This window comes from Trachinotus anak, unplaced genomic scaffold, assembly GCF_046630095.1.
Source record: "Trachinotus anak isolate AG129_WGS33_773 ecotype Australia unplaced genomic scaffold, CSIRO_AGI_Tana_v1 ptg000019l, whole genome shotgun sequence".
Lineage (NCBI taxonomy): Eukaryota > Metazoa > Chordata > Actinopteri > Carangiformes > Carangidae > Trachinotus > Trachinotus anak.
In genome coordinates, this window is record NW_027273870.1 from 19,992,984 (window position 1) to 21,012,901 (window position 1,019,918).

General features: G+C 40.0%; 35 protein-coding genes and 2 long non-coding RNA genes across 105 annotated transcripts; 14 read left to right on the plus strand and 23 right to left on the minus strand.

The window, feature by feature from the left end:
• Positions 1–4,289: 4,289 nt before the first annotated feature.
• On the plus strand, positions 4,290–39,721 carry sh3gl2a (SH3 domain containing GRB2 like 2a, endophilin A1). Of its 3 annotated transcripts, XM_071505033.1 has the most exons (10): positions 4,291–4,552; positions 30,267–30,335; positions 31,300–31,372; positions 32,613–32,756; positions 33,097–33,230; positions 33,317–33,475; positions 33,770–33,873; positions 34,075–34,190; positions 35,240–35,251; positions 37,016–39,721. In XM_071505033.1, the coding sequence occupies exons 1-10, from the start codon at positions 4,508–4,510 to the stop codon at positions 37,210–37,212; spliced, it is 1,053 nt and encodes a 350-aa protein (XP_071361134.1). In that variant the 5' UTR covers positions 4,291–4,507; the 3' UTR covers positions 37,213–39,721. The 3 variants fall into 3 exon arrangements, with proteins under 3 accessions (XP_071361136.1, XP_071361134.1, XP_071361135.1); XM_071505035.1 differs by lacking the exons at positions 35,240–35,251; positions 37,016–39,721 and adding an exon at positions 35,055–35,230 and having other exon boundaries at positions 4,290–4,552; XM_071505034.1 differs by lacking the exon at positions 35,240–35,251 and having other exon boundaries at positions 4,292–4,552.
• Positions 39,722–60,191: 20,470 nt separating this feature from the next.
• Positions 60,192–62,338, plus strand: foxe1 (forkhead box E1). The gene has a single exon (XM_071504535.1). It carries the CDS (start codon positions 60,717–60,719, stop codon positions 61,812–61,814), a length of 1,098 nt encoding a protein of 365 aa, XP_071360636.1. The 5' UTR covers positions 60,192–60,716; the 3' UTR covers positions 61,815–62,338.
• Positions 62,339–64,452: 2,114 nt separating this feature from the next.
• spag5 (sperm associated antigen 5) lies at positions 64,453–77,673 on the minus strand. Of its 2 annotated transcripts, XM_071504533.1 has the most exons (26): positions 77,500–77,657; positions 76,991–77,039; positions 76,780–76,896; positions 76,539–76,692; positions 74,381–74,657; positions 74,051–74,243; positions 73,746–73,862; positions 73,472–73,564; positions 73,180–73,314; positions 72,703–72,822; positions 72,519–72,611; positions 71,358–71,492; positions 71,134–71,227; positions 70,842–70,989; positions 70,623–70,673; positions 70,086–70,260; positions 69,490–69,623; positions 68,783–68,951; positions 67,599–67,746; positions 66,525–66,774; positions 65,715–65,847; positions 65,488–65,568; positions 65,223–65,372; positions 65,007–65,081; positions 64,762–64,842; positions 64,453–64,641 (listed from the first exon to the last, which is right to left on the minus strand). In XM_071504533.1, exons 2-26 carry the CDS (start codon positions 77,027–77,029, stop codon positions 64,570–64,572), a joined length of 3,234 nt encoding a protein of 1,077 aa, XP_071360634.1. In that variant the 5' UTR covers positions 77,030–77,039; positions 77,500–77,657; the 3' UTR covers positions 64,453–64,569. The 2 variants fall into 2 exon arrangements, with proteins under 2 accessions (XP_071360634.1, XP_071360633.1); XM_071504532.1 differs by having other exon boundaries at positions 74,381–76,692; positions 77,500–77,673.
• Positions 77,674–78,142: 469 nt separating this feature from the next.
• On the minus strand, positions 78,143–82,527 carry trmo (tRNA methyltransferase O). The gene is made up of 6 exons (XM_071504534.1): positions 82,143–82,527; positions 81,811–81,977; positions 80,404–80,578; positions 79,583–79,740; positions 78,883–79,455; positions 78,143–78,741 (listed from the first exon to the last, which is right to left on the minus strand). The coding sequence occupies exons 1-6, from the start codon at positions 82,229–82,231 to the stop codon at positions 78,506–78,508; spliced, it is 1,398 nt and encodes a 465-aa protein (XP_071360635.1). The 5' UTR covers positions 82,232–82,527; the 3' UTR covers positions 78,143–78,505.
• A 1,311-nt stretch (positions 82,528–83,838) lies between these two features.
• On the minus strand, positions 83,839–86,169 carry hemgn (hemogen). 4 transcript variants are annotated; one of them, XM_071505287.1, is made up of 5 exons: positions 85,980–86,167; positions 85,503–85,593; positions 84,902–85,077; positions 84,467–84,700; positions 83,839–84,320 (listed from the first exon to the last, which is right to left on the minus strand). In XM_071505287.1, the coding sequence occupies exons 1-5, from the start codon at positions 86,041–86,043 to the stop codon at positions 84,214–84,216; spliced, it is 672 nt and encodes a 223-aa protein (XP_071361388.1). In that variant the 5' UTR covers positions 86,044–86,167; the 3' UTR covers positions 83,839–84,213. The 4 variants fall into 4 exon arrangements, with proteins under 4 accessions (XP_071361388.1, XP_071361389.1, XP_071361386.1 ...); XM_071505288.1 differs by having other exon boundaries at positions 85,515–85,593; positions 85,980–86,166; XM_071505285.1 differs by having other exon boundaries at positions 84,467–85,077; positions 85,980–86,169.
• Positions 86,170–88,355: 2,186 nt separating this feature from the next.
• anp32b (acidic (leucine-rich) nuclear phosphoprotein 32 family, member B) lies at positions 88,356–95,512 on the plus strand. 2 transcript variants are annotated; one of them, XM_071505290.1, is made up of 7 exons: positions 88,356–88,566; positions 90,987–91,136; positions 91,245–91,367; positions 92,172–92,364; positions 92,667–92,791; positions 92,896–92,962; positions 94,806–95,512. In XM_071505290.1, the coding sequence occupies exons 1-7, from the start codon at positions 88,513–88,515 to the stop codon at positions 94,883–94,885; spliced, it is 792 nt and encodes a 263-aa protein (XP_071361391.1). In that variant the 5' UTR covers positions 88,356–88,512; the 3' UTR covers positions 94,886–95,512. The 2 variants fall into 2 exon arrangements, with proteins under 2 accessions (XP_071361391.1, XP_071361390.1); XM_071505289.1 differs by having other exon boundaries at positions 88,377–88,566; positions 94,803–95,512.
• A 4,284-nt stretch (positions 95,513–99,796) lies between these two features.
• coro2aa (coronin 2Aa) lies at positions 99,797–137,540 on the minus strand. 3 transcript variants are annotated; one of them, XM_071505281.1, is made up of 12 exons: positions 121,317–121,741; positions 113,045–113,245; positions 109,177–109,293; positions 108,527–108,676; positions 107,763–107,942; positions 106,854–106,970; positions 105,124–105,228; positions 104,932–105,028; positions 104,074–104,186; positions 103,859–103,949; positions 103,462–103,721; positions 99,797–103,025 (listed from the first exon to the last, which is right to left on the minus strand). In XM_071505281.1, the coding sequence occupies exons 2-12, from the start codon at positions 113,243–113,245 to the stop codon at positions 102,888–102,890; spliced, it is 1,569 nt and encodes a 522-aa protein (XP_071361382.1). In that variant the 5' UTR covers positions 121,317–121,741; the 3' UTR covers positions 99,797–102,887. The 3 variants fall into 3 exon arrangements, with proteins under 3 accessions (XP_071361382.1, XP_071361381.1, XP_071361385.1); XM_071505280.1 differs by lacking the exon at positions 121,317–121,741 and adding an exon at positions 137,332–137,540 and having other exon boundaries at positions 101,994–103,025; XM_071505284.1 differs by lacking the exon at positions 121,317–121,741 and adding an exon at positions 125,794–125,929 and having other exon boundaries at positions 102,744–103,025.
• Positions 137,541–140,395: 2,855 nt separating this feature from the next.
• uso1 (USO1 vesicle transport factor) lies at positions 140,396–161,727 on the minus strand. Of its 4 annotated transcripts, XM_071504338.1 has the most exons (26): positions 161,471–161,727; positions 159,950–160,036; positions 159,124–159,188; positions 158,873–158,949; positions 158,313–158,366; positions 156,602–156,702; positions 156,408–156,510; positions 156,255–156,310; positions 155,969–156,089; positions 155,694–155,872; positions 155,465–155,605; positions 155,284–155,372; positions 155,018–155,172; positions 153,896–154,101; positions 153,733–153,753; positions 148,977–149,087; positions 148,710–148,828; positions 147,313–147,494; positions 147,078–147,199; positions 146,775–146,913; positions 145,308–145,474; positions 144,234–144,299; positions 143,267–143,365; positions 143,066–143,170; positions 142,581–142,796; positions 141,146–141,374 (listed from the first exon to the last, which is right to left on the minus strand). In XM_071504338.1, the coding sequence occupies exons 1-26, from the start codon at positions 161,534–161,536 to the stop codon at positions 141,294–141,296; spliced, it is 2,928 nt and encodes a 975-aa protein (XP_071360439.1). In that variant the 5' UTR covers positions 161,537–161,727; the 3' UTR covers positions 141,146–141,293. The 4 variants fall into 4 exon arrangements, with proteins under 4 accessions (XP_071360436.1, XP_071360438.1, XP_071360439.1 ...); XM_071504335.1 differs by lacking the exon at positions 153,733–153,753 and having other exon boundaries at positions 140,396–141,374; positions 161,471–161,683; XM_071504336.1 differs by lacking the exon at positions 158,313–158,366 and having other exon boundaries at positions 161,471–161,683.
• A 3,874-nt stretch (positions 161,728–165,601) lies between these two features.
• Positions 165,602–175,987, minus strand: g3bp2a (G3BP stress granule assembly factor 2a). 4 transcript variants are annotated; one of them, XM_071503201.1, is made up of 13 exons: positions 175,805–175,985; positions 173,846–173,964; positions 173,678–173,759; positions 172,829–173,002; positions 172,561–172,651; positions 172,321–172,426; positions 172,018–172,198; positions 171,709–171,810; positions 170,703–170,805; positions 170,536–170,595; positions 170,170–170,301; positions 169,921–170,048; positions 165,602–168,872 (listed from the first exon to the last, which is right to left on the minus strand). In XM_071503201.1, the coding sequence occupies exons 2-13, from the start codon at positions 173,938–173,940 to the stop codon at positions 168,591–168,593; spliced, it is 1,536 nt and encodes a 511-aa protein (XP_071359302.1). In that variant the 5' UTR covers positions 173,941–173,964; positions 175,805–175,985; the 3' UTR covers positions 165,602–168,590. The 4 variants fall into 4 exon arrangements, with proteins under 4 accessions (XP_071359302.1, XP_071359303.1, XP_071359304.1 ...); XM_071503202.1 differs by having other exon boundaries at positions 169,930–170,048; positions 175,805–175,983; XM_071503203.1 differs by lacking the exon at positions 170,536–170,595 and having other exon boundaries at positions 175,805–175,987.
• Positions 175,988–179,464: 3,477 nt separating this feature from the next.
• Positions 179,465–189,433, plus strand: pkd2 (polycystic kidney disease 2). 7 transcript variants are annotated; one of them, XM_071503194.1, is made up of 17 exons: positions 179,467–179,854; positions 179,949–180,077; positions 180,198–180,761; positions 181,638–181,751; positions 182,943–183,076; positions 183,510–183,760; positions 183,926–184,150; positions 184,730–184,958; positions 185,059–185,229; positions 185,341–185,522; positions 185,620–185,740; positions 185,847–185,945; positions 186,808–186,929; positions 187,052–187,169; positions 187,317–187,480; positions 188,138–188,282; positions 188,454–189,433. In XM_071503194.1, exons 3-17 carry the CDS (start codon positions 180,338–180,340, stop codon positions 188,628–188,630), a joined length of 2,676 nt encoding a protein of 891 aa, XP_071359295.1. In that variant the 5' UTR covers positions 179,467–179,854; positions 179,949–180,077; positions 180,198–180,337; the 3' UTR covers positions 188,631–189,433. The 7 variants fall into 7 exon arrangements, with proteins under 7 accessions (XP_071359298.1, XP_071359295.1, XP_071359297.1 ...); XM_071503196.1 differs by having other exon boundaries at positions 179,949–180,034; XM_071503197.1 differs by having other exon boundaries at positions 179,465–180,077; positions 187,320–187,480.
• Positions 189,434–190,155: 722 nt separating this feature from the next.
• abcg2d (ATP binding cassette subfamily G member 2 (JR blood group)) lies at positions 190,156–205,418 on the minus strand. Of its 2 annotated transcripts, none has more exons than XM_071503198.1 (16): positions 205,040–205,418; positions 203,009–203,240; positions 201,843–201,902; positions 201,633–201,747; positions 201,254–201,406; positions 200,977–201,134; positions 200,149–200,300; positions 199,797–199,898; positions 198,693–198,943; positions 197,052–197,134; positions 194,988–195,077; positions 194,003–194,124; positions 193,714–193,868; positions 192,155–192,244; positions 191,497–191,609; positions 190,156–191,256 (listed from the first exon to the last, which is right to left on the minus strand). In XM_071503198.1, exons 2-16 carry the CDS (start codon positions 203,218–203,220, stop codon positions 191,109–191,111), a joined length of 2,004 nt encoding a protein of 667 aa, XP_071359299.1. In that variant the 5' UTR covers positions 203,221–203,240; positions 205,040–205,418; the 3' UTR covers positions 190,156–191,108. The 2 variants fall into 2 exon arrangements, with proteins under 2 accessions (XP_071359299.1, XP_071359300.1); XM_071503199.1 differs by having other exon boundaries at positions 203,009–203,258.
• Positions 205,419–208,016: 2,598 nt separating this feature from the next.
• ppm1kb (protein phosphatase, Mg2+/Mn2+ dependent 1Kb) lies at positions 208,017–216,732 on the minus strand. The gene is made up of 7 exons (XM_071504356.1): positions 216,595–216,732; positions 215,084–215,609; positions 214,818–214,918; positions 212,060–212,225; positions 211,746–211,890; positions 210,969–211,103; positions 208,017–210,187 (listed from the first exon to the last, which is right to left on the minus strand). The coding sequence occupies exons 2-7, from the start codon at positions 215,551–215,553 to the stop codon at positions 210,056–210,058; spliced, it is 1,149 nt and encodes a 382-aa protein (XP_071360457.1). The 5' UTR covers positions 215,554–215,609; positions 216,595–216,732; the 3' UTR covers positions 208,017–210,055.
• A 1,346-nt stretch (positions 216,733–218,078) lies between these two features.
• On the plus strand, positions 218,079–244,067 carry herc3 (HECT and RLD domain containing E3 ubiquitin protein ligase 3). 2 transcript variants are annotated; one of them, XM_071504334.1, is made up of 25 exons: positions 218,079–218,153; positions 219,751–220,101; positions 221,837–221,996; positions 222,775–222,851; positions 223,493–223,714; positions 224,143–224,234; positions 224,709–224,839; positions 225,149–225,300; positions 225,975–226,048; positions 227,043–227,167; positions 227,345–227,404; positions 230,078–230,189; positions 231,483–231,672; positions 232,455–232,618; positions 232,811–232,924; positions 233,273–233,296; positions 233,413–233,511; positions 234,137–234,307; positions 234,408–234,551; positions 236,272–236,438; positions 237,503–237,569; positions 238,537–238,619; positions 241,325–241,508; positions 242,790–242,892; positions 243,586–244,067. In XM_071504334.1, the coding sequence occupies exons 2-25, from the start codon at positions 219,879–219,881 to the stop codon at positions 243,792–243,794; spliced, it is 3,147 nt and encodes a 1,048-aa protein (XP_071360435.1). In that variant the 5' UTR covers positions 218,079–218,153; positions 219,751–219,878; the 3' UTR covers positions 243,795–244,067. The 2 variants fall into 2 exon arrangements, 1 of the variants encoding a protein (XP_071360435.1); XR_011694383.1 differs by lacking the exons at positions 242,790–242,892; positions 243,586–244,067 and having other exon boundaries at positions 237,503–237,607; positions 241,325–241,461.
• Positions 244,068–247,256: 3,189 nt separating this feature from the next.
• On the minus strand, positions 247,257–299,927 carry fam13a (family with sequence similarity 13 member A). 6 transcript variants are annotated; one of them, XM_071503753.1, is made up of 26 exons: positions 299,310–299,923; positions 294,821–295,016; positions 292,158–292,367; positions 289,729–289,906; positions 287,283–287,430; positions 285,029–285,112; positions 284,142–284,228; positions 279,766–280,013; positions 274,034–274,075; positions 267,714–267,755; positions 267,347–267,547; positions 265,519–265,771; positions 262,788–262,846; positions 262,345–262,387; positions 257,853–258,012; positions 255,381–255,443; positions 253,271–253,487; positions 253,047–253,188; positions 252,732–252,813; positions 252,433–252,638; positions 252,150–252,233; positions 251,604–251,699; positions 250,365–250,448; positions 249,063–249,259; positions 248,712–248,813; positions 247,257–248,583 (listed from the first exon to the last, which is right to left on the minus strand). In XM_071503753.1, the coding sequence occupies exons 1-26, from the start codon at positions 299,334–299,336 to the stop codon at positions 248,460–248,462; spliced, it is 3,375 nt and encodes a 1,124-aa protein (XP_071359854.1). In that variant the 5' UTR covers positions 299,337–299,923; the 3' UTR covers positions 247,257–248,459. The 6 variants fall into 6 exon arrangements, with proteins under 6 accessions (XP_071359854.1, XP_071359857.1, XP_071359855.1 ...); XM_071503756.1 differs by lacking the exon at positions 252,150–252,233 and having other exon boundaries at positions 299,310–299,927; XM_071503754.1 differs by lacking the exon at positions 255,381–255,443 and having other exon boundaries at positions 299,310–299,919.
• Positions 299,928–300,416: 489 nt separating this feature from the next.
• On the minus strand, positions 300,417–320,645 carry LOC139636072 (ovochymase-2). The gene is made up of 25 exons (XM_071503752.1): positions 320,432–320,645; positions 317,873–318,003; positions 316,927–317,020; positions 316,012–316,152; positions 315,662–315,759; positions 314,068–314,194; positions 312,938–313,162; positions 312,033–312,248; positions 309,979–310,119; positions 308,720–308,965; positions 308,316–308,501; positions 306,543–306,652; positions 306,206–306,306; positions 305,487–305,764; positions 305,004–305,167; positions 304,710–304,893; positions 304,386–304,604; positions 303,593–303,727; positions 303,235–303,456; positions 302,876–303,058; positions 302,518–302,630; positions 302,337–302,431; positions 301,484–301,773; positions 301,084–301,244; positions 300,417–300,648 (listed from the first exon to the last, which is right to left on the minus strand). Exons 1-25 carry the CDS (start codon positions 320,580–320,582, stop codon positions 300,451–300,453), a joined length of 4,209 nt encoding a protein of 1,402 aa, XP_071359853.1. The 5' UTR covers positions 320,583–320,645; the 3' UTR covers positions 300,417–300,450.
• An 8,475-nt stretch (positions 320,646–329,120) lies between these two features.
• gprin3b (GPRIN family member 3b) lies at positions 329,121–334,413 on the minus strand. The gene is made up of 2 exons (XM_071505368.1): positions 334,266–334,413; positions 329,121–331,996 (listed from the first exon to the last, which is right to left on the minus strand). Exon 2 carries the CDS (start codon positions 331,905–331,907, stop codon positions 329,694–329,696), a length of 2,214 nt encoding a protein of 737 aa, XP_071361469.1. The 5' UTR covers positions 331,908–331,996; positions 334,266–334,413; the 3' UTR covers positions 329,121–329,693.
• Positions 334,414–337,605: 3,192 nt separating this feature from the next.
• Positions 337,606–344,351, plus strand: elmod2 (ELMO/CED-12 domain containing 2). Its single transcript, XM_071504331.1, has 9 exons — positions 337,606–337,910; positions 339,361–339,508; positions 339,601–339,629; positions 341,006–341,103; positions 341,208–341,337; positions 341,909–342,042; positions 342,894–342,962; positions 343,144–343,277; positions 343,408–344,351. The coding sequence occupies exons 2-9, from the start codon at positions 339,364–339,366 to the stop codon at positions 343,563–343,565; spliced, it is 897 nt and encodes a 298-aa protein (XP_071360432.1). The 5' UTR covers positions 337,606–337,910; positions 339,361–339,363; the 3' UTR covers positions 343,566–344,351.
• Positions 344,352–344,403: 52 nt separating this feature from the next.
• On the minus strand, positions 344,404–347,430 carry ucp1 (uncoupling protein 1). 2 transcript variants are annotated; one of them, XM_071504329.1, is made up of 7 exons: positions 347,298–347,430; positions 346,965–347,101; positions 346,443–346,641; positions 345,860–346,057; positions 345,629–345,730; positions 345,118–345,298; positions 344,404–344,963 (listed from the first exon to the last, which is right to left on the minus strand). In XM_071504329.1, the coding sequence occupies exons 2-7, from the start codon at positions 347,088–347,090 to the stop codon at positions 344,849–344,851; spliced, it is 921 nt and encodes a 306-aa protein (XP_071360430.1). In that variant the 5' UTR covers positions 347,091–347,101; positions 347,298–347,430; the 3' UTR covers positions 344,404–344,848. The 2 variants fall into 2 exon arrangements, with proteins under 2 accessions (XP_071360430.1, XP_071360431.1); XM_071504330.1 differs by having other exon boundaries at positions 346,965–347,098; positions 347,298–347,426.
• Positions 347,431–350,171: 2,741 nt separating this feature from the next.
• tbc1d9 (TBC1 domain family, member 9 (with GRAM domain)) lies at positions 350,172–374,984 on the minus strand. The gene is made up of 21 exons (XM_071504405.1): positions 374,320–374,984; positions 367,120–367,230; positions 364,805–364,923; positions 363,973–364,201; positions 362,954–363,215; positions 362,177–362,384; positions 360,479–360,685; positions 360,206–360,370; positions 359,557–359,707; positions 357,437–357,651; positions 357,223–357,340; positions 356,677–356,962; positions 356,355–356,484; positions 355,841–355,939; positions 355,469–355,537; positions 354,702–354,942; positions 354,442–354,507; positions 354,084–354,170; positions 352,844–352,912; positions 352,247–352,350; positions 350,172–352,145 (listed from the first exon to the last, which is right to left on the minus strand). Exons 1-21 carry the CDS (start codon positions 374,438–374,440, stop codon positions 351,333–351,335), a joined length of 3,870 nt encoding a protein of 1,289 aa, XP_071360506.1. The 5' UTR covers positions 374,441–374,984; the 3' UTR covers positions 350,172–351,332.
• Positions 374,985–377,703: 2,719 nt separating this feature from the next.
• On the minus strand, positions 377,704–384,907 carry LOC139636839 (aminoacyl tRNA synthase complex-interacting multifunctional protein 1-like). Its single transcript, XM_071505207.1, has 4 exons — positions 384,424–384,907; positions 382,195–382,394; positions 379,875–380,043; positions 377,704–378,927 (listed from the first exon to the last, which is right to left on the minus strand). The coding sequence occupies exons 1-4, from the start codon at positions 384,821–384,823 to the stop codon at positions 378,761–378,763; spliced, it is 936 nt and encodes a 311-aa protein (XP_071361308.1). The 5' UTR covers positions 384,824–384,907; the 3' UTR covers positions 377,704–378,760.
• Positions 384,908–386,148: 1,241 nt separating this feature from the next.
• Positions 386,149–404,856, minus strand: rnf150a (ring finger protein 150a). Its single transcript, XM_071504932.1, has 7 exons — positions 403,982–404,856; positions 396,260–396,510; positions 395,010–395,081; positions 394,705–394,787; positions 394,392–394,488; positions 394,032–394,242; positions 386,149–390,975 (listed from the first exon to the last, which is right to left on the minus strand). The coding sequence occupies exons 1-7, from the start codon at positions 404,433–404,435 to the stop codon at positions 390,857–390,859; spliced, it is 1,287 nt and encodes a 428-aa protein (XP_071361033.1). The 5' UTR covers positions 404,436–404,856; the 3' UTR covers positions 386,149–390,856.
• A 1,604-nt stretch (positions 404,857–406,460) lies between these two features.
• On the plus strand, positions 406,461–413,746 carry znf330 (zinc finger protein 330). The gene is made up of 10 exons (XM_071504392.1): positions 406,461–406,588; positions 406,946–407,145; positions 407,247–407,266; positions 407,375–407,445; positions 408,350–408,426; positions 409,258–409,384; positions 409,472–409,576; positions 409,752–409,798; positions 411,416–411,533; positions 412,233–413,746. The coding sequence occupies exons 2-10, from the start codon at positions 407,026–407,028 to the stop codon at positions 412,502–412,504; spliced, it is 957 nt and encodes a 318-aa protein (XP_071360493.1). The 5' UTR covers positions 406,461–406,588; positions 406,946–407,025; the 3' UTR covers positions 412,505–413,746.
• Positions 410,408–414,579, minus strand: LOC139636360 (uncharacterized). Its single transcript, XR_011694387.1, has 3 exons — positions 414,230–414,579; positions 411,402–411,644; positions 410,408–410,695 (listed from the first exon to the last, which is right to left on the minus strand). It is a non-coding gene; the product is annotated as an uncharacterized lncRNA (long non-coding RNA).
• il15 (interleukin 15) lies at positions 413,837–419,883 on the plus strand. The gene is made up of 6 exons (XM_071504394.1): positions 413,837–414,134; positions 417,243–417,325; positions 417,900–417,987; positions 418,221–418,265; positions 418,864–418,992; positions 419,300–419,883. The coding sequence occupies exons 1-6, from the start codon at positions 414,066–414,068 to the stop codon at positions 419,402–419,404; spliced, it is 519 nt and encodes a 172-aa protein (XP_071360495.1). The 5' UTR covers positions 413,837–414,065; the 3' UTR covers positions 419,405–419,883.
• Positions 419,884–420,895: 1,012 nt separating this feature from the next.
• inpp4b (inositol polyphosphate-4-phosphatase type II B) lies at positions 420,896–645,651 on the minus strand. Of its 18 annotated transcripts, none has more exons than XM_071504363.1 (26): positions 645,415–645,651; positions 631,480–631,552; positions 630,967–631,017; positions 586,881–586,950; positions 555,440–555,628; positions 549,170–549,214; positions 536,696–536,814; positions 531,413–531,529; positions 506,155–506,234; positions 482,818–482,929; positions 478,559–478,628; positions 474,937–475,084; positions 468,640–468,770; positions 460,961–461,065; positions 456,668–456,776; positions 448,579–448,762; positions 442,767–443,090; positions 441,724–441,862; positions 437,687–437,859; positions 436,983–437,106; positions 436,522–436,648; positions 431,101–431,241; positions 430,747–430,844; positions 430,445–430,557; positions 429,744–429,898; positions 426,293–426,483 (listed from the first exon to the last, which is right to left on the minus strand). In XM_071504363.1, the coding sequence occupies exons 5-26, from the start codon at positions 555,522–555,524 to the stop codon at positions 426,309–426,311; spliced, it is 2,874 nt and encodes a 957-aa protein (XP_071360464.1). In that variant the 5' UTR covers positions 555,525–555,628; positions 586,881–586,950; positions 630,967–631,017; positions 631,480–631,552; positions 645,415–645,651; the 3' UTR covers positions 426,293–426,308. The 18 variants fall into 18 exon arrangements, with proteins under 18 accessions (XP_071360473.1, XP_071360480.1, XP_071360479.1 ...); XM_071504370.1 differs by lacking the exon at positions 586,881–586,950 and adding an exon at positions 631,654–631,763 and having other exon boundaries at positions 630,967–631,014; XM_071504367.1 differs by lacking the exon at positions 586,881–586,950 and adding an exon at positions 631,654–631,763.
• Positions 645,652–646,910: 1,259 nt separating this feature from the next.
• gab1 (GRB2-associated binding protein 1) lies at positions 646,911–698,686 on the minus strand. 11 transcript variants are annotated; one of them, XM_071504385.1, is made up of 13 exons: positions 698,229–698,686; positions 697,945–698,099; positions 664,424–664,552; positions 663,773–663,938; positions 660,546–660,774; positions 659,108–659,793; positions 657,154–657,248; positions 656,121–656,418; positions 653,522–653,614; positions 651,980–652,073; positions 651,149–651,272; positions 648,870–648,998; positions 646,911–648,758 (listed from the first exon to the last, which is right to left on the minus strand). In XM_071504385.1, exons 2-13 carry the CDS (start codon positions 698,014–698,016, stop codon positions 648,600–648,602), a joined length of 2,274 nt encoding a protein of 757 aa, XP_071360486.1. In that variant the 5' UTR covers positions 698,017–698,099; positions 698,229–698,686; the 3' UTR covers positions 646,911–648,599. The 11 variants fall into 11 exon arrangements, with proteins under 11 accessions (XP_071360486.1, XP_071360483.1, XP_071360485.1 ...); XM_071504382.1 differs by having other exon boundaries at positions 697,945–698,103; XM_071504384.1 differs by having other exon boundaries at positions 698,203–698,686.
• Positions 698,687–700,870: 2,184 nt separating this feature from the next.
• On the minus strand, positions 700,871–710,517 carry usp38 (ubiquitin specific peptidase 38). Of its 2 annotated transcripts, XM_071504614.1 has the most exons (12): positions 710,366–710,510; positions 708,645–708,807; positions 708,117–708,538; positions 706,901–707,036; positions 706,502–706,631; positions 706,156–706,257; positions 705,605–705,763; positions 705,188–705,381; positions 704,997–705,090; positions 704,782–704,888; positions 703,212–704,556; positions 700,871–702,552 (listed from the first exon to the last, which is right to left on the minus strand). In XM_071504614.1, exons 1-12 carry the CDS (start codon positions 710,376–710,378, stop codon positions 702,388–702,390), a joined length of 3,030 nt encoding a protein of 1,009 aa, XP_071360715.1. In that variant the 5' UTR covers positions 710,379–710,510; the 3' UTR covers positions 700,871–702,387. The 2 variants fall into 2 exon arrangements, with proteins under 2 accessions (XP_071360715.1, XP_071360714.1); XM_071504613.1 differs by having other exon boundaries at positions 708,117–708,807; positions 710,366–710,517.
• A 1,419-nt stretch (positions 710,518–711,936) lies between these two features.
• On the plus strand, positions 711,937–720,628 carry smarca5 (SNF2 related chromatin remodeling ATPase 5). Its single transcript, XM_071504511.1, has 24 exons — positions 711,937–712,217; positions 713,451–713,576; positions 713,661–713,827; positions 713,923–714,023; positions 714,142–714,242; positions 714,333–714,512; positions 715,046–715,201; positions 715,312–715,443; positions 715,608–715,676; positions 715,795–715,904; positions 716,036–716,262; positions 716,490–716,611; positions 716,719–716,871; positions 716,983–717,115; positions 717,405–717,553; positions 717,683–717,805; positions 717,908–718,015; positions 718,139–718,252; positions 718,341–718,463; positions 718,578–718,710; positions 718,813–718,931; positions 719,107–719,319; positions 719,419–719,529; positions 719,805–720,628. The coding sequence occupies exons 1-24, from the start codon at positions 712,146–712,148 to the stop codon at positions 719,868–719,870; spliced, it is 3,108 nt and encodes a 1,035-aa protein (XP_071360612.1). The 5' UTR covers positions 711,937–712,145; the 3' UTR covers positions 719,871–720,628.
• Positions 720,302–750,188, minus strand: frem3 (Fras1 related extracellular matrix 3). Its single transcript, XM_071504510.1, has 24 exons — positions 745,043–750,188; positions 743,896–743,985; positions 734,148–734,294; positions 732,928–733,158; positions 732,664–732,789; positions 732,029–732,280; positions 728,808–728,957; positions 728,510–728,719; positions 727,741–727,938; positions 727,494–727,658; positions 726,905–727,087; positions 726,655–726,785; positions 725,455–725,613; positions 724,985–725,288; positions 724,762–724,893; positions 724,322–724,653; positions 723,943–724,135; positions 723,740–723,844; positions 723,276–723,403; positions 723,041–723,175; positions 722,614–722,740; positions 722,308–722,495; positions 722,075–722,221; positions 720,302–721,989 (listed from the first exon to the last, which is right to left on the minus strand). The coding sequence occupies exons 1-24, from the start codon at positions 750,069–750,071 to the stop codon at positions 721,423–721,425; spliced, it is 9,429 nt and encodes a 3,142-aa protein (XP_071360611.1). The 5' UTR covers positions 750,072–750,188; the 3' UTR covers positions 720,302–721,422.
• A 5,758-nt stretch (positions 750,189–755,946) lies between these two features.
• On the minus strand, positions 755,947–813,213 carry LOC139635965 (uncharacterized). Of its 2 annotated transcripts, XM_071503578.1 has the most exons (12): positions 813,075–813,213; positions 807,794–807,849; positions 773,951–774,117; positions 772,663–772,899; positions 772,339–772,437; positions 771,561–771,605; positions 771,304–771,383; positions 770,708–770,804; positions 770,505–770,591; positions 766,025–766,279; positions 765,081–765,175; positions 756,460–756,598 (listed from the first exon to the last, which is right to left on the minus strand). In XM_071503578.1, exons 3-11 carry the CDS (start codon positions 774,009–774,011, stop codon positions 765,123–765,125), a joined length of 1,014 nt encoding a protein of 337 aa, XP_071359679.1. In that variant the 5' UTR covers positions 774,012–774,117; positions 807,794–807,849; positions 813,075–813,213; the 3' UTR covers positions 756,460–756,598; positions 765,081–765,122. The 2 variants fall into 2 exon arrangements, with proteins under 2 accessions (XP_071359680.1, XP_071359679.1); XM_071503579.1 differs by lacking the exons at positions 807,794–807,849; positions 813,075–813,213 and having other exon boundaries at positions 755,947–756,598; positions 773,951–774,106.
• Positions 813,214–813,727: 514 nt separating this feature from the next.
• hhip (hedgehog interacting protein) lies at positions 813,728–846,864 on the plus strand. 2 transcript variants are annotated; one of them, XM_071503576.1, is made up of 13 exons: positions 813,728–814,137; positions 818,178–818,370; positions 823,148–823,289; positions 825,218–825,419; positions 831,399–831,550; positions 833,019–833,192; positions 833,311–833,454; positions 833,706–833,824; positions 835,153–835,276; positions 835,875–836,017; positions 837,274–837,355; positions 843,850–843,998; positions 844,287–846,864. In XM_071503576.1, the coding sequence occupies exons 1-13, from the start codon at positions 813,868–813,870 to the stop codon at positions 844,481–844,483; spliced, it is 2,091 nt and encodes a 696-aa protein (XP_071359677.1). In that variant the 5' UTR covers positions 813,728–813,867; the 3' UTR covers positions 844,484–846,864. The 2 variants fall into 2 exon arrangements, with proteins under 2 accessions (XP_071359677.1, XP_071359678.1); XM_071503577.1 differs by lacking the exon at positions 813,728–814,137 and adding an exon at positions 814,696–814,795.
• A 16,673-nt stretch (positions 846,865–863,537) lies between these two features.
• Positions 863,538–867,501, plus strand: LOC139637148 (nephronectin). The gene is made up of 3 exons (XM_071505713.1): positions 863,538–863,653; positions 865,825–865,959; positions 866,601–867,501. Exons 1-3 carry the CDS (start codon positions 863,578–863,580, stop codon positions 866,807–866,809), a joined length of 420 nt encoding a protein of 139 aa, XP_071361814.1. The 5' UTR covers positions 863,538–863,577; the 3' UTR covers positions 866,810–867,501.
• Positions 867,502–873,355: 5,854 nt separating this feature from the next.
• Positions 873,356–903,389, plus strand: smad1 (SMAD family member 1). Of its 6 annotated transcripts, none has more exons than XM_071504449.1 (9): positions 873,356–873,491; positions 873,952–874,060; positions 878,524–878,624; positions 894,698–895,274; positions 897,726–897,989; positions 898,101–898,217; positions 900,233–900,454; positions 900,727–900,983; positions 901,754–903,389. In XM_071504449.1, the coding sequence occupies exons 4-9, from the start codon at positions 894,875–894,877 to the stop codon at positions 901,895–901,897; spliced, it is 1,404 nt and encodes a 467-aa protein (XP_071360550.1). In that variant the 5' UTR covers positions 873,356–873,491; positions 873,952–874,060; positions 878,524–878,624; positions 894,698–894,874; the 3' UTR covers positions 901,898–903,389. The 6 variants fall into 6 exon arrangements, with proteins under 6 accessions (XP_071360550.1, XP_071360549.1, XP_071360547.1 ...); XM_071504446.1 differs by having other exon boundaries at positions 873,404–873,629; XM_071504450.1 differs by having other exon boundaries at positions 873,475–873,491; positions 873,961–874,060.
• Positions 903,390–905,510: 2,121 nt separating this feature from the next.
• Positions 905,511–914,159, plus strand: mmaa (metabolism of cobalamin associated A). 4 transcript variants are annotated; one of them, XM_071503093.1, is made up of 7 exons: positions 905,511–905,588; positions 905,955–906,357; positions 907,239–907,361; positions 907,612–907,782; positions 908,246–908,331; positions 909,253–909,402; positions 912,984–914,159. In XM_071503093.1, exons 2-7 carry the CDS (start codon positions 905,955–905,957, stop codon positions 913,272–913,274), a joined length of 1,224 nt encoding a protein of 407 aa, XP_071359194.1. In that variant the 5' UTR covers positions 905,511–905,588; the 3' UTR covers positions 913,275–914,159. The 4 variants fall into 4 exon arrangements, with proteins under 4 accessions (XP_071359194.1, XP_071359195.1, XP_071359196.1 ...); XM_071503094.1 differs by lacking the exon at positions 912,984–914,159 and adding an exon at positions 911,904–912,927; XM_071503095.1 differs by lacking the exon at positions 912,984–914,159 and adding an exon at positions 911,981–912,925.
• Positions 914,160–927,768: 13,609 nt separating this feature from the next.
• On the minus strand, positions 927,769–993,579 carry znf827 (zinc finger protein 827). The gene is made up of 14 exons (XM_071503098.1): positions 992,982–993,579; positions 971,766–973,040; positions 969,389–969,561; positions 968,610–969,105; positions 960,184–960,462; positions 950,420–950,662; positions 947,371–947,425; positions 947,139–947,239; positions 941,808–941,945; positions 940,397–940,568; positions 939,250–939,416; positions 935,937–936,146; positions 934,841–935,018; positions 927,769–932,026 (listed from the first exon to the last, which is right to left on the minus strand). The coding sequence occupies exons 1-14, from the start codon at positions 993,022–993,024 to the stop codon at positions 931,000–931,002; spliced, it is 4,557 nt and encodes a 1,518-aa protein (XP_071359199.1). The 5' UTR covers positions 993,025–993,579; the 3' UTR covers positions 927,769–930,999.
• Positions 993,580–993,868: 289 nt separating this feature from the next.
• On the minus strand, positions 993,869–1,001,205 carry LOC139635713 (uncharacterized). 2 transcript variants are annotated; one of them, XR_011694271.1, is made up of 3 exons: positions 996,379–1,001,205; positions 994,958–995,013; positions 993,869–994,708 (listed from the first exon to the last, which is right to left on the minus strand). It is a non-coding gene; the product is annotated as an uncharacterized lncRNA (long non-coding RNA). The 2 variants fall into 2 exon arrangements; XR_011694270.1 differs by having other exon boundaries at positions 993,869–994,705; positions 996,379–998,148.
• A 6,844-nt stretch (positions 1,001,206–1,008,049) lies between these two features.
• Positions 1,008,050–1,011,224, plus strand: lsm6 (LSM6 homolog, U6 small nuclear RNA and mRNA degradation associated). Its single transcript, XM_071505064.1, has 4 exons — positions 1,008,050–1,008,161; positions 1,008,599–1,008,704; positions 1,008,826–1,008,939; positions 1,011,028–1,011,224. The coding sequence occupies exons 2-4, from the start codon at positions 1,008,611–1,008,613 to the stop codon at positions 1,011,060–1,011,062; spliced, it is 243 nt and encodes an 80-aa protein (XP_071361165.1). The 5' UTR covers positions 1,008,050–1,008,161; positions 1,008,599–1,008,610; the 3' UTR covers positions 1,011,063–1,011,224.
• The last annotated feature ends 8,694 nt before the right edge of the window (positions 1,011,225–1,019,918 follow it).

Below are 1,019,918 nucleotides of genomic sequence, written 5' to 3' on the forward strand. Positions count from 1 at the left end.
ACACTGTTCTCAGAAAGATTAAACCACAGTACTGGAGGGGATGATCCAGCCAATTACAATGCAAATGCAGTCCTAGTCATGGAAAACATCTTCACAAGAGAGCTGGTCCACTAGATACAAGATGGGTCATGGAGGTTAAACCATTCAGCCTATATACTGTATGTTTTGTGAAGTCGGACAAATCTCATGATCAAGTCCTTGGGGTCACTTACAGGTTTTACCATAAGTGACTGGGGTGACTATTGGCATGCAGTTAATGGATGAGGAGCTGCGTCCATCTCTGCAAGAAGCACGTTCTTGGCTTTCACAAATGTTGTTCTAGTTACAAATTGGTCATGTTTTAAATCAACACAATCTTTACACTCAGCTTAGAAGTGAGGAGCGTCCAGTTTGGTAACCTCGGGATTGCATCTCTCCTTTTGGCAAATGATGCAGTTCTGTAGACCTCATTACACTGTGACCTCTGGGTCTAATTGAGATTCAACACTTCCAGGTCTGAGGCCGCGGTGCTCTGCCGGAAAATGGTGGGTTGCCCCCTCAGGTTGGGCATCAGTTGCTGTCCCAAGTGACAGACTTCAAGTATCTCTTCCATATGAGGAAAAGATGGAAAATCAGCTTAACAGATTTTTTTTTTTTTTTTTTTTTTGTGATATTGATTGAGAATTTGCAGGTAAGCCATATCTGTCTGTCTATGTCAATCGCACAGAAAACAGATTTTTGTCCTAGACAAAGCTTATCTGGTGTCAACACTAAACATATCCCCAAAAACCTAATGATTATTTGCATAAATTGGTTTCCATTACTAAGGAAGGAAATGCCACAGAAATAAGACTTAAGTATACAGTATAACAAATATTATATGTGAAAACATCCCTACACTCTGTACACGAACATGCGAGTGATATGTGAAACAGAAACTGCTACTATTCCAACTTTCAGTCAATGCCGATGACAAAAATGAGACCAGTGCTCAGTGTAATAAAGTTAATGGCAACAATCTCATATTTCACTTGAGCTCAGCCTCCATCTGTCTGAACACTACGGGTGAGATTTATTGTCTCCAGAGTTAAGACAAATGGACACTCACCTCAGGCCGCACACGCACGTACAGCTCACTGAGCCGTGGGACCTAGTACTTTATCAGAGCTGCCCACTGAGGCCAGTGAGCAGGAAAACTGAGCAAAGACCTGCACGCAGGTCAGTGTCAGCCAGTTTGATATATCACTCATACTTTCTCTGTTCACCAGTAAGAGCCCCCCCAGACAAAATAAATGTTTGACATGCAAGGTGTTGCTACATTGTGTCTGATATAGCCTTGTATGTTTGCAGTTTTCACTGTGGAGCCTGTGTAATACAGCTCACGATGTGTTGCATGGCAGAACAGTGTTTGTCAGCATTGCTGCATCATGTATTACCACTAGGTGGTAGCAAAACATCATAGTTTGTGATTACACATGTACAGGGCTGTGGACAGATACATAGGCCTGCATAACATAACACACAAAAATGAAACTTTATAGCTGCTGGCAAAAATTATTCTATAGACTTATCATTTGAAATTTAGTTTTGACAATTTGACTCTTAAAAAGTTGTATTCTTGTCATACATTTATATCAATGGTGACATCAACTGTATGTGGGCTGCTGTGCATCTGTGACAAAAAAAAAACTTCATTGCGACTGCAATTTGATAGCTGCTGTCAACGGTACATTTTCAGGATTACCTTCTGACATGTCACTGAAAGCATCATGCTTTGTTTGTTGTCTTGGTGTAGGTGGATCCGTGACAGATGAATGTATGTTCAGAAGTTCGCCAGAAGATGGAGCCACTCACATAACAAATGCTTCTCTTAACTTTTAAGCGGCCGCGTCCATAATTATCTACCGTGCCATGGCAGAACAAATAGAACAAAAGCAATTTAACACATTGCATTAATTAAGCCACAGTGATGATAGTAATTGAGTTGGCATTTGAGGAACTAAGAAATTAATTGTTAAATGGATGCATATAATTTCAAAGGAAATGTGCACATGTATTTAACTGTTAACATTAAATACACCTGCACGTCCTGGTCTGTGTGGGTTGGTTCCACACAGAACAGTCTGACAGTCAAATATACAGCTGCAGGAACATCCGTGGTTATATACATTATGAAAGTTAACAAACACTAACATGTCCATTTCCTGCACCTGGTCTGTGTTCACATTATTGCACACGTCAGTGACAGTAGCTTATAATTATGGGCACGTTTTGTGTTCGCATTTCATCACCTAGAAGTTATTTTTCTGAATCAACAGAAATGAGTTGTATTTAAAGGCTTTTAGAATATTTAAAGAAGATAAATGAAATAAAATAAATATAACAGTTCACAACTGTGTTGCATCCTAAAGGTTGCTTGCGCAGTTGGCTGTTTAGAGTTTATTTCCTACATGAAAACCTCGATTTGCTGTTTTCTGTCACTTCACAGAAACAGATACGGCCATATTCAGGATTTGATAGCCAATTCGGGGAGATCGTCACTCCGAGTCTTATTCCAGGGATGTAATAGTGGCCATATGGGATGCGTCTCTGACTGTCTGCCCAAGTTGTCCTATCAAAATCTACCGGCCATCTGGCGTCGAGGGGCTGTCGCTGAGCTGACGAGCGTGTGCAGGTGATTTCTCAGCTCTAGTTCAGAACCACAGGTCGCATTAGTGCTGCAGTTTCGTGTAGGCTTTTTAATGGTGCAGAATATCGTGGTGACCAGATTCTCCAGAATGTGTGGGTATAACAGCAGAAACAGACTGCTGAACGGGAAATATGAATTCCCTTGTATGCATTGATATGTGTTCCAGTGTGTGTGTGTGTGTGTGTGTGTGTGTGTGTGTGTGTGTGTGTGTGTGTGTGTGTGTGTGTGTGTGTGTGTGTGTGTGTGTGTGTGTGTGTGTGCGCAAAGCCAGTGCCAACATTAAAGCCCACAATCCCACTGTCGTTCATAAACGAATGTTACAAAATCTAATTGAATGTGCTTGGACATAAACCAGGTCCCCAGTGTCCCATATTTCATCAAAACAGTTATAGTGCCAAATCTTTTTGTGCCATTATGCACAACAATTACGAGCTGGTAGGTTGTATAAATGTACGACTTTCTTTCTCTAACTGATGACACCAGTAGGTCGAGTTTATAATTTGGTGTGTGGGTGTTTTAACCGATTCTAATTCCCTCGTTTGATTTGGATACTTGGGAATCTTATTGTCCAGAATGTGGGAAGTTATCTAAAGCTTCAGGAAGGAGCATGAAAAACCAACAGAGTGAGACCTAAACAGCATCAACAAGCAACATGATTTTAAGTTGACAAAACAATGTCTCCACGTCCTTTAGTGAAATGGAAACATGAGAGTCGATAACTGGGTAAACCTCTGCTGAGCTCCAGGACAGATACTAATGCATCGTGTCGGGAGATTGTCTTGTCAGCTGCTGTTTCCAGGGTCAAGAATCAGCTTGCAGTCTCGCCCTAAATACAGTTGTTGAAAAATATGTATGTCAGGAAATGTTCTCCCGTTACAGTAAAATAATGCTCCTCCTCTAGATGCTGATGTTGTTGTTGTTGTTCAGATACGAGTTGCTCAAAAAGCCGCTTTTTGTTGCTGGGTGTCTTTGTATGTGTGCGTAAATCAGCATTTCTGCATGTGCGATTTTCCTACTATATTATTAGTTTGTTTCACTGATAGAATAGGAGGGAGGTTAGTTAGTTAGTTAGTTAGTTAGTTAGTTAGTTAGTTAGTTAGTTAGTTAGTTAGTTAGTTAGTTAGTTAGTTAGTTAGGTCAATTGTAGTGGGACTTGTTTCTCCTCGTTGATGGGCGCTGTCCATGGTGCTGGAGATGTTGGCGCACTACTGAAGTCTTTACAGAGTCTCATTTTGAGGTCAAGTAACAAAACTAATTTGGCACTCTAGGTTCACTTATTTATTTATTTATTTATTTGTCTTTTATCCAAAAAAATATATATTGCCACTGGATCTCATTCGGGGATGGCGCGCAGCCACCACTCCAAAGGACCACTCACATTTGAGCCTGAAACCCGCACAACTGATCCGCTGGATTTTCTCGGTATCACCTCATCTTGATGTCAGATTAAAGCTCGATGTATTCTTTGCCGCCGTACCCCGCCTCGTACTTTCTGGCAGCCTGTCGTCCTCGCCTTTCTGCTAAACGAGCTTAGGTTAGAAATACCCTCAGCCTCCTTCTTAGAGCGTCCAGTCCAGCCGTGGCGAGGAGGCGGCCGCTTTAAAATCAGCTGGCTCCGACGTCAGCGCCGCTTTAGACGCGTGTGGGTTTGACGTCCAATAGCCTGGTCGGGGCTTTAGTCAGCCCCCTTTCTCACAGGAGATCCCTCTGGTGAAGACGAGCGTAGACAGGGGTTATAGCCACGGCTGCAAACAGCATCACCAGATACAGATAGGACCGAGATTTCCTCCTCACACACCCGCAGTTAATCATCCCAGCTAGAACCGCCGTGTAGCCACCATGTCTGTAGCGGGACTGAAGAAGCAATTCCACAAAGCCACTCAGGTAAGAGGAGGCGACGTCCTGGTCTCACCGGGTCTCACTATATCTTCATGCTAAGATATCACGTTGTTTGAGGGGAGTAGAGTGGTTTTTGGTGGAGATCCACCTTGATTCTTATTGCTTTTAAATGAACTCCTCCTGCTGCGCTCATACGCACCCTGGTAGTGTGACCACTAAGTCAGATGCACATTGCTGTCCTGGTGCTGAAATGCACTGCATCGTAAAGACTGGCGTGATGCAGCATTGCACCAATAGAATAATTTATTACTCCTGTGTCACTCTGCAGCCTCCGTTTCACTGTTCCACGGTTATTTGGTGCATGACGGCAAAGTGCGAGATAACTGGCCTTACTCAATGTCACGATTTAGTTTGGCCGTCTGGGAAGCAGATGGCACAACATTATGACAGCGATGTCGGGGACGTCGGTTCCTCCCAGTACCCTTCAGATGACATTCCGCGCAGAGCAGCAGCTCATGGCAGCCGCTCTCATTTGCAAAGCGCAAGTCCTAAATGAAGCACGGTTTAAAGTCGGTGTTTCTGTCAAGCAGCCACAGTGGGAACTCCAACGTGCACCGTGTTATGCAATCATTAAGTGCGCCTTGGCGGAAATCCGCTCCTACCAGCAGCGGCACGCCATGACCCCGGCGCCCTCTAAACGCGCTCATCGCCCATTGCAGGATACAAGTGATGAATTCATGCTGAATCATCTGTTATTGTCAGATGTGAGCACAGTGCATATGAAAATATTCAATTGAAGGCTACTCTAGGCTCTGGCTGCATCCCACCCATTTTAGTGTCTTAGATAGGCCTGTTTTTTTCCCCCCAGAGCTCAGACTGGAAGTTTAACCATCATTAACTGTGGAGCCAACCAGGGGGGTGACCATAGATGACTAGTGCTCTTAAATGAGATCTTGATGGTCAAGGGCATGGACAGATCAGTCCCTGCAGCTCACCACTTATTCCAAGGCTTTGACTGACTTTTATTTCCGTTGTTAGCTGAGAGCTCTCTGGATTTGTTGGCTTGTCTTAGGGAGGTTGTTTGTTTCTAGGGGTGAGTCACAGGGACACTGACAATCAGCCTCAGGCCTCACACAGCAGGACACCCCGAGCCTGGTCGACTCACACACACACATGATCTTGTGTCCCTGCTTGTTCTCCAGTTCGCCCAGTCTCTAGTTAGCCTTTACACCATTCCTCATCTTTATGGGCAATTTTCACTGAGATAGGAGGGAGTGATGACTTTATTGTGACAGTAATAATGGCATGTCTGTTGAAGGTCACCGTCTGTAGATATTGAACTCTCTTAATTTCATGTTAGACCTGCGAGGTCACAATAACCAACTGGGATCCAACATGGTGATACAATAGAGATTACTATTGCATTTTAGTTGTTGTATTATTAGTTGTATTATGCTGCTATTTATCATTTACATTTACTCATTTGGCCGATCCATTTATCCAAATCATTTACACTGCATGTTCTTGAATGGCAGATTGAAAAGAAAATATAAAATATATAGAGTTGTTCTGCTGTTAGGCACTTCTCGCTTTGAATCAGGAGCTTGTTTGATCAGACTGGAAGTAGACAGCAGTCCACACAGGGCATTAGATGGCTGCACAGATTGTGTTAATTCTGTGTGATGAGTCTGTTGCCAATCATTAGCAGGGCTCTGTCTCTCCCTGTCGATGTTCCTCTACTGCCTCAAATGTGTCTGTGTGTGTGAGGTGGGGGTACATATCAGCATTTATATCTGTAAATATGCATACAGTTATGTGGCTCTCAGTGTGTGAGCGCAAAGGGGTGCAGTTAAGTGTGAAAAAATGCAGTGAATGCATCACAATCTTTACACAGCACAGTCTTCATTACTCAGTTTAATTCCCAATGTGATTCAGTCAGCTCTACAGCTCTAGGCTCAGAGCTAGCTGTCTCTGTGGTCTCCTGCTGTCTGTTCCTCAACACCCCCCTGCCCCCCCCATCCTCTAAACACACACACCACATTTTCTTCCCCAGACTTCCCCAGACTCCCAGTGGCAGAAGGCTCCTCTCAAGCCCTCTGTTCCTGTGCCACAGCCCTGTAATCCAGGTCCAGACTCACATAGGCAGTGACCCAGCAATCTGGCTACTTGCACGCACACACACACACACACACAAACACACACACACACAGACACATTGCCAAACTATACTTTGGCAAGACCCCCCTACCCAACACACGAGGAGGAGGTCAGGAGATTAAGGGTTGAGACTAGGGATTTAAAAGAATCGGATAGTGATTTAACAGAATGGATATCTGCATTCACAGCACTTATTTGTGGCATTTCTCATTGCCATGACTTCGTGCAGTTAGGAAGAGCTAACATGCATAAAATTACAACTGCAATAATAAATCAACCAATCAATTAGCAGATTGACAGAAAATTAATCTGCAATTATTTTGAGAATTGATTTAAGACAAAAATAAAAAGCCAAGAACGTTCTGGTTGCAGCTTCTGCAGTGTGAGAATTGTATCTGTTTCTGTCTTAAACTGAATATCTTTCAGCTTTGGACTGTAGCTTGGACAAAACAAGATATGATGATGATGATGATGATGTTAGCAAGGACTCTGAGAAAAAGTGATGAGCATTTCTCACTATTTCCTGACATTTTACAGATAAGTTGATTAAGCAACAAAATGGTCTGCAGATTCATCAGTAATGAAAATAATGGTTAGTTGCAGCCAGATAAAACCCTCTCTATCAAAGTAGACGTAATTTTATATAGCAAGTCAGTATACAGTATATATATGTAGTATAATTATTACAATTATCACAAACATTTGAAGAGCAATTAATGCTCTTTGATTTGTAACATTACCCAGATATTAAAGAAACAGCTATCTTAGTATAGTCATTCTGGCAAAGTCTCTGATGGTTGATAAATTTATATTGTTTCATGAGATATGTTATCCACCCCTAAGGACAGCAGAGGACAAGGCTTCTTAGTCTTAATGTCTATAATGATGGAAAAAAATAAATAAATAAATGGAGCCACAATAGCATCAAACTGGTTTATATGCAGATTGGAACAGATTGCAAATCCTAAAACACTGCATTGACCTTATAGCCCATTGCGTTACTAATTGCTAATTAGCAGTGCGGCTTTGTCTGAAGTTAAGTGTTCATCAGCTGCTTTGTGAGAGACAGAAAATCTTCATTCTTGTGCATTGAGGCTTGCAGCATTTCTTCATTTTAGACTTTATGGACTCTGCTGAGAGAAACAGCTCATAAAAGACAGAATGCCATGGAGTGACAGGGATTCTCACACACACACACATGCACACAACCTCAGTTTCACCTTCTTACATACATCACTGAGTAATTCATTTCACACAATCACACTTTTCTCTGACAGAAGACATCTCTCTCTCTCTCTCTCTCTCTCTCTCTCTCTCTCTCTCTCTCTCTCTCTCTCTCTCTCTCTCTCTCTCTCTCTCTCTCTCTCTCTCTCTCTCTCTCTTTCGCTCTCTCGCTCTCTCACACACTCAAGGACACTGGGGCTCAGAGTGGTGCATTAATAACGGGGGCCATTTTAAAAAGAATGGATGCACAGGGCATGAAGGGTAAAACCCAGTAGGTCCACCAGAAATTGCTTTTTTATTAAATTTCATTCGCTTATTAACCAAGAAACCCGTTACTCACTCACTGTGGAAATTAGAAATGGTCTGTATTTTATCCAAGAAATATAACATCATCCTGCTGTAAAAACCACACCTTGTATTTCTCCTCTTGTTTTGTTTTAAGCTAAGAATCTTTCCTCTGTATTTTTAAAGGGGATGATTGCTTACTTATTACCTCACAAGTCAGCTTCACCTCAGAGTCAAATGAGTCATGCTTTGAGCGGATGCTTCTCTCATGACGCCTCTGCTCCCATAGAGAGAGTCGTGTGTGACGTGGTCCGCAGCTGATCGTGCATGTGTGTGTGTGCATGCATCTGAACATGCTAATGTGATGAGGTTTTTTTTTTATTTGGGGCTGTAAGGTCCGCTCAACTAATGGCTCAGAAAAAGTGCAGTAGCACTCACTTCTCATGATATTTCTATCAAACCCAAGTTTAAATACTAGTTTTTATATTTATCTTAAGGCTGCAGAGAGCATGTTTTATCTCAATGGAGTGAGCGCGCGCTGCCAGCAGGAAGACAAAAATGTGTTCATTAAATAGAAGCTGCAGTAAGTGTGAGAACGTTTGCCAGAATGAGGGAGAGAGGCAACAAAAGAGAGAGTCTTTGGGGCTTTTAGTCTTGTAGCTTTTCCAGATAAAATGGTTGTTTCGCTCTTGTCAAAGTCAGAAAGAGGCTGACAAGTTCCCTCACAAATTTGGCTGGTACTGCAGTCGTGCTATGTGCAACTGTGCTGGTTTTAAAGACACTTCAGTTTGTTTTTTAATGACAGGTTTGAGACTTTATGAGCTAACTGCATCTTTAAACACTGGTAAAATTATAACTGTGGAAGATCTTTTTGTCCATGTGATTTGTATGAATTGAACTTTTATCTAAAGTCCTATTTTACATCACAACTGTACTTTGAATACTGCATACAGCCCATTGCTCTTAAGCAGATACAAATTAGTCCTATTTCCATAAGACTTCACAAGAGTTTCATAAGTTATGGTGTTATTTTGAGACATACCGCACAGTGAACAGGTAGCAATGTCACCCATTATTTTTTGGAAATTAGCTGTTGAGCTGTTTTAACATGTTACTGAGAAAAGCCAGAAAACACAGCCAAGACACCTTTGAGGAACAGCTGTACAAGCAGCATGAAGTGTCATGTCTGTTGTGGCCTGCACAGAGACAAAACTATCTGTCAAGATATTGCAGCTACCGTATGTATGCGTGATCGCTGGAATCCACATCTGTCTGGGCAGTACTGTGCGTTGTAGAATCAAGAAGCAGTGATAAAATTTGGGCAGGGTATAATTCTTACAGTGGATAATAGAATAGTAATCCTTTATTTTGCAGTCAGCCTTGGATCAGTGAACAGGTAGCAATGTCACCCATTATTTTTTGGAAATTAGCTGTTGAGCTGTTTTAACATGTTACTGAGAAAAGCCAGAAAACACAGCCAAGACACCTTTGAGGAACAGCTGTACAAGCAGCATGAAGTGTCATGTCTGTTGTGGCCTGCACAGAGACAAAACTATCTGTCAAGATATTGCAGCTACCGTATGTATGCGTGATCGCTGGAATCCACATCTGTCTGGGCAGTACTGTGCGTTGTAGAATCAAGAAGCAGTGATAAAATTTGGGCAGGGTATAATTCTTACAGTGGATAATAGAATAGTAATCCTTTATTTTGCAGTCAGCCTTGGATCAGCAAGAGGTTTCCCAGTGTGTGTGCTGAATACTAATGTCAGTACTAGACAGCTTACCCTTCTTGTATTGTGTGTAGCATTTCAATTTGTCAACTGGAAACAATCTCATTTCATTTTGTGGCTTAAAGGCAAGTAATTGAGTATTGGGGATTTTTTTTTCTTGGACCATTTAAATGTAATTCTTTATGTATGCATGTGCACATACAGCCATGTCCAGCAATTCTTTCCCTGGAAAAGGGAATGAAGTGTGCGAGCGTGCATGTGAGCATGCATCGATGTAGATCCGTGCGTGCCCATGGACAGCAGTGGGGTCTCTGGATGTGGCTGACGCCTGCAGGGCTTTAGGGCAGCAGATTGTGAGAGGGTGACTCATCCAGCCTGGATCCTCACTAGGCCTACTGCAGTGCTGCGTAAAAACAGATCCAGCTGGGAGATAACAGATGGGGCAGGAGGGAGAAAAAGAGTGGAGCAAGGAAAGAGAGATAAGAGCAGACAAGAAAGGGGAAAGAGAGGGAGATGGAAAGCACCCTTGAGCAGGTAGGGAGTGGCAGAGAGATAGAGGGAGAATTCAGCCAAGAGATACTGAAGACGTGAGCAGGAGAAGGGACTAAGCCGGGTCAAACAGTTGATCTGCAAGGATTTAATTTCATCACAAGCTTTAAGAGAAATTTCTACCAAGAAACTGAACCTTAAATTTGTCAGTTGATATATGTACAATTCCAGTCTGTCTTTATTTTACTTAATAATTCTGGGTATGGCTACTACTTTTCTTTATCAATTAATCTGCCCATTATTTTTCAATTAATCATCTATAAAATGTTATCAGAAAAACATGAAAATGCACATCAAAAATTTGCTCAAGGGGAATCTACAGATTTCTTGTTTTGTCTAGCGAACAGTGCAAAACCCGAAAATGTGTACAATAAAGTGTTTGGGATTTTGCTTGGAAAATGACTGATATTAAATTGTATAATTTTTTACAGATGTATTTTTTATTTTATTTTATTATTGCTCCTCTAATTCAAGAGCACCACCTTTTGCAATAGAGTATTACTGGGTGATGTCTGTGTGCCTCAGTTATCTTGGTCAAGTAGTTGTGCTTGTAGTAGACAGTAACTACCCTACTACCAGACAAAATACAACATTAAATATTAAAAATATTAAACATACATAAATATTGGACGATTCATTAGACTCGAGTTATGTTCAATGATAACATTTTAAAATTTCTTCTTTTCTCCAATATCCATGCATGACAATCATGATGTAGTATTGATAAGGAAAAGGGTATGCGTATGGGTACTCTTGGTTAATGTGGGGGAACTAAAACAAGATCAGGGTTATGGAAAGATCCTGGTTACCGTTAACAAAAAGGCAAACATGAATTGTAGATCTGTGACAGGACACAGACTCCACCCTCCTGCGTGAGAGTCAATTGTGCTACATACCCAATCACAACTCTGACCTCTACATCCTTATTATCCCCCCTCACTACATATGTGGCACACTTCTTCCTGTATTGGCACTGAAACGTGGCATTAGATGAAATCGTGACATGTAGAATCATCCAATATAGTTCCTAGGGATAGCGGGCTGAGTATCAGCTGCAGACCTCATGCTGCATCTCTGCCATGTGCCCATGAGTCAGAGGACAAAGACACAGTGTTGAAGTAGCCTCATAAGAATTGAATGTTCTTGTCCCAGGCAACCCAGTGCATCCAGCTTTTGCCAAGTTTTGATCAGCAATGCAGCAAAAGGCGATGCTGCACTGGATTAAGTCCAGAGGAACAGAACCTGCAGCAATGTACCTCGCATTTTAACTGGATTTATTTCCTTCCCCCACAGTGCCTCTATTATTCTTCTTTTTTGCTTTTCAACTGCCTTTCAGCTTAAAAAAGAGTTTTTACTTTTCACAGAAGAGCCCTTTATCAGAAATGTCTCCATCAGGAGACCTTTTCCCTGGCTGCTCTGCTGTCCTTTGTTTGGTCTTGCTGAACAGACATAAATTTCCCTCAGACCTTTGACAAGTGCAAACAGCAAAACTTTCTCAGATATTTGTTTCTGGCTGCTGAAGGCTGATCACTTCCTGAAGTTTTCAAAAAGGGAAATCTTTCACTGGTTCACTTGTTTTTGTATTTATTAAGCCAGCAGTGACAGTTTTTTGACTAGTGTGAGTGTAAAATGTCACCTCCATCACATTTCCCATTCATTACCCTGACAGTGCATTAATCCTCATGTAATACTACAATGAGTTTTTGTCTGTAGACTCTTGAGCATGTGAAAAACACGACTCGGCATTTTCAGAGGTGCTGCCACACATTGCAATGGAAATGTGCAGCCAGAAACAAGACAGTGACAAGCATGACGTGCTGTATCTTGCAATAAATCCCATAGATTTAGTGAAATTATTGAATAGGAGGGAAGGACTTTGAATAAACAGTCAGTGCTATCACTTTTGACAGGAGTGCACATGCAGTTGCCAGAGGGTTGAAAACTGGACTGTGGAGTTCTCAGTGTTGTGACGTCAGCTTTGTTCTGGAGGTTAATGACGGACGGACACTGCCTGTACCAGTCCTATTCTTAGCTTGTCCTGTGGTTAGATGCTGTCGGCACATTTTGAATAAGAGCTCTGGAGAGGTAAACTCATTAAATGTCCTCATCCAGAAAAAATTCTGAATGAATTATTTTTAGCTAGTTTCATATCTGTCATAGAAGAAGGATGTGCTGAGGGATGAAAACGTTGGTGCGTGGTGTTCTGCAGATTTATTCAATCTTGTTTTGACAGTGACGGTCACTTGAGGTTTTTGGTTTGTCTTCAGAAAGTGAGCTGTTGTTCTTTGCGGTCCCTGGTTTCTCTCTCCTCTTTTCCCCTCCCTTCTTTCTCATCCTTCCTCTCTCAGCATCAGTATTCAGGCCATGGTTGATGTTTTATTCAGGACTGGTATATTATATATTCTGAGCATCAACCACTGCAGGAGAGATGGGCGATGGCTTGGGGCTTGAAAAGGGAAATTCTCTGAACCTGTTATTAAGCTTTAGGAAAAGGTTTTCCTTCTCAAACGTAATTAATGGAGAAAAACAAGGGTTGGTCCATTTGTTTTCATTTTCCCTTTAAAATATGCCCTTAAAGATATTGACCATTAGTATGACTGGCATGAAGTTCAGCAATATTGCACATAATATATTAGGTTTTTCTTTTGTATTATGATTCCACAGTTTATGTGTTGCCATTCTGGCAGAGAGGAAATCAATTTACTTTTATACATGGAAGTAACTGGAAACATTGATAAGACTAAATTAACCCCCCCCCCCCCCCCCCCCCCCCACACACACACACACACACACACACACACACACACACACACACACACACACACACACACACACAGAGAGAGAGAAAGAGAGAGAGACCTCTACTTCAGGGACATTCAGGTCACTTCATTATTACCCAAATCTATAACACAGAAGCCTGCAGTACAACGTCCTCAAAACCCATTCACCATGTTGGTTATTGGCTTTTGTTATAGCTGCCGACGTTGTGTGAATATAATGAAGGGTAATGCAACATCATTTGCAGATAGGGATGTGTTTACTGCCCCAGAGACCTTGTACAAGGTATTGTTTATCATGTGTGGTGCATTAACACAGGATTAAAGGTCAATGATCAAACTGAGGTCATGAACCAAGTCACACAAGACAATCATGTTTCCCGTCAAGATTTGAGACCGAGAAATATTTTTGCATTAATGTAGTTTTATAGCTGTAAGACATCATACTAAACAAGACAAGAAGAAAAGAGCTGAGCTGTACTGCTCATTGTGAAAACAATCAAAGCGTTGGCTGACAAAAGTTGAAGCCCAGTATTTATTTTTGGTAGCAATAATGATGTGATATCTGGCCAGAGGGTGGTGTCATAATAAAGGCAGTATTGTGTAGTTTATTTGTGTGGTGGTGGTGGTGTAAACAGAAAGGTTATCATCATTAGTTATGGCTCAATGGACGTCAGTCAGTTCTTCCACCACTTTGGTCCACACTGAAATATTATTAGATGGATTTCAATGAAATTTCGGCAGATACTCAAAGCCCCCAGAGGATAAATACTACTGACTTTTGTGATCCCCTGACTTTTACTCTTGTGCCAGTTTTGAGTGAAATGTCTCAACAACTATATGATGAATTGGCCTTAAATTTAGTACATGTATAATTTCCCTCTCAGGATCAATTGTAATCACTTTGGTGATCAATAGACCTCTCATCGAGCACCATCATCAGATCGAAATTCTAATTTATATCTGCAAAAATGTGACTTTCCCAAATTCCCAAACATACCACACTAAGATGTAGAGCAAAACCTAAACCTGCATAACTTAAGCTTGTTAGCATCTTCCTTGTCAGCATGTTTGTACGCCAACGTTAGCCTTTAGCTCAAAGCAGTGTTGTGTCTAAGTACAGCCTCGCAGAGCCACCAGCATGATTTCACACTGTTAAGTCTGAACATTTAGGCATGAACTATTATTATATGGGACTCATCATCAGTGTTTCAATCACAGGCTGATGGGAATGTAACGGTGAAGTTGTCTGGCCACAAATCAGTCTGGTAGACCAACAATGACATCCTTAATCAGTCACCACAAGTGTGGTTTAAGAAATAGTTGAGCAAAGTAGAATGACAGCATATCGTGTATATTGTAGTAAATTAATAATGTATATGCTGGAAATTAAAGGGAGAGGCCCTTTGGACCAGGAAAGTGAGGAACAGAAAGGAAGGAAGCAGGAGAAAAGATGATGGAGAGAGGGAATAAAGTATAGCAGAGAGCAGGAAGAGACGAGAGGAGGAAGTAATGGAGTAAAGGGGAGAGAAGAGGAGGATGTTGGAAAGAAAAGACGAGGGGAGGCTGAGCTTTCACGCAGCTGTAGCATCAGGCCCTCAGTCTAATACCTAATTTTGCTCATGAAGGGACAGTAATGAGGGATAGGAGGGAACAGGACGTTCTTTATTGTATTTACATGTCTGCTAAAGAGGGTGTCCAACAGTCTTGTGGGCGGACAGCATACATGTTCCCCCAGTAAGAAAAAAAAAAGCAAAAACATGTGATTTGATCTCAGTCATGAACACACAGTAAACTCGTTCAGCGTCCTCCCACCAACTGCAGAGCTGAGACTGAATGGCTTGTCAGGGATTATATTCCGATTAATCAGAGCACAGTGACTTTGCATTATATCGGAGCTGTGTGTGACTCAGAATCCATCACTGCAGCGGTAATCTGTGAAACGTGCTGCATGTGCTGGACCAGACCGCCAAATGTACCATGTGATGGGGTCAGAGATTTTATGACTCCTCCTCGCTGTTTTTATCAGAGGAGTATTTTTATTTGATTTAATCTGGGGATGTTAGTCCTGACATGCAGTTTTCACATTCCCACAACCTTTAATTCATTTAGACTGAAAAATACTCAAAAACGTGTGATGATGATCATTTGAGGGGACAGGCACTGTATATAAGCTCTGTTTGGTATAATTCACTAAATATACTTAACTTTTATTATGTATATTAATCAATTATTGCAAAACTCGTACTATTATGTGTTATTATTGCTCTGTTATTTTTTATTATGCAGCTGACTAACGAGTAATTTAATCACACTGGTGCTTTGTGTAAACAAGCCACTTCATCATCTTCTTGACTTGTGCTACAGGCTTAATGGTAAACAAAGTGATTTTTCTGCTGTTCAGACTTAATATGACAGACATCACCCACAGACTGAGCTGTGGATTAGACACCTTGAATTAAATGTGAATGGAAGATATCTCTTTAATTAGGAGAAGATGGTAGGCATTCGTGTAGGTGTGCCTTTTTTGCAGACAGTAGAAAAGTAGATAAATGTGTACATTTCTCAGAGACTCAAATAAAGAAGTGAGTTAAAGGAGCTCTTTGTAAGTTTTGCTGTTGCTTCACAGCCAACGTTAGGATTACCAGCAGTATTTTACCAGTCTTGCGAGCTTCAGCCGTCTTTCCATTTACAATACAAGGGGTTATAATACACCCTCTGAGCAATGCTACTTCTTCAGGGCAGACAGTGACTCGCTATCGGTGTGACATGATGGTCTGGTCTGACTGGGGCTAACTGGCTAGCATGCTAACTTCAGTAGAATAAAAGAGGAATGAAAGTTTGATGCTGAACTCGCAATGTTTCTTCTAGACTGATGTAGCAATAGCAACACAATATTAGTATATGAACATTTAATAAGTGGTCTGTAAAACACTATATGCAAATATATGTTTATTCATGTGTTTTGGGCTGCAACCACCAATTATTTTTTACAGATTATTGAATAATATGCCAGATATTTTCTTGATAAATCAATTAATTATTTAGTCTGTAAAATTTCTAATAAAATCCCAAAAATATTTCATTCACTTCACAAAAGACAAAGAAATGCTGTAAATCCTCCCAATTGTAAAACTGAATCCAGGAAAAGTTTTGTACATTTGCTTGAGAAATGAATGAATGATTATATAGTAAAACATAGTTGTAATTATATTGAATATGTATTGTTCACCAGTGAAGTCAGAGCAAATCGTTGTTACTTGAGTTTGGATATCTTGAATCATTTACATGTTTCAGTGTAAATTATATATCTTTTTATTGTCAAGTTTTTGAACTATATGTAAAATATAAAAGATATAAGAGAGGCTTTCATTACCAACCTTTAAGCCCACATGGACAAGAACACACTAAAATGCTTAGGAAAAAAAGGAAAATCTAACATCTGCAGCCCCATGACAGCAGGGTAAACAACATCAGCTGAGGAAGCAGCTGTGGTAGAACTGAAAGCTCCAAAAAACTACTAATAGAGCTTATGTGATTGTTTTGTCGGATGCTGTCTCCAGATTTTCAATCTAAACAAGGTTTTTAAACAGACACAAGCAAACGTACTGTTATATGTTGACTTCTTGCCTTTCATTTTGCAGTCTTTTGTCTTGTTAGAAATAGACTGAAATAAATGTGCAATTTAATACATTGATTTACAGGCATTAGTAACAGGCAAGGTCAGAAGCAGGTCATTTATTGATTTTCCTATGTTACTATACTGGAACATAATCTGGATGTTTTCACTCCAGATTGTAACTAATGAGCTAAGAGCAAGTTTAAATATTTCATTATTTTTATTATTATTATAATTTTTTTAAGTTAAAATATATATTCCTCCACCCACACCTCTCCAGGTATGAATATAAAGGTGCAGAAATAGTCATCAGTATTCTGGGTATCATTACATTTCTGGTTTGCCTGTCCCCTCCTGTTTTGACCTTCTTTATGGACAGAAAATCTAATCAAACCCGACCAATATCAAATATACAGAGTGTTGGTCTGCTGAGGCTTTTCAATTTTCTCCTCCTTTAATGGGTCATACATGCCACTGGATGAATTGTTATTATTATTATTGTTTATTTTGGGAGGGATTGGTGCAATGTGATTGAAAGTCTGTGGTCGAGTTTGGAGGGCGAGAAATACGTTTTTTTGCAGCTTTATTGATTTCGGTGTAAATGCATGGCTGCTTGTTTCTTCTAGGATCTATTACTCTGCTGTCGCTGCTGGATGGTTTAGCTTGAAGTTAGAAGTAAAAGACATTTATCTTCATCATCGATGATAATGAATCTTGTTTCATGCTAGGCAGCGTTTGTTTGGCTTCAGTCTGGTGTTTGCTTGCGTTGGGTTCAGGCACCTTATTCGAGTGTGTTTGGTGTCTCCTGCGCTCTCACTGACAGCAGGCGCTTTCTGTACACCTCTGGTAAATTACAACAAGATCTTGTTTTCCCTACTGATGCAAACAGTCCCTGTGCTGTCACAGCAGATACCCTCTGACATACTGTCCTCTCTTTTTATCTTTCTTGTTCCCCTGCTGTTGCTGCAGATCCTTTGTCAATCACATCTTTTCTAACCGTCATCTAGAGCTGCGCAATATATTGTGTCAGCATCGTCATCACAATGTGAGCATCTGCAATAGTCACATCGCAGTACATGTGATGTCAAGCAGGGGAAATTAAATCTAACATGTCAACTGTTTTGTTTCTTGATACAAAAGGAAAACTCGCACAGTTCTCATTTTCCATGACTAATGCACAAGAGAAGTCTGTCTGATAACACACAATGTAAACAGAGTTAAGGCTTGTTGGACGCAAAGAGTTTGCTGCTAGTGAGTGACATGCAGGGCCTGCATGCACAGCGAACCACCAATCATAATCACTCTTGATCAGTTTATTGCTAACCCCAACAACCAAAGCAGGCCCCGCCCACGCTAGTTGTCAACCTGAAAATGTGTGAGGAACAGGAGAAATACACAGGAAAGGAAGATTTGGTTGCAACAAGAAAAGCAACACCAGTTGTAAGGAATTACTTTGGCTAAGGAAAAGATGATGTTGACCAAAAAACAGGTATTCAAGGCATCTGGTGAAAATTCTTGTATTTATTCATAATACGATATATATGTTGTAGAAAAAAGTCAGCTTTTTTCAGTATCGAGCATCCCTACTGTCATCTCTGTTTTCTTATGTGTTTAGTTTATTATTTATGTATAAATATGTATTTCATTTATACATTATACATTGTGCACAACTTCATTGTACCCACAAGCGGCCCACTATACAAAAGAACAAACCACATTTTTTTTTCCACTGTGATTATAAACAACAATGTATTTTTGTTAGTGAATTTTGAATCATGTGACATTATGGCATTATTATGTACTGTATACTGAGCTGCTAATATGTTATATACTATATGGAAAACTGTGTGTCATTAATCTGAGAAAAGTACATAAAAAAGATGTTTCCTAAAGCTCAAGTGGCGATGTTTTCGAAGTGACTTGTTTTGTCAGATCAACAGTCTAAACATCAAGATATACAGTTTTTAAACACAGGCTAAGACAAGCGGAAAATTTGACCACAACAGAAGAAGTGGCTCTGAGCATGAAAGTTCATTATTGAACCTTGGGAACAGACGTTTGTCAAAATGATCCCAGATCAGGGGCCACTCACCAGCTTTTCCAGCGCTTTCAACTGCACCTCACAGCCTCTGACAGCACAGATGGCCGCACATCGATGAATGCCATCTTGGGTTAAGATTATTTTGTCAAATTACTGTTTTTCTCTGCTCCTTTGATAAAAAAGTTTGACATGTTTTGATTGTGCTTTGTTATTGATTAATTGTCATCTGTTCTTTGGGAGGATTGATTTTGACATCAACTGATGGTCTGCAGCCACATTGTTGTGTTAAGTGCAGACTTACTTTAGTTTTTTAAATCATAGCCTATGTGACACAACAAGGTTGGCCATTACTCTCTCTCCTCTGTGTGTGTGTGTGTGTGTGTGTATTTATGATTGTGAACAATTTGTGTAAAAGGTGAAATACCTGCTCAGAAGGACAAACAAGTGAGGGTTTTTCCTGCTAGGAAGCACATGCCAGTGTCTATCCAGAATCTACCTCTCTATATCCCCTGAGACTGAAATTATTAAAAAAAACAACCAAAAAAAAAACCCAACTCCATGTTCTTCCCACAACAAGTCAAGAAAGCATCAGATTTATAACATGGCTGCTATGTCACTTCCCCCAGAGTTACCTAATCTGATCATGATTTTAAAGTCAATATTATAATCTCGTCTTTCTGGATTTACCTTGTATAAAAGCCTGAGTGCTGAGCTAACTGGCTGGTGATGCACTGCAATCCTCCTGGGTCTCTTATAATGCATGACTATGTGCTGAGCTTGTGTGTGTGTGGATTTTGAAGATCATTATATTTTATGTATAGGTTGTTTGCCTGCTTTCTAATAGCAATAACCCATCTCCAGAAATATTGATCAGACTTTATGTTATTCAAACTTTGCAACTGACAATACAACAATCACCTTAACATGAAATCAGTAAAAAAAAAACTGCGCTAATTAAAGCTGAAGCTGGTTTAGGTTAGTTATTTATGGCTAATAAACTGGCAGTGAGATCTACAGTACAGAACTTTATTCTGACTGGTGGCTGGATGATAATGATGTGGTTGTGAATGTGTGGATTACAGATACATCCACACTCACAGTGGAGGCAGCAGTCTGAACTGAGCTTTAACAACTGTCATCAATACTGATTTTCCGTGTTTCTTATCCTAGACAACACCATCATTACACCCACACAGATTTAACTTTAACAACGCTGCTGGCTAAACATTAAAATGAGACTGTATTACTGTGAACCTACTGGATATATAAACACGTTTCCTTTTTCAGTTATGTGCTGGAAGAAGTCAAGGCCTCTACAGTCCTCAAAGCTCTGTCATTATCTCTTCTGAGAGACGCACTCTCGTTTGAAATGGTAATTTCAGAGCGACAATCGAGTACAGAGAAAGAGAAAGCTAGTGTGTTGTTTATGGAGCTGGTTGTGCTTCGTGTGTGTGTGTGTGTGTGTGTGTGTGAGAGAGAGAGTGATTTCTTGAGTGTGTTTGGGTGAATGATGAGTTACTCCGGCGGGATGAAGTATCATTTATAAAAATCTTTGTTTCTTATCTGTTAGTGATGAATAAAATGAGACTTTATCTCTAACCAATAACTGATTGTTAGTCTCCGTGGTGGAGGTTAGAAAGATGTTGAGATGGAAAGAGGCACGATGTCACGAAAGAGGACGAAGTATGAAAAGAGAGAGAAAAATACAATTCAGTAAACGGTCAGGGAATGGCTGTGAGTGTTTCGCAAAGGACTGTGAGAATTTAAAGAGAAAATGGAACACATTGAGTCTTTCACACCTTCTTGTGGTTCCTGGGCAGAACTGTAGGTGGCCTGGCAGGAAAATACTGAGTGCGATTGTCCAGAAGATACTTAGCATTAGCAATGTATCTTTATAATGAAGCAGTTTTAGCACAATAGAAGAGATACTTCCAATGGGTGAAGGATTCATTTCTTTCCATAAAGCAGTGTACTCTGGAGTTTACTGTTACTCACACTAATTTACATGAATTACACAGATGAGTATAACTATATTGCAATAAACAATAATCCAACTGTTCTTTGTGCAAAAAATACCTCAGTTTTGCTGTGGATTTACAGTAAACAGATTCATTGATATTAGTCATGACCAATGCACACACAATACCATCGTGCAGCAGAAAAAGTTCGCCATTATTCATGTCGTGTGTGCCGTTGCGCCCCCTCCATCTTTGTCTCATCATCATCATCACCACATGTCCCAATGCTCACAAACTCTGGCACGCTTTCCTCACACACACAGTGCCAGCTGGTTCTCCCCCTCCTCTCCCATTTACCAAAGCGGTACATGGATGGATTGGAGTGTGTGCACACAACTCCCCAGCTACAGACTCATCCCTGCTGTTACATAAGAGCCACGCAAAGGCTTACAAATCAGATTATAATAGCCACAGGCCGCTCACTCAGAGTGGATAGAGGTCAGTGAAGCAACATGGCCAACCAGTGGACTGATGCTGGCATGAGTCTGGACAGAGGAAACTGCTGGCACCCTGTCCTGTCTGGGTGCCCTTCCAGTTAGTCTGTGCTTGACACCTACCTGTCCGTACAGGTACAGAACTCTCTGAGCTGAGTATCTACTTTAGGGTCCTACTTCTTTTTCCTGGTAGGCTGAGCAAGACTGTCTTCATTGCTTGTTTCTCTATAGTTTTGTAAAACAACCAAACAGGCGGCACTGTTGATTTTTCTCCCCACTAATGTTGCCTCAGGCCTTCATGTTCGATGGGATTACTATCATCCTGAAACAGCTGTAGTTGGAGCAGGAGCCAGCCACCCCCACATTGGCTCTGAACACCAGGATTTAAGAATCACAAATGGATTTTCCCTGATTCCACAAGAACACAGGTCTATTCTCAGGACAGCCAGTACAAGTATAGGTTTACTCTTAAATCAGTTATTCAGATCCATTCACCGTTTGGTCCTTCTGGTGTTGATGTCCTTAAAAATCCTAGCAGGCTGAAGGTTTAACCGTGGCAGCATAGATTCCAGTCCAGGTGAATGCAGGCAGACACATTGTTGAGTCACAGTCCAGCAGTGAGAATACTCGGTGCAGCGTTGCATGAGAAATGTGACAATGAGAACGGCTAGGCTTTGAGGGTATTTAGAGTTTAGAGGAGGGAGAAGGGAGAGATGAAGACAGAAGTAGAAAGGAAGGAAGAAAACAAGAGAGATTATCTGAAAAAGAGGAAAAACAAGGAAGACAAAGATCTTCTGGGCATTGTTATGCAACTGTTTTTGACTTTTCAAGTTTTGGCATTTCACTCATATTCCCATCTGACCCAAGCCTGCCTGCATTTTCCGAGGTGAAACTGAAGGAGAAAAAAGGTTAACATACACACACACACACACACACAGACTAAATGAGCGGGAAAAATGTGATCAGAGTCCCACTCAGATTCTTCCCCACAGAGAGAAAAAGGGGCAGGTAGGGAGCAGGTAGGTGGAGAAGGAGGCGGGATGTTTTAATGCTGTCAGGAAGATTCAGATCCTCTCCTGTTATTGTCCAGCAGCAGGGGCTGTCCTCCTAATAGCCTCACTAATCACTCCTGTCATTTTTAATCTCCCTCTTCCACCCTGGGCGTATTTAAAGCAGGGGCCTCCATGTGCCCAGCCAGGATTAGACTAGTGAGCAGCAGAGGAGGGAGGAGGTGTGGGAGACAGGGGGGAGGAGAGCAGCGGTAGCAGCAGCAGCAGCAGCAGCAGCAGCAGCAGCACACTCCTTGTGCGCCTCACATTGGGCGCCATGTGACCGATGCTAATGCTAACAGTACAGTTGTGAATGCTAAAAGTATAAGCGGACGGGTGTAAAGCAGTAACAGGGTTGTTGAAAATGCACTTAATTACATTATGACAGTATGATAGGTGCAGTATGTGTCAGAAGGTGACGTACTGCACAGATGGACCTCTGCATTCATGCATACACCATAAGGATGCACAAACTTATTAAATTTGCAATATAAATCAGGTGTTGTGATTTTTTTTCTCTCCTGTTTTGACATAAAAGCAAAATAATAATAGGAGAGAAGAATCATATCACTAGTTATATAAATAAGTAGTGATATGACTCTACAGATGATGCAGTCAGACTGAAGTAACTATTGGATTGATTGTCATGAAATTTGGTGCAGTTATTTATGTCTCACTCAGGATGAATTCTAATCACTTTGGAGATCCTTTGACTCTTTCTCTAGTGCCATCATCAAAACCAGTGCTCGGTTTTTGGAGAAATACCTGCTTTCTCCATCATTTAGCTCAAAGCAACACGGTGCCAAAGTGTAGCCTCAAGACAAAGCTTTGTACTTTAAAACAAATGGTTATTGTGTTGGGGGAATCCACCATGGGATTATTTTTCAGGAAGTCCATGAATGAACTCCACATCTTTTCAAAGTCTTTGGGTTTTTCCCCATTACCAAATATTTTTCAGCCAGCCTGACAGTTAGTCTAACCACTGGCTGAGACTTGGTTTTTCTGGGGGTTTCCATAACACAGCAGTTGTCGTCTTGGCACACATTTAACACAAATATTTTTTTTTTTTTCTCCTCACTCTTTATGTGGCGTATAGTAGGAAGTATACCAGATAAAGTGTTCTTTTTAGGATAGGCTGAACTAATCCAACAAAAAAACAAATGTAGGAACATGTGAACAAGTGAGACAGCATCCTAACCTCAGGCTTGTGTATGTATGTATAGATATAATGTAGTATCGATCACACTGTGTTCTGCTGTGAGTAACGTAATCTAATCCTGGATTTCCGTTTAAAAGCAACAACAGACGCTTTGTGTGTCAGGGTATGTCTGAGGTCAGTTTCTTCTTCAGCTGTTTAATAGTATTAGCTCAGGGTGTCTTAAACAGGTGTAAAACCCTGCTGTTTAAACTCTCCAGAAGTGTTTTCATTAATCTGTGTGGGCAGTTCTTTTTATAGAAAAGAGTCCCTCCAGCCTGCAGGTGAATCGTCTCTCCTGATTAAATAGCAGAGTAAGATCCAATACCTGGAAATAGCTTTTTTTGGGTTGATTGTATGCGAAACAACCCAAAAGGTAAACCTTACCTAACCTTAACATAACCTTAAAAATAACCTCATTGCACATATCCATTTAGTGCTGTTATTATCTGTCTTTTATTATATATTAATGCTCCCTCAACTCAGAAATGTGTTTTGCTTATTGTGCAGAGTGATGTATGTGCATGATGTATGAGCTGATCGGAGTAAGTCATTCTTGAAATTTGTACCAAATTGCTTATTTGAAATACTTCATTTTTTTAAATTAACCTGAAAATGTTTTTGTGTTTCCTGTGGTCTTTTAAAATCCATATTTTAAATTTTAACATCAGTTTTACTCAGAAGGCTAAAAATGAATAAATATGTTGTCACACATCTATGATTCATGGTATTTAGTTTGAGAAATTCTTGCGGTGTTGTTTAAATTAGTACAGATTATGTATTTTGGCCTCTGGCCTAATTTATTTAATCTGGTTTCGGACATGAGTGATATTGGTGATTAAGAAATTTCTTTTGGGCTTATGAAATGATCCGTTTGGACTTGCATTAATGCTGCTTCAGTTAATTTTGACTTGACTTGAGAGGTTTTGGGGTTGTGAGTGCATACACCCTCTCTGCTGTGAGTACAGTACATGGCAAGTCAAGCTGTTACATCATGCTAGTTTTCAGAATTCTGCACCTTGTTTTTGTCAACGGAGGCATTACGTGCTCTTAAAACGATCCACTGTGAGAGCAAGTCAGGACATTCTGCTGTCTGACCCTTGTGATGATGCAAGAGATTTCGGCACTGGGAGGGAGGACGCCCTGCAGCCCTTGGCAAGATCTCTGGGCTATTTTCCTCTCCCGGTTTTAGCATATTTAATCTGGTCTGAATTGGTGTACATGACCGCCAGCTGGAGTAAAACAGAAAGTGAAGAGAGATCTAAAGCCTTATGTGAACTAGACCTGAAGGTTTTCATTAGCAGTTGTGTGTTTGTTTTTAGCCACATCAGCAGGATGGCTCAAGGGAAGGCTAGGTGAGTTGGTCCACCACCATGGTCCAGACTATTGGATGGATTGTTTTTGTACAGACGTTTATCGTAAATAGAGGATGAACCTACTGATTTTGGTGATCTCCTGATGTTTTTTTCTAGCACCATAAAGAAGTTGACATTTGTGGTTTTGAGTGACTTATCGTGGCAACAGTCGGATGGATTGTTATGAAATTTGGTTCAGATATTCCTAAGTTTCTCACATCACCAGGTCACAATTTCAGTTTGTCCAATACTTTACTTTACCATTAACCTGCAAAACCAATGACATTCCTATCCGCCTCAGCTGTACTTTATTTTTAAAGTTAGCAACTATTAGCAGTAGCATTCAGCTCAAAGCAACACTGTGTCTTAGTACAGCCTTAAAGAGATGCGAGCATGGCTGTAGACTTCTAGATTTCTTTGCTAGTACCAGGGAGGACTTCATTTCAGCCCCTTTGGTTTCCTTCGTCATTGCTCATATTCATTTAGTGTTAGTATTATGTGTCTTTTATTATATATTAATGCCCCCTCCACTCAGAAATGTGTTTTGCTTATTGTTACTTCGCATGGATGTTTGGCCTTCACTGTGCAGAATGATGTATTGACAGTAGAAAGCCGTCACATTCATCTGGTTGAGGGGAGGAAGTTTATCTGTGCTCTCCTTAAAGCTCAGTTTAACACATGTACAATGAGGTGATTTTGTGACATCAGCACTAGTCTGGAGTCCTGGTCCAATATGAAACCACGACTGAAATTTTGTGTCCAGCAGTTCAAGTTTCAATCTGCATATTTATTCTGGATTGTTCAGTGAGCAAGAAGGAGTAGATGTAAGATGAATTTGTTATGTAATTGTATGTTTTTGTGGAGAAACCATAGTTGGCACAAATTATTTGTGGTATTTTTTAATACATCTTTAAATATGTCTTTAAATGAACTGACATAAAAGTAGACAAGAATACAGAGGCAGCAGTGCCCCAAGCTCTGCAGTGAAACCTTATCCCTTCATTGCGTCTCTGTCTGGAGGCATCACGAAGCAGCTGCAAGTTCATCCACTCGCATGTATCAGCGCCGTGCACGACAGTCTTTTTAATGTAGCAAGCTGTGACGTCACAGGTTACATATCATCTACGCCACCGCTGTTCCCAGCAGCCAGCTGCGCATCCTACTCATCCGGGTAAAGTTCACTTCACACTGCCGTCACTGCTGCTCGGTTCACCTTGTCATGTCCTTCCCCTGCAGGGAGGATGAGGAGGAGGAGTGGGAGGGCTAAGAGAGAGTGATGGGTGGAGAATGAAAAGTGAGATGGGTCGTTGAGTGAGGGACAGATTAGGGGGACAAAGAGATCAGTTATGTGTGAGGGTGCAGTGACATAGCTGGTTCCCCGGGAGGTTTCACATCTATAGTTTCCTGGCTATAGGTGAGATTAGTGGCTTGGTTACGTTTAGTAAGTCACTGGGAGTAAAGGATGAACTGTCAGGGCTGTGATTATTGTCTGTGACATGCTGTATTGTCCTTCAGTGTCTAAGTGTGTATGTGTGCCTGTGTTTATTTATCTTAGTGTACCCTGGCACACATCTCCCTTCCATCATTGTAATAAATAGCTGTCTCTTCAGCGTGCAGCCTTCAAAGCACAACACTAGTTCTGTCTTTGCTCTCCACTTGCAAGTGTCCGGGGGTTGAACATGCGCTGACAGCAGCCATGGGCAGCAGAGTGCACAGCAGCACTGGCGCACTTACTGTAAACAGCCGCCAACAGCTCATTTTTATTCATCCCGTTTCTCTGCTTCTCCCAAGCCACACGTAGGTCCCCCACTGGCACTGCTAGACTGATTGTTTCTTATCTATTTAGCTGGAGAAATGACTGACTTGTCCTGTCACTGACTCCCTAGCCCCTCACTATCTGTAAAGCCAAAGAAATTAAGGATAAGCGATACACACAGACTCACACACACATAAATAAGATATGGCTGAATTTAGAGCTCTGAATGCTGATTGAGGAGAGGTGAGGCTGTCTGCATCGACCACCTCCAGAGCTCTTACTACAGTTGTCTTCAGTCTTGATCATCAGAGCTCAAAGCACTGTTGGTTTTCTCTTCAATCAGGGATCAGATTTGTGAGTCAAATTTGACCAGTTCTCACCTGAATACCAGCACGTGAGACTGTCTGTCTAATTGTGCAGCAATCACGATTACTTAGTTCCTCCATTTTCTAATGATTGTAAGTACACATGAGGTTGTTAAGAGGAAAATATGGGGAAAATAGGCATGCTCCTGCTCAGTGCAAGCCGTGAGAGGAGGCAGAAATGTACAACTGCGTGAAGTGCGGTTTGTGGTGGTCGACTTCAGTTGAAAAATTGGCCGATAAGAGCTTATATTTCTGCTGGAGCATTGAAAATCCTCTGTCCGCAAATGGCCTGTGCAGAAACTACATTTTTCAATCATTTATTCTAGGACTGAAATTATTTGTCAGCAAACCAATTAGTCAATCAAGAAAAAAATTGTTGACAACTAACAACTACTAACAACTAGTTGACAAGTAATTTTTCTTGCAAAATTGCCAAACATTCCCTTGTCAGCCTGTCAGTTATGAGGATTTTTTGCTCTTCTTTGTCGTGCCTGATCATAAACTGAATATCTTTGGGTTTGGACTGCTGGTCGGTTAAAACAAGCAATTTAGAAAATTGTGAGGAACATTTTTCACAGTTGTACCATTTCACAGACCAAATATTTAATCAATTGATTTAGAAGATAATTGCAGATAATGGAAAATAGTCTTTTCAAAACTGATCATTTCTACCCTCATATTCATCGTTCTTGTGCACATTTGTTTGCTCCAAATCCTGCATGTGCATGCTAATACAAACCTGCATGAGAGGGAATTGTTCTGATTTATAAATCTCAGAAGAAGAAGAATTGGCAATATACTCCAATAGCACCAAAACAGTGACTGTGTCATTATGTGCAGCCGTTATGCACCGTGAAATATTACTGCAAGATTTTAAGAAATGTGCTACGTCTGGTGTGAATCACAAATGGAAGCAGTCTTGTTTTCTCCAGTTTCGGTCAAAAAGAGGCATGTGCCATCTGTTGTTGGCATTTACATCATGTGTACATCTGAAACCAGGCATTAGTTACATGTAACTGCAATTATAATAGTACAGTATGTGATTAGATGGCTTGGCTGAGCACCAGAAGTGTCACTGTTGGCACAGCGGTGGATCCAGTGTAACACACACGTGAGAGCCATCCACACCTCCATTATCACTGTCTACCCAGCAGTGATGATGCTGTTGTTGTGAGGCAGGTATCCCCATTAGTGTTTGATCATCAGGTCTGACAGGAGGGAAGAAAAAAGGATGCAACACATGAGAAAAGTAGTGAGAGAAATAACAGGAAGTTACCTGAGAAACCAGGCACAGGCAGATACCTGTCTCCATGGCGACCAGCTCACGGAAGATTTGAAGATATTGTAGGGATGTGTAGGTGAAACTAATGACAGGAAATGTGGCTCACTGCTAAACCGGCACTCTGTGTGTGTGTGTGTGTGTGTGTGTGTGCGTGCGTGCATGCATGCGTGCGTGCGCGTGCGTGTGTGTGTTTTTTTTTTTTTGCTTTGAGAATGTTGAGCTGTTTCACAAGTAGGATCAGTCTTTGCTAAGATGACTCATAGAGCACCAATCCTCAGGAAGTCTTACACTGCATAACTTCTGTCACAGGCGTAGTCTTATAAACCCCCCTGCTCTGTCTGTCACAGATCACCCCTCTGTGTTTAACCCCCGGAAAAAAAAAAGACATCTCATTTTTATTGGCTTAATACCAAGTGCTTTGCTCTTTTAGAATCTTTTCTCTAAACTGAAAAGATCGTTCATCCTCTTTCCTACGTCGGTGCCAGTGTGAAGACTGGCATGAACATTTAATAGCCAAAAATATTAGATTTACTCATCCCATCCAAGAAGTACATGTACAGTGCGATTTTTCTGTCTCACTCGAGGAAAGACTTCTCCCACTGACCTTAGCTTTCACGATATCTTTAGTCACGCACAGTAACGCTCCCTGAAAGCTGTTTTCCCCCGCTCAGTCCTTCCTCTGAAGGCCGTGTCTGGCCTCGTTGTGTCACATTGCTGCCCCCTCAAGGCGTCTGGTTACATCACAGACCGAAGCTGGGTGGTGGCAGATCTGGGTATGTTATCAGCAGACAGAGAGTGAGGGGACGGCAGCCCAGAGGAATTATTTCTGAGTGTGTCTGTGCACATGGATGTGTGCCATGTCTGAAGCTATAAAGGCCTACATTAACAGCTTGTTGCTGCCCATACTTCATCTCTTCCTTCATTTCTGATATTTTATCACCCTCCCTCCTACTACATTTGTCTCCAGCAGTAATAGAGAATCTGACTGTTATTTTAAAGCCAGGGGCTCACACACTGTCTTTCATCTAGACCGCATATACGGGGTGTGTGTGCTTTTGTTAACTGTAAACTATATGTTGGTGTGTGCACCTTCGTTGTTTGTGTCTGTATATATTTCCACATAAGGGCTCAGAGGAGTTCCAAGAATAGTCTAAGGGGTAAGATGGCAAGATGACTAACAGGATGCTGTAGGACGTTTTCAGCTGTTCACCCATTTATAACACAAAAAACACCAGGATTATTCTATTAAAGGTGATTATCAGAGATGTAAAGATCACAAACACACCCCCGACATTTTTAACTGTGAGCGCTGGTGAGATGTGAGGCTCACACTGCAGTGTGATCTGTTTTGTGCAGCACAAGGTCAAACTGATTGTTGTTTTGGGCATTTGTTGTGTCACTTTTTCGTAATTGGAATGGAGAGGTTGTGACCGGGAGATGTTGCAGATACAGTCTGGTTCACACTTCAAACCCTGACAAAGCAAACCACTTCTGTTATTGCAACATAGATGTCATTTAATATATAAGAACAGTACCTTTTTCATCTTATTAATTCATCATCAAGGCTAAAGTTTCAAAGAAATGCATAAAATAATAAGATTAACATCTTCATTTTGCCCTTAACAAAAACAGTCTATGACAAGAATCTTACAAATCCTGTGAGCTTTTTTTTTAATTTATTGAATCTGTGCAGAATCCAGCTGCGAGTTTTTCCCCTTATTCTTGCTCCCTTCACCAATGGCTGAGGTCACTTTTGTGTCATTTCAATTATGATCTTCATTTCAGTACTGAGAACTGTTGAATTGGCGTTGACCTCTCTGGAATTTGCAACCTTCAATATTTACACCCACTGCAATACAGTTTTGTCAAGCTGAAAAAAGTTAAACCTTAACATTTTTTTTTTTCATTTTGCTTGTTTTGCAGAAAGTGAGTGAGAAAGTTGGAGGAGCAGAAGGAACGAAGCTCGATGAGGACTTCACTGAAATGGAAAAGGCAAGAGTAAACTCTACTGAATCTCCAGTCATCTTTTTGAGAATGACAACCACCCCTTGAGATTATTACCAGTGTTGACATCGACGCTGAATGTAAACCGGTTGCAAAAGAAATTGGTAGAAAATGACGACCTGCTTACTTTGAAATCTTTGGTGGTCCTCCAGCCGTCACTTTACAAAGCAAAAGCTAGAGGGCACAGCTGAAACGAAGATTTAAAACATGTTGATACCTGCTGGCTTTGTAGCTCTATTTGTTGTTTGTTTTTGCTTGATCTTTTAAAAATCATTTCATTTATTCCTTCTTCAGACATCCCTACTCAGGAACAATCAACATTCAAACCTAGAAATGTTCACTGCAGTATGTTTGCCTGTAGAGGCATCATGCTGCTGCACTGCCACTAGTTTCTATAAACTCTATTTAAACCATGACTCTCATATCTTAGTGTGTTTGTGTGGGCTCCCATGAACATGTACATTCAAGCCCTGAATAACATATTGCAGCATTTTTTATGTGAGCAATAATAAATACATGTATGTACATGTGAGTGCTTATGTATTTTTAAACATCACCACATTAGTGCATGTATATCTTTCCGTGTGATGCCTTGTTTTTAAATATTAGAGGTTCTAATGTGATGTGGAAAGAAGGACTGTTGGGTGCTGGCAAGTCTCATCACACTGAGACAAGAACACAGAAGTGATGCTGGCTCTCAGCTCTGCATGTCTTTCTCTCACCATCAAGCTGCAGAACAAAGCAAAACTTTTCTTATCCTTTTTCTTCATCTTGTAGGTGGCTGGTTTAAAATCCATTAACTGTTTTATTGCTGTTATATCCCTCTCATTCTTTCCGGCAGTCTTTCAGCCAGTACATGTTTTCGTTTCGACCCACATCTTTTCTTAAATGTTATTTCTTTACGTTCTGTTTCTGTCTCCTTCCACATGTCGTTTTACATTGTGGTTTACAGAAGATGGACACCACCGCTCGGGCAGTGCTGGACATCATGACCAAGACCACTGAGTATTTACAGCCAAACCCAGGTGACATAAACCAGCTGTGCAGGATGCTAGCATGAACTTACTTTTAAACCTGTTGACAATCTGGTAAAAAAAAAAAAAAAAAAAAGCTGCAGACAAAACCTGGCCTCTTATATAGAAATAGAACCTGCTTCCCCATGTATAATAGAAAAGGAATTGTTGAAGCTATATTTCTTTCTCTCCTGGGTCATGGTGATATTATATAGTAATAAATTATTTGGTAATAAATACCAAAATACCAAATAACTATAATTACCAATTATTTATTGTTATAAAACTATAATTACCAAAGTTATTGGGTAATAACTTACGAAATAACATAACTTCCCTAATACACCTCAGTGCAGGTGCCTATCAGGACTGGATTACACTGCATGTTCCTTGGGAAAACCAAGAACATGAAAAGACTGCTTTCAGGTTTTGTGCTCCAGACTTATGGAATAATCAACAATGCATTTTAAATATCAATTCCCCAATTGCATTGGGACAATTTAGAAATATGTTTTTAAGTCTCAGTATATTTGAATGTAATTGATTTTTGTATTTCTCCTGTTCGGTTAGATTTTTTTCTGCTTATGTAATCTTGGCGTCATTGAAAGTGAGGGTCACCCCTAAATGTATCCCTGAGAAAATAAATAAAGGTTGTTGATGATGATAATTCCAAAAGATTAGAGTATATTTTATTAATTTGAATATCAGTATAATTATTCATGTGATTCGGCGAATACAGAATTCACCATATCTATTATATTTTTTGATATCAGAAAATATCTCTTTACATTAAAATTTATTTTAAAGAGTACAACTGCTATATTAGTAATTCTTCAAGTCAATTATTGTTATAAATTCCAGAATTTAAAATAAAGGTCTGTTTGCCATTTTTTTTTTTCTTTTTAATTTGGTAATGTATGCTGATTTTTATCTATATCCCTCTACATGATGTTTTTGATCTATTTGAGATCTATTGGTCTTTTATACATTTGAATTTCCCATAATAGTAAATAACTGAATATTCCTTCCCACGTTCTGCTACTAATGGCAGTGTAATCACTGTGGGAACTGGTTAGAAAGAATGAAACTCACAGCTCACCTAATGAACTCCAAACAACAAATTACAGTCAAGCATTTTAATATGATTCACTTTGGTGCCTCAGGTATTGTGTTATCTGACTGCAAATTTAAGACATTGACAAAACACTTGGCCCTGGAGGTGTTTAGTTTCATTAGTGCCTTGTCTTTATAGCCACCAGAGCCAAGATGAGCATGATGAACTCCATGTCACGTATCCGGGGCCAGGAGAAGGGACCGGGCTACACACAGACCGAGACCATCCTCGGAGAGTCCATGCAGAGGTTTGGCAGGGAGCTCGGAGAGGAGTCTAACTTCGGTGAGCTGAAGCATATTCAGGCTTCTTGCAGAAAGAGGAGAAACACTTTTATAGGCTTCACAAGAACAAAGTGGCATAATTTTATTCCCTCAAGGACGCAGCAACAATGTTATGAAAAATGCATGAGCCTATTTTCCAGACAAGATGCATGAAGTTTCCTTTGTTATTCACAAGTGAAGGTATTAAAATGTTGTTTCAAGAGAAAAAGCTGTCTTCAAAATCTGCTGTAGATTCTAATGACATAGTGTTACTGGAGATAAACCTTTCTGTAAACCACACGCTGACATTGAAATGTGCGTTGCACTTGTGTTTTTATCGTCTAAATGTGTTTCTTTTTCAGGCCTTGCTCTGATTGATGCTGGGGAAGCCATGCGTGAGCTGGGAGAGGTTAAGGATGCTCTGGACATGGAGGTCAAGCAGAACTTCATTGATCCACTGCAGAACCTCCATGAAAAAGATCTGAAGGAGATTCAGGTACAAGTGCAAAAAAAAAAAAACCTAATAATCTAAGTCATCCGTAGGTCAAGCATTCAGATTTACTGTCTGATCTTGTTTTGCAGCATCACCTGAAGAAAATGGAGGGTCGCCGTCTGGACTTTGACTACAAGAAGAAACGTCAGGGCAAAGTGACAGAAGACGAGATCAAACAAGCACTTGAGAAGTTCGATGACTCCAAGGAGATTGCTGAGCAGAGCATGTTCAATCTGTTGGAGAGTGATGTAAGTGTTAATGGTCTCCCTGCTTGGTCAGATATGAGGATATGCTGCTTTGTTCTGGTTTATGTAAATGTAAATTGGCTTGTGGACTGTTGGTCAGACAAACAAACAAGCAAACTCAAAATGTGACTTGGGGCCAGGCATTTTCACAGTTAACAGTTATTTTCACAAAAAATAATTAATTACTAATAACAATAATGCACCCCAAGCTTAAATGGTCAGAGTTGTAAGTAACAATCATCAGCCAGTGGTGTCAGTGTGTAGTATATCTCATGCTTCCTCTGTGTGCATCAACAGATTGAACAGGTGAGCCAGCTTGCCGCGTTGGTCCACGCACAGGTGGAGTACCACAGCCGGGCTGCTGAGATCCTCACACAGCTCTCCAGTAAGATCGATGAACGGTCAGTGCTGACATTTTTCTGTTCCACTGGGTCGTGGTTTTTTTTTCAGTTTTTTTAGCATGTGTCATTGTAGGATGCTTGAGTTAGTGCGTAGTTATGTTTGAACTATTATTTACCAACTACTGTCAGAGGAACTGAATGTGGTTCATGTTAATCTCTGTTATTTGTGCACTGATTCATTCCGTGTTTTCCACTTTTCAGGATAAGGGACACTTCTAACAAACCAAGGAAAGAGTTCCTTCCTAAACCACGTACATCTCTGGACTTCTCCATCAGTGAGAATCACAATGGAGGCATCCACAGCGCTCGTTCTCCAGGTGAGACCCAGACTGTAAACCTCAGTGTTCAGAAACATGTCCAGAAACTAGTCCTGGTTCTGTAAGAACACTGCACTCTCTCACTGGTGAATCTCACAAGTTTCTGTTTCATATGACGTGAGGACAAAACTGTAAAATTTTTAGTAATATTTCCCTTTGAAAGGATAGTTTCTGGACTAGTTTCTATTAATTCATGTTTTTCTTTCCCTTAACAACCCTCTCTATGTTTTTAATTTTCACTATAAATTCTCAAATAAAAGCCAATCCTGATGCTGGTCAAAAAGGCCAAAGAAAGAAACAAAGAAAAAAAATACTGTACATGTATTATAATGCAATGCATTGTAAAGTTAAGAGCATACTATTCAGCATTTTATCAGTAGAAACTATTATTATGTGCAATAGCAAAACTCCAACTGATTAATTTGTCAATTTCACTTTAATTTCTTAATATCAAGCTACAGAAACGCAACACTTGCTGCAGATGTTTCACAATAAAAGTCCTCCAGAGAAGAGAACAGATTAAATCCATACTGTAGTGGTCTTTTTTTAAAGAAACACTTAAAAACAGAAATACACATACACTTCAAACATTAGTTCCACATTAAAGAAAAAAATCAAACTGGTCTTTCTTACAGCAGAAACAAAACACTTTAGAATAACCTGGTTCAAATAAAAGTCTGGGAAAACATGTTTGAGAATTTATGGTACCTTTTTTGTTTGCTAAATTTATCTTTCTTTTTCCCAGCTCTTTTCCCAACATTTCAGTTATTACCTGTAATGAACAGAATATTCATCAATCTACAACCAATAAATACAATTTTGCACTTTTCTCTTTCCCATTATGATTTTTGTTCATTCTTCTAGGGGCGAGGTCTCCAGGTGAGCCAGGTCAAACTTGTGTTTTTTTTTTGTTTTTTTTCTGCCAATATGTTCCTGTCTGTATGGTCATCGATTAATTTTTTCAGCAACATCCCACCATTTTAAACTCAAAATCACTTCTACTGTTTCCTTTCCCCTCCCTGGTGTTGTTTCCTCTTTCGTCTTTGCAGCAAGGTCTCCAGGTGAGACAAAAGTGAATCCCAGAGAGATATAACCATATCTCTTCCATCACCTCATCGTTCTTGTTTATTTGGGGCTTTTTTTTAACACAATGATACAAACAGCAGAAAAACAAGTGCCGTCCGCTTACTGTACAAAGAATGCCAGATCGACAATGACAATGAAAAGCGTACCAGCAGATGAGCATTTGCTATTTCTGTTTTATTCTCATGTCAATCTTCCGATCTGTCTTATCCTCCTGTTTCTTTGTCAGTCTTCCTCTCCGCCTCTCTTTCAATTTATTGTCCAGCTTGTGTTTCTTCTTGCTTTGTTGTTCAATGACTTCCTTATCACTGCGCCTACTCTACTAATGCATCAATTCATCATTTATCCATCTAAAAATGTTATTGCTAAAATGGTGTTATTCACCTTTGTTTTCTCCTTTCCCCTTTGCAGCAAGATCTCCAGGTGAGCAAGAGTGACTTTGGAAGAGATGCAAAATCACTCTATCACTCTTATTTTTATCATTCTTTAAATGGATTTTGTGGAAGTGGGGGTTTTTTTTGTTGTTTTTTTTTTTTGTTGTCTGCCTTTTTTGTTTGCAGTGCAGGTCATCTGCAGTGCTGTTTCTATCTAACCCCTGAATACTCTTTTGTTTAAAATCAAATGTCTCATCTTTCTTTTAATGTTAAAGGAAGAGTCTGACATTTTGGGAAATGTGCTCATTCATTTGGACTTAGATAAGACCGATACCACCCTCATGTCTGGATGCTAAATATGAGGCAACAGCCAGCAGCCGGTTAGCCCAGCTGGTTATGGGGTTATGCTGGACTATTTCTTGTCCAACTTACTTTTCCTGTGCGGCGTCTTCTTAGCTTCACTGCAGTGCGCTAAGACGAAATGGACTGATTATTGCCCCCTCAGGCCGAAGGGTACAAACCACCAACCGATACTTTGTGATGAGACACTGATGAGACAGACCCTTGGGAAAACATGCATACTTCCCACAATACTGAACTTTTCCTTTAAACACTGTCCGCCTTGTTATAATTTTGCAGTCACTGATGTTCATGTTTTGTGTCTCTCTTTTCTCTGCTTCTTTCTCTTCTTTCCCCCTTTCAGCCAGGTCTCCAGGTGAGCCTTTCACAAGTTTTCTTGTGATCACTTTTCTTGTGATCATTGTGCCTCTAATTTATGTGTAGCATCTTATCTCCACTTGTAGCCTCTCTTCTTAAGGTCACTATTTCTGTGTTGAATCGATGCCATAGGTATGGTGTAGGCACAGCGTAGCCATGCACCCTAGGGTGTAGCCTGACATGCATCTCCCTAGAAATGTAATTACACATCACGGCGACACCGACTGCCACAACTGTGATTGGTCCGCCTGGTAGCATGTCTCGTCCATGTCCCTCAGTGGTTGGACAAGCACTGAAAACTCACCCTCCTTCAGCTTCAATCAGTCCAATGGTTGTAAACACCGTCCCCTCCAACATCTTCTCTCCTTTCTGTGTTGCAGTGCTTTCAGTAAAAGTAACTGTGGTTTAACATTTATTAGCTCAAACTCCAACATGATCCATTGACAAGTACACACACACTGGCATGGAAACCCCAACACCAATTGGGCTTTTGGCAGTGTAATTGCAGACCAATGCTGACACACCAGTACACATGCTCACAAAGGTGTAAGCTACAGCGTAGACTCTGCATCAATCCTACACAGAAGTATAAACCAGGCTTTAACTCTCCTTTACTTCTCTTAACTCTCCAACTGTCTTCCTTTTCTCCAGCCCCTATGGACCAGCCCTGCTGTCGTGCACTGTACGACTTTGACCCTGAGAACGAAGGGGAGCTAGGCTTCAAGGAAGGCGATATCATCACCCTGACCAATAAGATTGATGAAAACTGGTACGAGGGTATGCTGCACGGCAACTCTGGCTTCTTCCCGATCAACTACGTGGATATCCTGGTGCCGCTGCCTCACTAGGACATCACGACTACCAGCTGTGTCTGCGACAGTGGCAAAACAAATCCTGGCCTCCAGTCCCTCCCCCCGGTATTCCCAATAACCTTTTCCTAAACATTCCTACTAACCACCTGCGCTCCACTTTAAAGGAGTCAAAACAGCAACAACACAATAACGAATGAAGATATGAACAAGATTGACGACGAATTAAAGCAAGTATGCATCAATTGATCGTAAAAACTTTAAATGAGGAAAAATCTGCATTGATGTCGTTGCTTCCCCTTATCCTAGGAGGTACCTTCAGGCTTCCATAGTCATTTTATCCATTTCTGTCCCAGCTTTTGTCTTGGTTTAAGTTGGCTGTCAGTCCGTCAAGATTTTATTAGACCAGCTTTGCAAATTCACATTTCTCTCTCATTCACTGTATTATGTGGAAAACTCTACAGTAGATAGAAACCTTTTTCTCACATACTAGGAAAAAAAAAAGGTCCACGTGCTTCATGTTTGTTAGAGACTCTAGGTCAAGCATGGTTTCAAGTGTTAAACATTTTATCTTATATAAAAAAAAAGATATGTTGAGCTGATTTTGTTTCGTTTTAAATATTCCTTATTTTTAACTGTAGTCGTCTCTTGGCATGCATGGGCTGTTTCTGGAGAAACCACGTCCTTGTCATGCTCTAAAGCTTCTGTCCAAAGGACGTCCTCACATTTTAACAATTTCTAGACAGATTCATGTAGTTGTAATAATGCAACGAACATTACTCATTGTACCTTTATTTCTTTGTATATCAACATGTGCGTGTGATTGGTCATATGTGATTTAGATACCAAAGTTACCTACAGAAACCCGAATAAACTCCAACAGCAAGGTGTCAGTAAAACTGTTCAGTGCAACAGGGTGAAGCTTGCAATCTCTAGTTCTTTGGTATTTTTATCAAGGGGGGTGGGGTGGGGTGGGTGGGGGGGATGAAACTGTATTCTTAAGTATGTGACATTACTTATCTGAGCCAGTGATTAGTGAAGTGATGACATGATTTGCAAAAACACAAGTTGTGAAGTTTAAATTGTCTAAAGTGACGTAAGAAAACTATGGTGCATAAATTGCAATCCTCCGATGTGTATTTTATCAGCAACTTGTGTGAAAAATGGTCGATGTATTGTGATATAATAACTTATAGGATTTAACTGCTCACTGGGGCAACTGTTTTCTCTGGAGCTGAAGGTGTAGCTCTTTTTGCTGCATCCCTACTAGTCCGATTAGCATTCTGTAGTCGTAGCTGTCTATAAGCCATTGATGAAGAAAAAACTAGACATAGCCAACAACAATACTCTTTCAAATACTTTCTAATGAGGACAAAGGAGTGCGCAAATGGCAAAGTGGAGTAAGAAATCATTTCTTTTTGTCTCAGTGGAGATGTTTTATTCATTGAAATGATGCAACTTACACTAAAAACCCCTTTCTTCATGATAATACGGACAAAAAGCCACTGGTTTTCCCTTTCCATGTCATGTCAGACCTCAGAAAAATTGTTAGATATTCTACATGATGTTTAATTTTCCCTAACCAGCTATTTGCTTGTATGCAGTATTGTGTGGGATTTGTTTCCCTTCTCTAACTGTTGTACTGATAATCTAGAAATCAAACCAGCCTTGGTTTTTACATGTTTTAGTCAGCTGAGCAGTGAGGTGCCACAGTGCACCCATTATAGAATTTTATTCTCTGCGATGTCGACAATGTATCAACCCTCCTGCAAAATGATCTGTGCAGCAGTAACACTATTTTTTCACCCATCTTGTCGTAATGTTGTGCGTGTACTTGGGGGGGGGGATGTGTGTTTGGGTTTGCATACTGTACATGTAATGCACAGGGACGGGGTTGCAGAGGACCTCTGATGCTGAGGTATTGAAGATATACTGTCTCTGACAGTGTTCAACATTAAAACAAACATGGATGTCTCTTTAATCAAAGGACCAATTCATTATATTCAGTAGAATTACAATAATGATGCAAAATCAACTGATAACCCACATTAAAGTGTTGTTTTATTTATTTTTTTAAGGGAAGCACAACTTTAACACAGTATACTTTGTTGGCTGGGGAAGAATAACGGTACAGTTTGAAGAGGTCATGTATTTATTTATTTTTTTTAAAGGTGATCTAATTCCTTCCTTCTTTTTCTCTTTCACTGTTTTTTAACAATCGTGTGTATCTTTGCCCTCAATGAGGACTGTACAGCTTTTCTGTGTTTTGTTTTCACCTTGTGTGTATAGTCGCGCATCTACAGTAACGTATCTTATTTTTGTAACTGTGACAAAAGTATACACATACAGTATAGATGTATATATACAGTATATTATCCAGAAGCAATGTGAAAGGAGGGATTCTCTGTGCTGCACATGATTGTCTTTGGATTGTATTGGTTTTGTTTTCTTTTATTCTTGCACTGGATTCTAAGACTGTATGCTTGATGTAAAGGAAAAAAAATGTGATAAGTCAATGTAATTTATTCAAATAAAAACCAAAAAATGGTTTTGCTGTGACAACTTTTCATTCATATGCACGTCCTCAAGATTTTAACTGAAGCTAAAAGTAAAAAAAAAAAAAAACAAGCAAATTTTAATTAGAATTAATTTTGACCTAAGCCCTAAACTGAAGATAAAATTGTTTGATATCTTGCAAAGCAGCTATTTCGCTTCACTACACCTCTCTAGTTGTTGTTTTTCATTACATGGAGAAGGCAAAGCAGGGACCTGGCTCAGCAAATAGATGCATTATTTATTTTCCTGGTGGATTCTTTCATGTCCTCTTGCAAGAATCCAAACAAGAAAAAGTAGGCCAGGTAGGAAAATCTCTTTTGTACCTTCAAGACAACTGAAATGTCATAATGATCCTGTTAGGGCAACATTATCAGAGTCACAACTACAGCTTAAAGCATCTTAAAGGCTCCAGAAGATATGAAACGTATGCACATGTAAGCTGTGAAACACAATGCAAAGTTTATACAACCTGTACAAATAAAGAATTATAGTAGAGCTGTAATAAAACAGAATAAACCAGCTACTATCAGCAGTGATTGGAAGTAAAAAAGTAGATTTGCTCAAGCTCTATTCTTAAGAACAAGTACAGTCAAATTGCACTCAGGTACTTGTCTCCACTATAGAGGGACATATTGTGCTTCATAATCCACTACATTAATCTGACGGATACAGCTACTTTGGAGTGTGTGTAAATTTTTGGAAAGTACTGAAACTGCTATTATTCTGAAAGTTAAGTCTCTTTTTATGGTTGATTTACAATAATTTCAATATCCACAACTCGTAATGCAAAGAACCAAAATGACTCACTAAATTCTTACCTTCAAGATACATTAAATCACATGCTCGTTCCTCAGAATGTAGCTGGCTCACCTTAACACAAAGTTCATGCTGTTACTAAATCAATGCCACACGTGGACAAACATTTTTGTGCCTTTATTTTATAGGACAGTAGAGAATGACAGGAAAGGGGCAGAGAGAGAGGGAATGACATGCAGGAAAGAGTCGAACCAGCAACCCGCCTCATGTGGTACACGCCCTAACCACTCAGCTACCAGCTCGCCCCACTTCTATCTTTTTTAACAACATTACTCAGTTGAGTCGAACTTCAGCATGATTGCAAAAAAAAATTTTTTAATGTGCAAACAGCCAAACTAAAAGTGCAAAACACTAAATTTGCATGTTTAGTCTTCGGAAAAATGCCAAAAATTTCAATGCTTATTCATAAGCATAGAGATCATGTGTTTGCAAACATTCCTCCTTATTTTCACAGCATTACCTTAATAATCATAGCATGCTTGCAAAAATGTTTCCACTGTACCATTACCCCTCCATGTGAGCGACACTGACACATAACTGCTAATCACTTAAAAAAAGAAATGCAACTCCTTTAGACAGAACATAAAATGAAATTGATGCAATCATCGGATTCCTGGCTACTTCACCTACAGCTATAGTATTACAATGTGCCTAATAAATGACATTAAAATTTCAAAAGGACTACACTATAGCATTTCAAATACATACTTCTGTATAGGTTGCACATTTTTTTTTGTTACTGTTTGTATAACCTATGGACAATGACCGTTGCATTTCTGAAGAGATTTATTTGACAGTATCATTTGATGAAGATAACCATGTGATAACGCACTAATGATTAATTGTGGGAGTTTTGCACACTGAAGCTGCAGTATGTTAAGTGAGTAATATAGTAAGATATCGAGGATCTTCCCATTCGTGACAATCTGATAAGCCAGCTGAGGTTATAACCGTGTAACAGTTAACATCAGACGTGTGATGACACCTTTTGGTCCCCACCCATTCTCTCTCACCACCAGTCAATCTGGCTACACCCTTTCTTCTCGCACAGTTTAACCCCCACTCTCCCTCTGCGCTGCAGCACACACACTCATTATACACACACTGCATCGAGATTGATCCAGTAGGGGTGGGGGTGAGGGTGGGGGTGGGGAGTTATAACATCCTACAGCAGAATAAGTCATCTTTATCGTTTGAATAGCATCAGAGCATGTAAACCTCACAGTCACACACCCAGTGGTCCGTCACCCTTTTGATCACAGCAAATATAGGCACAGCCTGAACTTTGTTTGACCGGTTACAGTTTGCTAATAATTCCACATACACTTCTGTTTACCAGCAGCTACAGTAACTGGCATTGTCATATGTGTACAGGTGGATATTGTGGATACAGGGCGTCTCCTATTAAATGCTGTTTATGAAACCATGCCAGCTATCGTCCTGAGTTTCACTCACTCTGCTGCTCTGTGAAACTGATGCTAGAAATAATGCATCCTCTAGTGGTGGGACACTTGTAATGCTCAGCATGTGGCTTACTTGTTTTTATCTCTTCTGGTGATTCTGTCTTTTTTTATATTTGGTGTTTTTTAGTTTGAAGGTAGGAAAAAAAAACCCTCAAAAAAACATCATCCTTAACCAGAGACTGAAGAAATGGTTAAAAGTAATTTACTTTTTTATATGACTTTTTACTTACACTTCACTACGATTCAGAGACAAATAATTAACTTTTACATTTATTTGACATCTACAATTACCAGTTACGTTTTTGCATAAAAACCTATATCATTATTTCATACATTTTCGTACATTATAATGCATTACTGTACTGTACTGTAACAACCCAAAAGTATAAAAATAATCAAAATGAGCTCCACCTCGACTAGCTGCAACTCCAAAACACTTCTTACATTCATCCAACTGTAAAAATAATAATAGTCAGCACAGTATTATATAACACTGAGAAAGGCTAATCTCCCTGCATAATTTTTTATTTTTGATAATTTAAGTGTATTTTGCTATTAATACTTTCATACTTCTACTTACATAATATTTTGAACACAGGACTTTTAGAAGTTATACATAGTGAATTGCTACTTTTACTTTTTTAAGTAAATCATATGAATACTTCTTCCACCACTCATAAAAAAGGTACCTCCTGTCAAGTGCAGCAAATAAAAAAAAGCCTTTGCATGCTAACTTCTTTAATAATGCTCTTTCAAGTCCATTTTGTTAGCGTGTATATATTCAGCACCAGAGTAAAGAGGGAAAAAAAAGCCAAATATTCTCTGGTTCCAGTTACTCCAGTTTTTCTCTCTTCAATATCGTTAAAACTGAGTCAACTTCATATTTTTAGGTTTGGGGCTGTTAGTCAGACAAAACAAAACATGTCACTTTGGGTTCTGGGAACGTGTGATAGACATTATGAATCAGTTATTGGCAAAATCCTCAATGATTAATAATGAAGAACAAAAAAACAAAACAAAAAAAAAATGTAATTGTTTCCGCAAATTTTGGCTTCGGCTGCCTCTTGACGCTAAAAAGTGTTTTTATGTGTGATTTTTATTATCTTTAAACTGACGTGGCATCTTACTCACACTGTAATTAATTTGACAGAGACAATGACAACAAACCTCTCTGGATTCTTGAGTCAGTACTTTCTCTGAAAGGATCTCTGGTATTTATAGTCTCAGAAAACTGTGAGTCGGGCTGCAACTAACAATTGAGCTATTATTTTCTTGATTAATCTATCAATTGTTTGGTTTATAAAATGAATAAAAAAATTAATGAAAAATGCTCATCACATTTTACAAAAAGCTCAAGTTTACATATGCAAACGTCTGAACACAGTCCATAGCCCAGAGGTATTAAATTCTCCATCAAAGACGACCAGGAAAACCAGCAAATATTCACATGTGAGAAGCTGAGTGCCCCATGTATTCAACATTGTCTCCTATAACACTGTTGGACTCATGATAGGCAAAGTGGCAAACCCTCTTCGTTCTTGTCAAAACCTGATGCCTGCTCGCAAAAAATGTCACTTGATAATTTTCAATTTTAATTTTGTCTATCAAATAATCAACTTATCAAAAGAGAAAAAACACAAAACACACTCTTTGCTTCAAAAGCCTGTCAGCAAGCTGCAAGAAAACTACCACTGACTCAAAACCACAACACTGGTGGTCACAGTGCACGTGGAAAATCCACGTCCAGGCAAACAAGCACTCAGTGGTCCTCACATGCACACACACACACACACACAGACACACACACACACACACACACACACACTCCTCTCTCCCAGCTAATATATGTAATGGCATCTATGACACATGCCCACACACACACAAACACTGTAGGTCTGAAGAGGAGGAAGAGGAGGAGGGGGGGGGGGACACAAGACAAGCAATCCAGTAAAAAGCATTCCTCAGACCCTCTCTCCTGGTGGGTGGCCTGCTTGGACGCAGCGCCACAGAGACAGCAGCTACTTTTTCTAAAAGTCCTTCACAGCCGTTGTGCCTGCCCACGACGGCCTGTGTTACAGACACTGACACGCTTACATGCCCGCTGAACATTTCTAACAACTGACCATGTTGTGTTTAAGTGCCAGATGATCCATGACCAAGATAAAAGGTCATTTCTATGAGCCTCTGATTTGTGTTTTCAATCAGAGCAGCTATTTTTGATCCTCGCTGAGGAAGTTTTCCTCGTGAAATCCAGCTAAACTGGCCTGTCTGCAGGAGCTTATTTAGTTTGCGTGTAAAGAGAAGCAATGCTGCACACTCAGTCAGCTGCTCAAGTAGCCAGCCACGGCAAGCTTAAACCGGCATGGTAGTGAACCACTCCATCATATCTGACACTTGAATCAACCACAGCTATTATTAATGCATGACTGGTGTTCTGCATCTGGGTTCTGGCCAACCCCCAACCGCAGCACACACACAAGTTACAGACCTGTTCCACATATTCAATGAGTCAATGAGGCCAAGGGAACAATAAGTATCAAACTCTGATACAGTCATGACATATAGTTCATTAAAACTGGTTCTACCTCTTACTCTGATATGAAAGAAGATACTGATATTGGCACATCTACTCTCTCAAAGTTTCCAAATACACCCAGGTGGCAGTTTATGACATAAACTTAGCTAAAACTAATGCAGTCTGACACAGTAGTCTTGTAATAAAGTCTATCTGAAGGTTATAATATCATTTTTTTGTTTGTTTTAAAGAGGCGCTGCTGCATCGATTATTCTGAAGGATGTTGTTTGTCCTGATGCTATTGCATTAGGTGCTTATCTACCCTCATTAATATAAATTGGGTAGCCAAAATATTAAATAATAACCTCCATGAAGTTGGATCTATTGCATGTTCATTGTTTTTGTTGTATTAGACCAAAAGGCACCAAAACTTTTCTTTAAACCACAGCACCTCATCATTCGATCCATTGTCCACAGTCTTAGCTGTGGCATGAGATTTTTAATACAGTGATTCTGAGGTTTAATGTTTACTCTTGTCAATTTGGGTTTTATTTATGTCGTGAAACATTATTTAAAATACATAGTAAATGTACAGTAAAAAATGCAAGTGGAAGGGAAGTCAGAGAGTGCAGACCTACACCAAGGCCAGTGTCAAACAACACACACCAGACCTCAGAGAAAAAAATTAAAATTTATAGTAAATGATCTGGAGCTGCCCCAAAATTTAATGGGTTCTTCCCTGACCCATGCCCCATTCCTCCACCAAGTTCAGTGCAAATCCGTTCAGTACTTGCATAATCCTGCTGACAAACAGACACGTGTGAAGAATCAAATACACTTAAGCTGGTGATATCCACCATTATCCACAATGTTTTTTTGACCTAGGTGGAAATTTTCCAAAACCATCTTTGACTGAAAGTAATTGATAAGTCATACACAGAGATTGAAAAAAAAAAATATGAAAACATAACCTCTTGGTGGAGTTGATAAATCTTTGGCCCATCCTTGAGGCCACTGAAATGAATGCAGTGGGAAACACAGGTGCTTTCATTTGTTTCAAATCTCTGTTATTATAGAGAGGTTTATTTACTGAAGTAAATATCACTTTGTGGAAAAAAAACAAACAAACCTTGATTGTGAAGTGTACTTTAGCAAAAGTATTTGCAACAAATTATATAGGCCTACAGGATTCAGTTATTATACTGAGGCATAAAGGATCATGTTAAGGGTTAAGGTAGGAGAATAGATGGAGTTGTTCATCTAGAGCTAATTTAACTACTTAGTATACTGTTGGATGGTTTAATCTAGAAAAAAACATCTGTATGTTCTGACTTTTTGTTGTTTTGTGAGGATTTCTCAGTGTTTTTCTGTGGCAAAGTACGAAGTGTAACTTTTTCCACTATAATGTAGTCGACTGGAAGTGAAACAAACCTCACACTTCACATCAGCAGCAGCACACACTAACTCATTCTCTCTCGTTGTCTTGAGTTTCTACCAGTGGTAGAAAGTAACAAAGCACATTTACTCAAGTAACTGTACTTTAGAGAAAATATTGAGAGTCTTGTGCAGTACTTTACGTCAAACTTTATACTTCTACTTCGTTGCTTTACATACAGACATATGAGGATCTTATAAATATAATGCGCTGTAAAAGTATATAAAATATCAAACATTAGCTCCGGCTCAACCAACTACAACTGTAAAATGCTGCACACATGTTAATGCATCAGTATTCATAATCCAATAATATAATATGTAACAGTGTAACAATTAACAGAGACCATTTTTCTACATTGAGTTTATTTTGGACACTTCATGCACATTTAAATAATAGTAATTGAATAATTTATTTGAGTGATATTCCAACAATGAGTTGTAATGGAATATTTTAGTTTGGCATTGCTCTTTTTAATCAAAGAAACGATCTGATTACCTCTTCCGCCACCGGTTTCTACACTTTCTACACACTTACAAACACACACAAGAGAAGAATTAAAAAAAAAAAAAAAAAGAAGACATAAAGACAAAAAAAAAAGAAAAGAAGAGAAATCCACACACACACACACACACACACACATTCACACTCGTCCACTCTGAGGAGCAGCTGTTGGTGGGAGTGCAGCAGTGTGTGTCATTACATGTTTTCCTGTGGCGTTCATACATAGTTTCTCTATTCAGCAGGAAAGCCCAGCTCTCAACACCAGACAGAGGCAGCTAATACCCCTGTCTGTCAGAGCCGCTCAAAGAGCGAGTGATTGGAGATGACAAATGAGGCAGTAAGACAGGTCAGGCAGCTATATGGCGGCAGCAGCAGAGAGAGGGAGAGAAAAGACAGGAGGTGGAGACCGAAAGAAACATGTGAGTGCCAGCAGGTATTTTATGTGTGTGTGTGTGTGTGTGTGTGTTCTTGCATATTTGTTAATCATACCGTGAGGGTCTCTGAGGGTCTGACGCCACGCTTGTCTGTCAGGTCTGAGTTTGTTTCCAGCTCTGGATTCACTCACGACACCAGCTCTGTCCCCCGTGAAGGTCTCTGTCACTTAGGCTTACAAACTGAAACCTAAATGAGAGAGGAAACATTTGTGTTTGTGTGTGTGTGTGTGTGTGTGTGTGTGTGAAAATATAGCCAAAAATCTTCCCCGATGATGATCAATAATTGATTCAACTTCACCAAACTTTTGGGCAGAGTGTGTCAGACCTCACCTTTCTTCATCTGGCTTCATCTTGGTACGGACCAGTCCTTAAAGGGTGGACGTTGAATTAAAAAGGTGTAAAAGGGAAGATAAGGCTTCATAATGACAGAGACAGAGCTTAAAACAACATTAACTTCATGCTGTCAGTCTCATTTCAGGTCAGTTTAATTAAGCTTAATTAGCACCAGTGTAAAACAAAAATTATTGCCAAAGCATTTTGAGAACAAAAACAATCCTGCTTTCATCAGGTGCATCACACAAGAAAAGTGTACAACAGTTATAATACATACTTTTTTCTTCCATAGCTGTCTACACTAATCCACCTAATATTGTTTGATAATGAAAAAAATCATTTTTCCATCCTTCTTTCCCTTTTTCTGGAGACTTTTATCTCTCTCACTCATGCATAATGATTTACATGCTGTGTGTCCTTTGTCTGTCACTCTGTCTGTTAGGAGCATCACACATGTACATGCAGGACAGAGGAAACAAATTAACATTTTTAAAACATGTAAAAATCATGACCTGTATGTTTCATAATGAAAAAGAAACTTTGCAAAATAGTAGTTTAAACGTGACCAAAATTAAAACTGTTAATGAAGAAGGGATGAAACTTAATTATTGTCATTATCATTTAATTTCATTGATCATTTCAATTCGTCGATTGAAACTGATTTTGTCAGGTTCGAGACCGAAAAGCATTAAATCCTCTCATTTAAGAAGCTGGAACCAGCAGGTGTTTTTCATTTCTGCTTAAAAACATTCAAAAACATTATTCAGTTATCAACATAGTTGGACTGATTATTTGACTGATTATCTTTCTGTCGATCAACTGATTGATGACTAAACAAATTGTTTTGGCTCTATGATCAAGACTTCTTGAAAATATGCAAAAAAGGGTGCAAAAATATCAAAGCAGCTGATTTGTAATAATGTATATAGTGTATTTATATATTTTGCATGATAATACAAAAACAGAGGAAATACAGAAATAGGGTTAACGAAGGCAGTACCTTATCAAAATATTGTTAGAACACAGGCAGAATGAAACTGTTGTTCAGAGAAGAAAATCAATGATGGAGAGTTTATTAGGCACTTCATATAAAACAATAAGCTTACCCTCCACTACACCAGGCTAAATTTGAAAAACTGGGTTTTGAGCCAGGGTTATTTGGCAGCACTGAGCACATAAACTTCAGTGTAACTTATTCCTGGTCATAAATTGTCCACAGTGGTTTAGCTTGTAAAAGGCTCTTTAAGTGTGAGCCAACAGTGAAGCAGAGAGAAAGGCTTCCATGACAAATGGTGCCAGCCGCTCAGCATGCAAAACAGTAAAATGGGACAACATTTGGTGTGCAAATCCATCAGTCCATTCAAATGCTGTCCCAAACAAAAAGTTGATACACAAACAAATCAATTAACCTGAGGGCAGAAAGGAATCAGAATAAATTTATAAATAAAAAAAAAAAAAATTAAAAAAGGAGTTTCATCAGCTCACATTTACAGGAGGGAACAGGCTCAAACCTGGCACCTTTAGAAGTGTAATTTACGTTTATTATCAACTCAGACTTAAGAAAAGCTAAATGTAACTCCCACTGATACAGATCTTGTCACATTAAAGAGTGTCAGGATTTCCCCGCTCGGTGTTAAGGAGGAGTCTCAGCGGGCCGGGCAGTGGAACCTGTCTCTTTCTGGATCTATTCTCCTACTTTAATCCCAAAGACAGTCACACCCATCTCTCTGCCATTGTGTAGCTGAAACCTCTCTATGCATGACAGAGTGTAGGTGCTTCAGGTTATAAAGCTGCTAGCACAGCACATATCATACACACATTCATGCATATAAGCATACAAGCGTGCAAACTCAATGACATGCACACACGCAATCCAAAGTCTTGGTTTTTGTTATAATATGTGCATCTATAACCTTATTACTGAATACCTGCAGCTTTCAGGCCTCAACCTGCATCCAGGTGTTGGACTGATAGGACTGTCTCTTTCTGTCTGACTCTGGATGACTTGGGTTTACCTCTTCATCTCTTCACTTGAGACACCCAGACATAAAAATAAAGTCTGTTTTCTGAAAGAATCCAGAATAACTTGTCAGGCAGCAAAGCTTCATCCAACTGAACAAAACTGTTTTAGAACAGCCTGACATGGTCAGATTATGGACTCGCACAGCATGTGTGTTTACGTTAATCTAGACTCAATCCTTATCTTTTCATCTATGCTAATGCAATATGTGAACCCCCTTTGTGCCATCTTCCTTGCACGTGGTCTTTCTCTGTTGCCTCCTTTATACCTCCTTCAGCTCTAGATTTACTACTGATCCAGCTCTTTGTCTCCAATTCTTGCCTTCAACGGATTCCAGTTAGTCACGTTTTATTTTTATACTTCCAGCAATCATTTCACGTCTCACGTATTATATTATATTATATTATATTATATTATATTATATTATATTATATTATATTATATTATATTATATTATATTATATTATATTATATTATATTATATTATATTATATTATATTATATTATATTATATTATATTATATTCAAAAACCAAATTTGCCACAACATAGTGCAATGAGGCAAAAAGTGCTAGCACTCTGATGATCAGAAAATCAGTAATTTAGCCAAATTACAGTTTATAAAACACATTATATGAGGGGGTTCAACCAAAAGGCTGCACAAAAATCTACAGTTCTCTTCCAAATAAGTTTGGCTAGACTGGGGTTTGGTTTAAAAACTGTATGCCTCATGTTTCATGCTATGTCTTACTCTCAGAGATTAACTTCCTATAACGGCAAAGGTTCCAAAATCTACAAAAACAAGTTCCAATAAACCAGAACTGTCCTTTAAATATGAAGCAGCATATGCAATCTGTTCATGACTGTATCATGAGCTTTAAATGTACAACCTATTTGATTTGTTGATATTTGGATTTCTGATGAGAATTGTAATCTCTTTGAACACAAGGTAAGACTATTTGTATTACCCTTTTCAACCACATCCCCCCACCCTAGTTATTCCATATACAGTATAAAAAATAATAAACACACAGTAAGTTATGCAAGTTAATTGATGATGAATCAACAATAACAACAGAAGCAAAAGCTTAACAAAGAAAAGGAAAGTATCTGCTTTGGGGCAGACCTCTACCTGCACCTGCACAGAGAGAAATCCAGGAGACTGAGGTTTCTGATGAGGGAGATTATCAGTATTGTTCAACAGTGTTTCCTATTCTCTCTCTCTCTGTGTCTCTCTGACTCAGTCACTCATAATGCTTCCTCGACAGCTGACCCACCTTTAACCTGTCTTTACATCTGAGCTCCGCTATCTTTGCCAAGCACAAGCCCAGGGCACCTCAGACCCAAACCACAAAGACCACTTATCATCCAACCCACCGAGTGCCAGCAGAAAAAATCTACAATTATTCCACAAACGGCATCAAACTAAAACAGTTTTGAGGACAATACTGCTTCAGGGTGTCTGCGTGTGTTTAAAAAAATATGTATTAAATTTACAATACACAGAGATAATATTGTTTTTTTCTGGTCTAATTACAGCAATTATACTAGTAGCAGATCTTTAGATGATTCTGTCCACATTGGCAAAGATATGTTGTGTTTGAGAGCCAGATTGCTTGCACACAAGATGTGGCTTGTATTGGCTTTTTGCCTTAAGTACAGATAATCCACATGTGTCAGTGATTGAGGAGGTACAAATCCCACAGTAACAGACACACAGGTGGCACTGGAAAGAAACAGCATACCAGTCAAGATTTCTGTGTGTGTGTGTGTCTCACTTGGCTTATTACCATGCAAGGCTGAGTCAGAAGGGCAGTCTCCCTCCGCACAACCCAGATACAGGTGTGCGTGAGACCTACAACACACAACACACTCGCAGACCTACAAGTGGACTGCTCTGCACCACATCCTGTTTGAGTGGTCACGCTCAAGTCTCTCAGCCAAGTCATGCATGGAGATGGTGCTACCATTCCCGTTGCCGGTGTCCTCTCTCTCTTAAGTGTAAAGAGCATTAACTATCCTGGCAGAAATCATGAACAGTCAATGTATCTCGAAACTAAAAATAACTAATTACCTATAATGACCAATAACAACAATGTGTTGTAGATGTATTTGTTTTAACACTCAAAGAACAGAGGAAAACACTCAGATCTACCAACTTAGAAATGCTTTTGCATGGCGGACAAAGTTTTACTTCAACTCAAAATGAAATCTTAGGTATACTTTAAAACATGGATGAATGCACTACGCTTTTGGTCCCCAACCCTGTTTCTAGTTATTGAAAAGACATGAGAGTGGTATTGATCTTCTCTCTGCAAGAAAGTGAATACATTTCCTCAAATGTCAAACTATTCCTTGAAGAAGATAGAAAAGAAGAAGAAGAAGAAAAACATTGATGCCACACAAGACTATGAGTGATTATTAGGCTTTTATAAAATCTTTGCTTTTTTTTTACGTGAAATACTAATGATTTATGTCCTCAGACCTCTACAAACTATTCTAATCAAACCATTTGGCCAGTGAATTTCACTCTTTGGTTGAACTGTTAATAGCCGTGATAGGGACAGTCACGAATAAGCATCGCTTGGCTACAAAGGATGTATTTTGAATTTTCTGGTAATTACAAAAGATCCTAATGACTTTCATATAAAAGTGGTGGGGATGGTGACTATGTTTGAATCATTGTTATGTGTATACTGTATATGCTATGCTTACGTCTTTCTTTGTTGTATGGTTAACCTTGCTACAAGACAAATGTCCCCCACTGGGACAAAGAAGTTTAGCTGAAGGGTCACAAGATTAGAATCTAGCGCGCTGTGCTGTTTGATCATTTTAGGAGGTATTAGCTATCCTTTTACAAAATCTACTTACTGTTTATGATTCATTTATATAAAAATCAATCATCTCCTCATATTAAAACAAAATCGACAGGTTCGACATCATAAAGTGACAAACATGCATTTTAGAGCCAAGGCCCTTTCCACAAGTGCTTCATTTGCCAAGCTTAAAAAGACATGTCAGGGGTTTGACAGCTGAGAAAACACAACACTGTGCTCAAGGATATCGGTGGAAGCTGGATGAATACCTGTATCTTCCTGCTTAGGAATCAGAGGATTTAGGTGGCGGTGAAAGCTTGTCAGTAATGACACACAAAAGCCTTTTTGTGCACCGCTGAACAATACCTGCGACCGAAGCAGTGATTATAATCAAGTTAAAAAATAGAAGATTTAAAAAATGAATTGGCCATTATTGCTGCAATTACAGGGCAGGGTGCCTAGCTCACAAGACAAAAAAGACACCAGGGACCATGTAATGAATCAAGTTGAACCCTGTATGCACTGGTAAAATTGTCTTATTAAGGTGGAGCTTCCAAACGGCTGTATCTTTTACTCTATCTTTTAGTTCTATGTAACACGTCCAGTTTTTGGAATTGTTCACGTGTTCATGTTTTGTTTTGTTTTTTGTTATTGTTTGCATTGAAGCAATAGTTTGGCATTTTGGGAAATACTCATTCGCTTTTCTTGCCAAGAGTTAGATGACAAGATTGTTATCACCCTCGTGTCTGTGCAGTAAAGTATAAAGCTGCAACCGGCAGCTGGTTAATGAAACCAGGCACAAAGACGGGAAACATGGGGAAACAGCTGGTGTGGCTCTCTCCAAAACTAACAAAATCCACCTACCAGCACCTTTAAAGCTCACTAACGTGTTTTATCTCATTTGTATCTCAGTGTGGTTTTACCAGGGGTAATGTGTTGGATTATTTCTTACTGTTCCTCTCAATTAAACAAACAAGACATAACATGTTGATAGGCGAGCTTTAGAAGTGCTAGGAGGCAGACTGTGTCACCTTTGAACATAGCCTGGCTAGCTGTTTCCTGTTACCTTTGTTCCAAGTCTGTCTGGTAAGCTAAACTAACCAGCTGCTGGCAGTGGCTTCATGTTTACCAAAAAGACTTATCAATATACTCATCTATCTCTCAGCAAGAAAGCGGATTAGCGTATTTCTTAAGAAAGGCTGGAAAATTGTCTTTTTTCAAATGACATCACTTCGTAGACTGAATTGCCTGCCATTACACGCCCACACACAGATTGACACGTACTGCACAACTGAAGGAAAAAGACAGCAAAAGCTTCACTTCATGGGAAATACTTTGCCAAAGCCACAAGAGCTCTGCTTGGTAACAACACATCTCGTCTGACTCCACCCTCCTCTCTGCCTCTCTGTCAGACAGCAGACACACACACACACACAGAAATGAATCCGTGTTAATGAAGTAGAACAAAATAAGGAGGATGGTGCTCGACTGCCACTGTATAACAATCCTAACATGCGATCCTGTTGTGCAACTGAAGTTCTTTTCAGGTGCAGGCACGGGTAAAAATGCTCATGTGTGGCTGCCTGGGCTCTGTGCAGGCTGAGACATCTGTGAGGTGTTGAAATATAGATCCTAACAGAGCCCAACTGACATAGAGGCACTGACATTTGCAACCAGCCATGACTATAATTGTGAGCTCTGATACAGATGCAGTCTCCATCAGGGAAGGGGTGAGTCAGACTCTGTGTGAGTCACACGAAGAAAACCTGATCCACAACTGCCTATGAGTAGTGACAGAAACATGGACCTTTTGATTAACTGCTGATAAAAAAAAAAAAAAAACAATACACCAAATTGTAGCTATATGAATAAAATGGTTGTTTACGCTCCTTACCTTGGTCAAGATATTGAATTTTGCAAGGTGTTGAATTTTAAGTGTTAATTAGTTTGAGTTGATAAGTGCTGATTGGAGTGTCGTCGGCCGGCTCATGGAGCTGGTTTGGCTTTGATGCGACCGCTCAAAATGATCTAAGCAAGTTTAATTGATTCCGATAGGTGTGGACTGTTTGCTGCATTTTGTTTGTTGTAGCTTCGCAGGTTACTCAAAAAGCTTTTCAGTTTTACAGACTTGTGTGGTAGTCCCATCCTCTGTTGGTTCTTCACACCCTGAGGTCGAATGAGAGTCTCAAAAATTACATGGTAATTACATGATTGCTTCATATAAATTAAGGTGTGATTTAATGAGGTGACTGCTTGGGAAAAGAGACAAGGGAGACATTAACTTTTAGCCTACAGGCTGGTTTATACTGAAAAAGTAGTAGTACATATATATAACATGTTGTCTTACAACACCAGAAGGCACAAGAGTTTATGACTGCTCTAAATGACCACATTTTAAGGCGGGGTAAAAAGCCGGCTGTCATTGAGAGTGGGGAGGTAATAAATTAGTTCAAATGGGGATTATGGCGCACACTCTCAGTGTCTTTCCTGAGAGGCGTTCATAGTGATGCACTCGGTTAAAATATTCTTTCTAAATGACATGTCCCCTTTTTGCGGGGCTGAGTGAGTGGATTTGCCAGAAAAATATGTTGTAAACTGTTAATTGTAATAACTGTAAATATATTGTAAGCACAGGAATTCTTCAAAACTGCTCCTTTACGTTATGCAGGAAAAGCATTACTAACTCATTTATCCTGTGCCAATTATCATCCCAGGATTGTTTTACTTCAACAGTGTATACACTTGTACTCATCATTCCACTTCACTGCATAAATCTTTACGCTATCAGTTACTCAAAGTGCCACCCCAACACACCTTAACGGGCAGTTTTACACATGAATTAACTAACAACTCTCAGATGATGGACATATAACACCAGGGAGTGAACAAACCACAGAAGTTTAAACATCAGGGACTTGCCAGCTCTGAAAAACTGATGAGCCTCATGGGTGTGCAATAAAACATCCTCAACTCCGCAACAGTTGATTGGTTTATTTCAACTTGACATAATACTAATAATTCTACCCGGATAAGGGAAAGAAACTCTTATATTACACAAATCCAAATGTTTATTTTTTATAAAAGTCAATGTGCACATGGAAGACATACGATAACGCCCTCACACGCATTGTGATTTAACGGCAGGTTTCCTGGGAAGTGCAGTGCTTCAGTTATGTAAACTGCCCCGGGTTTGGAGCAAGTCAACCGTCAGGAGTTTGCATCCTCACCAGGCCCCTGCAGCTGCTAATGCAAACAAGAAGCCTTTACTTCTCCACAGTGGCCTGACTGGGTCAGGGTGAGTGCACACACACACACACACACACATTCACACTCAGACAGGCTGTGGCATTCCAATAATTATTGATTGGCATTAAAGGCCACAAAGTGTGCCAGGAAAACACTCCCTACACCATTACACCACCAGCAGCAGCCTGGACAGGTGAAACAAGGCAGGTTTGGCCCATGGATTCATGTTGTCTGTGTATCTGTGTCCACTGCAGCCTCAGATTTCTGTTCTTGGCTGATAGGAGTGGAGCCTGACATAGTGTTCTGCTGTTGTAGCCAATCCACCTCAAGGTTTGACATGTGCATACTGAGATGTTTTTCTGCTCACAGATGTAAAAAGTTTACGCAGTTTATCTGCGTTACCATAGCCTTTCTGTCAGCTCCAACTAGTCTGACCATTCTCCTCCTACTTCTCTCATCAATAAGACATTTGCATCTTCAGAACTGCTGCCCAATGGATGTTTTTTTATTTTTCACACCATTCTGAGTAAAAACTCAAGAGACTGTTCTGTGTGAAAATCCCAGGAAATCAGAAGCTTTACTCACACCATCCCATCTGGCATGATCACACCACAATCAAAGTCACTGAAATCATACTTTCCCTGTTCTGATGTTTGGTATGAACAATAGCTGAAGTTCCTGACCTGTACGTGCAAGTTTTTATGACTGATTGGACAACAGCATGAGTATGCAGGTCTAAAGGTGTTCCTAATAAAATGCTCGGTGAGTATATGTGTTAATAGCTAATATCAAGGATGTTTTGGTTTTTGTATCTTTTATATGTCATTCAAATAAAAGGGTTGGAAATTACCTTCAGTTATTTCCCTTAATACACAAATTACACGAACAATAATCTTTGCTTCTCTGTCTACCTCAGCTGCTGTTGAAGAGCTTCTTATCTTCTATCAGAACTAAAAGACATCTGCCACCTGTATAAGCCCAGCCACCAAATGGTTAAAGTCGAGTGTTCAAATTCAAATGTCTAATTTGTTTGTCTTTGTTTGGAAAGAGCCGTTTCTCTCTGGCACAGCCAGAAGTATACGTGAGACACAAAGTGAAGGGCCCTTCATTTGCCTTGGCTGCAGCCCTGCTCTCCTGTGCAGCTGTCTCGGCCGTCATTTGCGTCTCCACACTGTGCTGTGATGGACAGGTGGAGGCCTCTCACAGCAGCATCAATGCATAGCTCCAGGGCTCTTAGCTGTGGAGCCCCAAACGTATACTCGGTGATGCTAAACCCAAGTACACTTCAACAGGAGGATGTGGTGCTGTGTTTGCAGCTAAAGTCACACTAGTTTCAAAAATCCCACCTATAAGAATTCAGGACTTGAAAGCAAATGCTTAAGTGGCATGAGAGCATAAAGGGAGGACGAAAAGAACATGAAATTCATGAAAAACTGTATTTTCACTTCAGTGTAACTAAATTACCCTTTTAAACTCTACAACAAAGCTGGGTTTTATTAATGCACCTATGCAGATTGCTTCTTAACTTTTCTACTGAGGTACATATGCATATATATATATATAATAATAATGCAATGTATGTATGATTTGGCATCTTTTGTTCCCTTTGTTGACTGTCATATACGAAGGAGCATCTTTTTTCCAGAGCACTTTCATACTACAACAATAGAAAAAGTTTGGAGTTATGTTTGTGTCCACCTGATGAAAATACTTTACATCCAATATTCATTCTACCTTTAGCTCTGCTTTGGTCTCCACTAATCCCTGCAGGAAATATCTGGCTCTTTAGCTGCTAAATGCTGCACCATGTTGACCAGCTATTGATTAACTTTGTCTGTCTGCTGTTTGGTGCAGGTGGTGTACAGTGAAGAGTCAGGTGATTATTCTGCTTGGGGTTGTCATGCATTATCAATATAAAAACAATGATTAGAGCAGGTTTAGAGTGAACCCCAAAAAAAACCATCAAAGAATATTTGTATGCATTGTCACTCAGTCAAAGTATCACTTTTGAAAAGAGTGAAAGTTAGTTTTCTTGCTAAATTTGAACTTTTGAAGTTGCACAACATGATCTGTTTTGGCATTGGCTGAGAATCATTTAAGTCTCTGAAGCACATCAACACATTATAGAACTGTTGACAGTAGAGTCGCCTTTCAGCAGCATAAGCCATATTTTTAATCCACCAGCACACACACTGAGGTAAAAGGCTCATGAACAAATATTAGACAGTAAATTCTGCAGTGCCAAATCATGATGCATGAGCAAACTATGGCAACTATGTGCCTGAGCTCCAGTAACAACAGGTACCTGAGAAATAACTCACCACTAATTGTTCATAACCATAAAGCATACGAGGCTGACTTAGGCAAAGGGTGAGGTCCACTGCAAACTACGTTTCATGTCTATCATATCTGTCAGAAATTAAAATGACAATCAAACACATTATTAAAGTCATGTTAGAGCAGTAACTTAATGCAATATTCCCTGTGCTAACATTGTGTCTTAAGAACACAACTCGAATTTACCATTTAAAACTGACAGGTTCAAATATAAGTTGTGCATACCTGTGCAATAAATGCAATTAATGAATAATAGACAATTAAATAAACCATAAACTGCTTCTTGGTTTGCTGAACAACAACACTTTACCCTCATTGCTATTTATTGCAGTTTTTTATCACATTGGTCATTTAATCATATTTTGTATTGTGTGTATAGTATAATTGCACTTTCTTCTTTAATTTATTGTTTTATTGTATTTTATCGTTGTACTTCTCCCTTGCTGCAGAATATCCTTTGTAGGACAATAAAGCTCTGAACTGAACTAAGTTCAGGACTAAGAAAGAACATAGATTGTGATTTTAGAAAATCATCACCTATTTTCATTTTTGTATCAACTGAAGATGTGGATATTATTTTTCATTCACCCAAATAAACATCTTCAAACTTTTCTATGTGTTTTAGGTATATTACTGTCTAAATTGGATATCGAGCAACATTCAAGTGACAGAACTAAAAAGACACAGGAAACACATTTTCAAATGCCAGCCTATAATAATATTTACATTATGGATTTCAATAACAATATAAATACTAAAAAATAATTAATGACGCCACAAACAATCATCAAAACAGTTCGTGGCTTACTTTCTGCCTGTATACAAATCAATTAATCTGCTGATTGTATTAGCCTTAGTTTACATGTATTTACATTTACGCTGTAAATGCTCACCAAGACTATCCACTGTGATCTAGTGGCTTATTTATTTGCCTTTCCTAGTCTCCTTTCACTTTCCTTTGCCAGGGGTTTCAGGTAGCTTTGCATGCCCTCCACACACTGATCTAACTGCTGCATAGTTTGTCACTGTGCACCAGTGAAATGACCATCATACAAAAGAAAATCTTAAAAAGCATGAAAATAATCTGTCATAAACATGATATATACTAAACTCAATTAACTTTACCTCTTCATCTGAGGTCTTGGCATCATAACAAACATTACATCAGTCTTTCCACAATACTGCACCCACAACTTTCCAATGAATTTCTCCCTCCCAAGTAATTAACTGTGAGGCTTTGAGAGATTACACCTAGATTATACCTGGATAATTTTAAAGTAAAAACATAGACTGAGTCAAATTTTAATCCACCTTCTTCTTAAAACAGTTTTCACCTGTCTTATCTTGAAATGCATGCATAATGACAGTAAAGTTAAATTGAATTGAATTAACAGCTAACAGGTATGTGGACTTTCATGTCAGCCGAAAGAAAAACTCCTCATCCCATCACATAACCCATCCCCATCATATAACAGGGCAACTCCAGGTCCAGCCCAGGAGTGCCACATCCCCAGCCCTCCCCACAGGACTAAACCTTTCATCGGGCTGTTTGTCTGTGCAAACCCACGCTCTCTCACCACACTCCTGCTCTGACACATGCCCGCAGTGTTAACCTAGCCTGGTGTTGAGCGGAGGGAGTGTGCTGTTTTCCTCTCTGTTTGTTTAAGAGATTAAGGTGGTGAACCCCAGCCCTGTGGAGTCCCCAGACTTCATACCACCAGACCTGCACAGAGCGTCAGCATAGTCTCCGTCACTAGGAGGAATTTCATCGCTTTAAAGTCCCCTTAAAAGCAAAGTTTTCATAGATGAAAAGAATGAACCTAGTGATTTAAAAATCAAAACTGTGTGCAGAAGTTAAACTGGAATACGGAAAGAAAAACTTTAAATGAGGCTGTTTTTAACATTCAGCAAGTATTACCACCCCTTCCTTCCTAAGACATTCATAATCAAAACCAATTTCAATGACCAACTTTTGATTCAAGTGTTGGTTATTCCTGTCTCTCGAGTTACGTCCAGGGATTATGATGATGACCTATATTTTGCATGCTGAAATCACAGGAGGGCCTTTGTCTGGAAAATATTTACATCTCTTAACACAGCTGGCTTGTCCAACCACTGGCACAAAACAAACAAGGAAGCAAGGTAGAAAAACAACTCGTAGGTTAAGTTACCACTAAAGAGGTCTTTTAGTGTTGAACGTCAAAACAACATGGACCATTTTGGACTTTTTAAAATAAACTGAGGTCGGCTTTAAAAGGGAATTTGAATACGAAGAGGAAACAATGTTTGTTTTGACAGTTCTGGTCGATGAAACTAAAAGCGGCCCTACATAGGATAAATCTGAGAGTTGCAAGTACATACATGCACCTAAAAAGTAACTAAACGTAAAAACATATAAATTATGTATGTTTTCTTTGATTATCTATAGTTAACAGAAATCTAGATAGTAGATAGAAAAGTAGAAAAGTAGATAGTGCTTTGGACCTCAGATGTTTTTGAATTTCAGGTTATCAGACATTTATTACAGCTATATTAAAAATATGTCAAAACACTTGAAATAGAAATTTCCACCACAAAGTATGCAGACTTTGTCAAACATGAACAATAGGCCCTTATAAAGCTGAGGTATGTTGAAAGCATGTGATGCTTGGGGGGGTGTGGCCCTTCAGGTGCTCTGTGAAGGTAATACACTCTACAGGTAATGCTGAGTGACTCATTCTCACACACACACCTTAAACACCACACATGGCACTCGTACACCTCTTGTACCTCTTCAACTTCACCTGACAACAAACTGTGGGAATAAGCTGAATGAGCACTGCATTTAACAAAACTGGATTTCTTGGAGAAGCTTTTTTACTGCCACTGATTTTGAAGAACTGTTGGATTTGGACTCAAAGACAGTGAGTTGTGAAAAACAGATGTGATTTTTCTGGGAGGATTTTCTGTTTTTACCGTCAAGGATCAAATTTGTTTCCTCAGGCAGACTGGGGAAGTACCAGTACTGCACAGCATTTGCAGTAAACTCAATTTATAATCTGTTTTCTGGGACATTTTTTTGACCTGTTCATGACAATGCCAGTGGTCAAAGTGGAGAAAGACACTGCAGCAGACACTTTGTCTGACTCCAACCCTCCACCACAAACAGAGGAGCAGCCCAGAGGTCGAAGGAGGAAGAGACCTTTGCAGCGGGGGAAACCCCCTTACAGCTACATTGCACTCATTTCTATGGCCATAGCAAACTCCCCTGACCGCAAGCTGACATTGGGAGGCATCTACAAATTCATCACAGAGCGTTTTCCCTTCTACAGAGACAATTCAAAGAAATGGCAGAACTCCATCCGCCATAACCTGACTCTGAATGATTGTTTTATCAAGATCCCTCGAGAACCGGGGCGGCCAGGAAAGGGCAACTACTGGGCTTTAGACCCAAATGCAGAGGACATGTTTGAGAGTGGCAGCTTCCTGAGGCGGAGGAAGAGGTTTAAGCGCTGTGATTTCAGCACGTATGCCTCATTTGTGCATGAGACGCCAGTTTTCTCTCCTGTCCAGATTGCCAGATCAGCTGCATATCCCAACTCAGCCTACCCCAACATGACAGTCAGTCCAACCTACGGGCAGCAGCTGCCATCCGCCTACTACCCCACCTCATCGCCTCCTGGGTTCGGACCAGGTCAGACCCGCATGTTTAGCATCAATAACCTCATGGGACACCCAACTCCAGCCAGCATGATGGGAGGCCAAGGGCCAGAGGTGATGCAGCAGCCCAGCCGGAGCTTCAGTCCTGAAGGGCTGCCAAACGGATCCAGTCCTTGCAGAATGGGAGTCCCAGCCTTCCCGAACCAACCATGTGGAGGAGCTGTGCAATCTCGCTCCTCTACGCATCCCGGGTTCACCTACTCCGGGCCAAATGGCCACCCACACCACCATGCACACCAGGGCTCATATGCACAGGGCCACACCCAGGGGTATGCAGCAACAGGACGCATCCATGCCTCAGCCCACGGACCTGCAGAGCCTGTGGACCATTATGGCAGGATCTCCCCAGTGCAGCTGGGTTCTTTCTCCCAGTATAACAGTGCTGCAGGTCCTATTGCCAACACTGGGGGTTATCTGAGACACCCCACATACCCAGGGAATATGGACAGGTTTGTCTCTGCTATCTGAGCTACTGAGAATGTAGATCCCAGCATCTCACTAACTGACTTGAGGCAGCACCAAGTGAGCCAGACATATCTGCACACAAACATGAATTGTTTTTCTTTGTTTGTGACATTAAGGACAAAACTAAACAGAATGATTAATAACACCTCTCAATACAACTGTGATTTATACAATGAACCCCATAACCCATTTTCAGTACGGTAATTTACTTTTAGATCTCACTTTACATGTGGGTTTAAATGTCAAGGCCTCTTCACAGAATGTGATAATGTAAAATTCATCTAATTTCATGTGTGGTTGCGAGCTTTCTGTCATGACTTGAATGTGGAAGTTAAATATTTACATTACTGGTAAGTTTAAAAGACAGTCTTTGAAATGTTTCTATAAATTATTGTGTTTCATGGTCATAGGCTTTGCATTAAGTGGCTTGTATGAAGAACATCAACTTTATTACATTTGCATGTATTTTGTTGCCAAATGAAAATGCATATTAGGTCGTCTTTTTGGAAATAAACAATTATATATAACTTTTGTTCTTCAAGAATAATTATTTAAATTATTGATGTATTATTGCTATTACAACTCAAGCAATTGTGGCACAATATTAGACCATATTTTTTATTTTTATCATCCCCAGAGAAAATCGTGATTTGTAGCCAGGTGACATGAGTTAGTCACATATCAGAATTACTTCAGATGTATTTGTAAATGTTATATCTATAATTATATCACAATATAAGACGGTCCAGATATAATTCCACCAGGGACGAAAAATGTCCTCCAACATCTGTTTCTTTTGTGTTTACGTTTCAGCTCAGCTGATTTGAAGTGTTGTCTGGAGCCACAGTGTTAGCAGTCGCCGTGACCAGCCTCAGTTATCATGTCCAGACATCTAAACAGCACTTAGACACACACACACACACAGTTAATCTATAACATGGATCCACTAATCAAGAAAATGAATTGACTTGTAACTCAATATTGCGCTAGAATTTCCTCCACAAAAAGGCTTCAAATCAGACAAGATGAGACTCGTATGGAAATACTTCACTATGGTGAAGACACTTGATTCAGAAAAGCTTTAGAAAAGAAGTTGTTTTTTTTTTGCTTTGTTTTTTGGACACAGTATCCTCGTTGGGTCCTAGTTCTTATTGACTGCCGCAGAATCTTAATATCTGTGTGGATTAAATGAGGATAACCGTAATCAACATGTGTCAAATTATAAAAGATTTCAAAGGGATGATTTAATTTTTATAAGAGCTGCACTCAAAGTAACGGTGACATGGGTGATTTGCTACAAAGATACACCAGTTTCATTTATAGTTCTATGGCAGCTCTAATAGAAAGAATTAGGTTGAAGATAATGGATGATCTTTTTGCAGTTAATATTATAAGATTAGATGAGTCATATCTAAAGAAAACAGCACAGATTTAAATAAACTCAGGTGTGCCCTACAGGCGTACACCCTTTGTGTTAAGATTATCGTGCTAAAGCTTGGAAAAAGTAAAAAAAAACAACTCCGCTTTTTTGCACATCCTACCCAAAACACATTCAACTGGTATCTTCATTACTTTACACCGTTTCTCCAACTTTTACTGACAGTTTAAGTGTGCCGTAACAAAACATCCATGACGGAGGATATTTTTTTCATTTTAGCAGTAACATTTTTTCCCCTCATTTTCCAGGTAGGAGAATACCTAGTAATAGAAAATGAAGTCTTTAATGACATTAACACAATTACTGAGAGTTACTGCTACAAATGTAAAACGTTTATGTCATATTAAGGTCTGTTTTAACATAACAATGCAGTATTAGGCTTAAAGGGATGTTAACAAAGATGCTGTCAAAGTAAAAAGTGCCGTCGGCAAGTATTTAGACAGCGTTTGACAAACATAAAGTTGGGCGCCCAATTATATATATTTTTTTAATTATTATCCAACTCTCAGCAATGTCCAACACACATTTGAAACCTTTGAAACCAGAGATGAATCAGAAACCTTAAACCTTTAGCTACAGGCAAAATAAGCTGGCAAGCACGTCAGCTAAACAAATCATACTTACTCATTATTCAACAGTTTAAAACAAGTTGGGAAGAATATGTTAATCTATAAACCTACTAAAAACTACCAGTTAACAGCCAACAGTGACTAATATACATTTAAAGGATAATGTAACTTATATTTTTCAGAGTTTAGGCCACTTAAGTTGTAAATCTAGTTTGCATGTACGTGACATAACTTCACATAAATTAAAAAAAAAAAAAAAAAAATTAAAAAAATAACAGGTCAATTTTTTTTTTTTTTCTCTTTTCACAAACCATCAATTGATAACTATAACCAGGCACTAGACCAAGAAGTAAAATTCTTCAAACCCTTAAAAATATATCCACTTTATAACGATTGCCTGGTGGACAGAACCTCCTTGGAGAGTATGACTAATACTTTGCAAAGATGTTTTATTTTCCATGTAATGTGGTGCAACGCACACGTAGGTAACAGTGGCCATGTGTGCTGATGATGCATGAATTTAACACAGGAATGTTTGTTGACACAAAAGTAGCCACTGACATTTTTCAGTGTGTCACCTTCTTTGGTCTTCAAATGCAAAAAAAGGACAAGTGAAAGGAACAAAGACAATTCATAAGATTTCAAAGAAATATTTTAATCATACTAAAAACATCAACACTTAGAGCCAAGACAAGCTAAAAAAAACATAACACATACATAAATATAATGAACAAGGGTGATAATAAACACATCAGCCAATGTATTCAACAAGTTGTTGGAGTTGTTCACAGTTCTTCACAACTTCTGGCAAAGACAGCAGGGTCTGTGTGGAGACAATAAAAGCATTCCTTACCTCAAATACCCATACTATACGCTTTACACTATTGACAGGATGCCAGAAGTGAAAGAACACAGAAAAACAATATGAAATGGTCTCTCTCACCTCTCTGACTTTATTGATCATGTTGTTTAACATCTGAAGTTCATTCTCACTTTTCTGCTGGTTGCTCTGATGGATTATTTGCTGTGAGAGACGTTACAACATCATGAACACACTGGACCACATCCACACAAGACAGTTCTGAGCTACTGGCATGAAAACAATCAAATGTGTCCCCAAGACATTAAAGAAAGACGGTTGTGTTTTTGTCAAGAATACAAATGACACTGTATATAGTCAGCACTTACATGTCTCTTTGCTCTTTCAAGGAGTTTCACTCTGGCCTGCTCCACCTCCTGAAGACTCAGCTTCAATCTCTCCACCTAAGGATCAGATCAAAGAATGCATGTTAGAGAAAAAGTGCATAAAGCCTGTAGTGTTTGCTCAGGAATAGGCTGAGAAGCTAGATGCAGAAAAACGACAAAGCACAAATGCTGTATTTGGCTGGACAGGATCATATGTACCTCTCTCAACAACTTTATCTTCTCTTCCATGAAATGTGCTGGGTTAGCTGACGGGCCACCAGCTTTTTTCAACTCCTCGCGTAGGAACTGAGACTCCACCTTTGACTGCTGGAGAGAGCGACGGAGCTCAACCACCTCCTTCCGCAATTCCTGTGAAAAATTGACAAAAAAACCCCTGTTACATTCAGTCAACTGTCTCTGCCATTTTCACACATGATGTATTCCTAAATGGCTTTGAAACGTATACATGGAATCTGTGCCTTACATTACTGTCAGCCTTGTGTTTATTTAGAATGTCCTGGGTGTCTTGTATTTCTGCCGACAACTTTGCCACAGTTTTCTCATCCTGTGTAAAGAGAAAGATTTTTTAAAGAATATTTTCAGTGCTTTTCTCAGCTCAACAGGATCAGGAGCACCCTTCTTTACCCATCTTAAACTTTGTTGGGCATCATAGATAAAGTTAACACCGTAAAAATGTACTGCCTTTCTTACCTGAGCTTTCTGCTGCAACGCCTGATTGCCCCTCTCAACCAGGCTGTTCAGGCGGCTAAATTGATGCTTCAGCTGAAACACTTCAGCCTCATGTTTGCTGTTTGCAGCCTGCTGCTCCTCCTGCAGGCTATAGCTGGAACAAAGCAGAAAATAACGCTGGATTTTACAATATGTTTGTGTGAACAATGCTCTTTTCCAAACATGAAACTAATTTGTCAAAAATGAAAGAAAACCTGGCAACTCCAATCAGTCATTCCTCTGAGGTGAGCTTAAGAGGAAATTTATTCAGAAATCTTCTATATATCCACTAAGTTCTCTTTCACATTTGGTTTTCTTGAACACTGCTGAAGTGGCAGAAACATCAAATGTTCATAAGTTCCAGAGTGTCAATTGTGAGGACTTGTTGTTTATATTGTCTCATGACAATACAAAACCAAATAATTAATGCAGAAAAATAACAAATCAACAGAATAATTGTTGATAAAAATAATTGTTAGTTGCAGCTTTTCATTAACTGATCTAGTGTTAAAGAGATTAGTTGAATCAATAAATCAATTGACTATCAAATTGGGTGGTGCTTAGAGGTTAATATCTGTTAATTGACATTTTTTTGCCCAACATTTTGGCATTTTTTTCACTATTTTCTAAGATTTAATAGATTGCAGACTGTACTGCACATCCATTTATCTAAATTATTATTATCTACTACGGAAAAGTACTTAAAAATAATTAGTTGAATAAAAAGTTTATCAAACATAATTACGTAATTAAATTTTTATTGTATCACCACACATATTTTACAGCACTTACATAGTGTTGTGCAGCTCCTCCAGCTGAGCGTCTTTGCGCTGCTGCACCAGCTTCAGGGTGCAGGCGAGCTCTGTGACAGTGCTGCCCATGTCGACCAGCAGCTCTGCCACACTGCTCTGATCCTCGTCCTCTTCTGGTTCAAACTCTACTGCATTTAAATTCTTTTTAGGGGTGATGGCGGCAATGCGGGTGAAGGCGCTTGTCTCACTGAACAAAGTTTCACACTCTGGCTCGGGCATGTCTGAAGGGACTGAAAAGACAGTGAACTACAACTTAGATTTTCAATTGTCTCACTTTCATTGGATTAAAATCTAATGCCCTCTCTGAACTGCGTTTGAAGTACGTAATTAGATTTTTCCCATGTAGGTGTGCAATTTTCTATTTCACTCAGTTATAGCCCCTTTAACCCAGATGCTAGCTGTGCAAAATTACTCTGACACACATGTTAATTCAGTACAATTTACCAGAATAGAAGAAAATGACAGCTGGGTTTATTATCCTTGGGAGTATTGATAAAAACACAACCACCTGCTACTTCTTAAAAGAAGAACATTTTGAGTTATTCTAGGGAAATGGACTTTTAACCTTCCTTCAGAGGATATCTATACCTCCCTTTCATAAAGGGGACACATTATATGAAATGGGTCTGTAGAACATCACAGCACTCAACTCATGTTTGAGCTTTTCAAATGAAAGAGCTGCTGTCACTGCTCAGAGACACCTCTTTGAACTTTCTTGCACCATATTAAATAATTTTTTTTATAACAGCTTTCATTCTCAATAGAACCAGATGTTCACCAAAGCAGTGCAAAATGTCTGGCCCAAGTCTGACCCAGGTTAGAGGAAGATCATGAAGCAGGGTTGGATGATGCACACTGACCGATTTAGACTGACCACCAGCATGGGTCTAAGCAGCATCAATGTGTCAGTCTCAAAGCTGCTGTTTTATTCAAGGTACAAAAAAAAAAATTCAAATAAAATCTGTTAAAATTTTCATTCTTGTTTCTCAAATCAGCTTTGATTTGCCTCGGAGCGAAATGTATCACAAAACATATGCGGGTTGAGCTACAGTACCTGGTCCAGGAGGTGTCTCTGCTTTGACATCTTCCTCCTTCTCAGTAGTTAATGCAACCATGATACTGTCCACAAACGAGCTGGAGGGGTGACGACGCTCCAAGCTGTGGACTGGTTGAGACTCTTTATCCTTCCGTGGATCTGCTTTCTAAAAAGTAAGACATATAAGCTTGTGTAAAAATATGTTTCTGCTGTCCTCTTACTTACAATTCATGGAAGCATTCATGTATTTACTGGCTACTACATGGTTTTTAAAGTTTTGTAAACCAAGAGGTCTGACACCACACAGAGTTGAAGAATCTTTCTCATAACAAAACTTGCTTGAAAGACAACTGCATCTTCGGTGTAAACATAATCTAGGGCTCTTAAACAGTGGTGAATCATCCAGTCTACTGGAAACAGTAATAAGCTTGTATGTATTCATTTATAGGATAAATATACAGATGTGGCCAAAAGTGTTGGCACCCTTACAGCTCACTTAAACTGCTGAAAGTGTTGAAATTAAAAAAGTTTCTCTGTCATGGACAGCTACGTGCCTGTGGTTTGCCATAGTATAAAACGATAACACTGTGAAAAATGACTTCGACAAAATAATTGGTACCCCTTAGAAGTGGTGACAAGTGAGTTACAGTGATATTTCAAACAGACTATTGTCTTCAATTAGTATCACAGATGTCTGCGATCTTATACCCACAGGGCCAAATCTCCCTGGAGGTGGCCACAAGGAAGAAAATTAACCCCATATTGAACAGAGTAGTTTGAAAAAGGAAAAAGGAACCAAGGAAAACCTAAAAAACAGACAGAAGCTGATGTCCAAGAAACAACAATGTCCAGCCTCACCATACATCACTCTCTGAAGGAAAGTGAGCTCCATGGAAGAAGACACAAGAAGACCCAAATTTTGAAAGAACACCATAAAAAAGCCAGACTGGAGTTTGGTAAAATTCATGTTCACAAGTCACAATGTTTCTGGAAGAATCAAAAGCAACGTGTCTGTTTCATCAAATATGGAATAAAGAATACTGGACAGCAATTAACTGTCTCAGTGTTCAGTTTATTTCAGAGAAAATTGTGGTTTTTCTTTTGAAAGTGGTGGGATACCAATAATTTTGGCCACGTCCGTACATGAACACATATGAAAGTGAGACAAAGGTGGTGACATCTGACTGCTCTGTAATTGTTACCTGGTCACTGAGAGCTGCATGTAGCTCGTTGGTCAGCCCTCGCAGTGTGTGATGCAGCAAAGTGATCTCAGTGACTGCCTGAGCCAGCTTCTCTCCAACCTCCAGCTGGGTTGCACTGGCTCTGGACCTTGTGGTTTCCAGCTGCTCCTGCAAACTTCTGTTCTCAAGCCTACATCACACAAATACAGATAAGTTATCACTGAGTATATAGACAAAATGTTAAATATTGTCAGACAAAGCTTAGAACAATTTGTAGTAAGATTAACACCAGCTTTGCTTAAGTTCAAACAGAGCTGCATGCACACAGAGAGACTGAGGACTTGTTTACCTACAGAGAAATTTTACTCTTGATCAAATATACAGATAGAGAGAAATATGACTAATTTCCTCCTCACTTCCAATTTGCTGCTATCTTGCTTCAGACAAGATGCAAAGAAGTATGTTAAGTATATTTTATACTGTTGATGATCAGAGCAAAAAAATATTTTTTTAGCAAACCAAAAACATTGGATGACAGCAAAATGCTGGAGTATTTAAGTAAGGCAGAAGTGGTGTCAACCTGACAGAAGCAACCCACCAAATCTAATCAACATTTCTCACTAATATATGGCTACAGTAACAGCGCATGAATTAATGCCAGGCTTTGCCTCTTTATTAAAATGCAAAAAAAGAAGCTCATTAAATGGAAGTTGCCAACTTATACTTACCGAAGCTGACTAAGTTCTTCTTTTAGGTCCTCACACTCAATGTTCCTCTCCCGGAGCCCCTGCAGGTTGGCCCTCAGCATACGCTCACTTTCAGCCACCTGCTCCCTCGCCAACTCATTCTCCATCTGTAAGAACTGACACATACAGACAAGAAGATATTAAACAGGAAACCCACCATGAAACAGGAGTTGCGAACTGTTCCTATGATGACCACAACTGTAAAATAAAATAATTGCCAGTCAAAACAGAAAATTGCTCACAACAAAGGTACTATTCTACTGTGTTGGAACATATGCCCAGATCATGGATTTATGATTGCTTATATAGTTAGCGTATTATTAGCGTGATAATCAAGCATGTATGTTATGTGAAATGTGTGTGTTCTCCTAACTAAGACTGGATCAAAGGATTGTATTTGTCATCCATTCCAAACATCTCGATTTGCTCACAACCCTATTGATTCCAGCAATCCTCTCAGGCAACATGAAAAACAATAGACAGTAAAGTAAGAGGCGCTATATCCAGTCTATATCCAAGCCAAGAATCCAAAAAGCACCACAGGTGTAACGCATACTGTATTCACTCTACAAGCAAACCTCGTTCATCTCCCGCACGCCACCGAGTTGTGTGCAAACGTCCTGGAGCTGCTGGAGCTGCATTTTCTGAGACTGTGAGAGGGTCTGAAGCTGACCGAGCTGTTCCTCACTCTCAGCCAGAGCCCGACTCAACTCGCACACCCGCTGCTCCGACTGGCCCAGTGACGTCTCCAACCTGGACACAGGCACCGACAAAACACAGACAGAGGCATTGGCTGCAGTGTTTTCTATAACATTTGTTGATGTGTAGCGTGGAGCTGGCCTGTTGGTCCCAATCCTCTGCAATAATTCAAGAAACTCCCATTCTTCATTACTTGTCAGCAGAAGAAAGAGGGCCAACTTTCCTTCCAAACCAAATGATACCTGAATGCCTATCAAAGCATTTAGAAATAAATGTAAAGTAACAATGGACATAAAGAAGTATGTACTTTCATCAACCAGTGTTGTCCTGTGGTTTCGTTTAAAATTTCATATCAAACCATTAACCCATTTTAAGTTATTGTTTCATTCATACTGAAAATCATTGTTGCCACTTACTCATTTGCTCTGTCCTTGGCTTGTTGGATGTCCTTCCATGACTGCTGCAATCTGAAAAAAAACAACTTGTTTTAGCACCGACATGCTGTATATCAGTGAGGGTTTTTTTTTTTCTCCCTTTTGCTTCTTCAGTTTTCTAAATGACAAACAAGTTGCACAAGCACTTGCAGAATTTGCCTCCATTTTTCAATAAAGTTAGTGTTGTTGCCGGGATCGTACTTTGTAGTCTCAGAAGCAAGGGCCTGCTCCAAGAAGGTGTAGGAGGCCAACGTGGAGGAAACTGTAGCAGACAACTCCGTCACCTTCCTCTCTAGCTGATCCCTCTCTTCCTCTTGTTCTGTTAGCTTCTGACGTAGCACACCCATCTCTGACATTTCATGAGAAGAAAGAACTGTTATCAACTTAATAGGCTAATAAAGAAGAAAACTACTTCGACTCTTTATACAACAGTTTGAAAAGACAAGGAATTGAACAATCAAAGCAAGCTTAACATATTTATTTCAGTTTTTACCTGAGGTCAGAATTGTCACCTGCAGATTTAAATCACCAATCTGTTCTCTGGCAGTTTGGAGATTCAAATTAGCTTCATTCAATTCTTCTTCAATCTGTTGAGTACAGGTTAATTAAATTTTTTTTTTTATATTTTCATGATTTGCAGCCATCATCATTCTTATAAAACAATTAGTCAAGCAGTGCAGAGCAATAAACATCCCAATTAAATTATTCAAGTCTGACCTGCTCTCTCTCTTCAACAGCTTGGTCTCTTGAAGAAACATGCTCGTCTCTCTCTCTCAAAGCGGCCGCTGCTTTCTCATTTAGCTTCAGAAGCATGGGAGCAGTTTTCTGCAGAAGGCCTCTGACTGTGCAGAGCTGTGGAAAGATGACCCCAGAAAACCATCGGCACCATGAGCATTATATTTCAAATAAAGTTGTGACTGCCATCACCATACAAACACCATACAGGGGGACAAAATAACATGGAGCTACTGTTCTGTTGTTATTAAGTTGTGAGAAAATGGCACAGAAATCAAACTACAATTTAAATAAAACAGTTTCAAACAAAACACAGTTATTCATAATGTTTTTGCACCCTAACATATGAGATGCCAGTCCTTTCTGCACAGCTTTGCGATTTCTGGGTAGAACTGGACTAAACCAAACCAAACCAAACCAAACCAAACCAAACCAAACCAAACCAAAACAAAACAAAACAAAACAAAACAAAACAAAACAAAACAAAACAAAAAGGGGTGGGGTGGGGGCTAGGCTTTAAAAAAAGAAAAACAGACTCTGGAGCTTGATCAGGGCTCTGGCTATGAGATGTGAGGCCATGGAAGTCAACTAAACAGGTTGTGTCTGTTCCTCTGTTGAGCTAATGCTAACTAGCAGCTGTCTACAGACATCAGGCTGAGGTCTTGTCAACATTAACGGTGCAGATTAATTTGTGAGCAGACTTTCCGTTTCTGCCCTGTCTGCATTCAAAGTGATAATTAAGGTTGATATCTGTACTTAACTGAAGCATCTGTCACTGACAGTCTATGCCTAACTGCATGGGATTCCATTTATTTTAAAATAAATACTTTGTCCAGTTTTATAACCAGAAAATATGTTTACAATTTAACTGATTATGTGCAATTGAAACATTTTATACAGTGATGCTCGCTTGTCAAAGCAGAGGAAATTTAAGCTCCCAAGATAAATTCTGAGAGGCGCTTTACACAGCATTAGTATTTAACTGATGTCACTGAATTATCAAGAATCAAAATCGAATGATTGGGAGATCAGAACCGATATCGAGCCCTATTTTAGAGACTCACAACATACTGTACAAAGGTGTTGTTATATGCCTATAGTGTATTTCTGAGTCTTTTAAAAAAAAGAGTATATTGCACATACTTCTCTCATCAAACTGGACTGCTCCTCCATGGTTTGGGACAAAAGGTCAGAAGCAGAGCTCAGCGTTTCAGTGTAGGCCTGGTTTAATGCAACCTGCATTAGCAGAGAAAAAAATAAACTGAAATCAGACACACTCTGAAGGATGTTATACTGAATAAATTGCAATGTTGCTTTTTGTTCTTGCCTGTTCTGGGTAGGCCTGGTTTAGGGCAGCCAGGAGTTCTTGTTGAGACCCCACACTCTTCTCTAGCTCTGACATTTCTCTGGCACAGTGTGTCCTCAACTGTTCCATCGCATTGAAGGCCTGAAACAGACAATCAGACACACACTTTATGGAATGAAGAATGCCGCAAAAATTACCTATAGAGGGCTGTTTGCATATTCTCTATAATGTTTGTCAACCAGGGCAGGAAAACTACCATTCCTGCTACATAAAACCTGAAGTACTAAGAGGACTTTAATACTTATTTCATCTCATCTTTCCACACAACAAAAGCATGAAAAAGTGCAGCCCTGTTGTTTAGAAGTACTGGCTTCATCTGTACCAAAATGACCACAAAATCGTGTTGTTGCAACCTGAAACTGAGACAACAAACAAATAAACAGAGCAGAAAAAAAAGAACTACTAAGGCCACATAACAATTAAGAAGTCACTGTTTACCGCCTCCTTGGCTGTGAAGGCCTCCTCCATCTGTGTCCTCATGTCATCTCTTTGGTGAAGAGCATCTTTGACCTTCTGCATCATTCGTGTTTGTGTCTCTGTTGTTTTCTCAAATAGAGACTTCATCTGACCATACTAAACAGCACAGGGAATAAATACCAGCTTCATTCAAGCACATGAACATGCATCATTACTGGAGTTCACACAGTTAACACAGACCATAACGTAAATGCTGGAAATACTTATACAGTTGATGTCATGTGAGAATGACATCCACGACATGTTTACATACATGTGAAACGAGACTTTGATGGTCCTCTCTAACAACGTCCTCTATTTCTTTCATGTTGGAGAGAGCAGCATCTGTGTCACTACTCAAACAAGTCTGTTGGGACAAATACACACACTTCACTGTTATAATAGAACAAAATCAGGTGAGCCAACACATATCCACATACGAATAAAGTAAGTCATAAAAACACAGTGACATCAAAGAACATTGTACTTGTGAGGTCTATACAACTTTGCAACATAGGGTAGGTTTTCTGTCATTGCTTGTGTCTCACCATGGTGATCCTCATGTCCTGCATACACTGAATGAGGTTCTGTAGAGAACTTCCGCCCAGCTCCAACTCATTAATTCTGCTCAGAGCCTCCATGTAGAGGTCTCGGTACATTGTTGTCTATATAAAATACAAATAAAATGTTCATTAAAACTAATAATTGAAAATTATATCTTCTGTAAAAGTTCAACAGAATGCTGAACTGCAAGAAACCAAAGGTATCATAGTAAAATAATTCAATGTACAAAAATACCAATTCTAAACTCTTCACCTCCTTATGTCAGCCTCTTTTCTGAATGTGTCCTTACCTGAGTGAGTTCAGTGTGGTCCGTCTGCACTAATTTCTCCCTGAGCTCTGAAGGTGCAGGGCCTGCAGAAGGACATCCATGTACTCTGGCTGCAGACAGCTGCTGCACCAGGGCTTCCACCATGATCATGCTAGACCTTAACCTCTGCTCCAGCTCTTGTCTGGGGAGGCACTCTAGGCTGCCTGGAGGTACACTGAGATCACATGAATAGAAAGAAATAGTGAAGAAACAAACAGAGATACACACAAAAAAGTAGAAATGGCCATGTCATAATTACAAATCATTAGCTACCAAAGTTTATTAAACAATAAATCCATGGCTAACACTTACTTCCACAGGAGGGGGTCAGTAAGAGTGCAGGAGTCAACCACAGAGATATCCCTCTTTCTCTCAAACTGGCCAGATGTATTGAGGCTTTGATCCACCAGTTCTACAGCAGTGGTGCCCACACACACACTGTGAGTTTCTGCAGGAGTTGCTCCAACTGATGGGACTGTGACAACAGCGGGAGGTGGAGCAGAAGCAGAGACAGGAGAAGGACCCATCTTTCCAGATGCCAAGATGAGGAACTCTGCCATCTGCCGGAGCTGCTGCTGAAGGGGACCATCTGGAATCAAGGGGAAATCCAGAACTGGCTTTTCTACCTCAGACTGAGGCACAGTACAGGGCTTCACACCCAGACCCTCATCCGGCTCAGAGACTGGGCCTGACTGGGGTTTATAACCCAGTGCTGTAGAGTTTAACAGAGGACGTGGCATGGGGCTCTCCAAGTGCTCTGCCCATAACCCAGCGGGGTCAGTGTTAGCAGGAGCCACCAAACTCTTTTCACCCTCAAGTGCAGAGTCGTCAGCTAAAAAATGGTCCAAAGCAGGATCATTAAGAGCCTTGAATACAGATAGAGAAGCTCTCCTAACAACAGGACTGAGGATTCCAAACTGCAAGGCAGATGCTAGTGAAGGACACTGTGACAGCGCTTTCAAAACATCAGGGAGGTTCTCTGCATGAGGGTTTTCTGCAGAGTTAAGAAGAACAGGACCATCTCCTGATGAGCCGAGGGCACTGTCTCTGGCCTCACTGGATTCGGGCAGTCCACTGTTTGAACGCATTTGAGAGACATGTTCCAGATGCTGCTGCACTTCCACAGGTGTGGGACTCTCTGCTGAAGCCACAGGTTTACTGCAGTCAGAAGACTCTGGTTTGTGAAGCACTGAAGGCATTGTAGTGTCCTCAGGATGCATTGAGCACTTTGAGGTTTCTTGTACTTGGCACTTAATAATGGATTCATTATCCAAAGCTCTTAATGGCCTGTTGGTCTGCAAAGATGTGGTGAAAGCTGGCGGGTGAGTATCTACAACAACGTCATCATTTTCCAAGTGGCAGTTAGGTTGTTCATAGTCATCTCTGATATGATCCTGTGTAACAGAAGTCGGTACAGTGTTGTCATCCTGGGGCTGGCAGATGACTGCCTGGTCATTAGGCAGTGGGAAAGTCTTCTCAGACAATTGGCTGCCATTTGATTCTTCAACTCCACCTCCAGCTCTGATTAAAGAGCTAAATGCACCAGCCTGCTGTCTGGCAGTCTGGCCATCAGGTGCCACCAAGCTAATTTGTTGAACCTCGTCCATGGCATCAGTGTTGTATGACGATGGTTTCTTGGCAGTGGAAAGGTTACCACTTGTAGTTGATGAGTAATTTTCACTATTACAGTATGGGTGATCTAAATGATCATTACCGTTTTGCCTATCATGGTCTCCAGCTAAAACACTCTGGTTTATGCTATAATTGTGTGACACACTGCTGGTCACAGTGTAGTCAGCTGACAGAGGAACAGTCTCATTTACAATTTTGGTGCCATCTGAAATTTCTATCTCACCCCCAGTGCAGTTAAATGATTTAAAGGTTACATCACTCACTCCACTGGGAGGTTTTTCAAAACCACCTGGGCTCTCAGAGAAGGTGGTGTTGACAGAGACATCATTGTCACTGCTACAGTAGGGATGATCAGCATGTTCTGCATGACACATTTGACCATAGACAGAGAGATCAGTTGAATTTAAACTGTTGTCTTGTAAAGATTCACGAAGCTGTGTCTGGGGCAGAGGGATGGTCTCATCATGTTGTCTGGTGACATCTGCAACTTCCACCTCACATCCATCATAGTGTAAAGATTTCCAGGTAACATCTCTCTCTCCACAGCAATCATTCTGAAAAACTCCTGAATCTTCTGTGGCAGGTTTATCATCCAGGCTCCCAGAGGCCAGCGTAGTATTGGGAATTTCACAGAGGCATGCTGCATCAGTGTCAACTGAGGAAGCATCCATCATCTCTGGACTGTAATACGGATGTTCTCTGTGGTCACCGCATGACTGCACTATCATACTGTCAGATATCACTGTATCTTCAGTTTCAGTGCTATATGTAGCCTGATCATTTGGCAAAATAATGCTCTCTTCTGCACACACTGAAGAGCCTGAAATCTCAACCTCACCTCCAGGACAGATGAAGGATTTAAATGTTACATCTCCAAGTCCACAAGTGGTCTCAGCAGTTGTCATATCATTTGTGGGAGCACTGGTTTGTATCATTTTGGTGGTTGGAGGACAGTATAAGTGGGGGTCCGGGTCACAGAGAGGAGCATCACCCTGTTCATCAGAATGGATAGAGGGTAAGAAAAGTCACAACATCATAAAAAATAATATCAGCAATTCTATGTATAAGTATAAACCCACCTTTGTTATTTTCAAGGCACCAGCACTTGATTTCAGCCTAGATGAAGGAGTTGACAGGTGCAGCATTTCATTCTCCAGACTTCGCAGAGGAGTGCGCTCTCCATAGTTGCTGGTAGGCTAACATCAACAAAAGTTGAAATAATTTATTATTAGCTTGCTCATTCATAGATTACAACTGTATACTGTGCATGACAGAGTGCAAATGTCTCACCAAGCCTTCCCCAGTGGAATTTGATTTCCTGGAGGACATTACTCTGTAACTGCAAAAAAAATTATATTTCCTTTTAAAGATGTTTTAAAGTAGTTGATTAAAGTGATTGGTGTCAAACTATTGTGACCCCAACGTTAAACCAGTTTCTAGACAGAAATGATGTCAACATTAACCAGCTAGCTAAGATGCTACTGACATCAAGTTACGTATCAAGTGCAGGCAACTGTCTACAAGCAGGATTTTTAGCGCATTCATACGTGCTAATAAGTAACCAGATATAACATGGATTTACAGATTAATACTAGATCATCGCACAATCCGCTGCTAATCATAATGTCAGCAAGGGCGTAAGTTTGGACATCAAACTTGTCTGACAGACAGCGTTACCGAAGTCGTTAGTAAACGTTAACTCTAGATAAGTTTGCACACAGCTAATTAACGAGCATTTTAAACTAACTAAACTATCATTTGCTTGAGTCAGACCATTAAATTGTGTAAAAGCACATTACCTTCCAAACGTTAACAGCCAACTTTAACCAACGTTACAAAAGTGAACGAGAAAAACAAATCTAGGCTGAACAGCCATCAACCGCGTTTCATTCAAAACACAAATGTCAGCTCTGCTATTGGTTCGTTTCTCTTCTTCGGTTGTTTTGTGACGCACCGGGTGGACGTAGTGCGTACAGCGACGTACTGCCGCCCCCTACAGGACGTTAACGTCACAACTCAAAATAAAATCTAAAATGCTTAATTCTTTCTTCATAATGTTGTGCCTGCATATAAAAAATAAGACCTCTCACTTGTTCCTGCTGCCTTGTATACTTCATGTGTCTCATTTTACTCACTGTGCCCCCTATGGTAGCGTGCAAAAGTTAAAAAAAAAAAAAAAAGTTTTTCATTTATCAAATAACTTCATACAAAGTGGAGTAAACAGAAATAAAACTGAATCAGATATTTGTGTGGCCAACCTTTGCCTTTGAAATGGCACCAGTTCTCCTCCACCTGTACACACTTTCTCAAGGTACTTGGCAGGTAGAATTTGCAACAGTTCTTCTGTGGATTTAGGCTATAGCTGGAGAGTGATTTACTGTCAGCCTTGGTATGGGTAGTCATACCAGTAATAAATTACAAGAAGAAACAAAAAAAACCCACTCATTGATTTATGATCAGTTTATTTCCACTATGGACAGGGCCAGTTGTTTTCTCCAAATAAAGAAAAAGACGTGACAAAGGAAAATATACATAAAAGAAACATTTAAACACAGATGCTGAATGTGGTTTAAACAATACTGTGACATTGTTACCTGTACAAAGTTTGATATACCTCATCTTTCATCTATCTAATTTTAATAAAGTCTAAATCGTCTGTCTTACAACTGAAATAAACATTTGTCAGAACAGAAATTATCTGGAAAAGTTGAGGGGAGGAACATTTTACAAGCTCTGTTTTTGTTTTTGTTGTTGCACATGAAAAGTGACACTATCCAGCTCTAGCGGTTTCACTGAAAGGGTCTCTTACATGGCGGCAGCCTGGCACTCGATAGGTCGGACCTGCAGTACCTCAGCAAAGCCCTGTCCAAACCAGCAGGTGATGTCAGCCGTGTCCAGGGTGAAGAAGAAGAGCTTGTCCCTGCAGCGTGTCCTCCGGTAGACTGACCGTGGGTCTGCTGACAGCACCCCTCTGATGGCGGCAGCAGCCTCCTCTGGACTGCGAAGAAACTTGAATCTGGGTGTGACACTTTCAGGGGCTCCTGTGTGGCGTACAAGTTTGTTTTTCCAGTGATGAATGCCGGCTTTCATAGTTATCACTGTCACAATAGCACCCTCTTGTGGAGAAAAGGACGCAAACATCACCCTTAAGCATCATTACAAACACTGTAAGACTGTCTTACCTGACAGGTGTGTGGGGAGGAATTCTGCTAGCTCCCTCTCAGCATGAGGAGTGAAGCGTACCTCCAGACTGGCAACAGGAGGCTCTCTGATCCAGCCAGCTATGGTACTGTAGGCCTCCTCTCCATAGCAGGGGCGGTCCACTGTTGACTCTGGAGGCTTGCTTATTGGGGAATCTGAAACTTGGTGCTCACTTTGACAAAAGTCACTTTGGGTCAAATAGGCCTTGACCTCCTCCAGCACGTCATGCAGGTCTTTGGGAACGGAAAACTGAGCACTGACTCCAGATGAATCTATTGAAGGAACATCAGCTTCACATTTGTCTTTTGAGACATGACTCACCAAGTCATCATCATCAGGTCCTCCAACTTTTTTGTCTGACTGAGCATCTGTTCCCGAGTCTTTACAGAGGTCCTCCACTGTAGTTGCATTTGGCTGGACTGTGTTTAGTTCATAGGGCTGTAAGTCCATGTGAATCCTGGTCTGGGGAGAGTCGTACTCTGGGATGTACGGTTTGATGTCCAGGACTGGGGTGCCTGCAATCATGTCAATGTCTGACAGATGTATTGTGTTGCCTAGATAATAAAAATAGGAATGCATTTGTTACTATCAAGCAGAGCCAGTTTCTGTACACAGGTCCTCACAAAGATACAAACTCAATTAGCCACCGTATATAAGACACATTTTGTTGATGTTACTCACCTACAATTTTATCAAGTTTAGCCAGAGTTAGACCCAAAGCGTTTGGTCGATGCGGACTGCGAGTGGAGTACACACCTACTCTCTGACCATTCAGTCGAGGAGGCTTCACTTTGGCTTTGTAACTCAGGTGTCCATTTTTGTGGAAGAGAAATATGATCCTGTAAGACACAGAAAGGGGAAAAACACAGAGATGTCATGAAATAAACAGTGGATACAAAAGTCTATATGTTTACAGTAGTGGTTCTGTTGAAATGGGATTAAAAAAAGAAAAATCTTCAGTCCACAAGTGATTGATAATGCAAATCTTATCCAGTCGCTCTCATTGCTGCTCTCAGCAAGTAAACACTGCTTTTAAAAAGTGTCACTTCAAGTTGAATTATAATGGCTTTAACATAATATTGGGTTCAGAAGGCTTTATACGCCCACATTGGACAGGAAAACAGAACACCCTATTCAAACCAGAAATACATTTTAATGGCTTTTAATTCACACCACAGTGCAAGTACATTACTAATTTATAAATGGTTTTTTATATACTTATGTCAACCACTTTATATGTAACTCTTGAAGTTTGAAATAAAATGAAGCTTGTGGGCAAATCTCTAAAACTCACATTCACCCTATTGAACCCACAGCACCTTAATATGGAGTTCATCCCAATATTGTTCCTTTTGAGTCATTACTGACACAAAGACAGCGGACTGGAAAATATTGCTTCACAATGTTTCATTAATACAGCTAACAACAATAATTTTGGCCAACAATGGACCAGACAGTGAAAGGTATACAGAGATAAACTATACCAACTGTATGCGACATACCAGACGTGGGAGTATTGCTCCAGGCCCACCAGAGCGTGCTCCGGGTTATTGAAGACGCTCTGCTGGATGCGCAGTTCGGCTCTCGAGGGGCCACAAATGGTGGGCTGTCTAGGTGTCCCATTCTTCACCGAGAAACAGGAACTGATGTAACCGATCGGGACTGTGAGGATGGTTCCTGTAACGTAACAGAGTTAACAATGCGTCGATTTTGAACATTTCTGACATAGTAATAACACAGAGCCACTCGTGTGTGATTTTTTTTTCCACCACTTGTAATTTGTAGCACAGTAATGGCACCCAGCGCTTTTACTCTTGTGTTGTACCATTATTTGTACTTTGTTGGAAAAAAATCTGCCTTTTTTTACATTTCAGTGACAAAGTAACTAATAAACAAATCAAATACGTAATCAAATAATAAACTCATAACGAAAATGATCGTTAGTTGCAGCTCTAACTTATTTTACAATGTATACTGAGCTTCTTTAGCACAAACTTTACATTGGGGTGAGTAGAGTTTTATCTTACAGTAGGCGATGCATTTGTATGAACAACAACATCATGCTAAAATACAGCAGATGGATATAGAGAGTTTGTTCTTTCAAGTTCTCACAAAAACAAAAATCCTTCATCCATCTTTGTTTCTATTACAATTGTGGGTGTCTTCACAATTGTACTAATAAATACAGTGAAAGGGCATCCCTGGGCAAATTAGTTGAAGTTTAAAAAAAAAAAAAAAAATGCAAATACCCCTGCAGCAAAGAGACATTAAAACAGAGCCTTTCTTCAAATTGACTTTTTGTTTTTATTTTCTGAAGTTCAAAAATAGAAACACATGAAACAATCATTGTGCCATATGGCCTCCCTCTTGCTGAGATTAAAGCTTGTAAACACTTTTCGTAGCCAGTTAACAGTCTTCCTGTTCTTGATTTAGGAATTTTCACCCACTCCTCCTGCAGATCACTTGAAGCTCTGAGATACTACACAGATTTTCAGTGATGTTCAAGTCAGGTGACTGCGAGGGCCGATTATGGATTTTGAGGTCTGCCGTGGGTCATGGTCCTGTTGCAGAAGCCAGCCTCTTCTCATGTTCACTTCCCTGACCGACCGCAGGACATTTGCAATCCAGAATTTTCGAATATTTAATAGAATTAATTCTTCTATCTTTCTGTGCAATGTTTTCTCTGCCACACAACCCCAAAGAATAATATTTCCTGACCAGAAGTTGGCAATGGAGTTACAAAGTAACTGCCACCACCCCCGTTTCCTAGGTACATGAACTAAAAAAAACAACAAGTACATTAACATTTGAAGAAGGCCTGGTTTTGTTTGCTGTAGGGGGTTGTGTTTACTTCAAAACGGCAGGAAAACATGTAATTTGACCAAACATTTGCATACAGCTGTGGTTACCTTGCTCTAATGCAGCCTGTGGTGATGTTAGTAGTGAAGGTGGGGGTGGTTGTGGTGGTGGTGGTGTTTGGTCCTTGTCAGCTTCACACACTTCAGTCTTTGACACAGCAGACTGAATGGATATCATGTGTTTACGGTGAGCTCTAACTGAGCTGTCCAACATCTGCCTGTAGAAAATGATATGTTAGAAGATGGACAAATCCAAACGCTGTGACAGGTTGACTGCAATAAGATTTAATGATGAAAAATATAAAGAAGATGAGAGCAAAGTATGACACAGTGAACTGCACGGTAGATTGTTTTGGAGGTTATCTGTAGATGTGGGACGTTACCTCAGGTTCTTGATTTCTCTTCTCATCACAGAAACCTGCTGCTTCAGTTTTTCGATGTTCTCGCCGCAGCAGTCACACAGAGGAGCCATGCCGCCGACAGAAAAGCAGACACAAGAGCAGAAGTTTCTGAGGAAGACGACTTGAACCTAAATGACCGCTGAACAGACACATACACACTACACGCGAACGACGCATGTGAGAGTTTCTCAATGCGGAAGTAGACGTTTGTTTTTTTTTTTTTGTTTGGTTTTTTTTATAGTTGGCCAACCAGGAGTGTTTCACGTGACGGACTAATGTCCGACAACACATCTGGAGAAGAAATGTTTTTGAGTCAGTTAGTCACATCCTGTGCATTTAGGAGGTTATCGCAACATACATGTGCCATTACGCAAAAACCACCTATCCATGTTGCAAAAAGTCATTGATACATATGCACCGGTTACAGAGCATTGCGTGTTTGATATCAGCAGGGGGCGGCAGAGAGTCATTTCAACTACTATTTTTTTTAAATCAAGCTTTATTAATGAATACAGAACCAGTGGCCAACACTATACAGCAACACAACAACAATAAATAGTCACTGGTGGAATGTAGCTTAAGAACATTTACTCAAGTACCTCTGAAGTATTTGCATTTGATTTTTCTCATATATATATATATATATATATATATATATATATATATATATATATATAGAGAGAGAGAGAGAGAGAGACTAATAACAAACAATAAAACATATAGGCTAATAATTCATGACATGATACCAACAGGGATCACTGCTGCATAATGAATACATTATATATATAATATATATGATATATATATATATATGAGAGAGAGAGAGAGAGAGAGAGAGAGAGAGAGAGAGAGAGAGAGAGACTAATAACAAACAATAAAACATATAGGCTAATAATTCATAACATGATACCAACAGGGATCACTGCTGCATAATGAATACATTTTTCTGATAACACTGGTTGTAGCCTACTTCTACTGAAGTAAAGACACGTTGCTTTTATTTGTTGCTTTTTCTGAAGTGAAGGATCTGAATATTTCTTCCACTTCTGTATATAGTTTAAACTGAAATACTGCCAGTGAAATAATAGTTTTCCAAACAGGCAGTTGCAATAGAACCAGATGTTTGATGCCACATGCCTTAACAAACATGGCACAAATTACATAAAAGCAACCAGCAACCAGCACACAGCATAAAAGCACCCGGTGACACACAGGTGAAAAACTGTATTTTGCAGATATTCTGTTCACACTAGAAGCAATAATAGAAATATACTTTAATTTATTTATTTTATTTCACCAAACAGAGCAGATAAAGGTTTAACTGAGTAAAATTTGATTGTGGTTCTGCTTAAATCAATGAGGGAGTATTCATCCTTATCATTGCTGCTAATTTCCCCATGTGAGTGAAAAAAAAAAAAAAAACATGATAAATTCTGGATGTTACGACAGGAGGTCCTCAAAATAAAGAGCAAAAAATCAGTGACAATTCCAAAATCAAAATGAATTAATGACAGTCTCATGACAGCCTGTACCAAAAAACACACACACACACACACAAGTAGAATATGTGGTTTCAACACAAGGATAACATCAAATAATCACTGATAATACACATTTACCATTAACACACTGAAATGCATGGCTGTGGATGACGCGGATAATAATGACCACAGTGAGATGATGTAAGCAGTGTATTTTATTAGGTGAAAAACAACTTTTACAAAATTGGATCAAATAAATCCACAATTACAATTAGATCATTACTAGTGATTCATACTATTTACTTTTAAATAAAAACAGGCTAAATTTGCTGTTGACTAAATGCAAAGTACAAAATGGAATTCATGAACTTTGCATTGAAGCGCAAACCAAGAATAAATAAGCATACAAGTTTGTTTTTAATTCATACATTTCTCAAATAAGCAATGCATACACTCAACGCTCAACAGGCTGCACACTAACCAAAATAACACTCAGATACAAACTATGACAGAACAGGAAGTAGTCTGGCCTTGCATGTTCTGAACTGAGGCAGTATCTGAAAAAATTACAATCAATTTCCTGGGAGATATTCTTGTGGCAGAGGCGGAGAGGACAAAGTTGGAATTGAGAACATTTTATTTTGTTCAGGTACGTTGACCAACGGTGTCTCACTCAAATCTAAAAAAAGACAGACAGACAGTCAGCATGTGGTTAATGTAAAGAGAAAAAGTTAATTTGAACAAAGTATAAAGTGTCAGAAACTCTAAAACCAGGTAATGTTTCAAAGGATTGCCTCTGGTGTTGTACTTCCAAACCATTTATACCTTCATCAGCTCCTTTGTCTTGCAATGGATTGATGTCTTCCTCCTCATCTGGGCCCAAGTCCTCAATAAGGACCTGGTCCAGGGCCTCCCTGCCTTGTGACTCTGTGTAGAGGGTCTCCACCTGGGGAGGAGCAGGAGCCGCAGCTGGAACAGGGGCTCGGGACAGAGCCGGGGCTGGGACTGGAACAGCATCTGGAGCTGGAGCTGAATCTTGGACAGGGATTGGAGCCGTATCTACAACACCAGTGGGAGATGGAGAAGCAACTGAGGGTGAAACAAGAGCTAGAGTCTGGTTAACTGGATCTGGAGAGGTCAGGACAGGAGCAAGGATAGACATGGGCACAGAAGCAGAGGCAGCGAGGACAGATGATGGTTGTGACTCCAGTGTGTCACCACCGACGGCAAGTAAGGGGGTCAGAGAGCCTGATGTTTGACCTGAAATGATCCCCACAGGTTCAGGCACCACCACCACTGCAGGAGCTTCCTGAGCAACTGCCGCCTCTTCCTGAATGACAGTTATCTCCGGCGTGGGATCAGTCTTCCTGGGCCTCCCTCTCTTCTTTGTGCCACTCTTCTCATCGGTCCTTGATCTTTTCCTCTGGCTCTCCGCCCTGAAAGAGCACAACCATTGTAATCAAACTCAACAACAGTGGACACTGATACAGCTCTTTGTGATACTTTTGCAAAGCTAATAGTACAAAGTCCTTGACCTGACTCTGAGGCGTCAACAGAAATACCAGAGCAACCTTTGGTTTCCTCTTGCTCCATATTCAATATAAACCAGAGGAGTGATAAGCAGCTGGGGTGCTGATAATTCACGGTGCTCTGTAACATACAGTGCAATACTGCAAGTTGTGCTAATAAGCCTTTACTAAAACTTCTGTTTCTGTTCTCCCCCGCACAAGAACATTCATTGAGAACATCATCACACTGGTGTAAGTTCTTGAATTTAAACCAAACACAGTTACTCCAAATGACCATAGCTGTAAATGTGGGTCACTTCACTAACATTGACTGTGCTTTTCTATAAATTTACCCAAAAACCCACTGGTTAGTTTCCTTCTCCTCTGCTTCAGCCTTTCTTTTCCTGAGAAGATCCCTGTCCCGCAGTCGCCGGCGGATCCCACCTTTAAAACACAAACCCGCGCAAAGAAACCATGAAAACAAGTCCAGTAAGAAATCAAAGATACACAGCGCAGTATTTGTAACACATGACTGACTAATAAAAGAGACATATAAAGACATAGATTATAGACATTTTTTCCTTCTAGCTATACACTGGCAAGTCTTTGATGGAAAAATGTTTCTCCCCGTTTTAAAATACGATAACACATGTAGACTAAACTTTTCTCGTTTGTAGTAATGCAGCTTAGATGTTGACTAAAATATTTCTGTGTCTGAGTTGACCAAAAGACAGACAGTATGTAAATGAATAACTGTGTCACTCAACTTTCCACTGTTGAAATAATGAAGGACTTCATTTCAAAAGAAGAGGAGACATTTTAAATGTTACCTTGGTCTTCACTGGGATTTTTATATTCCGACTCTTGTTTCTCTTGTTGCAAAGTCTCCTCCATTGTGAGTCCTACTATGAATGAATTCAACTCATTGAAGGCGGGCAAGCACAGAAAAGAAGACAGAATAACTTCTGACTGTTTTCTATTCCCACCCCTAAATGAATTATCTGGTTAACCATTACCATAGTGCTGGGAGAGTTCTTGCTGCTTTGGTCTTATCATATTTGTAAAGCTGGAGGAGTTGGCACAGCACTGACAGAAAAAAAAAAAAAAAAAAAGAGACTGGAGCAAGTTGTGTGTGGGCAGTGTGTGATAGGGATAAAATGCAGTATGTATGTAGTAACGGAGGAAATATATACAGGCTTTCTTGACTGCTGCTCAAAATGATGTAAAATGCTGTCTTAATTAAACTAGTAGAATTCTGGATAATAAAAGGTACTTTTCTATTTTTGCAGGCATGCTAGTGTCCAAGCTAGAAGTCATTAGTCAAATGTTGCTGTTGCTCACAAATGGGAAGTTATACATTGGCTGAATTTTGTCAACACTGTCTAAATTGCCTAATATTGCTGGAGGGTACAAAACAGGTAGAGTGAGGTAAAGTGAGGTAATATTTCAAGGCCCTACACGCTGCTTTCTGCATCAATAATATGCTGAAATAACAATCAGTAAACATGCCAAGTGTGTGTTTTTGTTTTTGTTTTGTTTTTTTCTAGTAAAGTGATACATTTTGCTGTACTGGGAGTAGACTACTGTGTTGAAAAGCCATTATATGGCCAGAGACCAAGCAAGAAATCCTGTCTTTGACTACAGTAGGGGCATACCCATGTTATCTCACAGATGGAGAGCTGCTCAGTTGGGGTGTGTTCTCAATCTTCTCACAGCACATTGAGCTCTGATGTGTGTGTTTGAGCCACACAGTGAAAGAAGCTGTCCAGCAGAGTAAATAACACCCAACCACCAATTGCCTCCAGCATTGTAGGGGAAACGTGGAGGGTCCCTTGTTAAATTCACTTGGTGGTTTGTTGAAGGAGCTTCTAGCAATCCACACACACTTTCTATAAAATTATAGCAAGAGAGAGGTTAGTATATCTAAGTGATTGTCTGATTCATGTAGTATATATTTCATGGTTGAACTCTTGCATGGAAACAAGTTGCAGTGGAAATTGTCCAACTCTTCAGCTAGTAAGTCCAACTAACGCAATAATGGGCTCATGCATCTTTGCAAACGGCTGATTATTAGTAAAAGTGTTGGTAAAAGTGCTGTCACTCACACACACACCCCTGCTGATGCACAAGATGAGGAATGTTAAAGTAGATATTACAGTGCCATCTTCTGGTGTGCACTCTCAACTACCAAACACTGATTTTAAAAATAGTTTACATACAGTATACAGTAAGTGTAACTTGCAAAGGACAAAAGATGGGGTATTTGGATAATGGGCCCCAGACAGCAGATATAGTGGGTGTACGGTATTATAGCTATATGTCCATTTGTGTGACATCTTTACTATACCACTAACCAAACCAAACCCAAATTTGACAAACATCCAGAATATAAATGCTGATTCATAGTTTACTTAGAAAAATCAACAATTCATACTCAGTACACTTTCACTTGAGGGCTCTAAAGTCTCAGGAAGTCAAGGGGGCTGGGGTTGGAGAGGTATCCAACCCTTCCATATGGATACACAATGCTCTCTTTACTGCAAACCAAACATACCCCCCTCCTTTCTAGCAATGTGTCCAAACAGTCTTAAGAATCTGGCGTTTTTATGAATCAACAGAGCACAACACAGTTTATGCATTATGCAGTTTATTGAACACCACAATTCTCACAAGGATTACAGTGTCTTCATTCCCTGGACGATAATAAATCAATAATAATAAATGTTTTGTTTTGGAAGGCAACAGGTTTGAGAAATGTTCAAAACAGGAATTCTTTATTATCATAGGTGTTTGCATTACTTAAAACACCGAATACACAGCAATAACACGACGTTAAATGCAGCCTATATCAAACGAGGGCAGGTTTTCGAGTTATTAAACTGGGAAAGTCAGGAAGATAAACAAAAGTTCACCGCACCGACTTTTACCATTGACTTTTCTTTCTGACGTCTGATGGGTTGTATGCTATTTTGCGTGAACTGAACCGTACACGTGTTCTGCACTCCTTTATTTAATATAACCGAGCTGACAGACAAAAGGCTCTTGTCTTCACTAAACACAGTACAGTACTTTCCTCGCAGAAATAAATTGCACCAAAGCACTGTTTCGGGGCAGCGTCATGTTTTGTGACTGCAATGGCTTTATCGAGGCGATGGGCGTTTCTGGACGCAGATGGCGCTGTTGAGCGTATATTTTGTTTCAGTCCCGTTTCCCTCCATGGTTGTCTCCTCTCTCCGACTAACTTAGCGTTTGGCTCAGTTCATTATACAGTCCTATATTCTCCCTCCATTAGGGCATCTCTGCCTTTGGACTGAAGATCCCACCAAAACCCAAGAGAGAAAAGTTTAACTTTCACAGAGCAAGATGGACATGAAAAAGAGGATCCACTTGGAGCTAAGAAACAGGACACCGTCTGATGTGAGTCGTGCTTTTAAAAACCAACCCTTAGTTTTCTGGCTAGCCTCTTGCTAGCTAGCTTGCTACTTTTTTTGCTTTGCGAGTGACCTGTGTGGCTAACGTAATGGTGACCACATGGGCTTTAGATTATCTTTCTGGTTTATAATAGGGCGGAAAACACTCGCATAACAAGCTTAATCCTCTCCCCTGTTCTGTATTGGGCGTATAGGGGCAAGGAGACGAGAAAAGCTATATTCAATCGTTACTTTGAAACGGCGATTCCTCAGCTTGCTGGCATTATTGCAGTGCTTTAACCGTTTCGCAGCCTCCTTGGTCAGTGGTACACACGGTTCAGCTCGACTCCACCGTTGTAGCACATTTAGTAAACTTCTTTTTACGCTGATATATTGGGAAATTTGCTTCCTGCGCCGCGTTTGGCATTCACAGAGCGGTATATTTTATACAGACCTTGGAAGCCATGTTTGCTGCTAGCATAACTGCTAAATGGGGCTCTTTTTTATTATTATTATTATTACTGTTATTACAAATGCACTTTATAACTTCAAGGCGTTTGTGCTGAAATTCAGTTTTTCCTAACATGTAAACGGGCCGTCGCCGATCAAGAGTAATGTCGTGAAATTTCTGTACAGCACGTTTACGTTCATATCCAATGGCCAGATTCAGCAGCGACAACAAAAAAAAAAAAAAACAGTCACTTGGTTCACTAGTCATCCATACCATGACCACCTAAGCCACTGTTACTCTAACCAAAACCAAATGATATTTCTACACAAACTAATGCAAGCGGCCAACTATTCCTGTAATCGTGATTTGTTTAAAGCCACGTTTAAGCTGTTGCGATCCGTAAGTTTTAAAGGGGGTGTGCAGCAGTTAATTCCCTAAAATAGATCATACACTTGTGCAATAGCCAAGTTACCATTTCATATCCGTGCGTTTACACCGATGTAAATATCGCATACTTTTTTCTTTTTTTTTTAACCAAGTCTGTTGAGTCAGAATCATTAAGACAGCAGCCCCCTAACTTAGTATTTTTGTTCCCGCCATATTACCCCCGTCGCTACACTGGTCAAAGACAACAAAATATATCCAGCCGTTCACTTAAAACATCAAACACAACTATTCTGTCCCCCAGTAGCTGCCATCAAAGCTAAACTTGACGCTATTCGCAAATAAGCGGGTCGATTTGTCGGCCAGCGGCGTCGTTAACCGGGCCAGCCTGCCTGAATGACACGGGGATCCGGTGCACCGCGCTTGTTGCGTGGGCAGCGAAAAACTCGACGGTCGGCGTTTCCTCCCGACCCATGCACAGGATAAAACAAAATTTAACATCGAAAATAATTTATGTACTGTGCAAGTAGCGACAATTACTCTTCCTAATCAGCACTTTTCGCCATTGAAGCGTTCAGAGAACTGCATACTGTATCTCGGGGATCGCCATGTTGTCATTCTGTCGTCTTTGAAGCTCTGGGAGAAAGGAACTGTCTCCATCTTTGTTTTTACTAAATTTCCGTTCTCAATATATTTCCTTCGCCACTTCGACCTGAAAACGATGCAGTACCCTGTAACAAACTGGCAATATCGGTCGTTCGCTCGACGACAAGGAATATTCCACTTCCCCCAGTGAAAGCTGGTTTAACAAAAAACAAAAAAAAAAGGAAAAAGAAAATCTGTACTAAGGGTGTATTCGCAATCCTTTCCGTTGCTGTTGGGTTGGCTAATGGCGGGCAGACAGAGCTCTGTAGCTGCTCCTCTACCGCACGGCAGCGTTTAAAAGGGGCAATGGCTAGCCTGTAGCGAGCTAGCTCACAAAAATCATTGCATTTGTCATTAGTGACTGCATCAGCAGGCCATGGGAAGCGACTGCTTCGCTCTTCCCCGTTTCAAAGAAGGCGATGCAATAACCGCCGCGCCTGGATAAATCAAGCACACAGCGATACGGAGTGTTTTTAGACGGAGACGCAGTGTCCATTCCGGTGTTTTACTGGAGAAATCGTGATCTTTGACGTTTGACAACAACTTTTTTTGCAACGTTTTTTGTCCATCGCCGACTTGCGCAACCAGTGTTAGCTTTAACTGTCTCAAACTAACTCCGCCTTCAGACTTGTTTTTCTAATATTTTACAGTAACTACAAAATGCCTTTAATCACTTTATACACGAAGTCATTGTGCTAAAAAAAAAACAAAAAAAAAAACAACCCCTATTAAAAACGTTGTCTGCCAGCTTGTTTTCTCAGTTATTGTGTTTACAAAAAATACATTGTTTTATTCAAAGTGAGAGATTATTCGTATTATTATTAATTTTCCATGTTTTAGAATAAAGTTTAATTATGAATGAGTAGTAGTGGTAGTCTCACAAAATGCATATATCACCAGAGATTGGATCATATTTTTATGCGATATTATACTTTTCTGTATTTCAGGTACGAGAACTTGTCCTTGACAATTGTCGATCAGTTGAAGGAAAAATCGAAGGCCTCACAGCTGAGTTTGTCAACCTGGAGTTCCTCAGTTTGATAAATGTCGGCTTAATCTCAGTGTCCAACCTGCCTAAACTAGGAAAACTCAAAAAGGTAAAAAAAAAAAAAAAAAAATGATGCTTCACCTGCATACCTCCATGAAAATCAATTGCGGGGAAAAGAGTGTCAGCTGGAATAATATTTCCCTCTGCTGTGTTTCAGCTGGAGTTGAGCGACAACAGAATCAGTGGCGGCCTTGATGTTTTAGCAGAGAAACTACCCAACCTCACACATCTAAACCTGAGTGGCAACAAATTGAAAGACATCAGCACATTGGAACCATTGGTATGTGTTTCCAGTCCCATCAGAAGCCCATTAGAAGTAACACTCATCACACTGAATGCCTACAAAATGTGTATCCATACATTGTGTTTTTTTGTTTTTTTTTTAATCTCATCTTAATTCAAATCAGTTAGAATTAGTTAGAACATTTAAAAAAAAAATCATGTGGTGTACTCACCTGTATTATTATAATTGTGAATGCAGTTCATCATCTGTCTTACTCAATACACAGCATACAAATAACAACTACATTTCTAATTTCAGGGCTGCTCTCTATAAATCTTGATATAAATATTCAAACTAGCTGTTCAGGAGAGACCCTCCTTATCAGTTGTCTCTGTATTTAACAAAGAGTGATTATTATTATTGGAAAATCCCACAGACAAAAGATACAGGAGACACATCTCATCTTCTGAGATTGTGATATAGATTTTTCTGGAAAGTAAATTGAGAAACATGGGCTTTATAGACATAGTAACCAGATGCTAAAGTCTGTTTTTGCCTAATCCAGACAATTAAGTACTTGACAAATCAAGGTAGTTCATCTCATTGATGCAAAAATCATGCAAATCCAACATTGCCACAGAGTCTTTATTGTTACTGATAGGCAGCGTTACCCGCAGTGTCTTACTACAGCCAGACATATTGAAAGGGATAACAAGCTCAGTGTAGATGGTCTACTGGTTGACAAATCATACAGCACATATCACACAACTTTATTCACAGAACGCGCACATAAGCATCTAAGCACCATTAACTCACAAGACTTGTCATCACTTTACTTCACTGTAATCTGCTAATCAACAGAAAAAGCTGGATAACCTGAAGAGTTTGGACCTGTTCAACTGTGAAGTGACAAACCTGAATGACTACAGAGAGAGTGTATTCAAGTTGCTGCCCCAGCTCACCTACCTGGATGGTTATGACATGGAGGACAGGGAAGCCTCTGACTCCGACGGAGAGGTGGACGGAGACGGCGTAGATGACGATGAAGACGAAGGTAAGAAGTCGCTTTCATGATCTCAAACAGCTCAGGTTTTACCGGTGTAAGGATCAGTTTTAGCCTTTAAGTAGCTGATATGGTTTTCCTATGGCAGTTCTGCTGCCAAAAAGAAAATGAGAATGGCAGGCTACGTGATTATAAGATATTATATTTTAACCATAGCAAGGCCGCTTGTCTTAAACTTGCTTCAGCAGAGTTATTTAATATCTCTCACCTTAAGCGTGTAATGTATATTTGTATACATCAGCAGTCTTGCACTGTCTGTGGTTGACTGATTGTTTTTGCTTTTCATATTGCAGAGGGAGAGGAGGAGGAAGATGAGGATGGAGAGGAGGAGGACTTTGATGAGGAGGAGGAGGATGAAGATGATGAAGAGGAGGTAGAAGGAGAAGAGGACGATGAGGAGGTCAGCGGAGAAGATGAGGTAAAAAAAAAAAAGAAAAGAAAAGAAGAAGAAGCTCAGTTGGATTATTTGGCCCTTTGGATGCATTGTTTCTGTTTTTAACTTGTTAAATTTTGTTTACCAAGGAGGAAGATTTTGGTCAGGATGGAGAAGTAGATGAAGAGGATGAGGATGAGGATGAAGATGAAGACGGTATGTACCATCTCCTTAGAGCAAACTTACAACCAGTTTTAGCTTGAACACGCCACATTTTTAAAAATGTATTCAAAGCCAGAGAACCTCAAAATATTTATTTTTACACAGTAAAATACTTCTACTACACACTACATTCAAATTACGTCAGGGGCATGAAGTTTTAGAAGGAATTAACTAGATATTCCACTGGGAAAATGAACACCACAAAGAAGCAGACTCAGTTAATAGTAGAATGAATTGAGTGCATGCAATTCATTAACTAAAAAGTGTGTTTAGTGTGAAAATGCTCCTTAAAATTTAAGTCTAAAGTCTTTTGTATGAATCAAACATCACGCCATGTTCTGCCAATAAAGTGCTAAAGACAGTAAAGAGAAACATAATTGTTTTTGCTTACTGTTAATGAAGTGTGGTGTGTACAGGCAAAGGTCAGTAGTTTGATTTATTTAAGTTGCAGTTGTCCAGTTTTGGAAACAAAGTGGTTTTGGTATTAATGGGGAGATAAAGGCTGAATTCTCAATTTCTGAATTTTATTTGTACACAAGTTTCAGATTTAAACAAAGGAAATGTGTGCAGAATGCTGAGATGCTTGGTTGACTTAATAATGAACAATAAATAATATGATATAGGAATAATAGGATATCTGCTGGTGGTTCTGATTACTAAGGGAGATCTATATATGCCAAAAACTTTATTGTTCCTGCTGTAGTCATTACCCCTTACTTACTTAAAAAAAGACATTATAGAAGGTTAGTTACAACTATGTACTGAAGATACATACAGCCATCGGCCACAACATTTGAACAACAGACAGGTGAAGTTAATCGTTACAATGGCGCCTGTCAAGTGGTGGGATATGGTGAGCAGGCAGTCCACGAAGTTGATGTGTTGGAAGCAGGAAAAATGCAAGCGTAAGGATCTGAGCATCTTTGACAAGATGACTGGGTCGGAGGATCTCCAAGAACTGGATGATGGAGAAGGGGCCTGGGCTGATGAATCATGTTATCTTTTACATCTTCTGGACGACCGGGTGGGTGTGTAACGTTCACCCGGGGAAGAGATGGCACCACAATGCACTATGGGTTAAGGGCAAGCTGGTGGAGACGGTCTGATGCTCTGGGCAGTGTCTTGCTGAGACACCTTGGGTCCTGCCATTCGTGTGGATGTTACTTTGACACGTACCACCTACTTAAACATCGTTGGTGACTAAGTACCTCTTCATGGCAATGGTATTCCAGCTGTGCTGGAAAAACGAGTCCGATCCCCACCAGTCAATTTACAGGATTTAGGATTGACTGCTAACTGCTTGGTTCCTGACACCACAATCACATTCAGAGGTCTTGTGGAGTCCACGTCTCGATGGTTCAGAACTGTTTAAGCTTCACGAGGGGGACGTACACAATATTAGGCAGGTGGTGATAATGTTGTGGCTGGTCGTGTATCCGACACTTTATTTTAAGCTCCTAATCATGTAACATTATAACATGTAGGGACAGCAAAATATGATAGTGACCATTCTTTAGCACTGCCCACTCTCCCTAGTGAACCCACCAGAGGATCTCATGAATGATTAAGGCCAAATTTCAAAATTTATCAGAATGTTTAAGAAGTCACCGTATTTCTAAAATATGTAGCACATAAAGTGCAGACCTTAGTTGTATGAATGAGATCTTTTTTTGTTTTGTTTTGTTTTGTTTTGTTTTTTTATGGACCAAACTGATTAATCAAAGAGAAAAGAATTGGCAGATTAATAGATAATCAAAATAACAATCAATTGCAGTGCCAGTTGAAGTGTTGTGGTCTTGACACTGCTTAACACCCTTCTCCTTTTTGTCCCAAGAAGCAGAAACTGGCAAAGGCGAGAAGAGAAAGCGAGACCCAGAGGATGAAGACGACGACGACGACGATGAAGACGACGATTAAGAGCAAAACTGAAAACAAGAGCCTACCGAGTTACCCTTCCTCCCCCACAAACCCGAACGTCCGCCCTCTTACAACTCGCACCGCCTTTGTAATCCACGTCTACTCCCCCCAGCTCTGAGCTCTTTTAACGGGGCAAGACTGTACCGGATGGGTGGGCCGAGTGGAGCTGCCCCAAACCTTTTCCTTTTCTTTTTTTTCTTTTTTTTTTTTTTTTTCTTTTCCTCCCCCAATGGAACTGAGAGCCACCCAACACCCTCCACCTCACCCACCCCACGGCCCCCCGAGGTTCTCAGGCAGCCCACCACTCAGCATTCCACAATTTCACTGTCGATCCCTCTTTATGTATTCCCGTGTGAGAACTTTGGGACTGGTATCTAGTTTTGGGTCTGTGCTTTTAATATTTTGTTGGATGAATTATTTTTTGTTGTTGGGTTTATTATTTCTCATTTTTTGTCTTTTTTTTTCTGTTCCTTATTTTTTTCCCAATAAAATTATTGCTATAGCAGCTGTGCAACCAGCGAGCCATGATTTTTAGTGTGGCCGCCTGTTGCACAAATCAAGGTTGTAGCTACATTTTTACTTTCTGTATGACAAAAAAACAACTTTGTAAATAAAATGTTAACATTTTGTGCTTTTCTCTCTTCCTGCCTTGCTTTTCTCATGTTCCAAAATTAACGTAAAGGGATGAAATGATGGCCATGTAGCCATGTTTTTTTCATCCGCCCCCACTGTTAAGTTCTCACCATGTTCTCTACAGTGATGGTGACTGTATATGACAGCCCACAGGAAAGGCTTTGTGTCCAGTCTTAAATACAAGTACGGATGTTTTACAAGTTTGTCTTGAAACAACAGTTCCATGCCAGTATGTACATGGAATTGGTCACTGTTCATTTCTCCTCTCCTTACTTGCCATGAGGAGATCCTTTTGTAATGAGACCAATGTGTAATGGGGGCCAAAATCCAGTCTTTATTCTATGTACAATGCTTTCTGATAGTTAATACTGCACTGTATGAGTGTATGAGGTGCTGTATGAGGCCTCAGCAGCCTGAATTAGTTAAATAAAGTGTGTATGTTCCAAAGTTGGTCTTTTTAGAATGAGATTCCCTCCTTTAGTGACACAGTGAGAATTCTTTTAAAAAGACTAACTTGGAAAGATTGTCACATGATTTGAACTCAAAGACTCATTAGCTTTGGTTAAATACAACGAGGACTGTAGATTTTGTCTCCCATTCCTGACATTGTGTAGAAATAGGAATGGATCACTTCATGGCTATAATGGGGGGTGGGAAATCAGTGATTCGCAGCCACATTTTTTGCTTCATGATGCAATGTCTGCTCAGCATATGTCTTTGAGTTTTCACCATTCAAATCTTTGCAGGCTGTTGCATTTGAATATTTTTTTAGGGCTGAAGAGGGAAAACTATCCAGGATTACAGCAAAGATAACAAAAAATGAACACATTTTGTGTATAGCATGACCCAATGCTGTATCTTGTCGCCAGGTGTGGAACCAGCGATTTACAGAAACCAATTAATGAATGCACAGCAAGCATCTGAGTATTGTTTTAAGACAGACTTGAAAGAATAGAAAAAGAGTTTTTGTAAGGTGAAAGCTGTAGTAGCTTGTAGCCTGCAGTGTATAATGCATTCTGTAAAAAAATGTAGTTTTTCACTTTACAGAAACAGTAATGTAATTCCGAGATACAAAGCACTGGTCTGTAATGCCTTTATGTTTAACATTTAGCCCAGAAATGGCAACTAAACTATTAATCTGTTTTTGAAGAACAATAATTTGTTTTTAAAACTTTATGGTTGCTGATCTCAAGGCTCCTGGTTCGAATAGAGCTCACTTTTATATTCTAAACACAAAGCCGGACAATCATGTACAGATGAAAATGTTTGTTTCCACTCCAAACAGTCAACAGTTCACTGAGGAAGCTGTTTTTGTAACAAAAATAGTGAACTCTGCTCTAATATTAATGTGTTTGTGCAATTGAGTGAAATGTTTTTTATTTTAGTTTATTTGTTTAGTTGGTCTACGGTCGGATTTATCAGCAAAGGTCTACAAACAGACAAATGGATTTCCCAGAAAAATTTAATTATACTTTATGTGGTTAATATATTTTTTACATGTTTTAGAAACAATATTAAAAGAAATGGGATAAAATCTTTTTCAGTTTTTACTAAATACATTTAACAGACAATTTAAAGACATCACAATAATTGCATTTATAAAGCATTTAAGTCAGGCACGGTGAGGCTCATATGAACCCAGCAACAATCCTCAAATGAAATGGTTTATTAACTCAGACATGTTCAGACAGTGAATGCTGCAGTTGACTCTGCAGCTACATTATTGCTCCATTATAACGCAAGAGACTGTTAGTGTGCATGCTTTAAAACTGAGAAGTGTCTGGAATATATTGATGTTGTTGTTCTTATTTGGTTTGTTGAGAAGTTTTTTTCTGAGGACTTGGTATTGGCCACATTTATAACAGAGGATCAGAATAATGATTATTGGCTGCACCGAACTATTACACTTGGTGCCTTTGAAAAACAAAAAAATACACTGCCTGTTTTCAATAATGTGCACTAATGTATGACATCTGTATTATTATGCTCTATTTGCACTAGTGCAAATAATAATAATACACTCAAAGAATTAAAGGATGTGAATGGGTATAGGCAGTGTAGTTGGCAGTGAGGTTATTATTTTGTTGTCCCAGTAGCTTGCAATTAGTGCCATTTCTCCCAAAACTGCAAATGTGGAATCAAATTGAATCATTCATCAGTGTAAAGGGACGACTCAAGTATAGTATATATCCTTTTTTATGAGTATGGACAAAATTAATGCAGCAAAGACCAAGATATCCTGACTTTTGGTACCAAATGTAAGTCAGGCCTACATTTCCCTTGAGGCAACAATTATCATCTTTTGATTAGACCGCCTGTTTGGTAAACATCCATTACAAGTAAATCAATCTTAAAGCAACACCACATAACTTTTGGAAAAGGTTTTTCTTCTACAGCCTTTCCTGGTCTTTTATGACCAGGGGCCAGTTTCACAAAGATAGACTTTGACTGCGGCTTAAATGTAACTAACATCAGACTTCAGATTCAGTCTCTGCACAAAGCTGATCAGTTTATAAATATTTGAGTAAATTGAGACTTTTTTTTCGAAGTAAAAAACATGACAGAACGGCTGCGTCAAACCACTCAGCTTTAGCAAAGATATGGTACAAACGTGGTGCCAGATTCAAAGAAAAATATTCAAAAGGAAAACTTAAAACTGGTGGGCCACAGGAAAAGCTTAGACACAACATAAATTGTGGTCAGGATAGTGTTAGCATTACATGTAGCACTGGTCCCTCTCGCAGAAAACATGGATCTTAGTCCAGAGTTGGCCTCGGGGTCAGGCGGCGAACTTCTTAGGTTTAAGATAAGCCAGTCTAAGTTTTTGTGAAACTGTCTAACTTGTATTAGACTAACCTAAGACCAACATTAAGACTGCAGACCAGTCTAATATCTCTTTGTGATATTAATATTAGCTAACAACCAATGGACACCACTGTCTAAGAGACGTCACTGAGTCAGTTCACAGACCTCATGACTCCACTTCTCACTTTTGGCCACAACGGCTGTTCTCAACTTAACAAAACTGAACAGCCCCGTATGTGTTATTCAACAACATGGATAAACAATATATACTAGTTGTACCAAAGTGCTTTACAGGTTGAGCCCATACATGGTCTGCCCACACAGGTGATTTCACCAGTTTAGTGTGTAGAGACTGTGTTTGACTGACATCTCGCTGAATGTCCCACTGTATTAATATTGTATTGTAGTTTGGGCGGGAGAAATTACACCTTTATCGTTCTTATTGTTTGGTTAATTTCATGCAATTCCAGAAGAGCTCCACCGAACTTAAACCTGGGCAGACGTCTAATCAGTCACAGTCAGTGGGAACACCTGCGTGGGCGCACAGAGTCTTAAACAGGAATATACCAGAAGTATGTTATTCTCAGAAGGAAAAAAAAAAACTTTGACAAACAGGATTTTTACTTTAAATACTTTAAAAATTGCGCAAGCTCTACACACCGAGAGCTGTCAGGGAATAAGCCTGTAATGTCAGCGAATGGTTAGCCAAATTCTGCATGTCAGCTCAAAAGTGGAAATAAAATGGGGCAGCAGTGAAAAGACACACATTTGCTTTTGACGATTCAGCCACTATAACACGGTGCTAAAGACTGCTCAAAAATAGCAGCTGCTATTGTTATTTAGCTAGTGATATGCTTCTCACAGGCTGAGAATTTATTTGTGGTATAAACTGCGTCAAGCACTGAATTCCCCAGCTCACCAATGATTATTCTTTTAATGCACAATTTTGGCCGACATTTTAAACAATCCTTTTTTCATTTGCATTTCCAAGCAAACCTTTGAGAGGCAGATATTCTATAAAAAATACAATCATTTTATTTGGATGGGGAAAAGCCATTTGAATAAATTCTATGGGAAACATGGATATGATTTAACAGTTTGAAATTGTTTTGTGGCAGAAAATAAGATATATGTAAGTAAAACCAGCTAAAACTGTTTAATGTGAACAAACACCACAATCAGCCCTTTAACAAGTCCACTGTCCAACTGTAAAAACAGCAGTTCATGGTGGGAATGTGTTGAAACTTGTCCACTAACAGCAGTGGTGGTTACAGTTTACCCTGGCTGACCATTGCAACTCCTGGACAAAAGTCAGCCTGGGATGAAGCTGTGCTAGAACTGTCCTGACAGAGGTCAAAGGGTTCACAGATCACAATTGTATTGAAACCAGTGTGTCTCTATGTGTGTGGGTTGGTGTGGCAGTTTCCACGTGTTACCTTTCTTTCTTTCTTTCTTTCTTTCTTTCTTTCTTTCTTTCTTTTTTTTTTTTTTTTTACAAGTGGCCATGAAACGTAAGCCAAATCTAGAATATCATTATGGTGCTTGTGCCTCTGACTACATAAATACAGGCATGCATGGTAATTCATACTGTATCTGACTGGTTATCTTAGGATCAACTAACAGCTACAATGTTTGTGTTACCTAATATCTGCAAGCGTCTCAGTGACATCAATGCATATTTACACGTCTATCAGCGTATTGTTTCTCTCAACAAGTTGGTGAGAGATAAGGGAATGTTTTGTTGCTCTTATTCTGTTGAAAAAATTCAGGTCAATATCAACTGCCCCAATTCTGAAAGCAACAAATATGAGAAACTGGTCCAACTGCACCATGCCAGAAACTATGAACACCATTCAGAAGTTCCCTGAGGGAAAACACATCTCTACAAGCCATTAGGTTGGACTTCGCCAACTGCTCAGTGTAAATTTATGTACATTTTACAGCTATTTAAGCCTGCTTTGGTTGCTTTAACGGTTTATCACTTAGCTAAGCACTTAGCTAAAACATTTCTCTATCATATCTAAAGAGACAAAAAGCTGTCCCCTTTCACTTCTGTACCAATCTCCTCAAACAAAGTATTTTCTCATAGAGGGTTGCTTTCCAAGCTGGAATGTCATACTGGGAATCTCTGCATCTTCCAAAAAACGACTTAACCTCTTATCTGTAGTAGAAAGTAAAATTTAAGCAGTAGTTATTTAAAGAAAATCTCATTTTTGCATGACAATTTCCACTCAAGGATGCTTTATGTTTTCGAGCATATTACAAGGTTTACACAAGCAGATGACATTTGCTTAGTGGTCACTGAACTGTCGTCGTTCAAACTTTCTGTTACTCTGAGAACCTCTCACATAGACCTCCCTCCAACAATCTTCACACACGGTCCACATTCTTACAAACTTCATCTGCTGATGATGACCACTGAAAGCTCTGGAAAAAGTGGATGAGTGGATCTTGAGTGGAGATTGTTTCATCAACAGGTGTTTCCAATTCATATTTTTGTGATATTATATATCTTAATATAGTACTTTTACAGAAAAGGGTAAAACAACCAGGTAGAAATGTCTGATTTTGGGTTTTTTTTTGTTTGTTTTGATCCACAGAGTTAAATACCACATAAATAAGGAAACTCCATCACACTGATTAAAAAAAAAAAAGAAACTGGCTTTGTGAGGCTGTTCGTAGGCACAGTGGTTCTTTGAGCTAAATGTTAATATGCTAATGTCTACAATGTTAGATTAGCATGCTAACAAAATTACTACCAAACACAGTACACCTGAGGCTGATGGGAATGTCACTGGTTTGGTCATAAACCATAGTCAGTCAAGATTTTGACCTAGATAAAGTTTAAGGATTGCCAAAGCTTTACAATTTATCCAGAGGTGGACTCGAATGTCCAACATTATATCAAATGTTTCAAATCTGATGACAATTCATCAGACAATTCACTCAAATCCATGTGTGTCGACCTCATGCTAATGCTACAGAAAAAGTCACGTGATAACCCAGAGACATTAGGGTAGATCACTGAGGGAAATGAATGTGTGCACCACGTTTTATGTAGATCTATGAAGAATATGTTGAGACATTTCACTGGATAAGTGAAACGTAGCTGCTCCCATGGATAAAATATTAAAGGGAGAGCTTCCACAGTATAAACAGTATGAACATATTTACACTTGCTGGTCACTTTATTAGGTTCACTATATTTTGCCTCCCTCATGTATGTAAATGGGGTGGAGAAAAGTATTAGAAGCACCTCTCAATATAAAGCACTCCAGAACAAAACCACCACTTGCTATAACCTTGATGATAAACATAGCAGTATTATGTCAACAAAAACTGAACATTTATAAGCTTTGTAAAAGTACAATTCATGGCAGAACTGTTGTATTGGATTGATTTAGTTTGTACAGATGTACCTAATAAAGTGGTGGGAGTGTATATCGTCTCATGGTTATATCATCTCTGCTGCTCCTGATATCAAAACCTCATCAGAGCCCTGTGTTATTCAAACTCTTCTGTCCAGTACTGGGATATACTGTATATTCTTTAAGCTGAGGACAGAAAACCCCAGTATCACATACAATCTTTTTACAAAGAGCAATAAAAAGCCACTCTATGAGAAAATGCCTTGAAAACCGAAAGCTACAGAAGTCAAACACAATGTAACTCGAATGTGGTGCAGTTCTCAGACTCCACGATGGCTTTAAACTGTTTCCTCACAGTGACTTCACATCAGCAAAAAGCAAGCAGTTTGAACAGTTTGTGTGCTGTATTTTCCAAAATTACAAACGTGAATTCAAATATTTCCGCTGACTATTTTAAAATAAATATAAAAATTAAGATCAACACTGCTACATGGCATCAGTTACAGAATTGGCTTACACAATAGCTGCTGTGAAAAAAGATTGATTTTTCACCAATTTTCCAGTCATTCAAAAAAAAAAAAAAAAAAAAAAAAAGTAAAACAAATGCAGCTCAATGGAATGACAGCCGGGATCATGATATTGTCATTCAAGCACACATACTAAATGTTAAACACCACAACCATCTCCACTTACAGTAGTTTACATAATAATAATAAAAAAAAAACAATCACCGAGCATAGAAAATAAATTCAGCATTATCATTACAATCATACAGGATGTCTGCTCTTGCCCTGCAAAACAACAACTCGCAAAGAGCCACATCTTTCAGACAACACAGGCACAAACATCCTTTTATTGCATAGCTGTGAAGCGTACAAAAGAAACGAGGGAAAGGTCAAAAGGTGCAAAGAGTTTTAAAACATGTTGCAGCTGGGTAAGACTCAGTGTTAAGTGTATATACATGAACAAAGAATATGTGCACCCTGTGTAGAACTGACAAAATGACAGATCGCAAACACAAAGTCGAGGTTTAGGTCACCCCTGTGCGGTGAGTATGGGGGGCTCATCAGAAGAAAAGAGGTGAGTCAAAAGAGTGCAAAAGAGTGTGGTGGTGTCAAAATAGGGTTAGTTAGTTTGTATAGTAATGCATGTGTCCCGGGAGGAGGTGAAGGTGACTCTGCAGACTCGGGCGAATCTTAAAGTGAACTCTGAGACTGGGAGTTTTTCATGTTCTTAATCTCCAGCTCCAGCTGTTTGACGCGCACGTCTCTCTGGTTGAGGAGCTCTCTCAGCCGTCGGATCTCCTCCTGCTGCTTGTGGAACTTGAGACGCAACTGCGGACAAAAAGCATACACGATATATTGGAATATATTAAGGGTGTTATTTCCGCTGGAGATGGGGCAGACAGCCCCCTCAATCTGATTTTACTCACTTAAGTCTCACTGCCTAATGTTCTCTTACAGTCCAGCTACCATGATACCAAATTTCTTTGTAATCCATCCTCTAGTTGTTGAGGCAGTTGTCAAGGCATCATCAAGGGATCACCAAAGTAATAAGGATATGAATAGTGAAGTGAATAGTGAATGAATAGTTGAAATATTCTAGTCTAAAACCAAAGGGGTGTACCAGAGAACCATTAAAAAAATTGCACTGACCTTCACATTTGGAATAAAAGTGTAAAAAACTGTCAAAAATAAATCGTTGTAAAAACAGTGTGATATAAAACCAGAGGATGACCGTACAAGTAGCGACACTGAAATCTTTCAGTACCTCATTCTCTGTCCTCGGTGGAGAGCAAAGTGCGAGGTCTTCTCCGTTGCTAACGGGCGTCCGACTCTTGTCGTCGTCTGCATGGCCGCTGTCCTCTTTGCTGTCTTTGGTTCCCAGTTGGTCCTGAATGTACGCCAGCTGCAGCATGCCTGGTCTGCTCTGAGACCTGCGACTATCCAGAGAATTTCCCTGCCCTTTGCTCGTCTCTGAATACGATTCTGCTACTTGACTTCCAGGCTTCAGAGACATCAACACTGGGCCTGGAAGACAAACAGTGTGACCAGGAGGAAGATGGGTTGCATAAAGTCTGGCAACAGGAGAAGACCTGCACAGGCCCCACCACATTGCTAACATATACAAATGCACATTGCACACACAAGCATGAATCTTTCCGGACCTTTGTCGATGCCACTGAGCCACTGCTCTGAAGTTAAAGCAGGCTTGTTACCAGCTGTCATTGGATAGATGTCTTCTTGGTACGACTCCGACTGGAAACACATACACAGGACGTTCACGAACAGATACCAAAGTATGACTCTGAGACGTATTACACTACAAAGTGACACACTGGTGTCACGTGTTTGTGGTTTATGTGAATCGATGTGCTCTTACCCTGCGGGGTACGATCATAGATAGAGGTTCAATGAGACTTTTGATTGTCACCAGTTTGTAGAACCTGAACACCTCACAGGAGCTCACATCCAGGCCTCTCTTTGGCATCACACCTAGAGAAGAACACACATGCTGAGTGACTAACTTCTCCTTATCTACTGTGCTTTATTTGACCTGCGCTGTCATAGTAAAATACACCCAATGAGCAGTTTATTAGGAACACTTTATTAGGACTTAAATTAAAACAATCGTTAGACCATTGCAATTACTATTTTTAAGTTTAAAAAAAAAAAATGACCACAGTAACCGAAAAGGATAAGAGTCCAATTTATAAATACATATACAACATGCTCATATTCACGCAACCCTTTAATAGAACTACCAGTCCTTATAAGTTCTACATAGTGATAAAATAAAACAGAACTGCTGCTGTCTGGTTTCATATACATTTAACTGGCATTTATCTATCCCATAATATCCTTGTCTCTATTCTACTTCCAGTTTCACCACACCCAGCGAGCAAAATGTGAGTTTAAGACTGAAAACATCCGTGCTGATCTACAATCTGGCTATGATCAGCTGGTTTGGCTATTCAAATATGGTTAGCTTATTTGCACAGCAGTTTTGCTTACAGGTGCGAGAGAGTCGGACAGCCAGCAGGCAGACGGAGTTTCCAAACAGATCATCAACGAGCTTCAACATTTCGCACATATTCAGCTCAGAAATTATTCAATGCAACATCCAACAAAGTGGAGTTTGATTACAGATGCAGATAGTAATTGTAAGTGATAAGGTGAGTGTGTGTGTGTGTGTGTGTGTGTGTGTGTGTGTGTGTGTGTGTGTGTGTGTGTTCCTTACCCATTCCTTTCTGAGGTAAGTGCGAGCGGTACTCTGTTAGGTACTGGATGTATGGTTTCTCTGAGCTGATCTCATAGTACCTGATATTCCCATCTCCCTGAGAAGAGGCAAGAGAAGTCTTTGTAACAATAATGTTCAAAGTATTTTGTGTGAAAATGTCTAGACAGTGTCTGGTTGCCTTGAGAGACCCACCTTCCCAGCAAGGTAGAGCATGTGTGTGTCAGGGTCGTAGAAAGGAAAGAGGACTCCTGAGGAACCATCCAGGTTCTCTTCTAACAAAGGCACAGACAGATCGTCCTGCAAACACACACAAAGACCAACAACTTCACCAAAAACAACACTTAAGCACCAGCGGCAGGCACAACGATCCCTCATATCAAAACACTCAATCATTTAAATCCACTTCTGCATAAGAGGCACTCTCCAGCGCTGAATTAAAAATACTCAGCGCTCAATCCCTAATCCGTGCTTCAGCCATAATCCTCCACCCACGATACACTCACGCACATCAAAACACACCAGCTTGCTACATGCGCACAATTATAAACTAACATGTGTGGTCAGGTTACCTGACATACTGACATAATCAGGAAGAAAATCACTTTGGCTCCACTTAAACACAGGCGGAGTGAGTTCTGAAGTTATACCAATGAGTGGTTTAGTTTGTCCACTAATTTGTCCACTAGGTGGCAGAGTTGTGCATCAGACTTTTTATTGTGTGGGGCTGTTTTTTTGCAGCATCTTTAGAGCCATTAAATCATCAGTTGTGAGGGAATGTTCAGATTCTTTACTCAAGTAAAAATAATAATACAACAATGTCAAGCACTCCATTTCAAGTAAATGCCCTGCATTCAAAATGCAACTGAATCAAAGTACACAAGTATTATTAATGTACCTGAAACAAGTACTACGACACAAATAATAGCTCCTGTACTGACACATGGATGCACAAGCAGCATTTAAATGTTGCAGCTGGACAAGACTTTTTTTTTGGATATATTGAATAATTTCATGTCTTTAGGGTGTCTCTCAGACATCTCAAACTCAGACATTCATTAAAGGTCACAGACATTAAAAATTCAATAAGCTTATCCAATACTAGTAACTACAGTGACAAATAAATGCAGAGGAGTAAAAAGTACAATATTTCCCACTGAGGTGTATTGGAGTAGAAGCATAAAGCTGCAACGAATGCATCCACCACTGATGATCATACATCAGGATGGGAAGAGCTTGTGTACTACATGTTTTCATTTTGTTTTTGTACAGTCCCACTATTTGAATAATATGAGGCCATTTGGAGCACAACAGATGAACTGATGATCTGCTGTGCACCACTTCCCATAGCTTCTATGTCCAAACTATTCAACTTTCCTGCCCTTCTCTCAATTTTTGTCTTAATATTTACTTTCTATATTTATCTCATAATTCACCCATTTGTTTACTTTATACACTCAGTTGCCAGTTTATTAGGTACACCCACGTAGTATTTAACCTACTGTCATTAACATAAATGAGATGGACAAAACCTTAGCTTAGCTTAGTCTACCTGCTAAACTAGCAGTGCTTATGTCTTTTTTTCTGTCTCATCCTGACTCTCTATTGTGGAGGTGAGGAAACAGAGCTGCCTAGAGTCGTGGCCTCTCTGATGTAATAAGGTGACCATTACTTCATTCATATAACTACTAATTCTTTGTTGTTGTGGGACTGTGCCTATTCTTTTGTTGTTGGTTTATTTTGCTTCTCGTGTGGATTGTGTACATGGGGCCCTGCAGTATACGCATAACGTACTATATATATGATGAAGACCATAGAATGCGGTTTAAAGCCCTGAAAAAGCTAGTAAGTGGACTTGAGAGATGAGTTATTTTGTCAGAAAAAACTTCCTGTATTGCTGTCAGGTGCTCTGTAGTTGCTCTTACCTGATCCCACAGTGCTATCTGTCGATCGTTCCAGCGTGAAGTGCCTGATGTGAGAAGCATCTTCATGTTACCCAGGACCAACACCTTACTGGCTTTGTGTGTCTTGCAGTTGGCTTCCTGCAATCACACAACCCAACATACATCAAAGAGCGCATCAAGCATACTAAACATTTGGCACGCACAGTATGAGACTTTTTTAAGTAATATATAAGGTTTAAACTAATCTGCTGACAGTTTTAGCCTCCAAAGCATCAATATTACAGCACAATGATGAAATGTCTCCTATATGTCCCTCCACGTGAGCTGGTTCGGCAGGCAAAGTGAAGTGTGTGAGTCACTGGCTGGTGACCCAGAGGTCTGTGGAGTTATGCTGTGGGCCAGTCCAGGCCAGAGGTGTCAGTTTTGGCTGTGTGGTGTTGGATGAGTGCCTGAGTGCCCTGGCTGGAGAGAGGAAATGGAGCCGGGAACTCCCACTTATGCAATACTCACTGTCATACTATTGTTCACCACAACTGAGGCTCAGGGTTTTCAGATTTTATTGATTTCACTGAAAAATATCTGGAGCAGATCGGTTTAAATTGATTCCAGCAAATAAACAAGACTCTTTTGCTGCAAGTGGATCTAAGAAAATTCTTTGAGTGACATAAGATGAGGAGAAAAATTGAGAGAAACTGCAAATGAGCTGCTGATCATGCAACAGTGTCCCAATTAAGTGTCCCATTAACAAAAAAATGGTTCACCTACAGAGTGTTTAAGTACCAACTAAACTCATGACATATGCATACTGAAATAACAACATCAAAACAAGAGCACCGCATTTCCTTAAATGCTTTTGCAGAATTGTTACTCCAGATAAAGATACAAACAACACACACACACACACACACACACACACACACTGAGCATTACCCGCAGCAGGTTTCCTGAGCGTGGCTCCATCAGCCGGACCTTCCTGTCCTTGCAGGTGGTGGCGAGGACGCTGCAGTCTGTGTTGAAAGACATGGAGAGGACCACGTCTGTGTGGTGGCTGATGGTCCGCACGGGGTTTTTTATCACCTGCTCTGAACAGTCCAGGTTCCAGATCATTATCTGGAGGTGTGGAGGGGCAGACAGTGCAGAGACACACACACACACACACACACACACACACACATACACATACACAGGTTTAATTTGGACTTTAAAGAATAGAGTTGCTGAGAGTTAGATGAGAAGATCGATACTCTCATTTTCACGTCTGTTCAGTAAATAAAAATGTAAACACACAAAGTAAAGGTACAGCAAGCTGCTGGTCAGCAGTCTTTTGCTTTGAGGTTGCTAGGCAACTAGCAGAGACTCCTGTTTCCTGTCTGGTATACTCGAAGGCTGGGTGAAAAGCTGGCCATCATGGAGAGGAGATGCAATAATTATACAAATGAAGGTAAATGAGAAAACTTTCAGACAGTCTTTCCCTGAAGGAACTCAGGGTGCTCTACTCTACTCTGGTGTGCGCTGCTGTAATAATCAGCCGTATTGTAGCTACAGGCGATCTCTACAGCTGTGACCTGTTTGGCTGCATTGTAATATAGAATTGCTTACGGTATGTGTCACAACACCTCCTGAGTTCATTTCTTCTCATACAGCCATTGAGCCAGAAAAGTTAGTGACAGGGTTAGTGTGTAAGTGTGTGTTACCTGGTAGTCATAGGCTGTACTGAAGAGGATGTTATTAGCAGTCGGGTGCCACTCGATGAGGCTCACTCTGCGGCTGTGACCCTGAAGCTCCTTCCACGGTACTGTAAGGTTCTTCAGCACACCATGAGGAGGGATTTCCCATACTTTCACCTGCAGACACACACACACACGCACAACACCGAGTTAACAAACACACCAAAAAAACTGAAATCAACCTCTGCACATGACACCTCGAAAGTTATATAAAATAACCAGCGTGGAAACAATCGCGGGATGTACGGTCGACTGAATATGGAAAATACATGATACAACCCCAAGACACACTTTGTAAAAATAGATAGATTAAGATAATACAAAACCTGTTGACTCTTCTTTTCTCTTTCTGTCTACAGGGGTTTGTCCTGAGCCCCTCTGCCAGGTCAGAGCTGAGGAATGTGAGGAATGACTTCTAGTTCTTCTTAAGACTAAACTGAAAGGCAGCAGAATCATCCCCCTGCTGCTACATGCTCGTATTCCAGGGCAAATGATAACATGTCAGTGAACCTTTTTGAAAATGTGCTGACTCTGTGTATTTGTGTGTGTGTGTGTGTGTGTGTGTGTGTGTGTGTGTGTGTGTGTGTGTGTGTGTGTGGGTGTGGGCGTGTACAAACCGTTGTGTCCTCAGAGCCGGAGGCGATGCAGTAGTCATTGAAGGGATTCCACTTGATGTCTAACACGTTGCCTCTGTGGCCCGATACTCTGGGCTGGTGAGGGTCCACTTTACCTGTCTGATGGAGGAATACACAAAGATAAATAAAAAGAATTGGTAACACTTCACTTTAAATCCCCCTATTTGCAATTTTAAACCATATATAAACATGGTTTGTGTGAATGCTGTAACACCGGCATTTACTGTTGGGATTAATTGATTACTCTGTGTATCTAACTGGGTGTTTAATACAAGCACAATGCCGCTCTGTGATGAAAAACCTTTATTTACAAACTACAAACACTCCATGAATTAAGACAAACAACCTGGTCTTTAGCTACTATTTTTATCCACACGGTTTTATTTCCTATAAATAAGGCTGGCAAACCAGCCATTCATTCATATAGTACAAGGCCCCCATTTCATATCAGCAGATTCAAACAGGTTCTGACCTTTATTTAACTGGGGTGTCTCTTGAAACAAAAATCTTTTTTTTCCCAGAGATCCTGGCTAAAATAGCAGCATAATTATGGTACGCAAAGCTGAATTGAACCAACATACATAGAAGGGAAGAGAGTAAGGAAAGGAAAAAAAGGTCAGAAAACAGTAAAGAATTAAAACTATACATTGGACGAACTGCGCTTGTACATTGGATTTCTTTGAATGTCCTCTAAGTTCATGTTGTTAAAATCGTTTAAGCCGACTAGTGTCTGTAATTTCAGAGTTTTTTTGTAGTTCTTGTAATGGACCCATCCGCCCACATGAAAGCTCTGTTACTGAGCTCTGTACGAAGCCGTGGTAGAGAAAAGAGCAGAGTCCTGAGAGCGAAGGCCACAGTCTGACATCGTACAAAACTTAATGCAGCATTCACTGATGCTTTGGTCACTTAGGAGCGGCAAAACAAGTTGTAAACACACCATTGGCATATTGTCACCTCATAAGGTTGTTGTGACAAACATGTCAGCAAACAGCCACCTAATGAAAGTAAGTCAAATATTCACTGTAGCCTACATTACACGTTTTTCTGTCTGCTGTTTGGTAGCAGGCAAGTGGTGCACAGTGAGTTTACCTCATAGCATTTTCATAGAAAGTGGCTGCTGAGGCTGGAAACTGCACTGATGAGAGCAGAACAGTGAAAAAACACGAAACAGTGAAGTTGTAAAACTCAGCTGTAAGACACAAAAACAGGCTGAAAAATTACCTTCAGATGACCCCCTTCACATTGCATGTACTAATTAATCCACAGTTAAAAGAGTGCTACAATTATTCAGCATTGCACTCCTATAACACTGTCAGACAACAAAAGAAATAAAGATCAAAATCAACGCAGCAGAACCAGAGATATTTTCTATTTCCATGCAGTCCTTTTACTTGTCAAAACCTGCTGCCTAAATTACCCACAATGCAACTCAAACGCTAGCACTTCAGTCTGAGATTCTGATGTGTTATGCCAGCAGTGGTTTACATAGCCTCGAGCCGCTATGCTGAAGCAGAGATGACCCGTCTTTCTAACTCCACACCAACAGATTTTTTTCATTTTCAGACATTTCATCTTCAGACCAAACCAAAAGTTGCCTCAAATAACAATCAGTTTATCAGCTTTTGCACCGCTCTTTCTGGAGCCTCCAAAGGCTTTATACAGCTTTTTTTCCCGCACATGTCCCCAAGACCTGCAAATAGACCCGTAAAATATGTGAAATTCCCCTTCAATATTAATTTTTATTGATCACTGCAGCTTTAAAGACTGCCAGTGGCACAGAGTATCCGAACAGGACAGGTTGATCTGTGCAGGTTAGGACAGGTATTGCCTCTTGCAACCACTCAAATCATCTGCTGTGACACACAGGCTGCATTCAGTGCTCCAGTTTTAAGGGAAGAGTCAGTGTCATTGAGTCTTGCTGAAGATTTTCTACCTCGACAAGGCTGCTTATTACGCTGTTTGTATGAACAGACCCTTCTATCAACTGACACACACACACACCTGCAGGCTAGATAATTGTGCAGGTAAAGTGTGTTTAGAACAAGGGAACGATGTAACCACTATGTGTGCTTCCAGCTAACCCCACAACGGTACAGGTAAGTAGAACATAGCACTTCTGTTCTTATATTTATGTGAGTTTACTATGTTCTCCGCAGAACAATAGCTTATCTGTAAGTGCACACACGCATAGGTGGGATGTGAAGGCAGTGGAAGGGTAGGGGAGGGTGGGGTGGGGGGGGGGTTGCTGAAGTTTCACTTCCTCGAGACAGGAGAGGAAGAGGTCAAAAGATGACTTATGTCATTCCAAAGCTTATATGCAATTCTTGCCCATGGCAGGAGGATGATGATAATTCACCAAGACGATTTAAAAGACGGAGACAGACGGAGAGAGGGAGAAAGGAGGGAGAGGTGTTCTGCTTGATGAATCACTCTGCGCTGAAGATATACAGCAGGACTGTAAATCTAACCAGCACACGGGTGAAGCTGTCCGGCTGAGTTTAGCTGAGGGATCAGCATTGTTACTGATAACACCAGTAGATGTGATAATATCCATAAATAATGTCTGGACGAGTGTTGGATGAAACACATTTAAGCTGAGGTAGGTGAAGGAGATGAGCTAGAATAATGGGTGGGGGGGTGGACCACATGCAAGTGGTGCATGTAGTGAATGAGCTGCCAGGGGTTTCCTGGTATTTAGAGATTGTTTTGGCTTCACTGCTGCTGTGCTATTTATATTCTGAGAGCAGAGCTGTCTTTTGCAGGTGTGCTGTGTGTGCAGGAGCATAAAGAGGCCATGGAAGACTTTTTCAAGTCACTTCTGACTTTCACTGAAAAGCAGAAACAGTTCGGTTTTAAAATTTCCTGGAGTCAGTTGAGTTTGCAGAGTGGTTACAGGATAGTTTTATTCTAGTCATCTAATAAATACAAAATATGCAACACAGGATTTAAAATTGCTCAGGGGAAAAGCTCTGATCTCCATCAAATTACCCAATAAAAACAGACAAACATGGCACAATAAATGTTTCAGTACAGCTGTATAAAACCCCATCATTTGAACATTTTTCTACTCTAATGACTGAACTGCCATTTTGTTTCACTTTAATATTCAGTCTGACATTGGGTTATGTTAGTAATTTTGTTTTGTTTTGTACTAAGTAGCAAGTGAAATAGTACATCTGGCTTATTCACATTATTGTTAGCAAACACAGAGGCTGCAACTGCGATTGCTCTGATGTTTTTCAAAATGATTGAAGAAATATACCAATTTATTTCTGTAGCACAACTTTCAACAGCCTGCATAGCTACATCCATCTCATCTATTCTTGTCGTCATGTTTGTAGCTATTGTTCTTTGATGTCATTTTAGTAAAATGTCACGAATTTCCAATGAGTTCCTCTAGATGGATGTTTATTTAAAAAAAGTTGTGTTTTAGGAAGGCAACCTTTTTGTGGTACCAACAATTATCAGGGACCCCAACCTTTTGCACACAGCTGTATATATCATAACTAACTAACTTACTTTTTGGCACTAACCTATTCATAATCTTGCCTAAAAAACTCAGTTTTGTAGTCTTCCAGTGAGAGAAACACACTGGCAGTTAGGACTACACTAGACTTAATTGAATCGCTTCAAACAAATGGAGATTGAGAGGTCTGGAGACAGACTACTTTTCTCTCCTTGGAGCAAGAGAAATTGTTACCAATCAGAGTACAAATCTGTGAGACCGTGGCACCGTATCACTGGATCTCCTATCTGCATTTTGAGTGCAATAGCGCATGTACTACTGTAGATGACATCAGGACAAAGTGACATCAGTCTGTGAATTCAGACATGAGGCGCAGATACTCACATGATGGAGAGACAGGACAAGGAAGGCCCCTCCCCCGGCACACTCAGTGATGACTGCCAGGAAACGTGGGTTGACAGCACAGAAGTTGTTGTCCTGGACGCTGCGTGTGATTGGCACGCCATCATAGCAGCTCTCCTTGGTGGCGGCCTTACCAAACACGTGGCGGAACTTGGAGCTGCGGTACTGAGGACGCCATGTCATCTGAGAAAGCAGATAGGGAGGGAGGGGAGGAGAGGTCAGTCAAGGAGAATCATCCATCTCGCGCAGTTACAGTGACGGGTCTTTTTATAGGTGTTAATATTCCTGCTCTTCTGCAAAACATTCACTCTGCAGGAGCATCACACTGAAACCTTACTTATGAGAAAGGGAATGGATCCCGTCCCACAAAAATCAAGACACACCACCTTATTAAAGCACAAAAGTTAAATTAATTGATTAAAAACAAGTAAATAATAGCTAGTAATGATAATAAAGGAACGGCATAGTGTGGCTTTTTTGAGGGAGCTCCATTTCTTGTGAACAGCATTTTAAACTGGTGCATCAGGAAAACCTGCTTTGTGTTACATCCCTCTCATAAAGTACCTTTTCCTTTTTCCTTCCATTTTTATGGTACTTACTGAAATGTACATTTAGTTTGACACTAATAAAGTTACCATGAATATAAGATTTAAATAAAAAAAATTGTCAAAACATAGAACAATGTACAGTTTATGTGGGTTCAACATTACAAACCACAAACTAATTTTTCATCTTATTTAAAGGGGTTTCAAACATGTTAATTTGTTTTCTTTTATGTTTTCTGTTGTATTCCTTTTTCAGTGTTTTGAACTGCCTTTGGGTATGAAATGTGCTCAACGGATTAACCAAGGTATTTTGAGTTAACGCAGTTAATTTCAGTTTGTTGTGAACAGTTAAGTTCAGGACTGACATTGTTGAACTCTGTCTTACACCAAAATTACTCTTCATCTTGTGGTGTTCCACAGGGCAGTATTTTAGTTCCACTTTTATTCCCATTGCTTGTTAATGATGTGAGTTTTGCTGTCTTTATTTTTATATCCTGATTATTCTGCTTTTCTTGTGTCCCAGATTTATAAGAATATGGTAAAACAATCACTGAGCAAAAAGCTTTTGAAAGTCTGAGAGTTGCTGGTAGATAGCTTATCACTTCATTTGGAAAAAAAGTGTATGATTTGAATCCAGAGCAAAAATACTTGTTCAGTCAAAAGATTTAAATGCACAATATGATGGAAAAATCATTGAATGAGCAACATTTGTGATTTATGTAGGTGGTGTAATATGTCAACATGTGCCTGGTGAACATCTGAGGCACAACATCAGTCTCAAGATCTAGTGTCAATATTACAGTGACTATATCTTTATTTTGCTACTTCCAGGAGATAAGATTTACATATCTAAAAATTAATTAATTAGACACCAGCTACACTCAATGAAGTCATTCTGAATGTATGACATTTTTCACAGTAGTGAAAATAGCTTCTCGTGAGCCAGAATAAAAGTCAAAGGCTTTGATTTCACCTATTTATGTTTTTTGGTCCATACGTCCCATTCTCATGAACGCGACATCTCAGGAACACATCGAGGGAATTTCTTCAAATTTGGCACAAACATTCACTTAACCTAAAGGGTAAACTAATTCGATTTTTGTGGTTAACACAAATGTCTAATAGTATAAAGCGATGAAGTGATGAAACTTTATATCCGAATGTTCATAGGTCAACTTCACTGCGACATCATAATTATTTTATTTACAGATCTAGAATACTTGTCATTTGTGAATAATTGAATAAATTGGTTTGGCTGAGAAAACATTTTCCAAAATATTGTTGCTGTGAAGGGGAGTATACTTAGAACCGGTACTTAGTTAGAGAGTCACTGTTTATTCTTTTTTCACATTAGATCGTTTGTTTATGTATTATACACTGCAATATTTATAGTCACGACTGTAATTATGTTTTGTGTTTCAACTAGGTGCCTTATTTAACAATGCCAGTATAAATACACGTTTTTTCTTAATTAATATTCTTAATTTAATCTTTTTGTACGAAATAGGTTGTTTTTAGAACACTCTCCAAATGAAATCAGTCCCTCCATCAAATGTGTTACACTTAATAAATAAAGGAGAGGCACAACAGTGAGACTTCCCAGATCTTGAGTCTCTTTTTAGCCACTGTCCTTAAGCCTGTCAGTGCATATGTCATTATTGTGAGCAATACAGTAAGTGGCTCTGGTCCACAGGGACAAGGCCCGGCCAGCCAGCATGTCTGCTCTGCTATTCTGCCTGGCTCCGTGCCTGCTTGCTGCATGGTCATTACTTATGAATTAGGGGTGGAGGAGGTTGATGGACAAGATGTTAATGCAAAAAAAAAAAAGAGAGATGGTGCAGGACAACAAAACAAAAGCAGGTACAAACCCAGCACAAGTATCTGTTGTTCAGAAATCACATGCCACCTAAATACAATCATTAAAAACAATGACATCATTCTGCTGATTTCTGTGGACTGCCCACTGGTGATTCAGATGATGGCTAAATAAATACAAGCAAGTGTGACATCACAGTGAGTGAAGTAAAAATAGCAGTATTTGGTTAGCATGACGCAGGTGTGGCTGCAGCAGTGCTGGCTGGAAAGAAGCTGAGCAGGGAAACTGTGGGGAAAAAGTCTGGTTCAGAAAAAAGGAAGAAAAAAGGAGAATCCCAGAGTAGCAGAAATGGGAGGGTGGAGATTATGACTCTCCATGTCTAAGTTCTCTCTTCTACCTCTCACCTTCTACCCCCAGGCTATCATAGAGAGCCTCACACTGCCACACAGGAATGTTTCCCCACCGGACAAAGAGCTTTGCTAAACTTCTCAGGTGTTTAAGAGTCCGAGTGCCTCTAAAACACAATCTGTCACATCCATATGATCATCCATGAAGCTGAATTTGCAGTGTTCACACCTGTTAAACTGTCAGCATTTGTTTCTGGGGTAAAAAACACACTTTGCCCTGCCTCAAAAAAAAAAAACTAAACACTAACAAAAGCATTGCATAAAATTTGGATAAAAGGACCTTGCTACCTTTGCAGCTCTGTGAGACTGGTAACACGTTCACACTGACAAACACTAACATGGTGAGGTATAGCAAGTCTAATGTTTATACTAGCATGTTAGCATGCTAACAGTTGCATTGATAAAGCACAGCGGGTCATAAACCAAAGTCTTTATCAAATTCAAATATTGATGAAGGCGCTGGATGGAAGTTTTGGGATTCGGGAAGGGTAACATCAATGTGTGAACAAAATGACATCATGGCAATCCATCCAATAGTTGTTGAGAAATTTCACTCAATGCCACAAATATTAATGTCATGGTGTTGCTAGAGAAAAGGGATCACAACAGTAACTAGGATTCATCCTCTGGGGACCATGAATGTCTGAATGTTTTGACCTACAGATAGGCAATTTTAGCTCCACGCTGCTAGCATGGCTAAAAACGATTAAAATAATTAATTTATTATCAAAAACTTGTTTCATTTTGTGTTAATCAAATTATCAATGAATCAACTAATTGTTTGAAGTCTACTCCGCCTTTTAATGTATATTTCTTCCTTAAATACATTCATGTTTAGTGGTTCGTGTGGTTCTTAAGTTATTCCAATTATGTACACTCAAATTTCTCTGGTAACATATGTGTTGTAATGCAAAGTCTCCAACATACATCACCGATCATTATCACCCTTTGTCCCTGTAAAAGAAATGCCACCTGCTCTGCTCTACCATCACAAAACAAATATTTCAGGGCAACTTCCTTATTGAATATGGCCGTCACCCATGGAGGCATGGGAGGAATCATCTAACTGACAGACATGAACGGTCATACTTTTTTTTCACATTGTCAATCGACAATTTGAGTGTGTCAGCAAGCGGATGTACATTTTTTGATAAAGGACTGAATGCAGCGCTCAGTGAGCACCATGCACTTGCAAACTGGAGCACATCTGGGTTAATATAAATCAGCATTCATGTTTTTCTGAGGCTTACAAGGCCTGAGAGAGAAGCTTCCAGGGCATAAAGCTAAGACATCTTGTCACATCTAAATCAGGTTGTAATCAGGCCAGTGGCAGCTTCCTTTCAGCAGGTACACAGCAGGCTGCACGGTGGGCGGAGACTCTCTCTGCACCTCGCAGAACTGATGACGAAAACACTATTCTGGCTATTTTTACAACGGCTTCTTGCTGATCAAAACACAGTCAGGCACGTTTACTGACAGCAGAAAAAAAAACTGTTTTATTCACAAGAACCTCTTTGACAGGCTTTATGTCTTGCAAAATTAAAAAAAAAATGGATATGCAGTTCTTTTTGTCAGAGGGAAATTTATTTAAGTCCATAACCAGTGAGTCACAGAGGCAACTGCAATAAGGGGGCTGTAAAAACAGTCATAAAACTAAACTGAAAACACAGATATGATTAAAAAAAAAAAGAGATATATTGTACATCTGGTCTGCTCAGAGTTCTTGTGTGGGTCTGTATGTGTGCATAGCATTCACCTATCCCTCACCTACACGCTGTCTTTTAAGCACCTCATAACTCATAAACATGCACACAAGCAGCCACTCCTCTCTTTGGCTCGCTGCTGTAAGAGGGGGAGTTCAAAGTTTACTTACTGGTGTCAAGATATCGGTTACTCAAGCAGCGTAGGGCCTAAAGCTATGAAAGAAAGAAGCAGGAAGAAATCTGCAAATCCAAACACTCCCATCAATATACAATCAATACCTGCAACCACTTGTCTGCAAGGACCTCTGGCCCTTTCTTATCCTTAAAAACACAGACCTTGTGACACTGGCCCTAATCCGAGAATCCACTATCTAAGGCACGCACCGGCCCTGCTCTCTCAATCTGTACATGTAATATTTTGTAAACGCTCACGGTGAAATTCAAGACAAGGAATGTACAGGTGTGAAGATACGCCGAGGTAGTACGTGTGTTTGAGTGAGTGAGACACACTTCCTTTGGTTTAGACTGTCTGATATCATACACAGATGAGTTTACAACCTCTGTCTTGTAATAGGATAACAGCCACACTGGTAATCCAATAGCAGCTACATTGCTATAGAGTGCACATGTGAATAAGTGTGAAAGGATAAAGACAGGATATGGCTGTGTGTGTCATTCTGTATGTATGTGTGTGCGTGTGTGTGTGTTTCAGTCGCTCTGTTTACCTGGAGAATCTTTCAGCTTTGTGCATGCGTGCAGCATATACATAAGCCGTAAACAACCACACTATGGATTCACATTTTCTATGGTACTGCAAAGAAAGCTGAACTTAGTTACAACATCTACAAGAAGGTGTGTTTGTGCAGATATCCATGCTGTCGCAAACACAAAAACAAATCTTAGTTCCTCTTTTGTCAAAACTACGCCAGTGCATCAGTGGCAAAGTCCAAACATGTTCACATTCTCTGCCTCACTTTAGTATTTTCATCCACATTCGTTCAGAAAGCTCACAGTTGTCCATTATTCTTAGTGGGTTTTTTTTACATGTATGAATTCATGAAAAGTACATTAATGATTAACATACACAGGAGTGAATAATTTGAATGGAAGCAATCGACTCATGGATGAAAAAAAGAAAATCCATGTCAACTTCACCATGAGATTTACATTATGTATTATCAGAATGTACCCCATTAGGTTTTTTTAGTGCATATTTTGCATTGGGTGGCAACATCTGTTCATCTATATACATTTTAGTAGCAAAGAAATATAAATATTTTATTTCTTTCAACCTATTTCAAGCACCAAAAAGCCTAGAAAACAAGAGCAAGAATAATTTGAAGATAGAGTGAGAGGATGTAGGTGAAATTTAAATGAGTGATTTCCATTTCTTTGGCCATTGTTTTTATTTGTTATGACAAATGTTGTTCTGAGATCTGCAGACACACTGATTTCACTACAAACAAGCCCAAAGTTTAGTCAGATTCTCTACACCACTTTATCTGGTACAACTTGGGCACACTGGAAATGTAATAATCCCTGGTTGCAGAGGAAAACTGTGAGTGCAAGTACAATAACTCAAAGTTGAACCAGGAAGTTGGTTTGTTAACTGTGGTGGACGTTTATAACAAACGGTTTGCTTTTGTTTTGTCTTTCTACTAAGTTTAATTAACCAGTGGGTTTATTTACAACCTGTCTCAATGTTGCATTCTTTCGCTGTTTGACTTGTTTGTAGTACACTGGTGTTATCAGTAATGGTAATGAGAGCAAAAACTACCACAATGATACCAATGTTGTAATAAACTGGAATTATCTGTTGATGGGAATTGTCCTATAGGTGCAAAGATGACCAAGAAATCAAAACAAAACTCATCTCAGCCATGTATAGAAGTGGCAATCTCGAGGATTTCCATTTAAATCTGTTAAAGCATCTATCACCGAGTGAGCTAACACGATGGTGACTGTGCCTATGGCCCATTGATTATTATATTATTTGCAGAATTACAAACTGGGAGTCTGTGGCAACATTTCAGGAAAAATGCTGTATTAAGTTTCTGCAAATACAAAGCGAGCATTTCCCACTGCTGCAGCTTCACATTAAAAACTTGTAATGGAAGCAACACAAGTTGACTTAGGAAGTACTCCCAGGAAATGCAATGCGTTAAGCAGTGAACGAAGCACTTTCCGCTATCGTACATCAAAAATGCATTCAGAAAACAAAACAACGTTAGTTTTCAGCGTTTTCCGACAGCGGACCTGTTTGAAAGAAATGGAACAAGGAGGAGCAGCCACAGTGAGCTGAAGAGCTGCAGGCGACAGGCTGCACACCTCCAACGTCTCAGCCAGGTACTGTGACTCAGTACCTGGCAGCATAAAATCAGATCACAGTTGCTCACAGATTAAAGGGAAAAGTCCAATTACCGCCTGACCTCTTTATTAAAATGTCCGTCTTTTTGCTGCTGCCAGAACTCTGTGACCTGTAGTACTGAACCACATTTGCTGTTACCACCAGCAACTACAGCTGTCGACAAATCAATCGCAAAACCTGAAATCTTCGACACTGCCACTTTAAGGCGACATAAGTGTGCAGGTATCCCATTAACTCATTGGTTTCCTGAGGGAGTTTCCCATTATTTCGCCACTGAGGAGAGTGCACAGTTCCCGGGCTGTGAGTCCATTAGCCACTGAAGAACATGCAAAGATAAACTGGAAGACAATACGATACAAATCATGGATGCACTTATACACAGAGATTCTTACTGTAAATGGACAACAATATATAAGCCAAGCCTATGGCTGCTTACTGTTTGAAAGATTTTGATATTGGTACAAATATGAGACCCAGATTTGATACCAAACAACAAAAAATCAAATCTTTCAATATTGTCTTTTGGGTGATATAAACATGTGTTATCCCCTTTATTATTTAGGAAAATATGCTCAACTGCTGAATGCAAAAGCTCTGAGCTTCGATACCCAGCCCTGACTATACCTCCACAGTTTGGACCAAAACTCACTGCTCATAGATTCATAATCCTTGATGTGAGAAACAGGATACCAAGCTTAATGAAAAGACCTCAAACAGACTGCGATTCAAACCACAGGGCACATATTTCAGCGAATGCTGGTGTTTTGAAGGGTGGACGCCACCATAAATAACCATCTGTGGGTAGAGATGACTTGACTGGGACGGTGGATGATGATGTCATTTTCACTGTTGCGGAACAACTTCAGTTTCATATAGACATTATTTTTGTCGTCAGCAAGAAATAGAAAATACTTCCGCGCTTATGCCGGCGAATGTGTGGCTACGTGTCCAAGTTTGGGGTAATTAACTAAAAGAGTTCAAGTCTGCTGTCAGAATCAGTCTGAGCTGTTCAAGGAAAGTTTTTTTTTTAAATAGTTTTTCCAAATATGCATGGACTCAGGCGAAGGGCTGGTTTGAGGAAAGATTTCTGTTTCATCTTGTTCAAGCCTGTCTCCTACACATGCACACACACTCCTGAGTTTGAATCCCCAGGGTAAAAAGTGAGCTCTCTCTCTCTCTCTCTCTCTCTCTCTCTCTCTCTCTCTCACACACACACACACACACACACACATTCACGAAAGAGTAATAGATCGATAACAGAATTTGAAATTGCAGAGACAGAGCAGAGAGGGCAGGACATGAAAGAAATCAACAGAGACATGTCTCGGAAAGAAAAAAGAAAGAGTGTGTGGAATTGAGCAAGAGGGAGTGTGAGGAGGGTGAGAGAGGCAAACTGGGAGTTCAGCAGCACTCACCCTGTCGAGTGAGTCGTCACTGGCACAAGGAGGAGCAGCAGGTCCTTGAGAAAAAGTTAGGTTTCTGTGTCTGAATGACAACCACAAGAATGAAAAATCCCTTTAAAAAAAAAAAAAAAGACTCTTCTTCTCTTCCTGCTTTATCTCAAGCACATGGAGCTTCCGTTCTTCTTCTACGCACAAACACATGCACACTAACACATTCACACACACAGACAGTCAGACAGACGGACATACACACACACACACACTCACACAAGCAACCTGTCCAAAATCTTAACGTCCTGTCCAAGCAGAGTCCTGACTGAGCTTCTTCTTCTCTGATGTGCACACAGACAGACAGACAGACAGAGGAGACAGTGGGTGTGTGTGCAGCATGAACGCCAGAGCGTGTGTGAACAAGCAGGGGGAGAACGCAGGAGTGTGTACACTCCCAGAGAGGGGAGGTGACTACAAGGGGAGAGAGAGAGAGAGAGAGAGCGAGAGAGAGAGAGAGAGAGAGAGAGAGAGAGAGAGAGAGAGAGAGGGAGAGAGCAGGTAATCACACTCCCTCCCTTTCCTTGAGTGCCGCTCCCTCTCGTCACTCCTCCACAGTGTTTGCTCAATCAGGATGTCTTACTCCATCTTTGAGGAGAGGGAGAGGACGGGTAAAGGGGAAAAAAAATGGCAGGCGCTCAAAAAATGTTTTATCAGATGTGTATTTTCATTAAATTCGCAGCTAATAAGCACACAGGGCATTCATCTCCTCCGAATCTCTCTCCTTAGCTATAAATGCCTTTTCCTAGAAAGACTGATGGAAGAATGATGGCAGACTCGTTTCTTAGTAGCAACTGAAACAGCTAGTCAATTCAAGCAATCAGCAACTTTAAGCACAAATGACTCAAGACTTGTGAGAATGTGCTGCTTTTCTGTCATACATCATACATATGAATGTCTTCGAGGTGATGGACTCATTGACAGACAAATCAAGCTGTTATCAGCTGTTTTTGTCTCCTTCAGTTTCTCTCCGAACCTGTTTCTCTCCAGTCCATGTATGAAGCTCTAAGTTTCACCGTCAAAGTTATTAAGATGTTACTTTGAGCTGTGGGAAGTTTGAATAGGTGTTTTTCACCAATTGTTGACATTAGATTGACTAAACAAATAATTACTTGATTGAGGAAATAATTAGCAGATTAAACCAGGAAAGGAAAATAATAGTTAGTTGCAGCCCTGTTTCCATTACAAGGCAAGTTTATTTGTATGTTACCTGTCAAATTCAAAGTTTTTTCAATAAGGCAAAGAAATCTTTTTGAACAGCTTATAAATACAAAAAGAATTAACAAAACAGTATAGGTATGGGTAAGCTAGAAAATGAAATATCATTAATATTAATATAACCCCAATTCAAAGCCTAAAGATATTTCATTTACTACCATATATGACAAAGATGAGCTGCAATCAGATTTGAGAAGACAGAACCAGCAAATGTTTCGCGATTTTCAAACGATCAAGTAATCATTTCATCATCATTTTAGCTCTATACCTGCAAGAGACACATTCAAGAAAGACTGATCACAATCGAAGCAGCAGAGGCTTAGACATTTTTACTTATAGTCCAGAAACGCTGGATCCCATATTTCCCACAATGCAACTCACGAGTATCTTTAGTTTACTGTTAGACCCTCCCCGGCTGATAAATTGCGTTATTATCCAAACTGTTTCCACTGGCTGAGTAGGAGGCTACTCCTCTGGAAGAGTAGGCTGAACTTAATGGGCAAAACTGGTGAAATGATCCTTTAAAAGACAACGACAACATCCCCGCTCAGGGACTTTTGCTACATCTGATCTACATGTCTCTCCTCCGTCAAAATTAGATTGGCTTGATTGTTTGGCAGAAAGTCCAGCTGCTAACTCAAACATTACATAATGGCACATCAGCACCAGGGGCTAGGCTATCAGGTCGATATGAGGACGGGGTGAAAAAAGCTGGTCACTGACAGCTGGCCTTCACATGGTCAAACAGGGGTGTAGCCTAGGGGCTGATCAATTGTTGTTATTGCAGAAACATGCATGCCTGCACGCCAGTTGTAAGCACTATTCCTGTAATTCAATGATTAGATCTTAGTGAGGTGTGGATCTTTAAGATTAACTTGGCCTCCGGTTGCTCCGGTTTAAATCTAATCTGAGAAAAAAGGTTTTCAGGACCTTGAAGTACCAAAAAATGATTAGTTTGGTAAATGGCCTCTTTATAATGGTGTATAGATTATTGATCTATTACTACTGATGAACTAATGTGTGAGCAGCAGTTTAACATTGAAGCAGGTTGAGGCAAAGCAAACGTTCCCAACTGCATGAGTACTTTAATTGCATTAAATAGCTACATTACATTCTATGAGATGATCAAATGTTTTGTATGTGAACCTGTAATATACAAAGCGTCTGGTGACAGCGGATAAATAAATAAATATATTTGAGTAAAAAGTATATCTTCTTTTATAAAGTAGTGGAGAAAAAGCATAATGTAGCATGAAAAATGGAAAATGGAAAAGGAAAACACTCTTACAGGAGATACACACACCCTCTCACACAAGTATACACTAGTGACAACGCTGGCCACAAACACATCTCCCCGAAATACACAACAAAGTCCAATGGTCACACACTGTCTCTGAGATAAGAGACGGGACACACAACCTGGTAAAGACATGGCTCATCAAGTTTAACGCAACAATCTGTTGGGATCATTTTTAATCAGCGAGAACACACCTACCTAAACCTTATCATCAATAGACAACGACCATTCACACTCAGCTCTTGAAAACTGAAACCAGCTGCTCTGCAGAATAGAACAGACTGATTATACAGAGGCGTAACGAAACCCGAGAATGGCATAATCTGACCAAACATGGCACAGTCATGAGCAGATTTTCAAGCCAGTATCAATCTACCAACCCGGACAGACGGCGGAGTGATTGAACAACGTCAGTGACTGAACAATGTCGCCATGTATCTTCTCCTCTTATCAAAGCAGACGGTGCTGATTTATGACACCTGTAGGCTCCACTTGTTGTTACGCTCTGTATTTTCTTTCACTTAGCTCTAGGCTCTGGATTAAACCTCGGTGTTTCAAGCGAGTATGTGTGTGTCTGACTCGTGGCAATTATCAATAAGGACAGGGCATGAGTCCTGTGGTTCTTTCCAAAGAGCTCAAACCAGAGGCTTGCTCTCTAATCACAGATCGCACAGCCACAGACTAATAGTTAGCTGCTGTGAGAAAATAGGCCAAAGCCTTTGACACTACTGAGCTACTGTGACCTTCCCTTCCTCACTTTGTCATTGCTGATTAGCCGTCTGACTGTGTTTTGACGGTAAAACACCTGGTTTCAGTGCCAAGTCCTAATCCTCTGTTTCAGTTTGGTGTTGTAGTGAGGTTTGGACTTTTTGTACTTTAAATGGTCAAGTGTTCACCAACTGAGCAAACAGTGTAGTCCCATTCAAGTAGACACTTAACCGAACAGGTGCAGTCAGTTTTTGAATAAGTCATCTGGGGCTATTGAAGGCCTGTGTACACAGAAACCTCCATTAAAGACAGATTCATTTACACGAGTCCTTCTGGAAGCAAACAAATGTCTTAATATCTGAATGCTTAGGGCAACACCTTCGTTGAAATAAAAAAACTTCTGCATCACTTGCTCTTATTTGCGAGTCCCGAGCAGCACAGTGCACGAGAAAAGCTGAAAAAGCTTGAGCTTCCTTATCATAAATTTGCATGTTGCTTTATGCTTTGGTTTTGTTGCTTTACTGTGCAAATGAGGAGGCACATGTCTGAACTCACGGGAGAGAAACTGATTCTACAAGTCACCTCAGTGGCCAATCAGAGAAAACATTTACACCTTCTCCAATTCATACTGTATGTCCAGTTTATGTTAAGGATGCACGAAAAAGGGGAGGGAAGAATTTATAGATCGTCCAATAGGGAAGCATGAAATAAAGTTAGTTAATATTTATGGAACAATTATTGTAAATGGAATAAAATTACTCTTATGACAGTGATGAAACATAGATGCAATTCCTTTCCATGGACAAGGAAAAAAAAAACACACTGATTTTGGATTTGGTTTCGTTAAACTCAGTCTTCACACAAACTCTGACATGTGCTATACTGTTTACATCTGTGTTAAGCTATTGGTTCCCGCGTGACTGCGAATAAAGTTGAAGAAATCTTATTCTTCTGGGAGCAGAAAAGAATCGAGCACTAAGGTGCAGGCAAGACGGGAAGGATTCACGTTGACAAGATTTATTCTGACACGATAATTACATGTTAAGAATGTAACAAGGACACTGTCTTGTCAAGGAAGAAAAGAAAAGCAGGTGATGCTCATCACGCAAATATGCCAGCAAGTCAAATCCTAATATATACTGCGATATGAAAGCTACACATATTGTGACAGAGGAACTACGAACTGTGAGAACAAGCACGGTAACAAAACACACTCACCAAATGAAGATTCAGTATGAACAATCGAGATTCAGATCAGATCATAATCTGCTTATGTGTCTCAACAGGCTGAGGTGTGACTAAATACACTGATATCACCGGGTTATAATTCTTTGCCTGCACTCGCCTACATCTCAGAAGCAGTTTTCAAAGTTTGTTTCCAGGCAGCGCATCAAACATAAAGTCAAAAACACTCAAGTCACAGTGTAGGAGTGCTTTTTGCCAACAAGATTGTTTCACTTTGAAAATGCAGACAGTCGGGTCAGAGGTGAAGACTGAGTTGTGATCCATTCAAGCAGATCAAAGACAAAAAGGTGATGGCAATCAGCAGACAGGAAGTGACGAGGGGAACAAAGCATTTGATAAGGTGTTTGAAAGTCATTCTAAAACTCGGTTGCTGTCAAATAAGGAGCCATATGGTCGACTAAAGTACATTGTGTGATGGTGAGCTCACCTCCACTCAGCTGAAATGTTAAATGAGTCACACGTTAGCATGCCCGTGCAGCGCACCTTGTTCTTTCATGTCCGATTCACGCCAATATCTGCATCAACACAGCTGTTTAAAATAATTCCTACTCAGTGACATCACATCCTTACCTACCTGCTTACATCGACTTTGGCAGCGAATCATGGTTTGTACAGCCAATAATGCCTGGATTCACATCAGAGAAACACTGAAGAAAAATACATTTCACTTGCTCTAAAGATCGAGGCTCACATGTAATTTAAAATCTGTTTTACAGAGAATCCTTCCTGTGCACATCACTCAGTTTTCACACTTACATAACTATGCTGAGTTTAGACACAAAGAATGTAATCTTTCAGACAATCACACATACAAACAAACGTCTGGCATCCAGGGGCACCAACACTGACTGGGTTTGAAGAGCTGGAAACCTAATCAATTCCTTTATTGACGTACAGTAAAATGGTCCAGACTCAAGACATGCTCACATACATACAACGTGATCACATCACGGAAAGAGAGAGACAGACCTCCCCCCCCAACATATCATGTAACCTCTGGCTCTTATTGAGTATTTCAAGTGTTTTCATTTTGTTGATTTGTTTGGTAAAAGCAGAGCTAAAATAATTTTGCAGATTTTTTTGCTAAGACGACACTAAACAAGTCGCGTAGTGTCCTGAAGAGTAATTGGTATGCATTTGTAGTTTCCAGAATTCTGGAAAGGACTTTATCATTGGATACCATTGAATGTTCTCTAAGCCCCGCCCATCCCTAGTTACTGTTACTATGCTAGTAAAGATTTCCATTCATTTCATTCATGAGGTAGTTGGCAGTTCACAGTGTTAGCAGCATCAGTTTGTGTCAGTGAATTTTCTTGTACATATATTTATTTTTATTGAAACGTGGTTATACAGTATATCTGTGCATGTAAGAACTCCAAAGTCCACCAGCAGCACTGTTGTTAAATTGTTTAATAAAGCATGTATTTATTACGCTCCCCACGTCATTCATTACAACCACTGGAACGTAGTCGGGTGTTGTCGCTAACTTGTTGGTCTTTTGAACAGTATGTTTTTGCTTTAGAATCGAGATTAATCCACAGGTTTGACAAATATAACACACAAACATGTGTGGTTGGGGTAAACTGCCCCAAATCAAGTAAAGAGCAGGACAGAAGCGCTAACGTTAGCATAACCACTTCATATATTAAAATCTAGGATCAGCTCCCAAACAATGGACTTTTCTAACAGTCTGTAACCCCACAAAATCGTAGCTAGCCTTAGCTTTGTTAGCAATACTATACTATGTGGTTACTCCACTACAAATCAACAAGGAAATCGACAAAGAGAAATACTTGAATATAATTTTAGTTGTCACTTGCAAATGTGCACATAAAGTGTATCTGCATATATGCCTGCAACAAGATGTAATGTGGTTTTGGTCGGAAAACAAACAACTAAAGCACATAAATGAAAAACTTATTGAAAAACGAAATAAATTTCTCCCTCACGCTCAGTGTGGTAATTATAATTATGGATCATGTCACATCGCAGCGAGAGAGCAGAGTGTGTCTCAGGTCGTTGCCTCAAGAGGGTGTCTGTGATCTTGTATTAATTACAACTAATCGAAGCTGCTCTGCCGACAGCCAATGGCCTTTGCAGAAAAAGCTCCTGACACAGTTAAAAATATTCAGCATCAAAGAGGAGAGGGAAGAGGGGAAAAACATGCAAGAGCAGAAAATGAGGCTTGATGTTCTAAAATTAGCTCACGTGGCACTGCCTGAGGAATTAATATGCAAAAGAGATGTTTTTTAGAGCAGAATTTACTATTTGTTACATGTCTACATAATAAATGACAAAATGGCTGAAGGATGATCAATTATTCAGCAAAGGCAATGAGCTTGTCCCTGAGAGCAGACCAAAGAAGTCACAGGGATCCTTATCACTTAAATTAATACAGTGCACATGGTGTGGCCTCACCAGCTAAAGGCCAACCATCCATCCATCCTAACCATAGTAACTGTAGTCAAGGTGAGTTTCACTTTCTGTGACTCATGGGGATTAGCCTGCCTGTATATATAGGCTCAGCGTCTCTCTCTGAACAATACACGGACTGCTGCAGTGCACACCCTGTTATCAGGCTGAGGGAGGCCGCTGCTAATCAGATCACACCCATAAGCTAACTGCATTAACGTGTTGTGATAGTCGCCACACAGAACGAGCAGCTCACTGATGTGTTTAAGTGTTTGTCTAGGACGTGTGAATGTTCGTTTGAACCAAAAACGTCAACCACATGGTGGCACTACACTAAATGCCAGGTTATCATCAAGGATTTATCCTCTGTGGACCACAAATATCTGTACAAAACTGCATGGTAATCTATCCAGTAGTTGCTGAGATATTTCAGTCTGGACTAAAGTGGTGGACCAACTGAACCCCCATCACTGCCATCTCTAAAGCCATGCCACTAGTGTGGCTGAAATGATACAAATAAACATATAAGTAGAATATAAATGTGTGTAGCATGTGCTGTTTTGAAACTCTGCAGAGTATTAAGGATCTTGCAGGTAGTGCAGGTTAAAGTGCTCAGTTCAACAGATCTGTAAATCCATCCAGCAGCATTTGAAAGGAAAATACGTGTTGAGTCTAATAAACAAATGTACAGATCTGCCACTCGCCTTGTCAGAGACTGAGTGTACATTTGTTCTGACAGCATCTTTCTGGCCATTAGGGCTACTTTAGGCCTCTGGGATCAATACGGTGAACAAACACACATCAGTGGAGAAGGCCATCTACTTCTTCTCTTCATTAATAATGAATCAGACTCTGCTGACCCATCTGCCTCTTGATTAAGACCCCCTGACTCCCGAAACAACAGGAGCACACACTGACTGAAACACTGCTACATAAACAAATGCATCTTACAGCCACTCATGTAGCTTCTGTACTTCACCCAAAGAGAGAAAATTAGATTTAGAAATTAGTTAGTTAGTTGGAAATGAAGAAAAGGGAAGAAAAGCCAGTAAATCACAGTTAATAAAGTACGCCAAAGGAAAAAAAAGAATAAGGAAAAAAAAAACGCAAGTTAGGGAAGACAAAGAAACATACCTCATACAATTTTTAAACAGACATTTCTCTCATCTTTGCTTTTTTTCTTGTGAAATCGTACTAGATACTTTTGACTATTTAGGCCTCTGAGATTGTGAAAAATCATTCCTTGTTTCAAGTGTTCATAGCTCACAAAAATATATAACCTTTGACAAGGGGTCGCAAATTAACATTGGCTATTTATCATATATGTTTTCATTGTAAATATACTAATGTTCCATGCATGTGAGAATGTGACAGGGGGAATTAGGTCAGGGATCAACAGAGGACATTGACTTTTGTGGACAGAGAACTGGATGGCGAAAGACCATATATTTCCTCTAGCCCTCACGCATTACCATGAAATTGGCGACACATTTATCTTAAAAATAAACACCTGGCGATGCTTGAAAAACCCAGAAGGTCACGGAACAAAACTTAGTATTTAGACTCTTCTAATCATGTGGATTAAAAACACACACACATATATATATGTATTTAAACACAGTAGCTGGAAATTACATATGATGTCTTGATTTGTACAATGTGAACCAAAATTATCTATCTATATCTAGTTACCAGGACAAGAACAGCATCACAACAAATATGATGCAGATTGACATAAGTGTCTGAGTATTCTGAAAATATCTTCATAACAGTGGTACGTTTTTAAAAATGCTATTCTAGATATTTTTTTTTTTAGAAAACCGACCCTTGGGTGTGTGACTGTAATGTAGATACATGAGAGGCAGAAACTGAGGCTATAGAGCTAATCAGCGCTGTCAGATGTTTAGACACTTTGGTTCTCTCAGTGCCCTAATGGAGCAATGAGCTTTCCTCTTTCCTGTAGCCTTCGTGGTATCAGCTCCCTAAAGCCTGAAAAACTCGCACGAGAGCACTGGGAGCTCGACATTGCACAGATCCACACACTCTGTCTCTGTGTGTGTTTTTTTTTTTTTTTTTTAAGTAATCCTCTCCCTGTGTGCCCCACGTGGGAGCAGCACCAGATAATCCTCAAACAGTCGGACAGCTGTCATGTCAGAATCGTGCAGGACAACCTGCCACGACCGATCTGAGCGACAGTGATGTAACAGTGAAGAGAGGAAGCGCGGACTGGGAACACAAACAGCTCTTTTTAAGCTATTGTTAAAAAAGTCATTATGCGTCGCTGTGTAAATGACCCTGCCCTGCAGTGACAAGAAACAGCAGAAGCCGGTTTGTTAGGGGAAGCTGGTGGTCTTTAGGCGCTCTGTGTGTGACAATAACAGTGAGAGGTTCTGCGGTCACGTGCAGGCTCTCCAGTTACATAAGAGCATTTTAGGATTTCCAAACCATTGTCAGGACGAGTATAGTAATCATCCTTAACATCCACCAGCAGATTGTTTCCTAAAGCCTGTGCACTTAAATATGACAGATCTGAATCAGTGCATCAAGCATCAAATGACAAATACTGTTAAAAAAAAAAAAAAAAAAAATCATTCATAACACAAGTTGCTGTAATTAGGCCTGACTGCAACACAAAGCCACAAATGACAAATCCACTTATAAGTAAGTTGTAACGATTATTATAACATCAATCACTCCTCACATGTCCACAGTGTGCAAACTTAAGAGAAGGGCCGAAAAGTATCTTGTTGCAAAAAAAGAGACGAGGAATAGAATAAAAGAATCAACTGAAAATTAATTAGCAACTGTTTTTCTCAGTTTTATACCTTTGTAAACAAAATATTCTGCTGCTTTAAACTGTCTGTGGGACAAAACAAGCAGCTTAAAGATTAGAGTTTGGGCTTTGGGAAATTGTGGTGAGTGTTTTTACTACTTTCTGATGTTTTATGAACTAAACAATTTATATATTATTTCAAAAAATTATGGTTACGTGACATTAATCAATAATGAAAATAGATATATTAGTTGCAGCCCTGAAGCAGAAACTGTTTGGCTTTAAGATTCATAAGCAATAAACAACATCAAAGACTTTCTGGATAAGTTACATTAATAAATGTATCCATATTAAATGTTATTATTTAAAACATTGTAAATTGAATATTTTTTGGTTTTGAATTGTTGGTTGGACAGAACAATTTTGCTGACATTATCAAAGCCGATTTAGTCAAAAGTTATTGTTCTCCTACAAAACAAAATCCAGGGCATACTTTACAGGCCATTTAAGACTAGATCAACACATCTGGTCTTGATTGGTGCCAGAAAATAGTTGAAATCTGTCCAATACAAGTCTTTAGTACACCCTTTAGTGGTTTCACTTCATTTGCATGAGAGGAACTGCTGGTGTTGCCCTGTAAGGCTTCAGTACTGTCACAGTTTTCCCCTCAAATCCATTCACCAAATGCTATTTTAACACAATAGTAAATTAAAAAAACGTAATAAAAACACCACATTTTACTTATCGTATGATGTGGGATATTTGAAGATAAATATATCATAAAAGGAGGAATATTCCCAAGGTTTGTCGATAAAATTGTGTCTCAGATGTCTTAGATTTCTGAAAGAGACAGCATAAGTCAGCATCAGTAGTTCCATTGACAGTGTGAGAACAGTGGGATTAAATGTGACAGGACACAAACACCATGAAGTCACCTTGGCCCTGCTGGGCGGGGAGGCAGGACTTCATTAGGTTTAGTGAAGAGTGAACCACAGGGGGTGTGGTGGCGGAGTCAGAGACTTAAGGCCCCCGTGGGGCTTTGTTCTGGAGATATAGTCATGTATGAGGCATCATTTAGTGGCAACATCAGGTTCTCCACCACCACCTCAAGCCACATTGTCTGGTTTAAAGAGCTACAGAGGACATGCGAGATGATCTCATTCACCTTCGGGCTGTTTCGAACCTGTTACCAAATCAGTGATATAATCCAGCGAAAGGCCAAACAGGAATACATGATACACACAGAGTTTCAGTTGCTGCTAGAGGACACGAGTGCACACATTTATTTTGCTGCAACACTTAGTCAGTTAATCAATTTGTTTCTTCCAGCTTCTCAAATGTGAGGATTTTGTTTTTCTTTGTTTTGCATTGTTGTGGATTTCAGATCTGCAGGGTTTGGGCTGTTAGTTGGACAAAACAAGCAATGTGAAGATGGTATCTTGGACTGTGAGGGACAATATCGTGACCTTGTTCAGCCACGCTAGCAGCTCTGAGAAGCTGTACTTAGGCACAGTAGTACTTTGAGCCATTGTCATGGTGACAATGCTGACATACAGATGTTCAGCAAGAATAATGTTTATCATGTTAACTGGTTTAGTTTGGCAATGTTAGCACACGAACATTTGCTAATTAGCACTGAGAAGAAAGCACAGCTGTGGCTTATGGGAATGTCTTTAGTTTTGCAAGTATTTGGTCATGAACTAAAGTACCGGACAAATTACTTGACTTTTTTTTTGAGAGTAAAAAGTCAGCAATCACCAAAGTCATTAGTATTCATCATCTGGAGACCATGAACAATGTGTACAAAATTTTATGGCAATCCATCCAATAGTTGTTGAGAGTATTTCAGTCTGGATCAAAGTGTTTGGCCAACCAGCATTGCCATCCATTGAGCCACACCACTAGTATGGCTAAAAATTATTTATAGATTAATCATAAGGCAACAGGATATTACCATCTGGTTGTGTATCTACAATTCTGTAAGAACAGGCAGAGATCACCATCCTACACAGACAGGCCTCAACGTTCTGACCTGGACACATAATGACTTGTCACCCTTTAATTGGTTTCTTCACCTCTGTGTGGATTGACACCTACTGAGCCACAAAAACACCTTAGTTAGTAACTGTTCTGGAGCTTTCTATTATTATTTCAAATGATCTTCATCAGCAAGTGGGGTAGATCCAGTTATCAAGGAAATGTAAATGATTGAATTTCCATTTTTACTAAAGCACTTCAAGAACATCTCGTCGATGTTCACTTAACAGTTTCAAAACCTCAAACCCAATCTTTCCGTGACGATCATGTGATATGATTGAAAGCTAAATGGACCCAAAGATATTTAGTGTACTAAAAAAAGACAGGTGATTTTTCCATTTTAAGAACTTAGAATCAATATATTTAGGGTTTCTTTGCTCAGAAAATGAAAACAGTTAACGATCAACTAATCAGTTAACTGACCATGTGTTTCAGCAAATTAAATTATGTTCACTATCATACAAGACTGTGAAAACCAGAAACTATTAGAGAAGCTGGAAACATTGCAGTTTGGAATTTTTGCTTTTTGATTAATCAGTTGTCAAAAATGTTGCAGATGAATTTTCTGTCATTCAATTTATCAATGAATCGACTATTTCTTTCAGCTTTAGTACCATACTTGTATCATTTTGCTCATTTTGTGATTCCATGGGATTAAAAACACTTGCACACTTGCAGTTCAAGTACTACATTAGACTAAATAGCAGCAGGCTTCTGAGGTTATCAAGTCATAATGTTTGTCTAGAATACAGACTATACCGCCTGTTAGTTGATGATCACTTTATTGCACAACAGCAGCAGGAACATATTGCCTGGAGGGGATTTCTACCAGTCAGGTCTTCAGGTTCAAGGACGTATTTGCTCAAAAGTACACGTGCAATTCACAGCAGGTATTACAGCAGGAAGGACTTTGATACCTGTAACCAGCAGCGAGTTTGTGTGTCATGTTAGAAAGCTCACCTGGGCTCCAGTTACTGTTTTGACTTGGGTGACAGAGCAATACAGTACAAGATAAATAGACAATAACTGATCTGTCTTTTCCACAGGAAAGAGCTAAGGAGAAAAAAAAAACAATTGGGTCTCTGCTTCTGAGAATCTGAAGATCTGAGCGTCCACATAGCAAACTGCACAGGTCACAGTTTGGACAAAGTGGGAGAATCTCAGGTATGTGTTAACGGTCTGTGTGATAACATGCCAGAGATACAGGTTAGCGCTTTATGGCCCAACATGAAAGTGCACAACAGATTTCCAGAGAGGCACAGTAGAATTAAACAGAAGAGAGTTTAGTGTCTTCAAAAGCTACAAATTCCTCATTAAAAACCTTCTGATACCATCAAGATGTGTTGTTTCTCCCTTGTTAAAAGCCAACTACAGTTTATTTTAGGCTGGGAGTTCTCTCTGTCCCACAAGTGAAGACGTGTTGTTAACTTATTAGGTTAATGCTGATTTTGGCAGGAGCTTGCCTATTAAGTAGATGACAGGCTGACCTAGACTGATCTAAAGCTGGCATGACACCTCTACACACCAACAACACCACCAACACCAGCATGACTTAAAACTGCCACACTCGCTCTTCAACTCAGCGCACTACTGCCTCGTACAGTCTGAGAAAGTGCTCAAGTTTATGAATGAGAAGCTGGCGATTCAGGAGTACATCAAAGCCTGCAGATCATTAGCAACAGCCTTGATCCTCCTAAGGGCCTGAATGGAAATTAGCATTAAAGCTGAGAAGGAAAGCTAAAGCGCAACTGTCCTGCGCACTGATGAAAGTCGAGGTGAAGAAGTGGTCACAAGTCACGTCTTGTGGGAGTGAAGGTAAAGGCAGTGAACACTGTGTAGAAGTGGAAAACGGATAATAACAATAACACTGACACAGCGTCAACATGGCATAGGCCTGGAGCTAGAGCCAGAAGGCGATTAGCATAGGCTAGCATAAAGACTGGAAGCAGGAGGAAACAGCTAGCCTGGCTCTCACCAAAGTTAAAACACCATTAATGTTCATAATAAATATGTCGTCACACATTTGTTTAACATGTACACAGACAAATGCAAAAATGAGAACTTGTGGTTTTAGGTGAAGGTACATGCCGGAAGACTAAAGTCAAGCTAGCCCTTTCTAAAACCAGCTTCCAAGGCTAGATAATTCACACACTGTACAGCTAGTTTGTAATAAATACACAAACAAAAATGTACAAAACCACTTGCACAAATTCTTGTTTTTACAGAGAGAGAACCAGGCTAGCTGTTTGTTTCCAGGCTTTATGCTAAGCTAAACTAAATGTTTCCTGCCTCCAGCTCCACAATTAAAACACAGATATGAGAAGTAGTAAAATATTAAATCTATAGCTACATGACCTTCAGCACTTATGAAGAACATGAATGGAAAAACAACAGATATCTCTGAAACAAAGACATTTTTACACATGCTCTCATTTTGCTAATACCTAATAAATTTAACAAAATAAACCTTAAACAAAGGGCATGCCCTGGACCCGCCCCTGTGGAAATGATGTGCCATGCCACACTAGAAGAGCCAACTGGCACAAAGTCCTAAATTTCTCCCACTGTTCCACATGTGGTGAGCATTAGACTTGGGTCATTAAACATGGAGCTCTTAAACTGCTTTTTCTTTTGTCTTAAGTTTGTTTATGTCCATCCAGACAAACGTGAGTAAAAACAATAGATCCAAACCATCTGGTGAACTAGTGGCCGGACAGAGCAAAATTAATAGATTTCACTTAGAACTAATCATGTGTTTTGCAGACAGGAAGATAACATTATCTGCATGGGTGCAATAGAGTGTATTCTGGATATAAATTGAGGAAACTGTTGCTTACAGGACATATGAATTTGAAATCACTGTTTAGTGTGTAAGGATGCATAAAAGCAGCAAAAAAGAAAATGCCCATTACAGGTTCCCAGAGTGCAATGCGATCTTATTTTGTCCATCAAGTGATCCAAAACCGAACAATATTCAATTAACAACGATTTAAAGAAGTGAAAATCTCACCTTTGAAAAGCTTGGACCAGCTAATTGTTGGAATTTTTGCTCGATCGATGACCTAAACGATTAAGCTGTTATCAGTATTAGTGGGGATTCATTTCCTCTTGCTCAACAAATCAACTCATCATTTTAGCGCAACATATTAAGATTGTGTAATTAGTTCTCTTTCCATGTTCCCCCAGCACTAGTTAACATATTCAAACTACCTGTTTTCGTCTGACCAACGGTCCACCCCCAAAACATCCAGTTTACAAACATGTATAGCAAATAAAAAGGAGGAAATCATCACATGTGAGACAGACTAATCAATTATACTTGTTTTCTCTGCAATGCATATAAATATTGCGTAGTTCCAGCAGTAATTCGCATCAATCTTCCATAGATTTCCCTCTAAAAATAATCTGATTTAATGTTTTCTCGAGTGAGATGTGAGGATCTTCATCAGTCCTCCAAGCAAAATAAAGAATAGGTATGTTTTATTCGTACCTGAAACAATTAGTTGTTGACAGTTGACAGACAAATAATCTATTTTGATGATTATTTAATTGTTTTAGTCGTTTTTCCTAGCAAAAAATACAATATATCTGCTGGATTCAGCCTCTAAAATGTGAGGATTTGCTGCTTTCCTCTGTCATTTATGATGGTTTTTGGATTGTTTTTCATTTCATAATAGAAACCCCTCTCTGCATAAGGCAATAAAGTTCAACAGTACCACAAACTACATCCCCCACAATGATCATGAAGTTGAACCAACACTCCTCTAAAACAGTCCCAGCAACAATTGAACATTATGGTAGGATTTATTGCTGGACTGTTGTATAATTTGTACAAGTGAGCTGCCTAATAAACTGGCATCTGAGTGTATAACAGACATTTTTCACCAATTTGATGACATTTCATAGCCACGACAATTCATCGAATTATTATTATTAGCTGCAACCCTCGTTTTATTTTACATTGGTGGATTTCATTTGAAGTTATGTAGCTAAATGGGTCCTGGAAAGTAAAAAACAAACAAACAAACAAACAAAAAACATCGTGAAAGAAGCATCGTGGTCTCTGTGGCATGAAGTCAAAAACATGCACCTCCACACACGCTGGAAACCCGGACCCGAGGTGTGTGTTGGTGCCCGGCCAGAGGAGGCTGTGGAGCCGCATGGCAGAGCTGCACCGCCCGAAATAAAACTCTCACCGGGACGGTCCGTTTGTCGGTGCAGCGCTGGGAAAAAACGCGTCTGCAAACATGACAGGGGACATGCAGGACTTCACAATGAGGTGAACCCACCTTTGAGACGGTCATATGGTGCGAGACGCGTCGGCAGGTGGTGGTGGTTTTCCCCTGGAGAGGAGTCAGCGGAGCGGGGCGGCTGCGGTGGAGGAGCCGGTGGAGGACTTTCCAGAGCGGGGACGAGTCGTGTTATAACACCGGGGATTGTTGTTGCATGGTGGTCATTTACAAGTCATGATGCCCGGCCTGACCTTGAGAGTCCCCCCAACAAAAAAAATAAAAGCTTACAGACAGAGCATCTTCCTGGACACACCACAGCTACTATGGGGGGGGAAAAAAGAAAAACAAGAGCAGGAGGAGGAGGAGGAGGAGGAGGAAGAGGAGGATGAGGAGAGATGAGAGCACAGGATGCGACGAGAGGGGAGGAGGAGGAGGAGCAGGGAGGGGCGAGGCTATCCAGGTTGATTTAAAACATAGTGTGTCATTAAAGAGAGATAAAAATAACACAGAGTGCAAGTGGAGTCTCCAAAAACACACCACAATGTCAAACTAGGACCAACAAAAAACTAGGTTGAATTCTTTTCAGATATGTTTACATCAGATGTGTGTGTGTGTAGATGTAGATATTTAGCATGTAGGGCAGGATAAAACCAGACAAAAACAATCCATGTGATTCATTTGTTAATTTGTCTTTTCTGAAATACAGTATTATCAGAAGAATATGAAGAGCCTTATAAAAATTGGTCCAGTATTATAATCCTGAGCCCCGGTGTGGTAGAAGGGCCATGTGTCAAAATCTAGTTTAAAGGATATTGAATATTCTTGAAAAAGGTTGTGTTTAATCTAACTGACACACAGGGGAACCCGGGGCAGAGGTCACAGGTTGGTCTCTGTGTCTCTGCGGACGGTCGATAATGAAGCTGTCATGTGTGGCCTCCTGTGTGAAGGCAACAGGTTGAACATACACAGTGTAGCACGGGATAAAGGGAGGAAGAGGCGTCAGCAGAGGCAGTTTGCCCTCAGGGCCCTGAAGTGAATGGTGCTGCTGAAATGTGGTCAGTAGTGTTGTTGTACACTCACTGTACAATACATATCATAGTATTTGCATAGGTTCCATATAGTTCAAGGTGTGTGTGTGTGTGTGGATAAACTGTTCGTGTGCTTTCTGATATCTGTGTGAGGCTGTGCCGGCTGAATGCTGCCTTCACTGACAATTGGAACTTCATAGCAGAAATGCACAATACTCTATCATAATATAGTGGAAAACTATTTAGAAAATGTTGTGATTCTCAGCTCTCAGGTGACAAAAAGTAGATGCTAAACAGAGAAGAGTAAATACTTACCAACGGAACCAAAAACAGCAGCAGAAATGGCCAAATTAGCTTTTAGTCACCTTTTCAACATTGATAAACCAAGTCTCCTTCTTAAGAACATGCAATATGTTATTTCATGTGATGTTATTTCCGTGCTCATTTTTATTTGATAGTTTGTTGCCCCCCAGTGTTTAAACTCAGCCATTACAAGGTTCATGAAAGCCACACGGCCTTGGACAAGTGTCACACTCACTACCACTTACAGTCATTTTACTTATTATGAAAGAAAGATGACAATAATCTGTCAACATGATTGTGTTCATGCTTTTGCGGTGTGCCAAATGACCTTGTTTCACTCTTTGATAACTGAGGTCTACAGCTTGGACACAGCAGCAGTCTTTGTGGACAGAGCCGTGGATCGCTTCTCATTGCTTTGACACTAAATGCATACAGCCTCTAGATTTTTCAAATTTTTCAAAAAGACAAAAATGCATGAATTGGGACATGCAACAAAAGGGGCCTGTTTTCACATCTTGACAACCTCTATGAAAGACTTGTGCCAGGTGAGGAGACGGGGCAGATGAGGCTAAATCCACAAGGTTTTTTTGTTTTGTTTTTTAAATGTCTGGGACGATGTGGTGTTTTTCAGCATTCTCTTCCAGTCACACAGGGCAGGACAGTGTCTCTACATTACTCTCCATTTTTCAGCTCCACAGAGGAATTATTTTCCTCTTAGAGATAGACGATGACGGTGAGACATCTTCAGACATCCACCATGAAATGCTGGATGTCTGGACATGTCTGCAGAAGATGGCCAGGGATGGACCAGGCTACAAAACGATGCTTCACAGGTGTGCTGAAGAGACGATGTAAGGATGAGAGCTTGTGGCTAAATGCAGAGGACAGGGTTGACCAGCACTGTTTAATTTCTGTATCTGCAGCCACCCTACACTTGTGTGTATAGTGAATTTACTGTATATGATTTTGTGTTGCTTTACTAGAACTACTGAAGCATTTTGCAGCGTTTGCGAAGAATTTCAGCGACATTTTCTATAATTTAGCACAATTTATGCAGTAAAGAAATGTTCTGATCTGATGATCTCAAGTCCTCCACTTTCAGAGTCCTTTCTGGATTTGGTTCATATATTAACCCTTTGAATAATAAATGTACTATGAATTGAAATATTCAAGTAGGGTCATGTTTTTTGTACAGCGTGTACAGCCTTGTGGTAACATGGCACGCAGGATGTTTCTCCACAGGAGAAATCTTTTAGGTGTGGTTTACCAAAACCAAGAGTGAACTGTGTTATCAGTGTCCTCGTCACCCGGAGGCTCAGCGGTCGAATACTTGAGCTGCTTGGACAAGTTGTCTGGCTTCAAAATTCTCCCTGGAGTGTAGCTGGTTTGTTCATGTAGCCTCCACATGTGCACAAACAAAACAAGTTTTCTCAGAGGAGCTTTTACTGAAGAATGGAGCCAGGAGATTTGTGCCCTTCAGAATTTGTTTAGTTAGAAACACAGATTATACAAATGAAACCCAAAAATATTCCAACGCTTTCAAAAGCTGATCCTAGATCTGTGACACCACCGTTTCTTGGAAAACCTCTTGCTTTACCTTGAAAGTTATCAATTTTTTGTAAATCAAAACCAAATCTTGGTAAAGTAATGATTCTAAAATAGACAGGACACGACAATGATACTGAAACACAGGTGTCATATTTATGTTGATATGATACTGTACTTTAAAAAGTGATCCAGCCAAATATTAAGACATAAATAATCCTGAAAAGACAAATACAAAAGTCTCATTGAGGATTTAGTAAAATTTAATTTATCTACAATTATGTCTCCATACAGGCATACAGACCGATAGATTCTTTATTCATTTCAATGAGGCTCATAAATTGATAAGTTACACAATATCATACAGAAGCTGGATGCCAGTACTGGACAAAAGGTTGCAAAAATATCTTTTTTGTCTTTACATCTTTTCTCTCAGTGTTTTGCAGCATATTGCAGAGCAGTTAGGGTTTTTTCGTCAAAATGGAACAACTCTGAGTGTTGAAATACTGTAACACTGAACTTGAACTTATTGGGGTGTGAAGGCAGATAAATTCAGGATGCAGCACAGTGACATGTTGCGGGTGATTCTAATGCATTGTACGTCTGGCGAGAGCAGGAGTGCAGGATGGGAAAAAGCCGCCCTGAAGAGCTCACCAGCATGTTTATGATAAAATGAGAACATTAAATCTCTCCACAGTTGCATTTTTGCTACATTTTAAATCCTCCTCCTTAAATGTTCCAGGTAACTCTTGCTCTTGTGCGTTAAAATTAATCTAGCGTGATTACAAACTATATGACAACACGTTACAATAACCACAAGACTGGTAAAATCCATCACAAAGTGACGGTAAAAGTAGCAGAGATGAATGCACTGACATGTTCAAAAATTTTAGCTGTCACTGAAAACTGAAATCTTGGACAGAGGAACCTTATCCCGAACAAAAAATGTCCAGATAACTAACAAATGCATGTGATGTGAGGGGGGGTAAAGAAAATTGAAGATAGCATGGCAGCTGGATGAAGAAACTCCTTCAGTATATTAGTCCTATTCTTGAGTTTCTCACGTGTGTTTCTGTCAAGTCTTTTCTCGCCTGCTGGCAGACAAATACCCATGTCGCCCTTTTCTTCTTTCAGTGTTAATCTTTAGTCCTCATCTTCATCCTCCTCTTCCTCGTCATCATCGTCCGTTTGGTCCCTGGCGTCGAGGTCGTCTTCATCTTCCACCTGTAAGGAAAGGGTCACAGTCTAACTAAAGCAAACAGACAAAACACGGCCGAGTAGTTATTCCTCCATCACACGGCTTCCTGGTCATGATATCTCTACCACCAATAACTACCACCACAGTTCACCGGTTGAGGTGAGACATTAGGATTATTGTAATCTACAAAGACAGTCAACACTGAACTATTTCCACCAATATATGTTTTTATCTTGAGAGTCAGAATGAAATGACTGCAAAGGTTTAATTTCCACTTGTCTTTTCGAAATCTCCTCTTGTCCCCATAATCAGTTTGATTTTCTCAATGAAATCTTTCCGAACAGTGACCTATTTTTTGCAAATTATTCCCAATCCTTCTTTTCCCTCATTTCCTGTCATCTCTAATGATTCTAAAAACAAAAAAACAAAAAGAATTATTCGGGTTGCCCTGTCTTATTTGTGTAGGTTGTAGGGGCTGTGAGTCCGTTTTGGATCCGGTTCCATGTTGGTAAAACACCCAGATTCCTTGAATAAAAACCTTTTTAAGATTACATGTTTCAAAATCCATGAAAAAAAAAACTGCAAAATCAATGATATGTGAGAGGAATGACAAGTTATTGGATTGATTATTTATCTGCCATCCAACATGTTAAAGTAAGAACTTTCAACACTACTCAAACACTCTTAATTTGGCATCTAAGTTTGATTTACTTTGAGTCATTTTAGTGATTCAATTATTGTTAGTTCTGGTCAACACAAACATTACAATCCAATAAAGTCTCCCGCGTTTGATTTGTTAAAAAAATAGTAATGCATTTTATCATGTGGTTACTTTATATTACATTTCTTGTAATTTCATTGTGGAAAAAGTCTGTCAACATTTTTTTTGCACATTTTATACAAATTTATCATTGTGTTGACAAGCACACGCCATCTCCTGACCATTAAATCATAAAGTTATCAGCACAGCTGCTGTGTCCCTGCCTGTAAGAAAAAAGACCTAAATGTAACAAAAATATCCCTAGCTGTTGTAGCGATACTGAAGTTTCAGATTGTTTAAAGTGAAACTTTATTTCATAGTTTCTACTCCTGCAGTTTAAGAGTTAATCAGGCAACCTATCTTTCCCTATCTCGTATCACCACACTGAGCGATGATAACATGGCAGTCGAAGTTCAAACTCCTCTATGTCCTGATGAGTTTAGAAAAAATATAATGCTGATTGTTTGTCTACCGTCTCTCCCAGGTCTTTGAGTTTCTGTTTGAGGCTGTGGATTTTCTGATCCTGGTCTGCCAGCAGCATCAGCAGGTCGTCCTGCTCCTTCTTGGACTCTTGAACTTCCGTCTGCAGCTTTGCTTTCTCTGTCTGCAGGATGGCCACTGTGCTGGTGGCTGAAGCCAGCTGCTGCTCCAGGTCTGCCCGGCTGTCCGACAAGCTCTTTGTCTCATCCTGAACCAACGAACAAGAGAGAGAGGACAGGTGAGGAAGACACAAGAGTGAATGAGGGGATAAAGAAGATAATGAAAGAATGAAAGACTAAAAACTCTCTGAAATAACATTTAATATACACACTCTTTCCTCAGTTTCCTCATCTCAGTCTTCCCTAAATACATATGGTGAAATCCAGGAAAAAGGCTCCGAAAAAAAGTTGCTGCTGTATTAAAAAAATTAGGTAGAGTGTAATGTTTGACATATTGTTGCACAGATATTCTACACACCTTGAGTCTCTCTGTTTCAGCTGTCTGTGCTGCAAGTCTGCTCTCAAGTTCTGCCATCTTGGCGGTGTCTAATGAGCCGTCACTGCTGGGGACCACGTCTGAGGACTGAGAGAAACCAGACAAAAGGTTCATCAATTCAGCATCTGATGAGAATAATGTGACATTTTTTAGCACAAACTATAACATTTGCAGGATATTTACCCCAGCCTCAGCTCGTCTGAGCAGTTCTTGCCTCTCTGTCTTAAGCTGGTTGATTTCCGTTGACTGGGACTGAACCTGACTCCTCAAAGCCTCCAGCTCCTGCAACAAATTCAACACAAAAAACAATATATAAATTCACAATCTGAAAATAAGAGACATGCTTTAGATTTAAGTTTTATGAATAAGGCTGGACAATATTCAGTTTTTGTGGTATTGTCAAGGACCAAAACCCACAGTGATTTGATCTTACTAACAAGTATAGTCTGTGTATCCAAAGCCTGATGTATCTGATTCATCTGTGCCATACAGCTCCACTGTTGTCCAAAAATTATACACTGCATAAAATGTTCCTTCATTACCATGAACATGGGCACTGCAGTTTATTTTGAGTCAGTCCTGTAAACAAGATGCAATTTAATGTCTATTTCTCAACTGGCCAAAGTGCTGGCCAAGTGGGAAGTCCTTTCAGTACTTCCAAGCAGTATATAACAATACTGCTGATGATATAAAAAATTTTAATCAATCTAAGACCATTTAAATTTTTGCTGAAGTTGACAGTGATATTCTCTGTGACCATAGCAGCAGTAGAGACAGTGTTTGCTACAGGTCTGATGGTGCTGACTGAAACTATTGAACATCCTCCTGCAGCACAACCCACCGTCAACACAACCAACTTTTAGATTATATCGGTATAAAGTCTCATGAAATCCTGCAATCAGAATCACAAAAACACTACAACTGATGAACCTTCAGAAAATATTCAGACAGCACTGAGACACACTAACACAGGCTGGCTTTGGTATTTTCATGAGTTTTGTTGGTAAGGTGACTATAGAACAATGCCAGCTTTATCCTTTGACACAGAAAACATGGGTTAATTTCACGCTCTTTAGCTCTTCAAGTGTTGTTATGTCAGAAACAGAACATGTTTCAGTCAAACTGCGGGAAAAGTGGTGATGAATCCTACCTTGAGTAGTTCTGTGTTTTCTGATCCTCCTGCTGAACCCTCTGCTGTCTGTGCCGCCTCTGACCTCTGCAGACACACACAGTGAAAACATAATACACCGCTCATTTTCACTGTGACTGGGTAAAACTCCACATACAGTTCTAATTGTAAGATAACATTCAAAATAGGGCTGCAACTAACAACTGTTTTCATTAACGATTAATCTGCTGATTATTTTGTTGTTTTATCGATTTATTGTTTACATTTATGCCAGGAAAATGTGAAAAATGTCCATCAGTTTCCCAGTTTCTTAAAATGACTTATCTTGTCTGACCAACAGTCCAAACACAAGGATTTTTAATTTCAAAGAATAAAAAAAACTGAGAAAGGCTGCAAATCTTCACATAAAAATAGCTGACACCAGGAAATGTTTGGAATTTTTGCTTAAGAGCTAACTCAAACAATTAATTAAACAACTAGTGCTGATTTATTTTCTGTCTTATCAAATAACAAATTAATTTCAGCTGAAATTCAGAACCAACAACATGTGACAAACACAAACTTGTGCTCCCCAGAGAAGCATTTAAAAAAAAAAAAAAAAGCTCTAGTGAGGTAGGAAGTTCTGTTGTGAGAATTTGTTTGTCTGAAAACCATAATTGGCAGCTACAGCTGTAATGTAATGTCTGGCTGTTTGAAGTTCAGTGTCATTTATTATTCACAGTCTTTCTGCTGTTTATGTTCTGTATATGGCTCTGATTAGGTCAGACAAAACATAACATAAATTGTGTCATAATGTCAACAGCTTTTCCGGGAACAGGGGTGACATGGAGGGCAGTTTATCTACCAATCAAACAATGACCACTGCTGCTGTTTGGGAAACACTCCAGGGTGTCGCCGAGCTGTTAAAGGAGTGTTTTTTGCCTTACACAAACAGACACACACACAGACTGATTGCTGGTCTTATTTCATTGTGCCCCTGAAATCAGCCCCTAGAATGAAACACACAAACACAAACACACACACAAACACACACACACACAAACACACACACACACACACACACACACTGTATACAGAATGTAGACAGTTACTAACCAGGGTGTTGATAAGTGCGTCTTTGTCACCGAGTTGTGTCTGAAGGAGTGTGTGTTGTTTGCGCAGCTCCTCCACCTCCTCTTTGAGCTGAGTCAGCTCTTCTGTCTGCAGCCCGTTCACCTGAGAGACGTCTCCCTGGCTGTTAGACTGACTCTGGTTATCCTTACCTGAAGGTGGAACCACATACACACACAGATCCAATTCCAATGTGAATGAATGTTGATATTAGGTCTCAACTGATCGTCATAAAGTATGTACACATGTGCACAGTGCAAGAGCAGTTACAGGCCATGTAAATCTGAATCTGTGTAGTGTAAATAACCACATATAAGACAAGAGTTTAGACAGATTGTTGTACAGCCCGTTTTTTGCTTCCATAATTTTGGCCATTATTCCATGTGGTTATGATAACATTTTACTCATTTCCTAAATTTCTCTCTGTCCTGGGTGGACTCTGCTACACTCAGCATGGCTGCAGAGAAATGAGGAAACCATATGAGCTATCAGACAGGTTTTAAACAAGTTCAGTTCAACATTATCTTCAATTTCTATTCAAAAGGAAAAACGGTCCATGGTCAACATCAATCGATTTTGTTTCGCCTGAGCTCTTCTATTTATTCTCGTGAATGCACATAGCTGAACCAGTATGAAGGACAATTCTGGTGCTTTCACTTTTATTTTCATTTTCCAATAGGTGGTTTAGATAATATTGTTCAAGTGTTGGCTTGTCTAAAAGGAAATTTTAAGACATGCACTTGCATGCAGTTTTCTCCACAGCTTAAAAAGAACCCAGTACCTCTGAACGTCACATTGACATGTTGTATCCTGTGTGTTTAATCTGTAAACAATGAGCAATCTAAAACATGACAATTTGAGGTTTTAGAGGGCAACTTGCTGTTACTGTTTGCCAAGAAATAGCTGGAACATGAAACTTCTCTAAAACCACAAACTGTCTCTGATGTAAAAGAAAGTGAATGAGCCTATTTTCCAAAATACTGAGCTATTCCTTTAAAAGCTTGTATGGTTGCCTCATGTGCTCTGTTGTAAAATGGTATCTAGGGATGTCACTGCATATCACTGTCGCCCCATATCTCAGTGATGAAGCAGTAAAATGTTATCATAACCAGCTCAAATACTGACTAAGTAATAAAAACAAGGGCCAGGCTTTTTAAAAATATATATTCATGTCCTTGGGGCGCCTCAGTGGCTCACCTGGTAGTGCATGTACCATTAAGGCTTAGTCCTAACTGCAGCGGCCCGGGGTTCAAATCCGACCCGCGGCCCTTTGCTGCACGTCAGCCCCTCTTTCCTGCCATTCTCTCCCCGGGCATTAAAAAGCCCCCAAATAATAAATGAATAAATAAATACATTCACGTCCTTTAGGGTTTTTTGCACAAATGTATTTTCCAATTCACAATCCCTATTCTTTCTAAAAGGACACAACAAGCAGCTGTTAGGAGAACCCACCTAATTTTAGCTTGAGGATGTTGTACTGGTCTTTGTGCTGCTGGATCTGGGACAGCTGCTGGGTGACTGTAGCCTGCATCTGTTCATTCTGAGATGTCATGGATGCTACTTGCTCTTTGAGCTCCTGGATCTGAGTATCCTGGAGAAGCAATGGTGAAAGTAAAACAGTCAACAGAACAGTACACCAAGTACAAATAACATCAAATGCAACCACATTAAAAACAAATCGTAAGTAGAACTGAAAATGCCACCTCTACCCAGCTCTTTGCCTGTGTATGAGTGTGGCTGTATGAGTCTGTTTACCTGTTCTCTGATCAGCTCTTTGTACTGAGTCACAATGTTGTCATGTTGCTCTAATGTCTTCTTCACCTCCTCCTCCTTTTTCTCCTCCTCACTGGATTTATGAACTGCTTTCGTGATTACACCTGGTTAGATGAGAGGGTAAATATCGTTCTTAAAACCTCATGAAAATTTGCAACTGTCATAAAAAAAAAAAAAAGAATCATCACTGGAAGCCAAGATAAACTCTCTGACTGACCTTCAAGTTCTTTGACCAGCTTGGTGAACTCGTGGTCAAACAGCATCTGTTCCTGAGAAGGGAAAACAGGCTGCGGCTTCTGGGCCGCCCGTGAGTACAGCTCATGTTTGGTGATGAAGCCGAGTTTCTCTACAAAGTTTTCCTTTCCAATGCGCTTCTCAATCAGCTGCTTTAGCTTCTCTCTGAGGGGGACAGAGGGGACAGGGACAGTCTTAAACAGGAGAAATGTTAGATAAAAACAGAAGCTCAGTTTGCTTCATCGGGTTAGTGCATGAAGAAGCACCTGGTTAACATCTCTGCAGGACAAACCTGATTACCTCTCCACATATACACATTTATAACTGTAAATATACCGTAGGTGCACGTTAATTGCACAACAAAGGGCTCAGAGCAGGGAAAATATTCCTGTAGTAACAAAGTAGAGACTGAAGTGGGATGAAAGATCACTACTTATAACTGTCTGTCGTCATCATAGAATTAAATTAAAATTGACTGAAAAAAAAAACAAAAAACAAAAAACTGTATTCCTCTTGTAATAACATGAATAGTCACACACTGAATGAGTCAGTTTCCTCAGCAGAACAGCAGGCGGTTTGTTTGACTCAAACCCACATCACAAGGTGAAACTGTGCTTCTCCACTGTCTCAGTCAGTTCAAATTCAGTGATCAAAACAAACAAGAAAACAACACAGGTAGCAGTGTCATCTTACTGCACAACAACACAACTTTGTTTGGATATGTAGTTCTGTGCAGAAGTTCTAGTGAGAATGATTTTATTAATCAATTAACTTTAAACAAAGTGCAGTAACCAGAGAAAACATCTAAATCAAATCGATTTTGCTGTGACCAGCCTTTGCCTTTACAAGAGCACCAGTGAAAAGGGCAGAGGATGTGTGCCTGTATCAGCAAAATAAGGAAGCAAAGGAAAATTGTATTGATCCTCCTGTTACAAACTGTGAAGCAGAAGAACAGAAGGATATTTGTGTGACTGAAACAAAAAGAGGTGCTCAAGAAGTACTTTCCCACTGAAACTAACTCCACCATCCAAAAACAAACCAAAGTTCAAAGCAGCACTGTCACCTCACTAAATACATTATATGTTAAATGGAAACATTATTTACAATGTGCCTCTCTTCCATGATTTATGGACAACTCAGCTTTACCACCTGAGCCACAGCTGCACATATTAACTGAAATACACTTAAAATATAAAATATACTTAAAATATACAGATTAGTTAACAGCATGAACACTGGGTTTTTAAACTTATCAGACTACAAGAAATGACTTGATTTATCATAATAATCTGTTTTCCTGTGTTCATATATCAAGAAGTGTAAACAAGTTACCCTGTGTGTAGCAAAACAAAGTGTGTGAACTTAGTCAAAGACGCTTACTTGGTGTAATTCTCCAGTGAGTTGTCGTTGTAATAGATGCAGATGCCGAGAAGCAGCGCACACAGGCCCTGAACCAGCCTTTCATCCTCTCCCAGGTTCTCTGAGATCTGAGCTGTCAGCTACAGGAGGCACCAAGTCAAGGATTCATTCAACACTTGAATATACTGTGTGTTCCTAATGGAGCCGGTTCTGAGGGAGCAAAATACCTGAATTTGTTAAGATTATAAAAACATATGACAGATGGCTTGTGAGGTGCCTCAAGGATACAAAGGGAACATTTTCCTGATTGTGTAGAAAGTGTGTGACAGCGATGGGACAGTTGCTGATCCACGTGCACAGCAGCATGAGTAGGCCCACCCTCGTCTGTACTTTACTGCCCTGTGGAGAACAACATAAATAACAAAAATGTCAACATATGCATCTGAAATAACATTAAAACCTGCTGATGAGAATTCCATGAAGGCCAAATATATAATATTATAGAGATATTAAAACATTTTGAGATTAGACAATGAAGAACCAGATGTTACATATGGGAGTTTATGTACATCACAACCGGTGTCAGCATGGCAACCAATATTATAATGCATTAAAAAATTGAAATTCTTGTAATAGACTTTATGATTAAGTCCAGATTGGGACGTAAATTGAGCAACAGTTTTTGTTATTTGTTTAAAGGTCAAGTTTTAATTTGGTGAGTGTGTAACAAGACAATAAAGAAATCCAACAAAATTACTGCCAATTTTTTTTTAATTCAAAAAGCAAAAAGAAAGGAGCTGATAAAATGGCGAGTTTATTTTGTTGGGACAAAATTAAGCGACACTTCTGATAAACCCAATTTCTTCCCATCCAGACAGGTTGCAGGTAAAAAAAAGTGCAACTCCACAAAAATAATAAACCGACAAAGTAAATCACTCCATGTTAATCTGAAGCACCTCAATCACATCAACCATTAGTAATTAATAAGACAAAACAAAAGACTAGGACACATTTAAAATTAACACATCCAGTAAATTTAAACAAGGTTTCGTTCCTCAGAGCATGCAGTTCTGTAAGAGGAAATTAACATCTATAAAGCCTAAAAAACATTATCTTTACATTCAGTCATTGCGTATACCTCAAGTTCACAATTTTCTTTTATTTGTGGTTTGCAATTTTCATTCTGCAAATAATTGATGGGCAAAATATTGAGAAACTGCAACAGATTCTTTTTGGTTTCCAGCTATCAGCACATGCAAAGCAAAAATCATTAAATGTGCTTTTTGATAATGAAAAAGTAACTGTAATAATTCAAAATAGATTTTTAAAAAAAAGTGATGTAAAAGTGATCATGCATTTCCATGAAAACAGCTTTGAGAAACATGTAGGAGGTTTAAGATCCACAACAGACCTCAACCTGGATGTTGTTCCCCTTTACAAAAGTCGACCTCTAATGGACATTTATAGAAAACTTGTTCTGAATAATTCATCTCAATCAACCGTAGAAAAAGAAAGGATGATTTTCATGGAGTTGGAATGTAAATTGAAAAATCAGTACGGATTAAAACACAGTGCAGAGATGAGTAGAAATCTGTACACTCTACACTGTAGCTGCTAATAAGCTGGTGCATTAACACATAATGCACAACATGCTTTGATAAGCGCAGACCTCTTCTTTGGAGTGAAATAAAAGATGCCAAAACGGATTAAGTATGGAGCTCTGAGCAATGAAAGTGTGGGTAAAAAACTTATCAGCATTCCATACAGCAAAAACTTACGAAATCACCTTTTCAGATTTTGTCTCCAAATTTGACGTAATGCAAAAATGAAGAGGAAAACAAAAAGAAGGGAAAAGGACCACAAGTATTAATTGAACAAACATAGGTCCCTTCTCTGTGTTTGTGTGGGTGACTGTGGTTAAACCTATGGAAGCAATCTCCCTCCCTTTAAACTGAAAACCACCATTCCAGTGGGTTTTTAAGAGAAAGCCGTTTAGATGCACTATTAACACATTGCTTTAAGCTTGCAACGCTAACTGACCATATTCTTATCAACCTGTCAACAGGCAGGAGGATGCAACATCTGAACTAATGTCCAAAACCAATTTCTGCTGTTTGTATCTACTAGTCTCTTTGTTTCAAATCTTTAACCCCGAGTCAGTGACCACAGGTGAGGACTGGAATTAAGATTTACTGGAAAAGGCTCAGCTCCTTCCACGCTACAACACTGCACCTCTCCTGAAGCCACACCAGTTCACTGGTCATCCTCTCAATCAGTCTTATCCTCACTAATAAATGAGAACCTGATGTGCTTGTAGGTACCAACTCTCATCTTGATACCCAATAATTGGAGCTTAATTTTTTAACAAGAGGCACTTGGATTGCCTTGTGTCCCGCCATGATCTCCATGACAAGAGAATAACAGCAGTTTGTCATCAAGAACACAAGAAAGAACAAAAAAAAAAAAACCTCATTAATGTACAAAGTTTTACAGCAAGGCAAGTCTAAATTTAATCGTATCATCGACTCCATATGAGGTACCTGTGGTGTATGAAGTTTCTATTGTTATAGAGTTTTTATCAGTTTACTCGATTTCAATCAGTGTTTTCCCAGTGAGATCAATATTAGAAAAGATTTTTCAAACCAGCACGTTTGTCTTTTATGCTCCATATCTGGGATCAATTTGAACTTGTCGAATAAAAATGTTTAAGAGTTCAAGCAATTTCTGGGAAATCAGAGTTCGCTCATTCATATTAGGGCTGAACCAATAATAAAATATTTTCAAATCACAGGAGCAGCAATTTTGTGATAAAGGTCAAATTTGACACAACATACCATTATAAATTTTAAAAACCCTTATTCATATGCAAATATATACAAAGCAATGTGCTACAAAATCAGATCATCTCTTCATATGGAGTACGTAACTTTTTACAGTGTATCATTCTTGAGTTATCGTGTTCACAAGAATTTGTCGATATAATGAGAGAGTCACAGACACCAGCATAACGACGTAATGCCCCATGGTGGTGACACAAAGATGGTAGGCAGAGGCTCTTTCAGGGCAACCAAAAGTTATTCTCTGCTGCCTCTCCAAACTCCTCTGACACAGATGTTTATTTGCCCAACCGCACAAACTGCAGTCCCTCTGCTTTTCCAGTACCGATCTGCTGATTCAGGTGTCTCTCGCATTGATCAAAGAAAAGACACCCATCTTCAACATGACGTCTTCTTTCTTCCCTTCTTTGCTGCCATGTCAGATATTCAGAGTTTAACCACACTGGGTTTACTGGGTCTGTCCAACAGTTTCACCCACCACTTAATCCAGTTTATCATGAAGTTGACAGCTCTGATCTTTTCTGTTTATCTGATCACTCAACTATGAAATCACTGATCTTTGACCTTAGGGTGTTGAAGTACCATGTAAACTTATCCACTGCCTCATTCACTAATTTCAGTCCATGTCTGTGGCTGTGTCACTGTAGAACCTAAGATCAGACCCAGAGGGCCTGATACCCCAAACTGCTCTTCACTGCCAAGGCACAGACAACACTCAGAGCTTTCCTCCCCCACAACAGGGAGTCACACAGAGTTGACCCTCTTATTCACCTCCAACTCATCTTAAGTATTCTCCTTACTCACTTAGCGCCTCTCATCCTTGGGCAACTCCTGAAAAGGAGAGTCTAGTCCCTATTCTGAATCACAGTGCCTTATGAAGACCTGAGCTTGACTCTCTCTAGTCAAGAGACCTCCAGTCCAGCTTATGGTCTTGCAGAACTAGCTCATGCTGTCCAACCATGTCAGGAATTCAGTGTTTATAGTTGATCCGAATTGCCATATTCTAATGTGGAGTGAAACCCTAGCTGTGATAGAGTGGGAGGAGTGTCACGGAGTGAAGAAGGTGTCAATGCTGGATTGTCAGTTTGAAAAAGTTACAGAAATGGCCAGACATTGACCGCCCTAATCTGATGTTGGAGGTTCCAAAGTTACCTGGCTTATCTGACAAGCAGTTCAGAAGAAGCATAAAACCCACTACGCTATCTCACTTTTGCCTGCTTCACCGGTAGGCATCGAACCAGACCCCTACACCTAATCCTGGTGCTGGCCCCCTCGTTACTTCTTCTGGCGTTACTTAACAAAGTTTACCACTTTACCAGTGAGCTTGGCTCAGGTTTCACCTGAGACCAATTAGTCATGTCATAGATAGCAAAGGGTTTGTCAACCAATACCCAGGAGTTTCACCAGGAAGGTGTAGGTACTGTAAATTCATGCATTGTAGCAGACTGCCATACACTCACATTGCAGAATCTACAATGGAGGAAAAACAGAAGAATTGGCAACTCCAGTGGATGCATGAAGAGAGCAATCTAAACTGAGAAACTCAGGAGAACCAGGTCATCAGTTAATTATGGCTGAATAATGTCAACCTCCATCTCAACACTAAAAACTCTAAAACCTATTTTACAACCATACAGTATGAAGCCACAGGAAAAACTGATTCAGGTAAAGTTTAACCACATTTGTAAGCCGGAACATGTAAATAAGAGAACTTGGACAGAAACAGGCCCGAAATCCACTGCAGCACAAACTTCCTGAACAGACAGATAACGGCTTGCAACACAACAAAAGGTCCAAGATCACAGCTCAAAGCAGGTGTTAGGATGATATCAACAGAGATAAAGAACACAAAAAACAGCTGCTGTGTCCCTTTTCTCTGAACCTCTCTTGGGTGTCCACTTGTGTACTTCCCCACACTCCACCAGTGAACGCAGTGAGAGCAACTAGAGCTTCCAACTCTGTGGGGAGGAGTGCACCTGTGTGCCACCCTTATGAGGAAGAACTGGGTCATAGCCATATGTTAGGGATGAAGAAGGGGTAGTAAAGAGTTAAAGGGAAGCAAGATGCCCCAAAATGTGGGCCATCAAGACCCGTACTACAGATGCCAAGCCAAAATAATCAGGACAGGTGCCGCCCAAACACTTAAAACACACACACACACACACACACACAGACACACAGACACAATGCACACACACTTTACTCACCCGCCGGATGATCTTATCTCCCTGCAAAACCACAATAATGTGACACTGTTCTGTTTACTGTTGTTGACACTTGTGTATGTTTTTACACAAACCTATGTTACCTAGGCACACATAACCTATCAGCATCCCCTTCATTCGAGCAGCATCATTGTTATTGTCCTACCTGGGAGAGGATGTTGGTGCACTGCTGCAGCAGAGAGACGGGGGGTTTGCCCAGGCTGGTGGCCAGTTGAACCCTCAGCAGCTGCTCCTTCTGGGTGAGGTTGTCCTGCAGGGCGTGAGCCAAGGCCACAGCAGCACACCAGTTGGACAGAGAGTCTGCTGAGAACAGACCTCCGCACAGCAGCTGGCCCGCTGAGATGGAGTTTGCTGTGAAAAAAGTGAGTGAGTCGGTAAATAAATAACTGTACTTACATAAAGCCAGGTATCAGGCAAAACTAACAACACTCCATTCATCACATGCAAAACCCTGGTACAAAGTAAGACTGTTTAGAAACGCCGACTCCCATGCAGCTCCAGACCTAACTCTGAAGTCCAACACTTATTCAAATATTTAGAGAAAGGAAAAACTGCACCAATTTGGCAGAACTTTTTTTTTTTCTTTTTCATTTAGGTTTCACTGACAAGTAAATGGAGCTAAACTGTGATAATCTGGGTCCTTCAACTTGCACTTGCAAAAAAAAATGTTCAAATACCATATACATTTACATACACATTATATTCACCAATAAACAAGTCACATAAATATCTTTCATAATATAATTGCTCTAAACATAGATGAGGATGCTGTCTGGGTAATCAATACATAAAAAAATGATTAGGAAATCCTTTTCACATTTAGTCTATATGGTCACATTAATTAAAAAGATAAATCTAAAAATAAATAAATAAATAAAATGCTCATCATACATACACAAGAGATGCTATTTTCTATCCTTTTTTCCTGCATCACATTATGTAGATTAGTCTGTGAGTGTTTTGCTGAATCCATAACACAGCTATTTACACATCTACTACCGAGATTAATTTCATACAGTTAGGAACAGTGGTGCCATTAACTCTTCAGTGCGAACTTCTAATTGTTCAAACTGGGAGTAGGAGGCTTCAAAATGACTCAGAGGAAGGAATATTTTCATTGCAAGTAAAACTTTCATTGCAATTGCTACAATTGATTCTGAGATGCTACATATGAGGTCTCTTATGTGCTAATTGTCTACAAACCAAAGAAAATTACAGCCAATCAACTGAAGACCACTTGTGAAGTTATAAACTTGGTGTAACTGACCATCGATGGTGGAGGGCAGCAGTGTCGCCACTATCTCCCCCTGGCCTTTCTGGTTTTTGTAGAGGAAGCACTGGAAACAGTAGAGGACTGCACAGCGGAGCACAAATGGTTGTCTCTCATTCACCATGGACATGAGCAGGACCACGATGGCTGGTCTGTGAGAGAGATGAAGAAGAGAGATCAGAGAGGAAGTCGGGTCATTAGCTGGATTTACTCTCAGATGCATACGGGAGATTTAATATCTTGACTTTTTAGCTGTGTCTTACCTTGGTGGGTTTGAAGGAGCATTGACAGAGGCAAAGTAGTCCTGGTTGACCTGTGAGCCCCTGATAACCTCTGATACAGTGTTGATGGTCTGAAAGACAGCAGCCAGATCACAGTTTGTTTTAAGGCAGCTGGACCTGAGTGAGCAACTGTTCTCTGTATTGGGTTTATCATTATGATCACCTCGGTGAGGATGTCAGCCGGCACACCAGTGGCCATGAGGATGGTGCACAACTGCTGCAGCAGTCCACACTGGTACATGGACTTCTGACAGCTGGCTGTAGCTCCAGGGGAGTTTACTGGAGACACCATGACTCGCACCAGCTGGGATTAGAAACAGAAAACTGATCAGCATGATGAACTGATAATCCGGTGATTGGAACAACGGTTCGACGTGACTGTTCTGGCTTACCTGCAGCATGAGGTGGAGGTTGGTGACCTTTTGTGCAGACCAGCCGGAGTTATCGTCGCCGACCTCGAACCAGGGCTTCATTCTCTGGATGTAGGAACCCTCCTTAAAGAAATTCTGGTTGGAGCTGTTGTTCTTTAGCAGGTTGAGCAGCAGCAGCAAACAGTCCTCCACCACAATACCTGCACGCAAGGAGGACTACTGTTAAAGTCAAAATAAAACAGAGAAACAATAATCTTACCATCGAAGATCATAGGTTTATCTCAAACAATTTTTACCTCCATCGCTGCTGCCCTCTTCTGTGATGATATCTAGGAGACGCTCAAATGCGTTTTCAAATGCCACAATTTTCTGAATGGCAGCATTTCCTTTGGTCAACTGCTGAAGCAACAGTAAGCCCTGATGGAAGGTGGAAAACAGGTTGTCATGCATGTCCTGGAAGTTTGGTTGTTGTGGTATTACATTTATATTGAAGTGTCATGAGGTAAAGACCTCAACACTTCATTTCAGAGGCTTTCATATGTGGTTTACTACAAAATGGAAGCAGAAAAGAAAAGTACTCACATCATTGCGAATTACTTCTCTTGAGTCTGCCAATAGGTCCATCAATCTGGAAACACCTATGAAAGGAAAAAACATGTTTCTCATGAAAATAAGAAGCTCAAGAAAAGATATGCAGAAATGTGAGTATAAAAATTGAAGAGAGGATAAACTCACCCATGGGGCTGACCAGAATGACGCCCTGGAGCTGGGCACCCTGGTTCTTGAGGAGAGCAGTCAACAGCTTCACCCCAGGCCAACGCACATGGAAGTCAAACTCCTAAAATAACAACAACACATTCATTGGGCGGCTGTTTAGACAAATGGAATAACACAGACGTCATGCCGCAAGAGCAGAAACAGTTCAGTACCTCCAACAGAGTGAGTAGAAGGGTCACATGCTCAGGGTCCTGGATGAACTTGTCTGTAAACTGGGCGCCCAGGTCATCTGCCTGCTTCTGGGCGTTCTCATCTGCAAAAGGAGATCGCAAGCTGAAATCAGAGAGAAGAAACACTACAGCAGGAGATATCTCTCTAGTGAGGGGACCAGCTGGTTTGTTCATAGCAATCAGCCTGAGTTAGACAGCAGTCATTATTGGATCTGCAGCTTCTCACAACCTTGCAAGATGGTGTGAAGTGAGTAGTGATTTTCTCGCTGTTAAATAATGAGGGCACAACAAATGTGTGAGTCTGTCCAATAAGTGTGCTCGTGCTCAGGGTGATACTTGCGAACACGCCTACTGGGGGAAAAGAAAAGGGGTTGACACACAGATGAGGGAACAACTGGATGGGGGGGTGAACAGAGTACAGTTGGGGATTCTATTGTGTCCACAGAGGAATAAACATTTAATGTGGGATGAACTGAGAGTTTTAGTATGACACATTTCCTCCCTAAAGGGATGTTACAACAAACTACAAAACAACATATTTTCTCATTGACCTCTGGTGTTTTCAAGCCATGCAGATAGTTTCAGATTCATTAACCACGTTTTGACATATCAATCTCTAAAGCCCCATTCGGACAGGATTTATTCTCCTCAGGAGGGTGAGGTGATTTTAACATTACATGAACTGGTCAGTGATTTTATGTATGTGGTTCATTTTTCACCCCCTGTCCCAAATAATAAATACAGCTGAAATGACCTACTGTTTTTCAGTGAACTCACTGGTCTTCCTCTAATTTACATCTCTACCATGTATTGTAAAGATTTTCACTCCTTTGACCAGCTCAACATGAAATTCAACTTTTGCATTAAAATGGTAATGTTAATCCCATCCACAAAGATTCCTGCTTGCACCTCAAAACAATGACGATGAGCAGAATTTTGGTTGAGGGAGTTTTCCTCAGCTCTACACAACTCTTTAGAGCCTTTTATCTCACTGCTTTGGTTTGACGGTTTTGATTCAAACACCAGACAGACAAAGCTAGCAGCTATCTGATCTACATAGTGGAGCATTTAGCTAAAGAGGCAGATATTTCCCTCAGGATTTGATTCAGAACAGAGTAAAAGGAGAGTGAATATTGGACTTTTGTTCAGGTGGACAAATCCTGTGGCACACAACTTAAAATAAATTATATTGTTGCTCCGTGTGTTTTGGACTTACAGTACAACACTGTTTGCTGACATGTTCACCATAAAAAATGTCATAATTGAGCCAAAAATATAAGTTCATGTAGATTTTTTTTAATTCACCAACATCTCTTCCAAGACACCTTGTGCAAATGAAACAAACTATCTGCATTGTTGGATACATTCAGAGGAAGACCAGGAAATATGTTTTGTTTGTTTTTTTTCATTTGGCTTAACTGCCGCACACTGGAAACACAAAAAAAGCAAGACTGAATAATTGAAATGTATAATTTCACCATAGCAGTGCAAATCGGGTGTTAAAATGTGAGAAAACTAAGGAACAAAAAGAAATGACTTATTGAGAGACAGAAGCTGGAGCATGTGATGGTATTAGTGAAGCATCCTTGTTACCACCCAAACACCTTCCAGTCACTTTACCGCTTATTTTAGTTAAGTTAGTTTTCTAGTAGTACTCTAACTACTGCACTTGTGGCTTAGTTCCAGTACTGACCAGGCACGGACACATTCTTATGCTTCCCTGAGACAGGGAGAGGGGTTACTGCGTCTGTGAGGGCAGGGGGGAGAGGAAGTTTAAAGCTTCACCCAAAAGCTAGCATTCATTCAACCACTCTGAAGAGGTGTACAACAATCAGAACACTCAATTTTTTTTCAATCTGGGCACTGCAGGAAGTATATATAAAAAAAAGACTATTAATCAGCTCCTTTTCCACATCCCAACCAAGAATAACCTATGATTTGTGAGTGCTGCTTGCTTGTGGTTAGGGGGCGGGGGGGGTGGCATCATGCACAGACAAAGAGTTTTACCTTCTGATTCATCTGTAGGGTTAAAACATGGAAGAGAAAAGAGAGACGAGAACCTTTACATGAAGCACTCATTATCAGTGTATAGAAGAGGGGAATGCAAATTGACTGATGTCCAGTCGACATCAATTGAACTTATTTTACACATGCAAACAGAACAATGGCTCAGTCAGTCAAGACCCTGTACAGACACATATTTCATTCATCAGTGAAACTGATCACTTATTACAATTCTGAGAGGGTTAATACCTTGCTCTTCCTCCTCATCATTGCAGATGATGTTATACAGTGTGTCCAAAGCATAGCCGAGGATTTCAGAGTCAGACCTGTTCAATTTGCAGGGAGAATCAGAATATTAACAAAACACAGCTTTCATTGTCAACAGATCTTCACTCGAACAAAACACACCTACCACACATTACTTTATAATAATAGGTAGAAAGCTCTCAGCAACACAGATACCAGACTGGGCAAAAAGAGAAAATATCACATGAACATACCTGTCAGTTTGCAGTATGTTAATCAAGTGATCCATCGCCTGTGTGCCGACTTCCATACGATATTTCTACAACAGATAAAAGGCAAGACAAGTTCATTTGTAGAGCACCTTTCAACAACAATGCAATTAAGAGCAAAAAAAAAAGCAATATCAAAAGACATACATATAATCCAATAGTTTTAATAGTACTCAGAAAATAAATGGACAAAAACCTTTCAAAAATTAAGAATTTCAGTCAGTGTGGACAAAAAAAAATACCAATAGCGAACTTTGTAGTGTCTTTCTTTTATCATACAGGAAGTCTGCACATCTATCTCTGTGTTCCTGACCACTGCTGACACCCTTGCTTGTTAATGTGCAATCCTGTGGCTCCTAAACCCTTTACTCATGCCTGATAAACTTATTACTTATGGTTGATGGGGCAGCCAGCGACAAAACTGAAAGAAAACAGAACTGAGAGGTGACTTGGTCGAGGCCTATGCCAATGATTAGTTAATTTTAATCAGCAGAGTTTAACAACATGTCAACAACCAAACATAGTTACCCAGCAACATATCTGACCTTTAAGAAGGTTATAATGTTGCTTTTGATAAAGGCAGGTGTTATTAATAAAAACCCAACACTAGTCTGCAACACCACAAACTCCAAAATGACCATGAAGTTGAAACTGCACCTTTCTACAACAGTTTCAGCAAGAACTGAACAATATGACTTTGACGAAGGTAGGAATCGGATTTATTGCAGAACTGTTCCATAGAGACTGTATTAGTTTTCATTTGGTGTGCCTAATGAAACCTGTTTCCACTAATTTTCTTCTGATACTTTACCTTAGAGAGGGACTTCAGTGCCCGGACTGCATCTCTGCGATCTTCTAAGAGCGTTGAGGAGGCAACCCTGTCACACAACTTCTGGATCTGTCAATAAAAGAATCATGATTACTTTTTTGCATGTCTTGATAGAGGGGGAGATTTTGTAGATCAGAGTGTATGTGACATTGTCTTTTACTTCTCAGACTACATCACTATTTTTTTTTTTTTGTCGAGAGCTGTGGTTCCCAACCTCAGTGTAGTGATCACAAGAGGTGACAAAATATATCTGAGGGGTCATGACGTGATAAACCAGAGAGGAAGCAGGAAAAATATACTGTATTATATAAGACATCTCATACACAAAGGTATGCCTGTATTTGTATACCACTGGTGGGAGAGAGAACAGCAGAAGCAGAGTGGGGATTTCTGGCAAAATTTCACCTCCGTCCAAGGCGCATGGACAAGAGAAAAAGTCGGAAGTGGTAAAAACCTAGCACCACTTGGAGAATAAACTTCATTGTCAGACGAACATGTTTCAGCTCCCCGGCCTTCTTCAGGGTCATAGTGGATTCATCAGAGGATGACACTGATGAAGGCCATAAGCTGAAACGTGTTGGTCTGTCAGTAAAGTTGTTCTTTATACTACAAGTGTTGCTGGAATGCCATGAAAATTAAACACACAGTTACGGTGATGAAGAACGTATTGCACATTCTGCTGGAAGGACAAGCTCTAGCTCTAAACAGCCAAAACAGGAATGTCTACAGACAAGGATCTGATCATGTGTTTCTGAGCCTCATGTAATGCCAGCAAAGTCCTGCATACAATACTTTGCATGAACAAGTGGTGATTGTCATAGTATTTCCCTTACATGGGATTATACCCTGTGAGAAATTGCACCTTGTGTTTATTTTATAACACTGTAAACTGAATATCTTTGGGTGATGGACATAGTGATGAAAATTTTTCACAATTTTCCAGCATTGTTTTACTAAAACTAAATATTAATCGTTATTGAAAATAATCGTTAGGTGCAACCACACATGTCAGTGCATAGTATAACAAAATGAATACGTATTTTTATCTTTTCTTTCCTTTCCTATTATTATACACCTGGAGGTTGTGAACGTTTTCGGTTTCTTTGTCGATGAAAGCATTGTAGAGAAATGTTGAGTGGGCGACCGCCAACTGATCCACATAACAGTCCTTACTGTCTGTTTTCTTTCATCGATTTCTCCATTGATCGCAGGCACTCGCAGAAACACAGGAGATAAGGCATGGACAGACCCGCTACTGCGGACTGACAGATCTGCTTCGTTAGCTAATTAGCCTTCGACTAGCTCGCTGTTGTCACTCATTAAGGGACGCCCCGGTATCTTAATCAACCCAGGTGTTTTTCGTTTTTTGGATTAAAAAACACTAATTAACCTCCAGTTCAAAACACCATTTTTTTCTCTTGGTGAGCCTGAGTGTGTCACATACACAGGGGTGAAATCGAAGCTAGCCGCAGCTAGCCGCAGCTAGCCGGGCTGGTTTCCTACCGTCTCCGCTCCGGACGGCTGCGGCCCGGCTGCCTGCCCGCCCATCACTCCTCTGAAGAAGTTCATCTTTACAGACGTCCTCTTGGTGCCGTATTCAAAGCGTCTCTCCTTCCAAAGAAACCCCCAGACTTCCCTCCCTGTGGTCCGAGTAATAAATATGTGAAAAGAGAGGAAAAATGTACACAATGATTTTTTTTTTTGACACTGTGTACACTGACTGGCCGACCCCGGAACAGAACTGTGGCTGCACTGCGCCTGCGCGCAAACGTGGCGATACGTGGCTGATCAGTAGTCAGTGAAGGAAGCATTTAAAGGGCAAGAAGAAAACTCATTCAGCACACTGTGCAGGGGACAAACACAGAAAATAATACAGAAAAAATAATTCATTTCATCACCTTGTAAACAATAAATACACGACCAGTAGTGGAGGAAGTATTCAGACCATTTACTTTCGTAAAAGTAATAATATAACCATGCAAAAACAAGGTCTGCATCTTTATATACAGTCTATGGTCTGTATCAGAGATATTGTTGTAACAGTACAGAAGTTATTTTCAGCAAAATACACACAGACACAGACACACACTCACACACACACACAAACACACACACAAACACACAAACACACGTTCAGGTTAAAAAATTCTTCGTTATTCCAATGTTTTTGGATTCATATCTCCTTCTAGATGCTTCAGCATTGAAACTCAATTCAGCTCAATTAGGACATTATTGTTATTATATATATTATTAGGATATATTTCATACTTTCCAAAATATTCATCATTTTTCTGACATTTTTTCCCATTAAGGTGAACGGACAGAATGGTCAAAATCTGCAGTTTTCCACAACTTTTCGTGTATTTTTCAATCAAAATGCTCAGAAACTTTCCCTTATTATTAGTTGTGTTCAACTTTGAAATACCAGTCATAGTTTTTTTATAAAGTGACAATTCAAGTTTCCTGAGCATTTCTGGACCTTTCCAGACTTTTACATTAGTGTGTATGTGGTGAAATGTTCGCATCAAGAAGCCAGTGACGTCTCACACTGAGTGGGGAGAAGCTGTTCAACTGGTCCGAAAAGTTCCTGTTGAACTCGTCCTCATGGCCACAAATTTCACTGTACACACATCATTTTTCCCAGATCATAGGCAAATCTGTCTTCTTTCGTATTATGACTACTTACAGAGTTTGAACCATGAGCAACAGGACCACCATCCAACTTCCCCATTGGCTCCAATGTTATCTGAAGCCAGCACATACAAAGGAAAAGAGGGACATTTTTAAAATCGCTGTACCTCCCATATTTTTCACACCACAATCAAATACTTCATCACTGTGTTAAGCAGGGTCTCCTCTCTCCTTCCTCCTTTAACCAGGTGTAACCAAGCAGTTACCATCACTATGGCAACCATTAACTACAGCTGTGCAGCAGCCTCATTCTACACAGTCTTACCTTCCCTTAAAACTTTATTCAAACTTTAAACATATCACCAACGTGAAAATTTCAACACATTAATCCAGCCTTTTCACGATCCTTATTTTCGTTCATCTCAGCTCAAGTTGCACATTTCATGTCATTCATAAAGCAGTGCAGTCTGCATTGCACTGTTAACGCCAATTCATTTTGGTACAGTCCACTAAAATGTTCAAGACCACTGAAATGACATAAAAACTTTGTGTTCACTTGACCAAGCTCACCTCGGCTGAGGAGCAGATCAGGGGCCACAGTCGCCGGCTACAATCCCCGGCCGGCAGCGAGCTTGCAGCTTGCAGTTTGGTGTTTTATAGGTGAGATCCTGTGTTGCACATGGCTGTCTGTGTTTTTAAACTCACTTAAACAATGTGACTCACGTCTAAACTTTCCTCACTGCTTCCAATACAGTTTGCAGTCTTCCTCCCTTTTCCCTTTTTTTTCCATCTCTCTACTGCTTCAACTGCTCCTTCATACAAATTCAAGGCAGCAAAACAGTTTAGCTCCATCTTATGCAGAAGGCAGCAATCCACCATGATTTCTTCAGAAATTACTAGTGTTACTTGATTCTTACTGATGCATAAACATATAAGAAGTATTTCATTGTCTGGGTGGTAGAGGTTGGGGTAATTTTTACTGCTATATCTTGTTCTTGCCAAGGCTGGATTACCAACTAGACAAAAAGTGGATGGCAGCCCTGGGGCCCCAGATCCCCACGGCCCCAAAAGTCCCTGATTCACTATGCAACCATTGGCTTGCAATAATTGAACTAAGTGCAAACTGGTTTGGGAATGTACAGCATTTATAATATCAATATTGCAACACTAATATTGAGGTCCTATGTAGTAATAGTGTTAAGACCCACTTTAAAAAGCTTCAGGAAACATCTTATTTTGGTAATGGAAAGGATAATGACAGGGGTCCGATTTTTCTCCTGTGCCTGCAGATTTATAACACAGGGGACCCTCCATTTAGTAATCCTATGAAATAAACTGCTTGTTTGCTTAAACATAATAATAGCAGTTGTTCTTTTCTTCCTGTCAGGGATAAACTCACCAGCCATACACAAGCAGCTGAGAATGGCAAAGATGGTTTGACATGAATTCATTTTTGTCTGTTGTAAATTTTACTATTCATGATCCTGAACTTTTAAGGCCAGTGACTGATGAAAAAAAACGTATTGCTTATTTCCACGGAGCCTTTTGCAGGAGGAACTAAGACAATAAATGAGAACCCTCCATATCAGATTAGTCCTGTCATTGATGATCCTTTGACAGGAGCTGATACCACTCTGCCTCCAATCTGTCAATAAACCAGGACAGGACACACATCAGAAACCCCCTCCTCCTCCTCTTTGTGTGCTACCTACCTTTCCTATGTTCTCCCACTTAATCCAGTCAGTAGAAGGTTTTACATGTATGGACAATGTGCTGACGATGCCAGGTTCACACTAATAGGGTGTCAGGATCCTCCACGCTCACCTTTTGCAGCATCTGACTTTCTCTCAGTTCCTCAATGGTTCTTGGATCTTCAAAGAGAAAACCAGCAGGCCAGTTTCATCCAAGCAGCGTCAATCTGACGGGAAATCATAGACATCCCCTCCCGGCTCAAAGTTCTGATGTTACAATAAGAGAAACAGCATCTGAAGAGACGCTGGGGAGGTGCTGTCGAACAGGAGCGATTCACTCCTTTAAACATCCATCGGTGCAGATTGTAAACGTGTAACTGTATTTAACATTCATACTAATGCTTCAGGGTTCTGTAGTGTTCACCAAATTACACTGAACACCTTTTCAGTGTTTTCAGTGCCACAACAAATGCAATTCCTTTTTCAGTCATCAGTCAAAGAATGATGGACAACAGGTAGGATCATTCAACAAGGACATGAATTCTACTTTTATGTCACATTTTGTCAGTACTTCCCAGCTGTATACAACAATTTTGCATCTATTAATGTGACCTGGACATGGACACATTAATTGAAGTGTCAGAAACTAATGGATGGATTAACTAATTAAAAATATTTACTTGAAGTTTAAGAATGAACAAATATTGGAACTCACTACTGCAGCTAGCAGCAGAAAAAGTGTTTGCAAGTCACAATGTGGAAGCTTTTTTGAGGAGTTCAGTCAGCAGTTTAAGGATGTGTAACATCCTTAAACAGCCCGCACCCACACATAAAAAAAAATCTGTAAACATAGCTCATGTCTACAAGACAGAAAAAAAAAAAAATCAAGTTCTTTGTAAATGAAGTTCAAGACTTTTTAATACCTTCTATAAGCTTTTTTTTTTTTTTTTTGAGGGAACTGAATTAAATACTTTGTAAGACTTAAGGCTTCTCAAGACACGCGGATACACTAATTTTCAGCTTAGGGGTGTTCTTAACACATCTTTGTTATGCAAACAGTAAGTATTAACGCTTTCAAAATAAAAATCAAGATATAACCAAAAGTGCAAAATATTTGGGATAAGTTTTCTCTGCTTGTCGCTCAACCTGCACCAACAGCTTTGGCGGTCAAGTCTTCAGTCTTCTGCAGTGAGACAGACACCACAGTCGGGAGTATCTCCTTTACTCCACAAGTGTTGTCTGTTTTGGAAAGTTTGTCAACATGCAACAAGATCTCTTATGGAGTAACCTGTAAACAGGACAAGCATATTAGTGGTGCTGATATCAGTAGTTTATTGTATGTTAAGTCCAACACATTCAAAATGGAAAGGAAAAGAAGGAAAGAAATTAAAAAAAAAAAAAACAGAACAAAAAAAAGATTCTCCACCTGCAACAGTTTTGTGCTAGCAACAAGTAAAGGGTAAACACAGTAAAATTAAGATGGCAGCCAACTGTTTACCACACCTGCTAAAGCCAAGAAAGTACTTCTATTTCCATTCAAAAAAAGGACTGGAATGATTCACAATGAGGATCCACTCTACTGCATTTTCAACCACAGGAAAATAAATTTACAGCTTTTTTTCCTCCTCTTGCTTCCGCTTCTGAGGATCCTTTTAAGTTTGGAAAAAGGGTGGGTTTCAGTGAAAAAGAACTATTCAACTGTAAATTTAATATGCTCGAACATTTTTACCACCACTACAATGTAAAAGCACAAGATTGGCCTGAAAGCATGATGGCTCTTCTTCACCACTTTCTTCATTGACCATTGCTGCACAACGTATGCCGCACAGCCAAGTGCCCGTGTTAAGTAATTATCTGGCAAATAAACATTTGGGGTAGATGCACCCATGAGAACTATCTGTTTAAAAACACTCAAAGAGCTGAAGGTTTTCTATAATATTGTGTGAAAGGCTGATGATAACAAATAAAGAGTCTTACTATTGAAAACTACTCTCACATATGAAAATATTCAATCCCAACTACAAGGGAGGGCAGCCAAAAAACAACATTAAATATGTCGGGTCTGTACATCAAATCTGTTTTAACTGCGAGAGACAGCCAACATTTCATGTTGGTTTTTTCTTGTTGCCAGATGAGAAATTTAGAGAGAGGCCATGTTCAGATTGTCCCAGAAATGTTGGAAATAGTGCAATACCACCAGACAAGGAAGACCTCATTAGTATATTTGTCCAGAAAATGCTACATCAAATTTTACTTCCCATTTCAGTGCAAGATAATAACAAAAATAAAACATAACATCTCACGTATCATGTTTTCCTTTCCAGCTGAAACCAAAGGTCTTCCCTCCCTACCGAGTGGTAAAAACAAAATATGCCAGTGGACAAGAAGAAGCCGACTAGTAAGGCATTCAGATTAGACTTGCCTTGAATGGAAAAATAAATGAATAAAAATAAGCACAATGAATAATCAGCATATGAAAATACAAATGCATAAATGGCTAGAAAAGTGAGCATAATTATTTGCTTGTGTGTAGGTTGGAGCTGCAGTCAGCCCACCTACGCAGATCATTACAAAATTGTTGCTGAGAAAAGAACAGTCTGACAACTTGGTGAGTCCAGGAATTAACCCAAGTGCTGCCATGAGTTGCAAAAACTATGGTCAGACTGAAAGTAAGGATCAGCATTGTCTGAATTACATTGAGAGACATTTACTCTTTCCAAAATGCAAAGGTCAGTTCACAAATCATGGTTGTGTAGAGCTATGACTCGTTAAACCAAGGACCAAGCATTTCACTGTCACCATCTTTTTAATGTACCTTTTTGGGGAGTAGTTCTTCAGATGCACCTCTTTCTTTAACCATTTAACATCAAACAGAACTCGAGGCACCTATTGTCTCTACAAAACCCAGAACAGACACAATACAAAACAAATGTACAAAACTCACAGCAGATCATCTTAGGTAGTAAAACAGTATGGAAAAATGAAATATGCACCTGAAAAAAAACTTAAATCTTGTGAATACTGCAAGTTTTTTTTAAATCTGCTCCCAGTAGACAATAGTTCAAAATGAGCAGCTCCATATATATTAGGAGGCAGCAAGCCCCGAACCGCTTTACGCTTTAGTAAGACTGGAAAAGGTGAAATAGAAGGCACCATCATGCTTTTATCAAGTTGAGAGAGAAATGAAAAAAAAAAATTATACACAAAACAAAAACATACAGTAAACTATGATCTTTGCTGTACATTTATTCTGTTACTCCGTACTTAAGACAGGAAGGGAGGGAAGAGGGAGGGAGGTGTTGTCCATCCCAGTTTCACGGTCTAGCTGGCAGGGGAAAAACATGAAGAAAAACAAACTTTGAATCCAAAGAAAAACAGAGCGAGCCGCCATCATTACCACCACTCTTCTATTGTTCAACTTTGTTTCTTGTTTATCCTTTGTCCCCCCACTCATTTGGTGAAAGTCCAGGATTTGAGCTTTTTTTTTTTTTTGATTTATAAATGAGGAAAAATATAATGCAGATTTGCTTGTTATCTTGTCCATCCAGCAGTAATTGAAGCGTAGTTTTGGGTCAAAAGTGTGAAAAGTTCATTGGTCACAGCAGACAAGCTGTGAGCGAGGCCTGCCCCGGTAAGTCGTATCGCTTTGAGACAAAAGAGGTCTCTCCAGCTGCGTTCCGAGCATGGATGTCAATGTAACACGACAAAAGTACCCATTAGTGCATATTGATGAGTGCATTATGCAATTTTGAAGCAGTGGTCTCTCAAAAGGAAAAAAGTAAAAGGCAAGCTTTTCCCCTGGAACTGCATAAATTTTGCAACTCACTCTTTTCCAACAGTAACGGGCAGAAAACTACCATATAAAATGTGCAATAGAGGGATTTCGTGAAGCAGCGCCCCAGTTAAGTCAAGGCATATAATCTCTTTTCCAAATGATGGGCTGTATTATCGTAGTTAAAAGTCTCATCAGTCCCTCCTAATGTGGCAGATTACTCCTGGTTGGTTTGCCTTTTTTCACAAATTTACAAATTAAAGTTTGTGAATTCTTGAGATACCCGAAAAGGATGCTCAGCTCACAACTAATAAGCAAAATATTTTGTTTGCGCGTTTTGTTTTGTCTATTTCACAAACAAATGGTTGACAGGCTGTGTCACATTCCAAAGCAAAGAGGGAACAAAAATAAAAAAAATAACAAAAAAAACCAAATATATACGTTTATACATGAAGATTTCTTTTCGTTAACGAGAACGGTTGAAGATGAAGAACACGGTACTACTTCCACACTGCAGGTGGTGCTCTCCTCAGCGGCGCTGGGTTGTGAAGCGACCCTCTCCCTGCCCGCCAGAGCCTCTTCCAGAGCCCATGCCAGGTTTGGGGGCCATGCCGCCACGGGGTGGGGGTCCCCTCCCGTCACGCTCTCGCATCATTCCACTTCCCACGATGCCTCGTGAACCTCCAGGGCCCCGGTCGTTGCGCCTCATGTCCCGGCGTTCGTCTCCTCCACCACGGGTCTCCCGTTCACGCACCGCCCTCGTCTTCTTTTCCTCCACATTCAGACGCACTTCGCCTCGAAACATGATGGGCTGCAAGGAGAAAAGCAAGGTCACTACAGGAGAAACGAGGTCTGAATATTTCCCTGCCACTTTCACAACCCATATCATTCACTGGTTTGCAGACACAGGTTTGTTCATCTGTCCTGGACCCTTCATAAGTTCTGCTCTGTGTCCCACTGGTCTGACCTGACCATTCCGTCTCCCTGCCAGTGAAACAATTTAATCTCTGAGGCTGCGGTCAGACCGACAGTAGCCCTATGTGAAAAACGCAGCCTCTCTTATTTTAATGAAGCCAGTCTGGTATTGTAGCACGAACCCATACTCTAGCAGCTCTGCCAAAAAAGATTCAACTTTTGCTGCAAGATCGTACGGTGAAGCGCTGCATTTTCCAGTCAAACACATGCAAGTGCACGTTCCTGAGGGATTACTTTGTCAAGTCAACAGAGTTATCTTTGCTATTCATCTTGCAATCATCACATTGAAATGTGAAGTAGTAGACAGACAGCAGACTGTGTGAACAAACACAGTCACCACATTAATTTAAATGGCACCCCCACTGAGTCAACAGCCTACTCATGGTTGTTGAGATGAAAAGATAAAATTGCCATTGTGACAATTTTTCAAAGTTGTAAAGTCTGAGAATTATACACTACACACTTAACACAGCACAGTTCCCACCACAGATGATTTACGATTAAAAAAAAAAAAAATCTGGGTTTTTCCATTACAGTCAATCCAAGTGTGAAGTGAAGTGACTATGATGGGCAACCAAATAAGTACCAGGCTAAATATATATTATTGTAGGACGTAATGAGAAGTATTGCCATTGTTGGTCTTTACACAGCCTACAGTACCCTGTTTACATATTATTAACATGACAACAGAAGAAAAACATTTTATATCAAAAAGAAAACATCTTTAGGCATTTCATGTCCAGTCGGGGCTAATTCAAACTGAGCAGGGGAGTGTAACCAAATCAAATTGTCAAATCAATCAATTGTCAAATTTACTGTAGAAATGTGTGTCACCAAACCACCACCAAATGAATGAAAGTGGGTAATGAAATGTCAATACATGCCCCTTCTACCTTGGCCCCCAAGATTCTTTGCACAGGATCAGAGTCGTCAAAGACCACAAAACCAAAGTTGGGCAGCTTCCCACCAACGCCCTTGGTGTTAATCCGCAGCTCCACCACATTTCCATATGCTGCAACAAGACAGGAAGATATCACGTAATTAAACTTTCATTCAAAATCTACACACAGCTGATTGATGATCTTTTACACAAAATGGCAAAAGTATTAAGTGTTGCTTTTTGGGAAACATACTCATGAAGAACTCTTTGAGCTCGCTCTCATCAATGTCATGTGGGAGGTTGCCAACAAAAAGCTGATGACTGTCTGGGTACCGGACAATCCGCCTGCTGTCCATGTCACCAGATTCGCCATCTCCCCTGCCACCTGCAGATCCAAGAAACAGACAGGAAAACACATCAGATCAGCTGATATTCATCATCTGCGTCAACACCTAAGTAAATTTTCATAATATTTAATACATTTTGCAAAGTAGGTAAAATTCTTAGCATAAATTAAGTGAAACTCATGCCACGTATAACAAGCTAATGACTGAATATTATGCAATAACCGATTGAAGTATAGATTATAGTGTGATTCAGACTCAACAGTTCTAATTACCTTTGTTAACAAAACTCAAGTGAGGTTTCCCCGTTTGTGACTCTGAAGATGCAACACCATCTAATTGTGAGAGAGACATGCAGACAGTAAGAATGAACCAAATCAATAGCTCCCGAAAAAACCCTAACTGATAAATCCTAAATTGGTGGAAGCAGTGTTGGCATTACCAGGTCTGGGACCCCGCGGAGTGAAAGCCGGTCTGTCACGTGTGCGCTGGTCTCTGGGACGAAGAGGTGGTGTCTGTGTCTCCGGCTTGGCTTCAACTCTGGGCTGTGTGAGGGAGGGGTGTCACAAAAAATAAATACATAAATAAAATACGAAATAAACAACACATCCCTTTCATTATCATAGCTCACAGTACTCCAGAGGATTGGATAAAGGCAGCCCATCTGAGTCAAGTCTCTGTACTAGGTGCATGGCTAATTTCTTTGGGCAGTTAAAACAATTTCCCCTCTGATTTGCTTTGGTCTTTTCAGGAGCAATTTTATTTTACTAGTCTTTAACTTCAGATCAAATTTGTTGTTTCAAAAAGTGAGCATCATTACATGTAAAAAGGGAACTCCTAAACATTAGGGTATTTTCCCCTCGATATAGTCCAATGTACCACAGCTGTAGAACGGGACTTGCTCATGCCCTTCCTCACCATTCTTGGGCTTCAGCAGCCATCAATCTGAGGTATTTTTTGCTTGAGTCTCCATTTCTTTTTTTTTTTTTTTAATAAAAATGAGGCCCTCTGAATGTTTTGCAATAGTGCAGCATGCTTATATAGTCACAGTCAGCCTTAATCTGTTCATGTGATACACAACATACAATGAAAGGAAACTTGAAGATATATGGGCTTTTTGAACACCACACCACCTTCAGAAAAGCCACCTCTGTCTGTTACATGTGAAGAATGCATTTCCCCTATTAAAAGATTGTTGGGTAGTCAGAAAAGAGCAAATCATAATGCCCAAAAAACTGCACATTCCATGCAGGTGCGGAGGTCACCCACTTTACATAATTTACTGCTGCTGTTAACCACCATCTAACCTTAAATGCAATGCATGTTTGAGAGAAACAGTTGAAAACATTGTGCTAGACTCTGGCATAGTGACCCATTTGCAATGGCAATACTGACTGTGTTTTTTTTCAACCTTTTCACAAATTTCACATGCAGTGGTAGGTGGTTACCTGTGAGCTTGGCGCTTTTACAACATGGGGGGAGATTCCAGAGGAGGTGACTGTGCCGGTAGGAGGCAGGTTTTTACTGGTCACCAAGGCCCAGGAGAAAGTCTGTGGGATGCAGTAATGCATCGTTAGGACTGCAACAGTATCCAGTTGACCACTTTTCTATATTATCAGTGGGTGTATCATTGGGCAGAGCCATTAGCTTTGTGCATCACAAAATGATGATAATCTAAAAAACTAGGACTAAAATCACCTCTGGTAATCTTACTAAGATAAAAAGAAGTAAACCATATAGAAACACATCCATCTTACCTTGGGAGGCTCCTGGGTGTTTGGTGGGGACTCCACGGGAACCGGTGAAGGTGCTTTCTCCTCCATCTCTTCCAGAACCTTCTCATCTACTTCAGGCTTGATCTCTTCTACTTTGGGGTCAGGTTCAGGCTCCGGCTCTGGTTCTGGAGCTGGCTCCTCCATGGGCTCCTCTACTCCATTACTGCAGAGCACAAATAAGCATATTGTCATTTCCAGAGATAAACTGAATAAAACAAAACATTTAAAACAAAAAGAAAAACACTTTTTAATACATCATCAAGGTTATTTCAAGCTTTGACATACGTGACAGGGTGAGGCTCATAATAGGTGGTGCTGTTGGGGCTTTCCTGAAGGGGCTCAGGGGAGGGCTGCCTCTCCTCTGGCTCCTCTTCAACTTCCTCCTCTGATTCTAAGTGAGAGAAAACAAATAAACAGATTGAGAAGTTACTTGCATGAAAACTCTCACTTTAAACCATGAACATATGAACTAAAAACCCACAAGTAAAAACCAAGGTATCTATCTGGTATTTGTCAACATCGTACCCTCATCGAGCTCAGCTTCAGAGTCTCCAAAAACCTCATCCTCGTAACGGAAGATGTCATTGTGGACATAGAACTTGTTTGCCACCGAACCCTAGGGGAAAACAAATGTGTCAGAGTGGAACAAATACAAATGGTCCTCTTTTAATTAACAACTCCCATTGTCTGTTCTAAATAAAATGTCCAAATATCTTACCAACAATTATTAGTTTAGCCCTCATTCTCAGGTAATTATTTATACTGTTATTACTCCAGTTCTTAAAGTACTCACCTCTGGAGCAAGCACAAAGGTTTGCATGAACTTCCTCATGGGCTGGCCATTGTTGGACAGTTCTCCGAGGACTTGCACCACCACCCCATCGCTCAGTGTGGCATGGGCATCCACATGCCTGATCTTTGTGTGGCATTCACTAAACTGCAGGGACATGACCTTCTTGTGGATTTCCTGAGAGAGCAGAGACAAGTGGATAGCAGCCAAATGAATAAATATATATATATTTTTTTAAATGGGTACAGTAGAAGGGATTAATTGCAATTTGCAATTAATCAATTATGACAACTACAGTTCAGATCTCTGTTGACTGGATTGTATGATTCCCAAACAAAAACAAGTTGGACCTTTGTCCTGGAAAGCTCACTTGCATTTTTGTTGACATGTTACAATGACATGTTTTGTCTTAGCATAAACCTGATTCCCCATTTTCTTCAAGATGTATTCAGAAGGTTGAATCATAGCTGGCAGTTTGCAAACATCTGAGGTCAGCCAGTGTGTTCAGTTTCACATTCATGACCACACTCATCTTTGAAAGCAAAGTGATGATAAATCATATTCTTATAATTCACTCTATTTTGGGCATAATCAATCAACAGAAATAATATGGTCTCAACATAAGTAATATGGAAAATATAAAAAATGGTAGAAAGTTTTATATGATGCAACTATAGTTTCCTCAAAATTTAAGTCCTTCCTAAAACGCTGCCAATGATTTATCTTATGCTATGATGTATTCAGTTATGTTACTGTAATATTGATATGGATGATCTAGTACCAGAAATCTATTATCTATTATTATAATGTGTTTTTAAAAAAAAAAGTTCATTATTGGCCCATAGCACATACCGCTTGCCCGTACACAGCTTCTGCCAGCTTCCCGCTTGGGTCAAGTCCTCCATGAACATAAGAAGAGTTCCTCCCATAAAACCTAAAGGTACAACAATATGACAGTTATAAATTATTACCAACTCTTTTGTAGATTTAGTGTCTATAACATCACATATAAGAAATTACCTGTGCAGGAAATCTGGTGCTTTGTTTAAGAGTGTGTAATACTGCCTCACAAACTCCCGCCCTACAAGCAGGGGACTTGGCTTCTCCATCACCATTTCTTTGGTAAACAATATTAAGTGCTGAAACAGAAGACAAACCACGATTTAGCTGTAATGATATAACACATATGTATACCCACACGCAATCAATTGGCAGTTAATTCAGTACACTTGAATAATATGAAACATTAAATCCTGCCTTCAAGGATTTGTGTTTCTGTTAAAAATGTTTTAGAAGAGATGTTGATTAAACTGTACATGCATTAGTTTGTGATGATGGTGAATTGTACTGCATCGTCATGAACAGCATTTCTAATATTTGAATCTGACATTTTATTTGTCTGTAGTAATTCAATGCAGTTAAACAGCACCACAAACTACCTCCAGTTTCAAAAATTGTAATACTGCTTAAGCAACATCTGGCTAAAGCAGTCATTTGAACTTTTTGACTTTCATAAGGCTTAGGTTTGTTGAAAGGCTGTTATATTCAATTGCATTTGTCTTAACTTGAGGTAACAGAATGAATGAGACAATGACTTAGAAAATTAAGCTTAGAGTCAATTAGACCACTACATGAATTGATTTAAATTGATTGAAGAGCAGTCCATATTGGTACTCCTTAATTGTGCCAGATATAAATAAAATAGATGTGTCACCACGTATAAAAAAATGAAACGAGGAATTTCCTTTTAACAGACCAACGTTTCACTTTCTTTGTCTCATTACGCCCATGGTTCATCTGACCCACATCAGTCCTATGGCAGAGGCAAGACAGCTGACTGTATAGCTCGCTGGCTAACACACTAGCTCACATCCAACTGCGCCATCACGTCCATCCAATGAGACAAAGAGGGAACCCGGTTGTAGATAAAAAGGGAAGCGTCTGGTGCAGGGGTTCAAGCTTTGCATCGTGGAAAACGAACTTTACTACATTTAAAACCCTACTTGTAGAACTTATACATCACACTGATCTGAGACACACATCTGTGCATGGCTTTGAAGATAAGTGGCCTACTTTATGAGGCCTTTCATGTCAATGCTAACAACAATTTGCCACTTCTCACATTTGTCGCATGTTCCTTAGCGAAATGAGATGACAGATTCATAATTTGCATTTTATCAACCCGGTACACAGACTTCAGGAGCACTGTGTGCCTACACTGTCAGCCAGGCCAACGTTATCCAGACTGCAAAAACAACTGAGGGGATACTAATGGCAATCTGCCGGCCTCTTCGCACATTGCTACTTAGCTCGCTAACATTAGCTGTAGCTAACTTGTGGCGTCGTCGTTTTTCCTTCAGCCGGCGGTCAGTTCTACACTGAGCGGGAGCTATATAATTCAAAGAAACAAATCAGCGTTGTCGATTAACGCAGAAAAATGGACAGCAGATAAAATGTGAGATTTCTCTCAGACAAACAACCCGCAAGCGGGGAAAACCATCATGCTGACCTGACCATAAGGTATTTGATAGCCATTGTAGTGCACCAATTAAGTTGTGTCCATGTTATGCTAGAGAGACTCCACATTTGACTACATCATCTCCCTATTTGTAATGAAATGTATCATTATTGTTAAAAATCTTAAGCAATATTTAGCACACTTACACTTTAAAATAAAAATCACCCACAACTTACACTGCCTGTCGACCCATTATCAATGAAACAAGTTCAATGCTATGCTAGCTCAAAGAAAACAAAAGATTTGACACATTTGATTGATTCTCAAACATTTTAACTACATATCTAATGTGTACTATTTGTACAGTAGCGACACACCTAGCGGGCAATTTTGACAGGTCACTGGCTGTCTACCGAGCAGTCGTGGTTTTGAATAGACAATGCAGCTAACATTAGCTGGAACGGTTAGCTTAGTTGTCAGCCGTCTCATAGCTGACTTAGCTTGGAGGATGGCTAACTTACCTTATGAAAGACCTATCTATGTAGACAGAATTATTTGTAATAAATAACTACGAGTAACCGGCTGTAAACTGCTCTGAAACGCAGAGTATCCCAGGTGAAATGTTGTAATATTTCCCCCGTTCCACTCCCTGACAGTTAATGATCTCTGCTGTACCAGAGATTGAAGATTTAAAGTGATAGGGTAGATTTATTGTTTTACCCCTGCAATCTGGGGCAGGGAACCCCCATCACAACCACTCAGCCAATGGACTGTTTACACTGGGTAACATAAATTATGACGTCAGTCACCAACCCCGCCCCCAAGACTTTCTACTACACTGTAAAGGGGAACAGCTTCAAAATAACAGCAAGAGCTACCTTAAAATTTTAGATTACATTAAAAAAAAATAAAAATAAAAAAATTGTCTTACTTTGGTTGAATTGGATTTGTTTAACTGTTGGGGTGGTTGTTTGAACTCACTAGTTCACTTTAATTAAAAGGGTATGTTGTGGAAACGTTTGTCTTGTTTATTAGATTTAAATCCAACAGGTTATATAACTCATTTGGTAGTTCTTTGAGATTAAAACATTAACTATCTAATGTAGCTTGTTGTGTAACATTCTCTATTTAACCTGAACCTAAAGAACTTGCAGCTGCAAATGGTGGACTGCTGCCTTTGGGTCGGGAGGGAGTTTGCACCTCAAGTGAAGGAGATTAAGTATCTTGGGGTCTTGATTGAGAGTGAGGGTAAAACAGAGTGGGCATTGTGCCAGAGCATTGTGGTGAAGAGGGTGCCGAGCCTTAAGGCAAAGCTGTCGATGCACCACTCAAGCGTTCCAGCTCTCACCTATGGTCATGAGTAGGAATTGAAAGAGCTCAGACACCTGGAGAGAGCTGCTGCTCCTTCGTGATGAATTAGACAGTTGAGGTGGTTCCGTCATCTGATCAGGATGCCTCCTCCTGGGTGCTTTCCAATGGAGGCTCTCTGGGCGCACCAAGCTGGTAGGGGACCCAGGTTTGACCCAGAACTCCCAGGAGAGATTAAATATCACTGTTTTCATTACTATGAAAAGAAACAACCATGACTTATCTTTATATGTATGAAAGACACAACACGTTTCCATCAAAACAAACAAAAAAGAAGAACATTTGCATGTTGACTGAGATATTCATGGAAAAAAGGCATTTTCATACATATATGGCATATGGCGCTGCTCTAGTGGCAGCCTGTAGCAGCTGCAGCTGTTCCCTGGACAGTCCTGCACCTTATTATACAGCATTTTAGGATACCCACCTGACTTGCACTAATGCACAGTGTATTATAACATATTACTATCATTGTACATTGTATATTCAGCACATAGTATAGTCCAGCTTTAGTCTCTATTCTATTTTAACTTAATTCTGTTTTTGTGTATTGTATCTAGTCTCTTTAGTTATTGTATATAATTCAGCCTTTAATTATATTTATATCTATCTACATATCTACAGGTTTAAGGGTGCACTGATTTCACACAAGAAGAAAAGTTTACTTGTTAGGAGGAGTACCACTCAGCTTGTGAAAACAGTAACATCATGTTGTCTTTGGTTGTGGAGGAGCTGTCTCATGTGTACAAAAACACTTTTTTTAGAGGAGAGATTCACAATTTTTCAAGTTTGTCTTAAAACAATAGTCAGATGCCTGCATGACCATTGACATTTTGCCTGCTGTAATCATTCCTGCTGTTTATAGTGGCCATTAAGAGGTCCCTTCCTAATGTGCTTTCAATGTAAGTGATGGGGAACAAAATCCCTAACCCTTGCTCTGAGCAAAATATATTCAGATGTTCTCTCTGTTACCACTAACATGACTTTTCCAATTTTACACCATCTATGCCATCATCTAAAGATGAGAGCCATACTGTAATTCATGTTTTAATTAGCTATAAAGTGTTAGTGTTGCATGTTCAGTTAGTTGGGGTTTTTTTTCAGAATAAAATATTAAATAAGTTCCCAAAGAAAATAAATTGAAGTAAAATGCAAATAATTTTGTGATGCCAATAAAAGTTTCCTATGTTGTGAATCAGTAATACAGGATATGGGGTATGGATATCAAAATAAATGACTAATAAAACCCTCAGGACAGATGTTTTCTATGTATATGGTTTAGTCTCATGTAATGTCAAACAGCAGTATTAGGCTATCTTGGCTCAACTATGGGATCAAATAACATAATTATGATTCCCATCCAGGAAGGTGGGGCAAGGAGCTGCCTCTTTCCAAGGTTTGTCTGACAGGAAGTCCACAGTCTCAGATTTAAAAAAAAAAACCCTGATTTAGAGAATTCACCCAGTTCTTATCATGGCTGCCACTTATATACTTAAAGGTCATTTCACTTAGTTAGGAACCTTCTTAAGCGAAAAGGACTTTTTGACTGCAGCCCAGGTTTGAGTAAAAGTCTGAGTGTTTTGACAACCACAGCTGCTGTTTTCAGAGCTTTTCCTCATATCCAAAGCAGATGAGTGTTGTTTTTACCTGGTGGAGTTTTACATTTGCTGCAGAGACTTTATTTTGAAGGAGTGTCAGTTAGTTTGGACTGAGTTTGTGGGTCACCTGGATAAAAAAAGTCACGCACTTCTTAAAACTTTGAAAAATTTTATGAAAATCAACAGTAGTTACCAGGTTTTGGGGGCAAATTTATTCAGCTTTAGCAGCAAAAATCCCCAAACACACACCAGAAAAACCTATTCAAACTATATGGTCGCCATCTTTGAGTATTTGAGTACAAGATCTCCAAGGAAATGCATGTTTAAATGGTAGGAACCTGTGTCTTAGCATTTTATCACTTATTGTGATACATTTAGAAATTCTTTAAATCTTATGTCTGGTCATTTCCTTCAAGTTGTAAAAATATTTTTAATAATTACTTTGGACTGCTAAAAACAGTTTTGTAAACTTAAACATTCTTATCACTTCTTCTATGGGCCTCTCTCTATCACAGGGTGAGTAAAACTGATGTCTCCTCAAAAGTGTGTGGTCACATGATCAATTTTGTGTATGATTATCTGGAAACAAGGGGTGGCCCAACTTCCATACAGGCTCAAATTACCCGGCTCTTCCCTGTTGGCTTTAATAAACCTGGATGCTGAGCACCACCAAGTGGTCAAACAAGGGTTTGTGTCTTTTACTTTGAGTGCAGCAAACAAAACAGAAAAAGCATTATAATATCTAATTAAATGAAAACTCTTGAATTTGAAAACCATAACAGAAAAACAATAAAATCACATTCATAGAGCTAGTTTGAAAGACACAAAGTGACCTTTATGAAGGACAAAATGACCAGAGAGAGATGCAAAGAGACTAAAAGTGAACATCAAAATGCAAAACAAATTCATAGTTGCAAAACGACTACAGAAATGACCATAAAGAGACATAAAAACAACCACACAGACCTCAAATGACCACAAAGACATCAAAATTAACCACAAGGGGACACAAAATGACAACAGAGACATTTAAAAAAGGTCTACAAAGAGATGCAAAAAGTGACGTTAAACAAAATCACAGAGACACAGAACAAATCTAAACATCTTCTTTCAGTTTTGGAGTCCTGTCAAAGAGGTGGGTGGCCGTTTACCTGTCCGTGTGCAAAACACTTTGTCGTTGCTAAGTGGCCTGTTGTCATAGCAACCGCTGAACTAAACATACAGAGATTATGTAACTCCCTTATGTATTTATTTAAATACGAGTTTCAATATTTTTGAGTGAATGCAAACCCTTTTTACGTTACGTTACGAGGGGTTAAAAAGCCTAACTTTAAAGAAAACTCATACCTTGGCGAATTGAGTTGTGATTTTTACCAATCAACAAAAACAACCCCAAACCAATTTACAAGATGTAAATTCAATGAAACGTTACATAACGAAACGATATAAATGATATTTCACTGAGGAAAACAGTTTTTCTCTGAGGTTTTTACTTTTTTGACTGCGACGCCATGACTTCGGTGTAATCTGAGTCCCGGACGAATGAGAGGGAGAGTTTTCGGGGGAACAGTTGAGGAACAAGATGGCTGTCTTGGGATGAGAAAAGTATCTTTCTTCTTCCACTCAACACTTAACTTTTTGACGCGCTCGTTATTTCCATGTAAATAGTCTAATATCTAACATCTTTAAATGTTTTAAGGCATCGTTTAACAGCAACGGGAATCGTTTTCTCAGACGCAGTTGAAGCTCGGTGTTTTTCTTTAGGAATGTGTTTTTAACGGCTTGGTGAGGGTGAAACTAACTACTAACGTTGGCTGTACAGAGCAGGGTAGCGTTCATTAAACATCTCTATTGTGACTTTTACATATAATGTAACGTTTTATGGCTCCAGATCGGTAAATTTGTTATTTGATTAACTTTTTCCAATCTGTATGTTTTTGGTTTACAGGCGTTTAACAGCTGAATATCTCCACGGCGAAAATGCCTGAAATGCTTCAGTCGATATAAACGTTTACCACAGATTTTTGGAAAACATTGGACTTTTCCAGATGCCCTACATCAGATAAAAAAAAAACAGATAACTGGACCATGAGTTCATCCCGAGTCAGACCTCAGCAGCTACCGCAGAGCCAGACTGGCAGGTTGCCTCACAGGCTCGACTCCGGCGAGGGGATAGAGATGGAGAACATCCAGCATCAAGACCTGGGTCTCGGAGGAGTCATAGGTACCCCGTCCCCTCCATCGAGACAAGCATGGAGCCGAGATAACCCGGGTTTTGAGCCTGAGGATGAGATTATGGAAGCCGACTGGCCTCCAGCAAGTCCAGGGAGGAGGTCGGTGTCCACGGCCTCCAGCAGCAGCTGCAGCAGCGGCCTGGGCAGCTACAACGGCGGGGGCAGCGGCACCCACATCCCCCGAGGAGGACTCTTCCCGACCCCGACTGTGGATGCTCAGCAGCAGGAAAGGCATGAGCACCCCAACTGTATGAAGCAGATACTCCACAAAATCAGAGGTGAGTCACTCTCTTTATGTTTTGTAAATGTAATTTTATTGTCACGTTGAAGTCTTCCATAAAATTAGTTCTGTAGAGATCAGTAACAATAATGATCATAAATTCAAATTTAGGGTTGTCAGGCTGTAAAGTTGATCAACAAAGTATTTCACTGCACAATGAGCCACCGTGTTTGAATTTAGTCATGTGACTAATTAAAAGTAATATATATATATATATATATATATATATATATATATATTTTAAATATACTTTTAAATAATCAAATAGAAAGATGTCCTTTGTAATTTAAAAAGTGTTACTCTTTCAACTGCTGTTATCAGGGCACCTACAGAAGACAGAGCTGAAGTTAAGTACTAAATACTATTACTACTATACCCAATACTAGTAATAATAATAGTAGTACTAATAACAATAATGTACTTTATTTTTAGAGCACCTCTCAAAATCCAGGTTACAAAGTGCAGTAAATTAAAATCAACAATTACATAATCAAATATAACATCAAACCAGATGGAGAGCTTATAGACCTTAACTAAACTTGAATAAAATAGGTAAAACAAATTCCAGAAATGTGAGATAAAAGAAATAAAGAGACAATTTAAGGTAAATCAAATGACATTTCAGTTTTAAAATAAGCTGAAGTAAGATCAGAATAAACCTCGGTCTCTAATAAAAATGCTGTCTGTGGTCTAATATTCACATATTTGGGAATCTTCAGTGTTGCCAGTGCACTCCTGCTCTTTCTAGCTCCATGATCCATAGTCTAAAGCAGAACATATTTTACTTTTTTATTTGTGTTTTATTTGTGTAATTATGTTTCCCTATACACTGTACATATGCTGATGTCCTGTTGAATTGTTGTTTCTTTTGCAGTTCTGTGGGGCACAGAGTTGATGGAGGACAGTGACAGCAGTCGAGAAAGATATCTCAGGAACATACTGAGGGAGATGCTCACATATATCGCATTCCTCATCACTATTTGTATCTGTAAGTAAACACTCAAAAATCCAGCAAGATGACATAAGATTTGTGCACAAAGTTTGGAACTGATTCATCTATATTAAAGCAGTGCCGGTGCATTTTTTTTTTCATCTAAACTGAAATGAATGTTGAGGCCATTTGCAACAGTAATTCATTTAGAAGAAAAGTGTGTGCACTGCCCGACCATGTGCTACAAGACCCTCTAATCTGTATCTTTGTTGAACTATTAATGAAACTGTCAACTGTCCCCTACATCAACATTTTATCTCCACTGCACCAAGCACCAATCTTATGTATATATAAACATATGGGTTATTCTGAAGACATGACTGAGATGCCCCCTACTCACACTTGTTCATCAAAACATGTGGCCAAACCAAATCATTCTGAACTAGGATCTGTGGTAATAACAAGCTTTAAACAGAGAACGCTTAGACTGCCATAGAAAGATGCCCACAATATGTACATCGTGTCAGGTGATGTAGCCATAAAGAAATTGCTTGTGCCCAGGAAGTCAGTCCTGGACTGAGCTGAACTGACAAGTGATCCAAGTGACTCACAGAAAGCTCTTTAATATGTGGCACCAAATACGCCTGGGCACCTTTCCTGTTGCTGAAAAGTTATTTTCCAAACTCAGTGCATGCGTAATGGTTTTGGCAGCTGAACATCTCATCTCTTATACTTGTGCAGGGGCTTAAATTCAAACAAGCACACAAATTTTGGGACCGCATTTTGGATTGGCAAAAAGAATTAAAACATGTATGAAGAGAAAAGTAATGGTAAAGTTTCACTACTCTCATTTCTCTTCTGCAATGAAAACTGTGGTTAAGGGTGGATCAGGGAATGATTTCTTGGCAGACTGGATTAAGGCATATTCTGCCAGGCAGAGCTTGACTATTAAAAGCAGTTTCCAGAGCTACTCCCTGATGACTACTGTACACCACAGGGAGTACTAATGTATAGGTGAGACTAAATTCAATTTAATCTCATTTTGAGGTTATTTTTTGTGTTTGTCGTAGTAGTCCCTGCAGGCTCATGCTGGATGTAAATAGCATGTTAATGTACATACAAATCATTCACACAGTGTTAATTCTCCTGTTGTAATTGGCATGTGGCTGTTGTTACTGTAGATGGTGTTAATAGGAATATTACAGTCTACATGCTAATGGTCATGTTATACTGTGATTTGCTTCGCAGTGACCTATGGGATGGTGAGTGCTAATATGTACTACTATACCAAAGTCATGTCTCAGCTTTTCCTGGACACACCACTGTCTGCTGGAGACCCTTCCACTTTTAGGCACCTCGCAACAATGGAGGATTTCTGGAAGGTAAAATAAAACACTCATCTGCGTTTTGAACTTTGTTGTCAGGATAACTAAAATTATTTTAGCTGTAACTTTTAATTATTGTGGACTTGTATGTGGCTCTGAAGGTAATGTATGGCATGTATTTGAAGGAATAGTTTGCTGTTTTGGGAAATATGGTTATTTGCTCTCTTTCTTAACTTAGCATTAAGCATTAACCCAAATCCTATCCTATAGTTTAGGAGGTGCTAGTAGGTGGATTTTTCTTACCTTCAGACAGAACCAGACTGCTTCAGCTGTGTCCTCCTGGTTTTGGTTTATGCCACACTAAGTGTTTCAGGAAATGCAGTGCACAATTGCAGTTTTTGTTGTCCGAATACATGGGACATTTTGGAGAAATCCCTTTTTGGGTGGCAAACAAAGAGACAGAAAAACCCTGACTGTCCTAAACTTGTAGTTCACAGAGGGACCTTTCCTTAATGGTATGTATTGGGAAGTGTGGTACAACAACAAGAGCCTGCCAGAGAATCAGAGTCTCATTTACTATGAGAACCTCCTCCTCGGGGTGCCACGCCTTCGACAGCTTAAAGTCCACAATGAGTCCTGCTCCATCCACGAAGATCTGAGAGATGAGGTTCAGGACTGCTACAACATGTACACCCCAACCAACGAGGACACTACCTCCTTTGGCCCCAAAAATGGAACTGCGTAAGCCCATGCATTTAATTTAACAGAGTTAGATTTAGAAATCTGTGCAAACTGATACATGACAAGTGTAAACAAGAAGCGTTTCTCAGTTGAGTTATGGCAATTATAGTATCAGTTTTAAACAAATGTCTACATCCTAATTTCGTTCTACTTACTGTCTGTTAGGTGGGTCTATACAACAGAGAGTGACATGAATGGCAGCAGTTATTGGGGTCTGGTGTCTAAATATGGAGGTGGAGGATACTACCAAGATCTGTCACGTACGAAAGAGGAGTCAGCAATCCAACTACAGTTTCTCAAAGACCACCTGTGGCTGGACAGGGGCACCAGAGCGGTCTTTCTGGACTTCTCTGTCTACAATGGAAACATCAACCTCTTCTGCATCGCTAGGTGAGAATCGCCAGTCATGACACGTCAATTGAAGTTGAGGCAAGTCAGGTCGATTTACAGTGTTATTTATATAACCAAGTATCACAGCTCATAAATTTGCCTTCAGGGGCTTTACAGTCTTCACAACATATGACATCCTCTTTCCATAGACTTTTTATTTGGATTAGGAAAAAGGAAAGAATAATTACAACACAATCTATGCTTATTTTTAGATGTCAGATTTATTGACTTCAGACAATGATTACAGGGTATGAAATAGAAAAATGGCACCAGGTAGAAACAATTATTGCAATTATTAAATAAATTATAACATCGGAGGCAAAACAGAGACTTCAAGAAGGCACCAAATTTACATCTAACTTTTGATTTATATGTAAATATATATTTCTTTCCATTGCAAAAAATGCTATTATTGAGCATTGTACATGCCAAAGGTAGAAAATGAATACTTCTTCCTTGCTTATTGTTACCAGATTCTTGATTTACACACAGTACTTTCTCTCCACAGTATGACAGTGCCAGCTTGTACCTACTGTTGTATGAATGCAGATACTTAACATATTGTGATGCATCTGTCAGGTTGTTGGCAGAGTTCCCTGCTACTGGTGGCGTGGTGACCTCCTGGCAGTTCCAAACAGTGCGTCTGATGCGATATGTGTCCAGCTGGGACTATTTTGTGGGTGTGTGTGAGGTGGCATTCTGCCTATTCATCCTGTACTACGTGGTGGAGGAGGTGCTAGAGATCCGCATCCACCGGCTGCATTACTTCAGGAGCCTGTGGAACTGTCTGGATGTTCTCATTTTGGTGGTGTGTATTAAAGTCATATGTAATATTATTAAAGTAATGTAATAGTCATTTTAATAGTCATTCACTGATTTTGTTGGTCGCTCTTTCTGCTTTTTTTCAGTTGAGTGTTGTTGCTATCATCATGAACATAACCAGAACAGCCATGGTTAGCAATCTTCTCAAAGGCCTGTTGGAGAACCACACTGCTCACCCCAGCTTTGAGCCATTGGCCAACCTGCAGATCCAGTTCAACAACGTGGCTGCAATCATCGTCTTTTTCTCCTGGGTCAAGGTATAAATCTTTTCCCTTCAGTATATAATCAGTCCAATACTACCATTGTGGAAACATGAGAACCCGGTGACTGTAGACTGAGACTAACAGTAATTTGTCACATCCTCTCAGCTTTTTAAGTTTATCAACTTCAATAAGACCATGAGTCAGCTCTCCAGCACCATGTCGCGCTGTGCCAAGGACCTTGTGGGTTTTGCCATCATGTTCTTCATCATCTTCCTGGCGTATGCTCAGCTGGCCTACTTGGTGTTTGGAACCCAAGTCAATGATTTCAGCACTTTCCAAGCCAGCATGTAAGAATATTAGTATAGCCTACAAAAGTACAAATACGTCTGACAGTTGATGTTTTCTAATGTTTAAAAATCTAAAAATTTTTTGCTGTTTGTGTAGTTTTACCCAGTTCCGCATCATTTTGGGAGACTTTGAGTTCTCCCAGATTGAGGAGACGAACCCAGTGCTTGGACCTATCTACTTCACCACCTTTGTCTTCTTTATTTTCTTCATTCTCATGGTGAGCAGGGGGGTCATGTTGTGTTGTGTTGAGGTATTAAGTTTATTTGTGTTAAATTATGCCCCTGACTAACATGAGGATACATTTTCTCTTTCTTACCATATAGAACATGTTCCTGGCCATCATCAATGACACATACTCTGAGGTGAAGGCTGACATGTCCCAGCAGAGGTCTGAGATGGAGATGACTGATCTCATTAAGAAGGTACTGAACTACAGTACATGTATCTTTTATTTTGGCTAGGCAGACAATAATACTAGAAAAGCGCTGTACAAGTGTTGTCCATTTACACCAAATAATCAGAATACCACATGAAATGATGCAGAATACACTGGCTGGTGCAAGCTTTGATCACACACAAACGAAAAAGATGGAGGTTAAAGGGAAAAAAAATTCTGACATCCCTCAAATTGATATCATGCAGTCTGACATAGGTTGAGACCAAGAATTTACTTGATTGGACCTATTTCACACAGTGTGTCATGAAATAAACTTACATAATCATTTAAGTGATGCAGTTCACTGTAAATGTTACAGGTGGTATTTGGAAGTTTGTCTGCTCCAAAAAGTGATACAGAGTGACTCAAATTTCAGTTTCAAAGTCTTGAAACTGGGGGTGAGGGTGACTTCGAGACTTAAAGAGTAATTCAACTGTAAAACTGACATGTAAGACCTCGCTGCAGAGCAGCCCAGCCTCTAAATGGGATTGGGACCGTCACACTGGCTTGTATTTTCTTAAAAATTAGATGAAATTTTTGTCTTGCTTCCTAAACCACTGCTGGAACACAGGGTCTAGGCAAGAAGGTAGAAATTGGGTATTGGCTGTAGTAGGCAGTCCCAGTGGAGATTCTCAGGCCTTTTTCTGCTGAGAGATATTGGCTAAGATCACATGCATTACAAAAGTTTGGGGAATCTGGGGAGTTTATAAACATTTGAAGCATCAAAGTACAGATAATCCTTGTTTGTGATACCTGACACAGGAAGTGCCAAGATTATGCCAGCTAACTTGTTTAGGTAAATACAAGTTGGATTCCAATGTTCCTCTGACCTCCCCCCTCTCACTTAGGGTTGTAACAAAGCTTTGATGAAGTTGAGACTAAAGAAGACGATGGTAGACGACATCTCTGACAGTTTGCGTCAGGCTGGGGGCAAACTGAATTTTGATGAACTCCGTCAGGATCTTAAAGGGTGACCAAAACTTCAAAACATTTTAAAAGCAGTTAAATATTATGTGCAATGCTTGGGTTTACTTTGCTGTTGTTGTTTGATGCTACCTGTCCTGAGTGTATTTGGATTCTTTCTTTGCTCAGAAAGGGCCACACAGATGCAGAGATTCAGGCCATCTTTGCCAAGTATGATCACGATGGTGATCAAGAGCTGACAGAGCATGAACACCAGCAAATGAGAGACGACCTGGAGAAAGAGAGAGTGAGTGATGATGTCAGCCATTTGTCCCTTTGGTTTTAGTGACTGAATAATGCTCAGAAACACATGGAGAAACACAGCACACGCTGTGGTAGATTACACAGCCAACAGCACCTGCAGATGCTCAGTGTGTTTCTGCTCATATGCTAGGAGGACTTGGATCTGGAACGCAATTCGCTGACTAGACCCAGCAGTGGGCGGAGCTTCCCTCGTACCCAGGACGATTCAGAGGAGGATGATGATGAGGATAGTGGTCACAGCTCTCGTCGCCGTGGCAGCAGCTCGGGTGGTGTCTCCTATGAGGAGTTTCAAGTGTAGGGAGCTTAAGTTTTTATTGTGCTTTAAATAACACGAAAGTTGAATGACTAACTAATACCTTCCTTTTGACCAAAATTAAGTTGATGTCAACTCTTGGAGGTTGTGGAAAAAAATCCCATCACATTTTTGCATAGCTCAAGGTGGCATCCTCAAATTGTTTGTTTGTCTGACAAACTTTCCAAAACCCAAAGATATTCAAATTTATTACCATTAAAAAAAAAAAAAAAAAAAAATCAAAAATAGCAAATATTCAAATTTGAATAGGTGGGACCAACGATTAATCACAAAATTGTTGCAGTTTTACTTTCAGTCAACTAATTGAATGTGTTAGTCACATCAAATACTGTAGTTTTTATTAAACTACAGCATTTGTCAACAATTATAACTTCTCCTGCAAAGACATATTTTATATTCATACAATTATTATATTATGTTTTCTAAAATCTTCATGTAATATTTGCAGGCCCATTAATCTGTTGGTCTCTACTTTGAGGTTCCCTCTTATTCAAAAACATCACTGGTCCTTTTTTGTTTTTTTAAATAGTAATAAAAATGTTTTGAATAGTAATGTGAATGATTATGACTGTGGAGGTTTGATATAATGTAATAATAATATACAATAACAGGAGGTCTGATCGCTGTCTGTCTCTCAGGCTGGTGAGACGTGTGGACCGGATGGAGCACTCTATCGGCAGCATAGTGTCCAAGATAGATGCTGTGATTGTGAAGCTGGAAACCATGGAGAAAGTTAAGCTTAAAAGAAGAGATGTGGTGGGCAGGCTGCTGGACGCCATGGAGGTGAGATGCAGTGCATACATAATCAGTGCGTTGACATGATCCTTTTTATGTTATCAACCTGACTGAAAGGGTCGCTTCTGTCGTTTCAATTCACCTACGTTAACCTGGTGCACATGGTCAATTGTGTGCATGTTAACATTGTGTATAACTTCACTTGTTTCTGTCTGTCAGGATGAGCAGATGGAGAGGTTGGTGAGAGAGGAACTGGAGCTCTGTGAGTCTGATGATGTGGTCTCACAGGTCAGCCACCCACAACCGGCCACTCCTGTGGGCCCCCGCCCTCGTCCGTCCTCTTCTCTGTCCACTGACGGCCTCGACACAAGCACAAATGGGAGCAGCCACGTGTGAAGTCTTGGCTCGCTGATAAATATTCCACTTTGGCAAGAAACTATTGAAAATTTCTCTTCAGTGGTACAAATAACTTGATTGTGGGACAATTTTTGCAGAACAAAATAATTATTGAAGCTGTTTAAATTCCTTTACACATTACAAAGCAGGTGACAAAGTCAAACTTACCTCACCTCAGATATTTTAATGCACTGAAAGTGAGTGAGGTTCTCCAGAGAGATATCTAAAAGTATTATTTTCTCTGTCTCAAGCTATTATCAAGTATTACTTTAACAGGATGATGAAAGGAAATATACATATGTGTGAAAGAGACTGAAGAATAATGAAGGATTTACAGTACGTATTAAATCACAGTATTATACACAGTATCGGATGTAATACACCAGCTGCAAACATTCTCAGCTGCACAATACACAGGGAATGATTTAAGTATTACATGACAAATATGCTCACCTGCTTCTAATCTCTGTATCCACACATTTTAGCATTTCAACAAATACCAAAAAGGCATTTCTTTGAATGTTAATTTTGCTGATTATTTCTTCAACATTTTAACATACAGTAGGTACAGGTGTGGCACATTCTGCCACATTTACTCATCTTCTGTGCATCACTTAAGCTTCTAATTAAATAGCTTATTATTATGTTATGATACATATTGTAACTTGAAACAAACTTCGATTTGGAGTGCATCTAGTGTTCATGGGAAACCCATGCATTTATACATTTTTTTCCCTGTGCCTTACTTTTTTACTGTCAATTTTTTTTATTTGTTACGCCAAATAAAGTGTTATATAAAAACATATTTGGTTGGATTTGTTTTGCTTTACCTGGTTTGGAGTTTGATTCATTCTGTGAGTGACAAGCGGCAAGTAAACAACCATGAATGTGAAGCAAACCATAACAAAATCTGATCTATAAACTGAGCTCATTTTAGGCCCTAAGCTACCAAACTCAGTTATGCAACATTTTTTTTCTGTTTTCAATTCAAGTATTCAAACCACTTTATTTTATAGGTTCATCATTTCCTAATAATTTTCTTGAAAGTTTCCTGGAAAAATCTTATACTAAGTTGTGGGCGAGTTTCCATTACTGCATTTAGCTGCCTTGAGTTTGAAATTAGCTGTTGAGTTCCTCGAGAGAAAAGCTTCCTTTAAATCCAAGAAAATATTTATTCATTATTTATGTATTGTTGTCAACATTATTCTTCATCTCCTGTATGCTGAACTGTAGGCTGGTCTGTAGACAAATATCACATTTGTGCATGGTCACTGACTAAATTACCTCAGGTCACACTTGAAATTAATTATAATCATCTTATCTTAAGTCCAATTAATATTGTGATTCTACCAAATGTAACGGGTGTTGGAAATGATGTGGGAATTTAAGACCTGTAAAATAAAGTGTTAGCAAGCATTCCTATAAATATTATATGTTCATTACCCAACACTAAGAAATCTCTACATAATCACACAAAAACACTGAATTTAGTTACTGAATTGAAAAAAATACAGGAAGACCAAAGTTACATGGAATGTTTATAGTTGTATCAGAATACAGAAATATATGTATAGAAGTTTGCTTTGGAACAATAGAAAAAGGTTACACAGTTAATATCAACATGATATAATTCTACAATATCTACATTTACAAATAATCAGTTTTAAGGTACAATCAAGGAGGATTAAATTCACTGTCATTTGAAAATTGTGCTAAAGCAGAATAAATCAACACTACTTAGTAACAAAAATATTGAAAAAAGCATAGTCTGATTTTAAAATAATACAAAAAATGTAAATATTCATAAATAATGACAGAAACCTTTGAAATACTATAAACCTATACCCTGTTTTAGAGCTTTTTATGCCTTCACTTAAGAAAACTGTCTATACTCCAACTAGGTGAAAAATACTGTCCAATTAGTTGCTGAAAAGTTAACAAAATTATGTTTACATTCAGGTGTGTATTTTAACTATAATGAATATAAGTATGAAAGTGCAAACCATAGGCACACTTAAAGAAACAGTTTGACGTTTTCAGAAATACGATAACTCACTTTCTTGTCAAGAGTTAGATGAAAAGATCAGTTTTCCCATATCTGTACATTAAAACTAGTCTAATATTTTTTTTTAATTAACAAAGGATCAAATTATATTTCTGAAAAACTGCATTGCCAAAAAATGCAGAGACTACTGAGAACTACCAAACTCTCTGATCACAATTTTCATAATAAGGGATCAAAATCAATTACAATTCAGGTTACTTGTTCCTCCCTGTTTTCAGTCTTTGTGTTAAAATAAGCTAATCCTCGCTTCACGTGTGGGCTAAACACAGACATGAGAGTGATATATCATCTAACTCTGAGCAAAAAGCACGCGTTTCCAAAATGTCGTACTTAACCGTCAATCATATTTTTTGTGAACATCTACTGACTTTTCTAAAGACCAAAAAAAAAAAAAAAAAAAAGAATCCAGACATTTAAGTGAACTTCTTGATGTTGTGGAGTTTCAGGTAGGCGATGATGAGGAATATTACCGACATAACAATCAAGGCCACATGGTTCTCCCACAGTCCCCAGGTGGTGTACTCTATTCCCAGGTAGTCCAGATACTGCTCGCCTGTACATCTGAGACAAGGCATATCCCACTTACACATTACATATCATTATCTAAAATTATTATTTTTAGTTCATTCATAAATGTTTGTAAAGTCTACTGGAATTATGCTGGTGATTGTAAAAAGATCAACCTTTAACATGAGGCAGCTAGACTGGAAATGTCTTAATTTGTTTTAGGGACGCAGGTCACAAAGGTGGTAGAAGGCAGTAACACACAACCAGAGAATATACAGTATAAAGTCTACTCACGTCAGGCCAGCTGCGTTCACACTGCCGTTGGTCATTAATGCCGACATGTTGGCGTGTCGGATCACAGCCTCCTCACAGAACTTCAAACCCACAAACTCATTGATCTGCAAGGCCTGGACACAGACAGCACAGTTAATGTCAGTTAATGTTGAGCAGAACAGAGCAAATATGTGCTGTGGGTTTAGGCTGCGTCATTTAGGCATGGACGAAGTCAAACTACTATTCTATCCTCTGATAAAGAATAAACTTCCATGCTTAAAAAGAGAGGTTTCCTATCAAAAAAGTGTTCTCTTGATATCGATATTGGTGTCGGCCACAACAATCCAATATTGGCTGGGCTCTAATATTAATAAATATGTTGACTGGTGTGTGAGTTTAAACTTTGTGTGTTTTAAATAGTGTAAACATTTTGGACAAATTATGCCTATATGCTGACATAATTTCTGGCAGACCTGTACATATGGACCTTCTTGGTTACACACTGAGTATAACTGATGACAATATAATGTAGAAACATCAAAGCTGCATTAAATGAATCCTTTTGGTGGCATCAATTCAGTGTGCAAGTACCTTTCTCTTGACCTATAAATTTATGTTTTACTGTAGTTCTCACTATTACTTTTACTGAAAGTCCTTCCTTCCTTAAATTGTGACTTACTGCGAGGCCGTAGCGAGGAATACTGAGGTACTTCAGCCATGCCAGCCAGTTCGTGATGCTGGGCAGGTTCACTAGGAGTCCTGAAAAAATCTAAAAACATAACACAAACACAAGCCATGGGCCTTTTTCCACAGCAGACATCTTGATATGTCACTGCAGAACAAGCACGGCTTGGCTCAATGGTACAGCTCATGAACATTATTAGTCACACCTGTCCTTTGCCTGCTATGAAACATTATTTTGTCACTGAAAATCTATCCTTGTTAAATACTCTGATTCACTGGATGAATCTGTCAGTTTTAAGTTAACGCTCCACCCCTGATTCTTCACTCAAAAGAGCATTTAGAAACATCAAAGGTGGTGTATGTTCGGAAAAAAACAAGTTTTACGCTTTCAACAGGCAAATTATTTTAGATTAGCCCCTTTCATGAGTCAAATGCACCTGCTTAATATTGCTGCTAAAACTTTCCAACATATTTTTATGTTTTCTTTTTTTTTTTGTTGATGGCTTGAAGAGGTATTAGGTTAGTTTAGGTTAGGTTAGGTTGGGTTAGGTTATTTGCACCCATAGGTAAATGTAGGTAAAGAGTCATCAATCTTACATATACACATTTTACACAAAGCAGAGACAACACCATGTGCACAAGGTAAATAAGAATAAATAAATACATTTTGCATTGCTTCTATGGAGTGTTACTATAGCTTTTTATGTGAGTAATGGCTGTTTGAACAAAGCTCTGTTTATACAGTTCGTTCTGGACTTTTGGGACTATGAACCTCCGTCCGGATGGAAGAAGCTGAAATTCACTGTTCAAAGGGTGTGAGTCGTGATTTGAAATCGAGCTAGCTAACCTCTGTAACTGTGTAGTGTACAGGGATGCTAGGTTAAGCTACGGCTCACCAATGAGCTTACTGGACCATTTAAAATTTGATTAAAAGGATTCCTGCTTTTTAAGAGATGGATGAATAGATTTCCAAACCATGAGAGAAAAAGATCAAAATGATTCAATAAAAGCACAATAGAATAAGATCATCATGGCCTCACTATTTGCCTCAAAGTTTAAGTCAAAATTGTCCAGAGGTATTTGCAAGATTGTACATACAGTAGCGTCCAAAGGTCTGAGTGTTTTAGACTTTATATGTGCCGTCCATTATAGTGCATGGAAAATTTTAACTGTTGGGTTACTCATTACAAAAACTGTTCAAATCTACATAATTTTATTTTTAATTCTAGTGGAGATCCAAATAAAAAAAAAATCCAAATATGCCAAGCTTGAATTTTTGGAGATTAGTGTTTAAAATGATTCACAAATCATCTAGAATATTTCCATTAGATGAAAAACACTGTTGAAATATTTTACTATATGATGTAAACATTATATAGCCTCAATGAAGAGTTGGAACAGGCTGTTAAAAAAGATATATGACACAGTCATAAGATTATTTTAACAACATTAAAAATACAGAAGGGAAAACTGGATATTAAAAAGTTTCATTGTACTTGAAACCTATTTGTATGCATCTCTTTGTTTGTGTCTTTGTGTCGCTGCGTCTCTCACCATCATGAAGACAAAGGTGATGGTCATGTAGATGTTGGCGAGAGCCACAACGCTCTGGTCGGCTGAGATGGCCATAGTCATGGCCGTGGCTGTGTAAGCCACCAGAGTCACTGTCAGTGTGAAGATGAAGAAAACTGCTCCCGTGGATTTGAGCCCTGAAACACACACACGTGGTTATTAGACACTAAATACTGAGATGACATCTGAGTTTAAAATTAGTGTTTAATCTAGTACTCAAGATTTAAAACTGACGTATTCTACAATTAATTTATAGATCTATTAGTCATACCAATCATAAAATAGACGATACAGCTGAAGATAACAGAGGTGATGGTGCGGAGAGTGATGTCAGACAGGATCTTTGAGAGGAAGTAGACAGACACTCTGTAGTAGCCACTGATGTACTCATGCCTGTCAAGACAGAATATGAAAAGGAGAAATCAAATACTGACAATGAAACATAACTCTGCAGAACTGTGCACGTGGATGTCGTAGATAGCTTGATGAGTCCTGTCTCCTGTCTTTGTCTGTTTATATTGTTTGTATTTATGGTTGTAACAAGGCTTTTATGCTGCACTCATAGCCAAGATCTATATATTTCAAACTTTTAAGAATAACACTACAGAAATTTCTGAGGTACAAACTTAAGAATACTAGGCTGATTTGCTGAGTGTGAGCAGTGAGACACGTTTATCAAGTGACTCACTCAAACTAGCAGTGAAGTATAAAGGAGCATTTTTAGAGATCACATGATTGAGCACATTTATGCTCAGAGAAGGACTAGGCAATCACAGTTATAGACTGACCCTATATCTACCATATTGTACATTATGTTAAAAAATTCTAACAGTTTATTCACTGGTAAGTTTTGCCAGATTTATTCTTGTTTGTTGTTTGTTGCACCCCTGATAAATACCAAAGAAAAAAAATAACGAGTGGTGTAACATCCTGTCAAATGTTCAAATGCAGGTTACTCTATTTTTTCTATTTTTCTATTATACTGCTTCAGCTAAGGTATTGTCATTATTATTGTTGTTATTATGTACTGCAGTCTGATCTGCTCTTAACCAACTTAAGACCTGTGCATTTTTTCTTTACTATTTATACTTTACAGTACTTCAGTTTGTGAGTATTTGTAAAAGTGAGGGATTTTTACTTTGATCTTTCATTTAAGTCAAAATTTTACTTTTAGCAGTTTCATAAATATGAGGCCAGGTCTCTCTTTATCTCTGTGAGGTTTAACCTCAAAATGACATGAATGACAGATTACGTACACAAACAGTTTCCTCTCAATGATGAAGAGCTCAGCTGCAGACACAGTGCTGAAACACTGGTTGGTGGTGATGAAGAAGAGGGCACCCATTCTGTAAGAAACAACAAATCAAGTAAATCTCTCGAGGGCAACACAATTTTGTGTTTTATTGCAAAGTCTCTGTCTCATGCAAGTACAAATACAATAGTTACGAAAAGAGAGGACACACATCTCAAAAGTTAAAACAAGGCCAGTCCTCTGCAGGAATACAGAGCAAACAGAAGTAAATGGGAACAAAAAATTTCCTTTACATATGCACCAGTATCAGGTTTTTAGATTATTCCAGTTCTGTGTTGTGCATGTAAGCATCATATCCTGGTTCAGAAACCTAGATAAATTCCAGTTTTGAAAAAGTTGGATATGCTACCTGGAGTGGTATGTGGCATGCAAACATGCAACTTTTTGGGGAGTTCTTCCTGGTTTTATTTTAGGGTCCAAGAACAGAGGGTGTGCCAATTGTAAAGCCCCCTAAGGTGAATCTGTGATTTGTGATGTTATGCTAAATAAATAAAACTGCCTTGTACCCCATAGGTGGCCTGTATTTACAAACATAGTGAGAGTGTCCTTTTGTTTGGTTTGTTTGTTGGTACCTGATTCATACCACTATTGTATTATTGTACTCAAATAACCTGCACGTCTTTGGACTATAGACAGAAATTGACAAGCTGGTGGATTTAAACCCAGGACCCAGACTTCTTCAAGTCAGTGTTAGTGACAGTAGGAGCTGGGGATCAAACTGGCAACACTACAATCAATGGCCATCCCACTCTAACACGTGAGCTAGAGCAAATGTGGTAAATGTGTTTTTTCTTTTTTTCTTTTGGGTTATTTCTTGTATTTTTTTCTTTCTTTTCTCTCTTACTGCTGTTTGCACTTTCTCATAAACAAATAAATGCATTCTTCTATGCAAGTTACTTCTTTTTGTTCTTGTTGCATTTTAACATACAGAGCAGTAAATCACATTGACCTTAATTGTAATTAAACATGCTATATCAATAAAACCAACAACAAACGTGTCTTTGCTTTAAATCCTGAGGCAGCGTCAAATACAAGGAGGTGATCATGAAGGGTGATGTAGCAGCCATAAACTCAGTGACTGTGCAGATTATGGTACTAAATGTATTGTGGTCCATGTATAACCACATAGACTTCAAAGTTAACTCACTCCACTGTGGCCCTAAAGCTGACCCTATAGCCAATGAAAAGGAGGGAGGGGTGAATAACATGAGACATTTAAGCCGCATACACTGGTCTCTGCCATACTGCCTATGCATCGACCATGAATTTAATGACATTAGGTCCTTATATTCCGCTGAACCATGCACTGAAAGAAAAGAGAGGTTTCTTTTGTGCTTCATTGGACTTGCGAGTACCAGGTTGTGCCCAATAAAATATGGTAAGAGGATTAGCTATGCAGCAATTGCTCTACTTTTCACACTTCTCTATCAAAAGCAGTCACTGACTTGAAAACCTGCGCATTTATTGGGAAACGTGCGTTGCATTAATCAATGTGCCCATCCGATATCACCACATAATGTTCTATGACAGATCAACAGTGAACAATGAAAGTATCCTAAAAACTATTTCTGTATGTGCACATTAAAATAAAGTACAGACATTAATATCTAGAAATGGCTTTTAGGCTTTCTAAAAGTTAGGACTTTCTAGATGCTGTAAAGGGGTGAAGTCCTTTTTAAAATATTGCCCCAAAAAGAATAGACATTTTGAGCACTTACAATGTGTAATTTGTATTTACAATACAAATAAAACGCACATTATTCTGGTATTATAACAGGCATATATGTGTACGTATCGCACACAGCTACTCTACACCAACCTATACAGGGGCAAACAGTAAAATACAAAAAAAACTTCCTATTGTAATGTGCAACTGACACAGTAACAACAAAAACTAATTATGTTATGTATGATATATAAAATACTATGATGGGTCCCCAGCTAGCAGCTGACAAAAACTCAGAGCCTTTTAGGACATTTGCAGCGTGTTTTTCAGCAGTTCTCTCACCTGTTTTGAATCCCACTCTGATCGTCTTTGACTGCAAAGAAAATGGCTCCTACGATGAGGGCGAGGAAAATGTTGACTCCCAGCTGCAAAGACAAAAACATGAGACATTGGGACAAACTGACCTGTGACGAAAATCTACAACGGTCTTGTTTGTAAAATATATATTGCCCTGCAAAACTTTGACAATGCTTGTAAGAATAAATGTGTTGTCCCAACAATTGCTTTCAGCCACAAGCTGATGTTTTTGGGGATCAGGGGTCAAGTGGACACCCTGCTCCTCCTCCAGACGGACCTATCCCAGACAACAACCAGACCTGCTGGTGGGGGAAGACGACAGAAAAAGTGAGAGAAGTGAAAGCGACACAAGTTTTAATCCCAACAATTTACAGATTATGACAGGACTAAGCGGTTCCCAGGGTGAGGGGATAAGCTAATAAGGTTGAGCCTTTTTCACCTCATTCCCCTCAGCTCCTCATGTGAAAGCGGGGCCGTGAATGGATAGGTCATGACGCTATCATGTGATGAGTACCAGAGCAGGGCCAAGGGGCTTTGGCCAGATATGATATCAGTTAAGATCCTGGCCCAAAGAGGCAAGAGTGGGGTCACAACAGTCACCAAAGCCGATTATGGCGCCCACGCCACCTAGAGCCCCTCTTGCAGGATTATTTTGACTTATTTAGGGCCAATTATCTGTTAATAATTCTTAAAGTGAGGAGACTGCTGATGGCATTTTGCCGCCATGGGGTGACTAATGAGAGCATTAAGTGGTGACCCCTCCAAAGTGCCGTCTATGCATCCTGTTGATGATGATAGCAGCGCTGACGCTGGTTATTTTCGCCTCTTTTCACTCTTTAGAGTAAAAGTAAAGGTGATAGTGGTACAACATCACGTTTAAATATTTGACTTAAAAGACAGAAAACCGAGAAGTTAATTAAGGATTCATCCATCAGAGCTGTAGACTTGAAATATGGACTTCAGTTGCACTATAGTCACAAAGTAGAGGGCTTGGGACACAACTTGTATGAGTCTGCGTTGAGACTTGACTTTCCTGACACTTGAAGACAAAAAGCTGACTCATTTAATATTGAACAATACTGTGCTGTGTGTAGTTTTTGTCAAACTATGGATAATGAATAAAATTGCAACAGGGACCCTGAACGGAAAAGACGTTAAAGAGTTAACAGCGTAGCTTAGCTGGTGGATTTCTTTTTGAACTTTAGCACAGCCAGACAACCTGTCTCCCCCCCCGTTTCAGTTGAAACCCCTGTTTGATTTTCTCATCTAATTTGTCTGAAAATGAATGAACATATTTCTCAAAATGTCAAACTACTCCTTTAAGCTACTCGTTTATGTATTAGCTAATTAATTAATAGTGAAAATCTAATTTCTCTTTTCTTAATTTGGAGTTTAAAAAAAAAAAAAAATCTATTTTATTATGGTGCTATATGCTTACTATTTCTTTAATGCTTTACTGCTAATACAACCATATGAACCTTATCAATAAGCTAGTTTCTGCTTTAGTTTCGAAACTCAACCAGGAGACTTCAAAGGGCTCTGTCCTCTGTAGTGACAGAAGCTGGACTCTGTGGTTTGAAGTTTACGATGAGTTCTGTATTTTAAGTGAGCAATGGTGATGTTTACCTGGGCAACCGATGTTTGTGGGTTCAACATGAGGTTCTGAAAGGTTCTCTGTAGCACCCAACGTAGCTGGTGGAAAAAGGAGGTGTTGTAGGTGATGGTGCGGGATTTAAGACGCGAGACACACTCCTTATCCTGGACAATGCGGTCCAGCTCGGCTCGCGTGTCACTGGAGTAGCTGCAGTTCCTGTACTCCTCTATCAGGCGTTCCTCGATGCTCTGCCTGGAGTTGCTCATCTCCTCAAACTCCAAATCTGACCAAACACAGAGGGAAAATGACTTTAATAAGAGAGACACTCAGTACTACAACAGACATCAATAATCACATAAAGCACTGGACTGAAGAATTTAAGTTCTAAAGGAAAATGGTTTTCTGAAAAGAGGGCCTGATGGAGCACATGTGAAATGAGTTACTTGCTCTTTCACTTGCAGAAAATGTTAAAATGTATACCAATAAATTTTACTTTGGTCGAAAGTGTTTTGTGGCGCAGTTAGCTCTCTCTTCATTTTTGATTCTTCTGTGTTACCTGGTTTGACCAGCACGTGAGTAAATTATATTGTTATGCAGATGATGCTGACTGTCATTTTTTGTTTTCTGTTTAATCATTTTTGGTTTTGTTCATTGTTATGTTTTTACTCTTTTAAATTAAAATCGAATTCATGCATCTTTTTATGTTGCCTAGTGTTACATATTTTTCATTTCACAGCTTTTTGATGTCTTATATATAACATTTTAAATGACCTTGTTGCTGAAAGGTGCTATACAAATAGCAACAATGATCAGATATCACAAAGTGGCATAAACATGCTTAGTGAATTGGTAAATAGAGACTGTTGTAAGTGTATCAACAAAAAAATAAAAATTAGGAATAGTAGTAGTAGTCTGATAAAATTGTCTTGACTCAAGGTTCTCTTACTATCCCCAGAGCTTTCAACCAGATCACAGACCCAGCATCATGATGAAGCTGATTAAAGTTTAAATGAGTCCTTTTCAGAAGTTTCATGTTTAGGATGAAACAAGTTTACAAATTCATTCTATTTTTAAGGCAGAAGACATAATTAAATCTTGATCATAGAAATCATGGCTTGGTTTATAGATGGCGTTACCTTCAGAGCTGTGTACTTTGGTCATGGTTGTACCAGTGAAGTCTCCATTAATAACATCCAGGAAGAAGTCAGCTGGGTTGTTGTGAGGCTCACAGGGATAGCCTGAAACACACATCATAAAGATCCATGTTTAAATTCAACAAATGCCCAGTGTTACATGGATATTGGCCATAGACTGTATGTCAGATAGTGGCATAGCTTTTTTTGTCTGCTATTTACCCATATAGAAATATAGTAGTTGCACAATCATCTCCATACATTTCCTAATTAAACTAGACATTAAAAACATAAGGAAAAGTACAAAGATGTGCGATTATCTTGTGATAATAATCAGTTTCAACAGAGTAGTCACCGATGTTGGCAAAGTAGTCCAAAGCATTTGGCGCTGGTCCATGGTACACCATTTTTCCACTAACCAGCAAAGTCAGAGTGTCAAACAGTCTGTAGATAGAGTAGCGAGGTTGGTGGATGGACATAATTATGGTTCTTCCATGACTGGCCATTCTGCAAAAAGATATAGTGAAAAAAGAGGTTAATATAAAGTTGTCTTCCAATTCCACAGGAATTTTCTGAAATAAATTGAATCAACTGGAGCTGAAAAAAGATATTCTAAGAGATATTCTTTGTGTTGTACAGACACACCTGCAACCTTCTGTCACTATAAAAAGTACAGTTTTATGTGCAGGGATGCAGAGCTGTGACTTGGTGTGGTACAGAGGAGGACGTGATCTCCCTCTCACACATGCCTACCCAATAGAAGGCTTTGCACAGTGGAGCAATCTGCTGTGGAGGCTGGAGCCCATCACTAGATAATCAAAGCATTTCATATGATATGACATGGATATAATATTCTGCATTTCCATCTGTATTTTAAAATCTAATATTTTCTGAGGGATTCCACAAGGCTCAATCCTTGAACCTCTACTTTTTTGCTAGAAAATTAAATGATAGACCAGCAGTTACAGGTTGGGAGGAGTGACATATGGAGTCGGGCCAATCAGAGGGCTGCTGTCCTGTGGGTTAGACTTTTATTTAATTTTTAGTTAGCATCCTGTGTGCTCAGTGTGGTTTGGTTTCTATGTTGTGGCATGGATGTAGCTGCAAAATATCTGAATACAATCCGTGTTGAAATCAGAGAAACAACAAAGAATTGACAGACTTCTCCTCAGTTCGTGGTCACCTTTTCAGCAACAGCAAGACAGAGTTGGCAGTGCTAGCATCCAGCCCTGTGGTTGGTTCATCCAGGAAGAGAACTGAGGGATCGATAATCAACTCCATACCAATGTTTGTCCTCTTCCTCTCTCCTCCTGAGATTCCCCGTGTCATCTGTGTGCCCACCTAGGGAAAGCACCCATACAAGAACAACACAACAGGGATCAGATCAGTCTGTCCTGACCCTCACCTGATGTCTTTACCACTAAGTGAGAAGTTAGATGAATAATTGAGGCATGTTGGACCTTGGAGTCAGCCACTTTTGTGAGACCCAGTTCTTTGATGAGGTGATTGACTCGAGCCTCCTTCTCACTCTGTGGCACAGAGCTGGGCAGCCGCAGAGCCGCAGAGAAACGCAGATTCTCCCTCACAGTCAGGGTGCCCATGACCACGTCTTCCTAGGAGGGAGACAAGAGCTCAAGGTCAAACGTCAAAGATCATCTCTTGGGCAGATTTCTATTACACTAGATATAATCTACATTCTACAATAAAATCTACATGCAAGACTGAAAACGAAAGCCAATGATGCTCCATGTCCGCTGGACATGTAAATATGCTACTTCTTGCTCACAGGTTCAGTTGATAAAACGCAAGTTTAAGTAACTGAAAATAATTCAAATGCACCTGAACCACATAGCCAGAGAGGCATTTGAAGTTTGGAGGCTGTGGCGCTCCATCAATGAGAACTTCTCCTGAGACACCTGAGGGGTCCTTCCTCGCAGCCAGAATATCCAAGAATCTTTGAAAAACAAAACATGACAATATCTAATATATCTACAATAAATAAAGGCAATTTGGAATATTTTTTTTCTTGGAGATCAGAGCAATACTCACGAAGATTTTCCACTTCCAGTAGGTCCAAGAATAGCGTTCAGGCCAGGTCTCATAATCCCACTGCAAGACAATAACACACAAATGTATGTAACCAGTTTAACATGGATAAATGAATTTACATGCAAATATTGGGGCATATTCAAATGGCCTGCATTCATTTCTAATGTGTACTGTGTACTGTTTTCACTTTATTGTATCAGTTTTATGATACAGAAATGAAGAAAGTGAAACAAAGTGGATTAATGTGGTTATGCGATGATAATTTTCCTCGTAGCCCTTTTCTAAATGAATTTTCCTCCCCCCTCCCAAATAGAGTGATGTTTGTGAAAGGATTTTTGCAGTTGTTACCGATATAATGAACATTTCTTCAGAGCGGCAGACAAAGAAAAATCTGTAAAACCACTGAAAAGAATTCAAGAACAAATCCTATGACTTCAGAACAGTTACACAAAAGCACCAGAAAGAGTCAACGATATAAAATGGAATTAAAAGACTGAATAAAAGCCTGGCAGCGGATCACGTGATGGTGTTTAATTCGTTTCCCTGGCAGACCGCTCTTTAGTGCATCAGAGAGATTATATGCAAGAAACCATGCTTAATATCATATAATTAACACTGAGGTGGGAAAAGGCCCAAAAACTTGTGTGAAATTATTCATTCTTCCATGGGAAATGTCAGCTGTATTTAATACCATCAGAAAGAAACAAATCTAAGAGTCTGTTCACTATTGTCTTACTTTGGATAAAGATACAGTGAGCCATATCAAATTGACATGAAGAACCACTGCTTTTTTTTTTTTACTGCAACATGGTCACCTCAAATTAAGGGACTCAAAAAATGATGGCAATAAAATGCATGAATATTGAGCCAGAAATGGTGAATTTTGCCATTTGTTTCTGGGAGTAAACAAAATCAAAAATCATCAGACTGATAAAATATTTTGCGATGTTGTCTGACAAAAGTTCAAATAAATTTGCAAAATTATGAAATATCATTATCTTTACCGATTCAATAAATTTTGTACTTAACTTTTCAAGTAAAGGAATAGAGAAAACAACAAATGACCAATGCATCACAGTTCAAATAACTAATGATCTTTTTTGCTTTGAAAAACAAAATGAAAACAAACAAAGAGATGCAGAGAGTGTACAAGTTTTACAACTGACTTGAGGTCCACCAGTATCTCCCTGGGACTGGTTTTCCTTTTGCAGAAGAGGCCACTCTTCAGCTGCACTTTGTACTGGATGTTGTGGAAGCTCACAGTGGATCCACACGGCTGCTTGTTCTGGTCCGTGGCTGTGACGACCTTTGACCTGGCCATCCCATTGGTGCCGATATCTTCTGTCATTGCAATGTTGATGTGATTGGCTCTCTCCATTATCCTCTGCAAGAATCACCCTGTCAAAAGACAGCGATCTGATAGAAATCAGTCTCCTGAAGTCTTTCAGAGCTTAAAACACAGAATACATCCCTCAAATTCACAGAATATTAAAAGACTCTTATGAAATTAGACATCAAACTTACAGGAAAAAGAGGAGAGGTGCTATTTCTATGTGTAGTAATGAAGTAATAAATAAATAAAAAAATACTATGTTACAAGTCCAGAAGTACAAAACTATTGTCAAATAAATACACGTGTGTCAAAAAATAAATTAAAGTACTTGTTCTGCAGAAAAAATTGCCTCACCAAGTGATATATTACTATTATTATACAGGTATATGACATTATTAGATGATGATTATTAGAATGTTAATACTGATGCATTAATATGTAAGTAGCATTTTACTGTTGTAGCTGGTGAAGTAGTTTTAACACAGTTTTAACACATTAGTTCAGTGGTTTCCAACCTGAGACTTGGGCCCCTCCAAACGATCTGAACATAAATGGAATTAATAAATTAGTTTTTCTTTTGTGACATATTGTATAAAGTGACTTTTGTTGGACACAAGCAGTTATTTAAACATTATAATATACAATATCATTTTTTTTCATGTAAAATCTTTATCTGAAAAGTAACTACTAAATACAAATGTACAAATTGTGTTTGGGTTTCAGTCTCTTACATGTTATATTAAACAACATAAGTCAACCCAGGTGTATAAGCCTGCAATTTACCTTATATTAAATATTCGTCAACCAAATACAAAAGTCATATTTTTGTGCCAGCAATTCAACAGCTTCAAATTTGTTAATGTACTAAAAACTCTTTGGGGACGGACAAACCAGTAAAGAAAAAGGTGCCAGTCATTTCCTTATGTTATAAACACATTTATACTGGTGTTTAACAAGAGCAACGTGACTAGAAGACAGGACAAAGTGGGCAACCTGGGCTATCATAAAAAGAAACAGACAGAACAGAACAGGGTTTATATGTCTGTCAGGAGCTCTGTGGTTTGAGGTTGTAAGTTCAGATAAACTTCCAAGTAGACTTTTTAGATCACTTATGGCTTCATGAATGAAAACATACATCCAAAAATAACTGCAATGAATAAAAAAAAAACAAAACTCTGATCACGCAGCTCCAATACCAACAGAAGATGCTGTAGTTTTGTGTTTTTCTTTTTCTCCTTGTTGAGTAACGACTTTCATGCCACTCACATGATTCTCATCAGGGTCCTATATAGCTACAACCCGAGGACACCGAGCCTTGTCTTCGTACTTCAGAGGATTTGGGGTTTTCAGCAACTTGTTACCATAATGTAATTATACATTTTGGAGTACGGAGTACATTTCAATTTCTAGGGCCTCAGTTCTAATATGTTATATCCTGCGACATAAAGCATACAGTGTAACCATCACAGAGAGAACACGCCCAGATGTTCACTCACATTCAGTAAAGTATGTAACTGTTTCAAAGTGGCTCCTTTCTTTGCTTCAAGAATGCATTTTAAAAAAACCTAATAGCCGTCTAATTAAATAGACTAAGATCTTATCCATAATAATAATAATAATAATAATAATAATAAAGCACTATTCTCATAGCACTCCATTTTAATTCAGGTCGTGGTGGATTAAATGTGATAAGAAACGGGGCCACAAGCTTCGGTGAACCAGACGCACCGCGCAGCGCCTCATCCACGCAGGGAGCTCGCCTGCTGCATGCACAAGCTCGGGATCTTCTTGCAAACTAAAACGCAAAATGATCACCACCAACAAATCGTTGCAAAGTCGACGCAAGGCTTTGCCGCAGACTTACCGAGTCGCGAGAGTGCGAGAAGGCTGCTGGTCCAGAGTCCTGCTGCAGCCTCAGGAGCTGCCGCTGCCGCTGCTGCCGCTGCCGCTGCAGAGTGACGGGGCTCAAGGACTGGGCGGGCGGGCCGACATCAGCTGCTGGCAGCCGGGACCGGTGCCACCAAACTCCCCATGGTTTTAATCCTTTATTTACCGCTCATGTGGGCAGGAACGATTTTAATGGAGGCCGTCCATATCTGTGTTCTTCACACCAACACCATCGTTTCTATGCATTTCGGTGCAGGATGAAGATCTATCAGCAGACTCATGCAACTTGCTGCAGTTGTGTAGTGCATCGCAGTGGGCATTAATTTTGCGTGATTTTTATTTTATTTTATTTTATTTTATTTTTTTCTGGGGGGGATACATTGCTCACAAACAGAAGCATGGTTTGAAAAAAAAAAAAAAAAAGTGACATAAAGGTTTAATTTGTAGTAAAGTGACCAAAACATCCATAACCACCAGTGTTGTCCTTTAAGTTGAATTTGAGTGGACAATAAAGTTGACAGGAAAAGTAGCCTTACCCTTTCCTTAGCTAGCAACTGAAAATATACTGATATATGCTCACTGGCCACTTTATTAGGTACACCTTGCTAGTACAGAGTTGGGTCCCCTTTTGGCTTCAGAACTGCCTTAATTTTTCGTGGCATAGATTCGACAAGGTGCTGGAAACACTCCTAGGAGATTTTGGTCCATATTGACATGATAGCATCACACTGTTGCTGCACATCCAGGATGTGAATCTCCTGTTCCACCACATCCCAAAGGTGCTCTATGGGATTGAGATTGGGTGGCTGCCGAGGCCATTGGAGTACAGTGAGCTCATGTTAATGTTCAAGAAACCGGTTTGAGATGATCTGCGCTTTGTGACATGGCGCTTTATCAGAAGATGGCTACGCTGTGGTCATAAAGGGATGGACATGGTCAGCAACAATACTCAGGTGGGCTGTGGTCTTTAAACGATGCTCAGTTGGTACTCAGGGGCCCAGAGTGTGCCAAGAAACCATCCCCCACGCCTTAACACCTCCACCACCAGCCTGAACCGTTGATACAAGACAGGATGGATCCATGCTTTCATGTTGTTGACGCCAAATTCTGACCCCACCATCTGAATGTCGCAGCAGAAATCGAGACTCATCAGACCAGGCAACGTTTTTCCAGTCTTCTATCGTCCAATATTGGTGGCTGTGTGAATTGTAGCCTCAGTTTCCTGTTCTTACCTGACAGGAGTGGCCCCCGGTTTGGTCTTTTGCTGCTGTAGCCCATATCTGCTTCAGGGTTTGACGTGTTGTGCATTCAGAGATGCTTCTCTGCATACCTTGGATGTAACAAGTGGTTATTTGAGTTACTGTTGCTTGAAATCCCAGTAGATCAGCGGTTTCTGAAATAATTAGACCAGCCCGTCTGGCACCAACAACCACACCACGGTCAAAGTCACTTCATTGACTAGACTTATAAGTACCTGGGTGATCACCTGAACAACAAACTGGACTGGACTAACAACAGTCTCTACAAAAAAGGACAGAGCAGGCTGTACCTGCTACGGAGACTCAGGTCTTTTGTAGTGCAGGAGGCCCTCCTGAAGACCGTTTATGACTCTGTGGTGGCATCAGCCATCTTCTATGAGCATCTCTGCTGCTGACAGGAGGAGACTGCACAAGCTGATCAGGAAGGCCAGCTCTGTCCTGGGATGCCCCTTGGACTCAGTGGAGGTAGTGGGCGACAGGAGAATGGTGGCGAAGCTGTCATCCCTGATGGAGAACACCTCCCACCCCATGCGGGACACTGACAGCACCGAGCAGCTCCTTCAGTGACAGGCTGCTGCACCCACGGTGTGTGAAGGAGAGATACCGCGGGTCTTTCCTTCCAGCTGCTGTCTGACTTTACAACACTGTGAATTTCTCCATTGTGGGACCGATAAAGGTTCTCTTATCTTACTTAAATCACCTTTCTGATGCTGACCCATTCTGATGCTCGGTTTAAAACTTCAGCAGGTCGTCTTGACCATGTCTACACGCCTAAATGCATTGAGTTGCTGCCATGTGATTGGCTGATTAGATATTCGCGATAAGGAGCAGTTGAACAGGTGTACCTAATAAAGTGGCCAGTGAGTGTATATGTCTATGGATGAGATATGGAGCAAGACGCTACAAAGAAAACATGATTAGTTTTTTGTGGTTGTTTTGCAACTTTTTGCTATCTGTTTGTGTTGCTTCATTGCCATACATGTCTTTGTGGTTGTTTTGTGTCTTTTTATCGTAGTTGGCATCTTGTCTCATTGCACTGGTTTATCTCTGATTGTTTTGCGTGTCTTTGTAGTCGTCTTGTGTCTGCTTATTGTTCTGCATCTCTTTGAGGTAGTTTTGGCATTTCTTGTTGCCCCTCTTTATTGTCCAACAGGAATTGTTAACTATTACTTCACGCACAGGATCAGGTCCAGAGGCCCACTGGGTCGGCTCAGTAACCAACACAGAGTTTTGTTTTTACCACTACATTTCTTGTTTGTTGGGGCATACACTTAACTTGTCTTACTTTTTTTTCAAAGTTAAGATGTGAAGAGAAGCAAAGATGGCTGCCACAGTAATATTATTTTGTTAGCTTACCTCTTTGATAACTTACAGTAACTAAACATTTTCAGGAAAGGCTTTGTAAAATGATCCTGTTTTAAGCAAAACAATAAGTTTATAGTGACATATCGTATGCACCACTATTAGTGTATACACAGATTTACAGCAGTGATGTTTTTGCTGTTAGCTGAAAAATGCCCCATACTTAGTACACATCTTGGTCAAAATTCTTAAAAAAACAAAACAATATAAAAATATCTGAGGGATCATTCTAGCATTTATATGAAATAGAAAAATTTAATTAATGCCAAATTGTGTAACTTTCAAATACCGAAATCAGTGTCTACCTAAAAATAACACACAGAGTACAAAAAACACAGTCACAGTTACGTGTAGTTTTAATTGAAGTGTCACAAGCCGTTAAGATCAAAAATACAGTACTAACTCTTGTTGAATCTGTCACATTTTAGGTCCCAGATACAGGTCCACGACTACAATGATTATTATTTGAAAGCCAGTGAAACAAAATACAGTGATGACATATTGAACACACTATGAAAGATAACTTCAACTGACAAGGAGGCTTGTAAGGAGGACGTGTTAAACATAAAGACAAAGTCCTTATGATAAACCAAGGTTTCATTCAATATATGAATGAGAGGGGAAAAAAAGTATTTACAAAACATTTATAAACGGTGTTTGAGGAAAAAACTGATAGCTACACAACATTTGTGAGTTTCATAGTTACAACAGGTATGCTGATAAATATGAATGGTTGCATTTGTCTAGCTTTAACAACCACAAAACAAAACAGTGAACAAAAACTGTACAGTCGATCTAATGGTTTAAGTCTGCCTTGCATTGGAAATGCACACACCTAACATTGGATCAACCGAGACAACTTATACAGCTTAATTACTCCTAAACCCTACAGGGTTTGATTGTATTTTTTAGGCATGGAGGGCATTTAAGCAAACATTCACATTGTCATTACATGGCTCTTAGCTGAACAGTTCTTTAGTGTTGCATTAAGTGTGCTTCGCTCTTCAAGAGGGACATTTTTAAGTGGTAAAAATGTTGAATCACAGATTGTAACTGAGGTACAATTAAAAGTAGTGAAGCCTTACATAACACAAGCACCATAGCAAAAGTCCTGTGCATGTCAGGTATTCTGATATGAGGGATCTGGCCAAGATATTAAGTAAATGTAACAGAGAACTATCAGTTTTCCAGATATACATAAATAGAATTATTTACAAAACATACACTGTACATCTCTGTACCCTGAACACCTCAAAGTGCCCTAACATGACCTTCTGCAAATCAGTACAGATAATATAACTTATACAAGCCTGAGCAATGTTTAAATTGCAAGAAACATGGATATCTTATTTTCATAAATGTCAGCTTCAACCACTGAAATGCTATTCATACAAAATAGCAACAACAACTCCATTCACACAGCCCGCTTGTGCACCATATTAATGAACATTCAGGGTTTTGTTCATTTCTCACATACCATCACAATTGTGCAAATGGGCAACTATGTTTTTGAGTGATGCTTTCATAAGTGTCATAAGAAAACAATGAGTGCTGTTTGTGGGGAAATCCTTAGAAATGGAGAAGTTTAAAGGAAGCTCCAAAACTGACAGTCATTAAGACCAACTAACACTGACTTTGCTCATGACATTTATATTCCAGATGCTTCAGAAGTTGTGAGGTTTTATATGTATGTACATTTAAAATACGTGTTTTAATCTCATACAAGGGTTCAATGAATTCCAATGAACTCAAACTCAAAAACCCAAAAGAAAGAATGCAGTTCAATTAATGTATTTCCCCACCTTCTTCTGAGCATGTAGTCCTACTGTTAACACTGAGAAATGGTCCAGAAGTAAAGACTGAAGACTTAAAACAAAAGGTAAAATCCAAATGCACCATTGTCTTCACAATGCAACTTATCCAAGTTAACATCTAAAATAAAAAGTGCAAAATTGGGCATTATGAACAGCTGAATAGATAAAAGTGTATCTGAATGGCAGACAGTCAGGAATATTATATATCTTAAAATCTTAGCTAATGTAGAGCAGGCTACATACTTGCTAAGCGACGACTTGTCATCATGAGTTCCTGTTTGCCATTCAAACGCTTCTCAACTTTTAGCACCTATAAGGTCATTGGCTTGCTAGTAGATAAAACCTTGTATAAAGAGGATGTTTTCAATTTAGTGCACATCATGAATTCCCCACCTCTCATAGCATAACAAGTATCATGCTACTCAAAGAATATGTTCTAACCCTTAGTTATTATTGTTTGGGCAAACCACACTCTTTTTAATGTTTCCTCAGGGACACAGATTGTATTGCACACATTAATTAGGTCCACAGACCACACAGTTTCCTCCGACATCCTGACTATGCCCAGCGACCACTGGACACAAAACTTCTGCTGAACGAGAAACTTGTGTCCGAACTCTTGTGCTTTCCCCACGCACCAAAGGGCACCACGACAATTGTGCTGTTGTCTTCAGAGCCATACTGAAGAGCCTAAGAGAAAAGAAAACCATAACGACATAACCATTACTGTCTTAGACTTATGACCTAATGCTTTAGGGCCATAACACATAGACGTCCACTTAGAAGTTTTCCTACATTTATGATGGCTTATATCCAAGTGATGCTACACTGGACCCATCCAGGCTTTAGCAGGCGTAGTGAATACAGACAATATTCACACATTCACAACATCCAATTGACAGCAAAAAAGTTAAAGAATTTTAAAAAAAATCTTTGTTAACAAATCCCCATAAATGGACAAACATCAAAATGCTTTGGTCCATCTGTCAACAGTTTGTCTTCCCTACCGAGTCTGGACACAGGTCCACTGAATCCTACCGAAGATGTGCATTTTTAAAAACAGGTCACAAATATATAGTCTCATTATTAAAAATATATATATATCTTCCTAATCCTGGCCATGTAGTTTTTAGTAAACACCGCTCAAACATGAGTAAATGGTACATTTGAAATTCACATCAAGGTAACAAAAACAAACATGGAGGAGAGAGAACATGTCATAGAACAGGGTAATTCTGAACAGGAAGAAGATGCTGACCAGCCAAGACAGAACAAGGAGCTTGTATCAAAAAGAGAGGCTACATCTGTTGCATGAACATGGTTTGGGTATGAAAAGTCCAACATGGACCAAAAGCCTGTCAATAAACAACCTTCCAATGGCTTATTTCAATCATAAACCCACGGCCATTTAAATCACAAACCTCTCCTACTTCATATATAGTGCACTATAGACAAATCAAAAGCCAATTACCTGGTCAGATATCCTCTGAGCTGCCTCTTTGGGGTCGTGGCACTGGTTGATAACATTGCAGATTTCCTGGCTATTCATAATGAAGTTAATGCCGTCTGTGGTCAGTGCCAGGAACGCATCGTGGACGTGGTGCAACTGACGGAAGAAAGTAAATAAAGCAATATTTAACAGAGTAATATTTAGCAACGTTTCAGGAGTACTAATACAGTAGTTTATAAGAGGAGGACATTATAAGAAAGTAGACAAAAGCTTAAAGGAGAAATTGGGCCAATACAAAGGGAAAAAAAACCTTAATATATAATGATACAATGTCTTTGTGGACATATCTACGGATTGAGGAAGGTGTGAAAATGGCCATTTTGAGAATATCATTAATACAAAAAAAGTGTCCAGATGTGTGTAAACTATTCACTTGATAACATTAAAAAGGAGGAAAAGCAAGCACAGAAATGTCAAGAGATACAGGTGAGCATTGTAAGCATTACAGTTAAGGGTAAAATATGCACTGGCTCATGTAGGAAAACTAGAGATGAATGCCAGAGAGTAAGCTAAACATGTTACAAGCCTGCACTGTCATTAAGCTTTTGTGCATCCATTATTAACATTAAAACATTCTGTCCACTTCCTGTTTAGCAGAGATAAATTTGTCATTGTACCACCTTTTACATGCTGGCACAAATGATTTAGGTTATAATTTGCGCATAGATCAGCCTGAAACACTCAGTGGACAAGTGTGAAAAGCTGTGATAAACACCACATTTCTTTTTGTAAACCTACCGATATTCTCTTGGTCTCAGGCTCAGCGATGACCCCCATGTTCTTCAGGTCAAAGTCTCCAATGCTGCGTGTCATCGCCAACCTGCCGTTGACGTTTGGCTGTCCCAAACTGTTCCAGGTAATAAAACCCCCACTCTTCTTAATCCTTGACGTGAGAGCAAAGGGAGAGTGGAATACAAGGAATGACTACAATACAAACAATATAGTTAACAATAGTAGCAATATCTTCTCAGGACAAAAAGCTTCTAATAAAGCAACATCAGCACTTGTAACTCTTGCATTTTGAAGCTGCATTACTGACAACATCTATGTACCTCTCTTTCTCGTCCTTCCTCTCAGGAGTGTGGTCGACAGTGAGTTTCAGGGCCTTGCCCTTGCGGCACAGCATGGCGCGGCTGTCACCCACACTGCCCACCACCAACTCAATGGCGTCCCTCAGCAGGGCCACAGTGGCGGTGGTTCCTGCATTCATCCCAGGTACTACAGAGACATGAGAGGAAACATCAGAGGTGGAACGAGCCATAAAGGTCCACACAGAACGTCACTGTTCACATTGTTCACAGCAACCACACAGTGTGTCTCACATTCTCACATCCACACGCTAATACATGAAGACATGGGTGGGAAGTCACACAGTGGACTTAGAGCGGACTAGAAATTACACAGTAAACGGTAGAGGAGGCAGTCACACATGCAGGTCGAACTGTTTCAGCACAGAGTTGAGGTCCAGAGCAAATGTTACAGCAGAGTTAGTTTAAAACTAAAGGCTGAAACTAAAAATAATACGCTATAATAAAATGTTAACAGCTGACAAAACAGTGTACAGTATTCGGATTGATTTTCAAAAAGCCACACAACAACTAATCTAAAAAAGTACACTACTTTCCTAATATCCATTGAAAAGCTTCTTGTTTTTCTGCTATTTTTTGCATGAATTTATCTAGAGTTACATATTGTGAAAACTCATCGTAATCTACCAATAAAGGAAAGCGATATCAAATTTGAATATTTGGTGTTTAGTAATGGTAATCTGTAACAATTAATGCAGGCCAAACATTAAGAAGTTATTATGACACTGAACTGCAATATGTTTCCAGCTAGTTTTATGACTGGCAAAGACTGTTGTGTGTCAGTGGATATACACTCAGTGGCCACTTTATTAAGTACACTTGAACGGTCTATTATAATTCAACCTAACAGCTCTGCCACAAAGTCTGCCTTTACAAAGTTTATCATTTTCAGTTTTCACTGACATTGTTGGAAATGTATAAATTCAATTATATGTTTATTACTGAGGTCTTAGTCAAAGGTGGTGTTGTACTGCATGACATTATACTGAGAGGTGTTTTAATTTTCTGTCCTCCTTGTTTACATACACTATAAGGCCATCCAGTATAACACATCACTAACTGTGACGGTAATGGAAAAACCACATACAGCTATTGAATCAACACCTCTCTGACAGTGTCAACAAGAACTCAACATTATAGGCATCATAGATGTAGACTTTATAACAGAATGATTGTAGCGGATTGCATTAGAATAGACAGGTGTAACTTAAGTGGCCACTGAGTGCACAACTATACACTAAACACTAGACTTTAGTTACTAGGGAAGTGATAAATGCTTGATAATGGTGATCTGTAACAATTCTCTTGTTTCAAACGTCACTTAATGACATTTGACACAGCATCAAATGTCATTAAGTGGATTTATCTGCTGACATCTGAATCGCACCTCTCTCCCTCTCTCCAAAGAAATAAATGTGATGACTTACTGGAGACTTTAAGATACATGTTTTTAAACCTGTTTTGCATATTAAACATGCTGCATCTCATGGACTATATCTGTCACTGACAAAATACATCTCATACAACTTGTCAAACGGAAGCACTGTCTCACACGAAGCTTTGCATACATTTGGTAAGAGAAGAAAAGGATGAGAGGAAGAGAGAGAGAGGGAGAGAGAGAGAGGGAGAGAGAGAGAGAGAGAGAGGGAGAGAGAGAGAAGTGAGAGAAAGATAGGGAACCTTCCAGTAGTCCAGGATTTAGGACCCGCTGGACTCTCCTTCAATATCTAGCCTCTCGTCATCCACATTGGTGCCAAGGGCCTCCAGCTCTTAGCTGGGTCAGCAGCTGCCGTAGATAACATGCACACACACACACAGGCATATTGGGACATTTCACACAGTGTGGCCGATGTATGGCCACATTACACATATACTAGCTTTTATATCAAAAGATTCCCTTAATCAGACATATCTCTGTTAGAGAAAAGTCAATATAACTAACTAGTTTTTATATGACTAGGGAAAAATGTAGACCACATGATTTACTAAGACACATGTTCTGCATTATTTTGTTGAGTGATACTAAAATGACCCCTAATATCAGATTCAATGCCCATGCTAAACAATATACTTTGCATATTGCTATAAAATCAACAGATGGGTGACAATTAAAGGAAAAAAACATTAAGTGTCCTTGTATGGTGATTGGTCAACACTAGCCTTGTTGGTATAGACTCTACAAGTCTCTGGAGCTCAACTTAAAGATGTAGACATTCTGATGGTGGTGAAGATGATTGTTCACACCAAAATCTCCCACAGGTATTTAACTGGGTTGAGCTCTGATGACTTTAAAGACCATAGAATGTGATTCAGATCATTTTCATACTCATTAAAAACCCATCAGTGACCCCCTCCTGGCCTGCATGTTAAGATCCACATTCGTTGTTTATTCACACACGTATTCAGGTTTTTCCTTTAATTTGTCGCCTTTCTGTTTGTAAAAATGCAGTACTGGAAGCAGTCAAGCAGTAGTATTTGCTCTACTTGTAGCTGGTTTATTGTTCATCAGTTACTAAGTAACTTTGGGTTAAATGACAGACCTCTAACCAAAAGTGCTCAGGTCATGTAAGTTGGGAAATCCAAGGCTTCAAAGCCTAAGTAGGATAAGTAAGTTAGGTTTTGAAGAGAGAAGAAAAAAGTGTCATTACATATGTATACAAGTGTGTATATACAGTTTATATACACAGTATGTCTATGTATATGTCACATGAAAAAAACCTACCATTTGGAGAAAAGTGTAAGTGCCTTGCAAGAGCTTTGTCTACTTCAAGGAAGGCCTTCCTTAAAACCAATTCCAGATTAGACTCCTCTGCCACAAGGTCCCTGAAACAACAACCAAATGACTATAATGATCAGTGTATCATCTACAAGGTATGACTTTTTTGTTCTAACAACAGAACAGATTCAAACTGTTAATCAGTCAACTGATTTCCTGTGACAATGACGGGTATAGTTATGCGATAATAGCATCTTTAATGACTTCCTTACTTGATGAATTTCTCCATATTCTTTTCACAAAAGTCAGCTGCTTCTAGTCCGCCATGCCCATCAAAAACAGCAAAATAGAGGATGTTGTCTGTCATTTGGGAGACCTGGTAGCGGTCTTCATTCTCCTTGCGTTGACCAATGAGTGAGGCACAGCCCACGTGTGATAAGCTGACTTTGGGAATGGGCTTGCCATAGCGAATGCTGGGGGGCAGCAGGATGGGCTCATCAATACGATTGTCCCAGATGCCAAATGAATCCCAAGTGGTGGGCTGGCCACTGCTGTCTGGGTCGAAGCGCGTGTTGCTGTGTCGCTGTTCTGATGGGCTGTAAAGTTGTCTCCGAAAGACTGTGAACTGAAGGTGGGTGTCTTGTTGCAATGGACATGGGGCTAGAGCCATCTGAAAAAGACAGCTGCGACCCACATAAGGACCACTGCACCTTGCCAGGCGCATGAGACAGGCTGCTGACATCACCTTGACAGCACAAACACTAGAGAAGCCCTGGATGCAGACGAAGAGTGATGTCCCTACACAGAAGAAAAACATTTTTTATATTCAGGAGGGACCAACAGAAGAAGAATATCTAAAATGTTGCAGCTGCTGCCACCAACCCTGTGTTATTTGGAGAAAGGTCTCTTCTAACTAATCATTACACAAATACTTTGGATTCTTTTCATCTCCAAGCAGAATGAAACAAGTTGATAAGATTCAATCATTCTACGTTATCAGTGATTAAGTCATGAAGGGATTGGAGAGGTCAAGAAATTAATACACAGTACTTTATGATAAGTCTAGAGTAAGGCAAAAACTGTTCACTGACTGACCTAAAATTAGTCAGTAAATGTTTTGATCATCAATTCAATGTTCCAGTCATATATCAAGCAAAAAAAAAAAAAAAACGTCACATATTTACTGGGTCCAGCCACTCTAATATTAGGATGACGTTTATCTTTATCATTTATGATAACAAACTGATTACCTTTGTGTTTTAGACTATTGGTCTGATAAAATAAGCTTTTCTTTTGGCCCTGGGAAATTGGGATGAACATTTTCACTAACTTCCAACCCTTTCTCTGAATTTTGAACTCCCCTGCAACTACATACAATCAATAAACGATACTTTCTATCCAACAAGATTCACAACACGCAGCTTTACATCGAAATGCACTCAAAGTTAAGGTTTCCACGAATGATGCAACTCTCGACAGTCATTGAGATAGCTGCTTGAGCTAACAAGAAAACACTTACTCGGTAATATACATACGGTTCACAGCCGTGTTACAACTAAAGCATTTCAGATGTCCAACATAACATATATTTGTTGCAGTTTTGAAAAAGCAACTGGACAAACGTTAATCTCTTTTCGTTCCGTCTGCGTTAGCATCAACTAGCTAGCTAGGTAACGATAACCGTCTTTAGATGATAAGCGAGCTAGGATAGCATTAGCTAGAAATTCGCAGTTTGTTACCTAGATCGGTCCCTTTACCTTGTGTGTTACTAAAAAAAGCATACCTTAGATCTTTTAGGTGTATAGTATGCTTTAATCCTGTGCCGGTCTCTTGAAAATTACTCGCTAATAACTGAATGAAAACCGCCACTTTAGTAGCAGCGTCTCAGTGTGTTGATTTCTCAGTGTTATCAAACAAGGCCTGTGATGTGACCGCACCAATCAGCGTACTAGAAAGTGTACGCCTCCTTTGACGCCCCACGTACCGTGCAGATGATTGGTCGACGAAACGATTAATGACAGCCATTTGCACTAATCATTAATCGGCTATTTTGGCATCAGGCAGCCAATCAGAGAAGCAGTTGTTTTTGACGTGACCTGTTGCCAGCGGTGATGGAAATACTGAAGCCCAGAGCCAGGGCTGCGCTCAAACCTTTTACTTAGCGTTCCCACAGTGTTTAAACACTCTGTTACAAGCTCCTAGGGGCCCCTGGACAAAAAAATGTTATTGGGCCCCCGATGTACTCCACTGTACACGATAGTTTCATATAGTTTCATTGTTTCTAGATTCAAAATAGTTGATTATTCAATTGACATAAAATTAATTAGCAACAATTCCAGAAATTGATTGATTGCTTAAATCTATTTTAGGCAAAAAAGACAAAAACAAAAAAAAACAAAAAACTGGCAACAGCTTCTTAAATATGATAAATTATTTTAGCAGCTTCTTAAATATAATTCACAGCTTCTTAAATATAATTTAATTTTCTACGACAATAAAGTCAACATGTTTGTGTTTTTACCTACTGGTCAGATAACACAAGCAATTTGAATATTTAAACTTTGGGCCTTAGAGAATATTGATGAGACAACTTCAGTGTTTTAAGTAATATTGACCTCATTTCTTGTAACGTGTTTCTTGTAACATTTTATCCCATAGCTGTTGCTTTCCATGCCCTCCAAAGTGCCTAGTCTAACCCACAAAAACAATATGAAAACAATCCTGGGAGAGTATTCCTGGTGGCAGAGCATACCCCCTGCTAGTCCAGGAGTTTTCACTAAAATAAAATCTAAAATAATTTTTCTTGGGGCTTGTACGAAACAAGCAGGTTCCCTAACGTCTGGATAATATGATGTAGGCCGGGGCATCTCTGTAGCACCCCAACACTTAAGGTGCTAACAATGCACAACAATATTGTGACACATTTTGCCTTCATGAAATTGCTGCTGCTGTGATTTTGCACATCCTTTGATTTGGATATTGCAAATCACTGGCCATATTCCAGTTTAGATTATATTGAAATAAATTATGCAGCCATAGTCAGCATTTTGTGCTGCACCAGCATATTTGGATGATCATGAGGCCCAGAGGCTAAACTGTACTTCTAGTGAAAACAATCTTTTCATATATCATTATGTTGTTCCAGGTGTTATGGAGTAAACATGGGGCTTTTGGGGCCCCAAGGGTGAGACCTTCACATGGACCTGTCAACAGGACGAAAACCGACCAATCACATCCCTTCTGCCTGCAACGTTCAGTGACGTAACAGCGGTGGCACTTCCGCGTTTGTTTTCTGAGCTGAACCGAAACCAGACGCCCAATTATCAGGATGCATCTGTCAAGGTAAACATTCCTCCTTTTTTTTTTTTTTTTTTTTTTTAATTAAATTGTTAACAAACCAGACATATTACAACACCGTTTTACTTACAATCTAGACATCGATTAAAGAGCGGATTTCTGTTTTTTTAGTCTTAAGAGTGACTGTCAGCGTTGCTAAAGCTTGCTAAGCTTAGTTAGCTAAATATTAATAGTTATGGCTTGTGAGGGTCGTCCAGCCGTATGCTGTTGTTCCCTTACTAAACCGTTTAACCAGGTAATATCAGTAGAAATGTTTAGGTTTGGCTGTGTTTATCATGCATAACCACATAACGCAGACCCAGGCCACTCCCCTTCACTTTGTCCCGAACAGCAGGCTAAGGTAATGTTAAATACAGGTCGCTACAGATGATGAATCTGGACCATTTACACTTAACACACAAGTTCATCTACTGTAATTCTGATTGCAGTGTTTCTGCCACATAATAATAAACTGCTCGCTGTAATAAATCATTTTCTAATGCTCTATATATCAGATATAAGCCATTAATGATAACTTTTGGGTTGCCAGGTTGTGGAAAATCCTCCTCCAGCGTGACACTTCGACTGTTTTTCAAAGCAGCTCTTTAATCCATTTGGGAGACCCTCCCAAAACTGGACCAACCAAAGTGGGCAACCGCCTAGAGGCCCCATTAATGACAAATTTGTTAGACATTTGCATCACTTGAAATACAATATCAACAATGACAGGTCCTCTATCCTCCTTCTTGTGTTCCTGGTCTTCTAGAGGGACTCTGTATAAAAATGTAGCAAAATAAAATAACTTCCATATTTTCTGTGTGCCAAGTAATTGAAACATTTTATTGTTTAATTGTTGGTCTATAAAATGTTAGAAATTAGTAAAAATGGCCATCACGATATTACATATGACAAAGATAAACTTCCAGTGAATATCTGGCATTTTTTGCTTGATAAATGTCAGTTGACTAATGGATTAATTGGCTCCATATTTGATCTTATCATCACCTTCATGAAGGTAGGACTTATTGCAGGGCTGTTGTATCTGCATTAGTTTTAGTTTAGTGTAACCATTAATTAGGCTGTTGAGTGCAGGTAATCCACAATGGAGGCAGACAGCAAACAACTTTTCAAATGGGGGTCAGATGTCTTAAGTGTGGACGTGGTGGTCCATGGTATGAATGTATTTGGTAGTCCTTGTCCCTTGCAGCTAGTTCCATGCTGCTTTTACCTCTTCTTGTTCTTTTGTCTCCTGATTTACATCATGTTTTTTTGTCTCATTCTGTAAATTCTCTCTCTGTTTATTACCCTTGGCTAACTCTGTCAGTAACATGCATGTATTGCAAGTGGATTGACATTAAGGCGGGACTGCTTGAAGCTGCTTAAGCCGGGATTACACTGACAGGGTTTATTTAAACACACTGTCTGTTCTTCTGTCATAGCACTTACATCATTCTCACACACAGCCACACTTACCTCTAAATCCATCCTTACTTCATTCTAAAAAACATCATCAGGGTTCATACATGGATCACAGTGATTAGTATGTGTTCCCAAGGAAGAAGAATGACATGATCACTCTGTTTTTTTTAACTTTTATTTCCAGGGTTGGAATTTACATGAAGAGGAGAAAGCGGGGCTGCTCTCAAGCCTGAACATTATTGTCTTCATCCATCTGGCCATCACTGTCTCTGCCTCTCCAGATTGGTGCTCGTCCCCTCTCCCCTCGGCAAAATGCTATGTTGGGGGAATGCAAAGGATGGACAGCTGGGTGTTGGTGTGGAGAGGAACCCTGTGTTTGAGCCAAGGAACTGTCTTGTGTTCAGTGGCAGGGGACTGAAAGAACTCACCTGTGGAGGGCAACACTCTATGTTCCTGCTGCAGGATGGTAGTGTGTACACATGTGGCTCTAACAGCTGTGGACAGCTGGGCCACGACAAACCAGGGACTTCCCCAGGTAAACTTTCATTGTGAAAACCAGATTAACTGACTCTTAGTTGATCATTACAGATTAAGTTGCACCAACCTTGGGCATTGCTTTCAGTAGGTGTGGGTGGAAAGTTACCAAAGATGTGTGAGAATGTGGGTGAACATGACATGATTTGTCTTTAAAGGCTGTTTGTATTGGTAGTGATTGAATGGGGATTATGGCTTCATTTCTAAACCTTTTTTTAATTCAAATCTCAATCACTGTAAGTGAATGAAAAACTATGATAAACCAGCCTTGCTTTGTTGTAGTTACATCCTCATGTTGAAGTGGCTCTCACATACTGACAGAAATGTCTGTTTAAAGCTGGAGATTCTTTTCGAATCTGCAGTGAACTGGCTTTTGCAGGTCTTAGCAAGTCCAGTTGCTGTTGTGTTTTACAGCTGCCGGATATCATACAACCTGGATGACTGAACACCTACAGCATGTAGGCAAAGATACAAAGCGAATATGTGGCATTATCAAGCTTATCTTTACAACCTATTGCTAGTAAAGTGTTTGCAGACAGTGGTAGGTCTGTGTTGGTATCATGTGGGTGGAAGTTTGTGTTGTGTGTTACTTTGTATAGGCATGTGGGTGAAGCTGTAACAACAATGAACAAATGCAAGAATCGCTAGATCATGAACAAATAAATACAGAAAAAACCTTGGTTATAAGTGTGTAGGAGAGAAACTACCTTGATGATATCCCACACATTGATTTAGAACTTGGATTCACTTTACATAAAACTGTTTTGGCCAGTAGGCCTCCATCAGATCTTCACTTGATTGAAATCATGGAATAAGTTTTCTTTATTATGATCTGTTTCCTATATCTTATTTTTGTAAACACTGTAACTGTGGCATGTTCAACCCAGTTACTTGGCTTTGTTAAACCTGCTTCATGGCAGGAAACCACATAGAAAACTAGTACACCAAGTTTCTTCTTATTGCCTCACATGCCCTCTTCACATGTGCTTCCCACTGCATTTCTCTTTTTTCTAATATGTGATATCAAGTGTTTTTGGGAGAGAATCCCACCTTTACAATGAAGTGGAAAACATAGATCACTGACAGTTTTATTGATATATATATATATATATATATATATATATATATATATATATATATATATATATATATATATATATATATATATATATATATATATAGGATAGATAATAGAAAATGACCTGGAAAGAAAACAGGCATGTGCTGTATATATACATACATATATATGTATATGTATATGTATATGTGTGTGTGTGTGTGTGTGTGCGTGCCTGTGTGTGTATTTATATATAAGTCTGGTTCTGTCAAAAAGATTGTTGGTGAGATAAAATACCAGTGTGAAATGCCTTGTATGGGTTGGGTCCATGAGGGCATTATTAATGCAGAAAGCAGGGGCTAAAACATAATGAAATACCATTTAGAGGAGAGGTTGCTAACTGAAACACCACAGTGATAATCAAAATCAAATGGTTGTTGAATATGGTTTGGATAAACCAAGATTGCTTAAGGTTAGAATGAGAATCATGGGTCAGGGTAGTGTTTGCTAATTTAGAATGTAGCCTGAAAATGAAATATCTGTCAAGTAAATTGGCTAAATTTCCTCTCGTGAAAGAAGACTATCCGCCCTCCCTAATCAAAGCTGTACATACTTAGATCTATTTTTTTCCTTGAATTACTTCTGCTGAAGTCTGATGACATCTTCCTCCTCTCTACAGAGCTAGTAGGATCTCTGGACACTCAGAAGATAACGATGGTGTCGAGTGGTCGGACCCATTCTATGGCGGTGAATGAGCAGGGTCAGGTTTTTGCCTGGGGAGCTGGTGAAGGGGGTCAGCTCGGCCTGGGGACTGCAGAGGTGGCTGTTCGAATCCCAAGGTGACTGTGAACTGCACCATAGGAGAAATGAAGCTTTTATCTTTAGACAGGAGAAAAACATTGCAACAAAAGGACTTTTGAAAAGGTGGGGATAGGAGCATTGTTCATAAGTAGCAACCAAAACAGAAAAAAGTTAAATTTGTAAGGGTTCATGCTTCCAAATCAACAATGAATGCATATTCATCCGTGAATTTACAACTGAAATTATAAGGAAAATATGAATGACTTTTCAGATGTAAGACATTTTGACAATTGACAGTAAAGCTCAGGTGTAAATAATAAAATTAAGATGACTGAATTCCATTTAGCTGCTTCAGTCTCAGGATGCTGGTCACACTGTCAAGGCTTACAGGGATATTTAAATAGAACAAAGGCATCATTAATGTTATCGTTAACACCTGTGCTCTTCCTCTGTGCGAAGTCAGAGTCTTTAGATTTTGGCCAGTTTTAGGTTTTCTCTGACACTAGCCTATTATAAGTTAGATAGTTACACAAAAAAACAATGAATGGCCAATTTTAAGTCAAGAAATTAAAACACAACCAACAGTTTCTGGAATTTGAGTTTTACTTCCATGGTAGCATTTAATGATACTTTCTGACAACTGAAAAAAGGGAAAATATGGGTTGTATTCATGTGTACTAACAATTCTGTGGAATGAGCAATGAGTAGCCAGTCTTTTTTTTACTTAGAAAAAAAGCCTTAAGTGCAATTTCAGTCATGTTGTTTATAATGTGAATGTTTGACTTCATAAACAATTGTTTTTCCTCTTTTGCCCAGGTTGGTCAAAAGACTGTGTGACCATCACATCTCCCAAGTAATGTGTGGAAATCAGCACTGCATTGCACTTTCTAGAGGTGTGAAAGAAACAATCTCTTCATAACGTGCTAACACTGTTCAGATATACAATCTTGTATCTAGACACCTGGTGTTAGTTTTCTCAGATATTTTGTAGATATTTTAGTTGTACTCTTAGTCCTAAGTCAAATGTCTGTGTTAGTGTTTATCATATATTTAGTCAAGTTTTAGTTGACTAAGTTTGAGCTCCTTAGACTTATTTTAGTCAAAGACTATTTTAGTCTAGTTTTATCTTTGAAAACTTTTTAGGTTTGTTAGCTGTCAGATTATATTGAACATTTCAGTCAATTCTAGACTAATCAATGTCAATGTGTTTTAGTCAAACTTATGTCATGTAAGATTGTATCTCATCATTATCTGATGAAAAACACAGGTTGAAGGAGTAAAATGGTTATGTTTAGGGATGATGTTGGTAATGTTTATACTTAGGTTAGATATAGTCTGGTTTTAAGTAAATGTCTAGTTCTACTATGGTTAGAAATCTGGGCTACATGTCTGTTTCTGCCCATAACTGAGGTGAGAGTGGAGATTCACAAATCCAGGCAGCACCACATTACCAAACAAATGTATATTAGCTTGTACTTTGTGGCAGTTATTGGTGTTATGTATAGTTAACAATTCTATGTCCTTTCCCTTTCAGATGGCCAGTTGTTCACATGGGGCCAGAACACCAGCGGTCAGCTCGGCCTGGGAAAAGGAGAGCCCAGCAAGCTGTTCCCTCATCCCCTGAAGTCTCTGGCAGGAATTCCTCTGGCACAGATAACGGCTGGGGGAGACCACAGCTTTGCTCTCTCCCTGTCCGGAGCAGTATTTGGCTGGGGCAAAAACAGAGCGGGACAACTGGGTCTCAATGATAAACAAGGTAAGAATGAGCTGGATAGAAAGAAGCTTCACAAGTCTAAATTACGTGACTCACAATATTGTTTTGGCACTGGGAAAAAAAGTGTGTATATTTACATACTCAAAGGTTTAACCTGCTTTAACATGTAACATGAAGTAAGTTTATTGTTTTGAAAGTGGTTAAAAATAGTTTTAAGTTGCCATTTTTGAGGAGAAAATAGTGGAGAAACAATTCATTCAAACGTTCTTTGGTTTTCTTTTTTATCTTCTTACTTAGCATGATTTAAAATGTACCTATTAGAGATTAATAATACTGTTTGATTGCCACTATAGTGTTAGATTCAGATGTAGAATTTCCTATGACTTACTGCTCATTTGAGTAAATATGTCAAACTAGTGGAAATGTAGAACAGTGTGACCTTGCTCGGTGTTTTGTGGTGTCGTCCTCAGATCGGGCTGTCCCTTGCCACATTAAATTTTTGAGATCTCAGAAAGTTGTTTACATCAGCTGTGGAGATGAACATACAGCAGCACTCACAAAGGTATGATTATTGATAAACCTTTACCAGTGCATTTCAGTTAAGAGCTCCACGTATTCTGAACATATTTTAAAACATTTATTAAATAATCTTGTTTGGTTAGTTGCTGTTTGGTCAGCAACCACTTATTGGAGGGTTTTTGCTGTGTAATGCCTCAGTATAATGCCTCAGTATAATGCATGCTGTATAATGCCTCAGCACTTGAGGCATTAAAAATGTCGTATTGCATCAAGCAATATGACATTTATTACACAGATAAAATCTAAATCTTATTGCAGCCATATTACCTAACCCTAATTTATCTTAATCCACCACCCGGCACAGTGGCTTTAAGTGTGGTCTTTAAGAAAAAAAACAATATTTATATCTAGTTAAGTTGGTGTAGTATTGTAGTTTTACTAACTGCAACACTGATGTAAGAATTTCTATCTCAATCAGCAACTAAAAGAAATGAATACTGTATTGTCTGTCTGGCAGGATGGTGGTTTGTTTACTTTTGGAGATGGCTCGTGGGGTCAGCTGGGTCACGGCTCCACCAATAACGAACTTTTACCCAGACGAGTGCTGGAGCTCATGGGCACTGAGGTGTCCCAGATCACCTGTGGCAGGTACTGTCTGTTCTAAACCAACACTGAGTTTTTTTTGCCATTTTATTTGGTATTCCTCTACAATCTGATGCAACCTGTTACAGTAACCCAGCAGCAAATTCTCTCTCTGAATCTGCAACTTTATTGACTGTTTCATTCAACTTTTGAAGCTGTAGTAAGTGATGATGTTGTATTGGACTGGTGTTGTATTGAACTGCATTGACACAAACCCATTTCACTACCTTAGGGGAAAGAAATATTAGGTATACCAACTAAACCATCAGCTCCTGTCCATCTTTAATCTTGATTCTAATATTTTCCTTTTGTCAGGCACCACACATTGGCGTTTGTGCCTTCCTCTGGTATGGTGTATGCGTTTGGTTGTAACAGCCATGGCCAGCTCGGCACAGGAATACTCGGGGATGCTAGAAGCCCATTTCCTGTGAAGACCAGTTTGCTAACTGGACATTTCCATAGAACCGGTAAGGAGAAGAGCTGTTGCTGAGTCTATAGACAATGGTCACTGGTCTTTCCATGTGGTTAGACATGCTCCCTGTTTTCTAAGAAAAGCAGTCGGCTTTTGACACTAAAATACAAGGACGTTATATATGTGCTTATTGTTGATTATTATTTATTAGATGGATATTTCGGAAGATTAACTTACAAGGTGAAAATTTCATAGTGACTTTATATGTTGACCATTCTTTAAAATTCACATTCAAGAGAGCTCATTAACTAAGAGCCACCATTCAGAAATCTGTAAATCTGTAAACAACAACACAGTGAGATGGTTTCTCTAAGATTCACTCAGACAATAGTGAGCTGTCATGTGTGGCTGCTGCTGTAGCAGTTCTCATGTGGGTGGTTTATAAAGAAGGTTGTGCAGACTGTTGACAAAATAACCTGTGATAAAAGCCAGGAGGATAGCTACTGTACAAATGAACAGTCCTCACATTGTGATGTGAACGTGTTTGCCGACACTATAATCTTGTGGGTATGAGTCAGAGAAAAATCTTTTTCAGCTTGGAAGAAAAATACTTTTATAATGTTTATTAAAATAAAATTTTCTAAAGATATGATATAATTTTTTTTGGTTGGATTTATTGTGATCAAATACTGGCCAGCTAACATGTCCCATCTTTCCTTTCTTTATTAGAATCAAAACAGTATACTGTGACCAAAATCATCTGTGGAGGAGACCATAGTTTCTTATTATACTCTAATGAACAGGTATGTGATTTCATAATTCCCATTCTTCACCTTCTGTTTTAGCTTTTAATATGTTATATTGTTTGTATTGTGGAGTTGATCTCCACTTACCTTTTATCATCTACTTTATGACAGTTATCCTTGCCTGCTGATTTCTATCACTCCCTTAAGTTATCATGATTCTTCAGTCACAGAACTGAAAGTATGGTTGGGAAAATGCCACATTTTTTTGCATCATAAGTTACTTTTTTTTTTTTTTTTTTTTACAATGTTTTTTTTTAGTTCATACACACTGATGTCACCATCTAAACCTAAAAACACAAAGATAAGTGTCATGCAGAGGTAAAAATCAAGTGTGATATATATATATATATATATATATATATATATATATATATATATGTATATATATGTATGATATATAAAATTATACACTTAAGCAGAATAAGGAATTAGTTTTGAAGTTGGGATACACATGTATACACACACAAATAACCTTGTATTTCTATAATCAAATTTTAAGATCCTCCATTGAATGTATTTGTTCCCTGTCCCTTTCCTTTCCTTCACTTAACCTTCAACACTTTGCTGAACCAAATCCAAATTTGAACCCAAAAAAAGGTGATTAAAACAACTTCAAAACATACTAATATTTCTAAAAGGTCACGCCGAGAAATCTGTCAATTTAAACTTCAGCAAATAGTGAAAACAATTTCCATGTTTCACCACAGGGCGGCATTGATGTCAAAGCTTTTGTTGGTTCCTGTATGGGAGTTGTGCTGTATATGGTGCAACAATTATTGAGCAAATTGCCAGGAATCTGCACAGATAAAGACATAACACACACTCTCAAATATTTAGGCCTCAGGCATGGCCTATTTATTTTATCTTCATGGAGGAAAGAGACACAACCCAGACTGTCTCTGTGCTGAACTGTGCCACACACAGGGGAAGTGCCACTGCAAACGGTCCTCCAGTGCTATTATGTTGTCTCTGTTTATCTTCTTCTCTGCAGAGCTCAGTCTCCCCAGAAGACTTCAGAGTGATTAACATCAGTAAAACCCTCTCCCTAATCAATTGTGAAAGGTTAAATTCATGGAGGTTAAAACTGATGTACAGCACAGATTCAAGTGTCACAAAGTAAGTCATAAATAAGAAATCATTATTTAAAATGTAATATAATGTTCTGTATTTTATTTTATTTTTTCATTTTTTTGAAAAACCTTTTCACATGTAAGATTTAAATTTGTTAAAATAGATAACTTTCTCTGTAGTTATCGATCAGTTACCACTCCTCAGCTCTGTTTTTTCTCTCAGTGACATTATAGTTCAGCTCTCCTCTACGGCTTGTTGGAATGCCAGCTTCTTGGACCAAAGGTAAGGTCATTTACACAGGAAGTGTTCCCAGGCTTTGTCTCACATCACAGCATGTTTACATGTATTAATGCAAAGGTTTAAAATGAGATGAAGAAGACAATATACTGACTTTACAGCATCAAATGGTCAAAGGATAAGGAACAAAAAAATATACTGGAAGTAAGAACTGAGCAAATGAAGAGGCAATATCAGGCCTAACAGCCCCATGGTGATAATGCAAGATTTAATCAAGGTAATTACAATGAATCATAGGTACATAACTGAGCTGTGACAACAAATGGCACTGAAGTTTCGGACTGAAAGTGAAAGTGGGTGGAAATACTGGCTAATGTGGATGAAAAATGTTGATCAGAATTACTATTGCTATTTTCAGAATAAAACAGTTCTTCTGTGTGTACTGGTTGCAGAATGTATTATCAAACTCAAATAGAAACTTTCAACACATACATAAAAAGTTTGCTTAGTTTTGGAGATGTCTACATGCACCCGGTCTGTGCCTCCACCGTGTGTTCTGCCAAAAATAGCACAGCACATACAGGATCTTTGGACTTGGTCCAGGCAGGAGACAGACAGTTGGCCTGCAAATTGCAGTCATGCTTGACATCAAAATTTCTGTGTGCTGCTGGATTGCCAAACCAAACTTGTTGTGGCACTTTGGCACACACAAAGTCACGACAATATCACACTGGTGCAAGGGAGGAAACACCTCATTGTACTAAAGAATCAAAAGATGTGCTCTAAATTGATCCAGAGGCTTTTTATTAGTATCATTCACATTGCAGTTTTAATCATACAGAGACTGGCTCGCAGACATTTACACCCAAATGAAATAGAAAATACAGTAAATACATATTATGTAAATAAGAAAAACCACATGGATGAATGAACAGGCTCATATGTGAGCAAGACTCCTGGGAACTGTTTCACCAGGGAACTCACAGGGTCCACTTACTTTGCTTGTCACATACTCTCACTTATGGGATGTCATCTTATCCAACAAAACATGCTGATCCTCTGGGCTGGGAACGCTGCTGTCTGTTCGGTCACTCCAGATCGCTCTGACCATCAGTCTGTGTGTCGGTGTGATGGCTTTGTAGTGCAAACTCATCAGCAGATACTTATCGTGTTCTGAGAATGAGCTGTGGAGGACATCAGGGTACTGCACTTAAGTACAAATTTAAGGTACTTATCTTTACCTGAGTAATTTTATTTTTTAAACCTTTAGATACTAGTTACTGCAGATTCAGACTATTAATACAAAGTATAAACAAAAAATCAATTCTGATAAATTACAATAGATTAAACTAGCAGTATATGAAGTAGTTACAATTAGCACCACCTTCACCAGCTGATCCATTAAAGTGATGCACACATTAATGTATTAAAATTATATTATGATCTTGCAATTTTTCCATAAGTAAAAGATCTGAGTACATCTGAGAGAGGGAGGACAGGGTGCAGTGGGGGGGTTGATATGACATAATTTAATTTGAAATTATTTCAGTGACTCTTTAAGAAGGTACACACCTACACACCTGAAAACAAAATGTAAAAGTAAATGGGCAGAGATACTTGCGTAAAAGATAGACAAAAGTCATCGATTTGAATCTTAGGAAGAGTAGTTGAATATTTGATATTTTTAGTAATTATCAGTTTTTTTTATTTGACAAGGCCCGGTCTGATTTCATGATATCCTTTAGTAAAACTGTTTCTGTCTTCATCACATATAGGACAAACCAGTGTGTAATGATAATCATCTGCTTATATTACTGTTGTCCAGTGAAATCCATTTATCTCCAAATTTTTGTGATTTTTAATTCCAGTTTCAAATAAACTGGAGGATTACATGTTCCTTTTATGAACTGAAATCTGTTCATGGGTCTAATAAAGTAACAGAATCAGTATCAAAATCACTCAACAGACCAATCCTTCAGTGTGGATCCGTAAACATGAGTCTAAGATTAACTTGAAATTCACTGTGCCCTGGATTTGTACGTCCCTGTGAGGATAAAAGTTTTGGGATGTGATGCAGTTTTTTTATAGCACAAACATGCACAGTAAGTGCAGTCATTTTCATTCTATTAGTATTACTTTTGGGACCCAGAGTTTCTCATATGGCCCTGAAGCTCACAGACTTCTCAAAATGAAGTGGGTCATTGCTCAAACTCACAGTTCAGAGGGATGTATCACACAGACTGTACTATCTGCATCAGTGTTTTTTGTTTGGCAAACAGTCTCCACAAGATCAGATCTCATGTATTTGTGTTATCACTAAATATAACCTGTGCTGGAAGAAAGTAAAGGCTTACACTGTAAATAGATGCTGTCCTTCACGCTCAGGGTTTTGTTGGCTTTGTGGAGCTGATGCTGTGTGTGTGTGTGTGTGTGTTACTGCTCACTGGGCTGAGGTGGAGATCTGCTTAGGGATTGACTTAAATACCTTCAGGCTGTGTGCACATCTAACTATTGCTCATGATGTGTTGAGAATATGCACATCTACTATTGTGACCTGCCACATGACATGGTTGCAATAGACTGGCATTTAAACCAAAGCAACATCAAGGCTTTACCACAAAGTCCCTGAATCTGAGCTCTGACCTATTTTTATCCTGTTACTGATCACTGAGATATCATAGATGGTCCAGATAATCGTATGTTTTTTTGCTTTCTCAGTGATGATACCCACTTCAAAACCAACCCAAAGATCCCAGGCATCGATCTCAACTCTGTCAGACTGCTATTTGAGACACTCAGCAAACCAGCCTTCTCTGGACTTCTGGAGCAGGTACTGGCTAATAGTGTGTTTATAACTTCATGTGTGCAAGGTAATAACAGTTTTATTTTCTCTTTTACCTTGCAAACCCAGTTTCCTGTATTCCAAGGTCATCAACACACCGGACTACTTGAAGCCAAAATACAGAAGAATAAAAGTTTTGAAGCTTCATGTTCACTACTCTTACCGTAATATCATTTAAATTTTGAAAGATGGAATAATAATCTTCCTCTTACAAATGAAAAGTTAAATTTATAAGCAACAAAACACACTCTTGCTCATCAGTCCACTTGTTTTCCTTCTCAGAGGATCCCACTCTACTCGGTATCAGTCAGCCCACCTAATGATGATGTCTTTAAATTTGCACTATTCAGTGTTTTTATATTATCATGAGTATGTGGAAGTCGTTGTGCACAGTCACAACACCAAGAGATCACCATTCGACTCTAGAGAGGATTTTAGCATCTTTCAGCTCATTGTTTTGGTTTTACAGCCCACAACTTTGCTGTTGTGGTTCATTCTCACAGATCTCTTAAGCCTTGTTTCTAGCTGCAGCAGGCACCTATTTTTTTTTTATTGAAAAAGCTCTGATTAATCTACTGAATGCTACCTGCTCAGCACCAAACAGCAGACACACAAAAGTTAGCAACTAGTTGGTGCAGCTAAGGAGTCTGATATTTCACTTAGGAGCAAAAAAACTCAAATTTGACCTGTCCAGGGTGAACCCTGCCCTCGCCCATTGTCATCTGGGATTGGCTCCAGCCCCCCTGTGACCATGTACGGATAAGTGGTGTAGAAAATGGATGGATGGATGACTCAGATTTTTGTTGCCTTAATGAAGTATTTAAATGTGGAACATTGGGATGTTACGCAGCATTGGCTGTCCAGCTTATGGTTTTAAAAGAATTATGCGTTTCATATGTGAATTTTGTGCTTTCTCTGAAAGAACATCAAGTTCTGCCACAGACCAATGGCACAAAATGCAAGACTGAGTCATAACCTCTAACATTAGTACAGTAATGTTAGGTTTGGATTTGTGTATCTCAGCCCAACATGAATTATAATCTGTTTGTAGACCGAGGCCACTTTCCAAACCACTAAAAGCCTCTCCCAAAATTTAGTGACTGATATTTTACTCCTGCTGCCTAGTGAATCTAAGTTGTTTTGGAATTGAAAAATATCCAATAAATTTCTCTCGTTTACTTGTAACTTTCAAACATATCATAGTTGTATAACACCAAATATTGTTTCTTAATATAGATAGTACAATTAAAAGAAGAAATATGTGTCCAACCCTCTCTTTAGGCCACCAAGAGTTTTGAGAGTCTGTTGATCCCTCAGCTGCCGCACTCTCCTCCTGACGTTGAGGCCATGAGGATCTACCTCATCTTGTCCGAGTACCCGGCCCTGCAGGACTCCAGGAACTACATCCGCCTCACTATCCCCTTGGCAATGGCCATCCTCCGGCTAGACGCCAACCCCAGCAAAGTATTGGGTATCATATGTGCATGCACACATCGCCTCTGGCAGCTCTGGTAACACAGAACATCATATCATGTGACACCATGCTGCCCTGTGTGATGTCACAACACGTCACTCTGAAGTTATACAGCGCGTCAGCATCCTCATCCATATCCATGTTACCTGTGCTTAGCTTCAAACAAGACAATACATGAAATGCATGTAACATCACCAAACAGTAGAGCCTGGCTGACAGTGGAGTTCAGAGGAAAATCAGATGTCATCTTCACAGAAGTAAAGTTCAGCCACGGCCAGGGCTGTGAGTGTGAGAAGAATCCAAAACAAAGAAACACCAAGACCACCTTGAAACTTCCCTGTATTTATTTAAACACCGCTGTTTACTCAAATGTTCAAATAAATATTTTTCAAGTTCAGTTTCTTCTGGTTTCTAGCAAACACCTTCTCAATTCTTGAAATATTTGGAAGTTCAAAAAAATCTGATTTGATATATAGGGCGGCACAATGCATCGTAGAAATTTGGATAACATTTTTTGACAGTCACTCCTAAAATAAGGAACACTATTAGGGAGCTTTACTTAGCAGGAACTGGCCCTGTGCCCATGTTCACGCTTGAATATGTGAGAACACAAATATATCTACACCCAGAAAGAGATTCTGTTACTGCTTCAAAATACTGACAGATAAGTGAAGAAATGTATCCAACTACAATATAACTTGTGATTAAAGTAAGATACTATCGGGTTTTTCCTTTATTTGCTCAATAATTCAATGAAACCTTCTTCTCTAACCCTGCAGACAACTGGTGGTGTTTTGTGGACGGCAGTGTGTTCACCAGAATGGTTGACATGTACAAGAGTATTGTCGTGTTTATGCTGACGGGAGGAAAGACGCTGCTTGTACCGGTGTTCTACGAGAACTATTTTCTTGCCACGCTAAGGCTGCTGGAAAAACTCCACAAGGTATCCCCACAGGTCACCTTCTGCTCCTGTAAACAAGCCATCACCTCTGCATTGTTCCTCTGTACAGTCTCTGAAGGGGAAATGTGTCTGTCCTGGTCAAACAGTTCTTGGTAGCTGCTGAAGTAATCTGCAGGCTACTGCGTAGTGTTACATTTGCTGGAGTTGAGGCAGGCATTTGTTTCATGTTCCCAGGTAAACTTAAAGGCCCACCATGTGGAGTACAACCGCTTTTATATCCCTGACATCACCAGCCTGGTGGACATCCAGGAAGACTACCTCAAATGGTTTCTGAATAAAGCTGAAATTGTGAGTACAGAAATTCTCTGACAATGTCACACTTCCCTGTTACTTGACATCTGCTGATTCTGCACACACGCTCGCAGCACTTCATGTGGGATACAGCTGCACTGCTCTTAACTCATGTCATTCACACTGTCTGCAGAGACAGTGAGGTATTCTTTTCATAACTGCTTGTGGGTGTGTCTCTGCTAGTCAGTTCCTGCGAGCCAATGAGTGTCTAAGTTCACAGACAGGCCCCTATAACTCATTTGACATTCAAGTAAATGTCTATCTTATTACAGTGCTGCTCTCGACCTTTTTTTTTGGTTAAGTCGGATCAAATGACATCACTTTCTCTATCATTTTGTTTTTTAGAAAATGGGATCATCTCCTTCACAGGTACTGAAATAATTTTGAGCGTAAACACCCAAAGTTGCATATTAGATTTATTTGTTCCTTTTTAATATAATTGTTGTACTAAGAACATTCTCAGCCACATCTTATTTTCCCTGCAGAGTGACTTTCCCTCAGTGAACCTATGTGCCTACCCGTTCATACTGAACGCCCAAGCCAAGACAACCATGCTGCAAACAGATGCTGAACTGCAAATGCAGGTACCTGCTGCTAATATCAAAGTAGTTTTGTTTGTGCTTTGACACAGTAATGATTTGGGTTTCATGAAATAGGCCTGAATTCATCTGTATATAACAGAGAGTTTAGTTTTATTGATTTGTTCGCAGTTGATGTGTTTTTATGCATCTGCCTCAGCAACAGCTAGAGCTGCAGGCAGAATGTTTTCAGGTTGTCTGTTTGTCTGTCTGTCCAAGTGTGATATCTCAATAACGTCCTAAGGGAATTCACTTAGCCTTAAAGATGAACTGATAAGATTTTGGTGGTCAAAGCTCAAAGGTCACAGTGACCTTACAAAACACAGCTTTGGCCTTGTGAATGTGATATTGCAGGAACTCCTCAAGAGAATTCTTTCTAATTTGGCACAAATGTCAATTTGGACTCAAGGGTGAATGAATTAGATTTTGGTTGTCAAAGGTCAAAAGATCAAGGTCACTGTGACCTGTGCATAGACACTTCTGGCTATTATTCCATGCTGTAACTTAGGAAGGGGAGATTGTGACTATATTTCCTGCAACTTGGCTGGTGGTGGAAGCAAACAACCGCAAGGCAGCCATTCTGGTTTATTATGTATTTGTTGCTTCTTTCCCACCTGTGACTGTTACCAAGATGGCAGTAAGCGGTGCAAACCTGCACAATGTCTTCATGCTGCTCACACTGGAACCCCACCTCGCCAGGAATCCTTACCTGGTGCTACATGTGCGCAGGAACCATTTAGTAAGTGACACTCTGCGTGAGCTCACCATGTACTCTGATGTGGACCTCAAGAAACCACTCAAGGTAAGCTGTTGAAGATCGCTGCAGTTTGTAATTTTGGTAAAAGAAAAATCTGTCTTCTCCCCATAAATCTCTGCACCTTCTGTGATTTTCCTCCCTCCAGGTGATCTTTGATGGAGAGGAGGCCGTAGATGCAGGTGGAGTAACTAAAGAGTTCTTCCTGCTGCTGTTAAAGGAGCTGATGGATCCTGTTTATGGGATGTTTACTCATTACGAAGAGTCCAACCTGCTGTGGTTCTCAGACAAAGTGAGTTACTGTTAATGAAGTAAAAAGAACATACAAAATACTTTTACTTCCTTCCTGATCCTGAACATATTTATTACCAGTACTGGAATGCAGTAAACAATAACAGTTGTACTTAAATACAGTTTTGAAGTATTTGTACTTTACTTGTTTCTAGTATATTCTGCTTCTACTCTGCCATAATGCAGAAGAAAATTTACTCCACTATATTTCTCTGACACCTGTAGTTACCATTACTTGCAGATAGCATTGTTATAGATTACACTATAAACAACCGCATATAAATTAGTTAAAATTATGTTGACAATCTACAACATTAAAATTTTGTTTACATGTGACTACATTACTAATAATTCATACAATAATACAATATTAATACATATTTATATAACCCTATAACAGAGCCATTGTTTATAATGGCTACTTTTATTGTGAAATTTTGCTTATAACATGTCTGTATGTTTACTTAAGTAATATTTTACTTTTGCTTGACTTTCTACTTTTACTTTAGTAAATGATTTGGGTACCACCATTGTTTATATATAATAAGAAAAGTTATAAAGTTTATAGAGCATGAATATTACAGTTTTTAACATCTATAAAGAAAATGCAGGATTTTGAAAGAACGTAGAGCCAAACAGACATGAGAGAACCTGAAATATCTCTTCAAGAATCAGCAGAGACTTGCTGTGGATGTGAGGCAGCAGCAGTTCATTGGAGTTCGTCAGTAATGTGAAATTCAGAATTAGAGATAAGGCACCTGGAAGTTTTTTCATGTGACGGCTTTATCATCTGTTACATAAAAGGCACATCTTGAATTACAGACAGTATATCAGTAATTCAGATGACCTTTTGTTTGAGTGTTGGGTTGGAAGCTTTTTTAACATGCTCCTGTTTTCTTTTTTTAAATACTTGATAGCAGTAAGCTTATAATGGATTTCCAGACTGTGTGCTTTGGCTTTTTTTCAACCTACAGCTATATTTTCCAGGAAGAGCCGCTGTGTCTGGTCTCACACATACTCACACTGTATGCCAGTGGGGACATTGTGGTTTACAAAACACTTACCACTATGAGGAAATGTGTCTTTGAATTTTAAGTCACATTTGAGCTGCTTGAGTGAAATCACAGTCAGCAGCCTTTTCAGTGACCTGCTAGTCTGTCTATGCAAGGTCAAATAGCTTTTTTTCCCCCTTAGTTATTTAAGGTTAGTTAACTTCATTTCATTTACTCAGACCCCTTGGAACAAAGTTTTCCTAGAACAAAGAAATATCTTGGACATTCAAATTTAAAATGTACAAGCATACATGTAAATGTACTTATAATGAAATCATAACAGCTCTTACCTGGGCATGTTGAATGCCATTCTTCACCACACAGTTTTTACTTTGGATTAAATGTTTCATTAAAACCCATTACCCATCTCCAGTCTTTTGTTGAAGAAAAGGCTCAGTTAAAAATAGTGTCATAATTATCATGAGGCTCTAATAGGTTAGAAATCGAAAAGCATGAAAAATAAAATATTTTCTCATTTTTGAATAATAAATGATGAATGGTGAATTCATCCTGCTGGTATATCATGTTCTCTAATATTTTAAGCTTGAGATTTCGTCAGCTATGTTCATCTGCACCACTTGTTTCATTAGATGTTAGCTGGGTACTTCTGCAACTGTACAAGAAAGGCAGTAGTAGTATTGATAATGGTTTTCCTTTCTTTGTCTCCAGTGCTTTGTAGAGCAGAACTGGTTTCACCTGATCGGGATCATCTGCGGTCTGGCCATCTACAACTCCACAGTGGTGGACCTCCACTTCCCCCTGGCTCTCTATAAGAAGCTGCTTGATGTTTCACCAAACCTGGAGGACTTCAAGGAGCTCTCCCCCACCGAGGCCAGGTCAGACGCTGCACCTGCAGTGAACATTTTATTTTGCTCATGTCCACCTCATGTAGTGGCCCTAGCAGTCCAAAAGTGGAAACTTGTAATGAAATTAGTTGTGTTCTTTTTTAAAGACAAAGCAACAAGTGTAACTAAGTAGTGTAAAATGGTAAAGCAACAGTCTTAAGATCATGTTGAAACTCAAACACATAAAAAATGTCTCTTCATGTTTGTCACCATTGTGCAACAGCGTGTCACTCATGTACATAACCAGTGTTTTTCTTTAAGTAGCAGTGGATTTGCCTGTCCCTGGGAAATGTCTCTTTATTGAATTTGCAGGAGAAAGGGTCAGCGCTTCCTCAGTTCCTAATTGTCTCCAGTTGTCTATTGATTTTTACATTAGTCCTCTGAAAGCTACAAGTATGGTGTTGCTATTAGAGACAACACAACCTCAAAGGACATCTCGAAAAACATTATATATGGTATTCTCTTATTTTGACTGTCTCAAAGGTTTGAGCAGTTCTAGTGCGACAGACTAAAGTCAACACACCGGCGACCCCGCACTGACAAGAACGAGATAAGACATTGTTTAAATAATTGTGTAAAATGCACAAGCTTGTCTGAGGTTTACTTCCTTTGTGTTGTCTCCTCAGTATTTTTAAATATTGCAAAATGACCTCAGCCCAGACCTGGCTCCAGTTGTAAGACAATAATACTTCATCCTCTTTGACTAATTAGCATTTCCTTTGCCAGCCTGTTTGTCCTCTTTCCATGTTTCCTGTGTTTTGGTGGTAAATATCCAACAACATGTTCTGTACAGGAAAAGTAACTCAACACTCCCTCTGAGTCATTTCCTATTATTAGCAAATCTGTTAACACTAAACTTCAAATCTGATTTGGTGTTTTCATTTTTCAAAGTCAAACAGGACAGATTTAAACCTGGGATGGCAGGGGAATACAGTAAAAAGTAGCAGATGTTACTGAAATGAGGGCGGTATAATGAGACTTTCACTGTCATGTGTTATTTATCAGTGTTGGGTTGGTCTTTCTCAACATTAATTCATTTCATTTATTCTTTGCAGGAGTTTACAACAACTTCTAGATTATGAGGGAGGGGATGTGGAGGAGACGTTTCTTCTCAACTTTGCTGTGAGCATTACTTCTCATCTGACTTCTGCCACCTTAAAGTATGCGGCTGGTGTTGGTCTTTATTTTTCATATTGTCAACAAATCCCATGAAAAGAGCAAAGCCAACAACATAGTAGATAGTCTCTTAATACTTTCTGATTTCCCTTCTCTGAAGATGTAGATATTTAAAAACAGGTCACAAATGTATGATTTCCTTTTTGAAAAAGGTGAAATAATTTCCCAAGACAGCTCAGCTCTGTAGTTTTTAGCAAATATTGCTCAAACAGGAGTAAAAAGTCATATTTGTTGAGGACTGTTTTCAGCTGTGGATTAATGTAGTTGACTTGTGAGCATTTACAGCAGCAAGGATGAGTTGTGTGGCAGGGGTGGGCATCACCATGACATTTGGTGCTGATCTGGTGGAAATACAGAAGGCTAGAATCAACAAAATTGATAATAATACCAACCTGCTATTTTAAAAAAAAGCAGCTACAGTAATTAGTTAAATGCATCACTAATAGGCTTCTGAATGCATTTCTATTGGTTTGGTACAGAGTTGTTTGCCAAACATTAATATTCTGTTAATTAATTTATCCTGTGTATGTTGAAAAACAAGATGTTTCTAATGATGAAATAAGAAAAATGTTTATGGTATGAATTCTTGAAAGGAACAAGGCAATCGCTGAGTGTGTGCAGCAGCAGGGTGTTGTAGTAAGAGGAGCGTTCATGTGCCCAGAATGTGATCTAACGTTAGACAGCTTCTTAGGTAACGGTTCTATTAAAGCTGGTTACTCTACAAACTGCAATGTCCATGTTTATTGTACTGAAGAAGGATGTCAGCCAGTGCAACAGTGAGGCTCATTGATGTGTTGTTATTAGTTTGGACCACAGCAGAGGTCTATGGCACAGAGAACAGAAAATACATAATGTCACCAAAATCAAAGCCAAGAAAACTTTGGGCTAAGACTCTGTACTGTTTAAATCTCAGATCACCAGGGAAAACTACGGGATGACAGAAGTCAAGGAGCTGATCCCTGGAGGAGAGAGCATCAGTGTGGACAAAAACAACAGGTGAGGCAGCTCCAAAGATTAAACACACACAGCTCATGATTTAAGCCAACATTTAAACAGATTGGATTTTTGTAGGCTAAATTAATCAACTCTCCCTTCAGAGATCAGAGACATCACTTGATGTCCCGTTTGAAATGATCTCACCTTAGGAATATTTTTAATGCTTTACACGCTGTTCTCTCTGAAAGATAAACAGATGACTGTGAGGTTTCTCTTATTTTATTTAATTTTTTTCCCCCAACACTGAGATTACCATGTGGTCTTGCAGCTTGCAGCTTGTGTCCCATTGTTCCAGCTGAAGGTCATGTTTGGTGTTAAAAAGATTTTGGTATTTGAAACGTCACTCTGTGTTTCTCCACCTTCGCCCACCCTGTTTTTTAAGCTGGTCCTTGTCCCAGTGGCATTGATTACAGTGTTATGTGGAGGAGTTGTGGGGTGGGCGGTGTCAACATGTCTGGCTGCTGGTGCTGAACAGATGGTGAGAGCGGCAGTGACCCATGTTGTTCCTGCAAAATCCCCTCAGCACTCAGATATAAAACTGTAATAACAGAAATAATAGAGAAATCTCATCATATCACATCATAACATGGAAAGATGTTAATTTAGATTGAAGGTTCCTGCCTCCTTGGTTTTCTGTGTCAGACTGAGTGTTTGTGTTTGCAGGGCTTTGTGAACTCTTTGGGTGTGATCTATACTGTACTGTGTACTGTGCACTATGTACTGTGTGCTACATTTGTGAGCTTAATGGGGTGGTTAAGGCCAGCTCTTATATTTATGTTGGTCTGGCATCAAAGGCTGAAGAGCGAGTATTCTGTTTTCTGTTCCCTGCAGCTCAGTTTACATCTTTAAACTCTGTGAAACTATATTTTTAGAGTCTCATGCTTCCTTATTTTGATGCTTTTTCTGTTGAAACAGGATGTTGTGGTGGGAACTAAAAAACAGTCATAAAATGTCATAAGTTATATGTTCACAAAAGACAGTTTTATTTTGCAGGAGTTTGTGGAATTTGCAGGGTTTGTTGTAATTTTCTTTTTTTTTTATGTATTTGTTTGCACATTATAAAATACAGTAATTATAAAAATAAGTGAGTTCACAAAGACACTCACATATCCATACACACGTTTCCCAACGTCCATGAATCCAAAGTAAACAAGAACTTGTGTAGGAGACGTAGAGAGTTAAACGCTAAACGCTTATAAAACATCTCTCCTAAAAACTCAGTTACACCAAATGAAAACAACAAGGGGCAGAGAAATGAATAAAAAAAAGAAAGAAAAAAAAAGAAAAAACCATTATATATATATATATATATATATATATATATATATATATATATGTATATATTATATATATATATATAATAACAATTATTTATTTAAAATAATGTCCAACATTATACTTATGAGGTCAAATAATATCTGTTTAATATGTTTCTTAAAAGTAAACACAGATGATGAATCAACAACATGTATATCTGAATTCTGCAAGAGAGCACGTCTTCAACTGAAAGGATTTGGATTGGATGAACTGAAACTTTTATCAGTGTCTAGTTTTATATGATGTACGTGTGTGTACATGTACATGTGTGTCTCTATTGGCTGTGTCTTTTCCCTGCACTTATTTCTTCTGCTCCTCTCAGATCTCCTGAAAAACTGACCCTGATCTGAGACAGTTTACCTGATGTCATAATGGTCATAATAATAAGAGGAAATATTTAGATAAAATACAGGATTTTTTTTACCCTACTTTTCCAGTAAATTTGTCAAATACAGCTCTGTGAGAAGGTGAACACTCCATGAGTTTTTGCACAACCTTCACGCTTGAAATCTTTTACACTAAAGTTATAGGGAAATTCACTTTATTTTATGCAAAGAAATTAAAATGAATGAAAAATTAGGAAAAAATAAGTTGCACTGATACATATTAGGTCAGAGATTCATATCTTTCACTGCTCCAAATTCATAATGGCATTACACTGCACATTTATTCCACACAACACAATCATTTTACATAACTTTTGTTTATCTACTTATTCCAACACCTGAACAGAGATATTGTATGTCATGCTTATACCAAGTGAAATATTCAAACTGAAACGCCTTTTTCAATGACAGCACCTCAATGCCAAATGTAAATATAATGGATGTTATTATTTTATGTATATTTCTCTGTAGTTCAGCTTGGTATTAAAGTTATCTTTCAAAACTTTGTGATCTTTATTGGAATTTTAAATAAGCCTCTGTAGGTTTAAACAATGTTTACTTGCACTGCACGTGTCTGTAATAAGGGGCCCACAGGTGGATCTAGCAGGGCTGTAGAGATTATCGATCTAATTTAATCCACCTCGCAACCTCTGCAGTGAGGCCTCACTGAGAGCTAAACAAAGCCAGATCAGGCTGAATGAACAGGTTGTTAATTAAAAAAAAAACATTTGATAGCTCTAAACCACAGCTGAAATCAAGTTAGTCAGGACACATATACACACACACACACACACACACACACACACACACACACAGACACAATGAGGGAGGAAGGGAGTGTTTACAATCACACCTTTAAGTCTGAGTAAATTCTTTCCTTATAAGCTGATTTGCAAGGATGCAGCTGGTGCGCAGAACAAATTAATGATCTGAATGTTTACTTAACTTGTCTTTTCTATGTGTGTGTGTGTGTGTGTGTGTGTGTGTGTGTGTGTGTTTCAGGAAGGAGTTTGTGGAGGCCTACCTGCGCTACGTGTTCTCAGACTCGGTGAGCGAGCAGTACTCGGCCTTCTCCTCTGGTTTCCTGAAGGTGTGTGGAGGGGAGATCCTGTCGCTGTTCCAGCCGTCTGAGCTGATGGCCATGGTCGTCGGCAACAACAACTACAACTGGGAGGAGATGGAGAAGGTCAGGATGAGGTTTAAAAATCTGTGCATGTTGTGTCTCTGATTTTCTGGACACACTCAACAGACTAATCATTTCCATTTCAGTTTTTTTTTCAAATTTTGTGAACACATGTGAATCCCATAATTGGCCCGAAACGACTGTGAGTATAAATCCTCATTTCCCAGTGACGCAAGCGTCTGCAAAGTGATAGTTGTGGAGGTGATGATGATCACGTTTCATTGGACACAGCTGGAAATTTGACTTTTACCTCACCACCATCTGGAAAGTTAGTCACAGTACAACGGACAAAAAAGGGAATACATAACATTACAACACAGTGACGAACATGACTTAACACACGACTCACACAGTGGTGCTTTGAGCTAAATGCTGATGTTAGCGGTCAGAATGTTTGTGAGGCTGATGGGAATGTCATTATCTTCGCATGTATTTGGGGAGAAACCAAAGCACTGGACAAACTAAAATTCATTTGTGATGGTGACACCAGATGAAAAGTGAACGCGTGAACCAAACATCACAGCAAACCAAATCCAGAAATCCATAAGTTGTCAAGATATCTTTTAAAAAACTGAAACTGTTGATCTCATTTTGGTGACAGAGGAAGAGTCAGATGAAGAAAACACACTCTGGGGGTGGCTCACCTGGTAGAGTGCGTACCATTAGGGCTTAGTCCTAACCCAACCTAACCTAGTTCGAATCTGACCTGCGGTTCTTTGCTGCATGTCATCCCCTCTCTCTCTCCCCAACTTTCCTGTCTCTCTCTCACTGTACCTATAAATAAAGGCATAAAAAGCCAGAAAATATAATGAAAAAAGATAACAGACTCTGACCATAACAACAAAAAAGCATCTCCTAATTTATACCTGTTGATGTTGAAGAGGCAGCTTAAAATGATACATCCAGCATAATGAATAGTTCAGAACCACAGTTAATGTGGATCATACTGACAGTTTGCTTATTTTGTAGCTTAGGATCTGAACAGAGTTGTTGGCGCCTGTTCTCACATATTTCACTGGTGATATTAGCTCTTGTGTCCAGAGTTCTCTGTTGTGCAGATTGCGACATCAGTGGAAAAAGCGAAGATGAATTGTTGTGTAAGATGTCACAGAAAGGCAAACATGACAAATATGTCCGAATTCTTTATGCAGTGGGTGGAGAAAACGCACTGCAAAAAGTGATTAATGTGTGAATTGAAATGGTTTACTGGTCATAAAACAGGGAAAATCTTTTAACCACCACATCTCTGTGTTTTTTTTTTTTTGTTTGTTTTTTTGTTTGCAGAATGCTGTTTACAAAGGAGAATATACTGCCACGCATCCAACAGTCAGATTGTTCTGGGAGGTTTTCCACGAGTTCCCTCTGGAAAAGAAGAAGCAGTTCTTATGTAAGCATTTAACTGCCTTGCTGCTCGATCTGCACGACAGTTTAATTTTCATGCTCTCTGCCCCAGACCTCTTATAAATACTGTAATAATGTGCAGGTTTTTCTTGCACGAGACTTTTCTTTAAAGGCAGCATTAAATGTGCACACGTCCTGCCTTGACTAAAACCGGAACGTGTTGACAATAATAAAACATGTTTCAGGAGCTTTGTTCAATTCATCGCTGCAACTGTGGAGTTAGTCAGGGTGAAAATTGTTAAAAAGCATAATTCATGTGACAACATGCAGTAAATGTGTCAGATCTGAGTGAAGAAGACAGGACAGCTGCTGCAGGAGGAAAGGAAGGGTGATCCAGGAAAGATTTACTAAACCAGTCCCTCTGAACCAGCAGCATTCCTACATTTTCACTTCATAGTTTCCATGAAGGAAGGGAGGAACCAGATCGTTTAAATGAGATCTGCTGTTATTAGGACAAACTCCACAGAGTTGTTTAAACGTTTGTGCACGCCTTAAGTTTTGCAATAAACATTGTGATCAGAATTTATAAATGTTGATCAGGTCTCATGTTCAGGTTGTATCTAGTCATTTTGTGCAGAAATGAGTGTTTTGGCTACAAGAGCTCAGTGGAGTGTAGAAACATTTTCACTGTGCTTCAGGAGTTGACCTTAACTCCATCCTCTGTGTTTGCGGTCTGCAGTGTTCCTGACCGGCAGCGACCGCATCCCCATCCACGGCATGGAGAGCCTGCGCATCATCATCCAGTCCACCACAGCCGAGGAGCACTACCTGCCGGTGGCCCACACCTGCTACAACCTGCTGGACATGCCCCGCTACCAGACCAAAGAGATCCTGCGCCGCCGCCTCACTCAGGCCGTGGAGCAGTACGAGGGCTTCAGCCTGGTCTGAGGAGGGGAGGAGATCTGCAGCAGTTTTAACGCACTTTAACAGCAATACACGTCACACATGTCGCTGTCAAAGCAGTGTAAGGGGGGACTCTGGGACACAGAAGAGTCGCTTACACTTACATGTGCTTACAAGATTGTTAAGCATCTCAAATCTGAAAGGTCTATCTACTGTATGTAAATGCAAATAATTGTTTTTTTTTTGTTTGTTTTTTTTTTTTTTTTTGCTCAACCTTTCAGGACTGTTTGGAGGACACTTATGTATGCCATATTGAAACTCATACAACAGCCGTGGACCATAAAAATGTGACGACCTAAAGGCCAGAGAAGGTTGAGAAGCTCTGACTGTTTGCAAAGTTTAATTTGTATTATTATTATTTTTTTTCAAAGCTGTGTATTTTATATTCTTCGCATTAAATTCTATTTTTCAGCTTTAAAGAATTATGTTATTACCTTGCGACGATAAGTATATCTGCTTTTTGTTTCTTTAATTTATTGAATAGAGTGGTTATTTTTGGACACAAATAAATATCTGTATATATGTGTGTAAATAGCACTTTCAGTATAATATTTAGTCCGGACTTTGGGAGGAGTGTTCAATAAGCTGATCCTTTTAAATCTGGACACCAGCATGTCCTCTCTGCCTGATTTAAAAAAAAAAAAAAAAAAAGGGACAAATGAAGAGAGCCTGGCAGGCAGGGGGGGTGCAGGATGAAACATGGTGAATATTATTTGCAATCCCTTCTTACTTTTTAGCTGCGATCACAGAGCAGCTGACTTTGTCTTGAACCTGCATTCAACAGTGTTGCCTTCTACAACAAAACCTACTATATGGACATGAGAAACGCTGACTTTTTAAAGTTTATTTTCAGTGGATGTTGTCTGTGTGCATGTTGTTGAGTGAAAGCAATAATCTGATTGTCATTGAAAAGCTTGACATTTTGGGAAATATGCTTATTAGCCTTGTGGTGGAGAGTTAGATGATGTGAAGGTTGATGCCAGTCTTACAGCTCTCCTGATGCTGCAGTCAGGCACTGTCTGATTTATGGTGCCAAGCCGCAGCGCTAATCTTACAGTCACACCAGAAAGCCCAAAATCGATTATATTAGCGGCAATGTTGGATTTTAGGCTGATGGGAACGGGTTTTCTCACTTAGCTGCAGTTTATACAAGAAAACCTGAACGCAGCATGAGGGTACAGCTAGCAGTCGGTTAGCTTAGCTTAGCACAAAGACTCATTAGTTACAACCTTATGTGAAATAGGTTAAAAAAAAATAAATAAAAAGCTCCACTTAACACATAAAAAAGATGTGCATCAATGATAATGACCTAATGATATGATATCTAATAGTGTTCAGGTCACAGAAAGTGACAGATGACACAAAACTGTGTAACACCAAGTTTTTGATGTGGCTGTTGGTTGCCTGGCAACTGCTTATTACAGTTACAAATCCTTCCTGTAAAATGACAAAGTTAGGCAAAGCTATCACAGTGGTGATATCTAATTCTCCACCAGTCAGCAAATAAGTGCATTTCCCCAAACGTCGTTGAAAACTAAATATATGAACATTAACATTAATAATTGTAATTAGCTGTATCAAAGTTGCAGGTAATTAAATTGTGACATTTGTGGCAGGACGACACAATAAGTGCATAGTTAACAGTGTGGGCAGATAAGCTATTAAATATATTAGATATATAGTGAGCAGAGAAACTGTATCTGTCATCTCAGTTGTTCTAAAACTCGCCCTGATGCTGTATTTAAACTTCCTAATACAAAATGATGTTTAATTAGGTCGTGCAAGTGTGTGAAATGGTCTTGCATATATATATATATATATATATATATTTTTTTTTATATATTTCATACATGACAGCAATGTAAAGTGACTTTAGACAGTAAGATGACTTGATGTGTCCTGACTAACGGGTCACACTGACACATCCATTTAGCAATAACAACCTGAAACAGCCCAGTAATGTAGTGATGATTCTGGGTTTTTCCTCTAAAGGTCTTAAACTCTGGACTCTTCTGAGAAGTTTCTTAGAACAGTTCATCGTATTGCTTCGCTCTGTACTGCATGTACACACATGTTCTACATGTTCAGTCAGTATTTGTCTAATTAAAGCTGATTTCTCCTGCAGAGTTTAATCCTATGCAACTGTTTGTGCAGCCCTTGACTTTTTTGCACCTTTTAATGTGCTACAAAAAAAAATGTCACTTTTGCATATTTGTCTGAAATCTACAAAAAGCTCTCTGTTCCAGCCAACTTTTTAAATAAAACAATACAGTGTAAAAACATTTCCTGCATGTTTAATGATTGAGTTATTGGGCAAAATAGGTTGAAAAGTGCTTTATATATTGTTCCTTCTTGCCCATTAAGTCAGCAGTTGAGGAAAACAAAGTTCACTCAAAGTCCAGTTTTTTATGGTGTCACATGAAATTCTTTAGTAGATGTTGCGGTGGAGTTGTTAATAATTGAGACTGAGAATTTGTATTTTTTAAGCCAACATGTGTCTGGCGATGATACTGGAGTCTGTTTTAAATCATATTCTTTCTTTGGAGCTGATTTCTAGAATGCAAACCAGTGCCAAGGATGCAGCATGTGCATATGCACATACCACTGCCCAACCTGGAATTATTTGTAGTTCAACAAAACCTGCTGAAGCTGCAGGGTGCAAACACTTTTTGGCAAAACCACACTTTTGGACGTTGGTCAGACTGCAGACGCATTGCATAACATCATCATTGCTTCATCTTTTTTCTGCACGAACATTTTGCTGATTTGTTAACTCTTGGTGCAATATGATGACAAACAAGTCTGATGCTCCTCGGGGCTCAGAAATGCTTTTAATAGCAAGACCTCCTCCAGAACCTGTATGCAAATTTGGACTCTGCTGTCACCATTGGGTTTTCAGCTCATTATTTTAATGACTTCTGTTTTCTCTTTTTATGAATGACTTTTCATAATTATTTTTAGGAACTTGAATTTCCCTGAACAAATGCAACACTAATTTCCCCTCATGGTTTTGCCCTTTTTACTGATTCTCAGTCTCTAAAACTGAAACGATTTTTTGCACAATGTTCATAATTGATTAATCATTTGAATTATTTTTCAAGCAACTATGAACCCCCCCCCCCCCAAAAAAAAAATCCCAAAACTTTAGTTCCCAAATCTCCAATATGAGGATTTCTTCTTTTCTGTCTTTGCAAACTGAATATTTTTAGTTGTTTTTTTTGGACAAAAAAAGATGCTAAGATGTCACCTTGGACTCCAGGACACTGTGAAGGCCATTTCTCACTGTTTTCTTTTTTTTTCCTTTTTCTTTTTTTTTTTATAGACTAAACTATAAAACAATTAATCAAGAAAATGATTGACAGATTAATCAATGATGAACATGATCTGCAGTTGTAAAGCAGTATTCAAACACTCAGCCACGCAAAGGAACCACGCACAGCCCACAAATTCAGTAAAAATATGATTTCATTCATAATATATACAAAATACAAATACAATTTATGTACTAAAATGTACACACTCAAAATTCATTAAGCCTCGCCAGTGTTTACATTCAGTAAAAACGAAATTCACACTGATAATCATCCATTTTGGAGAAAGAAAGGAAAAAAGTACTCGCTCACAGAAATGTAAACATACACAGTGATCCATATTTACAAAAGAACAAAACAAGCTCTGGAGAGGACGAGAAGGAAACACAGACCGCTGGGAAAACTGGGGCGTTCAGCGACCATTTCTGTCCTCCATTCCTCTAACACATGGCCTTGTCAATTCTGATCAGTGTGAGCACAAACATACCAGTGATTTCAAGACGAGAAATAGCTTATTTGACATGAAGTTAATGGGGAAAAAAAGCATGTAAAATGCATAAAATATACAGTTAAATGCTTAGGTAAGTACCAGTGATCACAAAAAAAGCTGTTGTGTTGAATATAATGAACATTTGAGCCATTTTGGTTCATAGTTTGTACTCTGAGTCTCTGTCTTTGGGTTTTGTTAAAATTCGAAACCACTTCTTTTAGTGAGCAAATACTCGATTGAACTTCTAGAGAAGCAACATAAGATTATTTCAGACATTATTTGATGGTCAGAACTGAAACAGAGAAAGCTATTGGTTTAGTAAATACTGTTCAGCTGATTGAAGTTATACAAATAGTAACATCTCCCTTACAAAAATACACAGAAATCTTGATTGCAAAATCCTTCTTTAAAAATAGCTGTAATTTCATATCTATTATTTTACTTACAAGGTTTTTTTTTAAGACTTCTACAATAATGCGTGAGAAAAATAACTTTTCTGTATTGATAAAAAGGTTCAAAAGAATAGAAATAAATTATTAGCAATACAAGTGTGATTCAGGTTATTTGTGTGTCCTGCTTACTACTGGAGAACCGTCCTGTTGTGAAGTTGTGAGGTTTTGTAGATGAACTTCTCAGGTGAAGCAGGTGACTTTGTGCGGCTTTGAATCAGTCATGGGTCGGCAGCTCTCTGCGGACGTCAGAGCTCGACAGAATGGACTAACAGGCTGTTCCCCGAGTCAGAAACATGAGCAGCACAGATAGCAACAAGAAGGAAAATCAGTTTGAGGTGTGTTTGACTGTATCTCCAGAAACTAAGCAACGGTCCTTTTAGAGTCTTTTAGTTTTTCCTCAGATGAACTTAGTTGAGTCTCTTTTGCTGATGAGAACTTCCAGCAGCCGCAGTTTGGCTTTAATGTGCTTGTATTCGTTGTACTCCACTGCCAACGGGGAGCGGTCCTCCTTCTGCACATTTCTATGGGAACAAGACGTGAGTGGAAGACAACAAACATTAAGAAACGGAGAAGGTTCAGCTGTGGAAAACCCATTATGCATGATGCTGCCTCTGTTATATAATCTGAACAAACTTTTATTTTCTTTTACCTTCCATTTTGTCTAAAGAACTGGTCCTCAAACTCTTTCAGGTTTTTGCGGATTCTCTTCTTCTCCTCTCTGGTCTCTTGAAGCTGCTCCACAAGTTCCTGTCTGTGAGAGAAAGAGTAGAAATATTGAAATATCTTGCATTTAAATATTTAAATGTGTTGAAACTATGGTGGAAGAACTGCTCAAATCAGTCGCTTGAGTAAAAGTGGAAATACAGAAAAGTCAAAATACTCCATGACAAGTCATAATCCTACTTAGTGTAAGGATTTTCAGCAAAATATATTATATAAGTATTTGCTGCTACTACATAAAGGCAGTCTTGGATAGTTTTCTCCCTTTTCAGCAACTTACATGGTGGCAGAGTGAAGGTTGGACAGCCTCATATCTGTCGTGTTTTTTGACGGTGAGAGTTCATCCACTGGTGAAATGAAACCGTCCACTTCCTCGTCCATGTGATCCAGGAAGCTGAGCACGCTGAGGTCGGGCCGGACGGTCACGGTGAACTGAGTCTTTGAGTCTCCGTCGTCCTCAGAGCCGTCCTCCTCCTCCTGCAGGAGCACAAAGAGGTCAAACAGCGGCCGAGGCGGAAAGCACCACATCGTGCAGTGAGTGGTGTTACTGCGATAGACCCGAGGCTGTCGGCCGGGCCTCCAGGCTCAAACACTGCAGTGCATGAGGGTCATGCAGTGTTAGTCATCAGTGTTATAAATCATCACGGTACAGCAGCAAAATGCACTTCAATGCTCCTTGTTTGTGATTCACATCTGTACTCATTAGTGTGAAAACGTGGATTTAAAGAGCGCAGTCGACTAGAACACACACTGGGAACCAGCTTTATGCTTGAGACAGTCCAGAACCAGCTGCAAACAACCTTCAACACACTGAGAGCAGTGATTTAGTTCTACTGTGATTTGATTACTGCTGGTATTGAACCACACATAAAGGATCATTCTGCTTCACTGCAACTTGGGTCTTATCTTTGTAGCCTTGACCATCAAGTAGTTACTGATATCAGGATTACTAACTAAATTCTAGACTGGTTAAATAAACTGGGTTATTTAACCATGTAAGTAATATAAAAGTGGATATGATTTCAGTATTTTTTATATGTTTAGGTTGTCAGTGTGGCAAAAGCTGTTAATTTCATTTTAATGCACAGTCAATACACCTGGTGTTCAGGTTGGTAGAGGGTGTATGTGGAGGGAGCCTATGAGCTAAATTAAATAATAATTTTAATGTTTTCAAAGTAGTTAACCCCAAAATATTTCCACATATCATCCTACAGCTGTAGAAGTACTCACTGCAATATAAACTGAAGGCTCTTTATTATTAGTAATAATAATAATAGGAATGGTAAAATAAGACCCAAGTTCATTATCCTTTATAACAGAGCATTAACTGTTTCTATTTTTGCATCCAAATCCCATGATTCAAACATCACATCCGGGCAGCTACTGATTCAACATTTCTCTAGATGCTTGTCTACAGATACTGGTGGCAGGAAACAGGCAACTGCCCAATCAACAGGCAGCAATCAGGCTCATTAGAGGGGTGAATGGTAGTATATAACGGGGAGGTGGGGTTGGAGGGTAGTAGGGCGGGGCGAGGAAGGGGAGCTGATGACTGATTACTGAAGCAGCAGCAGCTCTTCACCTTGATATCATCGAAGAAGAGCGCGGTTTCGCCCTCGATAATGGGCTGAAGGAGGGGACCTCGGCGCTTGCTGGAGGGAGAGCCCTGTGGTGACGGTTAAGAAGGAGGAGTTAACCACGCTGAGACGCTCACTCTGGTGTTGACAACTAGAAAATGCCAAACTTCCTCCCAGTTTTTACTGAGTTCTAAACTTTTATCAGAGTTTTACTCCTTTACTTTCTATTCTCCTTTTTGTCGAGGGGAACACAAGCTTTTTTTTTTTTTTTTCCACCGGAGATTTGAATGACAATAATGCCGAAAAGTTTCCTAGTCAGCAGCTTGAAAACGGACTGAAATTAAGATGGCAACCACTTGAAGCCTCACATGTTTTGGTTATTTTGTAGAGAGAGTGTTCAAAACAGAACTGGAACAAACCTTAAAAAATATAGGAAAAAAAATGTATGTGAGAGATAAAGAGTAACCTTTTAAAGATTATGACTGTAATCAGAAGGGCTTAGGAACATTTTATTTTTGGTATGAATAAGAATAAGCCTGGAAAACACTGGACTCCAACATTATTTGACTTTACCTGTCATGGATAATAAAACTGCTGTGTCATAACATCTATTGTACAGAATAATCTATGGCAGTGGTCCCAGTTTGCATGATGGGGATTAGAGGTAGTGTATTATATAACTGTTGGTGCATTGTGCAGATCATATCTTACATAATAAAATGGTTATTAAATAGTTAAGTACATGAATAATAGGGGAACGAAAGGGTATACACCACTCTCACAGAAATAAATATTTCAGAGAACTTACATATATTCAATGAAAAGAATATATGTAGTAGCATTAATGATGCTGATTGTGATTTTCTGTTTCTTATCTTCAATTCAGACTAGGAAAATCCTCATAGGCTAAAAAAATAGTTTCTGACCCTCCGCTGCACTCATCTATTCATGCTGTCACTTGCTGTGAACTCTCCTGTCTGCCACCTATGAGCCACTTTACGACCAGAGGATCCACTGAGCAGCTAAAGCTGAGCTTAAAGCCTGGAGAGAAGGATAACACGTCTGTGGCTCGGCTGCCACCAGTCCCCAGCGCGTGTTGGCACTAAAAGCCAACATGAGCTGGGATTAAGTGTCTGCGGATTTATGGACACTGCGGTGATGATTTGCCGCTCGCTCGTCAAACAGTGGCCGGACAAACAGGCAGCTGTGGAGGAAAAGAAGATGTGTTGAGATTTGATACTTACAATGACAGGGATGGTGGAGGCTCTGCACAGAATCTGCTTGACCAGGCGATATCTGTCGTACAGGGGTTTCATGATTTGCCTCTCACTTTTGGTGACCTGAAGCAGCAAAAAAGAGAAACAGACACATCCTTAGCTCAGTATTAGTTTCTTTCTGTTGTCCTCTGTGTCCCTGCAGGTCAACACGCTGCTGCTGCACTAACATAAAACACAATGACAGCTAACCCAGATCAGCCAACAGCAACTCTGCAGCCGTTCTTCAGAGCGTGAAGGTCATTAAACACAAACCACTGGGGCACACAGTGTGAGGAGGGAGGGAGGTGACACAAAGGTCAACTGCATTTCCTGATATACAACAACGCTAGCTGGGATTAGACGACACAATTATCGCAATTGCATTCAAACAGTGTGTCGGTTTGGTTCTGTTCTTAGTCATATTTAAGCGGTAAACAAGATTTTCTCTGTTTGGGGAGACGCTGCTGGCAGAAGATCAGACATATGGGGAGTGCTGTGTGTATCTGAGTGAGGTGGAGGTGGAGGATGACTTACTGGTCGGCCGTGTATGCTCTCGTAGTAGAGGAGAGCTTTCTGCAGGGCGACTTTCTCTGCCCCGATCTGCTCCCGTGTCATATCCTGCCAGCAGGGGACAGGAAGTGAGTCCACACATTGTGCAAAATGACCTGAGTTCATTCTCTGTTGCAACACGGGTCATTCCTCGTGTTTGGTTTTACACACACACACACACCAGCACCATAATAAATTCAAACCCGTTTATCTTACATGTAAAATCCATTAGCTACAGATGTTTTATTTATTCATCACATGGTTGTACCTTGATGTCCTCGGGGCGGTTCACCTCCTCCCTCTTCTCCTGCAGCTTCTTTAAAATGCTCTCCAGGGTGCTCTCCACCGGCGGCTTCGGCACTTTCTCCTGCTGAGGTTTCTTCTCCAGCTGAGAGCCGAAGCTTTTGGGCAGTGTGTTGCTGCGCTGACGGGTCAGAGGAGGCAGGTCCTCTTCAGACTTCAGCAGCTTGTGTTCTGGTAAGGAAGAAAACAATATCTGAGCTTTATTGTTTTTTTTAATTTGAATCATCTCATTAGAGATGAGTGATTTCCATTTGTATGCCTTACCTTTAAGATCTTTACGAAGCTTGCCCAGTTCATTTACCCATCTCAGCACTTCTGGGTTTGCAGCTTTATCACTGTGGGAAGGCTGGATGGAAAAAAGCAATGAAACAGATGAACACAGGCTCTCCTTAAAATAAGACAGCAGCTTTTATCATTCCTGCTCACATGGACATAACCATAAATTCATTGTGATGAGTCATCAGGGTCTCCACAGGCAGTGGATAACCTTGTTTATAGTTTGGAAAAATATTTTTTGCGTCAGATTTCATGTGGCAGGACATTATTCTGATGATAAATGGACAGGTTGTCACTACTTACCCTGTATTTCCGCTCCTCTTCAAACTTCTCCTCAAACCTGTGGATCTTTTTCTTCAGGACATGAATCCTCTTTGTGAGCTGAGCCGATGTCAACTCCTCTTTCTCATTGTCACAGGAGCCGAGAGACGAACTCCGCCTGCGACTGGAGAGATAAATGACGCTGTTAACATCACTGACAGCTCCTTCCAGCTGCCTCTACGTACAAAACCATGCCAAGTGTCTACCTGACAAACGAGTGTGCGTTTGGCGGTGAGGGAGGCACTTCAGTGTCGTCCAGGTACTGCTGGGACTGTCCGTAGGCGTAGAAGCGAGGGGACAGCATTGGGTCGCTGTCTTCCTCCAGCAGCTGGCGGATCAGTCGACCCCCGGTGTGAGGGGACAGTCGAGCTTCCTCGCGGTCCATGCTCTCCCTCTGCAGAGATGAGTACGCTGGGACTGGCTCTGAGTAACACACAAACACACACGCTTTGTGACACTTACTCTGCTGTCAAGCACAAAATGCACACACCAGTGCAAACAGAGAACAGGTTAGTCAGGGAATCTTGTTAGCTCTCCTTAGCCATGTGACAGCAGATTCACTACTTTCCCCAAGAGCTCTGTAGCTACAGAGGAAAAGGAGACAACACAATCTACTGCAGAGCTGAATAAACTTTAAATCCAGCATCAAATCCACATTTGAATCAGAACGCTTTGAAATCTTTTATCAAATCTATCCGGGATTAAAAAGTTTCAAATAACTTAACATTTAAGAACTGTTAAATTACTGGTCAAATAAATGGACAAAAGGGGAATAGAGCTGCAACTGTCCATTCTTTCTAATATGTATTAATCTGCAGATTATTTTCTCAAATAATCTTTTGTGTCTAATCTTGTGTTAATTTCCTGCCAATCATCAAATTGATTAATTAGATTTAGATTGCTCTATGCTAATATAAAAAGACAAATCTGTTAATTAACAAATGGGGGGTATTTTACTAACTTGGAACCAATTCCAAAACTGACCGAATACTTTCCTGTTTTACTCTATTTTGGGGGGGGTTTGTAAAGTCTAAGAGCGAGCAACATAAAAGATGGGTCGAACAGTATGCTTGCTCTCAGCATCAGTTCTCATCATATGGACATCTTGCTTTCTCTCTGGTGTTGTAAAAATCGCTGGACATGATGAGGCGGCTCTCTCTAAAACCACTGTGTTGGAAAAAAAACAACAAAAAAAACCTTCCTCTGGGGCTCGACAGTCACAGATGTTGTCCTGAAAATGTGGGTAAGGCACACCCACCCTTCCTCTCTCTGTTCATCCCCTGGTTACAGTCTCTACTCTGGCAGTAATTATGTCTGATGAAAATAGTCATGCAGATACCCCTGACAATCCCTGGGCTATTAATAAAGCTTGTCTCTCTGTGGGATAATGTCAGAGCGCGACCCCTGTTGAGAGGTACAGTGATGAGTTTGTGTTTTAGTTTCCACTCTGCATGGGGAGGGATAAACCATGCTGATGTGTCTGTTCCAGCACGTGTGCATGAGAGAAAGAATAGCCAGAGAAATATCACGAGTTCACTGTTTTAACAGAGAGGGAAAACTATAGAATCTGCGAGTACGTGAAACTCAGCAGGAGAAATAATGTACATTTCATGGAAAGGGAGAGACCTGTAACATCAGGAGTCAGTGGACTCTAGAAATATACAGAGGAGTAGCTATACAGGGAGAAGAGATGGAGGGAGTGAAAACAAGCTCTGAAGGAAACCAACTGTCAGTGTAAACATTCATGGTGTCAGAAAGCACCCGTGAAAATATGCACACCCACTCTAAAACTGCACATGCATATTTTTCTTAGCTGGGGTGACTTGGGGCGTACGAGAAGCGGCTTAGCTCAAATTCCAGCTTCAGAGTCCCGGGGGTCCTCTTGTGCTTCTAGGTACGTGCAGTTTATCAAGTAGTAACTCCCTGGCATGTTACAGCTCGCTCACAACGGCAGGTGAAACTCTCAATCACACCAAATGTCTTCCTTTGAGGTCTATTATCTAGCTCAGAGTGCAGCGCAGTGTAGCCGGCCAGTAAGGCTCCATGGCATTTGAAATTAATCCTTTAAATCAACTGCTCGCTGATGGTTCAGGATTAAGTAGACTAATGAAACAAAAAACATGCCAGTTTGCCTTTTCACTAAAGGTTGTTGTGTGTGCGAGACGCTCAGCCACAATGTTCCAGATCGTTCAAGCATGTTGCCATGCAGAGGAAAAGGTCATTCAGACAGCCTTTTCTTTCTCTCTCTCTTTCCCTCTGACATGTTATTTGCAGCGTAGCAAGTCAGCACCGACAGTGATAGAACATAACACTTACCATCACAACTTGAATGGAAAATGCTTTTGAAATCAAGGAAAGGGGTGCTAAAGAACGGAGAATCTGGAGGAACAGAAGAAGAGAAAGGGGAGAAGAGAAGGAGAAGAACAAGATGAAATGATGAAAAAGAAGAAGTAAAACAAGGGACAAGGATGCATCCCTCTTAGAGCAATAAATATAGTTTGTCATCTCCCTAATTAACTCCTCAGAGGTATGAGCATCAGATCTGTGTCTCTTCCTGCTCTTAATGTCTTTCCAACATCGCTGGCAGGCAGGCAAGGACAGCAGCAGTAGCAACAAATATCAGGTCACCATGACAGGCGTTGGCACAAATTGTACTGGGACAAAGGTCTCACGCTGCTGCCTAATGCCCTCATACACCCGCATACCCATTTGTAGAGTCTAACACGTTCTGTACAGTATGCACACATCCCCTAACCGTACTCACAACCACTGTACTGCTTTATTAACTGCTGATTGAGCTTGGCTCATTTTGCCAGAACATAAATCCGTCTTTGGCTCTCCTCACTGAAGAATAAACGTGCCAACTTCACAGAAAAAGGAAACCTCAAAAGTTCAACTTTGCACGACACATTTCCACAAATGCAGTTCGTGCGATGGCAAGCCCTGCTCTTCCTCATGCTTGAAAGGCACCCAGAGGAGATAGTGTGTGTCTGAATGGCCTGTCACAGCCAATGATGCAGGCTCCCTGTGGTGCCCTCTCTGCCATGAACTCAGTTATGTATTCAGGACAGAATGTACAGAGAGGAGGTTGAAGAACAGCCGAAAAGTCAAGAAAAAAAATTAACAAGAAGCAAGTGATCTCATATAAAAGGTCTTGATATCAGTGTGAAACCTGGCACCTGGATTATAGATTCCCTGAACAAACATCTTATCTCCTCCATGTACTCCCTCACTGCAAATTACATTTGAATTACAAGCAAACACAATGAGAGACACCACGTACTGACGGAGATAAAACACACCACACCACACCTTTCTGCAGACTAAAGGAACAGTTTGTTAGTTGAGAGGCAAGACCTCTTGTATAAAGCAAATGTTGCACAGCAACAACAACCTCTCACTGACTGTTTTTCATGTGTCATATTTGGCCACTAGAGAGCTCCACAAAACATGTAATTGCCTGTGAATGCTCTAAATATGAGGCTGGTTGAAGTTGCGAGATTTATTGCGTGGAACAGTTTTACCCTGACTGCCAGATCAAACAGGAAACAGTAATGGTGGTGGGAGTGAAGACAAATGTTTGTAGGCCAAAGATGTCAACACGTGCTGCAACATGCCCCAAAACTCTCCTTTACTGTAACAATGAACCTGTTGGTTATCATTCCAGTACAGTTCAGCAAAATGCATCTCACTGCTCAGTACAAAATTCTCCACCCAACTCCACTGTGTCGCAACATCCTAACAAAACAATCACAGTCTCGGTGCACGGCGATTGTGCATGGTTTCCTTTCTGCACAGATGCCAGCACTGCATAAACAAACACATCGATAGCAAACTATGACAGAGACAGAGTTGGAACAGATGTATGAATAATGCATTGCTCGTGGCTATTTCTGCAAACTCTGCATTAGTAATGACACTTGATAAGCCAGCATCAATAAATTAAATGGACATACTTCATTAGTTGCATTTAAATTTGATCTTGTGCAAAGCCGCTATTGAATGCACATGCACAGATATCACCATCACTATTCCTGGAGTGACAGAGCAAACGCGAGCTGCTCTGAATATCTCACCCCACTTTTTAGATGGAGCACAAGGCTGAAATTTTCAACCAGGCCCAGTGACCTCTCCAAATGCAAGCCAAGTTTCTACAGCTGGTTGACTGGTACACTGTTATCACCACTCGACCTCCGCTTTAATGATTGATTTTGACTGGGAATTTCTGCAGCAGCTCAGTCTGGAAACAATTCAATCACATAAATCGTTAAGTAAGCGATACATGCTGGTTAAAAAAAAAAAAAAACACTGGTTACCGCAGGAGGAGTTCTAAACGTAGCTGCACCTTCATATTTTCTCTTGTGAGATGAATAAAAGACTCAAGGTTCCCATGTGGTCTGCAACAAAACAAACCGTCTGCAGTGCTGCCTTATCTTGCCAACCGAGCAAACAAGCATGTCTCCATTGAGTGTTTCTCCACCAGATATAGGTGGCTAGAGAACTTAAGAGGATCTTTTACTATTAAATCCTGCAGGAGACAGAAGGAGCTACATCAGGAGGAGGAGGAGGAGGAGGAGGAAGAGAGACAGCAGAAGGTGTGCAGCTGCTACCCAAACACCCATGTGCAAAGCTGGGTGGAGGACAGTGAGTGGGTTGTCTGAGCATGTGTGCCTTTGTATAAAAAGGTGTGTGTTCTAGATAGGTATAAGACCTATTTAGAAATGAAGTACTGCGTGTAAGAGACAACTCTAAGCAGTAAAACAACATTAAGATGGCCTCCAGCCTCACCTCCCCAGTTGTTGTCCTCAGTCAGTGCTGTCAGGTCCAGCCGGGGAACATCCTCGCAGCTGGTCTTCTCACAGTCCGGGTCTGAGCCCCGCACCTCTCCGCCGCTGACCCTCCCCATGTCACAAGTGATGGGCGACTCCTGGATCTTCATCCTCAACGTCTGCACAACCATGAGAGAAAAGAAGAGAGCCCTCAACAACGATGACCAGCCTGTGAACACACTCTTTAAGTTGAGCCACACACTCCCTCAGACTGGCCCTGCCCTAACAGAGGGGGCTGGTCCCTGCTCGCGATTGGTTGCCCCAGCTGGCAAAAACATCCGCCCATCTGTCTTTAGCTGTGTATGAGAGCGCAGGAGTGGATTGGCTCCACCTTTTCTTTCACCCACTGGAATCCCTCACCCCTCCTTCTCTCCCTCCCTCTCTTATTTTCTTTCTCTTCTCCCGACAGTAGCCCTTGTTGCTTTCTCTCCTGCCTGACATGCATATATTCCCCACCCGAGCGCCGCTCTGGACTTGTTTGTTCCACAGCAGAAAGAGCAGAAGGGAGGGGTGGTGGGCTGTTAGAGAGAGAGGGAGGGAGGTGAGGACAAAAAAAAAAAAGCTGCCAGATTGTGAGCCAGCACACGTAGGCTGACAGGGTGATTTTTTTCCTCTCCCTATCTGTCTCTCTCTGCAGACACTCAGCTCAGGCAGAAATACTACAAGCAAACCTCCTCCAGCACCTCATTACTTCTTCCATTTTTACCCATCATTCACCAGCTTCTCCTCTCTCTCTCCTTATATCTCAAACTTTTTTTTATCACCCCACTTTTCTTATCCACAATCAAAGCTGTGTAATCAACTTCTACTATAATGTAAATAATTTGGAGAACCAACATACTCCTCTGATCATGTATTTAGAACGTGTCCATGGATCACTTAGCACTAAGCCCATGGGGTCCCATTTCCTCTGTCTGGGCGTGGGACCAGGCTATTTTTAGGAAAAAAGAGATCAAGACACACTGCTACTAGACCTCATAAATGCCACAGATGGCTAACAGGAAGGCGTGCAGTTGAATCTGGTTACAGCAGCCCTTGATTTGTGTTTTTATTAATGATACTTAGCTGTTGTTGTTGGCAGGTTTATGTGAATTAGTCTAAGGTGTTTGTGTTCTGGATGAATGAATGAATCGGAGGCCAAAAAACAGGGAGTTATCAAGCCTCCTCAGCTGTTACATGGGAAATAACTCTGATGTGATCTCAATCACGGAGGCTACAAAGTGGCATTAGTGCCCAGTGAGAACATGCGGACTGTGAGCTACTAATAGCAGAAATTTCCCCTAAGTAGCATTTACCGTCACTGTTTTCGAATCAAGAAACCCCCCTCGCCCCTCTGTGAACAAGTACATAATGCTCCAGCTCACTCAATCAAATATCGAATGCCCCTTCACACAGATCCACACACACACAATCCATGAACAATATTTATGGGAATGACATGTTAATTTGTATCAGCCTCTAGATCCAGTGTGTAAATAAGTAAATAATAAATAATTACCAAAGGAAACAGTAATAATGTCATTAGTTTTGTGCCAATTAGGAACTTAGGCAGAGTGAATCAAAAATAATTCATTCTGAAAGCGTTAAGTTTGTAGATTCACCGATATCAAAATCATTAACATAAAAATAGTCTCTTCTCAATTAAATTATTTTGACCATAAAGATTTTGATTCAAGAAAAACTTGGTCGTTGTTTGTTCATTAGGGGCTTCTTCTTGACTTGTTTTATACTCGCTCTCTGTTTTTTTTTGAGTGATGGTAATCATGCAATTAAAGTACGGGCTCATTAGGCTTTGAAACACAAGACTCTACTGGGTAAATGTTATGTAAGTTTATGAGTCTCAGAGGTAAGAGATGCTGAAGGAAGATCAACTGAACAACATCAAGTCCAGGTAATAGACCCTTAAGGGACAAAAAAGTTTCCTCATCAAGCTGCTCTTTTGTTGTCAAATTCTTTTGTATGCAAATGAATCATTAGAGGCGATTTGATAAAAGACCTCTCAGCTACATCCTGACTTTTACTTCACAGGCACAAACGTAATGAAAGGCTGCTGTCAGGCGTCAGTGTAGAGAGGACAATGTGACACCGGTTCAAGATGCTCTGAATAGAATCACAGCGGATTAACAGCAGCACAGATGTTACAGCTCACCGTGGTCCTGCTGTGTTCAAATGTAGGTCCACACACTTGAGCCACGATTACATCATCGTGAGAGGTCCAGCTGGTGCAAAGGACGGGTGAGATAGAGCTACTGTGTGTGTGTGTGTGTGTGTGTGTGTGTGTGTGTGTGTGTGTGTGTTTGTGTGTGTGCGTGCGATGTGGGAATGCTTTAGACAATAATTAAGCTGTGTTTGAGGGGCTTACATTAACAGTGTACAAACAAACACATGGCGGAATTTAAGGGGCATTTTGCTGAGAAGGCACACAGACAAGCACAAAACCTTGGAGACACACACACAATGTGGAGGATTTGTCCTGACATAAGCTTCCTGTCTGATAGCTTTGTTTTCCTTTTGCTCTCTCACACCATTAATGTGTGGTAGAGCTCTCCACACATTAATGACACACACACACACATAAAGCACATGTGCATGCACACAACCCAGAGAAGCCGTGTCAATGCACTGCTGGTTTCGGCAGAAGATGGAGACAAATGCAGTACAACACAAACACAGACTTTTTCCTGGTGCTCAGTCTGGGTCCAAGCGACATGAAGAGCCGCTTATCGTCTAAAGACTCGATGTGCTGCAAACAATTCCACTGCAAGTGACATGTCAGTGATGCAGTCAACTTAACCTGCACAGCTGGTTTAAAACACTGCAGCTCACTATCAGTTTTCTTGTGTTGTAGGAACAACACGCTCTGAGGGAGCAGCTGTGTATGTTATCAGTTTACAGGCTCTCAAGCTACAACAACACACAAACTGACATTAAAGATCCACACTCCACCAACACATCAACACACTAACATTAAAGGTTTGAAGAAAAATCATTATCTCTGCTGATGAATTTTTTTTGCAAATAACTGATTAATTGTTTAGTTCACCAAACGCGAGAAACTATAAAAGAGAGAAAAGCAGCAAAAAATGGAGACAATAAATACAATTGATAGATGATTCATCAGTTATAGTTTCCTGTTGTTCTGCTGATTGGTTAAGCAGTAAATACAGGCCTTACAATTTCTGCCAGACCACCAAAATACTGTGCCACACTCACTGTTTGTGTCAATATTTGAAACATCAGCTGCAGGGGATGAGGTCACCATACAGACAGATCAGTTTATTAATTCATCTAACTAACTGCTGCTCAGAGGAAGACAAAGAAGGCCTGATGGTAACAATCATGTCTGTGTGATGCTCATGTTGTACCCCGGGCATTAATGACCAGCTGAGAGCCTGCTGCACCAGCCTCCACTCAGAGCGGCGCCACGCTGGCTCCAGATGGCTGCTCAGTGGCACAGTGTGCTGGTGGCAGAGCTGCAGCCTGAGCTGCTACTAAAATCCATCTGGACCATATTGGTTCAGTGCTGCATGATTCTGTTCAGTGGAGCTGGTCCAGATTAAAAGTGGAGACCAGCAGGTGGAGAAGGTGACTTCTGCTCACACCCACATCAACACTTCCTCCAAATCAAAAGTGCAGGGTTTTGCTGACTGATGGACAACTGTTTGTTTGTGTCGGAAAAGGAGGGGAAGATCCCTTTTCTCAAGAATGCTAAAATCTCCCTTTGTCAAAGTGAAATGTTATGTTTCTGTGGAACTGCAAATGAGTTTCTGTTCAGCAAAAGCAGTAATGTGGTGGTGTCACAAAACCCTGACAAGCAAACACACTGGTCAAAACAATCCACTGGTTAGAGCTCTTCCAAGTGCCTGCCCTCTCTTTCTGCTACTGTCTTTTATTAAGTTAAATTTGTTTTTTATTCATATCTCTCTTCTGTATATTCTGGTTCATTCCAATTTTATTTTTCATTTTTTTCAATATTTTTGAATTTGTCTTTTTATGCTGCCTTGTGTTTTTGTGTCTACACAAATACACTTGGCTTGCTTGCCTACTTCTCTTACTGGGACTCACTATACTTTATTTGAAGGAACATAAACTACAGAGGTCAAATTTCTCGCATATTAAATGTGGACTGTCTGACAGGAGCTGTCTGATTAAAGAATAAGTAAAGAAAAGCTAAAAATCTGAGCAAGCATTCAATGAATTGTGTACTTGGCAGTTTTTGACACATTTCAGTCAAAAGAGGTTCAATACTTAGCCCTTCCTTTTCTTTCACATCCATCCTCCTACACTCTGAGATTGTGTTTCTCTCTGGTGACACATTCATTACAGATTAGTAATGAATGATCAATTTTATAAGAACAGGGAAGAGGGGAATTATAACAAGAAATGAAGCCTAACAGACACAGAGAGACTGATGGGAAAGGAACTATTAACTTGTGATTCTTTTAACATACCTGTGGAGGAGAAGGAAGGCCATCTTTTCTTGAAATGTCATTCCTGAAAAATCAGACAGTTGTACCACTTCAATAAATAAGCTTTAACTGATTTACACCAGCTTCTGTCAAACAAAACACAAGTCACAGGGTTATCTTAAAGAAACCTCAGGAAACCCTGCACAGCTTATACGCATTCATATACTATATAACTCTGCTGCCTTTCTTTATCATCTTTAGTGTATGTTATAAACATCTCAGTATGCCATACAGATCTCTTCAGATAACAACGTAGAGAAAGCAACCAGCAGCTTATCACTGCAAAACAAACAGTTGCCAACAAGTGCCACAACTTGTGTGTTTATAGGAAATGGTCAAAGTGGTGAGAAAAAGTGATTCGCCATGTGTAATCACATTTTTGAAAGTTCTTCTAAGGGATCAAGTTAAGATTTTGAAGAGCTTACCCTTTCTGAAATGTATCCATGTGGTTTTCTCCGGATCTCTCAGCAACACATTCCTTCACCTGGAAAAAAGGGTACATTCTGTCACATGTTCCAAACCAAAATGGGACAAGCTATGCTGTATTAGCATACTAAAGGGGAACACTGTGAATGCTCTTGAATCTTTTTGGACCTGAATATATATATATATATATATATATATATATATATATATAAAACACAAGATATGCTGCTAAATACCTAAATAAATGAAATAAGAAAGAAAACAGGAGTCAGTGTCACCAAGAGCATACAGCTTAGTTAGTCTTTGTTTAGTGTGTTACCATGCTAACACTTCCTAATTTGTACTAAACACAAAGACAAGCTGAGGCTCGAAGATGCTGCTTGATGAAAAGTCAGGACATCATCAAAGTTATCATAGTTCATTTTCTGTGAACGTGAATTTCTGTACCAGATTTTATGGCTCTCCATCCAACAGTATTTTTCAGACAGGACTTAAGTGGTGGGTTGACTGAACGATCGCTGCAAGCATGGCTAAAAACATCAAGCCAAAGACATCCAGAGGCTGCAGATGAGTGTGCAATGGTGCAATTTAACCATTAACTGTGTTAACTATATTAGCTTCGCAAATAGCATCTTTGACATAGATTATTAACTATTTCACATAATTTTCACACTGGTTTACAATGAACAGCACCAAGAACAACTCTCCAGAGGCTTTCAGAGCTCCTTTCATCCTCAGTGGCCCTCAGCATAACAAGCTCACATTCACAGAGACGGCTCTTCACACCAGCACAGACACAGACCTTTGCTAAAATCAAACCTCTGCTATCAGCCACTCAGCACAACAGTGGCCTAGCCAATCAGCAACACTGAGCCAGCTATCACAGACAGTATGCTGTATGTATGTCAAGGCGTCATGTGTCATCTGTACAGTTACATAAGGGGTTGGCATGGGGACAAAAGAAGAAAAACAGCGTGGCAGACTAAGATTGAGTTCCCTGAGTGTCAGAGTGTAAACTGAACAAATCTATTTCCATCAGTTGGTCGGTTGGACAGCACACAATGCGGCACTACGTTATCACACATCATTTAAGAACCAAGTGTGAATAATAATATATCTTGCTTACATGCAGCTATAGTGGAAGAGAGTCTGCAGAGACTGGATCATGTTACTACAACTACATGCTTCACACCATGTCCTCGTTGTGACTTTGACGCCTTTCACACACTCCTCATATACAGCTGTCACTGTACCACAGCACTTTTGGGCATGACTCAATGCAATGTGCTTCGCAGATTGAAGATGGCAAACCAAATATTTTATTATTTGGCTGAACTTGTAGACTGGGAAATGCAATATGGACACAATCTTGAAAAATGTTTAGGGTTGATCAGTTTGAAGGAGCCCAAAGGGACATCTTCAGACTGCTTGATTTGTCTGAACAACAGTCCCAAACCTAAAGATATTATCTATGTATGTAAACATATAATTAAGTACCAGTACAGAATTTCAGTTCCAGTACCAAAACAATTCCTTAAATCAAAACCTTACCTTTAGGAAAAAAAATGTCTTCCTATAAAACACTTTTTATTAATTTAACAAAAGATGCTAAACTTCTAAATGTTCAATGTTTTCTAAAGAGCCATACGAGAACTTTGCTTATATGAAATATGGAATACAAATCCAAGCAGCTGATGCCATCTTTCATTGCTTTTCAATGAGACCATTTTGGTCTATCCAGTGAACACAATACCTTCAAAATAAAAGCACCTCATCACACTGATCTACAAATCTGGTAAATCCAATATTGCCATGAAGCAGACCTGCTCATTGATTTGTAAGATTGTGTAAAATCCCTACTGGAGACAGCATCGCAAAATCTCTACAACCTCTAAGGATTCAGGTAACAAATAAAATAAACCTTTAAAGTAACATTCTACAGTAAAGAAGTAGCCTACTTTACTGTATCTGATTCATCTTCCCCTGAAAGGGTACAAATGCTCATCATTCAATAAAATCAGTGCTTGGAACATTGTGCTCTCCCACAGCTGAAATGACTGGTTGCTCTCTGATGGATGATCTTCTGGATAACAGCTACAGCTTCTTGCGCACTCACATCTGCACTGCTTCTGGAAAAAGTGGTTAACAATTAGTGTGGCATGCTGCATATTACAACCCACTGTACAATGAGAGAAGCAGGGAGCCATTAGGCAGCTGCACAGCTTCCTGTCATCTTCCAACTTGCTTCCATTTAGTGATTCTTGTTAACTGCAACAGACTATTATTTGCAGTGAGCCAGAAACGAGGACGACGGGGGGTTGAGCGGAGAGCGTTACCAATCTATCTGCATCACAGGTGCATTAGAGGAGAAGCTCTGTGAATGTGGTGATGCTGTTTCCAATGACAGCCCTGGAAATTGTTATTTTCCAGTATGTAAAATTGGCAGCAGTTTTACTATTGACTTCAATCTAAAATATTCAACATTTTGCAACAAATAACTGAAAGAGAAGGTTTCTGAAAGTTATCTGTTGACCTGTACCTAAGATGGACCTGTGACAGTCGGCGAAAAGACAAATGAAAAAAAAAACAAACAAACAAAAAAAAAATAAACAGGAGGAGAGCAGAATAACAGAGACACACAATGACAGAGAACAGCAGGAGTGAAACTGTCAAGATGGTGACAAAGCACAAAAATATAAGGAGATGAAGAGAAAAGGTGCGATGACTCACTGCATGCGCGTCCTGGTTGTCGGCGAGCTGCACCAGCATAGGGCTGTTTTTGGACTTCCTGGGTTTGAAGGTTTGCTCAGTGTGACCACTCTGGCCTCCCTGTGAGTCCACACTGCTGCTGCCCGTGTCCTCCCCCACGCTGCCTGAGCTGCTTCCACTGCTTCCACTGCTTCCACTGCTTCCACTGCTTCCACTGCTTCCACCTCTCAACGGGATGTTCTCCTTGTTGGTGTCTGCCCTGACGGACGCAGCTCTGTTGTCAGTCGGAAAAGAAAAGGGTGAGGAAATGAGACATTCTGCCTTCCACCTCTCCCTCTGCTGAATACTTTGGTCTGCCTTTATCAGCTTGACATTGGGTGAAATGCTTCCCGGAACTAAATGCCAAGGTCATCCTGATACCTGATTTACTTATACCTTCTCCAGCAACTAATGTGCTGTTTAGTTTTTGTGCTAATTCTATTTACTGTCTATTTACTGTCCACGCTCTTATTGAGATTTTTTTCTGCTGCCTTTGGACAAATGAACTCCTCTAATCCATGTGTCACTGATCTCTCAGATTCAACCAGGTCTCCATCAACAAGGATTAGCTTCTTACTGTGGTGACTCCAGTTGTTATGACTGTACTATGTCTCGGTGGACGAGCTTACCATGCAGAATGAAACCTTACGAATTTTTACTGTTACCAAAACACCAAATGGAAGTGGGAGCATTGAACTGAGGTACGTCTTTATTAATAAATGGAGACCAGAGTGCAAAAAAAAAAAAAAAAAATTATTTGAATTGCTACTTAAATCCTTGAAACTTTATTTTCATACAATATGCGAGAAAAAAAATCTGCAGAAACAATAAGAATATTTCAATTTATTTCAAGAATTACCCATCCTAAAGTGCCTCTTTTAGGATTTGTTCTCCCTACTTTAAAAAAAAACTAAATACACATGGTTCCCCTGATCATTTCTGTAAGACATGGTATCCTGTAATTGTTGAGTCACTTACCTCCCTGAACTAATCTAGTGCCTGGTAAATGAGCAAGCCTTTTTTATTTGTCAACAACTCTACTGGGTGGATTACTTGTTACATCATTATTATTTAACGTCCTTATTCTGTATTTTTCTAGTTTATGTTGTTTTTATTATTTTGCTGTCTTATACTGCACCAATTTAGCACTGCACTGCTCTAACACACAGACTCATGATGGGGAGGTAAAAGAAGATATTGTCTTTTTTATTCCACACATTATTCTTACGTCATAACCTGGTGCCTACATTACCCACAATGCAATTGTGCTGCTGACCATTCAGCCAGAGACTCAGGTATGTTTTGCTAGTTGTAGCTTGCATAACACACTAGCCTCAAGCAGAGCTGAGGAGCAAGCAACAGAAGTCTTGTCAAGCCCCAAGACCTGTAAACAGATTTGGATGTGTCTATTTATTTGTCATATGAGGGGGTCACCCACCATGTGAATGTGGGTGAAAAAAACGGTTCTGTATTTTTGAGTGGGTGGTGGAAAAAGGAAAAAATGAAGAGAACGTGTGTTTCTACTGCAGCCTATAGTATATTGTTACTTTAACACTGACTATGACGATGACAATGAAGGCAAATTAAACTTGACCTTGACTTAAAAGTAAAATGATTACTCTTATATTAGCTAATTTCTTCACTTTAATTGTAAGAAAATAAGACTCAAAATCATCATGGACAAAAATAAAATGATGAGAGCAAGATTTTTTTTAGTGCACTTCAGTGTTGCTACTAAAGACAAACCACCACTGATTTTACGGTGGTACCATCAACTCCCAACTTCATGATGACGCCAGACCCATCGTACCTGTTTCTTTCTCGGTGCCTTAGGCCCTCCTCCTCCTGCTCTCTGTGGTGTCGTCGTCTCTGTCGTGCAGTTGGTGTCACCGTCACCTTTGGAGACGGCGGACGTGGGGTCAGCTCACAGTCCTCTGAACTTTGATCCCCTAAAGGGTTTATATCAAAGAGGTGCTGCTCCACGGCTGAACGTATCGTCCTGTCCAGAATACTGCAGCGAAATAAAATGAGAGGCAGACAAGGTTAAGACATTTACCACTTTAAGCTCCTATAGCAGTTTCACATGATGCAGAATTTAAATTTAAATAAAAAGCGTAAATTGATTAATTTCAAGAGCAATACAATAGGATTATATGACAACAGGAAATTCCACTTACTTCACCACATCGGGTCTGCAGTGGACAGGGGAGAGGTGGTTACTGAAAGAAAAACAAGAGGGGAAGGTGAGTTAATGCTACAGAAACAGGTGGTCACAACAGGTCACTGAGCAACGCTGAAAATCCCTCGGGCTCTGGTTCTGGCCCCAGGTGATCAAGGCATCTAGCGTGCATGAGTGAGTGTTAACTTCAGCTAGGTCCTGAGAGACGCCAGTAAACCCTACTGGACAGTATGGGCAATACGTTCTACATTCACCATTCCTCTTTGTTAAAATACAAACATGCCTGTAATCTTGAGAAAACAGTGATGAGCTTTAGGTTGGTGATTATTGTTGTGTTTGGTTTATTATTGGCAGATGCAACAGTGCTTGGATTTTAACTGAAGGCTTTCCTCCAGATGTCACTTACAGTACACTTCTTTAATTAATACAAATTCAGGTTCCAGATTAGCTTGTATTCCCCAAGCTCTATTTTCTTCATTATGGTGTTTTAGAGAGTTTTATTTATCACTCTTGAACTCTTGGAAATTGTGACAGGCATTTCTTCCCTTTTTTTGACATTTTACAGACAACACAATAAATTGATTTAGTGCTTCAACGATATTTCAAATATTTGATTAGCCAACTGACAGAGAACTACCAATTTTGTTAATTGATTGATAATAAGTAATAATAGTAAGTAATCTCTTGAGCAAAAGAACTGTCATGTTAGTTCAAAATGTGAGGATTCACCGCATCATTTTGATTTATATAATTGTAAATCAAACATCTTTAAGCTGTGGCACTGTAACACTGACACAACAAGGGTCTGGTCATTTTGCACTATTTTCTAATCTATTATTATTGCTATTATTGAACATTAAACATGATTATTATTATTATTTTATATGATTATTAAACAAGTTAGTTGCACGAAAAGACATCACAATATTTTGACAAACCCCTGTAGTTTTCATCACCTGCTGCACGTCATGTCTGCTTTTCCTGGAGTACAGCTACATCAACATGTATAGGGGTGACCTGACAGAATCTTCCTAAACAGTGGTGTTGACAGTAATAGCAGAGCCTGGCAGAGGCCCCATACAGAGCACTGATACAGGGAGAGATAATAATGGAGTGATGGTACACTGTGAAGGTGACTGTGGTGAACCTGTGCAAAATGGCACGGACATGTATTGACATTATCAAAGCTGTAAACAAAGATAGTTGACCAGATGAAAAGGGAGCGAGCGCGCCCTGTTGTGTGATAACCAGATGATAATTTTGATGAGTGTAAACAACTCAAATCATAAATGTTGAGCTGTGAATATCCAGTACTTTGGTTTTTTTTTCCTGTGCTCATGAGAGTTGAGAAGTAAAGTGGAGTGAAAGTTATGTCAGCTGGGGCTCACAGGTGCTCTAAAGGCAGCAAACTAAACTGATTGATTATCCCTGGGCACAGCAGGAAAAATATTAGCCAGCTGCCTTAAAAAAGACCCGACACTGAATGCAGGAGGTTAAAGCAACAGCAAATGGTTTAATGGATTACCAATGTTGACTTAACCTCAGACCTTAATACCTGTAAATGTCACAGGCAGTCGTTCATCAAGTGCAGTGGACACATTAAAGCTGGAAATATGACAGAAGTTTCCAGATCTGTCCATGACTTTTGTGCTGGGACTTTCCCCCCAGGCTGTGGGCTGCTCCTGATATAAAGGTGATGAAAGGGTCTTATATAGGTTATACAGTTATACAGTATAACTGCTGTAGGTGCCAGATGAAGACGGTTATCATACATTTGAGAAATGTTTGCAACACCCTGCTGAACAAATGAAGGTTACTGTGCTCTATGTTGCAGTTTCAGCACTGATACTATGACAGTTTAAAACAGTGGTTCTCAACCTTCTCGGCTGGTAACCCTTTAAAGCGAAATACTGTCAACTGTACCTGCGATTCCTCGTCCCAAACTATGGCCTTAGTGTGGGCTGTTTGAGCACCCGAAGAGTGAATTTTAGCACTGTCTTCCCCAACAATGGTAAAAGAGTTTTAGATATTTTAGTTTGAAGTTGTTAGTGTATCATATTTCATCAGAATGGGACAGAAACTAAAGAAAATTCTTAAACATGAACAGAATTTTATGTCAAAGAAACATGTTTCTTTCTGTTTCAACTCTGATAACTTTGATTATCTTGTAACCTCTCCAATTTATCTTGGTATCCTATAAGAGAATTGGACTTCTTGTTGGTAACAACTGTTGTAAGAAACTGTTATTTTTCCAATTATATTGATAACTTCTTAAAACATAAGATGCATTTGATAATCATAAAAAAAGGTCAAAATCAAATGTAGCCGTTGGATCATCTTGTAGATTTAAAAGTAAAAGTCCTTTTACAAAAATTGTGTATATGGACTGTACTGAAGTTCATTTTTATGACGTCCTGAAATACAGTGACAATCTTTATTGGTGTGTACTGTTAAATTAGCTTCCTTACATGTCTGCTTTTACCACATTTAGGCTGTTGATGAAATGAGCAGCTGAGTATTGCTGCCTGTAAGTGTCAAGTGTGAAATATTTGGTAATGATATATCTTCTGGCAGCTATCATCATCCCAAATAGTGTTCAGTTTGGCACAGTGTAGAAGAAGTGTGGGAGTTTGGTAAACCACCAAAGGATGTGACATTACTGCTCAGAAAGAACTTTGGTCCACTGACTTAGTTGTAACTAAAGACGTAACAGTGTGGAACCACTCTGGTATGAGACAGGATTATTGCCTGGTCTGTAGTGGTGTCTGAGTCAGAGACTGACAAAAGAGGCCAAGGGGCAAGAGGGATGAGTCACTGCATCAGAAACATAACCACCATAATATGAATGAGCCAAACCTACAGTCCTTTCCCAAACACACACATTCTAAAAATACAAAATTATACCACCAACCCCAGTCCAGTGTCTGATCAGGAACGGATCAGCTGTTGAATTTGCAACATGATGATTCTGCAATTTCACTCCTCAGTTGTAAAAACTTTACGTGAGCTATAAAGTCTTAGAAATTTAAAGCCACCAGAGTCACCTCTCGCCTTTCTATTGTCATTGTTCAAATATAACAGGATTTATTTGATCTTAGAGAGGAGTACTGGTCTTTGACATTTTGGGAAATACACTTATTCACTTTCTCGCCAAGAGTGAGAGGAGAACACTGATACCACTCTAATATCTGTCCATTAATTATGAAGCCACAGCCAGCAGTAGGTTAGCTTAGCTTAGCACAAAGACCGGGAAATTGTGGAAACAACTAGACCAGTTGCTGTGTTCAAAGGTAACGAAATGCAAATTTTAAACTAACTTTACCAGACAACCATCGGAAACTCCAGGAAGTCACAGCACCTGTTCAAGAAAAAGCCCAGCACACAATTCCCCACTCCAGCCCCTTATGCTGTAGCTGTAGCTTCATGTTGAACAGACATATATGTAAGTGGTGAATTTTTCTCTTGGCAACAACACAATGTCCTATAACGCTGAACAATTCCTTTAAGAAATATAATGAATCTGTCTGATTGGTTTGACATACAATTTTTGAATTTACCTGAATGACCACTGACAAGTCAGGTGTGCCTGCTGTTCTTTTGTTTCCATTTTGATGGTGCCTGTAAGATCTGCTGATCTGTAAAGTCAGATCTATAATGACGTGACAGGTCGAACAATTTAATTGTGTTATTGTGCTATTTTTGTCCTGCTGAGTGTGATTTTAAAAAGCCAGCCATGCAAGTCTTTGTTTTTCCAGAGCTTTAAGTTTGCTTAGTATAATTGCTTTATTCAGGACCTTCTAACTAAGACAACTGCTTTGGAAATTAAAGTAAGAACAAAATAATATGTTTCTGTAGTTGGTGTCTGTGTATTTTAAGTCAAGTGGTCTTTAAGGTATAAAAAGTGCAGAGGAAACAACTGCAAAGCTTACACAGCAGATGCTTATACCAGTTAAATCCCCTGCACTGTGTACCCAGTGGCGTCCATTCAGGTAATCCAGTATTACAACACAGTCAGATATTAGCCAGGACGTTTAGAGTCTTTGGTCAACACACACCCAAGAAAATTATGTTGATCTACAATCCATTTTGACTGGACTGAGGTTAAGCTCCCATGTGGCAGCCTGAGATTCTCTGTATGCGAAGGAATGCAAGTACACTTCAGCAGAGAGAGAGAAAGTCTGTATGTGTGTGTGTGTGTGTGTGTGTGTGTGTGTGTGTGTGTGTGTGTGTGTGTGTGTATGTGTGTGTGTGTGTGTGTGTGAGACAAAGTGCAAGTAGGCCATGGAGTTAGTAAATGGTGAACGTGAGCAAGAGAAGTGAATGAGAGAGAGATATATAGGGAGAGAGGAAGTGTTGATGGGTTTTGGTTTTAGTCATTCAGTGATGTCAGAGAAAGAAACGGACTAGGGCTGCAACTAAAGAGTGTTTTCATTATCAGTTATTTTTTAATACATTATTTTAAAATTGTTAAAATAATTGTTGTTTGTATAAAATGTCAGAAACTGGCAGACAATTTTAATTAGCCTATATTAAATGAGCAATTATTCAAAACCCACTGATATTACCTTTACAATGATAAGGAAAAACATTTGAAAAGAATGAACAATGATTGTCTGTCGACTGACAAAATGATTAATTGACTTGTTTCAGCACTGAAACAGATTTAGGAAGAAAGTGGATTTGTTGTGCTTTACTCATTGTATTCATGATCATTAAAAGCTTCATAAAGGTAGAATATGTGCTGTATTTTGTTGTACTGGATTGCATTAGGTTGTATAGATGTACCTAATAAAGTGGCCAGGGAGTGTAGATCATATAGATATAAATACATAACTGTGTGTAAAAGAGGTTATAGATATGTACATAGCTGACTCTATGACTGACCAAATGTCTCGGCCTTAGATTAGCACATGATTTGTGACCTTTGACCTTCCAACATGGATGAAAAGGATTTGTGTTTTATTACAGTACAATCAAGTTTTTGGGTTCTATTCAGATTTACTGAGCCAGGTGCTACAAAACAAATTCTTATCAGTATTTAAGTATTTTGGTTGTCTACTGATGTATGTCCATGGTGATGTTGCTACATGCGACAGTAAGACTTAATCTGGCAATGAAATCTGAAGAAAGTTTTACAGTTCAAGCTTGGATGTCCAATTTTTGTATGACGAATGAAGTCAGAAAGCATATTCAAAGTTGTACTGTATTCTTTTTTTGTCAGCTCTGAGCACCTGTAACCTTGTTACTTTGACAACCACTGTGTCCCGTGTCTATTCAGTTCCTTACAGGAAAAACAATAAAAACCTGATCACACTGACAGTTCCCCTTGAATCATATCAGCTTTAAGGTCACATCAGCAAACAAAACCAAAAACAAAAATGTGCCAACTCTAAATGACTAACTGATGAACCAGTCACGAACAATGACTGGACAAGTTGCTATTAGTCAACATAAATGGGAAGCGTCATTGATGATTTACAGTTGATTATCAAGCAGGTGTGATCAGATAGTGCTGAAATGTTATCACTTGCATGTGCAAAAATATGAGGTTTATTGTATGTTGTATACACGTACAGTGATTCGCTTCGTTAGTATTGGTTTCATTTTTCTCACAAGACTTTATGTTCCACTTTAGCACCAATAAATTCAGTAGTATTGATTTGACATCAGATATTATGTTCATAATAAATTAATCTACCAGTTGTTGTTTTTTTTTTGATTTGTAGTCCATGAAATGTCAAAAAAGTCTGATGAAATGCAAATCCCAATTTCCATGAGTCCAGAGTGATGTCTTAAATTGCCTTTTGTTCAGCCAATGGTGCAAAACCAAATATTAGTTTACAATAATACAAATAAAAATAGAAATTCCTTTCAATTGAAATTTTTTAACAATTTTTGCTTGAAAAACTATTTCATTGCTTAATATATTAATGTAATAGTTGCAGATAAAGTAGAACAGTAGAGTTCTGTTGATCAACTAATTCATTAATCAATTGATTTCCAGATATCATTGCTCCCACTATGTTCAGTAATCTTCACCATCATTTTGAAAACAGTGTCTTCACCCAGACGTTGCCTTTTTGCTTGAGTGGTGCATATGAAACATGCCCTGTGGCTGCCTCCGCCACAATAAGCAAACAGCGGTGAACAAACTGTTGCATGTGCACGCTGCCCTGCTTTCCCTCTAACTGGTGGCTCCATTGTTTCCGATGATAATGAAGTGAGGCAGCGCACAGCCACTTCCCCCCACACCTCCAGTCCAAAACAACATACTCTCACCCAGTTGTGCCAGTGTTGTAACAGAGACAGGAAGCCTACCTCATGTAGAAAGGAGATATTGGCCGCTCTTCTTCTTGGGAACTGAAATATGAAAACAAACAGATATAATTAATTAGCTTGCACGATGTGGCTATTATATAAGTATGGCATAAAAACATTAACAACCCTCCGCCCCCACCAACCCCAACCACCCATCACTACATGTTACTGGGGCTGAAAATAGGAGCATAAGGCTGGCTTTTGTCTGCAGAATAATAGCCGTGCAGTGCTACAGATCAGTGCCTTTGTGCAACTTGTCTCGGGTAATTATTATGAACCAGCAGAGAAATGGCTGCTGCTCTAGAATATAGGCTGGTTACTGCCACTGGATGTGTGCCAGCGACACATGATAAAATTATGCAACGATAAGAGGAACTCAATGTTTGGCCCTGAATGTTGAGGTTGCTTAACATTTTCATATCCTGGCGCTAGCAGGCTGAAAATTTCATAATCACCTGGTCTTGTTTGCCTGAGCAAAGCTGAATACTGTATTATCTCCTCTAAAATCAAAGCAGGAAGAAAAGCACTGCAACCAAAACCTGCTGAACCTAAATAAGCCTGACTTTACATATGTTTATTTCATTTTACATGAGATGTTCTTACAGAATAAAATTCAATGCAAGAATGAATGACTGTAATAACTAAGCTTTATCAGCTAATAGATTCTATTATTTTACATTAATATGAAAGGAAGAATATTTTTACTATAAAAATCACTTTTTACCCCCGCTGGGATTTTATATGGATGTTCACCTGTGATAACAGTACGTGTCAGGACAATGTGAACTCTACCAGTACAGCAGATGCACACATGGTCCATTCCAGACATTTTTTTTTACATTTCAACTGCTCAACTGAGTATTTTTCATTCAGTGAATGACAAGAAGCTTAAATGCAACTATTCTGATACTTAATGGATCATTAAATTAATTTTCTTACCCAAAAATTACAAAGTTCCTAGTTCCACCCTCTTAATTGTGAGCATCTTTGTCTATTGTGAACTGCAAATTTTATTTTTTGGTTTTAGACATTTGGTTGATTTGAAGACATCACCATGAGATTTAAGAAACAGAATCATGTATATCTTCAGCAATAGGTGGTTTTGTTGTAGTCCCTTTTTCATTTTCATTTCATATCCTTTGTACTATTTACAGCTCCACAGATGCAACGAGGAGAACATTTCTGACATTCAGTGAATCATCTAAATATACTGGCATACTGGTTCTGTTTGATATGAGAAAGAGGAACAGAAAATCGATGACATCAAATTGAAATAAAGAGTTGTTATTGAGTGATTGTTTGGTACTCTGGTGTGTTTTGGTACGTGACATGCCTTCCCGTGGCTTACTGTAAGGGGCAGGCGTACCGAGAGGAGGGGAAACAACTTTCACCATTCAGGCAGCACCTCAACAAATTCAAAACAAAGGATCTAGGTTTCACGTCAGGCAGGAATCAAAACGGGTCAAAGTTCATTGGGCTTCAAAAGTCTTCTCTAATGACACAATGTACAGGAACCGTATATGTGCTCCTCCAGCCTTTGAGGTGCAGGTGTAGTTCATCACACAACACTTCCAAATTCTTGTAAGTCTCAGTGGTGAATGCCCCCCCCCAACACCCATGTTCTTAACTGGTGTTACACAGTCTGGCAGGCGTATTAAAATAATGTGTGCCTTCACAGCCGCCGTGAATTGCAAAAGCGGAAATCCTGCTTACCCACTACCTTACTGAGGGGATAACAAAAAGCTTTGTAGGGATACTCAGAAAGGGCCTGATCCCTCTGGGGCAAACGGAAAACTACCAATGACAAGTTGGTCAATCTGGACACGCTCCACGTTTTCAACATTTATAAAAATGAGTAGACAAAGGTAGTCTGGCTTAGCGGATGCTGGTCATTTGATTTTTGGCAGGGTCTTTTTCCTTCCGCCCTGCCCTGCTGTACCTTTTCCAAAATCCCTTCACAACACGTAACAAAAACACTTTCTGTTTAGATAGTTGCAGTTAGGGATTGATGTGGAGCACAGTCTGGCTGAGTACAACAATGGCACATCCCAAATGCCTCCACCCTATGGTTACATTTTTTTTGCATTTTGTTTATTAACAAAGAGGCAAAGAGTCCCATGTGTGAGTCTCTTCAGTCTTCATCCTGTTCAGGACCCCCAGACCGTCAGCTTTTAGACCGGTGCTGGACATTCTTAGAATACCTTTGAGCACAAACTGTGTGGTGGTCAAGATCCAAAGTATTTGTTGGATAAGCCTAGCTAAGCTATGCTTGGTATATGCTCATTCCATTAGGAAAAGGTGTTAAAGCAAAACAGAGGCCTCCACGCTTTGGGTTTTAAACAGAGGCATGGAAAACCTGCACATGAATGCAACAATTTACAGATCAAAAAATGTTTGTCTTCAGTTCTTACATGCATCTTATTCTGTGTCAAGTCTCTTTATGATGACCATTACCTTGGCTGCACATGGCACATTGACAGTAAAATCAAGATGACACAGCACAACACCACATTTGTATTTGATTAGCAGGAATACCAGAGCTTAAAGGCCTAATTTGGATCTGTAAATATGACAAAGCAGTGTACTGCATGACAAACAGTAGCATCTTTCAAAGGGTAGTGTCTAATGATTATATCAATTGATCTATTTCACATCCACATGTGCTCAGAGAAAAGCAGCTAATCCAAACATTCGGGATGCTGACAGATATGAATGTTTGGCATTTATGCTTGTGAATGTTAGTCAATTATAAATATCATTGATGACATTTCTGATGATCAATCAATTAATCAACGGTCTTTTCGGTACTGGCTGGACTACATAATTGATTTTTATCATTTTTATTATTGAATATTGACTCGGGAGCATGCTAGCAGTCCTGTTTTTCCTCTCAGTATCAAGCCATGCATCTAACTTTCAGCCTCTGAATCGTCACTGAAAATGTCCTTACTGGTGCGGAGTCTCAGGCATGAAAAACTGGGCCTCTTTAATGAATTGCTATTTGCTAACAAATATGGTTGGTTTTGACTTTGTACTTATACATATCTTCAGACTTTAATGACTGAGAATCTTTATTGACATTAAAGCTTAGTACATTTAAGGGCCTCTGCCCTGCATGTGATCAGGAAAGAAAGGCCCTTCAGCAACATGAAAGGTGCAGCAAAACCAGTCTGTTCCAGCCTGTAGGTTCCTGCTGTAAATATGTGCTGTCAGGCTTTCAGGCTGATGGATGAGACTTCCTGACAGCCAGCCAACAATACTGTTAAACCCACAGGGAACCTGCACTCACACCACACTGTAATGTTCCTCACTCCCACCTATTTCCAATACTCTTCTAAGAAAACCAATAGTTACATCACAGGATTCAGTGAACCATGGCAACTCCACACAAAAGCCAGCATGCATCCCCTACGTGTAACTACGCCATGCTACGAACAAAATATGTTCACATGATGCTGCTATGTTGGCTCATTTGGCGTATGTGGTGACTGAGGCTGGTGCCATATTTCAGAGCACTGTGGCATACAAAATTACTGCATTAAATTATTTGATAAAGAGAAGCCTAAGTGTGATAAAACTCATAGGAAACCTATAATGTGATGATTTTCTTTGAAGGAACTGGGTGACTCAGGATAGTGGGTAGTCGAAGGGTTAAGGTGTCAAATCTAACACATATGTCAACATACAGATAAAAATAGATTCTTAACCACCAACAAGGTGTAAACATACTTCATAAATTCCTGACTTCATATTTCACACCTTATAAAAATAAAGGTTATGAATAAAATAGAAAAAAAAGCACAACAAATACTACACAAAAGCAGTTTTTGATTTTGTCACTCCCAATATGTTTAATTCATTTGTGGCCCATTGTGCTGTGCTGCTGGGTGACTGACACATACCTATGGAAAGCGACAGCAAGCTGACAAGTAGACATGAGAGCAGCTACAGATATGAAAACAGAGATTTCCACTGACAGAAAATTATCATGTATTTGCTATTGGTTTATGTGCCAAAATCACAACTACTTAAAACTGAAATCATGTTTCATAGAAACTTTTGAAACGTTTGTTCAAAGATTTGTTGGACACGAGTGAGCATCAAAAGCTTTCTTACATTAAAGAGGGTGAACTCATTTTACTCTTTTGCCTGCTGCAGGTGTCTATTAGTAAATACCAGTGAGTTCATATCGGTGACGCACATTACTGGGGTCTCCCGTCACGCTGTCTGTAAATCAGTCACCCAATACCACCTGGCAAGGAGAATTTCAGTGTGTGGGGAGAGAATCCAACAGAAGATTTACTGGTACCATGACATAGTGAGGACAGCTCTTACCACTTTAAAAGTATTATATTTGTCACCTCATGTGCGCCATTCAGCTGTAATGGTGGGCCTTGTTGATTTAACAAATTTTAGGCTACACAAGGAAAACTGTTCATTATCTCGGGGATAAAGAGCAAAGAAAAACTTAATGAGGTTGACTTTCTTAAAAACAGAACTTTAAAAGTATTTGATATTTGATTTGTATTACATACTCTGTGATTAAAAAATACATTATATTTATATGATTAAAAAAATATATAAACTGGTGCAGTGAGATTTGTAATACAGTACAGACGTATGTCTGACAGCAAGCTGTGTGTGTGTCATATTAAACTTTTATGTAATGTGTTAATGGATCTGGTGCTGACACGGTTTTAAGCCCCGATTAATGTCATACTAAAGGTCATAGGTGTGGTCTGCAAGCTGTAGTAGAAGCCAAAACAGCGTCATCATTTCTCATCTTGGTGTGTTAACATCACACACAACATTTATTGCTTTACTCCAGATTATATTTTGCAGTTTTTTCACCGAGAAAAATTCTACATACAGTCTATCATCAGGAAGAGATTTGACCTAAATATTAACAATATAATTTCTGGTTTCAGATAAACTGGATTTGGTGATCACCGTTAAAGATAAAACAGCAAATTTAAGACAGCCCCAACAACGGGCACAGCTGTAGCCTGGCTATTCCAGAACCGAGGAAACTCGACACCCAGTGGTTCCAGTTTCAGCTTCTTATAATAGGCTTGTTTGCATGCCAAAGGCACTTTGCCACAGGGCTTGACTGTCAGACACTCAAGATTCTTCACCCTTACCCTCGACTGCTAGCACATCATCTATGCAAACAGTGGTCATAACCTATTTACCACCGCTAGAATCCCCCTTTGTACTCCAAATTGGAACTGGAAACACTGAAAGCAAGACGGCGTCACAAAACGAAAGCAGAAATTGTATAACATTTAATGTTAGGAATGTGGCAATTAAGCTTTATTTTGTATTATATGACCCTAGTTTTTCTTTTATAGCAGCTATAAAGGATCATACTTACAGATAAAACAGTGGTCTAATCAAATCAAAAAACTGCAGGAGCAGCTGACTACATTTCACAGTGTACCTGCATTCAGTTTTTGACTACGTACTTTGTTTTTTCGCTCAGGGTGTCAAGTTGGTGGTTGATGAATAATAATCTAAAACATACTTTGCACCTAGGGCTGCACCAGTTGCATTCCTGGTTTCCAGGAATGCAACTTACAGCATGCTGTCACTGTTTCATCTGCTCTTAAAAACAAGATGGGTCAAAAAATAATTTCTGCAAAAATAATAATTGATATCCAAATGCTTAAACTTGCAAAAGCTTAAGTTAGTATTTCAAATTTCCTCTGTGCATGCGCTTTCATCACACTGACCTGCTGAGGGCCTCCATGCTGCCAGAGGGGCTGACATCGATATGGCCGTAGTGCAAGGCGGTGTCTGGGCTGTCTTGGCGAGCCATAGGTATGGGACTCGTCTCCATCGCCTCAGGACTGGGGCTCCTCAGCTCAGAGGTCAGGGGCAAAACTATCGGTATGGAGAGGGGTCTTGCATGGGGTAACCGAGAAGAGTGGCTGGGCTGAGGGACAACTTCTGGCCCGCTGTCACGCTTCCCTTTCCTCACCTGTTTTAGAGCGAGAGAGGGAGAGAGAGAGAGAGAGAGAGAGAGAGAGAGAGAGAGAGAGAGAGAGAGAGAGGAGAGATGCCAACAACAGGTGAGTCTCGTGAGAGGAAATATAAGATACCACAGGAGGGAAATAATACATGGCTAATATATCTGCTGAATCAAGCTCATACAACCACAAACAGCTTTCAGCCTTTGCTCGGGTTACAATAAAACATGCACTCGAGGATCTTCTGAGGTGAGGCAGAGAGCAATAAAACAACCACAAAAGAGGTTAGATAAAACTGTAAGGTTAGAGTGATGTTTGCCTTACCGTGCTGACCCTGAGTGGGTATAAACAGCGTGAACCGCCAATCGTAGTGTAGGAGAAGAACCTTAACCTAATTACAGCCACATTGTGAGAAGTACCCTTCTGCATTTTTACTGTTTCAACCGAGGAAACCTGAGAGAAGTGTTAAAGAATGTGCCAAGAAGCTTTCTTTTAGTATATATGGAAAGAACTCGTACAGTTGCCCATGTACACTGAGGCCAAACAGGAGACTGGCTGTGGTAAACAGAGTATAAAATGGGTCTGACGCCAGTAGCTGAAGTATTGATAATTGTCAAAAACACCCAATGCTAAAAGAGGCCTCTGGATAAATGTCTGTTGGTTGAGTTAAAAGGCTTACTTTTTTTCTTTACACCAATTATCAGTGGAACATCTCCATTTGGGGTTAAACTTAATGGGTTGCTCTAAAATCTATGGATGCTGCCTCCATTTAGACATTTAGTCTCTAGTGCACTTAATGGGTGAAACTCTGGGAACATAATTAGCTCAACAAGCTTCTTTAGCTAGACCTGGTATGGATTTTGCCCCTCGGGGCTTTCTAATTGATTTAGCTAAATTTGTCATTCACAGAAAACACAGAGGGGAAAAAAGAGATGAAAAAGAATGTGGACATTAGGTTGTTTTCAGGGGTTCAGAGTCTGTTTTGTCATACAGTTATCATGGCGACACCATGGACCAAGTCCCCATTCTCAAATCTGTGGAAATGGGTGTTTTGATAATAGATTTGTGTTGGTGTGATTGTGCTGTTGTCTTGACGGGTCTGTGGTGTTAGGTTTGTTTATGTCTTATTTTGCTTTATGAGAACAATCAACAGAAAAGTTAATATTTAAAAAATGTTGTGGAGTGTACATGTAGATGTAGAGTGTATGAAATGGCAAATAAAAAAAGAAAAGGATGCTCCTTGTTTCACTTCTTTCATGTGGCACTATAAATTTACATATTTTTCTTTGTAATGTATAATGGTAGTAATGGGAAGTTAGTCAGTAGACTCCAGATGACTTTCAACACTGCTATGCAGCCTGCAATCCTGGTTCTCGGTTTCTGCCTAGGCATAAAAACGAGCACAAACAGAGCAACAACAAGTAGGAGCTAAATAGGCCAGATGGCAAAGAAGCCTGACAAACCAAAATAAGGATATGACCTGGTTTCTAAATCATGGATTAACTAATAATTTGAGGTTTGTGACAAGAATCTCAGAAGACTAAATTAAACCAAATAAGATATTCAGAACTAAAATGTTTTACTTTGCTGAGCTTTCTCCCCTGTTATCTGCTATAATGGAAAAGCAGTTGTAGCTGGCCTGAGAGCAACCTATACCTCTGTTAACTGATCTCTATTCACTGACTGGTGACAGTTCATTTCACAGATGTCTAGTTTTTCAGAAGTGAACATGCAATCTGATCTACACCTGTTCTTCTTTGCACAACCACCACAACCACCACAAAAACTAGACTTTTTCATATAGTGGCTGTTGGTATAAAAAGCTGACACTTTCCATTTTGAAAAAGTACAAGATTTTCGTGTGGTCTGACCATAGCAAGAGAATTGTTCCATTAATCATATTAATTCAACCGCAAGCATTTAGTAAAACTCTGCCAATAATAACAAAGTCAAAGCTCATGTATTGAAACGTACTCATCAACTTCCCCTTTGATTACACATTCATCCTCCTTAATGACAGGTGCATCATAAATCAAACACAACACCTTTAGGGCACCTTAACTGAAGGGTGTGTGTGGGTGTGGGTTTGTTTTGTTTGAGTGTTTTTTCTCTCACTACTAGGCCTGACCTGAGGCACATAAGTTCTGTGTAAGACTTGCAACACACCCCACAGTGCCACAGCACCAACCATGTGGTGTAGCTTTAATGATGTGTGAGTGGTGACCAATCCAAAAATTACACTTTTAACTGTATCTGTGTGTAGCAGTGGCGAGCATTGAGGCCAAATTTGTGTTGGGTTTGGCCTTGAGAGTTATTATCGAAGAAGTCCTACAGGAATGTTGATGTAGCTGTAAAAGTTAATATTTATGGTGATGAATCAGTTTGATTAATCATTAAGAAGGTCAAGCTATTTACAGTAAACACTATTTTCATTTACATAGGAAATGAGGGGTTTCTGTGGAATCAGCAGCTGGATCATTCGTTGGCTGTTTCAGAGGGTCCTAAACATCAGACTCTTGTCATTGTCATATTAGTTTACTGCTGATGGCCATTGGTCTGCCACCAGCCGTTTCACTTGAACACTGTGTTGCTATAGCGACCCCCACTGGCACAGCCTATGGCAGTTGTTGCTTAACTGACATTGCTACATCAGCAATTTGCAAATGCCCTTGTTGGAGCATTAAGTCTAGGTGCTCCTTTTGTCACAGCTGTTTTGTGATTTCTGACTTGTAATTTAGACGATTTAAGGCTCAAACTACATTTACTGCCATTTCATCTGCAAATTTATCCACTATAAGATGCCCTCGAAAAATTCAAGTATCCATGGCGATGATAATTGGGTAAGTGTCTGAAATCTCCATTTATTGCTCACCATTTTGTGTCGATAATACAGGGAGTGGTGAAAAGGGGGTTGATTTTTGACACAGCCAGTATTTCTATGATTTTTTTTTTTTTACTGCTAACCAAGCCAGCCCATACAATAGCTATCTGGAGCTGCTAATGTTCTGCTAATGCAACACACTCACTCACTAACGCTAACTGTTGAATTGCGTGCACATTTACTAGATTCAGCTAGCCTATACTTTTGTGAATCCAGTTTTCTTATCACTGAGCTACTTCATTTTTTACCATATCTTTGTTCTAACTCTGGTTGATCTAATCATTTTCTGATTTGTAATCACTTACATTAACTATGTTGTTTTGGCTGCACAGTTTCACAATTACTTTCAATAAAACCTCGTGCGTTTGCCTTGTTGCATAGCTGTGCACCTACATGCATAGTGAGGTAGGGGCCTCTCAGCTAAACATTTTGTGTAATTACATACATTTAAAAACCAAAAGATTTTTCACTGACCACTGAGGGAAGGAAACAGTCTTCATGAGCAGATATTTTTACTCCCTTGAGATTATCTTGCTGTCAGTCAGCATTTCCTTTATCTCTACAGTGACACTGGTCTTGATATATACACCACATTTATGGCGTCAGATCTTTGTCCAAAACTGCCTTCGAAACAACCACAGAAAGATTATTTCAGTCCATCTTTGTTGTCAGAGATGAAGCCAACCTCAGAGGAATCACTCATCATTTTAATCGAATATATAAATAAATGTATGCTAATTTTGAATTTATCTGAGACCACAGGAGCAGAGGATAAAACTTGCTAAAACTAAATTAAATGTATAAAGTGTAGCTCTCTTATTCATTCAAAATAAATGAATATTGAGCATGATTTCTAAAACTTGCACACAAACAGGAAATTTCCAAGCTTTAATTCCACTCAAATCTATGGCCAAATGCTGTTTTTGTGGCAGGGCTCATCTGTAATAATACCACAACAGAGCTGGAGGAGCATAACATAGCCCATCTTTGTCTCTTACTGCAAATAAGTGTGTTGTTGTTTCCTGCAGCAGATTGCCTTTATCAAATCACATCATGTGACTGGGCAGCGAGGCCACAGGCATCAGAGGCTGTCTGAAAGATGACCTCAGGCTAATCAGCACCAAGGCAATACTGCAGATAAGAAAGCAGGAAGTATTTATTGGAAAGGGTGAGAAAAGACTGTAGTAAACCATGAGGCCAATCCCTGAAACAAGAACAATTAATCACACTGACAGTAACAAACAGTTATTTTTTGTACCTTCTTCTTCCTTGGTCTTGCCTTTGGAGTGTTAGTGGAGGATTTGCTCAGATGATCTGCATTTTCTGGCAGGTTGTTTTGTCCGACCTTGGAAAATGCATAGAAAGAAAATGATAGTATGAAAAAAACAGAAAGAGAATAAACACATTTAAATGTTTATTGTAGCATGAAACATGCATTCATTGAGACAGCCACGAGCATTTTACACAACCAGGAAAATGTATATTATTATTGAGGAAAATAAAGTCGGGCTGCAAGATAATACTGATCATTTTACTGCATGTTGTCATAAAAGTTGACAAAATTTGACTTGCTACAGTAGCTGCTCTTAGGAAAATAAAATTAGACGTTTAATAATTTCTAAGGGAAAAAAACAAAAACAAAAAAAATAAATACAAAACTGTGTAAGAAGTGCAAGAAAATGCTAATTTCAACAGTGCTATTTTAAACATCTCTATCATGAGAACAAGTGATAAGTTATCAGTAATGTCTGTTATATACCAGGTCATCACCTATTCACACTGAGTGACCTCAAATACCATTCCAGGCAGTGTAGACAAGTCAGCTGACACTCATAACATCTTTAAAACTCACAGAAAACCCACACAGAAATGTCTTTGGTGTTGGAAAACAGCTTTTCCAAAACATGCCCACGTTATGTTAATCACGTCACACAGATCACATGGTTGGTGTTAAAAAGGACTATATAAGGGAATTTGAAGGGTTCACGCAAGTTTGACCTGGGAATGTCAGGCATAAACAACAACACAGCATTTCCCAGCAGACAGACTCAGACAAAAGCTTCCATAACACGTAAACTCCAGAGCGTTAATGCATAAACAAAGACGCACACATGCAGGCGTGCTACTGAAAAGCCGAGCACGCACTTTCGTCCTGGGAACTGGTGTCGGTATCTCTGCATTGAGGTGGCTGGGTGACGTCTTTGTGTCTGTGTCTGTCACATGCGCTTCCTGGGATCAGAGAGAGGACAAAGAAGACGGTCATTCTTTGTATTTGTAATCCATGTCTTACATACAGTAAAGTAATAGGAGCAACAAATCACTCTTAACAGAGGCTAGGAGGCTTTGCTCTCCAGTTATTATTCTTGTAACTGTAGCCGCATATATACAGTAGCTATAAAATATCTTTTTACAATCAAGCCGTCCTGGGTATTTGTGTCCTACTTTTGCTTTTCTTCTGAGAGCCCCAACAACAGGGATCAGAATAGATTTAGACAGGTTGACAATTGGCATCCTCAAACACATACAGTCACATAAACACTTTCATGTACACCTTCTGCTCGTCATGATTTTATGGCTGAAGGTAAAGGCAACACCAGTGATCATATGTGCTGCCTTCAAAGGCACTAAGAGGAAGGTCAGGAGGCGAATGTGTGTGTGTGTGTGTGTGTGTGTGTGTGTGTGTGTGTGTGCGCGTGCACATATGTGTTAGTGTTTTTGTGTATGTATGCATGTTTGTGTGTAAGACAATCTTGTCTGACCGAGGGGTTTCCCATGGGTCAGCGGGATCTCATGTGGCAGTGCCCTTACAGGCGTTCACAACATGGCATGAAATTTGTGACTGTAAATGTTATTACAAAAAAAATGCTCTTATCCTCAAAGAGTTACCAGATTTAATTTTACTGTTACAAGAAATCTGGACCTTTGGATTTCAGGTTGCCTGTAATCACTTGATTTCTAAAATGATTAACATGTTCAGCAGTGTTTTTCGCGTTTTAACTATGGTGTCACATGGGAGCTATGTTTGGCAGGAGAGGTTCCCTGTTAGACACGAGAGATCAAACCCAGGGGGAGCTAAATACCTTGATCATTGCCTGGTCACCCCACTGTGACATCAGACGGTCCATGTCACGTTTCACACCAATAACACAGTCATCAATCAACAATAAAGGTGTTGTCTCTAGACTGTGGTGAGGGATGCCTTTCCAAAAGCAGAAATGCAGACAAGGCTTTGCCATTCTGCTTGTGATGCAAAAGTTCATGTTGTTCATTGCAGCTGTAAATTGCAGCAGTAAGCATTCTTCTCATTTAACCTTCTTTATGGGTCAGAAACAAACTTCAGTTTATTGTAACTTTATGCTACACTTAATTACATCTTGATCAAAAACAAGTCCAAATTCTTTAAAAATATTAAACATGTCATGCTAACTGAGATGGTTAGCATGTCTTTGTTTGCACTGTCACAGCATAAAGTACAAAGCTTTGATTCTTTGAAAGGAATTTTTGAGGAGAGTTTATAGGTTATTACCAGTTATGGAGTCAATTTATTCAATTTTGAGTTTTATAACAAATAAAGTTTTATAGGTTGAGAAAATTCTGCAAGTTCTTATACTAAATTAACTAATTCAAAACCTATTTGACTGTCTTAGAAATGCAATGTCACAAAGCTGAAAATAGGGGTATTTTTGATAGCTCATAAAAAGTTTTGTTGTGGAAATGGCCATTATTTTTACAGAATAGAGAATAAAATTACAATTTTAAAGATTCTAAAAACAATTTAGTTTTTACTGTGTGGTCAAACATTTTTTGAGGAAGGATGACTTTGGAGTCATTACTTATAGATTTCTGAAACCATGGCTACCTTCCTGAATTTTTATATATTACATGTACATGAAACAAGTGAAATTATATCACAAATTAATAATAATCTAAATCAATTAACCAAAATATTCATGTATGATTTAGTGTGTTGCGTTTGGTTTGTTCTTTCTTCATGTAACAAGACACAACAACAAGCAAAACCAGCAGACCAGACAAACCAGCTGATCAATAAAGACTTCAGCTATCGAAGCAGCAAATATAAATCAACAACCGGAGACTCAAAACAGCCACCTGTGGAGGAGTTCTTCCTGTGAGGCTGTGATATAAGATCAATACTTGAATCAAATTTAGCTTGACATCATTTTGTCCTGTATTTATTTATAAACCACCGGTCTCCAAGCGGATGGGCAGAGGGTGAGGTCACAGGGCAGAGGAGGAATTCACACTTTCTCAAGTGCATGGACACAACATGTGACTCACAGTTAGTAGTCTTACCAGCTGCACTACATTGTACTGACCATCAGCAGCAATCTATTCCATATAAACATCAGCACCTGCTGTTCCAATGAGTATACAACACCTTGACAATGATAAGGGTTGAGAGTTCTTCTGTGCAGCCTTCTTTTTCTTTGTCTGTCTCAAATATATTGCTGTAGTTCTGGATGAGCTTGACCATGATCTTGTTGCAGATATTTTGGTCTCTCATCGCTTCGAAACCAGGAGCCACGCTGGAAAATAGAGAGAAGAGACAAAACACATAAATAAAAGCAGAGTAGAAATTATGTTGAGAATGTGTTAATGAATGACTTTCTGGTTTTGATTTTACTTTAAAAGAACATATTTTTAATCTGCTGCGTTGAATGAAAATATGGCTCAACAATGATTCTGGTTCAAGTGTAAGATGGAAATTGAAACTTAGTCATCAGTTAGCTGACCTGATTAACATAGCAGAATTCAGCTGCCCCTGTAAGTACAGCGTCTGATGCTACTGGGTTGTTACTAAACAGCTGTGTGAGGTATACACTTGGCTAAAGGCCTAACTTTAGGCCTAATTATATAACATTAACACACACAAGTACAGGCTGTGATGAAGAGAACAGTTTGTACATATGAAACAGTATCCAGTACAGTTTCTTCTTCTCGGTTTTCTCCAGTGAGACTTGATCTATTTTCTATGCAGGGTTCCCGAGGTGGAACACCCCACTTTAGTACTGGAGATGCCCGGCAGTCACCAGTCTGGAGAACAGTGCAGCTGTATATCAGGAACTGTAGGAGTATGAGTTGTAACACACTGCCCAGTAAGCCCATCATAAAAAGACTAGTGAGAACAGAGGTACTTAGCTGAGCAGCTGCAGGGAGTCATATGAAGCCAATGACTGCATCATTTATTTATGAACAACAGAGTAATATTTGAAAACACATTAAGGTTGGACTGGTTTCTATATGTCATATGACATTTATTTCAAATTTGTTCACTAGACTGAATTAGTGTTCTCAGAGTGTGACCATTGATTAATATAATGTCAGAATAAAACATCTGATTTCAGAGCTTTTTGTAAATCAAAAGGTGCATCAACATTTTTTTTCCATTCATGCTTGACCCACATAGGAAACCAGTATTCAGACAGTTCTTTCTTAAACAATGGCAGAGCAGTTTAAACACAGGTAAATATAAAGTAATATAAAGAAGTTCTGTCGTGGACTATTTATGATCAAACTCTGGATTTCAGGAATATCATGTGCAGACACAGTGCACTGAAAAACATTATGATTTTAGCTTCTTTAAATAAGCTACAGCACCATCTGCTGGCAAACATTTTGACAGAAACAAAGAACAGCAGCCATGTGTTCAATATGTTCTCTAGCTGTTATGTTAGTACTTTTGGATTCATTTGTATTTTTAAATATATATTTACCAGTTTTTTTTCTTGTATTGGCTGCACTTTAGTATTAAAAATCAGTTTCCATTTTGAAACACAGGACAAAACCTCTATTCTTTTTTTTAAGTAAACACTTAAAAACTTATTTTCCTGTTTTTAGTTATGGATCAAAGTTGCCAAGCCAAGTAAAATGTCTGTGGAGGCAACTTGATTTGAGGTTTATTATCTAACTCATCATGTTATAAGTTCATGTTATAAGAGTAGAATCATTCTACCCATGCTTCTGCTCTGGCATATGAAACCAATGTTTAATATCTGACTCACCAAACAGAAATAGTGGGAGGATGATTGAATCCCTCAGCATCTGTTGTTATGACTGTCTGCCTCACTATTTTTCTTTCTGACTTACTCTGTTACTGTTATTTAAAGACTGCAACAAGCAGAGGTTAAGACACCAAACAAAAACCTTCAGGAATGTCAGTTATGTTCTTCAAGGATATGAAATAGGCCTAAAGGAAAAGAAATATTATGAATAAGTAAAGTTTAGTCTAGTCAGCCTATGCTCTTCAGTGTGGCATTTATTAAATGTTAACCCAGTATATGGAATTTGGATTGTGTGATAATGATGTGACTGTTGGGCTTGAGTTCATCAGGTCACTTTAAAAGGTGGCAGCATTGTGTTTGCAGCTTGTTGCAATGGACTCAGGAAGCCGAAAAAGTAGATGAATGCGGGATGAAGGCATTAAAGCTTTAACATATGTAATTACTTAAAGTTTCACTGAACATTGTTTGGTTATGCAGTACTGTGTAAAGGCTTTAACACTAAAAGTAAAGTGAGAATGCATTCAAAAATCAATATTTGTGTGAGCACCCTTTGCCTTTAATACTGCACCATGCATGTACACAGTTTTTCAAGGTATTTGGTAGGTAGGTTGTTCTAAGCATCTTGGAGAACTTGCCACAGTTCTTCTGTGGATTCAGGCTGTCTAAGTGTCTTCTGTCTCTTCATGTAATCCCAGACTGACACTGTTATATTGAGATCAAGACTCTGTGGGGTCAGACACATTCCTGATGGTTTTGGTCCACTGGTATTTATTTTGAATGCTTGACCACATGCACCCTCAAAAAAGAAAAGCTTAAACTCACTGGAAGACACTGGGTCCAAACACGGTGGCGAGGTTGAGGGCAGTCATGCGGTTATCCTTGTGGTTGCACTCTACAAGGGTGAGGAAGTGGCAGAGGTAGCGGAGGAGGCTGTGGTGGACATCTGGAAGTTGCTGGAGCAGGTCTCTCATATCTGACCAAGAGCTATCATCACCACACTCTGCAGACACACAAGATGTCAAGACAGGTCAAAGGTTGGGATGGTAGTCGTTCACAAAACCTGTAACATCTGGCAATAAAACCTTTGCACAAAAGTTAATACATGCTATCTTGCTTGAAGCAGCCCTTTCTCAACACTGGCATTCTGCTCAAATCTATTCACACTCAAACAAATAGCCAGTGATTACTGACAAGACCAACTGGATTTCCTTTGGAGCAATTCACAATATGCAAAACATAAATAGACTTTTTGTGAATAATTTTATAAGTTTAGTGAACAGTTTTACAGCCAGTCTCCAGCAGGCAGAGATCACTCCATCCGCCTGCTCTATGTGATATCTAATCTTGAGTTGTGGTGGCTAGTAATACGTGAGCATTAGAGCAAAGAGCCTAAAATATGTTGATGCTATTACTCGGGATACATAATTGGGTCAGAGTTGGATAAACGGATATGGCTACTGATCCTGAATGACTGAGTGACGCAAACGTTGTGAGTGTGTGCACGTACGCAAGTATGTGTGTACGTCTGTATATGTAGAGGTGGAGATGAGGAATAAAGGTTTATAATAATGGCAATAGCACTCACAGCTGCTACTGTTTCAAACACACTTTGAGGGATGAAAAAACTTCATTCACATGCACATACACAGCATATGTGTGTAAACAAAGAGGATGCACATCGAAAGACAAGCCAACACGGAGCCAGACAATCAGAGGACCACATCACTGCAGAGAATGGTTTATGCTTTCTGTGAATATAGATAGAGATCAGCAGAATTTATTGACTTAACTGATCACTGAACACTTTAAATTTGAGTATTTTTGCTTTGTTTTCTTCATCTGACAGATCCAGAGATTGTGTGGAGCACCTCTTACTAACTGAATTAAAGACTATGTTGTTGTGCAGTTCTCATCACTACTGTTTACTTTTTGTCAGTTCAGTCGTGTAATCCACTGTAATCTGTCATAACTAGACCAGACAGACAGAAAAAACACTCATGTGATATCGTTATGTGATGCTCCTGAGTTTCTGGACTTTGGAAAGTCTGAACTGCCCATGTGAGAATATTATTTTGATGTGACAGCAAAATTTCATCCACTGTGGGGCAGTATGCCAAAAGTAACTGTTTAGGGTTGCAAGTAATGATTATTTTCATTGTCAGTTAATCTGTCCATTATTTTTTCATATACTTAAAAAACTTAAAATAGATTAATAAATTAAATAAATAAAGACATAAATAAATATTAAGCTCCTTCACAAAAATGTGTCGTATTCACAAAGACATAAACAACAAATGTTGGGATTTTTACTTGATAAATTCTTAAAAATGAATAATCATCACTGAATAATATCTGTCCACCAAAAATAAATGAATCACTACACAATAATATGTTAATCAAAATCATCCCAAATGTTTCAATCCTCATGATATGAGGCTGGTCAACAGACTTTTTTGCTTATTTGATTCACAATGAAGGCAAGTTGACCTTGACAAGTACAAATACTTGATCTATGAGTATTGTCATAATCTGAACTATCTGTCAATGACTATACTGCTAACCAGTTTGCACATTAGGCTACCAACCCATGCATCCATCATAAACCTAAACTGTTTTTAATTTTTCCGAATATTGTCAAGGAGGGCAAAGCAAATTACAGAGATTACAAATATCATTTCATTCAGTAGCTACGGCCAAGTCCTGCATGAAGGAGTCATTTACTAACGCAGCCTTTGGCAATAGGCCCTGAAAAATGGGCTGATATTGAAGTACTCTATGGGGGGGGGGTACTGTTGCCAAAAAGTACATTCCTCTCCCATTAAACAGATTAAACCCTATGATGGAGGAGTGCAGAGGGAGCACAGACACTTCACCTGCCAAATGACTCACTTTACCTTTTATGACCTCCAAGATTATTGACAGAAATATGAGGTCCATCACTCCTCTAATCACATAGACTCTCTCCCTCCCACTCACACACACTCAACTCAGCAGTGCACTGCCTGGTCCAGATGACTGCAGTGCTAATAGCAAAGACAGCTTTGCTTATCGTCTGATCAGAGTCATGACCCAGATATTCACTATGCTTGTGAGGGTATAAATATTACATCGTGGATTTGGGAAATTGTTCAGGATAGATATCACATGATGGTTATAATAATCTAAAACTGGTTTACTTTAGCTGGTAAAAAAATTCTAGACACCAAACAAGCACATCAGGTGGATGCTAGCAAACAGAAATTTCCACCTACCTTGGTGGTGCTGTATCAGTGCTTGTTGGACTGTTGACTCTACCAGACCCTCTGGTAGGTCCCTGAGATACTGTTTAAGCAAACTGGCCACGGTACATGTATCAGACTCAGAGAGAAGGTCAACTTCCTCGCCACCCTCCAGTCGCTGTTTCAGGGTCTCCACAGCCCGGACATTCCCATTGACTCGGAACAGACCCTCCTGTTGCAGGGCTGGAGGAAAGTCGGAAAACCTTTTTTCAGCCACAGTTAACTCATGTGAGATTAAGAGCCAGACTATCTATCAATTATTCAATAATATAGCTTATTTGGGATGCAAGTAACGTCTACCCTTGAAAGTGGCTCTACTATTATGTTTTTGATGGAGGCTGCAAAATCATTTTATAATAAACCTCATGTTTGGTTGGTTCTTTTTTGCCTACAGATAGACATTACAGACGGGCAGACAGTTATGATGTCAACCTGTCATTAGAGCAACATACAGTATCTCATCAAACATCAAACATCAAACTAGCTGGGAAGAGCTCCATTTAAAATGATGAGGATATCTATTGTATACAGATGATGAGATTTTTATGACTCCTTGAAGATTCACATAGAACCAATGACAAGTCTGGATTTTCCTTTTGGTCCATGAAAAGCTATACAGTTTTTTTTTTTGTTTTTTTTTACTTAGAAATTTAAATTAATTGTTTAGTCTATAAAATGTTCTATTGTCCCAAAAATACTGTCACATATGACAAAGAGAAGTAGCAAATCCTCACATTTGAAAACCTGAAACAATATCATATTATTTGCCTTTTGCCTTAACAGAAGGATTGGTCATTACCAAAGTAGTTAAGACTAAACCACTTTGATGTTGCAAGGCCCAACCATTTTATGCTCAGTGATATGAGCAGGGCGTTTTTATATATATACGATGTAGCTAATGTTAGGCACAGATGTTTATTTTTACATTTAGCGATATCTCGTTGTGCCTTTCTTCACATTAAACAGCGCGGAATAACGAAATGTTACACTAATGACAATATGAACAGAGCCATGCTAACAGTAAAAAACCTTTCATACCACTATGTAAGCTTCCTGAAGCTAGTGCAGGTCAGTCAAAATAGTGGCTAGTTTCCCTTCCAGGTTTATTGTTGTAGGTTTCCACTGCAGCCTTTAGGTGCTGCTACAGAAACTATTTTACTGACAGTGCTGTTCAATGATGAGCCACCCCAAATACACCCAAATTACAACAACAGGAAGTCATTTCTCACTTCACTATCGTGGTATCAACACATTTAGATTTCTTTTTATTTTTTTTTTATTTTCAAATATTGTTTATATCCGTTTTAAGATGTCAGTTACGGTATTTTAAAAACTAACTAAGTCTCTCTGAGTACATTTGGAAATAGCAACCTTGGAAATGGAGAAACCAACCGGTATGATAAGACCCATAAATCTTGTGTTGTTTACGTTACACACTGAAAAAATAAAGCTGTCTGATGAAAACACAACCTTACAACAAATGAGTTCAATATAATTTAAAACAACTTAGGTCTTAAAGCTATATTCTGAGGCAGTCCCTGTTTAAGACCAGGGCCACCAAATGCAGGACGGAGTACCTGTCATAACTGATATTCTGCTTCAGTGATGCAAATTTCTAATTTCTCTGCAATTCATTTAATTATTTAGACAGAAATAAAGGAGACTGAACCTGGGCCTTTTGGGGTCACTTGGCAGTTGCCCACTCGGCCTCGTTGTTAACCCAGCCCTATGTGACATTCACCTTTGTGGTATTATGATGAAGGCAGAAACCTCAAAGATGGAATGAAAATCAAAATAAAACCCAAACTGTGCATGGAGCAGAATGCTTCTTTCTGGAAGGTAATGTGTTATTCCAGCCAATGTTCACCTAAAAATTCTGTAGTTGTGTAAAGTAATAGCAGTGTCAGCTCTGACATAAATATGGATCTGCACACTGAAACACCAAAATAGAGGTAGTCATCTTTCATCAGTCGGCCCTATCATAGTCTTTGTGCACTTCTTGGGACTGGTCGAGGAAGTCAAAAATAATACCACTGACTGTGCCATACTGAGAAGGGCCTGCAGGCGAGGAACAGGAACAAGTTCTACTCTCTTGTATTGACATCTAGTGATCAAACAGAAGAACTACAGAAAATAATAAAGTAGGTTGTACCAATGTGTTTCCTTGCTTTGGCACTTTAACTAAAAGTATTTCTTACATTTGTGTTAGTCATGCTGAAATACACATTCTGCTCTTTTAGATTAGAGTAGAGTATATTTTGTTTCTGGTCCAGTCACCAATTGACTTCCATTAATTTCTGTAGAGAATGAAAATCAATGAATAGAATCTTGAAAATTGCTGGAGTTGTGTAATCCATCACAGTACACAACAAGTCTACTTTTTTAAAATAAAAACAACATTATTGTTGGGTGGTAATGCAGTTGAAGTGCAGAGTGAGTGTTTGCAAAACAAAACTACTTGTATGGTCTTTTGTATTTATTGTACCTTTACAAGGGAATTTCTTCTTATTTCACAAAGTACAACAGATGCTGAATGTTTGTAATGATGGTGATGTCTTTATGTGATGTGATGTCTATATCTTGAACTGAAAAAAGAGAGAAGTTCAGTATGGGAGACTAAGCTTGTTTTTCCTCACCATGCTTGCGGAGATGCTCCACCATCCTCTGCACCACCAGAGGCACACCATCCTCCACCAGGCCCTTCTCTCGCAACTCCAGCAGGGACACTCCAAACAGCTTGGTGTGATTTGCTGCCACTGTCCTGGGCCTCAGTATGGGTATCTGGACCATCTTCTTCATGTCTTCTTTAACCTGCACTGCTGCCTTGTTGTGCTGCAGGAAGAAGGGCAGAGAGCAGCAGTCAGCCACTGACACTATGGACACAGAGGGCAGTGCTGGAGCCGGCATCAGGTTAGACACCACTCAGACACCTGTCCTATAGGAGGGAGGCTCACTCCGCTCCATAGGCTGAAAGGTGTGTGTGGAGGTGATGCGGGTTGGGGTGTCTCTATGCAGTCCATGCATACACAACTCCAGTTGCACTGCCATGCACCTAGAGGACAATGTGTGAGGAGAGATGAGAGTGAAAGAGAGGGGAGGGCTGGCCGTGCATGTGTTGCTACAACAAATATCAGGTTACCATGCAACACCTTTGGTTAAAGGCATTGCCAGAGTGACACGCACACCTGCACAAATAGACATACATACGCACAGGAAGGCAAACACATATACATGTTCAGGGGAGGTGATGGCTAGCTGTTACTAACAACTTTAAATGTCAATTTGAATGCATAGTAAGGAAAACATATCAGAGAGGAGTGTGTGCTGAGAGCTGGAAGGATAATCTGTCCAAATGCCTAAATTTGGACATGAAAAATTGGAAGATAAAAAGTTCTTACTGGAGAGCCCTCTGAGTAAACACTGTGCCTTTCAGCAAGCTTATGTATGAGCTGAGAGTAAAGCACGCAAGAGCAGGCTCCTTAAACAGAAACATCTTTTAATGTAGTGAAATGTGTCTGTGTGTGTGTGTGTGTGTGTGTGTGTGTGTGTCTGTGTGCGCTCTCCAGTGTTAGAAAAAAGTACTCAGATCCTTAGATTCTTCACTCAAGAAAAGTAGAAACACTATAATTTAAAAATATTCTATTACAGGTAAAGGTCTTGCATTCTAAATAGAGAGTAAGGAAGATTTAACAGCATATTGTACTGACAATAAAAGTACATATCTGTGAATGTTATATTTCTAATTTTATATTTCCATTCTATTTGATTATCATAATTATTGTTGCATAATTGTATTGCTTTTATTGATGAAGTGTTGTGTAAATAGTAATTTAATGTAGCAGCTGGTTAAGGTGGAATGGGCATTTTTAACAGTCTTCTGATATTATATAGACCCAATAAAATTCAGTTGATCAAAATAATCAGCAGATTAATAAGCCCTACTGCAAAGTGATTAAACTATGGCTTTCACATTACATGTACTGGAGTGACAAGTACAGTATTTCCCTCTTAAATCTGGTGGAGTTCAACTTTAAAGCAGAAGAAAATAGGAATAGTGAAGTAAAGCACATATATTTCAAAATTGTATTTACAAACAGTAGATGAGTAAATGTGCCTCCATTAGTGATGTGCTTTATTTCATTTTGCTCTCAGCAGACACCACCAGTCGAAGCACAAATTGAATGTGTTAATTCACCAGCTGTTAGGTATATTTTATCTGATAACTACTGTTAAGGCAAACAGTGCCACATGTTTTCCGTACCTCTTCATGTGAATACACAGACTATACAACATACTCTGTCTTTGTCTTTCTCTGTAAACACACTCTTCCTACAAAAACAGGCAACATTAGACAGAACGTGGTAAATGACTCTTTCGTGCGGCACATTTACCTACAGCATGACGCATTTCTGTCTTTGTTTAGTTAGTGCCAGGAGCAAGAGAGAAGACACACAAGCCGGGAGCAGCATTCGAGCATTGGGTGCAGGAAGAAAAGGCTTCCTGTACTTTAGTGTGGCACAGACTCAGAGCAAGTTTTACTGTTGTAGCCATAGCTACAACTGGACCATGTGACATCTTGTTGTTCCAGAGTCCACCACTTCAAATGAGTGAACTGACCCTCACAGTGAAATGAGAGGCCCCGTCTATGATCTGGTCACAATGAATCTACACAGTTGGTTTACTGTGTTAGGAAGGTAGAAGAGGGTGGCGAAGGAGAAGAAGTATCACTCAGGTTTATTCCCTATGTGGCCAATTGTTTAGACAGAATGGGTACAAGCATTTGCCACACTCAGATCAGCTAATTAAAAACCCACTTCACAGATGGCGCTAAGATGGCTAAGGAGACAAAATCTTTACCATGGCAGATGCTCTATTACAGCACACTCCAATGAGCATCTGAGAAGCTTTTACAAGCAAGGAGTTATTGCTGCTCAGTCATCTTCTCTCTGACAGGTGCATAAAAATATGCCACTGACACCTTCCTGCTGAGGGTGAAATGTAATTATGTACACTTGAATTTTGATTCTTATTGCTTCATGGCTTGATGGCTGCCTGAGGAGCTGCAATATTTAATGGGGCTAGACAGCACTGATGTATTTCAATATAACAAACTGGCAGGGTCCTCAGGTGTGAGGAGATGTTAGCAGTCAGTATTAATAAAAGGCTTGCATAGGTCTAAAAAAAAAAACAAACAAACAAAAAAAACAAAAAGAAGAAAACTATGATTATAGTTACACAAAGGTAATGGAAACACTTGCAGCTGAGAAATTATCCTAAAATTTGTGTGTCTTTTGTATTTTTTAAGTCTTATGAAGTAGACAGTCGATAACACAGGTTTGGTTTTTTTTTCAGTTAACTGCATTTGTATTTTCCTGTAGATTACCCAATCATACACTTGTTGGTAATAATCTTAATAGGTCACAGCACAGTTTAAGTAGCGATGGGTGAACTCTTCTTGCCTGCAAACTGGCTCTAATAGCGCGACTACTACTGCAGGTGTTAAGGAGTTAAGCCAGTCTGAGCGAGGGCTGACTTTGATAGTCCTTACTGAACAGATGTCTCCCAGATCGTGCGTGTGTGCGTGCACACATTTGGCCTTGGTATTGAGCTCTACACAGAACAGACAGCTGACATTGATGTACGTTACTGTGAACACATGCAGACCTACAGTATCTTCACTATTCAAAGAAAAAAATAAGTCTAAGTATTGTGACCATGATTGAAAAGTGGGACCTGAGGGGAATAATGAAAATTTCCTGTTAACAGACAAACAAAAAATGTGTTTGATATTGGATATTAAAAATGGTTTCTGGCTAGATTTGACCTCTTTGTGTGAGTCTGTCTATCTCAAGTAAATACTTGGTAAACTAATTAAAACCTGGGAAAACAATTTAAAGACGATTTACTATGGATGTTGTCAATGAACATTGTTGAACATGTGTACTGAACCTCAAGGTTTGCATGAAGTTGGTCTTTTCATATTCAAACAACTGCCAAACACAGAATAGAGCCTGTGTGAACCAAAGCAGCCAAGAATAAAGGGGAACACATACTGGCAGTATCCATTTGCCTCTATTGTTTACCAGGACAGTCTGCTGTGATTAGCCTAATAATCCTCATCCCCTCTCCCCTCCCCCATTCTCAAAATGCTTTCACACTACAACTTCTGACAGTGAGAAAGAAACCTATTGTCAAGGGACTGTGGAGAGACTCTGCGTACTGCTGAAAGTCTCCTCTCTCTCCTTGAGAAAGTGTCTCATAGAAAGGGTGTTTACAAGTGTTAGGGTGAGATGCTTTTCTTGAAAATTTTGGATAGTTTAAATTGGCAAACAAGTGCGTTTCGTGTCTGTAACCTGTGTCTTTAACTTGATCATTGAGGAGATGGCAAGCCCAAGCATGTGCCTTTTTTCCCAACCCTCCCAAACCCCCCACCCCCCATCTCTCTCTCTCTCTCTCTCTCTCTCTCTCTCTTTCTCTCTGTGGGTGGCCAGGAAAGCAACTGGTAGCAAAAGCACCACAGGCACCAGAAGCAACAGCTGTTCAGCTCACAGAAACTATCCTCTCAGAGCCATGCAGTTTTAAAATGTACACAAAAACGTGTCTGTTAGTGTGTGGTTCAATGCTCAAAACAGCACTGTTTCCATTTTTGTGGAAAGTGACCTCATTGAGGCGCTGGATCATTGCTTGGAAAAAATGACAGGTACAGACTGGAGACATGAAGCTCACAGAGTGTTTTTGTCCTTGCTTTTTCTCTGGTACTGTTGTGCAAGGATGTGGGAGTAAAAAGCAGCAAGATACTTGCTGACAAGAAAGAAAGCTGCTTTCTGTTAACACTGCAAGGAAAAGTATTCATCTTGATGCCAGAAGTCAAGTATTTGTCAAGAAAAGTTACTTTAATGTAGTGAGGGGAAGTTAGTTACACTGCAGAGAGAAGAGATTTTTGTCCCTCCTTGACATTTTAAAAAGCCATCCAGTATCTACCACAACATCCAACACCCACACCTTCACAAAAGAGTGTGTAGACTGGCACTGAACAGCACAGTCCCGTTATGCATTCTTTAGCCCTTAATCACAGGTTGAATGGGAAGTCTTTGAGCCAACTCAAGCTTTGTAGCTTCTACTCACACAGATGGTCAGAGCTCCTGCCCCCATTCTCCCACAGAAGAAACGCCTGCGGAGGCAAAGATGAGGGGAAAATTTACTGCTGTCCTCCCTCCTCCTCTTCCTCCTCCTCTCCTCACTATGTGCCAGGACACACTTTTGGATTTTTCCCAGTGGTGGGAATCCCTTTCACCTGAAAATATTCCATCCAAATAATCCAAAAACACAACACAGATAATCCACGCTGAGAGAGAATGTAAAGAAGTGCTGTCACTACCGGCAGAGTATATGCTGTCCAGCCCATGAGCACAGATTAGTGCTTGTCTCTTTCTCTTCCTCCCTTTTTATTACCCTCTCTCCTCCTAGGCTGAAATCTGAGCCGAGCTCTCTCATTGGCCGAGTTGCCTGGTCATGTGATTAAGGGGTTAAAACCCAAAACTTTAAATCTGTGCCTGCAGGATTCATCTGCCTGCAAATGAGGGAAGAAAGGAGGAGGGAGCTTTTATACTGAGAACCAGACGGTTGGCTTGAAGGGAAACAAACTCATGTTTTGTTAAAACTGTTACTACACTATAATAACACACAGGAAAGGAAAATATAACTATTTCAAAGAGTGAAACATGGCTGCATTGCTTACAATAGATTTAATACTGGCCCCATTTCCCTTGGGCCATTTTCACATTGTAATTAATAGGATTTGAACAACTTCAAAACTTATTATTTGTTATTTATGATCATTTATAATAATTTAATGACACTGTAATTATACACACACATAAACTCATATACATTGATAATAAAAGACATTTAGAATCATAGGAAAGGATGATCAGGTCAATCATTTATACTCAAAACTTATTTGTCAATTGCATCTCTCTAACAAAAAAAAAAAAGAAAGAAAAACAGAAGAATTGCAAATGTCTGTACTATACAATGTTAAATAAAAGTTGTTCTGATATTACTTCCTCACTGGGAAGCCAGAGAAAGATGACTTATAGCTTATAACAGTATCACTCAGCATAATACTTCAAAGAGTTCACCAGACAGCAACACTTAAAGGTGAACCCTAAATAAAAAGTTACAACGACTTGGGCTGTAGAAGCATGACAAATAACAGAAATCAGCAATAAACACTGTCAAAATCTTTATTTTTATGATATCAGCTTTAGTTAGTTTTGTGATTTTCATAAATAAACTTCTTGATGTTGTCACTGATCCAGTCGCTGAAGGCAGAGACACGGGTGAACACAGATGGTTTCTTATCTTTGATGCAGCCCTGAGGTCCGAAGCTAACAATACCATGAACCTCCCAGGTTGTGTTGGGTCCAGCAGCTGTGCAGGCGAAAGGACCCCCAGAGTCACCCTGCAGGAGAACCGGAGGAAGAAATCAGCAACGATTTACTGTACGGGTGAGAAGATGCACTGGCGAGTATTTGATGTTTTTTAGAGGCAAATGTCAGTGTTGTGTTTTATAAAGATCTACTGGAATTCCAAAGCCTTCAGTGCTTTTCTAAATTTCTAATCTTCCCATGTCCTTGCTTTCATGGTTGCTCATTAAGGCAAACAAATAATGTTCCTATGCTCTCTTGTCCAATTATGTGTGAAAACAGGGCAGCCATTTGCAATCAAGGCTGACTGATCACAAACAAAACAGGATGTTACATAACGGACAGCCTAATCATTAGAGGCCAGCACATTTATATAATGAAAAACATGGAGGGAATTTGAACAAACAAGAACCATCCTCTCCTAATAAAAACATCCAGTGCATCATTTTGAACACTTTTATTTTTTTCACCTGGCAGGCTGATTTAAGCTCATCTGGGGACTCATATCCAGCACAGATCATTGAGGGCCTGAGGGTGTCCCACCAGTAAGCAGGTTTACTGCAGGTCTGAAAGTCAATAACTGGTAGGGCTGCCTGATTGAGCTTCTCAGCCACTTTGGGGAACAGATTACCTAAGACAGAAGTAATAAGGAAAATACATATATTGTTGCAGAGGGAACAGAGAGACTTGACAAAGATTGACAGATTCACACCAATATAACAGCTACATATGTTCATACTCATCATGGAATGTGAAAAGCAGAGAACTAGACTCATATTTACATAATAGCACTACACTGGCACCATAGCTTTAGGAGCACAGACTACATCTAAAACTACAGTTAACTCTATTTCCTGTGATCACTTCTACCTTTCTCATCTCCCCATCCGGTGACAAAGCAGGGTGTCCCAGCAGGCATCACAGCTCCAGGTTTGGGCAGACAGATGGGGCTGATCTCCCTCGTCATATTGACGGGCTCAGCCAAATGCACCAGTGCTATGTCGTTGGTGATGTCAGTACGATCCTGCTCGTAGACGAACCCCTCGTGGCGGATGATGCCATCCACCTTGTAGCACTTCTCTGCTGAGGGAACATCCATGGAGGAGTTCATGTGGTGCTTCCCCAGACACATGCGCCAGTAGGAGGGTTTGTTCAGTGGGCTGGAAAGCAGGCGAAGGTGAAAATCAGAACTTGTTTTACTTTTCCCTGTGGCCATTGTACAAGCTGCAAGCCAAGACAAAATGAAGGAAAAATAAACCTTCATCTTCTTCTAAACCTTCAGTAAAAATAAGCAAACAGTTGCTTATTTAAACATCCATTTAGTTACAGGGCAACATTAAAATTCATTTGGAGTCATGTCTCTACCGGGCCATTGTAAGTCCAATATTCACTATCTTTTCGCTCTGATTTTGGTCTCTACCAACTCCTGAGGGAAATATCTGAAGAAAAGTCTAGAGTTTATTTATTTACTTTTTGCTGAAAAAAGTGTCTGCTGGTGTAGTTGGAAATAATGACACCATGACAGCTGTGAGAGTGAACTCTGTAAAGCTTAGGTTAGCTGCAGATTCAGGTGATGCTTCTCTCTCCTTTTTACATTGTGACATTGATTTCACGTCCTGATACATTGTTACTGTAAAAATATCAATTATAGCCATTTTAAAGAACAATGGGATTTTATAATAGCTTATACTGTAGATCTTTCTGTAGGTTGAGTATTTCTTACACCATGAAACAGTGAGCAGCCGTCAGGATCCATTCTTTGTGAATCAAAGAGCCTCCACAGCCGTGCATGTAAGGTATGGGAAACATTGGTGAAGCCTGGGAAAGAGAAATACTTCTTTATAAACTAAAAGCTCTTCACTATCACTTTTTCCCAGTCATGCACACACAGGAGTAGATGGTACCTGCATGGAGACTTGCCAGGGCCAGGAGTAGGGGGTCGCCTCTACTCCATTAACCACCCTGGTAGTTGCTGTGTTGGGTTTCACTGCTGGGTTTCCACAGTTTTCTGGCCAACCTAGGAGGAGAAAATGTACGATTCAGTTGTCTATAAATAAGCCATCATCTGTTATCATTCATTCATTCATTTAAACAAATACAGGGTGGTCTAATGAGAAGATGCTACTTTATTTTGCATGGGTGCCTTGGATCTGACGTCTAGTTTCAGATCCTGCTGCAGCTTTTTTTTTTATAAAACAAACAAAAAAAAAACCCACATCAGAGGTACAAGGCCGCTATAAATTGAGCTCAGCATACACTTACTGATAGTAATATTGTCCCATGGTTTAGGTGGTGGAGGAGGTAAAGTTGGGATAACACTGGCATCAGTGGTCCAGTAACCACGAAAACCCTGCTGCTGATTGGCTCCGTTACTAAGGAAACGAATGACGACGGTGTTGTAAGGAATAGTGATGGTGGGTGGAGGGGCAAAGCCACAGAATCGACCTGCATATCAGATGAGAAATTAAGAGTTTATTGTTGTTGTTGTTGTTTATTATTGTGCAGCAAAGTGACAACAGCATCTAAGACAATGATACTGATAACACTGACCTGTAAAGGAAATACTTTCAAAAAACAAAACACAAAGTAGACACAGTGGAATTTTTAGCACAGTAACCAACCTAGTGATGCCATGCTGTGTCCATTGAAGATCTCCACATAGTCTACACAGTTTCCTAACATGTTGCCAGCTTGCAGCTCAAAATGAGTAAATGCTACATGGACACTTTTTGCTGAGGGGATGGAGATACGCCACGTGCACACAGACTGGGCTGGATAGTCACCGGGCCAGTTAGGAGAGGTGATTTCACCCTGATTACTGCTGAAGCTTCCTCCACAAGGAGCTGTTTGTGTGTTTGTGTGTGTGTGTGTGTGTGTGTGGACAACAGGGAGGAGAAAAAGAAAAGAGGAAACGACATTAGTTTTGTCAAGAGACTATTCCCTCATTGTCTTGTCAGGAATACCTTTCGCCTGTCTTACCCTCTGTAGGGTCCACTGCCCTCCAGGTGGCGGAGAAGCCAGTGTCCACCACCTTGTCATTGGAGGAGAACGTGATGCGAAGTGTGTTTCCATCACTCACCAGGTCTTTAGGAGGTACATGGCTGCAGTAGGTGCCTGAGGAGAGGTGAACATGAAGAAGTGTAAGCCAGAATTTTCTGAGAACCTTAGTCCTTAGCTTGTGTATTGATGTTCTTAATACATCTTTATTACTTGTTTATTACTTCTCTCTGTAATACTTTAATATTATACATGTAGGGCTGCATAGTTATGCACAATATTGCAAAGTGCAATTTCCAAATCGCAGGAACTGCAATTTTTTTGGTAAAGGTAAAATGTGTCACAACATTTTTCTGCATTGTTTACAACATAAGAAATGCCCTGGGCTATAAGTAATATTCTCTCCATATGTAAGGAGGCATGCTTGTTTGCCCCAACAAAAATCACATCATCATCACATCATTATTTATTTGTCATTATTTGTCATTCCACTTGAGGCCCATACTGCAATCACAATATCTGCCAAAATAATCGCAATGTGGTTTTTCTTTCTATCATTCAGCCCTATACACATGCATGACGTTTGCATGGCATTTAGGACCGAGACAAACGAAATCATCTGTCAGTGTGTTTTATGTGCCACTTTATTGCACAGTAAAAAACTGTCACACACACAAAACAACAGACTGCAGTAACTGTGCTCAAGTGTAAGAAATCATAAAAAAAAAAAAACATTATCAGCAAGAGAGATGAAAGAAAGCAGATATACACATACCCAGACTTCCTGTTCTGTCTGTGAGGCTCACTTTGTCATTCATGCACAACTCACTCTCCTCCAGGGAGAAATTGTGGAAATGGAGGTGAACCACTTTGCCAACAGGCGCCCGGATGTTCCACTGGCAGCGGGCATTGTTGCTGTAGCTGCCAGGGTATCCCATAGAGGACACGGTGCCACTTGTGCCCGTCAAGTCCTTTGCTCCTCCACAGCCAGATGCTACACAGGGAGGACAGAGGGTGAAAACCAGCAAAAAAAAATCTGACTTGTAACATATTTAGTTTTTGAGCAAAGTGGGTCAGTTCAAACCAGCTGGATTCATACTGTGCTCATTGTAGATGTCTCTGCGGATGACATTTCTGATCCAGGGAAGGTAGGCAGAGGAGCGAGTGAACACAGAGGGCTTCTTATTCATTATGCATCCAATGGGGCCAAAACTTGTTATACCATGAACTTCCCAAGGGCCACCTGAGATATCCTGGCACACCAGAGGTCCACCTGAATCTCCCTGTAAATCAAAGTCATGAAATAACCATCACCATTTTTAACCATCCGTGTAAAGTTAGATTTGTGAAACTGTAGTCTACTTGTCCTGTTCTCCTGTCGGCCATCTTTTACCTGACAGACAGACTTGAGCTCATCAGGCAGGGTATAACCACAGCAGATCATGGAGGTCTTGACCTGGAACCACCAGTAATCCATCCTCTTGCAGGTGTCATATGGCACAACAGGCAGGGCGACCTGGTTAAGGGCCTCTGCAACCTTAGCATTAAGTGAATCCCCTGATAAACACACAGACAGATTGTTATAAAAACTTAAATTTGATACCCTGAGAAGCATAAACACAGGAGGTAATTTTCACATTGAGTCCAGTAGAGGGCATGAAAACTATGCAACAATGAATATGTAACAGCATAAAAACATAATGAGATATGAGTGTTGCCTGAGGTGGTGCATTATTTTATTATTTCATGAATAAAACATAAATTTAATCTCTGTTCTCATCTTAAAAGATGTGACCAGAGTTTTATATATGAGGATAAACATAGAAATGTGAACTTAATGTCCAGGCTGCTAATAAAGATGAAACTCAAACCTCACCGGTCTCATCTCCCCAGCCGGTGGCGTAGCACATCTTGCCCTTAGGTAGGACTTCTTCCTCGGAGGGAAGGCAGGCATAAGCGATCTCATTACTGGGTATCACCTCCCCGTCCAGCCTCACAAGGGCAATGTCAAACTCCACCGTGGGCACAGTGGGATACTTGAAGCCCTCATGGCGATAGATACCAGACACATTAAAGCAGCGTTGGCTTGGCTCTGTGTAGGTCAGGTTGTGTTTGCCAAGGCACATCCGCCAACGCTGCAGCTCATCAGCATAGCTGGATAGGGAATCAGCAGATGAATCAATGGCAATTATACCTCACAGTTTACATTAAGTACACAATATATAGGCCCTCTCTAGGTACATGCCAGGGTCACTGTATAAGCTGACATTTTTATATAAGTAAACACATCCACTGCACACAAAATATTCTGACTTGAACTGCTCCACATCTCTGTGATGCAGGACCATTAGTCGAGGCATAGAGGCGTCTCTAACCAACCGTTGCACTTGCACTGTAATAAGCCTGAGGTGAAATCACAGACACCAATAACTGCCTCCTGAGAGATCACGCAAATGGGCTTCCAGGAAGTGGGAAAAAAAGTGGCATTTAAAACCTAAACTACTGTACATAGCTCTGTTTTTCTTCTGCCATTTGAACATTTCTTTACTTAATTTTACATGCACTTATGTGAAAATGGTAAAACCGGACATTTACTTTATGAAGCAGTGGGCTGCTGTAAGTACCCAATTCTTATGGATAAGAGTACCACCACAGGTGTGGAAAAATGTGGGTTCTGGACGACTGGCAGGCCAGACCTGAAAACACACACCAACAGGCAGAGAAGAAGAAGAAGTCAGTAATGGTCATCATGTCAGTTTCTGAAGGTTGGATGTAGTCAGTTGATGAATTATGGTTTATTGAAAAGATAATAACTGTAGGTTCAACTGTAACTAAATTTACCCTTTTGAAACCACTGATATTCCTATTATATCTGATGTAATCACTTCTATCTTTGTGTGAATTGTCAGTGCTCATTAGTGGAGATCCTCACCTGCATGGACACTTGCCAGGGCCAGGAGTGTGGCTTGGCTGGCTCACCGTTCACAATACGTGACACAACAGCAGGAGGAATGGCTGGTTTACCACATGTGCTGGGCCAGTCTAGGAAATGGGAGGACACCTCTGTAAAATATCCTGGGTCTGGTTGTCTGATCATGTATGAATTTGTTTGTGGTTTGTGTGTGTAAACGTGGCCTGATTATACAGTATATATCTGCGGCTGACAGATAAGCTCCCGTATTGAAAAAAAGTGGCTTTTAATCATTGGCTCTGGCGCTTTATTTATATTTTTAAAATCATTTTCCAATCACACCAGGTTGACACTGTTGGCTGCCGTGAACTGTGTCCACTGTTTTTGGCTAATGTGTAATGTGTCAGTGTATCCTCATGCAAACATATTAGCATGCTCCTGTGATACACAAACAGTGCATCCCGAATTGCACTCAGACTCCTTAACATCATAGTACAGATATAAATTTCTGGTGGTCATCAAAGGAGTTGACATCACATTGCCCGATGTCATTTTTACATCCCACATTTTCTTCCATCATCTCTATTTTTTCCTTCCTTCAACTGACACATGGGCTGACTTTGGTCAGAGCCTGGGTGGAAAAAAACCCCCAGAGGCAGCAGAGTCCATCTATAAAACTCTATTTCAGCAATTGGCTTGGCAGGAGCCAGGGCCACCTGGGGCTCATCGCAGGGTGAAGAATGGGAATCGGGTGACAGCCGCCAAGGAAAGAAAGTCAAGCACTAGGCCACTTCACATTGTGTTCTCATCACACCAAATCACCTTGTTTTACTGCACATCTGGGCGCAGCAAGGAGGACATGGGGGAAGTGAGTGTGAAGAAGGAGTGAGGATGGGAGGAAGCATGAATCACGTAAATAGAGGGCAGGCCTCTGTGCAGCTTCTAAGGAGCCGTTTGAAACTTAATGTTGGTCACTGTGATTGGTGACAGGACAAAACTGCTCTGCTAAACTGATGACAGGGTGTTATGATGTAGCTGGAGCAATGTGTAAATCACAGAACCCAAAATATCAAATGTAAAGCTACATCATACATGTAATAAAAATATATTTTATGTTTCACATGCATTTACATTTTTCCTCCACTGTTTTAACAGTTTTTATTAGCTGATAACCGATTAATTAAAATAACTGTTGATTAACTTTCTCTCAATCAGCTAATTGATTTATTCACTAACCATCTTAGTGCTTAATCTTAAAGCTGCCTTAACTGTTTTTTCTTTTGGTCACCTGGGGACAACAAACCAAGCTGAAAACAATAACTGATATATTATTTACATTTACATTACATTTACTAATTTGTAAGACTCTTTTATTCCGAAGCGCTTATAAGTGAGGAACATCACTATTACTGCCTTATAAAATTGCTTATTTACACATGCAGCCAACACATAGCATATTAGCATTCATTCAGAGGCGTGTCTCTGTCCCCTCGAGTCATGTAACTTCAATATTCCCAGCAGCTTGCTGTGTTTGGAAACAAAGTCGACTTATGGTCCAGAAAACCAAAACAATGCTCTAACAGAGGCTAAAAGATTGTGTGGGGCTGAAGTGTAGGGCAGAACTGTGTGATAATTCTCTCTGGGTTCATTACTATGAGCGACCCCTTTCACAATACACATTATTAATCGATCCATTGTTAACATGAAAAATGAATATTGGTGCAGTTTTAAATTTATCATTTTAGTGTAATGAAGATGTTTGCTAACTGTATCAGGCTGGCACAGATACTTTACCTATAGTGATGTTGTCCCAAGGGTTGGGCTGAGCAGGTGGCTCAGTGGGAGCAGGCAGACTGATGTTCGTGGCCCAGTAGGCCCTGAAGCCTTTGGCCTCGGTAAACAAGTCCGTATGGAAACGAATAACCAGCCTGTTGCCCTTTGACTGAATGGTTTGAGGAAGCTTAGTCCCACAAAAAGGACCTGCAATGGATTGAAAGAATAATTTTTCCATTATAACTATAATTCTCTATTATGGTGATCAGTGCTTTAATAATCTGTCGATACACTGTTCATTAAAACTATCCATTAAAACTTAGTATGGGTTCATTTAATTAATTTTGATAATTTGATTTCAATGTGATTGACTGTCATGAAAAATCCAAATGATTCTGAGTTTATAACTCCACCATCCAACTTACCATGTTTTTGTATCAGTGCATTTGTCACACTATTGATGTCATAAACCATTACGTTGTCATAGCATTTGGATGTTAGGATATCTTTGGCTTCTAGGTCAAAATGGGTGAATGTCAGTGTGATTTTTTTCCCCAAAGGCAAAGCGATGTTCCACATGCACTCAGTGTTAGCCTTGTAGTTCATAGGCCAGTTCTGGGATTTGATGACCCCGGTTTCCTCTTTGGAAGAAATGCCACAGCCTTGGATTTCTGAAACAGGAAGAGAGAGTGACCGAGAAACTGCATGAGATGCGTGACTGTAATTAAGTGCATAAAGTTTACAGTATCTGCCTGTGATAAGAGAGAGTCTTGGGTAGTCGGTGTACAATCTTATCATGATGAAACATGACCATGGGTTTATGCTAAAGTAGAAACTTGATTTGTTAGCGTAACTTTTAACTCCATTTACTTGTTTACATGGAAGTGGTATAAGAAAATTAATAAAACATGGAAGTGTGGCCAGGTGCTATTTTTAACATGAGCAAAGGTGGATTTTCTTAGATGAGTTAGTTTTCAGGTATTTGCTTCTTAATTGAATAATGTTTTATTTTATCTATCAAATGTATTATTTTTCTTCATTAGAGTACAATGATGATTATAATTATGATAATAATATATTATAACTTTGTACTCTACTGTATTTATTTGATAGTTATAATTTCTTTTGCAGGCTATCCAACAGTTTATAATATCTGAAACATAGCTGCACCTTGACCAGCTGCAAAGTGTTGCTGACATGATAATGCATATAACATGCATCAAAGGCCTCTGTATAACTCGTAGTTTTAATTTTGATGCACATATAGATTTCGCTGATAATCGTCATGTATTCTATTTAAAGGCGAAAAGCAGGGCTTTTGCCTTTAATAGAATACTTCTACATTGTTGTATTTTATTTGAGTAAAGTGCAACTTCCACCACCACTTGTAGGTTCTCAAGTCTTTTTTCTGGCCTGATAGTCATGATAAAGAAAAAGATAAAGACATTTTATCTTGCTTTTTATACGTCTCACTGTACTCTGACCTGTGTTTTGACAGTTCACACTGCTTATGTAACAACTGTGCTGCTTTTATAAATATGTGACAGAGGAGTGAGATGTTTTATAGTTTTAACGAGGTGCTGAGCTGCTTCAGTAACGTGTGCTCAGGTGTGAGTGTGTTCCTGTGTGTGTGTGCCATGTGGTCATATGAGTGAGTGTGGCTGTACTTGCTAGACATCAGTACCTGTGATATCCTCGGGATACACAGCCTCCCACTTAACGGAGAATCCTCGGTCTGTGAGGCGACTGTCGGACTGGAAGGTGACAGACACTGTGTCGCTGGCACTGACCACCACTGGGGGAAGGATGTAGCCACAGTGTGTGCCTGAAAATGAGATGGAGGGAGATGAAGAGAGTTGAGTGAGGGGTGAAGGGATGGTTCAAAGGATGCAGCTAAATAGTAAATAAACATTATTGGGTTTTGTGTGTGTATTGCTTCAATGGATGAGGATGCTGAAACACCAGCAAATGAGCGTGACTATGTTAACTCTAACTGTGCCTTCAGCGGCTCCTGAACATCATCTACTCATAATCTAACCACAAATCATGAACACTGCTTTTACAAAGTGCCTTTAAACACAAACGATTAACTGGTGGTGTTAGCTGACATTCACTGAAATGCTGCTCATTAGTACAGCTTGTCAAGTAGCTAAATCAGTTCCTGAGATACAGTATTTTTGTGCACCAGAGAAGCAGTAACATTTAGCATGTGACTGCAAATGCATGCAGATCATTGAATAAGGCTGTTTCAGTTAGTGTCAAAGAAAGCAGCACAATGCTGTGTCATTTAGTCCATATTTCTATTAACATTAATATTACTTGCTTTGCATGTCTTGTATTATGTGCCTCTTAAATAGTTCCTGACAATGTAATGGTTTTTAATTAACATTGAAATTTTCTTCTCTTTTTATTATTGCTCTGAATGCTCACGATGATCCCAATAACTGTGATTTTAATCTAATATTCTTTCTTCAGGGTGACTTTGTAACATCTCACCAGGGACTTCAGATGCAAAATAACCTTTTGCCTTCCTCTGGTGTATTTAAAGTACTCTGTCGCCGGTTAAAAAAAAAAAAAAAGCATTAAATAAATAAAATAAATGTAAGGCTCCCCCATGGCTTAGGGCCAAAGAAGGTAACCAATAACCACAACTTCCCAAGTCAAAATCTCTCAATCTCTAATAAAGAACTAAATGATACGTACATATGATACATAACAGAGTGATTTATTTTTCAAGTGTTTATCTGTGGCATATCTCCTGCTGTTGCAGGGATGCTAATTGAGGAGACATACCTATAGGCAATATCAAAGCGTAGGGACAAATATCCTATATAGTAATTTGAGGTCTCTGGGAACAGTCACCCAAAATAATGAGCTGGAGCTTTTAAAAGCTTGGAAAAGCTGCTGCCTGATGAGTTCATTCTCAGTGGGATTGGTAGCATTACAGCCCTTCGCCATTGCAGGCAGTCATTTGTTTTAAATTTAAAAAATATACACTATAGCTTAAAGTGAGGTTACATCTCATTTTTCAGTCTTCTGTGGCTTGGGTTTACAAACAGACCTTTAGCTGCATCCTCTCATTTCTGCTTTTCATTTCTCTCTGCATTTTGCACATAAACTCATACCCCACCAACTAATGGGATGCACATACTCATCACCGATCTGTGTATGTTTCTCACACAGCGTGTGCTTCCACCTCAGTGCTTTAGCCCTTGAGAACTCAGCAATAGATAAAGCTGTATCAGCCGCACTGCAGGCACTGAAGTGAATAATAAGGGGAGGTAATTTATAGTTTGCTGGGCTCTTTGCAATGTTGATCCTAATCAACAGTTTTACAGCAGGGGATGGATATTGAGCTATAATGTACTAGAGCTGTTAGCCTAGGACAATCCAACAAACACAAGCCAAAGTCCTCGTAGTTAATGAGTGCTTGTTTCCTTTGTTTGTCTTAGTGGCTAACCACTGCATTTCTAAATGCAAGAGGAAGGGGAGTTGATAACCTGTACTCCATACTGGTTGCTACTATAGCCTTGCAAAGGCAGATATGGCTGAGCACCAATTTTCTAAAATTATCTAAGGGGCATTTAGGGGTCAAACAGCATTAATAAGCAAAAAGCCAGACTTGTGGGACTTTAATGAACAATAGCAGCTTTAATGACTGAAATTGATATAATAACAACCAAAAATGAATCTGCATAATTATTGTACAAGAGTATAAAAGATTAGGTTATGGCTCACCTAGAATGCTGTATTTATCTGAGATGACCAGTTTGTCCTCTTTGCATTGTCCAGTCTGTCCTGTGATGGCCATGTCAGTGATCTGCAGTTTAACCAGGAATCCTTTGGGCACAGATATCTTCCAAGAACTGTTTAGATGAGCAGGATATGGATTTGGATATCCCAAGGATTGGACCACTCCTTTGCGCCCATGGAGAATTACTGGACCACCACTCCCTGCCCCAAAACAAAGAGGAAGTAATGCTGAAAACATTTTCTTTTTTCCATCAGATTCCCACCTCATCAAGCTGAATCAAAAGCTACGTTTTCTGTGTGTGCAGATTCTTTTGGAACCAGCTTGCTTTGATACAAAACTGCCCCGTGTGCAGGTTCATTAAGTAGTACCTTCAACTGCCACAGGAGTGGCCCAGTCTGTCTGCCAATAGCTTTAATACAATGATGAATAGATAAACCTCATGGGGGATCTCCCCACTCCTACACAGAGAGCTACTTACATCCGTCCAGAGCTGTGGCTGTGCACTGAGAACTAAATGGGGAGGCATCACAGCATTATTATTATTATTGTTTATTTTACCTCAGTAACCTATTAACTTTCTAGGGATCACTGATTGCAGTTTGGCACTTCAAAGTCAATTAAAAACACAGAGGATGTAATGGCCAAGTTTCGTGGGAAGCTGGTTCAGCAGCATCAACACTGACGTTGTTATTTGTTAGTGTGGCAGTCAAATAAATCCAATGTTGTATATTTTTTAATGGAAATCAAAATAGAGATATACAGGGGAGGGGAGGTTGGCTCAAAAAGTCAATTGAGCCAAACTGTGTTATGGAATTATGAGTAAATAGTTTATTTTAAGTATACAAGAGTGAAAACTAAAGAGAAAAGTAGGTTTGGAGAGAATACTTACCAGAAGATGTAGGAGGTGGAGAGGTTTGTGTGGTGGGTTTGGGTGTAGTTGTGGCTGTGGGTGTGGGTTTTGTTGTGGTGGGAGTAACAACAGGAGGAAGGCTGGACTTTGTGTAAGTAGCTTTGAATCCTTTTGAAGTCAAACTGTTGTCAGATTTGAAGCGGACCACCATTGTGTTGCCACTGGACTCCACCGGCTTTGGCATCGTCCTCCCACAGAATTTACCTTTCATAGATATAATGTCAGTGTTAAAAGGTGATAAACATTCGCAGAGGCTTGCATGACTGCAACATCCTCAATTTCAGAAGCATGCCCTCTTCACTTCTCAAAATATGCTCTGACTTACTGTTTTACACCCTCTTATCTAAGTTAGTTTTTATTGTCTTATTATTGCACTTTTATCATTTTTATTTCTCACATGCAATGTCTGATTGTCTGCTAGTCAGTCATCTGTAAAATGTTGAATTGCACTAATCTATATAAAGGTGCTATACAAATAAAGTTTGATTGATAAAAGATGCTAGAATTGAATATTATTCAAAGATAAGGCAGTAAAGAAAGTTACTGTTGCATAAAAATTATCGTAAAGTTTGAGATCCTTAAAATAAAAAACAAACAAAAAAAGATATCTGCATATGGATATTTCCCGTTTTTTTGTTTGGCTGTTATGAGTTTCTTGTTTTTTTGACATCCACCCCACTTGTGAAACCAAATCAATGCCCTTGTTTAGAAAAATGACAGTAATAAATTGGTAGATTCTCCAAGCTGCTTTAAGAATTAAGTCTATGCAGGCAGATTTAAATTCATTAAGTTTAAAATAGACTCCAGAAGCAGTGTCCATTGTACAACTTTTCAAACTTTTAATTGAGCTCATCTTTTATTCATGGACGAACAAAGTTGACATTGTTAATGTTGAACAAAGCCCGAAATCTACTCTGAATTCTAACACATCCCTTTGACGTATAGTCACACATCCTGCTTTGAAATAAACTGTGCTGATGACTCAAAACATTGGGCTATGTTTTAGCATCCCTGCTCATCATCATGCTCAGTGGATGCAGTTTCTGTAAAAGTAATTTCTCTTCATCTTCAGCACTGCATACTGGGAACATGTATAATGTCATGCTTACCCACTGAAGAAGAGCCGGCCTTGTGGCCATCATAGACCTGAACAAAGTCTCCACAGACCTCAGGGACCAGGTCAAAGGAGGTGAATGTCAGTCGGACCCTCTCGCCTTCAGGGACTGTGATTCTCCACTGATAAAACAAACAAGCACAGTACAGACACACACATGCCAATTAACTCTACTAGAGACAGATTTACACTAATATATTCCTATTAAATCACACTTCATTTTAAACAACAAAAGGGAGTGCAAACGGCTACATCCACCATAGGTTTATAACAGATGATACTGCCACGGATTATAATCAATCCAGTGAAGTCTCGTTGATGTAGCAAACCGCTATCTGCATCACTCCTCATGTTTTCCTACTTCTATTCTCATGGTTGCAACATGAGCTGCAGTTTGACATACTGTACCTCATAAATAATTTTGTCACTGATTCTGTTTCTGTTCGGACAGACAGTGACCTGTCAAGCTAAAACACAGCAAGGTGAACTCATGATGACAGCCAAATAATACCATCCGACTCCACGTCCAAACCCAGCATGAAAACCTTGACATCAAAACTGACTCTGATTTAATCAGATGCATTAATCACAGATCAAGACCACAGATGCTGTCAACGTGAATGTGTTGAAATCCATAGTTGATGGATTTACTTTGAGATGCTCATCTGAAATCTTTAGGTTTGTTCGGAACCACATGCTAATCAATACAAGCACACTGTGTACAACACTATAGTAACAGTCATAAGGTATGGCATAATGTTCAAGACATCCTCCTGGAACTGAGCTGCAGTTAATTTACACAGTTCACAACACAGCTCACTTAGAATAAAAAAAGAAGAACCCTCTGTAACTCCTCTGCTTCTCTAAGCATATCCTGTTTTGTGATGAGTGGATTAAATTGGCATAGATTTACATAATAAGTGACAGCATCAACAACATCAATGTACTTTGTTAAAAGTCAAGTCCACATACAAACAAAAAGGTAGCTTCAAAACTCCTCTGAAAGCACAACGTTGCACAACGTTAAGTGTAATATAAATATTGACAGCAGGCAACAGCTAAATCTATGTACTGTTTTCACATGTGGTAAACAAATGAATAAAACTGACTTGCTGAAATAAACATAAATAGCTGAAAAGCAAGGTGAAATAATCATATGAATACCATGTTGGAGTTATGCTATTGTTATTTCAAATGAGAGATTTCTATCCAGAAGAGATAGTGAAATAACCAAAACAATGAGCTGAAAGATGCTAAAGCAGACCACAAAGTCGTGGGGAACTGCAGAGTGGGTGATAATTCTCCTTGGCCTTGTCATAAGGATAGACCACTTACACATGGATGGATTCATGTGACCGATTCTAATATGAAAATACCAGCTGTAGTAGCTTTAAGGGGAATATTAGTAACAGAATGGGGCCAGCACTTTAAGAGAGTACATATCCCTCGTAATGTAATTGGTGAGTGTAATATTTATTTCCAGTCATGTGGCAGTATATTGTACTTGCGTCCTCAGATGAAAAAAAAATCATCACTGTAAGTAAATGTTCCCATGAGCTGTTACAGCGTGGCAATGTGTGTTGCAGTACCTGGTATAATGCTCCATTCAGGTAGTTCTGCTCAGGGAAGCCAGGGGTCATCAGATCCCCCTGGTCACCTTGGAGAAAGCCACCGGCTCCAGCTATTTCTGGCAGCAGGGATGGAGGGCACTTCAGCTCCACATACAACTCAAGGATACCCGCAATATATACATATATTCCCTCGCCCTCCACTTCCAGCCATCCCATTTTCATTTCTCTTTTCCTACCCCTCTATTTATTCAGCACCCATCCCTACAACATTCACTTTGTAGGTCAATCATATACAGTAAGACAGACGTCCAATATTATGTCAGAGTTGAGGTAATTCTCTTCAAATGGATTTCCAGTTACCCTCCTACCTGGTGTAAGCCCTGGAGCCACAGCCTTGAAATGAGCTTTGAATCCTTGGTCTGTTTTTCTCTCATTAGTGTCGAAGTGGACGGTCAGTTGGTTTGTCAGTGACACCGCTGGCTTTGGTTTGGTGTAGCCACAGTATTTACCTACAAGTAACACAGAAATTACGCACAAAAGTGACAAAAACAACCACAAAGAGACAAAAACAACCAATATGAGACAAAGAATGATGTGGCCACATCGTTTGTAGTCATTTTGCATCTCTCTCAGTCTGGGTGTCTTGCTCCTATGCAGGAGAACCAGAGCTTTAAATTTGAGTCTGAACACATTTTCACTAATTTTCCCATATGTGTCTCCTTCATTGAATCTGTACCCCAGTCAGGCCCACCACAGGTTAATTTGCATCTAAATAACAAAAACAGAACACAGAATGGGGGATACATGATAAAAATCATTCAAACAAAGTGAAAACCAACATGTTTGTGAACTAAGTATACAGCTTTAAACTCTGCAGGCTGGCTGGAGAACTAGTGCTGAAGTGTGTGTTACTAACTAGAGCAGTGTGCAGTAGACCGGCAGGACTGTGTGGCTCACTAGCTGAGTCTGCCCATGGATGGATGGGCTGATTTGGGCATGACATCAAAGCTCAATCCCTTTAGCCTTGGACAGAGTGCATAGCTCCTCAGGCAGGGGGGAGTTGATGTATTTATGTGCATTTTAAGTCTGTATATGTGCTTATATACAGTATCTATCTATCTATCTATCTATTTATCTATCTATCTATCTATCTATCTATCTATCTATCTATCTATCTATCTATCTATCTATCTATCTATCTATCTATCTATCTATCTATCTATCGTTTTTATACAGTTTCTTTTCCCCCCTTTTGAAGGTTTGAATTAATGTGAGATTTTTACCAATGGTTCCCAGAGAGTCTTGTACTGTGATGAAGTCAGCTGTGCAGAGCTTGGTGTCCTCCAAAGCAAACTCCTCAAACCACAGATGGATCACCTGCAACAGAAACATGCAGAGGTGTTTCATCTCTCTTTTTTAAATCTCGGAAGTTGATATAGCAGATGGGTTGCCGACAGGGAAGGCAAGAGTGCCCAATGTCAAATGTGAGTGAGTGTGTGCGCATGTGTGAGAGTGTGTATGTATGGCTCTGTGTGTATGTTTATGTGTGTTTGAAGATAGCAAAGGGAAGATGGGGGGTAGAGACATAGAGAAAAGCAGCCATTGCATCAGGCAGGCGGGAAGGCAATCATGCTAACAAAGAAAGACGCATCAGAGATTTTTGTTTTCTCCTGTGGGTGTGGGGAGGAGAGCTGAGGAAACTGAAGGAGACAAGGCAGCCATCTGTCCAAGACGCTGCCACTGCATTCATCCCAGCTGTCCTCCACTGCTTGGCCTCACATAAGACAGTTTCCCCAACAGTGACTTAACAAACTCTACTGATTAGACACCAGGCACAAACACTGTGACAGACCCTGTCAGAGACAGAGACTTATTAAATATGAATTATTTTGATCTGCACAGTCCTGCAAAAGAGACATAAGCTGGTGTATTGAGAGTGGTGGTGAAAAAATGACTTCTGACCATTTATAGAATGATAAGATGAAGATGTAAATGGTATGGTATAAATAGGCTACTCCATATTGAATTGGTTGTGTCGGGCTGATCGACATGAGTACATAATTACTTCTCCTTGAGTAATATTTAAAACTAGTCAGTCAGTTCATTAAATATTCTTTTTTGATCTTACATTAAGGACGTAGGGCAGTTTAAAGTGGGAACTATTACTCTACAGACAGTAAGAGCTCAATGTTTGAGGTTTGGAAGAGCAGTGATGATGATCCATGTCACCTTGTCAGGGTCCACAGTGATGTGCCAGGTGCAGCTCTTGCCGTTGTCATAGCTGCTGGGGTAGTTCCAGCTGGTGAAAGTGCCTGACTCTCCTGACAGCTCCCGAGGACCACTACAACCTGAGACCGGCCCTGGAAATGTATGACAAAGGAAGAGATTTGTTATTATTTGACCATTTTAAGAATCATAGCAATATAAAGCCTCATTCAACAACAGCTTGTATCAATCAACTCAACAATCATCAATCCATCAACTGTAATGGTATAAAAAGACAAAAAGTTGGTCAGCTAATATGTAGGTTACAACATCCAATAACATTACAACAGTTTACAACTCCTAAACTGACTGTGTACTCAGTACCACCAGATCCTGGTGATCCATCAAATATTAGTAATAATAGTAGATATTTCTGCCTGGACCAAAATGGTGGACCAACCAGCATTGCCATCCACACAGCCATGTCGCCAGCATAGTAAAAACATTACTGTATTTTAATTGATGCACAAACCATAAAATTCAAGTGATTAAAAAAGACCATATAGTATCTGAAGTGAAAATCAAAAGCAATTGCAATGCCTGGGAAACAGCATTGATTATACACAGTGTCATCATCCACAGCAGCAGCATTTTTTCCCTTGTGGCTGGAGCAGCTTCTGTTTGGGTATCTGGGGAACAAATGTTTAACAAAAAAAAAAACAAAAACAAAAACAAAAAAAGCTGAAACGTATTTTGTCATTTAGGCAGAACAATATCAACATAATCATATTGTTGTTCTGTTATGTAAAATCAAGGCACCTTGTTTTAAGGCCAGCGATCCTTTTGGTGCATCACACAACGACAAACTGCAGTTTCAAGTGATGAAGATCCAACACTGAAATGGTGTCTGGCTAAATCACATGGAACAAGTGGCAACAGTGACTTTTATTCAGGTGTGTAAGAGGCTCTGAGAAGCTGCAATGCTAATTTCTCCACTTCACTCCTCTCAAGCAAAAACAAACAATTTTCCCACTTCAATTTCCAAAGACATAAAAGGACAGCAGAAATTTATCTCTTTTCTCACATAAAGCCTCAGACATTCTACGCTAAAGATTTTTTTTTTCCTGTATAAAGCCAGAATACAATACAATACAAAACAATAGATTCCTAAATGAAAAATTGGAAGGAGATGAAGGAGAAGTGGAGGAGGGAGCACTGCTTGTTGTATGATAATACATTAAACACTGCTGATGTAGTGATGACACATACATTATTACTATGAAATTGCTGGGACAGAGCAGCGGTCATGCAGAAATCATGGTAATAAAACACTGCTTGCTTCTGCTTATCCGCTATTATCTGCTGTGTTTTGATTTCCATGGGATAAGACAGAGAATGGGGTGATAGGAAATAAATCCCTCTGAGGAAATGCAGATGATGTTTTTATTTGTCAAAGATATTTAAATGCAAAGTGCAAAACATTTTGCCGGAATTACATTTTCATAATCATTACTTTATTTGTTGTTGTTGACAAATGGTATATTTCAAATGTTTCAAATTCTTGTCAGTATTTGTAACAATACATGTCGGTTAATTTTTGCTGTACTTACTTGCTTGATTAGGACTTCACACTTGCATACATACATAATGTTTTCACACTCTATACATCTCCAAGAGTTAATAACTGTGTGTTGCGTACTGCCAGGTGGACAAATACCTGTGCTATAGTAGAGTTTATGTGAATTTCACATAAATACAAATAATCAAAAGATAATTATTATGGATCTTGAATAATTCCTGAACAATTTCCTAAAAAGTTCAAAGAAGTTTTCTGGAAAGAGTTACCTGTACTTCTGTAATTATAGGCGCACTGAGAGTCTTTTAGTCAGTGCACAGCAGATATGTGAAATTTGTACAGGCAAGCATGAAATTCATTATAGATGAAGAATAAACTTTCCAACCAGAAGGGCACTCAGAGAGTGCAGACACCTGCCAATGTCAACATACACCAGACTTCAGAGGGGAAAAAAAGAAATACCTTTAAAATATAGAAGAAAAAAAAAGTTTCCAACTGCAAGATCTCCATGCAGATTATCATTTGCCTTGCTGTAAAGTCATAATAAATCACCTTTTGCATTCAGTATAGTTTACAGTGAAAAAACACTGACAGTGACATTACTCACTGATTAAAATAAACTGCAGGTTCAGTTTGACCACATGCTTTTTCAGTGTTGCTCAGTCACTGATGTAATGGTCTCAGATAGATTTTCTGTCGACATTCCTCACTGTCTTGTGTTGTTGCTGTTAAATGTTTACCATTACAATATTCTGTCATAGATAGGCTATAGGTGTGTAAGAATTGTCTTTTGACAATACCATCGTGATGTTAAGAATTATTGCTCAGCTGAGTTTAGCTGATTTTCTGATCTAAGAGAGACTATGCAATTAAAAGCAGGCAAATAAACACAAGGCATATCAATTCAGCATCAGTACGGTATTTAAGTGTGTGTTAAGTGTGTAACTTAACTGTACCAGATACATGTTGGTATTAAAATAGAATACAATGCAACTTCTAAGTATCACCTTCTTCATGAGTGGAAGAGTCAGCTTTGTCTGTGAAGTAGACGACCACAAGACCGATGCAGGCGCCGGTCATAGCCACAAAAAGAAATATCAGACATTTTTCCATTGTGCTCAAACCCCTGGACCGACGACGACCCTTCTCCACATCCATTTTTCTATCACAGTGGAGGAGATGCACCAGACTGTGCCTCGTCCAACAGTTCACCAGTTTATCACTGGACACAAGGAGGGACAGGGTATGTCTGAACTTTGACAGCACTGATGAACCTTGATCTCACTCAGATGTGGTATTGCAGTATGGCAGCCTGGATGAGATGGATGTGACTGAACCATAAATCATACAGTATCATAAAGACAAGTTAATGAGTATTGATAATGCTCATGTCCCAATGAAAGGGTAATTAGGGTATCTTTCAAGGGAACTCATTGATATAGAAAGTAAAAACCCCTGACAAGTCCACAGAACAACTTGTTTTACATGTCCAATGTGGCATTCAATTTCCTGTTGTTTAGTCTTTAAAAGTTGGTACAGGCATCAAGAAAAATAGCATTTCAGGATTACAGTCTCTATTACAATGCATGGCATGGGAAATAAAAAAGAGAGGTTAAATAAATAGAAATAAGCAGTGCACACAAAAGTGAGACACTCCATCCACAATAAAGTAAAAAGAAAACATGTTACAGTTATAAGTATTTTTTTCATGAACACGTGACCTTTGTCATAACATTCACATTGTAAAACACATCTGTGGGTGTAATCAAGTCTCTCAAGGACACTGTGTGATAACAAAGACGGACAATAAATTATGAGACAATACAGCATCTTAATGTCTTTTTAATGAGTTTTTTTTTAACCACACTGTAGGTAGCTTTGCTCTCTGTGGGCAGTATCCTTTACCTTAGTTGCTCACTACAACTGAGCAAAGCCCTGTAAGCAGCAAATTCACAACAGTTTTTTTACGTTTTCCCACTGAAAATTTGCAGATGGTAGGTATTTCATACGCTGTTTACAGTGTTTTTAAACTAAATATTTAGATCTGACTACTGTTGGGCCAACAAAATAATAAAATAAATACAGGTTCATAATTTATTCCCCCAGAACTTTAACCTGGACAATCTGGTAGTGAGGAGAAAGCTTTAAAACACCATTTATGAATCAAAGTTTATTTGTATGGCACCTTAGTGCCATTTAAAGTGCTTTACAGATTGCTGGCAAGTTTATAATAAGAAAAAAGTGCAAATGTAAATAATAATAAGAAAAACAAATGATATAAAAATAAAATAATAAAACCAAATGATATGGATTAAAAATATTTAAAATAGATTCAAGACAATGACAGGAAACAGTGCAGGAAACATCGGAGAGACACAGCCACATGTTTGAGCCTCAGTCAGACTCAGACTCACATGAGGAGTGGGTTGTGCACCAAAATTGGCAACCAGCAGACATATCAAAATTGTTAGCGTAGTTAGGGTCTTTTATTTGTTTATGCTGTCTGTTAGCTCGCAGCTGGCAGTGGCTGACACAGTGTTAGTGGCTGTGCTAATGCAAACTATCGCTCTCCGTGCTGTAAAGAGTTCGGGTTTATTTTGCCTGCCTCAAGTCCCCGCAAGTTGATGGGATTGGTGCTGTAGATCTATAACGCATGAATCCCTGGCTGTCTGAATCTGTTTTTATGAAACTGTCATTGGTTCAATTTCCAGTGTGGAAATGCACAGTCATGGTGTTGACTGCTTATTTAGCTCATGACATGTCTTGTCTTAGATAAAAAAACATCAACAGACATGTTAACAAGGATAAAAACTTGATTTTGAGCAGAGGGTGTCTTTAATATGATTTGTCATTTTGAAATACAGGGGAAAAGTGTAAAAGTTATCAGGAAAAACTTAATTTTTCTCTTAAGGTAATGACTTTCTTTTCATTTTCTCTGTGTGACAAAAGGCAGTTATGTAACAAAGGCTGCTTATCTCCCTACGGGGATGCCAAAGACAGAAAAATATCATTCTTTAAACAGTATCATGGTAGAAACCTATTGTTTAAGACACTATCAATAAATACATTATATTGATATTTGTGTGTGAGTGCTTCTGTGTCTGTCTCTCTCTCTCTCTGTCTTTCTCTGTGTTTCACCTTTATCAGAGCTCAGTTTGTTTTGGATCTTCTTGCTTCACCAGGGGACCTATGATTTATGGGCACATCTGTCAGCCATAATAAAGCAGTCTCTAATGAAGCCAGGGAAGGTGACCTTTGTGTATATATGTGTGTATGTTTGTGTGTCCTTTTTTTCCAGACATGTGTCTTTGCACATGTATGCTGTGTTACACAGGTTATGAGGGCATGTGCTTATGAGCTGAATGGGGAGAAATCAATGATGAGCTCTAAATGCTGGATACATGCACATATGCATGAGAGCCAAACGGAAACAGACAAATAAAAAGATAGTGTGTAGCCACAAAATATTGAATGTTAGAGGAGACAAAAGGGGTATGTTGCGGAAAACTGGAAGTGTTTGATAAAGGAACACACTCGCACAGCCCAACATTGCACCACAAACAAATGTAGGCCACATATTCCACTGGGAATGGAGCGGCCATCAGGAGGACGAGCTTCACTCCCAGCTATCTGGCTTATACAATACAAGGATGAAGAAGCAGTAGTAGACCATTTTATGGGAAATATTCTGAAGAGTGGAGGCCAGCATTAGCTTTAATCACCTCACTGTTACTGGCTTATGTTTCATTATGATATCGCTGAACAGAGAAAGGAGTGTCTGGGGCAGAGAGAAATGGAGGCTTAGAGAGATAATGGGGAGTTGGAGTTGAGGGGGAAGGCACGGTGAGAGAAAGAGGCACAGAGATGGACACAGAAGAAGACAGACGATGGTGAAAAACTGCACAGATACAGGTGAAAATGGAAATACTCCACCAGTGAACAACCAAATCTCCAGAGCACTTTCAGAGCCTGGGTTATGTAGAAATAAATGGCAACATTATGATCACCAGCCGCCTCTAATTACCCACTCCACAATCTCAGAATATGATCTGTAAATAGTGATTAACACTCATCCCCATGATAAACGTGTATCTAATATGCCACAAAGGATCTGTGAGTGGAGAGATTTCATCCTGACGATGATCTGGATAATTGTAATGGCTTCTCTCCAAGTGCTGTAGCATCTGTAGGGTTTTCCATAAAGGTTTCTGTAAGAGCTGAACAAGCTAATGTGTTTATGAAGCTAACTGGGTCACTGCAAGCAGATCTCAAATCCCAATACCAGGACAGAAACTTATCATAGGACTTCAGTTATAGCTCAGAAATGTTGCTGCTGCCCTGGATTCCCCCACAATGTGAGGATGCTGTTTCTGAGTTACACATGATGGTGTTCACATTTGGAAATAAAAACAAACAAACAAACAAACAAAACCCAAAAAGTATTTGCATTGACATTCAAATAGGGCTAAGTTGGGGTAAGAGAGTGTCTGGTCTTTTCCACTCAATAATACATGATTTGTTATTTCAATATCCTCAAACATGAATTTTTTTTAGATTATTATCAATTACCCAACTCTTGATACACATAACCTCTTATAAATTGAATTTGGAAATCAATGGAGATCTACAGGTCAAAACATATAGAAAAACAATATGAATGCATGACTCTCCTTCAGTAAATAAAATCCAGTAACCACACTAAAATACATGCTTTTTAAAGAAACGTCCGTCGCGCCACAGTTTTCCTTACAGTCCATCTGCTCACCCTGAGCACCAGCATCATTAGTTTTAATATCCCAGCATGGGGCTGCAACAGGGGGCTCAAGCTTCCTCTCAAGGACTATCGGTTTTTAAGTTTAGCTCCTGACTTAGCCCGGGAGATTTCTTGTTAAGTGGGAACACTTGAGAGATCATTACTTCGATCATTACTTCGCTCTTAAGCTAGGAGTAAGTGCTGTACTGTCACTGTTGTGTTTCTTAGAAATGCATAAAATCACCAGTGTTTTTAACAGGTCATTGTGACAGGTTATGTTCTTCTCTTTAAAACAAAAAATCTGAGCTGCAAAACAAATACAACTCTACACCTTGATGTTAAGCATGTGACAGATATTATACAGATATTCATTAGAGCCTCACTAATATTTGCATATTATAGAAGCAATATATATAGCATTAATAGTGGGGTGACACAACTGATGAAGACTACATATATCACTTCTTTTAGGATGACTGAGGTTAAACAAATTAGGAAATTTTGTGACTACTAATACATCCATTATATATATATAATATATATATTTTGGTTGTTTTATGGCATTTTGGCCTTAGAGATAAGTTTTATTGTCTGTCGCCAGATCCTGATACACCTTATTCTTCTTTTCCATTGTTGTCCAAAAACTCCAAAAACACACCAGTGAGTCACACTGTTGTAATGGGTGACATGTGTCTTCATAGTGATGAACATGGGCACTGTCGTTTATTTTAAGTCAGTCCCACACCCACCATCCTGCTGCAGTGAATTCTCACTAGTGTACCAAATGTGTATATATTCTGAAAGTACTCCCCGTCAAATGCACCATTCACTCCTTTAGTTTGCTGGAAAAAAAACAAAAAAACACTACAGTGGCCAGTTGTTTTAAGACATTGCTTAAAAAAAAGACCACATATTTGCATCGATTTTTAGACTGATCTTTTAAGATTTATGTCTTCAGTAAGAACAAATGGTCCTCAACCCTATCCTCTAGAACTTACATTTAATGTATACAATTTTTTTTGTCTAATATGCATTGAGGGAAAAATAATTGCCATCTTGACCAAATTCTATGAGTGCCGAAACATAACCATGAAAAGTCTGACTATCGTTTAGTTGATATCGTGGGGAAAACAGACAATGCATCACATTATCCGTGAACATTTAGGGGATACGTTTATTAAAAATGTTTCCTTGTTGTGTCGATAGGAAACATAATCCAGGTGGCAATACATTTTCATTATAACATCTTTTCTGTAGCAAATTAGTTATATACTGTAAATATAATTTTTAGGAGAAAGGGTTGGACAGGGGAGCTGGAAAGATATTGAGAGACAAACTGATGCATTGTTTTTTATTTCCTATAAGAAAAACATAGAATATCATCAATGTTTCACAAGCCACAGAAACAACAGGAGAGAGTGAGAGGGACACGCCTCTGGGTCAGGCGTGGTGGATTTTTCCTATATAAGAATACAGAGCACAGCTATGTGCCCGAGATGGGGTTTCATTGAAATACCCATGGAGGGCATGGAGCCTGCAGTAAGCAAGCTGAATGCTGTCCTCTGGTAACTATGGTAGTGGTTGGTATTTGTCCATGTCCCTTTGAAATCCATCTCCAAGTTTCTTCTCACTGGAATAAATTTCCCTCTGTGCTCGCCACTGCCTGTGGTCCAATCTAATTTGCACTACCAAATTGGAACCACTCATAACGACACAGTGAGTAGGGGGTTATTAAAAATCGAAACACGGCTGATTAAAGCTTGGGTGAAAGAATCAAAGTTAAGACTGGTCACTGTGTCTACAGAAATGGACAGAGCCACTGTGTGAAGGAGAAACTGACCTAGACTGGAAGAGGAAAGAGAGACAGAATATGTATGTAAAGAGGCCACGGGGGCACTGCTGCCTCCAGGAAAGTTCACAGGCTCTTAGGTTCTTACACAAATCTGGGCAGGTAGGATGAGACAGATATAAGTACGACTTAGTGCCTGCGTCCTCTGATCCCAGCAGACCAAAAAAAAAAAAAAAAAAAAAGGATTAGACGTTTCACTCTATGTTGCTCTTTACAGGTTGTGACATTTCACAGCACAGAGACTACGAGTGTACAGGAGTTTTTCCCCCCTGTTATCACTTCCTGATATTAACAGAAAGTGACATGCTTGTTAAGACAATAACAGCAGTCGCCTGGAATCAGTGTTAGACCCGTCAGGACAGTAGATTCACACTGAAAGGACGTGGTCGCCATCGTATAGTGGATGCTGAGAATATTCCCTTAGGTAGTAGTGTTTTAGTCAACGCAAAGCTTGTTGGAAATTAGTTATTATCTTGTTATTACACTGGACAACGACACCTGCAGATCACATGAGAGGAAACTTAAAAGGTAGAACTGATACGAAGAAACAACAGAATGACATCACATAACAGTAAAAAAATACCCATCACGATTTCCTGGAGCCCAAGTTGAAGTCATCAGATGTCTTGTTTTGTCCAAACAATAGTCCAGAAATATCCTATTTGCTACGTCATGTAAAACAAGGAAAGGCAATATATCTGAGAAGCTGGAACCATCAGATGTTTGGCATGTTTGCTTGGATAACTGTGGTAGCTCTAATTATCTAAACCTGGTCAGAAGCATGAAATGATGAAACAGTAAGAGAAAATGTATTTTCAAAATGTATCATTTTCCCAGCCTGTACACCTACGGCCTTCACTCACACTTGACGTTCGTTGCCTGGACCTCTTTTCAGGTTGTGTACAAACTGTGCTCGATATTGACATTTCCCTCACTCTCCTGTTGGCTTTGTTATCATTCTTATTATTAGACTTGCCAGTGTTTACATTATTGACAACTTCTGTTTGTGTAAAGGCTAAATATACTGTCAAATTCTACAATGATAATGTGACAATATAGCCATTAAATTTGGGTTTTATTTAGTTTAACGATGGACTTCCACATTTTGTTTGGTTTTCAGGCACCTCTGTATTATTGAATGCCAAGTTGGACATACAGTATCTGTCTCAATCAGGGATGCTATTGAAGATAATTGATTAATCTGATGATTATTTTCTTGATTAATCATTTAGTCTATTAAAAATCTGAAAGTACGTCCATAACAACTGCCCAAAGTGTGTCCAAAGAGTGTCCTTAAATTACTTGTTTTGCCAGGAAATATTTTTCATTTTTGATTAAAGATTCACTTGAAAAAATTATATGAAAGCTATTTACATGTGGGAATCTCATAATTACAGTAACTGTGATAGTACGCGAAGGGCATAATCAACCACAGTAACTGGAAACACTTGTGTGGGCGTGTAGGGCCTTCAAGTTCGTAAAGAATACAAAATAATGCAAAGGTTGTAGACCAGCATTTTCCTCACTTTCTAGTGTGGCTTTTGAGCTGCTTTTGATCAGGACCAATGGTATCTTCTTTACCATTTAGAAAAATCATGGGCTCCGATATCACTCACTACTCCCGATATACAGTGAGTTCCCCATAAACTGACCGAATGTATAGTGAGAATTATTATACCCTATATAGTGGACTCATAGTATCCCACAGTGCATCATAAAAAGTAAAGTACAACCGTTGGTCCCTAACTGAGCGATATATAACATCACGTGTTCCATTTGTGCTGAGAGAAAAATGGTGCAGAGGAAATTAACAGAGTAGTGTCTTCTTCAGTAATTTTTTTTTTCATTTTGTCGATGAGCTCACTAGATAGTGAGTAAGGAGTAGTAAATGAGCGAGTGATTTCAGACACAACCATGGTGTCCCCAACACTAATCTCACACCCATCAATTTTTTAATATCAGCTGCTATCATGTCTGCACATGACAGGGTCTGTTTAGTGTCCCTCAGGTCTGCCCTGCTTTCTCTCTACCTTCTTCAAAATGATAAAATGAGATGTAGTTCTGGTACTCTCTTATCCTGGTCTCTTATCCACATGGTGCACACCTTTATATAACAATAAATCCTCGCAACGATACCTCGCTGCTGTGTAGCTGAAATCTCACACAGTATAACAAACAATAGACAAGTGTACATTCAAAGCAGATAAAACCAAAACCGGCTGTTTCAGGCCCTGAACTGCAAATAACAAATATCCAGCCTTCTCTCCTATGACTCTGCACTTCAAAATCTTATCTTTAATTCAGACTTACACCACAACAAAGCAACGGCCAAAACTGTACATCTTGTTCTTGGAAATATCCCTAAGACTGGCTCTCTCCTGTCCTTCACTGCTAAAAAACTGTTCCGCAGAAATGTATTGATTTTTTTTTTTTTTCTCTGGCTAACACAACCCTGTAATTGGAGATCTTACATTCACACAAAACTAAGCTGTCTATTGGATTCATGTGAAAGAATGCTTTACTGACAAGGCCCACCAGAAAACTTCAAATGCATGGGGTGTTAATCTCTCTGTCAAACAAAAAGAACTAGTTGGGAGCAAGGTCTTTGCCTCTGAACAAACTTTATAGCCCCGTTAGGGATCAGGAACCGCCTCATTAAGGTTGAGACTAAGTTATCCAGCACAGTCTACAGCCTACTGTACCTTTACTCTCAGCAGCAGTCTGTCACTCCCTTACATCTCCTGTGGACAGCCCTGATGTTGCCTGCTGCTCTCACATCCTCATGCACTCGGCTTACATCCGCATCCACAGACACTACCTCTTCTTGACTTACTGATGTGTTTGATCTGTCTTTCTAACATATGGCTTTTATTTCTTTGCCTGACCTTTAATTTCTGCAAAGCCCCAGTTCCATCAACCTTTTTATCTGGAAATAAAATATTTTTTAAATGACCAAAAAAAAAGTGACAGTTAAGGTCTGTCAGCGCCCCAGAAATGAAGAATGCATAAAGCTCAACTTATTTTTTTTTTTTTGGTTATTTTAATAGAAAACCAAAGAACAGAGATTAAACAGTGCATGTATGCATACGGTCCCTTTTTTTTTTTTTTTTTTTGCACATTGTAATCACTCACTAAAAATAAATGTGCATGAAAAGAAAAATACAGCAATCTTATAAATATAGGGCCCTAAAACATCTCAAATACAGATACCGAATGCACCAAATGTTATTATGTAGTATGTATATTTGCACAAATGTTCTGACAGTAACTAATATGTCTATCCCATGATCAGTGCCATGTACTGTGAAGGTCTGGACTTCATTTTAGGTCATACAACTGCCATTGCAACTAATATACATGCATTTCACTATTATTGCCTTTGTTATTTAAAAACTGTTAGAAGTCTTCTCTCTTTTTTTATAATATCTATTTCTAGAAAATAAATTTTTGAGTTGTTCATTTTATATTTCTATTTCCTACCGTCTTTGATCACAAACATCACAAATAGTTTGACTCTTGATGCTACAACATTCCAGTATACTTACTTACAGGGATCGTCACCCCACTAATGTTTCACTTGGCATTGCAGTCATGACGGGGGGAGGACAAACATTTTGACCTCTAGGAAAAAAGGGAGGAGTCTGACATTGGCTACCTCTGTGCTGTGCTACTCGAGGACGGAGGAGGGAGGGGGACGCACACAGCAGTTGGGCCGTCTGACATTTTGCAGCATTGACCTGAAAATGTTCTGCTGCCTCCTTTTGGTCTTCCTGCCATGTTGTGGCGAGTTGACACCAGAGAGTGACTTTCGGAAGGAGGTCTGGACCATCAGTTTCCTCTCTTGCTCCTTGATTTTGCACTGCAAGTGGCTCTGAATGGCAAAACCGAGGGATTCTGGGTCCACGGAAGCCCCGTAAACCTCCCAAGTCATCCCTTGTTCATCCCAGACGACATCATGGACGCTCTTTCCTTTCTGCTTCCCTGACTGGTCATCCTCTTCTTCTTTTCGCTCCGGTTCTATCTTCTCATTGCCAGAATTTGTCCCCTTTGTCACGGCTTTACCGCAAGCTTCCTTGCTCTTTTGTTTTGAACTCTTAGCTTTGCTTTTAGTTAGATCTGAATTGGATGTGGTGTTCGCTGCTGTTGTTGTTGGCAGGGCCTTTTCGGGCTTGGTTGTAACAGCAGTCTGACACAGTGCAGCATTGTTAGTGTCAGCCGATCCAGACCGGGAAGCAACGGCTGTCTCTGGGGATGTCCCTGATTTGAAAGCGGGAGCTTCAGCAGTGGTTGTTTTTGCTGCAGATGTCTGAGCTGCAGTTTTATGTTGGGAGTTACCTGTCTCTCCTTGCTCCTTGTGGTTGCTGTGTTCAATATTGATTTGATAAACTGGCTGGATGTTGCATAGAGCTGGCCCTGGTTCTTTAGGCTTTGCCCCTAGCCTGGCATCTTGCTGCTGGGACAGGGAGTTAAAAACCACGCCTGCATTTTGTTTGTGGCACATCTCCGCCTCAACTGTGAGTCTCTCCGACCTTGGATCAGTTGAGGCAGATGTCATGATCATCTGATGGAGACCCGCACCCCCATCCATCTGACAGACTACAGCCAGGCTATGCGTCTCCTCCCAGGGGATTGCACCAGCGCTCGGCCTGCGAGTCACAGCAAAGGGCAGCAGGCTCGGACTCGTGGCCACAGCCTTACTGGATGTGTTAGCCACCGCCTGTACTTCCATATCATGACACTGCTTGACTGGGGTGGATGACAGGGATGAGGTCATAGTCGAGGCCTCCTTGTAAAGCTTGCAGTGCTGCTGCTGCTGCTGCCCCTCAGTGACAGCTGTGTCAGTCTGACTGGCTTCCTCAGCCACCTGCCCACATGCCGGCATGATTTGTATGGCCTGGGGCTGAGCGGAGGATTCTTTCTGTGAAGACACTGGCTGATGTTTATCTGAAGAGACATGTGGTTTCTTTGCTGGTTGTAAATCTTTCTCTGGAAAAGTTGAACTCAGATTCTTATTTATGGATGCGGCTTCTGCTTCTTTGCTGTTGGATGGAGGTGTAGCAGAGCTAAGTGGGGTTGTAGTTTCCATGCTTTTCTTAGGCTTAGGAATCTCCTGCAGACTGACAGAGCTTTGTGAGGAGCTTTGTATATGATCAGGCCCTTTAGATTTCTGTGCTATGCCAGTGTCTTTGTTTGTGGGAGATGATATACTCCCTTTATTCTCCTGCTGGGGTGCAGATGTCGTTTGCCTTAATTCACAAGCATTGTTAAGATTTGTATTGTTTGGAGAAACATGCTTATTACTGTCCTCTGGTGCTGTGGCTTTGGCTGAGGATGTTGGCTTTGCACAATCCTTCTCCGCTGCACTTGGCCCTTTTTTTCTGCAGTCATTGGTCTGCGAGTCGACCTTTGACACTGTAGTGGCAGACGACAAACCAGCCTTACGGATATCCTTTTCATCAGCCGGGCTTATCATTTTCATATTAGCGTTAGAATCCCTCTGGTCACTTCCTGCCTCGCCCACACCTTGGCCTGTTAGAGACAGGTCTGGCATCTGCTGGTCTCCACTTGTCACTGGCTCCGATTTTGTCTGGTTTCCAGTGGCTGGAGCTGGTTTGTCTGACACAGTGCTGCTAACTGGTTCATCTCCCTTGGAAGCTGTTTTTTCGGTATGTGGGATGGTGTTTGTGGGAGCAGGAGTGAGAGAAATGTTATCCTGTTTGTGGTCAGGAGATGTGAGGGTGGGTTTTGGACAAACCTGAGAGAGATTGAGGTTGGACTCTTTAGTCCAGTTGGCATTAGACTCCTTATTGCCCAGCGTGTCCATCACAGCCAGCTGAGGCACCATCTGGACTGTCACTGTCCTTTTTGGGTTAGTTCCCATGCCGGATTCACTGTTTCAGTCTTTAAATATCGTTGTAATCCAGATCAGGATGAAAACAGAATATGCCACCAGTCTCTTTGTGCAAGTTCCTAAAAGAGGAAAAGATAAATAAATTTAGTTTGTTTTAAATAATTGCACTTCATTTTTTTTTTTACTACATTTACACCTTAATTTAGACAAAAATAATCAGACCAGACACTTAGTGCTCCAGACCGAGGTGATCATTATGTAAGTTGCATCTAACATTCCACGTAGTTCCCCTGATTAGTTATCAACATGCTTTTAAATAATCATTGTTAGGATAAAGGGCCAAGCAACGGAACAATAAATGACCTGTATTTGCCTAATTTAATCACTGCTTTGAATAAGATTAATGTATGTAACACAAAGCCTAATTTTTAAACTGATCATAACATACAGTCTTTATAACAACACTATGTGTCTAAATCATGCTAATGTGGAGTGTATGGAACTTTTTAACAAGCTGTGTTTCCTTGTAATGTAATTTTTTTTCTGTCTGCCTGCCTCTGTAATGCTCTTTGAAACATGCTTGTGGTAAAAAGCTACAGAAATAAATGAACTGATAGCCGAAGCAGGACTCAAACAATTCTGAACACGTGCCATCTTCTGATTTTCTAAACCTCCATTAGAGAATTTAATCATATTTCATACTGCTTGGAACAATTGTATTAACAACAAAAAATAGATAAATAAATAACTGGGGGTAATCCCTAAAGGGTATACAAAAAATGCTGCATCACACAAAGCAAAGTTTCTGAAGTAAAGTAAGCAAAGTGCAGAAATAAGACTTTGACAGATGTCGACTGAAAGTGCTTACAGATGAAGGATTTTTTTTTTTGATTAAAAACTGCGGATGTTCCCAGTTTAGTGGAGTTTTATCTGACCTCCCAGTCTTTGCCGGCTTCAGAACACCTCATCATCCAAATCTCATCTGAAGTCATCTTAAATAATGAGTGTTACAGTATATAAATAGATACCAAGTACCAAGTTAACAGATGAATCCTTCTCTTATTGCTCATGAAGAGGCTAAACCATGTGATTTTACTGCTCTCTGTTGAACTGCAACTAAACAACCCAAGAGAAAATCTTGTTTAATACAATTATAGAAGAATTTAAATAAGTATAAGTATCTCAGCATGTTTATTTCAGACAAACCAATATGATTGTCATTCCCTTCTTAAAAATACTCCTGCAAAATGCCAGATGAGATGAAAGTGCACTCTGAAAACAACCACAGTTGCTCATTTAAAGTTGAACTATCTTTTCTTTGTCGTAAGCCTTTTTGTGAAAAATAAACAGCCAGCAAGGTGTGTCTGCCATCCTGTGATCAATCTAGTCTAAAATCTAGGCAGTGACCTACAGTTTCACAAATCTCTTTATCCCAGGCCTGATGAATGACTCCATCTCAGTCTGTCTCCTAAATGTGTTAAAGCATCTGGGCCAATTCAGCAAGTAATGTGCCAGCACTCAGCAGACATCTGAAATATCTGATCCTTTGGAATCAGACAAATGAATTGCTCTGTGATGGAGACTTTTCATATAAAGAGGAAGCAGAAACACCATTGTGTACTTTGATGGTCCCCTGAGAGTTGGCCATGTCCTTTTCAGTGGCAGCATTGATGATAATCCATTCTGCATAATGTGCAGTTCATCTCAGTGACGCTAATGTTAAACTCAACCTTGTCTTTTGGGTTAATTCCCTCTCTCACAACAAGTGCTCCTCTTTGGGAGAGAAACAACGAGCATAAAACACTTTATACTAATCAGGTCACATTTGTGGCTGCATTACACAAAAAACAGGAAAAAGAAGTCCTCCCTGCCACCCATTTCAACGACACTAATCAATCTCTTACTGTACTTGGTCACTTAAAAGCATAGTTTTTGAGTGGAATTTAAAGAATAGTAGACTACTGTTCTCAGTCATGGACAGGGGTAGCCCATTTGTGTGTGCTCTCCCACTATGCATCTGCCTGTCTGTTATCAAAGTGCAAATATTTATGGAAAGCATGTCCTGACCATATTTAGATATTATACAATTAAAACGCCCTGGTGCCTGGAGCTTTTACCCCTGCAGCAGTTTTAGAAAATAACAAAAGGAGTGTATGCAGTGTGTGAGTTCATGCAAAAACATAACATGGGCCACATTAAACTGCTGCAGCCGACCTACTCGGGCCAATTAACATCTCTGCCATGTATCATAGCCTACATTTGCAGTCCTGTCCCACCCCAGCACCTCAGAGGCCACTGATGTTTGCCGATTTGATTTGACCTTGCGAACGAATTCAACATCTGCTGCGAAGGGAAGCACGGTCGGGTGAAAACAGGAGGATGGCTTACCTTGAGAGACGCTTTATGTCCCGCACTGTGGAGTTGGCCGTTGGCGCGTCCGTGTCAGTGAGAAGAGGCTAAATCCTGGGAATGAATATGGAAAATCAGCCCTGTGTCGGTGACACCAAGCCACGCCTTCCACCAGAATATGGGTCTTGGAGGTATCGATCCTCCACAGCAAAGCGCAAAATTCAAGCACCCCGAGTGACCGACCGTGCGCAATGAGTCATCGCTGTCCGACCGATGGATGCCGCCTCCCGGGGTTGTTTTTTTTTTTTTTTAATAGTGCTTTAGAGAAAGTGAACCTTTTGCACAAAACGGACCTCTCATGGTTTGTGCCATCCCAGGCTGCACTGGTCCAGGCAGCGCAGGCAGCGTGGTGCGGCAGAGTAAACCAGATGAATGGATGAATGGGGGAGAGGATGAGAACGGAGGAGGTGCTGTATCAGCCGCAGGCAGCTACAGGAGGGTCACTTGCACTTGAAATGGATTACTTTTAAATCCAAGCGCTGGTCTTTGCCTCCTAAAAGAAAAAAAAAACACTAATATTCCAAGATGAAGGATGGTTTGTTTTGCTGTGGCATTTTCCATCTGTCAGAAATGGGTTTATGACTAGACCCGTGTGTGACCTGTGTGTAATGTCTGTTTACAGGACTGCATTAAGGTGCATCATGTTTCCAAGTAGGACTTGAATATGAGGAAATATCCCTCTGTGGTTTGAAGAGGTCTGCTGAATAAATGACCTTTACAATCAGGACATTTACAGCAGGCTATTGGCTCAGTGTCACTTAATGTGTGACTCCCAGAGATGCAGCTGACTCTCATGTGAAATCTCACAGATGCAGAGAAAACCCATGAACGGATTTTGAATTTGCCCTTTAGGATGACAGAAAAGTTGCTATAAAATGTGTTATGTGGGAAAAAAGGCTACAGTGATGTGTTTAATCAATTTGCTATTTTTAAAGCAGTTTTTGTGAACCAGTAATATGCATTTCCTGCTTTACCACTGCAGATGTGCATTTTCTTTGTGTAGGTGTCCTAGGTGGGCAGTGGCATGTGAAGAGATGCCTAAGAGGCCACAAGATAAAACTGGGCAGTCACAGGATGATTAAGGAGATGATATGAAAGAACAATCACTCTCTGCCACAAAGAATTCTGTTTTATATTTGAGACTATTCTCTAATCTTTGTTTTTACTCTTGAAATACTGATAACATGCCCCAAAAATGATTAGAAAAAGCAAGCTGAGGGGAAACAATAACTCACCTTGAAGTGATTGCAGCTCACAGACGTGCACACACGGCGATGACTGGTTTGTTTGCTTTGCCTGAGAACCCAAAAGGTCCTGATTTACTGACACAAACTGTTCTGGAAACAATGGCCAAAGAAGCACAAACTTAAGGTCATGGCATTTTAGCACACACCACAGGAATCTTTGTTTTACCCATGTGTTGAAAACACTGGTTTTTCAAATGACTAAACAACCTGCGTTGTCTGTCACAAGAAAAAGCATTTTGTGAGGTTCCTTTAGCACCACAAAGCCTCTGAGGGAGGAGGTTGTGGTGGATGGTATGGACTTTGACATGCATCTTGTTTCCTATCAACTGTCAACATGGCTTTTCTTAACCTTGACCATATTCACGTTTGTACCTAAACCTAACCTCATGTCATTTTTGCACCACTCACAAGCATTTTGGAAGGAGCAGACATGATGACATGATATCCAGCGGACAAGGGTCCAAGATCAGAAAAAAGCTTGTATGGGTCACTTTAGGCAGTGACAAAAACTATTTTGTGATTAATTTAGATGACTCAAATAAATATTGCAAAGTAGCCTTGCTTCAGTTTTCTCTTCAGAAAACATGGCGTTTTTTTTTTTGTGTCACATCTATTGCTGCTATTATAGCTGACTTACAGTAATATCAGCATTACAGTCTATTTCCTAGCGTATCCTAAAATTATCTCTCAGACTCTTATTATAATCTCAGTGGTTACTTTGGGGATTCACTTTTCAAATATAGCCTGATTCTGAGACAGGAGCTCCTCTTGGAATGTAGTCACTGTATGGGATAAACCTCCTGCCTTAAAAAGCCCAGAGGGACTGATTAGGTGAGAAGGAAGACCGCGACGTAATTACAGGCGAGTGCGCCACTGGTGAGCAGCTTCACACAGCCTTCATGCATTACTGATATGCTGAAACGCCAGACTTCTGCTTCAGGGTGGGGGCTGGTTGCCAGTTTGGAAAGTGACCCAGTGGGAGAAAAAACATATCATTTTACAATGAAGATGAGGGGTCTGTTACCACCACGGCTACACACAATGACACAGAAAGTATAACTTCATTTATGCTATCTATGGAATATTGGAGACCTGATGCCAAGTATAGACTAAATAACATAATATCATTTCTCTGTTTTAAAAATAGACTTTAAAATTCGTTTGATCTAACGGATACACAGTCATATTGTGGATCTGGCATCATCTTGTGGTTAATTTGGGAAAGGCAAAGACTTTGTTGGCCTTGGTTCATTTAGCTGAAACCAGCCTGGTCTGCAGACAATAATCATTTTAAGCAACAGTACTTTCAGTTTCAGTTTGTCTGTAATGAGGACTTTAAGTTAGAATGAGTCAATGGGTTAACAATCTGGATCCATCTAGCTAATGCATAATATAAGCCTTCACAATTTTTGAACAATAGGTTGTTTGTCGTCCTCTGCAGCTGTGAAGCGCTCTATGCCAGGGGTCAGCAATTAGGTTCAACTGTGGGCCAGTTTTTTCAGCATTGTTCAAGGGGGGGGGCGGCACCAACATTGTATAGGGGCTGTGCTCAGATGGAGGGCTGTTAAGGATTTTGGTAACTATAGGTCATGTTTTTATTTCCTCCGGCCTCAGCAATTCTATCTTCAGTCAGACAGACTTATCTTGCCTGCAGCTGATTCAAACTGCAGCAGTGAGACTCCTCCCTGGTGCCAGGAGGAAGAGCTGTATCTGCCCTGTACTAGCTTCTCTTCCTTTAAATTGGCTTTATAAATAAATTGACCATTTGTAAACCATTGGTTTTTGAGATACAAGCAAGGATTATTAAGAGATATTATGATGTCTCTTTATTGGGATTCGCCCATTTACAGTAGATTTATAAAAAAAAAAAAATGGATGCAAACTATAATAGAAAAAACTTCACCTTTTGTAGAGGGTTTCAGTACTTCAGTTGAGGATCCGCTAATTGCCTCCCACTGTGCAGACCTACAGACTGCAGTACTGTGTGCAGACAGTAGATGGCGTTCAAAGCACACTGTCGTTGAAAGTGCTGGCGTGGGCTATGTTCATAGACGTTATGTCATTCAGTCCTCACAATAAATTGACCCAAGTTTCCCGGAGTGTGTCCGCATTTTGGCAGAAATTGCAAACTCTCCGCTATTTAAAAAAAATTAACCAAGAATCCACATGCAATGTTTAAATGTAAGGATGCGTGTCATTCCGCGGTAATAAAGTGCTAGGATCGGAACTGCTATTTGTCCTGTGTGACCCTGAACGCATCAGAGACAGACTGTTGTCAAGAGAAACGTTGCTAATCTACCCACACGGCTGGTAGCTTCAAAGTGAAGCTAAGTTTGGCTTTATTTTTGTCTGACAGTATTGTCTCTGCGACAGTACGGTAAGATTAACTTCATCTTCTCGCTAAATTGCATCAGGTACATGAATGCTTGCGACGTAACCTAATGTAGGTTAACGTAATGCGGCTAGCTAACAGTTAGACCAATACAATGACAACCTGTTGTTTGAATCGGTTAACTGTCACCTCGGAGTTTTGAAGCTAGTTAGCTGAAATAGTTTATTAAAAGCTGGGGTGACCAGCTAGTAGCTTACATTAATATACAATGGTTAGATTGCTTCCTAAAGCGCCACGAAACTGACCAAAGCTTTGTAAACTGAATGGCCACGTTTGTCTGAAGTTAGCATTAGCGTCATTGCTAGCTATAACAATGCTATTGTTTTGGCTGTTTGAATGTTCGCTAGCTTTCCCATTTTTCACATTAACATTATGCCGTCGTAGCGTAGGCTTTGTATGTGTATTTGAATGGCGTCCAACTGCTTTAATAGTCCCAAACCCCCCGAACTGTGGCTGTTGTCATTATAAAATTGACAGGCTAGCATCAGTCCCATTCATAATGGTGACAGTGTTGGAAAGTCACAAAGAGTCGTCACAAAGAACATTTACTCAGTCACTGCACCTAAATACATTTTTACATGTGATTCTGCTCCACTACATTTAAGAGGAATATATATATATATATATATATATATATATATATATATATATATACACACACACACATTTTTTACTCCACTGCATGATTTAGCAGTATAGTTACTATAGCATCCACATCGACAGCCATACATTTGCATTAAATACGTATCTGACCGAGAAATGTAAATTTACAAATGCGAACTTCTTTTACATAAACTTTACCTCTATGCTGCCTACAACGTTCAGGGTTTTTTTAGGCGTCAATGAAATTATAAGTGTTCATGGACTAAAAATAAACACGCTTACTTTTGGTTGTAAGGACATTTGATAATGGTAATAGCAGTAGTGTCTGAATATGGTTGTGCTGATAAAACTTATTAGAATTTTTGAATTTGATTAATTATTCAAAGTTTGACAGCAGGACTTTTATTGTATTGTATTTTTTACAAATTGGTAGTCACACTATTGCTAAGTGCTTATTCCACCCCTGTCAGTAAGTATTTGTAAGAGTCCTGTGCATGCTTGCTCAACCTGTAAGTAAGCAACAGAAATATTCATTGGCTTTGTTCACATATTAATATTAACTTATACTTTATACTGCTGAGTAGTTTTCTGTAGTTATCCATAGCTCACCAGGCCCTTTCTTACAATAAAAATGTAAAGGGTGCCATGTAGCTTTGATGCAGACCCATTTATCAGTGATGCTGTCAAAGTCGCGCACCCTTTTCAGGCATGTTAACAAAGTAACTTATCAGACAAATGTTAAAAATATGTATTAGATCTCGTATTGGACTGTCAGATTTTTTGTCTTGGATTATGTGAGGTGTTTGATGTCTTTTCACTTTTTGTGTTCTAGAAAATGTTGGGGTATATCTGGCAGTATGTATACACGTCCTTCCTGAGATACTGGCTAAAGTGGCTCATCAGACAGGCAACAGGGAAATGCGAGCTACAGAGAATATGCTCTGGATACAAGCAGGGGGCTACAAGGACAACAAAAGCAGGTGAATTAAATTAACCTAAATCTGATCTACCTTTGTTGCTTAGTATACATTTTTTCTCTTTATATTAATCTCCCTCCTATGTCCTATTGTAGAATACTCCCTCAGGTCATCTAAGAACAAGGTAAGAAAATGTTACCATTGGTACCTGTCAGTTTTTTGGTAGATAATGGTTTATAGGTTTAGTTTTGTTTCTCTGGCAAATGCCAGAGTCAACTTCTGTAGTTGTGGTTTAAGAATAGTTTTCAGTATGACAATTATTTTCATTTCAAGTTCAAGTTTCTTTATGCAGCTGTTGAAATACAAAATAATTTTAGCACAAACTTGCTGACCAGCAGCTAATTCTCTATAACAATTATGATCTATTAACAATGTTGGTTAAATCATTTATCAGTCAAGAATGAGAAACACATTCCAGTTTCAGCTCCTAAAAATTGAGGATTTGTTTGTTTCAATCATATAATTACAGATATATACACACTGCACAAACTGCACAGACACACAGTCAGTCATAACCATAAATCCCTTAAAACAGGCAACACAATCATAACTGCAATTTTCTTATTGTACAGCCTGGGCATGAAAACATTTACAAGATACATTTTGAAATGTTGCCTTCATATAAGACACTCAAACATCACATTTAAAAATGTTGCATGAGGAATTTTATCTCTGACAGGTCTCTCAGGTCTTGTTTTGTTGTGTTATATGTGATGGTTGTGAATTAATGATGCGTGTTGTTATGTAATTATGCAAAACTTATTTTTGTTGCCATTTTGGCAGGTATCTCTTGTAAAAGAGATAATGTTTCTCAAGAGAGTTCCTGGTCAAAGGGATTAAAAAAATGTCATATAAATAATGTAGTAAGTGAAAACAAAGGTTACTTAATCAGAATGGGAAACTGTGATGAGCACATTTTTCTACTGTCACAGTCTCCCTATGATGGCTGCGATGGAAAAATATCTATTACCATCTATTACAAGATGGCTAGTAGTCTTGGTTGGGCGGATCTCAGGCCCTTAACAATGTTAAGAGGGTCAGAATTTCGATGTGGAAGCCTGATTATTTGGAGGTAATTTTTAAACTTTGTGGGCCCACAGAGAAGGCTAAAGAAAACACCCTTTACCATACTACTGACCCCTTTTCATTATCTTTTAGGCTGTTGTATGTGTGAAGCCCAGTAAAGACATAAACTGTGATCTTAATCAGTCTTTTATCTTTCACTTAACTTTCCAAGCTTAGATGAATTGACTTTACTTGTAATTTATGGTTGCAGCGAGGTAAGCATTTTCTAATCAACAGTCCAGTACAGTATGGAACTGAAGTGCTTGGTCATCTTTTTCATTGTCTCTGAGGTTGACATTGAGTAACATTTTTTCACTGTGGTTGACAGCATAGATTATATAGCAGTCACTGTGCCAATTTTCTGTCCGGTGGCTTGATGTGTCATTATTCTTCTGTGGCCATCTGCTCACTCTCCTGTGCCTTCCTCCCCTGTAGGTTTTAAGAGGAGCTTTGGAAACCAGCAAGGATAAATTAGAACAATGTGTGGATCAAATTATGAAAGAGAAGAATGTCAAACCCCAGAAAGATCCCCTGTAAGGCTACGTCTTGTCTGCTAGTTTGAATTTGTCACCTGCAGCTCTTTCATTGTCATCATATTCGGTTAAGTGTGTTCAGTTAAGTCTCCCTACGTTTCTAGGTTCAAGGAGAGCCTGCACATCTGTCTGCTACAAATAACAGGATACAGCAGTCTGTATGCATCTGTGGAAGACTTGAGAAAAGAAGTCTTTAGCTCGGAGAATGCAGAACATGAGGCCATGCTTCTGAAGGTATGTGTTGCTGCTTTTGAATCAGTACATTAGAAAAAAGAATAAGCAGTTGCTCCTTAAGTTGCATGGATGCTTTTCCACAGAACAAAAAAGGATGCATATGTCTAAGGTGTACATACGCTCACTCAGCATTTTATTAGGAACACCTGTAAACCTGCTTATTCATGCCAATCTGCCATTCACGTGGCAGCAGTGCCATGCATAAAACCATGCAGATACAGTTCAGGAGCCTCAATTTATGTTCACATCAAACATCAGAATGGGAGAAAAATGTGATCTCAGTGACTTTGATTGTGGTGTGATTGTTGGTGCCAGTTAGGCTGGTTTGTATAGTTCTGAAACTACTGATTTCCTGGGATTTTCATACACAACAGTCTCTAGAGTTTTTACTCAGAGTAGCAGTTCTTTGCAGTTCTGTTGGCACAATGAAATAGCATAGACATCACAGTACTGAAAATATTGATTATGAATCCAAACGGTTCTGCCCAAAAGCACATTCAGAATAATTATACCTGTAACTCAATACAATGGCAATTAATGTGTGTAACACTATGAATATTTGTTCCGTCAGCTTTGGGACCTGTTGATGCCAACAGTGAAACTGGAATCAAGGATAACCAAACAATGGGGAGATATTGGATTCCAAGGAGATGACCCCAAGACTGACTTTAGAGGGATGGGCATGCTGGGACTAATCAACCTTGTGTGAGTGAGACATACAGCAAACTAGAAAAACAAAATACAGTTCATATCAATACTGTCCATTTAAAAAGGCCTTTACTCTGCTTTGCAACAATATTATCAGATGGGAAGCAGCCCAAACACTGTCACCATTAATCTAGGTGTTGGGTGTGGGTGTAGTGTAGTGATTCATCTACGAGTAGGAGCTTTCACACCTGAGCCTACAATTGTATGAATTAGTAGGCTCACGCTTCTGAAGGCCAGTTTTACCCGTGTTGCCTTGCTGCAAAGAAGGATAAATAATGGTTTTAAAAAATCAATAAAATTAATAAAAGCCACAAAACACAAGGGAAGGGTGAGACAGCACACTTAAACAAATCTCACCAAGCAAACCAAACCAAACCTATGCCCCAGCTGTATGTGGTTAGCTTGAAAATGCAATCCTCAATTTGCAAGAAAGTCCATGCATGCAACTAGACCTGTATATGCTTGCACCCTACATATGACCAAGTGAAACAGCAGCAAAGTTGACCACATACAGTACACGTTTTATTGCTATAATGGACTTTTTTCTAAATGCATATTCACATTGGTTTCTGTTTCACAGGGTCATTGATGAGGGAAAAAAAATGAACTTTTCTTTCTCCTATTGGAAAAAGCTGCATGTTCAAACCTTAGGTTCAGTGTCTAAAACAGACAGACATGTGAGACATATTTTCTCTAATTGAACTCTGACAAAGGATTAGTCAACAAAAGATGCACTCAACAATTTGAATGAAATGTTTTCCTAATCACAAGTGAGTGCATGTTTCCTGGTTAATGCAGTCTCATCCACAGACAGCAAGCAAAAATTATATACTGTTTGTTGTCTGCAGTTTTTTCAGTGAAAACTACACAGAAGAGGCTCGTCAGGTGTTGTCTCATGCAAACCATCCTAAACTGGGGTAAGAGACATTCATGTATGAGCATCAGTGTATTTTCTATTGGTGTTTGATCTTTTTAAAATCACTGCCGTACTATCAGACCTAGACAGAAATAAACTTGAATAATGTAATGCCTTCCCTGTTCACCACAATGTACATTTAGCATCTACTTTCTACTAATTTTGAGTACTACATGTTTTAGGTACTCATATGCCATAGTTGGGATCAACTTGACAGAGATGGCCTACAGCCTTCTGAAGAGTGGTGCCTTGAAACCACATTTCTACAATATGGTCCAGGGCACGCCTGAGCTCCGGCACTTTCATCAGCTGTACTGTGAGTAGACCCAACATTATTCTTTATTCTATCCACCTCTGATTCATTATTATTATACAAATGTAAACATTTTTTAAGAGACAGTGAAATTCTTATTTTTGAAAAATCTCTCTTAATGCTTCTCTTCTAGGTTACCTGGCGTATGAATTTGATAAGTTCTGGGTGGCAGAAGAACCTGAGAGCATCATGCAGTTCAATCAGTACAGGGAAAAATTCCATAACATAGTCCAGACACATCTACAGGACCCTGATGTGTCCCTCTCATTGACTGTCCGTTCTAAAAACTAACATGAATATAGGATGACAAAGGATTAACATGTCCCCTTGAATTCTCCACAGCCCCTCACATTGTTTGATTAGGTACAGGAGGACACGATGGTTCAGCAAGAGCAATGCTGAAAATTAAGAAAAGAAAAAAAAGCAGACTGAGGCTCATCCGCCCCTCATATTCCTCAAACATTCAATGAAATGAATTGTCTCATGTTTGGTTTTGTGATTCATTAGTCGTGTTCTGCTCTTGTTTTAGTCATAATTAATTGTTTTCAAGTAGAGCACAAATCTACGACCCTATACCTCAGAAATTACCATTCCAGTGGCTGACTATCCTTCCTAAAGGGAAAATGAGAGCTGCTGCAGAGGACTTCGTCGTCTTTTGCAAGCGTTGAAGCACTTTCAGTAAGCAAGCAGCCAAATTGTTGCGGTTTACAGACAGTTATTGAAAAATGGTGATGAACTACCATATTTTTAGCTGTCTTGTTTGTATTTGTTCTCACAATTGTCCTGCTCAGGAATTTGATATTTATGTCCAGAGATCATGACTAAAAGTCAGTGTATGCATTCAACTCCATTGACTTAAAAGTTGTGCATGGTTCAACATGTCCCCATTGATATTATTAATGCCATCTGTTTTATGTAAAGATAATGACGCAGAACTCAGTTGTTTGCCTCGCTTTTCGTAAATTTTTATGTATTCATTGCCTGCTATTTTTATTCTGTGATTTGCTTTTGAGGAAGTTATGTAAAGATTAACACATCTTGCTCAAAGTTAATAAATAAACATTTTGATGTTTTGAAGTGTGTTTGGTATTCATGTGTCAAAGGGCAAGTTAAAGAAACAACCACAGTGTATGTAAAACACAAATATATTTAGGATTTACATAAATATGTTTTACATTTTATTGTGGCACCAGTATTATTTTTAATGTAAAGGTACACTGGTTTAAGCTGCCTGAATTGTAGAACTGGCAGATTTTGATTGACTTAAAGTGCAAACTCAACCTCCCTAAGGAGGTTATTACCAGCTTGTCTTCGTATGGTTCACTCCCACTATATTTGGAATGGGCTCTTTATGGTAAATTATAAATATAAAAGGAGCACTGTATGTCTTCTTATACACAAGTTCAATATTAAGTCAAATACAAAGTGGATAGTCCAGTACTCCTTTTCTAGCAAAGGATCGTCTTCTTTGACACCACAGGGCAATAAAGTTGTTGAATAAAGTTAGACAACAATCGGTATTCATTAGTTGTCTTCATCCAGTGGTTTTTCAGTGAAACTTCAAAACACTAATCTCAGTTTGGGGCCTCGATCCTCTTCTTGGTGACCATCATGGCCCTCTTGATTTGCTCGAATGAGACAAACATCACGACATTCCATGATCCCAACCTCAGAAATGAGGGTACAAATCTACGAAAAAAGACGAGAGATTAAAGGCTTGTGGGGCAGAAAGAAGACTAAAATTTGGGTTACTTAAATATGTTTATTTGTTACTATGGAGTGACATCGACTACAGATATTCCCTAAACAAACAAGTGTGTGCCGGGTCAGACGGAGAGCTTACCCTTTGTAGAAAGCTGTTGGCCCCTCTTTAGTCAGCATGGTCCAGGCACAGTTCATCGCGCTCTTGTACTGGCCTGGTGGTGAGTTCATGTACCTGGTCTTGACCACATCCACTGGGGAAGCAATCACTGTGGTAACAAAGCCTGCGCCAAACGCAGACACAAAATGGCACGGCAGATTGTCTGTGGAGAGGGTCGGAAAAGATTGTGAACCAAACACCTCAAAATGGCAACAACAAGTAGGCCTTTGTTCGTAGCTGAGCAGTATAGAAATTGGTGTCAGCACATTATATAATGAAGGGGGTAATATAAACTATAGAGATATCTTATTAACAACTGTATTTACAGCACTCTGAAGGGAAAATACACCATGTTCTGTACTACCATGTGTGCTGTTATCAGCTGTAGAGGAGCTGAAGGGATGAGAGGGTGTGTGGATTTCTGCCCAATCAGCTGTCTTGTATGTTTGTGTGTTACTGTAGCTCAGACACATGCATGAGTGCTCTCTCTGACCTGACAAAAGGTTATGTTTAAGGATGGCCTCCTTGATCAAGTCGTATGTCACCAGCTCTGTGCAGTTGACCAGTGCATTTCTTGTGATGTTGGGTAGTGTGCCTAAAGAAGCCAGAAAAGAATAAACATTGATATTTTACCAATCAGTTACAAGGAATTCTGGGTCTTATTTTCATGACAGATGAGACCCGATAGAATAACACATTTTGAAGCATGCTTTCTTAATGACACCTTTCCAGAGTCCACGTAAGCCCTCATTTTGGAAGATTTGTTTGTAGGCCTGCATGGTGCCGCTGTAGCGACGAGCCACACCGTTCAGGTTCATCTGAGCTTGGAATCGAACCTTGACCACATCAGTGGGTTGTGCAAAGGACACTGCCATGGCACCTGTGGTGCAGCCAGCCAGGATTCGTACCAGTACACCTGGGTCTGGAGAAGAACAGACAGGAACAACCATTGGTACACTGTAAGTATATTTACTCAAGTACTGTAATTAAACACAATTTTGATGTATTTTACTTGAGTATTTCCATTTTATGCTATTTTATACTTCTGTTGTACTTTTTACTCCCACATTTATTTCACAGATGTAGCAACCAGTTACTTTTCGTATGAAGATTTTAAATCATGATCAGATTATACAAGGAAGATTTGAAATACATTAAGCTATCCAACCTATATAATGTTGTTAAAATTAACTTTACAACAATAACATGCTGATTACATGATAATGAATCAGTAATAATTTTCCAACAATATATACAGTATCTCATTAAGAAAAACATTGCATGCACTTAGTAATGTAATCACTTACTGTCCTTTCCACCTGTGTAGAAGTTTTTGACATTGTCGTAGAGGCCAATTCTGATGGAGGCAAAGCACAACTGTCTCTGCAGACCAGCTACCAGACCATTGTACAGAGACTTGGGCCCCTCTGTTCGGATCATGGTGCTGATTGTCCCAAACACCCCTCTGTAACGGATGCCTTCCACTGCTTTCTGCTCTCCCTGAATCTGGGGTCACACATTGTACTCAAGGCTAAAACCAGCTTCCCAGAACAAAAGTAGAAAACCTTTGGACTAAAAGGTGCAATGTGTGGCTATGTAAGTGTCAATGAGTAGAATTGATTTAGGGGTACTGAGGTTGACAAAAGCTGAAAGTCATGCTGGTCAGTCAATAGTAGCCAAAATCACATTATGTTCCTAAGTAGTTTATAGCAAAACTGAACTAGCTACATTTATTATTGTCATATAATAACTGATGCATTTCATTAAATGTGAAGAAAACATGTCATGTGATGCTAGAGATGAATGTGACAGTATTAATGAACAGATACCTGTAGCCTGACTTTGGCTGTGTCCAGTGGGAATGTGACAATGTCAGCTATACAGGCTGCTGCTCCAGCACTCGCCATCTTCACCCCCAGTGGAGGGGGAACATCTGAGGGTTTAAGTCCAACCATGGTTCCTGCTGCTGGTTACAGGTAAACACAGAAATACATGCAAAGTCAAATCAGTGTCAGAGTCGCTTGTAGAAAACTACAATATAGACTTTAACCTCGCATACTAATCCGTCATCTTTTAAACTGTAATGTCAGTGAATGAAGATACTGTTTATGAGTCAACAGTGAAAGAGGAGATTAATGATAAAAAATGGAACGTATACTTACATTTTCTAAAATTTAAGGTTCCTTTTGATCCTCGGTTGTTTGTTACCGGGCAGTATTTGATAGACCAGATTATAATCCATAAAGGGCCCCACTCCACAAAAAGGAAAGAAGCATCCTTTGCTCTGTATTTATATATTTTCTGGCTGGCGTTTTTTTTATGACATCCACAGAGAGGCGTTACTGTATACTCCTGTGCACCCGGGTCAAACCAAAGTCCACTGACTGTCAGAAAGTCAATGTTCAATTTACCCCACCGTGCAGGCACTTTGCAGAAAAACAACTGTTTTACTTCCCCTTTCTATGACTGTAACATCAGTATCTTTTCATCCAAATTGTGGTATATTTCCAAAAGTGTCTGTGAACTATTATTAATATTCACATCAACACTTTATCAGTGTTCACATTCGCATTCAGTACAGTGAGTAGAATTTTGAAATATCAGTCATGATAAAACACTCACTCATCAGTCAGGTGCATTGGAGGCTTGCCTTTGCTCTGAGCCAATGACAGGACAGATGTGTGAACGACAGGGAAAGTGTTTGGAGCTGATTGGGTATATGACGGTCTGTTCAGTTGACTTTACAGCCAAAGCTCACGTTGCTCTTTCACTTTTGCAGCAGAGGCGTTGTAACATGCAGTATGTGCTCATGTCTTCGTATAAACCCAGTTATATGCTGTTGCTCATGTATGATTTCTAATGAACAGTCACTTTGCATTGCATTTTTCTCAAAGTGGACACAGATTTTCCGGGGGAATAAAGGTGGGAGAGCTGTGACGCGAGCTGGCGAGCAAAGGTCATTATGGAGCAGATAAGAACTTTGCATCACACTATGTTTGGCCTCTCAGCAGTTTGGCAGTGGTGGTGTCTGTTTCATAATACTTGTCCTAAATCTTACTTTAAACTTTACGGGGATTATGAGAAATTAGATTTCGGGAAGACGAAAAAATATAACATGCAAATTTTACACCATGCAGAAACACTTGCCAGTTTATTAGGTACAGTAGTAGTGTACTACAGTCCTGAAATGTTTTGAAAATGTTTTAGAGACACGTTGATTCAACTATGATAGATTCAACAATTTATTCTTTTAATATTTAGTCAGCTGTCTTTGATATAAACAATGTGCACGAAATATTAGAAACCCCTCTCAGTGTAGCCTTCATGAAGGTAGGATTTATTGCAGGGTTGTTCTTTAGACCAAATTAGTTTATCTGGGTGTATGTTATAATTTTTTTTAAATGACAATAACATTGTATACAATATAAAACAAAAACAGGATTTTCTGGTAGAGAAACTTAAAGCACAACATATGAAGTGGCTCTAGAGCTCCTTTGTGTCCCAACATTTTTTTTCCATTTATATTTGGTTATATACTAATGTTCTCATAACTTTAGTACTGCCTATTCTCTACTTTGTTGGATGATTCTATGGTATTAGAAGGATGTTCCTGCTATTATTATTATTATTATTATTATTATTATTATTATTATTATGTGTCTACATAGAGATGGGCAAAGATAAAGATGTTATGATGTGCCACAGTTTACCATGGTGGCTACATGACTTTACAGTCATCATAGAACCTAATCTGTCAATTTAGTGAAAACTTGATGAATGTTGTCATGTTGTTATGAGACAATGTCATGGTCAAACCTGACAAGAGTTTCATTAAGAAAAAAAAAAAACGGACTCTTTGATTTGAGCTGAAAGACGAGGATTTCTTGAAAGCAGGGTGTGAGACGAGAGATGTCAGTAATATTTCATTAATCCTGCTTTAACACACGTCGTTCCTGACTGATTAATCATTGCTAGTTTTCCATGTGTCTGAGAGGGGATGCCTCTGTTTAATCTGCTGAGAATCCTGTTGTGAATGAGCTCACTGAGCTGTGATTGGTCGACCTGAGCCACAACCCCAGTGTGGTTGGTTCATCGTGGGGGAGAAAGAGATGCCCTGTAACCAACTGAGGTTAAATACAGTTGTCTCCAAGGCGCACATTGCTGCATTCTCTTTCATAATCAGCTCAAACACACTCCAGTCAAAATTTCTTCATAATTATATTAAGAGGTGTAACTGTACTTGAACAAGATAGTTGTGTGTGTTTTCATAGTGAACATGCTGCTGTATTAACAAGTTTTACAAGATCAGTGTCGGAAGAAGTATTTAGATCCTTTACTTAAGTAGTAATAATTCAAAATCTAACCAAAGTAAAAGTACTGAGGTATTATCAACAAAATGTTCTTAAAGTATCAAAAGTTTAAATACTTACGATGCAGCAAAATGGCCAGTTGTCAGTGTAATACTTTGGGATTTTTGCTACCAATATTCTAACATCTAAGCAAGCAGTCTTAATCTGCTATGTAACCACTAATTTCAAATACAGGTAGTGGAGAAAAAAGCACAATATTTCCCTCTGAAATGCAGTGGATTGTAATTATAAAGTAACATAAGATAGAAATAATCAAGTACAAGTATGTCAATACACTTAGTTACATTTCATCACTGTATTAGATTGACACTGGCACTTACAAGTATCAGTGCTAGCAGGATGGAAAGCTAAGTTCTAGCTCCAAAAAAATTCAGGCGTGTTTGATGAATTCTAAATCTAAATCTGAACTAGAGTTACAATAAAGCACTAACTACAAATTGGGATTTAGTTTAAATAAAATAAGGCATTTTAAAACTACATGAAAAAGAACAAATGATAATGTTTGTGTCTGGAAAGGCATTTAATTGTGGCCAAAACTTATGTCCTCAGGAAATAGGGATAGGCAGCTTCTATGATCTTCCACCAGGTGGCAGTAACACTCTGCTCCGCCCTTGTTTATAGTGGCACTGAATCTGATAAGGTCAATAAATAAGGCTTGAGGCAATGGACCGTGCAGCATTGAATCAATCAAACTGTAAATTTAATTAGATGGAGTGATACACAATGCATCAGAATCCAGAGTGAACACCTGGACATTTAAAATAAAACATATTCACATAAATCTGTAAACAGCAAAGTAAAAAAAAAAAAAAAAAAACAGAGCAAAAAGGTAAAAACATGTTAAAAAAGAAGGGGCAACATTTTAGTTTAGAGTGTAGACAACAATAGTTAGGCAAAGGCAAGCAAACACATATTAGTGGATCACATTATTGTAAACATAAAGAAAGTGTACACTCTTCATTCACCAGCATTTTCTTAGTGTAATCATCTTTTCTAAGGACAAATACCTTCTTTATGAGTTTTTTGACAAAGTCGCAGTTGGGTCATTTTTTTGTGCTGTTTGCATCATTGTTGTTATTATTATTATTATTATTATTATTAGAAAATAAACTGGAGCAATTATTGGGACCATTATTTTTGGCAAGTGAAAATGCAGGAAGTTGTTGGTACATGTGTGAAAAAGACAACAGTTTCTACCAAAGTGACGCACTGCATTAAAGTGAAGTGGAGCTGAAGAGAGTTTACACCATAACACATGAAAATTCACTCTACCATTGAATTTTCACAGCTTCGTTTTGTATTTTTCCATATTGTAATTAAAATGAGAAAAAAAAAGTCTTGATTAGCAGCAAATGGAATCATAAAGTAAGGGAGCAATAGTTTGACCAGATATAATGTTAGGTGATCGTACGTACTGTAGACTATCAATAACCCAGTTTGGACCTGGACTGTATCTGTGGACATTTACAGCTACATAGCCTAAGAGTACTAGAGATTACATAGATAACACCTATGCATAATGTCTTATAAAGTACAGCTACTACATGTACACACTGACTTCATCTGAGCAAACCTTAATATTAACGTCCTGTTCCCTCTTAGCTGGACAGAATCTAGTGATTGTTATAATAAAAGTCTTTCACATCTGGTAAAATACATCGCTAAGAGCAGTTTTTGGTCACATTCATTCAGCTATCATACACATACGTTTTACATTTACCTTCCTTCTCCTCTTAAACTCACCGAGACACTTTTACCCCACCAACTGATAATCGTGTTTCCCTTTGATAAAAGCAAAAGTCTTTGTGCGGAGTCTCCTGTGAGACTTCAGCCGGATAACGAGATCTCATAGTCACTTGTTGAAAGCAGGGGGCGTCCAACTTTATGCACGTTCTTGGCATTAGTTATACGAGCTGCCACCTCCACTGGCTTCTCAAAGTATTGCACCAGGGCCTGCTCGGTGAGCACAGAGGCCAGGAACTGCTCAAACGTGATGGCCCAGTCTTTGTCAATGCTAGTGCTGTGAGGCAGTCCTCTGTCAAGGGGTCCACTGCCACGAGGGTGGTTACCTCTTTCACCATTGGCACCGTTCTCGCTGCGCACCAATACCGTGTCATCGGCAATATCCTCACACTGCAGCTTTTCATCCAGCTCATGGGAGCCTGCGCTGAGCACTGAGTAAGATGACATTGACGTGTCATCTTTGGTTTCATCATCCGAGATGAGCATGGCAGAGGATGTGCCAGTGTCTTTGGGAGACGAGTCCTCCAGTTTGATGTCTTGCATAGGTGGCAGCTGCTCGCTCCCTTCATCCGCTTTCCCCTCCTCACAGGGGCTCGGCTTGTTCTCCAGACTTGCATGGACAAAAGCGTCTTCGTGGTCCCTCGGCTGGAACACGTCATCAGGCCCAGCCTCCTGGGTGCTTTTGGGATCAATGGTGTCTCTCATACAAATGCTTGGCTCCGATTTACCCTCCATGTTGTGGTCCTTTCTACTAGAGGAGGACGAGAATAGCTTTCCCACCTCCCCCATTTCCAGCAGCAAACTGGTGACTGTGGCTGTGGCGTGATAGAGCTCCTGTTCTGCAACATCCTCACTGAACATGCTGTAGAGGGTCTTGCAGAGCTCGATGAACTGGCTCTGAGGGAAAGAGCAAAGGGTCAGTTATTCTCTACTCTTGAACACCGAGTTTTTTAGAAACATGCTGTACATACCATTCAGTAGAGAGTTAGAAATCTCACCTGATTCAGCCTGGGGAGGTCTTTTGTGTTTTCTAGTTTAGGTTTGGTCTCCTGGTTCCACAGTTTCAGATAATGGCGGTAATCAGGAGTGTTCAGTTTCTTGACTGTGATATGTAAAACAAATGTGTTATGTGTTTTAGTCACAAGCTTGAATTATTAAAAAACAAACAGCATGACAGTGTCTGCCTGTGTCTGTGCAGCAATTAAAGAAAATACTTCATTATATAAATATCATACAAGTAAATCTAAGATTGGATCATAATTCTTTTTCCTTTTCAATTGTGAATGGAAGAGTATGATGATAGTATAATAATATTATTATTATTTTATTATTAATGAAATGGGCATATACTGTGTTTGAGTTGTTCCGTGCATCCTGAATGAACTAAAGTCCTCTTTCTTTAGATGGATGATAAAAGTATACAGCTACATTTAGTTATGTTCAGTCAGTACTTATCAAGGCAATTTCACATATGAATGGTTTGGCAAATAAATTAACTGTAACATCTAGTTGCTCATCTTAAGCAAACAGGACTATATCGTATATTGTATTAGAGCTATACATTCTTTTTCGATCGATGCAGTTATGTTGCTTACCTTTTTCAGTCTTAAATGTAACTCTAACAAAACCATCATCCTTCTCACTCCTGCACTTAGAGTCATGACCTAAGGGAAGACAGAGTGACTGAGATCAACATATGTTCAATTAATGTGCACATTTTCTGTAAAAAGACTGTACCTTCTCCATACATAAGGTTTTTGATCATACAGTATACACAGGCTCCTGCTCTATTTCTACAGTTTTCCATTTACTGCCTAATGTAATGCAAAACAATATCATCAGTCCTTCCCAATGTTAATGAAATGTATGCGTTGGTAAACTACCCATCGGATGTCTCGATATCACATTTCATCAACTGCACCAAGTGCACAGGTTTAATTATTCAAACAGCTGCTGTCAGATCAACGAGGGCGTTTGAAGCCGTTTCTCTCTCCTCTGCATATTCAACACAGGATCCTCCTGCAGACCCCTACCTCACATACATAATTTTACTTGTTTGTTATTGTGCTTGTGCTTTCATCACTGTCAGTGCGCACAATGCAGGCTGCATGCAGTGTTTCAGGGTTAACACAACCACACTTTTCCCCTGCAAATCACAGCACATGCCCACAACAACAACAACAGATTTCACTCATACAAATCTTATGATAACAATCTCAAGTCCTCTACACTGTAAATGTCAACATTTGTGTTGTGCAGACCATCAGGCAAAAACAGCACGAACAAACGACTGGACATCTGGCAGTGATTAACAAAAACTAGAGAATAAAGAGCTGGAGGCCTAACACTGTGTGATGAGAAAACATTTTTCTCATCAAACAACAAACATTTTGAAATTGTGCAGTGTGAGATCTAATTATGATATTCTACCCCTGAGAATGACTGGAATATACTACTTCTGTAGTTAATAAGGTGAAATCTCTTCTGCAAAATAATGATAATATGTCAACCACCCCTTTTTTAGATTTGTTACTTGCTGTTTAAATTGTCCACATGTATGTATCCATCTATCTGTAAACTAGATTAGATTTTTATTTTGTCCTCAGGTTATAGGATGGGGGTGTTGGTGTGGGTGGGGGGGCAGGGTGGTTATGAAATGTCACCATGGCGAGAAGAGGGGTTGAAGGATTAGGGAACTCTGTACAGTCTGGAGTAAATTAGTACATACATTTGCTTCACCTGCACAGTGTGTATATGGAGAGGATGTCAATTCAAATTTGATCCCCACAAAAAAGAGGGAAAAAAAAAAAAAAGGAGTTTATCTTAGGTCCTTACCGACTGACGTTTCTGAAATAATTTCCTCAAAGAAGTACTGAGTGGCTTCAAAGGCAGAGTCAGGCTCCTCCTGTTCATGAGTGATTTCTGGGAGAAAAGAATATTCATCCAGGATTATAAAAACATAAATGTGCACAATTACCTAAGACCTAAGCTTCAGACCTGCCACAGTGAATAGCGGAAGGTTTTATTTACCCAGTGAAGTGAGACAAAGAGCACAGAGCGTAACATTTCTCTCTTCATTGATTCACCTCTTTTCTGCTCAGCTAATAATCCTGCTCCGCTGAAATGAAACATTTTCTGTGGTTCCCTATAGATGACTTTCCAAGGTCACTGAACTGCATCGATGCACACTCACCGGGTAAAACGTGCATCTTGTAGAGGAGCTTCAGCTTCTCGGTGAGGTCCCCGTGACACAAAACACCTGCAACACAACAACAAACTTTAGAGGTTCAACGTATCTGAACTGTTTCCAAAAGTGATACATCATCTTAAATGAAAGTCACCGCAGCGTAAAACATCCATTTGTCAACTGAACAGTCAGCGTCACTATGTTATGAACCATTACCTCCAAAGAATATTCCCAAGAACACACACACACAAACTTTCTCTAATTACCCAGGCCGCTGATGAACTCCCTGAAGTTGATGAGGGCATCTCCGTTTTGGTCGAGAAGACGGAAGAAGCGCACGGCCAGGGGGTCCGAATGGGCTCCGTTGGCCCAGGGGAACAGCAGGTTGAACAGGCCCTTAAACTGCTCCATGTCAATGCGGTACTGCTCCAGGTAGGGCAGGCTGGGGTCATGACGCTCTGTGGGGTTGCTGCTGCCGCCCCAGTAGCAGCTGGTCAGGTGCTCCGCCTGCAGGGAGGAGGACAGGGTTAAAACTGAATGAGACCATATGAAAAGAGAATGAACTATGCAAGAACAAAAGGACAGAGCTGCTTTTTGCTAAGTTTGAATTAAAAGATCGATGGGGCTTGACTAGTAAACAACAACCATTAGCACAGTCACATTCTGTCCTGTTTGGGAAGCACGACAGAAGCGTTGACAGTGTGTCTGGAAAACAATTTCTCTCTTGAATAATCTGAATCATTATGAACACGGCGCCATAAATAACCTGGCAAATGAATCTTCATTGTGTGTTTATACACAGGCCTGCGGCACAAAAACAGCTTGCACTAGAGCAAAATAGCTACAACGCTAATGCAAGCGCTCCAGGGCTATTATTGATTTTATCTGTAGACACCAAATGACAATTTTGATTCCCTGTCAATGTTTCAGCTTTAGCGTGGTGGCAGGACTGTAAGTGGGAGGGGGGAGGGACACAAAAGAGGTGAGAAGTTTCTATTAGTCCCACAACATAAATGTGTCAACTGTAACTCACCTTGAATAGCACGTAGAGTTCCTCCAGCTCATCAATACTGAAGGCAGTCTCTGTTACAATAGTTCTGACCTGTAACATAATATAATTACATGAAATAAAAATAGAAGGCAGAAAATAATATTGAGCGTAAAGGAAGAGCACAGTATCTAATAATGACCTGAACTGGTTCTTTCTGCTTTAAAGTTCAAACCTGATTTGACCTGCAGAACTAAGAGACTTAAAGAGTTGGTGTGTTGCCTGTTCACTCTTCTGCTATTTACAGGACAGAGTTGAGCAAGAGTATTCCAGTAAATGCAGTTAAAACTGACTGTACTTGTACACTTTCATACACATTTGCCTAATTCCAGTATTTATACATTTATATGTCCTTACCACATTGCGTTTAGTTGTATCTTCAATTGTTTGGATCACCCTCAGTCTCTGTTTGAAACGCATCTGTTCAATCACATCTGCACGGATAGAGCCAAATTTCTGATGTGAAAGGAGAAGCAGAAACAGAGACATAGGTCAGCCTTACTCCGAAAGACTTAACACAGTGGAAATAATGAGGACGGCTGGAGACAAGTGCATGATTGTGAGGCTCTGAGACAGCTGGGCTTCTCAATCAGATACATTCAAAGTTAAATTAAATTCAAGTTCAAATCATATTCTGAAAACATCAGAGCTTCATCCAGAGCTCTAACATTACAGCTTCCTGCTAACTCAACAAATGAACGGATGAATGAGGAGACGAACAAAGGGTCACACACTCATAATCATAAATCTGTCTTTAACAAATCACACTAACACGAGGGAGAAACTTTACAAATATTAGATTTGTATTTTTTTCACCGTGTTTCTCAAACCAAAACAAGACCAACCGAATGGGGAGACCGGTGTTAAATACCTCGTAGGAGCTGCGGACCAGTTTGAAGATGTCGACCTCTGGATGCGGCTCTCCATTGTCTGTTAGTAAGGAGTGCAGGTGGGGGATGGGAGGTAAAGTGCTGTCTTTATTGGTCACACTGTCCAAGTACCTACAATACACAAACAATCAGATAAGATGCAGTATAGTGCCAAAATTATCAAGAAGTTATCTCATAAATGGTGAAACAGTTTCGTGACTGAGACTGATAAAGAAAAAGTAGAAACCAATGAGAACACAGGAAAGACAACACAAATACCCCAGGCACGACATACAAAATAAAGTGCCTTCTGCCTCTCCTTACCTGCCCAGTACGGTCATGGCCTCGCCGTCGTCCTTGCAGCCCAGCAGCTGGTGGATGTTGGCGTGCAGCACAGAGAGCGCCAACTGAAAGATGACCTTGATGCCATCGTAGAAGAAGCAGTCCACCACCACCACTGCGCTCTCGAACGGCATGACAGACAGGAAGAGGGTGAGGAACCAGGAGAGAGAAATTGTGGAGATGACCCCGAGGTCCTGCATGCAGTCATACAGCTGTGGGACGTACTCCCGGGCGAGTTCCTCGAACACGCCCTGGTCGACTAGGGCTCCTGGAGAAGAGGAAGAGCCAGAGGAAGATGTTAAACGGGAAATGTGTTCTTTCTTTTTATTTGCTCAACCAGGTAAATGTCTCAGTGAGATTAAAACCTTTTTTTCAAGATCAACCTGGCAAAGATGGCAGCATGAAGAGGGTGTTATGGGAATAAATAAAAGCAAAAACTGTCACACACTACACAAAAGAGCACATAAAACTAACTGAGTGCGAATCAAATAAACACACATGAATACACAAGAAACTGCACATACTGACCGACAACCCTAGTGTTGTAGTAGTCGGGCAGCATCCTCTCACAGAGCGCCACGAGCAGCCAAAAAGCCTCCTCCTCTTTGGCGTAGAGCAGCAACACAGATGTGACAATGTTCATGGCCTGTGGAGTTTAGGTAGAGAAGAACAAAAACATCAAGTATTGTCAAGCACTGCCAGGTTTCTGCCAGCTCATATGGAAACACAATAGTGCGTGTACCTGACAGTATCCGATGTTGGGATTTCTGAATGCATAGGCGGTAAGGACCCTGCGGAGGGCAGCGATGCCCATCTCATTCTGAAAGGCCGGGTGCTCAGGCAGAGAGCGGTGCAGGTCCCTCTCGATCTCCTCTGTTGCCAGGTTGTACTTGCCCATCGACTTCTCCACCAGGTCTTCGTAGTATCCAGGGTGAGTGGCCATCTCGTTGATCGCCCCTGTGAAAAAAGACATAAGAATTAAAGGTTGAAAGCAACTTCCATGTAGAATCTCCTCCAAAAACCACAAAATCTATGGTAACAGTGTTTGTGAAAGGTTAAATTAAATATTTAAACTATAAAGATAAGATAAACTTTACTGTTCCCAGGCAAAGGAAATTCAAGTGTCACTGCAGCTGAAGTACAAGAACAAAGAAAAAGGCAATAAACATGATGTAGCATATTCCAAAGGGTTACGTAACCATCATGGCATCTGAACTTGGATGTGATAAAGTGGTTTCTCTATCTCACGTAAGATAAGCCGCAGATTTCTTAGTGGTTTGTTTTCTAATTTCGATGCTTGTTTCATGTTATGACTTCAATCAAAAACACTGAACCTTAAACAGATTTTATCTAAATTTCAGTTTTATTATTATTTTACTGTGCATTTTTTTGAAATTTACATGTCAGTGTACACACTTGTCAGCAACCACCTCCCTAAACAGTGGTCTTTACAATCTTTATTGTCACATTAATGTCTTCTAAATTTGGTACCTCTTCATTAATCAAGGCAGCTCTGACTTTGTCTTTGTTTTAAAACTATAAAGTTTGCATCTTCAAATAGTAAAAGTGTTACAAATGTTAAAAAAAGCAAAATGGCTGTAAGGTAAACATACAATAGATAGTGGTAGTAGTAAATGGGCTGTAACTCCAATTACACTGCTATTTGGTTTTCAAATGCCTTGGAGGTCTGAGTGCAGGTTTAGCAGGTTGTCAGAAGCTTTGCACAGTAACAATATTATTACATTAGTCCATGCTCCAGGTTTTACAGAGCACAGTCATCCACACACTTCAGCACATGTGTTTATTGGAACATGCCCCAGTACAAAAGCTCACCAAACTAGTTTTTACACCCTACGTCCTGAGAGGAGACACCAAGTTGGCAACAACTGAATGTTTAAAGTGATAAATTGCTTTGTAAATATTTTTCTTATTAGAGAAGACTCGTTTCAGAAGACGCAGGTGAGCAGGACTAAGGTCAACACAACGCAGCTATGACAACAAGCAGAGTGAGCCAGAAGTGGGTCGCTGGAGAGCTGAGAAGCTGTTTGTAACCTGGCTCTGCTCAGGTGAGGATGAGTAAGAGCTGCTGCTGGTGCACAACACATGACTGTGCGTGGAAACAGGTAAGTCTGGAGCCTGTGCATACCTGAATATGTAGCATGTTGTTATAGAGTGAAAGCCACAGGTGCTTTCAACAGTCAGCACAAATGTTCCATTCATGGTCAAGCACTCATGGAAGATAATAAAAGTATATGTTTGCTTTTTTTGCTTCATTAAAATCTCCAAACCTCATCTTTTCTGAATAAGCAAAATACATTTTGTCATGTCAGCAGGATCATTTGTGACTTCTCTGTTTACGTAATGACCAGATTTTCTCAGAGCATCTACACCAGTGACCAGTGGCAGATGGAAATGTGCCCTCATATAACTGAGTGAACGCAACCTTTTTTAGTTGTTTTCTAAAGTAACTTTGTGCATATACACCTTGTATATTAATGTTTGAAGTTTAGTATAATAACATTACATTGCAAATATACTGCGGCATATAGATCTTTGGGGTATGGCCTTGAACTCTGCTGTTGGCTCCTGACCCAGTGGTTCCTAACCTGGTTGTTGTCAACCCCATAAGAGACTCCCTAAAAAATATGAAGTTTTTTTTCCCTAGTATTTGTCAACAGGACGCCTGTAGATAAATGACACCTGCAGAAAAAAATGTATCATGTGATCAAGTGTATGCATGCAGTATGCAGGGCGTGGTCTCATTCAGTACAGTGTATAACTGGATCACATGCAGTACTGCTTGCTCAGAGTGTGTTGTGCCCGTGTTTATTTCAGGCCTCCCCTCCCTGAACGTTTCCTCACCAGAGAAAAGCAGCCAGAGCTCCCCTCTCATGCTCTCAGGAATCCCCTTGAGGACCAGCTCCTTCGTCTTCTCAGTGCGGTACATACACACTCCCTGCCCATACTCCGTAAAGTGGTTCTTCCACGCCTGCTCCTTCATGAACTCCTTTGCCTGAGCAAAGGGGGGGGGGGACAATTTGAACATGAGAAACTGCAACTCAAGCACAATTACAGGAACCTTTTTTTATGTCCTGATGTTTACCAGCAGTTTGAACTAAAATCATTGATGTGCAGTTTCAATATTTTATTTTTGTACACTCCACAAAGCATGACTACTGTAATATTCTATAATACAGAGCCAAAGTCCCATTGAATTAAGGATTACACCAGGTACAGGTTTAAATATGCAGTCTTAGAGAAAAAAAATCCTGCTGCTTACAGCAATTCACCATGAAGCGAATGTAACATTGTGAAGAGGCCAGTTATAGTAAGCCAAGCAAAAAATGTAGGGCTTAATTGTTTAGAATCCAAGACTACAAATACCCTTTAACAGAAACACCATCTATTATTAGATCAGAGTAGTATTAGAAACGGCATTACTCTGTGCTGCGCCACACTTGACAAGATTAAATGCTTTTCATTGTATTTGACAGAGTTTAATTGAACTCACCAGCTTGGGGTTGAACTCCTCAGGTGAACGGCGGCGGTACATGGTCATGAGGGCTTGTGTAGCTGTGGGCACACTGCTGTCATTGAGGTTAAATGTTCGCTCACCCTCTGAACCCAGACTGTGCTGTGGGCTGCTGGAAAGCAGGGATCCATGCTGGGAGTACACCTGGACAGGACACACGATTATTTCTCCAGACCTTGTATATAGTCAAATAAAAACTATGTATATTAGATATAAAATAATAAACAATAAAATTTTGGCTTCCTTTCCTACCTCGTCGTCTGAGCTGTTAAGGCTGCCAGTAAGTTCCCTCTCCAGGCAGATCTTGGAGGTGGTCTGCTGTAGAAAATCAGAGATCCTCTGCACAAGGAAGTCTCGGTCCTTCAGGTTTGCAAACAGAAAGGTCATGCGATTCTTGGTGCTGATGGAGAGCGGGCTGGGCAGCACGTTGGAGCTGTCTGCTTTCTCCACGATGGTCACCTGGAAGACGTCCGGGAACATTAACAATCTCAGTCAGTGATAATCAGTGACAAGCAGCCATAACCATGGAAACCAAATGTGTCTGTCATAGGAATGTGCATAATAGAAGTTGGTTGTTGTTGTTGTATATGAGTTCTAATATGATAGTACTTTCTCACCAAGTGAAAATTTACAAATCACCAAATTAAAACAGGATGCACCACACCAACTGGTCTCTTACACAGAGGTGAGATGGTGATATACATTTACACCCAGCAACCTCCAGGTGCAGATAACTGTGGTGTGGCTAGTTAAACCAAATGACAAAGCTCACGATAGCTTGCTTAGTCATGACCAGCTTGAAAAGTGAGGCAACTAGTACAGAGTATGAAGTCCTTCACAAAATTAACATAATATGCCAAGTTACAAAATTGTATGACAATAATATTAGACTAAATAACCAAATTGTGTTGGTTAGATAAGCATATTTGGATATAAAGTATGCCAAACTGAATGAATCCTGCTAACTCTGAAACACTTATTTGTCCATGTATCTATGCATGTACATATAAAACAAGTGTGATAAGATGGCACTGCCAATGTTTTACAGCCTTTTATTCTGACCATATAGCTGTAACATTGCAGTAGCATTTTCTGATACTGTAAGGGCCTATTTAATAAGGGTTTATAAGTGGTAATTAATAGCTTTATTACTGGTTAATAATTAATCTACTAATGCTTAATTGATCAGTTACAAGCCATTATCTACAACAACCTTTGGGTTACCAGGTTGTGCTCCTCCAGCATGACACCTTAGCAAGCTATTTAATTCATTAGCGGGACCTCTCCAGTGGACTGTTTGATCACTCACTTTCTGGGAAAGGGCTGCAGGATGGGTGGGTTAAAATCCATGTATAAATGATAAACATTTATAACTGCACACTTCATGGATTACTGAACCCTGATTTATTCACATTAATAACTGACTGTGATTTTCTAAGAATTTGTTGCTATTCATATCTTATAAATTATCTGTAACCAAAGGATTTACTCACCATTAATAAAGTAATTTAAGCCTTTTAATGCAGTTTATGAAGCCGCTATATAAATGGTGCCTTATCAGAAAGTAGGACTGACATTTCAATTTTAATGCCTCAATACAATTTAGTAAATCTCTAATATTAAACAACTTCATTTAACCAAAAGAATATAGGAGGGACTAAAGCTGGCGCAAACCAGTCCAACCTACAGTAAAATGGAAGAAGGTGGTTCAGCATGATGGGCAGCTGTGCATGTTTATGTGTTTGTCTCTCTTTCTCGAGCAGACAGGCACTGACAACCCCCTACTAGACATCACTATCAAACACATTCACATGTCTTAGTGATTTACTTCAGCTACTAGTGACTGACTGCTGTTCTGATAACAGTGCTGCGAGTAACATACTTATTCCAAATGTCTAATTTTGCAAAATGCTATTAAACAAGGAGACCTATTTAAACAGGCTGACTCACCTCACGCAGAGGGATGATGAGGCTACACAGTGTCTCTTCCTTGCTGGTAAAGCAGATGTAGTTGGTGGAAACAAACATCTGTCCCAGGATGTGCATCTTGTTAAAGGGGGTCCACAAGGTGCAATCTGTGTGACCGTCAAGTTTCTCATCTTTGGGCAGGCGGAAGAGTGCCCGGTAACGCTCACTCTTCGCCCTTGCATCTAGATCCCTAAAGGATGCAGAGTCCTCTTAGATGACTTTTGTAAATATATCATGTGACATAGTCGCAGTCAATGATGCATTAACATGATTATAATGGTTAGAAGGCAAAAAGGTGATATCTGAAAAAAGAACGGATAGTACTTTAATGCAACATAAGACCTGACCAGTATACTTGATGAATCTACACAGATACTTCATTGTATGTGCAGATATTGTTGACGTCTTGTGTAAGAGCAACCATCCTACGGCAGCAAATGGACTGATATAATGAAAACACTGTAGCTTACATAAAATGTGTTGACCAACCAAAATTGGGATCTTGAGGCCATTAAGATCTCGCAAACATCTACTAGAGTTCAAAAAACACTACACCCTTTTATTACCTCACACATGGGTGTTATGCAACTTGCAATAGAGTTTTAAACTTTCACCCTCTGTCCTGAAGAATCTGGATAACCAACTACCTTGCCAACCATAACACATTAATGTTCAATCAATGAATGTGGTAAACATGTATAAACAGCATTTATTATTGATGAGCATAAGTGTTCCCGTCGTGCATCAGCTCTTCCTCACCTCTTGAGTGCCGACACCTTCTTGGGTGACTTCTTCTTGAGCTTGGGCAGTGAGCGGTCCTGTTCGAAGCCTTTGTTGTCCAGGAGCTGACGCATGGCGATGTTGGCCAGCTGCTCAGCCAGCTTAAACGTCTCGTTGATGTTGAGGAAGACGGAGAAGACGTGCTCATTGGCGCGGGTGCTCACCTTTATCACATCAGGCAGCAGGAGGGTGGCGCTCTTCTCCAGCTGGGTCATATCTGCCCAGCGCACCACCAGTTTGGCTGATAGAGAGAGAGACATTAAGATTGATATATCAGTGCACATTAACCAGTTAAAACAAATCAATCCACTAAGATAGCCCTCAGGATATGGCTGAAGACTTGCTTCAGAAGAATATGGATGGTGTACAATACAGTTTAGGCCCTATACTTCTGATATATATGTAAAACAGAGATTTCTGTGAGAATCAACCACATGATTTGACAGTCTACATCAAAAAGAAAAGGGAGACAATAAAACCTGTAGATGACAATATTTGGGAAAGACAACCAAACCAAGACCCTGGTGAGAATTCTGTTGGAGGAGCATAATCTGATATTTTGTGGCTCCAAAGCTGAATTTTATAATACATATACAAAAATGGTTCTCAGGTACAAAAGCAGAGGTGGAGGTCTGATAATCTTCATATATATTTTCTCTTTAATCTTAACCTACTGGCAGGATTGCTAAAGAGATCATGAAAATGTTGGCAGCAGGTTTGTCGTCATGGTTATCTGTACATTGTTTTATGTGAGTTTGAGTAATGAGATTTAGGATTTATTTTCCATATTTTTGTTTATATGTCTCATGTATTTTTGCATGTTTGTGCATGTTCCGAGTTCCACATGGCTGCAAGACTACAAGGCTGTTCCTGCACAATTATTGTATCAAACCACCCATTTGCAGTGGAAATATTAATCAAAGCATACATCAGCATAGATAACATACAAAGATAAGGTAACAGACACATAAATGTATACAAAATGGTCTAGATCCAACCTTCTTTCCCCAGTAAGTAGGAGTAGAAGCAGAGGTGGTTGATGCTGAGGTAGAGCCATCCCTGCCGGGGCACCTTGCCCTTCCAGTAGCTGCAGGAATAATAGTTGACCAGCTTCTCCTCCTCGGGCATCCCAAACAGCTTACGAAACTTGGCACTGGCCTCTTTGAACTTGTCTGTGTCGTCATCCTCTTTGACATCGTGGTTCTTGTTGTACTCTGCAATGATGCCCTGCAGCGAGATGCAAAGCAAAAGAATGAGGTAATGAGCGGAGACATGAAAAACAGGGATTGTTGAGATTGAGTTAAGAGCCAGACTGACGCATCAGATCAGTCACATGCTCTAATAAACTAGCAGTAAATTGGCAAAACAGGAGCAGATGTGAGTCGTTTAATATATACATCTCTTCGAAACAAAGAAGACTGCACCGCCATCTCACAAATGGTGGCTGGAGGATGTTATGACACACATTAAACTCACCTAAAAACACAGCTAAAGCAATTACTGAAACCAGTAGACTAGGCAACATTTTCTGTTCTTTGGGGAGTATCAGCACTGAAGTCTGGAAGCTGACTGACTATTAATCAACCGTCTGGGTGATTGATGATGTGTTTATGTGTATTAACTGTACAATATTGTTTTGCTAGGACAATACTGGACACAGATGTCTGTTTGGTTGAAATGTTGCTCTGTTAAATTAAATTTGTAAGAAGCTCTCAGCACAGTGGGGAGATCTTTGGTCTGCCTTCAGCTTGTTTTTTATCCAAAATGAACAATAATGACTTTCACACAGGAAATGTAAGAACGCCAAACATTAAACTAAAGATTAGTTACCTGGACCTTTCCTTTGACGAAGGTGGTAATATCGTTCTCGTTCTCAAAGATGGAGAGCGTCTGCAGCAGGTTATGTTCCAGCCACTCCCAGTGCTCTGTGATCTCCTTACGGGAGGTTCCTGCACAGGAGAGAGGAGGGGAAGTCAGAGCACTCAAGCAGTGAGTTCACAGGAGGGGCACGGAGGTGTAATGTTTCAGAAATGATGACTATTGTGCCACGATACCACAAGTCTTAAAATAAATATTCAAATATTTCATATTAAAACCCCTGAACTGTAGGAAGCAGATTAGACCTGAAACAACTAGTCAACCAATCAACTAGTAGACAGACCAAAAACAGACCAGCAACAATTTTGATGATTGATTTATCATTTAAGTCATTTCTTAAGCATAAAAATGCCCAAAAGGTTATACATTATATTTACTGGTATTCGTCTTGTATGATAATAACTTGTGATAACTATAACTTGTGAATTTAAACTATTGATCAGAGAAAAGAAGTAAGACTGTGTTATGTGAAACTGTGACAGGCAGTTTTTCACTATTCTGACATTTAAAAACAATATAAATGATCAATTAATAGAGAGAATCGACAACACACACTGAGCTGGGAGTTGCTCTTTAGCTGTGCACAAAGGTTCAAACTAACTATGGCAAAAGCATCAGTTCAAGTCACATTTCAAGAACAAGGAGTAAAACGAAATGAATATCTTCCCTTTTATGTTTACACGGCAACACTAGCATGACCACCTTGTTACTATCAGTAATCAACAAGGCTAAAACTGATTTTTTGTGGCTATAGGAGCAGTTCATTGCCATAATGGCTGCCACTGTGGACCATTATCCCTCAACAGTGCTGCAAACAGCCCTTCAGTGAGTGCACATTCACTGCATTAGCCACGTCTGCCAGACTGCTCCACTCTCCTGCTATCTCTGGGTTGCAGAATTAAGAACTGGGAGGGGTGGGGAGTGAGGCAATGCCATTTCAAAGCCAGGCTAGTCTTTAGCAGGCCTCCATTTCAGATAGGGAACACAAATATTACTCTTTTTAATATGTGCATTTAGTAGGGCACTGCTGAATTAAATGCATGGTTACACATATTCCCAAAACAAATTCATATTTTCCTGTGTTTCAATGGTATACCGCCTTCATTCAATTAAATTACAGCCCTTTGAACCTTCCCTTTCTAATACCATAATCTCATCAAGCCTCATCCTGGTTTATTTCTGTGCAAAACAGAAACATACTCTAGTGTACTACTGTACATGTCCATGTGTGAATATGAAAATTGTACCACAAAGGAGATTAATGCACCACAAAGCCAGATAAGAATACGAAACAGGCTTCCAATAATGGCTCTCGGATTTATTTATGTCTTCAAATGTGCCTCAGATTCTTCTCTTTTTAGTCTGCAGTTATTCTATTTTCAGGCTGACCCCATGCAGAACACCTCCTTAGTCATTTTTCACCTGAATGTTTTGTATAGAGCAGAAATGAGTAGATTTACTGATTAGTCAGTCTGAAAGTGAATCAGCAACAATTCTGATAATCAGCTAAAGTGAATTGGGTTTTTTTTTAATAAGCAGAAATGACTCAGATTGAATGGTTCCAGCTTCTCAAATGTAATAATATACTGGATTACGTGATTTTCTATGATAGTAAACTGAATACCTCTGCGGTTTTGAACTGTATATGTGATCAGTCCATAATGAGAATAATGGTTGGGAGTGTCATAGCTTTTCCCAGTAAACAGATGGGATTTTTTTTTTTTGACTGGCAGAGTACAACTGGTGTTGCAAAAAGAGCATGGCTTCTAATGGAGTCTGGAGTGTACCAACTAATTTGCTCGATTCACTGCCACACACACATACAAAACTGGAGATAACATGTGAAGGGAAAACCAGCAGATGACAACAAGTCATAATGAAACTCCATCAAGTGATATGCTGAAAAACATCACATCCACTCATATTTGAGCAGCGCTTTCTGCACCCCTTCCCGTAATCCTGCCCTTTAAAACCACCGGGGCATGATGTAATGCTTGGCATTCGGCAGCTAACATGGGAAAAGGCAGGATGTTAGAACATCATGTGTTGTGTGGAGACCAGGGGAGGGATGTGCAGGGGGTAAAATTACAGAGGGGTTTACAATGGAATAACCCATACCTGTATCACTGAAATGAGCTGATAAGATCAACTGAAGTGGCATAAATCAATCAACTGAATTCAAGTAGACCTGAGTTTTGTGGATGGCTTTCCCCAAAAAAACCTGCATTTCCTCACAGTTAATGAGCCAGGAGTTAAAATGCACATACCATGAGCAATGATCCAATAAACTAAAGAGTCAGGAGTCTGGTAGAGGATCCTATATGGAGCCATTCGAGCACTCGAGTCCAGGACGACATCCAAGGTCCCAACCAGCAAACCTATAAGAACCAAGAAAACTATTATTAAAGAGTGAGAAGCAAACACACAAGTAAACTTCAGACTTCAGATAGATGAAGGCAACAAAGAGATCTCATTGTGTTGGTCCAAAAACAATACATTAACTCATACATTTGTTCAGCTGTGTAACAACAGCATTTACAGACAATAACCATGTGAGATGCATGACAAATGAAGGGCATTAACTTTCATATCATTTTGTTGTGCCTACGCAAAGAGGAAACACATGAGGTCTTGTGGTTTAAGACTGAGTGTAAAAAAAACATCCTGAGGCTTCAATGCCAGTGGTTTACAATAAATGTGTTTGTTTATTGGTTAGTCCTGTAAGGCATGTTAGACTGTGGATCTGCATACAGTATACCTGACTCTGGGTTACATCACTATGGTAGTGTTGTATTTGTGGACTTGATAACAAAAGGTGATTTTGGTATTTGAAGCCAGGTAATAAACGCAGAGAGATAACCACTAGTGTGAAACTAACTGACAGGCTAAAAGATAAACTAGACAGATAAACTAGAGAAAAGGATGAATGGGCTACTGTATAACAGTGTTTCTCAGTACAGAAAATGACAGCTGTATACATCAGCTACAATGAATGAGGCCATATGTAATGCGATAGAAAAACTAGTTTGTCATGCATTGACACCAGATACACTGGAGCTTTATGTTTCAGACCAGTAACACTTTCTGAATAAGTCACCCTTCATAAAGTGTTTGAGTTGTAACTTAAGGACTTATTCATGGTGAGTAAATCACTTAGTAGTTTAAAGATCAGTTGTCACCATTTAGCTTAAACCTATTTAGTTTGCAAAGTTGTACAAAATGTCTTTGTTAAGTATTTACCCTCCTCCAGCTTTGTCTTTTGAACTTCTAATACTCTTTAAAGGGGAACTCCCCTTCAAAGAGAGGGGGGGTGTACCACTCAGCATGAGAAAACAGTTGTATAATGTCTTCTGTGGATCTGAAGGATCTGTGTCTAGTCTAAGAAAATAATCCTGGTGATGCCATTGGAGTTATCTTAGCTTGGGCTCAGAAACCATATATTTATTTATTTTTTTACTGACAGCCTACTTTAAAAACCAGAGGAGTTGAGTTTAAAGAAGTACGTGTTTAACAGGAGAGGATGCTGCTGTCTGCATCATGGGAAATGTAGGATCCAGTGTTTTTGGAGGTTGGCCCATACTACAGACTAAATGTCAGGATATCTTGACCTCTGCTGCTCTGTTTTAGACTATTCTCTTATTAATGTCTCTCTCATGCCCCTGTTATAGAAGTGCAATAGGCTCCTCCAACATCTGATAAAGAGCATGTGCAGCAAAATCCATTTATTAAAGATGATTAAAGAGTTTTCCATCACTAGTAGCACTATGGAGCAATGTTTTTATGAGTATTTTTTTGTTCTTGTGCACATGCATGTTCAAGATCCAGCGGGTGGTACTTCTCAATGATGCACAGTCATGCCAAAGGTCAAATTATTCCACTGATCTACACGTGGCAATAACATGCCAAGAAACACAAATTTGCCAGGCAAGAAATAATAAGACAGGCAGCAAGTAAATATGACTGTAAATGATGCAGGTTTTAGATTTTTAAGAATCCTCAGCTTTGTAAATGTTGTATGAGAAAGGAAAAGCTTTCAACATGTTTGTTAGGCTACACACACTGTGTATTAACCGTTAGACTTGATGGATTATTGTAAGAAGCCTTTATTATGGAATATACTGTTAGCAATATTGCAATTTTGATACCATTTCCCAAGCAACTTTTCCAAGCTGTTGGTAGTTGTGAATATTCTTCCCCTGCTTCAGAGGAGGTATACGTTCAACGGCCATGAGAGACAGGTTATTTTTGTTCAGCAGCTCATCAGGGCAAACAGTATGAGTCACACAGAGAGAGGATGAGGGGGAGGAGGAGAGAGAGAGAGAAGACGAGGGACATTAAACCATTTTCTTATTTCTGAGTGTGAGGAAAGACAGAACTGATATGAGACGTACATCTGTGTTACTTTGACTTGCTGACCTTCCATCATTTGGACTACAGCTGCCTGCCTTCTGCTCTGTTTCCTCATGTCAATTCCTCTCTCATACATCTTCCATTTTCCTTCGTACATTCTTCCTTATCAGTATCTCTCAGTGCTTTAAAGCAGCTTAGGACTCAATAAATAAGACCTCATACTAATATTAACACACAGTTAGATGCTGGTTGCTGTGCCGGATGGTACCGTCTTCCAACTTGTCAGAACAATGTCATGAGGACTACTCTACAAACAATAAATAAACTACTAAAATATTCACTTATACTTGTAACCACTTAAACCTTTTCAACAGAGCTGAAGAAGTCAATAAAAAGGTGATCATCTTTAGGTGACTAGCAGTTTAATCACACTGAAACTAATGAGGTAATGAAGCCTGACAGTTCGCATTAGTCCATTTGTGACAAATATAAACAACTGGTAAGAGCTTGAGGACAACTTCCTCTTTGAAAAAAGAAAATCACAAGGTTAAAACAGTCTTAACCGAAAAGTGCAATCGTTCCTCACACATTGACCTCAGGGTAGGCTTTAATGCGTTACGATGTCAGCATTTCACTCTCAAAGGTAGGTGCAAGGAACACAAGTGACACAGCAAATGCCAGCTTCCACTGCTCTGTCTGGCAGTTTTGTGGTAAAATTTCACGAATATCAGCAGGTTTGTACCTTAGTTGAACTGCTTGAAATGAATGGTTTGGCCTACGACGCGTGAGTTGAGGTTTAACGCAGGAAGCTGAGGGGTTATGCTCGAGGAAAGAAACCAGTGAAGGTGCAAGACCACTTGTCATCCCACCCTTTCCCTCCTCAAAAGAGAAAGAAAGCGAGTTTTTGTTTATGTCTTTGTATATTCTGGTGTTTTAATAGTATTTTGGCAACATTTTGACATTAGCTATTTGCTTGTCTTTTAATATGTGACTCTAATACTGGAGTAAGTTTGTTGTTTACATCACATAACAGGCAAACCCCGAACATCACATGCCTGTGCAGCATCAACTCATCAAACCAAAGTCCATGTGACTGCTTCCTCCGACTCATACCTCTGCTTTTACACTGATCATTTCTTTCCACACACTGAATGTGTGGGTGCACAACCTGCAAAACAAAGACAACACACAGCTTTAATGGTACATGTTCCGTTTATTATTATTATTTCTAGGTGGCTGGAAAACTCCTCTAAGCGAGCAATCCTCCTTCTGAACAGAGTAAGCTATAAAAATCATGTGATGCTTCTCTGCTCAGAAACAAGGACACAAGCAGAGCTCCCCTTTGTTAGAGCAGAACAAATCACCTCCTCTGAAACATTGGTGTTTTTCACTCAGTGGAAGAATAGGAAGCCAAACCAACGGCATGAGAAAAAAGATACTTTTTTTTCTTTTTTTTGGCACAGAATTATAAACAATAAAAAAAACAACAGCTTGGTAGGAGGGTTGCTGGTTTGGGATGTTTGCATTGAGCACACAAAACAAAATCTCCCCCAGACTTAAAATCAATACTGTCTCAGATAACAGAAACTTGAGACAAGCCTGGATCATCATCGTCGTCAACATCATGCGCAAGTTTCACTGCATCCACGTAAGCTACTAGATATATTTCACTGCTTTTCCACCATTTCTCAACATTTCCAGGTGTGCTGACAACAAACACTGGTCATAAAATGCAAGATAACACGGTCAGGGTCTGTCTGACATGACACACTTCCACACAAACGAGCACTAATTACCATATAGATTGTCAAATAGCGTGCTATACTCTGACTCAGATCGTTGCGTAATTTCATGCTGCCTACACCATTGTGTCAAGCTGCGTGAAACAATGGCTTGATGCTGAGTTTATTTATATCATCTTAAGAAAACAGGTTTTGTTGTGCATTTTTCCATTTTGCTTCCTCTCTGACGAGAGACAACATATATCATATGTCTCTCCAGCTGTGCGTCTGCAGTGTACCACACTCGGTTTTAAGGATGCAAGTGACTGTTAGAGGCTGGTGGCCTCTCAGCTTCAATGCTTCATGCAAATGGCATTAAACACACAGCTGAGCAGGCACATCCCATCTTGCAGACCTGTATTTGCAGTGTTGTCAGGTCAAACAGTATTTTTATGCATTGTTTAAATCCGTGGTTCACAATCTTTTTGGCTTCTGACGCAACATCAACTCGTGACCCCTGGTCACAGGATGCATATGTCTGAGTTGCAGGACAGTCCCACCAACGTGATGTTCCCTTCTCCAATTTGTTTCATTTTTACAGCTTATGGAAACCCGCACAGGTAAAATGATCCAAACAAAGATTAAAGAAAACTCTAACATCTGTTTATATTTTCCTACAAGTTTTTTAGTCTTAAAGAAAAACTACAGCAGTAACATAGTAAGATAAAGTATACATGTCTTTATAAGGTTTATAAAGATACAGAATTTGAATTGAAGTTAATAATAAATTCATGTAGAGTTGTATAGAGGATGTCTATCAGGTTCAGAGGTTTTTGGAGGAACTATAGGGATAGATTGCCAACCAGCCGTCCTTTTTGATGTGTTAGGAACCCAAAGGGGCAGAACATCAGATCCCTTTCCTCGCTTGACAGTTTCTCTCTGTATGCATCCCAGAAATTCTGTCTATCTCTGCTCATGCAGCCATTGTACTGATGTTTTCACGCTGGCTGCCACCCGTAGCTCCACCAGACAGCTGCAGCATCTGGTGTACGCATCACCAAAGCAAACGCACACTTGCCATTTTCTCTGAACCACTATAGGCCTCTGCAAGCTCCAACACTGGAGCTCAAGACTTGCGAAGTGGGTATGAATATGCGGCTATGTATGCAGCTCTGTTCTGGTGCTGCTGATGGCTTCCTCTCTCTCTCTGGAAGAACTGCTTGAGGAAAATGCCAGTGTCACTGGGCGCTGAGCGCCAACTGGCACATGGTACAAGTCAGCAAGCTCAGCATTTACATAACAATGACATCATCCCCTAGCACCACTTCGCACACTTTGTGTTGCCATAGCAAGACTAGAGGCTGAGAAAAGGTGTCTGCAGGACTAATTGTTAATTATTAATATGAACGAGGGTCAAATGACTAATATCACATTCAAAATCTGTAACAAATGTATTTTCAGAGAAGTTTGCCATATATTTACTGTCGAGTGTAGCAGACAACCTTTGCTTCATGACATTACTGGATTTAAAGGAGTTTTGTTGTTTGTTTTATCGAACCTTCTTTTGTCAGGCATTTAGTTCAGAAAACATATATTCCCACCTGGTTGTTTTGTCAATAAATGGTTTTTCAATTGTGTTTTGGGAAAAACGGGTTCCTTACCTAGTGGCTAAGATTTCCAGGGGTGAAAAATAAGGTTCTGACAAAAACAACCAAAATGATGGTTGTTTTTGTTTTTACCTCTAATTTTTGCTTTATCTTGTGAAATACTTCATAGTTTTATCTCAATAGTGACTCAAAAAGAATGGAAAGCCACTCTTCAAATGAATGACAGATATGCAGTCTATGATGACGATTTACAAGTACACATTGCTTTGTGTTATGGGGTCACAAGCGCAAAAGGTTGGTAACCGCTGTACTACATCATGATGTTTGTCTACATCGTGGCATCAAGTTGGAAGATGGGTCTGACAGATCAGTCACATCGGACTGGTCTCCAGAGGCAGAGATTTTACTCTTGTTAAAGTTATTGTTGAAGCTCAATGAGCAGTGACAGTCACTGATGCAAAGTGAGAAACGGTCAGCGGGGAACAGAAACCGAGCTGAACAACACTGATAGAGACATCATTTTCACTTCAGAATGAAAAGCAAAAACTGACCTTGGACTAATACTGAAATAAGACTTTTCACTGGTATAATTTGTGATATCTGAACACCCCCCGCCCACGAGCCACAGGGTAACTGTGTTGCACTTGAATTTGTATTAAAATATGAGAACCAGTCTTAACCGACACGATCAGGGCCTTCAAATTGGTCCAGCTTTATTACTTAAGCTTGAGGCTAATTTTAGCATTAAGACCTTTATTATTTAAACTGATACTGAAACTGATACAAAATGAATTTGTGTTTAAACAAATGACCACACAGTGAATTTGGGGCCCATCTAATATTTCACCTTGGGCTTACAAAATGTAGAGATAAAGGAAGGAATGGAGGGTATATAGGGGCCCACTTAATCAGGCCATGGCCGTTCCAGATATAAATATAATAATAAACAATGTCATCAATTTAAGTTTGCATGTACCAAACTATAAATGACACCTTTTTATTTCCTCAAAGACGTTCAGCAGTATCCCATCTATGACAAAGTGCCATACTTTGTGATAAACTGCAAACAGCTGTATTCAGGTCAAGGAAAGAACCAAATTTCACAATTTTAAGAAAAAAAAAAAAACCATAACAGGACAGCATGCTGCTACACTGTGAAACCTGTCCCTTCTCCTCCTCCTCCTCCTCCTCTTCCTCCTCTTCCTGCTGCTGTTTGACCCATTTTGGATGGAATAAGCAAGAGGGAGGAGGAGTGAGAGAAGGAAGAAGGAGAATGATTCAGCATGAACTAGCAAACAGACCATGTCTCTGGTTGGTGGTCAGATAGATCCACTGTTGTTGAGGCTCCATGGCCTCACCAGCAGCTGCACAACTGAAACTACAGTTGCTATTGTTTGTATTGTTGTAAAGGCTTAAATGTAATTTCCCTCGCAGGCAGGAATGGCCTCAGCCAATTTTACTATGATATGACCCAATTTCTTGGGGAATTGTGCTGCACTTTGCCTCTTAAGTGGTTTTGTTTGATGTGGACACACTTGGTCAAAGGTTGAGGCTTTCCTTTTTTTTTTTTTTTTTTTTTTTTCCCAACAGCAGGCTCTAAATTGATTAGCTAAGGGGACACCTCTTTACTAATAAACCCATTCGGATAAAAGACCACCTGTGACAGCTGATTGATCATGTGACCTCCCTCACATTATCAGTGCTCACTTCACCTGACGTCTTGCGCTGTCACTCAATCGTCCATCAACTGTCTATTTTATCTCTATTACAGTTTTAAGACAGGACTCACCGGCCAGTCCTCCACCTCCATCCCCGTGACCCTTCCGTTTCTGGAGGATGAAATATGGATTCGCTCTCTCGGTGATCCATAACGCGCCCGCCAGCAACACATCTTCGGGAATGACCCACATAATTGTTTCTTACGGGGACATTGAACACACAGGACTGCTGACGGCGATCATCAAACTGGTGTGACTGTGTGTGTTCAGAGAGGATAATTCAATAATGAAAAAACACCGATGAGGGCCTGATATTGTCCTGAGCGATTTCTCGACCCTTAAAAAAATACCGTCTGCTACAAGTAAGACTCGTTTGCATGTGTTGCTATAATTAAACCCGCCAGCACGGATCGGTTAGGAAGCCCGGACAGCGAAATCTCCTGCACACAAACCCTCTCTCTCTCTCTTGCAGCAGCAGCCTCCTGCGCGCAGCACAGGCTCTTTTACACAAAATCGATGTCTGTCAGGTTTGGTGGGCAGCCTGTGTCGGGCTTGAGCGCAGCGCAGTGCTGGGATCAGCCTTTGTTGTCCATGCTCCGCTGCAGGTGCGATCCGGCCGCTGCCCACGTCTGCGTCGCTATGTCACGGATCGTCAAAGTGGACAGTAAACGGTCTGTAAGGTCTCCCAGCCGCGGCGTCCGTCCGCGCAAGGCGACACCGCTGATGTTACGCCAACAACAACGCTGCGGTCCTCTTCTCCTCTTCTCCTCCTCCTCCTCTTCCTCCTCTTCCTCCGCCGCCGAGCGTCACTGGCTGGCCATCGCGAGACGTCAGCGAGCAGGTGGCCGGAAACACGCGAGAAAACAATGAATGAATTAGTAACGTTTTCTTTATTCTAACATGAGCCTCGTCTTTAGCGTCGGGTCGGGCTGCGGGTTGTTTACAAACATGGCTGGACTGTAGTTTTCGTGCTGACGGGCAGTGACCTGAGGTCCGCCCCCTCCGCTGATAATAAACACGGCAGACAGAAACGTTCAGGTGCATGCTCAGGTGCATCTGGTCTGCTGAGTCTTTCAAACTACAAATTACACCAGTGCCAGACTGCACTGCTACAGGGGGGAATGGGACAAAAAATGAACAGAGGGCTTCTATTGACCCCCCCACATTCACACATTATCCCTTTTCACCTATAACTACAGTTCCTGTCCTGGACTTCTAGCTCTAAGTCTGGTTTATATGTCTATCTGCTTACAGACCAGTCAATGCCAAGTTTGCTGCGCAGCGTAATACTGCTCAAACCCACATGACATTGTTTGACATCCTAATGGAAATGCTTGAGCTTCCTTTGTAGACATGGGCAATAGTGAGCAATGTTGCCCATCACTGAGCAGGTCCGCTTCATTGCAACATTAGATTTTTATATGATTTTTTTGTAACAATGGGATTAAGTTTCTTGGATTTGTCAGATGTTGACTAAAACAGACACTCCAGCTGGTTATTTTATTCCTAAACAGCTTCTCAATTGTTTTAGGCACTAAAAGTAAAGTGGATGCTTTCAAAAACAATGCCCTGAATAGTTTTTTTCTTCCATCAATAAACATCATATAAAGTGCTTTAAATCAAATCAACCAGTTCTCCACGGTGCACAGTTCTTTCAAGCCACTTGTCAGGAAGGTTGTTCTAATTCATCTTGGAGAACTTGCCACAGTTCTGCTGTGGATTCAGGCTGACCGAAACATCTAATGTGCTTGAAGCTTTTACTTTAAATTGATTTTTAGCAAACTTGTATGGTTGTGATAAAATCCAAAGATATCAAAGATGCCAAATACAGTGCGCCAGGCTGAGATTTGAATGATGCAGCCCTGGAACAATAGAGACTTGGGTTTATTTTACAGGTTACATACACTGTATGATGCTTTCAGATAATGTGTTCAACATAAAAACCTCTCATGGGGAAACTGGATATTGTGGGGTTAAGGACATGCACCATGTAAGCATGAAATCACCTGAAATATGAAAGGACTTAGATCTCTTAGATCCCTCTCACAGAACACGTTCTCACATGTGACAGCAGGAGAGCGCCGGTGTGAATGATGAAATGAATGATGGCTGAATTGCATGTGGCTGCTTTATCCAGGTTCTTGGTATTGTGCATGCTGGCTCACTGGCACACCTGAATAGGCACATGTTCTTCTCCTGCTACATCACAGTGTCTGCTGTGAAAGAGGGGGCACACATGTAGGAGCCGTCCCAGGGCCCGTCACATTTCACTTTTAATTATGATGAAGTGGTGCATGCTATCAAGTAAAGTATGTATGCATATATCATGAATTTATTATACAATATAAATGATAATATAAGTGATCAGTCAGAGATAAATGTATATGACTATTAACTACCGCACAAACAATGACATTATGACACACATCTGTGCATTTTGATGGGTTTCCTGCTCTTTGTGGTGTTTCAAAAACAGGATGCAGAACAAGGGGGAGCAGCGCTTTATTCATAGTTTCACTAAGCTCAGCTGAAACGAAGCTTCAGGTGGTTGTTTACCAACTTTCCCCTCTGGGAAACCGCACCGAGTCGAAAAGGCTGCACACTCTCAGGATTGACTTCTCCACAGCAGTTGTTATTGAAGACGCAGGGACAGAAATGAGTGAAGACCCTTTACAGTATGGTTTCCTCTATGGGTTTGTACATGAGTGGATTGTACTGAGGGTGGATGGGTGGGTATCATGACATTAATATCAACACTTCTTGACTTTTCGATATTAAAGTGGTTTTACTAATGTAAGCCTGTGGTATTAGTTCTCACACTCACTCACTCACTCTCACACATTAGTTCTCTCACTCACACACACACACACACACACACACACACACACACACACACACACACACACACACACACACACACACACACACACACACACACACACACACACACACACACACACACACACACACACCAAGATGAAATACATCTCTATCTGCCTTTCTACTGGTTTCTTACAAAGACTAGAGACAAACAAAAGAAAATGTAGAGGAACACATAGTGATAAAAAGTATTAATGAAGACACATTAAGACAGTGACATACAGTCACTACCCTGTCAAAGTGATATGTTCTCCTTTTATGAGTTCCTTTTCCATGAAGCTAGGCTTCTAGGAAAGAAGATTTATAGATTCCTCAATGGAAATGAATGGTGTTTATTGTACATGAAAAGGCCAACACATTTCCTTACAGCCCTCCAGTCCCGTCAAACAAATATCAGTAACATCATGTCTTGTACAAACTGTTCCACTTCTTAGTTCCTGAATCACATCCCCATTCTTTACGTGCATTTTCTCAGTTCTTCCTTTAAAAATAAGGGAAGAAGAACTTGTGTGTTTTGTTTTTTGGGCATTTTATGGACTGGGTCTCTCTTCTCCCAAGGGGAAAAAGAACAAAGCTTCTTTTAAAGCCAAAATATGTTGGTTTATTTTTTGCTCTTCAAAAGACAACTCCTCCTTTTCTCTTAGGAGATAAGCAGACTTATAAGAAATCAAGTTGGAAGCTGATGAAAAAGAAACATGTTACATGAAGTAGAATATATAAACCTTAAGGTTTAACTAACCTGTTGCAACATCTAAAGAGCAGACAGAGTAACAATGTGACGTAGCAGGATAGATTCAAATGTTACTGGCTGAAGAAACAGTAAATAAATATCCATTTTTACATCCAAATCTCAGATTCAGAAGTTTTAGTTTTCAGTTTCCTGGGATTCCTGGGAAACTAAACATAAGCAGGATCAGTGAAGAGAACATTTTCTGGATCTCAGATATTAAACTGTATTAGGTAGGACACGTGTCAAACAAAACTTTCCACAGACTATGTACTGATACAGAACACGCTGACTCATTTCCAACAGAACTAACAACTGACCTTATACAAGAAGTAAATTAAGACCTTCTGAGCTCACTTCATACAGTCAAAACTGACTCAAATTGTCCCCTTTTCAATGGGATTTTTGCACAGTTCAGTGGAAACAGCGGAAAGTGTCATGGGAAAGCTCTAATATTTATCACACTTCCCAACTAAATGGGATTCTTCTGAAGAATTTCCCTTGTCTTTTCATGTTGCTTGGTATGACTGTGTGCCGCATGTCCTCTTGTCACACTTCAACAAATCCCCACACACTTACTGCACATTATCATGGGTACTGTAGTGCCCCTGTCTGGCAAAATTCAAAACTACAGATTTTCATAATAAACAAAATGTAACAGTAATGCTCATATCTGTCCAACAGAGGGAAACATCCTCTTCACTATCATTTTCCTCGACTTTCACTGCAAACGTATCACAGTGGACACTCAAATATAACACCCATGTGACTGTTGGACATCTCGCTCCACAACCACCGGCATTAATATGTTGCTACGACAGCCTCCACTTCTTCCGGGGTGGCTGGAAAGCCAACATTTTGGCTGCAGGGATTTGCGCTGAGCTATTTCAAACAGCGCTGTTAGTTTATTTGATTTCACTGTCGCTCAGAGTTTGGGATTTGCAAACTCCCTTGCCGACGACTTCAAAGGCAGCTCCCTTGTAAGTTGCGACACACTGGCCATCCGTGCGAAGGTCTGGCTGAATCTGCTCCCAAACCTTCTTTTTGGGGTTGAGCTCTTTTTCTGGGTTGCCTGCAATCAAGAAGTCATTTTGACACATCAGAAGAAATTCCTCTGTTCTATACTAAACCATCACACATGCAGGATTTATGATTTCAGGACTACTATATATACATTTTTAGTCCTACATAATGCCCTTACAGAACATACTGGAAAGCATGGGTTGTAATGTGCTCTTGCAATAGCCTCCACTCTTCTAGAAAGGCCTCCCATAAGATTATGCAAACTGGCTGCAGGGATTTACTCCCATTCAGCCATGAGAAATCAGTGAGGCCAGCAGTGGGGTTTGGTGGTGAGGCCTGCTCACAGTGTGCATTCCAATTCATCCCAAAGGTGTTTGAAGGAGTTGAAGAAAACCATTTCTTTGTGCGTGGGGGGAATGTCATGTTGAAAGAGGAAAGAACTTCCTACCACAAAGTTGGAAGGAGATGGTCTAAACCACTACGATTTCTTCTCATGACGCTCATACAGGTGCACTGCATGGCACACTGTGCGAGATAGGTCTAGCAAAGTCTCTGTGTCAGACTGTATGATATAAACATTGAGGCATGTGTGATAAATGTTTGATGTGGTGCTACAACATAAAAAGACAAAAATAGAACAAGATGTGAGCAGAGGCATTCATACGCACCACTCTCATGTTCTGAAAATGCAGCAAAGACATAAACAAGCTTGCACCTCTATGCATCCAGGGGGGAAAGAGAGCCAAATAAAATATCTGTTTGGCAAATTGAGTTTGAGGTAAGTTGCATTAAGCTAGCACACCAGTGTATCATAATCTCATTTCTAACTGAGGACCATTTCTTTCATGATGTTCAAGTATGTTCTTCATTTCCATAAGACAACATTTTGTGCAAACAGCATTTCCTATCTCTGCTGTTTGTCTGGTTGAGAACGATCGTGACATTTTAGCATATGATTCATGTGTTTTCGAGGGTACAGTAATCAGACGATTGTACCTGGGAAGCCCTGGAAAGTAACTCTGTCCCCTGGTACTGCTCCACTTGGAGGATCAAGGATTTCCACCTTTTCTGGAGAGCCGGCACACATGACCATAGCCTGGGACACCACTCCTCTCACCTTGACTGGCTTCTGGTTGCACAGCAGGACTGCCATGCGGTTCTGCATCTGCATGGGGTTGGGGGGGGGGCAGGACATTTTTACAGCCCATATGACTAACGCAATAAAGAATAAAACCAAATTATGCCCAGTTAAAAAAAGATAATTCTAATTCTAATGTCATGTCGGCCACAGTAATGAGGGTTTGTGTGCCTCTTGAGACTGGAGACCTCTGCAGCTCACCCAAATTTAAAAAGACCTGTGGCAGTTTCTTCAAAGAATGGAGAAGAAGAAATGCAGCATTTCCAGAGATGAAGCATGCTAGATCCAAAAAAATAGTCACACCATCCCTTGAAACTAGGGCTGTCAAAGTTAACACGATAATAACGTGTTAACGCAAATTCCTTGTAACAGCACTTATTTTTTTGACGCGTAATTAACGCACACCCGTTCTGTGAATATGACCTTTGGCCCAACCCCGTAGTTTGGGAAATCGGGAAGTGACACAGCAGTAACGTTGTGGATGGCAAGCAGAAACAAACCTTGAGCAGAAATGATAAAGAAAAGAATCTTTTGAAAGGCAAGCTAAACAAACTTTGTTTTAATTTAGTTTTTGTATCTCCCTGTTTTAATCCCAGCTAGTAGAAGGGCATGCTTTTGTGAGCCTTATTTTCCCCCATGTGAGTTTAGACACAGTTACACTGTGTGAGAGTATTTGCTTTAAGTGTGCAGGATCCAGGGAATGAGCGCGCCATGTTATGCTTACAGCATATTTTTTGAGCATGCAGTACCTTTGAGGTTATTCTGGAGAATATTCTGGACAGTATTTGTCATTGTTTTGGAATGTTGCAATAATAATAAACATACATTTGCATAAAGCGAGCATATTTGTCCACTCCCATGTTGATAAGAGTATTAAAAACAAAAAAAAAACATCCTGATGAGGTAGACTACTTTTAGAACAGATAAAAAAATGTTTGATTAATTTGTGATTAATGGTGAGTTAAATATGGACAATAATTTGATTAATCGCAATTAAATATTTTAATCGATTGACAGCCCTGCTTAAAACACATCCTTATATTGTAATATGTATTTGCTTTATAAAAGTAAGGATACTTACGTTGTTACCTTTGATTGTTTTGACAGCGTTTGGAAAGAGTTTTTAAATCTCAAGGCAACGATATTATATAATATTTAGTAATGTTTATCTATATTATGTAATATTTTTTAATAGTGCCCAATATTCATTCTCATATAATAGACAAATTATATTTCCATCAATCCCATAATACATTTCTTCAAATATTTCACTTCTTTTTGCTTGACAGAAATATAAATATGACAGTCAAAGCAGAAGTTGAATTTAGATGTACTGGCTCTGTTAGTCAGAGCTCTGTACAAGTCATGTTCTTTTTATGGACCTTGCTCTGTGCATGTTGAAACAGGAAAGGACTAACCCAAGACTGTTGCTGAGAAGTTTGAAACACACTACTGTCTAAACTTTAGACAGGAAAATCTTAATGTTACAGTATACAGTATATAAATTCCACTGCATGCTGGAATAACTAAGCAGCCCAAACCATGTAAGACAACCACAGACCAAACGTGCAAAAGTATGTGGACTAATAAACCAGCAAAGAGGTAGCAGTAGCCACAGGAGTGTGCCTTATCTTTCCAGCAGCAGTTAGAAAAAACTTAATAAAGGTTTGGTATAAAAGTAAATCACTGCAACACCAATGTTTTAAAGAAACTAATGTCTATAATTGGTCTTTGTGTGTGGAGATGTTTCCTCTTCCAAATATTTTTCTTAGGTTTTACAGCTTTGTTTTGGCAAAGTCAGACAATGTTTTGCATACATGACTTTGGCAGACACATGTTTCCATTTAAATTATACACTATATGACCAAAAGTATGTGTCCACATTTTGTTCATTATTTGGGCTAGGCCCATAGTAGAAATGAAGGGAAATATTACTGCTACACCATACAATCACATTTTGGACAATAGTGTGCCTCCAGCTTTGAGGCAACAATTTAGGGAAGGCCCTTTCCTGCTTCGACATGACAATTCCCTGTGCACAAGGAGCCTGCCTACACAGTCCTGACACTTGGGGGGGGGGGGGGGGGGGGTCTTTGTTCAGAACTCACATATACAGTGGTCTAATGTTGAAATTCTTTAATCCCAGTACACAAATTATATATTGGTATAAAAATGTACCTGGTCCACTGGTATGTGCTTAGCCAGTTCACTGACCACCGTCCTGGGAGAAGCTTCTCCCACATCCACCTGCTCCACGTACAGAGTATCAGTCTCTGGAAGCTGCAGGGCTGTGATGATACGTCCAACACGCAAGTCCAGATGAGACACGTCCACCTTAGCATCCTCTTGGCTGGAAGGTGGCTGCTTATTTTCCCCCACTGTTATAAAAAAAAAAAAAAAAGACAAGTACTGTCAAATCAGCTGGGTACATAAACGCACCATGGATTGAGCCAAGATCACTTCTTTTGTGATATAGCAAGTACTTTTCACTGTGTAATGTGAGTCTGATGTAAGAATGTGCTGGGTGTGTTTTCTCGGCACAGAAAGTCAGACAGTTTTGCTGATGACATCTGTAGAGTTTCATGTGACTGAAAAAGATGTGCGTGGCACTGTAGGAAATGGTTCTTTTAAAAGCACTGAGAATATTTCAACCAACTCATATCTTCCGGGGGAAATTATAAAAACAAGACAAAGAGTCTAGAGCCACGCTAGCAGCTCTGTGAGGCTGTACTTGCTAACATGCCAACATCAGCATGCAAAAATGCCCTTAATAATAATGAATGAATGATGAATTTGCTTAAAAATAATTATTGACCAAATTAATAATTTGACCCGATGATGGAGATAGACAAGAAATGAAGATATCGCAAGTAAGTTATTTCAACTAATCCTAAGGGAAATATCACTGTGTGTATCAAATTTTATTGTTGAGATATTTCACTTAAAACCTGTTGAAGGGATCACCATCGTCATAGGATTAATCCTCTGGGCACAATGAATGTCTAAATTACAAAATGTACAAAGTTTCACGGCAATCCTTCCACTTGTTTTTGCAATATTTCAGTCAGGACGAAAGAGGCAGAGCGACTCTCAGCTACAACTCTCTGAAAACCTGCTGCATTCAGTACAATGAAATTTCAGACAATAGTGTGCTTTGAACTGTGTGTAAACATTTTGGGGGTGGCCCTTTCCTGATACAATGTGACAGAGCCTGCTGGACAAAGTGAGGTGCATAAACAAACGGTCTTCTTAGTTTCAGAGTTAAAGTCAAGACCCCATGCCACATATTTGCGATAAACTGGAACACGGAATGTGAGCCAGTTATTGCCCAAAAATCAGTGTTGGACCCTGTCAAAGCTTGTGTGGCTGGATGGGAGCAAATCCCTGCAGCCAGCCTCCAGAATCCTGTGGAAAACCTTCCAGGAGAGAGGAGGCAGCATATGAATGTGCATGGTGTTGGAGCGAGGCTGAGTTTTCTGAGGTATTAAAGATGTAATGGAAAGCAGAGATTGAAAGAAAGGTTTGTCTTTCTCCTAGTTAACCTCTTTTCCTCCACTACACACAATCTGCTGCTGCTGTGAGTACATGGCTGTAATTGCTGCTCACATGATGTGGCTGAGTTGAAATTAAGTATGTGCAGAGGTTGCGTCGCACTTCTGATCAAAACCTTTCTTACCAAACATCTTGAGCCAGATGTGTAGAGGAATAAAAGACACACAACAGCCAGATTTCCGAGCTATGAACCAGGCAAAGTGGGCAACTGCCCCAAAAAGCCCCAAGTTCATTGCATGTTAGATTTGTTAAGCAATTAGCACCATTACAGTACAACATTAATGAAGCCAGACTCTGCTTTAGTTGCTAATGTCATGTAGAGGGAGCCATGGGCAATATTTACCTTTTTTAGTTTGTACTGTGTAAGAAGTTCGTGTGATAAAGACAAATCCTCCGTCAAGCTGTAAATTTAAACCATACTGTATTAGTATATGTCACGACATAGTACATTTTCTGGCATTTTCTATTAACCAATAACTAATTAATCAACTGGCCATTTCAACTCTACACTTTGCAATTCAGCTGGGGCCCAACAACACATTTTGACATGCCCACATCAACATTAAAACAAACTGGCCATGAAATGGCAATCTACTTTGAACCTTTCTCTTGTGCAAATTGTGAGTTTTTTTGTTGCAGCTGAAAAGACCTGGCTCAGCTCTAGACCTCTAAGGCTGGATGGGAGTAAATTCTTGCAGCCAGCTCCTAAAATCGGGCAAATGGAGGGAGGAGGTGTGCGTTTCAGTGCCCAGCACTCATATAGGTGTCATGTTGGGACGTGGCCAAAAGTATGCGGACACCCTGACACCCATACGTGACCGTTGAACCCCTCCTTCCCACGCCTCCTGAACGCACCTTTAGGCTTGTTGTACGTGGATACTCGGCCGCGGAAGCCCATCTCATGGAGCTCCCGGCGGACGGTCCTGGAGCTCACACTGGCCCCAGAGGCGGTTTGAAACTCGGTGGTGAGCGCTTCCACCGAGGGCAAACACTTCTCCAGCGCGACCCTCTCCAGCACTTGGCGGTCCTCCTCTTTGAGCTTGTGCGGTCGGCCGCTCCGGGGCAGAGCCGTGGTTATTCCCCCGCGTTTCCACTTCAGGATCACGGAGCTCACGGTGGAGCGAGGCAGGTTGAGCAGCGCGGAAATCTCACGCACCGACTTCTTACACAGGTGGCATCCGACAACAGTGCCCCGCTGAAAGTCACTGAGCTCCTCACTGCGACCCATTCTCTCGGCAGGGTTTGGAGATTGCATACTGCATTGATTTCTGTCCTCCTCCTCCTGCTCTTCTCCTTTTTCTTCTTTGGTTTTTGGCCGTTTAAATACTACGAGGCATATTACTGCCCTCTACAGGAACAAAATATTACAACAATAACAATTCATTGAAAACAATCAGCTGTTATTTCTTACACAGCAACAGCAACAATAATAATATTTATTATTATTATTATTAGTAGTAGTAGTAGTATCTAATTATTATAAACAAAACATATCTTAACTAAAAAAACACTATATACATTTAATTCAAACATTTTGAACAAACATGTGTTCATCATTTCCAACATTAGTAAAATAGTTAAAACTAGCTCTACTCTAAGCAGCTCCAACGCTGTTGACACATTAGTGTGTGGTGGAAACCTGTTTGTGGATTTTATTCCAGATAATAACTTTATGCTTGCTGTTTGATATCTGTTACATAGTATACCATTTCCATGTGTGTCATTGGTTAATTTTAAAGACAATAAGGCCTCATTGTCTTCATGAAATGAATATGCGTCTCCCCAGTGAAGGCACAGGCCCTGAGTGTCCTTGCATCCGGCACCAGGACCGGATGAGAGATCTGTCTACTGATGCAATGCCACTGCATGTTTTCCTCAGTACACCTTTGCTTAACCATTTTCAGTGCAGGTTGTTACTTGTTATTAAGTTTTTTTACTGTGCGGCATTAGTACTTTTGCTTGAGTAAATTATCTGAATACTTCACTGCTACCCTCCAGGTCAGTATAGGGTAAATAGCGCTACCTGGTGGTAAAACATTGACAGTGACATTGTCAAAACTGTCAGATGTTTCTGATCCTACTGTGATTTGAGGAGGTTCTGCTTAATAGAAATGTCAGTTCCTAATTATATAACATTCCTCTAATAGATAGATAGATAGATAATGAATCACCTTAATTTACAGATCTTCTCTTGTAGATTCATGTCATTTTTGTTTATTTTAAAGAAAACTGACTGTGACCTACACTTTCAACATACCGTGGTGATTGTGTTTAATTACTTATCTTATAACTATATACCTCTGTACAGCTGATGGGGGAATTGTTTCCTTTATCTAGACTACACTGGGTGACTTTATTCTGGTATTTTACAGATCAGTAAAATGCATACAGTATATCACAAGATCTGACAATGTTCATTACCAATGTTCTTTATGTAGAAAAGCATATTTTTTTTTTTTTTTTTATTGAAACAAATGGGTTTACCAAAGTTGGAAAAACCTGATTCAAATTTATTCGAAGTCAAAATCACAGACATTCCTACACGTGCATCATGGTACAAGAAAAGGACAGAGACGTCACTGATCATACCTACAAATGTTTTTATATTACAAAATAGCAATGCTGTTATTTCTGCTGGGTACAGTGTACAATATATTGGTTGCCCACCCACCCCCATACTGGGGGCACATACTCCTCCATCCCTCAACACACATACATAATAGTACAGACAAAAGATAACAACATCATACATCATTATACATAAAGCAACAGCTGACTCGTGTTCTTTATTTAATACTGTAGCCTCCTTCTTAAAAGCTCTACATAAAAAGCCGTTCCCCACTCACTGGAGGGATAAAGTGCAATATAGGAAGGTTCATACAATGAGAGGATAACATATGTGACAAAAAAACAAAAAACAAAAACATTCAATTAACTAACATTAGTAAAATAATGCTGGAAAATGCTTAATTTTACAGGTCCATAATGTCTGAATATTTTTCCATGAAAGACATTTCATGGAAGAAACTATGTAATTTAGTCCAAGTTATAAGGAAAATTGAGACAATACAATATGTACATTCAATTAGTTAATGTAAATTAATTGTAAAATTTGTGTACAATTTTTTTTTCTCTTTCTTACTTGTGGGATGGATTGCACTGTAGTGACTACCATGCATTGAACTGTGGGATGATATATATATGTGTGTGTGTGTGTTTGTGTGTGTGTGTGTGTGTATGTGATGTGTTGATGCAACATTAACATCAAGGACAAGTGATGAAAATCAGGCTTTAAGGCTGACTCTATTAATGAATAAGCACCATCTCTGTCAGATAAGATAGTACTTTGAATAAATAATGAAAAAAAAAAATTACAGATAAGGAGACTGAAGTTTACAGTAATATATAAATAATGTATAAATATAAATTGAGTTTTTATTTCATGGACATTTTTTTCCCCCCAAATTTAGTAGAAAATTATAAAGTTCTTCCCAGGAAACTTGGAAATGATTAGGAAATTATGAATAATAAAATAAACTGTTATGCAATGTTGCAGGTACAATTAGGGAAAACAATCTTGTTTTCTTCATAAGTGCATTTAATATCATTACATGGAGTGCACTTAGGTCTTTTGTGTTTTAAAACTCAGTGAATTTTCTTTATTCCTAAGAGAGAGCTGTTATTGAAACACTGTAAACAAGCAAAACTGAGAGAGGACCTTATAGCTCAATCCATCATTTATAGGTTGTTAATCCACCTTCAAACATTAGGCAGAACAGCCAGAATTGAGCGACCTGGCACTTAAAACGAATGTGCTTTGCTTTACCTTGTTGCTTGGGCGACCAAACAAATGGCCAGATGGAATCAGACAGAAGAAAGACCTATGAGTTTGAAGCGTGAGAAGGAGAGAAGAAGCAAGAAAGACGAGGGGGGCAGCAGGCATAGGATGGGTGCTTGGGAGTTATCTTATGTATTGTGCTATCTCATTATCATGTGACCTGATGTGACATGCAGAGGCTTAAAGGTCCAGATTAGGTTGGCTGAGACTTAAGCATCTGCATCTATATTGAGCTGGTAGGAATCGCACTCTTCTCCACCTTCATATGCACAGAACGAGATAAATCAGGCTTTTTTATCAAACTGACGACTACAGTACCACCACATTGTTTAGAAGTATATAAAAATGTACATTCACTAATTCTTCCATAATGCTACCACACATTTTAGGCATGTTGAAATTGTAGGTTTGTGTGTGGAAATGGTCAGTATTTGCTAGTAACTGAATATAAAGTGAGGTAACTTAAAACCTGTCTCGCTTTTTCGCAGACACTGAACTGCTGAGAACAAAAATATTCAAACCTTTTAGCTTAGAGACTACAACAACTACAACATACACTCTTAAAAACTGCTTGCAGAAATAAAAAATTACTATCTGACCCTCTTAATGCCAAAGCTTTCATGAAAAACAGAAACACTTGCCCATAAATCCAATGATCCTTCAATGATTGACCCAAACACTGGGGATGTAGACGTGTGTGTGTTATATAACAGAGTCCCAGGCTCCAAAACATAATGGAAAGAATGACTGGAGGAGAAAACCACCAGTTAAATTCTCCTGGCTCCATCAATCAGTGGGTGTGTGCTTGTTTAGTGTGCAAGCGTATTAGAAAATGAGAAGGAACAGGTCCAATCAAGTATTAGTTCCTGCTGAATGTGTTCAGCACGTCATTACTGGAAAAGTAACGAAAAAGTGAACAACTATAACAGAACAATGACCGGAGAAGAACTATTTCTTCAGCAGACTATGAATGTTAATTAACAGTCAGCCTCACCTTGGGAGTCTGAGGCTGTGTCCCAATTCCATACTACATACTAGCTGTACACAGTATGTACTCAGTCCTTATCTAAATAATGTACAGTTTTTACTAAACAAGAAATAGACATATGATGCAATTTGTATGCTGACAGACATACTGTGACTACAGAATGCCACTGCATTTATGCTCCAGAAAGAAAAAACAAAAATGTTTTTAGTGCTGTCTGAGGTTGCTTCACCACCACTCACTTATTATTTTAATTTTTTTCAGCTGTGGGTAGGCCCTTCACTTCTTTTGTGCAATCAGTCAGGGACAACAGAGTCTATCTACACACTCAAAATCAGGTGTTTTTAGTCTGTCTTTTTGACTTTTAGACTTAACGTTGCTACTTTTCCAGTGTGAACACACTACATACAAACCTAGCATTATAGTATGAAACTGGGACAGAGTTTTAGAGTAGGTCAACACCGAGAGGGCTAAATTTCAAAATGCACCTTGTTCTCTCTGTTTCAGCCCTCCATCCACACTAAGCTGGTATTTTCTCATCCCATAACTGAGTGTTCTAAAACTCAGAAAACAGGAAAAACAGCTTTTTTAAATGACACAGAGGATCTGTGTGGTACTAAAGCTAAGAAACCGACCTTCTGTGACCTCTAACTTTCTCTGTGTTCACATATTTTAAATGTCATGACAGCTGACCAAAAGATGGCGTCTTTGAGCCATGATTTAGTGCCTGGTTAACAGGTAGCATTTATCAAATGACTATTATCTGCTTGTACTGTTGTCTGACACAAAGAACCTAGAAATATAAAATGAAAATTTCAACCTGTGGATTTGGTTATAGTAAAATATCTATCATAGTGGTCACAGAGAGCAGGAGTGAAGAGAACATTGGTTTTACCAACTGAGACCCAACAGAGAAACCGGACCACCTGTCCCACTTCAGTCCAGGTGTTTTAGAGTGGATGAAGATCTTTGTGAAGACCCCAAAAACATGAATGTGTGTTGTTTATCAAAATGTGCCACCTTGTTATAGACGTAACATTTAAACTTTCCATAAGTGTAAACATTTTTCATGCTGTGAGCTTCTCATGCGGTAAAAAAAATCCCATGCTTAGAGAATCAAATCCCTCAAATGAAAACCCTGACCATTTCAAATGTGAAAGTCCCCCCCCCCCTCACCAAGTAGAGTCCTTCTTTCAAATGACGTGAACCATCTAATTCTCTGTCCTCATGTCATGCACAGATTTAGCGCCATCTGAGCTTGACTGATCAGCTTACATGAACAACAGCAATGTTTAAAATACTACTGATAAACTTGGCACGGAGACTTGCTGTCATATTTATACTGGCTGGCTTGACAAGAGGAAGAAGTTTGTCTACATAATGTACACACCGCCAGAATTTGGTAGTGAGAGCAGCTACAGCCGGCTGTACTTAGCAGCAGTGTGAGCACGAACAGTGACAGACAGCGGGGGCCAACATCATGTGTCGTGATGACTTGTAAATCAGCAGCAGTTTCAGTAGGGTAGTGGGTGACATCACTTCAAACTGCTTGTGGCAAGCTATGATTGTCAAATGTGAGGACAGAAATATCTACCTTGTGTTTGGTTATTTCCTCTCAACAACAGGAATATACAGTTGGTAAAATAGCAGTTAAAAATGAAGATCTCCACACAATAGTAACAGTTACATTTAGAAATTACAGCATAATGTGTGCATACATGTTTCAACTCCTTAATGCCACAGGGCTGCATGAACTTTATGACCTATCGTTCAAGTTATCAGGGGATAATAACATGTTATCCAAGTCTGAAGTTGAAAAATTGCTGGTGGAAATTCACACCAACTGTTAGGGACTGACAAAGGCGCCATATGTTAGGTATCCACCACATCAATAAAACGTACTTCTGGAATACGTTGGCAGTGATCTCATACCAAGAAACAGAACAATCTGCACATATTTTTTTATAGTTAAAGCTGCAATCAGGTGTTGAAGGGGCCCTGCTGCTCCCATGCCCATATTGTGTCCAGCGGCAGGTTTAGGTTGCCAGAGTGAGGAGAAATATTATTTAGCCTTCTCAGGACTGTGAAGGCCGCCAATATCTCAGTTACTGTTTGTGTATTTCAGATGCTAAGTTTAAGGATGTGAAAAAAATTATGTAGACAGAAAACAGACCACCACAAGATGAGAGCTGTGTTCACCAACGAAATGGTGAAGTGTGACTGCAAGAAAACGAGCAAGCAACATGTCCACAGGCACAGGGACAAGCCTGTTTTTTCAGGTGGTACATACAGGACAGGGTGTTTTGTGCTGCTGTGGGTTGTATTGCTCATTTGCCCATCTTCTGTGAGGTCACTTCCTCCAGGGGACAAAGACGAGACGACTCTCTGGGAACCCACGATCACTCTGTCCCGCTCTCGTCCTCCTTTTCCTGATGATTCATGCCTTTTCCTCAGCTCTGTCTGGCTCAGGATTTGGCCCCGTCACACTCCTGCTCTGTGGACAGGTCTATTTCAGACATGCCTACCTCCACGCCCATGATGATAGAAGTGTCTGAATCACTGCTGAGCGGAGGCTGGTGCTCACCTGAGGGGGGAGAGAGGGAGGTAATTCATTATTTGATGGGTCATTCTGGGATACAGTCACACCGGTACCTCCAAACAGAGGCGGTGAAGTCCTGTGAGGGAGGTTTAATTCTTTGAGTTAGTGTCATTGTCACTTAAAGGACAGGTTCACATTTATTCCAGTCTGTCTTAATTAAATACTCACATACCAATTTGTACATTAAAAGAGGTGTACATCAAGATACTACACTGTAGGTGGCAACATTCACAGTGTTATTCTGTGTAAAAAATGTATCGTTAAGTTACAGTGCATCCGGAAAGTATTCACGGCGCTTCACTTTTACGACATTTTGTTATGTTACAGCCTTATTCCAAAATGGATTACATTCATTTTTTTACCTCAAAATTCTACACACAATACCCCATAATGACAAAGTGAAAAAAGTTTGCTTGAAATTTTTGCAAATATATTTTAAAAAAAGTATTCACAGCCTTCGCCATGAGACTCAAAACTGAGCTCAGGTGCATCCTGTGTCCACTGATCATCCTTCAGATGTTTCTACAACTTGATTGGAGTCCACCTGTGGCAAATTCAGTTGACTGGACATGATTTGGAAAGGCACACAACTGTCTATATAAGGTCCCATAGTTGACAGTGCATGTCAGAGCACAAACCACACCATGAAGGAATTGTCTTTAGACCTCCGAGACAGGATTGTATGGAGGCACCAATCTGGGGAAGGGTACAGAAAAAATTCTGCAGCATTGAAGGTCCCAATGAGCACAGTGGCCTTGATCATCTGTAAATGGAAGAAGTTTGGAACCACCAGGACTCTTCCCAGAGCTGGCCGCCCGGGCAATCTGAGCGATCGGGGCAGAAGGGCCTGAGTCAGGGAGGTGACCAAGAACCTGATGGTCACTCTGACAGTGCTCCAGCGTTGCTCTGTGGAGAGAGGAGAACCTTCCAGAAGGACAACCATCTCTGCAGCACTCCACCAATCAGGCCTGTATGGTAGAGTGGCCAGACGGAAGCCACTACTCAGTAAAAGGCACATGACAGCCTGCCTGGAGTTTGCCAAAAGGCCAAAGGAGTGGCTTCGGTAAAACTTTGTGAATGTCCTTGAGTGGCCCAGCCAGAGCCCAGACTTGAACCCAGTTGAACACCTCTGGAGAGATCTGAAAATGGCTGCACACTGCTCCCCATCCAACCTGATGGAGCTTGGGAAGTTGCCAAGCTTGTAGCATCATACTCAAAAAGACTTGAGGCTGAAATTGCTGCCAAAGGTTCTTCAACAAAGTATTGAGCAAAGGATGTGAATACTTATGTACATGTTATATTTTAGTTTTTTATTTTTAATGAATTTGCAAAAGTTTCAAGCAAACTTTTTTCACTTTGTCATTATGGGGTATTGTGTGTAGAATTTTGAGGTAAAAAAATGAATTTAATCCATCTTGGAATAAGGCTGTAACATAACAAAATGTGGAAAAAGTGAAGCGCTGTGAATACTTTCCGAATGCACTGTTAGTAGTTCTCCCAGCAGCGCAGCAACTGACTTGCTGAGCTGCAGCTCAACAAGGATAGGGAAAAACACAAGAGCAAACTTTTGAAACGTGGGGTTGTGTGAAGACAGACAGACAGACAGACAGAAGCATGACCCACATTTCAGCAGCGCTCAGGTCTTTTTCTGGGACCCTGACTGCAATACTTACCCAGTACGTGTCTGACTCTGGAAAGAATGATAGCTGCAGATCCATTCATGACAGCGCTCATTATTCAGGGAAAAGACGTAACACAATCTGCTCTCCACCACTGCCTGAGAGATTAGCTCATGCTTCATTTCTGTCAGTGGCATTGTCTCTGTCAGCTCATTAGTGTGCGACAAAACGACAAATCACGTCCAATTTACATTCTAATTAATCTCGAGGAGAATACCAACATGTGGTGAGCTGATCTACTGCTTGTCAAGTGCACAAAAGTAAACACAGCTCTCAGTTCTAGCAGCTTCTTACTGCCTTGGAGGAGAGTCCTTTTAAGAGAAAAGTATGTGATATAAAAACATTTTTTTTTTCATTTTGAGCTTATCTTTTGCCTCTAAGTGGCACCAACATATAAAACAGGAATTCATTCCTGTGTTCTGGAAGCAGTATGGAGCACACACAATGTTCACATGATGTTGTAGCTAAAACTTATTACTCACAGGTATTTCTATTTGTTTTGTCCACCCAATTTTTATAAATGAGCGTAGGCTTAAAAACTCAAGACCTCTCTGATACAGTTCAACAGCACCACAAACTACAACCTCCACAGTGACCATAAAGTTAAGAACTGAACATTAAAGTGAACAGATACAATTTAAACCGTCACATAGAAGAAATCTGAAACATACTACTACAATACTACTACTACTAATAATATTATTCATGATAAATAATTACATGATAGTTTATTATATAATTATATAATAATTTGAAAATTAATAAAAACAGATAAAATGTGAAAACACAAGAATGTTTTTCCTCTATCTAGCAATAACAGCATAGGTGTTAAAACCTACACCTTTTAAATGTACCTTTTATGTGGCAAAAATTAAAATACATGTATGAGCATATGCATACTCACACACATGAAGTGAATGAAGTGTAGCGATATCTAGCAGGTGTTTAACAATCATTAGTTAAAGCAATAGCCGTTACGCATTTGCACAAGGTGCTAGAAGGTATAACTTCAGGGTATTTGGGTGTATGTGGGTTAGGTTATGACTTTCTGGAAAGGGAACACTGTTCTTTTCCTCCTGCATCACCCAAGAGGATCTGAATTAGGGAACACTGACCAGGTGGCAGCTGGCCTAGTTCAGGCCTCAGAATAAAATACTAACAGGAAGCAGAAAATAACAGCACCAGCACACTGTCAGAAAACTGATCCCTAACAACTGATAAATAACTCAAACACCTCATAAATGACAACGGGCTCCAACTATTTTTTGCAAGCAGTCATAATCCACAAGTTAAATTTTGCAGGAACTGGAAATACTCAAGTAATGTACTAGTACCTTTAAATTGCACTTGCATTGTACTTACTGCTTGCTATGATGTGGCTCTCCCCGGCCTGATACACTGTCTCTGCATCAGGATGGAGCTGCTGCAGACCCACCGCTCTCCCTGCTGGATCCAGCACTACGGAGCTCTCGTTAACTGTGATGTCACTCGCCCCACTGATGGGGTTGGTGGGTGGACCTCCGGCAGACATCTCATAGTCTGGAGGAAACTCATCTGAGCAGTCAGCGTTGAGCTGGAACATGCAAGAGATGTCTTTAGAGTTGCTCTCATGCATAATATGGGTCCTCTTCCTTTTCATCTTTTGCTCTTTAAGGTTAGATTAGCCTTAATATGAGAAATGAGAGCAGTGAGAAGTCCCAAAATAAGTTAAAAGGAACTTACTGGGATTCCTAAGGCTTTGAGGATGTTCATTTTACACATGGGACACGTGCGGTGGTCTTGTAGCCATGGGTCTACACAGTGTTTATGGAAGACATGCCTGACAAAATAAAATGGCAGTGCACAAATGATTAACTACAAATGACTGTTAAAATGCAGTGCACAATAAAAGGTGTGTTGTACAGGATATACCATAGAGATGCCAGCAGTTATGGTACATGATCTTTTCTCATCTCCAAAAGTAATAATAATCTAACAGACAAATGGTGATGTCTCATTTTTAACTTATGTACAACACTGATCAAACAAACCTTACCTGCATGGTAATATCCTCACAACATCGTTAGGCTTATAACCTTCAATGCAAACTGCACAATTGTCAAAGTCGGACTCAGTCTCCTAAAACACAGAACAAAGGCACAGAAAGGGAGAGTGGTGTAAAATGACAAACCAACGAATCCTCAAATATATCGACATACCAAATAAAATATTAATAATAATGCAAATAATTCCCTCCCTGTGGATGAACACATTTTTATAAGTCCATGTATACTTTTAAACTCACTGCATGGCTAAAGATGCTTTCAAGTTTCCGTTTGCAGTGTGGGGAATAGCATTTACCTTGTCTCCTTTCTTAATGGTGCGTACTTGAAGCTTGCTGATGGCTTTTTTGGCAGCATCTCCGAGACGTCTCTGTAACACGTAAAAAAAATCTTACTTTTCTTACTGACAAGATGAGTAGGTATTGCTGACTCAGTAATATGAAGGTATGTCATTCGTCATCTAATATATAATAAAGTCTGCTGATTGAGGTCTACGTCAGCTGAGAATGATCAGAAGTTAAAAAATGTTCTACTTTGTTTGATGACATTTCACAAGATCAAGCATCACGAATGTTTTGTTTACGCACTTGTTGTATTAGAAGTTAATTGAACAAAGAGCCGAGAGTTTTTACTGCGTCACGCAAACAGATCAGGGTATAAAACACCACTGTTGAACCACAGTTACAAAAACCAGTGAAGCACAATAATCAGAAATCAACATCTTAAGACAGATTATAGAAACAAACTGTACACTGACCTATTACTTTTTATGATATGTGGCTTTAATAATGATAAGACATCAGAATATTATTAAATAATATATAAGTATCCATCTTCTGATTCTGGAAACACACTGATGCTTTAAAGCCGTACCACATTTTCCAGTTGCTTGGCATAAAACAGAATGAGAGTAATAAAAATACAGTGTGGAAATATTGACAGAACGGATGAACCAGGAAGATGGCGACAAATTCACAGGACCGACAAGCAAGTGGTGTCAGTAACAGAGTCTTAAAATAGTGAGATATCACACACATCATGCCTTAACTGTTCAAAGTCTGTTTTACCTTACTGGGCTGCCTCGGGAATAAATTGAAAGCAGATTTGTTCAGTATGGCTGAATTCTTTGTACAACATAAATCAACATAATTTAAAGTGAAAAAGCAAACAGTGGGTTTCATGGCCCCTGCTCCTATCATTAAAATCATGGTGATGTATCGTCATTACAGACGTCACAAGGAACGTCAGAGGCGGCCATTCATAATAAAGAGATGGCAAAAGTAAGTATTTGCACTGTGAGCTCAAAGGGCCAGAAGGCTGAGCTGGTTGATGGTTCACTGGTTTGTCACGTCTCTGTTCGTCCAGCTGTTGGGCTAATTCTGGCCTCTCCTTAGAGCCTTACATGGCCCACACCAGATGGTAAAATGCGCAGACCAACGTTAAGAGCAAGACCACAGCACCACTGCACTGCGAGTGTCCATTTTAGACAGATGTATGCCATATCATAGAGTTATACTTTAATTTAACAAAGAGAACACAGTCTGGTACCTGGTTGCGGTCTCGTGCATTTGCATAGCGGAACCTCTGGATGTAGTAGAAGACGAGCCAAGCGAGGGAGATGATCATGAGAACGATGAAGGAGATGGAGACAAACACGACCGATGTTCTGCTGACGTATTTCTGCAGGTTGCGGGTTCCTATAGTGATGTGCAGCAAGACCACAATGTGCTGGTCCAGCAAGGCCACAATCTCACGACCTTTAGACTCTGGGATCATGATGACCACGACATCCCCTGTACCTGCGCGCGTGCGCGTGCACACACACACACACACACACACACACACACACACACACACACACACACACACACACACACACACACACACACACAAAGTTTAGATATTTAGGACAGACAGTATTACCACTTGGAGTTCAGCCATTTTTTTATCACCTGTGGACATTTTAAATTCTAACAGTGGTTTTAAAGGCTTATTTCAATATTTTTTAGACTTTAAACATTAAATGAAATTAAAATATAGTAGAGCAATAAAGATTTATTTTTCTTTCCCCGGCTTATATCCACATATGCAGAAGTCTTTGAAACGTTTGATATAATTTACAGAAAAAATAACTGAACAGCTGAGTGAATAAAATGGAAAAACTTTGTACTCTTTACCAAGCATCTGCACCTGAAAGATGTCCACGTTTTATAGTATATGACTGCATGATAGAAAAAACAACCATCAAGGACACCTAGCATTAGCATTAGCATTAGCTGGGACAGTGCTTGTTCTCACCACCTCAGCCACTGCTTCTCCTCAGCTCAGTGTGATAACGTGACTGAAAAGCTTTGCCTCTGGGGCTAACAGACATCCAGCTCTTAATATAAACACTACTACAACGACTATCTATTTAACTTTTCAAGGCGTTTACACAATGCTCAATAAGATAAGATATGTTTACTAGTGAGCTCAAGAAAGTGTTGGTGGTGATGAGACAAACTGAGGTACCGAGGTGCTATCTGCTGATATTGTGGTATCAGAGATATATTTTTTATATTTGTTTATAAAATTTTATTCATGACTTTGTAATGTGTGGTGGGTGTTGGGGTTGTTTGTTTTTTTTTGAGTAAAAATTAAGATTTAAAACCAAAGTTTCAGTGGCTTTAATAATGGCATTGGCATCAGTCTCTAAAATCCAGTATAAGTCAGGCTTTACTTACTATGTTTATTTAAAGTTGCCTGTGATGAGGGAATGACACATGGGACTTGATACCTACACATGTAGATAGTTTCTAGACAGAAAAAGGAAATAACAAAGCTCTACTCTCTAATCTGTATGGGAAATAGTTGACGATTCCCAGAGGTGGATCAAAAGCCTGAGCACTGTTACATCATATTCCCCTCTGCTGCCTGTTTATGGTTGCGGCCGCTTTGAGTCGGGGTGGCTCCCTGCGGTGCTTCGCTCCCTCTATCAGCCACTATACAGAGTGGCTTTATTCAAACTGCCATTACCAGTAGCAGCTCCTGTGCAGCCTGTCAGAAACACAGAGCTGTGACAAATCCTCCTGCACTGCACAGAGCTATTTTAACTCCATAGACTGGGGTGATTCTGTCAGAGGTAGCCCACTAACGCTGATAGAAAAGATGATGTTCCAGAGGAGTTTAAAGCTTTGAATCCAACAGATATCGTACATTTTTAGAGTGCAATTGCAGTGCATTATTGCTGTTAGGCTCATAAATCCCTTTATGTAACAGGTCTGTTGTAAAATCTGCACAACTGCTATGTTTTATACGACCAAAGTCTAGCAGTCAGACCATACTGAGTCTTTTAAACTGTTTCATTTTCATGCATATGCATGTGAATCAGCACAGACAGCATAGTTTCCTGGCTGAAAATGACAGCTTTAAGATTTTAGTTCTTCAAGATGTAATATCCAAGCATAAGATGTTTATATTTGTTTAATAAAACATCAATAAAGCAAATATTTTGAGGCAAGGGCAGCCTTTTAAACAACTGAACACCTCAATTAGAGGTAACAATGTATTGTGGGTTAGTTTAAAAAAAAAAAAAAAAAAAAAGAAGCTCTTTATGTGTACCTTCCTCTGCAAAAACAAACAGACCCCTACCCACACTCACACAAACAGTAATCCAGTTACCGGTATCTCCATTGTTAACACAAAGGTCTATTTGTTACGGCGGCTGCTCCTTCTAAACGAGTGTATGTATGGTGGAGTCTCTAAAACAAACCCTGCGACAAACAATGAGAAAACAGAAGCTTGTGTTTGGACAGCAAACAGATGGTAATACACTCTAGACCCTCAGGCGACCGGCTATCACACATCTTTATTCCAGTTTTGGTCTATGTCCTTCTGACTGTCAAAAAAATGTAAATAAGGAAACCATTTGATTGGAAAACACTTTCTAAAATGTACGAGGATACAGAAATATATTAGCTGTCTTCCCCAGCAAAACAAGTTAATTGCCTGGGGTTCCTGGAAACATAAATACATGGAAACCATGTAAACCTCTTTCTGTTTGTAATCTCAGATACTCACAATCCTGACATGCTGATTTATGGTTTTATTAAGTGAGACCATATGGTGTGGAGGGCAAATCTGTGATGCAACAACTGCCTTTGCAAACACATGACAAAATCAAACAAAAAAGCAAACAGGTTTAAGAATAAGCCTCTGTAGACTTTAAACATCACCCATGTTTGGCCAGGCTTGGCTTCACAGCCAACAGAAATAAGGAAAGGCACAATGAGGTATGTAAGATTTCCCTAAGCCGTGACTCTTATCTCCTTCTGTTCACTGTGACGCAGTCGGAGTGGACAAAAATAGCTGCTTCTAAAACAGGAGGGCAATGTCTGAGACTGAGGCTGATCTTGTGAAGAGAACCATGTCTTCAGACCCACTAGGCCAAAATGTGGAGGCTAGGAGGAATAAATACTGAGCAAGGTAATTAGTAGACAACAGCCCAGTCTCCAGTGTCAGTCAGTTTACTTTGGATAACACCGTGGCAGAGACTTCCACTTTATTAACAACCACACCTGACAGTCAGACAAAGCAGGCTACACTGACATGCAAGTGTTAAGGCTACAGAGTATTTGATTGAAGGAATAGTTTGACATTTTGGGAAACGTGCTTAATTGCTTTTTTGTTGAGCGTTGAGCTAGCCTGGCTCCGTCCAGTGTGAACAAAATTCATCCACCAGTACCTCTAAAGCTCCCTGATTAACATGTTACTTTTCATTTGATTAAACTGCACAAAATGTTAAGTGGGGGTTGTGTGCTGGACTATTTCCAACCAGTGGAGACACTAGAAAGTTACTGCTCTATTGCTATGAAATGATGCAGTAGGTAGCCCCCCTTAAAACAGAAAAATGTCATTTTGGTTTCTGTATGGATTAAACAAATGAGAAGTGCTAATAGACCATTTTTTGGCATTCAAACAAAGCTAACAAAGCTAGCTTTTTCCTGCCGTTTTCAGTCTTTATGCTAAGCTAAGCTAACCAGCTACTGCACTGATGTTATGTAAATATTGGCAAGAAAGCAAATAGCAAATTTCCCAAAACGTTGAACTATTCCTTTAATTCTATACAACTCATCGAGGAGATTAAATGTAATTTAGTATTTAAGTTTGATTAGGTCCACTGGGGTTTTGACTAGAAGAGGGCTTTGCTGTTTAAAGCTTCATTGAGACCAACAGGGTGATTCAGGATAAAACCACACTTTCAGAACTGATTAACCCAACTTACCTGAGTTGGCTTTATAGAGACACGAGTTCTCTGCCTTGGGAAGAAAGGTTTAAATTAAGACAGGCCATGAGAGGTTTCTGCCCCTGGCAACTGTGGATTCTACAGCCCAGCTGTGTTGCTTCTGGACAGGGGATGCTCCGCTCCTTCTTTGGCAGCCTCACATTCAATCTGCACATTAAGACCTGTTTCTTTGTCACTGCTCTCTCTGTTACCTTCCTCCTGTTTACTGGCTTTGTCATCACACCTCTCCTAGCTGCCGTTTCTGTCTCTTTAAGTGTCTCAGTTTATATTTATATCATGGCTTGAAGCTGGGAAAGTCTGGTGTCTTTGATTTTTAGCTGCAGGTAAACCAGGGATCTGCTCTGAGGCCTTTGTTTGCAACTTCAAGAGTAGAGGAATAGAGGAGGGTTACTGGTCAAATACTGTCGATCCCCTCAACAGATACACTGGCAAACCCTTTCCTCAAATAAAAATAGCAACAATTAATGGAAAAATATTCCATTTTATATAACAGACCTACATAAAAATGCTTAAGAAATGCATAGAAGTATTGCCAGCAAACCTTACCTAAACTTGCATGAACTGATGGTGATTTTTGAATACAACAGTGACATACTGTATTACCACTTGAGATAGTTGTTGTGCCAAACAAGTTGCCAAACAGTTGCCTATCTGAACCAGAAGACACAAATGTTTTGGACAAACTGATGAATTCAAGTCAAATATTCACTCTTTTCCTGAGTAAAATGTCTGTTCAGCTGCTAAATCTTCCACTATGCTCACCAGCTAATCTCTGACTTTGTCAGTTCTGCTCTTGGTGCTGGGCAGGTAGCGTACAATGGGTTTTGAAAACTAATTCGCTGTAAACAGCTGCCTATTGTAGCTGGAAACAAGATTGGTGTAAGCAAGAGCAACAACAGAGTCACACAGAGCACACAGTCATTTGATTAATTGCTGATATAAAAATATCAACTAGTGCAATAGGTATAGACTGTATGAAGAGAGTAAGTAGAGCTGTAATGCTGCAGTTTGTCCATGTGATACTACCAGGACACGTGGCCTTCAGCCCATGTAGACCTGTTCTTGACTTCAGTCCCACAGTCCCACAACTTCTCTACCTTACCAGGTATTTATTTCCATTCACCTGTCTACTCACATCACATGAGAGATGTCACAATACTTTTTTTTTTTTAAATTGTAGGTTAATGTTTGATCTGAAGTGTCAAGTCATCAGTGAATTTGAGTGACCTTTTGTCAAAAAGACTTCATCCATTGTGCTGTTGTCCAGCACAGGTGTGTTGGTCAGGTCAGCCACACCTTTATGAAAACTAGCAACAGACTGAGAGCACATTTCCAATGGAAACACAAGTCAAGTGGAAAAGAGGGCACAACTCATAGCTACTGCAGAAGGTTTAAATATCAACATTTACTCTCAAAAAAATAACACACCTAATCAGTTTTTAGAATGTGTGCTTACAATAGAAACTAGGGGTGAAACATCACAGGTTAAACTTTAAACTAAGAAAATATATTTTAACCGCTTAGCAGACGTGAAAGGTTTACTCCAGCTAGGAGAGCTGTAGAGTTATTATTTTAATAGATGGAACGAAGGTTCCATCTATTAGCATATATATATATGCTAACCTGCTCTGTTATGAGAGACAACAATATTAAATAGTAAATGGACTGCGCTTATATAGCACTTTTCTACTTTAATGGAAAAAGCATTTTACAATTTGCCTCTCATTTCACTCATTCACACATACACTGATGGTGGCAGAGCTGCCTTGCAAGATGCTCGCAATATGAAAAGGCAGAACACCTTACACAGCAGAACAGGCATTCAGCCCCTGTGTTGGCGAGTAACTGTGCTGATGAAAAGCACATGAACAAAGAAACAGATTATCTGCGCTCCGGGCTCAAAAAAGACGAAAAGAAAAACTGCCCACACAGATCAATAAGGCATCATATCATCCCATAAAAACACCTTCAACATCTTGCAGCAGACCCATGGATGTGTACACTGTATATCCCTCTAATGAACAGGCATCACAATTCATCTGAAGAGGAGTCCCCACTGTGACTTATGCAGTCTCTGTGAACAGCCTACTTATGAGCCTTCTAGTTAAACTAATGATTTCTAGACATAGCACATCAAAACATGACCATGATTTTACATAGTTGTCACACACAGGTTGCAAGCAAATTACTCTGCCTGATGCTATTTAAACAGTCAAAGAGTTTGTTCAATTATCTATGCAGCAGCCTGCCCTGCCTCCAGCAAACAAGCAAAGTGACTCTCCTTTGAAGAACCTGAAGTTGGATCCGGTGTCTGTGTTTTCAGGGCATTTTGCAAAGGTCTGTTGGATGGGTTGTTTATACAACGATTATTTACTCATTTCAGTTCTGACAAGAAGTTTTCTTTTTGTTGTTCTTCCTCTTCAGTTTTGCCCTAAGGAGTTATTTACCTGTGAGTCTTCAGCCTGTGCTTATCTGCAACCTTTCTTCAAACATATATTCATATAAGTAAAGAATACGTGTGCAGACTTTTGGTTTCATACACGCTACGCTATTTGGGCTTCTTGACACATGACATGCTTTTCATTGTCTGTTATGATTACAGACAACACTGCTATCATTTCACAGAATCATCCACTGAATAGCTGCTACCCTTAAAGTGCATATGCTCTTTAATCATGGAAGTAATTTGTACTTACCTTCTTCAGTGACTGTAAACACTTTGAAATAATTTATTGCTTTGTAATAAATCAGTACTAACATTTCCAGAATAACAGGTACATCTCACCAGTGGCTACTAAACACATGCTAAGACTGCAATTAAATGAAAAGTATTTTCTTACTCATCACTTATTGGGAAGATTGACAGTGTGCATAGCTGTCAGCATTTCTGAGTGCTTAAAGCCTCATTCAGACAAATTCTGTAATACTGTATTCATTATAAATCTTTGTACTTTTTCTTCTTCACAAGAAGTAGATTATTCTTCTCTATGTTTTTTTCTGATAAATAATGTACATTGTGTTAATACCACTGTGTTATTAGAGGTAATACTTTAGGTGGTCAAACTGATGCAGTGTCGGCATAGGAAATAAACTCTGAGAAAGAAGTTTCAATGAAACAGGGAAGTTATGATGTGTAGTATTAAGTAATTATTAGAAAATCCATATACACAGTATATGCACAAGGTAGAGTAAAAGAAGAATATGGAAGGAGGTAGCAGTGCACAGGTACTGTCTTCAAACTTTTGCAGATGATTGTTGGATGTGTATGGATGTGCATGTACCAAAGGCTGGCACTGAATGTGGTGTGGGCAGATTTGTAATCTTGTGGATCAGATAGTTCCTGATTTAAAACAAGAGTTCGCCAAGTCATACTGTCTTTTATGTAGGCAAAATTCTTTCAGGGTCCCTTGTGTTGAGACAACATCACTGAATTTTTAGAGTAAATATCTGTTTACATCTCCCCAAGTAAGGAATAGCCTACACATATTAGACAGTTTTGACATATGTATCTGAACTTAAAAAAAAAAAAAAAAAACTTTATCCAGTGTTAGCTGTAAACTATTACATAGCATATACAGCTTTCATTTACAGTCCCAATCCTACAACCAGTTAGCAAATGTGGCAGATCTTTCCAGTGGATATCAGTAGCCTATTTGGGGAGTCAGTTTGTTTTCTACTTTACCAAGAAACTAACTGGTTGTTCAGCTGATAACACAAATGCAGCAGGGGAAATAAAAATCATTCACCTTGGCGAGAGGTGTCCAACACTCAAGAAGTAACTGATAGATGACATTAATGCTCTTAGGCCTCTATGACACATGACTGGATAGACACCTGTAGTGGGATGGATGTTCAGCTTGCAGAAATAAACACAGCCAGTGAACTATTTTGGGAGACTTGGAGTAAAAATAGACAAGACTGCAATAATAATGGTAAGAACAATAATGATAAATACTTCATTTGGTGGTTGACAGGTTGTCACTTACCTGGATGGGGCATTGTTATGGTGTCGTTGGCATTGCTGGAGCCCACATTGTATATGACAACTGCAGAGGCGTTGAGATTTGCAACGTTACGGATTTTCTCTCTGTAGGTACAGTTCCCCGCGGCCACCAACGCCACCCAGGCGGTGTTGTGAGAGACAGGGGGGAACCTGACGTGCGGGTCGCACGCCTGTCTGTCCTGCAGGAGGGACGGCACCAGGACCAGACCTCTGGCTTCCTTCTTGGGCGAGTGCTCTCCATACCGACCGCACTCGGTTTTCTCTGTCTTGACTTCCGAAGTGACGGGGTCCAGGTAGGTGATGTTGACAAAAGCCGTGTACCACTCCTCCTTCTCTGCAACCGTGAAGTCCAGGCACAGCAAGTGGACGAAGCAAAACGACAGCAGCCACGTCGAGAGAGCCAGACTGCGGCAAGCTCGGATGAGCGACGGTGCCATTGTGCGGCGGGCTGGGGATGGATGACGAGCTCCGGGCGTCCTCCTCACTGGAAAAGCTCGTGGCCCGTGCTTATTTTATAATGAGCCACAAGTTGCAAACGCATTAGCCTTGCGGAAAAGCCAGGTCCATGCACCAGCCCTCGCAGACGAGCAGCACAAAGAGTTCGTGAGCTCTGTGCAGGAGTCCACTACACAGCACCACCTGCACGGAGAGACGACGCCGTGTGTTGTTGTTCATCGTCAGCTGTTTGCAGTCCTCGCTCAGGATTGGCTCCCCGCTCCTCGACATGTGACCTGGGCGTTGGCAAGGTGCCTCTGTGTCTCTGTGGCATGTGGACTAACGAAAGCAGCCATAAATCATGTGAAACACTGGCACAGAAATTGAATCACTGTAATTATAAATTATAGCACATGATAGACGTCAAAAGACTGGCTACTGGATGTTTCTTTGTGTGTCAAAAGCCAAGACGAAATATATTTACGTATTTGTAAGTAGCCTGGAGTTTGATGAATGTTTAAGTTGTTGATACATTAAAAAAAAATATACTGTATTATAAATTATATCATTTTATAAGCATCTAAACACGCGACGGTAAATAGCAACAAAAGTATCACAAAATTTGCCAATCAACCAATGTCTTTATTGTCTTTGCATTAATAATTAAAAATTGAATTGCAAAATTATTTCCATTTATATGTCTGCATTTCCTATATCACAGTTCATTCTTACTGCATGCAGGCTACTGTAGGTGTTTTGCACCAGTTAATGTAAACTGTATACAACATTTCAAACAAACAAACAAAAAACCCTTCATCAGCTCTCTACAGATGGATACATGAAACCAGCAGAACTTGTTATTAAATGAATCCAGTAAAGACCATGCAGGTTCATTAGCTTGAGATGCTTTTAGATGCTTGTATACTTACAGTTGGAAGTTGTTTATGAAAAAACACCGTGCGTGGTCATTTTTGTTTGTAATTTCTTGTTGTTTTGATGTTTGTACAGTGGTGCTATAAGTTGTTTGCCCAGTGTCACTAAGGACACTCACACCTAGGGTAAGACATGTAGTTGTTTAATGGAGACAGTGGATGCACCAACTTACCTACAAACAGCTGCAGAACTCAATCTGCACTTAAATGGTGAAATTTATTACATTTTCAAGTTCAGTAGATACTTATAGAGTAAAATGGAAACGATTCTCAGTAATTCTCAGGCATCTCTTTACAGTGCATAGACTATACTTAGGGTAAATGAATTTCCACAATGACCTATAGTGATAAATACAGTAATGATAATTACTGACTTGTTATTGTAGTATCTGAAGTTCTGTATGTTATGTTGTGTGAATTTATGGATTTGGTATGTTTAGCTAGGAGTCCCCTGGTCAATAAGATTTAATGGCCTTAGTCAGAAGGTACTAGGGTGAAAAGATTTAAGGACCTTAGCTAAAAGGTTTTAGGTCAAAAGGTCTAGGTGCCACTGGGAGATGGGTGACTCCCTCATCTTATGTAAGCAAGCCCTTTTTCTGTATTTACAGAAACCATATGTTTTACCTTAGGTTCACGAAAACAACCAGCCTATATAGATGGGGAGTTAGAGCAGTTGTTCAGAGGAGATTCACATTGGCTTCGACTCCTCTCTCAGGCAACCCAGGGTGCTTGATTTGATGCTGGACTTCTTTGTAATAAACCTCTTTATATACAAGCAAGACGGTGTCAGCGGAGTTTTCTTCATCATCATCACATCATCGCTGTTTAAGAAACAACATTATTCACAGAAAGAAGAAGAACTTTTGATTTGACAGCTTGTGAGTCCACATTAAATGAATATGTCTGACTGTATAACATGTTCTTTCTCTTTATCTGGCTATTCTATTAATGACTTATTAACACGTGTAACTTAACTGCCAAAGTAGCAAGCTTAAAGGTATATTTATGTTTTTGTCATTATAAACAAAGTAAGTAACTTATTCGCCACTAACATTAAAGTCCCTGGTAGTTAAAACTCTGTGGAGATGCTTAAGTGCAAAAAAAACCTGCTTCATTTAGTGACCACGGAACTGAAATATAGGAACGAATCGCTCGGCGGTACGTTTCAGTCCGGTCAGACTTTCAGATCGGATCCACCCGCTGTCGCACCGCTGATCCTTTCGGTAAAATAATTGTTAAAATGAGATTGGTAAATCTGTCATGACATGTCATTGTGTGTAACATTCAGGAGCATTAATGTAACCACCAGACAGCCCGATGACTATATATAAACGGTTCTGGGTGGAGTCATTGTCATTTGCTCACCATGTGACCCTGCGTGTTTAGTAACTAAATAGCTAACCAACATGGCACTGAACGTTACAAACTTTTGTCGTGATAGCCTCATAATGCAGAAGATGTGTCAGCGATCTACTCTGCCGACTGGTCTCAGTGCTAACTTCTTTAATGACAGAAACTTTTAAAAAAAATTGAAGTTAGCTGAGTTGCTCACAGATTAGCTTGTTTCCTTCCACCATCAGGTCGAGTTCTGTGGTCGCAGGTAACCTGAGGTGAAACCTGCAGACAGCTCAGTAAAAACATCTGCCCGCGGAAACCAGAGATGCCTAAAAAGAAAACCGGTGCACGGAAAAAGGCGGAGAGTCGTAAAGAGCGAGAGAAACAGATCCGAGCCAACCGGGACAATGTTGATGTGGCCAAACACCCCTGCAACTCCAACATGGCAAGTAGATAATACATCATGGTAGTTAGTGCTAAAGTATCATATCCTAAGTTCTACTATTTTTCCTAACTAATTGAACTTTATTGTGATCTGTTTTGTAGGAGTGTGACAAATGTCAGAGGTAAGTAACTGCATTACTATGGAACACCTTTTCAGATACAAGAACAAGTAGACATGTCTCTGCTAATCCAGTTAACAAACATTTTTTCTATGTAATGGCGCCTGTTAGAAAACAGAAGAACAGAGCTTTCTGCTACTTCTGTAACTCAGTGCAGAAGCTGCCTGTCTGCGCCCAGTGTGGTGAGTAACTGCTGTGTTCATATGTGTGTTAACAAATGTTTTTTCTTGCCATCATTGTAAATCCTCTGACAAATCAGTCTCAAGTCTTTTTGACATCTGTGACAGTCAGCCACAAGCCCATTCATTCCTCCCGAAGACACAAACCTCTACAGACAGGTTACAGATATAATCATTCATGTTGAAAAAAGACTAGTTTTTTTTTTAGCAAAATCAGCAGCAGATGCTCTGGTAAGTGTTTACAGTGGGATGGTTAGAATGCCAGTGTTCATCACAATGAGTCAACATGTCAGTCAGTGCAACGGTGTGGATTTCCAATGCACTGTTTTTGAACAATAGTGGTAGAGGTTTGTGCTGCGGAGAAATGTCTTTGGTTTTAGCTACACACACAGCTTGTGTAAGAGGGATCAGTTCATTGTTGATTTTGGTCTTTTCCAAGCGGTCTTTTCCAAGCATTGAAAACAATGAAATGAAAAGCCAATGAGATGAAGCCATCACAGAAGTGCCAAAAACAGCAGTTCCTCGAAAGGCTGCTTGAGGCTGGGCCCAAAAGTCAATCCCCATAGACTCTTTTAAAATGTCCAACTTTACAGAAGAAATAAACATGTTTACAGCCTGGTACAAATTAGCTAGCTACAGCTAATTTCTCCCTTCATGGCAACTGTATGGGGGGTGAATTTATATGTAAGTCACCAGTGGGGGTGATGTTATTGAGGCTAATTATATCTTTATATTCAATCTATGGTCTTTTCATGGGATTTCTTGGCAATAAGTCAAATATGGAATATCACCAGGCTTTAAACCTTTAAAAGTATAATGGTCAAATTTTGTGCATCATATTTCACCACATTGGCATTAAAATAGGCCGTGACACCTTTTTATATTATTTCAAATGTTTTTGTTGTAGGCAAAACCAAGTGCATGAAGTCATCAGACTGTGTTGTCAAACATCCTGGGATCCACAGTACCGGGATGGCCATGGTGGTAAGTTTCCTTTCTGAATTGACGCATTCACATGGCAGGAACGCCTCTTTGTGTTGTGACCTGTCCGTTATTGCAGTAATATAAGACCAAGTTTCTTGATAACGATTTTGCAAGTGTGCTTTTATTCCTTAAGTATGTTTTTACAGTGCCATGTCTGTGCCTCATACAGCAATTACTTCAATCCAAAACAAACAAAAAATATTTTCCACAAGACGATAAAAGTGATCTTGAATAGGGGTCGGTCAGTATCATACCAGGTAGATGTGGTGTCCAATAAAAATGCAAATACAATATAACGGGCAAACACCACATGAATGAGATTGTACAAGCAATATGTACAAACTCTAGCAATCTTGAAACTTTAGAACGTGTGCTAATTGTGTTCATAATGTCCATCATAGCGTTGATAAAGTTGTTATCAGTAGAGAGGAATTACCCATGATCACCCTTTGCCACTGTCACATTGTGCACTTTGTATAGTATTGCAGTGTTGCGCAAGTACAATCCGGACCTAATAATTTAGTGTTGACCGTCAGTGATGTGGGAGTAACACACGGACCAAGTAGTATCAGATAGTGCAGCAGAATAATGATATAAAACGAGTTCAGGATGTACATTACGTGAGGAATGACTGGCCAATGCTCTGTGAATATGTCTTGCTGATGCATTTTGCTTTCATAATTCAGCATGAATTAAAAAGCTTTGTGCAAAATTTTAATTTACCTGCAAACCAAGGTCAATTAATTAATGTTTAGACAGAGGCCTTTGGAAAAAAAAAAAGGTGTTTCAAACTGTTATTTTTGTCCTTTTAAATCTCTTATTTATCATAAGGGGGCAGTATGTGACTTTTGTGAAGCTTGGGTGTGCCACGGAAGGAAATGTCTAAGCACTCACGCCTGTGCATGTCCCCTGACTGATGCAGACTGCATCGAGTGCGAGCGCAGCGTCTGGGATCATGGTAAGACCTCACACATTTGATTCAATTCACCGGGTCGCATCAGTGTCGCACAAAAATTCTCACCGCCTCGTTTAACTGTCTGAATAGGAGGGAGAATTTTCCGTTGTTCCTTCTGTCAAAACTTCTTGTGTGAGGATGATCAGTTTGAGCACCAGGCAAGCTGCCAAATCCTCCAGGCAGAAACATTCAAGTGTGAGTCATTGAGTTTCCATTGCACATCTTACAAATTGTCAATCATTACCATTTTGTGGTTAATTGGAAAGTTTAAGTGAATGTATTCCAGAGGATAATATCTTGAGGTTATTTGTGCACCAGAGAAAACGTGATTATTATTTTTTTTTTGCCCTTTTCTCACATTCCACTTTAGGTGTTTCCTGTAATAGACTGGGACAACACTCGTGCCTGCGCTGTAAGGTGAGGGGAGCAGCAGCTTATTAACTACACCTACCTAAAGCTAATGCAGCCTGATACAACAGTGCTGCAATAAGTCCTTCTTCATGAAGGTTATTATGTTCAGGTTTTAGACAGGTGTTGATTCTTTTGTTGCTGTTGTACTGTATTGTGTTATACAGAGAGGCGTTTGTTATTTGGCTTACCCTTATTTATATAAACGGGATGGACAAGATGATAGAAACACCTGTATGTATAATGCAATTTTGATGCAAAGTTCATCAGCTCATCTCCATTCTTTCTAAAGCAAACAATAACAACCGGCATCTCCTAACTGAACAGGAAGAGTCAAATAAAGTTTCAACTGAATTCACATTTGCTTTCAGTTTGCCCCTTAACAGGAATAATTTCTGGAACGTAGGAAACGTGTTTGACATCAGTGATTAATTTAGTAAAGTTCCATCAAGAGATTGCTCCAGTCAGATAAAACTGGACTGCTCAGATGAGGCTGAATTTGCTGCCAGAAGATTGTTTTTCTTTTTTTTCCCCTTCTTTACTGGGTCAAAATGTTGCTGTGTGATCCTTGAACTGAAAAAAAAGCTAGTTATTTCTGGCATTTAAGGATTATGGGTATAAGGGTTAAAGTTGCAAGTGCAAAAGTGGTTGTAAAGACAAGACGGCCTATGATGGCATTAGTAGGAAAAGCAATTTTTCTGAGATAGCACATCTAGTTACAGGTTCATACAATATTATTTACATTAAAATGAATAGTGCAACAAGTAAAGCAAAGAAGAATACAATAAATAAAACAGAAAGTGCAACGTGAAAGTGAAAAAAAACCTGCATGTGATGATCACCAAGTATCCCTCTGCTCCTGCATAGCATGTGTGTGGGGAAATGACTGGGGTCAGGCAAGGAGCTCTGTAAACGACACAAGAGGAAAGGAAGAACTATTAAGTTTGTTTAGATATGGATGAATGACCTGACTTGTCTAAACAGGCCTGAACAGTTATTGGAATTTATTCCCATAGTTCAAACAAAAATAGAAACCATGTTAAGATACTCAGTGGCTTCAAAAAGTGGTCAATTTTTATCCTCTGTAAATGGATAAAACTGCAATTTTTGCAGTCTTCACTTAATAAATCATAATGACAGTGAAAATATGCTTTTACGGTAGAAAGACTCTATAAGTTTTGCCCCTTTCGGATTGGGCAGTTTATCCTATACTTCTGGCCAGATCCTCCCAAGCTCGGTCAGACTGGATGGAAAGAATCTGAGGTTGTCTCCACACATGTTCCATTGGCTGCAGTCTTGAATTTTGACTGTTTGCTTTGTGTCATTGTCGTGCTGAGAGGTGAACTGTCACCCCAGTCTCAGGTCGCATGGAGCAGGACTTCTTCTTCTCTTTGTATTTGGCTGCATTCGTCCTTCCCTCAATTCCCCTCAGTCTCCCTGTCCCTGATACTGAGAAGCCCCCCATAGCATCATGCTGCCACCACCATGCTACACTGTGAGGATGGTGTTAGCCTGGTGATGAGCAGTGCCTGCCAGATAAAGTGTTTGTGAAGTGAAACTTTCTGAAGCCACTGTTCAATATTTCCATGTGATGATTTAAACCTCAGTTCACCTCTGTCCTCTCAGGCCTGTTACTGTGATGATCATGCCAAGAGTAAGGTCTTCAAACAGGAGAAGGGGAAAGCCCCACCATGTCCCAAGTGCGGCCATGAGACGCAGGAGACCAAAGACCTCAGCATGTCCAGTGAGTGTTACACAAACCAGCGGTCAACAGACTGAAAGTTGTTTTTGTTCCAGTAAAGCTGCCATATGGAGGAAGTTGATGTTGCCTCAACTTCCCTGCCGAATCATTATTCTAAAAACGAAACAGAGAGTGTTAAGACAGGGACATTTTTGAGAATTTTTTTTTTTTTCCAGATAAAATGCTCTAAATTTCCTCAAAATTTTTGATCTGGTCTTGAACAATGTCTTACTTACTGGCTTTGGCTCTTGTTTTGTTCTTCATTTTCCTTTTTATTCAGATTTTTATTGTGATATTGACACATTGTTTAATCTTTATCTTGTGTCAACATTGCAGAATTGCAGTGTAATCAAAGTATATCATGATGTAACCGATTGAGCTTGAAAGTTAATTTTTGACCTTGGAAAAAATGATTTGACCGTAAACAATGCACAGTGAAATGTGTCTAATCACAGACCCTGTTAGCCTCATGATAGCACAGATATTCACTGTTATTTGGCTGTTATCTGTATGGAAGGTTGAGACGAGGTTTGAGATAAAAAGTCAGACAATATTTACATTTGTATCATCTAATATCTAATACCAGAATTAAAGTAACTACCAAACAGGAAAAAAAGAAAAATAGTTTGTTTGATTTAGTTTAAATGCTTTCTACAGTGAGCTGTAAACCTCAGCTTTAAGACCTTATTGTGTTTTCTGCAGCTCGCACGCTGAAATTTGGCCGCCAGGCTGGTGCAGATGACGATGACGATTACTATGATGGAGCGTCAGGGTATGACTCGTACTGGAAGAACGTAGCTTCTGGAGGCAGAGACCAACAGGATGACTACGGAGAGGATGATGACTACGAGGAAGATGAGGAGGAGGAGGAGGATGAAGAGGAGGAGGAAGATGAGGAGGAGGAGGAAGAGGGGGAAGAGGAAACAGCTGCTGATTCCCTGGCTGGTCTTAAATTAGACGGGACTGCTGCCTGAACTAAGACAGGCTGAGGGTGAGACTGGAGTGTCTGGCGGTGCAGCGCACAGTCCCATAGATCCAAATGATCCTCAGTGGAGGGACTTTCCACGAAAAATGAAAATTCCTCAAGAATATGTGTATTCAGCTGGTATGTCAAGGGCTTTGTATCAGTATCAGTGATACAATACCTAAACTTCTGTACTTACTTCAATACTTTACTTTAAGGAATTGGGTATACTCACCTGAGCTGTTGTGTTTTCATTAGCTTAGAATGTACCCTTCATGTCTACATAGGGAGTGGGTCGTCTTTCACAGAGCCTAACCACCGTGTTTCTGCTGTAGCCCAGAGTGGACCAACGAAACAATGGCTCTAGAGAGGGCCTTTCACGTTTTCTGTTACCTGAAGGCCTCCGTGGGTATTCCTACAAACTTGATAAGGGAGGAGTGAGGGGTCTTCAGTTGGGTGCAATCTGCAACCTCACCGCTAGATGCCACTAAATCCTGCACACTGGTCCTTTAAGTTTCTGCTCCAAACTTTTCTTTAAATGATCTCTTCATTGTTTTTCAACATAAAACATCAGGGTCAAACACGACTGTCACATGTGGTTAATGTTTTAACCATTAGTTCTAATTATTTCTGGCCAGCGTGTGCTAGCTCAATGCAGAGACAAAACTGATATCAACCCACTGTCTAACACTCGATAAGGTGGCAAAGAAATCCACAAAATGTCAAAGTCAAAGTTACAAAGTGTTACAGTGATAAGTAGCTGTATGTAACTACTGTATTTCAAGCTGTTATCCCTTACACCACTTGTTATTGTAAAACGTGATCACATGATTGTAATGCATTATTAAGGGATGTATTTCTGCCCAACACTGCCAAATTCAGGCCCTTATCAGAGTTTATATCGGGCTTCAGTGGTGTACATTCCCAAACAAATTTACAGTTAGTGAGATCACCACATACCAACTTCCCCATGACGATTAAGGGGACTTCTGGGACTCCAGGGCAATTGGCAGCACCGTATGGTTAGTAATTAAGCCTTGGTAACAGTGTGCAATTAAAAGTTTGATCATGATGTGTAACTGTAGAATGTGTTGGAATAACTCTGCAGCTTACTATAGTTTACTCTGCTTGAGTGCAACACAAAGGCTGCATAAACAACTTCACATAGTTGCCCTGATCCTTGTAATCTGCTGCTTTTGTTGAAACGTGTTTGCGTTAAATATGCCATTAAACAAAAAAACAAAAAAAAAAACCTTTTGAATGAGTATTTTGATGTGAGTGGATGTTACTTAATGTCTGGGCTTAATGTCTTCCCTGACGCATACTGGTGTGTAACAAAGTGACGAATCAGAGGAGGAGTGAACTTCAGCTCAACAAGACGGGAGAAGGGCGTATGTGTGAGTCGATCACTTGGGCGAAATCTGGACCGCACTGACGCTCGACTCATGAGTTAGTAACACTGGACACAAGCCAATGAGGCAGCGCAGCTTTATTAGCATAAGTGAAATGCAAAAATGTGATCTTGGCCTGTTGCTGCGCCGGATAGGAGAGCAATCGCTGCCACTGCGCAGATGACAGACTTCATGACTCCGGTCCCGGTGGTCCTCGTCCAGCTCACATGCCCCCGAGACCAGCGAGCGGTAAGCTGATGCGTGTGTGTGCGTGTGTGTGCGTATGTGTGTGTGTGTGTGTCTAGGGTGGGTGGCAGAGGTGAAACTGACCTGTAGTTACTTACCTCAGGTTTGGACATGTAGGAGTACGGGTGTCGTTTTGATTTAAGGTACAACGGTGTCAAAGTTCACACCCGCAGGAAACAATCGTGCGTAATGATCGGAGGTGTGTCATCCCGGGGATCCACGTGGGCCCAGGGGAAGACATTTGTGCCGCAGATGGTGAAACGTCAACCATCACAGTAATTTGGTTAAAACCAAGCAAAACCTCAGGGCAGTCACCGGTGAAGTTTCACTTTCAGTTGTGCAGAGGAGGTTGATTTGGTTCAACAAGCTCCCCCCCCTGTTTGCAGGCGGTAAATACCAAGATCAGCCAAACTTCAAACTTCAAGTGACAACAGACACAGCTGTTTCAGGTGGGTGAGAATAAAGAGGCGGCATGGCAGGTACTATTTACCAGCCGTGCATATATATACACATATATATATATATATAAGTTCGTCTTGCGTTCGTGATTGTGAATAATGTGTTCGCCTCAGTGGAGTTTCTATTTCGAAACGAAAATCAGAAATTGAAAAACGGGGCTTTTTGAAATGGTTTTGTTACGTTATTTGAAAAATAACCTCGACTGAATGCCACTAAATAGAATGTATTCAAAAGCACAGCAGCTACAGCCACAGTCCAGTTGCAGCTGCTGTGTCCAGACTATAAATAGGCTCAGAATGGCCCGTGCGGAATACATGCAACTGGTCTAATATCCTGACAATTTTATCAAGCTCACGGGCTCATAATTTCTCACCTGATACTAACTGACAAAAAAAGCGAATCTAAACTAATTAGGGTACAAATTATAAAAGTTAAAAGCGGCGTGTTGTTGTGGACTAGGTCTTTAATGGTTAAAGGGATGCCCACTGATAAAAGCTGTAAACATCATTTAAAACTTTTCATAGTGGTGGAGACTGGATTTTTCCGTGTTTGATTTATTAGCTATATTAAAATCCATGCTGGGTGGAGGTTACAAAAATGAAATGATGGAGGTGAAAGGACGGAGCGGAGTGATACATTGTCACGTGATATGATCACTTTAAAACATTTGTAATATGATATGATAACAACCATGATTCATCATTTCCCCTGTCTCACATTCATTATTCATCATTCTCAACGCAAGGTTTACCATTCGTCATTTCAGAAAATTGGCAATTGACAAAAATGGAAGTGATGAAAATGCTTACAAATGAATAAAAGAGGTGATGAAATTTGAAAAATTGAGTGATACATTGTCATTTGATTTGATAAACCTGATTATCATTTTATTCGAAACAGTGTTGCTGTGATAATGAGCTGGGCTGTGCTGCTTTCTGTTTACTAATCATCATTCACAATACGAGTGACATTTATCTTTTACAGCAAGCAGTTTTTGCTGCTTCGGAGCAAAGCAATCAAACCCCACAAAAGCGAATATCTTTGGATAACAAAACATTTGAATCACCATTGGTTCTGGGAATTTGGGAATCACCACAAAGATATGCAAAATTACCATAAACAGACGCAAAATAGTTTTGCCTCCAGAAAGACTTTGTGTCATTCCTTTGCCATGTTGGAATCACATTACAAAGCCAAGCCTTGTTGGGGACCAGACTTGCATTCCGTGAACATAATGAAAACAGAAGTTTCTTGGATGTAACCACAGTGAGGGTGGCCCTCTAACAGGCCGCCAGAGATGTGTACTGCTAAATCATTCCTGGAAGTAAGTGGTGAGCAAGAATTTACTCTCTAGCCTCTTAAATGTGAGGATTGCGTGCTTTCCTTGTCTGACGTTAAACTGAATATATCTGGGAGCTGAACTTTTAAATCTAGAAAAAATAAACTATTTGCCATCTTTGGCTCTTGGAAACTGTAAATTTTTCTGACATTAAGAAGGAGAGGAAAGCCTTAACCACAAAACCCTGGATCTGAAATAAGATGCACTGCTGTGGCCCCATCTGGTCTCCATTTGATGTGAGAGAGCACATAAGATCCATACTGTTATTTGTTAAAAATGTCTGGGTGCACCTTTTGCAGAGGCTCAAAATGTTGTCTTGATAAACAAACTGCTTAACCACAGGGTGGGTCATAGCCATGATGAGGTCATGTTATCCAGCCAGGCTCACCTCCACCAAGAAACTAGATTTAAAAAAGGGGTGTAAGGGTTTTAAAAGAGCTCCAGCCAACAGTCAGCTGCCATGGAGCCCCATATGCCTTTGAGGTTGACAGGGCTCATGCACTCTGACCAGTTGCCCAGGACTAGAGAGGGAAAATTGAGATGTACATCTGCCAGTGGATATTATCTTGTTGCTTGGATCACTGTTAATCTGAGGTGGATGTGTGGTGGAGCAATGAAGGGTTAAGGCGTTTTCAGACAAGGAGCTGCAAACGCTACAATGTTTTGTGTTCTCCACTTAGCCACTTCACCATTGTGGCTACTGACTATATCTTATCTTACCAGAGACTTGTTCCATATGCCACAGGTTGATGTGATCAAACTACTTCAATCGCAACATTTGGTGTAAAAGCACAGATTCTAGTCTATAGTAGAATATACAGTATGAATGTTATTTGGCCCGAACAAGATTATTGATATCTGAAATTGATGTTGCTCCAGAGTTGTTCTTGTAATTGATATGTTTGATCACAGATAGTGAAGAGTTGCACTCAGGGTTCCCACACTGTCTTAAACAACTTCACCCTTCACGGACTTTCCAGGCCAATTTCCCTCACATTTAAGGACCCAACATGGCATGGTTGGAGAGACAGATTGAGGATAATTACTGTTACAACATGAAGAATTGTTATATCGAGAACCAGCAGGCTTTACAGCAGCTCACTGTCAACAGTTAAAAAGAAAGAGAGGATGGTCTCTTGCCTTCTGTAACAGCGCAGCAAAACAGAGACTTATTCATGAGTTGAAGATAATTCATGTAAAATGAACAGTTAACTAGCACTTTTTTGTCTACAGTCACATTCAAGCTTGACAGTATAACCTGAAGGATTACATACTTTTCCTTAACATTTAACATTTCCTTTCATTATTTCTAGAAAGGCATCCAGTTCCAGTCAACCTGTAACCTGTGCCGAGAGAGCCACAAAACTCAGGTGTGGCTTTGTTTCTTAGTTCTGAGGTAGGCATACAGTGTGTGACTCGTTTTTTTTAAATAAAGTTAAATGTTGGTTATCATGACATAGGGACATGTTTCTATTATCCACAACATAGCTCTGAAAAACACACTGTTAAGTCTGATATTCAACTTTTTTCATTAACAGCAAAACATCATTTTGTTTCTGATTATGGGAAATGAAGAATGGAGTGTGTCATGTATACTTCATGGGAGCAGTTAACAGAGACATTAACTTTCATCTAAGAACTCTTATAACCTGATGTTACTCATCCATACCACCATGAATGGCTTCTTAATACTGAACATTTTCCCATAAAATTTCCTTGCAACCACGGATCTGTTGCGCAACAACAGATTCCATGGACTGTGCATATTATACTGCCTCTCTGTGAGTTACAACTCGTAGTGTGAAAACATTTTTAAACGCTGTGATTCACATACAGTACATGTTTCACTGTAACTAGTTAAAGCTGGCTACTGTTACATTCAATGATCAAGAGACCCAAAACATCAAAAATATGTCCACATTCTTATAATTGATATGTATTGTAATCACTGTCTCTTCATTCTCTCAAAGCTTCTTGAGTATTTCGACGTGTGCAGCTTCTAAAGATGATACAGAATTTTTTCAGATTTGCTTGAAGAAGCTTGAACAAAGCATTAAGGTGAGAGAAAGTATCAAATAAAATAAGCCTTTGGTTATGTTTTTTTCAACACTTATGATAAAACCATTTGTTTATACTGCAGGAGGCATCACAATTTTGTATTCACTGATACTTTGTTGTCACTTTCCTGCAGTGTATCCTCATTACATATGTAGTGAAGTATTTTTTTTTTTTTTAATCAAGACCCTTATTTGTCTAATTTATTGTTTTCACTTTTTCTTACCCTTTTTCAGAAATCTGATGCTATGCTGTATGCTCCGTCAATTAATGACATTAAAGTAAGTTGTAAGTTGCTTTAGCTGTTTTTGGTGTTTACTAAACTGCTAAGGCATCTGTGTGCTGTTTGCTGGTTAGGTAGTGAACTGTGGGTTTTAAAGCTTCTTCTCTGGAAGCAGCTGCCTGTTGCACCTGAAAATAAAGGTTGCCAAAATAGGAAAGAGGCAGGCTGGAAAACTAAAACAGTGACCTGAAAGGTACATGTTTGTCACAATGACCAGCCCCTTTCAAATACAAGTAGTAATTTGAGCTGCTGTTGATGCAAAAGTATTAATTATTGCAGCTTTAAGGCCATGTGATCACCATCATTAAACTGGCACACAACATAGACATAAGCCTGCAGATACGTTCGGTTAATCATTACAGAGCAAACTGTCGAGCTGGGAGAGAAGTGGTACTGTTAAAAAAATCTACTACAGACAGAATTCACATTATTTCTTGACTTGCGAGTATGATCAATCTGCTGTCTTGGAGTCGTTATCAGTACCATTGCAATGACATGACACAGCTACAGAGACATGGGAATTCTTATTTATACTCATTAATGAAATTAATCTGTCACTGTATGTGTCCATACTGAGGCATTTCTGTCTCTTCTAGGAGAACTGTGAAAGAGCTTCACTCGAATGTTACGTGAAAGAGTTGATGATGGTACTTGATGAAGAAGAAGTTCCAAACGATAGAGCACAATGCATCTTTAATTTCAGTGATCAACTACATCCCAACTCTGTAAGTCCTGTTTACAAAATCCTCTTTGAAATGTGTTTGAAAAATGCTTTCCTTTAAAAATCACGGATAAAGCTAGTGTAAACAAAATCTCCAGTGTATCTATGCATTTTTTTTTTTGTCAAAAAACCTTGTCATGGATCATCATCCTTTATGGTTTTTAGCATCCTCACACGATACATGAATTTCTTTACCATTAGTACAACATACTAAGTTACACAAAATGTCTAAGCGTCAGTGTCATATTGGCTTTTATTTGTATTTTCACTTTTTAAAACTAATTATGTTCAACTGTGTCTCTTCATTTAAGGTGGGCTGTCAGCCATGTGAAGCATACTCACTTAAAAATATTACAGTATTCCTGGACAGACTAAATACCCTTTTGGAAAAAATGACTTCACAGGGGAAAATGTAGCATGATGTAAATACTGTGAGCTACAAATGTGTATTTGTATATATTTGTAAAGAATTGTGGCTGTTTTTATTTTGTAAATATCACATTGTGACTATGTCAGACGGTATCAAACTATGCCATCCTTGAGTCCACGTGAAATGTTATGTATTATTTTACAATACAGATAGACCAAGATAAATTTGATTTTTAAAAGCTGTTTAATGTATGGGACGACCGTACTACAACAGGCCGTCATTTGTTTTAACTGCACAGATGAAGTCTCTCTGTCACTGTCAAAATTTGACTTTCAGTTGTAGAGTTTTGAGAAATGTATTAGGAAGCAGCATAAAGCAGCAGCATGCACTGTATATAAAGAATGTATAATGTTATTAAGCTCCCTGCTGAACACTACTGAATGAAATACCTAATTTACAGTGTATGTCCAAATGAACTGCCGTATCACAACTATCTCCACTGCCAGTAAAAAATATTTTACCTACTATATAGTCTTTTTATTTCTTCAATCTTTATTATTATCTTACCACAGATCATTGTCCAGTTGTTGCTCTGTAGTGTGGCTGTATTGATGAGGACGTGTTGCTACAGAGACCATTGAGACCTGAAATATGATCCAGGAAGTCCAGTTTGAGTAATTGGTTTGTAACACAATAGAAATAGAAAAACAGCTTTCATGTTACAAAGATATCCCTCAGGACTGTTTGCCTTGAAAGTGGGGCCAAGTTTCACTTTCTTATTAAAAAACGTGGGGGCTGCATTTTGGGCTAAAGTTACTCTGAATGGTGCCACAGCTTGTTTTAGAAAGATGTTTGGAAGATGTAATTTGTGCTGCTGTTGAACTGTATCACATTATGGTTTCTGCTATTTACCATTCCCTCGCTGATATGATGATGATGAAAAGTCAGCTACCTGTACCAGTATCTGGTAGAGGAGGTTGGCAAAGCAGTGATCCTTCCTGAGGTCAAGAGACAAATCCTGATCCTGCAAGTTAGCTGAAAGGTACAAGATGCAGGTAAAACAAGCACCATGTGTTCAATACAGAAAAAATAACTGTACATTCTGCTCATCATGTGGACAGTATACTAATTGTGATCTGTGATATGATCATTTTAACACAAGCATCTAATCCCTGACCTATCACAAACATGCAAAACAATATGTAGCTGAGAAATTCTGTTTAGTTATTTGAATATAACACTGTGCTTCAAAACATCTTGCTCATGCAGAGAACAGCACCTGTAGTCAGCTTGGATTCACAGCAGTCACAATGAATACCAGCATGTCCGTAGAAATGTCAAAATCATTCCTGCAGCATGATCCATCTCTCTGTTGTCAGAGCATATTCAGTATGTACCAAACAATATTAACGTTACACATTATAAGAATAAGGATTAAATAATGGCTCATTTACTGTATAAGTTTACTTACCTGTTCAATTAAATGCACACCTGTGAAACCAGTAGTATACAAACTATCATGATACAATCACAAATATCCACATCAAACCATTCTTTTATTTAATTTTAAATAAGCAACTGTAAATGTAACAAAACAAATACATTTAAAACATGCATTACAGTCCAAGGTATTAACCCTTAGAATATAAAATCACTTTAAAATAAAAAAATAAAGATTTTATAGCATATAGAAATGGTGTAGGTGTGGTGGTCTAGGTGTACTTCATGTGGTTTCACTGGGCAGTACCTTGAGATATTAAAATATTATGGAAAAGGCTCAAGTACAACCAGTAAGAGAATGTGATGAGTTATCAAGAGGCAACAGAATTCAACATCTGCTTTAAAATACTGGTATGTTACTTATGTCCCCAGGGGACAACTAAATCAAAATATGTCTTCAGTGAAACACAATATATGGAAAGTTTGGAGCTGCATATGTGATACCATAAAAATGTACAGATACAGCAGACATGCATAAGCTCCTGTTGACAAGGTCAAGTTTTCATTTTGAATCGTCCACTTTCATCATGTAAAGCTCAGTAGATCCAAAACATGGAATAAGGCCATAACATTTTGTTTCAAAATTCATTGTCTAGAGCAATATTTATACCATTCAAACCATTGGAAATTCATTCTTGACCTGAGGTCAGTAACATACATTAATCATTTACATAGTGTGCAGATGCACACTGTCAAACTTAGACCATGGAACATAAACAAGGCAAAAAAGACAAAGTGCATTAATTCTGCAAGTAACACATGTTTGTCAAACTGAGACGAATGAATATTCATCCTCCTCAAATACAAGAGCAACAAAAAAACAAAACTCAATATAACATCCTGCAAGTTGTTTTGGTTACAAACTATGAACAATTTAACATTTTCACTATCATTTACAATCTTTCATATCTCGTACTTGGACAACACAGAATATCTGGTCCTGCAGCACATGACTTAAGTTCTCAAGCGTCACCTTTGCCGTAAGTCCCCTCTGGTGGTCGGTAGCACTTGGGAAAGGCCATCAGCTGCAACATGTTGAAGGCATATTTCCTGCATCTAATATTCTTTTGAACGTTCTCAATCCGACATCCTTCTCTGATGGCCAAATAAAGAGGGTGAAGAGGAATGAGGGAAGAACAGAAAGGAAAACAAAAAAGTGAACATGAGTGGGTTTTTAAATGATGTTTGTAATGATAGACACAAACCTTAAAACTAGAGTTACTGCCTCGTGGTTGTGTGCCACCGCCAACCACCCATATTAACACAATCTCCCCTTTCTGAGTTACAGCATTGAATAATGGCCAGAAGTGTTTTTGCAGGACATTATGATGTCACAGTGAAGTTGACCTTTGACCATTCAGATAAAAAATGTCATCACTCATTATTATTTTATCCTATTAGACATTTGTATTAAATGATGTCATAATTCGCAAATGAATTTGTGAGTTATGTTTTGTGACCTTTGACCACCAAAATCTAATCAGTTCATCCTTGAGTCCATTATTTTTACCAAATTTGAGGAAATCCCATTAGGGGGTTACTGACATGTCACATCCATGAGAATGGGAAATACAGACAACCAGAAAACGTAATTCGTCTAGCCCTGGCTATTGCCGGTGCGGAGGCATAAAGAGGCTTCTCACCCAAAATACAACAGAATTTTGTCTGTAGACAAGATGACTCCCCAAAATATTAATTTTTGTTCTATGTATTATAAAGTATACATATGATTATCATCATATTTGTATGATAATTAGTCTATTTGGAACATGCCTCATATTTCATCCTATGATAACTATGTCAATAATGTATCGTGTAAAAATAATGTATTGTGTAAAAATGATCCTGCACCAATCATAAATGATAAAATCACATCTTTTCAGCAACTTAGCACAGATCCATATTCATTGCAAACAGTTTTGAGGGTGCTAAATTTTGCCCTGAAATATGAAAGGATACCCAACAATTTGATTATGAAACATCCACTGGGAACGTATCATCTTAGATGGACAAAATACCATATGTAATCATACATCATCAAAATATCACCTGTTAATTTATAACTAATTTTCATCTCGCTTTCCTGTTTCAAACAACATAAAAGAGAAAATTCAGTGATTGCTGTCAATCCCAAGAACAGAGAATAGTGCTGCAAACACCTTTGTCATAGGTGTGTGGTTAAACCGTCTGGTTACAAAGGTAGCTTGTCAATCTACCAAAATGAACTGTTGTATTTTTAACACCTTTCAATGGAACCGTGAAGAACTTTCCTGTTTGTCTTTTTTATGCTTCAGCGGATTGCGTGAGAGCAAGACCATCAGATCATTTTACATTTACAAACGTACTCCTCAAGATTTAAAATTAGAACACTTGGTATTATAATCACATGACCAACAATCAATGTCAATCCTAAAAAGTACATTTCAGTGACAACCTGCCTCATTTATTCAGGTTTTAGTACCCTGACTCTGTATTACTTAATATCTGCTAATGCTTCAGTCATATATCAATGATTGTGTTTCTATTTAAAGGTGCAATGTGGTGTGGGAAAAAATTCAGAGGGTTAGATTTCCAGACACATGACAGGACAAGTGTACAGGAAACAATAACAGATATGCCTCTGAAAAGGAAGTGTACCTCTGCTCCATTGAAACTGACTCTAGGGATAAAGGGCACAGTATAAAGCTAATGACAGCTCAGTTTTGAATTTAGTAATAACTCTCATCTGAAGTAGATGAACAGTGTTGGAAATCCAGTGTGCTGGAGCAGAATCAATAAAAAAAACACGTGAAACGTGTCTGAAAAGGCAATCCAGTATAACACCCCCACCACCACTGTGACCTAAAAATACCTTAGACATGAATCAACTCGTGTGTTTAGACCCTTTCAAGTTTGCTATATTTCAAACTCATCTTCAAATGGATTTAATTCATGTTTCCCTCACCAATCAACACACAATAAAGCACAATGACAAAAACAAAAAAAATTTTTTTTTTTGTAAATTTAATCAATAATGGGAAATTCCCATTGAAGAAAGTATTCAGACCGTTTTGTTATGATGCTCGCAATTTAGCTCTGGTACATCCCCCTTATATCAGTCGTGTTTGAGATGCTTCTGCAACTTGGCTGGAGTCCACTTTAATTCAGTTGCTTTGGTATATTAGGGAAAGACACACCTGTCTATATAAGGTCTCACATCTGATGATGTTAGTAAAAACCAAGGCATGAGGTTAAGAGAATTGTCAATAGACCTGCAACACAGGATTTTGTAAAGGCACAGATCTGGGAAAGGCTCCAAGAAAATTTCAGCAGCATTGAAAGTGTCTAACAGCACATCAGCTGCAATCATTCTGAAATGGAAGAAGTTTGGAACTACCAACACTCTTCCTAAATCTAGCCAACCAGCTAAACCGAGTAATCAGGGAAGCAGAGCCTGGGTCAGGTAGGTAAGAAAGAACCCAAAGGTCACTATAAATGAGATGCACGATCTAGGAGTTTCTTTGTGGAGATGGGAGAACTGTACAAAAGGGCAACCATCAGTGCAGCACTCCATCAATCAGACCTTTATGATAAGAGTAGCCAAACAGAAGCCAATCCTCACTAAGAAGTTCACAACAGCCCTAAAAAGGCAACTGAACAACTCTCCAACCACGAGAAGGAAGATCTATAGCAGTGGTCGGCAACAGGTGGCCCGCAGGCCAAAACTGGCCCGCCAGCAATAATGTCTGGGCCGCCAGATTATTTTGATAATCTGATTTTTTTTACCTTTCAATATTGAACTGAGAGTCTCACATTAAGCTGTGGCATATATCTAAATAGAGAATCTCCTCCCACCTGAGATTCTTATTATACTTTTATCCACGTTGAGAGTGAATGACAGTTACAACAGCGCATGGTTCCACAATACATCTTCATCATAGCAGAAACAGTTCACTTCCTTTGTAGCGATTTTGTCTACAAAATAAAAGCACCAGAGTAAAATTAAGGTTTCTTAATTTGATTGTTATAGTTTTGTATTACACATTAGTAATTTGATTGAAATCTGCCAAGAGTAACACTCACACAGATACACAGAACACACTGTGGAGTTGTGACTGAGCAATTAAGAGACAGAGAGACAGTAAAAAAAAATTACAGAGTTGGGCAGACATTGTCTGCCTATGGAAAGACTGAAAAGCACCAAAGGTGTAAAGGTCTCTATAGCAATTATTGGAGGAAGTAAATGGAATTTGCTCTGCCTTAATAAAGCAAAATACGAAGAGTGGTTTACTCCGCTTCAGCTGATATTACCTCAGCTGTCTTTGGCACACTGAGAAACCTCTGATGTGATATATTTGCATGTCAACTGTGCTGCAGAAATAGATGAACATATTTTAAACTCTTGCAAAGCACATCCATTTGCAAATTTTGGTATTGTACCTACACCTAATCTCAAAGTGAACATGTGTATATCTCTTATGTGCCTCCCTTTTTGAGGAATATAATTCTCTAAAAAAAACTTGACTCATCATTTTCACATATTGCTTCTGTTAGTTAACTCAAATTTTGATGTACCACATCAGCTGTTTTATATAATATTACAAGTTAAAGGATAAGGCTGGCGATATTCTGTACTTTCCTTATCAAGAACTAAAAAGACCAAAAGCAATAATGAATTGATCCTACTAACAACTATTGTTTGTGTATCCAAATTGTGTATTTCTCATTTCTCCTTGACATAAAGCCCCACTGTCCAAAAATATTTAAAACACATCAGTGAGCCAGACTGCTGCCCTGGGTGACATTATGTCTGTCATTATGATGATGAAATTAATGGACACTAAAGTTTGAGTCAATCCTATGTACACTGAAAAAACTCACTGGTATTCCTCAACAAATGCACTGTTTAATCCTGTTTGCCTGTTTGAGTGACATTTGCTTAAGAAAACAAAACCCAGCTATTTGAGGACATTAATAAGGCTTTTTAAAATAAACTGTGTTTATTTGTGACCGGTTTATTTTCATCAAGATTTTTTTAGGCTTATCTTAAAGTGGAGATGTCTGCTAGTCAAAATGAACTTTACGAACAGTGAGGTCGAAAAAGTCAGAAACCACTTTCCCCACTGCATATTGTATTTGCACTTAGTATTCAGTTAGTGTGAACTTGATATTAATGTTAGTCTTGCGAAAGTTTATCCGAATCAGACATTAAGAACTAACAGTTCAGAAAAGACTCCTCGTAGATCAGGAAGGGGTAAACTTTAAATTGCCAGTTATGTTACTTAATATGATCTGATTAAAATCAATTTCCCCGAGTCCTCGGCAGCCTGAACAGGGATTAATGCCCTGTATACAGCAACTGCAGTTACCCTAACATGAGAAAGCCAGTTAAATCAGAGTACCACCACTCAATAAAGAATAACCAGCAAACACAGAAAAGGGAAGTGAGTAAAGATGGCATTGTCAGCAATTTATTGATATTTTGCAAGCAGAAAAACAAGACTTAAAATGAGCCACACAACCAGTAAGTGGGAGCTAACAAGCAGCAGGGCAATGGGGTAAAAGTGTCGAGACGCCGGTTTATTCTCTGTCACGGCGCCGGCCTCAGGGTCCTCCCACTGCCCAATGTCCCCCTGGGTCAGCTGACTGCAGGGGCGCCCATCAGAGTGAAACAGAACGACCAGAGATAGATCAAAACACTGTGGTGTTAGTACAGTTGAGATACTGTCTAAGTGGGTCTTCTATCACAGATTGATCACTTGAGAGCCCAATCAGGCTGGTGCCAGAAGGCCAACTTAGACAGAGCCATTAGTACAGATTTTGCCTCAAAAAGCCACAGACAAGCAGGCAGTGATGGAAGGAGCAGAAATGTGAGAAACAGGCTCATGACAAGTTGCACTTTAAGCCATGTAATGAATGATTTGATTGACTGAAGATGGAGGAAGGAGGCATGCAAACTTGATGAAAATTTAGCAGTGCAGGTTTTATGTAGAATGTGTTTTCATCCCATTTGTTGCAGCTGCTATGCATTCACTTGAGTCCAGAGTACATGACTCATGCTTACGGTTGTGGTTGAACAGGTTTGGTTTGGAATGTGTTTGCTTTCCAGTATTGATTTCCCTTTGGATAGAGTTTCACTTCATTAACACTTTGTTGTAATGACAGACTTGAATCACTGATGGTGGGACTCAAAACATCTTTATCAGACAGTGAAAATGGTTTCCTCGAGATAATCAGCACCATTCGACAAGTGCAGAGTTTCATTCATTTCACTGTTAGAGACAGTAGACCACTTCATATACTCAGTGCAGTCACTGCAGCAGTAACAGTCTGTCTAGGAAAGTGAGTACTGAGTGACTACATATCACGGTAATAAATGGTATTAAAGGGTCAGAGATACATATAAGAAACACATGATAATAAACAGGCTCTAATAAACAGACAAGAAAGACAAGCACATGCCCAGAGGTTTTAGCTGAGTCACAGAAACAACATGCATGAAATACCTGATGGTTGGACTGATGAGAATAATAGAGCTGATTAAAAGACACTATGTAATAACTATGTAACTGTTTTTGCATGTACAGAGCAGAAGATTATGTCAATGAAAACTGCACGCTACGTAAAATACAACACAACGATAAAACGTTCATGTTAAAATGCTGCTGTAGATGTGCACTACCAGTAATTTATGTCACATGCAGCTGTGCAAAACCTCAGAGCCACAGAATAACAATGGAGTAAACTGGTCCAGCCTGTCTAATCACTGACATGAAAGCCTTTCTTATTCTTATTCAGGACAAACAACAAACCTATTCCGGTAAAACAATTAACTTACAAAGATGAGACAAATGTGCTCAGCTTCCTTTGACTGCAAAAAGCTCAGTTTCCTTAAATCACTGCTGAGGCTGCTCTGTATGTTGTAGATGCAACCTGTGACTTTCCACCGCCTTAGTTTTGTGCCTACATATTAAATCCAAACTAATTCCAGTAAAAGACTGTCCTGCATGCGTCAGCAAAAATATTTGGCAGTTTACATCACGATTTTACTTTACCCAATTTGGATAGTCTTATTTACCTGTCTCTAATTTCCAAAGTGAAGTTTTTTTTGGATTGCACCTTTTCACCTAAGTTCAACACTAAATTAATATTAAATCAATCAGATTAAAGTCTAATCAAATATTAAGGTTTAATAGCCACTGTTCTCAACAAAAAAAATCACTGATCGGCCAACATCACGCTTCAATAAGCAGTAAAAACATGAATGTGTGATAAACGTATAGTAAATATACAGTAAACAGTGACCATAAATGGATCAATCTTCATTGTTTTTGATGTATCAAACATTTGGGTGAAGATTTATTTATTAAATGGACTGATTGTCCTTTAGCCCTTTTATAACCACTGCCTTTTCAGTTGTTTACTATGCAGTGCATTGTACCTGAATATTTTTAGAGTCAAGATTCTGATTCAGTGTTTTACCGCTTTTTCAATCGTACTAGTTGATAGGAATTTGGTTTGGTGAACGAAAACCTTGCATCACATAAAGTAACCACACAGAAAATACTCAAAATAAGCAATGCCATGTTGCTGCAGGATGCTGCAATCTTTCTCAGAACCAGTTCTACATTTTTCACAACTTTTTGAAAATGACCACAATGACAAAAAAGAGAGAGAAAAGAATTTTGTTGTCTACAATATGTACATTAAATTAGTTGGAGATGCAGTAAATTAACATAAATATTTTTTAAGATGTTGCAATGGTTAACTAATACTCTGGCTTATTTTGATGATATGAAAATTTTGTTATTGTTTAACTGTAAATTGTGGCAATTGAATAAGCCTATACCAATTTATAATTACACCTGGTTAGTTGTGGAATATATTAAGCAATTGAGTTGTGATCAGTTGTTATGCACTGGGTTGACTGTAATTGTGTCTTTGCTTCATGGATTGTTTTCTCCTCTTACTCCTCTAACACAGCTGCCATCAGCTGGCCTGTACAGGTCATTACCACAGGCATTTCAGATGTGCACTTCACCAGCAGCCTTAAAAAAAGATCTAAAGTTACACCTTATCAGATTTAGACGGATGTAGATGTAGATGTTTTCCCTTCTGGTAAACACAAACATTAAAGGCAGCAGTGTGCCTGCAGCACTGATAGGAACATGCGTGACTGCCCTTGAATGTGAGGGAAGGTGGTGATGGTGGAGGGAAAACATGATGATGTTTTGAGCTGGGAGGAGAAGATGCAGACAAAAATGCCTTTCAAGTGTGCAATGGACGGTGTCAGCGTTTGCTCATAGAAGCAGGTTGTGGGTGCAGGTTATGACTTTAACCAGGTGCCTATAATAACATACGTAATAACTCAGCTACTACTAAATAAAAGAGTCAGTTCATGTAAGTTACAAAAAATATATATATTTCCACATTTTCCCATTTACCCCTAGTGGTGTCTGATCATTCAGATAGTTTCGGTTTTATGTGCTGAGATTTGGAGATATCCATCTCTGAAAATGATGCCGCCAGCTCACTTATGTTTCGCATCCAGAAAATACTTTTGTAAAAGCAATGTCCTAGTTACTCTAGCTACTCGAGAGAATGAACTATTAACAGTTTTCACTGGCTGTTTTTCAGAGTAACTGAGGCACTGAGCATTAAAGTTTACTCTTTACCTTTGATACTGTAATTTGACAAAGTTATCTTTTCTCAAGGTTCACTCATTAGTTTTCTCAGAGTTTTCACTTACAGGTACATAACACCAGGCTGAAGGTTGAAAAATCTGCCTTTTTGTAATTCTATTTGAACTGGCTCATCAAATGACTCAGAACAACAGGGAGTGGCTGGAACAATAACTTGCACCCATAACAGTTTTATACTATCGACTATTTTCATGACTTACTTACCTCCGCATACAGTCCAGAGCGCGGATGAAGAAATCCTTGCTGAGCTGGTGTTCATCACGTAGGAGGGCACACTGCTCTAATGTGACAGACATGGATGTCCGGTCTTTGGCACTTTTACAGCTGGTAAACCTGATGCCATTTAATCTTCGGCATATCTGGAGAGAAGAAAAAGGTGCATGCAATGTTGATGTGGCCCATTAGTGCAAACCAATGCCTCAGCCTCAGCAGGATTTTGTGTTTAGTATTAATTAGCGAATGTTAGCATGCTGACACAGTAAAATAAGATGGTGAACCATCTTAACAATAACATGTTAGCATTGTCATTGTGAGAATGTTAGCATGCTGATTGTATCATTCACAGACAGAGTAACTAGTGTGGCTGTGCACGCTTTGTCTTGTTACAACAGATTATTGCTATGACTTCGACAAATCAGATGCAATGTAGGAACATTTATAATATTTCACTGCCAGTTTCCAAATATCAGGTAAAAGGTCAGCATCTGTACACTATTGCCCTCCAAAGTCACTCCAGCATGCTCAGGCAGTTCCTTTTTGCTCAGTTCCCAGGATATATCAACATGTCAAAATAGCTGATAGATTACAGTTACCTTGGTTATGCAAGAGAGAAAGTTTCCGTATATGGTTCAGAGAAAACTGTCTTCCTGACAAGGACAGAAAGTTACAGTCAAAACACTGCTCACCGTTCCAGCAATCCATAGTATCTCCACATTCTTTCTCTTCTTTGTGACTACATTCTGGCCCAGGGTTTCAAGTAATTCCTTTATGTCAGTCTGTGTTTGAAAACAAGGTAGACCTGTGCACAGAGCAGATGAAAGACATTGTGAGTGAATGGGTCTGTTTCTTGTTTTGGTTTGGTTAAAAATTTGTGAAGACAGGCATCAAAGTGGCTGCAGCTCTAATGTCAAATGCAATGCATATGAAATATTGTTTCTCCCACACATCTTTGTGCAATTACTACATGTAAGAGACTCTTTGCACTCACATTCTAGCGGCACCTTTTCACTTAATGATTTGTAATAGGCTTCTAACATCTCGAAGTTCTTCTGGTTTATTCTTTCTTGTAGGGAGATATCTCCAAACCTTAGAAGATGACAAAGGGAATAAGTGTAGTTATGGTGGAGCACCAATACACTCACTAAAACTATTTAACAGTTTATCATTCAATACAATAATAATACAGAACAGTAAATGCTACATTCAGAGAAAACAACATGATTTATAGGTAAACTTTTTGCGGGGGGTTATATTTGCTAATAAATTGCAGCTCTGGAAATAAATGTATTTTCTTTTTTTGAGATTCAGACCACACTTTAAGACCACGCAGTGTCTGCAGTACCTCTCTGCTATAGTTTGCTGTTCATTGATGCCCACATTAAACAGCACCGGGAAAACTCGTAGAGGCTTGCCCTCCTTGATTTCCTCTGGCAAGGTCTGGAAAACCAGTCTTGGTAATGGCACTTCTACAGTGAAGTGGTCTCTGCATGCAAGGAGAGAGAACAAAATGGAAGGTAAAAGGCCAAGAAGCATAAAACAGAAATTCAGTAAGCACAATTTGATAAGCTTTGGAAGGTGTACAATTTGACACCAAACACAGGCCAGAACAAGCTGTAAAAAGAGAGAGGGGCGGTGTGTTAGAGAAAGACAGCGCAAAAATGTGTGAGACAGACTGGCATGGTGGGTGGGGCAAGACAAGTGCGTCATCTTATTACCCCAGGCATAATGCACGTAGTAACCAGCTCAAATAAAACTTGGCTTGACTTTGTGGCAATTGTCTATCAGGTGAACTATTATGTTACTAAAGGGCATTCATGATCCACGTGACTCAACAGCTACTTCATGACAAGCTGCTGTGGCATGACTGCACGCTTGGAAGACAATCCCTGAACACATTGTTTTATTTACACATGGACTAAAGTTCACCAGAGCTACTTCCTCATAATCGGCTGTACAGTACAGCTGTACTGCTTGGCCTAAGCTTTCTCATTTCTGGTCCTTCTCTTTTATTATGTATAAACCCGTTTCCAAAAAAGTTGGGACACTGTATAAAATGTAAATAAAAACAGAATATGATGATCTGAAAATCATGTAAACTGATATTTAATTGGAAATACAAAAAGACAACATATCAAATGTTGAAATGCTGAAATTTTATCGTTTTATGAAAAAGATTTGCTCAATTTGAATTTGATGACACCTGGTTGAATATCTCACAACTAATTCGGTTAACTCGCAACAGGTCAGTAAGATGATTGGGTATAAAAAGAGGCTCCCAGAGAGGCAGAGTCTCTGTGCAGTGAAGATGGGGAGAGGTTCACCACTCTTTGAAAGGATGCGTTGGCAAATAGTGCAACTGTTTAAGAATAATGTTCTTAAACTTGTGAAGAATTTGGGAATTTCAGCATCTACGGTTCATAATATCATTAAAAGATCCAGAGAGTGGGGGCGACCCAATAGCCAAATGGTCAGGGCACAAATGCTCTTGGCAGGTGAGTCACCGGTTCGACTCCCGACTGGCCTGACTCTTTCCTGCATGTCATTCCCCTTTCCTGTCAATCTCCACTGTCCTATCAAAAAATATCTTTATAAAGATCCAGAGAGTCTGGAGAAAGCTGAAAACCAATATTGGATGGCTGTTATCTTTGGGTTCTCAGGCGGCACTGCATTAAAAACACATACAAAAGACATGATTCTGTGGTGGAAATCATAAGCTTGGGAGCACTTCCAAAAACCATTGTCTGTGAACACAGTTTGTTACTGCATCTGCAAATGTAGGTTAAAAAGAGGAAATCATGCAAAGAGGAAACTATATCCAAACATGATCCAGAAACGTTACCCACTTCTCTGGGCCCGTTCTTCTGGTTTATGCCCAGAGAACCTGGAGTTTGCAAACATCTTTGTATTTGACCACAAAGTTGTTATTTTCAAAGCACCTCTACTGTCCCATCCCATCACATGGTCGCACATTCTTACTGCTGACTCTGCGGCCAAATTCCGCGATGCCTTGACCATATTGCTCCACTGATAATTAGAAAGCAAACACCTTTCCCTGGCTAAATGATCACACTCCATCATTGACACAACAATGCAGAAAATTGGAATGGAAATGGAAGCTAACTACATCTGCTGTTACCCACTTAAGGAATCCATGAAAAACTACCACAATGCAGTAAAAGTCGCAAGATCAGCATATCTCTCTCACATATCAAAAAAAATGTAATCGATTCTGTCCTCATTGGTCCATCCGGTACAGATCTTGCACCTGAAAATGACTGGACAGAGAAATTTGCTGCTTTCCTGATATTCTTCCCACCTCCAACAATAATCTTGCTTCACTATCCTAGTTTCAAGCCATTAACATCTCAGCACCAGATGAAATAATTTGTCAAATGAAATCCTCTACTCATAATTTTGAATTTATCCCAACTAAGGTCTTTAAAGAGATATTCCCCTGTGTTGGTCATTTTATTCTTTAAACTACTGACAGTTCTCTTACCTGTAGTAATTTTGCCTCGTGTTTTAATCAGGCAAAAATTCAACTCTTACTGAAAAAAATCTACTTTGGATCCCCTATTACTCAATAAGAACAGACCAAATTCTTAATTATAATTTTTATCTTAGGCACTCGAAAAAGTTATTTCAACTCCATTAATATCCCTTAAGAATAGTAATGATATTTTTAGTAGTTTTCAGTCAGATTATAACTGAACATGTACTTAAAAAGCCTACTTTTGATCCAGATGTTTTAGCCAATTATAGACCTATATCCAACCTCCCCTTTATTTCCAAAATCCTTGAGAAGGTCATTGCAAACCAGTTATGTGATTATCTGCACAGAAATGGTTTGTTTGAAGATTTCCAGTCAGGTTTTAGAGTCCATCACAGCACAGAAACAGCTCTGGTTACGGTTACCAATGATCTCCTCATAGCCTCAGACAATGGACTTGTCTCTATACTTGTCCTACTAGATCTTAGTGCTGCATTTGACACCATCGATCATAAGATTCTATTACAGAGACTAGAGCATATGGTCGGCATTAAAGGAACCGCACTAAGCTGGTTTAAGTCATATCTGTCAGATAGACTCCAGTTTGTTCATGTTAATAATGACTCTTCTATCATCACAAAAGTCAGCCATGGAGTTCCACAAGGTTCTGTGCTAGGACCAATACTTTTCACTCTATATATGCTTCCTCTAGGAAACATTATTAGGAGGCACCAGATAAATTTCCATTGTTATGCAGATATCACATATAAAGCAAGTCTCTAGGACAGCCTTCTTCCACCTGCGCAATATTGCTAAAATCAGACCCATTCTATGTCTAGAGGATGCTGAAAAGCTAGTTCATGCATTTGTTACCTCAAGACTGGACTACTGTAACTCTTTATTGTCAGGATGTCCCAAAAATGCAGTAAAAAGCATCCAATTGATCCAAAATGCGGCAGCACGAGTACTGACAGGAACTAGGAAACAAGATCACATCTCTCCTGTGTTAGCCTCTCTGCATTGGCTCCCTGTAAAATCCAGGATAGAATTTAAAATCCTCCTCCTCACCTACAAAGCCATAAATGGTCAGGCACCATCATACCTTGGAGAGCTTATATTTCCCTATTTTCCCAATAGGACACTTCGCTCTCTAAATGCAGGTCTACTTGTGGTTCCCAGAGTTTGTAAGAGCAGAATGGGGGGCAGAGCCTTCAGCTATCAGACTCCTCTCCTGTGGAACCAGCTCCCAGTGTGGGTTCGGGAGGCAGACACCCTCTCTACCTTTAAGATCAGGCTTAAAACTGTCCTGTTTAGTAAAGCTTATAGTTAGGGCTGGCTCGGGTATGTCCTGACCCATCCCTTAGTTATGCTGCTATAGAGCTAGACTGCTGGGGGATTCCCATGATTCACTGGGCTCTCTCTCGCTATCTCTCTCTCTCTCTCTCTCTCTCTCTCTCTCTCTCGATTACTTTATGCCATTAACTTTGTATTTTTTTCTCTCCCGTAGTTTGTGCTTCTCCTCTCTCTCCCTCTCTCTGTCCTCATTCTGCAGGTATCTCTGCCCCTGGAGCAGCAGGCTCTACCTAATATTGATTATAGAAACCCTACAATTCCCACCATAAGCAGACTGTACTGTATGCTTTCTGTGGTGGCTGAAACAGTGTGACATGGATGCCTTGCACACTTTTTAACTACACATCAAGATTATCACTGGATAAGCAAGTCTGACCTTAAGGCTGAGGTCATAATAGTTGGTACCAGCCTGTTTCATAGTAAGCTTGTTTCCTCGCCCTAAAACATTACGTGGTACACTACAAGTTATTTTATTTTTGATGCAGATCTTTGTTTTGATGCTTAAATAAAAAAATGTTGTCCAGTCATTTATTCATTTTCCTGTCTCCTACTGATTTACATCAGTTCAAACATGCTTTTCGACATATTGTCTCAACTACTGTGATGCACCTTTTGCTGGCAGCAGTCAGAGCTCCCTTCACTGACTCCAGCTGGTGCAGAACACTGCTGCATGGATGTTAAGCAGCACAAAGGAAGATGAACTCATCACTCCAGTACTTGCAAACTTACACTGGCTGCCTGTTACATGTCTCGTTGATTTTCAAATTCTACTTATCAGTTTTAAAGCATTAAATGGCCTTGCCCTAAATTACATCAAGGGGTTTCTTGAAGGGGTGCCTAGGGGTTCACTTAGATCAGTGGATAGACCTCTGCTGGTCAGTGATCAGGCTTTTGCTGTTAGAGCCCTCAAACTGTGGAACAGTCTACCTATCAAGATCAGACAGGCAGCAGCATTAGTGTCTTTTAAAACTCTTCTGAAAACATTATTTTATAGGAAACCTTTTATGAATGTTTGATATGTTGTTGCATTTAATTTTCCCACTATATGGAGTTACACTGTTCAAGGGATTCATCTCTCAATCGCCTGTTAAATCACATGCAGTATACCTATAAAGAGCAGACAGTGTGGAATACATTCTATTCAGTAACAAGACAACAGGTAAATACTTGTCATGTGCTCTGGCTGCAAAAATAACACAAAAACCATAAAGCCAGAGACTGTGCAGAAAATGTTCTACTGTGAGAGTGTGATGTTATTCAGTTCTACACTTTCCTGAGTGTATCATGAAATTTATGAACCCTCTTCCTGTAAAATCAGTCTTATTATTAGTTAAAAGAAGCAACTATTTCTATTAGATGTAAACTGGTACAATTTATTTTATGGGTCCCATGATTTATGAAGCAAGATTTTGCTTGAGAAGAACTTTTCCAAGTACTTGATAACCAGCAGGTAACAGCTGCTACAAAGGTCTATTAGATAGTGCATTACATAAAAAACTCAAATGGGGAAAAACCAAAGAGCCCTCACATTGTTGAACTCACTTTATCAACTTTGTTTCAGTCCTCAGACCTTTATCAGGTAAAATTTATACATGTTCATATGTTCATATGTGAGAAAGAAATTATACAGAAGTAACATAGCTCAGTAGAGTTCAGTTAAATTAAAGTGTACCATTTGGACACTCACTATAATTAGGACCAAATTACAGTACACAGTAGTTCTCTTGGAAGCTTTCTAAGAAGGACCCCAGAGGACCCTTAAAGTAAGGTGTTTCTCCCAAACCTTAAAATGAAAAGATGTAAATTTTATTGACTGACTGTAATTTTAATGCTCATCAAGGGACTTGTGTTAGCAACTGGATGACAACAGACAGTTATTTGCCACTGTTACTGTTACTGTAGAAGGGGATACTGTCTCACCGTCGGCCACACACTAAAGGCTGGAGGTCACTGAGGTCGTCTGTCTTGGCCTCTGTGATCTTGAAAACAACTCTTTGCAGGTCTGAGATTCCAACCTCCATGTCCTCCAGCATCCCAATCTCTTCACCTTAAAACAGTTTGGAAAAACAAGATCAGCGGTGATTTAATTCTTATTTGTGAAACTGTGTATTTCATTCTCATTTACACTCAAAATGAGGCGAGTTCAGGTTCAGGTTCACTTGGAGCATGATTAATAAAGTTATTAGGCTAATAAAACCCTGCAGTGACTTCTTCCTTTGCTACATGTGGTTGTGCTTTCTTATAGAATGATCTCTTATCATCCTAGCTGGGCTCACCTGAACCAAACTATTACAGTTTTTCTTTTCTAGAAAGCAAAAACAAGTGAAAAGCTATGTTTTTGAGGTTGCCACTTCTGTTTTAACTCTTACAAATGTACTCACTGTAGGTGCTGAGCAGGCTCTCAAACTGGGCTACTAGGCCAACCAGGTGCAGCTGCCTCATGAATCCTTTGTCCTGCATTCCTGCATACAGCCTCATGGTGAAACCACAGGCTAAGGCTGCCAGCTGAAAAATGAACATGCAGACACAGGTTTGAGTCCCATTTCCTGTAAGTTGATCTTATCATAAACAGCTAAGTGGCCAACACAGTCTAAGATCATTTACCAGCAATACAAGGACAAGCAGGCCAATCCGCCTCACAGCTATATTCATACCACATTGTTTGAGTTGTCATATTCTAATCTTGAAGAATGTTGTCACTCCTCTAGTAAGCATGTTTTGATTTCACTGAAGTGAACTTTGTACAAAACCTCCCTATTCTCTGACTTATGTGTGTTAGATTTTGGCGTAAAGATAAACCAAATTTCATATTTAGTATTTATGAACATTTAACAATGTCTGGCGAAAAGTTGGTGCTAGGACAAGCTAGGCACAAGTTTGGACTTGAAAATTGTAGCATTGAATGTATTGCAGTTTGGACCACAAAGGACAATTAGATAATAAACTGCTTTGCAGCTCAACTGGCTAAAAGGGAAAAGAACTTGACCTAGGATAAATTATGAAAAAAAAAAACAAAACTGAAAAGACCTTGACATCCTCTAGAGGACTTCTAAAGAGCGGTTATTGTGTCAGTGTTGCCACCTACTGCCTGACTGAAGACCACATCGCGCCTCTGTTGGAGGAGGAAGCCCTGTGGTATGCTGCAGGCTGCTTCCTGCAAAAGCACAAAAGTCATGGCTTTCTTAGCCTTCTCCACTACTTCCATCACGCACTCCTTTAACCTGGTCACCAGAGGACACAGCTGCTCCCTCCAGTCACCTGCAGAGAAAGATGGGGTGGGGATAGGAGAGGATGTTAATGTACTTCTTGTATTGAAAGTACTGTTGTTAACACCATAGGCAGTAGTACAAAGTGATGGATCTTGAGTGTACAGACTGTTTGGGTGACTCAAAGCACACCTACTATTTTTGTTCATGTAGGCTCAACAGTGCAATGGGTTGGGTTAAGTAGAAAGATGGACTGGATGGTGTTGTTAGAAAAAAATTAAAAGAATACATGCACTCAACCAGTCACATCACTGGTGTTATTTCTGTAAAACAACTGAGCCAATCAGTGCAGTATGAAAACAATAGCTCATAGAATTATTTTTTTTTGTTATAATGAGTCAAGAAATAAATACTTAAAAAATACATTTGTTTCTATGATTGCACCAGTGTGATGCTATTTCAGTTATAATTCTACACAATAGCACTTATATTTCAAGAATAAAACATCAAATGTAATGTTTGTTAAAAAAAGTTGGAAAGGAAATAGTGAAGCACAGAAGTAATGTGCCCTGGTAACCTGAAAATATTGAATTATTACCAACTAGTCTGATGTTTGTAGCAGTCATTTGCAAATTATGTTACTAAGGTAAACACAGTGGATAGCTGTGTGTAATGACACTATGCTCTGGTGTAACACTTCTCAAACCAGAGGCTGCAGATTTATCGACATATCTGTCCTTCGGAGAAGCCTTTCATACAGTATAAAACAGCTGTGGACATCACTTATTAATTTATAATAAATTTATTGACTTTGCTGCTATATCCACATTTAACATTTTACAGAGCGACTTTGAGCCAGAAAAAGACATATTTTTCTGAGACATCTTTTCTCAGCACTACATGCCAACCACTCACTTTGTGCTGCCTAATTTGAATGAACCTCCCACTGGTTTGTGTCTCTCTTCCCACCTGTGTGCCCTGTGCTCTGTTTTGACACAGTCAATTGCACTGTTGATGTGTTACAACTGACTCAGGTTGATGGACCGCTTACTGGTTATTGTAAATTATTAAAGATCAGCATCACACCAATTTCTCGTGTGTGTGTGTTTGTGTGTGTGTGTGTGTGTGTATATATATATATATATATATATATATATATATATATGTACATACCAGGATATATATATCATATAACGGTTATGTATATATATATATAAATCACAAGTGGTTGAGTTAGTTGAGAGTAGTTAAGTTAATTAGATGAGCTAATTAGTTGAGTGTTCCATGCTCCCCCTGGAGCACACGTGCCCCTGGTTGGGAATCACAGGCACTATTTACTTTATACAAATTGTAATAATATACCGATTTAATATTCATCTAATATTTATTAACCGTTGTAGCTGTGATTATTTCCTCTATTTCATTCAGTATTCCACTGAGAGACACAGAGAGCACATGCAAACACCAGACGAGTAAGGATACTCTTTGAGTATGCTTTATTTTGAAATACTCAAAACCAGCTTAAAAGTAATATGAAGGAGCTGGGACATAGCCATACTGTGTTCGTGGTGTCTTACATGCATTTCCTCTAACTTTAACAGGTTTCCTATGGCCATATAATTCCCTCACTAGCCAAGAGGGGGCAGTGTCGGATAAGTAATCTTCTAATTGAGTTTTCCCACCATGCATTCTGTTCAGCTTCAACATATTGAGAAGTTCCTGGGGGAAGCAGGGAACAGTGTGCACGCACACACACACACACACACACACACACACACACACACACACACACACACACACACACACACACTAAGCAGCTGGATACAACCAAGAATGTATAGCACATCAGGCTTGCCCTTGTCTTGTCAGAGAAATCATGTCTTATCTCATTCTGCAAATACCGCCTCTGCACAGAGAGGGAGGAAACAGAACTCCAGCTGTCATCTCTTTGCCAGTCCACCTGTCCAAACATCTAAACCCCCACAACGCCTTGTCATCAAAAGCCTGGGCTTCACTGTTCTCTGCCAGGAGATAAAGCATCTCTCATTATTCTGTCCATGTTTGTATTTAGACAAGCAGATGACCACTTGCTCGGAGCCTGTTCAGCGTCTTAATAAAGGTGCTTGGGGGGTTGAGCTTATCTGTCACACTGAACACAGGCGGATGGCCTGGTTCTTACCGCCAGTTCACTTGGACAGACAGATGCACGCAGACACACATGCACACAGGCACAAAATGATACCATTGCACCAACACACTTTGTGCATTTGCCTGTAACACACACACACGTTTGTACAATCTTTGTGGGGACCCTTCATTGAGTTAACACATTCCCTGGCCCTTTACCCTAAACTTAACCATCACAACTAAATGTCTAACCTCAAACCTTACCCTAACTCTAGCCTTAACCTAATTCTTACCCTCAAACAGCCTTTTTAACCTGCAGGGTCCAGTATTTTGGTCCCCATGAAGCACCATTACACACACACATACACACTCACACACACACACACACACACACACACACACACACACACACACACACACACACACACACACAGCCTCTCCTTGTCGTCTGGTCAGGCTAATGCCGCTGCTGTGTGTGCCAGTTGGCAGCTGTAACAGGCTGGGCACTTGTCTGGACACAAGCTTGAGGCAGGATTTCACTGGACGTGAGGGAAGAGTGGGCAGCTTGTGGTTAACAGTGAATGGCTCTGCATATCAAATATTACTTTCATCCACTTCTCTGGCATCAACTTAAGTTTTTGCTAATGCTTAAACAACAGAGACTCTCGAGTCTTGTGTCACTCTTTTCAACTGAGGCTGCAGATCCACTGAAAAACACTGGCTGTTGAATGTCATTTCTCTTACAGTCAGAATGTGCATTTCATTTTGTTTATGAATGTATTTTTTTGGCCGTAAAGCTCTGTTTTTTGATGAGAACAGGTATGTTATCAATGGATATGCATTAAACTACATACATATATAGTAAGTTAATAACCTTTCATGCATGACAATATCTGTTTAACTGAGGAGAAAAAACAACATCTGAGTGTGGGAAGATACATTTCCAATGAGCAGGACTCAATCATGAACCATATTTGCTTACTAAAGAGCTTCCAGTTTTGCAGACTATAGATAACTGAGATGAAACATTTGATGTATAAAGAGCCACTGAGTCTGAGCCTTCTTACACACAGCAGGTTGTCTGCAGATATTAAAGAGTTCCATCCAGCAGCTTTAATTACCACATATGGAGATATATAATTCCAATTTTTGGACCAAATATATACGAAAAAAACAACTATCACCTTGTTGTTCCACCTGTTTGCGCTGCTGTAGGATATTTTATTCTGCATATGTTAGACTGAGATCCAGGAAGGTGTACTAGGTGGACAACTCTCTGCAGGCATAGATGGAGCAAGGGTTTTCTAAAATAGGTCTTTCCTCAAGCGATAAGTGTAAATTAAGTATATTTGATTCATTGTAACCATTAGGTCGGCTTCAGATTCTAATTCAGTTGCTTAAGTAATTGACCAAAAACAAAAAATTTTATTGAATAATATTGAAATAAGGACCTAATGTATTTAAATTCAAACAATGAAAATTTAAGGAGCTGACTTACCAGTCTAGTTAAAAAGTAAATTATTTCTTAATGAAATACAGGGCATATGGTTTAGAAAGTGGAAGATGGATGGATTTCTATATAATAAAATAAAAGCAACAATCAAGGCACATAATTTTTTTTTTCTAGTGACTGGAGAGGACTGCAAATTTCAGTACTGAGCAGCAAGCATCAGATAAGATGAGTTACCTGCCATTGTGCAAAATCACAACCATAAGATACATAACCGCATTAAATAGATGTTTCTCTCTGAAGCTGATGATTGTGCTTCATGAAAACAGTGTGATTTACCAGGGTTGTGTGAGGTGATGACGTCAGCTAGCTGCTGCTCAGGGGCCGGCTCCTGTTTGCTGTTGTCTTCCTCCTGGAGTTTATCCACCATGGCGATGACACAGTTGAGACATTTGGCCACGTTGGCCCACACCCTGTCCTAAAAGAGCCAAATGCACAATCAGCAGTCAGATCAGCCTCACTGATTAGATCACTCTCTCACACTCACTCTGTTTGAGGTGGTGAGATTGAATGAACATGTGTAACAAGAAATAAAATAGAAAAAACTGTTACATAAGCTAAAACTATAAAGAAAATGATCACCTTATGTTGAAAAACAAAGCAAAAAGGAGTTTCCCTACAGCCAGTAAACTGGCTTTGTGTCGGAAAGGTCAAAAGGAAATTGCTGTCTGGATATTCTGAGATTACTCTCAAAGTGTTTCCATTGTTTGCAGCTTTCGCTCTCTTCCTGTCCTCCTACACTGACGAATAAATGCTTTCACTTTCATGTGTGTGTGTGTATGTACAAAGACGACAATCCAAACCAGTGTATGCATTGTAAAGTGGGGGTGTGTATTTTGGTCTTTGTTGCTACAAAAATATGGTTTGAATGTGTTATAACAGTGAGGAATATTTTGCGAGATGATTAGACATTGGTGTGCAGAAATCATGATGAACTCCTGCTGTCATTGTGGCAGACACTGCCCTCACGCAAACAAACCAACAGCCATATACACTTTAATGAAAAGAATCAGCATGGCTTAGATTCAGTCACAAGGATACCACACATTCATTTTCTGCTGTCGGTTTTTCATAATGAAATGTGTGAACTCCTTTGAGAGAAGCTGTCATTAAAATGAAAAGTCTAATAGACAGGCAAATATTGCAAGTAGTTGAAATGATTTGATACAAAAATTGTTTATCTGTAATCTTGTTTCCCCATGTGCTCTCTACAGTGAAGACCAGCAATAAAAATATCAGTTTTGTCATATTGTACTTAAACTAAAACCACAAGAAGTCACAGCTTTTGAAAGATTTCTTTATGACTTGTAGGTCAGACTCACCCATTCCTCCTCGTCATACTCCTTGTGGTGCGGTATGGAGTCTTGGTGCTTCAGAGGCAAAGGCCCACCCTCTCCTCTAGTTGTGGTTTGTGATCCTTCCACATTATTACACACCACCGTGCTCTCAGTGACTGACATGGCTGGACTGTGACCTGGAAGTCCCTGAACTGGACTCTGATTCTGGTGGATGTGGCCTTGATGTTGGCCTGCCTGCACTGGGGTTTGCTTCTGGTTCTTGGAAACGTACCCGGGCTGCGCTGTATGCAGGGCTAGTAGTGCACTCTTGACCAGTTCATCTTTAAGTGTGTGAACAAATTGTTCTGTCTGTAGCAGAGAAGAGAATGAGAAATTGGAAAAAAGACAGATACTGAAAGTTACTGTGGGATAGAACAAAAAAAAAAAAAAAAAAAAAGAGATGGTAAGAGAGAAGGAGACTATCACAGTGGTGGAGAGAGTGGGTGGCAGGAACACAGGTGGAAGTGAACTAGGAAGCGGGTAACTATTTACAGAGTGAGTGAAAAGAAACAAGGAAAATGAACACTCTCCTTCACCAGAAAGTAGCTACTCTCCATTACCGCAGCACAGCCAGTGAGCAACAGAAACAACAACAAACAACAAACAATTCAATTACTCCTCCTCCAGCCTGCTTCTCCAGGAGCACACCTCCTTTGATCTGAAATTCACCAGCTACTGTAAGTTGATGATGATCCTGGTACCAAGGAGCCTCACGCTTGCTGCCGCCACTGTGTAAAAAAATGATAAGGGCTCTCAAGAGTAATTGAGTTAGCAATGCAATAAGCAATTCTATTACCACAGCAAAATGCAGTCCATGAAAACACATGAGCCAGGCCTCCATGAAAAGAAACCTGCAAGGTCATTATATACAAATATTTGCCACACAAATGCCTACCTCCGTGATGTGGACAGAAAAGAGAATGATTTTGTTGAGACAGCTAGAAGCAAAGAAGTAGATAGGTGTTGAAAAGAACCACACTACAGACACTTTGTATGGATATCATAAAGAAGTGATTCTGAACTTTTTTGGCTTGTGACCCCTAAAAATGAAGCAATGCTGACTTATGATCCCTTGTAACAGGCTAGATGTATAGATGACCTGATTTTCACTTCTGAGCCATCTTCTAATCCATTATTCAGCCAAAAATACCCAGTACACAGTAACAAATGACAAAGGCATAAAATAAAAATAATGTTGGTTTAAGAAACATAATTTTGAGTAGCATGGATTATTCTTTTTCTTCTCTCATATAATCATATCTTAACACCTGTTCTATCTATTATTTTGGCCCATTGGTAAGCTACGACCCCCATGTTGGGAATCACTATAAAAAGGTTTAGGACCACTGAAAGTCTGCAATGCACTCAGTCAGACTGAAGCTTTGGCAGTTCAACAAGGAGCATCTATTCTCTCACATTTAGCATTTATTTGTCAGTGACTGCTGTTTCTTACTGCTCTAAACTTCTCCATCTCTCACATTCACACTTACTGTGAATACTTCACCATATCTGACCATTGATAAAAATGTTTAATTCAGATCAGTTCAGTTCAAAGAATTTAATCAGAGTACATTGTTCACTTTTTTTCTAAGCTATGTGATTGCATCACTGTTCATAAAGCTGTGACATCCAGCGATATGTATGTATATACATACATATACACATACACACACACACACACACACACACACACACATATATATATATATATATATATATATATATATATATATATATACACACACACATATATATGTATGCGACATGTATTCAGTGCAATAGTATGTTCAATCTGTTGCTTGTTCAAACTGTTCCATTCAGTAACACAGCTTGGTGTAAATAAACAATGTTTATAAGGTTACTAGCTTAACAGCAGCCAACAGTATGGTTGTTATCGCATCATGATTGTTTCTGTGGCTTTCACATGCTTTCAGTTAGTGTTTACAAAAACCAGAGGTAATCACACATTTAGTCATCTGAAGAGGGGAGATCCATTTAAAAGCTACTGATGCCGTCAGTAACAATTATGATTCAGTATCACCTGTGAATGTCCTAAAAAACTCAACCACCATCCACCTTTACTCCACTACCACCAGCTACATTACATCTGTACTCCTACCTCCTATAGTGAGGTCTATTGTTATACACTTGAAATGTATTTAACCCCAGTGGTTCCCAGCACTGACCTGTTACTTCTGTTACTTTGATCACTTTTAACAAATCTGACTCACTATAGTTTTTACTGAGAAGAAAATGCTGACTCTTCCAGATCTCTCCTCTTATGATGCAGCTACAGTCTGTTTCAGTCATGAAAAAAGCAACACAATTATTGGTCCATCTGAGCCTGGTTTAACTGTTCTGTTCTTGATTCAAAAGCTATAAAGACTGTTACCCACACTGAATGGGGCCATTTGATGAATGCTTAAGCAGAGAAAGCAAACGATGGCTACACTTAAAACACCATTGTATTTAATTCATATCCATTTTAATTGCCTTGCATGGATCCAAATGAGTTCCATTACTGTAAGTCAATGATGTGAGAACTAAAATCTATGGATAAGAAGAAATGTGTAATCGCCTGAGAACAGGCAGTTCTGTTGGAACACCGTTCTGTGAATCACACATTGGTATACAAAGAGGTAAACATTGTTTCAAAGATAAAAAAACGTTCAAAATGACTAAAAAATTACTTTACAGAAGACTTAACAGGAACTGGGAATTCAAAATGTACATTCATATTCAAATTGAACTCTGCTTATCTGACCTCAATGTTAATTTGCAATCTATGAGACCATGTATTATTCATTATCTTTCCTGAGATGAGTGAACAAAGACACAGAGTGTGTTTAAAACAATCTGGGTCATATTTGCACTTCTTAACCGCAGGGTCACAGAACTCATGTATCTGACTATGCCAGTGCTTATGCAATCATTTTCTATGCCGGTGAACTTATTTTTGGCTAAATGCCATTTATGCATTTTTGTTGTGGATAAAGTTAGTGGATAAATTACATTAGAAGTCTTGTGTATCAAGTCTATGAATCAAGAAACTCTTGCTTCAATTACATTCCTAAATATTCAGTCAGTGCCAGGTTTGTATGCCTTAAGATAAGGATCTACAGGGAAGTGCAAAAAACATTTTAATGATATACTGTACAGCAAGATCCCTATCAATATTTTGTTCAAAGTGAAATAGCAGAGGTGCACTCCTTTGGGCAAAGCAAAAAAATCATTGCATTTTCTTATCAATGCTAAACCAAAGCAACTTTGCTCCTCCACGTGCAGAAACTACTCCTTGGAGTAGCTCTTCAACACCTACCTGTTTTAGATATCTGAAACGCTCTAAAATACCTTGGGAGAAATTCTGTTGCTAGTCTTTCTTCAATATATCTGCTGATGTGATCTTGACTGAGCAGAAGTGCAAGTCAGAAAATGCCTCTGTGGACTGCGAAAAAATAAGTTATGTTTGATCTTAAAAAAAAAAAAAAAAAAAAGAAAACTATAGAAAAATATTCACCCCTAACGGTTTTGAATAGTTTTACCTTGAAGGATGAGCAAATTTTGGGTGAGTTAAAAATAGCGCGTTTTCACTCAGTAGAACATCACAGGAAAGGTGAACGGAGGCTGAATGAATACAGCTGGTCAGATTCCAGCAGCACTTGGCCGCGAGGACACTCACTCACTATTGCATATATGACCTCTATAAACCATATAATTTAACATAATCATACACAGACGATCAAAGCCACAGCTCTTCCCAGGTAACCGTTATGGCGGAGACATATAACTTGTCCTAGGACACAGCTGGAGGGAGGGGAGATGCGTGGCAATTGCCTTTTCACTGTGATTATCATCAGAGTGAAATTATTATTATCATCATCATCAACAGACTCATCATCATATATAGAGGAGCAACAGTACATCTGCTGTGCCCAGCACTACTCAGAATGTGGCCAGGAGAAGTATTCTGCGGTGAAATATTGAATTAGACCTGGAGTCTGGTGGTCTGAACCGAGAAGGAAAAAGTCAAGAGACAGCAAGTGTTTGATGAAAAAAGGTTCTTATGTCCTCCTGATTTTTTCTTGAGGTATCTCATCTCTGAGATTCTCTGAAGGTGTGACTCACTGTCTTTACGTGAAGAAACTTCAAGTACTCCAAGAACCTACTCACAAATATATTCAACTTTATTTATATGTCTCTAAGATGGGTAATAAATTCTGTCTGACCAGAAGTGTGAGTAGGGGGTGTTTTTCCTTTGGTGTGTGTATGTCTTTCCTCCCCCTTTTGTTTGTTGTTTTTGTTAATATAGCACAGCAAACGTTCAGCTAAGCGAAGCATATGATATCTTAGCCTGGCATAAAGACTAGAAACAGGGGGGATTGACCCAGAATTACTTATTAACATTTCAATCCATACAAAAACCAAGGTAAGCTGTGGTAAATTGTACAGAAGTTAAGTTGTAAGTGGATGTTGTTATCTTTGGACAGAGCAGGACTGTTTCCATCATGTCCAGTCTTTGTGCAAAGCAAAGCTAACTGGCTGCTGGCTGTAGCTTAATATTTAATAGAATAAAACAAAAGTTCTATTGATCTTTTAATTTAACTCTTTGGAAGAAAATGAATAGTGCATTTCCCAAATTGTCAAACTGTTCTTTAAGCCTCTTGAATCTTGGGCTTTTGGGCTGTATAAATGCAACTGACTAGACTTGACTTGTGACTCCACAGGTGTGTATGTGAGTGAACAAGTGACCACATGTCTGTGTGTTTATGCAAACACACAGGTGCTTGGGCATGTGTCTGTAAAAAAAACAAACAAAAAAACAAGATTTTTGTGATAGATGACCAGATGTGCAGGAGGAAATATTGATATAAATCCTGTGATGTTGTCTTCATGATTGGAGCCTTTGGGGCTTGAAAGAGTGATCATCCGCTTCTGAACACACACACACACAGACACACAATTTCACACTTCCATTGCCTTCAGCCACACACACCGACACACACTCACACACAAACACAGCTTGAGATTTTAATCAGAGAGCAGCCCTGCTTGTGCTGACCAGGCCAGGGGTTTACTTGGCCAACGTGTGCGTGTCTAATCAAGGATGAGAGGAAGTGGTGACAGAGCGAATGTACCAATTAAGCAGGCTGATTGGGCTCTATTCCACTGTGGCAAAAACAATCTCTCCCACAACAGATTGCAATCTGACAGGACCAGATGTAATTCATTAATTATACTGATAAAAACGCCTCAACTCCATAAACGTCCATGCTGCTATTCACTTTTGTTAGTTTGGCGTTTTTTATGATGAGTTATGGATTTTTCCTGAGGTTGTCTGTTTAGCATGTGCATGTGTGTGTGGTTTAAAGTTTTTAAGTTACTATTAAGTTATTATTAAGTTATTTGTTACATTTGCAGCATAATATATATATATTATTGAATCACTCTTATAGGGGAACTCCTCTGAGAGGGTAAAGATTTAGTGTTGTAGTCAGATTAAGCAAATACATCCACCTGAATAGTCCTTAGATTTCAGCTTCACTAGGAAACTTTTGTTAATAGACTCAGAAGCCGAACCCCTGAGCAAATAATTGAGAAGTTTTTGGATGAATATGGGTTTAAATTAAATTATTGCCACAGTTAAAGATTAAACTAAAAGGCTTTTCAGGTATTACTTGTAAGTGTTTGGTGATGTGTCCAAGAACAAAAGTGGTGCTTGGTGTATTGTAGCAAGGAGGAATAAAAGGATAGTTTAGATGGAAGGGAAGTTGGGGGAGGGATTTGGAGCCTGCCTCACCTTGTCAGAAAGGTTCTTGAGTGCCTCCTTTATCCCAGTTGAAGAGTGCTCCTGGGCAGCCTGGAGGAGCTGGTCCGCCAGGCTTGCAATGAGGGGCTGGAGGAGATTCATGGTGCTGAGTACCTCCTGAGCTTTGGCTGTGTGCTCTGGAGAGTAGTAGATACACTGGTAGGCAGTACTGAAGCTGTGATGGACGAAAAAACACATCAATTCAGATTTGACAGATTCCGCTGCAGTTGCATGAGCATGGGCTGAATACAGCATGGTATATCAATTTTACGAATAGAAATGAAAGTGGCCCAAATGTGATTTGAAAACTGGGCCACACTTGCTTGTAATGAGATTGGCCATACTGGACAGAGCTCAACCCATTTGTTTTGTCTGCATCAGAACTGGTTTTCACAGTGTCCACTTGCCACTGGCATGTGCCAAAACTAGCAGAGTAGGAAGAGACGGTATTTGATATCAAACAAGCCACAAGCTCCACGTGCTGGCTGACCTGCTCCATCTGCAGGCAAGATCAGCCCTGAAACAAAAAAATTTAAGTAAATGTTAATGCTCTCCTACCCTTGTTATAATATGTTCTGTGATAAGACCTTGCATATAATCTCCAATAAAGATGCAACATGTAGAGAAGGTGATGCACGACTCCTTGTTGCTATTTAACTGTAGCAGCTCTAAGCTCCAGGCACAACAACTACTTTAAGCTGGCTGAAAATAAAAAGTGTAACCTTTCCTAACAGATAGAAATGGTGTCTAATGGTATTTACCTTGTATCACATGCATAAATCTGATTCAGACCAGAAAAACATAAACACAATGTAGCTCTGGATCTTTAATAAGGAAACTGAGAAACATGTTATCTAGCAAAAGTAGGAAAGCCTTACATTATTCTTTTCTCGTCTAATTAAAAATTTGATATAAAGGGGTATTGAGAGATATATTCATTGTGTTGAGATGGAATATTGACAAATATGAATAATAGAAATTTACTGACTGTAAACATTACATTATTGTGCACTAATTTTCTGAGCTCATTTCATTCTTCTGCTGCCTTGAAATGTTCAGCAGCAATGCTTTCCAGGTACTCAGTCTGAACTGTTAAATTGGACCTGCAGTCCAATGTCAACCCATTTTCGCTTTATGAATAATTAATCCTTTCTTCATTTCTAGGGAGCTATTTAATCTCAGACAAAAACACCTTTTGTCAGTTTCGAGATTCAGGGCAAATCACTCCAATCAAACATTCTCCTCGGGTAAAGTTCCAGTGACTTTCAATGAGTTTCCGCTGACTTCCTGCCATCAGCTGTAGCGTGGAGAGAGGCAGTCATTTGCAACCCTCCCAGCTAGTTTAGAGTCAGCTCTGCAAGCCTCTATGTAGGCCAGACCCCAGAGCCAGATCCTAAGGCATAATTGACATAAGAGTGAGAGAGACAGAGTGAGAGAGAGGGGCTGGGAGGGGCACACACAAAAGGCTGGTATAATACAGTATTCTCTGCAGCACACCAAAAGAAATTTTGCATTAAGGGAAAGAAAGTGCATCTTTAGAAGTCGCCCTGTGTAGAACAGCACTACCTGGTGTATCAATAAGTGTGACAGTCTCAAGGCTTAAGAAATTAGGCGTAGTAGGTACTAGCCACTAACTATGTCTTTGACTGGCTAACTTTAAAATCTTGGCCTTGTCATTACAGCTAATGAGCCCCCTGGAGGACTACCACCCACAAGCTCAAAGCTAATCAAAGGAATCACTAAGTGAGAGGGAGACACAGGGCAAACAGTGTGGAACACTCAGCTGAACAGAATGCCGTCATTTCTACTCGCAAACTTCTGTTATCCTTACTTCTATAACCATACCTTCAAATACAAAGATTTCAGCCACACAGTTGTCTAAAATTAAATAATCCAATGCAACAAAGTAAAGTCTGTAAAAGGCTTTCATCCCTTGTGAGCTTACATTCATCTAACTACATTATGCAGAACTAAAGAGAAAAATCCTACAGGACTGCAACAATAGAGACACTCCAGAAAAGAGGCAGAGGAGAAAGTTGTTGGAAGAGGACAATAGCTTCAGCAACTGAGATTCAATAACAGCCCTGTTGACTCATAAGTACAAATCCAATCCCATTAGGGAGACTATGCAGGCAATAATGAATGTAGGGACCTGCCACCTGATGCTAGAGGGACAGAATTGATCCCCTCTAAGGCTGGCGAAGGCAAGGAACTTTAATTGCCTCATCAACATTGCTGTCAGTCCAGACAGGGTCAAGCAAGATGGCAAACCATGCAAAGGTAAAACAGCATAAATCTGTGAATACAAACTTGATGAAAAACCAAAGGGGATGTTGCACTCCAGGGTCTGCTTGTTATTTCAAACCTTGGGTATGTTTCCCATCCCTGATGTAATTTGGCAGTGCTCTGTGCCAGGTTTTTAAATTACGATGCCAATAAATCAGTGGGTGGACACAACAATACATCATATAATCCAATACCAACACTTCAGGAATAAATACTACCTTTGAGGCGCTAAGAATATTTATCTTTTGTTGAGGATGTGACAGACAGGAGGTGACTGAAGTCTGCATCTGAATTGCATGATATATTATACTGTAAATAAATACAAGAGTAGAAAAGTCCTCTTATCTGTCTAGGTCTAAGGTTGGTGGGGCTTAGTCTAAAGGTGACTCACAGCACACCTAAACACCTAAAACTTATAAAAGCCTTCCTTCTGCTTCAATCCTTTACTTTTTTGTAAGGGGCTTCCAGAAGGACTTGTTATTTACTGCTTGTAGGTGGAGATCAGACCTATTTTAATGTTGCAATATGGAGAGATTACTTTGTTCTTATGAAGGTGCTATTTGATCTGACCATTTTGAGTGTCTGACCTATTGTTTTTGTTTGCCATGCAGCACTATATTATCTAAAAAAATCACAAAGACAGTGGAACATTTTTTGAAAAGAAAAGAGAAGTGAGTAAGATGACTCTTTGTACTTAGCCGTGATGGGAATTCTATCTTTTTACATGAATTTTTATATTAATATTTACCAATATACATAATATGAATATAAAGCACTTGTCCAGCAACTATGTAAATCTTTAAATCTGCATGTTATTTCTGAATATTTATGTACTGTATAGTCCTAAGAGAGTTATTATTTAACATTTCCATACATGGAGTAAAGCACATTTAAAATGAATTGTTTTTTTCTTTGTTTTCCCTTAAAGGAACAAACCAGACTATAAGGTTTCTTTGGAGTTTTTTGTGATGTTAAAGCTCAATTTCACTGTGCCACGGTCAAATAAAGATCAATGATCCTCTGATTTCTTGCAAGAAAAAACAAAAAACCCTACATGTATGCAGACTTACTGCCTCATGAGCAGAGCTTCCTAATGTGCCCACAAATTGTATTTCAGTTGACTCCCTCAAAATGGAGATACAGTAGATGAAAGGGACTTATTTGTGCAGACTCCATTATACAGCACACATAAATGATATATTAGGACTGATTATCACTGTTAATAGTGACCAGCAGGGGATCCTCACAGACTTCTCTAAACATCACACAAACCCCCTCAAAAAAAAATCTTACCTGAAGACACATCTAATTGCACAGAGTTATGCTCCAATTATAGCACTAACAACAGGATGCAGAGTAAAGTTTAATGTTTGATTTTTATCAGCATCTCTCATTCATAACAGCTTGCATGTTCACAGGCCTCCACTTTTAGTTGATTAACTCTCTATAAAGCCATCTGACGTTGTCAGGTTTGTTTTCCATCTGAACTCATTAATTTGTGTGAAACACTTTGTCAAACTTCAGTTGTATGTGCCAGATCTACACAGCATCCCAGTTTATGCAGTGCAGTGCACAGTGGCGACTGTGCCATCATCAGGACACATACAGTACAGACTGACTTGTGGCTGTGAAGAATAGCATGATACGAAACTGTAGCGCAGAATCATGACTGGTCATGTAACTGTGCTGGTTAAATTTAAGAGGGGTGTGATTGGAAAAACAAGCTTCTAATAAAAACTCCACAGTTACTCTATTTGTGGCTCACATGCAGTTTCATTACTGTAATTTTTAGTTTACACAGACATGTAAAGGCCAACACAGAAAACTGTTTTGTTCCTTGTTTGGCAGCTGTGACATTATTGCTGCATGTAAGCTAATTTGAATGCAGCCAGTGGGATTTCAAATAAAATCCAGTATCACCACAGAAAACAATGGAAACTACTGGGTTTTCCATATGTTCACAAACAATAATTCAATTCACTGGTCTTAGAGGCACATTAGGATGCAACTCTCCACATCCTGTGAGACAGCAAAAGTTTCCTCTTAGGTGAAGCTCCACCAGATTCCATTACCTGACATCAGTACATTGTAGTTGGGAGAGCAGTGCTTTTAGACAGAATTGCTGCCAGACTACAACACACTCACTGATAATGTATGATAATGGATTCTTCTTAATCCCACCTCATTTATGTTCACCCTGAGTGCACCACACGCCTCCAGTCATAAAAACACAGAAGGTGTGCTGCCACTCCCTCTGCACAATATGCACAGTGAACCTGACTGCGCTTTGCACCTGCACTTTGATTCATGAAATAATCGCCCTTCATCTCCTTATAATTCAAATTTCACACTGACAAACGGCACTGGATCTCCAGTCTAGTCTATGATGAGACTCCAGTCTGCTAACACATTACTGAAACTAGCAGTGTGGCCGGGATGAACTTCCTCCTTGGTTTTCCTAAATGATCAATAGAAATTGGTTATAACAGTAATGAGACGGAGAAAACTGTCAGGCCCAGCGGCCTAATTAAGCCAACATCTCCAGTGCATGGCTAATTAATAGTGGAAAGAAAATTAATGAAGAGCTTGTGGCCTGCTGCTGACAGCCAGCAGGAGTAAAATGCAGCTACGTCAGCAGAGTGCCCTGTAGCACTCCAGGTGACTGCCAAAGCCTCCTTCGTCATTTAGACAGCAGACTCTAATCATAGATTTCACACCAGGCCACTGCCACATGGCCACAGTAAAAATATACACTTTGCTATAGACATATTTTGGAAGAACTGATCTCAAACCAGGTTCTTTTAACTGCAAATTCCCATCTGTTGTTGAATCCTCCAAAGGGCACCAATCTCACATCGTTTCTCAGTATAGCAGCCAAAGCTTTCCTCAGTGATTCAGACACGAGCTAGAAACCCTGATCTGAGACCAGATAAGCCTCAAGGCTAGTGCCAGTGTCCCCACAGAACGTGGAGCAGGCTGATTCCAGATCAGGCAAAAAACTAACAAGCTGCTGTCCATCAGCATGGAGTCCCAGCGACTGCCAATGTCCTGTCGCTCAAATGCACACGGAAGGACTGGGAGGAAGTTATTTTGTTGGACAACATGCTGCTAGTCACATTAAATCTGAACATCGGCCCCAAGAGACTCTATTAAATGTGTGCAATGTAGTTTCAACCACTCTCTGTGTCCCAGAAATGTGCCATACGGCAGCTCTGCTTGACCAGGAGGCCTGGCAAAATGACAGTGCTTCCTCCCTCTCCATACAGAATTCAAAGACACACGTAGAGAGGACTCTACTGCACAGCTTCTGCACCAACTAGACACAGCTGACCTTACGAAAAGCCTTCCTTCCAACATTCTGCTTGAAAACTGTACGCAAGTAAAAAAACATGTACTATGTCTTCTACTCCCAGACACGTACACACCATCAGTGCAGTTCGAAAAAAAAAAAAAAGGTTCAAGTTCCATAAAATCTGTCTCCAAAAAAGTGTGTTGCATCGTTATGCAGATTAGCTGAATAATTCAACAGAGGCTGTTAATGAAAGATTAGACCACATCAGCAAATCCACAGCTATGTCTATAGGGTTCAATTAAAAACGGATAAAAATCCAGTGACTTTTAAAACAGCCATTTAAGTGGGACTGTACGCATTAATGAAAGATAAATGCTCTTGCCCTGTGTGTACATGTGCAGGGTATCTGGAGGAATACTAAGTGTAGCTATTGATTAAATTCTTTCCTGGCCCATCCTGAGAGACAAACTACATTGCATACTCTGGTCATTGCCAAGTTTGGCCAATGCAGGTTTTTAATGGATCTGGAAAGAACACCCCTCCTTCTCTTCTAGTGTCCAGGGAACAAAGACGAATAGCTCTTTTATTGCCCTCCTGGTAACACCTCTGTGCTCAGGTTTTCTTTTTTTCCCCCTTCCTCAATCCTTTTCCATCTTCTCTTTGATGAATTAATATCACATTGAATAGCCAAGTCTCACATCTTGCCGATTGTTCCCTTTTTAATCAAATGTGATTACAAAAGGCTGCTTCTGAAAGGCGAGGAGGCATACTGGGAGAAGTATGAGTGAGTGTGTGTGTGTGTGTGTGTGTGTGTGTGTGTGTGTGTGTGTATGCAAATGTGCGTGCACATGAATCTTTGCTCTGCTGAAATAGGCTGACTTGCTGTGCAATTAAGTGACTCAGTCGCGCACATGACTACAATACTTCGCAGTCACACATAACAAAAATACCTCATCAGGTCCTTCGAGGCTCAATATTTGGTCAGACATTTAGTGCATGTATAATAAAAGCAAGTTAAACCACGAAATAGGCAATGTGCATAAATTAAAGTAAACACACACCTTCAATGCAATGGCCAATGTGAATTCACAGAGAAACTGAGTTTATTCCTATTTCTGATGATGACTGACAAACGACTGCATTCCAGGTCAAACATGGATAAGGCTCAGCACAGGCCGTAGTCAGTTAGCCAGGCGGAAAATTGGAAAATTTAAGCTACAGTGAGTCATTAGCAAAGTCAAATATGAAACAAAAAGCTCTGTCTCCCTGGTGAATTATTTCTGAAGTCTAATCTCTCATTCAAAGAAAATGATTTCACTTCAATGGATTCTCAAAAATATGCTAACCTTATCTAGCAGATAAAACTGACCATCTTCAGCAAATTTACTTGCGCACTTTAGCGTAAAGAAGTCCTTTCTTTACTTTTTTTATTATCAGCATAGACCCCCAACTATTTTCCCATCAATTTATCTATTTTATACCCATACCTCACCATTCTCCATCTTGCCTCTCTTCCCCCCTTTCTTGAGCTGCAAACTCTGTAACTAATTGGATCTGGCATGGTCTGTAATGACTTTGCACTCTATGGGGAGCTTTGGGAAAAATCACCCTTCATTTCTTCTGGCATCACTCAAGTGACCACATACTGAAGTCCAGAGACATATACCTCCATCCCAGAACCAAAAGGCAAAGACAGCAAAATTTACAGGATACTGCTGATACCAGGTTTGAAGACGTGACTTTCAGTCACTGCATGTGCGTATACATCTATCTCTCTAGTTTGGTCTGAGCAAAGCTGGCACATACTTCTTGGCACAATACTCAGCTTTTCGTCTGAGAATTAGTTGTTTTTCAGGTTACAGACTCTGTGAAATATTAGTAGTAAATATTAGGAGTAATCATGATTGATTATTGCTGTGTGTATTGTACATTGTATTGTGAAGTCACTTATTATGGATTTTTATCCAGGTGCACTCTCCACATCGCATAATTTTTGTAGAAACAATCTTATCACCACTCATTACGCCAGCTGAGAATTTCTCCCATTCTTAAAACCTTAGCCTGCCCATTTGGTTTTGAATTCAATTACATTTTAAAAGTGAGAACCAGCTGGCATCTGGGAGGTTGAAGAAAAATGTATGGTTCTTCAGTGAGAAGTCAACACTCAACTTCAAGAACAAGAAGAAAAAGCTTGCCAGGGAGAAGAACCAGTGCAGAGGAACTCAACAAACCTTTTCCATCATGCCTGCTGCCTCCAGTCAAATTGAGCTGTCAGAGGCAGTGGAGTACCATTCAAAGTTCAACATGGCTTGGCTGTAAGTAGCTGTATGGGGCTTGAAAACCAAGTTCATAGGCAAGGGACAAATTTGTCTGTCACTATCAATTATGCCCAAGTTAAATTCTTTTGTCAATACAAGTCTGTTTCTGCCTCAGCCTCCTGTATTAAATCCCCCATTCCTTCTAAATGCCATGCCTGTGTGCTGGAAATGTTTTTTTTCCTACCTCTTTTTCTCTGATTCATATCTGCTTAGGAGACGCTGCAGACCACCACACTTGAAGCCCTGGAAGTGGGCTGCAGGGGCACCAACAGTGACAATGTCATAGAATGCATCTGTAAACAGAGAAAAGGGAGTTAATTGGTATCTAAAATACTGAGATATATAATACAGGACCTTGAGAAAACTGGTGGCACTAGAGGATTTTGAAGTGAGAAAAAATACTATTCAAGAAAATACAATATACCTGTCAATGTTAGTTATTCAATTTGAAGAATAAATTTAATTTTGAGTTGTATTTTGCAGATTATCATCTACAGAAATGTCTCTAATAATAATCAACAGCTGATATGTTAAAGTATCTTGCATATGACTCTGAATACATTCTTACATGACAGCCTTGTATATTTTCTTTGTATATTTCTTCTTTACATATGATATATGAACATGGTATGGCAGTATTATGTAAGTGTACATATAGTGTTATGCAATTACAAGTTGTTTTTTTTTAATCCATGCTTGGTATTCATTCTATAGAGTACAGAGACATTTCTTTTCTATCAGAGCTTATAACTTACATATATTTTCATAACATTTTTGCATTGGTTTTAAATTATTAATAGTTATTAAATTGCTATGTTCAAGTGTTTTGTGGTATGTGTTAGTGGTCTCTTTCCAGCATGGGGTATGTGAGGCTCAATGCTATACATGACACAGGGATTACCAAGTTTATATGAATATACCATGCAGTTGTTTCAAGGCTTTGATTCACATTAAAATATGAAAGTTGTGAGGTGGTGGTCCCTGAAAGTGATACCTTCCATAAAATAATAAATTATCTTATGCACCAACAAATATGCCATATGAATGAATGCAAAAAGAGGCATGACATTATTCTCCACTTAACCAGGGTATTTGCTTTTAGGCGAACATATTTGCTGCTTTTTTACTAGTCGTCTCTCTCCAGCCATCTTTTAGTCTTAATGTAGCACTGGTCCCATGCTGAACCAGAAGGACAGCCAATGTCAGAGCGTTTCATTCCAATTTGCACACCACTGTCAGAAGTAAATAAACACTTCACAGACGGCTAGGTGGGCACAGAGGTGCTTACAACAGGCCTTGTTTTGAATGAGTAATGGATGGGGCTGACAATTAAATTAAAAAAAAAAATTGTGAAGGGGAAAGGGGGTGGAATGAACACCCCCGGGAAAGCAACAGTACACAGTTTCGAGCATAGGAAAACTTTGCTTGAAAAATTGTTGAAAATAGAAATTAATGACACAACACAGCTCCAAGTATTGCCACAGAGATGTGAATGATATGACCAACAGCCTCCCATCCCTTAACAACACCACAATAGACCAATAATGGTTTGATGTTAGGGCTTTGCTACTACCCACTGCTTCTTCCATTAATTATCCCTGTGCCTTGCCATGAGGCTCCCCATCCGCCACACGTTTGGCCCCTGGAGTTTTCAGATGTCCAAGTTCCCTTAATTGGTTCTCCCACAGCAGAAGTACACTGGAATACAATGGCGGGTTTCAGAACATCAAGCACAATGACCAATTTGTGCCTGATTTGCCTGCTCTTCCTCTCACACCATCCTTGTCTCAATACATCAGCAACAGAACAAGCTGTTTAAGTGCAGAGAGGACAATCTCTTGCTAAAAGAGGAAATTGATTATGGCAGTCAAGATGAATGGTTATAATTCATACTTAACCCATTCCACAATCCTGTTTAACAATGATAAAACATCCTTTTACTTGACCAAAATGAGTGCAGAACAATGCTTTCACTTCAGCTTTGCTTTTTAGGCTGGAAATATTTTGCAGTTGTCATTTTAGAGACAGAAGACTGCCATTCCCAACAAAACAAATGAACACTGTTTCAAGCTTTCCGATTTCCTTTTCTTGCTGGATGATCAATAGACAAAATGAAAATGAATGGTTCAGTGTTGTTGAGTGGATTGCATTGCCAAACTCAAGGAAATGCATCACTTCAGAAAATCAAATGGAACAATAGAGCAATTGACTACAGCTGGAAACTGAGACTCAGCTCCATTAAGGAGCAGGTTCATGTTTCCTGTGCCTGACTGATTGCAATCATTTTTTCCACATGGTTTTCCTTTTCAAATCGAACAAAATGTGCAATTTAATGGTAATTCACTATCAGACAAGGTTATTAGCGTAAATTAAAACTAGAAGGTTGATATTCAGACTGAATGGCCATTTTGATGCAATCCTCATTTTAGCTGTTTTTTTTTACTGTGTTATTCACAGAGAAGTTTTTGTTAATTTGGTCTACACTCACTGATATAAAGGTGGACAAAATAATAGAAATTCAGTATAATGCAATACAGTACAATAGCACCATAAAGTGCAGCCTCCGGTTGAATCAACATTTCTCTAAACCTAGGTCTATTGCAGCCCTGAATTAGACTGCATAGGTGTACCTAATAAACTGCCAACTGAGTGTTGGATGTTGAATGTTGTTTATGAAAACATAATTTCACCATGAAATAAGCAATAACATTTGTCAGGGACTCCTGAAATCCTCCACCTTTTCCAAAAAAAACACATTTGGCAGTGTATGCAAGTTGGAGGCTGGTGTGGGACTGTATCCTGGTTGGTTATGACATCTGCAAGGAGGAGATGGGATCTGAGGGAATAGTCTGAGCTTCTGTTCATGTTGCATCATTTCATGGAGATGTGACACTGTTTTCCTGGGCAATTTTTTTATAATTATTGCCTACATTTGTTCACTGGGTAAAATCCAGGATGCTTTCAGGACTGCAATGCATTTCATTTATGAATATGATTACTTTTTGTGCATTTTTGTCTTTATTGAATACAGTATACAGCATAAATAAGCAGAAAAAAGGAGGAGGCAAAATGACATCCACGATCACCATTTGACTCTGGTTAAAGTGAGCTTATATGGTATGCATCTCAATTACCAGGCCACCTGGACTCTCCGTGTTTCTTACAATTAATACTGTAATGCATTTTTAGAAAGATCTTTAAAAAATAAAAAAGTGGTACACTGTGGAGAAAGATAATACACTTAATGTAAATTAGATTTAACTTGTAACTGGCAACATATAATACCATTTTCATGGTCATGGATTTTTTTTCCTTTTACTGTTACTATACTGATTAAACATACATGCTGTACAATCATATAAATATGGGTATAGATTACAGACAGTCAATGATTTATGACATGGATATGGAGTTCTCTTGTGTCACTGAATAATGCACAACCCAATATGAAGAATGACAGTTCACAGGGTACAGTTCACACACTTGCTTATGCATAAAAGTGCATTCAATAAAACATTGATATCATTTTTTGAAAATATTCTTGATTTGTCTGATACAGACATCATGTTTCTATGCCCTTTGGTATGACCACTTTTTCATATTACACAGATTTCTTAATTAATATCATGAAGCTGATAGGAGCGGTGTGTATCCTTCAGGTGTCTCACTCCAGGTAAAACTGTACTATAGGGGAGTTTAATCACACAGGCATATCAGTTAAAGCACCACTGCCTGGAACTGAGACAAGATGTGAATTGGGTCAAGAGAGGGTTACCATCAGTGTGTCAATCAATCCATTGACAGTTTTCTAAGGCTTGTTTTATCTTTCCCCCCTTTTCTGCCTTGACAGTGCAAGACAGTGGCAGGATTGTATGATGACTTCATTTTACTTATTTTATCTGTCATTCCTGATGTCTTCACTGAAAGAGCCACAGTTTATGTCATGATTTGTCCATCTATAACTTTCCATCAATCACCAAGTGTATAGTTGAAATGGAGCCCACACACAGATTGTGAGGCAGCAGTTAGTTGCCATAACACACAGTTACTACACTGAGACAGTTCCAGGGCAGTAACAGACTCTGCCAGCCAGAGAGCAGGGCTGGAGAAAAGACAGCCTGGTCTTTCTCTCTGGAAAAACGCAAAGGGCTTAATTAGCGTTTTGCCTATCTTTCCCAGGCCAAGTTAATTTTCACCTTTCGGCCTCGGTGAGGGCCTAGAACCACCCTGTCTTGGCCCACTGAGTAACCCTGACAGATGGAGATGTCAGGCATAGAAAGACAACAGTAGGTGACAATCACAGCAGCTTCAGTTTATAGAAATGTGTGTCATATGTTTCTGGAAGCTGTATTTTGGGTTACAACTGATTCAGCTCTGTTCTTTTGAACCAAGGTGCTTTTGAGTGGGTCTAGAAAAAGCATGAAGTCAGTAAGTGTAACATTAAGTCCAGGACAAGGCTTAGGCGGTCATGTAATACCTGTTTTTCTGGGGCACGTCACCCTCATCCTCTGGGTGTGCAGGTTTATTGGGATGAACTCCAGAGATTTCTGGGCTTTGCAGCAGCTTGGCTTGAATGACCGACCTGAAAAATTCAGAGACACAAGTATGTCACTTTGTCATGAAATATAATTGTGTTGTCAAAGATTTCAAAGGTAAAGACATTCCTAATATAGCCTCCTTTTTTACAGAAAGCCCTTACCATCTGCTATAGTTATACTATGATCTGTCCAACATGACTGCTTTATATGTTTTTTTCTTTGTATTATTTTATTAATGAGCTTATGAAGAGATGAACAAAGACACAAAAAAAGATTAGCAAAGATGACTTGTGTTAAGTTAAAGGTTGTAGGAGTTGCTGTAGTGTAGATTAAATTATATATTGTTTGGGTGTGGAGATTTTCACAACCTAATTGCCATAATATTTTAAAGTAAAATGGTGGTAAAGAATGTATAAAGTCCAATGATAATTTTCATTTGCCTCTAGTGAGTGGTTGCTAATGAGTACATGCTTTCTGAACACAGATGTTTCAAAATAGTAAAACTCAATTTAACCACAAATTCTCTCAAAGAAAGCAGAATTGTAAGATAAAATGTCACAGATCACACAAAAACTATTTAGAACTGCACACTACAAAGTATTCTTTGTTTGGCATTGGGTTATGAGTACAAGTATGTTAAACACCCAAGCCATCACTTTTAATGGCCCAAGATCATTTGATGCACAACTACATACATATATCAGTGAATGTATCAATTAGAGACGAACAAGCATCTCAAAAGTAGCTCATTTTCAATCAGCTGCTTATAACATCCACTAATGTGCAGTGTAATCCTTTAAGCATAGGATTTTATGCCCTTTGCAGCCACTGCTTTGCTCAGAAAGTCCAATTAAAATTTTCTGCCAAATGATACTCTTTGTTTGTGGCTTATAGTTGAGCTCAAAATCACAATCTGACTCTCTATGTTGACTGCTCAAATCTCAAATATGTAAATAGGGTTGATGAGCCTCTTTGAGATGAGGCTTAGCTTCTAAGAACAATCAAGCAGCAGAGGAAATTTTATCAGTGTTCTAGATGTAATTCACTTAAAATGAAAGTCTTCTGAACAGGTACTGAAGACCAAAAACTCATCATATTACAAAGTTTCACCTAATTTTGCATTGAAACTTTTAATTAAATCCCCTTTTAAGACATATGACTTTGAATTTCCTTTCTGAAGAATTCAGCCCAGCAAACAAGTTCCAAAACCAGTAAGAAAAAATCAAACAAACAAAAAAAACAAAATAAAAAAACGCCCTAGTTTCATGTTTTCCAGCTTGTGTGAAGCTGTTATCTGGCCATAGAGGTTATGTGGCTATAAAGGGTCAGTGATGGTATATATGTTTGTGTATATATGTAATTTATGATTCATTAACTCCAACTGTAATATAAAAACTACTGGATTAGGCCTATTTGTCATGTTAACTCTTAAAGCACTGCATAGACTATGTCTATTACTGTTTTCTTCCTTTCTTTCTATCTCTCTTTCAGCAGGGCAGCCATTTAATCTGGAATGTCTCTGACTGACAGACTGACTGACTGATTGACTGACCGAGTGATCGTATTTCCACCATTGCTTACTATAGTATCCACTCAGTATTCTTTGATTTTATTTCACACAAGCTGCTTTTGCTAATGTGAAAAAACATTATCATATTCCTTTGAACCAGAGAAGGTGATTTTTCCCCAGGAAAGACCTACACAATTCCTTGTATTCAGAACAAAAAGATAAATAGCTTTTGTACATAGCTTTGGAAAAAAGCATATGCCAGAAACATAAATGTAAAGACACAAATGTAACAATGATTCCTTTCTAAAGTTCAAAAGTAAGTCTTATGTTTTGTAGACATTCATAGCACCACAATCTGTAGTCTCCTGGGAACAAACAAGTATAGACCAATCAGAGCCCTGGTATTACAGGTGGTCTCTGTTCACCCAGAATGTAGATGAGAAAACCTGTTACCTGCCACAGATTTTTAACACCATTTTGCAGGTTGGCCAAACATGAAAACAAATCCACTGTATGTCTTTTACTGGGTAAAACACTGAAATTGCTGACGTACTCAAACTGAAATGTGTTACTTCAAAAACAGATAACACTTATGACTCAGCTGGAGCTGACAGCGATATGCCTTATTTTCAAACACTGAAAGTTAATCATGTTTTCTTACTATGGTGGTAACAGATTTGCTGCAACTTATCAAAGTGCAAGTGTAAAGAAAAGCACTGCATATATAATCTGTTGAGTAATTATGGCCGAGACCAACATATACTGTGGTGTTAGAGTGTATACAAAAATCCTTGCTTTTAAAGGTCCCATATTGTAGAAAGGGAGATTTACATATATTTTTTTCTTATAAAGCAGCTCTTATAAATTTATACAGAAACTGCACCTTATATCGTGCTATCAAGGCTTCCATAATTTTGTGATGTAACCATCCTCTGCTATGCCCCCACCACAGTACACCCGGATCCACCATCCATAGATTTTTTTTGTTGTTGTTTTGTCTTTATTAACAACACAACACCAAGCAGTCATTCTGTCGCTGAGCTAGTTAGCTACAAGACAGAAAAACGTTGAGGAAATGCTGCACAATCATTGGATGTCAGGGAGCCAATATATCATTGCACAACCTTCCCAAGGATAGTAATATTAAAGTTGGCTAGACCAGTGGCTAAAGTTTAGTTTTACTGAAATATCAGAGCATTTTAAAGTAACCATCACCAGTGGTATTTAAGTTTTACCAAGCCAGACTAGTAGACTACGATCTGTTACCTGTGGTTGCCTGGATGTGCGCCATTCAAAAAACAGCCAATCAGAAGAGTGCCTAAGAGAGTGACACAAAACGCCCTGTTCTTGCTAAAGCTCCAGAGAGAAGGTGTTTATTGGTAAACACAAATATATGTTCTTATGGGCATAACAATGTCAAATAAACATCAGAAAAATGTAAACTGTAGGACCTTTAATTTGTTTGGATGTGATGTTTCACTATGTCTAACTTTGTATTGTGTGTCTTGTCTCATTTGCCTATTTTGTTTAGTGTTGTTCTGTCACTGTGCCTATGTCTAAATTGTGACCTGTCAAGCAGTGGTGCCGGCAGGATTGTATTTCATAGTATGCAGAAGAACCTTCGGGTTTTCCACACACACAGAAATGTCTGCTCATCTAGTGAGTGAGTGAGCAAGAGAGAGAAAGAGAGAGATTGATTCATGTTTTTAGCGCTAAAGTTACAACAACACCACCATAAAACTCTGATTAGCCTACCACAAATATTTCAAAGACCAACCAACAGGCCAGAAAAACAACAGCCAGCTGATTAACAGGTTGCAACTATCATATTATACACTGAATATCCCAGAGATACGTGCAGTAAAAGTTGGCATTAAAAAGGCAATGGATTCCCTGAATTAGCTAAATAAACACATGTAATCATCCAAAAATGTACACATAGTGCGTACAGGATTACAACTGCCGGGGCCACTGGTGTCAAGGCGCTGCAGATGAAAATTAGCTCTAAGCTAAGCTATGGCCCCTCACAAATCAAATAAATAAATAAGGTCCATACGTAGATGTGCAGTCTAGAAAACTAAATGAACCAACTTATAGGCGGAAAAGTATTAGGACATTCAATAATTCACATTCAATAATTCATACAATACCAATACATTTCAGATACTAGCATATCTGATGTCCACTAGATGTTTACTGCCAAGGCCAAGACATGCATGCTGTGAGAGCTTGCAAGGGTCATGGAATGTAATTGGCATGGCTGTAGACAAGGAGTCTACAGCTCTGTGAGGCTATACTTAGGCACAGTGATGCTTTGAGTTAAATGCTAATATTATTATCCTGACATGCAGCTCACAGTGACAATGCCAACATGCTGATGTTTAGCAGGCAAATAAAAACTCTTGACCTATATACTGTTTGTGCAAATTTCTTCACTGAGTTAGAATTAATCTGGTCTCCTCAGTGTACCTCAACACATTTCTGTGCTAGGAGCTGTTTCCAAAGGCTAATATTCCAGTCAGAGGCTAAACTGTCATCCCTGCTCGATGGGTTCCCACTGTCGGCTGTAGAGCTCTGGGGACCAGACTAATCGAGCCAGTGACTGTTGTAGGTTAGATGAATTAGCCATATCAGATCCCCATCTGTCTGCCCAGGTGGGCTGGCTATGTGACAGAAGGGCTTCATGCCAGCAGTTCTGACCAACATCTGGTCAGTATCTCTTCTCTTAATCTTTTCTGTCGTTCTTTGCGCTCAGCCACATTTCTGTACTCCTTTGATTCTTCAGAAGACAAACAACCAATATCATACCAATATCAATTTCCAATACCACCAGTGGAAAAACCAAGGCTTTTAAGTGTCAGGCCTCTCAGATCAATGTAGGTCTATTTAAGCATGTTAAGGATTTCATCTTCATGGTCCTGTGGTGCCAAGAGCACAGCAGGCTTTTTTAATCAATCCACCGATAGATATGTTGTAGACACAGAGGAGGAGTGAACACGTGCTGTGTGAACGGTGGAATCAGTCAGAGAAGTGTGAATAAGAGTCAGTCATGTCTGACAGTACAATTTTTTTGTTCAGTTTCTGTTTTCTTTTTTTTTAACTTCTACCCAGTTCATTTACTTTTAACAATTTGGTGTTTTATTTTAAAGGCCTCCTCCTTATTTTGTATTTTATATTATTACTATTTTTAATGTTAACTGTAGTAACCTGAAAAATAGCAAATGTCTGTGCACTCCACAGCAAAATGTCTTTACCTGGGGGCACACAACTACAGAGACCACTGTTCTAATACAAATATTACAGAGAGAAAGTAAGATATGAGCTATTGTGTCCATCTGTCTTGCTATCTGTACGATAACTAGCTTTACTGTCAGCTACACAGATATATGACACTGGCTTAATCTGCAATACGTTGCTCTGGGCCTTAAACTGTAGCTGTCCCATAAGTGGAGGGTAGGAGTAACTGGTAGATTTGTGCAGAGAAGTGTTTGCAATACTGGAGGTCCAAAAAACACCCTCCTGACGGGATTATGTGTGTGCCTTTAATTTGCCGGCTCGTAAACAATGGATGTAGGGATGACTAATTTATGAATGGAGTACAGTTATTAGAGCATCTGAAGTATTCGCTGAGGTCAGCTCATCATTAAAAATGGATATACTCAACCTGAGCATGGGGACTCTGCCTCAACCTCCCAGAGGAGTGTATCTGCTTCTCCTCTTCTTATTCTATCACTTGCAGTTTCTCACACTTTTTGTTCTTGCTTTCTTTCTTACAAATATAATGAAATGTGCACAGATCACCAATTCTTCTTTGTGCATTAAAATCCTCCTGACTCAGGACTGCCTTTAAATTACATGTACATTAGAGTCAGCCTGTAATTAATATGAATGTATACATAATCCTATTTAAGGGCAGCAATCCTCAGAGCCATGTAAAAACCTGCAAAACCAAACTTTTTTTTAAACTATCATTTAAAATGTAGAAAATACTAACTCTACACTATGGAAGCATTTTATATTTTGCATCTTCCCATTAATTTTGTAGACACTGCCATAAAATGTGATAGAGGTGTCTGTGTATATAAGCTTACAAGCCATCCTGATACTTAGCTTTTTACATACGAATGTTCAAAGTAAGAACATACTGATACATCCCCTCGAACTTCTTAATTTGCATGAACATACAATTACTAGAACAGTGAAACCAATCCTCATATTTGTCACCGTTTATTTAGTTTTGGTAATTATCTCTTCATTCCTTGTTTCCCCATCTCTGCTAATCCACTGGTCTTCACGTCTCAGCCTTCGCCATGCTCTGTCTCTTTTTGTCTCTTCTCGCTAACTTTTTGAATCATATTGGTTATCAATAATTAATCTGCAGCAGTTTGCCCACCCTGCTTGTGTATTAATTTCAGTCATCCTGTTAAGTTAATGTACGACTGGAATAGAGTGGCAAGTTGGGCGAGAGCTCCTCTGTGTATTGCAACATCTGGGCCACACAAGGGACTTGTCAGAAACCATAATGACCAACGCCCCATTATCCATTCCCCTTACCCTCAACCACCTCCCTCAGAGCCCAGGCAGGCAGTGCAGAAGCTTAACCACCATCAACTCTTATCAGCTGGGCAAAGCAAAAAGCAAGAGACAAATATCTCATTATGGTGATGAGAGTAAATCACCAGCCATAATGTTTCTATGTCCACAGCTAGCTAAGCTATGCATAGGAAGAGATTATGAAGAAAATGGAAAGAAATGAAAGAGGACGAATCCAGAGAGATTGATCAGTCTATGAACTTTTTAATGTCTTTCTGCTTTTGCTGTTAGGTTTTTCATTAGAAATAATTTAATGAGTTTGGGTGAGGACAGAGATACATAATGTATGACGCATACCTAACAGCTGTTGTTTTGTACAATGAAACAAGTCTGTGTCAAGGCCTTGTACAGTGTTTGTATGCAGTATTGTATGTAGTTTCTATCCTGCTTTTAAGTATTTTATCTAAACACAACAAATACATCACTTACATATTTCCAAATGCATGTTAAACACCCCATCATCACTGGCTCTCTATTGGCATTATTACATGTTCAGTGTTTCCTTGTTGAATGTCAGGGGCAAATGGATAACAGCCTAATTACTTTCCGTGTTCACATTAAAGCTAACTGCGTGAATTAATTTTATTATGTAAAACATTTGCAAAAAGTGTGCAAAAATATTTGCATACCAAACAGAACACTGAGTATTTGTAAATGAGATGCAAGACTTGTGTTTTGTGTGCACATGGCAGAGATTTGTACCAGTTTTTATGTGCACTGCAAACAGTTACTTTAACAAAACACAGAAGAAAACATAGGCACATACATTTCAATAGCCCCTGATGAAACCTCTGTTGCTATGGAAACTCTTTGACAGCAAGTAGATACATGAAACAACCTCTCACAGCTTTCCATTGACACAAATCACCCAGAATCCATCCCTCAAGTCAAAGTTCTCCTCTCTGTCTGGACCTCACAGGTTTGGATCTGCTGCAGTGTTTTCAGCTATGACCAGTTTATACCAGAATAAATGTGGGCACAGGTCAGGCCAGAATACAGGCACTATATACCTCACTCCTTTAATTATTCCCATAATGTCTCCATATTAAGGGATCACACATTACAATAAGAGGTTTACCTCACCTCCCTCCACACTGATTTCTTTTTAAACAAAATCTTTAATTTACTTTTGAGAAGAAAATAGTTGATCGTTGAATAAGTTATGCAGTGCCATCAGCTCAAAGTACAGCTGTATGCCATGTTGCATTTCAATCTTTTGGGGAAAATTGATAAAAAGACTTTCTGTACATCCAAGGACAAACCAAGATAAGAAGAGAAAAAAAAGATTCATATATATATTGGACCAGAAAACACAGACAATCACATGACTCATGACATGACATGGCATGACATCACTGATCAAAGAATTCAAGAAAGCAACTGAGCCAAGGACACTCCAAAAATCTTGTAACTATTTCAAAACCAAATGTGTTTGTACAACACCTTTGTCTGTGTGTGCATGAATGCATGTATGGACACAGGTATGAATGTAAAATTTATTGAGTGCAGTCTTACCGGTAATCTTGTCCAGTTCAGCCAAAGTCTCCTGGTAGGAACTGATGATTCCTCCATATCGTGTCATCACCTCCTTCCTTAAGTTGTCCCAGTGAGGCGAGAGCTCCCCCAGCTCCCTCAGATCCTGCACCCTACAGATAAACACAGATTTATAAGAACCTTTGTGGTTTTCACAGAAACTAAACAGATAATTAATAATTGTCAACATCTTGGCTTGCTTGGTGTTCCTTTGTAGCTTCTGTGTAAAATACAGTTTATTAAAAATTAGACAGTAGACATAACACAATCTAATTTAAAGGAGAAAAAGCACAGGGTAATATTGTACTGCTCTATCAACATCTCTGCAGTTCCTTTCAAATTATCTCAATTTTTCAGTTAGGGTACAAAAAATGATTAATAATCCTGGCAAAACACAGATACAAGCTTGCACAGAACTGAAACAGAAACGCATGCACACACAGTAACACCCAAAAGCACCCTTTTCTGTGTCAGATAAACAAATTTCTGGTGTCCACTTATCCACTCTGCCCTATCAAATCCCTCACCTTCTCCTACCATTATTCATATAACAAACCCATCTGCTCTTTACCGGTGTCACTGGAGTGATCGGTTGCCTGTCTTTCATCTAGATGTGCCTGCAAACCAAGGCCAAAATATTAATGTGTACATGTGTGTCTGTGTGAACCGGGGGCTGATTTCCGACTAGGAACTATGGCCTCATTCAATGGCTCATCATTTGCATCTGAAAGGCGACATCAGATGGACAGATATCATTCAGAAACCAGCCCTCCAGCAGCCATTGACAAGTAAATTGCAGTGATATTATAGACATTTGAGGTTGAAGGGGGCTCAATATAGTATTCAGGATAACAAATACGCGGCCATATGCATTACTTTCATGATAACAAGACCAATTTTCAGTGATTACACCTCATGCATTTTGTATACTGTATGTCTTTAAATGAAAGGCTGCATGTATAAATGCTCGTTGGTTCAATTTATTGTTAAGACCAGGCATAATTGCTTGAATGCATAATGTAGTAGTTATTTCTTTGTTGTAGTTCAACAACTACAACAATGCATTAGGCGCTGATAGCCTCTCCAGACTATTTCCTGGCTTCCTTCAGGTAAGATAGTTATTTTTAGATTACTTTGAAGTACTTCAATACACAGCAGAGGGCGATGGAAATGATGCCAGAGAGAGAGAGAGAGAGAGAGAGAAAGAGGGAGAAACCCACAATGTTTAGAGCATCAGTTCATTCAAATTACAAAAGACAAAGCAAAAAAACAAAGAAACATGTGTCTCTATTGTTTTCTAGCCACAGCAGTTTTAATGGGAACTATTAACACTGTTAAACAGCTTATTGTAGATACATCTGTAAATCATTGACAAGCTTGTTTACCACATCAAGATTGTCTGGTTATGTTATGTGTTCATGTTAAAAAATACTATTGCATATATTGTTATCTTTACCTCCTAAATATCAAGGGAGGGATATTTCAAAACATTGGCAAATTTAAGCAAAATCAACTGCATGAGTGGATGCCTTTAGAGTTAAGTGTGATATACTGTATATAAATATATTTTTTGCCATTAGCTCAACAGATATAGCAAACATTTGCAAATGACATATGAAGATGCAGTTCTCCAGCCTGGCTAAAACAACTGAGCTGGATGTGGAATACATGGCAGATCACATATGAGAGATTTTATTCCTTTCTTGTCTCTTTCTATTTCTGAACAAACCTGCATCTGGGAACAACCTCTAGGCATAGATGCGCCACATGCTGGGCGACTCTGCCAACACGCCCTGCAGGTGGTTGTAAGTAAGTTATGCTTATGGCATAAGAAGACAGAAAGAAGGCTTGCACACAAAGTATATTCCAGTTTACCATGAGCAAAGGAAGCTGACAGTACAATGGGCAGCACCAAGGGCATGCATGTGAGTTTCAATTGTCATTATTTTTATTTTTGGCATATAATTAGTGCTTGAAACCATTCTTAATTATAAAGGGATTTAAACTGAGACCAGTGATAAATATACATGTTTACTCAAATGTGCTGCATGCAATATTCCTTGGGATGAAATTAGCACATTTGTAAATGACGGGGCCTTTTACAAAGCATTGCTTTTGAAATGAAAACAGAAGGAAAAAAAACTGGTTTTAGTTAGTGAAAGGAAAAAACAAACTAAGAAAAAAAAAACCCACTGCTCTTTCATTGATGCATGCTAATAGAAGCCTGGGGCTGAACAAGATAATGATATTGGGACCCTTGTAGTGTCAAAACGACAGCATTGAGGTAGATTTCCCAGCAAGTGAGGTCTGAGTGGGGCCACTCCACATTTTTCCCTGGTTTCAATCAAATATATTGTTACCAGCATACCCACTTAGGTTGAAGTGGTCCCTAATACCATGAATGGGCCATTTTAACCAATCAGAGGGGCAATGTTCTCTGATTTTCAGGTTTATATAGCAATGTTACATGGTGCTAGATTGGCACAATGCTCTTTAACAGATTGCAGCCATTCACAATAATCTGTATCTCTCAGCCACTGCTATTTGCTCATCCCAGTGTCAAAATGCAATATGTGTCTCTGATCTGTTATTTTGTGCCAGGAAGTCTGGGGTGGAGGTCAGGGTGGATGGTCCTGTTGTAAATAATAGAAAATGGATAAAAGAATAGATAAACATATCTGCTTGCTAAATGAGGGTGAGAAGGCAGTGGGATGGGGGATAGAGAGATATAGTATCACCTCCTTAATCAGAGCGCTATTGTCTGAAAACAGTAAAGGTGTGATTAAGGGAAAAGTGTGATAAGAATAAGGATAGGCTGATAAAGTATATAAAGCATGTAAAAAGGGTCACAATGTCAATCAGGTCTTTTGGTATTTCATCTAAGAGCAGGTATTTTTTAAAAAGTGCTCCAATAAACAGTTTCTGCACAAAAGGTATGTAAGAGGTTTTTAAGGTGTTTGAACTGGGAATGGGATCAAATTATTTGGGATCAAATTATTTTTACTAGACTAAAATGACCTAACTTGTTTTATGCATGTGAGGATGCTGTAATTGTTATAAATCAACAATACACTTACAATTACACAAGTAGGGAATATATTTGGTTTAATTTCATATTCTGAACGATCCCCCTCCAGGCATGTTTTGAGTTAGTTAAAATTCTTAAAATTATATCTTCTTCTTTTCCCTCATGGAAAAATCCCAAACCTATGAATATACAAATATTTCAAAACTTTAACCACTGGACACAGGATGTCTTCTACTTCACTGAAAAGTTCAGTGTCAATGTTTGTTTACTGAAGACATCAAGTGTCAACATCACACTTGTGTAAGTTTTATATTGGACCACAACATTTTTAGTTGTTGTCAGTTATTAAAGGAAATGAACCAAATCATAGTGTCAGCAATGTGGAGGCTGAGTTTTGTTATATATTCTTCAGGTTGAAAAAACAGTTCATCCAAAAGTAATGAAGCATTTGGAATAAAGCAGTAGATTGGGTAGCTGAATACTTTCTAAACAAATGTGAGTTGCTTTTTGCTTGTCACTTACATGGACAAAGAGACAAGAAATAAGTTGCTAAAATTTTAAGCAACAGAAACAGAAAACAAAAGTAAGGATGGACAAAAAACTGTATCCTACAGTACAAGAGAAGAAAGAGAAGGAAGAAGAGGAAAAATCTGCAATACCACACTGATTGGGATTTGCTATAAAGACATACAGAAGCTGATGCAGTCCAGTCATTTATTTGGACTAAAACATGATCCAGATGTTAGAAAATGAAACAAAGGTCAAACATCACGTAAAACAAGTCAAGCTCAAATTTATGTGGACAGGTGACTGGGATAACAAAATATTTTTCCCAAAGAGCAAAGACGTGTCATATGGGCACCTTTATTTCATGGTGCATTACAATGCCTCTTCAGTTTAATCACAGAGGGCTTTGTGTGTGGGGTCAATAAAACCTCCGTGAGAGGACTGAAAAGCAAACCTTTCTTTCACAATACATGCAGCTCCTTCCAGCAAGCACAGTGATTAATATGATCCTGAATGTACACAACAATGTGTGTGAAGCCTGATGTTAATATGTCACCTATATGATCTTGATGCACAATCACAGCACTTGTTTATTACGAGGGGCCATGATTTTTTTTTTTCCATTAATGAGTAACCAGACAGCTGTTAATGAATGGGGTTTAATCGACACCCACACACTGAGACTTTTCCACACATGCATTTATTATCTTTACAGACACACGAGGAGCAAAAGCATCTTGACTGGAGGAATGAAAGAAAAATCAACCACCTTTGTGTCCGACGAGTTAGATTAGGAACGTGTCTGTAGACATCAAAGTGAACAAACAGAAGGAAGAAACATCCAAGATTATCATCGAGTGGTGCAGCAAACTAAGCCACCCACGATCCGCCGCTCTGCTCACAACTTTGCAGCACTAACTGAATCATTAAAAACACTGAGCTAGCACCAGTCTGAATCTGGCTGACAGAATCGGCTAAATGGAGAGGCACCGTGGAGAAAGACAACATTTAAAGAGGATTATAGGAAAGGTGCTTAAGCGACCAAGCTGGAGATACGGTTCACATGCCTGTTAATAAACAAACATTGTATAAGGTAGTCCTGGTTTGGAGCCTGCTGAGTGCTCATGAGCTGCATTATACAGATAAGACATTTAATAAATTTTCTATAATTGTCTTCCAAATTTAGCTGTGATTTAAATTATCAGTTTGCAGAGCTGATCATCTTCTATTTAAACAGAAAGAAGGGTTAGAGATACTGAGAGAGGACATGTGACCGAGCATGCGAACGGATTCCAGTGCATCTGTTTGACTGGCAAACTGATAACACAGCTTGTCTAGTCAATCGGTCAATAAAGGCTCTGTGATTGTTTCTCTGTGTATGTGTGTGGTGGGAAGTGCGAGTACGGCTCTGTGTATGGTTCTGTGTATGTGAATGTGTCCTTGAACTCTGTGTGATCCTTTGGGTGCACACGATGATTACAAATCAAAGTCTCCTCCCCCTAAAGTGCTCATCAAAATCTCTGATTGCACCTTTATTTTTCGTGCCTATTCTTTGTATTAAAGAGAGCATAAAGAAATCATCTGAGCTTGTGTGTGTGTGTGTGTGTGTGTGTGTGTGTATGGATGGGGTTGTGTGTTATGTATGAGAGGGGGTTGCCACGGACAACAGGCCAGTTGAGAAATGATCTGTCTTGACAAACATTAGTCGAGCCTGAGGGAAGGCGCTCTTTGATCTACTTACGGGTGCACACTTGGAGACTGGTGAAACACCACCACCCTCTGTCCTTGTCTTAACCTGTCCTCATTCTCACACTGGACTGGACTTTAATTGCAGTTATATTCTTGATTTCCATAAAGTTCCACATTTATTCAAAACAGATTTTTTTATGAGTTCTAATCCAAAACAGGAAAATGATCACTTTTTGGCATTTACTTGACAGTGGATCAGTTTTAAATACAGGAGAGAGAAATGAAACTAGGAGATGCCACATTGAGCTGTTAAATGAAGAGCTGCAGGCGAAAGGCTGCACACCCCCAACTCCCCGGTAAGGTAACTAGCTTTACTGTGACCTGCCCTCCTGTTAAAAGCTACTCGCAGTATGCACAGCATGAAGTCAGACCATAGTTGCTCATGATATGAAGGAAAAAGGCCAATTACTGACCAACTTCTTTATCAAAACAAAGTGAGTTTGTCTGGATGCACTGGAAGCAGAGAACCCAGCTGATCCTCTGTGGCATTTCTGACAAAATAGCTCCTTCCAGGCTGAAGGGGTATTTGCTACCCCCTGAATTTAGGGACCTGTGGTATTGACCCACTCTTGCTGTTATTACCAGTGACCCCCGCAGCACGATGTTCAGCGATTCATGAGAGGGCTGGGAGATGGTGTGCATGTGTGTTTGAAAGAGACAGTGTTTGTCGTTTTCTGGATGCATGGGCATAGAAGCATCTTTTGAAGTGTTAAGCAGATGTGAATAATTAACTCCTCTCCAAATACAGGCGGAACTATTAAATAATCCTTTACATCAGTGAACTTGGTTGGTAATGGCTGTCTCGAAGTTACATATGCATGCTGTACATATAATGAGGTAAAACCTGTTTGGAGTTTTACTTTGAACTTTTGACTGTTCTCCAGTGGTTAGATGGTTAGTTCATGCCTGCACAAACAGGAAATAAGCTGTCTGATGTAATGAGATATCTGGCAGTGACATCTTAGGTTCAACAGTATGATTTCACAGGGGCTTACCTACTCATGTCCTCCTGAATGTACAGTGAGAGCAGTTGTTTGGGGATGCTGAAGGACAACGTGCACTCCTCCATTTGTTCCCGTACAAGCATCCACTTGCTGTCCACTGTCTGAAATCTGTACACCTTGCATACTGGGTTCTTGAATACTGAGGGACGGAAACAAAGGGAGGGAAGAAAGGTATAGTGAACATCCTGACACAGCAGAAAAAGCATCATGTTCTCTGACTTTTTTAATTTTACAAAGGGAAGACTGAGGATCTAAAGCAGCTTTGACAGTTTGCAACCTCAAGGACGCCACAGACAGAAACTCTTCAAAAAAGTCACGAGGTATGAAGCACAAATTAAATTCTATAATCAATAACTGTGTCTGCCATAGATAAGGTGTTTCTCATCTTCCAAGGCCTTCTCTCTCTCTTTCAACTTCGGTGGCAACACAGCACACAAGAATACAGACTGAAATACAGAAACCTTGTCCTGTTAATCTTTGCCTTATTATTTCCACCATTTGCATTTTAATTGCTTGTTTATTGTGCAACAGTGGGGCACAGACAGTTGAATCATTCCGAAACTTTGCTTGCTAACCCCACCACCCAACTCTTCTATTAGAACCGATTCAAATTCAGCCCCATCTTCTTCATTTTTGCAGAGAGTGGCTAATAGCAGCAATCGAAGGCTGGAAACGAAAAACAGCTCTAATGCTCTTATCTGCATGCTGGCAGCAGAGGGCAAGAAAGCTGTGTGCCTTGAACAGTGTTTATTACTCCTTTCCGTTTCCAGGGCTGTAGTCAGAAAGGAAGTCACTCAATAAGTCGGAGCTGAAGTACCCCAGGTGAAACATTGACAATCTCGCTCTAGGCAGTCAAACATGTATGGCACCAGTTAAATTTTTTTGCTTGAATTCAAGAGTGGGAGCCACACTTGTGCTCCTACTGACAGTACAGTGAAGGCTCCCACTACCAAACACTTCATACTGTACCGTACCCTGGTCTGGCCCCAGATTGTCCTTTTTTCAAAGTCACCTGTCTAAGCATCCAAGTCATTAATCCTGGTGGTGGTATGTCATTTGTCCTTGGGTGTGAAAGTTCAGCGATGCCCTTCAATGCAGATGGGTTCCAGAGGGTGCACTACAGTGGAAGTTCTTATATGGTCAGAGGATATTAATTTTGGATGCCATATCATAAAGTGTGCTGACCGGCTGGTTTTAACAACTGTTTTAACTGTGTTTTAATACAAGTTTGTTTCAAAGTTAAATTTTGGCAAACGCTTGAAATCAAAACAAGAAATTGGTTTATGGAATATCAGAAATATGCAACGACAATGTCAATAACAATATGAAGTGTCATTGCTCTAACATCTGCTAATTAATGCATGTTTTACTGTATGGTATAGTATATTTTTGTTATCAACAAATCTTAGGAAAGGACCAAATCTAACAAAGAACTGATTCTACTAACGTGAGTTGTATGTGTATTCAAAGCCTGATATAGCTTATTCCCCAGTGCCATAGCCCTTCCTTGTTGTCCAAAAACTAATAAAAGACATGGAGCCGAGTGAGAATGATGCAAACATCCTTTATAACCATGAACATTACAGCTGCACAGTTTATTTGAGTCAACTGTTTTGGTACAAGAGGGTATGTATATTGAAAATGGTCCCTAACAAATATACTGTTTACTCCTGTTTGAGTGATGTTTGCTGAAAACCACAGTGCTCAGCTGTTTTTGGAAACTACTTAGCCATTAAAAAAAATTAAACTGTGATCCAACTGAAGGATTTCCATCATCAGTGGGAACAAATGGGCTTATAGCTAAGTGCCAGAGACTGGAAATGGGGAATTATTAAGAAATGGATTCATGGATTCATGGTTTTGGTCATTTTGTGGGATTTTTGTTGCAATGAGAAAAATATAGAACAATGCCACCGTTATCATTTGAAGGTGCACTTGGTAAGATAAAAATGGACAAACTAATAGCCATGTATAATGAGCGCCTTAGAAATGAAGCAAATTGTGCTATGAAGGCTCTATTTTCTTTCACTCGTTATAACAAAATAGCATCAAATCAGCATACTTTTTTGAGGCTAGAGTACCTTAGTATAATTTATTGAAATATTCCCTAATTTAAGATCAATTTGTTTTGCGAAATTGTTACGTCATAATTTCTGTGGATAAAAGCCCCTATTCATACAGACAATAGAGATCTTCTGAAAGACAATAACTGAGCCAAACGACCAACTGAACAATGCTCAAGTTGATGTTGAATTAATGATGATTAAGGTTAAGACTGGCCCTAGAATGACCACAAAAAAAATTGCATCTAAATGAAATGGGATATTCAGACATTGCTGGCATGGGGATTAGAGTGAAGTGGAATGGAAGACAAAAATAAATAGGGAGTAAGTGACACATGGAGAGAAGGGAGCGGAGGCACAACCTTAATCGGAAGAGCGACAGTTGCTGTCTTCCACCTCCGTCAGAGAAGCGGATTAACCCCTGACCTCCCCCTGCCACCACACTAATTTGACCACCAATCAGACACTTCTGTTTCCCTTCCCGACACCTCTTAAGAAAATGACTTCCTGAGACGTGCTGTGCGTGGGCTCCCCCATCTCCCTGCTCTCTGTATGCTCGTTTTGAAAGGTAATAAAAATGGAAGACTAAATTGCATTACTCAATCTGGCAGGGTCTGCAGGGAGGGTATTGTTTTGACGGGCTGCAGATGTGCACCTGCAAATGTGGCTGCAGTTCACTAGCTAATCACAGTAGAAACAGTAAGCGACAATGACACCATGACAACAGGCATGGGGCTGCAGGGGGGGCTTAAAGAGATGGTGGGAACCTGGATAAAAGAGAAAATGGATGTGTGGAAAAAATGAATTCACAGAGTGGAAAAAGGAAACTAGTTTCCCAAGTCTCCTCTGAATGAGGGCTGTGAAGTTTCAACACAGCAGGAGTTGTGACCTTTTCAAGTCTCAAGTCTTTTTTGTCTACATGTCTTTCATTTTCTCCCAACAATTCTATTGTTCTCTAAAAATGAAGGGGCTAGATTTCTGTGCTGCCACTAAATTAGTGACACACAGCTAGTATGGCATCTTTTGCTTGTCTTCGGTTAGTCCAATAAGGACCTAGTAGGTTTACCTCATTGTAAGATAGGCCCCACTATTCTTTCTTGCTCCTTAAAAACCCCCAAGACTTCTTTTTAATCCAATCAGGAAAAACATAAATTCTTTAATCAAATTGGATTCCTCAGAGGTACCTCAAATCTTCTTAATGGAAGGGTTATTCAAGGGTAGTTCAATGTTAATTAAGGGACTTCTGCAGAAGATGTTATATAGATGTTAACTACCACAATGCTGCATTACAATAGAGTCTGGACAAATTATTTCAAGCCTTCCTTTGAAGCCATTACAAGGTGAGCTCTTGCCATTTTCTCCTGCAAAAATAACTTTGTATGTTGTATAGGGACAAAGAACAAAATACAAAGAAGTAGGAAGACAGGTAAATTGGAGAAGATTTTTTTTTTTTTTAATGTGTGTGTGTGTGTGTGTGTTTTCTATGATTGCCAGGTTGTTCAGGAATGAATGGTAGGTAACATTACAGGTGTTCAGAATGTGAATCATACCCGGCCCTGTCAATGGGTTCTTTTCTCTGTCAACACAGCCATGGGACGCAGACTCACACACCAAGGGACACTGGAAAGGAAAAGAACAGAAAGATAGACACAGAGTGTGAATATTATGTGACACCAGAATTTTCTTTTTGAAACAACAGTAGTGATGGTGAAGTATTTTTCTAAGGAGCTGGCAGGCTTTGATGATGACTATTATGTATGAGGTACAATGGAGATGACCGTACCCATCTGTGCAGCCTGAGACTGTATTTCATCTGACAGACACTATAGTTTAGCTGCGTTTGAAAATATCAAGTTAGTTTTGTCAGTCAGAAACAATATAATATCAGTGTCAAAGCTGTCATCAGCAGCTCCCGCAAGTATTGTGTTAAATTCAGCTGGATTGATCTAAGCTGGCTGTACAACAACAGAATTCAGTAGTTCAGATGGTCAGATTTTACTGAAAGGAAACATGAAATATTAAATGTGCTCACATAATTGCAATATAATTGATTTTTGAAAATAACTACTAATGTTATGCGCAAATGGTTCAATGTGTGTCTCTGCATTTTTTGTTTGACTTCCATTTGTTTGATTTTGGTTTGCATTACATTTAATTTAATTCCATTTCAACAACACAACCTGTTACACAGTAGTAGCTACTGTATTTGCTGTATGCACATTATAATTACTACATTTGAAGACTAGTCCCATGAGGAGCCAACACAGAGCAAACATCTGCTGTTGGATGGCTCCTTTTAGTTGAAATGTTCAAGGGTGTTGCACCTCTGCCTTCACTGCAATCAGTGATGTCACAGCAGGAGGAGAACACCTGCTGCGACTTCACTGATTGGCTGGTGGGTTGGTGATTTATTACCTAAACTGCCATTCCAGTCTTCATCAACTTCCCATACTGTAAGTTCCTCCAGATAGTTTCAAATGACTATGCATTGACATCCAGTACATGATGGTATGCTTCTTATACTGAACAACTACAGGTTATCAAAACAAATAAGATAATAAAATAACTTAAACCAATTTTGCATTTTTTTTTATTTTTTTTTTTAATAAATGGTATTAAAAATGTTTACATGGACTAATAAAACACATGTGACTGTTTATTAAGCACATTCCAGCACACGCGATATGCAGCTTAAAATACCAACAGTGGCTGATTTACTGCACTAAATCTTTTGGAATTTTTGAACAATGGATCCTTGATTTCATACAGGAGTCAACAAAAGAAAACTTCTTATTTCCAGCCAGCAACTGTTGAAATGACTTTCAGATTTTATCAGCTGCCGAAGAATCTGTTAAATGGTTTTAATTATGCACTAGATGACTACACACATGATATTATGCAAAAAACAAAAAGTCTGCAAGTCCAAGGCGAAAACAACAGCATCCTAAAAAGCTGATGATCCATGCAGAAGACATGGTAATAAAGAAACTGAATTATTCTTGTATTGCAGTGTACAGCTAGTCTAGTAGGAGAAGGAAAAAATTAAGATGCATGTCTGCTTAGCTTACATACTTGTAAACTTCCAAACTGTATGTTTTCACTTTTAATGTTAAAAGTTTCTGAGATAGGAGAGGTGATGGATTGTTCCTAGCAGTCATTTAAAGTCCTTTCTGGGGACAGGTTTGGCTGTCTAGCTGTGTTAAATGTTTCATCAGACTGGGCAGAGCTGACATACAGTGAGTAAGAAAGATTGTTAGTTCCCAGTATTGCTTTGATGAGGAGAGGCAATGAAGGTTTTCACTATTAAAACAATTTAACATTGACGTATTTGACATATTTTGATCCATGATGTGCAGAGTGTACATTATAGAAGAGTAAGTTTAAGTACTTTCAGGATGAGGACTGACCAACAATTTTAGCCAATGTAATGATATCTCTGGCTGTGTGTAACCTTCCCAAAAATAAAAAAAGAGAGCAGGACAGAGCTGCTAACATTACGCTAAACTGTGACAGCATCCAGAACTGGTTTCCACACTCTGTAGAAATACTGCACAACAGATGTCTCAGTCAGGAACTGGGCTGTGTTTTTCACTTAACTTTGAACCCGTAAAAAACGCATGTAGCTAGTGAATGATGTACTCCTTAGCTGTGGAAATGCCGTCCAGTTACTACTGTAGGCAGAAAGTTTGTAGGCAGGACATGTTAACAATTGCAGTTCAAGGCTGAAGCAGACAAACACACATTTCATGAATTCTTTACACTTTTACGCTTGCATTTTTGATTTTATAAAGGCTAACAAAATTAGCATGAATCCTTGGGATGGTTTGGATTTTGGACGTCATTTTGATCTTGTTGGTTTTCAAGGTATGACATTCTTAGTACTATTAAGGATAAAGACATCAAAGTACTTTAATAAATAGCATAAAACTTTACTCTTCTATAATGTACACTCTGCACGTCATGGATCAAAATATGTCAAATACGTCAATGTTAAATTGTTTTAATAGTGAAAACCTTCATTGCCTCTTAATGCATTAAATTTGGGTCTCCTCATCAAAGCAATACTGGGAACTAACAATCTTTCTTACTCACTGTATGTCAGCTCTGCCGTGTCTGATGAAACATTTAACACAGCTAGACAGCTAAACCTGTCCCCAGAAAGGACTTTAAATGACTGCTAGGAACAATCCATCACCTCTCCTATCTCAGAAACTGATCCTGAATAAAACTGACTCTCAACCAACAGCCATGGTCACACACAACCTCCAAAATAAAATGTGCCCATTCAACAGAATGGACAGAAACAACTAGCATCTGGAAATTTCAGTACGTGTTGTCAGTAAGGTTTCTGATAATGAAAAGTGTTACAAATGAGCCAAGGGCCACAGCTGTGAAAGGAGTCCTATTTTAATTGTAGGCAGCAGACAGCATGTGTTCGCTGGCCCTTTGATGACTAAAATATGTAAAGAGATCAGATCAAAGGTGAATGAAGTCTCTTTCTTGTTTCAGCTGACTGTTTTGGCAGGGTCAGTGAGATATTCATGAGCAACCAACCAAGCAATGAAACAGGTGCCCCCCCACACACACACACACACACACACACACACACACACACACACACACACACGTCACAGTACAGTACATTCAGGCAGCCAGATATGCACATGACAAAGGTAAACTTGTGAGTCTTGTCTTTCAAGCGAGCCCTCCCTAATATTTGTCATATTCCTTTATTATTTATATATATATTTCCTCCCCTCATCTTCTGCAATTGAAACAACACACACAAGGGGAAATATGTTGTGACAACGCACTCACACACAAGCAGATGCACACACACACACACACACACACACAGGGCAACACATTCATCAAGTCGACATGGGCAGATTGTCAGTGACACTCTGGAGCCTAGCAGGGAACCTCCATGCACCAGCAACAGGGGTGGGCAGAACCGAAAGCCAGTCAGCCATGTAGAAATCCTTGGTCAATTATATAAGACAGTGATTCATACAAACACACAAAATATACGCAAACACACACACACACACACACAATAGGAAATCAACAGTAGGTAACTGCTGCAAGTCTGTGCTACCTTGGAGAGCTGTGCTTTGGTGAAAGAAAATCTGAACGTTCCCCCTTTACAGATCAAAAACATCCTTAAAGCTCCTTCTTTACTTTGTAATACTGGACCCCTGGCTCGATAGCACACATTCACTTGACAAATGTTCAAGAAAATCTGTCTCCATTAGGAATATACAGACAATGAAGTGGAATCAGAGTACGTACAACTTCATTTCTGGTGTGGCGGCACCCCATTTGGATGACACAATCTTCGGTTTACTGTCAAACTCTAAAGGAGAACACTTTCCTCGTTTGCGCCCCTGATTGTGTGATTCCCTTCAGAGCGAAGTTAAGCAGTATGTATTGTGTGAGATTAGAGTGGAGATAGGGGCATGACAGCAGCGGCCCCAAGTAAACCGCATGCAGGACCTATCCTGGTGAAATGAATAACGGTTTCAGGAGTGGTGACAAAAATCAAACACAAACAAAGTTAAATGTCTCAGAATGGTAATTCAGTCAGTCATCTCTCTACTAATGTTTCTACACAAGGGAGAGACAACACAAATGTACTCACAGACACAGACATTACATGCACACCCATCCTGTAAATCCCTATTAGGGTTTACTGAAGTTTATTTAATCTCATTGGCGGACTTGAGCAGTGCCAGTCTAATCCTAGCATTAGCACAAGGCATCTGGGGCATGGAGACTCCTGCTTCGTCTGGTTACCCTGCTACTATACCTTCTGTGATGGTATGTCGGTGGTGATGTGGTCTACATCAACCTCCTCCATCTCCCCCATCTTCAGGCGACTCACCACCACTGTTCCTGCTGTGCACACACCATCAGATGACCTACAGGGAGACAGAAAGAGAAGAAAAGAAACATTTAGTATTAGCCACTTAAATGATCTTTTCCTGCAGCTACTACCCCTTTATGGGCCACAGAAATATTCATGCCTGTCGGGCCCCCCCTCCTGACTATCCAAACCTCATGAGCTTGTTTCTAGACTTGAACAGGTTGTGAAATGATAAAGCTATTTGACTGAATAGTGAAATCAGGACATTTTTTTTCCTGACAGGTTTTGCAGAAGAGCTTGCATGCAGATTAAAGCTAAGGCTGCTCCGGTCCGGAGTTGATGAGGGTGAAGGAAGGAACATTTCGTATAACTGTACAAAATGCCGTCTAATAAGCCAGGCTATGTGACCTCACAGACATGAAATTGATACTCGAGTTTTCATATAAGGGAGTCCGACCAATCACTTTCCCAATCATGGAGCCATGATTAAGGAGCTGATAGAAAATCTATAATATTGGCAGCAAGACAGACGCTCTTAAATGAAGAAAAATGGTCCCTGGGCATCGTGCGAGCAAGTCTGATCACCTTAACAGACCCATCCCTAATGTGCTCAGTTCCACTCCAGCTGGAGAAAATATTGGATGTTGTGTGCCAGCCAATGGTCTAGGGAGACGGGGGGGAAGGATGACACACCCCTGCCTGAGGAGGAGAAAATGCAAGCATGGTGATGGAAGCAGAAAAGATGCTTTCAAGGCCAATCCATCTTGGTCGGATATGAGGAAGAAAATCTAATCGCACCCAAGGGAATAGAGGAAAGGGAAGAAAACATGCTAAGCAGAGGTAGAGAGGAATGTGAGGGGATACAGAGGGGGAGGAATGGGAGCATAAGGAGGGAGATGGAGAAGATGGAAAAGTGTCTCTGTTGTGGGACACTGGGATTTTCAGTTAGCGCTTAATGTCTTACAGGAGCCCCCAAGCAGAGAAAATAACATTGGTTGGTTTATAAATCTAATCACCATCCCTTGCCAGACACCTGTCTTCGTGTTTACTCCTCTGCTCATCTTCCTGTTTCCCCCCCATTCCTCATCCTCGTCATCTCTCTCCCCCTCTGTTTCTCTGTGCAACAGAGGACTAAAGCACGCTAAAAGAAAGTCACCCTGACTTTGAAGAAACAGTATGTACTGACAGTGGCCCACAAATAATCGAGGAAATGGAGATTAACATGCATCACATTCAGTGATAGTCCTCTCCAGGCAAAGCTTAGGGGTTACAGTGGCACTCTACTCTTCAGATTGCTCTGCCTCAATCCACTAATGAAATCCTCCATTTAAATAGACAGGAGACTCTTTTTAGAATTGCTTCAAGATAATTGATTTATGCCTTTGAGAGATATACTGTGATTTATTCTTATTTGTGGTGGAAAGTAAACTCAGCACCTCTTCAAATACAATCTTTATATATTGTAATCTGTTAGGAAAAAAACAGTAGAGATGATTTGACTGCGCTCTATCACCACATTGCTGGTTTACTGGACAAATTCTGCTAAAGCCTAGCTAAGAAGGGGGCAGAGACGTCAACGTCCTGACAAAATGCCTGATCTGCAGTGACACACCTTTTTTTATTTGGCAAACTATAGTCTTTTCGCATGCACACAAACTAATCTCGAATAAACTTTGAAGGTTTGGTGAGAGCTGTGGATGAAAAAGAAGCCTGTCTTCCACACCCCTCCCCTCCCAGATCCCATCCTCCTCCATTCCTCTTTCCGTCTGTTAGAGCTGGCACGGAAACAAATCTGCAGCCTGTTCTTTGCCTGGGAGCCCATCTTTTTTTTTTTTTTTTTTTTTTTTTAAATCTAATTGGCCCAGGATCTCTTTTATGACAACACTTAATCAGACAGCTTTGTTAAAGTGACAAAAATAATGTGCTTAAAATGTCTACTGTGAATTTGGCACAATGAAAAAAAAAAATTAAGGAAAGTGACTTAACAATTTTTTTTTTGAAAGCCTCTAGCAATTTACAAACACATTTTCCAGCATAAAAACATACAGTGCAATTTGTTTCAAATAGCTGTTATGTACCCCGCTGGCTTTTGACATATGAGCCATATATGTTTAGTATGTATACATAGTACTATACAGCAACTGCCCAAATGGCAGTCTATAAATTATTTGTATAAAATAAAAATCTCCTCCTGAGCATCAAATCCCACGCACTTCCACCTAGTAGTGACTAGAATAACCAAATTCTCTCTTTGTAGACATATTTAGATGTACAGGTTTTTGTCAATTAATAATCTAAAAAACAAAAGTTTATAGTTGAGTTGTAACTCCTCCTACCAAGGTTCAGTGAATTAGTATAGTGTTCTCTGCAGAAGCTGCTGTATTATGCTAACTTAGAAGCTATGTGTAACCAATTTGATTCTGGGGATAAAAATACACACTCGAGCAAAGTTAATTTGCCCAATAAACATTGACTGCACCAGCTCTTCAACTGACTAAGTGCAGTGAGACTCAGCACCTTATGAGAGTTTGTCTCTACAGCAATGAATTTAACAGTCTGTCACACTGCAGTTTGTGATGCAAAGAAATCTGACAAACAAAACCACAACACATAACAACCAAAGCAAAACATTTGAGCAAACACCACAGGGTTAGTAGTAGTGTAAATGTATCCAGGGATGTATGGGGTCCATATCTGGGAACAATGAGTAGGTTTTGTTCTCTCTTGTTTTTATTTGATTAGTCTACATATTTGGATCTTCTATGAGTTAAATGTGTGTTTGAATACTAAAAAGCAATAAAGAGCTATATATATGTGTGTTGTTATGTGGCATAGACCTCAGCACAATTATGTCTTTGAACTTTTTACCATTGTATTACATTACAATACAATATAATTCACTTTATTAGTTTTTTCTCCTATTATTATAAATACTGTGATTACTACTGCTGACATTTGCTTGTTTGGTGGTTAAATGGCAGATACAGATGGTTGATAAAGTGACTAGCTGATTTTTTTTTTGAGTGAATCAGCAGTTATGCTGTGCAATGTGGTGGTTTGTGCACAATTTGGAGATACAACAAGTAATTTTCAGGAGTTACTTGTACAACCTAAACTTTTTTGCTCATCCTGTTTTTTCTCTGAACAGAGTGGAAGTGATAAAGGTTGTATCGGTGTGTAAATGATAATAATGATATTGTAAAAAAATATTGGAAATTCTCGAATGGACAATGACAGACAACCACAGGACTATCAGTAGCCAAACAAATGCCCTCTTTCTGTTGCATTGTTGCCAGCTAAAAGAAAAAAAGGATTTACAGTGATGCCAAGTGAAGAACAAGTCAGACCTTTTCAAAGGTGTGAATTTAACGGGCCTGTGTGTGGGAAAAGTTCATCAAAAAAAACTTCAAAGCAGCAAAACTCCATAAGGTGCTTCTCTCCACGGGAAGCCTCACAGAGGAAAACACCTGACAGCCACAGAAAAGAAGCAAAACACCATTGGCTTTTCCCCACACCAGGACTTAAGCTTCAACTGTAGGGAAACTAAAAATACACAGCAGGACCTGGAAAAGCTATTTCAGATTGCTCTGGATTTTGCCCACAGAAGGTTTGGTTTAAGAGTCCTTCATGACACCTTAAAGCTCTTCATTACCTGTGGAATGGGAGTGGTCAAAGAAAACTAATTGCCAGGATCCTGCACAGGCAAAGACAATGCTACAGCCTTGAAGTGTTGCAGTGAAAGTGTAGATGGGATTCTTGACCTATATAAAGCTGGACGGGTGGGCTAAATATAGTGCTGGCTAGTTTTCACTGAGGACAGATGTTAGGACATGGGACTGTAATAATGCGGAATGCCAGCTTTGGAATTGATACTGCTGGTCCAACTTTTAATAGCGGATGAATGACATTATCATGTGACTCAGCAGTGATTGTAAATCTGGCAACTGGAGGACTGACTCAATCAATAAAACTACACTGCAGGCATTGTTCACAGAGCTGGCAATCACCAGGGGACCCTTTACTGAGCACACACTTGTCTGGACAACTTGAAGTATATTCCCAAAGAAAAAGCTGCCCTGGTTTTCTCTTGATGAAAGAGACTTCCACAAAAAATACACATTCAGTCTGGATCTAAAATTAATGCAGAACCCTGTGTATCTTGTATTTAAGTTTTGTAATAATCTGGTACTGAAATTATGTGGCAGTGGTATGCTCAGAACTTTTTATGCTTGGAAGGTCAAACAAGGATCAAATTTTCAATCAAAACTATCTGATTTATCTGGAATAAACCAGTGTGATCACTCTCTACAACATGCAAATTTATGCAATGTAAAAAAAAAATCTGTTTGTCTGCTGCAATGCATCTGTAATACACAGAATAAAAGCTATGTCAGGGCATGATGCGTACTTGCACAAGATTTGTGAGTTTGAACACATCCTATTTGTTACAGTTCCATCACACACACTACTGTGGTCTTGCATGACGCGAACTGTAATCACACTACATTTACTTTTATGTCAGTGCTTAACCAGTGCCAGAAACTGTCTAATATAAGCTGTTTTCACAGAGGAAGCAAGGTGGAAAGAAATATCCAGAAGGGATGCTATTTCTTTAACCAGTGACATCAGGACTGGGACTTAAGAGTAGGCAGCTGACTCTTGTGTGCAATGTCAATACATTTCACAGAAATTCAAGAAATTCCAATGGGGGAGATATAATGAGAAAGCTGTTGAAGTAGCAAAGGTACTCAGACAACTCAGTGGGAAAATTCCTTGCAAGCTACCGTGGGGAAGAGAGAACATCTTTGCCAATATAATGTTTCTAAAAAAATAGATGTTTGAATATTGTATCGTATAGAAACATATTGTATGTTTCCACATGATATCGGTTTACAGTGTAAATGATATATTTCCATATATCACAGCTGTGTACAGTAGCTAGTGCATGTCAAGCTGTGAATAACTGCAATGTTGCAATGTACAGTAGGTGCATGTAGACTTACCGAGGTACTTAAAAGATGTCTGTTTTAAATCCTCAAATCTTAATGTTTGTAAAATTAAATATGTTGAGGTGACCCTGTTTAATCTAGCACAATGTCATCTGGCATGGGAAAAAGAACTAACAAGTCAGATGCAACAGAATTCAACACTGCAGAACACGTATGTCTAGCGTCAAGATGTGGTTTAGGTGAGAAAAGGTCAAGAAACTGTTCTAACCTCTACTGCCTGTTGTTTTTACCACAGACATATAAAACACCATGAGAGGATTAGCTTTGTCTCACACTGAGGAGTACAGCCACAAAACACAGGTCATAGTGCTCATGGGGTAGTAGCTAACTGAAAGACTAGCGGCAGTGTGTGTAGTGGTAGTCAGACTAAAAGTGTGAATCAAATTCAAAAATAATGAGCTGCCTTGGTTGCCCTGCTATCAGCATACTTTCAGCTACTGATATCTTGAGAGTGTCAGAGTTTAGCAGAACTTATTCACAAAAATGTTATGTTCACCACTGAGTTCCATTTCCTGTAATATTCAAGGAACTCCAGCCATATCTGATAGCGTTTAGTACTTCACAGTGATACCTAGATGTAATTTCTAATTCAATTATGATATTTAGCATCTGCAGCCTTATAATTGTGATTTTATCCACACTTACCCTAGTTTTAATTAATCATACAGTAACACACATTCTGTTGCAGCTACTCAACACTGACTTTTTTCCGTACATATCTCATTCCTAATACCCAGGTATACCCAGTATAATATGAAAGGGATTGCCTGCCAGTTGTCTGTCACAGGTGCTACTGCACTTGTCAAAATATTAACACACACACACACACACACAGAATAATGCATTCTTCAGTTCATCTATAGCTAATGTGAAGTCTCAGCAGTGTGACTCAGATAAATCAAGTAAAGCAAAGAATATTCTTTTAAATATAAAAATTCCCTCTTTGTGCTTCCATGGACACTGAGCTGCAGTATGCATGCACAAATTTTGTACCAACAAGACTTTGGAAGACATTTGGCTTATTGATCTCAAGCTTATTTAAGCTTTTTTGTGCAAGTTTTCACAGAGCAAGGAATGTGTCTTTTGTCCCACATCACTTAAGTTGCTTTGGGAGCTCTTCATGTAAGAGGAGGAATGATTACAATAGGTTTTTCAATATACACATGGGCATGTCAGTACTGTTTTGAGAAAGACGGGAAAAATGTGAAAATATCTATCAATGAGCATGATAGTTGTTTCATGGCAAATAACAAAGGAACTGATTATATTTAAGGACCGATATGCTGCATGAACTGGGTAAGGGTGAGCACAAGTAGAAACATGCAGACTTCCAGTCCCTTGTTCCTCACCTTATCCAACCAACACACAGACACACACATTCACATCATTCTTTGTCTGCTTCCAACACACTACATCCAACTTTTCTCATGATTATTGCAGCACAATTCAATGTAAAGTTTTTTTTATATATGTGTACAAGAGTGCTCAAAAGATGTATGTATTCTTGTTCTCAACTGTCCTCAATTCAGTTGTGTGTGTACATTTCTGACAATGAAGTTTGTTGGCATACATTCAGTGTGAGGTCCTTGAAAAGCTAAGTGCAGATCAATGACAATTGAATGAGGGTGGGTGGAGGCAATGGTTGAGTGGGAGAGGGCAGGTGGTGCAGCGACACAAAACGTACTCTATGCTGAGATGATGACCTTCGTCACCACTTACTCTATGAATACTACATTATCAACACTTATGTGGTATGGGGTCAAACCATGCTAGCACGCCGCATTGCAAAACATGAAAACCCCTAAAAACTCATTCTCACACATTGGATTCTGAAAAATTGAGGAGAAAATCGCTTAGGCTTTTCAAGTGTAATGACTCAGAAACAGGGAGAGAGTGTAGATGCCCCCACAGAGAGCCACCAAAGCTTCATAATTATTTTCCAACAAACTGTATAAAAGCTGACAAAACAGAGCCTCTTTTCATCTCTGTCAAGCAGATGGTTTTTGTCCTGTAATTGCTCTTGAAAAAGAAGCCAACCAACAGTATCTATACTGCCAATGATTCTGACAAGCATGCACTTACTGGAAGATGGGGCATGTGTTTTCTTTTTCCTTTTCTCACTTAAAGGTAATGAACATTGGCTTGATGAAGAAATGATGAGGAATTGAAATGTTATTGCTTAAAGGAATAATTCTGGAAAGTACTCTTATTTGCCCTCTTTGCTCAGACTTACATACGAATTAAATCTGTGTACCAGCACCTTCAAAGCTCACTAACTAATATTGAACACCTACGGGCAAAAAAGACGTGTTGTGTTTTTTTTTTTTTTTTTTACATAGGGTTACTTGTGGGACAATTTCTTGGCCGGGCAGAGAGAGTCTTCTTGGAGTCGGCGTGTAGGGATTTCAGGTCTTCAAGCTAAGATTACTGGCTGCTGCTTCATATTTAGTGAGCAGATATGACAGTGGTATTTATCTTCTCATCTAATTTTCTGAGGTAAAATAGCATATTTCCCAAAATATCAATCTATTTTTTGAACATTCCAAAGTTTAGTCCGCACAATGGCCTGGTTTATCAAGAATGGTGTCTACACAGCATCCATCATGGAAAGGTTGTGGCGGTCATTTAACTTGGATTGTGTTTATAAAACTTAACATCAGATGGAAGAAGTAACAAATAACATTTTAATGCAGACAAACTGTTAATGCTAAAATTGCATGTATATAGTTAAAGTAAAGCACAAGCAGCACATTATCCCTACATTTAAAAAGACTAGACAGCTTTCCCTTTTTTTTTCTTGTGAAAAGTAATTCCCAGGCTGTTTTTACCAGTAATTCTAGTAGTTTTGAAATGGTAACAGTTAACCGAGTGTACAGAGTGTTTAAATGTGGTATTGTGCTGATACCTACATTACCCACAATGCATTTCTTTTCACATATGCAGTAGTTACTCCCCAGTACCTGTAAACAGACTATGATGTGTGAAATGTATAGCTTTCCACTTTGAAGTTTAAAGTCTAAAACATCCAAGAAACTCGAGCATACTCACTCAATTCATTCATCTGCTTCTCACTCACAGAAGCTAGACTGCCTGTTTTTTCGCTGTTTACCTGCACCTTAATCCTGATGAACGATGTACAGTGCTTCACTGTCTTGTCTTATCTTGTTTAATTAAAATTTAGAATTTTCCTAAGATGGCATTTAGACTATATCCTGACATCATGCATCTCATCTCTTGCCTAAAATCTAATCTTCTTTGTCTTTAGGTTGGTCCTCTCTACCTCTAACTGATTAGGCAACGGTCTGTCAAGACATATGTCCTCAAGGAGCACTTGCAAAACAGCACCTTGTAAGTTGATAAATAGCTTATGTAAGTCATTTGATCAATATGTCTACCACATAACCTTGATGACATTTAAAGGCATTAAAGCCCACAACATCTACATTAGACAGCCCTACAAGTAGGAATATATACATACAAGGGGTGCACACACAAAATGAGATCGAAGAAAAAAGAATGGAAAGAGACAGAGAAAGAGAGAGAGCAGGGGAGCAATTCCTTGCTCTATGTGGCATGTGATTGTTTCGTGCTACATCATTACTAAACTGTTACCTGGAAAGCTGCAACGGGATTGTGTCAGGGTGATCTATGTCAGGGTCCCGGGAGCCCTAATAGGACTAAGCCGTTAGGAATAACAGGTTTCATTAATAACCTCAGGGGAGGAAGCACTAACAAACTGTTATCTGTGTCCCTCTATAGCTTTGATTAGGGGACTGACGGGGATGCTGCATCAAACGATACTATGTGCAAGTATGTGTGTGTTAGAGAGGAAGAAAGAAGAAAGAGTGTGTATGTGTGTGTGATGGCTTCATGAAAGCAGATGGAGTGTGAGAGCCACAGTTGCTAGTGGTGATTGTATTGGCTTGTTGACATAGGTAGGCAGTAAATGATAGGTGTTCTTTGCTCCATTGACTCTTATTGGTGAAGGAATTGAATGGGGATGTGGTAGAAAGGCCATGGATCTGCTCGGAGTTTTAGGTGGCAATACAATACAAATACACCTGTGCACCCACACTTCCTTCACACACACACACACACACACACACACACACACAGTAAGACAGATGGGAATGGGTGAGTGAATGTCTGCAGAGACGCAGTCAGGGATGTAGGTTAACACACTCAGCAGGACCCATAATCCATTGGGACTTTCAAGGGATGAAGGTAAAGAAACAAAGACAGCCTTAGAGACAGGAGAGGAGTTGAGACTGTGTTTCTCAAGAATGTTAATGAGTAGCAAGCAAGTGCAGCCTTGTCTTGGCATTTGCCTCTTCAGTCTTCTGCAATGCTGCATCTTTGCAATTGCCATATGGTATCACTAACATAATGATCAACACCAACATGCTGCAGATTTTATGCTCTCTTCATTGCCTCCCTTTCACCCATAGGATTGATTTAAAAAATTGTATTTCTGACTAACAAGACATTACACAATAAGCCCCACCCCCCTTATAACCATATCACAGGATTTTCATCATCCCATCATCATCTTAATCAATAAAAGTGCAAGAAAAAGGTAGTGAGTGGTCTTGTGGAGTTTGTTTTGTGAAACTGCTATCAAGAGCGAACTTTCATGCTTAACTTGTAAGCTAACCGGGAAAAGTGTTAAAATGCATCAATTTTGCATGTAAATTGATCTATCTCCAAGAAAAATGAGCAAAGTCAAAGCATTATATGTTTTAAAGTATCAAGTATCATTTCCCAAGTGCAGAATGGACTTTTATTCCCAATATTTTTCTCCCTTTCAGACTTCATTTGCAACTATTATTTTTTAAAGTTTTCTTGTGGGGTAGACATACATTGGGCTAATTATAGTTGATTTGCATGTGATGAATGATCAGATGAAGGTGGGCCAACTCCACTGAGCCATTTGGTGTTGACATAATCAACATCATAGGTGTGTATAGGAAAAAAAGGTGTGTGAACAAAAAATGGCAAGCAAACAGACAGATTATATGGTGTGCCATGCGTGAGTATAATTTTATCCAGATTGTAGCACAGAACAAAAGTGCAGCTGGTGCTTTCCCTGTTCTACATCATCTATATCTCTCTCTGCAGAGTTTACAGATCTTGTTTGTGTATGACCATATAATTCAGTCTTGGCTTTTATCAGTTTCTTTGCCTCTCCTGAGCAAATTGCGGAATAAATGAACAACATAACTGTTATCATTTGATGTTTCTTTCTGTTTCTTTCTCATGAGCCGAATGCTAACAATAATATGCTAATGCATAATGTTGGTGCAAAATTTGAATTCAAATGATGAAATTTCAGGTCAATCACACCAATTCAGATGTTGAGATATTTCACTCTGCACCAATACACCAGGGGTGACACTTCTTTTAGCTGTGTTGTTAAAGAGAGAGAGATTTTAGATCGCTAAATAGTCAAGTCATAAATACAGTTTATAGCATTTTGTTTCACTTTATACAATGTTTTTATTAAATCTTGTAGAAGATTTTGCCAGTTCAAAGCTCATGAAAGTTATGTGTAAAAAGACTTTAAACAAAATTTGTGCAGTGAGCAGATTGAGATCATAACAACCAGGTGAGTCTCAGCTTAAGTCTCCCCAAGGGACTCACTTTCAAAAAGCAATAAGGAAGGTCAGCAGTAACTCTGCTATCAAAACTAGCCTTTGAAATCAGGTAATGGCGGGTATCTCAGAGCTCTTCTCTCCTTCCCAATGAATAAGGGGGATTTAAGAGCCGTGTTGAGGCAGGTCATTGGTGTAGACAAGGCAGGTAGTTAGCATTCTGCATAAGCTCCCTCTCAGGGTATTAAAGAGACAAAGGGATCAGGTTCTACAAACTTATGTCTCCCTGAAAAATATAACTTTGGACTAACATGGAGCAGCATAGGACTGTGTCCTTTAAACTAACAGAGGAGTGTATGTACACATTACAATAAGAGAACTTCTGTACTTCTTCCTTTCTGGGGCACAAAAAGACAAGCACAAAGAACCCAAAAAATTTAGACAGGAAAAATGTTTTCATTATTATTGACTAGTTATCTCTCCCTCTCACCCTCTGTCTCAGGGAATGAAAATATAGCCCATGTACTTATGGTGCTGTATACCAATACTGGCCTAAGGCAACAAGATAAATATTTGACCTTGACCTAAAATGAAGGCAGTCTCAGCTTGGACTTTGCACAGATAGAGTCAGCCCTCATTACAAAAACATGAAGACTATTTAATGGAGGATTTGATCACACATCCACAAACCCCTGCGGTGTGTGTTGTGTGTTTCTGTTCGTGTATGTCCACATATACCAGTGTCAACAACAAATTTATGCACACATCCCAACTCCTTTTGCTCGCATAAACAGAATGACCAGACCCAATCGACCATTTATGTAAATGTGGGTGAACAAAATAATGGAAATGTGCTTGTGCAGCATATCCCTGTAATGTAGCCAAACTCACAGTTTACTACAAACAGTGTCAACATGAGCTTCTTGTTATGCTAATGGAAGATACATGTCACAGTGGATATGCCACATGCATGACTGGACAAACACAAGTAGAACAGATGTGAGTTATTCTTGTTTGTTGAGATGCTCTAAACAGCAATGAGCTGGTGACAAAACATATACAGCAAATGAAGCTTTTCTTGGTGGCTACACAAGACTCTCAACCTATTCCAACCTTGATAGAGTGAAGCATTAATGTACTGTAACTGCACTAAATAAAGGCTGTGCTTCTGAATTTGTAAGATCTTGGAGATGTCAGTCAAGCTCTGTTTTGCACGCCCACATAGTAGTGAGAAGAGGTCTAACACTTGTGTGGGTGAAGTATAAGTGTTTAGGGGGTTTCAAAATTCAAGTTCAATAAAAAAAAAAAAAAAAAAGGGCAAAATCTAACATAAAAAAACTACTATTTGTAAGATGATGCAAATAACATTATCCGGAAAGCATAAAATTTTGTGGTCCTTGCAGATTTATGGTACACCCCCACTGGTGATTTTAATTATTTTGGCTAATTAAACCTCCTTTCAGGGCCGCGGCGAGGCTTACAGATTGCACTTATCTGAAATCTCTCTCACTGTCATGTAAACTGTGTTGCACCTGTTGTTCAGGCAGAAAAAAGGATGATTATTATCCTTATGAGTACATGAGTCTGGTGACATCATTAATTACCTGGATATCTCATTCAGCTTGAGCAGAAGTGTAATAAACCTGTGTGAAAACACCTGTGTGCAGAGTCTTTAAAATCTGATACTTAAAGCTAAAATGTCCACAAAGCTGGGTTAAAGGTTACTACTACAGGTATATCAATCAAAGTCCCTCCCAGACTGTACACAGAAGTTCTTTTCTGTACAGGAGAGTAAATATGACCTGAGAGGTATTTGTAAGTTTACTATACAAAAGCTAAAATGAGGTGGGTAGCTTAAATTGATAAGAATGTAGACAGGCATATATAAGCATTTTGCCTCAGCAAAAAAATACACTGCAAATATAGTATATTCTGAAAGTATTCAGACCCCTTCACTTTTTTCACATTTTGTTATGTTGCAGCCTTATGCTTATTGTTTAAATAAAATTTTCCCTCATCAATCTACACTCAATACCCCATAATAACTAAGTGAAAAACAGAGTTTTAGAATTTTTTGCAAATGTATTAAAAAAGAAAAACTGAAATATCATATTGACAAAAGTATTCAGACCCTTTACTCAGAACTTAGTTGAAGCCACTTTGGCAGCTATTACAGCCTCCAGTCGTCTTGGGTATGATAGACAAAACTCTGCACACCTGGATTTGAGGATTTTCTGCCATTCTTCTCTGCAGATTCTCTCAACCTCTGTCAGGTTTGAAGGGGGCTGTCAGTGGACAGCCATTTTTAGTTATCTCCAGAGATGTTTGATTAGGTGGGCCACTCAGGGACATTCACAGAGTTCTTCCAAAGCCACTCCTGCATTGCCTTGACTGTGTGCACAGGTCATTGTCCTATTGGAAGGTGAATGTCCAGTCCAGTCTGAGGTCCTCAGTGCAGTGGACCAGGTTTTGATTAAGGGTATCTCTTGTCCCTGCCCTGTCACCACCTCACCATTGGGTTCTGGGCAGGTGACTAGTGGTGCCTGGTTTCTCCCAGACATGATGCTTAGAAGTGTAGCTTAATGAGGGAAAATTAACAGTTTAATCATTAGGCTGCAACATAACAAAATGTGACAAAAGTGAAGGGGTCTGAATACTACTTTGAATGTACTGTATATGCTTGCCTTTTAGGTAAGAATAGCTTTTATAACTTTCTGTTCATATTTGAAATCCTCGTGCTTTGTTCAACTTTCCATTTCATTGATAGACTTCAAATCATATTCAAACACAGTGAGCAGAGATGCTAGATCACTTGCAAAAAGTGTACAGTTGTATAACTAAGTGTCTGTGTATGTGTGTGTGTACTTGTATATTGGTATTCCTACTTGATTTGATTTTCTGTAACACATTACTAATACAATGCATTCTGCAAGAAATATAAACATCTGAATATTTAAAGTTATCATATGCCTACAAATGGACACTGCATTACATTATTGAGGATGATATTAAACAGCGAGTCAGACAGGATATTATGCATGACCCTCACCCTCTCTGGTGCACATATTGGAGTTGGAGCAAAAGGAAAGATTGCATTGCTCTCTGTTACATAGCCCCAACAGAGTGCTTGAATGATGGAAAACCAGAATTTAATCTCAGGACAAAAATAGAGGATGGCATACAAAAAACAAACACAAACCTGTGAGACATGATTTTATACACCTACTATTGCTCCCCCTCTTCCTCTCTCCATTTTGTCCTCATTATCATCCTCTCATCACTTAGACAAGGACTTGGCATGAGCTGTGCCCCTAGCATGCCTCAGCACCATGTCGGGCCAGATTTATTAAATCTCTCTCCTCCATCTTTGGCTCCTCACACCACATCTCATTTTCTCATCTCTTCGACCTATATGTGTTTTGTTGCAAAGAGATGAGCTATAGGAAGAACCTGATGAATGACTGCACTGGACTAATAAATCTTAACAGAGATCTATTGTTTAATATGGATGTTAACTGCTCTATACTGTGCTTGGGGTTATGCCTGATGTTCCTGCTCAGTGTATTGGAATAGTAATTAGGTGTGGCAGGTAATTAAGGCAGCTTGTCAATGGAATATATTCTTTTATTCTGCATTTTTCTCTCCAAGTTGCATTGTGATGGCGTGGTGCAACATTGGCCGAACTAGTTATTTTCATACTCTGCCCATGAGCCCTAATGCCTGGGGGATCTCACAGATTATGCAGAGGAACTGTGCGGAAAAGAAGCATTTTTAGTATTGAAGGGGGAAAATGAGGAGGCCATATGTGCATTTATTTCAGCCCAACTGGGTGCATTTTCTTCCTGTTTTCCATACATATGTGATGGGTGCGGTTGGGTGTGTTAGGATTACTATATATGTATACGTATATGTGTGCACATACTTATGTAATCTGTATGTCTGTGCGTGGTTAACTTTGTGTGCACGCTTGCATACATGCAAGGTAATGTGAGTTTAAACTCATTCCATCTTCATTACATGCAATTTATTTGATGATTTCTCTCTCTCTCTCACACGCACACACACAAACGTGTTTCCAACACTCCCCTCCATGTGCAAACTGCAGATAAAATGTTTTCCACCAGCCATACACTCAAACGGCATGGCCTTAAGTGTCCTTTAGTCTCCCCTGAGTGCTTCAGTACATATGTTCCTCTATTCACTGCTACACTGATAATACGAAGGCTCCATAAATAAAGACATTTAAATGTTGAATAATTATCCGTCTTATTTAATTTCATTTCAAATATTCCTCTGGTTCAAATTGAGCAGCTAATGACTACATAGTGAAAAATGGCGACATATGTGAGAGCGTGTGTGACTGCCACAAGAGAAGGAAGAAGAATCATTCCTCTGAGTAGTGTAATTAGCGATACAGTTTTACATTTGGTGACATGCAGACATGAACAATCCAGAGTTTATATTTAAATACTGTCTGGCATTTTTGTGACATGTTATTTATGAGGATCATTAATTTGGAATTCCCCTGGGAGACGTAGACCCATCAAATACACGCATGATCCTGTTTTTGTGACCTAGGGGGACACTGCATTGTTGACCACACATGACTAACCCCCACCCTTACCTTATCCTCAGTCTAACTCTAACCTCACCAAACAACCACCTATAATGTGACTGTGTGACAAGAGTAATGTCCCCACAGCATAATGAATACACACACACGGTCACAATGACAAACACACACACCTGTTGTCATAGGTCACTTCTGGGGGGCATTACATTGACTTAAATTCAATTCTTGGAAACTTATCCTGACCACTACTTCCCCGACCCCAGGCCTAACCTTAACCACTGAGCCAAAAATAATAGGGCTTTTTTTCCCCACTTAACTGGTCTGAAGTCTGAAATTTGTCCCCAAAAGTAGCCTATAACTCACACTGACACACACACACACACACATCACACACACACACACACACACACACACACACACACACACACACACACACACACACACTCACTCACACAAACACACACACACACACAGTTTTTTCTTGAGTATAACTGGATCAAAAAGTTGATCTTTAGGCTTTTAGGTCAGACTCAGATAAAATCACTCACAGGGGATAGAGTGTAAGGGAGAGTTGGCCGTCTGTGGACAACTGTGAGAATTGGGACAGGGCGATAGCGCGGGCTCTGGGATGGTAAAATGGTATTATTTTGATAGCGGGCTAAACTTTTACTGGTAGCAAAGTAATGAGATGCTCTATCCAATGGGAATGGATGAATAAGCCATGAAACCAGGCAGCAGAGGCACTGGTCTGTGATAATGTAGCCCTGCCATGGTAAATCTCTGATGCACACACATGTGCACGCAGATGCACACGCGCACCAGCACAAGCATACAAATTTATATCAAAATCAAATCTCAAACTGTGCTGTAGAACTGGGTCATAGACTGCCTCTCCTACTGAGTGTACAAAGTTTTAGAGATAACAAGAGGAGCAAAAGCGAACTACAGTGTGAGAGACAGAGGGCAACAGAGTGAGTGCAGGGGACAGAACAGGGCTGAAATAGCAATATGAAAGAAACTTAAACTGTATACTCTTTACTGGCACCTGTGCATTCTTCTTTATCTGGTGTACGCACATTTTCACATCACCCATTTATGTCCCATTTATACAGCACCATTTGCTGCAGTGGTGGGGTGAGGGAGGCTCACTTCCCTTTTTGGAGATAATAATCTTTCCTCCCATGTGTATACATAACATGCATTATTGAGAGACCTCTGTAGCACTGACATCTTTGCAGCTCCTGTAGCAGACGGGTTATGTTCTCCATTTAAACCATGCTAGATTTAGAATGTGCATGTCTCAAAGCAACCCAAGCCTTATACTGGAGGGAGAAACAGGTACTTGCAAGTTATTCAGTAAAACTTGCAAATGTATGCAAATGGATTTCTTGCATGAGTTTGAAATAAAATGCAACAAAATCCAGAACAAATGATATTTCATGAATAAGCCAAGCTAAACAGTTCACCATTTAAATCATTTGTTACATTGCTATCAGTGGCTACAATACTTAAATACAAACCCTTGGACCATTAGTCAGCATGAAGCTACAGTAAATAATACAGATCATATACTGTATGTTCAGCTGTTTGCAACCAGCAGACAATCAAGAGCCCATGTGTGATGGTGATAAGTTCCTGGACCGTAAACAAACTCTTTGGACCCAGTATGGCTATGTGATGCATTACTCAGCTGAGATAGGGCAGCATTTCTAAGGTACTGTACCTCCTTCATTCTGTGTAACTGATGGTCACAAGGGAATCAGGCAAGGAGTCCAAGTCTATATAACACACAGCCAGGGGTGGCTCTGAGCAGGTACCTGAGCAAAGCAGCTCGGAGGTCACTGCTTCACAGGCCAATATTGTGACAGCATATCTAGTGTGGAGGAGGGTTTACAGTAATGGCACATATTAAGACTATATGTTGCATTATCAGACGGTAATACAGGACTAAGATTAAAACTTTTTTATCAATTATGGATAAAATTGTTATATGTAACGGGAAAATCGACCCGTAGATAATATCAGTTCGTCTCAGCTCCATGGAGCACTTTAGCATCTTTCAGCTCATTGTTTTGTTTTTGCAACTTTGCTGTTCTGGTTCAGTCTCACTGCTCTCAGTAACCTTGTTTCCTGCAACAGCAGGCAGATGTTTTTAGCAAAAAAGGTAATAAACCAGCTGCCCCTATCACCAAGTAGCAGAGAGACTAGCGACTAGTCTCTCATAGCCAGACCTATCTCCACAGTGCTGTATCAGTGCTGGAGAATGGTCTGGCTGCACCCATTATCATTCTGCTATAGGCAAAAAAACACTCTGGCTTGCTTGCATTTCTTTAAACCAATTAATTGTCTTGGGCAGCACTGAGCCCAGGATGCAGTGACAGTGCCCCTGCAAAATAGTGGTGAAGGGGAACTTGTGTTGGTGGAACAGTTGCACACCTGGAAGTGACCACATCTATTAAAATGGTTAATTCCCCGTAAAAGAAACACCTCAAAAAACAGGAATAGGTGCCCAATGCCAGGCTTATACCCACAGCTTATATCTGGTAAGCCAGACTAGTAACTAGATGGTGAAGATGGTCGAACATTCAGCAATTAAAATCAGATATTTTGCTAAGGAGTGGGTAGAGACCAAATCAGAGCTACAAATGTAAATATTGGACTTCCATTAATCAGGTAGACAGAAACAAAACTCTAATTGAATGCTAATGTTGCTCCATATCTTCTGGATGTGTACATGGGAAACTGCATAATTGTATGTGATAATATGTAAAAGCTTGTTCTGCAGCACCTAAATGGCTCTAAAAAAAAAATTTGTATGGTGTGTGTGTGTGTGTGTGTGTGTGTGTGTGTGTGTGTGTACAGAGAGAGAGAGCAAGAGAGAGAATATATAAATATATCATCTTGTGTTAAACACAAGTTACAAGAAGCGTAAAGGCTGTGGTATACATGGAGGTTGTATCTGAGTTCATAGACGTATAACCCCAGGCAAGAGAACATTAAGGAAATGCTGCTCTGACACAACTATATCATCAAAACACAAATGCACACACATGTAGCCATACAGACATGTACACTCACCTGCCTACAGATGTACATATCTTCACTATCATGGCAGCTATCTCAAACCTGCCCTCAGATGACACAGTGACCTTGATTATCTTCTGTTGAAAACACAGATCCTTTCACACAAGTAGTGATAAATTCCTTCTATTCAGCTTCCAATCTTGATAGAATTTAGTCCCATCTTTGCTCTCAATTTCACAGAGACAGCAGCCTTTAAACAAGACATACAACATGCAGTTTTTGTGATTTTCTTGCAGACATATTTTGCAGGTGGATTACCATCAGGCAAACTTAGGCTGAATTTGTGCACTAACCAAACATATCATCAATAATTCCCTTTAAATCAAATGTTTGCTTTTTGATTAAGAAAGGTGCAGACTTCAAAGAAGCAACTCAGTTCTCCCTTCAATCCTTTTTTGCTGTTGTAAGTTTGTGTCTGTGTTTTATAAAGGCTTGTGATTCTGTGCTGTGTCTGTTTGTATGCTGGTGAGCGTCTGGAGCACCTCAGTGTGCTTTTTGGTTGTGTAAGAGCTGCAGGAAGGCAAGATTTTCTCATCATCACTTCAATGGCTTCTGGTGCCCACAAAAGAAACAGATCTTCACAAGGACTGAGTCCATGTATCCACCACTCCTACTCATTCAACACGACACTGTCAGGAACCTTCAAAAAAGTGACCCAAATCAAACCAGTCGTGCCTTACAAGAAACAAAAACAATCCGTGACAAACATCCAAACCAGCCACACATGAAAGTGGGTGTGAGACCTGAGAGAGGAGCTGAAATGCAGAGTGAATTCATACGAATAAGAAATGAGCTTTGAGGTGTTCAGGCCTGTAGCAGAGTGAACTTTACTGAGGGGCCAAAGTGAAAGCAAAAGTCACATACACACACCGGCGCTGGTCAAATACCAATTTCCTCTCTACATATGCTCAGCACCAATGTAAATCTAGAGCTTATGAAGAGAAGTTGGTCACAGTTGTATTGGTTTTGAGATTCACTGAAGGGAATCAATCCTTGCCTCACAGAGATAAAACAGTCCCACTTTCCCTCTGCTGAGCCAAGTCAACTCAAATTAACTGACTGAGTGGGGATTAGAACATTGTATTAAAATGAAGCATCTGTTCCTTAGAGGGCAGAATGAGTTGCACTCCATGTCCATGTCAGTGCTGCTGCATCCGAGCCGCTTGGCCAGCAGAACTAATTTGAACTGTGAATCATAGACTCAGGCACAGGTCAAACAGCCCAGAATGAATCATACATGCTCATGAAAAAGCTGCTCATCTTTGAAATGTTTTCTCACTGGATGAACCAACAAGCAAACAACAAATTGAATCAAGACAGTCTCCTCAGTGTGTCTGTGTGTGTTACACATGCATCACTGACTGCCAGTGTAACACAGTCAAGCTCCAACACCGCACTAGCAACAGCTCCTCAGGCCATAACAACAGAGTGTGAGTTTATATAAAGATTTTAAATATGTTACCAGTCATTGTTGAGCACAGTACAGGTGGCTCCCTGTGATCCTTTAAACTACAAGCTCACATAATCTTTCATTGTACCACCATATCATTATATTACAAAGTAACGTGATGTGCTTCTGCTGGTGTACCCAAAAACCTTCCACAGAGTCAGATTATTTCTTCATTTTTTAAATAAAGATTTTTAATACTCTCTGAAGCAGAGATCTCCAGTTTTTTGACTCCTCAAAACAAAACACTGCTACTGCTAGTCATATGTCGTTTTATATGTTTTATATGAATAGGCTAGATTAACCAGTAAATGTCAAGAAAAACAAAAAAGCAAAGATTAGCATTAAGTTGAAAAAAAAAATCTCTGCTTTCTTATTCTGTAAATCATCTTGTATCTAGCATGAATTGGTGGAAAATAGTATAGTAACAGCAACATCCAGATATTGAGGGGAACTTTTTTTTCTCTTATTAAAAAGCATTGTGGCAGCACTTTAAGTATCATGGGAGGACTTAATGTTATCTTCAAGAATAACAAATGCACTACTAAACAACAAAATAAAACAGAAACACAACAGTGCAGTGTGACTACAGGGGAGTAAAGTGACAATTCTGCGCTGCTCAACAGTCAGAACAACACCTGTACAAAAGTGTGCACACAAGTACACATATGTGCAGCCACACAAGGCAGGGGCTGTAATCTCTATTCTCACTGCAGCTCATATAGTCATTCGTGCAAGATACAATTATACCCAGTGACCTGGGATCACCTGCAGGAAATGAAAAGCATAACAAAGAGAGCAAAAACAAAGAAAAAAAAGAGCGAGGACTGCCAAAGGGGCATATTTTCACACACAACTATGAGTGCGAAGGAAAAAGGAAATTCAGTCTGACATACAAACAGGAGAGACGGAGAAAATTTCATCTTAACATTTTACAGGTGGATGAAGAATATCCTGGTCATTGAATCACACACACCCATAAGGCACTCTGCATATTTAATGTCATTCTGACTGACAAAGGCAAATTCAAAAGCTTTAACCACAGACATGGGGAAGAGGTTTGGAACTACAGACAAAAGCAAGACCAAACACACACTGTTTCTGCACACTGTTTCTGCACACTGTTTCCACACACACACACACACACACACACACACACACACACACACACACACACACACAGATGAAGCAGATGAGAAGAAAGTATTGTGTTTGTGCAAATGCATGCAATACTTACTAGCATGCACATGTACAAGATGGCCCATGGTCCAGCAAATAGAATCTAGTCACTGGTCCCTGTGGTAAACTTTCACCCCTCTCCATGTAGCCTCATCAACACACCTCTTCAGTCAGGACCACTATGTGTGATTACTGTGCCTGTGACAAAATCCCTCTGGGCAACAAGTATAGGAATATTCTGCCCTCTTTCCTGAATAGCTACATGATACTTACTGATTCAGTCAGATACACTGTCATCACTGTAATGACTAATACAATTGACCTGAGTATAATGTCTTTTGTTCAGGGCAGATTCTGGTGTCCAAACAAAAGCCATCTCATACTGGGACCAGCCAAGAAAAATACCCCAGTGGGATGACAGTCAATGGAGCCAAGACAGAAAACCTATTTAGTTGTATCTCTGCATACATGACAACATACAGAGGTGAATAATAGTCATACTTTAAAGTGCTTTGGATAAAAGAGCTATTTAATACAACCATTTAATCTTTCATCATACTAGATGATTAAGATATATATATTCAAATGTGTGATGTTGTTGAGTAACATTTTATTGAGTAATACTTTATGAATCAGCTTAAAATGCTGCAGTTGCAGCTGGCCAGTTACTGTTTATCTTTAGGAGTATCTTCACAACAACACAAAAGCAGTGTCTCTCTGATTGACAGTTTCAAGTCAGTTTCACTTCAGAGCACAACTAACATCAGTGGTGGGTGTAGCTGTAACCACAACCAACAATGATGTCACAGGGTTCTGGAGTACACCTGTACATCACACTGCAGCAAAGTGAGAAGTTAAACAGCTGGAGGTGTTCATTTATTCTTTCAACTCAGTGACATATGGGTTGAGGTGAAATTGGTTAGTGTTGTGTTTCCAGTGGTTAGATGACTAAAGTTGTTTTTAATTGGTTATATATAAAAAAACTAGGTTGCATCCTGATCCAGCACATCAAGTTACAGGAAGTACCACTAGAATTACCGCCTTGCAGTTGTGTGCCACCGCTACCAAGCCAAGTCGCAGGAAATATGGTCACAATATGGTCACCCCCTTCCTGAGTTACAGCATTGAATAATGGCCAGCAGTGTTTTTGCAGAACGTTATGATGTCACAGTAAAGTTGACCTTTGCCCATTAAATTGTGTCATAATCAGTGCATGAATTCACAAGTTACAGCCAAAAACATGTTTTGTGAGGTCACAGTGAAAATGGTGAAACGTTTAAAAATGGATATGGCGTTCACAAGAATGATGCGCACAGAAGGATGGACAAAGTGAAAACATAATGCTTCCAGCCACGGCCATCATTGGTGTGGAGGCATGAAAACAGTTTAAATACACAAGTTTTAAAAAGAACACTACAGTATGCGAATGCACTGTGTATGTGTGCAGTTAATGATCAGTGAGGCAATCACCTGATCTGGATGACGCAAAATCTACACTATTAGCTCAGTTTACAGTGAAATACACAGAGAGAAAAGACAGTCACTTAAAGAAGTGCAACATTTTAAAAAAGACAGATGGACACACTCAAAACATATAAGTCCACTGCTGTTGCTGTGTTTTGAATTACTAACCCTACCAGTAAAATACCATTTCATGCCTGTCAAACCTTGGCAGCCATTTATTTATAGACCTGCATTGTACTTCTTCGTAACCGTGTCAAGCATTTCAGAGTAAGTACACACCATTAATCATGTTCAGGAACACAACTTATCTGTTGTTGTGACATGTCGATCCATCCTTCAAAAGGCAAACCAAGCTCTCTGGTAAAATTGCTGATTATATCCTTATGTCCTGTGTTTGAGCAAGTTTGTGAGACAATTTGCACACCCGCTTTCTGAAAAGAAGAGTCAAACTTTCCCTTTTTTTCTGTTGGGCCAAACCTTTAAAAATGTTATTTTTTTCTCTTTGTTACTCCATCATGGTCCAAAGAATATTAAAATGATCCTTGAAAAATAAAATGTTATTGCACCCCGTCATACAAGACACAGGTGTTCCTTTTCATTCCTTTCATCTAACCACTTCTCAGAAAAGACACTTATTCCCATCTCTGTCTACCATAAGAAAACAAAAAGCAGATCAGAGTACTGTATTCTCACATGCTAACACAACATCCCTGATACAAACAACCCAGGCAGCTACTGCAATAATCCTGAGACTGCTGTTGCAACATCTGTGGATCAGTTTCTTTTCCCAACTCATCTTAATTTGATGTTTAAGTTGGTCTGTCAATGCTTGTGTGAAGAGATGTTATCTTTGGACTCTAAAGCTGGAATTTTATTTAGCCTGGAGGAACATGGAGTGCAATGAATAGAGTATGACAGAAACTGCACACTTACCTGAGACTCAAGGTCAGTCGTTCATCTTTAGCCCTCAGCAGATCACCTACTGAAAATGTGGCACTACCCAGGAAGCTGCTCTGTAGAATCAGAGAGAGAAGACAAAAGCCGGTTAACATGAGGCAAAGTATTTCAGCAGCAAGTAAACAGTTAAAAAACACAACAATATACGTCTGAACAAGTCTTCTCTTCTTTTGATTGCACCACTGAGGCATTAGAAACAGGTAAGTGTGAGACATAATGTGTCAGAAATCACTTTAAGCCCTGCAAACTAAAAAAGCAAATATGTGTGAGTTTGTTGACATGAGGCACGGGGTTGTGCAATCCACTCCCCCTTTCTGTCTCCTTTTCACCTTCTTTCTGCCCCGTCTCACTGCTTTGACAACATGTGTTTGCTGCAGGCATGATGTGAACAGGGGGTGTCAGCACACAGAAGTGGGTCATGGAGAGAGAGGTAGGGGACGAGCCAATCAGTAAAGGAGAGAGATGATCCACGTTCACAGAAAACACACACTCACACAGACACACACACACACACACACACACACTCTTATATGAACAAGTCCTACACCTGCAAGTAACATCATCAACATTCTAGCTTGTGCTGTGGGAGGGGAGGGCTAAGACAGTGCCAAGGACAAAGGCTGCTCCGAACAAAGCTAAAACAAAATGCACGTAATTAAGAACAGGTACAAAGGTGATTCCACATATTTCATCATACTGGGCATGAAAGATCTTAATTAAAGTATCTGCCACCTGTTCACGCAATCTTCTGTGAGATTCTGAGATGCCACAGTATCGTTTCCAGTCCTTTCATCTCCCAAACTTAAGTGGGGTTTTTTGTTGTACTTTTTCTTGTTTACAACAGTTCTATTGATGGTTTTTTTAAATAGTGAAGTGACAAAACAAAATGAGACAATTTGCGAACTTGCCCCAGTCTGTTCCAGCTGTGAAAGGCTTTACCTAGCATGTGAAGATTAAAAGGGACTGCCTGTTTTTTAAGGAATGCAAATGAGTTTCAGGTATTGTAAGCAAACATCAGAAAGCTACCACATATATTTTTACTCTCCACCTTATAGAGAACACAGTGCGAAGAAAGTCAGCCTGTGTAACTGGATGTAACAGTACACCAGATCAGTATTGGCCCAAGTACCTTATCAAGAAGACTGGGAATGGGATCATAAGTAGGGCTGCTTTTCATTACAGGTTAATTAGCTGACTTTTTTTTCATTTCTATGAAAGGGCACAAAATACTTAAATATAATCAGCTTTCCAACATGTATGACAAAGAAATTCAACAATTAAATTTTTGGTTGCCAATTAATATTCTATGGTTGACTAATTTATTAATCACCATTAAACAAAAACTAATTCTTATTGCAGTAGTCATCACAAATCCACATACAGTTTCCTGTCAGTGTCATAGTAAAATTCAACTACATTATACTAATTCAACAGTTACATCAGAGGGCCACCAACTCATTTTTAGTGTCACAGCAGTCGCTGAACTCATGTTATCTTAAATAAAATGATTCCAATGAGTTTCACACAGTGAAGTATTCAAGATTTCTAGATGGAAAAAGTGGGAATAATCAGGATCAATATTGTCTGAGTGGAGATATCAGGGAGGGGTGAAAAAAATCAGTGCATCCCTGCTGTGAGATACTGTAAAGAGCACAAGAAAGGACATGTAACAGTGTGATGGAGGCAGGGTCATATGGCAGCTGTGGTTAAGTAGCCATGACTGATGAGAGCAAGCACCCTGAAACATAGGTCTCATGACTGTTGCATTTCCCATTATAAAGTCATCAGATACATTTAGCTCCATGAGATTTGTTTTTGTCAGAAAATATTTTACATTGCTGTTTTAAGCTAGTTATACTAACCAGCTCTCTTTCTTTATTTTTAATTTTTTGCTATTTGGCTAGACTTTTGCCTCTAATCTTGCTCCCTCCCTCTTCTTACCTCTGCACTGCTTTTTCTCTCCCTTTTTTTGGTCTCTCTGCAGTCTTTTGTAGATAAAAAAGGGCATCCTGTCTACTGACCTTTTCTCTCAATCATTTTCTCCCTGAGCATTTTCCTGCTACCCCATACAAACCCCATATGCTTACGGCAAAATACTGCTCCAAACACATTCCCTTGTTCCAGCCCACTCCCAAGTAAGCAAACACTAAGACACACACGCATGCATGCACACATAGAAGAAGAAAGAGGAAGAGACCAAAACACAAGGTCAGTACAACAATATATAATATTGAAACATAGTCAAAGGTTTAAAAAACTGTTCAAATTTACTGAGAAAGATAAACAACCCCAAGAATCATATTCAGTTCGAGGGTTTATGCACCACAGTACATGTCCTTATGAATTAAACAGTGCCAGGATCCCCAGTAGGCACCACTTAATATGCACAACGTCATATTCTTCGGCACTGACGTATCATGGCCAATCCCTGTTTGCCCTGATAACCCAGAGCACAAGGCACAGAAGGCCATTACACACCGTGGAGGAACATTATATCCCTATGTAGCCATTACTCGCAAGCCGGTACAGAACGTCTAGTAAATGGTCTTAAAAATCCATTCCTTAGCATCTTTTTATGGCCCCTCACGATGAAGGCTTTAAAAGTAATGAAGCTCTGGAGACCATCTTCTTGCACAAGATCAAAGTGGCTATACCACAGAAAATGAGAGAAGGATAGGGGCAAGAGGAGGAGTGGAGTGAGAAAAGAAGATAAATGATGCTCTTCCAGGATCATGGAGGATTGATTATGATGGTCTCGCTCTGTTCCCTTCTCACATGCTCTGGCTCTCGCTTTTTTCTATCTATCTTCCGCCTGCTCTTGCTCATTCCCTTGACTGGTTCTATTGGGCATGCCCGTCGCGAGCTACAAGAGAAACTTTTGATCTATGATCCCCTTCAATAGTTTTCAAAAAAAAAAAAGTGACAGTTTCTTGCTGGCGAGACTGTTTTACATGAGCTCAGAGAAAAATACACATACCTAATCCAAACACACACACACACCAGATCAATCATGGACCAAAAATGAAAGACACTTGTGCAGGAACACGCAGGGTTGACATACTGTACATCTGCAGGCAACTTGTCTGTGGACCTTTGAAGGCCACAGTGTCTGCCCATCACTTGGCAGAGGTAAACGGTCCAACTCCAAGCTGTAGATCTATTGATTTTCTCCATGCCCTGGGTGACAGAGTGACACACACACATGGACACACACTAACTCTCTCTCAATCATTCCCTCTCTGCCTATCTGTCTCTCAACCACACACACACAGACACACAGACACACAGACACACACACACACACACACACACACACACACACACACACACACACACACACACACTCACACACACACACACACACAGACTGCAGAGAATACCTGGAGGAGAGGACATTCATTCAGATGCTACAGCAACAAATGACATTTCATATAAATGGCAGCAATGACACTTTTGGCAGTCGTTGAATAATATGCATCTGGCAAACATTTATGAATATTAACAGATTCATACCAAGGAGGTCAGTAGTGTCGACAGGAATACACTCCTCCTCCACCACAAATAGGGCTTTACAAATTGGCCTAATTAAGTCATTAGAGATGTCATGACATGCCATTTACACTAACATGCAAATGTGTGCACTCGTGCACACAAATTGTGGCCACAGTAAGTTAAAACTGACAAAGAGTGAGATCCCATGCAAAACACACATACAGTTTATAACACACACACACAAGGAAGTCCACTTACAGTTATGTTGCATACAGTCCTAGCAGCTGCAAACGAGTGAGCCAGTAGAGAAAAGCGCTATAGAAACAAGGGGAGGCTGACAGAAAGAGAGACAGACTGAAATAAAGTAGAGTCTTCCTCGTTCCTCTTAATTAGCTCCAGGACGGTCTTCCTACATATCTTCCTCCAGTCCTCAGTTAGGGTAACTCCATGTATATTCGCTCTTTGGAGTGCTGCAGGCAACACTCACTGACATATACACTGTAAACACACAAACACATGAAACACTCATGCACATACACACACAGACACACACACTGCAGCCTACGCCGTGACTGAGAACTGGCTAGAGTGAGCTATTGGAGCTACCGCTGTTGCTGCTGTGGCTGGCTTGACAGTAAGCGCGACCAGTGCAAGAGAGAGAGAGGGAGAGAGAGACAAGAGAGGAGGGATGGTGTCGACAAATACAAGCAGTCGAGCCAGAGAGGGGGAAGAAGGAGGAGGGCAGAACAACACAGAAGAGGAAGAGACAGAAAGGAAGGAAGACAGACAATTAATGGGTAGCGAACCAAGATAGCAACACAGAAAAGGGGAGAGAGCTATTGAAGAACATACAGGAAAAAAGAGAGAGAGAGATGGGGGGGGCGACACAGAGGCAGAGACAGAGTTGTGTGTCACACCTCGGTTGCAGCCTGTGACTCAGATGACCAACAGGAAAAGAAACACTTGTTATGGCTACTTGAATTAACATGAATTTCAACTAAACAGTGTAATGTACTGTATATGCAGAAGTGTGTTTTCATACAACATAGATGAACTTCAAAACACACACTTACATAGTTGACAATCACATAAGTGGCTGAAACACTCTCACTCTTCATATATTATAACTAACTAAGATATTTATCAACACATGCAGCTGACTCAGAGAGAAAAAAACACATCAATCCACTTTGAGTCACCAAGACAATGACGAACAAACCCACACATCAACACCAGTGACACTAAGCTTAGGGTTTAAGTATCTGGGCTCGAACCTTGGATTAAGCAGGGTTTAATTTACCCATGCTGACACAGGGGAATGAGTAATTCTGGCAGAACAAAGGACACGCTCTACACTGGCCCTTATCACCCCGAGCAGGTACACAAACAAGCACAATGAGATGTGCACACACACACTTAAGCACACATGCACGCGCACACCCACCCCATCACCTAACATTTGTAAGCACACACAAACAATTCAGTGCAAATACTCTGAGCACTGGAGGTCATGGTGATGAGGAGTCAACCTTTCTTAATGTGGGAAGTGGGGTGTGGGATTAGGGGGAGTAGGTGGGAACATTGGATTCTAAAGTGCTCTTTCTGCCTTCATTACCATGTGGATTACTGACCTGCTTGCCAAGTGGAAGCCAGAGACTGATACTGCATGAACTCTTACCTGCCAAAAGATTACCCAAGATGCTTCCTAGTTTGCTAACAAACTGGTTCTTCTAACCACATGCAACAGTATTCATGTCCATCTGTGCTGCTGCCAAACCCAAGTACATTTTTAGTTGGTTACTGCCCATTTTTTCTGTCAGTGATTACCGATGCATTTTGTGGCCTTTTTTGTGTGCACTCCCACTCTGCAGGAGCAGAGATGTATGTGGAATAACGACATGCATTGAGAATCCTAGATCAAAGCTCGTTCAAAATATGAATCAAGCACATTGAAAACAGGCATTTTTTAAAGCCCTACTTTGAAGTTGAAAATGTTTGACATATTTTAGAGCATTTACACTGCGAGTTCCCGAGGAACACACTGAGACTGGCAGGGATTGGTCTTACATTCAGCATGGAGAGCACAAGCCACCTACCGCAATGAAAATGTGTGAGGCTCCTGGCTGTAAAAGAAAAAGCCTAACTCCTCCTTAATTCCTACTTTTTAGAATTTTTTAACCAGCACTCACAGCTGCCTGAACACTATCACAGCTGTGCATGCACACACACATTATTCATGGGCCTTACATGAATCTGTAGGCAGCATGTTCATGTAAAGATCACAGAACAAATGCCCCTGGCAGCCAAAGTTTTCCTACAGATGGAAGCAGGGGATCTTAGACAACCAGTCACCCTCAAACCCAGACAAGCACAGACAAAAGCAGGTGGTTGTTTTTTTCCCCCGGGTGAGCTGATGTTCTCATTCTTAGCTGTCTACCGTCGACATTGTCCTCACATTCTCCCTGACTTATTCTTTTCATGGTTCTCTACCTTGACCTCATTCCCCTGCTTTTGATCTGTTAAAAAAGAAAAAAAGAAAAGTCTGCAGACAGACGGAGATGCAGCCAGACCTGAGCTCACCCCCCTTTGCCCTTCCTCATCTATTTCTTCATTGCATCAGCAATGGTGTTACAGTGATATTGTCTCTCACTTTTGCAAAGAAAAAGAATGTTGCCATATTGGCTTAAAAATACCACAATTTTATTTTTCTGGAAATTATGTTAAAAAAAGTGAAGGTGGTATTATATTACGTAAGAGCGTTGCATTATGGGTTGTTTGCAACCTTAATGTTGCTAGGCTAATGAACATTTCGGATGTATCACAGTTAGTAAGCTCTAAAAGGTTGAATGGAGGCATTTGATGTTTCAATTTTAAAAGAAAAAAGGTTTCATGGATGAAAAACTTCATCTCCTTGGACTTGTAGTATCTATCTCCTAGCTGGACCAGTCTGAAAGTGTTTCACATCTTTAAAAAGTCTCTTTCAAAGAGATACTGGAAAAGGGGGTCATCTTAAAATAAGGGTTGTCTTATATTTGGGCCAATACAGCAGGTTCTGCTTTTGAGATTTGATGTAGTGTTCTGCTGGATATAATCGGTTGTTCAGGGATTTTTAATTTTCCCAGTCTAACCTGTAAAGGAAAATCATAGGGAGCTTCAGATGCTGTGTACTTCTTGTTATGTTACGCACGCTGGTCCTGAGGCAGCATGTGCACTTCAAGCAACGCGAGGCAGCGTAATAATACTGATTTGTATTTAGATACAAAATACTTTGATGTGTTCTCCTAGAGTTTTTTGCCATTAGATGCCTTATTAATCGTTGGTACTATTTTTGTCTGCTTTATGAATAACTTTTGAAATGTATCAAAGACATCAAATGCACCTACTGTAAAACTCATTGTGCAAACATGAGACAGAAACAGGAGAGACGAAAGCCTTCTGGGTCTGGTTTTGATAAAAAGAAAGCAAAACTTTAATCTTTTTCAACTCTAGTAAGATTACTGAGTGTAAAATCATGGGAGTGGGCTCGTAATTGGCATAGCTTTCCATGAGTTAACTACTGTGCTCACTTAATTCAGTGATAATTCTTATCTCACAGTGGAGTCAGACAAGTGCAAATTACCATGAGAACACATGGAGGATTTAAGAATAATCCTTATCTAAACTAAATTATGAAGTGGACCATTAGGAACAACAAGAGATACATTTCTGTGTATTATAATTAAGTGCAATGTGTATAATGATCAATTATTATTATAATATTTGAGTAATGTTACAATCAGAGCTACAGCTGTGCAGTTGTGTCAATACTAAATGCATTTGGTAGTTTAATTAGCCATTTCTTTGCTGAAACATGGCCACAATGACAAGCAAACTCAAATTCAAAATTATTGTCTCAGCCCATTATACCAGCTTTGATAGTGTTGCACTGAATATCAAGTCTCCATATTTTTGGTGGCTGGAGATTTTCCATTGAATGAATTTACCAGTTTCTCTACTGTGCTATTTTTACCATTGTATATCTCCAGTATGCCAGAGCAGGATATTTTTTGGCACTGTGAAATTTGCTTTTCAATCAGATAATGCCATAATTCATGTGTTCTTCCACAGACAATTCAACAAAAATCATACATCACCTGAAAATTGTGAACTGAAGGAGGCAGTTGAATATGTTTAGCATACTGAAAATAGTTCACTAGTACTCTGATGCAATATCTTCTGCTTCTCAAAAACATTTAAAGTACTTTTCTGTGCTAAAACCCTAGGATCCAAGAAGATGTTTTTGCATCTGACTCAGAGACTTCATGAGCACTCACAGGAGGCTGGACAGCCTGAGAGGTGAATACTCACTGAAAGTTGACTGCTAAGAGACAGCAGTTTTTTCTCCAGGGGAGACTCCTTTTTTATGATTCCTTCTCCTGCAGTTACTGTAAGTGCAGAGAAATCTATAGAGCCGTGTATGATAAATGCGGCAGAGCGGCAGACAAGTTAATATCCCTCGTTCTTACAGTTTAAGGTTGCAGAGGATCTGTGATTCTCTGTCACAGATGAGGTAAAAAAACAGCGAGGGTTCATACCTGCTTACGCACATTCTTCAGCTTGTCAGTGCTTGCCCCCAAACAAGAAACCCTTCCTACCACTCTATTCATTTTTCACATCTCCCTCTCGATACGTGCTCTTGCTTACTTAAACACGTTTCGGCTACCTGTTTTTGGTGCCTGGCCAACTGTCAGACAACCCTGGTTTTCTGACCAGAAGCCTCCACGGGGCTCCAAGAATGATGAGGATGTACTTGAGTAGCATTAAACAGGAAATCAGATTCCTGTGTTCGTGTCTGTCTATCTCACAGGTAGGATGTCTTAAAGTAGAAGAAAAAGAATATCAAGTTATGACAAATGCAGCTTGCCCTTGGTACACTGGAAGCACACTACCAGCACCTCTCCCCCCACACACTCAGCTTTGGTCCATAAACTTTAATAGCTAACCCCACTGCAGACGAGGTGATAAAAATCAAGGCTCCCTTCACTCACAGTCTGTAAACATGACTTGGTAGCAGGTCCAAAGACCCCATTCAAATCCCCTCTACTGGCTCAAGTACTATATTTAAGTTACAGCACAGAAAACAAAGTTTTGACAGAGTTGCATTTTAATAGACCATTTTGTTGTCTCTGTTAGCAGGTGAGCAATCCAAACACTTACAATATGCAAATGTTTATTATCAGCTACTTACTGAGAGCTGCTATCAGCTAGACCTGACGGAGGTTGTGGTTAACAGTTTCCCCTTCTTAGACTCTGTGGTTGAGGCCCATAAATGCAGCAGTTGAAAGAAATGGCACACAGAGTAGAGAAAGGATGCACTTTTATAATTTTATCACCCACAAAACATGTTGCTAAGCTCTACATCCTGTTTGTCATATCATCTCTTTTATATTGGCTATGGCATTACTATCATGTTTTTGGTGTCTGGCATCAAGAAAACACATTTCTCAGGCAAACAATTACTGAAGGAAGCCTGTAATTTTGAGCAAAGAGTCACATTATAGAGTTTTTTTGTGTAGTAATTTCCTATCATAGCCATGGATAGAAAACAGGCAATGTGCAGGTTACAATTCCTTTCCTTTATGTCACAGCAAGAAGCTGCCAGCTCACCCCCAGGCCTATAAGGCTGAAGGCTATGCTAGGTTGCTCTCTCTACTTCCCTTTCTTTCTCGGGCATGCACACACACACGCGCACAGTAATAGTACTATAATATGCTAGCTCATGCCTGAAGTGGTTGATAGCTCTCTTCTTCAGAGAGCAGGGCTATAGGGGCTGTGAAAGTAAACAGCTCGGATCAAACCAACTCTCAGCTCCCTTTGAAGAGTTGGAGACAATTACAGAGATCAATGGTGCAGCCCAGAGGTGGTTAACAGCCTAGACAGGCAGACAGACAGGGATTGATGCCCCGTAAGATGTAGAGAGGCTGCTTCTCAATGACTTCACTGTACAGTCGAATCTGAGGCATGCTGCATCCTTGCTAAACATACATGTAGGCACACAACGAGCTTTGCCCGGCGGCTATGATACACACATTGTATCTGAGAGCATTTAGCAGTGTGGGATATTCAGAGATTATTGTGTAGATTTCACTGCAATGCAATGACTTGGGCAGATGGGGTCAAAGCTTTGTGTGGGTGAACAGCTCTTCTGGCTACATTTCTCTAATAGACTGGTAGTACTCTCATACTAATTTCCATCTTCACTATACATAAATACTGTCATCTCTTATGTGTGACAGTGCCTGTTTTCCGGTGTGTTATGGTTTAAAATGTGTGAAAGCTGCATGTTACTTTTAGCTATCTTTGACATCATTTAAATAATGACCTGAAAACTGCACTATCAAGTGTCAAATGTGAGTTTGTGTGTGTCTGTGTGTGTGTGTATTTGTGTGTGTGCGTGTGTGTGTGTGTGTCACTCATGGTGCAAGAGGTGAGCTGCGCACTGTAGCTTAAGAGCTTTGGCAGCACACTTGTGCTAAGTGTGTAGGAGTTTCAGAACAAGCTCTCTTGCCCCTTCCTGCTCTCATGAGACAACATAAAGCAAAGTCCATATAGAAACTGCAATTTCAGACAGCTCGCACCCCCTTGACTTATTAAGCAACAATATGCAGGAAAGAGTGGGAGAAGTGCAACAGCCACTAGCTATTTTTGTTCCTTAGCACACCACAGTCATATTAGTTGCCTAAATGACATATTTGCCAGTTGATGTGGAACAACACCAGCAAAAGAGCCTTTTGAACTAAATATACTGCTTATGTGAACATAGAATTTGTTCTTGGTGAGTGCGAGATGGCAGATGAATAGATTTAGAAACTGTGTTTTTTTGTTGTGTACACTCATGAATAGCACATAAGATTCTTTAAAAAAAAGATAAGATCAAAAACAAATAAATTTGTATTTCCTGGGGAGGGAAAAGAAATGCCTCTTTGAGATGGTTAATGGCTTCCCACCCTCTTTGGGTGTGCAGAGGGGAAACAATGTTGGCTGATTTCTGATTATCATATAATTCCATCTGCGCTAACAGAACAGAACAACAAAGCAGCAACAGGAACCCTTCTGCCCCACACTCATTTGCTTTTCAGTCCTCCCAGTTGAGGGGAGGAGGAGAAAAGCAACTAACTTAGAAGACAGACTGCTGTACATGTGGCAGTATCTTTTAATGTGTGCACACAGTAACGCTCTGACAGGAAAGTTATGAATTGCTGTCATAAAATGCTGTATTACATTTATCTCAATTGACCAACTGCAGGGTTTTAATTGCATCCACTCTGCATGACCATACAGTGTGCTGACAACAAAACACACACGATTATGAAACCTTTTTGCCCAGAGGCTGGCACGTGCATGTGCAGACAAACAAAAACTCACACACTGTACAAGACCCTGGTCTGGCTGGCAAGTTCATCAGCCATGGAAAATAGCTGTCTACAGACACACATACACACACACAGCCAACAAGCATCAGCACTTTCCACCAGTGTCTCTCTCAAAGGAAACCATTACACTGCAGAAACCCACGGGAAGCCAGGCAGAAAGGGGATTTTCTCAAGCACTTTTTCTCTCTTCCTCTTTAGCCCTCTCCTCTCGCTCTCAAAAAAAAAAAAAAAAAAAAAACTTACGCTAAGCTACTTTTCCTAGAGAAAAAAAGATTAGAGTCAGCCAAGCGTCTAATTCACCTGTGACCCAGTAATTCATTTGTCTGATAATCTGCTATTGCAGTTGACACTAACAATCACCAATATGATGGGTAGTGAGGCATGGGAGGGTTAGGGGAGGTATGGGTTGGGCTGATTGGTGGAGAAGATATTTGATTAAATTCTCAAATGAATAATGCATTATGAAATTGATCCAGACAAATCCCACCTTGAGGAGATTGGAGTAGGATGATACAGGGAAGGGTTTGGGATAGGTTATGACAAAGAGGTGGAAAGGTGCACATCAGCATCAAGTGGTCACCTGGTGCTTGATCAGACAATATTCCAAACTCCACTTATATGCATGTCAGCTGCATGCCAATAGAAAACACTGCAAGTTGCATGCACAGTAACAGATTATGTGAGATACAGTTGCATATATCCATAACCTTTTGTCTGATGGCCTTGAGAAAGCCAAGTAACAGCAGTTTCATCTCTCATCATTTATTTGATCTATTTATTATATTTTTTAAGTTGTTTATTTGAAACAGATAATGTCAGTTTCATCCTACTGAAATTAAACACCACCTGCTTGTCAAGAGTTACATGGGAAGATAAATACCACTCTAAGGTGTGATGCAGTCCAGGCAACCCCCAAATATTCCATCCAGCTTTATCCCAGTGTATTACAGATGCTCTGCACTGATCACCCATATTATTAGTTTTATTATGCTAGCTGACATTATATCAATGGAATAATTAAAAGGATTCCACCTAATTCTGATCAACGCCATATTTCCCCTAACTGAGCTAAATTTTCCCTGCCTCCATGTCTGCGCAGTATATATGAAGCTAGAGCCAGCACCTTAGCTTAACATAAAGAACCAACGTAAAACTGCAACATGTCATTCTTACACCTTGGTTTTTGTACTGGTTAAACAAACAAAAATATAATGTGTTAATGTACTTCAGAAGTGCTGCTGGTAGACAGATTATTTTAGCCAGGATAGCTGTTTACCCCTGTTTCCAGTCTTGATGCTAAGTAAAGCTAACCAGTGGCTTGTTCCAGCTTTATTGAGAATACTAATGTGGCATCGATCTTATCTCACTCTTGATAAGAAAGCGACCAAGCACAATGTTGAATATTCCTGAAGTATTTTACTTTGTTTTGTTCTGTCTATCTTTTCAGTACACTTTTATATTTACATGTGCAAGTGGATATTGGCAGAGCTTTAATAATAGTTGCTAATAGTTTTAATAGGCATCCATGTGCACACAAATGTACACTAAAATTGGTCACCTCTTTGTTTTCTAAACTCTTATGGATGTTGCTCTTGTATTTCTGTATTCTTGTTTTTAAGCATTTGTGTACATGTGCAAGTCACACGGTACACACAGAAGTTTGCACATGCATGTTTGGAACCTATTATCAATTTTTTTTTTTCTAATCTGTCCATAAATGCATTTTTTTTTTAATCCAGTGTTACAATATGCACCAGTCTAAATACTAATGAGAATACACTTAATTCATTAGCACTGAACTCACTGTCTCCAGTGAGGCTTCCCTGTAATACTTGTATATAAATAGACCATCACTTGTGTTAACTTGTGGCTTTACCCTGGGAAGAAAGGGCGTCTCCTCATGGCAACATTGCCAGACATCTGCTCAGCAGGTTTTATAAGTAATTAGCTTCTCTGCTTAGACTTGGATGGTTGCTCTTAATGAGGATGCACTATTCCAACAACTATTTTCACGACTGAATGCATACACCCTCACAACAAAACCTAGAGTGTACTTAATTTCCAACAATTGTAAATATTCATTGACACTATGATTCACTTTATTGAAGTGCATGTCAACACAGTGGGTTGAACAATGTGGGAAAACAAAGCAATTATCTGGTGCCTTCCTATGTACAGTAAACAGGAGTTTGAAGTATTGTCAGCCAATGAAAATGATATTATTAGAGGGAGAAAGCACTTCAGAAGCTTGGCTTTGGAAAGAGCCTTAAGTGTTTTCTAACACATCACTCTAGTGTGACATGTTGAACGGGTAACAGCCTTCACATGCCATGTGAGACACATGTAGTTTTAACCTGACATGGCAGAGTGAGTGCTCAGTTGTCAATAAAAATGCTTTAAAGTGTTTAAACTTTCTATTCTCTAGGGTCAGGGACATTTATTCCTCCTCAATCGTCATCTGTCTGGCTCCAGCACTTTTACAAGTGTGCTAAAGTTAACAGGATTTTCTTTTTAATAAGAAAAGGCAGACCGAGCAGTGCTTTACAAAGCTTTGAGGACAATCTCACACTATCTGCACAGTACATGGTGAAGAAGCACTTTAATTCATTACTATGTCAAATGTATCTGTCTCATGTAAGGAAAATCCCATTCAGGTTTTGGAGGCTTGCCATAAAGTATATTCTACATCCATAATATTAAAAGCTGCCACAGATTCTTTAATGATGAGCCTGATTTGCAGGCTGTGTCTACAAATAGGACAGACTTTACCCCTATACATTTTCCATGAATGTGGCCTCTACTAATAACCACTTTCCAATTCCTTTAATGTCGCTCAAGAACTAAAAGCAAAATTCTCCTCCAGAGGTGTTTTATTTCTGCCAAAATGAAAGTTTCACCAATACTAATACCAGGCAAAACAGGGTGCTCTCTCTTTTCTTGCCTAATGTTTTATCCTCTCACCTTGCTTGTAATGGGGCATGAAATGCTGAGGCCATTGGTGATAGTAATGGGAGCAGTGTTAAAAACAAAATCTGAGGCTCAGTAATCAAGTGAATAATTAGAATGGCTGCCAGAGCACTGAAATTTGAACTTATAAAAAATAAGTTAAATTTATGGAGAATTCATGAAAGAGGAATTCCATAGACACTCTGCAATGCCTGATGGGTACTGGGTAGATAAAAGAGAGGCACTTCCTGGGTTTGGAGAGGCAAGTGGAAGTTCACAGAAGCGTAATTGTGCAATCCATCAAATGCATTTTTTTTGTTGCCTGCCTGAGTGGAATGTGAAATTAAATTCACATAAATGAGCATAATTTATGGCCAGTTGGAATGGGCAGAATGTGAGAGTGGCGCAAGCAGGAACTTCTGTGTACAGTATATCAAATTATAATTGCTGAAACTACAGCACTTTTCCCTGGCGAAAGTGAGGGCATTAGTACACATCATAGCTGTGTGCTGAAAGCCAAGAATTTCTCATACACACCCATAAGTGATGCCTTTAGCCACCTCTGAAATTCTCAAAGTTGTCTGCATCTCTGTGGCTCACTTGCTATTGCCATGATTGACAAATGTAATCATCTGTCACCAACCACAGATCTCACTCATCTCTGTTGTGACAGGGAGAAGTCACATCCGTGCTAACTTTTCACAGTTGCTTTCACAAGTTTCTGGTTCACTTAAAGATCAGGGCTCGCTACCATCATGCTACAGAAAACCCAGGTAGATTTAACTATTATGTATACTTTGATTAAACTCTTTATACAGAAACCAACCATCAGTGTTTTCCTTATATTATTAGTCTTAAGGATGGTCACTGGTTTGATCCCTGAACCCAACGGGATGAAGCTGGGAAAATTAAAAGAGCAGTGCTTGGCCTTTCATTACCACTGCGGTGCCCTTGGACAAGACACTTGTCCCCAACTACACCAATGAAGCTCAGACTATCGGACTTGTGTGGGCAGCTGTGGCCCAAGAGGTAGAGCAGGTCATCCATTAACTGCAGGGCTGGTGGTTCAAACCCCTTGATCAAGACAGTAAACACAGAGTTGGTCCTGATTGTCATTGTGTTAGATGAATGAGAGGGAAATTGAAAAGTGATTTGTCCATTAAAACCACAATATGTAACATTTTTCAAACAGTTTTTTGCTGAAATATGCTCCAAAACATATCTTAATGTATAAAGGTGCTGTCAAAGACTGATGGTGCTGTCTGTGAACCAGACTCATTGATCAGCCTTGGTGCAGTGCAGACATATTCCCCTCTAAAGTTCCCCTCTGAGAGCCTTGCCCTTCTAACCAGTCAGAGAAGGCCAAAGTCAGGGGTGGGATCTCACGAATGTCAGTCAATATGTGAACGTGCTTCTGGTTCTCTGCTCCTCTTGCATTCAGGCTTCAAGCTGGTATAAGCTGCTGTCAGATGTCACTATGGATGACTCACAGGCTAACAGGCTCCCGATTCCTGCTTTAGCTAAGACAGCGTACTAGCTTGCTGTATAGAAGTTACATATTGTAGCTTTAAGGAAGGAAAGCATTATATAAGTGCAGTCCATTTACCATTTACTATGGTTGTACTGGGCAGCTTCTCTGTGTTTCAGTGTGCGGCTGTTTGACTATAAACAAGACATTACTGAAAACTAGAATTACCAACTGCCAAGACTAGTTTCAGATTACATCCCTGTTTATCCAGTCTTAAAATATTAACCATTTGTGAGAAATTTTGTCATAATTGCTGTGTGAAGTCTTGAATAATGGTGAAAAAGTGTTTTGTCAGGTCACACTGACCTTGACCACCAAAATCTAATCAGTTCGTCCTTGAGTCCAAGTGAATGTTTGTACCAAATTTGAAGAAATTCCCTCAAGGTGTTACAAAGATATTGTGATCACAAGGCCAAAATCGCATTTTGTGAGGTTACTGTGACCTTGACTTTTGGCCTTTGACCACCAAAATCAATTCATCATTGAGTCCAAGTGGACATTTGTGCCAAATTTGAAGAAGTTCTTTCATAGCGTTACTGAGATACCGCGAATGAGACGGGCAGCCTGAAAACAACATGCCTCTGTCTCTGGCTGTCGCCAGCATGGAGGCATAAAAAGAGCTGTTTTTATTGACCAACCTGAATGAAAAAAACTTAAAACAATGCACATTTTCTGATACTTTTTATGAAACAATATTATGATGAACATGCCAAACATTAATGTTATGAGGATTAATAGGAATAATACTGCTTAGATGACTAAAGACAATGAGATAATCCTAGAGGAGGCTCTAGATACAATATATCTGAGAGAGAGGGAAAAAAAGAGCAGATCTAATCTGATAAGGCAGGGCATGCTGTTATCTTTGACATTTTAATGTGTTGTGTTGACACAACACTAATTGGACAAGAAAGTATGCATCCATTGGCATGGCATGCACCCATTAAAGAAGTAGACCTAACACTTAAAAGAGCAAAATGGTTTTATACTGCCCATAGCCAAAGTATCAGTACTATTAAACTATCTTCAATTTTCTGCTTGGCAAGACTGCCAACAAGTGAGTGAGCAAGAAAGAGAGAGGGGTCACTAGTTTGAGTAATTTTAGTATTGCTGACTTGAACAGCAGTACTTTTCAGCACTTGTGACATTGGCTGACATTGCCACAATGATGGTGAAGGAAGCAAAGTGGCCATCAGACAAGAGACAGTCCTTATCTGAGGACTGTTACTCTCATAGGTTATCACTGCTCGGCTGTCCACCCAATCACTACCAAGACCTTTCTTGGATATCTCTGAGATTGGTTCTTGTAAAAGTATGTTTGTGTGTGTGTGTGTGTGTGTGTGTGTGTGTGTGTGTGTGTGTGTGTTCCCTCTAGCTCTCTCTCACCGTCTGCTCTGTCTCCCTGTCTGCTTCCATTTCTCTCCCCCTCTCCATTTCTGTGCACTTACACAAAATTCCCACCACATTGACACTCATCCAGCTAAAAGCAACTGGCTATGCCAAAAATATGTCAAGTCACCTCTTTTTACACATCATGATTATTGACAGGGCAGGATTAACTGAGGCCGGGATTCTCCATACTTCAGCAGTTCATAATTGGAGCGACAATTCACCATGGAACAGTGGCTGCTCAAACAGCCTCCTGAGATGTGGCCAATATCTGCCAGTCAAACAGTCTTCAAATCAGGTAGACAGCAGAATAAGTGAATCTGCAACAATTCAACATTGGGGAGTGACTGAAAGCAGGCACAATTGTGTATCAAGTAATGTCAAATTGCTTGCTTTTGATTCTAGCATGTAAGTTATGCACATTTGGACATTTTTTAAACATCAAATCTAAACTTTGTCTCCACCAAGGCCTTACATTCCTGAAAAATTCCAAACACAAAGTGGAAAATACGTATGATAAATGACTTAAATGGTAATTCATTACAACTCCATGAAAGTCAAACAGACCCTTGCACACAGCGCAAAGGTAATTTTTACAGCCTACATAAAATGACATATTTCTCAAGCAAAGTCATCTATATACATGCCAGACCACATCTGGTGATAAAAAAAAATAGTGGGTTGGCTGTTGCCAGACTTCTTTCTGTCTAACACTGTTTCCCAACTGATAATTCAAGCAAGTTCAATCTAGTTTTTCTATGTGACATTTGAAATTCAAAATAACACACTATTGTGACTCATATTGCACTCACAATATCACACACCGCACACACGACCTGTAGTAAAATATATGTTTTTAATTGCGTTGCTAGTCTCTGAGGGGCAATATATTTACATTGTTGCTAGTTAATATACAGGAGTTCACTCTGCTAGCAAGCAGATGTGGCGTACATATTTGGAACAACAGCGGCTAAAACAGAGCTTTGCTGGATGTGACTGCATAGTTAGTAGATGTATTCTTCCTTACAATACATTAGGTGAAAGTGGTGGTATTTCAGATAAGTAGAGAGCTGTAATGACTTCCCCTTCAGGATCTTGCTGTACACCATATGCATTCTGTGTATTTGCTCACTGATAATGAAATGCTTCCAGGGGACAAACAACTGGAGTGAGGCCATCATTTTCCTGGTTTCTGCCCCCAAGTCACTGCTGTAATTATATAGGTAAACAGAGAATAAACAGATTCAAAGCAACTTAGACTATGCTAATTATTTCTATGACTTTCACATTTACAGTGGCTTCAGAAAGTGTTCAGACCCCTTCACTTTTTGCACAGTTTGCAGTGTTTCAGATTTTATAAAAATTGATAAAAATGACCTCTTTGCCCATTAGTCTACACCGAATAAACATTAAAACATGTCTTTACAATTTTCTGAAAAGGTATTAAAGTATTCAGACCATCCAAAACTGAATAACCAGGCAAAAACGGTCAGGGAGATGATCCAGAACCAAACAATGACTCTAACAGAACTTCAGAAGTCCTCTGCAGAAATGGGAGAACCTGCTGCAAGGACGACCATCTCAGCAGCCCTCCATCAATCAGGTCTTTATGGTAGAGAGGCTAGACAGAAACCACTTTGAGTAAAAGGCATATAACAGCCTGCTTTTGTCTGCCAAACAGCAGTTTAAGGACTTAAAGCATGAGAAAAAAGACTCTCAGGTCTGATAAGGCAAAAATTGAACTCTTTGGGCAGAACATCAAGCACTATACCTGATGTACACCAGCTATAGGGGGACTTCTCAGCAGCATTGGCAAGGAGACTGGTCAGACTTGAGGGAAGGATGAATGCAGCTAAATAGAAAGAGAAGAGGAAATCCTGCTCCATGTGACCTGAGATGGTTCACCTTTCAGCAACAAAACAACAGGGAGCAAACATCCATGACAACGCTGAAGAGGCCCAGTCAAAAGCCCAGACTTAACCCCTATGGAACATCTGTGGAATGACCTCAAGATGGCAGTTCGGACAGAATGGGATTAACTGCCCAAATCCAGGTGTGCAAAACTTGTTGCATCTCACAGCCCTTTTAGCTGTAGTTGTTGCCAAAGGAGCTTCTACAAATTACTGAATTAAGATTCTGAGTACTTTTTGTGAACGAGAGATTTTAGCTTTTGATTTTTAACAAAACTTTCAAAACTTTCTATATACATTTCGCTTTCACTTTGTCACTATGACTTATTGAGTGAGATTTGCAAGGAAATAAATGATAATTTAAAAAATTAAATCTAAAACACAAAAAAATGTGCAAAACATGAAGGGGTGTGAAAACTTCCTGAAGCCACTGTACTGTAGTGTGTAAATGTATGATGTCAGAATAAATTGGAGGATAACATAATAAGAACCAAATTTTATATGAAAGGCTTTAAAACCTAAAGACATCACAATGTAACAGAGCATCTGAAAGAAATAACAGTGTCAGATTCCAATCTAAATTCATCCCTAATTTGATTTCCACAAAACAGCATGTTCTTTCAACATGGTGAACAGTGTTCACCGCCCCTGGGAAATTTTGAAAATTACATTTGAACTAGTATGAAAAGTCAAGACGGGGACCCACAGAAAAAATCCAACAATACTTCATCCTTCCCATGGTTTGGGACTCCTCTCATGCTAGCTCCATCCAATTTTCTCTCTCTCTCTGTGTGTGTGTGTGTGTGTGTGTGTGTGTGTGTGTGTGTGTGTGTGTGTGTGTGTGTGTGTGTGTGTGTGTGTGTGTGTGTGTGTGTGTGTGTGTGTGTGTGTGTGTGTCTGTGTGTGTGTGGCAAACAGGGAAGCACTTTGAGATGGAACTTTGATCAGTTCTTTCTCCATTGCCCTCCAAATCAAAGATATCTTTCTCTATCCATTTCGTGCAGGTGATGTGTGTGTATGTGTTTGTGTGTGTTCATCAGGCTGCTTGTGGCGGTCACACAGTAAAACCCCTTTGCTTGTGTTTTATTTGATTGAATACATTTTATGGCAGCTTTATGGAAATTACCGGACATGCTCCCTTTTCCTGTTTTACTCAAATGGGGTCCTTTGTTTGTCACAGTACAGTGCACATCACAGAAACCAATCAAAATTCCTCACCATGGTCAGTATTAGGAATGCAAACTGAATAGTGCATTACATGTCCATTCCAGTCTGCAGAGAGCAAAAGCAGGATAAATGAGGGTGTGATTAGAGAGAAGAGCTCTTCCAGAGGCAGCTGTGCTATTGCTTTATACCACTCAGTGACAGGTTTGCGCTGACAACAAACCACAGGTCTGTCATTAGCCATGTGTCTTCGAGCCTCTTCACAGAGGTAAGTGAGCACAAATGTGATGTACCCAGCACACACAAACAATCTTATTTGCCTCTTTCATATGCTTTTAACTGAAGGCTCTCTATTTATCTTACCTCTCTCAGATGAGCCTTGCTCTGATTTCTGATCAACTTTGAAGATAATGACTGGCTACTGAGATTTAATCCAAAAGCCTTAAATGGTTTGTCTGACCACTTATTCCAGTCTCCAATGCAGGTAAAAGCTTGCAGAGTCTTCCCCAAAAAGGCTTGAAGCTGTGATTACTGTCAAAGGAGCTTCTACAAAGCACATTCTGAATACTTTTATGAATAAGAGTGTGATTTGTCATGTGATTTTTGCTGGGGTCTGTACCAAACAGGCATGTTCCTTTACATGTGGAGAATATGATTTGTAGACCTCTGTAGCACCACAATGCTTAATTTATAGTATGTTGTGACACATTTGACCTTGATTAGAACTGCTATCCTCTGGATATTGCACATGGCCATATTGTGATTTTGATAATATTTTGATTCATTGTTTGGCCCTACTTGAAACTTACTGAAAGTTTGTCCTCTTCAATTCCAGACGTAAATCTGATTTTGTTTGCTTTGTATTATGACAGCCAGAGATTGTTTCCTCTCATTGCTCATTTAAACAATGTTCAGAGACAAGGTGCAGCAAATGAGTTAAGCTTTGAAGCATCTTTGTTTTGGCTGAGCTTGTGATACATTTGCTTTAAATGAAGTGATCTCTGTAAAGTATAGCTCTTTTCAGCCACAGTGAATATTTCTTGATTCAGTGATCAGAATGTGAGCTGAAAGGGAATTTATTGCACCTGGGAGCCATTCAAATTGCAGTTGAAGGTAAGACATCAGTGACAAAGAAAGGCTAGCCTGTCATCTTTTGACAATTAGAGCTCGGGGGGAGGAGGTGGTCACTTACACCTGAGAGATATCTTGCCCGGTCGTACTCTTCTCACACCTCTACCCCCTCACTTATCGTTCTCTCTGCTCTGTGCATGTTCTCAAATATTCATGACCATGCAGCCAGTGTCATCTTAGAATATCTAAATGGGAAGCCCAAGGCAGAAGGGAAATCATCCTACTATGAAATTCTGCGGTCCTCTACAAATGTTAAAGCAGTCATCTATAAACCGCGCTCCATCAGTTTCCTCCCCCTCAGTGTTTCAGTTTCATCCCCTCTTATTTCCACTCCAAAACTCTTATGGTGAATAGACAGCATGATACATCAGATGAAATAGTTTCATGCAAAGTTTTTAAATATATCTATGTTTAGTGGTTATCATGTGTACTATCTGCTTTCCATTGCAGAGAATCAGCTCCTGGCACAACATCTGCTACCGAAGCTGAAAGGGGTATTTAAAACTTTTGACAGCTGATTTGTAAAAAAACATACAGACACACAAAACACAGCAAACTGCTCATGCTTGCCCTATCTAAAAAAAAAAAAAAAAAAATTAAATGACTGAGCCTTGGCTGAATGATTCCCGATCTGCCACTTAAGTGGCTGGGGGCTGACGCATTGTGCCAGCTCATGTTCAGGGTCATGCCTGTGTCACTTAAAGAGTCTCTAATGAGACCCAGACAAGCACGCTGTGCCCAGCAGAGCGGAGCTGAAAAACCTAAAAGCCAACCACAGCACGAGAGCACTGGTGCCAGAAAAAACAGAGTGGAAACAATCTTCAAATACTGCTGGGCCACTACATGAGGTCTACTAAGAGAAAGGAAGACATGTTTTTGACATGCCTAAAAAAAATCCTGATCCAGCTAATTTTTTTGAAATTGAAATGGTCACAAAGTTGTGATGCAGCTCATCATTCAAAATGTTTTCCTTTGAAGGATGTGGGGTGTGTGAAGTTCAGTGAAGACTTTGAATGGCTCAACAGGACATGTCCTGTAAGTCTGTTGGTTGAGCCTTAAGCTCTAAAATCAGAGTTTGAGAAATATTGTGGTATTGCTGTGATATTCTTGACAGACTGGCAGGAGCTACTGAGAAAGCTCACTCACAGAGAGGGACAGTGTGAGGGGCAGCATGTAAGACATTCAAAACCCCAAATTACAAAGGAGTTGATCAAATAAAATACCTCATTCAGTACATTAAATTACTCTGGACAGCACCTACCTAGGAACATTAACAGTTTTTTTGTTTGTTTGTTTGTTTTTTTCTGAACAAAGCTGTTGTTATACACTTGAATTTATTTATACTTGATTAAGTGGTAAATATTTTACGATATCCAGACAGCTTGCCTGGACATGTGTTCAAACATGTAAAACCTTCGATGAGGGCACATTGCAAAACGCAAGAAATAGTCCCAGGAAGGAGGTGGGGAATAAATAAGGAGGTTTATACAGGATAAGCAGTATTCAGTGCAAACACTGAAATAAACCAATTCCATTCCAAGCTAATTTTACCTGGGCAAGGCTGAATTATAAGAGGCAAATGCATCAGAATTTTTTTTGTAGCCTTCCCCACATCTGTGCTTCGACACAATCCTGTCTCTGAGCTCTGTGGGCAGTTCCTTAGACCTCATGGCTTGGTTTTTGCTCTGGTATGCATCGTCAGCTGTACGTGTCAGACACGTATTTGCCTTTCCAAATCATGTCCAATCATCTGAATCTGCTACAGGTGGACTCCAACCAAAGTATAGATACATCTCATAGATGATCACGAGAAATGGGAGGCACCTGAGCTACATTTCATAGCAGTGGGTTTGAATATTTATGTCAATGTGATACAGTTTTTTCCATTTTGAAGGAATTTGCTAAAATTTCTAAAATCCAGTTTTGACTTTGTCATTATGGGTTAGGAGTTCATTCTTCAGGAAAATGTTTTCTTTATTTTTAGTAAAAGGCTTCAACATAACAATACTTTCTTAATACGTTATGAATGTGTGCAACATGATGAAACTAAAATAAAAGTTAATATAAGCTACTGCTTACTACTGCAGTTTTTAATAATTTAATTTGTTGAAACTGGGCACAGGCACAACAGCAAACCTGAGGAACATACTCAGAACCAATTTTGCAAATTTAGTGAACAAAAGTATCCTGGCACACCATGACACAATCAGGGAAGAAGCTGGAGCAGGATGAACACATTATTAGCTGGACAAATGTATGCAGGTTATTTTAGAGGATAGAACTTGCACAGGTAGGCTTCAGCAATATAACCTATTGGACAATAAAAATGTGTATTATGGTCTGCTGCCCATATGTTTTTCAAATCAAATCATATTGTATTTCCAGTATTGCATATTCTGTATGAAAAGTCATAGTCTGGTTGTTAACATGACAACATGAACTGACAGCTTCCCATAATAATCCCAACGACACAAATGAAAATATTATTTCAGTTATCCAGAGGAACTGGTATTTGAAGCTGCTTCAAGAAAAAATGTCCCGAGATATTGGAAGGAGCTAAGGACACATTCTGAGGATGCCTCCTCTATTCCAAATGATTTCACTCTATAAACAAGGAATATGTGCAGAGTGGCACAGCAGTCTGGTGTTTAGAACAACACAGAGGGCCATCTACATATTTTAGAAAAACTTGGTGTGAGATCTGAAAATCAAAATAATGAATGCAGATACATTTGACCTGCGCATAACATCAACCATCAAGGCGTTCAAATAACAAATTCATAACCACATTAAATTTGCACTTTGATGTACACACATTCAAATATGCCTAATATGAAAACTGGATATAGAAATAGAATGCATAAAACTCAAAATGCATGAAAAGGTTTAAGAGTTTTTGGAGAGCATGGTATGGCTGTATTTGTGAAACTGCAGGTGGAAAAACAGCATACATTTTTAGGCTAAAATTAGTAACAAATTGTACAACCCAGCCACTGCATAAGGAAATCTGAAACAGAGCACTTGATGCACCTGACAAAGAAAAACAATGCATTGTGCATAATGAATGCATCCCTTCATACAGCATTAATTTTACTAACTCATCTAAGGTCTGAGGTTTATTAGCTTTTTATCCAATCAGTATCCAGTATCCGGGTAGTCATGGAATTATTGTTAGTGACACCTGATACACACAACCCCGACACCCGATCTGTGTTTTCATTTTAATCTGTGAAAGTGACGATAAACGCAGGCTAAAAATGAGACGCTGCTATCTGAATATTGTGAATATCTTCCTGCTGCTCTGAAACAAAAAGTGCATGAGACTTTTCTTAGTTTTGAGACCTGTCAAATTATGCTAAGCAGTTTTAGTTTTAGCTTGTTCCTACAAATTTGAAAAATGGGAAATGGGATATATTTTACACACACACACACACACACACACACACACACACACACACACACACTTTGTTATGCTGCAGCCAAAAAAAAAAAAAAAAAAAAAAAATCACATATTCAGAGGGAAAACTGGAATTCTAAGCGTCATGTCTGGTTTCCTCCAGACGTGACAGTTGTACACCAACTCACATATGGGAACAAAATGCTAATACTGTAGAGCGGACTCCTGTAATGTAGTCCATGCTCATCATTAAGCTCATGAATGTTTCATTCATTCATTCAAGTTATGACAAATTAAGATGGGGTGCTTGATTAAGATCATGCATACATCCACGCTAAAGAGTCTTCTCTAAAGTCTGTTTAAAATGTCTGAATTTGAGGGCTTGGCCCATTCAGATTCTATGTCTGGCTCTCTTCCCCATTCCCACTGATGTACCGGCTGGTTTTCCCAGGGGATCAATGCCAAAGGACGGGCTGCCATGCTCAGATGCTCATCGAAGGCTACACACCCTTTTCCTTTAAAACTCAAGGCAAAGGTCTTGGTCTGAGACTGACTCAAATGAATAATTACTACCATAGTGCCATAATTCACTGCCTGCTATAATTCACTCTTTGCACCTCCGAATCTGTAGGATAAATTTAAATATAATGAGATTCGGTAGCAGATTTCTCACAGCTTTTCATGTTCATTCCCTGTATAGTTTAAAGCGCAGTGCTGCACAGCCAACACTTGAAAGATGACTGCTTCACAACTGTCTTTGAACGCATTCTCATCATTATCGCTGTCTCACGCACTGGATTTTCAACATGCAAACATACAACAAATATACACATACACAAGAGTAAAACAACAACTATTTACTCACTGATTCCTGGCTCTTGTCCTTTGCATCATACACAGTGAGCTTGACTAGTGTCTCTGGGCTAGCAGGATGCTCTGAAGGGAAGGTCACCCCCGTCAGAAATAGTGGGTCTTTGTTTGCCTGTCAGAAAAAGGGACAACACAGAAAAAGGTTGAGATACTGTATGTGTGTTTGTGTGCGTGTACATGTATGACAGTGTGTTTCCTCATACACATTGATACTGCAGCACACATGTTCATGAATAAGCAGGAAGCCAAAGGGAGAAAATGAGAGGATGGGGCTTAGGTGGTTAAATGAGCCAACAGCTGGGCTCAGTCTGTCCTCTGTCCTCTGTCCTCACGGCATCTCTTCCCTTTCCCCTTGCCTCTCCTGCAGCGTCTCCTGGGCACAAAAAAGGAGAAGATAGAGCTCTCCCTGGTGGGTCTACCTGGAGCTCTGGCATAACTACAGTCTCCCAGCTGAGCCCGTAGGCCAGGAACAACAAATGTTGACAGGTAAACTGGCACAGCAGCACTGTGGCAATGGGATTAAACCAGGTACAGCAGCAACTGATGGGTTTTCAAACATACCAAAGGGCTGCATAACATTAACTAATATTCACCCTCAAAATCCCTTTAATCACAGTACCCAGTCATCGCCTTTGACTTCCATGCTTTCTGAACTGCAGGGCTAGTTTTGCCACGGAGAGCTGCAGAGACCTGTGTTTCATAACACTGTAAAATGTTCACCTTAACAAGGGTAAATTTACTTTAATTTAAAAACCCTGTCTAAGACCTCTGCAGTGCCGGCACAGTGAGGACAATTAAATCACTTATGCAGCTTCACCTGGTTTGATGAATTTTCTTCAAGAAGGAGATCGTGAAATAAGGCAGGTGTCTCTGCCAGTACCTATTTTATGTCCCTTGTTTCAAAAACATGATGAGAACAATGCTGTTGAAAAACAGGGTACTCTTGTTGTAAGAGACTTGTTTGAAGATTTAAATTTTTCACAAACCAATTTAACTAGAATTGTATGCTCATTTCACTTTGCATCATCACATCACTTGGAGATTGGACAAGATTTGCTACACAGTTAAATTGTAGTTGGACACAGATGTTGCGGCATTGTGGAGATTCTGTTGGTTCAGGTGCATACCTCAGATCATACACTCATCTCTTTCAAAAGCATTATTTCCTTTGAATTTATCTGATATGGGCAATATACCCCCCAAGATGAACTCTTTCAAATGATGGATTTTTACAATCTATAGATTCTGCAATGAATTGTCATGTAAATGAATAAGAAATGTCATTGTACAAGGGGCTGAGGGGTTTTCCTGGGAACACTCAAATAGTTTAGCCATTTGTTGTTGTCTATTTGAATCAATTCAAAGCACTTTGTGTTTACACTGGGGGCTTCCTCTTCCTCTGTGCCACTCTGATGGGCGTCTCTAGAATGCAACCCCTTTGGGACTGTGTGGGGAGTGGTAATGAGAGTGGCACAGACAGATTGGCACATATGGTCACACCCTTGAGTTAAAGAAAAGTATGCTAAGTATGATAATATCATGGTAAATATTTTCCAGCATTGATGTATATGGCAAATAAGTGAAATACCAAGTAAAACATTCAAAGTGCTGTGCAAAGCAACGTGTGTGTTTCAACTCAACTCATAACATGTAAGACTACATTTTCAATCATTAATTTGTCAGCTAAATTCTCTTGTACTTGTATAAACTAATGGGGTTTTTTTAATGATCACAGGAACATCTAATCAAAATATGATGTCTCTGAACTGACTTACTGCACTGACTGTAAACATTAGAAAGAGTGTAGTATATGCACACCATGTGTTGGTGCAAGGCTACATAAAATCTGCACTGATGGACTGAGTATGCTTGCACACCAACTCCAAACAACACACTTATTTAAATAGACATTTTGATCCCAGTTAGAGCTTTGTCAGGTCAAAATGCTTCAAAATGAATATTTCCCTTTTTAGTAGTTTATTACTCAATTTATATAAATGTGTGGTTTAGAGTCAGTGTGCAGGTGTTACTCTATAAGAAGTCTACACAATGGCTGATAATTGCCTCAAAAGCCTGAACAATACATTAGTTTGATATTTTTAGATACAACAAATGCTAAACACATTCCTAATCAGCTTACCTGCAGCTCAGGTAAGATTGACACACCACCTAGCCCTGGCCCTCAGCTACAATAAAGGGTGCTGGAGCATTGAGAGCCAAAGCATGAAGCTCCCCTTAAAACAGCAGTGTTACAGAATTATGTGTTAAACTGCATACACACACACACACAGAGGTAACACACAGACCCACCTCCTCACCGCACCACTAACAGACTGATCCTTCAGAAATCATCCATTTGCTGACAGAAGGGAAATAAAACAAGTCTATCACTTCTTGTTTCAGCCCTTCAAGACGTGGTAAAACCCCTATTTGATGCCTGGTTCCATTTTGCCATGAAGCTTTGTGGTTTGTGTAGACCAATATCCTAAACAGACTTATTCAGCACAGTGGACACATACATGGTGGAACTAATGCACAGGTTTGAGCTCAGTGTAAATCTGGGTATATATCAGTATTTCACACTGACAGAAAGACAGACAGAGCCATTTTACTCAAGAATGTGCAGGTACACACACATAACCCCTTGTGGCTCCCTCACAGGCACACTGAATAGGCCTCATTCAGACTTACCAGCATGCTTGGCAGCCTCAGCTGTGGCTGAATCTTCTTAGTGCTACTGATGGGCTGAGATGAGCTGTAGTGGTAAGCCTGTCTCCATTTACACAGAGAAGTAAGCCCGTCTGTCATACAAGTGGTCAGCGTATGCTGTGGGAGACAGCTGGCCCTCCCCTCTCTTGTCTTTTTGTCTGTTTGGGTTGCAAACCTCCATGGAACGGCCAATTTGGGCCATTAGAGGGTGTGTGCGTGTGTCTGAGTGTGATTCGGTTGTTGGGGTGGGGGCTTGAGTTTCCCTACACTGGAGGTTTTTTTCCCTCCTCTGACCACTCATAATTACACACACACAGACTAGACGTTTTGGACTTGCTCCAGGCAGGGGGTTCTTCGCTTGACTAGCATGACATCAAAGGCCGTTTTATCCCCTGGCTTTGTGTGACGTCAAATCCCCTTGAGTACTGCCACTCCTGGAACCATTGCCCATGTTTTAGGAATGGGATTTTTTCTTACACAGACATATTAGGCCACTCTTTCCATCCCAATTTCTTGTATCTTGTGCCATGCTGAACAACATTCATAGAAAAAACATATAACAAAAAAAAAAATAGAGGTAATCTCTTTTCACCAAGCACTTAATAAGAGGTGCTAACTAGCATTTTTGTTTTTGTCAGCAGCTTAAAATACAATTTGTCATAGGGTTTCCTATTGCACTGTAGTGGGCCTTCACTGGGCCTTAGACTTTCGACTTAAGTTGCCACTGGTTCTTTCTGTTTTACCAACAGTAGATTAAGATACACTACCTACACTGAGAAATACAGTTTCTCTGTGGAGATGAAAAAGGGTCTGCCTATTCTGGAAATATGGCACCGTGTCCTAGTTCCATAGTATGCAGAGTATTAATACACCAAGTATGAACTATGTACTAATGTTAACAATGCTCTATTTGGGAAATATGTATTTTAAAAAAACCTCAAAAAAGTAGTAAAGTAAAGATCAAACATGACTGAATGCCATCCAGTTCTTTTTACCTGACTCATGTCTGGCGATTCATGGGTCAGACTAGGGAGGGCTATGGAGCAGCTGGCATGTTCCATCATTTATCTTCTAAATTAAACCTTTATATCATATAGCGTGAATCCCTGATAATACGCCTATCACATGAGTAGGACTAATACTCAAGCCTTCATGCAGTCAAGACTCCAGTCAGTGTCCAGCAATACTGGCAGCAGCTGTTAAGAGCAGGCATCCCGGGAATGTGACAAACAGGAGAAACACAAGTGCCAGTTGGGCTGTCTTCAAATTCATACTACACACACACTGGGGCTGCCCAGTACACAGAACCACACAAACACACACGCACAGGTCCTCCTTTGGCCACACAGGTTAATGAACATCTGTTGTTCATGTTGGATGACAGTGTATGAGTGGAAAACCCTGCTGGTTACCACTGTCCTGACAAGTAACCTCTGTTACTTTAACAACACACAAAGATTTCATTTAAGGAAGATTTCAAAGTGACATGGGATTTTTACAATGTTGTGCTGCTTCCGAGGCAAAATGAATATTAATGAATATTAGTAACTTATCTAATTCTGAGCTTAATGCTAAATATACAGGGACACACAAGAATAGTGATGTTCAATGTTAAAACACTATGCAGACTAATAAAATGAGTATATGGCACAGACTCCACAGACTATCTTAAGCACCTCTTATAAGGTGCACATCTCTCTTTTAAAACACTTGTAAAATCACACAGAATGTGCACATACCCTGTTTTTGTGAAGTCGAAAGCAGTCCATATCCTCAGATCCTACTCCATATCCTGAACATTACAGGCATGAAATCAAAACTCCAGCAGCACTCAGAGTGTCTACAGAGCTGGCTGAGCCAGCATACAGTATCCTACCACATCCTGTGTTTCCACACACACACACACACACACACACACAGCTTTTCCCTTGACAGGACTGTAGGGAAAAGCAGTTGAAATGCAGTCTTTGAAAAGCACGGTTATGCTAATTCAGCTTTACTGGATTCGCAGGAAAAATAAAAGTGTCTCCTCTTTATGCGTAAGGAAACTTTGCCCTCATACGAGGAAAGAAGAAAAATGTGTGTGTGTGGGAGGGAGGGTATGCACATGTGTGTAAGTGGGTGTTCCATACAGGGACAAGGGGCAGTTGCTGCCGCCCAAAAAACACTTATATGGCTGTTCCCTTAGCAATAGCACTGTCACACTGGAGGTAATAAAAGAAGCATTTAAAAGAACGCTCTTACTGTAAGGAACCCTTAAACGATTAAACCCACAAACACATACTGTACATATTGAGAAATGATACTGATTGAGAGACACACACAATCTCTCATAGATGTTGGGACTCAGCTGTCACAGGGAATAGAAAGTTAACACTCATTGTCTGTTCCAGTTCAGTGAGTCAGATGGGGGAAAAAAGGTTGAGGGAAAAGGAGGGCAGACAGAGATGAGAGAACACCAACCAAGATCCAGTGACCCAGAGACACAGCAAAACAACAAACAGCAAAGGTCGGAGGGAGGCAGTCAGAGCATGGTCCGCGGTGTCCGCATATTTGTGTGTTACCTTACCTCCACTATCTCTGTGCAGGCATAAGTGATGAGGTGCTGCTTGTGGGGATCTATGACAGCCACCTGGACCAGAGCATTGGGCTTCCTGTCTCTTCCTGAGGCCACCAGGTCATTACAAGCTACAGAGAGTAAGAGAGACAGGGAAGTAGGGAAAGAGGGAGAGCCGATGGGAGGAGGAGAGGATGGAGAGAAAACAGGAGATGAGAGGAGATCAGGGAAGAGTAGAAGAAGAGCACGAAAATCAAGATGAGAGGGGGAGCAATTGCTTTACAATACATGTGAGTGACACAAATCACATCACGATGTCACAAATGAAGAAGATGACAACAAATGACCAGAAAAACAGGATAAACAACATCAGAGATGAACAGCTAAGACAGAACACAGAACACAGAACAGCTAAGGTAGAGGATTTATTGAATATCCCCTGTTAGATTAGAAGTCACAAGCCATAACACTAAAGAGCTGCATTACCACAAAGCAAAAGCAAAGTTCAATCTACTGTCCTCACTCTCTAAGGTCTCAACCTCAAAACTCAATAAAAATTTGAAAAAATAAATAAAATGTATATCAATTGAGAAACAAAAATTGTTAACTCAGCAGTTAATTAAAATGGCAGCCAGACAAGTAGAACTCCCTCTGGCAGTGAGATACCAGGTTTATTAGGGCTTTCATTTACGACAACAAAAGCGGCTTGTCACTTAGTCTTGGTGGTTTCCAAGGACAGGAGTATGTATCCCACAATTCCTGTATAGGAAACACAGTGCTTCCTGGTTACAAAGAGAAACTCACCCTAACAAGGTAATACTCACTGATCCCATCACACCTAAGCTGAGGCATCTATCCTTGAAAAACACAACTGTACTAAGACATCCTCATTATCTCTTTGTGTAAGGCACATATACAGTAGAAAAGTTGCACTTCTGACCATAAAGTAAATCAACAGCAACAAAACAGAGGTTTTTTTCCTGAACCTTTCAAAACATGGAATGTACAACCATATTTCTGTGGTTAGAATTTTTCAAAACATTGAATGTGAAACATTAAAGTTGAAGTTCTGTTTGCATCTGCTTCACACACAAGGCCTATAAAAACATCAAGCTTGATAACCTGTAAATTACACCATATGGCTTTGATTTTATGTATTAATGGACATTTGTATACACTTGACAAATTTGTGGTCAGCCTCCTTGGATCCTGACCAAGAACTGTATTTTATCTACCCAGCACAATTCTGGCATGAAAACAGCAATTGATCTGCTTGCAAAGCCTAGTCAGTTTCACACATTACTTCCAAAAAAGTCTGGATAATATCAAACAGTAGGTGAAATTCCATTACCAGCAAGGGCAGATGATTGTTTCATTGTGTGCTGTTCTAACTTCATGGGCTTGATTTTAATGTTTAAGCAACTGAGCAGCAATTGTTCAGTTAGGGCATCAAACACTTTTACATATGTGGACATTTCTTTTCTCAGGTTTATCTAACTCTCTGATGTGATAGGTAAAGGTCTGAGAAAAAATGTTCCACAGTAAAATGTTTTTTTTTTCCCTTTTCCCACTGGCAATGGTAGAAATGATTTGAAATTGTACCTTTATTGCAAGATGGATAGACACATACAGAATATGGTATACAGTTCTACTTATAAACAAATACACACAGCAATTGCCAATATTCACTTAGAAACCAATACCAGCACTGGAATGCTGAGTGTACTGCCAAGGTGACTGTCCTTGGCTTTTTAAAAACAATAACACAAATAAAGCTAGGATTTAATTAATCAAATACAACACAGAAATACAATACAGCAGAGAACTGGTGTAAACTCGGAGTCAACAAAGCAAGTGATCCTGCTGGAAGTTACTGTCCCTTGGAAAGAGCGACTTGGAGAAGCCAGTGAGCGCAAAAGGGCTAAATACGCAGATCTTGAAACAGTCCTAAAGCAATGGCTGGAGAGCCCTCTGAGAGTGCTGATGTGCTGATTAGTATATTACTTGGACACAAGTTGGGGGCTGATCACCCCAGTGAGTCACTTGGGTGAGGGTGGTGCCTGATGATTAATGACCTGAAACACCCTATGACCACAGATTCATCACATGTGCAAGTAGTAAAAGGTGTAATCTAGAACTACAAGTTGTGATCATCTCCTCTATCAGAATCAATAAACCCTTAAAAATCTGGATAAGCAACACTTTTAGATACAAAGATAAGCATAGTAACAACACTTATACCTTACACTACATTAACACTTAATTAACTAAAGCTAAGATAACCATGGATTAAAGTGACTACGTACAAAAGGAAGGATAATATTACCACACTGTTCTTTGATATGTGTAGTTTACTAACATATGTTATTATGTTGTATAAGCACAGTCTGTGACAGCATTTGTCATCACACATGCCTGAGGCTTCACAAAATATCAAGAAATTTCCTTAAACGAATTGCAAAAATTGTAGCAGGTGTGCAACTATTGTTTGTTAGGACTATGGTGCCAATTAGAGTTGAGGTAAGGATGTGTAATAAGGAGATAACTTCAGAAGTATGGACTGGACATCAGTAATTTTATGCCCAGAAGTAAAATAAAAAGCTAGGATCACATCAAGTCTTCAACAAGTCTGTCTTCAGCTAATACTAACATGTCCATATGTACATTAAACAAGATATTGGTAGCTGTACTAGGAATTAGGTACTTAGAAGACTGTGGATTTTGTCCCCTTTGGAATTGCATTAAGAACACATTTCTTTGCAGCCAGTATGGATATGAAGGACATTTCAAAAGAACATATCATGCATATGGGTAGGTTATTAAGATAGACTTGAAAAATGTGAATCATTCCTTTAAGCAATGATGCAGCTCAAAGTGAAAGAGTAACTTCCTCTATGTATCTTTTTATGAACTATAGTGACTGAATTTTGTGACAGCCCTAGGCCATATGATACCATTTGTTTGGTATGTCCCTCCTTTCTTCCTTACAGTGTCTTCCTGATTGCTCGGCCCTCTCCATCTCATTAATGGACTGGCTTCACCTGGTTGGACACTTTTCAAGCTGGGAGGTTTCAAGATGGCCTCTCTCTCAGCCATCCTGGGTTGGAGTTACCTTTTAGACATCCAGCTTGGTCTTGTTTGGATTTGAATTGTGTTTAGTTAAGGGCTCAGTTCTTGCTACAGGTAGATTAAGTTAGCTCTTCAATTTTTCTTGCATCCAACACCTGCACTATACTACTGATTACTGACTTTATATTTTCTAGTTTGCTTAGTGTGAGTTGAGTTATCCTTAATGAATTCATTTTCTTCAGTAGTCACTGTGTGGACCTCCCTTCTTTCTTATGCTCCTGAATGAACCAGACATAATACTTTAGGTTTTTGAATACGCCCCTTTATGTCCCATATTATGATTAGATTTTACACACTTTACTACAAATTTTGCATGCACCAAAATGCAATAACACTGAAAACTCACACATAAAGGTCAGGCCTAGGTAATTTGATCTTTGAAAATTCCTAAATGTACATTAGTCAAGATCTAAACTAGCTATGGAGTCTGAAAGACTGATTGTAGGATACTGATAAAAATTTCAATCTATTATATTCAAACAATGTGACATCAATAAATAATCAATTGCTAATTCCTCCATTTATCCAGAGTATGTCTCGCCATTGTGAGACTCACTTAAGAATATTCAAAGTAAAATATCTCATTTAGTGATATTAAATTAGAAAGTGCTTTATTGAATGCATTAAAAACTTTGTCTCTACATTCTTGAGCTGACACACTAAGTTAGGCCTGATGACTGGTAAAAGAGTCTGGGAGTAGGGCCACTCCCACAGCAGGGGAGCATAAAGTGAATCATTGAGAGAATAACTTGGTCTAAATGGACTTCAGTGTATATGGCTATTACAGAGCAAACATAGAAACATGCATTACAGATGTAGTTTTACTACATGACATAAAAGATCCAAATGATGTTGAAAGAAAGAAAAACCTTTTTGTGACACACATTATAGTTTTGGAAATGTATGCTTACACATTTTATGGATGAATGGATTGTATAAAGTGTTTTAAGAGCACATTTAATTATGAATAGATCTCATAACTACAGTACATCAGAGGTTGAGAAACAAGACTGACAACCCTGCACATGCACTGATATTCATACAAACAGCATCTGTGTGCCTGTTATTTGTGGGCTATACACCAGCCAAATGCACATAACTGTTAAAGGCCACAAAGGTTGCCACAGAGCCTTATCTTTTTTCTTTCAGTCTATTTCATCATATCATCATCAAATTTTGCCAATTTGTTGCTCTCCCTTTCCCTAAACTACACTGGCGTTCTCATCTTCACATGATTCTAACATTTTTCATTTTTTGCTCAGCAGCACACACAAGCGCTAAGATGGGACAGTCCAGATAAGTTGGTGACTGCCACCATCAGTCACATGAGGGGACATATATTTGACTGGCAAGAGGGATCTGGGACCCCACTGCACAGTTAACCACAGTCAGTCTGGTGATTGTAATGGGACTGGGTGCTCAACCATGCATCACCTGACTGGCTCTCTTACAGGGATGACACTTCGACTGGCCCTCTAAGGTCAGAGCTATTATGATGCTGGGAGGGGATGGCAGGAAAGGGAAAGATAGAGGGTCAAAGGGAAAGGACAATGTCCCTTAGAGAGACATTTGGAGTTTGAGGAAGGAAGCCTGAGTGAGAGGGGAGATAATGAGGGAGTAACACGGAAGAAGGAAAAGAAAATCACGACTTATTAAAGAGAAAGTGTGGCAAAATGGATTAAACAAATGATAGATTTAAGAGCAAGAAAAAAACATCTTCAAATTAAGAGTACCTTGAAGAACATTATACATATGTAAAGTTTTTGGTCATTTATTAGTAAATTACATGCATGTATTCATTTGGCAGACACTTTTATTCAAGTGAGGAACAACACTCAAGTTTCACTATAGTAGGAGATCTTGGAGTAATCAAGCTTTGTTCAATAAGAGAGAGAAAGTGCAAAGGGATAAGGTAAAGAAGTGTAAGTGTTATGTTAGTTAGTCATGTTAGGGTTTTAGAGGTATAGGAGTAATTTGTAATTTGGTAGCTCATTCCACCATCTGGAGACCACAAATGAAAACAGTCTAGACCAGCGGTTTTGAAAGTTTGAGGAGTACCTCCCCAGAGGGGTGCCAGAGAACTTTAGGGTAGGCATGGCGAGAGAAAAATAAACTAGAAAAAAATAACTGTAAACATCTGGCTAGCTAAACTCAGCATGTGGCAAAATGGATCAATGTTTAGTACCTACAGTGAGATAGGAGTGAAGTTTGGGGTGAGCAGAAAATGGAGGAAGGACGATCTACGTTTATTCCTTTCCACAGTGCATCCCGGCATCAACCACCTATGCGCATCAAAGATGCATGGCCTTATCATCTGATGCAAAGCGTGTCTACATAGGCGTCCACACAATGTGCATACGCTCTGTCACACACAGTGTGCCAAAAATGCGCTTGTTTGGATGTTTGGATAAGTGAAGTGGAACATTAGAATACAGCCCACAGAAGTGCAGGGCATTCACACCTCTCATCATAAAGGCCTAATATAAAAAATGTCTAATGTTGTGATTTTTGGGCTCAGCTGTTTTTATGTTCTCTGAGGGGAGGCTCACTGTTCCACCACTGGTCTTGACTATGATTGAGTGTAAGCCTGTATGAGTTCATTAGATGGACAAAGACCCAGAAGTCCCTCTGTAGGCAAGCATTAGTGACTTGAATTTGATTTAGGTGGCCATGGGTAGCCATTGGAGGTCAATCAACAGTGCAGTGACATGTTCCTTTTTAAGATGATCAAAAACCAGACACGCCCCTGCATTTGGGACCATCTGGAAGGGTTTTGCTGTGCATGCTGGCAAACCTGCCAGAAAACATGGCCCTTACGAAGAGTTGGATGGCATAATGATTCAGGTAAGACCTGATTTTTCATATGTTTCATAGTGCAAAGCAGTACAATTGGAAGACACACAGAACATGGTCAGAGAAAGACAGCTGGTCATCAAACATGAATCCCAGGTTTCCCGCAACCTTGGTTTGATATTGTGATAGATAGATGTGATAGATGAATGGACTAGACGCGATGATCAGATAATGCAGATAATGACATCCAGGGAGGTAGTAATATTGCAAAAAGAAGGGGCCCCAGCACCAAGCCTTGGGGCATGTCTGTGGAAAGGTGATGGGATGTTGACGTTTGTCCTTGCCATGAAGCACTGAAAGAATGTCCTGTGAGGCAGGATACAAACCAAGAATATACTCTGCCCAAAATGCCCATATCAGAGAATACAAATAGAAGGATGCCAGGGTTACTGTGTCAAAGCTGTTGATAGGTTCAGTAAGATAAGAACCAAGGACTGCGCTACAGCTTTAGCTGCCCTTAGGGCTTCTTTCACAGAAAACAGAGCTATTTCAGTGGAGTGGCCACTCTTAAAGCCAGACTGATTTGGCTCAAAGAGATCATTCCATTAGAGAAATTCTGAGACCTGTTTGAAAACCATCCTTTCGATAGCTTTAGATAAGAATGGAAGTAACAAGACTGGTCGACAGTTCCAAACGTTTTGAGCAGGACTGTTACCCAAGCCTGTTTCAACAGAGTTGGAAACATGACTGAATCCAGTGAGACATTTATCATATGTCTGTATACTAACATAATCATGGGAGATATGGCTTGGATGAGGTTGGCAGTAATACAATGTAGTGGATATAGAGAAGGGTGGCTAGAAGTCAGGTCTTTCGGTACCTCACTCTCAGTTACAGGAGACAATGAAAGAAGTTCTGTGCCATTGACCTGGATAGACAGAGAAGGACATCTAGTGGGACTTCTATATCTAAGGCTTTTTGGTGCCTTGCCCTCAGATAGAGGGCTAAGTGAGGGAGATGGTGCGGCATATACTGCAGGAGGCATAGGAAGGCATTTAGTAAGACTGCTACATGCTTGGCTAGCAGGTGCCCTGCCCTCTGTAAGAGCACTAACCATAAAGAGTGATGCGCCCCTTAACTGCGGCAGACTGATTGTCTGTGAGCAGTTCAGAGAATTGGCTACTGATGGCCGCTACCTTTTCAGTAAAGAAAGAGGCAAATATATCAGGTGAGAGGTTTGTGTCTGGTAGAGGTGATAAAGAATTGAACACTGTTTTGAAGGTGGAAAATTATTTCCAAATATCTGTGGTACTGCTGATCCTATTGTAAAAAGTAGTTTTGGTAGCACTGGTTGCTGGAGCAACTAATAACTCTTAGAAGTTCTGAGATCAGTATGCGTCTTTCAGATGGTAGTGATCAGCCATGGGTGAGGCTGGTTGAGTGAGCGGGTTCGGTGGATAGAGGACACAGTGGATAGAGGACACAGGCTAGTCTCAGTGAGAGACAGTAGCTACTAGTGAGGAAAATGTGCTAAGAGGCGGCAGAGCGGAAGCAGCTACAGTGGAAAAGTGGGTGGAAGACAGGTTGCGGCAGGCAGGAGGGAGGCATATAGTGAAGCGAATGAACTGATGGTCCGAGAGGCACAGAGGCAACTGCAAAAGACAACCACAGAGACTTTAACCAGAGAATGGTACTTGGAAGAGGCATACATATTTGTTTGAAGGCAAAAGAAGTGAATTTCCATTTTTTGTAAATTAAGAAGCCAGTCCCACCTCCTTGCCTGGGCAGACAGGAGGTTATGGGAGAATGTGTAGATAATAGAGAGTGCAGCCACGGTAGCAATGTTTTCTGGTTTGATCCAAGGCTCAGTGAGAGACAGTAGCTCAAGGGATAGCTAGTTAGCATAGACAGGAATAAAATCACAACTCAACAGAAAAGGAGGCACATGCATTTGAAGATTGTTGCGATGATCAGCAGTTGGGCAGATTCCCAGCATAGGTGAAAATTATTTCAACAATGACGTGACTTGCAATTTCATTCAAGCGACTCAACTACCAAAGTACACTAAGGCTAATTCCTAAATTACCATAACAATTGAGCAATTGGAGTAATAATGTCCATCCTTGGAGGCTTCAATTACTGTGCTGTATTTATTTTTGTTTGATTGGAATATGCTGAGCTCTTTCAAGATGAATTTGCCGGAAATGAGTTTTAATGCAGTGGGCCTCTGTGACCCCCACAATGAATCTAAATAACATTTAATCGAGAGGGGAGCCCTGGGAGTTGCCACAGGAGACAAATATATGCTCATCTCCAGAAGACACTTATTCATCATGATAATTATTTCAACGCTTCAATTAATTTGACAACACTATTTGCATGGTGCCACCATTTTGCACACCTGTTTGCCAGTGGATCTGGGGAAAATGGAATGAAAATGACTGTCGTGTTGAGATAAATACGTCCTACCCACTGCACAGTGCCGCTCGTCACTCATGTAAATTAAAAGTTATTGACAAGCATACGATGTAAAATCAGTAAAAGACTTAATGATGATGCCTGTCATTTGTTGTTTCATATGAGAATGGAGCCTCCAGTTTGAAATGAATTGTGTATCATTCAAAGAGCATTTGTCAACCTGCCATTCACAACAAACTTGTACCTGCTACTTATGGATATGTATACAAAAAATGCAATTTAACAGAGGATTTTTTTTGTTGTTTGAATAATCAGAATGTATTTTTTAACCACCTGTCTTGTAACACTCCAGCTCAAACACTGTTGAATAGCATCATAAATTCACTTTGAAAAAACAAAACATTGTTTTAAAGCTCTACAGTCATTACTGTAAAGAACCAAGAACATTACTTGAAAAAAAAAGACATCAAGTAAGCAAGTCTTCATAGAAACAAAAAGTTTTTGCTTTTACTGTGGTTAATCATGATATACAATTGACCTGGGGTACAGTTGTTCGTGGTCACAACAAGATAAATAATATATAATAATAATATAAATAACCAGTCATTATTATCAATATTTCTTCTGGTTGAGATATCCCCCTGCAAGCTGTCTCCACAAAGGCACATTAGTTACAGTTTGGTTGGTATTTTAAGCAACAGAAATGCATATCAAATTTCTCTGGTGAGCTTGATTATTTCTAACATTTTGAGAAGAGAAGATTCCTCATATCAGATTTTATGACAGTGTCAAAACAGAGGCAAACACAAACACAAATACAAATGAATATCCTCATTGTTTTTGGTTTAAAAGATGAGTCCAAAGCTGCAGTAGTCAAATTCACCGAGTGATGAGTCTAATAAACAGTTGAGCATTGTACAAAAGTAAGTAGAAAATGTACTTTCAGTCTGTGTTTATAGTCCATGTTACTTGAGAGGCTTTATATAGTTGGCTATCAAACACTGGCCAAGCTTTAATTGACAACCAAACAAAGTTCTACTGAGAGTCAGAATAAGTGCATGTATTTGTGAATTTGTTATAATAAGTGCTCCAGTGATTTACTATTGCATCTCCATATAGTCACAGAACACTAGAGAGACTTTTCTTCAAAAACAGAGAGGCAGACAAAGAGAAATCCTGACCAGAGACACAGCTAGTGAACTGGGAAGGCAGGCAACTGCTTGGGCCCACCAGGCTGTTAGGGGTGGCCCCAAGGCCTGACAGACTTTACTTCACAACAATGTCTGAAAATATGGCTCCCTCCCCCTTAAACAACCAATGGACGATCTGCAATGACATCTTAGGAGGAAATCCATTCCCTGAACGATTGGCAATGACATCTCAGAAGCACTGTTTCCAACTATTTTTACTAAAGCTGATCTCAGAAGAGTGTTCTGTCCTAGCATCTTAGCATCCTAGCATAGCATCTTTAAGTACCCTCTACACCTCAAGGCTTTTTGTTTCAAATTTTAAGTCTTAAGCCCATGCTGAGATAACCCTTCCGACATGATCCATGTCTTTTTTTTTCTTTTTTTTTTTTTCGAAAACTTTAGAAAGCTGGCTGTATATCCACAGAAAAAATTAAACAATGGTTTCCACAGTTGTTTAATGTTCAGTTTACTCATCACGAGGAGTGGACAGTCCTCGTGATGAGTAAACTTAACATCATGTGTAAAAAAAAAAAAGAGTGTCCCTTTAATCATCACCATCTAAGGACAGCCTTAATCCTCTAAATTACATGTTTGTCTACAGTGATATAATTAAATGCTAATTAGCTGCAACTTTAATTGCAAAGGTTGGGCATCTCCCCTATACACAAACCACACACAGACACGTACACGCACACACACACACACACACACACACACACACACACAGGGACATATGCGCACAATTAAAAATCTACAATTGCTTATTATACTCAGAATACATTTTTCACCTCTGTGGAATGTGGGGCAGCTGCAGATAATTCACCAAACTGCTACTCCAGAGTTGTCAGGGACCAAAAGAGGAACTAAATTGCACCTCTTCACAAATCACTGGACTGCCTTCCAATATACAGTAGAATTTACTTTAAGGTTCCTTTGCTTATTTATAAAGCACTGAATGGCCTGGCTTTAAAGTCTGTGTTATGCTTAAAAGCTACAAACCCTTCAGACCTCCTCAAAGATACAGCATTGAGGGTTAACTGAAAGCCTGGTGAAGATATCTATAATGTTTGTGCTCCTAGTTGCTGGAATAACTTTAAAGATGATATGACATTTTCCTTGTCATTTCTTACAAGAGCAGCATCAAGATATTTTCTTTTTTCTGTTCCCTTTCAATAATTAGTATTGTATCTAGCCACTGAATAGTTTGTGTGGCCTTTCAGACACAGGTTCAGATTCTTTCCTGTCTGAATTGTATGCCAGAACAGCTTATGAACGGTTCTTACTTTTCTCTTTCCTTTTTTTAAAATTCTTTTCCATTGAAACCATCTCCCCTTGTGTATGAAATGTGCTACATGATTTGAGTTTAGCTTGCCTTGCTTTCCTCTAGGTCTACTGTCACACTCAGGAGCTAACAGGCTTGCTAGCAGCTGCTCTGCCCTCTAAGAGGCTAGGAGCATGTAACTGGCTGTAGGATGAGTGCTTAGTTGGTATTCTTACTCTTGTTCTTACTCGAGTTGAATATCATTTCATTCTTCTTTGAAAATAATCCATTATGTATCACGTTTAACCATTTAAAGGTCACCTCCTTCCAGAGCTTAATTCAACTTTTTCTGTATTTATTTTATCAAGACCAAGAAGTGTTATATGCATATATAATAAATAAAATATACACATATCTTGTAAACCATATAACTTAAACATCGTCATTGTGGGATTGACAGATCTGAGAAGAGTTGGACAGATGTATTGTGCATAGAGCACACATTCAACCAGAGCAATTAAAGGGGGACATGATATTTCTCTGTGCTAGCTGTCAGCTTTACTTTCTACCATGGCAGAGAATTTACATTCAGATAGTTTTTCTAGCCAAATGCAAACCCTCGACCTTAAGTATCATTTGAGTATAAATTCAAATAGAATGAACATTTAGAAACCAAAGCAAGCATTATACCAGAATATACTGGTATACCTGTATCTACTATATGCACACAAAGAGTTGCATGCACTTGTTAATGTGTACACAATCTCCATTTAAATGTAATTTTTGACCTTTATTTAATAGCAATGGGATCATCGGGAATGTTAGGAATCATGAGGTATCAACATGCAGTTGTGGTTACAACACACTGAAAATGGTTTTATTGGTCAGATGACTTATATAGGACATTGCCGCGGGAAGGAGGTTATCAAGTGACACTAGGGAGGATATGTTTGTGGATTGATCGCCTTTACTCATAATACTGAGATTTCTGAGGCAAAAATTGTAGCCAAATCTCTGTATTATCTACATGTATATTCAGTCTCCAATTTATTGTGAAGGGAACAGTAGGAAGCCTTTGTTGCAGTCGCCTCAGAAGACAGAAACAAGGGGGCCAAGATGCCAGTTTTTGATGCCATCAGTCTTGGTTGTCAAAGACCACAAGAATAATATTCTAGCTTTGGGAAACTTGACCTGAGCTGCAATGAATTGTCTAGAAACAGAGTTCCAACATCTTAGTTGCATAAAAAATGAATGAAGCCATCTTGACTGAAGTTCAAAAGGACCCTCTCACCATTGTCTAGTGTTTTCTCTGTGCCTTGTTTCTGTTGTCCCTGCTAACCATACTTGGGGTGTGTGTAAGTGTCAGAATTGCAAAAAGATTAAAGATGTCTGCAGATATTTTTCTAATTCTGACAGACTTCTGCATTAGTTTAACTGTCAGCATGTGACTGTTGGTTTCTGTTTGACAACTGTTACATCTGAATTTATGTTAGGCTATAAACCTTTGTTGTGTTTCTGGGCCAAGGGAAGAGGGATTTGACATTACTGAAAGTGTGCAACCATGTAAGCGAGTCCATGTGTCTTCTATCTAAGGTGCCTGCAAAGATATCAACGAAGCGTGGGATAGCTTCGCTTTCAGTACTTCCCTATAAAGGTAAAATTACTCTTGAATCACAGAGTAAACACAGGACTTACCAAGGCTGAACTCCACCTGAGGCAGCTTTGGTGTTAGAATAACACCTGAGAGACAGAGAAAGAAAAATAGAGGGGAGTTGAGATAAAAGCAGACAGGGAGGGAGATAAAGGGAAGGAAGAGGAAAACATTAGAACTATGGAAGAGACAGAGAAAATGACACACATTAACCACTATCCAGAAGCCTGTTGCAACCCACCAAAATTTCCTAGAGCCCAAATTGACATCTACAATTTTTTGATTTTGTAGTGTGACCAGTCCAAAATCCAATGATGTTTTAGATTTAGACAAACATGAAACAAAAAAGTCAATTTTGCAAATTTTGCAAGTACGAAATTGTTCATGTTAAGTGAAATTTCTTATTTACCAAAGTTATCAATTCAATACAATTGACCATTTGATGAATTAGAGGTGTTCTATTTGAAATGGGGCAATCACAGAGCCCATAGACACAGAATGTAAAGCATACATAAAGTAGACTAAGAGGTTGAAATCGGATCCATTTTCACAAAAGTGGCAACACTGTGGAGACATAAACTATTTTTAACAAAAAAACAAAGCCTGTCATGGTCCTAGCATGTTGAAGTACTATGTCTAGAGAATTTTAACAAGCTAGAAGCATGGCAGTCTCCCAAAAATGCCACAGCGATTAGTGTTACTGTTCATTTTACATTATGCAAACACACTGCAATCCTTGTGAGTGCAATCTTTGTGAACAAGAGTTTCTGGGCATCCACTGCCCTTGAGGGCTTACGCCATAATGATGAGTAGAGGACTGACTGCTTGTATCATCTGTCACCAACACTGTCTCTCATTCATCACTTTCCCAGTCCAACACACAACCATTCAAACACCAAACAGATGAAACACCTGCATGATGGTGTACACGTAGGCCCCTAAACCATAAAATGGCGTTTTCCTCTTGCTGGGGTGCTTGAACACAATTGGCCTCTCTAAGGCTCATCAACTTCACTAATGGGCCATGAATACTCGATGTTTACTGATGTATGGGCACCACACAGCTTTAGGTAATAATCATCTTATACAGTATATAGGGGATACTTCAAACAGACTAAAAATAATTTTCTTGTGTTTCATAATTACTTCAGTCTTCACACTTTCTTAGCAGTGTTAATGTCATGTCAGATTAGTTTATTTTTAAGGTCAATTTAGTTTTTCTGTAATTAGTCAGGTTAGTTTACTTAAAGCCTTTCATTACAAAGCATGTCTTCAAAGACTTACATCTGACTGAGGAACAGTCATACAACAAATTCATCCAGTATTGAGGAAAGTGCAAGATAAATCTGCAGGATGGAAACACATTAAAAGCCCACACATCATGCCTATCATCCACTGACCCTTAGTAAACAGAAGAAACACCTGCCAAGAAAACATTATTAAATGAAATACTGAGGAATCCTGTGTGTGTGTGTGTGTGTGTGTGTGTGTGTGTGTGTGTGTGTGTGTGTGTGTGTGTGTGTCTTAATTAAGAGATAACATTTGTTTTCTGCATTGAGACAGAAATCAAGATTTTTGTATTCTAAGGAAAAACGGTTTCATATCCATAGTGGCTTTCTACCATGAGTATGCTAATAGTCAAGATGCAGAAAAGATCCCTTATCCCTGATAAATCCCATGGGTTTTGAGTTTCCTTCAACTGTCTGTGAAAGTTCAAGGGTGTTCCTTTACAATGTCACAGATTTACTTTATCTTTTGGGGCTTTTCTATCTTTTGATTGAAATATGGAATATCACAGACATGTCAAACATTATGTTTAGGGTTTAGCCATTTAAATATGGTATTTTTCTTTCATTCTTCTGAATGTATTCTTTGAAGTGTTCATTTAAATTCATGCAAAAGGAACAATGTTACAGAGCTTGTTAATTAACATTACTCTGTGCCCTCTTGAGAGTCTAAGGCCAAAAAAGCCCAATCCACAGTAACTCAAGCAATTTACAGAGCATTTTGAAATTCAGCAAATATGTTGACAACTTTGTGTATAAAATCTCAATTTGCTAGTGTCTTCCCAAGTTTAAGTGAACTGGGCTCTGTCGGCTGCTGTACTTGTCAGGATGGGCTACATTTGAATAAACAGGCTTATGCAAACTTAGTGCAATATGTGTTTTGCATATGAGTACTGTAAACTCTAATTAATCAGGTGCACAAATAGCTGAAGCATGCGGGCCAGTAAACACACACACACACGGTTGCACAAATAGGCCAATTATGTATGTAAATAAACTTTCTATGTCACTATCTGGTTTTGCCATTATTCTCATCATCATCCAATTCCTCAGGGGTCATGTCTCCTCATGTTGTCACCACTAAGGCTTCCTTGTGAGTGCTGATGAAACTTTAATAAGCCTGGATGACATGTTGTGTGGTGGCAACAGAGAGCCCTTTAGCTAGGTAGGCTGAGACAGTGCCAGCTGTTGGGTCCTGTCTCTGGTGCCACGTTATCATGAGGGACTGTCACTTGAACAGTCCAGTTACTTTGGAGGACTCCATCTGTGCAACACACCAACTTATCTAAAGTGTTAGGAAGTGGTGGAAAATGTCTGTCATTGCAGAAAAAACTGAATAAAGATAAGAGTCAAAGCTAAGTCTAGGTCTAATATGGATTGGGGATACAGATCATGAGACATACACATATGGCAATTGGATATGTTTGATAGTGAAGGAGGATTGAAGTTAAAAGATGTCAGAATTTTAGAGCACAGCTTGTAGGTGGTGTGTCAAGTATTTATAGAAGGATCATACCAGATGCTTTGATTATAAGACAAGCAACACAGGTTCTATTGCGTGAGAACAAATACTGACTACATGACATTTTAACAGTGTTTCAGTACAGGACTAGAAACTGTTGTTCACGTGTTCACAGTGGGTCAGTATCCAGAGTTATTAAAATAATGGACAAATTCTGCATATGCAACCTCAGGACACAACACCTGTCATGTACACCGTGACACCATGCTTGTCTTTGAGAAATGAACACATGCATATCATTAACCCCTTGTTGAGAATCAGGCTGACCAACAAATACAGAAAGTCTAATTACAATAATTATGCATTACATGGGGAGAGGTCAACCACACCACCTGTACTGTCCATCTGAAATCTCATTGCCTTCAGTATGTGAAGCTCACCAGTGATCCAGCATCAGTGTGTGGCTAAGTATGTGGAAAAAGTGGCACAGGTGTGGTATTTATAATCGATATCCGCTGGCATTATGAATATGGTAATAAGCTCAGCAAGGCAGCAGGCAGCAAGCAGGCAGGCGGGCGGCACATGCAGATGCAGCTCCCAGAGGGGCCCAAAGCAAATGAGGTGTGCCCGGCTGCTATACTGCAGTTTCATCTGGCTCTAGAAATAAAGGCACAGCCCCACTGTACCTCCAATCTATCACCCCAGTCTGCGGGTGGTATCAGTGGGGAAAAAGCCACGCTGAAGGGAGAGGAGAGGGTAATTTATTAGGATGTGTGCAGACTGGGTGATTTCTCTGGAATGACAAAGTTAATTAATGTACAGGGACTTAAATTGTCCGTCTCGCAGATGATCATTTAACCCTCTTCCCTTCTCATTGCCCTGCTTCCTCACCCACTGTACAGTGTGATAACCACTCACTAGCTTAAAGCAGATACTGTGAAAGGAGGAATGAAAGTATGAGGGGGAAATGTGGGGGAGTGCACACACATATTTCACATGGGATTGCTGCTTATTCCTGACTCCACAAAAAAAAAAAATTGTGGAAAAGCTCCAAAATACAGCCTGTCGCTGTTCTGGTTCCCATCTTATGCTATGAGCTCAACTAAGAAAATCAAGCAATTTCCAAAAAGAGCACTGATAAACCCTGACACAGTGCATGTAACACACATTCCTAATCACTCCTGCTTATATTCTTCATGAATAGATATTACATGTAAGAGCCCGTGCCTTAAAACAAATCCTGTTTATATTTTGAATATTATTTACTCTGGATTTTGAGGTGATATTAATAATTCACTTATATGTCTGGCTCACCACGGGATTTGGTATTTCGGGGGTATAACTGGCTGTCTCTCAATAAACCATTCCAACGTGAGCACAAATACCACCACCAACTCTACTCATCCTCACTACACATGCACACGGACACATGCATACTAATTGCAGTCTTTCTTCTAACTCCTTTTGTCCAATCTCACTCTCCTCACTTCCTCTCTTTTCTGTGGTTCAAATTGCCTAAACAACACCTGCACATTCTTTCTGAAGATTCAGTCATCAGCCAGCCTAACATGCCTCTAATTCGATTGATGTTTGCAAAAACAGGCATCCCATTAGGACAAGTGGTGCTGAATGGGAGAGTGAGTTATTGTCACATTACTGCTCTGGGAGATTGAGGGGGGACAGATGGTTTTGTTGCAAGCGTTTAATGAAGTGTTGTGAATCAGTTGGGTGTGCTGAAGAGGTCTTGACTGTCGCGTCAATGGAAGATGGAGCGTGGAGGGTTAACAAGGGCACAGTGTGAGACATTTTGCTTCATAATAGTTTTGTGATGTCAAGCAGTGTGCAATGAAAATCTATCGTGTTGCAGCTTTCATTGAAAACTCACTTGCCTGTATGCAAATTATGGTTAGAATAGTTAATAGATAGAATAAGATAATTTTACCCCTTGTGTTTGTAAAATGCCAATTCAGTCCCACCTTAACAAGTACTGAGCAGCACCCAGTTTGGTCCAACTTTTCTCTCCTGTCATGAAGGAGGAGATAAACTATTTCACCTTGCGACTGATAATATAGGGTTGTCAACCTGTCTTTCGTTCCAAACATGGTAATTATGTGCTTTGCTCTTCCGTTTTGTCTCCCAGGATGCTTAGGGAAAACAAAACAGAGATAGAGTGAGGTCTTTGTCATTACTGTTATACTCCCACACCTGTCAGATGTCATCTCTAAACTGTGACTGTGTGATTTTATAGTAGTGCATATCTAGGTTGCGTGATCAGGTCATAACTGTTAGAGTCTGAGCATGTGTGTGGCTGTGTGTGCATGCATGCTTAGATCTGTTCATGTGTGTATGTATGCGTGGATGTACTGGTGTGTACAAGTTTCATTATTTCCTTGTGTGAGTGTGTGTGTGTGTGTGTGTTTGCACGTAATTGTACATGTAAGCTGGTTCAGTGTGTATCTGTGTGGTTTGAAGCAAAGAAGACAAGGCATCATGAATTGCTCTTTCATTCCTCCTTGTACGGCTCCATTTACTTATCCCCATGGGGAAGATGATGGTGTTGAGCTTGCATGCCAATGCAAATGCTTAGTGGTGCTGCATGCAGTGTGTCCTTTTGGTAAGCAAAGGTATTAAACTTGGAGAGCAGGCTTTGTGGCATCACTGATATGGCTAATCTGTTTAGCATTTTCCTGTTGTGATGGGCATTGAGACATCTACTCTGCTAGCGCTCATTAGTGACAATACTTTCAGGCTATATGGAATATGACTGCAGTAAAAAAGCTAAGCACACACACAGGCACAGACAGACATGAGAATCTGTAGACATAACATGTAAACAAACAGTGTTTTTCAAACACTTCTCTGCTGAGCCACTGAATCAAATTCTATGTTAATCCAAACCAGGTAAGGCAGACTTTTCTGACATGATTTACCACATGAGCCATACAATCCGTGATTCAATCACATTACAAGAACCAAATACATAATTGGAAACCTGTAGAAAGGCTGCCAATAAGTTTTAAAATTGTTTCTCTAGCACAATTTGTGGGCTATTAAGGTGTCAACATGATGTTGCTCCAAAATTGTACAAAAAACAACACAGCACTCCAATATCAACTGGCTGGTAAGAAATATGTTCATTTTACTTTTAAAAATATTCCCTGTCTACACTTTATGTTCACAACAAGTATAATTAGTGTTTTTTGTTATAACTACAACAATATGTCATCAAGATAAGACAATAAAACTGTACTGAATTCATTCACTTGATTATTGATCATTGTGCATTTAAAATTGTTTCCCTCTCTCACTCTTGCTGGTACCTCCACCCTTTTCTCTGTCTCTTTCTCTCTCCCCAACACACACATTCTCGCTCTATAGACAGAACCACTGCAAACACAAATTGAGGGAAAATATGCTAAAACAGGACATCGCTGGGACATTTATAGAAACAGTATCAATTGTAATAGCAGCCAAGGTGTTTGAGAGTTAAACTGTGTGAGGAAGGACAGAGGAAAGAGGTAGAGGGGACCGATTGAGAGACAGACAACAGAGTGCAGTCAGCTCACCGGCAGCAGTCAGTCCTTCAGGGTTGGCGCTCAGCTCCTTCATGTCAACCATGCAGTGTCCCAGGTGTTGGGTGCCGTCCTCCATCTGTCCGGCTTGCCCCTCAGTCCTCCCTCCTGCTCTTCCACCTCCTCTCCCACCTCCTCCACGAAACACCACAGTCCAGTCCAGTTCCCCGGCTCACACACAGCCTGCCAAGCAGAAAAGCTGTCACAAAGATAGCAATCCGCTTGCCTCGCTTTCTTGCTGCCTCACAGCGCGCTCTCTGGCAGCATTAAAGATGCCTTTTGGAAACTAATACGGAAGAGAGGGACCACGAGGGACCTGGAGCAGTGGTGGGGAAGGAGTGAGGGAGGGGGAGAGGTAGGGAGGGAGAGGGAGAGCAGTGCAGAGACGGGAAGGGAGGACTGATGAGGGAGTGAGACTCAGAATGAGAGAGAAAGCAGGACAGAATTGATGTTGTGTGCGATACACAGCTCTATCCATCAATCTTTGGCTGTCAGTGGGGCACCTAGACCATACTGCACAGCGCAATACAGCCAGAAAGACAAAACTCTGCCCAGTCTCTACCTCTCCCTCCCTTTTCTCACTGCGCAGCCACTGCTGCATCCAGACATGGCAGCAGGGGTCCCTCTGATTTCTCCAGCCTCCCCTCACCCTTCCCATTTCCTTTTCTAGCAGCTAAACAAAAAGCCAGTATTGTGCAGCATGTGGAAGTTTCATACAGTAGAAAGGGGGGTGGGTTGAAGGAGAAGGCGAGAGACAATTCACAGTACAGTGAGAGTTTTTAGTGCAGTGTAATGTAACTGCTGAGTATAAGCAAGAGTTAAATCAACAGGTTAAACGGGGAAAGTGACAGAGATTGTTTCTTGTGTTATTTAGACAAAATGTGTTTCCATCTGAACTTGGCATCTGAAAATACACAAAAGAAGAGGCAGCAAAAGACTCTGTTATAATCAGCAATTATGTGTAATGAAGAGATACACTGGCAGAATAATGCAGCTCTCTTCCTCTCTCTCTTCCCCTGTGTCTTTATTTGATGCCCTCACCGCCTCTCCACCCACTCATACTGTGAAGGTTATTGTTAGTTATTTGGCCACCAAGGCCACGATGCTACAGTAAGACCATATCTAAAATCAATGTTAATTTATACCCTGCTGAATAGAGAGGGTGTTGTGGTCTGAGCTAACGCTCAATAAAAGACACGGAGAGGGCAGAAGCCTTAAACTCCTAGAGGAGATTGACACCTACAAAATGTATAATGGCGTACAGGATGACAATACAAGAAATATAGCATCACACTGAAGAATAGACACAAAAGTCTGAGATATTAAACATATGAGGTAAAAGTGTATTTAATCTGTTAAAAATAAGGGTAAAAAAACAAATAGTTAATAGTAACTATTTTTCCTGAAACGAGACAGGCAACTGTAAAGCAGAAAAAAGTTAATGAAACGGTCTAAGGTAAACCAAAGCCATTTTCCACTTCGGTCTGGTCTCACAATTTGGCAATGCAAATTCTGTTCTATATATTGTATATTTTATGTATTGTAATTTATTATTACTCCTGGCATTAATAAATCACCCCCCCCCCCCAAAATTTAAACTGTCTATGAAGCTGTTGAATGTGAAATAATAGCCTCATGCAAAACTCTGCCCTCCCCCTAAAAGACCATACCAAACACCATAAGTCATCAGTTTTCTTAACGGGAAACCTCTTGCTGTTGTAGTAATTATGAGTATATGAAGTAGAGGAAACAGTTCTTTGTTTCCTGTTTCAAAGCCATAGCGCTGTTTCTTTTGACAATGACCACACATTTATTGGTGTAAACATGAGAAAGGTACTTAAACCAAACCCATACATTTTTGTGCCTAAACTTAACCAAACCAATTGCTGTAACCATGACAATAAAGGTCCAGTGAGCCTGCTGTTGATATGCACCTATGGGTTGTATTCTCCTTAGCAACAAAGGTCTGCTACGCCTGCCACTGGTAAGCTCCTCTGGGTTGTAGCCAGGAGTCTTTAATTTGGAGGACTAGAATAAATTCAGTATAACCCCATGTATGTCATTTTTTTATAAGTACAATTTGGGTACAACCCTTGGTATTTCTTTCTTTGAGAATTTATTTTCAGAAATTTAAACTCAATCAATACAATCAGTCTTAGAAAAAATAAACCGGTCAAACCCTAGATACAGACCACATGGGCTAAAGAGCCATGTTGAGTTCATGTGCTTTCTAGAGGCAACTGGTCTGGGTTGGGGTTGGTGCCAAAAACCTAAACGAAGATAAATTGGTCCCTGCAGGAGCAATAAGACAAGATGAAGCCACTCTGCACAAGGAGGTTTCTTCTTCACTTTCTACTTCTCGCCCCATCCTTATCCCTTCATCCCCCTATTGCCACGTTCTCCTTGTTTTCCACCCCCTTTACTCCCTACAACCATCAAGATAAATGTTGTCTTCTTCTGTTTTAATGAAATTGTGGTGGGACACACGTACATATAAACACAACTGTGCGGATGCGCGGGCAGAAACACTCAAACAACACTGCAGAGAGGCAAACAGGTCTGTGGTGTGATCCATTAACATTCTAATAAGTTTCTTTTAAAGGCGATGTGTGTTGTCTTATTAAAGCCTGACTGATAGAGGAGGCTGGAGAAAATCAATAGACAATGCACTAGAGATGGAGAATAGTACAAGTACACTGAGGAGAGGAGAAGAAAATAAACATGCCCTTTTTAGCTATTCGGCCCCAAAGCCAGGATAACAGATCCTCGCATTTACCCATTCCAATAGCACTTGAGGCCCATTAGAATTTGTGATACTCTCCCTCACAGTATTAACCCGAGGAAAGCCAATACCTTGATTCAGACTAGCATATTGCCTCTACTAGTGTTACACAGCTGTAGTGCAGTAAAGGTCGCAGCGGGAGACATCCCATTCTAATGGTTTGAATACACACTGGTCAAAATGAGTGAGGCAGAAAATTGTTGAGGGCATAGTAGGGCCTCACCCAAATCAATGTCTTAAATCCTGCATGTGAAATAATACATCTTTTGATTTACATGTGTACTATTGTATAGATTTGCGGCTAGTTTTGTTGTATCTTTTAACATCTTTTGGGCATCAATGTTTTATTTGTGGTTACGGCGAGCTGCATGTGGCAAACTCAAGAACAATAACAACATCAAAGTATTCATGTTCAAGACAGCTGCCCCTGCTGTGTGGCCTTTCTTTGATTTTAGCATGTTTGCACCATAAATTTATAAAACAGCCAAGAAAGAAGCCACTTCACACTTTGGGTGACAGCACAAGCAGAAACACTGAGAATTTGATGAGAAAACAGCATAGACTGAAAGATGAACTATATTACAGTGTTATGTAGATTTTGGTTTTAAATCAGTGGGTAAAACTGGCAGTGTCAAAAAACAGACATGACACAAGACTGTACACAGTGGTTAGAGTTGTTTCTAGTGGTTAAAGTGTGTCTTATTAGAAATACAGTCTGTTTGGTAACCTCTTTACCCACTGAACACAGTTGCTTGAATCAAAATGAACATGAATATTATCACACTGTAACAATTTACGCCATTAAAAAACTAACAACCTGGTACACTTGAAAATGACAAACAAGCAAAACTAGTGTGTGAAGTGTAAAACATATGCCTTATATAGTGCATATTATATATATATATATATATATATATATATATATATTTATATTTATATTATATATTTTTTTTTCAGCTGTCATCTAGTCTAGTAATCAATGTCTGTCAAGGTCCACATGAATCCTCTTCACATTAAAAATGAACAGACACACATCCCCCTACGTTTTCTTATTCACTGCTCCTCCTTTCAGAGAATGTGGAAAGATGAAGCTATTGATTTCTCATCATGTGTTGTCATGTCAGGTTACAACATTCTCTTTTACTGCACCACTACTGACATCCCTGTTGTTGATTCCCAGTGTTATGTGAAAGGGATCCACAGCAGCTTGGGTTAGGGTTAGGGTTATTTTGTTTGTTTGTTTGTTTGTTTTTGTTTTTTTGTTTAGTTTTTTTTTTTTTTTTTGAAGGAAGTGGTAATGATAGGCCTTGCCATTCTCACACTGATTCAATGACCAATCAAACTATTTAAGGTATCTGTTCACATTTTCAAGTGTGTCTTTAAGCAATACTCAAAGGACAATATGCACAGCACATACAATGAGCTACATCTTGCTGTGATCATTTCTCCTGCCCATATCAGCTTTGAAGGGACCCTTTCCTTGTATAACTCCACAGTAATATATGGGGGCAAAATCCATAGTCCTTGTTCTGCAATGCTCACTAAATTTCAGCTGAAACCAACATGATGTTTTGCCAGCCTGAGTTAGCCACATCATGGAGCTATCTTCCACAGATAGTCTTTTGAGTACAAAGTTCCCTCTCTGTGTTTCCTTACAACAAGGACTGTTGCAGTCCATCCCTTATATTGAATTTGCACTATGAAAAGATCAATCCATGGTCAATATTGAGAATTTTGGAAGCAACCAATGACTGAGAACTGTTTGAATACAGACTTGAAAAAAAATGTAGTAGCTTATGTTCTGGCACAATTTAGAGCATTTTATCTTGTACTTCCTGAGCAACAACATAACAAGACTAGGTGAAAACCTAGTAAATGGCTGGACTGCCTTTAGTCAAATCCTGATTCTATGACTGCAACTTCATCTGACAGATCACCAAACACATAAATCAAAGACAAAGACTGTGCTGTGACTTCAGCTGTATTTACTTATAAAATGATCCCTCAGAGCGAAGACAAGAAGCAAGATAATATCTTTTTTCTGTTGTGGTTCAGCCAAAAAAGAAGCATGTTTTAGGTTTAAAAGGCACACTTAACAATAGTTACTTTGCCTCATTACAACATCACTGACGCTGCAAGGTCTCTGGCTCTTAAACCTGTGGTTTACCTTGTTGAGTGAAGCCACATTCTCTCACTTTGCACACAACATTCTACACCATCCTCATTGTTTCCAAAGCAAATAAACTTTTTTTTTAGAACCTACTGGGTCATAAAATACTTATTTAGTTAGTGTTGCATCACTTGTAAAACTTGTCAATGCCCTTTCAGTGAGAGTTGTGCCACTCTTAAGTTTTTTTTTTTCTGTCTCAGAGAAAATAAAGAGGGAAGATGTATTCAACACCCTGACAAGCACGATTTAATGTTTTATTCACTATTGCCCATTAAAGTCTGTGCTGTTTATGCCAAACTCTCACACCTGCTCACATTCTTAGCCTGGGCAGTTTGGCTAATTGCTAATTGGCAGTTGTGGTTTGTTAGCAAATAAACTTCCCTAAATGAGCCTTTGTAGCAAAAGTGCTGCAGGAAAGGCTGTACAGTGATACCCTTTCTTTAGTAACAATAGCCTCTGTGATAAAGCAGTAAGACAAGGACTCCAGCTATGCTAGCAGTGGCTCTGACACAGTGGAAACAAAATAGATTTGGGCACTCAATCTCACCAAGAGGACCAGCAATGTTGAAAGTACAGGATAGATATGGATTTGCTGTTTCTACTGTGTTTCTGAATTACTTGGCTGCCGGAGACACACACCACCACTGTGCCAACATCCATGTATCATTCTTACTGAAGCAGCAGGAGTATTTTCATTACCCAAGGTTGATTCTCTGGATATTTCTTTATCAGGATTGTTCCTCTAAAAGTAACATTATGTTCATCAGGAAAGGTCAATACTGATCTAACCTCCCCAAGTGATACACAACTCTCTATATAGCCAGGCACTCTGTGTGTTTGAATTGACTTTATTCCATCTTATTCTTGACTTTTAAGATGAAAAACATCAATCAATCAACGCCTTGCCTCTCTAATATAACCAGCAAAGTAATGTTAACTTTCTTGGGCTAAGCCATTAATTTTTAGGATATACTGACACACAAGCCAGGCCCAGATTGAACACAAATTGTAATAAGAATTTTGACCAATTAATAATGAGTTAAACACTTAAAATATATAAAGGCTACATATCAATTAACTCATGGAGACGTGTGCAACGAACATTCACAGCCATATTTAGCTGAGTAGTACTCTGTAGGACCATTATGACCAAATGGATTTGCAAAATATGCAATGCAGTGTTGAAATATAGCAGTGGTTCAAGCGTAATGCAATACCACTTACGAAGCAAACATCCATCGGATGATGGAGGACAACAAACATGGCTGCAATGCACAGAGGTCTGAGGAGATAACACAGAGAATCTGTTCAAAGTTGGAGAAAGACACTTCAGCCATTAGTGAATGAGGAGGGACATTAATTGGGCTACATTGTCCATCACAAATTGTCACAGATGGGTTGGTGGCCAAAGCAGCAAAAGCAAAACATGATGGATGATGATGATGATGATGACGACAACCACAACGATGCACCACCAGAGTAATGCAATGATGTTGCTGGTGGGAGAGGACTGGTGGGCACCGATATGAGCAACAACCCCACCTTATTGGATACTAATCCTCTAGTGGAAAGCTAATCAGACGCGCTTCTCAACACTCACCACTCTACCAAGGCACTATTTCCTGGGACATCAGTTAACAGACTGCACTCCAGACTAACTCCACAGCATGTGAACATGTTGCTATTTCTGAATAAAAACCAGAATACAAGCTGTCTGCTATGTTGAGGACTGAGGTAGACCTGACCAGATTATTTTGAGGTCTGACTGCTTCTGTTTCTGTTTTGTTAACCTGTTGTTTTTGATCATTAATCAGAACTCAATGGGTTTTTTTTATCTTGCTAATCTGTTCATACATTATAAAGTCTACTATTTCCTACTATTTGCTATTTATTTTAATAACTTTAATATTTTCCTACAGGGGAGAGACTATTATGCTGGTTATATAGAATGCACTCTGCACCAGAAGGATTCAATATGTGTTTTTGTTTTGTCAATCTGTTTTTGTTCTGGCTACTATTTTTTAATCTACTTTTGAAGTTAAACATTTGTCATGAAGGCCTGTGAATCCTTCTTTTGTTGTTCATATGGCTAATTGCACATGACAAAATAAACCCAATCTAACGAAAAACAAAAACAAAAACATTTGTCGTATTGGTATTTTTTAATGAGTTACAGACTATTTTAATGTATAGTCTATTCTAAATTCTAAAATCTACATTTACAGTACAGTTAATGGTTGGTTAACAACAGTAAAAAAAATTCAAACTGAACATCCCTAAATACAATGTCAGATGCAGAATGATGCATTTGCAATGATGCTACCTAGTGTTTCCCACTTCACAGGTCTGTCAGAGAAGGTAATAATACTAAGGACAGTTGGCTAGCAACATTACCCTTTACTCTGTCAGCTGCAGACACATAAATCCGAAAGAATTTCATAAGTGTTAAGTGTTTTTAATACCTTGCGTATTGACAATGCAAGTTAGCCTATTACTTGCTATGAAAGGATGGATTGAGAAAAACAAGCACTATGCTTATAGTTTTCAAGTTTCAAGTTTTGTAGCTGGACATCTTAAGCATAGGACTTGACACTAAATGTGCTCTGTAGACCTGTGTTCAGATCACAGTTATACAGCCCTAAGAAGAAAATATGCATTCCAGAATATGCAACTCATGACTGACACTCAATCAAAACTACTGACAAACACCAAGCTTACAAACCAGACAGCATAGAGCAGACCGATGATGCTGTAATAGTCTCAGTCAAAGAAAACTGATGAATGGATCAAAAAAAAGGCAAGACACAGCTTTGCCAATCATCATAATCCAAAAGGAATTATCTTGTGCACAGTGGAACATCGTAGCAAGTCAAGATCAGCTCTTATCAGACTTGGCTAAGCTTTCAGCAGTCTAAACTGTACTCTGTGCTGTCAGCTGAACACTGCTAACATGTTACATATAAAAACGTATTATGTAATGTTTATCTGATGCCAGAACATACTGGTATGTTAACATGTAACCTACGTGATGGACATTGACTGATTAGTTTTAGCTGTATTTTATCATGACATTAAGTGTTTGAAAAGTAAAAATTAAACATTCAATCGTTGAGAAATTTGACTTTAGGTATACTAACAAGCTGAAGGATTCACTGACGGACCAACTGACCATGCAAAAAATGTATTCTTACTACGTAAAAGCTGTTAAGTACATTTTAAAAAATCCAAAACAACCAAAATAATAAATGACAATTTAACAACATACCACTTAAATACAACATACTGTACATGCGACTTCATGTAAAACATTTAATGTACAAAATAAAAATCATTTTCTGTTCACACTCAGACTCAAAATCTACATCTTGAGTTCAAGTGGCCAAGGAAAGGATTCAGGATTAAGAAACAAGAGGATTAAATCTGAAGAATAATGCTATTTTCAGATCTCCCTCCAGATGACTGCCAGATAAATCATATGTTATACAACACATATACTGTCAGCGGGTAATGTGCTCAGACAGCCACAAACCATAAATCTCACACCTGCTCCAAGAAATCTTCTGCCTCCTCTCACCCTACACACTGGCTCATGTGTCAACCAGCACAGCAGAGCTACTGCCTGTTCAAATAGACAAACCTCAGTTTTTAGACTTCTTTAAAAACAGCCTCTTAAAGTATTCCTCATTAACCATGTAGGGCTAAAGCAGATTAGCAGATTGTTCTATCAAAACATTTTGAAGCAGACAAATTCCTACAGATGACAAACGATGATCAAAAACCACAGTCTGTTCTCATTGTGTTCCAAAGCAACAAGCAACATTGCTACATCAAAGAGCTTTCTGAGAAGGGATGAAGTTTTATTTGGAAAGGTCAGGCCTCTTGCAGGTCAGGGAGGACGGAGAGGATAAGTAAAGATATCATAAGTAGAAAGAGTAGAAAGATGGATTTATTTCAATTCATAGCTGTCATTAGGTATCTGAGGCACAGTGGTGATGCTGCAGTGTGAGAGCCTCAGAGCAGGCCAGCAGGATGGCTTCCAAACATGCACAAATATAAATACACACAAACTATAAAAAGCATGCAGCAGTGCAGTCTTTTTCGCCACATTCCATTACAATTTCTAAAACAATGATTTTTATTGAAATGCATGGCACTAATTCACGTGGGATCAAACAACTCGTAGCTCATGCCAGGCTGGTGCTGGGGGTAGGGCAGAGAGACAGCTGAGAGGAGTAGCCTCCTGATCCTGCACTCTGTCAGCTGTGTATGCCTGCTGTCGTTCTCTGACAGCAGGCATACACAGCTCCATGTGCTCCTGTTGTTTGTCTGGCCCATTCTTAGAGTAGGGCATGCCTCTCACTGCAGCTAGTTCACAGAAGCATAACACAGATAGGCCACTGATGGGTAATTAAAAGACTGGCAGCAGGTTTGTCCCTGCTAGGCTACGTGAGGCTAAAACTGCAGTCCTTCTTACTGTACAAATAGACTAAATTGTGAACACTGCTAATAGTCGTGGTGGCTGATGGGTTGCTGAAACTGGACATTTTTTCCTCTAGATCACACTGGTTAAAGAGCACAAACGTGCAGACAAACAAACCCAGAAGTATCTCTCTGTGATCAAAATTGAGACAATTTTTCAGTACATAGTGTCCCTATAAAACACAATATATTTACTCACATTGCCCATTTTGCTCAACAAGCTGGCATTAAAAAGCAGAGCACAATATTTTACTTATACACTGTGCGATGCTGGGCCCTTGCTACCACTTGCCAGTGTGTTTGCGTTGCATCTTTCATTGAATTTGCGTTCATAATCTGTGTGTAATTGGCATCCGATTTGCAGTTAATTATTCTTCAAGTGGCTAAGTCAGCCTTGTGGGAATCGTCTGAAATTAACAAGATCAGAAAAAGATTTTTAAACTGAGAATAGTTATGCAGAAAGACATATACTCATTAAATTAAATAAAAAAATTCAAAACATTTGCTAAAGCTGTAATTAAACTGTAATGAAACTAAAAATAATTCTGTATTTAGTTCTGAATTTAGATCAGCTCTCTTGTTTCGTTTTACAATAGTTGTGGCTTGCTCAGCTTTCATCTGCTGTCCACTGTGGAAGAGAATGCAGGAACCTCTTGCTCTAAACCTTCCTTTAATTATATATTATACCTGTGCAAATTTGCACCTGCTGTTTAGAGGAAGAACATTTCCCCTACAAACTGACCCATGCACAATTAACACCATATACTGCATCTTCCATTATTTAGGCAATCATTCCTGAAATGCGTATTAAGGAAACTACAGTCAGACATTTTTGAACAAAGTATTGGCAAGTTGCTAACAGTTTTGGTTGTGTGTTAGATGGTCACACCTGAATAATATGATATAAAGAATAAAATAGGTCAGATCTTGCAGCTTTGTTAGGTTTGAGAGGTGCTGCTCCTGCCATTTGAGAATGTTAGTGAACTTGCCTTGTATCATCATGTCCTCATACAAAGGCCACATGATGTGTCATTTTTGACTTTGTGATTATTTTCTGCTACTTTATGAATTGCTTGATTGCCTGAGGGCTTGCTTTAGCAGTGGGGATAGTTTTTGTCTATATGCATGTGATAGTTGGTCAACTGAGGCTTTGTGAGAGTGCTATCAATCACTGCTTATTAACTGATCATATAAATGTCATACGCTGGTTTCAGAGACATGGATAAGCCAACTGGAGCACTCTGAGAGAAACCAGGATTTTGTGGCATGTAAATGTGTGTCCTCAGGCAGACTGATAAAAATTTAATCAATAAGACCAAAATAATTATGATAATATGTAATGATGACCGACAAACTTAAATTACAATGATAATCTGAAACTGGTCATTGAGAGGACATATTTTATTGTCGCAGTCAAAACTAAACCGAGTTCATCCTGCTCAGGTCCCTTAGTTGGTACAGGAATTTGCTGATTTGCTGGCTAATCAGAATTATGTATAAAGGGAGTTGAATCACCAGGTTTAGATTTACAGTATAGCAATGTAGATATTATATCCTTAATATGATCAAAGCCACAATAAGACTCCAAACCAAATACCAGAGTGCATGTAAATGTACTCATTGTAAATCAAATGCTGCAATCACTGCTAAGACCTTTAACCAATTACCCCGCAATCCAGAAAATGTGGTGGTCCTCTCCTCCTTCCTTTTTAAATGAAATCTGCTCCTCCCAGCATGCAGGGCCATCTCACTTTTATAGCAGAAAGGAGAGATGAAAAAAGATTAGAAGAGGTCTGGGCTGCTGTGTCTCTATTGGAGACCTGTGATATAGCTCATATATTCAAGCTAGCACACAGCCATTACTATTCAGACTTAGGTGTCAAAGTAACTCAAAGCTTTAGAACACAGAGGCTGAATATAAATGCCTTGTAAGCAACAATAAAAAAAAGGTTTACCTTTCTAAATGCAAAGTCTATTTTTAAAAAGCCAATGTAACAACAGTTCCAATACACTTTTTAGATGGTAAAATTTTTTTTCTGTTATACCTAGTTATTCGACATGACATAACAAGCCTCTAGTTTTTCAAATTCTAAAAAGATTTCAAGCTGTAATGAATAAATCTGAGCAAGAGAATAGGAGAATAATAATTTATTATGAACATGTCCTGTGGTGTAACATCCCCTCTGTGAATAAGATTATATTTAATTTACTGTTTCTGTTCTGATGTTGCTGTGTGCAGTGTTGTCTCAGGGTGCAGATGTCTCATTCTTCAAACCGTCTGCTGAGGAGGAAGTGTAGTAATTATGACTAAGCTACTTTACCACTGTCAATTAAGCCAGAACATGAAACTGCTTTCATTATAATGTGTCATATTCAGACATCGTGGCATGCAGTGATTCCTGTGGCCCTGATAGAAGACAAGGAGAGAGTTAGGAAAGAGGTGTCTCTTCTGTGTGTATTCTTCAAAACCTTCACTCCAGCCAAAATCTATATCTTAAATATCATGCACTCATCCCCTCCAGTCTTAGAAGTAAGACAGGTGAAAAGGACTTTTTCCCCCCCAAGTACAATAACAATTCATATTTCATATGTTTTGCAAATAAAAAAATGACATGTCCATGTACAAAATAATTGGATTCTGAAAAAAATTGACTGAAGCAGGAATAAAGAGCTGCTGAAGACTTCATGAGATCTGTATATGATAAAGTTCTTCAGGTTTGGAAAGGACATGATAGGATGTGTGTTCTTAAAAACGTAAATGTTTAAAATCATTTGAGGGTTTGAAATATAGATGCTTGTTGTGTCATGTTGTGCAACTGTTAATTTTACTGTATTCAGATTGTATTGTATTGTTACAGTGGCTTTTTGAAAACAACCTGCATGTAGCTCATTACCAAAGTTCAGCCAAGACCCTACACTTCTGCAGCATAGGTGTACATGGTTTATTAGGTTTCTTTCTCTGTAGAGTTGAATGCCGTCTCCTCTTTGGTGAAAAACAAAATATGCTGCTGGTACCTAGGTTAAACGGAAGGAAAAAGAATGACTGTCCCACCATGGATGTATACCATTAGTGCCCCATTTACTAAGCTCCAGCATCAGAAGCTCTGCATTACCCTAACACTTTATTAAAAGTAATGTGAAGTCACACTTTACAGATATACAGTTTGAAATGCATAAAGATGAATGTTGTGTTGAACATGTTGCCCTACAAAGAATACAGAGCCCAGAACAAGGACGCCCATGAACCCCTTAGTGTAAGAAAGGAATCGCAAAGTTTGTGTAGCACACTTGTCGATGCCTTGTAGTGTTGAGGTTGACATAAAGAGATGGTGATTAACTACTGTGTTTCTGCATTAGCCTGTGGTAAATGGCATGGCAAGCTTAATGGACATTCAGCTATTCATGGTAGTCTGCAATCATAGGGAGGCAACCAAACTAATTTCCTGCTCAGCCTTTTGAATCTTATTTGAAAAAAAATCGTTCGAACATTTCATTCACTACTGATTCACAAAATGCTGACTTTGAAGGAAGGTTTGTTCTTTTTTTTTTCCATTGAGACAGCAAAGCCAGGTGGAAAAGAACTGACTGGGTTTTTGAGTGCCCATGCAAGGCTGTGGGGTACCCTCTTTAAAGCAGTGATCTGTATTAGTTTTCAAAGTTTTCACTTACTTTGACACCTAAGTCTGAATAGTAATGGCTGTGTGCTAGCTTGAATATATGAGCTATATCACACGTCTCCAATAGAGACACAGCAGCCCAAACCTCTTCTAATCTTTTAAGCTCTCCTTCCTGCTGGAAAAGTGAGACAGATCAGATCTCACATAAAAAGGCAGGAGAAAACCACCGAATGTTGTTGGATGGCAGGGTAACTGGTTAAATGAGTTACAATGAGTACATTTACATTAACTGGTTTTGAGTCTTGTTGTGGCTTTGAAAAACAGGATAAAATGTTGACATGGATACACAGATATCTTTGATATCTTTGGTGATTCGATTCCCTTTATACATGATTCTAAAAAAATCCTGTCATTTCTGTGTCAACTGAGACACCTCAGCAGTTGAGGATGAATTTGGTTTAGTTTTTGACTGTGGCCATAAAATGTGTCTTCTGCATTACCAGTATCAGATTATCACTGTCATTTCAGTGTGTCGGTCATCATTACATTATCATAATGGTTTTGGTCTTATTGATTAACCTTTATGTCACTCTGGCTAAGGACACACATTCACATGCCGCAGTATCCTATTTTCTCTCGGGGAGGTCCAGCTGGCTTATCCGGGTCTCTGAAACAAGGATATGATGTTTATATGGTCAAGAAATAAAGAGTGATTAACAAAAAGTCTCACAAAGCCTCAGTTGGCCAACTATCACATGCACATGACAAAATCTCTCCCTGCTGAAGAAGAAAACCCAAAGAACCAGACAAGGTCAAAACCTAATGTCTGACAAACACTTAAATTAAGGACAAAGACTGAGCTGTGATTTCAGCTGTATTTACTTATAAAATGATCAGAAAGTTCAAAGAGACAGACAGTTTCTTTTTTTTTTTTTTTTAAGTTATTTTTTTAGGCTTTTACCTTTATTACAGTCGTAGTGAGAGACTACAGCCTAGATTTGAACCCGAGTTGCCACGTTTGACAAAAGGTGTAGCCGTAAGCCCCCAGTTGGCATCCATACATGGTCCAGACATGTAGCAGGTTTATATTTGAAAAAAAAGTGTCTAAAAAAGCTACAATGTGCTAAATTAACAACACTGCAGACTGTAAACAGCCCTAATAGCACCTGTCTGCACAGAAACTCCAATTCAGTGATGAGGCACTCAGTTGACTAGTGGTGGAAATATCAGTCAGTCGGGGACAATCGAGGTTACAGGGCTGGCCCCGCTGTTGCGGTCTAGCCAAAAATCTGTGCAATACCTGATAGACTTGAAAAACTAAATGGTAGCACAGTAGTTGTATTTTTGTGGTGCCGTCCGTATTTTGATGTTTATATTGTGATGGCCTGTTCTTTTCAGAAGCCTGTTATTTGTTTTACAAACAATTGTATATTTATGTATCTTTCTACAATTGTTAATTTTAGACAATTCCCATAAGGTTGTCATAGTCACTGGTAGCCTAATTAGCTGCAAATCAGATGCCAATTACACACAGAATATTAATGCAAATTGTATGAAAAGCTCAGAGCAAACACATATTTGGACGAAGTTAGCAAGCGGCCCATCATCTCACAGCGTATAAGTAAAATGTTATGTTCTTTTCAACACCAGCTTGTTGAGCAAAATGGGTAATGTGAGTGAATAAATGCAAAAACCAAAAATGAGAGATCAAATGAGGGATCAAATTAATGAGTGACTGTTAAAAAATGTTTGTTTTATAGGCACACTGATTATGTACTGAAAACTGTCTGCATGTTTGTGCTGTAACCAATGTGACTGAGCGAAAAAACGGCCAGCTTCAGCAACCCACCTGCCACCGGTACTACCAGCAGTAGCATTTATAATTCAGTCAATACAGTACCAAGGACTGTACAAATGGACTGAATAAAGTCTAGTCTGGTTTTTATCTATCCAGAGAGAATTGACATCAACAAAGCTGCTCTTCAAGACTTTTGCAGGTCACATGTCGTGTAAGTGAAGGACTAAGAATTGAGAAGTGATGCTGAAAAACTTGATCGTCGATCTACATCTATATTCAAACAACTGACAGGAAAAAGTAAAAATGTGTGAGAGTGACTCAATTCAGTTTTAAATGTTTGCTCATAAATATATTGCCTCTTGAGCTTTTTGCCTGTTTTCACTTTTGCAGCTTGTGTTTGGGATGGCTCAAACAGACAGGCAGGAATATTTTTCATGTTTTAAGACAAATTCTGGGTCATCAAAGGGCCAAGCAAATGTTTTCTGATTTGATCTCCAAGTGATGAATTATAATTTTAAGGTTCAGAAAATTCTGAAAAAAATAGCTTATTAATTTCTTGTTCATCAAATGGTGGCTCAAGCAGTAACATAAAGCCACAGGCAAACAAAGTAGTAGTAGTGAACTTTTGGAAAAGTGTGGCAGTGTACCACATACATAAGCAGAGGATTGTTGCTGGAGGAAAAAAAAAAACAAAACACCTACACAGTATTAGAGGCCGTGTATGCAAAAGATGATACCCTAATCCACCAATAGCAATCTCAAATGCCAATGTAAATTGATGGGTCTATATAATTCTACAATGTTAAATCCCTTCGTTAAAAGTGAGTCCAAATCACCCTCTGTGGGTGAGAAGGTAAGTGAAGGTCTCTTGTAACTGCACCAGTGACCTCACCTGACTGGTAAGGGTGCACACACAGTGGTGTTAGACATTAGGACAATAGGGAAAAAATATATAAAATAAAGAAAAACTAAAAATTTCACTTTGTAAAAGTGTGAGTGTCACTTGAAAATTAAATGTTTCAGGAGTTTTCAGGTGCAATACATGACAAAAATGTAATAAGATGGAAGATAATATGTCACTTTAACAACTACAACACTAAAACATGTTGAATAAAATATGTCGTGAATATTTCAAATCCCATAAAGATACTGCTCTTGGCTTTGACTGCTTTAAGGAGCCTCAGTGAGATGTCTGAAACACTGCACACTTCACTATATGATTAAAATAGCTCTAAAAATGGATGAAACAATACTTACATAAAGCATATAAAATATCACTGTGGCAGTTATTCTCACTTTTCACAGTTTTGGAACTCAGACAATCTTTAGCTTGCATGTTTTAGGTGTGAAATTTCTAAACTTGACACCACCATCAGAGAAGAAGCAAACATTTGGTGCACTGCCATGTCAAAGTAAGAGTTACCAGAAAAGTTGCTGCTTTGACTCCTTCAAAATCTTGAGTTCTTTTTCAGTGTTCTTATTAATCCATCCTAAAATTATCTTATGAGAATTATGAGTATTAAGCCATTATCCTTGTATCCTTCTTACCAAGCAACAAAACTGAAATGCATTATCAGGTTTGTCTACAAATACATGGCACATTATGTCAGCCTCTCCTCGTTACTATTTTGCTGCTTTTATGTGAGCAACATTTGGCCCATAGTTGGACCAGCGTGCCGAGGTGCACAGTGTACCTCTCCCCCTATCCTTCCTTCCTCTACATTGTCAGCTCCAGCTCTGAACCTTTGGCTCTCCATGATAAAATATTTAAGATCTGCCATGATTAAAGTGCATCCTCCTCACCTTGGCAGCAAAATCCATTAACCCCAGGAGAATCAATTCCATTGATTTCAATGATAGAGGCTGGAAATGCGTATGTGGAGGGTTGAGCATAAGGTGAAGGTAGAGGGTGTGAGGAGGTGAAAGATATAGTATGGTGGTGAGGAGGAGGGACATGGTGGGAAAAAAAAAACTTTTTACTCATTGCTCACTCAGTCAAGCTCTGGTATGAAAAATGCATGGGACATCAGTCAGGAACACAATTATTTGCATGGCTCAGAGGAGTGAAGCAATGCATGCAAGCCTCCTTGACACAAGCACTCAGGATGCTCCAACAGTACAATACAGCTTAACACAGCAGAGCTTAGTGCTAAAAGAAGACAGTCAGGCAAGGAGGGGGCTAGGAAAAAAAAGGACACACACGCTTGAACAAACTCAGAGAATGGGTGTGTGTGAGTGTGCACCGAATAATTTATGTCAGCTTCACCGTCATCACAATCATCACATTAATGTAGAACACAGACCGCATCACTTCCACACACACACACAGTGCTGCAGAAGATTGTGACTGTAAGCATTCTCTAGCACTCTGGTTCACCTGCAGGGCTCATAATTTCCATCGCAGCCAATGCATTTTCTATCGATGTACTTAATAGCATGCAGGAATGTACTGTATTTCAGTCTGTGGTGAATGGGGACAATTGCACTGGTAGACAGTGTTTTCAACAATAACAGTCTACTGTGAACATTATTAGAGATAACTAGGGATGGGAACAAGTTCCAGGTGAGGACTGGGTCCAAATTGTCCAAACAATCAGAATTGTATGCCACTGAGCTTATCGATCCCTTATACTGATGACGGTTGCACATTGCATAACAATAACATTAAACTCATGCGTCTACACTGCTGGAAACCTGCAACATGAAGGAGTCATGAGGGGGAGGGAGAGACAGTCCAAAGCGTGGTTTCATTTTGCGAAGAATGTTGACAACAGTGCTAATTGACTTGGTCGACCCAGACAGGTAGATGATATCGCTTACATCAGAACGCCTTATTTCACTCTTTTCAAACTAACTAGCTACTTTTTGGCCACACACCTGTCTGATTTGTGTGCACTGCAGTAACTGCATGGGGACTAGAGGCTTCTCTGTAAGCAGCTACCAAGCTACTGTCTACAGATTCCTGTATGTGAGGCATTTAGGGGATTTTCGTAAATTGCAGCTACAGAAAATAACCTGGGTAACACTCTCCCCCCCTAGACTTCATGAGTCTCTGAATGCACATTGGTCACATACTGCACAACCCACCACCACAAGTAAATTCATAATCACTGGGAAACAATGCAATGTCTGTAAAGGGGTCATTTCAAGTTAGAGTGTAAACATCATCAATATGCTGAAACATTGTTCCATTGTGCCATATTGTTCTACAACATGGACTTAAATTACAGGAGTGTCATGCATTTGGCACTACATAAATATTCAAATATTCCCTCATTTCATCCATTTTGGATAATGACAGACTATTGCTACAGCTAGCTCTAAAGCTATGGCTTGTGTACAGACTCGGAGATAAAACAGTTGCATTGATCCTATTGATTCCTAACCAGAAAACTGATCAGGAATTAAGGGAATTGATAAAGAATCAGACTGATAAGTATAATCAAAAAGGGCATTGGTATCAATAAAATTGTATCAATTCCCCTCTCTAGATAAGTCCAGGTGTGCTGCCAAATTGCCATGCCCCTTCTCAGGGGTAGGGGGCTGACACTATTCAAATATGTTTTAACCCAGAGCTGTCACACCATATAAGAGCCAAGTCCACATGGGCTTTCTCTGCACCTTTGTAATCAGCCCAGTAGAAGGAGGTCATCAAGTTGAATTCAGTTTTACAAACACCTGACTCAGATATAAATTGCAAGACTTAACCATTCCACTGCATGCATGTACATAATCTACTGTTTGAGTCAAGGCAACACTGTGCATCCGTCTCTTGTGCCATGAATAGAAAGTCACAAATATTAGCCTTATTAGGGTCTGTAAATTATGACATAAAATCAGTCAATATAATGTTCATACTTTTTCTTTACAATCTGAAATGTCCAAGTCCCTATGTACCGCAGTCTGAATCACTACTAACTCTACTGTTGGCCTGGGGAGTGAGTAGATATGCTGCTTTCATGGCTCATGGTGTCACCAGGCTTTTCTTTTCACCTACCAGTAATGAGCTTCACCTGGAGAGTAAGTGTGGGAAAGCACCACATCCATCTGGTAGGAGCTGCTAGTGCAGCAATGAATACCCTCACTGGTTTCCCACCACAATTTTATGCTGTAAAACTGGTTTAATGTAAATTTTTTGCAAAGTCAAGTTGTCTGTCTTATGATGGTGAGTGGTAACACCATTACACCACCTCAGTTAGATACATGAATGGGACAGGAAAGCTAGCTAACTTGGCTAATTAAATTAACTAATGTTAACTTGGAATATTAAGCTTATATTCGTATACCACATCATGCACATTTTGATTAAACCGATCACTGGTTGTAACAGCAGAAGAATAAGTCACTTCATTGTAGCTGGCTTTGAAATTCCACATGAATGCCCTGAAAAGCCAGACTTCTAAGTTCTCCACCAGCAGTTCATTGAAGTAAGCATTTGTGGATCTATGAAAACATTCTCAAAACTGTACCCAAAAATGTAACACAATCCATGTGTCAGGCAATCTGTGCACACGCATTTAACAATCTGTAAATACATGCAAAAAAAATTTAAATTTTTAAAAGGAAGCTTTTTAAAAGCAATCATTACGTGATCTATATGCTTGAAGTTGGAAATATATATGTAAAATACTGTTCATCATGCAAGTTGGGATGTATTCATTTTTAATTGTAGTTGTACTCTAAAACAGTCCCTAGTTGTTCAGGGTGTTTTTCAATTTCAATTTTTCCTAGTCTTAAACCAAGAAGAATATATACGTAAATTTAGTTGGAAAGTGTCATAATAGCTCTGTCTTCTCAACAGCTGACAACTGCTGATCAAAGTGTCAGTAAGTAAAGCAGGTATAACAGGGAGAATTACAAATACATATGTAAAAAACATAACTCTCAAACAGCACATGCACCGTTGGTTTTTAGCCAAGACTTTTGGGAAAGATACATTTTCCCTGAGAATCTCAGGCAGCACTATCAGTCATAAGGGGGGAACAATGAGATATAAGAATTTACCAAACCAGACAGAGCCTTAAACGTAATAAAAAATATTTAAAAAATCAATCCTAAAAGGACATTGGCTCCCCTTGGCTCCCTGTAGCTCACACCCTGCACCATGGGTCCCATCTTATACCCAGCGCAAAACAGCTCCACACGTGTGTCTTTGCTAGCTTCAGACTGATTCAGTTGTCATTTGCCTGTCCAGCGTCCATGTTTTTAAATAGCAAATGCACTTGCACCCCATCTGAGTACCCGTGTGTGTTGGTCCTAAATTGGGTGTGATCAGGTGCATTGTTGGCACATTGCTATCTTGAGGAAGCAGAAACCCACTGCGCGATTGACCAACAAAAACCTGGTCTGAAGTCATGACGCAGCATATGCCTACATAGGCATGTGTACGACATGCGTACACACTCAGCAGAGTGTGCTGGAAGTTTGCTCCAGATGTTTGGATAAGTGAGGTCGAACATGACAATACCGCCTCAAAAGGTCAGACCATTCTTTGTGGCATGTTGTGTGTTGCATAACATTGCCATGCATCATGGATAATAAATGAGGTTCAGCAATAGCGCATTCTTTTTTTTTTTTTTTTTTTTTTAAACAACCACAGCCACATTCATTACCGGGATTAAATTTATCCTACTGCAGGTTCATAGTGAACCGCAAATGTATTTACACTTCTCATAATATAACATAAAACATGTCTGCATGTGTGATTAGTGCTATTGCTTTATTGTAGAGCTGAGATTTGCTTAGCCCTTCCTTGCCTCTTGGGGTGCACAGGGTGTGCCGCGTGCATGTGCTGGGACTGGGCTCACTTGCCAGTCACCATATCGCCACTAACAGAATCTAATTCTGAGTGAAACACTGCACCATTATGATATAAATACACCAGGGTTAAAGCTCCCAAAAACACACCCATGATTAATTAAGAGACTGACTACAAATACTTTTGAACCATGTGCCTGGTGCTGCACAAATCTCATCTAAAGATCAGTAGCACAGCAGGCTTAAAACACATGCACACACACACACACACACACACACACACGAGACCACAAAGCATAAAAAACACAGCTGGAGTTTGATGAAGCCCATGAACCATTGAGCAGAATGAGCTTCTTGTTAAATTAAAAAAAAACACAGAGTTTCTTTCCACAGTTCTTAATCATTTTTACTATTTATTTTTAGTGGGGAAAAATTTATATTATTTTAGATACATATAAAAACTGTGCCTCTCGCCTGCTACTGAGACTGAGAGGAATAACCCAGACACACTCACACACATGCACTTTCTCACTTTGTACTGTTTCATGTACCTTTAAATCTGTGTTTTTATTATGCTGCTACTGTGTTTTTTTATGCTTGCCTCTCCTGCACATTGATGTAGAGCTGCTAAAGTGACTTTTGTCAACAATAAAGATCTATTATATTCTACGACCACCTTCTATGCACCGCACTGGCATGTGCATTTCTACACAGAAGTATAGAGGAAGATGGAATCAGCAAGCAATTTATAAAAAAAAAAATTCTATGACTGAGCAACAGTGGGGCAGTTATCCACAGTAGGGGTCTTTTTCCAAACTGCTAACTCTCCTGCCAATGTGTTGACTGGCTGGTGTGATGAGGGACAGCCACGGGGTTTCCTTAGGTAACCACAGAATGAGGTCCTCCTTCCATGAGGAGTTTAGCTGCGGCTTCTCAGACCTCTGTCTTAGGTGAAGACCTCTTGTAAAATGCATTGCAACAAAACACAAAGGTTGATTAATGTCACCTCTCTATTCAACTCATTAAATCTATCATTGATATTTCATTACATTTTTGCTTAACAAATCTTAAATCTGTGTGTGATCACTGTGAAAAATAGGACAAGTAATCCAAAGCCTCAGCAGCAGGAAAACAACTAAATCAAAGTGTACCAAAGATGAAGGCTCATAGTGTCTCAAATGAAAACAGTTGGTACTCACATAAATCTGCTTAGTAAATATTATAAAAGTCTGTTTTTGCCATTCCTTTTTTAGAAGTGAAAATTTTAGCCTGACGGCTGTGCTAGAGTAAAAGTCTGGAGTTTATCCTCCGTGGGTCTCTTACAGACTACATTATTCCCTTTAAACCCCCCCACCCCCACCGCCACCCCCCCAAAACACACACACACACACACACACACACACACACACACACACACAGTCAGAACTGTCTTGCACACACTAGGACTGACTATATACATATATTCAGCCTCAGTGCTGATATTATAATATAATTTTGTACCATTTGCTGCTATTATCTGCTGTTGCACTGTGCAATAAGTCCTATTATTTCAGCTCCTATATACTATAGTCTCATGTCTATTGTCCAAATTTTTTTTAAGACATGGTACATTATCTATTGTTCACCATAATCAGCTCAACCATTTGCACATAGGACTTGGAGCAACAAAATTTTGACAAAGTTCCCTTTGACTTTGACATCCACAGTAAATTTCACTGCAATCAGTCCTGGAAAGAAAAACATTTTGATCTGATGGACTGTGAGTGAGCTTCTTTGTTTTAAATCTTACAGACCTGTCACTAATACTTTATGGTGTGCAACAACTTTTTGATTGAGATCCCTGCCTGGATAAATATGATGTTTGAAGAAACTAACACTAATAGTGTTAATAACAACAATGACAAGTAGCTGCCCATGCTATATCTACAGTTAACAGTCAGTAAAACATTTGATAGAGCTCAAAAACCACTAAAACAGATAATACAAGTTGGACTTGTTAGTCATTCCTGAAAAGATAAGCAATCACCAAAATTACAAGCAATATTCCCAATTATTCATACAAATTTTACAACAGTTGGCAAGTAGACGTCATGTTATCTTGTTATAGGTGTTCAATATCAAGAGGGGACACTGTGCAATGACTCAAATACTCTGAACTGAATTTATTTCCCGTCTCATATTGCACAGAACATCTTAAGTGGCTACAATAGACATATCACTACTGTGGCTTTCATTTGGCCTCCATGAACTCAAGTGTTTCAGAACATGCTGAACTGTGAGCTGAGAAGCTGCACTTTGCTAAATTAAGGTACAGTACTGATGCACATTATATAATCATGGTATCACAGATCAAGGTATCAAAGTGATTTAGCATCTATTATGATATGACAAGCACCAGTCAAGTACACAGAGTGCCAATTAAGCTGCCTACACTTCCTAATTAGATCTGTTAGATTTGTTGTACAAAACGTATTTAAAAAATTCTGGTCCAACACACACACACACACACACACTCAAACACACACACTCTTACCTTTCTTTGACAAACTGCCAGTTTATGAGGGTTGATTGTTAAGTTCGTGCCCTAAGGTAGAAGGAGATGAGTTATACAGCTGTTGCTACATGAACGTGCAGTTCAACTCGTTGTGGGATTATGCAGAAAGTTTGAAGTTAATAACTTTTGTAGTATTTCTGTGTTGGGTAATTGAAAATTGCAAGTAACAAGCCTTTCAGGATGGGGGTCATCCTCCAGGCTCTCTCTGTCTATTCATGTCCTCATGGACCTCATTGGGTGATAAGGCCTTGAGACCAAGGAAGCCGATGTCTGCATGAAGGCCAATGTTGTCTGTTTTCTCAGGCAGTGCTGACTTACCAACAATTACCCAAAACAGAAATACCATCAAAGTTAATGGCAAACTTTTTGCATAACCGCTCAAAGAGTTGAACTGCATGCAAAGTGAGAAAGAGCTGTATAACTCCTTCCTTATATCTCCTCATATACCTTAACTTATCAATCATCCCTCATATTTAATGTAATAGCCAACATGGGGTTTAGTGGTAATTTTACGTAACATAAGAGGTAACGCTCTTCCTTTTGACTGAAAGTAGTGTGGTGGTATTTGCATGCTCATTTGTGTCCATTCAGTGTCTACCAGTAACAGATATGTGGGTGAAACAATACAAACAAAATATGAAAAACAAGTCAGCAGGCAGCACAAAAACAGGTTCCTTCCGTGATACTTTGTACTGCACTCTGTATTTTTAATCAGGGCTACAGCTCAGCAGTTTACTTAAAAAAACACTCACATAAACCCATCACCAATAAGGCCTTTACCCCTTAATTGTCTGCTAAGCAACAACAATGAGGAATCAAAGCCTTTGAAGATAAAGAGAAGCCATTAAGCTTACACTGCTGCACCAATCATTATCAGCCAAATCCCAGCGACAAGGCTCATCACAGGGGTAAAATAAAGAGTAGATAAGGCGGAAGCTAATGATGATTTTTCTCCCAGCATCCAGAATGAAAAGCAACAAATGGGCGATAAAAAGCCCAAAGAGGTGTCACAGAAAGACTTGAGGGAGCTGACAGAGGCTAATCACCAGGGTTAAAAGCTTTCTGAAAAGACAAGGCTGAGACAGGCCAATCACTTTTATGACTTGTTCAGAATGCTGGTACATGGATTATATTTTTCTCATGGTCCAAACTGTGGAGAGAAATATCTGGCGATGTGCTACTGTATGGTAGCAAATCCAATGTGGTCGAAATTATCTTCGTAGAAGAGGTGATGAAAATGAAAGCGCATGCTTCCTGCAATCATTTTTGCTTCCCATAACATCTTAGTAAGTAGACAGCAGACCCCCCCACCCCAACCCCCTTTTCTCAGGCAGTTCAAATAATGGCAGTTTCTCAAAGGATTTGTCTCATTTCAATCTAATGACATACCTCGTATAACCCTGATTTAATTAGCTACATTGATTTATGAAGCTGTCAGACTCCACCACAACAGACGTACTTCTGTGATATACAATGCAGTTCTCATTTATCAGGCCTATTTAGAGCCTTTTTAATGAGTTTTCCCTGCCTATTGTCTTTATTTGTGTTAAATTGAATCTGTTGCCTCAAAGTGAATTCAATATAGAGCTCTGGGACTCCCTAAACAGGGCCAACATGCTCAAGACATAATTAGGCTCTAACAAAAGGATCTATCATCAAAGATTTACAATAGAATCAGGCAAGTCAAAAGACTGAGTTCAATCAACTCAGTAATATTTATCAATATGCTTTTATGCTACCTTTAGAAGCTACTGATGTCCTGTAATGTCATTAAATATTCACACGCTCACAAAAAAGCATACACACAAACACTACACTTCGAGGTTTAACCATGTCCGCTTGAAATTATCAATATTAAGTGCATAGAGCATTATTGACACCACAGATACTGAGCATATGCACATTGCATGTTATTTATGTTTACTTATTGGAGAATACTGCACAGTTATTTCCTCACATTCTCAGTCTTGTTATAGCTGTGGAGAGAGGATCTGGCCCTGCTGTGTTGAGCCTTATCCTGCTGAAGCTTTGATCAGGAGGTTCACACAGGCGACAGACTATACCACCTAACAGGGGAAGTGCTGCAGTGCTTGCACAGAGGGTGGGGGTTGATGCAGGGACTTTCCTAGGCAAGAAATCTCTGCAACTTAAGAACAGCCCTACTGCACGTGTTTTCACTCCATATGAATATTTGTGCAGCCACACTTTAAGATATTTTTCACAAAGGAAGGCTGCCAATTATTACAATAATAATAATAATAATAATTATTATTATTATTATTATTATTATTATTATTATTATTAACAACAGGATCCAATCAAGCCATATAGTTCAATACAAGTTGCTGAAGTAATTATTTTTAAATTAACTCTGAATCATGACTACTTATATGTGAAAGGGGTGATTTCTAGTTAGTGATAAAGCCACGGAGAATAATCACAGAATTCTGCAGTTTCCCTCTGTTGTACAGTTTTATTACCTTCAGCTTTATTATTTCTTTGAATTTTTCTTTTTTTTTTTTTGGCTGCAACATTATTGTTTTGGTTCACTTTCAGTGCCCTCACAGCACTGTTTCCCACCATCAGCAGGGAACTGTTTCCAGCAAAAGAGCTTTAAAGCCAACTATATGCTACCTGCCCAGCACCAAACCTCAGACAGATGAAGTATCAAGCTGATTGAGCATTTAGCAGCTTCCATTAAGAATGAATGATATCAAAAGGAAAGATGACTTCAAATTAGTGCCAATTCTGCCATATATAAACTTAGTGGGTGATACTATGCCAGGTTTTGTTCACCACTTGTTTCCGCTGCCCAACCAATACACAGAACAGATTGCCTTGGGTAACACACCAGAATTTATGTCAAAAATAATTTGAGTACAGTGAGATCAACAGTTAAAACAGAGGCTCAGTAACTTTGACATCGCTGGTTTATGTTCTTGAATGGATAAAAACGTGGTAATCATACTGACTGCTAGACAATGATGCAGGGGTAGAAAATTGAACAGACACCTGCTCTTTCAGTTGCTGTTCTCAACACCAAACCTAATTGATTCTCAGTGATCTCCTTTAACAGCATTAAACAAACACTGCAGCCAACAGTGGTGTCACAGTAGACCACATTTATCGAATAATGATAGCTTGTGCCGTTGTTTTGGTGTTGTTAACCTTCATGGCTTCAGATAATGGGAGCAGTGGGTTGTGGGACAGTGGGAAAGCTGTCTCCTGAAGCTCTTGCTACTTCACTGCATGCTGTGCCCTAAACTGCACCAACTTCCATAATTGATAAAGCACTTGTTGAGGGGTGTGGGGTGCGGGGGGTGGCACTGCTCTCAAAGATATTTCAAAGTTAATTTCAAATTTTATTTTTGCTGTGGACATTTCCTCCTACATCAAAGTCAACATACAGGCAGCTTGTGTGTTTCCTCACCTTAAGCAGAAACAACTGTTTGGATTCTTTCAAGATTAACTTAACTCCATTTTGACAAGAGTAACAATTACGTGAGCTAAGATCCTTCAACGCAAGAACATGAATGTTAACATGGTGTTAACATTTACCAGTGGTATAACATTTACACAAGAGGGCTGTTGACATTTCTCTCTTGTTGCAAAGGTGCAAAGCAGCTTTAATGTGAAATCTCTACAGCCGTGGTTTCCTCCTTGGTGTTCCAACCAACGTATCCTGCTGTAATTGACTATGCTTCTGATCTCATATCTGGAGGCAATGATAGTGTGTGTGTTTGCAAATGCATGTAGATGATATCTGCATGACTACTGAGCCTATACAATACATGCTGTGAGCAGTAGTGGGTTTGGAGCTGTCCTATTATTACTACTTGCCAACCTAGCAGAAGAGAAGAGGAGATGAAAGAGGATGGGGGAGGGAATAGCTGCCTAAAGGCATCAAATCATTTTAAAGAGAACCTCAGGTCCAAGTGGGGAACAAGTTAAAATCATAACTACTGGGACACACGGATGACATGCCTTCGTGCTTCACAGTACTTAAAACACTGAGTTTTAGAGAGCTGTTACTGTTAAGGGTAACTCACAGCAGTGGGATGAATCACAACAACTCAGGTTCCAACAGAGGGTTTTCTAAGAGACTAGTCTATTACCACCATACCAACCACTGACACAACAGTACATGATGTGGGCCTTATAAGTTGCAGCAAGTCTTTTGCTGTTTTACCTCATTTCCCCCAGACTACACCTTTGGAAGCAACATTCACAATTCAATTGGCTATCTAACTGTCTGGGCCAATTCTGATTCACAGGTAATCGAGCACAAGAACTTTTAGCAAAAAATCACAAAGCAGATAATCTGTCAATCCATGTACTTTTCAATCCATCTAATGTAATCACAGTTAATTTCACACTTATAATGTCACAATCTCAGTTTGTTACACTGACATACAGAAATGATAATGCTGGTGATACATTCTTAAACAAACCAACAATAAATGTATTCTACTAACAAGTATTGCCTGTGCAGCCTGATATACTATAGCTTATTCCTCTAAGTCATATTTCTCCATTGTTGTCCAAAAACTACTAAAAGCATGTTAATGAGCCATTTGATTTGATCCATCATTGCGATGAATATGAGCAGTGCAGTTTGGAGTCAATCCTACATGCAATGTATTACATTGCATTTTACAACAAAATCAGAACCTTCCTTTGTAATTTATTGCACCACAAGAATTAATCTGCCTTTAAATTTTGATCAAAGAATTTCTCCTCTTTGCTTTTTACCCTCAAGTGTCCCATCATTAAAAACATCTTGATTAATGATTGATCTGACTGGGAAAACAAGTTAAATGCCCACCCAGGGGCTCCAAAAGCCCTAAGTACTGTATGTCAATAGGTTTTTGGTAACGTAATTAATTTTACTTGTACAAAACAGCCCCAGAATATTTGCCCCAAGGACTTAAGCAAAGGAGAAAAGAATCAACAAAAACATATTGTCAATGATCATTTATATGTTTAAAACAAAATTGTTAAATGTCTTTATGTATTTGGCTAGTATTTGGTCTGAATACAGTCGAAACACTATCTTACCAAACATACAGACATATCCTCCTCCCAATTTTTATTTATCCTTCCTAAATGCCAATTTAAAATTATAAATGATTGTAAGATTTAATGGATCACTTAGAAAGCTGTACAATCTTTTGATCCAAGCCCATAACATACAGTATATATTTATAAAAAAAACAGGTTTTTCACCCAGCTCAACCACATTTTCTTGTACAACCTTTATGTTGCCACCTCTAAAGTTTTATTGTTAAATACAGTTATTTTATTGTCCCCCTTTAACTAACTGTTCATAGATGGCTTTCACAGTTCTCCTTTTCTTTGCAGTTTTACAGTTGCTCTGTTTGGCTGTTAAATGCTTACTGCTTGTAAAACACTTTGTAGATTATTTTTAGAAACTGCAATAAAACCAAAATGCATCTTTATTAGATGCAAGCAGCATGCAATGCATCACTATAGTTGAACATCAACATTTACGTGTATCACCATCGTTGTAACATGAAGACCTGACTGATTACAACTACAGGCTGGCTGCAATATAATGTGTAACATTTATTTTCTCTTTGACATCCCCATTTCATCAGCAAATTATGCAACACTAGTCTTCACATTAGCTTGTTATTTGCTGAAAATCATAAGCCACAATCATTCGTAAAGAGAAAACATCATTTCAACTTTACAACTTCATTTTTTGTTACAACTTTCATTATCAAGGTTCTTCCAAAACCCAAAAATGTATCTGGCACTATAGGCATAACACCGGTTATTTTGGGGAAATTTTATAAAGCACAAAAAAGTTGATTAATTCACCCAGTCATTGGCATTTAATGATAATTTAAGTTCAAATTTACACAGAGAAACCATGAACACTGAATGATAAAAAAATCTGTATGGAGTCTTCTCATGCTAGACCACTACAATAAAGGGTGCATGTCCCAAGCATCCCCCAAATGTGGTGACTGCTAATTTCTGCAGAGGCAGAGCAGACAGTGCTTTATTGAGTTTTCCAAACAGTGATCACATAATATTTTAATAACAGGAAATAAAAATACTCTTCACTTGCTTTAAGTAAATAAGGAGTCGACAGACAAAATGATTGATTTTCATGCAAGCTTTTCTCATTTATCCTCAAAACAGTAATGACTTTCTACCTTGCAGCTGTAAACAAAAAACAGCATTACAACAATGTAGGAAGGAAAACTATTATTTTAAAGAGAGCTTGCCTAGTTTATTTATTATGCTTGTTCTTTTATAAATTACTAGTATGATGAATTTACTGTTGTCAGAATAATCATCAAGATATGTGATTGTGACATTAATCAATATCTTGAGTCCCTGCTTACTATATTGCTGCATGGAAGTAACTCAACAAGTATAAATTTTAAAAATACAAATATCATTATAACATGTTAATAGAAATCAAATAATTCTTATGTATTTTGTATAATTAATACAGTGTTAAATATCAAATATGATTTAATCCAATAGCATCCACTCCTGAGATGACAATAGAGCCTGGCATGCTGTATGTATACTTGTAGGTTGTTCTACATATTGTGGCTACATTTTAAAAATTCAATACACAGTATTGGTGATCTGAATTTAAAGTGAGGAAGCAAATGTTTTAAGTGTGGAGGGATTGAACTCAAATTGAAAGCTTTAAGGCATTGGCTTAGGCTTCATTAAGAATGGCTGGCTCTTCAAAAACAATCGTTAAAATCAGCATGTAATTATCAGGCAACTGAGACGAATTCTTAATCTGGGAAACTGCAGGGCTTCCAGCTGCACAGCAGTCCAGATATACAGCATGACTCACTTAGATATGATCAGAAAGGCATTTCAAGAGGGTACACATACATCTGCAGGTGTTGTGAGTGACAAGTGAAAGTAAACATTGTCCACAACTTTTGTTTTAGTGTTTCATAGTATGAGAATGACAGACTAAAGAAGGTCATCATCAGGTACACAGGTGCTGTATGTAATGTGAACACTATGGTATTAAAACTTAAGCTGAAATAAATGAATCAGTGAATAATGAAAACTATGCACCAAGTAAGCACCTGTATATAAATACACACAATTTCTCAATCCACGCTGGCAAGATGAAATTAAGATGGCTGGCTCCTTGCCAGGCTGACAAGCACAGTCAAGTGAGGGATGTGTTTGTCAAAGCAGAGATCTACAGTCAGTCCATGTTCACTCAGATGTCAAATACTCCATGTTTAAAGCTCAAACTGGCATCCTCTCTCCACCTCCCAATCCTCATGCTTACTGCATTATTCATAAAACTTCCATAGATGACTGCATGGAAAAGAGGTCCTCAGCTTTTCCTGTTTTGCTGTGCAGCCAACAGCAGCAGAGTTTTTCATCCTTGTATTGCAAAAATGCCAGTTGTTTGGATTTATATTCAAATGGAGTAGAGGCACAAGGTCGTAACAAATATCACAAAACAGCCTGACCATAATCTGCATACATTAAACTTATAAATGTGGCAATCATCAGTGCTCATTATGGCATTTGTTTTCACAAAGAAGCTGGTGTTGTCAGCTCAGCGTGCCATAGCCGTGATTCAGTTTGGTACTTTTCACTGATAACAAGTAGCACTGAATCTCTTAACAAGTAGAACTGAATCTGGGCTGAAGGCAAAAGCAAACAAGCCGCCTTCACTGCAGGGGACATCTCACTTTTAAACCCGTGGAATGACACTGCAGTGCATCAAAGTATTTTAAGTTTTAACCACTTTTGTCAAGAAAGAAGTCCGGGGCATCTTCAAGAACCTCTTACATATTGATAAAAGCCATCAACATGCCATTAAAATAATTATGCTCAAAATGTTATTAAATTTGGTTTTCATCTGATTACAGTGCAAAAAATCATGGATTGCCTGCTTGTTGATTTCTAATCATAAAATAGCAGGTGATGCTAGCTGGGTTTCAGTACTATACAGTTTTCCCAAAAATGTTCTAATCAGTTTCTACTCATGATGTGAAACTAAAAAACATCTACATTTACACTGGCTACTTTCATCTGTAGGAGAGGGTAATAACTGGCCCTAATTAACTAATATCTATGTTCACACCATCAGTGAAAATGTTTTTTGTCTGATTCTGCCACTGCGGCCGTAGCAGCGTCACTACAGAGCACCACATACATCAGCTGGCAGATGAGTCTACAGATCGTAGCCAGTAGATAAAAGTAACCAAAAACCACATTATGGAGACAGCAAAGAAAACATTAATCTTACCCCCAGATTCATTCATTATGCTGTATTATGAAGTGCAGCCCAAATTTGGTGTAGAGGGCAAACAAGAGGGCTGCAAATGACAAGAGAGAGGTTGTTATTTGTGTACTCTGCACTTAAATTGCAAATTGAATCAAAAAATAATTATTGAATTGAAATGATTATTATGATGCCGTTCTCTCCTGAGTTGCTACATGGGTCGTCAGTATATCCGTAAGACTTCATGAAAGTCCCACCCCCCACAGGCTCGCCAAACCTCTCCCACAGCCAGTGTTTCACATCTGCTCTGGCGCCTCAGCCACAGCTTTTCTGGGAACCCAGTACCTCTCAGCTGATTCTGAATTCATCCAAACCAACCATGTTTGAGACTATTAATGTAACACAGAAAAATTAATGATAAAATGTGTGTTGGTAAAGATGTGTCAGCATCTACTGTCTCTCTCTCCTCCTCTTACTAAACCCCTCTCTCAGACAAGGTGGTTGTGGATTAAATGGAGATGTTATCAGTGCTCAGGGCAAGTCAATATTGCACTTGCACATGTGTGAGGCTGATAGGGACCATAAATGGATAGCCAGAGGTCCCAGAAGAAACCCAGCTTGAGCAGCACATAGAGAGTATAGCCCACTGGATGAGAGGAACCAGAATATGGCTGGCATTTCTGGTTACTGAAGAGCACAACAAAAATCTGATCATCTCAAAGTGATATGGCCTGTGCTAGAGAAAGAAGAAATTTAATGAGGAAAAAAGCAGCTTTCATCAAATATGCAGAAGGCCACTTTTGGACAATATCAGGGCTGATGTACAAACCTCATTCTCTGAATAAATGTCATGTGTTCGAGATTTCCGTATCTCTCATCATGAATGCAAACAACTATAAAAACAGCAGAATGAATTTTGTCGGGGTTTGATGTCTTGTCATGATGGAATCCAGTAAACTGTAGGTACCATTAGTTTCCCATTCACTGGTTTTAATTATTCAAAAGCCTTGTTAAATATTGCAAATACACACTTGCAGGAGCACAAAAATGCATGGTCACACACACTGTACTATCGTCTGTTTATGGGTTATCACAGACAGCCAGGGGGCTCCTGAAATATCCTTCCTTGCCTTTGAAGAAGATTGATTCCAATGTGGGGCAGACATTTTTATTCCCCTTACACAGATGGCTGTTGCTTATAGTGCAAAGCAATTTAGAATGGAAATGTCTGGTATCTCTGTGCCCCAACTCGGTAGCTTGTCTGTTGCATCAAACAGGAATCAAAGTCATAACTCAAAAAAAGGTGAATGTCATGAAAAGCTGTAAATGATTTAATGAAGACAATGTGTTTGCAGCATTTATCATTTAAATTAAAAAACGGTACCATTAACTCTAGCAGTTCTATTCTCCCCTTAGAGCATTGATTTTATATCACAGTGGACACATTGCTCTGAGTAATTTCACTCAAGGATTTAGTGCACGTTACACTGTAGCTCAAATAAATGTTATTTAATCAATAGGGAAGTATAGTGCCATAATAAAAATCTTGAGGTCCACACATATATAGGGCCTTAAATCATTTTTCTATTTGCTGTGTTCAGTGTTTTCTGCCTATAGAAATACAGAATTTTAAGTGTGTGAAGACTCAAGCTGTTGTTCTAAGAACTTGTTTATCAAAGTTTTATTATTACATGTTCTACCAGTCCAGCCTCAAATGTGCATGTGTATATGATATGTAGTAAACATTTAAGTGATTTAACAGGACAGAGTAAGAGGGAGAAATTATGTGCATGTGAGTTTGAGAGAGTGTGAGAAAGAGATTGTCTTCAGTACAGCCAGTGCCTTCCCTGCAGGACAGACAGTGATTGATGGCTAGCTTTGACTGTTCAAAAAATGTGATTTCAATCTGACAATCAATCACTTAGCTCACAGTCTCAAACTGCAGAATGCCACCATATTTAGGGTTTGTTGCCGAAGGCATGAGAAAGCAGGGTCTTAAGGAAGCGCTATAGGTGCACCACTGCCCAAGCTTGCCCTGTCTGCAACCTTCCCTACAGATTTGGTCAATACAGCCAGTTTGATGTTGCCCCACCGTGCACATCTGTGCTCCACATGAAAACCTATACACACTCTCTGGGTGGGAGAATCCTTAATGACTTGAGTTAGTAGGCTTACTGAAAACACAGCATCGTGCAACAACAGTTGCCAAAAGCATTTGCATTATTTCTCATCACGCCACAACAGGAAGACAACATACACTCTGACTGTGCATCATCACTGCCTCAAAGTGAGCAGATTCCCTGTGAGGAGCTCTGCCTGCTGGCAGCATTCTCAGTTGTTATTATCCCTCTACAACCTGAAGAAAGACAGGACCAGCTGCAACCAAGTCACCTGACCATGCATCATTTCCACTGCCTTTCTTTCTACTCTGACAGGAATTGTGTAGTCAATATTAAGGCAGGCTAAGGATTATCCTTGTATAGTCTGTATACCTCTGCAGTCTGCCACCCTCTCTACTGTTTCTTTTCAAGCCAAGTTTGAGGATGACACATTTTCCTACACGTGTCTCAAAAATCTAAATTTGTATGCTCAAATGACAATAGGCCTCTGAACATTGTAATCAGATTAGAGTAATTTATAGATGAAGACCCACCAACGCACTGAGACATGAAATGATGCATAATTTTTACATGTGTAGCTGATGAAAGTTAGGAGGGAATTAGTGGAAGAGACATTTCATAATTTCACCAAAATTTATCAAGTCAATCAATGAAAAGAGCTAATATTCCTATAGTTTTGACACATAATATCACATACTCATACAGAGAAGGATTTGTATCTTTATGTAAAAATCTCATATGCAGTTCCTATGTTTTATCATATTTCTCTAGCTCATTTAAATTTATCTAATTAACCAAATACATTTGGACAGTCAAACCTTTAGGATGAGTCAATGTTATTCTGATCATGCAAAAATATAATGACTTAATGAAATGCTAAAATGTGACTTGGCTTTGATTTCACATTACATTTAAGCAGCTTTGAGATCAAAGAATATAGAAAAACATTCTAAGTGACAAGGGTTAATATGAGTCACCAACAAAAACCATGGTGGTGATTTAAACCTGTTAAAAGGATAATCTCTTGCACGTTATTTTTATATTGATTTTAACCCATAATGCACATTGATACTTAAGTGACTTAAGTTAAATTATTCAATGCTTCAACATATTCCACAAATTAAAAGGTCCTCCTACATCTGTAATACAACGTAACACAAAGCTCTTCCTTATTGGGAGGCACCACAAGCATGTTGATGTCACACTTTTTCCTGGAAACTCAATTCAAATATTTATGTTCATCCTGTGAGGTATTTCAGAATTGTTACACCTCTTTTTAAATTATTTCTTGGGGGCGTTTAATGCCTTTATTAGATAAGTATAGTGAGAGAGTGACAGGAAAGTTGGAGAGAGAGAGAGAAAGAGGGGATGACATGCAGCAAAGGGCCAAGGGTCGGGTTCGAACCCAGGTGAGCCACCGGGGTGCCCCCTTGTTACACCTCTTTTGAAGTTAACAGTGAAATTGCAATTAAACAAATCCCCAGAGAGTCAAATTAATAGTGCCAGCTTTTTAAATAACATAACTGTAAGTGCTTTTCCCAGATACATTTCTTGTGTAATACTTAACAAAATAAGACAAAGACATTAATTTTTGATGAGGACTTGGAGAGTCACTGTTGGAAAAGATTTTATCACTCTAACAGCCTCTTTACAGTATCTTACAACAATGTTGAGGCAGGGGTGGCCTGATGATTGGAGGGTTGCCAGGATAAATCTGGGTAGAGGAAGTGACAGAGCCACACTTGCCACCCTCTTATTACCACCACTCATGTGCTCTAGATTTGTGACACTGTTGTGAATCTTTGCTTGGTATTAAATGGCCATTTCCATGCCACTCCATTATTCAGTCTGATGCTGCCCTTGATAGCCACGTTCTGTGGGGTAAGTGGTGATTTTACCGTAATCAATTACATGCTAAGGAAAGTGAGTGGCCCGCTGATGTAAAAAGGTGACAAGTGCAACATTAAATTTCATTTTCAAGAACTGAAATTCAACACAATCAATGCTAGAACCATGTGGGGGAAAACTCAAAGGGTTCTATTTCAACAGTCCATAGTGTACAGTGTAAAGTGCATGGCACAAATCCATTTATGGCCCGTCTATATCACTTTTGCTATCTTAAAAAACAGTTGCTGCGCCAGGCATATGGTTCAAAACACCATGTTTTTGTTGGTCTAAAACTAGCAAAGACACTTGTGTTGCGACAGTACCCAGACTTGAGTTACATTTTTGAGGAGATATTATTGTTCCTCCTCAAGAGAAGGGCAGACATAGACCTATATTTCAGAAAGGACTGGACAGAATGGATATACCTAACTTGTATTACATAGCCAAAGGACTGTTGGAGGCCAAAGGAGACAAGAGTTTATCCTGCAATGAGGATTAAAGGGCCCACATATATAAGCAGTCCATTTACCATAGGCCAGAGGAGCTATTTCATCCCGTCTGATAACACTAAAAAGTTGAGGCTCATGAAAAGAGAAACTCCACCAGCAGCTATATGCAGAGCTTACCCCTTGGGTGTGAAGACAGAGGGATTTTGGAGCTGAGAATGGCAGCACAATCAGGCTGAATATGCTGAGAATGACCAGCAGCCTAGCTGTATAAAGACAAGGTTGATATTCATTGCATAGCTCGAGCAGTTGCAGCACCTATTTGAAATAAGTGCCCTGGGTACTGCTGATTGTAAAAATAACATTCAGGAAGAGATTTTATGGGGAATAAAAGAAGAGAACCAGCAATAATGTAACAAACCACAAGCAAAATCTCAGAACTATAGGCCATGAGCTGGGATTATATTCTTGCAAATGCTGCTACCTGGAGCATCTATTTGTCATTAAAAAAAAATGTTCCATAGGTGATAGGATGTCCATTATCCGCTGCTCGTGAAAAACTGAACAAGATTGAAATTAGGAGTAAACTAAGTAGCAAATGATGGCATCAGAATAAATATAAAGATCAGGATAGGAACAACCATAGAATGCAGGAAATGGGCCGACTTGTGAGACATGGTGACATGAATATGAGGAGGGTCAACACTGTGTTAGAGCAGAACTGGCAGAAGCTGAAAAATGTATCAATGAAGATCAGAGCATGTAGAAATTCACCATGAAGGGGAACTACGAAAGAAAAAAAAAAATCTCACTTAACAGGTTCATGTAAGTCAGACTTTAACAGTCAGAAAGGTGTTAATGAAGAGGAACACGGCAGGTGCATGCTTGGGGGTCAAGTTATCCAAGTCCACACTGCTAATGTGTGAACAAGCTGGCAGAGATCATAACATGCGGACACACACACACACACACACACACACACACACACACACACACACACGGTGATTTATGAGGGTCTAAAGAACAATTGAAAATGAGGCACTGAACCATGTACGACAGGTCTATGGGATGCGTCTGTGGCTGGTCCGGAAGGCACAGTGTAGCCACTATAAGTCTGAGTGATGGAAAGTATGGCCAGAGGGACAGTCTGTGCATGTGAGTGTGTGTATGGTTTGTCTATGAAGGCTAGCTGTGAATGGAGAGTATGGTTTTTCACACATCAATGAGCACGTATGTCTCTTGGTTAATACAAAACACTTTAAGGCCAATTTTAAAATATTGGCGACTCGTCCTGTAGTCTCAAAAAAAAAGGTAGACAGGACAACTCAGTGCTGTCATTTGCAAGGTTTTTATTGTGAAGCAATTGATTGCCTCAATGGGAAACTGCGAGTATTGTGTATAAGAAAAAATACAGATATATAAGGATATATAATTTTATTTTTTGTTGTCAGCAGATCAGGTTTGAAGCTTGAGGGAAAAAACTTCCAACTTAACAATACACAAGCTGTTACTAATCATTAGCATTCCTTTAACAGTTGGATAGAGCAAACAAAAGAAATAGAGTTTTCATCTGAAAATGGAACTACTTGGCTAATTTTGGGCTGAGTATTAGACTTGCAGCCCTATTCTTTCAGAGATGGATGTCACCCAGAATCAGCAGAGAAATGTAAGTCTGTTTTGTTATGACTCATGAGCCCAGGTGAATCGGAGACCAATACAGTGTTGCTGCTGTCCTCAAGCTGTGTCTTATCTGTTCTGCTGCTTCGCTCAACAAGCAGTAAGGCTGGTTTAATTAAGCACTATAGTAGAACAGTATGACGCCACAGAAGCAGTAGTGTTTCAGTGACACAGACACTTGAGCATACAGGTGTTCCCTGGCATGTGTGCTCTTCATCCACATGAACTTTCCCTGCGGCAACAGACTGTTAAAATCTTTGTCATATTCACAAACAATGAAAAGATCAGAATTGTTAGAGTTATGCTCGGCCTGTAACAGAACAATACACCCAAAGATACATGCAAAAGACATTCTTTAATTTCCTTTAGTGTCTAAAAGAGCAAATAATTAATTCATTATTAATAATTAATTTCTCCCGTCCAGAGAGTGTGTATAGGTTTTCATGTGGAGCACAGATGGGCACGGTGGGGCAACATCAAACTGGTTGTATTGACCAAATAATAACACCACACAACAGACATATCTTTTGTGAATTAGTGAAGTTACCACTAACAAGTTTGTTGCCAAAGGAACATACTGCAGCTGTATAGCACAAACAAATTGAGATTAAGAACACGATAGTGGCCTTTTTTGTAAAGGCAATCAAATCATCCACTGTCCTTCCCTTTCAAAGCAGGATGTTATAACAAGTCTGTGACATGGGAGCAGGCCAGAGTTGATCCACCACAAAAGCTTCTCCCCAGAGGACACTAACATCCTTTTGCTGGAGGTGCAGAATCACCACAAGTGAATATATGGCACCTTAGATTAAATTAGTTTGGGACAGAACGGTCTAACTACAGTCCTGGGAGATCCATTGTCATGTAAGAAATAGTTCAGTGATATTAGGTGAAGAGCCTAACACAGCCGGGACACTGGACTACTGGGACAATTTGGCAGCCAGTCTCTGACATCTATAAAAGATGTGACTTGCCTCCATAGTTTTTGCTCTGCACATTGCAGCACATACTGATGGCTCTGTGTTGGATGGTAATCACTCATACCACTATCACATGTGTATATAGCTACAATAAAAACTACAGCTAGTTATTTTTCCTGCATTTCTTAAAACTTAAAGATGTAACATGTGAGAAGCAATGCCTGTATTTCTAAATAATTAATTAATTAATTAATTAATTATATTTTAGAAGCCATTAGGAGATTCTTATTATTAAGCTTAGTTATTTAACATTTTATACAACGACAGTTTTTTTCAACTAAAATTGTGTGTTCTCTTGACTGGTGATTAGGTTGGTATTTTGACTGTTAACCTAAATTTTACTGTGAACATGGTTACCTTTCTTTACTCCTATCTAATATCAATTCCGTTTTTACATTCACAAATATTTTAACTGTGAAAATCTCCAAGTCATCTGTCTTGTGCTGTCATTCCTTCTTTCCATCTGAAGAAGAGAAACACCACTTCAGGGATACACAATGCACTTAAAAGGGCATAGCATGGGTTGTATTGTCTGTCTGTTTATTTACCTGTGTCTGTTTTCAGTGTTAGTCACAGGCAATTCCTGTTTCCTCTTTTTTCACAAACAAATGAAAATTTCAAGAGCAAATATCTCTAGGATTTGAATGATCAATAGGTTGTGAATGTAACCCTAGCTTGATGAAGAGGGGTCAGCACACTGTATGCACCTGTGGGACTAGAAGCACTTTGCAGACCCAGTTTTTGCACTCATGCCTGTCGGATCAGTAAGTGCTTTGTATGTTATGCGAGGCCTTGCCTTCCCCTGTGGACATATGTGTCAACTACATAGTATTGCCCTTATTTCTGCTCTGTATTTTACCAAAATCTCTAAGAGCCATGGACTGAGCCAGCTATTGTTGTTCACCTCACCTCCTTTTAGGGAGCTGCAGTGATATTTATAACATTGTTTCCTTTCACTCAGTACAGAATCTATAATGTATCATGCTGTGGAGCATAAAATAATTCTCCTCTGGTTCTCAAAACAGTGACCTCAGGAGGTCTTGAAAATACGCTCTAGCATACATATATTTTGAAACCATTAGTAGGACCCTGCTAGAGGATCTGAAGCAGCAATCAGACTCATAAGCAGGTAGCAGATCTCAGATATAAACATAGACAGGAGCCTGACCATTCAAGGCTTTAAAAAAAAAAAAAAAACAAGGAGTAAAATCTTAAAATCAGTTCTAAAACTCACAGGTAACCAGTTAGGGCAGCAAAGGTTTGGTGCGGTGCAGTCCCTTCTTTTAGAGTGTGTTAAAAGCCTTGCAGCAGCATTATGTATCAGCTGTAGTTTTTGTATTATGGTATTAACATGGCAAAACATCCCAAGACCAGTAATTGTCCAGTATGAAGGAGATAAAAGCATGGATGACGTTTCGAGTACTGCAGATAAAAGGACTGACCTAATCTTGGTGAAATATCTCAGCTGGACAAAGCAGGATTGCACAAAATTAGTCACATGACTTTCAAATGAAAACTCAGAATCAGAAATAACATGTAGGTTGCGGGGCTCTTTTTTAAGCATTATTACATGAGGCATAGACTACACTAGAGTTATTTTATTATTTATATATTCACCTGCAGGAAATTAGACATTCAGTTCTTTATTTCATCAAGCCAGGACATAATTGATGACACATCCTTGGTACCAGACTTTATCTGGACATATAATTGCATGTAGTCTGCGCAGCAATGGAAATCAATATTATATCTACGCATGATTTGCCCTAGGGGTAGCATCTTTATACATATGCTATGTATATGTATATAGTAAATACATATAATAATAATACTAACAAAGAATAACTTGTTCTAGAGCCACATCACTTATGAAGGCTTAGGGAATAAAATGACTTAAAAACAGAAATACCCCAAGAGGCCTTTCTTTAAGGGGGCATAAAGCATAAAGCATGTTTGAAATTGGAGGGAAAAATGCCAAAAGACAGAGAGCAGTTAACAATGGCTAAAATCTCTAGACCAATCATCTGAAATACTGCTTTTAGAAACCAAGTGGGATGCACCATGGAGGGCAGGTGGATGAGTAACAGTGCGTTCCGGGGTTGTCAGAGAAATTTCACAAAGTGAGTTAGTGCTGAAGATGGGTGGGCGTCAACATCAAGCTTTCTGAAGTCTGTGTTAGTGTGCTGCCCAATCTACACTATCTTGTTATAGAAATAATGACAAAATTCCTCACATATCTCTGGGGAGGACTCAGCTGGCTGGCTAAGAGAGTGACCAATCACACAGTTTATGGTTATAAAGAAAATTCTGGTATTATGGCTCCGTTTCACCATCAGCTGCAAGAAATAGGAGTCCCTTGATAAGTGGACATCAGATGTTTAAGAGACGCAAGGGAGTCAGTACATTTCTTGTCTTCATTTAACCATGGTAGGGAAGATGATTTTGACTTTTTGTATGATAGGGAGCTATAGAAACAAAAATATTTGTGCAGGTGCTATGAAAAGCATCGACTCTACAGTGAGGTCCTGGTGTTCATGTGCACTGAAAATGGGTTTGTGGCATTAAAAGCTTGATTAATAACGAGACAGTGAATTTAGGTGGCAGGAAAGAATCATTTTAGGGGGTATTGTGATCAGAAGAGAGGAATGGTACAGAAGAACACTGCTTAGTCAGAAAAAAAAAAAAAAATCAACCAAACTCACATCTTCCACAGAAACAATGGGGAACACAAGGTCGAACATATGCCCTTTGTAATTGGAGTTACATTAAAAGTCTAAAAGATTGATAAAATCAGACCCAAAAGAGGAGCTTTGGAGGCAACAAAGATGGATATTAAAATCATCAATAATAAAAACTGTCATATTATAAAAGGTCTGAAAATTCTTGAAAAAAAACAGAGCTAAATGCAGGGGAGATATTAATCAGGATTAATCCTGACCAAGACCGCATGATGATAAAAAACATCAATATTGTTTGTCATAATAAAATACTTACATTAAGTAAATAAGAGAGCAACAAAAGAGCTGCAGGGGACTTAGCAAATCTAATGATAGTCTCCAACAATTAAAACCTCAGGTTGCTCAGTTTCATGGTTTCCACCGTACATGGAAAGCATCAGCATTAATGAACTGGTTGGATGCAGCTGATCTGAGTGATTGACCACCTGAGCTGATGTTTGCATAGGGGGAGGCACAGGTGGTTGTGGCAAAGAAATCACTGGAGCTGATATCACTGAGTGGCACAGGTTGTCATGTACCAGCTGTGACAAATGGGGACGTGTGGCCCCTGGTTGTCCCACCAAGATGGATCCTGCAACTGTGGCACGGCTAATGGGTGAGGTGCACTTTCTGGTGGCAAATGGCACATGGTTGCTCCGCAAGCAGCAGGTGGTAGGAGGCTCAAGACAGGAAATCTAAGAACAGAGCTCCATCTCCTGCCAGAGAAGAACCTCGATGAGCTGCTCCATTGATTGCCGTTAAAACAGAGTAAACAGGGCTACTAATTTCAAACACAGTGCCAACACAGTGGAAGGTGACAAGGGTTTCTCATTGCCCTCCTCAAACATGAAGATGTCTCGCATTCCCTTGGTGAAGCTGTGAGGATGTAAAAATGTGCAATGGACGTAATACAATGTTTTTACATTGGGTCCAGGGCTTATAAATCATATCAGGATTCCTCAGCTGAGCCCTGGTCTGGCTGATGTGATGGAGCGGTGACTAGATTGTGAGCCAGTGTAATGTCTATTCAATCTGTCCAATATCAGAGCAAAATCTGGTACTAAAACAGTACTAACTGGAAACAATTCAAATTACTAGCAATCTGCAGCATAATATAGTGAGTTCTGAATGTTGCTTTTTAGCTGTTTAACAGATTATGTAAACACAAAATGCTCTTGATTTCACATATAGTGTAGCTGGCTATGCTTAGAGCCACAGGTCCCTCTGTGCAGCAAGATGTGTTGCGGACTTTTGTAAGGGGGTTCTTGTAATCATTACCATACTGTATTGTGTAATGGATTAAAGAAACTGTTACAGCTACTCTTGTCAAGTTCTGTGAAACATATGCTTCTTAGCTTCATCAAGCTTTTTCTAGTGTACATCAACATGCTGCCTAAAAAGGCTCAATGCTGTCAGCAAGACAAGATACATTCAAAGACACTGAATTCCTAATAGCAATGCCTATTTTCTTTTGAGTGCACTCTTGCTTAAAAATGATGGCAATGAAACATATTAGGTGGGAGATTGTACTATCAATAATGAATGTAAAATGATACAACAATGAAAATACGATGTATGGAGAAAATGACTCATTTCAGCGTAGGACATGTGGGATTACAAGCGCAGCAGCCATCAAATTTCACAATCCATTTAGTCATTATTGTTTTTCAAAGGGCAGCTGGGCTATGAATCCAAGACAGTAGTAGAGTACACTCAGGAAAATAAGGCTGGGGCACAAAGGTGCTTGTGTTGCCTGTAGGTCAGGCTTTCCTAATAAAGCATATATCTGCTAAGGCATGAGTGAGTTAGTAGGGGTTGGTGTGATGGCAGCACCATGGAGACCATTCAGTGTTAGTGTGGCCATGGGTATAAGCACCTTTAAGATTTTGCAGTATTTTACATGTCACGGTAGAGATAAAAGGGCCTAATGATTTTTATCCTCCCATCCTTATCTTTAGGGATCTCAAGGAGGACAAACTGTCACCTGGACCAACACCTGGATGTATTAAAAAATGAGGCCAGAACACCCCAGAAATTAAATGAATGAACTGAAATACAAATTGAGGAAAAAGCAGCAATGATTTGTCAGCACCTTGTCCTCTTTCACCCCCTCATCTCCTCAAGCCTCCTCTGTTAAACGTGTTGTGCACCCAAGCAGCAAATGAAGAAGAACTCTGTTCAGCAATGGTCAGCACTGTTTGGTTCACCATTCTTACTGCAGCAGATAATGACAAGCCTATAATTGAGTGCAAGACTTTTCCACTATTGTACCATCCATCTATCCATTAATCTTTTGTCACTTATCCAGTTCAGAATTGGACATGGTCAAGGTAAAGTTTATTGTACCCAACAATAAAAACTCTAGGGCTACAACTAATTATTATTGTCATTATCAATTGATCTTTCAATTATTTTTTTCAATTCATAAATTAATAATTTGTAAATGTAAAAAAAAAAAAATCCATCCATTTACAGATTATTTTCTGTTGATTGACTATTCAATTACTCTTCTGTTTGTTTTAACACTAAAACTGTGTTACACGGTGGTGATCCACTAGAATTAGTGCCCTGCGATTATATGCCTCAGCCAGCCAGTCACGTAGCACTTTTCATTCATGTCTGTCCAGACTCATAATATATGTAGTGAAGACTTTGGAGACACTTGATAAAAAGTGTATTTTTGTCATAATTACTGTGTGAATTATTTAGTTATGGTGTTTTGTGAGGTCACAGTGACCTTAACCTTTGACCAAACATTTTAATCAGATCATCCTCAAGTGCAAGTGGACATTTATGCCAGATGCAATGAAATTCCCCCCTGGCATTCTTGATATATCATGTCCACAAGAATAGAACGGACATGAGTCCACAGTGATCTTGACCTCTGAGCTTTAATCACCAAAATCTAATAACAACCCAGGAACATAATGCCTCCAGCCACGGTTGTTGCTGGTGTAGAGTCATAAAACCACTCAACATAAAGAACACAACACACACTTCCTTCCACTGCAGTAAGGTCAACTAAGGTAAAATGCATGTCAGACTATAACTGGGTATTGTGAATACTGCAGATACAAAAGCATTTTGAATCTTCTGGTTCTAGAGATTTGAATTGAGGGAGGGATGGCAGCCCATGAAATTCAAAGTTCAACGAGTAGGAACAGATTTTGAAAATAGACTGGGCCCTTCATACTACCTGAGACATGTAAGGTATAGAGGCTCCCCTAGAAGCTCTCTGGTAAATCTTACAATCTGATTTTAAGCATTTCTGCTTCTGATGGACAAGTTTCCAATCCATGAAGCAAGAGACATAACATATCTGGTCTGCTCTGCTTTACCTTTTTTCTCCCTACAGCTATAATCCCAGGAAGCTCCCTGCCAGCTAAATAAAGTCCCCTCAACCAGGTCGCACACATATACCCCCCAATACACCTCCCAATGGGTGTCCTCACTTGGCATCTTCCCACCTCAACTGGCTCCTGTCGAAGCAGAGAAGCAGATTGACTGAGTTTTAGATCTAAGTTTAGGATCAATGACTTGCTTCAAAGAGAGTGACTTCCACTACCCTGGGGATGATGTGATCCTTACATGTACCGCTACATTTCACCAGAAGTCAATCACCCCTCTTCAAAGAAACAGTGATACACACGACCAATCCTTGACCCTTTCTGGAGACAATGCTGACCAGTGCTGAGTTCACCAAGTCTTAATTTTCCACAGCATCACCCAGGGATTCCTACAATGTTAAAGCAGATGCACAACACTTGTCTGAGATCATCCCCTTTAACATCAGAGGACATTATTAAACTTTTCTGTAGTATCAAAGAAAAGTGCAGATACTATGACATCAAAAAAGGGCATATATTTAACTCATCAGTCAACAGTTGACACTATTACCTACTAACTGAATTGTTAACTATATTGATTGTGTGACAAGACGCATCAGGATCTGTCTAATTCAGCTCAAAAGGGCAACAATGATTGCAGAGCAGAGGATGTATGGAGAGCCTGCCACATCCACTAAACAATTTCCTGGAGGAACTTTGCTGTCATAGTAATTTTTGTATAATGTAGTTTTAATCAATCATTTAAAATTACTACATACTGTAAATTACAGTCAAGACAATTTTCTGATCAAATTATTTGTGAACTTATTGAAAACATTTTCTTTCCCATTCTCAAATACATGCAAATTGCATATTAATTTTAATAACAATGAAACATAAAATATCCAGTTTCCCACTATAAAAAGACTAAAACTGAACCACAATAGTTCAAATATGGCCTTACTAAACAGAAACTAGCAATGCTGTTTACTCAGTACTGATATGCTGTATGTGACTGTTTATTGCTATATAAGCAAGCCTATCTGTTGTTATCCCCATCCTCTCTAATGTGGTGCGGTTCCTTCTGGAACAAATTTGCAGAAAATTATTCTACATTGCAAATTATACTGCATTGCACAAGGTTTATGCCTATAGGATTCAGGCTTAGTGGCAAACAGTGTCCTTAAAAAAGGTACAATTTCATTCTCAGCATGCAGGTCACATTCACCACTACATCACCCACTGTGATGTCCATACTTGTTTCTATTATATGCCCAACTGATGCCTTCTGGCAGAGCATGCCTTCAAGCTGTAATTTTTCAATAGATGTCAGTCAGGCTAACGTTTATATGTAATATGGTGTTAATAAATTGCTTTTCCCTTAAACATGACTGCAATTTATTTGTGTTTTGCATGCCAAGAGCATATGTGTGTGTAATAAGCCTGTGAATATTCTCATTTGTCCAGGTCATAGTATCTCAAAGGAATTTTAAATCAAAAGCAACTGGACTTGTGAAACATCTTCCTAGACAAATAAGCAAGGCCGTCCCAGCCTTGGTCAGGTGCGAGAAAGAACTGATGAAGCCTCTTGGATGAGGGGTGAAACGTCGTCCTAGACAAATAACCAAGTCCAGTTGCTTTCGATTTAAAATTCCTTTGACGTGTGTGTGTGTGTGTGTGTGTGTGTGTGTGTGTGTGTTCGTTTTATAATAACAACAAGATACCTTACCAATGTTAAGAAGTCCTTCAGTTGTGTGCTGATGCACAAGTGAAACAGATTAGAAAACGACGAGGAAGACTCAGTCACACCACCACCTGTTACGCTCTTGATCTTGCTTTTGTAACCCCTCTTATCAAAAGCCATAAAACATGATTTCTCCACCTGAGGGGAAATAATGAGTTTGTTTTCAATCAGAAGAAAGTCCCCCATTGTCCTGGACTTCCTTTCCTTATGCCTCTCCATTCCTCTTGGTCAAACACACACTGAGGACTAGTGTGTTTCTGCAGGGCAAGAAATCCTATTACTTTTGAAACCACCTCAGTGGCACCAAATGATAGTCCAGCTGGGTACCTGATTGCTCTGACAACTGGCACTGACACAGAGGCAGCTAGTCATTCTACTGTATGTGTCATTGAAAGTTTTCCTTTGGGGCTGGAGACCATGTTTCTGCACTGCCTCATGCAGTTTCTCTCATACATTTATAGCTTCTTCCACAGCAATGATTTTCAAAAAGTTGTTCACAAGGCAGGAACTGGGAAATATGAAATACTAGCATTTGCATTTTATAAACAAAGCAAGCTTGATTTTGATGTTCATAAATAATATGTCACAACTCAGATTAAACATAACATGTGACATTTTGTGACAAAATGTTTCTGTGCTATATTTATCAAATACAAGAGGTCAATTGAAAAAAGTGAGATATATTAATCTTTGAGAATTTAGCAGCAACACAAAGGACATTTGTTTTAATTTAATTTCTCTAAAGGATAACAATATCTAAGATAACAAGAGCAGGATCATTGTTTTTGAATAAAGGCAAAGGTTATCTGTAACTACCTTTTATAAATGCTGCACACATGCTGCTCTCAATTTATAGACAAGGCAAATTACAGACACGCCACACAAGAGTAATAGTTTGGCTGCACACACCTATCCATCTATGTCCTTTTCATTTTTTTCTTATTACCAATGTCTCCTGCCACTAATATCTATTCATCTCCTTCCACTTCTTCATCTGTCCTTGCTTGCTTTTTAGAGCAACACTGTGTAGGTCCAGCTCAGCCAGAAGGGCAGGGAACTGCATGGCCACCTTGACAAAGTACATCTGCCCACTTCCTAATGACTCCTCCTCCACAGGGAGACTCAAGGGGAGAAAAGAAGAGAGGGGAAGAGGAAGTAGAGAGGAAGCACCTGTAAGTCTATGGATTTGGTAAAATATAAACAGTCTTTCTATTGCTGTAAGTGTGAGTGGGCTCACTAAGTTAAAATGGTACAGGCCCTTTAGGAGCATCTATATATTGAGCCCTCTTGTACTTGATGTCCTACCCAGTTTCCCAACTCTCTCATATCTTTGTCTCACATCATGTTCTTGTGTTTCAAAACATGGGCCAGACATGGCCATCAAACAGGCCAGGTTGTCTGGCACCAAGTAGTTCCTAAATAACCTCATCTTTTTGCATTCTTCATATGGGATAGAAATAAAGCAATGTTGGTTCAGCATGTTGATCAAAGGTCCCTAGGAGTAAAGCAGGAAGCCCTCCACAATAAGGATGTGTCTCATCAAGGATAGCAAAGTATGTAACTGCTTAACTCTATTGAATATATACGTTCCTTAGTGCTTTTATCTCCACAGTTTACTACTCAGTGTTGATCTACACATGGAGCAGCTATGTCAAATCTACATCTTCTAATGAGCACAGGCATTTTGGAGGCATGAAGCTGCATCCCATTCATTCCAACCTATACCATAACATTGATTGAGAATCAAGATTGCCCTAAGAAAGCCTTTCCTGCTCAATAGCATGTGTACTTCCATCTGAGTCTTCCCAACATTTTGTCAATACTTCTCCAGTTCCTGCACTTTGCGAGAAGCTCTCTCTGCAGGCAATCTCCGTGAGGATCAATTAGGCATCGGAACACAAAATGGCAACTGTCACATGCAGTGCGTCCTGATAGGTCTGTTTAAGAGGCTGTGTGGTTGGTGGTCTTATCATGATGGAGCCCAGTAACAAGCTAGGTCCATTAATTTCCTCTTGGCTTGTTTTATTTATTTAAGAGCCTGGTACTGATTACTGTAAATGCACACACACACACACACACACACACACACACACACACACACACACACACACACACACACACACTGCCTCAAATCCACAGCAGCTGGAAAATTATTTTCCCAATTAAACTGTTGTTTGCTGAGTAAACACATCCCAGTGCACCAAAGCCAAAGAGTTCCTCCTCAGCATCGTTTGATATGCAAACTGGCCACCAATCTCCAATTTGCTACCACTGTAATTGTAAACATTAGCTAAGCGGAGTTTACATATGGTAACACTCCTGATCCTCCCAGCCGCCATAAGTCTTGTTGGGCTCATATTAAATCCACTTTCTGCTTGGTTGTCTATCATCAAACCTTAAAATACATTTCAATGACTTTACACCATTGTCTCTCACTTGGTCTAACATTTTATTGTTACTGAAGGATTCTCCCTCAGCAATCTTTTGTAACAAGCACACTGTCTCGTATGCAAGTAAGTATTGCTTCCACTTCAACAAATGACATCTAACAAACAGTTCAACACACTACTACAGTAGGTTGGACTCTTGGGTCTGTCTGTCTGTCTCTGTGTCTCTCTCTCTCTGTGTGTGTGTGTCTCTCTCTCTGTGTGTGTGTGTGTGTGTGTGTGTGTGTGTGTGTGTGTGTGTGTGTGTGTGTGTGTGTGTGTGTGTGTGTCTCTCTCTCTCTCTCTCTCTGTGTGTGTGTGTGTCTCTCTCTCTCTGTGTGTGTGTGTGTGTGTGTCTCTCTCTCTCTCTGTGTGTGTGTGTGTCTCTGTGTCTCTCTCTCTCTCTCTCTCTCTCTCTCTCTCACTCTCTCTCTCACTCTCACTCTCTCACTCTCTCTCACTCTCACACAAAGGCTGGCGTCCCTGTGAAGCCTAACGTTTTTGGCCATTGTTGTTCACAGATTTACTATACCTCTGCCGTCCTTCTGACATCGGTAGACATTGGGAGAACTCCAACAGGAGTTTAACTGAAATAAGTTTAATTTCCTTCTCACCACCTAAAGGAAACCAGTGACATCTGTGGCTCTTCAGAACAGCATTTTAATCAACCAAAATGGCTTTCCAGAGTGTCACTGGGGAATTATATTGTCAAGTCAAAGTGTGCTTATGTGAGCCACCACTGAGGAAGAGAAACAAATTGAGGCAGTGGCTGAGCCTGCTACTGCTTTCACTGGACCGCAGCGATTGCCAGCTGAGACAGCAGAGTATTGAGCCACTGAAAGTTAACAGTGGTACACAACAGAAACAAATGTCCAAAAGGGCTCTTTGTTTTTTGTTGGATTCTCAACACTGTACACCTCTCCAGAGGGGCTGCAGCTATAAAATGGTACTGCCCTTCAGATAAACTGTAAACATTCAGCAATCAATCATTAACACAGGCAACTGACTACTGAGTGCTTCTGTAACCAAAACATACTGTGCATATGTACGTATATACTGTATATAGTATAGTATATTGGCTTTGATTGAAAATATGAATTTGTGGCAGATTGTACAGGACTAATTTTCCTCAAGTACTACACTGTCAATGTGCATTTAGAATTTTTTCATTTGAATTGTGCTGCAACCTGAAATCTGCAGACTATGCAGGGCTTTTATTTGCCACACTGAATCCAGAAGAAAATGTATTCTCTCTCCATTCATATTTCTTTATATGGGAGGTGCCTAGTGTGTTTAAAACAAGAGTCAAAACAGATATTGGTAATTGGCATTGGCATAAAAGCAGTACCACTAGTGTTCTGGGTTTTATTTTTATTTAGTTACACCTCATGCTAGCCTGAAACTAACAAATCTGTTCACATGGTTCAAAGAGAAAAAATTGTAAAGACTTTTCTTTAAAACAGACTAAATGAAATAACTGCTCATTTCAATTAAATCAGACTTGTTTGTTCTAGCCATCATTTTCAAAAGTACCTGTCCACTTTGCTCTGTCAACTGTCAACATCGGGTTTTGCTCTTTCAAAGATAATGTATCAGGACTTTTTTCACCAAAAAAAAAACAGTTCATAGTGCCTTAGGGACCCCTTCGAAGCAGAGAGAGGAGGGTCTCAGTCAGCTTAACAGCTAAGGTCTGTGAAAAGCATGAATGATGGGACAAAAGATGAGGAACCATAGTGAGGTCAGGGCAAACCATATATCATGTGTCATCTAATTAACCTTAGCTGTCTGATTGTAGTTGTACTAGCAGGTAGTACAGTACACAGACGCAGGCTATTTCCAGAAAAGAGTCTGATCGGGTATAACAAAATATTTGGAATCCATCAACTCCCATATACTGTTTTATGTGTGGACTTAATGGTGTGCAAACTTTACATTTGTTAAAATGATATATAATACACAAGCTGATCATTGCTCCCTCATACTGCGAGTATTGCACTGCAGTTATAGTAGTACTGAGATAATGCTTTGTTCACACACAGCAGCTGGATCAGGGTCTTCCACCACATACTGTGGGAGTTAGTTATTGTGCTACTGGGAAATAAAGTCTAATTGATAATTACAAAGAGGGCAGACAGGACTAGGAATTGGCCCACTACTTTCTTTCACCACTACATAAAATGTGCACAGCATGTTAAATACTATACCAATATTTATGCATATTGCAAAATATTCTCTATCTGCTCAAATGACACTTCAATCGATAGCAGATGGAAAACAATATTGGCAGCATTTGCAAAACTATTATTGTGAGAGCACTTGAGGAAGATATGAATGTTGCATGGTAATAAAGAATTATTGTGCTGTGTACTAAGAGTAATTGGCTTTTCACACAGTGGATGATAGAGTTTCCAGGTTCACTGATTTTAACTTAATGAAATGGCTAGCTAGTTCCTTGTGGCACTCTGCTGGCCACATCTTTTCATTGATTGTTTGCAAGGCAGCAGCTGCTTCACTTAAATGTGGCTGGCAGACTGCAGTGGTGGCACTTCAAGTGGAAATTCAAGTGACAGAATATTATCAGGATTTATGCCAAACATTTTACTACTGTACATACTGCGGTTCAATGTTGCTAAAACTTCCAAAGGCACCTTTTTCCAGGACTGCCCACTGTTGTACCAGCTGGTTGACAGTTTCTAAGAAATGTCTGTGAATAATGATTAACCGAATATCGCCACATCAGAAGACTGTAATTCAATATCCAACTATGATTTATTCTTTCCAGCACAAGACTTGACACCAATTAAGTCATACTGTAACTAGAATTACCGCCTCGCAGTTGTATGCCTCCACCAACCACTTCCATGTCTGTCCAGACAGAATATATGTTGTGAAGACTTTGAAGGACTGCAGTAACAGTAAAATAAAAGTATTTTTGTCATAATTAGCATATGAATGTTTGAGTTTTGGACAAAAACGTGTTTGTGAGGTCACAGTGACCTCAGTTCATCCCTGAGTCCAAGTGAATTTCTTGGCCAAATTTAAAGAAATTTCCTTGAGATTTTGCTTCAACTAGAATGGGATGGACTGACGAACAGACAACCCAAAAACATAATGCCTGCAGCCATGGCTATTATCAATGCAGAGGCATGAAAATAACCCCCTTTAAAAAAAATGTTCCAATTATAGGATTTTTCCTTATCACACAATGAATTTAAGAATAAAATTTTCTATATGGTCCACAGGGTGTGATAACAGTAGAGAGTACAAGATTATTATTATCAGTTCTGAAGTTTTGAATAGTTATGGTTACATTCTTTTGTGTATGAAACATAAAAAGTTAAAGTAAAGTTAAGGTAAAGTTAAAAAAAGTTACAGAGGAAGACAGAGGGGTAGGGTTGGACAGAGAAAGACATATATACTCACTGAAATCCTAATTTGTGTAAATCAATTTCAGCTCATCTATCATTTCATATACAAACCAAGCGTATTGGTGGGGTACAAAACTTTGTGTACAACAAAGGTTGAAGGGCTGCACAATCCTCTCAGCAAATAGATGTATCAATATCATAATTGTAAAGCACTCCACTGAAGCTGCATTGGCTGCTTTGTAGCCACCAGGGGACAGAAAGACAAATTTACACTCACATAGCCCCTATCGTTTTTTGTTCGTTTGTTTTTTTGTTTGTTTTTTTTAATCAAATGAGTATGGCTAATGTATTGGTAAACAACTTCCCTCTTTAAATCCAGCAGACAAAGCGACATTAGCATCCCACTGGAGACCTCTTCTAAATTCAATGCTCTGTGGCTGAAAAAAAGAAATATATGCATGTGTCTTTAGTTTGTTCCACATTATCCAATATAGCAGTCAACTTCATCGCACTGGCTCTTGTGTTGGGCATGTAAAGTGTAAATCTGGCTTATGTGTATGTTTATGTGAGGTTGGTGGTTAGTGACAGCTCTTCAACCAACCAAAACAATGAGGTTAAACTGGCTAAAACTAGCAAAGAGCTGTCTTGGGTTCAGCAGCATTTGTTTCACACAGCATTTGAGTTCATGTTATTAAAACATAAATTAGTATTGCTTTATAGGGCAAAGTCCTCAGTTTAATTTTAGTTCAATAAAAGTTTTTGTTTTAAGTTATACCCAGTTATACCCAGTAGTAGAAAAGTACATAAAAAGTACTTAATGTCAAGAGTGGTTCCTAATAGTACCCTAGTGGATGAGCAGTCTCTGCTACCAGCAATGCTAACACCCCTCTCTTCATGTGGAGCAGTCCTATTTGATAGCACCCTAACTGGTAATAATTAATAAAGGTCCACATTCTGCTGGGTAATTTGTACTCAAAAAGCTCATTGGGACTGCAGAATGCACAATTCACAGACAGATGGTCAATATGGTTAGAAGCAGTGAAAGACTGGTCCTACCTAGGATTTTGTTAAGAGCCTTTAGTTTTTTTTCTTCTCCCTGAAGTTATAAGGGAGGCTTCAAGGAACTCTGCAGTTATCAGACGAACTGTACTATTTACATTTCTTAGTGTTCTTTTTCATTTAGTATTGTGGCATTATTTTACAGGGTGACTGATTTCATAAGCATACTGCTTTCTGGGTAATAATTCTTTATGGACAGAAGTGAGTGCCACTGTGGGAGGAGTGAAAGAGGTCAGAGACTGGGTTATGACAGGGGTGTGAATGTGAAGAGGGGAGTGATGAGGATCAATTAATGCTCATCAGTGAATGACGTGAGTGAGGAACATTAACTATAGCTCAAGGTTTAAAATAGAAAAGTAATGCCCCCCTGAAATGTCCCAAGAGCTAATTCTCAAAAGTGAAATTACCCAACTGAAGTAGCAGTACTCCAAAGCTGCATTGAAGTACAGTACATCAGTAAAAAATATGTAAGTTTTTTTATAGATCAAGACAGACAGAAAGTGAAAGAGACAAAAAGAGAATAACCAGAAAGCAGAAAGAATTGTACAAAAAGACTGCAGTCTTCCTTTTAACTCAAATATCTAAAAATAGAGCACCTAGAGATTTCTTCATCCTTTTAATTTTCTAACATCTACAAAGATCAAAATTGGCAATGAAAACAAATGTAACAAAACAAATACTGTGATTTTGTACTTGAATAAATTTACATTTTGATGCTAAAACAGGGAAAATAATTTCATCATAGCTCATTTTGGTCCCTCCTGGGTGGTCAATATAGCTTTGGATGAACCCTCTCCAACTTTTACCTTTGAAGGTTGCAGCTCTGTGTGTTTCAGACCTTACCTCCCCTTTGCTCTCTGACTAACTGTGAAACTGACAGGAGGATTTCTCATGAAAGTAAATGGCATCATCTCTAAGGACTTTCTCAGCCCTTGAAGAGTCATTTCCACCGAGTTAGACATGTCAGTGCTGCAGACCACCTAGTGGGTTGAAAAGGAGAGTAAAAGCCCATTGGGTGCCATGCATCGAGGTGAGGACAGGGATAAGGATGCGATGAGGCAACTGCAACAAACTATCTCACATTCCCTTGGAAACAGGTCTGCGACGTATTTGCCTGAGGCTGCTGTGGGAAATAGAAACTCAACACTGGGACTACAAAAGACCCCATGAAGGGTCTGTTGCGACCACAAGTAGAGAGGGGAGGAGGCCTGGAGCGGTATCAGGGGACAAAATTAATTAATCCTTGCTAGGAAAGTCAAACATTGGAGCTGCTATATTAAAGCAACATGTTTGAAATGCCTGCCTATGATGACAGGTGGGCAGGTCTGTGTAGGAGTTATGTGCCCCAGTCATCACAGAGAAAGAAAGAGTGAGCTGTAGAGAGTGACATGAAGAAAAAGAGAGACAGAGAGCTCAGGACACGACACCGGGTGACTCATATTGCTGTCTAACCTGAATATTAGCTCCTGAAAAGAGAGTAAAGGGAAGGGGTAAAGAAATAACTACAAGGACCAATGCAAAAGAAGTGAGAGCCCAGATTGATGCCTCTTTGCTCTGATTTTACATAGGATTTAGATGAGCTTTCTCCCAAAATTTGTCAGGTCATTTACATTTATTGAGAATGTAACAAGTAAAAAGGAAATACTAAAAAGACAGAAAGACAATGCGCATCAGCAACTTTATGGAGCCACAAATTGTTTCCCATCTAAAAAGAACGGCAGAGATTTGGGAAAATATTATTTAGGTAGTCTATCTCATGCATCTGGATATCAGCACTTAACTACCGATTTGATTTTGAAAGTCCACTATATCCAGACTGGATTTATGTCAATGTCACAACATTTAAATACCAATGTTGTGTAAAATGCTTCTCAGTATTTATGCTGACAAGTTAAAGTTATTCTGCATTCAACAATTGTTGTTTCCTTGCATATAAAACTGTGTAAAGTGCACATTATAGTCTAAATTGTAAAAACATTTCCAATTTATAAATCTTTTGATCAGATGGCAGATGCATCAATCATTTTTTAGGCATGTGTGTCCAATAAAAACCTGCACCACTTACAACGGCATCATCATTATCCCTTTGAAAAAATAAATATTATTCCATACAGCCACAAAAGTGCAGAGGTCGACTTTAATGATCACTGAGCACAGACAGGCCAGAAACTGATCTGCTCACTGATTCATCTGCACTGTGCGCTGACAAGACATCAGCCTGATATCTGCAGACAGCTGCTAGCTAGCGTTACCACCACAGCAGGGAGACAATGAATAAAGTAGAATCCACAACCTGTTCAGTCACCTTCCACAGCTTCACATCTCGTAGCCAGAGATAATATATCTCCAACAAACGGAGCTAAGATCAGTCTATTCCTCTTGTAGATGTGATCTCTTGATGTGCTACACAGTAACCACAGTCAGCTAACCATCCTGAGCACCTTTTTGAGTATGGTGTAATAACCCAACTTCCACAAAGTGGACATTTTACACATCACGCAGCCCTAGCTGAACCACTTAAGTGACCCCTGCACACACATTTACTGCAGATGTCTATGTTTACTGAGATTAATATCTATATCAATATTATATAATTGAAATAAAAATTGTGATAAATTGGAAAAACTATATTTTTATCCAGAGCTACTATTTCAACAAAACTAGAACCAGTCGTATTTTACACTCTCTTGCTGTTCTCTTCAAATCCACTACATTGCCACATTTAATTCCTTTTCACAAACCTAGTGCACATGTGATGTAGGGCTACATCTGACATTACGGAGCTTGAGGCACTGATGCTAAAATTCTTTTCTCTTTAGTTTTTTTTCCCACAAAACCTACTGTCAGCCCCAAACTGATGTTGTGTGGGTGGCAACTGCTATGTACTAGCTAATGGCTTGTAGTTCCTTTTCACTTTAAGTGCCCATATCAAGTCAAACATCCTTTGGGAGACTATCATGGATGGAGAGAAATTTAAGTACTGTATATGGCTCTGAGCACAGGCAGCAGCAGCAGTGAAAGCTTGAAATTCTGTTTTCTAAATAAGCAAATATATTTTGAAATTCCATATTTTTTTGGCTGGACTGCAACAGCAGGACTAGCCCTATGAAAGGGCCTGTCGCTGACTGACTAACATAGTTACACCATTGGTCAGCCAAATGCTGCGTGACTGAGTAATAAGGTTACACCATTGGTCAACCAGCTGGACTTGGAGTTAGAGTATCCCCATTAGTCACTGCCCTTTCAAAATGATTTGGTGGAAACAAGTATTGTTGCCAACTTAGTGCCTTTGTCATTTAAAAAAAAAAAGCAATAATCCATCAACATTTTGGACAGACCTTATATACTTTCCATAGAAGACAGTTGCCAGTATTGCCCTGAGAGCACAAGGTCGGGCTTTCTCACAGCAGGTAAACCTCTCTGTGCTGACCACACAGCAGATGTTGTAAATTAGCTTCTAACTTTCTCTCTGAGTGATCATTTTACATTCATATGTAGCCACAATCACAGCACAGCCACTGTCTTCAATTTATGTGTATGGTGATTTTGTCAGACAAGGTCAGGGTTTAAAAAAAAAAAAAAAAAAACGAAAAGAGCAGCAGCTTGGAAATGGTTTGGAAGTGACAGGCGGTTAACATGTAGTCTAAATGGGCTCAGTCCCTATTTCATATTTGTTCCACTGTCTGACAAAAGAAAAGATGTAAATGAGAACAGCTTTATCATTTATTTATTCAGCTGTTATTAGATACTGTATATGTGAGTACAGAGAGTAGGAAAGAAGTAAACAGGCAAAGAGCTGACACTACGCAGAATGAGAACAGCCTAGGACATGGTCCAGCCATATACCAGGTTTTGACCTTGTATCTTGTATTCTATTACAGTACACATTTTTTTTCTTTTCTCTCTATTAAAACCTTGCATAAAACATGAAAAAAACATTGTCATACAATTCTGGTTATAAACTATTGGTTTGTTTGGACTTGCTTTGTAATTTTCAAATCAAAAAAGCAAAGCTTTTTCAACGCTTTAAAAACCCTCAATAAAATCCCCTAATGAAGCTTTCTGATGTGCACTTTCAGTACATGCAACCAAGGCTCCAACTACAAAAACTTCAAAACTTACAAAATTAATTCTTGATGCCAATTAATCAATATCAAATGTGCTGTACAGTGTGACACAATAATGCCCTGTGTGTCTCGTGCTTTTCTGTAAAATAAGTGAAGTGACATGGTAGATACTTGGATGGATGGAATCATGTAGTAGAACAACTTTAGACATGTGGTCCCATCAAAGTATAAAGATGGGATTCATAACTCTTCCATGTAGAGGTAATGAATGAAAAGCCCTTAAAGCTGTAGTCATTCTCTGCAGAGGCTTATAATCAGCTTCAGGGCCCAAGAAAACCAAGAAGCAAAGCTGTGTCATCAATAGAAAATAATGTTTTGTGTTTTAGATGAAAACAATCATGCTTCTCAAATACTCCAAAAGCAATTGACAGGTTGAAAAAAGACAAGACACCCCATTCCACATTGTAGGGGTATTTGGCGATACTGCTGTAAGGTAGGACAGCAAGGACAAAACTCCACAAAGCCAACACTTGTCTGTGCATAACAAGTTCATGGCAAATCACCAGTGCAGAATTGCAAAATGGCAAAGGTTGGCAATGTGGATAAAAACTATTTTGTACATACCGTATGCATTTTAAATTAAAATTTAGACTAAAAACAATTCAAATATAATATTACGTTATTACTAAGTGACTGTATAGCATGGCAAAATACTGAAACATATTCTTATGATCAAGACGTGTACCAACTGATAATATTCAAAGGTCTAGATTTAAGAGATATTATGTAATTGAGCATGTAGAATCACTTACATAGGAAGACAGTACATTACAACAGTAAAAGTTAATACAAAATCTGGCTCCTGTAACAGAAGCTGCTACTAGGTATTTATATAGTATCATTAATATTCTCAAATAAACATCACAGACTTGGTATTGGCATCCCTACAGAAGTTGTGAAAAAGGGTGTTATGTCTCAACACAGTAGCAGGACTAAAGGGTACTGCATTACCCTTTAGTCTTGCTACTGGGTTAAGACATAATGCCTTCATATTTAGATAAGCGCAAAAGGGGTTCTGCACTTTCAGAGAAAAAGAGAGAGAAGTGAATAACAAAATTCACCTGACTAATGAATTAAACCTACTTCCCTGGCTGTATAATATTGCTCGATTTAGAAAGAGAAACATCATTCCATTGCAAGTACTTAAGTGAATCTCAGGTGACTCGGTCTGTGAGCTCACCTATAAATCATTGCAATTAAAGTCAAATCACAAAAGAGTCTTGCAAAAGCCCAGAATATTGTCTGTATTCTACTGACTTGGTTGAAGTTGAAAGAGCAGCCAGTGGCAGACCGCTGCTGCCTGCCTGGGTTTTAAGTCTTGAGAAAAGACGGTAAAATGTCAGCCTTTTTCTATGAGCTGTCTTCCATATCAGACAATATGCACTCATACAGTTCCTTCTCTCTCCTTCCCCCTCTCCCTCTCTATAGCACAAGATTTTTTCATTATCTCAATCTCCTTGTGGTACTGCACCTCATTTCAGGATTTTTTATTTTTTTTATTTTTATTTGCAGTATATACTGTTGATGCACAATTACAGCTGTCCCAATGCTTTATCAATGATCCTTACTCGTAGTGATAACAGTTTACTAACTATTTGGAAATTTAGACAGAAAATGCAAAAGTGCACATTGTCTTCATCCTAAAAACAGTTTGCACTGTGGTTGGTAATGGTGCTTTTAATTTCTAGTTTTGTTACTCATCATTACAAAATTGAATACTGATGCCACCTGCAATGACAAACTCAAACATGCATGTACACAATTGTGAACACACATGGCCTGCAATTAAGAAAGTACAGAGTAATTACTTTGATGATAATGACAACTGAGCTAAATGAGATAAAGCAAACAAATGTGACTGCACAAGCCCAGCTATGTAGTGTGTTATAGTTGTGTGTCATGCACTAGGGATTTTGTTTGACATTTCACATCCAACAAAATGGCAGCATTTTGACAGCAAATTATTTCTAAGCTGAAGCATCAGCTCCCTGGTTAATTTTCTTGAGCAGTATGTTCACACAAGATTACATAAAATAAATAAGTTATTTCCTCTAACTACTAATTATTGGTAAATGCTTTGAATTTTAAAGCAATTTCTAACAGTAAATGTGTCTTTTCGTTCCATTCTTCCACCAGAAATGTTTGACATAGTGTAAGCTGAATAAGATAACAAGTTGACATTTTAATTTCAGCTGCCGTCTTGTTTCTGTGCTATACGTCATCATTATCAATCAAAGAGAAACCACACTGACATTACATTTATAATTCCATTAAAAAGAGCATTATTATAATAATCATTATTCAGTAAAAAAGCCAAGTTGATTAAAAAAAAAGTATACTATAGGTGTGCAGTTATCTGATATTTAGACATTCATCAGAGTTAGACTGTAGAAGATGATTTCAAATATTTTAGAAAATAAAGTTCTCCCTCATATAGTTACCTGGGATTGACATGGAGGAATTAGATTTTCTTGATATTTATGTTTAGTTTTTGGCCAGTGAAGCTTCCATTGTTACAAGCTTTCATGTATTTTGGATTTCTACCAACTGTTAAGACTTTCTGTTCATATCCATGCATGTTTTTTTTCAGATGTTAAGTCAGATTAGTTGGAACCCTTTCATACCAATATGAGTAACTTCTACACTCTTCACTGTCTCTGTACATTTACTGTGACAGGATAATTCCTGGGTGTACTACAAAGGTTTCAAGATGTTCATTTAAAAATGTGGCCAGCAAGTTGGCTGAGTGAAAAATTCAGATCACAAGGACATGTTTATGTCTTCACATAAGCTAGGGACATGTAAACTTACCATCTTATGGTTAGCTCCATTGTTGTTAGGGATTCCCTACTGTGTCTGCTTATTCTCAAGCAGAGGAGACTTTCCATTGTTCTGCAGATTTTTTTCCCACTCCTCACAGACTGTATTTCATGCTTTCTTAATTTATTTGGAAAGCATCCTCAAGAGCAGCTTCTATGCCAAATTCTACAACTGTTTACTACTATAAATGATCCAGTGACCCAACTGTTTTTTTTTTTGTTTTTTTCTTAAGCAAAAGCATGTCTTGTGGCTCTAACAATGGCAATGATGAACATTCAGTCCACCACTTTGGTCCAGACTGAATCAGCAAACACTGGATGGACACTTGATAGAAAAAACAGTGGTCGCCTGACTTTGGTTTTCCCCAGTATAGTTCATTCCTGGAGCACCTGGACAATTATTGATTGATTTACATGACATTTAGTACAGATCTTCATGGTGCTCACAGGATGAATCTTGATTTTCTTGTTTGATGGTGAAAGGGCAATAATCTCTTGTTATGACAACATTTTAGAAAGCATGCAATGTAACACTCTACTTGATGCCTTAATACGAAGGCCTCATCAAAAGTCTAAAGCGTTTCCTTTTTAAGATTTGTGAAATATCATTGTCATTATGACCACAGTTTACTGCTTAAAGATAATGATGAATTATCTCCCAAGAGACTAATTGACTGCAGGCCAAAATGAAAGCAGCCTCCTCTTTAAGCACTATTAAAGAAGATGTGTTAATCACTCCCGTTTAAAGCGAACTGATGAAGAGTATGTTCCCCACAAGGCTAATGCATCTCATTTAGCAGAATGGCATTTTTATGGGATGCCTGACAATATCATGGTGAAAGGACAGACCCTGTAGAAATAGGATCAACAATCGCCGGGGGTGGACCAGTGGATCAGAAGACAGATAAACTTCAGCCCCGGAGTTCACAATGGCTTGGTCCATTTTTACCTCAGTTTCCATTAAAACCCAACCCTAAATTCTCAAACTCACACACAAAAAGATTATTTTAGAGCTTGTCATCATCTCTGCCATGAAAGTGCAACTGCAAATTGCTCTTATTAATTCTTTTTTTCAAACCAGAAAGGTAAAACCTGCATGAATTTCTCAGATGATGACAACAAGTCCAAAGGTTGATGCAGGTGTCAGATAATTGGTTTGCTTATTGCTTATAAGAGGCTTTTAATTTTTCAGGAGATTAGATTTAGGGCACAGTAATGCTGGCTTTTTTTTTTTTTTGTTTTGTTTTGCTTTCACTAGAAGCCAAAAGGGGAGCGAAGCCCTTCACATCACTGTCTATCAAAGGGTTGCCATCCCACACTGATCGAGTTTTATTAATAACAAAATATAAACTTGCTTAATATAAATTTGACATTATTTGGGTATTTTACAGACTAAATGATTAATTATAATTAAAATTAATTGTAATACGCAATTTATGCATTAATGAATAATGTATTGTTTTAAAAAAAACTTAACTTAATCTGTACAGTTTATGGGTACGCTTTATTTACACAGGCAAGTGCTATGTGTAAGATTTATAGTCTGGCAGTTCTTACATTACTTACTGTCTTCATGACATATCTATTTTATATTTGCTACCCTGTGGCTGCATTGTGATTAAGAACAACGTTTAGTGAAAATGTCATGTGATGGTCAAATGATCACATGAAGTGAAAATTAAAATAAGGTTGCAGCTACAGTAATATTTCTTCCATTTGCTGCTCCTGCTAAGTGCAATTATTCAAGAGAAACCTATTTAAAAATCCAGTGCCAGTTAGGAAAACTATCACAGAAAACAAAATAATAGAACCAAAGATATTTAACAGCTCAGAGGAGCTTGGGTATATGCCTCTTTCAAAATAATATGACTAATATGACAAGCACACAGGGGCAACACCAGCTCAGTACTGGATCCCTCTTTACTGTTATTCATGCAGTGTGTGGTTCGTTGTTCATTGGTAGGAGCACATAACTTAAGTATTGACACCTAAAAAATTAAATAGTTTAAATGCATATCTTAATTATTATTTCCAGTGTAAGGTATTAAAACTGTAGACAGTTCTGACAAGTAGGTTTTTGATGAACAGATGTGGCTTGCTGCTTCAAGCTTCAATTTATTTGAAAGCAATAAACTAAGCACTATGTGACACAATACTTCATTAATGAAGACTAGACCTGCAACAATTAGTCGATTTATCCGTTAGTCAAGCATCAGCAAATCCTAATATTTGATTTGTTTTACTCAATGTTTTATTCATGGCAACATTGTCTCTGCTTCTTAAATGTGAAAATTTGAGGCCGATTTTATTCTGTCATAGTCAACAGTAAACTGAATAAATTTGGGTTTTGGACTGCTGGTCATACAAAACAAGTCAAATGAAGACATAATTTCAGACACTTTCTTGGAAACTATATAGACCAAACAATTAATGGAAAACTAGTTGTCAGTTTAATCAATAATGAAAATAATCATAACAGAGGAGAGCGCTGCACTTAAGCACAGCAAGCAAGACTGATATAGTTAAGAATCATTTAGATGTTAGACGTCAAACTGTGGAAAATGCCCCAGAGTCCAAAGTGAATTACTTCTTTTGTCCAAAACCCATGCAGATATATTCAGTTATAATGATGCAAAACAACAACAACAACAACAACAACAAAAAAGCAGCAAATCCTTGCATTTGAGAACTCGCTAATGTTTGTTTGTTTACATTTAGCCAGACTGCAATGCTGTTCTTGTTGTCATCAAATTTCCGTGGTCCACTCCAAAGTGTTGTTACTATACGGTATAATCAAGCACGGTTTTGTCCAAAAGCATAACATAAATTCTTGGATGTATTAAAATTCAAGTAGATTCAGTAATTTTGAATTTGGCAGTGCATTTCTTCTACAGGACATGCAAACAAAGCTTCGAGTGCTGAGATCCTCCGTTCAGATTCAAACTTCATGTGGTATTTAGAAAAGCTGACTGTATGCTAATCAAACCATCTTCATTTAAAGAGCATCCTGACTCTTGCAAAGCTTTAATCCATGATGGCTTGTTCTGAACATTATCTAATAATTGGCACATTTCCCTGGTGAAAATTGGCCTGCAATCTCTTTCCCCACCATGACAGTGTAATGCATTGCTATGCACATTCCACATGGCTTTGAACATATCTTCATTTTTCCTTCCAACTAAATTCTTAGTTGCCTCCTACCTCTCCTGTATGGAAATGTGGTACATCACATTACTTCACCCCCACTGCTTACTGCTTCAGGGTATGTGCAGTAATGTTAGAAGATTAATTTCATGGTCTACTATTTACATGACGTTTACCCTGAAATAACAGGGTAAAAGGAGGATCACTGTAAAAAAAAATTGTAGCATAACTCTTACATTGTATGTGCTCCCTTTTAGTTCATTTCTCTATTGTGTTTCACTCCTTTTGTTGCACATTTACTCAGACGTTTTCACATTAACCTAGCACACACTCAGGATATGCACAGAACTCAAGCTCACAGGCAGGGTGAGGAAAGACATGCGCTCCCTTGATCTCCTAATCTTACATACTGGGCTGTACTACACGCCTGCAGACCAGCAGATGGGTAATTCTGCACACTGGCTTTTACACATCGGTGGGGAAACAGTAGACACAGCAGGTTACACAGAGCAGTGTTTGGGGGCAGCAAGAGGTAAACATCAGCCTTTTTCCCCTGCTTAGTAAACCAATAGCTCCAAGCATCAACACTGCCTCAACAGTCTATGTTTGAGACCTGCTGATTGCAGTCACCACCATAGGCTCTTTTCAATGGATAATATTTCTTATTCTTGATTAGCTTTGCTTTCAGCTCTCTGAAGTTTTTAGCATCACACACTGTAAAATTAAAACCCAGAGTTGAAAATCCACTCTAAAATGTAATTAGGTATATTATTCAGACTAAACAGGAAATCAAGTAACCATTTCTTCTGAGCATTAGGAAACAGCATAGCCATGGTTAAACATTCAAAGAGTCAGTGCTTACCCAAAGCATGTGATGAATGTGAAGTTGGTCCTCCAGTGACAAATCAGGGACTTGGTTCATCCAGTTACAACCTCCACATCATTACTAATCCCTGCATGATATGAATGTCCTGCTACTTCCTGTGTAGGTGGCATATCAAAGTAAATTGATTGTGGCTGTACCAAGAGGACATACTACATGATGATCCAGTCACAATGGACAAAACTCTAAAGCTGATGACATAACTATGTGCACTACTCAAAAGTGGACCTGATTTGAATGTAAAACAATGTGGTCAACCAACTCAGGTTCCCAAACAGACCTTTTTAACAGAGGATATTTTGACATGTCAAAGTAGGAAAGCATAGGTGTACATAAAAATCAATAACAGCTGAATTACAATGAGCTCCTCAGACAGCCAGTATTGTGCATGTTGTCACACCGTCATGACTTCCAGGGGCACTAGAACAAAACATATTATTAAAGCCATGAGTAACACCTGTTCTTTTCCTACTATAACAAGTCAAAATATCTGCTGTGAAAAAGGACTATTTAATCATCCAAACCACCCACCAATTAAAATGCACTTCAAGGACTGTGAGACAATATGACAAGAGCAACCACCACACCTCATCTGGAAACCTGGTTTTACTCTCACAGTAATTTAGTTTGCAGCCAGCCAGATCTGGTACATCTTAATAAGTCATATGAGGATATAATCGATCCAGTTGTCACCAGTATAGCATTGTTTCACTGAACCAGGATTGGGTGGCTAATCCTACTGGTGTGTACCACTCATGATAAAGAGAAGTCCAAACCAACCTGAGGGAGTCAAAAAACCCAAAAGACATCAGTTAACCCGAGATAAGGCCTCCTCTCCCTGTGCCCACTTATAGAATCCACACCTCTCCTGGCACATATCCTCGCCTTGCCTCTAAATCAAACACTGAGGCCTTTTATTAATAGCCTGTCAGCAGAGTTAACATTTATTTCATGTGTATTCATCTGAACAGGTTTTACAAATGGCCTGGTGCTTGTGAACCTGCTTTTGAAAAATTAGCCTTGTTTTTTATCCCTCTCCTCATGAATTTCAATGACTAAGTGTATATACGGCTATGTGTCTACCTAGATGCTGTTTTCTGCCTTAGGGTAAAAGATGAAAAACTGCTTTATTTAGGGCGCTCAAAAATATTACAGCATGTGGTAGTTAAAAACAAGAGGAAGTATCACGGGATGCTGTGGCTGTTGTGATGGTGGTTAACTGGTGAGCAGGAAGTGCTTTCTGAACTCCAGGTAAACGTGCAAAATATCAAAGAACTTCAAACAGTTATGGCGCAATATATACAAAAATGATTTTTAAATAGCCCCATTGTCTTAGAAAGAACTACAATGTACAATGCTGCCAGTTGTTTACTGTTGAAAGACCAGAGAGACAAGGGTGATTAAATTAATTTGAAAACACTGGGTTATTAGTTATTTCTGCTTCAAACTGTATTTATTCCATACTTGTGCAATTATTTTTACATTAAATTGTTGTCATCTGTCAGCCATTTTTTTATTTTGACCAAAAGTCTCAATTTACACAGAATTCATTGTACCACAGTGCAACCTAAGATCGTCAAAAAATAAACTGTTTTGTGCAACAGATACATTTCTGACTATTTGTTATATCTAAGCCATGGTCAAAGTCTCTTTGTGAAACCAGCCCCAGGTTATTTTCTGTATTTGCAATTTACAGATGTCCCCTAAACACCTCACACTATTGGTAGATGCTGGCATCTAGTCCCCACTCAGTTACTACAGCCAACGTTTCAATGAAGTCTCATCATTGTTGTTGTGTTGTCAACCTTTTTTTTAATAATAATAATAATAATAATAATAATAATAATAATAATAATAATATAGAAGCAGCTTGGGCTGAATTCTTTAATAGGGTCCTTTTATTGTGCACACATGGTTCCAAATACATTTTACAGTTCACACACATCTAGTTTTAGTCGCAAATGAGAGTTAAATGCCTGCACTGTCAAGCCCTGCATAGTAGATGCTGTCTAAAGTTATTTAGTGGAGATCCCCCCTAAACATAAGTGAAACAGACAGTGCCTCTCTACAAAATTTATGATGGCCCATTATTTCATTTTGTGAATACCAAGAGCTTCAGCAAGAAACTTGGTGAGGTGACACAAATTGATTGCAGGAGCAAGGAGACAATCTATTTCTCCCTCCAAACTGATAGCAAAGGATGACAGGATGAGAAAGTTGGGATTTACACAGACAGGGAGAGAGAGATTTTATTTTTATTTTTCAATAGCGGTTTTACACCGCATGGTACCGACTCAATTCTACCCGCTTTTGGTACAGGTAACCCCACCTCCTATTATGGCATTGTTACTATAGCAACGATGCATGAAGCTAGTGTGACGTAGTCTTCCACGCAACACACACGAACAATGGAGGATATCGAACATAAGGGATACCAAAGACAGAAACGTCTGCATCTCCTTAACTGACCACAGCGTGTTTTCGTAGGTTGCCATACGAAAAGTATAATACAAAGACTAAGAGAAATGTAACAGACTATAGTCGCTTGGCTGTATAAAAATGGCAGGTTTGTTCAGAACACCCCTTCTCACACAATAATGACAATGAAGTGACGATTCTCCCTGACCAGTCAGTCTGCAGTGTTTCCTTTAGTATTGCCTCAGCGGAGGTGATACCAAAAAAAGTACCAGGTACTATCCACAACTTTTGCCCCATGGAAAACCAAAAAAAGGTTAGTAGAGTCAAGTCACACTGTACTATGCAGTGGAAAACGGATACAAGTAAGAACCACATCAACATGATGTAATTACCAGATTAATTTTGTGTTTCTATTAGATTCTTAAATTAAAGCACAGCTGCCCCCCCACCCCCACCCCGGGGTCTATGTCATGGAGGTGTTGGATATAGTAGTGAGTACCTCTATATAGTACCTGTGCACAGCATTCTAACACATCTGTTCCTCAATATAGTGCAAGAGAAACTGTTTTCCCCGTCTACATGTCAACACTGAAAACACCAAAACACAATTTTGCATATTGTTCAGCCCTACTTTAAGTATACTAAAATTGTGCTAAAAATAAAGCCAATCTAATCTGGTCATGGAAAAGTATTCTCTCTGCTTTGGTCCCTAGTGTAATGTCTTTTTGTCATGCATTTCTCTCCATATGTCAGTTAACCTATGAGCTTCCACCAGCTGCTTCATGGCACATTTTGAAGCAGCATGAGTTTCAATATAATTTCTCTCCAGCTGACTGATCTCCTAAAAATCAAAACTCTTCAGGCCCACACTGACTTAAAACCACACCGAGTTCGTTTAAAAACTGAGCTCTGTCAGGTTCTGCATTGGAAGCGTGTACATTTATAAATAGTAAAAAAGCTCATATTTGGCTCGGGCACCATCAGTCAGCCCTTCATTATTTCCTCCACTACATGAGGCTTAGGCAGAAAGTTTTCAGAAAAGAAGAGCACCACCTCTCCCCTGGTTCTGCTTAAATGGCTCAAAACAACATCCCCACCCCATTCCCACCTCCACTCTCTCTCATTAAGTGTGTCACTGTGTGTTTCTTGAACCAACATCGCATTAATGAATTTAACAAATTCAAACACACTCATTCTCCTTCTCACAACTCTGTCTCCATTTATGTCGAGTGTGGAGAGTCTAAAATCGCTCATGACTTCTGATGTAAGATGTGACACACTTGATAAAACAGGCAGGAGACATTCATCATTAGATACCTGTTTGAGTCTCTTCAGTCTCTAGATTTCCTGGTCAGTATAACTTCATTTTGCTGCTCATCTGTGATCTGACAAAAATTAAAAACATTTCTTTGCCTGTAGGTATGTCTTCATATTTTATGTTGTTTGCAGGATCTTTTTAATCTGTTGTACACCATACATTTTATTCCTGCTGTGATTGAGCAGACGATTGTGAGGCAAGGTCAGTCTTCCTCCTCTCCCATGCTAGATTCATACTCTGGCTGCTTCTCCCACTGCCTCTCTCAACCTGCTTACTGCTCCTTTCTTGGCCTGAGAGCCAGCACTGTCATTAATTTGCTTTCTTTTGAGAGCACGGACTTAAAAAACAGTCTCCTCCACCATCAGGTCATCAGATCACTCTCTCACTGTGTCCACTGCTGCTCTCTCTGCTCTCCTTCTGCTGCCTTTTCACTGTTGCTACTTTTGTTTTCTTTTTGACTGACAGCTGCTTCAACCCTGTCTGTGTTTTTGAGTCTCAGTTTCTTCCTGACTCTGCTGTGTGTCGTCTTTTGTCCCCTCACCATCATGTTTAGTCTGTCTCTGTGGGTCTCTTCTGTCCTCCTCATGTTTTTTGTCAGCAGAGGGGACTCCCTCAGGCCAGGCTCGACAAATGACCCTCCTCCCCATAGTCAAAACACTTAAAAGCACTTCAAAGTTCACGAACACCACATATTTAGATAATCAAACTTCCACATTAAATACTAGATTGAATTCCTCATCATCCTCACAACACTGCTCTCCACCAGTTTATTTTTTCAATATCATCGTCAAAAATCACAAAAACACTATTGATCCTTGCAGCAGATTTAACGCTGCCAACAAATTTCCCTTCTGCCAAACATTCCTCCACTGAGCCAGGGAAAGCAGTGGACATCTAAATGCCATGCTTCCTTGTGAGTCATCACTGACATGGACCCCTCCTTCATGAGTGCATTTACTGTCAGAACACAGATCCCACTCTCAGATCAGTGCCAGATAAATGTATAAATAAAACCAACTGTAGAGCAACATAACCTGAGCCCTGTAAATGACAAATCATCAATATAATTGTACTGATGGTGAGGTTAGATTTAAAAATACAATCACCTCACCTGAAATTACTGATCTAATTAATATTTTCCCTGCTGTACAGTTTCAAACAAACCAATTGCTGTTTGGCTGTTCAGTATATAGTGGCTCTCAGTAGAGCACATACCTCTGCCAAAGCCAAACATGCCTGCACATGTCGGTCAGATCCAGATTATAATGTGGATCCTCATTAAACCATACAAAGTCATAGATCTCAACACCGCTAATATGCCTGATTTGATACATCATTATCCACAAAAAAGTGTCCAAAAATGTCTTCTCTCAATGTTTAGGAAAGTGATTTTTTTTTTTTTTTTTATTCCTGGCTCTACCCCTTTAACTGGACCAGCAGTTTTAATGGGTTCTTCCTTGACCCATTCAGCATCTCTCCACTAAGTTTGGTGCAAATCGGTTCAGTACTTTTTGCATAATCCTCCTGACAAACCAGCAAACAGACACAGTGTAAATAAAACCTCCCTGGCAGAGGTTTGCATTTTAAAGCAGGTCTTACTAAGAACAGCTCTGCACCTAAACAAAGACTGAACAAATATGTCAAAACCTAGTAAATGGCTGTACTGTATGATCAATGTGTGAAATTGTGGACATAGCTGGTTTACTGTTGTGGAACCACAGTGAACAACTGACACAATTGCATCATATTTGCATTCAGCCAAGTGTCAGCCGGTTTCAGCCCTTCACCTGTTTGCTTCTATCCTACTCCCTGTACTCACATATGCAGTAGTTAAATACAGCTGAATTGAAAAGCTGTTCTCATTTACATGTTTTTTTCTGTTTCTGTTTTCAGAAATTGGAACAAGTATGAGGAGAGATGGAACAACTTAAATAAAAACAACCTGGCCCTACAAAATGGTAACACTGAGAAAGATCATTTTGAAAAAACTATGAGCAAATTTCACTTATCAGAGCCACCTTGATTAGCCAATTACAAAGAAAGACTCAGACAACAGGATACAAAAGTGAAAATATGCCAAAGTATGTGGACCTGACAGCATCCAGACAGAGATGCTTAGAAACAGCAGCCCTGAGCTGAGGACAGCCCCTGCTTCAGTTGTTCAATCTCCTTCTTCAGTTAGGTTGATTCCCTGAGACCAGGGGCTTTATTTCCCCAATACATGAGTGGAGATAAATTAGACCAACAATTACCAAGGTATTTGTGTCAGCAGTAATCTGGGGACAGTTTTATCAGCGCCTGGATGTTGGCCTTCCTTATGGAACACAATGCCCTGAGTAAAGGTCAAATAGGCTTTTTACCAAATCACCACACTACTGACCACATTACTCTACACACTGTACACACTTATTTCATTATTAAATTGTAATGTCCTTGACACTTTGGAAATGTTGTTCACCTAACATTCATGCCAGTAAAACATAATGAATTGAGTTGGGAGGGGTGTTTTGCATTGCAGATCCATTCAGTGATAGTGCTGTACCATATTTAACACAAAATGGAGGAATGAATGAAGTTTTCATTCTTGTATCATGCATAGATTTATGTCCATTCTGCACAGGTTTATAATGCCACGCATACATTTTCAAAAAAATGTATCTATATAAATGTATATAATGTATAAATGTATATGTATATATAAATACTACCTGAATAGTCGGTCTCAAAAGCCAGAAAAAGGCAGCAAGACAAAGACAACGACAAACGCATCAAAATATGAAAGAAAAAAAGCACATTTAAAAAAGAAAACAAACTATGAACAAACTTCTAATGAAGAACTTTTCAGTGTTTTGTGATTTCATGAAAAACTGACATTTAAAATTACTCTACACAATACAATGGAACAATGGAAAGGGAAATGGGACTCACTTTCCACTTACTTACTTCCACACCTATTCACACAGCTTGCATGCACAGTCAGCTTTCTTCCTAAATATACAATATTTGATTCTGTCAACCTCAATAAGCACCTGTGCAACTTATGATCTTTGGCCTCCCTTTTTTCAAACTTGAACAAAAACTTACATGTTATTTCTGCCAATATACATCAGTCACTTTCACTGTTGAATAAAACAAGTGTTTATTCTGTCCAATGCTATTTTAGTCAGGTGATTCAAGTCCGATAATTTCACCCTTCTATTGTACTGAACCTGGTACCCAGCCTACGTCTCACTGAACTGTCAGTATAGAGGAAAATTTATGAACCCCTGAAATTATCATAGTTCTATTCCATATTCTGTTGAGTCTGCAATTATAGGTTCTTTAAAGCCCCATATCCCTGTAGCATAATTCAACATAAGGTAGGTGCATCATCAAGTTGGGTATATGTAGAGTAACCAAGGTCATAATATGTGTGTGTGTGTGTGTCTCAAAAAGCTCTAAAAACTGGACATGGACACTGAATGTTTACACAGGAACCACAGCACTGCCAGTTCATAACAGTTTCCAGCGACATACCCTTGATATCACAATCAAATATATTTATTTAATTAATGTCAAAAGATAATTAAAATATCCTCACTGCATCACTTTCCTGGTTTCAGAGCCATCTCTTCTGCAGCTACTCAGACAGCATAATCTCCGCTCTCCATTCTTTATGTATATGACAGCACAGGTAAAGCTGCAGAGCCAATACATTTGTCCTTCAGTACATGACACCTTAGCCTTACTAATGAGCCATTTAACAGCTCTGTGAAGGGAACAGCAGTTAAATGAAAGGCCCCTTGTGGATTTGGTAAGAGCATGTCAAGACTGGAAGAGACAGTAATACTTCACATTGACAGGAGGAGGAATGAATAATAAGAGGTTTTGCATTTTTTTCAGTATAAGGCTAATCTCTCAACATTTTCCAATGCCCCATCTCTCCCTGGAGGTGTAGCGGTACCTGCATGCCATGCCCCAAACTCAAATCACAGCTACATCCATCAGAACTCATGATAACGCTTCACATTTACTTAACTTACTGTTATACAGCAACAATAGTCATGGATTCATTCATTGTCTGACTCGTTGATAAAGCAACAGTTGTCTGACAATGTCATTTCACAGCTGAATACAACCAACACAATATACTGTCTCTAAAGAATATGTTGCAACTATAATACACTATTTGACACTGGGTATTTAAATAGACCCTAAAGCACATTTCATCCTCCTACCTAAGCTATTTTTAATCATTCCTCCAAGACACACCTGGAGGTTTATGAACCAGAGATCCAGTTTTCAAGCTTATGAGTATTCATGAGCAGGAGTAGGCAGTACTCTCCAATGGGACTTAAGTCTGTGATCAACAGAAACTGCCTGTCAGTCATTGTCAGTGTGAGCTGAGAGCTCAGGGGACATTGTTAGGTTTCCATTACAACACAAATCTTGCATTGAGACTCCAACGACTCATCTCATAAGAACCAGAGCATATGGAGAACAAACAGAAAAGGCTACCTTTGGAATGCCACAGATGGCTGCCACAGATGTTGAAAGTCAATTGTCATTTCATCTCTGACAAATTCATGCAGCAACTTCAGTTTTCCAGTTTGAAAAGGGGGGGAAAAAAAGAATCTAATTCCATCATAAATATTTCCCTTAGGCTCCCAAACTCATCTGTGACACAGAGTGCTCCATTTACTGCTGACACTGAATGTATGAAAAGTTGGAGGAAAAAATAAAACATTTTAGAACTGCAGTTACAATTTAAATAGCTTGTATACACTGGCATTTCACCATTTATGGTCAAATTAGATGTAACAATAACTGCCAATAATTATCTTACTCTAAAAGGCCTTGTATTGAGTCATAGATTGATTTTGTTGTACTGTACTTAAACGGCAGAGTACAGTACATATAAAGAGACTTTTGTTCTTTATATTCTATTTTCAGTATACTTGCAAAAGACAGTAATTATAAACAGAATGGCTGAATATTTGTAAGGCAAGATTGAATAAGAGAGGAACTACACATGTTCAGTAGGTCATATTAAGCAGAACACCAAGGAGAAGAATGTGTTTAGTTTCTGAAGAGTCAAAGTAACATAATGTGCCTTGCAGAGGCACAAACAACAACTCACTGTCTGTACTGCTAGAGATTAGTCTAAAAAGTCAAGTTGATATGACAAAAACAGGAAAACTGCAGGAGCAGAGAGGAAAAGCGGCCTGGAACAGCAACTTGTCAACACTGACAGTACATAAGGGAAACTCAAAAACACCACAAAAAGGTCTTAAATATGTTTGAGTTGAGTTGAATCAACACAACTGACAATCTTAAAAATATCATCAGCTTTACTAATCTGTTGATTACTGCAAGAACTTTTGCCCACTGACTGACCAAGTTAGATCAGTTTGATCTGACAGCCCAGTCTAGGAAGAGAGCTGGTGGTTCCAAACTTCTTCAGTTTCACAATTATTGAGTCCACTGTGCTCCTGGGGACATTCAAAGCTTTAGAAATAGTTTTATACCCTTGCTCTGATGTATGCCTTGCCACAGTTTTATTGTGGAGGTCTACAGAGATTTCCTTGGATTTCATAGCTTGGTTTTTGTCCTGATATACAGTGTGAATTGTGGAACCTTATTTATACAAGTGTGTGCCTTTTAAAACTATATCCATTCACTTGAGTTTGACACAGGAGTATACTCGAATGAAGTTCTAGACACATCACAAGTATAATTAAAGCAAACAGGATGGACCTGACCACAATCTGGAGTGCCACAGAAAAGGGTCTGAATACTTGTGTAAATAAGAGATTTCAGTTTTTAATTTTAAATAAATTTACAAACATTTCTGAAGTTTTCACACTTTGTCATTAGGGGTTGTTGTGCAAAATGAAGGGGTGACTGCACATAATGTATATATGTGAAAATCACAATAAACCTGCCTGTGTTTAGGTTGCTATCTAGGATTTTCTTAGGATGACATCAGCCTTTTGTCACTGTTAGCACCATCTTGGTCAGGACACTTGGAAAAAAATATTTTTTCAATGAGGCTTTCCTGGTTTAAATAAAAAGAACTTTGCAATCAGTGATCAGCCTTTTTATCAAATACAAATATTATCAACTATCCTTATCAGTCAAATTCTTATCCATTTCCTTAACCCTGATCAATTTTCTGTGTACAAAGCAAGTAGGCCTACAACAGTTTTCAGTGACAATGCAACTGTTTAATTGTCTCTGAATCTGAACACAGGCTGAAGCATAAGAGCTAGGTGTAGCAACATTAGGGCTGTCATTAGGGTTGTGCGATCTTATCCATCGTAAGACTGTCCTTTTGTTACCCTGTGCAATTGCAAATAGCTAATATGATCGCAGGTGGCGGGTGACATTAACATTCATCTATTACTCTAAATTTATATAGCGCTATGTATGCACTGAATATGCCATTTCTCCACCGTAACTTTCAAATTTTAATGTTATACCATAAATTATATTGTCTCAGTACATTACATTGAGATATTAATACAACTTTTGTTAGCCCACTAATCACAAACCTCATTTCAGTAATTAGGCCTGAACATGATGAAGATGCTAACATTGAAATACAGCATATATAATTTCTGTCAGGATGAACCTCCAGCTTAACTGCCTGGAAAACCTGGTTTATCATGGCCTATTCATTAGCCACAACCCATTTTTTATTTGCATGGGCTACTTTTCCCCTTTACACACTACAGGCACATTTAAAGCGGAAAAATTAAGGACCACCGTCAGTCAACTGTGAATAATACATTAGCCATCATGCCATCCCCTAACTACTAGTAATTTAGAGTAGTACTCCCTTTTGAGAGCCAGACATTGGACAATGCAGAAAAAAAAAAGACAGCCTAAAAAGAAATTAAGGAAGAAGGAGACCTGGCAGTAGTGAAACTGACAGCTCGGCATGCAAATGCGCCCATCTATCTTACTGAGGAACACTGAGTGTGCTTTATCTCATCTAGAAGCAGCAGTTCATCTTAGCTAGACAGCAGCTTGGATGCACTAGACTTAAAAAGCTGGGCCTCTAAACTGGATTGGAATTGTGCAACTGTACAAATGCTTGGGTTTGCTCACCCATGTACACTCAGTCCTGACCTGAACCTGAGCTGCATGATCGCTTCAGTTAAAGTCACATGACCCCATTTACTTCAACAAATTATTTAACTATGTGTTTGTGTGATTGGATGATTAGAACTTGTGTGATTGTGTCTATACAAGCATGTATGTCAACATGTTTTTTGGTGTGTGAAAAAAACAGTGTGAATGAAATAATAGCTACAACTCTTTTCTTCATGAGTGCTTTCGGATGTTCAGTGGAAAGCCGGTTGACTTTTATAACATACTGGCTGAAATGACAAAACAAATTGCACTCATCTGCTCATAGAGGAGAGGCTCTAAAACTACAACATAGTGCATGAAATATGCTGAAATGTGCATTTTTGGCTTGTTTACCAAAGTTTGATTAGTCAAGAAAGTCTTTAAACTTACCTTTTATCTGTTAAATACACACAAGGATTACACATCTAAGAATGCACAGATGGGCACGTGCATTTGTACAAATACCCATGTCACAAATATGCAAACTCAAACAAATTCTACATGAGAGTATCAGTAAATGCACAGATGTACTTACTAAGCTACACGATTTTTCAGCTTCTCAAACTGCAGTTCCCACTGTTTTCTTCTAGCCATAGCACAAATAACCAAGGCGGAGAGATTCAGCATCATCATTTTCTCCAAGCTTCTTACTGATGGTTCCACATATTTACAGCAATGCACACAATTAATTCCCCAAAAATAAGAGCACAGACATTATGTGGCTTTTATGAAACTTTTGACTGCTGGCAGTGTAGCAGTTAATGACATTAATTAGCAAAACAGAAAACATTTTCACAGCTGGATGCACAAGTAATCTGTATATTAACTTGTTAATTGTTAGCATTACATTGCTGACTTATTCATCCATAGCAGTCACCTACTATATAATTAAATATGAAACACTGATCAAAAGTGCCCCCACACTGTACACATTTTTACACACTTGTTTGCATACATTTTTATATGTCTTCACAAATGATGTATAGATAGACTAAAGCTGAAATAGCACTCAACTAATTCACTGATAATTCTCAGTGCTTTGTCTTACCGGTTTAACAGGAAGCCTACAGATGAAGCCTTAATCACTTCTGTCAGCATCTCTGTCCATCCTCCATATTTGTCTGTACACATAAGGAGGAAAAGACAGATGTGAAGAGACAGCAGCAGCACAGCACAGCCAATAACAGCTCTGGAAAAGCTTCAGCCTTTCTGTTTTGTTTACTGGAGCATCATCAAGAGATTCTGAGAACGATTGCAGCAGTCGCAGCACGGCAGCCTGAACCACCTTCCCTGACCGACATCTTGAGGCAAAACCACCTCCAGAAAAAAGGTCTGTGTAGAGAAGAGTGAAAGCAGGGAACAAGAATGGACGGCAAGAAGAAGCAAAGAAGGCAATGTTTAAATGGTGTGAGCTGTATAAAGCATTGGCAAGGGCAGATAAGGCAGGCTGTTAAAATGCCTGGGACGGTCCCAGAAGGCAGTGTAGGGACCAGACGGCCCTGACAAAGTAGCCCTGCAGCATAAACACATGACATACACTCACAGTCAAAATTACCCATCCCTGAATTTCAGATGCATAATTCAAAATCTCTTCAGAAATAAAAGCTAATGAACCAATTTTGTATAATCAAAATGTTTTCACAAAATGTTCAAGGTTATTGAACAAGAGAGGAAAAAAAGAAACTTGCGTAATAGTGAAATAATACAACATAAATATTCCCCAGACACAATTATTGGAACTCATCACTAAAATTTGGCTGCAGTACCTTTGCCATCAATGACAAAACCTGTTTTGTAGCAACAAATATGAGGAGGCATTACATTGTTGCATGTGTTTAGTGATAATTTATTAAATCTTGCCCCTGACAAACATCACTATATTAAAAAAAAAAAAAAAAAAAAAAAAAAAAAAGGCAGATTGTACTTGGTTTCCCACAGTGGCACTCACAGCTCAATGCACTGCAACTTAAGAAAACATGCAAATAGACAAAAAAGCAAATTCAGAAAATACTCAATCTGACAACACGTGTGGCAAATACAACACAGCCAAATGCAAAAACTTGTAGTGTATTTTGTTGTGTTGTATTTGCAGCACAGCATTTGTCAAATTGATCATGTTTTCTGAATTTGTTTGTGTTTTGTCTATTTGCATGTGTTTGTACAATATATGTATTTTAGAAGGACGCTTACTGCAGCAACTTTTCTGTCAGTACTGGATTATGGTGATATTATTTGCATGCCCCAGCTACAACTCAGAAGCCCTTGGATACTGTTTCTCACTCTGCACTAAGATTTATTACTGTTGATAATTATAATACTCATCATTACGAACTGTATGCAATACTGGGTGGCCCTCTCTCATTGTAATGCATGATAGACAATGGGTTTCATTTATTTATAAGGCCCTTACTGGTTTTGTACCCCATTACATTACCCCAGTCATGGAGGGGCTCACTGGAGGCTCACTGCACGCCCTCTTGTCTACAGTCGGACCCTTTTCTAATTTGTGATTTTGCTCTCGCCAAAGGTTTTCAATGGGATTTAGGTCAGGACTCATTGCTGGCCAGTTTAAAACAATCCATCTTTTCCTTTTCAGCCATTCTTTTGTATTGCTGGATGTGTGCTTTGGGCCATTGTCCTGCCTTGGTAATCTTCAGATTTCATCATTCCTTTGATACATGCAGTACCTCCAGTACCAGAGCCAACAAAGCAGCCCCACAGCATAATTGAACCTCCACCATCTTTTACTGAAGGTGGTGTGTTCTTTTCCTTGTGGACTTCATTTCGTCACCTATAAACAAAGTGATGCATAGCAGAGCTTTACTTTGGAACATTAGCCCAGAAAAACTATCTATGAAAGTTTTTGTGAAAATTAGACTTGACTTTTTGTGCCTTTCAATAGTGGTGTCCTCCTTGGCCTTCTCCCATGGAGCCCTATTCGGTTTAGTGTGCGGCATATGGCACGAGCTAGGCTCTACTCCAGATTGATCCACATCAGCCTGAAGCTCTTTAGATGTCTTGCGAGGTGTTTTTTCTACATGCTGGAAGCATTTTAAGAGTTTTACTTTGAAAATGATAGATAATATTGCTAACCGTTGAAACAGGAATTTCAAGGTCATCAGTGATTGCCTTGTACCTATTGGAATTATGTTTTTTATGATACTCTCAGACAGCTCTCTCGTCTTCACCATTGTGAAAAAGAAACTATAAAAAGCATTATGACGACAGCACTTTACTGCTGTAATTTGTGCTTGTTATATTATATATACACTTATCTGCATTTCTGGCATTTCTGCTGGATGCCATGGAACAACTTAGATTAAATGATGGTTTAAAAAAAAAAAAAAAAAAACTTAATTCTTTTACTGGCCTGTTATATTTTTGTTTCTTTTTGTTGATTTTGTTGTTGGGAAATGTAGCTTTTAGCAAGATGTAAATGCTTATACATAGGTAAAAATGTAAATTTAGCATTTGACTACTACGTTATTATTTGTACTACAGAGAGAGACAATTCTGTAATGATTATGCTATATTGGTTCTACCAACCAAATTAGTTGTATTTTGTGTCTTTAGTATTATTTTGTGAAAGCTGTGGATATGGCTTAATGTGGAATCTGAGACTTAAACATTTAAAAAACTGTAGCATTTCAGAAAAGAGGCAATCTTATTAAAATATTAATATAAAAAACACAGGGAATCTCTAGTAACAGTCTACAGTATTTCAAGTAAAGGCCTAATTCTCCCATGACCACCTTTTTTAGAATTTATGGTGTGACTTTTTACTTTACCCTTTACACTATAACCTATGACGAACAATAACTTTAGCAAGATACATGTGCTTATAATAAGCGGTATTTACCATGGATAATGTGCAGACAGAAAAGCAATTAGATTTTTTAATGTTTGCCTTTTGTGGCACTGCAACAGGGTATTAAAATACAACACAGTCTGACTTCTACCTAAATGGAGGACTAAACCAACAAATATAACGGCAAATTAATTCATAAAATACAATCAAGAAGAAAGCACAAGTGCACTTTTACTGCAACATGATTTGAATAAGTAAAGTGCATTTAAATGTTAATTGCAGTCTATTATTCTACTCCTGAAATAATGTAAAAATCCATTTGACCAAAGTGAATACAACAATATGAATATCAAAAGATGGATACTGTATTATATCACTCACGTCTCTCAAATCTGATTCTAACATTCCCATACATATCTTCCCATACTACTAACTGCAAATATCACTGGATCAGGTGTTTGTTAAGAACTGCATGATAATGTACTGTGTTGTTTTATCCACTCTGCATTTGTGCAGACGCAACTGTGCTTCAGGCCCATGTCAACAAAGAAAAGTGACCACCTAAGCATCATTTACCAAATGGAAAGCTTTAGAGGGAAACATAGCCTCTGTCCTGCTTCTCTTTCCTCTGCTCCAATAAATCAGCGTCATTGTCACTGACAACTGGACAGACTCCAATTTTAAAAGGCATTTCACCATGCCAAGCCAGGGACATATAAAATGTATCCCTAAACATATTCCTGTCTTGATGTTTCACTGCTATTCATACTAGCCAAGTGTTAAACTGCTTTTGTTGAGGGAGCCTATAGAATGTACTGTATGATGTGATTTATTTGAATAATATAAACTAATGTATCCCTTTCTTTCTTCCCCCCTCTCTTATTCTGATAACCTTAAAATGGCTGGATACTGGATTGAAGCCTAGATAAAATTCTCATGTAAAAAGGGAGCTGCAAGCGTGCTTGGATATACAGCACTCACAGATCAAGTGCTGTGTAAAATGAGGTATCCCGTGTAATACTATGGGTGCATACACATATTTTGCACATATTTGAAAGAAGAAATACTGACATGGAATTTCAGAGATGATAGCCAATATTTTTCGGTTTGCGGTGGCCAACACCAATACAATAACTATTTTATGATATGCAATTCCAAAAAGGTATGTAGAAACAAATTTTTGTCAATACAATTTTGGTAAACAAATTGCAGTTAAAACTGAAAGGACATTTTTACTTATATCTTCTTCATATTTCTCTTACAATGCCAACAGGCAGCAATGTAATTTGTAGAAATGTATTCATGGACATATTAATTCGAGCCAACCATTTTGATAATGATTAATTGTTTCAGTCAATTTTCAAGCAAAAATGCCAAACATTTGATGGTTCTAACTTCTCAAATGTGAGAATTTGCCATTCTTTACACATAAGACAGTAAATAGGTATAAAGTACATAAAATTAAAAGCAATTCTATAACTTAGTTTAATATTATGCTATGAGTTTTTAGTAATTCAAATTATTTGAACAAATTAGATGTATTTTTTACATTTAATTAATATACTTAGCCTTTGCGAGTGCAGCTATTGTGAAAAAAGGTCCCATTTATCAGATGTAATTAGAGGAAATTCTTTTTATCAGAACAATATCCAAATTATGCTTATTTATTTATTTATTTATTTATTTATTTTTAATTAATTAATACATTTTATGCTTAACTTAGTAAAGTTTCTTCATCAAATGAATGAGTGAAATAAAAATAAAGAATGCCCATAAATAAAAATAAAAGGTGGAATGTGTGCTTCTGTGTTAAATTAATCATTTTTACATACAGTGGTAAACACCATCTCACATTTACCACTAAAGCACTCACAAGAGCCACTAAGTGATTTGACTAAAAAAAACAAACAAAAAAAAATTACCACAGTAAAACAAAATGTTATAACTGTTGTTTACCTTAATACCTTATAAATTTCAGCAATTCATTTAAAGCTTACTACTATCATCCTTGAATCCTAAATCTATGAGAGCATTTCACTGCTGTATAAGTGTTGTCACATTGTATGCAAGTTTTTTAGTTTTGACTGCGTCGCAGGTTCTCAGCATTGTGTACAAAAGCATACTTACTGCGAGAGGCTTATCAATATTGTGATGCTTTCGGCCAGTATTTACAAGCAGATTTCAGGATGTGTGTGTTTCAAGGATGTGACATTATTCACTGTCGACTTGTGTTTGGCTCTTAATATAATATTCAACTATACCCTACATTAGTCAACAGTTCTCCAAGGACAAGAGCAATGTAGCAACAAAAGAGCCATCTCCTCCACATCTCTGGTCCAAATGTATTTAAAGGGTTACAATATTTGTTTTGAATTTTGTACATTCAGCACAAGTCAGTCAGGCTTCTTTGAGCAGATGTTTTTGCAGCTGCATCACAAAGTAGTTGGAGTGCCACTGGCACCGCACAGCACCTGTACAAATCACTTAACTAATCAGCAGTTCAGAGCAAGTATTTGCCCCCCCCCCCCCCCCCCAAAAGCACCTTGGCCACATCACTCTTCAAACAAGACAAAATGGCCTCCGGTTCAGTACCATCCCCATCTGTCTACACAAAATTCCTTTCTGGTGCACAATAATGCCCGGTAACTGACATTAGAGATGCACCAATCCCAATTTCACACTAGATTGTGGTTGAAAATAATGCCCTTGCAAATATTTTCTTTATGGATTAATGTATCAAATATTTTCCTGATAAACTGATAAATCGTCTAGTCAGGTAACATCTTCAAATTGATCGTTTGTCTGACCAACACTTTAAATTGACTGTATCAGCCTATACCAAGTACCATTGGATTTCATAATTGCAGTTGTTACAAATTATATTAACGATGGCTCTTTTCTATTCAAGAAAGCCGCTACAATGGATTAATTTCATTAACACCTGTGTCATATGTCAAAATGCCATCTATGAAAAAGGCCCATCAGATTCTCAGGCTCCTTTCAAGAAAACAACTAACAGACTAACAAGCCACTACCACAATGTACTCTTAATTTCACCCTGTGCTGACCTGCACTCTCCAAGTTTGGACACAAAATTTAACAAAGTGCACAGCAGGAGGTTTAAAGCATTTGTAAACCGAGGCCTGTTTTCCTCTTCAGTGTTCTATAGCAGGGAGTGAAACTTATCAAAGTCAAAATACATGTACACTGCATCAGCTGTATTTTCTTTTCAACTTTCAGCACACATAAGCAAAGTCTAAAAGTGTAAAAAAAAAAATATAAATCTATATAGCTTGAATACAATGTGCAAACAGTTGTTTATTTTAGTTGCCTTTTTCAAAGGCTTGGAAAAATCACTACTGCTATATCATCGTGTCCACTTCCATAGACTGCAGTCATTCTTTCAGGTTTGAACAAGTTGTTTTTTTTCCATTTTAACCTGTGGTTAAAAGGCACACCGATCACACAAAAGACTAGGTTCACCTTCAAAATGAAAGAGGCAAACAGTCATCTTCCTTTTAACAATTTAAGATTAAAAACCAATGTCCATGAAAAACTCTAGTCCTTCTAAAGCATGTTGAAGTGCTTCAAAAAACAAAAACATTTTACATTTAAAACATTAGGATCTATAGGCAAAAACAAAATTAAACATTAACCAGTGATCAACTAAGTTACCAATACAAACTAAAAAAGCTCAAATATACAGTAGTTTGATAGTATCAGTTATGGCCATTATCTGATACAACCGAGGTAAGTTGTTTGAAAGACCAAACTTTTATGACAATAAAAATACATATCTCTACCACCTACCATTTTTTTCAATAGACAGTATGTTCTTTTAGATGTCACTGGTATAGCTGAATGACTATAATCCAGCAGAAAGCTGAAATTCTGTGAGTTCCTGGACTCAAAAAGGCAGATAATGATCTCAAATACCTATGGGAGGAAGAATCATGACTAGAAACTGTTAATACATGAAGCTATTCAATGAGGCAGGACGTTACTTAGATTGGATTCTGAGCAGAAGAAAGATAATTAAATCATTTCTGCGTGTATCTCTTATTTGTAAATATATAACAAGGCATTGAGGAGGAAGAATGTACACAGACACGATACATCACTTCACACTTTAGGGTCTTGACAATAGAAACTGAACGAGAAGGGAACAGCAACTGTCAGGTTATCACTATGCATCAAAGCCTGCTCACTGCCTCAATGGGCTCTTATAGTTTATCAGAGTCACTTTCAGTGGCAAACGGAGCCTAGTCTCAAAGTGAATTGCTGATTCTCAGTAAACTTTTGACAAGGCCTATTACACAGATGGATAGATGTTTTCACTGGGAGAGAACAGCCAAACGGAGCTCAAGTGTCCCTCACCAGCAAGCCCCTGTTAAAAACCACTTCAGGCAACTCATATCTGATGAGGTATCTGCTTTTTCGACAGGAACTGCATGTGGCAAGTGCCGTTACCTAATCACAGCACTAATGATCTGTAATGCCTGTCTATAAGTGGTAAGATGTTGCAATGCAGTGCAGTACAGCTTCCAACTCATTACAGACAGCAAATCCTACAAGAGGGAGTAGAGGAAGAAGCAGGGCTTAACATCCTCACAGCTTAGTCACAGTACTTGATATTCTTGTTAATCTGCATAAATAGCATCTAAATTATCAATACATAATGGATTTTCCTCGATACTGTGCAATGATGATAAATCTTACCAAGGGAGAATTTTTTCTTTCAGAACAACTTTCTTCATAGGTGCTTAAAGTCAACAAGCCTTACATAGCTTTTCAATAACTTGATGTATTCCCTGACTTAGATTTTTCCTGACAATAATGTGACACAAGCGCTGCTGACAGTCTGTCAGACTGGCGAGTGCCAAGACGCTGTGTAAGACAACCAGCTCCACAGATGAACAGCTGACACACCACAAAACAAAAAGTGAAGACAGAGGCAGAAACATATCCAGATATATCCAAGACCAGACTCAAGGAGCCAATCTATATTTGAGTCAAGGGACTCCAACAGTGAGCGCTCTAGAGGCAGAAAATACCACGCCATCTTCAGGCAGCTGTGTGATCAAAGATTCTTATCTTAGTATGCACAACTGAGGTCCCCTTCTCCCCAGCAATTAATACTGCACTAACATTAACTTATTATCTAGAGGGGAGATCTACAAGTCATCTCTAAGAAGGAGATAATCTACAATGCTGTCTATTAGCAAAATCCTATTAATAAATTACTGAACTGTTGGGCAACATTTAGTTCTACTGTGCATGGAGTGACTGACGTTAGCGCGAGGATAATAGTGCTTCAGGAGGGATAAATTTAGTATTATCTTCAGGCAAATTCCTTAAGCTATTAAAAATTAATACTACCTCGTTATGAAGTGTAAAGTTAGTATCTGGAGCAATGGAATTGTGCAGTTATATCCCTGGTAATATAATAATCATCAGTGTAGTTAATGGACCTGTGCCAATGTGCAATAAATGCAGTGAAACTGGAGTGGAAAATGATGCAAATCATAAGCTGAATTATGATCCCCCATTGAATCCTACTTTCTAAATACAATTACCACTCTTCCCAATACAGTAATGGTTTCACTACTCCAAATCTCTCCTCATGACATTGCACTCACACGCAAAAAAAACAATCCTCACGCCTTTGCTAAATCTGATTAGAGCCAGCTTTGGTGAGAGCAAAAGAGCAAGGAGAAGAGAGAGAGAGAGAGAATTTCGAAATCATTCACTTTTTTCTCCTCTGGCCCATTGCCAGGAAGTGGGATCCATGGTATAATGTCAAAGACAGGGCACAGGCAGGAGGGTGAGGCCAGGCTGTTGCTGAGTGATAGGGATTTGACAGAGTAGAGGAGGGTTGCTTTGATCTAAAAATATACAGAAAGCAAACAAAACAAAAATGCTTCTTTCTTGTTGTACAGTACAATCTTTATCCACACTGACAAAAAATTGAATATCTAAGCAGATACACCCCAAATAACCCTCTACTTAACATCTGTTTTACACCGAATCTTGCACACTGATAAACAATCTCCATTTTGCTCTCTATTCAATTTTTGGTGTTTTTTCTCTTTATAGTGCCTATGCACCTCTATCAGTGATGTTTTGGGAAGAGTGTGTAAAGAGGACATTGCTTCATGGCCAACTTAAGAGTTGAACAAGGGGGAGAAATTGATTTTGTCTGGACAGAAAAAAAGCATTTTGTTTTTGGACTCACTGAGCACTGATGCTATGTTTTGAGTTGTTTCAGACTCAGTCTAGCATTGGTTCAGCCGTAATGTGATTAGAGGCTTTGAAATGGAGAGGACCGAGGGAAAGCTGGAGAGAGGCAGTCAGACAAAGAAAAGTGGACAGATAGACGGCATGCTGGTGAGATGAGAGGTTGACTGGGTGGGTTGAGGGTTAAGAGAATGACAGACTGGCTGCCAGGAGTGCGACAGATGCGGTAAACATGAGTCAGTACAGGGCTGCCAGGAAGTACTGTAATGAGATGCAGCTGAGCAGAGGTACATCCAAGATTCAGGATGTTCATTCAGAGAGACAGGTAAGTTGGACTGGGGTTCAACCAACAGTCAGACAGAAATATTATAATATATTAAAAGTGAAGTAAATAATATGGGCATATGAAACACACACACACACACACACACACACACACACACACACACACACACACACACACACACACACACACACACACACACACACACACACACACACACACACACACTAATATCTCCCAAAAGAAATAAGAGCCAGACAACGAAACATACCAACAAAAGTTACAGATCTGTGCCTGGAAAAATTTATTTTATACTACTAGTCACAACAGTTACATTGTCTGTAGTTTTGTGCTGCATGACATGATTTCATTTTATGATGAAAATACATATTTGCATAGCACACCCCGAAACTACACTTTTCATGTCAAGAGCACAAACAATTAAAGCCACACATTGCTTGTATTGGTCCTTCAAAAGCCACCAATTATTTCTGTATTTGATGTGCTGATGCAAATTGAACTCAAAAAATTATTTAGCCAGACTGATATTATTCTCTGATGTTGGGTTATCACAGTCTCTAGCTTATTAGGTACACCCATACAAAACTAATGCAGTGTGATACAAGAGCCCGGCAATAAATCCTACCTTCAAAGGGTGTAATGTTCGGATTTTGTTGAAACGGGTTTAGCTGTGGTGCTGCTGTCCTGTGTTGCATAAACTACAGCCTTCAAACTAACCATGAAGCTGAATCAACATTTCTCTAAAGGTTTCTCTGAAGGTATTATTTAAGGACTATTGGACTTTTTAGTCCGTTATATAGCCATCTAAGTGTATATAATTAACTGGTAACTAAGTGTGCACTGCAACAATTAGTTGATAAATTGATTAATTTTTTGTTGACTAATCAGCAACAATTTCGATAATCAAATAACTGATCGCATAAAACAAAACATTTCAATACGTCACCTCGGGCTCTCTGGAACTGTAATGAAGATTTTCATTCAGAATTTTTCACATTTTACAGACCAAACAACCAATCAAATTAAGTAACTGAAGAAGACACGTTGGTGTCATGTTACAATTTCATAGTCTGTCTATCAGACAGCACTTACAGATTTATTTTTCCTAACTGTGAAATGTCTCATGTCTTAGTCACAAACTAGAATGGCATACCTTCGCCAAGGCCATCAATTCAACATGTCTTTGAGATCCATATTATAGCCTGGATCTGTACTAAATTGTACACACTCAGATCTCAACAGCAGTGATGTCTGATTTTTGATGAAAATGTCAAAAACTGCCCTATCTCCCAATGTTTAGGAAAGTGACAAAGAAAATTCCTCAATCCACCCTTTTCACTGGATCAGTGCCAAATTTTAATGGTTTCTCCTCTGACCCAGTTCAGTAATCCTGCTGACAAACAGTCATACACAGAAGTAAACATAACCTCCTTGGCAAAAGTAGTAACCATTTTATCAAACAATAAGTGAAAAAAAAAAAAATTTTAAACCAAACTTTTTTATACAATATTGGTATCAGTTGCACTCTAGTTGCATGTGTAACTCGCAGAGGACACATGCAGCTGCATCTACCCCATCAGTCAATTGCACTGCCAGCCCAGTAATGCGACTAGGGCAAACATGTCTCTTGAGGAATGTTAATTTTCAACATTTGTAGTGAGTTCCCCATTAATATGACATGCATCTGCATAATTTACTGAAGTCTATAGTGCTGACTTTTCACTCATACTAATGGTATTAATTACCAGCATGTTGTCAGTAGGATTTTGTTGACAAGAGCACCATTGCACTCTCTCACTGAAATCTTCACCGCTACTGTATCAGCTACACAGTCCCTTCAGTTGGTTTGGAAATTCTATGTAGTTCAACCACACTTACAGCAAAACACACCACAGTTGCCCCTAGACATGCATACTTCTGTAACTGGCCCCACCAGACAGCACCCCAGGCCACCTTGCAGACTGCTCCCATCAGTCCAGGCAGAGGTCCAAATAGACAGGCTACGACCAATAAAGCTCACAGGCTCCCTGCTGCCCAGGAACAGCCGCTCAGCTCGCCTCATAATTATTCTGTTGGCCCTGTTAAGAAGCCAGAGACTCTCTCCCTGCCCCATTACTCACACACTGCCAAAGATACTGCATAGAGGCTCCCCAGGTTGCACCATCACACAACTATGCCTGTGTAGGTAGATGCACATGTGTAAACTAACAGAGCAGGCTTGAGCTGTATTGCAGTGTTAAAAAATCCCTCATTATGACACACAGATAGTGATTAAGATCTTTTTTTTTTTTTTTTTTTTTTAATTTTGCAACAAAACAGCTTGTAGCTTTTAACTGAATAAAGAATAAGGAGTACTTGGCTGTAACACATAAGCATTTGCTTAACAAGATTTATACTGTATATAGCATTTTCTTTCCTGGAAATATCGGCATTACCAGGTGAATAAGCTGACTGTGGGTTGGGATGTATGGTTCTTATGATCAATTTTTAATCACTTATAATGCTGTTGAAAGGAAAATGAACTGAGAAAGGGTAAATGATAGCTGAAATAATTTTAAGACACCGCATATATTTACATAAATAGTTATGTTACATGTTTGTACCAGTCTTGAAAACATGCTGACAGATGGGGAGATGTTGTTCATGTCCCCATGATCAAGTATAAAATTAAAATAACCCTGGCATGGGCTAGATGATGACATTATCAGTAATCTAGTTCTCACACATAAAGCATATAAAAACCAGCCAAATATGAACACTGAAAAGGGAGCAATTTAAAACGAAAATGAGTCAAAACCTGTCAACTGCCATATGTTAATCTGCCATCCTATCAGCTAAATCTGAGTGACATGAAAATTTAAAAAATTCCATTTGATGAAAGCATGAAGCTACCCGATGGCAACATTTTACAATCTGCTGCATGTCATAGTAGCAATTATAATCCTATACCAATATGACAATGGCATTTGCTTTAATGAGGTTATTTGTACAGCCATTAAAAGGTTACATACAGCCACTGATATGAAAAACAGGCTTATGTAGTATGAAGTATATCTCATGATGGAGTAATACAGATTTATGGGGATTAGATGTGACTGTGAGGCCAGTCAGCCCACGTTACATTGAGTAAACTGGAAGCACGTATTGAATGCATAAATCTATGGGAAGTAGCTGGTAACAGATGACATTGCAAACTATGCATACCTGAACACTCATGCACACCCTTGCAGAGATGAAAACGGCTTTAGATCTAAAATCAGATTATGTTATTTTTTGTGATCAATAATATAACTGCTGTTGCTAACCCATCATCTCCCAACAAAGAGAATAATATCTGAGATCCACTCAGAGGATCTCTGGATCGCACAGTGAGAAGCTTCACTTTCAGGCATAACCACCCCCAAGACCATCTCAGATTTAATTATTTCTTTAGGAGTGATGAGTGTACATTTCAACAATGTGTTGAAATGTAGTGCTTTACAACATGTATTTACAAAAGCTGAGTCTAGGTTATTACATATAGAAATAACTGTGTGTAAATGAGAAGATAATGCAATTTTTTAACCACAAATCACCCTTGAAAAAAAATCCTGTAAAGCATCCTGCCAGTGGAGAGACCACGCCATTAGATATGGTATGTTAGGCAACCCCAAGTGAATTTGCTCAATGTACATACTGTTTTGAAACCAGCCACATATGGACATCTGGGTTAAAAAAAAAAAAAAAAAGGGCATCCAACATGACAAGGTCATGGATTTCAGGGCCCTTGCTGGGCCCAGCTCCATGATGTTACCCAAAAGAACAGCAGCTTGGCATGTGGAGCTCGTTGTAAAGAAATCATAAATGTACTTCAGGCTGCCACAGCACTGCAGAGCCTCAGACAGGAGGACTTCAAGAGAAGTGACCGCACTGGAGGGTGTGGGCTCAGGCAAAGTACATGGGCTGAGGAGAGCCAGGTAGTTCTTCAAACAACAGCTCCATCTAATGGTCAATAGGGGAATAGTGAAAACTTCAGCTTTGTGTGATGATTCAGCAGTTTATGCTGTTCTGGCCTTTCTGGGATCTTATGGGAGATTTCGGTTTGGGAGTATATTCTCTAAGTGGCCCTGTGGTGAAAAGTGAAACAAAAAGTAGGGATAGTTGGACCAAGGGTGAAAATAAACTCAATTATCCTTTTAAGCATAATTAATTAATAAAACATTGAGGCCGATAGAACCTGTAGCACTCAACAGAATATATTTTGCACTGCAAGATACAAACGTACTAACCCATTTCTACATCTGCATCCGTCTTAACACAAACTTCACCACAAATACTATTTTACATACATTTTTGAGAAAACAAAAATTCTGAACTAAGATGACCTGCAGTTGTTCGCCTAAATTTGGACGCGCTTCGTTATTGTTTGTTATCCAGCTGCGTCACACAAACCTTTAGTCATGAGCTAATTAGGTAGCCATATTTAGATAGAATTAAACACCTTAATTACTGAACCTATGAAAGACGGCCGTAGGAGGTTCATTTTGTCTTTCATGCTTTATATTTGAGATTGTTGTTTTTCCCCAATAATACAATCTTGAAATTAACATAACAACAGGGATAGTGTTAGCACAAAACTCCTCTCCATACCTTACCTCTGTTCCGAAGACATTTCCAGCTTCTTCGACGGTTTTTCTGTGCAGGCGCAAATCAAAACAATATCCTTATTTCTGATTTTGACCCATTAAAAACAAACAAAGATGGCAAAAATATAAAAAACAAAAATATAAAGGTAACACTTGTTTTTTCATGAAGTGAATTAGAAAAAAAAAAAAAAATGATATGCACCAATGACCATCCACCACAGGTGTGGCATATAATGATGCTGATTACACATGATTACTGCGCAGGTGTGTCTTGGGCTGGTCCCGATAAAAAGGTCACTCAGTGTGTGTGTGCATGGCATTGTGTGGCTGAGCGGTTTGTTATTGTCTAATGTCAGTTTGTGAACAGAGTGCCTTATGATGCGTGTTTATGGCAATTTGAACGCACAGGGATACACTGACGATATCCCGAGGGCCAGTGTTGTGCCATTCACCCGCTGCCATTGCCTCGTGTTGCAGCATGATCATGCATGGCCCCATGTTGCAAGGATCCGAGCACAATTCCTGTAAGTTGAGCATCCCAGCTCTGAATCTGTGTGCAACAGTGTGATCCAATATCCAGCAACTTTGCGCAGCCATGGAGGAGCAGTGGCCCAACATTTCACAGGCCACAATCACCAACCTGATCAACCAACCACCCCCCAAAAAAATGCACACCTGTAGCCCAAGCCATACAAAATCTTAAATTCTGTCTTTTTTTTTTTTTTGTATTGTAACCGGCCTGAGGGCACACCAGTGCACTGATCATGTTGTGTAATCAGCTTGTTGATATGCCACGCCTGTCAGATGGATGGATGATTTTGACAGAAGAGACCTAACCAATTTAAACACATTTGTGAACAAAATCTAAGAGAAAGAGGCCAATTGTGTGCTTAGCAAATGTTTTTTTTTTTTTTTTCCTCAAGTAATATGGGAACAAAAACAAAGTGTTGCATTTATATTTTTGGTCTGTGTGTCTACCTGAATTACAACTATTATCAGATTTTGTATTTTTATATTATAATCATAATCACATTTCTCACCAGATAATGGCTCAGTGCAGCTGAGAATACTGAAGTTGTAGCTGTGGAAACTAGAAACTAGAAAATGTTCAGTTTGGTTGTATTAAATTAGGTTATGTAAATGTGGGCACTGTCATTGCTGGAAAGATTGGTATTATTTGGTTGTTTCATCCTCAGGTATTCAGATGATAAGATCATGTTTACAGGCTATAATTGCTCAGGGTGTTTAAAAGTTTATTGGAAACTTAATTGCTCGCTTGTTCATTAAAACTCTGAAATTGACAGAGCTAGGAATTAAAGACATGCAGGTATGCGTGCATGTTGAATGGTATCATTATCTTTTCAAAATTAATGTCTCAGTGCTTTAAAGACATAAATCTAACAGAAAACTCAACATGCACAGGACAGAATATTGTACTTCCTATTCAATTCTTTCGTCTTCCCCAATCATAATGAAAATCATATTGAAAAAAGACAACACAAGCATAAGAGGTTTGATTTTATTTAGTCCACTTTTAAAATTTACATTTTCTGTCGAGATTCATTAAAAAAGATAAAGCGTCATCAGCTTTGCAGTCCATATCACAAAGAGACCGCAATAAGGAAAGAGTGAAGTAGAATGTAGATGACTTAGTAGGCACATTTTTCAGATGATACATGTTAATCTAACTGATGGCAAAATATGTACAGCAATGATTTTATCTTGTGGCAGCACATGCTTGGGACTTCTGACTGAGAGTTCACAGGTTAGTAAAGCACAGATCTATGCAGACAAAGATTTTTCACTGTCTATAAAAGATGTATTTAGTTGACTACATGAGGCAGTCAATTTCCCAAAACTGTATGCCAGTTCAATTTGAAATAAATTAAACCTAAGAGGAGAGAGAAATGAGGAATATCAATGAACCTGTGAAACTAATTGACCAGCGCATGTCAAACTAAGCATTTTAACAGACTTTAGCAAGTGATATCAAGAATACTGAGCTGAAAGTGGACACGACATCCACCTGATGAAATAACTTGAGAAATAAATTAGAAGTGGATAGTTGTATTAGTTTGCATTTAAAGAGTACCTGATTTTCTCTCTGTAGCCTAAGTTTGATACCTTTGCATAACTTATAGAAAACCTGTCACGTTCTAAAAACTCACAGTAATTCATTCTTTGATCACAAGTCCTGATACCACCTAAGACAGGCACAGGATTCTACCCTGCAGAATCCACATACCTTCAAGCCAAACACGCTGGATATTCCATACAAATAAAGGACACTTTTCCTGTTTATATACATAACACTTTTGTACAGTCTTTGCACTTTCATTATAACAGATTGAAGCATCTCCACTTACAAAGTAAATGGAAATCAAATCATGTTCAGTGGATTAAACCTTGAGTGAATCCAAAGCTTAAATTGAGCACTTGGTTACATGTCAAATGAACGAGTTCAACTGCCTTTGCACTGAAAGAAAAGTAATAAAATCTCTATGAAATTCTGTCGTACTGGGTTATCTCAGGGTTCTGGTTTGAAGTTTCCTCAGACACAGACAGTCTCAGTTTCAGCCATCTACCCTGACTGAGTGAAGAAATAGTTAAACTGACCTGTGAGCAGTGCCTAAGGACACTTCACCCTGTTCAAACAGGAGAAATCAACACTGTTACTGTTAGCTATGCTAACTAGTAGAGTGTTGCATTGACAAAGTACTGTGATCATGTTATCAAGTGATTTCACTTACACTCCAAAACAACATCAAACAGCATTATAATTTAAGGAAATGTTAACTCTGGATCAGTCCACCAGCCATTGAAAGGTGAACAACAGAACAAAAAACGAATCCAATATAGGAGGCAGTGAATGTTCAAAGTTCATGAGTCTGCTTAAGTCAAACCCCGAGGACAAGTCCAATCATTCCACCCACTTTCATACTGCATACAGCTTATTCCTGGCCCGCACCTCTTCCTACAACTGTACACACAGTGCTGTTCTCGGCTTGACAGCAGTGTAAACTATAGACAGTTGAGTGGCTATGAAGCTCCACTGGCCCCTACACACTAAGGATCTATTTGAGGTGGAACATGACAGCTTGACCGCCCCAAAGCACAAACCAGAACCATCACTAGTTTAAATGGCCCAACGGTTTGGGGGTTTGGAGGGTGGGTTGGTGGCTGGGACAACAGTGTCACTTGGGTCCTTTGGAAGGGGTTTCCGTTTCTGTGGATTGGCGGCCATCGTTCCAGGCCTCGCGGGTGCTCTTAAGGGCCTGTGTCCTTTGCTGGTCTACAACCACATAGTCAACACGCTCATCTGATGCTGCCATGCCAGTTCCATTGCTTTTCATCTAGAGAAGGAAAACCGTATAGGTCAGTATTGACAATCCTTCAGATGTTTTGATCTTATTGTGAGTGTGCAGCTCAAGCTGTTGGGATAATCAATGGAAATCCCTTCCTACCTTCCTTGGTGGGGTGGACTTGCCAGGGTCAAGATCCAAATCCAGGTACTCCACCTGTTTGTCTCCCTTTGGCTTCACCATGGGGCTGCTACCGCCATCGGCAGTCATGGACGGAGCAAGCTTCACGTTCTACATAAACCAGGAAAGAATGCTTTTATTGAGAGAAGAGAAACACTGAAGCAATATCAGGGTGAAACAGAGCCCATATTCAAATATATTCCTGTGTTGTCACAATAACCAAAATGTTTTTGTGAGATCTGATGTTTAATGTATCAAAAAAGTTGGTACTTTCACAGCATGTTCTGCAAGTCCAAGTCGTATTCAGGACAGTCTATAGAGGGTCATCATACAGGTATGAAAGGTTTGTGGATTGCTCAATTAAAGGCATAGTACTAATCAAAATCACTGTCCAGGTAAACTGGTTGTCAAAACTGGAGCAAGTAGTAAATGATGGAGCTATTAAGATGAATCTGACCATCATTTTATTATAAGAATAAATTTGTTTAATCAGTGAACTTCTTTTCATCTAGCTCATCCCATGTCTGACAGCACCAGACTGTCAAGACTTGTTGAATGATGGATGCACCATTTTCCAAATACATCTAACAAAAGAAATTGGTACCAAACAGTATGCCAAAACTCTTTTTGCTTGATAGCTCTCCAATGAAAAACATAACTTTGCCAAAAAAAAAAAAACCCACCAAAAAACCATATTACATGATTTTCACACATTTTCTTTTGAATTGGCATTTAATCAGATTGCAGAATTAAATATTAAATAAAGCTGTGGTTCTGTGACACATGTTTTGCTGTCTTTTTCTCATTATATAAAAACATCAATTTCAAGATTTAAGATAAGGACAAAGGACTTAAGTATAAGTAGAAAAAAAACAAAATTATGGTATTGTGACAACACTAAAGGCACATGTTGGACCAATAGGCAGTGTTTAATTTCTAACTACAAGTGGGGTGGAGTTATTAGAACTAGGATGGTGACAAAACTAGAACATACTAATTGTAAGGAGAGTGATGGTATATAACGTCTGAAAATCACTGCAAACTGTGGTATTCAAGCCACAGTTTGGAGCTGGTGTTGGGGGCTGATATAAGCACTGCAAAGTCTGCTCTATGTACTGGCTGAATTTCTCATCTGATAACACCTGAAACTGGTGACCTCTGGTGTTCTGACAGGGCAGGCCCTGAATGTCTAACCTGGCAACCCTGCTCACCTCCTCTATGGTGTCAAGTTCCTCCACCTCCCTCTTTACAGGGGTGATGGGGACTGTGCAGTAGAAGGACTCCTCTCTACACACAGTAAGAAGGAAGTAGTCGCAAAGGGGGGAAAAAAAGAGAACAGCAGATGGTCAAGACCAAAATGCAAGAAAAGGAAAATGGATGAAACCAGAGTCTTGTGAAATCAGAGAAATGAGGAACTAGGGAGAAAGAAATTAACATGAGTGAAGAAAGAAGAGGAAGTCAGCAGACAACATTGAAGCAAATGTTGGAAAAAATATAAACAGACTGTTACAGCAAGAAAAATAGAAAAAGGTACATCTAATACCCAAACTGTGAGAGAAAGTATCCTTGTTGACAGAAATGTCATCCCATCAGTGCATAGCTGATGTGCCCAGTATTATTCTTCAGAAATGAAAATGATGTATAAACCAATTGTGCCTGTTGCAGCCGCATTACCAAAAGACTACAGTATACCACAACTTGATTAAATTTTACCCACTGCACAAATAACAAAAATGGATCTTTTGAACTACAGTAAGGGTACTGATTTGACAAAAACAAGCATTCTTTAAAGAACATAGTTCCTGAAAAGCAAAAGAACAAAAACAGAGGATAAAGAGGATAAAGAGGAAGCTGCAAAGAAAAGAGTTTTAAGTGGCGAGGAGTCCGTCTGCAGCAACCATTAATTTGTCCAGACTAATGTATGGATCAGGGAGAGGAGCAAGGACTGGAAATGGGATTTCTAACACTTTCTGAACAACAACTACAGCTTCACATACCAGGCTGTATGGTGTTCAAATCAGAAACTGATTGTCTACCTCATAGAAAATCTTCTACTGTATATCTGTTGTGAAAACTGTCTGTAGATTTCATATGATGTGCAACATAGATTCAAGAACCCACTAAAACAACATATCACAAGAAAAATCTAATTAGACATTTATCACATCTTTCTGTAACTTTGATAATCTGCGATTTGAGAAGCATAGGAAAAAAGTAATCATGCAACTTCTTATATCAGAGGATAGTTATGTGTTACATACTGGATCATCTGCTGACATATTAGAGACCATGGCTACATAATGCTCGTCACACTCCTCGGAGTCAGTGCTGGAGGCCATGCTATGCACTGACGGGGGTCTCGTTGGCATTGGAAACCTAGAGAGACTGAGCAGCATTCACAATGTTTACACACCGACTTCAAGGCAAATACACTCTCTGGTGAGCACAAAATATAATACAGACATAACAGCCGCAGCAATAAACCACTGCAGCCAGAAGAGTCCCTGCGGCACTAAGCACAGAAATAGACCTCATCCCAGATAAGCCAACAAACTGTGTTCAGTATGATGTAGCTCTGAGGCAGATCCCAGACCTGTTTGTATGAGCAGTGCTACTTTGGTCACAAAGTGACTCTAGTAATGCATGAAGTGTTAGTGCCTACTTCTTAAGTTAAGTGTATCTACTACCAAAAAGGCATGTTCACACCAAAGTACATGTTCTTACAAAAGAGACAAAAACCTCAACTGCACATTACGTTGGTAATATAAAGAGCAGGTAGGCCAACACACACAGTTTCCATAACAACATCATTGGTTTTAGTCACTAGGAGATGAGGTGCAGCAATTTATTTTTATTGTCCCATGGCCTGTATTTCTCTGAAAAGTTGCATTTTTCTCAACTTGGAAAAGCACTCCAATCTTCCTAATAATAAGTGAGGCACAGTGCCTCTTCTGTGACAGCATCCCCTCTTGACTTCCAACTAAAAATAAAAACAAGGCTCATGGGAAAGCAGAGTAGTGTGAACATGCCCCTTAGTTGTTAGCAAAATGCAGAATTATGAAAACATAATTCAGAACATTTTAAATACTTACTCCCGAGCAAATGAGCGTGTGACGGGTGAGCGGACAGGCGTACAGGGCTCCTCCCATTCTGGCAGTGGTTTGATCTCCAGTGGAGCAGGTTTTCCTGAAGCAAGGTACACATACCAGTACACATGTCACATCTGTCACTGCTCAAGACACGTTTAAGGTACATGTATGTAAGGGTGGCAAAGCTAAATGCTGTATATGTATCGTGGAGTTTATCAACCTATTTGTGCATAAATTAGTGTTGTATGTCATAAAATAATTTCTGATACAGATTAAAACTGGAACAAAAGACTGCATAACGAATTGACATGTAAACACCACAAGCATGGCTCATTACTTTTGCTTTATCAGTATTTATTTTTCAATAATTACAAATAGCTAAAAAGTGGTAATACAAAAATCTGGGAGAAAATCTAAATTTTTCTGGCTTAATTATTCATTGCTTTACAAATTACAAATAAAGTAATGAATCATATAACTAATATGCAGGAGCTCATTTCCCCCCACTTATTCCTTCACTTTCTGTTACCCAAAGTATTAGTATTATCACATGCAGATCTTGTCTCCAGAAAACAGTGGTGAAACTTCTATAGCAGGAAGACAACTTTTGCATATGTGAAGATATTAAACCTGTGTGAAACACAGTTTGAACCAATCCGCTGAAAACATTGGGCCTTATGTACAATCAATGCAAAATTGTGTTCAATATAACAACAACTTACATGTTTTCAAAGGTGGCTACAGAGCAGCTCACAATAGATGTTCACCATAAATGCTCATTACCCATGGTCTCTGTCACAAGAGTTGGACTAAAACATTGTAAACTACATACTTTATGCACAAGGTAGCCACTGCCAGTACACGCTATATGTACACAAGCAGGAGAGTGGATATGGTAATTTATGTGAGTCTCTCTTTGATTAGATGATATCACTGTTCAATTTCCTCCTGACGAGCTATCTACTACTTTCCAGAGCCCATGTGAGTGTTTTTATGAGAATAATCCTGTTGTGGCTGTTACATCTGAGTGTGTGTTTTTCCACAATATGTTCAACTGCAAACAAAAAACATGAAAAGAAATGTTTTGGAAAAGAAATGTTAGTAACTAATGGCATTAGGTTGACTGCATATAAGAAGTCACATCAGAGTGAGGGGATATTTCCGTAAAATGGCAATAACAGTTAAGTTGTAAAGGTATGTTGTGACTGCTTGTGAGCTCCAAAACTAACAACTGCAGTCTACCATGCGTGAAGTGCACACCCATCCACCCCTGCTAGGATTTAGAACTTTAAGACTCCATTTCATATTTTTTTAAACCTATTTGGGTATCTGGATGGAGATGCTCTTCACAAATAATAAATAATAAGGTACATTTTCTGGTGCACACAGTTAATCTCTTCTACAACCAACAGGCCTGAGAAACAAGAGATATCCCACAGTGGACTATTTACAACATGCAAAGAGTCGAGATGAAGTAGAGTTTGGACAGGTCAAAGAAGGGAAAGTTTTCAGGTACACAAAGGCAGTTCAGTGTGGAGTACCTACCCTTGCGTCGTCCCCTTGGGAATTCACCTACGGTTTGAGAGTCGGTTCGCTCTAAACCGACACCTTTTGCTCTTATTATTTTAGGACTCTGACCTGATTGGTGAAAGAAGACTTAGCTTATTATAAAATTTTTGGTGATCACAACAGTTAAACCCGACTATAAGAACCGCTCTGCCATGCAAAGCAAAAGACGAGACTTTGCTGAACAGCAAAACTACACCCTCATGTACACCCAGTCACCTTTTTGTACAGCATAGTTATCAAGAAGATGATTGTCATGACAACAGCAGACCCATACTGCCCAACATGCACCTCACTCCATGCACCACGGCTTCCCACACAAAGACTGACATCACAGCTGTGCATGCACGATGAGCAGTGTAGAAGAGAGTACACTGAGAAATCATGTCATGTTGAGAAGAGCACAAACAAATCTGAAGAACAGAGTAATTTACTGATGAGGCACAAAGCTCATTTTACACTAACACACTGATTACAACATTTTCTGCAGTGCTGGCAAGAGCTTAAATGTGCCACAATCTCAAACTAAGAAAATTAATTCAAATGGAATCACAAATAGTGTTGATAAAATGAAACCAATCCCAGACCAGAGATATCAAAGCCTTCACAACATACAGTGCACAAAATACGAGTACAGTTGGTAGTGAGTAGAATTAGTCCAGAGTGTAGATACATTTAGCTTGGCTCATGGTGAATAAAGAAATGAACAATATGCAAGGAGAAATCAAACAAGCATGTGATATTCTACTTATACATATTCATCCCTACTCTCTGCTTTAGACAAAATGTATAAAAATAAATACCTTATATCAATACTTCTGAATAGAGATATGACTCATTTATGTTTACTTATCTTCAGTTTCCATCTGCTTACCAAACTTACCAAAAGAATATTCAGGGACATCTGCTAAACATTTCGGTCCATATTTGAAATCACTGTGCTTTATGCTCCTCTATGTTCTACTCTATGCCAGGGGCAGTGGGATTGAGGGCTGAATCTACACTATAATAATATCATATAGCACCTTCCAAATCATCAGGTATAAAGGGTGTTATATAACATAAAAGCAAATTAGTGTGACGCCATCAGAGGAGAAAGCTAAACAGAAGAGTTTGTAAATGTTTCAACACACCATATATACAATACACCACTGTCTCTTAGTTCTAATAAAACCAAAACAAATATCATGAAGACAGTAAAATGAGATACTGTGGTGAACAGTGCTCTATATGACTTTAAAGTGAACAAACAAAAGAGAAAAATCAGGAAAATATACAAACTACAAATGGGCAATATTTTTCTCCTCCCATACTCCCATACCTTTCTGGAAATGATGGATTACAAACTTTTATTTTACATCCACTAAATCTAGAGCTATTGTCCTTAATCTGAAATACATGGGGTATCGCTCCCATACACTGTACCAATGATTATATTGGCTGAGGGCACACACAAAAGTGCTTAACTCCAGTTTATAAATTTTGTAATGACGGTCCAATACACCACATACCATAAACTATTTATCATACAGAATTTAAGTGTTATAACTACTCTACTGTAACGCCCCCTGTGCCAAAATAATCACATATTTAAGTACATCCAAGTCCTTTGAGTACTGAAGATTAAAGTTATGGCTCTTTTTGTGAAACATGAGCAATGCCCTAAAATTGGTTGGCCTGTAAAAGAGCACTCAGATAATTTGGAATAATGAAAGTCATGATAGTCCAGTGATGATGCATGCCAAATTTGGAGATGACTGACTGAAAAGGTCACAGAAAAAAGCCCACATGTCACGCATGGAAGGATTCCCCAGCGGGAAATGTAAAACTTCATAACATGTCCTATTTTCTTTAGTGACAATAACAGCCCTGGCTTTTGATTTGCCTTTGTGATGACTCCCTGTCTCACTGTCATTCTTCAGCTCCCATTCTCTCGTTGCCCATTACTCAGCCTTTCAATCTGCCCAGATTGCAGTTCCCTTTGCTATTAGGTCTTTCATCAAAGAGCTCCATTCAGATGACGGGAACAAAGGGGATGGAGGTGACCACTCCGGGCTTCGGTCACTCCATGGCACAGAGACCAGCCCCCTCCAAAATGAGCTACAGGGCCTCTTGAGCTAGGGACAAAAGTGCTTTTGAAAAGGAGCTAACTGTGCTGGATGTAAGAAGATGTTGCAGACACTAAACTAATTCATCAACAGGTGAAATAATCTAATCGGAGGAAGGTTGTGGTTGGTATTTAATACATCAGACAAACCAATGGAGACAAAATGACAGAGAACCATTTTTATTACACCATTATTGAAACCCTTTTTAATAATGGCAACCTAAGTATGATAAAGAAAGACAGTGCTTTGAAAATGGTTAGAAATGATGGATTTATGACCATGAGCCAGCACTGAGAAGCAGCTGAGTGTTAAGACAGTTGTTGCATTAGTGAATACTGAGCATACTGAAGCAAGTTAAATGCAAGAATAGACTTCAACACACATCAAACCCACAACACCAACATGTCTAATCAGAACATTTACAAACCAAGTCACAGCTACACATGCATGCACACCTATTTTTTACTCACCTTTGCGATCAGGTTTGAGATTTCGGTCCACAGGTGGGGGCTGGCAGTCACTGAGCATTGGCCTACGGGGAGGGGTCTTGGGACTTGAGCGGAATCCCATGTGGGCGGGCGGGGGAACCTGCTTTCCCAGAGAGGAGAACTCCATGGTGCTCGGAGTCATGGGCACATAGTTGGGTTCATGCATTGGCTCTGGCAAACTGCCTGAGTGATGATGTGACGGGGAGTTGGCCATATGTACGTAGTTCTGGTCTACGTCCTCTGTGGACTGGCTACCCACTGGCATCATCCCTTTGTTTTTCTGAGGGTCATATGGAATACACACGTTCACAAACAAAAAGAGACACAGCTGGTGCAAGGCTGCCTGTAAAACGGAAAACTTCAATGATACGGCAACAGTGATTCAATCAAGGACGATTTCAAAGAAACTGCCGATACAAAAGCATACAGATAGGTGGTTTTTGATAGTAGCCAGCATATACTGCACCAACAAAAACCTGACAAATTGCAGGTAGATGCTCGGGAGCAGTAGGTAACACAGACTAGCGGTAAACCAGCTGTGCAGCTAGCCTTAATGTTTAAGCGTGATCTAACTGGAAGCAAAACTTCTAGCAAAATCAAGACTTAGCAGAATTTCACATTCTGCTGATCATACAAGCTAAACAGAACCCAATAAGTAAACTGACACAATCATGAGAGCAGCTGAATGTAAACTCTAAAGTATTCTTTAGTCTTTGTCTATACCAAGCAGTGCAATAAAAAAAATTTAAAAAAAACTGCTGTATCTGGTATGTCCATCATCCTGCACATTTCTACTACCCACAATCAAGTGAATTACTGTCATATTACAAAACATGTTCAAATGCACCCAGTCAATACTGGGTGCATTTGAACATGTTTTGTCTCCAATATAAAATGACTTATATTCAACATTGTCAAAGTATCCACAATCACAACATGAATGTTTTCCCTTAAGGTGTCAGCTGCTTCTTTCATGCACGGCAGGGATCAACAGTATTATGATCTTATCACTTACGAAGTAGCTGTTGAAGCTTTCATTGAAGTCAAACGAGCAGCTTTTGTCCGAGGGGAATGATCTAGGAATGTCATAGCAGTCCTGGGATACAAAATCTGCAAAAAACACATCATATTACCACATATACACATAATTACAATATATACTAGAAGTTAAACAGGATAAATAGCAGTTGTAATGGGTTCTTGGCATTTAATTATTTGATCTGTAGAACAAAACATGGTAATTTCACACTACACTATCTTTACCAGAGTGATATGCCTTCATTTCAAGCCATAATATCATCATACTGACATACGCAATACAGGCCCAATTAAATGTGTGATTGCATGACTCTGCAAAGATTCATTTGCTGAGTGGGATAGAGGTCTGCAACTGTGTGTAAGGGCTCTACTGTGAGGTACATGATTAGTGTGTTTTGCATTCTCATTACGCACTGAAGCAGGCACTAATGCATTTCACTTACGGCCACGAGAACCACAGCAAATGGTAGAAAGAGCTTGTACAGCAAATGGAAGTGTCAACTGAAAACTAAGATGGGTAAGACCATGGTGGTGGGGGTGGGGGGGTTAATTATAATGAGGCATGTCATTTTTGTGAAATACTGTAACTGCATCCAATCAAATCAATAAAAATGTGTTTCAAATGGGTCATATAAAATCCCATGCTTATTACAGTGCAAATAATTCACATATGCTGGGTTATTTTTGTCCAGTGGTTCTTTACAGTGTTTTTTCATTTTGTTCCCTTTACATCATCAGGATGCAGAATAAAGATCAATCATTCAACCCAGTCTCATGGAGGGAGAAATATTCACCACACCCACAATGCCATTCCGTGTAAAATTACACAACATATCATCAGATGAACCTGGGATATTCACTATTTGTGCGGCACAGGTAAGACTGACTGCTGTATTACACCAAAGGCTTCTGAGTTGTGTAAACAATTATCTGGCCTCTAATACCTCTGTAATTACATTTGTCACCACAAGAGGGAAGAGTAAGGGGAAGAATATACTATTTTGACCATCTTTACATCTCATGTTTCTCTTTTCTTGCCAGAAAGTTTTCTATTTATTAAGCCTTTCTGCAAAAGATGATCTAAAATTTGTGCTGTTAGGGTAAACTTATCATAAGAACTACTTTATTTTCTATTTTTGCTTAACTATTACAATAAAAGGCAACTGTATTCAGAAGATCTTCTCAGGCTGTGATTTGTCAGATTTGAGTAGATTCTTGTTCTGATTTGATACACAGTGAATGTGATGATGGTGCACAGAAATGGCTGTTAAGTGATAAAAACTTGTGAACCCCAACTTTAATAGATAATACAATATTTTAAAAGATCACATGAACGTGTCTTGTGTTGTCAGATTTAATAATTAGCCAAAGATATCTGTGGTAAGTGAAGATACATGAAGATGATTTTTAATGTATCTTGCTTGCTTTTTAAATGTTAGAACTGAGTATTGTAACCAATATATATGAGTGGAATTGCTGCACAAACCATCATTAAGTGCCTAAAAGACCTTCAAGGCATTTGCAGAAAAGTCTGCTCTATTCAGGTCTGATAAGCTTTTGACAATTTGAATGAATTTTGAACAAAACAGAAGACTAAAGGCAAAAACAGGGAATGCAGCTGGAAGAAAACATTCTAAGAGATGTCTCTTATCATCCATCAAATTAAAGTGAAAAGGGTACCGAATGTCGACATAAAAACTGTGCAAAATCCTCATAGGGACATTTATAATGTGTCTAGTTGAAGATAAATATCACTGCACATAAAGGTCAAAATCTTATAGAGGAAAGAGGCTTTGTGCGTGTGTGTCCTATGAAACACTATATTTAGATTTTTATATTTCAGGATCATAAAAGATATTTTCTTATTTCATAGTAGTTTTCCAGTACTCTACTCCAACAGCAAAAAAGAGAAAGAAAAAACTCTCCCAAACCTTTACGGAGGCGTGAACAGTCCACAGTGCCAATAGTGTTGCTGCGTAATGCTTTATTCCCAGCACTAGTAGGCACACAGTAGTTCCCATCTGTCTCTGAGGCCGACCGGGGCACACAATAGGTGTCCGTAGGTGAGCGCTCAGTAGGGGGTGGTGGGAGTCCTGAGGAGGAGCTGAGCGAAGGCTTAGGTGGTCTCGGAGGGGGAACTACATCTCCCCCACCCTCTGAGCCTCCTACCCCTGTTGATGATGACAACGTGCGTGGCACCTGGTAGGTACAGTTTGCGCCAGGTGTAGGTGGGATATCATAACTGATGGAGAGGTTGCGCAACTGTGTCTCCATCGAGGGCTTCCGTGATGGTGTGTTAAAGACATAAAGCTCAGAGGCATCCCCAGTGTCTGGATGACCTAGAGGGGAGGAGGCTGACTTGGGGAGCAGCACAGTATCCTGGGAGTAGCTGCGAGGGAGGTGGTAAAGGCCGCCATCAGTTGAGAGCGAGGCACCACGTGATGGAGGCGAGTCGTAGATGGAAGAGGCAGAGGCAGGGGCCGGGTGCTGTGGGAAGAAGCCGTTGTGCGAGGTGTGTTTCGCTGATGAGGTGGAGGATGTAGGCGTGCGGTGAGAGGGGAGGTTGTCATTCAGGTCCGTCTCTGAGGAGGTAGACTTGGAACACTCAGCATGGGCTCTGAGAAGAGAACACATATATACACCAGGGAATTAAATATCCACAAAAACATGCTGATTTTGAAAAGTTAAGAAATCCACACAGTCATAGTGAAAACTTCACAGCACTGGTTGCAAGCCATTGTTAGTAGCCTAAAGTTAAATTCAGATACCTCTTGTCATATAAGCATCTCCTTTTGGGTAAAGGCTGAAGTACTAAATAGCTGTTGGGTAATATCTACACATGCCATGTTTAGATAAAGTGTTAGGTAAAGTGCAACTCAGTCCGTTTTGATCTAGAAAGAGGTAGTTGCTTTAGAGTCAAACACGTCTACTCCAGCACTAATTATGATTTACAAAAGCCATGTAAATCTACAGTTGAGTGTATGTTTGTGTGTCTCTATTGGTCTGTCTTGTTTTCTTTTTTATATACATGTGTAGCACTCCACACAAGCAGGCAGTTCCAGCTGGATGGCTGGCCACTCACAGACTAGCCTGTGGAGGAAGAGTCTTGCTCTCACACTCCTCCAGGAGCAAATACTCCTGGTCTCCCTCCAATGGAGAGTGAAGCTGCACTGAGCTACACACACCACACAGCAGAGACAAGGACAAGAGTGGCAGTACAGATGAAATGTACAAAAAGAATAAATGGGCTGAAAAAATGCACAAAGACAAGCTTACATCACAGTACAGCACAGTATAGCACTCCGACATAGTGAATATGGAGACTCATACAGACAATAGAAGTATATGTATACATACAAACTAACTCACCTGTTGGGTTCAGGCTTTTTACTCTCACAGTTGGCCAGCCACAGGTAATCCTGAGGCTCCTCTGAACTGGACTGAGAGTCCAGGTGTCGCACACTGACTGGCTGGTATGGAGGAGGCACGCTGGACAGCACTCCTGCCGCTGGACCAACAATATTACCCAGTGCTGGATGTGGTGGGGTGTCCACTACCAGGCCTCCGATGACTGACTGGTGAGCAGCTTTTGCTGCCTCTGGAGGAGGGAAACAAGAAGACTGGGATTAACTCCTCTCAAGACTGTTTATATTTATGTGTAATCTTGTTTTGTATATCAAGCCATGTGTGCCTCAAAACACAAAAAGCCAATTACAATACAGGGTTTTCCATAGCTGACTATAGGAGGCGGTGGCAAACCACTGAATTAATGATTACCTCCACAAACAGAAGAAATGAATACACTTTTAGGAAGAAAAAAAAAGTAACCTTAAGGGGAAAGCAGGTGCACTTTTACACAACAAATACCATATAATGAATGAGTGAGGTTATTGTTTAGATTGTAACCTTAAAAATTACATCGCATCATGAGCTGTCAGACTTGGCTTAGCAGATGTCAATGAATGACTGATCAGGCTTACACACTGTGCACTGGCTTTCTAGAAAGTAAGTCAGGGCAGCGCAAAGCAGATTTGATTATCAACATTAACTTTATGTAAAGTAGAAGTTAGATACACCAGCTGGGCTCATATAATCTGTATGGAAAACATCAGTTCCTTTATTCATTTCAGATGGACTCCCACTGAATGTATTGCATTAAATCCAGTAATAAGTAACTAATTTTACTGACCCATTTTGTTTTTATACCTCTTGGATTGGATTTTCTACTTTTGTATTGATCCAATTATAATCCTGCTGTTGGATTATAACCACATAGTTGTATTTTTTTATTTCTGTTCTTCTTGGTAACCTATGGCTCCCACTGAATCCCAAGGACCCAAAGCCCATTGAGACAGTGCAGGTGATATTGGTGACTGATGATATTAGGCAGAAAGTAAACAGTAAGATGTGTTTGCTAATGTCAACTCTATCTGAAAAAACTTGGACCCAAGCTGTTTCCTAGCAACTCAATCCCAATATAACAGTCTATAGTCACCTGCAGCATTTTGACTGACACTACATCAACATTACATCTCTATAATGTATGAACTTGGGAAGCTGTTGTGTGTGGGCTCACTCTGATGAGACAAGGACAGATCTCAGTTTCTTTCATTTCTTTGGAACAGCTCCCCATACTATGTTTATTAAACTCAACCCAAAATCAAAGCTGTTAGCCTGAAACTAAAACACTGGGTATCCCTTCTCAACTGATCCAGGCAGCCACAACAATCAATAAACTCACTTGGGCAGATTTCCTGGGAGAAATAAAATGTTTTCAAATACAGTATACAGTCCAGTTTAAAGTGGGGTGTGGTGTAGTATGTGTGACTAGATTCCCTAAATAACATTTGCACTGGCAGCTGATATCAGGTTTAATCTCACTTGCTGTGAATTTACACAAAAAACACCATAATGAGTGATAATAATAATGAATCACTTTTCACATCCAACACATGCACACATGAAACCCACTTAAAAGCTTCACTTGTTCGTTAACTGTCTGAATACAGAGTTTGCCCTCAGAATCCCACACACTCTTTCTCAGACAGCATTTCCTGAAGGTCTCTGCTTTGTCACACTGAGTTTTCAAATATCAGAGTCCTTTTTAAACCCTTCTGCTCAAGCTGATTGTTGTACTGCACAGAGAGCCAAGAGGTCTGATGCGTATGCTGGGTGAAATATATCAATGCCTTTATTCCACATCTTTCTACTTTATTCTTCTTTTCACAGTCCTCCCACTCTCTTCTATAAGTGCCATGGTTATATCTCATGCAAGGTCCCCTTTTTCTCTTCTTTTAAAAGTCATCTCTCTTTATGTGCATCAGTTGCTTCCCTCTCCTCTGCTATCTTCTTTCCTCTCTCCTATTTGTTGGTTGAAGGTTTAAGTGCTGATTCATACAGGAAAAGGGAAAATCCCCTCTGCTCATACTCATCTATACCTCCTACACTGTCTCTCAGAGCCTTCGTTCCCCAGCCCTCCTAATGTTCTCTCCTCTAATATCTGCCCAGCCGTGAAGCACTCTAGCGTGGCCACACACAACAGAAGAGTAGGAGTTGGGTCTCACATGCAGAGAAGTGTAAGCGGCCACAAAAGAGAGAGAGCCAAGGACATTCTTTTGTAAGAAGAACTGTAAGGAAGGCTATCTGCAAAGATACTTGTCTTTAGACCTAGTTTCTCTTTGAATAGTCTCACTGTTTGATTTCACATGCTATTTTCAATAATTCTATTACAGAAGTGCCATGAATGCTGTGAACAGGGTTGCCCTGCAACACTAGCTATGTACCTGAGGTGGAGGCACAGTCACAATACTGTGGAGAGGATGACCTTGGAGCTGCATAATTAGTGACTTATTTGCCATGTTTAAAAAGTATATTCTTCTCCTCAAAGAATCTTAGTGGTGTGATATGCCAGACAGTGAATTAGTGCAACTTTTATGCCAGTTCTCATCACACTAAAATGCTTACACATTTAGATGAGGAGAGGGAGAAACCATAAAGGACCAAAACTGAGATACAAATAGCACAACTTGCAATTAGGCTCAAAGACAGACAGGGAAACAAGAGTACGTAAACGAGACAGAATGAGAACCAGATAAGAGGAAAAGAGCGAAAGAGAGACAGTGAGACCAGCAGGCACACAATGCTTTGATTATCCAGTACTGGGAACAAGAGTAACGTGAGCCTCAACATAACACATGGATCAACACATGGATCATTAGACCTTGGCTGAGAACTATGCTGAATAGGGCCCTTCTGGCACATTCAGCTCGTTCACCTAACTCCTTCAGCGAGAAAGAGGCAGATATTTGAGAGGCACCACAGTCAAATGAGAGACCAATCAAATGTACTGTAGGTATCCAGCGAGCTAATATTGTATTGTTAAATTCTAGCAATACATTTGCTTACTGCCGTTGATGAAAAACACCCTGATTTAAAGCTGCTACACAGGAATTCATGTATTTATGTATACACATGATAGAAAGTGTTTAATAAAGACTGTTGGTGCACGAGAAGATCACTACACAGTGCCAATATCACAGTGGCTAAGTGTAAAATATTTCAGCACTGATGTGTGGCTAACAAAGGCCTATCCTTACCATCATCAGTAGGGTTGAAACCACAGATGTCGCAGATGCAGCGAACCCACTTATTCATCTCGTCTTCAGTGTCAGCCACCAGGTAGAAGACACGGTCAATGGTCTTGATGTCAAATATGAAGCTGTGCTCTAAGTCCTTCTTATTGAACGTCAGCCCAGCGTCCACCTGAGAGAGTAACCAACGGGGGTTAGTTTAATATGGAATCAGTCAAGACAAAATGGATATCTGAATATTTACAGCCATATAATGAAAGCTTTGTGAATGTAAAAGTTGCACCTCAAAAACCTCCATGTTAAAATGTAATTTCAGTTTGTGCTCCTTTGAACTGATGATTATATTCAAGCCACTTTTTTTCCTGAGAAAAATACATGGAGCATTTTCAAAAGTTCTTAAAAACAATGACACGTATTGCTAAACAACTTGGCAGTTTTTTAAATTATTTTACATGATGTATTTGTGAGGAAAACAGTGACTTAGCTGCGACTTGAGTGTCATAATCAATGCGAACGCATCAAATATAAAATTATGAATATATGTGGGCACAGACTGCTGCTAGCTACAACTGGACTTGCTTAAGAATTAATCATATATGCAGACATATGCAACTGTGGCTCTTCAATTTGCAGCTTGGTAGTAATGAAGAACCATACCTGCTCACACAAGTTGAGATCGATCACGCGAATGGGCTTCTTGGCATGGTCATTCTTGTAGTACTCCAACACGTCTGGGTCGCCTGTCAGACGGCCACTGCGAAGAACAAACCACCGCTTCTTCCATGCCTGCAGGGTGAGCACAGAAATGAGGCCAAAGGTTATTTGTGTGTTCTCACAATGACTGCTCCATTCCCAACTGACCACAGGCTGGCCAAATGCTTTATTTTTCCAGTTTAGCCGATGTGTCCTAGCATAGCTTGTGTCTCTGTGTGCATTCTCCACCAGCTGCACTGCCCTCATTGAAGAATACTGAGAGCCAGAGGGAAGAGGCCTGCAACCAGAAATATGTGTCTGGGATAACCAGAACAAAAGCCACATAGTTTGGTCTAGCACCCTGATTGGAGTGAATAACCAAATCTATAAGGAGAAACAGGCAATTAGTTCTTTCTTTCAAATGTGATTTGTTGTCTGCGAGAATACGGCATCACAAAGCAGACACAAGAGTTTAAATTCAGGCATAGCAGACACAGAAAAATGACACAAGCAGATGAAATTTATGACTTTCACTCAGTGTACATAAGAAAAGGCTGTTTAGTAATAAAGTCATTATCTGACAGTACATTAAGTACATTAAAGAGAAGACAATGAGAGACCACTTGCTTCCTGGGATAATTGAATGAATCAGTAATAGATTAATGAGGCCACACTTTAGCACAGGATTCTAAAAAATCCCCCTGTGCCACTGTAATTCAAATTACAGCTTCAAAACTTGTTAAGGTATCATCCATATCACGGCTTGTTGTTGGAAAGATAAAGCTCAGTAAGGGTAAAAGGCCTCTCCAGGCCTTCAAAATAAATTCAAAGCCAGAAGCTGATTAATTTTGGCACTACACGGACATTGTAACCTTGCTTGTAAATTGTGTGTTTTCTACATCATGATGTCTGTAGTGTTATCTGGAGAACATATCCAACAGTGATTCATCTAAATGCAGACTTGAGGAGGTCACAAACTCTTGACTTTGCTGAGTCATGGCAGGTAGGCTCAACATTTTGTTTAGGGCTCAAAACAAGCTCTCCTTTAAATAGAAGCAAGGCTTGTCTGAGTGTTCACTAGATTCTGTTGTAAGATAAGGGATTTATCCAAAAATATTTCACTTCCTTCTATTGCTTAAGTGAGGGTAACTCACATGGACATTTTGTACAAGTTTCACCAACCAAAGAGTGTAGTACTAAAAAACATGAACTCCAAAGTGAGATGATCAATTTGAGTACCCATACTGTTTGAAATGTGAGTTTAAAATGAGAGGCGAGACCCACACAGAGATCAGACAGATCAGGAAGCATACCAAGAGAGTGTGAGGAATGCAAACTAAAGCTTTGTTGTTGTTGTTTTGGGGTAAGAGTTTGACCATATTAACAATGCTGTGGGCTTGGGTTTTTTCATCCCTTAGCTGTTTTTCCATCCACAGGGTGTCCTTTGTTAGTGGGCCAAGCCCCGGATTGAGACAGCATGAAGAGCATCAGACCTTTCCCTCCAAAAACAGGATGAAGAAACAAGCAGAGCTGCAAAGCCCCTGGATTTTAAACTGCAGGCACAGAGACATACAGAAACCACATGGACAAAACACTTAAACATTTAACAACACACACAGTTTCATACAAAAAGAATCAAAACACCATTCACATCCCACACTGACACATTGCACACACACATGAAGCACATGTTTCACACACTGTAGTTCAAACAGCCTGCATTATATAATCACAAACACACCCACGTGGTCCAAATGAAGCTTAAACCTATTAGACCTACATCCTTTGAGACAGGGCCACTTCAATATCAGATTTAACCATAAAGGCTAAAGTGAATGTGCAAAGACAACACTGATGTTTCTGTGTTGTGTTGGTCGAATAAAGACAGTGGGTGTGGAGAGGGAACCTCTCTCTCTGGCACATAACAAAGCAATCATGGGTCAAGTTACCCTATGGGGAACAGAAGGACCAAGAGCTTAAGTTACAGCAAGGCCAGGCCCGCCCAGGGTGAGAGCGTTGACAACTGGGTGAGTTGTATATGCTCAAGACAGAGGCAAGTGAGACTTGTTAAACAAACTGCTTAATAATCATGGAGAAGAGTTCTTTTGAAAAGTCATGAGAACAGAGTTGAGAGTCTACACACATAAAAAACCTCAATAGCTACTAAATCAAAAACTCAAACTGAAGATGGAAAACCAACAGATGAGCCACACACTAAACTGACAGTGGCCAATAAATTTAATATAAAAATGTTGTGATCTCATTGAGATCTTTGTGAAGCTTAGTCAAGTTAACATGACAGAACAGATCACACAATATATACAGTAATCACACAGGTGGTTGTGTGCAGTTTCTGCACCATTAAAAGTCAAACAGCATTTGACGACACAATCACAAAAGGGGGGCTGCAGAAGAAATATAGTATGAAGAAAATTCACAAACATTTTATCAAGTATATTATCACATAAACTATCCAAAAGGGAAACAATTATTATAGATGGTAGATGGAAAAAATAATATATAAAAGTCATGTAAAAAAAATGTCACAGGCCAAATTATTGTTATGAGGGAATATTTTGAGGAAATATTCTAAAATATAACAGAAACAGGATATTTCAACGGCTGTTCACTCCTGGGAGATACAGTCAAAATTTATTAAGACGTTAAAAAAAGATATATTAAATAATAAAAAAATATCATATTAATCATACTACATATACATAATGTACTCCAACTTTTTAGACTCCAAACTTTTTAGGTTTACAGAACCTCATTGCCCAACTCCTGTCTCCTTATGAACCAGGACGGCCACTCTGATAGGAGTCGTAATTGTTTCAAAGAGCAGAACAAAAACTTTTGCTGAGACAGCCCAGCTCAGTTTTTATGGTCTGAGCAGATTCACAGTCTGCCTGATGATCTGTGAATCTTTAAACTGAGACATTTGATTCGGATGTTTTATTGTCATTTATTTACCATAAAACATTAAAAATCTAAATTTCATTTTTAACCCTGACATAGTGTTAAAGGAGCTGTACCTCTGAAGAGAATCTGCACCCACTGCTAGATTAGCATGGTTACACCACTAGTTCTAGGATGACAAGCTGTGTGGTAGCTGAAGCATCTATCCACCATCTGTGGGCTTTCACACAGCTTTCCTCATGCACAATTATACACAGTTGCTCTGTTTTATAACACTGATTTGTACCATCCATTCAGTATCAGACATGTGCATTAAATAAGCACTTATATTTATAATAGAGTGCTGCAGGAATGAGTCATAAAACCTGGAGACAAGTTAGCATTTTAGCACTTTGGTTCCCTCGACCCAAAGTTGATGGGTTTATTGATTGGGTTTTTGGTTAGATGCCTGGAATAAGGTCTGTAGTAAACACAAGCTAATGACATTTTCACGTTTTATTTTACGACATAAAATACTTGATGTTTTGAAACTTTTAGCATCTTAAAAAAGGTGGTTGCTAATAAGTGGCTAACTGAGACTACAGAGGTTGTCGGGGACACTAAACTTCATCACGCTGAGCATGCAAACCGTTCAACCGTTCACTCACCAGTCTATGCTTACAGCCCCGTTGTGTTCATACTCACATTTTCTAAGAGTGAAGGCTTTTGTAGAAGAAGTAAGCGCACTAAATCAAATTTTAAGTTGGCAGCTTAGTGGTGACATTTAAGTCATGCAATTGGGTTGTAATTCGTTTATAGCCTATCATTAGCTTTTTACTAATGGTATTTGTATTTAGGCTTCAAAAATCATAAAAGCCACGTTCATTTGTGAAGACTATCTTGCTGAACAAAATGTGTCATAAACTTTTGTTTATCACAGAGTTTATTTTCTGCAACAATCCAAAAGCCAATGGAAAAATCCCACTGGCTTTTTGTTGAGGGAACCAGGATGGTGCCAACTTCTGGATTGGCCTTCAAAAATACATCATCCCTGTAGCACTCTATAATAAACAAATGAAAACACTGCCCAAACTGCCCCTCCAATCAGTCAACTAAGTGAGTAAAGGTTACTACTCTTGCTAGTCGCAAGTAAGCAAGCAGGTTGAAAAGTGGGACAGATTACATTTTTGATCTAGAAAATGAAAACAAGGATGTATGTAAGCTGGTGTCATATAACCAGTCAACTGCAGCAATCCATAACAACATTCAGCACAGACGTGTGGATGTGAAGGCAGGAAGGCTGCTGGTGCTAGCACTGCTTACAGTAGCCACATTTGGCAAACCAATATGACATTGTTTACCCACAGACTAGTAGACTAGTCTAAATCTAAGTTGCCATTTAATCGACAGGGAAATAAGCTATAAGGAACACCCCTAATTCATATAAACACAAGACCCAAGGTAAGTGGGAGGAATGAGGTTAAGGCAAGAAATTTACATGCACTGTCTTTACCCTGTCCAGTAGTGGTCAGTAATCCGATTTCTCCACTAACTCCTACCATATTTTAAACAAGCACTGGCATTTTTAAAATGTATTACTGATATGCACTTCAGCTTGAAGTGTTTTTTCTTCTTTTTTTATAACTGGCAGCACAGTGGGAGAACAGGCCCTTGTAGTGAGACAACGCTGTTTTTTCCTAATGTGTGAATATGTGCTTATGTGTCTAAATTTAAAAATACATCTCTTCTGAGAAAATTGCCTTTTATAGACTTTAAATTGACTTTTGTTTTACTTGCAGTCGGGCTTCGGATTTACTTCCACTGGACAGAAGGATGTGCTGCTACAAGTAAATATTTGACCTTGCTTTCCCTTTTACCTTTTCTCTTGATTAGATTAAGGAAACTATGTTATTCCTTATCATGACCTTACAAGACCCACAATCACTGAGAATGAATGGGCTGAAAGAAACACATTGACTGCACCAATGTCCACGAGTACTGTCTTGTTTAACTACAAATTAAAACTTTTCCCAGCAGAATAATTTGACATATGATGTAATCACATGGCAATTCCACACATTGTTGCTTTAAGAGCATGTAAACACACGTAATATCATAATAACAGAACCAAAACAACCCCATCATGCTCTTAACCCAACAAACACACATTGAAATAGTATGACCAAACAATCTTTGCTTAACACTGTGTAGTTGTCCACCATTACATACCTCCTGTCAAGGCTCATGAAGAACACAATGAGGCCTGTAGTCCTGCTTTTACTATGTATATTCCATTGTAGCCAGTGTGTTGAATTAAGGGCTAAATCCCAAATAGTCAAAGCCAGTTTGCAGTACTTAATAACTGCAGAATACATGTACATCCATTCCAGCCTTCCTTAATACACCAACAGTTTCTCAACCACTCAGCTCACTCAACAATCACAGCCCACTTCAGCTTGTAGGAGTCTAGTGTTCGCTGCACCAGGGTTGGGAATGGGACGGCATGGGACGATACTGGACTGAGATGGGGAGGGCTCCCCTGGCATGGCAGCTGTCCCCATGAGCCCTTTTCTATCCCCCTCCCCCTTTTTCTCCAAGTGTCTTAGTGTCTTCTGATAGGGTGAAACACAGGAAGACACCCGCCATTCGCCCACTCAGGTCCTATAGCCGATGGGGGCCAAACAGAGACGGCATTGAGGGTCTGACTAAGATGCTGATAGGGGAAGAAGAGGGTGGGAGGGTCAGGGGGGAGATGCCAACTGAATGGAGTCACTCTGCCGTCAGAGGCCTGCTGACCCAACATTACTTGAGCATGACAAAAGCAAAGGTGGGTAAGAGAAGTAGGTGAAGTGCGTAGTGCGTAAAGAGGGACAAAATACTTTAGAGTAAGAGTTTAATATCTTTGCAGAAAGAGAACGATGGAGGAAGACATGAGAGATTAGCTGTATTCTCAAGCACTAGGTGGACATTCAGTACATTTTGTGTGTGTGTGTGTGTGTGTGTGTGTGTGTGTGTGTGTGTGTGTGTGAGAGAAGAGAGAGAGACAGAGAATGTACCAAGAGAATATACCATTCTCTTGTCTGTACTGCATAGTAGACACAAGCTACAAGAGAGTAAATGTAGTGAATAAGTGAGTAAGAAAAAGTGTCAAACTATTTCTTTTAGACACTGACTGACATGATCTGTATTTATCCCCAAAGTCAAATCTTAACGGTTACAGCTCATTTGCTTTTGCTTGAACAACATTTCAGTGTCTAAATAAGCCATAGCATTCCAATATCAGACTTTGGAAAAGTCTTGCTTGGTACTATGCTATGCCAAATCCATATTAGGGGAAGTAAAGAAATTAATGAGACAATATGGCACCACTGTGTGTTGATTAAAGACATGGCAAGACTCCCAGATACAGCATGAATTGAGCAAACATACAGTGGAAATGAACTCTATGTTTTAGTCTGTACTTGCTAAAAAAAAAAGAGACAGTGTGGTCACATCAGTCTCGTTCTACAGTAATCAATCAAATTCAGAAAATATAGTGTACCATCCTGCCAACACCACTCAAGCTCCACAAAGCCAGTTTACTGTGCTTATAAGGCTAATTGTACTTCATAGTTTAGATAGCTTAATGTAGCCTAAAAAGCCTTTAAGTGCTCTAATTGCTAATGTGAATGTGCTGTCATCACAGGCTGTTAAATTGCATACTTAAACTCATCCTTGATAATGGTAAATGATACTGTGACAGGCCGGGGTTTCTGTAATTCTGCAGCAGCAGCACTTTGGATATTACAAAAGACTGTCTTCATGATAAGGACCAGTGTGCTGTTTCTTTGACACTGGTGTTGGATAATGTGTGAAAAGTGACACCTGAGTTATATGTGTTTCAACTAGTCCATGTGTGCCAGTCTGCGTTAATGCATGCACAACATGCGCTTGCTTTGCACATTAAGTGCAATGAGCCAAAGGCGACTGTAAGGCAGTTAGAAGGACAATAAATAGTAGATTGCCAACACTTTATCTTGAGGGTTGAACTCCCAGACTTACTCTTACTGTGAAACAACAATGGTTTAATATTTCAAATTTACTGCATATGCAAGTTTACACCCACCCCCTCGGAAACCTATAACACAGGTTGTAACCTAAGTCTGCAACAGTTTTAAGAGTCTCATACAATTTTAGTCCTCAAAAACAAACAGACAGACACGTGAAGTGTGCACTGCAAATATACTGCATCATAAACCCAAACACACAGGCATGAAGGGTTCAATGCTTCCTTTAAAAGGCTGATATCTATTGTGTGTGGATGTGTGTGTTAGACCAAAACAGTTTTACATCTGATGCAATACCAACTGTTTACCAAACTTGACACAAACCAATAAAACTGCCAACAGTGGTGTGCATCTATCCCAGATGTCTCAATATGTACTTCGATACACAGTCCATGCACCAATACAAAAATAGCACATGTACATGTGTAACAATACTGTAGTACAGAGCTAATTCTTTGGCTCTTTCAGGGAGGAGAGGCTGTGTGGCTGTCTTATTGTTCTGTCAGAATCACATTATTTATTCTGTAACGTGTCACTGGTCATAGCTAATTAAAGAAAGAAGACAAATAGAACAAAAAAGAATACAAAGAAAAAAAGCAAAAAACATCTTAATACACAATCCATACAACACTCAGTATCCACAATATTCATTGTATCTGCATATTAAACACAATGCAGAATGTACAGCTTATCTGGGTAAAGAATAAGCCTCTCTTGAATCCAAACCTATAACTGAAGTGGTCCATTACAGGAGCACTCTCTGTGAGCCCGTGTTGTGTATCAGTGCTAGAACATGTATTTTTGACATTAGACCTGGATATGTGTATTAAAAGTCACTACATGTTCTGAGTACTTGACTTGTCTTCAGTCAAGAAAAATGACAACAGATTAGCAAGTAGAAAGTATAATTTGTGTATTTCAAAGTGAAATAAGCAGCACAAGGCACTGAAAATCAGTATACAATGGACACAGCTGTGATCTGTTGGGTGTGAGAAGAAGAGATCATTTTCTGTGCTAGCTCTGATTTAGAAGTGATTTATTTAAATCAGCACAGTGGCAATGCTTTAAAAACACTGTTTCAAAATTCCAAAAAAAAAGAAGCCGCACATTCCAAAACCTTGGAGAATGTAAATCTAACTGATTTGAGTTATGATATTTGATGATGAAAGGTTTTAGCATTAGCTTAGCTCACAGACTCTGGGTGCATAGTTAGCACTTAGCAGCATGCGAGTGGCCGGGCCATCTGTCCTGTCTGAGTGGGCTGTGGGTAAATGACCTGCACCCCAGCTGCACTGACTCATCCTGACTAGGACAGCTTCTCTGTTTGTTCCTCAGAAAAACACAAGGGATAGAGTGAGGGAGAGATGGGGTGCACACAGGGTGAAAGAGAGAAGGTCAAGATTTTTGGTGATAACAGAACAAATTAGTATGTGCTATCGTTTAATCTGCCAGAAATCACAACCAGATAACATTTTATGGACACACATAAAACAGACCTCCTTTTATGGTCAGTGGATATGACATTAAAAAAAATGTTTTTAAACTGACCTGTATTAGCTTTACACTCACACAGTGAATCTCTCCAAAGCAGGAAATTAAACACACAATAGATTCCAGATTGTCAGCATTGGTCTGTGTACTATTCAGGGCAGTCTCATCCAAAGGAATAAGGAGTCCTAGAATAATGTGTAATCTCACTCAGGGCTGTGGTGGAAAAGCATACAAGAAATTCATTACGTTAGAAAACATTTCCATTATTTGATTGGCTGTAATAGCTTCAGTCAACATTATTAAGTTGACGTCCTACGTTAACATTTAAGAATGTCATGTACCTGAACAAATACTAAAGGTTACACGAAAGCAACACCAAATCAGTGATAGTCATTTTAGTTTGAAATTAGTTTCCACAGCAATCAAGGCCTAGTAACACATCTTTCCTTTTATGCTGTCAAATGCTGGCAGCCATGTGTTCTGTATGGACATAAAGAGGTTTTAGGTTAACAAAAAAAAAAAAAAATCAAGGAATGAATTTCAGAGTACATGACATTTTCAGTTATTTGCGCAAATACTTGAATATCAAATAACTGCAACTGCTGACGCAGAGATGCAACAAAACTACCAAATATTTCCATGACACTGCAATTTGACACAAGTGCAGTAAACAAATATGCAATCTTGTAGACCACAGTGCTTCCCTAAGCCTCACTATCTGGACCTTAAGACAGTACTGAACAAAAGGCTTTTCTAAGAAAGGGGTGTCAAGAGCGTCAGAGGTTTTGGCGCACTTTGCCTTGCTGACGAGGTCTGCAGAAGGAGAAGGAGAGGAGGGACAAAAGCTCTTCTATGCTGAGTGCCGCAACTTGTATAAATCAGTCTTTGTTAGCAAGACATGACTGGGATTCTTGCTAAACAGCTATTTTTACATCCTTGAGCACCAGAGAGGGCAGTTAACGTACAAGTAAGAGTGCATGGCCTTTGGCTAAGTGAGGCGGTTCAGCGGACGTCATCAGCCCCTCCGCCTGCTGGAAGGACAGGGGACTTCCGTGAAAGATGTGCATTCCTGAGGTCCAGCATCCTGGACAGTGGTTAATAGTCAGTCTCTGAGCGCAAGGTAAACACTCAATTTGTTCTGTTGAGATCACAGTCATGCATGATGGAGTCTTGTTAGATAATCCAATTCATGCTCAACCTGTTGTGAACTACAGCTGACACAGTTGGTGGGAAGCCCTATATTCTATTCACAATGGACAGAGTAAAGAACTGAGAATTTCAACATCTGTATGTATATATATATATATATATATATATATATATATATATATATATATATATATATATATATATATATTTTAAGACAGAATGCACAGTGTACTGCATTGGGGTTGATACATTACAATAATCCTGTTAGTTCCCATTTACAGTTAAAGTAAACAAATCCCCGCCAGTATAACTCCAAACCTTCAGTTTCACATCCTTTTAACAGGTACAATGTTCTGCTTTCTCTAAGGTAAAGAAATTGAGCAACAGGACTCATTATGGAATGGGAATTGATGTTACATGCTCCTAACAAGCTACAAGCTCTTGCTGTGATCCCACTGCATTAGTGCTGTAAAATAACTCCTACACGTATGAAATAAGGGTGGGCCGATGGACAATGCCATCGCCTATTGCCAACGGCTGACACTCATTATGATGCTGAACTATAAGGAGCTATAATCACACTATTTACCACCCAGTGAAAGCAGTGGGCGCAAACATAAAAAATGATTTTGTACCTAACTCTCCTGTTCTCTGCTATGCCTGTTATAAACAAATAATTCCTAATTACAACATTCTTATTACTGAGGTTCAGTGGAAAAAAAAAGTGAGCCTACCTTACAAGCTGTATATCCAGAGGTGTTTTTAATTCTGTTTTGTAGAGTTTCTGTTATTGATAGTGAATGAGCAAGTGTGTTGTTGTTGTTTTTACACTTATTTGCGCCTTCTGACGTTATCATGTGCAGCAGTGTGTGTGAGGGTCTGCAGTTTGTAACCTCTCCCTTCTCTGACTTCCTGTTCTATGTAATCAGGTTGCCCCAGACCCTCTCAACTGCCACTGCTAAATCAGAGGGGGTGGGACAAGGAGAGACTAGAGGGTGTGCGCCCCAACATATTCAACTGACAAAAGTGGAATTATTTCATTACCAACAGTTATTCCCTTTTTGTTACAATCTGGATCTTTGTTATAATTTTGTCCATCATTGCTAGCAGTTGTTATTCAACTAACATTTTATTTTCCAGTTATACTGCAAATACACACACACACACACACACACACACACACACACACACACACACACACACACACACACACACACACACACACACACACACACACAGTGACCCTACCTCACACAGCTTTCAGATTAAAGTACAGAGAGCAACATGAGAGAGCACACGTTTCTAAGAATTCCAGTTTAACCAAATTACACAATATGAAACGCTTACTTAGAATTAAAAATGGAGGTAAGCATCATGTGATTACCTGGACTGTAAAACTGCCTTACTCTTTATTTCCACTGATTTAGAATGACTGTGTTATGTCCTCACCAACATCCTGTTTCAACAACAAAGACGTTACATTAAGCAGGTAAATATGGCATTTCATGGAGACTTTACAGCCTGTGTCATCTCACTCTCATGACGCTTTTCCTAATGGACTCTGCCCTAGCTATGCAGTCCTGTCCCCAGATTACAGCAATACTTCATTTAAATTCCTAATCAAAATGTCTGTGTGAAGCTCATAATTATAGACAAATCACTTTCCTTGCATTTCTCTTTCTGGTGTTGCAACTGAAGGCTCCATCCTCTTCCCTGGATGTGAGCCTTCCTCTGCTTCCTGTGGAGACTTTATGATTCTGGTTCCCATCTGCACTCTCCATAAAAAGAGGTCAGAGATGCCACAGCACGGACAGCTTCCTCTACATGCCTGCTTCACAAAACCACTCCTTTGGCAGAGCCCTGACCCCACAATTTCTCCAAATGCTGCTAATGTGCTTCATCAGTGACTGGGCAAAAGATAAGAAGAACATAAAAATGTGACAAATTCTCTAATAATTCTTTACCATACCTAGAACAACAGCAAAGTGTAATAATGAAAAACCCATTGTGAATAACTGTCAAGGCCATTGTCAAAGTATATCATACTGTATCCAGGAGAACAACTGACAAAGAGTGATTGTCCGAATAAACCATTTAGCAATATTCCCTCTTCCTAGCACCCATAACAGGACTGTGGCCAAAGACAGCAGGGGAAATTAACAAAGAGAAATAGTGTGAGAACAGGGCTAAAGATAGGACCACCCAGGCAAACAGATTGAAGTAAGAGCAACATTAGCTTATGTGTGCCTGTGTGTGTCCTATTGAACCCTTACACGTCCATCTTAGAAACACCCACAACAAAAATTTTAACTCCCAGCTCTCTGAACCTATCAATTATCATTCAAGTCCACAGCATAGTGCTGCTCCCATGTGAGAGTCAACCTCTTCATTTCTCTCCTCTCCAAGAGAAAACAAGAGCAAATCTTTGTTAAACTGAAACATCACATCCTTGCTTTGTGTGCATGCGCCCCATCTTCCCACACAGGTCAGAGACATAACAGTGAGAATCTCAAGTCTCAATTCTTCCAGAAGAACTAAAGCTCAAACCCAGAATTCCTCAGAAACTACATCCATTTTTATTAGACTGTATACTAACCTGGCATTAACACACCAAGGCCTTACATACTGTATATGCTCCATATTCTAGTTTATGTTTATCATAAATTATCACAGGCTATCACATGAAGACTAAATAATGAGTAGTTAGTCTACATTGTACAGTTGAGAAATTTCAATTCTTAAAAAAATGCAAACTAAAATGTTTTTGTGTCTAATACATGTATTTGGATCTTGGGTAGAATATATACAAAATTAATGTAGTGATGACTATCAGCATTATCTATATAAATATATGTTAAAATATTTGAAATCACAAGTCAACAGTGAAACACCATTTACCCATGGAGTCAAATGGCTTTAGATTCAATTTACAAGTCACAAATTATGGACACATTCAACCTATTATCATTCATTTAGACACAACAGTTATGAACCACAATATCTCATTCTGAGAATTTCCTCAAGATACAACTGTATGAAATGAAAGATATAATATTGAATTATTACACAACCAGATAGCAAGTTAATGAGGCTCTGTAAAGAAATTGGCACAGCAATGTGAGCCAGTACCAGCCTCTGCACAGGCTACAAGGCCGAAGAAGAAGTTGGCTCCATACCAAAATATGGAGCAGTTGTTTCATGCAGCTGGGCATATGCTATATAGGTAACATTTGTGAATTCCTTCTTTGCCAGAAATAAACTAGTGGACTGACATCTGCTGCGTAATGTATAGACAGGATGTGTGTGTGTGTGTGTGTGTGTGTGTGTGTGTGTATACATACGTGCATGTGTGCTTGCGCGCTTGTGTGTGATAAAAATAGCTGTTTATGCTCTTGGAGCATAAACTCTGTGGAGACCATCTGATATTAATAAATGCTTTAAAGGTAGAAGGAGAAAGAAACTCACTGAAACACCAAGTTCCCGCAGCTGTGGCTGCATAAAGAACTCCTCCTGAGAGTGCACGATACATCAGTTAGAGAGCCTTCCTATATGTATGCTCATCAACAGTGTATTGATCCATAAGGAGCACCTACTGTATGATCAAAACAAGCAAGTTCCCTCCATTCATCATCTGCACAATCCCTCACTCCCTCCCTCAATTTACCATCCCACAGTCGCTCTGCTTTCATGTGCAGCTGTGAAATTCTCACCCAGCCAGGCGCCATCTGACCCAAGCCCTAACAATCTACGGTAACTGTCCAAAGAACACAGACCCTGGTAGTCATACTGCTATCTTTGCAAACAGTGCGCACAAAGACCAACATTCTCATGAAAGACCATCTGAAGGGCAAACAGGTGTTCTAAATTTATGGGCTTTCACAGGTGACCTAATAACAAGACAATGTCACAATTCTTCAGACTATTTTACATCAAAAACCAGATATTCTGGCTGGAAACAGAACCCACCACCACCCTATCATTAGGTCATATACACAGAAGCAGGTTCTGGAATTATTGAATAATTGAATAATAAACTTAAAACTATTATCAAACTTCAGCTTTGTCCATAAAACTTTGACAAAAAAAATATCTGCAGCAGAAATCATGGTGCTTACCAAAGTTTTCAACAGCAGGTATTACATTCTCTCAGCCTTTGTTGGAGAGGTATTCTCAACCAATTGTGTGGTTCCTGGTACTTATTCCATACAGCCCAGGACTATGGTCCTGCTGGTACTCCATTGGCTTGGACACCAGCAACTGTGCAATTGCTGCCGTTGCTGCACTGACTCTTTGTCATAGGGCGGGGACAGGAACTCTCCGTCAAGTAATCATTCCATATCATTCATTAGAGTATCCACAGACAGAGGGAGGGAAAGACCATGAGAGAGAGAGAGTGAGAGGGAGAAGGTGGGGAAGATGTTACACAAGAGAGCATGAGGAAGTGAAGAGCTGATCAGTAGTTCTGTACTGTGCCTGAATGCAGCTGTCTTGTTTATTGTCGTAAAAAACAATGATGGTGCAGTCAATTTTCAAAAAATCACATTTAACTTAAGCCACCTCCAAAAACATTGGAAGTAAATAAATAAAAACAGCTACCCCCTGGCCTCCTTTCACAGCTTTCTGATAGGTAAGCTTCAGACTTAAACCGTGCTCACAGGGTAAGGCATTAACTCAGAGGGAGCAGGCTTAAACATTAACACAGCTTCACATCATGTATGACTGAGGGAGCACAGAAGTGTCAGTAGTTACATATAATACAGAAAACTGTTGAGAACTCACAGTATTAGCATTTTCATCAAAACTAAACTAACTACCTCTGACTGTGTTTTCCAGGAAACATGGGGCTTTGTGAAACAGAGAAAAGGAGAGAAAAAACACACACAAGGCAAAATAACATCCCTTAGTGGAAGTTTCCACTTTGTTAGCGCTTTTTATCTTCCTGGTCATCTGTTCCCAACACACACTCCGGGCAAAAAGATTTCCTGTTTTGCCTCCTTTTGTCACTGTGGTTGTGTTTGGGGGTCTGCGGGTGCTAACTTTAGAACATCTTCTACAGCTAATGTCTCATAACTTGTCCAGAAAACTGAGGACTTGATTAAGTCAAATAACACAAACAGGACAGTCTGTCTTTCCTTTCAAAGTTTAGGACTCACTAAAGAGTCGCATACATATGCTGGGGTAAAGTACTGTTACCATCTGAATGGCGAAAGTAGACAAGGAATCACATCTGCACAATGAAAACTCAATAACCAAAGTTGATGATTTGCTGACACGTATGCAGCACATTTTTGCAAAATGTTTCACCTGATTAGCAGGAAGTAGTTCAAAATCCCTATTTGATGAGTTCATTTCTTATTCTCTTTTCTCTGAAATAATACTAAGCAACTTACTGCATATATACAGTATACATACACTACAGCAGCATGAATCAAAGGTCACTAAAGCAATTATCAAACACGTCCTTGTTTGCAGCTATTAACCTATATACTCTGCATGTACAGTTATTTGGCAGAATGTATTGTTCAGGATACATTTTTATTGTTGAACAAACACAATTTAATACAATGTATTGTCTTTCCTCACTGTAAATCTCACATTTGAGATAGGCTCACAAGTTCTCAGTACAACTTAAGTCAGGTGAGGAAAGGGGCTAAGTTATTATTCCACCATCTCTGAGACCTTTGCTGGCTAAGCAAGCGGTGGAGTAATTGGGTGCATGTGATGGAGTGTTGTCCGGCTTTAAGATCACTGCCTTTTTGAACGTTGCAGACTGACTATTTGCAACAAAATATGTGATTGTGGTGGTCAGGCCACAATAGTTAAGCAGTTTCAAGAGTGTTGCATCTGTCTCAAAGGTACTTCACAATTTTTGACTTTTCAGTGTCAATTAAATCTTTTTTTGGCCCACTGTACCTGGGGCAATGAATGTGCCTAATAATTATGCACACCTTCATATAAGGTGTTAATCACTCCCATACGGTCAAGATGCTCATTAGTCTAATAATTGTGCACACGGTGTAAAAGTAAGGGTCTACAGTGATGACTGTTCTGCCTGGACCTTATCTGTGAGACATCATATTTGTTTACCAGTTCACTGTGGCCTCAAGATTTCTTGTTGAAATACAGTATTGCTCATAAAGAGAGCGTTTCTCCCCCACACAAAAGCTGTCACTGCTCTGGCTGGAAGTAGCTGCACTCACGCTGGCCATTTCCTGGCATGGGCAATGCTCTCTTATTTTTATAGGATTTAATACAGTTAAACTATCGTATCTTACAATATTGGTTGTTTCCTATATGCACACTGCCTGACTTTCATTTAGTGCACACGTTGTTTTGATGGACAGTCTCCACATATATCTTTATAAGCATATACTCCTTTATAAGCATGCAGTAAAGGTTATTATTTTATGTCCTCTGTTGTTTCTATATGATTCACTAACCGATTAATCACACTTTAACAATTAATCATGATGCAACTATTGATGCTCTTGACAATCCGATTACCCAAACAACACCATCATTAAGTCGTTCAAGTTATGTAAGAGTCATGCAACTTCCATCCACTTTGTGTCTCATATTTTTCGTGCCAAACATCTCCACATTGATGCTCGAAGAATAATCTTTTGATACTGACCTTCTGCTAAGAGTTACATAGCTAACCATATTTGTCAAATACTGATTACAACAGTATTCAAAATCATCACAAGAAAAACAAAATGCTGAAAATAACAAGGTCATTGGCTATTAAAACACTGTTCGTGTCTCTTTACCTGGTTCTGAAGAGTCCAAGCTTTGCACAGATAAGAATGTTAAGAGAAAAGCGAGGTAAGCAAGCTGCTGACCAGCCACTGTTGTTGAGTGAGTATGGCTACTTTCCGGCCTACCCTGCTGACTTCCCTCCCCTCCTCTTACTCCGTAAAGTCTGCAACACCCTGCTCCAATAACCCCTGACCCACGGGAAGTAGACACAATGGACTGAAAATAACATACCACCTCCCCTGGCAACAACTGCCCACCCCAACCCCCATTGCACACTGCTTCTACACTACAATACACCTACAATACGCCGGCTTAAGATAGGTGGGTAGAACCAAAAATATCGGCCACTGCTCAACACGCTGTGCCCACATGCCAAAAAGTGCACTATCCCACTTTGAATTCCCAGCGTGGCTTTTGATTCACTCCTGCACATATACAAGTCAGTACAAAGAGGTCAGTCTACAATAATGCAGACTTGACATTGAGATATTTTTGCATTTAATGTTCTGATAAGAGCCTGCAGTGGCTCAGCCTTGTAGCTTTCAGTGAAGCAGACGGTTCACACTACAGCAGGTTGTGGGTTGAGCAGCAGACTCATAATGGTCGACTGCTTCCTGCAGGGGGACCACCGCATGGTGAGACCTGGTGGTGACTTCTCCATGGTCAGGCCCCAAAAATCATCTGTGTGTTTGTGTGTATGGCTCATTTGTTCAATGAGGCCATGTTCATATTAAATTTTCTATATTCACCAATGAAGCTTCTAGTTACTATATTCAAGGCTTTTTGATGGATTACAATTCAATAAGATTTACAAAAAAAAAAAAGCTGGATAATAGGTACCATGTTAATACTTTCAGTCCACTCTGTGTGTGTGCATCTAACCTAATCCCATGTAGTGAGGAGCAGCAGTCTAATCCAATCAGTCCAATGAAAATTATTCCAAATCACATTTAGTGGCCAGTGAGAGGTTGCCTTAGACATGATCTAATTAGCCCCTCTTTTGCTAGAGTCTGTCCGCGAGGAAATGGCTTGAGATGCCGCATACACAGATAAGGAAATGGACTCTGATATGCACTTCTGTGTCGCCAGTGGTGTTGCTTTCAAAAAAACAAACAAAAAAAAGAAGAGGTGCCTGGTTACTCAGCAGAACAGAACATGAAAAAAAATTCAACTATCAGTTAGGTTTCCAGATACTCCGCTCAATGAAAATTTGAAATTATTTAATAGTAAACTCAGTGGAAATGGTATTAGTACATGCTATCCTGTATTCAAATACTACTACTCTGAAATGCTGCCTTTCACATAAGAAACACAACATTCTGATTCTTAGTACTTGCATTAACCATGTTTGGTGTCCTGTTTTACTAGCTGAGCTGTTCTGCATGCCTAGGCTTGTTACCCAGCCAACTTAAAGACACACCTCCTTTTTCAGCCAGTCCCCTGAAACTGGTACACACCTCCATTCTCTATTGTCACATTCAGATGATACTGCTTCACTTTCAGTTGAAAAGGAATGTGCGTGGTGCAAACACATACCTCAGAGGTTGTGTGCTGCATGTGTGTTCATGTGATTCCCATACAGTGATTCACATTTAGTGTAGAATGTGTGGAATCCAAGCCACCAATACAGGCAGGAAAGATAACAATGCAATATATTTTTTCAACTCAACTATTATGCTAATGACAAAACAATGTCAGCATTTTAAAAAACTTTCCTCTCTCTCTCTTTACATGTGGGTTGGCTTCTGTGGGTGTGTGCTTGCATGCCTGCAGATTTGTTCTAATAGCTTGCCCTCATTTGTACTCATATCACCTGCACTGACCATCTCTCGCATAAAGAGCTTCTCTCAAAATTTTATGGCCATCTAATGCATGCACTGCTGCCTGCAGAGAGAGGCCAAATGGCAGATTATGACCCCCTGTTAACACCATATTTATCCATTAACTGCTTTTTCAGATATGTCTACATTAAAATAAACTGTCCTGCTCCCATCCCTCTGATTTTACATCAGAAAACTCAAAGCCAAACAAAAGGTGGAGTTCCATTAAATATTTTGTGGTGATGATGATGATGATGCCAGTTTGTGTGTGTGTGTGTGTGTGTGTGAGTGTGAGAGAGAAGTATATATATATATATATATATATATATGCTAATATTAAGACAAATTAGTGTTATGGAACATTTCCCATATATTTACTTAGTAAATAGCAACACAAAGTAATGCACTACAGTGTCACAGAAGTAGTTTCCTTTAGTTCATGAATGACAGTCCATCCAATACTTGGTTCTATTGCTGTGTCTTCTGCTGAACTGACAGTGTTATCAAAATATGCTACTCAGAGTAAAACATTAGCAACTCACTATCATTAATGGAATTGAAAAACCAACAAATACATGACATAAGTGGTTCCTGTGGGAGAAACACTTAGGCTACGTCCACACTACTACTTTTTCATTTTAAAATGAAAATGGAGAGTTTTGGAAATGCTGCTGGCCCCGTTTAAGTTTCAAAGCTCCGAGGTTGCGTTGTCTCTGCACAGGCAAAAACAATGACGTAGACATCAGTGATCACTCCCTGATTGGGTCTTATCGGCCTCGACAACCAGTGGTAAAAGCAACATGAATAATGAATCCATTGTTACTGACCTTGTTGTCTCAGCTGTTGTGCAATTAATTCTGTATTTTAACACAACTGCTTTTGCTGTTCCTCGTTTGTAGTTTTGCGACGAAATCAACTTTAGATTAGAAAATTTGCTTCCTGTTTACACCAGCATGCACACGCTCAGTGTATATGAACGGTCATGTATCTATGCATTTTCAGGAGTGTTAGTATGGACGGAAATTGTTTCTTATACAGAGTTTGAACGGTTGTCTGGATGGAGATCGTAGTGGCGGTGTAGCCTTAAAAAAGACCATTAGTGGTGCAAAGCACATGTCACTGACCAACTACAGAAGACAGAAAGGGCTTTATGTATCTACCACTATAGTGTTCAACTTAATTCAATTCAATGATGCAAAGAAGGACTATACCATCTTAAAAAAAAAAAAAAAAAAGGGGGTAAAAATCTGAGTGAGCAGTTACACCACATGATAAACTTCCATCAGCTGAACAAAGTATTAAGGGTTTATTTCACCCCCTTCACACAAACTGGTATTTGTTTCCAAATGGTCCAGTTTATTATTTGACTAGGTCTCTCAATGACTGAGCCTCTGACTGGGCTTTTAATCTGATTATTAGGGCAATAACTATCCTGCTAATGATTAGGTTTGCAAACGTATAGCAATCATACAAACCAGGTTCAAATATGAGATTTTCATGACCGGCAATTTTATGTAATAGGTGTGTGTGTGTGTGTGTGTGTGTGTGTGTGTGTGTGTGTGTGTGAAAGAAGATAACCAAAGCACAAATCACAGCAAGCCAGCATTTGCTCTATTACTTAAGTATCTTTCTCACTTTCTTGTAATTCATAGTTGTTGCTCCTCCAGCATGGTTAAAATGCACTCATGTTGGCTTGTGGTGGCAAGAGCAAAATCCAGGTCACCAATCAATACCTTTTACCCTGCTGAGTAGGAAACAACATTAAGCTTAGGACATGGAGAAATGGCAGCTGCACATCCATTATGTGCGCTGTGTTTAAACCCTCTGGTCCACATTTTTGTCAATTTTGTAACATATCAGTGAAAGTGAAAGAGAGCATATGTTTCATTTTCAGATCTTTAAAATTATTTTCCTGCCTGCACCACAGAAAGAGCAATGACGACTATGACAAAATAATTTCTGATGATCTAACTGATTTCTTGGTCAATTGACATCAGCTGCTTATGAAAGGAACAAGTATTTGTCTTTATGTTTAACCGCTCATCTAAAAGAAACATACTGACAGAAAGTCACTGTTACTCCCTGACTAATACACTAACACCACAATTACTTTGGCTCATTTATATAACCAATGGGAATCTTTGCTGAAAATGATTCCCAGAGTCAATGTACTTAATTACCCTTGTTCATACAGTGCCCCATTCAATCTGCATACTCTGAGGATGGTTTGTGAGTGCAGATGGCAGCCCTCTCTCAGCCATGAGAACCAAAGCTGTACTAGAGATAAAGACCAGCTCATCTGACTTCTGGATATGTTATTCCCCAAAACACAAGTTTATCACATTCCCACAGTATCTCCTTGTTGTTTGGTCTGACAGTTTTAATACTTTTTTTTCAGTTAAGCAGGAGGTTAAAATGTTGCACACTTTGCTCTGCCACAACCTTGACATTTTTATCTGTTGCATTCTTTCTTTTGATTTCCTGCAGCTTATCCTCCCCAGTTTTCATCCCATCTGCCTTTGCTTCTCCTGCCCTCGCCAATCTAAGCTCTTGCACAGAGTCACATGCACTTGTCAAAGCTGCATCGTTAGAATTCAACACATTCCTTTGGCATGGCAGACTTGGTTCACATGATCACGCTGTTCCTTCACCGCTGACGAGAGAGGCTTAAACAATTCAGCTTCTATTGGCCTGTACACAGTCAAACGGTGCAGATCAGCCAAATGTGTACACAACTGTTAAGTCAAAAAAATAGGCAAAGTGGAACACAGGCTGTGGCATTTTTATTATGTTCAAGACACATGCCAAATCACATGAAGACAAGTTTTAAGAACTGGTGAAAAACCACAAATTCTGACTGTAAAACTTCAAGGATTTGATACAGATGCAGATTCTTCTATTTCAGCTAAGGAGCAGCTAGTGCAATTTGTACTAATTAGTAAGTTATCATATGTAACGTAGATGTTAAAGAAAGATTTTATTCATGAGGCAAAACTTATCCATAAATATAACCTAAATTGCAAATGGGTCTGTTACACAGAACACCTGCAACTGAAGCTGCTGATCATAAAAAGCTTGTGTTGGAAATTCCCTTCGCAACTTCCCAAAGTGTTATGTGTAACTGCAACAGGACATTACATCACAGAGGAATATTTTTCTTACATTATGAATTTAGCTTTTTATATTTTCTTTTGCATTTATCAGCATGACTGGTTGCCTGTATCCATATACAAAAAACAAAAGGGAAAATTGTTATTTCATGTGAAGTAACAAAATTACCAACCTTGAGCTTAGCTTGAATTTCCAACACTAGTTGGTTATCCAAAAGCCATGGGTTTAGGCGTGAGACAAAGAGGGTCAGGGTATTCCACAGGTTTCTAAAACACACCACCAATAAGCGTAAAAAGAACAGGCGTGCCAGGGAAAGTTTAAGAGAACTGCCAAGAAAGTAGGTGGACAGGAGTAGGTCCTCCAGACTCTCAGCTTCCAGTCAGGCTGGAAACACATACTCTCTGAGAGCAGGGGTCTCTGCTGCATCTCTGTGTCTCTCCCAGTGTGTGTGTGTGTGTGTGTGTGTGTGTGTGTGTGTGTGTGTGTGTGTGTGTGTGTGTGTGTGTCTGATTGTGTGTACATGTGTGCAAGTTTAACCACGTCCCCTGGCTTGAGGCCAGGCCAAAGATATCGGGCAGCACCATAGTAACTCTAATGCAATCAGGGACGGTGGCCACAACAGGACCACTGGTGAATAGCAAAGAGCCATCCATCTTTCTCTGTCCACTTCAGTTTGTTCTGAGGACTCTATGTAAAACACACAAAATAAACTGATTTGAAAACCCAAATTAATGGAGATTAGATACAGACAGAAGCCATTTTATTGAGGGCCTGCCTGTCTCGCAGTAACTTGGGAAATTACACAGGTCAGTAGCAATATTTCTCATCTAGACTCTAGGCTGTCTCTAGGCCCACTCCCCCTGTATAAGGATGGGACAAACATGCACACATATTGGTTCTCACAAAGCACAGAGCAAGGAACGAGGGGCAAAAACTACCATGACAGCAGTGGGCTATATTAAGAGGCTGCAGACACAGCGACTAGGGTCAGATCACACAGCACCACATAACTCTAGTGCCAGCTGCATCTGTGTATGTGTGGGTGGGTGTGTGTGGGAAATGACAGGTGAACCTTTGGAGTTAAATGTGAGCAGATACAGTCACACACATTTCAACCTTCAAAAGCTGCCTTCAAACGTGAGCAATCATACGACACTTTCAAGCACCAAACTTCTCCAACATCTCAACATCAACAATTAAGCTGCGGCATACAACAACATAACAACGTTTTGACACAATGGAATATTGGTTGTTGATATCTGACATTTGAAAAAATTTCTCATCTAGAGAGTAGACTACCCAACAAAGAGAAGGTTACACTGATAATATCAAGTCAAAATGTAACTTGTGATGTCAAATTTAGCTGTTGATTTTAAATTCTTGACAACCCAATACGGCTTTACAGATGCAATCTGCAATTCACATGAACATAAGGGAAACATCACTAACGGCACTAGCTATTCTCTCAAACTGATTGACAGGTATTTGAATACACAGCAAGGATAACACTATACAACATGGAAATGTCATTTTAGAGCTGAAGCGGAAGAGCTTATGAATTCATCAAGTATTCAATCAACAGGAAGTTGGGAGAAAGGAAGTTAATCACCACCATTTTGATAATCGATACATTTTTAAGTCATTTTCAAGCAAAAATGCCAAAACCTACGGCATCTGTTTTTTCATGAGATGATTAAATGCAGCATGCTGGGTTTCTGGACAAAATGAGCAATTTAATAGAAACCTGCAATGCATCTGATTTAATCCTTAAAACTACTTGAGGGAGAGGCTGCACCAAAGCACAAACAGGTCAATCTCTAAACAGGGCTATGAGAGGTAATTTCACCAAGCAAGTGTGTTAAATCATTTGTGATCGTGTATGTACCCTTGAGACTCAGCTAAAGAGGTAATAGTGGTCTTTATGTACTATGAGTTTAGAGGGCCTCCTGTTGGTGAGGAGCAGGTTTTCAAAGTGAATCAAGTGGTCACCCAGCTCTGTTCTCATGAGTCCTTTCTTAAACCACCCCCCAGGCACCATGTGTATTCTTCAGCTTCTGCTGAACAGGTGTGGGTGCAGACCTCTCTGGTGATTGCAGTTACAGTGACAATAAAGTTCAAATGTTACTTAAGTATGTATCGTGAATAGGCTTTCAAAGAATATAATTCTTCAGTGAGTCATTGATCACAGGTGAGTCATAGTGACATCTTTTGTGACTGAGGGTATGTAACACTTAGAGGAACGTTGCATGGTACATAGCCTGAATGCCTGCAAGTCCATGTTCATCATCACTCTCCTTCTCACTAGCCATGGGAGCAAAAAGGGGCAGAGAAAGATAAACATGAGGTAAAGAGAAAAAGGGTTTTGCAAGAAAAAAAAGTAGAGGATAGAAGCAGAAAAACAAAAATATAAAGGCAGAAAGGATCAAGAGAGAAGAAGAGGGAGAGAGTGCAGGACCCCTCCTCCTCTCTCTTCACCCACCATCTGGTAGCCATCAGCGCCTCACACAGGAAGGGGCGGCCATGCCTTGCTGGGGCGCCAGGGAGCGGCTCCTCTTCCCTCCCAGTGCTGCAGAAACAACAATTGGCCAGTGCAGTGCAGTGCATTGCTGTGCAGTGTAGTGCAGTGCAGTCCAGCCCATCCTAGCCTGAGCTGAACGGCCAGCAGCAGCCCAGGACCAGGCCCTCACACCCCAGCAGACCAGCAAAGAGGAGCACAGAGCAACCTCACATTCCTGCTTTCTGTGCCTGCCAAGAAGCACTGGGAACGGAAAGAGAGAGGGAGAGAACAGAGAGCTGCTCTCACTGGAGGCTGCCTAATGGTGTTGCTCTGAGAAGCACTCCAGTCTTCCTCATCCCGTTTGCTTTCTCTTCTCTCTCCTCAACAATGATGACAAAGTTATTGATTGCTATTGTGGCATTTCCCAGCCTGCCTTTCACTGCATACATATTTGCAGTCCGACACCATTAGTCTTGAAGAAGTTCCCCCTGCTTTGCAAGAATTCAGGGAATGCACATTATCATAAATTTGGCCCAACTTCTGTTTATCCTTTATTTTTCCTCAAACGACACACACACACCAATCTGATGGGAACAGAGACCCCTACAGCCTTTTTGTCTGGTTAGTGTAGACCATCTTTGGCCATCTGTGTTCTCCAACTAGTCCTGTTGTATGTCTAGAGTACAACTACACTCTGGAAATGGAAAGCAGACTTATGACACACACTATTTTTACTGCCTGGTGTTATTTGCTTAACAGTTGAATCACAAGAAACTATGTAAAGCAAATATGTGAGACTTGACTTAAGAAAATACTGATGTTTACTACTAATCTTATCTTTATGATCTCTAAAATGAATCTATGCATATGAGAGAATTGTCTGACTCAATCATAAGAAATGAAAAAAAAATGATGATGTGTACAATTAGCCTTGCCAAATAGTTTCTGTCATCTGTGTTTAATAATAGCAGCACTTGAAACTGTTCGACTTGGCACAGTGACAAACAGCACAAAGGGATCATTTTACGACTCAACAGGATTATATTCCAACAGAATCTGTTCCCAAGTTTCAAACAAGAAAAACCAAGTCTGCATTAGAACCAGTTCTCCACAGTCACTCCCAGAGCTGCTTTGTGGACTTGGCACACGGTGCTGTAAACAGCTGCACCAGGCGAAAAGAGACACATCTGTTTACAAAATGCTTCATGTCAGCCTTGATCTACCAATTCAACTCAAAAATCACATTGTTTCACTAAGGCTACAAATTAAGTTTAAAGAGGGATATGATGACACAATGCAAACATTTAGGGGGGAAATCATGCATACTCAGCACACAGCGCTACGTATGTGACTGCATATGCCTTTTAATTCTAGTGTGTTGTGTTGAACCTTGTTTTTAAATCCCGTTAAGTTTTATGGTTTCATTATGATGTACCAGTATACATGCAGAAAATATTTCAACTAATAATATAATCACATCTTGTTGAACATACATTGCCCATAGTTTGTAAATGATTCTTCCCACCAGCATGCTCCACTTCATCACCTTTCAACTGAAAAAGTATTTCAAAGGGCAGACATACTCTGCCATTTTATTGTGACCTTTGGGTTAATTTCACCGTATTAAATCAAACAGACCAAAGTTTATGCTATGGTCAATCTCTTGATGAAAGAGCTCACAGGATGTCTAAACAATCATCTCAGTGTTTCTCATACATTGAATTATTTGTGGTGGCCCATGACAATATCAACATTAACCACTATAGATTGATTTTCTATTTTCTTTTACTTTTTCAAATAGGTAAGATATCATTCCATTGTAGAGCTGCGTGCAGCGCATTGATTCGCTCAACCCCTCCTTGCCCCACTCTCTTTCTCTCTCTCACAAACACATAGACAACCGACTGTCTGTGAACAGCCCCTCCTCTCAATGCACACTCTGGAATCGGGATGAATGATTGTTGTTGGCTTCTCCCTACAGAGGAGACCGCTATCATATCTGCTAGTCAATATCAACTGCTCTTGCAAGTATGTAACATTAATATTAATTATTTAACTCTTGACACTGAATATTTGCTCCCTCAATCCAGATGTAAACATATTTTTGAAAACTCAGAAGGGCTCATCCTGAGGAGGTGCAAAGTTTGTCTGGACCAGAGGCATTAGCAAAACATAGTATCTGGAAAGCTGAACAGTCCGACCAGTATGATTAGCTGTCCAATTAATTTGTTTAGAATATTTCCATGCTCCAACCAGTGCTGCTGTGGCAGCTAAAGCAGCAAGATGGGGTCAGGAGGGGATAGAAGCTAATGAAGAGAGAGATATAGGAGAGGAGGAGGAGGACAGCAGCCAACATGCTGCTGTGGGAGAGCCAACCATGGCAGAGGCAATAGATGAGACTGACAGCAAACAGAGATGGAGCTCTATTGTTCAGTTATTTGTTATTTATTTGTCGTTAGCAAAAAATAATAAAATATTTGGAGTGGAATACCTTATATATAGTATTACTCAAGAAAGCCCCCCTCCCAAACCCAGACTTCCAAGTCAGTGAACTGGTGACCAACAGTAGGATACTGTGGAGGGGACAGAAACACCAGTGCTAGATTTGATGGATTCCAAAATATTGCTGTTAGAGCCACAGAGACACAAGATATCCAAAATAGATCAGTCTGCTTGATTTATTTTTACTTGACTGTCCCTCTGAGTGGTTGAAGTAATAGATGTAATAGAAAGAAAACTGTAAAATAGTAGAAATAGGTCTGATGTTCAATACACATTTCACATATTGCAATTATTTAAGGCTGCAAAGACTGCGGTGTTTACCATGTGCCAAAAAAAAACTCTGCGCTGCCAACTTGCAGAGGGCTTTGTCCATTCTGACTGATTTGTTTTTGTGAGTGTGTTTTTCTTTGTGATGCAATGACATGATTTCAGGCTAACTACACTCTATAAATATCCAGAAGAAAAAGGAGACCAATCACAGTCCAATTCCCTGCATGTGTTTTGAAACAAAAACTAAAACAACTGTTTAAAGATTCAAACGATTTAAAAAAAAAAAATATATATATATATATATATATACATACATATATATATATATATATATGTATATATACTGCATGTGTATACACATACACATGCAGTGTGTTCAGTCTCACACGACCAACTCTGCTGATAAAATGATCACTTTGAGGATCAAACTAAATTAAACATCATCATATCAGCTTAATTTTAGGATTTGTTTGTTGTATGCATGCAGTCCATCTTTGGCACCATGGTGGGCACCAATTTGGGTACAATGAAACTGATACACCTATGCATAACACAGTGACGATATTCTGTCTGGAACAAAAGTGGACTGGCAAGGATAACTATTGTAGTAGCAGAGATATTAATATTTAATGGTTATTTGTTTGTAATGGACATTAAATAATTAATGGCACACGCAATCCATTTTCAAGCTGTGGTAGATCACACAGCAGTAGTCTGCTTGGTCCAAACGGAGTGGCTGTGTAGCTGCGTTGGTCAGGACGTGGTCCAGTAATTTTTTCTTTGTTAGCCTAAGAGGCTAATGCTGCACAAGTACCCCTCTGTTGCATCCTGCTCAAGTTGCTTGTTTGTTTGTTTCTTCAGGCATGTGGGGGGGGTCAACAGAGAGTGAGTGTTTGTTCTCTGTTCCACTTGCTAAGCAGATTTAATGAATCCTCTACTTAATCAAAAAGCTATGCCTTTGTTTTCGTCTGACCGCACTGTCACATTTGTTGCATACATATTTCTCTTCAGCAGTTTGCAAATAACAAATGCTTCAAGTCAGCCACAGACAAAGTAATGGCTAACGGTCAATGTGGTGTATACTGTAAATGCATTTTCCCCCAGCTGAGAGGACTCAAGATCAGCATGTAGTACATCCTCAGTCTCCCTTTACAGCAATCAGAGGACCTTCAGGGTTCAATATTTTCCTTTATCCGGTCTGCCCTGTAGCCTTGTGCTCCAGCACTGAGGCCCTATTGAGGGCTGGACAAAGTGTTCAACAAAATCCTAATCTGTTTCCAGTGGGTACATGCCACCTTTGTATTTAATTAAGAAGGAGACTAAATGTGGGATAATGAAATGGAAGCATGTGATAATGAAAAACTGGTATTGCAGTATTAAGGGAACAACTCTTGAAAGCAGCTGGGGAACACTTCTTGTAAACATACCAACATTAGCAAAATTGGGTTGGTGGGCCACCCTTAATGTCAGTATCTATAAATCTGTGGTTCTAGTTCCTTCAATACTGACAGCAGTTACAAGATGTCTTTAGTAAGGTGTAAGATTTTGAATGATGACATGTATCTTTTGTTGTACACAAAACAGAAGACATACCAACAACTTGCTCAACTCTTATTCCTGTTGCAGTGTCCTAAATGAAATGTCATCTCTTTTTGATATTATGATATGATGTTTCAATATACTGTCACATGCAAACTGTCTCTTCAGAGAATGGTGCTGAGACATGACTTGACACTTCATCCCTGCATTTCCTCAGGTCCCTGTGGTAACACACTGCAGATGTTCTGAAGATACCAGTCTTCAAGCCATTCCTTTGAAGAGGCATTTACAAGTGGACCTCGACAGAAATTCACAGATTGAAAGGTAAGAGAAATGAAAGACGAAAAGGAGAACCAGATGGAAAATGCAGTGTCAATGAAATGGAAAACCGCAGAGGATACAGTTATGACAAACTCTGGCTGTGGAAAGGCCTACAAAAGCAATTGTGGTTAGATACCTTCACGCTGTCCGTGAATGAGACATTAATGGCCAGGAAGTGTTGACTCTTTCTCAGAGAATTCTGACTGCAGCAATGAATTAATACACTACTACACATATTGTACATAATAGATATATTCTGTATATTAAATGCTGACAGAGTCATTTAAGAAACAAAGGGAAAACTAACCATTCTTATCTGTAGAGACAAAAAAAAAAACAAACAAAAAAAAAACACTCATCCTATTTTATAGCTGTTTGTATTTAAACAGACATAAAATAAATTGTAAAAATATATGCACCATCTGTGTCTGGCCAACATCAGGTGACAATGACCAAACTATTCACATTTACTTCACTGGTACTGAATAGAGAGCACAACAATGCATAGTGTGTCAAGCCCATGATGGTTGGGGCTGTTCAGACACAGGCAGGTTGGCTGAACTACTTTCACCTTTGAGCTCCACCAATCAGCAGCAGAGCCTTCGGGGTAAACTTTGCCCTGAGTGGTTAATCAGGTAAGCAGGGGCCCCAGCTTCTAGTCTACTGCTGCTCAGTCTGGAAATGTGGATTAAAGTGAGCTGACGCTGATGGTATGTTCACATACTATTGTAAAGTGTTCTGTTTGTTGATTTTTATTTATTTATTTTTTGTAATCCAGTCATTCAACCTGCCACTCAATATTCAATATAACAACACAGTGCTCCATTAGTTTCAGAACAAAAGCAGTGAACTTGAGAAGGTTTTGTTATAACAACATGATTTTTCTTGATTATTGTTACAAATAGATCTGGCTGGTTAAACAAAATATACTATAAGCATCTTTTAGTTTAAAAACATAAAAGAACATCTTTAGATCACTCAGTTTAGGGATGTAAACTATGAGGTATACCATGACATAGATGAGAGAAATAAATCATGATGATTTTCATGTCGTCTGCATATTTGAGGGATATGATATTTTTCTCCAACACTGTGTGACATATGTGTCATGACAATAGGCTAAAATGCTTTACTTTAGTAAATGATGTTGAAAAACTATCAAATGCAGGCAGAAGAATGGCATGACTGTCAAGGCCATGACTTTGGCATTTTGCTTACCCAAGTCCATTTCCTTTTTAAGAAGACAACCATTAGACTCATTTTCTCAAACTTAATACAATACATTTCAAGACATAACAAAAACAAACAATATTTTGATATTTAAAAAGGAGCTTATATAGCTTATATGAAACTGCTCACAATTAGAGGAAAACCGTAGTCACAAAGAAAACTATTTATCTAAGAATACTGTCTGCAATCACATCTCAACAGTCACAATAGCTTTTACACAATAGGTTTTATCATCTGTTTAAATAAGATAGACAACTGCTAGTCAATTTGCATTGAGGTCCGGGTTCAAACAGGATGAAAATTTAATCTTGTTAGAAACAGTTTAATTTGGAGAGGGCAACAGTGAAATATAAGTTAGGGTTAGCAGTACAAAAAAGTAGTTTAAATTTAAGAGTGGGTATTCAAATGATTTGTATAATTTCCTATTTGATTAGTGCTTATCAAACCAGTATTTTATCAATTCTTTAATCAGTCCCTTCTGGTCCAGCTGTTTGGTGGGAGACAAGTGCATAAAAAGTTGCTTTTTTTCCCCAGAAAAGCACACATTTAAAATATAATAGATTCCTAGCCAGTCTAAGAAACATTTTTCAGTGCACAGTCAATCAATATGTTTGCTAGAAATGTACCGGAGTGTTGCATCTTTTAGAATAGATGATGAGGACTTTTGTGTGCATGTGCTGGTAAATGGGGCAAATAAGGCAGATGTTTGGGCCCAAGAATCAGCACAGAGCATGTGTCAATATCTGGTAAGTGAGTGGGTTTTCTTTTTTTCAATAAAATTTGCCCACTCTCAGACCACTGGCAAACACATCAGGTTTGTCCAGATAATTTTAAAACAGCTTGATGTTTGTGGGAATTGAACTGTAATGTCACGGCTTTCTAAAGAGACCCCCAACAGGTGGTGAGACAAATCAAGTACAGCAAACATCTGATATAACAATCATGAAACTAGTCTCCCCCCATGGTTTAAACTGAAAGCCAAGGTGGAGAGAAAGCTAGCGAAAGTGTGGCAAGAACAAGATGTTACGTTGGCTGATATTCAGAGTGGTAATCACAAACCATTTTAACTCTGCCAACAGACCACATCATGATTAACACCAAACACAGCACACATTTACACCAAACCTTATGTGCATTCAACCTCAGATATTTAAGTGTGGTGCTTCAAAATTTTTGAAAAATACCTTGCACTAATGCTAACATTTTAGCATATACTACCTACTAAGGGTTGTCGGTAATTAAGAGTGGAGAACTAAAAAGCAAGTTGACTATTGTGCAAGTTACATTAAATGTTTTGTCATCCAAGAAAGTAAAGGTTTAAGCAGTTAGCTTCCAGCCAGTGCTTCCTCTTGGCAACATTCTTTTCAAATACAACTAAGAAAATAGATTCATCCAAAGAAAAAATGTCCCCAGATTATTCAAAAACCAAAACAATTCCTGGATTCAGCCCCAAAACTATCCCACTGTTCCTCTCCAGCCTAAAACCACAATTCTTCATTTCCTGCTGCGTGAGTTCTATTTTAGAAAAAAAAAAAAACCAAAACAACTTCTCTATTTATTTTGAGAATCAACTCAAACAGATAGTGCTAAGTTGCCAGATAGGTAACATCTGAACAATTTGTCATCCGCCAAAAAAGGACAGTCAGCACTTCTGCAGATTACACAGCCTCATGTGACCAAGCACTATGACCTTTCATGGGGAGGGGAATCATGTACCAATCACCGACTTTTCTGTTTATCAGTATTATGTCAATTGAGAAAAAGTCATTTTGCAAAAAATAATATTTTGTGGCTGTATTGCGACCATAGGGACTCGATTTGTCAATTCAATTGTTGAACTGTGGTGAAAATACTACTTTGATGCTGAGAGAGTAACTTCAAATTTGACGTGAATAATTTATGCACATTATGTTTGGTACCTATTTTATAATGTCTATATATGATGGCTCAGGTATCCACCATAAAGTGTATAGATGCAGTTATAAATGTGATGATTGCTGCATCTTAAGTAGTGTTTTTGCTTTTAGCTCTGATGTAGCCTGCAAAATGTGCCTCTGCAGCCAACAAGCTCTTTGTATGAGTCCTGCTACCTGTCATGATAAACCGAAATTATAACCAAAAAACTGAAATTGAGAGGGGTAGTGGTGGTGTTGTGGATCCCTACACCCCACAAAAACTAGAAAAGTGGTTTCCCATGTTGCCTTTGTTTAACTCACTGGCCTGTAATTGCTCACCATTCATTCAAATACAAAATTTCTCAACAATAAGAAGCTACTATAACAACCCTAAATGGTTATTTGCATAAATTATAAAAACAAACAAAAATCTTATTTGCTGATCAGCTATGAACCACTAAAACTCTTTCTCACAAAATCAGCATCAGAGGACTTCACAGGGTCTAGTAACATACAGTGAGATGGCCTCCTGACTAAAACTGGAGCAGCTAGTTGCCATTTCTCCCTAAGTTCTCCTCCAGTCTGTTGTTTACTCTATTGAGAAAGAAAAATTTTGGATCATTACACCAAACACTTTGTTTAGGGGATTATATCAAGTGATGCAGAAGTGAGAACATGCTGAAGTGGGAACTAAAAGTTTTTACCCACTCCATACTGTAAATAAGGCAGATGGCAAAAATGGTTTGTTCTTCCAAGAAATGATAAATAAGATGTAGAGCCTGATTAGTGTTATGAAGCCATGACTGGTTACCACTCATAAAGACATATACTAATGCAACAAAAATGCTCACAATCAGCTGGTGAAATAGGATTTTGACTTCCTCTTCATCAAATCAGACACTTTTCTGTCATGAATGTGAGATTCTAGTTAGTTTTATCTAGATTTTAGTTTCAGAAAAAATATTTCATTGGACCTGTGCTTTTTGTGAAAACAAGTTGCAGGCTTTGTAATTCAAATAACAATAACAAAGATATCCACTGATCCACAAGGAAAGCCTGCACACTTGACAGCTAACATGTGCTACTTTAGTCATTTGCATCAGAGCTGTTGTAGGTAATGTAAAGGTTTTAGAAGTGAGTGACAAATAAGCAGAGAATCACATACAAAACAGTGACAATTCACTGCTAGTATGAAAAATTCACAGCTGAATAAGGAATACGTTTTGTCCTCACTAAGAATATAGTACTGGGAAGCACGTAACATCATATAATGTGTGTGTGAGTAGTGTGAGTGTGAAAGTGTATGAGTGATCGGACAGTGTAGAGCAGTAAACACTAATCATTACAGAAACTGTGGTAAAAAAATATTTCATTATGCACATCAGATTACTCTCTACAACCGCTGTTTGAAATCTGCGGAGAAGTGGTCATCCTTTGATGTATTCCTCAGTTGTTTTGTAACTCATTTAACCCTTGGCATGACCATCTACCACCTTTGACATAAGGAGTGCTGACTGTGACTGCACAAGCATTACTTCCCAAGGTAATCATCCTGTTGCGTTACTGGTCCAAGAAAATCAAAGGCTCAGAGGGAATGCGGGGAGAATGGATCACAAACTAAAAAATTCAGGAGAATGTCTCATGATGAAAAAGTCCCAAAACAACAGCCATGTGCCCCACTGAAGTGCCCCTAAGCAACACAGTGGCCTCCAACTTGCTAACTCATGGTAAGGTCTCTCTTATTGTAAGAGACTACATACTGCGTTCAGAAATTACGCGCACACACACCGTTTCAGGTTCAGAGAAAACAGCTCAAGTTATTGCACAGAAGATGAGGCCTACACGTCTGTCACCGTGCGAGGCGGCGCACATGAAAGAAGCCGGGGGAAAGCTGGCATATTTGGTGTAACAGGTTACTTTATTGCAGCGTAACAAATAGGATATAAAGTGCACTTACGTAACGTCTCAACTTTTTTTCAGGAGGAGACTTTCTCAGCCACCCTGAGCACACCACATCTCCCCCACTCATATCTGCTCCTTTCTTGCTCTCCCTGGAGTTTGAGCGGAGATTGCTGGTTGGCTTCGTTTGTTTTTGGGAGTGTCTTCTTGAGGCTACCTGAAAAAAGACGTTGACACAAAGCTTAAACGGCGAAGTCGAAAATTAAAAAAGTTGAAATGCAGCAGTTTTGTTGTATTTTGTGAACGCGATAAATACCGTCACTCCTTCGAAAGTCGACTCACCGACAAGGCAGTTGTCTGAAAGGCACAGACCAGATTTTCCACGAGTTGTAGTCAAATAAACGGGTATATCCTGAGCTTGGAGTGAATATAAACCCCCGCGGCACCGCCTTTTGTACAAATATCAACGGTTACTTGTGTATTTTGCTCAAACTGGAGCGCTGTGTAGGCAAAAAACAGACACAGGCAACTGGAAGTCGCTAAGTTTTTGTTGTTATATGTAACGCCTCATGCTAATTCCCGTCAAAGTGGGGCGATTCCCAGTTGGCGAGATTAAATGTACATGTCCCACAGTGTAGCGGTGCATAGTTATCGTTTCTGCGCAAATTAAAACAAGCTCCACCATAAACACAGTGGTTCCGCCGAGCTTCCCTACCAGTTTACTCCCATGGTTCCTTAATTGTGATTGACAGGGTGGCTCCGTCTTTCCCTAAACTCACCCTCTTCTGGAACATGGCGTGTCAAGCTAACTGACCTAACGACAAAAACACCGGAAGTGTTGGGGTTCTGCTTTCAAAATAAAATGTTTGGCTTGTCCAGAACCTTCGTTTTAACCACAATAACTATCTATTATTACAGCGGCTAAAATTGCTATTTTAAGTTACGTGTATTTTTCTATTTCAATCTTTGTTGATTAATATTTGGCCGCCTATCTATGTTCATTTATTCAAGCTTTAAGAGTTATGGCTAGTTATGCGAATTAGTAAAAGCCATATTTTTCCCAAATAACACATGTATTTTCATTCGTGGATTACAGATTCATCTTACAAAGTCATATTCGTGTTTACAAGGCACACCAACATGTCATGTTCGTCACTGGCAATTTTGTTTTGAAAATTAAAACCGGAGGTCGTCCGAGTGGTAACTCGTGCAGTTTAACCACTAGTTTGGAGGACGAACTGGGGAGGCGGCGGCGGCGTGCAGGGAAAACTGTAGAGCTTCAACCATGGGACATGTAGTTCAAAATCGTTTGTGTTCCGTTCCAAAAAACAACAAAAGAGTGAAGGGCTGCTTGGTAGATGAACCATGATGTAACAGGGAGAAATGCACCGCTGGGTGAACACAAAAAGTGGCCTCAGACAGTTGAAGAAAAGACAAAGAAAGGACCCACCTCAGTGTGAACCGAAAGGTCCCAACAAATCATTGCACGTCTAAACTACACCATCCATAATGCGTGATGAATTCCCTTAAGAACACTTGCCCTAAATATCATGTAATGTTTGCACAATGACAGTGTACCCAGTGACCTCTTCACAGGTGTAGCTTATTGGCATTCATCCGCTCTCGTATTATTATAAAATCGTGTTTATTAATAGAGCTGTGCATAGAGTATGTTTACATTATACAGCCTTTTTACTTATCAGCATGACCTCGACAATACAAACACTATATCCGTGACAGATTTTACCATATGTTTGTTTTTCATTTGCACTGTATTCTAACAAATCCAGGATTTACCAGTACTGGTTTATTCGTCCAACACCACACTGGTCAGAGAGAGCTTATGCCTGATATTGATCTGGCGCTCCCAAAACCTGATCAATTTCTTGGGCTGAACAGAACATCTATAACTATCTAATCCACCGGCGAAGACGCGTTTCCCGTGGACTTAGGTCGGTATCTGAAGAGTCTTATTGGAATGCTATTGTAATGGTAAACACTCCTCCCAGAGGATGGTCCCTGCACGTCTATGATTAATGACTTTGCCATTATACAGGCACATTACCTCTTTCAACAGCCTCGGTATTGATGTAGAAACAGGGAGCAATTAAAAGCTGTAAACACAATACACACATTCAACTTAATGAATTCTTTTCCACAATACCATATATTTAATTCTTGATGCATCAGATTTCATGAAATGAGTTTGTCTAAGAGACTCTGTATCTGAGTCTTTGTCTAACGTTGTCTCTTGTTGTTGTGCTTCACAGGTGCATCAATCTTAAGTTTAAATGGACATTATAGCATCTATGTAGGCACCCTGAGTTGCAGTGCATATCTCATTTCCTCCAACACTAGGTGACAACTTTTGTAAATATTACAAAATGCTAATATGACATTAAATTTAAAGAGACCAGGTCCAGGTTTGGTTGATAAATAATTGAGAGTCATTGATTTTTCCAAATGCCCTTTGCACTGTTTTTCCTCATCAATTGCTAATTAGTAAAAACGCCACCTTTACAAATAATTGGTGCTGCTACAATATAATATATATGATTTGTCCTATGCTGGTGGGAATACTGAGTGAGTGCATGTGATTTCCAGGTTCCCCTTTCAGTCACTACTTCTATTCACACTTCCATTTATACAAGAATATTTTGCAATCAAAGCACAAATGGGAGGATAGATATGCTTGTTTTGATGAATAATGCAACCACATACAGTTCTATATTTTTTTGTTTTAATCAGCAAAGTCACATACTAAAATGTTCATGTTTATGTGGATTTTTTGAGGTCTGCAATCTCTGCTGAATTTAACATTTAAACATGTTGAAGAATTTAATTTAAAAAATGTATTATTTGCAGTTTTAAATCCAACTTGCCACCTTCAGATGTAGCTCCCAGAAGAAAACTAGCACTGGTGATTACCAGGTCTGAGGACTAGAACTCAAGTACAGTGGTTAAGATGTAGTACTAGAGATGACTCCAAGTGGTCTGTATATTTACTGCAGAAGAAATGCTGAAATACGGAAATATGACATGTAAGATGACAGACATTTCGGTACACTTGAGCAATTCCAACATGAGCATAACTTTGGTGTTCAGGTCATTTCCACAGAAATTAATTTAACATTTCCAGGCTGCATCTGCAGCTTCGTATTTCCATGGCTCAATTGAGTGTAAATCTATTGTCTTCCATCTTTTTCATTTCTTATATTTACTGTTTGTCCTATCACATATTGAACATTATATTAACCGTTTAGTCCCCAACATCTGCCCACACCCTTGCCCACATACCACTTTAAATACTTAACCTTTCACATTGGTTCAGTAAGACATACGACAAATACTAATTTGTTTTTGCTGGAGGGAAAGGTGACGCCATCATGAATATTAACAGTACAGCTGAGGTGTAAATTCAGAGAAATTCTTCTTTAAAAGTCTGCATTAAATATCAAAAGGCACATAAAATCAGCATGAACACACAAGTCTCCCTGAATGATCAAATCAGAGGAATACATAAAAATATGCTGCCAAACAGTTACCTGTTGTCAAATATGTTTAAACAAGTAGTTTGCAATTTAGTCCTCTGTAAATCACACTGGCTAACAGTGTTAGAACAGCTTGAAATATTCTTACTGATATGCCTTCATCTTGGAAATTTCCCATATATAGATTTCACTTTCCATATATATATTTTGTACTCCATGACTATGCAGAAATCATATTTAAGTCATATTTACATTTATTGCATGGGATATGAAACCTATAAAACACCAAAGCACACATCAAAAAGATTCAAATATCTTGAAAATCAAACTCCACAGCTCAAGAAGAAAATCTGCTGCATGCAAATCAGAAAAGTAAACAAAGTGTGTGAGCTGTGTGTTCAGAACTATGACAAATCAAAAACAGTTTTTTCTTACAGTTGTAAGTTTCTTCTGTATTGTGCACTGCACATGCATGTGTTTGCATATGTTTGTGTGTGTGTTTGTGTGTGAGGTAATATTATAAACACTCAAGACAAGCCAGATAACATGAGAATGTTCTAGACTGAACCAATTTTACATTTTTATCATGTGTAATGAAGAGATTATTATAAGTTACTTCTCTAAAATCAAAATATATTTTGTCATACTTAATTCATTTAAGGGAGAGAATACATTTGCACTAATGAGTGTTTTTCACCTCAAATTTTAAAATTTGAAGGATTAGAGGAAAATTACAATACTGGGATCACAAAAAATAACCTGTATAAATTAAAATTAAAATATTAAATGATGACTGAAACAGTGGTATAAAACCTATTTTAGTCAAAATCAAATCTAAGATCAGCACAGACACTCTATGCATGTTTGTGTGTGTGTTCTTAGATCATTTCAGTGCTCTTTTTATGAAGTTATATGCACATCTATGATATGACAGTTCAGGCCCTTGAATGAAGCAGTCCAGGGCTCCCTTAGTGTCAGCTCATATGGGCTTCCTGCAGCATTTTTGTCTTTCAGAATACCAGTCTGCTAATGGTATTGAAGCCCCCCCCCCCTCCTCCTCCACCAGATGGGCCGCAGCTCCCTGGTGGGTTATTGTCATCTGAACCGTTTGGCCTGAATGAGCAGGAAGATGAAGGGGCCTGGAGAGCCTGGGTCCGAGCATTCAGCTCCTGTTCCTATTGACATTGTGAAGGAAAGAGAAATGTTTTCACACCAGTTTATATTTAACAGTTAAGCGAGGAGTGTGAAGCATATACAGTACAATAAAAACAATGCAATGCCACAGAGTTAATTTAACAATGGTGTAGTTCTAATGTATTTGTGTCAGGGGCATCAGTGCTGTCACTTGACACTGTTACAGCACCCTCTAGAGGTGATTTACTTTGGTTACTTATACAAGCGTGGTGGAATGTCAACCTGACATAGCACAGTTCAATGACTCGAGAAATTACACCTCATGTCTTATAACAGGACAGTTCAGATTAGGCTTCAAGTGCAGTCAAAAAAGTCCCATACTCTGCAGGCTCATAGTTATCTGTAAAAATACTGTCTGTTTTCTCTCAGCCATTTTCCACCTGAGAGAATCTTGCACAGTCCTCGACTTTCATAATAACCTCACACTTAGAAGGGTTAGTGGTAATAAAATTATACATCAATCAAATGCATGTAAAAGAATAATCAATGAAACTGTCTGCAACAGATTAAATTTCTTCTCTAATGTGACTAACCTCAGACTTAGTTTGCATTTACTGGTACGATTTATGGGCACTGATAGTTTAAATGTGTAGAACAATGCCTACACATGGGAGAAGTATGTTTTCTTTTGTTCACTTACCTGTAAATACAGCTTGTTGTCCTTGATAATAGCATCCAGCAATTCTTTCTGCAGGGGAGGTTCAGCATTCAATCTCATTCCATTTGCCATCAGTCCCCCATTTATGTCCTGCCCTAGTAGCTCCTGTTTTCTGTACATAAGCACATAAGCTGTGTCCTTGGGGAAGCGATTAGTAATGTTTTGCACTGATTGGAAGGATGTGAATGTCACTCTGCTGTCATTAAACAGCAGCCAATCCCTTGCCTCCTGGACACTGTTAGAGAGTGTGTCTCCTTGTTCGGGTGGAATTGAGAGAGCTGAGCATGTGGAGAGGCTACACTCAGCCTGGACATTCCCCAAATCCTCCTTGAGAGCTAAGTGATTGGCTGGATGCTGTGCTCCATCTGCTCCGTTGATGTTATGACCATAAGAGTAGTAGTGGCCACTCTCTGATGATATACCAGAATGCATCACCACTGAGCTGAGGACATAGGGCACAGACAGGACTGGCATTTCTCCTCCTCTAGTTATCTGCTCTGTTCCATCTATCCTCTCTTCCTCTTCTTCCTCATCTTTTTGAGATGGTTTGAGTTTCTTGGCCAGATTCTCACTGCTCTCAGGAGAATCCACTTGCAGAGGAGAAGAGGTAGAAGAGGAACACTGTACAGGCATTGAAGGGGCATGTACTGGAAGTCTCATGAGTGGTGGGATGGTGACATTGTCCAGAATCTTCCTCCGGACATGGCATTTGGCATCATATGAGAATCGCAGCAGGGTGAGGATCAAGTACTCAGGTGCCGACACCACTTTCATGGTCTTCTCTGCCCGCCGGAGGGAGCTACACTTCTCACAGAAATAGGCATTGTCTTCATCCAGGATCTCTGGAGCCAGAAAATAGTTCACCAGGTCAGGCACAGAAAGAGGAGGCTCATTTGTCACTGGCACAAAATGAACATTGCTAGCTGGGGCTTTGGCTGAGCCTGGATCAGGAATTTCACTGCCACCATTGACAGATCCCTGACAGAGAACCTTGGGCTCCTCGGTGGGCCCCTCGGGCTGAGGGCCATCCTGAGAGGTGGCAGAAGGACAGAAGGCCAAAGACAGGTCTGTAAAAGGCTCCTCTTTCTCAGAGATGCAGTTGCACTGCATACAGCGAATACCTGTGATAAGCTTCCCACCAAACATCCTTTCTATCAACGTCTTCCCGTCATTCCCAGGTTTGGTTTCTGCAGGAGCCAAAGATGACTCTTCACCCTGCTCTGGAGAAGCTTGACCTGTTGGGTCTTTGCTGCTTGTGTCAGCAGGGGAGGCAACCTTTGGCTTAGCTGATTCCAGGACCTGAAGTGTTCTCTCCTCTTCATGTAACCTTGAGATCAGGAGACAGGGACAATCACCAAGAGAATATACTACTGTTTACCGACTACAATCTGTGCCACTGCTGTGATAGCGCAGCACATCTGTTCTTCCTTAACAACAAGCCCTGAGTTCATTTGGTGTGGGAGAACAATACAGGACAAGCATTTTTTTTAATATAAACTGACACAATCTTACTGTGATTGATTCATCCAGTCTGATATGAGTGCTACACTACCTGTCTAGAAGAAACCTGAGGTACTCAGAACAGTCCTGCTGAGAGCCCATGTTGAACCAGGGAGGCCGAGATGCTTCCAAGAAGTTTCTGGGAGCGTATGCTGCCCTCTGCAGGACACAGACAAACATACATGCATGACATACATAAACACACAGACTTATTCTCACCACAAGTTAGAATATTTTGTGTTATCCATTATACAGAACCACACTAACCTGAGTGTGCGCAAGGAAAGCAAAGAGCAGCTGAAGCTTTTTCATTAGCGTGTTGGAACCATTTAGATGTAATGATAAAACATGCCTCCTGAAACTGAAAGAAAAAGTTGATTTTTAATCCTAAAGTTTCACAAAAACCATAAAAATGCAACAACAAGATGTGTATGTGCCTGTTTGTGTAAAAGACTCACTCTGTGGCCATGAAGAGGGTCTGGATGATGCTGTTCATGTAACAGGTGTTGCCAAGGTTGATCAGGCCTGTCTTGCCCGTCTCAGACTTCCCAGCTTGCCTCAGTAGACCAGACACAAATGAGTTGGACTGAGATGTCCAGGCACTTTGATTTAACACCAATTTTATCTTTTCCTCTCCGGGTTTTGGGAGATCCTGACAGAACATATTCAGATAATTTATCAGACACAGAACAAACTTGGCATCCTGGCAAAAAGTTCACAAGCAAAATTAAGTCATGTTAGGTTTTGGTTATTTATTCAGAGTTAAAATGATCTTTTTGGCAGACCTGGCACATTAAATAAATGAACTTTTTTTTTTAAATGTCAAGATACTAAATATACAAACATTTCTAGCATGAAATCTCCTGCACTTTTACCTTTATTGCCTCAAGTATGTGGTCATAAAGGTCAGGGAAGCCGGAGTACTGGTACATCATGCAGTGTATGAGCTCGGTGAACTGCAGCAAGAAAGCTTTACTGGTAGAGAGACCATCTGTCCTTAAGGATTGAACTAGATGCACCACATGTGGAACAACCTGAGACAGTGAGGGATGAAGAGAAAAGAAAAGTGATGGACACCGTTGTGCTGAAAACACTGGAAGATACGAATAATATTAATCATACAAATCTGCAGTGTGGTCAGCCAGCGGGCAGCTGCACATAAGGAACCCCACAGAGGGTTCAGACTCATTTGCTGAGTATTTTTGAGACTATTCATGTTTTTAGATACTAATGAAATTGGCCAACTCAAGGGCCATTGCTTGGCATTTAAGTACTTCACACATCATTAGTGGGAGAGCATTGCCGCGTTCCTGGGAGAAGAAGTCTGCTTTGAGGTAATTTAAGCCAGAGGAGAAGAAAATGAGAAAACCAATAAAGTGGCCATGTGAGAGGGAAATGGGCTGTGAGGAGACAGGAGATCCCTTACCAAATGGAAGGCCTCAGGAGAGTGCTGGAAACTCAGCAGCATGTGTGAGAGCACAGCTAGTGCCCCCTGCCGCACTAGGGGGTACCACAGACGACTGAATACCTGTGGATCAAAAATAAATCTTTATGCCATAGACACATTTATTTTAACTGGGGAAATGCTTCAATAATTTACCAACCTCTTTTTTTTTTTTTAACAACCTCAGGTATATTATCTTTGAGAAGAACTGTAGCAATCTAACTTGGTTATTACTGTAGTTTAACATCTGTGCAGTTTTAAAAGATGCACGCAATTTCTCATTCCTGAAGTCAATAATAAATCAAAGTAAGGAGTTCTTTCTACAAACCAGTTCAATCTTGAGCAGAGTTACATCAATAAGGATAGTGAACTTCTGAACTGCAGCAAGTCCTTTCAGCAGAGCTATGACCCAGGTATCAACGTGCTGGGCCAAAGGCCAAGAAAGCCAGTCAATCATCCTAGACAGACAGAAGAGAGGTGTGTGCAGTGTAAATAATGTGCAGAAATGTTGACATTAAATAGATCTTCACAGTGCATCTACATGCAGGGACAATATGAAAAAAATTTAGACATGCATGCAGAAGAAAAATGAGTATCTCCTGCTTTTATATTTTATAGATGCAGGAAATGGGAGTACATACAGATTTGATGTGTATGATAATTTGTCTGCATTACAAAGAATCAAAAAAAGACTTTGGCCAGGCAAAGACTCAATGTGTGAGGTAACCTGCAGAGTGCTTTAGTCATGCTTGCGTCTTTAACATTCTGGTCTGTAGTGAGGCTCTTGATAAGCACTGTGATCATCTGGATGGGGATGTGCTGGACCAGGCTGGCCAAGGCGATGGATGGGTCAAAGGAGGGGTCTGCGAGATGAAAATCACAATCAAAGCGAAACATAATTACACAACTGTACCTTTACATTTTGCTATAGTGGACTACAAATGTGCATTTCCAGTCAAACTAAACTAACTCAAGTATCCAAATTGCTTAACAGCTGTTTTTTTTTTTGTTAGGACAGGGTTTTGACAGTATCTTCTCCGGCATAAACAAAATACTGAAGTTCAACTACAGCACTTTAGAAGTTTAGTTCACCTGAAATTGCCACTGAAATAGAGGCAGAGTGACCCTTTAACCCACTGAGGCTCTGCTCACATCGCTCACTGACACATGCTGTGACTACTTAATTGAAACTAAAGCCTACTGTTTGTTTATTTTGTGCTGATCCGCAGTTCAGTCACCAGCATCACTGCACAGTAGGGACAGGACAACTCTAAAATTTACCACCAACAAAAGAACTGGAGTTTTGATTTCAGCTGAAGTATTCTGAATTCAACTACATCTTCAAGGCAAACATTTTCCAGTATTTGTCCTCGAAGATAATGCACTCCTTGAATTGGTGGATTTGAAGGTAATTGTGCCAATCAATGTGTAAAATGAGGCCACTACCTCCGAACTTAAAATAACCGGTGTGCCAATCATACGAAATATTATTTGATTTATTTATTTATTTATTATTATTTATTTATTTACCTATACAATTGAGAGAATTCAGTCAATACATCAAAGACAGCTATTGGCAGGGTCTTGAAAAACCAAAATGAAAAATGGTAACCATTCCTGGGCACTCAATCTTGTGCTAACAACCCTGCCAAGACTTACGGTGGAAGAGTTACAAGTCATGGGTCCATGCTGCCAAATGCTAATCCCTTTTTCTATTACAAGTAGGCACACATCTATCAATCTATGAATAGAAAAATAATCCAAATGTGTTCATATTCAATTTTTAGCACTATTTAACTTCTTTATGAAATCCCAGGTCTCTCACCCTACAGAAAAATAAAGACACTTTTTGTTCTGGAACGAAATAACATAATTTTTATTCCACTAGGCTGCATTACCCTGTATTATAGACATTTTGTGGGGAAGGAAAGAAGGTGTCTTACCTGTAGAAGAGATAATGGCAAAGACTTCCTGCAGTGAGGGAAGCAGTGTGGCGGGGTCAGCCTTCCAGATGTTCTGCAGCAGTGTGCTAACCTTAGTCACCTGACCTACATACTCTCTCAGTTCCTGCTCTTGGTTGGAAAAGCAGTGGAAATAACTGATGGTCCTGACCAGCTGCTGGCAGAACAACACACCCGACTTATCCTTTGGGATGCACTGCACAAAGTCAGACAGCAAAGTGCTCAGGCGGGCACAGACAGCAGGCTCTGGACGTTCACACACCATCCTTAAAACTTCCACCTGGATCACGCTAAAGATCTCCAACACTGAGGGGCAACTGATGAGCAGCCGCAGGCAGCAGTGAATGTAGTCTATTATGGCTGGGTCTTTGCGGTCCAGCTGGCTATAGCCCTGCTGAAGAAGACTGAGGACAAAGTCTTTACTAAAGAAACGCTCAAACTCTGGGCGGTGGTAGCGTGCATAGGCTTCCAAAACCTGAAAGCCAATCTGCTTCTGGAAGGCATCCTCACCCAGCAAAATGAGCCGGGTGGTGAGAGTAAACAGCGCCTGACACTGCTCCTCTGTCACCTCTTTCTCTGCTGCTTCCACTACCTTCTTCACAATGGCCCTCTTCACTGGAACAGAGTGATCGGAGCTCACGAGACCCTCCAAAATCTTGTCCATGATGGCGGTCTGTAGAGGTCAATTCAAGAAATGATGAGTTGACACTTGTAAATACAGTGGGTAACACAGTGTCTGCAATCATGCTTAACATAAATGTCCATGTCACATTTTTGTGATTTCAGAAATTGTCTATATTGTTTAAATCATATTGAACACATGAGAGTTTGATCCCATTGGTGAGTAGAGCTCTTTTCACCCCCAACTGTCAGAGTACGCCAATTGTCTGGGTGAACACTGTCAGCATACAAACATAGAACATGTTTACTCAGCTGAACAGGCAGCAAGTGTGACTGTGGAGCCGAAAATAGGTATTTTACACCGTTTGGCAACTGCACCAAAGTATTACACACAAACACACACACACATACAACATGATAGAAAACAACTACTAAAAATCATCATTTTGTCTATGGATGTTTTTGGTGGGTTACTATAATTAGGGTTTCTGCAGGTTTCACTAAATTAAATTTTTGATTTTTTAAAATACATTTTTAATACCACATAGAATGCAATTTAATGCTCCCTTCACAGTCATACTGGTCAACGCATGAAAAATATAAGTGAAAATCGTGCACTTAGTAAGCAATTCTACTTCTACTTTTAGAATTTTTACAATTTATATCAGATTTTGGCCAGCACTTGAGATCAGAATAACTAATAATAATATCAGCAATCATCAAACAAGTCCTGTACCTTTATAAGAAGCACAACATGGATAAATAGATGGCTGGAATAATCAATTTAACAAATATTGTGTGCTCTAGTATATTATATTACCACAACCAGACAGTGTATATTCAGCATGGTATAGTATAGGTCTATCTTTATTATCAATGTTTTCCATGATTTATACATTATTTAGTCTATTGAGTTACTGTGCATAATTCAGCCTTTATGCACTATTTCGTACCTATCTGTTTTTTTGATTTATATGAAACACTGCAATTTCCCTTTAGGATTAATAAAGTACTATGTTTATGTATCCATCTATCTGTGACGTGCTGATAATCCAAATAATGTGGTGTTTTTGTACTACCTTTTCCTCTCCAGTTTCCTCACTCCAACATTATGACTCATCTATTAGCTATCTGCCTAAACAACGCCAAATCCTAGCAACAGAATCTATTGTTACGTTACATGTATTTAACACTATTTAACATACGAGTCTGTCTTTTTTAACTAAACACCAGAAGAGAACCGCGACCGGTGTTTTGCCGTAATAAGCACCCCTGCAGTGAAAAGCACCGGCCGCTGTCTGTGTTTGTTCTTCTGTGAAAACAGGCGGATAGCTTGTGCTAACGCTAGCTGTTATGTTGTTTGTACGTCCGACAGTTAAAACGTGGTTCGGGTGCTAAATACAACTATAAACCCCGGGGGTTGGTTCCCCGGCTCCATGGAGATAACTGTTATTAACATCCTATCAAAGTTTAAAAAAAAAAAAAAAAAATGAACAAAGCAGCCAAACAGGCCTGACATTAGCCGAGTAACGTCAGGAGCCACTGACTTAGCATAAATACTGCTAATATATACACTTGCGCGATGCAGAGGCTTTATAATGCGTGCTTACCCAAACAGAACATGTCAACAGTGTCCAACTTGAATATCCACAACTGTCGGCCGGAGTTTAACGACTTTTAACAGAGAGAACAGTATTATTTAGGTCCATTTGTTCGCTCACAATCAGCTGATTAACCCTCCTCTGGCGTCATTCCTGTGGACGGAGATACTGGTAGGACCCCTGTGCGAAGCGATCTTCGTCGTAACGTTGCCTGTTTCCGCAGTTGTTTAATTTTGAGTAACAAAGTCAGGGGTCGTCTGTGCGCAACGTTTTTAACGTTTCTGAATCACAAAATTTAAATGTAGTCAAACCGTCGTTGAGATATCTGAGCACTTCTAAGACGTTTCTGTACAGTAGATGTGCTGCATTCAAGTACTCCTTGTGCAAACCCACTTCGGAACTCTCAAGTGCTCACATCAGTACTAATGCCATAGAATAAATATACTTCATAACAAGTAAAAGCCCTGCGTTCAATATTTTAGCTAAGTAAAACTTCTCAGACTTGGTGGAAGACTGTTCCAGAGCTGGAATGGAGATGTTAATCCACGCCTTTATCTCTTCACAACTGGATTATTGTAACTCTCTTTTTACCTGTCTGAACAAATCTTCCCTTCAGCGCTTTTAACCAAATCAAACAGATGGACACATATGACACCTATTTTAGCTTCTCTGCACTGGCTTCCCATTAATTTTAGAATCTAGTTTTAGTTCACACTTTTAAAGCTTTACATGGACAGACCCCAGAATACATCACAGAGCTCCTTCACCCCCACACTACAAATTGAGCTCTTAGGTTCCCTGCCCTGGGTCCTAAACTCTGGAAGAGTCTTCCACCAAGTTTGAGAACCCTGGAATCAGTGGACTCTTTTAAAAAATAGCTGAAAACCCATCTGTTCAGACAGGCTTTTAGGTAGCATGTGGTATTTTATGCTGGTGTCTTTTATCTATTTCCCTCTTGTATATCTTCTTGTATGCATATTTCATTTTTATTTTTGCTTTCATTTGATGTATTTTGTTCGTTTGATTTTATTCTTTGAATTGTGAACACTAGTGACTAGTGTCTCTGTGCTACATTAATAAACTTTACTTACTTACTTACTTAAAAGTAATGGTATAATTAGGAAAATGTGCTGAAGAATTAAATATACCCAATATAAATGTGTATATTTTTTAAAGACTGGATGCAGGAAGTGCACTGCTTTAGAAATGTGGAATTTGGCATGTGGAACTTTATTTGGCCAAGTTAATCTCAGCTTTTATGAAGTTAAATCAAGTCAATTTATTTATGAAGCACATTTAAAAGCAAAAAAAACGTTGACAAAAGTGAGAATACATTATGGGATTATGGGAAAGCACAATCTATGAAATAAACAGGGTGAAAAACAACAGCATAACCAATTGAATAGTGATAACATAAGATAACACGATAAATATACATTGACACAAATTTTCCTGAGGAGTTGTATATAAAAGCAGTTTTCATGATATTTTTGGAAGACGGCAGAATGTCAACATTTCCAACAGTATCTGAAGGCAGCACCCCCAGATCTCGCGATAGAGCGCACACCGGGTAACGTTAGCTCCGTGTAAACGCGGGTGCCCGAGAAAAACCTTGCTAGCGCGGATGTACCGCCTGTGACCAACCGGTGTGTCTTTCATTAAAAACAAGAGGATAGTTCCCATTTACCGCGACAAAGTTCGGGAAATCTTCAACGGCTCGTACACGGGATCACATAAGGCACCCGATAACGGACGATATATCTGGATCGAAGAGGAAATTCGATTGAAAATGTCCGAGAGCGCAAACTGCGTGGAACAGCGGGAAGAGCAAACTGAACTTGAAGAAGCCGGAGGAGCGGAGGTAAGATGGTTTAAAATGGGCATTGTCTTCTCTCAACACCGCGTACAATGTCTTACAAAAGCCGCAACATAAGTTTATAACTTTGACCCCCGCTCATCTCTTAACTACGGATTTCTCGAAGTCGGCTGTGTGAAACTTTCACTTCGTCAACGTTAATGCGGGCTGTTTGTGCTAGTTAGCTAGCTGCGGCGGCGCTATCATTAGCTCTCGACAACAGCAGCCTAGTCCCGGACACTCGGGACTGAAGCTAACGTAACAGCACGGAGCAGCAACGAGGCCAGTCCGTTTCATAAGCACTCATACTACTGGCCTAGCCCCGGCAGCTACCCATTGATCACCGCGTTAAACGTCACGGCGAGCTCTTTGTCTACTCCCGGACGAGATTTACTGAGTGAGTTGTTCGTAACTGCGATCCGGCTTTTGGAAAGCCTCGTAAAGACAACTACAGAGCAGCACCCCGCTCAGCTGTCCCATCTGCGTCTTTGTTGTCGGGGGGGCGGCAGTGAAGCAATGGCTGTTGTTACTGAAGAGGGATGCTGCTGTAGCGCTGCCTGTCTGCAACTTGGCTTTGCTTTTGGTGCTCAGTTTCGACTAGTATGTAATAATGATAATGTTAAAAATAATAAGAGCCAAAAATTAGCAGAATTTCTTTCGTCTTTGCATTTCAGACATCTAGAAAAGATAAAAATAGTATTTTAGCTTATATGTACTAAACAGAAGTATAGTACAACTAAGTGACTTTAATGAAACTTGAAGACAACACGTGAGTATATTATCTACTATACAAATATGACGCATAAAAAACAAGTAAATTCTGTAAACACCAACATAAATAATGACTGCAAAGTGTATTAGAGTGGATTGACTAAGTGATGATTATATCATATATGCTAAAAAAAAAAAGAATACATGTAATTAACACATGCAGCTTTTGCAGTACTATTGGGTGGTGGTGTCTGCAGAGTGCAGATGACATTGTAAGCAGTATAAACTGGACTGTTACTACACTATTAGTATCAAAAACCATGTGTGTGTCTTACGATGCAAAGGCAGAAGGTAAACAACTGGTGAGCATTACTGACTCTTAGTGGACACTAAGCAGAAGGGGCAAAAGACCTGAAGAGAAATGGTTTTCCTTATCAGTTTGTCTAGTTTCTACAAGTCTTCTGTTGCTGAAAAAAACAGAATAGCCACTAAACAAAACTATTTTCTTTTCATCTTTTTTCTGTTCAGGAGAAGTCTGACTCTTCAGATGCTGGAAAAGAGTCCTCCTCAGATGCCGGTCCTGATGGACAAGATGCATCCTCCTCCTCCTCATCCAAAACGAAAGATTCTGCTCCAGGTTATGAAGAGAAAGTGGTAAGGACTCTGGACCTTACATTGCACACCACAACTCTCGGTTCTTGAATAAATAAGTTAAAAGGGCTTTCTTCCTGTGTGTAGCAAACAGACCGGACCAACCGATTTGAGTACCTGCTGAAGCAAACAGAGTTGTTTGCTCATTTCATCCAACCAGCTGCACAGAAGACCCCCACCTCCCCCTTGAAGATGAAACCGGGACGTCCTCGCATCAAGAAAGATGAGAAACAAAACCTGCTCTCTGCCGGAGAGTGAGTACACAGCTACACAATACAGATTATGCAATTTTTATCACGTCTGCTCCCATTTTGATGATGACATATTGTGTCTTTTCTGTGTTTGACAGCAACCGTCACCGCCGCACAGAGCAAGAGGAGGACGAAGAGCTTCTGAATGAAAGCACCAAGACTACTAATGTCTGCGCTCGCTTTGATGAATCTCCCTCCTGTAAGCAATAACCTGTTTTTATTTAAGCTTCAGATGAGGGACCCTTGAGCACAGGCCTTTAGAAAATACATATTATGGGCAGGAGTGATATTTATTTTTTTTCCTGTTTCTCATCTAGACGTCAAAACAGGAAAAATGAGGGACTATCAGGTCCGTGGTCTTAACTGGCTCATTTCTTTGTATGAAAATGGCATCAATGGCATCCTCGCTGATGAAATGGTCAGTACTTTCTCACTGTTACCACTACATTTCAATATGGATACCTTTTTTTGTGTGCCTCACAAACCCACTCTGTTTGCTGTTTCTTAGGGTTTGGGTAAGACTCTCCAGACTATTGCCCTGCTGGGTTACATGAAGCACTACAGAAACATCCCTGGTCCCCACATGGTGTTGGTGCCCAAGTCCACCCTGTACAACTGGATGAATGAGTTCAAGCGATGGGTGCCTTCTCTTCGTGCAGTCTGCCTGATCGGAGACAGAGATGAGAGGGTAGGCTCCGTCGAAATGTTGTGATTCTCTGGAAAGCAAGATTTAACTGAAAACATTTGATTGATTGATTTGGTCTTTACCTTCTAATGGTTCCTTTTTGCGATATTACATTGTGCTTGTTTGGTCAACCATTCAACGTCTTACCACAGTAGCTCAGGTTTTGTGCAGAATCGGGGGGGGGGGGGTTTGATGTGTGTAGCATATATATCAGCAAAACCATGCATTACAAGTTTATTTTTACTGACAGTATGTGTCAAGGCGAGGAAGAGGAGCGAGGAGATGCTATAAATGTCAACAGCATGCACAAAATTCTTTTTGGGGTACTTAATATGTCACTAAGTGCTACGGCTAACTATAGCTTCGCTAATGAGAAATAACTCAATCACTCACTCTTGTTTGTAAGTGATAATTGTCTATCCAAAACTGTGTTTATGATTGGCGAGACTAACATGCAAAAGTTGCTGTGTGTAAATCCAGGTAAATATCACAAAACAGATGCAACAAAACACGAAACATTTTTGCTTCATTCTCAGACTGCCCTGATCAGAGATGTGCTGCTGCCAGGAGAGTGGGACGTGTGCGTCACATCCTACGAGATGCTCATCATTGAAAAAGCTGTGTTCAAGAAATTCAACTGGAGATACCTGGTTATTGATGAGGCCCACAGGATCAAGAATGAGAAATCCAAGGTCAGGCAGCTACTGGAATAGAATGGTTATTTGCATGTGTTACAACTACTTTGTTTTACATTAAATGTTAATGCCTAGCAAAGCTTAAGTTGCTCCTTGTTTTCCCACAGCTATCAGAAATTGTGCGAGAATTCAAGACCACCAATCGTTTACTGCTGACTGGAACACCCTTGCAAAACAATCTCCATGAGCTGTGGGCTCTGCTGAACTTCCTGCTGCCTGATGTCTTTAACTCAGCAGAGGTGAGAATGGACAAGAAATGCACAGGATCAAGAGGGAATATTACTTGGAAGTATTAACTCTCTGGTTTAAACAGAAAACATAACCTCCACACTTTCAGGTGGTTATTTAACGGAAAAGTGTTTTTGCCTTCTGTTACTAACTTAATTAAAATTTTTTCCCGAAGGACTTTGACTCCTGGTTTGACACAAACAACTGCTTGGGTGACCAGAAGTTGGTTGAACGTCTTCACACTGTACGTATTGAATGTTCTTGATGACAACTTCAAAATAACCCCTTTTCTTTTTATCAATATATATTATTCTTAGTTGCATTAAAACACTCTTTTTACCTGCCATTTTCTGTGCGTGTAGGTTCTGCGTCCTTTCTTGCTCCGTCGTATAAAAGCTGACGTGGAAAAGACCCTGCTCCCTAAAAAAGAGATCAAGATGTATGTGGGCCTGAGCAAGATGCAGCGAGAGTGGTAAGCATCCTCAGTTGAGCTTTACTTGCTTAAAATGAATCCTAAACGTCTTACTTTTTTCTGCACCTGGTTATTGACTTTAAATTGTTGTACACAATTAAGTAATATTGACTCATGTTACAACCCAACAGGTACACAAAGATTCTGATGAAGGACATTGACATTCTGAACTCGGCGGGTAAGATGGACAAGATGCGCCTGCTGAACGTTCTCATGCAGCTGAGGAAATGCTGCAACCATCCGTACCTGTTTGACGGAGCTGAGCCAGGGCCTCCATACACAACTGACCTCCACCTGGTGGTGAACAGCGGCAAGATGGCGGTGCTGGACAAGCTGCTACCCAAGATGAAGGCGCAGGGTATGTAGATCCCCACTGGAAACGATTCCCTTTCATCGACTATTTTGGAAATTCAAAACATGTTCATATCAGAACATTGAGGTAATATAGTTTGAGATTGTCTCCATTGTTGAATAAAAATGGGTTTCAGCATATGTTCTTCACATTAGTTGAGACTTATAAACATATTCACAGGTAATTAAGCTTTTCTCTACATTTAATTGACAACCACTGTCCCTTCCTCCCAGGTTCCCGTGTGCTCATCTTCAGTCAGATGACCAGGATGCTGGACATCTTGGAGGACTACTGCATGTGGAGGAACTATGGATACTGCCGCCTGGATGGTCAGACGCCTCATGAGGAAAGACAGGTGAGATGCGTACTCCTCAAACTGTATAATCAGACAAAACGAGACAAAACTATTCATTGAGCGTAATATGAGACACTGCAGTTTATTTTTTCTTTGTGTGTTTTCAGATCTCTATCAATGCATACAATGAGCCCAACAGCTCTAAGTTCATCTTCATGTTGAGCACCAGAGCTGGTGGGCTGGGTATCAACCTGGCTACAGCTGATGTTGTCATCCTCTACGACTCAGACTGGAACCCTCAAGTCGACCTGCAGGCCATGGTAAGTACTTGTGCTGTGATCTCTCCGTTCCTTACTAAGTAGGAAAGGGGTGGAAACTGTAACACTGTTTGTGTCAGAGGCGGGAATAATGACTCATCTTTTTCATTTCAGGACCGAGCTCACAGGATTGGTCAGCAGAAACAGGTGCGCGTCTTTCGTTTCATCACCGAAAACACAGTGGAGGAGAGGATCGTAGAGAGGGCTGAGATGAAACTGCGCCTGGACTCCATTGTCATCCAGCAAGGTAATTTGTCTCACGTATTTGAAGTCAGCCTAGCTGCAAAACCATGTTTTAGCATCTTAACGTGGGCTATTGGCATGATGGGGGGGGGGGGAAGTTTGTGCCTCCCTTAACTGAAAAAGATTTGATTTAAGATTGAAAATGATGATCAAGAATAAGAGGCCACAGTTCACATAATAGTACAGAATAAAAAACAATGAAAGTTGTATGGTTGTGTTTATATGGTACTTAAAATAAGATAGGGGGTCATGAGTAAGTCAAGTAAGTAAGTTTTTTTGTTTTTGTTTAACAGGAAGACTTGTGGATCCAAGCGCAAACAAGCTGGGCAAGGATGAGATGCTGTCCATCATCCGCCACGGTGCCACGCATGTGTTTGCTTCCAAAGAGAGTGAGATCACAGATGATGACATTGATGCAATCCTGGAGAGAGGTGAAAGGAAGGTGAGTCTGGATGCATGAGAGAGAAGAATCTATGGATGCTATTCCCAATAAAAGTTTTTTGTCTTTTTTTTTTGGTATGAATTCTAAATTTTGCTGGACAATTCAAACTCTGATCTTGTCATATACTAGACAATGGAGATGAAGGAGAAACTGTCTTCCCTGGGTGAGAGCTCTCTGAGAAACTTCACCATGGACACAGAGAACAGCAGTGTGTACACATTTGAAGGAGAGGACTACAGAGAGAAGAAAAAGGTAGAGAGACTAACAACATCAATATTGAGTCTGTAATTGTCTCATTCCAACACCATGAACCTTAGAAGCTTTACCTTGTTCCCCTTCTCTGTCTTCATTCAGGTCATTACCAACTGGATCGAGCCACCCAAGAGGGAAAGGAAAGCCAATTACGCTGTGGATGCCTACTTCAGAGAAGCCCTGCGAGTCAGTGAGCCCAAAGCACCCAAGGTATGGCCGGATCCATCTAAAAACACCCCCAGGATATAAAGCATTAATGCAACAGAATGTTTAATCACAATGGCATGCTATGCTGTTTGTGGAGTAACGTGTTATTTGACCCCAATTTTCCAGGCTCCTCGTCCTCCCAAGCAGCCAAACGTCCAGGACTTCCAGTTCTTCCCTCCGCGTCTCTTTGAGCTTTTAGAAAAGGAAATTCTGTTCTATCGGAAGACCATAGGCTACAAGGTACAAAGACATTTTCCAGACAAGGGTGAGGTTGCTATTAATGTCATTACAAATGTCTCTAAGTTGGTCTGTGGCTCTGTCTTTTTAGGTTCCACGTAATCCGGACATGCCGAACTCTGCTCAGGTGCAGAAAGAGGAACAGGCTAAGATTGATGAGGCCGAGGCTCTCACAGAGGAAGAACTGGAGGAGAAGGAGAACCTCTTGCAACAGGTGCTGATTATGCTCGTGCTATACTATCAATTTATGGCTGCATCTCCAAGTGAAATCTTCTTATAACTTGGATTTTGAGTGTGCATATTTTGATCAACTGTACCTTCATTGCAGGGATTTACTATTTGGAACAAACGTGACTTCAACCAGTTCATTAAAGCCAATGAGAAGTGGGGAAGAGATGATATTGAGAACATTGCCAGAGAAGTGGAGGGAAAAACTCCAGAAGAAGTCATGGAATATTCTGGTAATGACTCAGTTTTCTTTTTCTCTTCTATCCAGAAAGCAAACCCAAACTTTTTCCTTGCTTGCAAATTTTGTGATTTAATGTTTGTGTTTGTTCTTGCAGCTGTATTCTGGGAGCGCTGCAATGAGCTGCAGGATATTGAGAAGATCATGGCCCAGATAGAGAGAGGAGAGGCCAGGATTCAGAGAAGGATTAGCATCAAGAAAGCACTTGACTCAAAGGTAGCTGACTGTCAGCCATATGGCTGTTCATTTCTGGTTTAAACTACCTAACTAGCTTAATCTCATTAAATACTGAACCTTTAAATCTTGCTCTGATTAATCAATTGTCTCTTCATTATATTCTGTTCCTGATTAATGAGTGGTCCCACAATGTATTTGTCATCTCTTTGCTCAGATTGGTCGCTACAAGGCTCCCTTCCATCAGCTTCGGATTTCCTACGGCACCAACAAAGGCAAGAACTACACAGAGGAAGAGGACCGCTTCCTCATCTGTATGCTCCACAAGTTGGGCTTCGACAAGGAAAGTGTCTACGATGAGCTCCGTCAGTGCATCCGTAACTCACCTCAGTTCCGCTTCGACTGGTTCCTCAAATCCAGGACTGCCATGGTGAATTTTTTTGCACCATTTCCCCTGTATTTTTATTTTTTTGTTGTTGTTTTAAAATGTTGATTTATGGTTTAAATTTTTTGTGATTTTGTTGTACAGGAGCTCCAAAGGCGATGCAACACCCTGATTACGCTGATAGAGAGAGAGAACATGGAGCTGGAAGAGAGGGAGAAGGCAGAGAAAAAGAAACGAGGCCCAAAAACTGGCTCGGTGAGTCCATCCTCATATTACAGGAAGCAAGCCACTTGTTTGTCAAAGCTATATTGTTTAATTTTAAACTAATCGTTGTGTAGAGCTGGGTATTGTTTGCATTTTTTTCAATATTAGTGATTATTTTTAATACCTTTGAGTATAATTGGCAAATTTGTGATTTCAATAAGCAACTAAGTAATTAAAGAATAAGTAAGCGACACAAAGCTGATGGATTGACAGTTTTTGGTGTATACTAAATTTGTGATCGTAAATCATTTTCTCCTCTTTCACAGGCTCAGAAAAGAAAGTCGGAGGGAACCCCAGATGGTCGTGGTCGCCGGAAAAAGCTCAAGTTGTGAAGCTGTTGATGGCCGACAGTATCAGAATTCAAGAGCAGCAGCCAGCTCTGGTACCATTAGTTCTAGTGTCTGTGTTTGTTTTGCAGGCCGTGATAATGTACTGTGTAAAACTCCCTGATGGACTGATCTGGTTGTCTTAGGTTGTAGGAAGTGCTCCTTTACAAGCCTGCCTTGTTGTCACTGACCTAAACACTGCAGCTGTGCTGGTTTAGTTTTTTGTTTGCTAGTCTTTTTTTACTAGTACTTAATTGAAATAAATGTATTTATGCCTGTTGTTGTACTACATTCCATTGCTTGAAACAAAATGTACTCCCTTTTTTTAAGAAAACATTTGTTCTTCCTATGTGAAGTAGAAAATGTCTTTTTGAACGTCACAAATAAATTCCCCCTTTTTTAAAAAAATGTGTTCACTCTGGTGAATAAGACACTGATTCAAAAAACAACATTTATATTTGGCAGTTGAAGTGTACAAACATCCAAACTCTTGAAATTGACACAAACTTAATAAGCCGTAAAAGGCTACTAACAATTGGCACATTACAATATAATGTCACCTGTAAGTATATTCATAATTTTGATACTGCACTTATTTTTTCAGAATTTGATCAACAAACTAGAAAGACGTTATAGTTCATAATTTTTCAAGTTTCATCAGGGTGTAATAATACCTTTTTTTTTTCATAGTCCCGCATTGATATGTACACAGATTGTTTTGCATCTGAATTCAGCCATATTAACCTGAAATATATATATATATATATATATATATATATATATATATATATATATATATATATATATATATATATATATATATATATATATATATATATATTAAAAAAAAAAGTAATTATGCATTCTCAAGACAAATGACAACATTTACAATCCCTTTCAATGACACCATAGTGGTATTGTGAACTCGGCAGTGGGCAAGTATACTGCAGGCTTTTTAAAGCACAACAGAAAAATAAGAAAAATACCAATAAAAATCATTTATCACATTATCATTCATTTAGGTCAGCTTCAACTAACATTCAGTCCATTTTGTGCTACTCTCCACAAAACAAAATAATGAACACAGTGAATCAGTAATAAAAACTTGGTAAACTAATTATTTTTAAAGGAACATAGGAAATAGTTTTATGAAATTTTAAAATGGTTTCCTTTTACTTGGTAAATAATTGCGTTTAGGGATTTTCATGCATTTGCAAACATTGGATAAAGGGATATTTTACAACTTGGCACCCAGTGAGGCAGGTGAATATCTTAGGGGCCTGTACGTACATCCATGATTCAGAATATGCTGCAAAAAAGAAGAACCTATAGTACTTTACAGCAAGAACAAACCATCATCAGAGATCAGTAAGCCTCAGAAAACTGGTGAATTCTCTGCATGTGGGCCCTAAGCACTGACGTATTGTGCTGTCCACAGGTTGTTCTGGGCTTCAGTGCTACAAGAGTTGGGCATTGAAGGCACAATGGTGGAGGAGACCAGATCATAGTCTTTTTAATAGGGTGTTTAATAGGTGTTCCAGGTGGAGACGGTCCATATCTAGACCTCAGAGCTGTCTGAATTGCTCCACATGCGCGCTGGACCTTGGCTGTAGCCACTGTAGGCAGAAGAGGAGGAGGTGGTGTAAGGAGGGAACTGGGTGTTCTTTTCCCTCTTCTTGCGCCGTAGCAGCAGGATGACAATGGTGGCGATAAGGCAGATAAGGAGGATCAGACCTGCAAGGCCCACTAACATTGGCAGGGTGGAGCTGTCAGCCGGCTGTCTGCCAGAACTCTCCAGCAGGGGGCGCTCCAGGAGAGGATCGCGATTAGGAGACCAGGGTTGGCGCTGGCTGACCACCATGCGGTCTGCTCGGTCCAGTGCGATGTGCTGGATGTTGGTGCCCCTGTTGTTTTCAACACCTATGTCCTGGGTCAGAGCAGGCCCAGATAAAGCAGGGGCGGCACGACGGTGGCGAGAGGCCCTGTCAGAGATCTGGGGCTGCTCAACAGAGGACATACTGTGATGGAGGTACTCCAGACTGCGCTTGCCAATGTTGCGGTTGGCGTTTTCTCTGGAGCGGACAGTGTAGATAGTGTGGATGAACCATTCTCGACCAGCAGCCACCTGGGGAAGAAAGATATTTGAACCTATTCCTTTGATGTTTAATCATTTATGCAATACATGAATATAGTTTAATACTTATCAAAACCTGGAAAAGTGGAGATGAAGACAGCGTAAAGCCATCTGATCCCGGCTGTCTGACCAAAGGCAGGGCTCCAGCTGTGTCTTGGGCCAGTGTGGCCTTGAAAGCAACATCACCAAATGCTGATGCTTGAGTCTCTGGCTGGGCCTTGTCCTGCAGAACCACACACAGAAATCAGAAATGTGATCTAATAGTTTTGGCTTCCACAGCACACTACAGTAGTTTCTTTTACATCTTACCAGGATCTTGAATCTGTAAAGCAGAGATGGAGCGTCTGCCAGGCATCCATACTCCTTGTTAGTGGGGTTGTATTTGGGAACGTAGCCATCTGCTCCTGTGCAGAGGAAGACTTTCTCAATGCTGCAGGAGAAGGAGTCACCCAGGTTCTGGACTGGGTCCACCATCACTCGACCGTAAATCATGGAGCCTGAAGCAAAAGACGGATGAAATGGTAAGGGAAAATACAACATGGGATGCTGATGGTGTCATCATCAGTCCTCAGCTGTAATGTTACTTAAAGCCACTAGATGGCGGTGTTGTAGTACCGTCTGAAAAAGCAGCATCAGTCCCTTCTCCAAAGCCCATGGAGCCATCAGACAACCACAACTCCTTCTTGGACAGCAGGAACATCTGAGTGTTGAGGCTAAACTCAGCTGCCACTGGGTCACTCACCTGGAGCACATAACAAGGGTTACCATACACAGGACAGATGGGTTTTCATGAAATTGGAAGATATTGCAAAATGTAAGACGTAATTTTGTAATAAATGTATTTGTTAACACTGAAAATCTGTTATGTAACTTGCTTCCATGCACAAATGTAGCAGTCCCAAAAAAATAAATAAATAAATAAAAATTTAAGCCATATTTATCTTATTTAAAAGTTTAAATTATTGTTAATGTGGTCTTTTTTTAAATATGGGTTCTACTATTGTGAAAGAAATTAGATTTTTGGGTGGATATACAGGCTAACCTGCTGGAAGCGTATGTCCATGTCAAAGGTAAGAGGCTCTCTTGGGTGGCAGACAGGAGGGATGCTGAACTCCCCATTGGGGGAGGCAATGCAGGGAACCAGCTTCACTGTGTAGGTCCCAGAGTAGTCTCGCACCTACATGTCACACACAAAGACAGGAACCATGTTAGTACTTTGTATTAAGTTGGTGAATTCTTAACTGCAGCAGGAAAGTTTTCAAGGTATAGTGACTCACAGCAAAGTCTGAGACAAAACTCCACTGCTGCATTGGCTGGTTGTATGTAGGCTCGGTCCTGACCAGGGCAAGAGTGAACGTTAGCCCAGGGTGGTCAGCACACATCACCATGGATGACACGCTGGTTCCTGAAAACAAACGTGCACAGTCATAAATCTTTACAGCTGCACTTTGTCCAAACTAAAACTAGTGACACTGTCCACCTTCTTATTTATAGAGTGACCTTTTGTATTGTTTGTGCCACTTGCTTCCTAACTGTAAACGCTGAAGGGTGATTTGACATTTGCTGAAATGACCTCTGGCACTTTCACACAGGAAGGACCCTTAATGTGGAACTCCAGAAATAGATGAAGAGAGGATGCGGGCCACAGGGTAATCCAATAGGAGGTTGCTTGTATAGAATGACCACACAAGATAGGTTGTGGGTGTGTGTGTCTGTGTGCATATGGGCACCACCCTCTTACCTGGATGAGACATAACAAACTGTCCCCTGAAGCGAGACTCGGTCTTGAAGTTGACAACCAGACGGCCCTCCTCATTGATACGCATGCTGGTGGGGTACATGGCTCCTATGACAACAGAGATTTTATAGTACTTAGCAAATTAACATACATTTTTTCTCTCTATGTCAGCATCAACAGGGAGCAGCATTGGTCCTAGAACGTACCTTGTAGCTCAGCTTCAGGAGGGCTGCCAATGCCATCCTGCCACAGAATAGCTGTATCATACACAAATGTGAGTTTGAGCTCTGACTGCAGGTCAAAGTGCTGCCAGCCTCCCACAGCCACAGGAGAGTGGAAGACATAGGACACAAACAGTGGAACGCGCAAGGTGACATAGGACTGGACGAGGTTCAACACCTAAATGAGGAAAAAACAGACATTGTGGAGGATATTTTAGGGTGTTCATACTCTGCAGAGTGGATTTACTTTGCCCCTGAGGGCAAATCCACTGAATTCTTGGATTCCATTGAAATGAATGAATTTTGCTGCAAAATCTTAGTCTAGTTGCAAAAACTGCTGTTTTTGCCTTTATGTATTCCCTACCTGTCCATCAGTGCCAATGGAACCTCCACAGTCATTCAGCAGCTCGGACATGTCAAAGTAGCTGGTGAACTCCCAGAGGCAGGCCTCTAAGTTGAGGTTCCTGTAGAAGCGCAGGGAGTTGGCTGAACGCATGATAGCGCTGTACTGGTAGGGTGAAGTCTCGCCAATGATTTCCGGGTTCTTTGTTGCATCAGTGATGAAGCCATATCCAGTTTGGATTTCATTGAAGTCCAGTAAGTTGGAGCAGCGGTGGTTGCCCACACGTGTGCCATCTGGGCTCAGGGTAAGCTCAAAGTTGGACAGAGGTCTAGTGGAGATCACTGGCAACATGCCTGTCAAGAGGGGAAAGTTTGTTCTTATCACGCAAGATAAGGATTTAGTTGAGATGAATAAATGTTAATGATCATATATAAAAAGCTGCAAACAGATTTACGGCTCACCATCCATGTGAGGCATGTTCACAGTCAGTTTGATAAGGTTGGGGAAGTCTGGGTCATCTGGGCCTGTGTAACGGATCTTGGCAGAGAAAGGTTCAGCTCCAACAGTACCTGGGATACGAGGCTGACACATACCTGCAAACAGTTCAAGTCAGTTAAACCAATTAACTCCATACTCAGCATAAATCTGCACTCGTCACCCACATCTCTTGTGCCTTCCACTCACCCTCGTCCTTGCTGATCACAGCAATGGGACTGGAGAGCTCCAGGCCTGCATCTCCATTGGCATTGAAGGCTCTTGCTGCACATTGAACCCTGGAGCCGGCTTGGAAGTAGATTGAATCTAAGGTGACTGACTTGGTGTTGGTGAAGAAAGTGTTAGTGTCCACCTCCCTCATGGGGCTGGTCACTCCATCTGACCCAGTGGGAGCACTGACCAGCCAGCGGTACTCGGTAAGAGTGTCGTTAATGTTCTCCGCAGAGCAGATGGAACCAGTTTTATCAAAGTCATGGTACTTAGGGTTGCAGGCCTGCCAGAGAAGGTAAACCAGATGCTGAATGAAAATATCTTTCCACTTTAAATTTTTTAATAATAATACCAATACATTCAACATGATAATCAGCCCTGAAACAGACAAATGATTGGTTTAGATGGTAAGCTTTAGAGAAGTGTGGAAAAAGTACCATCCCACTCACCGTCACACACACAACAGGGTATCCATTGGGTGGGTGGGGCTTGTCTTTGGTTTTAGCAGTGTCATCATACATGAGTAGGGAAACCACCTGGGGCACCGCAGGGAAGGTAACATCTGCTACGCTGTCCATCTCCTCAATGTACACAATGGCCTTGTTCATCTAGCAAGAAGAAGAAAGGCATTGTTAGCTGGTTATCAACTTTAAAAACTGACCAAGACTTAAAATGTATCTCATTATGTCAATTCATTCATTAGTTCTGCTAATGAGGTTACATTTTCAGTCCGGACAGAGGAACAACTTACTAGATTCTGATGTAGATACTGCTGCTGTGTAGCCATTTATGAAACCCTTACATAATTCCCAAACCAGAGTGGGGGGGCATAGATGCATGTTCCTTTTTTCTTTGAATGCCTTGCTTCAAAAAAATCTATAGCAATAACATCCTCTAACACATTGCATTGACATAATGTACCATTTTCCTGAGACTGGCAACAAAATTTTGATGCAATATAAACTCCTGCAAAATTTGATGGCATTTCACATATACTGTATACTGTCTATGCGGTACTGCAGCAACATACATAGCCATAACTCAGTGGTCATGAGTCTGACAAACTTTACATTTTTCTACTTCTTGCACAAGGCCTTATATTCCCCGACTGCATTTAGGTATTCTCCAAAACATCAGCATGACTATCTATCACAAATTCTCTTCTGGTTCAGATGACAATAAAAAATGTGTTACAATTTTCTGTTATTATAGAGTGTGGCTTGGTGATGGGCTGTCCTCTCTGAGCACTTTCTCGTTAGATTGTCCATTCTTTCATCCACAGTAACAGCTCAAAACAGTTTAGTCAGAGGGAACCTATTTCTTTCACGTGAACAGTGCATGCCTGATGTGGAGTATATGGGTAGAATGTGACAGCTCTGTTTATAGGTTCGTCTACTGCTTGGCTCTGCTGGGACATTCCCCTCAGCATCTCATTCCAGAGGGAAAAGCTTTTTATAAGACTCTGTGGTTCAGGCGTGCTGACAGCAATGCCAGCTGCTGCCTGGCTATTTTAACACAGGCTGACATGACAGGGCGCATGCTCATGTGTGTACATATGAAGAACTGTACGTGTGCACACACAGGACCTTCTACTGCTTTATAATTGATTTTGTGTGTCTGCTTGTGTGTTTCGTGTGGCTTTGTCTCACCTGTATTTCAGCCACCATGTTGTCATCAGGCTTCATGTGTACAGTGAAGGCCTCTCTCATCTCTCTCTGACCATCATATAGGATCTCAATCTCCACAGAGTGTTCCCTCTCGTCTTCCTTGAACTCAACATCTTAGAAATGCCAGACAATGAAGTGAGGAATGATCAAAAACATAAAAATCTCCCCCAACGTAAATTTGTATCAGGAAGCATCGTGCAAAGTACTGTGTCAATTCAAACCCAGTTCTTACCCTCTGACAGAGGATTGTAGTCATCTCCAGAGGTTGCAGAGCCGTCTTTGGTGTGCACTCGCACCACTGAGACCTTTGAGGCGTCTCCAGTACGCAGGATGGGAATCTTCACTATTGCCACATCTCCTTTGACCTGGGGTTCACGCACACTGTACTTGATCTCAGAGAAACGGATGATGGGCTCTGGAACGGGAAACACGGTGAGCTCATGAACAATGAACACCATCAAAATTATGTATTTCACAACGCAGTTACTTTTAAACCACTGAAGTAGTTTTCTTGCTTCTGGGAGCATGGAAATATGGTTAACTAACAAAGAGTTTCCTGTTGGCATTTGGTAGAGAGTTCCTTGTTGTCAGACTCGCTCCCCTCGGCTGAAGCAGTTACGGATGAAGTGCTTTGCTCAAGAGAACCTTAGTAGTAGTGAGAGCAATTTAATCTTCCTGTCCACATAAATGAATCCCTTTGCTGTTATTTATGTTACTGCTCTAACGTATAAATGACTGTAACTGAATGTTTTAATGAATTTAGGGTCATTTAAATTTTCCAGTGCTTAAAATATATTTTTTTAAGTTGATAAAGCACTTACTGTCTTTCTCATCTGTGATTGTGACCAGTGCTTCCTTCTGCTCTCCAATAGAGGCTCCATATGAAGACTTGCTCTTTGGAGTTCCCAGGAGCAGGCGGAACTCCTCGTCCTCTTCATGGACAGAGTCGTCCATCAGGCTAACCACACACGGCTTCTCCGACTCACCTAGAGAAGGATTTTTAACATACCTAGTTCAGTGCTGCAGGTTATAGTGGTACCGATTAAAACCCAGAAAGGCATGTCTCACCTGGCAGGAAAGTGATGATTGATGCATCAGTATTGGGCCTCTCACTGTAGTCCATCATGACCTGAGCAGACCCCTGGCGAGTGTAACAGCGCACTGTGGACCTGAGGCTGATGTCTCCACTACGGTACAATATGGCTTTTACCTCCCCATCAGACTCATCCACCTTGTAGGTTCCTTCCTTAAACTGAACCTTTGGCACTGTAAGGACAAGAGTCCACCTGTTACAAGAACGTCTCACTGAATTTCAGTGAAGCTAGTGGTGGCAGCACTTTATTTCAACCACTCTCCTACATTTAACCTGTATAAGCACCTGTATAGAGACAATCACACATACTGTAGCACACCACAGTGTTATTCTAAGCAGAAAAAGGGACAAGTCAAAGTGTTCAATAATGTATTTCTCAACAACTATAACTGCAATAAAGCATTCTGCACCAATAATGCAGTATAACATAATGGTATTTGTAATGATGTGTAATGATATGTCACCTGTGAATGATTATATAAGTGTTAATAAATGTTTCATGACAGACTTTAAAATTGTCAATATGTAAAAGTGTTTTTCTTTGTAATTTATAAATGTATATAATAAACTTTAGACCCATATTAAATTAACCTATGAAAGATTTGTATAATAATTTAATAAACACTGATTACATTATGTAAACAAATAAAATAAACAAAATAAATAAATGTATAGAACATGGTAAAAAATATTGTTGGCATACCATAAATATATGCATGTTTAGATTCTATATTTGATACTCACAGTCAGTGACAGTATCATTGATGGTGATGGTGGTCTTGCTTGGTTCTCCCAACACAGCATTCATGGGCATCCGTAATACAAGGTCAAAAGTCTCAGGCCCCTCTAGCTCCGGCTGACCCAAATCGTCCAGGATGGTCACTCTAAATGTCTGCATTGTCACTCCAGGAGCAAAGTCTAGGTTGCGACTAATGCCGACATAGTCTAGTCCAGCTGCCAGAAGGAGAAGAAGCCATGCATCAACACCGCAAAGCAAAATCATGACTAAGTGCTGGTGATTCTGTCAAACTGCTGATCTTACCTTCTGCTGAGACGGGATCACTCTTCCTGGAGCGGACGGTGACAGTAGCTGTCTTGGACAGATCAGTCCCCGTCCTCCAAACCTTTACCTCAACGTAGCCTGAACTTTCATCCACAACATACTCAGGTTCCCCAAAGTACAATGAAGGCTCTGTGGTATTTGGGAAAAATAAAAAAAGTACAATAGGTTTGTTCAAAGAAGAGCTTCTATTCGAGGGACAGAGCAACATCTGTCAATCCACCCTGGACATTTGTATATTTGTGATTAATTTCTGAGTATATTTTGACTACATATCGTGCGGCTTTGTGATCAGGTTCAGTGTCAGACTGACATGACTAGCTGAGCAAACTCTCTCATTTATGACTCAGCATGGGAAGAGAGCTGTCATCCCTCTTATCCTGTCCTCCTTCCACCTTCCTCCTCCATTTATCTAAATCCAGACAGCTCTGTCTGAACTCAACGCCAAAGGGTCGAGGCTAAACCTGAAGAATAAGGACTGTGCTTGTGTGTGCACAGAGTGATGCATGAGTGAAGGGATGTTCTGATGATAGAGCAATTGATAAGCACTATGGCGAGGGGAGGTGGCAGAGACAGAGAGGCAACCCTCCACTTTGCAGAGGGAGAGGGCAAGAATTCAGACCCCTGGAACAAACTGTCAATTCATCTCTCTTCACTATGGCATAAAGCTGGTTTTCATCACATCTTTCCAGCCTGTGTGTTTAAAGATCAACTGATAGAGGTGCAGATTTGGGCCTTCAGCTATTCTGGATTATTAACTAAAGCAAAAAGAAAGAAAAGGTAGAGATAGAGAAATCTGCAATGTAAATGAAGGTACCAATTTCAAATAAGGGGTTGTGAATCGTAATTATAGGTGTTATTAATGCTTTATAGATCAGAACAAGATTTGCATTGCTAGGTAATGAAAAATCCTTTTGTTTTCGGCAATAACGCAGGATTACATTTTGGTTATCTATTAACAAATAATGGGATTCTCCCTTTCTCATTCATCATGATATTCATCTTTTATAAATGAAGAAAAGTCACCATTAAATTGTTTTTGCAATATTTCACCCTAATTAATTTAATGATGAATTAAAAGAAAAAACAAGTGTGGGGTAAGCAAGGGAAATTATAACAAATTAGAACCCCCTAAGGTGTCCACATTAACGTCTAATGTCTTTTTGATTAACCACCACTAAAGACACTTGTTACTATGTATAAAAGCAATATACATGGTGCCTTAGTAGCAAGTGGTGCCCAAATTAGTTGTCTTGCTGCCAGGGAGGCCATCCAGAGGGCAAAATTCAACTTACTGTTGAAGTATTGGAACAGCTTTACTGATGAAGCAGGACTACCAGTATCTATCACCTGAATTAGGAAATACATTCTTCCTATTACAACTGAAAAGTTTAAATCATAAGGAATAAAACACACCTTTGCCTAACCGAACACACTCAAGGGTTTTGCTGCTACAGCCTTACTTGGTCTGTTTTAACCAGTCACTTATAGCGGGCAATATTAGCAAATATTAGCAACCTTTAGATAGACACTGATGTGTCACTTCAGTGGGTCCTTTTGCTGACTTTATGACTCATCTTTACTTGTGGCATTGTTACATCACATTATTTTTAGGATTATTCTGTAAGTGTAACTTATGGCAGCAGTGGGCATTGTTCAGCAAAAGTTACATGTGCTTTCTTTAAACATTTTGCCTCCTTTAGAGTCATCAAACAACAGTTAAAAAACTGAAATCGAATATAGACATATACAAATGTTCTTTGAAAAACTGTTGTTCAATGAATGTGATGAAGCCCGTAGGCCAAAGTTTCACAATAAAGTTGCCCTCAGTTTTTGGGGCTTGAACAGTATTGGCAGATCTTGGCGTTTATTTAGAAGTCAACTCACTGCATCAGACGACTGATGCTGAAGCAAGGATTTCTGGCACACTTTCAATGCCTTTCACCCTCCAAGCCAGCTATTTAGTACCAGAGGGGTTGTATGGGGAAATGAGTGCCAACATGGCAACCTTAAAGATCAGGGGGAGGAAGAGCCAGACAAATACAGTAACAATAGAGGCTTGATGCTGGCGAGGGTCCAAACCACAAGTTTACTCAGACAGGCAGATGGTTTTGCACACACACACACACACACACACACACACACACACACACACACACACACACACACACACAGAACCAGATTTATAGTGGGGTGTTACTTCAGGACCCACCAAGATGTGGAACCACAATAGAGGTTTACACTGAGGAGTCTTCTCTTGTCTCTTCACATGTCTGGGAATGCACACTGATTATTTATACATGAACTGCGATTGGACTTCTGTTACAAATTGCATGGGAGGGATGCTTGTTCTGTGAGCAGGTCTGTCACTACAAGAAAAGTGCAGGAAATTAGCCTTAATGAAAGGTGGAAGAGACAGAGGAGAAATGTGAGGAAGACATAATTTGTCTGCTATTACTAGTTGCAAAAGAAAGATAAGAAAGACCTCAAGGGTGGTTTTGAGGACTGTAGTTTGCCAAGTTTGTCAAGACAATGACAAAATTGTGATTTACAGTTTAAAAAAAACTGCATTCTTTCTCAAGCTGAAAATGGAAATGCAGCCAGTCTAATATCTTTAGGACAAAAAGGCAGAGTTGCACTGAAAATCATCAAACAGAGGGAGAGAGTAAAAACATGCCAGTCATTTGGATTCCCTGCACAATAGTCCCTCTCTCTCCACCACCTGCCTTTTGGTCCCTGCAGACAAAGGGATGCCCTGTGTTTCCCCCTGAGCTCCTCTGAATGCCAATTAGGACGGGGGTCACTTGAGGAACACAGCGAGGTTTAAAGTCTTTTTATCTGTCAGACAGGCAGATGTAGCATAACATCCACCGAGGCTGCCGTTCACCATCTTGACACCTATCTATTGTTGTCTTGTTTTTAACGCTCAGAGAGACAGAGTGTGGTGGATAAATGAAGCTGAGTATGTAAACAGAAGTTACCTTTTCAGGCATGGAAAAGGTAATGGGCCTTAAAATACTGTAAAGCCACTGAGGCAAGTACAGTATCCTGGGTTTTTGTTATGTCAACTGTGGTTATGGTGCTGTCTGTGCACCTTGAGAGGATTAATGGCTACCACGACCCTCTGTAGCACTGTGACTAGACTACAACACCCAATGCCACAATGTCTGAAGTTCGATGAATTGAACTGCTACTCCACTTACCATCATCGCTGTCTGCCAAGATGGTGACTTTGGTGGTTGGGAAGTTGGGGCCCACTTGGCCACCCATGGGCATGCTGAGGCTGACATTGAAGGTCTCTTCCTCCTCGTACAGGGAGTCATCGATGATGATGATGCGACAGAGTTTCTCACGCTCATCCTTATCAAAGCGCAGAACGCTGGTGTGGTCCTCAGGCCGGGTGATGTAATCAGAGTAGGACAAGACAGTGCTGGGTATGGTGCCAGTTGCCGTAGCTGAGGAATTATCGGAATAGAGACAGGATAGGGATGGAGAGAAGATGACATAACTGTTCATTGAAAGGATACTGGGTAATTAAAACAGCAGTGAAAATGTACATACATAAAGATGTTAATAATAACAATTACTAATGGCAAAAACAGAAGGTTAAAAAAGAAATAAAAATAAAATACAATTAAACTATTGCAAACATGGAAACATACGAACAGTTGTACAAATCTACATTTGCTACATTAACTACTGTATATTTACATTAATCATCCTTAATCAAAGCTTCACTGTTTGATCTCTGAATTTCTGATGTGTGATACTTATTTTATCCTTATTACCATTTGGCTATTTTTGTCAATTCTATTTTCTCCACACAAGTTCATCTCACCTTGTTGAGTATAACAAACCACCATGAGTTCCTGGCTGGCATCTCCTGAGCGCCGTACCGGCACTAACAGCTCTCCAATATCCTCCTCAATCTTGAACTCTGCTTGAGGAATGAACACCATCGATTCTGTTTGAGAAGAGAGAGAATGAAGACGAATAATGATGTGTAAATTTACTCACTAATACAATATGTTCATTGACTATTCAAGTGATTTTTTTGTGATGGTAAAACATTTTTCAAATGGCTGAAGTATCAGGTTCTTACCATCTCCAGGATCCACGATCTCCACTGTTGCGATGTCTGGAAACTCCAGCACTGCCATGACTGGGTCTGACAGCTGTATCTCAAACGTCTCTGAGGTCTCAAACTCCTGGTCTGTGAAGATCTTCACCTTCCAGGTAGCTGTGGTCTGGCCGGGGTTGAACTGGACCTGTTTCTGGGCTTTACCACGGAAGTCCTTTTCTTTTTTGGCTGTGCCATCTTTGGTGGCAATACCTGAGGGAGAAGGATGTACAAGTTTTGAGACATGATGCAAAAGAAGATTTACATGCTGAATAAAGCATCTGTGAGATCTCTTTCAGCAGTGTCTTTTAGTGTGTGCTCCTCCCACGCTTCAATAATAAACTTTAAGTAGTCAAATAGTGGAAATTATTAATTACATACTATGATGAGCCGATACTATAATAGCATAATAGCAGTCCAACAGATTTGCTTTTATAGAAGGGTAAAATCAATGTCTGTCATGTTGTTATTTATTGCCTTGTTTGCTCATTTGCATGCCCCTTGTGTCTTCACAGCCAGAGTGGCAACATATGTTGTTATAAATATGTAGCATGCAAGTGTCACTGATCAACATGTTGACATTTCCTTGTGACCTTTTCTCGAAAAGATCATATGTGCTCTCCATCACACCTCTTTCATAGACAAGAGAGGAACTGGAGCACCAGTTCAACAAGAAAACAAAAGCTCTCCACCATTTGGAGCAAGACTAGGTTGTTGATTTGTAAGTTTTCTTTGGTTTAGTGATGGGAGTAAACTGACGACACTCTGCAGCCTTGAAGGAACCTGCGCAGATTTTAAATAAGTGGATTATGTTGACGTTTTATAGCAGGACTGGCCTTTAAAATGACACATAAATTACATAATACAGTTTCAGGGAACAGTTAAAAGGGTGATAATTCTTAGTAAAATTGTCAGTTTAATAAGGGCATGTTGTCTAGTACCACCGTCCTTCATATCAATTTATTAGTGACACAAATGCTACAGAAATTCCAGCTGTTAGAAAACAGAAATAGAAAATAAGGGAAATTATTCTTTGTCAAAAAACTCCATAGACATACTAATTATTTCTTTGACATTAGCTAAATGCATAAGCATTGATTTGTAAAAATATAAAGTTAATTAATTCAATCCAATGACAAGAAAATCAATCTCAAAGTTGACATATCTGGGCAGATGTTAAACAAATGACTGTCAACACTTACTGATGAAGGAGGTTTCCCCCAGGTAGCCTCTGCGTTTCAGTGTCACCTCCAAAAATTTGGCGTCCTCATCCACCAAGTAGTATTCCCTCTCCAGGGAGATCCAGGCCCAGTTGAGCCGGAAAGGCTGAGGCTTTAGTTTGTTTCCACCTAAAGAGAGAGAGAAAAGTTTAATGCCTCAGTTGACCATTTGAAAGACTTCCTCAACTGCACAGTACAATAAGGAAACAATCTGTTCAGTTCATATTAGGAGCCAGTGAGGCATATAAACTGCAATCTGCTTTGGGCTAAAGGATAAAGGAATCAAAGGGGCATTTTAATTTTGAAAGGGAAACATGATAACTTAATACCAGGGTTTCCCTAAACCTACCTTCACAGGGCTTTAAGAAGAGTTCCTTTGCTCCTTATTTCCCCTGATTCTCATCCACCTCTGCCTAACGCTCGCTCATATTCTCAACCCTCAATAGGGCATGTACAAACATAAATATGCTGTACATTATATGCTTATGTTAGAATTATTTTATTTTATTAATGGGCTTGCCTCTTGTAAATCAGCCTCACCCCATCATGTCCATGCTCTGTCGCTCTCCCTCCCCAAAAGGTAAAGTTTAAGTGTGAGCAGCAGTGAGGCTCTAATACTGGCCTCATAGGGTGATTGCAAATATATACTTCCTATATTATTCCCCTTCCCCTATGGGCCTAAAATACTGAATGATTTTCATTTAGTTCATCTTTATTATCTATGAGAGGAAAACATCTGAACAAAACACTTTACATGAATCATCTAAAGCTCGGAGTCACCTGCCACTGATCCACAACTATGGGCCCAATCTTGTCCTTAATCCACACTGTCTCATGACTCAAGTAATCCCTCAAACTGTCAGATCAGTTTTGGTCATTGACTTGATACTGACTGCTTCAGAGATATTTAAGATTATGGGTTATGCTGCATAACGTGAATGTTTTTTTAACAACAGTGGTGAAACAGCCTTGTGTCTTATCCTTCAACAAGACGAGCCTGGTGACCTGTGACTCGAGAGATGTGAAATGGGTCAGGATCAGTGGATTCTTTGAGTCAGGGAGGTTAGAGAGGGTAGTCTCCCTTTAGTCTTGCACGGCTGGTCACACTGACAGTGGCCCTGTTGACCAAACTCTGTTAAGGACTCTTAGAGGAATGAGGGAACATTCAGCAGGCTGGTCAAAATGATAATTTGTTATTTGATGTGATATATGTCTCAGAAATGATGAAACACAGTGGTGAACTGGAAATAGGAGCATGAAAAAAACATGTAAAACTGGCAAGGAGCTTCTGTCTGTCCACACAATGAACCAGCACTGAACTCAGTTTTGCCTCAGTGAGGAAGAAAGAGGCTGAGGTCTTTATGCTATGTGAGTGAGGAGAATGAAAACACTGGGGGGTTGAGTGTGGGTATTCAGGACGGGGAGAGGGGCCACTTCCTTAAACCCACATGTCAACACTGAAGCCAAACCAGCCTGTGTCTCAACATGGACAAACCACACTCACCGAAAGGCAGAAGCGTGTTCAGATGGAGCTGATAATCATAAGTGTTTTTTCTGGAATAATGATAACATTGGATCATGTCTCTGCTGGAGTAAATTACCTGGAAAATATGGTGATGAGACAGTAAACATGAAGGCCCTTTCCATCTCTCCTCACAGACAGACTGAAGCTCAAATAATGGGAGTGCCTCTTATTCTGCCTATTCTGTCCCTTCTGTCCATCTACCACACACAGACAGACACATGAATGCAAATACTCCCTTGGTTAAGCCAGCACTGGTTAAGGAGAGGCGACATACAGCAGCAGAGCCCAGTGGGCACAGCCACCCTCGACTGTGTTTCATGCTCAGGTTTCCGATAGTCATAGCTAAAAATACGGGAAACATGTATCATGTCTGTTTTTGCTCGCCGCAAATCCTTCAAGTGTTTAAAGAGTACATGCATAAAATTTGTTTAGTCAACATACGCCTGTGTCGTATTCTGTACAGAAACTACAGAGTTCCTCAAGAAGGAGTCAAGTTCTCGTCTCCATGAGAAAAACACCCTCATTGCTACCTGATGTACAGTTACAAAATAGGAAGGCGCTTGACAGGCCTCAATTATCAGATTGTTTCTGTGTGTGTCCTGGCAGCCAGCCCTACTTGGAGCTGATATGAAAAGCTTACTCAGTGGCTATCATAGAGGATTATCAAATGAACACGGCCAGGACAAAAAGCTGCCTCTGTTTTGACATTGAGCAATCAGGCAGTTTTGGGTTTCTGCATTGCTACAAGGAGTAAAACAATGAATGAGACCAGAACACAGCTACACCACTGGTATTTCAGGCTGAATAAGAGACACCTGTAGTACAAAAACAAGGTATTTTTATTGTATTTAAAAACTGCTGATAAATTGAATTTTGCAGCAGTCATCTATTTCACTTGTTGAAGTAAACATGCTAGTGCTATAGCAATATTTTAATTGATAAAGAAGAATCAAGAATAAAAAAATAATAAAGAGGCATTGGCCAAACTGACTCATGAATATTCTTCTACTAAACAGTAGTTGGGTGTTGAGTTCCTGAATGGAGAAATGGTTAAAACAGACAAGTTTAGTAGTGACTGATGGGAAAAAAGAGCTGATGAAATGTGTTACCTTTCCATGTCTGTCACAGTGCTACCTGATATGTACGTGTGACCGGGAGGTACAAGTGTAACATGACATATGTGAAATGACGTAAGGGCTCTTTTTTTTAAGCTCTTTTTTTATTTTGTTGGATAGTTTGCTCCTCTTGTGTCAAGAATTGTTTGTTATAACCTTGAAATATTCACACCACGTCTAGTCAAAAGGACTGAGGAGATGTAAATTAGTGACATCTGCCATTTTCCTTGGCCCATTCAGTGGGTTTATGACACTGTGTGGTCAACAGGTGCTTTTCTTTTGCTGTACAAGCAAAATGCTGTCCAGCATTACTTCCGTCAGTACTGTTCAAAGTGCCAGTGTCACATCTCTTTTTCATATCTCTTTCATAGCGCTCATTCTCATTCAGTGTTGAGTGATACAAAGTCACATAATAACATAACCTTGGAGAGAGGAAAAACAAGTGAAACAATTTGCTGGCTGGGCTCAAGAGCATCAAAGCAAAGATCTCTCTCTGTCTTTGTCCATCTGTCTGTCTGTCTTTGTTCTGCAAAACCTTCCTTCCCACCAGACTCCCATATTATGTGGAGCAGAGTGACAGCTGTACTCCACACCTCCTCCTCCCCCTCCGAGTTCCCCTTCCTCCCTGTGTCGGCTTTGTTCGCTCAGGGGATGAACAACTGAGAGGGACAGCAGGCCACAGTCTGGGTGGGCCAGATCTACCACCACAGCATGCATCCCTGCCTGCCTCTACATTGTTCACACCAGTGTAAGACTGGGGAATCTCCCTTTCTCTGACTTCTATTGTACATACTGTCAGACACTGAGGCTGAAGTTGGCATGAGTTTCCACGAATCAAGAAATAATCAAGATATTAGACTTCCCAGGGTCACACAGATATAGTACTTCAGAGGCAAAAGAGATGAAAATGGTTTCACTTTGCCCAGAACAGAAAATGTCAAATTAAAGACCTGGGAGAAAAATAGCAGCAAACATAGAAGTCCAAATAGCTGCTCCAACATGAATTTAAACATGATTGATTTTTATGACATGCATACTATATTAGACTGGCCATCAAATCCAATACACACAGTAGCTGCCTGGCTCAGCTCACATTTCCATTAGCTTTTCAAACTGACAATCATCATAATTTCTGCTGGGATGAAAAGTTTATTGGCCGCTCACATTTCGAAATGTCCCTGTTAGCAGCTTTTTAATATATTAGCTTCAGTGTGATTGATGCTTATCACTGACACAGGCAGGTAAGGAATATTAAGGAAGGGTGACAACATTTTTCTGTTTTAGGACCTCAGTGAGACTATTTGGATCCTCTCCAATCCCTCACTAAAAGCTGCTAGAATTATTTCGGTGCAGAACGTCACATAGCTTCCTACAAAATGGCTCATGTTGGTTCTTAAGATGCAGAATTTAGCTAAAAGTCATCAGTATCAGAAAAGCTGTGAAAAGTATGAAATTATTTTGATGAGGATACAGCATGGCAGAATGACTCGGCGAAAGAGTTCTCTCGGTAGAATATAAAGTATCCAATATCCTGTGTCAGCAAAGCAACATCAAAACATATACATGATATTACAGCCTCAGATTGTCCCTGCACTGGCGTCCTTGGACAGCACATTCTTCATCAGCTCATATTTACACAGCCATGCTGTATGCGCCATACATAGCTGCAGTGGGATAGTGGGTCAGGCCGGAGATATCATTGGAAAGGAAGGTCAATATGGAGGTCTGACGTTCACCAACATGATGCAAGGAAGAGCAACCTTCTAAGAATATCCTCATCAAGTGACAAGCCATTATTGCATTTCCTCATTAATCATCCTGTTGGTATAAATACTGAGGAGGTTCCAGTCAGCTATGCTTGGTATTCAAATATCAGAGCATTTCTTAAAGTATGTTCTATTAAATCATGAACACGTCAAAAGTTCATCTTTATTTTGATTCTTGTATATTTCAATAGGTTTAAGTAAAAAAGATTTTTCAAATAGTGAGAGCTTAGCTTAGCTTCCTCTCTGTGATCCGAGGAATTCATATGTTAGGAATGCTGCATGATTAAATGTATTAATAACTGTAATCATTCCTTCCGGACAGTGGCAGCATGTGCTGTAAATCGACACATTACAGTGGCTAGATTGCTGCTATGGTTACGGAAAGCGAAGTGATCTCTGGAGGATGTTGCAAATCATAATTTGACAAGGCCGGAGAACCACATCCCCCTCGACCCTTGCTTGCCACACTTGGCAAAGTAACGCACTTGCAACACTGGAGAAATGTGATACTGAGAATCTTTGCCTTTTACCAAACTATTATGTGTAGAATGATGAATGAGGATGAGAGGAAAGAAAGACTGGGGATTCTGACAGACAATGTCCAGATGTCAAGTCATGTAGCACCCCAGGGTGGAGAGTCTATAAACAGATCGCTTTGAACTTCTGTTATGATTTGGCATAATATAAATAAAATTTGACTTGACATTGACAATGTTAACATGCTGATGTTTAGCTGGTATAATGTTTATGATGATCACTAACGTAGCTAATCCTGTTAGCATGCTAAACCACAAATGACAGCCTCATGGTGGTGCTATAGTAAAAGTTAAGGTCACTAAAATCAGGAGGATACATCCCCATTTTTTTATCAGCTCTAATGGCAATCCATTCAAAAGCTGTGTAGATATTTCAATGTGGACCAAAGAGGTGAACCGACCAACAGAACAACATTGCCATTGGTACAGCCACACTGTGAGTGTGGCTAAAAAGAAGGAAAGCAGTACGAGTAACCCAATGACAGCTTGGCTTAGGGCAGCAACGGCTTTGCCATATGAGAGCAGATAAGAATAACTGCTGCTGCCATACATCATAACTCCCCATCCCAGCAGCCCTCAAACCACCATAAATCAAGCCTGAAGAAAAAGCACTGAAACAGAAAGACAGGGAATGGGGTGATACCAAGGTTCCCTGAAAGGGATAAGAGAAAAACCTGAAAGGAAGGAGAAGGGAAAGAAATTGAGACGAGGTAAAGAGATGAACACACCAAGGAAAAAGAATAGCGATACCCGAAGGGGTCATAGAGGAAGGGAAGGAAGGAGATTGAGAACAGAGAGTGGGGTGTGGTGGAGGGGGACTGAGAGGCTTCAGCTTCCTCTAGTCACAGGGGACCCTGACTGTGGCACCATTAGCCAGTAAATCTCCTGGTGACTGTTGACACGGGTGACATGTAAGATCCCAAAACACAGTTAGGAAGCAGGGGTGTAACATGGCTCTGTCAATCAGCATGCAGTCCAACTGTGCAGCAGAATACATCCACTGTACTGAAGAAAAGTGACCAAAGTCAAACTTTGGTACACAGAAGCGTACTCACATTTTGCATCTCCTTTTCGTTCATTTTCTCTTTATTGGTATTAAAGCAGGTACCTCCACAGTGGAAGTCTGCGGGTTATCTGGCTATCTGAGAATGGGTTGGATTTCTGCAGAGCTGGGAGTGGGGTGACGGACGGCTTTGAAAGGGGATCCCCCTTTAGCCTTCCTTCTCACGTACACACCTGTCTGCTCGGGATACCACTGCACTTCCAGGCTCTGCTCTGTCTGTGGCCCTGGAGTCTGGAGTCTCCAAGGAAGTGCATTCCTCTCACGGCTCTGAATGATCACATAACACTCAACCCACTGGGGTCTATGATCCCTCTCCAGAGCTGCAAGATTATATTGTTGCTATTGGAAAAAGAGACTGGTTCAACTTATCTGAATGCAGTGGGTCTGTTCTCTTTTTCTTCTAATTTCTTTATCAGGAGAGTTTGATGAGTGTTGCTATGAAATCTTAGACTACCTTGAACCTAAAACTGGCAAGAATAGGCAAAGTTTCTGTAGACCAATTCACTCCAAAGTCTAAAGATCTGACACATACATATTGCACCAGTCCTGAGATTTAGAAGCGAACATAAACCTACAGATGTCCCAACACGTCTGAAAATAAGTAAGTAAGTAAGGGTTTCTTCTCTTAGCCTGTGGCTCACTGGGCCCATGCCTGATGGACAAGGATATATGCAAGCTGTGTATCCACTTGTAAAAACAAGTATTTATTGCCTCAGTGTCCCACACTTTGAATGGCTGTAGGGAGTTTCTGACCTGGTCACTTGCACACAGGTTATTGCTTTTCCCATAGAAATTCCCAGCAGACTGCAAGAATGACCCTGGTTGAACTACAGTTTGTTTTTGAGGTCACTGCCACATCATTACAAGAGGTTTAAATTTGTTATTCTACTATTTTGCAAGAATTCATAAGCTAATAAAGTAGATAACCATGCCTGTTGGATGTTATGTAAATGAATAACATGTATAACAACATTATAAATTTTGGCTTTTAGCAGTTTAGATGCACTCATACTTTCCAGACTGAGATTACCTAATTAGTTTGACTTAATTCATTTCTTCTCAACTACAGTTTCCTCAGGTTCCTTCAATTTGGGTTTTTTTTTTTTTTTGTCTACTTGTCATCCTATATCTGGTCATTCTGTTTGTGTATTTCTGCTTTGAAGGATTTATGCATGTCTGACACATTTCTGCAGAGAGGTGAGAACTTTAAAAGATTGATGTGTTCGCAGAGTTTGGTATTTAACCACTGACCAGCAGGTCCACACTGAGACTCCCGACATGAAACTAAATGTCCACTCTTGACCTCTCGCAGAGACACACTTGTTACACAATTACAACAGCCACACTTCAGCTGTGCCTGGCCACACACAAGCTGTTCCTACCTCACACTTGGCACCTTAAAGTCTCTGATTAAGATCTCAGTGTCCTGTATCTGCAGTTACACACATGCATGCTGACAACATGTGAGCCTACAAGACTTATCAGTTATGCCACACTGCTACACTACTCCATGGGGATATGTTAATGATTAGTGTACTTGTGTGTGTGTGTGTGTGTTATTGACCCACTTGTAAAGAAGCATCAGTGCAGTACATGTAGTGGCAGGTACCTTTTAAAAGCTGCTAAGACCCTTAGGCAGCTGCCCATATCAGTGCATCTGAGGTGTATGCCCTGATGTGAGATCACACTCAAGCTGTGTTTAACAAGTCTCCAAAAAGATCCTTAGCAAAAGAGAAACTGCCAAAGAATGAGAAACTGTTTCTATTCATTTCACACTTTAAAATTGTGAATTCTATTCACTTTTTACGGGTGTTGGAGCAAATAGTTCTATTTTATGTTTTTCACTATTCACTGTTCAGTGAATTCACATTTTTAAACTAAAGACAGTATGCTAACGGAGGCAAATTTAAGCACAATTGAGAGCACATCATTACTGACCCAGAGATTTGGTCGCCACACAAACAGCTCACCTACTTAGAAGTATAAGCAGATAGACTGACCCTCAACATGCTCCCCACCTGCGTGCCCCGACACGTTCAGGATAATTCCATGCACCCCCAGCAGTCACCTCTTCAACACCTCACATTAGTGATTCAGCGGTTGGCTCATCCCACTTTTATCTGCTATTTGATCTGCTTTCCGGATGTTTGGGTGTGTGTGTGTGTGTGTGTGTGTGCATGTGTGTGTGTGTGTGTGTGTGTGTGTGTATGTGTGTGTGTGTGCCTATGTATAGCCTATATGTGATGCTGAGTGTATAACAAGCTTATCTATTATGTGGAATGACATATGCAGATGCTATTAATTGCATGTACTGTACACTGGTGTGTGAGCTGAAGGTCTTGTCTGTGCCCTTAACACGTGAACCGTGGTCATGCAGAAACATGGTTTTGTTTTGTGTCCCAACCCGCCCCACTGCACCTGGTTCAGCTGAGTTGGCTTGAAGCTCAAACAAAGTGAGAATACAAACAGAAAAAGGACTGATGAGCTAATTGAAGCCCTTGTTCCCTTCCTGTGGTCAAACCTCCACTTAGAGACAGGAATGCCAACCAGCTTTGCGTAAGACAGATTAATAGGTCACAAATGTAAGGTAAGGAAATATTAATAACAACACTGGTGGACATCGTAGATTAATAATAGCCTCTATAAAAGCAATGTCAGTGCTGCTGACCCCCATTAAAAATAAATTATCACCTGCTTCACTTACAGTCTAGGGAAAGAGTTAATTTGTAGGTGTTCAGTTGAGGCTAATATGTGGCTTCACTTTACTGACAAAACACAGTAATTTGGTAAAAGCTCACATCTTCCTGGTCCTGCCTTCTCAATGGCCCTGATGGTAATGGTGGTATTAGCTTCAACATGACCCTCAATCCAGCATAATTATAGACTAAACTTTCCCTCTTCCATTGATTGCATTTCCACATCTTATTTGGTATTTCATAGCTGGTGCTAAAAGAGCAAAGGACACCTGTTGCATTTTATTGCTTTACATTTGCTATATTTGTCGTACTGTTCAAGTGAATCTATGGAAGGGTCAGACGAGTCAGAGGCGACAAGCTGCAGAGCTTATACATTATACTGTAACTTATCGTCATGTCTGTGCCATGCCAATCTGGTTCATTTAATAGAATTCTTTGAGATAAACAGGATAAGAACATGTTCACAGATATTTTAAAATGAGGAGACCACCAGATTGTCATATTTTTATTTACGCAGCCAAACCAAAACATGTTTTTTTTCTTGTTTTGTTTTTTCTGAGACTGAATCTCTTATCATGCAAACCTTTACACATTTCACAGTGTCACTTCAAATGGATAATGAAAGGGGATAGTTGAAAGCTCTGAGAAGCACCCCGAGGGAATGGGTCCTATTGTTCTTTAACAATAAAGTTTAGAGCATGCAGTAGTCCCATCTCTTTCACCTTTACCAACTAACAGTCAGTCTTTGGCTTAAGTCTTATTTGACCTCTTTCCTTTAAACCTGCTACCCTTTCCAGTGGGGTGAAAAGAGTTGGCGGTTCTATACTGGGTGTCAGTCATGGCCAACTGCCTTAAGTCTTTGTGATGCAAACACTTGGGTGATTGACAGAGAGCAGGAAGTTTCAATTTTAAGAAGCCATTAAAAAAGACAGATAAAGTCTGAGGAAAGCCTTTGGGCAAATGATTCCTTGGTAATGGTCCCAGTTTGGTGTCAGTGCACACAAGTATGAAATTTGAAAGGGTTCCTACCGTTGTCTTCAACTGTGAAGTAGAAGATATCACTTGTGGCGTTGCTCCCATCCAACAGCACGTAACAGATCTTCATGTCATTGATATCAGCTGTTGGTATGACAAATATAGAGAGATTGAGTGGTAGCTGAAAACGTTTGGTAAGATAACTGTGACGACTAAGCTACTTTAACAAGGTTTTAGTTAAAGCCCTGAGGCTGCAAAGTAATATGGGCCACACAGGACATGTGATACAAAGCATTCAGCATGCACTCAGCATGTTTTAGGCAAAGTCTAACAGTTTATCAGTAATATACTTTTACAAATATCTTAACTCTATTACAGAAATATTATCTACAGTTAATATCATGATGATGATTATATTAGATGCAACCATATTAGTATCACTATTATTAGTGTTTTAGTATAATTATACAGTAAATTATTATTTCATTATGTACACATGGAATCTTAATTAAGTATCTTAACTTCTTAATTATATACATCAAGAACTAATCATTATTTGTCACATATTTTTCATCATTGCTACCAATAAGAAAGACCTTATTTTGTTCATCATTAAATTCATAATTTTCTATTATGGCAGAAAAATCTTCCTTCATGTCAGTGTTGCATGATAATGATCTTTAAGTAGTATTATATGATTCTTTTGTCTACTTGCTGCAAACACAACACTGACATTATCACCTAATAAAGCTGATATGGCTACCATGTTAGCAAACATTCCCTATTCACACATCAAGTAAATACAGAGCAACATTAGTATTTATCTGGAGTCATGCTTCTTGCCAGCTGAGAAATTCCATTTGGCTCTGTTTTGGTTCCCACCAACTTATGAGAAGAATATCTGGCTCTTTAACTAAATGCTCCACTGTGCTTACCTGCTAGCTGTTGCTAGTGAGTTTACAAGAGCTTTTTCTTCTACCTTCTACTGTTGGGTTGGATAATAGTGAACTGAACCAGTAAGGTTGTGGGCCATAAAACCAAAAAATGAGCAGAGAAGTGCTAAAATGCTCTGTAGTGGTAATAATTGAACAAATTTCTTCATATAACACACAGTAATTTCATTTAATGTTAAAAACTGTTAAAAGTTTTTAACTACAATGTTAAAAACTGTTGAAAATTTAATTGTGTTATATCAGCTTACCTTGTGTGAAGGTTTTGATGCTGTCATTGCCCAGGGCAGTGTTCATGATGAAGCCATGCAGAGGAGCCTCAGACACAATGTATTTCAAGGCCTTATGTGGACTGTCGCGATCCTCTGATCGAAGGGCCTTGCTGGTGATCACAAAGCCCAGGTGGCCTGTTTGGAGGACCTTCAGTGAGGCTGCAGCCTTATTGACCACAATCTGGGGCACACCATTGTCCACTGTGTTGATGTGAATGGTCATCATCTGGGGTTTGCGTGTCTCATACACAGTGTCAGGAAAGACATAAAAATCTGTATGTGTGCCATCAGTGACAGTGAAGGAGAAGCTGTCTTCATTGGTCTCAGTGCCATCATGCTTATAGCTGATAAGGTTCTCATTCAGGTCCTGTTTGGTGAAGGTTGAGATTGGTTGGGTGTTATTGAAAAGCAGTTGCCCGTGCACAGGTACCTGGGTGACTATGAAGCGCAACAGGTTGTCTGGGGTGTCCCGATCCTCAGCTGTAAGTTCAAATGGTGTGATGAGCTTGGTTTCTCCCTCTTCCACAACCAGCTTGTTTATAGTCAGGACAGGCTTTTTATTATCTACATCAGTGATGGACACTCTGAAGGTTCTGAAGACAGGATTGTAACCATCTGTTACCTCAAACTCAAAGCTGTCCATTTTCATCTCATCATCAGAGGTGTGGATATAGTAGATCTTGTTGCCAGCAAGCTGCAGTTGTGTGAATGTGGAAATGGGAACACCTGGGTGGTCAGTGCTCTCCAAGTGGCCTCTGCTTGGTGCTCTTGTGATGCTAAAGCTGAGATATTCATCAGGACTGTTGATGTCTGTGGTGCTGAGGAGGTCAGTGGTGAGAGTAACTTTCCCTCCTTCCTTGAGAGTCACACCTTTGTTTATAACATCTGGGAAGACCATGTCAATGCTTCCAATGTTGATGTAAAAGTAACGGTCAATAAGGGGATTAATACCATCTGTGACATCAAATTTCAGCAGGTCACGGATTCCCTCCTGGCCTGTGTGTACATATTGAATGAGCTGTCTGTCGATTTCATCCTGCGTGAAGTTCATCCCCAGAGTGATGTTGCCTAAAACATCACCAAATTTGCTGATTCGTTGGAGGTAGCCTTGGCCAGGGCCATACCGCACAATATATGTTAGGTCTTTGTCCTCAGAGTCAAGATCTGTGGCCTTTAAAACCCTGTTGCTGATGACTTTTGTCTCTCCAATCTCCACATCAAGACCATCGTTTATAGCCATCCTTGGCGTCTCATCATCAACGGGAATAACCATGATAAGCACTGTTTTTTCCACTTTATGTTTTCCATCTGAGAGTCTGACTTCAAAGCTGTCTTCTTTGGTCTCTGAGTCATCGTGCTCATAGACAATGTTGGACGCCTCTTTTATTTGCTCCAAGTTGAATTTATCCACAGGAACTGTACCAGTGCTGAGCTGCTGAACTATTGTACCATGCTTGGGGTTTTTGATAATCTCAAAGTGCAGATCATCCCCAGGGATGTCAGCATCAGCTGCATTCAGAATTGGTGTATCAATTACCAGACTCATGCCCTCCATTACCACAAACTCCCGAACAAAAATTTCAGGCTTCTCATCATTGGCTGGAATGATGACTATAGGGAAGAAATGGCGTTCAGAGAAGTTAATACCATCTGAACAACGGAAGGTGTAACGATCTTCCACTGGTTCAACACCTTTGTGGATGCTTTGAACGTAGTAAATATGACCATGGGCAACATCTTTAATGCTAAAGGCAGTGATGGCTGTCCCTGCCCTGGATTTCTCAGAGCCTGAGGCTGGGGAGATGTTTTCCACATAACCAGACGTTGGTTGGACGATGATGGTACACAGGATATCGTCATTGTCTGTGTCAATATCTTCAGCTTGGATGTGGTCCAGAGTAATGACATTTTTCTCCCCTTCCACAACAACAAACTGTTCTCCAACGCTCACTATAGGTGGAATGCTGTCAACAGGAAGGATGGTGACATGGACAGTCACACCCTGCACCTTATTGCCACCAACGACCCACTGTTCTGACAAATCAGATAGAGTAAGGTTAAAGGAGTCGTGTTTTCTGAACGGTCCAATTTCGCCAGATGTATGGGCATACACCACCACCCCGTTAATGATGTCCTCCTGGGTGAATCTCTCAGCGGGAGCACCATTAACCAGGATTTCACCCAGCCTTGGAGGTTCTTCAACAATAAAAGTGAGCATGAGGTCATCTGTGTCTTCATCACGGCCCTGAATGACATTGCTTGTAATCTCTGTTGCTCCATTCTCCAGAACATCGATGGAGGCTCCGAGCAGACCAGCTGGGAGCATAATTGTGGGGATCTCATCATCGACGGGCTCAATGGTGATTTTGATGGTGATGGGTACATCATGGAAACCATCACTGACATCAATCTTGATAACATCAATGAGGGATTCTTCTCCACCATGTATGTAACTTAGGCGCCCATTCGCAATGTCCTCAAGCACAAATGTTTCACCGTTTGACATATCGATCCCCAAGTACTGCAGATACCCATACCGAGGAATCTGGGCCACAGTAAAGATGATATTTTCATCATCTGTATCTGTGTCAGTGGCATGTAGCTCCTTCCTAGTAATGATATATGTGCTTCTTTCCAGAACAGTGAAACCTGTGTTGGTAATGAGTGGAGGCTTGTTGTCAACTGGCTGTAGGAAAATGGTAAATAGTCCCTCTGCTGTGTTACCAGCTGTGTCTTCCACAATGAATGTGAACTGAGCCACTTTTGGAGTGATGCCCAGCTCCTGGTCTGGAGGCTTGTAAGCTACTTTGTGGTGATTAACCTGGGCCTGTGTGAACTCTATAATTACAGTGTCAGGGCTGTCAGTCAGTACAATTTCCCCTAAGGGGACTGGATTGTTCTCATCTGTGTCAGTTGGGGACTTAGTGATGGTATACTTGAGGTCCCTGTCATCTGAATCTAAATCAGTATAACACAAGAATTTCTTCTTGAAGTGTGTCAGCTCATACTCTTGGACTGTCATGTGAAGGGTGGTGCCTGGGCAAAGCTCTGGGGCAAGGTCATCAACAGGGTGGATTTTGATTGTGAACATGTGCTCTCCTGATTGATTAGGTGGGTCATTATCATCTTGGACCCGGAACACAAACTGATCAATGACAGTGGTGGTACTATGGGGTCCAATGTGGCGATAAAACAGCTTTCCATCAAGAATATCCTGCTGAAACCACTCAGTCACCACCTGCTCAAACATCTCATCTGTCTCACTGAACTTCCAGGGAGATGGGTCAGATGGAGGCTCAACTTGCCTTAGCAGCAGCTCCCCAACAGCGGAGTAGGGTGCCTCTAAGATAAACTTTATTGTGGCGTCTTCCGAATCAATATCTGTTGCACTCAGGATGAAAGGAGAGATCTGCATTACTTCATTCTTGAACAGCAGCAGACCAGTGTTAGCATTGATAATAGGTGGCTCATCATCGGTGGGAGCAATAGTGATAGGGAACAAAAACTCCACTTCATTACTGCCATCAGTCATTCTAAAAATAATGTTGTCACTATAGGTATCGCTGCCATCATGCTGGTACACTACAATGCCAGCATCTAGATCAGCAGGTGTAAAGAATTTCCTGCGAGCTCCAAGAACGGTCAGGTCTCCATGCTTTAAGCCATCAACAACAGTAATTCTCACATCTTCAAGGTTATCCTCGTCACTAATCTCTAAATTCTGGGAGCTGGAGAGTGCTCGGGACTGCCCTTCAAACAATAACTGCCCTGTATTTTTGGTTGCTACAGGAGCCAAGGTATTCATAGGCTTCACCACAATCATAAAAGCAAATGCATCAGACGCAGCACCATCAGTGTCTACAATTTCAAACTCTAGCTGGAAAATCCTCTCTACCTCTGAGTCCTCTGAGGGTGGTTTATAGGCTATTTTAAGATCTTTGATGTCTCTCTGATAGAAGGAGGTGATGGGCAGGTTCTGATCATCTGTACTGATGATATAACCCTGCTGAGGGCTCAGCGGTGAAGTAATGTTGAAGATTAAATCATCTGGGTCAGATTCAATATCTTCAGCAGCCAGCATGTCGCTTGTAATAGCTGTCATCACAAACTGATCAACCTCCATCATCATCATTGCTACAAAGCTGGGTTTAGGAGCAGTATTCTCTGCACCCTCTCTGATTCTAACCATCATTTGGAAATGCTCTTGCATTATAGTATTGCCTTCATTATCTTGCAGCTCCACCATCATTGGAATATAGTCTCTGTTTGGTGAATTTGTTTTAGCGGTGTGCTTGTAGCGAATGCCCTGTTTCACAAACTCATCACAGTCAATCATTTGGCCATTGGTGGGGTTATTCAAAAGAGTGCCATACCTGGGAAGACCTCCAGCGCCGACCAGAGTGGTGATCTTACACTGTGTGACACCATCCTCAAAGGAAAACTCCAGAGCCTTTTTGTCAATAGGGTTGCTGTCACCATTGAGCTTTTCTACATTAAGAGGCATATTCCTGGTGAGGATCTCAAGCTGCTGGAAAACCACCTCCATTTCCAGCATGAAAGGGATAATAACTGTGTCCGTCTGGGAGTCGTAACGAAGCTGCAGCTTCACACGGTCTTTGCTGGGGCTCCGAGATCCAAAATGAGTGTATTTCACTTCATCCAGTCCAAATGAGCAGGGGAACTTTTTAGGGGTCAGCATCCCAGGTTTCTGGGCCAGTGGGTCATTGTCCAAAACTGTGATGTGGCAGCGGTCACCAGGCTGCACTTCTATTACCAGGTCATTCACAGGGTCCAGATACACAGACCTCCCAAAGGGGACCCTGATCCCATTGTTAGCAACGATGATGTTGTCTTCATTAGGTCCAGATCTGTGGTGATAGAGGTGAGCTGGGTCAAATGGCTCTGCACCTATTGAGGCAAAACAAAAGCTGAGAGAAAATGTCACAAGCAGGCATCTTAAATATGCCCACTTTTTACAAAGTTGGCAACTTTGCAGACAACCAGCCATGTCCACTGCTAATTGCCTTGCAATTTATTTTACAAGTCAGCAGTAGCAGGCAGATTATGCTCCCAAGTGGGGAAAAAGCATCAAAAAGTAAACTTCTTTCTGATGGTTTGGGCCTTGATTCTGTCCCCTCTGTCTCTCTCTGTTTCTGTGTGGCCACACAGAGACACAAGTGTGGTGAATGCTGCAGGGCTGTGCAGGTAATAATGAAACAGTAGACAGTGACAGACGCAGGCTCCTCCTTCTGTCAGCACAGGGGGGGAGCTTCCTGCCCCCATAGCTAATTTAAGAAAGACCATTGGACAAGACTGTGAAAGTGCTACCCCAGCCAACACCCACCCTTTGCCCCTTGTCTCACAGAAAAAAATTTGGGAGTAAAAGTCAGTGCAACAACTAATTTAACCTAATTTAGTGAAATCTGTACTCAATCAAAAACTTTTCACTGTCTCCATATTTTATTTAACTTTTGACGAATTTGAGAAATTGTATCTTTGTGATATAGATTTAGTAAGTGGATATGCTTTAGTGGTTTTCATATTATTTATAAATACATTTAAAAGTATGACAACCAAGATTTAATTTTGGAAGTTTGAGTGCATGGCACTGGCCTACAAATGGGTAAATGTATTAATAAAGATATCTTTGAGCTCCTGTGCATTAAAGTTTAACAAATGAAGCAATAAACAGCAATTGTTCTGGATAATATTTAATACTTTGATCAGTATTAAGATGATTTTGGTCAAGTAGTTTTACAAGTGGTTTAAAAGCATCCCCTGATCTATCATTACTATGAGTTAATGGTAAAATGCAGAAATGTAATTCAATCATGATAGATTTCTTCAGTTTTTGTATTGAAGAGAATCTAGATTAGGTAGATTTGCAACACTCAGCATGGATTTGAGTTCTTACCTCAACCTAGGAGTTACTGAAAATTCAAAAATGAAACTTAATTATTGTCATCAGCAAGATGAGACAATAAACATGAACTGTGTGAAAAAATCCAAAGGCTTTTGTGCTGTGTTCACAAGTAAGGGTGCGTGAGGTCGTGTCAGAGGGACACCTCGGCACCGGAGTGGCAATTATTCCCACAGTGAGGGACAATAACCTGGCATCAGCTGGCAGGACAGGTGGATGGACACTGTTTGGTCTCTAACAAGCAGAGAAAAAACAACACAGCCAAAACACTGCTCATGTGCTTAGTGTTTTGTCAAATGAGTGCCCTTTAAGCTGTAGTTGCTAAGCCAACATTAGTCGCTGGCTAGGACTTAAAACACATGGTATCCAATGTTGATATCCCTTTTCTTATTGTGTCAGTGTGTAATTTAAGATATTTGATGCAGGATGTTGTTTTTTTCAAAAAATGTACATGTAAAATATAGTTCCAACAACACATCAAATTTTATCTTAACGGGGAGACTTGAAATGTATGAATAAAATACTTTTATACTGAAGCACAGCATGGAGACATCAAGCAGTCATACTGGTGAGAATGTGAGAATGTGAGAATGTGTACTCAGTATGGTGCACAAGGTCATGTTAAGATAAAAATACCTAGTAGCCTTTTATGGACCATCTTTTGAGTTGGGCTTGACACACGATGAAGTGATCTGTGCACATTGCGCAAACATTTTCACAAATTATTTTTCTTGTAATGCTAGGAATTTTTGACATTTTTACACTGTACTGTCAATGACATAGTGATGATACATTGCTACCTATAAGGACAAATCTTATTAGGTTGAGCACTGATAACAAGTGCTTCTGATCAGCGAATCCCCCTCTAAACTTAAGTTATTATTCTGAAAGGGTTCCCCTCTTTACTGGACATGATAATGCTTTTAGGAAAACACTGTGAACCTCTCAGCAACCTTCCCATAAGTGTGGGCCAAATAGCAGACATGCCATTTGCATCCAGGCATTCTGTATCACACTTTTCATTGCATCCTCTAAATAAATCTTGCCCTCCTCACTTGACCGACCAAGAATAAAAAGGGGGCACACACCACAGGGTGTAACTATAGAAACAAACACAGCAGTCTTTTAATACTTTGTTATTCTTGGATTTCACTCACATTCCTCTCATGGTGAAGACCTGTCCTGCAAAATATCAAGACTCATGGATTTCAGACATTTATCATTTGTGTTTGTATTCATATTGAAGAGAAAACTCTGATATTGTTTCATGGGCCATGAAACATGAGAAATGACACTGCCTCTCCAGCGACAGTACTGTATAAGTTAATGTAAAACAGCCTCTAAATATGTCTGTTCTGGAGCTGCAGTCATAGCATTCATTAATCCATTAGTTTGCCTTTGTCCTAATTAGACATTAAAGACATGACTTGACTTAGCACCTAAGGTTAACGGAGAGAGACGCTGGGTCGAGGCCAGCACTGCTGCCCAGGATCAACTCTTCATCTAAGGGGCAGCTCATGATGACAACAGACACTAATGACCTCATGATAGATGGAAAACAAAGCCCAAGTAGATCCCATACCTTTATCCTAAACAGCCACCCAGAGACAAGATGGGATTTCCTTTCTTTCCTCTCAGAACAGTTGTTAAGCTCTTCAGAAACATGTTTTCCTTAAATAAAACAGAATGCAAAGTTCTTAAGTAAACACCTGTGTTTACTTAAGAAGCCATCATGACACATTTGTCATAATGTGTCATGATGGCTTGCCATGAAATTTTGCACCAACATTCATGAATCCTTATGACTTTGGTGATTCTAACACCATGTCTTGAGGTTTCTTGTTTTTGGCCACAACAGGCAGATATATCTAGAGAAAAGCTCTAAAAACCCGGAGGAGTTGATACAGACCAAAAAAGGAGATAAAGTTAAAGATAATATTGGACTTACACCACTCATCACCACTTATGTTCATAACTGGTTTCCACAGCCCCTAAGTAGCAAGTTTTTGAAGGTTTATCCTCTTCTAGCGCCATCAACAGGTTTATTTAAGTCTCGTCTATACCCATCAGCCTCAGCTGTACTTTGTGTTTCGCGCTAAGTCGGAAATGTAATGTCACCCTCACATGCTATGAGGGTGACATGGAAAACATAACAGCTGTTAAACATCAACATGACACCATTGTTGCTGTGATCATGTTAGCATGCTGACCTTACATTAAATTGAAATGTAGCACAGAACCAAATCAAAAGTTACAAAACTTTTTTCAACATCTGGGAAATTCTGTACAGACACTATATATCTGTCATCATGGGTCATTGGCAGTAAATAATACCTGACTTAGAAAGTATGATATAAAATTAACTTATCTGTGATGTAATCCGAGTTTAGGTGTAAAATTAATACAAAAAGAAAATCTAATATAAAATATATTATTTCTAAATTAAGACAATTTAGTTGATTTAGTGGTGTCAAAAATAGGTCAGGAAATAATAGACTTAAATCATTATAACATTCCACTATGTAGCACGCTGACAGAAGCGATAATGGATGTTTTCCCTCTACAAAAGTTTTAGTTTTAGTGTTCATTCCTCACATTCTGAGCGTGTCCTTCACACTTATCACTCGAGAACATCTCAGCCATTCATGTGACTGACGAACAGCTAAGTCCAGCTGTGCTGAACATTTGTAGGTGAGTGTTACTGTCAGTGTGTGTGTGTATGTGTGTGTGTCAGTGTGTCTAGAGACAATGCAGAAGGTCAAATACAGGTAAAGGTCTACTCTAAAGCATAAGAGTCACTCTCCTGGTCAGACGCACACGCACTGCTCCTGCTGCATTTTGTACAGTGAATACAGAAACTCCAGTGCACTGAGGAGAATATAATATCTGCTGAATACATTAAAACACAAATACAGTTAAACACAATCAGATGAACACACTCAAAAATACACTGGTTCACAAACTCTCTTGTCTAGTAAAAACAAGTTTTTCAAAAACATGGTTTATCCACCATCATGTCAGTGCTTCACTATAGAGATGTTACTCATCTTCTCTGGATGAAGTTTATCATTATGCTTTGTTACAGGAGACAGATGTCCTTCATCATTATGATAAAATATATGATAAAAATAGGCTGGTCCCCAAAAACAACATGAAGCTAGCTACACAGGTAATTTGTCTTTAATAGTTAGTGACAGTGGAGATAAAAATGGAAACACTGGACGAGAAAGAAGGGTATGACATGCAAAAAATGTCCTTGGCTGACATCAAACCACAGATGTTATTTGGAGTTATTAATTTCCACTTCCTTGCATTATATAATTGCAAAACAATAATGAACATCTAATCCCACTGAAGTGATTTCAAACTTTTAACCAAGAACATAATTAGAGGTGTTTGTGTACGTTTATGTACTTGTGCTTTCGTGTGACTTAACAATGTGTACCTGTTGTGTTTGCTCTGTGCATACTGTGATTACTCAGTCTCACAGTCTCACTCTACTTAACTGTAGAATGTGTGAAGTCATTCAGGAAAGTAGCTCTGACAGATTCTTTGAAAACAAGCTTTGACATCAGAGAGATGGTTCGCCCCTAATAAACTCCTTGTCTCCTCAGAATAGCCGAAGAAGATTGCCCTTACATTCTCTTTGCTCTAGCGCTACTCGCTAGCATCCTAATCATCCGGCCTGTTGTAAATATACACAGCGTATAAATAGAGGATACTGAGACCTGAGACGATTGGATCCAGTTCCGAGGAGGAAGAGGTTTTTTTTCTGCTGTACTGAGTGGTTTGGGGCAGGGTGTCCATGACTGTGGTCAGGTTTGAGGGTACGCGCACAAATTTTAGAACCGCTCCTGCCGTCACTGCTGCACCGCAGGCTCAGTGCAGCATTTCATCTGCTTAATGGTGGATTAAAGCATCCTGTGGGCAGATTGATATAGGCTGGTGCTATCACTTGTCTTTAAAGGAGAGCAGAAGCCCATGGAAACAGGCTGGATATAGCAGCTGGATCAGACCCAAACACTGGGCAACACATCACTGTAGATGGAAATATTGTGAAAATGTTATAAGCCTTATGAAATTAAACAGGACTCTGAAGCCATATATATATATATATATATATATATATATATATATATATATATATATATATATATATATATATATATATATATATATATACACACACACACACACATATATATATATATATATGCTATTCCTTTAGTTTGGTTCTCAAAACCCACATAGCAGTAAATTGAACTGTATTGTCTATTAAATAGCACTTACCTTACTCACACTGAAATATTTGATATAACGCATCACAAAAACATCATTCTTCCTTCATCCAAGCCCCTGTTTAAGGTTTAATTTGCACCAATCATGATGAAACTACACATTTACTCCTAGACAACACTGGTTCCAAAAAGAGAAACCGGGCTACTGACCCAGGAATGTGTGCAGCACAGTGTTGGGGGATTCCTGTCTTTTAACACTGTCACTTTGAACTATATGTGTTTGCACCTGGAGCTCGTGTTTGCATTACAGTAGAACAAGCCAGGAGCTTTCTGAAGAACAGTTTGTTGAGGTCAGCAGGGGAACAGAAAAGATACAGTATGGTGTACTTAACAAATGTAAAGAAATTGACCTAATAAATATTTTTTTCAGATCAAAGAAGCTAAAAAGGCATTGTTCCCCTTTCCTTCAGTCCATCTTTTTTTAGTTGGACATAAATAGGATTCTTATCTTACTCATGTCAGCAGAAATATTAAGTTTTGCATCTACACCAGGCTGTTCAGGATTATATGACAGCCTGTTGGTTAAATTTTGGGAATTTCCTTAGTTTTGAAGCCAAGATTAATCAAAACGGCTATAACTGCTGACTCAAATAATTGTCTTCTAATGGTATATAATCCCAAAAACATGTGGAACAAAGTTAGAAATGACATTCACATCACAGCAATTTTTCAGCGTAACAGAAACTTTAATACTACAGAATGGGAAGAGCACGGAAAAGCAAAAGGGCATCTACAAAAATAATATTGCATCATTCATTTATACAAGAACACTGATTTAAATCTGACAGTCATGTACTGTCTTGTTTCATTATATGTTTTTGTTATATACTGCATGCCAAAAATACTGGTATGTGAAAAAAGGTGCTGTGTAAAATGTAAAGTGTGTAAAGAGTAGTTTTAGGTTAAAAGGTTGTGAGCCTACATTTGAGGATATCTTGGGGAAGTGGAAGTGACTATAGGCTGCCAATTCTTGTATTTACACTTATATTGCAATACAACACAAATATTTACATTATGTATTCACCATCAATATGGTAATTAATAATAATTTAAAAACCATTTTTATGTCTACCTTATTGTGAAATTATATTAAAAATATTAACACTTAGTCAACACACTTGATGACACTTTTCAATACATACAAATTATGCTATCAATAAAATCAGTAAAAAGCCAAGCTCAGCTGACATTTAGTTTGGAAAAAGCTGCTGTGTTACAACAAATTTCCAACAGGAAGGCAACAGCCAATGAAGTTTCTCACACAGTATGAAGAGAAGTGTCCTTAGGTCACTTGAGTTTATGAGTCTTTTCTTCAATCTGAGAGAAAGAAAGAAAAAAAGGAAAAGATCAAATAAGACAATGTATTTTGACCCACAGTCATGTGTCCTGCAATCACCTGCTTTTTGTAACTTGTAACTTCTGCTTTGGCCAAGTTTATGTGGCCTTTGCCATGACCTTTGACCTTTATAGAGAAACATCTGTTTGAGGGAAAGGATAGCTGACATAATCCCACTCCACATCTATTGATGTGATTTATGCTTAACCATTAAGCAGCTGCAAAAAACCACTGTATAGCCCAAGGGTGAAGTGACAACAGCACTGGGAGGGTTCGTCTCTGGATTTATCCAAACATTTGTCTAAAGAAAGATGTAGCTCTGTTAATGATGTTTTTACAATAATTACTTGAGGACAGTGGCTGATGCTTTCAACACGGTTTAGAGCCCACTTACTGACAATCATTCAAACTCATATCGTTTCTGTCAAAGACGTGTTTTGTTCTCACAAATCCCACAATCTAAAATTTGACCTGAGTTAATCTGAACTGCATCCAATATAAAGGAGTTTGGTTTTAGACCAGTCATGTGACTACTGGGGCTCAGGTTGCAGGTGAGACTTCACATTGATCTTATGGCTGTGCTTGAGCTGAGTCACAGGGATAGATAGGGATCTGTGGAGACCAGTTAGCCACTATAGTGAAACCTAGCCGCTGAAAGACTGGACATTCCAGGGGGGATTTAGGAGTGTGGAGGAAAATTCTCAACTGAATCCCTTGCAAGGATGTTCATCCTTTTCAGTCACTCACAAATGGAAAATCCACAAATACTATTCAGGTAAAACAATGTGACAACTGTTTTGAGGGTAAAATTTGCTCTTTTTGGTCTGTTTTCTACTTAATTTGTATCTGAAACAAGCATGAAGTCTCTTTGTGGAGACTGAAGACATGGATAGGAAGTTTAAATCTTCACTGGTAACATTGCTGATAGTGTGAGAGGACATTAACGCAAAGCTAAACACATCTAAATTACATCCATGTCATTGAACTGATCTATTTCGTAAAGTGATGAATGTCTTTATTGGTGCTGTTGACATGACAGGGGGTGTGCACAAAAACAGAAGTCGTAACAACTGCAGCGATAAAGTGCATCAGACCTGATGGATTGATTGATTACTCCAAGGTTAAGGCACTAGAATGTAGAGGGATGTTTTTCATAAAAAAACAAGATGCAGATGTGTGGCTCAGCTGTGAATAATCTAAATATTAGTTCAAAGAAAATATGCAAGCAATAAAATCTTAGAAATGTTCAAGTAATGCAGAAAATACTGTGTAAAAATCCATATTATACAGATTTTGTGTGTGATTTAGCATTCAGTTTAGAATTCAGACTTGAATTGGTTTGAGGCCCAGTCACAGCTGCATTCAAAACGGGAAAATATTTTGACGAAATCAGTGAATTTGCTCGGGAGGCAGAGTAAATTCACACAAATATTTTGCATCAAGCTCAACTTTCATGAACATGACACTGTGAATTTGATGCAAGCCGGTATGACAGTGCTGACATTTGTGGGTCAAGTTGTTGTAACTTATAAGGTGTGTTGCACCATTCACTTTCGTTTAATTCACCTCCGTCAGAATATGCACTGCTCCCCAAAAAAAGCAACATTTTTGAGACAGTACAGGATTAAATGGTACATCTTTTATATGAAATGTGTGAACTTTGGTTCGGAAGCTTGCTAGCACATAGAGCTTTTGTTTCCCTTCAGCAACTTCAGCTTGGAGAGCTGCTGTGACTGACTAGCACTAGTGTGTTATCGGCTAGCCCGCCAGCTGCAGTTAGCTTCTATGCTTCAAGCATCCAGCGCCACCTGCTCAGCAAAGACATGCAAATAAAATGACCAAGCTTTAAGGTCAGACAGTATTGACATTAGCTTGTTCACTTACTTTGCCACCTGCTACCTTGTACTCATTATTATCATTGGTGGTGTAACATAGTTCATGTTTCAACATGTCTAAGGATTTAACATTTTTAGGAACTTTCATTCAACATCATCTGAGATTCCACCTGAGCTCACTTTAAACTGTGTGTGAATGATGAGAGACTGAGATGTAATAAAGCCACGGTGTGACTCTGACAGTTTGACACTGCCTGAGGAATGTGGAGCCAATGCCAGAGGCAATACCAGCAGGTGAATCAATGGCCGTCTGTCAGCAGGCCTCCCAATCACAGCAGCCCTGCCAACTGCACAAAACCAGGCCAGGAATGTCTAAACCAGCCTAGAGATGACAATAGGAGAGGACAAGGCTGGCTATAGGGATTGTTTTGTCCATTACTCTGTTCCAGACTTAAATATCATGACAACTGTGGGATGCCATAACATTTGGTACAGACATTCATTGTTCCCGGATGAGGTATTCTACTGGCTCTGGTGAACTGAGGCGTCTTCCTCTCCTGCCACCTTTGGACTTTTCATCTTGTGCCATCAGCTGGTCACATTCCTACTAAATTCATACTAAACTAAACTGGGGAAGCTGGTAAACATTACCTTCTAAACATTAGTATGTTAACACTGTCAGTATGAGCATGCCATTTATCATTGCAGCTAAGTACAGCCTTACAGAGCTTGTTAGCATGATTAGATGATTTATGAAGTCTAGAATTTCAATCATGAGGAATGCCTTAATCAGACATTGTTAATACACATCTAGGCTTACAACCTGATTTATTTTACAAAAGAAGCTATATGTAGCTGTTATGTTACGGGGCTCATAAAGCTGTAAACACACATATTTTTGGGTGAAGTCACAATAGAAGAGCAGCGATTTCTTCCTTCTGTGCCACATAATACAAATATGTATCTAATCTTGTCCCCGGGGAACCACCAACGCAAACAAAACTGCTGCTCACCAGTGATCATGACAAACTTCTAAACTGCAGTAAGTTGTCATTACTTCAACACAAATTGGACAGCTGTTTCCTCTTTACTGAAGGTGAAATGCAAAAAAAGAACAAAGCATTAGTGAGCATTAATAACTACAGAGCAGAGGCAGCTCGGTCACTAGATCACAAAATGTCAAAGGTGTGATTGTTCACAACTAACCCACTGTGAGTCCACATTATAAGACTGAAGTGCTGACTCTATTTCTGTGTTCTCTACAAATTGTTTTAACTATGCTACCCCCTCCTTTTTTCCTTTGTTGAGAGACGTGCAGCATGGTGTGAAAGTGAAACATGCACTGCTAAACTAAGCCCTATAAATGCTTTGCAGGCCACCTGCCAAAGTATGGACTGAAGTTGTAAAATGACTAAAGTGTAAATAGTGAAGGTCAAGGCCTTTCATACTCCGACATGTCTTCAAATAAAAGGACAGGTTGGGGCATCAGGGAAAGTAGAAGTGCGAAGACTTTCTTTTACATTGCTTCAGTACTAATTCCTAATAAATGGTTTATAAATGATAAATAATAATCTACTAATACTTTATGGGGCAATATAAACAATTATTAGAACAACCTTTGGCCAAATTGTGCATCGTTTTTTCCTGCTACAGCATGACACTTTGCCTTTTTAGCTTTTTACTAATGAAGTGTTCAATTACAACTGATAAAAGCCTTTATAAAAGGTGCCATAGCAGAAAGTGTTACACATGCTTTGTTCCTGTCACTTAAAATCATTAGATGTGTGCTTCCCTTTGGCTGTTGGGTTTGTGAGGGAGAAATGAGGCTCTGCTTTAAGGTGACATCAAGACAAGCCAGTGAACAGTTTTTCATGTCTCCATCTATTTTTCCCACAGATATGGTTTTTAATTTGTTTCAGGTTCTGTCATGTGCAGTGGTCTTGTTGAAATGTATCCTGGTTTGGGCTTCACATCACAGCAGCCGCCACACATCTGATTCTGCAGAGACTTGTTCAATGACAGGCAAAGAATGTGAGCCAGTTGACTCTGACATTGAGGCCACATTATTCTCCTGCAGTCACTGTGAACCCTTTAATTAGGATTGTCTGACCTATGACCTTTGGAAAGGACAACCCCAGAACCTCTTCAGGTCAAGGAACCAAAGAGGAGAAAGCACAAACCCCATGGTTTTGATAAAGAGGAATGACACAGGAAGCTAACTTGTGAGACATGGAGGAAGGAATTGATCTGCAGCTCATAATGTAATGACAGCACCTGGAAAATTTCTGGATTGGTTTCAGTTGACCTCATTTATCAGTGACTCACCTCTTTCAACAAATGCACACCATGACCTCATAAAGGGCTCAGTTTCAAAACAAACTCACCTGAATAGTTTGGGAAACAATCAGCTTGTCCCCTTGCTCCGTTTTGTTTGGTGCACAATTCCTAATATGTTGACAGGGTGTAAAGGGAAAAGCATCCCCATAACACCACTGACAGATTTATTTTCCTGATGTTTTGTCCAAGAATGGACAGTTGTATTCCTGGAATGACTGGTAAATATTTTGCACTTATAAATTAGACCTGTAACAAGTGAAACTGAACACTTGACCTTGGACACAGGATGTCCAAGCTGCACGACCAACAGCTCTTTGTCTGCTAACGATTTCCAGGGATTCTTCCATAACCTCATTTCCTTTAAAGCCCCAGAAAACTTCAGTCTTAATTTCTCCATTACATGAACTTATATGAATACATAAGCAACAATCAAAGTTAAAGCTCTGAAAAAAACATACTTAAAACCAAAAACATCAACCTCACTGTGACAACAAGACTTGAGTAATTTACTTTGCCGAGAAATAGTCCAGTACAAAACCCCAGTTAAACTGCAACTCTTTTCATTTGGACAACGGTTAAAATAAAACGCTGTCCGTTTTCTTACCTATCTCTTGGCAAGATAATGAATAAGCATATTTCCTAAAATGTTTAAGTATTTGTTTTAGTTTGAAGAAGTTTGAACTTCAGTTATATTATTGTTGTAAAAATGTTGCTCCTTGTTTGAGATTCCAAAGAAAAATTGTTGTATTATGAAGCACTGTTAAATAACTTCATCTTCATTTTGAGCTGCAATGTAACCATCTTTGATCGATCACATGTGATCACTGGTGAAACCCTCAAACTTGTCAGTAATAACTTTTTTTGGAAGTAAGAAAAAGTACACTGTGCATTTGGGAGTTTTATAAAAGTTAAGTTAGAACATGAAAATTTCCACATTGTCACAGGAAAAAAGGGATGACACACCATTGTCACTCTCAAACCTGCGTGTGCAGCTTATACTGCAGGGACAGCCCTTTAAGCCCTGTAATAATGTCCCCGTCTAATTGCTATCATCACCACTTTGCAACTACAAGTTTTAGTTTTTAATTTTTTCTTACTTACAAACGTTGATGGCTTGTGGTAGGAAGTGTAGGGAGAAAGGGGCAGAACCAGCCTCCACCAGCTGTTTTCTTCTTGTAGTGTGAGGGGAGTGTCAGGCTGCACTTTCCGACAGTCCCTCCCTCCTGTAAAGCTGCCCAGGTGTAATGGTCTACCTGCCACTCTGAACCACATCAAAACTCACAAGCAGGAAGCTTCCCCTCACTGTTATTACTGAGATAAAGATCCTGCATTAACCACATACACCATTGTCATCCTGTCCACCATAAATCTGTGCTTACACCTGCAACATTGCCAAAGAAAATTACCTCTGCTATTTGGGGGAGGAGGGAGAAACATGATAAAGGCTAAACAGTTGAATAAGTATATTCATATTTTATGCTTTTTCATACCATTTATTTCCCTAAAGTCACACACAAGGGCTCGTGAGAGATTAGCTACCCTCTTCAGGCTCAGATCCTTGACCCTCCTCATTTTGTGACTTGTCTCTGAACCAGCAGCAGCTCCTTGAAATAAGAGTGTCTGCGGATAAAACAAGTTGCTTCTAGCTGACTACCAGCCTTGTCTCACACACGAAAATCTCAGTCTGTCACTATCTGTCTCTTGCCTCCTCCTCTCTGTGAAATATTCATCCCAGGCAGTACAGACAATTTACTCCAACATTAGCCATCAAACATAAAAGCGGAGCTCCGACTGGAAAATAACACTGTGAAGTACCAGGTCTAATTATGCAGGCTTAGTTTATGACCTGTCACTTCATATCCATTATCCACCAGCACAGAATGACGAACAGCCTTTCAACTTCAGTTTCCAGCTTGCTCATCACTTCCCAACCCAGGCGGGAAAAAGTAAAGAGTTCACTTTTTCTTTTCTGTGTTTTACCCAAAATTGCATTATTCACTGTTTTACAACTTGTGTTCATTGTGTTATTTTAGAAGGCCAGCTCATACTCATGTGAGCCACAGGATTCAGTTCTCTATAAAATGACATTATATTATTACATCAAATTTAAAAATCACTTTCACTATGGACCCAAAATCTCTTTACAATTAATCAAAAGGAGTTGGTTTTCAATGTAACTTTGTGTATTTCAGGTGGTTCCAGTGGCACTCAGATCATTCAGATGGGGGTTCAAAGATAAATGTGTGTTTATTCTAGGGTCTTTTGCATTGAAAATATTTTTCATCTTTGAATCTTAGAATACAGTGAACATGCAAACCTGGTGCTTCTTCCACTTCCTGCCATACCAGTGGCATATTTAACAACTTACCAGCAGGTCTTGCACAACTATTGTGTAAAATGTTTTCACATGTGTGGGTATTATTATTATAAATCATAAATAACTGAGACTAGGATAAACAAATTATTGCTTTCCATAACCTTGCATTGTGTTTGAAGATTGTTTTTAAAAACTTAATTCAATGCATATCCTCCTGGACCAACTTAAAGCATTTTTTAAAGCATTTTCTGCAAATGGAAGAGTCTGGTCACAGGACGGATGACTTCTAATTTTCTTAAAGTTTTAGCACATTTTACACATTATCCTGATTCTGATTTTAAAAAAAAAGATGTGTTCAAGGTGACGGTTGCAAAAATCAGTTGTGGCAACACCTTTGTGTTTATACAGTAGGCTACTACCTTTTTACAATCACACCGTGTTTCAAAGCATAGTTGCTGCCTGGATGATGATATTTTTTGGGGGTTGCCATATTTTTGTACTGCACAGTATCCAAAGGAAAGTTATAGGGTTGGTTGGGGTGGATAGTGGATGAACAAAGGACTATGACTAGAGAGGTTTGCATTCTGAGTCCATCACATGGTTAGGTTTAGGAAACAAGAGCCCTTTGATTAAGGTTAGGGTAAGATGCTTGCAGTCTGCATCCTCACCGGTAGACAACACTAAATGTTACACACTGGTCCTTTAAACATTGTCTAGATTTGAAAAGTGACTTACTGGGACACCTGAATGGAACATATTCCAGTGACAGGTTTGACTGCTGAAGATCACATATCACATACCGTATTACATTCGATTTCATAGTTCTCTTTATTGTCTCCATATATGGTTGAAGTTTTCTGCTCACTGTGCGAACAGGTATTTAGAGATGCAGCATACTAGAGGTGACCACCTTTGCTGAAATGGAGATGCTTGGGATTTCTGAAGCTGTTGTTTTTGTGGGAACGGAGATGATCCATGACTGCTAACACGGAGCTTCTGAGCGGTTCGCTTCTGAGATGTGAGCTTATCATCAGCTGTTAAGAGCAGTGTGAATTCCTCGGGCCTCAGGCTTCGGCCCTGAGTGTTTTTGAGCAAATAGGAAGAGAGAGGGAGTGCAGGTGCAGTTGTGGGCCTTACGTCCTGAAGCACGTGATGATTAGACTGAGGGGGTCAATGTTACTACCCATGTGAGAACAATCTCATGTATGAGTGGAAAATTGAGCAGGAGGAATGAAACCAAGCCAGGTTTATATAGTTAGCAAAGAAGATAGAAAAGAAGTGGTTTTGCTACCTTAAAGTAAAAGACCAACTGCTTTCTCATAATTATTTAGAGCATATAGACCTATAAATGAACATGAATGTTCCTTTTGACCCATGGAAAAATCTGCACTCAACTACTGGCCTTTGAGTTTGAGTTTGAGTTTGAGTTTGCTCAGTTGTCATCACATGTTATGGCCTAAGTGTGGCTCTTTGGTCACGTGAAAATGATGACAGAGACTGTAAAATGCGGTTGATGAAACAAGTAAGTGGACTCTGAGTTAAAATTATTTTGTCAACAGACCAACAGTTACTTAATGCATAAAAACCTTATAAAAGAATCGAAGAGGAAAGCAATTGCAGGTAAAAGCAACCAGTTTGAATTAATGATATACTGTATGTTGTGATCCTGTCTCTCGCAATGAGGCTCAGTTTTGGATGCAGCTGCCATAATGTGTATTTATATACTACTGGACAGCGGGCTATCAGTGTGATTTACAATTCTGGGGACAAGCACATTTTATAATTTTAGATTTAATGGTTATGACTCCTCTATTTTTAATAATTCAGGACGAGAAGCTGTAACACAGACCTCCCAGTGGTTGTATGTGATCTGTTGACCTGCTCTTCAGGGTTGGGGGTTTTCCCTTTACTAACATCTGAACTGGCTGAGCAGTGTACCAGCTGCAGAAGAGCATTCGTCCGCTGTGGTCTTACCAAGTTTTTGAGGAACAGGACAGGGGCAGCGAGGGAATAATGTCACACTGGACTGTCGAGGGCAATGTCCCAGAAGGTCATGCCCAACTCCAGATCTGTCGAAACGACAAAGAAGTGTATTATGATGATAAACTCAAAACCCTTTTGTTTGAAAGTCAAATGCAAGTGAATCAACAGTAAATACAAATAAAAATCTTTCAATGTGACAATATCTTGATACTTATACGTCAAAAAAAAAAAAATAAAAAAATAAAATCTGATGAAATTATCCTATTTCAAGTAGGATAGGTTCAAATTTGTTTTCAAGTCTATCTTAACACAACAAACATATACAGTACAGTGCATATGTATAGTGAAAGAGTTAATCATTGTTACTGCTCCTCAAGTGATCACAGCCTACTCCACTGTAAGAGATGGGGGACAAAATCCAACCCCTTCTATGCAAAACTGCATGATATGTTTTATCAAAAGCTAATATGAGACTTAAGCGGAGTCAGAGTTTGCCAAATCAAGTGGGTATCTTCCAGGGTTACAGTCTCTTTAGTCTTTTTGTACCTAATTAATTCCCTCTTCATCAGCTTATCTTAGTATCTTTTAATGTTGCGCAGGAAAGTGAATTTCCATGTACACTGACGACAATACACACAATTTTCCAAGTAAATAACAGAGTGAATTACTACATACAGTAGTTGTAAGTTCTCCTTTTTGTCACTCAGTAAGAGGTAAAGGAGTTGATATGACACATGTTGTCGTAAACAGGAAATGAAAGGAGCTGTCAATAAATTAAACACAATGTGCAGGAGACACACAGTATAATCAGTGTGTTAATAAAAAGTGTTTAAGCTATAAACCATGGGAATGTGAAAGGTTTGTCAAATTGTTTACAGATAGTATGGGGAATTACAATGAGTATGAGGGGGGGGACAAATTATTTAAATACCAACCGCTCTTCTGACTGCAGCCAGCATTGTTGCTGTTGTTTTCATTTGGCTCCTTCAGTGATTCCACTGAGGTCTTGTTGGAGTTGACGCCTTCATCATCAGTTTTTTCCTCCACGCTCGGCTGCACAGGAGAAGGAGGACTCTGCTCAACAACATCCTCTTTGGGTTTGTCCTCAGAGCTGTCTGGAGAAGGAGCCGGAGCTGCAGATGGAGCTGCAGACTCAGCACTGGGCTCATTGACAGATTTATCAGCCTCAGCTGTGAAGGGCAAACCAAACAAAAAGCAAAACCATAACGCTTTTTTTAGTGGTTCAAGACAATTGATGCTGTTTTCTATTCTGTATCTAGTTAGCATAACAAATGTAAATGAAAACAACATGTGGATGAATTGAAACAGCACACAGGCTGAGTCATATTGAAATATATTGGAAAAAGCCAACATTCATTGTGTGTTGCTATTTTATTAGGAAGTTAAACTGTTGCAATAGATTAATTGTGTAATGTTGTTGAGACATTTCTCTGTCATTTTAAACTTCTAAGACATTACAGGTCGGCTGTTTGGGTTAGTGTATTCTGTGTTTAGCTGCCACATAATAACAGTATTTCAACTCATAGCCTGAAGTGGTTTTGCCCTCTCTGACAGTCAGGAGGGGATTTCTCTTGGGCAAAGGCATTTGAGGGGGCCACCATGTTGGTAATGAGGCGGCTGATTACTGACCAGTTCCTAATGAGCTACAGCCATGCAGCTGTTGGAGGCTGTGGGAAAGTAGGGCGGCCCCATCATTATCTGACCCAGGGTTAGGTGGAGGGAAAGCGGAGATGAAGGGGAGAGGTAGGTGTACGTTGTTCTAGACATAATTCTGCCATGACTAAGATGGCTCCTCGGGCGTCATTCCAACCTTAAGAGAATCATCATGTCGGTCTGGTTTATGGCGGATGACAAGACTCTTTATTACAGGTGGACTGGTGACCTGATGGTCTGCTTAGCATTCTCATTTCATAGACAGGAAATGTGCTCTGCAGGCTAGTTGGTATCATGCAAAAAGATTTTGGTTAAAATGCAATATTTAAAGAAGTTCAGTATTTTGGTAAATAAGTTTAGCTTTTCTTCCAATGGTTAGATGACCAGTCTAATGTCTGCGCGTTAAGCACTGAGCTAGAGCCAGGAGGAAGTTAGCTTAGCATAAAGACTTGAAATGAGAAGAACTTGGCAGATGGATAAACTGTTGTTTATACAGAAACACCACATAACTCTGTATAAAATTTCTCAAGAACTATCAGATGGATTGTTAATGACATTTGGAACAGATATCCAAGATCCCTGATTTTTCATCTAGCACAACTATCAGGTCAAAATGTCCGTTTATCTGCTAATAACATCAGTCTAACTAACCCAAACGACCTGAAATGTAGTTTTTGTTTTGTGCTAATTAATAATGTTAAAGTAGAGTAGTAGAAAGTAAACATTACACCTGTCTTGTTTCTTTACTGTTTGTGAGTTTTAGACATCAGTAAGGTCTACGCGTCAAGCAAAATACTTGTCAGACGGTCGGACAGCATCTCAAAGCCACTGCACTGGATCTTCCTGTTGTAAACAACCAGCTTTCCAAAACAGATAATCCAACAATGACTCCCACATCACACAGTGATTACCCAGGTACGGTGAGATGTGAAGCAGGGTTTTAACTTTTGAACCCTGAGCTTTCTTTTTACATTTTTCACACAATTACCTCTGTCACCTTTCAAGGGCAATATCCTACTACAAATGCCTTCACCGTGTTTACACATTTTACACAGTGAAAGCAGTATGTTAGCAGAACAGTACCAGCGTCAGTCCTCTATCTGTGTCTATACAGGATGCGTCCAGGCACAGTATTGAGTGTATGTCACCTGCGCTTTAGCAGCACAGAGCCCAACAGAAGTTATTCTTGTAAAATGAAGAAAATAGCTTTGAAGCACAAGAATAAGCTTCTTTGCATGAACACATTTATAGTGCGAATGAAATGCAAACCTATACGCTCAAACAAGAGACATATCATTTCCTTCACATGACAACTGAAGAACGCATCTGAAACACCTCCTAACAAGCTGCACTAACAAGTTAATTTCGAGCACACATTCACCTAAGAGAGACAAGATAGAACCAATTAATTAATGAACTTAAGAGATGCTGGTAGGTGTTTTTTTATTTTTTTACTTTGGGAGACCAAGGCTAGCTGTTTACGCCTCCTTCCAGTCTTAATGATAATCTAAACTCTAGCTCCTTCCCCCATGTCCACCTGCACTGGTGATTACACTTATTTCAGCTAATTAGACCCTTTCTCAGGGCTGTGTGGGCATGAACCAGTGGTAAGCCTCTCTGATATTCTTGCTGTATGATTACATTTTATTGTCAGGCATTTATTTAGATGGTTTCACTACCTGTATCCTATGTTCTTCACTGTGTCAGTGAGACCATTTTCTTGGCTTCTTAATGTGGGCTGCACTTATTGTTATAATACAATCACGCTTCCTTCTTGGCTAGTGTGCTACAAAAAAATTTCAATCACAATTTAAGAAATTTCCATCTTGAATAAAAGAAGATAAATAAGTAGTACCTAAGCACTCAACCCACAGGAAGTGACAAATCACCTGCACAAAAGTGCGATAAAAGATGGCTAACATCTGATTATGCTTTGCCTCTTTTGTCACTTCAGTATTCTTTGGCATGAAACATTACAAACATGCCATGTTGTACTATGTACAGCTGGCAAACGTCACCTTACAAAGTTTCAGTCTGAGTCTTATTTTCCAGTTACCTCATACAAGTTGCTTTAAGTTACTTCAGTCATCAGTTTGCACATTGATGTATGTTTTCCTGTATCGCTTCTTTTTGTGCTTATCTCATGCTTCTTGTCATTACAGGAAGCAAGTCACATGCATTCAAGTAGTTTCCACTTAAGATGTAAAAATAACTTCTCTTCTTTTCATTGTGATGATACATTATGTTTTATGTTGGAGCTGATCATTGAACTACAGTCACAATAACCCAATCCCAACCAAAAGATAATTTTAATTTTCAAGGTTGGGGTTAGATTGTGTGTGTTTCCATGAGGTCAAGGGTGTGGCTTTGTGTTAAGCAAAATTGTGTTTATTTTCTGCCTTAACTTGTAAATGCATATTTCAAGAGGGTGCTGTAACAATAAGCTTCGGTGAAGCCAGAGATTTTGTAATTGTGGAAATTTGCCACGTGTCTGGTTTCTTCAGCATTCCTTTAAATTGAAACAAGTGAGCCTGAGTGACAAGCAGTAATCATCAGATAAATCTTTTTTCAATCAGCGTCAACCAAAACAACAGCAACAATTAGATATCTGGCTCCCCACCTGATCTGATTGCTGGCAAAGTTTCATTATTTCTTTCCCACCAGTGGCAGAGAACCATTTAAGCTGCTTTTCAAAGCAGCCATCAGCACTGTCCATTTAAACAAAGTGTGGCTCAAGGCAGAGAAGCAGGCCCAGACATGACTGAACCTTTTACCTTTCAACGTGGAGTAACATCTGAGTAAAGCAGGAACACTTCATACGCTATCAGACAAATGAAAATGTCAAAACAATAGGACAAGAATAAGCAAATATTCTGTGGGCTAAAAATGTAGCACAAAATATACAACTCACAGAAGAAGCAATCCTCTTAAATTAACAAATATTTTGGCTTTGTTTCCCAATACCTAGATTTTAAAACTTTACGACTTAGTATATGATTGCTGTCTATGGCTTTTGTATGTTTGTATCAAAATTGGAATTATACCGATACTGACTATATTGAATATCTGCTGCAGTTATGGCAAACTGCATTTGCTTGTAAATTGTTGACTTGGCTTCCATTTCCATCAAGTGGTGGTCTTTGGTACTACGGGACACATATAATATTTTTTTTTCTCCCTTCAAACTAAGCAACTGTTGCTCAGTTATGCATACACTTTACGTCACAACGTTTCAAAATTTTCGGTGGATATCCTTAACTGATCTTATCTTTACACAAGCTCTTTTTTAAGCTCTGCGTGAGTCAGGTGGACTTGCATAATGCCACATTTCCTGTGGTGATAGTCAGGTTATAAACATACTGGTTATATATTTGGTAAAGTTGTTTAACATAAGGTAAAAATCTAACATTTCATATTGTATATTCATATTAGACTGTTAAATCAATGCCTACAGAGAAGCAATACACTTTTTTCGCATGCTTTCCCCAGGCATCTGTATTTTCACACCATGTCACAGCATGTTCGTGTTAATATATAAATATATAGTGTAGAGAGCTGTCACGAACCATACTTCCTTTTACTAAGTTTAACTGATCTTACAAAAGAGGAAAAAAAGCGGCACGCAATTAGTGCACATGCCACATTTGAATTCACAGCTAAAACAAATGTCCTCTTCTGTTTCTCTGAGCTTGATTAATATAATGCATGCAAAATACTGATCAATCACAGATAAGCTCTCACTTTTCTGCTCCTCTTGTACTTCTGGTTTTTCTGCCGGTTCTTGTGGCTCTTTTGTAGTAGTTTCTGTACTTTCAAAAGTTTTCAGACCTGGAAAATGTACAGGGATCAGGATTAATTTTTGAGTTTTGAAGATGACTTTTTTTATGAAGGACAAATATTCTCAGTGATATTGCTGTTGATATACGTGGGTGTGTTGGACTGACCGTTTTGAGGAACAGTATCAGCAGGCAAGTCAGGCTCCATGGTGCTGAGAGGGATGTTGGCTTCATCTGGTCTGTAAGTGAAGTCCACAGAATAGCGCTGAGGAGATTCAGAAGACACATGCATCAGTGCCACAACATTTAGGCCTAAGGAATGGGTTTACATTTTGGGAAATGAGAAGATCGATACCACTTTCTTGTGTGCTAAATATGAAGCAGCAGGTTAGATCAGCTTAAAGACTGGTGGCGGGGAAAAAACTTAGTCCAGTCCAGTCCAAAAATAAGAAAATCCACCGACCAGCACCTCTAAAGCTCACTAGTTAACACACTGAAGTGTGATAAAAACAAAGTCCTGGTTTTACAGAGTGATTGTAGTCATGTAGCGCATGGAACTGATTTTGTGTGGATTAAATTACCTAGATGTAATGTAAGAGACATTGAGCTTCAGAGCTGATGCTGTGCACATTTTTGAACAGTTTCAAGCTTCCAGTCTTCAAGCTAAGCTAAGCTAACCATCTGCTGGCTGTATTGTTATTAACTATCAACTTTAACTATACCTGTTTGGAAGCAGAAGTGAAGAGTGAACATACTCTACTTACTCTTCCTCTCTTGCGTGCAACCAAGCAAGCAACTCCAAATCCAATAATTACAATGACGATCACAACCAGGATGATAATACCTGAAGGAGCAACAGTTCATGTTTATAAATAGGAATACAGTTGTCACATTGGCTATACAATGTGGTTCCAGATGAAGACATAAACCTGTTGTATGCCTAAGCCTATAGTATAGATACAACCTCAAAAAGACATTATGGTTTGATATTGTTTGAGATGTAATTTTAGATTAAACTCACCAGTGCTGTCATTTTTATTTGCAGTTTGTGGTTTGGGAGTGGTTTCTGTTAGACATACAAAAAAGTATTTAAAAACAGAGACAGTTTACTTGAAACAGCTTGTCAGCTTGCAGAATATGATGTTCAATATGATGTTGAAACTGATTTTTTTTTTTTTGTGGCCACTTGGGGACAGTTAGGCAAGCTGAATACACATCAGTGACATACTGTATTTTTACATTATAATGCTGCTGTGGCTAACGTGTCGGCAAGCATTGGCCTATTTACACATCCAGACACAGACAATACCTGCATTCATTTTATTCACTTTCTTTGGTCTCTACCTACCTCCTGGATTTTTAGCTGTTAAATTCTCCAATATCTTGTCCATCTAGTTTCTAACTTTGTCTGTCAGCCCTAGTACTCAGCAGGTAGTGTACATTGAGTATTTCTGGAGGTTGATGAGAGATGTGAGAATGAATCTAAACGGTAAACCAAAAAGATACTGAAATACTCTGTAGAGCTGAGGAAATCTGTGGGTAGGGTGAAAATGTTCTGTGAGTTTGTCAATGCAAGCAAAATCTTTAAAATTATATGTTGTCCTTTGATCCACAATTAATAAAAAAATATTTTTTATTACATTGTCACATTACATTTTGATTGAACAAGCGAAAATATAAAGAAGGTCATTCATCATTCAGCATTCATCCTTTTCACTCTAATTGTACATAATGTAGAATCATCAAGCTAATCAGGGAATACCTAATTTTAATTATTAATTCATCAGGAATCAACTCACTTTTGTCCATTTTTGTACTGGTGGCAGATGTGCCTTTAGAAGGACCGATGGGTTTAGGTGTGGTCGACAGTGTTGTGGGCCTTTGGGAAGCTGTACCACCTTTAGAACATTCACCACGTGAATCAGAAAAACACATTATTCCACAAGAAAACAAACAGGCACATTCATAAAAGAAGGAAGATGCAATAATGGACTTGAAGGATGGACCAATGGAAGGATTGGCTTTAAAATCTGAAATCTCTTAAACAATTGGTTTTAGGTAATACTACATTTATGCATACATACGTACATTTGGTTAACAACTGTTCAGAGAATAGCTCTCACCTTTCTGCTTTGTAACTGGGGGCATGATGGTGCTGTTGGTGCTAGTGATGTTCATGTTATTGGTGGTATTGATGATATTGGTGCTGGTGTGGGTGTTGGGGTCGGTGGTGCTGATGGAAGTTACTACATTGTTGGTGTTATTGTCATTAGGTCTGAGAGTAATGGTGTTAAATACAGCTGGAACTGTGGGTAGCCTGCTTGTTGTCTCATCTGCTATGGTTGAAGCCACAACCAGACCTGCAGGAAAGGATACAAGTTTTTCAACACTATCTGATAGGTGAACACAAAAACAAAGTTTAAACATGAAACACTGGGTGCTTGTATTTTTTCATTTTCTGTTATCATCAATTTAAGATCCAACAAACTCTACCAATAAGTCCTCCAACTTGGACGACCATAGAGTTCATTTGTCCCTACCCCATATGAGCATCCCTGTAGAGGCAGGCATACTGGACCTCATGTTGTCATGGTTACGATAATAAACTTGTGGTTAAGCTTATAGAACAGTCATAGTTTGGCTAGGTTTAGGCGCAAAAAAATATGTTTAGGAAAATTGTGGTTCGGATTGAAATAGATGTTGTCTTAAGGTTAGGTAACTTTCATTGTCATGGTTAAAATGATCACAAAATGGTCACACAACTAAGGTTGGGGAGTGGTCATGGTTAAAAGAAACAATGACAACTATTGGTTTCAAATGGGAAATGAAAAGCAGCCACTCGTGTCAAAGTCCTGTGTTTTGTAGACCTATCCATCCATCCCAACCTCCTCCTAACATGGACTTTGTCACTCTGTATAGCATGTTCACAATAAAAGGTCCCAATAAGCTGCTGGTATAGACGGCATATGAGCTTGTGGTTTTTTTTTTTTTTTTTTTTTTTTTTACAGTAAAACTGTATATATTTGCTGACCCTAACTAGCAAGTAACTTTTATTAACTGAAAACCTTAAAGGGAACAAGCCATGCAAGTACTGTACTTCAAGGTGTGGCCCTGTTGGCCTGATGATGTTTTACTCATACAGTGTTTCATGTACAGCATATAGTAGTTAGACTTTATGTGTTTATTCATCAATAATTATCTTTACATACATTTTTGTTTATATTAAATTTATAATCCCTTATTAACATCTGAACCCAGACAGAGCATTTAAGGTACAAGGTTTCCAGAAAAAAAATGCTTTTTTATATTAACAACAAAACTTAACACTTTGTTAGTGATAAAAAAAATGATTAATAGAGTGTAATTGAATGCATTTCTGTCTAATAAATGTAAACATATAAGGAGCCTTACCCAGGATAAAGACGGAAGAACCCATCAGCGGCATTGTAAGTTTGTTTGATGGCCAAAGCATGTGAGAAAATCTGCAGTCAGGATAAATCTTTTATCAAAGCTTTATGCCTCCAGGTGATGCTTTCATACAGTGCTTCTTCCTCAGTGTCTCACAGCAGCGCTTGCATCTAAAGGAACCCAAAAAGAGGATCAACGCCTCTGACCACAGCAGGATGTACAATGTTGCTCAAATGGTGTGAGAGGAAATATGCTGCTGGTACATTGCTTCAGTGCTCTCCTCTCACTGCAGAACAATATGAGGTTGCAGATTTACATTGCTGAAAAAAACTTTCTATAATAGTTCAATAATTCACTGTGGATGAAGGTAATTAATTTAGTGACCAATATGGTAAATTTGCACCAATTTTAACACGTGTCTAATATCTAATATTTATCTCTTCATTTGCTTTCAGCTAATTTCCACAAAGCAAAACAGTATGTAAAGTGTGATTACCAAGAAACTGACTGTGTTACTAAATATGTTACTTGGTGCAATTTTTCCATTATTATCAGTACCATTTTCTGCTCACTAGATGTCGCTGTGACTATGGGGAAATATGCCAGACAAGAACAGACTGTTGCACTCTTTTCTTGCTGAAGGTATGACTAACTTCAACCAATTTTATATCCTGTATGATATTCTGTGAAAGAAATGAGGTAAAAAATCATATGATTTTAATGATAAAGACCAGTTGCAACAATGTAGATGCAAAAGAGGACATTGTGTTCTGTGGTGGCTGAGTAGAGTATGATGACGTTGCGGGTGAATTAACAATAAGTGGATTAGTCAATCAGCAGGAAATTGAGTGGCAACTATTTCGATAACTGAAGAATAATGGACTGTTGATTAAATAAAATATTTATACACACATTTTGAATACACCTCCTTTGGCCCTGGCAAATCATAATGACAAATATTTGTCACAGATTTTTTCATTTTACAGACCAAAGGATCTAATCAGGAAATAATCAATCAAAAAAACAAAAAACAAAAAGAACCTGACATATTAATAAAAGAAAGTCATCATTTGAAGCCCTGACAACAATATTACAAAACACTTTTTGGATGTGCATGTATGTGTGTATCACTGTAAAAGTGTGTCAGCATTAACTGTGTAGGTGGAGTTGTTGTAAGGGTGTATGTGTGCTGAGCCTTGTAGGTTCATTTATTGCTGTTTATTTCCTCATGCCAGTGGTAATCAGCAGCAGGATTAGTGTAAACTGCCACCCAGTCACTGGCAGCTTCCACGTGGGCAACCTCAGGCCCCCTCTGCTAAGGCCTGTCCGGGTCTGTGTGGGACCTGCTCGCAGTGACGAGGAACTGGGAGCCCGCTAATCCTGAAGAAAGACCCCTGCCTGGCTTCCTCTTTGGGCCACCTATCACCACATCACAGAACCCAAGGACCAACACTGTGCCTGGCCCAGAGGATGAGCTAATGAGCACTGAGAGGAGAGGAGAGGAGAGGAGAGGAGAGGAGAGGAGAGGAGAGGAGAGGAGAGCAGAGGAGAGGAGAGGAGAGGAGAGGAGAAGAGAGGAGAGGAGAGTGTTTCTATGTGTATGTGTGTGAGAGAGACACAGAGAGGGGAGAGAGCTGGACCACCCACCCGGAGGATTCAGAGGCACAGGATTCACAGCCCATTCTGTTGACCTGCCACACCGCCCCAGCTCTGGGCAAGGCCCTCCCCAATTGTTCCGCCTGCTAACATGAGGAGGGGGGTTAGACAAGGAGGAATGGGGGTGGACGAGCAGTAAACAGTGGGCTGAGCTTCTCTCCTTCAGTGCACAAAGGGGCTGAATTGTGTCGGGACTGGAGCACTTTTTAGAGTGGCCCTGCCATGGGGCCTGAATGAAACATCTGTGGAGGCTGAGCCCGAGGGAGAAAATGCTATTTTGCTGTTCAACCACACTGACAACCTGTTTTCTCTTTCTTCAACCCCCCCAACACACACACACACACACACACACACACACACACACACACCACCACCACCGCCACCACCACCACCCCTCACTGTTATTTCTCCCTTGGCCTTGTAAAACTATTCATACTGTATATTCGCATTTGCCAAGCAAGTAACAGAGAAGCAACAGTAAATGAGGGAGAAAAACTGAGAGGTGACTTTAATGTTTGTTTGAGGATGCAGTCAACTGCAAACTAGATTTTAACACAATTTTTCCATATGCTTATGAATCCGCTCATAACTTTTTTTTAACTTCAGTTTAATTCAATTTAATTCAACTTTATTTCTTCTACATAAATATTTTAAAAACAATCAATGTGGAAATTTAAGCATATCAAAGAGTCTCCCCAATCTGTTGATCAAGAGTACTGGCGTCCAGATTTCAGAACATATTTGATAGCCTGTAGATTTCCCATGATTTAGGCAATGAACTTTGACATTGCCTAGAATTTTTTTTAGCAGATATAGTATGAATTAGTAAGTTTCAAGTTTCCATTTTGCTGCAGGGTAAGATTGAAAATATCAAACTTTTTTTTTTTTTTTTTCCAAAATCTGTTCTCAAATCCTGCAAAGAAAGTGCCAGTTTATTACAACTTGAGTCTTGTTTTAGTCTTTATTGCCATGTTATGATAACAATGTTTACATTCACCAAGTTAATGGTTGCGCTCTGGCTTCACTGTGGTGTTGGTGATCTAAACCACTTTATTTGGAGCCTGTGTACCTGAAATTTTGGGTAATAATCAGTGATGCACTGATGCAAGTATGATTCCAGTCTGTGTAAAAGATTGTCAACAACTACAGTAGGGATAGTGGGTCAAAGTTGATAGAAGGTTGTAGTGTTTAAACTGTGATGGATGTTTACAGTGTTTGGGTTATAATTTTGCTGTTTGCCTACAGTTTTTCTTCCAGCTAAATTTGACTAATCTGAGGATTTGTTTAAAACCCATGTGTTCGTCTGAGACCTCCGGCCAGACCTCGACAGTTAACTGATGACAGCAATGGCAGTGATGACCAAAACACAAGTTATAAACTGGATCTCTTCTTTATTTCCTCAAGCGTGCAAGTTGTCAGGCTGCAGGTAGCTGATGTGCTTTCCTCAGGTGAATACAGTGAATACAGTAGCATATGGAGGCTATCATGAGTGTCAGCCTCCACAGAGAGTGCCGCAAGTCCATCCATCCATCAACATCACCTCTGTAAACTTCCCCCTCCCTGAGAGAACCCCCTCCCCAAACTCTCAGCCCTCTTTCCCCACAGTCCTGTCCTCCTCCTCCACCATATGCAGCTCAAAGAGAGAGACTACTGAGACATTTCAGTTTAATTGAAGGGGAAACAAAGATCCCTGCTTACTTCCTGGTCACCCATTTTCTTTAATCAATTTCCTCCCTTTGGTCCTATATCATCTGTAATTACTTTCCCTTTCCCGCCCCTTGTGGGTCCCTCCTGGAGCAAAGGTCCACACACACACACACACACACACACACACACACACACACACACACACATAAAGACACACACACTTATTGCTAACCCCCTACCGTAAGCAGGCAATACCTTCAGCATCAATACTCGCTGCCCCCCTTTGGCTCCTCCAGCCTGAACAATGGAGAAGACCCACTGGCTCCAGAACCCCACCAAGCAACCCTTGACCCTGCCCACCTACTCTACTAAACCTCTACACACACACACACACACACACACACACACACACACACACACACACCACACACATGCAGGTTCATGAGGTATGTACTCTTATATTCCAGTCGTAGACATTGTCACACACGCACACACAGCTCACACGAGCCTCCAGTGAATGGAAGGAGGGAGAAAAGGAGGGGAGGTGAGGAAGGGGTGGGGGGGGCACTTTAAATACCAGCTCAGCTTATAATCACTGGAGTTTGAACTTAGAAGACTTCTTATGCTAAGAGGTCAAGAAGCCAGAACACTCATTCGCTCTTCTCTTTCTTCCCGGCTGCCCTCTGTCACTCACTTCTCTCAATGGGTCCCTCTGATCCATAAGCTGGTTACGTACAGTGACACCAGCTGAGCGACGCCAACATTAAATCATCCAGCATAACAATGAGTGTGTTGTCTTTCCAGTATTTTCAACAAGTGTACATAAGTAAGACAAATTCAACTTTAACTTTCTCTGGTGCTTAAGCAACACAAAGTGAATCTTTAGCCAAATGATTTTTCTGTAGGGTCTGAGCTTTATTTGTGAACAGTTCCCAAGGGAATTCATTAAATCGATCTTACCTGCCAAAGTGAATTATGAAGACAATACCTGTAAATATAAGATCTTCTGTTGAACCCATTGCTTACCTCAGGACATTTTGTGTACATCTGGATGAAAATTCCCTCCAAATTATATACCTTTATTGGACTTCACATTCCCCAGATATGACCACCCAGAGAACACAGACCATACCACCCACACACTATTGAGTGGATTTATCTCTCAGCTGATGCTGGGGTGCCTGATGAATGAAAGCAGCTTACAGTATTGGCACTGTTGCCTTGTTTGATGGGGAAGTGAAACGTCAGAAACTCTTATATAAATAGGTGTTAACCATGGGAGCAAGAGAGGAAATGTGTTGCCTGCAGGCAACAATCGCAATGTAAATTCCAAGGAAAGTGCTGTTGCAATATTGTAAAAAATAAAGAGCTCTGGAAGAAATGTGTGTGTGTGGTAAAGACAGGTCTAAATTTGGCTTCCAGTTAGTCAGCAGTGTAGTGTGATTAAACAGACAGGAGGTAAACAGTGATATCAATCAGAGGATACAGATAGTGCAGCAGCTAATGATTATTTTCATTATCCCTTAGTCTTTTGATAAATATCAGACATCTGTGAAAAATGCTTTTCCTCACAATTTCCCAGACTCCAAGTTGGCTTTGTCAAATCTTTAATTTACATCAATGTAAAACAGAGAAAAGCAACAAATCCTCTCATTTGAGAAGCTGAAACTCTGTGTTTGCCATCTTTAATTGACATCTGCTTTGTTAATCAACCAACAAAATCAGCGTTAATTAAGTTTGTGTAGATCCACTGATAGATTAATCAACTTATTTTTAGTTCTTGATACAGATGTATCTCTCATTTTACCAGTTAGATGATAATGGATTATTCATCTGAGTCATTTATCAAGGAAAAATGTTAAACATTCACTGGTTCCAGCATCACAAATGTGAGTATTGTCTGTTTTATATGACTGTGAATTGCATATGTTTGGGTTTTAGTGGATGTTCGTACAAAACAGGAAATGTGAAAACAGGCCTTTGTTAAAAATGCAAAGACCTGTGTTGTTGGGGTGTGTTGTTTCAGGTAGCAATGAAACAACATAAGTCTAACTGGGACCTTAGGCACCACCTTGGGCACTGTAAATTACTGTGGGCATTTTGAAAAATTTTCCATTTTCAATTGCAGCCTTGTAGTTATAGTGATGAGATACTTCAGGATGTCCAGGACATGTGGATTCAAGACAGAGGCTACAGTCTGTCTGTCAGTGTCCATTTACCAACCAGCTGTTTTTAAATTCAGGCACACTGGAAGGACTCCAGTACTGCCAGCATACCATCATCTGTATTGTGCCACCTAGGCAGTGGATAAAACCAACTTCCATCTATCTTCACACACACACATACACACACACACACACACACACACACACACACACACACATGCTTGACAGACCATTGATGTGGTCCTTCTTGTGTGGGATTAAAGAAAGAAGACAGCAGGAGGAAGAAGAGAAGGACAAGACAGATTCTGGCCCCAGAATTTCTGGAGAATTTTCAAGAGTCTAATGTGCAAATGATAACGGCTCATCCAAACCGTGTGTGTGGTCAGGTGATGACACACACGCAAGTCTGTTCACACACAGCAGTGCCCACACACATACTCTACACACACTGCACACACATCGAGTCAGTGATTGGAGCCTTTGGTCTTCATCAGGTCAATCAGTGGAACCATGAGACCTGGAGGCTGTGAGGCTGGATGTCCTTTTGCTTCCAGACTTCAATGTGGCCTGTTCCAGTAACTCCTGAGCAAATACAGACCATCAGTGAGCAAGCGTGTGTGTGTGCGTGTGTGTGTGTGTGTGTGTGTGTGTGTGTGTGTGTGTGTGTGTGTGTGTGTGTGTGTGCGTGTGCATGTGAGAGAGAGGGAAGAGTTGTAGTAGTGGAGTCTGGGAACAAGCTCTGTGTGGGGTACAAAATGATAATTAGAGAGTATGACCTCATTTTCATTTACTGTAACACACAATACACATTATCCATCCAGGTCATTAGCCCAACCATCAGCTCTGAGGCACCCATAATGCTCAGGGTCTGCTCGGACATCACATACAGTATGTGTAGTGCGCTGATCAGTAGTCGGGAATATGCTCTGGATGGAGTGTGTTCATTAATGACTAATAGATGTTTGTTGTTGCTATCACATTGAGGGCCCACCTGCAACTGCCTGTGAGCATGTGAATGCACATGTATGTATTGCATACACACACACACACACACACACACACACACACACACACACACACACACACACGGACACACACGCAAACACACACGCACACACACACAAGTAAAGCCCACCACAGGCAGAGCCCACCACAGAAGGTGCACAGATGTGCCGCTGGCTACAAGCAGAGGTAGGTCTTGCATTCAGAAATGATAGCTCTCATATGGCATATGGCAGTAATAGTGAAATCTGACATCATTTCCATTCTGAAATATATGGCCAGAGAAAGAAGACAGATTGTAATGCTATGTCGTGTAAAAGGAATATTCATGACTTTTTTTTTTTTCCAAATGAGGTTAGGTATGGACACTGATAAGAAGAGCGTGTAATCATGGAGTTCCACTTCACTGGTGGTTTGTGTGACAGCTGGTGATTGATTTTGTTTGTGTTGGGGATTTCTGAAAAATATATGTTTAGCCTGATTTCAGAACCACATTAGTCGGAAGACCACCAGCTCCTTGCTCAACATGAACATTAACACATTTCTCTTCTCCTCACAAGCCCAGAGCCTTGTGTTTGTACTGTATTTGCAAACAAAATAGTAAAGTAGCTGCAGTATTTCATCCAAATAACAATAAATAAATAAATAAATAAATAAATAAATGTAATAAAAAAAGACTACTATTTTTATAGAAAAATCCTCTAAGCTAAATGACCATACAGGTCATTTGTTCCAACCCTCTGATACAACCTATAGGAACGTCTCCTGAAATAAAGCCCTAGGGTAATGCATGTTTTGTCGCTTAATAATGAAATGTAAATATGGGTCGTAATAAGCTGCTTTCACAGATGACCTATGGGCTTGTTTTTTTTACAGAGGGACCGTCTCTGCTCACAATAAAGATGCTGATGCTCAGCAGGTATAATGTTTATCATGTTCCCTATTTTTGTTTCGTGTGTTAGCATACTAACTTTAGCTAACTGGCATTAAACACAGCTGAGGCTGATGAGAATATGATTTGAAAAAACACATTTCATGCTGGGAGGGACATGGATATCTGTACCAAATATCATCGCAGTCCATCCAATAGTCGATACAGTTCACTCAAAACTACAACTGTCAACCTTGTGGTAGCACCAAAGAAAAAGTCAGAAGATCATCAAAAGATAATTCATTGTCTGGGAATTTTCTTGTCAAAAGGCAATATCTTTAAGATGTAGCAATATTTCTAAAGACAGGGGAAATATCTGACCTACTGATGGCGCTTGATGAAGAGAGTCATCAGAGGCATTCGTATATATCCAATGGAAACTATGAATATGTGTACCACATTTAATGGCAGTGGTTTTTGAGATATTTCAGTCTTGACCAAGGCAAATGATGGACAGATTGATGGAGCCAAGCTGCTGACATGGCTAAAAATACAATAACATGACTTTACAGAAGCTGTGCCATTGTTACGCAATTCAAAAAAACAATGTTAACAGTTTTCTTTGGAACTCATTCTCCCAGTAGAAAGTAGTTCTTTGGTAGAAAGTCATCAGAAATAAAAACTGTTGTTTCTAGAATTGTTCTTCCATGTTATGAGCACCACACGTGAATTAAGGGTGGTGGTATGAATGCCCAATATCTTCAGACCTGGCCAAATAAAACCAAAACTGTATGAATGGCAAGACAGAATTGGATAAAAATGAAAAATATGAGGGTTTTTTTGTAATCATTCTTCTTTGTGTTCCACCAACAAACAGTTGAGTGAATTCAAACCAAATGGCTTTCAAACATGATGAAGAAAAATTATCCTTGCCCAGTGCCAAAATCATCCTTTTTTTAGAGAAAACCACAAATGTAGCATATTAAAGCCACACCAGACCAGGTCTGCAAATACCAATTAGTTGCATCTGCTATTTAAAGACTTCTAATCCATCATTAGCAAGAAGTTAGGCCCAACACAGACACAAGCTTTTCTCTTTGCTGGGGTGCTACCATGAAATTGGCTCTGACTTGCCCCCACCAGGTTCGATACTTCCACTGAAACACATGCATGGGCACAAACTAGAAATTGTCTCACTTCCTGACAACAGCATGCCCCTCTCTCCACCTTGTAAAACTTGTTTATCTCATTTTAAGTTCCTTCAATAAAAATCATTTTTATAGAAAGTCTCCCTGCTTGTTTATTCCCAACAACTTCCTTTTGATCTCGTCCCGCAACAAGTGCCATGCTGAGGGCACGATGTCAGTCTTACTGTAAATCACGGACCAAGTTTTCCTACTACCATGACACAGGGCACAACCAGTAATGACCATGGGGAGGGTCGTGGTGGAAATGGGGGTGAAGTGGGAGCAGAGCAGGGGTGTCCAGCAATGCGTCACCGATCCCCCAAACGCTTTCATCTCTTCTGATAAGTGCCATACCTAATCAGGTTAAAGCAGCACATGCCATGGAAAGAGAGGAAATTCCGGCCAAAACGGTAACGTATCTGTTCCGCTCTCATGAGTCGCATTCCTCCAGCTAATTAGGAGTAAATATCTGACCCCGGAGAGAAAACGTCCACATTAGTCCAACCAGTTAGTCGGTGTGGTCCATCTGCACTCTCTCTTTTTGCCCCCCACCCCAGACCCCTCTCCACCCCTTCTCCCCTCTCACCCTAATTTGGCACACAGATGACAAAAAACATAGGGGAGTTCTCAGTAGGTTTCTTTCTTTCTTCTACGGCTCCCCTCCTTTTTCTTCTCTAGCATTAGGCCCCATCATTACTGACAGGCTATCAGTTGTTCTCATACCAGATTATCTACTGCCAATGACCTCCAGGTCATGGCACCGTGCTCTCTGCCACTTTCTCTCTTTGCTTTGCCTTTGTCCCACCACAGATACACTTCAGTGAGTTTTTAGGCTTTGCTAACTCCAAATCAAAGATACTATTGATCATAGCGCCAGTTTCGGTAGTTTTAGTTAAAGGAGAAGCTTAACAGCATAGCACGTTAGTCTGAGTTAAGTGATGAAATAAGACTGGTTTTAAGAGAGATATTCATCACTGGCTACAAAATCTCAAGGCTTTGTGTTATTTTAGTCTCACTCTCATCACAGTATTATGATTAAATTGTCATCTAACATTAAAAATGGTAAATTAACTTTACAGCACTTTTCTACCTTAATGGACCAAGCGCTTTACAATTAGCCTCTAATATAATCATTCACTCGCACATCGATTGTGGTTGAGCTGCCATATAATGCAATGGCCTGCCCATCAGGAGAAATTTGAGTTTCAATGTCTTGCTCAGGACACTTCAACATGTGGATAGGAGAGGCAAAAAGTTCGTACCACCAGCCCTGTCCCATGTGTACGACCCACCATTTCTGCTTCGCCAAAGCTGCCTCATGTGAAGTGGGTGTAAATGCCATTTTGGACGATGGAAAGATGCTGCAGGAAGGACTTTCCAAAGCAATATGACCATTCGACCAGGAGTTCTGATGGAGTATACTGGTGCTTTGGTACTGACCCAGATAATTCACAAAAAAAAAAGACCTTATTAGACTGAGAAACAATACCGTAGTCCTGCTATGGCCACCGTCTCATGATCACACTCTTACTCTTGTAACATCACTACATGACATTGTGGTTATGTTGCAATTGCCTTAACAATTAGGCTACTGGGGCACAACAAATGCTCAATTTCAGAAAAAATATCACAAATCTGAGAGTTTTTCTCTCCATCGCATAGCATCAAGAAATTAGAAGCAATGATTTAGATGCAAGGATTTACTGTCGTGCTTTGTTTTGTGTGAATATTTCATTCACTTTCACTCTATCTTTCGTGTGAAATTCGGATTAGGTGTGGAAATACCTGTAGATGGCGCCCTTCACCACCATCATCAAAACAAAAGTTGAAGGAATATTGATGTTACAGAGACTTGTGAAATCCATGGTAAGACTCATTGAAGCTGTTCTGGAGACTCGCGGTGACCCAACATCTTACTAAGAAATTTTATGTTGATTTTTAATTTGTTGTCCATCTGTGTATACAGTACATAATTATAGTATTCCAGGTCAAAACAACACTTACTCTCATTGGGTATGTTTCCTTGGCTTACTTTGGTGTGTGGTTTGTAATAAAGAGTGCCAAACACCACCGTTATTAGTTGACTTAGACTTTCGTGCTTTAGATATAAAGAGGAAACAAGCTAGGATGAAATTCAATGAAGCCTGAAGTCCATTTATAGCTGACAAATACCAGCTTTTACTTGTCAGAACTTTTGTGCTATGTTGATTTCATCAGTCTGCAGGGAAAACATGTTGCAATACATGTTCACTCCTGGCGTCCATGTTCAAAGAAACAATAACTTATCCAAAAATGATTTTCATGTCATTGTCGGCTTCACGTCATAATCAATTTCTGCAAAACTTTCCACACCACACTCTGACAGTTAAATCAAAACAGTCCTTGGTAATTTGGCTGCTTCCATTCACAGTCCATGTATTTATAACTGTGCAAACAGACTCACTATGTCTCATCAGCTGACGTACGCAGCATGCCACACACATAGCAGCAGGAAGCAGCCCAGTGTAATACACTTGGAGTTGTTTACATTACATTACAGAGAGAGAGGAAGGTGCTCAGGAGGCACATCATCATCCTGACCCATGATCCTGACCTCTGCACAAGTGGATGTCAAACCGCAGTCCAAATGTTCCAAACTGGACTGCGGTCAAGAACAACATTAGCAGGGGTTTGGCAGGAAACTTCAAGATTGTGATTGAACAGTGGGCAGACACGCAAAGAATTACAGACAGTGCAGACAGTGTGAGTGTGTCTGTAGCACCAAGGGTCTGTCATCCACCACAAAACATGTCATACTTTCTATATGTCCTATATGTAACGCTGCATTTGCACGTTATGAAGCATAAAGTTAACAGTGAAAAAGATGTTTAAATCGTTTGGAACATGAGACTGAGAAACGGTGGGAGTGACAAATGTTTCCAAGGCCAGTGACAGATCTCTGCGTGTACAGAAGCTGTCATCATGCTTGATCGTAGATAGAGTGTAAAGCACCAAAAAAGGCTGCATCAACTTCAGTGTGTTAAACAAGGCATTCGTCAACAAGAAGGGGAGGACTGAGTAGCAATGATATTGCTGGGTTATGTCGCTGCAGCAGGAACACACGAGTGTTGTAACCCACATAAAGAGCTCTCACACACACCACTTTAGATTATAAAACATCTGAAGACCACATTTGTGTGTAACAGCTAGCATTTACACCAGGGTGGCTCACAATGTTTTTTTTTATTCATATTTACTCTGTGGAAGGTAATTAGTGAGCTGATCAGAAACCATATCTATTCCCCTGTGGTCAACCACAGCTCTCTTTCCACTTTGAAGTGTTTGCTGAGCAAAAACAACAACATCTAAATGCTTCCAGATATTAAGACAAGGACTATTCTCAGCATGCTTTTAATCTACTTGTTCTTTTAAAGGGGTAGAAATTATGGCTGACTGAAATAAAGTAATTCATATGTACACATCTGCTATATATGGACTACAATATGGACAGATACCATCTCTGTGGTGTTCCACTCCATTCATTTTTCTATGCGCTTCCTAATTACCACCAATTATGGCCATAGCTGCTCGTTATTTTAAACATTACTCAGTGTAGAAACATTTTAAATATTATGATTGAGTTGGGAGGAAATTATGCATGTCCCCACCTAATAAATAATTACACATTATGTATATAAAAAGTGTTCTTTCTTAGGTTTTGGAACATCTCTGAGCAACACTCAATTGCAATGTTATCACTCATCCTCTTCAACCAATTCTCTACCAACTCCTGCAGGAAATATGTGGCTCTTCATTTTATAAATGCTCCACTATGTTCACCAGCTAGTTGCTAACTTTTCCTATGTGTCGTTTAGTGCTCCTGTACAGTCGCTGGTTTTTAGCCCACTGTGACCGAAAAGTACACTATGGGAGCTGTAAGCCAAAACAGTAAAGCTGTGGTTCGGATAGCTATACAATGAGCTGAAACTCAATATAAAGCTCCATAAACGCCCATTTGAGCTGCACATTGTCTGCAGGTTCATCACTATGAGCGACTCATTTCACATTTTCATTTTATGCATTGTTATTTTAAAAATAGCCCCTTCGAAAAGATAAAGAAATGGGAAGAGATTGTGAAAACACTGAAGAAAACTGGACAAAGAATTAATTTGTATTAGTTTATATATATTAATTTTTATATTTTTTCTTGAAAATTATGTGTTTTTTTTCTGCATCTTGTTATTGCCAAAATAATTGTACTTTAAGATCCAAGCTGTTCTAGAGCTCTCAGTCATAGCTCATGATCTTTATCTGCAAATTGAGTTTGTCCAGTGGTCATGGAATTGTAGGTGTTCAAATTTCCATTTGTTTCTGAACACTTGAAGGACCACTTGTCCAAGCTGGTTTAAAAATTAAGGTTCAAGGTTTGTTTTTGACCTTGGAAATAGCAGTTGGCAACAATAAGGTGCATTTGATCGCTGTTCTGGAGCTTTTGGTCATATCACATCATCGTCATTAGCAGAGTGAGTTTGAGTTCACTTTGAACATCAGTGTTAGTTATGGGGTAATTTTCACTTATAGATATTGATATTTATTATTTTATGAATCTAAAATATGTTCCTTCATCCACTCCATAAACTAAGCACAGAACCTAAAACACACTGATTTCAAACTACAAACTAATATTGACTGATTTATGGAAAAAAATTAAAGCTTACATTTAATCTATGTACCACACAAATGCTGCTTCACACACACACACACACACACACACACACACACATGCTGGTCAGAGGTCTGTGGCTTGAGCCTTGTAGTAGTCAGACAGCATGATAAAGTGTGTAGAGACCAGAGGAGAAAAGAAAGTGCTTCCTGGGCAGTGATGTGTGACAGGAGATATCAGAGAACTGGTGCAGGGTCAACCGTCACTGACAGCCACCACACCTCTTGACATCCACCCGAGACCCTGGGAGTTGTGCTCAGCAAGATATGGGTCAGTGGAGGCTGGAGATGTGTGGGTTCATCACCTCAATGTGTGTGTGATCATCATTTATTGTGTGTGCTGGTGTGTGTGTGTGTGTGTGAGAACTCTTTTTTACATGTCTCTCTGCTTGTATCCACACTATCTGATTCCTCGCGGAGCAGTGCCGGCTACCCAGGTGGTCCTGAGCCGTGAGGAGAAGAGTCAGTGTATTCAGGCAGCGAGCAGGTAACCTAAACCTTCACACCCCCTGCCTGCAGCTGCCTGATCTCCTCCCTCAGGAACCCAGGCTTCTTTTACATGCTCTGCGCTTTGTTCCCCACCCTGCAGAACATTAGCACTACAATGACCTCTGCAGAGAAACCTGAGTCCATAAGAACCTAATGGAATAGGACGATGGAGGCACTGGCAGGCTGCAAGAAGAGGGTAGCTGATCAAAAGTTTATACTCCACTAAATTCTTGAAAAATGGGTGTTGATAGCACTCAGTTGAACTTTGCGGGGGGTTTTGTTTTCGAGTTGCGACTGTGGTTTTTGATATGGACTCGAGCATTTTTCAAAAGTATCCCCCTATCACTGGTGAGGCCGGGGGAGAGCGGAGGGGACAGCCATGGCATGTAATAATGGCCTGTCATTTTTCATCAACATTCCCGACAATGCATGACCCAGACTGGAGCCAGAACACACACTTGCACAGAAATACATCACTTGGGTCAGAGGGTCGACCAGCGTCACTACTGGGACCAGGAGAGCCTGCGTATGTATGTGTGTGTATGTTGAGTGGGGGGTATATTCAAAAATGTCATGGCTAGGCGTTTTAGAAAGGGGTCTCCTCTGTATGTAGGAAAAAGAACAGAACCGAGAGAGGAGGTTGGTCTTCTCCCATTCATCTCCATTTCTACATGTTGTCCTGTACTTTTATTTGTTCCATCAGGATGTATTTCTTGAGAGAAAGTCAAGCACACACGCCCTTGAGCTGAGAGCCCTCTGGGAGAGGATGGCTGCGCCACACAGACCCCCACACCCCGAACCCACTCTTAGCCCCCTTCTCAAATTAGATCCTAGGTCTAATCAGAGACAGCTTGGCGTTGTGGGTGGAAACTAGCCACAAACCTCATCTTCAAATGACTCTTGGTTGCTGTGAGAGGCCCCCCTGTTCTGTTGACTGGGCAGGATGGAGCACTGTACAAGGCGCTCTCAATTCTCTTGACCACACAATGGAAAATAGGAGAGAGACCACACAACAATGAGTGATTTCCAACACAGCGGCTGACCTAAACCCAGTTTCAAAGTGAAACCTTACCATAATAATACCCCGACAAGAACAATATTCAATGCCATACAGTGTAACATCTTTCTTTCTCTTGGATGGCAGGTCAGGACATCAAACAGTAAGAAAAATAAGAGTCAACTTTGACAAGCTACAGATAGATAGATAGATAGATAGATAGATAGATAGATAGATAGATAGACTGGAAACATATATAAAGAATGTGGACCCAGGATGATGTCAAGGAACTTCCATGTGCCTCCAAACAGGTGGGACCCAAGCCACACAACTTCCTCTTCACCATAAATAGCTGGAAAGACAAACACAGAAGGCAAAACTCAAGGGCATCGTTCACACAGCGTGAGAGACTAGATAGATGGTTACAACAGGTAATTTAGGTTCTAAAATAACTGGAACCATTAGAAAACAAAACAAGTATGTTGAATCTTGACATTAAAAACTACAAATATAGTAGCAGCCATTTGACCTTGGAAGACTCTGCAGTCATCGACGTCAGCGCTGAGTTAGACAGCAATCAGCCAACTATGAGCCCTCCTAACCCACTGGGATAAAACACAGAAAAACAAAGCAGTAGTGGATTTCTGGCAGCATTTCTTTTGGCAAGCCTTCATGATTATCACTTTGTGTGGAAGCATTCATTTTGCTCTCAATTGTAAGACAGAAAAAAGTCAGCTCCCCTTATTACACGGGTAATGATAGATTGCTCTGGCTGAGAGCACATGTCCGGCCAGCCAGCCTGCTGCTTTGCTACCTACACCACTGATGCCAGAGCAAATGGGTCCTTATTTAAATCTTGTCAAGGGTAAAATTGGGGCCATAGCTAGTCATTACAAAGTGGCGCATAAAGTCTAATTTGGGTAATGCTGTGGTGGTTTAAAAGCAGTGTGAGTAGTTTTTACTGCTCCCTATGTGTCTTTGTGAAAATGAAATAGATGTGCTTATTTCCATCAGTGACAAATGGAAATTTGTAATGGCAAGCATTCTCTCCCTAAGGATGTTTTTCTATTCTCCAACCAATAAACATTAAGAAACGGAGAACTCCCACCAGCCAGATGACTCCTGGTGGATGTGGATATTTTCATAACAGCAAATGAGTTCTGTGAACAATAGCATGATGTAGACATGATGCAAACTTTCAGTCGAGTATCCTGTAGATCCCCCGTAAAAGAGGCATCGTCTATGGAGTAAATTCAGGTGTTAAACTTTACCTAAACCACAAAGAATAAGACATAGTATCGACTGAGCAAATATTACCATCTCAATTATTTTTTTCATTAATGAAGACTCCATCTCTAGCCAATCTTTCTCTCTCCAGGGTGAAGTTATTAATGTTGAGTGCTTATTACAGCTGTTCAAACACTGGATGGCCAAATGACCCATGCTCTAGGAAAACACCGCAATCTACTCTGGCAGCATGTGCTAAAATAATGTGAAAGGAAGCATAATAACATTTGTCATAACTCATAGGACACAGAGGACCTGCCGAGAGAGGCCTTCAAACCCAAACACAGTGTGTATGAATGTTTGTGTGTTTGACACAAACCAAAACAGGCAGCTGTTCACACCAGACCAGCAAACAGAGCAGTGGGTTCAGGGACTGAGGCCCTCCTCGAAGTGCGCGTTTCATCTGTTGAGGAGGTCCAGAGATCAGAGGGACTTAGAGGGGTAGGCACAGAGGGGAAAGTCTCTTATGGGGCCGATGTCAGGGGCCAAAAATAGCGGAGAACGCCACTCGCTCTGTGTCTCTCTCCCTGTGACTCATCAGGAGTGTGGTAATTAACGAGAGACGGTTCGCCACCATCGTGGCTGGAACCACACAGTGCATGGTGGTGACAAGGCCCAAAACAAACGCTCCTTAAAGAGGGACAGGGTGGCAGGGGAGGGGGGTTAAGAAGGGGAGGGTCGGAGAGCAGGAGAGTGAGGATATGTCACACTTGGAACTGATTGGTATTACCAAATTCTTCCAAGGAGCAGGAGGAAGCGAGAGGGAGGGAGGAGGAAACCAGAACGACAAGAGGTGAGACAGAAAAAAAGAGGAGACGGACAAGAGTTGTCTCATTGCCTGGATGTTCATCCCCTCAACATTTTTCCCTTTGAATTTTCCAGTTATAACTTGAAATTACTTGAAAAGTGGAACTCCCTACTTTTTCCCCTACCTTAGCCTCATTTTCTCTCCATGACGTGCAGTACTGGAGGTCTGTTCGGGAGCAAACCAAGAAGCTATACAACGAGAAATCCCCAGTTGACTATAATAGGCTCAACAGGCCCCTGGACATAAAATTACACTGCCTGAACATCAATTAATTCACCTCCATTTTCTCTGCAAACATAATGGTCCATTCACATATCATCACAGACCACACTGACCAAGTAAATGCCTTCATCATCTCTGTATGTTTTGGATCAATGTTTTCTTTGCATTTTGAGTCATATTGATTTATGTCTGGACCTGCTAGCGTGTGTGTGCGTGTGTGTGTGTGATGGAAAAAAGAGATACAGAAAGAAGAGGGAGACACTCAGACAGAGACATGCGTGTCTGTGTACATTTGTGTGTTTACTGCAGACCTTTGACATGCTACTGGAAATAAGCCTTACATAGCTCACCATATAAAAACCACATAATATGTTTTGTGGGAGGGATTGTTGGGGATCAAAGACAGAGCAGCAGATATGAGTTTCTGTTCCTGGCTAGTCGAAGAGGGGGGTTGTCATACCAGACATGGTGAGCACATACATTTCCTTGGGCCCTGGGCGTGTGCTGAGGTTCTGCTGGGTGGACTCATTACTCACTGTGAGCCCTGAGCCTGGGGTTGACGGAGAAGCCTGTGTCACACCCACTATGCACTGACCGTTGTGTAATCCCTCCTGGGGTTGTGGAATGAGCTTGTAATGATGACTGGTTTGATACGGCTTCACCCTCTGACACACATGCAGAGATGCTCGCGAGGCACTGGTGCAAACGGAGGCTAAAATCTGCTGTGATGTAAATGACAATACTTCTCAAGAGCTTCTGTCCGTAACAGGGAGCACTTAAAACTGAAATTCTGTAGCTAAATCGATTATATCCAGTGGAACGCAGTGATCAGTGAAGTATGAATCTTTTGTGACAGGTTCAACTTTGGTGAACCATTCACCAATAGCAAGCTGTCTTGATAGTACTCACTTTGAGAGATTGGAGAGCTGGGGAGTCCAAAATGGATGACGCTAAGCTTATTAGCTGTGTCCCACCATCTACTGTCTGCTGCAGTGTAACTGTTCCACAAACCTGTTTGTGAACAGTTATGAGAGAGAAACCTATGCTACAAATACACTATTTCTTTTGAATAAATTGTGTGTGCTGTTAGCGACTGAGCTTGTAAACTTGTTAAATGTTAGTTAGCATGCTCATGTATGAATTCAGCTGTGCCATTTACCAATCAAAACATGTGGTTATTATGAAAGAATTGAATGACTGTGTCAAGTGAAAGCCGAGACTGTGTGACTGTGAGAACTTTTCGGCATCCCTCAACTCTACATCTTTCAGCCTCTTTTAGCTGAATTGTTTTGGTTTTACATTTCTAGCAAACAAGCGCACAAGCTCTGATTTTGCCTATAAAAGAGCACCAACATGTTATGTGTGGGGCTCTTAGCTTGTTCCTCTGCCCCAAGTAGCAAAAAACAGTAGGTCAGTGCAGCTTTTAACAGAGTCCTCAAGCTGAACTGAATGTAGTGAGTGTTTAGTGTCACTGACCAATAGGCCTTTTTCACAGCTGCCAGTGAGCCAGCATGCACATTAACATGACCATGGAACACACTCACTTAAATGGGATACACTTGTTATTTCCTGTATGTTAATAATAAAAAAATCACATAATATCAAAGTTCCGTTGGTTGAGCTCCCTTCACTTTTGGTACGGCACCAAACTGAGCAGTTCAAACCAGCAACAGGCTGAACTTACTTTGAACACAAGACAGTCAGGAGTAGCATTTTAACATTACAGTGTTATGAATGGTCATGTGATTGCTACGTTTGAAAAAAAGAAAACAGTCGATGACTGCAAATCTTTGAATTGCACTGGGAACTTGAACTATTCACAAGTCCTCATAATCCATGACAGTGTGACAGTGAGCCAGCATGAACAATGCCAGGCCCATGAAACTGAGGCAGCTAGATGGAATTCAGCCATTATTAATTATATTATTATATCATTCATACTGTTGCTTTGCCTACTGTGGCATGTCAGCAGTCATTCATAATTTCCACCCTTAGCACTTCGCACAATCAGCTTTCCTATAATGTTCCCGTTCCCAGAATCTCAAAATCTTTAAAGAATGTAAGAATAAAAAACCTTTTTGAAACACCAAAATGAACCGGACCATCCCAAGTCAGAAAGAGGAGTGGTATAGCTCTGACCTGTTCACACTCAGGCAGCATAATTAGGCTCGCCCCTGTGATTTTGTCTCTTTATCAAGAATGTTCACAAATCCCTGTGAATGACATCATCTTGTTCTTGGGAGTTGTAGCCAAACAGACAGAGAGAGAAGCAGCACCAAGCGTAGCATCCAGATCCAAGCCCTCAGCAGTCACTCTCTTGAGCCAGCAGACCTGGACACCAGCAGAGAAAAATATGCCAAATACCTCCCCCCCCAACCACCACCCCACCCCACCCCAACCTTCCACCCCCCCCCCCCCCCCCCCCCCCTATTATTTCTGCCCCTCTCCCTGTTCTTGAAAGCTTGGTTACATCATCCTCAGTGTCCACATTTCAATAATGCCTCTGAAATCTCCCACTGGCTATAAGACTCAGGGGGGAGCTGGGATGAAGGAAGAAAAATAGCAGAATGTGTGATAAAGAATAACAACATGCATACAGGAATCACTGAGCATTTGTTGAAAGACAGGAGTTTAAAACATTTGGAACATGCCAGTCGGATGTAGCTTTCTGTCTGTCTTCGTCTTCCCTCGTAATCCCTCCCAGTAGATGTGTAGTGGTAAGCGTTTGAATTGACTCAGGCCGGTCAGCCGAGCTGTCTTTTCAACCCCCCCTCCCTCTCCACCATTCAGCCAGTGGGGGGGCTCTGAGCTCCATGCAGGCCCAGCCATAGCAGACATTTTTGTGGTGAAATCATTAAACCCACGTGCAGCTCTCTCTCTGTGGTCACTGGGGGTCGTGCTCCTCTGCCTTTAGCTGAATAAATCATAAAGTTTGCCGGGGGACCACACAAGAAGCCAGCCCAGTGCAGCCAGCCCATCCAGTCTATGCAGCCAGCGCAAAACACATGCACACGCACAGCCCCAGACCTTGTTATTTTTCAGAAAAACACCAGCAGTGAGACAGAGACAGAGGGAACGAGACAGAATGAGGCGAGGCGGCAACACTGCAAAGGCACAAAAATACAAGAGAGAGAACATTGCATAGGAAATGATGTTAAAGCCATTATAAAATGTTTAAAACTAACAGAGAAAAGTCTCCTTCACAAACAAAAAGGAAATAGGTACAGGGGTAGCATGGTGGAAATAGACAGAAAGGGAAAGATTGAAGCAGAGTACAGGGAAGGAAAAACTGAAGCACAAAAAACACATTCAGAATCTGAAAAAGATGTCAACAACATTTGCTAGTAACATCAGATCGGATGAGACTGAAAAAACAACATTTTTCAGACCGGGCTCAGGAGCATCATAAAGGAGAGAGATCCTCTCTCCCTCTCTGTCTGGATGACCTCGCCAGACTGATCCTTCAGACAAGACCTGACGACAAGAAGAGGAAGCACTGTCCTGTCTGAGGATCACATACTGTCTGGGGAACACTTAAACAGGGCCGGCTGAGAATGTGTGTATGTGTTTGTGTGAATATGTGTGTCTGTGTCCATATTTGTGGGATGCACCAATTAATACCATAAATTACTGGAACAGATCGCTACTAAAACTGTCACTGTGAGTTTAGAGAGGGAAAAGCTTCTGTTTGTGAATACTTCAGAGTTGCATTTTCATGTTAATTTGTACTCCAGAAGACAGTGTTGGATGTTGTGGTGGAAGAAATATTCTGATCTTTTACTTAAAGCCCCTCTAATCAATGTTTTTACATTAACAATGGATCAAATGGCTGCTTTTACTGTGAAGGAGGTGGTTAATAGTTTTGAACCCACAGATAGTTTCCCTCAGCTTTTTAGCTTTTTAGCCTCTTTTAGTTCATTGTTGTACAGCCTACCGCTTTTTACTGTTTGGTGCACTTGCAACACCAGAAGTAAGACAGCTGTTTTCAGCAGAGTAAAAAAAAAAAGCTGCTAAATCCACTTCACTGTACCTGCCCAGCTAGCAACATAGTTAGCAACCTAGTGGAGCATATAGCAGCTAAATAGAGATACACCCAGATTTTTCCTCAGGAGTTGGTGGAGACCAAAGCAGAGGTAAAAGGAGAGTGAACATTGGACTTACAATCAGCTGGAAAGAAACACAACTCCAAATGAACGATAACGTCGCTCTGTATCTGCTGGATGAGTAAACATGCAACTGTTGGTTAACATGTTAACAACTTTGTAAGGTGTCCAGCTTGTTGTGATACCCTCGAGTCGCCAAAATCAATTATTGCATGTTTGAGTAAAAGTGGCAATACTGAAATTTAAACCAACTTAATTAAAAGTTAAAGTTTAGGTTAAGTACACAAGTAAAAGTACATATAGTGATTATTATATATGAGACATTAACATGCAAGAAATATTTTAATATTGTAGCTGGTCACGAGAGAGCAAATTTAAACTGCTTTATAACTAGTAATTACTCTGGGTTTGCTGGATTTGACATTGGCAATGGACATTTTATATGATGGGCAAATGTATGTAATATATATTATATATGCAATTTCTTAATCTGCAAAGTAACAGGTAACTATGGATGTCTGTTAAATCTACTGAGTAACTAGAACATTTCCTCTGAAATACTATTATGTAAAAGTATAAAGTAGCTTAAAGCACCTCATAACTAAGTATAATAATCTAAGTACAGTATTTGAGTCATTGCACTGATATTCCACCACTGATTTGCTCCCAATGGTAAGACTTGTCATTACATATACTGCATGTACCCTGCACCATCACTTTCTCCAAGTCAATTTCAACCAAATTGCTGCTATCTGAGTCTGTTTTTAACGCCCTGATTCCCTGTTCTGTTGTCTGCTCTTTCTTCACCTCCATCGAGCTCCTGTCACCTGACTAAAAGGTGGGGGTCGTCACGCATGTCACGGTGAGAAATGTAAGTGGCAGAGCAGCCTGGAGAAAGAGGAGAGGTTGAGGGTGGAGGTTGAAACTCTACCCTCACCGTTAACGGAGGCCATCGCACCTCTCGACCCCAGGCCACACATTTCTGAGTGAACTTTGGCCCTGTGACCACACCAGTGGTGCTGGGTACCTCCTTGATTCAGACATACACACACACACACACACACACACACACAAACACACACACACACACAGTATATCCTCAGACACCCTCTGGCTTGCAGGCAGGCAGCCATTACCTGGAGATTGTATCAGTGTCAGTTTGTGGGGGATTCTTGCTCCCCGGGGTAAAGCACAGAGGGCAGGCGCCTGATCTCTCTGTGAAATGTTAATGTGGAACAAAACAGGCTGAACTCTGAGTGTAGCAATATGTGGAGCCCTGCTCATTGGTTAAGAAACTCTATCCCCTTTAGCATCAATTGGCATGTGACCAAGCCTGAAACAAATCAGACAGCTTTGAGTGCTTTGCAAAGCTTTTTAAGCGCACGTTGATGGTTCCACAGTTGGATCAGTGAAGCATGCTTTACAGTATATCTACAGTGCTCTGCCATCATTAAACTGAGACAAAAATCTCCCATTCAAGCTACAGTAAGAGTCTTCATTAGCACTGGTATTTCAATTTTGAAGACAGTAAATTGGCCAAGGAATGCAGCTTGCTCCTTATCAAAGTCTAGAAGCCAGGGATCTGGAAATGCCTTGCTTTGTTGAGCGTTTAGTTTATCTGTCCCGTAATTGCACATTGTAAAACTGTCTCTCTGGGTTTCTTGCAATCCCCAGTGGCCAATGTAACCATCTGGCCCTCGCAAAGATCTGAGCAGGAAGTTATGTGAGACGTCAGAGGATAGGAACTCTGATAATGGATATTTAGCCTCACATGAAGTTGGCTGATTCCTTGACATTCCCGTCATTGTCTGAAATACCTGTCACTGCGTGTTCAGCTATGTTGCCAAAGTCGGCAATCTTAACGTTGCTTTTCTGCAGTGAGACGCTCAAAAAATTGGTGTACAGGTGGAACGCATGCAGGCCACTATGTTACTCGACCTTTTATAAATGGTTCATTGAATCAGAAATTCTGGCATCTCTTTACCTAAGTGCAGGTGGATGGAGCACACAGCCAAGTCTTTGTGCACACTAGCATTGCAGTTTCACTATGGGGAGCACCTGCTGTATTCCTGCACAAATATGCCTCTATTATGAGTTTATATGTCAACCACATGACATGGTGATTTTTTTTTTTTTTTTTTTCCCCTTTATAATGCTGATATCCTGTCATTTCAGGGATTGTAAGTTTGTCAAGACATGTGTTCTTTGTCTATCTTCATCACTGGGGTCCCAACCACTAACAATAAATCACTCTGTTAACACATATGAGCAGGTGGCTGGCAGCCTCTTACCAACCAAGTCACACAGTCCAATTGTATAGGATGAGGGTGTGCGTATGATTATACCCTGCATCTCTACCTACCCAGAGGATTGAAGTATTTCAGAAAACTGGAGACAGACCCACTGATATTGGGACAAGGAGGTCTGAGCAGAGTCACCCCTTGCAGGGAACCCCCTCTGCACAGATCCCTCTTTATGCTCCTGTTTATTATGGTCCCAAGTAATCCATGCCTTGTGCACTACACCAGAGCTGCCATATGTCAACATCTTGCTGGTGGTTTGCAGGGTTCCAAACAACAGATAGGGTGCACTGAACCTACCATGTAAACTTTATAAAACACATTCAGCAGAACTATAATTATTTACAAAACCAGAGCATGGGAATATTTTTAGTTGGGGGGGGGGGTTGTGATTTTTTTTTTTTACTGACGTAACAGGAGTTTGTTGCCCATGGCATTCATGGTACAAACTTTATTAGGAATTATATTTTATATGCAGCTTGTTATGATGGTGCTTTCAAACCCTTCAAATAAGTTGAAATCAAAGAAGCTCTCACTGGCTGAAAAGGCAGAGAAAGCTGTATTGTACATGTGTTTAATTTGCTCAGCTTTTCCCAGCATGGCTAACGCACAGGTTTGTGTATGTCAACATTTCACCTTCAGTGTTTAGTGTCTTAACGGTCTAATGGAGGGTTCTGCAAAATTTAGTCTACCTTTCTGTGGAGCAGGCGTGGCAAAAAAAAAAAAACAAAAAAAAAAAACGGGTGGAGAGAGGGGTTGTTGGTGAGGAGGAGAGGGGGGTTATTTTTGTGAGCACCCCTACAATGCTCCACCTGTGCCTCAGCCATACCCCAGAGGACCACCCACTTAGGGAGAGAGAGGGCAGTCGAGAATCCCTGTAACCTCTTTGGGTGGGCAATAAGGCCTTGTGCTGAAGTAGAGTGTGTCAGACAACTGAAACACTCAGGAGGAACGACTACAACGAATACTATCACACCACCAGGGAAGAATAGCAAGTGATGGTGTGAACCCTATGTGTGTGTGTGTGTGTGTGTGTGTATGTGTAGTAATAGTACATGCATATCAATATATGTGTGTGAAGTTAATCCAGAACTTGTGACTAGTCTCTACCGCTATATAATGAAGTAAAAAAAAAAAAAAAGAATATTAATTTCATCATAAAACTCAAATCAGTCAGATATCGCTATGCTACACATGATGCTTCAAATAACTAACTTCCACAGAATTCCTCAATGCATCCTCACGCTTATCTCATCCCTCTCATCAACACTGTCAGACTGAATTTCATGCGGATAACCATAAACATGAACAACTGCCAGTTATGATACCAGCATGAAAGCAGCTAACACCAGATGAGTAGCAGGCCTCCACAGAAGACACACTGAGGTCTCAAAGGTCAAAGACACACTTCACCATTACTAACATTTGTAATGCTGAGCAGGTTTGGTGCAAAGGGAATTCTTGTGGTAACACAAAACACCAGGGATAAAGAGGCAAATAAGCCCAGATCGTTATTGTTTTTTCTGTAGAGTCTGCTACATTGTATTTTATTACCAAAACCCAAAGATTATAGAGGCTTTCTCACCAAAATTATAAGCTCACACTATCACATGTTTTGGAAATACATATTTTATATTAAATCTTAGTTTAGGTGTCATGGTGAACTGAGGTGAAATGCTTTGGAATTTTTTTCTTGGTAATATTGTCTATATAGTTTTGCTATTCTTCAGAGTAGGCTAGATCTGACTCAGAACATTAAGGGTCTGACCTGATGTAAGAGACATAACCCTCCTTATCTGCAAGCATAAAGCTGGGAGTCAGTCATTATTGAGGACCGATTTGACCCTGCAGATATAAGGTGTCAGTAAACTTGAACAGACTATTGAAACATTATTCATACAATTACTTCTGTCACTTTTTGTATGTATCATTAAGTGCAATACCTTAGAGAAAAATGTGTAAAGTTTGCACCAATTTTCCAACTCTCGACCCTCTCTATGATGACAGGCTTTTCATCCTGCCTTTTAGTGTAGCTGTTCTGAGCAACAATGAACATGTTTGCCTTCAAACTTGCTTGGACGTCACATAAATGGAAGTAGTTCATTTTGAGCATACCTTGGCTTTTAGGGCTCATTCCCTGACAATTTTCAGGGACTGAACAAAAAAAAAAGACAAATAGAGAGAACATTTAAAGAAAATACACATTGGTCATTTAAGAATAACACATGCTGCATCAATCAGTGCATGGGAACTACAGACCTGGCATGAATAATATACAGCATAATGTAAATTACAACATTTTTTCACTGTAGGTAATACTGGTTGAAAGTTTATGTAAATTATACATAATGGTGAGGTGCAAGGATGAGCGTCTGGTTGTGTTTGCTTGTATCTATCTTTGCTTATGTGTATATAAGTGATTGATGGCTGAGGAAAGAGGTGAAGGCCTCCTCCCCGGTGGTCTGACTGGGCTCTTAGCCACTGTGCAATGACCGCTGCTGCTGCTATCCCTGACCCACATCACCACATCATTGACACTAAACCGACCGCCAATCTTCCGCTGGCCCATTGCCTTTGGCCCCGTCTGCACTCGAGCTGTTTGGATTATCACCCTGCTTCATAATGAAGACTGAACAATAATGAAGAGGAACACTGTATCCACAAACTACAAGATAAAGTTTGTTTGTCTATCATTATTATCAGGCTGAATAATATTTTCCTCTTTTTAAAAATGTGGTGCACAGTGCTGCGCAGGCCAATGCTGCGGTGCACGTGTTAAGTGGCAAACACAAGGAGGATAAAACAGCTCAGGAACACTATCCCATGTTCAAATAAACAGAGGTGTGTGGGGTCTGAAGAACAAACACACATTCATTAGGTGTCTCGGTGCCTCCAGACCCGTAGTGTTTGAGCAGTGATGCACGCACACACGCACACACACACACACACACACACACACACACACACACACACACACACACACACACACACATCCTTGTTTTACAATATTTTTGGGGACCCATCATTTGCACAATGCATTCTCTAGCACCTTATTCTATCCTTAACCACAACTGACTGAATGCTTAACCTCAACCCAAACCTAAATCTAAGTCTTAACCCTAAATTAGCCATTTAAATGTGTGGGGTTTAGCATTTTGGTCCCTGCAAAGCTGCCAGAGCCCACAAATAAGTGTGCTCCCGGTTTTCAGACCCCAATACACACAGACAGACAGACAGACACACAAACACATGCAGTTTCCCTTTCTCTGTCTTTTTTATCTCTCATTCTCTGTTTTTTTCAGACACACACACTCACACAGTGTCCAACCCCCAATTAGACAATCAAACAGCTCCACTGACCCTTAGCTTCTCTGGGATTTGGAGTTTACACCCTGACATGGGCCGCCCATTCCTGTTTACCCGAGAAACCTGACTGATGGATTGTATTGTTTGGCCTTTCGCAGCTATAATTGGCTCTGTTGTATAGGTTAAAGCTTGGGATATATTCTGCAGACCCCAAACATGCCATGCATGGCCTCTGGGTCAATAACACTCATATCAGTCCATGGCCCCCTAAATGGTAAAAGGGTCAGGAGTTAGCGTCACTGGCTTGCTAACGACATCAGTCGGTGGCGATGACTTCACCATCTTAACCTCCCCCTCCATCTCTTTGCTCCTGAACCATGTACGCCTGACACCACAGAACAAGAAAATATGCATTTCAAGCTGGAAAGTCAATGCTATAAATAATGTACAGTGGCTGGGTGTAGTGTGTTTCTGATCTTACTAGCAACATGCCACAAACACAAAGTTGTATGCGCACAAGAATCTCAATAACCTAATAATAATAAACCCAGGATATCAGAGTAGTGGTGCAACATTAAGTAGCTCCTCTAGGCAAAATGAAAGTGGAAAAGTGAAAAGTGAAAGTGGCGGAGACACATAGTATTTTGAATAATTATACATATAACCCATCACAGATCCAACACAAAACAGTCTTTCTAAATATATGACTAACTACACTTTTATGGCATAAAATCAGACATAGACTCATTTTTCAACATTGAGGTTGAACGCTAGCTTTACAAAAAATAAAGATTTGCAGTTTAAAGTGTGAAGGCAATTCTTCAGACAGTATGTTATGATGGGAAATTACTTAGTTGTGTGAACTACAAGAGTCATAAATGGCTAACCCGCTGGTTGCTAAGCATTCAACGAAGACAGGTACAAACACATGACACCTCTCTGTTTGGCCACTGGAGAAGTTGTCACACTTGTGTATACAAACATTTGCTAAAATATGGCTTCCTCTCCTCTGCTGCTTGCTAATGAGGCTGCAGGCACAGTGATTTAAGTTTGTCCAGAATTGTGCAGTTGATCTTGGAGACCACACCAATAAATGAAATGATTTTCCTTGAGTTTTTTATGCATTCACGTTTGTGTTACACTCTCAGGTTACATTTCCGTCTACGCCGGAGGGCTGAAGCAGTTATGAATCAATATGGAGGTTACTGTAACTGAGCTGTATTCCAACAGTTATAGAAGTTTGCATGCTGTGAATGTGGGTAACCATACTGCCAAATACTATTTTGGTCAATAGATAATGCTGTTCTGTTTATGGTAGCCAGCCAAAGTTAGCTAGATACACGTAAAACCCCGTGGGCATGAGGTTTGGAGTGAGACAAAGGAAAAGATTGGAGGAAAAAATGTTCTCACACATCTGATGCAAAACGGCAAAGTTGTTGTTTGGTGTCATGTGTAAAATGAAAAGTAGCTTCAACTACTCAATACATTAAAAGTAATCATAACTGGCACCGTAGACCAATGTTTCGTTGAGTGCAAATTGTTTATTCCTTGTGTTTTACCATACAATTATAGACATGTAAACACGTGCCATAAATGTAGGGTATGTGCACATTTCTGGCAACTTGAAAAGCAGAAGAAGAAGACAGGACGCTGATGTAAACAATGCAAAACATTTGGTGAGGTAGGGATGAAGCATAGTATTAGGTCAGGCTAAGCGGTGAAGTTATGAGGTTAGTGACGTCCAATATTGCTCATGTGGGTTTAATATGACCCATTATAACCACACACTCCTTAAGTGTCAAATTTTGGATACTGTTGATGTAATAGTCATGAATATGTTTTTTAAGGGGTGATTAGCTCTCACAGCAGAATCCTTTCGCTGCTCAGACTGGCTTTTTCTTTTCATTTTTAATTGACCTTTCAATTCCTTGACCTAGGGCTCTCTGACTGAGTTATATGCAACATTTTTGCCAGGCCTTGTAGATTTGTGTGTGTGTGTTTTGGTGAGAAATGCAAAATGTAAACAAAATTCTGTTTGTGTCACAGTTCATTACGAGTCTTCATATAGTCTACCTGAAGACAGAACTGCTACTGACCTCATGTAAGTATTTTTCTTTCTTATGTAAACCTGTAGCACAACCCTGTCCACCCTTTGAATATACAGTATGTCACCTGTAGCTAAGTAATAATATCAAAAACAGTTACAATGAGATGACAAATGAAGCAGAGATGTAAGAAAAAGTTAGCCAGTTCATGATGCAAATCAAAGAATCATTCATGAGTGGGCTGGATCGATAGATTTATGAAAATTACAATGGGGAGAATATTTTTCCCCTCTGCAGACACACTACAGATTACAGACTCTAAGGCTACTTCTAAAATCTTAAAATTTAAAAAACTTCCAAAGTAATCACTTAGTCAATGGGATTGATCCGCAAACCAATTAGACCTTCCACAGATATACATTATTATTGTTATTTTCTTTATGATGCAATCCAACTTGAATTTATTGCTCATTCAAAAGCTGCACTGTGCACCGAATGTCCATGCTGCTCACTTAGAACAGGACAACAGAAATCAGCAGATGACAGAAAGACATCTTTTCCCTTGAATAGCTGCCACATTTTATTCATTGAATAATAAAATAAATGCACAACACTTGAAGAGCACAGTGTAAAACATAAAATGGGTTCAAGAGTGTTGAACATTGCTGATGGGATCCAACCGCAACAGCACTGTCCAGTTGACCACACAAATATTTGGAGTACGCAGTGATACTTGGCAGTCTGCTTCTCCTTGAAACAGCATGCAAGCCACATGTTGTGAAAGACTGGTAGGAAAAAAATTCACTTTCCCAAGGAAAGACAAGTGTTGAAATGCATCAGAATGTTGCACTGTGGTGCACAAATGATTTATGATCAATCTATCCTCTAATTTGCTTGCTGGTTTATCTCACCAGTATTGTTGAGTTCAGTCAACGCTCCCTTGGATATCAGAATTCACAGAGCTCTTTTGGTGGGCCCAGTGCACCACAAGAACATAAAGGCTCAGTTCATTTAGCTGCTTAATAAAAAACATGCCTTATGGGTTCTATGTCTTGGTCTGTAAAATCATAACAACCTTACTAATCAAAGACATTGTGTCTAAGGAACACTGATTTAAGTTGTGGCCTGATGTTGGTAAGACACCATGTGTCTTTCTTTATATTCCTCTGCCAAAGGCTGAATCAGAAAGTCAGCATTTTACAGCATACAACCACAAACTGTACATCTACAAGTATCGATGTCGAACACCTGCTCATACAGACTGCCATCTAACAATACTGCTGTTCACAATTATGATGTATAGCATTTGTACCAAATAAACGTATTCATTTTTTTTCTCCCTTAACCATAGTTGTATCAATACAGATAGTTTTGGTTTTGAGACCCCACGATTTACCACCACCACCTTATTACAAAGTGCAGAATTTTTATTCCCAAAATTAAGACTAAGTCTACAGTCATGCTAGAAGCTCAGAAAGGCTGTACTTTGGCACAGTGGTTTGCATACATGCTCTCAATGACCACACTATGGTGATGAAGCACAGGTATGATGTATCCAAAAATCACCATTTTAATTTAGGGTTCTAGTGCTAAACTAAATTACAGCTAAACACAAAGTACAGTTGAAGTAATTCATTTTGAAGGTTATTTGGTTATTAAACAAAGTATTGGATTAATTCAAATTTTGACCTCATCAAATATGAGTTCATCCGCAAGGGAACATGAATGTGTGTACCAAATTGCATGACAATCCATCCTTTAGTCATAAAGCCACTTCACTCAAAACAACAAATGTCAACCTCATTTTATTTGAAGTAAAATCAGGGGATCAAAAAAATGCAGTTCTTCCTCTGGGGTCCATGAATATCTGTTTCAAATTTTACAGCGATCTAGGCTGTAATTATTGAGATATCTCAGTCTGAACCAAAGTGGTGGACTGTCCTACCTAATAACAGACCAACATTTCTATCCTTAGCCCTGTCACTAGCATGGATTTAAAAAATTACGTTTAAAGAATCCCTGCCATGAAAATCAGGTTTTTGACCTTGTTAACATGTCCATTTGACGTTTTTATGGAGGGCGGGGAGCAAGATTTCTGGAATGTAAGCATAGATTTTTTTTTGATTTTTGTTTTTCACTTTTAATGTGGAAAAACCATGTTGAACAAAATATTCATCATAGCAGAGTATTTTTTACATAGTTTAAAAGATGTCTGGATTGGAAGTTTCAAATATTCAACAGCAATATGTCTTCCCAGAGACAAGGTACATCTCACTCATTTTCCATAGACTTCATTGTGAGCAGTTTTTGCTGGAACTGCTTATAGACTTGTTAAATGAAAGATGCCGCCTTACAGACAAAAACATCTCTCTGACAAGGAGAGGATGGATAAGCAGCAGAGGGAAACATTTTATCAGAGTCTTTGTACATCTTCAGTCATGTTAGTATACTTAAAGTCCTTGGTGGTCCAATACTGCTATCAGCATCTGGAATGTAGCACAGTGGGGACTGCACCCAAAAAAAAAGTTCCATTCTGTATCTTTGCAATTAGCTGAAGATAAACTTGGGTTTTACACTGTCCTGATGTATCCTTTGTTTCTTAAATTATTTACAAAATGATGTTTCCCACAAGAAAGTCCAAACATGTAGTCTGTGTTTATGGTCACTGACTTTCATTAATTTGTTGTCTGCTTTAAATGCCTGTGGGGGGAGTATGAAGATAATGAAGCGGTGTTTATGGTTTTGAGTGCTTGGTAGTAATAGGCCTGTTTTTGTGTTTTATGTTTTCTTGTGCAGATTGGTCAAACCATATGTACGGAGGACATCTGCAGGTTACAGACCATATGAGAGACAGCTTGTCTGTCTGTGTGTCAATGGGATGGAGGGTTTGAGGAATGGGATGGGAACATACAGTGGCAGACAGGGCAGTGACCCCATTCGTCTGCGATGAACCCTGCGAGAGAGGTCTGAGACCAGGGAAGCAACTGCTCAATCACACTCTGTGCCATTACATACACTTCTGCAACAAAGGTATTGTTAGATTTATTCATTTGATTTTTTTAGTCATGTAAGAGACTGAGAGAAACCTGGGTAAAACAGCTAGAGACCTACTAAATGAGAACTATTTCTTGGTTGTGTACACATTGCGTTTTTAATGGGGTTTTTACATGTGCCCAACTGCATGACAAAGAGTAGTTGTGCATACTTGAGTCCAAAAGAATAAAATCTAAAGTCCAACTAAAACTGACACTAAAACAGGTGAGTCTGAAGTTGTTTTTCACAGTTCACTTGGATATTATTTTATTCGTAAAAAATGAAATACATACACATACCAAGTAAAATCTTTGTGCTCTTAACCACACAACCCTTTCTTCTACTGTGCTATAAATCAAAATGCCCCTTCAATAAATCATTGAACAATAAAAAAACACAAAAACCAAAAAAAAAAAAAAAACAACATTATATAACTGACTGATAACTGTGAAAATATGCCTGTCTTTGTTCAAAAATATGTTGGAGGGTAGTGTAGAAATGTGATTAATGGCCGCGCATGTAGCAAATACAGATTTTACATTAACCAGGTGAGTGCAGTGGCTATAAACCCATTTTGTGATTTTCTAATTGCAGTTGATTTTTCCCTGTTTTCCTGTGTGTATGAAAATGTCATGACTGACTTGAACCTGCCATCACTGGGGCCAACATGGAGACCACCTTCCAACACAACGCTCACTCTGCTGCTAATGAAAACCTTAAGGCCATGAGGAGGCAGAACACATCTGACTAACACGCAGTTGTGCATGACCAATTCAGAGACTTTGTAGCTATTAAAGTGTTAGGTGATACATAAAGAATAATAGCAGGGGCAAGGTTGAAATGCACCTGGACATAAATAATGAAACATTTTGGTGTCACACTGAGTTTAGAGCGAGTGAGGCTAACAAAAGCAGTAGCAAATCTGGCACATTACAGTTTTCTAGCTGATGCATCAAAGCTACCACCAAATACCTTCCATGGCTGGTATGAACCAAAAACACAAAGGAGACCACAGTTTGAATTACATTTGGGGAGGCAATATGAAAATGTATACTGTAATAACTGGGCAGTGTTTTCTAGCAGACGTACCTTGGACTAACTGAAAGGGATTAGAACAAAAAACATCCTGACAGGAGAGGCTGGCACATTATAAAAATGACTCATGCTTGTGTAATCAGATCCCAGACAAAAGGGAAGCTTTCACTTCGGCTTTTTGATACAAGAACTAGAAGAAATATTACTCTGAAATGAGACCTCAAAACAATTCCCTGGGACAATAAAAGACAGTGGGTTTCCAAACAGTGACCTTTGTGTTGGAGGGGGGGAGATTCAAGCTGATTCCACACCACACCTCACACTGCCTTCTCTGGAGTGCCTGTTTCATCTGCCTCTTTCACAGTGCAAAAAGACTGTGTAAACCAGGATTTCACAACTGACCACAAGCCCTGGGAAAACCACATAATGTCCACTTTTGAGAGAAGTTGTACAGCACTGTACTACCACACCAGTCATCCCTCCAAACTCATGCTGAGGACCACCTTGAGAGCTACTTTATCAAATAATGGTAAAATACTTCTAATTTGCTTAATTTGACTAATGGTAGAATTAATTAATCTCCCAGTGTGTCTGTTAGCCTTTTTGTTTGAATTATAAAAGTTCAATACACAGTATGTGCCAGTAAAGCTAGTTTCTTTAAGGAAAATTTGAAGTGAGAGTGAGAATTGAGGCCTTCCATATCCAGCAAGCTAGCAATAATTTGAGGCATAAACTCACTTACTCTTTACGCTAAATATTTTCACTTGAGATGATCTGCTCAGAGGCATGTGATAGCCAGCTAATGACATTGGTGGGCTGTCATTTATCAAACATTTTAGACAGTACATTTATAAAACCATAGTCCGGCAGGTGCACATGTGCATACACACACACACACACACACACACACACGGACACACATAAACACACTCCTCTGCCTGGCTTATTCAGATGCCATGAGATGAGAGGAGCGCTCAATAGCTCAGGCCTACCTGATGGAGAGCCTGAGAGGCCAAGCAGGAACAGATGGGCTGAGGACGGCGGGGTACTGGGAATGAGGGAGTAAAGGGAGGGAATGAAGGGAGAGAGCATCGACAGTCAGGGACCACCATCATTGCTGCCCACACCAGACTACACTTACAACCACCCTCCCGCCCTCATCCCATCCCACCAAATTCATTTGCAGCACAGTAATTCTCAGCTGTAATGAATCTGCAATTTGCACACATATGTACAGTGCCTAACATGGTACTACTTTAGGTTCTGTTTAACCCCGATGGAAACATTTACAAACAAGTGACCACAAAGAGTCATCAATCAGCACATTAACCTCTTACTTGCCTTTGGGGGATTGTGCTATTCTCTATTATAGGGTTCAGAAAGGACCAAAGAAACTGCAAGAGGGAGGAAGTGGAAATAGTCCCTTTCAAAGCAGCCTACAGAGGCAATTAGCCAAGTACTAACAGGACAGAGCTATGGTCACTTCAATCGTTGTCTTCTCTCTGCTTTAAGATTAGAAAAAAAGACATGATCAAAGTGAAGTGAGAGATTTAAGGCTTGAGAGGTAGAACAACCACTTCTAAGCTTGGGATTTAAAGAGTCACTCTGCTGAAACATCTGGAAAGGCATCTCTCTAAAATGAACAACTGATCAGTTTCCTGTAAGAAGCAGTGTGAGCCAGTGTTGTTGTATTTCTCCCCCTGGAGCTGTGTCATTGTATTGTGAGTATTTGTATGCATCAGGCATTGAGTATCGCGTAAACAGTTACAGGACACTTTGTGTTCTCAACTTGTGCAACCCGGTATGTGTCTCGTGCCATCACGCCAGGGAGCCCTGGGTGGCTTCAGTTACTCATGCCATGTGTATACTTTAGCCAAACAAGGCCTAAGGACACTCCAGGGTGGTAAAGAGAAAGGAGGGGCAAGGAAGCTAAAGGCGAGGTAGTGTGGTCCGATGGTTGAAGCCAGTGATTTAGAGGCTGTTGATACCGGGCAGACAGCCCAGGCTCAGTCACTGACTCACTGTAGATGACGCTGCATAAGTCACTACACTTAAAATGTCCTCATGTGTTTATATCTGTTCAAGTGGAAATCAGGCACACTCACACAGCTGTAAATCGCTACTGGATCTGATTTTCTGGTTTCCCTCTCGCTTTTCCCTGAAGCTTTCATAAACAGATGGCAGAGGCTCATTAAGCTGTTGTCAGGACTATTAATGACATTGTGAACACTTTCCGAGCTATGTATGCCTTAGGGCGTACGATTGCCAAATCTGGACCATTAAAGAAGGTGTGAGAGTAACACAATGCTGCTGTGTGCTGCAAGGTGAGGGATGGATGCCATGAAAGAAAAGTGCACACATGGTTGAGCGGCTGTTAGCAGTGTTCTGACATTAATGATTTCATGTTAGTGGTGGAGCTGAGAATAATGGTATAATGTAATGTAATTTTGGCACTGGAGAACTGGAGTACATATGTATTGTACTATATGTGCTCCAGTTCTGTGATAGAGGGAATATACTACAGCCATATTGTCAGATCAGTGGTTCCTACTAGTATTACTTTCAGTTAATACCTTGTGAGTCTCATCTATCCAAGTTTACAAACGGTTTAGAGTCAAACTTCTAACAGAACTATTGGTCCACTTATGCTTTGGTGTTAAGGACTGTGCTGTAGTCTGCAGCTGCTAAGTGCATAGGATCAGAGTTTACTCCAGTTCTATGTGTCTAGGTAACTGTCGGTCTGTATTGCAAAGTAAATGAAAGAATGTAAACACACCCTGCAGGCATGCAGCTGGCCTTCAACGTCATCGTTAGGAATGTAGGTTACTATGTTGGGTACCAAAATTCAATATCAGGACAACATCTAATGCCAATGTTAATTTAAGGTAGAATACTGATGACAACTGATGCTGATATTTTGTTGGTTTTAAGTTGAGATGTAAAGTAACCAAAATATCATGTCAGTGCAATCTTGACATATCCAAATACCAACAAATATCAACATTCTACCCGTGAGCAAAACCCATCATCTTCTGAACGTTGCAGTGTCAATTGGCCACTGTTGGATCAACCAAATAAGTTTTAAGTTTTAAGTTCAACTCGATATTCATTTCAACCAAAATGTAACATCTGTCCAGAGTTAGCATTGTTGGAGTCCAGCATTATGCAACGTTACTCTGATGTCTGATGCCTGCCCAGATTCAATCTGAGCGGAGCATGAAAGTGTGTAACAAATTTCATAGCAGTCCATCCAATAGTTAAGATGTTTTAGTCACAGCCATAAATGTGAACCTCATGGTGGCACTAGAGGAAAGTCATTAAGGCCCTTTTACTATTATGCATTAAGGGCAACGCTGTAGCCTACGACAGCTATGAGTTTGCCACTGCAGTCGATGCTCTGTATGGATGAATGAACATAAACACAGTGATCACGTGACTATATTCTCCTATTAAGTAACAAAACATTGCAGCTATGATATCAATGGGTGATATTTGACACTCAACTATAAATCAAAACTTACACCATATGTTGGATTCCCCTTAATCCTCTGTTGGGTGTTAATCCAGCTGTAGAGTTCATCCTCTGAGGATCATGAATGTCTGCATCAAATTTCATGGCAATCTATGTAATAATTGCTGATATTTTAGTCTGGAAGAAAGTGCTGGACTGACTGACGGATCGAAAGACAAACCAACACTGTCATCCACAGAGTCATGCTGCTAGCATCGATGTCTGATTAAAACATGATTTAAAATAACATATTTCAAAATCAGAAAATGAAAGAATTAAAACCGACCAATTCCAAGTTTTACAGCTATTTGGAGAAAGACATTCTGTTCCGTTCGTGTTCACAGATTATTACTGAATCAAATAATGGCCAAAATTTTTTTGCTGCTATGCAGATGAATGTTGGCCGCCTCTAAACAACACCCAGACACAACTTTATGTGGACTTATGAACTGTGAGGTGTGAGGCAGTGGTTTTGCCTTCTTGGAATGGAAAAATTGAAAAAGCAGAAGTGGAGCTCTGTCATCAGTCCTGCTGTGTATGTTCATGATTATAATGCTGAGTTATGAAGCAAACAATGCAGAAACAGAATGGATAGAGAGAACAGAGTAAACTTTGAACATCCCCTAAGTCTGGGAAACAGTGGAGGCAGCCATGAGGGCCCGCAGACCTCCAGACTCATGTTGTTGATCCTTATGTGGTCACACACAAACCTAACCATCATCCTCTGGGATATCCTCTCAGAGGGTCAGAAGCTGAGTGCACAGGAATTCCCCTACTGACCCAGCAGGTGGTTTCTTTTCTGGGAATTATAATACTAATATCTTATTAAGATCAATATTGAGTTACACACATAATCCTAAGGAGCTACACTGAAGCAGAGGTAGCTTTAGACTACACACCTTGAGTGTAATTGCAATGAATATAATAAAACCAAAAACGCAGAGACTACATTATTTTTAAAAAACGCAGGGAGTATATATCGCAAGAGAAGACTCTTAAGACGGGTGTTTATTTCTTCATGTGTATGTGTGTGTGTCTGCTCTGAGCCTGTGCCTCAGTAGGACTATGTCAGCTTAGGTCTGTCGAACTGTGATTCTCTCTAATGGTCTATCTCTCGCTGCAGATGTACTCCTCTCTGCTCCACAGCTGCATCCCACATGTTTTCACGCTGTTGGACAACGCAGTTATATTCTTTTCCTCTGCTTGGAGCTCTAGTGTTGGTGGTGGCAGATTCCTTCTCTGCATATGGTCCCGCTCCTTCCCTCCTTTACATTCAGAATACAGCAGCAGCACTTTGGCTATACTTGGTCCTGAAACGTCTCCAGTTGGGTAACGTAAAGAATGTAGAGGGTGGGGGGTCAGATCTGGCAGGGTCTGCCATGGCTTCATAGCACACACAGTCATTTCCATAATTGCCCACAATCAAACCAACCCCTCCTGGATTCCACCCGCTCCAGATTCCTGTAGATAAGCTGAGCTGGGGCTCTGGTGAGTGCCGGAGACCCCCAAGTAAGAACAGGTGCCGCTAATGTAACTGATTTCAGATTCTCTGAGTATCCAAAAAAGGGGGGGCTGTTGTTTCTCCAGTAATTGCCATGGTTGGACATTCCCTTTCGGATCGCTATCGTGTGACTTTTCTGAAGAGGGGGAATGAAAGAGGAATTGTTCTGCATTTGGTTTGGTATTACTGCGAGCCAAATTAAGATGCCAGACAGTGTGTCCAACTGTAGGGCAACACATTGCCGGGCATCAGGTCACAGTGACTGATTCGCATTGTAGCCAATTTTACACTGCCTACAACGCATGCAATTTTTCATTCTGTGGCCACCAGAATAAACCTTTTAGACCATATTTAGAAACAAAGTCAAACACCCATGCCACAATTTGTGATGTAACATAATATTCCCCATTTTCATAATGTCAGTGTCTTGCAAAAATATCCATTGCATCTCCCAAAATGTCAGTTATTCAAATAAAGAGACAAAAGCATGGATCATTTTTCAGTTAACATATATTAAAAACTTGGCTCTGGTCCATAACCATGAAGTAATACTGGTGGAGGGAGTATGGAGGGAGGATTCTTAAATTAGGTAAAAGCACCAAAAATAGGCTACTCAATTACATTAAATATCTTATGTACAAAAGTATGATCAGACCAATGTGCTTGAAGCTTCAAAAGTAAAATTACTTAGCATGCAACAGAATGCCCCCTGTCAGAGTTATTATATAATTATTGTATATATTATATAATTATATTATTATCACGAATACATTTAAAAAGTATGTAAGTGTTGTGCATGGCATGATGTCTTATTTCAATTGAATATACTGTAAATCCATAACAAGCAGACCATATGTTTTGTATATAATCTTTGAGTAACTATATGCTTTTTTCCTTTGAAATGTAGTGGAGTATAGGTATAAAGTATAATACCCATGTATATTCCAAGTACCTCAGACTTTAGTATAGTATCTAAGTAACTGTACCTTGCTCAATTCCACCACCGAATAAAGAGGACATTTTCAGGTGCCACAAAAAAAAAACAAAAACAAACAAACAAAAAAAAAAACCAAAAAAAAAAACCCAGAAGATTGAGGTTTACCACGGAGCAAAGAAGAGGAGAATATACTAGATTTGGTTGAGAGAAGCCAACTGTGGGCTACTTTTTCCCTGGGCTATTGCTGTCACTTGTCAGTTACCAATCAAAGTAAGTCATTATATTTTGTTCACATCATCAATTCAAGACTGAAGAAGATTTTACCACAGCGAGCGACGGTCATTTCCACTTTCGATTGACGGGTCTCTGCAGTGAGACTTCCCACCGCCTCCACTCTCGCTCCTCCGCTATGCCAGGTGACCGGTTACCTCGGCGTGGACGCGACTGCGGCCACATGCGCGCTCCCGCCAAGTCATACGTCACCGTGCTCGCTCCTCTTCCCCCGCGCTGGTTAAAAAGAAGGAGGAAAGAGGACGGGAAAACATGTGAGCGCTCTGAGGACTTTAGTGAGAGACAACTTTTATTTTCTTATATGTTTTTTGACCCCGTGCATGCACAAACCGCCTTGTTGGGCTCAAAAGGAATTACATCTGAAGGGAACGTCACGGCTCTTTTGCAGTACACGGTGTTTTGTGGTTTTTACTTTTTTGTGTTCATCAGGATAAATTGTGTTATTGTTTTTGCTTTTATTTTGTTATTTTTTATTTTTTATTTCTGAGTTACACTATATAAGCAGAGGCAACTATAATTTATTTTTTAAACACCTCTCTTTATATAAGTGATTACAATTTAGAACACCTGCTCTGACAAACTGCATATTTGTAATTTCCTTAGTAATTGGCTTCTGCTGCTCGGAGAAATAGCCCAAATAAATATATATACATATGTATATATAGCCTATATATATATTTATATATATTGCATTACAGGTTAACCTCATTCTTTTGAAAACAAGTGGGACATATTTCGTGGTTTTTGTTTGTATTTTCTTTCTTTCTTTCTTTTCTTTTTCTTTTTTTTTTTTTTCTTTTTGTTTTCTTTTATGATTTTTTAAAGTATGAAGCATTTGCAATTTGTGCTCGTCCTGGCCATCGCGGTCAACGTGTGGGAATGTGGAGACGCAAAATTCGGCGAGAGGGGAGAAATAAGCCTTAGGAGGAGACGATGTTACGACGGAAGCTTGCCCAAGCGGCTGAAGAAAAGGGAGCGAAAAGTGTTGCTTGACGGCAGCAGCAGCGGAGAAGTTTGCCACAGGTTGTATCCCCGTGTGTCCTGCTGTCCCACCAGGAGAGCCGCCTATCAGATACTGCACCGCAGGGATGCCAGGGTAGGTTAATGTCCATCCACGTTTTTTTTTTTGTTTTTTTTTTTTTACCACTAAAACGCCTCAGGAGATGCATTTACAGCCTTTGTGTACTGTCATCCTGCCTCTTATTGCCGACAGCTGAATTTGGGGATGGTCAAATAAGATGAAAAAGTCTTATTTTAGCATTCCTGCAGGGACATATGCCTCTATGATAAGGTGGTAGGTGATCTTACCATATCTTTGTGTTTTTATCTGTTTGATATTACCCATATAGGTCTGCCTTGTGAAATCCCCATTTGAGACATATACTGTGGGCTAAGTGTGTCCTGTTAAGTTTTACTGTTATGATAGGGTGTCGCAATAACACCCTCACAATCTCCTGATAGCTATTTGTTTTCCTCGCATAGTTTATGTGTATCTTTTTTTTTTCCGTGAGGGGTTACCCGTTTCTTGTTTTGCTCACCTGTTGTAAAATTAGGTAAAAGTCCAGGGTTTTTCGTTTTGTTTATCAAATGTCTTGCTCTCCTCGATCTGGTGCAGCTCTAATTCAGCGTGTCCAATGCGCTTCAGCGTTACCATGGTAATCACTCGCCGATTTACGTTGCTTCGCTCCGCTCTCTGCTACAACTGCCAGGAGTAACGGGTGTTAGCTAAACTATTGAACAGTTTACTCGTAAAGGTAGGACCTCGGTTGCATTTTTTTTTTAATAAACCATTGAGCATTTAACTGGAGCTGGGAGCTGATATCGAGCTGTTTTTTTTTTTTTTTTGTTGTTTGTTTTTTTTTGTCGTTGGTTTGACAGCCATTCGTTCTCGTCGTGGTTTTGGAGTTAACGTACAGGAAGTTGTTTGCTTAACGCGTAAAGCGGAAAGCTTCACCAAATGCACCGGGTTCTCGCTTTTTACCTAACCCTCTTGACGGTTACAGCATCGACCGAAGTGATAAGATACGTGTTAAAATGTCGTGCAAGCTACGGTTTGAAACCTCTGCCCAGTTTCCGTAGGGTGAAAAAAGAAGGAAAAAAGCGACTGTGTGTGCTAAACTTGTAGCAGAATCCGTTGGATCCTCACCGGGCCATTCTCATGTAAACCACTCCTCGAATCATTCAGTGGCTGGGTGGTATCTCACTTTGTGTTGCGACAAAAAGCCATATTGCATCATTTAATTTGCTCAAGTCATGCAAATAAAAGGGGGAAACTGAATAGGACGAACTCGACTTCTCCTCCTCCCCACTACACTGCCCACACACGGAGCCCTTTCTGATTATGGCAAAAGAATAACAACAACACCATTGTGTCTGTTGGTTTCGCTAATGGGAGAAGCTGGAGAACATCACTCTCTTCCAGTCATCTGCCCTGTCCAAGTGTTAATGCCTTTGAGAGGGTGTGTGTCTTTCACTATATCCCCCTGCCAACCAACTTACACCTATTCCCTGAGGACAAGTGCTTTGTTAAAGCTTAGTGTTGCCTACATCAGTGCTCTCCCCCTCTCTCTCAGTCTTTTTGTTTGTTTGCAGATAATCACAGATTTCTTGCAATTTAAAGAGGTTTTATTTTATTTTTTCCAAGTGTGGCATTGTGTATTTATATGTTTGTTATGACAATGTCACTGGCGAAAGCCGTCAGGCAGATGCTGTCTTAGAAAGTACTAATCATTTAACAGCTGTTCTTCCACGTGGAGCCATGCAATGCAGCTTAGTGTGAAGCCAAATAAGTTACTGACAGTTTTATGTCCTAATTCCATTATAGCTCCTGTCTCTGATCGTGGCTCAGTTTTGCCCTGTTTTAGTGTGTCCTCAGCACAAGTGCAACAGCTGAGCCTCATTGCCATTTTCTCCCTGCTTTTGAGGAACATACTCACCAAGATTCAGCAAAAGACAACAAACAAAGGTCTACTTGTTCTGGTTTGGATGATGGCAACATTGGAGCCCATCCCAGCAACATATGGACACAGGGCATGGCTGAGAGAACACAAATGCTACTCTCCATGGACCTTGTGCCAGCCCATGGCTCACAGAATCAATGGGCAATTTAGAGCAGGAGGGCAGGCATGCCCACAACACTACATGGCATGAGTGTAGAGGGCACGGAGACAGAGGAATACACCACACATACAGGGTCATAGCCAGCCTGGAGCTCCCTTTTTAAGTTAAATATCAACAGCTTGATAAAATGTAGTGCAAAAATAGGATTCAGTTTAGAGTGTATATGGGGGATAAACTAGAATTTCTTGTCCCTCTTCAATTCGTTTTTTATACTGCATTTTGTGTTGAGATTTATGTGTCTATGTCAGTATATTTTCAGGCAGACCCTCAGGGTATTGCCAGAGGTTCTGCCACCTGTTGGGTAAACACAGCTCTGTACAACTTCCAAACAGAAAATCTTTCCCTCAGTTGCAGTTTGTTCTGCAATCAGAGCAAAGTGTAAGGCGTCCATATGTTGGCCTTGGGACCGCTGGTGTAATTGACTTCGACAGACTGCTAATTTGTTGATACCAGAGTGGGAATGATGTGTCTGTCTATCTCTAAATTGGTGTTTACACATGGACCTCACACAGAGCAAAGCACTACCAGCCTGCCTGCCTGACTGCCCAAGCAGCACAGCTCTTGACCTAAAACAGATTACATTGTGTTTTAATACAGCTAATTTGTTATGTAAATAATCCTGCTAATTTCTTTTGGATTAACTCTTTGTGTACTTTTGCGTAATGACTCAAAGTCAGGCTTCGAGGCCTCTTATTTGGCTTCATTCATTTCATGCCTTGAGATCTGTCAGACATGGGAATTATATTTTGACTTTAACTGTTTGTGAACTTGGGTAAGTAGGCAGTGAATGAGTGAATGAGGTTTTTGTGTTTATTTCTCCGACAGACAGGGTGTTCCAACCTCAGTGTTTAACAAACTGATATCAAAGGATAAAGAGGTGGATGTTACAGATGTGCTATTATGATGTGATATTATGTTGTTTAGATAGTATAGAAAAAGTGAAAACATCAGTGTACTTCAGCTTCAAATTTTCCAGTTGCAGTGGCTTTGATATAATTCAGTTTGTGTGCATGAGAGATTGTAAAAACTCAAAAGACAAGTTTCATTGACAAAATTAGGAAAGAGGCAATACCACCACCTGTGAAAATTTGAAGTGGCTTTGCAGCGTGAACAGTGGTGTGTTCATGTAGATCATGGTAACTGTGCAAGTGACTCTCTCCTTCCTCATCCTCATTCTACACAGTAAAAAATATAAAGTTGCTGCGTGAACAAACTTTTCAGCACACACCTTACAGCTGCTTAACAAATCTGTTGATAATGTAGAATATAAACAGACCCCGTGATAGCATTGACGTTAAACCTCTGATGTGGCATGTGAGGTACTGTTTTGAGATGTAGAATACAGTAACAACTAGGTTTATGACATCTAGCGTTGCTTCACACCCTGTTAAAAGCCAAAGACTATCTATCGTTGCACGTGATATATGGGAGCTGGGTGTTGTTAACATACAGTTGCTCTCTGAAGGTGCTGTTGTGTTTTGAGAGTAATTTTGTTGGGCAGAGATCCTTGCCTTTCTGTGTGGTACCTGGGGTGGGACTGGCTAAGTTAGAGCTGTTAAATAGAAAAGTCTGGTTAGGGCTGGAAAGTGCTAAGGCATCTGTTTTTTATTGTCGGAAAAATATAAACATTTAATTAAAAGCATTAATTAACCATTAATTAACATTACATGGGCTGATATATACACATCTAACATAAATCTAAAAGTTAGGTGCATACCTTTAAGGGCTACTATTTGGCAATAAAAGGTAATTTGAACTCACTGAGATCATTTGTTATAGTCCTTGAAAATCTCAAACAGTGTCTTAAGTTGTCAGGAATTTAAGATGATGAAGATTTGCAAAAGCACCCTACAATCTAAACTTTCCATGCTTCATAGTGTAATGTTTATGATTTTAATATGTCCAACTAATCCTAAAATACATGTTGGCTTGCCTGTGCAATGTGAAGAAAGGTAAGTTAAGTTAACAGCCCACCATTTTAATCAGGCATTGGTCCTTGTTGCGTGTGGTCTCCAGATTTTCTCCACCAACAACACCGAATGTGGACGTCTCCTGGAGGAGATCAAGTGTGCTCGCTGCTCCCCCAATGCCCAGGTGTTGTTCCACTCCTTGGACATGGATAAGATGCCACACAGGGAGCCAGACTTGCCGCGGCTCTGCCAGGACTTCTGCCGTGAATTCTACTACACCTGCAGGGGGCACATACCAGGTAATTACACAGATAATAATGACCATGAATGTGACTTGAATTATAGCTCCTGTGCGGTTACCTGGTGATATGCAAGCAAACATGTACACATGAAAAGAGGAAGTGAAAGCAGGCATATGTTATACTTGCTAATTTTAGTCTCTCATACATTTGAAATGAAACTGACACTTGTGATTGTGAAAAATTAAAATTCACATCAGGCCTCATTTCTCATTGAGACTCAGCCTGCACATGTAGAACTGGCAGATTTTTGGACTTATGCAAGAAGTGGTGCGTCAGTAGTCTGGTCTGTGAATATTTATTTATCCAGCTCTTACCTCATCTGACCTCACCTCCATTTGTTGCTGAGCTTGTCTCACCCATTTGCTTGCTCGCTGCCTCGCTCCTTGCTTTACTGTTGCACTTTAATGTATCAGTAAATTTGCCTGCCTGTTCAGACACAACACCAGTTTGCTGATTAGACTGCAGACTGACCCAGCATATTCGGTCTCGCAAATAGTAGAGCAATATCTGTGCTTTTTATTATGCAGTATTCCGTCTTGCTGTGTTTATGGCACCAGGTGCAGAAAGTTTTGCTCTCTTGTTTCTGTTGGGTTTGTTTGGATCATGGAAGTTTATTTTAAGCAGCATAAACTTGCAAATATTTCACTTTTTTGAAAATCTTGAGTGTAGTAACAATACACAGATTTGAGGCATTTCCTGACAAGTGAATGGAAAATATTAAATTTGCAAAGGTCAGTGTTAGAACAAATTTCTCACATGCACTAACAAAAGCAGGGCCAGCCTGACCAGTGTACCAGAAAACTTGACTAGAGCAGAATGAACTATTTTATGACCTGTTCCTGGATACCACTCACCAGACTCAACTCCTGGAGTTGATTCTGTACTCACCCTAACTGTGGTCTAGACATGACTGCCCGCCACTTGCCTTCCTCAGACATAAACTGTCACTTAAAAACCTGTGTCTCATGCTCTGCTATCAGTATGTTTTCATTTAAGTAGTAAGTTCACATGAATCTAAACATAGTTAAAGTGTTTTGCTTTGCTGGGCCTTGTTGTATCTGACTATGAGCTCTACCATGAGATAGCAGAATTCATGGAACAGGGAAAAAAGTTAATTAATGCAACAGTTTCCCTTGTGGATATGGTGCCGTTAAATGATAGGAACCCTTCTGCCCCTTGAAAGCATTTGGTCTTCAGAACGATTTCCTTTGAAGGGATGCAAGATCACAGGTACCTGTGCCTTCAGAGTGCATACCAAACATGATCAAACACTTTTTGACTGTCTTCTCTCGTCCAGCCAAGTCTTCTTCCAATCTCTGTCGCCACAAACTGATTAGATCTGCCGAGATTTGCAAACAGAGAACAGTTTCAAACGCATTTGTCTGCAACCCACCCACATGGTATGCTGCAGCTCTAGTCAAATATCAAACACATACATTCCATCCAGGTCCATCCGAGTCTGCATCTAATGGCCTGCTGGCATATCATGTACAACATTTGAACTACACTGATGGTGGCGAGGGGGACGCCACAGAGCACAGAAAGAGGGCAGAAGAAGAAAACCTGTCTGAAATTACATTACTTTCTCATAAGCTGACGGACATATGGGCTCAGATAGTCAAACCAAAAAAGCTCAAGACAGGAATCCAGAAAAGAATCCCCCCTCCCTCTGTTTACTGTCGTGCTCCTCCCTGCTCAGCCCCCCTCAACCTTCCACAGATCAGCATATGTGGTGACGAATGACACATTTATTTTTCTACAAAGGTTGTGTGTATGTAAAACTGCTGAAGTGCATCAAGATGTCAAGTACTTAGGGTGGGCCACCCAGGTTGCCTTGGAAGATAACCAGATGGAAGTATAACTTTAGCGCTGGGGAGCCGGGAATATGGACAGAGTTCTGTCTCTCTCTCTTTTCTCCACCTCTCTCTATCCTCTTCTACGCTTTCTGTCTTTCTTTTTTCTTTTGCATGCTCTTCCTCTTCTTCTGTTTTACTACTCTTTTCCACTCTGATTTGCATAAACAGAAACAGTTCTGTTGGCATTTTTAAACATGCAAGGCAGTTACACTGAATATAACCACACACATGAACAGACAGTTTGACAAGTCCTTAACTTTTGCTAATTCAAAATGGCTGGCCAAAGGTTTTAAAATGAAACAGTAGCCTTTACAGCAACCATAACTGTCGTCCTGCTCCTATGAAACTTCCCGCTGGCCCTTGATTAGGCCATGCACTTAGCCCCTATTTCTCCGTAAAGACATTTACTGCCTTGACTCTCACTTCTGCATAGAGGCCTCCCACCTTCCCTGCACTCCTCTTCTCTTATGTCTTTCTCCCCTCTTCACTCATCCCCCCACCCTGCACCCGAGGTCCCCAACCAGCATGGTTAAGATAACTGCAGACACAAGTGGGTGGGTGGTATAGCCAGAGATGTGTGTGTGTGTTTCTGTGTGTGTTTGATCTTCATGTTGTGTTTAGATGTTTGAGGGGATATCCTATCACCTCTAGTATTTGGTGCGGTTAGCCCTTGCGGTTGGTGTGTGGCAGGAGAGGGAGATGAAAGGAGGGACAGGGAGAGTCCTGTTTGTGTTTTTATCACTGGTGTATTTGCTCTCCTCTTTCCTCTGAGGGACTGACTAAAGGAAACAATATTGGCAAGATTGTTTTTAGGTCGCAAAGGGCCTCTGAGACCCACTGCACACTTTGCTTTTTGCCGAGAATAATGCTGTGACTGCACCGGCTGGAGGCGTAGCTGTGTGTGACTACCATGTTTACGCAGATCACTTTTGGCTCTGGCAATGAAACATTTTAGGTAAACAAACAGGCCAAAGGGAATGGTGTGACGGCAGTTTTACCTTGAATTCACATGCTAAATTAGTAGAATACAGTCAGTCAGTATTTGGGCAACATTACGTCTTTGTCTGGCAAGACAAGCAAAGAATATCTTTCAGCCTGAAAACATTTTTGTTTATTCAGAATTACATGCCATATTTAACAGGTTTATTATTTCATTTCCCATGCTGTACCCATGTGTGTATTGTTAAACAATGAGACCTTTTTGAAGGAAATATTTGGTCATAGAACAAGAATTGAATAATAATGAAAAGGTGTTAGCTCAATTTCATTGAATGAACACAGTTATCTAAAGGGAAATCTATCATCCACTATCACTAACTACAATGAAATGACCTTAATACTTCAGCTGGTGTGAACAACAAGAATAAAATGTATTTTCTTTGCCTGTTTAGATGTTGTGCTTGAAAAAGCTTTATAAAGTTCTCAGGTTATGACATAATATGCTGACAGATTTAACTACCGTCATTTCAAATTCTGTGAAATATGGGCGTTTCTCAGTCTCCCTGTATCAGTGTTTTTCCATTTGGTTCTCTCTTTCTGATATGCAACGTAGTTTCTGTTGATAATTTGATTGGGTTTGTGTTGGGGTGTGTTCAGGCTGTGTGAGCAGAGCCTCTAGACCAGCTGGATGAGGGACTTTATGATTTGTCATGGCATGTATGGGCATCAACACTTGGGTTTGGTTTTTCTGTATATACAGTGTTTATTTGCAGAACATAAAGGAAAGACTTTATAGTTGTTTTGTCCCATTCCTTCATAATGTAAATTCATTCCCGCGAGTGAACTGCAGGGGATAACACTTTTGACCAGAGTTTAAATGGGATATCCAGTTTAATACTTTTAAGTCATCAATCACATAAAAGGCTCTTCCTGTTTTGTATCTGAAGTCTCAACCTGTGGAGCTTATATTAGGTGAAGGTATAGAGCATGTAGTTTTTTTCTTCCTGTAATATCCCTCTCAAGAATTCTTCTCTGGGGATATCACTAAACAACAACACGCCAAGCTAACCCTCAAATGAACAATGATCCAGCTGATATGTAATGAATTTTTTAGTGACAAAGAGAGAAAATGACAGCCCTGGTCAAGCCCAATTTTGTACTGGATGTATTTCAATCTTCATTATGTACTGCAGCCTGGATGGCCATATCCAGAACAAACTTGACGTGTCTTATATCCACTTGCAAGGTGTTGTTTTCCATTTCCAATAGGATTTCCATTTCTTGTTCTCCCATCAGTAGTTACTGTAAATTCACTGACCACTGGCAGCTGGAGTACACTGACACGCCACACTAGTTCTGACAATCTGAAGTAGCTAGTATTTGATAGAGGGATCCTTCAGTTAGAGCAAATCCAACCTCATCACTGTCTTCTATGTTGGAGAACAGACTTCAAAGAAAGCCAGACTCAGAGTTTTTTCCATAGGAATTCATTAGGATGAGTGCACAAGCATCATTTCATAAATCAAAATGACAGCATAAACTAAAATTTAGAATGCAATCCTTTTGCTCTCTGGAGGAGGCATAGTTCACAGCAGAACCCTGTCTAATCTGTGATCCATTTGGTTTGGCCCACTTTCTCTTCACTTGTTCATTTCAGCCCAGTCTAGCCAGAATTTGGTTTGGCTCATCAAGCACAACTCCAGGCCTCCCCAACATACAAGCACATCACATCCTTTCTCTCTTCTTCCTTTCTCTCGTTCACTCTTTCGATCTCTCTACGCATACTCGTGCATGCACGCATATAATACAGCCATGATACGCTACATAAAGTACCATAAAAACAACATTAGGAGAATGTTCATTTAATTTTCTGGGTTTAGCTGGCTACATGAGCCCAGTTTATGTAGTAATTTAAACATTCAGTATCTACAGTAAGTGTAAGAGCCTCTGTCTATGTCTGTATCTGTTGTGTTTGCTAGAACTGTTCCAAGCTGATGTGGATGAGTTCTGCCAATACTATGGGAGGAGGGATGCCAGTCTATGCTTTCCAGATTTTCAACGAAAGCAACCACAAGGGCAAGATTCCAACTACTTGGGAGAGAAAATAGAAGATATCAGCAGGTTTGTAGTCTGACTTCTACCATGTTTTATTCCATTTGAGGATTGAGTTACTCTGTGGAAGATGTGCATATTATTATTTTGAATTGTTTTTGCTAGTTTTGAATTTGTGAAGTTTGCAGGTTTCATGAGCACTTATGAGTTCAGATTCATGACATTCAGCTGTGAGTTCTATGTTATTGTAGAAAGAGACTTAGCTTATGTCCCACGTTCTGGATTTACCGGTCCATTTTGACGTGGCCCATACTTTCAGTCAGAAATGCTGTGCCGTTTTTTTCTCTAATCCTAAAGTTTGTCCAGACTGCTTTTGCTCAGCTTTGCTCACATAATGAAAATGCTTATCCTGCGTCATTTTGTTTGCCTCCCTCACTGCAAAGGTCTGTACATCACAGAGGGCTTTGCCCTTTTGCCGATGGGGGGATGCCTTTCATCTCTTGTTTTCCCTGAGGCAAGAAGGCCAAGCAGCATGTGCACCTGAATAACAGCAACCAACATTCAGTCAAACAACCTCAAACAGTGATAGAGTCGGGGGCTCATTTGTTGATTTTGCGCCTTATCCTCTGAGAGGTGTAGTGTGGTAAATGACAGTAAGCAGGACTCCCGTATGTTGGAGGTTTGGAGAAAGTGCCAAAATTCAGTCAAACTTATTGGCTAACATTATAGCCTTTTTTTTGGCGCAGAGCTGAAATGCTCATGTGCTCATTGTGCAATACACAGAGGGAGTAGTTGTACACTTTTTGGTATTTGGTGGTGTGTTATCCATCCTGGGAGCCCATAGAAAACAGGACAGGACAAGAAGGAAACCATCATTATATATTACCAGCGTGTGTGTTAGTTAGATATAGGCTGGTATCAGTTTTGGCCAATCACACGAAGCTTCTCTTATCACCCTCAAAATCAGTTCCTTCTGCACTGATGTGGCCATATTTAAAGGTGAAAGAGCTGCAGGGGCTTTTTGGCCTTGTCTCTACAGGTTGGCCAGATACCTTCACGGTAAAGGATAGACGTGGGTGGGTCAGTGTGAACCTCCTGCACTACTTCTGCCAGATCTGTTAAAAAGATGGAGTTGACGCACACAGATAATGCCCTTTGAGGATTGAGCTTGTGTTTTTGAATGAAGATGGAAAGACAGAGAGAGAACAGGTGGTTGTGAGGGAGTTCAGGGATTCAGGGAGAAGAATGAAGCCTTTGTAGTCCTATAATATTTCATGGCTCTGAATAAAATATGTGTGTCCAATGCATCCTTAGGATAGCATAATCTGCCACACTGCTGATGACTTTTACAGCCTAAAGTTGCAGCATGTGCATCCAACACATGTTTAGTTTGCAACAATCTGGTGCGTCGTGTGCATGATTTTATATAGGGAACCACTGAATCTGGAATAGATAGTGAGACTTTGTGATAGTGAGACTTTGTTACCCAGATTAAAGACTGTAAATGGAAAGCACTGTGTACTTGGCGCCCTGAAATGGGTGTAGAGGGAGTTAATCAGCAGAAAACAACAGACACAATGAGAAACTGGATTTTAAATTTTTTATTAATTTTGAGCATTTTTTTTTAGCAAAACATCTTTACATATAAATTGCAGTGTTTATGGATTTCCAGTTACACTCATGCTGCCCTGTTTCTCCTTTCACTAAGGTGAAAGGAGAAACAGGCATAAAATGAAAGGGCACACGTAATAGGGTTGTTGCACTATTTATTTAAAGTGACAAGTAATTAATTCAGATGTTAAATCAAATGGCTGCCAATGGAAAATGATTGTTAATGCCAGAAAAGTAATTTCATTTGTTATATCTTATTGCTGATTATCTCATGCTTCCTTCTAAATATTACTACTTCACATTCTCTCACACCTCTTCTACCTTATAACAGGATTATTCCCCGCCACCAACGCCCTCTCATCTTTTGTATCTTCCTTGTTACCCAGGAAACACAAACACAACTGCTACTGTGCCCAGGAGGTGTTGAGTGGTCTGAGGCAGCCGGTGGCTGTGGTACACTGTGGAGATGGATCTCAGCGGCTATTTGTCCTGGAGAGGGAGGGTATTGTCAGGATACTCAACCATGACCTTGACCTAATCAAGGAGCCCTTCCTGGACATCCACAAGCTGGTGCAGAGCGGTCTGAAGGTAGGAATGATCTTGCCTTCATGGTTGACTGTATTGAAGGAATTACACTAGTGGTAGGATAATGCACATGTAATTCCAGCACAGATATAAACAAGAAATATTAAAGAACCCTAGACTTCACAACTCATTTCGCCTATGTAAACGTGTGAGGAACATCTCCAGCCAAGACAAATATCTTGAAAGAGGTGCCTGCTCACTATTAGCATTCAATTATGTAATTATACCAAGCAAGCAGTCATTCATCAAATCTGGTCGTGGCTAATCATTACGCTATTTTCTGCTAATTAACAGTACGTACAGCACACATCATGCTCACTGCTAATTTTCTGCTAATTCTCACAAAATGGGTTAATGGCTTTCTTAATCTGTCCCATATTGTTCCTTTTAGGGTTCTAATATCATGGTGGTTTGCTCAATACCCCACATGATGACAGGAATAACTGTCTCTCAGGTTAAAATTGCAATCTTGTCTACACAATCTTTTCATGTCAATAAGAACCGTTTTTATTGGATGTCTGTAATAACTTTTTGCCCTGTCTTGCTCTCTTAGTGTAAAATGATGAGTAGATAGCATTATGTTTGACATGGGGATGATATTACTGCATTTTTGACAGAAAGTAATACTAATGTAGTATTTACCTTGTCTGAGGGACCTGCCACATGATAGGATGTTGGGGGGCAAGTAAACATGTGTTGTACTTCTGTTTGGTTCTGCACCCTATCTGAGAAACACAGGCAAGGCAGTAAAAACAAATGAAGATGCAAGTATCTGTTCTCATCTATATCTTTTGAGCCTGGTGCAGATGTTTGGAAATTGTTATGTCAGACATGTGGTAGAGTAGGTTTGTCAACAAATTGTGTGGTGTGGTGTGGTGCTAGTTCTTGAAATATCTTCTTAGTAACATTGGAAACATTGCAAGATTTTCACATAAATGGTTTGTAATATGACATATCCTGTAGCTTTAAGAATTCTTTCTTATTAACTCAGTTACAAAGACATTGTAATCTTTGAAGTGATGTATTGATATTTATTTTTTATCCACAATCATTACTGCATCTCAGATTTTGAATCTAAAAATTGTTCTGGAATTGTTTTGATCGCATGAGGAGATGGTGTAGCTGGGATGTTTGGGGGCACACTCCCAGACAGGAAGTTTATCTATCACGCATGCCTCCTGCTCCTCCACTGACAAGACCCTTTGTTTACAAGGAGTCAAACGGAGCACAGCATTTGAATATGCAACTGCCTCTTGCAGGATGCTCTCCCTGCTCTGCTCAGCTCTCTTATCATCATTCAATCCAAAGTGGTTGTGGATAAAGTCATCATTATGACAATTAGATGTGGCTCAATCGCCCGCAGGCCCCAGGAGTCCTATTCTGTGATGTTGGCTGCCAGAACGGGCTCCCAGCCACACGGGGTGGACAAGACCAGGGGAGGGCTAAGGTGTTTACTGGCAGCATCAACAGGATGGAGCTGCCTTTATACAGAGAGAGGAACCCAGGCACCCAGGAGACAGGGCAGATAACAGGTTTATCATCAGCCCCATGCACATGCTTTGATTGTAATGTTCTGTGTTTCCTCCTGCTCTCCTATCCCCCTCCTTCCATGGATCCCCCCAGTGCCAATTAAGCTGAACTGCACAGAAACAATGCTGTGCTGTGGTGGTGTGGGCTCTTAGCCGCGCTGTGGGTGTTCTTCTCCTGAAATTCAATCTCTATACTGCAGTCCCCGTCCCACCATCGCACGCGCACACACACACACACACACACACACACACACACACACACACACACACACACACCACACACACACACACACACAAACATCATCGTCAAAGTGGTCTCTCCAAACCTGACTGGACAGAGTTCTATGGGATATGGGTCCGAATTTCTGTATGTAGCAGGTTTTAACTGTTCTTACTACAATCTGGGCAAAACTGGATTTTTGAGTCCAAAACAAGAAGAATATAGGCTATTTTTAAAAAGTAATAAAGATTTAATAACCAAATGTGTTTTACACACGTACACATAACAAAACAAAATTTTTTGTCAATTTTTGTCATTTTGACATTTTGAAGCACTCTTGTTAGTTAGTTTGCTTGTTTGAAAAATACAATAAAAAATTAAAATAAAGTTGATTAAAACTTAAAGTCTCAAAGTCTGAAAACAATACATACAGTTCTGTCACCAAAAATTACCAACCAACATATTTAATATTTCAAATTTCTTGTATTTCATACAAGATTTATATAAAGATGTAAATGTCAACAATTTGAACACAATTAAACATGACATAACTACAATTACCCTTCCCTAGAACTTGTTAGGAGCTGCTCTCAAGGCAACAGTTAAAGCCAAAACGATACTCTGTAATATACATGTAAATCTTCCCTAGTTTCCATGATATATAGTGTTTTTGTAGACTGTGACGCGAAGCTTCAGCCACTGTTCAAACAGTGACAGCATCTTACACTGTACAGCTTCAGCATGTGTAATAGTTACAGTGAGTGTTATAAATGAAGACATCTGTAAGCAGCACCCTAAAGCTGACAGTCCACTGACATGTATTAGTCTGTGTAGCAGGGGTGAGGGGGGGGGGCAATAAAATATTTCACTGCTAAAACAAATAAGTCACAGCTTGTTATTCTTTCTGTCTGCTGCTCTGCACTGTGAGTGGCCATCAGAACCTCAGGGCTGCTCCCTTACAGATGAAAATAAGTGGCTTTACTCATCTTCACTATTTACTCTTCCTAGAAGCAGGGGTGGAGTCAAACTCAAGTTGATCTCACTATTATCCTCAGACAGTGGGATGTCTGCACGTGAAAGCTGAAGTGCTTACAGAAATTGCCGGCAAAAAAAAAAAGTCTTTCTATGAACTTGATGGCTCAGATGATGGATTATATCTTATTCTTGGTTGGTGGGAGGATTACTGTATCATGGGATCGCTGTGTACTCTCCACAGAATTTATGTATTAACAGGTGGAGGGGTTGCAAAGGATATTTGACTGTGTGATTCCCATTGCACAAGAGAAAAGCAGAGAATACTACACATGAGTTGTGTGCGTATTGTCTGTGAGGGAGGTGCCAGCGTACATGCTTCAGGTAGTCTTTGAGTGAAGGGCGTATACATTGTTATGCTCCAATCAACTCATGTGGAATGTCTTTTGGTGGTGGAATGCCCATGAGCCAGCGAGGTAGGATCAAAAGGTTCAGGGTAACAATGCATGAGCCAACACATGCGTCACTAGGACTCAAAGACAGCTGCCCCTGCAGAATTGGAAATCGTAGCTTTGTGTGTCACTGCCTCCGCCACTCAGACAGGGTCAGCATTCCATGTAATGCACCGTGAGATGTGAGATAACAACCGCTCCTCATCCCTGCACCTCACTTTCCCAGCTTTCTGTGGAATGACGCCAACACTTTGACAGTGCCAAAACCGAAGCCCCAGAGAACAGAATTGGAGGGAAAAGAGGAATGCAGAGGCAGGTGTTTGTGAAAAATGAAGAGATAATACCTCATGAGAGATTCAATCAGAACCCCTTGCCCGACTGTAGAAGAATGATGGCAGTCATAAAAAAGACAAAGATGTTCTGGGGAAAATGGACGGAATGTGTTTTAAGTTGACACAGCAGAATCATTTGTATAGTTTGATAGGTGTTTGGAGATGGCACTGTAACCAGCAACATTAACATCTGTTGTTTAGAAATGTAATGTCAATACACAAAGTATAAGTGCGCACGTTGTAGTAGCTGATTAAATTTACTATGACACAAGGCAGAACTAAATTCCTTAATCAAAGTGAAACCTCTAATTTGATTTAACAATGGACAATATGTAAAGCCTGTAGTTTGTTCATTCTCTACATGAGCTTGTTTGTATAGTATATTAGTTTTTGAGCTGTGCCAGAAATATCTTACCTTCTGCAGCTTTGGCAGTAGTTTTATAATGATCAGTGCTCAGGTTGGCACTTTGTCTTTTATTAACACAAAGTACCTCCTTGGATTGACTTTGCAGTGAAAGCCTCTCTGATGCAGTGTTTGTTTCTTATGGCTCTGGTGCCAGCTCTGCTGTTCGCCTGCTGCTGAAGGAGCTAGTCATTAGCAAGGAAGCTAATATTTCAGCTCATTTAACCACTGTGTATCTTGGTGGTCCCTGCTTTGGCTCTGGATCTGGGCCTCTTTGGAATTGTGGTTTTTGACCCACTCCCTATGGTGAGTTTATTTTGGGGATGTGGGTCACTGCATCCCCAAATCCAACATATGGCCCCAGCATTTCAAGGTGAGGTGGAGTATTTCTCTTCCCAGGATGAAACTTTTTGACATTCTTTGGCAAAGTGCAGTCACCTCTGCTCTGACTAACATGCAGCTGTATAGTGTGCTGCATCCACTCCCACATAACTCCTTTTTTATTTGACTTCAATGATCTGACATTTAGTAGTACTCATAAATTTTTGCAGAGGAACTCTGCCTTTTGGGGTGGAGATTTATTTGTCAACTTTCACAACATTTCACTTTATATTCAGATTTATAGAACCCCTGTGGCTTATCATGTGAGCCTCTGTTGTTGCTCATTGGTACTTCAAGTACATTCCTTCGCAAAGAGTCATCTCGTTTGCATTCACATGTGGCCTGTGTCACTGCTGCGTTTGACTGGGCAGGGCCTAATGCAGTCCATGCAGAACTACGAGATCCAGTACACCAATTTATGATGTGTGTTCCTTGGCTTGTGACATAGACTACACCTATCCAGAGCCTGCCACCGTAGTTTTTTCTGAACTCCTTTTGTTTTACTCTTTGGAGAGGGAATACCTGAAGGATGAGACAGCTGTGTTAATGGTGATAATTGACATAATGTGTCTTTGTTTGCCATGAGTAGGATAACTTTTCTGCATGATGCTCACTTTTGCTTTTTTTATTACTTTGTTAGTGAAAGTAAAAAAACAAAAAAAACAAGCTGTTTTGGGATACAATCACACAGGGACCACTTTATAAACATTCTTCACACCTAAGCCTAGCATTCTGTTCATTCTTTTGTCAAGAAGAAATAGTGAGGGAGAGTACAACATAAATAAAGGGCCGACCTGGCTTGCCTTGCCTAGGGAATGAAATGCTATAGCTGATTATTACAGCTAACTATGATGGGAGGACCACCAGGGTAGTGACAACTGATGTAGCTGCCTCCGGGGTGAGACAAAGGTTTACATATTACACAAGCAATTTAGATGTTTTCTAAACATGTTGCCAAGACAGTGGGAGTTGGCAGCTTCTTCCTTGTTTAGGTTTTCTTTTTTCCTCTTTTACTCTGCCCCTCTAACCCCCACCCCCACCCCCACCCAAGCCTTGAATTTTGCATGGATTTTGTGTAAACCGGGAAAGAGCGAGGGGACAGGGAGCAAAAAGCATGGACTGAAGCACTCTGCACTTTTGTGCTCTCTATGAACTGTGAGTGAGCTAATAAATTCTTTCAGCCACTCAGCGTAGCATTCACGGATATCCCCCAAAGATTACACACACAAATCACTGCACAATGGAGGCCACCGGGAGGGCCTGGGCGTCACAGGGGCCCCCGACCCTGAGGACAAGCGCACATAACCAGGCTGCAGAGAAGACTGGGCAAAGGCGGGGGGTTGTAGAGGAGGTGCAGCTCTACTCAGAGTCAAATGCTTTATAATGGTTGGTAATGGTATATTCAAGGAGGTTGGTGAAGGTGTGAAGTGAAACAGGCTGGGGTAGAAAAAGAAAGAATGAGAGAATAGCAGGGGTGTGAAGGGGAATGTGATGGATAAATAAAAAAAGGGGATTAGAGAGGTTGAAGAATTAAAGAGGGTGGGGGTTGATGGGTGTGTAGGGGTTGCATGTAGTGGTCTTGGTGATGATGAAGATGACCGAGGGGGGTGATTCCAACCCCACACAGCCGAGCAGAAGCCGAGGAGGGACATAATTAACTCCTGGATCTTTTGTGTTTCTCATCTGACTGCAGGGTGGAGATGAAAGGGGCCTGCTAAGCCTGGCATTCCACCCCAATTACAAGAAGAATGGCAAGCTCTACGTCTCCTACACCACCAACCAAGAGCGCTGGGCCATCGGACCACACGACCACATTCTCCGTGTGGTTGAATACACCGTTTCGAGGTAATGAGAGATGTGTGTGCCAAATCTACCTTAAATATGGGTTGCCTAGTGCCTGAACGGACACCAAACCCTCAAATGCCTTACAGTCTACAACGACTGACTTATCCGTTCATCACTGTGGATTATTATAGATTGAACATGTATTTCTTTATGCAGAGTTCACTTTTTTCACTTTTTTTTTTACCAAAAGTTATTATAAGGTACCCATATTACAAAAAATATAGGTAGAAGGCAAAAGGCATTTTGTAATGTGATCAATTGCAGTGATGCATGAAGGTGAGTGAAAATTCTCGCAATCTGCTATTCAGTACGTATTTTCGTTAATCTGCTCATCCCTGAACAGTAGAGAGAGAGAGAGAAACGTTTTGAACACAGAATGCTGGAGGGATCTATATTATTGACTGTTCAAACCAACAACATTGATTAGACACGTTTTTGCCAGACTGCACGTAAATCATAATAAATATGAACACTTCAAGGGTGCACAGAAGGGATTAAGAATGTAGGTCAAACTAACCTCAGTGTTTTGCTGAATGCGCAATGGCCGTTCATTTGCAAGACTCAACTTGATGACAGCTGTGTTTTGCCTTTTGCTGTGTTCACACTCCCTTCACAATGATCCATGATTAAGAAAACAATCTTTTCTCACGAACGTGTTTAAGTCTTACATTTTAATTTGCATAATCACAGTTGTATGTTTGACTTAATGACCTAATTTTAATTATAGTCTTGGCATGCAGTCTTGGTAACTGCAGTGTATAGTCCTTAATTTGAGGGTCCAATTGAGAAATGACAGTTAAAGTATTTGATGGTAGTTTAAGAGAGTACTTTTTTCTTTGGCAAGCTGCTTTTTAAAAATTGCAGGACTACCCAAAATAACACATCATGAAATATTTGTTGCTGATACTGTGAAGCCAAATCCTCACTTTGCACTAGGAATTGTGCAACATTTTGAAGCCTGTGTTACATCTTCAGAGTTCCACCCACTGTCTTTGCCTTAATGGGCCAATGCATAGACTAAATGTCTCCAGACAATAGAGTTTTTTAATTTATTTAATGTTGGATTTTGTTTGGTATGTAATGTCTGCATTTCTTATTCATGCCATGGTATCATTTTACTCATCAACACAATTATTGTTTAAAGTATTTCAAGACTATTAGACTGTGTACTCATTTATAAAATCATGTCTTGCACTGCATATTTCAAACCATTTCATTTCTTCAGTGGCCTTTACACCAATCAAGATACAGTTGTCGGCTCACTGCAGGGCATCCAAAAGCCACTTTGCAAGACCACACTATGGTGTATAGCTTTGAATATTTGCATGAGACCCTATGGAACGATCTCTCTAAAAGCAGAAATACTGTGGACACTCCTTATAGATATTAGTCACTTTGCCATGTAGGAAATGTAATTTTTGCAACATAATGACAGTAACCAAATGACGATGTTTTATGCTTTCCTCAGGAAAAACCCAAACCAAGTGGATACCAGGACAGTTCGGGTGCTAATGGAAGTGGCAGAGCTGCACAGGAAGCACCTAGGAGGCCAACTGCTGTTCAGCCCCGATGGTCTGTTGCATATCATCCTGGGAGATGGCATGATCACCCTGGATGACATGGAGGAAATGGATGGACTCAGGTGAGAACCCAAGTCAGAGGATCATGTACAAATAATTGCATTTCAATTTCCCAAGAGTGAGTCTTTTTCTAGTTAGTACAATTGTGAAGGTTTTTTTTGTTTGTGTGTTTGAATGCAGTGATTTCACAGGGTCTGTCCTAAGGGTAGATGTGGACACTGACTGTTGTACGTCACCCTATTCCATACCGAGGAACAACCCCTACTTCAACAGCACCAACCAGCCACCTGAAATCTTTGCCCATGGATTACATGACCCAGGCAGGTGAGTGAAACATCTGATGAGAAACTTCAGCAACATCATACTGAAGAACTTAACAGCTGTTCCTGGCAAAAAAGTAAAAATTGCAGTTGCTTTCATAAAAATTATCCTAATATGCTGATTATCTCTGTTCTTTGGAAACCATTTTGTAAACTCAGGCTGTTCTTATGTCAACTTGCCACTTTGTAATTGGTTAGTTTCAAGACATCACCTCAGTTTCTCCTGTGTTTATCCCCCGGTATTCTGTACTGTAGGTGTGCAGTGGATCGGCTTCAGACAGACAATGGAAGTCTCCTAATCCTCTGTACAGATGCCAGTGGCAAAAACACATCATCAGGAAGAATACTGGAGATTTCTAAGGGGAAAGATTATGGTGGGTTACAATTTCCTTGAAATTTCACAAAAATGTTCCTAAGATTTACCTCTTTGAAGTCTGGAAGGAGTTCATTGTTTTATGTTAATGTTGCTCATGATAAAAACAACTTGAGTGCAACCTTTGCCTGAGTTTTGTTTGATGGCATTACGTCTTGAGAAAGAAATGAAAATCCATTAACCTCTTGGATAACCTTGCATATTTATTCTGCTGAAAATGACATCTGTTTTTACAAATGTCTTTCATTTTGTAAGAACATGGTGTTTTGGCAACAAGTTCAGAAAACACACCGGATTGAGTGCAGAGACAGTGAAGGTTAAATGTAAAAATGATGTGATCTAGAAAGATTCCCCCCTTGTGGCGAGTAGATTTGCCAAGGGAATGTGAGATTGTGTCCACAAGTAAGATTTAAAGCTGTCAACAACAGTAACTGTCTGGGTGATGTTTTAGCATTGTTGAAAACACAGCTGAGAAGGGCCTATTTCTTCTCACATAGAAAATAATCAATAACACCAGTGCCTTGAGAATGCTTAGCCTACATCTCTTTGCAAAAAAACCAAATTACTGCTATTTGTTCCAAATTACACTGAACTGGTTATCTTTTCAGCAATAAGCATTACTTTGGCAACCCAAATTAGTGCTTCAATCTTGATCTCTCACTCCATTTTAATGCTGGTTCTTGTAACAGACCACCTCTCACTTGGCTTGATACCTGACGTAGCCATTTACCCAAACTCCAAAGTGATTACAGTTGGGAAATGAGCACACCAAGTCTTGGATCATAAATTTTTAAAGCCAGAAAACCTCCATTCATATTTCCCTTTGCCAAGAAAAATGTAATAAAAAAACATGCCATGTTGCCTCAACATCACCCCTACAATTAAAAGATTAATACATTCTCTTCCACAACTGATAAAGACATATTATAGTTATAAGTTGGCTGCCAGGGAAGAAGTCTTTCTTCTTTGTTCTTATAGAAGTGAGTTTCTAATAGCAACCATTATGTCTAATGGACCATTGACAAAATGAAGTAAATATTCCTTAGCTCTTTGATTCACAAACAAAACAACACTTATTATAGACATAAATTATAATAAAAATGATAAAAGCACTTAAGTAAATCAGTTGATTACAACCCTGCAGAATGCAGATTGATGAATATTGTGATTAGTGTATTGGATCTCAATGAGATGGAATATATTGCTTCTATGGTAAAAATGTCTGCTGGTGATGCGTGCAGTGAGAATATGGGAGTAATATGTATAGATGACAAGCAGTTGGATATTAAGAAATCCCTAAATGAGACCTTTTACATCTTTGTTCCTCAGAAAATGAGCCTTCTGTCTATGACCTGCAGTCCAGTGGGGGGGCACCACCTGTGGGAGGCTTCATCTACAGAGGCTGCCAGTCAAGAAGACTGTATGGCAGCTATGTATTTGGGGATAAAAATGGGTGAGTAAGAAAAAGCGCTGACTGTTGAAATAGTACTAATAATAATACAACTGAACAGTACGTTGCTGTATGTTGAAAATCTTCATAGACTCCCCGTGTACCCGTGGGCCCTTCTTTATTTGGACTTTGATACATTGTACTATCTTCATCTAGTGGCTACTGGTGTTCAAGCTCAGTTTATTCATGAGTTATCAGAAACATCTTCATTCTATTTGATATCAACATGTCTCTTCCTTCTCCTCTCACACTGAAAAATGTGTCCTTTGCATCTGCATGTGCCAAAGTAAACATAAGTTCCATGCACGTGGGGGAAAACAAGTTTGTTTTCAGTGCGTGGTCGTTTAATTCTGTGCCTCATTACAATTTGGGGGCATATTGTTGTGGCTAAGCGAAGGCTCCGGCATGATGTTTGTTTTGAAACGAAAAGCCACGGTCTTAAATAACACCATGTGGCACATGAAGATGGGAAGATGGGTCAATGAACCATGTTACAAGAAGTAAAAGTTGTCCTTGTTTCCTGATCTCAATATTAACATGAGATATACTGACAAAGCAGTGGCTGTAGTAATTGACTTATTCTGTGTCTCATTTTCCTCAGTAATTTGCGGATCCTCGAGAAATCTACATTGTCAACATCAAGTGGTGAACAGTGGCAGGAAAAAGCTCTGTGTCTGGGCTCAGCTGGCTCCTGTGGCTCTATGCTCGTGGGGCACATCTTGGGTTTCGGAGAGGATGAACTGGGTTAGTAGGGCATTGATAAGAAACCTTCACAGTCACACAGATTTTCCATATTCTGTCTCCTCTTGGATTCTCAGTCTTGCTTTCCCTGTCTTTCCTTTCTTCCTTTGTTTTGTTCTTCCTCCCTATATTCAGACAAATGACAGCTATGTATTAACATATTTTATGAAGTTTTACAACATGAACCCTTGAAGGCTTGTTGATTTCAAATGATAGATGTCAAAACAATGGAAAAACCATAGCTTAGTCAGTTTGTTGTATATTTATCAGTGGTCCATACATTTACATTATGGTGTGGAATTTTCCACTTGGTTATTTAACCAAGACCTTAACCAATGTAACCTTTTACATCGAAACACAACTGAAAATCTAAGAAAAATGGCAACACCCAGCAGCCAGCAGGAAGTGACATTCAAAACTACAGGGAAACTAATACTTGTTTGACTTAACCTTAATGGCACATTCCCAACAGGATATTAAACAGTATATACTTACTTGTGGATTAATTGTCATTTCCATAAGATAGCAATGATACTCCAATGACCCACCTACGGGCCACCTACAAGGCAGGTGTGTTACTGTTTACATGGGGGCTGCAGCATTAAGATAAGATAGGGTGAGCTGAGGTGAGCGGGTTAATATGATACAGAACATTTTACCAGTTGGACCCCCACCAGACACTCACAGAATTATTAACTGTCAGCTCTGGTGTTTCTGATTACGACGAACACATGATGTGGATCACTCACACAGCCGACAGACATGTTTGATCACAATTCTTGCCAGCTCTTGGAGTTATTATTTGATGAGGTATTTAAAGATTCCTGCATTTGATCATGATTTGCAAGTGGTGCAAGAATCATGGAAGGGGGCAGGAGTGTGTCCCAAAGTATGGGCTCCACAGACACATGTTTACAATTTGTCCCCTTATGGAACTTTCTCGCGGGCTTGTTCCTCATTAAATTATCCGCCTGGTTCCCAGTCATGAGTATCCAATTGTCCCATTAAACTTTTTCTTAAAGTCCTTTGGCAAGTGCAGCATTGCAGAAGCTTTAGCTACACTCATATTCCTCATCTCATTGTATCCTATGTCTTGTCACTTTGTGTCCTTTCCTCATTCTTGCACATGGATATTTACATTTTATTGCACTTATATGTGTCCTTAAGCATTAGGTTAATCACTGGGAAGCACATTATACGGAATGTAATGCAAATCATGCAGATGGATTTTTTTCCATGTGACTTTACTTCTTTTTCAGGCGAAGTCTACATACTGGCAAGCAGTAAAAGCATGGCACAGTCACATAGTGGGAAACTCTACAAGCTGGTGGATCCCAAAAGGTACAATCAAGATATACTATTTTTCTTGGGGTGGTCTGAATGTGTCATATTTAGCTTTTCTGCATCATATTTTTGTAGAGTGTGGTCTTAGGTCCTAGGTAAGTGATCTCTCAGTACTTATACATGCCATCTAATGAGATCTAATTTCATGTTGAATTCATTTTATGGTGAGACTAAGAAAATCTCACATATACTGCATTAAGATCTGACACATGTCACAGCAGTGACGTATTTTCTCTCTCATTTTCCTCCTCAAGTCCTCACTACTTACACATCTCCTTCCCACACACTCAGCATATCACTGTGGCCAGAACCTTAATGCCCTTCAACAAGTCATCACATCACCACCTGCCTTGGCCAAAACAAATGCTGAGCAGTAACTGGAGAATGACCATAGCATTTCAAAATGTTAGTGTAAAGTATTGCTAACAGGAACATCGACTAGCTGGCAGTGTTCACTTTAGTAACTATTGCCTGCTGGTTATTTTCAGAGCATTTGACAGCAGGGTTTGTTCTGCTGAGAGTAAGGAAAACACAAGGGCACCTGTTGTCAAGCAAAGAGACCTCCACTTACTCTATTTAAGCACATGTCGAAACATATGCACATGTTCATACATATAACATAGTACACATTTTATTCGTCATTATGTGGAAGGAGTTTAGCAACACTACTTGCAATACAGGAATTGAATCTTGGAATGGTGCAAACCGGTCTATTCCTGTGTAGTTGAATGCTTATTAGTTAATGTTAAACAACTGGAATGCGCAGGGAATATGCGCGTGAGTGCAACTTCATAATTCAAATGTTTGTGTGTGTATGTGGCACTGTGTCATAATACTTACCATATGTATCACAGTATTAGAAATCATTCTGATAGTGATGGATCTGTAAACTGTTTGTGCAAAGCCAAGTACATGTGAAAAACATTTGTCACTCAAAACCAGAAAATATGCAGACAGGCCATGAATTCATCCCACATGATACAGGATAGATGTATATGCTTTTCTGTCTGATATATTACCCTGGCAGTAAAGGAATCATTGCAAACATAAGCAGACTTTGTAATTCAACCCAATTGCTTCTACGGTTTCAAGCTGAACACCCCATATTTCTGCCTATCTTCTTATCAGGGCTTTTGTAGGAAGTTGAGAAAGTAAGATCCTGCAGGGTTAGGGCTGTCTGCTCAGGTCAGTACATGTCCAACTTTGAACTAACTGAATGTACAGGAAAAGTCCCAAATGAATATATTTAATATTTCTTTAGGCTGGGTCAGATTTGATTAAGAAAGGCAGATAAAGTCAGAGATGCAGACTCAGAGAGAGCAAATTTGCATGCCTCAGAATAACAATAGAAATGAATCCGCAGCTGATTATTCCTGGGTGACGACAGTGCCACCCAGGCATTAGCACAATTAATTACACTGCAGATGTTTCAAAGGGGCCCTGGTGGCTCGCTCCGTATTTATGTTTTCTGGCATGGCCACTGGACGCATTTCTCCCAAAGAACAATTCTTTCCACCATCAACTGGACTTGTTTAGTCTGTGCGGACCCTGTGGTGTTGGATTCTTGACTCCTAATACATTCTGGCTTTGTTATTAGGATCTAGTTACAGGGAGGATGGAGAGGGGGTGACAGGGGGGAGTAAATGGGGTAGCTAACGTGTCTGACCTCAGCGCGTTATCAAGTCTGGTGGTCTTTCCTTTTTCTCTTGCATACTGCAGGGACATCTGGACCCTACAGTGCTCTCAGAAAGAGTTTTGTTTTAGAGTATGGTGGTTTTTGTGGTCCAGTATAGCATCTAGCACTGTGTTTTGATCAACTGTGTGTTTGGGAACATAGAGGGGGAAAAGAGGAACTGTTAGGGAGAGCGGTAAAGGCTTACAGGGAAACATCAGCCATAAAATCCCTCAGCAGTGTTTGTGTAAACATGTCCTGGCCAGATGACTTCATTTCTAGGTATTTGTTTGTCAGTTGGAGTACCCCTCCAATAATAAATAGGCCACCATGCATTTTGAAACAGGCTGAATGTGTGTGGCGTGAGCGTGTATGAGAGAGACAGAGAGACAGAGAGCAAGACACAGCTTGTTTGTGGTATAGCAGTGGGATAGAAATATTTCCACTCATATTATCTCTATATGATGACCTTAAGATGTGTTTAAAGGCTCTGAAGAATTAGTAACTGGACCTTTGAGTTTAGATTCTGTTCTGTTGATCCCAAATGTTGAGAATGGGCAAGGCAAGTTTTTCCAAAGCACTTTAAATAAGACATAAAAAGGCTTTAAGACAAGATAAAATATTATTTAAAGAGTAAAATATGTAGACAAAGTAATGTCGGATTGAGACACAATGTAATATTTAAGGTTTTATATCTTTGTTGCTTATTTTCTTTTGCTTTTCAAAGATCTTACTTCCTGTATGAGCCAAAAAAAGTAATTGAACAAAGCAGTAGCCCTCAAACTGAGTGAAACCTGAGTTTCATTGTGCTTTTCTCTGCTCATATACTGTAGGCAGCTATTCATTGGCAAGTTTGGCTGCTTTTCAACCCCACTGAGTCTGCATTTAATAACATAATTATTTATACAGTGAGAGCATTATATTTATGCCAAGAACAAATAATGCTAGAAAGATGCCTTTCTTTTTGAGAAAAGAAACAAACTAACAAACAACAGGATGATATTATGATACAGCACAAGACAGGGATTTGTTTCAGTCCCTCTGTGTATATACAACACACAATGGGAACCGTTTAATAAAGTTACGTGTTTTTCATATCATAATTCAAAAGCATAAATTGCCCTCCATCCATGCAAGACAGAATCAACCTTGCTCTTACAGTTGGTACTTGGCAATAGCTTAATCGTAACATATAGAGCCAGACCTCCTGCTGATTTCTGGTGTAAAACACAGTTTGCCTTTCTGTTTGTTAAAGCCCCTCTCCACAGAGAAGAGGGTAAAGCTGTATTATGACGGACTTTTCACACAATCAGGTTTTGTCAGCTGCAGGCTGGACTGATTGAATTACATCGAGCAGAGACCTTAAAAAGACACTGAACTTTGTATAGGGTCCTGGGACCTCTTTTTATGAACTACATTAGCCATGGAAGTCACAAATCACTGGATGTGCAGGGGAAGGAGACCGCGGGTGCTCGTTTGTGGATATATTTATCTGTATGTGTGCCTCTGTGTTACTGTGTGGGTGGTGGGTACACGCGAACATGCACATCTGTGAGCCTGTGTGAGCGTGTGGTACGCTAGCTCCCAGCACGCTGCAGAAAAAAGCCTTTTCTTTATTTTCCTATCCCTCCTAAATCTTCCTGCATCTCTGCTGTGGTCCTCCCCTTGACAAAGCTGCTTGCCAGTCCCACTGAATAGCCCTGGCTCCTACAATACACAGTAAATTTCTTGCACAATTAAAACAGGGAATGAAGCTACAAAAGAAGCCCCCAAACAATGGAGTCGGATGACAAAACAGCAAAAGAGACCACACTGGGCCGTTTGATTAAGCTATTGTTAGTGCGCACAATGTACACCACTCCACAGCCCTTTTCTCACATATACCTCATGTCAATCAAATAGGCCCTGTGAGCCAACAAGCTAAACACACACAAACACACACACAGTAAAACATAATAATCAAACAGATTAGGAACAAATTTTAGCAGAGCATCCACCCTGCTCTGATGGTGCAGACCTGAATGGACGTCAGTGTTAAGATATGTTAATGTTTAGCTGATGTGAGGGCAGAAGAGAAGGCAGATTTTACCACAGAACGACGGTCTTAACCTTCATCAATCTTCCTATGTCTCTCTCATCGTTGCAGTCATTCCTGGATTTGTACGCTCAGCTTGCTTTCCTCTCTAGTTTCATTTTAACTATGGCATGATCTGCAATTTATTTATCTGAATTTTGTCATCATCATCATCTGTGTGAGCACTGTCGCCCTTCTCCCACTCCCTCGCTCTCACACATACACCACCCCTCCCAAAGTTGATAAATTCCCACAGTGGCTGTTGACCCAGCTGCCTTTGTCAAGTGGCGCTACCAGCAGGTGCTGTTTTCACAGCCACCCTGGCAGTCGTACAAACTGTTTAGTAGCGCTGCTGACCCCTGCCTGCTATTAACAGTGTTAGCTACAGACCCCCCAATCCTCCAGGGACTCTTACTCTTTCTCTCTCTCCCTCTTTTTCTGTTTGCTTCCCTCCTTCGCTCTTTTTTAACTACATGCAGCCTGCAACAACAAAAGCCAGTGTGGATGGAGTCTGGAGTTGGGTGCTGATGGGAGCATGGGAATCAACCTCCCACCCTCCCCACCCTCCAAATTTAAAGCAACTTTAATGCACACACACACACACACACACACACACACACACACACACACACACACACAGTCGCAGTATTGTCACTGCCATCAGTCAGTGTGTCTGTCACAGCATTTGCAACACATTTTCTAAACTGGGAAGTAAACACTGACTCAGTTAAATAAAAGTCCACCAACTGACAGATTTTTACTTGAAGCTGAAGTCTGTATCTTTCCACACAGTCCAACCTGTACAGTAGGTAAAACAAAAATAATATTTACTGCACTAGTGAAGGTCAGAACAGATGCGACTCAGCTGAATAAAGAGAGCATCTAGGAGTGAATTCACAGTCAACTCAACTACCCAGATGGATGTAATACGGTTAATTTAAGACATTGCCGATTTCAGTGTAATAGTACCCTGGTTGGAGATCGTAAGCTCCACCTGGTTTTGGTTTCTACTGCTGATTGAGCATTTGTTCTCCAGAGGAGAGCAGTGAGGTCTGTTCTGCCATGGACTAAGCATTGCGTGTGTGTGTGTACTCACTAGTACATATACACACACACACACACACACACACACGCACACACACACACACACACACACACACTGATGTCACTATTCATGATCTCTGCCCTCATACCAACACCAATCCACAGGACTTTAGTCACAATGCCTGTGTTTAAAAGTGTGTGAGTGTGTATCCTTTAATGCCCACAAATAGTGTTGCCCTGTTGGCTTTTTACCTCAGTACAACAGAACTGTTTGCACATCTACAGTTCTATATTTCTCCCGCTCGCTTTCACAAACGCACACACAGACAAATGTTTGTGGCCAGTGGGCAACAGGCAGTAACCCACACTTCACATTTGAACTTGATTACGCACCCACTGTATTATTTCCAGATTTGTAGAGCGTGATATGAAATAATTCTGTTTCAGCCCATTTGCTGATGTGCGTGTCTGGATGTTTGTCTTAATATGGAACCATCACAATATGTCTCTTTGGTGTTCAGACTTTACGCATGTGGTGTGGAGATGTGTGTGTTTGTGTGTGTCTGCATTTTCCAAATCATGTTTATATCTGCAGGAGCCCTGTGTTAACCCTTTTTCCTTGTTTGGTTCTTGAAGCAGGGAGAATCTAAGGAAAACAAAATAATAAAAATGCCACACTTAGCACGGGTATTGTCCTAGCTGTGTCTTTAATTCAATCTTAGACAGTAGATTCACACTTGGAGTGGTATGAAAAGTGTTAGACAGATGATATTTTCTACAGTATCTCTGCATATTATTGTCTTGTATGAATGTTTAAGTGTTGGATTTTTTTATTTTTGACGTTATTTTTAAAAAGTTATGAATGGATTCTGCACACAACTTTGTGGAAACTGTGTTGATCTGCCAAATGAGAACTGATGCTTTGTGTAGCCCCTCAATGAAAGTTTAAACTTATAACCAGACTCATGAAACATAGTGCGCCTAAAAGAGGACATAAGAAGAAGTAAACTATCCTGACCCAATCAAAGAACCTGTGGATGCCGGAGGACTCATTTCTGTTTTAGACGTAATGACCGAGTTGAGATACAGTATAACCACACACACCCTTACTGTGCACTTTGCGTGACTTTCATAAATCAATGCGACCCTGTTTATATATAATTATTTTCAGTACAGTCATTGTTATTGGATGTAAGCTCAACATTTAACCTAATTTAAAAATAATGAGGGAATGACTTAAGCCTGCAACCTTAGAGCCAAAGATCTCAATTTTTTGTATTCCCGCTCTACTAGACAACTAGAATGAAACACAACAGGGAGGGATTATAAATAATAAGCACTGGAATAATCATACTTAATAATCGTTATAAACAATAAGTATTCTAATAATAATTAAATATTCTCATGTCACCCACTGACTCATCTCAACATGATTGGCTGAGTAGCATCATGTCGCTAGTGCCGTAAAGGCTAGAAAAGCTGTGCTGTTTAGAATAGAAACACTCATCAAAATTTAATGATTACTGGTCATTTATAGGTTATAGGTTCAGATCCTTGCCCTGCTATTAGTGACCTCTGCATCTGTGACCTCAGCATTGAGTGTTAATATTGAATTTATGGCTGGAATTTGTCACCACGGCGTGTGATACTTGCATCCATCACATACTGACTTTCCCTCCTTCTTTTTAACAACTGTTGCAGGCCCCATGCCCCTAAGGAGTGCCAGCGTCAGGTGGAGCCTCCGGAGCTGCTGATGACAGCTTGTTCTAGACACTGTAAGAACGGACACTGCACTCCGACTGGCAAGTGCTGCTGCAGCCCTGGCTGGGAGGGACCCTTCTGCCGAGTTGGTGAGTACCTTTTAGGAGATTTGCATCTGCTGCTTTCAGAGTAGTATCATCTGGACAAACATTCATGTGTTGCTCCTTTCCAGATGGGTAAATGAGGTTTAGTAATGCACAACATGCACAATGGGACTGCCACAGTGTTTTCTTATAAATCATCAAATACCTATTTGTTATTTATTTACCCAGTCTGTCAATTCTTAAAGTCAAAACACCAGTTTGTGTTCCTTCTCATCTTTTATTACTTTACTTTTGACCATCTCTGTTTTCCTCTTTTCCCTCTCTGTGATGTAGCCAAATGTGATCCAGCCTGCCGTAATGGAGGAGTCTGTATGGAACCCAACAAGTGCCTGTGTAAGAGCGGCTACTCCAGTGCCCAGTGTGAGAAGAGCGAGCGGGGTATGCCCAACGACCAGGAGAAAGATGGTATACTGGACCACATCATTGACATGACCTCGTACCTCCTAGATCTGACCAGCTATATTGTATAGGGATGCGCAGAGGGGGGCTGCTCCCCACCATCATCCTCAAGTTGACACAAATCTACCTACCACCACCAGCAAACTCTAACGAGGTGTCCTTAATATGGCCTCTTAACCTCCCTCACACCCACACAGGCATGTACACATAACATACAAATGCTCACACAGGATCCCCATCAGACTGCTTTTCATCCTCATCACCATACCAAACTCATCGTCTTTTTGCCTATAAGCTACTTGCTCTTGAGCACCAGGCCTGGCATCCAAGCCGTGTTCAAATTTCAGACAGTCCTGCAGACAGCAGCGAGATGATTGACAAGCATGGCCAAGTTATGGAAGTTCCACTAAGACATTTCCTCTCTCGTTCAGCAAATGCCCGCACACGGCTGACTCCACAGGAACAGGAACTTCACAGGAATAAACCATTTTAACCCAAGACTTTGGATCTTTCAGGGGCTAACTGCTGCCTTACTTTAGACCCCCCAATAAATGGAGTCTGAGGCATTTGTAGCAGAGACAGATGATTGTTCAGGGGTTCTGTAAGGATTCAAATTGTGAGGAGTGGCAAGACTCAAAGATCCAATTTGTGCAAATGGTCCCTTCAAAATGCAGCAACATAAATGTCTACATACAATAACACAGACTTTGACGGAACCTCATCTTCAGCTGTAAAAACCTGAGAAGTCTATGAGAATCGTGGGTCACAGAGAGCCCACAGTGCTTTGTGCTAACTATTCTAAAGGCACTAATACAAGAGGGATAAACCAAGTTGTGTCACCTTTGATGTTGTATTTAGTTTGTGGGCACATTGTCATAAAAAGCTATACCAGTATACAGTATGTATACTTTGTTTTGCAACACTCTTTTGCTATCAGTGTACAGAATGGATCTACAACAGAGGACTGTTACCTAACACAGAAATAGGAATGACTGAGTGAGAACATTGTACTTTGTCAAAGCCAGTTTCATACAATCTGAATGGAGTTATTAGCTCCCATGCACTGTATTCATTTTTTGTTTCATTCACTTTATTATTCAAAATGAATTTAAACATTTATTAAAAACGCAATGAGAGTAGTCTCGCATTCACACACATACACACACCACACTAGAACAGGTATGATTCAACAAACTCCTTTCATTGTGTCACACACTGAAACTGAACCCGGACTCAATACTACAAAGGGAAGAGAAGCGCAGTGATGTATATTTCCAATAGAGCTTACCTAAGTACTACTTAGCATTGCAAAAAAAACTATAGCATTACTATTGTTATCATAGAGGAGGGTTTATTTTTTTAAGCGTAATAATATATGGGAGAGAATGGTGTTTATAGAAAGCAGTTTTACACTAAGCTTGTCAGTTCATGTTATTTCATGTCGTACTTATACATATGCAGCTTTTAAGAAAGACACGTGAGGATTCATTTCTTTCTATTTTTTTTTTTTCATTCCAGTGTAAAAGTAATGCATGTCTGTGCCTGCATAGAGTAATTTGGAGCAGTTGGCCAGTCCAGCTAATTTTTTTTCCCTTACATGTGGTTTCGTTACCACTGTCAGAAATGTGTCTCTGTTGTGAGATGATCAAAGATCCTGTCAGGCCACCAAGTCACTGTGGAAGCAGCTTGCAGTCAGAGGCAGATCTTATCTGTAAAGAGCAGATTTGAGATTAACCTGAGGATCTTTCTAATGCAGATAAGTTTGAAAAAAATGTCAAAACTGAATGTTACACTCTACTTAGCATTAACAGAGAACAGTTAAAAACAGACAGGGACCCACATTAATGTGTTAATGTATTAATTCATTTGAAGTTCATATAGATGCAGTTCATGTACATGCATGTCCATGTTCACCTAAACTAATTACTTATATTATCAAAAACCCTACATTTGATCTTTTGCCATTTCAAATTCCAAAAAATAAGCTTTGACAAAATCATCAGTCATTTTGTTTACCACTTATAATTTTGCTTTCTCCCCAACGTTTATTTTGGAAAACAAGTATCATGGTTAATTGAAGTTCATTGTCCATAAAAGATGTATGTTGTTCATCTCCCGCCTTGCTTGTGTTTGCTGAAATAAATCAACTCTACCTGGTCTAAATGAGTCAAAATGGAATTCATGCTGTAAAATGGAAAATTATCATTTTTTTTTAGCACTTAATGTGAAGTTGCATTCTAGCTGCTGAGACGGCGTGGTGTGAATAGAATAACCATTTTCATTATTTAAGTAGTTACACAAATAAAATAATTATTTAAGTTCTTTATGTTGTTTTTACCATTGTACTGTATGTGACTATTTTTTATTCCTGTATTGTAAATAAAACTAGGGATAACTTTGTTTCTCTTCAGAAATATCAATATGTCTATTAAAATTTATAGCATGTCTGAAATACTCTTGTCTCTTTTGTTGGATTTCTCAGAGCGTTTTAGCTGAAAACAGTTGCCTGCTGCAGCTTGAAACAATGGGAGCAGTGAGACTCAACCAAACTCAGCAGTCAACTTGCTGAAAAACCAAAATGAAGAGTAAAAAGACTGCACAACACTCTGAGCTGAGGGAAACTGTTCACTGTAAATGTCCCTTTTTACAATGCACGTAGTTGTGCATTTTCAAACAAGTACTGATTGCAGCAAAACTCCATCTGCTGAGGAAGATCGTATGGTACGATCAATAGACAGAATGTAAACACTGTATGTGTAAAAGAGTCCGACTGGGGACAGTTTTAGTTCAATCTCTTATAATGGGATGGTAATTAAATGTATAGGCACCCTGTCCTTAAGTCATGGCTCCATACTGGGAATTGTCTCATTTCTGGTAAGTCAGCTGCAACATTTCCACTGATGGTTTTTCCTCCAGCCAGGTAAAAAGAGTAAAGAGAAGGATGTTGAGAAAATGTTTAAGTTAAACTGGGGCCAATGTGGCTGTAGGCCCAGGGTTTTCCCTTTACCGCTGCCTGAATGGAAAAGCTGCCTGCAGATTTGACAGTGAGGAGAGAGCCGAGTGATGGCTGCTATGTCGTCATGCAGCGTCATGGCATCACTCAAAGTTCAGGCTGAAAATTCCTCATTCGAAATGGAAATTCTCCACTTTGTTTTGCGGAAGTATGCAAACATGCATGCATGCATGGAGGCACACACGCAAGAGCCACTGCTGATAGCTATATTAATTTCCTTCTCAAAATACCAATGAGGCTTTGTGTTGTATAATGATAGTGAGCGGAGACCACCCACCTCACTCTGGTCTCACACACACACATACACACACACACACTGGGTGTACACACTGCCATATTTAGAGTAATGCAATACTAAGTTGTCTATGCACTGTTCAGATCCAATCAAAATTGCATAAAGTGGAACTGTCCAATAGTGCTGCGAGGTCCAGCGTATATTTGAGTTTATACACTATCTGTGGCATGAATCATTACTTTTCATTTGGAATAGTTTTCTTTTTCCTTCCCAAAGGGCCCTTGTCTGGCTATCTTTCCCAAACAGTGTAACCCAGTACTTTGAATAAACATGAGGAGCCTGTGTACCAAATATTTGTAGGACTGAGATGGCTGGAAGTGCATGCTATAATATTGTATACATGAGTGAAAGAGTCAGCACAAGCAATACTTATAGGGTAACAGGAGGAGGTCTATGGAGCAGAAAAAAAACCAATAGTCCTGTGATTAAAAAGGAGCATGTCATTCTTTTCCTTCCCATCCAGAACAAAGTGAACAATTCATTATATTGCATTTACTTGTGTTTCTTTTCTGTACTAACTTATTCTCTTCTCTTCTCTTCTTCCTCTGGGAACTGCAACTGATATTGATAGCTGCTCTGTTTAGGGACTGTCACTGCTCTTTGCCATAGAAATCAAACACTGAAACAACTAATTGACACACACAATTTGGTTTAGGCGCCTGATAATAACAGATGAGATGATTAATCACTATTATACAAATTTGGATCAGTCATACATGATGCATGCATGTGGTCTGGAAATATGGAAGTCCTAAATATATATATATTTAATTCTAATACATTAAACATTGGTTGGACTAAGATATTGGGATTATCAAATTAATATAGAGTTAGGTAGATATACAGCCAAAGTATTTTTGGGACACCAAAGATGTGTACAGTCTGCCTGTTTTCTAAGGTTTATGCAGGAAACACCACATGACTGGATCACAGAGAAACAGAACGCTGACGTCAGAAATGGGAGTGGAAGTGACACTGACAATAATACTTGCTAATTATACAGATTTTGTAAATTTAAAGGATTATGTTACAAATCAGATCTTATTTTGGTAGTTCTGGCCGTTGTTTATAAAATAAAGCATTAGTTCAGTCAGAGCAGTTACATTGCATTTCGTTCGTGCTTCACAATGGCTGATTTCATGTACATAAACACGTGTTGTGAACATTAAACCAGCTGACCTGAGCTGAGCTTTTACTGCCAAATGGTAGTATAATTATAAATGGTCATACATGGAAAGCAATGTTGCTGCATTCCAAGATTTCAGCAATTAACTGGGTCAATACAATGATATTGTTATTGATACGAACAACAGCAACTCCTTTACAATGTTTTATAAAAACATTATTATCTTAAGCTGTATATAGATTAACTTTATCAGAAATCTCTATATATTTTAACACAAGCTTATAAATTGGCACTACACGTTGCAGATGGACTAGTTCACAGATTTAATTTTGCTATATCTTTATTCTTTGCTGTCAGTCCTGTGTTGGTTTGCACGCTGTGGTAGGCATTAGCGAAAACGTTTACAGATTAAACACGATGTTAACTTTAAAAGCCTATTTTCCTTCTGGTTTTATGTTTGACCTGTGGCGACAGCGGTAGCACCTTGTTTGTGGCGCTGTGCAGGATTGGTAGCTCACCACCATTCTTTGAAAATCTGAATTATCAGGTTTATACCAGGCACATGGACTTCAACCATAACATACTGTGCCACTGCAGGTGCAGCATGGTAGCTTATGCAGTGGAAAAACCATAGATAATTCTACCCAGCCATCAACGGAAACTTGAAAAGCTCTGAGTCCCTGTGAATTATGTATTTTAATGGGTTAATAGCCTTTTATGGGTTTTATAAATATAATATGATTGAAATACTTTTGATTTGCACAAAAAGGGCTAAATCTTTGAGTTAATCTGGTAGAATCAAATTATTTAAAATGTGGACCACCATGTTTCAATGTACATTCTTTAACTATACCCACAAAAAAGAGGAGTCACTTTTTTCCCTCCATTTTTCCCGCTGTCTGGCGCTCCTTCTTTATCAAATCCACATTATAACCCATTCCTCCAACTGTTGACTCGAATTTTTCTGATACCACCCATGTCCACCCATGGCAGTTTTCTGGAAACGATGTTCACTATGATTGTGACATCCCTTCAAGTCTTGTTTGACTCTCCATGCACCATGAATAACTGTTTCCACTGTGATCTAACTGTACATTACCACTTGACCACAATACCGCAACTCTGTGGAAATCACTGTTTAATGTGTGCTGCACATTTGATGTCATGTGTTAACATATGAAGTCATGATCTCTTGTGAGGGTAGGATCCTAGCTGGGGAGCAAACTTTGATTAATCTCGTGCATTAACTTCTGTGTTTGTCCACCCTGGCACTGCTCTCTTGTGATTTTGAATATAAATTGTGGCCCCTCCAGGTTCCAACATATTGATTTATGTGAGAATATTGGATCTGGACTGTGTAAACACTTGTGGTGGTTGCTTCAGTGAGTCTGTAACTGCAATTTTTGTGCGCGTGTGTGTGTGTGTGTGTGTGCGTGTGTACATGTGTGTGTGCATGTCAATCCCCCGGCTGTATATCTGGTTTTGTCACACCCCTAATTGCGTAGTGTATTCTGTGACCTCATGTGTTTACTCTGGGCTTACTCAGTGAGTACTACTGCTGAAACGCACGGCCGAGGCAGCTGAAATCTCATATTCCCAGGCCCCCAATCACTCACTAATGAAGACACACTTTCCGACCAGCCTGCTGCTGCTGCTGCTGCCTTTTACTTCTGTCTCACTAAACTCTCAGCTTATCACATAACACAACAAACCGCACTCAGCGACCACCTTGGAGGAGGTTTGGGTGGATTTAGGCTGTTGATTTTTGTCAGCTTCTTATTAGCTGAGGGATTTTTTTTTTTCTGCTGTCTTCACACCTCCGCTATCTCATATTTCACACTTCCTCAATTCATCTCAGTGACTCACTTATTTCTCCTCCTGAAGCATTTCCTCTTTTCTTCTTTGTATCAGCTCTGGTATCCATCTTCGTCCTCCTCTCTGTTCAATTCTCCATCCACTCCTCATTCCATCACTCCCCCTCTCCCTCTCCTTCCTCGGTATTTCTGCTCCTGGATTCAGAGCTTGTTTACTCTCCCGGACCACAGCACTGACTCGCATCCATGAAATGATGCAATTAAGGTTCCCACTGGGGCTCAATCTGTCATGTTAACACATGCTAAACCCCCACGGAGGGCTGAGTGCAGCACTGAGTGCTGGGCGACAGGTAAGACTGACGGGGGTGAGGGGTGGTGGTTAAAAAAAGAGGTGAGTTTGAGGTCTTGTACTGCAGAGGGAGCAAGCTGTAACAGAGAACATTTGGAAAACTGCAATATCACACAACATTAATAAGAGATGATTCTGAGTGAAAACATCAGTTGCGTGTGTGTGTGTGTGCGTACTAGCCAATGTGACCAGGTTTCTGAATGCCCCAGTCATCCCAAAACTCTTATTTATTACCTGAATATATATATTTATGTGGATCTGGTTTTTCATAAGAAGGGAAGAATTGAAAAAAGAAGTTTAAAGAGTTAAGGAGAAATGAATTTATTCTATATCATGTGCACAATAGAAGGAGTTGAAGACATACAATAAAAATGACAGTTGAAGACAATATCCCTCAGGACTTGGGTTGCGGTGAAAGACTGCATATATATGGCTGATAATCAGTATTGATGGGATGTGCAGCAGGATTCCTGAGCTAACTGGAAGGAACCATTCAACAGCTGGTTCTGATGAAACTGGGTGGAGGTGGGTCCAAAGCAAATGGGAATGACTGCTGACAGCAGCAGAGAAAGGAGCAAATATTAAAATTTGACAGTAACTACATGATTGGCTCACTGTGGTTATGTCAGAATCTGATTGGTTGAAGTGAACTGTGAACATCCTTATGGCACAGGCAGACCGGATTTTGCTTCCCATGAATTTTATATGAGAAACATTTGCTTGGACTTTCACAACCAAAATCACACTGTTTTCCAATGTCCAGCCAGTTTGAGTGCAAAGACAGTGACAGAGATTAATGACAGTAAAATGACTGTGGCTATAATTTACATCTTGTGGACAGCTGTTTTTATGTTTACATACTATTTCCTGTCCACCCCTGGTTTCAACCAAACAATGTGAGTAAATTTCACCTGGTTGCTACAGTCAGCTTTAATCAGACTGAACTTTTCGCTGAGCTATATGTCTGAAATTGCCTCCACCAATTTCCTTTGAGGGGAGTTTCTTTTTTTTTTTTTCCATCACTCCCAGGACACTCAGTTATTATCCAGTAATTTCATAGGGTTTGTGCACAGGCTTTCCTTTCAACCAATGATCGTCTTAGCTCAGGGATATTTAAACTTTCCTACCTGTTTCATCCTTCTGCTTCACCACCCCAAAGCCACTCGTGTCAAGGCCCCATCTATGACTCCCAAAGGTTCTCTAATTGGCTTTTATCTATAGAAGTCTACAGTATCACCAGAAACTCATCAATTCAATGCCGAACTTACTTTACTAAACAGCAACAGCATCAAACTTTTCCCATGCTTGGAAAATGAATAATGCTAAACGTTGCCCAAACAGCCTAACATGTTATTAGACCCAAAAGACACAGTGCTCTCACACAATACTGACAGTGAGCTCAGAGCTCAAGAGGAAAATAGACTTCTTCATATTTTGGATTTGACTCAAACTTTTCCTTTTTCCCCTGTCAAACAATCTATCCATCTCATACATGACACGCAATTTTGCTTTCTGAAAATCTTGCTAACTTGAATCTTTACAGCCTTGCCAACATCAGAACACTGTATGAATCAGAATGATGCCCCCAGGATCGTCTGCCCAGCAGTTTTGAGCATTCTTGTTCACTTGTCTTTTCTTAAGCAAGGAGAAAAAATGCAAAAGATATTTAGTGCTAAAAATTCACAAGTATGAGGGAAATGTGGGTACTGTGAGTGTATGTACAGTGGCATGAAGGTCCTTACAGTGCATGTTGTAACTTTGCATATATCTCATATTTCTGTGTGTCTGATCTATATAAATGTGCGTGCGGCTGTCAAAGACAACACATCGTTCTCTGTCTGCTTCCCCTCTCTATGATCCTCAGCCGGGCTAGGTAAACAACTGATGTTGGGTGGAATGGACCACCTAGGTATAAGTTTCCATGTGGGGGTATCTCCTCAAAGCAAAGCAAGGAAATTTTCCGAAACACTTTAAAAAGAGTTATGCAAATGGTTTACGGCAGCGCTCGTGTGGCTGTATTGTTATATTAATCTGTATACACTGCGGCTCATCTTGGCAGGACCCTTTGTTTGCCTTCACTCTTAATCTGCAGGGCTCATCTCAAGCTTACATCACTCAGAGTCAACAGAGGGACATCCGCCGCAGCCTAACTGCTAACACTAGAGCTAACACTGGGGTCAAATGTGTGTGTGAATGTGTGTGTGTGTGTATGTATGTGTGTGTGTGTGTGTGTGTGTGTGTGTGTGTGTCAACTAGAGAGACCAAGCAAAGCCAAAAAAGGTCAGCAAGTCGAATGTAAGTGTTCACTAATGTTCACAGGCACCTGAACCACTGCAGCAGGGCAAACTAGTCAGTGTCTCCCATTTCCAATATAAATGGCCCAAAACAATTTTCTGGCCCCTTGTAGCCAATGTTCATTTTCTGTTCACCATGTTCTTCTACATATTTACTCTTCAAACACCGACTTCCCCTTCCCAGAACTTTCCTGCCCTACGAGAAATAGGGAGAGGAACAGCAAAAGGAAGAGAAAGTAAAGCACAGTTGGTTTTCTGTGCTTGCAAAGATGTGGTTTCCTCTGACTGAAGTGGGGCCATAGCTTGCATCAGCCCTCTGTCCGTGCATCTGTGTGTCCAGGCCAGTGAACTGAGCCAGATGCCTGCCGCCTTGTTATCTGTACAGGCACGGCCCGTTCTGCTGCGCTGTGTGGGCCAGACAGTTTATCACACACACTGCTAGCAAAGAGGTTGGGGTTTTGCACAAGTGATAACACATACACACACACATATACATACACACCAGAGAGAGAAAATCAAGCATGAACACAAACGCATGTAGGTCTTCCAGTAACCATTATCATATTGCAGCATGTATTTGCTGTATTGTACATAATTTTCTCACGACCAGCTTCCTCAACTTCAAATTGCAAATGATAAGACTCATAGGCTGCTTGGGTCAGTTTAAAGAAATAGTGGTTAGTGGAGGTGGTTATCCTAGCTTAGCACAAAGACTAAATGCTAATCAAGCTCGCTCCAAAAAGTCAAAAATATAGACATTTCTAACTCTCATTTGTTTAAATTAGCTATTTGTAAGTTTTTCTATTACTTCATAGCCAGTGTTAGCATTACCAGTCTTGCCTAGACCTGTGATGATACAGCCCAAATGGGGCTAGCCTGCTAGCATGCTAACTTCAGTTAGGTGGAGACAGCTCTTGTAACAATTTGATGCTGAACTTGCAACGTCTCCTCTAGACTAACGTTGGCCATGTAGCAACAGCAAAATGTACAAATAGCTCCTTTACACACTATAAAAATAACTTCCTGTAAAACTGCAAACTGTTATTACATTACAGTTTTTTGACATTACAACATTAACATTACATTATTGTTAAATATTGTGCTAATTAGCAAATGTCAGAGGGTCTGGTAGCTGGAATTTTATCCATTAGCGGCGTGGTTCTTTTTGTTATGTTCTAACGTTAGTCTGGCATTGCGTTCAGTATGTATATCTCAACAACCATTGCATAGATTGCTTCCCATGCAATGCATTGTAATGACTTTGGAAATCTCCTGACTGTCCTTCTAGCATGACAACAAGGTTCAAATATTCTTCAAAAAATGAACAAAGACCTTTTCTTTGAAAAAAAGAAAAAGAAAAAGAAGGCAAATAGTTATATTTCCTCAAATGTGTAACTATTCCTTTAAGATCTGAAGTATAATTAACTAAAGCATTTTAATGAGTCAACATTCAAAATAGAAATAAAAAACTTGTGTAATGAATCAACATTTACTGCTAAAGATAAAGATGAAGAAAGGCTTGGTAAACAAAAATCTCTGATTGTTTATGGCTCTGCTGTCACAACAGACTGCAACAGTGCATGGCCTTACGTTCAAATCCACACAATCACATAAATGCCTCCCCATAACTCCAACTCCAGCTTAGAGCGCACTCTACAAAATGAATCATAAATAAATCAAGTCACTGTTATTGCAGAAATGGAGGATTACACAGTAAACATGCCTTTTCCTCAGTGAAATATTGAACTGAATAAGAAATATTGCTCAGTCCTTTTCAGAAAATATTGCCCACTCATCAGTGCCACAAAAGGTAAAATCACATATGGTGTATAATTTTCTTTGGCGATGCTCTGGTGCCTTTTGCATGGTTAAGTGTTCTTCTGTGGTGCTGCCTCGCCATTTGCCAAAGCCCTAATCCTCATTTTGGTACAGAGACTGCCTGTGGTGCTGGTGGTAGTGGCGGTGGTGGTGTACTGTGTGTGCATCCTAATCTCTCCAAAGCTCTGTGTCTAATGGCTGCACCGCCTCTCTGTACACTGTGTACTTCCAATTTAGCTATAGCCTAACAGGCATGGCAAAGTGGTGACAAGGAGAGGTTGTTCTGCAAACAGACAGGGAAGGAAGGAAGGAAGGAAGGAAGGAAGGAAGGAAGGAAGGAAGGAAGGAAGGAGCTCTGTAATTCTGTCACCATATAAATCTATATTTATATAGTTTCACCCTGACCTTGAAATTTAGATGAAGTTTCATCTAAAAAAAGATAAACTAGGGCTTGCAAATATTTCTACTGCATCAGAAAACAAAACATTAATTCCTGATATGTTGTTGTAGTCTCTATTATATAAGATAATTTAGCAGTGACAGTGAGCTCCAGTCCTATGTCCAGTCCAGTGTTCTGAATTGTGTTGGGGGTTAAACTTTTCTTTGAGGCTGCAACTAAAGATTATTTTCAATGGAAATTTAGTCTTTAAAAAACAAAAAAGTGAAGAATGCCCATAAAAACTGTCAGAGGTCAGATCCAATACCCAAAACTATTCAACACACAATGACATACTACAGAAAATCCTCACACCAGCAAATGTTTGGCGATTTGGTTCAGATTGTCTGCACCTCAAAAATTTATCATCCATCTTGTTGCTATTTTCTGTTGATCAACACAATAGCTGGAGAACAAATTGTACGCTTAAAAACAGAGGGAAACCACCCAATTTGAAATTTCTGTGTTCCTTCAGTTGCATTGTTTAATCAGGAGTAATCAATGCTGCTGTTTGCTACAGCTTGGCTCGGGCTCAGGTCCGACCTCCATCATACTCGGGTCAGTGCAACCGGAAAGTTTTTTCCACTGTAATTAAGTGTTTTGATTCTTTTAACTCATTACACGTCACAACTTCTTGACAGAAAGGTTAGAACAAAAATTGCTATTGTTTTGCCATAATAATTCAAAAAACAAACCACAAGGAGAAAGCATTTGGTGCATCACACACGTTTAAACATTACCAAAATAGCACATTTTGACTATCAAATTATTAGTGTGATGTCATGCACTGACCTGCTGATGCCAACTAATGTAATAATGCAGCTCCTCCATGTGTTTCAATAGGTTTTCCTGTAACAAACATCACTTGTAATTAGATAAAATTAATAGTTGGTTTTGATCTTACCATGGTACTTGTTGGCAATAATATAAAGACAGAATTAGGCTGCTGTAAAACAAATGAAAGAAATCTGTTGGGAGGATTTTGTTGTGACAAGAAAATTTGAACATCACTTGCTTCCTTTAGTTTTATGAAATATAAGATAGCCGTATGATGCAAATAAGGAAATTATTTCACCACACTGACATGATCTGAGAGAACCAGATGACTCAAACAAGAGATCAATGTGTGTAAATGTGAATATGTAGTTGCACATGAAAGATCACAACCACGAGATGAGATCAGCAACATGGTGATGGATGGCATGAGACTTCCTCCCTATTTTTCTCTGCAGATCTGTTACATTGTCCTCCTGCCACAACCATCAGTGCTTACCTCATCAGGCCGTCACAGGTGTCCCACCCGCTGACCTCGTCCCTGACCTTCGGCATTTAACCCCTCACACCTGGGCGACTCCTTTGCATACCCCCTCTGAACTCTGACCCCAGACTGTCCATCATCCTGGGGTCACCTGCTAAAACCATTAAACAAAAAACTACAGTCGCTTGGTGGTGATGAAAGTCTCAGCAGAGCTGCTCATAAATCGGAGAAACAGCCTCAAAACAATGATCACATGTCCATACACACAATTTTGAAATGTAACTTTAAAAAATGAGACCTCCTGCAACTTTCTTGGTTGCCTATAACAGCCCGTGGACTGATTCCTTTGAAAAGGACAAATTCAAAAGCTGTGACGTGTGTGCTCACTCTAGCACTCAGCTCCAGCGCCAACAGTGTGCAACACCAGCTAATGTTAGCTCAGAAATGGACTCAACAAACGTTAACAAACAACTGGCTCCCAGGACAAAACAAAATGTGCAGAGTGTGAGAACATGTTCAAGCAACAACATGCTGAGTGCAGTTCACTTCATGGCCACAGGGGTCAGTAACAACAAGGTTTACCTGAATATTACATAAAGAACCTTTAAAGAGCAAGTTAAGAAGTGTTAAGGTATATCAGTTTCTTGAATTCCACATTAAAAAGAAGGACAGAAAAACCATCTGTACACATGCCTTTGTCAATATCTGCTCTACATATTCACTCATACATATATTCATATATTTGCATGTGTCTCAGAACCAGATGTACCTTTACAGTTTTCCATGTGAACAAATGCTCAAATGTGAATACATGAATATAGACGAGGAAGGAGTATGTACGCAGTGTGTTTATCATGCATGAGTATTTGCTGCTATGAAAAGTCAAGTAGCAGAAAACTTTTTCCACCAGTCATTTGTTTTCTTCAGCACTCTACCAGTCCAGCAGCTCCTGTGCAAGGAGCAGCTGCCCACAGTTTTATATGATGAGGTATTGTTTTGGTTCCGTTAGTACGGATGAATGAAAGTGACAGAAAGATAAGTTGTGCTGCAGAGTGGGACGTTCCCTCTCAGTGGTACTGGTAGTATACAGTAGCGACAGGAATGATCAGTTTCAGTGTAAATATGAAACAAACAAGCAAAATACATGAATAAAGAAAATAATTAAATAAAAACTGCAAAAAGGGCAAAAATACATATGTGAAACATGAAGTGTGAATTTTGGAACCAGGTTTTTGACAATTTAGTCCAAATTAAGCTATTTTAGTGGGAACATTTAACCCCGAAGTGATGGTGAGCTGTTATAAAATCCAGTTTATTTTGACTTTCCAGTATGATGATTTTTTTTTTCTTTACATCTCAAACATTCCTAAAGAAAATTAGAAAGTGCATCTGTTATACCCACTTGTCACTATTACATATAAATAAGTATGATATAATAAGAGCAGAAGGGACATCTGTATGTTCTGTGTGATTGACCACCAACACTGTTCCAAGAACCTTGTTTTCACATTAGGGGGATTCACTCCAACCTCATTATTTATGAATGATGTTATATGTTTTTTGAGCAGGTGGGGGTGGGGAAGGGGCTTTAAATGACATCTGATCTCTTTGTGGGGGCATCCCTTTTCAAGTTGAGGAATCAAAGACCACCAGTGTGTTACACCTCTAATGTGGTCAAAAGAGGAGGAGGGGGATTTGCAGATTTGGCGCTGACACACACTCGAAATCTCGATCCTCTCCCACCAAGTCCGAGCTGGCAGATGGAAGAGAGCACAGCACGCCTCTCTGATCAACTCCTGCACTTGCCACACACTGCGCTCACACCGACAACGTTTATCATTCAGTTTTACTGTTGACGGCCACTTTCTTTTTCTCTCCATTTCCCTCACTCCTCTCCTTTTTGGCAGGCAGGATTAAGTTTAATTGTATCGCATATGACAGATATGGAGTGAGGTTTGGCGCTAATTCAAGGCAGACCATGCAAAGCTATTTTATGGTTTCTTTCCACCTCACTTGCTGATGTGTGGCGGTGACACATTTGACAAAAACCATCCAAGACGGAGGTTTGGGTGGGGAGCTGTATGTGTGTGTGTGCATACAGAGAGAGACAGAGTTGAAAATGAACTGAGACAAAAGTTTTACACGCATCAATTTTCAATTTTCGGTCACCCTTAACCGCAGCTTCTTCTCTGTCATCCAGCATCTCGTACAGTCACATTTTTTCGACATGTATGATTAGTTGAATCTAAAAACTGTGAGCTTTGGCGTGTGAGTGCCTCTAAGCGATGGTCTCCTCTGCAGCGGTGGCACCCTGGAGCCACCACCCCAAAGTAATCTCATAATTAGCTGAATGGGTTGTGGGAGAAGCTGCCAAGTATGTTCCATTTGTTGTTTTGAGGTCAGACAAATTGAGGTGTCAATTGAGAGCAGAATAGTCTGGTTTGCTGTAAATTGTTAAACAAGCAAAAATAATACAGGCCTTTGTGTATCAAGGTATAATCAGTATGATCTGGGCCTTCAGGGAAGATGTAGGGAAGTCAACACACGACATCAACCTATGAAAGATGTTTTTAACAGCTGATGTTCATTCATACGACAGATGCAGCATCAAGGCAAGATGTGCGTGCGTGTGTGTGTGTCCTTGAGTGTGTGCGTGTGCTTGTGGTTCTGCCTAGTGAGTGGACCACCAGGCATCAGACATGGACTCCGCCTTTGAGCTTAATACAACTGATTGCACTCTGATCAGAGCTGGTAATAGTTAAGGCTTCAAAGGCACTACCTCTGCGGCTGCCAGCAGTTATTTCCGACCCCGAGCTCTTCATCCCAGCCTTTAGAAAACACTTAGTCATCCTCTGTCTGTCTTACACTTTATGTGAATAACAATTTGTTTTTTTCCTTTTTTTGCTATAAGTTTAATACTGTGCATGCAAACAAAGACAAAAGAGAGGAAAAAGTCTTTTTTTTTTTTTTTTAAATCACATGCAGGATATGATACTAAAATATAGTCCTTTACAAACAAGCTAACAAAAGCAGTAATGATATTAAGAAAAATATAATGTTACTCTAAATATATATGCCCTTTGAGACCTATATAATTTGAGTTTGACAATTCATTTTTCACCTTGGAAACAAAAGTCAAAAAATCTCCAGTTAGGTCCACTTCTTCATTTGTTCTAGAGTTTTTAACGGTTTCAAGGCCATGTTGGTTTTAAGGGACATGGTTGGATGGTTGATGCCACACTCATGTCTGTATGCTAAAAATGAAGCTGCAGGCAGGTGACAATTATTTTAGCTTAGCATAAAGACTGGAGGGGGAAACAGCTTCCCTGGCTCTGATCTACCAACCAGCACCTTGCAAAAAAGGCCATGAGATAGAACAAGGGAGTAAGTTGACCTTGAGTGGATATTGTTTTGTCAACCAATATTTTAACTTGTGTATTTATTGAGTGACATTCTTCTACTGCCTGTCTCTTTGTTTTTCTCCCTTCCTCTTTGTCCCTCTGTTTTTGCACACAGGTGAGCTGTCACACCTCTTTCTCTCAGTACCCTACAATTACATCATGTGTCACACACACACACACACACACACACACACACACACTCACACTCCCCTCAAACATTCACACACACTCAAATACCCTTTGGCACCAAATACACCTCCAGAATTGCCTTTTAAACACACAGACATCACGCAAGACTGTCTCATTTGACAGAGAGAAGGTTTCGGAGGACAGAGGATGCTAATATGTACTTAAAAAGTTATAATAAAAACCGTGGTGGAAGAAAATTAAGTGAAATAGGGGTCTTTGTGGTGATGGTGCATTTCATTACGTTGTCTGTGGCTGATCATCCAGAAAGGTAAGAGTCCATGACAATAAAACATTTTTTGGAAGTAAATCTAATTTTTGCCTTTAGAATTTGGTTTTATTTTTTGACGTAAAATATTATAGGACTGCTGTAGTTTTATTGAGCATAGTAAGGATAAATATTGCATGAAGATATCAAGAACTTGTGCAAATACTTACAAATACATACTTGTTTTGTCACCTCCTTGAAAAAAAAGAGAGGGGCTGTGGATCTGTCTCTCATAGACTGTTGGTGGCCTCCCCCAGTACAGTGTGAGCATGTGAAATGAGCCTCCTTGGCCTGTGTCTAATCATTTAATAGCTTCTTATTGCAGTGTGGGTGTGAGGAGATTTAACAGCAGCCAGGAATGAAACTTGTTCAGTGGTTCTGTATGCCATGTAGTTTATTGCACTTTTGTTTATGACAGCAGTTTTTAATGAGGGAGAAATTATTACTGCTTGGAATATAAGGACTTTTCTTATGAAGGCAAGGGAATGAGGAAGGTGTTTCATAAGTAGTTAGGGTGCAGCTGCAGTGGATGGGTTCCAGTGTGCTCTACAGATCTGCTAACCTGTTATATTTACATGGTTATGATATGTGTAATCAAAGCTGTGGAAGACGCTCAAGGCACCTGGTAAAAAAATTAGCAAGGCTGAAACCACACAGATAAAACTAGTATTATAGTGCACTACATTTACCCTCTGACATTGTATTTGAGTATGATGAATGTATGCACTGTATAGTGCATAGCATAGTCTATAGCATTTACACTACAATATGTACAACATAAGTAATCTGAGCTACTTCACAGTACATGTGCATCTGGTGTACTTATTACTTTACTGACCCATTTTAAAATACCTTTGTTCCAACACTTGTTTATTGTATTTTATCTTTTCTTTTTTTACAGTTGCTATTGGGAAAAACTTCAAAGCTAACTACTTTCTTCAAACTTTACTGGAAATGAAATGTATTGCCTTATTCCAGTTCATCAGTCTCTGTGGGCTCTGTGACGAAACTGAAGCCCTGAAGCCTTGACGATGCTTAATGATCTGATAACCTTTTGTCCCAGCCTCCACAGGTCAGTGGAGGACGCGCTGGAGCACACTGGGGGTCGTGCACGGCCAGGACACTGCAGCTATGGTCAAACTATTTCCTGTTGTTCGGGATGGAGGAATGTTAACGGCATTTGTCAGCGTAAGTTACTGTGCAATGTCGTGGCAACACAACTACAATGACACATTACCCAGAGTTCACGGGTTATCGGTGCACCATCTCAACAAAATAACAAACAGTATAAAATGGAGAAATGTAAAGAACCTTTGAATCTTGCTATTTTTTCTTTGCACATTTCCTCATTTATTGCTTTTCTTCCTCCATACCAGCATATCAGTGTTATCATCATCACTGGTCGAACGTAAATACAGTATGTGAATGTACTCAAATACTGTACTTAGGTATAGTTTTAAGGTCTTTGTAATTTACTTCTCTCAGCACCTTTCACCACCTACATTAAAATGCTGCATGTCACATGTGCATCACTAACAATCCATACACAGCGTAATATAACAGTTTGAAAAGGGCCATCCTGCAATATGTGTGCTTTTTCTCTTGAAACAAACTTTGTTGATTGCATCAAGTGACTATATGAAGTGCGAAGGAGTCACTTGTTTCAACAAACTCATTTCCCACAGCTCTATGGAGCGTTTTAGTGTCTGTCATCTCATTGTGTTGACAGTGATGAGCGTTCATATTGAGCTTGCATTTAACAGATGGCCAGAAACATGACTTGCTAATGTTGCTCCATATCTGCTGGATGTGTAAATAAACAGTAACCATTGTCAACTTTGTAACATGATACATATCAGTGTTGTGTTTACATATTTTACCATTGCCCTCAAGTGGACAAAAATAATAAATGCTGTTTTTTTTTTGTTTTTTTTTTTACCATTATTTTGACATTTATGCAGTATACTTTCACTATATTCTGATCAATTTGACGTCAGCATATTTTGGTTTATATTGTTTCCATTGTTACCACAGCAGTGTGCAAGGAGTCATGCATAAATGGGAAATGTGTGGGACCAGACAAGTGTTTATGCTCCAGAGGCTATAAAGGACCACTGTGTGATGAAGGTAGAGTATAACTCACAAAATCATTATCAGGCTCATGGTTTTAATTTCTCAACCATTACCTGTGTTGTTCTGCATCATTTACCACAAGGATTTCTATCTGCTGCTTGAATAATGTTTCATATTGACTCCAGATGTGAATGAGTGTGGTTTGTCGGAGAGACCATGTTCCCAGCGCTGCATGAATATACACGGTAGCTATCGCTGTTACTGTGAACCTGGATACATGCTCAGTGCAGATGGATACACCTGCACCAGTGAGTAATTTCCTCTTTAAACAGAACATTTAAAACTAACAGCCCAGTATTTAACAATCCAAATGTACTGACAGATGGTATTTCTGATGTTGCATCAGTTTTCCACAAAAAGCCATCTGCCATCTTTATACCATAATTGGAGGTTAAAGTATCTGAGGACTTGGTCCTCAGTGTACCCACCGTGGTAAGCTAACATAAATGTTTATGACAGAAATTCACAGTTTTATGTTATAGAAAGTGATATCATAACAAATCTTTCTGGTGATAGGATATTTCAAGAGGAAAAATGTAAATGTGTGATTTATGTAAAGATACTGAGTTTTGCTTTTAAGTAGAGTTTGGTTACCACTTTTATTTATAGTGTCATTACACCAGTCCCAGTGTTGCAGAGCCTTTATGTGCGGCGTGTGTGTCTCAGCGGTGATCCAGTGGCCCATTTCTCTGACCGATCCTCAGCCAGTGTTTCCCTGTTTGTCTTCCAGGAGAGGCCGCATGTTCCTCTCTACGCTGCCAGTTTGGTTGCCAGATGGAGAGAGGGGGAGCGGTACGCTGTCTGTGTCCCCCCGGCCTCCACCTGGCCGCTAACAACAAGACCTGTGAAGGTAGTGCCTCTTTAGATAGAAACACCTCCTCAGCTCATGGTGAATCACCATAACTAGATCCCTCACATGTTTACATTTATCACTTTACATCCTTCCTCTTAGCCTGTGAAATGAAGGATTGCTCGACAATGACTATGTGCAATGGTGCAATGAGAGAGGGATTACATACAGTGACAAACCTACAATTTGACATTTTTGCATCTTTCAGCTTTTTGTTTAGGTTTTATGGACAAGATCTTTCCTGGTCTGGTTCTGATAATGGACCTGTCCAGTACCAAATGACAAAAAGATAGAACATAAGATTGGTGAAGAACAGAGCTTTAAGCAGAGTAAATACTGGACTTTCATTCATCAGATGGACACAAACATTCACTCCAAATGCTAAACTTTGGGACTGTATCTCATGGTTGTATATATAAGCAACTGTTTGCTTAGAACTTCACCGTATCAACTATTATGTAATATGTCAAAATTGTGTTCATACCTTGTTTCTGCTGCCAAAAAAATAAGTTATTGCAGGGTTAACATTTTTCATTCTGATCAAAAAAATGTGTCACTTTAGGGAATTGACTTACAAGAAACTGTACAGCTTCATTGTTGTAATATCAGCTTGTTGCCATTTTTGTTGTTGGCAGTTTTACGGTGGACATCTCTCTGGCTCTCTCACAGGAAGTCGACATCTCTATTTTAAATTAAGCCTACAAAACTCTGATTGGTTCAGGTATAATTCCAGCCAGAGAAACAAACCTATATCAATTACTGCACTTCAATCTAAAAGAACCAAGCCAGGTTCATCTTTCTTCTTTATTTCTTACGTTCTCTTTAGTTTTTTACTCACGTGTGCTGTTATATGCTATTCCCGCCATCTTGCATTGGGATTATCTTTTCTATCTGGTTGTATTTGTGAAGCAGGTGAAGTCCACAGTTTCTCATGAACATAGTCCACCTGCAGCTAACTAACCAACAGTAGGTCAGCACTGGGTCTTTCCACCAAATGGGAAAAAAGGCCTTTAATTACATGATGTAATGTCAGACATACCCTGTACTCCCTCCTCAGTGTCCAGCCACTTTGTGACTGAAGTCTCCCTTGATAACTCAGCAGCAGGAGCCTCCTGTCCTGTAATGAAGCGAGCCTTCCCCAGCCTCTCTCATGGCTGTTAAGGAGACATTCTCACACTGTGGGAGCGCTTATGGTGGGAACTATTCACCCTCCAGAGCAAAGCAAAATCATTGCTTTTGTCTCACCAATGCTCAACTGTACTTTAAAGTAGACCAGCACAGAGAACAAGGAGCTGTAGCATTGGCATTTTTCTGCTTTCTAGCCATTTTATATGGATTTCTTACATGGAGCACATTAGGTACACTAAACACATCCAAAGCAATCCAATATTGCCACTGTCCATTGCCACTGACATGAAATATTAGAAACCTCTTTCACAATAACTTCATTACCATAGGGCTGAATCAATACCGCAATGATAAATACAATAAGGTCCATAAAGGTAGGATCTGTTGTTGGGCTGTTATATTGATTTTCTTTACGTTCTAGTTTTGTGCTGTTTTACTGTATTTTTTAATTATATTTGCGTGGTTGTTAACTAATGAAAAAGAGGTACCCTGCTGGAGATGGGACAAACCTGTTCATATAAAGGTTAAATAATATGAAATAAAAATAATACATGTGCTGAAGTTGGGTGTGTCTGATAAACAAACAGTTACGGCTAACAAACCAAACTGACTTGAGAACTACTTATTTCTATTCTTTATTAAGAAATGCACAGTAGCCTACTTAAGAAGAATGAGGGACCTCTTTGGCTGTTGGGGGACTTAACACTAAGTAAAACATTTGTGCATTTGGGTCATTCCTTGTTTTTGAACAGCAGTGCACCTTTCAAAGCTTCAGTACAAAGAGGTGGTTGCAAGGTCAAGGTGCTCATTTCTGCCCCTCGTGTCTTTTTGAAGGTAATTATTGTTTTGAGCAAAGACAAGAAACATTTCAGCACCTTGTCCTTGAGAGGTTAGGTGTGTGTGTGTGTGTGTGTGTGTATGTTTTAAAAAGGTGAGGGTGGGCTGGATTGTGTGGACAAGAAGGCCAAAAGTTTGGACTGTTGTGCAATGAAATTAGCCAGATGTGTTGCTGATGTTGGACACGTGTTTGTATTTTGTTGCAGATGTAGATGAGTGTCAGCGAGATGCTGATGTGTGTCCACTACGGCAGACCTGCAGGAACACTTTCGGCAGCTTTGTCTGCGTGTGCCGAGATGGTTTTGTGATGGGGACGCTCAAGGGTTCAGTGCAATGTCGAGGTAAGAGAAAACAAAAACAACAACAAAGCACCCTTTTATCTTCGTTGTTGTTGTATTTCATGTGCTGTTTTGGAGCACTTATATCCAGTAGATGGCGGGGAGGCAGAAAATGGGATCTCATGCAACAGGAGTTAAGAGATGTTAAGATGACATGTTATCCATCCTAGACCACTAGGTCACAGGGACATCCATGTGTGAGATTTTTGAAGACGCAGTCGTCAGATCTGTTCCGTGTCAGCCCTTGTACATGACTAAATGGATCAGAGCACAGCTCCACATGTTCTCCTCATCTGCGTTAATTGGCAGAGAGAGGGATCATGCGAAGATGTGCTTTGGCAGCAGAGGATCTAGAAACCATGTTTATTTGATGAGCACTCATAGCTCACCCACTCAGCTGTGGGCTCACCCACAAGCTGTTTTTATTTTCATCCACGCGATGAGCATTGCAACATTATCTCTTTAGCAGGTTTGAAGCAGACAGTTCTGAAAACCTTTTGCTCTCTCCATCCTGATCCAACATGACTTAGCTATGAAGACTTAGCCTCCTTCTTGCTCTGAAAATAAAAAAAACAATGATTAAATATCTGACAAGCATTAGCCATTAATAAACATTTCTAATCTCCTTCTCTTCTGCTCCACAGATAAGGATGAATGTTTAACCGGGTCTCACTGGTGCAGCCGCCACGCTCAGTGTGTCAACACAGATGGTTCCTACACCTGTCAGTGTTTGGAGGACTACTTCGGCAACGGACACACCTGCTGGCCCAGGAGAGCCCCACAGTCCAAGGCTCTCATGTACTTTAACTACAAACTCTCCAAAAGGACCAAGCAAATACAACCTTCATCTTAGAGCTATACCCTTTACGACTTACATTGCTCCAACGAAAAAGGACAAACAACATTAGAGAATTATTAAATGACTCAGGTTAAAGAACATGTGAGCAAAGTTGAGGGAATTGTCCACACTCAGAACATCCTATGATGTCAGGTATTTTGCAAAGTAATGTCAAAAATGTTTGAAACAACTGGAAAGCTTGTGGCCATTCAGCCTGTTGTTTCTCTCTGAGCCTGGAACACCCTCAGCACTATTGGTCGCCTATTTGCTGTCTGTTGAAGAAACCCTTCATTTAACAAATGCACTGCAACAGGACCATACTCTGTACTTTGCTTGTGTGCTTCAACCCAAACGGACGGTGATGACAGACGGGTTTTCCTCACGCTGGCATCACCAGAAACACCACCTCTGTTATTGTACGTGGGATGTTCTTTATCCAAAAAAAACCCACTTTACAAAAGGTTCAAATATGCATCATTAGTAATTTATTAAAGATTCCATTAAGTGCGAGTTTTCTTCATGAAAAAAAGCTGTTTTGTTAGAATACATCAGAATTTGTTAATAAAAGGCTGACCTCTGGTGGATAGATAAGGAACGATATCTCTAAACTTGGGAATTTGAGTGAAACACAATGCTGTGAAAGAATATTTACTATGACTTATAAGTCAACCATATGATGTGTCTGTAAAGGAGTATTATGATGTCATTTCTCTGGATTTCAAATTAAAAATCTATCAAAAATAGATGGGTGAAAAACATAGACATTTTGGAGGCATTTGCAACACTGCTGAAACACAGACTGATGTTTTCATACCTCACTGTTTATCCTCTGCCCTCTTCCTCTGTTGTGCCACAGGGAATGTTTTCAGACCCACTAAGTCACACACAGGGCGGACTACCACACAGCGAGAGAGCGTAGACAGGTCAGACCAACCAAATACCAAGTATCTTTGTCTGTCGGCAGCTGTCTGGAAACCTCTTCCTGCGTTCAGAGAGCACAGGGATGGAAATTGAAGTTCGTTTTTGATGTTTTCCTTCAGGTCAATTTCACGTTTCCTTCCGAACGATTAGGATCGTGACCCTGGGAGAGGGGGAACAGCAATACTTGAAGATAATAACTGTAATGATAGGAGATGGAGGTAGGGGGCACTACGTGTTGTGTCAGGGCCTCAGTTGTAGTCCTGCAGGCTTTGCAGCGCCGTGAGAGTCGAGCTTGCAGTGAGAACAAGCAGCTGCTGCCTGCTGAAGGGCCCTGCCACTGACCCTATTCATCCCAACAGCAGGTGTCACATCAAGTCCCCGCCTCAGCCTCACGCACACACATTCACACATGTGCTCTTCACGCGCACACCCGCACACACATATACACCCATCTGCAAAATCACCGAGCCTCGTTGGCACGTTTACACACACACACACACACACACACACACACACACACACACACACACACACACACTCCAACAGATGAGTGTGTGTGTGTGTGTGTGTGTGTGTGAGTGAGGGGGGACCTGGAACTACTTACAGAGAACAAAGAGGGAAATCAGAAAAAAATGCAGCCTCTTCGAATAAATCTCACCACAATGCTGAGAAAAATCCCCAACCTCACCCCCAGAAACGCAAGAAAAACCTGGTTTCTCTCTTTCAAAGCAGTCAAAAGTGTCTTACAAAAGCAGAAATAGAAAACATTTTAGATAAAAGGATCCAGGCCCCTTTCTGAAAGGGACCTCACACCAAGTTGTGTGTAATTCCTACCAGAAACTGGTTTATTTACCAAAAAATAATAAGATTTAATGCCAAAGCACTTAGGCTACAAATAAAGGACAACAAGTGGTGGGTACACTGAAGGGGGCGAGGGAGAAAAAGACGACGCCTGGGTGGAAATTTTCCCTTTTCTTGTGCTTGTTATTTTCTGGTCCTCTGTTTACACGACACACAAGATTTCGCATGGAGGAGTAGCTACAGGAACAGTGGCGCTGGAGCCATGCAGAATAGCCTCCGCAAAATAAAAGAAAACAATAAACATGTCAGAGGAATTTGGACATCTGCAGTGACACAAGCTCTCACACCGAGGCCATGGCAATTTCACGAATCAAAGCGCTGCTGCCTCGGCTTTCCTTATATAAAGCAAAATCAACATTTATCCTGAGAAAGTGAGCAATGATGCTGACAAGTGCATAGAGCCAATGACAATACAATAGCAGAGATGCTAGGAACAACCGTGCCACCCACGTTGCTGAAAGACCATGCTTTCAAACACCACCACTGAACTGTAAAACCACTAAAACCCCTGTCTTGCCCATACTGTCCTTTTCACTTTAGTCTGAAATAAGCCAGTCTTTTCTCCCCATGCTCCATCAGAGGAGGCTTTTCCACGGCAAATTCTGGTATTATGTTCCTATAATGTCAGTATAAGGAAGAACACAGTGCAGTGTTTCCATGAATGAATTAAAATTATAAATGCTGACCAATCCCTCTCAGGGGAATGAGCCAGAGTTTGAACCCTTGGCGTAAAATTATAAATCTTGTTAGGAAGCCATTTTCTCTTGCTTGCCTCTGCCTACAAAATCTGCAGTAGAGTAGAGAAAGTGTGACAGCTCCCAGCCTACAGCAATCTTCCCAGATCCCTTTTATATACTACTGAATGTGACTAAAATGAGCTGAACTAAATAAAGCTGATCTTGTTGGTTCTGTTGCTATATCGTTCCCCGTATTCACGAATCTGTGCCGAAAAAAGGACATAACAAAATTAACTGGGCTCATTTGTTTCAGTTTAGAAATGAAAATAGAATCACATCACAGCAGCTTAACTAACCCACTATACCCAATTTTGTCACGGGGATAATTAAAGCTTCCTGTTATCTTAAAGGCAGCAGTGTCCTCTCAGTCACTTTTAAATCACATTATGTGGAGTAAATATATGTGAGTCACTCTCTTCTGTGTGACCCCAGGAGGAAAAAAAAAAAAAAAAGCCCATGTGCATCCACGCTTTCTTGTAATTCTCATTCATACTAATACAGTCCTGATGAATGTTCTGCTATGTGGTGGGTAGTGTGTGTGAGGCTGAAGGAAAAGCTGATGTGGAAATATCCGCAAGACCTCAAACGTCTTAAAAAGTGAACTCCCAGACACCCTTGTTCAAGCTACACACAAACACACGCACTCACACACATACACACACACACACATGCACACACACACACACACACACACACACACACACACACACACACACATCCTCTTCCTTTCAAATGCACTGAGCGTCACTGTATCAGTGACCTTAATTCATGTTTCAGATCCACATGATGACTTTGAACTCTGTTTGAAGAGTAAAAAAACTGACCTCCTTTCCTCTCCTTTCTTCTGTCTGCTCCTATTCTCTCCACAAGGTACATATAACAACTGGAACAGCCACATCATAACATGAAAGTGGAGACTTGACCTGACCGGAATTCACTGTGCCTAAATCATTCTTAATATGAGAGGCGAGCTGCCTTGTTCGGGGGATTATCCTCGATAGAACAGGAAAGATTTCCAGCTAATCTATATAGGAATGCCTACTCCGGAGAAGGTGAAGGGAAGTGGCTGGGACCAAAGGTTTCTCTTGGAAGCAAACATACTTCATTATTCTTTTGTGCAGCAATTAGAGCCCAACCGCTGAGAAAAGCAATATATTTCTGTTCTTTTACAGCATGTGTATCCTCCAAGGCACAGAGAGAAAGGTGTCCCTTATGGTAGTGCATAAACATTTAGTTTTAATTGATTAGTAAAGAGGCAACAATTTAAGTCATCTGTCAATCAAAATTGCCAAGCATACTAGTTCTCAGATGTGAGGATTCGCCACTTCTGTGTTTTATATTATTGTGGGTAGACCAGGTTTAGGGTTTGGGCTGTTGGTCACTGCGGGATTGAGGAAAATTTGATGGGCATTTATCAGTTTTCTGACATTTGATGCCAGAAAATAATTAATCATTGAAATAATCAACAAATGAAACACTAAACACACAACACAAAATAATTAGATTTATGTGATCTCTAGAGCACAAAAGATGGCCACAACATCAGGACTGTTTGCCAATTTCATTAGCTTTTGTAAGTTTTTATCCAAAAATTAGTCATGATAGCAAACCCACAGATGTTTCCTCAGCTCTACAGAGAATTTAAGCGTCTTTCAGCTCATTGTTTTGGTATTACTGCCTGTAAGTTTGCTGATTTGGTTCACTGAGCTCCTACCTCTCATGGGGTTGTGATCTACCTGCTTAGCACACAGACACAGTTAGTGATTAGCTGGACATAGTGGAGCATTACGCAGAGACAGATATTTCCCTCAGGAGTCGGCGGAGACCAAACACAGAGCTAAAAGAGAGTGAAATTACATTTAAAAGATGGCCACAAGCAAGAATTCAGATGAATTCTGATGTTGCCTTGTGTCTGCCAAATGTATAAGTTGTCATTTGTCTGCTAACATGTTGCCCTCCACAACTTCACAAGGGGATAATATGTCAGTGTTGTGTTCACAACTTGGTCTACTGCCCCCATGTGGCCAAAACATTGTTTGCTGTAGCTTGAATCAGCTCAGTCAAAGGACAAAAGTGGTTAATTTTGTTCACAACAGAGGATGAACAGTAACTTAATTCAAATGTACTGGAGGGTCAGCACAGCACACACACACACACACACACACACACACACACACACACACACACACATATATATATGTGTGTGTGTGTGTGTGTGTGTGTGTGTGTGTACATATATATATATATGTGTGTGTGTGTGTGTGTGTGTGTGTATATGTGTGTGTGTGTGTGTGTGTGAGTCTGAGAGAGAACATGCATTTGAATACATGTGTGCATATGTGTTCTGGAAAGTTCTGGCTAGAGGAGAGATGGGCACAGTTTTAATTAGTGCTGTACTGGAAGCTCGAACAGTGGAATCGTTGTGGAAAAGGCCACAACAGCTGCAGTGGCTGTTTGCTGGCTATTTAACAGAGCTCTCACTCCCACCATGAACCCTTCCAGCTATCCCTGTTTCTCTCGCTTTCTCCTCCAGTCCTGTGCTAGTTCAGGTGTCTGGGGCAGCTAAGGAAGCACTGGGTGGCATCCACCCAGACTCTCCGAGCTGGCAGCAGTCGCTATGTTGAGGAATGTATGAGAGGGTTGCTGGCAGGCTCAGTGCTTGGCAGGTTGTCCCGCTGGGGAATCACTCAGTGAGAGCGCACTGCAGCCAATTCCCTGTCAGTGGCCGGTGATCTCACAGGGGCAGTAGTCGGGGAACATAGACTTAGACACAGAGACGGACTGTAGTCATGCTGTGTAATACCTTCCCATTCACTCTGCCTAACCGCCACCCCACCCTGCCCATGGGGACACACTCTAAATTTTCAAAGTGGAACTGAGAAATGAAAACAGTATGTTCCGCTAAAAACTTCAATGGGTGGAAATTGTTTTATTACTGTAGAGCTCAAATTGCATGTTCATTCCACTTGATTTGTTTTCCAATTCGGCCATTCTGACAGTGCAGAACAGGAGCACGGCACAAGATGATTTATATGTTTACAATATTTAGACAAAGACATATTTTGATGTTCTGTTAATTGCTTCTCTGTATATCTTTTGACAGTGCAAGGGAAACAATATGTTGCTCAAGAAACTCCCCATTTCCCGCTCCATTTCTGAACCCATACAAGCCAGGCCAAAACCGAACCTCAACTTCCACTTAAGCCAAACTTGAGGAGGAACCGACAACCCCAAAACCTCACCTCAACCTGACCGCACTGCAACCACTTCTGGCAGTCTACCCCATCACTGAGATGTTATGAACCATTGGTTGAGATATTGTTTTACTTTAGGCTTTACTCTGTCTATCTTGGCACCATAGAAATCAACACTGTCCTCCGTGTTAGCTCCATGAATTACTGGCAAACCATTTCAGTTTAAAAAGGTTCTCGAAAAAATTTAGTCTATTTTGACGGAAAAGTTTAAATAATTTGACATGGAATGCATCATGAAGCCGGAGCAAGAGTCTGATTTTCCATTCCCCTGAACCAGTGTTTAGCTGTGAGCCAGGTGCTGCCAAGACACTCTCAAAGGCGCCTTTGACACAACTTCTCAGAGCGTGGTAACTGTTTGCAGTGCAACACTGACCTCTTATGGAAAATCAGAAGATATGCATATGAAATTGAATGGTCTAGATTGAGTAAAGAAAATGTTTCCAATGTTCCAAAATGTATTTGAGTAACCAGTACTATTTTGGATGAATTATGAGGAAAAAAAGTTTTTAAAATGCTCCCAGGGTTCAGCAAAATGAGTCTATGTTCAGAGACACATACATACATACATACATAGAAAGGTGAAACTAGGTTAGATGAGGTTTCATTTTTAAATATTTGGAAATATAAAATATTTAAGTCATTAACATCCAGAAATATGAACATTTACCCACTTTAAGTACTTCATGCCAAATATGTAGCAGAAAGAATGGACAGAAAAAGTGCAGAATAACCCTTTACAATCTTGAAAGAACAGGAAATTAGGGAAGGTGAAGAGACCAATCAGACACACCTGTGAGCTGGGGGGAAGGGGGCGGGGACTAACAAGAGCAGCATAGAGGCGAACAGAGAGAAGACTTCCCTGAGCAACCATGTGCAGCTGGAAATGTGCTGAACCCTGCATTGGGTTTGAATTAACCTTTTTCTGTAAGATAAGTCTTCTTTCCTGCATCTCTCATACCCTCCTGCCTTAGGTTAATGTGCAGTCAGTCTCTCTCTTTAACCTTCAACTGTTTTCACCATATTAACATTTGGATTCCTCTGATTCAATGGACTGAATAAAATGTGAGTGAAAAGATTTGTGTTTGATTAGTAACAATAACTTAATTTTTTTTTTTTTTTTTTTTTGACTGCTTTGGATTTATTTTGAGCATTTGGTTTTAATACAATAAGAATTGGCTGATCAGGACTGATGAATAGTGCTTTTCCTATTGCCTAGTTTTTATTTGTGGTTTGATACTGATATGTGTCATTTATAAAAGATATTTAACATTGATGTTAATAAGAAAATAGGTAGGAGATTGCACCAGCAACAAAGGGGTTTGTCTGCATTACTTTCTAAAGCATTTTTGCAATTATTGAATCTTACATTACCTGTGACTCGCAGACTCTCCAGACTGGCAAGAGATTTTCACCTACTTTGGAGGATGATCACAAGACAGACATGAAGCCTCGGACTTCAAAACTTTTTGGACCACATCCCCAAAATTGTAAAGGTTAGTTCACAAACTTCTCTTCATATGGAAACATGATTTTATTTTTTCACACTACCTGAAGTTTTGATTTATATAGGCAGATGCAGCGGGATAACTGTATCAGTAAAAAAAAAGAATCTTATATCTCCAGACTTACCACTTGACTCCTGTAACATTAAATCCCTAGTAAAGGTATAACATGACTTGTTTAACACTTGTATCAAAGTTCTGCTGATATTTATCATGAGTAAATGGTAGGAAGACACTTATTGACATGAGTGGCCTTTCTGACTCCATTTGGATGAAGAAGATGGAAAAAATATTATTCCTCTGGTACAATTTAGTCCATAATCTATCAGCTCCATCTGGCCACAGCTTTATAACAAACGAGTCTTTGACACAGACTCAAAAAAAGGATAAAAACAAAAAGAAGCCAAATGTTGTGTACATGGGAAACACGTGCAAGTATATGACTTGCACATTATTATTGTTAGCTTCTCATCTGTTTTTATTCTACATTGTCTGTTTTCAACAAATGATGTTGCTTACCACTGACCATGCATTCACCAAATAAACCGCAGTCGTCCCTCTCATGTATGACATAAATCACCACATTTGTAAGTCATGGAGATTATTCCCTCTTAAAAAGGAACCTCCTTTCAATAAGAAAGTCACTGCTGTCATTTAAAACTTTTTTTCCACACACAGAAAATATTAAACAGTCCAGGAGAAGAAAAGCCCAAATATTTTTTTTTTTTACATTGTTTGGATATATGTGGTAAAACTGTGAAACCCACAGGTTCGTGAATAAGATTGTTGAATATCCATTAGCATATTGTTGCTTGATGTTTTATTAGGGCAGTGTGGGTGCCATCCTGGCCAGAAAAGATGACACCAAAGTACAGATGTGATCACTGGACAGCTCACTATGTTGTGGCTTAACACTGTGGTCCTTTTGTCTGTCTTTTTTTTTTTGTATTTCTAACTCTTTAATATTCTATTGTTCTTAACTTGTATCATGGCCATAAATGACAGATTATTGGCAGTGAAAGCCTCTCTTTCCCTTGAGTTTTCTTGGCCATGCAGTTGTGGGTGGAAAACAACATAAAAACAGCATAGTTATTGCTTCCATTCTCCTCAAGAAAGTTATAAACACCCTTCATGTTTTGTTGCACATGGAGTCTGTTATTTTTGAGTGATTTATGGAGACCCACTCATGCAGGAGCTGTTTACTTTGGTAGTGTTTGGAACTTCCAGATTTTCCTTTCTGTTTCTCTTTCTAATTGTTTTCTCTCAAATCTGACTCATTTCAGGGAGAGAAACAGGAAAGATAAATTGAATTGAATGGAACTGTCCTTTGTGTCGTCATCAAAAGTAGATGAGGGAAATGTCGTGAGGAACCTGGCTTTGAGACTCAAGGGCAAATGTTCCCCTGGGTTCTTTGGTCTCAGGTGTCTCAGGTGAATGGATATAGTGTGTAGCAGATGCATCTCTGTGCATCATCAGATGAGAGTTCTTCTTAAGATAATATCACAAAGTTTATTAAAATGCCTTAGCTCGTCGCATTTTCAAGCTCTGGAAATATGAAAACACCATTAAAGCTGCTTGATGTACAGTAAATGGTAATGAAAAGCTTGTAACTGCAGCAAAATGGTGCAGTGACCAGTCTTTACCACCAGGTGGAGCTCAGTATCTACTTTTAGACATTTCCATCTGCTCACATTTGATTTGTGAATTGACTTTCATTAAATAACTATGCCAATCAAAGCTTAATTGGGACAATTTCATGGTCCAAATGTGTCTCTGGTTCATGCATTAAACCGTGGACATCATGGTTTGAAATACAACCATGCGTGGAACCTTTGAGGATTGTGTAGCTACTATTGTGTATAACACAAATTAAATATGATCTGAATTTTTTATCCTAAGAAGGTGATAATTGTGGGTGTCTGCTGTATAACCCTGGATGACCAGTTGTCTCTCATTTTCCACACTAAATGTGTCTTAGTGCTTCTAGACAAACATAATGCAGATTTACTTCTTATGGCCCTTTTTTTAAATAATTTTTGTTTATGTGAGGGACTGTGTGACAAGGTTTAGTTAACTTGATAAGCTTTCGTCTGATCCTTCTTTGTGAAGCGCTTGTGATGGCATCGAGCACACCAGACAAAGTGTACTCCTCAGAACTCATAAAAAGCAGGTCAAAGGAAGGTGTGTCAACTAACTGGGCAGAGCAGAAGGGTTGCTCTGATGTCCTGAGGAGAAGGGCTGCTGTAAATGGCCGTAATCGATTGCCCCAACCCCCCCACCCCCCTCCCTCCAAAGGGCCAAGTCTTTAAACTGAAGTCGGAGGGGGTGGGGAGAGGAGACGGGTGGTCACTTAGCCATCTGAAAGCAAACACATGACGCCACGCTAACACATGAGAAAAGCCTCAGTTATTGTACTCAGGAGTGGTCTGAATGGTAGTTGAGAGGGCAGATTATTTAATAAGGCTGGGCAGTTAAGTGAGCTTGTTCTGTAAATGTCTGATCCTGTTCAAGTCCCTGTTAAACTTATCCAGCCTCATGTCGCCATTAAACATACACATACACATCTGACCTTGTCACATGACAGCTGTGACCACAGGGATCAATTGATGACATCGTCATAGTGTCAGGATACAGTTTGTGTCCCCTAGGGCAAGTGGGGAGGGAATTCCCAGGGTGGCCGTGTGTATGCTTTACTTCACTTACTGCTGTGACCTGCTGCTGTTTTGGTTTCAAGTAAGCACTGACTCAGAAAATGGATTAAAATCATATTTTTAGCAAGTTGTTTGTAGCCACATTTGCAGTGTGGTGGCAACATTCATTTCATATTGTGTCATGATACCACAAAACAAACGCCAACTCACCACCCGCTGAGTTAAACAAACTTAGCTATGTATTTATAAGTGCTGTTTTCCTAAATGACCCGTACAGAATCACAACTGTCCTCCCTTTTTTTTAAACATGTGATTAGATGATATTAGATATTCAAACAAGGGCACAAGACTAAACCAAGAATCAGTGTAACAACACTGAGAGGATATATTCAAATAAAGCCCAAGACTCTACAGTCGCAGCACAGCATTGCTTTAAACGATAGGCTCACAGGTTTTCAAGTCAGTCAGGTGCCCATATGAGCATTTAAGTCTTGCATGCTGTAATAACTCCCACTGTTCATACTGGCCATTAAAAGATCACTTCTTAATGCTGTCACAGTGTAAGTGATGGAGGACAAACTCTAAAAAGATGCTAGGTTTTGAAGAAACTCACTTGATTTGTTTAACTTGGACTGCTGAAGCCTCATGTTTTATCTTTAGATAAACGTTGTAATATTTTTTTGCACAAAACAATGGCTGTGGATGAGTATGAACAGGAGGAATGATTAGTGGCCAAAAACTATTTAAATGTAAATAAGGACATGTGGCTATTGTACTGTGACAGACTTATGATATAATATGAACTCATCCTTGAAGCTGAATGCTAACGCCAGCATTGTAACATTCTCATAAAGAAAATGCAAACATGATGATGTTTAGCAGGTGTAATGTTTACCACATTCAACATTATAGATTGCATTCTAACTTTTGCAAGTTAGCACGAAACAAAAACTACAGCTGAGCCTCATGGGAGTGTCATTAGTATTGCAGATATTAGGTCATGAACTAAGGTGACGGATAAACTTTAAATTTTTACCAGCAAAGTTATAGCAATCCATCCTGAAGGAGGCTCATGGAGGCTCATCTTTTCCAAATTTAATGGCAATCCAATCAATAGCTGTTGAGACATTTCACTCAAATGTCAATCTCATCGTGGTGCTAGAGAAAAAGTCAAGGGGTCATTACTATACATCCTCTGGGGGCCATGAATGTCTGTGCAAAATGTAATGGTTCTTGAGAGATTGCAGTCTGGACCTCAGACAAACATTACCATCCCTAGAGCCACACCCCTAGTGTAGCTAGAACAAGAAATAAGAAATTAATATATAAGCAAAGCTGAAATAATACATATGTTCATTTGAAAAATTGCTTATTGCTTATTAGAAGTTTTGCTTTCAATAGATGAAAATTGTTGCATTACATTGGGTTACATTTTACTGGAAAGATTCCAAGGATACATGATCCAGGGCAGCAGCAACAGCTCGCCTTACTAACAAAAGATAAAGTATCCAAAACATCTGTCCAGACACCTCTAACAATTGAGCAGTCCCACATATAATTAAATAATGTGCCTTTCTGCGTCCCACATTTTATACAGTGATCTGGAATATTGGCATTAAATCGATTTAGCAGAGTTGGAGTTATAGCAAATCTCATTTACATTATCTATTTACAGCTCTTCTGTTGTACTCTTTGACATTTGACCTCAACTGTCCTTGTGGTTTATCCACTGGCGTAATCATTTTTGCTGCAAACAATCAGTCATCAGCTTTGTTTGAGGAGCGGTCTATTTTTGCCCTACAGATCTGTCTTTGGAGGCCAAACCAGGAAGAGGTGATGTCATGATGGCTATCGCTTACAATGCTCCAGCCAGCCCCCCATCCCTCCTCCCTTTCTCTCCTGAGGTATGATCTCAGCCTGGGTGTACAGAGGGAACATCTGCTTGATGATCTGGTTAGCAGGATGCTGGTTTGATCTGATGCAAGACATTTCACTGGAGAGAGGTTTCTTATATGATGTGGGTGGAAAGTATTTATGATCAAATAGGTCAGGAACAATGAGACTAGTTCAAGGTTTGTGTGTAACCTTGTATGATAAGTGCATTAATTTATGTCCCCTCATCAATATTTTAGAATTTATTTGCCCACGTTTTTGTTATAGACAACATGGAAATACCATTGGCAAGAAGATCCAGCAAAAATAATCACTGCATAAAACTGTGGCCGTGAAATTCTTCAGCGTTGCATTAGATGTCTCAGTCATGTATCTGCAGTGCCCTAATGTAACACAAGGTAATCAGTCCACTTTAAAACAAGCTACGAAATTAAACATTTTGTTAGATTTAAAAGTTCATTCTTGACCTTGTAGTTTACCGAAAAGACTGAGAGATTCATAGAGAGTATTTACAGTATTTATGAGTCATGCTTTCCTGACACCTCTGCCTACTCCAGGTGATAGATTTTAAACTAAAACTGAAAGCTTGAAACTCCCAGTGTGCCTCTCTCTTTTGGGGTAACTCTACTTAGCACAATAATTCAGGCGTCTTTCTTTGGTGGTGAGTGGATAAAAGTGCTATATAAATGTCACCATTAACCTTTAATTTCTTTGACTGCTTGATGACGGTAAAAGAGACAAAAAGTTGTTTTTAAAATATGCAAAGACTTGCTTAGCAGGTACCAGTAAGCCTTTGCTCAGCAGCTGAGCTCAGAGGAATCTTCAAAGGTATAACATGTCAAGCACAGATTCATTAATCAAAGGGAAATGCCCTGGAGTGGACAGCAGTCCTTTGCAAGTCGAGACAGAATACCTGTGGGCAATTTAGAGTCTCAAACTTCACGTCCTTGGGAAATGAGAGGAAATTCACATATACACAGGTTGCACCATAAAACACAGTAGCCAATATTCGGACAAAAAGACACTTCTTTAGTGAATAAATGACAAAGCCACTGACGGTGCACCTGTAGAATGAGGGACAGCTGGCCAAGATACAGGTGCACTGCCATGTGTCCACTCAAAAACAAGCGTCTGTAGTTGGTTGAAGTTCATCATGTCACCACCCCCTTGTGAAAAATGTGCCACGACTGCTTTGACTGACAGCTGTGCTATCTGGGGTTAACTGTCCCATCTAACAAGTGACTGTGACAGCTGCTGTCAGACACTTCCCCTCCCCAAGACTTTAAGATTTCTACCCACGAAACCAAGGGAGGGGATCGGGGCAGACCACCCTCCATACCGTAGTCCAGGGAGTAGGGAATCAGACGCAGTCCTCAAGGGAGTCTCATTTTACACAGTGGGCTTAGATTAGAATTGCAGCATTATCTGGTGTGAGGACCACTGATCAAACCTCTAAAAGACCTGTGAGAACAATCAATCAAGTGTCAGATAAGGCGCAAGTCTGCTCAATATGCATGTAACTTTATAATTTGTTTTCACTGCATGTAAATTGACACATTTTAACTATATAATGACAAAACAGTGCAGTATTAGAATCTCAGGTAGTGCCACCCTCTGATTGGTGCATCCTCTGTCTCTGTGCAATGAAAGTAGAAGAGATAAACCAAGAGCCCCTGGAGACAGCACTCAAATATTACCACCCCCAACATTATTTCTAGAAGGACTTGCAAAAAGCCGTGCCAAATGAGCCATCCGTTTGAAATGCGAGCTGCCATGATGTACTGCTGCCATGCTTCACATTGCTGCAAAAAATTCAATGGGTCTGCCAAGAGCCCTCAGATGGCAAAATGAATTGCATGTGTGAAGGAGTGTCATCTAAACATGTGTGTCAGTCATCGTTGAGCATTTCAACCCCGTGCTAATTCATGGAAGTCTGTGGCGTTAATGTTGTAATCAATCCTAACCCATGAGTCCACTCTTCCTCAGTCTGGTTAGAGACAGGCAGCGCTCCAAGGTTTCTAAATGGCTCTGGCTTAGTGTTAACCCTGACCCTCATATCTCACCCTCATACACTCTCATATCTGTGCGTTAAGTGTAGCTGGTGTCAGTCTCCATCAAAAGGTAACAAAATCCACTTACTGTACAGCACCTCTTAAGTGGATTACAACAAACATGATATAACGTGTTAATAAGTAAGCTTTAAAGGTGCTCGTAGGTGGATTTTCTTACCTATGGACTGAGCCAGGCTAGTCTTTATGCTAAGCTAAGCTAGCTGGCTGCTGTTGTTTGCTTCATATTTCTCTTTCAAAAATTTTATATGTGGTTTTCCTTATCCAAATAACACATTTATTAATTCTTAAGTGGGAAAGAATACAAAGACCAAAAGGGAGAACATTTATTCTAGAGAATCACTGAAAATATGGAATGTGATGACAAAAAATACAAATTGGAAAGAGACAATAGAGACTGATTTGACCCTCTTATTTCCCCGATTTAGACCTGGAGAGAGAAAATACTTTTGTAAGGTGGAGAGAAAAGTAATAACTGCTGTATGTGTCAGACAGGGGAAGGCTTTTAAAAGTTTTGAAAAAACTCAAAGTAGAATTTCATTTATAGAATGGAGATCTGGACAGATATTTACAGCTAAGGCATTTTTATGATAGATTAAAAAATGAATTTCAGCAGAAGGTATAGTTAGGAAGTGATTGAAGTGCTTACAGGTGCATGTAAAGAAACACCCTAAAAGATTGTTTCTAAATGATGCAGTAGTTAACAATACTTGCATCAGGATACCAAGACCAGGAAAGTAGATGGACATTATAGAGGAAAAATATTTAATGGAAAATCTTCCAGGGACCCATGAACAAAGCTGGGAAAATGGATAGAATACGAGAAGAGAAAGGTCATGTTCAGCTGATCTGAAAAGAATGGATCAAAGAGAGAGTATTGCCCCCACTTTATATTTATATTTATGTTTCTATGCATTTCATTTTTAATTTAATTTTTAATTTTGTCACTGACTAACCATGGACCCAGCAGATCAATTTGAGAAGGAAGTTTATGATCTTTATGATCCCTTGTGTGCGGGAATGGAGAGTGGATGAGAGCCCGTTGTAAGGAACGCAAAGGTCCCTTTTTTTTTAGTTGGCTCCGGGAAGTTTCCAAGAAGCTGTGGATGAGGAATTCCCTATACCTGTCTGGCTTCAGGATTTTCTCAGCAACCCTGATCCCCGACCAGCTGTTCACCAGTGTGCCAGCCACCAATCAGTCCCACAAGCCTGTCCTTCAGTAGGCTAGCCTCAAATCTGCTAATGCGCTGCCTGTTCTGAGTCAGCTAGCCTCCAGCCAGCATCCCAGTCGGCTAGCCTTCAGGCCTGGCAGCCTCCAGCATGTTAGCCTTCAGTCTGGTTTGTGAGCCTGTAACCTCCCTGTCCAGAGATGGCCAGCATTTTTTCCTGGGGACTCGCCTTGCCTTTCCTTGGAGATTTGTCGGGGTGGGAGAGAAGCGGCAGCAGAAGCAGAGGAAGCAGAAAAAGATGAGGAACCCATTAACATGAAAGCAACACCAGAAGGAGAGGGAGAACCCAAACCAAAACCATGCAGCGAGTATAGCTTCATGTCAGCAAACTGCAGCAGAAGCACATACACTATACCTGGATACCGCTCAGATTGGAAGTTGAATCCAGGCTAAAGTCTGCTACATTCTTCACATTTTAGATACTGAAATACTGAAATAGAAATCACATGGTTGAGATGAACATATCTATTACATCTGCCCATGCCAGGGTAGAGTACTTATCTCCTCCAGCTACAGGTGGCCTTAGGCTGGCTCATGAAGTGACACGTACTAAAAGACAGCAGAGAGATGGGAAGGCGCTGACCCTTCTTTTTGCCTTTTCTCTTCCCCATCAGTGGTTGGTGTCTTGCTGTGTGATGGCTCAACAATGGGGAACGTCATCTAAATGCATCCACATTCATTTCTTACTACTACAGAGCAAGACCAATCTAAGGGTAGGATATATCAGAAACCTCCCTGTGTATATATCAGAATATGTATGCACACATCATTTTGTGTTATTGCTGTCACTTTTACCAGGATCACAACATTCTGTGTGAAGAATCACAGTAAGACACAGCCAGCACAGTATGATCTGCTGTAGCCATTACGAAAGGAAAGACTCTTTGTATAAACACTTGGGTAGCTTCCTTGCCACTGATATAACAATAACTACATGAGCGAGGTAAATAAGCAAAAGTATTTCATCTTTAGTGGTCACATAAACCCGACCCCAGCAACTCCATTAGCGAATTTGTTTGATGTGAAATGTAATTTGCCTCGTGTTATCCACTTTAAAAATGCAAATATTTGCATTGTGCCTGTCTTATGTGCTGTATAGACAAAATAGCTGACACTCTCATGTCAAGTAATCAAATTTACCATTCTAAAGGATGGACGTTTTAGGGGACACAGACATGTTTAATCTGACTATTATTACACTTCATACAGCAAGATAAAAAGTTTTAAGCAGTGATACAGCTACCACTGAGTATACTGTCTGGGTATTTTAAGGCCTTAGTAAACTGTAGTAAATATTAAAAAATGGGTGACTATTTTATGGGCTTATTTCAGCATTTAATAGGTGTAATGTATAGGCCAAAAGTAAATAAACAAAGGATTTATTATTACCCCACCAGATGTTTATGGTGCCCTAGCAAGGGTCCGAGGTATGTTTTTGCAGGTCTCAGTTCTGGATTTTCTTTGAGGAAAATATCCACAACAGGGTCAAAGTACTGTCAATGGAGTCTGTGCCCATTGTGGTATTGCTGCTTTTACTTAGTGCTGTACTCCATTGGGTAGCTTCAGATGGGCCTATAAAAATGCATAATGTTTTATGAGATGATCATTTGTATAGGACATTTTATTCTGCAAAGTAATAAAGTATTATAGCTGTCAAATAAATGTAGTGGCACATTTTTTTCAGACATGCTGTGCAGTAATAGTATAAAGTAGCATAACAGAAATATCTCAAGTGAAGTACAAGTACCCTTGTACTGTATTTACAATGTACTTTCTTGTGAATGGATTGACCTCTTATGTATATATTTTCTATATTGTATAATATAGTAAAAATAACATCTTTGGGCTATTGATTCTTAGTCTCTGTGTGTTAGTTACTTGACACAGAACTAAAACACAGCTCTCCTCCACGTGAGTGAAAAATAGCCTAACTGAATTTTTAAAACTACATTTTTGACACAGTCCCTCTACATGATCAGGGCTATATGATAAAGGATTTGCAAGTTGATGCTCTACTTTTCAACAAATTTTGAATTTGATGAGATTATGTAGACCAAGATGATAAGGGGTAAACTTGGGACTTTTGGGGCCCCTGGAGGTCTGGAGCAAGTTGTCTGCTTTGCTCAGTTGATAATCCAGCCTTGATTTTGTTGCTTTTCACCACTGATAGTAAACCTATGTTATATGCAGTACGCTGCTTGATTACATGGTTATAGTGCGATAAAATGATATAAAATGCCATAAAGCCTGATAGTCTGAATAAACTCTGGAGCCTCCTCTACTACTGTGTAAATGTCTGCGGTCTAGTGAATGTGCAGCTGCCTTTTTTTTTTGTGTGTGTGTGTGTGTGTGTGTGTGTGTGTGTGGGAGAGGAATCCTTACACTAAAAGTTAGTGGAACCCTCTTTCTATTCATACCCATCCTCATCATCCTCATCATCATCCTCATCATCATCATCATCACCCCCGCCCCTCCCTCCCCCTCTTCGCACTGTTTTCCCAGATTTATTCACGTGCAGCTCGCTCCCGCCTTACTCAGACATTCTGTCGCCAGCGCCGTGACGTCACCTGCACCAGGAGCCTCCTCCGCTCTGAACGGTTTCCCTCCGCCTGTGCTCAAGATAATCTAGTCCCCCTCACCGCGGCAACCCTGAACTTGACTGATTAACTCGCCAAATACTGAAAAAGCTGTGTGTTTTTTTTTTTTCTTTTCACATCAAAATAACAATATTTCTATAATATTCACCATAAGGAGCTCGTTTGGTCACTAACGTTGTAACTCACTTGCTACTTTGTGCAATTTTTAATACTGTATTGAGCTTGTGTGAAGAGCTTTGTCGATTAATCGACAGGAAATAAAACTACAGCTACATTGATCATTAAATATTCGTTTTCGTCATTATCTTTAAAGCAAAAATACTGTTTTCGTCTTTCTTTGTCTTACATGATAGAAAAGTAGAGTTTAGGTGTTGGACTTTTAAACAGATCAAATAACTGATAATAATCTGAACATTTCACCTTGGACTGTGGGAAATTACAACAGGAGTTTTTTCTGACTATTTTCTGACATTTTATGAACCAAACAATTGCTTCATCAAAAAAATGATCACCAGATTAAACAATAACGAAACCAATCATTAGTTGCAGTCATGCTTGTGTGGCATTTTAACTCACTTATGATTTTCTGTGGAAGTGTATTTTTATCTTTTAGTTCTTGTGCTCTGACAGTTTCCTTTTTGTGATGGGGGAATTTACACTTTTGTCTCTGTGCTGATCAGATAAAATGTAACCTATTACATCACAAAGTATTTTGAATTTTTCTTAAACGCGTCACAATATGAATGGACTGATTCAGCTGACTTGGAAATGATACCTCCTGTCCTCTGCTGCTGCTGCACTGCCTGACTGCTATTTTCATGCATTATCATGCATTATTAATTAGATGGTCTGAAGACCTGTTGGAAGTTTCACTCTTGACACTGCAAAATAATGCCTCCATATAGCCACCAGAGGAAAAACCTGCATCAGGCGTGAGCTGCTAGTGTGTATGTGCGTTGTCTTGAGGTGGGAAGTTGAAATGATGGCATGTGTGAGCATGCTCCTCTGCTTACCCTGTTCTTGGACACTTTTTTGTTCTCCTGACAACATAAATAGTGCTTATCGTATCACAATCAAAGCAAAGCTGGAACTGAGAGGCAGGTTAAATGTGATGCAGTTCAGGGGTTCACTACAAATAAACCACAAAGTTGTTTATCAGTTGAAACTACTGCAAGACCTTACTGCCCAAAGTTTGAAGAGGAAGAGCTGCCATATTTAGTAAGAACAGAGAGGAAGAATCTGAATGAATGAATCTTTCTACATGGGACATTTTTTAGTTTGAAGTTACACAGAGTATAGGATTAATGTTTTGTTCTATTGAGGATGATTTCATTGTATTTCGTTGTATTGTGAATCTATCAATTATTGCATATTTCGCATGAATGTTCTGTAAGTCTCTGCAGTTAAGAGACCCCCCCCCCTCCTTTCTCATTTCTTTCTCTCAAACAAGCAACATTTCACCCCACTTCAACGGACAAGTTTTGCAGCCACAAACTCATACATCTGAAAAGAAACTCTCCTTGTAAATTAGCGAGAGAGAGAAAAAGAAACCGCATTGTTCCACAGTTACATAATCCATTTCCACACGGTGAATGAAGATATTAGATGTGTGAAAAGTAGGTCTTGTTATTGTCGGGACTGCATCCCGCGGCGTGATACTGGCGCTCAGCGGAGGGTGAGACGGCTCCGCGACTCACTGACGCCAGACCGAGCAGACCGAAGACAGGCAGAGAGAGTACACAGGAGGAGACCGAGAGAGAGAGAGAGGGCTGCAGAGAAAGAAAAGGTACTGTAAACTTTTGTTTTCGTTTATAACATGCTAAATGAAAAGTTTCCTCAAAATTATTTTCACTTGTAATAGTGCGCATGGCCATTGTTTGTAAGGAAGTAGATCCAAACGGTTACCAACAGCTTCAAACTTTTTTTTTTTTTCTTCCTTTTACTCACAGTATTAGACTGTGGTTTCAAATTTAACCACATTTCCATGAAGGTGTAAACTAAAAATTTCAGGCTACGTGGTAAAAACAAGTGTTTTGACAAAGAACTGTCGTAAATCTTTTAGTAATGTAGGCTAACTTCATGTATATTGTATGGAAACCAAGTTCCAGTAAGAATGCTGTTGAAAGGCTGCTTTGAAACACTGAAAACACACCAGCAAATGCGCTGAAATCACTCTGAAGCATCGGTACAAGCGCTTGTAAGTGTGAACTATGCGTTGGGGTGAATACACGGGAAATATAGGTTATTCTGCTGCTGTTAAAACACATGGTGTAGGGCGTTAAGATACAGGATGTGGAATGACGGGTGATTTCTTTGTGTTAAGCACATTTTTCAAAATAATGAATGCTAATCAATTGTGAAAAATGCACATCACAGTTTCCTTAAGTCCAAGATGATGTCTTCAGCTTGCTTGAATTGTATGTCAGACTGACTAAAAAGATTGAAGTTGAAAAGAAATCATTTACAATGATGTGAAAACTGAGATAAGCAGCAAATGGAAGGAATAAATAGCAGATAATGAGCATCTTTACTGGAGAAGGGACTTCTAGTTAAAAGTTATCAAAAAAAAAATCATCAACTAAATGATAAACAAGTCCTTTCAGTTTTAAGCCATATAAGATAGTGGTAAACACTTGGTTTCGTGCTTTTTGGTTTAACTGCAGGATACGGATTAATGGATTGTCTTTTTCTAACATACATGTAAATAAACTACTTTTAATGCCTATAGTTAGTGTATAATGAATGAGGACGTATATATGAAGTACACTTGTTTTAAAATCAACGTGCTTTACTTTTAGATCTTGTTGGTTTCCTTCTCTACTGTCTTCTGGCTGCTGCAGGCATACTGAGGCTATTTGAACTGGTGTACTGGCGTGCTTCACAGGACATGTGTCCCGTGTGTGTTTTTAGTTATGTCAATGTGTTTATGAATCTGTTTGTCTGTGCAAGTGTTTATGTGAGAGAGGGAGAGAAAAAGAGAGAGTAAGAGAGAAACCTACAGCAGCTAAGGCTAGATCTCCTGACATTATTGAAGATGACATATCAGATTACCCAAAGGACAGGAATTTGTCCTTGTCTGTGATTTACTTCCAATTGTTTTATTGTCCTGCATTCTCAAGGTATGCAGTTTTAAATTCTGTTTGAAAATAAAACAAATGGTCTTTCTATAGGACTGAAATAAGGGCGAAGGCTCTTTATCAAATGCATATGCAAATCTGATTGGATTTTATGATTTTATTTTATTTTATTAGCTTAATTCCCTTTTTGTATACATACAAAACATAGCATAAACAATTTATTTGCCTCAGTACACCCAAGTGAAGCGTTAGTCTTATTAATACCTATCTATAGCTGTCTATAGACATAGAAAAGGGAAAAACCACTCACCTACAATGTGTAAATATAGGTTAGCGGCATTCCTGTATCCAGAGAGTCAGTCACAACAGTAGTGAACAACGTCAAAACTCTCCTGTGTGTCTGTATAGTCAGGACAACATAGCCTGCCATGTGTCGGGGTGAGGTGTCCACCCTAACACAACACTAACCCAACACTGAGTGCCAAGCATGGTTGACATAGCTGCTTGAAACCCCATGTGTTTGCTAGTTATGTCTACAGTCATGTGTGGACTGGTGTGTCTGGGACATAAGGAATCTGATCCCAGTACAGTCCACTTGGTCTGGATAATACTGACCAGAATTTTTCTAGTGTTTTCTATCTGGCACGTGAAGTGATGTGATAGCCGGTTTTCACTCACTTGTATTATCGTGCAATCTTTACTAGGCCAGAGCTGTGAATGTGTTGGTGTTTGTGAAGAAAAGTGACCCCGGTGAGTTTAAGGACTCTGTCAGGTCAATGCCACGTCTCGTCACTAAGGGCAACACCTCATGTCTGACTGTGGTTATTTCAAGCTTTGCTCTCAGTTGTATATGACTGGAGTGTCTGTGGCAAAAATCTGCATTTTCTGGCTGCTAGGGCTGGCAGATGAACCTCAGCGCTTTACTCAAACAGGACGAGCTGACTAATCAGCTGGTGTTAGGTTTCTGCTGTACATGTTTGCCAATAATTAGAAAGAAATTGCATTTAAGAAATTCTAAACATATGTTGCCACTGCACATATGTCCATCAAGGAGCATTGACAGGATTATATGTCAACTGTTTAATATTATGGTCATTAAATATTTTACTCACAATTCTTTAATAACAACATTTAAGGAATCCTATGCAAAAATGGGCTATAGTTGTAGCACTGAGTATCAAAATTGTCAAGTGCTAAAATTGGCATCAAACTTGTGTGAATATTCTTTGGTCAGTTCCTGGTTTAGTTTAGGAAATTTTATTCAAGTATATAAGGTATGTTTATTCTTGTACAGCTGCATTTGTTTATACACCAATATAACAATTAAGGACAGTTGGATTTTTTTGGTAAATGAATAAAAAGTTTCGTAGAAAAATATGGTCACTGGGGCTGCGACTAACAACTATGTCATTTGTTCTGTCGATAAATTGTCTGATTAGTCATTTAATCCATAAAATGTCAGAATATAGAGAAACATGTTCATCACAGTTTTCCAGTGTTAAAAAAACAGAACATATTTGGATTTCAGAAGCAGGAACCAGAGACTTTTGGTAGTTTTTACTTGTTAAATGTGTAAATATAAATAATCTAGGAAAAATGTTGGCAATTTTCTGTCAATAGACTAACAAACTAACTAATCAACTAATTGTTTAGATTTATCAAAGTAAGGAAAAAAATATTATTTTATCTGCACCAGTATTCACTCTCATAATGGTACAAGAATCAAAATTTCAGATCAACCCTTATTAAAATTTTATAAGCTGGTAATCTTTTTTTTTTTTATCACAGATACCTTCATACCGCATGCTGCATTGCCATGATTTGTATTTGTGAAAAAGCATATATTGCATCCTTGTAGTGTCACTATTTACTCAGTAATGACTCTTGAAGGCACTTAATTCAGAAGTGCTCAGTGAAGAGACAAGATAGATGAGTGTTCTCAATCTCTCTCCAAAACACTCACTCTGTCTCAGATCTCTGGCTTTGCAGTCACTCTCTTCCTCTCTTTCCCTCTCTCTGCATCACCCCCCCCCCTTTCTCTCTCTCTCTCCCTCTCTCTCTCTCTTCCTGCACTCCTCTGTTTATAGCCAGTGACTCCATTGAGCGGGGGGCTAATGGAGGCCCCATCCAGGACCCTGCTGATAAATAATGTAGCTTCTTTATAATGCTCCGTCCCTAGGGAGGGTCCAGAGAGCATCATTACTGCCTCCTCATCCTACACAGCCCAGGCCTAAATTGATTAACAGACACTGGAGCGGTGCAAAATGATCCATGGGGCTAGTGTAGTGGCTAACAGCTCGCACCAGGTGGGTCAAAGCCTCCGCCTGTCAGTGTCGCATGATCCCACTCTGTGCTCCCATTAGCCTTAGATGGGCTAACTGATGGCCATAACAAGCCACTGCTAACACAACAGTGAGAGAGCGTTGCTTGTACTCAGCTGTAGGGAATGTCGAGGGTTTGTCAGCTGGCAAAATTGCCAAAAATTTATCAGTTCCAGCTCCTCGCTTGTGAGGATTTTGTGGTTGTCTTTGTCTAGTGTGACTATAACTGAGTATCTTTGGGTTTTGGACTTCAGGTGACACAAAATAAGACATTCAAAAATGTCACCTCGGACTTGGCATTTTTTATGCTTTTCTGACCATTTATTGACCAAACGATTAATCAATTAAATAATCAGCAGATTATTAAATAATAAAGTAAGCATTAGTTGCAGCCCAAGAGCAATTCGTCATTTTGTTAATCAGCCAAATCAGAGGTTTCTGTGTCTCACATGTGATGAAGATTTGCTGCGTTTTCTAGTTTATAAATGAAATTAAATACATTTGTCTGGGCAAAATAAGCAATTTGAAGATGTCACCTTTGGTTCTGGGAAGTTGTAAGGGGATCTTTCACAGATTTTTGACAGTTGTTTTTCCAGTTGGAAAACAATGGGGCTAATTAGAGCTTTGTAGGTGGAATTAAGAATGAGGACATCATCTTCTTGGGCCAGAATCAGAAAAATAGCTTTGTCCAGAAAAAAATAGCGCCACAAAAAATGGAAACTAGAATTGATGAGATCAGTGCAGCTGTACACCGTTTATTCATTTAACAGAAATAACTTTTAAATGTGCATTTTTCTTCAATCTGCATGGTGCCTGCATGATTAACTTCTCTTAACTGCTAACACAAATCAGCATCAACATTTACTGAACTGAGGCTCACACTTTTGAGTGAAAAGTGGTGGATTGAGGATCTTTCAGGGTGACAAAATGTGTGCCAGAATTTTCTCTGAAGAGCTTTTGTTTTGCGTTTTGATTAGATTTGAAATAAACTTACTCTATTCAGAATTAGTATTTACAGACAATCTTCAGAACTGTGTTCAGGGAATCATTTGGAAATCTGGTGCTAACGAATGCAAATATGCAAACATTCTAGTCTAAACATAGGTATAGGAACAGGGAGCCACAATGGCGCCTTTGTATTTTGACTGCCTTACAGACAACTGTAAACTAGCATTGTCCAAAGAAGCAGCACAAAGACATATCAGACCCTTTGAATAAGCATGTGGTCGGTCCATCAGTCAGATATTACTTACTGTCAGTGTTGGAAATATCCAAGAGATATGGTCTCCAGCTGCAGCTGAATGACAGCAGAGGATTGTGAAGCCTGCTCCAAATGTTACAGTACAGAACTTTCTGGAATCTTCCATCTGAAATGGATTAAAGCTCGTCTTTGTGCTGCTAGTCCTCAACTTGTGCTGATAGTGCTAGCTGTCACTGAGAGGCCATCAAAGCAACTCTGTGGCTGGAAGTGGATCAAAACAACTCTCTCTGTGTCTGGGTGGTGACCCTGGTACAAACGTAATGTTGCTGTTTTAGCCTTTTTGAACTATATGTTTTATTGTCATGCTCCATGAGCAGCTCTGAATTCTGTGTTTTGCTTTGCGTGAGTATGTGCTGTGTCAGTTTTGCAATAGACACTGGCAAGGCCACTGTATAGTGCTGCATCAGATTGTAGAGATTTTCCAGTAATACTCACTTTGAAATCAAATGAATTGATGAAATTATAACAGTAGCCAGCCAGTACCAATAATGGGTAGAACTGTTTGGGACCAACAGAAATGTATCATTGCTTCAAGGACCAAAGAATGTATGGTACCAAAAGTAAGCATCAAAAGCCTGGTCAGCTTTACTTTGTCTTTGGTCAGATGTTTCCTGATTTGAATTTGAAACATTTATGCTGCTTTTGGTACATGATAAAAGGTGTTGTCTAGTATGTTTTGTCTGTTCATTTTAAAAAACGAACATGTTGTAGGGAAACCCTTTTGTCCTTTGTCTATTTCTGTGTATTTTATTTTATTTATTTACATCTGTCTCTTTTCTCTATGAAATCGCCATTCAATGTAGTGTAGGTCTCCACCGTTTAGAGGCCCTGAGAAGTTGTGACGGAAATTGGTCTCTGCTTTCTGACATTTTGAAGACAAAACTGTTGTTTGTTTCATCAAGAAAATAACTAGAAGATTAATTACTGATCTAAGTCATTAACTGCAGTGCTACTTTTTGTATCAATGCCCATCCCCAATAAAGGTAATAGTTGGTATATGAAGTTTGAGGCAACGTCACAGAAATCCAGCTGCTTTAATGCCTAAACACCTATGACATTTCTGACCCATTCTCCCCCATTACTATAAACAAAAAGAGAGGTCAGAGTTGGCCAGTTAAGGAAACCATTTTCTCTCCCACCCAACATCTGTGGAAAAACCTGCTGTTCTCAGCAGGAGGAAGTGATGTCTCTGCTGTGCTGGAGATGACAGATATGAAGACATAACTACGCAGCCTGTTTCCTGTCTCTCTGATGTAGAGAATAGTACTCTTATGATGCTAGCAGGGTGTGATATCATAGTGGGGTCTTGAGACACAGTAATCTCATACACTCACTCACAAACACAGACACAGACACACCCTCGCCCACCTGTATGTCCCTCCCTCATATGTTAGTCATTCATTGTCACTTTTGTTGTTGCAACTTGCAGTTTTTCAGTCAGCGTGGTTGGCAATAGTAAGGGTCCAGAGCCTTCACGACACACACAGAGACGCGCGCGTGCACCTGTTCTCATCAAATTCCCTTTCCCGTTTGTCAGTATGATGTAGCCTACACATGCAGTAGCTGACAAAGATAGAAATCGCTATTCATCCCATAATCTGAAGGGCCAAGAATAACTACAGAGCGGTCTTAATGATGTATTTGTTCCTGCTCGTAGGAAATCCAATATACTGCTGGCTTTACTGTCAGAGAGTGATGCATCCTCACCCATGAGTCAGTATGGATAAAAGGTGGAGGATTTCTGACAAGCTGTTTATTCAATTCTGGGATTGCATCTGAACATTTATGTGCAGCCAAACCTCACCCATAACTATGTTTTATCACCCTAATTGCATTCAGAAAAACTTGAAAAGAAGGTTGAACTGGAAGAGCTCAATGCGATCTTGTTTTCCCTTTTAAAAGCTAGAATGTGTGCACCTCCTGGCTACTGAATTGCTCCTGTGGGACCCAAGTGAATGGGCACATTTATCCTGGGGTCCACATGCACTTCCTTTTTATTGTCCCACACATTTCCAGATTCCTGCCCAATACGAGTGTTTGTTGGTTGGTGGTGTTAAAGCTTTAGAGAACATTTGCCTCAGCAGGCTGCTCATTGAAAGTCTCTTTCCTCTGAAATTTGAAAAACCTTTTCATATGGCTCATATACTTTGACTTGCAGTTGGCAGTCATATCAAGTAAACCCATAAGAAAGCAATGAATTGAATTCTTTGCTCAGTCACTGTATATTGAGTTTTATATGTTACTTTATATGTCACGCATCTAATAATTAATTAGTCACAATTTTCATAATTAAGCGGAAATACTAAAAATGAACTGTGTCCAGCCTCTCAGATGTAAATATTTTCTTTGTCTTACATGATGGATATTTTGGTTTTTGACTGGTTGCACAAATAATCAATTTGAAAACGTCAGGTTTGGCTTTTGAAAATTGTGGCTGACTTTTGACATGAATTTGTGATATTTTGTAGACAAAATGATTAATCGACAAATAATCAGCAGACTGACTGATAATGAAAATAATCATTAGTTGAACATTTTGATTGAACAAATAAGTGAAAGGTGTGATTTTGTAGTTTTTGTATTCGATTGTTCATGTTATTGTGGTAATCCTCTGTATATTTTGAGGTGTTGACCAAATTGAACAGCATCAAAAAACAAGAAGAAAAAAGTTGCTCATTCATAACTCCTGAACTAAATCAGGTGTTTGCACCAGTGTTAAAACAATTACTTGATTGACTGATGTATCTTTTGACATGAGATTGGTTGATTGATTGATTGATTGATTGATTGATTGATTGATTGTTATTTTGATATCAGATCACTTGTAAATGGAATGGTATTGTTTTACAAATTTCTTAAATGGTCTTAAACAAATTATTTGAATTGATTATTTGATTATCTGAAACAATTGAACGAGTAAGAGATTAGATTAGTTGATTGACAGAAATTTGAATTACATTAATGGGCCAAACAATTAATTGAGAAAATAAACAGCATATTAACTTTGTAATGGAAATAGAAATGTTGAAGTTTTGAGCTGCTGATAGATTTTAACTGCCAGATGATAAAGAAATAGACAGGGCGACAGATTTAACCCTCAGAAGAGTGAATCGAGTATTAAACCTCCAGGCCAAACTTGTATAGGTTGTGTAGGCTGCATACAGTAAGTGAAGTCATTTGCTGAAAATGATTTAAGTGAGTGGTGGTAATGTGACAAGCCATACGGACAGGAAGCTATCTGCAGAATGTCTGGTTGGTACTGATGTTCACAGGAGGGTGTCTGTTGTGACTCTTCTGCCAGTTTCCCAGAAGCCATGACTGACATGGCTGTAACAGCTATAGCTGACATCATCACCTCATCAAAGGTTTTTCTGGTGAGACATCAGCACTAGTGAAGTATAAGGAGAAGAGGTCAATGTTCACCTTAGTTGCAAGAACTTTGTGAGAGAGAGGATACAGCCAGCTGAGCTTATTTGCAGAATCGTGTTTGTTTACTCATATATACTAAGCTACCTCTCCTTTTCTTCTAGTAAGTGGCTGTCAAGAGGACCTGATCTGACATCCAGGAATCTGAGGATTATCTTACAAAAAAAACAAAAAACTGAAATAATACATAACCTTTTGTCTTCTGAGACTGGACTGTCCCCATCACTACTTACACTTCCTTTTGGACTGAAGGGAGAGGGGAGGAGGGCGGCTTGTCCATCATGAATGTCACCTCACTCTTCTCCTTCACCAGCCCGGCAGTCAAACGGCTGCTGGGTTGGAAGCAGGGAGACGAGGAAGAGAAATGGGCTGAAAAGGCTGTGGATGCATTGGTTAAGAAACTGAAAAAGAAGAAGGGTGCCATGGAGGAGCTGGAGAGGGCTCTCAGCTGCCCAGGTCAGCCCAGTAACTGTGTGACAATCCCCCGTTCCCTGGACGGACGGCTGCAGGTGTCCCACAGGAAAGGTCTGCCACATGTCATTTATTGTCGGGTGTGGCGCTGGCCCGACCTGCAGTCCCACCATGAGCTGAAGGCCCTGGAGTGCTGCGAGTACCCCTTTGGCTCCAAACAGAAGGATGTGTGTATCAACCCCTACCACTACAAACGAGTGGACAGTCCAGGTGAGTTTAACAATTTTGAAATAACTAGATATCTACGTATAGTGACCATGACGTGACTGATCCACATTAAGTACAGATTATTTGGTAATGTTAGTATTATAATAATTAATATGTGGCATCATGTTACCCTGCATTAAAAATCACTCCAATTAGTTTTGCACTTTGGGTTATCGGATTTTAAATGAGGGGAAGCAGCAGATGCCTTGAATTGAGGTATCAGATTCAGTTTTGGTGGAGACGCAGAGAGTTGCAGGAGTGAAAGGATGCATAAAAGGTGGAAAAATAAACTCTGTAGAAATAAATTTAGAAAATTCTGTCAAAATTGAATTTTAGAGACACAGTGACCTGATGGTTAAGTGGCATACCAAATACTGTGATCGCAGTGTCCCTGGTCTGATGCCAGCCAGTATGTTTTTCCTTTTAGTAACTTACTTTTAGTAATATACTTAATTTCAGGAACTTTTTGATTAGCTTTTTGAGTATGTAGAAATCTTTTTCTTTACTGTAATGACTTCTGCAGACATTCAATTATTTTATTTTTCTCCTGCATCTCGTTTCAAATGACAAGCAAAACCACTGAACCGCTTTTATTAACAAGATTGAAATAAGAAATTTCAATACATTAGGAGAGGATATTAAATCCATTGTGAATAAATTTTGCTTTACTGTGTATAGTAATAATCTTTATTTTGCATAGAACCTTCCAAAACCCAAGTTACAAAGTGCCCTACAGAAGGCAGCAAATAAAGGATAACAAATTAGAATCCAATATATATCCAATATTCTAATGAAAAGGTAAAACAAATATTATTGTATGATAAAAGAAATAGAGACAATTTAAGTTGGAAAAAAAGCCCTCAAGAATAGATTTAGAAAATGGTACTAACAAAGGTAGCGTAATTTCCTCGGGCAGGTCACTGAGCCTTGGGCCTTGACTGCAAAGGTAGTGGAGAAACAAGACAAATCAAACACTATTTGGCCTCTTACAGAACAGAAACTGAGGGTCAGCTGACAAGATAGAAACAGCTGTGTGCATGGTGCTTAGTGTGTAAAAGGCCAAGTGTGTGTGTGTGTGTGTGTGTGTGTGTGTGTGTGTGTGTGTGTGTGTTCGTTCATGTGTGTGAGGAGCAGGAAATTCCATCCGGGGGAGAATGAGGGCTTTGTTTTGGGCATGGTCTGTACTGCAGGCCCTTCTTTTTTTCTTTTTTCTTTTTTTTCAACATTTATGCACACATGTAGACACACACAGGCGCACACACTACTCGCACGCGTTACCAAAACGAGGATACAAACACACCCTTGACTGCACGCACAGTTTCTCTGAGGATGGCTGGAACAGGAAGTCGGTCACACAATGGGAGGAAAGAGTTGTTGCCTGCCTTGCACACTTTTTGTTTTAGCAGCGGGTGGAAGACGGGGGGCGGGGGGTGAGGGGCTAAGGTGATTCAGCCCAAGAGCACCTGTCTGTCCACACCCCCCCTTCTCTCCCCTTCTCCCCTAACACCACCCGCCTACACACACTTCCTGTCAATCTCCCCTCACTATTCTACCAAGCACCACAGCTGTCTGACTGCTCAACATATAACCTTTGAAATAAACTGCTACATTGATGGCCCAGAGATCCCACTGCAGCATACATGGTCTACCTGCAGGAACACTGACAGCAGCGTGGGCCCCGTCTAAAATTTCAGCACCAGCTTTATTTATCTGCACAAGTATTTATAGGCACAAGTGGAGCGTATCTCTATGGTTTGTATGTACTGCACCTGAATAGCCCTCACATCAGCAAGGATATTTACCCTAAGTGATGAATTCCTCAAGAATGGCTCACATCAAAATGTCTTTTCTGAGCAGAAACCTGAGAGTCTGGGCCAAATCCTGCTGGCTAAGACCAACTGGCTGAAAGCTGACATTTCAAAAAATGTGGGGACATCTGCGCTCAGTATGTTCGATCATGAAAAGTGCCAGAAAGAGATTCATTTCATATCTTGGATTCAAATAAGTCAATTCTTACTGAATTTGTATGTATAGATTTTGCATATGTGTACACAATGTCTGCAGTGCTGAAACAATTAGTTAATTAGTTATTAGATAAATATAGATAGATTAAGTTCTTCATTAAACCCAGTGGGCAAATTCAGTGTCACAGCAGCCAAGTCACATAAATCACAGAACAATGAGAGGAGGTAGGTAAGAAACAAAATACAATAAAATCCACAAGTAATAAGAAATTAAAGCAAATGAAATTACATTCATATAGAAAATGTAAAAACTAAGAAACTAAATTTAGAAACTAGGATCATATTCTGTCTTTAATATGCATTGAATGTTTGCTCATTAGTAGATACATTTTAAAATGATGAAACACTGGAAATCATACAGGATTGGCCACGATATTGCCAATGGATCAAAGTATCCTGTTTTAACCACTTTTATGTGTTTCTCCCTCAGTGCTGCCGCCTGTGTTGGTACCAAGGAACAGCGAGTTCAACGCCAAGCATACAATGCTGCCTCGCTTCCGCAATCCTCTACAACAGAACGAGCCGCACATGCCCCAAAATGCCACCTTCCCAGAGTCCTTTGCTCAGGCCAACACAATGCCTTTCCCACATTCGCCGGGAAACAGCTACCCAAACTCGCCAGGAAGTGGCAGCAGCGCCACCTTCCCTCATTCACCATCCAGCTCCGACCCCGGCAGTCCATTCCAAATGCCAGGTGAGACCCAACAGTAAATTATCTTCCACTTGTCGACCTTTTCCTCTGTACTGAACATTAACAATCACAATCATGATCACTTCTCTTTGTTCTGCCCCCTAATTGATGCAGAGACTCCCCCTCCTGCCTACATGCCCCCAGAGGAGCAAATGACTCAGGATTGCCCCCAGCCAATGGACACCAACCTCATGGCTCCACCTTTGCCTCTAGAGAGTAACAATCGGGCAGGTAACCATGGCAGTTACTATCTCTCTCTTGCATACATGCACACACAGACACACACACATGCGTCCTTGTGTTCAGTGATATCATCCACATAAAACTGTCTGCACCTGCTCTCCTTGATCTGCAGGTGCAAAGATTTCTGGGAAGCCTGGTTATTTTTAAAGATATTTTTTTTCTTGTGGTCAAACACCAAATACAAAAAAAGAGAAAGACCTCAGTGGGATTGTTATGCCATATCCTGTCATATAAAACCTGAACAGTGTGTGGAAAAGGATCTGCTAGTTTACAGTGAGGCTTCGTCTGTGGGTGCGAACCCAGGGGAAGCTCAAAGCAAATTAAGACAGCCCTCTGAGCACTTTTATGAGCCCTATAAAAGCCGGGGCTTACGTCATCTCTGCTGGTGGTAATGACTTGAAACTCGTTAATAATAAGATTCACTAATTACCTCCAACTTTCAGATCCTCAATGCAGTGCAATAATTGCTGCTATCGCAACTTTGTGGTTTTACCTTTATCGTGTTGGACAGACACATCTGAACACTGCATTCATGAATTCGTAATACACCATACAATGGACATGGTCTACAGAGTCATTTGATATAAAGGAAAATTCCATCGTTTTTGTAGTGTTGCTGATAATTTCTATCGATAATCATTAGAATGTACTTAGTTAATTGCTGAAATCTGGGAACATCGTGCCATTTCTAAAAAGAAATCTGGTGGATGAAGACACATGAGGAGTCAGGTGATCAGACAGGTTTCAAACAAACGTTAGCCAAGCCCTAAGACAAATGTTAAGATGTTACTCAAACTGTCTAATGTAAACATCCGTCACAGTTTACAGACCTACCATACTTGCCATACTTTGTACACACAATTTTTCTATGCAATGAGGAGTTATTGGCAATATGTCAAATGCCCTCACTTTTGGTTTTACTTTTTTTAATCATCTTGCAACCTCAACCTCGACCTTAATTGTTGGCCTGTTTACAAACTGTCTGATTTTCCCACTGGCTCATGTCTCTTGCCTCATTGGTCCTTGGGGTGCATTGTCACCCTGTTACCAGATCTCTGCAATTTCTCCGGTCAGCATGATGTTATAAGAACAGATTGAAAAAAAACAATGGACGCAAAGGAAATAATACCCAAATTATAGTAAACCTTAAAATGTTTAATTTTGTATGCAAATTACTAACTAATTACTAAGTGTTTTCAGTTAAATTATTTTCATGTCACTTCAGAAATAGCAAAACAGCTGGACTTCTGTCTGAACTTTTGTTTTCCACACCTGACCCGTAAAATATTTGTACATTTTTATCTTAATGCACTCAAGGCCCAGAGTTTCTGCCCACACACATGGTGACAGCAGTAGCGGGAAGAGCTGTTGAAATGTTTGCTGGAAGTGGGAGTATGGGGAGTTTTTAAGTTCTTTTCCACAAGCTGCATCCTGTACAGGGGAGCAAGTCTCTATTGTGGGCCAGCTCTGGGAAGAAGACAGACAAAACACACCTGCTAGCCAGTACCACGCTGCAGAGGAAGTTTAGGAGAAGTATGTGCTTAGATAAACACGATTTATTCCTCTCTCTCAGAGAGAGTGAGGCCAGCTGGCACTGGCTCACCCTGAGATAGCAGGCACAGAGAGCATGGCCAGACCCGTTCTATTGACTGTTAGCCTGCTCAATAAAGGCTGGCACACAGTCCACAGACAGTCTGCATGCTTTAGGATGCATCTTCATTGATTTTGGTCAGCGTAAATGTACACAAATGTAGCCAGTGGGTCCTATATGTTCATTCAAGTTATTGTTATGGGCTGCAAGGGACAATTTGGAAAAAATAATTGCACCAGTGAGTAGGATTTACAACTGAGCCTCCGTTGGCATCAGTGGATTTTGGCAGATTGTCTGCACAGGAGTCTGCACAAATGAGACTTAAATGTACATTAAATGTGTCTGCTTCTGTCTCTGCATCAATGTTGTACTCAGCTCACTCTTGTGACCTGCTAATGTGTTTCCTGCGCAGATGTGCAGCCTGTGGCCTATGAGGAACCCAAGCACTGGTGCTCTATTGTTTACTACGAGCTCAACAATCGTGTCGGAGAGGCGTTCCAGGCTTCCTCTACCAGTGTGCTTGTCGATGGCTTCACAGATCCCTCCAACAACCGCAACAGATTCTGCCTCGGCTTGCTCTCCAACGTCAACCGCAACTCCACCATTGAAAACACCCGGCGGCACATTGGCAAAGGTACAGTATGCAAAACTCATCAATGACTACGATGCACTGTCTGTTAGCAGATGAGACTAAATCAATTCATTTTGTCAATAGAGATTGGGATCAAGAGAAGAACTGAGCAATAACAACAAATTGAGTGAACATTGTAGTGTATTGATTTTAAATCGACCACAATGATGTTTTGCAGTCTTTTTTTTTTTTTTTTTTGTTTTTGTTTTGCAAATGACCCAACAGCTCTGCTTCTTTGGGTGACCAACACTCCATCCTCTCTTGCTTCCTCACAGGTGTCCATCTGTATTACGTTGGTGGGGAGGTGTACGCAGAATGTCTGAGTGACAGCAGTATCTTCGTCCAGAGTCGTAACTGTAACTACCACCATGGCTTCCATCCCACAACGGTGTGTAAGATTCCCAGCGGCTGCAGCCTCAAGATTTTCAATAACCAGGAGTTTGCTGAGCTGCTGGCGCAGTCCGTCAACCATGGCTTTGAGGCTGTTTATGAGCTCACCAAGATGTGTACCATTCGCATGAGCTTCGTTAAGGTAAGGTGGTCAGACTGAGACGAAAAAAACAAGAATAGCATATATTTTTCTTAGGCTAATACTGAACATAGAATACAATACTGTGTTTCAGCTGACTATCAGTTGATTTTTGCAAATAAGTTCATATTAATAGATAAATCAAAGCAATAACTTGTCTGTTGTTAAATGTCATTCATTTAAGTTTGGTGCATGATGCAGTCAGCAGCTCATTTGTTTTCTCCACATTTTTCTCTTAACTTTCTATTATTGGTTGCATTTTGTCAACTTTACTAATCAAAAAATATCAGGATATACTGTTCACTCCAGTGTACTATAGTATATTCTGAAAGCAAAGCATTCTATGACTTTTGGATGTTTGGAGACATTAAACTCTCAGAGCTGGACCAAGTCAAAACTTGTTAGTGTTTATTTAAACATTTTTGTTTTCAAGTGGAAGAATAGAAGGGCGAGCAATGTGTTTCACCTTAGCTTCATTAGACTCAATTTTTTTTGTTTGTGCAGCTTGACTTGATCAAATGATCTTTTTTTCTTATTCTTTGTGAGTAACCAGCCCCCAACTTAATTATACTGCTGTGCAGGAGTCTGGTTTATTTATTATCTTATTGACCAGGGGAAAATCAATTTAAAACAATCTGGTCCTCTTTGTGTTTTCCATTCATGCTAGACAGTCCAAATAATGTGAAGTAAATAAATTTTAAAAAATGAGGAGAAAGTAGAACAGCTGTGTCCCCATCCACATCCTAAAGCATTTGTTTCTTCATATGTTCCAGGGATGGGGAGCAGAGTATCACCGCCAGGATGTGACCAGCACACCCTGCTGGATTGAGATTCATCTGCATGGTCCCCTGCAGTGGTTGGATAAGGTGCTAACCCAGATGGGCTCCCCCCACAACCCTATATCCTCCGTCTCCTAGGCTTCAATGTCCTCAGCCCTGTGGCTGTCCATACCCCAGCATTTTGGTCTACGTAGCAAGAATAGGGGCTAACTGGTCCCAGACTGGTTTGTGGTTCAGTCAATAACTGATAGAAGTTTAGACTAAAACACACACTAATCTGGGATCTCTAGGGTTGGTTGGGTTGTTAAATAGGTTGGTTTGTTCTCTACTTGAAGGACGTCTGAATTGGGCACATTTACAGACTGGGAGAGGAGTAAGTAAAGTGAGCATGATGCAACTGGAAGATACTTGATCTTTGTGACCAACTGTAATAATTAGACCATCACACTCATCATGATGCAAGTATCCTCCCTGATCTTGCTCCCACAACGTCTCTTTTTCATTGTTCTATTATTCTGACTCATAACTAGTTTGCGTCTAAATATTCCCTCAAAAATCAAGATATACGTGTGTAGTTAAAAGAACTATGGGACATTCCAGGTCACCGAAATTGCAGTTGGCAGCTGTTTTCTGTCTGAGTGCAATGAGGTTGGCATGAAATGTACTTACGACATGTACAAAGTTAGCAAGGACTTGGAGGATGACCAGTACGACTGAAAATTTTAATTATCTCCAGACACTTAAACTAGTATGCTGTTTCCTCTAAGTGTTCTTTTTTAGGTTAATAAATTAAGGCGGCGCAAAGTTATTATAAAATCCCATATCACAAATCATGAAAAATAATAGGAGGGCAAATTAAGGGGAGTTTGAGAGTTTAGGGTGGGGTTTAGTGTGGGGCATGGCACTAAAAGGGCATTTCAGACATAAAAGACTAATGTTTAAATGTTGCTCATCTTGTGTTACACTCGTGTTTCAAATGAATTTTAAGAAAAAAAGAATAGTGTTTAGATATATTCACTATTAGAATATGTGCTGTGCAGTCTGGTTTTGCGAAGCATAGTTTGGTTAATGTAGTGCTACACATTTAAGACTGGTAGCTAAACACCACATGCAGCAGAGGCAAATACAAGTGCAGTTTAGTTTGTCCTTTGCTGTATACTCTGCAGCAAAATCAAATGTGTCAAATACAGAGTCACGTTGAGGACATAAATATTTCAGTGACTGTGCTTCTTTCTCTTATTACGTTGACTGAGCAAAACTTGTTAAATGACTGTTATGGGAAAATGTTGAGCATTCAAATTTTAATTGTTGACTGAGAAAAGGGTATCAGTTCCTGATGTCCCAAGATGATTTTTTTTTTAATAAAATGCAGATTATGTCATTCAATTCTTTTATGCTTTGAGCAGTTCTTTGCTATTAAACTGTTATACTCTTTACATTCTTTTTGTATTTTTGAACATGTTTCCTGTTTTTTTTTTTGGTTTTTTTTTTTTTTTTTTTTGGTTTTTTTGTCTGCACTTTTGTTTTTGTTTTTTCTCTCCTGCTCAGTAAAGCTCCCAGAAAAGCAGTTTTATTCCATGAATATCAAGTCTCTACTGGAAGATTCAATAAATTTGTTTCATTACTTGCAGCATGTCTGTCTCTTTTATGAACACTGTGTCAGGGCATGTGTTTGTGTGTGTGTGTGTGTGTGTGTGTGCGTTTGTGCTTGTGTGTCTTTGTCTCCCTGTTTAATTAAAGGCCACCCATGCTAAGAAAATATGTATCATGGTATTGTCAGGGAGTTTCAAAAACATCAACCACTCTGTGTGTGTGTGTGTGTGTGTGTGTGTGTGTGTGGTGTGCATGTGGGTAGACCTTCAATTAGGGAGACACAACAATTACAAGTGCATCTGAAAACCAACTGCACCAATGTTAAGCATAATTGCATTTTCCAGTAAGTTGCATGAAAAGGCATAAAATTGTGTGTTTTCCTTTGTTTTATGGGACACACTGTGACAGTACTGGAACAGTTAGAGCAATCTTCCAGGAAGCTCCCCTGGAAATCACTGACTGAAATGTGTTTGTGTGTGTGTGTGTTTTTCTGCGTGCAGGACTTTTATTTGACTGTACATGACGTGGGTGGTATGGTTGCGCAGTGGTTAGTACTGCTGCCTCCCAAGAGTTTGCATGTTTGTCCCAGATTCCTCAGACAAGCACATCAGGTGGAGCAGACACTCTGAATCTCAGTGACTAAAAGTATCAGTGTTCATCTAACCATCATGTGATGTGTGATGTATTAAAAAGCCCATATAAGGTGTTGCCTTTTATCCGCTGTATAGTGGGTAGGCTTAACCACTTCTAAAATAAATGTGTAAATAATTAGCAGATTGAGAAAGTAAGTGAATATACTTTCCCACTGCATGCAGTATAAAATTAAAATATTCCAAACTATAGGTCAAATCCCTAATGTTTTGAGCAGTGTCTAGGCTTTGAAGTACACATACAGAGGTGAGTGAAGTGGGCAAATACACAGATTTGTTTTATAGTATAGCCCAAACAGATACAAAGTGAAGAGATCAAGGATTTTTACAGAAGTTGTAGATTTTATTTATTTTCTGTCATTCCTGTTGTATTTTCTTGTTTTATTTATTTTTTAGTAGTAAAACCTCATATATACACTTACATATACCCACTATTTTATTACCTGTACTTTATTTGTCCAAAGTGTCGACTAAGTGCAAAATAACAAATAATTCATTGTCTGTCAAAACTGCAAACATGCTACAATTTTATGAGTATCATAACTTGTGGCCAGTTGTGGAAAGTAACTAAGTATATTTACTCAAGTAATGTACTTAAGTACAATTTTGAGGTACTTTCCTGAATGTTTTCATTTTATGTTACTTTATACTTCTACTTCACTACATTTCAGAATTTTTAAAAAAATTTTTACTCCACTACATTTATCTTACAGATTTAGATTTTACAAAAATAGTAGAATCATCTTAGTAAATACATTGTTGAAAATGACCCAGTGATATCCAACCTTTCTGGCTTGTTACACAAAAAGTAGTAGTTGTAGTTGGGCTCCCATGTCACATTTCAGACTATGACTTCTTAGCAGTGAATGGATTAGAATTATTTAGTGCATGAAGTTGTCCCTACTTCCCAACAGTAGCCTATAATTCCTAATGATATAATGATCAATCATTAAACACAACCTGGGCCTGAATCAGCAACAGCAAATCGATGGAAAATGGATGGAACAATTAACTAATCAAAAATAGCTTAAGACATAAGACCACATATGAACATCAGAGGTCTGGCACTGAAGATTTTCCAGCCAGTTTTTGTCAAAATCACATACAAAAACATTTTATAAGTAACATTCCTGGCTACAGCATGCTAGAAAAAAAGTTTAGTCTTTTGAAAATAAAATAATTAAATGTATTTATCTAGGGAAACTGAAATCAGTGCTTTTTAATGACTTTATTATCAGATTTGGCTCAGGTAATAGACCCAGCCTGTGGGATGTAAAAATGAACCTCTGCTGCAGTCTGCTGGTTAAACCTGTCCACTGTCATCTTTAGATTGAATAGAGTGAATACTTTTCATATATCACTCATACTCATATCACTTGTATTTGTTTTTACAAAGACTAAAATATTTGACACGTATCTTCTTTATTTATAGTGTTTAAATATATTTTTATCGTATAAATAAATAAACGGAACTAGTTGTCGGGGGGCGGTGCCGTACGTCAGCGGAAACGGAAGAGAATGAATGAAACAACCATCGATATGTAACCTGTAACACTCGAGTAACACCTCCATGAAGCTGGTGCGAGGTCAGCGTAAATTCCTATGATTTCATGAACATTTTGTGTACATTGTTTGCTGGTAATGCATTTTGAAAACTGTTTAAAGCTACAGCAGTGGCGTATGTTGCGCTGACATAGCGTTAGCCCGGTGGTCAGTAGAGGAGACAGATTTTTGCTTGTGTTGAAGTTGTATCACTTTGCTGTTTAGCCATGTCACAGCTAACAACTCTTGAATTCTCGGCTAGAGTTAGCAAGTGCTTAAGAGACCGCTAGTTTCGGGCCAAAATAGGTTTGAATATGGTGTCTTTCTTTTTTTTTTTATTACTTTGATGCTAAATTATTTAAGCTATCATGAAAGGGTGAAAAAAAATCTCCATTGTTTTCTCCTCTTAGATGCCCCACATTTATCTTAAAATGGGACGGTTTGGCCTCCTCCGCTACATTTCTTCCTTTCCCTCCACCAGGACATGCTGCCTCCATCAAAGGGTCTTCACAGGTTCCCACTCCTGTTACCAAAACACCATCCCGGGTCACAGTTGCAAGCACAGAAGGGGTGTGAGCACAGCCCTAAGCCAGCACATACAGGACCTGAGTGGCCCTGAGCAGAGACTTTTGGCAAAACTGTACGATGGGCTCATCGGAGGGCAGCGGGCATCTCTGGCTGAGTCCATCACTCTGGTGGAGACGCAGCATCCCAGGAAGAAAGAGCTGGCCCAGGTACTGCTGCAGAGGGTGCTGGCCTACAGGACGGAGCAGGAGAGTCGCAACGGAGGGAGGCCAGTGGCCTTCAGAGTAGGTGTGTGGGCTTTGTTTCCGTCTTCAGCTGGGCATATAAGTGAAGACGAGATCAAGAGAGCAGTGTCTCATTTTGAGCAAACTGGGGACGTGCTGTTTGGCTGACATGGATGTTTTGTTCTATTGATTTATCTCTGGTGTAAGTTATGATTTTTGAAAAGCATTCTTCTTTATAGACAAGGTGTACGGACTGCTAGGGGGTTTGTCTGACAACACTGGCGTTTTTACACTGACAATGCAGATATTCAAACTTTTGTGCTTGTTCTTTACCATTATATCATAAACATTTCAGGAGAAAATGTAAAGCATTCTGTATTTTCTCAGGATGATTGTTTTTAGGATCCATTAGTTATAAACTATACTTGCAGAGGACTTTATTAGAAGCACATGTACACGTGCTTATTCATGCATTGAACTACTCAGTATTAGTATGGTGTTCCTAATAAAGTGCTTGGCGAGTTAAGTAACCATATGCTCACCTCTGTCAATTTAGTGGAGGACAGTATTCTGTGACTCATATATCGCTTAGTTAGTTTGTATAACATACATTTATTCATAAAGTGGCTGAAGTTGGGGTGTGTTTACTATCATCAGGAAGTTGGCTTCATCTGCTTTTTTACAATCTATGGGAACCTCGATGTTTATATTCTACAAGCACATCAGAAATGTTTTTGACACCAGGTTTTTAGGGGATTTATTACTTACTCATTACTTTTATTTTGAGTAGCCACATAAGGGTTACATGAGACCAGTTTCATTCATCTACTTTGTACAACAAATCTACAAAATTTTGCTCATTCTTAATTAAAACTTGCTTAGTCTCATAAACAACAGATCTTTGTGCCATTTGTTGCTGATTTGATCTCTCTGTTGATTTCTCAGGTCTGTCTGGTCCTCCTGGAGCAGGGAAGTCGTCCTTCATAGAGGTGGTGGGGAAGATGTTGACAGGACGTGGACATAAAGTGTCAGTGCTGGCGGTTGATCCGTCCTCCTGCACCACAGGAGGTAGCATCTGAGACACAGATCATAAACTTATGATACTGAAGAACAGTTGTTGGGATAATGGTGTTTTATAACAGACAACAGACCTATATGTGGGAAACTGTAATGTGATGTGTAACAATATAACTTTACTATTTATTATGTTGTTTGTGTTCTGATGGATTGATTAAGATGCCACTTGTACAATCAACCAATCATGTTACACCAATGTTTTAATTTCTGCTACAAACTGAAACAATCCCTCTTGTTGCAGGGTCTCTGATGGGTGATAAGACTCGTATGACTGAACTCTCCAGGGACATGAACGCTTTTATCAGACCGTCACCAACCTCTGGAACACTTGGTGGAGTCACCAGAACAACCAATGAAGCCATCGTTCTCTGTGAGGGGGCAGGATATGACATCGTCCTAGTAGAGACCGTAGGTAAGACATACACACGTGTATTCTGTGTATTTCTGTTACAAACTTGGTTCCACCTTCCATAGTATACAGCCTCATTTTTTGTATCTAACTAAATTAGCCAAACCATATTAAGCCTATCAGAGCTGTCTCCAACACCTTCAATAAGCTGCAGAATAAATGAAAAAAAAAAGTTTTAAAATCAGGAAAGATAGGATGAAAGCTAAGTATTAAAATGTAGGAATATGATGAAATATTTGATCAGTCTCTCAGCTCTCAGTTTTCGATCTTGGTGCCACAGCCACAGTTTGGCCATTACTATGTGTGTCCCAGAGGCTAGAATCTATCCACTGTGAAGAGTGTGAAAGCTCATGATTATTCAAAAGAATTTTTGAACATCTGAACAAGTTCTGACCAATAATCTTATTTCACGCTGAATGACTTATATTTTTCTCTTGTTCTCACATGGTACTGTAAAATCATACAGGTGTGGGCCAGTCGGAGTTTGCAGTGGCGGACATGGTTGACATGTTTGTGCTGCTGATTCCACCAGCAGGGGGCGATGAACTCCAGGTCAGTGAACAACATCAGCAGCAGCAGGCTCGTCATCGGTGTCAGTTCTTGAGTCATCTGTTAGGAACTGGAACAAAGATGTTTTTCTGTTTGGCTGAATAAAGTTCAACCAATGCTAATCTGTCAGGTTAGGAAGCTGCTTTTAGAGCTGGAACACATTATTTCTTTCAGTTTACTGAAGGTTATTCTATACCGCTTTGCTGTTGTTGTCTTGAGAATTTGCAGTCGCTGCAGTATGTTCTGGCATTGGTCAGGGGAATATAATAACATGAGAGCGCTACATTATGCATGTATGTGTCTGTGTGTGGTAATCTATTTATTAATTAGCTAAATTACTCATGAGCTAATTACTCAATTAGCCTAAATCATCAGGATTAATATTATGGTGATTATGGTCATGAAGCAACTCAAGTGGCATTTGTTTTAATTATTAGAATTATATCTTACATTAAACACATGGCCATCGAAACATAAAAAGGTTTTTCAGATTTTAAGTAGAATATATCACCAATCCTGCTGAAGTACCACAAAACTATGTGACTTAGACATTCAGTTGCATTGAGATATAACATCTCAGTCAAAAGAAGCTTCAATGATATCGACAGCTGCAGTTGTTCTTCACATCGACGCCAGTCTCTTTTCACCAGCTGGGTATAAAAACTGTCACAAATAAGCTCAACTATGTTTTTTGATTTGGATCGGTCAGAAGCTGACATCAGTGTGGGACGGATAGAAAGTAACACTATCAGATCGTATTTATTTCTTCAAATCAACTTCAGCCAGAAAACAGGCAACCACAGCCCCAACCATCCATCACTCTGTACAGAGATCCCTCAGCAGATCAGTTGTCTAGATCAGATTTATTTATGGTGTTTTGCAAAGACATCTACCCCCATCTCTGATGCCAAAACCTGTGTCCAGGGTATCAAGAGGGGCATCATTGAGAGGGCAGACTTGGTGGTGGTAACGAAGTCAGATGGAGACCTGGTGGTGCCAGCCAGAAGGATCCAGACTGAATACACCAGCGCACTCAAACTGCTCAGGAGACAGTCCAAGTCCTGGAACCCCAAGGTGTGTGTGTGTGTGTGTGTGTGTGTGTGTGTGTGTGTGTGTGTGTGTGTGTGTCTGTCTACTTGTCTGTATCTTAACTAAAAGCGTGAGGGAGGGAGCCAACAACAGGACGATTAGGCATTTTTAAAAAAAATGAAAGACAGAACTGACACATGTTCAACATTTGACCCACTGGGCAGCCACAGCTGTCATGTGAAACCAGCAAGCCATCCCACTGAGAGGTCAGCTGACCCAGGAGCAGGAGGAAGGGGGATGAGGATGATGGTAGTGATGATGATGATGATGATGATGATGATGGTGGTGGTGGTGATGATGATGGTGATGTCACATCACCGGTGCTGCAGTGTCTCGCTTCTCCCTGCATGTCCCAGCTCACCTGCCTGCTTGCCTGGCCTTTTGTTTTCCCAGTCCAATGCAGCATCTGCCCACTGTGCAAGCTGCCAGACAACACCCCCCCCCCCCCCCCCCCCCCCCCGACTGCTCTGAGTACTCGACTGCTGTGTCATACATTTTGCTCATTTTAAAGCCTGCACGCTCGTATAAAAGCTGATCGGCTGCTCTTATCGTCTGTATTTATTCTTACCTTTGCTTTTCTGCTTTTCTGCCCTCATAGTAAAATAATCTCTCATTTAGTCTCTCGCTGCCTTTTCATCTTCCTCAGTCTGCATTTTGTTGTCTGCCTCGCTCTGCATGAAAACATAAAACATGAATGTCATGAATGCGACGTTGATTCTTGTTTTCTTGATAATATGTGAAGAAAAAACTGCTAACAAATAGGGCTGCGACTAACTTTTCTATTATCCATTTAATCTGCTGAAGATTTTCTCAGTTAACTGATTATTCATTAGATCCTAACGCTCCAAACCCCAAAGAGATTCTTTTTAAAAATCTGAAAATATATATAATAATATATAATATCCTAACATTTGTGAAGCTGGAACCAGAGAATATTTAGACCTTTTGCTTAAAAATAGACATAATTGATTAGTTAATAAGTAAAATAGTTGCTTATCATTTTTCTGTCAGTCAGCTAATCATTTCAGCTCTACTAATGATAAGAACTCCACCAATTTTACATGTCAAAGTTATAGTTATAAGTCACAGGAAGTACAGCTTAACCTGTGTAAACAGTTGCAAAATATCATCTGTTTTGTCAAGTCTGATAAAATACTCAGTTCATGTCAAATCAGACCTCAAGACTTATTATTTCTCAGACATTTTATTGATGCTTTCTTGCCCCAATTTTTACTTATCCCTTAACAAATTTAGCTCGTCTTTAATTTTTTTTTTTTATGCAAATGCTTTTCATCGTCTGCTATGTAACATGATAGCACTTTGTAGTCCTACCTTTATGGTGAACTAGGTAAGTTTCATGTGGAGACTAGAGATTTTAAACAGAGACCCTGCCTGGAGTTTGAAAGGTTTTTACAGGGAAAGGTCGAGCAAAAGCGCTGCTGAATTGAGGGAAGTGTAATGCTGGAGCTTGATTTGTGTCTTGCGCGTCGCTCAATGATATGAAAGTGCAATATTAGTTGGTTCACCCAGGATACCAAAAAAAAAAATAACCCCAAAACACAACAAAAACATATTTTCTCACTTGCCTCTATTCAATTAGTACATCTCTCTATGTCAGCAGTTTTTAGAGGGACTATATCTGTGGTAGAAAGTTGTTCAAATGAAAACAGTGAGGTCTGTGAAGTACTGAGAAAAGCAGGGGACGTGGTTTCTGGAACACAATATTTTTTTTATGTAATTTTCTAATGCTCTGAGCACCACAAACAAAAATTCAGTTCACTTTAATTGTACTGGGGTGGAAGAAATAAATCCTGCATATCTAAAGGCAAAAATCTGTACATGGCAGGAAGCCAGTAGGGGTAGGTTTTTTTTGTTTTTTTTTTAATTAGCCATTTACAGAAGACAATATGCGAACATACAGTACGGTACGGTTACTCTCAAGTTTGATTTCCTGCTTTTGCATCAGACACAAATCCAGTCCTTGTAAAATGATTAACCCAATGATATAATTACAAGATTCATAATTGGCTGTTGATCATAGGCCTCCAATATTTACCAGCTTGTCACATTCAACTTTACCAATTGCCAGTTGATGCCAAATTATCTCCCAGTGATACATGTAATTTCATTACACTTCAGCAATCTGGTGATTGTAGAGAATCTGTGTGATTTATTTTACTTCGGCACTGTAGTCTCTTCTTGTTTCTCCTCCTCCAAACTCCCTCTTCTCCTTTCTACTCACTAGTGTGTACTGCAGTGATTAAAAACAGAAGGTGAACTTTTACGGAAGCAGTTTAGTGGGTCCTAAATGCACGTCTGATTGGCCTGACTTTTTTGTGTTCCTGTAAATCTGCGGCACTTTTCACTTCTGTGTCTGCTTTGAATCTGAATGTTGCGCTGAATTTCATCATGTGCTCTTGACTCTGTAGCAAGCTCTGAAAAGAGACAAAAAAAGAACTGAACACTAAAGTGACATTTATCCTCAGATTGCTTGTGTGAACAAGGTGTTACGGGGAGATGAAAACACACACTGTTTGAAAAGTGACTTGACAGTTTCTTCCAGGATGGAGGTGCATCGCAAACAAATCTTAAACATAGAAGCAACTCACAGAGCAGGAAAGAAGCAACTCTGACGACTCAACTGAAATTACATTACTGTAAAATGCTCTTTTACTATTAAACTTTAATACACTTACAACATTGCTGAGATATTTTTGACAGAAACCCGCATCGTTTGCTTTGCAATGTGGAAAGAACAGTATTTTTCTGTTTCACATATGACATATTGCTGAAAAAAACTTTTTTATTGTTTATTTGTTTATACAAACAGACATTAATGAACAATGACATTTTAAAAACAAAAGTAAATGTGCTGGGGTTAGCCTAGCAGCTTATTTACACCCGTAGAACTGACCCAACCCAACCAAAAACTAACAAAGCTAATTAAAAAAACACTATACAAAGTAAAGTCACAATTAAAATAAGATATAAAAAAAAACTGGAGGAAATTCATCACAACACTTTCTCCAAGGACCTTTAAACAAACTAAACCATCAAAGGAGAATTAAAACAGTTACAGACAAAAACAAAAAACACATCAAATCATTCACGACAACATATCTGTGGATTTCTGCCTTTTTTTTTTTTTGTTTAAAGTAGAGGGTATGACGGGCAACAAGGGTCCTCGGCTGTAATCGCACACACACAATTCCTTGTGTTATTATCTCAACCATTTGACTACCAGGACAGTGTTCTTTCTTTATTAGCTGCATCTGAGTGGGACTACACCGTCACCTCAGACGAATGCCTTTGCCAGTACGTATCATTAGTTTGACAAAGTGGCTCAAAGCTGTTCTGTCCAGAGGCTTAAATATGAGACACAAGTCCATATAACACTTAAAGCTTTCTGTATTGAAGAAAGCGTGGAAGGCAGTTTGCTGTGCCTTTGGTGACATCCTTAGGCTGAACACTCGAATTGTCCAGACTACCACCTACTTGTTGGAAAAAGAGATGTTTTAAATTCACAAGTGCATCCTGCACCCCCCCCCCCCAAACTCCCTTCTCAGGTGGTGCGTGCCTCCTCTCACACCGGTGAGGGCATCCCAGAGGTCTGGGCCAAGATGGTGGCGTACCGGGACGCCATGCTTGTCAGCGGTGAACTGCAGGGGCGACGGAGGGCCCAGCAGAAGGTTTGGATGTGGAGTCTGATCCAGGAGAACGTCCTCTGCCATTTCCAAAATCACCCTAGTGTCAGAGAAGCTCTGCCGCACCTTGAGGAGAAGGTCACCAAGGGGGCTATCTCTCCAGGCCTGGCTGCTGACCTGCTTCTGAAAGGCTTCTCATCATCATCTTCATAGTAAACAGTGGGACTGGGTGGATGTGTTATGGTTCATCAAGGCCACTCCGTGCCAAAAAAACACCAGGACAGAGTGAGAATGTGTGACCTTGACTCTGTGGTTTGCACAAAAAGAAGCAGCTGTTTTAATGCTTAATTTGAAATTTAAAATACCTGAGGCAGAAGTCACCCCTTCCACAGAGACTCAGTTTCAGCCTGCTTTAATCCAAATCAGGAGAGGCATGGCTGAGCAGACAGTTTTCATGTCTCACCTTTGGACAGTGGAGGGAAACGTTAAGAACTGGCATTTGTGAGAGACAATGCTCATGAGTTCTGGCAACTATTAAATGTTTTGCTGCCATCATCCCTTTTTTCTAATGTAAAGATGATACTGAGACGGTCTTCTTGGACTAGAACACTACAGCTCTCATCAACAGTTTTAATGAAATTAGTACAAAGCATACGGAGGATTGTAAAGGCCATGTTGTTACACAAAACAGCTTGGACAATACTGATCGCTTTTATAAATGGTGTCTTTTGGAGAAGCTGTGACTTGTTGTTCAGGCCATAAATATTGACGTGACAGATTTTGCAGTGGGAGTATGATATGTGGTAAACAGTTGTCACTGACACTCTTGCCCACAGATTGATTGACACTTTATAACCCAAAAAGAAAAGTGTTGAGAAGAGGATAATGTTCGGAGCAGTGAGCTTTTACAGTCACTTGTTTCTATTTGTTAGACTGCCGAGGACATCGCTCCCATAACAAACACAAATTCTCTTGGACAACTGCACTTTCGAGATGTTTTTACATTCACCGTTATATTTTCTGAGTGGAATCATATATTAAATAAACGCTGTGTTTAAATGGATAAGTGAATAACATTAAATCTGTCAGTACAGTTGGCTAAGCTTCCTCTCTCCTTGTGTTTGCTCATGATATGAAAAAGGGGGGGGACTGATCAATGTAACCTCTACGAATATTAGTCCTGAGATTTGTCAAAGATGTAATGAAATGTTTCCTGCACTCTGGAGCCAGAAATGTCAGTGCAGAGTATCCTCTGAGTGAGCCAGCAGCTCAGTTACTTCTAATTCAGGCAAAATACACTTTAATATTTTTAGAAGTACTTTCATAATGCACTGCACTCCTGGACACCACCAGAGATCAAAAGACAAAGAGAAGTCACATACTCATAACTTCACTGCAGCCACTTTATTAATTTTAAACAGACTTGCTGTTGTATTCAGTGGTAGAATATAGCGTCAGCAGTATGTGCTTGTCTAATCTACACAACGGGTATTTTCCACACAGACATAGGAGTCATTATGACAGTACCCTCCATAAAATATCTGCAAACTACAACTGCAAGTGATTGTTATGATAAATAAACTTGTCTTTTTCAAATAATCAGTCAGTCAATAAAAGATGTTCAAGATTCCCAGAATCTAATCTGAAGATTGCTTGCTTTTGTCCAAAATTCATATTTTCCATTTATCCTCGATATACAACCAAAATAATGAATCGCTTATCAAAGTTGTAGATTTGATCACTCAATCAAATTAAACGTATCAACACTGAACACAAGACTGACATGTTCTTCCATTGTGTCAGAATACAGGTAATGCACAAAAGAACATCAAGTACAATATAATGCAAGTCAGCCACAAAATACTACCTTTGTGAAGCACATAATCAGTTTTTAAGAAAAATGTGTCAAAAGTATTGATTTAACTCTAATTTTATGATGCAGCCTTTAGGTGTTATCGGATTGTACGGCATAATATTACTAATATTAATGATGAGGATAATAATAATCTGTGTAGCCCTTCTTAATGTAATTTAAAAGTGCTTAGACCACGGAACAAAGAAGTCTAAAATAAAAATACAATAAATAGTAAAATAGATCAAATAAGTTAAGAAAAATAATACAATCCTGGATACATGAAATAATTAAAGTTGGTGAAAAGCCAGTTTAAAGGATGTTTAGGTGTTTCTAGCCAACATTTAAGATTAAATAATGAAGAGTGATGAAGTTGAAGTGATTGGAGCTTTTTCTGTTAAACTTGCTCATGTTTCCATCATACAGAGCGTTTTCATACAACGGCTGAAGGACTCAGTCCTCCAAAAATGTGACATTTTAAGGCTGAGGAAGAAAGTACTTCTGCAAAGTGAAACTATTAAGTTTTCATCCTGAACTTTTTGTGTTTTTTTTCTGCATAATATAAGAAATATAACTCGGAGCCAGTCCATTGAATGGCCCCATTGAATGCACCATATGTCAATCGCATCTACAGACAATTTGGAGCCATTTTATTAAATGCAGATCATAGGGAGTTACCAAAATTAAGAGGGGATGAAATAAAGGTGTGAAAAAGTCTCAACAGTAATGATTGAATTTATTATTAATATGGATTTGTATGTTTAGTGTTCGTGATGTTCAGAATGTCCACCCTCTGAAGATGTGCGTTCTTATGTTCTTCAGCCACTAGAGGTCTCCCTAATTCCACTCAGCTCTGAATTCATCATCCTAATGACTGGTCCCTCAGTGCCAACCACCCTCCCCCTCATAACGCCCCCGCCTCCTGCCCTCCATCCATTCTTCATTGAGGTTGCCCAGGGTGCCAGGTCACTCGGAGGTGAGGACATCAGCAGCTGCCACTCTCCTGGAGCACAGGCTGTACTGTAGCCCTCGCCTTCAGGACCGAACCCTCCTCAGCTACTCTTAGTCCTCGCTGAAAAAAAGGAGCAGAGCTCAGTACAGTACAGTACAGTACGGGAGGGTTGAGTGTGTGACTGTACAGCTTTCAACCTCAACCCTCTATTTGAAAACAGCCTATTTTTCAAGGGGGGAAAAAATTGGGTGAATTCAATACTAATCCATGCCTGTCCTCGCTCTGTCTGCTTTGGAAACACTGAGCCTGAGCCCCCCAACCGCTGGACGGGCTCCCAGGTCGCTGCTTGTTTGCTCCCGCCTGCGTACGAGAGGAAGAATGCCCCTTGAATGCAGATGGATTCATTAGGTCTGAGTAACACCCTTCTCCTCCATCATGCTGACACAAACACATACACACTGTAACTGCTCTGGCTTTGCAAGAGGGAACAGTGAGTTCTGCAGCTCTGGACGCTCTCCACACACACACACACACACACAGACACACACACAGACATGCATATACGTACACACACAGTTGTCTCCAGTGTAAACAACACCATGCGGTTTCACTAAGGAAGATTAACTCAAATGCTGCTGGATCGTGTTCGGCCATTTTAGCCTAAACACATGGCCCATCCACATGTGTTTAGCATTTCGCTGGATCTCTTGAATGTAAGCAGAGGACAGAGGCTGGCTCTTTGATGAGGTTTTTTCATGTTTAATGGAGGGGCTTACATTGACAATCTTTCTTTGTGTCAGCAGTCTCAAGTCAAAATGCTTTCCTGGCTCAGGACAAAGCAAAGCGGTGCCCTCATACTGATGTAATTGCAGTCCAAAAGCTCAGCTTTTCCTCTTCAAAACCTCAAAGTCTGGAATAAGCACTGAACAATGGGGCTGCTACAAATGTCAGTAAACAAAACAGACATATTGTAGCACAGACGGACATCAGTGCTTTTCCTCTTGATGGTTGTGTCAGTGTTATAGTTTGGTTGTTCTCTGGTCAGATCAGAGTGTGAGGGAAGCCTGACACTGAGGGAAATGTCAGACTGGCCCTCCTACCAGGCTGATTTGGGAGGTGTGTGTGTGTGTGTGTGTGTGTGTGTGTGTGTGTGTGTGTGTGTGTGTGTGTGTGTGTGTGTGTGTGCGCGTGTGTGTGTGTGTGGTGAGACAACTGGTCATGGGCTGGTGGTCACAAAGCCTCACCCCATCCTCACGATGTTTGCTCCACTCCTCACACACAAACACACTGTACCACCACACTCACAAACACCCGTCCTGCTCACCTCCTGCATATCTTGTACATACATACAAGCCATCCATCCCCTGTCACACATGCTCGCACACATGCACCCCCCACCCAGACACACACACACACACACACACAGCCTGCCTTGTTGGCCACCCGGCCGCTCCGACTCGGCTGGCTGCACTGCTGTCTCTCTGTAGTGACAGATGAGTGTGTGAGAAGCATTTCCTCCAGGCTCAGGGCTCACTTTCAAGACGGCTGCAAAACGATACAAGGAACCACACGCTAATGGGGTTGGAGAGCTGCAGCGAAGCCCTGAGTGTGCGTGTGCGTGTGCGTGTGCGTGTGCGTGTGCGTGTGTGTGTGTAAAACACCCCACTCATTATGTTGCTCTGATGGGTCACTGTGCAGCCTCTTTATAAGGAGACCCTTATGGCGACATGTCTTATTATATCAGCTGCTGAGATGGATGTTAATACCAGGCTGCGCTGTGCATGCTGCATGCTCTCTAGCCTGTAGAGTGATGAGACGTGGTTGGTATTCAAAGTGTGTCTCATTGCATGGGCTAATTCTATTTAACCTGGTGAAGTCTGCTAGATGGTACGGTCAGAATGCCCCAGGGAGACCGGTATGTACCTCTGCTTTATTACCCACCTGAGGAGGCTCGCTCTCATGCACACTCCACTGTTTGCTATGTGTAATTTACTGGGCAGCCTGTGGGCCAGGCCTTCATCTGCAGGAAAGCGCGAATACAGCCTTGGCGCCAGTAATTGGACTTTAGAACTGATTGGGGAACTTGACTGACCCCCGGTAATGGATTTGAGTGAATAATTATTTGTAGTTATGGTTGGAAGATGATATCAGGGAGAGAGAGACCAATCCCACCAGTGTGACTCACCCCTGCCGCCAGAGCAGAACGCTGCCAGCACTCAATTAATGAAATCCAGCTGCTCAGACTCCCCACGTGTAGTGGCTGATCAAAAAAACACACAGGGGTCTGGTCAGAAAAAGGGTTATCTTCATCCAACCTTTCCCTTTCGCACAACTGGCAGCCTGTGGCCCATCACAATAGTGATTATAAAATCGTCTCCACTCCAGGTACAAGACATTAAGGTTGATAACGTCTCCATTATTTTTTAACTGCCTGTGGCAGTGCTCAGCACAGCCCATGGCAGCCATGTTAATGAGACCTCTCAAGATGGCAGGCAGCGCCTCCTCAGGACACAAAATGCAATCACTCTTAATCCAGCACTTTAATTGCTGGCCAAGCCTGCCTAAGTGAATTCAGCTGTTCCATCTCTGCAGGCGAGTGGCTGCACCTTGAGAATGCTCCAACATCGTACTCGCAAAGATAAACTGGGCTTCAAAACAAATGGGAAGTGATGCGAAGTGGTCCGTTTTGTTAAAACTGAGGCTTATTTTTCTGGTTTGAGGGTGTCCGACAGGAGGCACAAGTCAGATTTCCTCTTCTCTTCCCTTACTGCCTTTATGCATAATTTTTGGCTTTCTTCAGAGGCTTGAGACGGTAATGTGCAGGGAGAGCAGCCGCCACCTTCCTTACTTCGCTCTCTTTTATCTTTCTCTCTTTGCTCCTTGATTGACCCACTTGCTCCCACATCATTATCCCCACCACTCTCCTCACTTAAATACATTTCTTTTTCCTCTCTTCTTCTCCCTCTCCTTCTCACTCTCCTGCTTTCATCCTTTCACCAGTCCTCCTGTCATATGTCCCTGTCCCCCCCTCTCCTCCTCCCGCTCCGTGTGACCCCTCATTGCCCTCTTGCCAGTCTCTATTATTTCTGGCTGCCCAGTGGCCTGGTCAGGCTGGTGCTCCGGGGCTCCAGGCAGCCCGTGTTATGACAGGTAACACTGGGCCGCACACTCTCTCCGGTAACATGTGGAGGTCAGCCTGTCATACCTGTCCACGGCTCCACTGTGTGCACACACGCACATGTGCGCGCACACAAATGCCATGATTCGCTGTGTATGGATAACTGCCAGACAGCCCCGGCCATAACCTTAGATTCAGCAAAAGTGAGCGATGAGGTGCAGTGGAGTAGAAATACATCTTTCCCCATTCTGTTCCTTTGTGCTTGCGAAACAATGTCTTTTTTCCTAAAGGTCTTACATGTTGTGTTGTCTGTACAGCCTTGGCAACCAGTAGAAATGCTGTAGCTGTTCTTGTTTAGCACAGAGGAGGAGGATTTAACTGGATAGTGGCTGTTAACTACCGCTAGACTCCTCTCTCTCCTGGCATGGCCTGTTCCACGTGTTAATGACCACTCACAGTTGCTGCCCTGAGGGGACTGCAGGACAGAGTCAGCCAACATCAGACCCTCACAGCACCTCCAAACCATCTGCTCAAACAAGAGAAAATATGTTCCGCATGTTATTTGTCTTCTGCATCCATTGTTTTTGGCTTGTAAAAGGGGACGCCAAGTTACAATTTGTTTCATTCATAACAATTTTTAATGGAATGGGATTGCTTCAGCAGAGGGTCCAAGCTTGTTTCCCCACACGTGTTTCCTGCTCATGATGTTTCATTTCTATCCAGCTGCCCCCTATCAACCAGTGAATAGCCAAGTTTTGTAAGGTTCAGGGCCAGTAATGAGAACAGTCATCCTCTACCCGACCGAACAAGCTCTATCCACCCCGGACAAGATGGTAGCGCCCCAGTAGTCGATCAGCAGTTTTTGTTACCGTGGCATGTTCCTGGCTCTTCGTGTGATCCAGGGCAATGCCCCACACTACCAGGCCTGTGAGGGCCAAGGGGCCGGCATGGGTTTGTCACGCCAGGTTGACATTTCGGGGAACTTTGCCAGGACACCACAGCACATTTCGTCCTCCTGGACAAGTGGTGTGGGAGCAAACGTGTCAACTCGGGCAGATGGGCAGGCATCAGTGCCAACCTCACTGGACCATGCCGGACCGCTGGCCTGGCAACTGTCCGCCAACCAGCCAGACGTAGCACTTCCTGGCACATGGTGGAGGGCCAGGTGTCTCCCTCTAGTAGTGAGCTCTAGGAACATGTGTGTCTACATACAGTTTTTGTGCCTGTGTGTGTGGGACACAGTAAAAAGAGATCGAACCATATAAGTAACTGCAACATAAAATGTAGCTGATTTTGATAGTGTAGAAGTTCAGGGCTGCCAACACTAAAAGGAAATCATTTCAACAGATGGTGCTAAGAAAACACTGAAAGGTAAAAAACAAACCCAAACTGAAACCAAACTATTGGACCTGATTTTGATATTAAGAAAGTCAAGGGCTGCCAATAATAGAAATCTAGTTTAAAACTAAACAAACCTAGAACAAGCCTGCTGTATCTTTATTTAAGCAACTCTTTAGACTGACAACTTTACGATCCACACAGCCCTCACAGACAAGCTTGTATATTTTTATGTACAGATCTTGGGTAAACTATCTAGTCAGAGAACCACAAAAACTATTGTACTGTGTAGTGTGTATATTTATACAACACCACACTGTCAAGAAAAGGACAAAAGGTAAATAAGATCAAAAGTGTCAATGTGCATCGTGAATCAGAATCTAATAATTTGAACATACAGAAATAGAACAGCACAACAACATCCATTACAACCACCAATCCAGACTAAGATAAATATAACAACGGTAAGCAATGTGGAGGAGTCTTTCACTTTTATTAAAGCAGCTGTTTTAGGAAAAACAACCTCAAATTTGATATATATATATATATATATATATATATATATATGACAACCCGGGCCAGGAACCAACTTGGCATAATGAAGTCTACATATTGTCTGCATATTTGAAAAGGAAGAGCCCAATTCACATTAATTAATTTATTAATTAATGTGAAATTCATTAATTTCCTTATAATAGTGACAGTGTTATGCTTCATTTGTTAATTTGTGGAGCTTTCATTTTAGAATCATGATATTTTAAACATTAAAACAATAAGATGATAACTTTTCTTTTGTAACACGTCATGTACACACATATGGAGAATGCATCTGGTTATAACATTTTGATATTGACATCCCTGAAATCATAGGTATAGTGTGTGTTCTGTGTTTTAGTACACGTCTGCTGTAATTATCTATAAAGCTAATGTATGACTGGGAGGAATGAGTCTGTCACTTTAGGGTAACTAGAAAAAAAACAAGCTTAAGCTTCTGTTAGATGAAGCATTCTCAAAGATGATTTGTGAGTGTATGTATACATTTGTTTGGATCTATGCATATATTTCATACAATTTCATTATCTGTGGTAGCATTCACCTGTGCTTATGTATGGGTTAAGCCTATGTTATGCTGCACATCTCAGCCGGGCCTGCTACGAGGGTGGGCCATTAATCTTAGCTAAATCAAATAAATCAAGTGCACTTTAGAAAAGAGCTGTCAGTGTAATTGTTGTGATAGCCATTCCCCAGCTACTCCAGGGGGAGCTCTATTGAAAATTGTGCCAGGGAATGCGCACTCACCGCCATCCAAAAAATGCAAGGGCTCTAAGAAAAGATACAGCTGAGGCTGCCTTCTGAATGAAGACATCTGAAGCTCCCCAGTAACATGATGAACACTGCTGAGAGTGATGAGATTGAAGTTAGCAGCCATGTTTTTGCCATACAGTCATCGTAGTGGGATGCTAGAACAAGGCCACAGCAGCCTAGTGGGCCTGTCTTTGTGTTTGATCTTTTCCAATGTTAAATGTGACCGAAACACCCCTCATGCTCTGCTTTGTGGTTGGCACTGCCGCTAAACGATTTTGCTGAAGTGAAAGCCGCTGCGGTGTTAAAACATCAAACCTAATCTTCAGCTCCATCCTGTACGTCTGTGCAGAAAGAGAGCAGTTTGGTATTTACATTTAAAAGAATGCTAAGCCCTTTCAAGGAAACCATATTGGTGGTTGCAGGGATGAGACAGAGGAGATAATGGGGATGGAAAGAGCAGCATGTGAAAAGGCTGTGCTGCCCTCAGCTTCCCTCTCAACCAATGAGGGTTAAATGACTATCTGGGCACCTTGGCAACCATTTCTGTGCTGCTGCTTCTTCCTGTAATTCGACCGTGAACTGGATGAACAGGCTGCATTAATCAGTCAAACATACCTTTAGTTTTCTGTCAAAAATACCCAATCTGTTTGATCTCACTGGAACAATTTGTTTTTAGAACAGTTTTCTTTTATTTAACTTTAGTTTTTTTCTAGTCCTTTTTATTGTTTACTTTATTGCAAATAGCCTCTCCTACAACTTAATTACTAATATTCTTACAAATATTTCTTCTACATGTTTCTAAAGGTTCCAGCAGATGGTGCCAAACTGTGTGTGTGTGTGTGTGTGTGTGTGTGTGTGTGTGTGTGTGTGTGTGTGTTTGTGTATAAAAGTGGGTGTGTGTGTATGCGTTTATGTCTTTAAGTGTGTGTCTTGCGAGAGCGTTCTTGAGAGATGAAGAGAGCCCCTGTCATTCACCTTAGCATCCGGTATCACAATAAGCAGCGTGGAGGAGCAGGACAAAAGGATTTTAGATAAAAGACTTTAATGTATTTATTCAAAGTCTCAGCAAAATGCATTAAGATCACAAACACAGCAACTGTGTGTGCAGATGAAGGGTCAGGGTAGTAGAAGGCCCATATTGTCCCTATTTATAAATGCAACCTATTTTGTTGAGGAGACGTGATACGAAAATAGGCCTCCATCCCAAACAAACCCTCGCTACACACAAGAGAAACAAAGTAAAAGTAACATAGAAGAGGTGGAAAAAAAGATGAAAAGACATGGATGGATGCGATCTCTGTTAATTTGTTTGACCCACTCTCTTCACAAATGAGAATGGATGGAGAGATTCCTGATGCCCTGATTGGAAGATGGATGAGTGTGCAGCTATGGCTTTAATTGATTGAAGACAGGAATTCAGTTAGGGATAATTGAATCATGGAAATCATTAAAAGCTCAAGTGCATGAGATAATTAGGAGAGCTAACCAGGTTGTAATCAACCCTCAGTACAAATCTTTCAGATACAGACTAAAAGGAGCTTATTATCCTGCAAGACTTAAGGTTTCATGACATTTGGAGTAAAACATCAAACCATTCTTTTCACATAAAAGCACATTTAAGTGCTTTGAAGCAGCTTTTTTGAGTGACTCAGATCATGTTTATTAATAAATGACTGCTCTGTTTTAATATTTCCGTTTACTTTCGGCTAATTGGTCTCCAGGCCAGTTTTTCCCGCTACAGATTCCCAGGGTCAGCCGGGGGTCAGTGTTCTACTTCATTACTCCATCCAGGGAAATGAGGAGCCTGATTAGTTTGGGCTTGACCTTGGGCTATTCTGTTAAGCTCTCTCCAGTTAAATCTCCTAACATCAAATCTCTGCAGAAACCAAATCATTGAAATCATCGCGGTTCGAAAAAAAAAAGTGTGCGTGTGTTGATATTTCAAAACAAACATCTAGTTGGATTTGAGCAGGGAGATTTCACTTGCAAGAAGCTGATAAAGGGTGGGCGGAATCTTTAGGTTCAGTGTCACAGGAGATGTGAATGAAGTGCAGCACTGACTGTTACCAATAGAAACCAAGTAACCTATGGCTGGTGACTGTCATAGAATGCCATGGTAACAGTGGAGCCTAACAACAGGGGAGTTGGCTTGTGTCCTATCTATTTCAAAGACATGATCATACTTAAGGAGAGTTGCTCTCCCTCTGCCCATTACCCCCCTCCCTTCTATAATGTGTTTGTCATCCAGTTGGAGTGGCCAAGCACTAGCTTTATATTTGAGGCAGCAGCCAGCAGGGGGGTATGATCTGTCCCCCCTGCTGATTCAGACTGCCCTAAGTCTGGATATGCCAGGTAATCCCTCCCCCTCCTCCCCCAAAAGCACCCCCCGCCGTGCTTCCTGAATCAGATTGCGGCTGACCCCCACTGAGTGATGTCTCACCCTAGAGAATGGGGAACAGGCACAGCAGGGGAACGGGCAGGCAGTGATGCTATGCCCCTGGGCTGGGCACCAAACATGCATGTAAATACATGTCCCCCCATGCGTCTCCAACCCAACTCAGAGCTGCAAGTGACTGACATGCCACACAGGCCTGCAGATCTTCTCTAACTGCTGCTCTCCTAGGTGTACCTCTGTTGTGGATTGTGTTTTTCTTGCTTTTTTGCACACACTTGTTTTGACATCTTTGTTTTTGGCTTGCACTTTGCATAAAGCAGCCTGTGCAGACTTGTACAACCTCTACACGCTATTAAGGACTGAATAAACATAGAATTTCATATTTACCGATTCATTTCAGTGCCTAATTTTTTCAAACATGAATAGATTTACAAATCAACAAGCAGCCACGGCGGAGCCTTATTCTGTGTAGTTTTATCCCTGGCTTCAACCCATGCCAAATCGATTCCAGAGGTCATTTTCTTCCTTCATTTTCTCTTTCCCGTGCACCAGTGGTCCTGCTCTGCAGCCCGTACTGAAGGCTGTCTATAGCAGGGCTTGGTGTGTTTATTTTCTCTGGTGGAGCAAAAAAAGGAGATCTGTCTCCACTTAGCAAAGCCTCAGCTCCTTCACAGGCTAAAAACCTTGATGGTGGAAGGAGGGGCCGTGAGGAGGGGGAGTCTTGGAAGTACTGATGCTGAGTGAAGCCTGCGTGGAGTTAATGTGAAAGAAAGAAAAATGAAAGGGCAGAAAAGACTGAGGAGGAGTGCTGAATGAGGGGCAAAAGGAGAGATTGTGTGTGATAGAAAGATGTATATGATGCTATAAAGAGAAAAACAATAAGTCTGAGGAATATGTAGTGAGCAAAATAGAGAGAAAAAGAGAGACAGAGAGAGGCCAGGCAGCTGGGAGCTCCCACAGACACGCACTTCTGTCTAAGCAGCTTTCCTCTCAGGGCAGGGTCACGGCGGGTCACGGCGGGATTACACTTTTGGCAAACAAGAGGGAGCTCCTCTCTCACAAAGCCATGCACGACTCCCCCATGACTCTCAGCAGCTGTAATAAAGCCAAGGCAGCCTGAACCTACAAACAAAAAGCTAACACGCTATCGATCGACAGCGGCCAACTTTCGTGAGGTGGTGTCGAAAGGTCGACATTGTGCAGACAGCTCGGGCCAGGGTGAAGGGCTATTATTGGGATGAGGGAAAACTCCGGCGTTTGGTCTTATCACAGAAATTCCTCACTTAGTTGACAATTTCACCAAACTGTGAGAGCAGGAATGGAGTTATTTGGCAAATGAAGAAAAACAGCCCCCGTGTACAGTGTGATATTCCAATCATAAAATCCAAATGAGGTTTTCTATCCTTTCAATCAATAGCCATCCCCTGCAGTGCCTGCATGTCTCTTCACTTCCTAATCAACACTTCCACTCATAGGGAGGTCAGCTGAGCAGGCGCACAGTGCCCCGAGCGCTGCTTTGAACTTAATTAAGCAGCTTTAAACACAGCCGAAAAGATTCATTAATACACAGGCAAGATGAGCAGCTAGATGAGAACACGGCCCCTCAACAGAAGAGATTCGGCTTCGGATGGCTGTTGAACCCACATGGGTCAACACCGAGGGCGCGGTGATGGAGGTCCCGCAAGGACTGCCAAAATCCTTTAGAACTGATAAGGTTCCTTTACAATTCTTTCTCTTTTTTTTTTTTGCTGCTAAAGCCTCAATCTAACTTATATAAACCTTGTGAATGAGACGATGTTAATGTGAAGACATAAACAGCAAAATTATCTGTGAGCACAATGCGAAAAATGCCACGAATGAAAGAGAGAGAGCAGTACAGATGGAGGTGTTCATGTGCCTGGAAGGCTGCGGCATGCCACCAGGGTGCTGTGAGGCAGGGCCTGTTAAAGGAGAGCTCCAGACCAAGGTGTTCTATAGCTCGGGGGCTAACGGTGATAAATGAGTCCCTTAATGTCGGCAAACACTTTATCTCTGCTTCATCTGTTTTCATTAGGCAGGGCCAACCTTTGGCTGGGCGAGAACGTGCTGTAACTTTCATTACTACAACACAGAAAGGAGAGGGAGAGAGACCTCCCATTGGTCTAATAAAAACACTAGCTAGACACCATGACAGATCCTATTCCTTATTATTATGATGGCACGCCACCGTTATAAATTAAACAGTGCTATGTCCCTCAAAGCTGATCAGTGCTTTTCCTTAACTCATGTCACTGTCTCCCTGCTGAATGATATTTGCTCTTTTCTGAATCTCTTATTGGTCTGAAAATCTTTTTGAGCCCTCCTCTCATGTCTTCCCTTGACAAGATTATTGACTTGGTACCAGGGCCTTTGCATTCCTTATTAGATGGTAATGGGGGACTTAAAGTTTATTTTATTGTTGTTAAGAAAACATCAAATTGTCTTTTTCAGCAAATGGAGTTTACGCACTTGTCACTGTATTTGTTAAAATTTCTCTTTAATAACTTGACCTCTCGTCCATGTTGGTTTAAAGGCTGAGGTTCAAAGTTCATTCACGACCCTGAATGAGCAGTTGAGAAAAGTCTTAGCACATTTATAGTGGTACTAGAGTGGATATTATTATAATATTAGTAATTGGTAATCTAAAATTATCATTGAAAACTTCATGCTTCACACATAAAAACTTTTGCCTGACGTAATACAAAGTTGTATTGCATTCTAAAGGGATTTTACCGTCTGATATTGTTATGCCAATATTAATCATATTGTGCTACTAACAATGTCAGAAATAAATATTTTTAATTACGACAGAACCATTGATGAGTTTTTAACTGCACCTCAGTGTCTTCATCAACCAAAGGATTTTGCTCAGTGAAAGGAACATCTCTCTAACGCACACTGATACATAAAAACGGAGTAAAGTATAAAGTAAGAGTTAAGAATACTGAGCAAACGACAGTGGCTGATGAAGACTGAGAGATGTGGTTGAAAGCTCAGACAAACAATAGTAAACTGGACCTTGAGATAAGCTGCTTCAGATTTATTTTCTGACACTGATATTATCACAAAGTGGCAAATAAATAATGAACAAACTGATGTTCAGTGCCAAACATCGTGTTAACTACTGTTTGGGGTGACATCAAACTAAAACCTCCCTGTGTAAAACAAAAACATAAATTTTATAGTTTTCAATAATGGACCTTGAGTTAAGACTTTAGATTTAATGATCTGTTTTTCATTACTGTATGTATTGATAATTGTTACATCTTTGAAATGCCTAAAAATAGTAAGAAAAGCCCAGGTGTTTTAAGAGCCCAACGTGACATCATCAATGTCTTGTTTTCTCAATAGTCCAAAAACCAAAGATATTAAACTTAAAATAATGTAAAACAGCTTTGTACTGTCTAACAGCAGAAAAGCAAGAAATATCTGAGAGGCTGGAATGTTTTTTCTGCTTCATTAAACAACTGTAACAATAAATGATTATCAAAATTACTGCAAATTAATTTAGTCAGGTTTATAATAATTAATCAACTAATTGTTTCAGATTAACTTATAGTTTATTTAAATGGCTGAGACATTGAGCATCTTGGTCAAAACGAGCAACTGAGAAGATAAATGAAACTGTTTTGTTATATATTTAGTAAAGTGACAGAGTGATGCTGTTTATTGAAAGTAATTGGAAAAACACCTTAAAAAAAAAAGCAGAGAAAAGACAGACAAGCGACATAATATCTGATGTAAGCTTTACTTTCAAATCCTGTTACATTTAGATCTGGCAAGTTGAACATAAAATAATGCCAAACAAAGGAAACAAATACAAAACCAAAAAAGTACAAATGATCTATTTACCAGTTATCGTCACAACCCTGTACAGCCTTAACAATGGAGTAATAAAAAAAAGCTTTGTACAGCACATACCAATCTTTACCGAGTGCCAAAACATAAGATAGTTGAGCCTTTTCTAATCATAAAATACAGCCAAACTTAAAGCTAACTGATTGTAGGACAGTGCAGGGTGATGCTAACTAAACGCAACCAAGGGAGTTAGTTTTAAACACAATTAAGTGCTAAAGAACTAGAGCGAGGGCAATGTCATGCATACTCTGAAGTGCTGAAAAGGTAGTCAAGCTTTTAAAAAAAAGTCACTGTGCTGCTTACAATTGGGCAAATAAACAGAATAAGTGCTTAAGAATACTGGTTTTCAAAAGGATCGAGCCCTGTTGCCTTTTGAAATATTACACTCAAACTAGGGGGACATAAAGAAGTGCAGCCATTCATGATTATGTTGTATGAAAAGGCAGACATTTTAAAATGGTGTCAAGAGGAGACACATTCTTTTTTTTTTTTTTTTTAACTCTTCATCTTTTTTATTTTGGACCCTGACAATTAGTTTGACTTATTCTCAGAAGTCTCAGGTGGTTTCCTTCCACCAAGTGGCACTAGAGTATAAAAGATAACGTAGACAGTATGAGGAGAGTGTGTGTGTGTGTGTGTGTGTGTCTGTGTGTCTGTGTGTGTGTGTCTGTGTGTGTGTGTGTGTGTGTCTGTGTGTGTGTTGGAGGGATGCTCCTTTCACTCGAGACAGCATGCCAGACATTGACAGAGCAAAAAGGAACAAACAAACAGCAGTGTAAAAGGGGGGAGACAATTGAGGCATCGCTCCAGAGCCGGATGTGACGGATTCAATCCTAACATCACATCCTGCTGCAAGTTACATTTTGGTCTTGACAATTCATCTTCTCTGTCCAATCAACATATTTTTTGATGATTTAAGTAGAAAAATAAAAAAAAAGCAACAATGATTCATTAAAAGAAAATGCATGAGTAAAATAGACAAAAGGAAACAATAAAGAAAATAAAAAAACTATCCCTTTACAAATAAGGGAGTTTGGCTTGAAGACCACTTAGGAACACAAGCATGATCAATAACGGGTAAAGCTTTTTCAAAATAAAATGCTTGTACTATGCTGCCCCATCTCGCAAAACATACTTCTTTTTGAGCAGTTTACGGATAAATACATATTCTCATAATCAAAAAGTGCAGCACTGTGCAAAATTGGCTATCACAATTTAGCCTGGGACCTTTAGTTCCCAGGGAGATCTTAACCTCTACTGTCTAATTCATGCAATTTGTATTTACTTTCTCCGATTTCACGGAGGCAGACCCTTTTGCACCGCTAGAAATGCCTACACGTGAAACTAAAGGATGTTGATTGAGTCCTTTCCAGCAACTACTGTCTACTTCACATTATAGTGACAAGGTGGATCTAAGCTTGCACTTTCAAAAAAAGGAAAATAAAAGGTTTAAGTGCTTTTGGCTTGAAGTGTAACTACAGTAAGTGCAATTAAAACTCAACAGGAGGGAGGGGAGGATAAAAAGCAGTACCATGTCAGCCGGCCTAACGGAAGCCAGTGCCATTGAACACAACGCTGTACAAGTGAATGGCTTTGCTTCATCATTGCACCTACAGGAGCTTTTTCTCACAATGGGTGCTCTATGAATGTTAGTAGAAAATGTTTTATTATGATGTAAAAGGCTCAGTAAAAAAAGTAAAAAGAAAAAAAAAAACAGAAAAACACAAATAAAACGAAAGAAAAAGACACAGAAGGCCACCAAACACACTAACTTTCCTGCCTTTTCCAGCACCGAAGACGTCCCTATTCACACTTCTGTATCGCTTCTTTTTCATGTACATAAACAAAAATACATTCATTCAAGTCATTTTGGAACAGTTTTTTTCTTTTTTTTTTGTACACAAAAATTACAAAAAGCTCCAAAAAGCACCATTGAATCGGCCTGTGGTGACCCTGGCTGTGGGTTGCTTGCTAACCCAGAGCTAGTCACCTCCACAAAACAGTTATCTCATATATCTCTTCTAAGTATAGGTGCGTGATACATAGTTCTGCATATGAAGCTGCGCTGATATCCACCCGGTCTCAGAAATAATGAATGAATATTTCTGTCTCGTCACACATTCGTTTTTCACTACTTATTTACCTGTGAGTGCAAATGCATTAGCAACATTTTGCATTTATATTCAACTCAAATCATTAGAAATAAATGCATGTTTCTCTCTTGTCATGGTAGGTCAGATTGAATATTTTACATTTGAATATTTACATCATCACAGCTTATTTCCTGTACTATGAGCTTACAAAAAACAATTATAATTAGCTAGTAACCCAGTTAAATTACATTTATTCTGAGACAGAAGTGATATCAGGCAGCAGCTACGCATAATATGGTTTCACCATTATACAAAAAAAACAACAGAAATCAAAAAGATGGGAAGGGGAAGGGCTACAAAACTATGTACAAGATTGATAAATAAGTAAGTGCGTGGTTTGAGGCGTTGCTTTGGAAACGTGCCTTTTTCAATGAAAAGCATGCCGTTTCATTGGTTCTGTCGCACCGCTAACACTTTAGGATATCTCAAATTTAGCTTCCTAATGACGTCAAAGCTAGTTGAAACACAGAAACAGGCATGCTATTTCGATGCATAATAGCAATAGACAAAAATGCACTAAAATATAGCACTTGCAAGTTTTGTTTCGTCTTTTTCAACTTTTTTATCTCGTCAAATGACTAAAGAAAAATATCTATAAAACTGAGATACGTTAGTTTCCTCAGATAATGCAACTGGGTCCAGGTCATTCAGACGTTTAAAAACAGAAAATAAAAGGTAATAGAGAGTAGTAGTTGAAGTAGTAATAATTCAATTGATAGAACTGATAAGAAAAGCAGCTTTTTGATATAAATGCATTTTAAGCATGTACAGCCTTTTTCTCTTATAAATGTTTTTTTTTTTCTTTTCTTCAATATGTTTGTCTGGTCCAGCTTATTCTGCTGGTCTGATTGGAAAAGATGTTGCTCCCACTGCAGTGGTCAAGTGTCATTCACACCACCGTCCAAGGAGTGAGGGAAAGAGTGAGGAGAAGAGGAGGAGGTGGGCGAGGTCAAACAGTTTTGGCCCTCTCCATCAGTCCCAGGTAGGCCAGGAAGGAGTGTTTGTGGGAGGTGGGTGAGGGGGGAGAGCGGGAGGGGGAGGCCGAGTTGGAGGAGAAGAGGAGAGGAGATGTGGCGGGCCGCCATCTGGAGTGGAGGTGCGAGTGGAATGTGAAGCGGCTGTTGTGGGTGAACAGGGTGGTGAGGGGGATCAGGTGCGCCCGGTCGCAGTTCCTGTACTGCTCGAACACGTTGCGGGAAGAAGGGAGGAAGAGGGAGGGGCTGCCGCTGCTCAGACCACCGGAGTTTCTGGTGGCGTCGTTGCCGTTGGTGCTGACCAAGCAGTGCAGAGGGACTTTGGGGTCCAGCTGGTGGGACTTGCCCAGTGTCAGTGACAGGGCAACAGACTGGAGCGCCTGGGACGCTGTTAGACTCAAGAGGGGGCTGTTACTCCCACTCCCTCCACTGCTCCCTCCTCCTCCACTGAACAGGAACTTCTCCTGGCTCTTCTGCAGCGACGAGCCCCCTGGTGATGTTCCCTCAAGAGGCAGCTCCTCCTCTCCTGCCTCCTCATCTTCCTCCTCTTCTTCCCCTCCTCCTCCTACGCCTCCATCCAGTCCCCCCGCTCCTCCACTCTGGTGTTTCTTGAGGTGGCGGCTGAAGACAAAGGGGTGTGTGGTGGTGAAAGGGCACTCTTGGCAGCCAAAAGTCTGGCGCGGCGCATGCTTCAGCTTCTTGTGCAGGTTGAGGTTGTCCTTGCGCTTGCAGCTATAAGAGCAGCGGTCACAGTGGAAGGGCCGCTCGCCCGTGTGCACACGCACATGCTCGATCAGCTTATTGGCCGTCTTGGACAAGTAGCCACACTGCTCACACTTGTAGTGGTTGCCCAGGCGGTGCCCGCGCATGTGGGCCTCCAATGAGGCCTGGTCGGGCCACAGTCCCTGGCAGATGCGGCAGCGGTACTCCATCTTACAGTGCGTCTTGAGGTGGCACTCCATGGCCGCTGGACGATTGGTGGAGTAGATGCAGAAAGGGCACCTGGGTAATGCAACAAAAAAGGAAGCAGGGAGGGCGGGAGGACACAACACACAAAAAGCAAAGGACAGTTGTAGGCCAAGTGGATATTCAAAAGCACCTAACACAACTTGAAATTTAATAACACAAAATGATGAAGAGGAGAAGGACAGATAAAGGAAAAGTGTGTATCATGTACAGTTCTGTGTGCTCATGGTGGTATGTGTGGCAGTTTAATGATGGGAAAATTGAGGTGATCAGGTATGTGTGTGTGTGGGAGGGAGAGGGGGAGGGGGGGGGGGGGGTTGACAGGCTGGAGAAAAGATTGGAGCAGTAGGACATGAAGGGAAATGAAGGAATGGAGTGGCACTTACATTTAAATAGCACCTTTCATCTGCTCTGGGCCCCAAAGCGCTTCACAAACCCTGCAGAACAGAATCACCTCAGAAAAACCTCGAAATGTTCAAGGCCCTCTCTCCCTTTCTACACACTCCTACATATAGAAAAAACACTTCACATTGCTCAGGTGTATACACGTGTACACACTGGACTAGGAAAAAAAAAAAAATCTTGATCTGGACTTGGGGTCAGAAAATGTCAGCAATTTGCCCTTAATGTCCATTAACTTTTTCTACTCGTGTTTGGTTCAATCCTGCCAGCTTTTGTTAGTAAATATAATATGGTTTACATAAATTAAGAGACTGTGTAAACCTTGAAAAATTGAAAATATAACCAACATGTGCAGATATAAACAGTACAACAAAGAGGTTGAGTTAAAGCAGATTTCTCAATACAGTTAAATATTAAAAAAAATACCAAAAGAGCTCAGTTCTTCCATCTCTTTTTCCTCCATTGATTGAGAAGAATCTACAGTAGCGACTACCTGTTTCTTTCCCTTTGAATGCTGGCTTCAAAAACATTCACACCAGACAGAAGAAACATGAAAACCTTTTACAAAAAAAAAAAACTCCTTTACATTTATTCACTCACACACTACAGCTAGCAGCAAGTCCTTAAGTTAATGACTACAAGATGCTGTGTGAATATCTTTGAGCTATGAGGGGGCTTCTTGTGTGTTTGTGCTCTATTATCCACAGGATCTGTACAAAATAGAAGTCAGTGTAACTTTGTTGGCAACTGTCTGGTTTACATTCAGTGAAATGCTACCATTTCCAGACATTTAACAATGTTGAGTACATCCTAACTCCACTGATGGCTGCACAGAAAAAAGATGTACAACAAAGATCTTTGTTTATGACAAGATGAGGCGATAGTAATAATGACACTCAGTGGTTCTGCACATGCACAGACTGGTGTTATGAGAACAACTCAAAAAATAAAATGGTTTGTTTTTCTTGAAATGAACCCTGATCTATGAAGACTGGATGCAACATGTGTGTGTTTAACAAAATGCCCTAATTTTGTGATTTCTTTTAAAGTTTAGGGGAATATTTTCAAGTGTAGAAGCTTTTTCCTCCCAATGCCACCCTGACGCTGTGTGTTTATACATTATTGTGACTAGACTAAAGCTTCATCAGTGTGTGTTGTGGGTGTTGAGTCAACAGATGGGCTTTACGTTAGCCTGACAGGCCTGAAATGGGACATAAACGTGTCACAGTACAACAAAGGCTCCTGTGGGATTGCAGTATGGAGATGGAGAGGGAAGCATGTTAGGAGACTAGAGCCACAAAAACAGTCAATATTTGTAAGTATATTTCTAAGTAAGTCTGCCTTCAGCTGTAGCACAAGATAACTGTATTCAATATGCAGGTGCATGTGTGTTTGTCCATATATTTGTATTTGCAGGGGTCTGAAGTAGTTGGGATGCAGACTGTAGTGTGAGTTAGGTTTGAGGATTGTATTGTAAAGCTTTTCATCAGGGCCATTATTACTGAAAAATGCATGCTGTGCATTATATATGCGAGCAAGCTTGAAAGCGTGCAGTAGTTTTGTTGTATATACATTTGGATTGACTTGTCAGTGTCCAGTGTATGATGTTACAGATATTTGAGCTTATGGTGTTCATTTGCTTCTAAATAACTATTTTCTAGAGGTGTGCCAACAAATTTTATATAATACACATGGGTTTCTGGAACGCAGGTTTCATCAGATATTTTTCTCTGGCATGGCTGTTAGCTTTGGGCAGTGGAACAACAGACCCTGAGGGGAAGCCCATTTCCTCTCCACTCTTCCTTATGTTCAGAACAGCCACTGCAGACCCACAGACCACTGTCTAATAAGTTATACTTGCCAAATGAGACTGTCGAGCAAAACTGCGGCCTGTATCTTTTCATTTGCTGGCTGCAGATAATGAATGCTTAAGTGAGGTTAACAGATTCAGGACACACAGCTACAATAATCTTCAAATAGGCCATGTATCTGTGTTTCTGTGTTATTAATGAAAGTTTACAGGTATCATCTGCATGGCCGTTACAATCAGCTCTTTATAAAAAGAACACACGATAATGTCAGCAGTTTTATGTATATGAAATTATGCCTCATGATGTATCCTTTAAGTTATTTTCCATGCATTATTGAGCACATATAAAATAAGTTAAATGGTGCATGTAAGATACTAACTGAAACCATTGTGAGATGCCTGCAACACATAGGTGGCTCAGCATTATAATCAAGTAGTATCAGCAAAATCTTTTTTTTTCTTCAATTGAAATGAAGCCAAACAGAAATATTCTGTAACCAGCACACCTCTAGCATTGGTCTATGAATGTGTATCAACTGTTGGTGAGTTTTTGTGTGCAGTGAGTTGAAAGGGTGAGGGGTGAGGGAGGGGAAGGACGGGCGGAGTTAGGAACCTCTGTCTGTACTTGCTTTCCTTACTTGAGCCCTCCGGAGGGAACGGTGTGGCACTTCTTGTGCTCCAGCAGCTGCTCAGGCGTCTTGAGGAACTTGTGGCAGACGTCACACTCAAACATTCGCGTGATGAGGTGGATCTGGAGGTGTCGCTCGTACATGCTACGCGTCTTGCACACAAAGTTGCAGAAGACACACTCGAAGCCTGGAGAGAGAGGATGAGAGGGTGTTTTTTTTTTTTTTTTAGATTTTAAATTTGGTCATTTTGTTTGGCAACTCAGCAAAAGTGACTGTTATACATTTGCAATCTTCATGCCCAGTCCTTGACAACCCCTGTGACATCATCAGGGTTAATAGTTCAGACTTCAGAAAATTCCTCCTGAGCAACACAAGACAGCCTGAGAAGTACTCCTCGTGACTAGTAAACTGAACTTCATGTGTAAAATTGGTGGCCCGCCCCTTTAGGTTGCTTAATGGAAGAAGACAAATCATTCAAAACAGCCTGGATTAGGCCACATGTGTGTATAATCAAGCGAATGATGTCAACATGTAATGTCATCACTTCAGAACTCTTTTGCAATGTTCTGCAGCTTCTCTGGATTAATGTGTATATTTCTGAATGACAGGAGTTGTAGTGAATGATCCCTTGTGTCCTTACTTGACACCCCTCTTTGTTTTTTTTTCACCCAGTTTGAACAGCTTTCTGACCATGAGCAAGTGTATAGTCTTTTTCTTTCTTTCCTTAGTCTTTCTTAGTGTAGCTCCGAAACACAGATGGAATTATACTTTGGACGGGAGAACCTAAAAACTAAAAACAGCTTCTCACGATGAAGGATGGGACCCTACGTGAGTTTCGAAAAGTTTTAGTTATTTCACATGAAGGATGTCTGGTTTAAGGCTGGCGGGGCAAGTCGGGAAAAGGCGATGTTAATGTCTGTACAAAATTTGTTGATTGGGTGTTTGGTCACTGTTCAAAAAATCTGATCAAACCACAATGACACAGTCCTGATGAAGCAAGTTAACTGAGTGGAAAGTGTGAAACATTTCCTAAATAATATGAATATGTAATCTTGGAGAGAAATGTAAATTTAAAATGTTAAACTGTATCTGGCTGGTTCCTTGCCTTTGTCAGACTTGTCCTCAGTTCCTGATCCTGAGTGGCTTCCAGAGCTGGACTGGCTGCCTGCAGAGGAGGGCGGGGCGAGCAGGCTCTTGAGTTCTTCGTTACCGTGGGTGAGGTCTCCACCCTCCGAGCTGTTGAGTGAATCGCTGAGGGCCGAGAGGGATGAGGAGGTGCTCTTGGTCTCGCTGAGGGGACTTCTTGAGTTCAGACCTGGAGACAAGAGGACAGGAAGTAAGAAATCTTTCTCATTATAATAGAAAAGCAATGTTGGGGAAAAACTGCATCAGCTCCAAATCCAAAGAAAAAACCAGGACAAAGATATTTATAAAAAAAAAAAAAAAAACCTGCAGAAATCTGTCGCAAGATCCTCATCATTATGTGCATCACACACTGACATGCACACAAACAGAATACAAGCAAGCAGCCTCGATAGTCCTGTGCTCTGACTGAGGCCCGGCTGCCAGTCCAATCAAGATGCAGTGTGCTTTTATTGATCCCCTTCTCTAAGTCTGCAATTCACTGGGAAGAGAAAGGGAAATAGACGGGGAGGGGGTGAGGGAGAGGGGTGAGGAGCGCAGGTCATGGCCGAAGGAGCTAAGATGGCGGGAGCATCTCAGGGCACAGCTAAACAAAGGGCATTCACTCAGGAGGGAGAAAAGGCTGCACGCATCCTGAAATGGTTGACTTTTTAATACAGGCACACACACACACACACACTAGACTGAGTCAAAACATACAGGAATGTACGCATGCAGTGCACATAATATTTCATACAAGAAATTATACAGTAATAGAAGACATGATTAACTGCCTTCAGTCAAATCTAAATATACCAGGGTCATTGGCTGCACAGTCTTAGCTGCAGCCTGAATACAGTATTGAACCATCTTGAGGAAGCTTTTATCTCCTGTGCTGCAGTATTTAACATCTACTTGCTTTCTCTTACAATATCCAAAAGGTTAATGCCACAGAATGTAAGCAAAAGGAGAAAAAGAAAAAAAAAAAAAAAAAACGACGCTGCTCTGAGCCAGTGGGCCTCGACCTTGAAATATACCTCAACTAAAAAATATTCCATTCTCTCTTTTAGTGAAGAGAGAAGAGCTTCATCTGTGACTGTGCGGCAACATCCATGATTTAGGAACAAAAATAAAGAAGAAAAGTCAAAGAATTCAGGGCTGGATATCAAGGAATACTGTCACATAATTCACCACCTTACTCCCCCCTGCTGAGAAGGGCACCCAACCAGCCCTCTTCCCCGTGCAGACTCCAGGCTTCACAGGTGGTCAGCTTGAACTATAACACCTGCTGAGCTCAGCCATCTCTTGCCTGGGCGTGTCCACACAGTTGACCAGATAACTAGGCTTTTACCTTCTGTCAGGGTTTCCTCTAAGTGATGCTCTATCCAACCAACCCTCTGAAGTTTAGACCTTGACAAATTATTAAAATCCCCACATACAGAAGGAGAGGATGCTTGTTTATAGAGTTTAAGGTGACTATGAGCCACACTCTTGTACGTTTGTGTGTTTGGTGCTGCTGGAGGTGGCCATCTCGTGTGAGACTGAGATAAATGCCATGCCTGGCTGAGAGACTTAAAAGATGGCCACAGTGGCATCGTAAACCCAGCTCGTCTCCAAAGGACCCAAGGCCTATTGATTTTTTCCCCCTCAGGCACGATAAGGGCCAACCTTCTCAGATAAACAAGGCCACTGTGGCCTCTGAAAGACCCCTCAGCTGTCTGGGCTGGACAATCCCACCCACCCACCCACACACACACACACACACACACACACACACACACACACACACACAATAAGCAAACACACGCACATACGCACATTGAGGAACAGTGGAAGAAGAAAACGTCAGCAATAAACTGGACAAAGCTGTTTTAGACAAAAACACTCATATCGACCACCAGGGGTTCAGACCAGCAGCTTTAAAAGTCCAGAGAAGGTCGACCAGAGGAGGCTTGTTTGTGAAACCCAATTCTACTGCTTGTCTTTCCATGTGTCCTCTGAACTGATACTGAACTGTGTGTTTATGAAGTGTAAATTACTGTTACATTATTATGTTTTGACTTCAAACAGTCCTTGCTGATTTCCTCTCATATAATGTTTTTGGACAGTGACACATTTTTTGTTGCGTTGGTTTTTTTCCCCACTGGAATGAAAAATGTTGCTTAGCTAGCAATGATATAATAGATATTCAATTATTATCATTTTAAAGCTAAATGACAAAAAAAAAAAAAAATCATCACTTGTTCCAGCTTCTCAAATGTGAATTTTTGCTGTCTTCTTAGTCGTCGATAGAAAACTGAATATCTTTGGGTTTTTGACTGTTGTTTAGACAAAACACAGCATGTAATACATAAATATGTATAACATGAGTGGTGTGATGGGCATTTTTCACTAATTTCTTTCATTTTATAGACCAAAATTATTGATCAATAAATACAGAAATTATTCAGTAGATGATGAGAATAATCGTTGGTTGCAGTTCTAAATGAAACATTGACTATAAGGATAAACGACAGGCTTTTATCCTAATGTGCTGTTCAAAAGTTGAGCTGAATAGGTATAAAAGAATAGGTATGAAAGCTGCAGTGAAATGTAAAACCCTTAAAGCTGAAAGTCAGCTCTTTAACCTCAGCCACTGTTTAAATTCAGACCTCATGTGCTTGAGTATGGAGCCAAAACAATAGAAAAAGTGTCACTGGACAAATACTGCACTGTATTTCTATTCTGAGCTGTGAATAAGAGCCACAATGTGTAAGCTACCACCCACTCCTAACATGTGAGAGTAATTTTTGAAAATAACTCACGATACATCATTTTTTCGAGGGACTGAATCATGTACTTTGCTACTATCTATCAGTGCATGTTCGAGAACTCTGCAGCTGAAACAAGAACAGTACACCAGAGCCGAAATTTAGTAGCTGATTAATAGATTAGTCATCTGACAGAAAAGTCGAAATAAGCAACTCTTTTGATAATAGATTATTAATTTCAGACATTTTTTTAAAATAAAAAAGCCAAGCATGGTCTAGTGTCAGCTTCTGGGAATAAACTACATATGTTTAGGTTTTAAACTGTTGGTTGGAAAAAAAACAAGCAAACTGAAGATGTCACCTTGGGCTTTAGGAAACTGTCACCAGCATTTTTCCAACATTTTATAGACAAAACTAATTGATTACCTGAAAAAATAATATGCAGAGTAACTGATAATATTAGTTTCAACCCTACATTACACCAACACACATCAGAGAGGATTTATTGATTATTGACACTGTCAATGTCAACTGAAGAATCCGTACCTGCATGTCCAGTACTAATGTGGTTCTTCATGTCATTCTCCTCCATGCAGACGTAGTCACAGACGCTGCAGCAGAGTGAGAACATCCACTGCTCCTTGTCCACATGGAGCGACATGTGGCTGACAAACTGGGCGTTCAGCTCTGTCTGGAAACCGCACACATGGCAGCTGGACAGAGAACAGAGAGGAAAAAGAGGGAGGATGGTGAGAATGAGAAGGGGGACAGTCAGCTTTCGTGTCACATTATGTCTGCATTAATTGATAAATGCTACAGAGCGGACACATTTCTTTTCATTTGATATAGAAAATATGCAGCTCTACAATGCAGCAATGGTGCGATTCAACGCTTTTCAAATTAGCCACATAAAAGTATTAAAGCAATAGCAAGACACTTTTGGGAAATATGCTCATTGGCTTTCTTTTCAAGAGTCGATTCCACTCTAATGTCTGTACAGTAAATATGAAGCTACATCCAGGAGACCGTTAGCTTGGCTTAGCATAAAAACTGGAAGCAGGTGGAAACAGCTAACTTGGGTCAATCAAATTCAAAATTCATCCACCAACACATATAAAACTCACTAAAGTGAGTTGTCATCACCGTGAGGTTCTCATGCAGTCAGTGGAGACTCCAAAAAGTCAGTATGCTCAACCAAGAGGTAGATCAGTTGTTGCAAAATAACATTTTTAGACTTTGGTTTTCGCACTGATTTATCAGCATAACATGTTATTTTGAGAGTTTTAGAGGTGCTGGTAGATTTTTTTTAAATCTTTGGACTGAACCAGGCTTTTTCCCTCGCTTTTAATTATTATGCTAAGCTAAGCTAATCATCTCCTGACAGATAAAGAGTGTGATATAGATTTTCTTATCAAACTCTAGGCAAAAACACAAATAATCCCATTTCCCAAAACTATTCTTTTATGGTCAAATAACTGACTCACAAAAATAGAGAAAATGGAAAACAGACTAGTAAAACACAGCAGTTGTGGAAAAATTAAATCAAGATATATACCAGATTTTAATTGGCATAAGTAGTAGTATTGATAAGTTGTATAAAAAATGCTGTGATCAGGCTCAGTTCTGATCTGCTATACTGGCTTGCGTCACCCTAAACGGAGGTTAGTGTGGTGCTTTGATCTGTTATTATTACCTGTAGTAGTAAGGGCAGTTCTTGCGCTCAGCAGAGTCGGCTGTAATAGCGCTGACGATCTGCTCAGCGTCCGTGCTGACCAGCTTGACAGAGTGGATGGTCAGGTGCTGATTGAGGTTAGCCCTGCACTTGGCTGCGTAAGGACACAGGTGACACTTGTACTTCCTCTCTTCTGCGAAACAATACACACAGACACAAGACCCCAGGTTACTGTAAATTACCTCAGATGATATTTCATTAAGTTGCGCTCAGCCGCTGAGCCTTTCGAGCGAGCTTAAACCTAATTACTTAATGCCTAACCCCCCCCCTCACCTCCACCTGACCCAGCTGCAACTCTGATCCCGAGTAGAGGAAGAAATGTCTGATAAAATCAACTTTTCTGGGTACCATCTGGATGTCACAAGATGGTAATAATTTGAGACATGTACAAACATAGTTTCACCTCATTTTCGAGCAATATAAAATTAAATTAAAAAAAATTAAAAAAAATTAAAAAAATCTAATGCAAAAACACAATCTTCCCTTTTATTCCAAAACAAATCAACATAACAACACATCATCTCCCTCTAGCTCCCCCTCAAACACACATGCACACACACGCACCATTTGCCCCAAGGACATGGAGCCAGGCAACCTTTATGTCGCCGGGGAAACCAAAAAGACCATCACACTGACATATGCCCCTGCTTCTGCTCTCTGTGGTGTGGCCAAGCTGTTCACAGCCAACACTCTCAGATGGTGTGTGTATGTGTGTGTGTGTGTTGTGCAGTGTGCGCACACAAAATGCGAGAGCATGTCCAATTGTGTGGGGGCATTTTATACACGAGTCTCCATTTGTGCACTGAGTGATTTGGTCTGCTATCCAAAGTAGGTTGTATTCATTTCTAATGCATCGTTAATTTGCTTTAAATAAAACTGCATTCATTAATTTTTTTTCATAATAAGAACTGAGAGAAGGATTATGGAAGACAGCGTTGGGGTAGAATGGATCAATTAGGAGCATAGAAGGGGCGAGTTTGAAAACACAGTATAATCAGGGCACTGAAGAGTGTAGAGCTTCATCTCCTGAGGAAGTCTCCCATGTCTGTGAGTGTGAGAGAGAAAGTGAAAGAGGGAACCAATCGTAGCTGCATCAGAATTACTGGTGTGTGTGTGTGTGTGTGTGTGTGTGTGTGTGTGTGTGTAGATACTCCGTGAGGCATCCTTCTAGCTGGGTAATTAGATGGGCAGTTTTCCCAGTGAGACTAATCATGGTAGTAATCTCTTTAAAGGAAGGGTAATCTAGTCTAGTCAACCTTATTTACTTACTGTGAGCAGCAAAAACACAAGCACATGTGCACAAACACAACACGTTAACAAAGAAATGCAAACGCAAAAGCCAGTGTGTTATTGTGTTTGTGTGTTTATTTACCTGTGTGTAGAGACAGATGTCTAGAAAGAGTCTGCTGTCTACCAAACACCTTGCCACAGACCGGACAGGGGAAGAGCTGTTCATTTAGTCTCCACTGGGCAATCCCATTTCCTGGCTCCCCGTCATCTTTTTCTGAGTCTGGAACACGCACGTATGTACGCACACACACACACACACACACACACACACACACACACACACACACACACACACACACACACACACACACACACACACACACAGAGGCAGAGAAAACCATACTCATCATTTACTGCTGATACAGTCATTCACAAAAGCATCTGCAGGTGGACCAAAGGCTCTGAAGTCAAGCAACCATAAATCAAATAGAGTAACTTAAGTTCAATAAGTATTGATGTTGAAACTGTGAGTACTGAGCCACACGCTGCTGTGCAATGTGCTCATGTTCTCTGAACTAATGAGTAAATTTAGTTTTATCCATTTGTCTTCAGCATTGTTTCAGCATTTTGCTATTATTAAACACCTGACAGTTAGGGGGTGATGGGAGACACTGGGACAGAGGAGGCGAGTAAATGCAACAAAGGCCAGAACCAGCTTGGGGAAAGTTGGGATCACAGGATGTGGTTTGTGTCTTAAATACTGGGCCACAAGGATTCCCCCATTTCGTCCTTCTTTAATGAGATTTATCATCAGCAAAACAGCTTGAATGACATGTCTTGTTTTGTACATTGACATTCCCCTGGAATATAAAGGAATAATTAAACAATTTTGGAAATACACAGATTCTCTTTCTTCATTTAGGCGAGAAGATTAACAGCACTCTAATATCTGCCCGTTAAATATGAAGCCAGAGCAAGCAGACAGTTAGTTTGGCTTGGCACAAAGACCAGAAAGAAGGAAACAGCAGGCCAGCGGAGATACCAAGAAGTGTCAACTGGCGAAGAAATAGCGCGGCACAATCCCACCATAAAACCACGTATTCTACTGTATGTGTTACTTTGTGAATTTAAAGGTGTTGGCAGTGGAAATGCTGTCCTAAGACATGGCCACATTTTCCATGTCCACGGACAGCTGCGGACGTTTCTTTGGTCATGTGGGTGTGCACATGGTTCTATTCAGACTACAATTGAGGGTCCGTGTCGGTTTGGCATTCCACGCATGTGCATTTCCCAATCCTCACACACTCAAGAAGTAGAAGAAGTGGAAGGCAAAAAGACAAAATAAAATGTGCGACTGCTTATCGAGAATAGGGCCAAGATTTAAATGCTATTTGGCTGCCTTTGTATTGTTTCAAAGAAAATCAAATGAATGTGGGGAACGCCGGATTTCTTCTCACAAGCTCTTGTCAAAACAAGAATTCATTATGTTATCTGGAGCATGAGCAGTTCGCGCACATGCTATGCATGCAGTCCGCACGATCGCAAATTTGGCGTTGCCTATGTGGACACATGGATGTGTTCAATATGAATTGACCTTTAATGTCAACAACAAGCAGCAGTCCTTCACTCTCAACCCCCTTAACAGTCTAAGAATAAACAGACTCAGTGTGAATATTTTCAGATGAACTGAATTTGCTGCTTTGAATTAAACCTCACCGTCTGAACAGTCCATAGAGTAATTCACATGGAAAATAACGTGTAGTATTTTTTTCATCGTGCTATTCAACCTGGAGGGAGGCAAGATTTTTACTTATTGCCTATAGTCTACACAGACTGACCTTAGCCAAAACTTTTATATATTCAAGGCCTCAAAAAAAAAAAAAAAAAAAAAAGGAAAAAAACTGAGAGTTTCATTTTTAATCTTCATGAGTGATGGAAAAACTCTGCTGCTGTTTTGGTTGTTTGCAGACGCATCACTTAAGTTTGATGGTTTTGACTTTACAGAAGAGACAAAATGGAAAAAGCAACATAATCTACAGTTTATATTCAACAACAAATTGTGGTAGGTTCGTGCAGTCACTTTTTATCACTGAAAGGGCCTGTCTTCTCTGAAGCTGTCCTGTACAACACAGTCTAGCCGATTGATGGGGGATTTGTTGGGGTTTGAATACCACAATGAGGAAAGAGGGGCAGGTTTTGTGGCAAATGTTTAAGAACAGATGCACTGTCTGTAGAAGGTGGTGTTAATTCACAAAGGACTTTTTAATGTTGTTGCACTGACTCTTGAGCATTGTTTTATGTCTCTGCTTCACATATTTAATCCAATATTTGCCTTCTACATGCAAACCAGTAAATTTATGTTGTGTCACACTGTCGCTCAAATATTTTTGGAACTGTCAAAGCAAAATACACCACGTTCAGTGTGATTCAAGCACAAAGTACAATTATTTTGAATTTAGATTATCCTTTTAATTGAAGATGAGTGGCTATATAATAAAAGATATTAAGTACCTTTTATCTATGCTGTGAAAGAGGGAGAGAAGAATAAGGGCAGGATGCCTGTCGACTACCAATAGGTATTTTATCATTTAGTTATGTACCTCAACAAGTTCTATTATTAATCAAACACAAAATCAGATAGTTGTCTAAGAAATACTAAATTTGTTCTGAGGGGAATAGCCAAGCTATCATAACTCTGAGTACTGAAATAATATATTTTTAAGAACTCAACTTTCAGGAGATGCACCAAGTTCAAACTACATTTGAATTTGTCATGGTTACATAATATTTTCAGACTGTTCTTTCTAAAAAAATATAATTTCCAGGACACAAGAAATGGACTGCAGAAATCTTACATGAGCGGAGCCAACTGTGGTACATCAGTTTTATCAGAGGTTGAAATGATAAGTCAGTTAATCAGTTGACAGAAAATTAACCACCAACTATTTTGATAATTAATGAATTTTCTTTAGTTGCAGTCGCAGATTTAACCGTCCTGCTGCTGCTACATCAGTTATCATGAGAGTCCTTTCTGCTGCTGGTCTGTGACTCACCACTGTAACAAAGGTGAGTAAGGGTGTGTGTAATCATAAAGGCATGCGAGTAGGCCAGTGTAAAGTAGCACTTGCCTGTAAACTAAGGAAGTATTCAGTCGACCTGGAGGTCATGAACTTCCTGATCCCCTGCATCAGCTGGAATCTGCCTCTCACCATGACGGCAGCCCTGATATCTGACCACGATCGGCTTTTCACACTGTTCTCCAAACTTGTTGTCAGTACATGGCTAATTCTGAGAATCCAAGACCTTCTTATGGGGCTTGTAGGTAAAGCTTAGCACATAGAAGCATTAACTTGTCCTGACTCACAAAAGTGAGACTAGGGGACGGCCTGGTCACACAAGGTGACGAGAAGCTGAGCCGCAGGGACCCGAGGCCACGACCCGGCAAACATACTTATGATTAAGCCAGTTAGGGCGGGGTGTGGGCCTTGAAGTGTTTAATGGTTTAATTAGTCTTATTAGAGCTGGAGAGAAAGGGACAAACTACACCCGAGACTGGAGGGGTTCTATAAGTATAGGTAAATACAAACATTAAAACTTTTGCAGTAATATAATACTAGACAATAACAATACAGAAGTCATTACTCACAAGTCATTTTACACCCAGTCAATCATAAGGGGTCCAAAAAATGTGACGGCTGGTGTAGCTGGCTATGTGGGATGAACTGATGTGCACTTTTGCATAGAAAATCTGTTTAATGGAAGGTTGGCTGTGACCAGAAAAGCTTACCAGTATTTGGAACATTGAGGTAATAAAAAAAAAAAAAAAAACGGGAAAAAGACAACAGAGACACACTGAAGAAAAAGAGCAGGTATGGATAAAAACATCTGAAGGGGAGCACAGAGTGAAACAGTACAATAGTAAAAGAGAAAGCAGCAGAGGCTGGATCTGAAGCTTAAACACACAAGGGAAAGGGGAGGTGGGCTGGGCGAATTAACTTTCAGGACACTCTTGACACCCAGAAGCCAATCAGATTTTCATTAACTGGCAGAGGGACAGGCAAAGCTGGCACAAGCTAATTAACCTCTGGATCTCTCGCTGCCAAAGGAACATGGAGGAAGTTCTGGGATGGCAGGGAAGAGGGTAGGAGAGGGAGACAGGGGATGCCCTGGGCAGAGGCCCTCAGGTTGGGGAAATGCGTGAGAGTGCAGAAAGGCCGGACAGAGCTCTAAATATGAAACGGGGAGAGGGGGTTTATCGGAGAGGAGGGTGAGACCATGTGAAGTAGGGGGTGGTTGGTTGTGGCCATATGCTCAGATACATCATGTCTTTATGTGTAGTTGGATGTAAAGTTGTTCACCAAGCTTCAAAGCTTCTGTGTGAGCGTGTGAGAGTATGTGTGTTGTGTGTGAGCAGTGGGGGGTCTGTGGGCATGCATGCACACATGTGTATGTGTCTAATGAGTATCTCTGCATAATCAATTATTATAATACATTGAGGCTTTAAGTAATTGTCGGTTAATTTCATTATCGGTTAATCTGACAATTATTCTCTCAATTTATCCTTTAGTCTCTTATTTTAAACTGTTAAATCCTTTTTAATTGTGTATTTTATATTTGTGTCTTTTCTTATTGCCTTTTTTGTCTTATATACAGCACTCATAACACATACAATGTTTATGTTAAAAGGTGCTGTAGAAATTTATAAACTTACTTTGACTATGAAATGTTAAAAAAATGTGCCAAAAAAATGCCATTCACAAAGTTGATGTCTTCAACTTGCTTTTGTCAGACCAACAGCCTGGAATCTACAGATATTCAGTGTGTTGTCATATACAGTACTGTGCACAAGTCTGAGAAACTTTAGATGCTTTGGTTCTTATGCATCACACAATAAGCCCCCAGGGCCCTGATCTCAACACCATGGAGTCGGTGTGGGATCACATGAAGAGACAGAAGACACTGAGACAGCCTGAGCAAGTTCTCCAAGAGCACACTACCTGCAATTACCTTGAAAAACTGTGGAACAGAATTGGAGCAGTTTTAAAAGCAAAGGGTGGTCACATCAAATATTGATTTGATTTTGGCTTTTTTCTGTTTACTGTGCTTTGTATGAAGTTAATTGATCAATAAAAACTCTTCATGGTATTATTTTTGAAAGCATCGTTTTACTTTTAGTGACTAAAACTTTTGCACAGTACTGTTTGTGAAAGAGAAAGGGCAAATATTCACATTTAAGAAGTTGGAACCAGAAAATGTTTAATATGTTTGCTTGAAAAATGCCCAAAAGACATAATCAATTAACCAAATAGTTGCTGATATTTTTTTCTGTTGAAAAACAAATTGTTGCAGCTCTAAAATAAGCGAGTAAAATAATTCCCATCCATCTCTTGCCTGTCTGTAACTGTACCTCTGCTACTACTCTGATCATGTTTCCCTACTGTGTGAGTGTGTGAGTGTGGTGCATGTGTCTTACCGTGGAATGCTGCCCTGGTAGAGGAGCTGGCCTCTGCGGGGGAAGAGCTCTTGGAGCGCGAGTTAAAGGGTGATTGTCTGAAGCACTCGTCCAGGAATGGACTGAAACACAGAGACATGATAAATAATACATAAATAATAACACTTACATAGCCACTACATCAAACTGACATTTAAGGTATATTTGAAAAGCACAGTTTAGTTACTGATCATGAATTTAACAACTGACTCACCTGTTTATTCCCACCATATTACTGTCTTTGTGGTTGTTGGCTTTGCTGACTTTTTCTGAAAAGAAAAAGAAAGGCAATACAGTACAGCTTATATATTTAGATGGTACAATATCCATTTATTCATTGTATTATCTTTTCAAACCCAACCTCAAAGACCAATTTGAACAGAGACAGGGTTTTACAATCCTCTGTACCCTGAATATATGACCATCTATTATCACATGATTGAAGTCACATGAACACAATTCGACTCATCTTACAAGCCTCTGTTAGCTTCTCCAGACAGTAAGATGTGGTTGAGGCTGTCAGAAAAAGTTAGTGAGTTAAGATTTCTTCTGTCGAGCTACCATTTCAAAGTTCAAGAATACATTTTCATGCTCAATTTACTATAAGCCCGAAGTCTGCTGTTGAGAGCGGTTATCTACATGTGAGCAGCTGCCAATTTAAGTTCAGTGTCAGTTGGTAAGTTTCCTAAAACTTCCCCACATACCAGCCATTGTCTGACACAGATACCAAGACCATGTATGTGCCTGGTTGCTGCATCCCTTTAAGTTAAACTCAGCTGGTAACGCACAGGTTTGCCGCACCAGCAGGGGTGCACTGGCCATCTGGTGTAGTGGGAGTCTCTTTAGTGGGTCTGCCGACCTGTGGGCCGAAAGTTAGCCCAACAACACTTTTTGAACATTTAAAAAAAAAAACAAAACAATGTGCATAGCTGGCCAGACCTGCGTTAGACTCCCCAGATGGCACGTGTGTGTGTGTGTGTGTGTGTGTGTGCGCGCGCGGTCATGCTCTTTAATGTTAGTCAGGAAACAAAATATCAGAAACACCTTTCAAGATGATGGAATCCAATTCAACACCATCGCTGACTCTGGTCTGTAGAACTGCTGCAGAGCTCTATCAACATATTTTATAAAATGTCAACAAAAAGTGAAGATTTTAAGCTCGAGGAAGGATTTATTATATACTTGACAGCGTAGGATTACATTGTGCAGGCTGTACCAAGTGACTTTTAGTTTTTGAATGCACAGGAAAATTTTGTCGAAAGCTTTTCATTAAAATATTTCATGACACTACTTTAGGACAGATAAAGACAAAATGTGGTGATGACTGACTTCTGCCTGGCCTCTCACCTTCAGTGCAGAGTTCTTCTTACACATCAGCAGCTGATTGTCACTGATTGGGCTGTTTATTGCTATTTTTCCCCCCACTAGTAAAAACGCAGGGGGTTTTATTTTTCCCCAGACATTGCAACGTGCTGTTAAGATTAATTACATCAAAGTGAACATCCGATGTGATCGATCAATCACCTGCTGAGCTGGATCACACGGATCCTGATGTTTAAAAGGCCTGATAACATTTGATACAACTGTAATAATTTCTTCCTGCATTAGTGGAAGTACTCTTTAATTCAGGGTAGGCATGGTGCCTCCACCAGAAAGCGCTGCAATTAATCCAGCACATACACATAAATATTGCTTGGGTTTTCCAAAAAGCCTTGATGCCTTAAGAGATTCTCGCAAGTTTACACTATGGGCAGTGTTCACACCTGTCCTTCTGGCACCTGAGATCACACCTGTTTTAAGGTCACAACCACACCTCTGTATGCCAGCGATCGCCAGTATGGCCGGCGCTCATCAGAAACACCATGCTATTAAGCAGCAGCAATTTCTGCTTGCTCGCACAATGGTTGAGACTTAAATAAAAAAAATATGATTTTAAGTGGTTTCTAAGCGGCAAGTAAAGTGAGAACTGTAAAATCAGCTACTACCGCTACTTGGCCAGCTAATGTTAGTACAGATCATTGGATTTCAGCATTCAGCCATAAAGAGCACTATACAAAATGCCTGAGAATGGAGCCATGTGTGAGTTTCAAGGCGATGTAATGAAGTGAATTTCAAAGCTGCAACCATCTCAGTGTTCAGCGCGACCTTGCTACTGATGTGTCTCTGAGGTCCTACTGCTCTGGGTAATTCATATTGATTGCTCATTGTGTGACAGCAGCCCACTCCGTTCCAGTCCCCCTCACATTCAAACCCAGTTCTAAGGGGGCAGTTGTCGCTGTTGCCAGGCTAGCGATGCCCTGGCCTCCCTGGGTGGGCATACTGTGTATTCCTGCTGCCCTCTCTACCCTTCTTATCCCGTGCCCCCCGTAAGAACCCCCCCACCCCCCCCCCCCCCCACCCCCCCCCACCCCCACCACCCCACCCTCCACCCTAAACACCCCACTCCGTCACACTGCTCGCCAAGGACAGAGGTCTCTTTCCACGTTGCCATGGAGATGCCGCACGGGAGAAATGTAAAGGGAGGAGGGAGGGGAAGTGCAGGGGGAGAGCGTGTGCAGCCAAGTGTGCTTGAGCCGGCATGTCTGAAAACGAGTCAAGGGAGAGAGAGAGAGGGAGAGAGAATGAGAGAAAGGAGGAGAGGGAGGAGGGAATGGGGGGAGGGGAGGGGGGGCATTTGTGCAGACACCACTCCCCAAGGGGCCTTGTGTGAGTGTGTAAGAGTGTGTGGGAAAGAAAGACTGTCAATGTGTGAATTTGTGAATATGTGCGAGAGCAGGAAGAGAAAAAAGAGATTTTACACACGCTTGTTTCTCTATATGGCATTTAAGCGAAGCAATCAGAGGCTGGGTGGAGCCGGGGTCACAGCCCAGGACTACAAGCCTGACCCCTCACACACTCATTCCCACACACACATATCTGCACATTTTCTCGGGGGGCCGATGGATACACCTCAAAGCTCTGTCTTAATCTGGCAATACAAACAGCTGTCTGCTGCTTCAATGTCACTTTCATGGCCGTGCAGGTAAAACGCAGGATGTCATTACATGTCATATATCCTTGGCTTTACTACGAAGCCTCCAGAGGACGGAAATGGAAACATGTAGGTTTTATAGTCGAGGATCACAAACTGTCAAAGGTTTACACTGCGACGCTGCAGGGAGAAAGATGGCATGTTGCTGTGCATGGCTGTGTGTGATGCGGACATACTGTTGCTCAGAGGACAGGGTGTGCCTGACACTGATGTGCGTCTTGTAGGGACATACCTGACAATTTGAACAGTAGTTCCGAGGCCATTTTGACCGATATGTCCTGGGAGAAGAGATCTTTCTGGGGGCGGGCCAACGTCTCAGGGAGGTTACTCATTGGCTCACTCTTCTCACACGCCCCTAAAGTGCTGAAGGCCAGCAGGTGAGAGGCAGGTGGGGTGAGTTCTGTAGGGGGTGGGTCCACCTCCATGGGCTCTGCCTTTACTTTCACCTTCTGGTAATGGGCATCTTTGTTGTTCTCTGCAGAAGATGTTTGAACAAGAGGACAATCACTGATTAGAGTCTGATCAAAGAGATTCAACCAATACACGGTATCAAAGTAGAGATCTAGTCGTAGAATAAAGGCTGCTGTGAGTAGCAGATACACTCAGTGCCCATGAACAGGAACTTGTAGCTACATTGTAACGCAACAGTGCTGTGATAAATACCTTACAAAAATGCTCAGTTTTCATTGACTATTACTACCACTTCAGTTTTTGTCTGGACTGTGCTTGACTGATTTATACTGAACTGTGTTTCTACTCTACTTTTCCCAGTTTTACTTTACCTGTTTTTTTTTTTTTTTTTTACCCGTGTACAGAGGAACAAGAAGTGGTGGGAACAATTCAAGAATGAACAAAAAGGTAGCACTTGTTATACTACTGTTTGTACTCAATTGTATGACAGTGTACATACAGTAGGTTTCCATTTTCTGGTCACTCAATACATTCACTAAAGGACAGTACCCAAGCATCAAATACATGTGTCCAAAAATGTTAATTTTAATGTAATGTTAATGTAATTTATCTGTTTCTAAATTGAACCTTTTTTTACAGCTGTTGAAATGTAGAGACTGGAAACATGTAAACCTCTGGCTGAGCATCCCATGTAACCCTGACCGAACACGGATGACTGCACTGCACCTGCATAATAAATACAGGCTTAATTTGATGTGTTTTTCAGTTAAATTGCCTGCCAGATGCACTAATCCTGTACAAGTCAAGTCAATTTTATTCATATAGCCCAAATTTACAAATCACACATTTGCCTCAAGGGGCTTTAAAATCTGTAAAGCATACGACAAGCTCTATCCTTTGATCCTTGATCTGGATGAGGAAAAAAATAACAGAGGGATTTCTCTTTCAGGATGGACGGACATGCAATAGATCGAGTTGGAGGATAAATGATCTTGTTCCTTCAACTGATGTGTTCAGATAATTAATATATTCTGTTGGTCTGGTTGAATAATCTGAGCAAAAAAACAAAAATCCCACAAATGAACATAAGTAAATTAAGCATCCTGTGCACATGTTGTGTGTAAGATGTTGTATGAAAGGATTTATATCTAAAATAGGAAAATCCAAATAACAGCCAAAATTAGTGTTGCCCCTAAAGCCAAGCTGAGCCAGTTAGCATGTCGCTATGTAATTATTAGGGCAACAGGGCACCGGGATGCTTGGGGAAGGCTCCAGCAGCTCATGTAGTTCAGTGAAGCAACAAAAAAGACGCTAACTAAAACACTTTAAAAGATAACTGAGCAGCCTTCAATCTTTGTTTATGGTAAGTAGGTGTTGAATGTAAGAGTGTTCGATTCCAGGTCATTTTTTCAGCACATAAACAATGAACTGAAAGGCTTGAAAACAGCCGTTGAGTCACTTCTCATACAAGTTCAAAAGGTGAGGCCAAGTGAGCAGGCTAAATATAGTTGAGAGGGAGATGGCATCTGTTAGGAATGTCCCGAGCTGATCTGCAGAATCAAACACTGACTCTCCTCTCTCTACGGATATTAAACAAAGGACTGCAGGCCACCATAAAAAAATACTGGGAAGTATTAAAAGGAAACTCTGATGCAGGGTATATTTTCTTAATGCAGAGCTACTGAGCTGTCAGATATTGGTTCTCTAATGGTCTCTAATAACTAAATTTAGAAGATTAAAAGTGGGGCTACTTTAGGCTACAGTAAGTACACGCTGTGCAGCTGTGTAATGTGGAAAAAAAATTGGATTGAAGGGGGGAAAAAAACCTTGGTTGAGACATCCTTTAGCATCTGTATATCCAAGGTAGCTGATCTTTGACTGGAGTGATGGCAGGAGGCAGTGTCTCAGTGTGGTGACAAGCAGGAGCAAGACAAAGCAGCACAGTTGATACAGTGCTGCTGACACGGCGACTCAGCACGATTATGGGATATATGAATTTGGCAGGGCATCAGGAGCAGTAGGAGGGGCAGGGGGAGGTTAGAGGAGGTGGAGAAACGGGGGGAGGGAGGGAGGGAGATACAAGACAGTAACCCTGCACTAACCCTGCCACCCCTCCCTTCACATTCTCCACTCCTCTGCTGAAGGAGGCCAGTGTGAAACACCAAGACTGAGCTTACAGTACACTGCACATAAACATATTGTTTATGTGGATGCATTAAAGTGTAAACTCCCCCCAGCCTCCTCCCCTAGGTCCAGGTGTCTGGTTTATTGGTAGTAGCCAGCATGTGGGGGACACTGACAACCATCAGCCCCACTAATCCCTTAATCAGGTGGCCAGAGTTGGCCAAGAGTAACCTAGGGGAGGCTGATGGAGGGGCAGAGCAGAGGAAGAGAGCGAGAGAGGAGGGCGGAGGGGTAGGGGGCACTGCACTGTAAGGGTCAACCAAGGGACACGCAAGCTTCTATCACTGGATCACCACCCTAACGACAGAGGCTGAGTGGACTGCTGAGCTGCAAAAACACACAGTCACACATGCACGTACTAAAAGATACTATAAACATGCTTACATCCCAGAGCGCCCTTTCAGAGAGATCACATGACACAGAGAGAAAATATTTAATCGTAAACACCGAAAACATATTGAAAGCCTCACATCACAGTGGGCCAAGTCTACCTGTCACAAAATAAAAAATTAAAATATGGTCTCACTCCCACACCGATAATAGCTATGGCTTTTTGGTCGAGGTCATGACCTAATGTTCTGAAGCCATAAAAAGCAGCCCTCACTCTGCCTGAATCCAGCTTGTGTGTGTGTGTGTGTGTGTGTCTGTTGTGAGAGAGTGAGTGCATGTGCGCCCTGTGTCTGTGCACGTATGTGTCATTTCCTCTGGTGCAGGAGCCTCCTCTGTGATGCACCAGCTGCCATTAGGCCACAGAATCAGGTCTGGAGGAATGTGTGTCTGTGTCTGTGTGTGTGCATGTGTCTGTGTGCGTGTGTGTGCGTGTATGTACAAAAGTGCCTGTGCCCTTTCTCAATAAATATCATAGCCTCTCTTTAGTGTCAGTGTTGCTCCAGTTCCTTTTAATATTCCTTCCAAGTATGCCAGTAAAACTCAACAAATATAAATAAAACATAAAAATATTTTCAAGATTTATGAGAAATAGAAGAGGTTAAACTGCAGGCTATTAAGGTGTGTGTATAAATTTATATTATAGTTGTATCACTCACATTTGGTGGTATTTGGTGGTTTATATTGTGAAATTAAAAGAAATGGACAGGAGTGATACATACGGCAGCTGCTTCTGTGATAATATTTGAGAAACTTTAAATAACAGACAAAAATTTACATTTTGAGTATTTCTTCATTACATACAATATAATGTACTTTATTACATTTTTTTAACAATGTGGCCCAGATTTTGTAGAATTTTAGTAGAACAACAAAATGCACAAAGTTCTCATCAGAGTCTGGCTGGTTGTTCTCTGTCTGAGTATTAGACAGGGACAATCTAGTCCACTGTAACTAACAGAACTAAGATTCATCTTACCAACATCATTTTCAGTTTCAACATCCACATATAAAGAGGGCACAGGGCCACACAAGAATACAAAGATTCCTTTGACACGTCTGGGCTATACTGTTCTATTTAAATCCAATTTTTAAAATTTTGAGTAACGAATTCCTATGAGTTTTCCTCATTTCCCCAAAGGTTTCAACAATGAATTGCTTAAAGATTTAGTTAATTTAAAAGCAGGTGTAGCAGGTAAGTACACTTGCACACATCTTTGTTCTACTGGCAGTCATTTGTTTGGTAAATAAGTGGTGAACTTTCAGTATTAGTTGGGTTTTACTTGCCTAAGTTTCATATCTATGCTTACACACACAGCATGGGCATCAGCAGTAATCACAAACTGTTAGATCTGTCTGGATCAAGTAGGTTCAAACCTTTGACCAAGTAAAGAGTGGCAGATGGAAGCTTCTTTCAGCTCCATAAGGTATGTAGGCAATGTTGCACACTTTCAGATGTGTATGTCTTGCTGTATGCCAAGTTGCTCCAAATGCACTATACATACCTTGTTCCCTCTGACGCAGCACTACTCAAGTTTTGAGTCAGAATGAAAGTGACTGGGGTTCGTGCAACGTTCTGTTTTTAGTGATCAACTTTGACCTCAGGTGTCTACTTGAATCTGTGCGGACATGACAGCCCATTTTGTTGAGAATATACAGTAGGTAGATACAGACTCAGGATAGATTTGTAACTACACTACACTAGACGAAAAAGCCACATACCATTAGTGGTTTAATGCATGCAAAGTCAATTTATTGCACCGCTTTGATGCATCGACAGCACAGGAACAAAAACTTGGACAGACAGGGAGTGAGGGAGAAAGACAGAGGGAGAGGCAAAGAGGAAGGGTAAAGAGAGGAAAAAAAAATTGTCAAACAGTGCCAGAAAAAGAAGACCCGAGGGTAAGAGAGGAAAGAAGAAAGTGGGATGAGAGAGAAGAGCTGGGGGAGGACAGAAGGATGAGGAATGGCTAGAGCCTAAATGACAACCTCTCCACCTCTCCCCCCTCCCGTTATCCTACTCTACCCTTCTCCCAGCTCTGTTATTCCACATCTCTCTATCCCTCCCCCCATCCCTCTCTCTCTCAATCTCTCTATTCTCCTGCTCTCTAGTCGACCTGCTCAGACAGGGGTGAAGAGTTCAGGCGCTTCAAAGGCTGCAGTGTGGAGACTGCATGTCATGTGGGAGCCACAGCAGCCTTGCCTGCAGACTTCACAGACAGCTGCTGCTACAATTGATCCTCGACCAGTTAGCTCTCAGTAGTTCAGCCTTCCAATGGTTGCAAACTGCGGCTACATCTGACTCTAGAGCAGTGTGCTTGATAAACAGCACATAAGGAGCCAGATATGGCCCTTATAAAGCAGTTCTAAACAAAAAACATTTGGCACAAGCCAGGGCTGATCCAAGGCCACCAAAATTTTATCATATAAGGTCAAGACAAAGGATGGGAAGTGATTGCCTCAGTGATTCTGTCAATCATGTCTCAGATTTTATCCTAGGCACCCAGGAAACAATACATATAGTATGGTGCAAAAGGAGCCGGCTCTCCATTTCTGTAAACAGAACTATAGGCAGTGATGAGGAGCCACTGAGACAGAATATGGAGGTAGGGAGGGTGGGAGTAAGAGAGGTCAGCGAGCGGCCACACTGAGGGGGCATGGTGAGGACACTGTCAGAGCAGAGAGCTTAACATAAAGTAAGACTGTAGAGTAATGCCAGTGTTGTAAATTAGAATGATGAACAGCCCGAACAGTATGCTGTGATAATCCACACTGAATAAATAATGAATCCCTTTATGTGAGGGTAAAGATAAATAATGAGTGTTACATACAGTTACTAAAAGGGGAAAGGCTACATACACACACACACACACACACACACACACACATATGTATATGTATGTGTATATATATATATATATATATATATATATATATATATATATATAAAATAATAATAATTATTACTATTATTATTATTATTACTCCAGTTTGCTTGGAGTTTGGTTTATTCCTAAACCTGACTGATGGTGCACTTCCCACATTTCTCAAACTACACAGATCCTTGTCATTTTAATATAAAGATTAAATCACTTCACTGCAATGAAATTGTGTGGTGGAAATGCGTAGCAATTATATACAGTAATAATAGTGAATAATGTAAATAAACACATTCTAGTACCAGTACACGCATAGAGATAAAACATAATGTAATTTAAGCAAGAATGTCAACATCAGTAAGCCTGTCTGCATCATTCATCCTAAACTGCTTTTAGACTTCCTTGCACTTCCCTTGACTAAATCCTTGCTGTGACCTGAGGGCAGCAGGCGGCGCACATTGTATAATCTACCTGTAGCTAGTAAGCTCAGAGCCATTATGAACTATGATCCACTGCGGTTAGCTTCAGGAAATCATGCATGGCCAACCAGGCCTCTGCTGCTGCAAAAGAAAAGAAAAAAACCCCACAAAAACCCAGCTGTTGCATACTGTAGCTGTATATTCCGCCACTTCATCTGTTGCATTTTAATGAATGCATTTTAATATCAATATGGAGCGGTACAGCTGAATTACAACAATAAGTTGAATTTAAAAGTGGTAGGTCAGAAGTTATTTTTTAAGGGAAATAATACAAATCTCTTCGGCACATAATGTAAGTGTTAAGTGTCAGTTTATCTAGTTGACAATGACAATATCCACACTACAGGCCAATACTGTCATCCCTGTAAAATCATATGACATCATAAAAAACCATGGACTTCCACTATCACTAGACTTGGTGATCCAAACCTGGAGTTAGTATTAAACCTACATTTGAATGGTAACCAGTTTCCAAAAGGAAGCTCATTGCTCCATTTCTATGTAAGTAGGTTGTTTTCTGTAATATCAATAAAAAGAACCTCAGAAGCAAAAGATTTGTTTCTGTTGCGAGGTCTTTCTGCTCCTTAGTGGTCAAAATAGTTTAAAGCAACTTTTATTAGCTAGGTAACAAGCACTGAAGAGGGGAGAGGGCCTGTAAAATGTCCTCAGAGATGGAGGGCCTGTTCCTAAGGAATGAGGAATGAGTTAAGCGAGCACAAAGTGTGATTTCACACCTATAGTGAGGGTGGCTGGATGGTGAGTGGGTGGCGCGGCTGTTGCCCACACGATGCCAGTCTGCCAGGGCACCACCTAGGGCCCTGCATCTCCCCTCCCCTCTCCCTTCCTGTGACGCCATGTTTCCTTTGCCCTGCAACACCAGTGCCCATCTGCTAGGACACGTTAGCCGCTGGCGCCAGGGACTATTTAGCCTGGCATAATTAGCCCCCAGACACCAGCAGCCTGGTTTTAAACAGATGTGGGGGAGGTAGCGCTAGCAAGGCGACTCAACGAGACCAACCAATGTTTGATAAGGAAGAGAAGAGAGAGGGGGAAGAAGAGAAGAAGAAGTGACCTAGTTAAAGGGATGATGCAACTCATGTTACAGCACAATGGGCAGTAATGATGACAACCCCACTTGCTCTAACTGTCCCATGCCATGGTCGAGGAGGGATGAGCAGCAGAAATTTAATTAGGTTGTGTCCATTTGCTGTACTGACAAGCAAGAATGAGGAAATAAGCAGTTTTTAACAGACTAATAGTGATGTTTTAACAAAGAAAATGCTTAGCCTACACTCCCCAGTGTGATTTCCCTATTAAAGTATCTTTACAGGGTTATTGTATTCTGGGCTGACCTTTACCAGGGGACAGAGAGAGGTTACAGTGTAGATGCCCTTGAACCTCATGACCATAATCACACGTGACTGTAACGGCATTGACCTTTCCCTGGCTCTCTTCTTTCCTCCTCGCCATCTTTTTCTCCTTCCCTTCCCCCCAGGGTCATTTGAGGGTCCAGACTCTTGTCAAGGCTGTCACTCTAGACAGCCCTCTCCATCTACCGCCCCCGCTGTTGCCATGGCAATGGACGGCACTGCGCTCCAAGGACTGTGTGAGGGGGCAGAGGGAGCCAGCGGACGGATGAACGCTGCAGCATCTTTCCCTAACCTAGGTCAACCTTGCAGAGCTAGTGTAAGTGATGGGAGGGGATAAATGCTGGCCATGCTGCTTCAGGACCAAATAAACTGGCAGGATAATGTCAGTGCAAGGATTGGAAATGGCAAAAAAGGTAGGAGACAGAGGGATAACAGAGATGAAACAAAGAACATAGGTGGAGGCAGTACAGTGGAAGAATTATACACTGCCTACATCATTCTCTCGATTTCTCTTATTTTACACACGAAGGCCAGTGTCTTGTATTTGTTTTTGTGTGTTGTTTTAATGTAGTAATCATGTCAGTTTTGTCTTCCTCAAATGCACACACAAAAGAACATGCACACACACAGGGAAACGTGACCTGGGGGCAGGCAGTGGAGCAGCACACGTGTAGTACCACTGAGCTCCCAGCCAGCATGAGTCACTCTGAACACCAGTCGACCCGGAGAGAACAATGGCAACCGGTGTGTGAGGTGTCTGTAAAGCACGCACACACTGGCACTGGATGAAGAGCCGCGGATAGAGCAACGCCCCACTGCGCCACCATCAGTCTGCCATTTGCTTTGTGGCTTTTAATACTGTGGATGCATATTTGCACAAGTGTGTCACATTGTAAATTTTATGGCTGCACAGTTCTAGGGTACTACTCATTCCAATGTTGATATCAGTGTGTATTTTTTTCCAAAGTGAAAGTACCCCATGAGGCCTGCTAGGTTTTAGATGAACTAAAATTTGAAAAATAGTTGTTAATTCAGAAAAAATGTGTACAGCACGCATGCAAGCACATTTTCTTGCATATAACATAAGCTAGAAAAGCCAGCTCTGCTGGTGCATACTGATACATACTTCAACAAATTTCATTTTTGATAGCCTGAGAGACACACTCCAGCAGCCCACAGTGGACAAACAGCTGTCCATAACACACTTGAACTAGACCTGGCATTCAACAGTGAGTTTGGATGGGGGCTAAAATAAGCAGTGGCTTTAAACTTTATTTAGCAGTGACACAAACCGTTAGAAAAGTAATTGGAAAGCAGCAGTTACCATTTACATACTGCCAAGTACGGCAATGTGCAACAAAATTAAGAACCAAGCAGGAACCCCTGCCTGTGGACTCGTTACTGACATTCTTGCTGAGTTCAAACCAGAAGCTGTAAGGGCTAAATCATGCTGCACTGGATGATGTCAGGGTAGTCCACACAGGTTCAGACATGGCAATGGAACAAAGGGCAAGTCAGGGATGAGTTTTAAGTTCAATAATGTAAGCAGATACTACACTTTATCTGCCAGCTGTATGTCTTGTTTTGTAGGAAACAAGACAACGTAACAAGAGAAAACGACTACAAAAAGTTAAACCTCCCCCCTGTTGCACAAAAGTTGGAATAACCTGATGCAGAGAAGGGTAGAGAAAATGAAGGGTCAAGACAAGCGACCCGAATATCATCACAGAAGATACAAAGTCTTTGCAGCCACCATCTAGAGCAGAGGCTTCAGAAAACAAAGTCTATTCCACCATATTTGCTTTTCCCCCAAAGGTACACTTTGCTCACCTTTGAGAAGCCCCCAATTTTAGATTGGTTAGCTGTGGCATGGTAGAAAACAATAGAACCCCTTATATGGCTGTCGGTGACATAACCTTTGGCCTACAGCTAACCTCCCGAGCTGGTACTGGCTGATCTGAAACCCATGAACAGCCGACCAACACCACAGATATTAATAACACAGGGTATGTGTGGTGTTATGCTTTTTTTTTTTTTTTTTTTTTTTACACATTCAAATGTTTGTATACAGTTTTTACACAAAGTATAAAATATAGTATATGTATACTACATCTCATACATACACAATTTCAAGACCACTTGAAATTATTGTTCTGCTTAGATTTATTGGAATTGCAAAGTTGTGTGGACTGTTGCATAGGTCAACCTGAGAACTATAAAGCTCATTTGCATTTCCCCCTTATCGCAAACATATCACATAAATCCATAGCTAAGTGTACACCCTACCTGAAAGCTTAATCAGCAGCTCAGAGGCCACCTTCATGTTGATGTCCTGGCTCAGCAGGCTGTTCTTTGCCATGGGACTTCCTTCCCTTGGTTTCAGTGGCCCTGGGCGCTCTGTGGCTGCTGCAGCCCCTTTTGGTCCGTCCTGGCAGAAAGTTGCAGGGAAGCTCGGCTGGACCTGGCTCTGTGACTGGGAGGATGGTCTAGGGCTCAGCGCTTCCTCTACTTTGGGCTCTTCCTTCAGGTGGAAAGGAGACTTGAGCGTCTCCCTCTGGTTGGCCGCTGCAGCCAGAAAGACAGAAAAGATAGAAAGAATGAGAAAAAAGTAAGAGAAGGAAAGAACTAACACCACTTGTGCCTAAATGTTGCAGGTTAAGCTGAAAGGTGTATGATACGTTTAACTCAGCAATAACACAAGGCCATATGGAAGCTTTCCATTGTTTCCAAAGGTCGCAAATTCCATTCTGCATACGACAGGTCCTAGAAGTTGTAATAAGCATCTACCTTAAATTTATGATGGTGCTAACTGAATGAAACACAACACCTGAAGTTTAGTGTAATATGCCACGAAAACATTTCACTTTTTATCTTAATATGAGTGAAGAGGAACACACACACACACACACACACACACACACACACACACACACACACACACACACACACACACACACACACAGTATGATACATGGAAATTCAAATTAAATGGAACAACAAAGTGCTCTCATCATTGCCACAGTTGCATGCTGGGCCAACACAGAGGGTGCAACCTCATGGCTGTCCTCTCAAGTCTTTAGGGCATCCGCAACTAATTCCCAAGTTCTCTCCTACTTCCTTTGTCCTTCACACTGCTACTTTTCCCATCCCATTCATTCTTGTGCACTTTATTCTTAGCACCAGTCTACTTTAAGTCTGCTTTTTCTCATTCCTTCTTGCCTATGACATCGTTTAAATCCTCTTCAGACATAAGGACATGAAATAATTCCTGTACTTGTGTGGAAAGCGATTGCAATCAACTGAAGCCTTATCTGCCATCTCTGCAGTGTGTAGCCTAGGTTAGGGAGTGAACTGTCACATGGATCCCTCTGCACTACAGTCATCTTCAAGAGAAACTGGGCCACATCTAATCCGCCTTAGATGAATAATTAATAATTAGACATGGAGCAACTTCCGATAGCCGCCAAGAAAAGAACAGCGGGGCAAGCGCGTCTCTTTGTGTCTCCCAGCACGTTCCACTATACTCGGTGCTAAAACGAAGGTTTATATAGGCTATAGCTTACAGTATTGAAATTTAAAATGGCTATAAAACACTGAGAGACACTGTGTGTATTATATATACATATACATATGTACATAAACTGTGTATGTGCATGTGTGTGTAAATATGTTTTAAAATAAACTCTGACTCTTTGTTTTAATCAGTGCACTGGGAACCATGGGGAAGTTAAAACAGATACTATTGTCCACTATTGAAAACCTCATTTACTACAGATGCACCATACCATCTTTCAGGACCAAGCACTTCACTAAGTGGACTGGCTGTTGGCAGCAGTGATCAGAGTACTTGAAACTTGAAATGCTACATGAATGTGTGTTCAAGTTATGCTGTTAGAGCCATTTTGTGTTAGTTGTACAATATAAATATATTTTCACAATATGCCATGTTATTAAAAGAATGGAAAATTTTCTTTTCACCTCTGAGTTAATGTTTTTTTGTGATTTTTTCAGACTTATGGCTATTTTGATGATGATCTGCAGAAGGAAGTGCTAATGGTTTAATTTAAACATGGAGCTGTGTGTGTGTGTGTGTGTGTGTGTGTGTGTGTGTGTGTGTGTGTGTGTGGGGGGGGGGGGGGGGGGGTGATATGGGTGCAACAGTATCTGTGACTATAGCGTTGTGATTTGTTCTACACATGAATCATGAATCAGGAAGCAGAACCATATTGCTACTGCAAAGTTTAACAGGCAGGCCAGCACATACAATAGTGATAACCAACTGTGACAGAGGTTGCATTCAATATTTTTCAAATTATCATTGTTAATTATAAAAATATCTGTACCCCAGAGTCATTTCTCCTGAAAGCAGAATACATTTCTAAAATCGTGTCACTGTAAAAGTACTGTTTATGCAGTCTGAAGTAAGAAAAATCATTTGCTGACACCACAGAGAATTAATTATTACTAATTAAGCTCTATTTGTTTACATTTTAAAAAATTCAAATAATAACCTTAGTTTATTTTTTTTTTTTACATCTGAAAGCTAACGTCATTTAACTGTGGCAAAGTGTGACACCAACATAACACATCTACACATCTTCTAACTCAACCCTTGACACTTCAAACAATCTGTACACCTCAGCATGTACACTATCTGTCTTTCTCTTTCTCACACACAAACACATACACACACACACACAGGGAATGGATATAAGAGAGGCTATCATTCTTGGCAGACTGCTGTCCAGTCTCCTCTGGCCCCAGCAGAGATCTGCTCCGCTCCTCACCCTACCGTCTCACCTAACATCTCTAACCGCCACAGGCCTGCCGCCCCCTGCTCGCATCATCAATCTGTGCCGGCTCCGGCCTCTCTGATTAATGATGATCTATGCCGGAGGGATAGAGGGCTCAGGGACAGGGGATACAGGGCAGGAAAAGGGAACAGGTGCTGGTGTTTTGACCACCCATGCAGTGCCACGCCGCCACAGTGCCACACCATGGCAGGCCGGGGCTGCAGTTCAAGAGGGGTAGAAGGAAGAGGTTGAGCGGTGGTGGTGGTGGGGGGGGGGGGGGGGGGGGGGGGGGGGGGGGGGACAGTGACCTTCAAGTTCAGGGGCAGTGGCGCAGGGTCGCACGCGGCACCAGCTGGAAATGTCACACCGTCAGATGTCAGCGGGCAGGCTAAGTATAACCTGGTCAGCACCTGGAAGGACGTCCTCTAATTAGAAGCGTGTTGGGCCATGTCGGATCAGACAGGGACAGCACACTTGGTCACTGTCTTACAAACACACATAAAAATACACTATCCCCTTAACCTGCACAGACACATACTTATCCATATCTTAAGAAAAATCCTTACTTCGTGTTGCTGCACACGACGGCGCACATGCTGCATTCAAACCATACGCAAATGCTGGGATGCATATGAGCCACTGACAAATACAGACTCAACACAAACTTAGATTCTCAAATTCTTCTCCTCTGTGGCCTCATGAGAACAAAAACAACCCCAGGCCGTGCACTCACACACAAAGTCACACCACTCCTGTGACCTTTTGGATTGTCGCTATAAATAGAGTGTATTTCCACTCAGAATCTATGTTACAGAGCCCAATGAATTATTTAGTAGCCTAATCCAATGGGCAAGTTTTTTTTATTTCTTCAAGCTGATGGCTCAATAACAATAAGCCAGAGCACAGTATCAACAGGAACGACTCAGCCTACAATGCTAAGCTTACGCTTTGGCCTTCTGTCTGTCAGAATTTCACAATCACAATAGCATCATGAGCATTCAGGCTCTGGCAGGTCATCTTGTGAAGTGAACACACATCTGAGGAGGAGATGGGCATCTCTGGGTGACTGGGCTTCTCTTCTGTGAGCTTCCTGGCTGTGTGAGTGTGTACCCAGGCCAATGTCTGCTCCCTGTGCATGATACTGTAAGGCTGCTTCTAGCTCAGGGTTGACGATGCTATCAGTTTGTCTCCATGTTATCACACCCCTCTGACACCTGCCACCAACACTACCTCCATAGCCGCTCTCTTCCCTGTTTCTCTCCCCTTTGCCACGCTTCTCTCTCGCGCCTCATCCGTCTCGCTGCCAGGCGCTTGTCCACTCCGCCTCACCTCTCGCTCCGTGGCCAGGGCTGCCGTCAAATAACTTCATTAGCTTTCCACCTCTGTCACGCCGGCCTGCTCCCCCTCTGACAATTGGCTGCTGTTTTCTCCCAGAGAAAAAAAGAAGCAAAGGGCTACGTGGGGCAGGTTGAGAACCCAACAATAGCTGACAGTGTGCTAGACATTGGACAGTGATACTGATGGCTGCAGTGGGGATGTATGGACCAGAGGTCACACACAAAAGGCCTCCCCCTGTCTGCTCATGCAGAGCTTTAAAGCAAGGGACATGCAGATTAAATCTAGATGTTCACAAAGAGACAAAACTTGAGAAAAGACCTTTCAGTATCCAAAATATTAAGTGGCAACTAAGAGATGGTGCAACAAAACCCAAGTATTTCTACACTTCACTATACATAAGATGCCCCTATAGTGTTTTCAAAAAACAGACAATGACATAACACATCTAGAAAATCATAAAAATCTAAAAATCTATACTCTCTAAAAAGTCTTTAAAGTACTCGAGGTTTTCCATGTACAGTGTTAAAATTCTGCTTGTGCGTCATCTCACTGTAGCAAAGCACTGCATGCAAGATACTCTCCTAGGACAAAGATAAATAAGACAACTGCAGAAGCATCATGACAGATGCAACACCTCCCACAACCCCCTGCATGCCAATTATTCACACCCAGCCAGGGTCAAGCTCGTTGTGCCTGTGTCACCGCAGCGGGGGGACAGGAGGGGTGGTGTTTGGAGGGTGTGCAGTGCCCACTGTCATTATTAACTCAGGGTCCACTGGGCACAGGGTAGGGCCGTGCATTTCAAAGTGCCTCGGTGGCTTTCATCTCTGAATCAAAATGTGGATCACACTGGATAGCTAACGGTTGTGTCAGCGTGCAAGGATAAAAATCAAAGGGTATCAGTACAACACTCAATGGAAAGCAGGGCAGCCCAAAAAATGATATGCTTATTATGTCAGAGGTCAGGAAGAGTTCAGTGGCTTTTTATGCCTGGGGAACTCAATGCAACTCCCTCTTTACCTCTTTCTCCCTCTCTTTCCCTTGCTGTCACTTTATCTGTCTATCTTTTTCTCTCTAGCTTTTTATACACCACCAATACCCCCCCATCCTCCTCCTCCTCCTCCTCCTCATAGGCCTTGTGGGATTGAATTGAGGCACTGAGACAGTAGTGTAAAAGCAGGAGGGATGAGCTGCTCGTGTACACACTCAATCTGGGTTGGCAGGGAGGTCAAAAGAAATAGAGTCTACAGGTCCCAGGAGGAACTTCCTCACCTCTCCTTCACTGGCTGTTCCACAGCATGGCTAAGTCTCACTGAGATCTGAGCCCAGTTCTTCTCAGTTTCATAACCCTCTATCTTTAACTCCGCCCCCCCCAAACAAAGGAAGAACTTTGTGATCAAAGGAGCAGCATTCATTCAAACCCATTATCATGCATTCAAGTTCAACATCCTCTCATCCTGTCTTTTTATATCCTCCCTCATTCTCCTTGAATGATGCCCTGACTAAGATGTCCGCCACTTGACACTGGACTGACATTGCGAGGAGCCATCTTGGCTCCTCTGGGAGTTGCCTGGGCTTGATTGTGCAGTCTGGGAGTGAAGTGCAACTGGCACCCAGGGGGCAACCATGTGGCGCCGGGGTGTGCGAGATTGAGGGGGAGTTAACTAAGCCGGCCCAGTCCCCGTGCATCCTGGCGGGGTCACAGGATGGCGCTGAGGGCGCTAATCATTTCAAATTATGAATTCCTTTTTAATTATGAATTATGCATAAATTTTTAATTAATCTAATGTTCCCAGGGTTTTTTCCTCCCATCCTCACTCAAGATCTCAATCTAATTACACAGCATTAAGTGGAAGAGTGGCAGCCGTAGCCTCGACCCTGGCGCTGAACCTCGGTCAACCTTTTTCCATCAATCTTGCCTTTGTCTCCAGGCTCATCCTTTGATATTTTGCAACATGGTGAAGTGCATCTAAACACAGTCTGAGCCTGGTATACCTCGGAGCAGCATGTGTGTCCAGTTTGTTTAGTTAAAAAAATACTGTATCATTATGTTATTAAATAATACATGGCAACTTTACCAATGGTAGAAAATACTGTATTAGGTGATAAATGTCAAGTTGTGAACTGCTTCTTGAATGGGAAACATTACTAACACTAGCACTACCACTCATCGCATCCTCAGCTACAGACAGCCAGGTACACACTGTTAACTGCAACCTGAGTTTCAGCAAAGCGAATGGAAAAGGAAGACTCTCCATGTTTTAGACAAGCTCTTTCCCCAAAGTACAGCAGCTCTGTGTTAACAATGCTTAATGCAGGGTTTCAGATCACCTTATTCCATTTGTGGATCGTGACATTTTCGGTTTATCCCCTCAACACATATAGAATGAAATCTTCCACCATTCTGTCAGTAATACTCATACAAAGAGAGACAGAATTGTTAGCAAGGGGGAAGATGCCTAGAGAGGTTAGAGATCCTCGGCTCTCCTGTCAACTGACAAGATGTGGGTGAAGAAAATTAGTCCCACAACAACTATTGTCGAGGTGCCAATCATTTAGTTCCCAAATACCTAAGTGGAGCTAATCAGGGCCCTGCAGCAGAGGACTGCTACTAGGCAGAAAGCATGTGTCATCTTAAAACTGAAAAGATCCTGAAAACACACTGGATACATGATTTTTAAAAATGGAATATCAATTGGGTTTTGTGAAGCCTAGGAAGGAAATAAGATACAATTCAAAACAGAGCATTTACTTACAAGATTTCAGATGAAGCTAGTGTACATGCTCTGATTTAGGTCATGACTTTAGTGCTGCGCCATGGTACTTAAACTGATTTTTATGTGCATGTTCTACTCTGCTGCTACCAATCATGGTGGTGTGCACAATGATCCACCGTTTTGGTATGTGGTGCAATTTAACTGATGAATACCAAAAAAGAAATTTAGCCCCATTGACCGTTAGCAAAGCAATGTTTAGAGGCACAAAACCACTGAAGCCTTAGTTTTAAAAAGTTTTAAAAAAAAATTTAAAAAAAAGCTCAGCATCAGAACAACACTCCCAGTCTTCTTCTTACTTTTTCATGGTATGCTTGGAGTCTGTTAGTTTGCTAAGAATCTCTCCTGTTTTTTACTTATTCCAACACACTTAAATTGTACACAGAAATGACATGTCAAAAGGAGGGTGACAATAAATCAGTTAGATGTGCTCGGCTTGACATTATTCTCAATTTGCACATGGACTGGGCCCCAATCATTGAGATGTATCATCTTTTGAATAAAGATTTGCAAAATCAGATCTCCCAGGTGACATCCTTCCTGCATTTGTCCCAGTATCGCATCAGCTGGGCCGCTTTTTTCGGGAATGTTACTGGAATATTTCAAGTCTTTGTATCTGTGACTGTCTAACTGAAAATACAGTAGACAGTCAGTGAAAAGATTATATATATGTCTGTGTGTGTGTGTGTGTGTGTGTGTGTGTACTGTACACAAAGGAAATTCATGGTACATATTTATACATTTTCTACATATAAAAAGGCAACATATCCCTGTGAATGTGCAAAGTTTCACATCTATCTAAATATGCTATTGTCCTAAATAGTGTATTTACATGCAAAATATGTATATGCATTTAGTCATACATACAGTATTTTGTCTTCCTCAAATCAGTGTCATAAGAGTAAGTTTTGAATTCTTTGGGTGTTGTGCTAACCATTTTGAAGGCATGTGGTACTTCCAGAGGCACAGAGAAAGTTTGTCCATGGCCTACTTTTCTATCATGCCTGTGGGAAATACACAGCAATCAAGTTCGTGAATAAACCTCTCTACAAGTGAAGACATGTATCAATATCCACAATAATAATTAAACTTTGAAAAGCAGCTCTAACATGCATCAGCATCTGAATCTACCTAAGACCCACGCAGTGGCACATATTGTGTTCAACTCACTGTTTAAACAATAACATCAGTGGGATTTTACATTTTTTCTTATGTTAATGCCCATGACAAGTCAAAAAATATGAACGCATTTGCCACTGTCAAGAGCTGAGACTGTCTGTTCACTACGGTTTTGAACTAACTCCCAGACATTTTAGGCTCTCATTGTTTTAAAAACCATTAAAAACAGCTCACAGAGACAAACTGCAGCCTTGACCTGGAACGATAAACATAAAACTGTTTACACTTCTTACGAATGTTATTTCTGGTGACAGTGAAGAATCAAAACAAAACGTAAGGCAAAGGCGAGACAACGTCAGATCAGCACGGATGCCTTCACATTCAAGTCTCAAAGATGTGAAATACTTGTGATAAAAGTGCAACTTCGATGACTGGAATTAAAGTCAAGTTGAGAAAATGGTACAATAAACAAAACAATTATGGATTACAAGAGTCAAGCTATTAGTCTTAGTAAACGAACAATTTTCACATGTCATCATGGGCTTTTTTTGGCTATTTGCTGATATTCTATAGGCCAAAGGATTAACAGATTATTGAAAAAAAGAAGATTAATCAATCATGAAAATAACTGTTAGTTGAATGGCATTTCATCTAATACTGTAAAAGTTACTATGAAATGAATGCTAACCTGATAGCTTCATAAGCAGATCAGTGGCCGTCTTGGTACTGATGTCAGGGCTGAAAAGGGAGGCTGTGGTTGGACCACTAGGACTGGATCTGACCCCGACTCCGACCCCAACTCCAGGCAGGTCCAGGGAGTTGGCACTGCTGCTGGGACGTTCCCTGCAAATGCTAAAGGGGGAGAGCACGGACAGGTCTCTCTCCTGTGGCTCCTCCTTGATGTGGACATGATTGGAAGAAGCCTCGACCGGAGGGGACGTCTGCTGCTGAGTGTCTGAGTGCAGCGGGGACACCTCCGCCCCCCTCAGGTCTGTGGAGCCGCTGTCACCCATCAGGGAACCCTCGCCCTCCGTGTCAGTGGTGAGCTCCTCTTTCACCTTGACGTCTGTGCGGGGGAAGTGCTGGTGGCAGCGCATGTGAAGCTTCAGGCTGAAGTGACGGGAAGAGGTGAAGGGGCAAAGTTCACACTGAAACGTCTCACCCCGGTCCTGGTGCTGATGTACCTGGAAAAGGAGGACAGGTTTAAGTGTCAAATCACTTTTTTTCTGTAACTCTACAGTACACAAAAAGAAAGACAGGATTCTTAGCTTTATTTCAGTTACTACCAACAATCAGAAGTGTTTAATTATGCCGTGTAGAAGATTAAAAGTTTAACTAAAGCATGCACATCCTTAAATGTTAACAATTATATTCCAAGAGCCGTAATAAGCACTGATTAAAGATGATGTGGGTGGGGATGACAAGGGGTGCAGGGTCACAAGATGAAGATTATCCATATGATCTCACCTTCATGTGGGACTTGAGATTGTCTTTGCGAGCACAGCGGAAGGGACACAGGGGACACTGGTGGCTTTTTAAGCCTGTGTGGATGACCATGTGTCTCTTCCAGTAGCTCTTGCGTTTGATGACCAGTCCACATACAGGACACTGGAATGGTTTGCCACCATCCTCAGGAGAGCCTTGAGGGGACCACAGGTCATTGTTACTATTTACAGAGAACATTTGAGGTGATTCAGAATCTATTCATCAGTCTTTTAGAGCATGGAAAAATGTAAACTGTTGCCGGATGAATACCTCCATTACTGAAAGGAGACAAAAATCATGCTGTCCAAATGCACACTACAGTATTCACAGATCTGCAGGAGACAGCTCCTGCACACCTAATGGTGAAAACTATCAAGGGAAAATGCCAGCTGGAAGCAATGGAACAATGGAAGTAAAAACTCAAGCATGTTTTAGTATCTCGATTATTGTTGTTGGCTTCATATCCGGCATCCATTACTGTTTAATTGGTCTTATTAGAAAGAGGCATGATTGCATTACAAATTCTACAAGGGCCTGTCAGGATGGCTTCATAAGTATTCCAGCGCCGTTCCTTGAAAAACATCTGGTAATCAGTGTTTGGTGAAATTACTGTGCTCAGCCATTCATTGACCTGAGGTGTAAAACCTCGAGACTGCCTATTTGCAACAATAAACTGCCATCTGCGGCCCAACCTCTCTAAGCACAGCAGAGATCACAATGCAAAAATGACTTCTGCTTACACTAAGTTGAGGCATGTGAAGCAGAAACAAAGGAGGAGTGTGTGGTATCCTTTATCTTAGCACTTAACGTGTCTGTTTCCTGTGTAATCACAACCATTTTTTGAAAAAAGGGAATAAGCTTTCCCTGTATATGCAAAGTGCAGAACGTAACAGTGCAATGCAATTTTATAGTGGAATTGGCAAGGGACAACAATAAAACAAGACATGACAGTCAATAATCAAGGTCACATTTTTCAGTCTGGCGACCAAACAACTACCTGCATTTTTTACAGCGCCGCTCGACCTTGACGGCTCCCGGGTTAGAGCAGACCCCCTTTTTAGCATGCAGATCACAGAATATTACATCAACTGCCTCATCTGTCTGAAGTCAATTTGATCCAGCCATTTTAGATTTGGCGGGGTTGCGACACAATCCCTCAAAAGTGCCCATCCATCTCTCTGAAAACATTCTGTGCTCCCTAAAGACTACTTCGTTAGAGCCTGCACTTTGAAGCTTTCTCTCTCCCTCTGCAACAGTGAGATCTGTGTGTGCACCCTTGTTTGGGTTATATGTCTGCATCAGAGTACACACTTATACTGCATGACCATTTGTGAGTAACAGAGAGAGAGGGAGAGAGCACAAGAGGGAGAGAGAGGGAGAGAGAGTGTGCACGCATCTGTATCCAGTCAGTGGAAAGTATGATGTGTTTGGCCTTAAGTCTGCTGTGCTGATCAGTGCAGAGGGCTCTGGTTAGTGGGGGTTGAAGCCAGGAGGAGGCTGCCGAGATGGATATGGACTCCAGGGCTCCCCACTGTGCCGAGCACACACTGACGGCCCCCTTTTGGCAGCACGCACATCCGAGCACAAACGAGCTGGTCTGGGACGGCAGCGAGGTCTCAGTCGGAACCCCCCGTTGAGCCTACAGACCATTTCCCAGACTAGAAGGCCAGCCAGGGCTGTTTTCTCTCGGCTATGCTCTCTGCTCGGCTGACAGTTAAGCTGAGGCTACACTACTCACTACTTCAGTGGCAGTGAGGTGAGAACAAAACCATTACAGAACTAGAGAAAACATGGAAGTTCAGAATTGTGCTTTCTGTATTTTGGCGACAAGTCAACCTGCTACTCTCCCACACTATGACAGCAACGACATCTTATCTACTAGAAGTTGAGCTTCAATTGCAATATTAGTATTAATTCATTAGTGCTAACAGTATTTATTTGCATTTCATGGCATCGGTGGTGTTATTTCTTTGGCAAATGCTGAATGGAAAGAAGTGTAATGATGGGGGAAATATTTCTCTTGAACTTCAGGTAAATTTATACAATTGTTTTTCAAAAGGGCCATAGTTAAAGAGGATAAACATGTTCCACAAATGAAATGCAGCTGAAATGATTTTGAACATTCATTGCAGCAAGCTATTTCAGAGCCTGATTCTGTGTCCAACACAAGACAACAACGTAGCAAGCTTTAGAAAAAACATTTTCACAGGAAAAATATCCAAAGATGTACCTAACATAAGCTCAGCTCTACTCTCCTGTATATGTGTTACCATTATTTGATTTATGTATTAATGTATAATACTACCATGCGTGTAGTGATTGCTATATGTATATTATTCTTTAATTCCATTTGGATTACCTGCTTGGCTGCTTGGTTTGCCTCTGCCCTTTGGTGTAGAGGGCAGCAGCAACTCCAGGCTCTGGGTGGGCGTGGAGGGCGTGGCGACCTTCTGGTTCTTGTCCAGCAGGGGCTTCACATCCTCTTGCAGGACCCCAGGGGTCGTCAAGGGGGACCCTTCCTTCTTCTCTGCCAGCAGGTTTCCTGCTGCCCTGGCTGCCACCTCTTTGAGCAAGGCAGCAGAGGAGGTCATTGACACAAGTGAGAGAAAGGAACTTGCTGAGGCTTGGTGGTCAGTAGCAGCACTTGCCGTTGACGAGGCTTGGCTCCGCTCACTGACCTTCTTGGAAAGCGCAGCGAGGGTGGAGCTAGCTGACTGCGGGCTAAACGGAGAGTTGAAGGCATCAAAACGCACAACATCATCTCCTCGACCACCCCCTCCAAGGGTGGGCACTGCAGATGAGGCCGAGGTGGACGAGGAGGAAGAAGTTGTTGAGGAGGCTGCCACGGCATTCTTGTCTTGAAGTACAGCATTTGCTGCTGCTTTTAATTTCTGGATTGCAGAGTCCGGGGACAGGCTTGAGCCGCAGGGAGTGGAGCAGCTGGCCGGTGGCCACTTATCTGCAACACCTGCCCATACAAACCCACTGCCGTTGCTGGGGGTGACAGAGTTAAAGGGGTCATGGGGCTCTTGCTTAATGTTGGTGACTGAGGGTGCCAAGGAGGCCGGTGAGGCTGAGCCACTGTTGTTGTTATTGGCCAGTTTTCGGGCAAGCGCACTTAACTGGTGGGCATGGTGGGAAGATGGGGAGAGGGTCAAGGGTGGGGCTAGACCAATTGGAGGAGACTCCCCTCCAGCACCCCCTCTGGATGACCGACCCAGGAGCTCCCCAGTGTCAAGTTTCAGCGACCCAGCCTCTAGGAGGCGTCGTAGGTTACTGCTGAGGGGTTTTCCCAGGGCACGAGATGCTGCCTCACCATACAGTGATGATACCACAGAGGAGAGTGTGTCCTGGGCCGAGAATGCACCTCCATCCAATCCAAGAAGTTCCAAAGAGGCACGATGGACGGGTGTGGGGCAACCCAGTGAACTCTCACCTCCACAGGTATCGTGGTCCCCGGACCCAGTGCTGACTCCAGGTCGTTCATCAGGCGAGGAGCCCCTAGGCGGGAGGAGCTCATCCTGGGTGTCTCCGTAGGACGACGACTCTGAACGCGTGTCAGAAGCATTCCCAAACCAGGCCTCCTCCTCCACAGCACCGCCATCAGGCCCTCCTTCCTCATTGCTGTCCACATCTGGAAGAGGACAGAAAACATACAATTTACCCCAAGGGAACAGAAATAAATGCTGTGTTAGTATTTTAACAAAGATATCACTACTACCATAACTACTACTTAAGACTAGTCATTATCTTTTAGCTAAAAACTTGAGAAAGAATTGTGAACATCAAAGACTTATTACTACGAGTTAAGCAGAGCACATAGTAATAGCGTCTGGCTGACTGCAGCTTTTAACATCGGAAATTAGTATTTACTATTCACTTTTATTATTTCCCATGCTTGCTTGTCTGATCTTTCAGACCAATTAGCGATCTGTACCAGGTGCAAGCCTAACTGGGACTACAAATTTGACCATTCATAACACAATTACCTGCCAAAACCCAAGTCAAACAGCCATTTAAAGTGCAAAAGTACACTTCAGTACTCAGCAAGGACACGACTAAAATGACTTCCAGCACAAATTCAACCTCTTTCTCATATATAATGGCAGCTTTCCACAAGGCGCATCAGGATGTTTGAGTAATTTAGATTTTTCTGTCCTTTTTTAACCATATTTTTCCCACCCTTAGTCTGAAAGAGTCTAGTAAAGGGGTTACCATGACAACAGGTCCTTCTGGGAGGCTAGACAGCAAAGATTAGGGTAATGGAGGTTACAGAACTAGATTAATATTCATGAGCCTGCAGATACCACCGGGGAGCCAATAAGGATAGGGTTAAGGTCACCAAGGGTCATTAATATACACTTCATGTATCAATATTCATAAGCAAAACATTACAGCTTGCCAGACAAGGGCGAACAAAGAAAAGTGAATATTCCTGATACATATTAACAAACCTCCATAAGAATATGTCAAAAGCACCACGCCTGGGCAAAACTAAATGTCAAAACTGACTTTTTTTTTTCTTTTCTCCTCTTTGGGTTACTGTACACAGCCTCACAAAACATCTGATACAAAGGAACTGGCTGAGATTTCTGAGAAAAACATGAGGCTATGAAAGAATTATTTAAAATGTCTCACACACCAACATACTTCTTCACCCTCACGACCCTGACAGAGGCCTTGTGGGTCTGCTCCCTGTTTATAGGCAAAGGCAAAACGGTCGCCAGGCAACCCAGCCCAGCAACCTGTTGGGATCATTAGAGTTGGCTGACATCTGGCCAGCATGGCTCACCGTGGTCCACAAAGGTGACCACAATCACAAGACACTATGACTGCTACTCTTCTGCTGCAACAGATATCAAACAGGGATTATACACTTCCCAACATCCTCTCATCTCTTAACACATACACATTTCCATCTAACATTCTACAGAAACACACAAACACTGACAGAAAAAGCCAGATGCCAAAAACCAATGCAACAGATTATGTCATAATATTGGCCTTAGGGCTTTCAGAACTAGCCCATGTCTAATAGACTTCACATAGACAAACAATGCAGGATGTAAGAGACTAATACACAGCATGCATGACCCTTCTTATTTTTTAATGCTTTTGTAAAGGTGAATGAAAATGCCAAAATGTGAAGATTGTGAGCCCAATTTCCCATGCTCCTTAAAGCCATTTTGCCACCTGAGTAGGGTTAACAGGAATGAAAGAGAGGGAGAGGGCGAAAGTACCAATGAGTCATGCAGGGCAGGGCTTGACCCATTTCCATGTGACATGCGAAAAGCAGCAAGAACCACTAATGGCTATAATGTGGTTAGAGGGAAATCGCTGGATTGCTGACCCAAGGTCTCAGCTTTGAGGCTGAACTCTGTTGCTTCCTAGGTTCAATCTTAAACCTCAGGGTTAGATGCAGCAGAATGCAACACTACACCACTAGGGTTCTGCCAGTGCTACATTGCACTGACGCACTCCACTACCATGGCTTTGTGTGTCACAGTTGAGCCACCCCTGTGGGCGGAATGACATTTCCCAAGGTCATGGTCTCTGGCCCAAGCTCTAAGGGGGCTTCATCTGAGCTCTGTACTCACAACTGCTGATGTATGCCTACCACACGCATGGGGACAAACACATGCATGTGCATACATGTTTAAACTGCAAACACACAGCCAAGAATATAATTAATGCTTAAGTCCTCCCCCACTGCAATTTTTTTCTGACACACATTCAACTGCTTAGCCTCCAGTACAGTGGATGGCTCAGCGACAGTAACTGTAATCCCCCCCAAAAAGTGATGGAGGCATGGCGATCCAGGCCGAGGCGGCAAGCGTCTGCCACTGAAAGGGAACCATTTAGCGGTGTAATGGCGGGGATGACTTGCATGTTGAGACAAACAGCTGCAGGGCGCTCAGCAGTCTGGATCTGTTATCACTCACACACGGGTGATTCAGTGGTGCAGCAGCGGGGGATTTTCTCTCTGGGCCACAGGGATGTATAGCGCCACCACATTATAGACAAAGAGGGAGCCATAACAAGTCAAAGTGCAGGCTGAGGCTGCATAGAGAGAGGACCACAAGCCTTCAAGTCTGGCCAGAATAAACTGTCTTGAGCCTGAGAAGAGATGTTCAATGAGCAGCTACACATATTTTGATGTAACACCTCTGTAACTGACAGTGTTTGGAAATCTATTTGTTGGTGCGATCTGTCACAAAAAAAGGGAGCTCACTGCCTGTAACTACAGCGGCAAACAGCTGGATATTTCAGGTAGTGGACTTGTTCATTGTTTTATCACGCAGTGCCGTCAACAATCTCCATTTGTGAACTTGGCAGGATTATTTTGGCCATGGCTTTTCTAGGTCAGCGAGGGGTGCATGGATGTGTGCGTGCACGCACATACAAGTTCAATGCAGGAGTCAGAGAGACTTCACCTAACCTTGTCACACAGAATGATTGCTGGTAAAGGGAATAGTGTGAATTAGAGAAGGAAGAGAAGAGCAAGGGACTGGAGTAAAGGTAGGTCAGGAGGTCACCCACCACATGACTTGTGTGAGGCTGCTGACTAACATATTCTCTCTCTCTCTCTCTCTCTCTCTCTCTCACACACACACACACACACACACACACACACACACACACACACACACACACACACACACACACACACACAAAGCTACTCTGTGACTTAGCCAGGCATGAAAATTGGCCTCACTGACCCCAGGCCTGAACAGGGTAGGGGGAGAGGAGACGGGAGGGCGAAGGAAAGAAGGGAGAGATAGAGGGATGGTTAAGGGAGGGGTTGATTTGGCTGGGCAGGAAAGAAGAGGAGGCCATTAGCCGATTAAGGCTGGACGGGGGTGCATCAATACTGTGCCGATGTCAAAAGGAGAGCCATGCCCATGAGCTAATATAGCAATGAGAGAGAGGGAGCGGGAGATAGAGAGAGGGGTAGTGCAGGTCAGGGAATCACTAAAATCGCAAAGATTACTGACCGCAAAGCCATAAAAAAAATGAGATAACATAAAAGACTGCCACAACATACCAAGACTAAAGCCATCACATTTACATCACCAAAATGATTAGCCTCACATCCTTCCCGCTATAACTGAGAGCGTGTGACGGTAGTGTGTGTGCATATGTGTGTGTTCGGGGGTGGGTTAAGGAGGCAGGGCAGGGGTGAGGACATAGGAAGGAAGGCGGTGAGTATGGATGTGGTGGAGAAGGAGCCGCGGCAGTAATTAAGTGTCCGGCTGGGCCCTGGCGGGGGTTGCCACGGCCGCGGGCTATTCTAATGAGCACGCCCGGCAGTCAGGGCTTCCTTATTAGTGCTTGCTGGACAATATGGTGGGAGAGACGTTCTACTGGCGGGCTCACGTCTCTGCAAATGACTAACAGTCCTCCCGAGGAGGAAGGTAATTCCGTTAATTGGGACACGCTGGATCAGGATCGCTTCCCTTCCTTTTTCCATAATCTCTCATTTGCTTGATCTCTTTCACACCAGCGTGCGCTCTTTTCTTCTTCTACATGTTCCCCTTCATCCCATCCCCTCTTTCTCCCATCTCCATAACCAGGAGTACAAATATCAAAAATAAAGAAATAATTGAAAGACAGATGCTCTAAATAAATCCAGCTGGGTATGTGGGAGCTAACACACGTATATCACCCCACCTTTACATGAAATTATGCGCCATCAATCTTTTAAATGCTGTTGTTCTTTTGCAGGAGCAACATGATAATTGCTCCGAAGTTTATCCATCATGTTATTTCCCTTAGGAAGTTGATGAAACATGACAACCAACAAGGGAATGAACAAGACGTGATCAAAGAAGCAAAATGTCATGCAGTGGAGCACCTAACTTCTACCCTATGCTGAGAAGTAACTCCACTTTCCTTAAATTAACCCATTCATATTATGTGTAGATAAACTGTACTTTTAATAGTAGTACTTAACATATACAGACATATATGTAGTCAGTTATGAAGCGGCGATCAAAGCCTTAACTTTCAGTGACTTGAAAAACTGACACCTATTTTTCCTCCATGTAAGAGTAAGCTAAACCATTAAAGATCTGTCTAGCAATTAATTATGTTGACACAATGTCTTCATCCAGGGAAAAAAGAAATAAATTCAAAAAATTTCAACTCCAGCTCTCTCTGTTATTCTGTCCAACTGGTAGCCTGTGACAAAGACATAAAGAGCCTATCTTTTAGTTGGAATCTGAGGTGAGCTGATACTCTCAGTGAGGATCAGGGTTCAGGCAGCAGGGCTATATATAATGGCGGTTGAGTCGTATTGAAATGTAGTGCAAATTACCATCTGTGTATTTTCGGCCTTGGCCTCCGTGGTTTGTGGGTACTTTGGGCGGCATGCCAGAGGTGAAACAGGAAGGAGAAGTGTTCTTGGAAGAGAATGAGACGACTGAGAGCCCCAGACCTCTGAAATTCCTCATTGCAGATGAAGTGCACTTTACCCCCTGGTTTATTTTTCCCTTCCATTTTTAGCATCTCATGTTAAAAAAAATAAAAAATCTTGCTCATAACCTCAGATGTGTCATCAAAGCTATGGACCTAAACTGCTGGAGGGAGAGAAGTGGTATGTCTATTGCATCTTTGCTGCATTAACACATTACTAACTAAATGTTGGTCACTTTATTGTCTTTCCCTGAAGTAATTCAACCTTGACTTGGACATTGGACAGACCATGTCATGTTGTACATGTGTTTGTATTATGGTACAATGGTAATGTTTGTATTACTTACATGAAATTTACTGTGCGTCTGCATTGTTTCACAGTATATCGCAGAACATGGGCGTTACATATATAACTGTATTTAAAATGAGTGTAAAAGTTGGTGGAAATTGCCTGGGGGGGGGCTTCTTCTCAGGAATGCGCTGAGGATGTCTAAACAGCAAGCATGTGGTATTTTTAGAGCAATGCAGTTACAAAGGCATACAGAGCAGCAGAAACACATACAAAGTGAATAAATGATAAACATTCATGCCTCATGCTAATTCACAGTCACAGGATCAATAAACCTGTTTTTCACAAAAAAAGTTGTTCGTTGCCAAATAGCACAGAATATGAATTTAGTTCAGCTGCACTGAACTGTGAAGTTAATGTGATTCCTGCAGTTGTGATTAATTTTAACATTTTTCTGAACAGATAAAGTCACTTACCTATCGCGTACGCAACATCATGCTGCAGATGTGTGAATATGGTGTGAGACCGTTAGAGCAAAGTCTGAGTAAGTAAACCACCAGAAATAAAAACACCACAATGTATTTCCAAAAACATACAGCATCTCACTAAATGTTTAGCATTTTCACTGTAGCAGTAATCTGCTGCTCAGGTCTGAAATCAAACTGCATTACGTGGCTAATGACACTAATTGGTGAGTGAAAACAGGCCAACGCTCTCTGTCACTGTCCAAAAACAGCATCAGAACGTTTGAAACATCCATTACACATGAGACTGTCAAATCCCATCTCAGTCTACTAGTCCCCAATTCAACTCAGTTGACAAAAGGGCAGGCACTTTCTAGTCACTGCACCATACTATCAGAGACCATCATGGTTATGTTTGTGTGTTTAGTATTTCTCTTCTTGAAAAGTCTGCAAAGAAATGCCAGTGGAAAAGCAGAATGATGCAAAGCCAACTGGAATGGTGCTTCACGTGCCATCATACAGACCGGATAACGTGACTTCCCTCCGTAGAAATGAGTTTGTGAATGTGTTGCAGTTCACTGCGTTCTCTATAAACAGCCGGTAGATGCTATGTATTACTCCAGTTATAACAGGCATAAAAATTATGACTGCTATGACTGGGGTGGTCAGAAGACACCAACATGTAAGCCTGACCAAATTTTAAAAGAGGTCAATATATATTCTGGTTCTTTGTGGACAGCTTTTGTAAAAATATTTAATTCATATTCCATGTTTCATTCAGAAAATTCTTTGCTCAGCCCCTGCAAAGGTATAGCTGCACATTGCAACTCTTCTTTAGCCTTTGGCTGTCTCTAATAGCGTGCCTGTAATCTTTCTTAACCTGTTTGTGCAGTTGCTTTCAGTTGTGAATGTTAGATGAAAAATGCTGACTATCACTCAGGGGGGAGTGACTGTGGCAACTTCTGCAAATGCTGGTATTAAGTTCATCCACTTCACAACAACAAGGCGTCCAAGAAAAGTCAAATTGAGGGCAAGTGGACTTGGTTGGAGATACAACCCAGGCCAGTTGCCCTCGATTTGACTTTTCTTGAAGAACCGTGACCTGGATGACTGAGAACGTTCAGTGTTGCTTATTGTCTTAACAGATTAAATGTATCCTCCATCTTTTTAGTGCCAGATAATAGCTAGGATTAGCCTATATGTTTGCCTACATATAGGCATGATTGTGAACATATAAGGCTGGTGTTGCTAGCTCTGACCATATGGTGAGAGTTTGTAGTAAGTGAACATTAAGGAGCTTTCAGAAGTCTAAAAATGTTCCTTAATTCTTTCATGTCCGGTTTATACAGTTGATTTCAGCTGTGAATGGAAGATGCAAACGCTGACTGCTAATCATGGCGTGACTGTGGCAGCCTCTGTGCATCAAGGACATTATAATGATAAGCCCAAACATAACCAGCTGTTATCCAAACTGTCAGTGGCAGCTATCAATCAATCAACAAACTATTGATGCATTAACTAACCAGACAGTTATGTCAGTCTTTGGTTAATCCAGTGACAAATATTTTTGCATCATATTGATGCAACAGTGCTCACTATGTATACATCATCAAATCACCCGCCATGATTTTTGAGGCACTAAAAAACATGATTATCATCAAATCAGAAAATGCAGAAATACACAGAGCAGATCCCTTATTGTGTTCATGGGTGAAATTGCTGCTCGTGCCAGTCGCGGATATCAGGTGCATTTGTGGTAAGTGAAGGCGCTTACAGTCCGTATCACTGACAAATGTATGATATGCATGATAAAAAGAATCCCTAGCAGACTGCTGTGTTCAGGACATGAGCCAGTCTAAATAGCTCTGCAAGCTACTGGATCCCTGACTAGCTCTGAGGCTGCACTGATTCTGACTGGGTAAATAAAACAAATAAAACACAACATAAAGGAGGGCGGGCCAGTGGCACAGCAGAAAGGTGGGGATTAACTGGCTAATTACAGTGTAAAATATACTAAAACCAGCATACTAGTTTTCCTTTGACTCTGGTTTGGCCAATAAACTGGCCAGGGTCAACTGCTTACTGGCCCTGGGCCGCTGAATAATTTGTACCGTCAAACTCTATTCCAAAATTTTTATGCAAGTAAGAATGACTTATTTGCTGCTTGCAGTGTTTTAGGTAATGAGTCACTTTTTTCCTTTTAAAGCTGCTTCACACAAAGCATGACACTTTGAAAAGAACAACTCATGTCCAATAAGGTTGCACACGCCTCCTCTTATCTCTAAGTGCAAATTTTAGGTGAAACTCTCTATTGAGTGAATAAGAAAAGCTACATGATAATTTGACTGACAATAAAAGCTACAATGGCTAACTGTGAATCATCATAATAAAAAATACAGTGTGGTCCAAAACTGATAGCAATGTCATTTCAAAATGTAGAAAGGTCAAATGTACTACGTGGTTCCCTTGCAAGGTAAGTCTCAACCACTTACTGGACATCATTTACTGGTTTGTTGGAAAGTGCGATATTAGTATAATTTCCCGAATAAGAAATGCTGTTGTTTTCATAAAATGTTTCGGGGGAATATGTTTTCATAAAAGGAGTGTGAGGAAATAACCCCAAAAACAGCAAGGTGTCAGTAAGAGGTTATTACTCCTGCAGCATAAATCTAATTCCGGCATTTAAAACTGCTGACCAGCCAAAAGATTTGGTTACATGGGTATGGAAGGAGCCAAACTTATTTAAATATGTTCATGTTTCATTAGGCATTATCTTAATTGTTTGCTAACTTTAAGTTTTCCTTAGGTGTTTTTAGGTTTTTATGCTCTTTAATTGTTTTATTGCACCGTTGCTTGTGAGTTTAAGGTGCAATATAATATTGCTTTAATTTCAATACAAACATTGTCTATCCAGAATTTGAAATCATGAGTCATATTATAACTCTCCAATAATTGTGGAAAGATAAAAGCCAGATGCCAAGTCTGTCTGTAACCAGCCAAAAGAAAAACACTCCTTTCATTTTTGAAAAAGCAGTTCAGCAATTCAGAGGGATGTTGTTGAGATGTTCCCTTATACAGATTAAGACTGACTGACCTAAAGTAATAACTGAAAAGTAATATGAAGTGTTTGCATTGATTTTCACTTATAGATTCAAACCACCTTAGGAACCCATGTATAATGGCAGCTAATGCACATGATGCACATCATCTATCAGTACATATGGGCACAGAAAACACTTTGATGAGTAAATGTCAGAAAGTTTGCCTTAAATTAATACCTGTGCGGTTTAAAAACATAATTGCGCTTTGTAAATTTCCATTAAATGCCTTAAAGTTAGAGGAAAAATTCATTCATAGGCTTATTGACAAAAGCTGCTGATTGCCAGTTTTGTGTCTGAACACTTTACATCACAGAGCAATCTCTTGATTCTGTGAGAAAGAGCTGTTCATATTCAGAAAGACTTGACCCGTTCTGTCTCAAAGGGACAGGCATATGTGGGTGGCATCCTTCTTTGTGAAACTGAATAAAGGCAAACACATGCAGCACCCTTAAAAAGACCACATGTGGTAGGAAAAAAAACAACTTTAGCTGTTGCATGCACATGTATGAAAACTGTGCTTCTGACATATTTGTGCACTCAACAGCACTAATGTTTTTACGTTTGTTATTTAAACATGTTATTCCTATAAACTCTTGTGCTAGTTTGCTTGCTTAACATGTACTTGGTAGCATTACATTTGATGACACTAACCAGATCAATTTGCTGTGCTGCAGTAGTTGATTTACAGGGAATCACGTACACTGTGTTTCCTACACACTGGCATAGTAAGACCCAAAAAATGGCACAATATTCAGCAGTTCATTACAGCTACTATGGAAACATAACTAATATTTTTCTGTGCTCATTTACATTTCACATTTGTATCATTTCAAAGACTGAGTAATTAGCATGTCCCCTCTTCAGCTAACATAAATCCCTTGTGTATTTGCTTTATATCAGAAAAATTGTCATGAATACAGCTCAGATTTCCATTTAATGTGGTTCTGAAAACTACTAATTATAAGCCACTTGACATAGTAGTGAGATCAATTTTTCTTCCAGTTGACAAAGTAACCTCATTCAACCGAGGCGTAGACGTCGCGCTAGCATTCTCAAGAAGACAGGGTACATTCTTTGAAACAAGTGCGAAAAGAACAGGCCATCACCCTGCTGCGTAGTTTTCTGGCATACTGAAGCTCCTCACAAAGGTGATTGTGTGGCTGTGGAAGAGAAGTGAGAGAGAGTAGGAGGGTGGAAGGTGGGAGTGTGTACAGCGTCCATGTATTGTTTGTAAATCACCCTACTGGCAAAAGGGACACTCGGTTCTATAGCAGCCAGTCCACCCAGGGATACAAAGCAAGGTCCGGTGGGAGGTGTGGGGAGAGTGAGAGGTAATTCTATATGTGCATGTATGTATGTAAGAGGACAGTGTGTTAGAGCGATGGAGGCAGTGTCTATTAGAGACATTCAGAAAGGACGGCAGGGGAGAATGAGCAGAGGAGCGAGGCAGGCGAATGAGGGGAGGAATCTTGAGAATTGAGGAGGAGGGGGTGGGGGGGCTTTCTTATAGTGGTATTGGTTTGACGGCTGTTTGGCAGAGGCGCCCAAGGCAGTGCCTGCTTGGATTTTAGCCTGTCACTTAGGACAGGGACACTAATCAGGATTGGTCCCGGTCCCTAGCCCAGGAAAGGGGGAGCACTTTCAGGCCATTATTAAAAAAAGGAAAAAGAGGGAGCAAGAGAGGGAGAAGAATTGCTATGGCACAGCAGGAAATGCTAACCGCTAACCTCATTTACATGCAGGTCCAGGGAGAATGGGGGGGGCTTATTCCATTTCCAATCTCCATGTTAAATGCTGGCCAGGGCAGCTGATGGGAATGAGAGGCATTGTTCGCCCCATGCTGCTCTTTCCCTCTCTGTTATACCAATACCTGCCTCGCTTTCTTCAAGGTTTAAAGAGAGACATCGCCTCATTAATTTCAATCTCAACCTCAAATCTATATGAACCTGACATGCGATGTATGCGGCTGTTTACTTTGAGCAGACGGTGTACTGCAACCAACCCTCATAGGTCTATTTGTTCTGTCATAACCAGGTTGTGACCTGAGGCTGCTGCATTCAAAGCCATCCTTCACCCACTGAGTCTGTTCTGTGGCATAATGATTGCTATGACAACCATCACTTAAAGCCACGGGTAGGTGGAGGAGAGATGTCAGCTTCTCGTCTACTCTTCTGATGATCTCATTTCTGGCTGGCAGGTACAACAAGGTCAAACCACTGAAACTGGAAAAGTGGCTGCTTGCTACATGCAAATGACAGAACCCAGTTTCCAAACAATTACACTCCCCTGTTCAAATCGACATGGGGCTCTCTCTGAGAACCACAAGGTGGGAGAGAAAAAAAAAAAAAAAAAAAAAAAAAATCAGGGAAGTCAGAGAGAATGAGATGTAGAGGGAGGGATGGCTGTCTTTGGCCAGCCATGAGCACAAAGTCTGGCTGTGCGTGCCAAATGAGGTTTTTAAACGGTTTTTCTGGGAGGATTTGTGCTAATCTAGAAAACCTTCTGGAGGAAGTGCAAATACATCTGCCGCTGACCACTCCCCTGTAGAGTACGAGGGATTAATGACATGGCAATCTGAACCAACATGGCCCCCATTCAAAACACTCGTGGGGAGTGGGAACATACGGGCAATTATGAGGTGAAGCATCTGATTCAGTTCTTTTTCAGAGCAGCTCACTACCTGCGTCCATTCATTCACTCTGCTGCTCCGCTAATTTGTCCAGCTTCATTTGTTTCTACTTATGGTTATGGCTCTTACAGGTAACATAAGCTACAAGGCTGCTCACACAGAATGAAATATCCAGTGATTAGCTAATCTCATTAGCATCACAAGGGCAAAATCAAGTGACAAAATTACCAATTACCCTTGGTAAACAATGAAAGGATGAAACTTGAGTCATATTCTTTTAATGTTATGACTACATTGTGCTAATGGGGAAGCCTCCTCTACAACACTGAATTAGTCAAGATGCGCACCTGCATTTTCAGCATCGTAAATAACCTCATACTGTACTGACAATGGCTTTCTCAGAGATGACATCACATCAATGATTTTAACTTCTCAGGATTTTTGTCCCGCAGCCAAACACTTCCACTCTCCTTTTAGAGGTGATATATTGTTTCCCTAGAGAGCTGTCACTGCCTTATGGTCCTACTATCCTGTGTCCGTAACAGCCCCCCTCCTTCTCTTTACTTTTAATCTCCCTATAAAACTGATCCTACGTCCCAGAAAGCTGCAGACACACAGCTGTTAGCCTGGCTAGTTAAAGACATTAGCCTGTCCCTTGCTCCTGACTGCCTAAACGTGCAATGTGGAAATGCATCCACACCAGGAGGAGAGAGGGGTTATCCTGGCTTGAGCACTAAAGGCACACTAGAGCCAGGCTGTGCTTGAGAAAGACTGTCCATGTGCATGTGTGAGAGGCCTCCTGCCCTCCTCTACCCACACAGGAAGTGAGGTCATCTCATAGCACTGTGCTGTGCAGACTGCATTCAGCTAGGGCGACAAAGATCAACGTGTTGGCCAGAAGCCATTTTAAGCCCCCTAGCAAAATATACATATGCTGATGACCTACTCTGAATTACTCTGTTTCAAAGAGCAGCTTTATGGAAAATCAATGGATAATATTCTAAGTTGATAGGGAAAGTCAAAAAGCAATAAGAAAAGCAGAATCCACAGCCAAAAAATCTGATGCCACCTTATGCCAAAGAAACTTCTCAATTTCATGAACTAGTTAAACATGTACCACATGCTGCAAAATTTCTTCACAGCCCACAGGCGATCATCTTTCTTCTAAGACAATTGAGGAAGTTCTTTATCTCTCTACAATGTAATTTTAGTGTCTTTCTAGGAGTGAAACGTGAGATTGAGTCCAGCAATAAATCACATCCCTGTTTAGAGCGGGCGTCTGGCACGACTGGCCGGCTTCAGCTCCCTAGACCACCACCTCCTCCACTGCCGCCGCCTCCTCCTCCTCCTCCTCCTCTCCTCTCATGCTCTCCATCCCTCATGCCTGTTAAAGGCTTGTCCTGCAGGGCCTGGATGCACTTGTGTGGTACAACAACAGAGAAACCGCCCAAAGCTCTTAACAGCTCTTCCTCTCTACTTCCTCCCTCCCTCCATCTCCACTGCTACCACCACCAGCTCCTCTCTCCCTCTCCACACTGCTCTGTCTTTCCCAGCTGCACCGGCGAGCTGTTCCGTATGAACTGCTGCCAGCTGAAAGCCTGCTACTCCTGTGAGATTGCTATTACTCAGTGCAAGCAGGGCTCTGCGTAGCCAAAGGGCTGCTCTCCGAGCTGTAGATCTCCATGTTGTGACTTGTCAACACGGGAAAAATCGTTACCAAGGCTGAGGCACTTCCATTCCACACAGAGGGGGGTTCTGATTGAGACCAGGCAGACAGGCAGGTACTGTACTGGAGGTACTAGGACGACGACTGTTATCTGACTTTGTGCTGCAGAGGACTTGCTCGTTGAAGAAGGCACTGTTAAATTATTAGATAACACACATCTGAAAAAAAAAATAAAAATTGTTGAACAGTAAATTTTAATTTATTGATACTGAATCAAGCAATTTGTAGTCAGATGCTGAACATGATTAATTCGATGTTTTCATCTGTCATTCCACATTTTAAAGAGACCACTTCAGTTTTTAAGGTTTTTCTATGTTGCAATACAACGATACTATTGCTAAAGCGAGGTGTTGAGTATCAGACTTTATTTTTAAATAACCCAGCAGACAAGTAATAACTCAAAACCTGGACTGTTCCCCGTCACTAGTAAATGCAGGACTGTGTGAAAGTTTTTGCTGCTGGCACAAACACAATACTAATAGTAGAATATACATACATATTGGCTTCCTTATTATTCATTAAATAACCTACACTTAGTATTAGTTCATTAGTATCACTATTTACAGCTGTAAATCTACATGGAAACAATCAGGTTAAAGTGAAAGTAAACTACACCTAGAATCGGACCGAGCATTCAGTCGCAGCTTTTGTTTGATCGTCTTTGATAACTGATGCCACAGTCACATTCTGGCTGGTTTTCGGGAAGAATTCAAGTTCAACACCCGGCCCAGATAAATGACACCCTGTGAATGTCAAACTCCCACTAACAACCAAATATCTACATTTAAACTGGTCAAAGCTTAAAGAACGTTATTTCGATTTTATTAAAGATGCTTTATCACTACTGTGTTGTTATGCTGCTGAATAAGTAATCAGCTTAAAAACTTTGGACTTCTGAGACACAACTTGTTTCTTGCATGCTCATAAACATGTCGCCATGCTGAAAACGTATTTGTGCTAGTAAATTATTAAATTATCTCTGAAATTATCTCCTTCCAGTGACCTCGAACATTTTCAAATTAAGAAAATTTCTTGTTTATTGGACAAGAGCAACAGGTTGAGGTACAATGGTATGCAGAATTCCAAGCTTAATATGTACCACAGTTTTCAGGTCAAGGATAAGCATGTTTTCAGTACAGAGGGAAAATAAACACATGGGCTTTGTTCATACTTAGATGGCATCACGTTTTGTTTTTTTTTTAAATCCAGAAATGTATTTGTGTGTATTTTGAATAAATAAAAAGAGATGGAATATGGGTGAAATTGTGGACATACTGCTCTATAACACATACGACAATAATGAGCCTTACTCTTCTTGTTACATTAAGTTAGTTATTTACATATGGTGAATAGGAAGGATATATGTCAGTATTGTTCCAACTTAATAACAAACCCATGCACATGTGAAGAGACATTATAGCGGGATCTCTGATTATGTTTGAATCCCATGCTCGTTATGACTGATAACGCTCCCATATTCACACTTATTGTAATTGGCATTTGTTATCATTATGGCCATGCCTGATTGCGCAGCAGTACGTGGCTTAAGCTTATGTTCGATATTACACTAGCTGGGGTAGGGCTAAACCGACAAGCATTCTTTAGTAACAGTCAACAATCAAAACGTTAACAATGTTTTCCTCATGGAGTTTGCACTTTTGAAGTGATGTTCTGCATGTGCCAAGATGAAGAGCGCACTTATTCACTTCTTAGAGCGTACTGAACCTGAAGTCCTGTACAAAACAATATTGTAAAAATACAAGAACCGTTGCTAACCCTGCCTACCAATTGAATCCAGCACAGCTGTGCATCCTCGCTGTCACTGTCCTGGCATTTGCAAGCATCTCATTTTGTTAATCAGTCATCATTTTTGAGCTGAGAGTTAGTAAAAGTTAGGCATTTGTAAGGGGCAATGACATCTCCAGAGGGGGCCTTCAGGTAAAATCTGGATATGAAAAATTATCAAAGTTTTCAGAGAGGGGAATTTCCTAAGTCAATGCTATATTCCCTGTGCTAGTTTAAGGACTAGTGAGGAGTTTTGTAATCAGAGGGTCTCTGGATCAATAAAAAATCTGAGTAGATTCTTCTCTATCAACAAATACTGTTAATGCAATATTGAACAAGGCACTTCACCCAGTTTTATAATATAGTTTTCTGTTGATATGGCTGTACTGAGCAGTTCCCGAATGAAAAGTTCAACCAAAACTTAACAAAATTAGATGTGAGAGCCAGGGAAAGTTGCCCGCGTACAAGGATCTGCACTGAAATTCAGTCAGTTAATAACTTCAGGTACTAGCCTTGTTACACAGACACCATAATGTGTAATGTAAAACAAATGGGCACACAAGTTGAAGTGAATTATTCGATGGCAAGTTTTTTTGGAGAACATTCTAATTTTACGTGTTATTCTTAGTTAACATACAGCCCCACGAATAACATGTATTTGCAAGTGGTATAAAGCCTGAAACTTATGGCTGACGTACTAATAAACCATCCTACTGCCCATTTGCCTTGCCAATCGTCTAAAGCAGCAAATAAGGTTAACATTTGTGTGTAAGTATTGATCCACACCCTGAGGCTTCGCTGCTTCTTTGAAACCAGGCCCATTAAACCTTGCCCAACTAACTGTTTACTCACATCAGTCTCAGTGTTTTCTGTTGCTATCGAGTAAAACACAAAATGCAGAGTCTAGTTTGTCCACTGAATATGAATATTCACTGAAAGCAGCTTTCCATGCTCTCTATGACAGTGTACAGTGAGTCAGGTATCCACCACCTTTCCCCTGCCCTTTAATTCATTTCTAAGTTAAAGCCTGTGTATCATTATTCGCTTGAGCTCCGCTCGCCCGACACTGCCAGAGCACCCAAGCCCCATCAACTTGAGGGGGGGACGTGGCAGTGGTGGTGAGGTGGGGGATTCTTGGCAGAAATTCCCCACAAATTTTATGCCAAGAGCGAAATGGAAACCTCCTCTCATTTTCCTTTCCCCTTAATCCAATGTTTTCAAGCCCCAGCCCCACCAAGGTCATTATAATCATAGCAAGTGGAAGGGAGCCAGTGACCCGCCATTACAGTAAGGTAGAGAGCCACCCAGTCAGTCGGCCATTGGCTGACGGAGAGGAGCTGTCTAGAAATGTTTAAAATCTCTCCATTTCAAATGTAGATAGCCAGGAAAGGGGGGAGCAGGATACAAGTGCTCCTCCCAATACACTTTAGTTTGAGCTCTTTATGATGTGGACTCTCACTCAGTCTTTATTTTTAACATACTCACTCACTTACATTAGAAGGATCTGAGACATGGATGAAGCCTGGTTGAGAAACGTTAAGGGGACTTGTTTGATCTGATGCCATAACAGGCTGTAATGTGTACATTTTGGTGGAGAACGTTCCAAACAACACTGTATATTTAGGCCTTTTCTGACTAACTCGCTGTCATTTCTGAAATCACAAAGTCACATGCACAAAATATTTTTACTTATAAGTAACTAACCCTAACTTTTAAGAGTGAGTAATAAGGCAGCAAAATTACACAAACAATAACTCACTACAAGGTCATAAAGAATGGCAGTTTTCATTGTGGCACCAAAGGTCATGTTTACTTGTCAGAGTGAAGGCGCCATACTGTACTGTGACCTCCATAGCCGGCTTATGTACCCACAGACACACACACAAACACACACACACAAACACAGAGGGGTTGTGTGTTCACTTTCACATGTGCGTGCCGTGCACACACACTTAAAGAATAGTCCCCTCTCACAAGCTGTGCCACAGACAATAGGACAGTACACACTGGGCTACACAACCCATATATCTGGGTCTGTGCTAAGATAAAGCACCTCCAGCATTAAAGCCAGTGTATTAGCTTGCCCTTTTTCACCACAGATGAAGAGATTTGAAGCTCGATATTGTGCTTGTTGGCTGGCACACCACCAGGGTGTTGTTGGCTGAATAATGAAAACACACAGACTGACAGCGAATGGCATGAGGTGACACTTCCATTCTTGAGTGGGAAGATCCAAAACAAAGCACAAAAAGCTTCTGACAAATTCATACTTTTCTTTGACAGTTTGTTGACTGAGGAGGGAAACAACTCCTAAATCAGAAAAGGCTTTCATTTAAACCCAGGAACACAGGCACAGCAGTGCTCCAGTACAGTGCCTACACAGGAGTACATGATTTCAGATACGTGGGTGAAGAGTATTTTTGTTGCAGACCCATTACGAAGCGGCTTAATTGAAAGGTTGACATGGGCTTACTTTGATTTCATATCCAAAAGACGGAAAATATTGGACTTCATGTTTGACTGATCCAGACTGCACAATTATGACACTGTGCCGTACACAGCTTTCACCCTTCAACTGTGTATCTTTTGAAACACAAGTTGTCCAAAATCAGGAAGCTTTAGCAAACACAAACTTATGCATTTTCATCGTCAGATTTTGCATTTATTCAGTCCGCCACTTTTCTAGTAATTAAAAAAAAAAAAGACTTCAAAGTATACTCTTAAATATTTTAGCCATTATGATGCTTGTTTTTCAAAAGAAAATCCTTGTTGTGAAAATTCATCTCCTGGGTATATTTGGATGCTGTAATGGACAAACAATTTTTGTTATTGTTGGTGGGCAACTAGGTGCTAAAACATTTTTTTTAATGTCTGCTACATAAAAAAAAAAACATACAATCAGTTTGAAATTTAGTGACTCATATCAAAAAAATATTAAAAACTTATTAATATACATGTGTCACCGTTAACAGGGTGACATGTCATAAAATCCTACACAATGAGTCACTCCAATTGACTAAAACCAGACAGTTTATTTTGAGGATAAAGGACAACTTATCAAATATCAATTGGAATATCATACTTTATACTGTATTCATAAACTAATTCTATGCAAGTGTAAAAACATGCTGGGGACAGTTTTTAAAGAGTACTTCTCAAGTCGAGTAGATGAATGTCATGAATGAAGAAAGGAAATTCAGGAGAACACACCTTGTTTCTGGTACTAACATAAAATGCTTCTGCTTACATTTCATAATTTCACTGTACACTATACACACGTCTTAACACACAGATTTTGGTAAACCATGAGAAAAACGCATTCAGTGGACAAGCACCCAAACAGAAGCCTCAATGTGCAGAGTGTTAGTAAAAGGGCTGCAATGAGTTCTATTCAGATATACATCTTGACCCTGGTCTGTGCAATACCAACCATGTGGCTTACATATTCCTTATGCAGCATATCAGTGAGGTCCAAATATCTTCCTGTCACACACACACACACACACACACACACACACACACACACACACACACACACACACACACACACACACACACAGATACACTCGCAGTCACTCACTGCACCCACACTGTCACCCAGTCTCCACCTCTATGCCTCCCATCCAACTGCTGCAATTTCCCAAGTTCAACCCTAGGTCAAACACCTGAGCAGTAAGTAAACAAACATTAGAACTGGAAAATTTAACAATTTAAAAAAATAAATAAAATCTGTATATTGTGGGAAGCTGCAGGAATTGCTCAGTGTTGTTCATTTTAATGTGTCAGAAATGTTAGACCGGTGACAGGTGTAAAGGCTCATTCATTCCTCAGAGCACTGGACATTAAAGGAAAACTACATGTCAGTAAACTGAGTAAAAGAAACCACTTTAAGTGTCTTTTGATCATGGCTGGTAATTCTGAACAGGTGGCATGGTCTGACATTTAAGAAATGAAGATAGTGTCATAAGACAAATGTATCAAGCCATCATTGGTTTAAGGATGAATCACTCTATTATTCATTACATTTGCATACCAATGTGACTAACTGAGCTGTTTGCTTACGCATGTATGGAGCAGAAGTGATGAAGAGCAAAAAAAAAAAAAAAAAAATGTCACCCTCGGACAATTCCTTTATTAATCGTTGTCATTGCCCACTACCATCTAAGCAATCCTCTGGTGGCCAGAGTGCGCTACTGCAGCTTTTCATTATCTGGACTGATAAAGGCACAATACGAACATCCAAGATACGGTGGGTCAAATATACGAAAGTAAACCGACCTCCTACCAAAATCAACAACATGGGGATTTTAGTCGGTTTCTGCTGCGGCACAACGTTATTCTAAGCAGCGTAGTAGAGAACTGTCGTTTCCCTTTTCTAACCGCGTTATTGATCGTAGTCTGTCTGCAATGAATGGCTGCAAAAGGACGGGGGGGAAAAACCCTGAACTTCAGGTGACCGACCATGGCTCTGACACAGCCTGCATGCAGACTGGGAGGGGTAGAAAAAATACATCGGCTTGAGAGTGTGGGGGGGGGGGGGGGGGGGGGAGAGAAAGAAAGGAAAGAAAAAAAGAAAAAAAAAAAAAAACTCTCTACACTTTTTAAAGTCGACGACAAACAAGCGCGAACGAATTCGGTTCCGTGATTTGGAGCAGCGAAACTATGAGGTGAAAGTTGGACGTTTATTGCCGAGGAAATGAAGTTTACCGAGCGTTGCTAGATAGCGCTATTGCTAACTAGGAACACTAGGGTATGGGTAGCCAGACTCTGGCTTGTCTGATCCGACTGACCCTTCATTTTATTGCGGCCAGACTCCCAGATCCTCCCCTTTCTACCCGAAAAGCGACCTAGCAGAGGCGAACCCCTAACCGAAAACGCTCGGCCGTTATTCCTCACACACAACCGACACATATGTCAACTGACCGCAACCTCTAGCGGAACCGGACCTTTATCGATTTATACTCTTAATAAAGCCACGTATCATTTATCCACTCACTGCCTTGCTAACGTTACCCATCGCCAACAACATGGCTGCCTCGCTCGGACCTAAAAAGGGAGAAATAACCTACGCCGAGTCTTTTGTCTGTTTCACCTCTTTAACCCTAAACTACTGCGCAAAACACACGGAGAGCCGTTAAAATTGCACAAATCGAGCGAAGGACTTACGTGAAGGCAGGCGCTTGGGTTGCTCCTGCTTCCTCCTTGGCATTTTCCCCCGTTTTTAATCACATTCTCGTCCTTGTTTAGGGATAAGAAGAAAAAAGGTTTTTCCCATTGAGACTGGAGGCGCCAGTGATGGCAGGGACTTGGTCGTGCACCTGGCTTTGCTCGGTTTAAAGTGTATTGTTGGGGAATGGGAACACAGGCGGAGGAGGTGCCGCTGTTGTTGTTGCCGTGTCTTGACTATGGCTGCTCTCGGTGCAAGTGTGTCTCCGAGCCCCTAACTAACACTAATGCAGGGATCAAAGGGCAGCAACAGCAGAGCAGACACACGCACACACACACACACACACACACATTCACACGCTCTCACACACGCACGCACGCACACGCACACACTCAAACACACTATTTGCGTGCACGCACACATTCGAGGAGCTCGCCCCCGAGAGCAGCGTACGGACAAGGTGCCCCCAAGCTTTCAGGGTGTATTGCTGAAAAGAAAATGTATTTGTGAAGAGCCAAGCGGGCATAATTCAGCGGAGGGACCGTATTGATGGAGTCGAATTACATTAACGGAATCCATTTAACTCCCTTGGAAAACGATAATAAAATAGCGTGTGACGATAATAATTTATGCGAGTGATGCACACATTAATGTACATCTCATCTCAGCCCGCTGTGAAATATATAAAGCGGAGGAATGTAAAACATGAATTTGGCTTGATTTAGCAAAACATTTTACCACCACAACCTATTTCTTTTTATTAGAATTAAAAGTAATTATCGAAGGTAAAAATTAAAAGCTTAAAAATAAATATCAGGGGATTAATACTGACTATTAATATTGACTAAATAACTCGGTCTGGACAGAGATTTTGCATATGCTGCTATGTACTTAGATTTATTTAATACTTGTACTCTGGAATATTTAGTATATTAGTGTCTTAATACATACATAGTACACATTTGTATACTATTAAGAGAGGAAGACTTATTACAAAGTTTTTACTGGCTTACCAATTAATAATGATTTATTAAGTGTGTAAAAGTTGCATGAAGACAAGCTATAACAAAAAGCTAATTTTAAATATTCTATAGAGTATTCTTTCTCAAACTATCAAACATTATACTTCTGAATTTGTTTGATTTTCATCACCATCTCCTCTTACCCCCTCTTTCTCACACACAGGCTTCATACATGTCAAGCCACTAATTTAAAAACTGCCTGCTGTGTTGTACCTAGAATCTGTCTATTAAAAGAAAGTTTAAAAAAAAAAAAAAAAAAAAAAGGTACATTGTGTGGGAACCAGTATTAAATCAGGTGGGGGCAATAACAGGTGTCAGTGTCAGAAAAATGTCCAGCAACTATCCAACCCAATGTAGTCATCTCCTCATCAAAGTTGAGAGACCAAAACTGGCCAGAGCTGAATCCTCCTCCCTCTCAGCTGGGTGTTGGGGCTTTTTCACAGCGCAGGCTGTCCCCCACTCCCTGCTGTTGGACTCCTCCAGGCTGCGTTCTGTTGGCCTGCCACGTTCTTTCACACCTCGGCCGTGTGCGAGGAGAGCTGTGTCTTCATCCCTCCATCCTTCCATCCTCCAGTCCTCCTCCTGCCATGCCTTCCACCCACCCCCAGCGGAGGCGCAGGAGGCTCGTTACCGTGGCAATTAGTGAAAAGCCCAAATTAGCCCTCTTGGCTGTCCACAGGTGACAAAGACACTTTGCATTTCTGCTAATTAGGAAACAGAACAACATGATTAAATGGGGCCTATCAGGAGGAGAGTGGACAAACATGTTCCACAAATAGAAAAGAGTTATATATTATTGAATCTCCTGCATGAAGACATCCCATTAGGTTTTCCATTCGAGGAGAGGATAATGTTGGCTTGTGAATATTACAGTGGTTTATATTACAATTTTTAATAGACTTGTGTAAATGTGTTTGTCTGTTTGTGTGTGTGTAGACAGCTGTGTTTCTCACCTGCACCTGCTGATGGATAGTCTGTGGACAGATGCTCTGACTAGAGAGTGGATGAGCTGTGGCAAGAAACAGGTTAAAATCCTTTAGCTTTTTGTGTTTTGCAGATTGTGTGTTTTTGTACAGCACAAAATATGCATATGGCAAGACCAACTTCTTGAGGGGAAAAGTTTTCATCAGGGGAAAAGTTTTCAATTAAAACACTCATATCTACTTATTCCTTCCTTGGGATATACTATACTTTATAACTCAGAGAGTTATACATTTCAAGAGTATGTCCTACATATGCAGTACATGTTTGTGATGGCACAGATAAGCTAGATATAAGTCATAAAAGACATAAAAGGTGATTTGAAGAACATGCATAAACATTTCTGGCTCACATCAGTTACCATGTCTGTAAAATGCGATGCAGTGCAAACAGTTCTTTTATAAATCCACTAAATCAGTGTAATATGACAGCTCTGGTTTGTACAGCTTGATGGAATTACGGATAAATGTCTTTGTTCTGTGGGTTTCTAGATTTGTTAGGAAGATGTTTATACTTACAAATTTTGAGATAACAACCCCAGTGCAGCTGGAATTCTCCTTAAGCTTTTTTTTATGCTGGATGCTTTAATCAGAGTTAAATCTTCCTCTGTGCATTCACCCTTTGCTTATTACACCACATTAGTGGTAATAAATGACAGAAAACCTAATGTAAAATCAAACTCAATTTAACAGGCTGACTTATTCCTGACATAAATCATCAGAAATTTAAACTTCTAGGCTACATTCAGCGCCACGATTTCCCCTAAACATTGACAGTAACAGCAAATAAGCTATACTTGACTACTAGTGTTTCTCTTGGTGGTGTTTTTGTTCCCCATTGAGTTTGATCACCATGGGGAGGTCACAGCCTGTTCCCTGACCCCAACAATGCCAGGCAGCTGAGGTAATGCTGGCAACAGGACAGTCTGCTGATAGTAGCCATGGCAACACTGACATGACCTCACTCAGGGTTGAACCTAAAGGTCATTCCTCATTGCTCCAGGGATGAGTGCTCCAGCTATATTACCAGTGACAGCTCTCAAATTTCCCAGCTAGAACGCACACTAAACTCTATACACACATACACTAATGCACCGAATAGCCCCGAAATAACACCACAATAAGAGCTGTGCATTTATGACTGTTTGTCTAACGAAGTAAAGATGCAGAATATTGTATACTTGAGGTCAATTAGAATTGCTTTGTTTCACTTCCCAATAACTGGTGCAGGAACCCTGCTTTGAAAACAGCTCATATTGTCATTCGGCATTATTACTACTTATTAAAATGGTTCCCTATAGTGGCACAACAGTTAGTGGAGGCTAAATGAGTTTCAGGTGCTTCAGTGGAGACTGGAGCAGACTGGAGAGAAATGAGCTAACTTGCTTACGTGCCTTGGGGGCAAACTGAACATCCTCCAGTTTCTTCTCCTGTTCTCTGTCTCCTTTTTCTTCTTCCTCCTCTATCCTCTCAGGCCTTGTCCTGCGCAGGCTAGGCTGGTTGGGCTAACGTTAGGCTCGGCCAGTCAGATGTTGCCCTGGGGTAAACAGAAACATCTGTCCCCTGCCCAGCCGTGACTGTCGCTGAGTGATAAATCCTGGGGTGGCTTGTGCCAGCGCTGTCCGGCGTGCCACCTGTCCCCCTCCTACACAATATCCCCAACCCAACCCCTACACATACACACACACACTTCACCCTATTTGCACCCGTCTGCCTTCATCCTGACAGTGTGACAGAAGCAGGTGGTTCACTCCCTTTTTGCCCTCTGGCCTTCTATGCTCTCGTCCTCGGTTGGCACATTTATGCAGGGAGCGGGAAGGGTTGTCGCCTCTAGCAAATACCAATGGAGAGATCCCTGTACCAGGTTATTCAGCGATGGTCCCAGGGAACTCAAAAGCTTATAGCAGTCGTTTCCTTTAATCAAGCATAAAGTCGGTAGATCAGATAGAAAGTTTTGCAAAGGTCAACAAAATGCCCAATGAAAAAAAAAAAAACACATCAGAAAGAGCAGGAGATTTTAAAGGATGTGACTAAAATGACAATGATTTTTACTTATTTAAGGATTTCCCTGACCCTGTTGTTAATTCAGCTGTTAGAGAAAAGCATGCACACACACTTATTCACTCATACTTTCTTTCCTGCTACTGCTTCCTCTCTCTGCTCTACCACTTTTACTAGTGTGACAGAGGCAGGTGGCCAACTTCTTGCCCTCTGACCTTCAACAGTTTCCCCACAGTAAGGAGACAGTGCAAACACACACAACGACACACAGAGGAGGAGCCTAGGTTGCCCTGGGTGAACTGGGGCAGAGGTCTTGCAAAAGGCCCTGGAGGGAAGTGAAGGTCCTTAGACTCAGGGACAAAAGTTATTTTAGCTTGCAGTGCCAAACCTGACAGGCTGAATGATCATCCCAGCAGTGCCAACACCTCAGTGAATATGCACATCAGAAAGAAAGAGAGATGCACCGTATAAAACACAGCCCTGTCTAACTAAAAACTGAGAGTTGATCAGTGACACACCCCTTGCAAACGCTATTCTAAAAACAGTGTGCTCTTTTATCATTTCAAGTAGTTTGCATACTGCATCCCAGAACATTTTTCACAGAATGTCACAAAGCACTAGGACAGTAACACTGCCACCTGCCTCTTAATCACTTTTTTATTCCAGAACCTGGGCGAGCAAAAATAATTACAAAAAATATTATGAATAGCTATTCACTTGTCTACCTCTCTGCCCTTGGCTGCTTGACTATCTTTATTCTTTACAATATGTTTGAATTCATCAAGCATAAGGCCAGAGATAAACTCTTTTCACCATTTAAAATAATATCAACTGCTGAAAGAGCACTTCAACACTTGAGTCTGTTTTCATTTGAGCTGTACTTTAGGCTTGTGCACGTCTGTGTGTATGATTTGCATGTTTGTTTTATGCCTGTGTGTGTGTGTAAGAGGACCCCTGCTGATTAATGTCACTTCATATTGTAATGGAGCATGCTGAACATGTTCTGATATCTGTAATGTGTTACCAGTCTCAGCTTGATTTTATTGCCATGGTCTAATAGGATATTGCCACTATCACAATTTGGATTAACTTCCATATCACTGCTGTTAAACCAAGTGAGGTTTGTATGTGTGTGTGCACACAAATGACAGAGAAGTGGGGATGTCTATCAGGGTGGGCTGCTCTGGTCGATTAATTTCACATTCTGCACCTCTTTCATAATGCATCTCTTCTATTTGGCACCACAATAGTTTTCATTATGAGCAGTTACAGCTGCTGTTGTTCCTCTCATTGATGCTGTGTTGAGGGGAAAATCATTATTGACCCTGTGTAAAATAAGACTCTGCTGTCTGTATTTTTTAAAGAGGATACTGCACTGGCAAATGCTTTCATTCTCTGACCGATCTTGGTTTGCCTCGATTGGCTTGCCTCAGACACACACACACACACACACTCACACACACAGACACAGGTATAACAAACCCACATAAAGAGGTCTGGCATGCTTTTGTATGAACATTTTTTTGTCAGCAGGGAGCAGGGTACTGTACTCGTATGCAGAGGAGGCTGCCCTTGCTCTGTGAGTCCTTTGTCTCCCTACATCCCCAAGCTCCACCTCTCTCTCAGCCAGCCCTCCAATGGGAGAGCCTTCAGGTGTTGACCTTATCGGGTGGAGGTCAAAGCCAGGTCAGGGATCTGTTGCTAGGCTACCATCAGATAAGTGGCTAGGGTAGGCAGCAGCGGGTATCTCTGTCATTCAGGGCTTGTCATGTAATCTTGTTCATTTGCAGACAATTGTCTGGACGTCAGAAAGGCTATCTGGCCCATACTGTTGTAATGAAACACATTAAAATATTAAAACCAGCCATGCTGAGAATTGGCAGCTCCACTTGGCACATGCCTTTTTTTTACAGTCATGCCAACTGTCATGCAGTAACATGAACCCCTTAAATACGCTTGTGTGATTGGCTGTGTTGAAACTTCAGCGTTGTAGAGGACAGGGTGGTATTTATTTGGATTTTTATTTTGTCCTGCATCATTTGATAGTTTTAGATTTAGAAAATAAAAATATTTTAATATGCTCAGATAACCACATTGGGATTCAACAGACGTACACGGACATTATCTAACTGTACTGCAATGCAACAAGAGGATAATATCATCTATGCCTTTGTGCATTTCTCTACGTCATTACTGAATTATACAATATAAACATAAGCTTGATTCACAAAAATGTGATACAGTTGTGTCAGCTATTAAGATAATGTTAACAGTAATGTTAATAACATTTTGTGGTAGACAGTAAATCACTTGATAAATCAGTGATTAAAACATGACATCTTGACAGAAAAAGAACAACTCTCTTCTCCTTTTTATGTGTATACATATATGTATTTTTCCTGCAAATACTGTACATAAATAAATGGATGAATTCATTCATGGCTCATGACTCATTTAGGGGTACAGGTGGGAAGACATCTTGTTGTTTGCTAACCTACAACCTTTAAATAGAGTACAAAGAGTGCTACAGCAGTCTGTTTGAAGACGGAGGGAGGGAGGCAGAGAGGGAACGAGTGAGAAAGGGAAAAAAAAGAGATAGTTGTTGCATCTTCACACAAACATGGTCTGTTCTCCCACTCTGCCATTCCACCACCTGGACCGAGCTATGTGGGAGACTGCGCCACACAGTGATGAACGACACCAAACAGGACAATTTCTGTTCACACTGTGGGTCATATGGAGGAAGACGGGTTGACACAGCATCTGTGCCATATCACAGGTTCCTCTTTGGTGACACCTGCATTTTGTCAATGTCATCTCACTCAGCCGTTTAGGTTAACCACCAGGTCTGGGAGGAAGTGGCCTTCGGAGGCCCTGTGAGAAACAAGACCTCAGACAGTTAGACATAAAGAGACCTAGATAAGGCACGTGGCAATTTATCCATGCCAGTCCTTGTACTGTAGTTCCAACATGGGATCTCGTCTGTTAGATTGGCGCATTGTGAAAAGAGGTTCTCAGTGTCTGGGTGCTTGCCAGCTGACATTCCACGGAGACAAATTGAGAGAGAGGCTCCGGCAGATTTATCGGGCCATTGGCTCGCCTCAGGAATTCTCTTGTAACATGGCACTCCTGTGAAAGGGATAAAGAAATTAGTGTAAAACAGCCCCCCGTCCCCCCACGCCCCCTCTCTCACAGCACCCGTTTAGATATCTAGTACTAGCTTGCAACCCCCCTCTAATGCACCCATACGCACTTCCTTTTTTTAATATAAATGTGGATGGATGCAAGATGGATGGGTCTGAGCTTCAGTCCTCTCATTTCTATGAATATTCAAGAGGGTGGGCAAGAGAACGTTGCTGTATTCTGGCTGTTGAGTCACAGGTCCTCAGTGGCAGGAAGCACTGCTGGTCAAATGACAGAAAGAGAGAGTGAGAGAGAGACATGGAGGGGAGAGAGAGATATGCGTGTGTGTGGGATTTGAAAGGAACTGCTCCTGGCTGTCTTGGATATTTATTCCTTTCCAAAGCAATGAGGTGTTTGGAGAAAGAGGCCGGCTATGTTCTTAATGCTACAGTGAGAAAAGGGAGCATTCTTCTGCACTTGCCTTACTATGTCCTGCCAGTGTGAGAACATGTCCTCACCTCTGACCTGTTGCTGATCAATAGGGAAATTGGATTGACTCTTTCCACACTGTCAGGAAAACAAGATTGGGTAAAGAGTGTAATCTTCTCTTTAAATATTCATATAACCATTTATCATATACATCATAAAATAATAAGGATTAATTATTAATTACTTGTATACGCATCACTATCGAAAAATTGCATCCTGGTTTTGCATACAATAGAGCCCTAATGCCATCCCCCATATCATCTGTCAGGATCTAGAGGTTATCTGCCAAGTTGATGAACAGAGAGATTGGCAATGAAACACAAGGTGTGACAGTATGGCAATATGTTATAGTATGCAGGCAGAGCTCATCAGGAAAGAGAGGACGAGCGGCTTTGTTCCAAATGTCACGATGCATATTTATGGGCACACTGGAGTGGCTCCTTGTATAAGCACCATTCACCATCTATCAAGCAAAACCACTACAGTGTCTCTTTGACAACTTGGTAGGATAGTGTTGTGTGACAAAACTGTGTAATTTGCTCATGGCTTCAGCCAAATTTTTTTGTGAAATTGACATCTAGACAATGAAGTATGTAGAGGTTAACAAAGTGTAATTATTAGTTATGTGCACATGATTATTTTTATGACAGGGTGTTTCTAGGGAAACCTATCCACACAGGCTACTCATGTTGTTGGTAATATTTTATTTTAGGGTATTGCACAATGCTCATTTTTTTCGTTCCTTAAAATGAGAAAAGGGAACACTGGATGTGGAGTTTTCAGATTGAGATATTAAAGTGAAGAGGGAGAGGATAAGGTGACATGAGAGGGTGTCAGACAGAAAGACAGACAGACAGCCAGATACAAGCAGAGCCCTCAGCATAAGCTCCACTGAACTCTCTTTCCACTGAGGAGGATCTCAGGAGAGTTGTGTGCTTGCTGGCTGCGCCAGAGCCATGCAGCACAGGATGGGCAGTCTGACTGTCTGCAGTGCATCTCCTTGGGGAAAGAACATGGCTCCAGGGCTGTAGCTGATTTGAAATGGTCCCAGCACTAACCCCTGGGGGACACCAACCAGGCAGAATTGGTTCTCTGAACCTCTCTTTTTAGGCTTTTGCAAACTGTGGAGAGACAGAACAAGAGGAAGGCTTTCATCTTGACTGTTCAGTGGATTTCCTCTAAATTACAGGGAGTGATTACATCCCACCTCGTCTGAATCGCGCCACCCCCTTCTCTCAGCATGGGGGCCCCAGGCCAGCCAACCGGTGTCAACTGTCAGTGCTCACAACTGAGTCATTAAGTGGAAGTTGTCACTGGCACGGAAATAATAAGGAGCAAAACCCAAAGCACAGGGACACTCGTTGTGCTCCCCTTGTGGGTAATTCACCACGGCTTATGAATTTTCATACTTTATTGTACAGATACAGGTTAAGGCAAAGGGATTCAGAACTCATATGGGACGTATAGTGTCTGTGAAGATATGACCACCTGTTTTGGTAAGCACCTTTGCTCCTGTACAGTTAAATGAACAGAGGGCAGGCATGGTAAGAGCTTTGAACAAGTCAGCCATCTAAAACAACCCTCTGTGCTACAAAGGCAACAGATCCAAGCATCGAGCCATGCAGCTAAGGTTTCCTGGCCCCTTTTTGATGGAAGAAAGGTTTCCTATCAATTCCAAGCTATTACCTCCATACAGTTAGGGATTACATAGAAGCAAGACCAGGGATACTCTGTCTACCAATCTGTTTTTTTTATTTGAAAACTCCCCCAAGCTTTTCCATTATCTTCTCCATATCAAGCTTGACCTGAAGAGAAAACCTGGCTTCAGAAGGGTCAATGCAGTCTAGACTTTCTCCTCATCCTGCACCGCCAACCCCCACCTCCACCCCCATCCTGCATATTGCTTTTGGATACAAGAGGGATGCACCCCCTCCTTCTTATTCCCACTCACCTTGAGCCTCTACCTCCTTCGGTCCAGTCCCCCATTTCCCACCTACAATAGCATCTCCCGTCACCATAATCTTTCTATTTCACTAGCCCGCCCCTTGGGGTTAAAGGGTCTGGAGATGGAGACTGGATTTGTCTCTCAATTGACAGCACTGCTGTTGTGCTTTCTGGCTGACCACTCTTGTACTGGATGGTCAGAGCATTTTTGAGTCACTCACTGTTTGTCCAGACATTGATGTTTAAGGTGTTTTTTGATGAAGTTTGAGGAATGTGGCCTCATGGACCAGACTGAAATTAGAGAAATACAATTACAAATAACTGATAATGTGGTAATGTTGATAATTACATCGTCTGTCTACCTTTATTTCTGCTGCTTCTGCTACAAGAACAACCAGTACTACTACTAACAATAATATGATTGGTTATGAACCACATAATAACAGAGGATATTTTTAACATTAAAAAGTACTATTTCCCAAGGGCATTAAATCTGCATTAACTGACTTTTTGGCCACTTGTTGACAAGCTATAAACACAAACCTTTTTTTTAAGTTTAGTTTATTTCAGTTTAACACTAATGTAAAATCACCTTTTACAAAGTTGATATGTAACTTGTTAGAAACAGTTGCTAAAAGCAGATGCAGAGCAACATTATCATTTATTTGTGGTATTTATGGCCACCTAATGAATTTGAGTCGAATAGTTGGTCTCCTTTTATCTCTGTTTTGGTCTTCACCAACTCCCAAGAAAGATATTTGTCGCTATAGCTGGAAAATGCTCCTTTCTATTTATGAGCTTGTCACTAACTGTGAATGTCTTCTTTTTGGTGCTGTGCCCTTTTTAAGAACCACTCCCATGAAAATCAAGTTTTTAACCTTGTCCTTATGATGTTTTTTATATAATACAAGACATATCATCTGATCCAGATTTTTCAATGAGGAAGAAAACTAAGATGTGCTTACAGCCCCAATTTGTGATTTTTTTTCCTCCACTATTTATGTGGGAAACGCTTTTTAAGCAAAAATATTAATCATAGCAGAGTATTTTTATATAACTGAAAAGGAACTTTTAGAATATTTTGAAAACAGTTGCCCGTTGTAACTGGAAACAATGCTGATGAGAGCGGTGAGAGTGAACCAAAACAGTAAAGTTGTTGGCCATAAAACCAGAACAATGAGCTGAAACACTGTAATGCTCCCTAGAGCTGAGGAGAATTGATGATTCAAATAATAATTCTCAATGGGATTATCAGTACAAGTGACGCCTTTTGCATTACACATAGTCATTTGATCCATAGTTACTATAAATGCTTTATTAAGTGTAGCAGCATTAAATTAAAATGAGTAAAAACAATGAAAATAAAACCTCACAAAATTAGAACTGCATTACAAACAATGAATCAAATGTAACTGGTATAAAATTATAGTACATTAAGTGTGTAACAAAAATTTAAATAGGGAATTCTTCAAAGGAAACAAATTGATTTACAATTAAATTAGCCTGGTAACCAGTAATAACCAAATGAGCTATTACAGTTCACTGTTAAATAATATTTTAAATGCTGCCTGTCAACAGTCAGCTTGTTTGGAAACTAGAAGTAAAAACAAAGCTTACTAATGCTTTGGTTTCTAACTGCTATTACAGGGAATATAAAGAAGGCTTGGCATTTTAGAGATGTACTCCTACGCACTTTAATTCTAAATAATGTATAGGCAGCAGAATGAGAGGCCATCGCTGACATGTAATCCGTGGTAAAATGGGATGTCATGTTGACAATGATTTCAGATCACAGTGTCAATGTTTACAATTAACCCCACTTCAGCTGAATTATTATCAGTGGTCAGTGAATTTTCTGCAGGTTACAAGCAAAACACACTTATCTCAGGGCCCCTGGATACCCTGTCTGTGATCACTCAGTTCACGCATATTTTCTTAGTGCCTGCCCATTTACAAGCTGCATATTTACAACATCTACATCAAAGTCCAGTGAAAATATAACCGTGGCTGTAAGTTTAAATTTCATTATTACCACAAACTTTATGACTTTATTATCACATTATTCTAACATTATTGTTTTTATTGTATTAAGCAATTAAATTATGGATAGTCATGTTTGGTGCAGTCAGGGACAGAGCTGCATAATTAGTATGCCACATTTCAAATAGCAAAAAGACACTTTCTATTATGACTAAGGCCATGTATTATGATAACAAAGGACAAATAAATGTAAGTGTACAAAGGTCATTTTTGAAGGCCACAGAGATAAACTGTGTTTTTTTTTTCTTTCCAAAAATTTATTTCAAAGCAAGCAACAACGAAGGCAACAGGGGACAAGGGGGAAAAAAAAATCTTCATTGAATATTCATTAACCGGTGCCTAGGTGTATACATGGCTCTTAACCACTCTTGTTTATGACTTAAGGACTTGTAGTACTGACCTTAGTTTAACACAGCAGCAGATACCAAATTAACCTCTAGCCTCCACAGGGCTAGCCATGCCCTGCTAACAAGCAACCTGTCTAGACACACAAGAAGTACTTTATGATTCCACCTCTCACAATCCCTCTTTCTCTCTCTGTCTCTCTCCCTCTCTGTCTCTGTTAACATGTACTGGCACATCCTCCCTCCCTCTATCCTCTTCTATCTTTCACCTCACCATTTCATCCCTATTTCCTCCCTACATCATTTTTCATGTACCTCCCAAGCTGTGCAGTGTTTGGGTCATGCACCCAGCAACCAGAGTTTTATCAGATGGTAGACTTTCTCTTATCCTTCACAACTCAGCACAGCTACAGAATAAAATAGAGAAAATATCTGAAATCTCTAGGATGCTAATTTAATTTACACTCATCAAAAATAGTAATCAGAGCAATAGCATAACTTAAAGATGATTCTATATTCATTTCAAAGCATGTGTCCCTTTAAGAATATTATAAGATGATGTGTATAATCTTAAATGTAATTAATGTCACTTAACTCACATATGCACAGTATATGCAACATTACTATAGCACTATAAAATGATTTATGTTTAAGGAACTAGAGTAAGTAAACAAGCCAACAAATGGGAATTAATAGGCATCTCCTGGTTAAAATTGGGCCTCATAGTTGGGGAAATTAAAATATAATGTTCTATTCATACTGTATTTGTATCAATTTATTTACTCTATTTTTTTTTATGTATTCATACTGGTATCATCGTCTTTCTTTCCTTTTCCCTAACTAAGAACAAGGTACTGTTTTTTTAGTTTAGTTTATTTTGAGTTATTAGTTATCTGAAAATGTCAGAAAATAGTGAAAAATGCTTGTTGTGATTCCTCCAAAACAAGGTGATGTATTCGTATTTGTTTTATTCAACCAAGAGTCCTAATTCTCTAAATATTCAGTATACTATAATATATGACAAAGAAAAGCATCAAATCATCAAATCACATTAGAGAAGGTGGAACAAGCAAATCAAATTTTTACAATTTAATGATTTAACAATTATCAAAACATTTGCTGATTCATTTTCTGTCAATAAACTAATTGATGAATCGACTAATAGTTGCAGCTCTTACTTACAGTATGCCTTTAAAGCCAGATGTTGCTCTCCTTCTTTGCACATCTGGCACCCAGCTACAGGTCCACTGTCCAGCAGCAACCAGTTTCCATCACAGCTGTGGAAATTTGTACAGGTCAGTTGTGGCTGTACTGTAAAAACTCTACATAGTCCTTGAACGCAGACACAGAATCCTCCCTTAGATTATGTGACACATACTGTAAATAGATCTATGAAAGTGAGTGTATTCCAGGAATTGCTTTGAGTCAAGTACAACAACGCTGTGAAAAAAATTCAATATTAGTTTTGTGACAAAGGTTTCATATTGACATATAAGGGTTCATATTTCAATTTAGTTCAGTTTAATTAAACTCTGCCACACCAGGAGATCATAAGTTATTTTGAAATTATTATTTTAAATTATTATTATTGGGGTTTTTTTTTTGGGGGGGGGGGGGGGGGGGGGGGGGGGGGGGGGGGGGGTTCATGAGATTACTGATTATAGGAGGGAAAACTTTGAAATTAAAAAAAAAACACACTCTTCAAAATTACTAAATACCAAGAAGACATGCACACTTGGACACAATTTACATTATCTTCAGAGGCAAAAGAAATCAATAAAAATAAACTAATGTTACATGTTACATCATACACATATCAAACACATTATGTCAGATATAGCATTAGTGTTATAAGGTTTACATCTGACATGATGCTGTAATTACTGTAATCTACATTTATCTAGCATATCAAATAGACTGGCATACATTTTCAGGAAAGGTTTAACTCTAAGGTCATAATGGATGGTATATAACATTGATTCCATTCTAAACCTCATCCAAACCACACAGATGACACTTTCTGTCCTCCTCTGGGACTGAATGGAAGTGCCCAGTTTGCACAGCCAGAGGCAGAACATCAGATCTTAACTGTGCAAAAATAGACTTCTGGTCTCTGGTCAGATTAAGGGTGATATATTGCTTGGGATGGTAAGTGTACATTATGACACAATATGTTCTCAGTTTTGGTCTGTTTAATAATTCTTCTGACCATTTTTCTGGTTAATTTGCCGTGGCATTTTAGAATACTTAAAGGATTAGGTTGGTGATGTTCTATATGTTCATTATTGTCAACAAATTTCATGAAAACATCAAAGCCAGTGATGAATTAATCTGTAACTCACTGCTTTCTTGTTTATGGCACTAAGCCTGAACCCTAAGTGTTCCCACTAAGGATGTAAATCTTTAAAACTAGGTTACTAATATAAATGTTGCTGTTATTTATCTTGTTTAAAAAAGGTTAAGTAATGGTCTAAAACAGCTGGACACTATATTAATTGAATAATGGAGTAATGGAGGGTTAATAGTGCGTTTGTTGAGGACTATTTTCAGGCACACATTTGGTGCTCTTGCTGTAAAAGCAGCAGCAGGGACAGTAGAAGTGGGTTTGACTCAGAATGAACTACAGAGCCCATGTTCATTTAAATGAGGGAAACTGTGACCCAGTGTAACAGTATGGTGCAGTAGTTTTCTTTTTCTTTATATAGTTTCAGACAACAGCAGAGAGCTGTGGCAAAGAGGAATACGTTACTATATTAGGATTTGGATACCCAGACAACACTTGTTAGCAGGATTAATCTTTATAGGATCTTTTCAAAGGATACGGTGACGATAAAAATATAGACTATCACCAGACCTATCCATTTCATTTCTCTAATTCTAAGTAGAAACATAGGTCTCAATTTTACCTGTGTGTGAAGTGTAAAAAAAAAACTTTAGGGTAACCTGCATATATACAATGCAACTTCTAAATTGATTATCTGTTATGTCTTAAAGACAATGAAACATGTCATACTCTGAAGCCACAGAATACCTACAGTACCTTTGCCTCAGTGACCAATTTGTTTTTTGTTCTTTCTCTCAAGTCTTTAAGGTGTCACAAAACATGTACCGCCCATAGACCGTATATAAAAAGGTACCCCCGCGCAGTTATGATTTTGGTCCCCACTCGACTTCCGTACAGTACATGCCGCTGATTGGTCCGTGCCAAACACAAGCGTTTGAAGAACGTTCTCCGGGTGAGTGAAATGCTACTACGCATGCAGCTACTGCAAATAACTAGAAAAACCCAAACATTTTCATGTGCTGTGCAGTCCGCTTCGATTCTACTAAACGTATACAAAGTACTTACACGGATAATGACCCCCCTACATCATTAAATGCAAGTATACTTATCGAAGAGTTGTTAGTTAGCGGGTTAGCTAATTAGCTAATAGCTACCGCTACCTATCCTTGTAGTATTATCACGTATAATGTTCGCGTCTGGTGAAATAAAAAGATTACTACACACAATGCTCATCATAAAGAAACCCCTACCATTTGATTAAACGAATGAACACCACAGAGTATTAGTTATTTAGTTGGTATGATGCTCGTTAGCCGGTATGTTGCTAATGTAGCAAGTTGAACCAAACCGCTATCATAACACCTTGTGTTTGTCTTGAACCCTTTTCAGATCACGCTCAAGATGAGTCTGAGAAAGCAGACCCCGAGTGACTTCCTGAAGCAGATAATTGGGAGACCTGTGGTCGTCAAACTGAACTCCGGTGTCGATTACAGAGGTAATGTCACAACTGATCCACTTGTTTCCGTAATGTAACCTATTTGAGAAGTTATGAGGTTTAAATTAACCTAAAATACACACACACACACACACACACACTCACAAATGTCTTTCTGCAGGTGTCCTGGCCTGTCTGGATGGCTACATGAACATTGCCATAGAGCAGACAGAGGAGTATGTCAATGGACAGCTCAAGAACAAGTATGGAGATGCATTTCTAAGAGGAAATAATGGTAAGATGATTCAATTTATATACACTCTGGCTCTTCAAGACTTGAGGCATTGATGTTTGTCTTGTGCAGATATGCATGACTGTGCACTGTCTATGCACATGTATAATGGTCACAGCACAGTCCTCATACAACATAACGTGCCTTATAACTCTCCTTCATAAGTAAGTAGTGTCTGGGTTTCTGTGAGAAAAAGGGCTTAGTTATGACTACAATAAGTTGTGTTACCTTAGTTTCAAATAGGAATGCACCTCATTGTTTATATTTATGATTCCACTTTCTTTACTTATTCTCCATTGGAGCACCTTATCCATTAGTGGTGTAGATAATGTTAAAACCTCGAAATCTGCTACTGTACTACTATTACTACTGTACTGAAATTTTGGCCCAATTATGTCATAAACCAGTGCTTTAAATACATTTTAGAGTAACCTACTTGATGAAGTCTGGGGACATACTCTCTCTGAGGAAATTTTGCAGACACAGATGCCTGGATGTTAGGATATATCCACTGATAATGATGACAGTGCATTGGCTGACTATTACTTGGCATTTAGTTTAGTCTATGAACAATGACATACCAAACTAAAAGGAGCTGTTATTTGAGCAGTTTTATTCTGTCATTATGAGCAGCCCAAAGGGATTGTTTATGGGGTCTTCCCCTTTTAGCTAAGTATGCCATAGTTTACACATCAAGTTTCTAACATGCCTTTTTCGCAGCATATGTTTTGACTTCACAGTGAAAAAAGCACAGTTGTCACTAATAACATTATAGATGGTTCGTTTGGTTCCATTCAAGTATCCCAGTAAACCATGGCAGTGAGCCAGCATGTGTAATACCAGGATCCTGAAACTTCAGCTGACATCCACACTCTTGGTTCTATCAATTTAAATACTTTGAAACAATCTTATCCTTAATGGAGACTTCATTTTTAAACCAACAAACTATTTCAATTGCAGTGTTATTGCAGCTCTGTCTAATGATTTTGTTGGCATAGAAAAGGTGGCGGTTAACAAGATGTTTTAAGTACCAACTCAACAAACAATTGTTCTGACACAGACGGACCTGATGCACTAACATAACATAATTTTCTGATGTAGGTGCTTAAATGTGTTTTTTGTCTGTTAACTGGCTTTATTTGCGTGTTTAAAGAAAGTCTGAACCGTCTCTTTAAATCCATAAAACAGGCCTTGCACTGGAATATTGATAATGTGGGAAGCTCAAAGCAACAGACACTGGGAGCTCTCCTACATTTTTTTTGTTCTTGAACGTTGGCCAGCTATCCATCTTTGATGAATTAATGATTTCACTACAGTCAGAACTTTTACTTTATGAAGCAAGTCTGTATCTTAATCAATCTGTCTAGATTTTCCTGACTCCAGCCATGTATTGAATCTATTGAATGAATCCTTCTTGAATTAATGAATGAGTCATGCTTGCCAATGGAGTCCTCAGTGTGATAAACAAAAGCCATAAATAAAATAAAAATAAAATCTAACATCACTTAAGCCAGCTGCTCCTAAATAAAGTCAGTAGTCTTACACCGCCACTGAGAATCCCATAATAACAAACCAGTACAAAACAATTCAACATTTTATCACTGGGAAGAGAAATGTGACTGTTTTTTTTTCAAGATGAGATCTGCTTCAGTGGGTCAGGGTTTCCTCACAGAGAATTTATTTGTGCTCCGCCATGGGAAGTGGAAGGTGTGGTGACTGCAAACAGCACTGAATATCAAAAGTCAGCTGTAAAGAACATCAGTTTCACAACCAGCTACCAGTCACATATCAATACACCACTGTGTAGCAGGCTTTTCAATCAATATGCATTTCCATATCCGTCTCCATTTATAAAAAAAAAAAAAAAAAAAAAACAATAAAAAGAAAATTTGATACCAAATTCCCTGAGTGTTTTATAGCTTGATACTCTCAACCATTTGTCACTGAGATTAGAATATGCTTTACCTCTGGATAGCTAAGACATTTTCACTTTCAGATTTGTCTTGGAGATTTTGATTATGTTAAATCTAAACAGCAAATTTTCTTCTTCTTTTCTTTTCTTCTTTCTTATCTATTTTCCTCTCTTCACAGTTCTGTACATCAGCACCCAGAAGAGGAAAGTGTAGTGAAGATCATTTTGTGTTTTCATTTTTATTTTCCAGTATTTGATGCATCACTGGACAATTGTCCTGCGGTCCTGTGTTTTTGTTCCTGTAAAGCCCAAACTCCCGAAGAATGTTTGTTTTTGTAAAAGTGAAATACATTGATAAATCTTGAGTTTTGATCTATGTCTGACTTGGTGAATATTATTCACACATTTTGGTATTACACAAGGGAAATTAAGCTCTCAACTTTCTTAAAATGTAAATGTAGGTTTTGAAGTAACTGTATCATTCCAACAAGTCTATTTTTTGAAGAAGACCTTCATTCTTATAAAGAGTTCATACTGTAATATCTTGTGATTTAATTCTTGAACGTCTATCAGGCTTCTCCAGTGCCAGTGGGACTGTAGCAGTGGGATAAAGGTGGACTTTTTTTTCTTCTTTTGCTAAATCACTCAAAGTTTATCCCTGGAGCAGGAAAAGATGCCCAAATCTACCACTGTTTTACCACAAGGCTTTAAAAGGATTAGAACATAATTTTGTAATTTGTCAGAACTAATGTGCTAATTTTGTAATTGATCTTGATACGACTGGCCTGCAGAAACCCATTACTGAACACCCCATGTACATACATACCCACCATTACAAGTCATTTGATGATTAAATAAATCAAAATAAAATTAGAATTCTAAATAAAACTTTGTTCAAATAGTGTCCCGCATAAAAACAAGACTATCAAAATTACAGCCCTTTGATCCTCATTTAGCTTTTCTCTCTTGTTTAACATGAGTAATGTTATTAAAAGTATTCCTACAGCTCTGTATGATGCCACCACTTGATAGCTTTGTAATGATGGGAGTGTTTGCTTCAATCCAGTAATGTACCTGCATCTTGACTTTGCCACTATCCAGCAGAGTAAATCAAAGAGCACTTCGATGCATATAAAAGTAACATGTTGCTTGTTTTAAAGCTGCATTATGGACAGCTTTATTATGCATGAAAATTTTTCACTTCCTGGCCATTCAAATATCCATTACTGAATGACACAAAAGAGTACGACTGCAGGACTAATCTATAAATGGTGCCACCTGCAGGTTATGTCAGGCTGCATTTACATGTAAACAGATCTATCGGATTAACTCCCACTGCCCTCTGCAGCAGTCCTCCATGTTTTAGTGCTTTTGAATGTCTCAGAACATGAAGCTTACCTTTTGTCATCTGTGACTGCACACAGGTGCTCTTTGTTCCTAAGTCAGGTTAGGACTGGGTCTGGCGTCTCCTGTGACGCCCTGTGAAAACGAACGTAGCAGCATAAGCAACAAATTGGAAGTTTATTCCATTTCAGTGTTGCCTGTGATAATTTAGTAAATGAGTTCAAAAGTGGCATCACCTCATTACGCTAAGATAAGAACGCTATAAATATATGATTCATTAGTCTCTTAATGAGAGAGCTGTAGTGTGGAGGCAGTGGGGGGAATTCTTTTCCTTCCAAGGGTGGATTTTTGAGAGCCTTGTTTTCCAACCTGTACATGCGCACTCTGGCCCCTGGAAAGAGACAAAAGGCTGCCAAGGTCAGGCCCGACTTGAGAATGAAGGACACGTTATTGATCAAACTCTACCAAGCTGCAGCTATATAGAGGGAATGTTTGGGGGGGGGGGGGGTTTAAGCTGCAACACAGACAAACACACACACAGGCAGACATAGGCACTGAGTGATGTGTACACAGAAACGGATTGTACACAGTGCAACACACAAAGAATCATTATGGCACCTAGTGTGGGTTAGTACAGGCAAATATTTACCCACTGGAATCATAACTGAGCCGCTGGCTGTGTGGCCTCGCAGGGAACCCAATTAATACCATTCACACAAATGACCTAGTGGCAGACATCGTGGTATTGAACCATTTGCTTTTTCAAAAACACTGAGCTGATGTAGCCACTTTTTCATTTTGCATGTCCATGTGCGTGTCAACATCTGAGTATTGATTTTAGCCTCACCAACCCCTTCCAAACCCACGTTTTTTATCTTCAGGATCATTGAAATAAGGTGCCTGATGAATATGAAAAATTCCGCCTTTTTCCCTTGTTTGACTTAGTTTGTACAGGGCACTGGTCCCCACTCACCTCCATCAAAGCAGACTGGCTCAGGGTCTCGCAGAGGATGCTGCAGTGGCTCACCGTTGACGTATGGGGGTGAGTGATGGAGGGGAGAGGACAAAGGAGGATAGAATAGGTGACAGCCTTGTTATGTCGGAGAAAAAGCAAGGGAAAGACTCAAGTCTTACAGCACCACCAGCTGCCAGAGCAACAAAACTACAATAGAGACACAGGAGCAAGGGAGGGAGGAGGGAAAGTGGAGTATGACTTTGACCCTGACTGATCACTGCAGCATGACTGTCTAGCCTTTTCACAAGGGATCAAAGGATGACAAGGACAACCTGAAAATCTGTGTTTTTTCATGTTTGGCTCTACCATGTTCTCATTTGGAGGACATGTTTCTGTCTTCTATGCAAATGTATTCAGTGTGGATCTTTCCATGTGAATGGTTTTTGCCAGGGCTGATGGAGAGTCTACAACACATCAGGAATATTCAAGTTGTTTTTTTCTCCCTAGTTGCAGTACATGTACATGCTCAGGGGTCTCGAGATGAATCATCACTTGGTAAACAAATGCATCATGTGCATGCACAAACAAAATAATGTGGCAAATGTACACGGTTGGGCAAAATATCAGAAACATCTTGTAATATAAACCACAAGTTACAGCCACAAAAATTACCATTTGGTCATTTGGTAACCAACACCTCTCTGACTCAGGTTAAAAGTTAAACACAGATTATGTTCCTTGCATCACATAATACTGTCACTGTATCCACTGCCTATATGTATCAATGTAAGTAACACTTTGTTTTTGCATGTGTGAACCGGGGTGTATTGGGATCTGTGCTGTCCCGTCCTGTGTGAACTTGACCTGCTTTAACCTCTGCCTGACAGCCTGTCATGTGTTTAGGATGTAAATGATGGCAGTGACCTCCCACACTGTGTGTCCGCTCTCACATTCCACTGGCTGGGTCAGAGGTTTCGTTAGGTTAGCACAGAATAAACAAACACCTTCGACACTGTGTAACAATGGCAGGCTAATGGTGAAAACAGCTGCTACTGATTAATAAACCGAACCCTCCTTGTTTGTCTGTTAATCCATGAGTCTGTTATGGCTAGATAAAGTTATACATCAGGATGTGTGTTGTGCATTTCTGACATTTTTTGATCCAGAAGCTTCCCTGTTCTACTTTGTTGCCTTTTTGTAACCTAAATCCAAGTTCAAGTTTGATGGTTGTTTTGATCCTAATTGAGGGTGAGGGTCTGTGCTGGCCTGCGCCGCTCTCCAACCCTTAGGCTCTTTATTTAGCCCTGAGGACAGTCAACCTTGGCCAGAAATGTGACCCTTGACCTTCTTATCTGGAAGAAGCTATTCCCAGCATGGACAGGGGCTTCTGTGATTTATCTTGGCTCCAAATGGCAGCATGATGTAGATGGTAAGGTTAGGGGAGTGTAAGTAGGTACCCTTCAGGAGGCCAGAGAGCAGTACTGTTGCACTCACAGAGCATTTACCATGTATGTGTTGCACAGGATCCAGTGCTATCAACGGTAACAGACTTACACACACTACATAGGAAAACTCTTGCTTGGTACAATAACATGATCCACGTGAGTCTTTGAACCTTGACCCCAAAAGGCTCTCCAGCTGTCCCACAACAGCAGGTTCTATTTTGGCAACACATTCACTTGAAATCTTACTATGTTAACCATATTGTATTACTGACCGTGACCTGACCCACTTACACCACAATAAGATGGATGGATGTGAATACAAAGCACATCATCACTATTCTTCTCAACAAGGCAAAACTTGTTCTGTTGATTGTATGTTTGACGTCACTAGTCTGTCTTCATGAACCGTGTCATACCTTTGTCAGCAAAAACAAGGAACTTCAGGGTTGGGGTAAAGCAGGGCAGCTTTGACTTCTGTATTCCAAACTGTAAAAAGAAATGTAGCTTTTTTTTGAATGTTTATTGAAGATAATTGCCTTCATATGTTTGATCTGGGGGAAAAATCTATAAGACACGTATGATATTTGATATTTATGAGCTGTAACAGAGTTGCAGACTTGAATCTGAAGTCACTTTACCTGATGAGGATCATGTGGTATGACTGAAAGCTCAAGAACAGCTCCTAATGGACCTTGAGGTGAGATTATATTGTCAACTACCGGTTAAAAAGGTGAGATGCTGTGGGTTGTTCAGGTCTCAGGTTTTGACCTGATCAATCTCTGAGGTATAGGAAGGACATGGCTGTGTCCCACTGCCCGTGCTTGGTCACACAGATCAAATATTTAATTATTAGGCTTGTCAATTGAAAGGACTATGTCTCAACTTTGCAAAAGACCCTCTTAATAAAGCTTTGAAAGGAAAAGGCTCAAATGTCATGTTATTTGAATAGTATTCAGAGACATAAATGACTTGCAATTAACTTGCAGAGCTATTTAACTTACAGAGCTATTTAATGTCCTAAAGTTCAATCTTTCCTCTTTGATACATAAAGGAATTACTTTACTTTAGGGTATATCCTAAACAAATCATATCTGGGGGAAAAATTTTGTTACAAACACATTAAATAGTATATTCAAGAGTGAGGTCATCAGTGCTTGTGATCAGCAATTAGTGAATATGAGCCTTTTTGCTTCAGAATGGCTATTGCATGTCCTGTTTGTCAGCCAAGTTTCACTACTATGCACATGAGGCTTGCATGAAATACAAACTAGCCCTGCACTCAGGCAATTAGCCTCCATTACGCTGGTGTTCCGATTGCCAATTTGTCTGCCATGCAAGGTAATCCGGAGTGTTGCTGGCAAGCACCCAAAATGGTAATAATGCTATTGCAAGAGCCTTTTGTTGTTGTTTCCTCTCAGACTAACGGCCACAGGCGGCTGGTGTGTCAGTAGATGAAATGTTGAGGAAGTGGAAATGTTTGCACGGCCGTCAGGAGTCAAGACATGAACCTTTGCCCTCGAATGCTACAGTGCAAAAGGCTTTTAGTCTGGTCTAATTCTGTCCTGACTCTGTATCTGTTCCGTGTGTACGACAAATCTGTTTACAACAAGTTTGCTACATGAACTTAAAAGATGACGATGCATAGTGTTGATGCATAGCAACTCTGTATCATTCCCTGATTGCAGTGTTGTCTTCAGTTAGCACCATATTATCATAACCAATATAAATGATAATGGTCAAAGCTATGCAAGTAGAATCTATGTTGTTATAGACTGGAATTATCCTCTAATTCTTCTTTGCTCTCAGTTGTGTTGAAGACTGTGTGAATGTCTGTGTGTGCTGCACTGAAATGCCTTTGTATGTGTGTTGGTGTCAGTTTGTGCGTCCACGGTTATGGAGCGAAGTGCAGTGGTTTGACTCGCTGCACTCAGAGTGCCTGTGATATTGCTCAAGGGTAAAGCCTGACAGAAGAGTTATGACTTGAGCCCATCTCTGGCCATCAGGGAGGTCATAAGGAGGCTACAGACTCGGCCGCACACACATTTACCTAACACTCAGGAACACACAGTAAGCTACCTAATCTATCACACACACACATACACATAGACGGACACACACAAACACACACACTTGCATACTGGACTAGGGCCAGTATGAGAGTCAGGGCTCAGTCATAAACACAGTTACAGCCTTTCAGTCTTGAACCTGAGCTGGGTCTCTCCTCTGACTGTATGTGTGTGTGTGTGTGTGTCTATGTGTGTGAGAGAGAGACAGATAAGGAGAGAGAGAATGTATGTGAACATTTGCGTGACAACATATTATGAGGCAGATGAGGGAGAGCACCTTTCACATCAAGATATGATTTCCTGCACAGAACAGCTCAGGAACAAGAGGCCATTAAATTCAATGTGACACTCCCCAGGTTAGCCACTGATGCTTTTTACGTGAGTGTGTCACTTTGAGAGTTTTTAACGACCGTCATGGAAAGTGGAGAGGAGATGCTCTCTGACACACACGCACACACACACACACACACACACACACACACACGCACACACACGCACACACACACAACCACCACCACCACCACCACCACCACCACCAGCAGCAGAAGGCGCTGGTAGTCGTGGAGGAGCAGCTTTTATAAGGAAGACCTGGGAGAGGAGACATCTGACAGACTTTTATGAAGTGCCAAAAGTGAAGGGCCACTTCTTTTAAGTGAGCCTACAAATTACAACTTGAAACATATTCTTACATCATATTTTTCTGTTTATTGTGACCATTGATGCAATGTTCTCCTTAGGAAAATATTGTATAACCTTCAAATGAAATGTGTAAGGATATGTTGTGATCATCTGCATGTCATCTTGACCAGTCACCAGTCCTGGTACTCTATTTGTTTTTTCATCATTTCCAAGGCATATGCAGTCCCCTTGTGCCCTCTTGTGGCAGATATTGGTGGTGATTTCACTCACAGCCATGCAGCCACTCAGCCCTCTTGTTCTCATTTTAATTGACCTGGATTTGTTCCTTTGCTTTTCTGTAATGAAAAAGCGAGAGGTGCCTCGAGACTGAAAATCCTGTCAGCTTCGCCCTGCAGCAATTCCCACACCCCAAAACTGGGTCCCTTTTACAAGATCTACTGTTTGAAGCTGAGCAGAAATAAAAAATTTAAAAGACCTGGGTGCCTCAATGCCTTGCGATGAATAATTAAGAAATATGCATTTCCACATAATGGAGAAGGGAATTTTAATACATTTGGATGTAAATCCATTGAAGAAACACTTTGGCATATATTTGTGTGGGGCTTGTACATGAGTTTGTCTTGTATCCGCATTTCTCTGTGTAAAGAGACAGTAAAATATTCATCCAGCATTTCACACTGAGTTTGTGGCTATGTTTAACGTAGAAAATGAGCAGGATCCCTTTTTTAAAAAAAAACAAAAAACCCCCCAAAAAAACAGAAACCTATACAAATAGGACATGTGCTCATTTGGGTCCTGCACTCAAAGGATATGAACAGAGATACTATTACCACTCTGATACATAAACATATTAATGTCATCTGTCGGCTTCTCAATGTGCTGCTGAGAGGCTCATATTGTCAATACAAGGCAATCAATACTCTACAATGTGAACAAGGTCATTTAATCAACATTCAATTAAACATTAAAAAGAGATTAATTTGTTTCAGACAGAAATAAAAATCAAACTTTGTAATCAATAGATCAGAGAGTGATTTCACAGCTACAGTCTCTGTATGAATATATAAAACACTATATAAATATACATAAACTATCTTTATGTGTGATTAAACACAATCGTCCCTGCAGTAAAAAGAATAATGGAGTTTCCCTTTTTTAATAACTGAAATCCTGCTGTCCAATTAAAATGAAGGCAGTTTCTCACCTGTTACTATGTAAAAAAAAAATCTAAATACATAAATCATCAATTTAGTGAGTCATACCTTTACACCATCTCCATCTAACAGTGTTATACCAGACCACATAAAAAGCACACTTGAGGATGAATTTTCCCTTGCTGCTCTTTGGTTTTTTCCCTCTTGTCATTACAGAGACTAGCTCACAACTCCCTGTACAGTTATGAATCATAGACCATGGGCCTGTTTGATTTTACATTTGATGACTCATCAGAGGTTTAACTCTTCACAGTAAAACCTGGTGACAATTTTATAGCCTCCATACTGGAAGAAGACTGAATATGTTGTGCTGTGCTGCAACAGAAACCCCTCTGTCTTCATAACTCATCTCCTGTGATGGCAGAGCTGGATTGAATCATCTTTGCTAGGGGCTGGGAGCAGGAAAAAGCCTGGCAAGTCTGGGGCTGAGGTGTGCATGTGTGTGTGTGTGTGTGACATTTGTTGTGTGTTTGTGTGTGTGCTTGAATGAATGCTCGTCCTAATTAAGCATCAGCAGCTTCTTGGACCAGGGGGAGGCAAGACTTCACAGCCATTAAATCAGGACAATGCTTTTTGTGTCACTGGTGCTGGCATAAGTTGCCCTGCTTCCCCTCCTTCTCCTTGCATCTCTTCTCTCCTTACCCTCCCACCTCCTCACCCTCCGTCAGTCTCACAGCTGCCATGCAGCCTAGGGCTCCAAAAATAAATGATGGCTTCCCAAGTGCATGGCCAAGGCCAGGCAAGTTGGCAGGGCTGGGCCTCCTTTGAGAGCTGTCTCAGTGACTTCTCACCGGGGCGCCATCTACTGGTAGATTGTGTTAACTACACATACACTTCAGGAGGCACATAGGTAGTCACAAGGGGCATACAAAACATGTATTTTTAACAAGTAACATTTAATTTGGATTATTTTGTTTGCATGTGTATATTTTTGTGTGTATGCAGGTTGGTATATGTATGTATTTAATGTACACTCACTCAGAGATTTCCCTCCATATTGACATGATAACATCAACAGATTTGCTGCACATCCATAATGTAAATCTCCTGTTCCACCACACTCCAAAGGTGCTCTATGGGATTGAGATTTGGTGGCTGTGGAGGTCATTTGAGTACAGTGAACTCATTGTCATGGTCAAGAAACCGGTTTGAGATGATTTGAGCTTTGTGACATGGCGCGTTATTCTGCTGGAAGTAGCCATCAGAAGATGGTACACTGTGGTCATAAAGGGATGGACATGGTCAGCAACAATACTCAGATAAGCTGTGGCATTCAAACCATGATTGATTGGTTTTAAGGGGCCCAAAGAGTGTCAGGAAAACATTCTCCACACCATTACACCACCAGCAGCCTGGGCTGTTGACACAAGGCAGGTAGGGTCCAGTCTGTGTCCCTTGCAGCCTCAG

Bases quoted from the DNA above. Each gene is read 5' to 3' on its own strand.
- sh3gl2a (XM_071505033.1), top strand. From the start codon at position 4,508: ATGTCTGTAGCGGGACTGAAGAAGCAATTCCACAAAGCCACTCAG. The intron at 31,373-32,612 runs GTGACATAAACC...TTGTCTTTATAG, and splicing joins GTATTTACAGCCAAACCCAG to CCACCAGAGCCAAGATGAGC. The intron at 32,757-33,096 runs GTGAGCTGAAGC...TTTCTTTTTCAG, and splicing joins CGGAGAGGAGTCTAACTTCG to GCCTTGCTCTGATTGATGCT.
- foxe1 (XM_071504535.1), top strand. From the start codon at position 60,717: ATGACAATGCCAGTGGTCAAAGTGGAGAAAGACACTGCAGCAGACACT.
- spag5 (XM_071504532.1), bottom strand. From the start codon at position 77,029: ATGTCCTCCAGGAAATCAAATTCCACTGGGGAAGGCTTG. The intron at 70,990-71,133 runs GTAAAAACTGAA...ATGAAATGTCAG, and splicing joins GGTGACAATTCTGACCTCAG to AGATGGGTGTGCTACGTCAG. The intron at 65,373-65,487 runs GTAAGGCACAGA...AATTTTTCACAG, and splicing joins AACACAAGGCTGACAGTAAT to GAATTGCGGAAGGAGGTGGT.
- trmo (XM_071504534.1), bottom strand. From the start codon at position 82,231: ATGGCTCCTCTGTGTGACTGCTGCGGCGAGAACATCGAAAAACTGAAG. The intron at 80,579-81,810 runs GTAACCACAGCT...GTTACGTTACAG, and splicing joins ACAGGCTGCATTAGAGCAAG to GAACCATCCTCACAGTCCCG. The intron at 79,741-80,403 runs GTATGTCGCATA...TGTGTCTTACAG, and splicing joins GAGCAATACTCCCACGTCTG to GATCATATTTCTCTTCCACA.
- hemgn (XM_071505285.1), bottom strand. From the start codon at position 86,043: ATGGAGGAGACTTTGCAACAAGAGAAACAAGAGTCGGAATATAAAAAT. The intron at 85,594-85,979 runs GTAACATTTAAA...TGTGTTTTAAAG, and splicing joins AAATCCCAGTGAAGACCAAG to GTGGGATCCGCCGGCGACTG. The intron at 85,078-85,502 runs GTAAATTTATAG...GTGCTCTTTCAG, and splicing joins ACTAACCAGTGGGTTTTTGG to GGCGGAGAGCCAGAGGAAAA.
- anp32b (XM_071505289.1), top strand. From the start codon at position 88,513: ATGGACATGAAAAAGAGGATCCACTTGGAGCTAAGAAACAGGACACCG. The intron at 91,137-91,244 runs GTAAAAAAAAAA...GCTGTGTTTCAG, and splicing joins AACTAGGAAAACTCAAAAAG to CTGGAGTTGAGCGACAACAG. The intron at 92,963-94,802 runs GTATGTACCATC...TTTTGTCCCAAG, and splicing joins TGAGGATGAAGATGAAGACG to AAGCAGAAACTGGCAAAGGC.
- coro2aa (XM_071505280.1), bottom strand. The intron at 104,187-104,931 runs GTAAGGAACACA...GTTCTTCTCTAG, and splicing joins CTTACCTCAGAAAGGAATGG to GTGTGATGCCAAAGAGAGGC. The intron at 103,950-104,073 runs GTAAGAGCACAT...ATGTGTTTCCAG, and splicing joins CTATGATCGTACCCCGCAGG to TCGGAGTCGTACCAAGAAGA.
- uso1 (XM_071504338.1), bottom strand. From the start codon at position 161,536: ATGAACTTCTTCAGAGGAGTGATGGGCGGGCAGGCAGCCGGGCCGCAG. The intron at 149,088-153,732 runs GTGAGTAAAGTG...TGTTCTCCACAG, and splicing joins GAGATAAGATCATCCGGCGG to GGCAGTAAAGTACAGACGAG. The intron at 146,914-147,077 runs GTAAACAGACTC...TTGCTTCTCCAG, and splicing joins AAGAGCTGATCAGAGAACAG to GATACTCAGATCCAGGAGCT.
- g3bp2a (XM_071503201.1), bottom strand. From the start codon at position 173,940: ATGGTGATGGAGAAGCCAAGTCCCCTGCTTGTAGGGCGGGAGTTTGTG. The intron at 173,760-173,845 runs GTAATTTCTTAT...TTGTACCTTTAG, and splicing joins GCACCAGATTTCCTGCACAG to GTTTTATGGGAGGAACTCTT. The intron at 170,806-171,708 runs GTAACCACCTAC...TCCCTCACACAG, and splicing joins TAAAAGCGCCAAGCTCACAG to CCCAGAGTTGAAGCCAAGCC.
- pkd2 (XM_071503191.1), top strand. From the start codon at position 180,338: ATGAGTTCATCCCGAGTCAGACCTCAGCAGCTACCGCAGAGCCAGACT. The intron at 185,741-185,846 runs GTGAGCAGGGGG...CTTACCATATAG, and splicing joins TTATTTTCTTCATTCTCATG to AACATGTTCCTGGCCATCAT. The intron at 188,283-188,453 runs GTGAGATGCAGT...TCTGTCTGTCAG, and splicing joins GGCTGCTGGACGCCATGGAG to GATGAGCAGATGGAGAGGTT.
- abcg2d (XM_071503198.1), bottom strand. From the start codon at position 203,220: ATGGAGAGAGCCAATCACATCAACATTGCAATGACAGAAGATATCGGC. The intron at 201,748-201,842 runs GTGAGTATTGCT...TGTTTTTCAAAG, and splicing joins ACTGGAAGTGGAAAATCTTC to ATTCTTGGATATTCTGGCTG. The intron at 191,610-192,154 runs GTAAGTCACAAT...GTCTGTGTCCAG, and splicing joins TTCCTCGCTACGGCCTCGCA to GCCTTGCAGATCAATGAGTT.
- ppm1kb (XM_071504356.1), bottom strand. From the start codon at position 215,553: ATGTCAGCAGCCTGTCTCATGCGCCTGGCAAGGTGCAGTGGTCCTTAT. The intron at 212,226-214,817 runs GTAGGTTTTTTT...ATGTCTCTGTAG, and splicing joins CTTACACTTTTCTCCAAATG to TACCTGGGATGAATGCAGGA. The intron at 211,104-211,745 runs GTAGGTTTACAA...TTCTTCCGTCAG, and splicing joins CTGAGACCAAGAGAATATCG to TTGCACCACGTCCACGATGC.
- herc3 (XM_071504334.1), top strand. From the start codon at position 219,879: ATGCTATGTTGGGGGAATGCAAAGGATGGACAGCTGGGTGTTGGTGTG. The intron at 227,168-227,344 runs GTAAGTCATAAA...TTTTTCTCTCAG, and splicing joins ACAGATTCAAGTGTCACAAA to TGACATTATAGTTCAGCTCT. The intron at 231,673-232,454 runs GTATCATATGTG...CTAACCCTGCAG, and splicing joins CAACCCCAGCAAAGTATTGG to ACAACTGGTGGTGTTTTGTG.
- fam13a (XM_071503753.1), bottom strand. From the start codon at position 299,336: ATGGGGGCAGGAGCTCTGACCATCTGT. The intron at 287,431-289,728 runs GTGAGTTTAAGC...TCTATTTTCCAG, and splicing joins TTTGGACCCAGTGTCTTCCA to CGTGGCTCCTGGTTTCGAAG. The intron at 248,584-248,711 runs GTAAAAGAAAAT...TTGTTCCCATAG, and splicing joins TTCTTTAGACAAAATGGAAG to AAATGTGCAGAAGGAGGACC.
- LOC139636072 (XM_071503752.1), bottom strand. From the start codon at position 320,582: ATGGATGTGGAGAAGGGTCGTCGTCGGTCCAGGGGTTTGAGCACAATG. The intron at 310,120-312,032 runs GTGAGCCATAAC...TCTCATTTTCAG, and splicing joins AGATAAATACAGCATTCTAG to GCACACACTGTGGCTACATC. The intron at 303,457-303,592 runs GTAAGACAGGCG...ACACACAAACAG, and splicing joins GGCAGTGGACCCTACAGAGG to CTCCTTGTGGAGGAAGCTTC.
- gprin3b (XM_071505368.1), bottom strand. From the start codon at position 331,907: ATGGGAACTAACCCAAAAAGGACAGTGACAGTCCAGATGGTGCCTCAG.
- elmod2 (XM_071504331.1), top strand. From the start codon at position 339,364: ATGTTGGGGTATATCTGGCAGTATGTATACACGTCCTTCCTGAGATAC. The intron at 342,043-342,893 runs GTGAGTGAGACA...TGTTGTCTGCAG, and splicing joins CTGGGACTAATCAACCTTGT to TTTTTTCAGTGAAAACTACA. The intron at 343,278-343,407 runs GTGAGTAGACCC...CTTCTCTTCTAG, and splicing joins GCACTTTCATCAGCTGTACT to GTTACCTGGCGTATGAATTT.
- ucp1 (XM_071504329.1), bottom strand. From the start codon at position 347,090: ATGGTTGGACTTAAACCCTCAGATGTTCCCCCTCCACTGGGGGTGAAG. The intron at 345,299-345,628 runs GTCAGAGAGAGC...CCCTCTCCACAG, and splicing joins TAAACATAACCTTTTGTCAG to ACAATCTGCCGTGCCATTTT. The intron at 344,964-345,117 runs GTAAGCTCTCCG...CTTTTTTCGTAG, and splicing joins CCAACAGCTTTCTACAAAGG to ATTTGTACCCTCATTTCTGA.
- tbc1d9 (XM_071504405.1), bottom strand. From the start codon at position 374,440: ATGTGGGTCATTCCCGAAGATGTGTTGCTGGCGGGCGCGTTATGGATC. The intron at 364,202-364,804 runs GTAACTAATCTT...ATCTCGCTGCAG, and splicing joins TCGTCAAAGGAAAGGTCCAG to GGCATCATTGCAGAGTACAA. The intron at 355,538-355,840 runs GTAAGGACATAT...ATTATGTTACAG, and splicing joins ATACAACTAAACGCAATGTG to GTCAGAACTATTGTAACAGA.
- LOC139636839 (XM_071505207.1), bottom strand. From the start codon at position 384,823: ATGCAATCTCCAAACCCTGCCGAGAGAATGGGTCGCAGTGAGGAGCTC. The intron at 380,044-382,194 runs GTACATTTTTAT...AACCCCATGCAG, and splicing joins AGCACATACCAGTGGACCAG to ATGCAGAACCGCATGGCAGT. The intron at 378,928-379,874 runs GTACAATCGTCT...TCTTGATTGCAG, and splicing joins TACTTTCCAGGGCTTCCCAG to GCAACCCAGAAAAAGAGCTC.
- rnf150a (XM_071504932.1), bottom strand. From the start codon at position 404,435: ATGGCACCGTCGCTCATCCGAGCTTGCCGCAGTCTGGCTCTCTCGACG. The intron at 396,511-403,981 runs GTAAGTGACAAC...GCACGCGCGCAG, and splicing joins CATAACAATGCCCCATCCAG to GTACAGGGGATGTCGTGGTC. The intron at 394,489-394,704 runs GTAAGGTTTGTT...TTATTTTGTCAG, and splicing joins GTGAGGATATTACCATGCAG to GCATGTCTTCCATAAACACT.
- znf330 (XM_071504392.1), top strand. From the start codon at position 407,026: ATGCCTAAAAAGAAAACCGGTGCACGGAAAAAGGCGGAGAGTCGTAAA. The intron at 407,146-407,246 runs GCAAGTAGATAA...TCTGTTTTGTAG, and splicing joins ACCCCTGCAACTCCAACATG to GAGTGTGACAAATGTCAGAG. The intron at 411,534-412,232 runs GTGAGTGTTACA...TGTTTTCTGCAG, and splicing joins CAAAGACCTCAGCATGTCCA to CTCGCACGCTGAAATTTGGC.
- il15 (XM_071504394.1), top strand. From the start codon at position 414,066: ATGACAGACTTCATGACTCCGGTCCCGGTGGTCCTCGTCCAGCTCACA. The intron at 417,326-417,899 runs GTAGGCATACAG...ATTCTCTCAAAG, and splicing joins CTTTGTTTCTTAGTTCTGAG to CTTCTTGAGTATTTCGACGT. The intron at 418,993-419,299 runs GTAAGTCCTGTT...TCTTCATTTAAG, and splicing joins ATCAACTACATCCCAACTCT to GTGGGCTGTCAGCCATGTGA.
- inpp4b (XM_071504371.1), bottom strand. From the start codon at position 555,524: ATGGAGGACGGCACCCAACACCTGGGACACTGCATGGTTGACATGAAG. The intron at 475,085-478,558 runs GTATGATTCACA...TCCGTCCCTCAG, and splicing joins GAACCCATTGACAGGGCCGG to TATTCAAGAACCCAGTATGC. The intron at 437,107-437,686 runs GTAGGTGGCAAC...TTCATTTTTCAG, and splicing joins ATGTGGTCTTCAGTCAGGCA to CTGGCAGCCTTAGCCTGTGG.
- gab1 (XM_071504381.1), bottom strand. From the start codon at position 674,900: ATGATAACGTCAGAAGGCGCAAATAAGTGTAAAAACAACAACAACACA. The intron at 653,615-656,120 runs GTGAGTAAAAAA...TTCACCAATCAG, and splicing joins TCTCAAACCTGATCGCAAAG to GTCAGAGTCCTAAAATAATA. The intron at 648,999-651,148 runs GTATGTAACACA...TGGTTTATGTAG, and splicing joins ATATGTCAGCAGATGATCCA to AACGTGAAGCTTGCTCCGTC.
- usp38 (XM_071504613.1), bottom strand. From the start codon at position 708,798: ATGGACAAGATTTTGGAGGGTCTCGTGAGCTCCGATCACTCTGTTCCA. The intron at 705,382-705,604 runs GTAAAAGTGCAG...ATGTTCTGTCAG, and splicing joins ACATACTTGAGGCAATAAAG to GATCTCCCAAAACCCGGAGA. The intron at 704,889-704,996 runs GTTAGTGTGGTT...TGTGTCCTGCAG, and splicing joins CTTTCCTTGCGCACACTCAG to AGGGCAGCATACGCTCCCAG.
- smarca5 (XM_071504511.1), top strand. From the start codon at position 712,146: ATGTCCGAGAGCGCAAACTGCGTGGAACAGCGGGAAGAGCAAACTGAA. The intron at 712,218-713,450 runs GTAAGATGGTTT...TTTTCTGTTCAG, and splicing joins AAGAAGCCGGAGGAGCGGAG to GAGAAGTCTGACTCTTCAGA. The intron at 718,711-718,812 runs GTAATGACTCAG...TTGTTCTTGCAG, and splicing joins AGAAGTCATGGAATATTCTG to CTGTATTCTGGGAGCGCTGC.
- frem3 (XM_071504510.1), bottom strand. From the start codon at position 750,071: ATGGCTGGTTGTCTGCAAAGTTGCCAACTTTGTAAAAAGTGGGCATAT. The intron at 743,986-745,042 runs GTAAGCTGATAT...TCATACCAACAG, and splicing joins CATCAAAACCTTCACACAAG to CTGATATCAATGACATGAAG. The intron at 724,136-724,321 runs GTAGGGAATACA...TTCCTCATTTAG, and splicing joins CCATTGGCACTGATGGACAG to GTGTTGAACCTCGTCCAGTC.
- LOC139635965 (XM_071503579.1), bottom strand. From the start codon at position 774,011: ATGCTTTGGCCATCAAACAAACTTACAATGCCGCTGATGGGTTCTTCC. The intron at 770,805-771,303 runs GTAAGTAGAGTA...GAATCTCCTCAG, and splicing joins TTGCACGCAAGAGAGGAAGA to CGCTATTCTGTGGACTTCAC. The intron at 770,592-770,707 runs GTCAGTCCAACA...TACATTTTCCAG, and splicing joins TGATACTGTTCCTCAAAACG to GTCTGAAAACTTTTGAAAGT.
- hhip (XM_071503576.1), top strand. From the start codon at position 813,868: ATGAAGCATTTGCAATTTGTGCTCGTCCTGGCCATCGCGGTCAACGTG. The intron at 833,193-833,310 runs GTGAGAACCCAA...GTTTGAATGCAG, and splicing joins GAGGAAATGGATGGACTCAG to TGATTTCACAGGGTCTGTCC. The intron at 833,825-835,152 runs GTGGGTTACAAT...TTTGTTCCTCAG, and splicing joins TTCTAAGGGGAAAGATTATG to AAAATGAGCCTTCTGTCTAT.
- LOC139637148 (XM_071505713.1), top strand. From the start codon at position 863,578: ATGGAGAGAGGGGGAGCGGTACGCTGTCTGTGTCCCCCCGGCCTCCAC. The intron at 863,654-865,824 runs GTAGTGCCTCTT...ATTTTGTTGCAG, and splicing joins TAACAACAAGACCTGTGAAG to ATGTAGATGAGTGTCAGCGA. The intron at 865,960-866,600 runs GTAAGAGAAAAC...TCTGCTCCACAG, and splicing joins GGGTTCAGTGCAATGTCGAG to ATAAGGATGAATGTTTAACC.
- smad1 (XM_071504449.1), top strand. From the start codon at position 894,875: ATGAATGTCACCTCACTCTTCTCCTTCACCAGCCCGGCAGTCAAACGG. The intron at 897,990-898,100 runs GTGAGACCCAAC...TAATTGATGCAG, and splicing joins CAGTCCATTCCAAATGCCAG to AGACTCCCCCTCCTGCCTAC. The intron at 900,984-901,753 runs GTAAGGTGGTCA...CATATGTTCCAG, and splicing joins TTCGCATGAGCTTCGTTAAG to GGATGGGGAGCAGAGTATCA.
- mmaa (XM_071503093.1), top strand. From the start codon at position 905,955: ATGCCCCACATTTATCTTAAAATGGGACGGTTTGGCCTCCTCCGCTAC. The intron at 908,332-909,252 runs GTCAGTGAACAA...ACCTGTGTCCAG, and splicing joins CAGGGGGCGATGAACTCCAG to GGTATCAAGAGGGGCATCAT. The intron at 909,403-912,983 runs GTGTGTGTGTGT...CTCCCTTCTCAG, and splicing joins CCAAGTCCTGGAACCCCAAG to GTGGTGCGTGCCTCCTCTCA.
- znf827 (XM_071503098.1), bottom strand. From the start codon at position 993,024: ATGCCAAGGAGGAAGCAGGAGCAACCCAAGCGCCTGCCTTCAC. The intron at 960,463-968,609 runs GTTAGCATTCAT...TTCTGGCTGCAG, and splicing joins TCTGCTTATGAAGCTATCAG to CGGCCAACCAGAGGGAGACG. The intron at 947,240-947,370 runs GTGAGTCAGTTG...TCTGTGTTTCAG, and splicing joins AATATGGTGGGAATAAACAG to TCCATTCCTGGACGAGTGCT.
- lsm6 (XM_071505064.1), top strand. From the start codon at position 1,008,611: ATGAGTCTGAGAAAGCAGACCCCGAGTGACTTCCTGAAGCAGATAATT. The intron at 1,008,705-1,008,825 runs GTAATGTCACAA...GTCTTTCTGCAG, and splicing joins CTCCGGTGTCGATTACAGAG to GTGTCCTGGCCTGTCTGGAT. The intron at 1,008,940-1,011,027 runs GTAAGATGATTC...CTCTCTTCACAG, and splicing joins ATTTCTAAGAGGAAATAATG to TTCTGTACATCAGCACCCAG.